We start from the raw sequence: 1101301 nt of genomic DNA, 5'->3' as shown, positions 1-1101301 counted from the left end.
GTCCTACCTGAGCTGGGAAGGGCAGCATTTCCCAGGCTGCTGGGCTAGTCCCTGACTGAATGGAGACCCATAGGTCCACAGGCACTCCTAATCACAGCTCATACTCGCCAAGTCTCCTCTGGGCTCACTCACCTTTCTTTCATTTGCTTCTGAAACATGGATGGGAGATTTCTAGGTGTGAATTGTTTCCCTCCAGGAACAAAAGAAGCCAGTTCACACCGATTTCCCAGCAAAACTCTTCCAAGTTAGGGGACCTCAGCTGCTTCCACAAGACTAGATTCCAGATTCAGGGCAGGACTTCCCAGCCTGGGCACAACTGAATTTGGGTAAGTAATTCTCCGTGGCGGAGGCTGCTGTGGTATCCTAGGGCACTAGCTGCACTCCAGCCTCTCTTTACGGATGCCAGTAGCACCGTCCCCTCACCCCTGTGGTGACACCGAAAAGTCTCCAGGCATTGCCAGATGTCCTCTGGGGGGTGAAATTGCTCCCTGCTCAAAACCACAGCTCAAGCCTGCTCTAGACCTGTACACACACGGGTCAGCCTCACCTAGGAGCTGGTTCAAAATGCAGAAATTCAGGGCTGTCTCCAGAACTACTGATGGGAATCGACAATTTATCAAGATCACTCAGGTGATTCGTAGGCTGGAAAGTGCAGACATCGTGCTCCATCCACTCCCCTGCCCCTTCTGTAAGCACACAACTCGGCCCAGCACCGTATTAAGAGACAACGTGGTATCCTGCGACGAGCCAGAACTTTGTCATCAGACAAACCCAGGTTCAAAAGAAGAGTCTTCCCCATGGGTCTCGGGGAGTATTTATGTCCTCATCTGGGAAAAAAAAATCTCTTGTTTTTGCTTTACAACATGAAGACCTTCTGAGCAGATTGTTGTTGAAAGATCAGCAAACATTTCGTACCAAAGTTTTCAGATCACTTATGTAAGTTTCCCACAAGTGATGAGATCAAAGGCAGCGAGGTCCGCACTAACGGAGCCACACCAGGAGCGGCTTCCTCTACCCTACAAAGCCCAACTAGTTCGGAACCCAGGGGACCCCGCGGGCGTTTACGTCGGAGCCGCCAGTCACCACCAGGTGGCGCCAACACCACTTCGTTAGATTTGGCCAAGCCCTTCGCTGTCAATCAACCTAACCCCCCCCAATTTTAAAGTTCCTAATGGGGTAACCGAAACTTCTGAAGGCTAGCTCTAGCCCAAGAGGAAATCAGACATAAATACTGGGGAAAAACAGACAGAACATTAAAGGTCTCTCCTTGACATGAATGCAAGTTGGACCACAGGAAAAAACTGCCTAGACCTTGGAGCTACAAAACACCAGAAAGGAAAGCTGGTCCTCCGGACTCCTGGTGTTGCCATGGCAACCAGAGTCCTCCTAATGGCACAAATGGCAGCGTGGGAGAGCGAGGACCGGAGACCACCATGCGGGAAAAGAAGTCAAGAGACGGATACGAACAGCAGATTTGTAGTAGCAGAAATAAAACACGTCCCAAGTGTTATTTTACCTTTGTTTGATGCCTTTTATCAGAAGAATAAGTATTATTCCTCCCTAAGCACCTAGTTCAGAGAGCTCGGCCACTGGTATGATCTCAGACCCTGAGCCACGGTATTAGAGCGACTTTCCACGGAGACTGGATATAACACTTCCAAATCAACAGCACAGACCCCTGGGTCAGCAGGAAACAGGAGTCTGAGTGGGAGGACCGTCTCTGGGCAAGTAGCTCCCTTAAACTGATTCAATCTCCATGACACCTTGGAAGAAGGGGTGCTCCGCGTGGGGAATACAGGGTTTTCAGCCACTGAAAATGACCAACCCCGTTCATAAAACAAAATGGACAGTGTCTTGTGAATTTAAGTGTTGTGGTTCCCTCTAGGCACAATACCCTTTTGGAAACAACCCCTCACTTTGTCCCCCGAAGACGCCACCTTTTCTCCTCGTTCTGTGTCCCTGTCACTCCCTGTCCCATGGTCTTTCATGCCTAGAGAGTCCCCTCTCTCGAAGGATGAACTCTTCCAACTCATCCTGCAAGATTCAAGGCAGCTTTGTGACTGGATTCTGTGCTCTCTCCAGTTTATCAATGACTTATCTGGGAGCTCCACTGACCCTCGATCTCATAGTCAATATATACAAGACCTTGAAAAATACTTATGACTGTTGTTGTTCCCATTTTAAGGATGAAGACGCTGAGCTTAAGAAAAGTCAAGTCAAGTTCTAAAGGCATGGACCCAATAAACCTCTAGATCAAACTCACATCCGTATCCTCCTGTGTTCTCAACATTGCATGGGACATACTTACATAGAAAGAAAAGTGACTTGTCGTTTATCCAAAATTTAGCTATATATCCTGTGTTTTTATTTCTTATATCTGGCAACCCCATGTGTACCTCTAATATGGGCCAGTATTAACTATGTCCGTTGGGACTCTCCCTTTGCATGGTGAGTTTTCAACAAATGGATCTACACCGAGCTTCTGGGTCTCAAACTTTCCATAGGGAGTTCTCCAATTTGAGTCACTGGAAAATGACAACTTAATCTTTAAAACCAAAGTCAACTGGCCTTTACTACCCCAGTGGCTAGTCCCCCTTCCTGCACACACATTTCTACATACCTTTAGTATTGCTTCTTCCACCATGTCTTAATTATTGTGAGTAGTACCCTGCCTGGGAAAATCAGCATGAACTAGGACCGCATGTGAGAATTAACAAATACATGCATGAATGAACAAGCCATTATGGAGACAATGAATGTATTCTCAAATTCTTTGTATTTACTTTTTCAAATAGATTCCTGTTCATCTGCGGATAACAGGGGGGTCGTTAAAATACAGAAACATGAGTGAAGACACCGCGTGAATAACAGACCTGGATTTTGGTGCCCAAAGTACCTTCAGAGAAATGACTAACAAAAACCAGATACTGAAATCATGAAATCAGATCAAATAAAGGGAAAAGTAATGAATGACTGCAGTGGTTTTGGGGATTGAACTGTACCTGCTCAGATTTTCTCAGGCAGTTCTAAAGACCTTTCAAAAAAAAAAAAAGTGATTTTTGGGGGTTGAAACCTGAAGAAATGACCCAGGTGGATGCGGTGTGGGGAGAAAGGTAGCTCTCTGTGTAGGGATGGGGGTGGAGGTAGGAGCAGGAAAGAGACTATTTTATTTACCCTAAAGAACTTGCCCTAAAGACTTTTATTTATTCTAACAGGTCTAAGGATGACCTGATTCACAGTTACCTGAGCGATTTGTGTTTTAGGACTCCTTTATTCTTCAGGACAAATTATACTAAAACGGTTTTTTAAATTAGATTTGGAAACCCCAAATCCCTTCTGTAAGAGAAGCCAAATCTTAGAAAGTAGGGCTTTGGCCCATTGTGAAGACATTCTCCGAGGAGCCCTTTAGTGATTCTTCACCTTTTCCAGGGGGGCCTGACTTCAGAGTGGGGTATAGACATTTGTCTTTGGCTGCAGTCACTTAGCCAGTCACATAGGACAGAAAGTTCTCTCTTTCCAGCTATAGGTCTCAGGGGCCCTTAAAAGTCTTGATTCAAGGTGGGCCATCCCTTCCTAAATGACTTCACCATAGTTAAATCTACCCTCAACTTCAATGCCCCCAGGTCAGCTGCGGACATCCCTGAGTCTGGATGCCCCCAGCCTCTTCTGAGTCACTGAGATTGCAGGACCAGCCCAGCATTCAGAACCGCAGAGAAGCCCCAGCTGGCCGGGGCTGGGCCCCTACTCCAAGTAGGTCATTTGTTGCCACTAGGAGCCATGGAAACTGGAGGGACCAAATGATCTTGAATATAATTTGGGAGAATTGCTCGTGTCTCGGGAGCATTTTAAGTATTTTTTGTCATCTTACTTGACTCCTAGACAAACTAACGTAGTTTAACTCTGTTTCAGCCAGTGTGGCACCCTTGGTGTTTTGGGTCGCTGTAGGCATTCGACAGAGAGCTAGAAATCACTCAGGTAACCACCAGTCAAGTCATCCTTAGACCTGCTAGAATAAACAAACGTCAACCAAGCACATTCGAAGATCTCACTGGCATTTTTAAATGATTCACAAATCAGGCAACAGCCCATCTAGCAAGTGGAGGGGAGCTCCGCCAAGCCGTAGGAAAGAAAAGGTTTTTAAAGGCAGAGAGAGGACATCTGGGTGGCTCAGTTAAGCGTCTGCCTTTGGCTCAGGTCAGGATCCCAGGGTCCTGGGATTGAGTCCCGCAGGCTCCCTCTTTCTGCGGCTCCTGCTACTAGGGGAAAAAAGCATTTGGGAGCTATAGTCATAAAGGTACATAGCAGGTGTGCACTTAGAAAGCCGGGAGTGTGGACTCTGAGAAACAGAGTGTTTTATAGGAAGGGGGGAGGGGGGAGGGGTGAGCCTGGTTGGGGGGATTACGGAGGGCACAGATTGCACGGAGCACTGAGTGTGGTGCATAAACAATGAATCCTGGAACACTGCACCAAAAACTAATGACGTATTTTATGGGAACTAATGTAACACAGTAAAAAAATTAAAAATAAAAATAAATTAAAAAAAAAAAAAAAGCAAGGAGTGAGGTTATCCCTGACCACAGGGAAGGAGGCACTTGGCCTATATGTGTTGGTTGGTTGGTTTCCAGTCTTATTGAGATACAATTGACATATAACCTTGCCTTAGTTTAAGGCGCACAACATCATGATTTGATGTCTGTATGTATTGCAAAATGCTCACCATGATAAATTTCGTCACCATCTACCACCTCACATTCTTTCTCGTGATGAGAGCTTCTGAGATCTTCTCTCCTAGCAAATGACTTCCACATCTGCAGTTCGGTATTGCTAACTACAGTCACTGTGTATCCGTGGCAACCTCAGGACTCAAGTATCTGGTACCTGGAAGTTTGTGGCTTTTGACCCCCTTTGCGCATATGGCCGGCCCCCCAGTGTCCCACCTCTGGCAACCAACAGGGCTGACGTAGTTGCTTACGTTAAAGCTTAATTTGCTTCTGGCTTCATTGTTTGGAACTCATATACAATAATAATGTAAAATCTAAATGTTAAAAAGGAACAGGGCCCAAATGGAGTCACTCTGGTTAAGATCCAGCAAGACTTAATAGCTAATCTAACAGCGGTGTCACCCTCCCCAGGAGCGGAATGTGAGACCAATCAGCCTGGATTTTTGTGGTCAGCAATGGTGATTACCAGCGGGCCCTCTAAGTGGCCATTGTGGTGGCCCAGACTCCCTGCCTCGTGCAGAGGCTGCTTTTAGGCAATAGGCTTGAGCCGTGGAAACCAGAGCAAGGCCAAAGTGTCCCCAGCGCCCACCGAGCTGACACAAACAAGCTCCCAAGTGACCCACTTCAAAATAGCCACAACCCTACCTGGCCAGTCACACTCAGGCACAGTTCCTGAGATTATCAAAAAAGGGAAAATTCGGTACCTTCCCATACTTCCTTCTTCTGCCTGTAACTACAGCCCTCACTGACCCTCTCTCCTCTCCTGTCCTGCCTGCCCTCCCTTGTGGTGCATTTGATTCACTCCGATCTCTTTTGTTCGGCCTTGGCTGAATTCTTTCCCTGCCCCCACCTCCAGCCTCCACCCAATCAGGCTGCTCCTGACCTGCCCCGTATGACGTGCCCCCTCTGTCCTCCTGCACCCACACCTCTGCAGGAGGTTGGCAGGGCTGTGGGATGCTTGGGAACCTGCACGTCCAAATTTAAGGTGTCTTGCTCTTGGATTCACAAACTTTTCCAAATCCTAGGAGTAATTGAAAATTTAAAGTGTTGGGGTGCCTGGGTGGCTCAGTCGTTAAACATCTGTCTTTGGCTCAGGTCATGATCCTGGGGTCCTGGGATGGAGCCCCATGTTGAGCTCCTTGTTCAGTGGGGAGTCTGCTCAAGGATTCTCTCTTCCTCTGCCCCTCCCCCTGCTCTCCCTCTCTCTTTAATAAATACATAAAATCTTTTTTTTTAAGTGTAAAAAGTTGTGTTTACATAGGTTTCTCCTACTGGGCCATGCTTTCTTTTTATTTATTTATTTATTTATTTATTTATTTATTTGACAGAGAGAAATCACAAGTAGATGGAGAGGCAGGCAGAGAGAGAGGGAAGCAGGCTCTCCGCTGAGCAGAGAGCCCGATGTGGGACTCGATCCCAGGACTCTGAGATCATGACCTGAGCTGAAGGCAGCGGCTTAACCCACTGAGCCACCCAGGCGCCCCATGGGCCATGCTTTCTTTATGGGCAAAAGCATTATTTTATATCCCTAGAGCCTAATACCATCTGGCATTCAGGAGATGCGACCCTCATTTTTAAAACACTGCCGTGAACCCTAGTTACACATGCTAGAGGATCTCCCAGGCGATCCGTTGCTGCAGGTCTGACAACCACACATTTTGAAACCTCGGAGTGTTATACAAGGTCCTCAGAGATCTAATGCCTAGTCTCACTGCCTGCGACTCCACTTCTTATGCCAGAAGCTACAGACAGATTTGATTTACATCTTGTAGCCTGTCCTCACCCGTGGCCAGTCCCCTGGGTACACAGCGTGTTTCAGTGAACGTGGCTTCTGCTCGTGGCTTTCACTAGAAGCAGAGTGTAGCTGAGTCCTAGCTCAAGCCAAACACTCCCCAGACCTCCGTATTCCTCTCTTCGTTAGTCTTCTTCCACAGTCACTCTGATTTAGCCCAGGACAATCGAGCTCCCTGCCCTGTATTTGCCCTCCGGAGGCTTACCTGGCAGTACTTCCAACAGTGAAAGCAGACATTTGGGGGCTGGGAAGACCAGATTTATTTGGATATGGGACTGGCTGAGCCTTTGGGAACTTTTCTAAATCCCAGTGCTATTTTTAGCCTCTCTTGGAGACCTAAACCAATTGACCTGCACGGCACACAGACGGGCTCTGCACAGCGGGTCTGGGACGACCACTTGTGCTCTGTGTTATGAGCCTGTTTGGGTCGCAGCTGACAGCTGCCACATTACTCCAAACGTGGCTGGTTTCACACCGTTTTGCCTTGAGCGGGGCTCAACAAACTTTTCTCCAAAGGGTCAGAGAGTAAATACTTTAGGCTTTACTCTCTGCCACAGTTCTGCCATCGTCGTGTAAAAGCAGCCAGAGACAATGTGTAATGGAATGGGCGCGGTTGTGTGCCAATAAAACTTTATTGATGGACACCAAAATTTGACTTTAAGACCATTTTCCCCCTATCTGGAACCGTCATTCTTCCTTAGATTTTCACCCATCCCACTACCCCCCCCCCCTTTGAAAATGTAAAAACCATGTTTAGGCTGCAAGCTTGTCACACGCAGGTGCACGCTGGATGTGACCCACGGGCCACAGTTCGCGGAGTCTGAACTGGGTTAGAGACCCTGCTGCAGCATTAATCAGCCTCCTTGGGGGGCTTATTAAATAAGACTTTAAGGTCTCATCCGTGTTTCTGAGGAGCCTGAACATGCCTCACAGGTTCCCAGGCGATCTGTTGCTGCAGGTCTGACAACCACACATTTTGAAACCTCGGGAAGAACTGGAGGATGGCCGCGGTCTCATCGTATCCAGCCCTGCTGACGGTCACTGTTTTAGGAGTCATCAACATCCTGAATCAGCAGTGACTGTGGCCCAGAACGTCCGGGCTGATGTCCATCAGAGGTGTCTTGGGGCAAGATGCAAAGGATTCACACCCGGGCCAGGCAGCAGGCAGAGAGCACAGTAAGATGCCAACTCTAGGAGAGCCCAAGGCACCCAACAGTGCTAAAGAGGCCTCCTAAGCCTGGTGTAGGGAAACTTGGGTGGCTCAGTCGGTTAAGCATCTGACTGTTGATTTTAGCTCTGGTCATGATCTCAGGGTCAGGAGATCAAGCCCTGTGTTGGGCTCTGTGCTGAGTATGAAGCCTGCTTAAGATTCTCTCTTCTACTGCACCACTATCCCCACCCCCATTCATGCAAGCTTTCTCTCCCTCTCTCAATTTCTCTCTTAAACAAACAAACAAAAACAAAAAACCACTGCCATGTGGGCTTGGGTCTTGGGTACTGGGTTCCAGGAGCCCCAGCCCGAGTGATTCCAGAGGGTATAGGGTTGCGGCTGAACTCCCTTCAATCTCTGCAGAAATTCTCTCCACCAGTGACAAGAGAAACCAGGGCTGTGAAACAGAATCCAAGTGGCTCTGCGGGGTTGTTTTTAAATAGTGTTTGATGTATGTTTTACTTTGTGGTTGTTTTCTGTCACCAAATGCTTTCGTGCTGGTCTGGGATCCAGGGAGCTGGGAATCTTAGGGCAGCCACATGCATGTGTGACCTGCCCATGCCCAGTCCCTCTGTCATTCAGACTCAATTACTATGATAAGGGAGAAAAAACTTCCCTCTACTCTTTTTTGGTTCAGTCCCTGTGGGCCTGCAAATTAAGCTAACGAAAGACATGCTAACAAGAGAAAAGACATGCAAATAGATTCATCTATTTATTTCAGAGACAGAAAGAGAAAGAGAGAGAGAAAGACCGTGTGGGAGGCGCAGAGGGAGAGAATCTCAGACTCCCCACTGAGCACGGAGCCCAGGGCAGGCTCCATCTCCCAACCCAGAGATCATGACCTGAGCCGCAACCAAGAGTCGGACGCTTCACTGGCTGAGCCACACAGGCGCCCTCAGCTCCAGATAATTCTCACACCAAAGGACATACTTGGGGTGCCACCCCGGGCCTCCCTCTCGACCGCCATCGCCGGTTTGGGAGCCCGCCCGCTGGAAGGTGAGCACTGTTGCCCCTACTCGCTCTGTGACTTTAGCAAAGTTACTTAAAAATTCTCCAAGTCTCAGAACCCTCGTCTGTAAAAAATGCAGATCAAAATAGATGCCTCACAGACTTCACGGTGATTTAATGAGTTAATGTGTAGAACGAACTTAAAATTAAAAGAATCCCTGACAACGATGAAGCACTGACTAAGCTTTAGCGACTGTTCTCAGGCAGTTGGCTGAGGGGTTCCGTGTACTTGGCTGCCTCACGGGGCTGTTACCAACAAAGGCTCTACTTTCTGTCAGTCTTTTTAAAAAAAGATTTTATTTATTTATTTGACAGACAGAGATCACAAGTAGGCAGAGAGGCAGGCAGAGAGAGAGGAGGAAGCAGGCTCCCCACTGAGCAAGAGAGCCGGATGCGGGGCTTGATCCCAGGACCCTGAGATCATGACCTGAGCCGAAGGCTTAACCCACTGAGCCACCCAGGCGCCCCTACTTTCTATCAGTTTTTGGAAATTCCATCCTCCCCCCCTACAGAGCCAGGTTGTAAAACTCAGTGGAAAGGACTTCAGACTCTGACAGGAGCTTGAAGGATCTTTAAAAGGCACTAGTCTGGTCAGGCCGCTGGGCCAGCTGACATCCTGCGGGGTTCCTGCTGCTCTGACGTAAAAGCTCCGCCCATGATGTGGGCTACAAGGCGTAGCCTGTAGGCGTAGCCATGACGTGGCTGGTGGAGGGTGGTGGAACATGTCGCCATTGGGCATAATGGTGCTTATAATGGATCAGCCACTTAGGCATACTGGTGGTTGTGAATCGTAGGCAGGTATGAAGCGGCTTCCTCAGAACTCTCTGTATCTGCCTAAGGACAGATCTTCCAAAAGGGACGGATTGTCCTAAGTCCCCTCCCTAGGACTTTCTTCAGCCTGAGAGGATAAACTCTAGTCAGAGCTGAGGAGACTAGAAGTCCTCACCACGCCCAGATAAGCTGAGTCACAGTCACACCCCCCATCCTTTCTTCTGAGGGACCTCTCCCCTTCCCTAAAAATCATTTACTTTCCGCTAAGAAGCCTACGTCCCTCTCTCTTTTCCCTATTAAGATGGTTTTGAAGTCTGAACCCTAAGCTACCTCAGGGAATCTGCTCATTCTTTCCCCTGGGTCTCTCGCATGTATACACGAGGTACACATGTTGTAGAGGGAAGAAGTTCTCCTTCTTCCCTTCTAAGCTCTTTGACTAGTCTAGTAATTAAATTGACATAAGACAGATCAACAGGAGAAAAACAAAATTCAATTTTAGTACCTATGTAAAAGAGCCCCATAAAAATAAAAGACTTTTCAAAGAAGTGACCTGGGCGGGAAGCTTTTATATCTTTCAGAAAAAGAAAATAAATTGGCAAAGAATTGACAAGGCAGACGGGTTGGGCTTGGGGTAGAAAATTGAAGAAATTTTTATTTTTGTTTCTGTTTTTGTTGTTTTGTTTTGGTTTTGTTTTTTAATGGCCTTCTCAGCCCTAAATTCCTGTCTCTGGTGCTAAGGGTGTCTTCTACCCTCCTGGTGCAGGGGATTAGCTTTCCTGAGTTCAGGGCGACGAGGGAAGGTCAGAGTGTCTTTTTCACACCAGCTGATTCTCTTTAAATTAACTTTAAATCAAAATAAACAACACGCAGTGTGGCATTTTGCAGATAACATATTCTGAACTCCTACACTGTTACTAAAGTTTTTGTTCTTCTCTTGTTAACGTCTTTTATCACAGGGCGCTCAGTCAAGAACTCGGAAGAATGGAGGGAAAGCCATTCTACCCACATCTGTCTCCATCTGTCCACCTGTTCAGGCTGGTGCTATCCTGTCGCCTGCTTTGTTCATTACATGTTGTTCATTCTTCCTCACCTCTCCTCTTTCTCTGCCCTGCCTCTCCTACAGCCTTCTGTCACCATGGGGGTCAATTCCCACTTGTGAGTCGTGTGTTTCATGTGTGTCTAAATTTAACCAGTGCATGGACTGGATATTCATCAACCCTGATTACCCACATGTGGCACAGTTCCTAGCATCCTACAGACACTCGGCGAAATATGTGTGGAATAAATAGAAAATGATCAGTGGCCACGGAAGTCATCAGAGAATGTTCCATGATGTAGAACCTGTTGGAGTCGCTTCGTTGGTGAGAAGGCATTGGCAAGCTACATTTACGAACAATTGCTACTGTTCACTGAATGCCCACCATCCGTCCAACAAGCATGGACTGAGCACCAGCCAACAGGAGAAAAGCTCCAGGCTTGGCACTGGGCCACAGCAGTGGACACAACAGTCAGGGGCCTGGGTGGCTCAGTCAGTTAAGTGTCCGACCCTTGATTTTGGCTCAGGTCATGATCTCAGGGTCAAGAGACTGAGCCCCGGGTAGGGCTCTGCACTCAGTAGGGAGTCTGTTTAAGATTTTCTCTCTCCCTCTCCCTGTCCCCTCCCCTCACACATTCTCTCTCAAAAACAAACAAAAAAAGAGCCAGGAAACCCTGCCCATGAAAGCAATGACTTTGTTGTGGCTTTGTATTTTGATAGAATTCAAAGGTATAACTAATTGCAAAAATAATACAGTACGCTTTATCAAGATTAGCCAATGGATTTCATTTTACCCATTTTTGAGAGATTTTTTTTTTAATGTTACACTTCATTAAATAAATTTTGGTAAAGGAGAATTTGGGAATTCAAACAAGTGTGCAGTACTTGGCACCACGGCCATCTGCCATGGAATGTTTTCTTTTTGTCCTCCTCATGAGTCACTGAGCTGACCATAAAATGGGCGACTGCACACTCCGCGTGGTGCTGAAGGAATGAGTTAATAATGGTCAAGTGCGTTCTAATAACCTCTGATGAAAGACATCATGCAAAAGTAAAATTCACTTCTTTCTTTTTCCCTCGTACAGCTAACAGCTGTGACCGACTTTATGTTTGTGACAAGGATTAGCTTACATTTTCCCTGGCCTGGTTTCCATTTCCCTCACCGTGGGATCTTGCCCTCATCTCCGGCGTCCCCCAGCCGCCTGTTGTCATGGCAGCCTGAGAGATTTCTAAGTTGTGTTTTCCTTTGTGAGGACTTTTTGTGCATTCCTCCTCCCTGCAGCGAGATGTTCTCAGCTGACTGACAGCTCAGATGCCCTTTGGTTAATACTCACAGGAAACTCTTTAGCTGCCTTTCGCCTAACACTGTAGCTAACCCAGGACCCACGATGCCACGGGACGCCCGGGGCTTCTGTCCTCACTGGGCTCGGTGGACGTGGACGCCCCTGGAGTTGCGCAGTCCACTCCCCTGCAGTCTGTACGCACACCCTCCCCTCATCCACGACCCTCCCAGGTCCTCTCAAACAATTCACATTCACCTATTTAGGGTTTTAAAATCTTTCCGTGTAACTATTTCTCAGGTATTTCTAAACCCTGAGAAGCTGAGCAAACTGCTCCCCCACCGCAGAAGTGTCAGCTGCATCCTGCTTTGAGAAGGCTCAGGGCTTCTTGGTGAGAGACATAATTACGACTGGTCATTTATTCCCCGGGTCAGGGGCGGAGAAGGCGCACCGTGGGTAACCGCAGGGTCTCTCACTAAGAGGTGACAGAAAGGGGTGGTCTGGGCCCCTGCAGCCTCGCTTCTGAGCATGAGCCCACATGGGATCCAAGATGGCGCCGGCGCCCCCTCAGCGGGTTCTCCCGCATGAACAGCCGCACCAGCCCGCCGGCGGGGCCAGTCAGAAACCTGGATGTCATCCTCCACCTTCGATTTTCCTCTTTTCCCAGCCCCACCTCAAGTCTGTCAACAAGTCCTACTGATTTTTTCCTACAAAATACATCTCAGTTTCCTCGCTTCCTCTGCCCATCTCCGGGGCAGGCCGCCCCCTCTCCGGGGCTCCGGCCGCCACAGCTCCGCCGCCGCTCCGCCGTCGGTCCGTTATCAACACAACTGAAGACTGACCTTAGGTGACCTTCATAGCCAAACTTGCTCCCGGACTCGGAGCCCTGCGCTTCAGTGTCTCCCAGCACCCGTCGGTCCTGCCTCTCCAGACAGCCCCCGGCCCCCGGCCTGTGTCAGCAGTGAAACTGGGGTCACAGGCCCGGCTGCCTGTCAGTCACGCACAAATCCCCTTCCGGCAGGAAGATGCTTCTCAGCCCCAGCTTACTAAGTAACCTGTGTCGGTCCATGATGCCACGTCTCCAGATGGTCTCAGAAGAACCGGAAATCCAGGTTTTAACAGAAACCACTCCACACAAAAACACTGGCACAGAGTTCTAATTTGTTCTAAATACCCATGTAGGCCCCAAATACCTTTGTGTAGAAACACTGCCTACCACTATGGACTAGTGGTCAACCTAGACTATGCCAGACTCTTCCCCGTGAGTGGTTGCACACTCGTCATTCCAGGCGTATCTGGAATTCTCCTGCGGCTCGTTGCAAGTCCCCTTCCTCTGCCTTCTACCTCAGAGCTGCTCAGAGTGCGGTCCACAGACTGTGTTCAGCTGTGCCGAAAAGCTGGGAGAACCAACACGTAGTTTGCAAACTGTTCATGACAGTTTTCCACCAAGAAAAGTACAAAAATGGACTTTAACATTTATAAGAGTAATTTCCTGTCTGTTGAATATAATCATTTGGGGCTTGAATTTAGTGTCAGAGTCAGAAAACATTTTCTGTGAAAGATCAGAGAGCAAACACTTTAGACCTGTGGGTCATACAGTCCCTGTCCTAACTGCTCAACTCTTCCATTGTGGCATGAAGACACATGAAAGCACACCCAAGGGGCACCCGGAGGGCTCAGTCAGTTAAGCGTTGGACTCTTGACTTCAGCTCAGGCCATGAGCTCAGGGTTGTGAGATCCAGCCCCGTGTTGGGCTCTGTGCTGGGCGTGGAGTCTGCGTATGATTCTCTCTCCCTCTGCCTCTCCCTGCTCACTCTTTAAGAAAGAAAGAGAGGGAGGGAGGGAGGAAAAGAAAGAAAAGAAATGAAAAGAAGAAAGATTACCCAAAAGCATGTGTGGAAGTGTACATAAATGATTGAAAGTTCCACAGAACTTTTTTATGAAAATGTGAATTTCACATACTTTTTACATATCATGAAATCCTACCTGCTTTTTAATTCCCACAACTCAATGAAATACTATCACCACCCCCCATTTTATCAGTGAACAGGAGTGGAAACAAAAGTTACATACTTTGCCCAAGGTCACACAGGAAATTGTGTGAGTGGAGGTACAGGCCCAAGCCACCTGGTAGCTGCCCCTTTCCTATGAACTGCTCTCTGTTTGGAAGCCTAAACAAATTCCTTTCTCAGATCCATAATGGGAGTCTCCAGGTCAAAGTATCAATATTGTGGTAAATGAGACGGAGACAAGACTCTGTCCTTCTTGCCCTGGAAAGGCATTGTACAGAACTATTACATTGCCATAAATCTCTAAAACACACATTTTGTGAGGCCAGGCCTTCCGGTAATAGGTAAAAGAAAACAAACCCACACAGTTTGTAGGATTTTTTTAACCAAGGAAATGCAATCAAATCCAGAGAAAGTCCATTTAGGAATGTGATCTCTCCAGATAATCCCATCAGCCCTTCCTAACTTCCTTAACTATTTACAAATTCTCTCAAGTTTTACAATATTTTTCTGATCTTGCACTGTAGTTTATTTTTTTCCAGTTTCCATCAAACAATCCATTCTCTCAGAAAATATTGTACACTCTTTGAGATCAGAGATACTTGATGTCTAATCGAGGAGGGGCAGACAAAATTAACACCACTGGGCAGCGTGTCTGTCCAGATAGGTGCTGATGGAGCAATACTGTGGCAGCTCGGGATGCCACAGGCTGCTCCATGGGGCCTGGAAGGGTCAGGACACCCTGTCCCTGAGCTGGTCCTCAGCTTCATGACCCTCTCCTCTACCTGTCTGTGCCACCCCTCATGGACAGCTACCTCTCATTGACAATTCCTTGTCACTACACTCATAGAAGACCGTCAAGAAACCCCAATAATAACAAACACTTTTTAAAAGAAGGACCATCAAACGACCAATATGATCAGCATATCCTCTCCCTGGAAACTAATTCAAGCAAGAGCCAGGTTATAATCAGACGGCTGCCTGATGAACATAGAGACAAAACAAGACAAATTACATGTATATTAAGCTACAGAACTAACAGCATCAAGAATTCTTCCCAAAAGTTTTAACTCTCAAACATACACTGTGAGTTACCCTGTAAAACAGCTCAGAAACAAAGTTGACATCACATGACCTGTCTCATTCTTTTTTCTCCTTTTCCTAAACTTGGCATCAGGAATTCTTAATCTGATACAGGAGCCGCCAAAAAGGGCATGCAAAATTTGTTCATATTTCGGATGTCCTTGGGAAAGAGTTAATAAGTTCATTGAATTTTAAAAACATTATATACACATATAGAATTTTTAAAAATTAGTAATATAGTCTAAATTCATTGTAACAGATTCTGTTTTTAAAAAATGAAATACTCATGGGGCGTATGGGTGGCTTAGTCATTAAGCGTCTGCCTTCAGTTCAGGTCATGATCTCAGGGTCCTGGGATCAAGCCCCGCATTAGGCTCTCTGCTCAGTGGGAAATCTACTTCTTCCTCTCCCACTCCCCCTGCTTGTGTTTCCTCTCTCACTGTCTCTGTCAAATAGACAAAATCTTTTAAAAAAATGAAATATTCATGCCAATGAAAAATATTCACTCATATATATATTTTCATTATAATTATACTGTATACAGTATATTGTTCAGTAATGTCTTTTCCCCCAAATGTATGTATCTCTGACATGTTTCTAACATTCTTCCTAGCATATCCCATAAAATTGATTTATCTTTACTTATTTTTATTGACCCACGCCTCTATTTATGGTGAATTATGCCATTATTATCCTTCTGCTGTTTCTCCAAAGAGCCAAACGCTCTTGTCCATACCTTCTCCTGGGCTGTGCCCTCCCTTGCCCTTGGTTCGCTCAAAGAGACCCATCTTATCATCAGTACCCATGTTCCTCCTCCTTCTCCCTGATCAGTTGGCTTTCTCTTCACAACATCACCTTCTTCACCACTCCTCCAGGCAACCTGAAATCATGGTAGTTATCTGTGCCTCTGCTGTCTTGGTTCTGAGTCTGTGAGAAAAATCTCCCCTCCTGTTGTGCCTCGTGTCAGCCTCGTCCTGAGCTGATCCTCACAATTACCTGACGAATGTGTGCTTGTCTAGTTTTCACACTCTCATACAAATATTCCAGGGCTCCTAGAAGTAGGATAATTTTTAAAAAAAGATTTAGTGCATTTATTTGAGGTAGAGAGCCAGCGCAAGAGCAGGGACAGGGACAGGGGAGCAGAGGCAGAGGGAGAAGCGGGCGCCCCGCCGAGCAGGAAACCCGAAGTGGGACTCGATCCGAGGACCCTGGGATCATGGCCTGAGCCAAAGGCAGCCGCTTAGCTAACTAAGCCACCCAAGTGCCCTCCCCTTTGACATTTTTAGACGTGTTAATTCCATCATCTAAGACGTAAAGATAAAAAAAAGAAACAAACAAACAAACAAACAAACAGGAGTGATATGACTAGATCGTCCCCAGGTGCCAGGGTGATTGTAAGCGCTTTACTGGGATTATTTCATTGAATCCTCTCTGTAGCCCACTGATGCAGGTGCGGGGTTGCCCCTGTGTCCAGGTGAGCAGTGGTAGAGTCCAAGTGAAAAGAGCACACTGTAGAGGGGCAATCTCGTCAGTGACATCATCGTGAGTCTTTATTCCCGGGGAGCTCTCTTGGGACCGTCTCATTTCCCAATCGCTATGCTACAGATCACTGGTCTTGCCCAGTTGCCTCTGGATCTTTCCATATCACATTATCAGGTTTTATAGATGAGGAAATCCCACACAGAGATTAAGTGACTCTCCCAGGCCCCCAGTGCAGAGCCTATCTTTTGGAACCATATCTGTCTGATTACAAAGACGGGGCTCTTCCCAGGACACCTCAGCCACCGGGAGCAAGGCTGGCCAAGGTTATTTGCCAATTGTTCTGTTGAATTGGTTTTAGCAGAACTAAACAGAATGGACACAGACCACTCTGTCAAATAAATAAATAAAATCTTAAAAAAAAAAAAAAAGAATGGACACAGACCCACCATAATAAGGGCGCTTCTCCAATGGGTAGAAGAGAAACAGAGTGGTCACAACTGCCCAGGGTTGTCCAGACACTAGACCTGGGCTCACGGGACTCAATCAATCTGCCTTGAGAAGCTCTGAGCTGGGGGAAGCTCGGTGGCAAACAGACAGAAGCAGTGTCCCAGGGAAGTGGCGGTCTCTGCTCAGAATCTCCGCAGGCCTCAGGACCAGCACGCAAAGGCGGAGCAGGGGACAGACCTGGGGGTGCTGACACAGCCAAGATTCCGTGTTTGTAAATATGAAATCAACTTAGGTTTGAAGGAGCCTTTTCCTTCATTATTATAGTTATAACAAAAGCAAACAAAAGCTGTTGTGTTTTTCTCCCTCTTCCCCCATAATATCCAATCCTGATGGTAAGCCACGTGAATTAGAAAAAGAGGAAAAATCTGAGGTCAGCTGGGAGTAGATGTGCAGCCATTTGGCTTCCGAGCTGCTGTGAGCTTTGGGGAGGACTGAGGACGGGGAGGGGAAGGAGTGACTCATGCGCTGAGGCTGGCAAGGAGTAACAGTCTCGACCAAGAAGGCAACAATCATCCTTCTTTTATAGTGTTAATACCATTGTCCTAATAGAACATTAGATAATTTTTTAAAAAAAAAACTGAAACAAAAGAATACTGGCGGTACCTTAATATGTAGCAATGCTATACTAAGAACTTTATAACCATTCTTTCATTTCTTCTTTGCAATAACTACTTTCTTTGTAGCTGCCAGCAAGTTCTCCCGCTTTCCCAAGGATTTGTGGAGACGGGTCCGAGAGAAGAAAGGCGGTCTTTGTCCTTGAAGACCGGGGGGGTGTTGTTAAGGAGTTAAGGTGTGTGTATACCACGTGCAAGTCAGGCTATCTGCGCCAAAGGATGGATTATTTAATAAATGCGGTTGAGACAAGAAGCTTGCCATTTGGAAGGAAAGGGAAGCGCGAGCCCTAAATCAAATCTTACAGTAAAATAGATTCCAGATGGATCAGATATTTTAATGTAAAAACAACGAAACTGTTATGAAGGAAACAAAGCGTGGGTGAATAATTTGATAATGTTGGCATGGAGACCGACTTTCCCACCATGACACAAACCCCAGAAGTCATAAAGGGAAAGACTACCAGTCTTGACCACATAAAAAATGAAAATAAGAATTTCCAGATAATCAACCGTGTACTTATAATGGAAGGGAAAACAGAGGAGAAAAATACGTGTAACTCATATGGCAAATTGCTGATTTCTCTAATATACAGAAAGATCTTGCAACTTACTAGAAAAAAATTAAAAATTAAGATTGTCTTATTCACAAAAGAGGAAATCCAAAAGTACCAAGATGTTTAACAATGATTATAGAAATTCAAGTTGAAACACTGAGATGTTTTTCATGTAGTAGATAGGTAAATATTTTTAAAGCTTGATATTATCCAGTGTTAATTATGCTGTGATGAAACAGACACCTTCAGTGGGAATATAAACTGGTTAAACCCACTTCAACACAAACTGTTGGGCTGGCAGGAAGGGCTACCAAAGATGGCGAAAGTTCCCAACACAAGACCTGAGCTCGGACAGGAGAACAAAGGCCCAAGCAGGAATCTGAGACCCCCGCCCCGGGCTCCTGTGGACCAATGGGAATCCGATGAGCGGCAGGATATCCAAATAAGGGAAACTTGCCAAAAGACCCCTGAGCTTTCCCCAAGACCCCTTAAAAGCCCCCTCCTCCCTGCCTTGGGCGCGACTTCCGCCACTCTGCTTTCCAGAGTCGCAGAACCTCGCCCGAGGGTGCCCACCTCCTCCAGGCGCAACTTTCCTGGCTCCCCTTCTCCTGAGCCCTGAAACTTCGCCGGAGAGCATTTTGTTTGTTTGTTTGTTTGTTTGTTTGTTTAAGATTTTATTTATTTATTTGACAGAGATCACAAGTAGGCAGAGAGGCAGGCAGAGAGATAGAGGAGGAAGCAGGCTCCCTGCTGAGCAGAGAGCCTGATACGGGACTCGATCCCAGGACCCTGAGATCATGACCTGAGCCGAAGGCAGCGGCTCAATCCACTGAGCCACCCAGGCACCCCGGAGAGCGTTTTTAATAAATCTTGCCTTGCACTCACTTTGCCTGGTGTTGTGTTTATCTCGCCGGAAAAAACTTTACAGAAACAAGAGAGGCTTCTTTGTAATTCAGAGGACCCCATTCAGGCCCTGGTCTGCTACAGGCTTCCTGAATGTGGGGAATACTCCATAGCAGAAGACAGCAGACTCACCTGGAGCCCATGCCCCACTCTTCTAGATCTTTCTCCAGACATCTAGGGCCCTGCACTTCTCTCAAAAATGGCCCAGAGCCCATGTCAAGAACTAAACAGGACTCTCACTTCCTTATACCATGTTCCCAAAGGCAGATTGTGCTGCTGGTGTGGGCATCTCTGACCCGCAGGGGCAGCCCGCAGGCGGCTGATTGCAGGGTGACGTCAAAGCTTAGATACGAAGCTTTGAAGCTGGTGTGTTCACATGGAGGCACTGGAACGTCTGCCTTGACTCTGTGGAGTCAGAGCAGGGGCAGGAGGAAAAGGGAAGGTGGCCGCTGGTTTATGGACCCACTCAGAACCCCCCGGGCTACCACTTCAAGTGTCCAAGAGTTCCGAATTTGAAACTGGACTTCCAGGTAATAACAAAGGTGTGTTCGTCAAGGTAGAGGACGGAACATACTTGACTGAACAGTCTGCAGCTTGATTCAAGTATTTACACATAGGATATGCACATCTTTTCTTGTCCTTCTGTTCTGGACCCCACAAGCTTTAGCGTGGGTCTGGATATAATCATGTGGAACAATATTTGGTAAAAACTTTTTTAAATCTAAAAAAATATTCATATTTGTTCTCCCAGAAATCCCCTGCCCAGAAACTTATGATGTAGAAAGTTGTGTAAGTCATAAATACTCACAAATTTAAGTACAAAGATGTTCACAACATCTTCATAATTATGATAATAATAATAGTAATAAAATGCCAAGCTCTTTACTGAGCACTTTAAATATTATCACTGAATCCTCACAATTAGGTGAGACTAATACTATCATCTTCGTTTTATAGTAAAGAAAATTAAACTTTAAAGAGAGTACCCAGTTTCCATTCATTTAGCTTATAAGTAGCATAGCTGGGGAGGTGGGAATTTTTTTCAACTTCTAAATCTGACATTTTTCAAGATTAAAAAACATTTAAAAATATGTGTCTTTTGTAATTTATTTTTAAAAGTTAAAGAATGGGGCACCAGGGTGGCTCAGTAGGTTAAGCGACTGCCTTCGGCTCAGGTCATGATCTCAGGGTCCTGGGTCGAGCCCCGCCTTGTGCTTCCTGCTCGACAGGGAGCCTCCGCCTCCCTCTCCCACTCCCCCTGCTTGTGTTCCCTCTCTTGCGTGTCTCTCTCTGTCAAATAAATAAAATCTTTAATAAAAGTTACTAAAAGTAAAAGTTCTCATCCCAAGAAAATGCTTAACTATGTGTGGTAATAGAGGTTAACTACACTTATTGTGGCCATCATTTTGCAATAGATACAAATACATTAAACCATTAGGTTGTATACTTTAAACTGATACAATGTTACACATCAATTATCTCAAAAAAGTGCACACTGAAAAAATAAGTTGAAGAAATTGTATGATAAATACATACCTACTCACGACCAAGTCTCAACATTTTACCACAATGATTTTATGACTACATTTTCTTAATTTACTGAATCACTTCAAAATCTACTGAACACACATCCTAAGCCTAAATATATACATAAAAATTATATTCTCCAACATAATGACATCATTATCACACCCAAGAAAACTCATGATTTCTACATACTACCTAATATCAGACTATATTTGTATTTCCATAATTCTTCCTCAGAATGTCTTACAGTTGTCTTCTCTTTTTTCCAAACCAAGATCTAGTCCGAGTTGTTGATGCTCTGCTTCCAGATTCTGTGGGAACATGCTTTGAACAAAGCTGGATTGACTGGCTCTTTGCAAGGGCAGTGGGGTGGGGAAGAGCCCTGTGAAAGGCTGGAAATTCGCTTTGGTAAGGAAGGGGTCAGGGCCTGGTGGTTTTGCTCTGGACTGAGGGCTGACAAAAAGCAAAGGCAATTCTGTGATTTTCTTAATTTTTTTCTAGAACCAGGAGGCAAGGAAGGGAGATGTTTGGCCATCTTTGTGGTTTGGACAATGTTCTTGTTTTTCTCTGTCCTTAGAGAGGATTACAGAGTGGTCTGGTTTTTGTCTTGCTCCGTCTTGGTCACAGAGTGCCCTGATTTTTGTTCTGTGAAGTTGTTTATGTTCGTCAAGAGAATCCGCCGCCTGGCCGTCAGTGGCAGGCCTGCTCAGCTGACGAGGCTTCTTCCCCCGAGTTCATGTTTTATTTGGTTGTTACACCTTATTTGTATCTGTTAATCTAATACACTCCTCCTACTTTTTAATAGTGACTTTTTGAAACCTTGTCCAATCATCTTGTAGGAAATCTCACATTCTAGATTAATCTGTTTATTTCTTTGTAATGGCACTGAGTTTGTTCCAGTAAATTGGAAAATAGGTCTAGGGGCTCAGTAAAATTTACATTTAACTTTTCAAATAACAAGACTTCACAGGTGTTGCTGTTAGGTTAATATATCCTGTCAGGAGACACGTAATATCAGATCATCTCCTGATTAGTGATGTTCAGTTTGAAAACCAAAGTAAAGCATGGCACCACACTTCTCTTGTTATAAACGTATGTCAATGAGCTGCTCAGTCTGTGGGGTAACCCTGGGCACTCCACAAATCTCTTCCTCCCCAGGACCCTTCTTCAGCGTCTCTGATTATCCTTTCCTGAGTCAACTATTTCCTCACGGATTGCAAAATGGTTATTTCTATTCTATTGCTCTTTCTACATTTATGAGGTGGCATTTTCCTCTAAACAATATTCCCTTATCATCTGGTAATGAACTGCAGTGCCTCCCAAAAAAGAATCTGAATTCCTAGGGATACCAGAAACGGAAGGAGAAAAACACTCGTTTATCCTGATCTGAGGTCACTGATATGGCTAAAATTCAACATGAGAAATGATGAACTCCGCTCTCCATCTTTTCTCTGAAAAATGTCCTTTTCGTGGGGGAATGGGACTTAGAAACCAAGATCTGGTCACGGGGCACTTATGGTGACTGGCTTGTTGTTGCTTCCAGACCCTTTTAGTAAACAGAGCTAAGAAAACAAACACACAACATGCACTCAAGAATTCATACTAATATTTCCAGTTCAAATATTGATAGATTTATCTTACTATATATATAATAATTTTAAAGATTATAAATCATGTTACTACTACCAATAAAACTACAAGGTAATGCTTAATATTTAACTGTAGCATTTTTTAAAAAAAGATGTATTTATTTATTTTAAAGAACATGAGAGAGTGGGGTGGCGGGGCAGAGAGAGAAGGAGAAAGTGTCCGGCAGATTCCTTGCTGAGCTTGGAGCCCAAAGGCAGGGCTTGAGGAAGAGCTCAATTTCAAGACCCTGAGATCATGACCTCACTGTAGTACTTTTTAGTCTTTAGAGTATAGCTAAAAATATGCACATTACTGTTAACAAAAGTACTTAATCCTTTTCTCTGTGATGCTAAAAGTTAACATATTAGGCTTATTTTTTAAAGATTTTATTTATTTGACAGAGAGAGAGAGAGATCACAAGTAGGCAGAGAGGCAGGCAGAGAGAGGGGGAAGCAAGCTGCCTGCTGCGCAGAGAACCCGATGCGGGGCTTGATCCCAGGACCCTGAGATCATGACCTGAGCTGAAGGCAGAGGTTTAACCCACTGAGCCACCCAGGTGCCCCTGACATATTAGGATTATCTGATTAGTTTTACACTTGGTTTTTATTTCTCTTTGATGTATTTTTACCTTTTTTGAATATATGAAATAATTGCATTATTCCAAAGTTAAAACCTTATGAAAAATACACTCAGAAAAGTCTTACATCCATCTCTATCCCTTCCATGTCAGTCCTTCCCTCAAGAGGTAACCTAAAATGGACAGAACTCATTGTTGAAAGACATTTTTGAGACAATAGGTAGTTTCTTTCCCTGAGTTTTTTAGGTGAAGCCAACATATAACTGATAAGTGTATTAGTATGGTTATGATATTGAGGTTAGGTAGGTATAAAATGACGATTGAAATGGAGTGATGAAATAGAAGACTTGCAAATCTGCACATATAGAATGATCATCAGAAATATGATAGGGCTGCCTGAGTGGTTCAGTCAGTTAAGCATCTAACTCTTGATTTCGGCCCAGGTCATGATCTCAGGGTTGTGAGATCAAGCCCTGTGTCGAGCTTGGCATGGAGCCCGGCACTGAACTCTGCACTGGCCATGGAGGCTGCTTGGGATTCTCTCTCCCTCTCCCTCTTCCCCTCCCCTCACCCCCCTCTCTCTAATGCCTGATAATAACCTCTTCTTTAAGACAAATGTTTAAAGATCTGGAAGCTGTGTTTTACCTTCCTTACTGTAAGTTGTTGACTAAAACTCGAGCATTACAAAGATCCAATACCCCAGTTCTCCACCTTGAAGAAACAGGTCGCTTGTTATTCCAATTAACCTTCTCAAGAAAAAAAAAAAATTTGTTCTTATAGGATTTTTTTCACTGACAAAGGTCTTTCATAAATTTTATCTCCTTACTTCTCAGGCTAACCATGTGAAATAAGCCTTACGCCACACATGGCCCCAAAACTGTTTCATTTGACCCAAAGTGTTTTCAAATATTTTAATTAGACACCATGACTTAGAAACTAAAGGATTTCTTATTAAAATCCAGATATCTAGGTTCTCCTGAAAAGTTGGAAGTCTTGATGCAGGGACCTAGGATTCTAGGTTGTAACTGGCTGGAGCTATAAAGCCCTTGACCCCTTTAGGAAGGGCATGTTCCAGGCCACGCTTTGTTACTGTCTTGGCTCTAGCTAAGGAAATTTGCATGTTCATCTCTTCTGAGTTAAAATGTCTGTCCTAGGATCACTCATTCTGAGGAGAACCCTAGTCCCCTCTACTGTTCAAATCTATAGACTAGCCATGGCTTCTAGCTATATTAATGGATTCCAACCCCTGTCGAGATCCCTGTAGTGAGATCGGCTCCAACACCACTGTCTAGAAGCTGGCCCAAGCTCTCCTATATAGCCACAGATAGAACTGGTCACTGGAAGCCACCATGATTCTATCAGAGATTCAACCAGCCTTCACCGAAGCACATGAAGAAAACTCTGGTGAAGGGTTTTTTCTTTCAAGTGGCATCAGATCTCTTTGACTTTTCTACAAAGCCCCAGAACTCTAAGCGTCAACTGTCCTGTGGGTGGTAAATCTCCAGGACCCAAATGACCTCACTCTCTAGTGAATTCTAATCAGATGTCCCAGACCACCTTCTCAGCAGCTTCTCATTAGAGCAATGGGACAAAGAAGGTATAAGCGAAACTCGTGGACACTCTGGACACCAGTGGAAACCTCGACCTCCACTGGCCATGAACGTGAGGGCAGGCCATCCAGGCCGTCCAGGCATGCCTTGCGCTTGTCATCCTTGGCCACAGGCCCAGTGTCCGCGCTGCTGGGAGCTCTCCTCTCACATACCATAAGCACACATTTTTCTCCACTGTCTTCAGATTCTTCTTAACATTTTTACTTAATACAAGCACTGCCACTAAACGTTACATAACTAAATATTCCTCTATAGCATCTTGGTGCCTCCGTGGTATCCCATCACAGGCTTGGACCTTTATTTAGTCAATCTCCTGGTGCCGTACTCTGTGACAAATCAATCACCTTCCTTTTCTCATTTTCCACAACGACTTCTATTTATAGATGCTTACTATGTATGGGGCAGGTGCTGTTCTAGGCACTAACTAGACTGAAAGATAAAGTACCTCTCGGGAAGTTTGGTTAGAAGACTCTTGACACATAAGACCCTGGTCGTCCTGCTGGTCCAGCTGGGCAAAGGGCAGAGGACGTTTGGACTTAGCACATGTTGGAATAAGAAGGTGCTGGAAGAATTGCTGGAAGAATTGTGAGGTGAGCCTGAAGAGACAAGGAGGGACCCAGGCCTGAATTTTATCCTGAGAACAATGAAGCAGCAGATGAAAAATGATACATGATACAATTTTTTTTTTTATTTTTTAAAGAGGACAAAGCAGGCTCCCTGCTGAGCAGAGAACCTGATTCAGGGCTCAATCCCAGGACCCTGGGATCATGACCTGAGCCAAAGCAGAGGCTTTAACCCACAGAGCCACCCAGGCACCCCTACAATTTACATTTTTAAAAAGTTCTCTGGCTAACACGTTATTTTTTTTTGAAGATTTTATTTGAAAGCAAGAAAGCAAGCTTGCAAGAGCATGAGTGGGGGGGTGGGGCAGAGGGAGACGTAGACTCTCTGCTCAACAGGGAGTCCAACACGGGGCTCAATCCCAGGACCCTGAAATCATGACCTGAACCAAAGGCAGACATTTAACCAACTGAGCCACCTAGATACCCCCACCCCTGCTGACTTCTTTTAAATCTTCAGGTCTCTGTAAGGGTTCACCTGATGACTCTCAACTCATTGATGACTGGATTGGCCTATCAGCCAAGATGTTACCAGTCCTCTTTGGCCACACCCCCACCAGGTCAGTCCCAACATAAGGGCACAACCCAATACGACACACTTCTCACTTTTAAATCACTGAAGAAAGTATAGAATTTTACTGAAAGCTCTTCAGGGATGAAGGAGGGGTTTACATTACACACGGCTGCAAAAACATAGTATCTTTGAATATCCACCCTCCCTGCGAAAGTCCCACTACATGTACTAGTGGCCCAAATACCATTATGAAGACCCCAGCTTTCTCCTCACCACCCCCTTCCCTCAGCCCCACCCTTGTGCTTTCCCTCAGCATCTCTTGATCCTTTTTTTGTACTAGTAACACATCTAATCTGGTCATCTTGTAATTCAATCTTTGCTGCCATTTTGGATGTTTGTTGAGGTGGGGAAGGAGGGAACAGGAAAGCACAAGGAAGGGAGGACAAAGACATGCAGGGAAAAACAGTAATGGCTTTTGGTGTGCTCTGAACAATTAATGCTTGGGTTGCCATTTATCTTTACAATTATAAGCACGTTGTATTTTTCAATTTTATAATTTCCGATATTTTTCTCAAATAAAATATTTTAAAGCAAAAACTCCTCCCTCTCCCTCATAAAAGAACAAGCTATTCTTGGCATCTTAAAGAGACCCAAGCGAGACTACATTTAAAATTTATAAGCATGAGCTTGAGTGCCTTTGTCCATTGCTCCTCTGAGTTCAAGTGGGTCTTGATTGAATAGAACTCACCACTGCTTCCAGAGTCTTCCATTAGGCCACTCTCCACATGAATCCTGTAGGGCAGGCAAAGACCCCACTTGGCTTTCTCAGCCTCTTCTTTGAACTGCTGCATGCAGTCCAAAAAAGCCACCATTGCCTGGTCAAATTTGACCTGTGAGCAAGTTCTCTGTCCTGCAATACAGAACAATGGCAGCTGAACGGGGTCATCTGTTAAAGAATTCAGATAGGACCGGTTTCCGCAAGGGATGAGTTGGTACCTCTGAAACTCCAGCCCAATCTTATTGGACAGGGCAAGGAGCAGCAAGGCTGTCTGGCCCCAGGCCATGTTAATCTCCTTCCAGCTCACAGGGGTGGTGGGAAGGCAGCCCAATCTGAAGTTGTTGATGATGCCCACAGGACCATCATGCCTGATCTCAAAGGTGGCACTGAAGACACTGGTCTTCTTCAGCCGACCCCACTGGATCTGGGCATGTCTCAGCTGGTTCTTCATGCTCTCCAGCTCGTCCTGCAGTTCCAGTTGCTGCCACTGCAAGTAACTGTAGTCCCTCCAGTACTGCTCGTCCTGCTGGTCCAGCATCTTGGTCTCTGCCCGGGCTGCCTCAAGATCTTCTGCTATTCTTTCTTGGTTCTTCTCCACCTCCTTTAGCTCCTGGACCAGCCTCGCCTCCTCCAGCTCCAGGCCCTCCAGCTCCTCCTGCAGGGTCTTTGTCTCCTCCTCATGTATCCTCCCCATCCAATATTTGTAGCTCTGGTTCTCGGATTCTACAATAATGAGGTGGGTGTCTATCTCCTCTAAAAGTTTGTCAGTACAGTCCTCACAAAGTGGGTGGTCCATATCTTTTTCACCAGTGAGGATGTCAAAAATGTCCCTAATAGTCTTCTGGATGTTAGTGAGTGTTCTTCCAGAGTCAAACTTTCCAAGCAAGATGAACTTGTTAGAACTGTCCCTTGGCATCTTGTCATCACCACGGTGCGTAGAACAGGAGGCACCATCCTGCAGCTTTTTACTGTCTGTCTCTGACCTGGCAGGAGGGCCATGCTCCAGGGTTTCTCCTGGCTCCTGTTGAGCTGAGGTGAATGTGGAAGCTGCAGATTCTTGGGTGGTCTCAGGATCCAAGGTCCCCATAAACTGATCCAACTTCATGGGCTGCCTGCAGCCCTGGCAGATGAATCGGATGGAAGACATGGGGAGACTTTGGCTCTTACTCTGATTGCAAGTTTCCTCTGGGTGGGCAGCCATTTATACCTTTTTAAAGCTTTTTTAAAGTATGATTCTTTTAAAATGCATATTTCATCTTGTCACTCTTCTATTTAAAACCTTACATTGGTACCCTCCTTAGATACCTCTAGGCCTCCTTTAGCTCCTTTTAGACTTTCAGACAAGTCATTCTTTCTAAAAGGAAAATCTGATCATCTCACTTTGTCCTTTACCACTCCCAAGGCATATCTTAAGAGCAATCTTTATAACTAAGCTCTGATTGTGGCACTTCCCTCCTTAAAATGGTTTTATGCTCTTATCTTACCTTAAAATAAAGTCCCATTATCTTAACCTGACACTAAAACCTCTTCTCATTTTCCCAACTACTTCTGTCCCAATTTCTTGCCACCTTCACTCATAGGCTTCTCTATGATCCCTGAAGTGATGGTTGAAAAGGATCTACCATGCAAAGTATGCCTTTCCTCATCCAAATGCTCCTCCCCAAAGCACTGGGGAATATCAGAATAAGTTGGAACTGCTTTCAATGTCATGGTCAATTCTGCGTCCTGATTCATCCTTCAGAGTAGAATAGTATATTCACTGCTAAAGACTAAACCTCATTTTAATTACCCACCCACTAAAACCAAACAAACCCAAGCCACACCTGGCTTTGAGTTTGAACCAGCCCAGATAGATCATGCCCCAAACAAGATAAAGAACACAGAGGTGAAGGGCAGTAGAGATTCCTTCAGCCTCTGGTTTATTTAACAGCAGAATGATGTCTCCAGGATAATCCAGGATCCCTCTGTAAAGCCTTCCTTTTGTGGAGGAATGAGTGGAACTGGAGTATTGCTTATAGTTGGGAAGGAAATCCCTTATTTCTGGAGATCTTTCTTCCAATTCTTACCTCCTCATTCCAGGGTCTCCTTTGGGAAGACTGGAACAGGCCCAAGAGTGAGGAGTCTGTGGGTTGGAAGTATTGGCAACAAGGATTTTATGCACTACCATACTGAGAGCACTTAGGTGAATTACCTTGTCCCCTTTCCCTTTCCAACCTTTGCTCCTTGGGCTTTGTCACAAACCTCCAGGGAAGATTTGTCTATACCTACTGTCTCTAATTCCTCTTCTTCTGTCCTCTCTTAAACCCACTGTGATTCAACTTTATCTCAGTACTCTACAGGAAGTAATATCAAAGTCATAAATGTTATCTACGTTGTTAAATTTAATCTTGGTGGAATAGGAAGAAAGGTCTTCAGCCAAAAATAAGCATGGGGAAGAGATGTGTGTGAGTCACCCAAACCAGTAGGAGATTGAATGGAGGAAAGAAGTGGCATGATTGCTCTTCACTTGTAATGGTCCACATGGGACTTGCTGTCATGAGTAGGTATACATTTTTGTCTAGCCACTCACGGCATGGGTTTGTCAAGCAAGTGAGACTAAACGAGGGAGGTAGGAGAGAAGGGGCCAGCTGGGAAGTGTTTAGGAAGGCTGACTGCAATATATCCTGGGAAGAAAGAAGAGGGATGGAGGGAGACACAAGGAAAAGGTGGGAGAGTTGTATTTCTGTTCTGGGAGGTTGAAGGAGTGTCAAGAGTCAGGATATCAGGAGACCAGATGAGTGAATATAGGAGGTAGTCAGAGGGTGTGCATGAAATGGACACAACAGAGGGCTTGCTCCCTCCAGTCTATAATCATTTTTCATCTCTGCATCCTGAAACAAGGGACCTTTGTTTGGCTCCTCCAGGCCTATGTCACAATACCTGGAGTCAGAGGGTCTTGGGTTCTAATCTTATTTACCTGACAAGTTACTTAACCCTTTGATACTCAGATTCTTCATTTGAAAATGAATGAAACAGAAACTATCATAAGAGGATTGCTTTGATGATTAAACAAGATGATGTTTAGAACCTCAAATGACATTAATTACCTCTCACTACGAGTCACTTGTATGGCCAGTACCTGACTTTCTCTTCCTTGTGCACCTTGAACTTCTCAAAAGAGAAGTTCACTACTTCTCACTGTTTCCAAATCCCCACCAAACCTCTTTCAACCTTTGCAATCTGGCATCTGTCTCTATAATTAATAGAATAAAATGGTTCTTGCTAACGTCAATAATGAATTCTTATATAGCAAATCCCAAAGCATTTTTTCTGCCCTCTTCCCAACTGGTGCTCATTCTTTAACATTGGAGGTGATTAGCATCCTTTCCTCATCAAAAGAGGAAAGCAAAGTCATTATTTGGATTCCAGAGAATTGCTGCTTCTGATTCTCCTAGATCTCTGATCTTCCTTTTCTGCCTTGTTGACTCATCCTGCCAAGAGATTCTGAACCTTAAAAAATAAAAATCTGTCTTTGATATAGACAACTAAACTTTTCTGAAGCTTACAAAGTGTGAATAAAAGCCTCCTTTAAAAATTCAAGGCTTTTTTTTTTTATAAGATTATTTATTTATTTATTTGACAGAGAGAGAGATCACAAGTAGGTAGAGAGGCTGGCAGAGAGAGAGAGAGAGAAGCAGGCTCCCCGCCGAGCAGAGAGCCCGATGCGGGACTCCATCCCAGGACCCTGAGATCATGACCCGAGCCGAAGGCAGCGGCTTAACCCACTGAGCCACCCAGGCGCCCTAAAAATTCAAGGCTTTTATACCCATGTTCATAGAAGTATCATTCATCATAGTCAAAAGGTAGAAGCAACATACACGCCCATTGATGAGTAAATGAATAAACAAAATGTGGTATATACATACAATAGAATATAATTGAGCCTTAAAACGGAAAGAAATTCTTACCCATGCAACAATATGGATGAACCTTGAGGACATTAGGCTAAATGAAATAAGCCAATCACAAAAGGACAAATACTACATGATTCCACTTAAATGAAGTACCTAGAGTAGTCAGATACAATTCATAGAGAAAGAAAGTAGGATAGTGTTTGCCAGGGGTTGGGGGAAAGAAGGGTTCTTTCTATAAACTGTGATACTGTGATTTACATAAAAAATATGCATTTGGTCTTCTCTGTAGGAGCACAGAGGTCCTAAACACTTGGCATTTCCTAAGCCATGAGAGTGTGATCAAGGTGTCTTTTGTCATGTTAATGAAGAGACTATCAGAAAGCAACTAAAGACGGGAGCTGATTTTCAGGAGAACCAATCATGTGATTGGAGGGTAGGAACTTTTAGCTCTACCCCCACCCCCACAGCCTCTAGGAGGAGAGTGTGAGGCTGGAGATTAAATCACTTACCAATGGCCAGTGATTTAATCAGGTGTGCTTATATAATGAAATCTCCATGAAAACCCAAAGAGGAGTGGGCTGAGAGAAGTTCTGGGTGGGTGAACATGTGGCAGTTTGGGGAACACAGTGAGCCTGGAGGGGGCATGGAAGCTCCACAAGCTTCCCATGTGTCTTGTTTTATGTATCTCTTTCATCTGACTATTCCTAAATTATATCCTTTTATAATAAATTGGTAATCTGGTAAGTGAATGTTTCGCTGAGTTCTGTGAGCTACTACAGCAAATTAATCAAACTGAGGAGGGGTCAAGGGAATCATTTGGTTTCGAGCCGAGGTGACAACATGGATTTGCAGCACTTGGCATTTGAAGTGGGGAATGGGTATTATAAGGCTAAGCCCAGAGCTCAGTCTGTGATCTGATGCCATATAGTGTCAGTATTGAATTATAAGACATGCAGTTGGTATCAGAATTGTGTGGTGTGAGGAAAAAGCCCACACACTGGAATTGGGACCAGAGTGCTGGTTGGTGTCAGAATATTTGGATGTGAGTGTTTTATGGGTACAGAGTTTTAGTCTGGGAAGATTAAAAGTTCTGGAGATGGATGGTGATGATGGTTGCACATGTGGGAAGAAAAAAACAATTCTACCCTTCAAGGTTCTTCTAGCAGGCCTAAGAATTAAATTGACATAAGACAGATTAACTGGGGAAGATAACATTTAATTTCCTAAGTTTGGGGAATCCACAAAAATATAAAATTCCAAAGTCAGGCAAAGTAAACCGTAAATGTTGCCCTGGACTAAGAAGGGGATTGGGGTCTGGGATTTCCAAGAGAAGAAAAGCAATGTACGGGAAGATGAAAAGGTGTAAATGTTTGGTAAACCTGTGTTTTCTGGGTTATTCAGAAACAATGGGAAACAGAGGAATTTTAACAAATAGACTGCTAAAATTTTTCCTCCCAGTCTACTACTGAGAGTAGATACTGTAGTTATCTATGGCGATAACTCCTGTCCTAGAGCAGGTCTTCCAACTAAATTCTCTTAGACATTTAGGGAGAAGGTAAAAATTTCTTCCTGAGTCTTATGATCCTTGGTGGTTTTCAGCTCAAGATAATCTGCATGCCCAAGGGACACTTCCAGGATGGTTCATTCTGAACTCCCTCAAACAATCTTGTGAATGTACTTAATGCCACTGCACGCTTAAAAATTGTAAACATGGTATTTTATCACCATTAAAATAAATAAAATAAAGGATGTGTCTTAAGCGGCTCTCTTTCTGCAGAGCCCCTGAGGCGATAAGATCACTCTTAGAAACTTTCCTAGAGATTTAACATGACCTGGGGCTCTCAGATGGGCCCAAAATTAACTAGACCCATCATTAACTAGAAAAAACATAGCCTCGGCTCAAAAATGCTAAGCAAAGATGCCTATGTTTGCTATGATTAAAGTAAAAAAAATTCTGTTATGTCTTACCACAGTTTAAAAACCGCAAGGTTGCACTGACTTCTGGGACTCAGGATGTCCCCTGTTTCTTTGCAAATCTCCACAGACTGGGACTATGGCCTCACAAGGCCGGTGTGGGGATGTGAGGTTTCTGAGGAAGGACTCTTGAGGCTGCAGAGGGCCAGACACCTGTGGGCCCAGATGTGACTCACACAGGACGGGAAGGCAGCGCTCACAGTTACAGAGGAACCCAGATTTCTCGTTCACATAAGAAAATTTTTAAAGGAAATTTAAGCTTTAATTCATTTTGCTTTGTTTCAGACTAGTCAACGTCCTCTTTGCTAGAGAAACTCCAGGGAGGTTCATCATGACAGGCTGGAATGAGAATTTTTTTTTTTTTTCAAGACTCAGACTGTCAAAAGAGCCAAGATTCTGGCTTTCTATCCCAGGTCAGATGCTGACTTAGGAAGTCATTTCGGCTCACAGGCTGCTTAAACTCTGTGAAACAGGTGCAATGCTAGCAATTAAACTTTGCTCACAATAGCTGTTGAGGGCAGAGACATCTGCACCGTGCTCCGTCAGTGCTCTGTACCATGTGTGGTGTCAAGTAAGTGTTCGGGAAACCATTGCTAGATTCTGCATGCATTACTCATGCATGGAAGTGCTCAGCCTGCAGGACTGGAGCTCCCACCTCCTGCTCCTCCCCACGAATGTCTAGCTAAAGCCATGCCAGAAAAATAAAATATAGATTTATGCAGAGCTAACTTATTCCTATAAAACAAATATTCTCTATTTGCAAAAAGATTCACAGAATTCCTACAAATAGTTTGCTGACTAAAGTGCATGATAGAACATTAACTCTTTTTTTTTTTTTTAAGATTTTATTTATTTATTTGACAGAGAGAGATCACAAGTAGGCAGAGAGAGAGGAGGAAGCAGGCTCTCTGCTAAGCAGAGAGCCCGATGCGGGACTCGATCCCAGGATCCTGAGATCATGACCTGAGCCGAAGGCAGCGGCTTAACCCACTGAGCCACCCAGGCGCCCAAACATTAACTCTTTATAATCAATATTAAAATGTTGGGAGTCAATGCCGGTTGAAGGGCAAAATCTCCCAAGTCAATCTACCCATGAGGATTGAAACCTCTTTCACCTGTGCCCTGACACGTGCATTCAGTGGTCTCAGTGGATGGCACTTGGTGTACCAACCCCACCACTGGACTACATGTCTCACAAAATCCATCTTATATCTTTAACACCCATTCACCCATTTTGCTCCTTCTTTTCTTTTTTCTTTTTTTTATTCCTAGGGAAGGACTTCTAGATACCATGACTCTGACTCAAATAATCCCATACATGAGACAGCTCATTCTACCAAAATATACTGGTAAAAAAATTTTTTTTCAGAGAATTGCATGCTAATCATAATGATTTGATGATTGGACTAAAAATCTAGGAATATCAATTTATTGCATGTGGTGGGTTGCTATCCCTTGTCACAAGGAGTACCTTTAGAAGTTCCTGATGATGGCGTATCATTCCCTCACGGAAGGACTGTGAGGATCACCCACTTCCAAGACCTTGGCTATATGAACATGGAAAATATAATCATCAATATTCGGGCTCAGGCCCTTGTTCTCATCATTCTCATAATCATTAGCAAGGAGAGGAAGGTCCACAGAAAGCAGCTAAAATCTCGATGCTTTAAACCAGTCCCTTCAAGACTGTGAATGCTCACAGCAGGACTCTATTTTATACCTGAGGCCAAACTAGTGGAAGCCAAACTGCTGCCCACCCCTGGACAATGCCCACTGCTCTGGATGTTCTCATCCATGCCATAGGCCCCATAATATATTTGCCTCACTCTGAGGCTAAATTAACGTAACTGCCCTCTTATAGCCTGTTCTGGGCATTCGGTGGCCTAAAGGTTTCTTCCCTCTGTTCTGCTGCTGTGGGAAGAGCTCTGGCCCAGGATTCAGGAGGCTTGGTTTCTGATCGTAATTTACTATAGACAGTTCTTTGCACTTCTCATTTTTCTTATTTGTAAAATAAGGGACTTGGAGCAAAGGATATTCAAAGTTCTCACAACCTCTCTTCTTATAAGTTTTCCATCTCTTTTTAGGCCAGGTTGGCAGCTAGTTCTTGTGCCCACCCCACTCCCTCCTAACACCCATAATAATACCACTGAGAAATAACTCGAGAACTAGAAATTATTAAAATGCGTAAGCTTATACCCAAAGACAGCCACGTGATAAAACATATGACCATGGACTAAGTTTCACCTATTTTGGTAGTTTGAGATGCTTTTTCAATGACAAATAAATTGGTGATTGATGTCATATTCTTGTCTACACACTCATAACAGGCCTAACAATCACAGCCTAGAATGGACTGGAATGATAGGAAACTGTGTGGATCCAGGGGCTGTTGGGATCATGGAGTAGGTGGAAAGTGAGGACCACCACCAGCTGTCAGGGCACGAGTTGAGTGCCACATGGAAGAGTGAGGCGAGGATCTGGGAAGGATGAGGAAGCTGAGGCTGGTGAGATGCTTTGGGCACTAAGACTGGGGAGAAGGCCAAGGTTGTTGGGGCCAATGTGATCACTGGCCAGCTGGCTTGACACTCAAAGTTAAGCTGACAACAGTGCTGGCTTATCATCTTCACCATTGGCTCACTGAATCCTACTGCAAGCATGGGGAAAGGGATGGAGGCTAACACCTTTTGAAGACCTAACATGTTCCTGGCTTCGTGTGGCAATTCTATTGTCAAGCAAATATTCATCAATCTCTCCCTCCGTTTGGAGTGATTTTGGACCATGGACTGTGGGCTGAAGTGACAGTGTCTTAGTTCCAACCGCAAGTATCTCCTAGCCCTCTTGTGCTCCTGTCTGCAACCATGAGAAAAGCTCTGCCTCTGTCCCCAAGAGAGAAGGCATCTGGAGCCCAGCCCAGCCAACCTGCAAAACTCTAAGTAAGAAATACATGCTTGGGTTGTCAACCACTAAATTTTGGGGTTTATTATCACAGCAAAAGCTGAGTAATTGAGATGTGTTAATCTTTCTCAAACAAACAAGAGGATCTCAGGTGAGGATAAGAAGCCCTCAGGTCCTGGGCGTTGGGCCCAGGCATAGCTGACAACAAATCAAAACCCATGCTTTCCATGAAAACATGGCAACTCTAGTCTTTGATGAGTAAAGCAACAGTTGACTGAAAATAGAAAAGTGATCTGAGCGAAAATGCTAACTGAATATTCCTTCAGTAGCCCAAGTACAAGAGCTTGAGATCCTCCCAGGAGTGAATGTCCTGATGGGAGTTCTGAATCAACGAAGTAGCCTCAGATGCTTTAAGGATGCAAATGGCTGGCTGCTGAGAGCCCTTCCTCTCCCTTCTCCCTACCTGTGGACTTCACAGTATAGTTAGGAAGAGACATAGCATCCCAGAGAAAATACAATCTGACTGCTCTAGTGCCTTTTGGGGAGAGTGGAAATAACGTGACCCTGTCTGAGGGCTCCTACATTCTTCTGCCAGAAATCCCTGGCTCCTCTCCTCTTGTGAGTCACCCCTGCAGGTGTTCAACCCTCAGGATGAAAAATGATGCTCTGGGACAAAGAAGCATTGCAGGGCTTACTAATCCCTTACCACTGGAAAGTAGGCAAGGAAAAAGCATGGAACATGGGATGGAAAGGCAGTTTGGAAATCAGCTGGGGAAGGATATCAGACCTTCACAGAGTCAGCCAGAAAAGTTATTTCCAGTGTATTTTTCAAAGATCCTGAGTAACTTTTTTGCTTTCCAAATGTACTGCACTCAGGGTCAGACTGGCCCCAAAGTCAGTTGAACATGGCCCTGTGGCCTAGGAAGAAACTCCTCTGACAGTGTTCAATCCCCACCTGCCTTGTTGCTGTGGTGTCTGGGAATTTACCCAGCCTGACCCCTCATCAGTGCGGGGAGACCATTTTCAGTATGCAGTGCTGGGGACTTCTTCTCTCTTGAACATGCCGAGCCCTCCCTCTGAGTCTGCCCCTTCATCTTCCCAGGTGGTTCTGCAAGGTGGTTCTGAATTCTGTCCCAATGCTTCTTTTAAAATGTTGCTTGGGGCACGTGGGTGGCTCAGTCAGTTAAGATTCTGACTCTCGACTTCTGCTCATGTCATGATCCTGATCAGGGTAGTTAGATCAAGCCCCAAGTCTCAGACTTTGAGCTCAGTCTGGAGTCTGCTTGAGATTTTCTCTCCCTGCCCTACCCCCTGCATGTGCCCCTTCTCTCTCCCAAGTAAATAAAAATAAATAAAATCTTTTTTTTTAAAGTTGCTTAATTTTAATCTCATAACTAATACATGAAGACTTACTAGTACAGAGAATTCAGGTCTTTCTGAGGAAATGGAAAACTGAGCAAGTCCTCCTTCCTTTCTTCTCTCCCTCTAGAACTTCTCCCTTCCCCGGGGAAACTTTGCAAATTTTTAATTCTCTTTTCTCTAACTGAGATATTGTCATTTATAATAACTATATATTTGGTCTCTGACCCCCTTCCTGGCACGGACTTGCTAAAACCATCTGAAACTTTTGTACATTGCCGAAGGATGCTAGCAGAACCAACCTATGCGATGAGAGGGTTAGAATTTTCAGTCCCTCCCCCAGGACCTCCAGGCTGGTGAGAAGAGCTGGAGGCCAGTGTTTTCTTTAATCATGGGTATATGTTGAGGCCTCCATAAAATCCTAAAAGGACAAGGTTGAAAAAACTCCCAGGTTGGTGAACACATGGAGATTCAGGGGGAGGGGTGTGCCCAGAGAGAACATGGAAACTCTATACCCCTTCCCCACATCTTGCTCCATGCAACTTATCCTTCTGGGTATTCCTGACTTTGATCCTTTTATTACAAACCAGTGATCTAGTAAGTAAAATGTTGCTTTGAATTCTGTGAGTCACTCTAGCAAACCAACCAGAGTGAACCCAGGGTAAGCCATTCTCCATGTACCATCTTTCCAGAGTTTTCCTGTGGAGAGATGGAGGAGTCATGGATGAGAAATGGTCTCTGTGAGTTTATAAACCGAATGCCCATGCTTCCTAGGAATGGTATCCCATTTATATAGTCAGAACCAAACAGTGAATTTAAAGTGGTTGCAGTGGTTGCAGACTGGAAATGCTGGAATAATTCAGCAAATACAACTGCAACCCTCTGTAGTGAAAAGAGACAATTCTCCTAGGAACATCAACAACTGTTCCAGGGCTATGAGAAGTGAATCATCAAAGAAAAAGTTTATTTTGAATGACAATCAGCTAAAACAGCACAGGATATAAACTGACCTCCAATGACTTTAAAAACTGGATGTATAAGGCAAATTATTCTAAAGGATGATTATAATATTTAAATTATAAAACATTCAAAAATATCTGTGAGAAACAAAAGATTATAAATTGGGTCATAGTAAATTTGAAAAAGTAACAAAAAGGAAACTTCTAAAAAAAAAAGAAACTTCTACAAAGGAAAAAATTCAATAACTGAAATTAAAATTTGAAAGTTGCAAACTTAGGGTGCCTGGGTGGTTCAGTGGGTTAAGCCTCTGCCTTCGGCTCAGGTCATGACCTCAGGGTTCTGGGATCGATCCCTGCATTGGGCTCTCTGCTCAGCAGGGACCCTGATTCCCCCTCTCTCTCTGCCTGCCTCTCTGCCTTCTTGTGATCTCTGACTGTCAAACAAATAAATAGCATCTTAAAAAAATAAAAAAGAAAGTTGCAGACTTAGAAGATAGGTCAGAAATTAGTATCCCCAATGTCACACAAACAAAAAGATGGAAAAGATGGTAGCAAGTTTAAGACATGCAAGATAGAATTAGATGGTCTAATACAACATTTAATCAAAGTCCCAAATAAAAGAGAGAATTAATGAAGAAATAATGGTAGTGAATTCTCCAGAACTTATGAAAGACTCCAGTCACATATTCAAATTGAATAAATTTTTTAAAAAGTCATAGCTAGTACATCATAATAAAACTGGAGAAATTAGGAGGTAATGGGGATACCTTAAAAGAAAGAAAAAAGAGTATCTTCAAAGGAGTAGCAGTGAAATTAGAAGCTGTCTTCTCTGTTTGCATTAAAATACAGTGGAATAAGTCCATTCATAAGCTGGGGGAAAACTGCTAACCTAGAACCTACATTGAATGAAATATCTGTCAAGCATGTGAGAAAAATAAGGGCATTTTCAGAACAAGCAAACATTTGGAGAGTTCTTCACCTGTAGATTCTCATCTGATAAAAATCTAAAGGAAGTGGTAAATATGTGGGGAAATGTAGACAGATGTTGACTTCATCAAGCAGAAAATGTTGTATAGAGTTTATTTTAAAAACCGCATGAAATGGAGATAACTTGGAGTAGTAAATGGAGTTAAAGTGTTCTAAATTTTTTCTTTTTTTTTTTTTTAAGATTTTATTTATTTATCAGAGAGAGAAAGGGGGAGAGAGCGACTACAGGCAGACAGAAGAGGCAGAGGGAGAAGCAGGCTCCCCGCCGAGCAAGGAGCCCGATGTGGGACTCGATCCCAGGACGCTGGGATCATGACCCGAGCCGAAGGCAGCTGCTCAACCAACTGAGCCACCCAGGCGTCCCTAAATTTTTTCTTATTGAGGGTGAGGTAAATAAATTGAATTTAGACATTAATAAATTAATAAAGCACATTGTAATTTCTTGACCACGACAAAAAGAACAGAAATACATAAAATCTGTTAAAAACAAAACAAAACAAAATTCAACCAAGTAAATTTAAAGAAATTGGCTTTGTTAAATGATTCAAGAATTGAGCAGCACCTCAATTAGCAAGTAGAGAGGTACTCCAAGAAGTTGTACAAAGTAGGTTTTTATTGGAAGGAGGGTGTGGCAAGGAAGTTATTAGCAAAAGAAAAGATTGTCCCAGGGAAGGTCACTTTCATTTGGGGTAAAGGGCCGGAATCTTATCTTAAAGAAAATTTGTCTACCTTTGAGGGATGGAGAGGGCCTAGTGACAGGTTAGTTTATTGGTGCTGACCAGAACATTTCTGACTGACCAGGGAGGGCCACATTTTTCGGGGAGGTTGAAACAGCAGTTTGATTTGGTATTAATGCCTCATTTGGGAACTTGGTCTAAGTGATACCATTTTGGGCCTGAGGGTTTTTTCCTTTCCTTTCCTTTCCTTTCTTTTTCTTCCTCTCTTTCTTTCTTTCTACACTTCTAAATTAGTAAATTAGGGAAAGGTAGATTAATAAAATATAATCGATGCCAAGCAAAGAACAGAGAAGACCAGAAAAAAACAAACAAACAAGAAAACAAATAAAAAGCATAGGTTTTATGGTGCAATAAACCCAAATGTGTCATATTTTTATATTAAATGTAAATGGACTGTAACTCAAGGAAAATTTATTAAAATTTATTATCCAATAAAAAGAGATGCATTTAAAGCATACATGTAGGGTACCTGGGTGGGTCAGTTGATTAAGTAATTGCCTTCAGCTCAGGTCATGATCCCACAGTTCTGGGATGGAGTCTCGCATTGGACTCCCAACTCTGCGGAGAATCTGCTTCTCCCTCTGATATTCTCCCCTCTTGTGCTCTCTCAATCCCTTGCTCCCTAAAATAAATAGAATCTTTAAAGAAAAGGGAAAGAAAAAAAATAAAGCATGCATGTAGACTAAGAGTAGAAAGGCAGAAAAATATATACTATGCAAATATTAATTCTCCCCAAATCTGTACAGCTATAGTAACAGACTAAATTGACCTAAAGGCAAAAAGCATTAAAAAAGATAAAGGGGAGGTACCATTATGATAAAATGTTCAGATCACCAGATTTATCTTTGAACAAAAGCAAGGCAGGGTTTATAAAAGCAAATCTGGAATCTACAGAACAGTGACCCCCACGCCCCTTATGTAAATGAATTGACTAATCAGTACCCTCCAGGAACACAGCTGTAGCTGAACAAAGTTGAGTTTAACTCTTTAAAGCAAAGGAGAACTCATGCCATAGGGAACTGTGGGGTGTCCCAGCTAGAGGGTTAGAAAGGAGTTACAGGATTTCAGGTTGTGTGCTCGCTTCGGCAGCACATATACTAAAATAGGATTTCGGGTTGTGTGAGAGATTTGGGGAGTGTTTAGGAGGCAGGTCCTTGCTAGGATGTAGGAGTAGGGCTAATTTTATGATTGGATATCTAGATACTTCATACCTAGAAGGTAGGAAGAATGGATGGTGGCAAAAGGTACAAGTGGTCAAGAATCAGCCATCATTCATTAACCAGGATAAATGATATCTGGTCAGTTTTGTGGTTTGGATGACATTCCTGCTTTTGTCTGTGTTCACATGATTATGGAGTGGCCTTGATTTGTCCTGTTCTGTCTCTGTCACAAGGTGTTTTTCATTCTCTGAAACTCTTTATGTCAACTGGAGACCCCCCTGCCTAGATGTGTGTACCAGGCGAGCTCCTGGCTGGGAGGCTTCTCCTCTGTCTCAGGCTGAGAGCTAAGTAAAGGAGCAAAAGGAAGGATAATTTCAGCTATTTGTGGGTTTTCCAAGAAACCCTGTGATTTTGGCTCTGGAGTAGACATGACGTGCTCTCTCTGCTAGTGACCTGTCTTCATCCCTTCTCCTTGGTTAAAGAAGGTCTGCACCATTTCCTCATGATGATTCCTCAGTCTTAATTTTACTTGTTTTTATTTTGCACAATCAATGTGGTTTTTGAAGGTAATTTTCCTTTAATCTCACATTTTTATTTATGAGGTTAGAGAATAGTTTGGTAAAACAGGAGGTTTAATTTTGAGGGCTCAAATGAGTTTGCAAATGTTCAGGACCAGGGCCAATTCCCATGAAAAGTCTTTATTCATACATTCCATGTGATCCATTAGTGTGAATCACTGACACACAGCAACACTCATGAAATAGACACAGCTGCTCCCTGAACAAGGTGCTTGGTGTGAGCGAAGTGTTTTAATATCCTCTGATGGAAGATCTATGCAAGAATAAAATAAATTTAGCGTCTTTTTCCTTCTTTTTCAGCCAAAAGCTGCACAAGATTTTGTGACTGTAGCTTAATAGCTGTGACTAATTTTACTCTTACCAGAAATTCTCTCTTTTTCCCTCCTCTGGTTTCCATTTCCCTTGTGGTGGTTGGAGTCCTCTCTCCTCATCATCCCTCTTCCCACCAGTCACCTAGGCCACTTGCTGCCTTTGGGATGATGTCATGCAGGCCTCCAGCTGCCATGGCAGCACCAGGACTTAGGAGGACAGCGCTTTCCTTTATAGGGTCTTGTTACTATCAAGGTCTGAGCAGCTCTTTTCTTTTCTTTCTTTTTTTTGAGCAGTAGTCACCTGGGGAAAAGAGCTGCTCAACTAAAAATAGTTGTTTTAATCCCATTTTTATTTAAAAACTAATAATGAACTATGAATGTGATTATCTCTTTTAAACTTTTTATTCAGAAACAATTGTAAACTATCAGAACAGTGGTCAGTCACCCTGCCTCCTGCCTCCGTGCTCTAAGCCAGGGCCTTCCTCTACCTTCCCAGTGGTCCCAGAGGAGGAGATGAGATGCTCTGGATGAGAGCTCTCTCTCTCTGGTACTGCCAGTTCAGACCCACAGGCTCAGCCTCCCCCGCAACCACTGCCAATTAACCCTGTCCCTCCTGTCCTAACCCCCTTCTCTCAGCTTCAACTGTGCTCAAGTCCCTTCCTATTTTCCTCGTTGGGCAGCTACCTCCTTCCATCCAGCAAGAGCCAGGATCCTGCACCCTCACTGTCTCCTCCTTCTCACTCAGTCTCCCTCTTCTGCTTGCTGAGGCTATTGGGCTCCTACCCCATGGGCTGGTGAACATTTTTGGACAACGCAGCCCATGATCTCCTACTGGCCAAACTTCTCCGCGAGCGTTCCTTTGACCACTTTCCTCCCCGACTCCTCTTTACCTTCCTGTTGTCCCTTCGAGCTCCCCTAGACTCTTTGGCTAACTGGTTAACCAAGACCACTTCTCTCCCTGGGGCCCTTCTCCTCGGCCTATTCTGTAAGCATTGGTGCTCTACAGCCCACCCCCTTAATTGCCTTTGCTGTGATTTTTTTAAAGTCCAAGGCAGAGGTTTCCCTGTGGCTGTATCTACTGCCTTGTTTGGATTTATATAGTAATGAACTTGTTTCCATAAATGGGAATCTAGGAAAAATTTTTTAAAAATTGCTATTATTTTTGTTGACACACAATGATTTTGTATCTTGGATTTCAATCTATATAGAATATAGATTTTTTTTTAATATTCAAAAGTGAAAATACAGTAAAATGCAAAGCCATGACTTGTGATCCCTCTGCATCATCACCAATGAGCTAAGTCTAACCCTACGGCCCGTTCCCACTTCCCCATCCCAGCCCTTTCTCTGCTCTCGTCTTTCCACCCTGACACACAGGTCAAGTTCGCCGGTGAAACCACTCCTCTCCTGGCACATCTTACTATTCCTTGATGTGCCCCCTTTTCCCATTTGCTCACTCTACCGAGTACATCTCTAGACCCATCACGGTCTCCAGTTTCCTCCTCTAGAAGACTCAGCTCAGGCTTCATGTCATGCATGAAAAGACATCTACCCTTCCACACCACCTCCACGGCCCAAGTGGAAGGACCACTCTGCCCTCTGGGTCTCGACTGCTCCGTGTCAGAGCCTCCCTGTCATTAGACCAGGACTGATCAGACAGATTCTACTGCAGTTACCTGGTTAGATGTGTGCTGTCCCCACCCAGACGTAAGACCAGGCACAGATACTTGAGCAAGTCTCCTGCTGGAGTTGCTTGTAGTAGGTGCTTAAAACGAGTCTTCTAATAAATGCAGGAATGGGGATAAGCAGTGAGCAATCCACTAGCAGTGCTTTTTGGGTGCTTCCTCTTGCATTTGCTAGCTTGCCTTCTGCCTGACTTCGTCTGTTGCTGACGCCTGCATGTTCAGGCCCAGCCATCAGAGGACAGCCACAAACGGGCTGCTTGGCGGCATCCACCTCGCTCACCCCCACTCATAAACTACTAGACTTTCACCTCTCACCCAGGGCCTTGTAACTCTTTTCCAAAATAAATGCCGGCCACCCTATCTGGTTGTGTGGACTCTCACTCAGCTTGGGGGAGTGGGTGAGGGGCAAGTTACTAAACAAGGATCATAGATTCTGTGGGTTAAGCAGGACCAAGAGGTTGATGGCGTGGGGCTTAGGCTCTGAGCAATGATGGGGAGACAGGAGTCAAACATCCCCAGGCCCATCACTGGTAGCCCTATAAGTGTGTTCGTGTCCACGGTACCTGGCTGGGTCTGGCCTCAGTGACAAGAGCTCCATCTGTGTTGCCCCTTCCCTCTGCCTGTGCCAGAGAACACATTTCCTCACATGCAACATACCAGGTACACCCATGAACATGGAAAAGAGACTCGGCTGGATTTCTGAGTGTGACAGTGTGTTGGCCTGACCTAAGTCGTGAATTACAGATTCACTTCCTTTGCGACCCTCACAGAACATCAGGGCAGTTGCTTGTGGGCCTTAGTGAGGGTCTCTCCATGGCTTTGGGTCTGACTTGGAGGGTCAGAATCTTCTGAGATGCAGCAGAAAGGACTGGTCTAGAGCAAGGAAGGACCCAGGGGTTTTCAGTCAGGGACATGGCATTTTCTTCAGATTGTACAGAGTTGCCTGACTCAGCACAGCATAGGTGAAGAGCAGTCTCTGATTTTAGGACAAAGTTGACTTTATCTCCCCAAGGTGGCTTCTTCTCGAGCTAATCGCTTTCTGACCCTCCTCTTTCTCTAAAGTTCGGTTTCTGTGGAAGAGTGTGCTGGGGAGTGCAGGGCGATGACCGTGTAAGAAGTCGAGGGCTGGGTAATCTCTCCACAGTGTTAGACCTTGTGGGTTGTCGCCTCAGGTAGCAGAAGGTCCAGAGCAGCTGGGCTGGGGTGGTGCAGCTTGAGCTCTTCCGAGCTTTGACAGGAATGGGCAAGTTCATGTATTCATATGTACTTTTCTAAGAGTCACTGTCAAACTTGAACTTGGGTTATGGAAACAGCCCACTGTGTAACTCACTGGGCTCCTCTGATTCTGGATTTGATGGGTAGGTCTTAGCTGTCTTTTCTCACTTACCGGCATTATTCTATTCCATTTTATTTCTTTTATTCTATTCTAGAACAAAGTGCTTGCTTTGGTTTGTCAGAATGTTAAATAATTTCATTTGCTCTCACTGAAATCTTTCAAATACTACAAATGATTAAAATAGAACAGGGTCACCCTTGGGGTGTGTGAGCCCTGAAAAATTTGTGTGTGTGTGTGTGTGTGTGTGTGTTCTGTCTACGAAAACAATTTGGTGACACAATGTCAGAACACAGATAGGTGAGAACTGACCAGTCCATGAGAACTCAAGCCCCAGGCTCCCTGGGGAATCCTCGGTGGTCAAGCCCTGAATTTACCTACTACCTTTGTCTGACATGAATAACGGTCACATGAAATTAGGGTATCAGCACCAGCTGGTGGCCCATTCCACACTATTCCACAAAAGAAATACCATACCAGCCAATGCAAGCTCTCTGATCTGGAACCAGGACCCAGCCAGGGGACCAGGCAGGGAGGGTGCATATATGTGAGTCCTGGAGCTCCTTGGTTACCCCTGAGGGGAGCAGTGGCCAAGGACTGGGGAGCACCTGTGGCACTGTGCGAGCACCTGTGGCACTGTGCTGCAATGGCACTGCACACCCCAGCCGGTCCCAGCTGACAAGAGGGGTCTCAGAGAAACTTGAGGAAGACTCTTCAACGCACAGGGCTTCCAGAGGCACAAGGCCGACCCAGGACAGAGGTCCCATTTGCCTGGGTCTCAGAGTTATACCCTAATCTCAGTTGTTCTTTCCACTCAAAAATTCTATTTCTGATGACCAAAAACTCAATACCTGTGTGCCATAGAATATTTACAAATTACAAGAAATTTCTTGGAATCCCACTATAAAACATTAACCCTTTATTAATGCATCAGTTGTTATTAAGCAGTTACTGCATTCTGGGCCCTGGGCTGGGGGCTGTGAACAGAACTACATACAAGGTATGTCCCTTACCTCATGAACCTTACTCTCTAGCAGGTTGGTAATATTTTAAATTATTAATTAAATGTTTTTTCAACTGGTAAATTCATTTACACGGATCAAGTTCAAGAGGTACAAAAGAGTGTGCAATGAAAACCTTCCTTTTGAGGGTAATGAAGAGATGTTGTATGATATTATGGCGGTGGGCTTATGTTGTCATACATTTCCCCAAATCCGTACAATGCACACCAAGAGTGAGCCCTAATGTAAACTGTGAACTTGCCTGGATTGTGATAGAGATTCATCCTTGGGGAAAATGTACCTTTGGGTTATTGGTGTTGTTAATGGAGGAGACTATGTATTGGGGGCAGGGGTATAAGCGAAATCTCTGTATCTTCCTCTCCATTTTGCTGTAAACCTGAAAACTGCTCTGAAAAATTAAGTCTTTGAAAAACAGTTCCCTGTCTCCACTCATCTTCTCTCCCCAAGGGCAACCAGAATTTTATATACGCACTACACTAAAAAGTATGCATATTCCTTCTCCCCGATTTTATTTAAAGCAAATAGTAGCATAGAAAATCCAAACCATTTTACATACGTATCTAAGTTTTTTCACTTAAAATATATCTTGGAGATGATTCCGTATGAGTTCATAGAGTGTTCTCTCTTTCTGTGTTATAGTTGCACAAACTTCAGCTGCATGTCATAATTATTTAACAAGCTCTCTGAGGGATGCTTTGTTTCCAGGCTTTTCTGCACTCTGCTGCATTAGTAAGCACGCACATATATTATCTTGCAAACATGAGCATATCACAAACTACCCTTAGAAGTGGAAGTGCTGCATCAGGAGAAATGCGAATTTATATCTGCCAAATTGAGTTTGCGCCAAATAATGTTCCAGCCAGCAATGGGTGAGTTCTGATGGCTGGTGACATTTTGACATATTCTCTTCCAGGTTCTGTCTCTGTCTCCCTCCTTCTTCTCTTTCCTTTCCTTCCTTTTCTTTTCTTTCTTTCTAAATATCTTGGGATCCTATGGGACAGTTTTATTTTTGTTTCTTTGTAAAACTATTTTATTCTCCAGGTAGGAAAAAAGTGATCTACTCTTCCCATCACACTCTTTTCTGTGTCACACACATAGCTGACCCCAACTAAGGTTACAAAAAGCCGAGCTGTGTTACAGCTTCCTTTTATATTCTAGTTTCATGCATTTAGAACTTGAGTGAGTCCAAATATTTCAGAAGCAGGATTTAGCCGGGTGATCACTTACATTTATGCTCAAACCTGCAGCCCATGTCCACAGTCTAGCCGCCCACCTTGTATTAGACTGAGGGAAATAGCCCACGTTGGCCACAGGGCAAAGCAATGAGAGAGGGCACATCTGTTGGGGTGGGGTAAATCACTCCCCAGGATCATAGCGATGGGGTAAATCACTCCCCAGGATCATAGCGATCTCAGAGGGAATCGAGAGAAGACAGGCGCTGCAAACCTCAGGTTCTACACTGAATGAAACGTGTGTAAGAATGAAGACAAAGATATTTTCACGTCAAGAACAAGAAGGCTCATCCCCAGCGAACCTCAATAAATGAAATGATTTTAGAAGTGGTACACCTATGGCCTAGATGATACTTAAAAATGACGGCTGCCAGGTGACGGGGCAGGAAGAATAGAGAATCGTTTACAGGGCCCAGAGCTTCCGTCTGAGAAGATGAGAAACTCCGGGGACAGTGGCATGGTGACTGCATAACAGTGTGAACGTACTTAACGCCACTGAACTCAAAAATGATACACCAAGGGGCACCTGGCTGGCTCAGCCAATGCAGTGTGGGACTCTTGATCTTGGGGTTTTAAGTTCGAGCCCCACCCTGGGTGTAGAGATTACTTTAAAAAAAAAAAAAAGAATATATTTTAAAAAACGATTCATGTAAATGCACATGAATACTGTTTGACATCAAAAATATAAGTCTGAGGAAGTGGGCAGGTGCAGGTCATTCCCTGTTGTTTTCTCTGTGCAGTCCGCTGCTGCCACCCCCGCCCTCTCCAGCTGCTGAGGGGTTGGCGGGGAGGTGACGGACAGCAGGAGGGACTCACAGTCTTCCTGCTTTTGGCTTCTGGGGGTGTTCAGAGCCTAGAGCCGCAGCAGGCGCCCGCTTGAGGTCTGGCCCACCTTCCGCATCCTCAGGCTCTCTCCTCTGTATCCCCTTGGTCCTCTAGTCCCCTCTTCTCCGTTTTTCTCTCCTGCTTTTAAACATCTTATAGCCAACTTCTTGGGTTAAATATCTCTGCTTGTAATGCCCAGACCCACTCTGTTCTCCGTGCTGCTTCTGGCTCTTCCTGTGCCCACCTTCCCTGCCTTGCGCCCTGGCTCCGTCTCCTGCCTGCTCTCAGGGTCACTCCTGTGCCCCCGGGTCCTGAGACAGAACCTGCAGTTCTGCCCACCCTATTCTGAGCCGGAGAGGAGCGTCCAGCCTATGGAAAGGCCCCCCCGGGGCTGTCCGCGCAGCGGGAGAGCCAGGTCTCTCTGGACTGAGAGGATGCAAAAACAGCCCCAGTGTCCTTAGCTTCCCTGAAACTAGTCTCAATCAGGACAGGACTCTGGGGACATTTTGTGAGTGTTGTTCCAAATGCTGGGGAAGGGTCTGGAAAGGGCCCCATCCTGTGGCCAGGTGGCACCTTCTGGGGCCTGGTCACCTGAGCTGTAGGGGCCAGTGGAAGTGCTGTGTCCTAGGTGAGTCCCAGTCCAGCATCTCTGGGAGCTCATCCAGTTTCGGGGGCTGCCCAGCCCCTCACTGATGCCCACAGCGTTCCTGGTGCCCAGCGCCCCTCCATCCCAAACCTTCCCCACCTCCTCAGTCCCTCATCTTTCTATGCCTCTTAGAACCTTCTTCCAAAACATCATACCCCTAGAGCAGGAATCAAATTTTGTCGTTCTTTTCCTTAAAAATCTTTCATTGGCCTATTAACATATTTTACAATACTATCCTTAGTAACTTCTGGACAGTGGCCTATCAAAGAAGAAAACTGAGAACTTTCTTCAGCAGAGCGATCTTTCTTATGGGGAACCTGGACCGTGGCACTCCCATCTTTAAAAGCACCCACTGTCCCTTCTGGCCTTCTCAGGAGAAAATTCATTCTTCTTTTTCTTCTTCTTCTTCTTTTTTTTTTTTTTTTTTAAAGATTTATTTATTTATTTGGGAGACAGAGAGCTGACGCGCAAGCAGGGGGAGGAGCACAGGGAGAGGGAGAGACTCTCAAGCAGACGCCCCGCCGAGTGTGAAGCCGAGGGTGCGGCTCCATCCTGGGACCCTGAAATCACGACCTGAGCCAAAATCAAGAGTGGGTCGCTCAACTGACTGAGCCATCCAGGCGCCCCAAAAGTTTGCTCTTCTGTCTTATATTTAATTAAGGCCATTGCCTGTCTCCTGCCTCCTACTGCCCTGCTCCTGTTTGCTCTACTCCCTTCTCAAAGGTCCAGCCATGCCATAATGGTTCGCGTTCTTCCAATGTTCCATCCTGTTTTCTGTGGCTACAATATTTTCCCCCCTTGGCGTGGTCTGGCTAATTCTTTCTCATCACACATCTGCTGTGACATCACTTCCTCCAGGAGTCATTCCCAGAGAACAGATTTGAGCTAACCACTGGAGGTACCTCCCTACAACACTGTACCATTTTCCACACTCCGCTGTGCTGACCCTCGAGCATACAGTAGGAAGCTGTTGAATGAACGAAATCAAGTCTGAAACTATGTATTTCACTATGAGCCTGTGGTATGCCACTTTCTTGTTAATATCAACATGATAGCATCATGCTTTGGAAAGGACCTACTATAAGTATTAGGGGCTGAGGGACACAGAGGACTGTGGGAACACAGTGAAGAACGGGGAACAGTGAGGAAATGGGCCCTTCTTGGTGGCTATAATTTGCAGAGAGTACAGGCTCTGGCTGGAGGAGGAAGAGGCCGGTGTGTTTATTAGAAGCATGTGGTGGATGAAATAAGGCCACAGATTCTTTGAAACCACTGCCATCAAGAGGTGAGAGTGATTTCCTCACATCTTAAATGAGACACAATGAGGGTGGCCTATGGCAGCCAGCCACGGCCAGAGGCATGGAGAAACCAGCAGAGGAACCGCCACCCAGCCCACAGCATCACGGGACGGCCACTTTCATGGGGAAGAATCAATCCTAGTGTTACATCACTCAAGTTTAAGGTGACTTGTTAGGCAGCGGCAGTCAACAAAACCTGGGGTATACTTTGTTTTATTGCCTATGTTTGCCCTGAGGGTAAAAAGCTTGAAAGGAAAAGAAAGAGGCAGAACCCACCGGAAACCTCAAACCAGGCTTAGAGCAGAGGAGAGAAAATAGGTCTCCGGGGGTCTTCTCTGCCTCCTCTGCCCTGTGTGTCTCCCTTCTGTTCCAGTGAGTCCTGCCCCCACTCGGTGCCCCAGGGGGACACTCTTCATGGTTGTGATGTCTGACGTGTAATGCCTTAACTGTACTGTGGTCACTTAAGCAAATGGGCTAGTTTAATTTGGTTTATGTAATAGTGTTCATTGTTCAACAAAATTGTTCAACAGATTTCCCCCCTGACCCAGGAGTGGCAAAGAAATGATCAAATGAAGTAACACAAGGAATGGGTACAGACGAAAGAGAGCTCACAGCCCTAGGGTCTGAAAAAAAGACTAAGTGAAAGAAGATTACCAATAAACATTTGCTGAACTTTTTACCGCATGCCCATCGTACATAAAGCCACTGCAAACATCCGGCTCCAACCAGAGAGGACAAAGCATGTAGGGAAGCAGCAACAGCGAAACAGAGCAACGCAAAGCAAACCAGAAACCCAAGCACCTCCACTCACCATCCTGCAGAGGTCCAGGCTGTCCCCAGGATCCACGCAGAACTAGCTCCTTTGTACTGTATGGCCCCATGCAAACGTCACCTCCCCCGAGAGGCCTTCCCTGACCACTGAGGTAAAGTGGCCTCCCATCCCTATCCCAGGACCCATTTGTCTTCAGACACGGAAACGCTTCTCTGTATTTCCCTTCTTCCCTCACTAGACAGAGCGGCAGGAGCCTGGGCCCTCACCTGTCCCACTCCCTGGTGTCGCTCCAGGTCTTAGAAGCGCCTGGCACACCAGGGATGCTTATTCGAACTTTACTCACCAGAAGTGAATTAAAAATGACAAAATAATTCCTTCCCATCAACATGCTTTCCATTCTTCAAGCATAGGTCAAAGTTGACTCCCTACAAAACTCTCCCAGAAGAAACACTCCAAGCACAGCTGAGCACGCAGCCTTTGGGTCTCCTGCACGCGGACTGGAGTCTTCTCACCCGACCCAGTCCCTCTGCAGTTCCGGGTGCACAGCTCTGTCTCCTGTGCGGACGGGTGAGCAAGGGAGACGCACCTTCTGTGCAAGACGTGACGTCCCACCAGAAGTGAGGCACCTTCTGTCTTGGACAGGAAGACCGGCCGGCGGGTCAGGAGTCTGCTGGATTCCAAACCCCGGCTTTGCTGCTCGCTAGCTGGGGGAACTTCAGCAAGTTTCTTGACCTTTCTCTGACCCAATTTCCTTATCTTTAAAATGGGAATAAAAGTACTTAACATATAGAATGATTATGGGGAGTTAATACATGCAGAGTACTTGGAACAAAGTCAGGTCCATAATGAAGATTTAGAGGAAAGCCATTATTTTGAAAATTCTATCCTAAGGAAGACTATTCATTTACATTATTTGGAACTGAGTGGTTGCAACTTTAGCATAAATCCGTACCCCATAAACGGACAGAAACGAATCGAAGAGCTAACGCTGGAAACACAGCGATCATCTCTGTAAGGACAGAGGAAAGCCCCTGCCCCCAGATGAGCCCGTCCACCACCCGAGGGTCCCTGTGACCGAGTCCACGTGGGACTCCTCCCCACACGGGGCTGAACTCAAGCTCCCCAAGGGCCAGCCGGCTCCACCACCAAAGTCACTTAAAATCCATCCCCAGCTCATCGCAGAAAACCATCACACAAGCTCACCGTTTCTTACTCGGAAGAGACTCAGTAGGTACAGAATCCCAGGAGCCCCCCGCTGTCTCAGAGCGCGCAAGAGCAAGGAGCCCCACAAAGATACAGGGACAGCCCGGCCTCCTGTCGTGGGGGCGCTGCCGATCAGAAAGGCGGCTCTGGGTGTGGAGGAAGGAGAGGGCAGGACGGGAAAACTTTCAAGGGGCAGGGAATGGGCCCCTGACCCAAGGCCAGACTTAACCTCTGTTTGTCCGCCGCAAACACGTGTACCCAAGGAGCCCACCTCCCCGCGCGAGTGCACCGTCCTCAAACTTGACAGTTCCCCACGAGGGCTGTTGAAAGTGCAGATTCCCGGGCCCCACCCCACAGATTGTGGGTCAGCAGATTCAGGAAGCAGCCTGGGAATCCGCAGGATTGTGAGACAGGCAGACCTCACCTTGAGAAATATTGTTCGAGAAGCCCGTTCCATCCGTCCGCTGCCCCTGCTGCTGCCCGGAGTCTGTTGAAGTGTCACATGTATTTCCCTCCTCTGCCAGTCACTGTCATTACTTAACTTTTTATACAAAACTTCAGTCCTTGTTCCCATTTGGTTCCCTGGTAACGGAGAAAGAAACCAAGACACAGAAGTTGGAGGTTTGGGTAGAGGCGACCCAAGTGCCCACCTACAGGTCCGCGGGATGACCGAAGGTGGACCGTACATCCAGGAAGTGTTAGCCTAAGAAGAAGGAAATTCTGGCAAGAAGTTGCTACAGCACAGATGAACTTTAAGGACTTATGCTAAGTGACGTCAGCCAGCCGGGAAAAGACGTACGATTCCTCTCGTATGAGGACCCAGACTAGCAAAATCGGGGAGACCGTGGAGAATGCTGGCTGCGGGGGGCTCAGAGCCGAGAATGGGGAGTTCGTGCTTCCTGAGAACCAAGTTTCAGCTTGGGAAGATGGAGAAGTCCCGGAGCTCCGCAGTGACGTTGGTCGTACGCCAGTGTGGATGGACTTAACGCCTCCACACTGCGCTCTTAAGAATAATTCAAATGATGTTTTTATCACAATTAAAGATAAAATAATAGAAGAAATGAAAGGACAGCTGTCTCCGCAGTGTCTCTGGGGCAGCTGGACAGCCATTAGCATCCTGCCGGAGGTCTGCTCGCTGCCCTGCAGATTCAAAACGCCCTGGGACTCCAGATGGGCTCAAACTGCATCAGGAGCCAGAGAACAGAGTCACGGCTCAAAGAAGCTAAGCAAAGGTGTCTCTGTCTGCTCTGAATTCAAAGCGAAGAGTTTCCTGTGTGTTTGGACAAGCCATGGAAGCAGCACTGGGGGAGCATTTGGGAAGGAATTACTGCTCGAAAGTCTGAAATTCTTCCTCCCTGGTTAACGCTGCTGAGAAGCAGCCCCGTGGGTTGGAGTTCACAGCGGGGTGAGTCTGTTGGCAACGGGGGAGCCGTGTCTACTCGCAGCCGCCCAAACACTAGGGGCACGGCCAGGCCACTCCTGGGGTACGGTGACAAGGGGCCGAGTTTACACGGTGGGTGGGAAGGGTTTCCGAACCTGGTCCCTGGAAGGTGGATGAGCCGAAGTCCAAGACCTCACCATCGCACGGCTCTCGCATGGGGAGCCAGTGGCTGCCGGGCCCTCCGGGAAAGGCGGAGGGGCTGCTGCCCTCTTGTGCCTCAGCACAGGCCGCTCGCTCCTTTCTTCTACAGACTCTCATTTTGGGAAGGTCACGGGGTCCCCGAGAGTGAACTCTGTGGTTTGGAAGATGTTTAGGGCAGGGATTTTCATCTGTTTTGTTCACTGTTCTTTGTGCGGAGCCCAGCACAGTGCCTGGTGTGGAACGGGTCCTTCCTATCAGTATGTTCAGATGCATTAATGCAGAGACTCAGAATTACTGGGGTGGAGAATGGGGAGTGCCTGGAAACTGAGGCACAGTTATATGGAAACAAGGGGGAAATGGTGTCCAAACTCACTTTCCAGTAAAGACACTGTTACCCCCCGCATCTGGAACCTGACAGGAGTTGGGACCCAAGGCTGACTTTGGTTTTCCTATGGCTGCCCCCACTTTCCACTGAATTAACCTAACCCTTTGCAGGTCAGAGGAGAATGCAGAGTGTTCTAGGAGAGCTCATTAAAAAGTCATAATCAACACCCTGAGGCAAGTCTGCATCTGCCAAAATGTTGGAGTGCTGGTTTCCAGATCAGGGAGACTCACACCCCTGCCATATTAACTGAGCCTCCAGTCAATTATTTTGAGTTTCACGTTATTTTTTATTGAGGCCAGCTGGCGGGTGACAACTTCAATCCCTTCAGCTTTATTTTTAAAGTCAGCAACATTTGTCTGACTTTGCGTCTCCTTGTTCTGAGTGGGAGGAAGCTGGATATGGGGAAGCCTGGCTCCTCTGCTCAGGGATTCCTGCCGGGGGGACAGAGAACTTCCTTATCAAAAATTCCTGAGGCAAAATCTGTCGCTGCGGGGCTTCTAAAACACCTGAAACCGGAGGCTTCTTTGGACTCATTCCCAAAGGCTCCTCTGGAAAATTCTTAGAGAATGTAAAGCCGGAAATTAAAACTCAGCTCCCCCCAAACGTGACAAACTTAGAGAGAAAACGCCTGTCATGGCAAACTGAGAGCTCCCTTTCCTTAGAGTTGATGACAAGGTACCTGCCACCTTTTAAAGACCGGTCATTCCGGAGGTCATCCTTTTAAAGGCACGACTGAAGGGAAAAGACCGAGCAGAAACTCTTCCCCGTCTCCCTCTGCTACAGCCTCTTTGTTCTGAACATCCTGGGTGCTCACAGCACACTCCCTTGTGCACTGTGTCACCTCCTAGATGACGCTGAGGAACTGGGTCATGGTCAGCTCCCATGGAACCAGGGACTTGGTCTTGTCTGACGAGGACCTAACCGCCTGCCAAGAGTGTCAGTGTGAATCTCTCCAGTGCAGGTGCCAGAGAACACGCTCCATTCTCCGTGTCTTAGGAACTTGGAACAGAGATGAGGAGGCCATTGGGTGGGCTTTGGTTTTCACTGAACACCGGCGCTCAGGCCCTCGCAGGAAGCACAGTGGAATCTTCGACCAGGATCTTGTGGGGGAACTTCCAGAATCGAGCAACTCCCGCCCTTCTGATTGCTGCCAACAGTGAAGATCCCATTACTACGTCAGCAAGTAGAACCCCGTGTCTTCTTCGCTCCCCGTCTCAAGGGCCAGAACCCAGACAGCTACTCTGAGAATGTCACCTAAACTCTTCCTCTTCTTGAAGGGTCTGAGGCTTGGGTGTTCTGCAGAGTCTGCGTTTTGGTCGACAGTGTCTGGGTCTCACTTAAAAAGCAAAATCCCCACAACCAGGACCTAACTCATTCCTCAGCCGCATCCAAACCACCCGCAGCAGCCCAGAGGGGCCCCTCGTGTAGGGCTGTGTGACCTCAGGCCTCTCCGACCCTCCCCAGGCAGGAGGAGGTCAGTCCTGAGGATGGGGACAGGACAGACGCTGCTCAGAAAAGTCACTTTGCTCAAAACTGGTTCGTAATTTCTTTGCTGAAGAAATTGAGCTTCACAAGGTCGCACTCTAACATGGCCCTACGGGCCTCAGCTAGTAATGAAGCAAGTTGGTGACGCATTTCGCTTCCCCTGTAACGTGCTGCCAGTTTTCACAGTAAGAAACAGACACTCCAGAAAGGTGGACTGACTTGTCCGCATAAGAAGCAGCAGAACTGGGGTTAAATCCTGGTGAGCATCAAAGTAGCATTAGTTGCAGGGTCCTGCCTCCTCCCCCATGGAGACTCAGCTGCCTCGGGGCCCCTCGCTCATCCCTACCTTAGCCTCTTGTCTTCTTCCCTGTCCCCATGGCCATCATTCAACCAATCCACTGAGCTGTGGGGCTTTCTAATACGTTTCTTACGGCTCAACAAGAAAGAGTTCTCCATATTCCATACCAACTCCATGACCTTTCCTTCCGAAGTTATCTATATTTGCTTGAAGAGAAAAATCATCACTACCATCTATGACTCTGTAGTTATTACAGGCTGTGCTGCTGCGGTAAGACGCACACCCCAGCATTCAACAGTGAAACAGGAGGGGGATCTGGGTGGCTCAGTTGGTTGGGCCTCTGACTCTTGGTTTCAGCTGTGGTGGTGAGATCGATCCCTGCGCTAAGTGTGGGGCCTGCTTGGGGTTCTCTGTCTCTCTCTCTCTCCCTCTGCCCCCTTCCCCTGGGTCATGTATGTGCAAAAAAAAAAAAAAAAAAAAAAAAAAAAAAAAGGCAAGAAAGAAAGAAAGAAAGACAAAAGAAAAGAAAAGTGAAAATAACAAAAGCTTGATTCTTACGACATCATAGTCCAAGTCCAACTCCTGTAGGAGGCTTTCCTGTTTGTCTCTCTTCCAGAAGAAATTCATGTTCACGTGTGGCAACTATGTCTTGTCAAAGTCTTTTGCTTCCAAAAGTTCAGGGGAAAAAACAAGGGGCAGTGACACGTGCTCTTAACCTTCTCCAACTCTAAGTGGTAACTGTGGGTGCCCCTCACCTTCCATGGATGGACAGTAACCATCTGACCCTACCTATGCTTGTAAGCATGACTCTTCTCCACCACAGAGATTGTTGGTTATTTTCCCAGCAATTATTATGTTCTTTATTGGTTTTACATTTTCATATTTCACATATAAAAAGAGTGGGGGCTCTGGGAGTTCTACCCCTTGGATTTGGACCCTGGATCTGTCATCTACTAGCTGTGTGGTGTTGGGTCAATTGATATACCCCTCTCTCCACCTCAGTTACCTTGTGTGCAAAACAAAATAATAATATTATTAACGTGTACCTTGTGTGACGGTGAGCATCAGGCGAATTAGCGGATACACGCAGAGAGACTGGAAACACTGGCAGTACCACTCAAGTGTAAGTTACTTGCTGTTTTCACCATTTTGTTGATGAAGAGTCTGAGGTTCAGAGAGGTGACACAGGGTCTATGAAACAGACAAGGTTGGTCTGGACACCAGACGTGGCTTATCAACAGCCCAGACTTCTTCTTCACCATCACTATTATCCCTCACTGAAACAGGAAGGAAGAACACTTGTGAAGTGAGTTTGACACTGTGCTAATCACTACCCGTATTTTCTCAGTTATTTCTTCTAAAAAAGAGAATCGGAGTCCAGAGGCTCAAATGGACTGCTCTGGGTTGCACAGCTGGTGAGATGTGAACCTGTGTTTATATCACACAAAACCATGCTCATTTCATTATGATATAATGTGTCCCATTCTTGACTTTTAAGTAGAAAACTTTGGGGTAGGAAATCTTGTGGTTTGTGTAGAAATGTTTTCTGAGGCAGCCCTCTAGTAGTCTCCTTATCCCTGACTTTCTATACCTCACATTGTACAAACCTTCAGCGTTCAGATAAAAATGCAGAATGAATTCATTATCCCTCCATATGTGAAGACTATTCCTTCCCTAGTCCCCCCAAAGGCATCACAGATGGTCTTTTTAGAAACCATGCATCCCTGAGTGGAGGTGAATAGGCTGCATTTAGGTCCTCTGGGTTCTGAGGTGAGTGACTCAAGGTCTTGTCTGACAGTCCCCATCACCCCTGGCCATAATCCCTGGTCTCCTTTCATGAGTCAGCTTTGTAGGAGTTTGTGTCTTACCCATGGGGATTGAAAAGCATGACCTCAGAACATTCTTTAGACCCAAGAACGTAGGAAGGGAGAAATAATCCTAAGACGGATCTGGAAAACAATTTGGAAACCCAGTTGGAGAACGTGGTAGACCTTGATGGGATCAGCCACAGAGGGGGTTCCAAGCCCTTTCTAAGATCCTAAGCAATTTTTCCCCCCTTTTTCAAAGCAAATTCTTTTTTTCTTTTGTTTCTATTACTTCCTTCCTCCCTTCCTTCCTTTCATCCTTCCTTCCGGTCTTCGTTCCTCCCCCGCTTCCTCCCAACAATCTTTCCTTCTTTCCTTCCTCCCCATTTATTTCTTCCTTTACTGGTTAAATGTATTGATCGATTTATACAATAGCTTATTCCAAACCAATTTGGAACTTGTGGGTCACCTAAGCAAATTCTTGCTTTCTGGATCTCTTGCATCTGTTACAATGTACTCCCAAAGACATCTGGCCATTGGCCCTCTGGCCTCCTAAGAAAGCTCCATGTTTAGAGTTGTGGAGGTTGGGAGAAGGATACAGCACCAGTCAATCACCGTGACCTGATGGTCTCATGCCTTAAGAACTTTCCCAGCCTGACCCCAGTCAGGTGACCTGATTCATAAAAGCTTGGTTATCAGAACTTTGGGAGCTGTATCAGTTAGCTATAGCTGCAGAACAAATTACTCTAAAACTAAGTGGCTCAAAACAATAAGCATTTCTTCTCTCACACAATTTACGTGGGTCAAGAATTCAGGAGCAGCTTAGCTGGGTAGTTGTCTTGGGGTGCCTCACCCCGTTGCAGTCAAGATGCTGGCCAGGGCTTGTGTCACCTAAAGGACTGACCAGAAGATGGCTCCCTCATGTCTCTAGAAAACTGATGCCAGCTGTTGGCAGACATCCTCAGTGCTCTAGCACAGGGACCACAACATCATGGCGTTTGTCCTCACAACATGGCAGCTGGCTTCTCTGACCTAGAAGGAAACAAGGTGAGAGTCACAATGTCTAGTTTTCTCACAGCTTTATTGAATTATATATGTTTAAAACATAAATTTAAGGAGTACAATGTAGTGATTTGATATAACTGTTTATTGTGGAGTGATGACCACAGTCAAGTTAACAGGCTCATCGCCTCACACAGTTACCATTTTTTGGGGTGCGGTCCCAACTTTCAAGATCTACTCTCTTGGTAATTTTCAATTATATAATACAGTAGTGTTAACTGTAGCCACCGTGCTGTGCGCTAGATCCCCAGAACTTCATCTCATAATTGGGAGCTGGTTCCCTCTGACCAGTCTCTCACCTCTCCCACCCTGCTGCTCCTGGCAACCGCCAATCTCTGTTCCTCTGAGTTGGGTTTTTTAGATTCCACATGTAAATCAGGTCATACAGTATTTTATGACCTTACCCTCAGAAGTCACACACCGGCATTCCTGCACTGTTGTGGTTTGCACAGGTGAACCTCTTTCAGTTGGGGAAAAAAATGCAAGACTGTGACTACCAGGAGGCCGGGACCGTCAGGGGCATCTTGAGGCCGGCTACCATAGGTCTCACTTTCCCTGAGCTTCTGTTCCTCTTCTATAGTAACAGAAATAATTGGGACGCCTGGCTGGTGCAGTCAGTTGAGCATCAGATTCTTGGTTTCTGCTCAGGTCGTGATCCAAGGGTTGCAAGATCAAACCCCATGTTGGGTTTTGTGCTGAGTGTGGAATCTGCTTGGGATTCTCTCTCTACCCCCTTCTGTCCCTCCTGTTTGTGCTCTTCTCTCTCTAAAATAAATAAATATATCTTTTAAAAAATAGTGGAAATAATCATCTCAACTCCATAACAATCTAGTTTCATTCATTCCTTTACTCACTCTGAGAAAATGTCTTGCCCTGTTACAGGCACCGTGCTAGGTGCTGAGAGGGTCGATGAGGAACGGTCACTGGAGTTACCCGGTCTTTCCGTCTTCACAGAGCTCACAGTTTACCGAGGAGACAGGTCACAATGACAAACACACAAATCTAGGTAAGAGCCCAAGTGCGACTTGTAGTGAAGAATGTTACCCGGGGGGCTGGCAGTGGGTATCAGACTGCAGCTGGATTTCAGTTACTAGTTCTTGGCCCACGCACCCTTCCCTTTCCTACCCACTTGCACACAGTAACTGCTCACTGGAACTTGACAACTAGGCATGGAGACAGAACAGAAACTGGTCACTCAGGAAACCTTCACCGACTTTACTGCCCAGAGGTCGAGTCCAAACTCCAATCAAGACCTTTGTAGTCTGAGCCCCTACCAGACCCCCAATCTGCTCCCCGCCGTGCAAGGTCTCTGATCGGGTCCAGCTGGTCTCTTTACTGCAAACATACTCTGTGCGTCCCCTTCCCCTAAGCTTTGCTCACACAAAGTCCCTGCATGGAACACCCCCTCCATCCCACTGCCTTTTATCTATCTCCCTCGCATACATCGCATACATCAGTTTGTAAATCTTAAAAAGGTCCCAAAGTGGGGTCAATCCTTTTCTGCAAGAAGATTTGTTGTATGTGCAACTCATTTTATATTAATATTGTCAGGCATGTTTATATTTAACTTTCCTTATGCACATACAATAGGAATAACACTGGTTTGTTCCCAGCAAACATTTCCTTGACATTGTAGAAGATACAGAAGTAACCAAGACCCAGCTCCCATCTGCACTGTGATGGCCACTAGGCCATTCCTTTCCGGCTTCTGTTCACTGCATCAATGAGGCCATGTGTTGCTTGGGTCTAATCCAGTCTAGGAAAAACAAATACTTACCCAATGCCCCCCTTGACAGGTGTGGCACCCCAGGAAGATTTACACCGGGGGATGGAGTAAACCTAATGCTTCCAAGGAAGACCGTTACATGCTTTCCCCTTTTAGTCCCTTTTCTGAAAATGGACTACAAATTTTTGTGGCTAGTAAAACTACTAATAAAGTCCCACTTTGGTTAACAAATTAGTTTTAAAGTCTTGATTACCATGAAATCTTGCGAGTTTCTTCGCTTTTTTCAAAATGCAGTACTTGAAATATTTGAGGAAGTGCTTGAAGACGAAAAAAAAAAATCTAAAAGTCATTAAGAAACAAGCAAATTATGACCTGTATCTTCCAGAGTTGAAGAGGAATTAGAAATAAGTTAATTGATTTTAAACAGGAAAGATATTCAAATCAAGCATAAAATTTAAAAAGTTAGTTGTGTAAATCATGTTTTCAGAAAACACATAAAACAAAACATCATGAAAGATTACCCACCGACCTGGTAACAGGGAGAGGGGGTTAGGATTGGGGGTACTCGTCAAAAGAGACTTGAAGCTAGTCTGTAATGTTAGAATTTTTATAAGTGAGAATATATTTGTGCTCTGTTTGTATAATTAAAAGCAATAAAGATAAAACATTGCACATGAGAATTTTTAAGATAGACTTGATGGTGTTTGCACAGGCTCTTCAGACCTTAAGCCATGTGGAGGGGCTGCCCTCTTGTGGATCAGAATTTAAAAGGTAATTTTTAAATTTAAAAGATTACTCCCAAATCAATTTATTGTTTTGTTCACAGAATTTTGGAGTTGCAATTTCTGACTTAGAGGTCAAGCCCTCATGTGTCTCCCACAAGAAGAAAGAGGACAACATAGGTTCTGTGGTTTACCCCAAGTCACTTACTTTAGGCAGGTCAGAATTACAGATGGGAGTCTTCTGATTCCTAGCCGGAATTCTTCAATGATTCTGCCTGCCTTCCCTAAACCGTAAGTCAGCAAGTGTAAAACACCAGAATGTGTTTAGAAAGTCATCCCTGGGGCACCTGGGCTGCTCAGTCGTTAAGCGTCTGACTTCAGGTCACAGACCTGGGGTCCTGGGATGGAGCCCCACATGGGGCTTCCCACTCAGTGGAGAGTCTGCTTCCCCTCTCTCACTCCCTCTGCTTGTGTGTGCGCTCTCTGAAATAAATAAATAAATCAAATATTAAAAAAGAAAGAAAGTCATCCCTCTGCAATGTACAGGGGCTGATAGCTAGAAGTCAGGCAATAAGAGGGATATGGGACACTGACCTTATTGCCAGGATTTTGCTGGGAGTTGAGAAACAAAGGAGGATAATGCTTTTATTGTGCAGTGGACTGTGAGATCTAATAGCATTGTCACATGTAATAAGAGCATTACCCTCTAGTTTGCGCCTAGTTATAACAGCACCACTAAGCTGGAGGAGGGTAACAGTGTGCAGAGAGACCCCATCTGAGCCACAGGTGCATGAGGAAGGCTGACATCCAGCATACAGCGAGAACGCTGATGAAAACAGCAACACAGCCGAGCACCAGAGCACCACCCAACCACAGGTAGCATTAGAGGAAAATGAAGTCTCTGCTGCATCTACAGTAATCATAGTAACAACAAACCCAATCCTGTTAAACTCCTGACTAGTCTTTACCAACGCCCCACTCTAACCACTAGTAGTAGGAGAGGCATGCCCACTCCCAGGCAGACATTATTTCAGTCATTACATCCTGTATCCACGTAGATGGCATTCAAACGATCACACACACGTGCACACAGGGCAAAAGAAAATGGCCAAACACACCAGATACAGTCAGACTCAGAGATGACCCAGATGTTGGAAATACCAGACAAGAGCATTTGAAAGAACTATGGCTAATATGCGTTCTAGGGGAGAAATGCGTAACACGCATGAGCAGATGGGGGAACGTCACCAGAGAGTCGGATACTGCAACAGGAAAACAGAAATGCTAGAAGCAAAAAACAAAAACACAGTAATGAAGAGCCAAGGAAAGAACTGGTAAACTTGAAGATGGTCTGTAGGAATTACTGAAATTAAAAACAGAGAAAAACAGTGTAGAAAATAAAAACAACAACGTTAAGAGGCGTGGGACAATTTTGAAAGTCTAACACAATACATTTGGGATTCCCAGCAGACGTGAGAACGGGAGCTAAGCAGGGAGATGGGATGGGGGGGGGGGGGTCTACCCATGTCATTCTTTCTTTCCAGAGTAAGCTTCAAGTCTTTGGGAAGTGAGGATAGTCGCTGGATTTTGTGCATGATGGACAAGATCAGTGGTGTCTATTTGCTGCATTTCAACTTTTTAAAGGTTTGCTTTGTAACATTTTTGAAAATAGTGTCTTAAAGTTGATAGCGTCAATGTAATAGATTTTTTTTTAAAGATTTTATTCATTTATTTGACAGACAGCGATCACAAGGAGGCAGAGAGGCAGGCAGAGAGAAAGAGGGGGAAGCAGGCTCCCTGCTGAGCAGAGAGCCCGATGTGGGGCTCAATCCCAGGACCCTGAGATCACGACCTGAGCTGAAGGTAGAGACTTTAACCCACTGAGCCACCCAGGGGCTCCTAGATTTTTTCTTTCAATGATAAAACTAAAATAATGTTGGGGCACCTGGGTGGCTCAGTCGGTGTCTGCCTTCAGCGCAGGTCATGATCTCAGGATCCTGGGATGGAGCCCCAAGTTGGGCTCCCTGCTCAGTGGGGAGCCTGCTTCTCCTTCTCCTCCCCACCTGTGCTATCTCTGTATTGCTCTCTCAAATAAATAAAATCTTAAAAAAAAAACAAAACACTAAAAAAAATGGTGCCTCTTACATGTTCAATATGATGTTACTATTTCTAAAAAAATGTCAAACAGAAAACCATGCCAAATAGTTAAATAGCTTGTTATTGTAAGGCTAACACTTTATGATAATGGATAGCTTAATAAGCTATTATGTAATTATAGGACAAAACCTATTATAGACTATACCCAAGGCATCAAATAAAACTGCCAGCCACTTCCAGGATCTCCCCACTGTGCTTTTTCCAAACATCAATGACCTCTTTCACCCCTAGAGTAACCACCACCCTGAATTTTAGAGTTATCACTTGTCTATCTAGATTTTATCAACAAAGAGTGCTTCCCTCAATCACCTAGTTTAGTTTTGTCCATTTAAAGAAAAAATATGGAATTTCCTTCCTCATCCTTTTCCTTACAATTTATCTGTTAAAAATCCCAGGGTATAAACCTGTGGTTTCCCAGTCTGGATTGTGCTAATTGCACATTCACGTTCCTCCACAAGTTCCTCTGTTCTCTTCGTTCCTGCGTTTTAGCAGCTGGACCCAGAGGCATCCCTTGGCAAGACTATGCAGGATGCTGAGTTCTTTCACTGATAAGAGGCGTTAACACGTTTGGTCATCTCTCTTTGGGATATTAATGGAAGCCCATGTTCAACGTCTAAATCTAGTAATTCACTAGGTGTTGTAAAATGGTGATATGATCACATTTCTTTTTCACTATTGGAACACCAAAAAGGCGTTTCCTTTGCCCCTTCTTCTGCTATTTGGTTATCCAGTGGTACAATCCAGAGGAAGGACAGGATAATGCTTGATATCTCCATTTCCCTGTTTTTGAGATTGTTTTTAATGTTTCAATTGTCTTTAATGTTTATGATATATTTCAATAAGTTGCAATTATCATCCTTTTTCAAGATCAAATTTAGCCATGTTTGGACCTGTTCAAGTTGGCTCGTACATTTTATGAAATTACACAGAAGCCTGTGATAACTTATTTTAACAAGATATTCCAGGCTTTTCTGTATTTCCTGCCAGACTGTTTTTTTTTTTTTTTTTTTTGCCAAGATGTTCTGGTTTCCTTTGATTAAAAAAATAGTATTTTAAGACTACAAACTGAGTAATACTTACTGGTACTGGATTTTTTCCTAGGTCTCTTCAACATGTATACATTTAGCATATATGTATAATTAGTATATACATACACACATATTTTATATATGCTTAAATTTCTACAACTTTTTCCAATTCAAATTTGTAACTACAGGGATTAAAAAAAAATAACCCATATCTGCACCTCCTCTTTCCCACATCGAGAATCCTGGTTCTCAAAAAAACTGGGGATGAATTAAAATATCCTATAAATGTCCATTTATTCTACCCCACATTATATGCCCAACTCTAAACAACACTATTAGACTACCATCAGCTAAGCCAAGTATTTCTGCATTTGCTTTTCTCTTTTCAGTTGTACTGTCATCTGGACGTACAGGCATTGTATACTATACCCTTTCGTAACGCTAATTAATTGTACAGGCTATGTTGAATGCTGACCACTGGTCTTTATGGTGTCTTTTCTCTAGTTACTTTGGTTTTTTAATGGAGCTCATTTTCTCGATTCCTCAAAAGTTTAAGGGAACACTATTCCCCCAATCCTTACATTTTCCCTTGAGTATGTTCAAAATGTTACTCCATTTTCTTCAAGAAAAAAAGAACAATTGTGGAATAGTCTCATGATCCTCTTTTTCCTTGTCACTTGCTGTCTTTGCCTACCCCCAGGACTTCCTTAACTTGGTGTTGCAGGTTTTGGATCAATCATCTTGGATTCAGGAGTGCATTTTAAGGGGTGCCTGGGTGGCTCAGTCAGCTAAGCACCCGACTTTTGATTTCAGCTCAGGTCATGATCTCAGGGTTGGGAGTCCTGCATCAGGCTCCAAACTCAGCACCAAGTTGGTTTGAAATTCTCTTTCCCTCTCTCCCCCTTTGCCCCTTCCCCTGCTTATGCTCGATCTCTTCTCTAAATAAGTAAAATGTTTTTTTAAAAAAGTGCAATTTAAGAAAATAAAGTTTCAAAATTTAATTAGTAATGTTTTCTGAAATTATCATTTTCCCTTCAGAGACTATTATCTGTATATCGGACCTCCTATACCTATCAATATTTGTTACTTCCCAATCTTGTCTCCCTGCCTCTTTTGTTCTACTTTTTACCTCCTATCTTTTAAAGCATTATCTGTAGTATTTATTTGCTTGTATTCATTCTGGTTTTACTTTCACTTCTGAAATGCTTCTTCTTTTTTAAATCTTTTTTTTTTTTTTAAGATTTTATTTATTTATCAGAGAGAGAGAGGGGGAGAGAGTGAGCACAGGCAGACAGAATGGCAAGCAGAGGCAGAGGGAGAAGCAGGAGCAAGGAGCAAGAAGCTGAGCAAGGAGCCCAACGTGGGACTCGATCCCAGGACGCTGGGATCATGACCTGAGCCCAAGGCAGCTGCTTAACCAACTGGGCTACCCAGGCGTCCCTGAAATGCTTCTTCTGAGTTTACCTTATTCAAGTTTTCCTAGTTGTTGAGTTCTTTCCTATCCTGTATCATTTTAATAGCTTTTACCACATTCTCAAATGGAATGTTTTTCCATTTTCTCTGTGGGCCTTTCTGGTAGATTTTCATACCTATTAAAGATGTTATTCTGCTCTTTTTAAGTTAACATCTTGATCTAAAAGATTTTTTTAAAAGTAAAATTAGTGTTCTTTGAGAAGGAAGCACAGTTCATGGGAGATTCTTAAACATCTTTTAAAAAAAGATTTTATTTATTTAGAGAGTGAGGGGAGGGGCAGAGGGAGAATCTCAAGCAGACTCCCTGCTGACTGGGGCTCGGATCCCAGGACCCTGAGATCATGACCTGAGGGAAAATCAAGAGTCAGCTGTTAACTGCTGGGCCCCCAGGGGCTGCAAACAGCACTTGTTTTTAGCGCCTAAAGACAGTATTTTGCTGAGATTTCTTGGCCACCTGTTCTTCCTATTTGTATTTCAACCTCTGCTCCTTTTGTCCCTGTCCTGCTCCGTTTTGGTCTCCTTCTCACCAGTTTCTCTTCTCTGGGAGACCCCATCCCAGAAGCCTTGGCCAACCCTGCAGATCAGTCCCAACAGCTCACGTGGCCTGGGCCAGCCAGTTCCTTCAGACCCTCCTTGCACTCACCCACCTCGGGAATCAGATTTCCTAGCTCCAGCTGGGTTACTCTAATGGTCTGTTCCCGGGTCCAGCCGATGCCCTGTGGCCTCCCGCTGCTTTTCCATCTTGTGCACTTGTGGCTGTCGGAGGCTCGTCTTCACCCACATATATTCTGCGATTTACGGATAGCGTCACCCAAATTTGCAGTCATGCTGGTCACAGGTTTTTGACTTTGTTATCCAGCTGCTGTTACGTGGGGATTCAGAGACGCAAACTATGGCCTTGTTGCCATCTTCCCGTACTGTTTTGGAGGTTTTCAGCAGTTCCATTTTCAGACTCCGCTCGAGGCCCTGGCTTGCGGGAAGCTGCATGTCTCCACTTACCAAGCCCATCTAAACGTCTGCTTCCTGTTGGCTTCTACCACTGCAGAACTGATCATTTCTTTGCTAAACTGCTTACCACTTACCCATCTGCTTCTTTGCCGGCTGTCTCTTCCTCTGTTAACCTTTATGGGTTTATACGGTTTTATTCCTTTTCTGTCATTTAAGTGGCATTTTAAGTGGGTGAAGAGATAAACATTTGTAGACAATGTTTGAATCACATTCTTAATTTGTTCTAGAACAGGAAACATTCATAGAGAGCTCAAATTTGCTTATGTTCTTTGGGTCTTTTTCAGATTGGTTTTTAATTCTTTTACAACTTTTATGCTGTTTCTTGTAACTTAGGTTTTTTGTTCCATTCTGATTCTTTATCCAAGAGTCCTCTATCGTCTTATTTAAAAATTAAAACACTCCGGATCCCTTGACTTTATCCTCCGTATCTCAGGTCACACCTTTGTGTCTGGCCAGACCCATCCTTCTGTACCTCCCCCTCTCCCCCAGTATTCACTTGCACGGCTGGTTCTCTTTCCAGGTACCCACCTATGTTTTTGCAGAGTGTACACATCACAGACCCTGATGCTTTAGGATCCTACATCAACACGTTAGAGTCTAGTTAAGGGATTTTCAGTCCACACTTTAAAAAAGACATAGTAGAAAAACAAGACTACTTTAAAGTTTAAGAATATTAACAATATAAGTAGTTCTTTTCACAGGATATTGAAAGCAGTTTTCCTTCACTGTCAATCCATAACCCAAGCAAACCTTCAGGGGTCACAGAGCACTGTCCCAGGGGGGCAATGATCTTTAACCCTTCCAGCTACCCCTCCCATGCTGGCAACTTTATTTTCAGGTCAATGCTAAAAGAGACAGGAAAGGCAGGGGGTAACATTTAAAGCTTGAGAGATACAGTGATGCCCTCCAGGATAAAAATGACCACAGAACTGTGGGTTTTCATTTTCCATCCTTGCACGTGACAACATGACAGAAATCTTTAGAGCAGATTTTTATAAATTCCAGAGGACTTGCCCCCAAATATCAAAACTTCCAAAAACCATAAAAAAAAAAACCTCTACTTAGCTTCTTACGAAAATATAAAAAGCTAAACAAAAGAAATAATTACATAGTTAATATATAAAATGGACTCTATTTAAAAAATGGTGTATGTCTACAAATTAATCTTTCAGTCTGGTAATCGCTGATTCCCAAACAGCACTTCACATTGATATTCTCTTGCAGGCAACAGCGTCCCAGCTGCTTGTGTTTATTGGAATATTGCTCTCTGAACACGCAGGCATTCAGATTTGTTAAATATATCCTCTTCTGCTTCTGGAGTTAGCTGGATGTTATCTTTGACTGGCGACAAGGGATCTGGCTTCTTACAAGAAGAAAGCTTTTCAGAATCTCTGCAAAATAGAATAAAAGGAATTGGTGTTTTTAGGGTACTAATTACTAGAGAATAATCTACCTAGACCGAAGAAAGGTATATGGAGAGCATAAGACCTTTCAGTTTGTCTTAATTTAATATATGACACATTCGGGGTCTCCTCTGAGTATCGTTATAAAATTTGAGTTTTGCTTCTTAGTTCCCCTTCCTGTTCCCTAAATCCCCTTTCAAGGCAGGTGCAAGGCCACTACTAAATGTGTTCTGGCTAAGGCAGAATGATTCCAATAAAGAAACTCAAGTTCCTTTCTCCTTCGCACCCTTCTCAAGTCTGGCTAAGCATGAACCTAAGTGAGGGACGCCTGGGTGGCTCAGTTGGCTAAGCAGCTGCCTTCGGCTCAGGTCATGATCCCAGCGTCCTGGGATCGAGTCCCACATCGGGCTCCTTGCTCAGCAGGGAGCCTGCTTCTCCCTCTGCCTCTGCCTGCCATTCTGTCTGCCTGTGCTTGCTCTCTCCCCCTCTCTCTCTCTCTCTGATAAATAAATAAAAAAAATTTAAAAAAAAAAAAAAAAAAAAAAAAAAACATGAACCTAAGTGAAACCCAGGGAAGGTTTAAGCCCTATCTGTTACTCCTCCCTCTTCCAACTTATTTTCTTGCCTTGAAAGGAGCTTAAGTCTATAAAAATTCATCCTGTTATGAAGAGAACACAGGTAATTCTATCTCCAGTCAACAAAAATCCAAGTAAGTCTTATTTTCTAAAAGGCATTTAGGAATACAATTTCTCTTCAGTAGCAGCTCTCAAAGTGTGGCCCACAGGCCGCTATAAACTCCCAAGACCCCCTTTCAGGGAGTTTCCAAGATTAAAACTATTCCATAATAATATTTAGACTTTATCTGCCTTTTCCACTGTGCCGACACGAATACTGATGATCCGAAAGCAAAACTGAATCAAAGCGACCGGCACTCAGCATGGATCAGAACGCCAGCCCCAAACCGCAGAGAAATACTGGCAGCAGCTGTGCTGCCCAGTTCCAGGTACCTGCAGTCCCACTGAAGAACGAGTGGGGTGATGGGTAGTGGGGGGGCACGTGTTGTGATGAGTACTGGGTGTTACCAGTCGCTAACAAAGCTCTGAACGCTACATCAAACAGTGGCTAACCGAACATACAAAGAAAAAAAGTTCTTGATGAAGTAGTAAAAATCATTAATTTTAATTAAACCTCAAACTTCTTGACTTCTTAGTACTGTCTGACAAAATGGGAAACACAACACGAGGCACTAAAAAAAAAACAAAACAAAAAAAACCCCACAACAAAAAATCGTGGTTATTCAGTTAGGTATCCGGCAAAGGGCTTCTCTAAAATGAACAAAGAGGGCGCCTGGGTGGCTCAGTAGATGAAGAGTCTGCCTTTGGCTCAGGTCATGATCTCAGGGTTCTGAGATCGAGCCTTGCATCAGGCTCCCTGCCCAGCAGGCAGTCTGCTTCTCCCTCTGCGCCTTCTGCCATGTACACGCTCTCGCTCTCTCACAAATAAATAAATAAATAAATAATCGTGCCCAGCACTTATCTACAAAGTGTTTCTGCTCATACCATCTTATCTGTGACATTTCTATTAGGTAAGGTTTAATCCCACCACCCTTCCTCTATTCTTAGCATATTTATTTGCTCTATGGAGAAGAACAGGAGAATAAATTATAAGTTGTAGCTACTCTGAGATTAATTTTATAATTTAACAGAAGGAAGTGCTGTGTGGCTCAAGGAAGGCAGATACACAGAGGGTCAGCTCTTTTAAAATAGTGTTTGCCCCATACATTAGAAATCTGGCACAATCATCATATATGCTCAGTAATTTTCCCCATTTCAGATGTGATGATTTAGGGAAAAAAATTGCTTTAAATCAAGAAATATGATACAGCATCCTCCTACCCTCACATCTAAAACAACTTTATTCTCATTACAATCCTGAGAGCCTCAAAAGGAAGGCAGGCAAGACATTTAGGCCAGGCCAGAAAAAGTCATTTAACTATAGACTCCAAAGACAGATCAAGGACTGAGGATTTTTAGTTTGCCATCTTTTCACTAAATGAAGGCATAGACAATGAAGTTAAATATACTTAAAAAGAGTCAGCTAAAGAGAATAGAGGAAAATAATTCTCTTAGGGTAAGAGAAATCATAATCGATTCCTATGAAAACAGAAAGAATTGGGAAAAAATGAAAGAAATTACAAAAAAACAATAATTTATCCTTAGAACAAGTAACAAGGAAACTCACTTTTTAAATCCAAAATTTTTCCAGAGCTCATTGATTTTTATCTGTAATCCTGGCCTGTTTTCGGCATTATGATGATTTCTCTTCTGGATGCTTGATGGCTTCTTGCTGAGCCCACTGACTCGGGCAGGAACCAGAGGCTTGATCTTGGTTGTAGAAAGACTGTCCATAGAACTAGATTTATACAGCCCAGGAACCTGAAGAGTAAATGCCCCTTTTAATACTGTTCAGTTCAAGGAAGGACCTTTAGTTAACTTCGAATTACTCTCTCCACATTAAAATAGAAAAATAACAAATAAGCAATAAATAAATTTTTTTTTCACTTAATATATGTTGATTCTACTTAATAATGTATCTTGGATAGTTCTCCTTTTCACACGTAGAAGTGAATTTTTTTTGAGTAGGTTGTTCAAACAGATGTCTATCGATATCGCGCTTCCTCTACCCCAGGGTTGATTTTTATCCTGTGGGAAATATAGAGCCCTCAACGTTTTATTATTGTTCTCTAGGATAGTAAGGGTGAGGCATATACAACAAGACTTTCAAACTGACGAAATTGCCAGGTGAGGGATAAGGAACGGGAAGAGCCACACGTCAAAGACGCCATCTTGACTTAGGGTACTGGTGCGAGGGAAAGGAGTGAGCGAGAAATAATAGAGAGACAGAAGCATGAGAATTCGGACAGGTACGGACGGGTTTTTCTTTACCCCCTGCAGAAGGATCGGGCTGGCAGTCATAGAGAAAAAGGACCCTAAGATTCTGAAACTAAATGACAAAAAGAATAATATAATCTTAGGTAGCAGATGAAAATAAAAAAGGTTCTGAGAACTGGTTTGAGGTATAACAACAACAACAAAGGTGAGTTTCATTTTAGATATTAAAGATGGATATTAGGGAGCATGAGGGAAGGTCCATCTGGGGAGTTTTCACCAAAACAGAAGTGACAGTTAAAACCCTGACAAAAACTTCTGAGAGCAAGAATAATAATAATGGTAATAATAATGAGATGACAGTTTAAGGCCTAGACATAAACTTCTTTTGGGAAAGTACGTTCTACCTATCCGGTCCTGTCACTGCAAGTAATTCTGGTATCTTACTATGATTATATAAACATACACAGTGCATACGAGTACTGTGAATATTTAAGCAAAAACACCACATCATACATACTGCTTCCTGTTCTGCCTCTTAGAAAAAATATGGATACCTTTCCAAGGCAGTGTAGGTCTGAAAAGGCCTTTTATACTCAAAGATTTAAAAGAGTCTTATATTTACATATTCTACATCTGAATCTTTAATATATTTAGGATTTATATTTTTGTAGTATGAGGTGGTGACCTCTTTTCAAATTTTAAAAAAGTTCTTATGCTATTAGAAAAATAATCTGTTCTATTATTATCTATTAGAAAAATATCTATTATCTATTATAAAAATATCTATTATCTATTAGAAAAATAATCTGTATGGAAAAATATGAGAAAACAAAGAAAAAAATTCACCTGTATTCCCACCACCCAAGAGCCAAAACCAATCATGTATTTAATAATTCACTCCCTTATTTTTAGATATTTAGGCTCTTTGCAATTTTCCACTATTGTAACCAATGCAGGATTAAGTATTCATGTACTTAAACTCTCATTATTTCCTTAGACTCGAGTTCTAGAATGCACTGACTGGGTTGAATTATTTAAACCTGTTCAAATTGCTTTTCTGAAATGGCAGAGCAATTTATACACAATTAATTTGAGAATATTTTCTCACTTTATACTCATAAAAATGAGTACAATTAAAATTAAGAATATTTTTTGAAAATCTGAGAGGTAAGAAATTATATTTCATTATTTTAATTTGCATTAATTGACTAGTTATTAGGGCCACACATGCTTTTATATACTCATCAACCATTTGTACTTGGTCTTTTGTACGGTTTATATCCCTTGTGAATTTTTGAGTTAGAAATGAGCATTTTCATATTAACAGGCAAGAACACTTAACATAACACATAAAATATGCTTTAACTTGTGAGCTTTCACTATGCAGTCAATGGAAATATTTATATATTTTTTGATTAAAAAAACAACAAAAACCTGGCTTTTTGGATATACAGTTTCTAAAAGGTCTTTGGCAACATATATCAAAGCTTTAAATCGTATGGACTAGTAATACCAGTCCATGGAATTCATCCCTATGAAACCATCAAAAATGGTACACAAATCCTTAGCCACAAGATCTTGGATGCAGTAGTGTCGGCTACAGGAAAACATGTTAGGGTAAATGACAAATGTACGGGAATTTGCTAAATTCATACAATGGCATATTGCTCAGTCATTAGAAGTAATCTGCGGAAGCACATGGAAAAAAGATCTTTATACTGCAAGAGAAGATCAGGGTTTCACAACTTTACCACCTCTAATCAGGCATAAACATGGCCCTAACAGGATTGAAAGTAGACGTTATTCCTGTAAATAAAAATGTAGGCATTTTAGTTTTTAATTTTGTTGATATTTCTCAGTTTCTGGTAATAAACATACACTGCTTCTGAGATTAAAAAAAATTAAGTATTTGTTTTACCTTGTTTCTTAGAAGTGTGTCTTTTTTCAAAAGCTGAGATAAACGTAGCTTGGATTTCGGATTACCTTGATTATCGAGTGACTTCATACTGCAGTCAGATTCCTAGATTCCCCCAGATTAAAAAAAAAAATTAGATTTTGACTGTGGAGTCTTTATGACAACGAACCCATTTTCAACAAAACGTGAAACAAGTAAAACAAGAGAATCAGTATAAATAAAAATGCAATTTCTCAGAAAAATATAAAACATTAAGTATGAGGGCACCTGGGTGGCTCAGTGGGTTAAGCCTCTGCCTTCAGCTCAGGTCATGATCTCAGGGTCCTGGGATCGAGCCCCGCATCGGGCTCTCTGCTCAGCGTGGAGCCTGCTTCCCCCCATCTCTCTGCCTGCCTCTCTACCTACTTGTGATCTCCCTCTCTCTCTCTGTCAAATAAATAAATAATCTTAAAAAAAAAAAAACCAAACAAACAAAAACATGAAGTAAATTAAAATAAAACGAATCTAAGTGGAAATGGTATTTGCCAGCTTACCTCAAGTTTCCTGTAGCTAAAGCAAGATGCTTTTAGCTTTTTAGGAAATTGTATAAAATAAAGGTTCTGTTTAAATTTGAAGGCTTTCCTAACCCTTTCAGGAGCCTCTCCAAATGCTGACTCAAGTAAGACAAATCTCTTACTGTAATGTTATTGGTTTACCCAAGCCTGGTTGATAATTTTTATAAATTACTAGTGACAAAAAGTTGAGCCAGTATGGTCACATCTTTTAATTGTGTAACATGTTTAACATTAAAGAAAAACGAGGGGGGGGGGTGATCTGTTTTGAAGAAACAGAGTAATACTGTGCCAAATGTAGTTACTTTTCCCAGTGACCTTGAGATCTCACCTCTGGCTATCCCATCATGTATCTTTTCTACAGATAGAATAATCTGGCTTCCCACAAAAGTCACATAAAAAAGGACAATGAAGGAAGATTCAGAAGACTTTACATTCAAGAGGATTTAAAAAAAAAATTATCTTGGGATTCTTTGCAGTATTATACACTTAAAAGTAACCCCAAAGTGAAAAATACTTCATTAACTGGTTTGTAACCAATATTCCTTGCTCAGAGCTAAGAGTTGTGGTGACTCTGGGATAAATCATTTCTTTTTCTTTCTTCTTTTTAAGTGTAGTCTACCCGTTAGTTTAGGATGTTAAATTCCTTTAAATAAAGGCCATGAGTAAGGTTCTAAGATTAATTCACCTCAAATAGGGTCAATGGACTCAATTCACACAGAATCTACGGTTGTCGCTTTTCATAGTCAACTATCAACGGAAGGCTCCACTAGAGAAATATTTTCTTCAGAGCCGTCCAGTAAAAACTATTGTTAAAAATGAAGCCCAATAGTATTGTGGCTTTCTGAAAGGTTTTCTGACTCAGAGAAAGATTTTATAATTTTATGTTACCTGTTAATGTTCTAATTCTTTGAGAATTAACAATTTATTTATCCTAACAGTTTACTACATCTGGTGGTGAGATAGAGAAAAAATGATTATCCAGAAGTCAGAAACGTGGAAGTCCAGCCTGTAGCCTGTGAGCTGGGAAGGCTTCTCGGCAAAACACGGTGAAAATCTTACGAAGTGAAGGAAGAGGGGAGAAAAGTAAAAAGATCAAACAGAAAGAGCTCAGCAGAGCGGAGAATATTCTCGTAAACAGCTGGGGATGTTTTTAGGAAAGATGTTCAAGACACAGCCGCTGTGGGGGCACGCCTGGGTGTGAAGCACGAAATGAAAATGATGGTATTAAAATGGGGGCTTATGCGAAAAAGAAACAGTGGCTTCCGGACCAGTACGGCTGAACTGAAGCCAAAGTGAGGGAAAGGAGAAAGAAAAGCCCAGTCTCAAAAGCCGCCCCGACTCTTCAACACTCAAACATCACATGGAATAGATTTTGGATTCCATAATATTAACTGATTTCTGCTTTCCCCAAGTGGAAACAACTGGTTTTAAGTTAGCTTTTTTTCTTCAGTTTGAGTCCAATACAACTCACGTCTCCTTTGGGAACTTGAATAAAATATTCTCCTTTTGATAAACACAAGCTATCCTGATTTATTAGATACTCGTCCCTGTTCGGGATTCTCAAAACTCTGTCAAGTAGTTCCGTGCCTGTAATCGTTCTTACAACTTGGTGATCGGAGCCGGTGAGGACAGAAGGAAGTATGGTACACTGCTAAGTCTGCGGGGGCTCCGATGAAAAGGAAACTATCATTTTAAAACAGAACATCCCTGGGGCTTATGAGCGGTACTTCAAGTTTTGATTTAGGTCAGACTAAAAGATATTTTTTAAATAAGAAAAAAACGTGCAAGAATAAGAGTAAATGAAAACACATCTCTAATACTCAAGCTTCAGATGAACTCCAGCACATTAAGAAGGCCATTTCCTTATAAGGTTTCAAATGTTATCTGAATTTGAGAGTATATTAAGGAATTAAATACCAAATTTATTATAGTGTGTCACTGTGCTTACGTATTAACTGCACACAGCTTGAGATAATCTATCGACGGAGCACACACGAGCTCTGGAAATACAGGGTGAGAGAAAACGTGCGAGAGTTTAAAATATGAACATCCAGAGAAGGCCTTAAGATGAACAGAACGTGAACTTTCTACCAGCAAGATCTAGAATAAAACATCTAGACAGCCAATTATTTCTAAAACATAGGCAACACTTTCCCAACAAGCTGATGAACAACCTACTTTCTCTTACACACGGATTTGAAAACGAAGGCTTTATAACATGACTCACCTCTGAATCCGAATCCTTACTAGAAGGCTGAGAAAGTTTTGACGCATTTACACCACGCGGCGAGAATTCTGCGCTTTCCCGAGACTGTGGAGAGCACCCCTCGGGCCGTAAGGGAAGGGCTTCATCACCTGACCCATCGCACTGTAGCTGCAACCCAGGGGACACTTCCCTCTGGCCAGGCGGAGCGGTGGGGGGATCGGTCCGCCTCCGGAACTGCTGCAGCGCTGCGCTTGGAGAGGGGCTTGGAGTTCGTGAAAAGTCCCCAAGACTTCCAGACCAACTGAAACAATTTCTGAGTGTCCCCAGAGTGGGTGGTGAAATGGTCCTGGTGAACCTACTGGTCTCAGGAGACTGAGACTCCCTGTCCGTCGTCCCAGCGCCACTGTCTGCCGTCGGACCACCTGAGCTAAGGGCTCCGTCTGACCCAGCCAGGGCCGGGCCATCTACACGCTCTGACTCACTTCCTGCCTCCTCCTCCGGGACGGCGCTTTCCTCCAGGCACTCGCTGCTTGCTTCCACGGATACACAGTCGACAGAATCCGGAGAACTGCAAAAAAACCTACCAGAAAAAAAACAACAGAAAGAACCTATAAATATTTTAGAGCTTTCTCACAAAGGTGATTAAGATTCAGAAAATGAAAACTGGCCTAGGTTCTTTAAGAAAAAATCTCAAAAACATAATTTCATAAATAAAGACAAAACAGATCTTGAAAGCTTAAATTTCAGTTATACCAACATTCACACATTTAGGAATTTATTTACACAATGAATTTGTAGAGAGGATTTCCTAAAAAGAGGTCCTTTCTACATATGTGTATGTGGAACTTGCTTATTTCTTCTGTATCTAATTGTCACATAGGTCTTTCCCCTCAAACTTTTATTTAAAAAACTCCCAAACAGACTAGCAGCTCCCCGAGGACAGGTACCATCCACAGCATCTACACTCGTGGCTAACACATGGCTGACAGTCAAATATTTGAAGAGTTACAGAAATATGCAACGGAGGGGAACAATTTACAACTACGCTCTCTTACTTTGTAAAAGCAAAATGAAAGAAATTAGCTACTTATTCTTTACCTTAGCTTATTTCCTAGTAGCAAATCATCTGGGAACTTGTAGTGGTATGTACTCTACCAGCTTTTAAAATAAATACTCTATAAATTTACACTAGTGTAAATACGGAGTTATGACTTTCACATCTATCATACAATTCTGTATTAGTAAGAGGTATTACTTAGTGTGGCAGCTTTAAAAAAAACCTTATAAACACTCCAATATAAAAGAAAGAACAATATCATTATGGAGATGTACTCGGAGAATTCTGAGGTTAAAAAGGAAATTCTCAGGGGTGCCCGGGTGGACAGCCAGTTAAGCGACTGCCTTCGGCTCAGGTCATGATCCCACGGTCCTGGGATGGAGACTTGCACTGGCTCCTTGCCCAGAAGGGAGCCTGCTTCTCCCTCTGCCTGCCACTCCCCATTTGCGCTCAGCACCCCCCTTTCTGACAAATAAAATCTTAAAAAAAAAAGGAAATCCCCGAGTATATGATCAAATATGAAACCTAAAGAGAATTTACCTCCTTATAAGCATTAGTTCAAATCCAAAATGATAAATGATATTTACTACACGCTGGAGAGAAAACAATCCTCTCCATCCTTTATCAAATCCCCAGCTGAGGTGTGGGTACAGGCCAGGAAGGAAACGGGCCATGGCTAGTCACATGAAGCACAAAACAGAAGCTTCCAGATCTGAGCACATAATTCATTTTTAAGTAAATCATATCCAGTCTTCCAGATAGGATTTCATGGGTAAGAGAAGTTAGAGACAGTGTCCAATGTTATAAAATTACTCAGCTAGAAATTTAAAAATTAAAACCCAGAACCTCTCCCACATCATGGCTACTTCTTCCCAATTAGCCTACAGTGTTGCTTAATGGATATTTCTATTTCTAGGTCTCAAAAGATAAAACGGCATGGTTCTAGGATAAGTATCTATTTCCTAAAAAAGAGTTAAAGTAGAATTCCAAAAAAGCAGATGGGATGGAGACAACCTTTGGCATATTTAATAGCTCCTGTTGCATTACATTAATGTGGCAGGTAATATTAAATGTAAATCACATTACAGAGTGGGTGATGATAAATTCTCACATATATATATTAGGGACGAGGCACTGTGTCAGGTGCTTGATATATTTCTGCTAGTCTCCAGAAGAGCCTCCAAGATCTGATCGTTCATGTTTTATAAAGAAGCTCAGGGTAATTCACACCCCTCAATTAATTCAGTGACACAGTGAGAATTCACATCCGGGCTGACGAGACTGTTTGCTCCTTTTTTTTTTTTTTAAAGATTTTATTTATTTATTTGTCAGAGAGAGAGAGAGAGAGCAAGAGTGAGCACAGGCAGAGAGGCAGGCAGAGTCAGAGGGAGAAGCAGGCTCCCTGCAGAGCAAGGAGCCCGATGTGGGACTCGATCCCAGGACGCTGGGATCATGACCTGAGCCGAAGGCAGCTGCTTAACCAACTGAGCCACCCAGGTGCCCCTGTTTGCTCCTTTTGACCCAACTCGCTGAGGAAGACTAGGAAACTCTCTGTCGCCGGTACTAACTACACCCCCCGGGAAAGTGGTTTAATCTCGCAGAGCCTCAAGGTCATAACCCAAAATAGAGAAAATAATAGTGACCCTGAATATCTCATAATTTTGCCATGAGGAATAAGAGAGTGTATTAAACAACTTCATAAATTAGCTAAAAAACCAATTTAATCATATCTAGTTACTAGATGTTGCTATACCACCAAGTCAGAAACTTCTACATCAGGGGGCGCCTAGAAGGCTCAGTTATTAAGCAGCTGCCTTTGGCTCAGGTCATGATCCCAGGATCCTGAGATCGAGGCTGGCATCAGGCTCCCAGCTCAGCAGGAAGCCTGTTTCTCCCCCCCACTCCCCCTGCTAGTGTCCCCTCTCTTGCTGTCTCTGTCAACTAAATAAATAAAAATCTTTGGGGCGCCTGGGTGGCTCAGTCGTTGGGCATCTGCCTTCGGCTCAGGTCATGATCCCAGAATCCTGGGATCGAGCCCCACATCAGGCTCCCAGCTCAGCAGGAAGCCTGTTTCTCCCTCCCACTACCCCTGCTGGTGTTCCCTCTCTTGCTGTCTCTGTCAATTAAATAAATAAAAATCTTTGGGGCGCCTGGGTGGCGCAGTCTTTGGGCATCTTCCTTGGGCTCAGGTCATGATCCCAGAATCCTGGGATCGAGCCCCACATCAGGCTCCTTGCTCGGCAGGAGGCCTGTTTCCCTCTCCTAGTCCCCCCTGGTTGTGTACCCTCTGTCACTGTGTCTTTCTGTCAAATAAATAAATAAAATCTTTAAAATAAATAAGTAAAAATCTTAAAAAAATAAACATTCTATATCAAAGACTTATAATTATTATATCACAGGAAACTGATGAAGAGATGCATTTCTCCAAGGATCTCTTCACAATTTATCAGTGACACATCTACCTAAACTGAAGAGTGTGGACACAAGCCGCTTTGCATGGATATCTCAGAGTAAGCTTGTGTGGACATAAGCAAACATGGCCCTCATCAGTTGTCCTCAGAGAACAGCTGGACATCGAGGGACAGAACAGGGAAATTTTATTTTCATCCACATGGAAAAATGAAATGCAAGTTTCAGGGATTTCTGCAAGTGAGGAAAGCCGACTTTCTAGAATGCAGTGACCGGCAGGTATCAAGCCGCCTTTCTCCATCACTGCAGCCTCCTTTTTCAGCATTCCACCGGTAATAAGCACCTTCAACGAGAGGGACTAGAAAAGGCCGACTCAGAAGGATCATTTAACCGGGATGGGAGAGTTTCCTTGCGAAGGCCCGATGGGAGACGGGTCTGAAACGCCACCTACAGTGAGGTTCGGGGCTGACCGACGGTTGATTCCTTCACAACCATCTCCCACCGTCACAGTTAGACTGGCTGCTGCCTGGTTGAAGAACACATCCATTCTCGGTCTTTCAGAGGAGTTCGGGGGCTGATCACCTTTCTCTAATGGCCGCTAGGTCAGGCCCCAGTAACTTCTGACACTGCAGCTTCCTGCTGCTCGGTGGGGTTCCCATCCTGGCCACAGAGGAAGAGCTATTCCCTGCGTGTTTACCAGCCGTCAGGTACTGTTTTAGGCACATTTATGTAGAGTCAAAATGTAATCCTTTCGATGGCCCTGCGGTTGTCCTAACTGTTGGCCCCATTTTACAAAAAGAGGAAACTGAAGCACCCGGAAATTAACCTGCCCTTGTCAAACATCTCATGAGTGAACAGGACAGGACTCAAATCCAGGTGGTCCAACCCCAGGGTCCCAACTCCTGAGCCCTGCATTACACTGACTCTGACATCTCATCGCCACTCACAGGGACTACAGAACAGCCGAACCGATCTTCCTGCTCCCCTTTAGGCCTTCTAGAAGCCATCCTTCATGGCCCACTTGGAACGGTCTATCACAGACAGGAATCAAATCACACCCCTCCCCGGATTAAAACCCTCCAAACAGTTCCTCTCACCTCTAAAGTCTACAAGTCCTTTGGCCTGGCTTACAAACCTTCCATGAACTGGCCGCCCATTTCGGCTCCGTCAGTGTCCTTTGGCAGACTTCCATTCTGGCCGGAGCAGAAACAGGAGTGGCCCCCACGCTCCATGCCTCTGCCCACGGGGAAGGTAGAGGCTCCAATCTTTGTAGTGGCACCTGACACCTGTCCCTTCCCCCGACCTTTCCAACCACACTATCGGCTTCTCAACAAATACTCTCACTTTGTAAGCCAACACCCAGTATAGTATTAGGTTCTCAATTAACATGAGAACTTCAGCGTCTGTATTTGAGTGTATCTGCATAACTATGCTGGAGGGTCCGGGCAGCTCGATCACTGGAGCCTCCTGACTCTTGGCTGTCAGCCCAGGTCATGATCTCAGGCTCCCTGCTCAGTGGGGGTCTGCCTGGGAGCCTGGTTTTCCCCTCCCTCTGCCCTTCCCCGCAACTCGCATTTTCTCCCTCTCTCTCTAAAATAAATAAAGCTTAAAAAAAAAAAAAAGAAAGAAACAAAAAACTACTCTGGCAAATTGTATTTTAGCTTTAAAAAAAAAAACCAGTAGAAACAAAAAAGCAAAGGACCCTCGAAAACCAGTTTTTCTCATGCGAACTAGAAGTTACAATTCTTATTATGTTCTTATTATCTTACAATTCTTATTAACTCTTAGTATGAAGAGATGTTTAAGAGACCAGAGGAGCATTTCAGTCTGGACTCAGACGACACGTGACACAACCAGGTCACGGCCGAAGCTGGGCTCCACACACACAACCCAGATTCGGCGTTTCTGTAAGACAACCGGAATCAGGACTGACGGAGCAGGTGACACAACAGACACACAACACCACGTAGATGAACCGCACCTGCTTCGGGTCCCTGGGACCACAACGGCTCCATGGTCTTCATTTTTCCTCCGTAAAAACGCCGCAAATTTATTTCTTGTCACAGGTGCTGCACTCCCGTTTTTCCTAGCGGTGCTTCCATTTGTCAGGTTGGGCAGGAGCATTTCTGGAGTGTTCGAGGATTTAGGATCTTCACAGGTACTTCTCTTGGTCTTCTTCGTCAAGGAAAGAGAATACTGACTCAACAGGTCGTCTTCTGACAGCTCTTCTAAATAAAAACAAAATGGTCTGTAAATCCTTGTTCCGTGGGGAGACGCAGCCTAAATCCACAAAGGGCTGTCAAATAAAAGAGGGAAAAAGCTTACCGCTTTATTTTGTGTTTGTGTGTGAGCTCAGGGCACAAAAGCCATTGATAGGTGACAGTTATAACAAAGCAGACTGTGACATAGAGAACTAAGAGATAATGAGCTCTCTACATAAAATGAACAGCTTATCCTCGTGGGAACAGAGGGATGAAACAAACGTGCCAGTGTACCTGCTGTGCACCCGGCACTTTGGTATGTTACTGCACACAGCGTATACGAACATTTGTGGAAGACAAAACAAAGATTCAGAAATATCACCAGGTAAAGATTTATGCTCATAAGGAATCAATACATTTTGACAAAACATGAATAATCTATGCCTAAATTTAAAAAATGAAAGCATGAACCAGAAGATTTGCAAAGGGTTTGTTTTGTTGTTAGGCTTTCATTCATTCGTGTCTGAGGGAAAGAAGAGAAAAGGAACCAGATTACATAATCTTTTTACTTCTTCTTCCTTTTTTTTGGTGAGCCCTACATGCGGCTCTAGCCCAGGACCCTGGGATCATAACCTGAGCTGAAGGCAGACGCCTAACGACTGAGCCACCCAGGCGCCCCTAGTCTTTCTACTTCTACATATCTTCTGTGATAAAAATAAAACACCTTCCCCCAATACTTAGTATTCCACATGCAGAGCTTCTGTTCAACATTGTACTGGAGGGTCCAGAAGACGAGAAGAAATAAGAGGAGGGGAGGAAATGAACAAATACAAAAAGAACAAGCAAATAAGTGGCATCTAGACTGGATAAGGGGAGGCACAACTGTCTCTGTCTGCAGGTGACTTAATTGCAGAATCCTGTGGAGTCTGTGAAGAAAACATGATGAACTAACACGTGGATTTACAAAGCTGCCAAACAGGACATTAAAATACAAAAATCAATCCTACAGTTGACCTTTGAACAACAGGAGAGTTCAGGGCTGACCCCCTCCAGAGTCAGAAGTCTGTGTCTGTAACTTTTCGATCTCTAAAAACTTAATGACTCGGGGCGCCTGGGTGACTCAGTGGGTTAAAGCCTCTGCCCTTGCCTCAGGTCATGATCCCAGGGTCCTGGGATCGAGCCCCACATCCAGCTCTCTGCTCAGCAGGGAGCCTGATTCCTCCTCTCTCTCTGCCTACTTGTGATCTCTGTCAAATAAATAAATAAAATCTTAAAAAAAAAAAAAAAGTGGATAAAAACTTAACGACTAATGGCCTACTGCCGACTGCAAGACTTACTGACAACAGAGACAGCCAAGGAACACATATTCTATATGTTATTTGAGTCATACACCATATTCTTATAACAAAGTGATCTAGAGAAAAGAAATCATTAAGAAACTCATACAGAGAAAATGTATTTACTGCCCCATATTTATGAAAAAAATTTCACATATAAGAGGACCTGTGCAGTTCAAACCCTTGTCGTTCAAAAGTCAACTGGGTTTCTAGCAATGAATAATTAGAAATCAAAATTTAAAATATCATTTGCAGTAGCAGCACAAATCTGACACACAGGGATAAATTTGACATTACATTTGGGTAAGACACTAAAAACTGCACAGAAATGCTGAGCAAAATGAGAAGACTTCAGCAAACTCATTCTTAGTAAGAAGTCAAACTGAACTATGGATTCAACTAAATTCCAATCAACAACTCAAAAAACTTTTTTTTTCAATTGACAAGCTGATTCTAAAATTTGTATGGAATCATGAAAAACAGAGCAGCCAAAACAGCTTTGCAAAAAAAGAACAAACTCATGCTTAGAGTACACTTAGAATTATTTTATTTAATTCCAAGATTTACTATAAAGCTATGATAACTATGACCGTGCTCTGGCATCAAGACAGCAAGAGATCCACGATACAGAACGACAGAGTCCAAAGCAGACTCACACATATATGTGGTCAAGGTCAACTGATTGTTACCAAACGTGCCAAGGCTGTTCAAAGGGGTGAGGACAATCTTTTAACAAATGGTGGAACAAGCAGATTGTCATATACAAAAAAAGTGAACCTTGATCCTTACCTCACACCATATAAAAGAAATTAATCCAAAATGAATCAAAGGCCTAAATCTAAGAGCTGAAACTATAGAAGTTCTAGGAAAAAAAAAAAAAACAGGAAAAAAAAAAAACCTTAGTGACCTTGGGTTTGGCAAAGATTTCTTAAATGTGTGCAACACTCACTAATATTTCAAAATATGTACAGCAAGCAGAAATACATACCATTTCTTGGTCTCTTCCCAATGGATGACTTCTTTGGAAGATTTAACCCTTTAATACTGATCACTTGTTCAATGCCCACAGTACTTGGATTCTCCTTCAATCTGGTAGCATTTGAAACAACATCCAGCTCCAGTCTAGGGCAATAATTCCTATGCCAAATGCTATTAAAATTAGACGACTTTTGACATGTTTTGTCATTCCAACTCTGACTTCTTGATTGGGCAGGCTAAAATAGTAAAAACAGAAAGAATTACTTGAAGAAGGAAAATAGCCAAATCATTTTCCTATCAACATAAATTATAAGTAAATAATTTACTTTTTTGAGCAATCTCTGATGAAATATCTGTTCTCTAATAACATTTTCTACTTTGATGGTACTACACTTTTCCATTAAATGTGTCTTGTACTCCTGGGTCTGTTTCTTTTCTAATGAAGGTCAAGTGAATTGTTAGCTTATTTCTAAGGAAAAAATGGTGAATCTTCTGAAGATGAACAGTGCAAGAAATGAAAATACACTTGGAGAAAAATAGCCAGAACAAAGTACTTTTAAAATGTGAGTGTTATTTCAAAACACAATAGCCACCAGTTTAATAGAGATCTGGCAATAATCCTCAAAACAGTCATTCACCCTTTACAAAGCACCTGAAGGTCAAAGCCATACAATTTTTTATTTAAAGCAAGCAACCATCCCATCTCTAAAACCTCGTTGAATTTAAACCAAAGTAATCTAATTTATTTTTATTTTTTTAAAGATTTATTTTTGAGAGAGAGAGAGTGCGCACATGCATGCTCATAGAGGGAGAGAGAGAGAGGGAGAAGCTGACTCCCTGCTGAGCAGAGAGCTGATGTGGGGCTCAATCCCAGGACCCAGAGATCATGACCTGAGCAGAAGGCAGACTGACTAAGCCACTCAGGCGCTCCTAAAATGATCAAATTTAAAACTCTAGTTTCTATTTGACCCATATTTGGTGCCATCTTTAGTGGACAACATGAACAAACAGAAAGCTACTTGGGTCGACACTAAGTCTTACATAAAACCTTCTCTGAGAATTAGTTATTGCCAATAAGCACTGGTAAGCAATCATTCTTAATGCTAATATAAGTTATTTATAATTACAACATATTTTGGATGACAATGATCTATTAAGATGATATCAATGATATTCTAATAGGGCAGAGAGGCAATGGGAAAAATTAGCAAAGGTATAAAAAATGTTGGTACTTAGGGCATGATTCCACACGACAAAAATCCCACCTACACTTGGAATCTTTATCGAAGTTAAAACAAGGTAATATTATTCAGGATACACTCTGAGAATTAACAAGTAATTTAGGTAATTTAGAATATTTGAGTGAATGGTTATAAAAAAGAGCTTAAGCATAATAGCTCATGGCATTAGATCCCACTGATGGTTTTACTGGAAAAAAGAAATAGTCAAGTAGAAAACCAGTTTGGGAAGACTAAATTTTAGATAAACAAAAAGAATTAATTAGTTTGGTACAATTAATGGTTCCTACAAAAATTTCTCTGTAAAAGGATGGCCATCTTAGTGAGCCATAACATTCTCCTTAATATCTAGACATATTCAACACAACCAACTATTTTAGAGTTTCTGAGACAAAGGGGCTAGCTTAAGAATCATTCCTGATGAAATTATAATCATAGCAATGAGTCAAATGTGTAAAGAAGATTGCAGAGTAAACACTTTTCAGTCCCCTTCCTTTGATTACCATCTCCCAGAAACAACAAGCAGACAAATTTCATCTGCAATAAAGTTAGGATATCTGTATGATCCAAACCATGCGAAGACAGGGTACAGAGAGAAATTTTAAGAACTTACCAGGAAATCAAGCCCAAGTGTCTGCAGAAAAGAACCCCAAAGGGGAGTCAATCTCTCCTACACAATCATGAGAAAAGTTCAGGGATTTAAGGCACCAGGTACCAGGGAAGCCCCACATGGGGGAGGGCTAAGACAAGGATTATTTGACCTCAGGGCCCTTATCTTCCACCTGACCTACCCAGAAACAGTAGGCAGCTCAGAAGATGGAAAAATCCATTTGTCTAAAAAGACAGAGATCAAATAAAAGGCCCACTCCAACCCGCATTTGCTAACCTCCTCAAAATGTAAATTGCCGCATATACCCGTGCTAAGTAGAAACTGGAGAGTCGCTTTCTGGAAAAATGGAACTGTGCAGAGAAAACAAAATCAAGCCAGCTTGTTGGCAACCAGATCACCCAAGAGTAAAGCCCAAGATTATAAGCCCGGCTTGTTCACACAAATCTCCAGCAGCTCTGACCATCTCTCAAATAAGAACAACCAGACAAGAAGCTTCGGATGTTGAAGAGTCTTCATCATGAAAGAGAAAAGGCCAAAACAAGTTGAAAAAAGCCAATTCAAAGCAAACAGAGACTACAAAAGACAGAACATGTGCAAGAAATTGTAAATGATATTCTCGGAGAAATCCATGACACAGAATCTTTTATAAAGTACAATTAAAGAAAGCACCCTTAGATAAGAAGATGATAGAAGAAAAAAAATTCAACAGAATTTTCAGCAAGACAGAAATGTCCTGAGCTGCCCAATATGGTTAGCCCCTTGTAAGGTGGCCAATGCAACAGAAGAAATAAAATTTAAATATTCAATGTTGTGCTCGCTTCGGCAGCACATATACTAAATATTATTCAAGGTGAATTATTTTAAATAGCCACATATAGCTACTGGCTACTATGCTGGGGATTACAAAGTTGGAAGACAAACATTTCCCAGAGAAAACACAAGACAGACATGAATAAGACAGAAAATGCCAAAGACTAGGAAATCTAACGTCTAATTAAGAGAGAAGTTCTAGAAAGAGAAAACAGAAATGAGCAACCTGAGTGTAAGGTTTCCATGATTTGAGTTGATGAACAAGGTTCTTTCCGAGTATCTTTAGGTATTTGTGCTCTCTTGCTAGCCTGGGTTGTTTCAGCTGATGGTAATGATTTCTTTTCAATGTTCAACGGGTCCTGCTTTCTCACTGGCCAGCTTCTCCAGGCTCACCTCGTCTTCCTTCTCAAGAACTGTGCTTCCTTCACATAGTGAACACGAGGACACTTTTGGGCCAGCCATAATTAGCTACTCATTACTCCGTGCACACTGATCACTTCAGCCTGGAATCACTCATCTAGCTCATCCTGAAAATCCCCACTGATCTTTGCAAACCCAGGACACCAGTTTCCCTACAAGGAGAGAGACAGAGCTTGGCCTGGGATCACAGCTCCCCTATTTATTAAACGTGTGATCTCCCTCTCATTTCCTCCTCTGAAAAATGGGAATAATAGTGCTGACCTCACAGGCTTGTTGAACAGTACATGAGTGACTGCACGCAAACTGCTGAGAACAGCATTGAGAATGGGGGTGCCTGGGTGCCTCTCTCAGTTGAGTATCTGACTTGGACTCAGGTCGTGATCTCAGGGTCCTGGGACGAAGCCCTGCATTGTGCTCCCTACTCAGGGGAAGTCTGCTTGTCCCTGGCCCTGCTCATGTTCTCTCAAAAAAATAAAATCTTAAAAAAAAAAAAGGCATTTATAATGTAGTAAGTGCCCAATAAATGTTTGCTATTATTACTATGAAGCACTCTTCCCTTGGGTGAAGTTATGTACATGCTCCCCAACCCCCACTTTTTTCCTTCAACAAATAAGACGTGGCAAACATACTATAGTAGACACGTTCACAAAGCCCTTGCCTTCATAAAAATTATATTCTGCTGGGAAGGATCAGAGTAAACCACGGAAACACACCTTAGGCAAGTAGTAAGTGCTGAAAAGGAGAAGCGTCACTAAGGAAAGCTGATCAGGAATGATGGGACTGTGGGCAGATTTAAAGTTATAGGAAATCACTTATGTACAGATCCAAGAAACATTCAGAACTATGTGGCTGTTACTAGAGATTAGGTTAAAGATGTGCGAGTTCTCTGCATAAGTAAGGGCTAGTCATCAGCACTTACTTAAGGAATACATTGGAGCAGAAAAGAGTGGAGTCCAAGGAAGGAAAGAATGGTGGGGGGGGTGGTGTCAGGAGGGATATATGCAACCGGGAAAAAGCAGAACAGGAGAGGGCTGAGACACAGCTCAGGGCTGATGCACTAATATCTGTGCAGTGCTCGTGAGAGAGCAAGAAAACAGCGTTTACTTCCCGTGTTTCTAGGTTTGAACCTTCAACTATGCCAAATGTCAGAGTTGAAAGCGTGAGACAAGAAGAAAGGCATCAAAGGCTTGTAGATTCAGACGAAATGTTCATGTCTAAAGGCCTGGTGACAGATCATGTGGTTGCTTAATTTAAGGAAATTGACCAATATACCTATGTTCTTAGAGAATTTCTCTAGCATCAAGTTGTTTTAAACCCACACTCCACATTCTGGGACACAGAAATGCTTAGTTTATATTAAATGAAGATTTGCCTTTAGTCATAGTTCCTTTGGCGCTAGGGCGGCTCAGTCGGTTAAGCACTTGCCTTCAGCTCGGGTCATCATCTCAGGAGTCCCAGGATCCAACCCCGCATCAGGCTCCCTGCTCAGCAGGGAGTCTGCTTTTCCCTCTCCCTCTGCTCCTCCCCCTGCTCATGCTCTCTCTCACTCTCTCTCTAATAAATTAACTAAAAATCTTTTAGTCATAGTTCCTGAGACATAACTAAAACGTGCTCTTTAAAAGTGAAGTCATGGGGTGCCTGGGTGGCTCAGTGGGTTAAGCCGCTGCCTCTGGCTCAGGTCATGATCTCAGGGTCCTGGGATCCAGCCCCGCATCGGGCTCTCTGCTCAGCAGGGAGCCTGCTTCCCCCTCTCTGTCTGCCTCTCTGCCTACTGGTGATCTCTCTCTCTCTGTCAAATAAATAAAATCTTTCGAAATAAATAAAAATAAATAAAAGTGAAGTCATTAAAAAGTCCTTAAAATGTTACCATAGCAGTGTCTGGATTGTAGTCATCAATCTGTTCAAAAGTGTTTATATCTTTATTTCCAAGGGCTATTTGAAGAGCTATGGAATCATCAAAATACCTAGGTTGGTAAGATTAAGGAAAAAATGCCTTTATTAACAACGAACAGTAACGTAGAAGATCGAAAAGTATATTCTAGGGACGCCTGGGTGGCTCAGTTGGTTAAGCGACTGCCTTCGGCTCAGGTCACGGTCCCAGGGTCCTGGGATCGAGCCCTGCATTGGGATCCCTGTTCAGTGGGAAGCCTGCTTCTCCCTCTCCCGCTCTCCCTGCTTGTGTTCCCTCTCTTGCTGTGTTTCTGTCAAATAAATAAATAAAATAAAATTAATTTTTAAAAAAAGTATATTCTATTGTCACTACGGGGACTGGCTATTTTTGGAAGCAAACCCCAAGTCGTAGACTTCCTTCCAAGGGGGATAGAGAGGGCACCCTCAGCTGGCGTGTTCACACATCCACAGTGCCCTCCTGGGAAGTGGAGCTTGCTGGCCAAGAAGTGTCACCTTTGGAATGTGTATCTTCAGTGACTGACTCAGTGTGTGTTTCAGTCAAGGCATGCTAAGAATGAGCACATTATAATGGATGAGCCACAGGTTTATAAACAAAATGGTGCTCTGAATTTTCACCAGCACAGTAACTAAAATGAACAAAACATAAGCTTCACTGTATTTAAAAAAAAAAAAAAAAAAAAAAGGCAAAAACAATTTGTAGGCTTTTTACTGAATGCCTCACTAAAAATACCACCAATAAAAATATGGAAGTGCAAAATTCTACTATTCTGGTTCAGAAAGGATACTGCCCAGCGTAGCTTAGTGTTTCAGGATCAATGTCGTCTTCGTAAGCATTCAGAGGGAGGAGTTTCCTTTTGATGGGATCAAAAACTAGCTGATAAAGGAAGGTATTGTTGGCTCGAATAAATCCTTTGATGTAATCTTCTGGTACTATTATGTTCATCTTAAGATAGTGTCCGATTTTCCTGATGACCTAATAATGGATGTAAAAATATTTACTAGTTATCTGCAAATACGGAATTGGGAAAGCAGCGTCACCAAGATCAAGTCATTCACATTAGAGGAGGCTGAGGAGACACAGTATCTATTGATTACATCTGTACCGAAAGCCTCTACCAGCAAGCATGGCCATTTCATATCACTAAAAACTATCTCTGTAACAGTATTTTCCTTGATTTCTCTATAATTAATCCAAAGAATGAACCTGTCAGTTACACACCCAGTTTATATTCCCAGGTTTGACAATTAAGACACATTCCTTGCCCTCAAAGTCCTGTTCACCCAAAAAGCAAAATACAAACATACAAAAGCTGAGAATTAAAAATGAAGGCAACATTCTAACTTTGGTTAGAGTCACGGATGACTAAAGCTGGTATGCTAGCTTTTTTTTCTTTCTTTCTTTTTTTTTGAAGGTAAAGGTATCAGAGAAGCGACAGAGCGGTGACGCAGGAGCCTCAGTTTCCCTGACACATGCTACTGCATCAGAGGAAGTAGAGAAGAAACCCAGTGGTCTTCATCAAGCCATGTGAAATAGATTTATATAAATTATCAATTCCTGTCATAATTTTCACCTTCTCAGAAGACAGGGCTACTTTTCATTAAAATATCCTATATACGCTAACATGTAATGAATTTATTATTAGCTTTATAATAGCCAACATTTTATCGGTTTGAATTTGATTCAGTAAATATCAACAGCTATAACCCATTTAACAAAAATTTTGCCACCAAGAGACTCGAGTTGTGTGTGAAGGGATCCTGACACCAAAGAATTTGAGAACCACTACTATAGAGAATAGCACAGAAATTGGAAGACTACACATTTTAACATTAATTCTATCTAGGACATTTTGTTCTTAAATCTCTTTAGATTGGTCTTCATTTTAAAAAGTTGCCAAAAGCAAAATTCTAGTGTTTGTCATTTTGTCCTTTTGATGACACATATGGGTTATCGGCAGGATAAAATATTTAAAATTTATATTCTGAAGTGGTCATCTATGATGTAAGAAATGCTCCAGAAATTCAACAGGACAGTGGGTGACTCACTCTTACCTTCACGATGTCTGGATTATTGGCTAATCTTAGCACTTTGCAGGCCTTCGCTAAGCCGATCCCACGCAGCGAGGAGAGGTAGTCACAGCCAGAGAGAATGCACATATAGCGGAACTTCTCCTGCGTGAACACGTCCCCAAGCTGTCTGCACATGCCCAGCCGCGCCTGGTCAATCTCTAGTCCATTTCCAAACTGATCCATTTTTAAAATCACCTTCAAAAGGAAGGGAAATTTTTAACACCTAAAAGGCTCATTTTAATGTTTCATTATCTAATCCACTGTGATATTCCTAAGAATTCTTTCTTGTTCTTTATCATCGTACTGAGAGAGAAGAGAGGTAGGCAAGCCAGATAATTAGTGTGAATCTGTAAACAAGTTAAACTGAAGCACAGGCGACGACAGAGAAGGTTGTGTGCCTGGACTCCCTTGTTCGGACTCTGGGAGAAAGAATGCCCTTTCTGCACCTCTTACCTCTGACTGACACCCAGGGTTGTCATGGCAATCAAACAGCAATTCATACAAAAATCCCTTTTTCTTATCCTTAAAGTAATACATGTTCATCTTAAGAAATTTGGAGAACACGGAAATTCAGGAAGAAAACAGAAGTTGCCTGACATCTCTCATCTATCACTGTCACCCAGCATTAACCCTTTGACAGATCCTTCGAGTCTTCTATGAAATATACAGATGATATAAACGACATTGGCAGTAACAAAAATGAGATCATTTTGTGGTTTTGTATCTTAACTCCCCCGTTACAATATCATAATAACATTTTCCACTGAACAGTTCTATACATAATTCTAACTGCAAAGCATATGGTTGGATAAGTTATTTAACTCACCTAATTGAAAAATGTAAAGCATATAAAGTTATAGCAAAAATAAGAATAAGTCTGAGGTGCCTGGGTGGCTCAGTGGGTTGAGCCTCTGTCTTCGGCTCAGGTCATGATCTCAAGGTCCTGGGATCGAGTCCTGCATCGGGCTCTCTGCTCAGCAGGGAGCCTGCTTCCCCCCCCCCCCCCTCTGCCTGCCTCTCTGCCTTACTCGTGATTTCTGTCAAGTAAATAAATAAAAATCCTCTACTGAAGAACTTGGATAAAACAACAACAAAACCTTCTAACCTTAAGGGCTTGTTCTGAAACAGTGTCCATATTACACAAATGTCAAGCAGCAAAAACTTCATTTTAAATAAAATAATTATTAGCATCGTAAGTAGAGGTTAACGGCAAGTGTTAAATAAAATAGTGATTCCTGGAGAGGAAAAACCTTATTTCCTCACTTTACGCCACTGCCAACTGCACAGAAAAGCAGCATATAGTAGCTGGGAGTCAAGTACCTTCTTACAGCCGAAAGCGAGGAGGTCAGAGTCCTCTGTGATTATAGCTTGTACAATACCAGCTTTGTTAAGATAGGCCAGCTGCGCATCTGCTTCGTACGGAGCCACGAGACAGTCTACTCCCTGGGACCGAGCAGCCTGCCAGAGAAGGTCGGAGTCAATCTCCAGCACGGCGTCTAGAAAGCACCCGGCAACTTCCCTTCTCATCACCAGCCCACATGTACTTGCTCATGTTATTTTCAGAAATCATTTCCTTCAGCCTAAGTTTTTCTACTTCAAGGCCTAGCACATGTTGAACTAATCATACAATGCCACAATCATATAGCCATCTTTTTTAAAAAAATCAATTTATAGGAGAAAATACTGCTGTACATTCAGAGGGAGAAAAACAATTACAAGCCAGAAACTTAATTATTTCAAACAGTAGAAAGCTTGCATCTTAAGATGTCTAGGCTCTGAAAGCTTACAGAATATTTGTTTGGAGCTCTGAATGTATTTTCCCTGTAAAAACAACATTTTCTTTTCAGACTACAAAAGTCTATACTACACTGCTTTGATAAAACTACAAATCACTGTATTTATTTTCCCATGTTTACTAAGCCATCTGAACAGAGGCCTGAAGCAGGGGACCTGCGGGCTGGGGCTGCTGGCTGTGGAAAGATCGACGGCGGTAAGAAGCTTCCACGTAGAAGCAGGCTGAGGAGACTAGGGGTCTGAGAGGTCCTGAGCCAGGGAGGCTGGTCTGACAGATCCCACGGCCACCAGGAGTGCGGTGGGAAGTGCTGACGACTGCATGGCAGCGGGGTGAGGCTGGCCCTCCAAGAACCATCCCTTTCCTCTCTCCAGAAGAAGGTGCCCACCGAGCTCAAATACCTAAAGGGGAGGGCATCCCTTAGTCCTTAGGGTTTAGCCCTTGGAGACTGTTGGACTCCTTTGCTCTGTTGAAAGATGCTGCTCTCTTCCTCCTGAGACTGGCACTTCCTTCAAAGTTAGGCCTAGAATCAATTCCCTCCCTTTGCTTTCTTGCTCCCCCATCGGTAAATGACTCATAATTAGTTTTGATGAACTTAGCCATGTTACTTTGGCTTTCCCATGTGGCTTACTTTAATAACTTTGTGGGCCATCACATGTGTGATATTAACAGAACGGGTAAAACATTCTCTGGCTTCTGAGACTTTGCCCTCACGAAGAAGCTGCTTTCCCTTAAGAAGATTGGCTTGTCGTCTTCTGCGAGGGGAAAAAAAATATCAAGAGGCTGACTCAAGAAACCATAATAAAACGGTAATTCAAGAACTTTTCCTGGGCAGGGGGGTGCAAGTTTGACTCATCTGATAGTGTTTACCAGGTCCCTGAGAACATGAATCCAGATCTTCTGGGCTTCCAGGTAAAAGGAACACAAGTGATTTATAATATACACGTACACAAGCTTATCCACAGAAATGCTTTATGTCAATAGAAAATGGAGTAACTAAGACACTTAAGAAAATGTGAATCAAGGCTTTCACACCATCAAAACGAACTTTCAGGCATAAAGATGTCCAGTTATCAACATATGAAGAACTTGAGAAATACTTTCTGTGAGCTTGTGGGATCTACCAGAACTAATTTCAGAAAGACCCAAAGTAACATCTACATAAGAACGGTCTATAATAATCAAGAATGTGGAAATTTGTAGAACTAATACTAAATAATGTTAAACAGGGAGATAGTGACAGCACACATTCTGACAATACAGAACTACTAATTTTAAAATAGGAAAAGAGAGGAAGAAAGAAAGACATTTTAACTGTTTTCAATAATCGTATTGGTAATGGTAGTATCAGTATTTTATTCTGAATCTACTGTTGAGTGTTACACAATATTTATTTTGGGATAAGACAAAGGAGTCATTATTAGATACTGTAACTTCATGCCCCCTTGTGCCCTTAAAAATAAAGTTCTCCATATGGAAGAAAGGAGATAAAGATGCACCACAGCCGTGAGTCTGAACCAGAAGAATGAGTCAGAACCTATGAGGTTGTGATCTTTAAGTAAGCGCACGTACACACAAACACACACATTCCCTAGTTCCACTTTTAGACGGGGCTCCACAGATGAAGAGACCTGGAGAAAAGGATTTTAAGTGCCTCTCTCAATGGCACAGAAAAAGCTGATTCTACAAAGACAAAGAGTTCATGGGTCAGAGATACATAGTTGTAACTTTTTGTTGTTGTTGTTGTTTTTGCCGTTTTTGAGCTTAGCAAGAGAAAATAATAATCTGCAATTAGAATTAAGTAAACTGTATATTTGTAATAGAATGCGGGCTCAGACAATTTCAGATACACCTTTGCAAATAAAATTTTTAAAGTTCTGGCTTTAAGAATCAGAGCCTCCAGGGGCACCTGGGTGGCTTAGTTGTTAAGTGTTTGTCTTTGGCTCAAGTCATGATCCCAGGGTTCTGGAATCAAGCCCAGTATCAGGTTCCCTGCTCAGCAAGAAGCCTGCTTCTCCCTCTCCCACTCCCCCTACCTCTCTTCCCCCACTCAAGTACACATGTTCTCTCAAATAAGTAAATCTTAAAACACACACACATACACACACAGTAATGTGTTCTTTTTAAGTGGCAAACCTAAAAAACTAGTGATGTAGTAAAGCTGAATAAATAAAAATACAGTAATGTAGTATGAATGTAGTAAAGGTAAATAAATTAAAAAAAAGGTAGAAACAGAAAAGTTATGGGTATGCTAATATCAGAACAGACGTTAGGAAAAAAAAAGCATAACTAGAAATTAAAAGAGTCACTACGTATTGTTTCAGTTACCACAAAAATGTAACTAATTCTAAACTTGAATGCAACCAATAAAATCACTTCAAAATAAACAAAACAAAAGTGGACAGAACTATAAGGTAAATGACAAATCCGGTACCAAATTTTAATATACTATTTTTGGTAATTTATGACACAAAACAGTAAAGATACAGATTTGAGCACCATAATCAATAAGCTTGACTGACTGGTCGATATACAATCTTCCTCTTAATAACTGGAGAATACACATTCCTTTCCAGCACACATGAAACATTTAAAGAAATCTGTTCAAGTACTAGGCTATAAAGCAAGTCTCAACAAATTAAAATTAAAAAAAAAAAACTGGTATACAGACTATAGCATCAGACCTTAATGCAATTAAATTAGAGAGTGAATGGATAATCAACTTACTCTCTTCTAGACTTTTCCACTTCCTTTTTAGAAGGTAAAGTACATCCATCAAACACAAGAATGGGCTTGATCCCATGAGAGAGTAACATATTTACAAACTTCATACAAAATCCTACATACCTATGAAAATAAAGAAAAATGCATTTAGGTACAGGGCATCTTGTAAGGTAATACTCTTGCTTTTTTTAAAGTTTTTATTTATTTATGTGAGAGAGAGCACGAGAGGGAAGGTCAGAGGGAGAAGCAGACTCTCCATGGACCTGGGAGCCCAATGCGGCACTCAGATCCCAGAACTCCAGGATCATGACCTGAGCCGAAGGCAGTCGCTTAACCAACTGAGATCCCCAGGCACCCCTACTCTTGCTCTTTTTAAAACCAGATGAGACAGATTATGAAAAAAGGAAGTTATTACTTTTTTTTTTTTAAGCAAATGCTTTCACAGGAAATGAAAACTCTAATTTAGACTTGGGTTCAAATCCTGCCTTGGATCCTATGGTCTGTGACAGCTGGTGAGTTATTTGACACTGTACATCCTGCTTTTCTTATCTGCAGATGAAAAGGCTTTGACATCTCTTCCAGTTCTGATATTTTGTGCTTCCAAATCTTGCCTTTTCCCCCACATATATATAGATATTTTTTTGCTTCGAAAAATTTCCAATCTACTGAAAAGTTGAAAGAATGGTACAATAAATATCGGATTCCTTCAACAACTCATTATCGTACCCGAGATACTTAAAATAAATAAAATATCATCCAATATACAGTGTATATTAAACTTTGTCCAAGTGTCCCGGTATTTCTTATAAGCAGCGGTGTCCTGGTAAAGGTTTAACAGCCAGTTCTGGGGGAAGGAGTGCCTGCTCCCTAGCATTTGTCAATTTCCCTGAAATGAATATGTTCAATGGTGAATAAACCACCAACGTGGGGTCAGCGGAGAGAAGGTGTTAGACAGCAAACTCGCATGAGCTGGCTCTAGCACAACGTTGTTCATCACCCCACCGCCCCACAGTCTAGGATCCAGACAAGGATCTGTATCACGTTTCATTCCAGCAATGCAGTTAACAAAAAGAGCCACGTTACAACTTCCATGATCTATAAAGAAAAGGATACTTTAACTAACGAGCAGAAATAGACAAAATATTAAAAGATAATCTTTTAAAGCACATACATTCATCTTAATGCAAGACTCATTATGTGATCCTTCTTTTTATTGTAAACCAGTGGCAACAGACACGAATTGGTCTACAGAACAGTGACTTTGTGCTAATTCTGGGCCTGCTAAGGAAGTATCATGTAAAAAACAGGGGAAAGCCCATACAAAACCATAATAAATCTCAAAGGAAATTCACATATTTTTTTCACCAGACAGAATCCAAACATCAGACTCCTATTGCCGAAATCTTTCCAGGTCAGCGTATTAGATCTATCTCATTCCTTATAATAGTCATAACGGCTTGTCATACACTTATCCCAATTTTCTCACCTTTTCTGGTAAATATCCCCATCCAAAGGTGGAGAAGAAAGAAAAAGTAAACTGTATCAAAAGTGACTTAGTTGCTGTGAGGAAAAAAAAAAAAATTAAAGTCCACAGTACTTTGCAGGAAGTCCTGAAGCTTTTTAGTTCAATAAGTTACTACAGGGCAGGTCTGGGGAATGCATAAATGACATCTTTAATAAAGGATGTTTTCTGTATTTTGGATAATTCTTCCAATTAGTCAAAAATCTCAGAATCCCCAAGATTACAAAAAACTAAAGAAAGTTCTTTCCCTGTGAAGAGCTATTCAAAGAAACTCTACAGGTAGAATGAAAAACTTGCAGTCTTCAGCTACCTACAGTTACTCAAATTCAGTGGCAGAAAAGAAACGGCCTTTAAATTAAAAAAAAAAAAAAAAAAGAAAGAAAGAAAAGGAAAAAAGAAAAAAGAAACCAGCAGATGGAGTGGCAGCAGGGCCCGGGTTCCTTCAGATCCCACATGTACTGTCTGGTCCAGGTCACTTTTGGTCAAATTAATTGGAGAAGAATGAAAGCCCAAAACATTCACCATTCAATAACGCCTTTCCCTCTTTCCTCCAGGAAACAAACAGCATTAATACATTTTACCTATTTTTCATTGTGATTAAGTAAGTCACATTAAGGACCTGGGAGCCTTTCCTCTAGGAGATAAATTACATATTGCAAAAAAGAAAATTCGTAATAGTGATCACACAGCTCTAGGAAATCTCTGCTCTGAAATTATACTTGCTTCTTTTTCTAATGTTTCTACGTAAAAAATAGAGAAGATATTAGTCCATGGAACATGCCTCAAATGAGGTCATAGTTATGATTGGATATCAGCAAGGCCCACCACTCTGGGCCCCACGTACAGTAAAGGGGAGTCAGAAAAACCTTGTCCCTTTGAAGCAACTGTTTTGTTTTGCAAACAGGGCTCAGTTTCTTAGGTAAAAAATAAAAGACATGGTCCTTGGTTTTTGTCTCTCGGTGTCTTGATACTACATCACAGAATAAAGTCGCTCCTGATTTGGCAATGTTGTCAGTTTGACTTCTTGATAAACCAGGCATTGAATGAAAACGATCCCAATATAATAAGTCTGATTCTTAGTTGGCAAAGAATTTATACGAGGTCCCAACTTACTTATCCGTAGGTTCACCTTTGGCTAGTTTCTCAGCACAAGCAATAGCTCCTTTGTGAAGCCAGCAGTACGTATCCACAGCTACTACCTGCCCTTTATACTTCCTCACGTGGATGGGTTCAGAAGCTTCTTTGATAAACTGCAGTAGGCCGTGTATCCCCATAGCGGCAACTGTGTGATGTGAGAGGAGAAAGGAAAAACAGCAATATTTAGAGCAAAATACATTCACTCAAAAGTTTTAGAAAAATAAGGTAGAGCAACTGTTACTGCTTGATATTTGAGAATCACTGCTCTTCAATACGTTAACTGGGCTCCTCTCTGCCTGGAAGTTCCAGTCCACGGTATTTATTTATGCTAATGTCAACCGTTCCACAACGGTTTATTCTTTCCAAGTACTTTCTCCCTTGGAATCGGGACATGCATTCCAAGACTAGGCACACAGCAAGTGCCGAAAGCACTCGAAACTCTATCTCTCCAGAAAGGCATTGTTAAGATCTACGACCTTCTAGCCAGGAAAAAGCCCGTTAGTGCCTTCTTTACAGAAATTCTGGAGCTGGCTCACACCTTTCTGAAGCACTACTGCTGACCCTTTGTTTTTTTAAAGATTTTATTTATTTATTTATTTATTTGACAGACAGAGATCACAAGTAGGCAGAGAGGCAGGTAGAAAGAGAAAGAGGAGGAAGCAGACTCTCCGCGGAGCGGACAGCCCGATGCGGGGCTCGATCCCAGGACCCTGGGACCATGACCTGAGCCGAAGGCAGAGGCTTTAACCCACTGAGCCACCCAGGCGCCCCCTACTGCTGACCCTTTGAACAAGGAGGGGGATTGTATGCTTCCACCCCCACCCAGCAGAAAATCCATATATGATTTGTGACTCCCCCAAAACTTAACTACTAATAGCCAGAAGCTTACCAATTTCATAAACTCGGTTAACACGTATTTTGTACGTTATGTGTATTACACACTGTATCCTTTAAACAAAGTAAGCCAGAGAGAGAAGAAAATGGCATTAAGAAAATCACAAGGAAAATACATTTATAGTACTGTACTGCATTAGTCGAAAAAAAATCCACGAATCCGTGGATTCTAACCTCACAGTTCTAACCCCTGTGGTTCAAGGGTCAGCCCCACTCAAAATATAAAGTAAAAGCAGTGAGGCTGAACAGCTGATTAGCATTTCATAACAGAAACCCCTCCCAGCAAAAATGAAGTCGCGGGGTGGGGGTGAGGGTGGGGCGGAGAGAAGAAAGAACAGGGGCAGAAGTCAGCCTCCCCCGGAGCCTGTATCAACGCTCCGAGCTCTAGGACAGCAGCGCACTGGCCAGGCTGTGGGGCCAGGTGGGGGATTCTGACTCCTAAGTACCGCGGGTAATTCGGATGCAGGCGTTCTCAAGCCACAGCCGGACAAAGGCCATCAGCCTCCTTCAGATAAGGCCTCTGAAAAGAGTTTCCTTCCCCTTCGAGGGAACCGGACGGAGTACACACCTCGGGAAACGTCCCTTCTAAGCGAGGTAAATACGCTCGCCTACGCGTCTCCTCTTCAGCGGAGGGGAATGACCCGGGGCCCCGCGGCGGGCAGCATCCCAGGGCGCCCGCCCGCCACACGCTAGGCACGACCGCACCGGCGACCTCCCCGCTTCACTCCGTCCACCGGCCGTGCACGAGAGCCCCGCAAGCCCATTCCAGGAGACAGGTTTCCCTTCGCCTGCAAGACATCCAGAAGAAAATTCGCTTTTCCTCACGTAAGAGTCGGCGCTGCACGTGCGAGCGGGGCTGCTAGCTCGGGCAGCCGGGCGGGAGCCCGAGCCCGCGGACCGTCCCGCGCTCGGGGCAGCCTCGGCCGGGCCTGCAGCGCGACTCGGGATCCTGCGGCCGCGGCAGGAAGACCCCGCCGGAGCCCCTCCTCCCGGTCCCCGGCGACCAGAGCCCCGAGGGGACGCCACCCAGGGCCCACGCGCCGCCCGCTCCGCTCCCTTCGCGGGAACGGTTCTCCCCGTCCGCGGCAGCGCGGCGAGCCCGGGGCCCGAAACCTGCTCCCGACGCCCCCAGCTCACCTGGGCCGGAGCGCCCGAGGCGGGCTGCGCTGAACACCGGGAGCCCGTGGCCTGCGCGCACCGAAGGCTTTTCAATTTGCGCGGGAGAGCCCGAGGGCCCGCCCCAGCGGAAGTGACTCCAGCGCGCCCTCCGCGACGCCGGCTCCGCTTCTCGCGACCTCCGCTTCCGGGACCTGAGCCCCGCTCCTCGCCGGACGCCATGGTGGCCGCGGCCCGGCGACGCCTGCCGCCGCGCCCGTCCGGATACCGCGCGGCCTGCGGAAGGCACCCGCGGAGCTGGAGCAGCGGGCCCACGGGAAACGGCGCCCGGAAGTCGGTCGTTTTCGCTCTCGCCGGGGCTGCTGGGAGTTGTAGTTCTCCGCTGAAGGCGGGCCTCAAGTCAGGGCTGCGGTGGTTTAAAGAGCGCCACCGCGCGTTTGTGTGGGTTTTTTAAAACAACCTGAAAGATCACTGCTGCAAATTAGTCCCTCAGTCACTGCGGTGTGCACTTGACCCCAAGGCTCTCCAGAGACCCCTGCGCGGCGGGCTGCAGGGAAACAAGATACGGCTTGAGTTATAATATTCCATGGACCCTTCGCGGAGACTTTGGGAGGGGAGAGGGGCGGTTAGTAAGGAATTCAGCTAGGAAGTGAGAGTGGCTCCTGGGCCCCACTCGTGAGCCCTCCTCTCTGCGGGGCCTCATCTTTGGCCCAAAAAGGCTTGAACAAAACACTTAAGTAGTTCCCAACAGCTCAAGGCCACATCCCCAGGATGCGCTTGGCCACCTTTAACGTGCCTGCCTGATGAACCTCAAGGCTGCGACAGGAGTTACTTTGTCCCAGCCAACACCCGATGGCAGGGTCTTGTCTCCCAGGGTCTGTAGGATGGTAGGAGCCCGTCTTCTACACTCGCTGGGTGACGCTCACAGGTGACACTCCCTTCTTTTTGTCATTTTCACCTCCTTGAATCTGCTGAGACTTCATTCCGCCCCTGCCCCTCCGCCATCCCCCCTTTAAAACAACCGTCCCCCTGCCCCACCTCAGTACAAACCAGTTAAGAGCAGGACCGGTGCTCCCTGTTGCAATACTGTATCACTGATTAAAACTGTCCTTACCGCTTTACCTAGCGTCCACCTTCATTCATCTTTGACCTAAATGGGGTCGGAGGGGGCAGGCTTTGTAGCCAAATAATGGGACTGAGCCCTATGGTGCGCAGACTTGAAAGACGTGTCAGACTCTGGTGGTCACAGGGGTGAGGCTTCCTGTCCTCCAGATGCTCTAGACCGTGTATCTGTCCTCTTCCCTTAAGGATGCTGTGGTTAAAAAAAATTGGGGAAGAACCTCAGACCAGACGAGGGAGTGTGTTCTGGGCCCAGGGATGAGCAGGAATGATGACTCCTACTCAAAGAGCTGAAGGGAAAGAAGCTTGTTTAAAAAAAAAAAAATGCTCCCCATTTCATGATCTGTACCTTTCTCTTATGCTTCTTTTAAAGTCTTTTCATGATTGGTTTAACATCTATCAAAATCCATTTTACCTTAGAAATTGTTGGAAGGGTGCCACTCTTGGGTTCTGTGCTCAGTGGGTATAGGGCTGCCTTCTCCCCAGGTCTGGTCGTTAGAGCTGAGGCTAGCGGAGCTGTCTTCCCTTGTGCTTCCAATGGCAATGGGTAGACCGCACCCTAGGCCAGCTTGGAACTGACCACAGGGTTCCTGTGGGACAGTGCCCAACTGCAGGAGGGGAAAGAGGAGCTTAAGTGTGGGCGGAGTGCGTGTGTAGAAAACTTATACTCATTGAACTGCCCAGCTGTGATCCAACCAAGAATCTGCCACACTTGGGTTCTTAGGAAGGAACCCAGACCTTGGAAAGATGCCCAGCTCCATGGACTCTGTCACGAAGCAAACACAGGAGGTGCCGGGGTACGACCAGTACATACCTTTATTGCTAATTTGACTCTCAAGTGTTAGACTGGATTCTCGGCTGCAGCATTTGAAGCCTGGAACTTTTAGAAAACGCCAGTTACATTTTACTGAAAAGAATCTTTCGACTTTTTGGGAGAATAGAACCAGTTGAGTCAATTCAGGCAGTGACATGTGTTAGGTGTCCCTGTCATATGTTAGGTATGTGGAACACAAAGAAATGGTCCCTGTCCTCAAGCAACTTAGGCTCTGAGTATACAGGTAAAACATGTACCTGTCAGAGAACAAATCATGGTGGCGTGTTGTTAAATTCTGCAATGAGTGGTACAGCCCTGAAGTTCTTAGCTGAAGACTATTTTTTGAAGTTTTCCCTAAATGCACCCAAACACCCTACAATGACCCCTTCACCCTGACATATCTCATGTTCTGTATTTTAATCGATTTTGTCTCTAGATTTACCAAATACAGATCCAGCTAAATTTGAATTTCAAACAAGCCAAAGATACATTTTTAGTATGTCTAGGCAATACTTGGGACATACTAAAAAAAATCCATGTTTATCTGAAATTCAAATTTGACTTGGTATTCTGTATTTTTATCTGGAAACCTTACCTTGGGGGCAAGGATCAAGTCTCCTAATTTTCATATCCCTGATGTTTAGCTCTGGTGCTGATAAAAAAATGTCAGAATTTGTGGACTAACAAATGAATGTCTTAGGTACAGCACTATGCATTCTAGATTTTTCTGGGCAGCTCTGATTTTTAATTTGTTGAAAGGTCATGCAATCCCAGTTTTAATTTGGAAAATACTACCTCTGTGTTTATGGAGTCAAGTTTTCTAAAATGTAGAACAGGGGTGATCATTCAGGGCCCCTCTGGGATGCCCCTCCACCTTTGTCTGATTTCAGGAAGGGTGTTAGAGCAACAGCTGAAGAGCATGTGCCCCCCTCCCCCAACCCCGTACACTTAGACAAAAATGAGCATTTTCCAAGAAAAGAGGTGGAAACAGGTTCTTTTTCTTGCAGGATGGGAGGCTTTTGCTCAGCACCAAATTTCCTTCCATGCCATGGAGACCTGGAACCAGGAATGACCTGAGGTGCTGGGAAGGTCAGCGTTCTTTGTCATAGAATTGTGGGGACTGTATTTTCATTTCGCTTCTCTGTTGAGCTCAACACGAATGTGTGAGAAGCAGGATGCTTACCGTGTAAGGGTGAAGAGGATAAGCAACAGTGTGATTGTTGTATAGACATGGAACTGATGAGGAGAACAAAGGCCAAAAAAAAAAAAGTCACTTAAATTAAAATCTCCTTCCAGCTTACAGCCCAGAGACAGATCCCTGAAACACTCAGAGTGTGACTTTCCTCAAGGAATTTTTGGCTGCCTGAGGGCCTTCATGTTTAAAAGGAACCTTATCTTGGTAGCAGCTGGCCCCTCCGGAAAGCCTCGCTTCCTTGAAGACTTGCCCATCCCTAACCCCCACGAATTAAAAAGTATTCAGTGAGTCACTCCTCATTCCTTGATAACGCTTCCTGCCTACAGGTTCTGTCCGTGAGTAGGGAAGAGGTGAAGGGAGAGACAGGAGGGATAGGAGGACCCTGACTCCCCTGACTGGGCTCGGAAACTATTCCCGGAGAGGCCGAGACAGAGCTAAACAGAGCTAAGGGAACAAACCAAGATGGCGGAAGAGTCTCAAGGCCACAAGCTTCCCAGTCAGTTCTCAGTAAGACTGTCACTAAAAGCCCTCAGTGGCGGCCCATTTGGGACCCTTCTCACCCTACAGAGCTTTTTCTTTCCTTTCTGTTCTTACCTTCACTTACTAAATTTTCACTTCACTTCACTCTTTTGGGTCTGTGAGAGTCTTTCTTCGACTCCATGAGACAAGAAGCTTGCTGTCCTGCAACAGAAAAGAATGGTCATCAAGGGTTCAAGTTTTCTGACTGAGGGACTTATTTTTAGGTGTCCGTTTTTATAGCCCAATCTGACTTATTTTTACTTCCATTTAATTGTTTTAAATTATTTTAATTGACTGACTTGTTTTCATTGCATTTTTAGTTACTTCTGTTATGGCAAGTGATACTTAGGAAATTTGCTTTTTAAAAAAAATAAGTTAAAAAATGAGTCAATTTAAAGAAAACCTATTAAGTAAATAACAGGACAGGTGTTTCTCCTTTGTGGCAAATATGAGTAAATGGAGTTTCCCAAACAGTCATTTTCTCCCACCTTTAAAATACCCCTTCAGCTTTTGTCCTATCTCTCTCTGCTTCCCTTATGGTAAAATGTCTTGACAGAACTGTCTGGGGAGGGGTAGGGGGAAGGGGAGAGTTGTTTGTTTTCGCTTTCTCAAATTCTTCCATTCATTATTGTGTATTTTTTAATTAATGTATAATATACACAAAAAGATGAACAAATGCTAAGCCAATTATCCCAAAATAAACATAACAAGTTCCCCTCACCCAGCCCTCCCAGAAGACCTTCACTGGTTCCTCACCCAGGTTACTCACTCATCTCAAAGCTTCTAGTTTTTGGTTTTGTTTTGTTTTCATTAGAAAAACCAAAGCTGAGAAGATGCAATCCCCTTTCCTTGTGAGCTTGGGAAAATAGATGTGGCTTTTTTTGACTTGAGTGGGAAGTTGTGGCTCACAGTAAGATGGCAGGATAATCGTTCCAAGGTGGTACACTGACGGAGGACACTCTTTCACCAGACAGCTCAAAGGGACACTGCCATTGAGAAACTCAGTGAAATTCAACCTGAAACACGAAGCGGATGTCAATACATCAACAGAGTGAGAACAACCAGTACCAGCCTGCTTAGTGAGGAGAAATGCAAGATGGGAGAGGCTGGGCTTGAACAAAGGAGTCACACTGATTACGAGGGGACGAGTGGTCCTTGTGTTGAGAGAGCCAGACTGTGCATGAAGCAGCTGCTCTCAGAATGAAAGAATAATGAATTCGTGTCCACTTACTGGTCTTTCAGCCTCCGGGGCACTTACTCAGCCAGCAATTCTATTTTCAGAAGCAGAGGATAAACACAGGCTTTAATCTCACCATTTAAAATCTAATAAATATTTTTACCAAACATCTGTGGCCAATTTTCCCATTGTTCTTTTGTACATCTACAAGCATATTTTATCTCCGTAGCTACCGTCTGCTGTTCCTTATGTAACGCCTCGCTTGGTTAAGAGCTTAGGCTCAGGACCTGTATTACCTGGATTCCTATCTGGTCTGCGCCCCCCCGTGAGCTATGAATCAGCTGACTTAGGGAAAATGTCCTCCTCTCCTTATTTTTATTTTTCAGTTTATCTGAAGGTAGGGTGGGTAATAGATCTAACAGGATTGCGAAGATTAAGTGAGATGTTGTATGTAAAGCAAATACAATGTCTCAATATTGGTTAAGTGAAAAAAAAAAGAAGCCCACTACATTTAATAGTGTGTAGTGATCTCGACCGGGCCGAGAGCTTTCACACATATTTTTTATTTGGTCTTCACTGTCACTGAGTGAGAGTTCAGGTTTGTCATTTTCACAAAAAGAAAGGTTTTTAGCTCTGTTCAAGGGCTCACATAATAGCATAGAACAAATGGTAGAGTCAGAATATTTTATCTAAGACATTTTCCTCCTTAACTTAATGGCTTTTTACAGCATTATGCTACTTCCCTTTAAAACAAAATTGCTGTTCTCTTGGTAGTTGATTTGGCCAACTTCATTCATAACGGAAGAATCAAAATGAGAGCCCAGGTCCCCTCCTGCACGACTCATCTGAACCTCAGCTTTCCCTCAAGAACTCCTCAGAAGGAACTGAATTGGTGAAATAAAAAAATTGTGCCTGTGCATATTATCACCCATTTCTGGAAACCTGCTGAGAACTAAAAGACTACTTAGTTAGGTAAGGAATGGAAATTGAAATTCATTGTGCAGAAGTCTTTTAGGTAGAAATGACAGAGACCCAATTTAAACTAGCTCTTGTAAGAAGGGACTTTATTCCCTCTGTTATGGGTTGAATTCTATCCCCCTCAAAAAAGATGATGTTGAAGCTCTAACTCCCAGTACCTCAGAATGTGACCATATTTGGAGATGGGATTATTATAGGGATAATTAAGTTAAAATGAGGTTATTAGGGTGGGATATCACCACTGTGACTGAGGTCCTATGGAAAGGGGAATGTGGATACAGAGATGTGTATAGAAGGAAGACAATGTCAGAGACACCGGAGAAGCTGGCCATCTACAAGCCAGGGGAAGAGTCCTGGACACATCCCTCCCTTACAGCCCTCAGAAGGAATCAACCTGCCAACACCTCGATCTTGGACTTCTATCTTCTGGAACTGTGAGATAATTAATTTCTATTGTTTAAGCCACATGGTATGTGGTTCTTTGTTGCAGGAGCCCTGGCAAAGTGGTACACACTCTTATACCTGGGAAGTTCAGGGGTAGGATTTAAGCAGGGGTGGATCTAAGAGAACAAATGATATCACCAACACTTGGCATGAAGTGTTTGTAGGCAGGCTGTGTGTGGGCAATCTTAGCAGCACAGAAGTTAGTATCTAATCACTTAGCAACTTCCATGGGACGAGGGAGCCCTTTCTCAACTGCTTCAGCAAAAGGCCTAGGACAAGGGTTTCCTGGCTCTAATCTACCCGGCTTTGGTTATGCCCAAGCCTAGAAAGCAGGGTTGGGAGAAGAGGCAGGCCGTCTCAGCGTCACTGAAATCACATGATCTAAGAGCGGTAAAAGGTGACTTCCAAAAGAGAAATTAATTGATTACCAGGAGAAGAAAGGCTAGAGCGCTCAGGAGGCCTGTGTCAAGCACTACTGCAGCACTCTTGCCTAACTCTCCATGGCACTAGTTAAGAAACTGAGGCTCAAGGCATTAAGACCTGTTGGCAGACCTCAATATTGCCAGAGAGTTACAGAGTGTTTACGACATGTAAGACACACTCTTAGCTAAGGAGTATGAATGCAAGGACACGTATTGTCCTTGTGCCCATGGTGCTTAGAGACCAATGGGGAGATAGACCAAAACGCTGAACATCTTTCTGTAAAATAGAAGGGAGCCACAATAGGAACAGAATCAATAGGAAGTAGGAACATAGTATTATGAAAATCATTAAATCTGCCCAGGCAGGGAGAGGGAGGGGGGTCCAGTATAGCAGGTGGGTTGGGAAAGGTCCTACTCACACTTATCAAAAAAGTCTCACTACACTTGTGCCAGGTTAATCTGTCAGAGCACTGGGAGGCAATGATATCATTAAACCTTGCAGAGCCTGGTACCTGGAGAGTATTTATTAAGCATTTATGGAATGAGTGATGGGAAGAATGAAGTGGGTCTTATTTGAAGAAGCTAAATGTCATTAAGCCCTGGTCTTGCTTTATCAGTTCTGAGTCTTCATCTCCGTGTACATTTCCAGGATCACTTGTTCATTACATCCAAGCTTTCCTTCCTGCTCACTTCCATTCATTCTGCAAACAGAGGACTCAAAGCTCTGAAGTTTGCACTGTCCTTTCCTCGGAGTTTTGAACAACTTTCTTCAGTTCTTTTTACCTACTGTATGATGAATCGTCTCCCCTAGAACATTGTTTTCCAAACATTTGCTTTATTTAGCTTTCAAAAGCACCTCAGCAGAACACGCTATAGCTCCCCACTGCTCTGCTTGATTAGTTTTCAGGAGTAAAAAATGTGGTGACTTTATAAAATATGTATGCCTTCATAAATCTTTGGGTGTCTGTCTAGGTGATATATATTTTTCATTTCTGTTCTGCTCATTCTCGATGATTAAATTTCCACAAAGACACAAAGAAGGGTATCCGACTTGTCCCCACACTGATGCCCTCCTGGCCTCCTTGCTTTTTCCTGCCCTACCTTCAGGGATCACTCTTTCCCACTGAGGTAGGTGCTCAGCGCCCTCGTACCTTCATGAGAAGAAGCTACTGAGAAGGCTCAGCAGGACCATGCCCACCACCACAGCTGATGATCCCAATGACCCTTCCAGAAGGAGATTTTAATTCATTGACTTTCAGTGATTCTTTAGGGGTTGGGTTCCTTCTCTATGCACACCACCTACAGCTGGTCTCCAGGCTGAGGTATTTCTGCCCACTGGGGACTAGATCCTCTGCTATGGAGGCTTGGCTCAAGAAGTGTGTCAGTCATAGTGAACTCAGCCCGTTCCACGGGGAGTCTGTCTCCATTCGATGTGAACTAACGTTTTCTGCTTCGAAATTCCTATAAGGCAGTGTAGAGTCTACAAATATTTTTGGCAAAAGCATTCCTGGGTTGGCATAACCCAGATGTCATACCCTGATGTCTATGCCATTGTATCTTTACCCGCTTGTCTTCATTAGTTCTTCAAGTGATATAAATACTTTCTCTGAAACTTCTAATTTTCAGGTCTCTCTGTAAGTGATACTGGTGAAATGCTGCTAGTAGCTTTCTAGAAATTATCACACCACCCGAGAAATCCCTTTTCAGTGGAAACTGTAATGATTCAAAGCACCTTTTGTTTGAAAAGGGCACTGACTTTATCCATCAAATCTTCTCGGGTTGGGTGACCTTTTGATCATGACTGTGAGTGGACCGCAGACCATCTGCTCCTTCTGTTTTACTCAGCACATCCCGTCTCCTCTAAATGAGCTGGTGGTTAACGGCAGGGGTCCTAATGCACCAGAAGTCCTGCTCATCACTTCCCCCCACCGCCATACTGTATATTTTGTATTTCGATCTGGCTCCTAAAGAATAACAACTACGGAAATGCTCCTGGCAATTATCTTGTGATCCTTGGGTAGAATTTCTGCTTAGACCAGATGTCCTGTCCTTCTTCCTCAGATTACCTGTTCATGACAAGTCAAGATGTCCTTGTGCTTCTTAAATAAATGTGTATTTTCTCATTATAATAGAAATACATATTTTTGTACTGCATATTTTGTAGTGACCCTAGGTAAACACAGAAATGTATGGAGAAGGAAACAAAAGTCCCCAGGAAGACTGAAATCCCACTATTCAGAGGTAACTACTGTTAACAGTCTATGTCTTTTTGGCACTGTGTATATATATGTATGTGTATACATAGTCTCAAGTTCTTCTCATATGTTATCTCATGAGCATTTTCCTGTGAAGTATTTTTGAAAATATCGTATTATATATTTCTTCATTATGGATGAGTTATTATGATTGAATTGTTTACCTATCGTTGGATATTTTAGCTTGTGTTTTTATCTTTCCTTGTAGATGGTGAACATAGTTACATCTTTATCCTCTTATCCCATGACCTCCTTGGAATAAATTCCTTGGAGAGGAATTGCAGAACTTGATTATCTTGATCTTATTGTCCTTCATGTTCATGGACTGCCCTTCTGCAAATGATTAGCAATTTAAACCACCAGTTCTTTAAAGGGCCTCTTCTAATGTTTCCCCAGCGATGTAGGGTATTTTCATTAAGAGACATTTCAACCACGTGCGAGGTGAAAGATGATATTACACTCTTCCTTTCCATTTTATTTATTTGACTGCTAAGAAGTTGAGCATCAAGTCTTGTATGCCTTTTCCTTTTTTTTGCATTTATTTTATATGCTCACTCATGATGCTCTCTGCTTATTTTTTCTACTAGATTGTTCAAGTTTTCTTTTCTTTTTCTTGTCTTTCTCTTATTGATGTTGGACCTCAAATGGAGAGAGTTGAGGTAATGATACTCCTTTTTTCATGCACTTTGCTCCCTTTCATCCCATCTCACTGCCTCTCCCCACACCCGACAGAGGCAAGCTTCCTGGTGTATTCATTCATATGCATTGTGAAATACGTACTATTGTAGGCATGGATTTCAGATTGATATAAATCAAGTATTAGTATTACATTTACTTAGCACAATTTTAAGGATCACCTGTGTTGCTCTGTGTGTATCTAGTACATTACTTCTGATTGCTGCAGAGTACTGCATGACGGGTGGATATGGGTATACTTGGCAGGAGGGGAATTGCTTGGTGCTACCGGATGTGATTAACTGCCCACTGCTCCTCAGATGGCTATTCCAGTCTGAATTCCCACCAGGGGTGCACAAAAACTCCTAAACCCCTATGTTCTTCCCATACTTACTGGTCACTTTAACAGGTAAAAGTAGTTATTATTGGGGCGCCTGCGTGCCTCAGTGGGTTAAAGCCTCTGCCTTTGGCTCAGGTCATCATCCCAGAGTCCTGGGATCCAGCCCCACATCAGGCTCCCTGCTCAGCAGGGAATCTGCTTCCTCCTCTCTCTCTGCCTGCCTCTCTGCCCGCTTGGGATCTCTGTCTGTCAAATAAAGAAAATCTTTAAAAAAAAAAAAAGAGTAGTTATTATTTTGCTGTGCATTTCTCTGATTGCTAATGAATTTGAGTATCTCGGTCTGGGTTTTCTCTTGACTAATCACAGACTTTATGCGGTTTTTAAATGTTTTCAGGTTTACTTGGGCTCTTTATAGATATATAAAGATATATGAGTCTCTTGCATGTTTTGCTCTACTTGTACATCATGTTTGTTAGCAGTGTTTTCTCCAATTTATTTTAATTTTGTTCGTGCTATTTTATACACTCGTCTTAAATTTAGTGGATAGTCAGATCTATTAATGGTATTACGTGATTTCATCCAATATATTTGTGATATTTGGCAAATTGTTTCTCTTCTGCACTAACAACCTGTTCTACTGCTTTCTTCCCAAGACGTCAACCAGTTGTTTCAAAACGTGTGTTGTCACTTTTGATCCACTAGGGGCCAACACTTCCTTGAAAGAAACTGATGTCCCTCCCTAAAACTCATCCTTTTCTTTCTGGAAGGGGGTGTGGGGGGGGAAGAGTAGTTAAAATAAGCCTTATGTAAAAATAAGTAATTTCCATTTAAATTAAATGACTGGAAATTATATAAAAGAGTCTAAGTAAAATGAAAAGGCTACCAAAGAGATAAAAAGAATTCTGAGGTTTTTTAAGTGGGGAAAAAACAAAAATAAAAACAAAAACAAAAAACAAAAAATATAAATAAAGCAGTTAAATTTTAAAAGAAATTAACTCAGAAGAAAATTTTAGTTTTAAAATAAAAATAAAAATGGTCCAGCTTCTATTCAAAGACTACATTAATTGTTAGTAAATAAGAGGTAGGTAACAAGAAACAGCAGTAATGACTTTTTCTACTTTTCTCCCCCTCTTTGTTCTGAAAGGCCAGGAGGTGGGGCTCTCCCGCCCTCCATATTCTCTAGGCTCCTACACAAATAACCGAGTGGAAAACTATTCTCAAACTAAATAAATCAGTTGTCTTAATTCAAATGAGGCAATCTGTACAAAAGATCCATGCTGACCTTAAAGCAGTCATTGAAAATTGCTTCCTCTCTGAGCCCCATTAAAATTCTTAAATCATGTTTATGACACAGAAGTAGACAAATCCACAAATGGAGGAAAAGAGGAAGAGAAGACGGAAGGAAGTTGGTTGCATTTATACACACTAACAATAAACTATTCCAGAGGGAACTTAAGAACACAGCCCCATTTACAATAGCATAAAAAAAGAACAAAACTCTTAGGAATAAACAAGGAGGTGAGATACACTAAGAAGTAGAAAGCACTGAAGATGGCGGAGAAGTAGCAAGCTGAGACTGCTTCAGCTAGCCGGAGATCAGCTAGATAGCTTATCTAAAGATTGCAAACACCTGAAAATCCATCGGCAGATCGAAGAGAAGAAGAACAGCAATTCTGGAAACAGAAAAACAACCACTTTCTGAAAGGTAGGACCGGCGGAGAAGTGAATCCAAAGCGACGGGAAGATAGACCCCGGGGGGAGGGGCCGGCTCCCGGCAAGCGGCGGAGCAACCGCGCACAAAATCAGGACTTTTAAAAGTCTGTTCCGCTGAGGGACATCGCTCCAGAGGCTAAACCGGGGCGAAGCCCACGCGGGGTCAGCGTGGCCTCAGGTCCCGCAGGGTCACAGAAGGATCGGGGGTGTCTGAGTGTCGCAGAGCTTGCGGGTATTGGAACGGGAAAGCCGGCTACAGAGACAGAGCCGACAGTAAGCTCGCAGCTCCGTGTTACCTTGAACCGGTCGCAGGCTCGGTGAGCTCGGAGCGCGGCCGGAGGTCAGGCAGACGGGAGTAACTGGGCGCTGTTCTCTGAGGGCGCACTGAGGAGTGGGGCCCTGGGCTCTCGGCTCCTCCTGGCCGGAGACCAGGAGGCCGCCATTTGTATTCCCGTCCTCCGGAACTCTACGGAAAGCGCTCAGGTAACAAAAGCTCCTGAAAGCAAACCCGAGCCGATTACCCACCCCGGCCCCGGGTAAGGGCGGTGTAATTCCGCCTGGGGCAAAGACACTTGAGAATCACTACACCAGGCCCCTCCCCCAGAAGATCAACAAGAAATCCAGCCGAGACCAAGTTCACCTACCAAGGAGTGCGGTTTCAATACCAAGGAGAGCAGCAGAATTCCAGAGGAGGAGAAAGCCAAACACGGAACTCATGGCTTTTTTCCTGGGATTTTTTTTTAGTCTTGCAGTTAATTTGATTTTTTCTTTTTCATTTTTTTTTTTTTTTCTCGCCTTCGGGTAAAATTTTTTTTTTTAACTGTTACCTTTTTCTTTTTTAACGATTTTTTACTAGTTTATCTAATATATATATTTTTCTTTTTTACATTTTTCTTAGGTGGTTTTTTTTTTTTAAATTCTTTTCTTTTCTTTTCTTATTTTTTTTTCTTTTCTTTTTGTTTTTTTTTTCTTTCTTCCTTTTTGAACCTCTTTTTATCCCCTTTCTCCCCACTCACGATTTTGGATCTCTTCTAATTTGGTTAAAGCATATTTTCCTGGGGTTGTTGCCACCCTTTTAGTATTTTACTTGCCCCTTCATTTACTCTTATCTGGACAAAATGACAAGACATAAAAATTCAACACAAAAAAAAGAACAAGAGGCAGTACCGAAGGCTAGGGACCTAATCAATACAGACATCGGTAATATGTCAGATCTAGAGTTCAGAATGACAATTCTCAAGGTTCTAGCCGGGCTCGAAAAAGGCATGGAAGATATTAGAGAAACCCTCTCGAGAGATATAAAAGCCCTTTCTGGAGAAATAAAAGAACTAAAATCTAACCAAGGTGAAATCAAAAAAGCTATTAATGAGGTGCAATCAAAAATGGAGGCTCTAACTGCTAGGATAAATGAGGCAGAAGAAAGAATTAGTGATATAGAAGACCAAATGACAGAGAATAAAGAAGCTGAGCAAAAGAGGGACAAACAGCTACTGGACCACGAGGGGAGAATTCGAGAGATAAGTGACACCATAAGACAAAACAACATTAGAATAATTGGGATTCCAGAAGAAGAAGAAAGTGAGAGGGGAGCAGAAGGTATACTGGAGAGAATTATTGGGGAGAATTTCCCCAATATGGCAAAGGGAACGAGCATCAAAATTCAGGAGGTTCAGAGAACGCCCCTCAAAATCAATAAGAATAGGCCCACACCCCGTCACCTAATAGTAAAATTTACAAGTCTCAATGACAAAGAGAAAATCCTGAAAGCAGCCCGGGAAAAGAAGTCTGTAACATACAATGGAAAAAATATTAGATTGGCAGCTGACTTATCCACAGAGACCTGGCAGGCCAGAAAGAGCTGGCATGATATTTTCAGAGCACTAAACGAGAAAAACATGCAGCCAAGAATACTATATCCAGCTAGGCTATCATTGAAAATAGAAGGAGAGATTAAAAGCTTCCAGGACAAACAACAACTGAAAGAATTTGCAAATACCAAACCAGCTCTACAGGAAATCTTGAAAGGGGTCCTCTAAGCAAAGAGAGAGCCTACAAGTGGTAGATCAGAAAGGAACAGAGACCATATACAGTAACAGTCACCTTACAGGCAATACAATGGCACTAAATTCATATCTCTCAATAGTTACCCTGAATGTGAATGGGCTAAATGCCCCTGTCAAAAGACACAGGCTATCAGAATGGATAAAAAAACAAAGCCCATCTATATGTTGCCTCCAAGAAACACATTTTAAGCCCGAAGACACCTCCAGATTTAAAGTGAGGGGGTGGAAAAGAATTTACCATGCTAATGGACATCAGAAGAAAGCAGGAGTGGCAATCCTTATATCAGATCAATTAGATTTTAAGCCAAAGACTATAATAAGAGATGAGGAAGGACACTATATCATACTCAAAGGGTCTGTCCAACAAGAAGATTTAACAATTTTAAATATCTATGCCCCCAATGTGGGAGCAGCCAACTATATAAACCAATTAATAACAAAATCAAAGAAACACATCAACAATAATACAATAATAGTAGGGGACTTTAACACTCCCCTCACTGAAAGGGACAGGTCATCCAAGCAAAAGATCAGCAAGGAAATAAAGGCCTTAAATGACACACTGGACCAGATGGACATCACAGATATATTCAGAACATTTCATCCCAAAGCAACAGAATACACATTCTTCTCTAGTGCACATGGAACATTCTCCAGAATAGATCACATCCTTGGTCCTAAATCAGGACTCAACCGGTATCAAAAGATTGGGATCATTCCCTGCATATTTTCAGACCACAATGCTCTAAAGCTAGAACTCAACCACAAAAGGAAGTTTGGAAAGAACCCAAATACATGGAGACTAAACAGTATCCTTCTAAAGAATGAATGGGTCAACCGGGAAATTAAAGAAGAATTGAAAAAAATCATGGAAACAAATGATAATGAAAATACAACGGTTCAAAATCTGTGGGACACAACAAAGGCAGTCCTGAGAGGAAAATATATAGCGGTACAAGCCTTTCTCAAGAAACAAGAAAGGTCTCAGGTACACAACCTAACCCTACACCTAAAGGAGCTGGAGAAAGAACAAGAAAGAAACCCTAAGCCCAGCAGGAGAAGAGAAATCATAAAGATCAGAGCAGAAATCAATGAAATAGAAACCAAAAAAACAATAGAACAAATCAACGAAACTAGGAGCTGGTTCTTTGAAAGAATTAATAAAATTGATAAACCCCTGGCCCGACTTATCAAAAAGAAAAGAGAAAGGACCCAAATAAATAAAATCATGAATGAAAGAGGAGAGATCACAACTAACACCAAAGAAATACAAACTATTATAAGAACATACTATGAGCAACTCTACGGCAATAAATTTGACAATCTGGAAGAAATGGATGCATTCCTAGAAACATATAAACTACCACAACTGAGCCAGGAAGAAATAGAAAGCCTGAACAGACCCATAACCAGTAAAGAGATTGAAACAGTCATTAAAAATCTCCAAACAAACAAAAGCCCAGGGCCAGACGGCTTCCCGGGGGAATTCTACCAAACATTTAAAGAAGAACTAATTCCTATTCTCCTGAAACTGTTCCAAAAAATAGAAATGGAAGGAAAACTTCCAAACTCATTTTATGAGGCCAGCATCACCTTGATCCCAAAACCAGACAAGGATCCCACCAAAAAAGAGAGCTATAGACCGATATCCTTGATGAACACAGATGCGAAAATACTCAACAAAATACTAGCCAATAGGATTCAACAGTACATTAAAAGGATTATTCACCACGACCAAGTGGGATTTATTCCAGGGCTGCAAGGTTGGTTCAACATCCGCAAATCAGTCAATGTGATACAACACATCAATAAAAGAAAGAACAAGAACCATATGATACTCTCAATAGATGCTGAAAAAGCATTTGACAAAGTACAACATCCCTTCCTGATCAAAACTCTTCAAAGTGTAGGGATAGAGGGCGCATACCTCAATATCATCAAAGCCATCTATGAAAAACCCACCGCAAATATCATTCTCAATGGAGAAAAACTGAAAGCTTTTCCGCTAAGGTCAGGAACACGGCAGGGATGTCCATTATCACCACTGCTATTCAACATCGTACTAGAGGTCCTAGCCTCAGCAATCAGACAACAAAAGGAAATTAAAGGCATCCAAATCGGCAAAGAAGAAGTCAAATTATCACTCTTCGCAGATGATATGATACTATATGTGGAAAACCCAAAAGACTCCACTCCAAAACTGCTAGAACTTATACAGGAATTCAGTAAAGTGTCAGGATATAAAATCAATGCACAGAAATCAGTTGCATTTCTCTACACCAACAGCAAGACAGAAGAAAGAGATATTAAGGAGTCAATCCCATTTACAATTGCATCCAAAACCATAAGATACCTAGGAATAAACCTAACCAAAGAGACACAGAATCTATACTCAGAAAACTATAAAGTACTCATGAAAGAAATTGAGGAAGACACAAAGAAATGGAAAAATGTGCCATGCTCCTGGATTGGAAGAATAAATATTGTGAAAATGTCTATGCTACCTAAAGCAATTTACACATTTAATGCAATTCCTATCAAAGTACCATCCATCTTTTTCAAAGAAATGGAACAAATAATGCTAAAATTTATATGGAACCAGAAAAGACCTCGAATAGCCAAAGGGATATTGAAAAAGAAAGCCAACGTTGGTGGCATCACAATTCCGGACTTCAGGCTCTATTACAAAGCTGTCATCATCAAGACAGCATGGTACTGGCACAAAAACAGACACATAGATCAATGGAACAGAATAGAGAGCCCAGAAATAGACCCTCAAATCTATGGTCAACTAATCTTCGACAAAGCAGGAAAGAATGTCCAATGGAAAAAAGACAGCCTTTTCAATAAATGGTGCTGGGAAAATTGGACAGCCACATGCAGAAAAATGAAATTGGACCATTTCCTTACACCACACACAAAAATAGACTCAAAATGGATGAAGGACCTCAATGTACGAAAGGAATCCATCAAAATCCTTGAGGAGAACACGGGCAGCAACCTCTTCGACCTCTGCCGCAGCAACATCTTCCTAGGAACAACGCAAAAGGCAAGGGAAGCAAGGGAAAAAATGAACTACTGGGATTTCATCAAGATCAAAAGCTTTTGCACAGCAAAGGAAACAGTTAACAAAATCAAAAGACAACTGACAGAATGGGAGAAGATATTTGCAAACGACATATCAGATAAAGGACTAGTGTCCAGAATCTATAAAGAACTTAGCAAACTCAACACCCAAAGAACAAATAATCCAATCAAGAAATGGGCAGAGGACATGAACAGACATTTCTGCAAAGAAGACATCCAGATGGCGAACAGACACATGAAAAAGTGCTCCATATCACTCGGCATCAGGGAAATACAAATCAAAACCACAATGAGATATCACCTCACACCAGTCAGAATGGCTAAAATCAACAAGTCAGGAAATGACAGATGCTGGCGAGGATGCGGAGAAAGGGGAACCCTCCTACACTGTTGGTGGGAATGCAAGCTGGTGCAGCCACTCTGGAAAACAGCATGGAGGTTCCTCAAAATGTTGAAAATAGAACTGCCCTATGACCCAGCAATTGCACTATTGGGTATTTACCCTAAAGATACAAATGTAGTGATCCAAAGGAGCACATGCACCCGAATGTTTATAGCAGCAATGTCCACAATAGCCAAACTATGGAAAGAACCTAGATGTCCATCAACAGATGAATGGATCAAGAAGATGTGGTATATATACACAATGGAATACTATGCAGCCATCAAAAGAAATGAAATCTTGCCATTTGCAACAACATGGATGGAACTAGAGCGTATCATGCTTAGCGAAATAAGTCAAGCAGAGAAAGACAACTATCATATGATCTCCCTGATATGAGGAAGTGGTGATGCAACATGGAGGCTTAAGTGGGTAGAAGAAGAATAAATGAAACAAGATGGGATTGGGAGGGAGACAAACCATAAGTGACTCTTAATCTCACAAAACAAACTGAGGGTTGCCGAGGGGAGGGGGTTTGGGAGAAGGGGTTGGGATTATGGACATTGGGGAGGGCATGTGATTTGGTGAGTGCTGTGAAGTGTGTAAACCTGGTGATTCACAGACCTGTACCCCTGGGGATAAAAATATATGTTTATAAAAAATTAAAAAAGTATAAAAAAAAAAAAAAGAAGTAGAAAGCACTGATGATAAAACCAAATGAATAAACAAAGAAAAGGCAGAATCAAACCTATAAACACGGAGAACAATCTGATGGTGAGAGTTTGGGCAAAATGCATGCAGGGAAGTGGGAGAGAGAGGCTTCCAGTTACAGAAGGAGTAAGTCATGGGAATAAAAGGAACAGTACACATGCCTTTTACAGTCAATGATATTGTAAAAGTGGTGGATTGAGACAGGTGGTAGCTACCCTGTGGTGAAGGCAGCATAGTGTATAGGCTTGTTGAATCACTGCTTTGTGCACTTGAAACTAATGTAACTTTGCGTGTCAACTATACTAAAATATATATATATATATATATATATATATATATATATATATATATATATAACACTGATGAAAGAAATTAACGCAGACAAATAAATGGAAAGACTTCATGTGTTGGAAAAATTAATACTTAAAAGGTCCAAACTACCCGAAGGAAGCTACAGATTCATTGCAATCTATCAAAATCCCAATGGTACTTTTCACAGATGTGGATTAAGAACCACCCTAAAGGGGCGCCTGGGTGGCTCAGTGGGTTAAGCCGCTGCCTTCGGCTCAGGTCATGATCTCAGAGTCCTGGGATCGAGTCCCGCATCGGGCTCTCTGCTCGGCAGAGAGCCTGCTTCCCTCTCTCTCTCTCTGGCTGCCTCTCTGTCTACTTGTGATTTCTCTCTGTCAAATTAATAAATAAAATCTTTAAAAAAAAAAAAAAAAGAACCACCCTAAAATTCATATGGAACTGTAAGACACTGAATAGCTAAAATAATTTTGAGACAAAAGAACAAAGCTGGAAGCCTCACACTTTCTGATTTGAAAAATATAGTAGAAAGCTATAGTAATTCAAACAGTATGGTGCTGATGTGAAGACAGACATGTAGATCAATGGAACTGAATAGGGAACGCAGAGGTAAATGCTTATATATACAGTCAACTGATCTTCTACAAGAAAGTCAGACCACACAATGGTGAGAAGATAGTCTCTCAACAAATAGTGTTGGTAAGACTCGATTTCTATAAGCAAAAAATCAAAGCGGTCCATACACCAAATCAATTCAAAATGGATTAAAGACTTAAATGTAAGACCTGATTCCACAGAATTCCTTAAAGAAAACACAAAGGGAAGACTTCTTGACAATTATTTTCTGGTTGACACCAAAGGCACAGGCAACAAAACCAAAACAATCAATGGAGACTACAAACTAAAAAGCTTCTTCACAGCAAAGGAAACAATCAACAGAGTGAGATGTGTTCTATGGGATGAGAGAAAATATTTGTGAACCATCTATCTGATAAGAGGTTAACAAATATATAAGAATCTCATAATTCAATAGGAAAAAACAAATAGCCTGATTAAAATATGGCCAAAGGGCTCAAATAGACATTTCTCCATCAAGACATACAAATGGCCAGCAGGTATATGAAAAGGGGCTCAACATCACTGATCTTCAGGGAAATGCAGATATAAACCATCATGAGACCATCATTGTTTGGATGGCTACTGCCAAAAAAAAAGACAAATGTTGGCAAGGGTGTGAAAAACTGGAACCTTACATACTTTTCCATAGAATAGTACAGCCACTGTGAAAAACAGTATGGAGTTTCCTCAACAAATTAAAGATAGAACTTCCATATGACCTAGCAATCCCACTTTTGGGTATATATCCCAAAGAACTGAACTACTTCATGGCTGAAATTTTTTCACTGACATTTTAAAATAGGGTTAAAATTTTTAATATAGATCTTGCATGTTTATTGTTAAATGTATCCCTAAGAAGTTAATATTTTAATTGTTGTTGTATATTTCTGGTATCTATTAGTTATTGTTTGTGCACTGGAAAACTATTGATTTTTTTTTGCATTAATTTTGTACCTAAGACAACTTACCGAATTTTCTTCTTGTTTATAATGGCTTTTAAGTTAACCCTCTTGGGTTTTCCAGGTATATAAGTACAACATGTGAGAACAATACATTTCAATTTGATTGTCTTCATTTCCAAAGAACAAAGTAAAAATCTACAAAAAAAAGTAAAACTATGTAACTTTTTGTTGTACATAAAACCATTACTGATGGAATAAACATCTGGGATACAGAGTAGAAGTTAGGTCTATCTTAAAATAATTGGTGCGGAGGCGGTGTGGAGAGAGAGGGAGCGAGGGAGTGAATTTACCCAGAAAAAAAAATGAGTAAGCTCTTGCAGTGATTAAGAAAATTAGAAAGCCCACCTAAGAGCAAAATATGTATAATAAACACGAACAGTAATGGACATTAGTATCTGTCAAATCTGTTCTATTATGGCATCTACGTTGAACTTGAAGGCCAAATTCTCCTTAATACTGTGAGTAACATGGTCAGGTCACCTGGCATGCCCTTCAGCCTGCAATAGCAGTAGCTAACGAAAAGTGGGGACCTCTGTCTCCTTTTCTGGTGACAAAGGTGCAACTAATGGACAGTGATGACCCTGACCTGCTTCTTCTTTTTCCCCAGCCCGAGATGAAGGGATTCCCACTGACTCGATCAAAGGAAGGGGAGAGAAAGGATGCGCAAGCAGCACGGGATTTAGACTCCGTAATGGACTGCTAGCAAAAGAGGACAGCCCTCTCGCTGTTATCAGAAGGGGAACACTGAGTGTCTCATCCCTTGTGAGAAGAGTCTGCTTTCGGATGGGGCAGTTACTCACTCTTTTACAGGCTCTTCCTGACTTTGTTGCCTTCCTTTAAGCGGGTATCTCTGCACTGGCTAGCAGTCTGCTTCCTCCCTGCCAAAAAATTATTTTGGATTCGATTCATGGTTTGCCTAATTTTTTTTTTTTTTACACTTTAAAGGAATTGGATACTCTCTTTGTGTGCTAAATAAATTTTATGTGCATTTAAGTATTCTCAGTCCAGTAAATTCTACAGACTTCTTTTTATAAAGACATAACCAACTTGACTGAGAAACAGAAGACAGACCCTGATTATGGAGTTTCCGTTACATGAATGAGATTATATGTTTCATGACACAAATGGGCTCATCTGCAGACTTGTGCTTTTCACATTAACAGTCTGGTTTGACTTTGGATGTCGGTACATATAAAGGTAACTCACTCTTTTAATGACTTATAATCATGCACTGTATGCAGGTGCTACAAGTGAATGGACCAATTCTTTATCAGTGGTAATTTGGGTGGTTCTGGCAAAAATTCATTGCATTTTATACACCAGCCTTTAACCCGTGGTAGCCTGAATGGGAATGAGGACAGTTATACCAGAATCCCGGCTCTGCCCAGAGCAGGAGGACTTCCTAGTGGACCAGTGTTCGCTTTGTAGCAGTGGAGCCAAACGAGAGCTGCCAAGCATTGGAAGCTGAGATTAGGGCTGTGAAGTTTGGATATGATGGCATTGGTGGGTGGCGTGGCATGAGGCAAGGCCACAAGAGGAGCCACAGAAGTTGGCCTGGTATGTTCCAGTTCCCTGGCTTAGTAACTGCAGCATTAGACAGAAATGACAATGGCATTTTCATAATCCCATAACCCCGTAATCCCAAAATGGTGGCAGTAATGCTGGTCTTACTGACAGTATTTTATATATTAAAAAAGAATTATATGCCATCATATTCCATACGTTGTCATCAGAAACTGATGAATGTGAGAGAGAGCCAAGGACTGCTTATTCCTGTGTCCTTCTAGCCTAAATATTCTAGAAAAGGTAAACTAGGAAGAAGTTAAAAATTATCCCATAGGAGAATCATCTGTTTCTCAGAAAACAGGTTCGGTGCTTTCAGGAAAGACAGGGAAGAACGTTAACCTACAGCTTCCTCATCTTTTCTTCCCCCCTCGCCCTACACCTTCCCTGCCACTCCATTTTCCACACAGTCCCTTCCTAAGTCCTGATGCTCCCCCTTCAGATTCCATCAGGGACTTCTGGAAACTGAGCCCAAACTAGCTCTGGGAAATAAAAGGCTCTGAGAACAAAAAATGCTCACTTCACTAGTAATTTAGAAAATTGGAATTAATACAACCAAAGGGTACTTTGAACAGGCTTTAGAAGGAGGTTCCCCACTGAGCAGGGAGCTGGACGAGGAGCTCCATCCCAGGACCCTGGAATCATGACCTGAGCCAAAGGCAGACACTTAACTGACTGAGCCACCTGGGTGCCCCCAAGTCATCTCTATTTAATATAAAATGTAAATGCAGTATAGAACTCTCTGGATATATCTCATAATGTACATAATTCAGAATTTAGGTTTTTGAAATACTGAAATAAGGGTGCTATGCTTGGAAAAATACAAAATACGTGGATTTCCAAAAATAGCATGATATTCTGGCACACCAGAATACAGTTGACCACTGAACAATATGGGGACTGGAGTGCCAACCTCCATAAAGTTGACAATTCATATAAAACTTTTGACTCTCCTAAAACTGAACTACTAACAGCCTACTGTTGACCAGGAGCCTTACAGATCACATGAACAGTTAATCAACACTAAGTTTGTATGTTCTATGTATTATATGCTGTATTCTTATAATAAATTAAGTTAGAGGTAAGAAAATGTTATTAAAATCATAAGAGAAAATATATTTACAGAATGGTACTATGTTTAGCAAAAAAAAATTCTGTGTATAGGTGGGACCTATACTCATGTTATCAAGGGCCAACTGAACTCCATCATTTGGAATGATCCTAATGGTCAAGGCTGAAAAAACTGAACAAGGAGGCAAAACACCATGATGGGATACCAAACCGATAATTAGAACCAAGCCATGGAACTGGGTGAAGTAACACGGTACAACAAAGTGGGCCTGAATTTGGAGCCAACAGACTGAGGCTCCATGCTGGGACTCTTACTTACTGAAGCTGTTGGGTTTTGGACAAGTTCCTTCATCCCACTGGGCCTTAACTTTCTTCATGCACAGTACAACATGCACAGTAACTCTGCTCTTCCTCTTCCACAGGGCTGCTGTGACATAACAGATGATACTGGGAACAAAAACCGTAAAAATAGGACCTCAGGCTCTAAGGATGGAATCGTTCTTTATTTCAACATTTTAACATTGGGAAAGAAACAACATGGTACGATTTTGCTCTCAAACTGTGTGAAGTTGACTCCTTTCTTGAATGTTCTCTTATTTTTATGTAGATGTAAATCAAGAGGAAATTTTGCATTACAGGATAAGTTTCCTTCCTCACTAACAAGATTAGCTGGTACTTTTTATGAATATATGTAATTTTTAGCTATTGTTATCTCCATTCAGAGTGATGTATCCTGAATGAAAAAAGAACTTTTTATACCGTTCTGTTTGGAGGGCCAGATTTGTTTGGTCTGTACATGCAGGATCGTCTCCCTGTTATTTTAAAGTGAACCTCAGATAGCATATTTACGGAACCTTTGAATTTGATGTTTGATTAGAACCATCTTTGATTCTTGCATATCTGTTGGCCTCATGTCCTGTGGCTGAGCTGGTCTTGAAGCTTCATTGCACATGAAAGCCTTTGGCAGATTGTTTGCTTAGAAAGGGAGCTTGGCTCCTTCCTGGCAATCATCCTGTGCTGTCTTTGCTTGGTCCTTCCTTGTTCCTGCTCTCTCTGCCCATCTTTGAATTCTGGTTCACTCAGCCTTCAAGTCCCTAGTTGGTATTTGTTGCCACTGAGTTGGGTTCTCACTACCCCCCCCAGGGGCAACTGGTTATTTGCTCTTCCAAGCTTTCCTGCAGTTCTTACCTAGTTCTAGCCCCTCAAGTCCCATTCCTGGCAGCACTGGTTCACTGCCAGCTCCAGTAAGGTGAGAAAAGGACATGGATAACATGTGACAGCTTTCTCACATGTTGGGATGGTGCTTCTCCTTCACTTGGTTCCTTAAAGTATTCTCCAATGGAGTTCTTCCAGGAAGAATTGGCCAGTCCCAATTTCCATGGTTTAATCATAAAAACTACCGGGAAGATGGTAAGTATCCCATTTTGTGTTAAATGCTGTCATTAGGCCACCATCTTGTTTTTGGCTTTATGATCCTCCCAGTTTTCTACCGCACACTTTTTAGGTCAGCAGCTCTTTCTCTTGATTTGAACTGTTCTGATTCTAATTCCACACTAAGTGACACTCCAACACCAGGTGGGTGTCCTATAATTCAACTCTATTCTGACACTAGCTACCTGGAGAGTGTCCAATCCCGCAGACTGATGGCTCAGCCCCACAAGACTTCAGACGTCCCCACTTCAGATGCCAAACTGCAGGTCCAGAGTCTGTGCTTCTGACCAACTATAACCCAGTGGCTCCCATGAGCCCCTCCTCGGTTTTGTTAAAAAACGAAATTCAACCAAGTAGATTTGAAGATCAAATTGGCTTTATTCAGTGATTCATGAATTGGACAGGATCCCATCTAACAAGCAAAGGAAAGCTCCAAGAAGCTGTACAAAATGGAAGTTTTCCAAAGACGGAGAGGGGCAAGAAAAAGGAATTTATTAGCAAGGAATGCAGCTTTAGGCAAGCATGTCCCTTCCTAGACTAGACTAGAAGGGGGTCAATCAGATTACCTACTAGTTAGTGCTGACTAGGAAATTCCAGTTTGGCTTGTTAAAGGTTATCTTCCTGGAGTGGGGGTAGGGGAGTGGAGGGAGGGGAGAGTTGAAACCCCAGTTAAGTTATATATTAAGTCTTAATTTACTGACTTAAACAACACCATTTTGGGCCTGTACTTTTCTTTTTTTAACAGGTTCCATTATTTGCTAAAGTGCCTCACAGAACTCGGAAACGTTTTGTTTACTAGAATATCAGTTTGTTGAATATATAATCCAGGACATGACTTAGGCTATAGGATGTAATTCAGAAACAGCCAGGTGCAAGAGATGCGCAAGGCAAGGTGTGGGGAAGAGGTGTGGTGCTTCCACGTCCTCTCTGACCAAATTGTTCTCCCCAGATCTTGTGTTTTCCAGCCTGGAAGCACTCAGAAACCCAGACTTCAGGGTCTTTAAGGAAGCTTCATTACACAGACTTGACTGATGAAATCACTGGCCGCTGTGACTAAACTCAGTCTCCAGCTGAAATTTGGGGTGGGAGGGACTGAAAGCAGCAACCTTTCAGTCACGTGGTAGGTTCCTCTGGTAACCCCATCCTTAAGTGACCCAGGAACCTTCCAAATTAGCATAACAAAAGCAATTCCACAGGGTTGGTCTCTTGGACAACTGCAAGAATTTCGGAAACTGGGTGCTAGAACAGGGATACAAACCAAGTACTTGTTATTGTATCACAGTATTATGGATTTCAGAATCCATGCAACTGTCTTTCCTGGGCGAGGCTGAGAAGGAACCTGGGGAGTACATCCCCAGCAGCGAGGCTGGAAGAGAAGTTGGATAACACTGGGCAGGCAGCGTTCAGAAAGGCCCTCAAGGACACCCAGCTTCTCTGTCTGTGGATCCTCTCCCATGTGCATGAGTGACCTCAGGATGTAGTAAATGATGCTGGAGGGAAGGAAGGTTTTTCCTATTTCCAGCTGCACAGGTGGGGCTATTTTCACTTTGGAACCAACCATTAGCCCAAAGACTGTTCAGTCCTAGATTCCTTGTGAAGCTTAGGCCCACAGGAAAACAAAACAGCTGGAAGGCCCAGCCCTGGCTTAAAACAGCTCGTGGTAGGTCCTGTTCTTCTAGGGGGTCTGTGACCATGCAGGGTGCGGCTGCACAGAGCCCTGGTAGCCTGAACACAAAATTGGGAGGTCTGCAGGTTGAGCTCCAACTCTCCCCTTCCATTCAGTCGGTCCTAATCCATCCTGCTTGTTCTTTCCATTTCTTCACTTCTGACATGCAGGCAGTGATTAAGCCCCAGGAAGGTATTAGAACATAGGCAGGAATAAACTTCCCGCGGGTGACTATTTGCCTGTCTCTCCCCGCGCCCCCTCAGTCCCAGGTTTAGATGCTCTTCTGAAGAGCTCCCATCAGCGGAAGCTGCTCCTATCCCAGGATCTAGAGTCTCAGAACTCGAGGTGGTGAAGGACAAGCACATTATGGATTACCCGAGCTGTTTTTATTTATCTTTTTGCTATTTCAAGCAATGGGGGAAATGTCAGAAGGATGGACATGGATAAAAAACAAGACAGTTTCTAGGATGTGAGCTTTGTTGGTTTGTTTTCCTTCTGGTTAGACTGCTTGTGTTTATTTTGGCAAAGGGCAGCATGGAAGGAGAGTAAGGATGGGGAAACATCAGAAACCATTTTGTATATAACAGTGGCAAGATAAGAACAAAGCGGGGTGAATGCTAAGAGAAATAAAAGTGAAAAACATATAAATGCACATACACATATCTATATCCATCATCTCTATACATACAAATTATACATTGAGTAACTATATATGTGTAATATAAATTTTGCTAAGCAGTTTCACAGGCACCATGTAATTTGGCATGAATAAAAACACTACTAAGTTTGTACTATTGTAAATTCATTTTAGAGACAGGTGGACTCTCACATAGAGATCTCAAAGAACTTGGCCCAAAGCACGTTTGTGTAGAGCCTGGATTTTAATACATAGGGGGCTAATTCCAGAACTTAAGTTCTTTACCATGGAAGTAAGTCTGAGTTAGTTCTGTGAGTTAGGAAGAGCAGGCACTTACAGTTTCTTTGAGGATACAGTGCCACTCAAGATAAGTGTGGGTGGCGAGTGTGGGTGGCGAGTGTGATCTTTAGACGGTGACTCACCTCCAGAGACAGTCCTGGAACCGCAGGTCAGAAACATATTCTGGGTCTGGCCTGAATTGGCCTGGCATTTTGAAAAGAAGGAGAGGAATTCTATTTACTGTGATGGTTTTTTTTTTTTTGTTTTGTTTTGTTTTTTTGTTTTTTTTTTAAAGATTTTATTTTATTTATTTGACAGACAGAGATTACAAGTAGGCAGAGAGGCAGGCAGAGAGGAGGAAGCAGACTCCCTGCTGAGCAGAGAGCCTGATTCGGGGCTCGATCCCAGGACACTGGGATCATGACCTGAGCCAAAGGCAGAGGCTTTAACCCACTGAGCCACCCAGGCGCCCCTTTACTGTCATGTTTGATGGGCAATCACATGATTATCGCCTGTACAGGGGAACTGGAGGCATATATATTTTTTCTATTGTTCTGACTTCTGATCTGGTTTTGCAAATATTATATACAGCATTTCTATCATTCGGCTATCATATTCAGAAGAACATAAATAGTAAAATTAATGAAATCCCTTAACTATTGGTTCAGCATATAATTTTTGCTCAAGATTATTCTCATAAAAAATCCTTGTAGCAGAAACCTTTTATTTTTGTCTTCTCCCCAACATGTTAATCTCCTTTTATTCATGAATGATTAAGTCAGTATGACAGGAAAATAATATTTCCAGGCAGTGAACAGAAATGCAGAAATTGAATTTACTAGCCAAGCACCATATCTGAGTCATTATACCACAAATAAATTGTGTGTATGCCTGAGCAATGCATTAACTTGTTCCACTTGTCCTGATAGCATAAGACATTTTAAGGAAATGTTAGGGACTTTTAGTTTATTTCTATTCATTGAAAAATCTTATTTAGCCACCTATGCCTCTGAGCTTTTCTTGCAGTCTACAGCCTTTTCTGTAGGAAAATAATTCTAAAAGTAGATATGACATTTCTTTTAAAATCAAATGCTTCTTCAAACATATTGCCATAATAAAAATAGTAAGTAGTGCAGATGGTCTAGGGCTGTAAACTAAAACTTATTTTGACTTAGATGCCACATGTAATCATCTATCTTTTGACAATATAAAACGGGGACTAGCTGCATAAATAAGACTCCTTTTTGTTGGTCCCTTTTCCGTCCCTTCCTCTGTTTTTTCCAAATATTGGTGACTGTTGTATTGGTCTCTACCTGCCTTTAACGTGGTGTGCGTTTCCTATAAAAACTGGATAATGGGGACGCCCGGGTGGCTCAGTGGGTTAAGCCGCTGCCTTCGGCTCAGGTCATGATCCCAGGGTCCTGGGATCGAGCCCCGCACCGGGCTCTGTGCTCAGCAGGGAGCCTGCTTCCCGCTCTCTCTCTGCCTGCCTCTCCGCTTCCTTGCGATCTCTGTCAAGTAAATAAATAAAATCTTCAGAAAAAATTGGATAACGGCTTTCATTCAGCTTAAAAATAAGTGTTTCTTCGTGCCTCCCCGCCCCCCGTGATGGCCGTCCTCGGAGGCCGGGCGCCCAGTCGTCAGAACCCGCAGGTTTCCCCAGCCCCTGCAGCACCGCCCTGACCGCCGGCCTAGCCCCGCCGGCGCCCCGGTGCCCAGTCCGAGTGCGTCCGCGGCGCCTCCGGGCAGTGGGGCCCGTGGAGCGCATCTCCCGTGTTCGCAGGCGTCTCTGGCGACCGCACAGAACCTCCGTGGCGCAAACCGACGCCCCTCCCGTCCGCACCTCACACTGTCCGCCACGTCAGCACCGGCGTCTCGGCGCGGCCGGCTCAGGCGACGACCCCGCGTCTGCGTCCAGCACGGCCGGGCGGGCTCCCTGCCGGGCGGGGCGCCGCCGCCCCGTCTCCCTCTCGCTCTGCCCGCCGCGGTCGCGACTCGTGACCCTCTCTCTGTCACACAGTAAATAAAATCTTTAAAAAACCTGGTATCTCAAAGAGCAATATACAGGTAGGCAAGCTCAGAAACAGGTAAATTAAAATGGGGGAGGCCTGGCTGGTTCGGTGGGGACAGCTTCCACTGGAAGGTTCCAGACCGGCTCTCCCGACCCGCACTCCTGAGGGCTGGTCACCGCGCGGCCAGGCTCCGCCCGAGTTCTTGCCATTTCTTCCCTCCGCGCGCTGTAGCACGCGCGCCTGCGGCGCTCACACGTGCACGCGCACGCACACGCACGCACTGCCATCACGCACGTGCGCGTGCGCGTGCGCACGCACACGCACAGCGAGCATTCACGTGTACGCGCGCACGCCTCCTGCCTATCTCTGCTACCTACCTTTTCGTGCCTTATCGTTCCTTTACAGCCTTTTGAAGTATCAGATTATCTGACGGCCTCAGCTTCACAGATGTCTTCACGGAGGACGGTGAAAGGCGGTTAGGGCACAGGTCCGTTTGAACATTTTGGCATCCAGAAACATTTTTTATTTTAAGATTTTATTTATTTATTTATTTATTTTTAAAGATTTTTTTTTTTTTTTTTTTTTTTTTTTGACAAAGAGAGATCACAGTAGACAGAGAGGCAGGCAGAGAGAGAGAGAGAGGGAAGCAGGCTCCCTGCTGAGCAGAGAGCCCGATGCGGGACTCGATCCCAGGACCCTGAGATCATGACCTGAGCCGAAGGCAGCGGCTTAACCCACTGAGCCACCCAGGCACCCAATTATTTATTTATTTGACAGACCGAGATCACAAGCAGGCAGAGAGGCAGGCAGAGAGAGATGGGCAAGCAGGCTCCCCCCGAGCAGAGAGCCCTACGCGGGGCTGGATCCAGGACCTTGAGATCATGACCTGAGCGGACGGCAAAGGCCTCAACCCACTGAGCCACTCAGGCGCCCCCAGAAACAATGTTTTTTATTGGATGACCCAGCGGGGCGCCTCTCAAATGCATCTTTAGAGCCAGTCCTTTTCTCAAGCTGTAGGTAGGGTTGGAAATCTGGATTCGGGAATGATATGCTTGATTGGATACTGGAAGACTAGCATTGACCAACACTGCACAGTTTACAGAAAGGATTGATTTGAGGGATGAAACTGCGCACTGCCCGCACCATTAACATGTAACTGGACTGAGACCTTCCTGTCTTGGCCTGAATCATCCGGCAGGGAATCATTTCAACAGTTGATTTTGCTGACCAAGAGAGCATTCTCAGTTGTCATGAGATGTCTGTCCTTCCTTTTGGGGGTAGGGGAAACCGATGGGGGTTCAAATTCCAGACCCCAAAGTCTGCGTGTCATAGTCCTTAGGCTCGGAACCCACTTTCCAGATTACATGAGCAAGCCCACAATCCACTCAGGACGACCCCCAGCAATACCTCTCCTTGAACACCATTCTGCCAAGCAAAGGCTGGGATGTATCAGCAAGAATTTTTTCATCCCAGGCGAGTAGAGCCAAATGAATCAACCTCTTCTCTTTTGGATAGAATTTGTGGCTGTCAGTCAGCAGCCTGCTCCCCTGGCCAGGATAAACATTAACAAATTGTCTTTTCCAGGTTCTGTCTGTGTGCTAATGTGCCCATACAGAAGTTATGGTTACAAAAAAAAAAAAAAAAAAAAGAGAGAGAAGAAGAAGAAAAAGAAGTAGTTATGGTTACATTATTTCATTTGCTCATCAAACTTAAAAATGCCTATTACATATTTCTCCTGTTTCCTGTGTTTTCCAAATATGAAACGTTTATGTTTTCCATTATCACATTTTCAAATCTAGAATTACTGGGTTGAATACAGTTACTGGTTCTGGGTAGGTACCTATGTAAATTTCAGTTGCCATGCACATATTTATTTCAAAGTTAGTAAATACATTATATGCTCTTATTAAATCCTTTTTGATTTTTGCTTAGGACAAAAGGAAGGGGAGGGAACGCCTGTACCTGGTTGTTACCATGCTGGGCACCTTCCACTCCAGCTTCTGCGGGGGATTCTGGTTGAAGAAATACAGGAGAAAACCAAATCCTGCAAAGGTGGAACAATGGGCCCTGTCACACAGCTAGGAAAAGAGCCAATCAGCAATTGAAACCAGCTCTACCCGATTCTCTGCTGGCTGTCCTACCTGGGGCTTCCTTTCCGGATGCTTTGTTCCCATGTAGTCTCCCCACTGTGCTCAGAGTTTTGGGGATAATCTCTGTCCAGCAGTGCCTTCAGTGATGTGAATGGCAGCTCTACTTACCTTGATCCCCCTCCCCCACCGAAACAAAAACAAGAGAAAAAGAACCCACTCTGTCCACCTTGTCTGCCCCTCACTCTGCGGCCACCTTGCTTTCTCTCCCTTTCCAGCAAAGCAGCTGGAAGGGGTTGCCCTCGCTCTGCTCTCTCTGCTGCACCCCCGCCCTTGCTCCACACCCACCTTGCTTCCGCCTGCACCTCTCCACGGTAGAAGGTCTCCAAATTCCTCTTAGTTCTCAGAACGTACTGCACAACTTTCAGCTCTTAAATTCTCTGACCTTTGAAAATGTACAGTGTTGACCGGTCGTTCCTTCCTGAAACCCTCTCCTTCCTCACAAACAGTAGAGCCGTTTTGCCTTCTGGTTCTCCTCCCCTTGACATCTACCCCTGCCTCCGCTCACTCCCAGGCTCTTTAACTTCCTCTTGTCTCACTTGCTCCTTTCATGGGGGAGATGCTTTGTGGTCTCTGCCTTTTTGCTTTCCCTACTTCTCCTTTCTCTATGCATTTGATTTTTTTTCCCCCCCTGTGAAGTCTTACCGATGCCATGGCCTCAGCTCTCAAATACATGTCTTCAGTCCCAGACTTCCCTTGTAAAGTACTCACTGGGCATCTCCCAGGGTGTGTCTCAAGACACTACAGGCTTCTCTCCCCTCACTCCCCATTGCCTTCTGTAGACCCCTGACCCTCAAACAGTTGGTTGCTCTGTACTTGGTGACAATGTAATACCTTTAGATTCCTCTTTTATCACTTGATGTATTATAGTTATTTATTTATGCATCTGTTCCTTCTGTGGTTGATTAGCAATGAAAGTACTTATCTTCAATGCTTAGAATAGTTTCTTCCATTTTTAGCACACTTTCTGGCCAAAAGTAGGGGCTCAGGAAACATTTTGTTGAATAAATGACTAAAACAGCAGATATGCCTTTACAGACTCAACTGAATCATTCTGCAAAAAATCTGGAAGCACAAGATTGCCTCTTGTTTTCTGTGATCTATACAGATAACCCAAATTCCTGAGATTAAAATGCAAACCACTTTTGTTGAATATTCTAAGCATGTCTCTGAAGAACACTCCCCACTTCTTGGCAAGAGTTGGTTTTGGTATGTCACCCCATCATAAAGAGTTATGTAATCTTAGCTTTGACTGTGATGACTTCATACTGAAACCCACCAGAACACAGAAGAACATTCTAACTCAGATCCATCGGTTCTGAGTGCCCAGATGTCCTGACCGTGAGGCTTCATTGCACAGACACCCTCCAGCTTTGCCCACCACATCGCCTTCCTTTTCTTTCTCAACCCTCGGTCCATGCTTATAACTATGCACAGCAGATTTGCCTCAGCATCCCTCTGGAAAGTTAGAAAGTTCTTGAGGTTTTAGTTGTATCCACGAGAAGTTATGTCCACTGAATATTTCTTTACCTTGTATTTCAAACAAGTCTAAAACTACTAAAGAGATGTTTTTCTCAGTCTCACACAGAACAAAACTGAATTGGACAGGGTCTGATTGAGCAGGTATTTCTGACTATAGTCCGTCTATAAGCAATAATGACGCTCCTAGAGTGAGCAGGACATTGCATTAGGCACAGTGGGTAATAAAAATGAAGAAAACATATGCCTCCTGTTTTTAAAGCTGTCTATATGCTGACTCATCTAGAAATTGATCTCCAGTTATGTAATGTTCTGAGTTAGTCTTAACAACCTAAACCTGTCTGTACATCACAATCACTTTGGTATACTTAAAATAATAAGAATGCCTTGAGTCCACATTAGACACAACCAAGTCAATGTTTTTAGGGGATTAAGCCCGAAATCTTTATTGGTTTTTGCTTTGTTTTGTTCTTTAAAGATTTTACTTTTAAGTATTCTCTGCACATAACGTGGGGCTTATAGGTCTCGAACTCACAACCCCGAGATCAAGAGTCACATGTTCGGGGCGCCTGGGTGGCTTGGTGGGTTAAAGCCTCTGCCTTCGGCTCAGGTCATGTTCCCAGGGTCCTGGGATCGAGCCCCGCATCGGGTTCTCTGCTCAACAGGGAGCCTGCTTCCTCCTCTCTCTCTGCCTGCCTCTCTGCCTACTTGTGATCTCTGTCTGTCAAATAAATAAATAAAATCTTAAGAAAACAAAACAAAACAAAAGAGTCACATGTTCTTTGGACTGAGCCAGCCGGACACACCTGTATTTTTTTGTTTTTTAATTTATCAGCAGATTGTAATGCAGCCAGTGGGCTAGGTTTGAGAAACGACTGGCCCATATTTCACCTAAGTAAAACTCCACTGATATGTCTGCATGAGGATATAACTGGAGGAGCCATGTTCATTGACCTCTTCATTTTTAGTGACACAATTTTCAGAAACTCAGGCAAATTTTTAGCTTTATAATGTCGTAAAGTGAAAGCTCAGAGAAAGGAAAAATGTAAGTCCATTTTTTTTTCCCAAGTGAAATGTCTGCATTTTTCTCTTATGTGACTTCTATATAATTTACTTGTCATGCTGGGATGGTTCATGATTCAGCTTTGCTAATCAGTGCTAATAGGAAGAGCATCTGGCGTATTGGAATGGAATTAGTTATGGCAATCATGAAATTCAATCAAACAACAAATATTAGCAAGTGCCAGCTATGTGCCAGACAGAGCGTACACATCACAGATCACTCTTAAAATATCTTAAAAATAGATGACATGAGCTACTAAGTAACGGGAGACTATGGGAAAATACTAAGTAACAGTGGTTTCTAAGGAGCAGCATAATACCAGGGGGATTATTATAACAACCCTTCTGAGTCAATCAAGGCAAACTAAATTGAATCCTGTAGTGTTAGAGTTAATGCCATCAATGCTGGTGTTTTTCATTTCGTATCTTTAATATACATCAGAATGGGATTCCAGGATCTTCTCAGGTTGCATACGTTTAGCAGGGTGGGTATTCTTTAGTTTCCCCGTCCTTAGGAAGGTCAATTTACTAATTTTTAAGACAGCTAAAAGAATGTAGAGGATGGAATGGGAATTGGAGGGAAGTGTGAGAGTATCCTGACCCATGACAAGTGACTTCGAAGCAGGAACTGAATTACTCCTTTGGCAGAGATGTGGGGTAGGGGAAGAGAAAGCAAAGTAGTGAGTGAGGTTGGCTTCGGTGGAAATCAAGTGTGCAGGGAAATGGGGAAGATGTCTTTAAAGGAAGGTAGAAAATAATTACATTTGGATTCCACATGGCATGGTAGGCTGACGTTCTAGAACTAGAAAGATTGCTCCAGGGTGAGCAGGGAACCAGACAGGGGCTCAATCCCAGGATCCGGGAAACATGACCTGAGCTGAAGCCAGACTCTTAACTGATTGTGCTACCCAGGCGCCCAAGAGGAGCATGTTAACAAAAAAGAAGGCTTCATCAGTTACGACAAATGTCCTTCATGCCCCAAGTTCTGTTTTTGTTGGGCTTTGCTTTGGGTTTTGGTTTTTGTCTTGTCATGATTTTAGTAAGAAAAAAGGAAAGTGTTTTAATTCTTATTTCTTTTCTCTTTCCCCTGGATGCCTATTTATGGGGCAGGATCTAAGGTAGTGTCTACAGTTCTAGAGGTTTCGTGGGTCCCATTTCAGGAGAGGTGCCCTCGTTTGCACAAGCGCTGGCCACTGACATTGGATTTGCAGGGAGACTGCTTTATTCCCGTTGTGCTGCATGAAACGCCGGTCAGCTTCGGGAGAGGGAACTTACTACTCAGTAGCAGAACATCACAGAGACAGTCAAAATCAATTCATAAAAGAGAACTAGAGTCTGAGAAAGACATTTGGAAACAGATTTTGTGCTTTTTTATTCTCTAAACGCTTAATTATAAAATGCACGTATATGTGTATGTGATTCGTCTGCTCTTGACCTCATCCTATGAAAAGGCTAAATTAATTCATAAAAATACATACCATACAAAAGGTCACCATGAATTACTTAGGCAATCTGGGCCAGGGGACTCCTTGTGCAAGAACATAAATAAGGCGTAATCATGTTAAAACAGTTGCTAGGAAGGATACAGATCTGGCTGTAAATGTTCTAAGCCATCAGAGAAGAAACAATGTCCGCTTACCGAACTCTGGTGTTCTGAGATCAAAGCCGATGAGTTCTCTGGACAAAGCAGAGCCTTCCCTCATCCTGAGACCCGAGAGAGCGCTCTCGCTGAGTCTTTGGGAAGGGCCCTGTGAGCTGGGGATGCTGGTGTCATCTCTGTGTGGCCGTGATGAGTACAACAGAGACTTCCATTTGGCTCTTTAACACAGCGTCCCTCCATTTCGGTCCAAGAAAGCCAAAGCGCCATTTGGTACAATCAATTCAACGAACCGACAAATAATGTAACCCGAGTAGGCAGCTTTCAAAGAGAATGATAGGATACGAGGGACAAAACGTGTATTTGAATTGCCTTTCACATATATGGAGGGGTGGACTCTTGCTGGGAAGGCCCCCCAGCACCAGGCACAGTAAGCACAGGAGGTCTGTGCATCATTCAATAGTTTGATGAGGGAGCAGGAGGCTGGCTGAGGACAAAGCAAGAGCTGGCGCCTTGCACCCTCCCTTTCATTCGCTCCCCTCCATAGGTGTAGCATTCCTCAGGCACCCCTGACTGCCATAAAATGATAAATAGTTAACTTGCTGAGATCACAATCCTACAAGACAGGAGTCTCCCTTGGTTTGCAAATGTCCTTGAGATTACAACAAAGAAGTTACCTTATCAATAGCCCAATTTCCAAAGACACAGAACTCAGTTCCTCAAGCCCTAATGTCACCCTCCCCTCCATGAAAAACGGAAGGAGGCGGAGGTAGAAGGAAAAGTAAATAAAGTTAAATTTCTTCTAAACCTAAATCTCATTAACAAGGATGCTTGATAGCAGGAATGTAACATTCCACCAGACTCCCAATTGTCTTTACTTGATAGCAACTAAGCCTTCAATATCCTGATAGTATTCTTTGCCCCAATAGCCCTTCTGAACACCCCTTTGTCCTCACCTACCCAACTCCTGTCTATATAACCAACCACCCCTCACAACCCGGGGCAGCCGCATCTCCGCCTGCCCACGGGCCCTGTCCCCGTGCTTTAATAAACCACCATTTTGCACCAATGACGTCTTAAGAATTCTTTCTTTAGTTGTCGGCTCCGAACCTCCTCACCCCACCGAACCTGACTTAGGTTCTGGGACTTCATCAAGTTCTTAAGACACGTAGAGGTAAGCAGGACAGCAAATGCTCTTATTTTGCAGTGAAGACCATCTAGGATCGGGGAGGTTAATTTATCTGATGTCACACAGCTTGTGAAATGGCACAAATTGGACCCTCTTTTTTTTTTTTTTTAAGATTTTATTTCTTTATTTGAGAGAGAGAGAGAGATATCACCAGCTGGGGGGAGGGGCAGAAGGAGAGGGAGAAGCGTGTTCCCTGCTGAGCAGGGAGCCCAAGGCAGGGCTGGATCCCATGACTCTGGGGTCATGACCTGAGCGGAAGGCAGATGTTTAACCGACTGAGCCACCCAGGCGTCCCCACAAGCTGCACTCAGAACAGTGACCTCCTGATTCCAAGCCCAGCGCTTTCCGCAGTACATTCAACAAGTTCTTACAGGGGACCTGCTCTAGGCTGGCACTGTTCTAGAGCTTGGGGACGCAGTAAGTCATGTTACCAGAGTCCCTATTGTTGGAGGGGGAAGAGTAACAGATACTTAAAAAACAAGCAAATGGATATTATCAATGGGGTGCTAAGTGCTATAGAGACCAGTAAGGAAGACAGCCAGCCAGAGCAGAGGGGAAGGTGCCGCGGCAAATGAGAATCCCCCAAAAAGAACTTTTTAAAGGTGACATTTGAGCAGAGACCTGAAGGAAGTGAAGCGCCTTGAGAGGAAAATATTTTCCTATTACGCCCGATATGGTGGCTAAGGTATATAACCCTGTTTTTTGATACTCGGGTATATATATTTTATTTTTTTTTTTAAGATTTTATTTATTTATTTGACAGAGATCACAAGTAGGCAGAGAGAGAGGAGGAAGCAGGCTCCCTGCTGAGCAGAGAGCCCGATGTGGGGCTCGATCCCAGGACCCTGAGATCATGACCTGAGCTGAAAGCAGAGGCTTTAACCCATTGAGCCACCCAGGTGCCCCTCGCATATATATATTTTAGACTTATTTTTTTTCCCCATGTAAAGATGCCCTTGGTGATTATGATCACATTGGTAATTATTATGAGGTGTTCCCAGCTTGGTGGGAGTAAAATCTGCTAGACTGAAATAAATCTAATTATGTCATCCTAAAATGCGGTAAGACATTGCCCAAAATATCCTGGCCACACGCAGCATCAAAACCGGGCTGAATCGGAGAGCAGATGGAGTTTCAAGATATTACGGAGCAAAGATAGCCAGAATTTTATGGCCAAGATTGTATCTTCCACAATGAATGAGTCCAAGGATACATTTCAATTGGATTTTAAAAAGTACAAAACTTCCCTAATCTCAGAAAGTTTGCAGTTGAGTTTGGCTGAAAACAATCGAATGAACAAAGCCACCGAAACACACACGCATAAATTAATTAAATAATAGCGACTGGCATAGAGCTGAGGCAGGCTTCCATGGGAGTTGGTAGACTCTTGGATCCTCTGTGGAAAACCCAGCATCTGGATCTGCTCGGGTCCATATTTCTTTCTCATTTTGCCCCACATTGGAGCGTCCTAGCCCTTATTCTGTAACCTTACATGGTGCCTTTAGATGGACCGACTCTGTGATAAAGTCACTTCCTTTAGTCTCAGAAACCTTCCCCTTGTCCTCCAGTTCCCAGTTTAGTACTTCGCAGCTCTGGCTGCAGGTGAGGGGAAGTCTTCGGGGGAGGTGAAGCCAAGACCAAGCCAACGACAGCTAGAACAAGGCCTGGGTCCCTCGAGCAGAATGAAATGTTCACTCTAAACCCCTTTTCCTCATTGGCTTGTTTTCTGCCGCTGTAATGGTTTAAAACAACACAAATTCATTAACTTACTGTTCTGCAGCCCAAATGCCTGAGGTGGATCTCACAAGGCTAACATCAAAGGTGTCAGCAGGACTGTGTTCTAGAAGCTTCAGGGAGAGTCTGTTTTCCTGTCCTTTTCCAGCTTCAGAAGCAGCCTGCCTTCCTGGGCTTCCATCTCCAAAGCACATTGTTCCAACCTCTGCTTTTGTTGTCAACTCTCATTTGACTTTCACCCTCTTGCCTCTTTTGTGTAAGGACTTTGGTGGTTACTCTGTGCTCACCTAGATAATCCAGGATAAACTCCCCATCCTAGAATCTTTAACCATGTCTGCAAAGTCCCTTTTGCCATAAAGGTGACATAGTCACAGATTCTGGGGGTCAGAATGTGGACACACTTGGGGGGAATTGTTCTGTCTCTCTCACTCCTCCCCCCCCCCAGTTTTATATTATGAAAGCTCCCCTAGTGAGTCCATGAAAATAGCTTTCCTCCTTTATGTGCAGAATCTATACAGTTTTTACATTTTTCTAACCAATGATGGGAGAGAGCATTATAGTGATAATAACAAAAGCAATAGTAAGAATAACAATAATAGAAAACATTTAAATAATGCTTCCTGTGGGTGGGGCTCTGAGCCTTTCCCGAATATTAACCCCTTTAACCCTCACAAACCCTCTGAAGCAGGTACTGTTCGAATCTTGAAATGGGTGACATGACGACTCGGGAGTCACCAAGGAGGAGACTGAGGATAATTTTATCTTTAGATAATGGGCGAAGTTTGCAGTGGCAAGTGGGAAGAAGACCACGCCGAATTCTTAGGTCAGCTTTGTTCAGAATTCTGGAATTGGGTCCCTGCCTTCACTCCATGTCTAGCTGGGCATGAATTTATAAGATCTTTGGTTGTCACATTCCTCTTTGTGTTTCATTGAAAAAGTTATCTCATTGTCCCAAGAGGCCATAACTACTGAAAAGTGAGGTTGGTGTTGCGAGTAATCGAGGCTGAAGTGTAAGAATGATAGAAAACAGGACAGGAGTTCCTCGTTCAAGGAAGACAGACAGACTTCGGGGAGAGCTGGTTGTTGTGTAGGTCTTAAGGGTGGCTAAGCTTCAGAAAAGTGAAAAGAAGGGTAGAATTTGCTCCAGATCCAAAGAAAAGATGCATAATGTGAAACATAGTTCCCACTATCCTGATCTCCTCTATCTAAACTTCAGAGAAATTGGAAGTTCATCGAGAGCTGCAATTTTTGCCTTGCCCCAAACGTAGCTATCATGGAAATATCTTCATACGGGTATTACAGTGTGAATCCCGAGACTGACCAATATTACTTATGTCTCATTCCTGCTGACCTTCACCCCCCAAATCCCGGCCGTTCCGGTCACCTATCCTCATTTGTCCTTTATCCTAGTTCTGTTTGGGGCTTCCTCTCTTCTGGCTTGTCCCCATATTCCTGCCCTACTTGCTAGTCCTTTCTACCAGGCTTGCCAGCTTCTCCACTCAGATGCAAACGACTCCATTCTCTTAGCACAGCCCAAGGTCAGATGGTGACAAGGACACATTCTAGCCTCCCCCCACTTTTCTTTTTCAAAATCATTCTTCCTTTAACTTCATGCAAAATGAACTTCTGGCTCAAGCTCTTTTCATTCAAATTCAGTTCCACCATCTTCCTGGGTGTCTTTTATATCTTCAAAATGTTTTTAATGCACAATGTTCGTATTTCCTGATCTCAGTTTTAATGAACTTTACCTCCACTTTCTTCCAGTTGTCTTTCCCTATGGTCATTCACTAGACTTCAGCATCTGGATTTGTTCCACTTCTATAATCTAAAATTTCATTAACCTACTCTGACCAGACCACAACCTACAATGAACTTAGTCACTCCTACTTTTCAAAATGCTTTGAAAGTATTAAGTGGTCCGTGGCCACAAACTTTCCCTGGGTTATCAGTACTCTGCTAGCTTCACCAACTTCTTGACCAGCGTCCATACCGTGGTTCACCATAAAATACCGCCTTGCCATTTCACCAAATCGTTTGACCCTTGTCCTTCCTTTGTGTTCATTCTCTAAATCCCCCATCAGACCACAGAGCTTCCCATCTCTGCAAGAGCTTTAGAGAAGATCCCATGATTCTGTAGTTTGGAACCATTGCCATTTCATGTTTTGAACAACTCAGTTATACCTTCAATGCTACCTGGCATGCTCTTCCGTTCTTCATCAATATCCAAGTTTCCTTATTCCTTTTCAACCACCCACTAAAGCCCCTGCTTCAGTTTCACTACTGGTTCTGACTGGCTAATGATTTGGGCCTGGGAATCAAAATTTGATTCTTCTCCATTTCTGAAGACGTGACTTTGGGCAAATTAATTTCTCTAAGTCCCTGTGTTCTCCTACATAAATTTACTTTAAAAATATATTTATTTTAATTTAAATTTTAGGGAATAAACATACTATGCAATATTGATTTCTGGAGCAGAATTCAGGGATTCGTCACTTACAGTGCTCATCATAGCAGGTGTCTTTCTTAATACCCATCACCCATCTAGCCCTCCATCAACCCTAAGTTTGTTCTCTGTCCTCGAGTCTCTTACAGCGTGTTTGTCTCTTCCCTTCTTTTCCCCTCTCCCCCTCCCCATATGGTCATCTGTTTTCCTTCTTAAATGCCACATGAGTGAGGGGTCATATGATAGCAGTCTTTCTCTGACTGACTTGCTTCGCTCAGCATAATATACTCGAGCTCCATCCACGTCATTGCAAATGCCAAGACTTCATTCTTTTTAATGGCTGAGTAATATTCTGTAATATATATATGTGTGTATATATACCACATCTTCTTTATCCATTCGTCAGTCGATGGACATTTGGGCTCTCTCCATAGTTTGGTTATTGTTGATAATGCTGTAAATATTGGGGTGCGTTGTATCCCTTAGAATCTGTATGTTACTTCTATGTAAATTTAGATACTAATAGCACTATTGTATTACAAGAAGTCAATGAGAAAATCTATGTCTAACGCTTAACATGGGACTGATAGATAATAAATATTAAATGTATGTTAGTTTTTAATCATTATTCTTGGGGAAAGCTGAGATAAATTGGCAGGAACTCCCTTAACTTTTCTTCCATGAGACTACTATTTCACCTCTGTATCTACTCATTGTTTCCCATCACAGCAAAAGATAAGTACTGCCTCTGGTCTAAGGCAAATTTTCCTTCAACAAATATCACAGATACCACTGATCACAGATCAGATATCTTCACAGATACCTTCAGTTTTTCCTCTTCTGGCCACCCTACTTTCACAGCCAAAAATATATTGTTTTTGGAAGAATGATACAGACTAGATATTTCAAAATTCTTAGAACCACAAGGAAGCTGAGTAAAAACATCACCAGCTAACACAAACGGCTTCCTTCCCATCATTTTCCTTGAAGTCATTGCCAAATTTCACACCATTGATAACTTCTTCCTTGAAAGTCTTGGCTTCTGTGTGTACAATTCTCTTCTGACTCTCCTCTGACTCTTCCTCTCTAAGTAAGTCTTTATTTGCCTCTTAATACTGATATTCCTGGGTGCCTGTGTGGCTCAGTGGGTTAAGCTTCTGCCTTTGGCTTAGGTCATGATCTCAGGGTTTTGGGATCGAATCCCACGTCAGGCTCTCTGCTCAGCGGACAGCCTGCTTCTCCCCTGCCATCTGCCTGCCTCTGTGCCTACTTGTGATCTCTCTCTGTTAAACAAATAAATAAAATCTTAAAAAAAAATACTGATATTCCTTGGAGTTCTGTCTTTAGTTCCCTTGTCTTTTCATCTTATGAAGTTTCTCTGGTTGACCTTCTCAACACTTACTGATGTGCTTAACACTAAAGCTCCTGATTCCCAAACCTCCCTCTCTCAGAAGAACTCTACCAAATCATGAAACTCTGGAAATACATGAATCTCTGGAAATTAATGAATTCAAAGTAGAATGTGTTTAACACTACAAGGCAGATTCAGGGGGGAAAAGTTCTATGCAAGCCAGAGAGAAGAGATATCATTTCCGATGAGGTTAAGCACACAGGGAAAGGATTTATGGAGGAGGTAAAATTACCCAAGCCTTGAAATATGGTACTGTTTTGATAACTGGAGATATTTGATGGCCAGGAGCAAGAGAAAAGGAAAATTTAGAGCCCACTGGGAAGTGATGAGTAGCCTGGATTGCCTAAAATTTAGCATGAGGGTAAGACTGAATATTTAGTTTGGGGCTAGACCTGGCCGTGTGGGATTTCTCAAGTTGTTAATGAATGCCCATGAGTTGTGAATGGTGTCTTGGAGAGTTCTATCATTAAAGTAATAATGTTTTATATTTCAACTTCCATTTTTAAAAAAGATTTATTTATTTGAGAGAGAGAGTACAAAAGTGGGAGGGCCAGAGGGAGGAAGGGAGAGAGAATCTCAAGTAGACTCTATGCTGAGTGGGGAGCCCGATGTGGGGCTCTGTCTCACCACCCCAAGATGGTGACCTGAGCCAAAACCAAGAGTCAGGTGCTCAACTGACTGAATCACTCAGGCCCCCTCAGTTTCCTATTTTTAAAAGTTAACAGTTTAATACTTTATATATTTCTCTTCTTTAAAATAGGATGATTTAAGAGCTTCTGAGTATATATAGTATAGACATGTAATGTTTTGTGGAGGTCACACTGGTTTGGCAAGGATCTCATAAGCTTTTAACATTTTCCTATTTTGTTGCATTTATACTCATAATGGATATCGGTTGAAGGCAGGAATTGTAACAAATGTCGATGTTGAAATACAATAACATTTAATTCAGTAAATGTCCTCAAGGTCATAACTAAATTCACATATTACATCCATTTATCAACATTCTTAAATAGCACATCAATATGTCTCTAGCATTTCAAAGTAGAATTAAAGGAGAAAAAACTCAGTGGTGTTTATATTTTGGCTTCCTTCTTGTTAGAAAGAAGACCATACACACCTATGATAATGTGAGATTTTCAGAGAAGAACCTGTAATTAGCATCCCAAGCCCTTTTCTCAAATCTCATTATTTAGAAATGAGACAACAATTATTAAAAGAAACCATTTTTTAAATGTGTAAGTGCAATAATTCTAAACAAGTCCTGACAGCAGTTTTGGTCTATTTTGGCTATAATAAGTAATTTAATTATTTTTTAAACTTTTCTTGTGAAATATAGCGTTATCTATAGAAAATTGGTCTAAAGATAGATGGAAAGCTCACATTATCACCACAAGTCAAAAAATAAAATGTTCCCAGCACCCAGGAAGACTCTCTCATGGTCTTATGTGTCACAGCCAGCGCGATAAATCGACCAGGGTAGCCGTGGGGGCTAAGAAGATGATGAAAAAAAGTTAAGAGACAAAGAGATGGGGGCAGGAGGGACACTGAAGAGGATGTCCAACAGTGCCAAATTTATTCCAAGTCTTACAAGCATTTATAAGGCAAACCAGAATAGGAGGAGCATTACATCAGTACCTAGTCAGATGACCGCAAGTTCCTATAACAAGTTTACATTAACTACAAGCAAACCTCAGGAGCCCAGGTAGTTTCCGCTAAAGCTATTAGCAAGACAATCCACCAGGGAGTGGATCATGGGAGGTACAGAACACCAAGGATTAACTAAGAACTCAGGACTCTGGCCACATTGTTCCTACTGCAGGGAGAGTGTGTGGGAAGTCACACAGGTGAGCGCACAACACAGAGCACAGACCCTTTCTCAGTGTTACTCAACCTTCCCGTCCTTAACTTTGTCAAGGTGTCCGGACTTTGAAGGAGACACAAGTCAGGGCCTGGTTTGGTCCTCGATTCCAGCCATGCCGTGGCCTCCAACACTTATGGAATCAATCGAGGTTCCATTACAGAAAATGATGAAGTTTGCTCTAGAATATAGGATTTATCTTTATACAACTGTAGATGCTGGGTAAACAGTTTATATACAACTGCTGCCTCTGGTTCTGAAGTCAGCAAAGCAGACACTCTGGCCCAGGAGCTGGAGAAGCTGAAGGAGGTTTGGGGTCATGGCAGGAGTGCAGGACTGCCCCATGTGTACCTCTGTCAGTAGGACCAAAGTGAACCAGGAAGTCAGGGACAATATGAACTAAATGCAACCATACCTGGTACTCTGAACCACATTTTGTGCATTTAAAAAAATATATATTTATGTGTGTGTGTGTGTATGGTTACTGCTTCACTTTTGCCTTCCATATTGTGCTCGAGTTCAGACAGCCTACTCTAACTTAAAATGATAGAATGGAAAATTCTGGAAAATGTAGTGCAGATAAGCTAAGTTGACCCAATACAAATTCCCTCCATACCCTCCTGATAACTATACTTTCCCTCTTCCTAAAAGGTAACCAACTATCCTGATTCTTATAGCAGTCACTTCCTTGCATTTCTTTTTTTTTCTTTTTAATTTATAAACTATAATTCATACCTAAAACACTATAGTTCTTTCTTGTTTTTGGTCTTTAGATTTATTCAAGTGGAATCCTATACCTTATGTAAATTTGTGTTTGGCTCCTGCTCAACATTATTATTTGTGAGATTTATCCCTGTTTGGTATATAGCTATCGTTTATTCATTTTTATTATGTTTTATTATATGAATACGTATGAAAAATTTATTTATCCATTCCACCATGGATTGGTGGAAAAACATTTGGATTGCTTCCAGTATGGGGATATTGTAAGTAACAGGGCTTTGGACACTCATTTACATGTCGGGGTACTTGCACACATATTTCTGTGGGGAATATAGACCTGAGAATAGAATTTCTGAGTCATGGAATGTGCATTTGTTCAACGATAAGAGATACCAAGTTGTTTTCCAAAGTGACTGAACCAATTTAGACTTCCACTTCTTCCACTAGAAGTATGTAAGAGTTCTTGATGTTGTCTATCTTTGCCGATACTTGGCATTGTTAGCTCTTTTAATTTTTGCCATTCTGGGGTTTGCATAGAGATATCTAAGGTGGTTTTGGTGGCATTGCCTTAATTACTAGGGAGATCAAGTATCGTTTCACACATGTATTGACTATCTGGATATCCTCTTTTATGAAATGTCAGCTTGTGTCTCTTGCCTATTCTACTGGAGTATCTGTATTTTTGTTATTGATTTGTTGGTGTTCTTCATATATTCTTGATGAAAGTCTTTTCTTATACGTGATACTAATCTCAGCCATTCTGTGGCTTGCTGTTTTACTGTCTTAAAAATGTGTTTGGTGAGGGGCACCTGGGTGGCTCAGTCTGTTGGGTGTCTGCCTTTTTGGCTCGGGTCATGGTCCTAGGGTCCTGGGATCGAGCCCCGCATCGGGCTCCCTTCTGGGTGGGGAGTCTGCTTCTCCCTCTTCCTCTGCTCCTCCCCCTCTTTGGGCTCTCTCTCTCTCTCAAATAAAATAAAAATTTTTAAAAAAGTGTTTTTGGTGAACAGGAATTATAAATTTTAATATAGGTCAATTCGCCAAACTTTTTCTTTGTATTTAGGTACTTTTTTGTGAACTATTTGAGAATTATTGGGACATCTGGGTGGCTCTGTCAGTTAGGCTTCCAACTCTTGATCTCAGGGTCATGGGTTCAAGAGCCATGCTGGGCTCCTGTCTGGGCATGGAGCCTACTTAAAAAAAGAAAAAAAAGGTTTCCCTGTTCCCAGCTCATAAACAAATTATCCTTTGTTTAATTTTAAAGTCACTTTATATTTTGCTTTTCATTCTTAGGATTATCACATGATACTGATTTCTATGCATAGCATGAAGTAGAGTTCATTTCTCATATGTTTTTCAATATTCTAATTCTCCTAAGTCTCCCAGGATCAGTTATTGAAAAGACATTTAAATACTGTGTGGTCTATGACATAAATCAAATGTCTAGATAGGTGAGGGTTGCTTTCTGTGCCCTTTCCTCCAATCTATTGGTCTATTCTTGTGCTAATACCACTCAGTCTTAATTACTATAGCTTTATAATAAGTCTTGATATATAGTCAAGCAATTCTGTACTCTGATCTTTCAAGAGGAATTATTCTTTACAGTATTGGTTATTCTTGACCTTTTTAATATCATTTTGGAGTATATATTCTTAAAGTTCTGAAGAGCTTGTCAATTTAAAATTTTTTAATTTAAATGCAGAGACTTGGATTAAGATGGTATTACATTTAAAGATCAATTTGGTGGGTGCAGTAGCTCACAAAAATTATAGGCACAAATTTTTCCCACTTTTGTACGCATGCCCCTTTGTAGTATTTCTTCATCACCATCACCCCCCTCCTTCACTGGAATTGGGTTTGCCTTGTAACTGAATTTGGATAATAAAAAGCAGCAGAAATGGCGTTCTGTGAATCTTCAACCTATGCTTCCAGATGTCTTGTAGCTTTTGTTCTCATCCTCTTGAAACCCTAAGACTATCTGGTGAAGAATTCTGGCCTAGCTTCAGCAGGAATGAGAGACCACATAGAGAGAGAGGTTCACCATGAGATGTGTGAGGAGGCCATCTTGGACCATCCAGCCACTCCCTGGCAGTGATTGACACCAGCCAGGAGATCAGAAGTTCTCAACTGGGCCCAGCCCAAATGACTGACCCACAGAACGATGAGTAGATAAAATAGTTGTTTTAAGCCACTCAGTAGTTGTTTTATTTTTTTTTTAAGGTTTTATTTATTTATTTGAGAGACAGAGATCACAAGTAGGCAGAGAGGCAGGCAGAGAGAGAGGAGGAAGCAGGCTCCCCTGCTGAGCAGAGAGCTTGATCCCAGGATACCGAAATCATGACCTGAGCTGAAGGCAGAGGCTTAACCCACTGAGCCATCCAGGTGCCCCTGGATGCCACATTCAGGCGTACCTAGGTGGCTCAGTCAGTTAAGTGTTTTGGCTCAGGTCACAATCACAGGGTCTTGGGATCAAGGGGCCCATCTGGGCTCCTTGCTCAGCAGGGAGGCTACTTTTCCCTCCCCCTGCTTGTGTGTGCTCTCTCTGAAAATAAATAAAATCTTTAAAAGCTTTTTGAAAATTTTCAGAGAATTTGAAAGAATTCCATAACAAATACCTATATACTTACCACCTATTTTTCAGCTCACTGATGTTCTCTTCAGTTGACCTATTTTGTCATTATAACCTTTGACTGAATTTTTAATATTGGTAATTATTTTGGGGGTCTAGAATTTTCAATTTGATTCTTATCAACAAATTCTAATTCTCTGCTGAAATTCTAAATCTTGTGTTCTATCTCCAATAGAGAAAGCACAATTATTTAAAAGTGGCTTTAAAATGGGAGGCTCAGTGGGTTAAAGCCTCTGCCTTCAGCTTGGGTCATGATCCCAGGGTCCTGGGATCGAGCCCTGCATCGGGCTGCCTGCTTAGCAGGGAGCCTGCTTCCTCCTCTCTCTCTGCCTGCCTCTCTGCCTACTTGTGATCTCTGTCTGTTAAATAAATAGATAAAATCTTTAAAAAAAAAAAGATTAAAAAAATAATACAGTGTGCTTGTTTCTATTACCTGCTTTTTCTGTCACTTCTCCTTCTTGTTTTGCCTCGTGTAACTAGTCATTTTTTCATAGTGTGTCAGACATATAATTGAAATAATGAATATGTAATTGAAGGCCTGAAATGATGTCACCTTTTCCCACAGTATTTTACCCTTCCTTCTGCAGGCTCCTGGGGGATCTACCAAATTAGGACTATCTTAGTCCAATTTCAGGAACTGGAATAGTTGGACGGTGAACTGTAGTCCTCAGTAGAGATCTGTCTACCTTTCTGTCACCCATATTTCTAGGTTGTAGTTCTTTGGGGCCTCATCCGAACTGACCGGGCTTTACCCCTCAATGAGGCCTGGATTCCATTCCCTGTCCCCTTGGCCCTAATTACCACTTCAGCTTCTCAGCTTCCTACTCTTCCCTTCTGGAATCAACACATGCTTGCATGTGGGAAAATTGTCCTCAAAAGCTGGGCTCACCTACCCGAGCCTCAGTCTCCCAGGAGCACCTGGCATGTTCATGCTTCACCATCTTATTTGCATTTGGATGCCTTCATTAACATTTCTTTTTATATCTTGTCCATGTTTTCTAGTCAACCTCAGTGGGAGTGATTGGCCCAAATTACCTTGTCTACCATTACGGGAAGCAGAAATCATTACCTATATTTTAGTAAACATTTTAAACGTTCCACACCAAACATGGTGTAATGAACTATTCTTAATTTATTTACAAGTGTAACCTTTTCTTAAATGATTAACTTAGCCCATCATTGGATAAATGAAAAGTAAGATAAAAATTTTAAATTAACATGTCATAAAAATTATATTGTTATAATTATAGTGCCATTTCAGCAACATACTAAAATGAAATCACTTATTATATAACATGCAGAAATGTTGAAATATATTTTTTAAATTTTAAGTTCAAGAAAATGTACGTGTATTAAAAGAGGTTTGAGAGAATTCCTCAGTTAAAAAGGGAAGGGAATGCAAATTTTTGGTCTTGAGTGCCATGTTAAGGGGATTGAGTATGTGGCAGGCTATTCAGAATGGTCTAATTTAGGAAATCCGTGCCTAGGGATACAATGGCCTTTTTTTTTACAATGAGATTACAGGAGGGAAATGGAATCATTTTCATAAACTTGGAAGTTTTCTTTCTTGCTTTTAGAATTCTTTAAAAAAATCTTCGGGGCAAGGTGGATAAAGTAGGATCGAAAGGTACAAACCTCCGGTTAGTTGTAAGAGAAGTAAGTCCTGTTTACGAATGGACAGCATGGCAACTATAGTTAATAATACTGTATTGCCTATTTGAAGGTTGCTAAGAGAGTAGATTTTACAGGTCCCCATCACACACACACACAAAAAAGAAATTTTATAACTATGTATGTTGACAGATGTTAACCAGACTTATTGTGGTGACCATTTTACAGTAAATATTACGATCAGATCATTATGTCGTACACCTGAAGCTGATATAAGTCATACATATGTCATTTATACCTCAATTTTTAAAAAGGGATCTTTTGGTTTTCTTAGGTATTGATAGGTGCTAATTTTCCATAACTATGCTGTTTTTCTAGAGTCTCTTCTTTCATTTGAGTAAACGATTCAAATTATTTTTAACAATTAAAAACCATAATGTTCAATATTTTCTCTTGGAACTTTAGTTTCTTATGTAATTAAAATACATAAAGAAGGAGCACCTGGGTAGCTCAGTCAGTGAAGCGTCTGCCTTCAGCTTAGGTCATGAACCCAGGGTCCTGGGATCGAGTCCCATATCGGGCTCCTCGCTCAGTAGGGAGTCTGCTTCTCCCTCCACCCTTCTCCTCTGCTTGTGTTCCCTCTCTGTCTCTCTCTCTCTCTGCCAAATAAATAAATAAATAAATAAAATCTAAAAACAAAAAATACATGAAGTAGAAAGTTAAAAGAAAAAGAAAATTAGTAGGAGAAATGATCATGTTCCTACAAGCACCAAAAATTAGTACCTGCCTAGAAAAAAAGTAAAAATACATGTAAATGAAGTTTATGTGAATAACAAATTTATTTTTCCAAAGTTGTTGGGATTTGAAGAATTATAGAACCCTTTCAAAATGGAGAGAGTTCTACAGACTCTGAGTCTAGAGACTCAGAGTCAAACACTAAGAGACCCCTGTTTTTTCTTACCGAGTCCTGGTGCTTTGGGTGCATATAACCCTTGACATGGCAATCACTTTCATCATTTGAATCATTTCCCAAAGAGACTTGGGTCAGTGAATCTGCAGGCTTCAATTCTGATACTTTCCTCATGCATTTGACTTATTTAAAAATCTCATTTACTGGGGCACCTTGTGGCTCAGTCTGTTAAGCATCTAACTTTTAGTTTCCCTCAGGTCATAATCTCAGGTTGGTGAGATGGAGCCCCGCCCCCCGCGTGGAGCTCAGCAGGGAGTCTGCTTGAAGAGTCTCTCCCTCTGCCTCCCTCCACTTACTTATTCTCTTTCTCTCAGATCAATCAATTAATCTATCTTTCAAAAAGCTCATTTTCTGTTGATCAAAATTAGATGCTTTCATACAAATACAAAAATACAAAAAAAAAAAAAAAAAAGTAAAAATACATGAATACCCATTGGTAAAATGCATCATTTGGCCAAATCACTGAAATCAATTAATGAAAGAATTAATAAAAGAAAGCTCATAAAACCATTCGAATTCATTTTATCTGGAGTCATTCCTAGAGGATATGTAGATAACTTCTAACTTTATCTAAGAAACTCTGAACATTTTCTTACACATGACATTTCCCTAAATGAAGAAGACAAAACGCTAGAGGCTTGCTTGGCACATTTTTCTTTTTAATAATTTTCTTTGCATAATGCATAGCATCTGGCCTCTTCACTGCACATATTTGGATAAGAATTCTGGTGATGAATTAGGGTGAGCAAGGGTTGGGGACAGAGGAGGCAAAAAGCTGGTCATTGATAACCGTATAATTTTAGACCTACGAATGCTATTGATTTTCTTTGTTTCCCTGTGTGTCATTTGACTGATAGTAAACAAGAAACATTGCTTATCTGTTAAGTGGATTTCCATGTAGGAAAGAAACTGCACACCTGGCTGCTTGTGGCTTGCTTGTTCAGAGCTGAGTTCCTTGAGTAACCTTCTCCACGGATAGGATGGCGCAAGGACAGAGCTGTGGGTGACAGCGTCTGCTGGGCCCTCACGTTCATCCTGAAATGAGGACTGGAGTATCACTTAGATCTTGCCATTCTTCGTGCAGCTCTGGACACAGCAGCCACTTCCAATTTTCCTCTCTTCACTTGGGGATGGATGGGAAGAAGGAAGAAGCCAGATTTATTTGTGGGACTAAATGTCTTTTCAGACTTTTCCTCCGTGATACCTGTGAGATAAGGGGCATGATGGTTAGTCACTGGCATTATATGACCAATACAATTTTTCACGGTCAAGTTGCACCACAATTTTTGTAAGGATTTTAATCTTCTGAGTAAGAAAGTATCAATTATTTACTTAACTATCCTGTGTGCCTCCAGGATAAAAATGTGGAGTTCCAGAAGGATGTGACAGAAGAGCAGAAGCTTTAGACGAACTACTTGACTGGGCAGTTATCCATGCTGGGACTCAACTGCCCAGTCTATTCAGGTTTGGTTAAAACAAAGCAAATTAGAGAAGTTTGCTAGGTTGTTTTAAGGCACAGAGATGTTTTATGTTAATATCTTCAGAATCCATTGACTTATAGGAAAATAAAATGAAGATAATGCTGATAATGTTGGTCATCCCACAAATAAGACCTGAAAATGAGTTTTGAATTGGTTATTTTTGGAACACAGAACTATAAAAAGTTAAACTCCTTTAGTCTAAAAATTCAGAAATTTTGTCCATAATATTCAACTAGGATTTATAGCATACATCGATTTGATTTTATGGCCTATTATAAGGAAGAAGAAAAGATGAAAAAGAGGAGAGGAAATACAGAGAGTTCAAGGTAAAGAAAAAGAATGAGCCCCAGCGTCCAAATTCCACCACTTAAAGGTCTCTTTGGCTTGAACACTTCCAGGTCACCTGACCGCTCTTTCCCTCTGAGACACAAGGTGGGAAACTCAGCCCCCCATATCAGTCTGCCACCAACCGAAGCAATTTCCCAAGTACACTCCTGTCTCTCTCTTCAGCTCTCTGCGCTCATTCTCCCGCATCTCCTCCCGCACCTCCTTCCGCACCTCCTTCCCTTCTTTGGTGTCCTTCATTCTTCCATTCAGCAGATGTTTTGAACGTGGGTCGTCTCTGTGTCAGTCTGTTCTCGACGCTGGAATTCCAGCCGAGAATAAGTCAAAGTACCTGCCTTGGTGCATCTTACATTCTGGTGGGAAAGAATCATTACAAATACATGAGCTTTTCTAGACCATAATGACAGGTAGAGATGAAGAAAAATGAACCTGGGTCGGGGGACAGAGAGTGGTCGGAAGGGAGAGTCCTTCAGTGCTGTTCGTAGACTCTGTCGGGCTCTGAAGTCAACTTGGTGTGCTTAGATCCCAGCTCTGTGATTTCCTTCTCTGGGGATCTTAAATTACTTACCTTTTATGCTTCAGTGTTCTTGAATATAAAATGGGGAGGTAATCATAGCTACCTCCACATTATGAAGATTGATTGAAAGAGTACATATGGAACGTTTGGTTTTGTAGCCGTGACACTAATTTAAAAACAAATGTTAGCCATTTTCCCCAGCAATATCAATGTTACAATTTATATCCCCTTGCACCTTAAATAAAACTGTGAGTTTTTCTGTTACTCTTCAAAAAACTAGAATATGCTGTCCTGTATATCTCCTTCCATGTAACCATTTTTCTATTATTGGATATGTTCTCACAGTTTTGTAAATGGAGCACGTCACAAAGTTCATGTTCTCCCATTCTCTCCCCATGTGTAAGCTGAAACGGAACTACAGTTGACCCTTAAGCAATCCCCCATCCAGCAGGACGGCCATGTATCACTTCTGACTCCCCCCTACTTCACTACCAACAGCCTACTGCTGACTGAAAGCCCTACCGGTAACGCACAGTTGATTAGTATGGATGCCATATTCTTACAATAAAGTAAGCTGGAGAAAGGAAAATGTGATTCAGAAAATCACCAGGAAAATACACTTAAGAACTGTACTATATTTCTTGAAAAAATCTGTATATAAGGGGATCCTTGCAGTTTAAACCTGTGTTGTCCAAGGGTCAACTGTATGTGTATTTTCTTGTACTATGGTTAATGTCTTGTAACTTGTTTAATTCTAAAGTGATTCACAAACCCCTTAAAGACATTAATGGTTGGAATCAGCATTTCTATTATTTAAAAATAATGTCAAAGACATTAAGTGACCTGTTTTGGGACTCCTTGCTCAGAGATCTTTCTCTCCTCTGTACTGTGAGCGCCTTGATTTATGAAAGGCTTTTTGGTGTCTAGCACAGTGTAAGCCACATAGTAGGGATTTCAAGGTATTCTGTACATGTGTGCTTCACAAAATTAGAATTTGAACACTAAACTTTCTGAGGTAAATTTATGCCCAGGTTCCTGGAGGTGCTTTTCATGAAAATCGGCATTTAATGTATATTTCTAGATTTGGCTTCCCCCACGATTTCCCCACTTAGGCTGGACGGGTTCCTACAATTGCTGACAGTCGACACAGTGGTCCTTTAATCTATGCCAGTTTCCAGAATTTATTGTTAATCTTTTGAGGTATATAATTTTCCTGAATATGACCTAGTTTTTATTTTGGAAGCATTTTAATGGAGAGATTTTAATCCCTGACTACATTTAACTCTTCATTAAACCAGAAGGAGAATTTTCAATTATGGTTTTGTGGTCCCTTTTCCATCAGCAAATGGAGATGTCTACTTCCTTTGCCCTTTTTGTGTGGTTAATGAGCTCCCAGAGTTTAAGCGTCTATTAAAACAACAGCTCTATAAAAAATTCCTTTGCTTTTGGGCAAGTTATTTATTATATTTCATGCTTTGATAAAACTAATCATACTGCAATCAATTCCTGATTATCTCAGTGTACATTGTTCATTATGTACCTTAACCACGATTCACTTTTAATTCCATTTTTGTATTCCCCCTGGCATTTAAGACATACCTGGCCATCTTCTTTCTGTCACTTGGTTTGTACTTAGAGAATGTAAAGTATACTTAATACCCAATGAGGCAAAACAAATATAGGCAAAAAAAAAAAAAAAAAAGAAAGAAAGAAAGAAAGAAAACCCAAAACACTTTTTTGACAATCTGTTAGTTTTGAAATATTTATACCACTGTGTTTCATTCATCACTCAAAACAATTAAAAATAAATTGTATTATTTTATAGAAAACTGTTCTTTTGCCAAAAATTCCTAGTAGAGTTGAGGATTAAGAGGAATCATTCAAACTCTCATTATGTCCTTGAGGACAGAATGACGGTCAAGTTTTCTATATAATTAAATAAAGCAGCTTTTTGTTGTGGTAGCTGTGATTGTTTATCTGTTATTCTGTTAGGCATAGGCCTTAAGAACTGATTTCATGGGACAGAGCATTCTAAAAAGTACCGTATATTAGATCTCCTGTTAAGGTTTGATCTATTTTAACGATGGGATGAATGGCCGCAGGTTTGGCTGGACCCATACCAGCTTCCTTGAACGAGTAGAAGAGTGACAGCATTTGAACCTTCTAGGCTGCCCAGTTTAATAGGATGAGCGGGAAATCAGGAGTCACGGTCCATCTCACCTTACCCCTTCATTCTCGTGGGATCCTTGGCAAGTCACTTACCCTCTGGTTAGGCTGCATCTTTTCCCAGTTTTTTCCTTTGCAATTATTGTGAAAATGAAGGCAATCACTTGTAAAAATGTTCTGTAAACTCTAAAGCTTTGTATGTTAGCTACACTTCTTAATGCAGGAAAAAACTTGACTTGGCCGGTGAGTCAGAATCTTACTCATATCATGGCTCTATCCTGCAGGTTCAAGGCTGCCAAACAGCCCGCAGACATGTGATGTCCCATGGCCTAGCTTTTAAAAGTAGGCCGTGAGTCCAAGTCTTAAATTACCTCTGGAGACGTTTCACTTGTCAGGTTAGGAGATCCTATTCGATTTTTCTCTCCAATCAGCAAACTCATGATTTCCATCTCCCCTAAGCTAAAATGCATGCATCCTGGAATATTCATGACGAGGGTATGAATTGAGATAATTTTAGTCCCAGCATGTCTCTGGGAACAAAGCAATTAATTAACAATCCAGACAGAAAGGGGATGCACTCTGGAATTCTGGGTACTCACTTTATCATGTTGAACATGACCTCCCTTCTTTTTCCCTGCAATGCTGTTTGCAGATTCCCTTTGTGCTTCTGAACCAATGAGTGGAAGGAATCTCAGGCTGGTGGGACTTGGTACCTAGAAGCCATAAATAAAGAGTTAGTAGGACATAATTCAGCCAATTACTTCTGTAATGTGAGTTCAGGGATGGAGAATAGGGGGAAAAAGTTCCAACTGCTTTAAAACATGCTCTCCTTCCCAGATGCCCACTAGTCTTTCCTGACAATCTGTCCTTATCGTCACCTACAGCTGAAGTGTTAGCTCCTGTAATGATGAACACGCTCTTGGGAAGGAGGAAGAACATTTTAAGAAATAAATTAAGATTAATTAATTATAATTTCATCTTCAGTTTATTATTTCTGGTCAAATTAGTTCTTTTTTAAAATTTTTTTAAAATTCATTTGACAGAGATCACAAAGAGGCAGAGAGGCAGGCAGAGAGAGAGAAAGGGAAGCAGGCTCCCCGCTGAGCAGAGAGCCTGATGCGGGGATCGATCCCAGGACCCTGGGATCATGACCTGAGCCCAAGGCAGAGGCTTTAACCCACTGAGCCACCCAGGTGCCCCAATAGAATTAGTTCTTTAATTTAACAGAGATTATCTGGAGCGGAAACTGGAAGGGTGAGTCAGGAGGAAGAAATTCCGGGCAGGGAGACGGCACAGGCAGAGTCACAGAAGAGGGAAGAGAAATGATGCTTCAGGAAAGGCCCTTAGTGTGACCTGGCTGCAGTGTGAGGTACGTGGGGGAAAATGGTAGAAAATGAGGTTAGACAGTAAAGGCAGAAGCCAGATTATGGAAGGTTTGCAGGCTGGGCTAAAAGTGTTTGAATTTTATGCCGTAGGTGATGAAGAACCAGGATAGCGTCTGAACTAGTTTCCTGTGGTGTTCAATGTGGAATGGCAGAGACAAGGGATCAAGGCCACGGACACAGGGAACTAGAGACTTCTTTGGGATCGGACCCAGCTTGCGCATAGGAGCAACAGCTGGCTTGGCGATGTGATTTTCTTCAGCCTTGTTTGGTAGCCCCGGGTCAGGGATGAGACGTCAGATTCCCCACTGTTTTCTAAACCACCACGGTCCTCAAAACCTCCAACTCACCCTGTATATAGGCAGAGAACCAAAAACAACCCCTGCCTCCCGGTTTTCTGTCAGGAATCCTTCTAAGGCACGTCTTCGAATCTGCAAAACACAGGAGTGAATGTTTAATGCAGAGGGCACACTCCATCAGCAGCAAAATTCCTGGGTTCAAATCCTGACTCTGCTGCTTATTAACTGAACGATCTTGGGGAAGTTCTTCCTCTACTGACTAGTTATGAAGATGAAATGAAACAACATACATTGCGTGGTGTTACTCATATGTAAGATTTAGTATCGTATTATTATTACTGATAATGGCACGTCAAAAAGAAGGAAATGAATACATTTTATACAATTGAAAAAGAAAATGAATGGGCAAAACAAGATTCTGGTAAAAATCAGAGGTTCCTAAGAGAAAGGTGTTTTTACTCAACTTTAGCATTAAAGTTTTGCTATCTTACCAACCGTTTGAGAAGACAGAGGTGTCCAAAGGAGAAGGAGATCCTTGGGGCACTCGTTTCAAGAGCTTTAAAACTTTGCTCCAGATTTCCCCGAATGTATTCAATGCTTCAGTTAAATCACTTTAGAAGATTGTTTCTTGTTCTCAAATTGGGAGAGGATATTGAAAGTCTATGCCAACCTTTATTTTTAGGATGTGCTATTTCAATCCCATTCAACAAAGTTTTGTATCTCTTATGTGCTATGCCTATGTCTTTGGCCATAAAGAACTCAGGACTCTGGTGGGTAGGCAGTAAAGTAAGTATGCAAATATTCTGGTTGACTAGAGAACACAGTGAATGTATATGCTGGAAGACACAAGGCAGGAGAGATGGGGGTTGTTGGGGAATGTGGTATTAACATTTGTTTGAGTATCTGGGATTAACAGGTGTGCTTTTTTCTCAATTAATCCTCACAACAACACTTTGAAGGGCTTTCCAGCGAGGAAAGAGATACAATAATTTATCTAAGATTAGACCTAAGTCTCACACTCCACATACTGGTCCCTCTCCCGTCGGTGCTCCTGCCCTCTGGGAGCAGCCCAGTGCCATCTGGATAGAAAGGTGGGGGTTGTGGAAACTGTTTCATTTGGAAAAAAGTAAGTATTTATCAAATATGAAGTTGATAGTGTAAAAGAATAATGATAGAACGAACACCCGTAGATCCACTGCTCTGTTTTACATGGTGAAACAATTCTGTCAACTTTGGGGTTCTCAGTCCTTTTCATCTGCCCTTAAATGTAATGACTGTCTTGAATTTTGTATTTTTAATTGCCTTGCTTTTATTTGTATAACTTTTTTCTTTTATGAATTTAGCAATATTTTTAGTTTTGCCTCTTTTTGACTTTTATATGAATGATAATTAATATAGATATATTTTAAATTAACATACAATATATTATTGGTTTCAGGGACACAGGTCTGTGAGTCATCAGTCTTACACCATCCACGGCGCTCACCATAGCACGTACCCTCCCCACCGTTACATACATGTTCTTAAGCACACTCTTTCATTCAGGAGCATTTGTCAGACTATTATCCATATAGGAGAGGGTTATTTGGTCCATTTATGTTCACAGCTCCATAGTATCCTAATCTGTAAATGTGTTATAATTCTGTACCGATTACACCGTTCGTGAGCACTTAGGCTGCTTTCCGGTTGTTGCTCTTCCAGAATACTGCTCGGAGCACCCTTGTACCCGCCTCCGAAGCCCGTGTTTAAGAGTTTCTCTAGGGAACATCTCTAGTAGGCTATACCTATTTTCGACTTCACTGGTTAATGTTAAATTGTTTTCCCAAGTGCTTCGAGCAAGTTACACAACTTCCACCCCCACATTAGTGTTCTGATTGTGCCAAATGCACACTGGCCCTTGGGATACTCAGACTTTCTGATATTTGCCAATCTGCTGGGTGTAAAATGGTACCTCCTAATGTCATTGATGTGAATTTCCACCTTTTACCAATGAGGCTGAGCATTTCATCATGTGCTTACTGGCAATTTTTTTCCTTTTGTGATCTATTCAAGTATTTTACCATTTTTTAAATTGGACTGTCTTTTCTTCTTATTGATTTCTTAGGAATTCTTTTGTATTCTAGACACTAATCCCTCGTCAGTTACAAAGATAGGATGGACTTGACAGGCAGAGAAAGCCTTGGATGTGACAAGGACAGCTCATGTGAACTAAGGGACAGAAGACAGGAATGCTCAGGAAACAACTAGCAAAACTGATTTGTAGAGGGCCACAGTAGGTTGATAATGGGAGATTTGTTTAGAAAGGTTAAGTTTGGTTTATTGTGTGGAAGATCTTGAAGAAATCAGTTCATGCTATATACACTCTCAAGGAATATTAGAAATAGAATGAATAGGGACGCCTGGGTGGCTCAGTTGCTTAAGCAGCTATCTTCGGCTCAGGTCATGATCCCAGCGTCCTGGGATCGAGTCCCACATCGGGTTCCTTGCTCAGCGAGGAGCCTGCTTCTCCCTCTGCCTCTGCCTGCCTGTGCTTGCTTTCTCGCTCTCCCAAAAAAAAAAAAAAAAAAAAAAAAAGAAAAAAAAAGCATACTTAAAAAAAAAAGAAATAGAATGAATAGTGGGACCCATTTCTCCCCTAATTCAGCATTGATGTGTGTCAGTCCGTGATAGGCAGAATCATGGCAACCAAAGATGTCCACACCCTATTTCCCCACCCCCAGCCTATGACTACACGGCCTCACTTGGCAAAACGTCACTTGGCAAAATGTGATTAAGGTCAGAAACCTGGAGATGGATTTTCCAGGGGGGCCCAATCTCATCACAAGCATCCTTAAAAGAAGAGAACATTTCCTGCTGGGTTGGAGACTTGTGACCCCCAGGAAACCATCAGGGAGAAACCATATTTTTGGCTTTGAAGACAAAGGAAGAGGGCCACAAACTAAAGCAATGAGATTCTCCCCTTAGAGCTTCCAGGAAAGGAACAGAGCTCCGGCAACATCTTAATTTTAGCCCAGGCACAACCAGATCAGACTTTTGACACACAGAATTGTAAGATAATTAGTTCGTGTTTAAACCACCAAATATGTAGTAATTCCTAAGAGCAGCAATAGAAAGCTAATACACTGGGGAGATCTAAATTCAGGAAAACAAAAGCCAAGAGCTTTCTCTTGTTTGTTTGGGATTTTTTTTTGTTGTTGTTCATTTGTTTCATGGCTACCTTGGGAGAAGAAAGAGACTTGAAAAACTTAAAGTCATGATCCACTTCAAAGGCCTTGGGAGGTGTACGTTTGAAAAGCAAAGACATTGAGCTCATTTTTTTCCATCTGCATAAAAAGATACAAAGAAAACTGTTCAGCGCATACCCACATCTTTTATCCTTTGCCTACTAAACAAATAGCCATTACATCCTTCTTTCTTTGGTCCCTGGTTCTTTGGCTCCCATGGCACCAGTCCTGATGATGCTATGGCTGCCCTTAGGTCACTCCCTATTGGCTCACTTGAATACCCTGGGCGTGCCTACCGTGTGCTTAGCAGTAAGCTAAGACTTGGGTATAGAAAGATGTACAGAACATGGTCTTAATTTTCAAGGAACTCACAGAGTTAGTGAAGGAGATGCATATGACCAAATTAGAATATACAATTTTGAGTACTAAGACAGATGGTTGCGGTCAAGGCTCAGCAATTACCCAAGGGAGAATGACCAACTTTGCTTGGTGAACTTTTACTACATCTTGGAGTCTTGGCTCTATGACACCACCTCTCATGTTTTGGCAAGACTTCTTCTCCAGGGCTCTTGCTGGCTAGTCTTGAGCTCTTCAGCAGGGTTTGGCAGCCACTTGGAATCCTTGTTGATTTTTCTCAAACTGGTCCTGTCTTAATCCAAATTCTATGTTGACTGTGATTCTTAGTTTCTCTTCCTTTTTATTCTACCAGCTGTTGGACTGGATAATGGCACTGAGTCTCTCTAGCTTTGACCCACTCGGGATTTTCCTAAAGGACTTTATTTTAGATAATCCCCTCTGATTCTTCCCACTTTGGGCTCATCTAGTCAGTTTTCCCAGGCCTAATTTATTCCATGTTGCCAGTCCAGGTAGGACTGGTCCCCTGAGGTTATCCACCAGGCTTTGCTGATGTTGAACTCAAATGAGCACTGATCTCTTCCATTATGACAAAGATCCAATCAAAACCAGAACTGAACATTACAAAAGGACAAAACACCTTCCACCAACTCCCTACTTCCTCCTGAGGAACTGTTTCTTCCTCCAAGACTTTAAGCAATGGTCATGTCTCTGAGACACAATCAAGCCCATGAATCACACTCTTATTCAAATTTAGAGCTATCTGACTTCCTTACAAAGTAACCTAAAGGATTGTCACCTCATGTCTCCTATTTTTTTCTCAAGCATTTGCTTGTGGCTTTCTTTTTGGCATCCAGGTGAGTCTATCTTAATGCTCATTAAATATCTCCACTTGGATGTCTCACAAGCATTTAAACTTAAACCTGTCCAAAACCAAACGCACTATCCTTTTCTTCAGACCCTTTTCTTGTGTATTCTTTTGTGATTTCTCTAAGGTTTAAAATCCTTATGTTGGCCCATACCAAGAGCCCATTGTGATTTGGCCTCTACAAACTTTCCTTGCTCTATTTCCTACCATGTCTTCTTTGTTGGCTCACTGAACTGCCAAGTCTTGAAAAACTTGATGATGTATCATAGTGTTTCATTAATTAGTGCTTTTCCTTAAATAGGATTCAACTAAGCAAAGAATACCAAAATTGCCTCTTTGGTCCTCTTTGTTTGGTTATATCCCCTAATTCCTCTGTGATTATCTTAAGAATTAAATTTTCTTAGAAATACCATTATATTTAATTATAGTTTTTTGTTTCCGTATTTCTCCCCTCCCCTGGACTGTGACATTATTGAAAAGCCCTGGACTGTTCACCTTTGAATTCTCCACATCCAGCCCAGCGTCACAGTGGCGGAAGAGTTTAATTCTTGTCTCTTCATCTAAAAACAACGCAACATGGGGCACCTGGGTGGCTCACGGGGTTAAACCTCTGCCTTTGGCTCAGGTAATGATCCTGGGATGGAGCCCCACATCGGGCTCTCTGCTCAGCAGGGAGCCTGCTTCTCCCTCCCCCTCTGCCTGCCTCTCTGCTTCTTGTGATATCTCTCGCTCTCTGTTAAATAAATAAAATCTTTAAAAAAATAAAAACAATACAACACAAAACAAAACAAAAAACAAAAACAATGGTCTTACTTTTGCCGGTCAAATACCAGAGGATATTCATATTTTTGCTTCTTCTCTGTGAACTTGTTTTCTTCTTTTATTTCTACCGGATATTCGTTAACATCACATGGCAAAATGAAATCACTTGATTGTGATAGTTCGAACATTCTTCGCTGTCCAAAATACCCATAGTAATGACCACTGAAGGCATGCCAGAGCCTGAGGAGAGGCAAAGGTAGGGAGAAGAAAGTGGCTGGAATTCAGTGGAAGTTATTCTGTTTATTGGATCATTTATATGGATTTTTCACTGATACATTAGGGATTTGAAGCTTGATGCTAGAACTCTTCCTATTAAATACATGAAAGTAATCAGAGCAGATCCATTTTTTTAAGTTAAAATTCTAATCTACAACAATTTTAGGAACTGTCAACTTGAATCTGTACTTATGAAACCCATTCAAGGAACAGATATTTCCTAGAATAACCCTGTTCATCCAAGGTGATCAGAAGCCATACTGGCTGGGTATTAGCTGAATTAGGCCTTTGAGTGGGCTACATCTCAGCTGTTTACCTCTGTATCCACATCAGGAGAACTTGTGGGATGGGTTTTATACGGACTCTTTTCCTATTACCACACCCTCTCAACCTCTGTCCATAACTCCTACTATTAAGGAAACACCATACTAATTTCTTAGGACTGAGCTCTTAAATGGCAGAAAAAATGGCTCCCATCTGTATTTATTATTTTTCCATTGGTTCAGTGTATGAGGTCCCTCTAGCAGGCTACTTGCTTTAAAGTACTACAGAATGTTGTTTGCAAGAGTATGTGCTCTAGGTCTCAAAGAAAGACAAAACGCTTTGTGGAAGATTTTTATATCTTGATTTCAACCTCAGAGTAGCAAACAATGGACACAGTCATCATGACCCATGAGGAGGACAAGCTAAATGAGTTAAGAGGTAATTCCACAAAGTCCAAGTGGTTTCCCAGGTCCAGGGGGCAGCCATTGAGGAGAAGACAGCAGAGGGATCCAGTCAGCACTGCTCACATCTGACAGCATCCTAAGAATGTAGCATAAACACTTGATATCCCCTACATATTTGAATTCCCCAACACTCTATCAACACTGTGCCCTTGCTGGAGCCTTGACCAAAGTGAAATGGAGCAGCCCTTCCAGCATGGAAGTTAGAGGGTAAGGACTATGTTCAGGACAACTCCAAACTCCCTGTGTTCTTGGCCAGACCTGAAGCAGCTTCTGCTCTCCTTGGTTTTGTGGCATTTGCTCTGGCATGTGGACTTCTTCTAGACAATTGGTCCCGCCTCGCAGCCTGATTTCCTGTGCCTCAGATACAGATCTTCACCCCTTCTAGCCTCTGTCCAAGAGCTAAGCCTTTATTACAGTATAAAATCCTCATCTCTTTGACGAGAAAGATTTAGTGTTAAAATTGCCTACCCTGCTAGAGAGCGGCAGCTAGTGTTCACAAAAGGACGGAGCTTAGTTATGAAGAGAACCGTCTCTGAAGGAGCTATTCATAGAGCTACTTTTTCTGAGCTGCGTATCCAGGGAGATCTTCACTTGAAGGAATCTTGAAAGTGACTTCTCCGTGCCAAGGGTGACTGGTCTGAGAAGGGACGGCTTTTAACAACGGGACTGTATGCACATGTGACATGTGGGGGGGTGTGTGTACGTGCTTGTGCTACCATTCCCCAATTAGCACTTCTGCTGACAGGTAGCTGAAAATAAGCTGGAACAGAGACCCAAGGGACAGAGTCGTGAAAACCATCTATAATAATGAAATGTCATGTCCTTAACTTTTCCTATGAATAAAACAACAGATTCCCTTTCTGGCTGAGGAAAAGCTCTATTGGACCCCAGGTTGACCTTACCCTCACAGAGTTACCTTTAACTCAACATTTCTACAAGTTGACCTTCACTCTTCCACACTAAAAATATCTTCCTCTTTGGGCGCCCCCTCTCTTCCCAAATGGTACCAACATTCACTGAGTTGTATAAGCCAGGAGATATTCTTGACATCTGTCGCTTACCTCCCCTTTCAGTTAAAGTTTCTGTCTCCCACATTTTACCTCCTAGACCGTTCTCAGACCCAGACTATTTCCTTGCGGCACAGTTGCGACTGCCCCAGTCCAGGCCACTGCCGTCGGCACAGACTTCAAACTGTTCTCTCCGCTCCCACCTTGCTGCTCTGAAATCCATTCCCTACATATTATTATTATTATTATTTTTTAATGTAAATCAGATGATGTCAGTCCTTCGCTTACAGTCCGTTGGTGGCTGTTCTCTTTCAAGGCGAAGATCCAGATCAGTCTCAGGTCCACACAGGGTCTTTTATACAATGCCAGATACTCCTTCCTTTGGCCTTCACTATGTTTGAGCTCTCCAATACACTTTGAAGTCTCTCTACCTCTCTTGATCATTCCTGACTTTATTCTCCCAAGAGAATAATTCATCACCATGATTTTGAGGCATTTTAAGATGCAGCAATTGGTCTCACAAAGTGTCATGACGTTTCCTTTCTCTTTGTCAATGTGTGTGTGTGTGTGTGTGTATTCAGCATTTTGTGTGTGTAAACTTAGCATTATCCAGGTGATGAGAAACAAGTAGACTTTGCAAAATCAATCCCACTGTCTGTGAAAACGTTAGCTCACTCCCATTTTCTCAGCATTAAGTAGCACTTTGCTACTATTTTCTTTGTGACTTTTGACCCTGTGTCTCCTGTGGCCCTCCCTGGGTGTGGGTCTATCTCTCTGAGATAATTATCTTGCTTAACTCTTCCAAATGAGTCCACCAAAAAACACATTTAATTAAGTATTTGTTATACTTCTAGTGTAGATGAGCAGGGCATCTCATCTCCTTGGGCATGGAAAAGAATTCCAAACCATGGCCCTTTGTGCATGCGACTCTTTGTTCATGATTTTATTTATTTTAATTACCCAATCAAGAGTGTATTCACGATATATACATACATATATATATATATATATATATATATATATATATATATATATATATATTTGAAATTTAGACCCAAAGTTTGACTTCTCATGCTCCAAACCTTAAGTTCACAATATGGACGTCCATACCTTATTGAGCCATCGATGGAGGCAGTAAGCACCAATTGCTTGTCTTCTATATAGATTACTTGAACAATTTCTAAAGAATGAGCACGCCAGACAAGCAGCTGCTTCAATTTCTAGAGAGCAACAATAAAACATATCCCTTGCAATAAGTATATGCTGATCAAAATCCAATCTTGAGCAAAACCATTAACCACTAATGAGCCAAGTGTATGAGTGAATGGTGTGGACGTCTGTACAAGATGTCGTCTCTCTCCCTGGTGTCTGCTAATCTGCACATATCCCAGAGAGGAAAGATCTTATGTCTTTTTTTTTTTTTAAGATTTTATTCATATATTTGACAGACAGAGATCACAAGTAGGCAGAGAGGCAGGCAGAGAGAGAGGAGGAAGCAGGCTCCCCGCTGAGCAGAGAGCCCGATGCGGGTCTCGATCCCAGGACCCTGGGATCATGACCCAAGCCGAAAGCAGAGGCTTTAACCCACTGAGCCACCCAGGCGCCCCAAGATCTTATGTCTTTAGCAATTTTTCATTTAAGTGAGGATTAACAGTGCCTTTAGTTGAGGATTACAAGATGAGCAGATGAAGGAAAAGCCTTAGGAGGAGAGGTGTTGGGGAGGCCAAGGCAGAGTGGAATCAGGAGCAGGAGGGAGCAGAGATGAAAGGTGAGGACCAAAGGGGAGGCTGGCAAAACTTTCTAGCCTAAAATTTTATCCAGAGATAGCCCTGGCTATTTTGTTCTTTGATTGGTATGTTCCTTCAAGTTGTGTGTTATTCTCAAGTGTAGAACCCTAGATTTGCCAACTGGGGAGCTGGCTTTGCACCAGCGTCCCCTTCGAGCATGTTCCCTTTCTTTCTCTGATGATCCCAGATCAACATGACTTCTTCCTGGGTCATCTACCTAGAGCATTTGTGTGGCTAGAATTCTGGCAGCTTGGGAGTTATCCTACGAGTCTCCTACTCATTTAGACTCTAACCAAGGCTAGACACAATTCCTGCTACATTTCTTGGCTTTCTGACTCAGCTCCCTCAAGTTGTTCTTAGAAAACCAGGGGGAAATCTGCCTTCTCCTACTTCTTCCTGTCTCATAGCTGGTCAAGAACATCTTGGCATCCAAGAGCTCTTTCTTGGCCTTGGAATGGGATTTGTCTCTAAGGCAAGTGTTTCTCTACTATGTGCCATATCTACAGTAAGAAATATATTTTACTTCATGATCCAGTAAACAGATAAAATACCTGCACATCCATTCTGAATGCGTTTCAGTATCATTCACACACATATACTTAACCTAACTCAGTGCTCTGCACGCTGCTATTGTCTAGTCTGTTCTGCTGCATTGCATTCCACTCTATTACCTTTTCTTAATGAAAATACAGTCACCACCCCTAAATTGACTTTATGACCCTAAAGTGGGTTATGACCTGTACTTAGAAAAACACTGTTCAGGGGCACCTGGGTGGCTCAGTGGGTTAAAGCCTCTGCCTTCGGCTCAGGTCATGATCCCGGGGTCCTGGGATCGAGCCCCACATCAGAATCTCTGCTCAGCAGGGAACCTGCTTCCCCTTCTCTCTCTCTGCCTGCCTCTGCCTACTTGTGATCTCTGTCTGTCAAATAAATAAATAAAATCTTAAAAAAAAAAAGAAAAGAAAAACACTGCTCAAAGACTTTTTTTCCTGTAGACCTGTGTATATTATCATAAGAATGATCTCTCTTTAGGTGGGCAGATTTTGACTATCCTATCTCTTAGAAGATTTTTATTACATGGAGCATCTTTTAAATAATTAATAATTGTTAATTATTAATTAGTAGTATAGGTATATTTATAACTAATTATTAATTATTTATGAATGATTGATAAAGAAAATAACTAACACCTTATGTATAGACTGACCTATTAGATTTTGGTTGTAGTTGTAATCTATAACTGCAATTGGCTTCATTCATGGTATATACTGGTCTGTGCAGAGGCGAGGCCTCCTGTAACCAGACTCTGTTGTATATTTGTTTTGTTTTGTTTTTTTAAGATTTTATTTATTCATTTGACAGAGAGAGATCACAAGCAGGCAGAGAGGCAGGCAGGGAGAGAGGAGGAAGCAGGATCCCCACTGAGCAGAGAGCCCGATGCGGGGCTCGATCCCAGGACCCTGAGATCATGACCTGAGCAGAAGGCAGAGGCTTAACCCACTGAGCCACCCAGGTGCCCCTCTGTTGTATATTTGTAAATAGGCAGACATGTACGAAGTGAAAAAATACATTGTCCGCATCCAGAAAACGTTGAAATGAGATTGACTATAGAAGAATTTCAATTAAGTGATTAAAGTCTTTGCTTTTAAGTTGGTAAAAATGCTTTAAGTCTAATTCAATATTATGTTACAGCTTTGTTTTTAAGATTTTTCTCTTAAAGGTCTGTAAAGGTCTTGTTTGCCAGTTTATGGAAAGTCCATTTACAAAACTATAGGCTTTGGGTCATATTTTTATGTCTTAAAATTAATAATAGAATATGATAATCATTGCAATTTAGAGAAAACAGATAACTTTCCACCTATACATGGCTCAAGAATGTTATTTGTTTTTGTTCCTCTCACAACATGCCTCGACTGTAGGCCAGTTATAGCTGTTGATAAATGAAACTCTAGGATTCATGAGTTTGAACTTTTTTTTTTTTGATGTTATTTATTTATTTATTCAACAGACAGAGATCACAAGCAGGCAAAGAGAGAGAGAGGAGGGAACAGGCTCCCCGCCAAGTGGAGAGCCCGATGTGGGGCTTGATTCTAGGATCCTGGGATCACAACCTGAGCTGAAGGCAGAGGCTTTAACCCACTGAGCCACCCAGGCGCCCCTGAACGTTGTTTTCTATTTGATAGCAGGGAGGGTTATATATAAGGGAGGAATATTAGATTTGAGGATCAGAAGCCTGGTTCTAGCCCCAGCTTAGTCACTACCTGTCTGTGTGCTCCTAGGCAAGCCAGTCTCTGATTTCCCCTGGGCAAAGTGGAGATAATGATACTAAAGCTAAACATCTGAACATTATAAGACTCTGATTTGTTCCTGGAAACAAAAAGAAAATTCTAGGGATCAAATGAAATAATGTTTGAAACAGTAACCATTCTGTGACACTCTGCAAGGAATCCAATCCTCATCTACGTAACCATATGTCACTGCCTATAATCCCAAAGCAAAAAAATTGCTATTTGCTTGCTTTTTGGATTTGAAATATGAACGTAAAGGGAAATAAGCCTAGGGTAAAACAGTGCTTCGTTGCTGCAACCTTTAATTAGTGTTGAGTCTTTATAACATATGTAGCTATATTTGTATATCCACATTTGTACAAAAATGCATATTTAAATGGTTATGAATAAGACTGGTGACATTTACATTGCATTAACACTAAAAAGAGCATAAAACATGTTTGAATTACAAGGAGGATTTAGCCTAGATGTGAGGAAGAGTTTCTTTCTTTGAAATTGAGGTATAGTTGACACATAATGTTATGTTAGTTACAAGTGTACAACACACTGATTAGACAACTCTGTACATTACTCAGCGCTCACCACGATAAGCATGGCTGCCATCTGCCACCCTCAAAAGTCGTTACAGCGTCGTTGACTGTATTCCCTATGCTGTACTTTTCATCCCCATGACTTTATTATAATGGTTGGACACAGATTAGACTTGCAAGGAAAAGTTATAGAATCTCCTTCTGTGAAGATATATAAGCTATATAAACTGACTACAGAGGACTAGACAACGTGTGAACCCTTTTAAGCTCTAGGATTCGGCATAAATTCTCTCAAGTAAGTGAAAACATTAAGATGACCTAAAGTAGCTCACTGCGGGTTCCTTCCCTCACTCATCCTCTCTTTTCACCACTAAACCATTGTTATTTGGCACGTAGCTTGTTTCTTGTTTCTGTTTTTATTTTAAGTATAATTAGCATACAATGGTATATTAGTTTAAGGTGTGCCATTTAATGACTCAACAATTCTATACATTTCTTGGTGCCCATCAAGATAAGAGTACTCTTAAGATTCAATAGTATTGGGTGCCTGGGTGGCTCAGTTGGTTGAGTGACTGCCTCCAGCTCAGGTCATGATCCTGGAGTCCCAGGATTGAGTCCTACATGGGGCTCCCTGCTTACTGGGGAGTCTGCTTCTCCCTCTGACCTTCTTCTTCTCATGCTTGCTCTCTCTCATTGTCTTTCTCTCAAATTAACATATAAAATCTTAAAAAAGAAAGATTCAATAGTATTAGATATGACTCAAGAGTAGGGAGTCATGTCTTGTTCTGTCTTTTGTCATATCTAGCACAGAGAAATGGTTAATTAGTATATTCTGGTTCATGAATTAAACTAAGACTAAAGTTCTTACCTTTTCTTCGTGGGGTGGATCCAGGAAGGAACTAATACTGCAAAGGATAACATGTCCTTCTGTATAAAATGTAAACATTGGAATCTTTAGTTAGATACCATGTTACCTAAGCAGATACTACCCAGACCACCAAACTAATCTGACTTAGGCATTTATAAGAGTAAATAAAACAGAATCTGAAAAACCAGAAATGAAATGAAAGAAAAAACTGTTATCAATATTTCTATGTAGGAATCCTGTTTTGTTGAGTATACATGGCAACTTCATTATGACTTATTATTGTTGTGGATACTCAGAGTTCTTCTAGATGTCAGGGTAGAAGAAATAGAAATAAACGCACCATTACAGAGAATCATCCTACAGCCCAAATTACAAAACTAGATTTAAAAAAGCAACAAGGACTAGATCTAAGCGTATTCAAACTGCAGAAAGAAAAAAAATCTTGAAAGAAACTAGAGGGAAAAAAATAGCTTGTTTATAAAGGAACAATATAAGAATTACATCTAACTTCTCAGAAAGTGTGCAAGCAAGAAAAATGGAATGAAATATTTAAGGATTGAGAAAAAAACCATCAACCTAGAATTCTGTATCTTGTGAAGTTGTCCTTTAAAAATGAAGGGGAAATACAGACTTTCCCAGACAAACAGAACTTGAGAGAATTTGTTGCTAGTAGACATGCCTTGCAAGAAATATCAAAAAGAAGTACTTGGGATGCCTGGGTGGCTCAGTCGGTTAAGCGTCTGCCTTTAGCTCAGGTCGTGATCCCAGGGTTCTGGGATCAAGTCCCATAGTGGGCTCCCTGCTCAGTGGAGAGCCTGCTTCTCCCTTTTCTTCTGTCCCTCTCCCCAACTCAGGCATGGTCTTTCTCAAATAGATAAATAAAATCTTTTAAAAAATACTAAGAGTTCTTTTTAAAAGATTTTATTTATTTATTTGTCAGAGAGAGAAAGCACAAGCAGGGGAAACAGCAAACAGAGAGAAAAGCAGCATCCCCACTGAGCAAGAAGCCTGATGCGGGGCTCTATCCCAGGACCCTAGGATCATGACCTAAGCCGAAGGCAGAAGCTTAATCTACTCAGCCACCCAGGCATCCCTGAAGTTCTTAAAAGAGAAGGAAAGTGATACAGGTAAGAAATTCAGATTTATATAAAGAAAAGGAGAGCATAATAAAAGGGATAAGTGAAGATAAATTAAAAACTAACAGCAGTGTATTTAAAGCAGTAACAGCAATAATATATTTGACAATTGTATCTTATAGATGCTTGAAATGAATAACAGCTATGACATAAGGGATGAGAAGGAGAACCTAGGAATACTTTGTTATTATAAGGTACTTGTACTACCACTGAGGTGGTGTAGTTTTAAAGTGGACATAAATTAGTTGTAAATGTCTATTTCAAACTCTAGGGAAACCACTCAAAAATTTTTAAAAAGATCTAATTGATAGGTGAAGAAAAGCTATGCTAAAAGAAAGTGGGATGATATAAAATGTTCACTTAATGGAGACATACAAATAGCTAACAGAGGGGCGCCTGGGTGGCTCAGTGGGTTAAAGCCTCTGCCTTCGGCTCAGGTCATGATCCCGGGGTCCTGGGATCGAGCCCCACATCGGGCTCTCTGCTCAGCAGGGAGCATGCTTCCGCCCCTCTCTCTGCCTGCCTCTCTGCCTACTTGTGATCTCTCTCTCTGTCAAATAAATAAATAAAATCTTAAAACAAAAATAAATGGCTAACAGACACATGAAAAAATGTTCATCATCACTAGCCATCAGGGAAATTCAAATCAAAATCACATTGAGATACCATCTTACACGAGTTAGAATGGCAAAAATGAACAAGACAGTAAACAACATGTGTTGGAGAGGATGTGGAGAAAGGGGAATTTTCTTACACTGTTGGTGGGAATTCAAGTTGGTGCAGCCACTCTGGAGAACAGTGTGGAGATTCCTTAAGAAATTAAAAATAGAGCTTCCCTATGACCCTGCAATTGCATACTGGGTATTTACCCCAAAGACACAGATGAAAAGAAGGGCCATCTCTACCCCAATGTTCATAGCAGCAATGGCCACAGTCACCAAACTGTGCGAAGAGCCAAGATGCCCTTCAGCAGACAAATGGATAAAGGAGATGTAGTCCATATAATTATGAAGTATGATGCCTCCATCAGGAAGGATGAATACCCAACTTTTTTATCAACATGGACGGGACTGGAGGAGATTATGCTGAATGAAATAAGTCAAGCAGAGAGAGTCAATTATCATACAGTTTTGCTTATTTGTGGAGCATAAGGAATAACACGGAGGACATGGGGAGATGGAGAGGAAAAGGGAATTGGGGGAAATCGGAGGGGGAGATGAACCATGGGAGACTGTGGACTATGAGGAACTAACTGAGGATTTTGGAAGGGAAAGGGGTAGGGGGTTGAGTGAGCCTGGTGTTGGGTATTGTGGAGGGCACGTATTGTATGGAGCACTGGGTGTGGTGCATAAACAATGAATTTTGGAACACTGAAAAGAAATTTTTAAAATAGATAAAAATTTTTTAAAAACCCACAAAAGGCAGAAAGAGAGTTGAAGACAAAAGTAAGAACAGAAAACAAGGGTAACAAATAGAAAACAGTAAGAAATATGATGGATATTAATTCACTATATCAATAATCACTTTGATGTCAACAGTCTAAGTAAGCCACTTAGACTGAGATTATCAGAGTGGATTAAAAGACAATACCCAATTACACGTTGCCTACAGGAAATCCACTTTACACATAAGGACATGTTATAGATTAAAAGTAAAGGGATGGAGAAGGGTCTGCCGTGTTAATGCTCATCAAAGAAAGCAAGAGCAGCTATGTTTCAAACAGAGAAGGCTTCAGAGAAAGAGAAATTATCAGGAATGATTGGGTGCATTACATAATGATAAAGGGGTCAGTTCTCCAAGAAGACCTCAATCCTTAACATGCACATGCCTAACATTACAGTGTGAAGTTAGGTGGGGTGAAAACTGATGGAATTGAGAGGAAAAATAGATAATGCCCTTTTATTGTTGGAAGCTTCAGCACCCCTCTTTGAGAAATGGACATGAGAAATGGACAGATCCAGCAGGCAGAATAACCGTAAAGTCATAGTTGAACTCAAAACCACCATCAGTGGACACCTCGGCGGCTCAGTGGGTTAAAGCCTCTGCCTCCGGCTCAGGTCATGATCTCAGGATCCTGAGACGGAGCCCCACGTCAGGCTCTCTGCTCAGTGGGGAGCCTGCTTCCCCCCCTCTCTCTGCCTGCCTCTCTGCCTACTTGTAATCTCTGTCTGTCAAATAAATAAATAAAATATTTTTTAAAAACCACCGTCAGTCAACTAGATATAATTAATATCTGTAGACTGCTTTTGCATCCAACATGTATTAATCTCAAGCTCTCATGGAACATTCACCAAGACAGACCACATTCTGGACAATAAATTATACCTTAACAAATTGAAAATAATAGAAATCATATAGTGAATGCCCTCAGTTTACAATAGAATAAATTGGAGATCAATAAGAAAAAGAGAGCTGGAAAATCCTAGAGTAAGTAGAGATGAAATAACATACTTCTAAATTATAGATCATAGAAAAAAAAACCTCAAGAGAAATCTTTAAATATTTTGAACTAAATAAAAATGAAAACATGACATCAAAATTTGAGTAAAGCAGCAGAAACAGTGCTTATAGGGCAATTTATATGCATATGTTAGAAAAAAAGAAAGAGCTATAATCCAAGCTTCCATTTTAGGACTAGGTGAAAAAGAGAAAAATAATCCAAAGTAAGCAGAAGGAGAGAAATAATAAAAATCTGAGCAGATATCAATGAAACTCAAAAGAGGAGCCCAATAGAAAAAGTCAAAGAAAGCAAAAGCTGCTTTTTCTCCTCCCAAGGTTTTGTTTATTTATTTTACAGAGAGAGAGAGAGAGAGAGACAGCATGTGAGAGAGCAGCAGGGGAGGGGCAGGCCCCTGGGATCATGATCTGAGCCAAAGGCAGATGCTTAACGACTGAGCCACCCAGGTGCCCCCAAAAGCTGGTTCTTTAAAAAGATCAATAAAATTGATAAACTTGTAGCCAGGCTAACTAAGAAAAAAAAATCTCAGGGGGAATTAAGAGGATAATAAAGGAATCTGTGAATTCTATGCCTACAGACTTAATAACCCAAATGAAACAGCACAATTCCTCAAAAGACACAATCTGCCAAAGCTCACACAAGAAGAAATAAATCATCTGAGTAGGCCATATTATTAAAGAAATTAAAGTAATTAATAACATTCTCAAGCAGAAACCATTAGGTAAAAATGGATTTAATGGTGAATCCAACACACATTCAAGGAAGAAATCTTAACAATTCTCTACAAATTCTTCCAGAATATAGAAGCAAAAGGGAACACTACTTAGCTTCTTCAGTGTGGCCAGCACGTCCTAATATCAAACCAGACAAAGACATCATAAGAAAACTATAAACAAATGGCTCCTATGAACATAGGTACAAAACCCCCAATGAAATTTTAGCAAGTTGAATCCAAGACGTATTAGCTCAGGTCATGCCACTGGGGTCGAGCCCTGAGCTGGGCTTCATACTGCATGAGCATGCAGCCTGCTTGAGGTTCTCTCTCTCTCTCTGCTCCTCCTCCCCCACCCCTTCTCATGCTCTATCTCTCTAAAAAAAGGGAGAAAAATTATACACCATGGGCAACATTTAAAAATCAACTAATGTAGTCCATCACATCAACAGGCTAATGAAGAAAAATCATATGATCACTCAAAAGATATAGAAAAAGCAGTTGATGAAATTCAACACCAATTCATGATATAAAGTCTCAGTTTAGATATAAACCTTACACCTTTCCCACATAAACGTGCACACAAATAAACCAGTTCAAAACAATTCTAAGGGTAACATGTGTAAGTATAGAACTAGAAGAAAGTTTTAATGACCTCAGGTTTGGCAATGACTTTTCAGATACAACACCAAAGCCACAGTCCATGAACAAAAGCACTGACAAGCTGGACTTCTTTAAAACTGAAAACTTCCAGGTGCGCTTGGGTAGCTCCATCGGTTAAGTGTTTAACTCTTGATTTTGGCTCAGGTCATGATCTCAGGGTCCTGGGATCAAACCCCGAGTCAGTCTCCCCACTCAGTAGACAGTCTGCTAGAGATTTTCTCTCTCTGTCCCTTTTCTGTGCTCTCTGTCTCTCAAATAAATAAATCTTTAAAACATTGAAAAGTTCTGCTCTGCAAAAGACACTATTGAGAGAACAGAAAGACAAGCCACAGACTGGGGGAAAATATTTGTGAAAGGCATATTTGATAAAGGACTCTTATCCCAAATATACCAAAAACTCTTAGAAATCAACAATAAGAAAATAAACAACCTGATTTAAAAAATAAGCCAAAGATCTGCACAGACCCCTCAACAAGAAAAATAGACAGATGGCAAAAAAGTATATGAAAAGATAATCCCCATTGTATGTCAGTAGAGAAATGCAAGTTAAAACCACAAGGAGATACCATTACAAGGCTTTTAAAATGGCCCAAATCCAAAAAATCGAGGACACCAAATGTTGAGACGGACGTGGAGCAACAGGAATGCTCGTCCATCTCTGGTGGGAGCGCCAAATGGTATGGCTGTTTTGGAAGACAGTTTGGAAGTTTCTCACAAAATTAAATACGCTCTTACTATATGATCCAGCACTGTATTCCCTGGTATATACCCAAAGGCATTGAAAACTGTTTTCCACACAAACACACACAGATGTCTACAGCAGCTTTGTATATTATTGCCAAAACGTAGAAGTAACCAAGATGTCCTTCAGCGGGTGAATGGATGAGTAAACTGTGTCCATCCAGACAGTGGAATCTTACTCGGCACTAACATTAAACGAGATCTCAAGCCATGAAGACACACGGAGGAAACCTAAATGGGTTATTTCTTAAATGAAAGAAGTCGGAAAAGGCTACGTACTATGCAATTTCCACTATGAAATTCTGTGAAAAGCAAAACTGTGGAGGCAATAAAAAGGTCAATAATTGCCAGAAGCTGGGGAGGAGGGAAGGAAGGAGAGGCAGGACGCAGGGGATTTTTGCTGGAACGACTCTCTAAGGTATTAGAATGGTGGATATTTGTCACCGGACATCTGTCAAAACCCGTAGAATACACACAGCCCCGGCGTGAACCACGCATTTTGGATGATACTGACATGTTGTTGTAGGCGCTGCAGCTGTGATGAACGTACCACTCTCGTGCAGGATATTGAAAGTGGGGGCAGCCAGGGGCTCCCTGGGGAGTGCAGCCCACTGAGCACCCCAGTCATGCTTTTGGCTCAGGTCGGATCTCAGGGCGCTGCCATTGAGCTCTTCCGTTGGGCCCTGCACTCATCAGGGAGTCTGCTTGAGATGTTTCCCCCTCTCTTTCTGCCCCTTCACCCCTAGCCCCTGCATGCACGCACATTTTATTTTTTATTTTATTTTATTTTTTAAATTTTTAAAAGATTTTATTTATTCATTTGACAGAGATCACAAGTAGGCAGAGAGGCAGGCAGAGAGAGAGGAGGAAGCAGATTCCCAACCAAGCAGAGATTTGGATGCGGGGCTTGATCCCAGGACCCTGAGATCATGACCTGAGCCGAAGGCAGAGGCTTTATTTTTTTATTTATTTTTTAAAATTAATTAATTTATTTATTTATTGTCAGAGAGAGTGAGCACAGGCAGACAGAGTGGCAGGCAGAGACAGAGGGAGAAGCAGGCCTCCTTCTGAGCAAGGAGCCTGATGTGGGACTCAATCCCAGGACGCTGGGATCATGACCTGAGCTGAAGGCAGCCGCCTAACCAACTGAGCCACCCAGGCGTCCCAAGGCAGAGGCTTTAACCCACTGAGCCACCCAGGCGCCCCATGCACACACTTTTAAAAATAAATAAATAAATAAATCTTTTTTTAAAAAGTGGGGGGTGGGGACTGTTTTAGGGAGGGTGAGGGCAGGATGTGTATGAGAACTCTGTAATTTCTACTGAATTTTTCTGTGAACTTGAAGCTGAAATTTAAAAAAAAAAAAAGCCCATTTAACAACAAAAAAACAACAACTAATAATGTTCGAGGATTCCTGATTTAAAACAGTGACTAGACAGCAAACTACATAGCTCTGTTAGCATCTACAGTAGCACAGGAATAGGAAGCCTAAGGTCATAACCTACATGTCTTCTTTAATTATACTATAGCTGAAGCTTGATTGGATCCCAAACCCACCCCACTCTAGTTATCTGGATCACAACAAAAAACACAAACCTCAAGACGCAGAAGGACTCTGTGATAATGAGGGGTTCCCTCTTAGTAACCCTGACAGAGATGCCGTCTGAGAATTCTGTAGATAATGTCAAATATTAGTTCTATGTATTTTGCTAGAAAAAACTTATGCCGTAGTAGGTGCAGTTCGTGCAAAAATATGCAGGCAAATGTTTTTTAAAAGGAATAAATTTGCTTGACCTTAGATTTTTCTGGGTGGCTGTAAACAGAAATGATAGAAACCATAGAGATGGACGTATAAGAGAGTTCAAGAATAAGGATATTGGAGTATACAGGACAGGACCAGATAAAATAAAGATAACTTTAAATATATATTGTAAAGTTACTGGTTATACTGAATATAAATATAAAAAAAAATTCTCTGTAATCTCCAGAAGACTGAACTAATTGGTGCCACAAACTGGTTTGTTGGGACTTTGGTAAAATAAGTTTTGAAATGAGAACAATGTTCTTTAAGGAGAAGATGTAAAATTTAAATATTAAGGTAACAGCAGTATCTTGCATGCAAATCTCAAGTTTAGGAAATTGGCCAATGGTAAGTGAAGGAGTGGGTGTAGAACAAAAGAAAGGTAAAGTGGGCCAAGCTTTTGTTTAACTGAAAAGATGCTGTTTCAGTATAAACTGTAACAAACTGGGTAGGTTTTTTCTTGTTTGTTTGGTTGTTTTGTTTTTTTTTTTAAGAACTTAAAATTAAACACTAGTAAAATTCAAAAATGCATGCATACACACATAATCTTTCAAAGTTGGGAGAGATGACAAGGAAGAAAATTCAGGATTTATTTAAAACAATTAAAGAAAGAAAATACAGCATTAAAAAAGAGAATTGTTGGGGCACCAGGGTAGCTCAGTTGGTTAAGTGTCCGACTTTTGGTTTCTTCTCAAGTCATGATCTTAGGGTTGTGATATCGAGTCCTGTGCCCTGCGTGGGGCTCTGCACTGAGCGTGGAGCGTGCTTAAGATTCTCTCTCACAGGGATGCCTGGGTGGCTCGGTTGGTTGGGCGACTGCTTTTGGCTCGGGTCATGATCCTGGAGTTCCATGTCAGGCTCCAAGCTCCATGGGGAGTCTGCTTCTCCCTCTGACCTTCTCACCTCTCATGCTCTCTCTCTTTCAAAAAATAAATAAAATCTTAAAAAAAAAAAAAGATTCTCTCTTGTTCTCTCTCTAAATAAATAAAATCTCTTTTTAAAAAGAGAGGATTGTGTTACATGAAACGGTCAAGACCAACTCTATGAGTTGTAACAATCAATATAAAAGTCCCCTATTGAGAAGAATCCCTTTCCTAATTAATGCCATTACTCCCCTTAATAATGAAGATTAACGCAATATAACTTCCAAGATTCAAAATGAAAACTGTATACTTTTCCCATATGTAAGGTGAGGGAACAGGTAGTCCTATTTAAAGATGGGGAAAAAAACATACCCCATTTAAAGATGGAAGAAAAAATAGGATGTCTTGCTTTAAATAAAGAGCTGGGAATTGACTAGGTTGTCAGGACACTCATTTATTGTTCCATTTATTCAGCAAGCCGTTCCTAACACTCTCTCACGCTGAAGCATTCTTCTTAGTCTTTTGTCTCAATAAAAGCTCTGCGTTATCCTGTCTGCACCTCTCGGTCGTGCAGGTGGGGGAGCTTCCCGGTGCCGACGCCCTGAGCTGGACTTACCCACGTTCCCGGTCAGAAGTATCCGGCTGCACAAATCCGTACACAGCGATGTCAGAGAAATGGCAGAATGTTTTGTGAAAGGCAGCATATTTTTCAGCAGTTTTCCCTGAATAAAGTAGGATAATAAATTCTATAAAATATTAATATTGGAGTTAAATTTCTCTTTAAAAATTCCATCTAAAAATTATCTCTACAACTGGAATAGGATACTCTTTTTTGTGATTAAAAACTAACTGAGATTATCTGTAGGGACTGGTTTCCTTGAAATGAAATATTCATGAAGATGTAACAACTATGAATTAAGAGCAACAGACTCTGATCATTACAGACCCCCGCTGTACTTGGGAGTGATTCTTACGTCTCCTATGACTGTTTCCATGCACTTCCTCAGACCTCTTTTCTGGGTACAGGTTTTCCTTCTAAACAAACATTATTTTCAGGTTTAAGTGTACTTCACTTGTTTCAAGCAGTAATGTTATTACATTTGCCTTTTCAGAAATATCTATTGTTGAATGTTGGCGCAAGACAAGGAATTGTAAGAGATTCAAATTCAGCAGATTGTTTTTCATCTCTTAGGATAAGTCAACACCAGGAAGGACTTCCACAGACACCGTAATAGAGAATAAATATCCACGCTTCGGAAGAAAGAATTTGCACCTGCCACTCGTTTCCTGAGATTTACTTGGACCTAATCTTTCTTCTGTTTCTCTCTCTTATTTTGGCATTGCTCCAAAACTTCAGTACTCTCAGGGAAAGCTGTTGATAGTTCGTATTTTCAAAGCATGGGTTTTCCACTGAGAAGCTACAAGCTACTGGTAGACTTGGGCGTTTTGCCCAGCAGAGAGCTGTGTTGTTCTGTGATGCAGGGTCCCACCCTCTGCCATAGCGAACAGTTGCTCTTTCTTGAGTTTCCCAAGCCTCTCTAATGATTTCCTTGTCACCAGGTTTACCTCCTTCCTTCCATCATGTCTTTATTGATATTCCAAACTTTAAACTCCACGACACTCTGCTCCAAGTCATTTAAAACCTTCTGGTAAATAAAAGTTATTTTTTCATGGTAAAATACTTAAGGACACACAGTACGATGTAATAACTTCTTCCAATAGCTTGGATAACTAAAAATTTATAGATATTCAAACGCTTGAGTGTTCTTATATTCTTTTACTATATCATTAATATCCTCTAATATTATTTACATGTCCAATGAAATATTGAGTGGTGTGTAGTCATAGCTTGATTTAAAGAAAAGAGAGGTTAGGGGTGCCTGGATAGTCCAGTCCGTAGAGGATTTGGGGGTTATAAATTTCAGCCCCACATTGGGTGTAAAGATGACCTAAAAATAAAACCTTAAAAAAAAAAAAAAAGAAAGCAAAGATTTGAAATAGTTAATTTAGTAGTTTTGACCTCTTGAGTTACAAAATGGCCTGTTGTAAAGTTTGGATAGCACGTTCAGGGAGCAGGCTGCAAAGTCAGCAATTTGGCTAAAAGGTTGAAGAATACTAGAAGTGGATGTACTCTAGAACCTTAGGTTAGGATTCATTAAGTACTACTTCTATCTCTCTCATTCTCTGCTGCTCCAGGTAAGCAATGGGCCCCATCACCTCCAGCTTCCAAAAGCGAAGGTGTCCATCCTCATGAGCGGTGACAATGACAGGGGGCTGAGTATCGATGCCTGCAGGATGTTTCTTGTCCACTGGCTGTTGCGGTCCCGCTGTGACATCATGTTGCTCACCTACAGAAAAGTTAATGAGCTACCGTGAGTGTTTACAATACTTGGAATTTCAAATTTTATAGACTATAAAAGAGGAGGCAGGTAGGAAAATAGTAAACCAACACATTCTTTTTTCTTAGAACATGTTTCTCAACCCCAGCAAACTTCACTCAGGGCAGAGGACAAAAAAGCATTCACAAACAGAATCCTGGATCAATGGAAAAGCCTGAAAAGTTTATTTTGACCCTATTACAAAAGCCTCTGCCCTGTATATAACAGCGAAAAGTCCATATAAATCCAGTGTAAGACTTGCATGTCCAAAATGGCTTATGAATCAAGTATAAGTTTGAGGAAATGGGCTGAAGACTAAGAGTTTCAGTAATGTATTGGGTTTTTAAAAATCTAGAATTAGTATTTAAAAATGGAAATTCTACCTCTTAGAATACAGAATCTTACATGTCAATATTTAGTCACAAAATGAATACATTGTAGGTGTGACTGTGTGGCTCAGTAGGTTAAGTGTCCAACTCTTGACTTTGGTTCAGGTCATGATCTCAAGGGTTCTGGGATCAAGCCCTGTGTCAGGCTCCATGCTCAACATGGAGTCTGCTTGTCCCTCTCCCTCCGCTTCTCCCCTAACTCATGCTCTCTCTCCCTCTAAGATAAATAAGCAAAATCTATTTTTTTAAAAAAGAGAACACACTGTACCTTCATTAAGAGTATTCTAGAACCTAAAATCCCTGTTGCAAAGGAATTGTTACAAACAGGAGGGGTGATTTCACACTGACCTTTAACCTCATTGTCGTGTATGCTCTGTTTGCTTCCCTGAATTAGGGGAGAAAACAAGAAAATATTTCTGTGACATTGTAAAGAAATGAGATACATTGGGTGAGTAGATTTTTCAGGGGAATTCATATTCCTTTTTAAAAAATTTTTAAATATTGGAGTATAGTTGACACACAATGTTACATTGTTGCTTTAGTTTTAGGTGTACAACTCGCAACTAGAGAAGTCTCTACCTTATGCTATGCTCACATCTGTCCCCATACAACGCCATTCTAATACCATTTGATTCTATTCTGTATGCTGTATCTTTTTTTTTCCTGTGACTTATTCATTCTACAGCTGGAACACTCTGCCTCCTCCTCCCCCTCACCCATTTTGCCCATCTCCCCAACCCTCTCTTCTGGCAAGCACCTTTGTTCTCTGTTAAATTTACATTTCTAAGCATTAGGGTTTTTTTAAAAATTATTTTTATTAACATAAAATGTATTATTAGCCCCAGGGGTACAGGTCTGTGAATCGCCAGGTTTACACTTCACAACACACACCATAGCACATACCTTCCCCATGTCCATAACCCAACCACCCTATCCCTTCCCCTAGAACCCCCAACAACCCTCAGTTTGTTTTGTGAGATTAAGAGTCTCTTATGGTTTATCTCCCTCCTGATCCCATCTTGTTTCATTTTTTCCTTCCTGACCCCCCAAGCCCCCTCCCTCGCCTCTCAAATTCCTCATATCAGGAAGATCCTATGATAGTTGTCTTTCTCTGATTGACTTATTTCGCTCAGCATAATACCCTCTAGTTCCATCCACGTCGTTGCAAATGGCAAGATTTCATTTCTTTTGATGGCTCTAAGCATTCATTTCAGTTAGTTTTGAATTAATTCTGAAAAAAATGTATCACAGAGATCATCATGTTCACGAATAGGGTAACATTCTTATTACCCTAGAGAGCCACATTCTCGTGCCTCAGGTAGGGCTTAATGATAGGAGTAACCACATCTGTAAGGCATGCCAAGTTCTTGGTGTCTGTGATCTCCAGTTCTGTCCGCAGCCCTGTGAGTTAGGCTTTGTTATTCCTTTTTTACGGATAGGAAACAGAAGCTCAGAGATGAGGTGATGTCTCTAAAACTAGTCAGAAAATAAAAGGAACACTTGGGATTGAAGTGTTCCGTCTCTCTGACTCTTACATCCTTAAAAGTTTATTCTTTCCACAAAACTAGTGGTTCTAAAACAAGTTTTGCGGTAAAAAGTCTCCTTTAAACAAAATCCTCCTAGAGATGTAATGTTGTAAAATCTATAAAAACTGGGACTGAGAACAGAGTTTGAAATCCAGCGTGTTACAAGTTGTGCTTGAAATGTGTTTACTTTTTAGCAAAAGAGATTGCCTAGAATTGCTTTATGATTTAAGAAGTGTAAAAGCATCTGTAATTTATTTTATTTATTTATTTTTAAAATTTATTTTATTTATAAGTACACGTTGATGATTTGCAGATATGAAAGCCTTGCAAACATGGGAATGAGTGATGAGCACAGTTTAGACACTGTTTTCTAGGAAAACGAGTTTTTAAACGCACATGTACACACAGAATTTCCCCACCTTGACCTTCTGTCAAAGGAGGGGTTCACATGGGACAAATCACCATTTCTGAACCAACGCTGAGTGGAACAGGAAGATACACTCTATTCCTTGCTTACCTTGCTACTCTGTGGACCTTTACTAGAATCACACTGGGACGAAGAGCACACAGAATCCTGACTCGGTCTCCTACAAGGAGAGGGAGGAAACCCAAGGAGGAAAGGTGAAGATAATCCATCACACCCGAAGTGTGCTTGTCTCCGCTTGAACTTCCGTGGGTCACTTCTCTCATTATCTGGGGGTCCTGAGCCACTTCCTTAAGACAGAAGTCACACCTGATACCTTGTGTTACAACGTTCATCTGTCTGCTGTTGCTAGACACTGTTGGGGAGCCTTGGTAATTAAGATTGATTGTTGCTCGTGTCTGGGAAATAAAAATCTGCCCTGTCCCAAATCTCAGGCTAGATTCAGTCCCAGAAGCTGACCCTGAAATGGCAGGAAGCGGGCTGGAGCCGGGCCCCGGGGAAGCCTGGCTAAGTTCTGCTCCGTGGTATTCAGTCCTGGCCTGGTCGTCTCGGCAGTGCTCTGCTGGAATGGGCTGGAAAGTGGCCTAGGTTCTGGCGCAGGGATCGATATGGATCAAATCTTCAAAAATAGTCTCAGAAGAAGGCAATTTCAAGTCAAGGGGTAAGGAAGGTTCTATATACGGGCTCATTGCTGCTTTGGGTTTCTTCCCAGGAGATATGTTTACTGTTACGTGTTGCCTGAAAATCAGAGTTCTCAAGCATATATGAAGAGGACAGAACAAGGTCCTGCTCCCTCAGAAAGGGGTGGACATGGCCCAGTTTCAGTGGCAGTTTCCTGTGACAGCAGCTGTCAGGGGCTGTCACTTTTGCCCGGCAAGTGCTTCCTTCTGCCCCATGTCAGTGCTCACAGAACTCGATTTTGGCCACAGTGTGGTCAGCTGAGCATTTGCTGTCTCCTCTACTGGTGTTCGAGATTGGTGTGAGGCTGCCGTGGTAAGCGGATCCACAAAGCGGATCCCCAGGGACCCCCTGCCTACAAAAGACAGCAACAGGGAAGAAAGCTTAAGCCAAACAGGGCAGCCAACTTGTCCTCCCTTGGTTGCAACTTCTGGGATAATCAGAACTCTTTGGACATCGCTACATATATCCGAGCAGTATTTCTTCATCAGTAGGTACCGAGTTACCTTGCACATTCGGGGTTTCGAAAGAGGAACAGGATGTTGTTAATCCTAAAGCGTTTGGGATCCAAATCAGGGTCCACAATGAAGCAATCTTCAGGTCTGTACCTGGAAGGAAACACACATTCACAAAATAAACACTTACAAGTTCAGGCAACTCACACCACTCATTTGATACACGCCATGATGAGCTGATTAACTCCTGCAGTGTGGCTGTCCTGGAACACGAGAGAAAACCCAAAGGTATAGAGCTGGAAGCTGTCTTCCTGAATGAGGCCCTGGGTAACACTATGACCATTTGCTGTTTGAAAGTCTTTTAATCCAAAATGAAATAAAATAAAAATAAAGAAAGAAACAAACAGAGCGCCTGGGTGGCTCAATGGGTTGGGCCTCTGCCTTCGGCTCAGGTCATGATCTCAGGGTCCTGGGATTGAGTCCCGCATTGGGCTCTCTGCTCAGTGGGGGCCCTGCTTTCCCCTGCCCCGCCTGTCTCTCTGCCTACTTGTGATCGCTCTGTGTCAAATAAATAAATAAATAATCTTTAAAAAATTTAAGAAACAAATGAGCAAACAAATAAATAAATGTCTGTTAGCCCAATTAGCTGGTCTAGTCAGCCTAATTGTAGGTCAGAGTGGGCTTATAGATAAGCTCCTTGAAGTGTCAGAAAATTTAAAGCATAGAATTCTACTCTTTGAGTAAATGGAGGGACAAATTTGAATAAAATAGGACTAACCTCAGGGGGCACAGAAATGAGTGAAGGGGACAAGCAGGTAATTCAGGGGCGATCCTATTCTAATGGCTCACTTCCCACCAACCCAGCTGCCAACAAACCATACATCCTTCTGGGCTGGTTCCCAGGAACATGGTGATAGTCCCTCAGCTGCCTAGAGTGGTACTTCGTGATCGGCTCCTAAAGTCACACTTAACCTTCTTTACTGAAAATAGATCTTGCAGCAAAACATTCCTTTTCCTTTAGTGGGAATTGCCTCTGCCAGTTTGCACTGCAGAGTGATGGAGGAAGGTCCTAGGGAGCGAATCAAGCTCTGAAGAAAGGCCTGTGAGCTTGATGATGTACGGAGCTCGAACTTTTTGGATTCTTCTGTTGTGTGGGTGAGCCGAATGGTTAGTAATCAGCAAGAACAATTTCCAGTTTGGACCTAAAAATGCATGAGCCTTTGAACAGGAAGAGAAAGGCTATTTCTCCTGACTGGTGAAGGGATCCTAAGCAAATCGGAGGTAGAGGTAGAGATGGCTTCTGCCACCAATATGGAAACCACCTTCAACTTGAGAGCCTTTTTTACACTGGGCCCCAGCTACATTCAACAGTTATGCACTAAATTGGATGTTTTGCAAAATACTAAAGTGATTCTAAATCAGTTATATTTGTATAATCATCTTATCATGGGAAGGGAATATGATGTATGGCTCACTGCACTGTTATTTTTCTCTGACTGGGTATTGGGTTTATATGCCTTTCTTGGCAACATGCCTACTCCTTCAACAAGGAGCATCTCCTCCTTCAAGTTTGGAACATTCCTGGGGGGGCTTCCCTCCTAAAGCTGTGGTAGCAAAACTGCTTTAATAAGAGGGTAAAGAATGGCACAGTGCATGTTGGTACGGGTGTTACAAGGGGCAAGTAAACCTTGCCTTTCAAAAAGGCAAGGTTTGAAAGGGAGGAAAGGAAGGATGTTCCAGGGGCAGGGCCTCGTAAGGGGGGGGCTGAGGTGCAGAGGGAGGGGCTACAGAAAGAGCTAATTCAACAGAAGGTTGAAAGGAGAATCAATTCAGGATCCAAAGAGGAAAGGAGTATGTCCCTTCAGAAGTTGGTTACAAGTAATGACTCAGACTTCGACTGGAAAGAGGCATGGCATCCAAGTGGACAAGGAGTATGTAAGGCATTATAAGTCAAGAGGCAGAGATGTCTTCTGCATTTTCCTCTTTCCCTGTCCTTTCTTACTCTTTCTCCCTCTTTTACGCCTCTTCTCTTCCTCTGAATGCTTAGATAGTCTTGATTTTGTTTTTATTCATTCATTAAGGTTCTTGACCATCTTATGCTTCAAAGTACAACATTACAAATTCCTTTGACATAGGATGTTCATGCATGGCTCCTGTTTACAGCCCAAATAGCCAACTGGGGAGAGCTGATTGTTTATGACCCATCCATAGCAAAAAAATACCTTGTTATATTATTTCCTTTACAGCCAATGGTCAGAGCATTTCAAAATGGATAGTGGAGGTGGGGGAGGGCACTTGAAGAGCTCAGTTAAGCATCAGATTCTTGATTTCATCTCAAATCACGATCTCGAGATTGTGAGACCAAGCCCCAAGTCCAGCGCCAAGCTCAGTGGGGAGTCGACTTGAGATTTTTCTTTCTCCTCTCTCTCTGCCCCTCCCCCATTTCATGTGTGTATGCTCTCTCTCTCTCTTTAAAAAGAAAGAAAGAAAGAAAGAAAAAAAGCAAGAAAGAAAGAAAAGAAAAGAAAAAGAAATGGATATCAGGGAATGGATAAAGCTTTTGGCCATGGGTTCAGGGAAAATTCATTGGTTGATACTGGTTTATGTAATTGCATATGCCACACCCTTGTTAGCATTGGAAACCCATCAAGAATGCCACTTACCATTTGACTTTGGTGACTGAGTAGATAGATGGTGGTGTCACTGGGAATACAGGAAGAGGAGATACACGGGGGAGGGGTAGACTGGGACAAAGTTTGGGGTTTTAAGGGTGTTGTTGGTAACCCAGATAGTAATTGCAGATATGTGTCTTTAAAGCTCCAGGGAGATTAGTGTTTAAGACTCATATTTTAACTTTTTTGTTGAGGTTATAAATTTGGACAAGATTCCACATGAAAGCATGTACTAGAGGGATAAGGGTAAAAGTCAAGGCATCTGAATTATGAATTATGAATACTTAAAGTTCATCTTATTCATATAATTCTGGGATTTGGATATCAGGAGCAAATCTCATGAGTGTAACTTCCAGAAAAGCTTCTCTTGAGAGTTATCATTACTGGTCTGCCACTGTTATTTATTGCTTAAAAAAAAGAAAAAAAGTATTGAATGTTACTTTGGCTCTATTGCAGTACAACTTTTATATTGCTTAAAAAAAAAACTTACAGTTCTTTGACAGTAAGGTTTATAAAATCCCATAAGATAATCACACCATTTAAGGTTCCAGCAGCAATCAAATTATATCCTTCTACTTGTAATAAATCAATGCAGTTCACTTCCGTACTGATGTCAGGACTCTGGAAAGAAGGAAACAGACGCATGGACCAGTATCTAACCACTGTACAAATGTTATGTGTACACTTTTTTGTTCTACCATTAAGACAAAATATCTTACGATTTTTTAAAGTTACTTAAAGTTACTATTATAAATTACTATGAAATTTAGTAAAATTGCATTAGTTTTACATTAAAATTTTTTTAACTTGCTGCATTCATTAAAATAACAAAATACTCTCTTCCATCTACTGACTCCTTCCTCTCAGCCTTGACTTACTCTTCCTTGACCAGCCAACGGTGAGATCACCTTGCCATCTTTCCTCTGCCCTTCAGACTTCTTGAACATCTTTTGCATTGGATGATTCTCCTCATTAACCTCCTTTTCACTCACTGATTGGCTTCTGCTCCATAGTATACAATGAAAACTTTTTAAGATTCAGTTATTTATTTGAGAGAAAGAGAGAGTGCACAGCAGAGGGAGGGGCAGAGGGAGAGGGACAGAGAGGATCCTCAAGAAGACACCCTGTCACGTGTAGAGCCTGAATGCAGGGCTTGATCCCAGCATCCTGAGCTGAGATCAAGAGTCCAGTGTCCCTGTGAAAACTTTTTCTATTGATCACTGAGCACTTTCTTTCTCTCTTTTTTTCCTCCTCCCTCCCTCCCTTCCTTCCTTCCATTAAAGATTATACTGATTTACTTGAGAGAGAGCACAGGGAGGGAGTGGGAGGGAGAAGCCGACGTCCCACTGAGCAGGGAGCCAGACTCAGGACTTGATTCCAGGACCCCGCGATCATGACCTGAACTGAAGGCAGATGTTTAACTGACGGAGCCACCCAGGCGCCCCCAACAAACTCTTAACTTAGAGAACAAACTGCTGGTTACTAGAGGGGAGGTGGGCGGGGCGATGGATGAAACAGGTGGTGGGGATTAAGGAGTGCACTTGTCGCGAGGAGCACCGGGTGACACAGGAAGTGTTGACCCACTCACTGTATTGTACGCCTGAAACTAATATAGTGTGTGTTAGCTCTACTGGAATTAAAATTTGAAAAAGGACTAGATCGTGCCATTTGAGAAAAGCATGCCTGGACCTAGAGGGTATTATGCTAAGTGAAAGAAGTCAGACCAAGAAAGTCTAATACTGTATGATTCCACTTAGAAGTAGAATCTAAAAAACAAATAAACCAGAAGTGGAATTGAGCCTGTAAATACAAAGAATGAGTTGAGGGTTGCCAGAGGGGGAAGGGAGTGAGAAGCTGGGCAAAATGGGAGCTGGCAAGAGGGAGACACAGGTTTCCAGGTGCAGAAGGAGTAAGCCCTGGGAATAAAAGGCACAATACAAGGAATAGAGTCGATGATGTAATAGCAATGTATCAGGACAGATGGTATTTACACTTACAGGGGACAGAGCATCATGTATAAACTCTTAAAATTACTAAATTGTGGGTGCCTGGGTGGCTCAGTCGGTTGCGCATCTGCCCTCAGCTCGGGTTGTGATCTTGGGGTCCTGGGATGGAGTCCCATGTCGGGCTTCGTCCTCGGCGGGGAGCCTGCTTCTCCCTCTCCTCCCCGACTGTGCTGTCACTAGCTCTGTCTCTCTCAAATAAATAAATAAGATCTTTTTAAAAAATCGCTAACTTGTACACCTGAAACTAATGTAACACTGTGTGTCAGCTATACTCAAATTTGTTTTTTTTTAAAGGTTTTATTTATTTATTTGACAGAGATCACAAGTAGGCAGAGAGGCAGGCAGAGGCAGAGGGGGGAGCAGAGAGCCCGATGCGGGGCTCGATCCCAGGACCCTGAGATCATGACCCGAGCAGAAGGCAGAGGCTTAACCCACTGAGTCACCCAGGCACCCTATACTCAAATTAAAAAAAAAAAAAAAAAAAAAAAAGATTACAAGCCTATTATTCTTGTCACTCTGAATTGCTCTCTCCTTCCTGAAACTTCTTACTCTCTTGACAACCTTGACATTAGACCCTAATTTTGCTTGTGTCCGTATGACCTTTCCTTTTCTGTTTCCTACCTGACAGCCTCTTACTCTGCCAATCTGTTAGATATGAGTATGCCGAGAGTTTACCTCTAGCCCATTTGTTTTTCTTTTTCCAACTCTTTTTGGGCAGTCTTGGCCCCTGTGTTTTAATCATCATCCCAGTCTCAATGCCCTGATCATCTAGTCCGTCCCCTCCCAGAAGCTTCAGAGTTGTATACTTACTGAAAGAAATTTTTCACAGGTATCTCAGAGTTAATAGGTGTAACTTCTTGCCTCCTTCAAGCACATTATTTCCCTCCATTCTACAGCTCCCTGGGAGCACCGTGTCCCGGTCCGGTCCTTCGAGCTAGCTCCACGCCGCCCTTGGCTCCCTCCGTCCTCCCCGGACCCTCCTCTCCCAGCTGCATGACATCAGTCCCTAACGAAGCCCAAGTTCCGCTACTTTTGCCACCGAAACATTGCTCGAAACCTCTCCCTCCAGCCTCCTCACTGTCATGGCCTTCCGTCCTTCGACTCCAACAGTAGGTTCCTGCCCGAGTCTCCTTCCGGCCGTCTTGTCCCATTCAAAGCTCTCATCAAGCGCTGGCACAGTCGGTATCCACAACACCAACCTGATCATGCCATTTCCCATCGACAGCCCCTCACTGGCTTACGAGACTCAAGTGCTTTAACACCGTGAGCACGAGCCAGCCCTCCCTTCTCTGTCCATCTCCATTTTCCCTCCCTCCCTGTCTTCCTCCAGCCACACCACGGTGCTTCCAGTTAACCCTCCACCAGCCAGGCCCTTTCTCCCCTTTGGGACATTTTGCATTTTATCTCCTCCACTTGGCATTCACTTTGTCTTCTCAGCTCCCCCACGAAACTTCCTATCTGGGCCGAGCTAAGTCCTGGTAATTCTTTCCGACCTAATTGGCAATGATTTGGGGGGACCCTCGTCTGGCCTAATCCTCCCAAGTTCTCTGTTGGGTTGCCCCAGTGGAGTCGAACAGGTCCCACTGCTCAGTAATCTCTGCATTCCCGGTGCTAAGAACAATGCAAGCTGCATAGTGGGTGTTCACAAAACAGTGCTTCCCAAATCCAAGAGTTTTAGAGAAAGAAGATTTCCATGCACAACCCAATTTTTTTCCCACTATGTGACTTTTGCAGACTTTCCATCTATATAGTAATTTTAAAATACATTGCAAAAAAGGAACTGCTAGAAATGCTAATTATGATACATACAAAACATAAGGGCTCAAAACTCTAAGACAATTTACATTTTTATTATAATCCTAAAGGCATTTTTTTTCATTTATTACTTCAGTAATTTATTACAGATCCTTCCCCCCTGCCCGCCCCAAAGCAAGCATTTTGCACTACCCATGTAATAACTTGCCAACTGTATCAGATCTGGCTCACTGTGCAGTAATCATTGTCCTGTTCTTATTAGCTCTTAACAAGGAACATAGAACCAAATCTAGTGTTTCCAGTTGTGCAGACTTAGAAGAAATGGGCTAGAATGACTGTTTAAGGAGATGCACTCTGTTCTTCCAGCTTTGGCCCAATTATGAGATGATGTTATCACGACACAGTCACTGTATATTTTGACTCCAAATCCTTTAAGCCAACAATGAAACCTACTTATGATTTAAACTAACTATGAGGGGCGCCTGGGTGGCTCAGTGGGTTAAAGCCTCTGCCTTCGGCTCAGGTCATGATCCCGGAGTCCTGGGATCGAGCCCCACATCGGGCTCTCTGCTTGGCAGAGAGCTTGCTTCCTCCTCTCTCTCTGCCCGCCTCTCTGCCTACTTGTGATCTCTGTCTGTCAAATAAATAAATAAACAAAAATCTTTAAACTAACTATGAATGGAATTGAAATTGCAGTGCTAAACTGACATTTAAATTTGAGGGAAAATAATACATTATCTCTCCATAGTATGATAAAATAATAGTTTCCAGGGTTGCCTGGGTGGCTCAGTGGATTAAGCGACTGACTCTTGGTTTCAGCTCAGGTCATGATATCAGGGCCATGAGATCAAGCCCAAAGGCGGCTCTGTGCTCAGCGGGGACCTTGCTTTCCATCCTTCCCCGCTGCCCCTCCCCTCACTCCTGCTCCCGCTTTCCCCCTCTCTAAAAGAAATACATAAATCTTTAAAAAATAGTTTGCAGAGTTTTTGAAACAAGTTATATTATTCTCTCTTAAAGTACGTTTATTTCACTAGTGACAGGGGTGAAAAACCAGACCTTTTGATCGTTCCCTCTATAATTTGTGGTTTCGTGCATTCTTTGGTTTCTGACCACTTATCCTAGTAAAAACTGAGAAGGATGAGCTCATATTAGAGTAAGCAAATGGTGGATAAAATCTCAAAAAAAAAAATCAGTCGACGTAAATTTTTTTTTAAGATTTTATTTATCTGACAGAGAGACACAGTGAGAGAAGGAACACAAGCAGAGGGAGTACGAGAGGGAGAAGCAGGCTCCCCGCTGAGCAGGGAGCTGGACTCAGGGCTCCATCCTAGGACCCTGGGATCATGACCTGAGCCAAAAGGCAGACACTTAATGACTGGGCCACCCAGACACCCCTCGACCTAAATTTTTATGAGAACAAAGAGGGCAGCTTCCTTATTTCTCTGTTCTTCATCCTGAAACATGCCCCCCACTTTACCCCTCAGGGGTGAACACATGCTCCAGCCATACTGAGCGGATATAAATATCTCACAAAAAGTCTTACAGATTGTAAATTAATTTATCTATTTTTTGAAAGAAAGACAACCAGTTGTTTTGTAAATCCTGATGGAACTATATGACAGCATCTGCAGAGTCTTATTAAACTAAAATAAAAGTTCATGCAATGAAGTCAGGTTAGAGGAAGTACACACAGAATTCCTTAAATTACACCAGGGGCATGCAGTCAGCAAGATACAGAAAATGTGAGACTATGGCGCCAACTCTCCAGTATCTTCAATAAATAAACAATAAAGGGAATAAATAAATAAAATAAAGGGAAAGAGAGAAATGGAAAGATATTTATAGATTAAAGGAGATTTAAGACCCCTTCCACTAAATGCCACAAATGGATCTTGTTCTGATCCTTGTAAATGTTGAAAAAATACGAGGTGATCTAGGAAATCTGAACATGGTATGAAATCAAGGACTTCTTAAAAATTATTTTAGAAAAGAAATCTTTAAAAGTAATGGTGTCATGCCTCTTTTTGAGTCATTACCATGCAGAGATACATACTGAAATATCCAGGATGAAACGGCACAGTATGTGGGATTTGCTTCAAACCATTCTTTTGTGGTGGTCACGGCGCGCGGCAGGAATAACAAGGAGTACTCAGCTATGCACACCCAGTTTCTGAAGCTGAGGGCCAGCACGTGGAAGTTCAATGCATTATTGTCTCTACTTCTGTGTAATTTCCCATAATAGAAAGGAAAAAAAAAATCAGGAAATGAAACTTACGTTTACACATTGAGAGACGTTTTTCTCTACCAGCTGGACATCTGGGAAAGGAATATGCATGTTCCTGGGTTTAGGACATGGCTTCAGATGCACAGTGTGATTCCCATCTTGTAGCAAAGGCACCACATTGGGAAGCTCCCAGGTCACCACGAGATACAGATCCTCTTCCATACCCTTCAATAAATATATAGCGAATGCATGAAAAATTTCAGTTAACTATTTTATTTGGAGCTGTTTTAAAGATACAGAGAAACACAGAAAATACAATGATGTACTGACCAGATGGGTAGCAAGGTGGTAGGTAGATTATCAAATTATCATGATCAAATCTTAAGCCCTGTCTAGCCCTCTTTAATACAGTTTCTGTCTCTTAGCCCTTCCCAGAGGCCACCTGAATATAGCGTTAGTTATGAAAATCTTAGTATTTCTACATAAACTTATACATGTATTCCACATATGCATATATCATATATTGTTATATGTATATACATGTACATGGTACATATGTCATGGTATTGCTTTCAGCCTTTTTTTTTTTAAGGAGGGGAGGGGCAGAGGAGAGGGAGAGAGAGAATCTCAAGCAGGTTCCATGCCCAGCACAGAGCCTGACACAGGGCTCGATCCCACAACCCTGAGATCCTGACCTGAGCCAAAATTAATAGTCAGATACTTAACCAACTGAGCCACCCAGGCACCCTGCTTTTAGGCTTCTTACCTTTTTATAAATGGTATCAAACTGTATGAATTCTTTAACTGTTTCACTTAACATTATATTTTTGAGATTTAAACAAATTATTACATGGAACTCATCTAGTTCATTTATTTTTAGCTCCTTTGTAGGATTGTACAAATACACTGTACAATTTATTTATCCAGTCTTCTACTACTAGGGTGTTCAGGTTGCTGCCAATTTTTCACTGCTTCTTTTTATGGACAGGTGCCATAGTGTCTGCAGCATGTGCCTAGAGCAGAATTATTAAATTGTAAGATACGCTATTATTGGCTTGACTAGATGTTAGGAGTGGTTCTTCAAAGTAGCATTTCCCATTTCCACCCTCATGAGATCTAGATAACAGTTTTCCTTTCTTCACATTCTTGTCAACACTTGGTTTAAACTAATGATGATGATGATGTTTTTGCTTATGATGGGTTCAAAATGAGATATTTAAAAATAAAATTTTAAATGTATTGATTATATTGTCACATTTTCCTAAGTTAGTGAATTGAACATTTTTTATGTGTTTGTGAGCCATTGGGGTTTTCTTACCTGTCCTTTGTTTATTTTCCTCTTGGGTTATTTCTTCTGGAGGGATTTCTTTAGCAATTCTGTTTCCTAATACTTTCTCATTTACCTGGGACACAGTATATTACCTCTTTCCGCAGTGTGTGACTTATCTTTTCATTGTTTTTCTAAGGCATTTTATCAAATGTAATAAAGAGATCTTTGTAATATCTCATCTTGTGAATATAGTGTATCTCCCCATATTTTCAGATGATTGTTTATGTTCTCTAGAAATTCTTTCCACAAAATTTTTGCTAAATTTATTTAGCATCTTATATTTTTGTTTGCTCTTATAATGTGATCACTCTGTTTTTTAACTGGTTATTATTGTCGAGATAGTATTAATTTTCAGAATTTTAATTTTTGTGTGGGGATAAAAGTCAAAATTTTAAGGTTGGTGATTTTTCTAGTAGAGCACAGATCTTTTAGGTTGAGAGCAGCTGGGTAAAGTGGAGAGAATATTGGTCTATACATGAAGACAACACATTCCCAGTCTCAGTTCTAGCGAGAGCCTGGGCAAAGCGTTTTTTCTTCCTTTGGGCTTTTATTTCCTTATTTATTAAGGTTCCTTATTTGTAGAATGAGAACTTCAGTGAGTGGATGGATAAAAGTTCTTTCATTTTTCAAAAACATGTTTCTAGGTGATCTAAGGTCTCTGTTATCTCGTATCTACGTTAATTGAAAAGTACTGGCCAGTGGTCCTCCTACCTGGTGGGTGGGTCTCTGGTTAGAGTTTGTGCCATTTTGGGAGCAGAAGGAAGTTCAGCAGTGTCCAGGAAGTGGTCAGACATTGACATACTGAGTAACAGCTCAGTTAAGTTCAAATGCCTCCTTGATGGCCACTATGGCCGTCAATCTTTCTGAATCCATGGGACAGTAAAATTAAACAAACAAACTTTGAATTATTGACTCAGAGTTACTAATATTTAATTTCGCCGAGAGGACATGGGGGAGAAGGGAACTGGAAACTCTGTTATCATCATTTTATGAAAAGAAAGGCTAAATTTAATACCAACAAATAGGAAAGATACAAACTTTAAATTTAAAAAGTAAAATTAGCTTTATGAGAAACTGCTCTTACTTTTTTCATTTCAACCCTAAGTGGCGAAACTTTTTATCTCAGTTTGGTATTGGCAGACAGGCCTTCAGGAATTGGCGCTCCTGGAAAATAGCAGTTGGCATGATGCTATGAACATGAATGACTTTAAGTGCCTTGAAAGGAAGATCTTTTGCTTTAAGGGACTCAAAATAGGGCTACAGGAGTAAACACATAAAGTTACGTGGCTGGAAGGGCAGATGAAAGGAAGTTAGTGGATCTTCAGGATTTGAACTATTTTTGGGTTAATTACTCAAAATCTTTGAACTCCCACACCACTCTGTTCATGATGTTACAACAGTAGTATCTCACCGATCTATGTCTTCTTTGGAAGATTTTTATTTATTTTAGAGAGAGAGAGTGTGTGCTTGCAAGTAGGGGGAGGGGCAGAGAGAGTCTCAAGCGGACTCCCTGCTGAGGGCAGAGCCCATTGTGGGACTTGATCTCATAATCCCTAGATCATGGCCTGAGCCAAAATCAGGAGTCCGGTGCTCAACTAACCGAGCCCTAGCACCCCAATCTATGGTTTTTATTAACAAGGGTTTGGGGGAAAATTTCTAAAAATTTTTTATACAGGCAGGATATAATTCTGTCTCCTTAAAACTGAGATTGTGAGATGATTATTGTACTTCTCTTTGGTCAGGACGTTGCACTGACAGGCCAGGCAGTTGATAATCTGCCTTCCCATGATGTGGCCAGAAGGTCAGGCCTGAAGAAGTTCATACAATGACGTTTGTGACAGGACCAGGCAGTGACACAAGCATCTTTCCAAGACTTGGGAAAATAAAACCAAGTATGTAAGTACAAGAGAGACATTATAGCTCAAGCCATTAAGGACTGGTCTGAAGACACTAAGAAGAAATACATAAATTGTATGGGGGCTTCCCCTTACTCATCACGATTTAGCAGTTTCCTGAGTAACAGAATACGACTACTGAAGCAGTTTTTGCTTATTTGTTTGTTCGATGCAGCAGAGAGTCTGGGAAGATGGAGGTTGGGTTTATCTTGCCTGCACTCCACTCCCAGCTCTGACTCTGGGAGCAGCTTCTGGAGGCAAGCAGAGAATGAGGTTTGGAGTTGGGGGAAAGAAAGTTATTATGGTATTGTTACCCTCTGGGCTGAACAAAAGCCTGGGAACCAGGGTGGGAGAGAGTTCAAGGGTAAGCTCTGAACATGGTGATTACTCTGGAAACAAACCTAAATCCCAGGAAGAAAGGGGGTCCAGGGGACAATGGGAAGTATGACATATACCTAGTGTTCCTTGCCACCAAAGAGTTGAGGAGTAGCTGAACAGTTGGACTGAGCCTTCTGTACTTCTGAAATTGGGAGAGACAATGGGAAGCAGGAAGGCTTCTGGCTATGGTCTCCACCAGGGGTGCTGTGTGGTCTCTAAACTAAACCACCCCTCACTGGGGCACCTGGGTTGCTCAGTGGGTTAAGCCTCTGCCTTTGGCTCAGGTCGTGATCCCAGGATCCTGGGATCGATTCCTGCATCAGGCTCTCTGGTCAGCATGGAGCTGCTTCCCCCCAACCCCCGCCTGCCTCTCTGCCTACTTGTGATATCTCTCTCTCAATCTCTGTCAAATAAATAAATAAATAAATAAATAAATAAAATCTTTAAACCCCCCTTCAGGAACAGCATGGCTGCATACCTCACCCTCTCAGAATTACCACTCCTGTGTTTTTCTAGCAGCCAGATCCTACTGAGCAGAAAAAGAAACGTAACTAGGAGGGGCTAGTATCCGGAGAGAAGAACTACAGACAAAATATGCAGAACAGGTCCCTGACTTGGACAGTTGGTGGTATGTTAACTCGAGCAAAACTGAAGAGTCCTTAAGGAAGTTCAAAACTGAAACAAAACAACAGAACGGGGCCTTCAAACATCTGAATTTGGTGGGTGAAGTGAAGGAGAATTAATTTCTCTTCGAGACTGGAACAAATAGCTTAGAGATAGAGAAAAATATTTCAAAACAACATGACTAAAAAGAAAAACATAAAGAAAAATACAAGAAATTGAGAGGATAGAGTCAGAAGACCCAAAATCCAAATAGTATGGGTTCCTGAATTAGAAAAAGACACAGATGTGGAAAAGATACTTAAATAATACAGACTATAGTACCAAAAAATAATATAAAAATAATATATATATTATATAATAATAAAAATAATAGTACAAAAACAGTTCCTAAGCTGTAAGAAATGTCCAAGACTGTAGATTAAAAAGTCTCCTGTGGAACTGATGAGAAAACATATGCATACCGGCAGAGTCTTTAAGCTTCTGAGACAAAGATAACATCGAAGTTTGCAGAGAAAGGGAATAAGCTGTAGAGGAAAAATAATCAGATCCGCATTGGACGCTCACCGGCAACACTGTTAGTGGTGTATCTACTGTAATTCCAATTTGAATTTCTCTGATTACTAACGAAGTTTAGCATCTTTGCATATATTTATTGAATATTTGGGTTTGCTGTTTTATGAAGCACTTATCTTTTTTCATTTTCTATTGAACTAATTCCCTTATTTATTATCTAAGAACTCAGGATACTAATCCAATTGGTTATTATGTGTTGCAAATCTCTTCTTTAACTCTACTCTTGTCTTGTAACTTTAATTCTGATGACTTTTGATGAAGAAAATTTATTAGTTTCATGTAACCAAATATGTCCATTTTTTAAATAATTAGTGGTTTTTGAGTCTTACCTAAGATAAGACTTAGGTAAGTTTCCTAAATTCATAAAGACAATGTCCTATAGTGACTGCTAAACCTTGTATTGTTTTGTCTTCCCATTAATATTTTGAAGTCATTAATCTACAAGGAATAGTCTTAGACAGGAATTAAAAAATTACATTTTTTTCCATATGGATGTCCAGTTGCTCTAAAACCTTTTATTGAAAAATATATTCTTGCCACACAAATCTGCTATGCCACTTCTGTTGTATATGGACCTGTTTTTGTTCTGTTGTTCTACTTACTTATCTCTGTGCCCAAACCTTCTTGTCTAGTTTTCTTGTGCACTTAATTATCCTGACTCTGGTTTTAGGGAATGTGCCTTTCTTCGGGATGGATTTGTATTTGTTTCTCCCAGGTGCCTGCCAAAACTATCAGTTTTAGACCACCTTAAATCAAGTTCATAGCTGAGATTTCTTTGACCTCCTAAGCATGGCCAATCTAGCCTACAAATGTATATGAGTTCCTACTTGTGGCCATAGTTCTGAGGAACAGGGCTTTGTCTCATCTTGCTTTGTTTTCCTACTCTTCTCCCTTCTTTCCTGCTTGGCCCTGTGTAAGGGCAGATTTTCCTGCCTTGCCCTTTGGAAGCTGGTTCCTTTCTTTCTGGTTTACTTTTATGCTGAAAGTATAACTTTTGGATCCCAGCATATTATGGATGTGGTATTAAATTCTTTGCTTTAGGCAGGCCCTAGGCCTGGACTTCTTATCTTTCCTAATCAAGAAGGAGTCTCCAAAACTGAATCCTCTCTAGCTTTGGAAAATGCCTTTGGGACAAAAACAGCCGTGGTGTTTTAGTTCCTCACTTACCTCTCATTCTCCACTTATACTAAATTTTTGGTCTGATCTTTAGTCACCAATCTTGTCAACTCTTTAGTGCTCATTAAGAGATTCAGCGAATATTTTACTCAGAACTTTTCATCCTTTCCAGTGGAGGGTGGGTCTGAATAATCTAGTTCCTAAATACCTTATTTTCCATCGAATCTTGGGATTTGGAAGAACTTCTAGCAATGTGGGGCACACAAAGTGTTTCTTGAAGTGTTGAATTTCACTGAAAATCAGTGGACAAAGAAATCCTCCCTGACTCCTGTTTTGGCTGGGCCACGCCCAGCACAGTAAATTCATGTGGCACTTGTGTAAGTATTTGTAACATTTGTTATGGGTAGATGAATATCAATCCTTCATATTAAATTATAAGTTCCATGATGAAAGGGAAGATACCTTTCTGGCCCATGAGACACACTTACTAGATGCTCATTGGAAAAAAAAATGAATGAATGAAAATACATTCACTGAACAACATGTTAGGAGTGATAAGCCTCACTCAACTGAAAATCCACATACAACTTTTGACTCTAGCAAAACGTAACAATTAATAGCCAACTGTTGACTGGAAGCCTTACCGACTCCATCAACACATGACTGACACATATTTTGTATGTTGTATGTATTATAAGCTGTATTCTTACAACAAAGCAGACTAGAGAAAAGAAAATATTAGGAAAATCATAAGGAAGAAAAAGTACATTTATAGTACTGTAAAAAATCTGTATATAAGTAGACCCACACTGTTCAAACCCATGTTGTGCAAGGGTCAACAGTATTCAAGAAGGTAAATATGTGAATCAAACCATATCTTATTTTCTTATTAGGATTATTTATTTATTTATTTGACAGAGAGAGAGAGAGAGAGAGAGATCACAAGTAGGCAGAGAGGCAGGCAGAGAGGGGGAAGCAGGTTCCCCGTTGAGCAGAGAGCCCGATGTGGGGCTCAGTCCCAGGACCCTGAGATCATAACCTGAGCCAAAGGCAGAGGCTTAACTCACTGAGCCCCAAACCATATCTTATTTTTAATAGGCAAATAATAACAATAAATAATAATAATAAGACATTAACCATAAATGATAAGTAAGTGTGCATTCAGCATTATGCTTATTGTAAAGCTCTTTTCTCTACCATTAATAAAAATTCCCTAAAACTTTCCAAACACTGGGGTGCCTGGGTGACTCAGTGGGTTAAGCGTCTGCCTTTGGCTCAGGTCATGATCTTGGAGTCCTGGGATTGAGCCCCGCATCGGGCTCCCTGCTCCGCGGGGACCTGCTTCTCCCTCCCTCTCTGTGCTCTCTCACCCGCTTGCTTGCTCTCAAATAAATAAATAAAATCTTAAAAAAGAAAACAACAAAAACCCTTCCCAAGCATTTACTATTGTATATTTTATAAAAGGTTTCCAGTATTGCTTCATTTTCTCAATCCTCAATCTCTGCCTACCCAGGCAGAGCAAGAATATAAGTACAAATAAGAGAGATTTTCTATCTTCATCAAGCTCTGTCTATGGATTTTGGAGACATGGAGAAGCAGAATAATCAATGTGACAAATGCTGCAGTAAAACCAAAAGCAATTCTGATGTGGGAACAGCACCAGGCTGTTTTTTGCAGTCTTTAAAAAAGGGAGTGTTTGTAATAGACATGGTCTCTTAGGAAAAGCATACTGATGGTCAGCTGCACTCCCTTGAAGAAGGGAAGTCAATCCATTGTTGTGTTATAGAGAAATTTTTTTTTTTTACTGAGAAATTCCTTTCTCTGGTGCTGTTGGATGGCTCTGACAACACGGGAAGAGTATATTGATTCAGGGATGTTTTTCACTCCTTTTTTCCAGCAGTAGCACCATCAGTCACCTTAATCAATGCTGAAATTTCATGATTGCTAACCTAATTTAAGATTTTCTTTTTTTCTGTTCTCAGCTTTCAGAAGGAGAATAATAAAGTCAATGAGTCCTTGAGCTCCAGGCAGAGAGATCCACTCGGTAGCCAGGATAAATGATCCAGCCTTCATCTTAAATATGAAGTAGGCATTAGCATTCTCCAGTGGTAACAGACTCACAGAGAAAAATAAATTAGCCTACCTCAATCCTCCCGAAATGGCCCTGAGCAGATTGCATCATTAACCTTAAAGTAAACAAAGCAATTTTGGTGACAAACTGAAAAATTGACTTGAGCGTCCCTGAATGCATGATGGGTTCTAAGGACAGAGAGAAATCCCTGCTCCCCCTGCACGGAGCCTGCAGGTGAATTCACCGGCAGGTGAATTCTCGCTAGATGAGGTTAGAGGCAATGTCAGGGGCAAAAGCTGTGGGTAAGTTTCACCTTTCTGATACCTGCTGCAGAGGTTCCGAGGCTTCAGCAAACGCTGGGCAGCTGAGATGCTGCCCCTGAGCTGCTAGTCCTTTTTTGCTCTTGGCTTGGACCTGAGCAAGGATGCTCTTCACTAAGAGCCTCCTAGAAAGACTGGTGGAGAGCCGCTCTTCTCAGTGACCGGCAGGAGAAGAGGGAGATGGGACTCCTCCCAGAACGCCACTGATTTCCACAGGAAGAGCGCGTTGAGTGCACACACAAGTCTGGCACTGCTCACCTGGACCATTTTGATCTTCCCATTGCGCTCCAAGGTGAGGATCAAGTACTGGTGTTTCTCCTGGGCCTTCAGGAAAACCAGGTGCCGTAGCCAGTGTTCTTCTTCCTTCCAGTCCTTCCCCTCTGGCAACACTTTCATCTCCTGCCCGCTGCCGAAGTCCCAGATTTTAATCGTTCCTGAGCACACGGGAAAAAGACTATGTAGATACAAAGAACGTATAGAGAGCTTGCTTTTTTATTTCAGACAAAATCGATCTAATTGAAAGAGTTCTGCCAACAATTTATCGTATATTTATTTCCTACTCAGGGTGACCGGTGAGCCTCCACATTGCTGGGCACAAAATACATTTGGGTATGCTTTCTTTTGTCACAGGCTGATAAAAATGAGCAGGACAGCAGTCTTGAAATTTGTGACGGTTTTCTCGACACACTCAGACTCTCCTGCGCTCTCTGGCTGAAGTGCATCTTTTCTGTCCTTAGTCTCCCAAACGTTCCAGTTTGCTGAACACTCCCCACTATCTTTCCATTTGTCTAACATCAAACCGTAATTGTCATTCCTAGTGAAAGCGCCATCCAGTGTGATTGTCACTAAGGCGCTGACGTGTTCGATGACTGTTGTTCTTATTGGGTGATAAAACTTTTAAGAGAAATTCTAGCAGGTAGGAATCGCTTAAGCTTTGAGTTGTTTTATCGGTTGCATGGGAAGAAAATGCAACACAGGTGTTGAGTTTCTTCTTACATGTGAAATCCTACTTTCTTGGCACTTAACTTGGGTCATTCGATTTCGGGGAGCTCGATGAAGAGGCCAGAGGGCGTGATAAATGGCGTGGCTATTGAATGGCTATTTCTAGACCGTGTAGGAAGTCTCTTCACATGGGCTTTTCCAAGGGTCACCTCAGGTTTAGAATCTAGGGAACTGCTCCTTACAGGACTTTCTTCCCTTTGCTTGACCTTAATCCCAACCCCCACCCCCATGCCTTATCCTCAGCTCTACTCCTGCTGGACACCCACAATGTTCTCACTATGTTGTTTTTATTTCCTTCTGCCAGGTTCTCTCTATCAGCAACACTCACAACTCCTACCATTTGCTTGTTCCCGACATCATTAAACACTGACTAAATTCTACCTCTATCCTCAGCACTCCATGAGGAGCTACAAATGCCGAGTGAGCAGGGGTGCTTCCTACCCTCAATGACTTTATGGTCTGGAGGAATGTAGTCCTACAGACAATGGAAAGAAGGAATGCGCTCATTTAGTCCCAGATATGTGGACCACAGGGTCACAGCATGCATTTCTCGCTGCCTCAGGACTTTGACAGTCAAATTTAATGGGGCAGAGGGCAGGAAGAAGTATTGCTTAGCTTAGGTAGAGGGTGGAAGGTGGAGAGGAATGAAGGGCGCTGCCAGCTTGTGAGCAGAGCTGCTCTGAGAGCCAGAGAATCCTGCTTTCCAGGCTGCTCTAGGATGTCACAGCATCTTTGTCAATGACCTCTGAGGAGAACAAACTGGGCATGTTTGAAGAGATTCTAGACCCTACCACCAACAATGAACTAGGACTTTCTTGCCTGCAAAAAGTACTATCTTAGTTATCTGGATGAATTTAAGGCTTATTCCTGATAACAGTTGTGTGCTTTGCTCAGACTTTCTATTATAACTGATTTTCATATGTATGGAGAGCATGCTCAGAGAGCAGTTAAGACTGCCTTCTGGAGAACTGTCCCACACGCACAACAGTTGCGTTTACTCACACCTCATCAACTTAGCATCCGTGATTTCATTCCGTGTGTACTGTTATCTGTCACACTTGGAAAAATCAGAATTTCACATCAGGATGTTCACTCCTCCCACCCACTGGCTTCCAAGCAAGAGTTTCTTAGCAAATACATCTCTAGAATAAATAAACTATGAGTAGTGCACACAAGTGGGTCATATCGTCTAGGTAAAGTAGTTCTTTTGTGGGAGGTCAGAGCAAGGTAAGGTGAAAAGGAAGGCAGGCTGGAGTGCTTAGTTCTAGAAAGTTCTATGCAGTTCTCCATAGCTTGAGAAGCAGCAAGTGACGTAACACCAACACTGCCGAGCCTGACATGCCCCCAAGGAGCTGAGACTCCTAAGTCCCGTGTAGAAATCTGGGTGTTGTACAACAAAGCTGGTTGGATTTTTGTCTGGTCCCCCAATCTACTAAATGTAAACATCCATCCTTTAGCTGATGGTCCCCAAAACTAAAAGGACAAAAGGCATCCGTGCAACACAATTCCTGCCAAGGATGGAATGAGATATGTGTGAAAGACTTCCGCGAACGTTAAAGCCATAATATAAATGCGACATGAGGCATGGACAGCTGAGCCTTGATGGCCATTACAGCAGAGTCTGCTGCTGTTCAGCCAGGCAGAGCCATCTCTCTGGCATGCTGACATATGTCAGCCTGCTTCGTGTTCTCTCTGTCTCCAACCCACGCAGCAGATGAGCTCTGAGCACAAACTCTCGGGTACTAAAGCAGGGAGGCCCTATTTGGGTTAGGGATCTGACCGTTGTATGCCCCTGTGGCAAAAAGAAATCCAGTCTCATCAAGAGCTGCCGAAGTCAGTTCAACACTGAAGCCATGAGGGTCTAAAATCTGGTATATTTGGAGGCCAGTCTCGAGTTCCCAAACCTGTAGGAAAGAACAGCAACAAAAAATCAAGTCATCCAGATACCCTTCGGCTCTTACAAAATTTTGTAGTATTCACCACAGCCTCCAGATCAGTGCTGTGCTCTTCTAAAGTCTTTTCCAACATTCTGGCCTGAGTGTTGGTTTGACCGAAGAAAGTTCTAACAGATGCAGTGCTGTCGAATCATTCCTGGGATGCTCAAGTGTGTCTGCTGCATACCTAGGCGGTGGAGACAGACTGACTATTCCAGCAGCCTTGGCTGGGGAAGAAGTCGCCAATTTTGCTGCTGTGAGCATGAAACAAGATTAGCCGCCAGATAGCAATGTGACCATTACAAGTACGCGGACAACAAACAAACAAACAACAAACAAAACTGGATTTATTCCCTGTTGACACTCATTTGAATTAGCCAGGAGTCCCTGGACAGAAATAATCTGATGAGGGGCATGGGCCTCCCTCTTGGAGGGAGGTGGGGAGGGAGAGAGAGAGAGACTTCAGAGAAGGCTGTCTGTGTAATCAGGCTGGGTATAATCAGAAAATCCAGAAACATGTCAAGATACATCATTCTCTCTCTTTGGAAACACAGTCGAGGCTCTAGACCTTTGGCCTTTCGGTCTAAATCTCTCCTTCTTCGTGGATCTGCTGTGCTCACATGTAAAGCAGACTGTCGGTGAGTAATGAAACTGCACTGGCAGGACAGACGGTCACCCTCTGGGTCTGTGGGGCCGAGGCAGCAGAAGCAAAAGGCCAGAGATGAGAAGGCACGTTGCCCCTCCAGGGAGCTGAAAGACAGCCATCGCAGCTGGAATCAGGGAGGGAGAGCAAGACCGGAGGGAACTTATGGAGTCATCTGGAGGCCAACCAAGGGCTCTTGACTGACCTGATTGAGGCCAGTCTGACTCAAAAGCCCACGTTCTCAACCTCTGAGTGCCCCCAGTGCAGACAAGGTCTTTAAAGGAGAAGAGAAATGAATGACACTGCATGAATGGGTCTCAGAGGTCACCTATGTTCTGGGCTGAAGTATGATCTCTCTTCAAGCAAGCAATCAGGTACGAAAACTCACCCAGATGTGAGTTTCCCGCTTTTCCCTTACAGGGAAACCATGTCCCTGCTAGAGGTCAGTATTTCATGAAAACGGAGTAGGTTTTATTCTGTAGGTTTATCAGAACTAGGTGACTGTTAACTGAACTCCCAGATTTGGGCCTGAGAAAATCTCCAGCAGATGAGTACAGAGGGTCCAGGATTGAGAGGGGCCTTAAAGCGCCTCCAGAGGACGCTCTCTACTGCTCCAGATGTTTCCTTTCAGAGAGCATGCATGTTTCCTTTGAAGCAAACACTGCCGGTCATCACTGCTAGATGGCTTCAGTGGTCGTAATTACTGATGCACTTAGGATGGTTGCGTACCCGGGCCTCTGGGGAGCACGGTAGTGTCAGGCGGAGGAATGCACAGGAACAGACAAAGGGAGCTACATCAGGCCAACCTGGGTACACACCCCAGCTATGATGCTTACTAGTTACGCAATCTGGGGCGAGTTGCTTGATCTCCATGAGCCCCTGTTTCCTTATCTTTAAATGAAACGCTTTATCTGTCCACATGGAACCAGTATGAAGATTAAATAAGATCATGGATTGAAGGCACTTGGCACATATCCTGCACCTATAGGGGTTATAGTAAACATTATAAATTTCTCTCCCTTCCTTCTTACCCTATCTTCTGCTCATAACTCAGATTTAAAAACCTATCAATCTATCTAATCTACCCATATCTATCGATCTAATCTATCCATCCACCATCCACCATCCACCTGTCCGTCCATCCATCCATCCTAGTACTCCTTCCTTGGTATATTTCCTTTAAAATTCCTATTCCTATAGGAATAAGAATTTTATTCCTATAGTAAATTCCTATAGTAAAAAACTGGCTTTATTTATTTCATTGAGGCTGCAGCTTAATAGCAAGCAGTCTGAGCTGGCTGAAAATACTTGTTTTTCATGTGTTCGTGAGTGTTTAAAAATAGCTATACTGTCGATCTCATCACACAGGCCACTACATTTACTTAATCACACAAAGCCTTCCCTGTCAAAAGAGAACATTCTGCTTTGCCTTTTTCTTTCTGAAGAGCCAATATACACTCACCTTGATGATGGATTCAGAACAGACAGTAAGTACTTGGTGAAAATATCTGTTGTAAAGCATGACATTGATTTCTCGTTCATGAGTGTGAGGAATCTGTTTTGTATCTTGGACCATCCTGGTCAGAGGGTACATGTCCATAACACTAGATCCTGGAACAGAAAGAAGATTGTCACAAACACCCAACGTTAGAAGTTTTGAAGCACAAAGGATTTTACCCAAACAGTTGTGTTTGGAAACAACCCATCGGCGAGGTAAGTAACATCGATTCCTAGGATATCTAATGAGGTGAAGATACACTTATTTTCTCTAAAACATTTTTTGACAAGAAAAGCAGATGTTATTCAGCAAGAAAAAAGCATTTGTTGAGGCCATCAATAATTTTCAAGTGCAGGCCATGGGATTTATCAACCTCCTCTTCTCAGTGATCCCTATTTTTCTTTCTTTTTTTTTTTTAGTCTATATTTTTCCTTCTCAAGAGTGCCTGCCGCATGCTTCTCCATCTGGTGTCCAGTAATCACGGTGATGGTCAGCTTTTTGCTGAAGGTAAGCTTCCCTCTAGTGATTGGAATTTATTGTTAGCCTTTCCCGACCAACAACTGATAAAGCACTCTGTAAACACAGTCTTATTAAATGTAATGAATTAGAACGGTTACAGGCCAGTGCTTGCAACATCAATATTAAATAAGACCAATTTCCAAATCAACGTGGGGAAGTATGTGGAAAGCAGATATATCTCATTTGCATTTTCCTAAGGGTGCTGGTTTGGTTTTACAGGGACACTAAAAATGGCAAATGTGTGGGGGCGCCTGGGTGGCTCAGTGGGTAAAAGCCTCTGCCTTCAGCTCAGGTCATGATCTCAGGGTCCTGGGACCAAGCCCCTCATGGGGCTCTCTGCTCGGCGGGGAGCCTGCATCCTCCTCTCTCTCTGCCTGCTTCTCTGCTTACTTGTGATCTCTGTCTGTCAAATAAATAAATAAAATCTTTTAAAAAACCCCACAAAAACGAATGGCAAATGTGATTTAACTCTCAAAACCAACTATGTATTCTGTGTTGGTGTAATGTCTCAAAATGTAAGTAAGAATCCCAAAGCATTTTAAAGATCAGACAAAATGAAACTTCTCTGTTTTATTGTCATGGAGATTAAATTATCAAAGGTCACTTTGTATTGGGTTTCTCACCATTTTCCAATTTTACCTGCAGGAAAAGGCGCCCCAGGAGTTAACGAAGCCCTTTCCTAAAGCTGCTTAAACTTTAAGATTAAAATCTGTTCGTGTGTAGAGAAGGACTTAAAAAGTTTTTTTGGTAATATTTCTCAGTTCAAATATTCTAATGGAAATACGGAGGAATATGGAAGCCAATAACCAACACTCGGAGCTTCCTGGTAGAGCTTTTAACTATTATACTGTGACTAGCTTTATTCAGAACCCACACCATAAGCTCGATCTGCTTATGAACTAGTGGTAATCCTCTGTGTTTTCAGCACTGCTGTGGAAACAATGCAGTTACAAAGAAAGAATGTGGATTCAGAAGCCACATGCTTTGGGATTGAATTCCAGCTCTACTTTTTAACCTGGTGGGTTTTTGTTGTTGTTTTACTTATTAGAAGGAGATCGAGCATGTGGTGGGGTGGGGGTTGGGGGAGAGGGAGTGGTAGAGAGAGAGAATATCTCAAGTAGAGTCTGCACTGAGCATGGAACTCGACCTGGGGCTTGACCTCACCAACCCAAGATCATGTCTTGAGACGACGTCAGGAGGTGGATGCTTAACTGACTGAGCCACCCAGGTGCATCAGTCCTGGTGGTTTTCTACTGGTCAGCTGAACTGCTCAATATTCAGTGTCAGTTATAAACTAGGATAAGTAATCATTCCTACCTCCTGTGGGGGGTTATGCAGGTCAAATGAAACAAAGCACATGAAAGCACTTTGTCAAAGAACTTTCCAAAAGGGCATTGTTGTAACAGAGGAATAATACAAATGACAGTGACAATAACAACAGTATATTCTACAAAGCATTTCCAGAATGTGATGCTGCTGTCATCAGGGTTTAGATTACGATGGTGGCTTCTCTGGAATCAAAGCATGAAGTAAAGTCTGGGAGATAAGCTTCATGTAATTCTGATGTCAAGTTGATGGCAGCAGTCAATGTAAGTGACACACAGAGCTGTATGTTTTTATAAGCAAAGTAGTAGCAAAATTGATACTTGAGTCCTTAGTTATTCTGGTGATAAATGGGTTGGGAATGCTGAGCCCACTAATTAAACATGCAAGTAAGGATACTAGGAGAAAATCTGCTTGCAGTTATTAGCATGTTTTTTTTTTTTTTTTTTAGAAGAGCTAATACAGAAGAGGAGTGCTTACACCTAGAATTAAGTTCTGTTTTACAAGATGTAAAATTATCTATCAAGCATGAAGTGCTCATTCACTCCTAATCCAGAAAAAAACCCAAACAAACCCAGAGTTAAAAATAATTATATTCTCCACTAGCAGAGATAGCACCAACCATTTCAAAAGCATGTCTCCTGCGTGTCTCCCTGCCTTAATTAATCCCACAGGAACTCAGAACAGGTGGTCAGTGGGAAAGTGCTTAGGAAATGCATTCTGGGCTGGTGTTCCAGAAAGAGGAAGTATTGGTAATAGCATTCATTTTTCTTTTAAGGCCTGAAGGCATGCATGGGAGCTGCGTTTAATGTAAATGCCTAACAACGTTTTGTGTCTTTAGGAAGTGTGTTTTTAAGAGGCAACAAATAAAGGAGGCAACCAATCTGTTGGCATCATGCTGTGGAACTGTCATTGGGGACTCTATTTTCTCTCCATTTTATGGTCTAGATGCAAAGGCAGGTGGGGACATCAGCACCTTCTAACTGTCTGAGAAGTTAGACATTTGGCCCCAGAATGCATGGGGCCAGACATGGGGTTAGACATTTGACCCCAGAATGCATGGGACCAAACTGCCCTGCTGAAGAAATGGGGTAAGGATGCTGGTGGAGTCCCTCAGAGGCGGCTCATATACCAGCTCCTGAGAGTCAAACGGAGCTGGCTTTGCCTTTTATGCAGCAATACATCACATCCTACTTCTTGCTTTACCCAAGGCCATCTTCCAAGGCTCAAGAACTTAGAGCGCTGACCTAGTTTTTCCAAGGAAGTGCAGGTGCATTTTATCTACCCAGCCATGCAAAGACAGGAAGGAGTAGAACAGAATGAAATATCTACTGTGATGAATCACAGTTAACACATTCCCCTTCTGCTTCTATTTTTCTTCTGGTTAGTGCTCAAGTGTTAGTTAAAAAAACGCTTGAAGTCAAGATGGGAGTTTTGCCTGCTGCTAATTGGGCACACTCACCTGTAATAAGCATGCCATGATTGGAATCGTACACCATGGAATAAATCTGCATGTCTCCTGGTCCCCCGTGGCTGTCATGGAACACTTGTAATAGTGAAAGAGTCTGTACATCCCACACCCTGAAAACCTGGGGAACAAAGAACACAGTTCACCACTTTCACACTGTATGTTCCCCACTCAAAGCTATTTAGGTGAAGCATTTCCAAAGCCTACAGTACACGCCTAAAAACTTACAGCAAACCCCATGACCTTGCAATTGTACTAGTGGGTGGTTACCCCAAAGAGACAGATGTAGTGAAAAGAAGGGCCATCTGTACCCCAATCTTCATAGCAGCAATGGTCACGGTTGTCAAACTGTGGAAAGAACTGAGATGTCCTTCAACAGACGAATGGATAAAGATGTGGTCCATATGTACAATGGAATATTGTGCCTCCATCTGAAAGGATGAATACCCAACTTTTTATCAACATGGACTGGACTGGAGGAGATTGTGCTGAGTGAAATAAGTCAAACAGAGAGAGTCATTTTTCATATGGTTTCACTTACTTGTGGAGCATAAGGAATAACTTGGAGGACATTGGGAGATGGAGAGGAGAAGTGAGTTGGGGGAAACCGGAGGGGGAGACGAACCATGAGAGACTGTGGACTCTGAGAAACAAACTGATAGTTTCGGAGGGGAAGGGGGTGGGTGAGCCTGGTGGTGGGTATTTGGAGGACCCGTATTGCATGGAGCACTGGATGTGGTGCATAAACAAGGAATCTTGGAACACTGAAAAAAATAAAATAAAATTAAGATGTTAAAAAAAACTTGCAACAAGTATGATTTATCTGACAAGCACGTCTTTGCTAAACTCTAATTTGGTTCTTGGTTCAATGATTGTTAATATTGAAGAAAAATAGAGCAGTGATTAAAAATTTGCTTAAAGGAACCGGATTCTTTTTTTATCTTACAGAGAAATCTGGTATTTATTATTCTTTAAGAGTTTGGAGGATTGATCATGACTTAGAGTTCAAATGAAGCCACCCTTCTCTGTACACTAGAGACTGGAAATTAGAGAGAAGACATATTTTAAGTGGAGGGTTTCAAATTGCTCTATTATGACATAAGAAGATGGAACATTGGAGCACCTGGGTGGCTCAGTTGGTTGAGCACTGGACTCTTGATTTTGGCTCAGGTCATGATCTCAGGGTCCTGAGAGCAAGCCCTGTGTCAGGCTCTGCACTCACATTGGAGCCTGCTTGAAATTCCCTATCTCCCTCTCCTCCGTCCCTCCCCACAATTGTGTTCTTTCCATAAATAAGTGAAATAAATAAATAAAATCTTTTAAAAAAAATGATGGAACATCTTACTAAATGAGGTTTCTAAGAGCTTCCCCCCTCCTCCTGCCCAGGGATTTAAGAAATTCAGAAAGTAATTTTTAGGCATGGCTTAGATATAGTAAGAGTGTAGGGAAATAGATTATTTAAACTCTCGAATTACTTAAAGAGAGCTTGGGTTATTAGACTAGAAAAAACAATAAAATACAAATTCAGCAAAAGTAAGTCAAGTTGACCCTTGGTCACTTGAAATATCTGGTCCATCTTAGTCTTCTCCATTATTCTGTTTTTGTAAGCAAGTTGTAGCATGATTGAATTTCAGGAAGAAGCATGATTTGATCAAGGTGATGTTTTCTAGCCTGCATCCTTAAATAATATTTTCACTTTATAATAGTCATCATTAACCCATTAAATTGGAATATTTGTTGAGTAAATGAGTGGTCACTGTGGAACTAGATATAAAAGAGTAATTTTGTTAACAGGGAGATACTAACTTCTTGTTTGAGACCCTTGTAATCAAGTTAAATGAGTTCACACCTCATTGTTGCAAAGGCAGTTTGATTCTTTTGTGTAGACACATAAAGATGTCTAAGTCATGTGATTTAGGGAGTGCTGGTGAGGAGTCTGGCCTCAAGTGCAGATCCTTGGGCCAGTACTCAGTACTCAGTACTCAGAACCTGTATGATTGGGAGTTACCTCCTTTGTTCTAGTCAAAATGCAAATTTAGGGTAGTAACTATTGAACCTTATCAGTCTTTTGTGCCATACGGTAAGTAAGTATTACGAACTATTTATAAATTTAGGCTCTGAGTCCAGATGAGAGACAAATAGGAGGAGACCCTGAAAGTAGAATCGAGGAGTGCCAAAGAAATTTATCTCCACTCAAACTGTCTCTGATTGTATTGCTTTGGCTAAGATGCATTCAGGGTTGGCAGGCATTTTGCTATATGCATATGCTCTGAATGGTGGTTGCTGGAAAGAATAAGGGACAGGGCAGAAGAGGGGTCAGCTCTAGCACATCACTTAGATTCCCGGAACTTCAGGTTTCTTGTTTCTAGAGCAGACATACAACAACAGCACTCTGTTCTTCACTGAACTGACGGGAGCAGGTTTTAAAATCTGTAATGTTTTCTGTAGAGTAGTACTAATTTCTTTATTCTTATTTCTCTCTTCTTCAGTGTTTGGTGCTTTAGGTGTTTTATGTGATTTTTAGGGGTGACTGATGGGCTAGCAGATCTGCCACACCTGTCCTCGGGTCCCACGTGTCATCTCTGTTACTAGTCATACCAACCAGCTCCCCATTTCCAAAACCCTTCTCATTCTGGTCTTGGGCATGCCACCTACTCTTCCTATCATCTACAACTGCCTTTCAATATCCCTCACTGTGTAGTGAACTGCTACCCTTTCCTCGAATCTGTTATAAGGAGAACTAAGGAGTCACAGCTCAAAAAGTTTGTGCCTTGATGTGCCATTTCTTCTCCAGACACAGAGAAATAGTAAAGGATATATAAAAAAGAGAAAGTGAAAAGAAACAGCAAGCCTATAAAGCAAGACACATATCTCTATAAATAGATCCAAGCAAGAGAGACACAGGAAGTGAGGGAGGGGTTGCCTCAGGGGGCTGCGCCCTGGAAGTGACTGGGCTGGGCCAGGCAGAGAGCAGTCCCAGGCAGAGGGGACCAGAGGCTCCTAGCACTCCATGGAAGAACCTGGAGCAGCTCCCCAGTTCAGGGCAGCGAGAGCGAGGAGCTAAGGCTTTACTTTCATCTGGAGCTACAGTGTTCAGAAAGCTGTGAGACCTGTGAGCAAGGAGGACACTCACTGCCTTTGACCAGAAACTAAACCAAGACTACTTCTGACTCAGGAACTAGACCTGTTTCTAGACTGCTGCCCAAGGGGACCAGGTCGCGGAAGTTTACAGATATGGAAGACGGAGCATGAAGACATATGTAAAAGAAACTGTAATTTTCAGAAAAACTGAGAGGAGGCTCTCTTCATGAACTTGAGCTGAAAAAGATGCCTTCAATAAGCACAAAAAGCATGAACCATAAAACATAGATTCATTTAACTGAATTAGAATTAAAAATCTCTGTTTAAGCAAAGCCACAATCACAAAGCTACAAGGGGTAGAGACAAGTCCAACGTTCATTGGCCAAGTTGGATACACATATCTTGTGCTTCCAACAGAATCCCATGTAGCAGTTAAAACAAGTGAACTAGACCTATATGTAGAAATGTGGATTAATCTCAAAATACAGTGCTGAGAAAGGAAATTTCAGTAGGATTTATTCACAGAGAATACTGACACATGCAAAATAAAACTATCCACGGTTGAAGGACATCTATACATGTACTAATGGTAATAAAACATAGTGCTGGTTCTAAGTTGAAAAATCCCAAAACTCCTCTCCTTTGGACACCTTCCATTGGTCACCCTTCTAATTCAGATGTCCCCCCTGCAGATGCCCATCACAACCCGTCTACACGTGTAGCAATTAGCACTTGTCATATGACGATTTGCTAAGGGGCTTCTCTACTAAACTGTACTCCCTTGAGGGAGGAACCATATGCTATTTCTTTCCCCAGCATCTTATGTGTTCTCTTTAGTTCGACTGGCTGTTTAACTGGATTTGGGTCAGCTCGCTTGCTTATCCCCTGTCTTGGTCCAGGACCTTGTACGGACATACAGAGGAGCAGCACTGCAGAGACAGAACTCATACTGTAAGTGGATAAATCAATTAATAAATGGGACGGCATCAGCAAACAGAATTCACTGAGTCTGTTTTTAGGTGGTCTTCATACGTCAACTACTTTGGAGGAAAGGGGCGTAGGGGGAGGCGTGAGGCTGTGCTGGTTCTAGCCCTGTTCTCTACTCACCTCCCTCAGGGGTTGACAGTGTTCCCGTGGTCCCTGTTAGTGCTTCAAAGCCTGAGACACAGAACGGAGCGGGGATTAGGAAGGGCAAGATGTTTGTGAGAGAGACGGCGTTGCTGTAGAAAGAAAATCTGAGAAGACAGGTGACTTACACCAAGGAAGCTCTGTGTGCACAATGGAGTGTTTGTCAATGATAGATTAAATATTATGTATGTGTAAAATGGAAATTACGGAAGATATTCACCTCCTAGGGGCAGAAAACTAATGATTTCCAAATAAATTGGGAATGCAGGAGTTAGGAGGAAGGATTTTTTTTTAACATTGGGAAAAATTCAACTGAAACACTGCAAGGCTTTGAGGATAGTCATCCATCCCTAAATATCAAAGAGAAGGACAATAGAAAGCCCTCCTCTGAAGAATTTTTTTTGTGAGGGATCATTAATAAACAATGATGAAGCAAAAAAGTTTGAAAACTCTACGTGTATCTGAGCCAGGAGTAAGAGGACTGTTTCGATTCAACCAGGTTTCCTGGCTTTTCTTGCAAACTCAGTACCAATCACTATTGTCCAAATGCATTAATAAAGTGCTCTTTTGGGGGCTCCTGGGTGGCTCAGTTGGTTAAACGTTTGCCTTTCTTTGGCTTGGGTCATGATCTCAGGGTCCTGGGATGGAGAGTCCCACATCGGGCTCCCTGCTCAGTGGGAGAGCCTGCTTCTCCCTCTCCCTCTGCTCCCCACTGCCCCTGTACGCTCTCTCTCAAATAAATAAAACCTTAAAAAAATAAATAAAGGACTCTTTTTTTTTTTTTTTTAAATCTTGGAGGGTATTTATTATAGAGTGACCTAGAGCAAAGTATCTGATGTGTAGGAGTTGGCTTGAGATACATAAAAAAGGACTGTAAAAAGGTGCAAAACTGACATGACACGCACAATTCCTTATACGGTAAGTAATTCTGGAACACCAAGCTAGGTGCTACAGAAGCACAAGATCAGCAGAAGCACACTTACAGCTGTTCTTGAACAGACCTTTATCTGCTCAGGAGCATAGATACAACACAAGGAATTATCATGCACTGTAAGAGTTATCTGAGCGGAAGTTTGAACACTGTGCTAAAACTTGTATTGGCAGAAATCTTTAGATTTGCAGTATCATTTAGATAGTGGAAAGGGCATGGGGAATTCAGCATTTCTGATTTGTCAAGGGAAGCTGGGATTTTGCTGGCCTTCCTAATTTTATCCAACTATTACAAGAGGTTAATTAGATTTTAGACCCCAAATGAATCAGATTAAGGCTAGACGACTTTACATTGAAGAGCCTGAAGACAGCTGCTATTCTGACTCTTCTGAGGGTGACACAGTCTTATAGACACATTTGGAATTTGAAAATAGATATGTATAACAGTGGTACAGATGGTAGGCATTCAACGTTACTTGTGTAGGAATTCAATGCAAAAATGTGTTTTTTAAGCTCTTACAAATAACAAGAAGAAAAAAAATTTTTTGCTACGTGGAATGAAAACTGTTAATTTGGTTGTCTGGTTCTCACATTTCTCCTGTGTGGTAACTGGCAAACAGAAATGAAGGGAAGCCAGCCAGGATGTCTTTGAAAAATTAACTTTTTAATGACCAAGTTATTCAATGTGTTTAGTAGGAAATTTCAAGCTGTGCAAAAACCAAAATCCCCTTTCCCACCTCCCCTGGAGGTCCTTCTGGGCTCTCCAGTTCTACTTCTTAGGTCAGTCTGTGTGGCTAAGACTGCCTCTGGAGACCGACAAGCTCAGCTGAATCCTCCTTCACCACTCACTAGCTGTGTGACCTTGGGCAAATCACTAAACATCTCTGAGCCTTAGTTTTTACATTTGTAAAGGAGATTATACCAGAACCTATCTCATGCAGTTGTCGCAAATATTAAATAAGGTCACATAAAGAAAGAGCTTACATCTACGTGAGGGCACATTTAACTACTTAAATTTACTTCATTCTTTCTAATGGCTGCACAGTATTCTGTTGTATGAATGCTCCCTAATTTATTTTAATTAGTCCCCAACTGATGGAGGTAGGCTTATTTCTTTTAGCAAAGTAATAGTGATGCAAAAATTATATGTAATTTTTGTACAGTAGTCTAAACATACCCGTTTGATAAATTCCTAGAAGAGGCATTTGTGTGTCAAAGGGCGTAAGCATTTTAAGTTTTGCTAGCTTGCCTTCCGCAATTACAATTTCATGCCTTCTTGATTCTGAGTTGCAAAACCAGCTTGCATAATTAGCTCCAGTTCTCGAGGAGAGCTGAACCTGATGTTTTTGTCTTTACTAGGTTTTGCCATCAAAGATTTTTGGCAGTCCTGTTTTATTTACTGAATGAGGTTTTTAACTCCTTTCGGACAGAGATTACATGCAACAATGTCTGGGCCCTGGGCAGGATACAGTGTGAGGCACTGAGCAGGGCCTCATGTATGGACTGATTCACATGAAGACAGCGGGAAGTCAAGATTCCTGGTAGGATCGCTCAGAGACAGCCAGATTTCCAGCCGAAGAACCATGTCAGGCTTCTTCAAGAGCTATTTACTGAGACATGAAAGTTAATGTCAACAACACACCCAGGAAGTATAATCACTTTAGGTAGACTGTAGTGAACATGTATGTGTGTGCGTGCAAAGGTGTATTTGTTCAATAGGTCTGAGGGTCCTGAAAGCTGACGGGAGTGGGGGTGGGGCCAAGGGGAAACAGTCCCACAGGAAGAAACTCAGAAACATCATGGCCCACCTTAAGCAAACGTGCAATGACAGCCAAGTGTCCCAGATTATATAACTAGAGAGTGATAGCCACGACAGAAGGAAGCTTCATGTACAGGCTGGTTCCCCAGTGTCTTTGTAGGCATATCCATTCCCGTGGCTCAGAACCATCAACACAGTCTTCTTTTGAAGATGGTCAGTGAGCCGTCACGGGGTTACAGATTGAAGGAGAACAAGGCCTGTACATAAGCAAAAAGCTAACTTTTTTGCTTCAGACTCTTCAAGTTGAGTGTGAATCCCAAAGCATGTGCCCTTGCTTCCTTTCTCTCAACTCATATGTTCTCTTCACAGTTGGTCACTTACATTCTGTTAGCTGAAGGCTCATATCATACAGTGATCTTCCCCAGTAAATTCCAAGAGTCACTCTGAGGAAAGATCTGAGACTAGTAACTCCTACCTCTTGAGGATAAGAGTTTATCCAAAATGGAATGTCCCAAGAGCAATGCAAGGGCAGAAGATGGCAAATGCTGGGAGTAGTAAAATAAGGCTCTCAATCATGGATGCTTCCAGTTATCCAAAAAGTAAGAAAAGCAAAACCAAAAACAGCTGGAATTTGGTTTCAATAATCCCATAGGGAAAGAAAGCATAAGGAGCTAAAGCCAAAAAATAGTTCTGATTTTTACAATTTAAAGGAAATATATTTTAAAGGGTCAGTTTTTCTTCCTATCCCTTGGTCTATTTCAAGTACCCACATTTTTTATTCACCAAAGAGAGATGAACTCCATTTTTCTCTTGGTGAAGTCTTCTTGGAGGTGTGATATTTCACTGAGATTTAAAGCATGGTTTGGTGGGTATGGGACAAGAGTGATTGCAGACAAAGTCAGGAAAGCATGAAGACTTTGGGGAAGAGTTGGGTGATGTTTAGACTATCCAAAGACAAGTAAGTAGCAACAAAACTAGAAGGACCATAGAGAACCTTAAACACTAGAAAAGAGAATTTGAATTTTATTTACAAGGTATGGGGTGCCTCTGAAGATATGTAAGAAGGTACTGACAAGGTTGTAAGTGGATAAGGGAGTGATTAACATGAGGCAGTGTAATATCTGGGTGGTGGGGAGATGAGAGAAACTGAAGTAGCAGACCACGAGTGCCTTCTACTCTCTCTTTCTCTTTAAACTCGGAGCCTGTCAGTGGGTGTGAACTAAGATCATAGTGTGCGAACAAGAATGAGGTGCCAGATATGAGAGATGTTTCAGAGACTTGGAGACTGGCCAGTGGATGGCGTTAGGGAAGCAGAAGTTTAAAGTTGACTTTGAAGCTGGTCATGGTTCAGTGGGAAACAGCTGATATCATTAACAGCTGGAGGAAGAGCAGAAGTCAGGAAAAGGGGATTCTAAGAGGAAAATCAATTCAGATGTAGATAAGCAGGAATTTTGTAAAGGGTAAGTAAAAACCAAATGGTCCTTTTCAAGAAACCCTGAAGATAGGGATGTTGAGCATAACAAGAAGACAGATGCTGGCTGTTGAAAGAAGGTTCTGGATGGGGCAATATTTGACTAGGAGAACAAGAGCAGGGATTCGATTCAGGAAGCAAGAGAAATGCTTATCCTTGGGTGGGAGGAAAAGAAGAGAAAGTAGCAAAAAATACAGAAAAATTTTGAGGTGGAAAAGATGGAAATTAATGAAGCAACACTGATAGTCTCGGCTCAGCAGAAGATAAGGTAGCTTGTGAAGAGTGCAGAGGGGCATCAAGCATCTCTCTGAGAGAGTAGAGATCGTGTTTAATTGTCATGTAGACTGGACAGGTACTCAGCAGGAGATAAATATAAATGACTGAGTGGCAAACTCTAAGAGACTCTTGAATACAGAGAACAAACAAGGCTGTTCAAGGGGAGGCAGGTGGGGGATGGGCTAACTGGGTGATGGGGATGAAGGAGCTCACTTTTTGGGATGAGCACATGGTGTTATATGTAAATATAAATATGTATAAATGACAAGTCACTAAATTTTACACCTGAAACCAGTACTATGCTCTATGTTAGCTAACTTGAATTTAAATAAAAATAGAAAGATAGAAACAAATAAATAAATGGGTAGCATCATCGGAAGCATGGGTCTTTGGAAAGCCTCCCCCATCCCATGCCATAGACCATACCCATAATCTACACCTGTGTGGTCACAAAGGAGGTCCAGTACCAACACAGACAGATGAACACAAGTCCCGTCCCCGACTATGGAGAGTGGAGGGCACCTGCCTTTCTGGTGACTGCTGATGTTTCCCAAGGCCCCGTTACACACCAGGCACTGTGTTGTGTGCTCGCTTGCTAATCTCATTTCATCTTCACGTCAACCCTGTGAGGAAGGTGTTCTGTTAGCCTTCTCAGTGATCTCAAATAACTCATCCAAGGTCACAGCCTGTAGCAGTCAGAGTCAGACTGCAACTCAGGTCTGCCCACTTTTCGAGGCCATTCTCTTAGTCACGCTTCCTGGGAGCGAGACAATAGCATCATCTTCACTTGGGAGAGTGTCTTCGACGTGGTCTTCAACAGGATGGTGTCCAGCCAGTCTGCAGGCTAGGTCGCCACGCCCTGTGGCTTGCTCCGACAATATTCACCTTGTTCCAACAATATTCACAGGATGGCTCCTGATTGCAGGACATTGCTTCTTGCTCTAGAGGACACTCCCAGCCTAGTGAAGCTGACTTCCAGAGTGAAAATTAAAAAACAAAATAACAACTGTTAACCCATTTGCCATCTGTTAAAAGTCATCAAAGCAAGCATGTCTCTCCTCAGCAGAAAGAAGAAAAAATCATCTTTGCTATCTAGACTTGTACTTGAGAAAGTTGCCAGCCATGGTTCCCATTGGTTTTTGTCAAGGAGAGGAAAGGAAGTCTTTATTTCTCCCGGCACCTGTCAGAGTTGGTCAGCTCTCTGGGGGCAGGAGATGGGGTATGGTGAGCCCTTGACTAGAAACAAGGGTAGCAGCTGCAGAGGTAAGAAATAGCCGAGCGGAGGGTCTGCAGAACCAGGAGAAAGGATGGAATCTGCTCGAAGGGCTTCACCCAAGGGCGAAGTAGAAGTCATGTCACCGGCTGGCGATTTAGTAAAGCTTGACATGATGAAAACTTGTTTATGAAGAAATCTGAACAAATGTTAGATGTGTAAAAACATCTGTTAATTTTGCTGTAATTAATGATCCTAATAGTGATGACAGCTTCAGCCAAAAACATGCATATGCCTACTTTGCTGTTCTTTTTGCCTCACGGACTTGTTTCCCAGGTCTTTGTGGGACTGGTGCCTCTGGTCATTCCGGTTTCCGCTTTCTTGTCATCCCCTCAGAGGTGATTTGCAGTCACCGCACATGGTTGTGTTTTCTGTTCATTTTAACACTTTCCTTGCTGTCTTCCATTTTATTTGCTGCTTTGTTTGTCTCTCCTCTCCTAGAATGGACTTCCTGTCAAGTTTCTGCCTTCTGCCTCATTCTTCTCTCTCTGCCTCAGTGTTCTCTCTCTGAAGCCCCTGTCATGTAATAGATGCTCAAGAAATAAATGCTTTCTGAAGAAGTCATGAATGATCTCATTTAATCTTTATAACAATCCTGGAGGCAAAACTACATTTTACACATTTCTGTGTGGAAGATATTAAGTAATTTACCAAGTGGAGCTGCTGGGATGCCTGAATGAGCATCAAGCTAAGACAACTCGCTCCATTTACGAGAAACTGGAAAGCTGATGTCCTGTGTCTGTTCACCTCTGGGCCTGAGCGGTCTAAAGGTTTGCTAGAAAGATATCTTTGTTTTCCTTCATTTCTCTAGAGGGGACTCCAGGTCTCAATTCATAATGTGGTTTAATTTAAGCGCCTCAAAACCTTCAGTGTCTTTCCAGTACCATTAAAATTCCTTTGTAGTTTAATTAAAATTAAAAGTAGTTTCCTTATTATAAAAGCAATGCTTATTTACTACAAAAAATTGGTAATAAAAGAAAGAAAAGAAAAAAACACAAAAAAGAAAAAAAAATTAACCCATTCACAATCTTGTACTTGGGTAATCACCAGCATCTTGTTAATTTCCCCTGATAATACAGGATCAAAGATACATTTTATTTTATTTTATTTTTTTAAAGATTTTATTTATTTATTTGACAGACAGAGATCACAAGTAGGCAGAGAGGCAGGCAGAGAGAGAGGAGGAAGCAGGCTCCCTGCTGAGTAGAGAGCCCGATGCGGGACTCCATCCCAGGACCCTGGGATCATGACCTGAGCCGAAGGCAGCGGCTCAACCCACTGAGCCACCCAAGCGCCCCCAAAGATACATTTTAAAATGTGTTAATTTGGGGGCAGTGAAGTGCTCAGCTGGTTAAGCATCCTAGTCTTGATTTGGGCTCAGGTTATGATCTCCAAGTGGTGAGATGGAGCCCCACGTTGGGCTCTGCTCTTAGTGGGGAGTCTGCTTGAGATTCTCTCCCTCTTCCTCTGCCCCTCCCCCCAAATAAATAAATCTTAAAAAAAATAAAATGGCTTAGTTTCTTACATACTGTTTCATGATATTTCAAATAATATATTGTTTAGATATTTTCACTTTATTGTTCATCTATATAATGTTGAAAGTCAATACGTTTCGATTATGTGAAAAGATACATCGTAACTTGCGGAGTGGAGGGGAGGGGGAGTAGGAGGAAGGAATTCCAGGTGCAAGGTAAGTAAGCCCTGGGGATGTCACATACAGCACGGTGACTGCCTCGGACCCTGCTGTGTGGTGTGCAGGGAAGTTGAGAAGCGAGTAGATCCTAAGAGTCCTTATCACAAGAAGAAACTCTTTGTTTTCTCCCTCCCCTCCCCTCCCCTCCCCTTCCTTTCCCTCCCCTCCCCTCTTCTCCTTTCCCTTTCTTTCCTTCCTTCCTTCCTCCCCCTCTTCCTTCCTTCTCTTTCCTTACTTTCCCTTCCCCTTTCTCTGTTCTCTGCTGCTTCCTCCCTCCCTGCCTTCCTTCCTCTCTCTCTTTCTTTCTTTTCTTTTTTCCTCTTTCTTTCTTTGATGTTGGATGCTACATTTAGCCACCAGGTAGCTAAGTGACCTTCTGCAGGTTACTTAGGTCTCATTTGCCTTTACATATGCAAAACTGTGATAATTAGGGGCGCCTGGGTGGCTCAGTGGGTTAAGCCTCTGCCTTCAGCTCAGGTCATGATCTCAGGGTCCTGGACCGAGCCCTGCATCAGGCTCTCTGCTCAGCAGGGAGCCTGCCTCCCCCTCTCTCTCTGCTTGCCTCTCTGCCTACTTGTGATTTCTGTCTGTCAAATAAAAAAAAATTAAAAAAATTAAAAAACTGATAATTATAGGGTTGTTATTAGCAGCAAGTGAGTTTGAGTATGTAAAATATGGTCCACAGTGTGTGGCACTTGGTGAATATTTGATAAATGGTAATTATTTTTTTTTTAAGATTTTACTGATTTATTTTAGAGACAGAAAGAGAATACGCATGTGTATGCGTGAGTGGGGAAGAGGTAGAGGGGATAACCCCAAGCAGATTTGGGACCCAGCTAAGCAGAGGGAACCAGGACCCTGAGATCATAACCTGAGGCGAAACCAAGAGTCAGTTGTTTAACGGACTGAGCCACCGAGGTGTCCCCAGTAAATGTTAATTATTATTATAATTCATAGAAAGTTTGGATGTCTATGAGGTCATATTTATTTTTCCTCTAGCCACAGGTGTTATGCTTAGGAATTACTCTAAGGCTATATGAATATTCACCTATATGAATATTTTCTTCTGGAAAATTCCAGAATTTCTATGTTTTTATATTTTACATTGAGGATCTTTAATATACATGGGATGTATTTTGTGGTTTGTTATGAAGTGATCATCTGATTACATATTTTTTCCTTATATGTTTCCCAACATTTAATGAACAAACTATCATTGCCCACCAATTTGGAGTGCTACTTTCATTATGTAAAAACTCCCATATACATGTGAACTCATTCTTGCCTTTTCTCTTTCCTCAGGGATGTGTCTTAACTAGTTCTGCATTGACTACTGCTCTGTTTCATTTATTGTGGCTTTAGGATATCTGTTCATATCTAATAGGGAAAGAAGAATGCCAGTTTATAATGCTATTTTCCAAAGTTTCTAAGATATTTTTGTATGTCAGTATTTTTACATTAACACTAAACTTGGCAATCTGATACTGCAATAATCATGAGTAGCATTAAAAAATAACAGCAAGGGGCACCTGGGTGGCTCAGTGGGTTAAGCATCTGCCTTTGGCTCAGGTCATAATCTCAGGGTCCTGGGATCAAGCCCTGCATCAGGCTCTCTGCTCAGTGGAGAGCCTGCTTCCCACCCCCTGCCTGCCTCTCTGTCTACTTGTCATCTCTCTCTGTCAAATAAATAAATAAAATCTTTAAAAGTAAATAAATAAAAATTAATAAAAAATAACAGCTTTTAAAAATAGCTTAATTTGATGGAGAATACCTTTTACAGTACCATAGTCCTATGTGGAAACAGCATGTCCCTCTGCTCATGTTCTTAAATAAAAGTACATCAGAAAAACTTCGGAGTTATCTCAATATTAATAGTGAATATTGTTTGTTAAGGTTATTTCTAGGTATTTCATATTCTTTTTTTTTGCTTTTGTGAATGCTAGCTCTTTGACCACTGTGGTTACTGCTCTTACACAGAAACTTATTTTTTTAGAAATTGCTATCATCACGAGCCACGTTACTAACTTATCTGCTCTTGAAATTTCAAGCCGATTTTGTGTATCAACTGTACTTCAAATTTAAAAATTTAAGGCGATCTTTTTGAATTTTTCATGGAGACAATCACATTATTTGCAAATACAATGATTCTATCTCCTCATATCTCATATTCGTAACGCGTTGTTTATTTTCTTATTTGAGCACATTGGTTAGAACATGTTAAACTCTGTTTAATGACAGCCACTACGACAGAAGCCTCGCGCTTTCTGTCTTGGCCCAAAATGTCCCATCTGCCACGGGAGGCCCATACTGGCTCCTTCCCAGCACCTCCTCCCTGGACGCCTGTCTTCCGATGTGTTCTTCCCTAAGCCCTCGTCAGCAGAAACCCCGGCAGAAACGGTGGCTCATCATTTCCGTCTCCTTCCTGACAATATTCTTCTCAGTGATAGCAGCTATTTCAGTCAAAAACTCTATGTGTTCTAGTTTTTCCAGTAGCTGATTTTAGGGAGAAATGTGGCTGGTTTCATTTATGTTGTTTTCTGTTACCTTTGCTGAGGAGAGGCTGATGATATGTTGATCTTTCTCATTTGTTACGATCTCCGTGATGCTGAACATGTGCCCCAGGAGCTTCCCCACCGGCTTGGTGCTGATGTTGGGGTGCCACAAACGGAGTACCTTGTCATCTCCTGGAAAGGGCGACATGGGGGGTTATTAGTTTTCTCTGCGACACAGCTGGTCAGAGTTGAAAGAGTCCCTCTCACTCAATCATAACCTTATTGTCCTTCTAATATCAAATCACAGTCTGCTTCTTCCAGGACGCCCTCTAGGGTTGACTTGTTTTGGAGCCCCTTCCTCCTGTCAAGACTGTTTGGGAATAATTGTATTTACACACACAAATGTGAATTCTTATAAATATTTTATGAGTCCTTTTCTTGATTCAGTACTTTCCCACTCATTCATGGATTAATGTATTATTTATGCTTTATTTACTTCCCAAAGAATTTTAGACAGCTGTTCTTTTGTTTTCACATTCAGAGGAAGAGGAAAATTACACATAATCTCTACCATTATAACAAATCAAATGTCTCCATCTTCCCTCCTAGCACATATCCATAAGCATATATAATTTGCCTGTAGTTACATCCATAGCATACCTACTATTTTTTTAATTGTTAAAATCATATGGATACACAGTAAAAGATTTACACAATACAGTAGGGTATAATTTTTGTCAAAAATGTCTTCTTTTCGGGGCGCCTGGGTGGCTCAGTGGGTTAAAGCCTCTGTCTTCGGCTCAGGTCATGATCTCAGGGTCCTGGGATCGACCCCTGCAGTGGGCTCTCTGTTCAGCGGGGAATCTGCTTCCTCCTCTCTCTCTGCCTCTCTGCCTACTTGTGATCTCTGTCTATCAAATAAATAAATTAAATCTTCAAGAAAAAAGTCTTCTTTTCCCTCAGAATCCCTACTTCCACTCCCTATAGTTAATCACTGCTCACTCTTCCCCCCCCCTTCTTACAAATAAATTTTTATTTTCAGAGTAAAGAAAAATACTTTTCCATTCATATTTAAATACTTTGAATTATTTTCAGCAGGTATTTCGATCACCACTTCTCAACAACAAAAAGATCACTAACTTTTATCTTTGTTACACCCATTAATAATATCAATGTTGTCAAAATGCTAAAAAAAAAAATCACTGTTTCTTAAAACTTATTTTTACCCCGAAATCACAGCATGCTATTTTGAGCAGAGAGAGACAGACCAAATCAAAGTTGTGTAGAATGGATTTGTCACTTTGTTATCATACGTGACATTGGCAGGACTGGTTGCTTTTGTTTTCTTCCCAGTTTATGGAGATATAGTTGATATAAAACACTGTGTGAGTTTAAGGTGTGAAACATGATTATTTGGTGTATGTATAGGGCTTGCAGTCACTTGGGGGGTGCTCAGCTGGTTAAGCATTTGCCTTCAGCTCAGGTCGTGATCCCAGGGTCCTGGGACAGAGTCCTGCATTGGGCTCCTTGCTCCTCGGGGAGCTTGCTTCTGCCTCTGCGCACCCCCCCCCCCCGCCCCTGCCAACCATGAATAAATAAATAAAATCTTAAAAGAAAGAGTACAGTGCTCACTTCAGCAGCACATATACTAAAATTGGAACAGTGCAGAGATTAGCATTGTCCCTGCGCAAGGATGGAATGAGTATGTACTGCAAAGTGATTTTTACAGTAAGGTTAGTTAACACGGGCCTCACCTCGGGGTTACCTTTTTTTTCTTATTATAAGAACTTGTAAGATTTGCTTTCTTCATAACTTTCAACTACAAATACAATACTGTTAACTGTAGTCCCACGTGTATATTATATCCCCCAAACTCACTCATCCTCTAACTGGAAATTTGTACCCTTTTTTAGAATACAAATTTAATATATCCAATATAATTAAAGTAATAAAATGTACTTGCTCATTTTTTTTTTTTGCATTTATGGAAGACCACAGGACCACACCTTCATAATTGCTACAACAAAATTTCCTACCATTTGTCTATCGATAAGTGTTCCTGCTAACTCTAGTCAAGAACACTGCAATAAATAGTTATTCATGTGGGTTTTTTTTTTTTTCTTTTGGGCATATACACCAGAGATAAAATCTCATATTGTGGGGCGCCTGAGTGGCTCAGTGAGTTAAGCCTCTGACTTCAGCTCAAGTCATGATCTCTGGGTCCTGGGATCAAGCTCCACATCAGGCTCCCTGCTCAGTAGGGAGCCTGCTTCCCCCACGTCCCCCCCCCCCCCCGCACCCCACCGCCTGCCTCTCTGTCTACTTGTGATCTTTGTCTGTCAAATAAACAAAAAAAGTCTTAAAAAAAAAAAAATCTCATTTTGTTAGGTTGCTTTCCAAAATAATCGAACTAAATGCCAAGGCCATCAACTAGATACGATTATACCAGTTTCATCAGATTCTGGCCGGCACATGGGTATTAGCATGCTGTAAAATATTTGCTATTTTATTTTATTTTTAATTTTTAAAAAATTTTATTTATTCGACAGAGAGAGAGAGAGAGATCACAAGTAGGCAGAGAGACAGGCAGAGAGAGAGAGGAAGCAGGCTCCCTGCTGAGCAAAGAGCCTGATGCCGGGCTCGATCCCAGGACCCTGAGATCATGACCTGAACCAAAGGCAGAGGCTTAACCTGCTGAGCCACCCAGGCATCCCAATATTTGCCATTTTAATGTCTAAAATGAAACTTTGTTTTTATTTAATTTATATGACAGCTGATGCTGCTGAGTATTTTCTCCCATGTATATCTGCTAATTATATCTCTTCCTGTGAATTTTTTGATCATATCCTATACCCATGGTCCATTAGAATTCTGGTGGTAGTAAAAATTAAAATTTAATAATATTTTATTATCATATGGACACACACACATCACATCCAGCTTTATGGTAAAGACAGGCTAGTTGATCACTACACCTTTAACTGTCTCTTGTTGGGCACATAGCTAGACTACATTTCCCAGGCTCCCTTACAATTAGATGTGGTCAGATTATTGACTTTTAGCCAGTAAACTAAGAGAATTGATTTAGATTTTACATGACTAACAAGAAACACATTTCCATTTTGTCTGAGTCATTACACATCTTGGAGTTTATTTGTTATAGCATCTAGCATTACCTGAACTAATGCATAGTCATAGTCTAATTGTTTTAATTAGCTAATTATTTTTAAAAAGATTTTATTTATTTATTTGACAGAGATCACAAGGAGGCAGAGAGGCAGGCAGAGAGGGGGAAGCAGGCTCCCCGCTGAGCAGAAAGCCTGATGTGGGGCTCCATCCCAGGACCCTGAGATCATGACCTGAGCTGAAGGCAGAGGCTTAACCTACTGAGCCACCCAGGTGCCCCAATTTTTTTAATTAAATGATTTACTGTACTTTAATTTAATGATTTAAATACAATTTGTCCAGAATCACATATCAGCAAATGGTATCACAGTAGGAATATTTGATGCATTCTTGAGCATCTTATTTATTTCCCAGGACCTTCAGGGCACTAGGAAAAAAAGATTAAATAATAACCTTACAGCCTAAGTTATAATTTATAGGTAGCCTAAGTTATAAACTCACAATTTATGTATTAACAAAATCTAAAATTCAAAGGGGTATTGTTAAGCAGGTAGCATATATTTTGTAGTCCACAGGATGAATTTGCTGATATATATTGGACTTTTTATGGAAATATACTTGCACACACTGAAAGAACCAGTCAGTTACGTGGGAGAATTAGGTGACTTGCCAGTTGGATATTCATAACCCAGGGAAATGTGATAGACACAGATATTTTCATAATTCCATGTTTATGTTGTCTGGCTCCATGAAAAAAGGGAAAAGAGTATTTTCTTAACCTTTTTCTTTCTCCCCTTTGAGTATTCTTTTTTTTTTTAATATTTTATTTATTTATTTGACAGACAGAGATCACAAGTAGACAGAGAGGCGGGCAGAGAGAGAGGAGGAATCAGGCTCCCCGCTGAGCAGAGAGCCCGATGCGGGGCTCAATCCCAGGACCCTGGGATCATGACCTGAGCCGAAGGCAGAGGCTTTAACCCACTGAGCCACCCAGGGGCCCCTCCCTTTGAGTATTCTAAACCATTCTTCAAATTGTAGCCTGACTGTATTTCCAAGACTATTTCAGAATGTCTTCATAGTCTTTAAAACCAAGAGCCCCTCCCTATGTACCCCTTGCCCCTGGCATCTTTTAAAATTAATGACCCAATTTTCTGGACCATCCACTTAAAAGCAGAACTTATTTCTTATTATACCATCTCGAGTGTGTAACCCACAGTAGGAGTTCATGTATTTATTGAGCTCCCATAACTTCAATCTTGGGATGCTGAATCCTGGCCCAGAGGTTTAACTATCTAGTGGCACAAGAGAGGGAAAACCTGTATCCAAACAAAAGAAGCCTCTGTTGAATGTTCGCCTGACTCCTGTTTCATTCCAGAGGTCCCTGGGGACCTGAGTCTAGAGATGGGCTGAAAAATCTCAGGGCCACAGCTCACTCTTACTTTCCATTTCTCTGGCAACTGGTATGGATAGAATTACTTCCCCAAAATTCAAATGATGAAATCTTGACCCCTAATGTGATGGTGTTTGGAGATGGGGCCTTTGGGAGATAATAAGTTTAAATGAAGTTACGAGAGTTACGAGAGTTGGGCCCTAATGAGACCAGAGAGCTCGCTTCCTCTCTGAGAGCGAGAAAACAGGATCTGCAGGCCATCTAGAAGGCTCTCGTAGACATTGACCACATCCTGGCACTTTGACCTCGGACTTCCAACCTCTAAAACTGTGAGAAATAAATTCCTGCTGTTTAAACCATCCAGCCTATGGTATTTTGTTATGGCAACCTAAGCTGACCAAGACAGCACCCAAGATATTTTAAGGACTATTTTCAATGGGTAAGTGGGATATTTCCTTTGCTTCATTTTCTTGTTTCTTTCTTTCTTTTAAGTAGGATATTTTTTAAACTTAAAACTTCCATGTTATCCTTATTAACAAGAAGAAAAATATCTTGAGAAATTACTTTACACTTGACATTTTGCTAGATGTTGAAGATACAAAAAAATTCTAGATACTGACCCTACTAAAAGTCTTTTTTTTTTTTTCTTCAGAAGACCAAAACATTCCCTTTCAGACTTAGTTCCAACCCTTCCTTCCTAATGCTGCCCCTGATCACCGTCCCCAGCCTCAGATGGCATTAAGGCCGCTTCTTCCCATTCTGAGGGCGATTGGTTCAGATTTTGTTTATGGCATGAACTCTATCCAGCCATTGAGGTTTGTATAAAGATCTGTTTACCCATTATCTGGTGAGGCCATATTTCTCATCTATAGTGTTTGACAAATAGCAAGTACATAATATGTGTTTGCTAAGTAAGTGAGTTGGCTAATCAAGTAACTCATGAAGTGCTTAAAAAATACTGGTTTTGGGAAAGTCTACCTTGATTTGAAACAGGGCTCTATAGCTCACGAGCCTTATGGCTCAAAGAAGTGATCTCACCTCCTGTGTCTGGGTTTCCTTATCTGTATATATAATGGGGATGACCAGAATTTATGTCATAACCTCATTGTGAGACGACATGGGGTCATCCATGGATAATCTGAGCAGTTCCTGGAATATGAGCTAATTCTACTCTATTCTTCTTCTAAGTCCCTGCCCTTTGCAACACGTTTTATAAAACGCTTGGGGGAAAGAGAAAGGAACTGATATACAGATGTATGAAACTTGGGCCCTGCTCTGGAGAGTTTGAAATCTAGTGGTCCTCTAGGGCAAGCATAAAAGTTAGAGAGGAAAAGGAAGTAGTCACAGCAAATAACAATATGAAGGTAGGTCTTAATACTATAAACAATACATTATGGTTCGTTAGGGGTTAATCCCTTGTTCCTTTGTTATTTTCCATTTATTTTCAGTTTCTCTCTTTTTGTTAACCAGGATTCTGATAAAGTCACATATAAAGATAGGGTTTTCTTTCCTTTAACAAGTTCTTATCTCAGCTGGTGAGTCAGTGGATCCAAATGTCTCACTCTTGAGGACATGAGCTGGCTCAGTGCACAGAGAAAAGGAAAGGAGGGACGGACTGTGGGAACCAGGTTACAGTGGTCCTGGGGGTTCAGGGGGGAGGAGCAGGGGCTGGGAGCAAAGAGAACAGACTGGAGCACCCAGCTGCCTAGTCACATGTCAGGTGATGAGTTGAGGCAAACCATTCTCTTTTCTGGGGCCTCAATTTTCTTATCTGTAGAGTTTTGATCTCCCAAGATTCCCTCCCACTCTGAGGTTTAATGATTGTGTGCTGTGGAGGGAGAGGTTACTACCGTGGGAATACAGAGCAATCTGGAATTGTAAAGGTCATGAGATAATTCCCGTAAAGCAGTATCTTGCTTGCGTTGACTTTTTGCTGGGAATGGCTGAGAAGTCTCGCCCTTGCTGCAGTATGTTCAGAACCTGAGCCTTAGGCCCCCAAGCGGTTGGCCAGGCTGCCCCTGAACTGGACTTTATCACTCCTGGAAGATGAGGTCAGGCTACCCTTAGAAGGAAATCTATGACTTGGGTGCCACAGGAAGAAGGGTACAACGGAAGACTGCCACGTGGGAAATGTGGCGAACAAAAAGCTTTGTCCAGCATACATTATGAAGGAAGCCCCATCTTACCAGGGTCTCCTCTGGTTGGTTACCAGAGGTCCTCCAGCTCTGCTTGCTTTCTGATGATAGCAGTGGAATCCTCATGTTATCTGTGCGGTGGATTTTTAGAGCCAGAATGACCAGAAATGGAGGTGATACTAAGCTCTGATACTAAGCCGACGGTGTTTAATCTGTGTTGTTGTTATTCTGATTATGAATCTGTTCCATGTGTCCCATGAATTCAGTTCCATGAATCTGCTCGTGCGCCACGTGGTATCACAGCTGTGTATTTACATGCCCTATTCGTACCACTAAATTTTGAATTCTTGAAGGTTAAAATGCAACCTGATCTGTGTGATTCATGATGCCTAGTCTGTAGCAGTTGTGCAAGACACGCTGGTGGAATGAAATATTAACAGATGCACACAGAGCACCCATATTATCTTGCATGGCAGAGAATCGTTTGTCTACATCGAACCGCCCAAAGGAGGAGTTTAACTCTTAAAATGGCCGATAGAGACAACCATGAGCTAAAAAGAAATGCTCAGAAAGTTTGCAATTTTATTTGTTTTTATTTTTGTTTGGATTAAGTACTTTGTCCTGGTTTGGCTTTGTTTTCTCCAGCTCATCAAACGTCCCTGCAAATTTCACACATTCAGCTATGCCTCATGAAGCGGCTTTCATAGTATGTGTTGAGTCATCAGCTGGGCCACATGGTACATTTAGCAACGTGCTCGGCTGAGTCACTCATCAACAAAAGTATTCTCCTGAGGAAAACGTGTCTCTAGTCACTGAGGAATTGCATCTTCCACTAACAGAGGCTCTGTAACTGTGACCATTTAATAATTTTTGCACAGCGAGAAGTATCAGTTGCTTGTCAGTCATGCTGCTAAATGTTTCGTTTTGGTAAAGGAGCTAGAAAAATAAGATTCCAAGGCTGTATGTAGCTGGCCATCTCACAATATAATGAGTGTTGAGGTTCACGAAGGTCAAACATCTTAATCCGTAAACACGAAAATGATTTGAATCCCAGAACTGGACTAAACACATTTTTTTTTCCCCTCAGAAATGATTAAAATGCTTAAGATGACAAACTATATGAAAGCTGGTCAATTCTTAACATTTTGAAGTATTTTGTGTGAGAACAAAGGAGTTGGTTAAGATTAATGGGATAGCTTGTCTTTTCAGAACAATCAGATTTTAGAAATGGGATCTCACTTCAACTGTGCCATTTTACTTTCTCGGAGGGTTTCCTGTGGAGGGTTTGAGTTGAAGGAGGACAAAAGGCCATGATTGTCACAGAACTGAAGACCTGTCCTGTTGAGGGCAATATCCCTCACACTTTGATTCTGGGGCAATTTTGCTGCTTCCTCTCTGAGGACTACTGGGCTCTTTCCCTCTCATCCCTGGAGCACCCCACCTTTTCCTCTTGAGTGATCGGGGCCATTTCCCTCACAAGGAAGAAGCCAAGACAGTCATCTACTCAGCAAAGGGCAGCAGGGATCCAGAAAGTGTAATATAAGCATGCCACTTCTTTTGCTTTGAAAACATGTAATTTTAGTATTCATTCCTTTATGAGTTCTAGACTGGCATGGAGCTCTTCAAAGGATAACTTCAATTAGCACAGCTCAAAGACTTGGACCCCTGTTCATCCTTAGAATCATCACTACCAGGCACCATGAAACTTGCTCCCAGTCCAAGCCATAACCCCCACATTCTACTCTGCAGACTTGTTACCCATATGCTTTGCTTTCTTTCCTTAATGTCCTTAGTTGAAATTTAGAAGTCTGTGGCCCATTAACGCCTTATTTTTCTGAGCGCACAGAGCTCTGACTATACACTGAGTACCAGTAAGTTACAATATACCTGATTGGCAGAGAGGGTTCCAAATTTTCCAAAGGACATTTTAATTTATCTCCCATGAACAGGAATTTCTTTAAACAACAGAATCCTGATTCTTTAAGCTCAATGGGATCTTGGAATTCTTGTAATCTAACTTCCTCATTTTACCAGATATGGAACATGAGCAACGGGAGATTACATGAGAGCTAAAAATCATACAGCTGGTTAGTGTCTGAGCTATGAATACAACCACCTCTTCTAAATTTCAATGCATTGTTTTTGCTTGTTTTGCTTTCCAGTAGATTGCTATGTAATTTGTTAAAAATAATATTCGAACCGTAAGCTAGTTTTACGTAAGTGTTGTCGAAGGGCCAAAGCGGAGCACAAATTACAATATGAGTACTGTGCATTTGCTGAAAAACATTTTAGCTCTATGTCCTCAGGGAAGATTGCCAGGTGTGAAGTGAGAGTGTAGCTATCTTCACACAGTTGGCCTTTGAACAACATGGGTTTGAACTGTGTGGACCCACTCATACACATTTTTTTTTTTTAAATAAATACACTACAGAACTATAAATTCATATTCATGTCTTATGATTTTCTTAACATTTTCTTCTCTCTAGTTTACTTTATTGTAAGAACACAACATATAATATACAGAACATACAAAATATGTGTGAATGCAAAGTTTACATTATCTGTAAGGTTTCCAGTCAATGGTAGGCTACTAGTAGTTAAGTTTTGTGGGAGTTCAAAGTTACGTGTGGACTTTCTACTGTCGGTTGTGGTGGCATGGGGGTAACTGGCATCCCGGACCTGTGTTGTTCAAGGGTCAACAGTACTTACCAATATCAGCATTTCAGGGCTGAGGCAGGCTAATCTTGGTAGAAAACCAAATGTCGTAGCTGTGTGTGTTTTGGGGGAAGGAATTTGAAGAAATCTCATGTGGAAGGAGCTGGGAGCACTTACTCATCAAACATTTTTTGCTCTTTTAATAAATATTCTTGCTCAAAGCATTTTCCAAATGGTACATGTGTTGATCTTTTGGATGGCAGAGCTTTCTTAAAAATTGTGTTTACTCTTTCCCTTCCTAATAATGTTCAGATCTCCAGTATAAGCCATTTCTTGATGTTTACTTGAGTTTCTGCGTTGCTCATTTATATCTTTCAAGTCCACATGCTCCTTGTTGAAGGTGACTCTGATCTTGAGGTGCCCCTGGGAGTTCATCACACTCACACTGGCAGCCTGGGGGTCCTCATAACCCTTAGCTCCAACTGGGTCTTTTTTCATCACCAGAAGGAGCATACTCCCAGGTGTCTAATCCCACTTGACATTCAAGCTCAAACTTGAGATGTGTTTGCTCTCTTTCCCACGTCCTGAGCACCCTCTTCCTGATTTCTGGTAACAATACAGTTGCTACTCTTCCGTTTTCCGATCTTACAAACTCGGAGCTGATTGATCCCTCTTATTAATCCCAATGTCATTCCGGCTTCAGGTTTTATGACTGATTTCTTTCCCATGGGATTGGCTCTGTCCTTTCTTCTTCCATTTCACTTGCAATAATCAGACCCTCATCACTTCACTCATGACTCCCGGAACAGCTTCCTGACTGGAACCTCCCGTTTCATTTTATTCCAACAAAACCTCTACATTTTTGTCAACATGACTTTGTCTGTGTGTTGTAGACAGATTGAATAAATATTTGTTGAAAATCTACTATGTCCCAGGCATACATTATCTCAATTAATCTTAAGCACCACCATATGAAGTATGTGTGTTTTTGTTATTGTTAGTATTACTATTAGCAAATTTATATTGTGCACTTACTGTGTGCTAAGTACTTTATTCAAATTTGCTTAATTCTTATAATAATCTTATGAGTGGGTACTATTATCCAGTCCCACTTTAGAGTAGACTGAAACTTAAAGGGATTAAGTGACCTGCCCAAGGCCAGAAAGACAACCAGGATGTGCACCCAGAAGGTCTGACTCCAGAGCCCAGGCTCGAAGCCATCCTACTGTATTAGCACCCTAGGGCTAGAGGTGACAAGTATGAGGCTTGAGGAATGTTTCTATCCTCCACCTTCCCCTCTGAACCACACATACCATACTCTCCACAGACGACCGTGTGTCCTATGTCCCATCCTCCTTAACCCTGAAACATTAGAATGCTTCCGGGCTCTCTCCTTGGCCTCTTTTCTGCTAACTCTAAAACACTGGCCCTTGACCCTTTTGAATATGAACCCCATTGAGGACTCGATAACTCTTTGGACTATGTCTGCGGAAAAATGCACATAGACACACAAGTTTCAATAGGCCACAGGGGACCCCAGAATTCCTCTAAAGCCCGCACAGGGGCCCCAGGCTGGGATCTCATGCTCTCATTCACTGAAATAACTTCTAGAGAGGTTAAAGATCCAAACATAAAATTAAAATTAAAATTTAATTAAAAATTAAAGATCCAAACATAAAATATAAAGCAATAAAAAAGAGTAAGATACGGAAGAATTTATAACCCATATCCTGGTGCCGGGGAAGAACCTTCTAAGTGTGCCATCAAATCCAGAAGGCACAAAGAAAAAGAATGACAGATTTAACTTTATGCAAATGTTTTAACTCTCTGAAAGGCTCCCCAGGAGCAAAACTCTGTCATTTCACGAGAAGCACTTTGTCATTAGATTAATCAAGGAGAGCACGGTTGGCAAAGTAGAGAATCTCTGTACAACACGAACGGTTCCCTTACCTCCAGTGACAATCACGTTTGCTTTTGTGCAGTAACAGAAAGTGTTGGCTCCTCTTGGCATGGAGAACTCTCTGACAGGCCTGGGAAACACAAATTAGATGTAAAGCCTCTACAATTCCCTGTATCCAACTAATTCTAACGTACATGTAGGTTGTGTACAATAGGCTCATTTCTAAGCTGGTAAATCTATGTAACCACAGAAACTATTATAAGTAATGATGAAGTCCGCACTGACCGACAGAGTCTACCTGTTCCATAATGTGGTGATGTTAGCACAGTACTCTGTACTGTTTCTGCTTAACAGGAAACCCAGTCCTCCCTGCCGGGGTGGTGACCAGAGACCAATCCTTCTTAATCCAGAAAGGATAATGGATGGCTAACTGCGTCCGTTTGGTGTACACAAGGCCAGGAACACCTTTGGACACGTCCTCTTCTCCCACCAACCACATCCCACTGCTGTCCAGTCCTGTTGACTAAACCTCTAAAATACACCTGAAATCTGACTTCTTCCCATTCTCATTACAGTGTTTAGATTCAAGCCTCCAACCCCCCCCCCCCCCACACCAGACCTTCTGCAACAAAGTGCTAACTTCTCAGCTTCCACTGCTGTCCATCTTTCTGTCTACATTCCCACCTCAAATCCTGCTGTCATTCTTCAGCCATGATGGTCTTCCTTATAAAACCAGCATAGCATAGCACTTCTCTTCAGGGGCTTCCCGAGGCTCCGAGAGGAGCTGAGCTCCTTCATCTGGCCGGCCTGGCCTGCGTGGTCCTGGGCGGCCCCATACCTTCCTCTCTCCCCTCATGCTCTGCTCCAGCCGTTCTGCTCTAGCCTGCCCCCTTTCTGGCTGCACTGAGCTCTCTCCCTCCTCGGGAGATTCTGCACAAGCCCAAGATGTGCTGGCCCCAGATACCAACCCCTCTAGCAACCGTCCTCCTGTGAGTGTCAGCTCACATGCTGCCTTTTCACATGGGCCTTGCCTCAACACAGTCCTGCCCTCACTAATGGAGTAGTGTCTTCTTTCTATCTCCTGGTACCATGTTATTTTCCCTACAACTAGAGCATCTATTATATAATTTTGGCATATAGGTTTTGAGTGTTGACTTGGTATCTGTGAGTATTACTATGCTGGGCTTAAAAGAGCTGAGCTTGAGTGAAAATGTGTAGGTTTAAATCCTGACTTCATCCAGTGCCTCAGCGTCTTAATTTATTAAGTGGGATACTACTACTATTGCTGCGCTCAGGTGCTAGCAATAGCTGAGAGCTGTTACTGCATCTGACCAGACGGGGAAAGGAGGAGCCATGAGAGGGAGCACCCAGGAGGAGCCCCAGACCAGGAGGTAAGCAGACCCTGAAGCCAGGGCGGGGGCAGGGAGTGGGAGATTGTGGGGGGGAGGGGAGGGAGGGGAGGGAAGGAAGGAAAGCAACTGGCCTTCTTCTCCTCTTGCCTCTGAGGCTTGTGTGTTCTTTCCTTTCCTTTTAAACACACACGGTTGTGTATATCATTCTGTTCTTTGTTTTATCACTTAATATTATATCTTGAAGACCTTTCCAAATCAGTACATAAAATACTTCCTCAATCTTTTCTTTCTTTTTCAAAGCTCATGAAAAGAAGCCTCAATGTAGTAACATAAGTCTAAAGTCAGAATTCAGAATTGTGAGAATGTTTAAATGTCCTAGAGAAGAAGCAGACAGCTCTGACTGGGGACTCATTTTGAGTTTTGCCAATGACACACTCTCTAACTGTCACCGGTAGATGGACTGAGCTGAGCTTCATGGGGTTACAAACCAGGAATGGCACCATTTTCTTCTACCTCTGTCTCTAACATGGCCTCTTCCCGTGTCCCCTTGCACTGACAGCAAGGCCTCTTGGGCCAGCTTCCATTAGCACAGCTTCTATTAAGATACCTCCTGAGTCTCACGGGACACAGTTCACACGGCTTGCCACATGGAGCAGTGTCACTGTGACCACAGCCCCTCCCACTGTCATGGGTCCAAGGGAGGAATGTGTCCATTAGCAGAAGGCACAGTGCCTTGGGCTCATGGTACTTTCAGGGTCCTACAAAAATGCTCTAATTGTTCTTAAAATCAGAAGGAAAGAAAATGTAAGTTTGAGGTCATGATAAATGTTTTCATTTTTTCTCACATCAGAAAAAAAAAAAATTTCCAGAAACCATGAAAATCTACTTTTTTCTAAAACAGAAAAAATATGGAAGTAAAGTTATATCAAAAATCATGTGGAATATGGAATAGTAGTATGGTGGGAGGGACCCATGAAGGCAAAGGACCCAGGGCCACATAAGTCACAATGTGGCCCAGCCAGCAGCCTTCCCCCGCCACCCCTTTTGGCTCTTCCGGGGCAGGTTCTCATGGAATGGGTTCTCCTGAAGCTGTCCTCACTTGGCTTGGGGTAGGGGGAGTTCTCTCTCCAACCTCCACTTTCCACCCGGAGAAGACAGATGAATCACCCCAACATTCCCCAATTAGTCCCACAGCTGTGTTCCTTGATTCTTCTCTTCAATTATTTTGGAATTGCTAGTTGTCCCCTCTTTGCTGGGGATGGACAATGGCAGAAGGGTCACAGGACTGCTCTGACTACCTTGTAATAATTCTGAGAATATTTCAGCAGACTTCCCTAGAAAATGGGGCATTAGCTAAAATCCCAAGGCAGCAGGAAAAGAACTATTTGATATCCTGTTAGTTGATCATGAAAAAAAATCTATCATTTTCTCAATTTCTCAGCATCTGCAATGGAACTTATACACATTTAGCATTTACATTTGTTGTTGTTGTTGTTTTAAATACCTGCCCAATAGAATTATACTCTCTACTTTTCTGGCCCACATTGTTAGATGGATTACAAATAAATGAACTGTACCTTTAACTATTTCAGCTTTTAAAGCTATAATTGATGTCAATTGATGAAAAAACTCAAAAATAGATACTTTATATACATATTCAACTGTATACTTTTTAATAGATTGCTTTTTTGTGTGTTCACATCTCTATAATATTCTTTTTTAATTATTTTTATTAACATAAAATGTATTATTTGCCCCAGAGGAAAGGTCTGTGAATTGTCAGGCTTGCACATTTCACAGCACTCACCACAACAGATGCCCGCCCCCATGTCCATAACCTAGTCACCCTCTCTGTACCTGTCGCGAAGCAACCCTCAGTTTGTTTGAGATTAAGAGTCTCTTATGGTTTGTCTCCCTCCCTACCCCAACTTGTCTCATTTTTTCCTTCCCTACCCGCCAAACCCCCCACATCAGGGAAATCATATGGTAATTTCTTTCTCTGATTGACTTATTTCACTCAGCATAATACCCTCTAGTTCCATCCACGTCGTTGCAAATGGCAAGATTTCGTTTCTTTTGATGGCTGCTTTTTTATTCTGTTACTGGGTATATCTTACTCTAACCAAAACACACCAGACCATTCTAAGAAATCAAACGCTTTGTAAGAAATCTATCATGGTAATATCAGCTGGTATTTCTATAGCATCCTACATCTAAAGAGTGAAGAATGTTTCTACTCATATCTTACAATGCAGGGAAATATTTGGTTTTATGTTTGGACTTGAGCCCAGGTCCTCCACACCATTTTCTCTCCTCAAGGATTAGGTGGTGGGTGAGAAGGGGTGGGCCACCCACTTGGCCAGGGTGTCTCAGTGAGCCCCGTAAACACCACACATGGCAGGATGGCTCCAGGCTCAGTCTCATGTACAAGGAAGGCCCACGTGGTCCGTTCCGTAGAAAATAAAATGTAGACACCATGGTACTTTGAGCATAGAAGGCTCCCAACAAATATTTGTTTGAATATCCTTAAGAAATGAACACCTGGTTGACTGTGCCTCTTTCCAGAATCACAGAGAATAAAAATGTACTGATTCTGGGAAGTTCCCTCTGAAGTTTTCCCTGGTCCTCTTGAGACAATAGCACTTTGGAAAGGGAAACATTTCCTGACAATTTCTTTCAAAAAAATAAAAACTCAAGTCTCCCATCAAAAGGCCCTAACTGAATGATAGTGTCCTTCACCTCAGCTTCCCTGCTCTTGTCACACAAATGCAAATCTGGGAGGGAAGAAGTTATTCAGATGGAAATTAAAGAGGTAACTGGGGTGTGTTGTTCATTGAATGTAAGATGGTACTCAGATTGGAAGGCATTGGGGGTTGGGGGGGGATTCGGTGACTGATAAAGAGAAGCTATTGAGCCAGTATCTTTTCTCTCCTTGGAGGTGGGGGTAGTTAGTGGAAGTCAAGGCAAGGAGTGAGGAAGAAGGCATTTTTATTTTCTCCTAGAAGATGTGAGGTAAGAATGCCTCACACAGAGGTATTTTTTTAAGTGGTCCACACTCTGCAGTATTACCTGCCACTGATCCATACTGTGCCCAATCCCAAGGGACAAGGGAGAGTCCAACAGAAAACTCTAGATCAGCAGTTGGCAGCCTCTTTTTTTAAGGAGCCAAATAATGAATATTTCAGACTTTGCCATACAGGCTCTGTTGTCCCAACCACTCAACTCTGCCACTGTAGCATGAAAACAGCCATACATAATACATAAATGAGCAAGCATGGCCCTGTTCCCACACAACTTTATAAGCAAAGAAATTTGAATTTCATATAATTTTCAGGGGGCATGAAGTATTATTCTTTTGATTTGTTCGGCAATCAGAAATGGAAAAATCATTCTTGGTGTGCAGATGTTACAAAAACAGGTGGCCTGCTGGAGTTGGTCCATGGGGTTTTATGACCCTTACTCCAGATGCAGGAGCACGAAGCCCAAACCAGGACATCTCTACAGTCACCACCTGTTCTCAGGATTCAAATTCTTTTTTATTTTATTTCATTTTTTGGGGGGGATGCATTTCAGTATCTCTCTGATGGGAACAAAGAAAGGAACTTACATTTACTGAGTCCTACGTGCCAGGCATTAAGTCAGCACTCTACATGAGGTAACTTAGGTGCCTTTTATAAGACGATAAGATAGGTAGGTGTCTTCCTTCCCATCTAAAGATGGGAAAACAGTGCTCGCTTCGGCAGCACATATACTAAAGATGGGAAAACAGATGGAGAAGAGCTAATGGTATTGTGTGCATGGTGTTCGGTGGTCCCAAAGCTCGTGAGTGCTAGGACAGAGACCAGTTCTGCCTGGCTCTGTTGCAACCCGCTTGGGGGGGCACTATCCACTTTCCCGTATAATGACCTGCCACCGAATTGGGTAACTGAGGAAAAGTAATGCTGAATAGTTAGCTGCTCCTCTCTGGGGAATTGTCAAGCTATCCAAGGGTTAAAGGTTCAACTTCTGTCTTGCAATAGGCCAACCTCCTTTACACGGCATAATTAATTGCAGATGTTCATTTTCTTGCTGGTACAAAACTCCATTTGTGAAATTACCATACAAAATTATAACCAAAATGGTAATCATGTTTGAAATGGAAATTTTTTCAAGAGGAGTTTTTTCCCTGCCTTTTTGGGAGCCGTGCTGGCTCCCATTTTAACAGCTGGCCAATCATGTATTAGTGTAATTGCAGTTTCATCTGGTTCAACTTAAGACTCATTATAGGAGATTGCAGAAATAGGGGTATGTTGAATCTAGCGATGAAGAGGACCTGACTGTCCTCTTCTTGAGATGACTTTCCAATGGTACCAGCGTTTCGGGAAAACGTTATTATACTGCATCACTTGAGAAATCTCTATAGCTTCTAGATTTACAAGAGTGGCCCAAGGAAAGCGCTGAAAAGCTCAGCCAGAATCTGACTGAATAGATCGATGATCACCGTTTGCTGAGGCTGTCTTGAGTATTTTTACCTCCATATCCTGACTCTCTCCAGCTGAATGTATCATCAGCTACGTCCCAAGCGTTATGGTAAATACTAGGAAGTTCAGAATTGGGCTCAGAGACAAACTCCTGACTCTTGCAAAATAGACACTTTCCAGAGCATGGATGAGAAAGTACTGGCTAGTCTGAAAAATAAAACCTTCCAGAGAATCTAAGCGTTTACAGCTACTAAGTACCAAGTCTGTGGAACACTGGGGCAGAGTAGGCATTTAAATTCCCTGTAATACCATTACATAAACTAAAAATACATACAAATATATATTTTTAAGGAAATGTATAAACAAAAAGATATATGAAACCCAACAGAATGATTGCCTTTGTGTGTGTGTGTGTGAGTGTGTGTGTGTGTGTGTGTGCACATGCACAGGAAAATGGATTGGGATACAGCATAAAGAAGGAATAAAAAAAGGAGAGTATGAACAACTAAGCCATGCTCTTGAGGTTACTCCACTGGGGTGAAAAAAGGGAATTAGATCTGCCTTGGATCCTGCTAGTTGAAGGACATATTTGCCCTCACAAAAAGAAGGTATGCAATCTAAATGAGAGCAAAAAGATTACTACCCTATTTAAAACCTAACACAAGAATCACCACTTGATTAAAAGACCTTAGTGCTTGAAAAAAGGGAGTATGGGCCCTGTCATAACTTTTCCCCAAGAAAAAGATTAGTGCCTCTCTTTTCCCCAGTACCGTCATTATTCTGGATTTTGACAGCACACAGAAATCAAAATGTTCTTTAAAAATCAATTCTTTGTGAAAGATCATAAATATCTACAAGCAAATAATAACCCTTTTAACTGTTACAGTATTTTACAGTTTTCAAGAGACCTTCACTCATTTCAGCTTGTTTGAGCAATGCAAAAGTCCTGGGAGATAAAAAAGTATGATCCCCATTCATTAACGAGGTTACTGAGGTTCAGGTAAGTAACATCCCCAAGACCACTCAACCAACAAGTGGCAGAAGTGACATTAGAACTCATTTGCTTGTCAGCATACTCCTTTACTCACATTCTCTCCTAGGAAACAGCAAGGCCAAGCAAACAGCCCTCCCAGCCAGAAGCCCAGCAGCTTCCGCTGCTCTCAGACTTCCTCTGGATCTTTCATGATTTGACTCTTCACCTCATAAGGCTCTTTGCTCAAACTTGAGCTCCCCAGAGTACTCTCTCCTGACCATCCTGTCAAAAATATGCCTCCAGTCACTTCATCCTGTAACCCTACTTCATTTCCTAAATTTGTATCATTTACTGGATTATGTCTTTTCCACTAGAATATGTGCTCCAAGAGAGGAGAGAGTTGGTCTTTTTTGCATACCGTTTATCAATTCTTGGAACGGTTTTTGGTATATAATACATATGCAAAAATTACAGTTGCAAACAAAAAAATGAAACTTAGATTCTTTTTGTTCCTCTCATCCAGTAGGTTGCCAATGCTTATAAATTATATATGGATCTGGTCTCTCTCCATTCTCACTTCTACCGGTTGAGTTCCAGCTCTCGTCAGCTTCTTTCTGAACTATTACCCTATCTCCCCAGTCATCTCCTCCTTCCCAACCTGCCTCCTCCTTCCCCAACCCATTCCCCTTCTCACTGCTAGGGCAGTTTGTCAAGAACTCCTCATTGACCATTCTCCCGGCCAAAGAATTCAATAGCTCATATAGCTCTCAGGTTAATACTCCAGGACTTCAGTCTTGGTGTGTAGGCCTTTTCATGTTTGGCTTGTCCCTCCTCATCTTTCCCAACCCTTCTCCCTTTCTGTGCTCTAATTATAGTGAGTTTCTAGAACTCACTATTTTCTTTTTCATTTCCATATCTTCGTAAATGCCAGCTCTTTCATGTGGCTATTTATCTACTCTCATGGAATGGCGTGCCTGGCTAATCCTTACCAGATCTTCAAAACTCAGCTTCTTCAGGAAGCCTTCTCCAATTTTTCTCCCTTCAAAATCCTATTTAAGATGTTCTAAGAACTCTCTTCTGCTCCTCTCTATACCTCTCTAATATCTATATCATGACATTTATCATCCTCTGTGGGAATGTCTTTGTTTTCTCTCTCATTAGACACAAGAGCAAGGACCTAGTCTTACTCATCTTTAAATTCCCAGCATATAGAACAGTGTGTCAAATGTATTAACTCATCAGTAAGTATTTGCTAAACAAATAAATATTCAGGCTCTAGAGTTTCTTCTAGAGTGGTCAAATTCCTCAAGTCATAAGACAATTAGTTAGACAATATTGGGTATATTAATAACTCTCAAAAAGCTTGGTGCCTTCTAAAGACACACCCTTGAACATAATTAAAAAACAATAAATAAAGACACTGAGGCACGAAACGGATACCTAACCCAGTTGGGGAAAGAGGTACTCAGAATTAGAACAATTTCCTGGAGTTGGTATCATCTGACCCTTGAAGGATTATGGGGTCAATTACACCTCAATAAAATTGGAAAAAAATTAAAAACAAAAACTTTTCCTCTTTTCCAAAATTAAAAAAAAAAAAGATTATGGAGGTTGAAAGAAAGGAAGAGAGGAAGATTGGGAAGAATATTTCGGCACCAAACATGTACAAACTCCCAGCACAGGTTATCCAGGGAGCAGCCACAGGCTCGGAGTTAAAGAAACTTAAGTACAAGGCAGTGAAGGGAACGGTGTGAAGAGGCTGGCAGGTCCAGACTATGGAAGTGCTATGGTAGGGGATGGAGAAACATGAAAGCTATTGAGATGGTTGGATATCATCTTCATAAACATACTCTGGAAGACTAATAGACAATAGTTTTGGCGGTAATAAAATAGAGGCAAGATACCAGTTGGAGATCATAGCCTAAGGGGATAGAGATACAAAAGACAAGACAGATCCAACAAGTGTTCATAAGAGAATACAGACGAATTTGTTGATTGGTGGTTTATGGAAGGAATCACGAGGAGTTGCCAGATTTCTGCCTAGGATGATTTGATGGATCAAGAGAAATAAAAAAATCCTATAAAATATATAGATTGAGAAGTGGGAGAGTTAAGTTCAGTTATGAACGTATGAGTTTGAGGGGCTATAAGATATCCAAGTGGAGATGGTGAGCAGGTATACTAAGTCCAAAATCCAAAATAGCTTGGGTTTCATCAGCATATAGGTCTTAGTAGGCTAGAGAAGAGGAACATCACCCAAGAAGTGCCTAGAAAGTGAGAATTAAAGTTGTCTAGGGAGAGTACTTTAGAGAACACCCCATTCAACAGCAGACACCAAAAAGAGGAGTCATAAAGAAAAGGAATAGTAAGATACCAGGAGAAAACTTTGGCTTCCCAAAAGATAAGAGAATAGAGTTTTACTGAGTAAGATAAGTAATGCTGAATGTCCTGAGGCTATCTGACAAGTTCAGTGTCTCTCAGTTATATAATGTAGACACTGGCCAACTTGAGAGTCTCTTCTACAGAGTAGGATGGGGACAGGTTATATGAGAGAGGATTATAGAGGGAACAAATAATGCCAAAGTAGTGGAGACAGTGAATGAAGAGTACTTTTTCTGGAAGAGGTATAGTATAATAGTTTAAAGGAGATTATATGTTGGGGCGCCTGGGTGGCTCAGTGGGTTAAGCTGCTGCCTTCGGCTCAGGTCATGATCTCAGGGTCCTGGGATCGAGTCCCGCATCGGGCTCTCTGCTCAGCAGGGAGCCTGCTTCCTTCTCTCTCTCTCTCTGCCTGCCTCTCAGTGTACTTGTAATTTCTCTCTGTCAAATAAATAAATAAAATCTTTAAAAAAAATAAATAAAGGAGATTATATGTTAAGCAAAACATTACTCACATTAGAAGAGACTTGAGTACTATAGGCGGAAATGAGAGAGTGGGAGAAACTGAGATCAGCAAGATCCTGCAGAAGAAGTTTAAAAAATGCAAGGCCAATGATGAAATGTTTGATGTCTCAACCTCTAAAACAAAAAGAGAAGATCAAGGATAGGTGTGGATAGAGAAGATTCCAAATGATTTGGGCTGCTGGGAATTACTCTAAAGGCTTCAGGGTTTTGTGGTCACGGAGGACGGGACATCTGTGGAGAGTAAGCAGAGCTGGAGCTGGGAATAGTCTGAGGGGACCAAACAGGGACAAATGAGGACACAAAGGTCTGGGAGGAGGGACCAAGGGCTCTGTTGAGCAGAAGGGTTAGGATTCTGCTGACTGGTGTATGGCCGAAGGGGATGCATAGCACAGAAGAATTTTGGTGAGATATGAGCTCAGGTGATGAGTCTGGGCTCCAGGTGGGGAGGGAGAGAAGGAAGTCAAGGAGGGAGCTGACGAAATTGGAGCTAATGGGGGAGATGAAGGGTTAGAGACCTCACTGAGGCCATTGAGAAGGCATAGGGAGAGTCACAGCCGTCAAGAGCCAAAAATGTAAGACACAGCAGCCAGGGAGGGATATTGGGTTTTCTCAAGACAAAACTTCTAGATGCTTGTCAGTCTTCTTCAGAACAATGTGTTGATTTCTATTTTGCAATGTGAGAGTGCCAATACACAGCTAAACATACCAACTGTAAAGACAGTCTTTAAGAAGAAATAAGTCCCTTAATTCATTCAGAAGCCAACTTGGCATGCTTATTATTAGCTGCCATAACCTTTCTTATTTAATAATATCCCTGCCAAATTTATTCATAATCCTCTATAAAAGACGTATTCTTCCCTCTAGGGCTTGCTCAAATACTATCATTTATTACTCCTTTTTCTGACCCCTATGATGCCAATAACTATAAACCATTCAACTGAATTTAACGTGCTCTGCTTGCAGTGTGAATTATCCTATCTTACTGACCGGTTGTTGCCAGTAAGTGTTTAATACTGAGCAAGGGCCAGGGAAGTGGGGCTCAGGGAAGTCATTGGCTTATAACATTTGCTGTTTCCCATGGTATAAGTATTCTTAAGGTAGCTAATTTCAAACTAGCAAGACGACATCTCTGAACTTGGGGTTAGGGAAAGTTACACAGTTGAACACCATTATATAGTAGTCCTATGTCCCTAAGGTCATATAATCCTCAAGAACATACAGAACAGTAAAATGTACTAAAATAAAAAGTGATGAGTTTTGAGTATTTATTGTTTTTGGTTTTCATATAATGGAATTGTGAGCTCATAAAATTACATTTTAAATGATGGTAGTATTCATTAAGTTTGTCAAATTTCTTGAGATCTTAGCAATCAGCTCTCATCAGCTGATATGAGCTGACTCCAGCATGCCATTGAGATTAAGGCTGTATTTCTTGTCTTTTCACTTAGAGTTCAAGTACTTAAAGGCAGGGGTCAAGCCTTAAACATATTGTATTGTCCACGGTGCTTAACACATAGTGACTTAGTAAATATTTGTTGAATCAGGGCAGCCAGGTGGCTCAGTCATTAAGCATCTGCCTTTGGCTCAGGTCAGGAAACCAGGGCCTGGCATCGAGCCCCGCATTGGGCTCCCTGCTCTGGGGAAGCCTGCTTCTCCCTCTCCCACTCCCCCTGCTTGTGTTCGCTCTCTCTCTCTCTGTGTCTCTGTCAAATAAATAAATAAAAATCTTTAAAAAATGTTCATTGAATTACTGATACACTTCTGGATTAAAGGCTGAAGTACATGACCTGTGTATACTTTTCCAGTTACCATGTCGACTGTTAGAATTACCCTGGTGAACGTACTGGGAATATTTGTGCTGGTAAAATCATGCCTGTAGATTTGTGTATCTTGGAGATGACAATCCTTTCTCTGGATGTTGGAGTAGAATATACATCTTCATAGGGGCCACAGGGCATATCGTATTTCATATGGTTTCCCAAAAGCTTCTTTATGGGTATGAATATATTATAAATTGCCAACATAATACAAATCAATTAGAAATTAAGTTGCATCTATCTCTTAATTAAATGTTTCAGAAATGCACTCCTTTAAAATGTCAGAGTATAATCACTAGTAGTTAATTATGTTACAGAAACTAAATGAAAATTAATTATGCCATAGAAATGATGTTTGTGGAATCAGATCTGATGTTAGGAAATGAAACTGTTTTCAATGTGCTGTGAAAAGTTTTTACTTCATTTTCTCAGTGCAATATGTTATACATCAAGATAAACATTTTTATCTTTTTCTAAATGAGGGGGAAATATGTGGCTTTCATGAAGACTCTAACTTTCAAGAAAATGTAGCGTATAGTCAGTCATTTTAGAGATGTGATACTCTTTTCTTTCATAAAATTTCTAATTTTGTTAGTCTGTTTCTTAAATTGAAAATCTTAGAATTTAAAAAAATTCTAGCTCTATATGTGTGGAAACTCCCTTTTCCTCTCACTTTTTGTGCATTTCATTTAAAAACTCAGTAGAGGGGCGCCTGGGTGGCTCAGTCGGCTGAGCCACTGCCTCTTGGTTTTGGCTCAGGTCATGATCTCAGGGTCGGGAGATGGAGCCCTGTGTGGGGCTCCACACTGGGCATGGAGCCTGCTTGCTGGTTGGGATTCTCTCTCTCCCTCTCCGTCTGCCCCTCCCCCCGCAGCTTGCACACACTCTCTCTCCCCCTCTGTCTCTCTTAAAAAAAAATAGGAAGGATCTGGGAGTTATCATCTGTGCGTTGTTAGTAGGACAAACAGACTATTCACCAATTTTCCCAGCTGCCTTTTAATCGAACCCAAGTCCTCCAGCTATGATGCAATGTCACTGCAACTCACCAACTCTTTAGATAGAAATTGAATTTTAAATAATGGAATTAAATCATCAAGGAGGCATTTTATAGTTTTAAGGTTTGACCGCCAGTGTTTTGTTCTGTTATTATCTTTTTGGGTTTTGGGGATCTGGTGTATGAATACACCATGACAAGGATTCCCCTCCATTGAGTCAATTAACTTCCCATTACCTCACATATTTACCTTTTTCTTTTTTTCTTCTCTTTTTCTCTCTCTCTTTCTTTCTTTCTTTTTATTTTGAGAGAGAGTAAGGGAGTGGGGAGGGGGTAGAGGGAGACAGAGAAAATCCTAATCATGATCCTGAGATCATGACTTGAGCCCAAATCAAGAGTCCAACACTTAAACAACTGAACCACTCAGATGCCTCTCTTTCTTTCTTTCTTTCTTTCTTTCCCTTCCCTTCTTTTCCTCCCTTTCTTCCTCCCATTTCCCCTTTTTCTTTCTTTCTTTCTTCTGAGAATACTTAAGTTCTACTCTCTTAGTAAATTTCAGTTGTACAATATAGTGTTATCTACTACAGTCACCATGTTACACACTAGATCCTCAGATAAGTGAAAGTTTACACCTTTTTCCAACTTTTTCCTATTTCTCCAACACCCAAGCCCCTGGCATCCACTTTTCTACTCTTAGTTTTCATGAGCTTGATTTTTTTTTTTTTTTTGATCCCTCATGTAAGTAATACCATTCAGGATTTGTCTCTCTGTGTCTGGCTTATTTCACTTGATATAAGCCTCCAGACTCATCCATGTTGTCAAAAATGGCAAGATTTCGTTCTTTTTTCTGTGGCTGAATAATACTGCATTCTACATATGTAACAATTTTCTTTGCCCTTTCATCCATCAAGGGACACTTACTTTGTTTCCATATTTTGGATATTATAAAAAATACTGTAATTAATGTTGGGTCCATATAAGTTTTGGAATTCATGTTTTAAATTCTTCAGATAAATACCCAGAAATGGAATCACTGCATCATATGGTAGTTGTATTAATTTTTTGAGGAACTTCTGTACTGTTTTCCTACTGGCCATCACCCAATTATTCCTTCCACTCACCCACTTCCCTTCTGTCAACCCTCAGTTTGCTTCCTAGAGTTCAGTGTCTCTTATGGTTTGTCTTCCTTTCAATTTTCATCTTGTTTTATTTTTCCTTCCCTTCCCTTATGTTCATCTGTTCTGTTTCTTAAATCCCATGTATGAGTGAAATCATATGGTATTTATCTTTTTTCTCATTGACTTATTTTGCTTAGATAATACCCTTTAGTTCCTTCCATGTCATTTCAAATGGCAAGATTTCATTCTTTTTCATGGTTGAGTAATATTCTGCTATGCATACGTGTGTGTGTGTGTGTGTGTGTGTGTGTGTGTGTATAGACACATTTATTCATTCATCTGTTAATGGACATCTGGGCTCTTTCCACAGTTTGGTTACTGTGGACACTGCTGCTTTAAACATTGGGGTGCATGTGCCCCTTTGAATCATTATGTTCTTATCTTTTGGTTAAATACCTACTATTGCAATTGCTGGGTTGTATTTGCTCTATTTTTAACTTTTTGAGGAACCTCCATACTTTTTTCCAAAGAAGCTGCACCAATTTGCATTTGTGAGAATATGCAAGAGGGCTCCCCTTTCTCAGCGTCATGGCCAGCATTTGTTGTTTCCCGACTTATTAATTTTAGCCATTCTGACTGGTGTGAGGTGGTATCTCATTGCAGTTTTGATTTGTATTTCCCTGATGTTGAGTGATGTGAAGCATTTTTTCATGTGTCTGCTTGGCCATTTGTATGTCTTCTTTGGAGAAATGTCTATTCATATCTTTTGCCCATTTCTTGATTGGATTTTTTGTTTTATGGATGTTGAGTTCAATAAGTCTTTAAAGACTTTGGATACTAGCCCTTTAACTGATAAGACATTTTCAAATATCTTCTTCCATTCCCATAGGTTGTCTTTTAGTTTTGACTATTTTCTTTACTGTAAAGAAGCTTTTAACTTCATGAAGTCCCAACAGTACCTTTTCGCTTTTGTTTCCCTTGTCTTTGGAGACATATGTAGCAAGAAGTTGCTGTGGCCGAGGTCAAGGAGGTTGCTGCCCCTGTTCTTCCCTAGAATTTTGATGTATTCCTGTCTCACACTGAGGTCTTTCATCTATTTTGAGTTTATTTTTGTGTATGGTATAAGAAAATGGTCCAGTTTCATTCTTCTGCATGTGACTGACCAATTTTTCCAACATCATTTTTGAAGAGACTGTCTTTTTTCCATTGGTTAAATTCTTTCCTGCTTTGCTGAAGATCAGCTGACCACAGAGTTGAGGGTCCATTTCTGGGGTCTCTGGTCTGCTCCATTGATTTATTTGTCTGTTTTTGTTCCAGTACCATAGTGTCTTGATGATTACAGCTTTATAATAGAGCTTGAAGTCCAGAATTGTGATGCCTGCAGCTCTGGTTTTCTTTTTCAACATTCATTTGGCTACTTGAGGTCTTTTCTGGTTCCATACAAATTTTAGGATTATATGTTCTAGTTCCATGAAAATGCTGATGACTTTAGCCATTCCAATGGGTGTGAGGTGATATCTCATTGTGGTTTTGATTTGCATTTCTCTGATGTTGAACACTTTTTCATGTACATTTTGGCCAACTGTATGTTTTCTTTGAAAAAAAAATTCTATTCAGAACTTCTGTCCATTTTTTAATTCAATTTTTTGCTTTTGAGTAGTATGAGTCACACACACACACACACACACAAACACACATACACACACACTTGGATATTAGCCCCTTATCAGAGGTATAGTTTGCAAATATTTTCTCCTATTTAGTAGGTGGTCTTTTCATTTTGCTGCTGATTTCTTTTGCTACACAGAGCTTTTTACTTTGATGTAGTCTCACTTGTTTACTTTTACCTTTGTTGCTTTTGCTTTGGGTGTCAGATTCAAAATGCCACAGCAAAGATCAATGTCAAGGATCTTCCCACTTATGTTTTACACTAGGAGTTTTATGGCTTTAGTTCTTTTTTTTTTTTTTAAGATTTTATTTATTTATTTGACAGACAGAGATCACAAGCAGACAGAGAGGCAAGCAGAGTGAGAAGAGAAAGCAGGCTCCCCTTGGAGCAGAGAACCCGATGTGGGGCTTGATCCCAGGACACTGAGATCATGACCAGAGCCAAAGGCAGAGGCTTAACCCACTGAGCCACCCAGGCACCCCTATGGCTTTAGTTCTTACATTCAAGTCTTTAATCCACTTTGAGTTAATTTTTGTGTGTGGTGTGAGATAGGGGCCCAGTTTTATTTGTTTGCATGTGGCTGTCCAGTTTTTCCAACACCATTTATTGAAGACACTGTCCTTTCCCATTGTGTATTCTTGGCTTCTTTGTTGTAATTAATTGGTCATATATTGTGAGTTTATTTCTGGGATTTCTATGCTGTTCCATCTGGTTTCTTTGTTGTAATTAATTGGTCGTATATTGTGAGTTTATTTCTGAGATTTCTATTCTGTTCCATGTCTGTTTTTAGACCTATGCCATACCATTTTGATTACTATAATTTTGCACTAGTTTGAAATCAGACGGCATAATGTCTCCAGCTTTGTTACTCTTTCTCAAGACTGCTTTGCCTATTTGGGGCTGTCTGCAGTTCCGTTCAAATTTTAGAATTGTTTCTTCTATTTCTGTGAAAAAATACCATTGGAATTTTGATAAGGATTGCATTGAACCTGTGCATTGCTTTGGGTAGCATGGTCATTGTGACAATATTGATTCCTCCAATCCATGAACATGGAATATCTTTTCCATTTACATGTATCTTCTTCAATTTCTTTCATTAATGTCATACAGTATTCAGTCTTCCATCTCCTTGGTGAAATTTATTCATAGCTAATTTGTTTTCTTTTTGATGCAATTGTAAATGGGATTATTTTCTTAATTTCTCTTTCCAATAGTTCATTGTGTAGAACACAACTAATTCTTGTATATTTGTATATATTTTGCATATTTGGGTATTTGATTTTGTGTCCTGCAGTTTACTGAATTAATTTATTAGTTTTAACAGCTTTCTGCTGGAGTCCTCAGGACTTTCTATATGTAATATCATGTCATCTGGAAATAATGACAGTTTTACTTCTTTCTCTATTCTCTATTTGAATACCTTTTATTTCTTTTTCTTCTTACTTGCTCTGGATAGGACTTCAAATATGATGTCAAATAAAAGTGGTAAAAGTGTACATCTTTGTCTTGTTCCTGATCCTAAAGGAAAAAGCTTTTAGCTTTTAATGAGTATGATGTTACCTATGGGTTTGCCATATTTCTTGTGGCTTCAGTTTGCCTTTCTCTAATGACTTATGATGTGGAATGTCTTTTCATGTGCTTATTGACATTTGTATGTCTTCTTTGGTGAGGTGTCTCTTCAGATCTTTTGACCTTTTTTTTTTTTAAGATTTTATTTACTTATTTGACAGACAAGTAGGCAGAGAGGCAGGCAGAGAAAGAGAGAGGAGGAAGCAGGCAGGCTCCCTCCTGAGCAGAGAGCCCGATGCAGGGCTTGATCCCAGGACCCTAGGACCACCACCTGAGCCTAAGGCAGAGGCTTTAGCCCACTGAGCCACCCAGGAGCCCCTTGACCTGTTTTTAAAAATTAGGTTGTTTGTTTTCTTATTGTTGAGTTTTAAGAGTTCTTGGTATATTATGGATAAGAGTCCTTTTATCAGATATGCCTTTTGCAAATATTTTTTCCTAGTCTGTGGCTTTTGTTATTGTTGTTATTTTGACGGTGTCTTTCCAGAGCCCAAGTTTTTAATGTTAATGAAGTCTAGCTTATCATCCATTCCTTTCATGGATTATGCTTTGGTATTATATCTATAAAGTTCCTATTTAGATTTTATTCTAGGAGTTTTATAGTTTTGTGTTTTACATTTACATCTATGATCCATTTTGAGGTGTGTGTGTGTGTGTGTGTGTGTGTGTGTGAAAAATATAAGTTTTTTTTTCTTTACCATTTTTGAAACAAGTATTGACATATTCTGAAGTCCGGAGACTCCTTCCACAAGTATGTCAGTCTACTTTTGATCCAATAAAAGGCATTCTTTTTTTTTTTTTTTTTTTAATCTCTAACATTTCTTTTTGATTATTTACTAAAATTTCTATCCCTCTGTTTACATTACCTATTTTGTTTTGTTTTGTTTTGGCATGGTATCTACTTTATCCATTAGAGGCCTTACCATATTACTCATAGTTATTTTACCTTCCTAGTCCTCTGATTTCAATATCCCTGCTGCATCTGAGTTTAATTAGATACTTGCTCTATATCTTCAAACTGTTTTTGCATTTTGGTATGCCTTGTACATTTTTTTTTTTGATAGGAGATCATAATCTATTGTGTAAAAGGAACTGCTGCAAATAGGCATTTAATAATGAGGTTGTAAGGTGGGTGGGATGAAACGAAAGTGGTCTACAGCCCTTTGATTAGGTCTGTCTTTAGGTGAGCCCGTGTCCCTGGACTGTGAACTTCACAATGGTTTTGCAGCATCCCTTCCCTTAGGTGAGTCAGGATGACTAGAGTGGACTGGATTTGGTATTTCACTTCTCCTGTGTGAAAGCTAGAGTTATCTCCTTCTCCCAGGGCGTTTAGTCTTTGATAAAACCCCAATAGCTTAGGATCTGGTAAGATGGTTTTGCTTGAGGACAGACTTTGCTAAGAACAGAATGTTTGGGTGTGTTTGAATGTGGTACATTTTCCTCTTCCCCATCAGAAGCAGGAGAGGAGTTTCCAATATTCACTGTGGGAAACTGGTTGAGCTCCTGGAAGTAAAATTCACAAAAGTATGGGGACCCCTTTAACTAGGTCCTTGGAGTTTTTAACTCCTGGACTTTTCTATGTTGAGCCCCCAGTGATTTGTTAATCACAGTTTAGGTTTTCCTATCACAGTATATTGGTTTCCCAGAGGTACATGTTTGTGGATTTCTGTTCTGGTAAGTTGTGATTCTTAGTATATGCCTGTCTGTCTCTCCAGATTTGAGGACAGCAGTTTGATCTGTGACTTCACTTCTTTAAGGATTTAAGAAGGATTTGAGAAGAAGAGCTGTTGATTTTTTAGTTTTGTCTTTTTCACCTGCTGTTAGGGCCAAGTGATGACTTCCAAACTCCACATGCTAGACTAGAAACTAGAAGTCTCTATGCATTTTTAACACAGTTTTGTTGCGGTATAACTTATATAACACAAAATTCACCGATTTGTAAATGTACAATTCAGTTATTTTTAGTAAATTTATATGGTTGTATAACAATCACCACAGTAAGTTTTGGAACAATTTCAATATCCCCCAAAGTTTCCCTGTTTCTACTTCAGATCCCTTCTCTTACCACTACCTCCTGGCATCCACTGATCTACTTTCTATCTCTACAAATTTGCCTTTTCTGGACATTTGATATAAATGGGATCACTGAATGTGCAGTCTTTTGTGTCTGGCTTCTGTCAGTTAGCATCATGTTTTGAGGTCTATCCATGTTGTAGCATATAACTTAACACATTTTTTAAAAATTTTTAATTTTTTCAACTGAAAATTAAAGTATAGCATCTGTTTTATAGTTATCATATGTAAATATAATTATTAACACATAGGTACTATGTGTTAATCATTATGGTTATGGTTATATTATAGTTATACTATATGGTTATATAATTATGGTTATATTATAGTTATACTATAGTTATGGTTATATTATATAATTATTACATATGAATAGTTATCAATAAATATTTAACCAGATTAAAAATAAGACTACATACTCTTCAAATGCACCTGTCTATAAGAAAGCCATTTCATGTCTTTATTACACCTGGAACATGACGTTTGTGCTACAGACCTGTGAGTACAGGTTAGCCGGTTGACATGGAAGAATGAGTCTTACCCCCAGAACTGTAACAATATGGTTATAGATGCACCCATATTGATTTATTCCAATAGATTGTGGCAATAAACATCAGATGAGCAAAACTGTTGCTAGGAGGACACATCATATTCCAATTTGCATGAGTAACGTCCATGACTTCCAAGTAAATGGAATCATTCACACCTGACGTTTCTAAAAACTAGTTTGTAAATTCCAGGGCCATCATGGTCTTAGTAGTTGTAAAAAGTCTGAAGTTGCAGAAAGTTCATGTACACAAACTACTGTACTTACAAATTATCCTCAAGTCTCTTCAAGGATTCCAAAACCAGGGAATGAACACTGTCTAAGGAGCAGGACCCAAAACAGCTCAGGGGTGTAATGTATCTAATTTTCATCACCCAGTCATTATGCAGCTTCCTTTTAACACTGTAATGGGAAGAAAAAAGGGAGGGGTTACGTTAGACATACACAAGCTTGCACGTGGGGCACCATCGTGTGCCTGATACCACTTTTAACCGTTTAAATATTTATCATCTAGCATATTTAAAATGGAAAAATAAAAATGTATTTATCAAATCAAATACCGAGCTGTAGATTCAGAATTAAAGGAATAACCTAGAAGCGTCTCTGTCTAATACGAGCACTATTATCCTCACTTTACTGAGAAATTCGGGTCATCCAAAGGGACTGTGTTTCATTTTGTTTTGGATGAGTCAATTCATGTTCATATTTTCCATGAATACTTTCCAAACTAGAAAGCTGGGGAAATTTGTAGTCCCCGGTAGTCCGTGTTTCTACTGAAGCTGAGGCTGGGACAGTTGTCTTCCTGGCTCCAAAGCCTTGCTCATCAGTGCACAGGACATTTCAGTGACAGGCTTAGTATTAGGGGTCAAAACTTTTATGGTAGAATTCTTGTCTTAACCTGGAGGAAACCATCTTCCTGTTGTTATATTTACTCATGTTTTACGGTATACTTGTTTCCTCATTCGCAACGCTTATTGAGTGCCTACTGTATCCCAGGTAAAAGGACATAAGGATGACTAAGGTAAAATTCTTGTTCCCAAGTTCCTGAGATTCGTGTTGAGGTGTAGAAGTGTTTAGAACTCAAGGCGGGAACGTTCAACAATATGGGATTAAACAGAGTAGAGAGATTTCTTCTTCCATGCCAGACTGTGTTTAATTTGCACTCTGGTGCTGGCTACTTTCTTCTTTAATTTGTACGACATTTTGCATACCGGTGTTTTCTACCCATGCCCTTACCCCCACCCATTTAAAATGAATGAATTATGTGAATATCTACTGCAGGAAAACATTAATGATAGCTCCAGAGTTTAATTACCCCTTTGGCCTTAATACTTTTCATTTTGTTAGTTTGAGAATCTGTTGTTGTAAGAACATGCCTCCCCTCCTCAGTCTTGAATAATTTGAATCATGTACGTGAAGATCTCTATATGATTAAATCATCTACATGTAAATAATCACCCAAAAGAATCAATGCAAATTAGCATTCATTTAGCTGTACCCAGATTCCTCAGATTCCTCAGAGGCCCCATCTCATTTCGAACATATCCAGCTAATGGAAACAGGAATGGGAAAGAGGCCATGGAATTTTCTGACAGGTGACAAAAATCTCAGAAAGAAAATTCATGTCTCAGCTTCTATTCAAGAGCCTGTCATATGGGATGCCTGGGTGGCTCAGTTGGTTAAGCAGCTGCCTTTGGCTCAGGTCATGATTCCGGCGTCCTGGGATTGAGTCCCACATCGGGCTCCTTGCTCGGTGGGGAGCCTGCTTCTCCCTCTGCCTCTGCCTGCCATTCTGTCTGCCTGTGCTCGGTCTCTCCCCCTCCCCCCTGATAAATAAATAAAATCTTTAAAAAAAAAAGAGCCTGTCATAACTGGAATGAAGTGCTTAATAGGGTATACGAGGTACATAGAATAGTTAAATGTTTTTACTTAATATTATATCATGAACATTCTCCTTGTTATTAAATATATATTTCAAAACATTATTAAATGAGAGTGCATGGCATTCCCTAATATGCTTATACTATGATTTACTGAATGCCTTTGGTACTTAAAGGCCTTTTTTTTTTTTTTTTTTAATTTATTTGACAGAAAGAGAGTATAAGCAGGCAGAGCGTCAGGCAGAGGGAGAGGGAGAAGCAGGCTTTCCACTGAGCAGAGAGCCTGATGTGGGGCTCGACTCCAGGACCCTGCGATCATGACCTGAGTCGAAGGCAGAGGCTTAACCCACAGAGCCTCCCAGATGCCCCCACTCTTGGTATTTTAAATATCCAACCAAAAAAGGTGTCTGACAAAAAAATATATTTCACATATAAATGTATTATATTTATATGGACATATTTACAAAATATGTAAACATATTTGTGGAAACTATATTTTTTATAGATGTATATAATATCTGAATTATTTACCTAAATGATTAATCATTTAAATTAATTATTCCTCCCTTGTTGGACACTAGTGACTTTACTATTAGAAACAATGCTGTGATAACGATACTTATATTTTTAAACGCATGGGGATCCTGGGTCCTAATGTAGAAAGGTTTAGTAAGACATCGATGCATCTCCCAGATCTCTCTCCTGAAAGGGATCAAGCTCAAACTTCCACCACTGATAGTCGGTGAGACTGCCCATTTACAGAATCTACCCCATTTTCAAACCCTACCCCATTTTCATTGTTAGAAATGAGAAATTTTACCCAATTTTAAGTTGTAATTCTTTAAGAATACTTCTTTGTTCCTCTGCTAATAAAAGTAATATATATTTACTGTAAAAATGTAAAAGACAGTCCATTATAAAGACAACAAAAAATCACCTAGAATCCCATCATTTGGAGATAATTGTTAGCATTTTTGCCTGATGATCACATTGAAATGTTTATTGACTCTTTGCACTATGTGTGTCTGTGCATAAATTATCTGTTCACAGTCTTTGCCCATTTTTCTTGGGGAATGATTATTTTCTAATTGAACTGCTAAAACAATTAAAGAGTATCAACCCATTGTTTCTCATATTTAGTATATTTATCACAGTTTTTATTTATTTTTTAAAGATTTATTTATTTTAGAGAGAGAGAAAGAGAGAGAGAGATTGTGAGTGGGGGGAAGGGCAGAGGGAGAGAGAGAGTCCTCAGGCAGACTCCTTGCTGGGCATGGAACCTTACGTGGGGCTCGATACCAGGACTGTGAGATCATCACCTGAGCCAAAATTAAGTCAGACACTTAACTGACTGAGCCACCCAGGTGCCCCTTCAGTTTGTTATTTACTTTTAAAATGTTATCTTCTGATGTCCAGAAATTTTTATTTTTTTCCCACATCTACCCAATTTTTTTCTTTGAATTCTGTATCCATTGCTTTTACATTGAGGATCTCTTTCCATACAAGTGCTAGCAAATAGTCATATATATTTTTTATAGTTTTTTCATTATTTAACTTTTTTCATTTAATTTACACACTTTAATTCACTCAAATACCTATAGACTTTGTCAATAACATTTACAATTGGAATTCCAGTGGCTAATTTTCCTCTCTCTCTTCCCAGTTATGCTGGAAGTTCCTTGAGGTAAGAAGTGTTTCTAGTTCGGCTTTGTATTTCAGATCTCTACCATAGGGCCTGGTACACTGCATTCTCTATACAAATACTTGAACACTGTATATATTAGAAAAATTCAACTGCCCATGTGATACCCTTACCTTTTAAAGTTCTTTGAGTCTAAGACTTGGCTTTGTAGTTTTTTCTTGGATTTTGCCTGCTTTAGTCCAAAGTCATCACTGTTTATTGTGAATTTGTTCACGAAACCACCATCATCCCCCAAGAGGATATCGTCTCTGCAGAGCTGGTTGGGCAGAGACACGACACACACACAAAGAAGGCAGTGATCCATAGGCTTTATGACAAAATAGCTTTCCTAGAAGCAGAAGGATGCTTTCAGTGAGTTATTACATTGCTCTAAATGTCCACATAGTAATCACTGCCTATTATATGATGAAAGTCTTATTTTCTGATATTTTTAATTTTAGATATTCACATTGTGTTAAAGAAATTTGAAAAAAGAAAAAAAGTTAAGCAAGTAAAAGTTAATGAACATTCACTGTGAGCCCAACATTGCGTGCTTTGGGTACTTTTTGGGGAAAAAGGTGAGGTACCTTGGGCTCAATACTTTAATGAGATTTTCTATTTGGTTGCTATGAATGTCCCTCTCTTGGATTTGTAAGGCAATACTAATGGGAAGCCTAAGAAGGTTTGGCTGTTATAAGACTGCTGACATAAAACTGTATGGGAAAATAGGAAAATCAAGTATTAACACCCCAATTATGTCATAAGAAGTTATCAGGAAACACATATCCTAACATCCAAGTTTGTCCAGAAATATTCAGCAAACATCTATCAAGCTGCCTCTAGGCTGTTGTGCTGGGTTCACTAAGCTGTACAGCCAGGGCTGTCCCAGAAATCAGTCTCTACCTAAGATAGAAGAAAACAGTATTTAAATTTTTTTTTGTTTTGGGGCACCTGGGTGGCTCAGTCGGTTAAGTGTCTGTCTTCAGCTCAGGTCATGGTCCCAGGGTCCTGGGATCGAGCCCCACGTCAGGCTCCCTGCTTAGCAGGAAGCCTGCTTTTCCGTCTCCCTGTGCCTGCCTCTCTGCCTGCTTGTGCTCTATCTCTCTCTCAAATACATAAATAAAATCTTTAAAAAAAATTTTGTTTTGTTTTGTTTCCTCTAGGATGAGTGAGATTTGAACATATTTAGAGCATCATTCAGTCACTCAACAAGTAATCACAGAGCACCTACGATGAGCCAAGAGCTGTTCTAGGCATGGGGCATATGCTGATAAAGAATACCAGTTTCTGACGTGGCGGAACCACCAATCCAGGGCAGGAATGCAGGTATAAAAACAACATTTCATTCGGATCGTGGGAAGTGCTCTGGGGAAATAAACAAGGGTGCGATAACGAGTGACTGGAGAGGCCGCTGTAGGTCCCCGGGGTCTGGGACGGTGACCTTCGATCTGGCATGAACTGGTCCAGAGAAAGATTCAGAAGCGACTGACAGGAGGAGCCCAGAAGGACAGATGAAGGTCAAAAAAATAAAAAGGGAAGAGCTTGTCCCTGCATGAGGCAGGAGGCAATGGGAGTGGCCGATGCAAGGATATTTTGCCTCCAGAGAGAGGAAGGAGGAAAGGAAGTAGGGGTCCTCACTGAAGCTGTGGGTGGGAGAGCCCGGATTTGGAAGATGACAGGCCTCGTAGACTCCAATTTCTCAGGAAAGTAGGGACGAGTACATCTGCTGAGAGGGAGAGAGCCTGAGGGCAATATCGCCCTTTTGCAGTATTGCCAGGGATGGGAAAGTGACTTGGCAAGGCCAAGAAAGAGTTGACAGAAGCCAGTGAATCCTCAGATGAGTCTGCAGACCCTGAATTTACAGTGATGCGAACGGTGGTGGCTTCGTGGCTTTTTTCTCCAGGAGGGCTGAGCCTCCGTGAGGGCGAAGAAACAGGCTGTCACATCTCACCAGGACTGGAGTTTGAAAGGATTTCGGAGAGTGGGAGGTGGGGATGGCTTCGGCGCAGATGATCTGCCCAGCTGGTGCAGGCAGGCAGGCACAGGAGGGGGAGGAGGGGTTAGAGGACGGCCTCGAGGAACCGGCGGCTTCCATGGAGGCTTCCATGGGGCTGAGAAGCGAGACTGAAAACTGGAGGGAGCTGGGCAGAGAAGAGGCTGCAGCCAGGAGCTGGCGACACATCCCGTAACAAAGGACGCGAGGCAACAATCTGCCTTCTTCAAGTCATGCTGGCATCATTCGCTGGGTGCAACAGTGGGGACAGGAATGACAAGTTTGGTTTTTCACTGAGCCTAGGGACAAGCAGGGCACGGAGGAAGGCTAATTACTTCTTAATCCTCCTCGTCTTTCGTCCTTCGAAGTCAGCCACTTCCTGAGGGCATTTTTGTATAATCTTGCCTCTCCATGAACTCCTGGTGCCCTTGGTTTTTTTGTTGTTGTTGTTTGTTGTTACTGTATAGTTTGCTATACCATTATGTTATATTTTATGTCTTTTCATGACATCTTTCAAGACTGAGTTTTGCTTGAGTGCAGGGAACCTGTTCATGGCTTCTATACGTCTGCGAGTGCTCAGGAAATACTGCAAATTACTTTAGTGGTTACAGGTCAGGCACTGAAGGAACAACACTGGCATCTGCCCCCATTGGATATTTTGCCAGAATGAGTCATTTGATTTTTAGTAATTTTCTTAGGAAATGAAGCTGAACTGGAGGGAAAGTCTCTGAACTTGATAACATAATCAAAGAGTTAATACCTGGATTCAGAGAAGGGTATGAGAGAAGGAAGAAATTCTCTCTCTCTCTCAAAAACAAAACAAGTTTCACCAAATTAAACAGGCACTAAATGGAAAGAGTGCTCCTTTTTAATGAGCCTCACAGAATAGTAACGCTGAACTTGTTTAATCAAGGACTGGATTAGTTAACCCCCTCATTTTACAGATGAAGAACTGACACTGGGCAGAGGAAGCAGACTGCTCACATCCTCGAGGGCTGGAAGAGGAAACTCGGTACTTGGAGGTTCCTCTTGGCACTGTACCTGGCCACTGCCTTGAGCTTTATAATCCCAGACAATGATGGTCCTTTCTGTAGTGGCGACGATTCTTTTCAGCTGTGAGAGGTAATCACATCCTGTGATCCAGGAGGTGTCCTGAGGGAAAAAAAAACAGAATTGGGAGAGGCGGGTTTTGGTCTATCCAAGGTCATGGTTACTTACTAAAGAGTAGGTCAGTTATATCTCCTTGCAGGGGAGCCTTGCAATGTCTCTTCTCCGATGTCTGGAGAAGAGGCTCTCATCTTTCGCCCTTTGACACTTCCCTTGAGTTTCTCAGCACGGTCAGCTGGAGAGTGAGGAACGAGCTCATGCCTGTCACAGCTCCCTGGAGGCAAAGAGACACCAGCAGAGCAGGCATGTTTGTGCACTCTTCACTGTCGGGAGAACACCTCTCCACGGGGCCGTGGGGGAGGTCAGATTAAGCCGCTTCTCTGGCCCTGTCCCCACACACACAATTTTTGGCTAGAAAAGACCTTAGTGATCACCAGGTCAATAACCGAGTTGAGCCCGCTGAGTCTGTTTTGCTTTGCCTGAAGTCACCAAGCTGGCACGGGTGGGATCGGTCATGTCAACGACACACAACAAGGCCAGAGCCACAGTCCCCGTTTACGAGGGCCTACTGAGCACCCGACACTGCTGCACGCATTTCAGACCTACGTTAAGAATTCTAACCTTTGTTTCAGCCTTAGAAGCGAAGGCTCCGAGGCTTAGAGAGGAGGCAGACTCATCTGCCAGGTGGCCTGGTGCTGTCCTGGGTGGTTCCGGGCCTTCAGTGCCTATAAGCAGGGCGAAAAGGCAGGCGTGTCCCCACACCTCTCACAAAGCCATGGTGGGACTCTGAGAGCAACCTGTCACAGCTTTACAAATGCAAGTTCACTTCTCTGGGTAGCGATATGGATTAAGTAAATTACCAAATCGGACTCAAATATTTTCTGCAATTTCCAAGTTTACAGTGTTTTCAAGTTATTTCCCTTGGCCATTTCCTTGTAGTTCTCACAACTTGGAGAGTGTTGGGTTTGTTTGTTTTTTTAGTTCCTCAGTAGGGGGAGCTCAGGAAAACCTGAGGGAGACTTTTAAATGGAAGCTTTCAGGGAGTCACGTCTCCAAGCGCTTCTCTATAATAAATTTAACCTCAGCAAGCGAGGTGAGGGTCCTCTGCTGCTGCTCAAGGTTTAGTGCGGATCCAAGTCACAGACTCACAGTATGAAGACATCTTATTCTTAGAGCCTATTCGACCTGCATCGAGATTGTGGCTTGTAATGGAGGAACCGTTAGCACATTCTGAAAGCGGACTTCATGAGGAGTTTATAACATGTACTTACCGTAACACTGGTGCTGGTCTGGACTCTCATCTATAAAAAAAGGAGGAGAAGAATGAAAGCTCGCTGGCACTATAATAAAAATGGAGAAAGTTGGCTCTAAAAGAACATTTTATCTCCACGGTTTAATCTTACTTGTCATTTCTACCTTCTGTGAGTTTCCTCCTTTTCTCTTTTCCCTCAAAAACCTGGCTCTGTGGAATGATTCACTGCTGGCTTTGGACACGGTTGGTGCTTCCTTTTTTTTCTTTTTTGAAGATTTTATTTATTTATTTGAAAGAGAGAGACAGAGATGGTGAGAGAGAACAGGAGCTGGGGGAAGAGGGAGAAGCAGGGTCCCCACTCCGTGGGGAGCCAGACCCAAGGCTCGATCCCAGGACTTTGGGATCATGACCTGAGCAGAAGGCAGATGCTTAACCCACTGAGCCACCCAAGCGCCCTATAGTTAGTGCTTCTGTGGCTTGCCTTTAAGTCTGATAACTGCTCTTAGATTACACTGTACTAATGATTTTTCCCTGTTTGCAAACTGTCTCAAATTCTTTAGTTTTCAGAGCAACATAGGATATCAGAAAGGGGGAATACAAAATAATACTAATAGCAATGACAAGAGTGGTCTGAAAGGATGCTAACTAGGTCAGTATGAATACAGCTTGGTGTGCACAGGGAAAAACACAGCTTCATTTGGAAGTTCTCTCTTAGGTCCCTGAGACATGCAAGAATATTCTACCCAGTGGGCTTCCTCTCTTACTGGATAAATTATCTACTGCATGAATCTCACGCCTGGGTACGTGCAGGTAGAGAAGATAGATTTACTCCACGCAGGCCTGTAAAGTACCTGAGCAGCCTCTTCTCCCCTTAGGGCATGCTAATTGCTTCCAAGGTCAAGGTCAGTATTTGAAGTCTATGAATGACCTAGTTTCTTTTGCATGGTCATGTGGTCTTGGGAAAAGTACAGAAAATGGCTGCCCAGAAGGAATAGATTGCGTGAAAAGAGGGAAACGTAAATTAGATCCCTAAAACTGTTAGTCGTGGCCATCTCAGACTGTCCTTCATCTGAAGAGTTCAAAGACGCTTTTCCATCCAGGGACGTTTTTCCAGACAGGAAATATTAAGTGCCCTCAGGAAACTGGTGAGCCCAGAACAGAACTCCTGTGATTTCCCTCTCCTACTTCTGTATTTCCATCCTTAGTGGAAAGCACATGCTTCAGTTTCTTTTACCATCCTTAAAAGTTACATAATCCTGATGGATATCTTCTGAATTTTGAAAACCTAGCCTTTTTGGGAAGAATTTTTGCTAATGACATTTAGAGTGTCTATCACCAAACCCTCTAGAGAACACCATGAAAATTCTTAACTGTGTGTACTGTACTTTACAGAGAACCTAAATTATGGATTAACCTATTATATTTTCTGTTGTTCATGACTACCTTTTAATAAATTTTTCCTGTGACCTACCTTAACATTAGCTTTTCACAGAATGTGTCATCCTATATGTAAGACACACAACTTTCAAAATGCTGTTTATTCCTGGTATATCAAATCTTTTTTTAAAAAAAGACTTTATTTATTTGACAGACAGAGATCACAAATAGGCAGAGAGGCAGGCAGAGATAGAGGAGGAAGCAGGCTCCCCGCTGAGCAGAGAGCCCAATGCGGGGCTTGATCCCAGGACCCTGAGATCATGACCTGAGCCGAAGGCAGAAGCTTTAACCCACTGAGCCACCCAGGCACCCCTGGTGTATCAAATCTTCAAGTAATTTTTAAGCGTTTTTTTTTTTTTTTTCTCTCCAACCGCATGGTTTTTATAAGACACAGATGTGTTTGTGAATATACACGTACGCACCTCTAAGCATGGGTGAATGAGTGTGTGTGCGTGCACGTGTGAGAGAGAGGTCTGTGGAATATGAAAAGGCCCCCTCACTTATTTCACATAATCCTGAGCTACGTCATCAGGAAGATCATTATTTTTCTTCTCGTGTTCTTCTTTACACTCCGTCTTTGGTCTATCTTTGAGGAAATGAAAGTAAGAAAATGAGAAGGGAAGTAAGGCATCAAGGAGGAAGGAGAGCGAGGAAAGTGCTCACGTTTAGATGAGGCCACGCAGTTCTGTGTTCACACCGTTTGTCCGTGACTGCAACCATCACCATCTCCTGAGTGCTCACAGTGATGCTAGGTAATGCTAGTGATGCTAGTGATGCTAGGTCTGTGTGCATTAATTCCAGCAGCGCAGCTGCCTCGGTTCTGAATGAAGGATCCAGGGCATGGAGATGCATAGGTAACACACACACAGCTGGCGAGTGCCCGAGCTGGGCAGGGACGCCAAGCTCCATGTCCACACCAGGAACCTTCTACCGCCCCTCCTCAGGGCCCAGGAAACCTGATCCCTGAAGGACTAAACATTACTGCTGAAACTGTAATCATTTGATGATCATTTTAAATATAGTTTATTTGTATAATGCTTATCTCTAGTTGGAAATGAACCCATCACTGGAATTATTGGCTTTGATATTTATTTTTTGATATTCCCTTTTATTTTCATAGTGAAATACTGGGTGGTCTATATCATTACACATTCCAATACAATCTCTCATGGTTTGGAAGTGGAAGCCCAAAACTTACGAATTTAGAAGGGACAGTAATAGTTATGCGCTACGCGGACATGGGAATCTATCGTTCATATAACACTTCTGCGTTCATTGTGTCATTCATCTTCACTGCAGCCCGCTGAGGGAGAGAGGACCGGTTCTGGTGTCATTTCATAAATGGGAGAAGAGGCATAATAAGTTGCCTCATTAAGTTCCCTATTTAACAGCCTAGCTGGTAAAACATAGGAGCCAGAATGTGAACCACCTTTTAACCCCAAGTCCAAGGTTCTTGTTGGGACCCTCTATACTTGTTAGGATTCTGACAAAATCACTTGTCTCATGAGTTTTTCTGATTTTTATCTGAGAAATTATCCAGGATCATCCTATAATTATGCTGATGCCACATGGTTTGGTGAGACTCCTTGAGGAACGCTTGGGTGGCTCAGTCCGTTAAGCTTCCAACTCTTGCTTTCAGCTCAGGTCATGATCTCAGGGTTTAGGATAGAGCTCTGTGTCTGGGTTCATGCTCAGCACAGAGTCGGCTTGAGATTCTCTCTCCCTGCCCCTCTGACCCTCCCATTCGTGCTCTGTCTCTCTCTTAAACAAATAACTATTAAAAACAAAAACAAAAACAAAAAAACTCCCTGAGGAACACTGCCAAATGCAGTTACCAAAATCTCAAAAATTGCTCCAGGGCTCCGCAATCCTCTCTTTTTAGCAACATCTGTCTTTATTTTTTTGGAATAACTCTGAAATATGTTTATGTTTGCTGTTGCAGCTGGTAAGTATGCACAGTGCATAGACAACCGAGAAGGAGGGAACGAACAAAGGAACACGTGAATGGGAGGAGGAAGTGACGAGGGGGGAGGGGGGATCCAAGCTGTCAAATTACCTGGCTGTTAAAGACTGTTATCAATCCTTTCTGAGAAGCTGTGATTAGTAAATCCAGCTGAGGGACCTTGACAATGCATTTAATCACATCCCGTCTTCTACTACCTGCCAACAACATAATATGCATTTCAATTCCCAGCAGTCAAGATCCTGAAACTCATTTGTTAGGTCTGTGTTTAAAAGAAAAGAGTAAGCAAAGAAACTTTTTACTTTTTTGCTGAAAAAGCAGATGAAACCATAAAACTCAGCACCTGTTGCTTTTCTTAGCACTAATTTTTGTATTTAAACTCAATTAGCCAGCATACAGTACCTCATTAGTTTCAGATGTAGAGTTCAATAATTCCTCAGTTGCATGGAACACCCAGTGCCCATCACCTCATGTGCTCTCCTTCATGCCCATCACCCACCTTCCCTCAATTTGTTTCCTAGAGTTGAGTCTCTCATGGTTTGTCTCCCTGAGTTTCTTCCTTTCCATTTTCCCTCCCTTCCCTTATGATCTTCTGCGTTGTTTTATATATTCCACATATGAGTGAAACCATATGATAATTGTCTTTCTCTGACTGACTTATTTCACTCAGCAAAATGCCCTCCAGTTCCATCCAAGTCAATATCAATGATAAGTATTCATCCTTTTTGATGGCTGAGTAATATTCCATTGCAGATATGAACCACATCTTCTTTATCCATTCATCTGTCAGTGGACATCTTATTGCTTTATCATCATCCCTGGAGATACTAATCTGAATTTATGACACTTTCCAAATCAATGTGGTGCATGAATCCTAGAGAAAATGTATATATACTCATGCTCCTGCCACATATTTTGCAGAGAACATGTTTTGCAAACATCTTTTGGAATCATTCCATTTTGAGATTTCTACATCTCTCAGGAATCCTTTCTTTGAACAGTCACAATCATGATTTACACAGAGTAAAAGCCTAATATGATCTCAGGCTTTGGGGCATAAGAGAATAAAACCACCTTAATGTTGTTATTAAGGATTTTTTTGTTTGTTTTTGAATGTCTTGGAAAAAAAAAAAAAACCCGATTCCTTCATGGTTTTTTGTTTGGTTGGTTTTTTGCCTATGTGCTGAACGTGATCAGCGTGATCCAGCGTGATCAGTTTTCATAATTGTAAGCTCTTCGAAAAGCAAATGGACAGATCTCATACTCCAGTGTGATCAGCCTAATCCATGCATTCTCAAAAGACAAAAGAAAGTCCTCAAGGGGGTGAAGACTGGTTCTTGGGGGACGTAAATGAGTCTTGCTCTTTTTGTGTATAAAGCACAGATACACAAACTTACGTAAACAGATACATAGTACATCCGACATATTAAAGTGTTATGGAGTTGGGGAGGAGTGCAGGGGGTGCAATCAGGGAAAAAATGTCTAAAAGACTCCTTAGGAACCCTTATACTGAAACAAACACGAAAACAGTAAAATGACAAACTAATGAAAGGAAGGTTAAGAACACTGTCCTGTTCCAAGCTACCACCACTCCCTCTCCTTTGGCTCCCCCCAACCTGGGCTATTTTCAACTGCAGGGGTAATTTCTGTCTTCAGCTCCCAATTTTTTTTGAGAAAATGTTAAAACCCATATTCATTTGGAAAGGAAATTAAAAATATCACCTGAAATTACAACTCGCTGTTTTCTGGAAATAAGGAAAACCAAATTTTCTTCATCCATCTGGGAAGCAAGAGAATCTTCTTCAGAGGAGAAGTATCCAAAGATCTAAAATGCCAAACAACACGCATATAAACATGTGCAGTATCTCAAAATTGGTTGTAACGTAACAGGTTTGATATTAGTTGAAGTTAAAGTTTAATTTGGATGAGTGGTCAACACCTTGCTTTCTAAATGCCTGGGCATTGCCCATAGCAAGAGAAAGCAGCTAATTATATTCAACACATCCTATGCTGATGGCTTGTGATTTCTACACAGTTGCTAATTCTTCTTTCTGATGGATGAACTGGTGTACCAGGCTGGTGTCTTTGCTCAGACTCACAGTTCTTTTAGGAGCTAACATTTTTGTTTGGCAATCAAATCAGCCTTCATCAGACAGGGTCCCCACTGAGAACCTTGACATTGAATTTGGCCATTCCTACCCATTTTCCATAAATCTTCCTGGGCAAGTTTTTTCATCCCTACTAAGGGGAGTTTTGGCATTTAAGAGATAGTATAGTTTCTCTATTTAACTGTTCCAAATGCTACTCTCTAGGCACTGCATGAAAATAAATTACTATGAGAGAATCCCAAGGAGGAAGAGTATTCTTTATTTGTAGATAAATTGTCAAATTCTGTAATTCCAAGGAATTTGAAAAATAAGATAGCTGTTCTTCAGTTGTTTTGTGAATAAGCAGAAGTAAAATTCTCATAAATGAAGGACACAATTATTTCTCATACAGGTGAGCCTAGTTAGCGCTGGTCAGTGAATGAAGGAATGAACTGTGGTGAATCGAACATTAACGTATGTACAAACCACTGGGAATCCTTTTAAAGTGCAGATTCCGATTTAGTTGGTCTGGGGTGGGGCCAGAGAGTCTGCATTTCTAATGAGCTCCTCATGAGGGGCCACGCTTTTGGTGTAAAAGATCTCAAGAACAAGTCGACTGAAAATAATCAAAACCAGCCATATATTAGCTTTTTTTCCAAAAATTTTTTTAAATTTATTTTCAGCGTAACAGAATTGTTTATGCACCACACCCAGTGCTCCATGCAATCTGTGCCCTCCATAATACCCACCACCTGGTACCCCCAACCTCCCAACCCCCGCCCCTTCAAAACCCTCAGATTGTTTTTCAGAGTCCACAGTCTCTCATGTATTAGCTTTTTAAAATGACATTGGTTTATTTTGATGCTACTTGGCAGTTGAGCAACTAATGTTAACCTACATCTCTTCATCAGCGACATCACAAATGGTGTTACTTCCTCCTTTATCTTCCCCCACATGCGGACCTCACAAGGACGGCCCTAATCACTTTCTACAATTAGATTTCACTGTGGGAAGATCGAGGCGATCTAAACATTCTCTCTCGTGTTTTCTCTTCTTCCCGCCAGCAAAATTTTATCTTTTCAGAAATCATGGCTCTTCTGCCGTACACACAAAACCTGTGGATTTAGCATCTTGTGCTTTGGGGAAGGATTGAGAAGAGAGAAAGAGGGCTTTCAGTAGACCTCTGTTGGGATGGACAGGAATTTTGTGTCACTGGTTTTCTCATTCTCACTGACTGGTATAATAGCCATTTAACAGTCATGTATTGGTCGGCAACTTGATTTTTTTTTTTTTTTTTTTTTTTAAGTAGGCTCCATGGAGCCCAATGCAGGGCTCCAACTCATGACCCTGAGATTAGGACCTACGCTGAGATCAAGAGTTGGGCATTTAACCGGCTGAGTCACCCAGGCCTCTCTGGTTTGCACCTTAGCACTGTGTCATTTGAACTCAGGGTTTAGCCTTCTGGCAAAGAGCATGCGCTGTGGAATCAGACAGCCCAGTGTTTGAGTTCCAGCTCTACAACTACTTGGCGTTCAGCACTTGATAAACACCTTCAACCCCTTGTGCCTCAGTTTCCTCGTTAGTAGAATAAAGGCACAAGATTCTTTTTTTTTTTTTTAACTGATGTCTAAATGAGGTGACATGTGTAAAGCATTTTGCACTTTGGCACATAAAAATTGTTTAAGACAAATATTAGCTATAACTATCATTATTAGCCTAGGTTAAGAAGGCTGCATGGAAGAGAGGGAAAATAATAATAAATTATATCAAGACCACAACCACTCATGAGAAAACTGGCCTCTCTTTGGGGATAGTGCTTTAAAACCATCAGTCCACTTGGGGATGGAACCCGTTCTGCTCATAAAAAAAAGGCTAGTCGGGCCGGTGCTGCACTGAGTGGATGGTGCAGGAGAGTGCAGGGGAGCGTCACTGAGAGAAGTTTATAGGGCCAGCCAGCCAGTCAGAACTGGGAGGGAAATGCAGCTTCTTGTCCTCCTAATCCAACAGGTCCCTGTAGCCCGTGCGTCCTTTCTTACCCAGTTCAGAATTGGGGGCGTGTTGCCTCAGCCACATATCCCCACAACGGTCCTTCCTTTCCCACCGCTGCACTGTCCTGGAAAGCACCCCCCCCACCCCCCACTGCGGGGCAACAGGACCACCTGTGTGTCTTATACCTGTGCCCCTGTGGCTGATCAGCCTCTGAGAAAATCACCCATTGGAGGCCCCCCATATTCAGGAGCCCCCCCCATGCTTCCCTAGGCGATCCCATTGGTGGTGCCCAGCAATAGAGTCAAACCTGAGGCGCTCCTGTCCCACACATGCACCCCCTTCATTGTCACTCTCAACAGCTGACCCCCCTCCCACTCCAGATGACAGGGCAAGCCACCACACAAGAGCCTCCTTGGCACTCTTGTCACCCTAGTTACAAAACCAACATCCTTTCTTCCTATAGAAGAAGGAAAATTTCCCTTGCAGAGGAAAATATTTCTCCTTTCTAAATCTCTCCACCTGTTCTCTGGGTCCCATCCCCCTGATGCCATCCTCCGAGCTTGTCACCTCTCCCGCTATTATCACTTCTCTCTAGCATTCTTTTGACTTCCTACTGGCCTGTTCAAATCTTTAGGGCCACCTGGCTGGCTCAGTCGGTGGAGCATATGACTCTTGATCTTGGGGTTGTGAGTTCAAGCCCCATGTTGGGAATAGAGCCTACTTTAAAAAAAAATATTTCACATCTTAAAAAAAAAAAAATACAACAAACCGAAAGCAATTACAGAAAATAATCCTTAGTCCCTTTCTTTCGTTTCTGTCTCAACATTGCTGCTCCAAGCGTTGTAACTCCTCTCACTGCTATGGAATTTGAATTCCTCTTAGAGCCACATTTGGTTTTGGTGGTTGTAACAGTAGACACACTCTTCTTGAACTTTGACACTTTCCCCTCTATGTTAGTTCTCCGTGGCTACCAAAACAAAGGTCTGCAAACATAGTGACTTAAAACCACACCCATGTATTAGCTCACAGTTCCATAGAAGGCCAGCATGGGTCTTGATGGGTTAAAATTTAGATGTCAGCAGAGACGGGTTCTTTATTGAAGACTTGGGGAAGAATTGGCTCTACGTTCATTCAGGTTGTTGGCCTGAGGTCCCTGTTTCCCTGCTGGCTCTGCCCAGAGGCCTCTCTTCTGTCTTAGGACATGGGTCCTCTGTCTCACACCAGCAATGGCCCTTCAAATACCACACTGCCCCCCATCCCACCACAGATAATCCCAGATAATATCCCTACTTTAATTCAGCTGATTAGCAACTGCAAAATCCTTTTGTAGCAGTAGCTAAATTAGTGTGTGATTGAATAACCAGGGCATGGGATCTTGGAAGGGGCACCTTTAGAATTCTGCCTATCATATCCTCATTTTTAAAGTGCAGTTCAGGGGGCGCCTGGGTGCCTCAGTGGGTTAAAGCCTCTGCCTTCTGCTCAGGTCATGGTCTCAGGGTCCTAGGATCAAGGCCCACGTCGGGCTCTCTGCTCAGCATGGAGCCTGTTTCCTCCTCTCTGCCTGCCTCTCTGCCTAGTTGTGATCTCTTTCTGCCAAATAAATAAATAAAATCTTTTTAAAAGAAAATGAAACTCTTGAATTAAAAAATAAAATAAAATAAAGTGCAATTCAGTATGATTTACATTCCCTGTGTAAAATACAACAAAAACATGGCAAATGCTTGCAACCAATTTAACTCCAGACTGCAGTGAGGCAAATTTTTAGATAATAATGTAAACTGATGATGTTAAAAATGATAATTTCTGTGTTAATGAATTCCAGGGTTTCTCAGGGTCAGAGAATTGCACACCATATGTATTAATACTGAATTTGAGATAACGTTCTGTATGTCTACAATACTTATACTGTGAAAGCAGTTTACAGATAGTTATTTAACTCAATCTGCAATTTTGCAGTAATTCTTATAGACATAGGAACAGCTTATCTGTTAAGTGTCTGAGAACAGATGTGGAAGGCTCTCCTTTGACAGGCTATATTGGTTCTTTTGACTAGCGCTTGGGTCTAAAGCCAGGTTCTAGACCTACTAGTCACATGACTTCAGGGGCGGTTCTTAATTTCTCTGTGCCTGAGTTTCCCCACCTGTAAAAAATAATAACCCCAACCTCACACCTTGGTGTCAGAATCAAATGAGGAAATCATGACTAGATTACTTAGTAAATAGGAAGACAAGAAAGTACCTGGATGGGTCAGAGGAGCGAGATGGCGGAGGAGAAGCAGACCTAAATTTCCTCTGGTCCAAGGAATTCAGCTGAGATAGTTACCCAACCATTCTGCACACCTACAAACTCAACAGGAGATCAAAGAAAAGAACAGCAGCAATTCTCTGAACAGAAAAGTGACCATTTCTGGAAGGTAGGACTTGTGGAGAAGTGAATCCGAGGCGGTGGATGGGGAGAGACGGTGGGGGGGGGGGGGGGCTCCGTCAGCCATTTAACAGCAAGCAGTAGAGCAGCGCCCGAAATGGGCACTTTCAGAAATCAGCTCCGCGGAGGGACGTCGCGCAGAGGCTAAGCAGGGCGTGGAGCCCTCGCAGGGACAGTGTGGTCTCAGGACCCGCGGGGTCCCAGGAAGACCGGGGGTGTCTGAGTGCAGCAGAGCTCCCAGGTGTCCGAGCGGGGAAGCCGGAGGTAGAGACGGAGCTGAGCAGGGAGCTCTCGGCTCAGGGTTACCTTACATCACAACCCGAGGCCGCCGAACCACAGCTGTTCGAGCAGCGACGCCACAAGTGGCAGGTCCAGGGAGACTCCCCTTCCTGCTCTGGGAGAAGCAGCGCAGCAGGAACCTGCGGGGTTTGGGGAGACTCCAAACGGGGCCACATGCCAGAGACAGAAACACTGAGTCACAGGCGGGGTGAGCTCGGAGCAGGCCAGAGACCAGGGAGAGGGACTGACGGCTTTTCGCCGAGGGCGCACTGAGGAGTGTGGCCCTGAGCTCTGGGCTCCTCCGCCCAAGAGTGGGCAGCGCCATCTTCATTCCCGTGCTCCACAGCGGTACGGAAAGCGCTCAGGGAACAAAAGCTCCGGATCGCTTAGCGTGGGCCCTGGCATGGGCGGTGCAGTTTGGCCTCAGGCAAGCACACCTGAGAGTGGCGCAGCGACTTCTCTCCCAGAGAAGATCCGCAGGAACATCCAGCCAGACCAAGTTCACTGATTAGTGAGAACTGAGGAATTCTAGTCTAGTGGAAGGCAGCACCTAGAATTCATGGCTTTCCTCCCCATGATTCTTTAGTCTTTCAAAGCTAAATTTTTAAAACTTTATTTTTTCTTTTCTTTCTTTCTTTTTTTTTTTTTTTGAAGATTTTATTTATTTATTTGACAGACAGATCACAAGTAGGCAGAGAGGCAGACAGAGAGAGAGAGAGGAGGAAGCAGGCTCCTCACTGAGCAGAGAGCCTGATGTGGGGCTCGATCCCAGGACCCTGAGACCATGACCCGAGCCGAAGGCAAAAGCTAAACCCTCTAAGCCACCCAGGCGCCCCTCTTTTCTTATTTTTGAAAAATTTTTCCTTTCCTATTTTAACCAAATCTTGTTTCAACACCTTGTTTAAAATCTTTTTTCTAATTTCCAATTTTATAGTCATATGCTATCCATTCACTGTATTTAACATATATATATATATTTCTTTCCTTAAAGTTTTGGGATACAGTTTCTTCTAACAGACCCAAATATACCCTAAATCTAGTGTATAGCTTTGTTCTACTCTCCTGCCTGATCACATTCTCTCCTTTTAAAAATTTTATTTATTTATTTTTTTCTTTTCCCCAACTTCATATCTTATAAATTCCTTTTTAAAAATCTTCTAAATTTTCGGGACACCTGGGTGGCTCAGTGGGTTAAAGCCTCTGCCTTCAGCTCAGGTCATGATCCCAGGGTCCTGGGATTGAGCCCCGCTTCAGGCTCTTTGCTCAGCAGGGAGCCTGCTTCCCTCTCTCTCTGTCTGCCTCTCTACCTACTTGTAATCATTCTGTCAAATAAATAAATAAAATCTTTAAAGAAAATCTTTTAAATTTTCATCTTTATAGTCCTATTCCATCCCTTCATCATATTTACCCTTATTTTTGTGTATATATATATTTTTTTCCTTTAAAATTTTGGGAGGCAGTTTCTTCTAACGGACCATTATACACCGCAAATCAAGTGTGTGGCTCTTACAATTCACCAGCCTTGAGATATATATATGTATGTATGTATGTGTGTGTGTGTGTGTATATATATATATATATATATATATACACATATATATATATGTATATATATATATATATTTCCACTTATATTTATATTTATATTTTTCTGGAGTTGTTGTTACCTTTTTAACATTTTGTTCTTTCATTCATCTGTTCTTCCCTGGACAACCTGACAAAGTGGAAAAACTCACCTCAGAAAAAAGAAAAAGAGGTAGTACCAGCCACTAGGAACATAATGAGCCTTAGTAGGATGTTGGAACTAGAGTTCAGAATGATGATTATAAAGATACTAGGCATGTTTGAAAAAAGCATGGAAGATACTAGAGAATCCCTTTCTGGATACTAGAGAACCAAAATCTAACCAAGTTGAAATCAAAAGAGCTATTAAGGAGGTGCAATTAAAAAAAAAAAAAATGGAGGCTCTTACTGCTAGGATAAATGAGGCAGAAGAGAGCATGAGAGATATAGAAGACCAAATGATGAAGAATAAAGAAGCTGAGAGAAAAAGTGACAAACAACTACTGGATCACAAGGGGAGAATTCAAGAAATAAGTGATACCATAAGATGAAACAATATTAGAGTAATTGTGATCCCAGAAGAAGAAGAAAGAGAGAGGGAGGCAGACGGTATATTGAGGAAAGTTATAGTGGAGAACTTCCCTAATTTGGGGAAGGAAACAGGCATCAAAATCCAGGAGGCACAGAGAACTCACCCTCAAAATCAATAAAAATAGGTCAACACCCCATCATCTAATAGTAAAATTTAAAAGTCTCAGAGACAAAGAGAAAATCCTGAAAGCAGCTCAGGACAAGATGTCTGTGACCTACAATAGTAGAAATATTAGGTTGGCAGCAGACCTATCCACAGAGACCTGACAGGCCAGATAGGACTGACATGATACATTCAGAGCACTAAATGAGAAAAATAATGTAGCCAAGAATACTATATCCAGCTAGACTGTCATTGAAAACAGAAGGAGAAATAAAAAGCTTCCAGGACAAACAAAAATGAAAAGAATTAGCAAACACCAAACCAGTCCTACAGAGACAATATATAGTAACAATCAACTTACAGGCAATACAATGACATTAAATTCATATCTTTCTGTCATTATCCTGAATGTAAAAGGGCTAAATGCCCCAATCAAAAGACACAGGGTATCAGAACAGATTAAAAACAAGACCCATCAGTATGATGTCTGCAAAAGACTCATTTTAGACCCAAAGACACCTCCAGATTTAAAGTGAGGGGGTGGAAAACAATTTACCATCCTAAGTCATCAAAAGAAAGCTGGGGTGGCAATCCTTATATCAGGCAAATTAGATTTTAAGCCAAAGACTATCATAAGAAGTGAGGAAGGACATTATATCATACTTAAATTTTCTGTCCAACAACAAGATCTAACAATTTTAAATATCTATGCCCCTAACATGGGAGTAGCCAATTATATAAACCAATTAATAATCAAAATCAAGGAAACACATCAACAATAATATAATAATAGTAGGGGATTTAACACTCCCCTCACTGAAATGGACAGATCATCTAAGCAAAAGATCAACAAGGAAATAAAGGCTTTACATGACCTGCTGGACCCAGATGGACATCACAGATATATTCAGAATATTCCATCCCAAAGCAACAGAATACACATTCTTCTCTAGTGCACATGAAACATTCTCCAGAATAGATCACATTCTGGGTCACAAATCAGGTCTCAACTGGTACCAAAAGACCGGCTTCCCAGGGGAATTCTACCAAACATTTAAAGAAGAATTAATACCTATTCTCCAGAAACTGTTCCAAAAGATAGAAGTGGAAGGAAAACTGCCAAACTCATTTTATGAGATCAACATTACCTTGATTCCCAAAACTAGACCAAGACTCCATCAAATAGGAGAATTATAGACCAATATCCCTGATGAACTTGGATCCAAAAATTCTCACCAAAATACTAGCCAAAATGATCCAACAGTACATCAAAAGGATTACTCACCATGACCAAGTGGGATTTATTCCTGGGCTGCAAGGTGGGTTCAACATCTGCAAATAAATTACTGTGATACAGTTCATTAAAAAAAGAAATAAGAAACATACTCTCAACAGATGCTGAAAAAGCATTTGACAAAGTACAGCATCCTTTGTTGATCAAAACTCTTCACAGTGGAGGGATAGAGGGTACATACCTCAATATCATCAAAGTCATCTGTGAAAAAGCCACAATGAATATCATTCTCAATGGTGAAAAACTGAGAGCTTTCCCCTTAAGGTCAGAAACATGACAGGGATATCCACTATGACCACCTATTCGATATAGCACTAGCTCAGCAATCAGGCAACAAAAAGAAATACAAGCCATCCGAATTAGCAAAGAAGAAGTCAAATTCTCTTTGCAGGTGATATGGTAATTTATGTGGAAAACCCAAAGACTCTACTCCAAACTGCTAGAACTCATACAGGAACTCAGGAAAGTGGCAGGATAGAAAATCAAAGCACAAAAATCAGTTGCATTTCAATACAGCAACAACAAGACAGAAGAAAGAGAAATTAAGGAATTGATCCCATTTACAATTGCACCCCAAGCCATAAGATACCTAGGAATAAATCTAATCAAAGAGGTAAAGACTCTGTACTCAGAAAACTAAGAATACTCATGATAGAAATTGAGGAAGACACAAAGAAATTGAAAAATGTTCCATGCTCGTGGATTGGAAGAACAAACATTGTGAAAATTTCTATGCTGCCTAGAGCAATCTACACATTTAATGCAATCCCTATCAAAATACCATCAATTTTTTTCAAAGAAATGGAACAAATAAACCTAAAATCTATATCAAACCAGAAAAGACCCTGAACAACCAGAGAAATGTTGAGAAAGAAAACCAGTGCTGGCAGCATCACAATTCCAGGCTTCAAGCTCTATTACAAAGCTGGAATCATCAAGACAGCATGGTACTGGCACAAAAACAGACACATAGATCAATGGAACAGAATAAGAGAGCCCAGAAATGGACCATCAGCTCTATGGTCAACTAATCTTTGACAAAGCAGGAAAGAATATACAATGGAAAAAAGACAGTCTCTTCAACAAATAGTGTTGGGGAAATTGGACAGCCACATGCAGAAGAATGAAACTGGACCATTTCCTTACCCCACACACAAAATGGACTCAAAACTGGTGGAAGACCTCAATGTGAGACAGGAATGCATCAAAATCCTAGGGGAGAACACAGGCAGCAACCTCTTTGAACTCAGCTGCAGCAACTTCTTCCTAGAAACATCACTGAAGGCAAGGGAAGCAAGGGTTAAAATGAACTAATGGGACTTAATCAAGATAAACAGTTTGCCCAGCAAAGGAAACAGTCAACAAAACCAAACAGCTTTATGTTTTGAAAGGAAATGTTTTAATCAAACAATTTTTTTAAAGATTTTATTTATTTATTTGACAGAGAGAGATCACAAGTAGACAGAGAGGCAGGCAGAGAGAGAGAGAGAGGGAAGCAGGCTCCCAGTTGAGTAGAGAGTCCGATGCGGGGCTCCATTCCAGGACCCTGAGATCATGACCTGAGCCGAAGGCAGCGGCTTAATCCACTGAGCCACCCAGGCGCCCTCAGACAATGTTTTTAAAGAGCAGAAAACATATTTCCTATGATGAATTATAGCCTCAAAGATCTCAAATTTCTCTTTCAACAATTTAAATTTCAGATGAGTCGTTGTGCGTGTGACATGTCTGGAATACTTTATAACTAGTGTTAATAATGCATTAGAGTATTAATTTTCATTAACTATGTTATTTAAAGGACTTGCTCCATGCTTTAAGTGATTCATTTATTAAACTACACTTTTTTCCCCAGATTACATAAGGAACATGTAAAACATTCAAAGGAAATAAAAAGCAGATAGAAGAAAATAAAAACCTGCAAGGTGTCAACCTATTTTTTAATCTACCCTGGAGTATTTTAAAAATACTTTTGAGCCTTGGTGGCTCCGTTGGCTAAGTGACTGCCTTTGGCTCAGGTCATGATCTCTGGCTCCTGGGATGGAGCCCTGCATCAGGCTCCCTGCTCAGCGGGGAGCTTGCTTCTCCCCCCTGCTCATGGTGTCTCATTCTCTGTCTAGCTCTCTCTCTGTCTCAAATGAATAAATAAAATCTTAAAAAAAAAAAAAAAACTTTTGAAGTTAGCAGATACAGTTTTAGATTTATAATAATTCACTTAAAATCACTTTGGGGAGAATAGAGTTGTAGGCACCCATGTGGTGTTGCATGCCTCTTTTAAAAATTAATTTGAGTCGGCTCCTAGGAAAAAATGTGTTTATGAATTGCCCACTAACATTGTATTGTAGGAAAAGTGGATTGTATCTCTACCAAAATTAGCACTGACTAGTTTTATAAACTTAATACCATCACATTTCCTTGAATCTCTTTACATCTAATTTTTCTCCTTATAGATTGAAAAGAAAGGTCTAGGTGATGTTTTAGTTGAGTTACAAGGTTTCATTATTCTATAAACGTTCATTTTTCCAAGTGCACTTGAATATGAAATCTAGAGAAAGAAAGTACGCCTTTTTATGGCATTGCTACAACAAAGAGGTTTGTATTCAGAATCAGTTTTGGGGTGCCTGGGTGGCTCGGTTGTTTAAGTGTCCTGGGTCATGGTCCTGGCATCCTGGGATGGAGCCCCACATTGGGCTCTCTGCTCAGCAGGGAGTCTGCTTCTCCTTCTCCCTCTGCCCGTCTCCCCACCCTGCTTGGGCTCACTTGCTCTCTAATGAATAAAATCTTTTAAAAAAAGAATCAGTTTTTTACATTCGTGCCTGACTTTAAAAGAATAAACCCAGTTCTTCTTACCTGATAAGGTTAACAGTGGCTGATTTTTTTAAGAAATGGTAATCTGTATAAATTCCTAGCCCTGAATTTCCATTTTACAGGTGTTGAATATGAAGGTTAGAAAGGTTAGGTCACACCGCTTGGAATAGAAATGCCTCTTAGGAGCATTGACACAGATAGTTTGTGAGGAGAATGACAGAACAACAGAAGGAGATGTTTCCTGCAATATTTTCTTAAACCTCATTTTTCTTCATGTATATACAGTTTACAGAGGCTGCTCACAAAGTGTTTCTATTAAACTTGCGTGTGATTTATGAAGAGAAGAACCCAGGTGATACAACAGAATAATGTCATATGAAATTAGTACAGACAGAAGGAGAAAGTCTCAGCGCCAGGACCAAAACCCATTTTCGCTGTGGCTTTGGGTAAGTCCATTAACCTTTCTGTGTTTCATTTCCCTCATCTTTATTATTGCAAAACATCGCCCGCCTCAGTCTACGTGGTGGGGAGGGGCTGTTGAGGAGAGTAGATGAGAACATAGGAGGTGTCCGAAAAAAGACAAATGCAAGATAATTAGGATGTTCTAACCAGAAGGGGAAGGAGACGGAGAAAGAGGGGGTAGACGTGGAAAAGAACGGGGCTCTAATTCCTCACCTACACAATGAAGCAGTCTGGGGTTCCTTACTTATTCCTTCATCCATTTATTTTAAGGACAAAGAAGTGTTCTGTTTACATACAACAAAACATTTGTAACATAAATCTCTCTCTCCAAAACTGAGAACATGGAGGCCAGGTTCTCACATAAGTGGATTGACCGTGTCTCCTTTGTTGGCCTCCTGGGACATTTTTAGAGCATTGGTTTTCTGAATCCAAGTGTGTAATATATTATGAACAGACTTCTGTTGTTTCTTGAAATGCATAAATTATTTGATGTTGATATGAATTACTCATTATACACTCATTTTCATATTTTTGGTCATCCAGAAATATTACATTAGAAATTCAAGTACATGAACCATTGCACGTGAGAAATGTTCATTAAAAAATTGAGAACAGTGAGGATATGTGGATTCTCAAAATTATTGCTACTCCAAGTTTAGTGACAGAGAATTCAAGTTATGAGTAGATGGGACAGTATCCAAAGGATTTACACAGTGTGATTGAGCCTAGATCCTTGAGAAAACATGTTTATTTTGTACACTTACAACCTTTAGGAAAAAGACAGCTATTTCTGTATTCCCACAAAATTACTCACTGTCTTATCGTTCATTTGATTTCTTAAAACTCTGACTGTCTTACTATTCATTGGATTTCTTAAGCTAATCTTTGTATGATTAAGGGCTTTTGTTAATATATATGTCATATATGGGGCACCTAGGTGGCTCAGTTGGTTAAGCGACTGCCTTTGGCTCAGGTCATGATCCCGAAGTCCCGGAGTATATGTTTATATTATATCCTTATATATAAATACACACAGACACACACACACACACACACACACACACACACAAAAGGAGAACAGGCCAGGCCTAACTCTCCCCTTGTCTCCCTGTTTCTTTTTTTTTTTTTTTTTTTTTTTTTTTTAAATTTTTTTTTTTTAGATTTTATTTATTTATCTGACAGACAGAGATCACAAGTAGGCAGAGAAGCAGGCAGAGAGAGAGGAGGAAGCAGGCTCCCTGCTGAGCAGAGAGCCCGATGTGGGGCTCGATCCCAGAATCCTGAGTTCATGACCTGAGCCAAAGGCAGAGGCTTTAATCCACTGAACCGCCCAGGCGCCCCTGTCTCCCTGTTTCGATGTGAAACTACAAAGTACTAGAATTTTAAATTCTCACTTGGGCTTCCAGGACATTACTAAGGCATGTGTGTCAAAATTGGAGGACAGAACCTACTTAATTTAACAATTGCTAAACTTAGAATTTAAAAACTTTTACATATTTGATGTATGGGCCTCTATTTATAATTTTGCTCAAATAAAAAGGGATATTTTGCACATCTGACTTATCCGTAGAACCAGTTGAGAGTAAAGAATTTGAAGTCACATTCTTCAGAATGAGCATTTCTGATCATGGTGGCTAATTGTTATCATTTTCTTAGGTCTTCTGATGTTTAAACACACTATATATATATATTTTTAAAGATTTTATTTATTTATTTGACAGACAGAGATCACAAGCAGGTACAGAGGCAGGCAGAGAGAGAGAGAGGAGGAAGCAGGCTCCCTGCTGAGCAGAGAGCCCGCTGTGGGACTCGATCCCAGGACCCTGAGATCATGACCTGAGCCGAAGGCAGAGGCTTAACCCTCTGAGCCACCCAGGCGCCCCTAAACACACTATATTAAACTTTTTTCTCTTATGCTTGTGTTCTTAGAGAACAATGCCAAATGTCTACTTATTCTTTCTGGAACTGTTCCTAAAAAACAAAGTTGGACTCTTTCTGTGGGACGTGGTCTGTCTATCTTTCAGTCGTTTGCCAGCAAAAATCCATCTTTGCTGATCAGGGCAAATTCCTTCTATGTCTATTTTGACATTTTCTCCGCTGTCCAATAAAAACATAATGAGAACCATATATATAACTTTAAATTTTTCTAGTAGCCACATTAAAAATGTAAAAAGAGTGAATTAATTTAATTGTATTTATTAAAAAAGATGTTATTTATTTATTTGAGAGAGAGAGAACACAAGCTGGGGGAGCAGCAGGCAGAGAGAGAGGGGGAAACAAGTTCCTGCAAAGCAGAGAGCCCGATGCGGTACTTTATCCCAAGAACCTGGGATCATGACCTGAACTGAAGGCAGAGTCTTAACCAACTGAGCCATCCAGGCACCATTTAATAATACATTTTTAGCCTGATGTGTCTAAAATATAATTTCCGCATGTAACCAATATAAAAAATTCCTAGGGAGCCATTTTACACCGCCTTTATGTATTACATTTTTGAAATCCAGTGTGTATTCAATAATTATAGCACATCTCCGTTGAGACTAGTTACATTTCCAGGCCTCAGTAGCCTCCTGTGGGTAGGGTCAAGTGTTTTGGGCAGTGCGGCAGTCTAGAGTTTCTAAGGGTTCCATTTCCAATGAGGGTCTTTCCTAGCAAAGCTTCTTCGATATTTTGTGCCGCTGGACCTTCACTAAGGATAAATCCAACATTTCCCCATCATTCTCTGGCCATATTACCAATACAGCTGTCTCGTTTTACCTGTGCCTTTCAATCAGGGGGCCTCTTCAGGTCCTGGCCCAACCTTTCCTCAGGTAATACCCAGCAGTTACTCTCAAGTTCTCTGTAGTGGATTCTGACAAAATGACTAACATTCCCTCTAATTTTAGCAACACAAACATTAACTCATGATCGTTCCAGAAAAATAGGTCATCACTGTATAGAATTCAGGTAACCGCACGGCAACTCTCAGAAACCTGCTGCTGAAAACCCAAGACACACTGGAAAATTGACCATTGAATGTAGCGCTCTAAAGGCAAGCTCGACCGAAACAGGCTCTAAAAAAAAACAATGGAAAAGAAAAAAGGAAAGAAGGAAGGAAGAGAAGGAGGGAGAGAAAGAAAAAGAAGCAAGCTTGGCAGTCACGATTCATTGTCCTTGATCTATACATCTTATTTATTTGTTTGTTTGTTCTGTCTTTTCATTGCTTACAATCTCCAGTAAAGTACTAAAGAGCAGTCAAGATAATAGGCATCCTTTTCTTGCTCTTAACTTGAATGAGAGTGTTCCTAGTTTTTTTAAAAGATTTTATTTATTTGACAGAGATCACAAGTAGGCCAAGAGGCAGGCAGAGAGAGAGGGGGAGGGAAGCAGGCTCCCCGCTGAGGGAAGAGCCCAATGCAGGGCTCGATTCCAGGACCCTGAGATCATGACCTGAGCCAAAGGCAGTGGCTCAACCCACTGAGCCACCCAGGCGCTGGACTGTTCCTACTATTTTATCATTAAATATGACCCTTGATTAAAGAGGTTTCTAGAGACTTCTGGTTAGAAGAGCACATCCTAGGGGCACCTGGGTGGCTCAGTGGATTAAGGCCTCTCTGCTTTTGGCTCACGTCATGATCCCGGGGTCCTGGGATAGAGCCCCGCATCGGGCTCCCTGCTCAGCAGGGAGCCTGCTTCCCCCTCTCTCTCTGCCTGCCTCTCTGCCTACTTGTGATCTCTGTCAAGTAAATAAATAAAATCTTAAAAAAAAAAAAAAAGAAGAGCACATCCTAAAGTAAGTCCCCTCCCCCCACACACAGTGAGTCACACCTTTGCAGAACCCTCATCCCTTGAGTATGCCTAGAACTTGTGACTTGCTTCTAATCAAAAGAATAAGGCAAAAGTGCTGGATTATTTCGCCAATGACTATATTACATTATACAAGACTGTCCTCAGGGACTGTGCAGAAAGCCTTGAAGAAGTGAAGTTGTGAACTGCCTATGTAGTGTTTCATAAGGCAAAGAACTGCAGACAGCCTTGGAAACATGAGGGCACCTTCTAGTCTCCAGCTTCCAGCCAATAAAAAGCTGAGTCCCTTCATCATACACAACAAGGAAATGCATTCTGCCAAGCCCTGGAATGAGCTTGAAAGAAGATTCTTTACTTGTTGGGTTTCCATATGAGAATAACATGATTGCAGCCCTGTGAGACCTTGAGCAGAAGACCCAGCTAAGTTGTGTCCAGACTCCTGCTCCCTGGAAATGGTGAGATAGTAAATGTGTGTTTCCTGAAGTTATGAAGTTTAGAAAGAAATAAATCTTGGCATTTGCAACAGCATATGTGGACCTTGTAAGCATTATGCTAAGTAAAATAAGTCAGACACAGAAATTCATAATATCACTTATATGAGGAATCAAAAGAAGCTGAACTCATAGGAACAGAGACTAGAATGGTGGTTATCAGGGAAAAGGGGACATGTTGTTCAAAGAGTTCAAACTTACAATTATGTGTTCAGACTTCCAAGATGGATGTGTTCTGGGGATCTAATGTACAGAATGGCAATTATGGTTAAGAATGCCTCATGATGAAAGAATAAATAAATAAATGAAACAAGATGGGATCTCCCGATAAACCATAAGAGACTCTTAATCTCACAGAACAAACTGAGGGTTGCTGGGGTTTGGGGGGTAGGGAGAGGGTGGTGGAGTTATGGACATTGGGGAGGGTATGTGCTATGACGTGTGTAAACCTGACGATTCACAGACCTGTACCCCTGGGGCTAATAATACATTATATGTTAATAAAAAAATAAAAATTCTTTTTAAAAAAGTTTAAAAAAAAGTAAAAAAGAATGCCTCATGATGTACTTCCAAGCTGCCAATAGAGTAGATCTTTAATGCTCTCCCCACAAAGAAGAAGCAGTAATCATGTGACATGAAGGAGGTGGCGGCTAACTCTATGGAGGCGGCCATTTTGACATAGAGAAATGTACAAATTAATACATTCTGCACCTAAACTTACACAATGTTCTACGTCAATAAAGCCCAGGGGAAAGTTGCTAAATTAGTGGTCATTTTTTATAGCAGCTCCAGAAAATGAACACAACCTTTTACCAAATTCAGGAAATTGTTCATCATTCTTATTCTGCTAAGATTTTTTTTTTTCTTTGTAAAAACGGGAATGGTTACAAGATTTCTATCAAAAAATTTTTTTATGTTAGTTTAAGATCAGGAGTCAGCAAACTTTTCCTGAAAAGGGCCAGGTAGTAAATATTGTTGACTTACAGAGCATTCAGTCTCAGTCACATTATTCATTTCTGTTCTTGTAACACAGACACAGCCACAGAGTATACAGATGGGTGAGTATTCTGTGTTCCGATAAACCTTGTTTGCAAAACACGTGGCTGTTCAGTTTGACCTGTGGGCCTTAGCGTGCTGACTTCTAATCAAAGTTATCAAATTATTTTTTTTCTCTTCTAACATGTTGAATGAAATATGTTCCTGGACTTTCTAATATTAAATTACCCTTACTTTTCTGGGATGAGTTCTACTCAGAAATAATTTTTAATGCACTGCTGGATTTGACTTGTTAAAATTTTATTTAGGATTTCAGCATCAATATTGGCCTATCGTTCCCTGGCATTTTTTCTCTGTTCAGCTCATGTTATTACAGTCTCATAAAATGAGTGGGATAACGTATCGGCTTTTCTTAAGTTGTACAAAACTATATATAATGCAGGAATTATGTATTCTTTAAAGGCTTAATAGGCTTTTTGTTTACAATTTTTCCCCAAAACTAATTCTTTTTTTATTTGGTCGGTTCTTAGAGTTTGGACAATCTTTTATTATTGGTTCCTAGTTTTCTTATATTGGAGTTTACTGAAATGTCTTTTTTACTTTTATGCATGCACAGCTTTGTGATGTGTATATAGTTGGCAAGATGTGTCTTTCCTATATCTTGGGTCCAAAGTTCTATTTATACACATCTACCAGCTTGTTAAAAATGATAGGCAAATCCTTTCCATCTTTGCTTTTCATTTTGTTTACTGTATCTACTTTTTTTTTTTTTTTTTTTGAGCAGGGGTGAGGCAGAGGGAGTGGAAGGAAGAGAGTCTCAAGCAGGCTCCATGCTCAGTGCAGAGCCCGACACAAGGTTCCATCTCACAACCCTGAGGATCATAACCTCAGCCGAAATCAAGAGTCAGACACTTAACTGACTGAGGCACCCAGGTGCCCCTCTATCTACTGATTTTTGAGAAAGAGCCTGCCAATTTTTAATATTACTTCCATTGCTTATAAGCATGTGTGCAATTTTTTAAATTGTAAGTTACCTCGAATCCTTTTAGAATAGGAAGAATCTGGTTTACAAACAAACCTACAGAGTGCAGTCTTCTGTGAGTTTCAACAAAGATCAGAGGCATTCCTTTCTCCTTTTCCGTAGATCCATAGAGATATATATATATAGTCCATAGATCACTTAACCAAACATGTGTCTCTACGTTCATCCAAGAACAGACAATGGTGGAAGGGACACAGAACTGCACAGACAGGAAGTAACTCAGGAAATGGTAGAGGTGGTCAACCATAGTCTTTTTCTTCTCTTACATGATATTTGTATGCTTTGAAACTATTGAAAAGGAAGATCTCTCCTTGAGAATGTAATGAAGGCATTTATCATATTGGTTGTTGCTAATGGCATGTATATTTCTTCCATTTGGCAGCTCCGTCTAAAGGTATTCAAGAGTTAGCCATGAATAAAAGAGTTAAACTTCTGTCTGTCTCACTAACGTTCAGTTAGGGACAGTGGTCACATCTTTAATGGCATTCATACATGCCACATACACGCCGTGGGCTTAACCCTTGTGGGAATCACACTTAGATAAATTATTTATTCTGAACAAGGAGAAACAATACCTGGATTTCTTATGATAAACATGAAAAATGCTACCTCACACCAGTCGATAGGTACATCGGGGTTGTTGCAGAGTTTCCTGTAAAAGCTTTTCACATCTTGACTCTTCACTTCTGGACCGAAGAGTTCTTGCACAACCTCATAAAACTTGTCATAATCGATTACATCTGCATTGTAACAAATTGCAAGAACATGGTTACCAAACTCCAAGGACTCGGCTCCTTTTCCTATCTTCTAATCAGTTTCCCCATTTCAACCTATTAAAACCAGATAAGGCCTCATTTTAAGGTTCTTTACATTAGAAACATAACTCAGTACTTGACTAAAATATTACTTAGAATAAAATTTGGTCTTCAGTCCTTCCTCCACAGCTTATGTTTCAACGAGGAGTTTTGTTCAGGAATACAAAGAGAAGAAAATGGATTCATTCTTTCCTGTTATGAAAAGTTTTACCAATCAGGAGTGTCTGCGAGAGCTTATCTCAGGTAGAAGAGACAGGAGCAAAGAGCAATTCTTTTTTTTTTTTTTTTAAAGATTTTATTTATTTATTTGACAGAGAGAGATCACAAGTAGGCAGAGAGACAGGCAGAGAGAGAGAGGGGGAAGCAGGCTTCCTGCTGAGCAGAGAGCCCGATGCGGGACTCGATCCCAGGACCCTGAGATCATGACCTGAGCCGAAGGCAGCGGCTTAACCCACTGAGCCACCCAGGCGCCCCGCAAAGAGCAATTCTTAATCGGTTCCTTGACGGTATGTGGACACACACACACCATGCTTGAGTTCGATTCTGCCAAATTTAGTGATTCACTTGGGAGCTACTATGGAGTCTAAAGATAAGGAGGAGTTTGACACGAAAAGGCATCATTATTGTTAAGGGTGAGAACCGAGCTAGACACTGGGCTTCAAACTAAATCAACAAGTTCCCTTCCTCAGGGAGTTTACGCTCTAGTGGGAGAAACATAAAATCCACATGCAAAGATACAAATATTTACCGATTGAGACAGGCAAGACTAATTCCTGGAGTTAGGCATTGGATGAGCGGCTATCTGTGTGTAAGGGGACTCTCCGGGATGCTAGAAATGTTCTTTGCCTGCATCTGGCTGGTAGCCGCAGAAATGTTTACAACGTCCACGTCTACTGTGCTAAACACTTAATTAGCGTGCTCCGGAGGCTCTCCTGTATGTCACACCTTAGTAGCAAAGTAAATGTATAAAGGTGTAAAGTACAAAGGTACAGAGCGAGCTAAATACTAGGAAGGAAACCAATACGGTGCTGTGATAGAATTACCTATCAATGGTGGTGGGCTGTGATGGACCTCAGGAAAGCCTCTTTAAGGACATGGGTAAAAAAATCAAGCCAAGACCCGATAAACAAAAAGGAGTCAGCCATGTGTAAAGCTAGACAAGAGCATTTCAGGCAGAAGCCAACAAACAAAAGGACTCTGAGTCTGGACAGAGCTTGGCATATTCAGGGAGGGTCACTGGGTAGGGAGAAGTGAGGGTGGGGAAAGTACTGTCACGTGAGATTATCACGAAGGAGGGTCAGGCTGGAGTCAGCAGTTTGTATTTTATTCTCAGCATGCTGGTAAGGTATTGCTTTTCTCAAAGCATAGTGGCTGCAGCAAGAGGTAAGAATGACAGCTATGAACCCAGAGAGAGGCTAGTGCATTAGTCCAGGTTTCAGATCGTGGAGGCGTGGCCAGAACAATGCAGCTGATTTTTCAACTTAGTTATTAATTGTAATTAATAACAATATTATTAATAACAACATTAATTATTATTAAGAACAACCCCTTTCTTGCTTGGAAATGTCCTTGATTGGATGATAAGTGATACAGGCACTGAGAGGTAGTACTGGAGATGGTGAGATACAGTTGGAGGCAGAATGGCAAAGACTTCTAATGGACTGGAGGTTTTTGTGGGGCAGGAGTAATGAGTGAAGGACAGGCAGGATTCAGACCAGGGGTTCTCATCCAGGGGAGGTTTCCCCTCCGTCTCCTACAGGGACATTGGCAACGTCATCTACAGACAATTTTGCTTGTTAGAATTAGGGATGGGAATGCTACAGCACCTAGTCGATAGAGACCAGAGATATGCCTAACCATCCTTCAATGCACGGGATAACCCCTCCCACAGCCCACATTCATATACACAGAACAAAGATGTTAGTAGTGCCAAACTTGAGAAATCCTGTTCTAGATTCATGCTTAAGTCTCAGGTTTTCAAACTCAGCAGATTCTGGTGCTACTTACCAAAGCAGGGGCAACTGAGGAGGGAACATGATTCCTAGGGAAAATAAAGCATTCCCTCTGGGTCATACGACATTTAAAATTCTTATGAGATATCTAAATAGGTTAGTCTCTTTAAATTCACACCATGGTGAATGTAATGTGTCTCCATGTAAATGTATTTCATTGTAGATGTGGCTAGAGGACGATGATGAAACTTTTCTTTCCTAGGGTGATTTTAATTCTATCAGGTCATTGACAAGAAGATTAAAGAGCACAGATGAATTCCTTGACATCAAAACATTCTGATTCTTAGCTTCCTGCCTATAGTGAGAAGCAGATCTTATTTTCCAGTATTAAGAACGAATATGAAGGTATGCCAGCCTTAGCAGTCTGAAAAGTTAAGATTATATTTCTCCTTCATAGTCTTTCAGATCAGTCCCTCTGTCAGAGTAGGAAATCTAGCAGTAATTAGTTCTTATTGAATCTATATTATATATAATAGACATATAATATACCCACTATACATTGTGCTGTAGTGTATTATAGTATAATATTCTAAAAATTATATTACTATATATCTATTGAAATATATTTGTTCTGTATCAACACATGTATACATATACCTACACATATATACACATAGGTACTATAGAGGAGGGAAGTTTTTCAATGTAGCTTTGAAGGTTGAAGTGAAAGCAAGATTACCTTGTTTGCTTAGCACACATTTTTTTTTTTTTTTTTAAATAGGCTCCATGCCCAGGTTGAATTCATGACCCTGAGATCAAGAGTCGGCTGCTTAAACGACTGAGCCACCCAGGGACCCCTGCTTAGCACACATTTAAGGAGCACTTCCTGGACACAAGACTGGGCTAGTCCTAGGGTTACAAAGCCCCTTCCGAGCACTCACAGGGCAAGTGCTGTGGAGAGAAGGGGCAGGAACGCACATCAGTTTCTGCAGGTCAAGGGAAATCCTCGAGATGGCAAGATAGTACATTAACCGTGCTAAAGGTGGCTTTGTTTGGGGAAAGGCTTTACAGAAAGGTGAGATTTGATTTGGTCTTAAAAAATAAGCAAGACTTATGGGGACAATGAAAGGGAGGAAAGATATTCTACACTGAAGGAAGGATACATGCAAAATCAGAGGCATTATGAGTATGAGGTGCTTGGGAATGCTGACAAGTTCATTTGGGGATGGAAGGTTCATAGAGGGAAAGTTCCAGGAGCTGATATGAGAAAGGTAGATCGAGGCATGGCTGGGAATAGCCCCGAATGCCAAGTTCACATATATGGACTTTAGAGCAGAGTTAATAAGCCAGGGATGTGGCATTTAAAAAATAAATAAGGAATAACTCTTGGCAAGAAGATGATTATATTGAAACCCTGTTGTAATAGCCCAAGAGTAAGATTCCATGAGATAGTCAAAGGTTATAGCAAGATATCTAGTTTAGGAGACTAGGTGAATGGCATCAGGGCTTTCAGACTGAGAACACAGGAAGACTTCAAAAAAAAAAAAAAAAGAGGCAAAGAAAGGATGAGAAAGAAAAAAATACGAGAGAGCTGTGATGAGAGACACAGAAGGAGATAGTATCTGGAAGCAGAGGAGTGAGCTGATGCATTGAAAGGGTATGCTGGAAAATGAAAACAATCGAACTTGGCAGTCATATTAGGTGCTGGGATACCTCAGTAGGAGCATTTTCAGCAAAGTGATGAGAGAAGTCAGATTTGAATAGCTTGAAAATTAAGTGGGGAAATTTAGTGGAGAAACAAAGAAAGGCATACAATGATACCTTATAGGGAAGAGAAAGTCAAAGTCAGGATGTTTGGGAATATTTTTAGTTTGAGAGAACAAAGCAGGTATAAAGGAGATTTTGAAGTTGTTGCAGCAAAGTGATAGCCTTGGACAGGAGGACAGATGGATAAAATGACAGATGTTGCTTTGGGGAAATTCAGAAGTGGAGGAAAGAGAGGTTGAGGGAATTCTTGTCTTTTGGTCTTGTTTTTCCTTAGGATGCTGGAACCATGGCTGAAAGGAGCTGAGATCCAGAGAGGAGTCAGCAGAAGTGGTAAAGGTTTGGGAAATCCATTACAGAGACGGGTAAACAGGCTGACTGGGGAAAAATGAAAGTTCTGTGTAGTGGTTTAGAAGCCCAGCCAAGTTCACACTCATCTAAAAAGTCCATCTTGAAGCTCTGAAGCTTAGCTCTAACACATAGATTACTCGGGCAGATGATTTTCCTGTACCTGCCATCCTTTAACAAATAGGATGGGGGGGGTAATAGCAATAATAGTAATATTTGCCTATTAGAATTGTCAAGAGAATCAATTAATTTATATTTATTAACGTGATTTATAAATTCTCTTTTTCAAAGGTGATTTATAAATTCTTGACCACTATCAAATAATACCAGCTTGTGTTTGATCATCCAAAGTCAACAATTCCATTCTTTTGTGGCTGTACAGCCTGGGACAGGCAGAAACTGGCTGTGCGAACCCCATCACAGTTATAGGGGCTCTGCTCTTTTCCTTGTAACAGCAGGCTTTGTTCTGTTAGTCTTGGACTGTGCTGGTAAGAATTATCTGTCCCTGCTGTCCTCAGCGCCATCCACAATGTCCTGAAGCTGTCCCCTTGAGCGCTGACCCCCCATTCTGTGTCATTTTTTCTGCTGTTAATATTCTTGGCAGACTACTGCCTACCTCATTCCGCTTACCTTGGCATGCTTGAATCGTTTCAGCCAAGAGATATGGGGAGAGGCTGAGACAGTGAAGCAAAGTTGCAGAAAAAAACACTTTGCTCTGCTTACGAAACTCTTTATGGTCTCACCATACTCTTAAGTAAAGGGAGAGCAGGGTGGTTTCCATGGCTTGCTAATGGTCACTGTGTACTCCTGAGAGTCCCAGGTCAACCAGCAAGCCATCGGGTGTAGATCCCACGGAACAGCCCTTCGAGATCACTTCATCCAATCTCTTAATTTTACATTTGAGCCAACTAAGTTTCAGAGAAGTGAACAAAGCTCCCCCTAGGACCACTTAGGCCTTTAGCGAGTCATTTGATGTCTTGGCTCTTAAGCCATGGTGCTTCTCTTTGATGGCTTGAAACATTTCACAGTTCTCATCCACACACCTGACTCTACTGCTCATAATTACTGACCTTACCTTCTTTCTGGATAAGCAGTCCTCCTCTTTCATCTCTTTTCTGGGCTGCTGCTTGCTCAACCAAGTTTTTAAACCCTTTCAAGGCTGTCCTAAAATTATTAATCTGAAGTTCAGTGTTTAAATGCTTTTGCTCCTTGGTATCCATGAGGACATAGGGAATCTCTTATTTCTGTGCAGAAAGAAAGAGCACAAATTTGTCAACTTGAAACAACCTCCAGTTGTCACACTGCCTCCCTGCTGTCTCAAGTTTTGTCCTGGGTCGCATCCCTTTGGTCTTAAAATCTCATATTGTGGGTAGGAGTCAGAGCCGCCACTGGGACCTTAGCCTGGCTTAGTCTAATGCATTTCATATAGAGAAGCATTTCAGTAAAAACCCTGACCTCATAATGTTACTAGTGTCTTTCATATGGTCCTCATTGCATCATAATATCTCTGTAACCTCCCCTTCCTTTCTAAGGAGGGCACTCAGCTTTCTTTCCTCACAAACTGTGTGAGTGTGTGTATGAATGTGTATGTGTGTGTGACTGAGTGAATGTGGGGGAGGGGCACCCCCTGGGAGGGAAGTAGAATGGATTTCCTTCCCTAGGGAAGGAAATTGGGCATCACTTTCTCTCCCTTCTAACTCCTCCCACCTCAAACCATCTGCCTTCCTCAAGATGTTGTGGAAGTCAACTTGACATTCATTCTAAAAACACTTCTAAAGATGAAAGTGTCCTTCCATGTATGTTCCTGAAAAAGATATTTTTAGAGGTCGGAGGAAATAAAAACGTTTCTTCTACCTTTATCCATTGACGTTCGATTTAAATAAGTGAGGCAGAGATGGGCAAGGAGTAGTTTTTGATTGAGAAGAAAGTTCTTCAAGATGTCATGAGTTGAATACGTCACAGGGAGTATAGTCAATAGTATTGCAGTGATGTAGGATGGTGACAGATGGTCCTACATTTATGGTGAGCCCTGAGTGATGTATAGAATTGTCCAGTCATCATGATGTACACCTGTAGCTAATGTAACACTGTATGTCAAATATATTTCAATAATAAAAAACTAAAAACAAAACAAAACAAAACAAAAAACAACAGCAACAACCCACTGACCAGTACTTCTCAAACTATCAAAGCCATTAGAAATGAGGAATGTTTGAGAAACTATCACAGCCAAGAGAAGCCTAAGGAGATTGAATGACTCGATGTAATGTGGTATCCTGGTTGAGATGCTAGAACGGAAAAAGACATAAGGTGGAGAATAAGGCAGTCTGATTAACTCTAGGCTTTAAACTAATAGCAAAGTATCAATATTGGTTCATGAGTTGTAACAAATAAGCCAAACTCCTATAAGATGTTAATAAGAAGAGAAACTGAGTGAGAAGGTATTATATGGGAACTGCCTGCACTATATTCTGTTTTTCTATAATTCTAAAACTGTTCTAATGGGGCATCTTCCGGCTCTGTTGGAACAACATGTGACTCTTGATCTCTGGGTCATGAGTTTGAGCTCCATATCCGACATACAGATTACAAAAAAAAAAATAAAAGTAAAAAAAAAAAACACCTATTAAATAATAGGTGAAATGGTTTCCCTGAGCTGGTATAAAAAGATGATACAAAAGAAGGCATCTTGATAGCACTCCTGTCTCTTGGGTCACATTCCTGCAGCCTGGAAAGACGCCATCTGTGCAGCAGGACACCCCTGTCACAGCGCTACCCCTTTGCCATCGTTTAGGGAATCCCCTTATCCTCGCTTTTATATCCTATGCCTTTCTTTCCCATGGATGATTCCCTCATTTTGGTGGCTTACATCCAGAAAGAGTGTCTGGAAGATAAGTTTTTGACACACCCTGCATATTTGAAGATATTCTTAATCTTCTCTTGCATTCGAGTGCTATTTGGTTGGGGTTATAGTTCTAGGTCGGAAATCACTTTCGTTGAATAGTACGAAGATATTCTTCCATTGTTGTTTTTCTTCTCATGTTGTTATAAAGTTTTTTTGGATCAGCTTCTGCTGCTAATCATAAACTATTCTACCCCTGATCCTTTGTACATGACTTGTTTTTATCTCCCCCACCACCACACACACACACACACACACACACTCAGGAAGCTTATAAAGGTTCTTTTTGTCCCCAAATTTCACTAACACATAAAAAATTTCACTACGATGGTATTGGTATGGTTATCTGTCTATCTATATCTATTGATTGATCAATCTATGTCTTCACCTGTTCTTGTGTCATCTTTTTATCCTGAAAATGTCCAAGTAAACATGGTCCAGATTCTTAGCTGGTCAGCTGGCATCATGCCCTTCTTGTGCTCTGCCACATGCATCAGCTGAGAATGCTTATTTCACCCCAGAGGAGTAATATCTTCATTGATTAATTTTTTTTTAAAGATTTTATTTGTCAGAGAAAGAGAGAGAGCATGAGGAGGGGGAGCTGCAGACAGAGGCAGGGAGAGAGGCAGGTTCCCTGACGAGCAAGGAGCCTGACGTGGGACTGGATCCCAGTCTGAGCCAAAGGCAGATGCTTAACTGACTGAGCCACCCAGTCATCCCTTCTTTGACAAATTCTGATTTATCTTGATTACATACAAATCATAACTTCACTAACCAGTTCTTTCAAGAAATCGAGTGTCCACTCTGTCCTATCTCCTTGGTCACTCGCACTCTGCTTTTAAGAGCAAGGTTGTAAATGAGGTTTTATTTTTAAACAAATGTATGCATCTTGGGGAAGAGGAGTGTGGACAGATACACAGTTTATAGATTAAGCTGAGTCCTACATCCAAGGAGCTATATGCACTAGAGAATTGACGTTCAGAACTAGGCATGCCAGATTCTCTCTTTTTTTGTTTAATTCAATTACATTTACTAAATCTTTATTTTAAATTCTTTATTTCATTTCTTAAAGCTTTCACTTATTTGTGAGAGAGAGAGAGAGAGAGTGCACACAAGCATGAGTGGGGGGAGGGGCAGAAGAGGGAGGGGCAGAGGGAGAAGCAGGCTCTCCATGGACCAAAAAGCCCCATGTGGGACTCAGTCCCAGGACTCTGGGATCATGACCTGAGCCCAAGGCAGACGCTGAACCAACTGAGCCACCCAGGCATCCCAAAGATGTTTCAGAAGGCAGGAAAAGGTGCAGATATATTTGGCAAGACTTTTCAGTAAGGGTTTCCCACCAGGGACCAAGGTTAGAGAGCCAGCATCCCAGTCCTTGGACGTTTACTCCATTGAGTAGGGGTCTGGAAGTTCCCTGTAGGTGACATGTGCCTGATGCAGAAGGCTGGGGTTATCAGGGATCCCATGCAGGAATGGCAGATAAAACCCATCTCCATTCCCCTCACTCCCACCCCCTTGTACATTATAAAGGACTCACTTGGAATACGGGAGAGGGATGACTTAATGCTCTGGTGTAGGATGATAGTAAAAGGGATCCCCTGGTGCCTTGGGTGGGGCCCCACAATACAGCTGAAGAACTCCCCCAATCTAAAGGACAGGGCTGCATAGTTGATGCACAAGCGGGTACAGAGACACTGGAAAAACCAGTTCTGCAGGTAGTGGTTCAAACTACTGAAAAGAAGGCAGTTCCTTAGGAGACTGAGGAGACCACTCCTGAGCACTTCCTTGGAATTTTGGGAGTAGTCAAGGGGCCCTGACTTTTCTCCACTTCCTTCCACCCAGTGGGCACCAGACGGGAGAGACTGGGGCTGGCCTGTTCTCCACTGCAGTCCACATTCAGAATTTGGTCGGACGAGGATGCATACATTTCCAGAAGGCCAGATGCCAAACAAGCAGGGCCCCCTACTGGAGAAGGCTGCCTGCAGGGTCTGGGGGCCCTAACCAGGGTCCCAGAGGGGGATGCAAGCAGCCAGCTGACCAATGCATTGCCCCTGTCAAGGGACTTGTGAGAGACAGATCTCCCTGATCTCAGGTCCTCAAAAGAACTCACGAATCACCCTAGAAGAGAAAATGACAGCACTTAAAATCTGGTACAATCAGAGGGTGCCAACATCAGGTGACAACTTTACCAATCAGGGAAGATTTTTGCTTGAAATCCCAGAGGGGCCCAGAGCAGCACCCAAGGTCGTAGACTTAGGGAATGGGAGAAGCTAAATTTATTGTCCCCTCCATACCTACCTCCTGAAGTTCTCCAGGCCTGAAGCAGGCTCTGTTTTGGAGAGTTGACAATTGAGTTTTCCATGAGTTTTAACATTTCAGTGTTACAATATTCAGGACTTTATATTAATTGAAAGTGACCAGAAAGGCTTTGGGACCTGATATAATGCCATCCAAAGACAGTTAAAGAACAGGAGCAGAGAAGACGTTTGAAATGAGTAATGGGAGAGAGAATAAAGTCACTTTCTGCTTACACATGCTGAGTATCTTGCTCAATAAATTGGTTACATCTGTTTTATTTTCCTACTCTGTTAGATGCAGGCACAATTTGCACATACTTTTTTATTGTGGTAAAATATATGTAGCATAAAAGAGTACAATTTTGTGGCATTAAGTACATTCAGTACAAAAGTACATTAATGTTCATCAGGTACATTAAGTACATTCCCAATGTTATGAACCATCACCACTGTCCATTTCCAGAGCTTTTGCATCATCTCAAACCAAAGCTCTGTGATCCTAATCACTAACTCCCAGTTCCTCCCACCTCAGCCCCTGGCAGCCACAATTCTGTCTTCATGAATTTGCCTATGCTAGGCACCTCCTATAAGTAGGATCACATGATATTTGTCCTTTTGTGTCTGGCTTATTTCACTTAACATAATGTTTTCAAGGTTTATGCATGTTATAACGTACTAGAATTTCATTCCTTTCTATGACTGAGTAGTAGTCCATCGTATGTCACATTTTGTTTATTCATTTATCTGATGATGGATATTGGGGTTATTTCCACCTTTTGGCTGCTATTAACATTGGTGTACAAATATCTATTCAAATCCCTGCTTTCAGTTCTTTTGGTGATATATATTACCTATGTGTAATATATTATTACATATGTATTACATAATTATAATACTTAATGATAATTATTACATAGTCATCATGTGATAATTCTATATATCATAGATCATATCATATGATCATATGGTAACTCGTTTAATGTTTTGAGGAGCTGCCACACTGTTTCCATGGTGACTGCGCCATCTTGCGTTCTCAGCAGCAGTACACCAGGGTTATTTCTCCACACCCTTGTCAACATTTATTATTTTCCATTTTTTGTTTAAGAGCTTAGTTTTTGAGAATAGCCATCCTGGTGGGTGTGAAGTGATATTTCATTGTGGCCTTGATTTGCATGTCTCTAATGACTAATGAGGTTGAGTACCTTTTCATGTGCTTATAGGCCATTCATATATCCTGGGAGAAACGTCTATTCAGGTCCTTTGCCCATTTTTGCATTGGGTCCTTGGGGTTTTTTTTTTTGTTGTTACTGTTGAGTTGTAGGAGTTCTTTTTATATTCTGGATATTAATCCTTTACAGATCTATGATTTGCAAATATTTTATGAATTGTAACTTTACTCTCTTGATAGCATCCTTTGATGCACAATTTAAATTTTGTTGGAGTTTAGTTATCCATGTTTTTCTTTTGTTACCTGCGCCTTTGGTGCCATATCTCAGAAATTATTTGCCAAATCCAGTGCAATGAAAACTTTTTTCCTATGCTTTCTTCTAAGAGTTCTGTAGTTTGAGTGCTTAAGCTTAGCTGTTTGATCCTTTCTGAGTTAATTTTCTTATACCGTGTTAAGAGAAAGGTCCAACTTCAGTTTTTGCAGGAGGACATCCATGTTTCCAAGCACCGTTTGTTGGAAAGACCTTCCCTTCCCCAATGAATGGCCTATCATTGTTGACAGTTTAAATCATATTTGTGGCAACAGTGCCTGTTTCTCTCAAGTATAATGAACATCCTTAAGCATTAATAATATTGTAAAAATGACTCCCGGAATTCTTACACGTTTGCCAAGAGCTTCCTACTCCTCTTTTTTGTTCCCTGCTGTTATTCCTCTCCCATACATGTTGCTCTGGACTTGACCCTGAGAGAGTAAAAGCCAAAGTCCTTTTATTAAAATGGCCATGGCCTTGCATGATCTGCCCAATCACGGCTCACCTTTCTGCCTTCATTTCTTAATTCCCCTTTTGCTCCACCAGCCATGTTGGTTTCCTTGTTTTTTTTTCCTCTAACGAGCTAAGCACACTCCCACCTCAGCACATGTTCCCTGTGCCTGCAGAACTCCACAGCCATCCAGAACCACCTATACAAAATAACTTTTCCTTCTCTCCCCCATACCCTTTCTTTGCCTTGTTTTTCTTTATGGCACGTATCTGCACTTGACACACCGCACATGTACTTATTTGACTATTGTCTGCTGTCCTAGCACAATCAGAATATAAGCTTTGTGAGGGCAGGGGGTCAGCACCGATGAAAGAATGAATGATTGAATGAATGAATGAATGAATGGAGAACATATAGTGAGTCCTTCTTTATTCATTCAATGAATATTTACTGACAACTTACTGTGGATGGGGAAGGAAGCGTGATGAAAACACAGGGAACGTTAAATATACAGAACTTGTTAAATGGCTCTGTACATCTATATCTGTATCTATATATACACACATATATGTGTATATATATATAATTAGACGATTTTTTTTAAAAGGTGTGGATGGGTTAAGTAGTCTCATAGATGACAAACCCAGTTTGGGATCTTTAAAGACAAATCAAGGTTTTGAGGGCAGAACACATCGCTCAGTGCACGGGGCGCAGAGATCACCCGCCTTCTTTGATGCTACATGTCCAGGGAATTTAGGACGGGGGTTCAGTGAAGCCAGTCAGTCTCCGCCGGGCTTCTGAGCCGAGGTGACAGGGGTCAACACCCTCCTAGAGGACAACTCCTTTGCCCTTCCACACCGCGTTAGTCACCAGTTCCCAGAGCCTCCTCGGGTCTGGCCCGGACGTGTTCCTCCTCTGGGACCTCGTCAGGGGCTCTGCAGGGCCAGCGGCGCGGCCCCCGCCGGCCGCGATCACGGTCACAGCCTATATTTGAATTGTTCCCTATTTTCACCGCTACTGGGGAAAGGCCAAGCGGGGAACGTGCGCGGCGCTAAGTAGAGCAGCCGCCGCCCCACACCTGCTGCATTCAGGTGGCAGCTCGGAGGGCGCAGCCCGGGCCGTCGCCGCCGGGGAGGGGCTTCGGCCGGCCCCAGTCCCGGATCCTCTGGAGCCGCCCGGCACGGACGACGCCGGCGGGCCCGGGTCCAGCCTGGGGCCCGCGTTTCCGGCGGGACAGGAGAGGGCGCGGCGCGCGGGCGGCGGGTGGTGGCGGCTTCCCGGGCCGGCGAGCAACCCGACGCGGAAGGCCCTGGCGCACCTTCCTGGCGCACGAGCCAGACGCAGGGGCTTGCGGTGAGTGAGTGCCCGAGTGAGTGCGTGAACGCGAGCGAGGCCGTGACGCTCCCCCGCGGGGTGCACGGACACGGGGTGTGGGGAGCCGCGGCCGCCGCCTTCTCCTCCCCTCTGGCCCGACGCGCGTGCCCGCGAGCGCGCACACGCCGGGGCAGAAACGCGGGGCCCTGGAGACTCTGGGACCAGAGAACCCGAAAGCCCGAGCCGGAGGGGAGCGGCGGTAAAGCCAAAGGGGCAGGGGGAGGACTAACGAGGGGGCTGGGGCGCGGGGAACGGCGGGAACGCGACGCGCGGGGGCGAGGGGCGGGGCCACGGGAGCTCGGCCAGGGGAGGGGGCGGGGCTACGAGGGGGCGCTGCGGCGCGGGGAGCGGCGAGAACGCGAGGAGCGGAGGGAGGGGGCGGAGCTAGAGGCGTGTCGGGAGCGCGGCGCGCGGGAGGGGGCAGGGCTACGGGGGCGCGCCGGGCGGAAGGGGCAGGGGAGGGCGGTCCCGGCGCGCACAATGGCCCGAGCGGGCGGCGGAGCAGGAGCCCCACCCAGTGCGGAGCGCGCCCCGGGCCGCGCGGGAGGCTGGGCGCCCCGTCCGTCGAGCGCGCCGGCGCCGGGCCATGTACTCGGGGAACCGTAGCGGCGGCCAGGGCCACTGGGAGTGCGGCGGGGCCGCGGGCGCCGAGGGGCCGGGAGCGGCGGGGACGCTGAGCCCCGCGCCTCTCTTCAGCCCGGGCACCTACGAGCGCCTGGCGCCGCTGCTCGGCTGCATCGGGCTGCTGGGCGCCGGCAACAACCTGCTGGTGCTCGTCCTCTACTCCAAGTTCCCGCGGCTCCGCACTCCCACCCACCTCCTGCTGGCCAACGTCAGCCTCAGCGACCTGCTGGCGTCCCTCTTCGGGGTCACCTTTACCTTCGTGTCCTGCCTGCGGAACGGCTGGGTCTGGGACACCGTGGGCTGCGTGTGGGACGGGTTTAGCAGCAGCCTCTTCGGTGAGTCGGGCCGGGAGGAGACGGCGCGCTCCCCCCCGCGCGCTCCGTTCCCGCCCCGCCGCCGGCTCGGTGCGCCCCGGCCGCCCGGCGCGCCCTCGGGTCCCCCTCTCCCGCCCGCCCCGCCGCTCGGCGCCCGCCCCGGCCTCGCCGCCTCTGGTCCACCCCGAGCCGCGTGGCCTGCCTTCCTCTCCTTCGCCGCCTCTCGCTCCGCGGCGGCCTCGGCTCGGTCCCCGCGATCGCTCGCGTCCCCGCAGCCGGCCCTGAGCCCCAGCCCCGACCCGACCCCTCCGTCCCCTGTCCGGTTCCTTTCACGTCTGTTCTCACCCCGTACAACTCAACAGGGCGCGAAACCGCGGCTTTACCCTTTGAGGAAGGAAACGGAGGGCTGTAGAGTCAGCAGAGTCCAGAAAGAGTAACTCAGGGAAGCTGGCGAGGGTGGTGAGAAGGGGTGGAAGTCGGTACCGTTGGTGGCAGAGTGGCAGGTGTACTTTTTTTTTTTTTTTTCTTTCATTTTGCTCATTAGCAGGTGTAAACCTTTGAATGCTTCCTAGAAGGGAAAGAGTTTCATTCGGGTTCTCAGCATGCAAATGGGCATGTGGCCTTCTAAGCTATTTTTACTGTATTTTTCTCCTTAGGGGTTCCAGCGCCCCAGAAATCTAAGGTGAGGTTACAGCTGGCGCAGAATCCCACCCTAGATGGACAAAGAGTTAGCTGTGCAGCCGGGAGATTTCATTAAAGTAGAACTTGAATGTTAATCGAAGATTTATTTCAGCAATACTCCCAATCCTGTGGAAGCTTCGTGTCTTGTTGACATTTTGAAAGACGCTCTTTTTGAAGCATGTATCATTGCAGATGTGATTTTTCTAAGCTTGGGAATTATTTTATAGTGTGTGCTCCAGGAATTTCATTTGCACGAGATGTGAAATAGGAATGTGTATTTCACGGGTCTTAAAGGTCCTTGGAGGGAAAATTTTTTTTAAAAGGGTGAAATATATTGAAAATTTATCACTGCTCTTATCTTGGCAGGTTTTTGAGAACGGAATCTTTGTAGCATTATCAGAAATTGTGTCATTTACCAACCTCCTATGTTGTGGCAAACCCAAATATTATATTTGTTATAATTCACTTTTTGGTATTTTGAAGGAAACAAAAATTCTCATAGGAATCATTTCGTTTATTTGAGTTTTTCTAATATTCTAATACTACTCCCCCCCCCTCGATAAGCAGCCCGAGAATTTTATTTATACAAAGATGTGAAACTTGGGAGGGGGCCGTTAAGTGTATGCAGCTGGTGATACAGATGGCTGTGTGCTTATACTCTTTATATTAATTTAAAATACGTGTCAGGCAATTTTTTAGGCAGGGCTAAGCTTTCAGTTAAGGAGGGGGATTGAAGCTTAACCCTAAAGTGCCATCCGTAATGCTTCCTGGGCTGGGCAACAGGTGTTTGAGCACAGACATTACAGTTCGTATTTCCAAGAAATGCTTTTCCTATGCAGTTCTATTTGGACCCGGGGCCTGGGGGTTTAAAATCAAGGGTGTGTTGAGTTCTTTATTAGTACCAGCATTCACCCTCTTCCTCATCTCTTGCCTGTGTGACCTCATCCTGCTGCTGCGTCTCCTTCCCTTGCTTTTTCTTCTTCATCTCCCCCTGCTCAGGTGCCGTACTAGTCAGGAGGGAGTTTCTAAGACTGCTAGAAACATTCACCGCACATGGTGTTTTCTCCTGACGACTGCTCTGTTTCTCTGGGCGTATAGTTACTGCTTTCGACCATGACTTTATCCTTGTTTTTAAATTAGGGGTGGAAACTCTGGGATCAGAGTCAAAGACTTTATTTAAGTCCTGGGAGACAAGTCAGTAGTGGGATTCTGATGGAACTGAAAAAGTTCTTAGCCAAGAATAAGAATTTCTTTGCCTGAAGTCAGTTCCAAGGTTTGTGCTTCTAGATAAGGGTTAAGGCAAAGAAAGGGAGGGTGCTTCGCCGGTGGTCATCCCTGAACCAGAGCTAACTATGGCATGTTGAAGGGGGAGGAGATTTAAAAGTGCTTGTTCTAGAGGTTCCTGGAGAGGCTGCTCTCTACCAAGTGGAAAGCCCAACGGCCTGATAACACGAGAGTGGGCTCCACTCCATGGCCTGGCTAACCTCTTGTGTGGACTTTGCCAGTCGCTTAATCTCCTGCAATCAGTTTTGTTATCTCTTATGGGGGAGTGAGCTGCATGTTCTTTAAAGTTGTTCTGTCCTACGTGCTTGGTTATTCGAGGACTCTTGATATCTGTGGGTTAGAAGGAGCCTGGTTTTAGCCCTTATGCCTTGTATCCTCTGCCCTACCTCCTGAGCCAAGAATAAGCACACACTGTGTTTACTTTTCTTCCCATACCTTTCTGGGGTCTGTCTTCCTCCTCACACCCTGCTAGAAGAAGGCAGGTTAAGTAACGCAGACACACACACACACACACACACACACCTATGAGCAGGCATTGCAACTGCCCCACCAGTGCACAATTCCTGGTTTTTCAGGGAAATGCTGAAAACAAGTGTAGAATCGCCGATATTCTTGAGGCAGAGGCTCTGACTAGAGAGGACCGTTGAGCTGGCCATTCCACTAAACTGTCCAGTTGGTCTGTACCGTGAACTGGTCAACTTAATCCGACTTTCAGTTGAATGGCTTGTTTTACAGATGTCCAAGCTAACTCGTCATCTTAGCCTAGGCAGAACCAGTTAGTACTGATGTTGAGTTCAGCAAGCACAATGATAGGGAAAATTAGGGCTCCAAGAACCCTTCCTCTGACTGCACCATAACAGCTGATAGAAAGGCCCCCTTCACGTGGTGCGTGTAGTGCATTAGCCTAAAGACTTCAGGTGAGTATGCCTTTCACCCCTTGGTTGTTGCAACTCGAGCCACACCTAGTGCCGCAGAAATGTTCTGTGTGTGGCATATAATCAGTATTGTGCCAGAGGGAGAGCCTTTTTGCACTGCTGCCTCCTACTCCTTCAAAAGCAGCAAACAACATGTTAATCTTAGGGGATGTTTGGACAGGGCCTTCATCTTATGATACAGAGATTCAGGGTCAGAGCTGGAGTCTGGCAAAATGCAAGTCACCCTATGTTCACTTGGACTGTAGAAGTAGGTATGGTTTATGGTAAGATATTTTAACTTAAAAAGGTGGGAATTTTCCTTTTTAACTTACACCTAAAAAAACACATGCACATGTGTACATTCATATATTTTTTTTAAATGCATGTTCCCTACAGTAAACCTTTTTTGCACCTAAATATCTCAAAATGCTAGTTGTTTTACTGAAATAATCCTTTTGCAATAATCCGACTGGTTAATTCAGTTGAAACAGTCTCACGATGCTACCACGGGCTCCTAAGGGTGCTTGTTGCATGGAAATGTCTTTCATTCAGCTGTTCTAAAATCACCCGCAGGCTTACTTGGCCACAGAAATATTCCTCATCCTGATAGTGTGCACAGAGTGTATAGTCTGTTTCCATAAACACAGTGGAACCACACATTTCTTAACAGTCTAAGCTCACCGTTCTGTATAGTTCTATTCAAATATTAATTTTATTAAAAGCAAAAGGTACAGAACTATATTATGAAAATTGTTTTTATGGGGCATTATGATGTTACTTCCTCATTACAGTGTGTTTTGGGGGGATAAATCTCTACTGTTCATTTTTGAGAAATTAGAAAATATGTAAGAAAGCATTTAATGATTTGCTTTCCTAGAGGCTTATGTCCTGATAACAAGTCGGACTCCAGTGGAGTCGTTGTAATTGCTGTTGCATGAGATTACTTTTCTCTTCATATTGTTTACAGATGTATTCTTTCTTGAATTTTCTTCTTTCAGAGAAGAGTTCCAGTCACAAATGCATGTGTGATGCATTTTGACATTTACTGCTAAGATGAAATGCAGGAATGAAAACCACACATCCGTTTTAGTGTTCTCAGATGTGATTAAATATACTTTATCATATTTTTATGCTACTGACCTATAAGGAAAACAGTATTAAGAAAGGGTAACTGTTAAACGGCTAGGACCTACAACCTCAGTACTTCTGGGATGAACTAGACTCTCACAAGGAGAGATTGGATCACGGCATATGCTCAGCTCAGCGGAGCCCTTAGCCTAGACTCCCACGCCTCTCCTTTGTCAGCCGTTGTCACCCGAAGCTTTATCTCCTACAATGGCGGACCAGCTTCCCACAGAGTTTGATGTGGTCATCATAGGGACGGGTCTGCCTGAATCCATCCTTGCAGCTGCGTGTTCAAGAAGTGGCCAGAGGGTTCTGCATCTCGATTCCAGAAGCTACTATGGAGGAAACTGGGCAAGTTTCAGCTTTTCGGGATTGCTCTCCTGGTTGAAGGAGTATCAGCAAAACAGTGCCATTGCGGAAGAAAGTACTGCCTCGTGGCAAGGCCTGATCCATGAAACAGAAGAAGCTGTCACTCTTCGCAAGAAGGACGAAACCATCCAACACACGGAAGTGTTTTGTTATGCCAGTCAGGATGTGGATGACGGTGTTGACGAGAGGGAGGCTCTGCAGAAAAGTCCTTCCTCAGCAACATCCAGCACCACCCCTGACCCTCTGCATTCCGCATGCTTGCCTGAAGAAACACACTCGTTGCATGCTGCCAGCTATGAAACACCCGCCAAAGACACTCCAAAAAGTGGTGGAGAAGTTTCACTGGAAGTAACTGATGTCGAGGACACCTTGGCAAAGGAAGAGTGCTGTGGAGATGAAAGCCATATACCCGCAGTTTCAGATGGAGATGAAGATGGAAAGAAACCTGTAGAGAAAGACCGCACTGACCAACCAAAGAGAAAGAAGATTACTTACTCTCAAATAGTTAAAGAAAGCAGGAGGTTTAATATTGATTTGGTATCAAAGCTGCTGTATTCTCAAGGATTGCTAATTGATCTCTTAATCAAATCAAATGTTAGTCGTTATGCAGAATTTAAAAACGTCACTAGGATTCTTGCGTTCCGTGAAGGAAAAGTAGAACAGGTGCCTTGTTCCAGAGCAGATGTCTTTAATAGCAGAGAACTCACTATGGTTGAAAAGAGGATACTGATGAAATTTCTTACGTTTTGTTTAGACTATGAACAACATCCTGATCAATACCAAGCTTTTGTGCAATGCTCATTTTCAGAGTACTTACAAACTAAAAAATTAACCCCCAACCTCCAACATTTTGTGCTGCATTCGATTGCAATGACAGAATCCTCTTGCAGTACCATAGATGGCCTTAAAGCAACGAAAAACTTCCTTCGCTGTCTTGGACGGTTTGGCAACACCCCCTTTTTATTTCCCTTGTATGGGCAAGGAGAAATTCCCCAGTGTTTCTGCAGGATGTGTGCAGTTTTTGGTGGAATCTATTGTCTTCGTCACAAAGTCCAATGCCTGGTAGTTGACAAAGATTCTGGAAAATGTAAAGCAATTATAGATCACTTAGGTCAAAGAATAAATGCTAAATACTTTATTGTGGAGGACAGTTACCTTTCTGAGGAAACCTGCTCAAATGTGCAGTATAAGCAGATCTCCAGGGCAGTGCTCATTACGGATCAGTCTATACTAAAGGCAGATTCAGATCAGCAGATTTCCATTTTGGTAGTGCCTCCAGTGGAATCAGGAACATGTGCCGTTCGTGTCACCGAATTATGTTCTTCGACCATGACGTGCATGAAAGACACCTATCTGGTACATCTGGCCTGTTCATCTTCTAAAACAGCAAGAGAAGACTTAGAGTCAGTCGTGAAGAAGTTATTCACCCCATACAGTGAAACAGAAGTAGACCAGGAAGAATGTACAAAGCCGAGACTCTTGTGGGCTCTTTACTTCAATATGAGAGACTCCTCAGGCATCAGCAGAAGCTCCTATGAGGGCTTACCTTCCAATGTTTACGTCTGCTCTGGGCCTGACTGCGCCCTGGGAAGCGAGCATGCGGTCAAGCAAGCTGAAACGCTTTTCCAGGAGATGTTTCCCAATGAAGAATTCTGCCCCCCGCCTCCAAATCCGGAAGATATTATCTTTGATGGTGATGATAAGCAACCAGAGGCTCCTGGAGCCAATAATATAATCATGGCCAAAGTAGACTCCTCTGAGGGAAGCAAAAATCTAGAAAGCCCAGAGAAGCAACTTCAAAACTAGAGAAGAGCAAACTGGAAATGCTACATTGGACATTCATCCTGGCATCAGAATATTTTCACTTAAAGGACTCTTTCGTACATGATTAATCAGAATGGGTTATATGATGATATATGCAGATGTGTTTTAATTCTGTTTGAGACATTCAGTTATTGGATATTGTTGTTATCCTATCAGTAACTGATTGATTATTGGACAAAGTTAGTTTTATTTTAGTACTGGGTGTTATTAGTGAGGGTTCTATATTAGCAACTGTGCTTAAAGGGATGTAATATGTATCTGCTAATGACCTTCAGATTTTATTAGTCTATAATAACAATAATATGGAAGGAATATTTTAGTTACTTTTGTAATTATTTTAGTTGCTCCTGCCTCCAGTAGTTAAACACACACAGTAAATTATGTGGGTCTTTTGTATATAATATTAATGTACAGACATGATAGTAGCAATAGCAACTTCCATGCAAGTGCCAACTGTTAAAAGATTAAATTTGCATGATCCTTTACTTGTAAAGGTCTAGTGTTTACAACACATTGTGCAGTTCAGTTCCCCTACTTAGCCCTTGTAACCAGCAAGGCATTGCCGCCACCACAATCTTCTGTATTTCAGAAAGTGGTGGACAGTCCGTCTGATCATTGAAGAGGTCATTCTTGGGAAGTTTGTCCCAAAGGAAATCTCAGGATCAGGTTAGTTCTGGTTTACCACTACTTCAGAAAATTTCTGCAGAGCCCTGTGCTGGGCTAAAAGAAAAGAACTTCCAACAACTAACTTGGGCCAAAAGAAAAAATATATATATACATTGCTCCAGGAAAAGGTACCACAGATTTGAAATTCCGAAGAGAAGATGGAGTGAGGCATTTGGGATGCTGGTGGTTTTTCAAAGCCGTCTGGAGGTTTCCCGAGGTTTCTTAGGGTCCGATACACCACTTTGTGGTGCTGCCACTTTAATTAGCAGCAGAGTGTGGTGGATAGGAGTGAATGGAAGGAGGGTTCACCATGTCTCCTCCCTTATGCCCCACTCACAGTTAGTGAGGTGACCGCCTCCATGATCGCTTCAGCCTCTCAGCTGTTACCTAGAGAACAAACATTTTTTCCAGAGCCCTCAGAAGCCAAAGCTGTCGTACTCCGGTGGTGAAAACCTGCGGAGTTGTCAGGAGAGCTGAAGTGCCTCCTCCTTCAGTCTCCTGTTTCCATTCCTCAGAATGGTCATTCCTCTAGGAAGAGAGCCCTCCAGAGCATCTACGATGTGCTAGGCACCTGTGCTTCCTAGTGACAGGGTCGTAACCACCCTGTGAGGCTGATCCTATTGAATACGTTTTTAACGAAGAGGCAAAGAGGGAAAGACAGTTAGTTACTAATACTTCGGCCCGGGTCTGGTATGGGGAAGAGCCAGGGTTGGAATCCAGGCTGCCCCGATACGGAAGTCCATGCAGCGCAGCGCGGGAAGCAGAGCCCACGGGCTCCGGCCTCTCAGTCTACTCTCAGATCAGGGAGATGTGAAGCGTAGGATTAGTTAGAAATAAAGTTAGAGCAGAGGAGCTCATGGAAGCAGAATTTGGCTAAATTTCAACAAAGTAATGCTTTTTAATAATGTATCTTTTGATCTGAGCAACATATAAAAATATTCAGATGATACTAGGCCCAGATAAGCTGTGAATAGTCTTTCGTTGCTCTTCTATATGTGAGGAAAATGAAACAACAAAGACTTAAGTACTTCACAGCTTCCTGAAAATAGAAGTCATGAATTGGTATTAATATTTATGCATGTATTAATATGGCAAAGTGGTTCTATTAGGTATAGCCTAAGGTTTGAACCTAACAAAATAATTTCACCATCTATAAAACAGAAATAATATTTTGTAGAATTAGTGTGAAGATTAAGTTAGATAATGTGTTTGAAATCCTAGCCAAAGGAATGCCACTAGATGACATTAGTATGGAGATTTACTGCACTTGAACTGCACATTCCAACTTCTATTTTATATAATTTGACAGAACTGTGGCAAATTAGGACAACAGGCAAGGAAAGATAGATTTATCTTTTTAACTTAGGGGAAAGAAGTGAGAGTCTTGCCCTTTAAGTCCTACAATAACCTTTTCTAAATACACTTTGATGCTAAGTAGGAAGTTAACTAAGACTTAATAAACCAGTTGGAAGGAAATAATTATGCAGTAACTACTGGTAGAAAGACTAATTGGATGTCAGTGTGAAAAAAAGAATTAGACCCACATATGATAAGACATTTCATTCCATAGGAGTTAAAATGTTGATTATAAAGGTGAAAATAAAAAGACTACAATTCTCATCCCAGTAGTGCAAAAGATACTTCATGGCACTGAAAAATATCACTAGCAGGGTAGGTGAGGTCAACTAAAGAAGAATGAAAAATGGCACTAAGTAAGAAGACAAAAAAGAGATTGGATTTTTAAAAAGCTACTTATATTACACATGGATAAAATGCTTAATATTTTTTAAAAAGTAGATGCACAACCATAAAGCTTCTACTCTTTACTGAGTAAGTTTATGAAGGGATAGAGTACAAATGACAGAAATGAAAGACGATGCTTAGAATTGATATTCAGGTCTCCGAGCACTAAAAATGCAAATTGAAACAACTTTGACCTGGTGTATGCTATTATATTAGCAAAACATTTTAAAATTCATGTGTCTTCATACCAGTAGCATGATTAGTAATTTTTAAAAGAACTATTTAGATCAAAAGCTCTGTAACCAATCTATTTTTGGCTAGACCAAGTCACTTTGAACAGCATATGCCTAGGAAAATATTTAAAAGAAAAATAAGCTACTTGTACAAAGATACTTCTAGCAATTCCATTCATACACATTTTTAAAAAAAAAATCCAGCATTTGGGAAATGGATAAGTAAATTTTGATGTATTGCTATTGTAGACCGTTACGTAGTCATTAACAGATATTGATCTATGTAAAATTGTATGAAAAATGTTAAATGAGATTCAAAAATGTTAAAACATTATTTTATGTACAGATTATGTTTGTGTAAAAATTTAGGTGTCTACATCAAAAAGAATCAGGAAAACGTACTTAATTGGAGTTTAACATTAAGGGATTCTTTTTTTTCTGTAAAATGTTGATGTGTATGATACAAATAAAAGAATAATTGGTAAAGTGGTTATTGAATTGGTGAGAAAGTTACTGGGGTATTTTTGGAAATATATAAAATTCTTCAAATTTAAAAAATAATGTATTTTTTTAAAATTTTAATGTCAAAAGGTAATCTCCAAAAACATAGCAGGTGGTTTTATCACTCTTGATGGAAAGGACTTCCTGGTTAAGATGGATTTTGTATTTTGTATCTTTCCTCAGTTGCTCAGAATTAAGAAATAATGTATATTGTGACAACACTTTTTTTAAGAAACTGGAAATCCCAGAGCCAGGGGTGGAAATAATAGAAATAATATTAAAGCATCCTAGGACATCAGTATGAAGACATTACATAATAATTAAAAAGTGTGGCCCCCAATCCACGAATGCACTCTTCATCTGGGGTCTTGGATTCCAGGGAAATGAAGGAGGGGTTGGATTCACAGACATGGCCAAGCCTCTCTGTCTGAGGAGTGTTCTCAGCCAGGACAGCTAAGGATGGATCTCAGGGCCCTGAGGATGCTAGCAGACCCTGTCAGCCCGACTGATCCAAAGCAAGGTGACTGAATTCAACAAACATCAGTTGAACATCAGCTGTGGGTTATGAATTGACATTCTAAGAATTCAAAATAGAAAAATGAGTAAGTTCTGTACCTGAGAACCATTGTGTTGGAGAACGTGCTTCTTGAGAATATAAGACGTTTTCTATCCATCATACAACCTGCTATAACTACTACCACCCCCTCCCCAAAAGAAAAAGAAACAAAGGAGAAATCTGGTTTGAGATTCATGGCATTCCTTTAAGGGGAGTCCAAAAGTTTTACTACAGTTGGAAACAAGTAGCTTAAGAGTTAAAAGGTCAATTAATACTTTCTGAAGTCTATTTTAGCTACCATTGAGCGAATTAAGAAGTTTCTGACTTTAATCAGAAGTTTTTTGTGTTGCTTGGGGGAATACATGAAGAGAAAGTATGAGAGATGGGTCCCAGGGATCCAGAGCGCTGAGAGCTCAGGGAGTCAGGAGTGTAAATAAACTGAAATGAAATAGGTCATAAAATTCCAAGGCCAAGAAGTTCCGATTAGGACGAGTTCTGTTTCCTTCCTCTTGGCAGCACAAGCGGAAGTCATGCTCTCACTGCACGGAGGTAGTCGCCTCGTCTTTGAAGGTTTTTAGATTTCTACTTCAGTATTTTTACCTTCGATAATAAGAGGCACTGTTCCTAGTATAGTTCTTATTTTAACTGACAACCTCATGTATTCACATTTCAACAGCAGGGGACACAGTACGGCCAGCTCTGTAAGGCATGAACCGAGAAGCTGCCTGAGCTGGAAGACTCGGCCTCTAACATGCATGTTAGGAGCGCAGGCCTGCCGCAGCACTGGTAGGAACACTGCCTTTTCTGTTGACAACTACATTTTGTTTCATGAACCTCAGGACCACTGTGTCAGGTAAGAAAGGGCAGGTATTTATCCACGTTTCCTAGATACGACCTGGAGGAACTGAGGGTCTGACGCGTATGCGCCCATAGTGGGTGCCGAGAACAGTGTGAGAATTGCAGTGGCACCGCTCCATGTTGGAGGCGCTCCGCATTGGAGTGGGACTGCCTCCGTGTTGGCACAGCTGAGTGACATGTACGCGTGTGTAACAGAAACCGCTGCTGGAAGAGGGGCTCCTGGAATTTAAGAGGACATTTGGGTGTGTGTGGTTTTTTTTTCTTTCTTTTTTTTTTTTCTTTCAAGATTGTATTAATTTGACAGAGTAGGAGCAGGGAAGCAGCAGTGGGAGGGGGAGAAGCAGACTCTGCTGAGCAGGAGCTTGATCCCAGGACCCTGGAATCATGACCTGAGCTGAAGGCAGCAGCTTAACTGGCTGAGCCACCCAGGCGTCCCTAAAGTGCATTTGTTTTTCAACAAGTAGCAAAAAAATCTTCCTATGAATTAAGATCTGTGTAACTAAAGTGAGACAGTGGGTTGGGAGAAGGCGAAGGGAGTTGATGACTTCAGGTCATACCAGAAATCAAAGTAATATTATCCCAGTATTTATTTCAAGAGCTTCATTTCTTGATACACCATGTCCATTGGTTCCTGCTGTTGTCCTTGGATTGTGGCATTTTCCTGTTGCTAAATACGTATTTAACCATAACACCCTCTGAATGATGACTACAGGCATATCTGTCATCAGAGGAAACAGTGAGCGGCTTCAGAAGTGCAGGGCTGACAAACTATGACAGGCAGATAAACACCTGTTTGTAGTTCAGGCAGGAGAGACATCTTTAGATGTATTCTAGTTTTAAAGAAATAGGAATCCTTGGGGACTTTCATGCCATGGGGTTTATGCCAGTTCCTTTTATTACTTAAAACATGAAAGCCTTTGGAGCACCCATGTCTGACATTTTTTTTAATTATTTTTATTTTTTAAAGATCTGATTTATTTGACAGAGGAAAAGAGACCAGGAGCAGGGGGAGGAGCAGAGGCAGAGGGAGAAGCAGACTCCCCACTGAGTGGGTAGCCCAGTGGGGGACTCCATCCCAGGACCCTGGGATCATGGCCTGAGCTGATGGCAGACACTGAGCCAACAGGCGCCCCTGTTTGAGACTTTTATTTGTTCTTTATTTATTCCTCCCTGTACTTCAAAATAACAGAACTACTACTAATGCAGTATGCAGAAGTATTTTTTTTACATCATTATAAGTTAATTTCATCATTATGTGGAAGTTTAAAGTTTTTATCCCAATTTCAGCATTTCTACTACCCATCATAAAGAAGACATTTAGGGGAATGTCCTGAGGAAGACCAGGGAATCTTGTCTTTAGGCAACTAATAAAACTGTTAATTTCCTGAAACAATTTCAGTCAAGTATTATGGAGGAATGAGCTGTATGTCCGTCCCTTCCCCGAACAGTCCCACTTTAGGACGGCAGACCATGATTTATCATGACCTCTGTTACTGAGACAAACACCAACCAGGTGTTTATTAAAAGGAAAAAGCAGCAGATGAGAACCGCACTGGAAGTCACTTGTCGTGAGACTATAGTTTCCTTTAAAACAGAGTCTGAGTGTGCTGGAGCGCTACGCCCTCTGTAGAGTCTTGCATTTCGCAGGCAGACAAGGGCATTGGGGGAATCCGGAGGTTTGGGGACCCTTCTTCCCTCCTCACCCCTTTACCGTCATCACCCCGTTCCAGACAGAGGACCCCTGGGGCCAAGCTCTGGGAAAAGATATCAGAACCATGGTCCCAGGTCTTTTCGTTAGTAGTACAGGTAATTAGTTTTTAAATCAACAAAAATACTGAAAATGATGGAATATTTTTAAAAACCCATAAGATGTCCCACCTAATACTTTTGCTAATTTTCTCCCATCAAAGCAGTTATTCTCAAGCCAGGGTGATTTTGCCCATTTGGCAATGTCTGGAGACATGTTTGGTTGTCAAAACTATAAAACAAGCAAGGGGGTGCTACTGGCACCCAGTGGGTAGAGGACGGGGAAACTGTCAAACATCCTACAACATACAAGACAGCCTCCTTCCCGGAAAAGAATTACCCAGCCCCAAACTCTTCATTAAAATTGTGAGTATTTATAATGTATTTGTTTTCCTTTCTTTTAACTTTTGGCCTTAGCATCTTTTTCATGTAAGTGCTTCTTCAACAGGGCCGTTGTTGGTAGGAACGGCTGTCTTGGCTGCTCCTCCGGATTCCCCCAATGCCCTTGTCTGCCTCCCTCAATAATCAGCAGTTGCTTCCTTCTGAAGCTTTAAGACAACTCGAATTCCAGAACAAAATTCAGAGAATTAGGGAATATATCTCATCCTGCCTCAATTGTCAGTATTGATTAGGGATTTTGTTTGTTTAAAAAAAATTCATTAATTCAGAAATAGAATAATTCTGCAAAGCATTTATAGAAATGAGAGGATGATACCTGATACCTTGCTTATTTTGGTGTTTTTTGGTAATACTACTTCCTTGTTACCTTTCTCAATGGTATCTTCATATGTATTGCAAACAACTATCTCAAAATCAATGTAAACGTATTTCAATATACTTTTTGTTTTGAAAGGGTGCTTTTCACTTGACAGGCTATAGGCAGATGAATCAAATTACATGTATATAATAATATCCTGTGAGTTTCAGATAATCCAGTCCAAGACTAAATAAAGCACCCATAATTGAATTGTACCCACATTTTCACTCAGTGATGGTTCACCAAGCAATGAGTGAGGGGAACAATTTATAAACAGGGATTGACAATTTATAAACAGGGATTATCTAAATTATAATAAAATTGGTCAGTATTCTTAATGCAGGGAAGAACCCCACCTAAATTACACTGCAAAGAGAAACATAGGGTTCAATACAATGTGACATTTACTGAACATCGTCCCCTAGTTGCTGTGTTAGACCCTGGGAACTTACTGAGCACTTTATGCCATGCACTGTTCTAAGGGTTTGCTATATTTATCTTACTTCCTCCTCATGACAGCCCAATTGGATAGGTTCTCTTATGATCCTCATTTTGCAGATGGGAAAACAGACACTGAAGGCAAAGAGCTTGACTAAAACTACACAGCTGGTAAGTGATAGAGCTGGGCCTTGGTCCTGGGGAGTTGGACTCCAAAATGCACGTGCTGCGACTAAGATGTGATGTGAGGTGTTCAGAGAGGGCTCAGAGCAGGTCCAGGAACAAGTAACGAACTCCTCATGTGCCAGGAACTCTTCTAATTTCTTTATACATATTGTCACATTTTTAAGATAACCGTGGGAGGCAGGTATTAATGTTTCCATGTGCACATGAGAACTTAGGCTCTTAGTTGTCCCAAAGTTACAGAATTGGTGAGTAGTGGAACTCCCACTCCGTTGGGGCTGATGTTGGCATTCAGTTAACCAGTCCATTAACAAGGCCGTGGTCATTTTTGTGATGTAGGTATGGACAGACTTCAGTGAAGGCACAGAGTGTTTTATCTGAGTAGGGAGAGCTAAGAAATCTTCATGAAAGAAAAATCCAGGGCTCTGAAGGTTGAGAAGGGTTTCTAAAAGTCAATATTGGAAACATTCTATATGGGGAGAATGTAGAAACAGACATAGGGGCATAGAAATGGTCTGCACAGCTAGAGCAGTCACCTGGTGTGGAGAGATGGACAGAGGGTTAGAACCATGCTAATTATCAGCTGTGTTGAACCATGCTAATTATCATAGTCTTAAATCCCAGGGGACTTGTGGATACAAGTGGATAATGAGCTATTGCAGTTTTTCCAGTTAGGGCTTGTGTTTAAAAGTGTACCCATTGGCAATGTGGAGGGAAGCTGGGGAGGTGCAGAGACCCTACAGATGGCTGGGAAGGAGGAAAAATATGGTATAGTCTGGGCAGGGCAGGGTGGTAAGAATGCAACAGGCAGAGAAAAACATGGACACAGAAACATGGTTGGTCGTGCAAGGTGATCCGGAGGTGGTTCTGGAAGGTCTTAGAGGATTTCGTATGCAGGGAGTGTTGACTTTGTCCTAGTGGTCTAGCACGTCCCGTCATTAACCAAGGAAATGGGCTGCATCTAGATACCTATAGAGGAGGAATCCAAGGGTGGTAAAAAGTGTAGAAAGGAGACTAAACACAGCTATTAAAAGATCTGGGCAAGAGATGCTGAGAGTCTGAACTGGGGTCATAGCAGGTAAGACGGAGGACAGACCTGAGAACGACTGGGAAGATTAAATCGGCCTCACTCCGTGACTGATTGGATGTGAGAGCTGCAGGCGCGAGAGAAATCGGAGACGGCCGGGAAGGGGCTGGTGGATAGGGATGTGCTGCGAATGCAAACACGGCACTCCACTGCGTTTGATGTAGCAGCTCTGCCCCCGGATAACGTCCAGACTGGGAAGATTCCTTCTCTAGGATTCCTGGATATACCCCCCCCCCCCAACCCACCCCCTGGCTTGTTAAGCCTCAAGGATGTGAGTCAGAGGCTTCCAGCACCTTGATTCCCAGAAAGTCCGTCTGAGACTCAGGCCACATAGGGAGCAACCAAGTCAATGACGGGAGGAGATGAATTACTTTAGTAATTAATTTTAAATTTAAAAAATTACTTTTTTTTTTGAAGTTTCCATGGCTCATGATACATTTCTGTTGGACAATGTGTCTGCAGCCAGTGCCGCTTAAAGACTTCCCAGTTACATGAAATAATCCAGTTTCTTTTTCCTTAAACGGGGAGAAAAGGTGGCAGAAATAGGAGAAGACGTAGAACCTCTTCTGGAGGGGTTCTAGAAGCCAAGGGGAGTTTCAAAAAGATCCGGGTCTGAAGTGTTGATACTGCAAAGAGGTTGGGAAAACTAATGTTATGGCGATTGATTTCACAACTGATAAAATTCTAGAGCAATGGTTTTAAACTGTATAGTATGACTCAAATGGGAGTGTTTTTAAAATACAGATTACCAGGTACCACACCTGCATTCTGGGTCGGTGAGTATATAGGGCCCCCTGTAATTGTTTGCTGGGTGGGCGGTGGATTGACAGACACTGTGATGTAGGTATGTGGGAATAATACAAGTATTTGATGATATAGTCGAGGGGATTTAAAGTAGCTTCTGGTGCATATTTTGGCAGGTTGTATTAAAACTGTGTATGCCTTTTTACCCAGAAATTATATTGTCAAGAATTTATCCTAAGGAGGTAATCATAGATGCAAGGAAATACCTAGCAAATGGACGGTAGAGTCCATGACTAATGCTTAGTAAGTGCACACCACATGCTAGTTTCTGTTTATGTGCTTCATGCATATTAACTCTTTATTCCCAACTCTGTGAGGTAGTTAGATACTACTAGAACCCCATTGCTCAGCTAAAGAGAGTAAAGCTCCAGGAGATTAATTTGTTCAAGGTTTCATTAAAAGTGGAGGATACAGAGCCTGAATTCAGTGCCTTTGATGGTATGTTGTATCATCTCCCCTCACATCAGTGTTAGAATAGTCCAGTCAAAAGTAATCTAAAGATGATTACTGTGTTGTGAATTAACATTTGTTAAGTGGAGTATAGGGTGTCGCATCGCGGTTTAGCAACAGACTACAGGAAATCAACGCACCAGCAAACGAATTATTCAGGACCCAGACTCCGGAGACACTCTTTAACTCCTCTTTCCCCCAGAAATGATCAGAACAAATCCTGTGGTACCTCCCATCTCTGCTGAGGTCAGTCGGTGCCAAAGGAGAAAGCGTCTTCAGTCCACGATAACTCCCATCTTTATGGCTCAGTGTGTTTTCTGATCTGATCCGATCCTGAGCTGCCGCCCTGTGTGCTCAGCCTCCCCTCGCGAGTGGCAAACTCCTCTGTGTCTTCAACATCATCGCTGAACATTTTTGCTACTTCCTCACTTTCCTTTAACCCTGGCAGCCCCTGTGAACCCTGATTTCCCACCACCAAGCAGAGGCTTTTTTTAAAAAGCACTTTATTATAATGTTGTTAAATTAACAAGTGGAGTAATGTGTTAAGTGGATGTTGGACGTTGTTATAGGGTGTTGGATGGTGAATTGGGTTCAGCAACAGATCACAGGAAAAACTGAGATAGTTTATTACCCAGAGTCCTAGAGGAGTACATGGCACCCCTCAAGGGGTCACATGGGGAGGTCAAGGCAAGGTACAGGCAGAGAGAGGCACATGCCGTTATTAGGGTCTGTGGATGGAGTGCTTTAGGGTTCCCAGGGCAAGTTTGGTCAATCCCAGCAGAAGGGGTGAGTTTGATATGCCACGTGCAGACCTTCTCTGAGGAGGGCACAAGGGGAAGGTCCTGGGAGGCGGGGGAGACCGGGTCATAAGGGCGGTTGGGAAAAGTTCTATGAGGAACTTAGGTTTGCTTGTGAGCGCATGCTATTCTGTAAGCCATGTGCTTGCGTGAGGGGCTGGTGCGAAAGTCCCTGCAGCCATTTGACCAAGGGGGTGCTGAGACCGCAACGGCCTGCGTAAACAGCAGCTTGGCTGAATTCTCGACGTACCCCGTAGACCCCAGGGCCAGGTAGTGGAGAGGGTGACCCACCGAGTATCACTGTGGCTCCCAGAGCGCCCCTCCTTCATTTCCTCCGGGAAGATGTTTAGTCTGTCAACACCTGCCCGCAGTGCGCTTGAACTTGGGCTGTCAGGGAGGTGTGCGGGGACTATAAGGCTCGGGTTGCTGGGTCTTACTCAGTCTTCTCTCTCTCCTCCTGCATCATCGGCTTATGGTCGAGCCGCCACCCCCAACGGTCCTTGACTTGGGACCACCCCGTTCTGCTCTTCATTGGAAGAGTCTGTCTTCTGAATGCCTACTCCTTGCTGCCTCCATATCCTCAATGAGTTTTATTCCTTTTGTAAGTTACTTTAAAGGTTTTTTAAAAAAAATTATTATTTTTTTCAAAGATTTTATTTATTTGACAGACAGAGATCACAAGCAGGCAGACAGACAGGCAGAGGGAGAGGAAGGGAAGCAGGCTCCCTGCTGAGCAGAGAGCCTGACCTGGGGCTCAATCCTAGGACCCTGGGATCATGACCCGAGCCGAAGGCAGAAGCTTTAACCCACTGAGCCACCCAGGTGTCCCTACTTTAAAGTTTTTATACTTTAAAGTAAAGGGTGACACAGTGAGTGCACACATCTGCCACCCTCAGTGAACAGAGATGAGCCTTCCTATATGTTTAATCCATCTTCAAAGAATGGAAAATTACAGATCCAATTATCTTCTATTCCTCTTTCTAGCTCATTCCACCTCCTCCCTCCTCGAGGTCGCTGCATACATGAATATAAGGTGAAACCAAGCAACGTTTCATTGTTTCGCTCGTGATTGATTTACCCATTTCCCTCTTTTGATGGACATTGGGTTACTGCCTGTTTTTCTCTGTATTATAACAAACAGTGCCTCACAGTTTATCCCGGTATACATCTCTTCCTACTCAACGTGCGAGAGTTTCTCTAGGTCTCTGCTGTCCAACCTGGTCACCGCTACTCTTGTGCGTCCTGAGCACAGGAAATGGAGCTGGTCTACACTGAGGTGGATGAGTGTAAAAAAAAAGCACTGGACTTTGAAGATTTAGTATGAAAAACAAAATATTTCATGAGTAAGTGTATGTTGATTACGGATCTAAATATCTAGATATGTTGGATTAAATCAAATGTTATTGAAATTAATTTTATCTGTTTCTCTTTTTAAAGTGTGGCCACTAAAAAAGTTAAATACTCTATGGGCCACATACTTCTGGACAGCACCGCTCTAGGGGATAGAAGTCCCTTTGGAATCGGTGGATGCGGTGCATGCTGGGTAAACAGGTTCCATCCCAGACCTTTATATCAAGCCCCCCATTTTCTTGGTGATCTTTCCTCCCTCCGAGCTCCTATGGCACTTAGGTCTGAATGTCTCATGCAGATATTCAAACACACAGTTCTGTATTTTGGTTTCTCTTTTTATGCTGCCTTTCCCCCTTTATCACCAGGGACCATATCTGATGACTGGGCTTCCCCAGGATTAAGCTCAGGAGGAAGCTTCCTTAAATATTTAAGGAAGGTTTAAATGCTCCTGGTACGTTACCTCTCTGCTTTTAAGCTGCGACTCGCCCTACAATAATTTTATCTTATTTACCTAGAATATGCCTCGTGCTTCTTGTGCATCCAGGCTTCTCTGTGCTCGCCCTAATGTGGCAAAATCGCCTTGGCAGTGACATTAGTCCTCACTCTGCTTCCCTTTCTTTGAAGAAACTCCTGCCAATGTCTTTCCAACAAATTTATCGCTTCTAATGGGTTCTGGAGTCTTGGTAGCTGGCAAGGCCAGGGCCAGCCTCACACATACAAGGCCGTTAGGTTTATAAAAGCTGCTCGTCAAATGACACAAGTTCAGCCTCTCTCCACCAGGCTGCGTCTGGTTCTATGAAACGGCATCATGACAGCTTCTAAGAGCACAGGAAGCAACAAACTGCAAATCACAAGGGGAGGCAGGAATGACCCTAGAGGCGAGTAAGCTACAATGAAGCTTCAAGCCACCGACACAACACAGACAAGCCCCCTCCCTCAGAGCTGGCACTTTGTGCATGACCAGAGGCCAGTGTTCTGTGAAATGAAGTAGTGGTTTCCTGTGTTCCTCCACTGGTGTTGACTGTGGAGGAAAGTCTGGGAAATGAGCAGAAAGCCACAGAGAGATGATGTTAAAGGCCATGGGATTTTAGCATAGACCTACTGTGCCGAAACAAGTCAGAGGCAGCCATGCTCGGGCTCCCTCCCAGGCGTACCAAAGCAGAAGCTTCAGGCCAGGGCCTTGGAAATCACATTTCAACCATTTCCCCAGGAGACTCATCTGCAGCTATTTCAGGACCTGGCAGTTGGAGTCACTGTTCCTACCACGGGAGACAGACTCACTGCTCAGATATAGAAGGTTTTAAATTAAACATCGAGGGAGAACCCACATGAAGCCCCAGCCGGCAGCGTGATGGGAGCTGGAAGCCGTAGCACATGAATGGGTCTGGGATTCAGCGGGAGCACCTGCGAGCTTTGCGCGTGCCGATTTGTAAAGCTTCCCTCCCAACCTCCAATCTTTCTTTAGCCTTTTTCCCCTCGACATTCTCGGCTCAGGATGACTAAGACTTTCAAGAAAACGATCCTTTCTTGCCCACCCAAACTGCTGCACAGTAGTCGCCGAGATGGGTTTTACACTACACGCCCACCTCCCAGATGTGCCTGTTAAACCTCCAGTGTTTCCAACCGTCAATGCACTGCCCAGGGCACAGCAGCAAGGGTGGTCCCTAACACATTCTGGCAAGTTCGTTCTTTTTTCCCATCGCCTGTGTCTAGGTCCTGACGAATCTCCTACCACAGTTTTTAGCTGATAAGTTACTTGGACACACACACACACACACACACTCTTTTTTTTTTTTTTTTTAAAGATTTTCTTTATTTATTTGACAGACATACATCACAAGTAGACAGACAGGCAGGCAGAGAGAGGAAGGGAAGCAGGCTCCCCGCTGAGCAGAGAGGACCCTGAGATCATGACCTGAGCCGAAGGCAGAGGTTAATCCAGTGAACCACCCAGGTGCCCCCACACTCACACACTCTTAAAGCTGAGTGTCTTATATTCATTTTTGAGAGAAAAGTGACGCTGGTCCTTGGCTATATCTCAGCATTCTCCACTTGGTGATAGAAAATGACCTTAAAATGGAACCGCAGTGTTACCACCTGCTTTAAAACCTAAATTCTGAGCTCCTTTGAGGGCTTATAAATTATAAATGACTAAATTAAGATTTAAGTCTGTACTTCTCTGATCTCCTTGTATTTTTAATTTGTTCTTTTGGGCTATCTCAGATTTTCATCTCTTAATGCCAGGTCGTAACCCAGAGAGTCCTTAGAAGCTAGAATCTTGGTTGCAGGCAAGGGGTCACATATCCCCAACTCACTCATGTGTGGAGTTTCTCTACAGAATTCGCAAGACTCCGTGCTCCTCTATTTTGATCACCACCAACTCAGCTCTTTCTGAGGAAAATCTGAGCAGAGAGCTCTGGCCTCGCAATCAGAAGATGCGGGTCCTCCTCCAAGTGAGACATTGCTCATCTGTGACATTAGGCTCATCCCAAATCCCAACGCCCTTTCTCACACCCTCACCCAATGAGGACACGAGCCTTCCCTTCCCTTCACAGGTCTGTGAAGGATGGACGGTAAACACACCTGGGGCAGTACTTTGAAAATTATTAAACACCATACAAAATAGGCGTTATGATTTGTTACTGTCATTGGAGAACAAGAGATGACAAATCTAGCGGGAATATCATTTGACTTTATGTCATCCATAAAACTGAGGATTTCATAGGGACTTTTCAATAATCAAAAATTATCATGCGATGACTGCTAACTAGTATTTTGATTTGAGCGAGGGGATCCCTCAGGAAAAATAGTAGGAAGTGGGTCTTCTGTTATGTTCTTCTGATCTAGATGTTGTATTTTCCTTTAAAAACGTTTCCTTTTCTTTGAAATCTGTGACTCTTTCCAAGCGGCATTTTCACATGAGTGTTTGCTTAATTATAGGTGTGACTGTTTACTTCAGGGTTTTTATCCTTGACTCGAGAAGAAATGCGGTCATATATACATGACTTTTACCATCAGCTAACCTATAACCCCTTGTTAGCTATTGCAGAAGCCAGGGAGGATGTCAAGATACACAAGACATGGTCCCTAGCTCTTAGGCATTTGCAATATAACTGGAAAGACAAGACATGAATGCGTAGAATTGTGACCAAAATACAGGAAGTCGTGAACAGCCGCCACGAAGGTACGGTGTGTGCTGTGTGTGCGCAGAGTGTGGCCTCACTCAGGAAGTTAGAAATGGCGAAAGAGAAGATAGGCCGGGGTGCAAGTAAACCGCAGAGCTCTCTGAACACCCGTGCAGTAAGCAGAGGAAGCTTTGCAGATCATTATGCCAGAGGAGATTACAGGGGTTATGAGATTATTAGCACAAGTTCCCCCAACATAAGGCCTCAGGCAAGCCTACGGATCAGTGACTTCCTGGGGGTGGTTTCCGGGGGATCGAGAATGAGAGAGTCCAGGGAGGGCAAGCATCCAGGCCGCACCCGGAGCCGTGGCTTCCCCCGAAACAGCCCCGTGCTCTGTCCTTGGGGACACCTTTAGAGAGGCTGTGTGAACCCGGCGCCTCTTGAGAAAACCCGTGGAATGGGTGGGTGGGGGTGGGTGCACACAGTTGGATCACTGGCCCCTTCCTGTCTCTTGGCTCCTTGGGTCCCAGTCTGCTCCGTGAGGTGCTCCATGCCCCTTGCCTCTGGCTTGGCTCAGCTGAGTCGGAGCAGCCGCTGGGGACGCCGCAGCCTACGTGAGCTCGGTCCAGGGAGGGCACAGGTGCAGGCCGGTCCGGCCCACGGGCCAGGGCTGGCCGGGGCTGCCGAGCCGAGCCTTGTCACTGTAGCAGAACCGCCGTCGCTGGGGAACAAGGCAGATGGTCACGGCCCACGCTGGGGAATGGGGGCTCGTGAGCTGGCTCAGGGACATCTGGGGTGGCCCGCAACCTGAATCCCGTCTCCCACTGGTGCTTGGCGCAAAGGAGCATGAGGCCGGACAGAGGGAAAAAGAGTCAGTCAGGAGCAGGTCAGAGCAGCCCCTTGCGGGCTGTGAGCCTGAATGAGAAGGAGGACACGTGGGAGACCCAGGGATGAATTTAGAAATATTTCCAAAGAAAAGCTTCTGGTGAAGCGAAAGCGCAAGATCGAAGGAGAGAGGAGAGACGGAGCAAGCATACGCGTCCCTCAAGGGGCCGGAGGCGAGGTCCTGCTGGAGGAGAATTCTCCGATGCAGCTTTTCTGCGGACCCTGTGCGCGTTGTCCTAAGATCGAGGTTGCCCTTGGCAAGACGTCATTTTGATTAAGTGATAAAAACAAGGGCAGCGTATGCCTCCCGTTTTACTCGTGGCCCCAACCCATTTTTGAGTGCAGTTCAATTAGGGTTAGAATTTAGAATATCTCAGATCCTGATAAACCCTCCCCGCGGACTGTTTTCTGGACTGTTGTCCTGCTGCGTTTATGTTGTCGCTTATGAACCTTAAGTAACGGCACGGAGCGGTCACTTTATATCGACACTGACCTTCCGCCCCGGGCCTGCAGACTCCAGTCACCACGGGTGTTTCTTGGGACTCCTGGCATATCGCTTATCCATTCCCCCCTCGCGATCTATCTTGTCCAATATCCTCCGCTGACAAGCAGACCGAAGTATAAAGTAAAGAAAGTTCTAATAAGACCTTACCCCTGGGACGCCTGGGTGGCTCAGTGGGTTAAGCCGCTGCCTTCGGCTCAGGTCATGATCTCAGGGTCCTGGGATCGAGCCCCGCATCGGGCTCTCTGCTCAGCAGGGAGCCTGCTTCCTCCTCTCTCTCTGCCTGCCTCTCTGCCTGCTTGTGATCTCTCTCTGTCAAATGAATAAATAAAATCTTTAAAAAAAAAAAAAAAAAAAAAGACCTTACCCCAAGATGGGGCTCTCCTTACCCCAGAAGCCAACAAACCCTAAAACAGTGTCAAATCAGAGGCGAGGCAAACGGTCTGAAACTGGGCTGTCGGTGCAAAGGGAGCTGTAGGAAGACAAAGTCAAGTTTGAAGCCCGAGGAGGCAGGACAGAGGCACTGATGTTGGAAGAATCAAAGATAACCTTGGGGAAATGAGTCCAGGATGATTTCCAAGCGACGATGCGGACGCTCAAGGGAGCCTCGGAGGAGGGGACGCACGACAGAGGGGACACACAACCGTAGAAAAACTCCCCCGTATTTTACCAACGGAATCAACACTTCGCTCCACCTCCCTGTGAAAAATCACTAGTATTTTGGGGGTGGGGGAAGAACTCCCTTGAAACACCCGTGAAGAGCGGCAGAAGCCAGAACTGCGCTGACAGCGTGGTCACGGCGCATGGCCGGAGCCAGCCCACAGCCCACCGGCCAAAGGCTGCCCCGGGGACACCCTGTCTTCTGGGGCTCGCTGGCCCTTTCGTTCGGGGCGTTCCGAGTCCGTAGCACACAGTGAGCATCTGGTGGGTAGGTGTCCAAGTGGTGGTCAAACCAAGTCTCTGTGTAGGTTTCTTACCTGAAATCATAAAATTTTGACCCACAGAGCTGGAAGTTTCACACTGTGCTGGATTTCTGTGGAACTGAGTCCGTGCACGAACCCTGAGGAGCAGCAACTTTGGGGAACAAACAATGGAAAAATGGAATTTGAAAAGGGGGAGGGAAACAAATATGGAAAAAGGAATTATTAACTGGAACTCAGTTTCTGCCGTAACAGACGGCGGGTGAATGCCTAAAATACGTGCACTAAAGGACTGTGCACCTTTTGGGTCTTTCCACGCACTGCTGTTCTTGATCAAATGGTCACTGGGCTTTCCAGTGCTGGAGAAACTATTCAGATGAGCATGGTCATCTCTAATTTCCTTTCAAATTCTTCAGCTTAAAAGAAATTGAGTTTTAAAAAATCACCTTTTCAAGGGGCTCCTGGGTGGTGGGACTGTCGGTTAATCGCCGGACTCTTGATCTCAGCTCAGGGCTTGATCTCAGGGTCTTGAGTTCAAGCCCTGCTTAGCGCTCGGCACTGGGCAGGGAGCCTACTTTAAAAAAACAAACTAAAAAAAGCCCTGGTGTGCCTGGGTAGTTCAGATGGTTAAGCGTCTGCCTTTGGCTCAGGTCCTGATCTCTGGGTCCTAGGATCGAGCCCCACGTTAGGCTCCCATCACAACAGGGAGTCTGCTTCTCCCCCTCCCTTTTGCCCTGTTCAAGCTCTCTCTCTCCGTATATGTCTCAAATGAAGAAAATCTTTAAAAAAAAAAAAAGATTTTTTCAATAGTAGTAGGCAACACATGGATTATATATGTTTTCTCTAGTGTCTACTTCACTAGTAGAAACTTTTTGACAATGAGTTTAGCATCGTGTCGACTTTGGAAGCAGACTCTTTGATTTGAATGTTGGCTCTTGTTTTTTATTAGTTTGAGACCTGAGCAAGGTAGTAAACCATGTTTATCTTAGTTCCCCCTACAAAATGGGGATGGTAGTAACTTCCACGTGTCTTATAGAGTTGTGAGGATTAAATAAGAGAACACAGGCAAACTGCTCAGAGCAGTGCCTGACACACGGAGATACTCTCCATGTGTTATGTGGTGGAAATTATCCTTGTTAATCAAGTAAAAGGGAGCAGGAAAGATTACTCTACTAATAAGCAATGGAAACAAGATTCCAAAGAAGAGGTTACTTCCTAGGAGAATAAGTTTTCTCAGGCATATTAAGCATGTTGTTTTTCTTATTTAAGGTTCAAATACAAATAGAGGTCCTAATTAATAAAGAAACATTTTTATGAAGCAACATCAAATAGTTTCCAAAACTATATATAGATGAAAGTAATTAAAACTTCTCTCCTTCTGGGGCGCCTGGGTGGCTCAGTGGGTTAAAGCCTCTGCCTTCGGCTCAGGTCATGATCCCAGGGTCCTGGGATGGAGCCCCACATCGGGCCCTCTGCTCTGCAGGAAGCCTGCTTCCTCCTCTCTCTCTCTGCCTGCCTCTCCACTTACTTGTGACCTCTGTCTGTCAAATAAATAAATAAAATCTTTAAAAACAAAACAAAAGACAAACTTCCCTTCTTCTAGAACCCTCTGCTTCCACCATATTGAATTATGTGCAGGAACCCGAATGCTCTAAGCTCGGCCAGGTCTCCGTGCGTTTCGTGCGCCGGAATGGGACTGACACTGCTTTCCCCTCTCGCCTCTCCTATTTGCTCGGTGAAACCGTATTTAATCTACGAGACTCACTCAGATAGTGCCTGCTTCCCAGAGAAAAACTGGATCGTTTCCTCCTGTTATCAGATTCGGAGTTTCGCCTCATACTCTGGAGTGTGAGCTCCTTGAAGACGTGAACCACGCCATATTTATTTTTTAATCCAGCAGATGAGTATTGACAGGTCTGGCGCCTGGTCCAGGCAATCGCTCTTCTAAGCATTTGCTCTCGTGTAAACTTGCTTACCCAGTCTAGACCACTGAGCTATAAGTAAGTTTATTCACTGTGGACATCTAGTGGCCAAGGGGGGAGATGACTGTTCTTAAGTAATTACATTAATAATACTTATTGTATAAATTACGCAGCAAGTAAGTAAAGTAAATCCTTACTGTATAAATTATTAACAATTTAAGCCCCAGAGCTCCTCTGCCTGTTCCTGTGCCTTCTGCCAGATTTCTACCACTTAAAGCAGTTTTACCCCTAGATACTGAACTATTCAACAATAATAACTATGATGATGATATCTTATATATCATCATCTAACCAAATACATTCATATTCTTATGTAACACATATACACACCCTCACGATGAGGTGGCGTTTTGGTACTATTCTTTCTATTTTACTGTGAGCAAATTGAGGTTCACAGATATTAATTAATTCTCCCAGAGTGATCTGTGTTTATGTACAGAAACTGGAGTTGAATCCAAGGCTGGCCTCATAGACATTCCTCTATTATAGAATTTATCACCCTATTACTGTTTCTTTCTTTTATAGTTTATCTTTGCCCATTTCTTAGCACAGTGCCTGGTCTATTTTATGTGCATGGATTGTTGATAAATGTAAGAGAATGCATAATCCCCAAATTATATCACAGAGAACTTTACTGACTCAATCTGGTGTACAGAGTTAACCCTTAGATACCTCTTCTTGTTTCCATGCATTTTGTATGCTACAGCCTTGGCCTTGAAATATCCTCACCCTCGCCAGCTTGATAAACTCCCTTGCATTCATCAATTCAAATATTGCTTTAAGACCTTCCTCAGTGTTTCCCTAGGCAGAGGTCAGTGCTTCCTCGATTATATCCTCCAGCTCCCAGACACAGCTCTGGGTCAGCATGTATCACACTCCTGTAATTCCTTCTTTACACGTCTGTCTTCTGCAGGCTCTGAGATCTCCGTCAGCAGTTCAGGCAGAGGGAACAGTGGTGTCTGCACAGCCAGCTTGGAGTGTGGCTGGCACTTTGGGGCTTGCTGTCTGTATCCCAGTGTAAGTAAGTGACACAGCAAGATAAAGCAGAGTCTCCATAATATGCCGAGATTATGTTTGTATGTTTGTTTGTTTTTTTTTTTAAGATTTTATTTATCCATTTGACAGAGATCACAAGCAGGCAGAGAGGCAGGCAGAGAGAGAGAGGGGGAAGCAGGCTCCCTGCTGAGCAGAGAGCCTGATGTGGGGCTCAATCCCAGGACCCTGGGATCATGACCTGAGCCAAAGGCAGAGGCTTTAACTCACTGAGCCACCCAGGCGCCCCCAAGATTAGTTTTCCTAGACTTCTGTCTTCAAATGGGTGAACGCATACTGCTCGAGATACAGCTCTTCCTGATGGTTATGTGAGGACAGTTTTAGGAGAATCAACTTCTAAACGCTCAGCTTGTATTCTCTCCCAGAAACCAGCTCCCTGTGATGCAAACCTTCCCTTTCTCCATCACTGTCCCCTACTGCCCACAGGAAGATACACCCCTTACCCATCCCAAGTCTTAGGGTGCAAGTCACCAGGGAGGGCAGGGAGGAGGTCCCAGGCCGCAAACAAAGGGGTAAGTTAAAACACTGACCACGAACCTGGGGAAGTGGCTGACCACTGCGGTGGTTTCTGGTTCACCTTTGACAAAGTTGAGTTGGTGGATGAGTAAATACAATTTTGATGATAACCATTCTGCAATTTTTGGCATATAAATTCAGGAGAGCTCAAATCATTGAATATAAAAGGAATGTTCTTATAATCAATAAGAACTGAATATAACAAAATCCCTTCCATTGCATCTGGATACATGTGTGATCAAGAAATCTTTAACTTTATAAGCAAGAAAAACAGGAAGAGAATTTATCCTTAATTGTTCTAGCCTTGGTAATAGTAATTGTGGATAAGGTATAATCTCCGTGGTGAGGGAAAGCTGTACTGATCACCTTAAGAGATTTATTTCTAATTAAGTTTTTTATTTTTTAATATATTTTTTATTTTTTTACGATTTTTTTTTTTAAATTTGACCGACAGAGATCACAAGTAGGCAGAGAAGCAGGCAGAGAGAGAGGAGGAAGCAGGCTCCCCGCTGAGCAGAGAGCCCAATTCAGGGCTCGATCCCAGGACCCTGGGATCATGACCTGAGCTGAAGGCAGCGGCTTTAACCCACTGAGCCACCCATGCGCCCCTTTTATTTTTAATATTTAACAAAATATTTTGATCAGTTGTATACAAATAAAAAACTGATAACTTCATCTGTAAGACAATTTTTTTAACATTTAGACACTTGCTACCCAGACTTTGCTCTTCATACCTTTAAAGGTACTCTAATTCAGGCCCCGTCGTACCTGCTTGGACTATTGCAGTAGCCTTCAAGCTGATCTCCATGCCATGGCCTAGGGAAGGGAGTTCCGTACCACTGCAGGAATGAGGGTCCTTTCAGAGGAAAGAGGAGGAGGAAGAAGGAAGAGAACTTAACTGTTGTCCTTCACACTTAAAAAACATGACAGAGTAACAGGTTTATAATTTGCTGTTTTATAGAGGAAAAATGGTTGTGTGTGTGTGTGTGTGTGTGTGTGTGTGTGTGTGTTTTAAGAACGAGAAAGAAAGAAAACCCTTAGCGAGAAATCAAAAGCGTTTTCCAGCAGACTCATCTGCTCCTTTTACCCTCCTCTCTGCTTTGGATCCTCGGAGTCCTGGCACCTCTGAATCCTCTCATCATTTTTAGACCCTTAAATGGTCTCCCTGCTCTGGTACATAATTCTTAGTTTCTCCTGGAATATGCTTCTCCTTCCGGGTTCACAAAGGCCCCCTGTTCCATGACGCCCATCCCGCAGTCTTACTGTTGTTTGCACAACGGGGATCCCTCTGGCCACCTAGATTTCTGCATTTCTGTCATCCCGAAACCTCCAGAGTTGGAAAGGTGACGGGCACATAGTAGGTGCTCAAGAGAAGCTTGTTGTTGGAATGAACCACTCTCTGGGAAGAGGCAGGGAAATAAATGAGAATGTTGTTAAAGTGTATTTGCTGCCAAAAGGAAGCATGCATGTAGACCCGGGGAGCACAGGGGGCTCCCCTCCCTCGTCAGCCGTCCTGGATGAGAACAGTCCGTAGGCTTATGTCCGCGAGCAGGAGGGTTAACCCAGCCCCCCTGCTACTGTTATGGTAACTTTGTCCCTTCAGCCTTGTGAAACCCACTTCAATTTCATCTTCAGTCCTGGGTCAGGACTGAGAAAAGGTCAAATCAAGTGAGACTCACTGAGTGACCCTCTCTTCAGAGTCTCTCTTGGGCAGGAAGTTTAACACAGGAGCTGTATGGCCGGGGCAGAGCTTTTATTCTTGTCCTGCGCAACCCACCTGCCATTGGTTTTCTTTCCTGGGTGAATATGTTTCCAGTCAAATGTCCTGGGGTCTGTGAGGCATTAGTCCTCTCAGATGTGGCTTTCAGAGCACCTGGTTTGTTCCGGACACTCTGGGAGGTGTCTCCAGCGGACAGCGGACCCTCGGCCACGTCCGGCCGCCGCCACACCATGTCATAGTGTCCCACTCTCTCTTCTTGCAGGCATCGTTTCCATCACCACCCTGACTGTGCTGGCCTATGAACGTTACATTCGCGTGGTCCATGCCAGAGTGATCAATTTTTCCTGGGCCTGGAGGGCCATCACCTACATCTGGCTGTACTCACTGGCGTGGTCGGGAGCACCTCTGCTGGGTTGGAACAGGTACATCCTGGACGTGCATGGACTGGGCTGCTCTGTGGACTGGAAATCCAAGGACGCCAACGACTCTTCCTTTGTGCTTTTCTTATTTCTTGGCTGCCTGGTGGTGCCCCTGGGAGTCATAGCCCATTGCTATGGCCATATTCTGTATTCCGTTCGAATGGTAAGTTGAAAACGGCAGGTGCCCCTCCCCTAATCTATTTCCAGGGTGGGCAGGTCTGGGCAGAAGAGACTCAAACTCTCCCTACGTGATCAGTGGTTGTCCGCAGCTGGCGCCGTTCTAGGGGACTTCCTGGGAGAGTATAGAATTCTACTCTGTTCAATAGAATTGGGCACTGAATCACTCTCTAAAAGGCAAATGAGGAGTAACCTCTACTTTCTCTCTGCCACCCTCTAAACCACAAGGAGGAAGGAAAGGGGTTCTGGACAGATAAAATCAGTAACAACCAAGAACACCTGCATTCTCTGACACTGTTAGAATGAAAGAACTCTGACCAAGGAAATTCCACACTTCCCATGATTTTATTCATTCAAAGGTCATGTAAATCCACTAGACCATAGTATAGATATTTTTTCCGGAAATCACTTCTGAATCATAAAGCACAAGACTGGCCACAAATGCGTTTCCTGTTGAGTGCTAGCGAGACGTCTGAAGTGACAGTGGGAGGCAGTCTCCTACTTTAGCCCCAAACACTTTCCTTGCTCAATCACCATGTCTTCCTGTCTGCGTCTTCCTTCAGAACTCCTGCTCAGCGGTCTCCTGTGCACCCTGCTAAACCCCTCTAACTTTCACCTTTAAAAAACAAAACCAAACAAACAAACAAACAAAACCTAACTTGGCCACATGCATTACTTTAAATCATAACCCACTGCTGACTTCCACATTCGAACTTTTCTCATACACATCTGTTTTGTAAAAAAAAGAAGAAAAAAATCCCCATACCAATCCAAAGATAGGTTTTCCCTATGCCCATAGTCAAACTACAAAGAGCGGCTGGAGGAAAATACGCGCCCAGATTCCCAATGCCCATACTGGAGGTCCTCCCAGCAGTGTCTGACAACTTCTGGGTCCCTGGAGGGTCCGCTCTCTCACACGGTCACTTCTACAAAGCCTCAGTTCTCCTTTTAATTCAGCTCTTGCCCTAACCCCAGTCATTCTTATCAAATAATCATGCTTATTTACAAGAAAGCTATTATCAAGAAATGTCTCAATTCCCTGTCCCCCTTCATACAAATCGCTCTGTTCAGCCTCATTCTTAGGTTCCCCCCTCTTCAGTTCTGGGGTCATGGCATAGATCTCTGAGGACCAAGCTGACCTTAGCTTCTGGTTTCCCCCATCCCCATTTTCTGCCCCAGGGACCTCTCGCAAGTAATAGTTTTCTCTTCCACTTAACATCTCCAATCTCTTCCTTACTTCTGGCTCCTTCTCTTTAGCAATAACTATGCTACTATTATACAAAAGCAAAGTCTGCTCTCAACTCCCTCTGGCTCTCACTTCATCGCCCTCCGCACCAGTCTGTACTCAAAGAACCATTAGTGGCTTTTGGTGTTCTATCACCACTCAGTAAGCATGCATTCGGCCAATATTGGTCGAACATAGAGAATGCACCAATTACTGACTATTACGGGCTGAATGTTTTTTTTTTCTTCTCTCTCCCAAATTTATATATGGAAGCTTGACCCTCAACCAACGGTATTGGAGATGGGGTCTTTAGGAGGTAATTAGGGTCATATGATGTCATGAGAGTGGGGTCCTCATGATGGGATTAGTGCTCTAGTAAGAGGAGGAGGAAAGATCAGTGTCTCTCTCTCTCTCTCTCTCTCTCTCTCTGTGTCTTTTCCTCCCTCCATCTCTTCATCCTCCTGCCGTGTCTCTTTCCAGCATGCGACACACAGAGAGAAGGCAGCCATCTCCAAGCCAAGAAAAGAGGTCTCATACCGAAACCTGCCTGTGGGCATCTTGACCTCAGACTCCCCAGCCTTCAGATGTGTGAGAAATACATGTCTGTTGTCGAAGCCACTCAGTCTATGTTATATTGTTATGGAGGCCCAAGCTGACTAAGCCGTTGCCTAAGCTCTGAGGATGTAACATGTATAAGATATCGCCCGTGCCTCAACGAGTTTATAGTTTAATAAACTTACCTAGCGCTTAATTCCCCAACCCAGAGCAAATTGGCGCTTCCTTCCTTGAGCACACTGTCAGAGAAACAGCCCACATTAAGGTAACTGATGATCTCTCAAATGCTAGATCCAGGGAACACATTCCTATCTCTTTTTTCTTTTCTGACATCCATGGTATTTGACACTTGTGGCGTTATTAACAAACTTCCACTCACTGGTGGTTTTCTCCTCCACTGTGTCTAGGATTCCATTCTCTCCTGTCTTTGCTGCTGATTCTCTGGCCCATCTTCTTAGGTCTCTGCCCAGGGCGGCTTCCTATGGGCTTCCCAGCATTGTGAGTGTAGCTCTTTTCTCTTACTACACACTGGCCTTGGGCATCTCCTATGCTCTTAGGATGTCCCCTTCTAACAACGGCTTCTGACCCAGGGTGTTCTTCTGACCTCTGTCAGGTCCCAGTCAGCTGCCTATTGCAGACCTCCACTAGGATGGTCCCCAGACCTATCAGATTCTTCTTCTTCTTCTTCTTCTTTTTTTATCTTAAGATTTTATTTATTTATTTGAGAGTGAGAGAAAATATGAGAGAGCAGGATGAGGGTGGGGTGAGCACAGAGGGAGAAACAGACTCCCCACTGAGCAGGGACCCTGATGCAAGGCTCGATCCCAGGACCCCGGGATCATGACCTGAGCCGAAGGCAGACGCTTAACTGACTTGGCCTTCCAGGTGCCTCTTCAGAACATTCAGTTAACAGATTCCATGTGCGCGAAGACAACTGGGCCATCTTTCCCCCAGACCGGCTGCTCCTTCATTCCCTTTCTCAGTGGATGGTCATTATTCCTCAGCCAGAAATGAGAGCAGAATATCTGACTATTCCTCATCCAAATCTCCCCCAATTACCCCACAATCAATGATCAGTTTTCATGTATTCAACCTCCTATTTTTCCTTATATCCTTTTCCCCTTCTCCTGTGGTCACAGACTCAGTTCAAAGGGGCCTTAGTTTTTTCTTCCTTTATTCTTGCTTTCTTCTAATGCATTTTCTCCACACTTCCACCAGAGTAATTATTCTTAAGTGCAAGTTTTCTCATATCACTGGCCAGCTTAAAATCCTTCAGAGGTTCCTCTGCCTTCACGATGAAAAATAAAGCCTCTGAGTGTGAGTACCAGGGTCCTGCAGATGGTCCTGCCATCTCTTGTCCGTGTGTCCGGCTTTAATTCTTGACATGCCGACCCTCTTGCCAACTCGGGTTCCAGTCAAGTGCAGTATTTCCTGTTCCCAGAACGTGACACGTGTTCTATTACTACTTTACATTAGCATTCATCCTGTTCCTGGGACACTCTGTCCTTGCCCCTTCCTCGGCTCAACCACAGGAGGCTGAGCTCAGTATCTTCCTGCCCTTACCTATGTCTGAATCCATTACCCATCCTGTGTGTTCATAGCCCTCTCTGGTCGCCTCTCTCATGACACGCATCATCTACGGAAACAGTCTGTGTGCCTGTCACCTTCAGAATCCAGTGAATTCCTTAAAAGCAGAGACCCCGTCTTATTCATTTTTTCACCTACGGCTGGAACAGGACTTGCATAAAGTAGTTGATCAGAGACTATTTTTGGAATGAGTGACAAACAATGCATTGGAAGGGCAAGTGGTGCGAGTCTGAAGAGACTTGACTCTAGACCACAGTATTCTCCACTCAGAACCTGGTGGTTATCCAGAGGGGTGACTCATAGCACTGATGGAGACAGAGCTTCTCATGTGAGGAAAGGACTCACGGTGAAATGTTCGAAAATCTACAGGTGTCTGCATCACTAAGCCCACTTTAATGTAGGCAGAGGACTCTTTTATTGGGAATTCTGGGGAATGTGTCTTAAGTGGTTCAACCTTCAGGACAAGTTCAGCTGTGCATATGCTTTTGCTCCATCTGTAGCCATTTTAGAAGATATTCTCAAATGATTGTATATTGGGATAGGATATTTGGGGGGCTCTTTTATTTGGAAAACTTTGAAAGGACAGAGTGAAGGCATGGAGAATGATAAAACAGAGAGGCCAAAAGAGATCAATGAAAAATAATCATGGAAACTACAGATTTGCAAACACAAATAATCCAGAACAATAATCAGAACTATATCCTTGTACCAAAGAGAAACTGGGCTTTCCCAGCCCAGTATTTCCTTAAATTTACTTCTCCAGCATGCATGTAATTTCAAGATGATAAATGAGTGCTCTGCTTTGATACATGTTGAGAAGATGGGAATTGAGTTGCTCAGAAAGGGTAGAGATGAGTCTGTAGGGGACTCTGGATGGTGGGGAATTGGAGACAGATGATTGAGCTGTAGTTATACTGAGTATATTGTATATTATCAATACAATGCAATATATCATATATTAAATAGACTATATATTGAGTATATCAAATATATATATACTCATTAATTGCAACTGAGGAGCCAAAAATCTGATTTGATTCCAAAATTTGATTCCAAATATTCCATAGTATCATAAAAGTACAAATGCATATAAATGTGTTAGTTTCAAATATAACTCCAGTGTAAATAAATATTTAATCTTGGACATAATCCCACAAAGTCATGTGTGTGGAACTGGGACCCAACTTCTGTTAAGTCCAACAAGTTATTCATTTGAATCTTTTTTAATCTTGACTCTTAGAGGAAGTAATTGATTGCCAGGAGCAAAAGTGGTGAATCTGGGATATGGATCCAGACCTAATTCCAAATAGAGACCTTTTATTAGAACTCTACAACCTTCTTAAGAAACTCTGGGGAGGGGCACCTGGGTGGCTCAGTGGGTTAAAAGCTTCTGCCTTCAGCTCAGGTCGTGATCCCAGGGTCCTGGGATAGAGCCCCACATCGGGCTCCCTGCTCAGCGGGGAGCCTGCTTCCTCCTCTCTCTCTGCCTGCCTCTCTGCCTATTTGTTATCCCTCTCTATGTCAAATGGATAAATAAAACCTTTTTAAAAAATAGAATAGATATATAGATAATAGAATAGATAATAATAGAATCCAACTTTACAACCATGCCCACTCCTACACCTTCCTCTACTCTATAAAAACACAATCATTTTAATTATCCATATTTTCTTCCTACTCTCTGTCAGTATGAATAGGTGATTCTACTAAGAACAGAGTTTCTTCAATATAATTTTAGATGATATCAATAATTTAGCTGTATCAATTCAAATATACGTTTAAACACTATAAGCACATGTTCTGATTTATTTGGAATTTTTTTTCCTTAATTTTTATGATAATCCTGGAAATAAAAAGGAATGCTTAGATTTTGCTGAAATGCAATAAATTTCCCAGTTTAAAATTGTGCACTAAGTATAAACAGTATGCAAGATACCTTATTTTAAATACATAGGCATTTGTATTTTTGTAGCAAACTTAACTTTTTAGGATAGTCAGAAAAACCATTTTATTTAAGAACATACTTTTGGTGTAGAGGGATATTATCCCCTCCCCTTACTAACAAATTTATAATAACAATAGAAGGAACCTCGAAAGAAAGAACTTTTATCTGAGAAACCCAAACAACTTTCAGACTCTAGACCATTATTCTTCAGTGCTTTACTAGGGATGAATTAAAAGCAGATATGCTGAGTTTACAGGGATGTGGCTACAAGTGTTCTCTGCACCTGAGCCCGGATGAAACCAACCACAAGCGAGGTCCCCATCCAATCCCACTTTGCAGTAGTTAGCTGGGAGTGGAAGCCACCATAGTTTGCAGCAAGAATTCATTTGGGAATTTAGCTTTAACCAAGACCAGCTTAACCATGCAGAACCGACGTCACATGTTTGCTGCCTGGTTTGAGAAGTTGAGGGTTATGGTCTGGATTAGAGTTTCCAGGATCATAGAGAGAGTTTCCAACTTGTCAGGACTCTGTCAGGCTGTCTTTCAGTGACTGGAGAATCTAAGCAAAATAATTCATTTTCTTCTTCTTTTTTTTTTTTTAAGATTTTATTTATTTATTTTAGAGAGAAAACATGTGTGGTTGTGGGGGGGGGGGGCAGAGGGAGAGCGAGAATCCCAAGCAGACTACACACTGGGCATGGAGCACAGCAGGCCGGATTGTGAAATCAAGACCTGAGCCAAAACTAAGAGTCCCACACTCAACATCTGAGCCACCCAGGCGCCCCCATTCTTTTCTTCTTTAAAGAAATTGGAAAACATTAAAAACCATTAAAGGATCAAAGAGGCTATGTGGCTCCAAGTACTGTATTAAAGATTAATGGACTGAGACATGGAGAGATTAAGGGCTGGACACAGTTGGAAGCTCTTGGATCAGAAGTTGACCCCAAAAGTCCTGTTGAGTTGTCTTTCCACAAGGGTGGGCCCTGGAATTTTGTCTGTATATCTATTATCAAAGCAACATGAGAAAAGTTTTCTTTGACTTCCAGCTCTTTCTTTCTCCTTTCTGCAGCTTCGTTGTGTTGAAGATCTTCAGACAATTCAAGTGATTAAGATTTTAAGATATGAAAAGAAAGTGGCCAAAATGTGCTTTTTAATGATATTTATCTTCCTTATCTTTTGGATGCCTTATATCGTGATCTGTTTCATGGTGGTGAATGGTTATGGACACTTGGTCACTCCAACAGTATCTCTTGTCTCCTATCTCTTTGCTAAGTCAAGCACTGTATATAATCCGATTATTTATATCATCATGATCAGAAAGGTAAGTGTGGTAATATACATGTTGTTTTCACCATGTAGATGTGGTTGTTGGAAAATGTAATACTTTTATAGAGATTATTCAGACACCTTCAATGATAAAAACCAAAGTCAATGGGGCGCCTGGGTGGCTCAGTGGGTTAAGCCACTGCCTTCGGCTCGGGTCATGATCTCAGGGTCCTGGGATCGAGCCCCGCATCGGGCTCTCTGCTCAGTGGGGAGCCTGCTTCCACCTATCTCTCTCTGCCTGCCTCTCTGCCTACTTGTGATCTCTCTCTGTCAAATAAATAAATAAAATCTTAAAAAAAAAAAATCTCCTAAAAAAAAAAAACCAAAGTCAAGAATTTTATAGGAAAAAGTGTTCAGGAATAAATGCAAGGTATTCCCCAAAGAAAATAGTAACAATTCTAAGATCTACCAAAAATCTTGTTAAGTAAAATTCCATTAAAATTAATATTTAACTCATCAGGAAACATTTATGTCTTGTAATAATAATGGCCACAAAGTTAATAATTTACTTAAAATACTTACTGTACTATGGAGATTATACCCATTATCTTTCAAAACACCATGAGATAGGCACTAGAATTATTTTTTACTTGATTTATGAATTATAACACAAGTTCAAAAAAGTTAAATGACTGGCCTGTTCCAGGAATTGTTGGTGCCTGGATTCCAGTCTGGTTTGCTAGAATATCAAAGTCCATCTCACCACTTAGGGTTTCAGGTATCATTATTCACATGCCATGACGAGTGTGTAGCTCAAACTAATTTGTTTCCAGAAACTCCTCTAGATCGAATGGGAAGCTTATCATCTGTGTGTGTGGTAGACAGGTTTCGGCTTGACGACTGTCAGCCAGGACTATGAGGGCCTCACTAGGATTGCGAAGAAGCATGAGGCTAAGGCTCTAAGTCACAAAGCTTAAAGACCAGAGAATTGCCAAGTTATAATGGCCAATTCCTGTATTGACATTTTTTATTTTTATTTTTAAAATATTTATTTATTTATTTGAGAGAGATAGAGAGAGAGAGAGATAACATGAGGAGCAGGGCCTGAGGGAAAGGGAGAGACAGAGAGGCAGAGGGAGAGGGAGGGGGCATCATCAAGCCGACTCTGCCCTGAGCCTCAAGCCCAACTCAAGGCTCGACCTCACAACCCTGAGATCCTGACCTGACCAAAACCAAGAGTCAGATGCTCCATAGACTGTGTCACCCAGGACCCTCTCCATTGAAACTTTAAAGTAGCAGATCACACTAATAACAGGCAATAATAATTAATAATAATTATAATAATAGCTACTGTGGCTACTAATACTCAAAAGTTTGGAATGAGAAAACATTTTTTCTATTAACCTTATAATATTCACTGCTAAATCTCCCCCTTTGTACTTTCATATGGTTTCAGTCTCTATTCATTGATGGTCTTTCTTTCTCTTTCATGATGCCTTCATTTATCTATTTACTTGAATCCAGAGAATTTTAACTCAGAGTCCCTAAAATCTGAGAATTACTTGAATTGGCTTCAGGAGAGCCATGAGAACCTCTGAAATTAGTCATAAAACTTTTTAAGAATATGCACATGTACATTTTTCTAACAAGATAGTTTATAAGCTTAATTTTCTGAAGAAGTGTAAGGACTTCATATTTTAACTACCACGTCAACAGGAAAATAATTACATTTAAAATATATTACCTGACATTATGTTTTGTGTTCTTTCTCTGGGCCAGTGGCCCCTATGTCAGTTCTTTTAAAATTTTAGTGTGCATACAGTACACCAGGAGAGACCGTAAAAAAAAAAAAATTTTTTTTTTAAAGAGTACATACTCAGATTTGGTATGCCTGGGTGGCCAAGATTCTGCTTTGTAACCTTGCACATGGTCCCCATGTTTCTGGTTCTCAGGAGCACACTTAAGATGGAAAGTCTGAAAGACACAGTAAACTAACAAATAAATAAAACAATGGTCCTTATCCTCAAGGAGCTTACCTTTTATGTAGGAAAACATATTTTGACATACTTTAACCCTTATAATAATGTATCTTTAGCACTTAAGCTGGTATAGCAAACACTAGTTTGATGAATAGATAGTCTCAAGCAAATATTTTTAAAGGTGAGTATAGACTAAATACTAACTTGTATACAAGTGAGTTTTAAAGAAGACAGAAATCAATGTAGCTAGCTCTTCTATTTTCCACTGAGATTTCCTGGTCTGGGAAAGCCCATGTATTAAACTTCAATTTTGCTCTGAACTAATGGGATAAAAATTAAATTAACTTTTTATTTATATGTTTTATTGGTCACGATAGACTATTGCAACAAATAACTCCACCATTTCAGTGAATGAGCAAGAAAAGTATTCTTTCATTTCTTTTTGAAAAAATTTATTTTAGAAAGAGAAAGAGAACACATGTGGGAGCATAAGTGGGGAGAGGAGCAGAGGGAGAGAATCTCAAGCAGACTCCCTGCTGAGGGCAGAGCCCCCTACGGGGCTTGATCTCAAGACCTCGAAATCATAGCCTGAGCCAAAACTAAGAGTCAGGAGCTCAACTAACTGAGTCACCCAGGGGCCCTAAGGTTTTGCTCATTAAATCCTGGTCCAGAGTCCACTCTATTTGCTGGAGGGCAGGGGCTCTGTCCCATACAGTTCTGTAGGAATCAAAGTTCCTCCATGTTGTGATGTTATAATCTTCAGGCTTGACCTCTCAGGTCTTATAGGAGGGGAAAGAGCAGGAGGAGCCCCTGAAAGGGAGTTGAGAAATGGGGTTCAGTGTTGTACCCAGGACAAGGGGAGGATCATGGGTATTGGTGCGCACTAGCACTCTCTGCTGTAGTATTTTTTTCTCCAGATGGTTTGTAATCTTGATAGAAAAAAATTCCTTACCTGACCAAAGGACATTAGTGCGGACGGCTGACTGTAAACTCTGTGGGAAGGGCTTTGTCAGCCTTTGCTGCCTGCAGTATTCCCAAACTGTAGCCCAATGGCTTTTACCTTGTAGTTGCTCACTGAATATTTGTGGAATGAATTAATTTGAATTTAAAAAAATTTTTTTAAGTTTTTATTTATTTTTTAAATTTATTTTCAGTGTTCCAGAATTCATTGTTTATGCACCACACCCAGTGCTCCATGCAATCCGTGCCCTCTCCAATACCCACCACCTGGTTCCCCCAACCTCCCACCCCCCGCCCCTCCCAAACCCTCAGATTGTTTTTCAGAGTCCACAGTCTCTCACGGTTCGTCTTCCCCTCCAATTTCAAGTTTCTTAAACAAATTTAGTTGTCCTCAAAGACGGTGCATGCAACTTGAATCCATGGTGATTATAAGGTATTGTAATAGTCCTTTATGATTTTGTTGATGAGAATTACATAATAATAAAAAAAACCCTTAAACTCCAGGGTTATGTAGGTACATATGAGCATTGCCACCTAACCCCATCCCCACCCAGCTAACAAAAAAGAACAACCGAAATTAAATTCAACTAATTTGAATTTAGGGTTAGGGTTAGGGTTAACCCTAATTAAGGGCCGAATTTTTACTTTATATTCAACTTCATTTTCTCTCTGCCCAGTTCCGAAGATCCCTTTTTCAACTGCTCTGTTTCCGACTTCTGAGATGCCAGAGGCCTGCTAAGGACCTACCAGCCAATGGGAGTGAAATGCAGATCAGACCCATTGTGATGTCACAGAAAGACGGGGACAGGCCAAAGAAAAAAGTGACTTTTAATTCTTCTTCCATCATTTTTATCATCACCAGTGACGAATCACTGGAAGTTGATGAGAGTGACAAGACCAGTGTGTCAAAGGTTGATGTAATCCAAGTTCGTCCTTTATAGGAAGGAATAATGATAATGAAAGATGAGGCCTTATACTGGAAACCACATCTTGACTTCCATTATGAGGACTATTTCGGAATCCCCACTCTACGTAATATTTTGGGGGAGGAAAAACTTTCTTCTGCCCTCAAATTTTCTTCTACCTGGTGAAGGAAATAAATTGACATGAAACAGATGAACAGGAGAAAAACCCAAAAGTTTAATTCTGTGTGCATGGAGGCCCAATAATAAAATTGAGACCCAAAGAAATGAGCAGGGCATGTAGCTTTTTCACATTTTAGACAAAGAGACATAAATCTGTAAGGAATTGACAGGACAGGAAAACTCACGTTTGGGAGCTTCAGTCTGTAAAGAATTCTAAACAGGATCTGGGCTTGGTAGTAATTTAGTAAAAGTAACAGGGTTTGTTCATACAGGTTTTTTCAGCCCTCAGTTCTCTGTCTCTGATGATATAGATGTCTGTCTACCCACTGGTTTAGGGAGGTTCCTTTCACACAAGAGATTTCCTGCTTTCAGGAGGACAAAGGAAGGTCAGACTGTGCTTTTTGCATCTGGTGTTTATTAAGTAAGTTAAATTCAAAATTGTGGCATATTTTGGGGCATCCTGCCTTAGACTCCCACAACATCAACAGAACTTCGGTGAGTCAGCAGGAAATCTGAATTGCCCGTATGCTTTTTAGCCTCTGGAAGCAACTGAGCAAGACAGTTGCTTTACTTCAATGGGTGCTTTCCGTAACGAAAAACCCCTTCATGGCACAAGATGGGCACCTGGCACCATTAACTTCTAACATGTTGGAAATTTTCATTTCAAATATATTTTTTTAAATGACATTATTTTCCAAGGCACACAATACATTTTTTCTCAAAAATACTTAGCTGTATTCACAGCTCAGAAATAATGGTAAAAAAACAACTTTGTATCATATATGTCGGAAACTGCAGCTTTTCGGTGGTGTTGGATCCTCATCACTGTCTTGTCTTATGTATGAACGATCAGATTTATCAGAGAGCCTATTCCAGGGTGAAAAAGAAAATCAGCACCCTGGCTTCCTCTGAAACGAAAGACTTACTGTATGTGCCGTATGATAAAGACGAGCTTCAAGATGACTGTCCTGCGAAGCGCGCTCCAGGAGGAATACTGAAAAGCAACCCAGTCAAGGAAAGGTCGTGAATTTCAAAATAATCGTGGAGGCTGGGGACTCACATGAGCAGAGGATGTCCATGGGAACGATGTGTCGATGGCAGATCTGTTTCATTTCAAACATGACTTGGCAACCTTATCCTCTCAACAATTTGCCACAATTTTGCCAAGTGTTTTGGGTTTAGAAAAGAAGTTCCAAGCAAAAAAAAAAAAAAAAAGAAAAAAAAAAAAAGAAACAAACAAACAAATCTACATTTGAAAGGGATGAAAGTAAGTGTAAAACTGTATTCATAAAATGTATTATTTAGTCTTTTTTGCTCTTTAACCAGTCTCCTGGGTAATCGACGGTCAGTGTTCGTGAAGTTGCCATTTTCCCATGAGTCCTTATTTGGACTAAACACAGCTCGTTAGAACTCAAGGATTTCTTCAACTATCTAAAAAAGAAATTGAACCATTTTATTTTGTTGCCTAATTTTTATTTCTTAGTTGACTGTCCTGCTGATGTAGCATCTTCACAATTAATCATGTCTGAAAGACTTCTGAGTGTTTCAGCTGGTCTACTGAAGAAGAACCAAAGAGAATATTTTCCCTAAAAGAACTTTTCAAAATCAAGTTTATCGCTGGTTAGTAAACTGCTTCTGGAGAATCTCAAGTGGAATCATTTCTATGAAAACTGTCTCCCTTGTTTCCTTTCCACTCTGTCACCTATATATCTGTTTAATTTATAAGTAAAACTTCTTGTTCTTCACTTAGTATGGCATCAATAACCCCCTCTTTTTTTTAATCTTCAGAAGGTAATGATGGCTTTCGAAGATGGTGAAGTAAAATTAGTTCATTTTTGTAACGTTCTAGAGTGCCCCAAATTCCTCATTTTTACTTCCAGTTTTGGTAAGTGAAGCTGAGCTCTACGTTGGACTAGTTCCATTCCGGTGACCCAAAGTGTAATTTACATGTTAGGCAAATCGTGGTTTTTAGTCTTGGGTGTTACGAGTCCGTCCTATCGTGACTTTAATGATGTCCTTGAAAGGGAAGAGGTGATCAGCATCTTCCTTGAGGTCCCTGGTGCTTTACTTTTTGAGAAGTGAAAGAGATCTTAGTCACTGCACTTTCATATTTAGAATGACCACACCTATGTGTAGCATTATGGGAAAGCTGTATTTTGCAACTTAAACTGATAGTTTAGGGGTGGTCCCACTCCCAATAACCACAACGAACACACAGAGAAATTTTATACTGATTTTAATTGTAAGCAGGCATATATCTGTCCCCAGTGAATTAAATATGATGATGGAAACATGGCTTTGATCCTTAGTTTCAGTTATGAGGAAGTCCAGTTGCCGCGTCAGCATATTTACGTCACCGGCTAATGACATTGGGAATTTTTTTCTAGTGACTCCATGGAGTTTGCAAGGAAACATGTCCTGTTTTCTGGAAGGAAGTGAGCCACTCCCATGGTCTTCTGAAGTAGTGCAGGGGTCTCAGGGACATGGAGCACAGAAATAGGTAGGTACTACCCATGGCTATCAATGTTCCAAAGAAAAAGAGTCCTTTGTTTATCACCTGTAAAAACAGCAAGAAGTCTCGTTTTATTTGTCCAGAGATAAAGATCTCAAAAGACTTCATTCTTGAACAACCAAGGAGTATACAACGTCTTCTTTGTTCTTTAACCTAAAATGGCAATTTAATGGCATGACCACGAGGTCAAGGCCTAGGATGGCTGGTAAGGTCAGGAATTTGGAGCTTCCCTTCTCTGTCTGTCTCTCTCCCTTCCCAGAGATAGCTGGATCCATGTGCTCTGTGTAATGAATTCTTAGCAGTCTGCCTTTGTATAGCCATAAACACACGCACACACATACTTTAGAAAAAGAGCTATAAATGCGATCTTATGAGTCTGTTAGCCTCCCTTGGCCTCCTTGCTTCCCTTGACATAATATTCAAAATGCTTGATGTCCTGCTTGCCCTTCCAGCTGCCCCTCAGGCGGTTCTCACACACCAGGGCTGCCTCCAGGGCCCCCCAGCACCCCCCCCCCCCCCGCAGCACTCCCGTGCTCCACCAGCTGCGGTCAGCCTGCCCCTCCCGCCTCTGAGCTGCAGGAGGAGAGGGGCTGCTGCTTATTCATCTCCTGCCCAGCTCCATCTCTAGACATTAAGTGCAGTGATTTGCTGAATGAATAAAGTTGTTAGATTCCAGAGGAAATCTAGGAATCTGAATGTCTGTGTACTGGCATCTCTGGGTGAGCTGCCCAAAATGAACGTGTTCGGGCATTAAATTAGAATTAGATTATGTGTTACAAGAGTTTCAACTCTGTCCAATTTCACAGGTTAAACCCATAAGAATATTGCATGAAGCAAAAGTCAATGGCTAAATACCAGTAAAAAAAAATTACATTGCTAAAATAAATTTAAAAGTTTAGAAATACTGCATCAGAGGTATCCTTGGTAGTTCAGTTGGTTTAGTGTCTGACTCTCGATTTTGGCTCAGGTCATGGTCTCGGGGTTGTGGGATCAAGTCCTGCGTCAGGCTCCAAACTCAGCACGGAGTCTGCTGGTCCCTTTCCCTCCACTCCTTAACCCACTTGTGCTCAGACACACTCTCTCTCTAAATAAACAAAATCTTAAAAAAAAAAAAAAAAAAAAAGAAATACTAGCCTCAGTTCTCTTTTGCATTTCCTCCCTTGCGGGGCACTCCCTCTCTCTCTCCCTCTTGCTCGCTCTCTCTTTCTCCCTTTTTGTAATTTTGTTCATCAGGCGCTTTACCTCCTGTGTACCCAGGACAGTTTTTATTTGGAAGCAACCATGTCTGTCACATCATTTCTGAATTTGCCTGAAGAATCATAAGCATCACACTATGAACTTCAACTTGTTCTCACCTTTTTCTGCCAATGCCAACGCAGCTTTGCCTCATGGTATCTTATTCTGGAAAAGGTGACCTATAAGGAAGTTTAAAAAGTATTCTTGTGATCCTTTAATGGCTAAACAGAAGAATGAAATGAGATGTCTTAAAGCCAGACCTTACCATGGTATAGAGAGGAATGAAGGTAGATGGCATAAGAACCTGAAGAAGTCTCTCCACCTTCCTGTAGAAGATGAACCACCTGGAGTTGACGTGAGCTCGCATCTGCAATAACGGAAGACTCTTAGAGAATACCTCCAGCGAATGGCGTTTATTTCTTTATGACAACACAGTCCCACTCACGGCAAAGCAGGACACAGAGTAGTCAACTTTGTATTCCCTTCACAGTCATTAACCAAGCCTTTTTAGTGAAAGTATAAGACGTTACCTTGAAAGGTTGAGCAACTGCACAAAACCTGTGATAGAACACCACTTTGCTCAGGGGGCATTATGGGAACTCTATTTCAGTGAAAGGTTTGTTCAGCCAGATCTGGGGACCGTCTGTGGGACCAAAGATGTAACTAATTGCCATTGTTTACTAGCTGGTTTGAAATCTTCTTCATGGCAGGGAGGGATCGTTGAAGCTATGTCTGTCCTGACTTACTCCATATTGAGAAAAAATATCGTGTTTTTAGCTGTCTTGTTTTTAAAGACACCGGCAAGTTACATCAGTGAAGATTTTCAGTACATATGAAACAATTCTGCTCAAATGGAAATCCACATTACTTCTATTTTCTGTCTTCGGGAAAGATGGAAAACAACTGCACTCTTTTCCTTAAACTTGTAAATTTTCTCATTTGATCTCATTTAAAAACTGTGACCATAACTATTTATTGTGAGTTTTTTATGTGACTGGCTCAAGTGTAATTGTGTTTTTCTTTTGAGTATTAATCCTTTAACCATGAATTTCTTTGGTATATACATATTTTTTTCCAGTGCATAAGGCACCAAAGGATATTATAAACCTGCTCCAAATTTGCAGAGTATAATATTAACAGAGTTAAGATCATTTGATGTTTCTCAAATCTTCAAAATATGTTAATATATCAAAATTATATTTTCCTTAAAATAAAATATTACTAGCTCTACCAAATGTCTAAGGTTTGTGTTTGTGAATTATTGGTGATTGAAATCAGACATTGAATCATCTTTGTTACCTCCTAAATGTCCCTAAAATGTAGAGGGACATGATGTGTGTGGGTCATTGTCATGTCTACAGTCACAATCCACCCATATGCAAGGAATGCTCTGCGTGTGTGTGTGTGTGTGTGTGTGTGTGTTTGTACCTATTCTTATTCAGCATGTATGTGATGGGGCTGGAGCAAAGAAAACATTTGTGACTTCTGGGGGAAGGTTGCAGTGGAGGACGACCCTAGGTTCACCTCCTCCCATGGATACACCTATATAACAACCACCACACAGTGTAAAAATCCCAGAAAAATGACCCGAAGCTGCCAGAACAGACTCTCCACAGCTAAGTATTGGGAAGAGGCCACAATTAAAGAGGGTAGGAAGGACAGAGACACAGTCAGGAGCCACACTGACCCACAGGACTATCCAGAGGAGGTCAGGACACTGCTGGCATGGAGAGGGGAGGGCAGGAGGCCCCACACCAGGCACCCTAGGTGTAGGACACCCGCACTGGGAAGACAAATCCACATAACATTTGGCTTTGAAAACCAGAGGGGCCTAACTTGGATAGTTCTTGCCATCAGCGGAGCTTAACACCTGGATCTTCAAAAATCAGATGGCTCTGCTGGGGGAGAGCTGGAGGGTGAGGGGAAACTGAGTCCCCACCCTTAAAGAGACAGCACAACAAAGAGAATCACTCATACACAATATAGTATAGAAGCAACAGTTTGAAAAAATGCCTAGGATATGCGAAAAGATTTATTTACTGATCTCAGAGCATGTGGGATTTATCCCTGGAATGCAAGGGTGGTTCAATATTCACAAATCAATCAAAGTGACACATCACATCACTAAGAGAAAAGACAAAAATCATATGCTAATTTCAATAGATGCAGAAAAGGCATTTGAGGAGCGCCTGGGTGGCTCAGTGGGTTAAGCCTCTGCCTTTGGTTCGGATCATGATCTCAGGGTCCTGGGATTGAGCCCCGCATCGGGCTCTTTGCTCAGCAGGGAGTCTGCTTTCCCCTCTCTTTCTGCCTGCCTCTCTGCCTACTTGTGATCTCTCTCTCTCTGTCAAATAATAAATAAAGGCATTTGACAAAGAACAACATTCATTCATCATAAAAACCCTCAACAAAGTAGGTTTAGAGGGTCTATACCTCAACATAATAAGGACCCCATATGAAAAACCCATAGCCAACATCATAGTCTGGTGAAAATCTGAGAGCTTTCTCCGTAAGATAAAGAACAAGTCAAAGATGTCCACTCTCACCACTTTTATTGGATATAGCCCTGGAAATCCAGCTACAGCAATCAGAGAAGAAAAAGAAATAAAAGGCATCCATATTGGAAAAGAAGAAGTAAAACTTTCACTATTTGCAAATGGCATTATACTAAATACAGAAAACCCTAAAGACTCCACCAAAAAACTACTGGAACTGATAAATGACTTCAGTAACGTTGCAGGACACAAAATTAATATACAGACATCCATTGCATTTCTATACACCAATAATGAAGTAGCAAAAGAGCAAGTGAGTAAAACAATCCCATTTACAATTGCACCAAAAATAATAAAATAGCCAGGAATAAACCTAACCAAGGAGATGAAAGACCTATACTCTGAAAACTGTAAAGTATTAATGAAAGAAATTGAAGGTAACAAACAAATGGAAAGACATTCCATGCTCATGAATTGGAATAAAAAACATTGTTAAAATGTATATACTACCACAAGCAATCTACACATTTAGTGCAATTCCTATCAAAATACCAACAGGCTTTTCTGCAGAACTGGAACAAATAATCTTAAAATTTGTATGATACCAGAAAAGACCCCAAATAGACAAAACAATCTTGATAAAGAAGATTAAAACTGGAGGTATCACCATCTCAGATCTCAAGATAAACTTTGAAGCTATAGTAACCAAAACAGTATGATACTGACAAGAAAATAGACATATAAGATCTACAGAAGAGAAGAGAGAGCTCAGAAATAAGCCAATTAACCTTTGACAAAGGAGTCAAAAATATGCAATGGGAAAAAGACAGTCTCTTCAACAAATGGTATGGGGAACGCTGGACAGCCACATGCAAAAGAATGAAACTGGACTACTTCGCTACACCATCTACAAAAATTAACTCAAAACAGATTAAAGACCTAAATGTGAGACCTGAAACCATAAAAATCCCAGAAGAGGGCACAGGGAGTAATTTCTCTAATACCAGCCTTAGCAACATTTTTCTAGATGTGTCTCCTGAGGCAAGGGGAAAAAAGGAAAAATAAACTATTAGGGCTACATCAAAATAAAAACTCCTGCAGAGCAAAGGAAACAAGAGAACTAAAACACAACAAAACCTACAAAATAGAAGATATTTGCAATTGACATATTTGATAAACGGTTAGTATCCAAAATATAAACAACATATACATCTCAACACCAAAACCCCCAAATAATCCAATTAAAATGCGCAGAAGACATGAACAGACATTTCTCCAAAGAAGACATCCAGATGGCCAACAGACATACAAAAAGATGCTCAACATCACTCATCATCAGAGAAGTACAAATCAAAACCATAATGAGATACCACCTCCCACCGGTCAGATTGGCAAAAATTAAAAACACCAGAAACAAGTGCTGATGAGGACATGGACAGAAGAGAACCATCAGGCACTGTTGGTGATTGCAAACTGGTGCAGCCACTGTGGAAGACTGTATGGAGGTTTGTCAAAAAATTAAAAATCGAGTTACTGTATGAATCAGTAATTCCACTACTGGGTATTTACACAAGAATAAGAAAACACTAATTTTGTAAAACATAGGCACTCCTGTGTTTATTGAAGAATTATTTAAAATAACCAACCTATGGAAATAGCCCAAGTGTCCCTTGATAGAGTCAAGGATAAAAAAAGAGGTGATTTATATGTATATTTATAATGGAATACTACTCAGCCATAACAAAAGAATGAAATCTTGTCATTTGCAACAGCATGGATGGACCTAGAGTGTATTATGATAAGTAACGTAAGTCAGTCAGAGAAAGAAAAATGTCGTATGATTTCACTCATATGTGGAATTTAAGCAATGAACCAAAGAAGAAAAAAAAGGTGACAAACTCTTGACTATAGAGAACAAACAGGTGGTCACCAGAGGGGAGGTCAGTGAGGGGATGAGAGGGGTGGTGGGGATTAAAGAGTGTATTTACCATGATGAGCACTGAGCAATGCATACAACTATTGAACCACTGCTTTCTATACTGAAACTAATGTAACACTGTATGTTAATTACACTGGAATTAAAGTTTAAACAATGTTATTTAAAAAGAAAAGAACTATCTGTTAGACTATTAGGAATGACCTCACGGAAGGGAGCCTAACCCCCTCACTCACCTCTATGTAATTGTACATGGACAGGTCTGAGATGGCGTGGTCATCTGGAATTCTCAATCTTGAATATTCAGGAAGACACACACCTAGGAGCCAAGTTGAATAATATATCATTTCCAATACAGTCTATGAAAATGTGCTGGCCTCTACACCAATCAAATTAAATGGCGGGACAAGTTGTAAAATAGGGACAAGAATAGAAACCTATGCCCCATGTTTTCCATGGAGACCAAATGAGAAAATGGACTAAAAAATAGAGCAAGATGCCCAACACATATGAAGTGTTCATTAATGCGAGTTGAGTCTCATTGTCAAAATCAGTATTGTTTCTTCTTTGTTCTGTAGTAACCAAGACCAGCGCTGACAGGATGTTCTGACATATAAACCCTCTACCCCCCCCATCATCCCTATCACATGCAGATCCATCCCACCAGGGCTGAGGTGGGAGGAAACAAAATGTCTCCACATCTGGAGCATCTGTGCAAGATGACTGGAAAAGGAAGTTAGAAAACCAAAAGAACTTTACTCTGGACCCTCTAGTCTCTTCTGATCCAGATACCAGTGTCCAAGGACTTCCTAAAACACCATCACACACAATTACTATGAACTCACTTCATGCCAGACTTTTAAAAAAAATATTAAATTAAATTTACTTATTTTAATTAACATATAATGTATTATTTGCTTCCGGGGTACAGGTCTGTGAATCTTCAGTCTTACACAATTCACAGCACTCTCCATAGCACATACCTCCCCAGTGTCCATCACCCAACCACACTATCCCTCCTCCTCCCCTCCAGCAATCCTCAGTTTGTTTCCTGAGGTTAAGAGTCTCTTATGGTTTGTCTCCCTCTGCAGTCCCATCTTGTTTCATTTTCCCTCCCTTTCCCCCCACAACCCCCTTCCCTGCCTCTCAAATTCATCATATCAGAGATATCATATGATAATTGTCTTTCTCTGATTGACTTATTTCACTTAGCATAATGTCTTCTAGTTCCATCCATGTCATTGCAAATGGTAAGATTTCATTTTTGATGGCTGCATAGTATTCCACTGTAGATATATGTGTGTGTGTGTGTGCCACATCTTCTTTATCCATTTGTCTATCAATGGACACTAGAAAGTATTATGCTAAGAGAAATAAGTCAATTAGAGAAAGACAATCATCATATGATTTCACTTACGTGAGGAAATTACGAAACAAAATAGAGGATCATAGAGAAAGAGAGGGAAAAATAAAATAAGATGAAATCGGAAAGGGAGACAAACCCTAAGAGACTCTAAACTATAGGAAACAAAGTGATTGTTGCTGGAGGGGAGGTGGGGGGGTGAGGTAACTGGGTGTTGGACATTAAGGAGGGGACGTGACATAATGAGCACTGGGTATTATATGCAACTGATGAATCACTAAATTCTACCTCTGAAACTAATCAATAGAAAAGCTTTACACAAATGATTTTACTTAATTTTCACATCTCTCTGAATTTAGTATTATTGTCCCCACTTTATAGGTGGAAAAGAAAAAAAGAAAATCCAAGACTTCAAAAAGCTGAAACGACTTGCTCAAGGTCTTACAGCTAGTAAGCGGGTGAGTCAGGACGGGAATCTGGGTGTAGACTTACTACAGCCAGTTCTCTAGATCCATCCCTCACCTGAACAGGGTCTAAATTCAGAGGTGGCCTTTGAGACCATGGATGCAGAGAAGCAGTAAGCTACCCCCGGTCTCGGGCTATTGTCAGCCACTTCTTTTACAGCTGAAGTGTTATCCATTTCATTTCACTTAATTTCAGCATGACATATAAAAATCTTAAACTCCAGGGGCGCCTGGGTGGCTCAGTGGCTTAAAGCCTCAGCCTTCGGCTCAGGTCATGATCTCAGGGTCCTGGGATGGAGCTCAGGGTCGGGCTCTCTGCTCAGCAGGGAGCCTGCGTCCCCCACCCTCTGCCTGCCTCTCTGCCTACTTGTGATCTCTGTCTGTCAAATAAATAAATAAATAAATCTTTTTAAAAAAATCTTATACTCCACTATCTGTCAAATCAGTATATTGGGAGGTAGGTGGAATCGGTCTCACCCACAGGCCGATGGAACTAGCAGCTGCAACGCTGATAACGCAGCAAGCAAGGAAACAGCGGAGCTCTAACAGGAGTTTCCGGGACTTGCTGTCGGGGACGCAGGAGCAGTTTCCCCAGGTGGAAAGGGAGAGCAAGGAGCACATTTTGGGCAAATGTTGGTTCTGGGAATTTCTTTCTTTGTGGGGATCACTGCACACACCTCCAGGTACAAACCTTAAAAGAAACTACATTCCCTCTCTGGGTGCTCTTTGTCTGACACGGGTACCAGTGGCGTAGGTTGCTAATAGAACAATTTACAATCCAGGACAGGGAATACGCATCATGGGTTTGCACTCATCAGGGGTCAGAATCGGGTCCACAATTAATCATGTTAGTCCAGGTCCGTCTGACGGACTTTACTTACTAAAGTCATTATTGAATTTGTCCATTAACTCATCAAATACCAAGCAGTCTTCAAAGCCCTGAAATAAGAAATAATGGGGAAAAATAAACTGGATATCATGAAAGCTTCTGAGTAATTTTGAACAGACTTTCCGCTGGTGAGTGTAAGTCATAGGATGTTTGCCTTCAACCCACACACAACAGCTGCTTAGTCACATTTGGCATTAAATTATGATTATAAAGACCATCAATGGCATTCTTGATGGCTTTTCTTTGCCTAATGCCTGTTGATCATAATGATTTGGAGTTTGATCAAAATTTTAAATTATTCTTGCAACTTTAATGGATTCCATGGCTTCTTTAAGAAACAACAGAAATGATACTGCTCTACCATGAGTATTTGAGTCATTTAAACTGTTCTGGTCTTTAAGCTTCACATTTAGAGCAATTAATGGCAGGATAGAACGCTCGTATTAATTCAGTTCCTTTAAGCCAAAGATTAAAGCAAATTTTCAATGTTACCAAGTCCACAAAATTAACCCTAATAATGTTCTCCACACAATGCAGTAGGGCAGAAGAAAATCAAAAGGTGTTTCCTGCTTTCTAGAAATTCAAACTATGGCTTTAGAGACAATATTTTAAAAATGTAAAGTTAAAAAAACATTTTTCACATCAATTATAGGATTACCTCTGAAACAAATAAACATACTTGGTTGGCATCTATACAGACTATCAGTTAGAGGACATTAGAAATGCAAAATACCATACAGGCTGATATTAACACTTTTCAATTCTTTACTTAATTAATTCATTTGTTTCCCCAAGAACCTATATGCTAGAGGCACAATTGAAAACCCATTTTAGAGATAAGGAAGTAAAGGTAAGTTTAAGTCACTTGAGCAAGAACATATTCTAATAAATCCTGGAGCCAGGATTTGAACTGGGCCTTATACTGCCAAGGCTGGGGCCCTTATCCACTATCCTAAAGTTGGTGTGTCCTTGGGTTTTCATAAAGCAAAGTGTTTACCACTGCTTTGTGGAAAATATAAGTGTTTAGATTTACAGCCTATTGACACTCGGGATAGATCCCCATCACCAAAACAATGGAGGGCTGTGATTATAAAGCTATCAGTTATCAGAAACACACAAAATAATTGTTGGTCTAGATAACTAATCTTGGATTCCTTGAAATTAATTTTGCATATCTGAGCACTCCTTCTTCTCAGAAATATTTTTTCTAGCCAGAACAACAAAAATTCCATGAAAGCAGTAGTATTCAACATCAAATCCATTTCATAGTCTTATTCAACTCTGTCAATTGTGTTTTCTTTTCCTTCAGAAAGAAAAAGTAGAGGGGCCCCTGGGTGGCTCCGTCATTAAGCGTCTGGGTATATGTGATCCAGCCCTGCAGGAAGCCTGCTTCTCCCTCTCCCACTCCCACTGCTTGTGTTCCCTCTCTTGCTGTGTCTATCTCTGTCAAATAAATAATACTTAAAAAAAAAAAAGAGAGAGAGGGCGCCTGGGTGGCTCAGTGGGTTGGGCCGCTGCCTTCGGCTCCGGTCATGGTCTCAGGATCCTGGGATCGAGTCCCGCATCGGGATCTCTGCTCAGCAGGGAGCCTGTTTCCCTCTCTCTCTCTCTGCTTGCCTCTCTGTCTACTGTGAACTCTCTCTGTCAAATAAATAAATAAAATCTTAAAAAAAAAAAAAAAGAGAGAGAAAACAACAGTTTGGGCTCTTTTTCTTTTTGAGCCTAACATTTATATATTTATGTATAATCTCTAAAAAAATTTAAAAAAAAATTTTTTTAAAGATTTTATTTATTTCTTTGACAGAGAGAGATCACAAGTAGGCAGAGAGACAGAGAGAGAGAGAGGAGGAGGCAGGCTCCCCGCTGAGCAGAGAGCCTGATGCGGGACTCGATCCCAGGACCCTGAGACCATGACCTGAGCTGAAGGCAGTGGCCTAACCCACTGAGCCACCCAGGCGTCCCTCTAAAAAAAATTTTTTTTTAATTAAGCCTTGAATCGCTGACAGTCAAGTTCCCAAATTTCAAGCTATCAATGTATTTTCCAACTGCGCCGAAAACCGCTTTACACGCCATTGTTTTCTCCTAGGGGAAATCCCGGGATCAAGCACCCCAAGCCTTGACTCTAGTTAGTGACCTGAACAGCTGAGAGGATTGTGGGATTGACTCTTTGCTCAGACATTATGTGGCCACAGTTCTAGGCACCCTTGTTTTTTACGCGTTTTTAGTTGAGACCCACCGACTTGGGGAGAAAGGACTTACCGCATTCATTCCTTGCCCAAAAAAGGGCACAATGGCGTGAGCTGCGTCCCCCATCAGCACACAGTGTGACTTCAGGTGAAAAGAAGAGCACTTCACGGAAATCATGGGCTGCGCCGGCAGCAGGAAGAAGTCTCGTAGCAGGGCTTGCCTTCGGGAGGAGACCACCAGAACGTAAGCACCCGAGGCTGGGTGTTAGAGCCCGCACCATTCTTTCGGAGGTACTGACTCCATTACCATAGGGTTTTGTTGACAAACAAGACAAAAATGGCAGGAAGTAAACAGGAAAGGGGGAAACTGAAGTTTCTTCTAGTTCCTGAAATTCCATTGTCCTAATCACCTGTTTCGTTCTCATCGGTGTTAATCACATCCAACCAGAACAAGTCCGCATTTCAAGAACTCGAAATACGCCTGTGTTAGGTGTCATGAAATTTTCCTGCAATTTTCAGCTGTTCTGGTGTGTTTTAGGTTTTAATGGAAAAACTGAGAACGACGTGCGTCGGGTTCAAGCCACACAAACCAAAATTAAAATGAACACGACTTGCTATAGATTTGGAAACCCGTGAGTGCCAGCATCTACAGAGGTTTTGTGGCAGCTGTAAGCAGGGAAACAGTATATAACCTCATGAATTTTAAGTCTGGTTGGAGAGGCAAGAAATAATCACAAAACACAAGGGGTAAATTGTGGCAGGCAGAGATTTCCCAAGATCAGAGAAAGAGAGATCAGGGCACACTGGTCTGCTGGTAAGGATGGAAATTGACCATTTCAAAGAGACCTGCTGTGGGCTGGCAGTGGGCCACCCCTTTTATAGAGTTAGTGCATGTCACAGTCCACCCCCCCCCCCCCGTAAGATCTCCTGATGCCCATTGTAAAGATGAGAAATCTGAGACTCAGAGCGGCATTAACCTCACATTGGGCAACATTGGGCCGCCTCCAGGAAAACACTGCTGGAGGCGGAGAGGGAGCTGGATTCTAGGGAGGGACCATGGGGGCAGAGGGACTTAGTGAGACCCAATGACAAGCCCCTGGGGAGGGAGGCGTTGACAGGGGGCAGAGGAGTCATAGGTCATAAACCAGACAGCTCACAGGCTAGCTACAAGCTGGAGGACTCTGCGCGGAGTGATCTGTAGGCAGGAACTCGTCCAGTCCTCTCAACCCTTTGGGGCGGGTATTGCTATGCACAGCCATGTTTCCGCGAGGGCCCTGCGAGCTAGGAAAGTGAACCCAGCTGGTAAGTGAGGACCCACGCTTGCACCTGCTGGGCCTTGGACCTGCGTGTCCACCAGCAGAGGGAAGCACAGCCCCGCTTTGCAGCACACCAACTCTGAGGGCCTGAGAGCCCTTGCAAGAGGCAGAAAAGGCCTGGAGACATGGGTGTCTAATGGGTGACTTGTGTTTCCCAGGGAAACTGGCCCTAGCATGGGGCTTTCTGAATCCTTGCTCACAGCACAACATCTGCTTTGGACCTTTGCTCTAAGGGAGGCTTCCTGTCCAGGACCAGCCACATGTGATGAAAACAGAAGTAAGATGCTTGGCCTTTATTTGAATTTTGATTAACTCAGACCAGTGGAGAGAAAGGCATACTCGCACATCTCCAAACTTACTCTCCGATTAGAGGGATGGAATCCGCAAAGTACTTCTGGAAGAAGTCCATCACATCACTGTTGGTTACAAGTTTTTCAAACTCTTCAAAGGGCATGAACAAAGTACACGTGAAAGATTTATTCTGCGAGAAGAGGAGGAAGAGGGTGAGAGAGTGTAGTCTCGGGTTCTTGCTGTGGCGGAGGGGCGCCCAGCGGAAACGTCCAGGCTGGTGGGAAACAGAGCCTGGCTTTCTCTCCTCACTCCCGGAGAAAAGCCGCACCATGCCCCAGGTGCTCCCCAGCTTCCCACTCACCAGAATTTCTACACGGTAAACCTCAGCCATTTCACCAAGCAAACACCAACCTCCTTAGATTACTAATTGCAGACACTATGATCCTTGGATTAATAATCAGCTGGTTGGATTGAATTTTACCTCCATTTTCCTGTCTCTTGTTCCTTGTCAGATAACAGTAAGAGTCATAGGACCCCAGCACTGCTGCGAAGGGACTTAGAGGACCAACCAGAGGAATACATATTTAGGTCTAGAGAGCAAAAAAATTCTCTTAGGTCTAATGAAAGAACAGCCGTGCCCCTTTTTGACAATGTATATCCCAACGTCCCAGACACCTCACAGGCTGGAAGGACTGTCTCGTGTAGAGCCCGAATCTCTCTGGCTTCATCCGAAGGCCCTTACAGGGCAGGCACCACCACACAGATAGTGCCACTTGTCACTTACATGTGTTCCATCTCGTCTCCACTGTAAGTAACTGAATTCCTTCTGGTTTTTCCTCAGGAATCCCAAAGTTTCAATGATCTAATCACTAAACAGACTGAACGACGATGCCAGGTATACACATGCTGAGTGTGAAAGTAATTGGGCACACACCAGACACATAGTGACAGTGGCAAAATTACATTGATAAACTCTATATTACCATGTTAGGAAGCGCAATCATCATGAAGGTATTTCGAGGCCAAATATGCAGGTAATTAGGTTCCATGGCGTACTGTAAAGGGAAGAAATTGTATTTGTGTTGGATTAGAGCTCTAAGGCAGCAGTTCTAGAAAACTGACTCTGCTTGACTGTTTCTGTAGCGATTCAAAGAGTATCACACACTTGGTGATATGTATACCTACTGCTATTTAAGGTAGAAGCTATCTTAAATATGCTTTCTGTCCTGTCTTTAGAAATTCATATAACTTATGTGGGTTCTCGATACTAGACAAAATTCAATCACACACACACACACAGACACCCCCCCCCACATACATGTATATACATACACATTACACACACACGTAAACTATATATTTCTATGTCCACATATATGTGTGTGTGTGTGTGAGATATTTTATACATTAATTTTCACCTTACTTGTGGACTTATTTGAATGAACAGAAAGAACCTAAGTTTAAATTTCATGGGCAAAATAAAATTTTACCAATAAGCTTCTTACCACTTGCTTCCTACAACATAAATAATAGAAGGAAGTCTTTTCTTTTTAGAGACCCCACGACAACCCGATAGTGGTCTGAGTCAGTATTGATTACTTGGGCAGATCAACGAACCCAAAGACCCAGCCGAACCTAATCCTGGAGGTTCCCCAGGCTATGATACACATAAAAACACGTAATCTGTTTCCAACCATTTCAAGTACGTGTTACTTGAAATTGTGACACCAAGAATAATATTTTGATGTTCATGCATATTTCACGACTCTGGGAAATAATCCTTTAAAATTTCAGCTTCTTCATTATCAAGTCATGCTCTCAATAGATATCTTTATCGACGAGTAGGCTCCAGGAATCCCCACTGGGCCCTCACCACAAGTGTCTCCAAACAGGAAATGTGAGCGAAACAGGTGCCTGCTATGCTTTGAGATGAGCCTCCCACCCAATCCTCCAAGCGCCCCTCCCCAGTATGGGAGTTTCCTGGGATAGTTTTGGGACCATATTAAAACACTCCCAGGTCTGAATTCCATTGCTATGTCAAAACAGTGTTTTGTTTTGTTTTGTTTTTTTAAGAGCAGAGACTTTCTGTAAACCACGAATCCTTACTATGAAATATGAGCCCCTACAAAAAGTAAATGGTGATCTTAAATCTACGTTAGGAGGCATGAGTCCAATCAAGTCTGGGGCAATTTTTCAACAGAATCCTAGTATCCTATTACCCAGAATTATCAGATCCTGGGCCATGAGAACAAGCCTCCCTTGAAAACCGTAAAATTAGCACTTCAGAATTACTACATACTTTTGCGACCGGGAGGAAGAAATAAACAGTGATTCAATGTTAATACGGATCTGCCTGGCTGGTTGAGTTTGGCGCGTAGCCGGTATGTTAATAGCACCGTCACAGATTGACTAATTTTATAGACGTCTGAATTTCAAATAGGAGAGATTGCACCTGTACCTTAAAAACGGATGTAGTCTATGCAAATCAAATTTTAACAAATGCTATTTACTTATTTTACCTATAAGCCAAGATCCTTACTGGTTTTGTTAATATTTTAATTTCCCTTAGTAAGTTGCTACATTTATTTGCTTATGACAATATTAAACATACCTAGGCTGTACTTGCCTCAGGCCAAATAGGGCCAAACTTGGGAACCCAGAAATGAGGAAAATGCAGTGGAAACCTCTTGGTAATGACTTGCTATTTGCTTTATCTAATGACTGTTATTTGAAACAATCATGAGTATAAGAGGTCTGGATTGTTGGTATACAGAAAGATCCAAAACCCATTTTTTTCCTCCCAAGAAAAAGTAGAAAAATGATATGATTATATCAAATTCCCTGTGCATTTTCAGTAGGGTACTGGGGATGCCTCTTCTTTCCTGCCCACTCAGGAAAACGTATCTTGAAGGCAAGGGAGAGAAGTGATATTATGAAGGGGATATTTGCACACCCAATTTACGTCTTACAAGGACTCTGACAGACCTCAGAATTCATCCACACGTGCCGCCTAGAACAAGTGCACTAGGTTCTGTGTCTTCCCTGGTCCCAGGGGTGGGAGGGCTGTGGGAAGGAGCCAAAGAAGGGAAGGACTTACATCCCCATTCCTGGGTGGGATCGTGAGCTCCATGTACCCGTGAGGAATGTACAGCTGACTGTAATCAAAGCGGGGTTTCTTCATGAGGTGGCTTCGGACAGTGGAATAGGCTCCATCACATCCTACAATGAGGTCATAAGTGACATCTATGGGAACTTCGTCAGATCTGAAAAATAACACATACCATTAAAAGAAACCATCTGGGGCGCCTGGGTGGCTCAATGGGTTAAAGCCTCTGCCTTCGGCTCAGGTCATGATCCCAGAGTCCTGGGATCGAGCCCCACATGGGGCTCTCTGCTCAGCAGGGAGCCTGCTTAACCTCTCTCTCTCTCTCTCTCTCTCTGTCTCTCTGTCTCTCTGTCTACTTGTGATCTCTGTCTGTCAAATAAATAATAAATAAAATCTTAAAAAAAAAAAAAGAAACTATCTAGTGGTAAAAATGGTGATGTTCATCTACTTGGGTATAAAAAGCAGCAGCTCGGGGGGGTCACTGCTCTGCTGTACAAAGGCAGACGCTTAACCACTGAGCCACCCAGGTGCCCCAAGATGATTAAGTTTTAAGATGCATTTGAGATCACGGCAAGAGGTATCTGTGAAGGTGCCGAAGAGGAAAAGAGCATGGATTAGGTTCTAAATAAGGATGGCGAGTGAGGCGAGTGAAGACAGGGGAACGGACTAGAGAGGCTCGTTTTAGCGAAGTGACCCTCTAAGAGGTTGCCGAACAGATTGGGAATCCATGACACATCCCAAGAATGGGACACAGGGCTAGGAGCTTCAGAGGAAACACAGGCAGCCAAGGAGGCAGCCAAGTTGTTTCCAAAAGAGGAGAGGAAACGCCGGGCCACGGGGGCTCATCTGTTTCAAGGACAGAGAGCCTTTGAAGGGAGGAGCATGGGTGTGGGACACGGCAGGACACTGAACCAGCACAAGAATCAAGAAGAACCACTGGTGCTGGTGTTCAGAAGGCAGCCCAGGCTGGTTTTCGATCTGATTCTTTTTTTTTTTTTTTTTAAGATTTTATTTATTTATTTGAGAGAGAGACAGTGAGAGAGAGCATGAGAGGCGAGAAGGTCAGAGGGAGAAGCAGACTCCTCATGGAGCTGGGAGCCTGATGCGGGACTCGATCCGGGGACTCCGGGATCGTGACCTGAGCCGAAGGCAGTTGCTTAACCAACTGAGCCACCCAGGCGCCCTCGATCTGATTCTTTGAATCCCTTTTAGTAATCATTTAACTCTTCCAAAGAAGCCAGAGAACAAAGTGTACAGGTCCAGTTCTCCACTCCAAGCCTTCACCTCCGTGGTCAGCAACCCCCCCCCACCCCGGGGATTACCCGAGCACCGTGATCGCGCCCTCCTCAGGATTACACTTCAACAGCCTGTGGCCAAAGTGCACCTTCGCGTTGGGGTATTTCTCAACGGCTGAGGAGACAAAGAAGAAAACCAAATAGAAATGAAATTCCAGTTCTCGTTTCACTTAATCAAATGGAAATAGTCATCGTTTTCTGAGAACAGTAGAATAGAGATGTTTATTCTCAAGAACGTAAAAATGAATTATTTAAAATGGTCTTTCGACAGCTACTTGGTGAATGTTCCAGGATCATCTGGTAATAAAAGTGATGAATACAAATCAACTATCTAAAAAAAAAAAAAAAAAAATCCAACCAATTCCAATATGCAAATTTTTACATTGCTATGATGGCTGTTACCCTGGAAAAGAAAGAGGCGGCACATATTTTAAAAGTTGCCTCTGACCTAAGACCTTACTTGTGATTAGAAATACTCAGCTAGGGGCGTCTGGGTGGCTCAGTGGGTTAAAGCCTCTGCTCTTGGCTCAGGTCATGATCCCAGGGTCCTGGGATCGAGTCCTGCATCGGGCTCCCTGCTCAGCAGGGAGTCTGCTTCTTGCTCTGCCTTCCTCTCTGCCTTCTTATGCTCTCTCTCTCTCTGTGTCAAATCAATAAATAAAATCTTTTTTTTAAAAATTCTCATTAAAAAAGAGAGAAAGAAATTCGCAGCTAAACTCCTTTACTCAAGCTATGCCTGAGTCTTTATCTCTTTTTAGTAAGTCTCCGAACTTCTGAGTCACGTTGTCACAAATACAGATTTTTTTTTTTAAAGATTTTAGTTATTTATGAGAGAGAGAGATAGCTAGAGAGGGAACACAAGCAGGGGGAGCTGGAGAGGGAGAAGCAGGCTTCCCAATACGGGGCTCCATTTCAGGACACTGGGATCATGACCTGAGCCCAAGGCAGATGCTTAATGATTGAGCCCCCCAAGCGTCACACAAATATAAATTTTTGACACTAATTCTTTTTGTAATCAAACACCAGAACTCTTAGGGGAAAACACTGAGTAAGAAGATTTAGAATTTCTCAATAAATAGAATGAAATTATTTTGGTGCTTTTTGAATTTTGCCTGCTAACAATTGGTAGAAAGTAGTGAATTCATCATATTCTTGTCATAACAGTAAAATGTTATTTTTGTCCCTATTAATTCTCATGGTTAGGAGATCTATAATTATAGGCTAGTAGTTGTTGTTAAAGCTACACATCAGATCTATTTATCTATGTTTAAGAAATCTTCTGGAAAATAACTTTGGAGAAAACAGAGTTTATCGGAACCATGACGGATACCTTTTATAAACTCAAAATGTGTTTGTGAAATCAAGCTTTTAAAAAATTAAATTTAATTTAATTTTGAGGGGGTCACCTGGGTGGCTCAGTCAGTTAAGTGTCTGCCTTTGGCTCAGGTCCTGCTCCCACAAACCTGGGATGGAGCCCTGCATTGGCTGTCTGCTCATCAGGAAGCCAGCTTCTCCCTCTACCTGCTGCCCCTTCCCCTGCTCGTGCTCTCTCTCAGTCAAATAAATAAAATCTAAAAAAAAAAAAAATCTATTTTTTATTTAAATGTATACTAAGACAGCTCAAAAAAGTTTCCACAGAACAATAGTCCTGGAATATGCTTCCTAATAAAAAACATTTTGTGGTCAAAGCCATTAGCAAGACACTAACAGTTTGACCCCTGAGCTGTGCGGTCCTGGTCCTCAGCCACATGTGGCTAGTCTGAATGGAAATGAATTGCACACAGTGGGTTTGGGCAACTCAGTTACCCCCCCAAAGTCTCATGAATAACTGTGTTCTGTTGATTACACATTGAAATGATAATACTTTGGATATATTAGGTTAAAATATATTGTTAAAGTTAACTTGATTCTTTTTTTGGTTTTTACATGTGGTTACTAAAAAAGTTTAAATTACACATGAGTCTGCCATCTCTGGCCGGGTCTTGGACAGTGCTGCTCTAGAAAATCCACAATGCAGACCATCAGAGAAAGACTGTAAGAAAACTTACAAAACTTGTTTCTTGCAGAATTTACATTTTCTTGACCACAAGCCTTTTCCTGCTTCCTTTGCTTAACAATTATTAACACCACCCCCCGCGCCCCCAACACATACAGTGAACCATGAAGCAATCCTCCATGGAATGCAGGGCGGTGATTTCGCTCTTGAGGCTTAGGAGTGGGGGGGCGGGGTGCTGTTCGGTCTGGCGGCTCACACATGTGTGTAAAGGAATGAAAGCCGTATGAAAGAATTTATGTGCCAAATGATGTTTAGGAGCGAAGAGAGGCCGTGTTCATTTCATTCTCAAGTTTGTGGCATTTCTGAAATTACACAGCGTGCAGCTTCTGGTCTGTCCACAAGGTTAGTTCTTCCCAGGCCATGGCTCCTGCTGTCAGCAGATGTGTCGTGTGTCCTGCCGGGGGCACTGACGTTTGAGGATAAGGGCATGGACTTTGGAGTAGGGGCCCAAGCTCCAGCCCGGACTCTATCACTTATTAACCATGTGGGCTGCTGGGGGGTTGGGGGGGAGCTCTGGAAACCTCCTTCACCACCTGTAAAACAGAGGGAAAAGAGCTCCCACCTCACAGAGCTGTTGGGAGGGTCTATAAATCAATGTATATAGAGCAATGAACATACTTCTGGGGCCTCAGTGAATGTTTGCTCTCATTTTTATCTTAATAAATTCAGAGGATGTCCTAAAGGGATTGTCTTAGGTTTGCTACAGGCTACTTTTTAAAAAGCTGTTTTGGGACTTCTGGAGATCTGTATATCTAGCAACTACCTACACCCCCCCAAACCCCCCAACATCTACTCATCCAAAAGATAGTCTTGCAAATATAAGTAAAGAAGTGGAATTGGGAAGAATATTAAGCCCTATTTCTGAAGTCCCTGGTGAGTCAGCAGGAGTGAGCTCCGCAGATGACTCCCACCAGCTCAGCGTTCAACAGACACGCTGCAAACTCATGCTGGGTCAGGGGCTGTGGAAAAACACAGGTAAACCACGGAGCATCGCTGCTCTCCAAAACTCAGAGGCTGCCGGATTGCATAGAGGAACCGAAGGTAGAATTACTCAACAGTTATGCTCTGCGGGGAATGGACCTGATTAGCACAAACGCTGAGGAAGAGAAAAAAAAAAAACCTGTTGTGATCAAGGGCTACCTGGAAGGTGATTGGATTATCAATTCAATTATCCAAGCTACAGATTTAATTTGCAGTTCAGAGGCTTGTCCATGAATGGCTTGGACTGTAACACATCGAAGTCTCAGAGCGGATGTCACAGCTTCCTCTTTCTCAGCCTCCTTGGCCGTCTATCTCCTTGGTCTCCTACAAAAGCACGTGCCTCCACCTTCAGCACTGGTGCCCCCCGACCTCCGGGCTCTCGCTCAGTCTACCGCTTGGTTGCTGTGCCCAGGAATTATCGACATACCCTAAAGACCACCACCCCATTCAGCCTCCAACTACTGCTTTTCGTGTGTCTGTAGTGTGGGGCTCATTGTGCCCCTGGGCAAGTCCTTCGAGGATATCTGCTCTTCTTCCGGTCCATGAGGTCTTCAGGGAGTGCGCACTCACTCGTTGCAGTACTGAGAAGACAGCAGGACTTGAATACGTGGTGGACAAGTGATTTTTATTTACATCAGCCGTAAGATGAGAGAGAAAGAGACGCCGAAGGATCTAGTGCTACTCTTTTTCAAGAAGGACTTTGGGCTGTACATAGCCTGTGCGAATAACCCATAGGCAACCCAGGAAATGGAATCATAAAAGCAAATCCCAGTAAATCATGGGATAAGCTTAGTTAGACTCATGTACTTTACTGAAATGACAATAGCTGAATAAAATGTTGGACTTACCCGTCAAAAGTTCCTTGTTTAGATCTGCTCTGCTTACAGAAAGAATGTACTGCAAGGAAAACACAGTAGATACTGTTTGCTTCTGGAGGATGGACAGATAACGTTTCACATTATTCGCTCAGCAACAGGAAACACCTAGCAGAGGGTTGCAAGCTTAGTTTTGTAGTCATTTAGCTAAGGAGCCTTTTAAAAAAAATAAGCACTTTAACCAAATACATACAAAACAATGTTCAAGTTTAAACTCAAGCTTTTTTAGGTTTGATACCACAAAAACCAAAACCTCATCTTATAGCAAAAAAATTTTATTTTCACTAAGATAGTTTTATGTTGACAACATCTCATAAACCTTCTATTTTCATCCTAGGGCTCCAAATAGAGCTGTTGGAAAAACTTCAGAAATGACAGCATCACTAGAATAAGTATACTATTTCCTTAAGACACTACTTTGTTTTTGTTTTAGAGATTTTTTTTTTTAATTGATTTGAGGTGAGGGGAGTGAGTGAAAGAGAGAGCATGAGCTGGAGGGGAGAAACAGAGGCAGAGGGAGAAGCAGACTCCCTACTCGGCAGGGAGCCCCATGCAGGGCTCAGTCCCAGGACCCTGGGATCATGACCTGAATGGAAGGAAACTGCTTAAATGAGCCACCCAGATGCCCCTAAAGAGACTACTTTGAAGGCACTCATGTCAACGTGAAAGAAGTGGGGAGAGGAAGTACTGGTAGAAGTAGGATCAGCCCCTGGGACACATGTTTGTTTTTTCTGACTTAATGGGACAATTCGGCAGGGCTGACTGTGCCTGAGGCACAGAGGGAACATACGTTTAGGGGTTAGAACATGAAAATGTTCTAATTTTAGTTGATACTAAAATCAGAAGAAAAAAATATAATGAATACATGAGAATAAATCCAGCCTGATTAATCTCTATACCAACACATTCATAAAAGCTAATTTTTAATATTTATTGTTTCAGAGAGAGACAGACCCACAAAAACAAAAGTGCCCACCCAGAGCCCACAAAACTCGAAATGGGGACTTGCAATTCAAGGTGAGTCTAGTCTTTACAAATTTAAAGCATGTGTCTCCCAAATTTAGAAACATCACATCATTTAATGCAAATATGCTAATTTATAAATCTTCAGCTCATCCAAAAGTAGACATTTAATATTAACAGCTAAATCTAGAGTTGGTGTAAAAATAACTCCGTCATGCTACAAAGACAATGACTGAAGACACAACTTCCTGTGTCTTTGCTATAAATTAATATTAAGATGATTTCTTCATTTTTTGCCTCTTTGTTCTGGTTTCCTCTTCTGTGTCATTAATCCCTCATTGCAGTGGAAACCACGCTTGTTATTCAGAGTATGCTAGGAAACATTTAAATGAGGAAGGCTCATTTACGTGGGGGAAATAGTCTTTCCATCTCGGTTGGGAGGCGTGGTTGAACTGGTCCTGTTCAGAGTCCCTGTCCATTCCCCCCGGGTCCGGGAGCAGCCTTGTGTTATTAGCAAAAGTTAGAGCCTTCCCCATCATGCCTCACTTCTCCAATGCCTCTTCTAAAAGGTTGATCGTATGAAGAAAAAATATGAATTAGAACAGGTAAGTCTTCACAGCACACACCAATCAATCCATCGTGCGGTTCTCCTTGAACTTGGGCAATTGTATCTCAATAAAGCCGGGGGAGGGGGGAATCCCTCATCTCTGATGAAGGCTACAGAGAAGTAATTCTCATATTCCCGCTCCAGATTTCCGATCTGGATAGCTTTATCGAACTTATTTATCAAGACAAAAACAGGAGCAAAAATAACACTGGTCGCCTTCTGGCAGCCGTATGTTTCAAGTAATAGCTCAAATGATGACAATTTAACCTATTTTATGAGTCATGTGTCAGCGGTCCCTCCTCATCACAGTGTGTTTTGTACAATTCTGTGTATTCTTCCTAGCCAGCTAGTGGAGTAATTATCAATGCGTGGGACATTATTAATCCAACACCGAAACTTGCTGTTGCCGCTTAGTGATTCAACTGCATCTGACAGACTAAGTTGTTTCAAATGAACCTTCACGAAGGTCCTTAATAAAATTGAGCACTAGTCATGGGAAGGAAAAATAAAAAAGAACAAACAAGTGAGGAAGGATAAAGTGGCCCTGGTAATCAAAAACATTATTAATAAAACCTAAAGGAAGTTCAAGAATCTCCTTGGGATATTTGTACAAGGGTGGTCGCAGCAGACTTTCGAGTATATTAGAAAAACATGCTCCTGCTCTATATTCCGAAAGCCTGTAAAGGCAGATGTTTTCTAGTATGGGGGCTCTAGGAGGTTAGGGGCAAGGCTTGGGGAGCTAGGGTGGGTGGGGGGATGGGTGACATTGGTGAAGGGGATTATAGAGGGGGTTACAGGGAATTGCCAAATAACTGTATTGTACAACCGAAACTGATATAATGCTGTATGTTAATACACTGGAATTAAATAAAATAAAATAAATACATTTTTCTGCATCATTAAAAACAAATGGGGATTTCTGACCTGCTCTGTATATCCGGGAATATTTTGATAGTTCCCAGGGCAATTTGGGAGGGACATGGCAGGAACCAGCAAGACTGGAAGAGTCTGGACCCGGCCAGGGAGGAAGGGCAGAGAAAACAGGTGGGGGACGGAGGCTCCGAGAAGGGGGAGGCCCATGGAGGGTGAGCTCCCTGACGATTTGCAGAAATCCTGGGGTCACTGGGAGGCTTTGCATTTCCACAGGCTGTGGAATTGAGCGATTCAAAACCAACCTCTTGTTCTTCTTCAAGGATGTGCCGTGTTCGACCCTGTTCTAAAAGTAACAACGCAAACCAAAGAAAGAGGTGGCCGCAAATTTAGCATTCACTGAGTTCTTAAGAATTGAGAAGGGCAGGATCCGTGGGCAAGCAATCGTTTCCTACTTCCTCTAATGCGTTGAAGGCCCCAAATGGAAACTCCCACCAATGCCTTCACCCTCTTGGGCGTCCGTGGAGAGGAAGCTGCCTCCTCCCTCCTCCCCTGGAGCTGGGTGTAAGGAAGCCAGTTTGAGGCTCAAGTCCAAGTCGCTCTGTTCGTCTAACTTCCCTGACGTTCTGAACCATGTCTTCCTCCTCGGTCTACTCACACTTTATTGGCTCAATCTCTCGGGGGTTCAGGGGGGATGATGCTGGAATTGGTCTACTTGGCTAATTCCCCCTGAATCCAAAACAGAGTGGGAGGATTACTATGGTCGCTCTCAGTGTAGCAAAAGCAAGAGTGCAACCAGTCAAGCCTGCCCAGCGTGCCTGGGAGCGCCTTCCGCAGCGTGCTGCCCTGGCGACTGTGCATGAGACACCGGCCCTGCGTCTCCCTTGACGTTGACCTTGCGTACCATGTAGCCTATTTCTTCATCAGTGAAGCAGGGTGGTTGGACTCGAGGAGCCCAAGGTTGCCCATCGCTGTAAGATTCTGTTATGCCAACACATGTGAGATGTTTTCTTACCAATACACACTGGGCACATAAAGATTTCCTTTTTTTTTTTTAGAATTTTGGTCTCACCCTACTCCTCTTCACCAATGGACCCTCATTTAATTGGGAAAATGTTATTTTGGCACCGATTTGATATTTAAATAAAATGTCCCTCTCCAAGCTCACCTTCTCTGTGAGATCTCTGAAAACTAAAGCTACCTCCTCTCCGAACCACCCTGCTGAGCTTCCCTCAGAAGCTTCTTTCCGCAAGGACTTGAATACCCACTGTCCTCAAGAGGTTGCAAGCGCCTCTCCCCGTCCTGGCTAAGTAGCACAAGCACAGGGCATCTTGCACAAGAGGACAGTTGTTCATGGAAAGGATACAGTTAATGTGTCCAGCTTACCCTTGCCTGCGTGTGTACATCTTGTGTTTCTTTCCTACAGCACTAAGCCCAAGTTGGGGCCCATGAAACAGGGCGTATTAACTACCCAATGATGCTTATCTTTCTGTGGATGGTCAGTAGATTTGCTTCCGCTTCCTCCTCCTGCCTGGCTCATGCATTACCTCGGTACGTATGTTTTTATAACGCCAAAATCAGTGGGTTATTATTTGAGAAAGTTGCTAAATGGAAAATTTTGATCCTTCCCCGCCACCTCCCCTGCAACCCCCTGGGCGCTTTGTTTTTGGAGCGTTTTTCTTTTCAACCACTTTTTAAGCGAACTTTCATCGTAGCGAAACACACACTATATAATATTTACCATCTTAACTCTTTTTAAGTGTTCCGTCGGTGGCACGCGGTACGTTCACACGCTGCATGACCGTCTGTACCTCCATCCATGGAACGCTTCATCTTACACAGCGGAAACTCTCTACCCGTTAAGGAACAGCTCCCCATTTCTGCCTCCCTCCAGGCCCTGGCAACCACCACGCACTTCTCTCCTCTAGAGCCCTCCCATAAATGTCATAGGGCACGTATCCTTCTGCGACTGGCTTATTTCACTTAATATAAAGCCCTCCAGTTCCAATCATGTTGTAGCAGGTGTCAGGATTTCCTCTTTTTCTCTTTCTTTCTTTCTTTCTTTCTTTCTTTCTTTCTTTCTTTCTTTCTTTCTTTCTTTCTTTCTTTTTAAGGCTGAATAGTATTCTAAAGCATGTCATATAGAAACCCCTCCCCCTTCTCCTCTGGGGAACGCCTTCATTACTCTCATCTACTACCACACGCACGACACTCGGCTAACAGATGTGGCGGGGGGGAGAGGGCGTCCTCCATGAAGCAATTTCTCAGTGACACAAGCTGGCTGTGCCACGATTTGTCCCGACACCATCTGCCTGGAGATAGCCTCAGATTCCAAAGGTTAAGGACTCAGTCCCAAGAGACTGTACCCCTCCCCCCATCACACACACACCAAAGGCCAATGGCAATGTAGCTTACACCTGAGCTTCTAACCGGTCAGCTTAAGTCAGAGGTGCCCATGACTCCCTTTTCAGGTTGAAAGAACTTTCTAGAGCATCTCACAGAACTCAGGAAAACAGTTGATTTACTGTTTATCAGTGTATTAGAAAAGGATATGATCAAGGCCACAGAGGAAACATCTAGATGGAAAGATGTGTTTGCCTTCTACGGGTGGGTGGGCTACCCTTCCACTGGCACCTCTGAGTGTTCGTGAACCTGGAAGCTCTCTAAACTCCATACTTTGGGGGATTTTTATGGAGACTCCCTCACAGGGACGTGATGAATCATTAACTCCACTCCCAGCCCCTCTCCCTCCTCTGGGGAAAATTCCAAGCTTCTAATTATGTCTTGGTCTTTCTGGTGACCACCCCCCATCCAGGAGCCCACCAACAGTTACCCCTTTAGAACAAAAGATACTCTTATCACCCAGGAAATTCCAAGGGATTTAGGAGCTCTGTGTTAAGGAACCACAGTCAAAGACTAAATATTAGAACAAAAGGTCTGCTAGTACTTTTATCCTTCAGGAAACTACAATTGTTTTAGGAGTTCTGTGGGCCCAGGAACCAGAGGCAGGAAACAATATGTATTTTCTGTTACCTTTACATTTGTGTCCGCCACATTGTGTTTCTATCCATCCATCCCTTGATGGACATTTGGGTCACTTTTGCTTTTTGACGGTTGTGAATAATATCATGAGGGTTCAAATATTTCTTCAAGTCCCTGCCTCCAGTTCTGTTGGATATGCACCCAGAAGGGGAACTGCTGCGTCATATGGAAATCCTATTTTTAATTTTTGGAGGAAACATTAGACTGTTTTCCATACTGGCTGCACAATTTTCTATTCGTATCAACAGTGCACAGGCGTTCCAGCTTCTCCGCATCTTTCCCAACAATAACTATTTTCTGTTTCTCTGTTTTCTTACAGTAGCATCCTAATGGGTGTGAGGTGCTTCAAGGCCACACAGACTCGTTCCCATGAGCACCTGTGTTTTGTCTCTTGCTGCCCAGCATGTGGCCCACAGACCAGCAGCACGTACATCACCGTGTGTGTTTGGGACGTCTAATCTCAGCTTCCATCCTGGCCCTACAGAATCGGACTCTGCATTTTAACAAGATCCCAGCGGAATCTGAGAATTGCCAATCCACCTGCAGTGGGAGATGTGTGGGAGCACAGAGATTCAACACAAACCTCCCTTGGGTTCTGCACTTCCTAAAATGAGGCCTTGTTGGAAAAGCAAGTTGGGTTTTTCTCTGGTTGATAGATGTTTGGTACATTCATTCTCTCTCAAAGCAATAAACTTAGAAGGTGTAAATTTTAGATAAAAATACATACTTTCCCCAACTCTGTGTGTTACTATGTAAAGACAAGAAGAACACAAAGCAGAAAATGGATTTTCTTTGGTCAACTACCTCACCATCTGGCCTCTGTTGTTGTAGAAATTATACAGCACTGAAAACACTTCTGGTTCATCCTATAAATTCCATTATAATTAAATTTGGGGCAAGAGAGTCAGTTTGGGGAAAACCCTCTGGAGTTGTTCTTGCATTTTATGCTTGGCCATAAACACATGGTGTTCTTCTCTATGTAGTTGAGAGGAGATGGGCGAGAAAGGGGTCCCAGGTCACCGTGACTGATGCCTATAGGCAAAAAAGAGCCTAATAGAACGTAAGACCCTAACTAACTCTTATTGAATGGTTATTGGCAACCAAGCCCTATTTTAAAGGTCCCCTATCAATTAACTTGTTAACTAGTATAGTTTCTGAATGCTAGACTGACACAGACAAGGCCGAAGATAGGACCAGAGAGGAAAGAAGGACCATTCAGCAAGTGTCAAGTTCCAGACGTTAGACTCAACTGGAAGCAAACACTATCTTCAGCGTCAACTGACCTGTGACTTGGTCCCATACAGAAGTGGAGACATTTTCCCCGAAACAGAGTGAATCATTCTTCCTCTCATGGGAATGCCTTGGGATACAATCTGAAATAAAGCCGGAAACACCAATTTCAGTGACAACAGTGCAGCATCACACAAATCAGATAGATATCCATTTCGAAATGTGATGTTTCGGATATTTTCAAAAAAATTAAAAATTAATGCAAAGGATTAATGGATGAAAAGTATGTTCCTGCAAATTCTAGGTTTTGAATTTTTTTTTAAACCTTTAGATTTTGGAATTCACTTAAATTGTATCTGGTCTAAATCACCTGTTATGATTCAGGAAAAGGGTTTAGCATCAAGGAAGTTATAAGTGATATTCTCACGATCACAAAACTGAGTGAGCCATGCACGAGGAGGAAAACCCTGGAGCCCTGAAGCCCCATGCAGAGTGTTTTCCTACACGCATATCTAAGGAAATCTGTGGAACTAGAACTGGCACCTGTAGGGACCCGTGTTACCATCTCAAAGACATGTTGTCAGCAAAAGTACCATCAGCAAAATTTATGACTTCTGTTTACATTTCCAAGTGACACTCTAGACAATGAGAAGTTGGGCAATGTTGAGACCCCACTGGGAAAATCTACAGACCCCTCAGTCCTTATCCAAACTCTTGGGACCCTTTGGTTTCCGGGTTCGAAGTTTTCAAATTTTAGATAGATAATGGAGTGTGCGTGCCCATGCACAGCACGGCCCACGGACGTTGGGTCAGCACCCCATCCTGAGCAGAAGATATCTGTAGCAAAAATTCATACTCCATGAGAGTATTTAGAAGGCCATGGAAGGCCTCACATCAGGTCAACTTTATTGCTGAATGGGTGATGAAAAGCTTTCTGTTTCCAGAGCTTTTCGGAGTTCAGAATTGTGGAGAAGAGATAATGGACCTGTGTGGTTAAAAAAAAAAGGGGGGGGGGATCGCAATCCTCTTCTCACCCGATGCCTCCTCAGTTGCACATCCCATGGGCCGAGACCCAACAGCCCATTGTGTCGGAGGCCATCAACGAGGGGGTGGGGGGTGGCAGGCTCCGTCTTCTCCCCATCATGCTCCAGTCCCCCCAGCTGCCTCAAGTGTCAAATGTTCACCCTCTTGACCAAATTTAGAAGTTTGAAAACCTTTGCGGAATGCATTTTCATCAAAGGTTCTTGGCATTACACCATGCTTCAAGCCAGGCTGAAATCAAGAGTATGTAGTTGTTGGAAAATGGCAAGTATTATCTTTTACAAGGAAAAGGCAAGAACAAGGTACCTGATCTTCCAGGCCAATGGCGTTCAAGGCTTGCCGTCCTCTATAAGAAAGGGCCAAGTTAATGCTTCTTCCCCGTGCAAATTTAGCCACTCGGATATCTAAGACATTGAAAGTAGACGCCGTGTTATATCTTAGGACAGGAAAAGATACAGGACCTAAAGAACTGGTGTAATCAGAACCAAATTAAAAGAACTGTTATCTCCTTTAAAGAAAACACTAATAGTTGTGATTTTGTATTAAATTAAATTTAGATAGCTGAGGCTGCAAAAAACCAAACCAAAACAAAACTAAGCTCCTCTTCCTAAAAAAAACTTTCTTTTTAAAATCTAAAGAGAAAGATGTCAGAGAATCAGAATTTTCACAGCTCACGATTTTCAGTATTGTCTTACCTTCCCTAGCTTCATACACGTCAACTTGGAAATTCCTCTTTGCAAAGAAGCATGCATTTAATGATCCAACCTGAGAATCAAAGCAGGTTTTTTTCATATTTTTATTTGATTTCACAAATATAGGGAATTTTTACGGGCAAAATGCAACATTGTGCATAGTGATACTTGTATCAGCCTTGGCTGTGCAACTGATTTACTTAATCCCTAGTGGAAGGTATTGTTTGCAAAAATAATGGGATGAACTCAAGATTAAATGGTATGATTTCAGAGGTAGCTTTGGTGTTTTTCTTTTTTAACTTTTTTATAGTGAAATATGACTTTCATACAGAAATATCATGTGTCCATTTTATAGAATACTTAGAAGGCAAACATCCATGTAACTACCACTTGAGGGTGAAAACAGAGTATCACAGCCCACCATAGCTCCCACCACCTGCTCTCCAGTTATGACCCCCAACCTTTCACCTAGGAGTAAATGTTATTCTGACTCTGACAATATCCCATCCTTGCCTTTGAATCACATAATTAGAATCATACTTGTGTATCTTCTCTATTTAACTCAACAAAATGCTTCTGAGATTCATCTATATGATTGTACATAAACTCCAGGCCGTCCACTTTCACTGCTCTATGGTTCTTCATTGCATACATCTCAGGTTATTTAGCTGTTGTGCTGTTGAAGGACATTAGTTTCTGGTCTAAGGATATTTTTCCCATGTTTACTGATACATAATTGACATTATATAATGTTACATTGTACAAATTTAATATATACAATATAATGATTTGATAAATGTTTATATTATGAAACATGGCCCGGGGATATTGTTAAAAACACTGCAGGAATGAGATACAACCTCACACCAGTCAGAATGGCTAAAATGAACTCAGGAAACATCAGATGTTGGTGAGGATGCAGAGAAAAGTGAACCCTCCTCCATTGTTGGTGGAAACGCAAGCTGGCGCAGCCGCCCTGGAAAACAATATGGGGGTTCCTCAAGAAGTTAAAAATAGAGCTACCCTCACCCTAGCAATTGCACTACTGGGTATTTACCCCAAAGATACAGATGTAGTTATCCGAGGCAGCACATGCACCTGAATGTTTATAGCAGCAATGTCCACAATAGCCAAGCTATGGAAAGAGCCCAGATGTGCATCAATAGATGAATGGATAAAGAAGATGTGGTACACACACACACACACACACACACACACACACAGGAATATCACTCAGCCATCAAAAAGAAAGAAATCTTGCCAGAAATGACATGGATGAAACTAGAGGGTATTATGGTAAGTGAAATAAGTCAGAGAAAGACAAATAGCATATGATTTCACACATATATGGAATTTAAGAAACAAAATAAATGAACAGAGGGGAAGGGGGCGAAATAAAATAAGATAAAATCAGAGAGGGAAAAAAGCCCTATAAGACCCCTAACTATAGGAAACAAACTGAGGGTTGCTAGACAGGAGGTGGGTGAGGGAATAAAGTGGGTGATGGGTATTAAGGAGCGCACGTGATGGAATGAGCACTGGGTATTATATGCCTCTGACCTCTACCTCTGAAACTAGTACTATATGTTAATTGATTTTTAATTAAAAAAACAAAAAACAAAGCTGCAGGGGTGCCTGTGTGTCTCTGTCAGTTAAACTTCCGACTCGTGATCTCAGCTCAGGTCATGATCTCAGGGTCTTGAGTTGATCCCAGAGTTGGGCTCCACCCTGAACATGGAGCCTGCTTAAGGTTCTCCCTCACCCTCTCCTCTGCCCCGTCCCCTGCTCACTCACTGTTTCTCTCTCTCTCGTTCTCAAAAATAAATAAAAAGCAATGCTTAAAAGAATATTTTTGTACCTGGATCCTGATACACACCTGTGTAATTTTTCTCTAGGTTTTTATACATGGAAGCTTTATCCCTGGTCAAAGGTTTATGTATCTTCACATTTATTATGCCAAAGTGTTTCGAAATTTTGTATTAATGTGTTTTCTTACCAGCAGCTTCCAAGAATCTATCTTTGTCAGCACTTGGTGTTCTCAAACTTTTAAATCTTACGGTAGATAGGTAAAATAGGAATGTGTGTGGTTTTAATTTGCACATGACTGATTGCTAAAAAGGTTAACCTCTTTTTCATATACTGACTGGCTATTTGGATCTCTTCCCCAAGGAAGCCTTCCTTGACTTCCTTGAGTTCTCACAATGCTATATGCTCTATATGCTTTTCCTTTGAAAAATGCTAGGGGTTGACTTGTGCACCCCCGAGCTCACATTGTGCAGTCCTACCCTGGTACCTTAGGGTATGACTTCTTTGAAGAGAGGGTCTTTACAGAGATAATTGAATTAAAATTAGGTCATTAGGATTGGCCCTAACCCAACTGGTGTCCTTCTATAAAGGGAATTTGGACATTGACATCAGAGAGGGAAGATGATATTAAGAGACATGGGAAGAAGCTGGGCCTCTGCAAGCCCAGGAGAGAGGCCTGGAATACATCCCTCTCTCACAGTCCTCAAGAGGAACTAATATGGTGATACTTTGATCTTGAACTTCTAGCCTCTAGGACTGTGAGATTATAACAATCTGTTCTTTAAACCGTTTGGTTTGTGATACTTAGTTATGGTAGCCCTGGAAAATAATACCAAGAGCTTACCCTGATCGAAATTTCACATCTTTAGGGTGATTGTGTGGTCAATATGTCTGCCCCAGTGGGCTGCACACTGGTTGGTCACCATTTGATCCCTGGCCTCTACTATTGTGTCTGCAACAAAATAAGTACCTGATCAGCATTTGTCAAATGTATAAATGAATGAGAGAGAGATTACATTGTTAAATAAAATTTGTAATGAAACCAAGTCAAAATTTATTGACCATTTATGATGTATGATTTAATCTACTAAACTTTAGGGATCTAAAGATTATCCAGCTAAGTCCTTGCGCTCAATGACACCTAATTCAGTTAAGACGAAACAAACAGGGGTGCCTGGGTGGCTCAGTGGGTTAAAGCCTCTGCCTTTGGCTCGGGTCATGATCTCGGAGTCCTGGGGTCGAGCCCCGCATCGGGCTCTCTGCTCAGCAGGGAGCCTGCTTCTCTGTCTCCCTTTGCCTGCCTCTCTGCCTACTTGTGATCTCCATCTGCCAAATAAATGAATAAAATCTTTATAAAAAAAGAAGTGATCCAGAGAAAATAGCGGCCCTCAGGGAGTTCGCAGTCCTGTCTAGGTCTTCATTTTTTCTAATATTATTTGTATATTTTTAGTTAATACACATATACATTAATTTTTTCCTATGTACCGTCCCTGTGCTAAGTGCTAGAGATACTACAGACAACAAATTAAACGCAGGCTTTTCAAGAGGATTAGAGTCGATTATAACACAAGGTGAGCAGCAGTTTGAAAATGGACCCTCAAGCCAAGTAAGGGAAGTGGAGTGGGATGGGGTATGACTTCCTGGAAAAAAAACAAACTATAAACTGAGACTGAAATAATGTGCCAAATAAGGGTGGGGGAGTCAAGAGGAGGGTTGTAAGCAAGAAGGAGCACATGACAAAGATTGAAAGTATCTACTAGAAAGAAGGAAACAGAGAGATGGCGTTTAGGAAATCCTAGCGCTCATGCACGATAACCACGAAGTGGTTGTTATGTTCACCACTCTACTCAACTTCATCTTTTCAGCCTTATGAAGGAGGTACTGCTGTCTTCTTGTCCTACAGGCACTGTCACTGAGGCACAGAGAGGTGAAGTGTCTTACTTAAGACACCACAGCTAGTGAGGGCTGGAGTTGGTGTGGAGATTCAAGTGGATCCAGTCTGGTTCCAGAACATGAGCTCTTCATCAATAAATTAGAAGTGTGTTTGAATATCATTGAAGATATAGTTGAAGGTAAAGACTATGAATTATAGTGACACCAAGATGTGAGGTTAGGTTCTATTTTTTCTTACAGCTTTGGACCACCTGGATTTCTCTACAGAGGGTTGAAACCAAGCAGGGTGGGTTTGGGCCATGTGGATGGGTTGGAAAGCAAGGACTTGAAGATTTTAGGTGGATTGAGGGACAATAACACCAAGTTGGACGACATGGAAGGAAGACAGAGGAAGGCTTCTGAGCGGGGAGAAGTAGGCGGTCCCTGTGAAGAGCAGATGTAGCACTAGCCACTGAAGGAGGGAGTTAGGAGGTTTTTAATCAGAGTCTGAGGTCTAGCTCTATTATAGTCAATGGGGCAGTTCTGTGGGATGACAAGGTCCAAGCCCAACATGGGCCATGGGACTTGGAGGCTGAAGTATGGTGGAGATGGAAGATACTGGAAGCATACAGGTCAAGGACAAAGGGGCTGGAGATTCATGTGGGTCAACCATGTGAACTTTGAGAGTCACTAAGGGTGATGGCAGTGCTGGGATATAGATAACAGATGGTGTGAATGTACAAAAGTCTTCAGGACGGGGGCAAGAGGCTCAGGGGTTGACGGATGGCAACAGGAGGGAGGATGGCTTTGGAAGGGAAGGTAGCAGTGAGACGTGGGAGAGAAAGATCACAGAGCTAGCTGGGGGCACATCTGGGAGGTGGGAGGTCTCCGAGGTTCTCAGCAGCTCCCTGGTATATGTGGGGGCTGAGGAGGGGGCCATGCACCTGGTCAGAGTTTAGGGCCTCTTGGTCAGGCCGGGTGCGGGCACAGGCAGACCCGATTCCTCTTCTATTTCCTCCGGGTTTTACTCCTCTGCTCCAGGGCACCTTGACATGGAGCACCTATGTTTGGGTTTTGTTTGGTTTCTCTTGGGTTTTGTTTTTTAAATAATCCAGTGATTCAAGCATGAGCTCCTCTCACCATTCACTGACACTGTGGCCACCAAACTTTGTTCCTATCATTCTGTTTCTGTAGACTGGTGATAGTTATTTTAAGAACTTTGCCCCTATTTAAACCATTAAGTGTGTGGAAAGGTTTCAAATTTAATTTTTGCAAAGCAATACATATTTTTAGTATTATGTAAGGCCAACCAAGAAATCCATGTTCAATTATTTTGTTAAAATAAATATGCCAGGGTTGGAGTGGGGGATAAACAAACGGATCATACTATGTATGATACCCTAATGGTACCTTCATGTCACCATGCGTTTGTCCAAAGACACAGAGTGCAGCTCAATGTACACTACAGACTTTGAGGGGTGACGTGTCCATGTAGGGTCATCACTTGCACAAAATATCCCACTCTGGGGGAAGATGCAGATAATAGGGGATGCTAGTATGTGTGGGAGGTGGAGATATTGGAAAATCTCTATACCTTCCTCTTGATTTTGCTGTGAACCTAAAACTGCTCTAAACCAAAATCATAATAAATAAACCAGTTCACCCTGTGCAGCCACTCCTGAAATTATGAGCTCATTAACGGTTAGAATTGATGTGTCAGAAGAGATCATGACAAACTGTATTCCTTTTAATCCCTCCATCTGATTGCTTTCAATTCCTTAATCTGAAATGACTTCCTCTCCGATTGCTGGCATCACTTTCCCAACAGGGGTCAAGCCGTCTCAACCAACAGCATGACTTGGTGCCGGCACAGAATACTGTGTGTCTCAACAGCTTTTCCTTCACTTCTCACTCTCTTCCAGCACAGCCCTGGACACTTCTATGTTTCACTAATCACAGATCCTTTGATTTCAACCACAGAGGATTTCCTCCTGGTAAACACAGACAACTTAAATCTTTCTTCCTTCTCTGTTTTCTTTTGATTTATGAAAACCTGCAAGTCTATCTACATTCCTTCCTTGTGTGTGTTAAAAAATATCTAGTAAAGGCACTAGCACTAGCCAGTTTGCTTTAGGGAAAAGGAAACTGGAAGGTTACAGTGAAGTTGATACAATAAAATTAATCTCCTCCAAAGGCTAAATTGTTCTGTGGCATTTAAGAAACAATTAAGGAAGCGATTAAAGGCTAAGTGGAGTCTGTCCATTTAGGAAAGGAGAGAGGCTTCAGAAGCTCCCTTTTCTTCCACAGCCTGTAACACTCACCGCTCCTCTCATGGTAGGGAGCGGGACGGGGAGGGATACTAATCAGGGGACCCGCAGGGTCAGGAATGTTGGAATAAAGCTACATGAAGTAATTTGGAAGTAAGGTTAAATATAATCTTGGTTCATGAAAAATCAAGTGCTGGAGAGAATGAGGGCCAGGAGCAGCTCTTACGCACCACTGGCAATGACCTCGTCAACCACATCCCCAACAAATCTGCCTTGTCTCCTCAGGGCATGTACTCGGGAGACACATGCCAGAATGCTCAGAAGAACACTTTTCATAACAGACAAACAAAAACACTGGAAACAGCCCAAATGGCCATCAGGGAGGAGTGAACAAATCAATTACGGTATATTCACACAATGAAAGGCAATGATATGAGTATTTTAGTAATGCTATAAACGAGAAGAGTAAGTCCCAGACGACTTCATCCTGCACGATACTCTGACAAAATAAAGATGAGTGAAGCTGAATCCTGGATACATGTATCTACATAACTTTTAGGAGTATGTATATTATTTATGTGTACATATAGGAGATAAATATATCATATATACATAAGACACACACATGCACATATGCAAGAGAATCATAAACACAAGATTCCAGGCAATGCTTATACACTTACAATGGGTGAGGGAGAAGCAGAAGTTAATACAAGCCACTAGCAATGTGCAGATTCTAGGGTTGAGGGGTGAGTTCAGTTGCTGCTGCTGCTTTTTAGTATTAATTTTAAAAAGTCAATAGAAGTCTTCTCCAAGCCCACGATGTGTTCAGAATATGTCCTGAAACAAAGATTATAATTCCAGGGGTCCCTGGGTGACTCAGTCGGTTAAGCGTCTGTGTTCAGCTCAGGTCATGATCCCAGAGTCCTGGGATGGAGTCCTGCATTGGGCTCCTTGCTCGGTGGGAAGCCTGCTTCTCCCTCTGCCTGCTGGTCCCCCTGCTTGTGTTCTTTCTCTATCACAAATAAGCAAATAACATCTTTAAAACAACAACAAAGATTGTAATTTCAATTCTGTGTAACTAAAGTTCGACTAAAACTAAAATGAAGGCATACCGGTAGATACTATAATGGTCCAGCCACAAGGATTAGTAACATGGCTAATAAAGTGTTTTCCACTTTACTTTTATTTCCCCTCCTCTCTTTCTATAAAATGTGCTTTGTGGGGGCGGTCAGCGGCCTCTTTAGCATTATGCTGGGTAGGAAGGCTGATTAGACATGAAGATACAAATGGGAAGGAAAACGTGTGTACACCAAGGCGAGCCCCCCACAGACTCTCCGTTAAGGCTCAGCCGGCTTCTGAGCAGAACCAGAAATAAGGGTGGTGAGGGGAGAGGAAACGGGACAGGGTTGGACCCTTGGGAGCAATCCGCACTTTGTGTGATGGGAGTTCTGGGACTTCTGCCCTGACAGGGATAGGACAGCTCTCTCAAGTTCACAGGCAATGGTGAAACGTCTATTTGTTCTGAGGCATCCAAAGTTGACAAGAGTAGATTGTTTTGATCATAGAATAGTCTGCAAATTAAGAGCTTTTTTGTTTTTAAGATTTTATTTATTTATTTATTTATTTGACAGAGATCACAGGTAGGCAGAGAGGCAGGCAGAGAGAGAGGAGGAAGCAGGCTTCCCGCTGAGCAGAGAGCCCGATGCAGGGCTCGATTCCAGGACCCCCGGATCATGACCTGAGCTGAAGGCAGAGGCTTACCCCACTGAGTCACCCAGGTGTCCCTGCAAATTAAAAGCTTTAATAACAACTAGTCTAGCCTGTTTGTGCATAAGCAGAGCTCTGAGGAGATTCCTCGGTTATGTAATTCCGGGTTGACCCGGTTGTTCTGTTTTTTTGCCTTCTTTTCCCGTCTCCTCTTACTTCCTTCTCTGTAAGTCATGGGTTTTGGTGGACCCCACCCTGGTCTGCTCTATGGGCACCTAACTTACCATTTAGAAACACTGTTTGAAAATTTCTTTTATGTAAATGATCCAGTGTTTCACTGGCCTGCCTTTTTTTTTTTTTAAATATTTTATTTATTTGTTTGAGTGACACAGAGAGAGAGCACAGGAGCCATGGGGAGGGAGAGGGAGTGGGATAGAGGGAGAGGGAGAAGCAGACTCCCCGATGAGCAGGAAGCTGGTCTCAGGGCTCGATCCCAGGACCCGGGGATTAAGACCTGAACCAAAGGCGGAAGCTTAACAACCAAACCATCCAGGCGCCCCACTGCCAGCCTGCTTTTATCAAGAGGATTTGCCAAATTTCTGTGGGTTCCATGTGACCTCTCCAGCAATGATCATTCAGACGTCCAATGATAATGAGAAAACTGGATCTTTTAATTTATAAATGCTGATCCTAGTAGGGAGGGGCACTGTGACTATAAAAATGTCATGCATTTTATGCCTTGTGATTATAATGTGTTTGAAATTAACCTGATAGCATGTTAAACACATGTCAACTCTTTGACTTTATGAAGCGTATAAAACTCTCCCTAAGATTCCTAGGCTTTTCTGAGTTTGTCCCCAAACAGAAAAGCCTGTTTATACCTCCCACTCATCCAACTATATTTTGATTTCTCAAGAATTTGATCTTTGAGCGTATGAATGGAATGAAAAGAACCAGGATGTTAACTGCACTTTCCATGAAATAAGCACATAAAAATGTCTTCACACTTTGTTGGTAATGGTTCCATCTGCCAGAACTGCATACGTTCTGAGTTTTTAATTTTAAACCTTACCCTGAATACGCCAGCTTGTATCACCTGGATGTGGTCTTTGAGGGCAAGCAGCAGTCTCAACCTTCCTCCCTCCCTGATGCTTTCTGTGGGGGCTCTTAGGACTTTTCCTCCAGCCTTGATCCATCTTGTGAACTCATCTCTGACTAGCGAACCTCTTTCTACCTGGGGGTCTTACAGGTTTCTCCATCTCAACGTGCCTCAAATCCAACCCATTCACCTCCCTCGAACTTCAAACCTCCTCCTCCTCCTCCTTCTGGATTCCATAGCTTAGAGGCTGGCAGCACTGCCCACTAGTTCACCCAACCAGGACACTTCAGGGAACGCTGAACATCCCGTTCTATTTGCCAATACATATTTAATCAGACAAGAAGTCTTGTTGATCCCCTTGAGGCTTTCCCAAACAGACTCTCTATCCTACCCCCCATTCTCTTTTCAAGGCTCTCATGACCTTTCACCTGAATGATGGTGTCGGCTTCCCAGTCTCTACCTATCCACGCCACGCTCCATAGACTGGGTGTCTCCGGAAACAAAAATCAGAGGATGCATTTTCTGTCTTATAGCCCTTTATTTGCTCCACAGAAATCTTCGGGGAAAAGTACCAAATTTTCAATATGACCGAAAAGATCCTTATATGTGACCCCAACTTCTCTTTTTCATTCAGTTCATTTTTTTGCCATTCCCTATCTGTAATAGGCATACCAAAACCACTGCTTATTTCCTGAATATACCATGCATTTTTACACTTTAGATGCCTTTGAATATAATATTCCCTTTGCCTGAACAATCCTTTCCTGCCTTCTCCATCTGGAAAAGCTTTTGTCTTCTTTTAAGACTCATATTTTCAGGCACCTGGGTGGCTCAGTGGGTTAAAGCCTCTGCCCTTGGCTCAGGTATGATCTCAGGGTCCTGGGATCAAGCCTAGTATTGGGCTCTCTGCTTGGCGGGGAGCCTGCTTCCTCCTTTCTCTCTCTATCCACCTCTCTGCCTACTTGTGATCTCTCTCTGTCAAATAAATAAATAAAATCTTTAAAAGAAAAAAAGACTCTTATTCTCAGTACAATTCTTCTTGATACCTCTCTTCCTCCAAAAGACTTATTTGCCTTTTCTTCTGTAATGCCACAAATGTCTGCGTGAATATATGTGTTCTGATATCTCCCACAAAGAACAGAATTATTTACATTCCCGTCTGACTTTCCCACAGGCTATAAGTGCCCTGAGAGTAATAATATTTCTAGGGCTTATATTTTACCACTCTTTCTATTTCTAGTCCAAACCATAATACCTGATACTTAGTAAGAACCCAGCATTTTTTAATAAAAATAGAAAATTAGATAAACATGAAGGAAAAAATTAGTGTTCCACAATCTTACAGTGTTAAAATTTTCTATGGATATAAATTATTGGATATTTATTATATATCCATATATGGATATATATTATATATATAAAGTATTATATATAAATATATAATACTTCTTTTAAAAATGGTACCATGTTGTATATTTTATTTTGTGATTTTGTTTTAAAAAATAAATAGGAGGGCGCCTGGGTGGCTCAGTGGGTTAAGCTGCTGCCTTCGGCTCAGGTCATGATCTCAGGGTCCTGGGATCGAGTCCCGCATCGAGCTCTCTGCTCAGCAGGGAGCCTGCTTCCTCCTCTCTCTCTCTCTCTCTGCCTGCCTCTCTGCCTACTTGTGATCTCTCTCTGTCAAATAAATAAATAAAATCTTTTAAAAAAATAAATAAATAAATAAATAGGATACTGTGAATATATTTCCATTGCAGAAAATATTTTAAATCAGAATTTGAAACAATCGCAATGCCCTTATATTTGGACATTGAAGTTATTTTATTTTGGGACGCCTGGGTGGCTCAGTTGGTTGAGCAGCTGCCTTCGGCTCAGGTCATGATCCCAGCGTCCTGGGATCGAGTCCCGCATCGGGCTCCTTGCTTGGCAGGGAGCCTGCTTCTCCCTCTGCCTCTGCCTGCCACTCTGTCTGCCTGTGCTTGCTCTCGCTTCTCTCTCTATGACAAATAAATAGATAAAATCTTTAAAAAAAAGATTTTTATTTTATTTTATTTTAATTATATTTAATATGTAATTTTTGGGATTGCAGTAATGGAATGGTGCCCCAGCAGCGGCGGGGCCGCAGCACCAGGCGGAAATGAAGAGAAGAGCAGAACGAGCGCGGACAGAGGGCAGAGGAGGCAGGCAAACAAACAAGCTGGGAGGGGACGCTGCCAGCCTCGAGGGCCGGAGGAGTGGGTCGGATCTCTGGGTTTGTTTTTGGAACAGCTGCAAAGCAGGTGGGAGAAACCGAGGGTGCGCGGGACGAGTTATTTTTACGGTTTTGCTGTGAGTTTTGAACAGCCTCCAGACCGGGTGTTTCTGAGAGACCATGTTAAAGATTCTTCATTCCATTTTGTTTTATTTTTAAGGACAGTTTTTTTGTCTCAAGCCAATACCTCCCTGAGGCCAGCTTCAAGACATGGGTAGCTGGCCTCTTTGAGTGGACAGATTCATGAGCAGGTGCACGCGTGGGTCATGGACAGACTGACTGACCATATCTGGGGCCAAGGAAAGAAAAACGGGCAGTTAAGCTTTGAGCTGCCTCAAGTTCCTGGTTTCATCTCAGGTGCAGCTCACAAGGCAGTAAATGAAGCAGGCCCTGCAGGGTAAGTTCTCTGTATCACACAGGTAACAGCCGAATTTACAAGACACCTTAACGATCTGTCGGGGTAGCAACAAAATCTGAAGGCATTAGCCAAACCTCCCGAAGAAGCAGAGATATGGCTGAATAAGAAGGGAGACAGCTAGGATAAATGCCTTTGATGAGTCGGATCGGAGCACAAGGGAAGCTACACAAGAGACTGAGAGGAGAACCAGAGCACGGGATCAAGACTCGTCCTTAGTTTGGAGCGAATTCCGGATGACCTCCACAGTCACAGAGAAACCCACTCCCCTTCTGTTGGCAGAAGGTCCTAGATACTAGTGCAGAAGGAAGCGAGCGTTTCTCACATACAGGGCTCAGTGTCTGGGGAGTGGGAATCAAGAGTGGAGGGAACAGAGTTTAATTTACTTTCATATCAATAAAATAATAATAAAGGCTCATAGTAATTATGTCCTTTACATGTTTTGTCTCATTAACCTTTGCAGAAGACCGAAATAGAGGCCTTGCCCCAAGCTATAAAACATTTGATGGTCTCTGTGTGTCTAGATATTGACTTTGGCAAAAGGGAAAATTCTGGGTGATATTTGATTTGTTTTTATAACGGCTAGATTGAGAACAAAGCTAAAGATGAGTGGATAAGGAAGTGTGAAAAGGAAGCAGTCGAATTTCAGAGTTAAAAGACATAGCCATCTGGTGTTCTGAGTGATTTTCTGGGCTTCCGGCTGATGCCTTACCCTCACTGTCAGAAACTGCTTTGTCCCATTCAGGTGAGTAGAGAGTGAGCGGTAAGGTGGAGAGATCCCAGGAACCCAGGACAAAACACAGTCTAGAGCCAGCCCAGCATCAAGACCACTCTGACCCTATAAACCCACGAGGGACTCCAGCAAATATGCCTGTGACACGCTCTCCCAGAGTCAAGGTGAAGTTGCTTCAAAGGCAATTTCATGAACAGAGGTCACTAACCTGACTCGAATCCTAGGAGATGGGCACGATTATGGAAACCAAGTCATAAGGATCATAAATGTGTCTCCTCATTCTGATGGTTTGAAAGACTTCACCCTCTCAATACTTTTCCCAGGAGAATTTTGTTGGTCAAACACAGGGATGACGGATCACTAAACAATGTGTAGTGGGGCCGCTTGTGGGCAGAGGAGACAGAAGAAAGACTTCAAGGCTACCCTGTGATACCTCTTTGAACGTGTGCTTGGATGGCAGGCTACAGCTGAGCCTGGAATCCTCAGTAGCTCTTCCAGCTAAAGCTCTTGGCTTTCCCCCAAAAATGAGGCTCAAGGAGCTGTAGCTATTGCTGAAAGTGTGGCTTTCAGCATTTTCACCATGGCTCTGCTTGTTTCTACCCTACAGGTAAACACTGCAAACAGTCACCAGAAGCAGCATTTCTGAAAACCACGGACCTGAGTATGAACATAGCTTCAGGATACCAGACAGGTTAGTTAGACTTTCTTTTGACTTCACTGGTTTGCCACTTTGTAAAAACAGGAAGAGATCACTAACACAGAGTAAGGCCACTAATGGGCTGTTTTCCTCTTCCTGCCTCCGCCACCAGAGGCTACAGAATCAGAAAGCTACCCCCATAGACTTTCTTCCAGCCTGAAAGGGAGCGGTTGTTTTTCAAATCCATTTTCAAGATCATCCTTCAAGGACGACATTCCTTAGGACACCATCCTGGTGGAAAACATTGTCTTTCTTTTAATTGCCCACAACTTGTAAGCACACGATTCCCCATTTCTGAAAGCAAACTCACACACACAAAATATTTTGTGTGTTTGACGGTATAAGGCCCTGAGATGACCTTTATAAAAGGGAAGGGAGTGGGACCCAAAGATAAAACAATCTCAAGATTTAGAAAATTAAATACATTTTATGGGCAAATAAACCATGTATATGAATAACTTTTATAGGATGCAGCATGTGATAAAGGCAAACAACTTTGTCGACATTTCCAGGAGAGAAGAGGTCTTCACAGGCTGAAATGATCCTTTAGTAATGACATTGGCTGGGGACTTGGGGAGCAGTGTTGCACACAAGGAGGAAAATGTCTAAGTTGATACAGTGATCTTCCTCAATATTCAGATTAAAGTTTAAAAAAAAAAAAAAAAGCAACAACTTTCACCAGCTTAAGATCATGGTTTAGTTTCTGTCACCTTTCATTTCTCAGTAAGAGTTGCTTCCTTGATCTGTTGATTTCTGACCTCCTTGACTTGACAGGTCTTTAAAGAAAAGAAATTAATTGGTCTATCATGGGGTCAGATGATCTCTTATAGTGAGGCAAGGACAAATTCTTAGGGTGATTTTTCAGTGGGCAAGGCTACTACTGAAAAAAAAATAATGTGAATTCACTGTACCCTTTGGGCTTTTTTTTTTTTTTTTTTTTTGAGATTTTCTTATTTATTTGAAAGAGAATGAGAATGAGTAGGAAGGACAGAGGGAGAGAGAATCTCAAGCAGACTCCACACTGAATGGGAAGCCTGACATCGGGTTTGATCTCTTGACCCTGAAATTGCGATCTGAGCTGAAATCAAGAGTTGGACACTTAGCTGACTGCACAACACAGGTACCTTCCTTTGGACTTCAAAGGAAAAGTTCTCAACTCTGTTGCATTTTTCTCTTTAGGGGCTGGGGAGAGTCTTTAATGCGTTAGACAGTTTAAGACACTAGGATATGGCCCATTGGCAGGAAGAGATTGGGAAAGGTGAACAGAAAGATACAAGAAAGAAGTTGAGTGAGAAAATTAGTTTGTCCTCTGTGTTTTAATTTAACCTTCTTGAATTGCTTTATTTAATACTTTGTTTCATTAGATGCTCAGTATTCAAGGTTTTGTCTATTGCGACATTTCCTTCATCGTCCGATCCTTAAGAGAGTTTTCCATCCCTCTCGTTCATCCGTCTATCAAATACTAACTAAATAATAACAGTAAGTCACATTGGACATGGTTCCAGCCACTGGGGTGCATTTGTAAATATAAGCTTGTGTTCTAGTTGGAGTAGATAGTTAATGGGCTAAAATTCAAAAATAAATAAGGTATGTAATTTCTGGTCCTGATGGATAATATTAAAACAAACAAACAAACAAACAAACAAACAAACATAAAACAGGGAAATGATGAAGCCAAGCAGGTAGACAGGCTCAGTTCTAGTGGGCCTTTCGATAAAGAGTTGGGTTTTATCTCATTTGCAAGGGGAAACCATCACAAAGACTATTGGCAAAGAGTTAACTACTTAACTATTGGCAAAGAGTTCTAGTTACCAGACTTAGGTTTTAGGAGGATGGTTGTGGCTGCTCGGTGGAGAATGGACTGTCCGTGGATAAGAGTAGAAGCTGGGCACCACAAAGGAGGTGGATGAAGGCTGATGATGGTCTGGACGGGTGGTGGCATTGGCCAGAGTTGACACTGATGTTGGAGGTAGAGCCACAAAAGTTTACAGGTGGAGTAAAAGAGGAAGGGAGGTTTGCACATAAAATGAAAAGGGGAGGGGCACCTGGGTGGCTCAGTGGGTTAAAGCCTCTGCCTTCGGCTCAGGTCATGATCCCGGAGTCCTGGGATCGAGCCCCGCATCGGGCTCTCTGCTCAGCGGGGAGCCTGCTTCCTCCTCTCTCTCTGCCTGCCTCTCTGCCTACCTGTGATCTCTCTCTGTCAAATAAATAAATAAATAAAATCTTTAAAAAATAAAAAAAAAAAATGAAAAGGGGACTCAAACACGATTCCTGGGCATGAGCCTCTGCAATGGGGTGGGTGATTCCTTTGCAGAGTAATTTTAGTCAGTTTTTGTTTTGGAGTTTTCTTCGGTTTTGGTTTTGTTTTGTTTCGGGGGGAGAGAGAGAGAGAGAGAGAGAGAGCATGAGCAGGGACGAGGAGAGGGGGAGTGAGAATCTTAAGTAGGCTCCACGCTCAGTGCAGAGCTCAACTCAAGGCTGGATCTGACAACCCTGACATCATGACTTGAGTCAAAATCAAGAGTCAGGCACTTAACCAACGAGCCACCCAGGTGCTTGGAATTTTAGTTGCTTCTAATACATATCTTCTACGTTCTAGCACAGGTATGTGCCCAGGTAATGAACTGGTTACATGACAAGAATTTAAGTGTTACTCAGCAAGAAATCCACGGGTGACACCCACATTTTTATGGGTCCCCAAATCACCTATGCAATCACGTATTTGTCACCTCCCCTTTGCTAAGAGGCATTCTAAGAGGTGTCCCTGCTGCTCCCATAGTCTGAGTCTTAGACAAACACAACAGGGTCTTAACTAGTCTATCTTGTCTTAAAATTTCCACTCCTTCACCACACACTAGCTCAAGGGATCTTTTAGAAATCACAGCTCACTTTCTGCCTAATGTCCTCCAGTGGTTTTGCATTGTGCTCAGGGTGAAACCCAATCTTCTTGCCCAGCTCACCTTCCTCAGGGGCCCCTCTTCTCTAGCCTCACTCTCTCTGCCTTTCTGTCTGCTCCTTGAACACCTCAGGGGTTCTCTTCTAGATATCTCCTCTCTCTGGAATGCTTTCTGTAGCCCCTCACAAGGTTGCATTCTTCTATTCGGGTCTCTGGTCATATACGCCCCTCAGAGAGGCTGTCCCTGACCAGACTAAACAGATACCCACAGAAACTTCCTGCAGTCCTCCCCTATTTGCATTTCTTTACAATGTCTGTCTCTCACTGAAATGATTTATTTGTTTTCTTCTCCACTCGTTCACTTCCCAGGAATGTTCACCACTGTATTCCTGGTAACTAAAACAGTGTTGGCAAATAGTGGGCACGCAGTGACATTTTGGTGAATACATAAATCTCACTTCCTGCAAAATTTTTATGGGAAAGACTTGGACTGAGACCCAAAGAAATGACAACATGTGTCACATGCATTGACCCACATGACGTGTGACAGCATTCCTTAGCAAACTGAGATCTAGAACCAGAAATGTTAGAGGAGCTGTCATAGTGCTTTGGGTGAAAAGCTCCTAAGAAAGGCAGAACGAAAGACAAGAATCAGCATAGACTTGATAAATAAATGTGTGGTATGAACTACACCAATTTCTATGCAGCCTTGAACAGTGTCTGACACATACAAGGCTCTTAAGAAATTTTTGTTGAAAAAAAGAAGAAGAAGAAGAATTTTTTGTTGAGTAAATGAATAAATGAATACCTACGAGCTAAAAGCCTATAAATGGGTACAGGAAAGGCGAAAACAAAATGGTTAAGCTTTTATCAATAGTGATTTTTTTTATTCCAAAATAAGAGAGTTCTGTTGAGGGGAGAAAAATACGATCTACTTGGGGCAGCACCACATGAAACAGACCAGCTTTGGTAAGATAACAATGGCAGCAGATAAGAGACCCCTGCCACATCTTCTAGGTGTGAGGTAAGGCTCTGCAGTTTCGTCTCTTGTGCCCAGTGACAGGGGAGCCCCTCACTCCACCACCTAACATTCTCCGTGGGATCACCCAAATAAGTCAGGACATCAAGCAGGTGCTATTCCCCAGGACCCAAATAAATAACTAGCCAACATCCTACATAACAATTTTGAATTTGCTTTTATTCTTATTATTAGCATAAATTGAGTTATTCACCAAAGGAGGCAAACGCTTGGATTAAAATGACTACTCACACTAATTTCTGTTTTAAAAACATAGCCAACATGGAGATGCATCCAATTCAATTTGCTCTGATTTTCTGTTTTTAAGAAATGCTACACCAAAATGAGCAGGGAAAACAGACACCTTTGTATTTAATGGAAATAAAAATACCTTTTGCAGAAAAGATCAAATCACCACTAATACCATATTTAAAATAGGTGTGTTTAAGTATCAGAGAAGTTTCACAAGAAGATGGACAGTCAGTGCAAGCGACTTACAATAATTATTAAGACTAATAATAATATAATTACCACTAACAGGGATAATGTATCCAAATAGAGTCTTACCAAGCCACCACCAATGACAGCTATTTTTTTCCTTGGAATGTCAGATGAATCCATAACTGCCAAAGTATTTTTGTGATTGTTGTAGCTCCTGTCACAAAGGAGACTGTGTCTCCTGGCGGCTGGCTCCCCGCCTTTATATTGCCCAGAGCCCTGTCCTGCGAGCCAGCTCTGTGTTTGAGCAGAGCTAATTTCCCCTTGAACTTAGAAGACAGCATTTAACTCCTTAGCGGCTCGAAGCACAATCAGCTCAAGCTGAAGCAAAAAGAATTCACTGCAATAAACAAATTTTGAAAAATCCAGCCACGTGAAGACAGCCACTCGCTGTCTTGCATGTAAGACAGGGAATTTTTTTTAAAGCCTGGTCTTCCGGCTTTTCTTCTTCTGTTTTCTGCTGCATGGATACTTACTTTCTTTTTCATTCACGATTAACCATGAATGAAACTTCCCCCATCTGAAGTCCTAAAGCATCTTACAATTCTCTGGGAGAGTGAGGTCGTTTTGGTGTCACAACTGCTGTATGATTTATTCCAGTTATTAAAACCAGTCAGGAAGCACACCTAGAGCGTCCTCATGGATTGTCTCTAACAGACCGCCAGGAAGATTTTTTTTTTTTCGTATTAATTGTCTCCCGAGAAAGATTTTGAATTTGTCACTAACCATACTTCCTTTTTTTGGCATCAGATGCTAGAAACTTTAGAATCTAATGTGTGCATTGACTCCAGGGGAGATGTTTAATGCCGTTCTTTAAAAAAAAAAAAAAAAAAAAATCTCATCTCTAAAAAAAAAAAAAAAATTAAAACAAAAACAAACAAACAAAACAGGGGCGCCTGGGGGCTCAGTGGGTTAAGCCTCTGCCTTCTACTCAGGTCATGATCTCAGGGTCTTGGGATCGAGCCCTGCATCCCCTCTCTCTGCCTGCCTTTCTGCCTGCTTGTGATCTGTCTCTCTCTGTCAAATAAATAAATAAAATCTTTAAAAAAAACAACAACAACAAAAAAACTCATCCCTGAATTCCTATGATCTCTCCACTTTGTCTTCTTTCATCCCATTTTACATGCATATTATCTACTTTGGGTGCATATTTGTGAATTGAGGGTTCTTGTGTGTTTTTTTGTTGTTGTTTGATTTTTTTTTTTTTTCCTGGAACATGATGTGTAAAATAAAGTAAGAAGGACTTCCTCACCTCCTGATGAGAGCAGGGAGCCTGCAGGTGAGGAACTAGTTAAAAAGACATTGAACAGCGGCCCCTCGTGGACAAGGATGGTTAGTGTTGTTAGAAAAGTACTTTGCCCTTCAGCTTTTTTATTTACTTATTTTGAAAAGGTAATACATTCACATGATATGAAATTCAAAAGACACAACAAAAGGGTCTTAGAGTAAATAAGTCTTCTGACCCTGTCCCTGGGCCTCCTGTTTCTCCTGCCCAGAGACAGTGTTTCGGTGTCTGGGTCACGCTGTCTGTCCCTCTAAAGCCTCATCTCTTCCACTCCTGTCCATAAATACTAGTAAATTCTGTACACTTTTATACCTTCCTATACACTATTTTTTCACAACGTATAGCTGGAGAATTCTTCCATAGAAATATATACAGTGCTCTTTTTTTTTTTAAATCAAGGGCCATAATGCAAAAAAATTAAAGTACACAAAACAGTATACAGTAGGTACAATAACTTACTGTAAAGTACCCATCACTTAGGTCCAGGAAAAGAACCCTGTGGGAACCCTGGAGATCTATATGAGGCCTTTTCCTACCACCCCTCCTTCACAGAGGCAATTGCCATCCTGACTTCATCACTTTCTTGCTATTATTTATAATTTCACTGACATATATGCATCTCTAAAATAGTTTCATTTTACCTCTTGAAAAACTTTACTAAACTCGTGCTTTTTTTTCTTGGCGACTTGCTTCTTTTTCTCAGAATCATGCTTAAGCTCCTTCCAAACCTTTTTTTTTTTTTTTTAAAGATTTTATATATTTATTTGTCAGAGAGAAAGAGAGAGAGCACACAAGCAGGCAGAGAGGCAGGCAGAGGCGGAGAGAGAAGTAAGCTCCCTGCGGAGCAAGGAGCCTGATGCGGGACTCTGGGATCCTGGGATCATGACCTGAGCCGAAGGCAGCAGCTTAACCCACTGAGCCACCCAGGGGCCCCTCCACCCAAGCTTCTGCATGTAGTTCTAGTTCATCTTTATCATCGCTTGTTATTTATCCATTCTATTGTGGATGAACACTTAGGTATTTCCAATATTTTAATATTATGAATAATCCCGCTGCCCTGATTAATTTTGTATATACACTGCAGTGCACACATGTATGAGTATGTCCAGAAACAGAGACTTGTTGTGCACATTTTTAATCTTTCTAAATAAACCAGAGTTATATTCTGAAGTGTGGTACTCACTTTTACTTGACACGTACAATTGTTAGGTTTGAATGTCCGGTGAGTTCATGCTCTTGCTCATGATCAATTTAATTTGTACTCATTATGGATCAAGTTGAGTACTTTTTCATCTGTTGTTCACAATTTGCTTTTCTTCTTTTGCATATGCTTCTTTTCTTATCAGTGGATCTTTTTTTTTTAAATTGAAATAGGATTTGAGTTTTATTTTTTATATACGTTGCAAATAATTACTTTCCTTCTTATACTCTGATGCATTTTTCCTTTTTGCTTTCTTAGTGGCCTTCCTTGGTGATAAGATACTCTTAATTTTGGCATAGGCAAATTTGTTACTCTGTCTTTTTGGCTTTTCCTTTATGTCAGGTTTTATAAATGTTTTCCATAGGTCGAATTTCTTTTTCTTTTCCAAATGAATACAAACTTTCCCTCAGTACTATTTAGTGAAAGACTTTCCTTCTGCCACTGTTGGGTTTGTCCAGTGTTCATGTGTGCGTGGACCTGGTTCTAGGTTTCTTTTCTAGTTTATTCTGTCTATTCCACACGTGCCCTTATGGAGCCGGTGGTACAGCCAAATTACTGTAACTGTAAAATAAGCTTTTAAATTTGTATTTATTTATTTATTTGGGAGGAAGAAAGAGCAGGAGGAGGAAGAAGCAAGGTGGCACAAGATGGAGCAAAAGACCTAAGTATCGTCTGGTCCCAGGAGTTCAGCTAGATACTTATCAAACCATCCTGAACACCTACAAGCTCAACAGGAGATGGAAGAGAAGAATAGCAGCAACTTTACAAACACAAAAACCACCACTTTCTGGAAGGTAGGACATGCCAAGAAGTGAATGCAAGGTGATATACAGGAAGCTAAACCGTGGGGGGGAGGGGGCTGGATCCCGGCAAGCGGTAGAGCAACAGGGCACAAAATCGGACCTTGTACAAGTCTGCTCCACAGAGGGACGTCAGTCCAGAGGCTAAGCAGGGGGTGGAGCCCTCACGGGGACAGTGTGGTCTCAGGACCCTTGGGGTCACAGAAAGACTGGGGGTGTCTGAGCGCAGCCCAGCTCACAGGTATCAGAGCGGGGAAGCTGGGGGCAAAGACAGAGCCAAGAAGAGGGCTCGCAGCTTGGGGTTACCTTAAACCATGATCTGACGCCCAGTCGGGGCACTGCTCTTTGAGCAGGGACCCCACGAGTGGCAGATCCGGGGAGACTCACCTTCTCTAGGAGGAGTAGTGCAGGAGCGCGGCAGGAATCTGCTGGGTTTGGAGACTCCAAACAGGGCTTGGTGCCAGAGATAGAAACAGCCCGTCACAGGCCGGGGGAGCTCGGAGCGTGCTGAGACCAGGGAGATGGGAGGGACTGACGGCTTTTCTGCAAGGTGCACTGAGGAGTGCGGCCCTGAGCGCTCCGCAATCTGGGCCCAAGACTGGGGGGCCGCCATCTTCATTCCCGTCCTCCAACGCCGTACGGAAAGCGCTCAGGGAAGAAAAGCTCCGAGTGCGAACTGAGCAGATTACATAGCCCGGCCCCTGGCGAGGGCGGTGCGGTTCAGCCTCCGGCAAAGACATTTGAGAATCACAGCGACAGGCCCCTCCTGCAGAAGATCAGCAAGAACGTCCAGCCAAGACCAAGTTCACCCACCAATTCAGAGCTACAGGAACGCAGCACATAGAATGCATGGCTTTTTCCCCATGATTCTTTAGTCTCTCAAAGTTAAATTTTTAAAATTTTTGTTATTGGGTGCCTGGGTGGCTCAGTGGGTTAAGCCGCTGCCTTCGGCTCAGGTCATGATCTCAGGGTCCTGGGATCGAGTCCCGCATCGGGCTCTCTGCTCAGCGGGGAGCCTGCTTCCCTCTCTCTCTCTCTCTGCCTGCCTCTCTGTCTACTGTGATCTCTCTCTGTCAAATAAATAATAAAAATAAAATCTTTAAAAAAAATTTTTTTGTTATTACTTCCTTTTCTATTTTTAAAATTTTCCTCTTTCTTATTTTAACTTATTTAACTATTTTATCTTCTAAATCCTTTTTTAAAAATCCTTTTAAATTTTTATGTTTATGGTCATATTCTATCCCTTCATTGTATTTAACCTTATTATTTGTATACATATAAGTTTTTATTTCTTTAAAATTTTGGGATACACTTTCTTCTAACAGACCAAATACAAGCTATATCTAGGATATGGCTTTGTTCTACTCTCCATCCTAATCGCATTCTCTTTTTTTTTTTCTTTTTTCAATGAACTTTTATCTTATCAATTCCTTTTTAAAATCTTTTTTAATTTTCATCTTTACAGTCATATTCCAACCCTCCATCATTGTTTACCCTTATTTTTGTATATATATGTTTTTCTTTCTTTAAAATTTTGGGAGGCAGTCTCTTCTAACAGACCAAAATACACCCAAAACCAAATGTGTGGCTCTGGTCTATTCATCAGCCTAATCATATATTATTTTTCTCCTTTCTTCTCTCCCCAGTTTCGGATCTCTTCTGTTTTGGTGAGTGTACATTTTGGGTGGGGGAGGGGGACATTGCTAGCCTTTTAGTATTTTGTTCTTTCATTCATCTGTTCTTCTCTGGATGAAATGACAAGGCAGAAAAACTCACCTCAAAAAAAAGACAAGAGCTAGTACCAATGGCTAGGGACCTAATTGATATGACATTATTAAGATGTCAGAACTAGAGTTTAAAATGACAATTAAAAAGATGCTAGCTGGTCTTGAAAAAAACCCATATTAGATAGTAGAGAATCCCTTCCTGGAGAAATAAAAGAACTAAAATCTAACCAAGTTGAAATCAAAAAAGCTATTAAGGAGATGTAATAAAAAATGGAGGCTCTAACTGTTAGGATATATGAGGCAGAAGAGAGAATTAGTGATATAAAAGACCTAAGGATGGAGAAAAAAGAAGCTGAGAAAAAGAGAAGTAAACCACCACTGGACCACGAGGAGAGATTTCAAGAGATAAGTGATATCATAAGACAAAGCAATATTAGAATAATTGGGATCCTAAAAGAAGAATAAAGAGAGAAGGAGGCAGAAGGTATATCAGAACAAATTATAGCAGAGAACTTCCCCAATTTGGAGAAGGGAACAAATATCAAAATCTAGGGGAAAAGAGAATCCATCCTCAAAATCCATAAAAATATGTCAAGACCACATCATCTGATAGTAAGACTTACAAGTCTCAATGACAAAGAGAAAACCCTAAAAGCACCTTTGGACAAGAAGTCTATAACCTACAATGGTAGAAATATTAGATTGGCAGCAGACCTATCCACAGAGACCTGGCAGGCCAGAAAGGATTGGCATGATGTATTTGGAGCACTAAATGAGAAAAATCGGCAGCAAAGAATACTATATTCAGCTAGGTTGTCATTGAAAATAGAAGGAGAGATAAAAAGCTTCCAGGACAAACAAAAACAAAAAGAATTTGAAAACACCAAGCCAGCCCTACAGAAAATATCAAAAGTGGTCCTCTAAGTGAAGAGAAAGCCTAAAAGTAACAGGCCAGAAAGGAACAGAGACAATATACAGTAAAAGTCACCTTACAGGCAATACAATGGCACTAAATTCATCTTTCAATAGTTACCCTGGATGTAAATGGGCTACATGCCCCAATCAAAAGACACAGGGTATCAGAATGGATAAAAAATACAAGACCCATTGTTCTACTGTCTGTAAGAAACTCATTTTACACCCAAAGACACCTCCAGATTTAAAGTGAGGGGGTGGAAAACAATTTATATTGCTAATGGACATCAAAAGAAACTTGAGGTTGCAATCCTTATATGAAACAAATTAGACTTTAAGCCAAAGACTATAATAAGAGATAAGGCAGAACACTATATCATACTTAAAGGGTCTGTCCAACAAGAAGCTCTAACAATTTTAAATATCTATGCCTATAGGAAATAGCCAATTATATAAACCAATTAAAACAAAATCAAAGGGCGCCTGGGTGGCTCAGCGGGTTAAGCCGCTGCCTTCGGCTCAGGTCATGATCCCAGGGTCCTGGGATCAAGTCCCACATCGGGCTCTCTGCTTGGCGGGGAGCCTGCTTCCCTCTCTCTCTGCCTGCCTCTCCATCTACTTGTGATTTCTCTCTGTCAAATAAATAAATAAAATCTTTAAAAAAATAAATAAATAAAATGAAACAAAATCAAAGAAACATATTGGTAACAATACAATAATAGTAGAGGACTTTAACAGCCCCCCCCCCCACTGAAATGGACAGAACATCTAAGCAAAAGATCAACAAGGAAATAAAGGCTTTACATAACACACTGGACCACATGAACATTACAGAAATATTCAAAACATGCCATCCCAAAGCAACAAACTATAATACATTCTTCTCTAGAACACATGGAACATTCTCCAGAATAGATCACATCCTGGGTCCCAAATCAGGTCTCAACCAGTACCAAAAAACTGAGTTCATTCCCTGAATATTTGCAGACCACAATGCTTTGAAACTAGAACTCAATCACAAGAAGGAAGTTGGAAAGAAATCAAATATATGGAAACTAAAGAGCAACCTACTAATGAATGAATGGGTCAACCAGGAAATTGAAAAGGAATTTTTAAAAATTCATGGAAACAAATGAAAATGAAAACACAACTGTTCAAAATCTTTGGAATGCAGCAAAAGTCATCCTGAGAGGAAAGTATATAGTAATACAAGGCTTTCTTAAAAAACAAGAAAGGTCTTAAATCCACAACTTAATCCTACACCTAAAGGTGCTGGAGAGAAAGAATGGCAAAGAAAGCCTAACCCCAGCAGAAGAGGAGAAATAATAAAGACCAGAGCAAAAACCAATGAAATAGAAACCAAAAGAACAGTAGAACAGATCAGTAAAACTAGGAACTGGTTCCTTGAAAGAATTAAGAAGATTGATTAACCCCTGGCTAGACTTATCCAAAAACAAAAACAAAAAAGAGAGGAACCAAATTAATAAAATTATGAATGAGAGAGGAGAGATCACAACCAATACCAAAGAATACAAACAATTATAAGAACATATTATGAGCAACTCTACACCAGCAAACTTGACAATCTGGAAAAAATGGATGCATTCCTAGAGACATATAAACTACCAAAACTGAACCAGGAGGAAATAGGAAACCTGAACAGACCCATACCCAATAAGGAGATTGAAGCAGTCATCAAAAATCTCCCAACGAACAAGAGCCCTGGGCCAGACGGCTTCCCAGGGGAATTCTACCAAATATTAAAGAAGTAATACCTATTCATCTGAAACTGCTCCAAAAAGAAAAAAAAAAAAAAAAAGAAACAAACAAACAAACAAACAAAGAAAAAGAAAAGAAAAGAAAAAAAAGAAATGGAAGGAAAATGTCCAAACTCATTTTATGGGCCAGCATCAATCACCTCAATCCCAAAACCATACAAAGACCCTATGAAAAAGGAGAATTTACACACCAATATCCCTGATGAACTTGGAACCAAAAATTCTCACCAAAATACTAGCCAAAAAGTCCCAACAGTACATCAAAAGGATTACTCACCACGACCAAGTGGGATTTAATCCTGGGCTGCAAGGTTGGTTCAACATCTGCAAATAAATTAATGTGATACAGTACAGTAAAAAAAGAAATAGCAAGAAACATATGATACTCTCAATAGATGCTGAAAAAGCATTTGGCAAAGTACAGCATACTTTCTTGATCAAAACTCTTCACAGTGGAGGGATAGAGAGTACATGCCTCAATATCATCAAAACCATCTATGAAAAGCCCACAGAAAATATCATTCTCAATGGGGAAAAACTGAGAGCTTTTCCCTTAAGGTCAGGAAGATTACAGGTTGTCCACTATCACCATGGCTATTCAACATAGTACTAGAAAACCTAGCCTAAGCAATCAGACAACAAAAAGAAATAAAAGGCATCCAAATTGACAAAGAAGTCAAACTCCCACTCTTTGCAAATTGACAAAGAAGTCAAACTCTCACTCTTTGGGTTATGTGGAAAACCCAAAAGACTCCACCCCAAAACTGCTAGAACTCATACAGGAAGAATTCAGTGAAGTGTCAGGATATAAAATCATTACACAGAAGTCAGTTATATTTCTATACACCAACAACAAGACAGAAGAAAGAGAAATTAAGGAGTTGATCTCATTTACAGTTGTACTCAAAGTCATAAGATACCTAGGAATAAATCTAACCAAAGAGGCAAAGAATCTGTACTCAGAAAACTATAGAGTACTCATGAAAGAAATTGAGGAAGACACAAAGAAATTGAAAAATGTTCCATGCTGATGGATTGGAAGAACAAATATTGTGAAAATGTCTATGCTACCTAGAGTAAACTACACATTTAATGCAATCCTTAACAAAATACCAATGACTTTTTTTTTCAAATAAATGGAACAAATAATCCTAAAATTTATATCGAACCAGAAAAGACTCCCGAATAGTCAGAGGAATGTTGAAAAAGAAAACCAAAGCTGGCACCATCACAGTTCCAGACTTCAAGCTCTATTACAGAGCTGCAATCATCAAGACAGCATGGTATTGGCACAAAAACAGACACATAGATCAGTGGAACAGAATAAGAGAGCCCAGAAATGGACCATCAACTCTAAGGTCAACTAATCTTCAACAAAGCAGGAAAGAATGCCAATGGAAAAAAGACAAGTCTCCTCAACAAATGGTGTTGGGAAAATTGGACAGCCACGTGCAGAAAAATGAAACTGGATCATTTTCTTACACCACACACAAAAATGGACTCAAAATGAATGAAAGACCTCAATGTGAGACAGGAATCCATCAAAATCCTTGAGGAGAACACAGGCACCAACCTATTCAACCTTAGCCTCAGCAACTTCCTCCTAAAAATATTGCCAAAGGTAAGGGAAGCAAGGGCAAAAATGAACTATTTGGACTTCTTCAAGATCAAAAGCTTTTTCACAGCAAAGGAAACAGTCAACAAAACCAAACAACAACCAAGACAATGTGAAAAGATATTTTCCAAATGACATATCAGATAAAGGGCTTCTATCCAAAATCTATAAGGAATTTATCAAACTCAGCACCCAAAGAACAAATAATCCAATCAAGGAATGCACAGAAGACATGAACAGACATGTCCACAAAGAAGACATCCAAATGGCCAACAGATTCATGAAGAAGTGCTCATCACTTGGCATCATGGAAATACAAATCAAAACTATGTGAGATACTACCTCACACCTCAGAATGGCTAAAATTAACCAGTCAGGAAATGGACAGGTGTTGAAGAGGTTGTGGAGAAAGGGGAACCATCCTGCACTGTTGGTGGGAATGCAAGCTGATGCATCCACTCTGGAAAACAGTATGGAGGTTCCTCAAAAAGTTGAAAATAGGGGCCACCCTACAACTGACCCAGCAATCACATTACTGGGTATTTACCCTAAAGATACAAATGTAGTGATCCAAAGGGACACATGCACCTGAATGTTTGTAGCAGCAATGTTCACAATAGCCAAATGATGGAAGGAGCCTAGATGTCCACCAACAGTTGAATGGATAGAGAAGATGTGATAGACATATATACAATGGAATACTATGCAGCCATTAAAAAGCCCTGAAATCTTGCCATTTGCAACAGCGTGGATGGAACTAGAGGGTATTATGCTAAATAAGTCAATTAGAGAAGGACAATTATCATATGATCTCAGTGATATGAGGAATTTGAGAAACAAGACAGAGGATCATAGGGGAAGGCAGGGAAGATGAAACCAGAGAGGGAGACAAACCATAAGAGACCCTTAATCTCAGGAATCAAACTAAGGTTGCTGGAGGGGAGGGTGATGGGAGGAATTGGGTGGCTGGGTGATGGACATTGGGGAAGGTATGTGCTATAGTGAGTGCTGTGAATTGTGTAAAACTGATGAATCACAGACATGTTCCCCTGAAACAACACATTATATGTTAATAATAAAAAAATAAACCAATAAATAAATAAATGAGAGAGAGCAGGAGCATGGAGAGGGACAAAGGGTGAAGCAGATTCCCCATTAAACAGGAACCCGAATGTAGGGCTTAATCCTAAGACCCTGAGATCATGACCTGACCTGAAGTCAGATATTTAACTGACTGACACCTAGGTGCCCAGGAAATAAGCTTTGATATCTTAAAGAATTTCGCCTGCTTCATCCTTCTTCAATAATCTATGTGACTATTTGTATTTTGCATTTCCATCTAAGTTTTAGAACAAATCAGTGAATTCCACAAAAACAAAAACAAAAAGCCAAAACCAAAAACAAAGAACCCTGCTGGATTTTTTTTTTTTAAGATTTTATTTAATTATTTGACAGAGAGAGATCACAAGCAGACAGAGGCAGGCAGAGAGAGAGAGAGGGAAGCAGGCTCCCTGATGAGCAGAGAGCCTGATGTGGGCCTCGATCCCAGGACCCTGAGATCATGACCTGAGCCAAAGGCAGAGGCTTAACCCACTGAGCCACCCAGGCACCCAGATTTTTTTTTTTTAACTGAGAGGATTTCTATCTGAGAAGCATACCATATTTAGCACATTTGAGTTTTTCAATCCAGAAACATGGCTATCTCTCCGTTTGTTTGGGTCTTCTCCAAAGTCTATACAGTTTTATACAAAATATGAAAGAAGTTTCACTCTTCCTTTCTAGGTAATTATTGTTTTGTTTCTCATTTTATTTTGAATGATATCTTTAAATTCATTTTCTGCTATTGATGGTATATAGAAATACAATTTATTTCTGTTTGTTGGGTTGATATCTAGCAACATTTCTAAACTCTTATTAATACTCAATACTCACAACCTCTAGCTTCTTTTGTGTTTTTTCCCACCATAGTCATCATGATAGTGTTTTATTCTTTTCTTTTCTTTCCTATCAATTGAATGTTTGCCCTACTGTTTTAGCTAGTCCCACAGTTCAATGGAATAGCAATGTATTTCTTCCATTTTAAGTAGATGGGATTTCCTAGTTATCCTACCAGTACTGATTTTTAGCAAAATTTCACTGAGGTCAGAGAATATGTTCTATGCATCTTCAAACTTTTGAAATTAGTTGAGGCTCATTTTATGGTCAGCAAAAGGTAAATCTGTATGCTTTTCTGTGCCTGTGCCTGGAAAAAAGATGTGCTCTGAGTTCCTGTGTGCAATTTCCTATACATATTTGTTACATCAAATCTAGTCATAATGTGTTCAAAATTTGGATTGCTCATTTGGTCAATTACTGACAGAGGTGTGTTAAAAAATCTCATGTTTGATTAGTATTTGTCTATTTTCTCAAGAGTTTCTCTCTACATGAAACAATCCACATTTGAAATGCCTATATTCTGGGGTTCCTGGGTGGCTCAGTCAGTTAAGTGGACCCGACTTGATTTCTGCTCAGGTCATGATCTCAGGGTCATTAGATTGAGCCCCATGTTGGGCTCTATGCTGAATATGGGGCCTGCTTGATTCTTTCTCTCCCTCTCCCTCTCATCCCCTCCTCTCTAAAAAATTAAAATTAAAATTAAATTGCTATATTCTATAGGCAAAACAAAGCTTTTATTATAATGAAGGAATCTTTATCTCAAGGTATGATTTTTGCTTTAAAGTTTAATTGCTTGATATCAGTGTTACTTTTCTGTATTTGTGTAGTATTTACATATTATACCTTTTCCAACCTTTCCATTTCAGCTATCTTGGATCTGTGTGTTTTTAATGTGGGCTTTGGGAACAGCATTCATTTGAATATTTTAAAAATCCAATCTACAATTTTTATCTTTTAAATTGAGTCTTTGGTTTTCTGGGGTCTCACTAAGATGTAAATATGTAAGGATTATGTAGCCTAGTAAGGAATCACTGGGTTTCTTTCATCAGTTCTAGAATATTCTCAGCTACTACCTCTCCAAATATTGTTTAGTCTTCCATGCTGTTACCCTTTCATCTTTACTTTTATTTTTTGCCTTTTTGTGCTTTCTTATGCATAACTTCTTTTAATATAATCCAATTTACCAATTCTCTCTTCTTCTGTGTCTATTCAGTTGATAAACCTATCTAGGGAGGTCTCAATTTTGACTATTATAATGTTGAGTTCTGGAATTATTTGATTCTTTTACATATTGCACTATTTTTAGTTTCTAGCATTTATTTCTAGTATCCTTGACAAAATTCTGAAGCTCAGCTTTTGTAAGTTAACATAACAAATAGGACTGTCTTAGGATCCATGTCTATAATTCTTATTGTGGGTTTATTCTGATGGTTATTTACTTACTTTGGGGGGGTCGATAGATACCCTTGATGTCTATTTTCCATGTGCACATTTTTGTTTATTTATTTATTTATTCATTTATTTCTCTTAGAGAGAGTGTGCATGCACGTGAGCAGAAACACAGTGGGGAGGGCCAGAGGATAAGGAGAGAGAGAATCCCAAGCTGACTCCATACCCAGCATGGAGCCTAATGCAGGGCTCAATCTCAAGACTCCAAGATCATGGCCCAAGCTAAAATCAAGAGTTAGTTGCTTAACTGACTGAGCCACTCAGGTGCCCCTCCATGTGCTCATTTTAAACTGAGTGCTCAAATCGTATTTGAAAGAAAAGAAATAGGAGTAGTTTGAAGCCTCAGATATCAGTAAAATGCTTTAGAGGGGTTTTATTTTTGCTTCTGCCATTTTCCTGTGGGTGATCCAGAATTTACTTGCTGGGTAAAGTTAGCAGGATCTGTCTTTAGAAAAGTTCTTCCTTTGGTATCTGTACTGGCCCAGATGAGACTAAACTAGTGACTTTCATTCTGTTTGCTCTCTTTAATCCTAGGGAGTCAAAACTTTTTTCACAACATGTGATATGACCATGTTGGATATTACTCAGCTGGAAGACAAACTCATGGCAATATTCATATTGCGGGTTTGGCGCAGATAATATATCCTGATGTTTACACGGAATTCCCTATTTAATAGCTGGAAACACACTCTTTCACTTCTACTCAAAAAAGCACATCTGATAGTATATTATTATCTGAGCAATAGTTACATAGTACCTAATTTAATTATTTAAAAATAACTTTTAAATTTTGATACTTGGTTATGAGTGGCATTGTTGACCCACCTTACAAATGATATCATTGAAATGATTTATGACGTTGAGATTGACTATAAGGATGCTGGTAGCTGTTGTGCTATGACATTTCTAGATTATGTATAAGGTGGGTCAAATTACTTTTCAGTTATGTGCCAAGGAAACATGTCAAGCAAATATAAGAGATAAAAGAGATTAACAATGAATCATACATTTCTTTGTAACCTATAAACAACATGCTGATAGACTGGACAGGTAGCAATTATTATTGTTTTGCTATAAGTCTTAGCTCTTTTCTCATTTCACTCTTAGTGGAACAGATAAAATTACTTTGTACTATAACTTCCAGCAGTTTCCCCAGCCCCTGTAATAGGAAGAGTGAATATTACATGACTATTCCTCCTGGTAGATGGCAATTTTCAAGTCTCATCTTGCCTTTTTTTTTTTTTTTTTGATAATTCAAATCTAAATGAAATTTGAGTTTATAAAGTAGCTACATTTTATAACAATATCTGAATACTGTGGATTTGATGTTCTGTGGGTTATACGAAGGAAGAGATAATCAACTTTCTGTATAAGGTTGGGTGGGAGAAAACAGATTTGGGTAGAATGACATTCTGTTAACTTTTAGAAATTGAAGGATAGCATGAGGGCCCTTGGGTGCTCTGTAAGAGAAGAGGGTATCAAAAGTTTAAATAGGGGCGCCTGGGTGGCTTAATGGGTTAAGCCTTGGCCTTCGACTCAGGTCTTGATCTCAGGGTCCTGGGATGGAGCTCTGCATTGGGCTCTCTGCTCAGCAGGGAGCCTGCTTCCCCCCCTCTCTCTGCCTGCCTCTGCCTACTTGTGACCTCTCTCTGTCAAATAAATAAATATTTTTTTATAAAGCTTAAAGTTTAAAGATTACAAAGCTACAATTTTGAGCATGGCTACTTATACCTCTAGTCTTCCTAAAAGTCAGAAAGAGTTGGTTAGAGAAGCCTCAGGAAAGTTAAAGATTATCACACCTTCTCTCTCTATAGGGCTTTCTTGAGCGCGAAGAGAAATTAAGAAATTTGTTTTCCTCCATTCTCTGAGCTTGAAGAACTTGAGCAATGGGACGAGCTAGAGATTTACAGGGTAACTGCTGTGTCAGAGGCAGAAATAATTCCTCCTTATGGGGATTCAGTTACTTGTTAACCCCTAAAGCCAGTCCTTTCCAACAGAATGACTCCAAGAAGAGCATAATTTATAGTATGCTTTACAAGAGACACTGATTATTTCCACTTCTCTGCATATATTGATACATCTAATAAATCGGTATTACTGGGGAAAAGAAAAGTTTGTAAAAAATTAAAAATTTAGCAGAGGTTAATATAATATTTGCTTTGCCGTTTTCGTCATTCTTGTAGAATTGAAGTTGACGATATTTGTTTGACGAACTCGGCTTGCTCAATAATTGTTTATTCATGTTACCACAGCCTTCAGGCCTGCAGCTATCTGCCTGGAACACTCCTGTGTGTTTGTGTGTCTACTTCTCAGCGTTCAGGTCTCAGCTCAAACATAATATCCTCAGATTGATCTCTCTGCATAAAAGATGCACGCCCCTCCATCTTTCTCTAAACACCATCCAGTTTGCTTCTTTTATTACATTTACTAGTACATGAAATTTATTATTATATGAACACTGGTTTATTCATTTACTTGTTTCATTAGCAAATAGATAACAGTGGAAGTGGAGAAGGAGGAAAGTAGATGGACTCATATAATTTTGAGGTAGAATGGCCCATATTTGTTGGTAAATTGGGCATCGTGTCTGCGTTGGTTGGGAACAGAGTTTAGGAATCAAAGAAGACTCCCAGGTTTCTAGCTTGAATAACTGATGATACCATTTATGGAGTATGAAAAAATGAGGTGGGGATGGCAACTGAGACTTATCCTTTGGGGTACTATTGAGTTTGAAATATGAGTATCGAGTTAGGTAAATAAAGAGGGATAGTAAGTATACAGTTGGATACATACATCTGAAACACAGAGAAGGAGGCTAGGCTGGAAAAATTAAGTCTGGAGGCAACAAGGACATCAGCATAAAGATTGTATTGAAAACCATATGAATGGATAACTCACTTCATGATAGAGGAATGGCTGGGAAGATGGCTGAGAAAGAAAAACGTGTATTTCCTTACTATTTATGTAAAATTTTTTAAATGCACAAAACAACTGTGTATATTTTACAAGCATAAATATGAGTAAAATGATAGAAATAATCACATTATAGTTTTCTGGGGACCAGAAGGAGAAAAGGTGTAGGGGATGAATAGAAAAGGAGAAGATAAATGGTGAAATCAAATATGGATGAACCTTCTACTCTATAATGTGCTGTAAAGTTAAGAGCACAGTTAACTCAACCCTCTCTATGGTAGAACTACTAAAAAATTTTAAAGAAAAAGGAAAGGTCTTTTGGGACTGAGCCCTGCATCACTTCTTCATTCATGAGTGAAGAGCTGGCAAGGAATACTATGAAGAAGTAGACAATGAATTCAGGGGAGAGTTCAAATAACAAAGATCAAGAAAAATATGTCTAATGTCAGTTGCATCAGTGTTGCTGAAAATACAGAAGACTGTCCATTAGACCTGCTCTGGGTTTACTGCAAGGAATTGACGACCTTGACGAGAGCACTTTTAGGGCAGTGACACTTACTGAAGGCAGCCGGTAACAGAAGAAGACCCTTTTATTGAGAGGTGAAGCCAAGATGACGGTGCATGAATACAGTATGTCCTAGAAATGGGGAGGTGGTTGGGGTGGGATGCAAATTCAAAGCAGGTTTGTTTTTCTAAACATGAGAGATAACACAGCAACTTTACAGTATTAATTCTGGCAATGGTCCCATAAAGAGAAATAAACTGATGACAGAAGAAAAAGGGTGAAAATATAAGGAACATGTCTTTGTGAGGGTAGGGAATCCAGCACATTAGTAGAAGAATTGCTTTCTTTTCCTTTATTTTCTTAAATACAGGGAGAGTACGTTAATTTGTGTTGTTGTTACTGCTCATTTTAGTGTTTTTCAAGGTTATTGTATGTGCACATAACTTTAAGAATTAAGAAATTCTAGACATTCTATATAGGCAGTGGTCACTCTCTACCCTTCTGCCATTTGTCCCCACAAAGATCCACCATTTCCAGCTCCACATACATGTCTGTGACTCTCAGTAACAGCCAGTACTATTTTATTATTTCTTGTTTCTTTTAGTTTGTGGTTTTAGGTCATGACTTCACACTATTCGAAATGAGGATTAATGTGTTTCCATTTCTCTTTTCTTAATTTTGGTTAGGTCCATATTCAATATTGGATTTATTATAACTGTGACATTAAATTTAATAATGATTATTTTTCCTTTTCTGAAAAATATAACTATTTTTATTTCTTGGCTTAAGAGTTGTCTTTTTTTTTTTCTTTGCTGAATTTTCTAAGACTTACCAGAAATTCAATTTCCAAATTCTTCTTCAATTGTCTAAATCTTTCATGAATATATATTCAAGGCTTTAAAGATTTTGTATTCTGGGAGAGATAATCTCCTGAAGGCTCTGATTTGCTTCAGTCTGCCATGGCTGCTCTTTACGCTAAGTGCAAGCTGTCGTAAGTTCATTTAGAGAATTTTCCATGTCTATGTTTCCTATGTTGGAAACTCTCTTTTCAGAAGCTCATGCCTGCCTTTCCCTTGGTTTACTCTCCAGTGTTGGTAGAAAATTTTCTCTGGGGATTTTCTGAAAAAGGATAGATGGGAAGTAAATTTTTGAGACTTGCCCATGTGAAAATATTTTTATTCTAGACTTACATGTGATTTGGCTGGGTATAGAATATTACAATTATTTTCTTTTAACAATTTGAAGACATCAATCCACTGCCCTCTAGCTTCCAGTGTTATTACTGAGAAGTCGTAAATATTCCTAATCCTCTGTAGGTGGCTTGTTTAATTTTCTTTCTGGAAACTCTTCTAAAGAGAAGAGTTCACAGAGTTCTAATATTTCTTGATGATATGATATGACTTACTCTGCCCTGTGTTCCCAGCTGTTCTGGGAACTTGATAGGCTTTTATTATGAAAACTCACATCTCGTAGTTTTAAGATATTGTCTTAAATTTAGTTGTTTAATGGTTTCTGGTATATTGTTTACCAAAATTATTGAGATGTTGGACATATTGACCTGTTTCTCTAATTTTATTAATACATGTCTCATATTTTCCTTCTCTTTGAGTATTTGCCCTACTTCCTGGAAGACTTTTACAGTTAAATCTTCCAACATTTCTACCAAGCTTCTACTTAAAAATTCCTTAGTAATCTCGCAGGCTTGGAGGTAACCTAAATTAGAATTTTCAAAGTCTTGGGGTGCCTGGGTGGCTCAGTGGGTTAAGCCGCTGCCTTCGGCTCAGGTCATGATCTCAGGGTCCTGGGATCGAGCCCCACATCGGGCTCCTTGCTCGGCAGGGAGCCTGCTTCTCTCTCTCTGCCTGCCTCTCTGTCTACTTGTGATCTCTCTGTCAAATAAATAAATAAATAAATCTTTAAAAAAAAAAAAAAAAAAAAAGAATTTTCAAAGTCTTTATTTAGGATAATGAAGATATTTAGACTGATAAGAACCCAAAGTTACTATCAATTTTGTCAACAAGGTTTTAGATTTAGAATAGAGAAAGAAAAAAACTATTATATTGTTCACTTGGCTTTCACAGGAGGACATAGAGTCCCACAACTTGAGCACAAATAAAAAAACAGAAACACAAACTACACAAATGTCAACAAGAAGAAAACAGGTCAATATTATTATGGACAAAGTTCAAGGTAAACAAATGAAAAAAACACAAAACAAAAACTCATTCCACATGGATAAAAGGTTGTATGCGAAAATGAAAATAAACAGTGTCAATGATTAACTTAAAGGTATTTACATTACATTTTCATTATTAAGTAATATAATAAGCCACTGTTTCCCAAATTTCAATTATTGCATAATGCCTTCAGAGTATACTTAATATTTTGTTTCAAATTGATGTACATTTTATTTAAATAAAAATGTAACTTAAATTATGGTTGCAAATGGAAGAATTGGTTTCATTGATGAGTAGAAGGGAAATACAGAAATTATAGCTGAGGGGTGTCTGGGTGGCTGAGTTGGTTAAGTGTCCAATTATTGGTTTCTGCTCAGGTCACAATCTCAGGGTTGTGGGACCGAGCCCTGCATTGAGCTCCATGCTGAGCATGGAGTTTGCTTGAGATTCTCTCCCTCTGTCCTTCCCCCTGCTCGCAAGCTTGTGCACTCTCTCTCTAAAATAAATAAAATCTTGAAAAAAATAGAAAAATAAAGAAATCGTAGCTGAATTCTATACCTATAGATGAAGTTTCACCAAAGACTTTTCTGCTATTTTTAAATACTTTATTTATTTATTTATTTATTTGACAGAGAGAGAGAGAGAGAGAGAGATCACAAGTAGGCAGAGAAGCAGGCAGAGAGAGAGGGGGAAGCAGGCTGAGCAGAGAGACCGATGTGGGGCTAGATCCCAGGACCCTAAGATCATGACCTGAGCCAAAGGCAGGTCCCCACTGAGCCACCCAGGCACCCCCACTCTATTTTTACAAAAGGATATTAGCAAGTGTTAGAGAGGTATACAGTATACACCAGCACCAAAAAAGAACTCTTTCTTACTAAATCAGTAGGGTTAGAAGAAAATTGAAAATGGGATAATGATCAATATTACTTAATGTTAAGTTCCTGTCCCACCTACAATCACCAGGGACCATTTACATCCCACCCTTGCAGAAACTCTGAACTAGATTTCAAGTCAGGAGATTGGGAAACACACACACACACACACACACACACACACACACTGAACTAAGTGAAAATAAGAATAAATTAACCAAAAAAGTGCATGTTAAAAAACTGCAAAAAAGAGATGATATATGAGCCCATAATTCCATCTAGAAAATTCATTATCATGGGAAGAGGAGCTGGGCTCCTTCGCTAACAAACTCCCAGTGATGACTGCCTTTTCTCTACTCTGAAAATAGGCTTGCCAGAAGTCATGGGAAATTTAAAAAGTATCTAGAACGACCAGTTACAAGTTTTTAAAAATTACTCTTATAAGTTCTATAAAACCAATATGCAATATTCTGAGGGCTTAAGAGGAACAGCAAACAGGGTAAAGATAACTTGGGCTTGGAGACCTAGGAAGAGGCGGGCTAGCTGGGTCGCAGAACAGAGGGCCAACCTAGGGGGAAGTAATCCAGTGTCCCTGGACTACCCCGCAGGGTTGCCAGCCAACAGGGATTTACACACATGATTCCTTATCTAAAGAGTCTTGATCGTCCTGAAGCAGGCAAAGACCTCGAATAGAGATGAGAATGAAGAATAAAATGGAAAACGCTCCTCCCCTAACGACAAGCACAACTGTACACCATGTTCAGTCCAGACAGGAACTAAACCTAGGAAACTCACCTGGGAATGGCAGTCGAAGGTGAAATTCTGAAAATGGGACATAATGTTGTGAATGCTGAGCAAAAGGTTTAATTTATAATCTGTTTTACACCATCTAATATTTCTGATGTGGAAAGGTGACAAAGTGTAATGAAGAAAGGAAAAGATATAAAAAAAAGTGGGAAATCAAGAACTTTCAAATATATGCGCGGTGCTAGGGATTGTTGATGTTCTTGTAGCTTTCTGTCAAAGTGATGACACTGACTCTACTGTCTTCACACTAACTTTTGTGTGGTTTGCTTCTAACGCTGAGAGGCCTACGTCTGTGGGATAGGTTGTTTCGTAAAACCATTGCATTACCGTGTTTGGTTTTGTTTTTTTAAGATTTTTATTTATTTATTTGACAGAGAGAGACCACAGTAGGCAGAGAGGCAGGCAGAGAGAGAGGAGGAAGCAGGTTCCCTGCTGAGCAGAGAGCCCGACGCGGGACTCGATCCCAGGACCCTGAGATCATGACCTGAGCCGAAGGCAGAGGCTTAACCCACTGAGCCACCCAGGCGCCCCGCATTATCTTTTTGATTCTGAATTACAATGTTTCTTGTATTCTGACCTTCTAACTTACAACATTTCTTGTCTTCTGACCTTCTAACTTCTCCGTAACTCTTGGTTTCCCTTTTTCATCAAGCATTCTAGTAATTTCTGAATCCGCTGACAGAGGGAAGAGGTGAGCTAGAAAGAGTTCGGGTGAGGTTTTGGGGTTCTGCCCGTATCTGTGCAACTATCATGCTCAGTCATTCAAATTTCATATCTGCAATACATGGAAGTCAAATTCATAAGCCACAGAGTAACACAAGCAGCGCGACCCAGAGCTCTGGCAGCGACTACCTCCCGTGAGCGCGGCTTCGCAGGTCCCGGACTTCGGACTTCCGACATCACCCGGTGGCTTATGTCATCATCGACTGTCACCTAGTTTCAAGCGACAAAGAGAAGCAAGACGAGATAAAACTGTGAGCCAGGAGCTTTTCTGTCCCCACCGATTGATGATACAACAATACGCCTTTAATGTGCATAGGCACATCATCAGTGCAAACCCCCGGGAACGTAAATGTAAACAACAGAAATCTCCAATCACCTGGAACTAGAGACCTCGCCCTCACTACACTCGAAAAAAACAGGCTGAGGGCGCCTGGGTGGCGCAGCGGGTTAAGCCTCTGCCTTCCGCTCAGGTCATGACCTCAGGGTCCTCGGATCGAGTCCCGCATCGGGCTCTCCGCTCAGCGGGGAGCCTGCTTCCTCCTCCGCCTCTTGTGATCTCGGTCTGTCAGATAAATAAATAAAATCTTTAAAAAAAAAAAAAAACAGTCCGAAAAAGAAGAAAAGGCAACCGCAGAGACCTCAGAACGACTTTCTTAATCATCATCGTGATGATTACCTCATTGTTCATACTTTGCTCCGATTTCCACAATTTCTACACGGAAGATGTCCTCTGGAAGAAATTTTAAAAAGATTGCAAAGAGAGAAGCAGTAATGACGGGCTACACGATAAATAAATATTTCTTCCTGGAATACGTTATCGACCGAACCGCGGACTCGCCGCTCAGCCCCCCGCTCCGCCCGCCTCACGCGGCGACCGAGCTCCCTCAGAGTAACCGGACTTCCCGCCCCAGAATTCCCTTCTCACTCGTTTCCCAGGAGTCCGAGGGAGTCAAGGGTCCGCTCCTCCGCTCGAAGTTAACCCCACCCCTCATTCTTTACTGGCCATTCGTGATTGGTCCCGCCCCACCCGCTGAGTTTGAGGCTGTTGATTGGATAAAAGCGAGGCGCCGTGGGCGGGACGGATTGTGACAACCCGCGCGGAGGCGTGGCCTCAACCACCCCCAAATTCTACCCAGGTACCCGCTGCATCATGTATCGCGCCCTTCGGCTTCTCGCGCGCTCGCGTCGCCTAGTGCGGCCTCCGGCCTCAGCCTCCGCTCCCGGCCTCGGAGAGGCGGCCGTCCTCCCGCCGCGGACCCCGAGCTCCGCCCGAATGGTGAGCGCGCGCCGTCCGAGCCGCGGCCTCCCGGCGGTGACCTTCAGCCCTCCGCTGGCCGGCCGGGCGGGCGGGAGGCATTCCCGGGGCGTCCCGGCAGAGCGCGGCGTGGGCTGCGTGCCCGCGTTTGGCGTCCGGGCCCCGCCGTGCCGCCGCCGCCCGCAGGGAGCGCTCGGGCAGGGGCGGCGTCGGGCGGCGAGGGTCCTGCGGGGTCGCTCCGGCCTTCCGGGGCGGGAGGGGTCGGGGGGCTCCGTCCGCGCTGGCGACTGTGCGGGGCTGGAGGCGGGGCCGAGGGCCGCTGCCTCCGCTGCCTCCGCGGCCCCTCCGCCGGCTGCGGCCGGTCGCCTCCGCCCGGGGGCTTCTTCCCGCCCCGGCGAGCGGCTTGCGGGCCTCGGGTGGGGCTGAGGGCTCTGGGGGCGGAGAAGATTCCGCCTCTCAGAAGGGGCCCGTTTCGCTTGCTGGGCTGCGGTTCCCCGACCTGGGTGGAGCTGTGCCCTGAAGTCGGTCGGTGCAGACTGGTTAGGAGCCAACGTGGAGCCGAGTCTACTTTTTATTCAGAGATTCCCGAGGAGCTTAGCGGCGCAAGCTCAGGTCTTCTGCGCTTTAGAGTGGCGCCCTCCGTGATTAGGGCTGCTTAACGAGCATTTTATTTGATTTGATTTTTAGAAGATTTTGTGTATTTATTTGGCAGAGATCACAAGTAGACAGAGAGGCAGGCGGGGGTCGGGTGGGGAGCAGACTCCCCGCTGAGCAGAGAGCCCGATGCGGGGCTCGATCCCAGGACCCTGAGCTCATGACCTGAGCCGAAGGCAGAGGCTTAACCCGCTGAGCCACCCAGACGCCCCTTACCGGGCATGTTAAATACTTACGCACGCGGGTATTGTTAGGACAAGTTTGGGGAATAAACGGTAGTTTAGGAAGAGTCACAGTTCCGCGCGGTTCACGGAGCGGTGGTGTGAGCTTTGCAGTCTGTGATTGCAGAGCCTGCGCTGCTACCCAGAGCTGGGCATTGGGGCCGCTTGTCTTTGTGCTTGGGTTTCTGCGTGTAGAATGGAAGTAAGAACAGGTACCCGGCAACATTGCTCACGTGCAAGTACTTTGTGTTTGGCAAATAGTGAGTGCACTTAAATGAGTGCCTCCCTGTATTTCAAAAGTCCAAGACATTTTCTGAACGGTAAACTTGAAGATATTAACACGGCATTACTGTGCTTGAAACTACAAAATCGGGGTGCTTTTATGTTCCTGCAACTCCCTGCTCTAATATTAATGCATTTTAGAGCCTTTTAAAAATTTATTTAGTTTTTACTAATTTAGTGTTTGGTAAAAGGGAATCGGAGGCTGGAGAGCTGAATTTGCCCTGCTCTAAATGTTCCAAAGCTAGCACTGCCTTGCTTTTAGTGTTGGAATGATAGCTAAGATCAGATGAAGACAGATTGCCCCCCTAATTCTAAATATATCTTCTGCCCTCTGAGCTCTGCTCCAAAATCTTTGTGTTGATTAAGTTTTTCTTATTGCTGTTGAGGATTTACATAACCCTAACTGCCCTAAGTTACATTTTATCTAAAAGAACACAAATGTTTATCCAATAGGAAGTAACGTATTTATTGAATGCCTGCTATGTGTTGGGCCCTGTGGAAAGGACAGTCACCACAGGCATAGAGTTTAGAGACTAGCAGGGAGATTCAGTAAACAAAGGATGCATGCACAGTTAGTTATGATGTGATAAAAACTGCCCAGAGAAATAGCTCCCTCAGGTGAGAATGTCTCATGGAGAACAGCTACAATGTAGCTTGGGTAGTTACTTGCTGGCGTGATGGGTGGGGAGGCCCTACATCTTGTTAAGTCACTTTTATTTCCTTCATGACCTGCAGAATGACTATGAAGTCTGGAAGCGTAGATAATATCTTCTGTATTGCAGTGTAATATCGATAAAACATTTGTTATATTTTTCCAGTGTAGCAGGACTTGGTGGTCATCCTACATTATTTTTTAGAAGGAAGCAGAAGTTTATGAATTTGAGAAATCCCTTTTTAAAATTATGTTCAGTTAGCCACTGTGTGATACCTCATTAGTTTTTGATGTAGTGTTCAGTGATTCAATAGTTGCGTTTAACACCGAGTGCCCATCACAACACGTGCCCTCCTTACTACCTACATTTTAAGACCAGACACACTTTTTCAGAAAGAAACCGAAAACCCAAACACAGTGAAGTCAAATAGTGGATTTTTATATCTTTGAATAGTCCTTTTACAGAAAAAATGATTTGGATTTTCTTGAACGCTGAAATATTCTTTTAACCCATTTTAACCTGAGAATCTGAAAGGCATTTCATTTCTTCAGGAGATGCCAGGGTTTAGTTAATGGTTATCGTACACATGAATATACATGAGGACATCTTGAAGGCCCCAAGGCCTATATATATATATACATATGTATATATATATATATATATTTAAGATTTTATTTATTTGACACAGAGAGAGAAAGAGATCACAAGTAGGCAGAGAGGCAGACAGAGAGAGAAGGGGAGGCAGGCTCCCTGCTGACCAGAGAGCCTGATGCAGGGCTCGATCCCAGGACCCTGAGACCTTTCAGGTTTAGACTGGCTTTGAGATTCTGAGAACCACTCATTGAATTTGAGAGTTTCCTGGGGTTAGTGTCTATTAACAATAGTCCTTGGTATTTCTAGGGCCTACTGGCAGTCCGACTGCAGGACCATGACCCTTCATGCTTCCCTGGAAGGGAGGAGATTTTAAATGAGCACCAATTTCACAGGCGTCCGTGGCAAGTAGCACTTTTGCCTGCCCCATGCCTGGCTGGTTAAACTCTTTAAACCGTGGTGTTACCCAAAGTGATAAACTGCCTTCTGTTAGAAACTCTGAGTTATGGCATATGAAGGCACGATTTTCAGAAGCACTAGCTTTTTTAGTAACACTGGATTGTATTGCATGAAGTAAAAACATATATTTAAGAGATGCCATTCATCGCTTCATTTTTCATCAAAAGCACTGATCATTTTCTCAGTATTTCAGGGTGAGCATCCTTCCTCTTCTTGCCCATGACACTGGAAAGAGATAATGTACATGATAATTTGGAAAATCTTGAAAACCACATAGGTGCTTTTCAGACCTCAGGTGGACTGATTAGTGGATGGTGAAATCAATGTAGTGGGTAGTTACCAACATTATTCTTTTATTTTGACAGAATAGAGTGGCATGGAAGAGAAAATATTCCTACTGTTTCATGAAGTTTTTGTTTCAGCCTTGTGTGCGTATATGTATGTGTTGATGTACGTACCAGGTCACCGTATAAAGGCCTTTTCTGTGGGTTACTGTAAAGCACACTTACAGAAATTTGGCTTCTGTAGGTTTCTTAAAAGAAGGTTTGGAGAGATTGTCAAAGTTACCTGGTTCCTTGTTTCTTTCTCTCTCTCTTAGAGCTTCTGTAATAGATGCTGATGCCACGTCTAGCTTCCTGACAGATAGTTTTCTCTCATTCCTGGTGTCTTAAAGTGTTTGACAGCATTGCTTCAGTTTCTGTTTTACAAATTGATGCAATGTATATATTTCCTTGGGTTCAAATAAAGAAATAAGTGTTTGGCTTTTTGCAACAGTTTGTTATTAGCTACCTAAGCTGCTGCAAACAATGTTTATTGTTGCAAATTTGGGATGTTGATTTTTTATAATGAGGACAATAAGCATGTTTTTTGATGTTTTTGCTGGGATTGTGATTTCAGCCGCAATTGACCTCTGCACATTTTAATGGTCACTGTCAAGATCCTAGAATTTGATTGAGGTTGCTATTTCTTAATTTGGAATTTTAAAAATTGTTCAGGTTTAAGCTGAAGAACACAGCAAAATATATTCATCTAGATCTTTTCAAATAACTTTGAATGGATCTGAGTTTTACCGTAGAAACCAGTTACTTAGGAGATAAACATATTGCTGTTTCATGATGCAAATTTAATAATTTTGAACACAGAAAGCAGTGATGTAAATCTAAGGAGTTGAACCTGATTCCTCACGTGACTGATGGAAACTGACCTCCCCTTTGGAGCTGATTTCTTATTGCTGTCACATAACGAGATGACAAGAGGAAGAAAACCTAGCTCATGTGTCCAGGGTCACTGCTGTCATTGCTGGTATTATTGGGCCAAAGTCTACTTCAACATATGTGGATGTTTCCTGAGGCTATCTAAAACTTAGATCATAACGGAAAATATTTTTGTGTATTTGAAATGAAGAACCCCACGTTCTTTTCGTCTACAGGGAAGGGAGCCAAGTGGGTGTATAGTGGTGTCAGTGTAACCAAGCCCTACTAGAGAAAAAAATCTAACTACTCATCTTTTACATCCTCTTATTGTCCAGAGTTGGGGTACAACTCTGGGGGTTGATTGGGACCAATCTGAAGTTACTCCCTCCATTTCTTGGCTTTTGGAAGTAGTAACAAAAAAGTAGTAATCCAAACAGCTCTCGGGTTTTGACAGTCCAAGGTTGGGGGGGGTTTCAGGCCCTTCCTCTTGCTAACTGGGTGATCTCCCAAGATTATTTCATCTCTCCAAGCCCCAGTATTTCCTCTAAGATGGAGATGGTAATAGTAAAATCTCCTAGAGTGGTTGTAAAAGTCAAATAACATGATACTTGGAAAGAATTTGCTACATTAGCCCAGTAATTACGCTGAGGTGTGATTATTTTTATTAGCTACTGCTTCTTACTGGCTTAGGCCAGTCTTCTGTAGACTTTTAGACATAGGAAAAAAATGTACCTCATTGATAATATTACTGTATTTCTACCTAGATACAATCATACTTTTCTCTTTTTGCAATCCAGAAGGCTTTATAACATAATAAACAGTTTTGTAAACCTGTCTAGTCCCAAAGGGTAACTACAGATTAATTTATTTTCCCCCCCAGAGGACTATTTACTAAAGCAGAATTACTTGGCTAGGGATTTTTTAATCTTTTTTTAAAAAGATTATTTATTTATTTATTTGACAGAGAGATCACCAGTAGGCAGAGAGGCAGGCAGAGAGAGAGGAGGAAGCAGGCTCCCCGCTGAGCACAGAGCCCGATGCGGGGCTCGATCCCAGGGTGCTGAGATCATGACCTGACCCGAAGGCAGAGGCTTAACCCACTGAGCCACCCAGGCGCCCCAGATTTTTAAATCTTTTGAATCATCTGACCATGTTTATTTCATAGTTAATGCACATAAAAACTCAGTATCTTTCTGAAGTCTCCTTGATTTAAATTGTGACAGGTAAATTCCAACTATTTAGTGTTTTACAATAAATCTTTTTTATAGTATTCTAAAATATTTGTTGAGCAGTTGTTAACTTTTTTATCAGCAAAAGTTGAAGTACTTGGTAGAATCCTAGGGTCTCCATAAAAGGGACTTTGGATCATGGGTTCTTATTCAGGGTGGTGTTTGGCTTCAAGATATAAACTCCCTAAAATCATATGTAAGAGTTTTCATATATGTATTTATGTTCATTTTTCTAGAGAAGGGATCCATAGCTTTCCTCATATCCTCAGAGGGCTCACTTGCTCTGGAAAGGTTAAGAACTGACCTAGCCATCCTCCCTTATCGCTACATTTAATTTATAGATGAGAAAAACTGACTTACTAAGGGTGACACAGCGACTGCGTGGGGGGCTGTTTGACTGCAAAGCCACTGTGCTGTGGCTCGTAGTATTTGTAGATCATGGTAAAGCTCTGCTTAAATATCTAATATTTACAAATTTTAAAGTATCATTCTTAGACCATTTTCTAAAGTTCCCAGTGAAGTAGAGATTAACCCAAGTTAATCTTAACCAATAAGAGGTATACTCCTGGATTGGAAAAGATTACTAGAGATACTTCAGAGGCTTTCCTTTATCTTCTGAATAGGTGTGTTTGTCTGTCTTTAACATCTGCATTATTTGCAAATAATATCTGATAAGGGGTTAAATCCAAAATAGATGAAGAACTTGACCCCCAAAAAACCCAAATAATCTGATTGAAAAATGGGCCGACGACCTGATGTACAGATGGCGAACAGAGGCATGAAAGGATGCACAACATCACTAATTGTCAAGGATCTCCACCTCAGAGCCACAGTTACATATCACCGTCCACCTGTCGGAATGACCAGAACCAAAAAGCTAAGAAAGAACAGGTGTCGGTGAGGATCAGAGAAAAACCGAACCCTCATGTGCTGTTGGTGGGAATGCAAATTGGTTCAGCCACTGTGGAGAACAGTGGGAGAACAGCCCCTCAAAAAATTAGAGATCCCATATGATTCAGTAATTCCACTACTGGATGGTTACTCAAAGAAAGCAAAAACACAAATTTAACAAGATAGATCCACCCTTGTGTTTATGGCAGCATTATTTACAATAGCCAAATTATGGAAGCAGCCCAAGTGTCCACGGAGAGATGAATGGATAAAGAGGGTGTGGTGTGGTGTATACACACTATACACACACTCACACACAGAGAGGAATATTACTCAGCCATAGAAAAGATGAGGTTTGTTTTTTTGCCATTTGCAACAGCATGTATAGACCTAGAGGGGTATTATGCTAGGTGAAATAAGAGAAAGATGAATACCGTATGATTTCATTTATATGTGGAATTTAAAAATCAAAACAAATGAGTAAACAAACACAAGGCAGAAGCAGACCCATAAATATAGAGAAAAAACTGATGGTTGCCAGAGGGAAGAGGTCGGGAGGATGGGTAGAATGGCTGAAGGGGAGTGGGAGGTACAGGCTCGTTAAGGAATGAGGTCAGTCTTGGGGTAGAAGGTACAGCATAAGGAAAACAGTGGATTGTGTGCTGATTACGTTGTGTGGTGACAGGTGATAGCTACACCCTACACCGTGGCAAGCACTGTAGGACCTAGAGTTCGGTCTCAGTGTTTTACACCTGAAACTAGTGTACTGTTGTGCGTGTCACCTATACGCAAAAAAAAAAAAAAAAAAAAAGTGTGACAAATTTGTCAGGAAAAGGACCGGAGAGCAGAAGGAGAATCCAGTGGGGTTTTTTATCTTTTGAGTAGGTATTTAGGTTTCTTGCCCCTTACAAGCTGATAGGATATTATTACTTTGATACTGTTTCTTTTCAAGCTCTAACGGTGTCTTAATTTTTCTCTTTAGGCGAGTCAAAATTCCTTTAGGATAGAGTTTGACACCTTTGGTGAACTCAAGGTCCCAAATGATAAGTATTATGGCGCCCAGACGGTGAGATCCACAATGAACTTTAAGATTGGAGGTGCGACAGAACGCATGCCAGTAAGTGGTTTTATGGAAGTATTGGCTTTATTCAAACAAGTCACTTTATTTTACAAATAAATATCTTACTGAATTAAAATAAAAACTTATTACAGAATTGGCTTTGTGAGTCTCTTTATTTTTGCTGGGTTTTTTTTTCAGATTTTTATTAGAATTTTAGTTTGAACATTTTTCGTTTTAATACTTAGTTTTTTAAGCTGATTTAAGACAGATTTTTAAGAGACTGATTGAAAAGGAAACAGATTTTTCTTTAATATTATACTTTCTGTCTATCTTGGTTTTTGTTTCCAGAAAAGTGTACACAAATACATAAAACTATTCTTCCTCACCCTGTCTATACATAAGTACACGCGCAGTGCCAGGTGAATGACCGAAGGATTAGGAAACTTTTCTACCGTATTTCAATAAGTGTAAGATGACCTCAGAAGAGTCGGGCCCTGTCATTGGCTGTATGGTGATGCATCCTGGCTTCAGAGATGTCAGAAGTGGAAAGAACTGACTGACTGGCTTCCGTACGCTACTGGGGCCCGGCCGTGGTGTGAACCCTGGTCAGCGCCAGGCTGTGGCCTAGGCTCGGAGCCTGCAAGTGGCCAGGCTTTGGTCGGGGAGCTGTGGAATACTGTCTTCCGAATACACTTTTTACCCTATAGTCATCTTAACTTCCATATTTTAGCCCATTGCTAAGCCTTTAAGACTGAACTTTCACAGGCTTATACATTTCTACAATAGAAAAGAAAATCTTTTTGTCACTGCCTCCACCAGTCAGCCTAGTGGTTGGGCAAACTAGGGTCAGATGACGTGGTGAGGTGACAGAGGGTAGCAGGTGATCTGAAGTGTCCTCGAGTTCAGCTCCTGGGACTGAGGAGGTCAGTGCAGGGCACTAGTGGTGGGAGTAAGCAGGGCTCCTGCTCCTGCTCCTGCTTCTGGCGGCAGAGGTGGGATTCAGGGGTGTGTGGTTGCTGCCGCTGCTCCAGAAATGGGGCAGCTGTTTCTGTTAGGCGCCTGTAAAAGATGGGCATGTGGGGTATCTGTTTTTTTTGTCACATTTTGCTTCACCTCGATTAATATCCTGAACTTTTTAAAATACAAAGCAGACTCTGATGGGCCCTGATCTGAGCAGTATGTGTAAACCCGGCCCCTTGTACCTGAGGTCCAAAGGAAAGCAAAACCAAAAACGATTATGAACTTCTAATGTGAGTAAATTAAGAATAACGAGACCCTTCTTTTTCTCCCCAGTGACATTTTACCATTTTATTGTGATCGTAATCCGTGAAGCTGCTGTGACGCTTTTTTCATTTTCTGAGTCCGCAGACACCAGGGTCAGTCCCCACGTTCGGATGGCCAGAGCGGGGAGGCCTCTCGGTCACGACCTGGCAGTGGTTTAAGCCACCACTGCAGTGTCCTCCTGTAGAAATTTAAATTCCCATCCGTGTCATGTTTGCAGTGTTTAAGTTTCTTTTTCTTTTCTTTTTTTTTTTTTTTTTAAGATTTTATTTATTTATTTGTCAGAGAGAGAGAGAGAGCGAGAGTGAGCACAGGCAGAGTGGCAGGCAGAGTCAGAGGGAGAAGCAGGCTCCCTGCGGAGCAAGGAGCCCGACGTGGGACTCGATCCCAGGACGCTGGGATGATGACCTGAGCCGAAGGCAGCTGCTTAACCAACTGAGCCACCCAGGCGTCCCCGTTTTTAAGTTTCTAATGCTATGTGCCATTTGTTTCTATCTCATTTGGGTAAAACACTCAAAATGGTTTGATTCTGGTTTCTTAGAATTCAAAACACGGATATTCTCTCATTTCTTTTTCCGTTTGACCTTCAGCTTGTCCTCCCTTCAGCCTGGTTTTAACATGTCCTCTTCCTTTTCTTCAGTGTCCCCCTGATTCTGGGTGAGGACCGTGGCTTCTCCTGTACAGTTCCCCACCCTTCATTCCTCCCTTGCACATTTCCCCCTTCAGACCTCTTGTGGGAGCCAGACTATAATCTGCATTATTAATTGTGGCCATAATACATACTTCCTGTCTCACAAAAACCAGATTCCACTTCCTTGATGAGTCAGCAAAAGTTGCTGACTTTCATCCCTTTAAATTTGGTGAGGTGATCCAGAGCAGGAAGTGAAGAGATCCGCAAACCGAAAGGGTTTGAGATAGGGTGAGATGATGCATCCGAAGCTGTAAGCCCTAAGTCTGGATGTAGTACCCTGGGCTTAAAGAAATATTCTGAGGGACATTCCAGTGACTTAAGGAATGTCAAAGCCTCATTGACAAACCAGAAGAACTTGCTTTTTGGCTTTGGGATGAAGTGATACCCATTTAGTAATGGTTATTTAGAACTTATTGGCAGTTAAATATTATTTTTACTTTTATTGTTTTTAATGAGGAGAGGGAAAAATTATAATATGGCATGAGATCCAGTGAGGAAAAATGGTACTTGCTGGTGAAATGACTGAGTGCCATTAGTGTTTATATATATGAAATAAACACATGTCTGTTTTAATCTCTCATAAAAAAGTGGTGCATTGTGTGTTTCGGGGGGGGGTGCGGTCAGACACACACATGTATTAAAGAGTCAACCTATTTGCTTTTGTTTGGTTCCCTAAACAGATACGTGATGAATCTTGGTTCATTACATACCTCTCTGTAATCTTAGTGTTACTGTAACATTACTTACTTTAGTGTTTTATGTAGGTTTTCACTTGCATAAAAGAATAATCTTAAATTTATGTTCTTAATGAAACCTGCAATTTTGAGAAATTTTTCTGATTAATTTTAGATCCCAGTTATTAAAGCCTTTGGCATTTTGAAGCGAGCCGCTGCTGAAGTAAACCAGGATTATGGTCTTGATTCCAAGATTGCCGAGGCCATCATGAAGGCAGCAGATGAGGTAGGAGGTGACAAGTGTGCTGTTTACTCAGTGGCATCAGACCCGCATCTCTGCTAGATGATGTCAGGCTCTGGCAGGGAAAAGGGGCGCTGAATTCCCGAGTTAATGAGTTTCAAGGTAGGGTGACAGCAGCTTGTTTGGATATTAGTGGATATTAGTGTGGTGCTTAAAATATTGTGGCAAAAGTTTTGGGATGATGCTGTACCTTTTTAAAAAAATTTTTTTTTTTTTTAAATTTTTAAAGACTTTATTTTAGAGAGAGAGAGTTGGGGAGGGGAAGAAGGAGAGAGAATCTCAAGTTGATTCCTCACTGAGTCCCATGCAGGGCTCGATCTTACAACCTTGAGATCATGATCTGAGCTGAATCTGAGAGTCAGACACTTAACCAACTGTGCCACTCAAGCACCCCCATACCTTTTATTTTTTATTCTCTTCACAGTTTGAAGAAAACCTGAAGAGACATGGTTAAACTTATACTACATTTTATTTTATTAAGTATAAATGGTTCCTTTTAAAACTAGTCAGTTACTTGATATGTATGGAGAATGTAATTTTATTAATCCACTTATGTAATCTTAAGGAAGTAGTCAGAGATAATGGTTAAAAACGTATATTTACAATGTTTTTCATTGTAGTACTATTTACGGTAATACCAAATTAGACTGTACCTGACCATAACAGATGCTTACATAAACTATATAATAGAACCATAGAAAATTACTTTCTTAGGAATGTCCTATGATAGGGGCGCCTGGGTGGCTCAGTCGGTTAAGCGGCTGCCTTCTGCTCAGGTCATGATCCCAGCATCCTGGGATTAAGCCCTGCATCCAGCTCCCTGCTCAGCAGAGAGCCTGCTTCTCCCTCTCCCTCTGCCAGCTGCTCTGCTTACTTGTGCTCTCTCTCTGTCAAATAAATAAATAAAATATTAAAAAAAAAAAAAAAAAGAATGTCCTATGATGGAGCCCACCATATAGGAAGTATGGGTCGGGGAGGTAGCAAAATGTATGTATTTTATGATCCCATTTGTGTTTGGAAAATATGAACAGAGAACATGTGTTTTCCATTGTGCATGTTTGCATACCCATTGCTTGGGACAAGCCTAAAGGGAGAAGCCAAAATGCCAAGAGTTACCATTTCTGAGGGGCAGCGCTGTCGTAACTACATTTTTCTCACTTCTCAAAATGTTCCACACTGAACGTCTATTACATAACTAGGAAAAAAAGTTGTATTTTAAAAGGGACCAATTGTTAAAGGTAATAATTTTCTAAGGTGTGTACTGTTTTTTTTTTTAAGCTAAAGTCATTCTAGAAGACGTCTAGAAGATGAAGTTCAGCACCTACTCTCTAAGAAAGCTTTATAATTCAAAAACTAACACATAAAATTATATGACAGAAACGGACAAATCTGGGCTGTGCTTGTCTCTACTCTTGGCAGTTGCTACATGTCGGACGTCTGTGCAGTGAAGTAGCTGTCAGCAAACTCACTTTCAAGTGACTCGTTCATTATCATGCTGAGTCCAGCTGTGACTTCTATAGGACATTCCCACTGAGCACCACAGGAAACGTGTCTAAGGTGTGCCAGCCTTAACGGGTGGCCCTGTCTGGTTATTATTAGAGGAGGCCATTGGAGATATAGAAGAAAGATGGCTTTGATTCAGTCTTCACCTGCAATCCGTGCAATTGTATCTTTCAGAGTAGATAACCTTTCACTTTGTAGAGCAGCAGTGGTTGGAGCATGGGCTCCAACCCATCCCAGGATGCAGAAGCCTGGAGTCGCTGGACAAGCACGAGCTGTGCGGCACCATCTGTAAATCAGTTAGCGTATGAGAAAAGTGAGCATCTTTAGAACGGCACTTGATAGGCGACTCCTTAATCATAGCTGATCACAATAGCTAAATGGATAGCGAATACTTCTTATTTTTAAAAATCCATTTTTTAAACCTTTTTTCCTGCAGGTAGCCGAAGGTAAATTAAATGATCATTTTCCTCTTGTGGTGTGGCAGACGGGATCTGGAACCCAGACAAATATGAATGTAAATGAAGTCATTAGCAATAGAGCAATTGAAATGCTAGGAGGTGAACTTGGTAGCAAGAAACCCGTACATCCCAATGATCACGTTAATAAAAGCCAGGTCAGTATATGATCTTTTCTTTGTTATAAATTGAAAAGAATGCCTGAGATTATGACTGTAAAACAAGAATTAGCTTTTTGACAAGGAAGGTTCATTTGGCTTACATTCTTTAGTGGAAAGGACTGATAGTTTTTTGTTTGTTTGTGTGTTTGGCATTTTCTTTTGATTTTATTTTAACAACTCACAATTTAAAGGGCTTATTTCAACAGAGGTCTGAGTAGTAAAAATAAAATATTTTAAAGCTACTTTTCAAAATTCAGGTTCAATCCAGATGAAGAAAGTCCATATACCACATTTTTTTTTCTTTGAAGTATATATTTTTCCATTTTATTTCTTTTCAGTGTTCCAGAATTCTTGTTATGTTCTTATTTCTTTTAGAAATCCTAGGTCTATGTCTTAAACTTCATAAAAATCCCTATTGGGGAACCTGAATTTAGTATATAAGTCTATTTATATTGTTTTGTTTTTTAAAAATGCTTTATTTTTTATTTATTTTTTTTATTTTTAATTTTTTTTTTTTATTTGTTTATTTGACAGACAGAGATCACAAGTAGACAGAGAGGCAGGCAGACAGAGAGAGAGGGAAGCAGGCTCCCTGCTGAGCAGAGAGCCCGATGCGGGACTCTATCCCAGGACTCTGGGATCATGACCTGAGCCGAAGGCAGCGGCTTAACCCACTGAGCCACCCAGGCGCCCCAAAAATGCTTTATTTTTAAATCATTTTAGAATTATAAAAGAATTACAAAGGTACTTCACACATAGTTCCTGTATAGCCTTCTCCCAGCTTCCCTTAAGCATTTTTCTTCACCCTGGTACGTTTATTCCACTGTGAAATTAACATTGGTATACAGCACCCTCAACTAGATAGACTTTCCTAGGATGGCCCTAGTCTTCTGCCAACATCTTTTTTCTTCCAAGATAAAATCCACATTACATGTTGCACTTAGTTGCTGTGTTCCCTTAGTCTCCTCCAGTCTCTGACTCTCGTCTTTTGTCACCTTGACACTTTGGAAAGTAGCGGTCACGTATTTTGTGGAATCCCTTGGTTTGGATCTGTTTGATGCTTTCTCATGATCAGGTGGAGACTCTGGATTTTGGGAAAACTGTTCAGAAGGGAAGGGCTCCTCTTACTGCGTCACGGCTGGGGTACATGATAGCACCAGGACTTGGGACTGGTGATGTGAACTTCAACCCTTGTTTAGGCCATTGGGCTTCTCCACCTTCTGTTTTCTGTTAGAAGTGAGCCACGCAGGCCTGCTTCTGCTCGGGCACTGCCCTTCAACTTCACTTTGTGAGGGGAGGCATATCAAGGAATTTTTGGTCATGTACTAAAATCAACACCGAATTAATAAGTAGTTATGGTGCTGGACAAATACCCTCTTTCTCCTTAAACTTGTCCACAAAGCTTATCGTTCACTAGTAGATCTGGCCTATAGCAGTTACGACTGTGATGTCTTAGTGGTGACGCTAAGGTTTTGTACTCCCCTCATTCCTTGTGCTCTATTAATTGGAACTTTTCCGTAAAGAAGATTTGTCCTCTTCTCTCTACCTCCGCACTTATGTATCTGTTTATGTATATCAACATGGATTTGTGCATTTTTATTTTACTCTTAGGGCTCTAATCTGATACTGTTATCACTTACGTTGTTGCTCAGATTGTTCTAGCTCTGGGAGTCCTCTCCGTCGGCTCCTGTGTCCTTTGTATCCCTATCCTTCCCCCTGCTCCTTTTTTCTTGCTTTAAAGCAGTTCTCTACTCTCTTCTACCAGATGCTCCAGGCCCATCATGCTGTCGCTTCCCTGCCCCAGGGCCCCGCCAGTGCCCATTTTGCCAGGGAACTCTTGGAGGATCTCACTGGAAAATATTCAGAAATTAGGATCTGGTGCTAGGTGTAATTTAATTTATTTTAAAGTATTAATGGGGAAGCTTTTTCATACAAGGTTACCGTATGAAGGATCTTTCAAACTTATTACTTGTGTTTAAATATATAAATTTCTCTTTTATGTATACTGTAAGTCTGAAATCCAAGTGAGAGTAATCGCGTGTGTACGAGTCAGGGGCGCTGTGTGGCAAGTGAGATCGGTGTACACCGTGAATGTTCCTTGTACCATTCATTCTGCTCTTGGAAATGGTTTGATATTTTCCACAGTAAAAACCTATAAAAATAACACTTTTTTTTTTTAAAGTAGCATAATAATTTAAAAGTATAGGGTTTCCAGTTGAAAACAGAGTGTGGAGTATGGACTTCCTGGTTCGGTCCCAGTTCTGCCAGTTCCTAACTGTTTTGGCAAGTCACACCATTTCTTTGAGAGCTTGAGTTTCCTCTTTTTTAAAGTGATGAACTACCTCACAAGAATTTTGCTCAAGTTTAATAAAAGACTATCGGTAACTGCAAGATATCCTTACATGTACTTGTTAATTGTCCTTCCTGTTTGCTACCATTTACTAGCAGTTATCCTAATAGCATGGAAGAGGAGGTGGCATATATGATACAGTCCTGCGCTTATTAAGCCCGACTGCTGCTCTCGAACCTTAAGTGAGCTGTGTCTTGCCGCAAGTCAGTGTCATTAAGCACTAAAGACATGAGTTTCGTGTAATCATTTAGAGATGTTTTTAATGGAGACATTCACGTGTGTTTTTTGTTGCTTCTGATGTAACATTTTACCATTTTTGTAAATTTTCCAACAGAGCTCAAATGACACATTTCCCACAGCAATGCACATTGCCGCCGCCATAGAGGTCCACAACGTGCTCCTGCCGGGACTCCAGAAGCTACACGATGCTCTCCATGCCAAATCTAAAGAGTTTGCCCAGATCATCAAAATTGGGCGTACTCACACGCAGGATGCTGTTCCTCTCACCCTCGGGCAGGTAGATGAGCGCGGCTGTTGATTCGGTTTGGGGATTGGTACAGATGGCCAGCATATTACCCTCTAAATCGTACTTGTTTAAAAGGCCAAGTTCGGGGCGCCTGGGTGGCTCAGTCGTTAAACGTCTGCCTTTGGCTCGGGTCATGATCCTGGGGTCCTGGGATCGAGTCCTGCATCGGGCTCTCTGCTCAGCAGAGAGTCTGCTTCTCCCCCTCCCATCCCCACCCCCCCCGTTTGTCTTCCTCTCACTGTCTCTCTCTCTCTCTGTCAAATCAGTGAGTAAACTCTTTAAAAAATAAAATAAAATAAAAAATAAAAGGCCAGGTTGTAACAGTTCAGTGGCAGAGACTTTTCTGCATTAAGCCGTCAGTAGTTTTCCTGACAGATTCTCAGGGGAAGAGCACAGCGTGAGGACAGTGAGCCAGTCTCTCGGCAGTCGGCTCGGGTTGAGAGCTTAGTTGTGCTACGTACACACTGTGGGACCCTGGGAAAATTAGTGAGCTTTTCTGCTCCTCAGTTTTTTGAGCTTTAAAATGAGGAAAATAACATCTGTACCCTAGCCCAGTTGTGAGGTTCTCTTTGGTTCGCGTGAAGGGTGTAGAAGCATGCCGACACGTAGTAATAAGGACATACTGGCGTTAGCGGTCACCGCCGCTTTCAGCGTCCCAGGACCATCATCCTGTCTCCCTTTGTCTCTTACTGTACAGAGTAGGCTCTATAAAAATTACTTTTAAATTGATTAAGCAAGGCCTGTCTACCTGTAAGATTGTTTTGGGCCATATGGGGAAGGGGTATTACTCTCTTCCCCCAAATACCAGAAAGTGTTTTTGTGTTTCTTGATCAGTGCCTCAGAGCATGTCTAGTAGCACGCACCACGAAGGACACGAAGGGAATCAGGCGATGTTTTTTTTTTTGTTTTTGTTTTTTGCTTGTTTGTTTGTTTTTTAGGATTTTATTTATTTACTTGACAGACAGAGATCACAAGTAGGCAGAAAGGCAGGCAGAGAGGGGGGGAGGCAGGCTCCCCGGCTGAGCAGAGAGCTCAATGTGAGGCTCGATCCCAGGACCCCAGGATCATGACCTGAGCCGAAGGCAGAGACTTTAACCCACTGAGCCACCCAGGCGCCCCCAGGCAATGGTTTTTGATGGTAAAACTCTCCCGTGGTTCGGGAACGGTGAGTTGCCCAGATGCAGTATCAGGTGACGGCGAGGGGAGCGGGGCTGCTTACTTGAAAAGGCTCATTTATAGTTTTGTTCACGTGAGCACCGCAGGAAGCTTGATTGCTTAGCTTAATTTCAACACGGAAGGGAAGAGGAAAACAGAATGATTCATGGGAGTACGGGTGCCGCGAGAGAAGGGGCTCCCGCCTTCTGTTGTCCCTGAAGCCTCTTCTCCTTGCAGCGAGTCTTAGTGCCTGGCATGGTTTCTGCGCAGCAGGGGCCCTCGGGTTTCTAACGTTTTCCTTGTCGTGTGTGTCACATGGTGGAAAACCACGGAGCTAATGTCTCTTGGGGCCATGACAGCCGCCTGGGTAAAATCATCATTCTCCCTGTTACGTCAGCAACAGTTTTCTGGTGGACTTCACCTTACCGGAGCACCTACACTTGCTTTGATTGCAATTGCCTTTTGAGTTTATGCAGGTTTTCCCCAATAAAAAGAAACTTCTTCAGTGCACCCAGCTGGTTATGTATTAGTGACGTTAGGTTGGATGGATCTGGTCTACCTGAAAGGGGTTACAGCTTCTAAAATGTTTTCTTTAAAACAGTAAGATATCCTCATACTAATCAGAACTGTTCATGGTTTTTCCATGTTTTTAAGCAGGGAAAAGAGCTTTAGTGTAACCATATAGTCTAGCTTGCTTGGTTGAGTTCTGGCTTATGCCTTTTGTCCCTGCATAATTCTTTCTTTATTTTTTTTTTCTAAAGATTTTATTTATTTATTTGACAGAGAGAAATGACAAGTAGGCAGAGAGGCAGGCAGAGAGAGAGGGAGAAGCCGAATCCCTGCTGAGCAGGAGCCTGATGGTGGGGCTGGATCCCAGGACCCTGATATCATGACCTGAGCCAAAGGCAGAGGCTTTAACCCACTGAGCCACCCAGGTGCCCCACCCCGCATAATTCTTAAAATTGTTTCAGCATAATTCTTAAAAGGGGCCCTGTCCTGTTCAGACAATACATTCTGTGGCTACCTTTGTAGAATGTCTTTCTGGGAACCCTGTGACAGTAATAGCAGAATTAACTTGCATCCGGAAGCTCTAGTCTTACTGTGGCCTGTTACCTGCTTGTGCTGTTCAGTGGGCCGTTCAGCCTCCTGTTCTCTGTTAGGTTTTTAAGCTGAAATTGTGTGGAGAAAGTGTCTGTTTGCACTTGTCTGGAGAGACAATTCAGGGTTTTTTGGGTTTTTTTTTTCTTTCTTGACGTTGTCTGGGATATAACAACAAGAAAAAAATCACCTGCAAACAGACTAATAATTTAATGTACTAAAGTAATTCTTTCTTAAAGCTTGTTTCCTGGGTGCCTGGGTGGCTCAGTTGGTTAAATGTCTGCCCTCAGCTCGGCCATGATCTCAGGGTGCTGAGATCAAGTCCCATGTAGGGCTGGCTCCCTGCTCTGTGGGGAGTCTGCTTGTCCCTCTGCCCCTCCCCTCTGCTCCTGCTCATTCTCACCCTATCTCTTGCTCTCTCTTTTGCAGAAATAAATAAAATCTTTAAAAAATAAAGCTTATTTCCTGTGTTGTTTTTCTTTGCTTTCTGTTAAAAGAAGACAGTTAACCAGGCTGCATGTTCCCCTCTGTGGTGTCATCCCACCTTATAGGTTTATAAATCCTCATTCTTCCTTGTACTTTGATCATCGTATGAATTAAAATGGTACACATGGCACTTGGTAGCTCATAACTTATAAGAACATATTTAAAAGAACTTCTGTTCAACACAGTCAGAGTCACTTGTCAGCTGTTAAGAAATCACATGTTCTCTCCTTAATTTCCTTCTTTTTCCAGGAATTCAGTGGTTATGTTCAACAAGTGAAATACGCGATGGCGAGAATAAAAGCCGCCATGCCAAGGGTCTACGAGCTTGCGGCTGGAGGCACTGCCGTGGGCACTGGCTTGAATACTAGAATCGGCTTTGCAGAGAAGGTGGCGGCCAAAGTGGCCGCGCTCACAGGTCAGCGGGAATATGAACTCCGACTCCTCTTCGTTACACTGGTCTATATTTTCTGCTTTGAATTCTTGTGACTTTAAAGCTAAAAAATAATATTTTCCCATCAAACATGTTTTATGTCTGTTTTAGAAGTAACAGTATTCATCCTTCTGCCTTTCATGGTTCCCATCTATGATTCATACGGTGTGCAATTAAATCTGTCAGTGCTGGCTTGTTTACTGTCATCGTGATGCTCAGTCATTTTCCCTTTAAAGCTGTTTCAAATACCCTTTTCAAAGCAGGCAAAATCAGCAGATGGTTGACACACAGTGCTTTCAATGGTAGATATGTTGAGATACTGACAGGCTTAGTTTCTTTTTTCCCTGTATCATACTGGGACATTTCTCTGAGTTAATGACCTTTTTGAATCTTGTTTTTCCTTTAGTAGAGAGAGTGCTGTGTTCTCGATAATAACTATTATTACAGCCGAGTTGTCATCTCCAGAAAACTCTTCTGAAGAGATAGATGCTACTGGCTGAAAGGGCAGACATAATTAGATGGTCTCTAGTGGAGATTGGTTTTTCAGTCAAGTTTTAATTGAGAAGAACTGTATTATAGGAATTAGAATATGTGATCTTTAAAATTTGAACACAGGCGACAGTGGAAATTCTAACTCCTTTTGGCCCCCTGCCATCTCAGGGGGTCTGCAGGGTCCCGGCTAAAGGAGGCACTAGGACAGCCTAAGATGGGAAACAATTGTACTAGTAAAAGAGTGTGGAATAAAATGAACTTTAGCCCCTTTTCCTCCTTACTCAGAAGTAGTAGGCATCATACACATGTTCGCAGGAGAATAGTGTTTTTCTTTCAGTGCATTTCTTTTATTGTCCTTGTTTCTTTATCTTTTAAACACGCTAGTATCTCCAGATTCTTCCTGCTTGTTCAAGACTTAAACCTAGACAAAGCTTGAATCAGAAGATAATCATTTTTTCTTGAAGTAAAATTTTTCTTCTGTGTTTGCTTTTCGTGTCCTAGAACTTTCTGTTTAACTCACAGATATTAGAAAAAAAAAAAAAAAAAAACACAACATTTAATTCTACCTGTTAACTCATAGATATATATTTTTTTTCTTCAGGCTTGCCTTTTGTCACTGCTCCAAATAAATTTGAAGCTCTGGCCGCCCATGATGCTTTGGTTGAACTTAGTGGAGCCATGAACACGAGCGCCTGCAGTCTGATGAAGATCGCCAACGATATTCGCTTTCTGGGTTCTGGTCCCCGCTCAGGTCTGGGAGAGCTGATCTTGCCTGAAAATGAACCAGGAAGCAGTATCATGCCAGGTAATGACCTAGCTGGTAAATCTGAGCATTGCAGCTGGGCAAGAACCCGGGCAGCCTCATAAACAGAGCGCGTCTCCGTGTGTTGAGCATGAGTTTGATCCCAAACACGGATAGGGACGTGTGTTGCACACTCGTTTCAGAATGTGTGCGGGCCCCCCATGATCCGAGTTGGGAACACCACCCAGCAATACAGGAAGAGAGAATGAGTTAGCACGTGCATTTTGGTTCCCCACATGAGCGAATGTGTAAGTTCCATCTTTTATAATCCAAAGCCAGAAGAACCCCGAAACGAGCTGTTAAAGTGATCAGCATGGGTTGAATAGAAACAAATTCTTCCAACTGCCTGTTAGTTCATTTTTTGCTTTGGGTTTTGGCCTGTCAGGTAAGGGAAGTGACACAGGCACTAGCGAGTCATTTACAGACTCCTATGACAGTCACTGAGTCCCTTGGGGACATGTGGGTAGCCTTGTTAGATGAATGTAGTGGGTGAACAGTGATGATGGAGTGACACTAATGAGTTGACTTCAGACGGGAGGCTGAGGGGTTCTGCCCCTTCACTGCTTCACTGGTGACCAAGGGTGAAGGCACGGGGTACGAGTGGCTCACGTCAGCGGATAAGGAAACAGCAGCACACCGGGTGACAGGATCAAGATTCATCTCTGTAGGTTCAACTAAAATTGACAAGGTGACTTTTAATAGTGAGAAAGACCTGACTATAGGTTCTTTGAAATCGGTGCACGTGTATAGAACGAGAAGAGATGAGGTTTTAGCATAGTTTACGTTGGAAAATGATGTAAGTTTAGTTGCCGGCAAATTCGAAGTGATTGCCTAGAAAAGAGAAACCCAGATTCACAGATAAGGAAGTAACCTTTCCGTCGTGTCGCCTTGTACTGGTCGGAGGCATCTGCGGTGTCTGGTTTAGACAGAGGGGTGCTCCCAGGGTGATGGGGCTCTGGAGACAGGATGAGTAGGAGAATTTCTGCTTCATGTCCGCTTTGAGAAGTCTCCCGAAAGTCAGCCCGGTGCTTATTTTATGAGTGTTCCCGTTGCGGCCGGCGTCTCTGTGGTTACCCCTCCTGTGCTGTAATTGCTGGCTCTCTCCCCCCGGCCTCCAGGTTCTGCAGGCCAGGGGCTGCGTCACTCCCCACGGGGTGTTCAGTGCCTAGCTCCAGCGTTCTGCAGTGAACGAAAGCTGTGGAAACGGGGAGGGCCACGTTCCCTGTGTGGGTGTGGGTGTGGGTACTCATTACTCAGGAGCCCCTGAGCCAGTGGGTCACGGTTTGGGGCCACCCATCCCTCTCTCTTGATTGGTTTCATTGTATCAGCCCTGATGACGGGGGACTTGCTTTATTTAATGAAGTTAGATTTCCTCCTTTTCTTGATCAGTTGACATGATACATAATCTTAACTGGCACTCGACACCATGAGCACGTTTGACGTGGACTCTTTCCTTGGTGGCTCTTTTGAAGGCAAGGTGAACCCTACCCAGTGTGAGGCGCTGACCATGGTTGCTGCCCAGGTCATGGGGAATCACGTCGCTGTCACGGTCGGAGGCAGCAATGGACATTTTGAGTTGAATGTTTTCAAGCCAATGATGGTAAGTTTGAGGTTCAGTTTTTAACGTTTTTTGACTGAAGGCTAATTGTCTTGTGTTTTCTTGCATAAAGTTTTCTAGGATTTCATGTTAGGTACTGAGATGATGTAAGTAGCAATTGGAAGTCAAGTATTTGTTAGTATTAGAAGATTCAGCCTGGATATTTGATTAGGTGACTTTTAGCTCAAGTGATTTGATGGTTTGCCTTATTTAATAAGAAAAAGTCTGGAAATAGGGTGTGGGTTTCTTCCTTGTCCCTCACCCAGTGGGGGAGATGCCAGTGGCTAGAAATAAGTCAGGTCTCCTTGAGCTGTCCCTCAACCCTGTCTCAAACTCCGGTGTCTTAGAAGGATAACCCACATTCACTTTAAGGCAAATTCACTGCTCCCGGTTCCTGCCCCCGACTGGTCCTCGAATTATTCTTCTGGTCATTTGGAACTCATGTAGGCCTGTAGACTTGGTGACATCTGACCTTGGCCTTGAAACACTTCTCCTTGGCTTCCTCAGCACCCTCCTCCGATGTTCTTCCCTGTCCTCCTCTGGCTTTCCTTCATCGGTTTTCCCTTTTCCACATACCTGGAAAACATTTGTGCGTCTAAAATCTGTTCTTTATCTTCCTCTTCATGAAGATGCAGCAGGGTGCGTCATCTTTAGCTTTCATCTGCTTTCCTCAGCTTCAGAACCGCCATCCTTTGGAGTGCTTTATTTGTGTAAAGTGTTGTATATAAAATACACTGGAAGCTTATTACCAGTTTGCATCTGGTGTAAAGTCTGGTTTTAATTTGAGAAAGACAGGCAAATGACAAATATTAAGAATATTTATTCAATGCATTTTTCAAATCTATATTGGGCACCATATTGGGTACTAGTGATAGAACAATAAGCAAGACATTTTTTTTTGCCCTCGTGAAATGTACAATCTAATGAAAAATATAAGCCCAGCCAAAGCAGAACTCAGACATCTAAGCCTTTGCTTGCATGACAGATTCCAGGAAATACCGGCTGTCTGGCAATATAGATGTGCAACAAATGTCTTGCTAATCTTTTTGTTTAAAAACAAAATCTATTTTTTGTCTTTTATAGAAAATCCATCAAGGTAATCAACATTTGCCTTATACATTTTTTTAAGATTTTATTTCTTTGAGATAGAGAGCGAGCACGAGTAGGGGATCGAGTAGGCGGAGAGGGAGAAGCAGGCTCTCTGCTGATCAGGGAACCCAATGTGGGGCTCGATCCCAGGACTCTGGGATCATGACCTGATCCAAAGGCAGACACTTAACTGACTGAGCTACCCAGGCGCCCCAGCATTTGCCTCATATTAAAATCATTAGTGCCAAATCAAACTTTGAAGTTCTGAGCCTTCTGCTGGAGTCCATTTTTGGGACTGTACTTTTCAGACCCTGAGTTTTTAGACCCAAAAGAGAGTAGGATGCAGATATATCTTTATATATGTTGGAAATGTTACAAAAAAGGGAAAAAAGCCTCTAAAGCGAACTAACTGATTTCATGGGTTTTTTTAAATTTTTTTTTTATAAACATATATTTTTATCTCCAGGGGTACAGGTCTGTGAATTGCCAGGTTTACACACTTCACAGCACTCACCAAAGCACATACCCTCCCCAATGTCCATAACCCCACCCCCCTTCTCCCAACCCCCCTCCCCGCAGCAACCCTCAGTTTGTTTTGTGAGATTAAGAGTCACTTATGGTTTGTCTCCCTCCCAATCCCATCTTGTTTCATTGATTCTTCTTCTATCCACTTAAGCCCCCATGTTGCATCACCACTTCCTCATATCAGGGAGATCATATGATAGTTGTCTTTCTCCGCTTGACTTATTTTGCTAAGCATGATACGCTCTAGTTCCATCCATGTTGTCACAAATGGCAAGATTTCATTTCTTTTGATGGCTGCATAGTATTCCATTGTGTATATATAGCACATCTTCTTGATCCATTCATCTGTTGATGAACATCTAGGTTCTTTCCATAGTTTGGCTATTGTGGACATTGCTGCTATAAACATTCGGGTGCACATGCCCCTTTGGATCACTACGTTTGTATCTTTAGGGTAAATACCCAGTAGTGCAATTGCTGGGTCATAGGGCAGTTCTATTTTCAACATTTTGAGGAATCTCCATGCTGTTTTCCAGAGTGGTTGCACCAGCTTGCATTCCCACCAACAGTGTAGGAGGGTTCCCCTTTCTCCGCATCCTCGCCAGCATCTGTCATTTCCTGACTTGTTGATTTTAGCCATTCTGACTGGTGTGAGGTGATATCTCATTGTGGTTTTGATTTGTATTTCCCTGATGCCGAGTGATATGGAGCACTGTGTCTGTTGGCCATCTGGATGTCATCTTTGCAGAAATGTCTGTTCATGTCCTCTGCCCATTTTAAATACTGTGTGAAAGTTTATTTTAAAGGGTCTGGGGAATATTTGTTTTGTTAAGCATTAATAACATGATGGCCATTAAGACCTGGGAAGCCCTCTCTGCACTGACTGCCTCAGACAGGCTGAACTTTCTAACCTCTGCATCTTTGCTTCTCTTCTAGAAGATTCTTTATCCATCTCTAGTTATCTAAGTCCCTTCCATCAAATAGGACTTCACCAATTCCTGCAACTGAATTTTCTCTTCATGCTAACATATTATACCACTCAGTGTTCTTTCACACTACAGGTCTTGGGTTCCAGTTGTTTGTGTTTATGGCTTTTACGTCTTTGAGATTTCCGTGTCCTCAAAGCTTCATAATTTCTTTCACATTTATTTCTGGGGGATGGTGCTTTATACACCACAGGAGTGTTCCATGTTTATCAAATTACACATACTCATTTAGGAACCAGCGCATAATATATATTATGGGACACAAAAGTTAGGCTCATTAAACCCCTCTTTCTCTCTCTCCCTCTCTACTTCACCTTTCCTGTCCCAGATCAAAAACGTGTTACACTCAGCCCGGCTGCTGGGGGACGCGGCTGTTTCCTTCACTGAAAACTGCGTCGTGGGAATCCAGGCCAACACAGAGAGGATCAACAAGCTGATGAATGAATCTCTGATGTTGGTGACAGCTCTTAATCCTCATATAGGTAAGGTTTGGGAATTATGCCATTTTCGACTACAAAATGGCATAAAATATTTTAGCATAAAAGCTAAAATATTTTTAAGAGATTGTTGGATCAAGGTGGACAGCAAATTCCTTTCGGGCATTGTTTATTAAAATCTCACAAAATATTTGCAACTGGGTTGAAAGACACTGTTATATATTAATATGCTGTCAGTGAAGCTTCGTTTCATTTGAAATGTGGTAGCTCAGCAGTTCAAAATTAACACAGATCTCAGTGGTATTGAGAGGCTGAATGTTCTGCATGTTCTACCTGGGAAAGCTCTCCTCACCGGGTAGCGTCACTAGATGGCACTGGCTGGTTAGCAGTGTGGGATGAGCTCATTTTTCTGCCTTCTCTAGCTGCTCTACTACACTTCGGTTTTGTTCTTTGATTCAGTTCAGATATAGGGAGTTACAATAAGGACAGAAGAAAAGGAGTAGTACTCATTGCTTATAGGGAAAGGAGGAAAATGTAAATACTATATTTAAAACCATGAGTCTTACATTGCAAGCCTTTTCCAGAACTATAAATATTTTATTGTGTAAATTCAAACATACCTGCTTAGACTGGGGACTGACCAGAGTGGTCCTTACCAAACACACAGTTTCAGCCCGTAGGTTTGGAGGCGCTCGCTGCATTGTTATGGTGCCTTGAAAGCCTTTTCCCACCTTCTTACTGATGAGCTGAGGTTGTTAACATATTCTTCGATTTCCTATTTTATACTAAGTTATGATACAGTCATTGGCACGATATGGTTGCTGTTTAAAATACTCTTCTATAATGCCGAACTTTCAAGGCAGATTTTTTACTATTGGCTTTACATCAAGCTGTAATTTCTGTTTTATAAAGTTAGAGCTCATTTGACTGTTTCAAATATTTATAGGATATATATCTGTATATATCATATATGTATGTAGCTGTGACATGCAGTGTAGCCTGTTCTGGGGTGTAGAATTGAGATTGGTAATATTTTGATCCTTTAAAAACTATTGTACTTTCACATTCAATCAGAGAGCTACACAGGGGAACCCAAAGGCTTATGTGAGAAACGTTCTCTCACATTTGACTTTAAACACTTAAGTTACAAGTGCTCCGGGGCGCCTGGGTGGCTCAGTGGGTTGAAGCCTCTGCCTTCAGCTCGGGTCATGATCCCAGGGTCCTGGGATCGAGCCCCACATCGGGCTCTCTGCTCTGCGGGGAGCCTGCTTCCTCCTCTCTCTCTCTGCCTGCCGCTCTGCCTACTTGTGATCTCTGTCTGTCAGATAAATAAATAAAATCTTTAAAAAAAAAAAATAAATAAACACTTAAGTTACAAGTGCTCCGGGGCGCCTGGGTGGCTCAGTGGGTTAAGCCGCTGCCTTCGGCTCAGGTCATGATCCCCGGGTCCTGGGATCGAGCCCCGCATCGGGCTCTCTGCTCAGCAGGGAGCCTGCTTCCTCCTCTCTCTCTGCCTGCCTCTCTGCCTGCTTGTGATCTCTCTCTGTCAAATAAATAAATAAAATCTTTAAAAAAAAAAAAAAAAAAAGTTACAAGTGCTCCTAATGCCAAGTGATTAATTGGTCTTTCTTGGAATCAGATTTCTGTGAGCCAAAGGCCATACGAGGATAAATGGGCAAGCTGCACCTTGCTGCTGCAGCCTGAACCTTGTAGCTGCTTGTCCTGGGTTCTCTGTGCACTCGTGGACCACGCTGGCTGGGGATGGGGATTTGTGGAACCTGAAGAGTAGAGCTGAACGGTTAGCGTTAAGACTTAGACTCTAACGTCCTCAGTATAAGGCCACACAATACCCTGACCATCTGATGAAAATTCTTAAAGTTACTCTGATCAGTAAATGCCCTTTTCAACAAGCTTAGCCTCGCCAGTTCAGGTGAATACTGAAATTGCCCATAATTCGTTTCATGGGTGGTTAATGGGTCCATGCCAACAGCACGTCACTTGACGTGTTGACGATCGTGTTGCCTCAAGGCTTTTGTCCCTTTGACCATAGTCCTCTGATCTGGGGGTATTTGGGGGTTTTTTTCCTCCTTTGTCGGTTTCATTTTGTTTGTTTGTTTTTTTCTTTAAGATTTTATTTATTTGAGAGAGAGATCAAGCAGAGGGGAGGGGCAGAGAGAGATGGAAAAAAGCAGGGGATCCTGACCTGAACCAAACACACACGCTGAGCGAGCTAGACAGTCTTTTATGTTCTTTCTTGTTTTTGCCTTCTGACCTTTTTTTAGTTGTGTTAAGACAACTTTCAAAGCTGTCCCTGCCTTTGTTAATTCCAGAAGCAAATATCTTAGGCAAACAGATATGTTTGGTGGTGGTGTTTGGTATGAGAATAGATTTCTGCTAAAACTTGCCACTATGCTTGGGATGTTGGGATGAGGCCAAAGTACCGGCAAGTGTATTGGAAGCACCTGGCAGGTGCGTCCCTCCCCAGCCCCACCCCTTCCCCCCTCAGAGCCAGTGCTCACAGCTCCTACACGGGACTGCTATCTGCTGGGGGCACTGCGGACACCTAGCTGGTTATGCTTTTGTAGAATCTTTGCTTCCAGTTAAACATGTTTCTGGAAAAAACACGTATATCTACTACTTACAAGTATGTTTTCATGTCTTGATGCTATATTGTGTTTTTGTTCTTCCCCCTGTGAAGATAGGAGTTGTTCTCAGTGTAGTATTGAGATGGGCTAATATGTTTTTGATCCTTTAAAAATTATTGTACATTAGCATTTAGCCAGAGAGCTACACAGGGGAACCCAAAGACGATTAAATTGGCCAACTGCCCGTAGAAACAAATCTGTTATAGAAAATGAGGTATGCAGGGGGCGCCTGGGTGGCTCAGTGGGTTAAGCCGCTGCCTTCGGCTCAGGTCATGATCTCAGGGTCCTGGGATCGAGTCCCACATCGGGCTCTCTGCTCAGCAGGGAGCCTGTTTCCTCCTCTCTCTCTCTGCCTGCCTCTCTGCCTACTTGTGATCTCTCTCTGTCAAATAAATAAATAAAATCTTTAAAAAAAAAAAAATGAGGTATGTTTAAGCCTATCTCACTTATGAAAAGTAAAGGGTTTAGGCTGCATCAGAAGTCACAGGTCTGAGGATAATCACTGTTAAATTTTTTTTTTTTAAGATTTTATTTATTTTGCATAAACTGGGGCAGAGGCAGAAGGGGAGATAGACTTTTTTTTTTTAAGATTTTGTTTATTTGGCAGGCAGAGAGAGAGGAGGAAGCAGGCTCCCCGCTGAGCAGAGAGCCCGATGTGGTGCTTGATCCCAGGACCCTGAGACCATGACCTGAGCCGAAGGCAGAGGCTTTAACCCACTGAGCCACCCAGGCGCCCCGAGAGAGAGAATCTTAAGCAGACTCCATGCTGAATGTAGAGCCATCAAGGGGCTTGATCTCATGACTGAGATCATGACCTAAGCTGAAATCAAGATTTGGAGACTTAACCGACTGAGTCATCCAGGTGCCCCTGTTAAATTTTTATTTTTAAGGTTTTATTTATTTATTTAACAGACAGAGATCACAAGTAGGCAGAGAGGCAGGCAGAGTAGAGAAGAGGAAGCAGGCTCCCTGCTGAGCAGAGAGAGCCTGATGAGGGGCTCGATCCCAGGACCCTGGGATCATGACCTGAGCCGAAGGCAAAGGCTTTAACCCACTGAGCCGTCCAGGCGCCCCTCTGTTAAATATTTTTTAAGATTAAACATGTTACTTGAGATCAGTAGCCTCAGTTGAGTAAATGATTACCTTTTGCTTTAGAAAACCAGATTTCAGTATGAATTCCTACATTGCCTTTTTTATTTTTTTCTTCAGGATATGACAAGGCGGCAAAGATTGCGAAGACGGCGCACAAAAACGGATCCACCTTAAAGGCGACTGCTATTGAACTTGGCTTTCTCACCGCAGAGCAGTTTGATGAGTGGGTGAAACCTAAGGACATGCTGGGTCCAAAGTGATTTAATAAATTTATAATAAAAGTAATTATGTTCAGTAAAAGAAATGAAAAAGACTCCTTATTTGTTCTTAAACAGAAATAGATGAATGTGCAAGGAAACGACTTCTGAACTTGAATGTCTGGAGCAGAACAACTTGGTCAATACATAAAACCCCAGGGTGTGCTGGGTCCAAAAGTGTAAATTTTTGAAAATTTAGAGTTTTGAAAAGTGTAAAATGAAGTGATTAAATTGTATAAAGTAAAAATAGACTCATTTTTCTTTTATGTTAATTGACTGTTTTATAGTCAAATCTCATTTCTGTGTATGTGTATTTATTTATATCTTTTATAAAAGAGCCATACTAATTTTTAAAGAGTTTTAATTTTGTTGGCTGGTGCTGTTTTCAATTCCCCTTTAATGAAAAGGTACTTCTTACCTTGTTCCTTATATACTTAGACATTTTTCTCTTCCCGTGGTTTCTGGGCATATGCTAACCGAGCATTTGCCCTGCTGCACGGGGGTGAGTGTGTGTGCGCGTGTGTGCGTGTGCATACGTCTCTGTTAGGAAGTAGGGCAGGTGTAAAAATTTGGGCAGACCTGCTCCATGTGCCGATGAGACACACACACACACACCCTCCTCCTGACCTTAGATCAGTTACGAGTGGAGGGCAGCAGACTGTGGGTCAGGAATTCGAGGACGTGCATTAGACAGGCCCAGGGTGCGGGCCCGAACTTGGGAAGAGAGGGTGTCGTGAAAGGCAGTCTTGATCATCATCTCTGTGCACGTGCCAGGATTTTTCATCAGGGATTCGCTTATTCTTGGAAAATTGGCCATCCACACCCATCCCCTGCGGTGTTCAGAAGGCAGCGTACATAGCATCTAAGACTGTAATTGAGAGTTTTAGAACCCTTGTGATGAAAGATGAAATTATATTTTTCAATCTCTGAAGCCTGAGTGAGCACTCTTTTTTTTTTTTTTGTCCTGCAAAAAGGATTTCCCAGCTTTTTTATGGAATGTGGAACCTATAGGATCTACTTCCCACCCCACCAGTAACTGTTTTTGCCAGTGTTCTTCACAGTGGTGGTGATGTGACGTTGGCACAGTTTGCTTTAAAACAAAGCATGCGTTCTCCTTCGTCTATTTTGTTTCAAAATTTTTTTTTTTGGAAAAAATCGTAAAATCAATTAAATGGCTTAGCAGTGCCTGGTAATCAACATCCAAACTGGCAACTGTCATGTTGTTGTGGGACTCGGTGACGTGGATGGTCTGTTCAGGCAGGCGTCCTCTGTCCTCTGTCTAAATAGGCCATCGTGCGAGGGCTCAGCTCGAGACGTCAGCAGTTACGTAACAGAGATAGCAGCAGATTGAGTTCCCGGCCTCAAACAGTCTGCGCAGCTCTCCACTCTGTCCTAGCGTGATAGGAGCCATCAGTGAATCCTGTGAGCTGACGGTGGTCTCTGCGATGTTTCTGAAGGAAAACTGCTATAATCCCATAGGATATAATTAAGGATTATATCATAGGATTCCCTGGTGAAGGTTTGTGCTGAAAGTCAACCTCAGTGTTGTATTTTGTTTTTTGTTCTTTAAAGATTTATTTTGTTTATTTGAGAGACAGAGAGAGAGAGAGGGAAAGCACAGAAGGAGAATGAGAGGGAGGAGCAAACTCCCCGCTGAGCAGAGAGCCTGACCCTGGGCTCGATCCCGGGACCTTGAGGTCATGACCTGAGCCGAAGGCAGATGCTTAATGGACTGAACCACCCAGGCTCTCCAACCTCAAGTGTTTTTACACTGGGGCCATGTTGTACCCGCGGCTTTGCATGCTTTGCACATGGCTCTCTATGCGTGGCAATATCTAGATACATTTTTGGTTAAAATGTCAGGTAAATATGTTTGAAATGGACCCAGAAACAATCCATGGATTGTGAGGGTGTCATGAATATGAACAAACATGTAGAATGACAAGGGCTTTTCTTGAGCAAACTAGTTTCAGGGGAGGAAAGCCATGGGATTTATAAACTGATCAGTCTGGAACTACTACCAGCTTGATACACACAAGCGTCAGAGAAATTCATAGTAAGTCACAAGCGAAGTTGGCTCATATAACTTTAATTTGGTTGACAGAAAAAATGTATTCACAGTAACTTACGAGACTATTTCATACCCACATGTTTAACGACCATATCCTTGACTATAGTTGTGTTATGCCTCTTTCATTTCCTCCTTAACTGTCCTTTTGATTTATAACTATGGCAACAAGAAATCTGGGAGATACACAAATTTAGTATAATTTTTTAAAGACAGAAAGGTAAGCTTAAAACTGGTAATCAAGAATGAATTTGTTCAGGGGGATTAAGAGGTACAAACTCCCGATTATAAGTAAGTCATGGGAATACAGGATACAACATAGGGAATATTTTAATACAATAAAGCACTATTTTAATAACCTTGCATGGAGACAGCCGGTAACTAGACTTTTGTGGAGCATTTTATAATGTATAAAAATGCCTAATCATGCTGTATACCTGAAACGAACAGGATATTGCAAGTCAATGATACTTGGATTGTTTTTTTAAAGTTTGGAACAGAAGCTTTTAATTGCATGGAGTGTTATTAGGAAGGGATTTCTTACAGAAAAGTTACTAAACTTGCATTCAGCAACTGGCTTCGGTAAGTCATCTAGAGTAGCTTCTACCTGCAATTTGTGTGAGGAGAAAGAAGCTGCTGATTTTTGTTGGCCTTGTGTGATGTCAGCAGACAGAACGCTGAGATCATGCAACACTTCAAGCCAGACAGCTGAGCATCTTCTGATGGTCCTGGAGATGCCTACTGACGCTACCCTGCACTCCAGGGTTCTCCCCGGAGACTGACTACGGGTGCCCGGTGACAGACCAGGATGCTAAGGTCCACACCGGAAGAGCTCATTCCATCCCATCTGCTGTCTTCGCATCAAGCATATGCACTTGTATGTCTCTGGAGCGAGAAGCCTTCCATCCCCGGGACTGAAAGGGGGGAGAGAATAGTGGTTTCCTCTACCAAGCATGACACTCTAACAGAGGAGCCTTCTCTTTTAGAATCTGCGATCGAGACTTCATTTTGCTTCTGTCTGGTGAGGGAGGAGTGCACCGTTCAGGATGAGAGTGGCAAGTGTGCATCAGTAACTCGGGACTAGCCTGCACATCGGATGTTTACGCGGAGCTGAGATGCGAAGCTGGAGAATGGCCCAACGAGACGCAGAAGGCAAATGAGAGGTAGGCACCGAAGGAGAGAGACGTGGCCGTGGAGGGCAACTGGAGTGGCTTGTGCTCTAGACACTCGGAGAGAAAGCACATAGTTCAGTGGGGTCCCCTTCCATCTCTGCTGCCTCCCAGTTAGCTTTCTGGCCACAACTTGATGCCTATAAACCCATTTCCTTATCCTTAAAATGGAAGTCTTGATACAACTTGTGCATATATATATGAGGCACCAGACACAATGCCCACCCCAGTTGGTGTCTCCATTTCATTCCCTGAGGACAACGGGCAACATTGCCAAGTGCTGAGCAGATTTTTAAAAGGATGAGACTGAGGTGAAATCAGACTTGGCCGTTCGTTCCTTCAAGAGTGTTCAGCTGTGTAACTTCTCATGTAAGCAGGAGCGCTCTGTAGAACTAAAGGAGACAATTAAATAACAATGTTTGAAATGTGTATGCACCAAACAATTGTTTTTGTCATATTGGTGGACCTATCAGTAGGTGCTACTCAAAGGCTAATTTCAAAAATAGAATTCTCTCCAAAGTAATAAAAACACATATGTATGTGTGCGTACATTAAAAAGCAAAAATTTTAAAGGGTCTACTGATTGAACTTTAAATATTGCAGAAGGAATAACCCTTGGTACCTATTCTTTTAACTTGGTCAATTCCTTATTATCCTTCTAATAAAGTGTCACTTATGTTTTTTTAAAGAATGTATTTTTTTCCAATAAGGTCTTATTATTTTCAATCTTTATATAAAATTGCCTGTAATCTTTACAAATTGCATTAACAGTAACTGAAATTCTGACGTTTTCAATTTGCTCTTCTTTGTAGACTATAATATTTTTAATTGAGGAATTAGTCTCTCTGTATAGAGCTACTGATACACCCGATAAGTTCAGAGCAGATTCTATTAAATGGAGGATACTTATAATACTATTTTTTCATCTTAGTGTGTGTAATATCAACTCAGTATTATCTTTTCGCTTCTATTTAGACTAACTGTAATGTTTTTTTTTTTTTAATTTTTTAAATCTGAGTGTAGCTGACACAGAATGTTATACTAGTTTCAGGTGTATAATAGTGATTCAATATCGCTCTACGTTATGCTGTGCTCACTACAAGGGCAGCTGCTGTCACCAAAACCATTACAATACCACCAATAATATTCCCTGTGCTGTGCCTCTGTCCCCGTGACTTACTCCTTCCATAACTGGAAACCTGTACCTCCCACTCCCCTTCACCCATTTTGCCCATCACCACTCCCCTCCCCACTGGCAATGACCAGTTTGTTCTTGGTGGTTGTAGTCTGATTCTGCCTTTTGTTTGTTTGTTTGTTTATTCCTTTGTTTTGCTTTTTGGACTCCACAATGAGTGAAATCCTATGGTCTTTGTCTTTCTCAGTCTGACTTATTACACTTAGCATCTAAGATTTTACACCGAGAAAGACAAATTCTTATTTATGATTTTTTTGCCAAGTTATGCTGTGAAATTATAGGATGTCTCCATTAATCCCATTCCAAAATGAAATGTCAATTTGCACAATTATAAGTGGGAATTTCATACAAAGAGTTTTCTCAAAAGTTGAGACTCCCACTGAAATCATGCTCAGTTGGAGCCCTCATCATGGAATTTGTTTAGTTCTCTTGTTTTTGTTGGAGCAAATTTCGATGTCTTACTGTTCGTGAGCTTTGTTTTCAATCACTGCGATTCAAATTAAGGAGCTGTAATAAGTTACTGGTGCTCCATTGATTATCTTGATCAAACACCTCTAACTGTATTAGTTTCCCGTGGCTACAGCAATGAATCACTGTGCATTTAGTTCTGGTTGCCCCAAGTCTGAAGTCTATCTTACTGGCCAAAGTCAGCATCTCTATGGCTGCACCCCTCCTGGGGCTCCCAGAGAGAATCTCTTCTCTTCTTGCCTCTCAGACTCTGGTGGTTGCCAAGAATCCTTGGCTTCTGGCCGTATCACCCCATTCTCTGAACCCATGCTCACATGGCTTCCTCTTCTGCCTGCGACAAATGTTCATTTCTCTAAGAATCGAAGTAAAAGTGTCTGCCTTTAGGGTCCACCTGGATAATCCAAGACAAGCTGACCGTCCGGAGGTTCTCTACTTACTCACGCCTGTGAAGTCCTGTTTTACAATATGAAGGAACTTTCAAAGGATCTAGAAAGAAGGGCCTGGACCTCCTTGGCAGCCATTATTTCTCATACTAAACCAAACAGAGAACAGAATGCATTTACAAACACTTCAGTTCTACCGTAGGGCACTTAGGATGATTTACGAAGTCATTCCTCAGAAGCTGGAGGAAGTGTGTGCCCCACCAGCTAAAATTATTTTCAACATGAGCTTCATCACAGAAGTGTGTTTGTATATTTTGTATATAATAAGTGTGTATATATATGTATATTTTGTATATAATAAGTGTGTTTGTATATTTTGACGTCTTCTAGGTCAATCGGAAGACTATCACGGCTTGCTTGAATTGTGTTTAGACCACAACCAGTTCCAAGTACACTCTTGCTCCACAGGTTGAGAACAATCTAGTGATATCATTGTTCTTAACCACCACACTGTGTTCCATGAAAATAAGTATCTACATTGCTACAGGATCAAAAAACTTTATTCTCAGTGTTGAAATTTAAAAAAAAAAATTGTATGTGTTTGTTTGAGAGAGAGTTGGGGGAGGGAAAGGGGGAGAGGAGAGACTTTCAAGCAGACTGTGTGCTGAGCAAGGAGCCTCAGACAGGGCTTGATCCCAACACCCTGAAGTGATGACCTGAGCCAAAACCAGGAGTTGGAAGCTCAACCAACTGAGCCAACCAGATGCCCCTCTATGTTGAAGTTTTTAATAGCATTTACAGTAAAGATTCATGATACTATTTCACCTCTAACACCCCAACAAAAATAGCCTCCCCTCGTTATTGGAGATCATGGATTCCTGTTTGGGACACATGACTGATACACAGATGGCACCTTGTAACTCTGGTGAATGAACCCAACCTTGTGGCTTCACTTTTTTTTAAAAAGACTTTATTTTTGTTTGAGTGGTTTTAGGTTCATAGCAACATTGAGAGGAAAGTACAGAGATTCTCCATTTACCCCCTACATGTGTCTACCCATGCACAGCTTCCCCCAGTATCACTCTGCCACACCAGATGGTACATCTGTGCCAGTGATGACCCTATATTGGCACATCATTGTCACCCAGAGTCCATGGTTTACATGAGGGTTCCCTCCTGGTGTTGCACACACTGTGGGTCTGGACAACTGCACAGTGTTACGGTGTCTCTTCTGCTGTGCACACAAGAAAACCTGCAAGCCAAAACAAATGAAGTCCACTTCGTAGGATGCTCATGGAAGGTAAATGAAAAAGCTGTGCTTCGCAAAGTGAGACATCAGGATACTTCCTGCAGCCACGTATTTCAAGTTGTCATCCTTGAGCACTGTCTCTTGGAGTAACCATTAAATTCTGAAATAGGTGCCCGAGCTTCTTCAGTAGACTTGTGCCTTCTGGTTTTCACACGGTCAGTGATATCCTAAAAAGGGATGTAAATGTGGACAAATATTTTTATCAAGTGGCATGTTTATCTGTAACTTCCTTGATAAATGAAAATTAGTACCTATTTTTTTTTTTTTTATTAAAAATGAGCTTCCTGGGGCACCTAGGTGGCACAGTCAGTGAATTGTCCAACTCTTGATTTCAGTTTAGGTCTTGATCTCAGGGTCATGAGTTCAAGCACCATATTGGGCTCCATGCTCGGCATGGAACCTACTTAAAAAGAGAGGAAAGAAAGAGAGCTTTTTTGGAGTTTATTACTTCTGATGAGACTTATTAAAATATTTTTAAAAACACTTACCTAATAATAAAGTAAATAAATAATTGTAGATTTATGTTGTACACTTTGGAAAACAGTGTGGAGATCCCTCAAAAAATTAAAAATAGAGCTACTCTATAACCTTGTAATTGAACTACTGGGTATTTACCCCAAAGATACAGATGTAGTGAAAAGAAGGGCCATCTGTACCCCAATGTTCATAGCAGCAATGGCCACAGTTGCCAAACTGTGGAAAGAACTAAGATGCCCTTCAACAGACAAATGGATAAGGAAGATGTGGTCCATATACACTATGGAGTATGATGCCTCCATCAGAAAGGATGAATACCCAACTTTTGTATCAATATGGACAGGACTGGAGGAGATTATGCTGAGTGAAATAAGTCAAGCAGAGAGAGTCGATTATCATTTGGTTTCACTTATTTGTGGAGCATAAGGAATAACACAGAGGACATGGGGAGAAGGAAAGGAAAAATGAATTGGGGGAAATTGGAGGAGGAGATGAACCATGAGAGACTGCGGACTCTGAGAAACAAACTGAAGGGGGCCCCTGGGTGGCTCAGTGGTTTGGGCTGCTGCCTTCGGCTCGGGTCATGATCTCAGGGTCCTGGGATCGAGCCCCGCATCGGGCTCTCTGCTCCGCAGGAAGCCTGCTTCCCTCTCTCTCTCTCTCTCTCTCTGCCTGCCTCTCTGCCTACTTGTGATCTCTGTCTGTCAAATAAATAAATAAAATCTTAAAAAAAAGAAAAAAGAAACAAACTGAGGGTTTTGGAGGGGAGAGGGTGGGGGTTGGGTGAGCCTGGTGGTGAGTATTAAGGAGGGCACGGATTGCACGGAGCACTAGGTGTGGTGCATAAACAATCTTGGAACACTGAAAAGATAAATTAAAAAAAAAATTTATGGTGTACAATAAATAGCAAAACTGTTGAGGCAAGAGTGTTCCACCCATTCACCGTGTATGCTCTATGGCGGGACTGCTCGGTCTTTGTTTCCCACCATGTGCATGTCAGATAGGCCTACGCTTCTTTCTCTTGCTGCCGTAACAAACTATCGCAAAATTAGTGCTTGAAAACCACACAAAGTTACTCTCCTAGAGTTGGAGGTCAGAAGTCCTAAATCAGTCTCACTTGTTGGCAGGACTGGTTCTTTCTGGAGATTCCAAGGAAGACTCCATCTGCTGCCCCTGCCTTTTCCAGCTTCTAGAGACCGCTCAAGTTTGCTTTTGTTTCCTCCCCTACTGCTCATTCTGGCCGGGACGACTGCATCAAAGACACCTTCCCACCGCCACTGAGTATTTTTAATTTTTATTATGTTGACACTGCTACGAACTCTTGGCCAACCTTCTAAGTATGTTTTCTAGATACAGCGGTGAGGGGAGGTTGTGGGGGTCACGAGCTCCGCCTTGTGAGCGTGCTCCCAGTAGAGTCCGTCGGATCTATATTCTAGATTCCGGTGGTTCTATTCCATACATTCATGGGGAAAGACCAAGTTAGCAGATACTGAACCACGGCTCCTGCAAGAAGTACCAGGTCAGGGTCCTGCAGGCCTCGGCTCCACACATTTCGTTAACTGAACAATGCCTTGTTTAGGCTTTAAAATCTTTTCCTTAATATATGTTGTTGATTCACTAACGTGGAACTCGTGCCCGCAGCACCGCCTAACTCATGCCTGAACCAAGCTTAGAAACAGCCTCTCGTGCTTGGAGGCACCAGACAACACCACATTTGGGGACCATTTTAAACAGCAAAGTCACCAACAAAAAGCACAAAAGCGAGAAAAACAGTGCTAAGTAGACCACGAAAGGAACACTGGTGCTGAGGGACAGATTAACAGGAGAAAAAAAGAAGAAAACCCACAGAGTTTTATTACATGCACACAGAGGACCAGTAATGAAATTAAGGAATTCTAAGTGGAATTCTAAGCTGCTGAGGTAGTGGAGAGTAAAAAGTGACCAGGTTTATTTCTGCAGGTTTTTGGACGTTAAAGTCACTATCTCTGGTGATAAGGAAGGCTTTTTATTTCTTAGTAAAAGGAAGATATTTTTCATATGGGAGATTTGTTTCCTGCTTTCAGGGGAACAGAGTAGGGTCTAAGTGTCTTGCACCTGTTGTTTTTTTTTTAAGATTTTATTTATTCATTAGAGAGAGAAAACACATGAAGGGGGAGGGGCAGAGGGAGAAGAAGAGAAGCAGGTTCTCTCCTGAGCAGGGAGTCCAATGGGGGGCTCGAACCCAGGACCCCTGGGAACATGACCCGAGCCGAAGGCAGACACTTAACCTACCTAGGCATCCTGTGCCTACCTAGGCATCCTGCGCCAACCGTTTCTTAACTAACTTTTATTAAGAGAATCAATATGCGAACGTGGCACATTTGGGGAAACTGCCCTGGGCTCCTACGATGCTGTTTGCAGAATAAGAGCTGAAACGAGATGGCAGAGATTGTCTTGTCTGAACGCACCAGGATCCAGAATTTGCATCACCCTGTTCGTGTCCACAAATGACCTCAACTGGTTACAAATACATTTTAGCCAGAAGGTGAATGAACAAAGAAGGAATCCATAAATAATATGCACTGGCTGTATTACCAAACTCCTTTCCAGAAAAGTTGTACAGTTGGAGGCTGCTGGAAGCTCTTGTGTGCGGACAGATACTATTTCAGCCGACTGTAAGCATGACCAGTTCAAAAATTGTTGAATGGATTCTTTTTTTTCAGATACCTCATTGTTTCAGTTTGAATTTGTTCTATGACTTCTGAGGTCAATTTTTTCAACACATTTATTAGTCAATTATTTTTCTAAAATTTGTTTTTTTTTCTTCTTTTCATCTTTGTTCATTTTTCTGGTGGGGTTTTTGTGTCTTCATATCAAGTAGAACAAGCTTTATACACGTCCGCTTGACTGACTCTGTGACTTACTTCGTGTAGATGTTTTCTTCCAGTTTTCTGCTTGCCTTGTAGCGGACTCTCTGAATGTTCGGCAAACAGGAAATCCATCAACTTTACGCTCGAGCACTTTTGAGATATTTGGAAACAACAACAACAAAAAGACAGGCTGTAGTTTGACAGACAAAGAGTGTGAGAGACAAAAGAGACAAAGTTAACGATCTTTCCAGTCAAACACTTGCCTGTAGGATTTTAACTCTGTGTTGCATTTTGAATTGCTGAGAAAACCACGACCCAAAATTCCGTGGACCAAACTAGACTGATTTATCCCATAAATCAGCTGCTGTACACTGGACAGGGAAGATGGTGAAGGCTTCTTTAAATAAATTCGGTAGGTTCTTGTAATTGTCAGACTGACAGCAAGGATGATGGCCATAGTAGCTAAAAATGTGTTAATTATAATTAAATCTGTTCCAAATACAGTTCATGGTTTTTACAAGGTGAGAAGCACTTTTCTAGTGAATAACTCAGTAGAGAATTGTTTCCGTGTGTGTGTGTTTAATTATTGATGCATTAATTAAGAAAATTACCATAATAAGTTCTGAATTCTTGATTTGGGATTATGTAAGTACGTATGATTCTATTTGATATACAGATAGACACATAAAACAAAAATACAGGTTTAGATTCACACTATGGTCAATTTTTGGGGGGCGGTTGCTGCTCGTTTAAACTGGCCACATATTTTATACTAAAAAAGTCCTTAAAAAATAGGGGGAAGTTGCATTTTACTGGGATGAGGTGACAATAAACCAAATTCAGACTGTAACCATCTTTGGTCATGGTTATACTTATAATTATTTAGATAAAATTTATTTGTTCTATGAGTTCTGGCACCTTTTTTAATTCAAGTCCAACAATACTGCATTAAGGGTGGAATTGTGGTCTATCTTGCCAAAATGTAATTGTTTTGCCAAAACGTAATTTTTAATTATGTTTATGTCACATATCTCATTACAGATATATTCGAACGAAAAGCACCTGCAACAATCATTCTCATCCCAGCTGGTGGGGGAAGGGCAGCACATTAGAATCTCTAGTTACTTCTCCTTTATTTCCTCGAATCTTAAAGGACTCTAATATTTTTTTAATTTAACTTAATTGAATTGAATTTTGAAAGCACAAGCAGGGGGAGGGGCAGAGGGACAAGGAAAGAGGGACCCCCCAGCAGACTCTATGCTGAGTGTGGAACCCGGGGCAGGGCTTTTTCCCATGACCCTGAGACCATGACCTGAGCTGACATCAAGAGTCAGACGCTCAACTGACTGAGCCACCAGCAGCCCCAACTAAAGGACTCTGATGATTAAGGGAAAAAATTTCATGGCCATTTTATCTTAATAATTAAACATTTTTCAAAAGCAGTTTTTCTGTATTACTAAGGGTCTTGTGAGGAGAAGAGGGAGATCATAGTTTCTTGGAATTTTGTGATATGTTTTCAAGATAAAAAGTACCCTCATGACCCTCCCCCCATCTGGTACATACTGTCTACGGTTATTCTGATTTTAACTTAAACAATATTTGACTTTATACTTTCATAATTGTTAGGTGTAATTTTATTGACATTCCTCACCATACTTTTTAACACTCCCCAATCATAAAGGAACGTGTATTCCAGAAAATCATCCTAACATTACAGGCACAAAAGCTAAAACACAGTAAATATAGCACATCACATTTTACCATTCTGTGTAATTGTCCTTGTCACAAGGAAACTGAGGGACTCCATAAAAATCTGCTTTTTGCTCCTTTTTCTGCTTCTATTCTTACCAGGACCTGCACCCCAACCTTATATATGTCTGATGGTATATCCTCCCTATAAGACCAAGGAGTTACTGATTTCTTAGGGGCTTCCAGCAGCACAGCAGATAATATCTAAGGAAGGACTGGGTGAGAATGACAGAATGAAGCCACCATGTGCATTTTCCAGACCACTGGCACTAGACATCTTGATGCTCAGACCCCTGACTTCAAGGAACAAGCGACTTTTGCAGGACACCTGGGCCCTTACTCTTGTTCTGGCCAGATCCTTGATGCCTAAGAGGACCGTACACAAGACCACATTCCTCAAGAAAAACCTCAGACCCCGAGCAAAGACGAGTCCCCTCTCCTTTCCTTTCTGAGTCTCACAGACCCTCCATCATATCCCTAACAGGGGTGCCCTGTCATATCCCTAACAGGCTCTGCTCACTTCCTGCTGGCTCATGTTTGATTGCTATTCGGCGTGTGGCCAAGACCCTCTTGGCTCGTCCTGCCCAGCCCCCTCTGAGCCCTTGACCTGGCCTGTCTCCATCAGGAATGGTCGAACCTGAGCTAAAACTGGGGTGTTTGTGTCTGAATTGCTTCGGTGAAATCACAGCACTTTTTTATTTCAATTTTCTGAATTGGGAAGTTGAATCAAAACCTTCTTGTCATCCAGCTTTGGTTCCTGTTTTTGAGCTTTCACTAACATCCTAGTGTCTGCCTCGCTGGCCAACACCATTCTGATTTTCCCTTTTTTAAAGATTTATTATTTTTATTTTAGAAAGAATGCATGCATGTATGTGTGGGAGGGAAGGTCGGGGGCAGAGGGAGAGAGAAACCCATGCAGACTCCACACTGAGCAGAGGGCCCAATGTGGGACTCAGTCGCAACCCTGAGATCATGACGTGAGCTGAAACCAAAATGGACGCTCAACCGACTGCACCACCCAGGTACCCCTATTTTCCTTTTTTCTTTTTCCCATTCTCCCATTTAAAAAAATTTTTTTTTATTAACATGTATTACTTGTTTCAGGAGTACACATCTGTGAATCATCAGTCTTACACAATTCAAAGCACTTACCATAACACATACCCTTCCCCATGTGTGTAACCCAGTCAACCCTATTCCTACTCTTCCCTTCCAGAAGCCCTCCATTTGTTTCCTGAGGTTAAGAGTCTCTTATGGTTTGTCTTCCTCCCTGGTGCCACCTTGTTTCATTTTTTTTCCCTCCCTACCCCTACAAATCCCTGCCCTGCCTCTCAATTTCCTCATAGTTGTCTTTCTCGGACTTTTTTCGCCTAACATAATAACCTCTAGTTCTATCCACGTCATTGCAAATGGCAAGACTTTGTTTTTTTGATGGCGTGTGTATATATATACACACACACACACACACACACACACACACACACACCACTTCTTCTTTTTCCATTCATCTATTGATGGACATCTGTGTTCTTTTCATAGTATGGCCATTGTGAGAATTGATGCTATAAACATTTGGGTGCACATACTCCTTCGGATTCCTTCATTTGTATCTTTAGGGTAAATACCCGCTAGCGCAATTGCTGGGTAGTAGGGTAGCTCTATTTCAACTTTTGATGAACCTCCATATTTTTTCCCAGAATGGCTGTACCAGCTTGCATTCCCACCAACAATGTAGGAGGGTTCCCCTTTCTCTGGATCCTTGCCAACACCTGTTGTTTCCTGACTGGTTAATTTTAGCCGTTCTGACTGGTGTGAGGTGGTATTTCACTGTGGTTTTGATTTGTATTTCCATGACGCCAAGTGATGTTGAACACTTTTTCATGTGTCTGTGGGCCATTTGGATGTCTTCCTTGAAGAAATGTCTATTCATGTCTTCTGCCCATTTCTTGATTGGATTATTTGTTCTTTGGGTATTGATTGTGGGAAGTTCTTTACATATTTTGGATACTTAACCCCTTATTTGGTATGTTATTTGAAAATATCTTCTCTCCTTCTGTTTGTTATTTTTTGATTTTGTTGACTGTTGCCTTTGCTGTGCCAGAGCTTTTGAACTTGATGAAATCCCAGTAGTTCATTTTTGCCCTTGCTTCCCTTCCTTTGGCAATATTTCTAGGAAGAAGTTGCTGCCTGTGTTCTTCTCAAAGATTTTGATGGATTCCTGTCTCACATTGAGGTCTTTCATCCATTTGACTCTATTTTTGTGTGTGGTATAAGGAAATGGTTCAGTTTCATTCTTCTGCATGTGGCTGTCCAATTTTCCCAACATCACTTGTTGAAGAAACGGTCTTTTTCCATTGGACATTCTTTCCTGCTTTGTCAAAGATTAGTTGACCATAGAGTTGAGGGTCGATTTCTGGCTTCTCTATTCTGTTCCACTGATCTGTGTGTCTGTTTTTGTGCCAGTACCATACTGTCTTGATGATTCCAGCTCTGTAATAGAGCGTGAAGTCTGGAATTGTGATGCCTCCAGCTTTGGTTTTCTTTTTCAACATTCCTCTGGCTTTTCAGGGTCTTTCCTGGTTTCATATAAATTTAGGATTATTTGTTCCATGTCTTTGAAAAAAATGATGATATTTTGATAGGAATTGCATTAAATGTGTAGATTGTTCTAGGTAGCATAGACATTTTCACTATTTTTTCTTCCAACCCATCAGCATGGAACATTTTTCCATTTCTTTGTGTCTTCCTCAATTTCTTTCATGAATACTCAATAGTTTTCTGAGTAGAGATTCTTTTCCTCTTTGGTTATATTTTTTCCTGGGTATCTTATGGTTTTGAGTACAACTGTAAATGGGATCAACTCTTTAATTTCTCTTTCTTCTGTCTTCTTTGTGTGTAGAAATGTAACTGATTTCTGTGCAATGATTTTATATTCTGACACTTTACTGAATTCCTAAATGAGTTCTAGCATTTTTGGGGTAGATTTTTGAAGTTTATCACATAAAGTATCATATCATCTGCAAAGAATGAGAGTTTGGCTTCTTCTTTATCGATTTGGATGCCTTTTATTTCCTTTTGTTGTCTGATTGCTGGGGCTAGGACTTTTAGTACTATGTTGAATAGCCGTGGTGATAGTGGACATCCCTGTCGTGTTCCTGACCTTAAGGGAAAAGCTCTTGGTTTTTCCCCATTGAGAATGATATTTGCTATGAGTTTTTCATAGATGGCTTTGATGATATTGAGGCATGTACCCTCTATCACACTGTGAAGAGGTTTGATCAAGAAAGGATGCTTACTTTGTCAAATGCTTTTTCAGCATCTATTTAGAGAATCATATGATTCTTGTTATTTCTTTTTTTAAAAGATTTTATTTATTCATTTGGCAGACAGAGATCACAAGTAGGCAGAGAGGCAGGCAGAGAGAGAGAGAGTAAGGGAAGTAGGCTCCCTGCTGAGCAGAGAGCCTGATGCAGGTCTCGATCCCAGGACCCTGGGATCATGACCTGAGCCAAAGACAGAGGCTTTAACCCACTGAGCCACCCAGGCACCCTGTTATTTCTTTTTTTAATGTGCTGCATCACATTAATTTACTTGTGGATGTTGAACCAACCTTGCAGCCCAGGAATAAATCCCACTTGGTCGTGGTGAGTAATCCTTTTGCTGTACTGTTGGATTCTATTGGCTAGTATTTTGGTAAGAATATTTGGATAAAACTTCATCAGGGATATTGGTCTGTAATTCTCCTTTTTGATGGGATCTTTGTGTGATTTTGGGATCAAGGTGATGCTGGCCTCATAAAATGAGTTTGGACATTTTCCTTCCATTTATGCTTTTGGGAACAGTTTCAGGAGACTAGGTATTACTTCTTCTTTACTATTTGGTAGAATTCCCCTGAGAAGCCATCTGGCCTGGGGCTCTTGTTTGTTGAGAAATTTTTTAAAAATTATTTATTTGACAGAGATCACAAGTAGGCAGAGAGGCAGGCAGAGAGAGGAGGGGAAGCATGCTCCCTGCTGAGCAGAGAGCCCGACGTGGGGCTCGATCCCAGGACCCTGAGATCATGGCCTGAGCCGAAGGCAGAGGCTTAACCCTCTGAGCCACCCAGGCGCCCCTGTTGAGAGATTTTTGATGACTGCTTCAATCTCCTTACTGGGTATGGGTCTGTTCAGGTTTCCAATGTTTCTGGTTCAGTTTTGTTAGTTTATATGTCTCTAGGAATGCATCCATTTCTTCCAGATTGTCAACTTTGCTGGCATATAGTTTAGTTGCTCATGATATGTTTTTATAATTATTTTTATTTCTTTGGGGTTGGTTGTGATATATCCTCTTCCATTCATAATTTTAATAATTTGGGTCCTTTCTCCTTTCTTTTTGGTAAGTCTGGCCAGTGGTTTATCAATCTTATTAATTCTTTCAAAGAACGAGCTCTTAGTTTCATTGATCTGTTCTATTGTTCTTTTGGTTTCTATTTCATTGATTTCTGCTCTGAACTTTATTATTTCTCTTCTTTTGCTGGGTTTAGGCTTTCTTTGCTATTATTTCTCTTTTGCTATTATTTCTATCTCTTAGATGTAGGGTTAGGTTGTGTATTTGAGAACTTTCTTGTTTCTTGAGAAAGGCTGGTATTGCTATATACTTTCCTCTCAGGACTGCCTTTGCTGCATTCCAAAGATTTTGAACAGTTGTGTTTTCATTTTCATTTGCTTCCATGGATTTTTAAAATTCTTTTTCAAATTCCTGGCTGACCCATTCATTCTTTCGTAGGATACTCTTTAGTCTCCAATTATTTGAGTTCTTTCCAACTTCCCTCTTGTGATTGAGTTCTAGTTTCAAAGCATTGTGATCTGAAAATATGCAGGGAGTGATCCCCATCTTTTGGTACTGGTTGAGACCTGATATGTGACCCAGGATGTGATCTATTCTGGAGAATGTTCCATGTGCACTAGAGAAGAATGTGTATTCTGTTGCTTTGGGATGGAATGTTCTGAATATATCCATGATGACCCTCTGGTCCAGTGTGTCACATAAAGCCTCTATTTCATTGTTGATCTTTTGCTTAGATCATCTGTCTATTTCAGTAAGGGGGGGTGTTAAAGTCTCCTACTATTATTGTATTATTGTCCATGTGTTTTTTCGATTTTGTTATTAATCAGTTTATGTAATTGGCTAGTCCCATGTTAGGGGCATAGATATTTAAACTTGCTAGATATTCTTTTTGGACAGACCCTTTAAGTGTAATATAGTGCCCTTCTTCATCTCTTATGATAGTCTTTGGCCTAATATCTAATTTATCTGACATAGGATTGCCACCCCAGGTTTCTTTTGATGTCCATTAGCATGGTAAATTGTTTGCCACCCTCTCGCTTTAAATCTGGAGGTGTCTTGCAGACAGCATAAGAATGTCTTTTTTTTTTTTTTTAATTCATTCTGATACCCTGTGTCTTTTGATTATGGCATTTTGCCCATTTACATTCAGGGTAACTATTGAAGGATATGAATTTAGTGCCACTGTATGCCTCCAAGGTGACTATTATTGTATATTGTCTCTGCTCCTTTCTCGTCTGTTACTTTTAGGCTTTCTCTTCACTTAGAGGACCCCTTTCAATATTTCCTGTAGGGCTGGTTTGGTGTTTGCAAATTCTTGTCGTTTTTGTTTGTCCTGGAAGTTTTTTTAAATCTCTCCTTCTAATTTCAATGGCAGCCTAGCTGGATAGAGTATTCTCAGCTGCATATTTTTCTCAATTAGTGCTCTAAATATATCATGCCAGTCCATTCTTGCCTGCTGGGTCTCTGTGGATAGATATGCCCTCAATCTAATTCCTACCATTGTAGGTTACAGACCTTCTGTCCTGGGCTGCTTTCAGGATTTTCCCTTTGTCACTGAGACTTATAAGTTTTACTATTAGATCATGGTGTGTTGACCTATTTTTATTGATTCTGAGGGGTGTTCTCTGTGCCTCCTGGATTTTGATGCTCATTCCCTTCCCCAATTGGGGAAGTTCTCTGCTATAATTTACTCCAATATACTTTCTGCCCCCATCTCTCTTTTTCTTCTGAGATACTTATTATTCTAATATTGTTTTGTCTTATGGTATCACTTATCTCTCAAATTCTCCCCTTGTGGTCCAGTAGTTGTTTATCTCTTTTTTTCCCCCCCAGCTTATTTATTCTCCATCATTTGGTCTTCTATATCTCTTATTCTCTCTTCTGCCTCATTTATCCCAGCAGTAAGAGACTCCGTTTTTTATTGCATCTCCTTAATAGCTTTTTTAGTTTCAACTTGATTATATTTTAGTTCTTTTATTTCTTCAGAAAGGGATTCTCTAGTATCTTCTGTGCTTTTTTTCAAGCCCTGCTAGTATCTTTACAATTGTCATTCTGAACTTTAGTTCTGTCATCTTACTAATGTCCACATTGATTAGGTCCCTAGGTGTCAGTACTGCCTTTTATTCTTTTTTTGAGGTGAGTTTTTCTGCCTTGTCCTTTTATCCAGAGGAGAACAGATGAATGAGAGAACAAAATATTAAAAAACATCCCCAGAGGAACTTACACTAACCAAATCAGATAAGACCCAAAACCAGGGACAGAAGAAAGGAAAGGAAAAAAATTATGTATATTTTATTAATATAATTATATATATGTCTTATATATACATATATTATATATGTATATATATATATATATATACATACATACATGATTACACTAGTGAATAAAACAGGTACACACTTATTTTTTGGTGTATTTTGGTCTGTTAGAAGAATTTGCCTCCCAAAATCTTAAAGAAAGAAAAAAAAAATATATATATATATACACACAAAAAAAAATAAGGGTAAACATGATGGAGGAATGGACTATGACTGTAAAGATGAAAATTTAAAAAGGTTTTAAAAAAGGAGTTGATAAGAAGTTGGTTGGTAAAGGAAAAAAAAAGAATATGATCAGGTTAGAGACTAGAACAAAGCCATATGCTGGATTTAGGTATATTTTCATCTGTTAGAAGAAACTGTATCCCAAAATTTTAAAGAAAGAAAAACTCATATGTATAGAACAAATAAGGTTGCTTTCTGCTAGTGCTGGAGTTTTCCCGTTCTCATTGATCCGTGAACTTGGCCTTGGCTGGATGTTCTTGCAGATCTTCTGCAGGAGGGGCCTGTTGTGATTCTCTAATGTCTTTGTCCCAGTCAGAACCGCACTGCCCTTGCCAGGGCCCAGGCTAAGCGATCTGCTCCGTTCGGGTTCGCACTCGGAGCTTTTGTTCCCTGAGCGCTTTCCGTACCGCTTGGGAGGACGGGAATGAAGATGGCGGCCGCGCAGTCTCAGCGGAGGAGCTGAGAGCTCAGGGCCACACTCCAGTGCACACGCAGAGAAAAGCCGTCAGTCCCTCCTGTGCCCTGGTCTCCCGCCACGCTCGGAGCTCACCTGGCCTATGACGGAACGTTTCTGTCTCCGGCGCGTGGCCCATTTGCAGTCTGCAAACCTGGTAGCCTCCTGCCCTGCGCTCCTGCGCCGCTTCTCCTGGAGAAGGAAGGCCGGTTCGCCCCGGATCTGCAACTTGCCTGAGGAGCAGTGGCTCGACTCTGCCTCAGATCACGATTTAAGGTAACCCTGAACTGAGAGCTCAAGATCAGGAAGTCAACCTCAGTACAATATTAGTAAAAACCATAGTCTTGTTCTCAAATTTCACCATTTCCCCCACTATGAGCCTTCATCTGTTTCTGGATCCTATCTGATGTCCCAAATCGCATTTCGTTGTAAATCCTTCGTGGTCTTTTCTAGTCCATTTCTCAGTCCTTCCTTCTCCTTCATGACCTGATACTCGACCTTGAAGGAGCAGAGACCAGTTATTTTATGGACTGTTCCTCATTGGATTCGTCTGATATTTTCTCATGGTTGGAATGAAATTATGCATTTTTGACACAAATAGGATGGAAATGATGTGGTCTTCTAGTGCATCATGTGAAGGGGTTCGTGATGTCTGTGTCTTGTTGCCAGCGCTATTTACCTGGACCACTTGGTTGAGGTGGTGGTTGTCGGTCTCTCTGCTGTAAGATTCCTGTCTCTCCCTTTGCTCTGATTACCTTGAGGAGATATGTTGAAAGTATGCAAATGCTCTTTTGCCTCCAACATTCACCCGCCGATTTTTGCATCCTTGATGGACCTTATCTGCAACGGTTATTATTGTAACCTTTGCTTAGTGGTGATTCTCTTAGTTCCCTTATACCTTTGTTTATTGGAATTCTACTGTAAGGAAGATCTGTTTCTCCCCCGCATTTACGTTCTTATTTTTTAAAATTTATTTACAACAGTATGACATTATGAATATTTATTCGATGTATTAAAATATCTACTATTACTTATTTTGTGATTCAGTTTGCTCTAACTCTGACCATTTAGGTTGGCTCTTGTGTTCTTCTAATGAGCTGTCAGATTGTTCAGAGTGTTTCCTTACCTTCCTAGCACTACAGGAAGCTATTTCCTTCATTTTCCATCTGTGTGATCCTCAGACATTTCTGTGATGAAGTGAGACTGGTCTTATAGGGACAAAGTGTTGCCTTTGAAAATTCAAGAACGTGACTGGTAATTATTTACTCAATGAATTAGTTCACTTCTATGTTATAACCAACACAGCTATAAAATAAAAATTGTGTGCCCCCTCAGGGATGACAGTGCCACATTATACTGGTAGGTAAATAAATATTACCAAATACCACTGATAAGCAAATAATAATAAACTAAAACCACGTCTAACTTACAGAATTATGTGTATCTCCAATGAACCCAAGAATCGTTCCGATTATTTTAAGGAGGCTTGGGGGGGATTTGGGAGAAAGTCAAGGAAGGACATGACCACAAGGTGGCAGTAGTATGCACAAGTCTTGCTGGGTGACTCTGACAGATTTGCAGGAGAGGGAAGTCCCTCACAGCCTGAGACCCTCCAGAGTCTTGGTTTTGGGGGGGCCACCACTAGAAGCGGGGGAGGGCAGGAGAACTCCCAGGGGGAAGGGAGTCAGGAATGGGGCTTCTGTGTCCAGGGGAAGCTACCTAGAACACAGTGGGAGTCTTTGGGTCAGGGAGCTCCGAAGGGCAGAGGTTTTTAGGGCCCGAGCATATCTTCTCTATCGTTGGCATGTGTTGGGTGTGGTTTCATGAGGTACACAAAACAGGCAAGCTTTAATGGCTAAAAATCTGCTTTTTTTTTTTTTTAAATTTATTTATTTTACAGAGATCACAAGTAGGCAGAGAGGCAGGCAGAGAGAGAGAGGAGGAAGCAGGCTCCCTGCTTGAGCAGAGAGCCCGATGCGGGGCTCGATCCCAGGACCCTGAGATCATGACCGGAGCCGAAGACAGAGGCTTTAACCCACTGAGCCACTCAGGCGCCCCTAAAAATCTGCTTTTTTGAACTATGTTTCTAACCACTGGATGTGTAGAAGTTTGAGTTTGGGGCTGGCAGTCTTATGAACTAACAGGTCTTTGTCTGCACTAACAAAGCAACCAACCTAGGGACCAATACCCAGAAGCCATTTTTGGCTCATTTATAGAATAAACATAAGGCAGTACCATGCTCTTCTCATGCCTCATCACTAAAGCTACGCATGATGATGGAGGGTGAGCTGGGGGACTAAGCCACTTGTCAGTCAGCTGATGTAAGAGGAGGGTGACTAATGGGTGATAGATTTATGCCGAGAGACGAAGAACCAGACAGAAGAAGACCAACCACAGTTGACCCCCAGTGCCATATTGACACTTTGGGGGAAGACATAGAGATAGGGTAGGTTAATACATACACAAATAAATAAAGGAAAGGACAAGGGGTTCCTGTTGGATGACTCGAGCCAGAATCATTTTTGCAGGAAGAATGACATGTTATTAGCGTGAGACCATTGCACAGTAATAGTTTAAGACTGCCTTGCGGTCTTACCTCTCTGGAGGGAGATAAACTGAAAATGGCTTGTGATTCCTGATTACGTACCCATCTGAATGACCTTGAGGAGGATCTGAGGGACACCTATGGTGGAAAGGACAATGAGGGACTTGGGTTCCAAAGTATTCTCCAGAGCCAGACGTGGCTACTTGCTTGTCCTGTGACTCTAAGTACAGAGGACGTAACACTGTGAAGCCAATTTCCTTTACAAAACGGGAGTAGAAATTTCTAACTCACACAACCATCGTTTGTACTAGTGTATGTCCCAGAATGTAAATGCTACTAAGAATGACCAAAAAATTGTTTGCGGTTTATGTGGTGACCACCTAGTTGGTCCTACAGGACCATCTAGACCTATGTGATGTGACTCAAATGGTGTGACGACAATTGCTCTGTAGTGTTGACTCAAAGACCCACTACACTAGAAGACTCCGTGAAGAGAGGGACGAGGGCCCGTGTGCATTTTGTCAGCCTCTGAGTATCTAATATCATAGGCAGGACCTGGGACCTCAGAAGTACCTCACAAATACTTGATCAAATAAAGAACTTTATTTGATCACTTCTTTGAGAAAACCTTGATTCTAGGTGACAATCCCGGACAAAGCAAACATTATCTATTAAATTATTAATGGGTTGGCTTGTAGGGATCAATTAAGTTAGCTTCAGTCACTGAGCAGCATCCTCGAGGAATGAGACGTAATTTTGGTGAAATGAGGTCAAGAGTGTGGGGTACTGTCGAGTAAGGCAGGCACGGCTGTGGGGTTGCTGATCCCCCAAAAGAAATCTAGAGGGAGGTAAATGCATTGGAAAAGGAACACTCAGAACAAGGAGTGGGTTCATGAAAATAGCCCTTTAAAGTGGGTATGAACAACTTCCCAGGGAGGAGCTCTGTGCTTATACAACTTTCCATGTGTTGAGTATCTTACTAAAAACAAGACATTGTGGAATTAATCATATCTTGAGCACGCTTCGCATTTGAAATATGCAATCAGCAAGGCAAAGGCCCCCATTTTTGTAGGCCCCCACACCCTTTTCTCTGAGGTGTATATTTCCGAAGTCAATATGCAGCGAGAAGCACAGGGAAAGACACACAGATTGAGTGCGGGAAGGAGGAGGCGGGGAAGCAAGGGAAAGAAAGCAGAATGCAAGGCCAGCAGTGCTGAGAAGTGCACGCCATTAGCCGCGCAAGCCGCATTTCGGAGTTCCTGCTCCACGCCACGATTTCTTGGCACCAGCCAGATTTCCATCTTTTTCACCCACCACCTCAATTACAATTGCCTTTGAAAGGTGTTCATCTGCTTTTCAGATGTTTTTCCTACAGAAAAAAGCCTTTAGAAGCTAAATATCATCTCATGGCTCAGCCACCAAAAAGAACATTTGTGGAGAGTAATTGGGCAAATTGAGGGTATGAGCTCCAGAAGAAACAATGTATTTTGACAAGAAAAATCGGTTGGCCAATGTTAAGGTATTTATGAGTAGTCGCAATGATTCTATAAGTAATTATAATTTGTTCTGTACTCTGTCACGGTTCAATTTGTGACATTTATCATTGAATCAAGTTATTTACTTGTCGTTATTTTAGGAAGAGAGTCACAGTATTGAAATATTTCAAATGCCAATGATGTGAAGACTCTTGAATATTTTCCCATTCTAGTGCCTGATGAGTCATTGCCTATCGTTCTGTCCCAAGAACATTATGGTGACACCAGTCTTAGTCACAAAACCATTATTGGGGCAGGGTTTGGGGGTGTCGAGTATGGGAAGAAATGTACACAATGAGTAGAAGTTTAATCTGAAAGTTGGAATGATTACCCACGTTTTTAAAGCAAATTTATTTTAAAGTAGATTTCCAAATACACAATTGCTCAGCCACCCTGTTAGAATTCTGTCCCCAGATGTATGAAGTCTTGGGTTTCAGGGATATGTGGTTTGAGTGCTGTCAAGTTTCATAATTCAATTTTCTTTTCAGCAGTGTGATAAATATGGTTTGGGAGGATTAGCTCTCAGGGAGACCGAGTGCAGTCATTGAACATAAGCCCTGATGGGCTCTGTTATACCACAGAAACACAAAGCTGGAACACATCCGAAGGTTATCTGGTTCCGTCTCTTGTTGAAATATAAACTTCGTCGTAACGAGGCTCCCATACACTGTTACACAGAGGAAACAGACACCAAGTGTTGGTAGATTCGTAAACCATTTGCATTAGTAAACCACTGCACACTACTGAAACGTCTAAGCAGAAGAGCTGTTTGGAAGCTTGATAAATAGATCAAAAGTTCTGTGAGAATTAAAAAAGACAGCCTCCCCAGTTCCAGCGCATCAAAACATAACACAATATTGTGACTTTCATTCTTCAGTGGGAAAATGAATTACAAGTGGAACAGCTAGGCACGCTGATGTTGCTTTCACTGCACCTCAGAGCTGGCGTGATCAAGGATTTGATCCTGGCTGAGGAACACGACCTGAATGGCAAAGGCCAGAAACTTCTCTCTTTTATTAATGCACAAATTCAAAGAAGCTGGTGAGGAATATATATGCTGTATAACAGACATTCTTTTAACAATAAGTGTTTAACCCCTATCATGTCTCTGGCCCTTCATCACCCCTAAAGTTTAGAAGATAAACAAGACAGTCTTAACCTAACAGATAGAGGGCTGCTCTGGCATCATGGGAGACAGACAGTGATGGGAAAATAGCTCTAGCAAAGAGCTTGGCACATAGGGAGCTGAGGGCCAGCGCCTGTCGTCGTATTTTTTTTTAAAAAGCTCAGTGAACCCTAATGTAAGCTACGCACTTTCAGTGATAATGATGTGCTAATGTAGATCCCTCACTTATAACAAATGTACCATTCTGGGGGGCTGGGGCGATGTCACTGATGGGAAAGGCTGTGCATGTCGGACAGGAGAAATGTGGGAGATCTCTGTCATCTCAAACTTCTCAATTTTGCTATGAACCCAAAACTACTCTAAAAACCAAGGTCTAGGGCCCTTTGGTGGCTCAGTCATTAAGTTTCTGCCATCAGCACAAGCCATGATCTCAGGGTCCTGAGATCAAGCCCCGCATCGGGCTCCCTGCTTGGTGAGAAGCCCACTTTCCCCTCTCCTGCTCCTCCTGCTTGGGTTCCTTCTCTCGCTGTCTCTCTCTGTTAAATAAATAAATAAAATCTTAATTTTTTTTTTAAATAAAATCTTTCTTAAAAAGAATATTAAATAGTTAAATATCTACTATAATGTCTGTTCTTTTACTTTTCATGGATCTAATTCAGTTTTAATTATTAAAGACTGCTATGATTATCTCAAACAGAGTTACTGACATAGACATCTATTTGACACATAACATTTTGATTCATGGTCACTTGAAGCAGCCTAAGAAATAAATCATAGGCCTTTAGTTTTATTTTATAACCAAGAAATGTGTATAAAACTAAATCTCACCTCATCCCCAACCTCGCTCTGCAACCACAGGTATAATCAATTAATATTAATCCAAGCTGGAAAGAGGAAAATTATTTATCTGACTGGTTAGTCATTTCACATTATAAGAAGTTTTCTGGTGCTTGAAAAAAAATCTTACCTAAGGTATTCTGCGGTGAAGAAAACTGAAATTCATTTTCCTATTTAAAGGTTATTCTTATTTTATTGTTAATGTAAATTTCTGATTCTGATGAAACTTACTTATGATTTATTTATCAATTACTTAAATTATTTTATTTATGAATTATTTAAACTTTTATTTTGAGAAATAAAAAAGCACAATATACTAAGGATTCTTAAAATTCAACAATAAACAAAAAGAAAAAATCCGATTAAGGAGTAGGTAAAAGATCTGAGCAGATACCTCAACAAAGATGCAGAGGTGACAGATGAGTATCTGAAAAGATGCTCAGCATTATACATCATCATACGGGAACTACAGTAGAAATGACAGTGACGTACCATTACCTCCTAGTGCAATGGTGAAAATCCAAAACAGTGACACCCGCAAATGCTGGTGGAACAAGAGAAACTCATTTGTTGCTGATGGGGATGCAAAATGGCACAGTCATACTCGAAGACAATTTGGCAGTTTCTTACAAAACTAAGTGTACTCTTATAAGATCCAACAAGTGCCCTCTTTGGTACTTACACGATTGAGTTGAAAACTTTTATCTAGGGGCGCCTGGGTGGCTCAGTGGGTTAAGCCTTTGCCTTTGGATCAGGTCATGGTCTCAGAGTCCTGGGATCGAGCGCCACATCGAGCCCCACATCGGGCTCTCTGCTCAGTTGGGAGTCTGCTTCTACCCCTTCTCTCTGCCTGCCCCTCTGGCTACTTGTGAATTCTCTCTCTCTCTCTGTCAAATAAATGAATTAATTAAAAAAAACTTATATCGGGCACCTGGGTGGCTCAGTGGGTTAAGCCGCTGCCTTCGGCTCAGGTCATGATCTCAGGGTCCTGGGATCAAGTCCTGCATCAGGCTCTCTGCTCAGCAGGGAGCCTGCTTCCTCCTCTCTCTCTCTGCCTGCCTCTCTGTCTACTTGTGATTTCTCTCTGTCAAATAAATAAATAAAATCTTTAAAAAAAAATAAAAATAAAAAATAAAAAAACTTATATCTACACAAAAACCTGGACTTGAAGTTTATAACAGGCTTTTAAAGTTTTTAGCTAAATTGCAGTCAATTAATACACAGTGTAACATTTGTTTCAAGTGTATGATACAGTAATTCAAGCCTCGAGTTCGCCCCCAGTCTCATCACACCAAGCACACTGCTTAATCTCCATCTCCTACTTCCCCAACCAGCCACCCACCTCCCGTCTGGTAACCAGCAGTGTGTGCTCTAGGGTTAAGTATCCATTTCTTGTTTTGCCTCTCTCTCATTTTTTTTTTCCTTTTGCTCATTTATTTTTTTTCTTAAATTACACATGCGAGTGAAATCATACGGTGTCCATCTTTGACTTATTTTGCTTAGCATAATCCTGTCTAGTGCCATCCATGTCAGTGCAAATGACAAGATTATATTCTTTTTGTGGCCGAGTAATATTCTACTGTATATTTATTATGTTGATATATGCCACAGCTGCTTTATCCACTCGTTAGTCAATGGACACCTGTGTTGTTTCCATAATTTGGCTTTTGTAGATAATGTTGCTATAAACATTGAGGTGCATGTAGCCTTTTGAATTAGTATTTTTGTATTGTTTGTGTAAGTATCTAGTAGTGCAAATGCTGGGTCATAGGGTAGCTCTATTTTTAACTTTTTGAGGAACCTCTGTGCTATTTTCCAGAGGCTGCACAGTTTGCATTTCCACCAAGAGTGCAAGAAAGTTTCCCTTTCTCCATCCACATCCTTGCAAAACCTGTTGTTTCTAGTGTTGTTGATTTTAGCCATTCTGACAGGTGTGAGGTGGTATCTCATTGTGGCACCGGTTTGAGTTTCCCTGATGATGTTGAGCTGCTTTTCATGTGCCCACCGACTCTCTGTATGTCTTCTTTGGAAAAATGTCTAGTCATGTCTCCTGCCCATTTTTTTTTTTTTTAATTTTTTATTTTTTATAAACATATATTTTTTATATACATATATTTTTATCCCCAGGTCTGTGAATCACCAGGTTTACACACTTCACAGCACTCACCAAATCACATACCCTCCCCAATGTCCATAATCCCACCCCCTTCTCCCCAACCCCCTCCCCCCGGCATCCCTCAGTTTGTTTTGTGAGATTAAGAGTCACTTATGGTTTGTCTCCCTCCCAATCCCATCTTGTTTCATTTATTCTTCTACCCACTTAAGCCTCCCTGTTGCATCACCACTTCCTCATATCAGGGAGATCATATGATAGTTGTCTTTCTCTGCTTGACTTATTTCGCTAAGCATGATACGCTCTAGTTCCATCCATGTTGTTGCAAATGGCAAGATTTCATTTCTTTTGATGGCTGCATAGTATTCCATTGTGTATATATACCACATCTTCTTGATCCATTCATCTGTTGATGGACATCTAGGTTCTTTCCATAGTTTGGCTATTGTGGACATTGCTGCTATAAACATTCGGGTGCATGTGTCCCTTTGGATCACTACATTTGTATCTTTAGGGTAAATACCCAATAGTGCAATTGCTGGGTCATAGGGCAGTTCTATTTTCAACATTTTGAGGAACCTCCATGCTGTTTTCCAGAGTGGCTGCACCAGCTTGCATTCCCACCAACAGTGTAGGAGGGTTCCCCTTTCTCCGCATCCTCGCCAGCATCTGTCATTTCCTGACTTGTTGATTTTAGCCATTCTGACTGGTGTGAGGTGATATCTCATTGTGGTTTTGATTTGTATTTCCCTGATGCCGAGTGATATGGAGCACTTTTTCATGTGTCTGTTGGCCATCTGGATGTCTTCTTTGCAGAAATGTCTGTTCATGTCTTCTGCCCATTTCTTGATTGGATTATTTGTTCTTTGGGTGTTGAGTTTGCTAAGTTCTTTATAGATTCTGGACACTAGTCCTTTATCTGATATGTCGTTTGCAAATATCTTCTCCCATTCTGTCAGTTGTCTTTTGATTTTGTTAACTGTTTCCTTTGCTGTGCAAAAGCTTTTGATCTTGATGAAATCCCAGTAGTTCATTTTTTCCCTTGCTTCCCTTGCCTTTTGCGTTGTTCCTAGGAAGATGTTGCTGCAGCAGAGGTCGAAGAGGTTGCTGCCCGTGTTCTCCTCAAGGATTTTGATGGACTCCTTTCGTACATTGAGGTCCTTCATCCATTTTGAGTCTATTTTTGTGTGTGGTGTAAGGAAATGGTCCAATTTCATTTTTCTGCATGTGGCTGTCCAATTTTCCCAGCACCATTTATTGAAAAGGCTGTCTTTTTTCCATTGGACATTCTTTCCTGCTTTGTCGAAGATTAGTTGACCATAGAGTTGAGGGTCTATTTCTGGGCTCTCTATTCTGTTCCATTGATCTATGTGTCTGTTTTTGTGCCAGTACCATGCTGTCTTGATGATGACAGCTTTGTAATAGAGCTTGAAGTCCGGAATTGTGATGCCACCAACGTTGGCTTTCTTTTTCAATATCCCTTTGGCTATTCGAGGTCTTTTCTGGTTCCATATAAATTTTAGAATTATTTGTTCCATTTCTTTGAAAAAGATGGATGGTACTTTGATAGGAATTGCATTAAATGTGTAGATTGCTTTAGGTAGCATAGACATTTTCACAATATTTATTCTTCCAATCCAGGAGCATGGAACATTTTTCCATTTCTTTGTGTCTTCCTCAATTTCTTTCATGAGTACTTTATAGTTTTCTGAGTATAGATTCTGTGTCTCTTTGGTTAGGTTTATTCCTAGGTATCTTATGGTTTTGGATGCAATTGTAAATGGGATTGACTCCTTAATATCTCTTTCTTCTGTCTTGCTGTTGGTGTAGAGAAATGCAACTGATTTCTGTGCATTGATTTTATATCCTGACACTTTACTGAATTCCTGTATAAGTTCTAGCAGTTTTGGAGTGGAGTCTTTTGGGTTTTCCACATAGAGTATCATATCATCTGCGAAGAGTGATAATTTGACTTCTTCTTTGCCGATTTGGATGCCTTTAATTTCCTTTTGTTGTCTGATTGCTGAGGCTAGGACCTCTAGTACGATGTTGAATAGCAGTGGTGATAATGGACATCCCTGCCGTGTTCCTGACCTTAGCGGAAAAGCTTTCAGTTTTTCTCCATTGAGAATGATATTTGCGGTGGGTTTTTCATAGATGGCTTTGATGATATTGAGGTATGTGCCCTCTATCCCTACACTTTGAAGAGTTTTGATCAGGAAGGGATGTTGTACTTTGTCAAATGCTTTTTCAGCATCTATTGAGAGTATCATATGGTTCTTGTTCTTACTTTTATTGATGTGTTGTATCACATTGACTGATTTGCGGATGTTGAACCAACCTTGCAGCCCTGGAATAAATCCCACTTGGTCGTGGTGAATAATCTTTTTAATGTACTGTTGAATCCGATTGGCTAGTATTTTGTTGAGTATTTTCGCATCTGTGTTCATCAAGGATATCGGTCTATAGCTCTCTTTTTTGGTGGGATCCTTGTCTGGTTTTGGGATCAAGGTGATGCTGGCCTCATAAAATGAGTTTGGAAGTTTTCCTTCCATTTCTATTTTTTGGAACAGTTTCAGGAGAATAGGAATTAGTTCTTCTTTAAATGTTTGGTAGAATTCCCCCGGGAAGCCGTCTGGCCCTGGGCTTTTGTTTGTTTGGAGATTTTTAATGACTGTTTCAATCTCCTTACTGGTTATGGGTCTGTTCAGGCTTTCTATTTCTTCATGGTTCAGTTGTGGTAGTTTATATGTTTCTAGGAATGCATCCATTTCTTCCAGATTGTCAAATTTATTGCCGTAGAGTTGCTCATAGTATGTTCTTATAATAGTTTGTATTTCCTTGGTGTTAGTTGTGATCTCTCCTCTTTCATTCATTATTTTATTTATTTGGGTCCTTTCTCTTTTCTTTTTGATAAGTCGGGCCAGGGGTTTATCAATTTTATTAATTCTTTCAAAGAACCAGCTCCTAGTTTCGTTGATTTGTTCTATTGTTTTTTTGGTTTCTATTTCATTGATTTCTGCTCTGATCTTTATGATTTCTCTTCTCCTGCTGGGCTTAGCGTTTCTTTCTTGTTCTTTCTCCAGCTCCTTTAGGTGTAGGGTTAGGTTGTGTACCTGAGACCTTTCTTGTTTCTTGAGAAAGGCTTGTACCGCTATATATTTTCCTCTCAGGACTGCCTTTGTTGTGTCCCACAGATTTTGAACCGTTGTATTTTCATTATCATTTGTTTCCATGATTTTTTTCAATTCTTCTTTAATTTCCCGGTTGACCCATTCATTCTTTAGAAGGATACTGTTTAGTCTCCATGTATTTGGGTTCTTTCCAAACTTCCTTTTGTGGTTGAGTTCTAGCTTTAGAGCATTGTGGTCTGAAAATATGCAGGGAATGATCCCAATCTTTTGATACCGGTTGAGTCCTGATTTAGGACCGAGGATGTGATCTATTCTGGAGAATGTTCCATGTGCACTAGAGAAGAATGTGTATTCTGTTGCTTTGGGATGAAATATTCTGAATATATCTGTGATGTCCATCTGGTCCAGTGTGTCATTTAAGGCCTTTATTTCCTTGCTGATCTTTTGCTTGGATGACCTGTCCATTTCAGTGAGGGGAATATTAAAGTCCCCTACTATTATTGTATTGTTGTTTATGTGTTTCTTTGATTTTGTTATTAATTGGTTTATATAGTTGGCTGCTCCCACGTTGGGGGCATAGATATTTAAAATTGTTAAATCTTCTTGTTGGACAGACCCTTTGAGTATGATATAGTGTCCTTCCTCATCTCTTATTACAGTCTTTGGCTTAAAATCTAATTGATCTGATATAAGGATTGCCACTCCTGCTTTCTTCTGATGTCCATTAGCATGGTAAATTCTTTTCCACCCCCTCACTTTAAATCTGGAGGTGTCTTCGGGCTTAAAATGTGTTTCTTGGAGGCAACATATAGATGGGTTTTGTTTTTTTATCCATTCTGATACCCTGTGTCTTTTGACAGGGGCATTTAGCCCATTCACATTCAGGGTAACTATTGAGAGATATGAATTTAGTGCCATTGTATTGCCTGTAAGGTGACTGTTACTGTATATGGTCTCTGTTCCTTTCTGATCTACCACTTGTAGGCTCTCTCTTTGCTTAGAGGACCCCTTTCAATATTTCCTGTAGAGCTGGTTTGGTATTTGCAAATTCTTTCAGTTGTTGTTTGTCCTGGAAGCTTTTAATCTCTCCTTCTATTTTCAATGATAGCCTAGCTGGATATAGTATTCTTGGCTGCATGTTTTTCTCGTTTAGTGCTCTGAAAATATCATGCCAGCTCTTTCTGGCCTGCCAGGTCTCTGTGGATAAGTCAGCTGCCAATCTAATATTTTTACCATTGTATGTTACAGACTTCTTTTCCCGGGCTGCTTTCAGGATTTTCTCTTTGTCATTGAGACTTGTAAATTTTACTATTATGTGACGGGGTGTGGGCCTATTCTTATTTATTTTGAGGGGCATTCTCTGAACCTCCTGAATTTTGATGCTCGTTCCCTTTGCCATATTGGGGAAATTCTCCCCAATAATTCTCTCCAGTATACCTTCTGCTCCCCTCTCACTTTCTTCTTCTTCTGGAATCCCAATTATTCTAATGTTGTTTCGTCTTATGGTGTCACTTATTTCTCGAATTCTCCCCTCGTGGTCCAGTAGCTGTTTGTCCCTCTTTTGATCAGCTTCTTTATTCTCTGTCATTTGGTCTTCTATATCACTAATTCTTTCTTCTGCCTCATTTATCCTAGCAGTGAGAGCCTCCATTTTTGATTGCACCTCATTAATAGCTTTTTTGATTTCAACTTGGTTAGATTTTAGTTCTTTTATTTCTCCAGAAAGGGCTTTTATATCTCTCGAGAGGGTTTCTCTAATATCTTCCATGCCTTTTTCGAGCCCGGCTAGAACCTTGAGAATTGTCATTCTGAACTCTAGATCTGACATATTACCGATGTCTGTATTGATTAGGTCCCTAGCCTTCGGTACTGCCTCTTGTTCTTTTTTTTGTGGTGAATTTTTACGTCTTGTCATTTTGTCCAGATAAGAGTAAATGAAGGGGCAAGTAAAATACTAAAAGGGTGGCAACAACCCCAGGAATATATGCTTTAGCCAAATTAGAAGAGATCCAAAATCGTGAGTGGGGAGAAAGGGGATAAAAAGAGGTTCAAAAAGGAAGAAAGAAAAAAGAAAAAAAAAAAAAAAAAAAAGAAAAGAAAAGAAAAGAATTTTTTTTTAAAAAAGAAAACACCTAAGAAAAATGTAAAAAAATATATATATATATTAGATAAACTATTAAAAAATCGTTAAAAAAGAAAAAGGTAACAGTTAAAAAAAATAAAAAATAAAAAATAAATAAAAAAAAATAAAATAAAAAATAAAATTTTACCTGAAGGCGAGAGAAAAAAAAAAAAAAAATGAAGAAGAAAAAATTAAATTAACTGCAAGACTAAAAAAAATCACAGGAAAAAAGCCATGAGTTCCGTGCTTGGCTTTCTCCTCCTCTGGAATTCTGCTGCTCTCCTTGGTATTGAAACCGCACTCCTTGGTAGGTGAACTTGGTCTCGGCTGGATTTCTTGTTGATCTTCTGGGGGAGGGGCCTGGTGTAGTGATTCTCAAGTGTCTTTGCCCCAGGCGGAATTACACCGCCCTTACCCAGGGCCGGGGTGAGTAATCCGCTCGGGTTTGCTTTCAGGAGCTTTTGTTCCCTGAGCGCTTTCCGTAGAGTTCCAGAGGACGGGAATACAAATGGCGGCCTCCTGGTCTCCGGCCCGGAGGAGCCGAGAGCCCAGGGCCGCACTCCCCAGTGCACCCTCAGAGAACAGCGCCCAGTTATTCCCGTCTGCCTGACCTCCGGCCGTGCCCCGAGCTCACCGAGCCTGCGACCGGTTCAAGGTAACACGGAGCTGCGAGCTTACTGTCGGCTCTGCCTCTGTAGCCGGCTTTCCCGTTCCAATACCCGCAAGCTCTGCGACACTCAGACACCCCCGATCCTTCTGTGACCCTGCGGGACCTGAGGCCACGCTGACCCCGCGTGGGCTTCGCCCCGGTTTAGCCTCTGGAGCGATGTCCCTCCGCGGAACAGACTTTTAAAAGTCCTGATTTTGTGTGCGGTTGCTCCGCCGCTTGCCGGGAGCCGGCCCCTCCCCCCGGGGTCTATCTTCCCGTCGCTTTGGATTCACTTCTCCGCCGGTCCTACCTTTCAGAAAGTGGTTGTTTTTCTGTTTCCAGAATTGCTGTTCTTCTTCTCTTCGATCTGCCGATGGATTTTCAGGTGTTTGCAATCTTTAGATAAGCTATCTAGCTGATCTCCGGCTAGCTGAAGCAGTCTCAGCTTGCTACTTCTCCGCCATCTTGACTCCTCCCCCTCTCCTGCCCATTTTTTAATTAGATGCTTCACTTTTTGGGTGTGGAGTTTTATAAGTTTTTTATATATTTTGGATACTAACCCTTTATTAAACATGTCATTTGTAAATATCTTTTCCCATCCATAAGTTGCCTTTTTGTTTTGCTGATTGTTTTCTTTGCTGTTCGGAAGTTTTTATTTTGCATGTGTAGTCCCAGTATTTTATTTTTTAATTTTTTTTTTAATTAAAGAATTTATTTATTTATTTGACAGAGAGAGATCACAAGTAGGCAGAGAGGCAGGCAGAGAGAGAGAGGAGGAAGCAGGCTCCCCGCTGAGCAGAGAGCCCGATGTGGGACTCGATCCCAGGACCCTGGGATCATGACCTGAGCCGGAGGCAGTGGCTTAACCCACTGAGCCACCCAGGCGCCCCTATTTTTTAATTTTATTTCTCTTGTCACAGGAGACATATCTAGAAAGAAGTTGCTATGGCCAATGTCAAAGAAGTTACTGCTTGGGTCCTCTTCTGGAATTTTTATGGTTTCAGGTCTCACATTTAGATCTTCAATGTATTTTGAGTTTATTTCTGTGTTTGGTATAAGAAAGTGGTTCACTTTCCTTCTTTTGCATGTCGCTCTCCAGTTTTCCCAACACCATTTGTTGAAGAGACTGTCTTTTTCCCATTGGATAGTCTCTTCTGCTTTGTTGAAGATTAATTGAGCATATACTTGTTTCTAGATTGTCTATTCTCTTCCATTGATCTATGTATCTATTTTTGTGCCAGTACCATACTGTTCTGATTATTACAGCTTTGTAATATAATTTGAAGTCCAGAATCATGATGCCTCCAGCCTTGTCCCCCCCCCCCCCCGCCCCCCAAGCTTGCTTTGCCTACCCAGGGTCTTTTGTGGTTTTATAACAGTTTCACTCATAATTTCTAAAAATTAAAAATGACCAAGATGTCCTTCATTGGGTGAGTGGATAAATAAACTGTGGTGCATCCAGACAGTGGAATATTATTCAGAGATAAAAATAAATAAGCTACCCAGTCATACATACAAAGACATGGAAGAACTTTAAATGTACATTTATTGAAAAATGCTAAATGAGAATGAAAAAAGCCAGTCAACAATATGAATGTGAATCCAACTATTTGACATTGTGGAAAAGACAAAACTATGGAGACGTGGTAATCCCCTAGTAATCCTGTGGTTACCAGGGATTTGAGGAGGGGGAGGGGTGAGCAGGTGAAGCCTTTTTAGACCAGTGAAACTATTCTGGATGATTCTGTAACGGTGCCTATGTGACATCATGCATTTGTCCCAACCCACAGCTGTGTAACACAAAGAATGGGCCCTATTACAAACTGTAGATTCAGTTAATTAATAATGTATTAATATTGATTTATCAGTTGTAACAAATGTGCTACAGCTACAGCGATGCATGATGTTAATAATAGGGAAAACTGGGGGCAGGGGAGAAAGGGTGTATGGGAATTCTACTTTCTGCTTGATCTTTTCATAAATCTAAAATGTCTCTAAAAGTCCATTAATTAAAATTTTTTTTAAATAAGCTAAAGTGTATGGAAGATACATGGATTATATTAATGGATTTTCACAGAGCAAATACTGTGGAATCACGAACTGAAGAATAAGCTTACTACAGAAGATTTAGTATAGAATGAGTGACTAATTGAAGTAGACGATTGAGGTGCGCCTGGGTGGCTCAGTGGGTTAAGCCTCTGCCTTCGGCTCAGGTCATGATCTCAGGGTCCTGGGATCGAGCCCTACATCGGGCTCTCTGCTCAGCGGGGAGGCTGCTTCCCTTCTCTCTATGTCTGTCTCTCTGCCTACTTGTGATCTCTCTTGGCCAAATAAATGAATAAAATCTTTGAAAAAAAAAAAGTAGATAGTTGAAGCATTGGGTGTGGCGCTCTGTTTGGTTTGCACCTGAAATAATGGAGTAGCCTGCCTAGATGAATTTCCACTGTATTCAGGAACATGGGGATTTCTATTACCATATTTTTTCAGTTCCAAGATACTTTTCTTTTTTTTTTTTTTTTAAAGATTTTATTTATTTGACACAGAGAGAGACACAGTGAGAGAGGGAACACAAACAGGGGGAGTGGGAGAGGGACAAACAGGCTCTCTGCTGAGCAGGGAGCCTGATGGGGAGTTCGATCCTGCAACCCTGGGATCATGACTTGAGCCGAAGGCAGATGTTTAACGACTGAGCCACCCAGGCACCCCCTAAGATGCAAGATTGCTTTTCTAAGATAGATACAGTATCTCTAATATATACATACTATGTGTGTGTGTATGTGTGTGTGTGTATAAATCATAGAATAACATCTCTATATAATGTATATTATATATCTCTAAGATATATTATATATAGTAGCATCTGTAAAATCAGGATACAACTCACCACTAATGGAATTTTCTAATTGGGCATCTTTCTTTTTCATAGTGGTCTATAAAATTTATGCGATCTTGAAATTCAGCAAAATGTGTTCGCCGCTTTCTTAGTCTCTTAAGAGGGGGCTTTCTCTCCCAACTTAGAGCTACTTGAAGGTCTAGGAGAGGAGGGGCTTGGCTGGGTCATTAACGAGGCATTGGTTTTGGCCATGTCCATTACCTCTCCTGACCCTGGTTTCATCACCACCAGCTAAAAGAGTGCTAGCTCAACATCTGAATCTAGGCCACTTGGTAGAATGGGGCAGGGAAGCTGCCAGCGTAATACAAATGAAATGGAATCGCTCTCTCTTCTCTCCCCGAGAAGCACCTGGGCTGTTTCCAAAGCGATAACGCAGCTTAGTAATTGTAAGCAGGAAAGGGCCTCGCCAAGCTTAGCGAGGAAATAGAATCGCGGGGTTCCAGGGAGGCGATCACATGTATTATATACTGGCACCACCTTGGACTTTCATATGAATAGAAATAAAAGGCTTTTTCAGTTTCAAAAATAAAATGTTTCAGATTTGATCTGCCTCTGAATTATACTTAGACATAAGGGGGAACTAGCTCAGTCTCCAAGGCACCCTCTGAGTCCCCATCTGCTGGCTCACCCCCGTGCCTCCCCCCGTCCCACGGGGTGTCGGTCCTAGGCGCCCCCTTCTGCAGGCATCTTCCCGGGGCTCCCGTCTCTGCGTGCAAGTCTGTGCTCGGCACACGGGGCCACTTAGAGCCACTTGGAGCGAGGGCTCCCATCCCTCCAAACCCTCCCCAGCAAGCCAGTGACTAATTCTCTCAGTGTCTTAGCTAATAGCACAAGCTACTCCTCCTCCTTTAGGGCCGATTATGTAACCTGGGTTTTGTTTCCTGTAGCTGTGATTTGTGAGCAAATTAACGGACCCGGAAAGGCTGATCTTTGCTACTTGCCTACATGATGCGAAGGGCATTGCACAATCTGTTAGCGATAATCATGTGTTTTGATGTGGTGATGATTCCTGCACATGAACTCCAAGGCATTCATCTAGCCTTTCGTCTTGCCTAAATCATTCAATTAAGCAGCCGGAGGTGTCTGTGGAAGTCAACCATTTCACCCACCACCGAAACCTAACAGCTGTCTCCATGACACAGATCTGTTGATGACTTCATTGAGAATCTGTCTCCTGACAGTTCTGGCCAGAAACGAAGATGAGTAAGATAATGAATAAGCATCAGAAGGGGAAATTTAGGGCAATTTTTAAATTAAATAATTTCTGTTTTGCCGAATTGCCCACATATTGTGTGGTAGAGAAATTAATGCATGATTTTAAATACTGGAGCTGTGAAAGTGTGCGGTTGGCTGTCATCAAGCCTGGATGCCAGATGTAAAGGTCTGCCTTCCTCTTCAGCTTACTGTTATTTATTACTTTATAAATCCTATGCTCGTTGGTTTCCTGGTTTGGGAAGATAATAGATATCGAGGAAAGCCAATTACTTCAGCTTTCAGATCTCCTGCCCTCTGGTCCTTGTCCATTTCAGCAGGATAAAAACATGATCACTCATTTCTCCATGATTCCCTTCATTTTTCTGCATTACCTATCCATAATCACTCCTTTAGATTTAGATCATTACAAGGATTGAGATACACACGTCATGGTATTTATGAGTTCACAACCAAAATTGATTTGATAACAGCATTGAATAAACAAGCTGATCACTGACTCCCAGAACTGGTTCTCAGCCTTTTTTTCTAGCATGCTTGTTACCGAATAGAATACAAAGAAATTACTTTTGAGCCAGATGGTGGTGTGAAGAAAACTCAATTTTATTTTTCCTCAAATTTTGATTTAAATGACCAGTAAAATACAGGAAAATATGTATGTATGTATATATATATACATATGTGTATATATATATGTGTGTGTGTGTGTGTGCGCGTGCGCGTGTGTGTGTATTTAAAGTTTTATTTAGGGACGCCTGGGTGGCTCAGTTGGTTGGACGACTGCCTTCGGCTCAGGTCATGATCCCGGAGTCCCGGGATCGAGTCCCACATCGGTCTCCCAGCTCCACGGGGAGTCTGCTTCTCTCTCTGACCTTCTCCTCGCTCATGTTCTCTCTCACTGTCTCTCTCTCAAATAAATAAATAAAATCTTTAAAAAAAAAATAAAATAAAGTTTTATTTATTTTAGAGAGAGACAGAGAGAGTACAAGTGGGAGGGGCCGAGGGAGAGAAAGAATCCCAAGCAGACTCTGCACTGAGCATGGAACCCCACTCAGGGCTCAGTCCCACGACCCTTAGATCATGACCTGAGCAGAAACCAAGAGTGCATCACTTACCTGACTATGCTACTGAGGTGCTCTAGAAATATATTTTTTAAATAGCTGAAAACCAGAGATGAAAGTCACCTTTACCCATTAAATTCTGGTTGGAGGAATGCTGTCATGGTTGTCTCCTTTTGAGAGAGCAGAGCTGGAAGTGGGCGTGGAACTTGGGACGTACCCCTCAGACAGGCGATTAGCTCAAGAACTGAAGGCAGCAAGACGCTCTGGGGCTCCAGCTCCCTCCTGCCTTTTCCCACAGGGCAGGTTTGGGTTCCACCAGTAAACCCGTCACCCCGGTTCGTTCTCATTTCATGGGGGCTGGAAAGTAAGGAGCTGAAGTCATGGCTCCCTACCCTGCGAGTCTGGGAGGAGAACAGGGGTGAGGCGAGGCTTCTCTCCAGGGCACTGATGTTGCTCGTGGCACTGGTGAATGAATGCACATTAAGTGACAGTCTGTGATTTATGTTCCCTGTCGTCACCCCAGGACCTTAGACCATGAGAATAGTCTATGTCTCTCTGTGGACTCTTAAAGGGTGTGGACTGGGACCAAAAATAGCCATCCTAGGGCGCCTGGGTGGCTCAGTGGGTTAAGCCGCTGCCTTCGGCTCAGGTCATGATCTCAGGGTCCTGGGATCGAGTCCCGCATTGGGCTTTCTGCTCAGCAGGGAGCCTGCTTCCCTCTCTCTCTCTCTCTCTGCCTGCCTCTCCATCTACTTGTGATTTCTCTCTGTCAAATAAATAAATAAAATCTTTAAAAAAAAAAATAGCCATCCTAGTTCTTGCCCAAGTCAAGACTTCACCGTGAGATGAGTGAACTGAAATGTTTCCGGATCTATGACAACATGTTGTGGTTCACATGAAATGGACGGCTCAAAAATAATTAGATCTGTGAATCCATAATCCCACCCCCTTCTCCCCAACCCCCTCCCCCCGGCAAGGATAAAAATATATGTATATAAAAAATATATGTTTATAAAAAATAAAAAAAAAAAAAAAAAAAAAAAAAGAAAAAAAAAAAAAAAATTAGATCTTACTGCGTTCTTCTGAAATAGATTTTCTGCCTGATAAAAGTGTGAGTCCGTCACATAGGAAATGTGTTGTTAAGTGTGTTCATAGGAAAATGAGTTGTTAAAAATAAAGAAGTAAAAGATTTACTAGATGGACACAAAATAAAGAGGTACAGGGGCCCTGATTTTTTTTTTTTTTTAAAGATTGTATTTCCTTATTTGCAGGAGAGAGAGATTGCAAGTAGGCAGAGCAGCAGGCAGAGGCAGAGGGAGAAGCAGACTCCTTGCTGAGCAAGGGACCCAACATAGGACTCGATCCCAAGACCCGAGGATCCTGACCTGAGCTGAAGGCAAAGGCTTAACCCACCGAGCCATCCAGGCATCCCTGGGGGCCCCGATATTAATAAGCAAGCATCCAGTCATTATATTTCTCTTCATTCACTTCCACTTTTTTGACCCTGTCTGTGCCCGGCAATTTCCTCGGCGCGGATATTGTAACTCAGTAGGACAAAGTTCACGCCTGAATTGAAATGCGCTTTGTTCACCTGAACTAAACAAATAATTACATAACGTAAAGTCACAGAATGGTCACGGCTACAGTGGAAAGAAAGTAAAGCAAGGCAAAGGCAGCTGATGCAGACAGCAGCGTGGGAGGGAGCGTTCTCGGAGGAAGGGACACCTGTTCAGGGACCCGCACGGACTGAAGAAGAGCCAGAGCCGTGTAGTTATCCGTGAATGAGCTGGTGGTCTTGTGCAGAAAGGGTGGTCCATGAGCTGTAGGGGTAAGGTAAGGAGGCTGCCCCAGAAGGTAAACCAGCCACACGGAGCACAAATCACGGAGCACAAACTTCTGGCCAGTTGACATTTTCTTCCTCATGGCAAGATGGTCCTGTGGAAGGAAGTGGTGTGTCACTTTGCAGTCTGGTTCACTGACCCTGACTTTCACGGTGTTGGACTTGAGTGACACTGGGAGACAGAGGGGACCAAGGACAAAGGCCTGAGGTGAAAGCAAGGTTAGCGCTATCAGGCCAAGTAGGCCGGTGTTAGTTGGCAAAGCTAAATTTATATAATTGGCTGAAGTACATGAAACAAATAGTTATTTGACTTAAATAATTACATTTTAATTATTTAAATAATCAGTGATATTCCTTTCATCAATATTAACATCCCAAATCTGTGAAGATCTCTGTCTCAAACTCACAATTTGTATGAATATACAAAATTTTCACCTAGAACGCCGCTTTACATCTAATAAGGAGATAAAGCAAGGCGCCCTCCCAACCCCAGCTCTGAGTCCGGCTCCTCGGGTCCTGTCACCCATGAGGGCTGACTGCCCTCCTCCTAGCGCAGGGATGTGGTGCTGGATCCACACATGTTCTCCCTGCTTCTCCCCTGCCCCCAGTCCGCTCTCTGCCTGGACGCCGGAGTGTTGCTCCGTGAAGACATTCTGAGAGGTGTTAGAGCGCCACAGTATGGCTCAGACTCCTTCTTGGTGGTGCATCTCATTCGGAGTAAAAACCAAAGTCCTTACTCTGGCTTATTAGCCTGCGTGGTCTAGAATGCCCTACTGCTTTAACTTTATCTCCTGCCCCTTGATTACTTGGTTCTAGCCACCGGCCTTTGGCTCTTCTTTTGAACACCCCCAACACACCCTGGAAACACATCTCAGGGCCTTCTAGGTCTATTTGTGTCTATTTGTGTCTGTGAAATCTTATCCGACTATCATGCGTAAAATTTCAATTCACACCCAAGCCAGAGGACCCTTTCTCACTTACCTGGCCCTATTTATTTCTGAAGCACTTCATATCGTTTCTTGTTTATCTTTTTTCTTCTCTCTCTTTCAGCTGCTCTCCCAGTAGCATAACACCATGAGAGAGTCTGCTGCTTTTATCAGGAGCACCAATGGTGAGCTCTCTCTCTGAATGTTGATATGTACAGATTTGCTTAATAGGCGAATACAAGAAAAAACATATTTGAGAGAAAATACTAGGGGTAGAATATCAAGTGGAGCCTTCCTTTCAGAAAACACATCTGGACCTGGGTAAGGAGAAACTCTGTTCGTAAGGACCATTGCAATGGGAAGAAGTCATCCAAAAACAAGAAGGAAAGGGCTCTTCTTTTATGAGGGGGAGCGGTGATGGCTGGAGAGAAGTCAGCGTCCAGGGTCGGATGGGTGAGCAGGGGGTGTGAGTAGGCAGCTCAGGCAGGAAGCAGACATTGAGGGGACGATGTTCTGCATTTCAGTACTCACAAAAGCTTGCTGAAGCTTAGGGGCACCCAAAGTTCTGGGGCCTGGGGGAAGGAGGGAACCTTGATAACGTTTAATCAAGTTAAGTGAGTGGACAGTTTTCCAGATTGGTCACTGGGGACCACCAGTTCAGCTAATCATTTGTGGGAATTGGGAGGGTCTGGTCACAGGTCCTCAAAGAGGTCATCGTGAGCCCTGTCTAATCCTGTCACATAGGGCTGGTGGTTCTGTGCAGACAGACATTTCCTGGAGCACAAAGGGTGGAAGGATTTCTTGCACTTCACTGTTTTCCAGACTCCCAGAGTCAGGTGAAGTTCCATTTTGTTAGCCCATGGGAGTTTGGTCCCAGGAAGGCTGTACCCCAACTTCAGGACTGGAGAATGTAGGACCATCCTTGAGCTAGCTGTATCCTCCCCAACATGGCACCCCGAGGGAACTTGAGGTGAGGGCATTCCCCAACATTCTGCTCCCAGATCTCAGTCAAGGGCAAGTGCCAGCTTGCCTCCTCCACCACCTTTTCCCTGGGTCACCGGAAGAGACGGATTAAAGGTGATTCAACCAGGGGAGTCAGAATATGGATTATTGTCATCCTTGCTCTGTCAACTGGTGTCCCATGGTATTACTAGAGCTAAAACAAGGATGATTTGAGTTATAAATCATTTACTGTACCAAAAGAAAGCTGGAATTAAGTTGGTTATGTTTTCTTCCATTTAAATAGCTCGCTCAGGGAACCAGCCCTGTTTTGGAAACCTAGTTTGGCACCAGCTCACAGGGTTCTGTAGATCTTATTAAACACATAAATCTTGTGGTTTCAAAAGTGCTGCTTTATGGGAACAAACCACCTCACATTCTGACCCTATATTTTAAAGGAGAAGAATTGGGGGAGATACTAGGGATATATTGGACTTAGCTAGAAAACGCTAACATTTGAAACATGGAGGTCACCGAGTTGCCTTCTCGAGGCTGTGCCCAGCCTCTGAGGTAATGTTCAAGTTGTGTTTATAGAGAAACATCTTGGGGCACCCGTGCTGATGAGCACTTTCTCCCGGGAACCCGCCCCCCCCCCCCCGTGGTAACTAAAATATGAGGGTAAGTCGGGTGGTCCCAGAGAGGAAGGGTTAAACTCAGCTGGTCTAATACTCTGGCACTTGGAAACATTTTTTCAACAAGCAGTAAAAATAGTGCCTTACACTTGTCTGGAATTTATACTTTACAAAGTGCTTTTAAATATACCATGTCATTAAATTTCACAACAATTTGGCAAGAAAGAAATTATCGTCTCCATTTTGTTGATGAGTAATAAGAGCTATTATCTGTTTCACACTAATTTCTTGCCAGGCACCATGCTAAGCGCTCATTTAATCCTCACAACGATCTTATGACGTGTGTGCTATTATTATCTCGCTAATACACAGATTGAAGTTAGGCTCGGGAAAATGAAGGGATTTGCCTACGGTCAGGCAGCTCATCTGTGGCAGAGGAGAGATTTGAACCCGCGTTTTCCTAACTCGCAGCGCTCTAAGCCAGTGTCCTTCACACAGTTTCGGCCACATAATTTCAAAACGATCTATGTACCACTGAATTACCATTTGCATTAAAAACATATACCAAAATAGAAACTTACAGACAGAAGACCCGTAAAAGTAAAATGCAAATAGAAGTCGCGATAGTTTCCCCCACATGCTAAGGGAGTACCTTGTACTTCACCTTGATCAGTGCGCTCTTCTAGGTACGTGCCTGGCCTGGACCTGAGGCTGGGGAAACAAGGCTCCCTGTGTACTCCTAGTCACTGGCCCACAGCCACACGGCACGAGAGTCGACAGTGTCCCCAGCTCTGCCTTGGAACTCAGGGCTTTTTTCTTCATTGCGTCCCACTGCCTCTCAGTCTCCCTCTGGCCACGGGGCTCAGTCACTCACGGTGTTGGCCGGATGCCTACGCCCCCTGTCGGTGCACAAAGACCTACCATTGTCTGAGTAGTTCCCTCCTCAGACCCCCCCTGCAGGTCTGAGGGTTAGCCCTCCAGCTGTCCTCACTATTTGCATGAATCAGGCCAAAGTCCTCTTTGAGGCCAACTTCTCTGGGCAGGAGACCTTTCCTTCTTTCACTGGGTAGTTGCTAACCTCTCCTTAGATGGATGCAGTGGACCGCTCCCTATTGAGTGTGGCTCAGCACAGATCGTGTATTTGTTTTGGGGGGTTTGCATTTGACCACACTCTTTTTGGAGGGCTGAGCGTCCCCGCATTTCATGTCCATCACTTTACTTGAGAGCTTTGGGGGAGCTCCTGTGATTCTGTGGATTTACTCTCACGTGACCAAACAGACCGTGGCTCCGGGCATGCATACATAAAATAAAATGTGATTGTGCTTAAGGGGCAGGTGTCCTCAGTGCACAGTCTCTGTTTGGAGCTGCCAGGGTGAGGTGGCAGAATGGAGAAGCCCCTGGGCTGGGGACAGGGCGCCTGGCTTCGTTTCTTCCCCGGAAATGTGTCTGAGCACGAATGAGCTGTGTCGCGTCAGCAAGTGTCCTCACCTAGGAGCTGGCCAGAGTCGCAGGCGGAGACAGCAGTCCTCAACGTTAGGACTCTGGAAGGCCACCGAGGGGAGCCATTGCTTTATCCAGCTTCTCCTTCCGTGGACTCCCAACCTTCCCCTTCAAGGGTCATTTAAAAACCTCCCAGCTCTAGCCATTCCGTTTTCTCAAAACGGTTCACTCTCCCCACACAGAATACAAAGCAGATGAGAGCAGAACTCTCAGCCTCATTTCTTACATTTCATCTGCTTCAAAGAGTAGTTGACTGAGAAGAGGATGGGTGCGGCTGCAAAGTCCTTGACCCCAAGTTCCCTCCGCAGGCCAAGCCCGAGGCCGCGTGCGCTGGATGGTCTAATGAGGAGCAGACAAGGTCCCTGTCCCCCAGGAGCTGCGGAGGGTCTGGGAGAGAAGGCGCGCACCCTCAGCTGCCTTGCAGGGCAGTCTGGGATGCCCCTGGCCGTCGTTGGAAGCTCCTACCAAGCAGGGCCTTTGGTAACTCCCTTTGTGTCAGCCACAACCTTGAGCCTGAGCTGTCAGGTGGGCAGACCCTTCCCACCAGGGTAAAAGGAAATTCCTGGGGTGCTCTGGGATAACACTGGCATCTCAGGGTAACTAGACTGGTGCCCTCCCCTTGCCCTTCTCGGGGCTTTATGCTTGCATCTCTGTTGGAAGGAGTGTCGGGGCTCCTTTAGCAACGGCCCCCAGTGGCAATGACTAATCCATCATTCGGCTTCCTCGAGTGCTCTCTGAGGGAGGCTGAGGGCAGGCCCTAAGGAGCTGGCCCCCCCGTGGCACAGAGACAGCGTTTTCACATCTATCCTCTGAGCCCCCAGCGCCGGCCATCTGTTCTCTTTATCACGGACCCTTGGGAAATGTCATCTGTCGTGCTTTCGCTCATCCTGTGGGCCTAACACACACCAGAGTGATGATAAACACGAAATATACGTGATCCTCTGACCGTCTGTCAGTTCCAACACCCACCATCCCATGCTTTGTCCCCTCACCCCCTCATGGTGCCCAGACGGGTGGCATCTTTATAGGTTTCTGTGTTTGTGGTCAGCCTTGCCTGCTAAGGTGTACCTGCCTGACAGTGGGGGCCTGGTCTAGTTGGTCCATGGTTGGGCCCCCAGTTCACAGAACCCCAACCTGGCCCCATGACTATTGGCCCCATGACTATTGGTTGGTTGAATGAATGAGCAAAGGAACAGTTGAGTATCTTATTCTGAGATTATGTTTCACAGAGGCTAATGCTTACCATAGAGGAACTGCCATATTCAAGGAAACCAAAGATGGCCTCCTGTTGTCCCAACCCTTCATCCGCTTCGTTAAGCTGCATGTCCACAGCTACTTTGCTGGAATTTGTCTGCGGGACTCTGACTTTGCGGAATGACCTTCGCAAGTTCCAGACGTCATGGCTCCCTCAGAGGAAGCGACTTTGTCTGGGTGACAGGGTTTTTGCCATACGAGGGTCCCCGACATCCTCTCAGGGAAAGGACTTTCCATCTTATTTTAAGCAATTGTTTCTCTTAAACCAAGAAACAAAGACTCCTGGTGCCACTTCAGATGTGTGCTGTGGAGGAGGGCATGCGGTTGTAATCACACGTACACAGAGGAATGTGGTAGAGTCTGGACAGCTAGGGCTCCAGCGAAGGCGTCTGGATGGAAAGCAGTGGAAACAGTGGAAAATGGTGGATCTGCTCAGCTCGTTGCCATATGTGCATGTCTGCTTCTCTCTTGTTTCTCCCAACTCTCAATTCTAGATTTTGGTATAAATATGAATATTGGGATAGATGTCCCTCGCTAATAGCCTCTGCTGACTCATTTATTCTACTACCACGTCATTCAGCTCACGCAGGCCCATTATGGGTGTCACCCCTCCCCCACCTCAGGGTCATGGTAAGGACACGCAAATTAGAATCTTCATTCTCCCATGGAAATGACAAAAGAGATTTCCCTCCCTTACTTTTTCTTTGAGCATTTGCTTCAGAAAACTTCTAATTATGAGTACTTTCTCCTCTCTGAAATGTATGTAAATCCTTTTAAAGATGAGATAGGGCTCATGTCAGTTTTGGGACCAGGAACGTCTTTCACAAGGACCAGGGAGCCATGTCTTTGGAACGTGAACATCTGAGGAGCGAGGGCCTCCATCTTCTAGTTTCTATGGCAGGTTAGAAGCCTGACTTCAGTGGGTTCCTCACTCCAAGTTTCCAGTCTCCCTCCTGCCATAACGATGTGAGAAGCTTGTTTTTCCTTTGGAGAAAGCCAGTTACCCTAGTACCAAGTACAGTTTGGATAAACTCTGGATGACATGGTGCTGGTGAGTCGTCATACTTGAGGACTGGTTGTTGTTTATCTTGAGAACGTGTATGTAACAGTTTGTATCTGCGGAGCTACATATAAGCATGTGTTTCTGTCTTTGTAGTCTCTGAGCAGGTTGCCTGTGGTTCCTCCCATTCTGGCTTAATACTTACTCAGTAACAACGGAGCTTTCTTTCTCTCCTACCTTTGTAAAGAGGACTTCTGCATTGGGCGAAGATGTGGTTTTTATTTCTTCTCCCAGGACTTTCACTTTTGTCTCTCTCATGGATACCTGCCTGATTTTCCTTTTCCTCACTCAGATTCCCTTGAGGAAGACTTACTGGCCGGCTCTCCTTTTGGAGCAAGGTGGCCAATGTAGGAACTGGCTGCCAAAGGGTAAATTACCCTCCCTCACTCACTGGGGGGCCAGGGTGAAGCTGAGTCTTCTGTCCTACTCATTCTATGAGGTCCACTCCATAGTGTGCTCCGAATGGATTCTATCAGTGGTTGTGCATCAGCAAATACTTCTGACATGAACCATGCCTGCTGGCCTGTCACCTGAGACTCCAGCTGGCAATTAGAATCTAAACCTCAGACAAGCTTACCCAGTTTCTCACAGAGAAAGAACTCTAACTCAGTGCTAGAACCCAGGTTCTACTCACAGCCTTGGGGAGCCATCTTGGAACCTCAGACCCTAGCGACAATGAAGACCATGAGGAACAGTGAGGTGAACGTGAGCCCGTGTGGGAAAGTCATTCAGAAGGCCCATCGTTCCAGTGCAACAGCAGATTTTCACAGGAATGGGGAACACGGAGTATGATAGTCACAAGGAAAGAAAAGATGTCAGTTACAGCAGAGGAAAGAATGGAAAGTGGGAGGAAACATGGAGTACAATATGGAGGGAAGGAAAGTTGGAGGACGTGAGACCCGGAAAGTAAGGTCCTGAATTTCAGATGTTGGGATGGGAGGAGCCACCACCAGGTCAAATCACCTGCAGTGAGTTTTAAGTATTGTGGCTAAGAGTTGAGTCGAATCATGTTTCTTAAGCAAAGAATTCTGTGATCTTTGTGGGTGCAGGTTTGGGGTTTCGGCTACATGGCACAGCCAGGACTGCCGTGCTCTGTGCAAATGTCCTCTCTGGAGGGCCCACATGCAGTTTCCAAAATTACTTTTGTCTTTGGGATGGAGGTTGACTGGTTCTCTGCATGGCTGGGAAATCATCCTTTTTGGACAAGACGGAGTCTTGATTATCCCTTCCGGATTAGTTTGTTCTTCCTCCAGTGGAACTGTTCATCAGTACAGCCGGCCAGGCGGAAGGCTGTTTATCCAGGAAGCGGAACGCCTCCAGGCTTTGCAAGACAGCCACCCCCCGGAGGGCATATCATTCCTTCGTCCTCATGGAGGAAATGGTGGAGAAAGAAAACAGGCACATACTGAAGCTTACCATGTTCAGGCCCCATGCTTTGTGCTTGGAGATGCTTCCATTATATATGATGTAGATACCATTTTATTTATTTATTGTCTGTTTATTTATTTATTGACATATAGTTGCCATGCAGTGTTATAGGAGTTTCTGGTCTACAACAGAGTGATTCATACTTTCTTTTTTTTTTTTTTTAAAGTTAATTTGAGAGAGAGCCTGAGCCGGGGAGGGATGGGGGTAGCACAGAGGGAGAAGCAGGCTGCGGGCTGTTCAGGGAGACAGATGCTGTGGGGCTGGATCCCAGTACCTGAGCTGAAGGCAGACACATAACCAACCGACCATCCCAGATGCCCCATAGTGATTTGCCAATTCCGTGTTATCACTCCAGGCTCACCACTGGAAGTGTAGTCAGGATCTATCAACACACAACTTTTGTTGTGATATTTGTAGATGCCGTTTTATTTTTACTTTTTTATTTTCAGTTTTCATTTATTTATTTGTCAGAATGAGAGAGAGAGAGAGCACAAGCAGGGGGAGTGGCAGGCAGAGGGAGAAGCAGACTCCTCGCTGAGCAGAGAGCCCGATGTGGGACTCGATCCCAGGACTCCAGGATCATGACCTGAGCTGAAGGCAGACACTTAACCGACTGAGTTGCCTAGGCGTCCCTGTAGATGCCATTTTTAAAAGGATACATGACACCCCAAAGACTGAGTAATTTATCCAAGGGCTACACTGTGTGAAGTGCTGGGACTTGGATTTGAACCGGCTCTGACTCCCCATGTTTGCTGTTTGCATGACAGCTGATTAATACTCATTAGCCTCCAGTTAGGCCTGTGCTAAAGACAACATCTGTCTTGTCTATAGATTGCTCCTGTAGTGAGACTGTCATCCCATGGCCTGACCATGGGAACGGAGATTTGGTTTTGTTAACTGCTGTGTTCCCCACACCAGTAGTGCTCTCTAAGACACACAAGTGCATGACATATACTTGGGCTTATTTGTGATTGAACGGATCTCTGTACCATCAGCACAACAAACAGCACACAGCACCGTTCGATATGTACTTGTAGAAATAAAATGTAGTTTCCCATCCTGCACGGTGAGCATTTAAACAGAGACTTTCTGTTTTCCAACTAATGACCCCACTATTTCTACATTCTTTATGTCTTTCCAAATGTGTTCTACTTTGTGATTTTGTCTCATTAACTCCATGAGCCCAATTATTGGTGTCAGTCATGAGAAATCATCGAAGTAGAATTTATGTTCTTGGATGTTTACGAGGAAACAAAATTGTACTCTAGATGGAAAGAAATGTTTCTAGTTCCCTGAAAACTGATGCCTAATAGCCTAAAATGGTCGGTTTGGAGATAATGGGTGAGCTGCAATCGTTCCGTCGAGAAAGCTGACCTGCTTTCTGCAGACCGTTAGGGCAACAGCAGTAAGATCTATCCATCCCTGAATCTGTGACTGCAGGTTATTCTCAGATTATTCTTCCCTGAACTTCTTTTTTGGTCCCAATCAAATCCGAAAGTCAGTTGAGGGTACTGAAAGGACCTTCATGAACAGTGTAAAAAGTCTATATTTCAGAGGCGCCTGGGTGGCTCAGTGGGTTAAGCCTCTGCCTTTGGCTCAGGTCATGATCTCACGGTCCTGGGTTCGAGCCCAGCTCAGCAGGGAGGTTGCTTCCCCCGTTTCTCTGCCTGCCTCTCTGCCTTCTTGTGATCTTTCTCTCTGCGAGAAAAAGATCTCTTGTGATCTTTCTTTGAAAAAAAAAAAAAAAATGTATATATTTCAGGGGCTCCTGGGTGGCTCAGATGGTTAAGTGTCTGCCTTCGGCTCAGGTCATGATCTCAGGGATTGAGCCCCAGAGTTGGGCTCCCTGCTCAGTGGGAAGTCTGCTTCTCCCTCTTCCTTTGCCCCTCCCCCCATGCTTGTGCACACACTCTCTCTCTCAAATAAGTAAATAAAAGTCTATATTTCGGGGTGCCTGGGTGGCTCGGTGAGTTAGAGCCTCTGCCTTTGGCTCAGGTCATGATCCCAGGGTCCTGGGATCAAGCCCCGCATTGCGCTTTCTGCTCAGCAGGGAGCCTGCTTCCTTCTCTGCCTCTCTGCCTACTTGTGATCTTTGTCTGTCAAATATAAAAATAAAATCTTTTTTAAAAAAAAGTCTATATTTCATTAGGATTAGAAACAAAGCTATGTTTTAGGAACCAATGTGAATAAAGATGTACATCTGAATCATATTGTGCATTTATTAGAATAACCACTTGGAAAGTTATGTGATGATTCAGAGACCTGAATCTGGATTTCCATTCTGCCACTTTCTAGCTGTTTGACCCTGAGTATTTTGCTTAACTGTTCTGAGTTTCATTCAGTTGTGGATCTTCAAAATGAAGAAATTAATGCTTTCTCTTGTGACATAAAAGATTCTTCTTTTCTTTCCTTTCTTTCTTTCTTTCTTTTTTTTTAAGTAGGCTTTCCGCTCAGTGTGGAGCCCAACACAGGGCTTGAACTCTGCTCTGAACGTGAGAGACGAGAGACTATAGACACAAATGCTAAAATGGGAAGAATTTTTGGTATATTTTATGTTTATGTTAGTATTGAGTTATATTTTGAGGAGGAAGTGAGTATCTCCAGTAGCTTCTCTCATTTTGGAACCAAGCATCTCATCAGTAACCAAGCATCTCATCGGTAACCATTAATGTATAAATGACATTTGATGATTCGTTTTCTATATAGGAGATAGAGCATGATTGATACTGTAAGGCAATATTCTCTAGACATTTTAGAAATTAGTTTATGCCTTGTATTTGGTTTTAACCCATGTGAAATAATCAGTAATCAACAGTGTAATGCCATGGAACAGACATTTACATGACAGTTTTTTTTAAGTAATGAAAACTTGTATTAGAACATTGAAAATATTTCATTTAGGCCTTGCAAAAATTCCATCAGATTGGTACTTTTATTAGCTCCCAACTCATTAAAATATTAGAAAATCGAGGCATAGAAATTACAAGAGAACAGTTAAAGCATTTAGTGTATGATTGTGACAGGAAGTTAACACAGATACCCAAACACATGCAATGAGCTAGCCCTGTCTGGATGCTGACTTCAAAAGTCGCCTTGGGAACTTTAGTGTGTTGAATGATGTATCTTCAAAATTCATGACCACCCAGAGCCTCAAAATATGACCTTACATAGAAATAAAGCCTGTGAGATGTAATTAGTTAAGGAGTTTGAGATGAAATCATCCTGGATATAGGTTGTTCCCTAAATCTAATGACTGCTGTCCTTAAAAGGGGAGGAACGGCACAGAGTGAGACACATAGACAAGAAGGCCATGTGAAGATAGAGGCAGAGACTGGAGTCATGCTGCCCTAAGTCAGGAAGCACTTGTAGCCACCAGAAGCTGGAGGACGCCAGTAAAAATTCTTCTAAGCCTTTAGAGAGAGTGAAGCCCTGCTGTCACCTTGATTTAAAATTTCTAACCTCCAGGACGGCTGGGTGGCTCCGTCAGTTAAGTGACTGCCTTTGGATCAGGTCAAGATCCTAGAGTCCCAGGATTGAGTCCTGCATCAGGCTCCATGCTCAGCTGGGAGTCTGCTTTTCCACTCTTACCTTCCCTCTTCTCATGCTTTCTCTTTCTCATTCTCTCTCTCTCAAACAAATAACATCTTTAAAAATAAAATTAAAAAAAAATTGTAACCTCCAGAAGTATGCCAGAATAAGTTTCTGTGATGCTAAGTCACCATGTTTATGTTAATTTGTTAGGACATACCTAGGAGACTAATCCAGGAACACAGAGGTGGGACTTAAAGTATATAGTAGAATGAGAAATTTGGCAAATCTCTTTCCAAAAATCAATAACCATAAAAAGCTCATTTCATGGCCCTAGAAATTGAGTCATAAACTTTGAGAAGCAGTTATTCATGAAAAATGACTGAACTTATGGGAGCTTCAGAAATCAGTGAGAGAGACTAAGGGGAAGACAAAAAAACATTTGAAGGAATAGCAACTAAAAAAAATTCCTGAATTTGGTAAAAAAAAAACAAAAAATAAACAAAAAATAAAACACATTAATGTACAGATTCAAGAAGTTTGACAGACTCCAAGTAAAATAAATTCAGAGAGCCACATCTAGAAAATCATAAACAGTTGAAAACCAAACATAAGGAGAAAATCTTGACTACAGCAAGACAAAACTCACTCATCATACACAGGGGAGTAACAATGTGACTAGCAGCTACTTGGCTTGTCATTTGAAAAGAGAAGACCTGAAGACACTAAAATCAAATATTCAAAGTGCTGAAAAAGAAAAAAAAAGTCAGTCAAGAATCCTCTAACCCACAAAACTATCCTTCAGAAAGAAAGGTGGAATAAAGAGATCTGAAGGTAAAGACTGAGAAAATTGGTTGCTGGAGACAGGACTTATAAGAAATACTAAAGGACTTCATCTTGGAAAAAGTTAAAATGCGAGTAAATATAAAACATTGTGTGAATATATGTTTTCTTATTTCTCTTCATTTCTTTAAAAGACATAAGATTTTATAAAGCACTATTTGTAATTTTATTTTTGGATTTATAATATACATAGACATATATGACAATAATAGTACAAAGGAGAGAAGAAATAGGGCTATATTAGAGAACATTTCTTATATTTTATCAGAATTACTAGTATTAATCTGAAATAGACTACTAATTTACGATGTACATTGTAATGGTGAAATAATGAAAAGAGGATGTAGAGGACATGATAAAAATATTTATTTAACCAAAAAAAAAAAAAAAAAAAAGGGCAGTGAAAGAGGCACAGAGGAACAACCACGAAAACACGAGCCGTAAAGAAAGCAAGTAGTAAAATGGCAGCTACAAATCCTGCTTTATTATATCACATTAAATGTTATTACATTAAGTGGATGATTATGTGAAATGTGAGTTGACTGAACAGTCCAGACAAAAGATACTGAACACCGTATATTAAAATGCACTAAATGGCAATGAACGAAACACTTCACTAAAAAGGTGGATATTGTCAGACCACACAAAAACAAATAAAAACAAGATCCAACTGTATGTTGTTTACACACTTAAATTCAAAGACACAAATAAGTTGAAAGGAAAAAATATAATATGGAAATAGTAATATAGCAAAGCTGAAGTATCTGTATTGATACAGACTAGATTAACAGAAATATCACTAACTGCAAGAGAAGAAATATTATTAGAGACAGGGCTTCCTGGGTGGCTCATTTGGGTTTAGCATCCAACTCTTGATTTCAGCTCAGGTCATGATATCAAGAGTCGTGAAATCGAGCCCCATGTTGGACTCTGTGCTGGACGTGGAGCCTGCCTACGAGTCTCTCTCTCCTTCTGCCTCTGTTGCCCTCACCCTCATTCTACCTCTCTGAAATATGTAATATATATGTTATAGATATTATATATATTAATTATATATAATATTTACATATAAATATATATTTATGTTTATATATTAAATATATACTTATATATCTATTATATATTATTTTTACATATTAAACATAAATATATAAAATGTATTTTATATATCTCTATATATTTGTCTTTGTTATATATGTATAATGAGAGACAAACAGGGACATTTCATAATGATGAAATAATCATAATGGTAAAATTATCATAGTGATAAAAGGGTCAATTCATCAAGAAGATATAATAAAAATACATATGCAACTAACAATAGAATTCCAAAATCCATGAAGCAAAAATTTACAGGATTAAAAAGGGAAGTATATCATTCAGTTATAATTGGAGACTTCAATAATCCGCTCTCAGTAATTGATAGAACAGTACAGAAAAATAGCAAGGATTTATTAGACTTCAACCAGACCATCAGCCAACTTGGGCTAATCAATATTGATGGAATGCTCCACCCAACAAGAGCAGAAAACACATTCTTTTCAGGAGCATATGGAACATTCTTCAGAATAGATAATATGCCAGATCTTGAAAACAAGTTTCTATAGACTTTAAAGAATTGGAATGTTATGAAGTATGACTAGACTGGAAATAAAGAATAGAATGAAATTTGGGAAAACCTCAAATATTTGGATATTTAAAAAACACACATTTAAATAATCCATTGCTCAAAGGAAAATTCACAAGAAAAATTAGAAAATATTTAAACCAAATGTAAACAAAACACTGTATATGAAATTTTATGAGTGGCTTTAAAGTGGTACAGCTACTTTGGAAAACAGCATGGCCATTTCTTAAAAAATGAAATGTATTTGCCCCAAAGATACAGATGTAGTGAAAAGAAGGGCCATCTATACCCCAATGTTCATAGCAGCAATGGCCACGGTCACCAACCTGTGGAAAGAACCAAGATGCCCTTCAATGGACAAATGGATAAAGAAGATGTGGTCCATGTATACAATGCTCACACCTCCATCAGAAAGGGTGAATACCCAGCTTTTGTATCAACATGGATGGGACTGGAGGAGATTATGCTGAGTGAAATAAGTCAAGCAGAGAGAGTTAATTATCATATGGTTTCACTTACTTGTGGAGCATAAGGAATAACAAGGAGGACATGGGGAGCTGGAGAGAAGAAGTGAGATGGGGGAAATTGGAGGGGGGGATGAACCGTGAGAGACTGTGGATTCTGAGGAACTAACTGAGGGTTTTGGAAGGGAGGGAGGTGGGAAGTTGGGGGAACCAGGTGGTGGGTATTAAGGAGGTCACGTATTGCATGGAGCACTGGGTATGGTGCATAAACATGAATTCTGGAACACTGAAAAGAAATTTAAAAAATTAAATGTGATATCACCCTATGACCCAGTAATTCACTTCTAGGTGTCTAGAAGAGAAACAAAAACATATGCTGCAAAAAGACTTGCACATGAATTTTTATAACATCCACTATTCGTGGTAGCCCCCAAACCAGGAAAAAAATCATATGTATAGTAAAGGGTGAATCGATGAACAAAATGTAGTACAGCCCTTCAAAGGAAGACCATTATTACAAATAATGAAAAGAATGAACCTGTGGTGCAGGTTATAAAATAGATGAACCTCTAAAACATTATTACACATATTATATGATTCCACTTACATAAAAATGTCCAGAAAAGGCAAATCTATAGAAACAGAAAGCTGATCTGTGGTTACCTAGGCTTGAGGTTGGAAATGGGATTGACTCCAAATGAACATGTGGGAACTTTCGGGAGGTGATAGAAATATTCTAAAACTAGATTTGTATAATGGTGTGCAACCTTATAAATTTAGTAAAAACAATTATATCGTGCAGTAGATGGCTAAATTTGATGTTGTATAAATTATACCCCAATAAGGCTATAAAAATTAATAAGCAGTATGGGATAGTGGGTGGGGAGTGTAGATGTAACAAGATGAACAATGTATTTATAATTATTGAAGCTGGTTCATTCATGTGGGAGTTTATTATACAATCTCTTCTGCTTTTATGTATGTTTTAATGTTTTTCATAATATAATATTTAAAAAGTCAATATTAAAACAAAATAAAATATAAGCTTGGTTTTCTACACCTCTTTTTTAATAGATTTTATTTATTTATTTGACAGACAGAGATCACAAGTAGGCAGAGGCAGAGGGAAAGAGGGGGAAGCAGGCTCCCTGTTGAGTTGAGAGCCAGACATGGGGCTCAATCCCAGGACCCTGAGATCATGACCTGAGCTGAAGGCTGAGGCTTAACCCACTGAACCACCCAGGTGTCCCGATTTTCTATATTTCTGATATCTAAAATACACCTACATCTTTAAACAGAGGGGGCATAGTCTCCAAGGGTCTCATCAGATAATTCAACCATGCATTATTAACTCAAGTCAACTCAACTTAGTAAATTTTTATTGAACCTCAACTGTATGCAAGGTTTTGTCCTGATGCTTGCAACATTCTTTTACTCCTCCAGTTCTTGATTGGTTTAAGCAGACAGTCATGTCTTTTTCTTAAAGTTGGGTGTTTTTTGTTCCTTTTCACTGAACTTGTATCATTGTCAATCATATAAACTTAGACACATTCTCTTCTCTCTCTCTCTAGATCATCTTCCTTTCCCATGTTCTATCTCTATCTTATAGAAGTTTCTTCTAGATAATGGGAGTTTCTGCACCCACAATTCAAAACGTCTAATTGCTACAGTGAAATACTTTGCATTCTGGTAAGAGAATTGGGTTTTGGAAAAAGTAATTAGCCCCCTCAGGTGATGTCCAGCAGAGACAGTAATTTCAATGCTATGCTCTGAGTGGCAACAAGGTCTTCCTCTGTAAAACTGATTTACTTTATCTAGAGATGACATGGGTGAATTCCTTCCACCCAAGGGTAGTGTACTCAATTGAAGAAACCAGTTATAATTCTCAAGTGACCTATTTGAACATCTGAAAAGGAATAGAGAAAAGGAAGAAGTTTTAGAATGTTTTGCATTACTTTCTGCCCATAAAAATAGATTCATCCTTAATTGGATATTGGGGATACTGCATCCACAGACCTTATTAAAATACATATTTGGGAGCAATGGTTAGAGCCAAAGGAAGGCTGATTTCTGACCATCTCTAGGGATCATTAGGCCAGAGTAGTCTTTACTTCTAGAATTTAGGCACAATGTCCGAAGAGTCAACATAAATGAAACAAATTAACTTTCTATAGTAGTAACCAAACTTAAGAGACAAGATTTTGAAATCTTTCAAAAGCTTAGCAGAGATGCAGGAGGATCTATGAAACCTTTATCAGAAAAACAAAAATAATTAAAAAACCCTCAGGTGTTTCTGAAATCTCCACCCTTCCTAGGACTGTAAAAGAGATCCAAGACTCAAGGAGCTCAGTAAGAATGCATTGAACTGAATGTTGAGTTCGTCAGCATTAACGGTGATGAATGTAAGATAAACTATACCTATTCATGTTATACCTCAAGTAATATCAATACTCAAATATTATAGTATGTATAATCAAGGACAAAGAAAAGTAAATAATATATATAATATATATATATACAATTCTTACATGTTTAATTTTCTCTATATAGTATATTAATTATATTAATATAATTAATTAATTAGAGTAATACGTTTATTGACAAAGGAAAAGACACTCTGAGACACTCATACCTTTGAGAGATTTGAGAATTTATGTCCTAGTAAAATTAAAAAAAAAAATCCAGATTACACCACCACCTCGATGAAATGTGTGATCTGTTTCACCAAACAACCATCTGATTATTTAATCTTACAGGACATTTCAACCCAAAAGGAGTAAAGCAAAACATAAGAGTACACTGGTCAGGGGCGCCTGGGTGGCTCAGTGGTTGGGCCTCTGCCTTCAACCCGGGTCTTGATCTCAGGGTCCTGGGATCGAGCCCCGCATCAGGCTCTCTGCTCGGCAGGGAGCCTGCTTCCCCCTCTCTCTGCCTGCTTATTACCTCTGTCTCTCTCTGTCAGATGAATGTGGAGGCCGAGAAAAGTTAAGGCCATCCCACCTCAGGTTTAGCCTTAGCAGAAGTACAGCCATCTTAGCTTCCGCAGCCATCTCAGACCCCTGTGCCCAGGGGCTGAACTTTTCCCAAATTTACTTTAGTTCTAACCCCCACCATGCTTTAGTTCCAGAGCCCCCCACCCTGCTTTAGTAACAGGAACTCATAAATACCCCTGCCTTAACTAAACTCAGGGTCTACGTTCCTACTCTGCTGTGTCTGGTATACTTGCGCCCAAGCATAAGCTTGTTAAATAAACCCTCATGTGATTGCATCGGTGTTGGCTCCTTGGTGGCCTCTCAAACACGAAAACTTGGCCATTACAATAAAAAGGTGGAATCTTTTTTTTTTTTTTTTAAGATTTTATTTATTTATTTGACAGATCACAAGTAGGCAGAGAGGCAGGCAGAGAGAGAGGGAAGCAGGCTCCCTGCTGAGCAGAGAGCCCGATGCGGGACTTGATCCCAGGACCCTGAGATCATGACCTGAGCCGAAGGCAGAGGCTTTAAACCACTGAGCCACCCAGGCACCCCGATAGGTGGAATCTTAAAAAAAAAAAAAAAAAAAAAAAAAAAAGGACACAGGTCAGTGAAAAGATGTGTGTCATTGGAAATTAAAATTGAAATTGTTTTGTAAGTCAGCGTTTCGTCTTCTTTTTCTTTAAAGGTGTATTTATTTATTTAAGAGAGAAAGCTAGAGAGAGCGAGAGAGCGAGTGAGCATGCAGGAGCAGGGAGGGGGAGCAGAGGGAGGGGGGAAGCAGACTCTACACTGAGCGCAGAGCCCCATGCAGAGCTCCATCTCACGACCCTGAATTCATGACCGGAGCTGAAATCGAGAGTCAGGCGCCCCACCGACTGAGCCCAGGCACCCCAGCGATTAGTCTTAATTTATCTGGTGTGAGTTGTGTGACCTTGAAAAAATAGTTCACTTCTCTGGGTTTCAGTTTCTTCACTTGTGCAATTGAGACGGAGATTAAGTCAGCATTTTCCCAGCTTGTCTCCTTCAGAATGAATGTCCTAAAACAGAACGGTGCTCATTCTGTTAGAACTAGACATCCATATGCAAAAAAAAAAAAAAAAAAAAAAAAAAAAAGGAGAAGAAGAATCTAGATACAGACCTTATATCTTTCGCAAAAATTAACTCAAAATGGATCATAGACATCAATTTAAAACACAAAGTGATAAAACTGTTAGAAGATGACATAGAAAATCAAAGTAAACTTGGGTTTGGCAATAACTTTTTAGATAAAACACTGAAAGCACCTCCACTAAAAAAAAAAAATTATAATTTGGACTTCATTGAAATTGAAACATTCTGTCCTTCAAAGGAGTACTCTGTTCAGAGAATGAAACAAGCCACAGACTGGGAGAAAATATTTGCAACACATACGATAAAGGATGAGTATCCAAAATATACAAATAACTCTTAAAACTCAACAATAAGAAAAAAAGCAAACCAATTAAAAAATTAGCAAAATATCTGGACATCTCACCAGGTAAGATACAAAGATGGCCAGTGAGCTTATGAAATGAGGCTTATCTTATCTTTATGTTTAACCCACATCATATGTCATTAGGAAATTGCAAGTTCAAACAACAGAAATATACCAGTACACACCTTTTAGAATGGCTAAAATCCCAAACACTGGCAATACCAGATGCAGACAAGGATGGGGCAACCACCGTGCACTGCTGGTGGGAATGCAAAACGGAGCAGCCATTGTGGAAGACAGTTTGACAGCTACTTACAAAAATAGGATCCAACCACTGCTCCCCTAGGTATTTATGCAAATGAATTAAAAACTTAGGTCCACATAAAAACCTGCCCATAATGTCTACACCAGCCTTATGCAACATTGCCAAGACTTGGAAGCAGCCAAGATGTCCTTCAGGAGATGGATGGGATAAACAAATGTGAGGCATCCGTACAATGGACTATGATTAAGGGATGAAAGGGAATGCTGTGAAACCCCGAGAGACCTACAGGAACCTTGAACACATATTACCAAGTAAAAGAAGCCAGTATAGAAAGAACATCCTCTATTTTTCCAGCTGAGTGACATTCTGGAAAAGGCAAAACTATGGAAATAAAGCTAGGGAGTAAAAAGTTCAGCGGTGGCCAGAGGGAGGGAGGGAAGGATGAATCCATAGAACACAGGGGATTTTTAAGGCAGTGAAACTCTTCTATATGCTAATGCAATGGTGGATACAGGTACATTTGCTAAAACTCAGTATGTACAACCCAAAGACTGAAACCCGAGGCAAGCTATAGACCTCAGCTAAAAATAATGTGTCAATATGGGTTCATCAATTTTATCAAATGTACACCACCAATGCATGGTGTTAGTCATAGGAGAAACCAAGGCAGGGAAAAGCTTAAAGAATGTATATGGGAACTTCATACTATTTGAGATTCTTTTTGTGATTCATATAGAATTTTAGATATGAAAGACTGGAAGTCCTATGATAAAGAAGCATTTTTAACATTATTTATCCTAGAATTTCCTAAAGTTATTTGACCCTGAATTTTTTTTCCCCAAAGAAATTATTAACATCGTGAGGAACTAATATTTCACATAACATTCTTTGGGGATTGTATATTGCAATGATCATTAAGAATTTTTCCTAAATCCAAAAGGAATATATAAGGGTATTTAGTCTAGACTCTTTGCCATTAAGTGTTTGGAGCTAATGTCACCAAAAGAAAAAATATTCTTCATAAATCTGAGAATCTCAATTTGCCTGTTTTGTGAATTTCTTTAGTAGAAATCAATCATCACCACAGGATTCTATAAAGTCAGGTTTCTGCCCCTGCTGAGTGAGAGCCAGACCCTAGACACAGTAGCCCTCAGGAGAGGATATGGGTGCTTCCTGAGCTCACTTTTCAGCTCTCCGACTGGCACCTGCTTTTACCATCACTGGTAGTCATGAGTTCATCATTTTTTTAGTGAATTTTATAGAACTTAGCAGGTTACTACTTGATAAATATAAAAGATGTCATGTTCATCTCTAAGACCACAAAAGCCAGTAACAATCCACATGTTGCACGGTTTTATTGAGAGGATTCCTCAATCAAAGTCACTCCTAATGTGGGGGTTAACATGAGAGGTCAAAGCCGGAAGCTGATGTTTGCCCAAGAGGTGTGGAGCGCGGCTGTGCATCTTGGGGGGCGGGGGATTACTTAATAAATACTCATTCACTGACTTGCTGTCCATGAGCATGGATTATGATTTACTGTGTTTTCTAAAACATATTTTCACTTTAATTTTCTTTCTGACTTCAGGGTATCAAGTTACATTCTCTCTGATTTGAGGAAGAAAATTAATATTCGCCTATCCTGCCCCCGCCTTTTTTTCTAAGTTCTCCAGGCCAAAACCTTCTTTAGAAATGTCAGAAGAGTATCAATGAATCAAAAAGTCTCCAGACTGTCAGAGAAGGGCCTGGCACGGCCATGGGAAATGCTGTGCATCCCGTGCAGGACTTCCCAACAGACTGCCCCCCCCCCAAGAAGTTCCTTACCCATTTGGCCCTCTCAGTGCTGCTGTGGGATATGACCACGTGCAAAGACTTTGACCGAGTCCATTTCCTTCTAGCCACTTTCAACCTTCTTACTCTTTACCCCTTTTCCTCTTGAATCCTTTGACTTAGCCTTTGGTCTCAGACCCTGGATTCAGGCTGCCTTTGCTTGGATGACGTTTGGTCAGCTTTCTGTGGTTGAGTGGCCAGCATTTTCCACCACCGTCTTGTTCGTGCTGGACCTGTAACTATTTCCCCACAGTCATGGGTAAGGTGTGCTCCTCTTGTCTGTCCTCATTCTCCATCCCCACTGGCCAGGCTTTCCAGTGAAGAAGGGCTAGGAGCGCTTTGATACCTGCCTCTTCACGTTAGCTCCAACCTTCTGCACAGTTTCCTGTGTAGAGAGATTTGGGGACCCACCATGGATCTCTGCAAGTGCCTTCAACTTTCCTTTTTGCCTCCTACCATGTAGGAACTGCTGAGGGATTAGAGGAAGAGAAAATAAAGAGACTTTTTCATGTGTATCATGGGCCCATTGCACCAGGAACGGTATTGCTTGCTCATTGAGTATCTATATCGCTGTTATGTCACAAAGGGGATAAACTAGAGCCCAGGGAAATCTACTTAACTTTTTGGTATGGAGGGGCGCCTGGGTGGCTCAGTCGGAAAAGCACCCAACTCTTGATTTCAGCTCAGGTCCTGATCTCAGGTTCACGCTTTCAAGCCCTGTGTTCAGCTCCATGGACAGCAAAACAAAACAAAACAAAACCACCCCAAAACTTTTCCCTACAGAAAAAGTAGAAAGGGGCAGATCTGTGATTTGAACATAATTCTAGGTGGTTCCCAAACCTCCTTCCTTTCCATCTCAGTGGAACATCTCTTTATGGGCATGTGACCCAAAGGCTAGAGAATCATATATAAGTAAATTTGAGTTTCATAATATTTTTATGATACTACTTAATAAGTGATAACAAATGCTGAACCTATCCATCCCTTTATTTATCAATAGATATTTATCAAATAGCTTCTAACTACATGTCAGACACCGTTTGAAGCATTTGGAATACATCAGTTTTTAAAAATGATGAAAATCCCTACTCTTGTATCACTCACATTCTAATGGGTAAAGACTAGAAAAATAAGCAAATAAATACTTCTTTATTACAGTTTCAGGGAAGATTTTTTCAGGATATTTATCAGCTATTCTAAGGGCCAAATTTTATAAAATTTCCATTAGGAATGCCAGTTTCAAATACCCTTTGTATAGCCTAGGTCTGTGGGGGTACCAAGTTTGAGCCTTATGTAACCCAACACAGGCGTTCATGAGTTCCCAAAGTAACTGTCTCCGTGCAATGATGCTTGCACACGCTTCTCAGAGATTGGGCTTCTTTTAATTATTGCTTCTTTCTCACTGTTCATTTATTTCATTTATTCTGCCATATCCCCTTTTATTTGATGATCTGGCAAATTCTGCTCTTTGATAACAACTCAGTTTTTCCACTTGGTTTGGGTTTTGTTTGTTTGTTAGTTTGTTTATTGATTGGTTGGTTGGTTGGTTTTGGCTTTTGGTTTTTACCCCTTGTGTCGAGCCCACATTTTCAATCACAATAAAGATTAAACAAATTTTATTAAATTTTGTTTAAATAAATACATTGTAGAGTATATTCAAAAGTGTAAATAAACTGGAGAACAGAAATGAAGCAAGAGAAGGGGGTTAGCACAGGGTGTGGTTCGGTGTGGTTGCATTTTATAATGGAGTGGTCATTGAGAAGATGACATTTGAAGGAAGATTCCAAGAGAACATCTGGCTGGGGGAAAACTGTGTAAGGAGGCTGGTGAGCAAACAGTGCCGGGGTTTGTGGGGGGCATGGGGGGGGGTAAGGAGACAGAGGCACGTGCAGCCACCTGGAAGGCTTTTTCCCATTTCCTTTTCTGCAGTAGGGCGCCATTGCAGGGTGCCATGTTGAGGATAGACTAAGATAGTTTAAATAACTAATTTCTTTTTATTGTGAATTCACAATATCTCATGCAGAATAAGGTTAAATCTGACTTAACAAGATCAGAATCTGGGCAAAGGTTCATTATCCTCAGACAGGTTTCTGAGAAGAGCTGGCTATGTACGAAGCCTAGAGTCAGGGTAGGGATGGAATGTAGGAGCCACAGGGCAGGGCAGCAGTTAGAGAAGGTGAGTGTCCCTCTGACTTGGGTGTCTCAGCCTGTGACTTCAGCCTTACTCCCAAGTCCGTGTTCTTGGATATGCAACGGACTTTTCTCCATTTCGCAGAATGATTTCAGTTTAAGAAATTGATTTCACCCTAAAAGATCCCATAATCAGTAACACATAAAAGTTTAAATTTTAGTGTAAGACACAAGGAAAACTACTTTGGGCCCTATTCAGATTTTTAAAACTATTTTTTGAGCATATGCCAGTAGTTAACATGAAATTCTCTTATTGTCTTTGATTCTCTTCTGCGTTACCGTACTCCTTCACTTTTGGCCTTCCTAGCTTCGCTTGAAATCAAGACAAGATATTCAAGTTCCAAATATTTGTATTATTTCAGATAAACATAAAAATCTTCTCCTCTTTGGTCTGTACTAGCTCTTTCTCACCAAGTTCGGATTTAGGATGTGGAATGAGAGAGGTTTCTACTCTCAAAGACCCATATGTGTTGTTCTGATAGTCCTTTCCCTCTTGTCTAAAACTTGAGTCGTATTTATGTGTATTAAAATAAGCTAAAGGTACACACACCAAGCACCCTTGAAATTCAAAGTACTTGGCTAAGAAAAGAAGTGTGAATGTGGGCAGGTTTACCCTCTGAGCTCAAGGAGTTCGAAAGCCAGCAGCTGTCACTCCCGTGGGAATTTTATTACAGGACCCTTGTTAAAAGCATTCTCTAAAACTTTAATTCTGCATGCCCACTGATTCTGACTGTGGGGCATTGAATAACTCCCCTACCTACTCTGTTATTAGGGAAGAGGTCAGACAAGGTGTTAGAAATCCTTGCTGACCGCATAATCGTCCCGAGTCACCTTATACTCTCGGTGACTTCCTCTGTTCATTCTGATCTTGTAAAATCACTATGGGATTCAGACTTGCAGGAGTGCCTTTTACAGTGAAGAGATTTAAAATTAAGCCACCATATACATATATAGATTTAAACAATAATAAGTCAATTACTGATAATACATTTTACCAAAAGATTCATAATTGATTACCTAAAGAGGCAAGGTCGTCTTCTACATTTAAAAATGTGATCCAATTCGTTAAATATTCACAATTGACAATGCTGCTCTTTAGGGATGCAAGTATTACACAGAGAGAGGTGTAGTTGTGTTGGGCTGCAGTAACTCCTATTAGTTCTGTGAAGTGAAAAGATAACATTATTGGAATGGAGGATTTCACAAAGATAAAAATCTGTGTCGCAAAACCGACAGTTCATTATACCACAGAGCGGCGGCGGTGGGGGGTGTATGTGTGTGTGGAAATTCATTGTCATTTCCTCAAGGGCACATGAAGGAGATGAAAGAAGAGCTGTATTTTTCCATTTCCCTCTTAACAAAGAGGAAGCTTTTAGATGATACTATATTTTTAAAATACCTTTTCTATTTGCTGTGATTGTGTTCATGTTGTGCATGTATATAAAAAACATAGTTTTGGCAAATATTACTGTCTAATGTATAATACTATCTATATTCTATCTCTGTATCGTATCTGTCATTTTTCTCTTATCTAGCTATTCATCTAACTATATGGTGCTTATCCCCTATCCAGCCATAAAAACTCTGTTTAAGAGAATTACATTTTCTGTGAAAATTTCTCCATCACTGATTCTAGCCCACTCTGGAATCTAGAGTTGCAATACGTAAAAATCACTTCCAAGATGGGGTGCCTGGGTGGCTCAGTGGGTTAAAGCCTCTGCCTTCAGCTCAAGTCATGATCCCCGGGTCCTGGGATCGAGCCCCACCTCGGGCTCTCTGCTCAGCAGGGAGCCTGCTTCCTCCTCTCTCTCTCTGCCTGCCTCTCTGCCTACTTGTGATCTGTCTGTCAAATAAATAAACAAAATCTTAAAAAAAAAAAAATCACTTCCAAGATGGAAGATTTTTGTGAGTCTTTTCCTCTTCTCAGTGTACCAGCTTTCAGGGTATCTAGTAAACCAGGTGGCCAAGTGGCCATTGCTGGGGGAAAACCACACACAAGACCTCATACACCATGACCTGTCTTAGGTTTATCTATGGAAGAGACAGAAACCCAAGATGGGATCCATTCACTTACCAGGGCTAGATTTGGGGAAATCAGTTTCTGTGGTGGGTAACAGAGGACCAAGACCAGGCAAGTCTGGGTGTGCCAGCTGCAGACTGAGCAGAAAGTCCCAAACCAATTGGTTCAGCCGTGTCCAGGTGTAGATATTCGTCTCCTATTTTCATGCTTTCACTGTGTTCCAAACCCTGCCTCGATCTGTTCTGAAAGAGCTGTGCGTGGGCTGGGGACTGGGGAGCCACTGCCCCTCAGGTCCAGCTCCTCAGGACACTGGGTTCCAGGCCACCAGTGACCAGTGCAGCTCATGGCCAAGGGTCCTTCCCCAGGTACCACTAATCCCACTGCCAGGATGCCCGGGCTGGGGGAGGCTGTGAAATGTCCAGAGTACATCAATGTCATCTATCCTGTACGTTCCATCCACCAACTTCTGATCAAAAGGAGTTGTAGGGGAAGGTTGTAAGGATTCACACCAGGAGAGAGCAGCCTATTTCCAAAGGGAGCAGGTGGTGCGCTTTGAGACCCCCCAGACTCCCAGGCCCCACAAGGGCATAGCTGGGCAGCCCCCAGGGTGCGAAGAATGAAAACACAAGGCTTATTCCTCTTGACTGCCTCAGACGCGCATCTCACTCAGGGGCCAGGGACTGTGCCCCGAAGCCAGGCTCCTACTGTGGCAGTTTGCTTGGCTTAGGAATGAAGCATATGCTTGGGAGGCCTGACTCACTCCTTCCAATGTCTACGTCCTGAGCAGTCTCCTCAGGTAGAAAATACTGAGCTGGTGTTTGCGCGTGACGGTGGCTCAGGGCTTGAGTGCTGGCTCCCCCTTCGCATGAAGAGCTCAGCTGGTTTCTGTGATGTCACCACTGTGCCATGCCATGATGTGGCCTGGGATGACTTGCGATGTTGTTCTTTTGGCCCTCAGTGAGTAGTTTTACCCTAAACGCAGGATAAATGCTTTATTGAAGTGATTCAGTGATAAAAGGCACTGGCTTTTGCAACAGTCTGATCTGGACTCAAACCCCTGCTCTACTACTTAGCGAATGGGTGAAACTGTCAACTGGACTCTGAGCCTCAGTTTACTCATCTGTAAAATGGGGATAGTAACATGCCACCAGTTGCAGATTAGACCATGTACCTCAGGGGCTCTTCCAGGAAATTGGTGTGGCCAGAGTGTAAGAAATGCTAGATTTAGTGTTGGTAAATCCAGCTCCAAAGCTCCTTTTGGTTGGAAGGAGTGGGTTGGAATATTCTGAGGGGGAACTGGGAAGCAGAGACCAGCTTTGGACTTTGGACTACCAAGAAGCTGGGTCAACTCGGACTCTGAGGATCTTAATAATTCATACCTGGGAGGCAGGAACACTAGTGAGAGTCTCGAGGTGTAACCGCCGAAGCAGCAGCATCCTTTCAGAAACAGGTGCTGCTCATCAGCCAAGAGGATGGCTATGGTCATTCTTGTGTCACGGAGTGGCATGGTCTATGTCTTGTTCTGGATGGGGTCATGGAGTAACTGTTTTTATGTGTCTTATTTTCAGCCATATGGTCTGGTAGCACTGGGGTCTGCTTCTCAACAGGGTCATTTTTTAGTTTCTCACTATGAACATTTCAAAATCAGGAGAGTTTCTCCTAAACCTTGGTTTGTATCCTTTTGAAAAAAATGGAAATATTGGGTAAAGCTGGCCTTTTATTTCCAGATGACACTAATTGGGTCTCTGATTTTCAGTTGGCCATAGTCTCCACCTACTTATTACTATGCGACACTAAGCCCACTTTATTCTTTTACTTTATCTCCCTATCTCTTTAGAGACAAATGCATTTTACACTTCTGGTCTAGATAATTAGCTAGCTACTGTTTTGCATGGCTTAGGTCTTTCCAATTATTGAAAATGTTTAATTCTCACAATTTCATCACAGTCATGAAAATGAAAGTATTTGCCATTATTTAAATCATTTTGCACTAAATTTTGGTCTGTATTACTTTTTTAAAATTTTTATTTACTTATTTAACAGAGAGAGATCATAAGTAGGCAGAGAGGCAGGCAGACGCAGGGGGGAAGCAGGCTCCATGCTGAGCAGGGAGCCCAATGCAGGGCTCGATCCCAGGACCCTGAGATCATGACCTGAGCCGAATGCAGGGGCTTAACCCACTGAGCCACCCAGGCGCGCCTGGTCTGTATTGCTTTTAGGAAAATAAAACGAAAACCTCAAAACATCACATATTTTATTGCAACTAATTGATCAGTCTCTAAATGGCTCCACTGATTTAGGCTGAATTTAGAAGATGGTAACTTGGAACATACCATGCCTTTTCCTAGCCAAACTCCATAGGATGCTTTTAACTTGCCTATCAGCAGGACAGCTGAGGACAACTGACAGAATAATCTCACCCAATCTAACTTAAACAAAAAGAATTTGTTGACTCACATAACTACAAAGCTGATGGGAAGATTTGTCTCTGCAGCTTGATCTAGGTACATAAATAGAACCATCTCTGGATGCAGTCTTTTATCATCTCTTGTCTGGTCTCCTTTATGTTGGTTTCATTTCCAAGCTCTGCACAGAAATGGCAAATATATATAAAACTATACAGGTAACGTTTAATGTTTGAGTGTCTCCTTTCTTTTTGAAAGCTGCACATTCATGCTTTGAAAGTTCTCAGTTCATCTGTTTCAGCCCTCTTGTGAATAAATTAATATAATCAATCAATCAATTAATTAAAATTAATTAAATTATTTTTTCCCATTTCCTTCTCCCTTCTCCTCTCCCCAGGGGGGAAAATATTTTTTTTTATTAATGAAAAATCAGCAATGTTGACTATATATCAGACACTGCTGAGTGATCGGATTGCTAAAGCAACTGCAACACATTCCCTTCCTTCAGAGAGCTCATAGTTCATTAAAGGATTCAGACAAATAAGCAAATCATGACAGTCTAATGGGATGAATGATATTATAGATATATATGCATGGGACTAAGAGACTATAGCTGTTAGCTCTAACTACAGTGGGTGAGTGGGCAGGGAAAGTTCCATATGGCAAATATTCGCTGAGCACCTACCATGTTCTGGATGGTATGGTGTGGGGGGGTGGGGTTACAATGATGATAAGAAAGCCTGAATAGATGTCACCATCCTTAAAAGATGTGGACGGGTTTATCAGATGGATGCTTGTTGGTGACATCCCTAGCTTGGGAATAATAATCCGTGCTAGGTTATGGGGATATGACTTATTTCAGGAATGTCAAGACGCTCAGAGTGCTGGGAAAGGGTGAAAATGGACAGAAAGAAACCCGATGACCAAAAGGCCTGAATGGATGAATTGTGGATTCTAAGAGATTAGGAACGTTTGCTGTGTTTTAATTGGCGGATTCATGTCATCAAATTCCCATTTTACGAAGGTGATTCTAGCACTGGTGTGGAGACGGATTCAAGGAAGCTGAGGGAGGAGGATGTAGACCAGTTGGAGACCATTATATACATTGCCTTTTGAGTTGAGGGTTTGGACTAAGGCATGGGACGTGGAGGGAAGTTTTAAGACATATTGTAGAAGTAGAATTAATGAAATTTTGTGAAAATATGAGAGAAGTCCACAGGCGAAGGCTGAATTGATTCTTGGTCTTTGGTTTCTGGTGGCCTGGTGATTAGTGGTTCCATTAAAAAAAACAGGGGAGAACAGGAGCAGAAGATGGATGGATGGCATAAGGAGAAGTAATTAATTCCGTTTTGGAGATATCTGCAAGAAAGCAACCAGATGCGTGGGTCTGAAACTCAGGAAACTGGAACCAAGATCTATAGACCTATTTACAGCACATCAACAAGGGGAGTGAAGACAGGGAGAAATCAGGATTACTCAGAGAGACTGTTTAGAGATTTTAGAGGGAGACAAGGATGGTGTCTGGGGTACACCACCATTTTGAATGTACCAGTTGGGCAAAGAGAACCCATGGAGGAGAGTGGGACAGTAATGTCAACTGTTGCAGAGAAGTGAAGTAAAATAAAAATGAGAAGTAGTTTTTAGATTTGGTACCTTGGTGACTGCAATAGCTTTTGGCATGAGTAAGGAGGTAAGTTTAAAAACTCAGGACACCTGGGTGGCTCAGTGGGTTAAGCCTCTGCCTTCGGCTCAGGTCATGATCGCAGGGTCCTGGGATTGAGCCCCACATTGGGCTCTCTGCTCAGCGGGGAGCCTTCTTCCCCACCCCCCTCTGCCTGCCTCTCTGCCTACTTGTGACTTCTGTCTGTCAAATAAATAAATAAAATATTTAAAAATAAATAAATAAAAATAAAAATAAATAAATAAATAGATAGATAGATAGATAAAATACGAATGGGAGATGGAGATGAAGAAACAGGGGGTATACGGTGCTTTTTTCCACAAGTTATGCTAGTAAGGAAAAGGGACAGGTGATAGCTAGAGGAATTCTCAGGGCAGAAGACTAACTGTTTGCTCTTTATTTCCTTCCAGATGGGAAGCATCGAGTGTGTTCCTGTACAGACAAAGTCCAGCCATGGAGAGTAAGCTCTTCGGAGGTGTGACAGGATTCATGGAGCAAGAGCAAGCTGGAGGTAGGAGATGATGACACATGAAGAAAGCCAGAGAGAAGGGGTAATAAACATGTTCTGCACATTGGGTTCCCCTTCGGAGCTCTAACAAATTGCCAATGCTGAGACCCTGCTTTAACCAATGAAATCAGAATTTCTCAGATGAGGGCCGGGACATTTTCTAAAAAACAAATAAACAAAAACAAACTTTTTTTTCCAGATGACTTTGACCTAGACTCAGCATTCCCTAAAACAAACAAGACATGTCCAGCTTTGTCAGAAACATTAAAGAGGGAGAAATATCTTTGAAAGTGACTAAAATCATGAAGGGAGCTGGAAATGGTCTTCTCTAGACCTGGACACTCGTCAGGCTTTCTATGCCTATTTCTACCTGACATCAGACAAGTTACAGAAGTAAGACATGGAGGGGTGCCTGGGTAGCTCAGTAGGTTAAAGCTTTTGCTTCAGCTCAGGTCATGAACCTGGAGTCCTGGGATCGAGCCCTACATCGGGCTCTCTGCTCAGCAGGGAGCCTGCTTCTCCCCCTCTCTGTCTGCCTGCCTCTCTGCCTACTTGTGATCTCTGCTGTCAAATAAATAAAAATAAAATCTTTAAAAAAAAAAAAAAAAAGGGAAGGAAGACATGGAGGCCATGAAAATGGTCCAGGGGAGGCCAGAGGATGGAAAAGCGAAGTATTTGTCCTCCAGGGCCTGAGTTTCGAGAAATTGCATTTCTTTTGTCAGAAGAGAAGGCAGAAGAGGCACTTACCGGAGTCACTGAGGAGAGAACAGTTTTCACTCAACGGAGGTGGGATGTCTCTTCACTTCATTCACTGAGGACAAAGGAGAAACGTAATTAAGTAAGATGCTGATTAAATACTGAGAAAAATTCTCTGGTCATATATACGGTTTTGAGATGGTGGGAAACTATTTGAAGAGGATACTTTCTTTAGAACGTAGGCAGTGTGGACAGAATGATGGAGTTGATGAATTCTAGGAATCCTTTTGATCCTTGGGAAAGCTCTTATACTGAAGGCATCTCATAAACTTCCTGTCATTTCTATGAAGAAAGACTAAGGGAGCCGTCACTCTTTCCACCACAGTCTCCTGACACACACGCACACAGCGTGTCCACACACACACACACACGCACGCGCGCGCACACACACACACACACACAGATGTTATGTCCATATATGCGCGCGCACACCCAAACACGGAGGAAGGTGGCTAAATCCAAACCCAAAAGACCTGATACTTAGGACCTTTATCAGTTATGAATATGTTTACCTGGGGCAGCAGAAAACTTGCCTCCTGACTTAACAATGAGGAGGTATTCACACAATCAACCATGGAAACAGCTCTTAGTGTTGGTTCAGTGACTTGATAAGGACAAAGCCACAAGCCCTGTGATTCACTTGTCCTTGCCCTGCACCCCACGCTCAGCGCCCCATGCCGCACGCAAGCTGGGCTCTGTTCCTTGGCCTCAGTGCATGTTCAAGGCTAGAAGAGGCCAGGCCAAAAGGGCTACGTAGGCTGCAACTCTTCTATGTCCTCAAGAAAGCAAACATTCTCTTGGGACGCCTGGGTGGCTCAGTTGGTTAAGCAGCTGCCTTCGGCTCAGGTCATGATCCCAGCGTCCTGGGATCGAGTCCCATATCGGGCTCCTTGCTCCGCAGGGAGCCTGCTTCTCCGTCTGACTCTGCCTTCCATTCTGTCTGCCTGTGCTCGCTTTCGCTCGCTCTCTCTGACAAATAAATAAAATCTTTAAAAAAAAAAAAAAAAAGAAAAAGAAAGCAAACATTCTCCTGAAGTCTCCCTCAGTGACTTCTGCTAAGGGCCGCGGGGCCGGAGTTGCTAGCTGCTCATCCAACACCAGGGCGAAGCATGCTTGCCCCCGTCCCTCTGCTCTTCCCCCTGCTTCTGCTCTCCCCCTCTCTCTCTCTCATTCAAATAAATAAATAAACTCACTGGGGAGAAATTGCCCAGCAAGAGGTTAATATTGACACAATATTAACATAATATAAGCATCCAGGGCCCCTGGGGCTGGGGCAGACCCCCGCTGTATGTCCCAGAGACACTTATATTGCCCCGAAGTGGAGCAATTTGTCAGGTGACCCCCCAGGTGACCTGGTCTTATCTCAGACACTTTTCTTTCCTCACCAGCATTGTCCCCACACCCTTTGGGAAACCCCTTGTTCTCTGCCTTCTGGCCGCCACTGTCTCCGGGGTGTCACAGGGCTGCCCAAGGAACTGTTGGACCCCCTGAAACCCACCACCTGTGGGAAGAGTTTTTCCTCCTCCTGCCTTTTCTCCAGTGGGACTGTCACTCAGCCGCCTCTGTGGATGTTTGGAAGCTTCGGAACCTCACGAGGACCGAATTTTCTGCTGTGTTGCCTCAATATTCCAGGCCCTAAGTACATTTCCCGGGTCTGCCTTTTTCCACAGGAGGCGACACGGCTCTGCCCTTCCTATTTTCAGAGGAGCTCGGCTGTGTCTTAACACTTTAACTTGCTGCTTTTATTGTCTCCTTGTTTCTCTAAAACTTGCAGGCACCTCTTAGCCCAGGTAACCTCTGAAGACTCCCAGCCGCCCCTCCTTGAAAGCTCATTCAGTTCCCTTGAAGTCTTTTTAAAACCCTTCCAGCCCGGGGCGCCTGGGTGGCTCGATGGGTTAAAGCCTCTGCCTTTGGCTCAGGTCATGGTCCCGGGGTCCTGGGATCGAGCCCCGCATTGGGGGGTCTCTGCTCAGCGGGGAGCCTGCTTTCTCCTCTCTCTCTGCCTGCCTCTCTGCCTATTTGTGATTTCTGTCTGTCAAATAAATGGATAAAATCTTAAAAACAAAACAAAAAACCCTTCCAGCCCATGGACCAACTACACACATTCGAGGGATCCATTCACCATTTGTTCCTTAACCCTGAAAGCCGCCTGGGGCGGGTCCATCTATCTAGGCTTAGCAGGAATAATTTTAGGGGGAATGGAGGTGCCTTCAAGTTTGAAAGTCACAGTGATTTTTCCCCCAGCCCAACAATGTGTAAAAAGCCTGTAGATGAAGGGATTCTCCTAGTCCTAAAGTTGAATCCTTACCTCTGCTACAACTGCTTAGAAAAATTGTGCCTTTTAGTTCAAAACCAGGCTGTGGAGGCCTGCACTCCACCGCACGCTGTCTCTTTGCTGAGGCTTGTCCACTGTTTTCTGGAGCTCTGGTGCGTGCTGCTTGGTCTCTATAGAAACAGCAGCTCACTGTGGGCAAAGTTGACATGAACCACCCCATAGGGGTGGCCTAGAGCTACAGACCTTGGTAATGACAGCTAAAGGCTAAATAAATGTGCAGTTGTAAGAAACACCTGCATGGCTCAGGATAGCCTCCTGTCATCGCCAGGGTCCGAGATGTGCTCGCTGGAGTCCCCACCTAAATTCCTGTGCCTTGCCCTCAACTAAAGACTCGCCACATTATTTTCGTGGGGTTCTCAGATTTCTGGCTCCGCATAAGAGACATTGTACACAGTGTGCCCCTGCCCAAATATTGAACCCACTGAGAAAAAAGAAAAAAATAAGGCATGCCGAATAAGACGGAACGTGTCTCCCCAGAACTCATACATTGAAACCTAATCCCCGTGTGACGGTATTAGGATGCGGGGCCTTCGGGAGGTGATTAGGTCACAAGGGTAGAAGACTCACCAAGGGGGTTGGTGCCCTTCCGTGTAAGAGAGGCCCCAGAGGGCTTGCCTGCCCCTTCCACCACGTGAGGACACAGCGAAAAGCTGGCTGCCTGCAAACCAGGAAGAGGCTCTCACCAGGCCCTGAATTGTGATGACACCTTGATGTTGGACTTCTCAGCTTCCGGAACTGGAAGAAATAACTTTCTGTGGTTTTGAAGCCACCCATGCTATGTTAGTCTATTGCGGGAGCCCAGATAGGTAAGACAGGCCTATGGGAAACACACGACCGTTCCGTTATGGATAAAGCTATTATTTAGAACGTGGCATAGATGTGTCACGTGTTTTCTCTCAACCTGAAAGGGCAGACCTCGACCACCATATGGCAGGGAGAAGAGCAAACCCCTGGGGTCTGTAGGTGACCAGAACCAAAGAAAAACGAAAGAGGAAGGGGCTGACACATATGTTTGCCTCATGTCCCAACTTACCAGTTGAATTAAGTTGCTGCTTTTCTGGGGAGGAATGAATACAGCCAGGGAACCCTTTCCATAAAGAAGAAGAAAATAGGCTCAGAGAGGTGAAGTAACGTGTCCAAGGTTGCAGCACTAAGTAGTATTCAGCCTGGAATTTGAACCTGGCCGCTGTGCCCTGCCATCTAGGAAGTGGCTGACCACATCTTAACCTGTACGCCTCTGTTCTTGTCCTTATAGCTCTTACTGTGCTTCTGACTGCGCGTTGCTGTAGTTGTTCACAACGTCGTCGACACCCCTGGTTGGCAGAGACTCTAACTGCACGATCTTGGAATCTCTAGGTCCTGATACCCTGTACAACACACAGCAGAAATTCAGTACATGCTTGTTCAGCTCAGCTGTGCGGAGCCACTGTCTGTAGAAGGAGCTCATGATTGTTTCCGTTCCTATTACAGCTGCTGCATAACAAATTATCTCCCAAAGCAAGAGCATAAAACACCCATTTTATTTTCTGGAGGATGTCGTGGGAGGGTTCAGTTAGACTGTGCTTCCTCGGGGTCTCTGGTGTGGTGGTATCTAACGTTCGCTTCAGTCATCTGAGAGTCTGACTGGGATGATGTCCAAGATGGCTCTTTCTGGGGGCTGGCGATTGATGCTGGCTGTTGCATGGATGGAAGCTCTGCTGCGACTGCCTCCTCTCCAGTCTGGTGGTCTAGAGTAGTCAGGCTTCATCCATGGTGGCTGACTTCCGCTGACCGAGTGGTGTGACACACTCACGTAGAAATCACACGGCCTTTTCTGACCGAGCCCTGGAACCCACACAGCCTGGGAAGACACTGCTCCTGCATTTTATTGGCATAATTTAGTTACTAAGGCAAGCTCTCATTCAAGGTGAGGAGAGATAGACCCTACCTCTTGATGGAAAAAAATATCCATGAATTTGTGGACCAATTTTGAAATTGCCACATGACCTCTCCCATTCAATGACATGTCCTCCTCTCTCCGCTAATCTTCTCATAGGCAATCCATAATTTACCTCCTTCGAGCTGCATTCTTCACTTAATTGATAAATCAATGTATTTTTCACTGTTTTAACGAAGTCTGACAAATAATATATTGTTTCTTTAAAGAAAAGTATTCATTTTACAAAGGGCTTTCAGAACTGGAAAGAGCAGCTTAAAAACATTGTAACTTTCAAGAATGACCTGGTGTGAAGAGTATATTTTTGAGAAGACAAGGCTGTCAGTGGGTCCAACATTGCACAACATCTGTACCTAACTACATATAAGTGGACCAAAATATGAGGATTATGTCCTAAGTAATTCATCCATTGGCAGACTCAACTGGGGTAGAATCTATCAGTTATATTAGAGCAATGACTACCAACCTAGAAAGGTACTACTTATTTGAAAGAATGGAAAATTCTCAAAAAACGATTTTTAACTTGAGAAATTCATGCTGTACAGTACTCCACAGAGGGGAAAAGCATAGAGCAGGGCCGGTTTAGTAGAACACCACGTTGCTCCAAATCCCTCTAACGGTTCATCTGGATTGTTCGGTGATCAGGAGCAGAGCAAAGCAACCCGAGAGTGAGGCCATATTCAGTGAAAAATGGGAGAGTGGGAAAAGCAATGTATCTCTCAATAAGAAGAGATGCCTGTAGGTTTTCCACTGGGAGCAATGTATGAGACTAAATTTATTTTTTAAAGAAAACTATCCTGGTAAAACGAAAGTCTATTTCAGGGATATACTTTTACGTTGAAACATGGTATATATACAGAAAGTGCACAACTCATAAATCCATATAGCTCGAAAAACTTGCATTTGGTGTATTGAACATAACATAAGTGAGATCAAGAGTGTCACCAGCATCCTAAAAGCCTGTCTTATGTCTCTTTCAGACTATTATTCCCTCCAGAGTTCATCACTATTCTGATTTCTATAATCATAGGCTTGTTTTATTTGTGTTTGAACTTTACATATAAAGAACATTTGGGATGAGCTCTACTGGGTCTAGGTTCTTGGTTGAACATTCTTTGAGATACCATCCATGTTGAGTTATTTTTACTGACATGTATTATCGTAATGAATTAATATGCTCCAATTATTTATTCATACTTCTGTTGATGGTTGTTTACATTTTAGGGAAATTGTTTTCAGCTGGGGGTGGTTTTGCTCCCCAGGGGACATTGGCGATGTCTGGAAACATTTTTTATTTTTATGGTGGGGTGGGCTGGCGTTGCTACTGGAATTTAGTGAGTTGAGTCCAGAGATGCTGCTAACTATTCTACAAAGCACAGAAAAGCCTCCCACAACAAAGAATTATCCAATCCAACATGTCAATAGTACAGAGGTCAAGAAACCCTGATTTAGCCTTATTGTAGAAATGTAACTATGAACTCTGTTGCGTGTGTCTTTTGGTGAATTTACATTACATTTCTCTTGAGTAAATGCATAGAAATAGAATTCTTGGCTAATAGAGTAGGGGCATGTTCAACTTTAGAATATATGACCAAATAGTTTTCCAAAGAAATATTACTAAATCGCATTCCCACGAACAGTGTAGAAGAGTTTTAGTTGCTCTATATCCACACCAATGGAGTTTTTCTGCCTTCTAAATTTTGGTATTTCTGGTCGCTGTGTAGTCATATCTCTTTGTGCTTTCGATTTCCATTCCCATGAGAACTACTGATTATGAATACTTTCTAGAATGTTTACCGGTCGCTTAAATATCCCCTTTGGTGATGTACCTGTTCAAGCATCTCATCCAAGACAGTGTTCTTTAGGGTTGTTTGATGTTGGCTCACTCATTTTCAGGAGTTCTTTATACACTTTTTTATATATATCTAGACCCAGGGCTTCTCTCTCAATGCCACAGGGTGTCCAAACATAGGCAGCCTGAAAGTGCTGGGAGTTATCCCCTTTTGGTAAAAGTTTTGGGTAAAATTTTGACCAGCGGAAGATGAGTATTGTTTTCCCTTTTTACCTCATACTGAACAAACATACTGAAAGCTATATGCTCTGTGTTTACTCGGCTAGCCCATGGATTTGAGCAAGCAGTTGTACGTGTCAGAGACCAATGTAATCATTTATTTTTAAACTCCAAAATGGAAAAAAAAGTTCTCCATAATGGAAAGCACTCTCCCAAGACATTTTTAGAGCTGTCTTCTGCCAGAACTCAGCTTATCTCTTTGTTGAACTGCTCTAAATATAATTTAGTATATTTCTTAGGAACAACTCAAATTTATCACCTTTAACTTCCATACGTCAGTAGGTAACCTATACAGTGCATTTGCTCTATTTATAGCACTGTACTTTATGTATGTGTCAACCAATCCGCATACACACACACAAAATAATTACTATTATTAGCTCTATTTTATGAATAAAAAGATTGCATATAGGAGTTTAGCAACTGACTCAAGATTATGTAGCTAGTATGTACTGAAACAGAAAATCAAGTCAGATCTTTTTGGTTCAGAAATCCTGTTTGACTCATTTTACAAGGCCAGAATTATCCTGATGCCAAAACCAGAAAAAGACATTAGTAGTAAAGAAACCTACAGGTCAATGTTCCTGATAAGTAGAGATGCAAAAATTCTCAATAAAATATTAGCAACCTGAACTCAGCAGCACATTAAAAAGATCCTTCACTGTGATTGTGTGGGATTTATCCCTAAATGCAAGGATGATTCAACACATGCAGATCAATCAAAGTGATACACTGCATTAATAGAATGAAATGAATCAATCAACATGATATACCACATTACTTAAATGAAGGATAAAAATTACATGACTGGGACGCCTGGGTGGCTCAGTCATTGGGTGTATGCCTTCAGCTCTGATCATGGTCCCAGGGTCCTGGGATAGAGCCCCACACCGGGCTCCGTGCTCAGCCGGAAACCTGCTACTCCCTCTCCTACTCCCCCTGCTGTGTTCTCTATCTCGCCGTGTCTCTCTCTGTCAAATAAATGAATAAAATCTATAAAATAAATAAATAATTATATGATCATCTCAAAAGACACAGAAAAAGCACTTGACAAAATTCCACACCCATATATGATTTAAAAAAACCCTTAACAAATTGGACATAGAAGGAGCATATCTCAATGTAATAAAGGCCATGTATGATAATCCCATAGCTAACATCCTACTCAGAGGTGAAAGGATGAACGCCATCTTCTAAGACCAAAAAGGAGAGAAGATATTCCCTCTCACTGTTCTTATTCAACATAATACCAGAAGTCCTAGCCACAGGTAGCAGAAATGAAAAAGAAATAAGAGGCAGTCAGAATTGGAAAGGAAGAAGTAAAATTGTGTCTATATGCAGATGACATGAGTTTATACATAAAAGCCTAAAGACTCAACCAAAACTGTTATATCCAATCAATGAATTCAGTAATGTTACAGAACACAAGTTAACATGTTTCTATAAACTAAAAATAAAATTTCTGAAAAAGAAAAAAATAAATCAATCCCATTTATAGAAGCTTAAAACAATGAAATATTTGATAAACTTAACCATGGAGATGAAAATTCTTTTCACTGAAAACTACAAGACAGTGATGAAAGAAATCAAAGAAGACACAAATAAATAGACAGATATCCCTTGTTCATAGACTGCAAGAATTAATATTTTTAAAATATCAATATTACAAAAGGCCATCTATAGATACAATGCAATCCCTGTCAAGTTTCCATTGACACTTTTTACAGAAGTAGATAAGTGCTCCTGAAATTTATATGGAACCATAAAAGACCCCAAATAGCCAAAGAAGTCCCGAGAAAGAACAATGAAAGAGGTACCACATTTCCTGATTTCAAGCTGTACTATAAAGCTGTAGTTATCAAAACAATATGGTACTTGCATAAAAGCAGACAGATACACCAATAGAATGGAATTGAGAGCCAAGAAATAAATCCAAGCATATCTGTTCAACTGATACTTGACAAGGGAGCCAAGAATAGTCAATGAAAAAAAAAAAAAAAGACTGTCTTTTCAATTAATGATGCTATTAGAATTGGATATTCACATGTAAAAGAATGAAACTGGAGTCCATTTTATACCATTCACATAAATTAACTCAAAATGGATTACAGACTTGAATGTAAGATCTGAAATCTGAAACTTCTAAAAGAAAAAGGACTAAAACTCCTTGACATGAATCCTGGTAATGTTTTGAATATAACACACAAAGCACAAGCAACAAAATCAAAAAGAAACAAGTGGGGCTGCATCAAACTACAAAGCTTCGCACAGCAAAGAAACCATCAACAAAGTGAAACAATAGTGTATGGAAGGGGAAAAAATATTTGCAAATCATCTATCTGGTAAGGGATTAATATCCAAAATACATACGGAATTCATACAATTCAATAGTGATATAAATAAATATGTAAAATTTAAAAATAATCCAATTTAAAAATGAGCAAAAGACTTGACTAGACATTTCTCCAGAGAATATACATGGGAGGTCAACAGGTACATGAAAAGATGATCAGTATCACTATCAGGGAAATGAAAACTAAAACCATCATGAGGTATAACTTCATGCTTGTTAGAATATAGCCATCATCAGAAAGACAAGAGAGGGGCACTTGGTGGCTCAGTCGGTTAAGCATCTGACTCCTGATTTCAGCTCAGGTCATGATCTCAGGGCTGTGAGAACAAGCCCTGCAACAGTCTCTCTCTCCCTTTACCTCTGTCCTCCCCTTAGAAAGAAAGAGAAAAGAAAGAAAGAAAGAAAAAGAGAAGAAAGAAAGAAAAAGAGAAGAAAGAGAGAAAGAAAGAAAGAAAGAAAGAGAAAGAAAGAAGGAAGGAAGAAAAGTGGTAACAAATGCTGGCATGGTTGTGGAGTTAAGGGAACACTTGTGAACTGTTGGTGGATTGTAAATTAGTGCAGCCCCTATGGAAAACAGTATACAGAATTCTCCAGAAATTAAAAGCAAAACTACGATATGATCTAGAAATTCTACTTTTGGGAATATATCCAAAAGTAGCTACAACACCTGATTTGAAAAGATACCTGCATTTTGCATGTTCCAAACAGCATTATTTACAATAGCCATGTTACGGAAACAACCTAAGCGTTTGTGGATCGATGACTGGATAAAGAAGCTGGGATACACACAAGGTCACATTATACAGCCATAAGAAGGGGAACCCTCCTTTTTGTGATAACATGGGTGGACCCTTGAGTGCATTATGCTAGATGAAGTAAGTCGAACAGAGAAAGACAGATACTGTATGATCTCACTTAAATGTGGAATCAAAAAAAAAAAATTAAGTCACAACCAACTCATAGAATGAGATAAGACTTGCGGTTACTGAGAGGTGGGTAATGGGGAGACGGGAAACAGGGGGAAGATGGTCACAAGAGTACAAACTGCCAGGTATAAGATAAATAAGTACTGGGGAGGTAACCTACATCATGGTAATTATTACTACGGTATGCAGGAAAGTTACGAGAGTAAATCTTAAGAGTTTTTGACATAAAACATTTTGTTTCTCTATTATTCTTTCTTTTCTTTTTACTGTTACCTGTATGAGAAGACAGAAGTCAGCTGAACCCACGGTAATCATTCCACACTCTTTACAGATCATGCTCTACGTCTTAAGTGTTGTGTGTCAGTTATTTCTCAATAAAACTGGAAAAATTTTCTGTTTGGTGGACTACAACATTTCCCCGATTCACTATGATCATAGTTCTAAATCCAAGCATGACAAATGTGTTACTGCTGTCACGTCACATACTTTCACCTGCATGTGGATGGCCATCCTGTTGCTTCTTAAGGTTCCCTCTTGGTGTTTTCATGTTGATGATGATGGGAAGGAGGAGGAGGACAAAGACAAGGATGGTGACATTGAATCACCTACTCGGGCTTCCTTTATCAAGTGAGAAGTAGGGAAATCTCAGAGGGGGCGGGGAGAATTTCAGTCACCTCGAGGGAAACAGATGGCTCAAGCATAGATGGAACTAGATAAACACGACTAGAGAACCAGAGCCTGTCCCTAAGCATACAGTGGGCTAATAAAAGAAAACAAACATTGAGCAACCGAAGTTGAACAAGATAACAAGAAAAAACACTGCAGCCCCAACAACAGGGCAAGCCAGGAAAGCATAAAGGGACTCTTACCCATACGACAGCATGTTTCGCTTCCTATTTACCCATCTTGGAAATGTTTAATCTCTGTTTTATTGCTGGTGACTCACTGAAGGCAGAGATGGGAGTGAATGAACCAAACACTTTGGGGGATGCATGTACTGGGGTTTAATACCAGGACTTTGCCACTTGCCAGCTGTATGTCTTTGGAGAAGTTGCTGATCTGGGAGGTTCAGTTTTTCTCATCTATAAAATGACTGTTAAAACCTGCTTTTCTGGGATTTTGCGAAGGGTAATTTGCAGCAAGAGTTTTATTGGGCTCCTCTCGGGATCACAGTAGTGGGGGAAGGAAAGAAGCAAAATTGGGTCGAGTGGAAGTTGGACTGCTGTGCAGTTGTAACAGAAACCTTAGCTGATCCTGTAGGGTCTTTGGGGCTGGGATGATTCTTCTGAGTTGTTCTGTCCAAGGAAAAGCTTCAGTCCTTTAAAGCCCTCCTCATGGACCAGACTTTGGCTCTTGGTTGTTTCCAGGGAGGATGTGTATCCTTGGGTAGGTGGCTCTCTTTAGCTTAAGCAGGTTCCCTGGGAGTTGCTATTATCAAGGGCTGGGGGAATAAGTGTTTCCATCGTGAAGGGGTTCTGGATAGTGCCATGCAGTCTCACCAGAGTAAGTGCGGCCCTGATCCCATGATTCAGTAGACGCCTCTTTATCTCAGCTCCCCTTCCCAGCGTTTCACCATGCTTTTCCTTAAGATGCTGTAATTGGACATCAAGCTGCCACCATTGGACTCCACTCTACGGTTCATCTGTCTTCCTGCCCCCCATCCCAGCTTTCTATCCTGATGGCCGTTTCCTGAGGTTAAAGCATGCTTTTCTGGCAAGACCTAGCCACTTTAATCAGAGATTGAGGTTCCCAAGAGCAGTCAGATTTTCAAGCCTAGGTCCTGGATCCATCCATTTACCCTGAGAGTTTTTGCATGTTTATGCTCATCTTTGCTGTAGTCCAGATACTAGAGCTTAATCTTCAAATGTCAATCTGGCACTCGTCGACAGCACAAAAAAGTGCTAAGAGCCAGAGATATCAGGTAGGAGTCCACAAAAAAAAAAAAAAAAAAAAAAAAAAAAAAGTGCCACTGGAAGTATTTGCATCAGGGTTGGGCCTTTTCCAAAACAGTCAAAGAATGAGTGACCTGGTTGGGAATAACTTGCTAGCTATTGGATGGCATTCTCCACATAGTCATTGAGTCTTATTTTGTATATTATGTGAACCCTTCCAAAGTATCAGTGATGGCTTTGATTAATAGCAGGTAATATTTATTGAGCCTTAGCCATGTGTCCAATCTGTGCTAAGTGCCCCATGTGGATTATCCCACTTTATTCCCACTGTAACCCTCAGCTCTTGTGAGGAGAAGAATATTAATTACCCTCTCCATTTGTAACTGAGGAGATGGCCTAAGGTTTGGGGAGAGGTGGAGGATCCAACACCCCCTCCTTTAGATCCATGAATCTTGTCAAAAAGGGTATAAAACCTCAGAATGTGACCTTATTTGGAAATAGGATCTTTGAAGATACAATTAGTTAAGTATCTGAAGATAAGGGGCACCTGGGTGGCTCAGTGGGTTAAAGCCTCTGCCTTCAGCTCAGGTCGTGATCCCAGAGTCCTGGGATCGAACCCTATGTCAGGCTTTCTACTCAGTGGTAAGCCTGCTTCTTCCTCTCTCTCTGCCTGCTGCTCTGTCTACTTGTGATCTCTGCCTGTCAAATGAATAAATAGATAAAATCTTTAAAAGAAAAAGGATCTCAAGATGAAATCATCTTCACACCCAATGACAAATATCATAAGATGAGTTGAAGACATGGAGACACACACAGAAGGAAAGACCATGTGAAGAAAGAGGCAGAAATTGGATTGGCTTGGCCAGAGGCAATAGAAACTGGTAGAGTCAAGGGAGTTTTGTCCTCTAAAGTTTTCAGAGAAAAAGTGTGGCCCTGCAGACACTTTGATTTCAGAAAGAACATGACTCTCAGAAACATTCACATCAGTCACCTGAAAAATGTTGAAGGCTATGAAAGGGAGGACTTTTTACAGCGTAGATAATGCCCACATGCATGGTCTTTCTTAAACTTGCACAAGACAAGACCATGACCAACATCTTCCCATCAAGGAGGCAGCAAAATAGAAATGACATACACGTCAATTCCTACCCTTAAAACACTTTGCTCCTCAGGGATCCCATGAATAGATCTAGACGTGGATCATACTCCCTCACTTTAGACATCCTGTTCATATGCCCACGGCTGAATCCAAAAACTATCAGGGAACTGAAGGAAAGAAGGTTGGTTAACTTGACCAAAGTCACTCAGCCAATAAGTAAAGGAACTAGAATCAAACTTAGTTTGACTTCAGAGTGTGTGCTCTTAATTCCTACCCCACTTTCAGCCTTTCCCCATACTCTGATTTGGAGAATGGCATAACTGGAAGCAAGAATAGAGACAATGAGACTAGTTAAGACACTTGTAATTTTCCAGGCAAGAAACAAAACATGCTTGAATGAAGGTAGGGATAATACTTTACAGATAATTTTCAGGAGGTGGAAGTTAAATATTGGGGTTTATTTGCAGGAAAGGGCATTGGGACAGATGACACCTAGTTTTGTGTCTTGTTACGTGAGTAAACTGGTGATATTCACTTTGGCTGGAGTGCAGCGGGAGAATAGACAACTTGAGTTCAGTTTCGGACACACCAATTGTATCTCCATTCCTTTGGAGATGTTCAGTAGACAGTTGTCTAAATGGTATATATATTAGTATCCATTTTTACATTTCCTAGATTTGCTGGGCCTCTCTTGCTTCCCAAACACTTGGCCACTTGCTTAATGGAGAAAACTCAGACCGCTGCCATGTAGACTGTCAACACTGCTGGGAGTCCTAGTTGCCTGTGAAGGGGAGCAGCCTCTGGCAGCCTCCATTGTCCCCAGGATGGTGGAAACCACTAGGGCTCTGGTCTCCAGAACTGGCCTGTCTCCCATCAGGTGCTGGCTTCTCCCACCACTTCTGGACTCAGATGAAATGCTGTCCTGGGAGACTGGCTTTCCCAACAGCTTCTCATAACCTGGGAGTACAGGATAAATGTTCCGTATGATAAAATTTGAATAATAAGAGACAAAAGATGAAGGGAGCCAGCAGATACCATATTCTTCCTTCTTCCCTATGTTCAACTGTTTCACAGAAAAATAGCTCCAATATCCTTGAAACATCCTACATGAACGAGCAAAAGAACAGTGCGTTCTTGGAGGCTTAGCAACTTGGCCACATACCACTCTGTATTTGTCTTCCCTCATTTTCTTTTCCCTTCATTCATAATTTGCTGAATTGTACTTCCTACAATTACAAAGCATTAGCTTGTAAGCTTAGCCTTTGGCTCTGTTTTCTAGGAAGCTTGGACAGTAACAGTTGGTACAAGGAGTGCCTCTGGGAAGCAGATACACAGCATGGGGTTTTGATGATAGTTTTCCCACCTATCTGAGGTCTGTTGTTAGAGTAGGTGTGATGCTAAAACCCCTCTGGCAATTAGAACATAAATACTAAAGCTTCCATGTACATTTAATTGGGAAAAGGTATAGGTGGAAGGGGAAGAAATGAGATCAGTAAATGCTGTGCCAGATGGTGTAAAGGCAAGAATAATTACGAAGGTTGTGGTAGGAGGTAAGTATTTTTCAAAGCAGTGAAGATCTTGCAAAAAAGAAATACCGTTAAGTGTTAGGGATCCTTTGCGTCAGCTTTCAAGGGGAGTACTGTCATCTCCAGCCTCAGGCCATGCTCTGCTGAAATATCAGGTCTGGGATTTGATTCTAAGTGTAGCTTAATTGCAAAGGAGACTGACTGCACAGCCTTGACATGTTTCCTGTGTCAAAGTCAGGGCCATCATCAGGGAACAGTAGACCCTGAGACCCAGGATGGAATCACTTGGGTGGGTTAACATGAGCATCTTATAACTGTAAATTCCTCCAACTTTCCTGGCAGGCAAAGCAGACTTGCTATTAGGTGCTTATATCTTTAAAAAAAATTTTTTTTAAATTTGACAGAGATCACAAGTAGGCAGAAAGGCAGGCAGAGAGAGAAAGAGAGAGAAGCAGGCTCCCTGCTGAGCAGAAAGCCAGATGTGGGGCTCGATCCCAGGACCCTGAGATCATTACCTGAGTTGAAGGCAGAGGCTTAACCCACTGAGCCACCCAGGTGTCCCTAGGTGCTTACATCTTATTTGATTTATTTAGCTTATGGTTTATAGTGTTTCTTCTATACTTTCCTTCTCTCTGAAGAACTTCCAACATTTCTCATAAGGCTGGACTACTGGTGAGAAAGTCCCTCAATTATTGTTTATCTCAGAAAGCTTTTTGTTTTTTTTTTTTTTCCACTTTTAAAGGCTACTTCTGCCACCTGCAGAGATCTAGGCTGGTAGTTGACCCATGGGTTAATGTCTTTGCTTCATTCTAAAAAATTTTCATGCCTTTTTTCCCCCCTAATATTCTTAATTCCCCTTGTTTCATCTGAACATTACAGCTCTTCATTGTAGCTCATAATATCCACCACTCTTCTATATTTCCTCTTCATTTTTTAATCTCAGTGCTTCTGTTTGATTATTTTCTGTTAACATGTCTTCTAATTCACTAATCCTATCTTCTGCTATGTCAAAACTGCTGCTAAAATACACATTTGATTTTTAATTTTAGTTATTTTGTGCTTCCATTATAGGATTAACATTTTAAATAAATTATAACCCTATGGTAAAAGTCTCCATCTTTTATTCTATTTTCTCCATCTTTGCCTCTCTATTCTTGAACATGCTAATTGTTGTTTCCTTGAAATTCTTTTTTTTAATTTATTTTCAGCATAACAATATTCATTATTTTTGCACCACACCCAGTGCTCCATACATTCTGTGCCCTCTATAATACCCACCACCTGGTACCCCAACCTCCCACCCCCCCACCCCCCACCACTTCAAACCCCTCAGATTGTTTTTCAGAGTCCATAGTCTCTCATGATTCACCTCCCCTTCCAATTTCCCCCAACTCCCTTCTCCTTTCTAACTCCCCATATCCTCCATGCTATTTGTTATGCTCCACAAATAAGTGAAACCATATGATAATTGACTCTCTCTGCTTGACTTATTTCACTCAGCATAATCTCTTCCAGTCCCGTCCATGTTGCTACCAAAGTTGGATATTCGTCCTTTCTGATGGAGGCATAATACTCCATAGTGTATATGGACCACATCTTCCTTATCCATTCGTCCGTTGAAGGGCATCTTGGTTCTTTCCACAGTTTAGCGATCATGGCCATTGCTGCTATAAACATTGGGACACAGATTGAAATTCTTTTTTTTAAAAGGATTTTATTTATTTATTTGACAGAGATCACAAGCAGGCAGAGAGGCAGGCAGAGAGAGGGGGGTGGGAAGCAGGCTCCCTGCAGAGCAGAGAGCCTGATGCAGGGCTCAATCCCAGGACCCTGGGATCATGACCTAAACCGAAGGCAGAGGCCCAACCCATTGAGCCACACAGGTGCCCCTGTTTCCTTGAAATTCTTAATTGTCAACTTACTATCCTGATTTCCTTTAGGTCTGTTTATTGTTTTATTCCTCCTATTGGCTTACAATAATTTGTGCCTGTGTCTTGGCATGCTTAGTAAATCTTTTAAAATTAAAATACAGACATTGTACATAAACATTGTACTGGCCACTGTTCCTACTTTTCCAGAGAGTGTTTTCCTTTTCTTCTTCTAGGCATATAAAGAGGGGACTTGCAACAATACTCCATTCAGGGAGTGTGCTGACTCAAGTCTATGTTTTATTTTTGAAAATGTTCTGTCTACCTCTGGGTCATACCAAATCTAGATTTTTGGTACTTTGTTCTGAGAGCCTGATATGTTCACTGGGGGCCTCCCCTCTAGCAGATTCTGAACTCTCACTTGTGTATCAATATCCCAGTGAGACTGTAGAAGTATTACTCTGACTCTCAGGGGATTTCTGCTCAGGTTGACAGCCTCCCAAGACATTCAGTTTCAAAAATAGGTAATTACTAGAGGGACAGTGGCTCTTCACCAGAGTTTCTCTGAAATACTGGCTTCACAAAATTCCAACATTGTTTCTCCAGTTTGTGAGACTTACATAGTGTCTTCTGGTTCCTGTCTTCAGCTGTGGTCACCTGCCAGAGAAAAGCTTAAATTATCAGCCTTTTGGCTTACAACTAGAATTGATAGGGGCCTTCATTTAGACTCAGTGCTCAACACCAGCTTACCTTTCTGCAGTGTTTTTGCTTTCCAGAATCTTGGCTGCTTTGATCCTTTCTTCTTTGGCAACTGTAGTATGCTGTTAAACAAATATTTAATTTTTACAATTTTTTCTAGTCATTCTCATAGAAATTATTGGTCTGTTGCAAGTTGCTCTGTACTACCTGGTAACAGAAATCTGAGTTACCTTTACTTGAATGGGAAAAAGTTGATGATCTAGGTTTCTCCAAGAAGACCTCTTCTTTTTCCTAAGAATTTAGTATGTAGGAAAATATGTCTGTCTCCATCAGGAGAACATCTGACTCGTAGTCTCCTGGTCATGAGTTTGAGTATTTGGTGTGGAGATTACTTAGAATGTAGGAAGATATCTCAACTGAGTATGAACGTTGAAACAGTTGGTTTAAAAACAAAAGAAACTGATCCCACTTTCTGAGTTCAGGGAAAACTGTCATAAGTGAGATGTAATGAAATAGATAAAATATGTTGTGGAATTAAAATAATTTAAACATTTATCACTATAAATGAATAACATTAGGCTGTAAAACCTATAATACCTCATTATTTTTGCTAGTATTATTATATACTTCTGAAATATGGTAATAACTGTTGTTTGATATTTATAGAACTGCTTTAGGCTAGATCTAGGGCAGGCATCATAAGATAATGTGTAAAGCGTTAGGTAGTAAATCTTAATAACCTGATCTTACTGAACTCTGGGATTTTGGAAGGATCAGTAGGACATTATTTTGGAGAAGTGACGTGGCTCAAACTGGAGAAGCCTTCTGTGACAAAGCTGACTAAGACTTCCTGTTTCTTCATAAGCAACTCCTCCTAAGAGTATTTATCTTCTATAGACACTTTAAGCAAGCGATGCAATGGAAAAACTCTGAAATGATGGAATTTCTAGTGCTCTGCAGTCCCTCAAGTCTCTAAGTGTACATAAGATTAGTTCTGTTCATTGGTCTTGAAGGTTTGTGTTTGTGTTTGCACACAAGGGTGGGGTATGGGTTTTAGTTTGTTGCCCTGTGCACCGACCAATCTCACTTCCCCTAGAGAGAAATCAGTGGATTTATTGTCCCTTGCTTCTCTTCCATTCCCTTGCTACCTATTTAACCAATAAAAACGTTCTTGCCTGGCTACTGTTATAAGGATACATTGTAGTCCTAAGGGACTGAAACAGTTCTTGGCTTGAGGTTAATGTCTAATTGTGATACTATTGCCTCGAAAAAAAGAATTTGCAGCTTTTGAGTTATTGGAGTCTATGAGTAAACAAGAGAGCTATGGGAGAGTAAAGCAAACTCAGCATGACAGAGGGCTAGTTGTAGATTTTCACCTTTTTATTGTTGCTAAATGTCTAAAGCTGAGCTCCTTAGAAACAATCTGCAGGGGCGCCTGGGTGGCTCAGTGGGTTAGGCCCCTGCCTTCTGCTCGGGTCATGATCTCAGGGTCCTGGGATCGAGCCCCACATTGGGCTCTGTAGACGGCAGGGAGCCTGCTTCCCCCTCTCTCTCTGCCTGCCTCTCTGCCTATTTGTGATCTCTGTTGAATAAATAAAGAAAAATCTTAAAAAGCAAACAAACAATCTGCATATATAGAAATCACTATCAGCTGTTACATGGTGTATCAAATGCATAATCTCCCATGGTTTTTTTTTTTTTTAAAGATTTTTTTTTTATTTATTTACTTGAGAGAGAGACAGTGAGAGAGAGCATGAACGAGGAGAAGGTCAGAGAGAGAAGCAGACTCCCCATGGAGCTGGGAGCCCGATGCGGGACTCGATCCCGGGACTCCAGGATCATGACCTGAGCCGAAGGCAGTCGTCCAACCAACTGAGCCACCCAGGCGTCCCAATCTCCCATGGTTTTGGTGATAATTTTGTGGTAATTTGTTAAGACTTCTGAGATCTTTTGCCAACATAAATTTGAAGAAAAAAATGTGACACAAACTCATTCGTACTCTACGGAAAATACCTTAATAGTCTCATCTTATGAAAGTCAGTTGGTGAAATTATCCTACAACGAAACAACATGATAGCTATTTTTACATTTCTGGGCTGACTTTGCTCTCTGTATGTTATTTAACATGAATTTTGTGGTGATTTCCTCTCAATTATTGTCATCTATAGAATTAAAAAAAGAAAACTGGCTGATTACTGTCAGGGGCCTTGGAAAACTCCTACTCATTTAACAAATGCAGATACTAGTCCCAAAGCAGTTAAATGGCTTACCAAAAGATATGGGGCTGTTTTGCCGATGGTGGAGAGGTTGAAAACGAAAGACAAAGCAGCTTCCCACCACCTCCCATGGACTGTGCCACCGGGCCTCAAACAGCTACATAAATCTCTACTTCTTACACTGGCCACTTGTTCTTTCCTTTATCTAACGTTAGCTTCTTTAAATAATTTGCCCTTATGCTGTGGGTGACTCCATTGATACAGAATCTTTTTCAATCTGGTGGAAATTCAGTAGTTTTGTATTGTTTTGGTTTTGTTTTAATAGATAAAATCTATTTTATTCAGATTCAGAAGAATTCCTGACAACGACCAATTAAAAAAAAAAAAAAAAGACTTTATTTATTTATCCAACAGAGATCACAAGTAGACAGAGATGCAGGCAGAGAGAGAGAAAGAGAGGGAGAGGCAGGCTCCCCGCCCAGCAAGGAGCCCAATGCGGGACTTGATCCCAGGACCTGAGCCTAAGGCAGAGGCCCAACCCATTAAACCACCCAGGTGCCCTGACAATGGCCAATTTTTAATGTAATGTTCTGAATGTATTATTCCATTCCTTGGTCAAAATTTAAAATGTCTGAACTGCTGTGGAAATAAATCCTCCAGCCACCTTGTCACTCAGCCACCCAATTCACGTCCCCAGGGTCAACCCGTGTCATTAGATTCCTGTGTAGCCTTGTAAGGAAATAAACTTCCTACATTCTTTTTACTCCCTTTTCGATAAATGACTCCAAAAGTCAATGGCTTCCAGCAAGGAACTTTTGCTTGTGGTTGTAGGGGTCAGCTGTAGCTTGAGGGTAGCTCTGCTGGTACTAGCTGGACTTGGCTGTGTTGGAGCCAGGTCTGCTCCACATGTCTCTCATTCTGGGACCCATGCTGAGGCTGCAAGAGCTATTTGCACTTCTTCTCATGGCAGATGGCAGGAGTTCCAGGCAGCCTCCAACATACAATGTCTCTAAATCCTTTGCTTACAAATGTCACTCTTGTTTCCATGCACGTGCCATTGGTTAACAGAAATCATATGATCCAGTACACAGCTGATGGGATGGGGAAACAGGTTCCTCCCACAGGGTAGTAGGAGTGAATATTTCATGATTAATGATGCTGATTATTAACCTAATAGAAGCTTACATAATATACCCTGTATTTTACTTGATAGACCTCGGAGGGATTGGAGTACCAATCCATCAACAGCTTTTTTTTTTCTTCTTTTTTTTATGTCTACCCAGTACTCCCTTTGATGGACATCCATAATTTAATTATTCTGTTCTCTATTGATGGGCATTTTGATTATTTACAGCATTTTGTTGTTGTTTTTTTTTTTTTTTTTTTTTTTTTTTTTTTTTTTAAAGATTTTATTTATTTATTTGACAGAGAGAAATCACAAGTAGTCGGAGAGGCAGGCAGAGAGAGAGAGAGGGAAGCAGGCTCCCCACTGAGCAGAGAGCCCGACGCGGGACTCGATCCCAGGACCCTGAGATCATGACCTGAGCCGAAGGCAGCGGCTTAACCCACTGAGCCACCCAGGCGCCCTTACAGCATTTTGTTGTTATAAACATTACTGCAAGGGGTAATCTCATACATACATCACTTTGTGTTAAGTGCAAGTTCCATATGAAAAATTAACTCCTCAGAATTGTATGGTTGGGCACAAAGACAGGTATTTCATTTTGGTAGGCACTGAGAGTTTCCCTTCTGTAGACGCTGTGTTTACAGGCATCTCCATCAGCAATATATGAAGGGACCTGTTTCAGCACACGTCTGCAAACTCATCGTCACTGAGCTTTTGAATCTTTTTTCAATCTGGTGGAAACGCAGTAGTTTTGTAGTATTTTAGTTTTGTTCTAACAACGGCTATGTGGGGATGTCATTTATTTACCATAAGATCCACCCTTTTAAAGTACGCAGTTCAGCAGGCTTTAACGTATTCACAGAATTGTGCCGACATCGGCATCATATAATTTGGAATATTTTCATTGGCTCCAAAAGAAACGTTGTACCCTATCAGTTGTTCCTCGTTTCCCATTGCTAGGCCTTGGCAACCACTAATCTACGTCCTGTCTCCATGGATTTGCCTGTTCTGGGTGTTCCCTGGAAATGGAATCAGATCACTCGCAGTGGGGTGTTGATACTTAACATGCTATTTTCAAGGTTTGTCCGTTGAGCCTTGTTAGTACTTCCTTTTTTACTGAATAATTTTCCATTTTATAGGTATACCACATTTGTTCATCTGTTTGTTAGATGACAGACATTTGGGTTGTTTCTACTTTTGCACTATTATGAAAAATGCTAATATGGACATTTATGTCCAAGTTTTTATATAGACATATTTTTTTCATTTCTCTTGAGTAAATACCTATGTGTGCCATTGTTGGGCGGTGTGCTAATTCTGTATTTAGTAATATGAAGAGCTGCCAAGCTGTTTTCCAAGGTGAAAGTCCAATTTGACAACCTCTCAGCAATGTATGAAGTTTCTATTCTTATCTATACAAGCCTTCATTATAAGCTGTCTTTTTAATTTTAGCATCCTAGTGGATGTGAAGTTATATATCCTTGGGGTATTTATTTACATTTTCTAAATGCTAATGATGCCAAGCATCTTTCCACATACTTATTGGCCCTTGGTATACCTTCTTTAGCAAAAAATCTTTAAAAAAAACAAAAACCAATAAAAAAAAACAAAAACAAAAAACCCTACATCTGATGTGGAGTTTGAACTCATGACCCTGAGGTCAAGAGTCACATGTTCTACCAACTAAATCAGCCAGGCCCCCTTTTGCCCACCTTTTAATTGAGTCATTTTATTTATATATATATATATATATATATATATATATATATATATATATATAATTTTATTTATTTATTTATTTATTTATTTATTTATTTATTTTATTGTTGAATTGTATATTAGGGATAGCCACTTCTTACCAGATATATAATATCAAAATATTTTTTATATATATATATATATATATATAATTTTATTTATTTATTTATTTATTTATTTATTTATTTTATTGTTGAATTGTATATTAGGGATAGCCACTTCTTACCAGATATATAATATCAAAATATTTTCTCCCATTCTGTGGGTTGTCTTTTCACTTTCTTGATAGTGTTCTTTGAAGCACAAAGGTTATACATTTTCATGAAGCTTAAAGAATTTTTTTTTTCTTTTGTTGCTTCTGCTTTTGGTGTTATATCTAGGAAATGATTCCCTAACCCAAGGCCATGAAGATTTACTCTTAAGGTCTTTCTTAGAGGATTAGAGTTCTTACATTGAGGTTTATGATCGATATTGAGTTATTTTTTGTAAATGGTGTGATATAGAGATTCACCCTCATTCTTTGCATGTGGATTCTAGTTGTTGCAGGACCATTTGTTGAAGATGTTATCCCTTCCTCTTAAAAATTTTTTTCAAAAAATATTTTATTTATTTATTTTAGAGAGAGTGAGTGAGAACTTGAGCAGGGGTGGAGGGAGGAAACGTAGAGGGAGAGGGAGAAGCAGACTCCCCACTGTACAAGGAGCCCAGTGTGGGGCTTGATCCCAGGCCTCTAGGATAATGACCTGAGATGAAGGCAGATGCTTAAATAATACATCCAGGCACCCTATTCTTTCCTGTTTAAATGGTCTTGGCATCCTTATCAAAAAATCAGTTGGCCGTAACAACAGACACATGAAAAGCTGCTCAACATCACTAGTCCTCAGGGAAATGCAAATCAAAACCACAACAAGATACCACCTCACACCTGTCACAATGGCTGTATCAAAAAAGCCAGAAACAAGTGTTGGCAAGGATGTGGAGAAAGGAGAACCCTTGTGCACTGTTGGTGGGAATGTAAACTGGTACAGCAACTCTGGAAAACAGGATGAAGTGTTCCCCCATAATTAGAAATGGAGGTACTATTTGATTCATTAACCCCACTTTTGGATATTTACCCAATTAAAACAAAAGCAATAGTTTGAAATGACATATGTGCCCTATGTTTATTGCAGTATTATTTATAATAAAGATATTGAAGCCACTTCAGTGTCCATTGATAGATAAATGGATAAAGAAGATACGTATATAATCAGCCATAAAAATACTACTCAGCCACAAAAAAGAATGAAATCTTGCCAGTCACAAAAATGTAGGTGGACTTAGGGGGTATTATTTTAAGTGAAATAAATCAGAGAAAGACAAATGCTGTATGATTTCACTTATATGTGAAATCTAAGAAACAAAGTAAGTGAAGAAACAACCAACAACAAAAATGGAAAGAGATTGCTAAATGTAGAGAACAAACTCCCTTTGGAAGAAAGGTGGGGGATGGATGAAGTAGGTGACAGGATTAAGAGGTACAAACTTGCAGCTATAAAATATAGATCATGGGTATGAAAAGTATAGCATAAGGGACATAGTCAATACTATCATAATAACATTATATGGCAACAGATGGTAACACCCTTGTCCCTGTGAACATTTTGTAATATATGCAGTTGCTGAATCACTATGTTTTACACCTGAAACTAATATAATATTATACATCAACTATATTTCAATAAAAAAACTGGATCAATTAAGATAAGCAAATAAATAAAACAAAAACCTCCAACTGGCTGGGGCTGCTGGTTGGCTCAGTTGATGGTGCATGCAATTCTTGGTCTCAGGGTTGTGAGTTCAAATCTTAAGTTGGGTGTAGAAATTAACTTAAAAATAAAATCTTTAAAAAAAAATAAAAAACCCATACCTTTATTGACCATAAAAGTATGGGTTTTATTTTTGGATTCACTTCTATTTCTTTGACCTATGTGCTTGTTTTTATGCTATTTTGAGTTCTGTAGCTTTCTAGTAGATTTGAAACAAGCAAGTGTGAATCTTCCAACTTTGTTCTTTTTTTTTTTTTTTAAGATTATTTTGGATAATCTTGGTGCCTTGAATTTCGGTATAAGTGTTTAGAACTATCTCGTAAATTTGTCCAAAAAAGGTGGCTAAGATTTTGGCAGGGTTTTCATTATATCTATTATCAGTATAGTTTGAAATTACATTTATCTTATAAATTAGTTAGGATATATTTTTCATATTCTTAAGCCCACTTTCATTTATGTTTCTGAACTGGAAGGCACTTATCTTTGGCTCATTTCTTTTTGGGTGTCAGGTCTGGATCTGTTCTTATAACACTCAAATTATGTTTGAAAGTAAGATGGGAGGGATGAGCAGTTTCTACGATACTCTGGGATATCGACTTCTCTATGCCCTCCTCTATGTCCCCTTAAAAGAATTAGGTGTACTGCTATTATGGTACAGGATATTTCTGATTTAAACAAGCAGACCCACATTTCAGCTAACAAGAAAAAAAAAGGGTTCTTTTTTCCTTTCCCTAAGAAGACAAAGTATATTTATTATAATGTCCACAGATTGAAAAATGTTCCAAAGTAACTTCCATCAAAATTGTCAGACATCGCATACTAGGAAGAAAGTCATCTCATAGGACAAGTCAATTTATTTTTCTTGTATATTTTTCTATCAGTTTTTTCTTTGGTTGTTTCATTCATTTGTTCTTCATGTAAGCAATTGATAGACTTCTTGCTCTTTCTCTGTTTTGAAGGAATTTCCCCTTAGTTTTTTGTATGGGATTTCTCTCTTCTTACCTTACGTATGGGCTTGTAATTATTTAGGCTTCTCTTTTATTTTCCATTTCTCTATAATTTGTAGGTCTTAAATTTAGCCTCATCATGCTCCTTGGAAGAAAAAATAACTTAGGCAAATAGTTATATCTTGGTTAGAGAAACAGATAACTCCCAGATGTGCCAAGGCCAGATAATTGAGTGTCAGCCTGAGACACACAAGGATGGACGGACAGGGAGCAACACCCCCCAAAATGATCATGGCTGTTGCCAGTGGTTTCATTGTTCTCTCAACTATTCTCTGAATGAGATTGTAAGTTCAGGTTTCAGATATAAAGACCTCTTATTCTATCCGCCTGGGGTGCTGAGAGGGTGCATTTTCATTCACTCAAACCTGGCTCTCAGTGCCAATGATCATTAATCAATTCTAGATCACTAAAAGGCTCTGACTGTCCTTGATAATGCATTAGAGAAATGAATAACACAGTGGCATTATAACATAATTAAATTTAACTCCTGAGCAAGGTAAGATGACCATGCATTTTTTTAAAATATTTTATTTATTTATTTATTATCAGACAGACAGAGAGGGAGAGAGTGTGCCCAAGCAGGGGGACTGGCAGGCAGAGAGAGAAGCAGGCTCCCTGCTGAGCAAGGAGTCCGATGTGGTACTTAATCCCAGGACCCTGGGATCTTGACCTGAGCCGAAGGCAGAGGCTTAACAGACTGAGCCACCCAGGTATCCCAGGACTATGCATTTTATGCATGTTTTCTCTGAGAGCCCACTCCTGTCTCTTCTCAAATCTGCTCCTGGGAGGGGCTAATGTTCACCATCTGTCCAGTCTCTTTCACTTCTTTATTCTAAGTTGTCCTGTATTGGATCTCATTATTATTTGTGGTGACAGACACATCTTTTCTAAAAACCAACTTAGACCTCTCATGGGGACATGGCTAGAAAGAAAAATAAGAATGCATTACAGAGTTTGAAGTGGTTAAGCATGACATTTCCACTGAAGAAAGATAGGAATGAAATTTTGCCTGTATTTAATCTTTCTCCTAAGGAGTTCAAAGATCTTTATAAATGTGGCTGCAAATGATCTTTGTGTTGCTTGGAAGTACTGCCAAACTTGGAAGACTTTTCATGGAGCTAGTATTAACAGGCAGTCCTGACATTTGACATTTCTAGTTAACCATGTTCTCTAGGTCTTTTCAATTTACTTGTATTAGAAGTTAAAATTTTCTTCAGGTGCGGCTAGGGCTATTTTATCAAAAAATTGAGGAAAGAAAGGAATTAACCTCTATACAGGTTCTTGTATGTACCAGGTGCTCTGCTAAGTGAACCATTGTTACCGTATTGATCTCCCAGCAATCAGAATTTGCAGATGACATAGTATTATACATGAAAAACCCTAAAGACCCCACCAAAACACTACTAGAACTAATAAACGAAATCTGAAACATGATACAAAAATAACATGATACAATATAACATGACACAAAATAACATGATACACAAATAACATACAGAAATTGGCTGAGTTTTTATACATTACTAATAAACCATCAGAAACAACAATTGAGAGGGGCACCTGGGTGGCTCAGTGGGTTAAAGCCTCTTCTTTCGGCTCAGGTCATGATCTCAGGGTCCTGGGATCCAGCCCCGCATTGGGCTCTTTGCTCAGCGGGGAGCCTTTAGAAAAAAAAAAAAAGAAAGAAAGAAACAGCAATTAAGAAAACAATCCCAGGGGCGCCTGGGTGGCTCAGTGAGTTAAGCCTCTGCCTTCGGCTCAGGTCATGATCCCAGCGGCCTGGGATGGAGTCCCGCATCAAGCTCTCTGCTCAGCAGGGAGCCTGCTTCTCCTCATCTCTCTCTCTCTGCCTACTTGTGATTTCTCTCTCTCTGTCAAATAAATAAATAAAAAATCTTAAAAAAAAAGAGAAAACAATCCCATTTATAATTGCATAAAAAGAATAAAGTACCCAGGAATATATTTAACCAGGATGTTAAAGATCTGTACTCTAAAAACTAGAGGACAATGATGAAATTAAAGATGACAAATAAAAATATGCTCATGAATTGGAAGAACTGATATTGCTAAAATGGCCATACTACCCAAAGCAATGTAAAGATTCCAAGCAATCCTTATCAAAACACCAAGAACATCTTTCACATAACTAAAACAAAGAATCCTAAAATTTGTAGGAACCACAAAAGAGCTCAAATAGCCAGAGCAGTTCTGAGAAAGAACAAAGCCATAGGTACCACAATCCCTGATCTCAAAATATACTACAAAACTCCAGTAATCCAAACAGTACCATACTGGCATGAAAACAGACACAAATATTAATGGAATAAAATAGAGAGTCCAGAAATGCACATATGATCAATTAATCTATGACAAGAGAGGCAAGAATATACCATGGGGAAAAAGACAGTCTTTTCAATAAATGGTATTGGAAAAACTCATCAGCTATATACAGTAGCATGTAACTGGACCACTATTTTATATTACAGAGAAAATTACTTTAAAATAGATTAAAGACTTGAATGTAAGACCTGAAACCATTAAAACACTAGAAGAAAACATAGTTCTTTGACATTGGTTTTAGCAATATTTTTAGGGAGCAGTCTCAGAGAATGGCAACAAAAGCTAAAACAAACATATAGAACTACATCAAACTAAAAAGTTTGCACAGTGAAGGAAACCACTGACAAATTAAAAAGGCAACCTAGTGAACAGAAGAAGATATTTGCACATTATACATCCAAAGAAGAGTTAACATCCATGCTATATAAAGAACATATGCGACTTAATATCAAAAATACAAAAAAGATTAAAATGTGGATAAAAGACTTGAATAGATGTTTTTCCAAAGAAGACAGATAGAGAGCCAAAAGACCATGTTAAGAGCATCTTTTCATGTTAAAAGATTTTAAACATCACTGATCGATCATCAAGGAAATGAAAATCAAATGACAATGAGACATCACCTCACATTCGTCAGATCAGCTATTATCAAAAAGACCAAAAATACAGGTGGTGGTGAGTATATGGAGAAAGTGAACCTCATACACTGTTGATAGGAATTCGAATTGGTGCAGCCACTATGGGAAACAATAAAGATATTCCTCAAAAGATTAAAAATAGAAATGCCATATGATCAAGCAATGCCGCTTTTGGGTATTTTGCAAAGAAAACAAAAACTCCAGTTTGAAGAGACCTATGCACTCATGTGTTCATTGCAGCATTATTTACAACAGCCAAGATATGGAAGCAACCTGAGTGTCCATCGACTAATGTATGGATCAAGAAAATGTGAGATATATATATATATACATATATATATGTATATATATATATATATTTTTTTTTTCATTCTATGACTCAGCCATAAAAAAGAATGAGCTCTTGCCATTTGTGACAACATGGATGGACCTGGATGGTATTTTGCTAAGTGAAAGTCAGATTGATACCACATAATCTCACTTATCTATGGAATCTAAAAAAAAGAAACAAATGAACAAACAAAACAAAACAGAAACAAACCCATAGGTGTGGGGGGAAAACTGTTGGTCACCAACAGTTGGTGGGGGGGTCAAGTAGGTGAAGGTGACTAAGACATATAGACTTCAAGCTATAAAACAAATAACTCATGGGGATGTGATGTACAGCGTAAGGCATACAGTCAATAATAATTGTGATGACTTTGTGGGGTGACAGATGATAACTAGATTTCTCATAGGGATCATTTCTTAATGTATAAAAATATTGAAATATTTTTGAATATTGAATATTTGAATATTGAATAATTTGAATATTGAAAATATTGAATAGCTATGACATACACCTGAGACTAATAGGATATTGTGTGTCAATTACACCCCAATGATGAAAGAATACTGAACTATTTGGGAAGTTCTGGGGATTTCTCCACCCCCAACACCAAATGATTGATGGTCTAGGAGAACCACTTATAGTGACTGGGGGGCTTGGAAAAAGGGGGAAATAACATCTTACTTCCAGGTGAATGGTTGCAGAGTAAGTGGCGGCATGCTTCCATGCCTGTGGGGGGAAAAGAGAATTGGAGAAGTGCCGGTGGAAAGTGGAGTAGCAGGTGACAGTTCAAATTCCTATAATGTGAATAGTCAAGGATATGTGGATTTCTCACAGGACAGTAGACACCACAAAGTAGCCAGGACAGAGCCTTCTCGCAGGTATACCTCTCAAAAGGTATAGACAGCAAGTAAGGGAGCATCATCACTGGGCAGTTCTGGAATAGATCACCTAGGTGGGAACTTACAGGAGTAAGAAGAGATCAGACCAGGCAAGAATGAATCTTCTTCATCAAGGAACTCTGTAGGTCAGAGGTCCCTTCCAAAAGGGCCTTCCACAGCACTTGAACATGGGTCCCACAGAGGAGCCACCATCTGAGCCCTCACCACACAGACAGCCATGAGGAGAAGGAACAATAATTGCTTAAAAGAGGACAACAGCATCATCAGTTCCTGGCATACAAGAAGGGAGAGTGACTCTGAGCAGAGAGAGGAGAGCTATAAAAGGGAAGCCCAATCCCATCACTCCTGGTCCCTCAGGTCTAAATCAGTCTGGGCAATGAGGAAGTGGGTGTTAAATTCCATGTGATTATAAAGTTTTAAACCAAGGCTTTGGATCTGCCTGAGATTCCACTAAGAGGGGGAAAATGGAAGATTTGTCATAGAACAGTTGAAGGCGAAGAGTAGAGTTTAAAAAAATTGTCTCTACAGCAGTTCAGACTGTTCAATAAATTATTCATAAGCTTAAAGAATTAGGAAAATAGATTAGGAAATCTGCTGCAGGACAAAAATCATGCTTCAAACGGGTTTCTCTGCTCACTGCCAAATCCCACAAATGTGCTGGTATGAAGATGCCCCTGTTATCCTTGGTCTAAAGAACTCTGCAGTTAGCGGAAAAGTAGTCCCAAATCTTCGGTTTACTAATCGGAGTGACCATAATGAAAAATAATGCTTAAGAAACTAGGTGCTTTCAACTACATTTAAGCCTTTCAAGAGTAAGGGAAGTTTAGGGGCACCTGGGATGCTCATTAGGTTAAGTGACTGGCTTTTGACTTCGGCTCGGCTCTTGATCTCAGAATTTGGAGATCAAGCCCCCCATGGGGCTCCACATTCATCTCAGCAGGGCGTCTGCTTGTGGTTTCTCTCTCCCTCCGCCCCTCCCCCAGCTTGCATTCATGTGTGCTTTCTCTCTCCATCTCTCTCTAAAATAAATAAGTAAATCTTAAAAAAAAAAGAATAAGGGACATTTCAATTTGTGATAAAAAGATACAGAGATGACCACTTCTTGAGTTTATTTTTTTTTAAATTTTTACTTATTTGACAGACAGAGATCACAAGTAGGCAGAGAGACAAGCAGAGAGAGAGGAAGGGAAGCAGACTCCCTGATGAGCAGAGAGCCTGATGCAGGGCTTGACCCCAGGACTCTGAGATGATGACCCCAGGACTCTGAGATGATGACTCTGAGATGATGACCTCAGCAGAGGCTTTAACCCACTGAGCCACTCAGGCACCCCACTTCTTGAGTTTTGAGCAGAAAGGAAAGAACAGAAGATGAACTTGGAGAGGTCATGAAGGGTAAGATGACTTAAGGTCTTGTAGGTCAGAGTGAGAGGTTTGGATTTTATTCTAAGGGAGTTGAGAAGCTATTGAAGGATTTAAGCTGCTAAAACATCACCATGATATGTTACATATTTTAAATATACCACTCTGGGCTTATCTGGAGAATGTTAATGCTGAGACCAGTCAGGAAGCTACTTAAGTAGTTTAGGTAGGAGATGTGATGTCTTAAATGAGGAAGTGGCAGGCAAAGTGGAGAACTGAATTATCTTGACAAGATGTTTATTTTGATCTATATTGATGGAACTTGTGAGGAAGAGAAGGATTATGATTTACTTGAATGATTCTTAGCTTTTTCTTGTGTAACTGGGAAAAAATGCCCTACTTACTCACATGAGGAATTCTGGGAAAGGAAAAATTGGGGTGTAGGTTGGGAAACTAGTTCTGTCTTTTTTTTTTTTTTAAAGATTTTATTCATTTATTTGACAGAGATTACAAGTAGGCAGATAGGCAGGCAGAGAGAGAGAGAGGGAAGCAGGCTCCCCGCCGAGCAGAGAGCCCGATGCGGGACTCGATCCCAGGACCCTGAGATCATGACCTGAGCTGAAGGCAGCGGCTTAACCCACTGAGCCACTCAGGCGCCCCATGTCTTGAACTTCTTTAATAGAAGTGACTATTAAAGGTCCCAGTGAAGATGTCAAGTCAACAGTTGGAAATATGAGTGTGGAGCTCTGAGGGAGGAGAAACCAGGATGGACCATGTAAATGAGTGTGTCATCAACGTATCAGCGTTAAAGCCATTGAACTGGAAGAGTCCAGTATAGGACAGAAGGGGGATCGCGGCAGCAAAGAAGTGAGCCAGGAAGAGACATCCTCTGGGGCACTTAAGTCTAGAGAATTCTGCACCTACTGGCACTGTGACATTCATTCAGAAACTTCTCGGGCGTAGGGTAGATGCTTAATGAATAAAGGATTGAGTGATCAGAAAAAGACTGTGTATCTGGGGCGGATTCTGGGGAATGGCAGGTCTTCTTGCACTGGCTTCTCAGCTTCCCTCCACCCGCAGTGGTAGGCGGAGAACCTTGGATCCTCTCCTCAGGGAGACTTGCAAGGCTGTTTTTCCTTCAGTCCGGGCAGAGTTGTGTCAGCTGTGTTTGAGTCCAGCTTACGCTTCTCTGGGATGGGGGATTGGGTGTTTACACGGGCTTCTTGAATTTGGTACCTTCACATAAGGGTCTGGGAAGAGAGGGAGGACCTCAGGCCAGTTTGAGAGGAGAGGGAGGACCCTTGCGGCGGGTAGGGTTCCTCAGTAGGGCATTCCTTCTGCCCATCTCTCAAGTGGTCGCCTCTTTCTGAAGATGCAGGGCTTGAACATTTGAACAGAAACAAAGTCCAAAACTTCTTGGCCCATCAGGAAGTAGACAGATGTTGGATTTAAGGGTTGAGGTATTTGGGAGCCTCAGGGACCTGTGTTGGGAAGCCCGAGGGGACTGAGAGAAATGGGCCCAGTGCCTTGGCCTGCTGCTCAGGGAGGGTTGGGTTCCCAGGTGCCCACAGTCTACACTGGGAACCTTGGAAAAAACAGCTTTGCTTTCTAAGCATCTAGTTAATGAGCTCTATTAATCAAAGTTAAATCATATGGATTTTCATACAATTATCTGTGGAAAAACCCATGATAAGAAGGAGAAGGGCCTAATAGTTAAAGAGTTTTTAGGACACTACCCTGTTCCTAGTGGTTTGAAAGCTTCAGAGAAGGTGGCTAATGTACTATTAGAGAAAACCACACAGCATGCAGAGAACCTTAATTCAGGTGCCAAGCGCTTTACCTTAGATTGCTTTACAGTCTTTCAATTACAGCGTTTTTCTTAGAATATTCACCTCCTTGATATAATCAGAGCTGATGGACATAGGAAACCAACTTAGGATCAAGTTCCTAAATGTTTTTCTATCAACTATAGGAGTGTATTAAGTAATTTAAGTAAGGCTTCCATTCCTTTTTTTCTTTCCCTCCTTTTGCTATTTCTTCTTCTTAACACAGGTTTAGAGAAATTCAGTAGTGCTAAATTGCTAGCAGGAAGCACTTCCTAGCAGGAAGTGCTGGGCGATATTTATAAGCAGAGATGATGGAGAATCAGGGAATTACAAGTGAGGTTTGACTTGGGGCAAGCAGGTGTCCTCCTGCCCTAAGCACGATAAAATCAGCATCTCCTGAGGACCTGAAAGCCACTGACCAGCAGGTGCCTTTAAGACAACTGTGTGATAACAAGACCTACCAAATGAAGATAGATAAATGTTTCTGGGTAGGCAGCATGTGTCATGGGCCCCTTGAGCAAATAGCCACTGCACCCCCTTTCCATCTACGCAACATTCAAAGCTAAGTCCGTCCCCTTTCCCACGTGAGGTCTTCCCTGACACCACTGAAGCCCAAATGAACTCAAAGAGGGACCACGTTCTTGGCCACATCGTTTTAAATATCTCATGTCATTCTTGTCTCAGGTCAAAATCACTTTAAAGCCTCCCAGGAAAATGGTAGTGTTCAGTTTTCAATCCACTTCCTCCTACGCCATCTCGTCTTGTGGTCAGACATCATGGGGGTCACCTACACCGGCATTCTCAATGTCACAACTAGTTCTTGTAGACCGGGGTCAACCGGATGCCCTCGGACGCCTCCAGGGATGTGTAACTGACCTCTTCCTTAAGGACAAACAAGTGTTGAAAGTACTTCCTGGTGTCGAACTGAAATCTCTCTGCCGGAGACCGCTACCCATTAGAGTGAAGCTTGTCCTCTGAGGCTTGAAAGGCTGTTTGATTCTTTTTCTACCCGAGAGTCCTTTAATGTTTTCAGATAATTATCCCAAATCATCCAAGACTTTTTTTTTTTTTAACTGACAAAATGTCTCTTTCTTCCAGTCATCAGAGTGGCTTTTTGGGGGCAGATGTGTGCTCTTTTTGAACAATATTGAGTTTGCTTTCAACTACACCCAAAACAAACAGAAACCTAGTCTCCTCCTCCCTGCCTCCCGTTTTAACTGATGTTCGGTCACATCTTTTCCATCCTGTATTTAGTGTAAGCCAGCGCTCTTCCATCTGGATTCGAGGCTTACGATTTCTCCTTGCAATTTTCCCTTGTACGTGGTTCACTCTATCTTTTCAGCCTGCCTTGATCTCTTTGGGTTCCACTGCCATTTTCCAGTGCATTAGCTATTCCTCATAGCTCGGTGCCGTTTATAAACTTGGTAAGTGGGCTGTTTATACCTGTAATAGAGTCCCTGTGCACATGCCCAGTTAGAACAGGGGAATTGTAAGGTCAGAGTTCAGAATCTTCCCGAGATTCTGATTCTCCTTTCAGGTGTGTCCTGGACAATTAAGCAGTGCTCTTTCTGCTGACCTTATGTAGTCTGTCATTTAAACTCTGATCTTCCCATCACATTTATGAAGCTGCTCCAGAAGAAACCGCTGCATGCCCTGCTGAATAACAGACTTCGTTGTCCTGCAGGCCTCATCTGTCAGTCTAGAGACCATGCGTGCGGGCGACATAGAGCGGGTCTGTGTGACGCGCGGTTGGTGCGTCCTCGTTGCCCTCCGCGACCACCACTTCTCTCTTTCAGCTTTCAAAACTCATCCACTTTTTGATTGCTTAAAGACCAGACTTCTCAGGACGAGCTGTAGGTTCTTCACAGTCTGTCCCCAGTGTACGGACCGGCTTCATCTCCATCCAAGGCGCTTCCTCTTTACAACCAGCTGTACCAAAAGGCGTGCTGTTCGTCAACCATCCATCTTTCCTCGTGTTGCTGGAATTTGGTACATTATTTTCTACCCACCTGAAGTGCTTCTGTGCTGTTCCTTCTCTCTGTCCATCTGGAAGATTCCCCTCAGTTTTAAAGACTCGGAAAATGTCCTTGATTCTCATCTCTGTGCTTTCCTAACACTTCGAATGCACACGTTCTGAATACCACGCGCTACAGGGACTGACCCATTGGTCCCTTCTACTGGCCTCTGTCTTGGGAAGGTCTGTTCATTACCAGAGACTAACTTGGTGCCTGGCATCACAGGGACTTAACAAACATTTCTTGAATTCTAGGATAAAGCTCTCCTATGGACAAGGCCTATGGACCAACGTAATTTGGATATCCATTTTCTCCCTTGAGGCAAATTGACTCTATTTTGCTATCATCTTTTCCCTCCACACTTTAGAAGTTCCTGAGAATTTCATTTCCAGATTCTCTGAGGGCAAATGACTGGAACTGCTCTGTGAGGCAAACTGTTTAAAACAATCAAGTACCCTTTTACAACTTCTTCCCTTAACCTGAGTCCTGGTTGCTTCTTAGAAGCACCATCACATAACGCGAGATTTGGAATGTTAGAGACTGGCTTGAAATCCTGGCTCTAATTCCGCTGAGCCGTGTAACCTCGAGAAAGGAAGCTTACTTCATCCATGTCTCGTTTCTCTGTTTATTATTTGAGGATTATCCCTCTCATCTTTATTATTTATTTTCTAATCATGTCTTCTATCATTTCCAATTTGAAGGCTGTTAGCTAAGTGTTTAGAAACCCAATAGGAAATGAGTTGCTCTGTGTTTTCCCCTCCTTCTGGGATCACAACGCCAGTGGCCCCCCTCTGGCTGGCAGTGCTCTGCTCCTAGGCATCCACACACCAGTCCCCTGCCTGCTGAGACTCCAGATGTAGCCTGTTATGGCCATGCTTACCCATCCTGCAGGGGTGCTAAGTTGGATCCTTTGTTACACCGTTCTGATCCTGTCACTTGGGTTTTTACTACGTTCTGGATACCATACGCTGCCTGTTGGATGGACTGTTTTTTAATTACTGTAGCTCTAGCCACCCCTGGTGTCTGAGCTGCAGAAGTGATGGTCTGTTTCCAGACTACTGTTTTCCTGATGTGGTCAGTATGATCACTATCAGACTGTCTTTCCAAATAACTTCATTTGTCCTGGAATAAAAAGATTTGCACAGTAGAGGAAGAGAAAGCAGATGATGTAAGTTTTGTTTTATAGTCAAGGAAACTGGAGCTTGAGATGGTCGAGTCATTTGTCCCATGTGACCTAGATGTGAAACACTGCAGTCAGGGCTACAGCTCAGATGTGCCGATGCTGTCTTTAGTTCTCTTCTACAATTCCAAAAATGAAAGGGCAGGAGCTGAACTCAACATGTTCCTATTTCTTTCCACACATTACACAGTGTCTCACTCATAATATATGCTCAGCTAATTTTCCACCTATTTGAAAAATAAATGTATAACATTTAAAAATGGTGTCATTCTGGAAGTAATCTAGATCAGAGTTTAAACATTTCAACAGAAAGGAGAAAAGAACCAATTCCCGATAAGGACACATTTTTTTTTTTAACTTTTTTTTTTTAAATTTTATTTATTTATCAGAGAGAGGGGGGGGGAGAGAGCGAGCACAGGCAGACAGAATGGCAGGCAGAGGCAGAGGGAGAAGCAGGCTCCCCGCTGAGCTAGGAGCCCGATGTGGGACTCAATCCCAGGATGCTGGGATCATGACCTGAGCCGAAGGCAGCTGCTTAACCAACTGAGCCACCCAGGCGTCCCAGGACACATTTTAGTTTTTACTCTTCTCCCTTGCCAGCCCTCTGCCATTGCTATGGGAGCTCTACTTAGCAAGAAAATGGCCATAAAATGGACAAAAGGATTGTGAAAGTGGAGAGTAATTCATTAATGAGGGTATTGTGCTATAAATAATCGAGAGTTGACTACAGAGAAGAAGGTATTAAAAAAAAAAAAAAAACTTGTCCTTGGGTTAAGATTTCTCAAACCACTTTTCTTTTTTTTCACTCTGCTTGTATCAATCTCAAATCAGTTATCCCCTAACATGCCAACGTAGTATCGTGAACAGTATTATCCCTTCAACATTGTTCTCCTCTTTCTGCTTGCCCGTGTCGCTCACAATTCTTTCGTGTAATAAAAGCCTCAAATTAATAAAGTGCTTTCTCCTAGAAATTCAAAATGCCTTTTCCACATTAGCATTTAATTAATTCTCAACTATTCCTCTGTGAAGTGGGTGTGTGGTGGGAAAAGAAATGATCCTTCCCCTTATGACACACAAGAAACAGGTTTGAAGGGTGGATCATTTTGATCCACAGTGAAACCTGATGCTAATTCAGTTTTGTTCAAAGCTGTTGACTGGATTCTTCTAGTCCATCCAGTCTTCCAACAGAATAATGTTTATGGATTTATTCACAATAGATGAGCAAATAATTATTGGGTGCCAACTGCACGCCTATCCTGTTCTAGACCCTGGGAATACAGCATTGAATAGGAGAGGAAAAAATCCCTGACCTCACAGAACTTAATTTCTTCTGAGGGGAGACAGACAACAAACACAGTCAATAAGTGAATAGTACAAAATGGTAGAAGGTGATAGATACTCTTAAAAGCAAATAAACAGGGTAATGAGAAAGGAGAGTGCAAGGAAAATACATAATCTTTTTTTTTTCCCCTCAGAGAGAGAGAGAGAGAGAGAGAGAAAGTCTGAGGGGTGGGGGCAAAGGGGGTAGAGAGAGAGAATCTTAAGCAGGCTGAGCATGCAGCCCGACGTGGGGCTCTATCTCATAACCCTGAGATCATGACCTGAGCTGAAACCAAGAGTCAGATACTTAACTGATTGAAACCATTGAGGCTTCACCCAGGAGAGTACATAATCTTAATTAAGGTATGTAGACTAGGCTTCGCTGAGAGGGTGCTATCTGAGTCAAGAATTGAAGAAAGAAAGGGAAGTCTACCTGAGGGAAAAGCATTCCAGGCAGGAGGAACAGCCAGTGCCAATATCCTGTGGCAGCGGCATGCCTGGAATGTTGAAAGAATCAGGGAGGGCAGTGTGACTGGAACAGAGTGAGGAAGGAAAGTAGCATGCACTGAGGTCAGAAGAGGTAACATGGTGTCAGATCATGAGGACCTCATCGGCCTTTGGAAGATGCTTTGAGTGATGTGGGGTGTCTTTGGAGGACTTCACATGGAGAAGGGACACAACTTCATTTTAAAGAGATCATTGACTGCGACATTGAAACTAGATGTAGATGGGAAGTGATGGGGGCAGAGAAAGCAATTGGGTCTTTGTTTTCACCCAGGAGAGATTAAACCAAGGCTCAAACCAGGCTGGCAGCAGAGGGAGTGGTGAGAATTCTGGACATAGTTTGCAGGGAGGGCCCACTGGATTTGTAGATTAGACTGAGTGTGAATTGTGAGAAAAAGAAATTTCATCCTCTGAAGTAGACTGGAAACTTCCTTGGGCAAAAGTCACCTATGACATTTCCTTGCGTTCTTTATATGTACTCCAGGTGTACATGTTATATGACATATATGAAAACACATTCTTATGCACAACAAATAATCAAGTATCTGATCAATGAAAGGAGGGATGGAAGGACAGAAGGAGGTAGTTCACACTTCAGGGATTCCGGCATCCCCAGTGATTTGCAAAAATATACACCGTTTTTATGGGTTACATGGTGTCATCCCCCCAAAAGATAATTTTGGAGCGCTAACCCCCTGTACCTCACAGCGTGACCTTGTTTGGAGTTAGGGTCCTTAGAGAGGTAATTAAGTTACAATGAGGTCAGTAGGGTGGGCCCCAAATCCAGTATGACGGGTGTCTCTATACAAAGGGGAAATTTGGACACAGAGGCATCCACAGAAGTCGTTGTGAAGAGACACAGGGAGAGAGAGCCATGTACAAGCCAAGGACATTGGCCTAGAACAACTCTTTTTTTCAGAGGCCTCAGAAGGAACCAACTCTGTCTGCACCTTTATTTTTGGACCTTTAGTCTCTAGAACTATGAGACGATACATTTCTGTTTTTTAAGCCTCTCAGTCTGTGATATTTTGTTACAATAGTCCTAGCAAACTACTACAATGATGTCCAATATTTCCAAAATATAAATAAAATTCTACTCCCCCCCCCCCAAGATAAGACTGCTGAAGCTACAACAAAACAAACAAACAAAATAACAACAAAGGCTTTAAATATCATTATTTGGGGTAGAATTCTATTTACTTAGCAAAGTAACAGGGCTTTTACTTTTTAGAAGTTCTATCTGGCATGGAAAAAGAGGTGCATTATTACATTTTACAATTTAATTTGTGTGACAGAAGTATCACAAAACGTAGGGTCCATAAGGAAAATGACCAAAATGATTTTGGATGATGATAGCTGAGGACCACATATTTACATGGTTTTGGAAAGAAAAGAAACAGAAAAATATCCCACAATATCCATGCTGTTTGCTGTTTACAACGTAAAGGGCCATTATGTAGGAGCAAAGTACCAAGGAGAACATATTAAAATCTTATCGTCTAAGATCCAAATGGATTTTGAGAGATCTAGTCTAATTCCCTCGGGTTATGTCTGGAAAAAATGTGAGTCCTGGGAACATTAAGGTGATGGACATAATTTTGGTCCCAGTGCACAATAACACAAATGATGAGACTTAACAAAAGAAGAAAGAGTGGACTGTGCTAGTCCTTGAATCTTCCTCCATATTTGCTTTGCAACCAGAAGTAGCCATGAACCACCTTGAGTCATTAAGGCCCAGAGAGAAAGGTGTGCATTAGGTGTGCAGAGGGAAGACAGGTGTGAGGAGAGACGAGACACAAGAGAATGACAGGTGTCTTTCTGGGAGATCCTCAGATCTTCAAAAACTCGTTCTGTTGCTAGCGGCATTTTTCACATGTTTTCATAGGGGTTTGGATTCACACAGCTGTGTGTTTGCATCTGGACTCTAATATTTAGAAGGTATACAATCCTGATCAAATTTCTTAATTTGAACGTCAGATTCCTTACGTTGCTTGTGGGGTGAATTTTGTCAGAAATGGTGAGAATATTTTAATGCATTTAGAAATGGTGTGACTTCAGGAAGTGGTAGTTTTATTATAGTAATTTTCCCAGTGGCCTTCAGAATTTGCCTCTGTGCCTTACTAGAAACTCCTTCCCTTACCACCTTCCATGTAGACCTCCTATTAGTCCTTGAAGAGCCTTGTTGGAACATCAACCCCTTTCATACTTCCATTGCATTCTCATGTGTCATAGGTTTCAAGGTTTTTGCCTCTCTAACTTGGATTTCTTGGGGACTAGTGAAAAGGACCAGAAGACCTGGATGTGAGCTCTGCCAGCCACTCAGTCTGAGAAGCAGAAGCACTATGAAAACAATGGAGTACGGGGTGCATTATGGGAACAAGACCTTACATAATTGTAAGGGAAGCAGGTGAAGTTATTTTCCAGAATAATGAATTGAAAGATCTGAGAAAGGACGCTACTAACCCCCCACCTGGGGTCTTAGGCAAGTGGACGGGCAAGTTGAAGCTGATGGGGGAGCTGGGAGGCCAGGCATGGCCAGGTGCAGGAGGGAGCCAGGAAGTGCAGCGGACAGAAAAGTCAATGAAAATCTGTGCTCTTTGTGTGGCTGCTGCCTGCCTCTGTAGGTCCACATTCAGGCTTTTTGCGAGGTGTGCGGAGCTACTCTTCCTCAGGGGTGGAACGAAATTTGGAAAATCTGAATGTGAAGTGAGGGAGAATAAGGACATGCTAGAACCTTCTGGGACCCAACACATACCAACACACAAACTTCAAAGACCTTCAGAGAGGAATAGGTGCTGTCTCACTCTTTTCCCAATCTTGCACAAATTCCTCTACTCACTTAACTACAGGGGAAGGGATGCTGGGAAATGTAGTTCCAGCTAATCAAGTTGACTGGTACAAACCACCACAGCCACTTAGTGGTTATGTGGGTCGAATGGGGCAGTTTGCTTAACATTTCTGATCGTCGCCTTCCTTATTGGTGTATTGCTACAAAAGAGATAACAATTATAACTAGGGCTTTAGAGGGTAAAAGGAGATAATAATGCAAACAATGTATTACTAAATATAAAAATTATATATCAGATTGTTGTGATTAGATACATTGACTCATTTAGATAACATGCATCTACTTGTGGGCTAGAAACTGTACTATGCCTGGGATATATGGCATGAGCTAAACAGACAGTATCTCAGGCTTCTGGGTGGCTCAGTGGGTTAAGCGTCTGCCTTTGGCTCATGTCATGGCCCCAGGGTTCTGGGAATCTGCCCCCATCATTCGGTCCTGCTCCCTGCTCAGCAAGGAGTCTGCTTCTCCCTCTGCCCCTTTCCCTGCTCATGCGTGTGCTCTCTCTCTCTCTCTCTCTCTCTCTCTCTCAAATATTTAAAATAAAATCTTAAACAGACAGTATCCTTGTTATCATGAAGCTTATAAACTTAATCTTCTGCTGAAAAGTCATTCAATATAATTGAGAATTCACTATTGGTTTAGTAACATGGAGGTTGTTGCCAGAATAAAATGGGTTCAAGACAAAATAAAAGGAAAGGAAGTTCTTGGTGCCAAAGGAAGCCAAAAAAATAGGGCAGAAGTAAGTGGAAAGTGTGTCAAGGGAGATTTTATACATAACTATATGTACATGTAGATATCTTCTGCAAGATTATGTCTATGTTGATATAGATATACATAGATCTATGTGATGGATGGATAGATGGATGGGGTCCTATGCAGCCGGGGTGTATTTTACACCCCGTGTATAAAATAGACACAGTTGGCTCTATTTTATCTGCTAGATCCACCAGTGATGAGCACAGGCATGGCCCCCAACAGGATCAGAACCTTCGTCTTGTGTCTGCTTCCTTCCAGCAGTTCTTCCTTAAGAGGAACAATGGTCAAGCTGAGTGAGCATGCCTCGTTATTCTTTCCAGATACATTAATTCCATTCATGTCAACTTCCCAGAAGTAGACTGAGCAGAGGGGAAGAGAAAGGGGCTGAAGGGAAGGGGAAGAGGTAGGTCTGGCTACAGCAAGAGTTAAGGAAATAGTAGAGAAGTATTTTTAAAAATGGCAACTTTGGGGGCGCCTGGGTGGCTCAGTGGATTGAGCCCCTGCCTTGGGCTCAGGTCATGATCTCGGTGTCCTGGGATCGAGCCCTGCATCGGGCTCTCTGCTCGGCGGGGAGCCTGCTTCCCCCTCTGTCTCTGCCTGCCTCTCTGCCTACTTGTGATCTCTCTCTCTGACAAATAAAATAGATAAAATCTTAAAAAAAAAAAAAAAAGGCAACTTTGATGAAAAAAAAAAAAAAAAAAAAAACAGCACAATTTCCAGAGCACGCAATGCAGAAATTTGGGCAACTGGAGAGGAGTGGGAGATGGGTCAGACTAGGGTGTGTGTGAAGGGGTTGGATAGAAACGTTTGCCTGGCAGTATTTAGAACAGAGAATAGGTTAGATAACTCTTTGCTCCTTGGGTGAAACCTGCCTGCCTGGGTGGGACTGGGGAAACGCACTGGACCCCATGGTTTGCTCTGAGCAGTCGTCCCTACTACCAGGGTAACTTCTGTTCTCCTCGGATTTAGGGGATTAAGAAGGGGCTGTCTCTGGATTATCTTTCGTCTTTCCCCTACACCTGGCCCCGCTGAGGAAAGAAAACTTCAGATATTTATAGCTTCCCAAATCTGCCCCGAAAAGCCAGAGACGCAAGTTTCTTGACTAGAATTGGGCCAGCAGTGATTCTTCTTCTTCCTGTCGTTCTAATCCTTAGAGGAGAATTAGTGACAGCGACTTGAAGACTAATTCCGGGGGATCAGCACCCCAGGTCCTCTCCGAAACCCGCGCGGGGGTGAGCGCGGGCAGAGGCGAGCCCTCGGAGCACCTCCGTCCCCGGGCGGCCGCGCGCAGCTGGGGACGGCCCTTCCGTGGCACAGGTGGCAGGTCTCCGCGGCGCCCGCAGCCTCCAGACCGGGGCCGTCTCTCCAACTTGGGAGGAAGCTGTGCACGCCGCAGGCTGCGGGCTGAGCGGCTCAATCTGTCCTGGCCATTTCCTTCACTCCCAGGACTCCTCGTGTCTCCCCACGCTCGTCACTTAAGCGCAGCGATAATCAATCATCCGCTGCCCTCGCGCTGCCGGCGGAGTCCGCGGGCACGTGATGAAGCGCGGCGGCGGCGCGGGGCTCCCTCCACCCTCCACCCCTCCATCCCTCCATCCGCCCGCTCGCCCTGCCCTTCCGGCGGCCGCTCGCCGCCCCGCTCGGGTCCCCAGGCCGCCCGCGGCGCGGACACCGGCTGCCGCGCGTGCTGTGCGCCCGCCGGGCCGGGGGCGCGAGAGCGGCCGGCGGGGGCGGCCGGCGGGGCGGCGAGCGCGGAGCCCGGGAGCCCGCACCTCTGGCCGCCCGGCCCACGTGACCGCCCCTCCTCCCGCCTCCCAGTCGCGCGCACGGGCCGGCGTCTCGGCTCCCGCGCGCGCTCGGCGGGTCCCCGCGCCCGGGAGCAGAGGCGGCGGAGCGAGCGGGCCGGCCGGGCGGCGGGGGAGCGGGGGGAGCGGGCGCGAGCGGCGGGCTGCCGGGGCCGCCTGTGCACGGCGGCGGTGGCCTGAGCCGCGCGGTTCCGCATCCGCCGAGGGTGATGAGGCTGCCCTGCCTCGCTGCTCCGCTTGCCGCCAGCTGACAGTGCCGGCACCCAGCCCGCCCCGGAGCGCAGACGCCGCGGGGCCGTGACCTTGGCCGAGGAGGTAAATAGGGGAGGTGGTTGGGGAGGAGGAGGCGGCGCCGCCCCGCGCGCCCCGCGCCCCCGGCCCCGCACCCACCCTCGCTCGGCGCCCCGGCGCGCGGCCGCCCCGGGAGCCCCGCGCCCCAGGCGGGCTGCGGGCGCCGCGCTCGCCCAGGTCCGCGGTGCTGAAACTGCTGCCATTTGTGCTGCCGGGAGAGCCGGGCGGCGGGAGCTGGGGTGGGGTGGGGGGGCTCCCGGGTTTGCTGCTCTTGGGCTGGTGGCGCTCAGGTTCCTGCAGGCGGGCGCGACCCACGGTAGCCCAGGTAATTGCCCCGATGGTGGACTCCCACCGGGTCCTGGGGCGGAGACGGATTCTCGTGCCTTCTGGCGAAGCCGGGCAGCGTTCCGTCCGGACTTCCCAAGTGGAGTGGAAGAGGAGGGGACCCGGTGGCGGGCAGTGCGGGCGGGCAGGTGGAAGTGGGCGCAGCTCCTCGGGCTCCGTGTGGGAGACCCGCGGGGCGAAGGGAGAATGCCACGGGGATGGGCCTGCCTGCTGCGCTGCCTGCTGCGCTGCCGGCGGGGCAAGTAGCCAGGTACCTGGGAGCGAGTGTGCTGCCACAGGGGGCTGCCTTTCCGCCCTCTTGGGAGAACATCATCCAGATGCAAGTACTGGGAGACAGGAGAACTCTGTAGCGCAGGAATGGTAACCGTGGGTTTTGGAGGCGAGCGTCAGATACTTTTTAAGAGGAGTATCCTGGAGATGAAGTCAGTTAAAACCATAGCCAAGTGCTTATGATTGTCATTTCTTACAACTCCCTGAGGGTACTGTAGGTGTAAATTCAGTTTTCTTTCTTTCTTTCTTTCTTTCTTTCTTAAATCTATTTCTGTGCCACTTCCTGCAGTCAGCCTGGACATGTAAGTCGTGTACATGTGCTCCATGTGCAGTGGGGGCTGTAGGTTATGAACAGGATTCAGATGCCGCCCCCCCACCCACCCCCTTGAGCACCACCATTCGCCTCTGACTGAAGTCTCCCTGGCTCTTTGCAGCGCGCACACCAGTAATTCCAGTATCTGAGAGCAGAGCAAGTGTGGGGTGACATGGCCCAGGGGAATAATTACGGGCAGACCAGCAACGGGGTGGCGGACGAATCCCCCAACATGTTGGTGTACAGAAAGGTAAGAATTTCTTCACTTTCTTGGAGAGAGGGAAACTTTCGGCTTCCTTGATTCTCCCCCTCCCCCCACTCCCGGGGGTAGAGTGTGTATCAATTTTGTCACCTGGTGGAGTTCCCAAATTGCCAAGTACTGCACAGCATACTCGGATGTTCTCACTGTGCAGAGACACAATGAACTAAATGAGGCCGGCCATCGTCTGCGCGCTCCTTTGTCTGCTGATTTCCTGTAGGTTAACCTGCAGCCAGAATTATCAGGAAGTTTGGGCATCCCACATATTTTCTGATACATGTGCTTTCATACATATGCATAATAATTATGCATAATAGTTTTCAGAAGTGCTTTGATGTACTCCCCCTCAGCCTTTGGGTTGTAAGGATTATGTAAATATATAACACGTTAGGAATGAAAAGACCACTTTGCAGTTCTGCAACTAGAGTGAATGTGTCTGTGAATCTATGGTTGGTTTAAAGATTTTACTTATGACTAAATAATTCTTTTTTTTTTTAGCCTAAATTATATTTTTTACTATGGGTTATTTTTACGATTTTGTTTATGAATATTTCAATGCCACATGACCGTTAAACCTTTATATTTAGAGCCCCTCCCCCCACCACAAACCATCTGACAGCTTTATACATTTTATAACAATGCTGTCAACAACAAACTTCTAGACACTGAGCCGAGCCACCATAATACAGATACATTTGAATACTGTGTGTGCTTTAAAATGGTTGCTTAGGTAACTTCATTCTGGTCACAACAATATTTTTAAAATGAAGGAAGCAGTATTCTTGATTTAACTTCTGTACTAGTCGTTTCTATTGCCTTTTATGCTGGGATTATTTATTTTTTTTTAATATAATTTTTTATTTTTTATAATATGCTGGGATTATTTTTCTTTAGCATATTATCTGTAGTGCTTATGGGGCATGATTTCTTTAGTTTATGTTAGCAGTGACAAAAAGGAAATCATACCTTGGAATCAGGAAGATTGTTAAAGGTTTCATCAGCATGAGCTCATAGGAGTCCTGGTGAAGTTTCTATATGTTCTCTCATGAATACAGCTGAAAAGCTGGATGCTACCTTCACCTGCACTCAATCTAAACACTCCTGCGATGTGGATCAAAATCATTAAGAGGTGGTGGTGAATATGTGTTTGAGGGAATATTGTTACTGCCTTAATGTGAAGGTTCATGGGCATCCTGACACAATGTTAGCATTTTTTTTTTCTCTCGCTTTACAGACAGTACTGTTTTATGTGTCTGGGACAATGCAGTATGATAGGAAATGAAAACTGGAGATTAGTTGCCTATTTTAGATTTAAAGTATCCCAGCTGGATAAATTAAGAACATAATCCACTTGAGCCTAAATTATTACTATTGTATTCCTACATCAATTGAAAAAAACTGGGTATTTGCCACCCATTCTGTGTAGGGTTTGTTCTGAGAAGAGCTGTTTGGAGGGTAGTTGTGTGTTTTTAAGTAAGTTACCATGTTTTCTTTGTTTGGTATGCTTTTAACATAATAAGCAAGAGGTAGCAATGGTCAGTTCTGTAAATTGCGTGTGGAGAGCTGGACTTTTGGGTGTAAAACTACAGTGTTTAGCTACTTTTGTTCAGTCAAACATTGTGTTCTTTTTCTGGTTCTTTAGAGATAGATGAGGCTACATTGATCAGCCACCTGACGCTTACCTTGATTAGAAATAAACTCGGTGTGACACGAATCCATGTATATCTCATTTAGTCAGTTATTATGAGAATAGATGAAAAAATGAGTCTAGGAGCTTTAGAAATAGTTACTAGATTATAGATTGCACCCAAGCTTCTTATCCCTCATTTTTAATTTATTATATAAATTGTTGTATAGCCCCGAATTGCTGTTAGTGCTCCTGGTAAGTTAACAGACTGTGACTTAGGGAGGGACTATGATGCCTCATTCTTTCAAACGTTATTATTTGGTTGGTTAAGCCTGGAACTGCTTATGCTACTATTTTGCCCACCTTTTATTAGCTCTTTGTTTCATATTAATGACACAATTTATTCTTAGAAAATATTTCTCGGAAAAATCGTTATTAGAAAAAAAAATAACTCAGTTCGGGGATTTGTACCCATACTGCGTAACTGCAGATTGCCTGTGTATTCTTTTATTGTCTAAGCACACATGTTTTGTGTTTGTGATATTCAGAATAATGTCTAAGTAGCAGATAATTTATGTAATGAAACATCGAAGTGGCCCATGTCTGTGTGGAGACATAGAGTCGGACTTCATGGTTTCATGTGACCCTTTTACCAGTTTCTTGTGTCTTCTATGGTCTGTGGACTTTATGTTTAATTTTCAGTGGCAGCTAAATCGTAGTGCGAAGAGCAGCAGAGCTGGGGGTGGGGGTAGGACTTCTGGATGGTCCTAGGGTATTTCATCTGCTCCACCTGCTTAAAGGAAGAAACACGATGGTACAAATGCTTCTCCATCACGAAGTCAATTATCGGTTTGGAAAAGAACTTCTCGACCACAGTGCATTGCGCACTAGCAGAGCAGAGATGTTTTATCAACTCATGGGGGTTTTCTACTCTGCTTTACTGCTGCCACACTGTTCTTGGAAGTAGTAGGTCCTGGGCTAGAAACATTCGTAGCCTTCTCTCCGTTCCCCTCCCCCGCAGGCCACCTCTGGTTTACTGTAAGGATTCTCCTAACTTCCACACCTGGAGGATATGCGTGCGCTGTTGCCATTTAGTCTGGAGTTCCCGTGAATGAACACAGGTGGTAGTGACCTTCCCGTGAGAGAGGGCTTCAGTGAATGTTTCGTAAAGTGGAAGGCCCAGCAAAGCGCTGGGACACAGGCCTTTCTCCTGTTTGTCAGCTGTCTCCCCTTTAGTGATTAGCCTCACTCGGATTGTAGGAGCTCCTCCAAATGAATGGAAATTTCCAAGGGTCTCTTTTTGGTGGAGAATCCTGGAGTGATGTTACAGGAAAATGCACAGTGTGTAGGATGACAATGCCCCAAGCAGAGTGAGGGCCACCATGGTGCCAGCTGGGGGCCACAGTTTGGCTGCCTCATGGTCAAGGTTGGGACCTGCAGGTCAGACTGGGATGTCTGTGCGCAGCTTTTCTGGCTTAATGTAAGGGATCGCAGGTGGAAAGATGGGTGAAATACATAAAAGGGATTAAGAGATACAGACTTCCAATTATAAAATAAATAACTCGGGGAGATGAAAAGTATAATATAGTGAAATTAGTCAATAATATTGTAATAATGGGGGCACCTGGGTGGCTCAGTGGGTTAAGGCTCTCCCTTCAGTTCAAGTCATGATCCCAGGGTTCTGGGATGGAGCCCCACATTGGGCTCTCTGCTCAGCAGGGAGCCTGCTTCCCTTCCTCTCTCTCTGTCTGCCTCTCTGCCTACTTGTGATCTGTCTGTCAAATAAATAAATAAAATCTTAAAAAAATATATTGTAATACTGTATGGTGATAAACGGTGTTGACACTTGGTGTGGTGAGCCCTGAGTAACAACGTAAAGCTGTTGTATCCATATGTTGGAACCTGAAACCGTTATAACATTGCAAGTTAATTACACTTCACTGAAAGAATTTTTAAAAAATGTAGGGTCTCTGTAGGCTTCATTTGATGTCATAGGTACACTTTAAAAATCCATATGGACAAAATACATGCCTTACCGATTTTTCAACTCCTAATGCTGTTTCCATTCCTAAGCCCGTGATTGAAGTGAGAGCGGTTCTACTGTTTTATGTAGCTGAGAACACTTTAAAAGCTCGTAAAATAGGAGGCTTGTCCACATTTAATTTCGGGGCTTTTGGGCTTCCTGGGCTCCTTTCAGGCAGGTATTCGCTGGAATGGAATTAGAAGTAATCAACCTCCTTAAGAAGAGACCGACTGAACTCCAATTTGTCCTGGCTTCGGGTTAGCTTCTAGAAACATTTGCGGAGGTGATGCCTTAGACCTCAGTTTTGTTCAAATGCCGCTGGTGTTCCTGCTCTGTTCTGGGCAGAGTCCTCGTTCGAGGTGTGACCGTGGCTGGAGAGGATGGCCGAGCCGGAACCCGGGGTACCCGGAGACACATTCCGAATTGGGTGTCTGGCCAGCATGCTGCCCACTAGACAGTATACATCACTTTTTGTCCAGCGGCTGACATTCCTGCATTTGAAAAACAAAAGATCTAGGGCATCTTGGGGCCAGTATTTCAAATTGGCTGGAAAATTGGCTGGAAAACTGGCTTCTCACCAGCAAGAATGCTCGAAATGACCAGTAATCTCTGATGCTACTGGAGCAACCATTTATGGTTCGACTGCTGGAAAAGAAAACCGTCATGTTTTCCTCATTTGCTACCTTAGTGGGTTGACCGTGTTTTGGGGGACAGCAGAGCTGCGTGTCCGCCACACCTGCACCCGTCCCTCCCCTCCCCTTGCCCGCCCGTCCTCTGCCCCGTCCCGTGCTCCGCTCCTCTCTTCATCTACCATGTACTTGTGCTCCTTCCAGTTGCTTCTTTTAATTTCTTCTTTTCAAAACAGACCAAAGCGTGAAGGTACATTTTCCCTGAGGTGAAGCTCTGTTTAGTTGTAAAAGAGAAAATGACGCCTTTTGGGGAAGAGAGCAGATTCCATTCTGGTTTGGAATGGAGGGATGCTTTTAAACCTGGTCGCATATGTGCCACGGGGTCTGATATGTTGCCGGGCACGTGGTGTGGCAAAACATCCATCTATAAGGCCCCACTGCTCTGTTCTTGAAGGCAAGGGGGGCCCACTGGCCTTTCCTGCAGAAAGGTGCGTTGGGAACTGTCACCCCAGTAGGACGATCACCCATTCTGATTGGCTTGACCTAGACCTTGCCTTAGAAGACTATGAAATCCATCTGCTCCAGGAGAGTACACGTACCCAAAAGAAAGGGGAGGGACTTGTTTCTTCTTTGGAAGAAATCAAGCCACTGACATTCCTAGTCTCTTGGGGGTATGTGTGGGAGTTAGCTGACATTTTCTACATTTTCTAACTCCGTGCCTCTGTCCCTTTGGGATTGTCCAATCTGGTCAGTCTTAAGGGTGTCAATACCCCCCCACCCCGCCCCAACTCCATTATAAAAAATAACCATTGACATTTTTGATCCTTACTTACCTTTGGTCTTTCTGGGTTTAGGGTGCTGGTGAATGTTTGTAACTGATAAGAGAAAGACCCAGGAGAAAAGAGAGGGATGTTTGCAAATAGATCATCACAAAAAAGCCCGAGCCTTTAAGCCCTCAGATTTCTCGATTAGGGGCTCCGATGGGGGGTAGGGACCAGGAGACGTGTCTTGCCATTGCTGAAAAATTCCAAAATGGAGTGTCTTCTCTAAATTAGATGATTTGAAAGCACCTTTCTGGACCAAGGGAGATTGTCTACTATAAATACGAGCTTAATCTGTGGGAATCAAATGCAGACCTATTTTCCCCTCAGTGACATAAATCCTGACATGTGCCCTGAGATGGAATACGGCCGGCCTCTGTGATGTTTTTTGCTGAGAAGCAGACATTTTAGGAGTAATAACTTCAATGATGGATTTGGGGTAATAATTAACTTGTGTTCAAAGCAGGAAAGCCTTGCACGGTTGAGCTTTCCCCTCACCAGTTGGTGCTTGCCGGTGTGCTTTGTGGGATTAAGATAAGGATCTGTGGCCTGAATTTGATTTCCTTTATTTCCTACCAGATCGAATTGATCAGAAGAGAGTGCAGATGTAGGAAAGAGAAACTGTCTAGGGATTTTATTGCCTCCTAATAACCTTTGTGGTTCTACTGAGTGATGGAAAGCAGGGTATTTTTAGGTGGTGTGGTGATGGAATGTGTTCACTGCAGAGAATATGGAAATATTTTGGATTTGGATAGTTTGGGGACATTATAAATGTTTAGTGTCCTTGAAAAACGGAATCGTGGGAAATAAGCAACTCAGATACTTGGCCCTCAGTGCCCTCTCATAGCAGTGAAGAGGAGACATTGGAAGATCAGGGTGAGAGGCACTTCTGTCTTATAAAACACCAATCTAATTATAAAATAGCTGTAAATGATGAAGTGGGTACCCGGTTCCTTAGGGAAAAAGAGGCCCACTTCTCTCTGCCGTTTGCCCAAGGCAATATGACAATTTAGCTTACCCTCTTTTCAGTTCCCTTTGTCTTGTGCCTAATTCAATTAATAAAGGTCTCAGGACACTGGAACTCTGATAGAGGGTCATGAACTTGGTTCCAGTTCCATTAAAATTGCCACCTGGTGTAGGCTGGGATATTTTGGCTCAAGAACCCATCCAGAGAGATAAGTTGCTATTCTGTCTTCTGAAAAAAACATTAGCTGGTTTTCTTAAGAGTAAGTCTGGGAGCCTTCTCATTTTTTTCCCTTCCTGGTGATGAGCGAGTGAACAGTTTCTTAAGAAGTGGAAGGAACTTGTGCACTACAGTTGTGTGGTCTTGGTTTTGAATCTTGGCTCTGCCATTGTTTACCTGTATGGTTGTGGGTTAGCAACTAACTCCTTTCACTTCAGTTTCCTTATCTATAAAACAAGGAAAACCAAAGATGATTTCCTTGGTAGAGCTGTTTGATGACAAAATGAGTTACCTGGGGAAGTGGCTTGTAGAGATCCCAATACATTAGATATATATTAGATTGTCAGTCAGTGCTGTAACAAAAGTAATAGTAACTATTATTCTGTTTGTCTAATTAAAATTATTAAACACCTTGTATGTGCCGTGGGAACCACTATGTTGTTAATTTTTTAATAAAGTGAAAGAGGTAAATATTTTCATGTCTTCCAGATAGTTAAGGAGGCGGTTCTGTAGGATGCTTTGGTGCTACCATTTTCATTACGCTTACAATGTCCTTTCTGAAATAGCTAGCTTTTCATAGCTAGCTTCTCCTTTTTTCTTTTCTTTCTTTCTTTCTTTCTTTTTTTTTTGGCTAGCTTCTACTTTTTAATAAGCTCTTAGAATTATTATCTTACATATCTCTGAAGTCTGTACAGTTCCTTGGATATTATGTAAACTAAATAAAGCCTTTGGCTCCAGGAATTTCAGAAGTAAAAGGGATCTTAGAATTTGTCTGCTTTTTCATTTTGTAGATGATGCAGTTGAGGGTCGGAGGGGTAATACAATTTGTCTGCAGTCACACAGCTTGAATTCAGGTCTCTGTCTTTTGATGGTGTTCTCTTTAATTTTTATTTATTTATTTTTTTTTGGTAAAACTGGTCTATTTTAAGAAAGCTGAGAAGCGCATGGGGAAGTGGCAGTGACAGAGGACAGGGTCTCCCAGTCCTAAGGGCTGGGTGTGCATTCCTTGCACCCCTCAGGACCTGTGCCACCTTGGACACCTTTCTCACCTTCTCCGAGTTTCGTTTCTGTCCTAGAATTGACACACTGCTCCACAGAATCTTCGAGAGGATGAATCGAGATATAACGAAAATGCCTGCGAGTGACTGACAGATAATACTTGTGGACGCTTTTTGGGAACTGTGGAAATTACCAAGGCTCCTTGAAAAAGTGAACTTTGCAGAAGGCCTCCTGATAAGTCTTCCCCAGCTTGCCACGTGTCCCCATGGCTGTAGGTCATGTAGAAGCTCAACAGACAAGATTTTGCCTGTTTTGGTCATTGCTGGAAGATGTCAAAAACAATATAAGTCTACATGACCTTTCTTGGCCACACAAAGCTTTTGAATGTCAGACAAACTGATTTAACAGCTCCTTTTTCTCTTGTACAGAAATCTAGGGAGATTTTCCCCCCTATTCAAGATGACCTATCCCTAAACATTTTGAAGAAAAGTGCCACATAGAACACATTTTACCAACATTTCTGTCACTGAACTTTTCTAGGTGCATTTCCTTTGGTATTTAAAGCCATATGTCGCTTGCTCTGGCTTATACTTAGTATTTGGTTTTGACTTTTGATTGTTAATTAGAATAGTTGCCATTTATGGAGTGCTCACCTTATGTCCGGTTCTTCACAAATATCACCCGTCTTCCTTAAAATGATGTTGCATGTGGGTTATTAGTATCCTGTTTTCCTCCTGAGCTCGCTGAGGCTGACTCATGCTGACTCCCAGGATGGCTCAGGGGTTAGTGGGAGGGCTGGTGCGCTTCATGACGCTGGGGACATCTGTCATTCCCGGCCACGTTCCCAGCACCCACAAAAGTGGTGCATAGCAGGTGTCCCAAATATTGACCACGCAAATGCATGAATGAGTGCGTGAACGAATGGATGACTGCTTCGTCCGAAGACCCTGCTCTGGCCTCTTCACCGTGTTGCTTCCCGTGAAATTAGCAAACAGTCATGCCTCTCAGCATTCAGATCCTCTCGCTCTGTGTGCTTGAGCCCAGGCCGTGTTTCATCCCCGTGGTGGGCCCTGGGGACAGAGTTGTGGACAAGGCAGACAACGTCTGAGCCCTCATGGAGCTTATTTCATGGCAGCAAAGACAGATGTCAAGCCACTCATCCTAGGGCGATTAGCAGCATAAAAGGGGAAGAACTGGGTGATAAGGAAATTCACTTCTTTTTAGAAACCAGCTTTTCTGTTGATCTGGATCTTCTTGTGGCAGTTCCGAGTGCCCCACCCCGCCCCAAGGGGGCACTGCCTCTGACACTTGGTGAGGACTCAGTAAAGGACCCGAATGGAGCTCAGCTCCTGTGGAAATCCTCAGGGATCTGCTGAGGCGACTGAGACAAGGGTGTTGATCTTAGCCCTTCGAAAACTCGTGTTTCTGAGTTCTCATTCAGGCATCCCCATTCTGGCCACTCGGGATTGATGAGGCCATCCTGAGCCAGCCAGGAAGGGGAAGAGACTCCTGTAATTAGAGGAAGGTGTTTGTTAAGCTCAAGGACTTGCAGTCAGACTCCTGGATCAAAACTGGGATACTTGTGAGCTTGAATCAGGTTTGCTTCGTTGAGTCTCAGGTTCCTCATCTGTGAAACGCGGATGGTAATAGCTTATGATGAGGCGTACGTACATAAACGGGATGTAAAGCTTGGGTGAGTAGGAAACATCCTATATATTAACTATTCCTTAAAAAAGCCCAAAGAAAAGGAACTGGGTTTTCTCTATAAACGGAAGCAGAAATATCTAGGGAGCACTTCCCTTGGAGAAATGTTCTTTCTTACCCATATTTTAGAATTTGCTGCCCTTCAGTGGCTCTTGATAATTTGGTTAAAAATTGCTTCAGTACAGTGAAAACTACCTAAAATGTTCAGTTATGGTACAATTCAAACAGCAGCAGAAAAAAATAATAGAAGGGTCCTGCCTGTGCCCATCAGAGAGTAGAACAGTTATTAACCATGGGTAAGTCTTGTTTTATTTCTATTTCCCCACGGACACTGTTCCCGAGGTGATTATTTTGAGGTGCATCTCAGAAAAATATATCTTTTAAGATCTAAATTCCTTCATACACATATAGGGTAAATGAAATGATAATTATTCTTTCAATCATCTTGAGTCCTCAGTATAATGGTACATCCTACTTTGTGAGTTTTTTATTTTTATTTTTATTTATTGTTACTTTTTTTTAAAGATTTCATTTATTTATTTGACAGACAGAGATCACAAGTGGGGAAGCAGGCTCCCTGCTGAGCAGAAAGCCCAATGTGGGGCTCGATCCCAGGACCCTGGGATCATGACCTGAGCCAAAGGCAGAGGCTTTAACCAACTGAGCCACCCAGGTGCCCCAAGTTTTTTTATTTTTTAAATATTTGCTCAAAGGGGTCTATCATTCTGTTTTCTTTTTTTAATTGTGGTAAAACATACATAACATAAAATTTACCATTTTAACCATTTTTAAGTGTACCATTTGGAGGTATTATAGGCTTCATTGTACAATTCTTTCCGTCTTGCAAAACTGAAACTTGTTCCCATTCAACACCTATTTCCTATTCTCCTTTCTCAACCCTGGCAACCACCAGGCCACTTGACGGATGCGACCACTCTTGGGACCTACTATAAATGGAATCATGGCATATTTGTCCTTTTGCCACTGGCGTATTTCACTAGTATAGTGTCCTCAAGGTTCTTCGACTCTCTCTTATGTGTCCCATTGTAGGGATGTAGGTCACATTTGGTTTATCCATCATTGGTGGATGGGCCCTCGGGTTACTTCCCCCTGTGGCTACTGTGAATAACGCTGTATTGAACATGGGTGTGCAGAGACCTATGAACTATATGGCCATTTAGATTTCTGTCTAAGCAAAATTCTTTTGTTTTTGTTTGGAATTCTGAGCTAGCTTTTTAATAATGGGGAGAGCTTTCAAGTCCTTTCTGTTCTTAGCTTCCAGGTTTTTAGCTAAAGTGAAGCCTCCATACTTGACTCTTTTAGGTAATGGCCATGATGAAGTTTGAGGAATAAAAAATAATAATAACAACACATTTAAAAAAAAAAGATTTTATTTATTTATTTGAGAGAGAGACAGTGAGAGAGAACATGAGCGAGGAGAAGGTCAGAGGGAGAAGCAGACTCCCCGTGGAGCTGGGAGCCCGATGCGGGACTCGATCCCGGGACTCCAGGATCATGACCTTAGCCGAAGGAAGTCGTCCAACCAACTGAGCCACCCAGGTGCCCCTGTAATAGCACATTTAAAAAGAAATTCTGTTTCATTTGTTTTGAGCCTGAAATAACTGCATTTGGGGGTGTTGAAATGGGACAGGAAGTCTCACATCTCTTAGAGAATCTTGTAAATACTTTAAAGATTTTCCCAGACCCTCTCAAAATTTAATATTCATTGTCCTTCTTTGGCTTTTGGATAGTTTCTCCACAGTTATATTCCCAGTGCATTAAGTTTGGATAACAGCAGTGCATATAGAACATTCTGTCCAGAAAGTAAGAAGAGAGATGTATTCACGATTATAACCAGAGAAGGTAATTTCAGGTGAATCTCTCCTTCTATCTTAAGTCTGGCCTTATGCATTTATTTATTTATTTTTAGAACATTTCTTTCTTTTTTTTAAATTTAATTTTATTTTTTCAGTGCTCGAAGAGTCATTGTTTATGTACCACACGCAGTGCTCCATGCAATACCGACTGTCATACTGTCATACCGACCACCAGGACATTCTTTTAATTTTAATGAAGTCTCAGTACAGGTCACTTAGACTGGGAGTTTTAATGGCTTGAATGCAAAGCAGTTTATCTGTGGGTGGGGTTCTGATTCTCCCCGCTAAGTAGCATTGTGTTAACAATGGCCTTAAAACTTAAGTGATATTCTTTCTCTGAAAACGTACTAGAAGCAAATTAATTTATCCACACCTTATTGCTTTGTTTGACTCAAAGCTCATTGTCACTTTATAAAACTTAAACCTCCCTGCCCTTGAAATTTCTGCAGTAAAAGCACTCAGCATGGCTGAGTGGAGTGATGGTCCCACGTTCTAGGCTCCCCAAGGCCTGGTAGGCCTGGCTGTGTCACATCTTCTGGCCGAGGAAACGTAAACAGAAGAGATGTGCATTGTATCTGAGGCGTGGCCTTGGAAAAGAAGAATATATGCCTTTCCTTTTCCCTTTCTCATTCTTGGTGGCTGGTGTCCAGTCATCTTGGCCATGAAATGGACAGTGACAGGTGTGGATGGCAGAGCAACAAAAGGGAGAGATCCTGGGTTTCTGATCGCTGTAGAGTCAGCCTACTGACCTGACTTGCCCACATAAACTTTACGTTGGAGGAAAATTGACCTATGTCTTCTTCTGCTATTGTTTTTAAGATTTTATTTCCTTTTTTAAAAGATTTTCTTTCTTTCTTCTTATTTTTATATATTATATAAAATATATATAATATATAAATAATATATATTTATATGAATTTATAATACATATAAAATTTATGTTATATACATTTATATATACTTTGTATATATTTATATATAAAGTATATATAATATAAATTATATTTATATCAATTTTATATATTATGTATTATATATTTTATATTTTATATATTATATTTATTTATTATTTATTATTATTTTCTTTATTTATTTGACAGAGAGAGACAGGGACAGAGGGAACACAAGCAGGGGCAGAGGGAGAGGGAGAAGCAGGCTCCCCTCTGAGCAGGGAGCCCGATGTGGGGCTTGATCCCAGGACTCTGCAGCCACCCAGGTGCCCCAAGATTTCATTTTATGTTTTTAAAGCAGTCTTAGATTTACAGCAAAACGGAGAGGAAGGTATGGAGATTTCCCAGTTACCCGTGGCCCTACGTGGAGTCCCCCATTATCAACATGATTCCTCGGAGTGGTACATTTTTCACCGGGGACGAGTCTGCACAGGCACATCCTAATCGCCCAGAGTTCGCAGTTCACTGTAAGGCTCGCTCCTGGTGCTGCACATTCTGTGGCTTCGGACAGATGTGTCGTGACATGCGTCTGTCATTCTCGCGTTGTACAGAGGTTTTCATCACCTCTCCTATCTTCCAGGTGTTCCTCTCTTCTGTCACTTGCAACAAACCCAAGTTCTAACTAATTCAACCACTGCATTAGTGCCTTTTGTTTTGCACTGTAAGATGGTGACAGGGCTCGAGTTTTATTTGAAATGTAAGTTTCTTGTTTTATTTTAAAAAGCAATCTATTTGCTGTCTATTTTCTTTCGAACAACTTAATTGAGAAATTTGGACTTAGATTAATTATGCAAATGTTTCACTTTAATTTAGCAAATGCTTATTGAACAATTGTTATGTGCAAGGTGATTTACTAGAAGTATCGGGATAAAGAATCTGTGAAGATGATGATATTTTCTTTATCACAGCACTTAACAGTGTCAGGACTGGAGGAACAACAGATTCACAAGTAATTTCCTACACACACACACACACACACACACACATACCCCTCCTCATAAAATTGATGGTGCAATTATTCAGTTTTTTAAAAATTTCTGTTTTCCTATAAGGACACTAAGGCCTGGGAATGTTATTAGCCCATGTCAGAAAACAAATGTAAATGAAAACTGTATTATTTATTTTACTGCAAATTAAATATGGCAAGGGTGAGAGGAAAAATCTTAAAAAATATTTGAACTTATTTTTTTTTTTTTTAAGATTTTATTCATCTGACACAGAGAGAGATCACAACAGGCAGAGAGGCAGGCAGACAGAGAGGGGGAAGCAGGCTCCCTGCTGAACAGAAAGCCCGATGTGGGGCTCAATCCCAGGACCCTGGGATCATGACCTGAGCCGAAGGCAGAGGCTTAGCCCACTGAGCCACCCAGGTGCCCATATTTGAACTTATTTTTGACCCTAGAACTTGGTCACACGTACAGCAGACCCTACCCAGAAAGTGCACTTCTTGCAGTGCACTTGGCTTGCATGGACGTTTGGCTAATTAAAAACGGAATGATTTTGTATAATAAAACAAAAGCTGCTTAAAGTTATAGATAGAATAGGCTTATTTGAACATGGACGTTAACCTTGTTTTATGTTTGGAAGCATTTTGTTGAGCGTGTTTATGAAAACCAGTATGAACGCCCCTCCCCCCCCCCCCCCCCCCGCCCTAGTAGCATCCTTGGTAGAAATTCCTCATTCTTAGCCATAGAAGTGAGTGGCTGAGCTGAATTTCAGCGAAGAGTTAAGCAGGTGCAATGAGAACGCTGTACCGTAACTGTTTATTCCGCCGAGCCGCGGGGCCTCCGTGTATCAACAGTATCCGCCGAACAAAGCAAACTGTGGGCATTTCTGCTGTAGCACGATGCAGCCCTCAGAAAAAAGAGCCCCACATTCTGCAAAAACACACACTATAAATAACTGCCATTTTCAGGGAAATAGAATTGGAATAGATCACTCTAAACATTTTAACCGCTCAAAACATTTTCTGTTGCAAACCTTCACCAGAACGATGGCGAGCTTAGTAGAAGGAACGGCGCAACTCTACTAGCCTGCTCACCTCCCTGCTGGTAAAGGGATCCTGCGGTCATGCGAGACTTTACCTTTAAAAGGTCAAGGAGAAGGTAGCTGGCGGAGGAGTGTGCAAAGAAACATCAGGTCTGCCAAAGGCTGAAAACAAGGACAGGGGGACATTAGCATCAACATTTGCAGGTAGGGAGCAGGGAGAAGCTTTGCACAAAATGGTCCGGCTCCGTCTCTAGTCTTTGCTTGTTTGTTTCGTACAAATATCTGAGAGAAATGCGCAGCAAACCCTTTTGGAACCTCGTGTGTGGCCAAGTTGAGCCAGAGGAAGGGCAGGCCCCGTGGGCAATGCTGCAGGCTCCCGCGGCTGGCCGCACTCCCGTGTGTGTGTGTGTGTGTACGCGCATGTGTGTGTGTGTGCACACGTGAGGTTTGGGTCCGGCTGCTGTATCGTGATAGCACAAAACAGAGTGTGCTGAGAAGCCCGGATGGGGTTGAGAAGCCCGGATTGGACTGACACTTTCCACATTTATCAGTTGTGTGTGAGCTCATTCTTGTTCCAGAAATCCACTCTCCGTCAAAGGACTGTTGAGGCCTTCCCCGTCGAACTGGGGAGGCCTGTCCAGTCAGGGCCAGAAGCCAAGTGAACGCATTCGAAGTAAGGGTGGTCCGAGGAAAGGAAGCAGAGCAAATGAACAGGGGCTAGAGTGGCCTGGAAAGGGGATGTAAATGTCTTACAAACCCGTCATATTCCGAGTTGGGTTTTGTTGGAGTTCTGTAAGAGCCCCATGAAGTGGGTGTTGTCTCCCCCATTCTCCAGGTGAGTTAATGAGGCCCAGAGAAGGCGCGGATTCTGCCGAAGGCCACACAGAAGGAACATGGTGGGGTCAGGATGGGAAATCAAGTCTAGGGCGATTCCCTACTGGACTGGAACGTGGCAGCAGAAGTGCACGTGCTGAAAACTCTCTGAGCTTCCTTCCCGTCATGTCCAGAGGGACACTTCGGGGGATGGTTGGGGCCATGATCTGCGATAAGCCCCATAAGTGCTTTGCATATATGTTCAAACGTCACACAGCAATCAGGCGTTTTATACCCCCCCCCCCCCCACGAGACTTTTCAGCTCTTGATATTAAACATAGTTATACCTACCAATGGTTTTTCAGAGTGTGGGCTTCAGGGTTTATACAGCCACAAGTGAAGAAGGAAGAAGAGAAGGGTTTCTGGGATGAGGCGAGCTGTTGGGCTCCAGAGCAGAGTCCGTCTGCGTGTGAACAACGCTGAAGGAGCGGCGGCCGCAGGTGCACATGCTGTGGCCGGTTAACCGCGGAGCTGGACAGGTGTCGTCTCCCTGATGCTGTCGGCAGAGCCAAGAGAATTCCTGCCGGGATCCTGTACTTGAGTTAGAGATCGCCTTCCTTCTTGTGTTCCCACCTCCCACTCCTTCGTCCGTGGACAGCCCTGGATGACCGGGCGCTTAAAATGATGGAGAATGTGTGGTGGGAACATGCTCTGGGGAAGGTGTTTTCAGGTTCTAGGGTCTTAAGGCAGTGAGGGTGGGGCTCGCGGGGCGCAGGGCTGGGTGAAGCTTCTCCTCTCGGTGCTCTAAGTTGGACGCTCTGTGACGCGCTCCCTTTCTCCTGGACGTGGGGCCTGGAAGTTCATCTGATGTGCCTTTAACATGGTTTGGTTTCCCTGCTCCTTAGATGGTTCTAGTAATCCCAGGACTGCCTAGAAGAGCTGGTCTGGGGTGAGGATACGGGGGCTAGTACTGATCTAGAAAATACTCCTTTTATTCTTTTTCATTAACTTTATTTTTTTGTATCTACGTGAGATGGGGGATGTTAACTAAGGTAATCGTGGTCATCATTGACATCAGCAAAGTCGAGATACCATAGACCTTAAATACACACAGCGGCACATGTCAGTCATTTGTCCATTAGCATGGGCAAAAAGTTAAAACTAAAAAAAAAAATACTATATAAAAATGGCGGGATACTAAAAAAAGTGTGAAAAAGAAATAAAATTAATCATAATCCCATTGCTTTAAGATAATAACTGTAAAGTATTTGGTTAGTTTATGTGTGTGCATGTGTGTGTATGTAAATTTATGCAAATATAAATATCCATGTAAATCGCGCAGTGGTGCACCGAGTCTGCTTCGACTGGCTCGGGCACCTCTCCCCTGCTCTGCATTCAGCGCGGCCGGCGGGCGGACTGAAATCAGGCTCGGTAGGAGGACTGACAGCGCGAGAACCAGAGCTCCTTCCCCCTTCCCCCTCCTTCTTTTTATTTATTTCAAGTTTTTACATTTTTTCGTTGAGTTCAGTTAGCCAGTGTGTGGAACATAAGTTTTTGTCACGGTGTTCAACGATCCATTAGTTGCCTATGACACCCAGTGCTCCTCCCGACTCGTGCCCTCCTTAATGCCCGCCTCCTGCTTTTCCCTCCCTAATTGTCATTGAACGCTAACCGGCACATCACGGTGTGTGTGCGTGTGTCTGTGTGCGTGTGTCTGTGTGCGTGTGTGTCTGCCTTTTTTTTTTTGACCTCTTGAGCTCTTTAAGAGCAGGATCTGGGTCTGATTTCACGGTGCGTCCCTGCAGAAACAAACACATTGCTTTACAGACTTAGTGGCTATTTGATAAGTGTGTGACGGGTGAAGGGTGTTCCAAGGGGAGGACGGGTTAGGACTGTGGTGCAGATTTTTTTGCAACGGAGTCAATACATTTGTTGAGTAACATTTTATTCGTGAGTAGTTCTGTAAACCAAGACCAAAGGCACGGTTTTGCAGTTTGCAGTGTGTCACTTGTTGGATTAATAGCGATGACATCCGCTCTCATTCTGGGAGCATTAAGCAGCCGAGTGGGCGCCCGCAGAGTAGAAGGTACACGGGACTAATGGGGAGTCCCGGGTCTCTTCTTGTCGTCATGGGCTGGTTGGCTCGGACAGTCTGTCCGGGTCCTGATTCCTCGTTTTGTGAGACGTGCGTGTACTCTGCGTATGTGGGAGGGGGTGGTGGAGGGAAGGATGATTTCCAGGCAGTGCTGCGTTTTCAAGATGCATGAAACTTCTCACTCCCCCCCAGTAACCCGAGAGAGAAGTTCATCTCCCAAGGGTATATCCCCCTGCCCCCTGCACGTGGGCTCAGTCTTCCCTTTCTCTCTGCGCTCTTTAACTTTATGTCGTTCAGCTCTCCTTATTAGTGTGGAGATTGGAATGATCAGTGTGTAAGAAATTAATCGCCCCGTGGATATCCTTTTTGATAATTTGGAACGTGAGACTGGCAGAGCCCAGTGCCCCAGCCTGCTGACTGTTAATGACTCCTACTATGCCTTAATTTAATAACGCTTGTGGGAATGTTTGCTTTCTTTTGTATCTGCGTATATTAAAGGATCTGTGCGATTTTTAAAATTTTACTTATTTATTTGATAGAGAGAGCACAAGTAGGCAGAGGCAGGCGGAGAGAGAGGGAGAAGCAGGCTCCCTGCTGAGCAGAGAGCCCCATGCGGGGCTCGATCCCAGGACCCTGAGATCACCACCTGGGCCTAAGGCAGAGGCTTAACCCACTGAGCCACCCAGGTGCCCCACAGCTGATGATTCTTGAAGGGATTTTTTTTTTTTTTTGCCTGTCAGGAGGATTTATTAGTTACGTGTTCACAAGGCAGCCATTCAACAATCATGTTCTGCAGTCACTAACCTGAGTGGCCCAGCCTTATGTATACTGAATGGAATAATTTTCCAAGTCTTAAAAATGAAAAAAAGAAGTACAGAATAGAGAACAATACAATTAAGGAAGGAAGAATACAAGCGCAAACGTACTTGAACATACGTAGAATGTCTCTGCAAGGTTACCAAAGAAACCAGGAGCAGTGGCTACCTCTCAGAAGGAGATGTAGGTGAATTCCCTACCATGGGCTAAAACTGGTTCTTTTTTTTTTTTTTTTTTAACTAGAAGTACTGGTAGGGCCTTTTGACAAGACATGTCCCTTTTTTATTGCAATTTCCTGTTTTATGCAAAGTACAGAATGGTCACAGTGTTCAAAGGAAACAAAAATCCATGGACTTTCTTATGCTACTTAGAAAAAAAAAATCTACAATCTGAAAGGAAAGCTGTGTCCGTGGAGTGAGTTTTGCTGTGTGTGGGGAATGTCTTTTGCCCCTTCCCCACCCGTTACTCTATAACACACAAAAGAGCTTTTGACTCTCATGCCCAGAGACTCTTTCCTCTCTAGAGAGGGGCACCACAGGCATGTGTGTGCTCAGAGTGTCATTGATATTTTTGAAGTGTTACATGGTCTAGAATGATCTTTATGCCCCCGCCAACCTTGTGACTGAGGATGGATCCTGCTCTTTCGACCGCTGCCCTTGGAGTTGGTGGAAACCTGAATTACTCTTTAAAGGGAAAAGGTCTTTTAACTCTTTAGTTCTCTGCTGTCTTCATAATGTCCGTCTAGAAGCGTAAAATTCGGAAAGACTTTTTTTCTCATCTGTCCTCTGTCGTCTGTTTATTCAAGATAAACATTTGATCTCCATTTTATCTTTTCTTTTGAAGGATTCAAAATACTTTCCAAAACTGTATCTGCATTTTATTCTACATAAACATTTGATTTCTGGTGTACTTTTTTTTTTTTTTTTGTGGAAGGGATTAAAACACTTCCATATATATATATATACACACACACACACACACACACACACTATATATATATATATATATATATATATAGTGTATGTAACCGACTTACTCCACCAATAGATTTCTGAGCAAGTTCCTTTGTGGTTATGGCTTTTGTTTTGCTTAAAGATCGCACATCCCAGCAGGGTTCATGAGACCCCAATATTATAATTGCTATTTATGTAGAGCTTTTACAGGAGCTTAATCAAAACAGAGAAATATCTGTCTACTTTTTGTAGATAACATAAGAAAGCTAAGATACAAAATAAAAACATTTTTGTACTAATAAAGAAATCTAAAACTCCAGGTGGCCTTTTAATAATCTTTGTAATAGATCACACTAACTGTGCAGATAGTTTCGATATTCTTACACAAAATTAAGAAAATATAGAGTGTTCCTTTCAATCATTGCTTAATTACTGAGATTTAAAGAGTCCCATCATGATTATGAGGCATAGTAAAAGATTGCCATAGCCTAACATTTAGGTACATTTCAAACCTTACAAAGTGCTTTTGCAGATGCCATTTCTTTGACGCCCTCACTGGTATCCTGTGGGAGTTATTATCCTTAGCGTGTAGGGCAGAGGAAAAACCTCAGGCTCAGACTTAACCAAGGTTGCAGATGTGGGCACTCAGGTTTCCTTATTGACAAAGTAGTTCCCATTCTCCCGTTCCAGGTCTTTTCTTGTCCCCCAGCCCCTAGATGTTATTCTGTTCTAATGGACTCCAAGTAAAGACTGGAAAGGTCCAGTTACCGCTAGATTCCCTGTGGCGGGTTTTCACCTGTGAAGACAGAGACTTTGGGCAGTTGCTCTCATCTCGGTAACCTCATGTCACCAACGGAGTGTTTTTTCTGTTAAAACCAGGAGTCTGGCAGGCTTTGAGAAGTATACGGTGGAGAGCCGAGGGGCCAGATGAGTTGGGTAGGGGTCGAAGCCTTTGAAGAACTCCTAGGTCAGCCTCTTTGTTGACCTGCTTTGGAGAGTCTTTCTAACCTGTAACTCCTGGATTTCCTCTCTGGGGAAGATCCTGTAGAGCCAGACAAATCCCTGTGTTTATTATCCTTTCTCCTGAGGTGGGAAGTGGGCGGAGGCAGGAGGGCATAGTCCCACACATTGCCGCTGACCATTTTGGAACGCAACTCTCCATTCCAGGCAGGAGGCCGTGAAAACGAAGGGCTGTGGCGGAAATGGGCCACCTTTCGCATTCCTGTAATGTCAGACACCCGACTGTATGGTTCAGAAGTTGAAACCCGATTTTTTCCCCCTTGGTCCTGTTAATGTCAATCTGTGGGGAGGATTCAGAGGCTTTATTTTATTGGTATTCCAAGTCAACTCTGCAAGGAAGGTCAGGCCTCCAGGAAATTTGTTTTGCATTTGCTTACAGATACGCGAATAGGAGAGCCATACCACACTCTAGTTATTTATTTATTTATTTATTTATTTATTTGAGAGAGAGACGGTGAGAGAGAGCATGAGCGAGGAGAAGGTCAGAGGGAGAAGCAGACTCCCCGTGGAGCTGGGAGCCCGATGCGGGACTCGATCCTGGGACGCCGGGGTCATGACCTGGGCTGAAGGCAGTCCAACCAACTGAGCCACCCAGGCATCCCCATACTCCAGTTTTGAAGACCGTTTCCACCAGTAGGTTTTCCCTAAAAGGAGAAAATTGTCTTAGACATTTCCTATGCAGAGTGGGAAAGGACCATGACCATTGTCTACCTCACTCCTCCCAGCTCTGCTCTGGGCGACCGTCAGGAGAAAGGGGTCCACCTTCTCCGGAGACAGCCATGGTGGGATATCGCGAACGTTATAACTTAGTTCCTTCCATTAACATAAAATCCACTTTTCCAGCCCTCTTTCCTGTGGTTCTCATTTACATTTCTAGGTTGACGTAGGCTACCCAAACCCTCTTTGACACAAGAGCACTCTGCCTCTACAGAAACAATCGTCATGGCTGACCAAGCCTTCTCTTTCCCAGGAGGAGAGTTTCTGTTTCGCTCTGCCCTGTCCTACGTGCTGTGGTCCGCACATCCCCTTCCCTCCTTGTTGGTCTCCCCTGGAGAAGTTCTGACAGGCTGAGGCCTCACTTAATGCCAGCCCTGTGCTTGCACTTTTCACGACTCTGTCTCATGATGACCGCTTAAAACCACTTGGTATATTCTGCAATAAATGTTTTAAAGTCAATCCCGTAGACACGTCAGGACCGGAGTGGAGGCTGAGGGTGCGGCAGGTGGGAGGGAGATCCAGCATGAACGTAACCCCGGAACGATTCTAGAAACTAGATTGCATTCTCAGTCCATTACAGTTTTAACCTTCCTGGGCCAGCACAGCTCCTCCTCCGTCTGCCGCACTCCCCCAGCTTTTTATTGATGTTTCTCTCGGACGCGGATCATTTTTCATCTCTGTGTTACCATCAATCTTTCTCCTGTGTGTGAATGAATGAATAATTACCTTCTGACTCCCTGGCTTGGGATATCTGAATATTAGCAGTGTTGCTCATTTCGCTTCTTTGTCAAACACTGCTGATCACCCTTCCGGCTAGCTGGTACAGTTGCCCACGAGCAGCTGTTGATATACTTCTCTCCTGTCAGACTGTGGATGAGGTGAGACCAGCAAAAAATGTGCAGAAAGAAAAGAGCAGAAACAATTGCTACATCCCAGGTCTGAAACTTAGTCTCTCAGAATGTAAAAGGGAATAAGTAATAGTAGTAATAATGACACTAATAAGAACAATAGTTACAACATAATAGCTACACTGTGTTTTTCTTTACCACGTGAGAGGCCTTGTGCTAAACCCTTTACGAATGCTGTATAATTTAATCCTTAAACCATTTACAAATTTGAGAATTTAAGGAACATGCCCTGGCCACGCTGCCTGCTGGGGAAGCCAGAATTCAAACCCAGATTTTTTTATTTTCCCCGTCAGTTCATTCTCTTAGCCATTGTGTTATAATGCAGTACACTCAATAGATTGTCAGTAAAGGCTCATAAGCATACTTCCTCCCTCAAAAGGAAGCTAAGAGGTTCTGGAAACTTAGTGATGACTTGTAGTTCAATGGACAAAAGCGCAATGGATAAGTGACCCTTTGAATACAGCACCTTCCTTCTTAGATTAGACTCTCATTTTTAAAAAAAGATTAATGTATTTATTAGTGTGTGAGCTCTGGGGAAGGACAGAGGCAGAGGAAGAGAGAGAGTTTTAAGCAGACTCTCTGCTGAGCTTGGAGTGCGACCACTGCTAGGCCCCATCCCTCGACCCTGAGACCATGACGGGAGATGAAGTCAGGAGTAGGATGTTTAACTGACCGAGCCACTGGGCATTTAACCCCCTGAGACACTCTCATTTTTGATAGAGAAGCTCTGAAGTAGGCAACAAAATACTGTGTATATTCCATATGTCGCTTGTTTTTTGATGCCTGCTAGAGGCAATAGTTCAGAAGAACGGGAGGAAAAATCCACCAAAGAAGAACAGATTTAATAGAGGAACCATGGGAAAGCCAAACTGAGTAGAGATGAAATGGCAGGTTAGTGAAAACATGTGCTGTGTGTCAAGAGGTACAAGGTTTAGGTTTTCGTGTTGGGGAAGAATATGCCTCTAGATTCTGGGGTGAAATATAGTTTCCATAAGAAAATTCAACCACAGGGATGGCTTGAGCAGTAGAGAGTACAGTGGAACGTCTGCCTCCTCTTTCCTGGACATTAGAATTCTCTTCTGCATCAGTGTTTTCAATAGCCTTTTGTTTGGTCGACCCCCTTACCTGTAGATCATATTGAGCTTGCAATCAGAGGAAGACTCTAGACGTTTTTCAGAGAAGTTGCTGTGTAACTCGACCCTCTTCAGGTTCTGCTTTGGTGATTTGAGTATTTAAACCGAAACCCAGGTGTTATGTTTAGACCTGTTGAATTACGTTTTCTGAAATGCCACCAAGCTTTCCATAAGGTTGGTTTTTTTAAATGTGCTGGATTATACGGCACATTTCCTTTCACTCTCCCATCTGTGACGTGATCACCCTGCTGGCTAGCTGATCTCATCAGAGGACAGAGCCACAAGGCCACACTTTAGTTAGAAACTTGCCACCAACTTTTCATTGACCTGTTAACCAATGTTCTCTGGTATACAGCTGTAAAGTCTAATTTTAAGACACCCTCTATCTTTTTTATCTACGTCTCATCTTCAGCTTTCTCAGATGTCTTGCAAGACCTCACTTGAGATCCTGGAGCTAATGAACATCTTCTTCTAGTTCCAAGGACAGAAGAACCCATGGTCCAGCAATTACGGACCCACAGGAACTGCTCTTTAAGTGGTTATTGATGATTCTTAGCTACCTTATGCTCATTATGTAACAATGTTAAAGGGAACGTATGGTCTGCTGACAGCAGCAAGCCCTGTGTGGAAGATTAGCTCTGCATAGCATAATCACCACCATCAAGTCTCCTGTGAACTATTTTGTGTAAGATAATGTTGGAGGGAGACTGGTTTTTCACCACTGGTGATGGGCATTCTGTCTGGGAAGACCTCCAGTCAGCCATAACTGGGTCTTCAGATGTTCAGACATTTAAACCCCTTATGCAACGGAGTGCACTTTGCAAACTTTTTGATTTTTGTTGACAGAATGTGTTCCTCCCTTTTAAATATGCTTTTGTTTCTTTTCTAATGATATTATCTTTGGATCCTGTCAAGGTAAATTTGGAAATTATTTTGTAATTCCTCGATCTCTATTGATTACATTTGCAACTAAGGAGTGGACCTTGGGGTTGTAAGGTTTGGTGTGGATACAAGTTGTCCTCAAACCCCTGAGAACATTAGGGGATAAATGACAAGCCCAGAGTTGGCCATTGAAGAAGATTGACTGGTTGCTAGTGCATTTTATAGATAGGCTTTTAATTAAATGGAAGCATACCAAGTAGTTAAAAAAAACAACATAAAGTTGTCTGTAAGGGAAATGAGGGAAAGTATTATTTATGAAGGTAAGTGGTGATGACTTCTAGTTCACATTTACTATTGGTTTTTAGGTGTGAGTCTGTGTAGGTGTTCTGGAGAAAGAAAAAAAAATCTTTATATTCCTGGTAGAGCAGTTGCCTGAGCATCAATATTGTTTCCAGAGTATTTCCATGAGATAAATCACCCAGCTATAAGATTTATTTTGGAGTAGTTAGGAAAAGGTAAGATAGCCTTTTCTGAAATGTTTCTTTAAAGGGCCAAGATATAATAAACTGCGCGTTACAAGGAGGCAGCATAATGTATTTTTTTTTAAAGATTTTATTTATTTATTTGACAGACAGAGATCACAAGTAGGCAGAGAGGCAGAGAGGCAGGCAGAGAGAGAGGAGGAAGCAGACTCCCTGATGAGCAGAGAGCCCGACGCAGGACTCGATCCCAGGACCCTGGGATCATGACCTGAGCCGAAGGCAGAGGCTTTAACCCACTGAGCCACCTGGGCACCCCTCAGCATAACATATTAAAGCAAGCATCCCAGAAAATAGCCTGGCCTAAGACTTTAGCAAGCTTGCTGGAGAAGAAGTAGCTGTGATATAAGTTGGTCGTGGGGCATATGAAAGTTACAGGGGAGAGCAGACAAAGGTTTGAAATTCAGTGAGGCTAAACTGATCTGTATTAAAAATTAAAGTGCTGGGTCCCCTGGGTGGCTCAGTCAGTTAAGCCTCTGCCTCCAGCTCAGGTCATGATCTCAGGGTCACGGTGGAAAGCCTGCTTCTTCCTTTCCTCTTACAGCTTCCCCTGCTTATTCTCTCTCTCTGTCAAATAAATAAAATCTTAAAAAAAAAAAATATTTAAGTGCTAGCCATCAGAGGATGGCTGTAGGAATTCACCCTACAGATTAAAAACCTGCCAGGGCCTGTAGTTTTTGGTAGTTAAACATCTGTACCCTGGCTTGGAACTGGTGAGTGATGGGTGGTCTTTTCAAAAGCCTACTCAGCCACAACATTTTAAGGAGATGGTGGGCCAAGGAGATGATGGGCACTTTTATTTTACTATGAAGAGGTGAAACTTTCTAGAAGCTAAGTGATTTGTCCAAGGTTGCTAGCTAGCGGCAGAGCCAAGACCTGAACAGAGCCACCCACCACATGTCCAAGATGTTAACAGGGGAAGATTTTTGTGAAAAACTAGGGTGGGCTCTTTGTTTGTTTGTTTGTTTTTAACTGCTTGCAAGTGGTTCCACCTTTAGCCAAATATGCATTCCAGATTTTTCTGTGGCAATGGTGACTTCATAAAACTTTTTAAAGGGGTCATTAAATAGAAAATCAAATTAATGCATGTACAAATTATAATCTTTTATACAAACAAATCTTCAAATTCAGGTATTTTTTTAAGCCAGATGCCCTTCTTTCTGCTTTGAAAAATATGGTTACTTAGCTTCAAAGTCTATAATGGGGGAGTTGTACCCTGAGAAACTTTCCTGTCAAAACCTCAGTTACAAGAATAATGATTTCATTGGGAAGATGATAAATCAAGAGTTTCAGATGTCTCATTACAGTTTTTTTTTTTCCTGTAGGGATTTCAATAATAAGAGCTTTAAAAGTACCTGTGAAGGGGTGCCTGGGTGGCTCAGTGGGTTAAGCCTCTGACTTTGGCTCAAGTCATGATCCTGGGGTCCTGGGATCGAGCCCCACATAGGGCTCTCTGCTCAGTGGGGAGCCTGCCTCCCCCTCTCTCTACCTGCCTGTCTGCCTACTTGTGATCTCTCTCTGTCAAAATAAATAAAATTAAAAAAAAAAAGAAGAACCCATGAAGGTGTAGCCACAAAACCAAACCACATGTAAGCAAATTTATTCTTGGTTATGTCTGACTTCTTTGCCCCTGGGTTCTGAGATCAGCACAGCATTCCTTGTCTACCTTCATTCCTGTCACACTGACCACGGAATGGCAGTCACAGACGTGCTGTGGGGACTGAGCTCTTGAAGCCACTGGTTCAGTCATTGTAACAGTGACTTACATGACTGAACCGTGTAATTACCGATGTCCACCTGCATGGCTCACTTCTGAAAATTTATGCTACAGGGTTTTCCTCTTGCCTGTTCTAGATTATTGAATAAAGAATTCCATAGAAATGCAGTTTTATTTTTCAGGCTGTCTAGTTCATCTTCTTTACTACTATAATATGAAAATCCCCATGCCAACAGGTGAAATCTTTTTTTTTTTTTTTTTAAGATTTTATTTATTTATTTGACAGAGATCACAGTGGGCAGAGAGCCCGATGTGGGGTTTGATCCCAGGACCCTGAGGTCATGACCTGAGCCAAAGGCAGAGGCTTAACCCACTGAGCCAACCAGGCACCCTTAGCAGGCAAAGTCTTAAGGATGTTCATTTATGACATCGTATGTCCTATAATTGGTTGCATTTTCCCACAAACAGTGGGATGCTTGGAGGCCATATCTGTGGACTTCCTTGAACACGAGGTGTCAGAGATGACAAAGAGGCATTATAATTACCTGACTGTATCTAATTCTGATCTTATTTTTTCCGTTATTTTTGTTTCTCTGGGATTTTCTGATCATTGAATGTTAGTGTATCTTTGTCATTGGCCTCATACATATTTAAAAAAATGAAACATCCAAGTAATAATTTAGATAAACTTCAGATGCATTTTTTAAAGCACAAGATGAAGTACAAGCAATAAATACAAACTTCGGTAGAAATTTTGTGGGCAGACCAGCTGATTCTGTCGGTTTGCAAACTCGGGGGTCCCTGGCTGGGATCTGAAAATTGGCCTCGGGACACATAAGGCAGAGAAGGGGGAGACAGCCGCCGCAGGTGACGGGTGGCAGAGGGAATAAGCCAGGGAGCTTACCTGTGAGGCTGGAGGCTTGATGGGGTGGTTGCCAGCCGAGGACGTTTCTGCCTCCGCCCTCCAGAATCTGGAAGTTTCTCCAGTGGTCTTAATGGGGTTCAGTCACGGATACCCTCAGTGGTGGTCTGGATGCCACATTGCTCTCTCCAGGCTGCGTCCTTAAAAATGGCTCCCATTTGGGAACAGAGAGTGAACTATACCTTCCAAGAACTTGGGGAGGTGATGAGCCTCTGGCTGCCGGGAGCCTGCTCGTGGGTCAGCCTGTGGTCGTGTCCTCGTGATGGCCTCCTCCGACAGACCCCTGGAGAAACGCTCTGATGCAGAAGCAAAGGAAGGAAGGGGTTGGCTGGAGGGGTCTGTGCATTTGATGTGCTGATGTGCAAGTGGGGAGGAGGCCAGAGCTGCCCAGAAGACAGTCTGTGGCTTTTCCAGTACTTTCCCTGGAGGGTCCAGGCTGAGGGGGATTTGCTTGCTCCTCACTTAGGACTAGATGTGGTAACACAGCTGGGGGTTCCAGGAGGAGTGTGTCGCGGGGATTTCTTCTTTCTCTCTGTCTCTTCCAGCGACCAGTAAATTCAGGGATGAGGCTCCCAGTGGTTCTGGGTGCGAGTCCTGAAGTGGGGGGACCTGAGGTCACCAGTGCTTTGAACAGTTCTGCGGTTTTCCTGAGAAATCTCATGGGCCTGGGGGAAGCTGAGCTTTGCTGGAAGGGCGGCAGAAGGATTCCTGTGCTCCGCTGGTAGATCCTTATGGCCCTGGATGTCAGTGTATTTAACAGTGCAGAGTAGGGGGTACCCGGGACGGCATAAGGAAAGAATGAAGAAGTCATCATTGTTCCAAGTCATCCTGTTTGCCTGGAGAAGTAGGAAAAATTGTATTTTCCCCTAATCAGTTTATAGACAAACCCCCCATCGCCGTGTGTGTGTGTGTGTGTGTGTGTGTGTGTGTACTTGAGGGTGACTTAAACACATCACGATGGCTTGTGAGAAGAATGTTGTCCGGCAACATGAGGAAACACAGGCACAACAAGTCTTAGATCTGAAATCCTTGCATGATATCTTGGAGTCAGCCCAGTGGTCTCTGTGTAAAGGTTGCCAGTGACCCAAATGGAGAGAGAACCTCTTGCCAACAGGTATATGTTGCTACTTTCCGATAGTAATGAAGGGAGTGTCAAACCAGATTTGTTTGGGAGCAGTTTCAGCGCGTGCACCTGTGTCCGGGAGGACGTCACACGCACGCGCACGATGCCCTGAAGCTGTTCGGCTCCTTTCAATTTTCCCTTCTTCCAACTCTCACACTGTCAACGTAAAAATGTAAAAACTCGTTTGCTGTCCTGCGGTTATGTTGCAATCCCGTATGTACAGCTTCGTGCATGTGGAGAGTCCTCTGGAGACTTTAGTTGGCAAAGTAGTACTCACTGTGTGTTTTTTCTCTTCTTCTTTCTGGTTTTATTGAGATATAATCGACATACAGCACTGGGTAAGCTTAAGGCGCACTGTCCTGATCTGCTCTGTGTTTATGTTGTGAGATGATTATCACAGGAAGTTGAGCTCTAACTTCCATCGCTCACACAGTTACACATTTTTTCCCTTTTCCTTGTGATGAGGACTTTTGAGACGCGCTCACTTAGCAGCTTTCGCATGCGCACGCTAGTCCTGGGGGCTGCAGTCCTCTCGTTTTCCATGTCCCAGGACTCACCTGTCTTATGACCGGAAGTTTGTGCCTCTTTACCTCCTTCCCCTGCTCTCTGCCTTGGCAACTACAAAGCTGATCTCTGTTTCTACGGCTGGTTTTAAGAGTCCATACCTGAGTGAGCTGATCCAGCGTTTGTCTCTCTCTGGCTGATCCACCTCACCTGGCCACGTGCCCTCAAATTCCATCCACGTCATCGCAGGTGGTGGGACTTTCCTTCCTCTGTCACTGGACAGTGAGCCACCACCTGTGCACACACACCGCGTCCCTTCCACCCACCCGTCTGCCCGTGGAGACCCAGGCTGCCACCATGTCCTGGGCACCGTGAACAGCACTGCAGTGAACGTGGGGTTGCAGCCATCCCTTGGGATAGGGACTCTGTTTCATTGAGACACACGTCCACAAGGAAGCCCCTTGACCACATGGCAGCCCATCCCTGCTTCTCCACACGGTTCTTTGTAGTGGGTGCACCAACCCCCATTCCTACCAGCTGTGCACAAGGCCTGCCCCATGTCCTCCCCAGCTCCTGCCATCTCCCTGTAATGATGACAGCCATTCCACCAGGTGTGAAGGGACACCTCACCATAGGCCTTATCATCTCCTTAATATCCAGGGATGCTGAGCTCCCTTCTGTGCACCTGCAGGTCACCTGGATCTCTTCTCTGGAGAAATATCCAGCAGTACCGCAGGACGTCTGTGAACTTGTACATATAAGGATCCTCTGCTAGTCTGTATCCCAGGGATAACTCACTAAGAATTACTTGAAAAGAGCTGAGAGCCTCTGACCTCCAGTCTTACCTGTTGTGCTCAGGGGCAGCAGGAAGGCCTCACACTGTAGTGAGTAGAGATGACGCAGCGTTAGGGAGGTTGGACACACTGAAATAGAGACTGTCTTTGGTGTGTAAATGATGGTTTTCTCTTAGTTAATAGAATTCTTTTAATCTCTTTAGAGTCAGGTTGTTGATGGGGACATGGGAACATTAAAATGTATGATGTAGAAGTTTCAAAGATGTTTACCAGTATTTTTCTCGAACCAGTTACCTTGTTGATAAAATTTATGGTCTTTTCTTTCATTCCTTTTTCTTTAAAATGTAGCTGTAGTTTTTTTTTTAAGATACAATCATAGCTTTCTAGTAGACTGTGATGTGTTGTAGTAGAAATACACATTACTCTTTTACCATAGAAAAAATATTAATTTCTACTATGATGAATTAGGTATATTTCATAAAGAAAAAACAATGAGCTGAGCCTTACAAAATAGGTCAGATTGTCACCTAGACATATAAGTTAGAAGAGGCCTCGAGGCAGGGAAAAACAGCCAGAGAGAATGAACATATTAGAAAGGGCCATATAAGTTAGTGGGCGACAGAAGGGAATGATGCCAGGAGCTGAGATCAGATTGCAAAGGGTTGTAATGATCACTGTAACACAATTTAGCCTTTCTTAAGCTTACGGTGGTGCTCTAGAGAAGAGCTTTTAGTTGGGGATGACCATAAGTTAGGAGGATCTTCTCAAACAGTGCAAAGGGTGCATGCACGAGAAGGCAGGAGGTTCAATGATGAGACCCTCATAAAATCCCCAGGTGGGACTGAGAGCACAAGTTACATTGTTTGCAGAGCAAATGGGGGAAAAGGGGCCTGGCTTATATATGAGCTCTAGAACCAGTGGGCAGTGATAGAAAGGCAACCATAATTGAGGTTATAAGGGAAAAACAGTTCTGAGTTTTTGCTTCTGTATCTTATCTTTTCCATTCCAAAATGTCTCCAATCAGGGCACCTGGTGTTTAAAATATTAACTATTATAGTTACCTATTTGAAGTGGGCAAGCTGGTGATAAGTGGCTAGAGAGTGAGTTTAAAGTTAAAGCTCATTTATTTCTCTGTTGAGCCATTATACGAGTGTGCAAAAGCAACTCATCCTCGTTACCCTCATCACGACCATAATCATCATCCGACAGCACTGGAGGCTGCCTGTGCGGACCGCCACGCAATCCCCACCTCGCCGATTGCTCATACGGGCACTGTGATCGTACCCGTTTTACACATGAGCTATATGAAGCTTGGAGAAATTGAAGAGTTTGTGGAGGGCTGCAGGTAGTAAATGCAGAGCTGGGCTTGGGGATCAGGGAACGTGGGCTTCAAAATATTACACTGCCTGTCATTTTTGAGGAGAGTCCATCAGGAATAGGTTAAATTCTTCTATTATGAAGTCCCAGAATCTGTCTAAATTATTTGGGCACATTATGACTGTTTCATTGGAGTGTGGGGTATATTTGAGGAAAGTTGGAACCCGGCAGGTCGCCCGGCATCCACGGCTCAGAGAATCAGGACCTCAGACAGCTCCCCGCCCGGACCTGATTGGTAGAGGCCTCTGGCTGGCCTCCGCCTTTGCCTTCCTTCTGCGGATTGACTTTCACCCTGTCCGTCTTGACCTTTCCTTCTTCCTCATAACATTAAGTTACACTGGCTCACTCTCCTGATTCTGGAACTCTGAATTTTTGAGTTCGGATCTGATTGCCTAGTTTATCTTTGAATATTTGGGCATCGGTTTGTCATGGCCTAGTCTGTGCCATGGCCCTCCTCCAGTGAGGGCTCACTTGTTGACCCTATACTTGGACCTGGTGGGGGGAGGGGATGGCGTTACGCCTGCTCTAGGCCTGCTGCTCAGCACGGGGGCTGGGTAGCAGAAGCTCAGACAAGGGTACCTCTTTGGTTTAGAGGAGGTAGATGGTGTGTCTTGCGAATGCATCGCTATTTAAATGATAGAAATTGTTACCGTGTCTACTGGTATTTAAAACATTGTGTAGGCCTCCTGGGTGGCCAGTCGGTTAAGCGTCTGCCTTTGGCTCACGTCATCATCTCAGGATCTAGGGATCGAGTCCCCTGTCAGGCTTCCTGCTCAGTGGGAGTCTGCTTCTCTCTCTGCCTGCTGCGCGCTCTCTCTCTGACAAACAAATAAATAAAAATCTAAAAAAAAAAAAGTAAAACATTGTGGATTAGCCAGAACATGGTATATTTATTCATTACCACTTACTATGTTTATAGGAACATAGTAACAAGAAATTTTATATTATCACAGAATCGGATGCTTCCCTTAAGAAAAAAAAAAAAAACGCTTCTTTTATTTCTGAGTGAAAATATCACAGCAGTTGGGGGAGTCTGTAGTGTACGCAGATAAAAATGATATTTAAATGATTAAATCAAATAATCAGAATCCCTTGGTCTTTGTTTTCTACCTTGATAAAATTTATGTATCTGTTTCTAACTGTCAAAAGAATTTAGAACTCATTTTATTTCCCAGCCCGACCACATTGATTTCTGTCCTTCAGAGTATTACAAGGCTGCCGTATAAAAATTCAAGGTCTGTGCAGTATCTGTGATTCTATTTTCATTTGTCTCTCAGGTGGGAATTCATGAATTATAGTATCTTTAGCCTGCATTATATAGAATATTTTGCTAAGAAAAGGTAGGGCCATTGATGATAGGACCACATAGGGCTGACACATCACTATGGTACCATCTAATAGGATTACCAAAATTAGCATCTTCAGTAGTAATTATGTTGGTATTTATCTCTTAATGCCAGGAAAGCCTTAGAATTTTCTGAGGTTGGAACTTAAAGAATGTCTGAGGAATTGCTTAGCATCAAGACTCACAGTTCACCCGTAAAGGGCAACTCGTGCGGCTGATAATTAAATTGAGGAAGGCGGCTAAGAGGACCCTCCCAGTTCAGCTGAATTTCTACATGTAGGATATTCAAACATCAGACTTGTTCATGATCTTTATTTATATGAGCAATAAATAAATGGCAGACAGGCTGTTATCTGTATGCTCTAAGGATGTTGGTTATAGGGAGAACCCAGCCCCCAGGATCTTATAGCCTCTGAGCTTATCAGATAATGGTAGGATATGTTCGATCACGCAGAGAAATGAAATAATTCTGGAATGTCTTCAGAGCAATTATTTTAAGTGATCCTGTTACTTGCTTGTAGTTCTGTGCTTACACACCTACCGTGTGCCAGCTGCTGTGGAAATCTATAAAAATGGGTAAGATGGGACAGAGGTGGGAAGAGTGACATAAACCAGAAAGGTGAGCATGCGGAGGATGGAGACCTCACGGTCAGGTGGCAGGATCTGGCAGGGTCTATAGAGAAGGACTCCGGCTGAGTTAGGTCTGAATAGTTGGGAGGAGGGAAAGGTGCCGGGGTGGGGGTGGGGGTGGGGGTGGGGAGAACAGATGGGGAGGGGCAAGAGCATTCCGAATGCTCAGTGGATCTTTCCGGGATGAAGTGCTGCGTTTGCAAGGGACGCGGATAATCCGTGAAGGAGGAGAACTAGAGTCAGCTTCTGGAGAGCTTGAATTCTGGAGCAGAGGCTTGGACTTCATTCCACAAATAATGAGCGAGAATTCTACACTTGGAATCAGGGACACGTTTTTGAGCTTTAAGAGGTCTAATCCTGCTGCTGTGGGCAGAATATACTACAGATGATTATTTAGGATTACGGTTACTCTAGGTCTGGTTTGTTCTTTACGGTTGGTAGTCAATACATGATGTGTTGGTAATCCTCGGAATAGAAGCAACCACTTCTCCTGTCTTCTGGTTGTCACGTGTCAATGACAGGGTTCCAGGGTATGAAGTCACAGTCTTGGGAAGAACAGTTTGCAAGAATTTGCACTGAAGCAGTTAAAAATCTGGCTTGTGATTCTGAATTAAGCGGAGTGTTTTTCATTATGTCTTTGGAAAGTAAATCTCATGGATTCACCCAGCTTTGTATTTTTGGAACGACACGGAGGCATAGTCGCTGGCTGAGGTGCGAGAGAGGTTGGGTTTGAATCCAGCTGTGCCCTGTGAATCGCTGGCAAGCTGTGGAGACAAAACGACCAGTCGTGCTTAGGTTTTTAATCCAGAGACAACTTTGTTTGGGAGACAGGAAGGACAATAATGTTTAAAGGGGAGACAGCAAATGTGAGCTCTGCTATTCCCAAAAATTGGATCCAAAAGAGTTTCTTCCTGTGGTGGTACCCTTTAAGGGGAAATAGACTCCTCCCACTCCCAGTTTGGGATTTGGGCAATAATGAATTAACAGGAGGTTTAAATATTATAAAATCTTCACGAAATTCCCTCTTCTCGATTTAGACTTCTTGCAGGGAGCAGCAGTAAGCATGTCCTCCAATCTTCCACTGTGAGCCCATGCTAATAGCTGTGGGGTTTGCCATTTCCTGTCGTCTGTTCAACTTCCAGGACGTTGGAAGTGTTCGCACTGATTATATTACTCAGGTAATTGTCCAGTCCAATCTTTATCTTGCTTTGTATGGTAAACACAGCTGCATTTTAATTTAATACATTGTTGGAACAGAGAAGGCTCATCCCTATGCCCCGCACCATCCCTTTTGGCTGCTGCTACCGAAAGTGCCTGCTTTGGTGCCCCTTGAGTCTAACTGTATATCCTCTTCTGTCCCCACTCATCTCTGTGGAGAGGACAGGCACTGTCTCTCTGCCCCGTATCCCAGTGCTTAACACAGAATCTGGACCCTGCTGCACCATCAATTAAGGTTTACCGAACAAAGACTATTAATTAAATTAATGTATTGCGTTAGCACAAATAACTCGACATAAATAACTTTTGAAGGTGTCAAAACATCTAGTTAGTCTCACTGCTCTAGTCAGAGAGGCAGTCACTTAAGTGTGAGAAAGAACAAAAGTCAGTCATTTGCTTAAATTATGGAAATGTCACAGCTGATTGCTCTTCATTCCTCTCCTTATTCAGCAGGCTCTGTGCTAAGTCCCCTGGGAATTATCCACTTTCTGGAGTTAGTACAGGGGTTAAGTGCTCACCCTCCGGTGCATAGAAGGCTGACTGTTAAACATGAAGGATGAACTTTTATATCGTACTGGGGAGCCCAAAAGGCTTCCCAGAGAAGGTGATACTGAGCTTTGCAGGGACACTAGGAGTTGGTTGCTTGAAGGGCATCCATAGGGAACCATGACAACCAGAAGGGCCCGGAGTTGGAGGCAGCTTGATGCTTTCGGAAGCCACAGATAGTTTGGCACTGCTGGGAGAAGGCTAGGAGAGTAGTTCGCTTCCTTCGGACATTTAAAACTTTTTAAAGCAGAAACTAATCATAAAATACTCAAAGATATTGAGCAAGTGAAATGAGATAAATTATGTTCTCTTTTCATTTATTCTATTAAAAATAGAACTTTCTTGGGGTGCTTGGGTGGCTAAGTCAGTGAAGTGTCCGACTCTTGATTCCAGCTCAGGTCAGGGTCTCATGAGATCAGGGCCTGGTTGGGCTCCACACTGGCTGTGGAGCCAGCTGAAGAGTCTCTCTCCTGCTCTCCCCCACCACCCACTATGCTCTCTCCTCTCTCTCTCTCAAAAAATAAAAAAACTAAACATCTAAAAAATAAAACTCACAGCTACTTGCTGAATTAATAAAATGATCTTTATGAATCAAAAATTAAAATAAAAAAATAACAAAAATTTCTCTAAGTCAGAGGTAACACATAATCATTTTGAAAACTTAGACAAGATAGATAAGACACTACCCATAATCCCTACATTTGGAAACACCACTCTCATTAATTGGTGTATTTTCTTACAGATTTTAAAAATGTCAACATTTAGCAGAAATAATTAACAGTAATACTTTGATGTGTTCCTATAATTTTTTTCTTTTGTGTCAGTACTTTGTATCTGCATTTCATGGTTGTAGAACATGGCAAACATCAAAGGGAAGTAATAAATCACCATTACGTAGCTTTTATTTTAGAAAGGGACGAGTTAACATTTATTGACAACCTACTAGGTTTTCATATTAAATAATTATCGGTCAACCAAGTTCAAGTTGCCAGAGGAACCCAGACTGCTATCTCTAGGAGATGAGAAGTGCCTGTGGGTTCTTCCCCGTGTGCATTGATTTCTTGTCGTTGCTCTAGTTCCTCACTGAATCATTTTAGCAATCCAATGAACCATTTGAAAAATCACGGATGACCCAGATGTCTTACTGGAGGAGTGATTTATGGATCAGTGCCTTTCATTTGATCATCTGTTTCTACCTTCTGTGTTTAAAAAAAAGAAGTCAAATGCCATGCATTTTTAAAGAGTTAAGCCTATCCGGGATTTTAGAAATGAAGCAGATAATTGAAAACCAAATAGTTCTTGCTTTAAAATGATTAAAAAAGAATATAAATGTTGATTATTTCTACTTATAAAATAACCCTTCCATTCTGAAAGTCCTCATGATGGAGGCACTTAAATGCTGGCAAGTGCACACATCCACCTGAGGATAGTTTAAAATGCCATCAAATATAAGAAGTGATTTTTAAAAAAGAGCGCCCTTTGAGGCCATTCACTTGATACATTCCAACCAAGTCTGATTTTTTAATGTGAAATATTACAGATGTGTATGGTTTTGTTGTTAAATTTTATTATGAAAACTGTGGCTACTTCTATTAGTGTTCAATGGTTGGATTTCAACATTGACTTCATCTTGGTTGGCCCTTTCCCATCAGAACGTTATGCTTCGGCTGTACGTTCCAGGGTGTGAGGGACTATGCCTATGAGACGGAGACATATGTACTCTATGAGGAGTAAACATCGTGCACTAGCTTTCCGTGGAGAAGTTGGAGTGGGTCTCCTGTAGCATCAGGAAAAATGGCAGAAGATTGGGTCATCCTGTAGAATACACAAGAAGGGATATAGTTTCGACAGGGAAGACGAGGCCTTGGAAATGAATCTCGGAAGAACTGGGATGACATATGAATCAGTGTTTACTGCCAAATGTTATCTTCTGCTTTGGCAGAGGCGATGGTGGTATTATTGTCCTTGTGAGATATGTTCAGAGCCTAAAAATATATTCAACAACAGCAACTGAGGAGTGGCCAAGAAGCAGAAGTCTGAAACCTTGGTAATCCAAGGAGGTACATGGATAATGTCAACCATTGAGATGTTTGTTTCATGATGTTTTCTAAAGGGTGCATGCTTGTGCTCGTGGATAGCCACTGATGGTCTCTCCTCCCCAAACCCGTCATCAGAATCCTGGGTGGGGTGGGCGTGTGATCCTCTGTGCGGTGGATTCCTGGGTAAGAAGCTTGGCTCAGGATTCAGGTTTGATTCAGCTGAAGAGTTGACAGCAGCCTCCCTTGGGCACATTGAGATACCCAAGAAGAGACAAAAGTACAAAGTAAGAGGCAGGTCTTTACCCTACATTGGGCTCTAGGTCATTCTAATGAGTTGTTTACTGGTGACCAGTCATGTTCTGGAGCTGGTCACCCATTGTTAAGTTCTCAGGAAGTTGCTGTGTTGGTTGTCAATAATAATTCAGGAAGTTACGGTAAAAGGAGGTAATGGATACTCAGAATGCATCGATTCTTTGTTGTTTTCCCACATTTTATTATTATCTGTGCTCCAAAGGTTATTTACATCTTGTAAATAAACTGCTCCTCCCTTCCCATCTCTGGGTTCCCTATTCTACATTGGAAGCTTGAAATCCACCACTTTGGGAACATTTGCATTATAGAAATCAGCAAATAGTATAAATCAGCACTTGCTTGATTGTTTTTTTCCGCTGTCTAGACTTCAGAAAGTGATTGAGAAAACATTAGCAATGCAGATGTAAACTTAAAAGTGCCTTGTGTCTATAGCTGTTCCATCATAAGCAGCCGAAAAAGGGGGCTGTTCTCTGGATATTTGAATATTGTTACTGAATCAATGAAACAAAGTGGCTCCCATCATCGATAAAGAAGTAAGATTTGGACATTCATCCTCATTGTTTTACTTTTGTCTTACTTGTTAATATAAACAAACAAACAAAAAAAAACAACCAGCATTCATGCCATGTGCAAAATTAAGACTGTAACTTTATTGGGAAAGGAGTTATGGATTGGGATGCAACTCCATTTGCCAACTCCTAGTTGAATTGCAGCCATGGTTGGTTGGCTATGGATACCAGAATCAGGTGGAAACCAGTATAAGCATCTTGGGAATATCAATTGGCTACACAGAATTTACAATAAAGAGGCATTGTCTATTTCATTCTTGGTAAATTGTGTGGTGCACATTCTTAATATCAGTGTAATAAACTTCTTTATTTTTTGAGCATACATTTTTATGTTGATATACACATACTTCTTTTGGAGGGCTAATTATTAACCATTTGTTAGCACAGCATTGCCAGACTAGTTAACCATTTGTTAGCACAGCATTGCCAGACTGGTTAACCACTTGTTAGCACAGCATTGCCAGACTAGTTAACCATTTGTTAGCACAGCATTGCCAGACTGGTTAACCACTTGTTAGCACAGCGTTGCCAGACTAGAAGCCAACAGCAACACCACCTACCCCTGAACCTTCCAAGTTTGAGGCTATTTATGATACAGTGGAAAAGTCCTTTCTCCTCTTTCTTCTTGATGTTAGAAATCTGTTTCTTGGACATAAGGCTGCCAGTCTGTCTAGGATGTTAACATTCTTAGGAGAAGTGACACATTATCTCTCATTAGTCATTCACGTCATAGTATGCTTGAATTGGTCATATCGCTATATTGATTAGAGAGGCAGGGATATTGGTGGAGTTCAGAACGGGGAGTCAGACATCAAAATTGAATTTTTTCCGCTTCCATATTTTGTCCAAGGCCAGAAAGGATTTTAGAATTAGAGTTTTTTATGAGCACAGCTCTCAGGAGAGTTTACATCCCTTGTGGGATGGTGGTCTTAAATAGTTTGCTGCTTTTATCAGGGTCTTTTCTGGTCATCCTGTTGTGTGTTGATAGTCCACAGCTCCAGAGAGGGAGGAATAATTAGGTGGGAATCGTCTGTATTGTTGGAGATGTATTTTAGCTGAATTATCAAATAGAGATCCTGTTAGAAAATACATTCAAATCTTTGGTACCATGAGAAAGTGACTCATTGTTGAATATTGACACATTTTTTTTTTTTTCTAACTGTTAAGTTTTTGATATTTTTTTTTCCTGTTCTGAAGTTTTAAGACAATAAAGTTTAACTATTTTCAGGCATCAGACAGTTAACAAGAGGAGAAATGCAAAACTTGAGAAGGCCACTTTACTTAGTTAAAAAATGTATGTAAAGTCAAATCATAAAATTCCCCTGATAAATGAAACAAGGTAGTGGATTGTAAGATTGACCACTGTTAAATTTGTTCATTTTTAATTTACAAATAATTTTATTTATTTATTTGAGAGAGAGATAGTGAGAGAGAGCATGAAGGGGAGGGTTGGGAGAGGGAGAAGCAGTCTCCCCACTGAGCAGGGAGCCTGATGGGGGGCTCAATCCCAGGACCCCAGAATCATGAGCTGAGCCCAAGGCAGATGTTTAACTGAATTGAGCCACCCAGTTAGGTGGAATCTTGGCTACTACTAAGTCGACTTTGATTTCTAGGGCCCCTCCATCTGCCTCTCAAACAGTGCTTGCCACCATCTGACTCTCCAACAGTTAAGGTTTATATTAAAACCTCAAAGTTATTCTTGATTCTTTCCTTTTCTCATCCTGTGTTCAGTCCGTCAACAAGTTCCCTGGGCTCTACCTTTAAAATACGCCATGGCTCCCTCCACATTAAACCATCCCATAGCGATCACTGTCCTCCCTTGCCTATACTGTTGGTAGAAACAAAGAAAGTACTTCCTGTGGTTAGTAATCTCGTGATCATAGTTCTGTAGTCAAAGTTCCAATGGGAGGCTCAAAGTTAATATTTTATGGTGGTCCTGGTCAGGGTGAAGTTCACTTTTGAAACCTTTAATTTTTCAAACTATCGAATGTTCCTCTCTTTCCTGCTGGAGGAGAGAGGCTCAGAGCTGTCCGCGCTCAGCGGCTTTGCCGCTGTGTGTCCTCCTCCTGACCATCAGGGGCAGAGAGAACCGGCTGATTTTCTGTTAACCATCTTGCGGCTCTATTTTCCATTTTGGGGACACATTCCACAATATAGTCAGTTCTGCTGTAACACTCATTTGAAGTCACAAATCAATTCCAAGGCAATGGCTACATTAGTAGTTTGCATAAACGGCATTCATTTGTGAGTAGATTATGAAAACCACCCAGCTCAACTGAGCCTTGTAGAAACTCACAAAATGTACTTCTCAAACCTCTACTGACTACCCCAGGGCTCAGGCCTGTGTGACGGACCATACCCACGTCCGTCTGGCGGTCTCACTTCCCGGCTGCAGGCAGCCCTCTCCCCGCCGCTTCGCAGTAACTCCCAGTTGTCACTTGGCCTTTCCCCCAGCCCACGTGCTTTAGCCACTCAACGTTCACTCTTTTTCCAGATGGAGACTAGCTAGGTATTGCCCGTACTAGAGTGTGGATGTATTTCTTAACCGATTAACATGTGAAGACCCGTGCCACCATTTTTATTATGTTCATATCTTTGTTTTCCGTGTGTCACAGATGAAGCGCCTGAGTATTGTGTCTTTACCTATGTTTGCCTCCCGGAAGCGCTGTGATTTTTTTATTGTGCAATTCTGCAGTGTGCATGAGTTTTAGGAATACTAAGCTGTGTGTTTTAGCAGAACTAGCTGGTTTCGAAGGGGACCTGCAAACAGCCTGTAGTAAGGTATGTTACGGTCATGTTGTGCTCTGCCACAAGTAGCTTCTGTATTTGTCGTCTCACCGTTTTCATAGTTCTTTTTTTCTCATGTTTCTTTTCTTTTCTTTCTTTCTTTTTTTTTTTTTAAGATTGTGTTTATTTTATTTGACAGAGAGACACAGCAAGAGAGGGGACCCTAGCAGGGGGAGTGGGAGAGGGAGAACCAAGCCTCCGGCCGAGCGGGGAGCCCGAAGCGGGGCTCGATCCCAGGACCTGGGACCATGACCTGAGCTGAAGGCAGAGGCTTAACGACTGAGCCACCCAGGCACCCTTTCATAGTGGTTCTTTGAGGGACATATTTTATATGTGAAGAATCAAAAGTTAAGAGTGCTTAATTTTTGTCTGAAATTAGAATGACAGTCAGCCCCAAGCTCTGCCCCACCCACAGTTCTTCTGCCCCACCAGCACCATGGGAACCAGATGAGAGGCTGCCGGCTTGTTTCTTTGATCACCATCTTGCAAATATGCTTTCAATGTCCCTCTGTGAGGAAAAGATTTCTGAGGGCCAAATGAACACCTTTTACTGAGCAGTGAGTTTTAAAAAGGCAACACAGGAATGTTAAATGAAGGATTTTAAAATTACAGCTAATGGGGCACTGGGTGGCTCACCTGGTTAAGCATCTGCCTGTGGCTCAGATCATGATCCCAGGGTCCTCGGATCGAGTCCTGTGTCGGGCTCCTTGCTCAGTAGGGAGGCTGCTTCTCCATCTGCCCCTCCCCTTGCTGGTTCTCTCTATCTCTCTGACAAAGAAATAAATACAGTCTAACAACAGACCAGGTAGGAAAGAGCATTTCTGAATTGGGCAGGGGAGGGTTGAAAGACTCTGTGAAGTTGCTGTGCTCGCCGGTCGCTCCTCTACGTTCCCTTCATGGCAGTCACTGGGCCCTTGGGAATTTCATGGTGCTGTGACTTTGTCCTGGATTTTGGTGACCTTCTTGACTTTATGGGAGGTCTATTGGTAAAAAGTACATATTCCCCACATCCTGTTGTAGGTCTCTTTCTCTCTCTCTCAATACACACACACACACACACACACAGACACACACAAACTCACCCTGCTTCTTCATCCAGGCTTAATTTACATTGTTTCCCAAGAGAAATATGTGTGGTGGGAGTTGGTTGACTCAACTAAAGGAGAAGATGGGTTTGGTATCAGGCGTCAACTTCTTAGGTTCTTGGCTTTTTCCACGAGGAAAACCATCGGTTTCTTGTTCTCCTTAAAATTAATGTTAATTCTTTTTCTACAAATGTAAAGGTCTACCTTTTAGACATCAGGGAGCAGCAGTGCTGTCTGCCTTAGGACTGTACCTGATCAACTTGTAACGGGATTCCTCACAGGACAGATCCATGGTGTTTTGGGGCTGGATGTTTCTCTCTCCTTACTCTGGAATGGTGTCAGATTTTGGGGGGTAGCATTGACCATGGTGTTATAGCCCAGCTCACTAGAGTTCTTAAGAATACTTAGGCCAGTGTGACAAATGGGTTTTTTCAAACCGAGTTGATGAGAACGTGAGTGAACTCTGTGCGGTGGACAGTCCTACTGAGGCAGCCGGGCAGTTCTGTGAATCTTTGCTCTTCTGATTCCCACGTGAAGTGCGATGCTGTCATGTGAGATTGATTCTAACATTTGCATTTTGCCTTGTCTCTTATGCCAAAGAAGCAAATGCCACAATCTGTATCCTTTTCTATGCCTCCTTTATAGGAAAATGCACTGTGAAGTGTAACATCATAACATCATGTTCCTCAGACCTTTGGTATCGTGCTGACTTGACCGCGTACAGCGTTCTAGTAATTCTCCAAAAGAAGAGTGTATTGTCTACGTTTTCTGTATCCACTGGCACACGTCCGGTGCCTGCCGTTTTAATGCCAGATGCCGTGGCACTGAAATAATTTTTTTCGATCGTGAACTGTCTTTACAGCAGCCATGACCCAGGTGATAGGATGATTTCTGTTCCTTGAGTTGCTGATTCTTGCCATCTTCTGTTGCGTGCTTGCACACCTTGAATGTTCCAGGAGAGGTTTTGGCAACAGAAGCGAAAGAAACAAAATGGGCAGTTCTGGGGCTGGTTTCCTCAGGGACGCACTCGCCGATTCCGCTGGACACAGGAGATGGCGGTCCTCAGCGCAGAGAGGACAAAGGGCACCAGGTGCTTTAAGGCCGGTCGCGCAATTTACATAATTCTAAACATTTTTGTTTATAAATCTGTACTAGGTAGCTTTCCCTTAATAAATCCCCGTCGTTCCTGTGCTATTTTTCTGAATGCGTTAAGCTCAGAGAACCCGCACACGGGGCACCATGTGGATGTATGGTGTGGACCAGTGAACAGGCCTGGGGAACGAGCCAGGCAAAGCAGCCCAGGGTCGCGGCACCACGACTGGATTCAGGAGCTTCCATCTGGGCCATCAAAGAGCCCCGGGAGAATGGCAGCCGACCTGCCTGCGCTCTCACAGAGACTGAACGCTGCTGCGCATAAGCCTCTCAGGAAGGGTCTCTCAGGAAATGGACCAGCTGATTAAAGAGTTTGCTTTGTCCCTCTGTCAGGCCGGTTGCTGTCATCTCTTCGGACAAAGGTCTGGACTGGAGTGCTTTCTCCAGGTGCTTAGTCCACATCTTTGTAAAATTCTGAGGCTGCTTTGCTTTTGCCCCCTCCCTTACCCCTCCTTTTTTTGTTTTTTTCTTTTAAGCAATTGACACATCAAAACTGAAATATGACAATGTAGCTGAATTTTGAGCTAATATTTTGGCGATTTTATTTTATTTTATTTTAAAGATTTTCTTTATTTATTTGAAAGAGACACAGTGAGAGAGGGAACACAAGCAGGGGGAGTGGGAGAGGGAGAAGCAGGCTTCCCACCGAGCAGGGAGCCTGACACGGGGCCAGATCCCAGGACCCCAGGATCACGACCCCAGCTGAAAGCAGGCGCTCAGGGACTGAGCCGCCCAGGCACCCTTGGCGATTCTATTTTAAATAGCAAAATGGGATCACAGCTCCTTCCGTCCTCAGCGGACTGCAAGGGGTTTGATTGGCAGGCCGGGCCGGCCTCGTTTCAACATTCTGGTCACTGTGCCCTGGGCTGCAGGCTGAAGCAAGCTTTGAGTGCTCCCTGCCCAGTTCTCCTCATCTCCCTAGCAACTGCGGGGCACCGTTGCTCTGTGGCGTCACTGCCTGCCACGGCCCTTGACAAAGAGTAAAGATCAGTGTGTCCCGAGTTATTCCTCATTTCACCTGGCTAAGGATGTGTGCGTCCCAATGCTCATCGAATCGTAGCAGGGAAGTCAGCCGGAGTGAGGTGAGGAGCTGAGTGTCGGCTTGCTGCTGACCTGTCCGCAAACACCTTCCCTTACTGCCTCCTGCATCGGCACCTGAGGCCGAGAGGAGACGCGACCCTCGCCAGGGACACCCGTCGAACGCTGTGCCGCTGCTCTGGGAAGACATTCCATTCATTCAGTCATTCACTCCAGAGTATTGACTGGACACCTGCGGTGTCAGACACGGTGGGTGCTGCGAGACACGGCAGAGACACAAAGCAAACAAGGCTCGTGTCCCTGTGGAATTTCTGTTCCGCTGTAGAAACATTCATGTCTCGATGGAACTCAGAATAGGGCCCGGCAAAAGGCCTGCCAGTGATGGGTGACCAGTGACCAGCACCTTCTCATTAACCTCTTCTCACCCAGATTTTCATTTCGCTAAAGGACACCTAGGTCTTGGAGTGGTTTGCATGAAAGACTCAAGCTCTTTCCGCAGTTTGTCGAGATCCTTTGGTGAGTTAATAGGATTATAGTTGAAAGGCCTATTCACTGCCTGTGCTCAATGGGAAGTACCAAGATAATTGATGCACTCAAAACAGTCTGATGTTTATTTTTATATAATATGCATTTGTTATTTCTCTCCCTTGGCACTGGGTTACACAGAATTTCCATTAGAATCTTCTTCAGCGTGGCGTTATTAATAGGTCAGTGAATTTAGGAAGTTTGCCTTTAACCACTTTTAAATTCGTGAGGTTGGAGTGGAGAGCATGTGCTTTCGGGGCTCACTCATGGTGTTTTGGATCTTCTCAGGATCCTCTCTAAAAATGACTCATTCAGTAAATTGCAAATAGAGATTGGACAGGAACAAGAGCATTTTCTATGGTCACTCTTATAACCAAGCTGCAAAAAAAATAATACCTAAATCATGGGAAGCACAGTAGAATTTTTCAATAAAAATCTATTCAAGCAAAACACACCTAACAGGTGAACAAATACTGATTTGCCTGCCCAGGGCTTTGATTTTATTTGTGCAGCTTTTCTCCTTTACAAACCATCTCATTACCTTGTTCATGTGCTACAAAAGGAAACACTGTGACAACCTGTCAGACAACATCTCTTTGGCCCGTTAACCTCTTCGGTTCTAAGCTGGGTTCCCAGGTGTGTGTGTGTGTGTATGTGTGTGTGCGTGTGTGTGGGAAGAGAAGGGGGAGAGAGAGAGAGAAAGGCTGTGTTGTACTCTTGTAGTTAATCGGGAAACAAATTAATCTACCTTCTCTTTATTCTGACCTGAATTCCACGCTTCAAGACCCATAAACCATTTCCATCCTCATTTCCACTGCTTAGTTACAGTGACGTTAGATGACGTCACTTTACTGGTCTTCATCTTTTTCTGAGCATGATGTTTGTCAGAAGACCTTTGGGACTCATCCAGTTACCAGATTATTTTATTCCTTTTATAAATGTCTCATGAGCCATGTCTCGCACAGGGGTCTCAGCATGTGCCCTGTTAGCTTCGGGCACACTCACTGATGGCTTTGGCCATTTGGAGCCAAGGGAAACATGGTGGTCACTGAGACGGAAATTGATCTAGAAATTTGAGGTTGACAATGACATGGGGTTGAGCGCCAGTTTTATATTAATGCTTGTTTTTCTGGTTTATGGGTTTTTTTTTTAAATTATTAGTAAGTTTGAGGAAACTAGTCAGTGGGAATAGAAGCGCTGGAAAAAATACATACATTTGTAAATTATTTCATTAAAACTTAGAAAAGGAAATTAGAGAAAACAGTTAAAAACTCCCAAGAGAAACTGCCAGAGAAAACATGAACTGTCCTCGGAGAAATTAGGCAATTATACCACTCATATACAGAAGGTCTGAACATCTTAGAACCTTTAAATAATATACCAGATGAGGTTTATTGTAAAATTTGGTTGTTAGATAATGGAACAATTATTTTTTGATAGATCAGGAACATTACAACAGACGTAATTACTACAATTAGTCATTGTATTTTAATTCATAGCATACCTAAATACAGGTAATAATGAGTGTTGGCAAGAGCGGGCAGTTAAGTACGTACATTTTTGACACTGCATTCCCAAGACCTCCTCAAATCTCACATATTTGCAAATACATGATTTTCTCAGTCTTCCTCATGTTTTATTTTTAAGCCAGTGATGTTCACTGCCATCTTTTGGAAGTAAACAGCTGTATCTTTAAACAAACTGCTTATTAGCAATAGCTAGGAAGCTTTGTTACAATTGGAAACGTGGATGGTCAGTTCTCCCCTCCACACACTCTGCTCCTCCCCTACCTCCCCCTCTAGCTGAGTGCTTGGCATTTATACCCAGAACTCGCAATTCCTGCCTTAGCTCTGTCACACACTTTGAACCATAAGGCACCTCTAAAAACCACAGTTCTAACCTGCTGAGAACTTTCATTGGCTGTACTTCCAGAAAGATTTAGAATCTGAAGCTTCTCACACTTCCATGGCTACACCTGGGTCTTAGCTGTGATGGTGGCTTCTTACCTAAGTCATGTTTCTTCCCTTGTCTTTTCTGTGCCCTGCAATCAGTGATCCCATTAAAGTGAAAATTCATCAAATGGTTGATAAATGCAAATTCCTCTTATAAATATATCCCAAGTAAGGCGTGCAGGAAAAGTGATAGAAAGCAAAGTATTATCAACCTGAGGTGATCATTAGTAAGCTGTCGCCGCCATAAAGGAAAACAACCCACATTCCTGCTGTTCCTCATGAAAGGGCTCTTCCTTCACCTGGGAAGTTCTGTCTGGAAGAATGGACCCGGCATCTGAGCAGGCCACTCGTTCTTACTACCGATGTACAGGAGACAGACGAGCACGGCAAGTGGAACCACAGACCTGCAACCGACAAAATACAGATGGTGGCGAACCCTACAGGACCAACAGCCCAGCTTCTCTTCTTACCGAGTCCCGACAAAAACAAGCAAGAAAATTGAGTTGTTGGGAGACCCGAAGGATTAACAGGGGCTTAAGAGATATGAATGGTCGCAAAGGATAGATCTTCTGTTGATCCCTTTTCAATACACAAAGTAAAGGAATTATAAGCTTACTAAAGAACTATGACATAACGTTATCCCCCGGCGCTGTTCAGGTTTTTAAGGATGCATTGGAGGTGAGGTGGTAAATATTTAACCAGATTTGAGTGTTTGTGGATTTCCCTGGAGCACCTACTCTCCCCACGGTCAGTTTCAAGTGTGCAAGCGTGAAGCCAGGGATCCTGAGTGGGACAGGTTCACACACTGGTGCTTGTAGGTGATATTTATATCGCAGTGGTGTTGGCCAAAAAAAAAAAAAAAAAAAAAAAAAAAAAAAAAAAAAAAAAAATGGTGCCTGTATCTCAGCAATTCCTCCTCAAATGCTTATGGTTGAAATGACACATCTTCTTTTAAAATGATGGGGCATCAGGGTGGGGTTAGGGAGTATAAATGAAACAGCATTTTAGATGAAGTTGTAGTTACACTGGAGTTCCTTATACATTTTTCGTTACTTCCCATATGTTTTAAGTCTTCTAAAATAGAAGGGATTTTCAAAAGGACATCATTTCTTCTAACTGAAAGCCCTCCAGCGGCTTCCTAGCTGAGTAGAACCCCGAGTCCTGCCTGTGTCTGAAAAGGCCTGCACCTGACTCTCTCCCTTCACTGCTCTCCTCACGTTGGCCTCCTTGCCAGTCTCGCTCCCTCCTTGAGGCCTTGGTACTGAGTGCTGTCTCAGCCCCGAATACTTTTCCCCCAGAGGACCGCAGAGCTCACTCTCTCACTTCCTTCAAGACTTTGTTTAGATGCCTCTTTCCTAATAGGGGCTCCACATCATTCTCCATTCAGCCCACAGCCCCAGCCCAGCCCTTCTGATCTGTGGCACTAACCTCCTTTTGTCATGTGGTTTTACTTGCAGAGTTAAATCCATGTGAACTTTCCACACTTAGTTAGAACAGTGCCTGGAATGCAGAGGTTACTCAAAATAACTTTTTGAATGGAATGGATGAATGGACAGAAGTGCCATCCGTGGATGTCGCTGAATTTTTCTTCCCTTTGCTTGACTCTTCTCATGTACAACCCACACTGACTACAACATTTAAAGTATGCTTTTGGAAGATGGAGCTGCTGGAAACACTTTTTGCTCTTGATTAAAGTAGTGCATTGTGTTAAATTCTCCTAAAAAGGCCAATGTAAATATGTTTCTACACCAAAAAAATGCAGAGGTAGAAACCTTCTAAGGGATGATGATATCATAAATTATCTTAAAAACAAAATCAATAAACCTTAAGAGGAAAAAGAATGACTGTTTGATTGGTTTACTTTCAAAACATCTTGGCCATTCTTTTAAGGGGTTTACAGTTTTGAGTTAGGATGGTGGCTCTTTGGATTCTAGCATCCTTGCTTACATCAGAACGCACACAACCCCACCCTGGAGTCTCTCACAATCCTGCAGCATGTGCTTGGGTGGCTTACCATGCTGCTTTTCCTACAAGTTCATTTGGAGAGGTTAGCCTTCAACCTCCTGATCCTTATCCGTAAGTGTTCAGGGGAACCCTGTGTAAGAATTTCAAGGAAGAACGAGTCATATTTTTTTGGACTTCCAGCAAATGCTGATAATTCTGAATGAACTCCCTTTATGTCATGGCTTAAGCAGAGAGCTCTGGAACTTGTTTGATATTGTCTGCCCTGTGTGTAGTTAGGGTGCATGGGTCCAAATGCCGTATTGAGATTTCCCAGTGTTTGCATTGCTTCTTATTTCTGTGCAGCTTCCTTTGCTCCAGCAAACACGATTAGCTATTTTTAGTCATCCAGGAACAGGAGTGCTGCAGTGTAGAATGTGAGAACCATGGTTGGTTTTTTGCTTAAATCATAGCCAACTGATCGCTGAAGGGCTTCTTTTCATTCTGTTGCACAGTATTCAACGGGACGCTCAGACCTTGGCATGTGACATGACTAAAGAGAAAGTCTTAGGAAAGTATATGAAGCAATGGTCAAAATCATACATCCTCAGGAGAATGCGAATGGATGCACCAGTGAGATAATACTGCATACCTAGGAAGATGCCCCAAATCCAAAATACTGATAATACCAGATTCTGACAAGGATGTGGAGCAACAGGAATGCCCTTTCCCTGCTGGTGGGAATGCAGGATGGTGAATTCACATGAGAAGACAGTTTGGTGGTTTCTGACAAAACCGAGCCCACTCTTACCATACAGTTAACTAACACTCTCCTTGTTATTTACCCACACGCCCTGAAAACTTCCGTCCGCACAAACACTTGTGCAAAGATACTTACAGCAGCTCTGTTCATCCTTGCAAAACTTGGAGGCAGCCATAATGTCTTTCAGTAGGTGGATGAGCAGATGAACTGTGGTATATCTAGACGGTGAAATAGTATTCAGCACGGAAAGGAAATGAGCTATCAAGTTATGAAAAGCCATGGAAGAACCTTCCATGCGCATTACCAAGTGGACAGGAGACAAGCTGAAAGGGCTACATCCTGCATGATTCCAACTGTTGGACATTCTGGAACAGGCAAATGTGTGGAGACTGTAAAAAGCTCATTGGAAACATCAACAGGCGGCACTCAGAGGATTCTGAGGATGGTGAAATCCCTCCACATGCCCCTGTAATGACACCCACAGGTCATTGTACATCCATTAGGACCCATAGAACATACAGCATCAAGAGTCAACCCCTAATGGAAACAGCGGGCTTTGGGGTGATGCTTCTGTAGGTTTCCCAGTTGTAACAAATGTCCTATCTAGGTCAGGGGTGTTGGTGACGGGGCAGGCTGTGTGTATGTGCGTGTTGTGGGGGAAGGGATGTGGGAACTCTGTATTTTCAGCTCCGTTTTGCTGTGAACTTAAAACTGCAGTTAAAAAAAAATAGGGTCTATTAAGACAGAAAAAGAGAAAGGCTCAATAAAACGGAGAAGCCTTCATGGGACTAGTTAAGGAATAAAAGGTTCCTTGCATTGCGCAGGTCAGTGTACCAGGTTGTTATCTGTTGATTTGCAAACAGGAGCATAAGAGGGTTTCAGCAATGAAGATTGAAGCTGTATTTTGAAATTTAGAGTGGATTAGATCTCATCATCTTTTCTGTTTCCTGCAGAAGATGCTGGATATGTAGTGATACTCACTGCAAATCATTTCCGAAATATTCCAGTTGCCATAGTAGCCGAAGCCGGTGATGGCATTTATATACAAAGCTCTCAGAAAAGAGACTTGCCAAAAAAGTCTTTGGAGGTGCTCAAGATAGTTGGCTTTTTCATAGCTCACTTTCAAGCATCTATTTGCTTATAAGTCCTTGGCATTCCAGCAGCAATGATAGTATTTTTTGAACTGAATGTGTTTGTCCACCTATAATCTAAATGATGCCCGTGGCATGGTCGTTGTGGTAACTGAACGGAATAATCAAAACGCAGACTTTCCAGGGAATATGGAGACTGTTAACCGACCTGTGTGTGTCAGGGTTAGAGAGGGGAGCTCCGGAGTATTCAGGATGGCGTTCGCTCAGGTTTGTTTGCTGTTCTTTCTCTTAGCTTGTTCATCCTCTCTCGGGGACGGATCCTCTGTTTAAGCTTGTGCACAACAGAATTGAAATTAAAGCGGGATAAGAAGGGCCGTGCTGCCTGCAGAGATCACTGTTCCAGCTCTGGACATCCCTGTCCGTGCAGTTTTGGTGCACCTCGTTCTTTGTCCGCCAAGTTATGTGATGGCAGACGTGCCCCCACTTGGGCACAGCTCGTTGATCGTAACTACATTTGTTTTCGTGTTGGTTCTCTAGAAGATTAGCACAAGGTCACCAAACTATGATGGAGGGAATCAAAACAATGAACACTGAACTCTTTCTCCATGACCACCTAGTTCTCCTTGGAAGATGAGATGATGAGAGTCCTGGAGACTTTGGAAGAGTTTCCCCTTTGTTGGTATTCCCCTGCCAGGTAACATGGTTTCCCTGTTGCTGGTACCATCCAAGTTTTTGCTTAATCTTTGACCAACAGAGAAAGGAATGAACCTTATTTCTAAAAAAGGAATTTTTTGTGAGATGCTTCTGATCCACTCTCTGAAGGCTCCATGTAGATTTTCTCTTAAATTTGAGTCTTGGTTTCCACTTAGGATGAGCATCATTTTAATAACATATGAGGGTGCAGGCGACTCTGTTGGGTGCTGTAACCGAGCAGTAGATGTTGTCTTCGGGGAATGAGTGGAACAACCTGGAGCTGGATGCGTGAGAGAGGGAAGGTCTCCAGGAAGTGGGAACCTTGGAGCCGGAACCAAAAGAACAAGGAGGTGTCAATCAGGCAAACCCTACTTGGATTAATGGCCCTTATTTCCATTTCAAACGATGCAAGCTTCCTCATCAAGGTCTGCACCCAGGCTGCCTCAGCCGGCTTGGGATGCTGGTCATCTTCTTGTTTGAAGAAATAATTAAGTAGTTAAGTAATTCTGTGATTTTCCCTTTTGCAATGGTCTTCCCTAGTAATGAAGAGTTAGATTTTTTTTCCTTTATCATTTGGATTTGAGTAATTTTGAGTTACTTTGTGATTCCTTTTCTTCATCCCCTTGTTCTCTGTTCATCCAGCTTCTCCTTAATGAGCAATGAATTGTTGTACTGGTAGGGGGATCCAGTGGGAAGTAAATGAGACTTGGCTTGGGAATTTTTGTGTGCTGCTCAAGTTCCTTTAATGATTCTGGTGGTTTTCTTTCCTTTCTTTTTTAAAGATTTTATTTATTTATTTATTTGAAAGAGAGAGAGAGACAGTGAGAGAGGGAGCACAAGAAGGGGAGTAGGAGAGCGAGAAGCAGGCTTCCCACCAAGCAGGGAGCCCGATGTGGGACTTGATCCCAGGACCCTGGGATTGTGACCTGAGCTGAAGGTAGATGCTTAACGAATGAGACACCCAGATGCCCCTGATTTTGGTGGTTTTCTGAATGGACTTTTTCAAAGTGTATTATATTGCTTTTCCATTTAGAGTGAGAGCACACCCCTATTTCAGTGTGTGATTAAGGTCTAGTAATAATTATATTTTATGATGTATTAGAATTGCTTCTTCACCATTTCACTGGACACCTTCAAATGGAAGTGTGACACCTGAAGGCACTTTGATTTCACTTTCTTAGCCAGTCTTCTCTCGAGAAGATTCTTATTACCTTGTGCCCTTACCTTTCAGGATTAGGACACCTTTAAAATGCTGTAACTTCTTAAATCAAACAGTTTTTGAAGCTTAGGTTAATTAGGGATTTGAGGATTTATGAAGTCAAAAGGTATCTATGGTTTAGTACTGGAATTGTTTTCATGTCAAGAATTCAGCAATGTTCCTGTTACAGACTTCACAGCAGCTCACCTTTTGTCATGTGGTTCTCACCAGTATGGGCCAGCTACATTGTTGGATTTATACCTGGCGGTGATTATCCTAGTGGTAAGGTCACTCTTATTTGCCAAGAGATTCCTAAATCCCAAAGTGAAGTTTTTAGAATCACAAAATCTGGGGCATCTGGGTGGCTCAGTGGGTTAAGCCTCTGCCTTTGGCTCAGGTCACGATCCCAGGGTCCTGGGATGGAGCCCCACATCGGGCTCTCTGCTCAGCAGGGAGCCTGCTTCCTTCTCTCTCTCTGCCTGCCTCTCTGCCTACTTGTGATGTCTGTCTGTCAAATAAATAAATAAAATCTTAAAAAAAAAAAAGAATCACAAAATCTGTTACTGATTTTCCTCCCAGTGGTGCTGAATGATCAAAGCCACATTCATTCTAGAGATGAAGAAAACCAATTGATTATATAATCCTATACCTGACTGCAACAATTCCCGTCTTGTCCCTATATCGGTAGAGCATTCCCGTATCCTCTCTGAATTTAATCCACTCACCTTAATGTGGTTCTAAGGTGGTGCGAAGGTGACCCTTCTGAGGATTCAATGTCCTTCCATCTCTCCTTCTACAGATCAATTCCAGAGGTATCCATTGAGCACATTATGTGGGCCAGACACTGATCTGGGTTCTGGGGATACAGCAGTCAACTAAAGATACAGAAATCACTCTCTTGAGGGAGTTGACACTTTAAAGGGATAAGACCATGAATAAGACAGACATGTGCAATGGACAGCACGTTAGTTGCGGATGCATGTTGTAGGGAGAAATCGAGGAGAGATGTGAAGTGTTGGTGGACAAATTGAAGTTTTAAATCAGGTGACCAGGAGAGGACTTTGCTGAGAATCCACATTTTGAGTCAAGATGTGAAGGAAGTGAGAAGGCACTATCCGGGGAAGACTGTCCAAACAGAAAGCAGCAAGAGGGAAAAGCTTAGAGGAGGAAGGATGCCCACGGTGCTCAGAGGACAACAAGTAGACCAGAGGGGCTGGAGTGGAAGGGCCAATGGGGGAGGAGAAGGGGATAAAGTCACAGACGGAAGAGGAGGACAGGCCATGTGAGACCCTGTGGCACATTTTGGCTTTTCCTCTGAGGGAGATGGATAGCACCTGGAGTTTTGACGAGAGGAGTGATATGATCTGATTTACATCTGGACAGGTTTACTTTGGCTGGGGTCTGGCAACCAGCTGGTAAGGGACAGAGTTGGAAGCGGGGAGAGCCAGTTAGGAGGTGATTAGAGCAGTCCCTGAAGGAGTAGGTGCTAGTTCGGATCAGAGTGGTGGCCACGGGGGTGGTGAGAAGGAGAAGGATTCGGGGAGTATCGGGAACGTAGATCTCGTAGGACGTGGTGGCAGATCGGTTGTGGGATGTGAAGGAAGCAACAGGTCAAGGATGACCCACGGTCTTTACGCCCGAGCACCGGAAATGTAAAGTTCTTATTAAGAGAGGCGGGGACGACTACAGGAATGCGGGTGTAGCAGCAGACTGGAGCGGAAGATCTGAGACAAGGCCTCCCTCTGCCACTCTTTGTTGTAGCCTAGGCCGCTTTCCTCAGGCCTGACCCCCACATTCACGCATTCCCCACTGAAGGCCGTTTGGAAGGTACCCAGCGGCGAGGGTCTCATTCGGTACTGACCTGAGAACGGGGAAAGGATATGTGCAGACACAGATTGTGCTGTTTTCACAGTGGAATTTCACTTTTTAAAATTTTTTAAAATTTTATTTTTTTAAATTAACACATAGTGTATTATTTGCCCTAGCGTACAGGTCTGTGAATCATCGGGCTTACACACTTCACAGCACTCACCGTAGCACAGACCCTCCCCAGTGTCCATAACCCAACCACCCTACCTGTCTCCCCCATCAACCCTCAGTTTGTTTCCGGGGAATAAGAGTCTCTTATGGTTTAACATTGGAATTTTAGATGGATCCTAGAGGGCTAGGGACTTGAAGAAAAATAGAAATTATGTAAGAGTCATCTTTCATGTTAAAGTGATGTAACCTCACAAGGAAAAAAATAAAGAACTTTGTAGTTGTTCTGATACATTGGTAGTTTCCTCTTTCATGTCAGCTTTGATATCTCAAGCCTAGAAACCATGAATCTGGGGTTTCACATCTTATAATTCCCCTATGCCATCTTTGACCATCTGGGTCCCCCCTCCTTCCTGGTTTTATGTCTTGCTCTCAGACCTGTTGGGCAGGGACCATATCTGCCCGTTCACTGCCTTGCCCTTACCACCAAAGAGTCCCTGGTGAATTTGTTCATTCTCATATGACTTGTGCCTTGATACGCTTTCTCATTATCGCAGATTACCCTGTAATTGGGTTTCCTTTCCATAAGGGTTTCAGACTGAGATTGAGATTCATGGAGAAGGGGCTCATTGAGATATGGGTATATACGCTCCTTGAATGGTGTGCTGTGAAATTTTCAAGTACAAGAATGAATCTTTAAGATTCAGAACTCTCAGAGGTACGAGCATGTCAGTGGTTTGATAAACTCCGTTTTGTCTGGGCATGCTTGCTTGTTTTATACTATAAGGCCAGTTGTGTTATTATTTGAAAAAAGCTCAGCTAAAAGTGTTGATTTAGAGAAACATTAAGAAAATAATCGTACAAGAGGGTCACCGTTATAGCAGAAGTAGTGAAGGTTGGAAGGAATATTCATTTGGGAAACAGTTCTAATCTAAACATCTAGTTGATCATTGGTAATCTTCAATGTCTCTGTTCAGTGGTGGTCCTGTCTGACATTGTTTATGTCCAGGACTTGAGACCTTGCCCGCCACCAGGTCCTGTTCAGACAGCTGGGACTTAGTAGAGCTCTTCAGTGGCAAATTTCTACCGAATCTCTCTAGTAATTACAAGAAACATAATGCATGGATCTGCAACACTCAGTTACCCGGGTCTGCTTCTCAAGTAGGTGGTGTTTGTTGTTTTAGTACTGTTATTAATAATACATAGGCAGCATGGATTCAAATAATTTTAAATACAATTGACCCTTGAATCACATGAGTTTTAACTCTGTGGGTCCACTTCTATGTGCCTTTTTGTTGTTGTTGTTTTGTAAATACAACACAGTATCGTACATGTATTTTTTTTTAAAGATTTTATTTATTTGACAGAGAGAGAGATCACAAGTAGGCAGAGACACAGGCATAGAGAGGGGGAAGCAGCCTCCCTGCCAAGCAGAGAGCCAGACATGGGGCTCGACCCCAGGACCCTGACATCATGACCTGAGCCGAAGGCAGAGGCTTAACCCACTGAACCACCTATGTGCCTCTAAATATATTTTTTATTTGTGATGATTTTTAGTAATGTTTTGCTTTCTTTAGCTTACCTTAAGAATGCATATAAAATAGTCATTAACAACTGTTTATGTTATTAGTAGGGCTTCTAGGTGACTGTAGTCTGCTGGTAGTTGAATTTTGGGGGAGTCAAAAGTTACATGTGCATTTTTGACGATATGTAATCTGGCGCTCCTTAACCCCCATGTTGTTCAAAGGTCATCTGCGTTTTCTACGGCAGCATGTAGAAACAAACAAGAGAAGAATCAATCTATGTGAAAAAGAGAATAGTCCTAGCGGCTGATTTTTGTCCTTATACCAAGCTGGCCCTGGGGGGCGAGATGAGATATTAGATATCAGATATTAGATATTAGATATTAGATATTAGATATCATTCAGTTTGCCTTTTTTTTTTTTTTAAGATTTTATTTATTTATTTGTCAGAGAGAGAGAGAGAGAGAGAACAAGCAGGCAGAGTGCCAGGCAGAGGCAGAGGGAGAAGCAGGCTCCCCGCTGAGCACGGAGCCCAATGTGGGACTCGATCCCAGGACCCTGGGAGCATGACCTGAGCCGAAGGCAGCTTAACCCACTGAGCCACCCAGGCATCCCTGGTTTGCTTTTGCAGGGATATTTCAGTGAAAATTTCCTCTTGAATATTAAGGAAAGGTGTCAGTTTGACAAATGAACTGCTAAAATTGTGACCTAAAAAAACAACTGATTAAGTCAAATCTAATTAGACTTGATAAATATATATTTTTAGTCCAGGAAGCTAAGAATGAATTGGTCTTTCCTGCCTGCTACCTAACTGCTTGACAGATCTCATCATTCTAGTAATTACAGAAAATGCCCTAAATCAGGCAGTGTTCACAGACACCTGCAACCAGGCTGAGTCCCCCACAGCCATGTCTGGATGAACAACTTCATCTCTATGCAGTCCCTGGGCTTGGATGTGCTTTTTTCTTTCTTAAGACACATGATTTATTTCCTTCCTTTCTCTCCTCCCTTGGCTGCCTCCTTATTTTCTTTGGGGTGAGGATCATTTGATGTAGAGTAAGTATTTGGCTATAGCAAGATAGAGGATGGCTTGTCCCTGGATCCCTCTGTGTCTTCTTAGCCCCCAGTCTGGGCTTGCGGTGCTGTGAGCAGCTTCTGGCCCTGTGTCTGGCCCACGGCACAGTGGTGTTGGATCAGTGAGATCTTCTTTCCCCACTGTTTGTCTCTCTGGTGCACTAAGTGATAAACCACATGAAAATCCACGGCCCCAGTGTCCCCTTGCTGCCAGGGCTCTTATCCACATTACTGTCATGCATTTTGCTTTTTAGGATTATAGACCTTTCCAAGGAGTGGTTGATTTCCTTCTTGATCCTCTTGACATTCTCCCTTGTGTGTGTGTGTGTGTGTGTGTGTGTGTAGAGGGGGGCATTTTCTGTAAGAAGCTGTAGAGTGAACAGTCTGGTTAAAATAGAGGCAAGGACACCATTTCTTCTGGTGGTTGCACTCTAGAGGGAGAGCTCCTAGTGCTTTGGTGGAAACATTGGGAATTCTGTGGTTCAGAAGGGGAAGAGTAAAGCAGACCAACTGGCCTTATGTTGGCAGCACTGCCCTATTGGAGGCAGTAAACCGTATTTCGGTCAGTGCTGGTCCTCAGTTCAGCTCCCCAAGCTGATGACCAGTGGAAATTCCTCCAGCATTCTTCAGCAGTGGGCCATCTGTCTTAGCATCAGTCCCTTTCCGTGTTACCATTTATAGGTCTGTTGAGAGGCTTAATCAAGGGCTGTAAACCACGCCTCAAGAGGATCCCAGCAATTCAATGGGGCCCATTTAAAATGCCGTCTCCATGGAGCTGTTCCTCGTGTCCGGGGAGCTTCGACCACCTTCTTCCCTTGTGTTCTCACAGCATTTGGATTATCCTGCTCTTAAAGTGGATTTCCCATTTGGGATAACTTGTGCACATTTTCTCTCTTTTACCAGTCTAAGTTCTGTAAGGACATGGAAGTCCCTGGTTTACCTTGTTGTTTTCTCAATAGGACTCTGGCAAGGAGCTTGGGTGGGTGGTAGCAAAACAAGAGTGTTTACTCTGCACCGGGTTACACGCAGGGTGTTTTACTTGTCCCCTATTATGCTGCCGTTATATTTCGGTTAATCGCATACATGGGTGCACATCTCCTTTGAAGTCCTAATGCCATGGCAACACGCAGGTGATTGCAGTGACGGGTGTGCAGTCCAGCCAGCCAAGCCGTGAGTTGTCTGCCGGCATCCCCGCTGGCAGGTGAGAAACCTGAGCGCAGGAGAGTTTCTGTGTTTTTATCCAGACTAACACAGCGGGAGAGTGAAAAAGCTGGTCTCCAACTCAAGATCAAACCAGCCGAAAAGACGCCTTGCCACGCTCCCACACCACTTCCTTCCTACATTTATGCTGAGGGGATCGACTGATATGCACTTGGCTCCAGTGTTTCTTATTCTAGAAGAGTTCATTCTCTTTTTTAATCAATCAGGCCACCTGTGTTGGGATGAGAACAGACCCAAATTCCCTTTCTGCTTCGCCTAAGGAAAAAGATGAACAGTTCTTATGTGGGACCCGAGTTGGCGGGGCGAGGAGGGAGAGACTTAGATCTCACGAAACCATGTTCCTTTTCTAAGGCCGTGCTGTATTTCGGTAAGCTTTTGTCAGAGAAGTTATTCATGTATCTTAAGCGCTCAGTCTGTTGGCTGGTGGGCCATGTCCGAGGGAGGTTCGCACACGTTCTTTGGAAGCCGTTTGAGTTTGGAATGGTCTGACTCACCATCTGCCCTCAGCAGTTGCTGTTTTTCCTCTAGACCATCTCGCCTCTAGCAGTTCTAGGTGAGACGCTATGACATGGGCAGTTCTAGACTGCAGACGGCCCGTTTACACACACCTGGATGTATGAGCCTACTTTCTGACCTGGCGTCCAGGTTTCAGCGGAGATCAGCCTGCAGGTATGAACGTGTTCTCCACGTTGTGTGGATGTTCCACAAGCTAGAACACACAGGGGCAGAGGTAGGACGTGGAGTGCTGCTTAAGCCTTTGCGTGGACGTGAGTGGCCTCTCCCCTAGTGTGATACGCAGTTCCACGGCAGGAAGTTCCCGCTCCGCTAGACCAGGTGATGTCATCAAGATGGTCCCGATGCAGTGGGAGCGCCCTGGGCAGTGTGGTGGCAAGTGTCCCTCGGCTCTACCTCGCCTCCGTGACCCCACTTGTCACTGAGAGTCACAGACACTCATGCCCCACTCCGCCCTTCTCCTTGCCCTGCCTTGCCCACCCCCCACCCCCCGACAAGGCAGACTGAGTCTGTTCGATCTCTAAGGCACCTGAGAGAGTGAGGCGATAAAGGCTTTCGCAGCGTAGCATCAGTGCGCAGGGACCCAGGGGCTTTCTAAACGCGCTGTGGGCTCCCTCTAGAAATACTTGTTCGGTCTGTGCATGAGTCAGGGACTCTGTTCACCAAGCCCTTACTTAACAACTACTGCGTTCTAGAATCTGGACCTATATAACTAAACCAGGAAACTGCTTCAAGTTCCATAGACTTGAATTGTAGGGAAGGGTTGGTCAGTTCATTAGTCGTTACTGAGCTCCTGCTGGGAATGGGGAGCACAGTGGGTGGACAGCTACCTCAAGCTCGTGGGTCCGGAAGCGTTGCCCAGCGACTGCACAACTGGGCTAAGTAGGCATTTGCCAGATGGACAAGGTCCATAGGGCAGAAGGAGGGAAGCTTTTATGCCAAGGAGAGTGCAAAGTTAAGGAGAGAGGCATGTATTTAGGGCCTTACAATTGGTTTGAATGGACTGGAGAAGAAGACAGTTGGATGCTGAGGCTTCATAGAGAAGCAGGAGTCAGACCATGAGGGCCTTGTGTGCTAAGCGTCTTATGGAAAAGGTGACTTGCATTTTCCTGGGTTGTGGCGGGTGCTCTGGGACCTGGACCCCTCACTGGTGGGCAGTACTGGTCTCAGCCTCCCTAGTGTATTAAACCTTGTACAACCAAAACAACAGCAACGAAGAACTGCCTGGGCATTTGCAGAAGCTGCATGGATTGATACAGTCACCAAGCGGGCAGGTCGCTTTGGTTTTGACTGGCCATGCAGTATCAGAAGGATGTGATTACGGGGAGGCAGCCTCGTGGTAGTGGTTCTTGGGCTCCGGAAAGGCTTATTTCCTGGTGAATAGCTGGAGGGTAGGGATGGAGAGGTTTCTGGGGTCAGAACCTCTGATCAAATACAGAACATAAGTTCTAGAGTTCGGGGAGGAATCCTGTCTGGCCAGTACTCAGTTTCTGGACTGGATGCTCTGGGCAGGGCTCAGTGAAGATAATTTTTAGAACGTTCCAGAAATGGATTTTTCTGGAGGATTTTTCAGTTGTCAGGAGCCCTCAGATGGGACATGGAGGTCATACCTTTGGACTTCTGTTTCTTTTGCTGGCGGACAGATAACCTTGGCATCTGCAGCAACACAGCTTCCCTTCCTCTGCATCACTGTCCCCCGTGTACGTCCGCACTTTCACAGCAGATTCAGATGAAGCCGTAGTGAGGATCCAGAGAGTACGTCATCATGCTTGTGTCCTCCAGAAAGCCTTGTCAGAGAGAAACCGAAGGCCTGCGATCCGCTCACCCGCTCCGAGATGAAGGAGCCTGAACTTGATGCATGAGAAAGAACAGGAGTTTGGAGCAGAACTCTCCTGGAGTTCGACCCGGAATCTTCTCATTTCTAGCCTCATGATCTCAGGAACTTGTTTTATCTCTCCCACCTCAGTTTTCTCACAAGCGTCTGTATCAAATGTTAATGGATCTACGATGTGGTGCCCTGATTTTCTGGAAGAGTTCCGCTTTCAGAATGGATCTGTCCTGTGTCATAGGTCTTGATTTTTTTTTTAGTCAGAATAGGTGACCCCCACAGATGTCTAAGCCTCATGTTATTTCCCTTAGAACAGGGCAGACACCTGACCCCTGACACTGTGTGGGATGTTTATCGAGAAGTCCATCTGTCACGTGACAGGCGTGCATGCAGTAGGGGCCACACAAGCAACGGTAACTGGGAGGAGCTTCCTTTGCCTTGGATCATTCTGGGAGGCAGAACACTTCTTGGGAAAACTAGAGCCAGGAACTTGCATGTCATATACTGTACTGGTGTCCTCACCCCCGTGTAACCTTTATGCCCTGAGAGGAGGGTTTTACCTCTACCATAATCCTTTACATTAATAGGCAGAGAGCAGTCTTTTGTGCTAAGACCCCTGGACACATTGCAACTTGCCTCAGCATTGATCAATTTAATTTTGTAATGTTTACGTGTTTTAGGGTCCACTGGCTTTTTTTTTTTTTTTTTTTAAGATTTTATTTGTTGATTTCACAGACAGCAATCACAAGTAGGCAGAGAGGCAGGCAGGAGTGGGGGGAAGCAGGCTCCCCCCTGACCAGAGAGCCTGATGTGGGACTCGATCCCAGGACCCCAAGATCATACCTGAACTGAAGGCAGAGGCTTAACCCACTGAGCCACCGAGGCGCCACTAGGTCCACAGGCCTTTAAAAAATACTGTAGTTAGGTTTCACTTGAGCACTCGTGCCTGGTTATCTGCTCATCATGACATACAGAAATTTGTATGTCTTTCACAAAGGTGTGTTCAGAGGGTTGGAATCTGCAGGGACTCAGCGCTGAGATTTAGATGCCCCTTGGTGATTGTGGTGGGTGGTAGAGATCGCCAGGCAGATGAAGAGGGCTGCAGGTGGCATGTTTATGGGACGGTGAAGCACCGTGATATTGCTTTCCTTGAACGATGTGACATAACTGGAGACTTCTGGAAAATTACAGTAATCAGGCGGGCAGCACAAAGCTGCAGGGTGCTGGCTTTTATTCAGGATGCCGCAGACACCTAATAGGAAGATCCCAGTTTGGGCCAGATGGAGGGAAAGAGAAGAAGCTCAGGGGTTGAATCAGACCGATTCCTGGTGAGGCAGCTTTGGTATAATCTGTCTGTGGTTGAACAAGCAGACGGTCTGTGCATTCAGACTTGCTGATGGGATCAACACCATCACCCACCCTCCCCCTTTACTGGTACGGTGGGAATTCTTCCTGGTGGTGCTTCTGGATTAAGTTTGTGAAAGGAACGGGTGCAACTCATGGATGAAATAATAAGAGAGAAACCAAGTCCATGTCTTTGAACCGGTGAATGGTTGAACTGGGCTATGTCATACCCTAAAATACTCCTCATCCATAAAAGAGAGGCATGGTATGTGCAGCAGCCTGAACAGATCTCTAGAAAGTTATGTGGAGTGAAGAAAGCCCAATGCTGAAAGTTTACATATGGCACAATCCCATTTATATAATAGTCCTGAAATGACAAAATTAGGGAAATAGAGAAGTGATTAGTGCTTTCCCAGAGTGGTGGAAGAGGGGAGTATAGGGAAGCGTGATGAGTCTCAAAGGAAGCCAGACTGAGAGAGCCCTATGGTGATGGAAGGACTCTGCTTTGCACCAGTGTCGCTACCCTGGACTGTACTTTTGCAAAGTATTGCCATTGGGAGACATTGCCTAATGGAATAGGTTTCACAGGGTCTCTGTGTATTGTTTCTTACAACTGCTGCCTGTCAGTCTACAGTGATCTCAAGATAAAGTTGTGATACCCAAAATACCGAAGACTGAAGAGCATGCTACACAGCTAAGGGCTCAGTAAATGAGCATTTACTCAGTAAGTGAGTAAGTTGGTGCTAAGTGCTTGGTTAGTCATTACCTTTGATAAATGCCATTTTCTCCTTCTAACCCCAGCTCAGAGTGTCCCTACACATATGCGTTGGGCATTACCTTCCCTTAAGAACAGATATAGAAATACTAAGAAAATCAGTAGGAACCACCACCCATTTTGCACCATAACTGGGCTCTGCCTCCTCAGTTCTAAATGGGGCTCTTGGAGCTTTCTTGGATACTGAAGGAAGTAACATCTTTGTCCTAATTCTTTCTCATGGACTCCTGTGTATTTCTGTGCTCAGTTATGTTACAGGGAAGTTTGGAGGTCTTACTGCCTTTCAGGTTGCCCATGATTTCCCATGGTCTTCATTAGGGAAGGAACCCCCGAGAGCAGGCACTAATTGTGTCCCACTCTGGGGAAGGCATGTATGCTGTGGAGGCCCCCAGGTGAAGGTCGTGGGTAGGTGTTCCTTTCATGATGGAGTAAAGAGAGCGCCGCTGCCATTTTTTTCCCCTCAGAAAATGAGATTGGAAACAGCAAACTAGATCTATTTTCAGTGGAACTAGATGTCATCTGGCACCCCACGCCACAGTGTATGAGGAAGGGTGTGCAAGTCAAGGAGGCAAGGAGCGGTGTGCAGAGACATTGAGTCAGGATGCTCAAAATGCCGGGTTCTAGACAAAACTGGTACAGCACAGATGTTCAACGTAGGCAGCACAACCTCAAGGGGTAAAACAACCATTCACTGTTGGGAATAGCAGTACCGAGGGGCATAGCCTGGGGCAGGGGAAGGATTGCTGGCCGTGGGCAAATGGGAAGTCACAAAGATGTGCCACAGTTGTGAGCTGAGGGAGTGATGGAACATCTGCCCCCTGAGCGGACAGCAGCTGCTGGAAGAACCCTCACCCAGCCCTGTGTCCCAGAGAACCTGTCCCAGAACCTGCTAGGACCTGGTCCGAGAAGAACTCACATTGTTCAAAGACACGTGCTAAGTTAGGGGGGCCTGGTGAAGGAGATAAGGAGAAGAACTGAATATGTGTTTCCCCCAAAAGGAATACAGGTAAGATTAGGCGTAACAAAGAGAAATGGCAGATGGAGAATGTACACCTGAAAGACGTTCCCTGAATAGACTCCCGTTTGTATGCAAAGGTTTTTTTTTTTTCTTTTTTTTAAAAGAAAGCACTAGTTTCTAGAAAATAAAAACTTAGATCACATAGGTAAGAGGTCACGGGCGATGTGGTGAGGCAGTGGGAGAAGGAGAAAGTGAAGCATGAACGTGTCTAGCTCAGGGAATAAGTGAAACCAAAAAATAAAGTCATCAAATATAAAATGCTTAACAGCAATATGAAGGAATATTTTTTTAAAGATTCAATTTATTTGACAGAGATACAGTGAGAGAGGGAATACAAGGAGGGGGAGGGGGAGAGGGAGAAGCAGGCTTCCCACAGTCTAGCAGGGAGCCCGATGTGGGACTGCATCCCAGGACCCTGGGATCATGACCTGAACCAAAGGCAGATGCTTAACAACTAAGCCACCCAGGCACCCCAACCTGAAGGAATTTAGAGCTTATTGAAAATATGGTAGGAGAAATGGGGAGGTGTTTGTCAAAGGGTACAAAGTTTTGGTTATGCAACATGAGTAAGTCCTAGAGATCTGTTGTATAGCACAGTGGCCATAGTTGTCAATACTGTAGTGCATACTTAAAGTTTTGCTAAGAGGGCAGATCTCAAGTGTTTCTATGATTAAAAAATAATGAAGAGGGCAGTAGGAAACTTTTATAGGTGACATATATGTTTATGGCAAAGATTTGGTGATGGATTCATGAATGTATACTTATCTCTAAACTCACAAATTGTATACATTAAACATGTACAGTTTTTTGCATGTCAGTCATACCTCAAAAAGTGGTTTCATGAATATGGTTACAAATAAGAGTGTGACAACACTGAGAAAAGCAATAAAACAATGAAGATGATCTAAGCAAAGGGTTAATATGATTTGAGAAAATGATCAATGTCGAAGACAAAGTGAATCAACATACCCATATTTACTTTTCTTGAGGAAGAGAATCAAACAATGAAATGGAAAACAAAAATCTGAAGATACAGCTCAAGAAAAACTTCCATCACCAAAAGAAGTCTTGAACCCAGGATTCAAGTGCCAAGAGATGTTTACACATAATAGCCAAAATAGATACATATCCTAGTAAATTAACTGATTTCAAAATTGGAAAAAAATTCTTTGGGCATAACAAAATGAAAAAGCTGAGCCCAGCCTTACAGCTTTCCACAAATTATCTAGAGTATAAGTAGAAGAAATTGGAACACTGCTGTATACTCTTCTTCTTCCAAATTGTTTTTAAATAGCAAAATAATCAAATAACCTAAATGGCAATCAGTAGGGAACTATTTAAATAAATTATAATATTATAGTATATGTACACAATGCGAGATTATATGGTAATTAAAAGAATACAGCCACTCTAATAGTCATAATATAGAATTGTTTCCAAGATATATTTCAAAGAAAAAAAAGTGTATTGCTACTTTTTATGTATATTGTAGGATATACTTTTAAAAACTGGTAATAGAGATTGTCACAAGACAGAGCTAAGAGGGATAACCCCCCTTTCACTCTGTTTAACTGTATGCATATAATAATTATTAAGGTAAAGAACTGAAAAGAATGGACTTGTTTATTCAAAATATCTTCTGTACTAGAGCCTGAAAGTTCCCCCATTAGAGCTACTCTTCACTTTTCTCCATAGTCTTCCATTTTAAGATGCAAGTATTCCTAGGCCAAGTACCAAATTATGAGTCCTTTGGGAGAAAGAGACCATTGTAATTCTTCTCTTTTCTTCAGACTACTTTTATGAGAGAAGGTGCTCAACAAAACTCAGATTGTCTGGACATTCACTGAGCTAGAGTGAAGCGACAAAAGAGATTGCGTAAGAAGATTCATATTGTTACTTGAGTATGCACATCGCACTACATTGTCTGCATTGCTTCCATTTAGCCAAATGAAATAGGGGATTGAGAATCGGAAATAAAATGAGCACTTCCAAGCCATTCTGTACTCTGCTTTAAGAAATGGATTTTTCCTCATGGGCAGAAAGGTGTATCTTTGCCTGTGGAAAGAATCGTATCAATTTTTCAGGCTTTATCAAGAACTCAATGTGCTAATGGCAAGAGTTGCTCCAAGTTAATTGTGTTTGGGCTAAACTATTTCCAGAATATTTTTGAGCTCCCCAGAGTCTTCTGTGCTCTGATCCATTGTGAGCTGATCTTAAAGTCACTCATTTCATTCATTTCCAAGTTCTTTAGAGCAAATCTCAATAACCCTTACATTCCTACTACCCACACAAGAGTTTTATGACAGAGATAAGTCTTGAAATTGGCGGAGGTGATGGATCTGTCTGGATACCCCCTCTTGCACCACCACATCACTGTTCCTCAGCCACTAGTGTGGCACAGTTTGGTCGTGATGACCTGCAAAGCTGTAACGGGCATCTACCTAGACTCATTGAAAATTTCAAATGACTTAAGTCTCCATTGGAAGTGTTGGTACTTCTACTAAACAAATAGGTCTTTATTTTACTGATTCAATTTCATTTCCTACAAGATGCAGAAGGGAATGAAAAGTAGCAGCTGAAATGCCATAAGGAATGGCCGGGCTTGAGCTGGCTCATTAGAAATGTTCGTGTTTCATTGTCACCCCGTGGTCAGCTAGGGCTCTGTGGGACCCGTGGAAAGAGTTCCCCAACATGTTTCATGGATAAATGCCCTGCTTGCTCTTAACTCTGCGTTTCCATCTGGGACCCTTACTAAAGACCTACCAACTGATTTTCATTGCTTCAAGGAAGAGAAAGATGCTCTCAAGTTTGGCAACGCTTCCTACCATGGATGGTTGTAGAGAATCAAGTCAGTATCATAAACTACCATAGGGCATAAGCAGGAAGCGAGCCTACTCCCCAGGTGACCATGTTTAACAATGTCTAAACAAGTATCCTGTTAATGGTGTGTTATAGTATGTATTTTTGGAGATGCAAGTGACTCATGGCATGAACCATTCCTACTAAATATTACCTTTCCTGAGACTGAAAAAATAGACAACCTTCTTGACTCATAATTTGAGTTAGTAGGTACTGAGAGATGTCTTAGCAGTCCTTATCATTATTGCTGGACTGTGGCTATTAACATGTGATCCTAATAACCCACTCTTTCCCCACAACTAGAGCTGAGTGGAGGTAAGCTGGCTATATTCAGTTGGTGTAGTAGGGGAGGTCTAAAAATTGTTCTGCTGAGCTGGCCCTTGATTGCTATGTATTAGCCATCAGAACACTCACAGTACACTGACTGTACTGGCCCTTGCTTCACATTTCTGTCAGTAAAACAAAGTAGCCCTCCAGATAATACAGGAGACTGTCCACTCTGCCAGAGATAATTTGAGTAGTCAACCCGTCCTGTGCAAGAAAATGTTTTCTCAGTGCTCTGGTTGTACTACAGTCTGGAAGCATGTACTCAGAAGAGGGACGGTATAGTTCAGTATAATTTCTCAGCTTAATTTAAGCCTGGGCAAACCTAGGCTTGCAATGTTCCACAGTCCATCATGAGATGAGGAGGAAATACCGAGTGTACCCATAGGGCATTTCCATGGGCAGTAATGAGGTTTTACTAATAATATAATTGCACTTATTTTAAACCTGGAAAAATCATGAGTAATAAACCAGTTCCAACCTTCCGTTGAAATCTTTTTTCTAACTTAGTTTCTGTATCTTCCATTTAAGTACTTTATAGTTTGCATTTCCCTTCTCAGTTAATGTCATTATTGTATTTGCATGGATTACATTGATCCTTCTTCATCTGCACAACATATATCCATGTTACAAAATCATAATAAATAACATCGCTTCCAAGTACGGAGTTGCCTTACAATGGCAGTATTACCTTAAATAACTTAAACAGCTCTGTTATTTGTGTAGTCTTCACCCCCTCAAACAATTCAGGGCAAGTTTAGTTTAATTCATCTTTGTTCAGTTAATGAAACCAATTTACTGTCTAATTAATACCACCCTTCTCTTTTTACACATTCAACAAGAATTTGATTGAGTGGTTATTAAGTGTCAGCACCAGTCCAGATGCTGAAAATGTGGAGATGATAGAGACATGATGGTGTCTGCACTTCTGATGGATGTAGGAAGTTAGGAGAGACTGTCATTCTCTCTCTAGTCTTGATATCAAGCCAGATATTCTGCAGCATTAACAGTCTTTCAAACCCATCAGTGCTTGGTATGCAAAAAAGGCAGAATTAACTAACAACAGTGCAGAAAGTGACAAGCCATTTCTATGAGAGAAGAGACTCACAGTTACTTTTGTTCCTGATGGATCAAGTAGGAGGGGAAAATTTTATCATAGATGAAAGGATAAAGAGAAACCATCCCAGCACCAGACAGTTGCAAGTGAGTTGACATGAAGGATTAGAATCCCAAGGAGCTTCAGCATCTCAGCATCTACCTGCCAGCTGGTTTCTAGGGACATTCACTAAATGTACAGAACAGGTTTGCTGAACTAATTTACCCCTAAGGTATGAGAAGCTTTGCTTAAATACAAGGCAAAAGACTGTTGAAGGCTAGGGGTAGGGCAGGAGAGATGAGACAGATTTCTCTTAGGCATTATAGGGCTTCATCACATATACTACAGGAGGCCCCCAAAGGCTAGGAAAGGGGGAGGAAAGCTGAGAGTCATCTTGCTAGATGAATCAGGGACTTTACAGAATGTATTGTGCAGGCCTTCTAGAGGCTAGGGGTTGGACAACAGTGCTAAGAGAGATGTCTTGAGGAGTACAGAAAGCCAGGAGTGGGACTGGAGGAAGAAGAAAACTTTCTAGAGACCAGAAACAAATCACCCAAAACAAAACAAAGCAAAAGATCAAACCAAACCAAAACAAACACACAAACAAAAAAACCCAGAAGATGGGCTGGAAAGTAGATTGAGATTTTTTTTAGAGCTTGAACATTTGGTGGCTGGGTGGTATAGTGGAGTGATATATTTCCAGACTTGCCAATGACCCAGTCTTGCCAAAGGGAAAGTCCTGATCATGTCTTTAAACTTTTGAAGTCACGTAAGTTAGATTTAGGTAACCAAATCTAACTAAAGCTAAACTAAACTCAGACCCATCTCAACTATAGGTTAGCCTAACTCAGTGCTGACAGAAGGAGTGTATCCTTTTCTAAAATTACTATTATTTACTTTAGTTCCCAATAAATATATCTAATATATGATATATATTTTGTCATCTGTATGTCAAATATAATATTATATATTATCCAATATACTCCCATGTCTGAACCACAAAAAAAATTCATGAAGTGTGCAAAAAAACAAGAACTATAACTCAGTCAAGAGACAAAATAGTCAATAAAAGTAGACCAAGGGATGGATTAGAGACTGAAGTTATCAGAAAAATTTTAAAAACCCTGTGATAATATATGTTAAAGGATCAGTGGATAAGTGGACATACATGAACATATATAGGAAATCTCAGCAGAGACATAGAAACTAAAAAGAAAAGAAAGAAAAGAGAACCAAGTGGCTATGCTAGAAATGAAAACTGCAAAATAAAAAATAAGCAGTTTATTTGATGAGCTTGATAGCAGGCATACACAGCAGAGGAAAGAATCAGTAAATGTGACCACGTGAAGAGATAAATAAATAATCCAAATGGTAATGTAGCATGAAGTAGAGTGAAAAAATCAAACAGTCTTCTTGAAAGCTGGAGAAAGATGAAATGATCTAATCATAGGTAATTGAGCCTATGGAAGGAGAGAAGAGGAGAGAGCAAAGAAATATTTGAAGGAAGAGCAGCTGAGAATTTTTCAAAATTTATATAAGACTTCAACTTTGGAAAAAAGAGCTAGAGGAAGAGTGGATATGGATGGGATTAAGGATTTTTTTTCCCAGATTGGATGTTCAAGGAATGCCTATATGGAGTTCGCACAATTTGAGCAGAAATCATAAGCCACAGTAAAATATGGTTAAGGGCATTCAAAGGTGAAGAAACAAAGGCAAAAGCCCTAACTTGGTAATAAACTTGGGGTGTTTGAGGACATCAGGATGCCCGTGAGGGGAAAGATACAGAAAATAATTTGTGGAGGTCAACAGTAGTGAGTAGGTCATCACAAATCCCACTATGGGAAGACATTGGGGAGACTGAATGCATTTGATGACAGTAGTTTAGACGGCGGGGTGCGGGGGAGACATGCAACAGCTTTTCTCATCTGATTCCTTTTATACTCCCTTTTGAGACACAAAAATGTTAATTCAGGCAAGATTGTGTAGTGGTCTCTAGTCAAGGACATCTGGAAGCTCTGAGGTCATCTGTGGGTGAGGGTCATAATACTTTCAGAGGTTATGAAATATGTTTACAATTTTGGATTTTAAATTTGCATTACAAAAAGACATTTTAGCTAGGTTAATTCCTACCAGTGGAAAACACACAGCTTCTTTTTTCCACGTAGATCAGAAGTGAGATGATGACTGTTTCAGCCACTGCAATGATATTTAAAGTAGGAGCCAAGGAGAAGTCAAAGGGATGTTGTGCATCTGGGCAGGGAGTTTTGTTTGTATGAATGTTACTTCATAATCATTCTGAATGTCAAATCTTCTGTATTTTTCATGGTGTAGGGCAATAACCTACCTAAGGAAAATAAAGCAGACCCACCAGAGTCCTAATTGGTCCTTGTTTTCTCTAAGACAGAGACTTGATCTCTGAATTATGAGTACACTTTCCAAGGCCTTCAGAATGGAAAACTGCTTCAGTTTTCTTGTAAGCCATGGGACTATGGCTTAAATTTTGTTCATTAAAAAAGTTTTAAAAAGTTTAAGGGACACCTGAGTGGCTCAGTTGGTTAAGCGAATGCCTTCAGTTCAGGTGATGATCCCAGGATCCTGGGATCGGGCCCCGTATCAGGCTCCCTGCTCAACAGGAAACCTGTGACTCCCTCTTCCACTCCCCGTGTTTGTGTTCCCTCTCTCGCTTTGTCTCTCTCTGTGAAATAAATAAATAAAATCTTTTTAAAAAAGAAATTTAAGTAGGTTCAGGATAAAATTTTATCCTTGTAGGATTTGTATTATAAAAAATGAAATAATCCCCAAGATCAGTAAGAGAGGCCTATTTCTGCACCCAGAGAGGGATGGAAGGAATGCATTTCTATTGTTCCATTCATCCAATTTAAAATACAGTGCTTTAGGCCAAGGATATGAGCTTGCTTGCACTATAGACTGTCCTCAGCCTCCCTCTACCCTGCCCACCAAAGTGGAGAAGCTCAATGAGAGTTGGCCCCTGGGGAAAGAGAACACCATCGTAAAGCTGATGTTAGGGGGAGTCATCAAGGAGGCAGGGACAGACATTCTTCAGTAGAGCCAGCAGAGTCAGGGAGGGCCGGCACCGTAGGCCTCCTAGAGAGGGTGACACAAACATGGGATTGGGCGGGAGGACTTGCCTGTGGTCCTCCTGGAATGGAATGTGTGGTTGAACCCAGTCTTCTTCCAGGTTTATTTTTACAGGCTGGCATCCTCAGAAATTGTTGTGTCCACCAGAAGGTGTCTACCCACGTTTCCACAAAATGCAGTGTTGAGCTAGAATGTCACCTCCACAGTCCTCCTACCATGTTCAGCTAAGGCTTTTAGGCTAGTTACAAAACCAATTTTTAAAAGAATATAATTCTATTTACTTACTTGAGAGAGAGAGGTAGTGAGAGAGCATGAACAAGGTGTGGGGAGGGGGAAAGGCAAGCTTCCCCCTGAGCCCCACGTGGGACTCAATCCCAGGACCCAGGGATCATGACCTGATCAGACGGCACACGCTTAACCAACTGAACCACCCAGGCGCCCCACAAAACAGATTTTTATGAAAGAGGCCCAAGATTCTGTCAAGTCTTCCATTTTCCTTAAACTGTTGAAACTCTGGGAACATGAGATGGTTGATTTGAGTTAGGGGAAAAAAGTGGCAGGGGTGGTCAGTGTCACTCCGTATGTTTAGTCAGAATAATGATGAAAGCAATACCTTGTATATTTACCTAAACAAACAATCGAATGCTACAGGTTTCTAGGTGAACATGGACTATGTTCATGTACCAATACTGGTGCAGGTTTCTAGTTGAACATGGACATTGAACACATGGTTCATCTTGGCTTCGTTCTAAAATTCCATGTAAATGCCAGGAAAAGACGTAAAAGACAGGTCAGCAGTGAAGAAAAGAGGAGTCAGGAGTGGGTAGAGGTATCCAGAGGGTACATTTCTGGAATATATAAAGAGGTTGGAGGAGTGGAGCCTAGAGAGGGAAAACTAACTTATGCTTGCAGATGTCATCAAGCAACACTCCAGATTCCCAGAAAAGCACACAATGAGAGGCTCTGGATATCACAGAGAGCGTGAGGCAAGATTACAGGAAAATCTGTACATGTGGTGTTTAGACCTCAACTTTCTCTCCTTTAGCCATCCCTTGCTTCTGTAGGAGCCCAGAACCCTACAACTGGAGAAATTCTGGCCTTAGGGAGCCAAGACACACCATGGCCATGGTTCTTAAGTAGGGACTCTTGTCCCATCTCGCCAGGAGATATCTTCACTATCTGGAGACATTTTAGTTGTCACAACTTCGGGATGATTCTGGCATCAAATAGTTAGAGGCCAGGGATCTGCCACATGTCCTACAGTTCATAGGACAGCCTCCGCAGCGAAGAACTCTCTAGCCCCTGTGTTCCCAGAGCTAAGGGTGAGAAGCCGGCCCTGGGGTGAGGAGAGGGAGCGTGCTGAATCAGAGAATTAAGCCGGAGTCTGCATGTTGACCAGTGGGACCCCACTCCCCTCCCCACTCTGTTCCTAAATGCCAACTAGAAGGCAGGATCTTGGGTGATTCTTCCTGCAAGAGACAAGAAAAAGCCTCTAGACAGGGAGGGGCTTGGGGACATGCCACTTAAAAAATGCTTCTCACTGCCCACTTGGCGGCAGAAGACCGCCAACATTTGCAAAGGTTTCCAAACAGGTCATATATATATTAGTTTTAAATATGAGCGGCAGGAGAGAATTTTAGACGTATTCCAGAACCAGACATTTTAAATCAGCCTCTGAAAGGGAAGGCACACACCTAAAAAAAACCCTGAAATTAAAATTTTAAAAAAGTATAAACACAAGAAATGAAGTATAGAAAAAGGAACACTTCAAAAAAAATCTCATAATATCTTCAGAAGTAACAGAACAGTCAATGTATTCTATGCTAAAAAGAGAAATCAGAGAATGGGCAAGAACTTCTTGAAATTAAAAATATGTGGCACTAAAAAAAAAAAAAAAAAGCAAACCCTCAAATAAAGAAGTTGAACTTTCTTAGAAAGACAAATAAGAGGCAAGGAAATTGACAATTGGAGAGAAAACAAAAACTGGAACTCTGCCGGCACCGCTGGAAGTCCTGTAGGGAATGTAGGTAAGTGCAGGGCGGGGGGTGGTGAGTGAAAACAGTGATGTTAGAATAATTCCCCAAACCTAGAAATGAGTCTTCAGAAAGAAAGACCTGCCAAGTAGCGGGCACCAAAAAATTGAAACAGAATTATCCAGGCCAACAACTGCAGATTTTTAGAGCACCAGAGAAAAATAGGTCCAAACAAAAGATTGGGGAATAGTGGTGTCAGGCTTCTTAGCAGCACTGATCCTCTCGAAGCTCATGGAAGAATCCCTTTGCGTCCTGGACAGTGGCATGGCCTGATCACAGTCCTCTATCTACAATTCTGGCCAGTCAGACCCTCCATTAGGCGAGGGAGGAGTAAAGACATTTCTAGACAGGTAGGACCTCCCAAACCTACTTTCTATCCTTGTTCTCCAATAGACACTGGAAAAGAGGAGGATCAGAGATAGACTTTCGATCCTAGAAGCAAGGTTCCAGCCTCAGGTAATGTGTGAGGACAGGAGCAGAACCGCTGTGCAAGGGGCTGGTGAGCGTGTAGGCTACCAGGAAGATGAGGACAGAGGTCTCCAGGGAACTACGGAAACATTGATTTCCTGATTTGTTGGAATAGTAGACTACAGGTTCTAGCTCAGTCTGGCTCAGACTTGACTGAATTATGGCACATACAGAGAGCAAGGGTCTGAATGAGGGGAGCTGTTCTCCTATGTTCAAACCCAGATCGAAGATCTGAGGAGATTTTAGGGAAAGCAAGAAGAAGATGAGAACTTGTCTTGGTTTTGTTGTCACATTTTATATCCAGAAGGCACGTTTCCATTCCTGAAAATAAAACCGTGTCTCTTATTATGTCTGTGAAGTGTCTCTCCAGTGCTTAGAAGATGTTCGGTATGCCCCAAGTAAGTATTAGTTCAATAAATGAATGCAAGTTTTAAATATGAACCCCAGTTCCACATAATGCATAAGATCATACAGAAGCCCCGAGTAAGGATGCTGAAGGCAGAAAACATGCAGCGAAATGAGCGTGACTCTGGAGAAAGCTCAAGAAATGAAGGGGCGTGCGTGCAACAGTGACTGGGTAGAATTTTTAAATTAAAGGAAAAGGAATGGAGAGATTTAGCCAATTACAGAGCCAAGATAATCTGATAAAAGCCACTTTCAAAAATCAGATAATGGAGTCAGTGTGTGATCTTGACAATAACCAACTCCCCAGTCTTAGGGGTTTAGCTGACAGATTTAATAAGGCACTTCCAATTATGTGAAAATCACGGAAACCTGGCATGAAACCAGAGCTAGGCACAGGAGCCGCAAAAGAGGTTTTCAAATAGGTGAATAACAGTCTTGAGAGTTTGGTGTTAACTCTCAGGACGGTAACATGGTTCCCGCGGGGCCAGGCGGAAGATTGGCGTCGGACGCTCTAGGATCTCAAGTGAGAATTCTGAGTTTTTCGTGGCTCACAATTCTCCTTGAGCTCTCCGCGGGCTCCTCGTGCAGAACAGCTCTGTCCCCGCTCCTGGAAACCAGGCTGTCTTGTACAGGGAAAGGCAGTGAGGAGGAAGAGGGAGGTGGCCGGCATTCGCCCTAGGCTATTACGTGGGTAACTTGGGACGGAGGTAACATGAAGGCTGCTGTTTTACCCCATGAGCAGTCTGAGTAATCAAAGTTCTTGCTTTTTCTGGAGCTCAGTGCCCCTCTCCTGCATACCGCTGACTCAGTCACGTGCTTCTCTAGGCCTCAGTCCTTGTGCTGTAACTAGCCCGAGTTCATCCTTGGGCTGGCGCAGCCCTCTTGGAGCCCCGTCCCCAACGCCCGTCCTCTAATCCTGACTCTGCATTAGGGGGAAAGATGTTGATCTTACGGGACTGCCTCTGGCTGCACCCCTCATGACTGTTGTCTCCTTGCCTATCGAGAATCTCCCCACATCTTCCTGGCCTCTGTTGCCCTCCTGGACGTCCTGTGCCCCACCACCTCCTGGATACTCAGAATGGACTGTATGATTGCACTTTGCATGCGAACATCTCTGTTTTGATTCTCTTCTCTTCGCCTCCTGTTGGTGAGGGAGAAATTCCCACCCCAGAGTTACAGGAGGGCCCAAACACATGGCACCCAACGCTGGACGGATGAGGTCAAAGACACAGACACTCACCGCCCAGGGGAGGAGAACATGACATGAGCAGAGCGATGTGGAGTTTGCACTTGGCAAACAGAGAGAACGAGCAGGGGCCATGGAAAGCAGCCTTTGAAGTAACAAGAAGTCGGGGTGGCTGGGTCTTAGGGGAGGACATGATCGACTTGTTTGGATGATTCCATGGGCTGGTAGGGAGCTGAAGCTTACTACTCAAAGATAAGCAGGAAAGCACCGTTCCTTCTCTCCCCCTAGAGGAAGAGAGCTGTTTCGCTAGGTGACCTTATCTGTAGATGGCACAGTGGGGGGGGGGGAATTTACGATTAGGCCATTCAGAGCCCTCCTGGTTTTCCCCAGATGTTAAGACAGGTATAATCCTGGTCCTTAATACCTCTGTCCTTTATCTCCGCCACTGGTGTGTTTACGTCTGCGTCCTCCTGCCCCATTCACTGCCTTAACCTTTCTCTCCCTGCAACATCATGGGAGGAAGTCAATCCACATTCACTGCGTTGATCTTTGTGTTATAAAATACAACAGCTTGATGGAAACCTCCAGAAGTCTGCCTGGATAACTTCATTTCATGACGGAGGGACCTAAGGCTATGCGTGCCCTGAGCATAGTCACATAGTTAGGACCAGAAAGAGTGTTCTTAAAAAGTGACTCTCAAGTTTTAAGAGTTTTCCATCAATAAATAGAATCAGTGTCATATATTTCTCCAAAAAAAAAAAAAATCATGTTCTTGGGAGAAGTATTTGTCTAAAATAAAGTTTATGGAAATTAAAAAATACTCAGGTGCAAGTTAAAATAGTAATAGCTAAGTAAATGATGCCATAGATTAGATTAAACTCTTGCGATCTCTCCACATCCAGGGTGTTGTACAGTGGCTACTGGTAAGCAATTTTAAGATTATCCATTATTTATTATAATATGGAAAGGACAGCAGTTTCCTGCCCCCCATTTAAAACCATAGATGTGGCATTTATTTGAGTCCCTGACATGAAATTCTGTGATCTCTGACTTGCGGCAGAATTTTCTGTGGCTGTTAGACCAGGTGGGCCTGTTTCCCCCTTTCTGGGCCAGACTGCACAGTGTCAGGACCTGCGACACGGTGGAAGTGTGAGCTCTGTGGGCAGGGTTCCCAGACTCTCTCGTTCTCTGGTGCGTCCTCTGGGCAGCAACAGGTATCTTGTAAACACCTGCTCAGTAAGGAGTGGACTGAGACATTTCTGCACCCTCCAGCCTGCTTCCAGAAGCTGCCTCCTGGGCTCAGGAGTGTCCAACCTGCCGAGTTCACATCACCATAGGCTCTTGTGTGTGTTGTGTATTTGAAAGACACTGGCAGGTGGACAGTGATGCTTGTTTTGTTCTTGTACAGAGTAGGAAAGAGGAGCGCCCGGGACCAGCCACGTTAGTGTCACCCATTCTCTTCTCTGAGCCTTGCTCTCCAGCGCAGACATCCCGTATGTTTCCCACGTTCCATTAACTGCTTCCCAGATGCAGGGCTGTTGGCTAGAAGCGGATGGGAGGACCTGCAAAAAGTGTGCTCATTGTGAGATGTTGGTATTTTATTTTAAAGGTTTTTATTTTATTTTAGAGAAAGAGGGCGCATGTGCATAAGCACGAGCGGTGGGGGCAGAGGGAGAGGGAGAATCTCAATAAGATTCTGCTCTGAGTGCAGAGCCCAACGTGGGACTGGGTGCCAAGACCCTGAGATCCTGACCAGAGCTGAAGCTGAGCCTGGCTCTCAACCGATGGCGCCATCAGGCACCCCAAGATGTTGGGATTTTAAGTAAATGAGAGAAATACTGTGATATATTGGATTTTTTTTTAAAGATTATTTATTTATTTATTTGTCAGAGAGAGAGAGAGGAGCGAGAGCGAGCACAGGCAGACAGAGTGGCAGCAGAGGCAGAGGGAGAAGCAGGCTCCCTGCTGAGCAAGGAGCCCGATGTGGGACTTGATCCCAGGACGCTGGGATCACGACCCGAGCCGAAGGCAGCCGCTCAACCAGCTGAGCCACCCAGGCGTCTTAATTATATTTTTTTCAGTGTTCCAGGATTCATTGTTTACGCCCCACACCCAGTGCTCCATGCAATCCGTGCCCTCCTTCATTCCCACCACCAGGCTCAGCCAACCCCCCACCCCTCTCCCCTCCAAAGCCCTCAGTTTGTTTCTCTGAGTCCATAGTCTTTCCTGGTTCGTCTACCCCTCTGATTTCCCCCAACTCCCTTCTCCTCTCCATCTCCCCATGTCCTCCATGTTATTCCTTATGCTCCACAAGTAAGTGAAACCATATGATAATTGACTCTCTCTGCTTGACTTACTTCACTCAGCATAATCTCTTCCAGTCCCATCCATGTTGATACAAAAGTTGAGTATTCGTCCTTTCTGATGGAGGCATCATACTCCATAGTGTATATGGACCACATCTTCTTTATCCATTTGTCCATTGAAGGGCATCTTGGCTCTTTCCACAGTTCGGTGACTGTGGCCGTTGCTGCTCTGAACACTGGGGTACCGATGGCCCTTCTTTTCCCTACCTCTGTGTCTTTGGGGTAAATACCCAGTAGTGCAATTACTGGGTTTATTATTATTTTTTATATCTTTATGAAATGTAGATAGTAGAGGTTGCCTACAGTCATGATGACTCTCTCTTTTTTTTTTTTTATAAATTTTTTTAAAAGATTTTATTTATTTATTTGACAGAGAGAAATCACAAGTAGATGGAGAGGCAGGCAGAGAGAGAGAGAGAGGGAAGCAGGCTCCCTGCTGAGCAGAGAGCCCGATGCGGGACTCGATCCCAGGACTCTGAGATCATGACCTGAGCCGAAGGCAGCGGCTTAACCCACTGAGCCACCCAGGCGCCCCTGACTCTCTCTTTTTTAAAATTTTATTTATTTATTTGACACAGAGAGACAGCAAGAGAGGAACACGAGTAGGGGGAGTAGGAGAGGGAGAAGCAGGCTTCCTGAGAAGCAGGGAGCCCACTGTGGGGCTCGATCCCAGGACCCCAGGATCATGACCTGAGCTGAAGGCAGCCACTTAACAACTGAGCCCCTCAGGCACCCCAGTCATGACTCTTAGAGAAGTGCAGCATCTCTGTGTAGAAATTAAGAAATATAAACTCGTGGAAGCATCATTTAGGAATAACTAACCTACGAATCTCCTAAAACAACAAGAGTAATAATGTAAAAAATGGTCACAATTTTGAACTCTTGATTCAGAGGTTAAGCTCCGTTTCTGTTTTGCTTAGCGCTGATATGCTTCAAAGCTCACATAGGAATCTCTCTTCCCATGGGATTATTCACTAAGGGCAGGTAAAACAGCCCCTCTCATGAGGCTTTTTGAGATTATCGACAGTGTCCATGAACTTCTGGCAGCCCTTTTGTTGAAAGGTATTACTGCCTTTGTGTATGAGGTTATTAAGATAAAATATTCATTTGCTTCACTGACAGTGAGACACTTTGCAATTTTTTTTTAAAGAACTTTTTTATTTTTAAAGATTTTTAATTATTTATTTGACAGGCAGAAATCACAAGTAGGCAGAGAGAGAGAGAGGGGGAAGCAGGCTTCCTGCTGAGCAGAGCGCCCGATGTGGGGCTCCATCCCAGGACCCTGAGATCATGACCTGAGCCGAAGGCAGAGGCTTTAACCCACTGAGCCACCCAGGCACCCCAAGACACTTTGCAATTTTATCCAGATGCCATAGAATGGCTAGGTCCCTACCAGCTAAAAAGCGACCCTAAATAGCAGAACAGTTCTAACCATGTGACACGAATCATAGACACACACAATCTCCTATAGTCTCTTGTGGTGCTTGAGACCCATTCAGACACGTCTCCTTCCCTTTCCCTTGCCCCGCACAGTCTGTATGAATTACCAAGAGCCTGCAAAGTGGAATGAGGAATGGGGTAGGGAAGAATGCTCCAACCTTGTAACATGGGTCCCCCATTGTGCCTGGCATTGCTGACAGTCTAGAAGAATCATCATTTCTATTTAGATGCGGAAATTTAAAAAAAATGATGGTGTAGATTTGGACTGATGGCTTTTTCCTTTGTGGTCCTGTTAGTGCTCAGGAAATGAGAGTTATCATTTTGCCAGCCATAGTTCCACTGGTGCAGGAGACTTCCCTTGTGTCTTGCCTCCCGTAGATCACTGCAGCAGTGCTCCCCACCCCCTGAGTTCTTGCTTGTTAAAATTCAGACTTCAGTGATGTTCACAGAGTTTTTAGCCAGAGTCAGTTCAATTAGAACCTCCCGAGGGTTGTCTGTTCCCATGTTAGGACTGTAAGTGGTCTGACTTGTGTGACCTTGGTCTTTGCTCGTGTAGACATAGATTAAGAAGAACCTAGCTACCTGGGAAAGAATGTCGCAATTTATGATTTCCTTATTTTATCTACTTAATTCTGTTCCTTAAAAGACATGGTGTGCATGCACGAATACTGAAAGTCTGCTGTAGCTCTCACTAAATATTTAAGTAAATTAATTGCCTTGGAAAAGGTCACCATAAGCTTTAAACATTCTAAGTTAAGAGGTTCAGTGAAATTAATTCTGCCACTAACATCCTTCTCTTGCTTCTTATGTCTGAAACATACAAGAACCTTAGTTTAGGGTAGATTTCTCATTTCTTTCCAGCCCACGTTTGCTGTCAATCTGTTTTATCTACTTTTTGTCTGAAGCTTTACCCTCATTTTCACAAGGGAAATGGCACTCATTGAGATTACAGGAGTGCTCCAATTAATTCCACTTCTGTAAGAAAAGGAAGTCTTTCCACCTTCCATAAATCAAAATGAATAGGATAAAATGGAAGAAAAGAAAGAGTAAACCTTTTGCCAACCATGTATATCAGAATCACCAGAGATAGTCTCATTAGATAGTTAATCGACTTTTTAAAAAAATTATATCTGAGGTTTTTCAGGAGATCTAAATTTTTAGGAGTTTCAGCTCTCTGTCTTTAAATATGCTATTCAAGGGGCTCTTGGGTGGCTCAGCTGGTAAGCAGCCGGACTCCTGATTTCCTCTCAGGTCATGATCTCAGGGTTGTGAGATTGAGCCCCGAGTTCGGCTTTCCACTCTGTAGAGAATCTGAGGTTCTCTCTCTCTCCCTCTATCCCTCCCCGTCTCTCTCACGGTCTCTTTCTAAAATAAAAATAAATCTTAAAGTTTTTTTTTTTTTTTTAAATATAGTATTTAAGTTCTTCTACCTACATGATGTTATGGATTATTAATTTTCAGTTACAGTAAAGGTGATGGGTTCTTCCAACTTATTTAATAGTTGATCTAGTAGAGTAAATGATAGTTCTAATTCTTGCAAACACTTTCTGCATGAAATTTGGCAAGGCATTTTAATTCTCTGTGCTTCTGCTTCCTTATCTGTGAGCCAAGAGCACAGCTTTCCTTTTCTCTCCTTTGTGTGCCTGCAGGTTGGTGAGAGAATGAGGGAAAGGAAACAAAAGGAGAGGGAGGGTTGAGGGAGTCTCCTAGTTGCTGGCTTAGTGAATTAAAAAAGAACGTGGGACTTTTGATCTCTGGGTTGTGAGTTTGAGTCCCACATTGGGTGTGGAAATTTCTTAAAAATAAAATCTTTAAAAAAAAAAAAGTTTTACTTCCACTTGGACAGACTTAAATTCCTCAGAGGGAAGTGTGCTGTTTTCCCTTCAATTAGATTGGAAGCATTTTGGAGATGGGAGCGTGTACTTTCCCCCTGTTGCCTAACTGTACAGAGAAGCCTCAAAACCTGTAGATTTTTACTTCCCCCATTTGTGCATGCTGACACCATCTTGATTGGTTGTTTAATGTTTTTGGAAAGTGCTCCAAAATTTTAATCAGGAGACAGCAGTCTGAGAACAGTAGTGTGCCCAGATACTAGTCGAATAACAGTTTAAAAGCAGGTGGGATTTCGGTCTGTTGAAGAAGTTTGAGAACGTGCTTGCTGTAGTCTGGATGTCTGTGTCTGCCCAGAATTCGTATGTGGACCTCCTCACCTCCAGTGGGATGGTATTTGGAGATGGGGCTTTGAGGGCACGCTCATGAACTCGGGACTGTGCGGCCTCCAAGGTTAGGATTCATGTTCTTTGGAAGCAAAGACCAGAGAGCTCTCTCTTGCTCTCTTGTATCTCTCGATACGAGACGCCCAACTGCAGACCAGGAAGCGGCTCCCACTAGACACCAGCTATGCCCGCACCTTGATCTTGGACTTCCCGTCTCCATAAATGGGAGAAATACATTTCTGTTGGTCAGGCCACCCAGTCTACAGTATGTTTGTTATATATAGCAGCTCCAAACTGTCCTTTGAGAGAATGACACTAATCGTAAGTATGTGATCAGCAGGAGTACCTCAGAGTTACACGGACCCTCGTCCTTAATGACTGGCCGTGATGTGTTTCCTTGGGTAGCCGTGGCTTGATAGTTCTCTGTGCAGGAAGGCTTTCTGAAGCCTCACCAGGTACTGGACAAACATTTTGTTCGGATCATAAAAGCATTTTTAGTAATTTCTCTCTCTTTGGAGGATTAATGTAAATTTTTACAAACACCCACAGCCACTCTAGAGGTGCATGCATTTTAAACTCTTGACACCCTAATTGACTAAATCATCTTCCAGAAACTGCATGATTTAATAGTCTAGGCTTACTGCAATGATTTTTTTTTTTAATCTGGGAGTGGGGTGCAGCTGTAGAATGCCAGAACAGGGGTTCCCAACAGGTAAAAGTCATCAAAGATCCTCAGACCTTACCTGCTCCCTATCTGCTTGTACTATTGTTCCTTTCCGCTCCTCTTTCTGGTTTCTACAGTTCTTCAGGGACTTCTGAGTCCATTTTTCCTTTACCTCTAGCATCTCAGAAGTTCAAGAAATATGGATTATCGTCATAAAATGTTTTGGAGTCCCGGTCAGAATTTCTGTTTTTTTTTGTTTGTTTGTTTGTTTTTCTTTTCTTTTCTTTTCTTTTCTTTTCTTTTCTTTTCTTTTCTTTTCTTTTCTTTTCTTTTCTTTCTTTCTTTCTTTCTTTCTTTCTTTCTTTCTTTCTTTCTTTCTTTCTTTCTTTTTCACTAATGGAATTACCTTTGTCCTGTTCTGCTGTGCACGTTTATATCACGAACACCCACTTAAGAGTTTTAGGGAAGTGCAGAAAGACTCAGGTTCAGAACCCATTCCTCTCCACATCTGTCTAAAGAAGGGATCACGTCACAGATCCCCAGGAATGGAGCCCCTCTGCTGACATTTGTGGACAGTGGTGCCCCTACATGCTGTCGGCAGTTATTCTTCGGCTCCATCACTGAGCTTAAATGTAGACTTGATCATCATCTTAGTTCCCTCAAGTTCAGTGCCTGCTTGGTTTTTTTCAGTCTTCCCTTCAAATACTTTCATTTGGTGTTTTCTGCCATGGACAGTTAGTTCCTGGAATTCTGTTTCGTTCAGTTTGAACAACACTATGTACAGATTTAGGCTTTTTTAAAAAAAAATTTTTATTATTTGACAGAGAGAGAGAGAACACAAGTAGGCAGAGAGGCAGGCAGAGAGAGAGGGAAGCAGGCTCCCCGCTGAGCAGAGAGCCCGATGCGGGGCTCGATCCCAGGACCCTGGGATCATGACCTGAGCCGAAGGCAGAGGCTTAACCCACTGAGTCACCCAGGCACCCCAGATTTAGGCATTTTTAAGTGCACCCGTCAATGACATGGCGGAAGGTTTTTAGGTGGTGATTAATGCCAGTCTCTGTAACACCTGGTTCCAGGAGTGAAACGGTAGAGGTATATTTTCATTCCCAAGAGGAACTCAAAATACATTTATTTTTACTTCATAAAATTGGGCACAGCTGATTCAGAACCAGTGAGACTCGGCTGGTCGTGCTTCGACGTAGTATCTGGATGAGTCGAAAAATAGGAGTTGTTGGAAAATAATTACATTGACGAGATCAGAGGAAGGTCTTGTTTACTTATTGAGAAGAGTAGTGAGAACCTGGGCAAGTGAGCTCATCTTCTGTCTTCCTCAAAGCAGACTTTTTTCATCTTTCAAAGGAATGAAGATGAGATAGTTGGAGAGGCTGGTCTGCCCGCTCTGGAATCCTAGGATGCTATGTTTAGGGGTGTTTCAGCGCACACTTGGTGAGTTTTAGGATCAGTCTCAGGAATATATTGATTGTTTCTTGGAGACCATCAGAAATGGTTTCTAGCACTTTCCCGGTGGTAAAATGCCAGACAGTATACTTTCTAGTATAACATTGTTGGTTTGCAGTTTATTCAGTCATTATTCTGAGAATATTCTGAGATCAGTCAATATTACACTGAAAATTGTTGGCAACTTGTAACTAATTCATAAGAATTATACAGCAGAATTCTCAAAGCTTCCTATAGACTGAAATTTTGTGTTCCAAACTCCTATGTCGGAGTCCTAATTCCCAGTGCAATGATATTTGGTATTTGGAGGTGGAACCTTAGAGAAGTAGTGGGTTCGAGTTGGGCAAGAGGATGGTGATCTCGTGATGGGACTCGTGCCCTTATGAGGGGATGAGCAGTCCAGAGCGCACTCTCTCCCCACCATGGAGAACACAGTAAGAAGGCTGTCTGCAGACCAGCAGGAAGGTCTTCGTCAGAACCTGACTGTGCTGACTCCCTGAGCTTGGACTTGCTGGGCTCCAGGTCTGTGAGAGATAAATTTCTGTTGTTGAGGCCTCCAGGCTCTGGTGTTTCATAGTAGGCCGAATGGGCTAAGATACATCTCAAGAAAGTTTCTCCCTCTCTTTGGATTTCATTGTTATAAAATGATATTATATCTGGGAGCTTCTTTCCACACAGCTCGCGCACTCATTTCGTAACCACCAGTTAACCAATGTGGGACATGGTCATCCTTGTTCCTGGAATTGTGGTTTCTCCAGTCTCTCTCTGACTGCTCCTTTTCTGTCTCTCTGACAGAAAGAAAAGGTGCCTTTTCTAGTTGTGGCCTCTAAATCATTAGTTTTATACTAGAGAAGAGAGAGGGCCACAGAGTCGGAGACTGCGGGGGAGCTCATCAGCGTCCACATGCCTCAGTGTTCCCAACAGAACACAATCACAGGGGACAGGAGCCCGTGCTCTGGCCCATGTATACAGCTGGCACAACGGTGGGAATGAAATCACGAAACGGTAAATCTAGCGCAGGCGCCCTTTGCTGGAGTGTCGCACGGAATGCTGTATTTTCATCTTTGCTTCTTGCACACTTAAGGATCCATTTTTCATTTCCATTCTTCTTCTCAAATGGTGTTTAAAGCCTCCCTCCTACCGTCAGGCTGCCCCCGAGGGTCCTCACATTGCCGAGATCTGCAGCCACCCAGGAGACCTCAAGAAGCAAGAAGTGAGCGTGTCAGTCACATCAGACTATGCAGATCAAAGCCCCACAACATGGAGATCCAAGCCAGACCCAGACCACTCTTCAAGCCCCTCTGGCTTTTAGTTCTCCCCGTCTCTGAGTGAAAGGAAACTTGGGAGACTGACACCGGAGTCTGCTGTTTGTCTCTTACTTCCAGCGTGTTACGTGTGGACGTGGCTAGTGGTGTGTTTCTCCGAACAACACAACAACATTTTCTCTTGCATTGTCAACTGCTTTAGTTACTTTGTAGGAGGGCGATGTCAAAAAAAACCCCACAATATTAAAATGTTCACATTGGAGACGCCAGTTATTATTTATGACATTGGCATGTAGTTTATGAGTCAGATGGAGAAAGGTGTGAATAAAGAATCAGCGATACAATTTTAAAAGGAAAAGCACAGTAACTGCTGTCTGTAGACTGAGGATGTTTTCCCCAGACCTGTGTGTTGAATCCGAGCCCTCATGGTGATGGCGATGGCATTGGGAGATGGAGCCTTTGGGAGGTGATTGGTTCATGAGGTTGGAGTCCTCATGAATGGGATCAGTGCCTTAAATAAGGGATCCCAGGGAGCTTTCTGGGCCCTTCCTCCATGTAAGGATGCAGCGTGAGCCGGGAAGCAGACCTCACCAGACGCTGACAGTGTTGGTGCCTTAATCTTGGACCCTCTAGCCTCCAGAACTGTGAGAAGGAAATTTCCATTGTTTAAGAGCCACTCAGTTTATGGTATTGTTTGCAGCAGCCTGAAGGGGCGGAAACAGTGGTTTTGTTCTCTTTCACTAGTGTCCGATTTAATTTACTCTTCTTTCCTCAGCCAATAAAATTATTTGCTCTTTCCTTTGAAAAGTGATTTTTTAAGTCAATATGAAATAGAAATGGATAGTTTGAAATATATGTATTCTGTATAGAATAATATATGAATAAACACCTATGAACTCACCATTAAAATTAAGGCAAAAATTTTGAAGCTTGCCCAAATTCATCACTTTCTCCTTATACTAATGTTACCCTTATCATAAATTTTGTATTTACCTTTCTGTAGCTCTTCTATACAATTTTACCACATATATTTGCATTCTGAAACAATATGTCACCAGCTTTACAGATCTCTTTGTATAATATTAATAGAATCATACTGTATGGATTTTTAAAAATTCACCATTATGTTTAACAATCAATTCACTGTTAGCTGCCATATAATAGCCCATAGTTTATTTATGTACCAATACATAACCATTTATTTATCCTCTTTTCTGATGAAGAAAAATTTCTAGTATCTTTCTTTTTAAAGCAGTGGAACTAGGGCCATCTTTTCATGTGTCTCCTGGTGTGTTGTCTAAGAGCTTCCTAGATAGATTCCTAGGAAGGATATAAAGGTCATAAGGTAGGGATATGCTATTATTATAATACAGTGGAATATTACTCAGTCATAAAAAGGATGAGATCCTTCTATTTGTGACAACATGGATGGACCTAGAAGGACTTATGCTAAATGACAAATACAAATATGATAATGAAAGACAAGTACTGAATGATTTCACTTACATGTGGAAACTCCCTCCCCCCCCCCCCAAATAAATCATATAAACAGAAAACAAGCAGACTCTTAAACACAGAGAACAGACTGGTGGTTGCCAGTGGGGAGGTGGGTGTGGGGATGGGCAAAATAGATAAAGGGGATTAAAAGGTACAGACTTCCAGCTATAAAATAAGTAAGTAAGAGAGATGAAAAGTACAGCACGGGGAGTAGAGTCAATACTATCGCACTAACTTTGTGTACTGACAAATGGTAGATATACTTATTGTGGTAAGCTCTGAGTAATGAATGCATAGAAATGTTGAATCATTATATTGTTCACTTGAAACTAACATAACACTGTGTGTCAATAAGAAAACGGAAGACACAAGGTGATTAGTAGTTAATTTCCTCCCCAAAGATCTATAGATTTAATATAATCTCCATCAAAATCCCAGGAAGCTTTTTTAGATAGACAGTGACATACTGATTCTAAAATTTGTATGAAAGTGCAAAAGGCTTAGCATTGCTAAAACTACTGAGACAAGGGGGTCAAAGTTGAAGAATTTACACTACTGATTTCAGGACTTAGTAAGTAAGCAGAATAGTGTGCTGGTGTAGACAGACGATCAGGTCAATGGAAGAGAATAGGAGTCTAGAAATAGACTACTCACATGTGGTCAGTAATTCCTAGCCTTTCAGTGCTTGGGCTACGTCTGTGTGGGATTGTTGGGGGGATGCAGTCTTCACATAAGTCAACACAGGCCCTCTCCATCGTGTGGCTATCATTTGTTTATTATGAAGTGTCTGTGTAAGCATTTGGTATCCAACATAAAAGAGAATACTTTTCTCTGAGGCTGTAAACTCCAGAGTAAACAATCCTGAGATGAGGTCAGATGTCCTAGATCTCTACTCCTACCTTTCTAATACCCAGTGTTCTCTTAAATAAGTCATTTAGAATTTTGTTTCTATTTTTTACCTTTAAAATACAAATAATGCTTGTCTTTTCAACCCCTTTAATAAGTATGGATAAGATAATAGGAATGAAAGTATTCTCAAAATTATAAACAGGCAACAGTAGAATAAAACTTACTTACCCAGAACTCACAGGGAGCTAGTAATTCTTAATTGCTGGTGATTTGAGGTTCGTAGGTATGGATTAGATGCTAAAACTCTTTAATTGTTTTGGATTAAAAGTTAGGTAGGATATGGTCTATGAGACCTGATCAGATTCACACTTCAACATTGCCCTATTTTACTAGGGCAACCATGGGTAAGCCACACATTCTTGGACATTGAGGCTTTCACTTAGTAAATGGATATAAGAACAGGACATGTTTTGGGGTGCCTGGGTGGCTCAGTGGGTTAAAGCCTCTGCCTTCAGCTCAGGTCATGATCTCAGGGTCCTGGGATCAAGCCCCATATTGGGTTCTCTGCTCAGCAGGGAGCCTGCTTTCCTTCCTCTCTCTGCCTGCCTCTCTGCCTGCTTGTGATCTCTCTGTCAAATAAATAAATAAAATCTTAAAAAAAAAAAAAGAACAGGACACGTTTTATTTATTTAATAAGATTATTATGAGTGTCACATGAAATAATACATTAAAAAGCTTTTTACATTCTAGTGGCCTTAAATAGATTTTTAGTATATTAAATGTTATATATGTAAGCTTTATAGAAGACATTATGAATATTTTTGCATGTCCTATGCTAAACCACAGGTGTAATATGCAAACATAATTGTGGTAGAAAGAAATATTAACACTACCACATTACACAGCAAATGTGCACTTGTCACCATTCCCACATCCAGTGATTCCTCCCACAATAAACATATACAACAAATTTTTCTAATTTATTTTCTTCAAATACCGTAGCGCTAAAGTATAGGTTAATTTTTAGCCTCCACATATTCCTTTCCCCCAGAGCCAGAAATATTATTTGTTCTGTTATTTTTCCTTAACTTTTTTTCTGTACTTTTTGTGTGATAGTATTTGGCCCATTACAGATATCTTGGCCATCAGAAACTTTGTTTCTTCTAGATGAACAAATTACTCTGTGATCTAGGCCAGTCAACATGTCTAACCTCTATTCACCCATGCTGACAGCAATTCTAAGAGGGAAGTTTATAGTGATAAAAGGCTGAACAGTTGATTCTGAAGTACATGGGAATTAGGGGCAGTGACACCCACCTGCACTCAAAAATATACATACAGCTTTTGAATCCTCCAAAACTTAACTGCTAATAGCCTACTCTTGACTAGAAGCCTTAGCAATAACATCAATAGTTGATTAACACATATTCTGTATATAAGAGGTATCATTTACTGTGTTCTTATAATAATAAAGTAAGCTAGAGAAAAGAAAATGTTATTAAGAAAATCATAAGGAAGACAATACATTTACCACACTCTAATTGAGAAAAGCGCATTTAAGTGGACTTGTGCAGTTGAAACTGTGTTGTTGAAGCGTTGTTAAAAAAAAAAAAAAAAAGCTAAGCTTAATAAACAGTCTACCTTTATACAACGAGGAACTAGAAAAAATAGAACAAACAAAGCCCAGATTTGGACAAGGAACAATAGAAAAAAGATCAGAGCAGAGCTGAATGAAAGAGACCAGAAAATAATGGCCTAAAACTAAAAAATATTTTATTTTTAGTAGTTTTAAAATTTTATTTTTAAAAATAGAAGCTAAGAACTTGTTTTCTGAAAAGGTAAAACTGACCAACCTCTAGCTAAACTAAAAAAAGGAAAGACCCAAAGAAAGTCAGGAATGAAAGGGAGACGTTACAATTGATAACACACAAATCCAATGGAAAAAAAAAAAAGTGTGTTAAAAGAGAGTACTCTGGCCAATATATACCAACTTGGATAACCTGTAAGAGACTGATAAATTACCAGAAGCATACAACCTACCTAGACTGAATCAGAAAGAATTAGAAAATCTGTACAGACTAATAATGAATAAGGAAATAGAAGCAGTCATCAAAAACCTCTCAACAAAGCAAAATGCAGGTCCAGATGGCTTCACTAATGGATTCTACCAAATATTTAAAGAGGAATTAAAGCCAGTCCTTTTCAAACACTTCCAAAAAATTGAAGAGGAAAAAGCATTCCCAAACTCATTTTATGAGGCCAGCATTACTGTGATACCAGAGCAAAATGAGAATACCACACGAAAGGAAAACTACAGGCCAATACCACTGATGGATATATATGCAGAAAACTTCAAGAAAATATTAGCAAACTGAGTTCAACAGTATATTTAAAGGATCATACACCATGATGAAGCAGCATTTATCTGTGGGATGTGTAGCTTAATAAAGACAAATATTTGTGATACACTACATCAGTAAGATGAAAGATAAAAAACATATGATAATCTTAAATGCAGAAAAAGCATTTGACAAAGTACAGCATCTTTTCATGATTAAAAGCAGTCAACAAATGGGATACAAAAGAAACATATCTCAACATAATAGAGGCTATAAATGGCAAGCCCACAGCTAACTTTATACTCATTGGTGAAAGATTGACAGCTAGGATGCCTACTCTCACCAGAGCAATAAGGCCAGGAAAAGGAAAAAAAAAAAAGCATCCAAATGAGGAAAGATGAGGTAAAATTGTCTCTGCAGATGATACCATCTTATACGTATAATACCTTGAAGATTCTACCAAAAAACTGTTAGAAATAATAAATTCAGTAAAGTTGAAAGATACTCGATGAACATAAAAAATCATTTTATTTCATTTGCTAACAGTAAAATGTATGAAAAATAAATTAAAGAAACAATCTCATTTATAATAGCATCAAAAAAATAGAATTCTTAAGAGTAAATTTAATTGAGGGGCACCCAAGTGGCTCAGTCAGGTGAGTGTCTGCCTTAAGCTCAGGTCATGATCCCAGGGTCCTGGGATTGAGCCCCACTTAAGGCTCACTGCTCAGCATGAAGTCTGCTTCTCTCTCTCCTGCTGTGCCTATCCCCCAGCCCTGCCCATGCTCCTACTGTCTCTCTTTCTTAAATAAATAAAATCTTTGAAAAAGTAAATTTAATCAAGAAATTGAAAGATCTGTACACTGAAAACAATAAGGTATTGATTTTTATAAACAAAACAACAAAAACAAACCAAAACCCAGAAACAAATAGAAAACTATCCCATGTTCATGGATCAGAAAAACTAATATTGTAAAATATTCACACTGTTCAAACCCATCTATAGACTTAATGAAATATCTGTCAAGATTCCAGTGGCATTTTTTATAGAAATTAAAAAAAAAAAAGGAACCTTAAATTTTGTATGAACTACAAGACCCCAAATAGCTAAAGCGATCTTGAGGAAGAAGATCAAAACAGACATTATACTACCTAATTTCAAACTATACTACAAATCAGTAGTAGCAGTATACTACAAAAAAAGTCGAATAATGACAAAAACCAAATATATGGATCAATAGAATCAAATTGAGAGCCCAGAAATAAACTCACGTGTATATGGTTAACTAATATTTGATAAATTCAAGAATACTCAGTGGAGAGAAGACAGTCTCTTCAATAAATGATATAGAAAAATGTATATTCACATGCAAAAAATGAAACTAGGTCCTTAACTTGTACCACTTACCACTTACCTACATTAATTTGATATGGATTAAATACTTCAATGTAACACCCAAATCATAAAAACCCTAGAAGAAAATTGGGATAAAGATACTTGACATTGATCCTGGCAGTAGTTTTTTGGATATGACACCCAAATCACAAGCAACTGAAACAAAAAAAAGAAACAGTGAAACTACAGGAAACTCAATAGCTTCTACATAGCGAAGGGAAACATCCACAGCATGAAAAGACAAGGTACCAAATGAGAGAAAATATTTGCAGACCATGTATTTGCTAATAGGTAAAATCCAGACTATATAAGGAACTCCTACAATTCAATAGTAAAACAACAAGCAATCTAATTAAAACAGTGGGCAGAGGAACTGAACAGACATTTTCCCAAAGAAGATGTATAAATAAATGGCCACATAGATGCACCACATCATTACTCGTGAAGGAAATGTGAATGAAGATGAGATATTTCCTCACTCATTTTAGAATGGCTGTTATCAAAAAGATAAGATACAAGAAGTGATGGTGAGGATATGAAGAAGAAGAAACACTTACCACTGTTGGTGGGAATGAATATAAATTGGGATGGATCATTATGGAAAAGAAGTATGGAGGTTTCTCAAAAAATTGAAAATAGAACCGCCATATGATTGAGCAATCTCACTTCTGCTTATATATAAGGAAATCAGGATCTCAAAGAGATGTCTGTGCTCTCTGCTCATTGCTACATTATTTACAGTAGCTAAGATATGGAAGTAATATAAGTGTCCATCTGTGGATGAATGAATAAAGAAGATGTGGTGTACATATACATATGTATTTTTATGGGGAGATATTTGTCAAAGTGTTCAGATATCCAGTCACAAGGGATCTAACTTACAGCATTGTGGTTATAGTTAACAATGCTTTATTATATACTTGAAAGTTGCTAAGAGAATAGATGTTAAGTGTTCTTACCACAAGAAAAGGGTAATTATTTGAGGTCATGGGAGATGTTAACTAACCCTCTTATGTTAATCATTTTGCAAGTTATGTATATGCGTGTGTCAAATCACCATGCTGTACACCTTAAACTTATACAATGTCATACGTCAATTACATATTAATAAAGCTGGAAACAGAAAACAACAGTAAAGAAAATAGAAATACACTTTTAAAAATAACATTTAACCTGAAATAACACAGGAAATGAGCAAGAAATGAAGGATAAAGCAGAAAGGTGAAGGGAAGGAAGACTTAAAAAATAAAAAAGCAAGATGGGAGATTGAAACACAAGATTCAAAGAACGAGGAACTCAAGATCCAACCATATGGTGTCTATAGATAAATATTTTAAATATAAATACACACACCAATTGAAAGTAAATGGATGGAAAAATGTATATCCTTGCACACACCAAGCATAAGAAAGCTTGGTTATGTAAATATTGAAGTAGACTTCAAAATAAGGAATATTATCACACCTGATAATAATTCTAAATGTTTATGCATCTAACAACATAACTTCAAAGTACACAAAAGAAATATTGTCAGAAATAAAGGGAGAAATCTACTTGGACTTTTCTAACACTGCTTTCCCAGTGACCAACAGCACAAATAGATGAAAAATCAGGGAAGAGACAGAAGACTTGGTCAGCACCATTCATCAACTTGACCATATTGCTAGTCACACAGTAGTAACTCAACTGATGCAGAATACACATTCATTTCAATGTACGTGGATAATTTATCCCAAAAGCCTGCATATTGAACCATACAACAAATCTACTGATAGAAGACATTGATTCTTTTTTTAATTTTAACCCAAGAGCAAAGGTTTTAAAATTATTTTCTTATTAAACTTTCTAAGAGTAATTAGAGATCTAGCATTACTAGTCCTACTATTGTTTTTGATTTTTATTTTGTTTTTGTTTCCATGGGGAAAAGAACTTCAGTTAGTCCCCAGGTTATTCTTGCTAAATCCATTTTAATTCTTGTTCCTGGTAGTGGCACACGCAACACTTACATGTTGCATCATATTAAGAAATCTATCAGGGCGCCTGGGTGGCTCAGTGGGTTGAGCCTCTGCCTTCGGCTCAGGTCATGATCCAGGGTCCTGGAATCGAGTTCCACATCGGGCTCTTTGCTCAGCAGGGAATCTGCTTCCCTCTCTCTCTGCCTGCCTCTCTGCCTACTTGTGATCTCTGTCTGTCAAATTAATAAATAACTTAAAAAAAAAACTTAAAAAAAAAAGAAAAAAAAATCTATTACAGGGACTTAGTCTCTGGGCCTCCTTGGCTGGCTGTCACTGGTACTACTGGTAGAGAACAGCAGCATGTGGCTGTCACTTTCATCTAAATGATTTATGCACAGAAAATCCCTGTCTTCCTGCTATTACAACATCAAGCTCATTTAAAATAAGTTATTTTATGACACTCGTAACAATTGAATTCTAGGTATACAATTCAAAAAGTATGAGTAGGGATGCTTTAAAACAAACTGAGGTGTTTGGATTAAAAGGTTTAATTCAGGGCTGCCTCAGTGGCTCAGTCGGTGAAGCCTCTGCCTTTGGCTCAGGTCATGATCCCAGGGTGCTGGGATCGAGCCCTGCATCAGGCTCTTGGCTCAGCGGGGAGCCTGCTTCTCTCTCAGCTGCTCCCTTGCCACTCCTCTTACTTGTTATCTCTCGCGCTCACTCTTTCTCTCAAATAAATATAAATCTTTAAAAAATAAAAATTGAAAAAAAATGTGTAATTCAAAGATATCTTTAGCCTTTCATTCAGTTATAATTATCAAGTCTTTCTTATCTGGTACATTCTTGTTTTTTTTGTTTGTTTGTTTTTTGTTTCACCATTAATGTTTATTTCTACTAATTATAAAATTTATTTTTTTAAATTTAATTTAATTTTTTCATTGTTCCAAGATTTATTGTTTACATAGAATACCCAGTGCTCCATGCAATCTGTGCCCTCCGTAATACCCACCACCAGGCCCACCCAACCCCCTACGTCTCTCCCCTCCCAAACCCTCACTTTGTTTCTCAGAGTCCACAGTCTCTCATGGTTCATCTCCCCCTCCTATTTCCCTCAACTCCCTTCTCCTCTCTAATACCCCTTGTCCTCCATGATATTTGTTATGCTCCACAAATAAGTGAAACCATATGATAACTGACTCTCTCTGCTTGACTTATTTCACTCAGCATTATCTCCTCCAGTCCTGACCATGTTGATACAAAAGTTGGGTATTCATCCTTTCTGATGTTTTGAAAGAACTTACAGCCTTGAAAAGGATATAGTCAAATGTTCCAGGGATGTCTCATTTTGTCTAAAATGAGGACACATTCTCTTTTAAAGACCAGATGTACAATGGCTCCAACCTCCCACCCTCCAAAATCTAGTTTTTTGCCAAGTTCTCTTTCCATATGTTTCTGGTAGTCCTACGGGGATAGTCCCTATTAAATCAGTTCCTCCTTGCTGCCATGTGCCTCAGTGAGCCACCATCTTGGTGCTGCTCTGGGACTACTGCTTGCTTGCTTCTATGCCCCCCTCCACATTTCCTGGAAATGGCTCTCTTTGGGCTGCTGCTACTCTCCCCTGTGATGCTTCCTTCATGGATGGGCATTTAATTTTGCAAAATTTATAGTACATTCAGGAATAATCGAAGAAAAAACAGCCAAGAGAAATTTATGATGACCACTAGTTGCGGCCCTTACTAAAGCTGACATGTACAGATCTCTCAGATTCTAGCCTATGAGCATTTTCCAGAAGCCAGTTTACCTGCATCTAAAGGATTGCTCACTCGTAATCCAGAGCCGTGGCTCCTCCGAGTCTCTGGGCAAGAAGAAGCTTTGTTCTTATTTTCATTCCTTCTAGTTAAGACGCACCTTCCTGAGTCCTATATTGGTACAGGAATGCATCTCTCCATTGGAACATGGACAGTGAAAATATTTATTTCTTTCAGAAGAAGTTTCATCTTCCATCTCTTCAGGGACATGGTCTAGCCCCTGAGTTAAAAGCATGCAGTCAGAGGCACCTGGGTGGCTCAATGGGTTAAAGCCTCTGCCTTTGGCTCAGGTCATGATCCCAGGGTCATGGGATCGAGCCCTGCTTCGGGCTTTCTGCTCAGCGGGGAGTCTGCTTCCTCCTCTCTCTCTCTGTGCCTGCCTCTGCTTGCTTGTGATCTCCTCTGTCAAATAAATAAAAATATTAAAAAAAAAAAGCATGCAGTCAAGCTAGGACTGCAATGGTGAACCATTAGTGTATTTCTCTGTATCTAAGTCATTGTTTGGAAATGCACAAGTGGAAAAATAAAGGTAAATTTCATCAAGCCAGGTTTTATTCTTCCTTATAGTCATGTCTAACTTGGAAGTAGATTCTGCAGCCTACATGTATTTCCTGGTAATTTGGGGATATTAACTCCTGATGTCTTCTGAGGTAGCCCACTCAATCTTAATCCAAACCCTATCACCAAAGACTTGCACACATTTTTAAATAAAATAATATATAATTGTTTAGGCCAGTCTAAGACCATAACTGGGAAAGGAATTTTGCTCTAAAGAGAAAAATCTGCAGACATGGTACACTGCCCACCACAAAGGAGCTCTTTTACATCACTCTGCTCTATTATTTTTGGTTTCTAACACCTTTGCATCCAGAAAAATTTTTGCTGGGCATTTGCATATCTTGCAGTCCTTCTGGAAGAAAAAAAAAAGTTCTCTGAGTAATGAGATGTGCTGCTTCCAAGGCAAAATCAAGTGTTTACTTCTTGTAATAGACAGTCTCTCTGCTGGGGGCTCCAGTGTCGTGACACGTTCAGGGTCTTGCCACTAGAAAGAGGTGAGTTTTCCTTCATTTTTATTTGCTTGTTTAGTAGACACCTGGAACATAATGAGGTCAATACAGAACTCTTGATTGCCTTTCCTTCCCTAAATTTCTCCTGTCCCTCTGTACTGATCTCATTAAAGGGCAACCTTTCCACTTCAGTTGCTCAAGTAGAAGTGGAGGAATCCACCTCGATTAACCCTATTTCCTCACAGCTCTCATTATTTCTTCCTTCCAAGCCATTAGGTACGGCCTTGTTGACACCACACAAAGTATACCCCCGATTCTTCTATTTCCCTCCCCCTAGTCAAGTGACACTGAGATCTTGCACGACGCCTCTACCTGGTTTCTCTGCTTTCATTCTTGTACCTCCAAGAAGCCAGGCCATTCTTTTTTTTTTCATTAAAAAGATAAATGAAGAAAAATTTTTCATAATCTACAATATATTTTGCTTAAAAAATTTTTTTTGATGTGGCTATTATATTTCTGTTAATTTTTTAAAATTTTAATTATTTATTTTTATTATAGCCAGGTAGTCAGCATATAGTACATCCTATGCTTTTGGTATAGTGTTCAATGATTCATTAGTTGTATATAACACCCAGTGTTCTTCATATCACCTGCCCTTCTTAATACCCATCACCCTGTGACCCCTGACCTTCTCCCTTCTGTAACCCTCAGTTTGTTTTCTGGAGTGCAGAGTCTTTCATGGTTTGTCTCTCTCTCTGATTTCTTCCCATTCAGTTTTCCCTCCCTTCTCCTGTGGTCCTCCATGCTATTCCTTATCTTCCATGTATGAGTGAAACCATGTGATTATTGTCTTTTTCTGCTCGATGTATGTCACTTAGCATGATCCCCTCCAGTTCCATCCATGTCAATGCAAATGGGTATTCATCCTTTCTGATGGCTGCGTAATATTCCTTTGTATATATGAACCACATCTTCTTCATCCATTCTTCTGTTGAAGGGCATCTTGATTCCTTCCACAGTTTGGCTATTGTGGACATTGCTGCTATGAACATTGGGTGCCTGTGCCCTTTCTTTTTACTACATCTGTATCTTTGGGGTAAATACCAATCACTGGGTCATAGGGTAGCTCTATTTTTAACACGTTGAGGAACCTCCATACTGTTTTCCAGAGTGGCTGCACCAACTTGCATTCCCACAAACAGTGTAAGAAGGTTCCCCTTTCTCCACAACCTCACTAACACTTGTTGTTTCCTCTCTTAATTTTGGCTATTCTAACTGGTTTAAGGTGGTATCTCATTGTGTTTTTGATTTGTGCAACAGAGTATTTCTCTGTGTCTCAGTATATTTCTCTGTATCTAAGAAGGCTAGTGATGTTGAACATTTTTCATGCGTCTGTTAGCCATTTGTGTATCTTGTTTGGAGAAGCGTCTGTTCATGTCTTCTGCCCATTTCTTGACTGGATTTTTTGTTTTTTTGGGTGTTGAGTTTGAGAAGTTCTTTATAGATCTTGGATACCAGCCCTTTGTCTGTAATGTCATTTGCAAATATCTTCTCCTAGGCCATTCTTTTTAAAGTGAAAACCAAATCATATGACTTTGTTGCTAAAACTGAACTCTGGTTTCCTATTGTATTTAGAGTAACATTTAGGCTTGTTTCCATGGCCTATGAAGTCTTACGTGATGAGAGAATGATTCTTGATTCTTGGTGACTCACTGGTATGAAAACAGAGAAGAGTCAAGATGGAGCTATGTTTAATGAAATGCCTGACATGATTCAGGTGGCACTCATCAACTCTACTTTCTTTAGTTCAAATGTTAGGTATGGGTTTCTGATGAAATCACCTCCTCCAGGATAAAGAGAGAAATCAAGATGGCTTGGGGAGTAGGAGTAGGAGAAGAGTAAACAAAGAGCAGAAAGGTGAAAAAAAAGCAGGAAAAAGTATTGCAAATGTTTAGGAAAGAAATTTCAAAGAACAAAGGTATTGACACTTCTAAGAAAGAAATAGATCAGTTTCACCCTAGGTTGCTGTTTTTTGGGTGGTAATCCTGTGAAAGAATAGGCTTTATAGAAACATGGATAGTAGGCATCTATTAATGTGCATGGACATGTGTATCATCATTGGTAGTAAAGTTGGGAGTGTAGGGATTGTATATGTCTCATGCACGTCTGAAAGGTGAAGAGAGTTCTTCAAGATCACCACACTCCCAAAGGTGTTTTTCTAAGTGTGGAGCAGATGTGGTTGCTCGTCCGTGAGATTACCAAGCATTCCCACAGGCAGAGAGGTGAAGATCAGAGCAGCCCCCTTTGAAAGGCTCTGTGTTGTCCTTGCTCTATGACATTTAGCCCATGGAATGTGGAGGTAAGACTAGAAAATGGCTCTGAAAAATGTATTTTCAAAAAATATTGAGCCAAATTTATTTGCTAAGCAGTGCTACTGCTGTTTCTAGAAAAATAAATCAACTCTTATTTAAAGTCAGAAGGCCAGGCATGCTGCCAGGTGTCAGAGAAGGACTGTTCCCTTTACTTGAATTATCAGATTGGAGGAAAGTTTCTCCTCTGTTGCAGGAATAAGTCTCTCCCGAGGTCGTAAGTCTCTCACTTCCGCCCTTACTGGAGGGAAGCAAGCAGATCACCCTAGCTAATTACCGGTGCTGGGAGGGTGAGCTGAAGGCTGTCCTCTTAATGAGCTCTAATCTCCTAAGGAGGGCAAATGACCTACCTGTAATGAAGATGAGGAAATGTTGGCATCTGTCAGAAGGAACCTAAAGGCACTTTGATGTCACTTCTGAAGCCCAGGAGGCCTGTGTGAGTCCCCAGAAGAGGGCTTAATATCAGCAGAAATGGCTCAGGGATTGGGGCGGTGGTTTGTTGATGCTGATATTCACCCCCAAATAATAACATTTGTTTGTTTTTTTGTGTGTGTTATAATTGTAAATTGTAATGCTATTAAACCATTATAGTTCAATGTTTAATATTATAATTAATATAATGTTAAAATTTCATTATAGTTTTGATGTTATATATGATCCTTATATATGTCTAATTTCTAACCATCCTCTCTCTCTATATGTATATACACACAGAGGAATATACAATATAACAAAAATGATATATAATTACATATATATCATTCCTAACTACATACAATACATAGTTATATATAATGCCTTTATTTGTACTTGTAAATATTTATGTACATTCTTACATATATTTATTTGTATCTCAGTGCACACATTTATAGACAGAGTGTTTACACATACTCAGTATTTTTATTTATATATACTCACTATCCTACTGAGTATTCATATATACACCGTGCATACAGTGTGTATTTATTTATATATGTATACATACTAATCATATATATATCAGTATATAAATAAAATGCATTTGGCCCCCCCGTGTTTCTATGACATCTACTTTTTTACATGGTTACTGTCATCTTAGAAGCTGCAGTGGATTGACTCTGATAGACCCGGATTTCTTTCTTTTTTTTTTTTTTTTTAAGATTTTATTTATTTATTTGACGCAGAGAGAGAGATCACAAGTAGGCAGAGAGGCAGGCAGAGAGAGAGAAGGGGAAGCAGGCTCCCCGCTGAGCAGAGAGCCTGATGTGGGGCTCAATCCCAGACCCTGAGATCATGACCTGAGCTGAAGGCAGAGGCTTAACCCAATGAGCCACCCAGGTGCCCCTAGACCCTGATTTCTTACAAGTAATGTTTATACGACACAAACTTCCATGTATAATATTTGTGTTCACGTTTACAGCACAAGCTCTCGCCCCGTCACACTTAGCCATGACTTGAGTCTGATCCTGGCTGGAATCCTAGCCTAACTGGGGCATCACTTTTACCTGGGGCAGGGTGTCCAAACTGTAAGATCAATGAATTGTTTGGAACAACACACGTCACACTTTTCATTCTGTCTGGGTGGCCTGTGTCAGTGGCCATTAGACGACTCAGCCATTTTGCTATGTAGCCTTTTCCTCCCACAACACATTTGTTTTAGCTTTCCCCTGACCATCTGTCTGACCTCCGGGGAGCCACTCACCTTTTGGGGCCTTGTGTTCATTTTCTGTGAAATGCTGAGATTGGATGATTTGACCTTCTAGGACTCGTGAGACCCTGAGAGTCACTGCTTCTGTGTTTATAGGACTCCTCAGGCCACAGGGCCTCTCATTATCTACTTACTCTCCTTAAGCCACTTCTGTTTTAGCTTGGACAAGTGACCCCGATGGTTTTCAGTTCAGCCACATGGAAGGCAAAATGCAGACAATGTAGTAATTGAGGACATGCTACTTCTTTGTGCAGTTCTGTACTTTCTCTCTTCTTAGACACAAGCACGCCAGGTGGGATTATCAGATGTACAATAACTATTGACAGATTGCTGGTCCCATGTCCAGAATTCTGATTCAGAAGGCCTGGGGGAAGCCTGATATTTTGTACTTCCTACAAGATCCCTTGTTGATACTGAGAACTATCAGACTAGATGAAGTACAGGGCAGGTCATTCTTGGCGAGAGGAGTCACACAACACCATGGCATGTTTGGGGTTTAACAGGTTTTCCTTCATCTGGAGCGTAAGTAACAAGTGGATTGAGTAACCAGAGAAGAGTCAGGTTAGGGAGAGCCATAAAACAGAGTAAAGTATGTGGCCCTTATCCTGGAAGTTATTGGGAGAAGCCATTGAAAGGCTTCCAATGGAGGACGCATGCCATGACATTTATAGTTCACGAAGATCGTTCCACCTGCTGGGTTGGAGGACAACCTGGATAGGGACCACAGTGGAGGCAAGGAGGCCCACCTGCCTCTTCCTGTCACCGTCCAGATGGGAACAGGAGAGCTTAACTGCAGGAGCCAGTAGAGTGACCGTAGGGTTAAAAGTACGAGGGATCCGAGAACTGTTGGGGGACTCAGTTGCCCATTAAATCTGGAAAGCAGGTTAAATAATGTTTTATAACAGATTTCAAAAACTCATTAGTACTTCATTATCTCCTTATCTTTCTACTTTTAATATTTCTAGACATTATTCATATGTCCACTTCATGAAATGTTCAATTTTCATTTTTCAATGTTCTTTCTTCCTGGATCGTTCAACAGATTTAGTGTAGCAGGTTAATGAGAGGGTTGGTAAAGGTGCTTAAGGGAAAATAGTATTTATTAAAATTCTTTGAGCAAGTGAGTAGGTAACAAAGCTGTCATTGGGGCCTGTTTTGATGCGAAGCCACTGGCCCCAAAGTAGCGGGTCCTAAGCGGCATGTTGAAAGCAAAAGCTTGGGATATTTCCAAAGACATACCTGTGTGAATTGTATTATCATCAGGTGGAAGTCGTAGCCTTCCTTTTCTTCCTTCTCCTCCCCAGTACTTGAAACACACATGTGCGCGCGCGCGCACACACACACACACACACAACACCCACACACACTCTCTCTCGCTCTCTCTCTCTCACATACACGATAAACACAGGTTGACTGGCCCTGTGTGGTTCCCTCTCCTGCCCCCATAGCATCCCACACTTCATTTCTGTCACCACCTTTTCTGTACTGTAGTCTTGTCTTCTCCAAGAGCATGTGGGGCCCTGGTGGGAAGGGAAAGTTATGGAGAACAGGGGAAGTGAGTTATCCTTCAGCTGCCAGGCTTAGCACCAGGGACCATCTTGGCAGATGGAGTTTCAGGCTCACACAGAGATTCTGTTGATTTCAGTATATCTCCAAATCCCTTGATATACCTGGTCTTGCCCCGGCTAGTTGGAATTCTCCGAGGAGCCCAAGAAAAACCTTCTTTTCCTAGAAGATTCTAGAGCACAGTAAAAAAGTTCCATTAACGTCTTTCTTGGCTCAGATGATTCTTGAATGCTGTGTTTGGGGGCTTTACCCTGTGCTGTCTTTGCTCCAAAAAAAACCCCAAAATAATCTAGAAACAATATGTACCACAAAAGTCGAGCTTCTCTGGTTAACTAGTCACGGCCCCCTTGCCTCTCCTGGATCTCTCCGTATCCTTCGGATACAAAAGAGAGCATTTCTTAACATTTAAAAATATTTGAGTCTCTCAATAAAGTTTTCTTAATTGATCCTTTGTGTATTCTTTCCTCTGGAGAAGTCTTGGGGGAGTCTTAGTTGCTGTGGTTCATATTAGACAAACACAAGAATATAAAATTGGCTTCTTTAGGCAGAAATTCTGAAACAGAGATTCTGCTGGGGGTTCCTCAGGAAACACCATCGCTGGGGGTGTTCAAATGTACTGAGCTGTGGTCCTGTGCCCCGAGGTCCAGGGCCCTTGGGAGGAGCTGGGTGACCCTTGCTTGGCTAGTGTCATTTTTATTATAATCTGGGAGTCACTCTAAATTTTATATTTTTTCCTAAAATATACTCTCTGGATATAAGTTAGTTTTAAATTAAATAATCTGACCCAGGATTATGAATTCTGTGGTCCAGAAGTAATGCCAGTATGTTAAGAATGTGACCAAGATCTCTAGATTTCAGTTTTGTTGTTCTTCCTTAAAAGTTGCATTATTGATTAACTTTCCCCCCATCATTTCTTTTCTTTTCTTTTCTTTTTTCTCTTCTCTTCTCTTCTCTTTTCTTTTCTGGTTTATCCCATAAGGTTTGACCCAACACTTATCTGTGTACTTAAATCACTCTCTCAAAAGACCACTAACAAGTGCTTGATGTGCATTTTCCTTGGCTTGCTCTCCACGGAAAATGCTACATAATGGACTAAAATGAACAAAGCAGAGCTTCTGGGAAGAAAAGAGAGTTTTTCTTTTCTTTCTTTCTTTTTTTTTTGAAAGGGGAGTTTTTCTTTGTAGCTTTAACAGGGCATAGGTTTTGATCCTGGAATTTATATATATTGAAAATAAGATACATTTTTTTAGAACCTAGAATTTATGTTGAGTTCTTGAATGGTCTTCCTGTAGGTTCTCTGCTCAGCCCTGTGTTCAAGTTTTAAGCCATATCAGCCTCAAACTCAAACCATATTAACTTTTTTTTTTTTTAAGTTTTTTTTATTTATTTAACAGACAGAGATCACAAGTAGGCAGAGAGGCAGGCAGAGAGAGAGAGGAAGAGAAGCAGGCTCCCTGTTGAGCAGAGAACCCCATGCGGGGCTTGATCCCAGGACCGTGGGACCGTGACCTGAGCCGAAGGCAGAGGCTTTAACCCACTGAGCCACCCAGGTGCCCCAAATCAAATTACTTCTTTAGTGAATGTAACTCTGGCGTGATGGTCATGCTGGACCCATCCCTGGAATTCACTTAGTCTTTAATTGTGTTCTGTCGATTTGAACTATGCTCCGCCCAAGTGTGACTTAGTTTTGGGCTTAGTGGCAGATACTGTGAACAATTTGATAAGATAGGAGGTCTTTGCTGTCTCTAACCAAGGTGATTATAAAATAAGAAAAATAAACACTGTGCCGTACATGGGATGGATGTGCAGAAGTCCTTCCTTAGGGTCACATGACACAAGGTCATAACAAGAGAAAAAAACATCTGTGGGAGATCCAACTGGGTCAGTTGATGTCTGTAAATTTGTTTCATGGCTAAGTCTACATGCTGTGGAAAAATAAAAACCTTGCCTTGCAAAATTGCATATTGTATAACATATTTCTGGGTACGTTTCACTTTTTACTTGTTTTGAGATGAAGAGGCAAAGTGATTGGTGCCCAAGTGTTTTTAAGTGCACATCCATGAACTGGGTAGTTGGCTTTGTGGCGGTACACATTCGGTCACACATGTGAAATGTCAGCGCTAGAGAAGGTATCTATCAGGGACGTTTACTTGGGGTTCCGCTTCCTTCTTCCCTTCCTCGCAGCGTGTCCGCGGGGAGGCGCACTCCGGTGCTGGGTTTCACACGGGTAAAGCCGGACGGTTCCAGAGGCTCCTTCCACTCGATCGTCCCTGGCCCTGCCGCATTTCTGCTCACAGGCAGGCCTCGAGTCCAAGGTGGGCCCCTCAGACCCTTTGCCCGTGGACTTAAAATCCTGAGTGACGGGCCACTGGGGATGCTTCGTGGCTGAAAGCAGGAGATGAGCAGCTTGTCGTGCTTCAAGCAGTAAATAGGTGATCTCACGCCCCAAGGGATCTGGAGGAGGGGGGTCGGCAGGGCGGGCTCAGGGCTCTCCGCAGCTGTTCCCTGCAGCTGTGCTCACTGCGGTAGCTTTCTTCCCTACTTTGTCATCTCCTGGGCCCACACTGGAGACGTCACACATTCACACGGGCACAGAGGAGTGTGTACAAACAGAACTTGAGAGGGAGCCAGGAAACCAAAAAACTCGTTTTGTCTCTGCGTGTCTCTGTCTCTCTCTCAGAAAGCAAACGCTTCCTGGAGCACCTTCAGGAGACTTCCCTTAGGTCTTGCTTCTCTACACCAAGTTAAGGGGAAAAGGAGAAATGGATGCCTGGCGTTCTCAGTCAGGATCCCGGGAAGCGGATCAGTCAGCAAGGAAGGAGGGAGGGATGGGAGAAATATATGTGTATACATTTAAGATACGTGTAAAAAAAATAATAATATATATATGCGCGCGCGCACACACACACACACACACACACACATATATATATAGTATTTGAAAAATTAAGTATGTATCCTCCCCAAGCAGAATGAAGAAAGAACAGTAAACATTGCTGGAATTTATCCATTCATTCCATTGGCTACATCAACCTGAGCCCTGCAGCCGATATTGCCATGGAAACCTCCTAAAACTGCCTGGTTCCCATCTGTTCCAAGTTTTTGATCTTGTAAATTCCCAGACTTAAGGAAAAATTATTTTCCTTTTTGCTTAAGTGAGCCAGTTTGCTCTTCACAACCAAAAGAACCCTAACGGATTCAAAGACTAGCAAGCGGGAAGTCAGAGAATCGGAGTTCTGACATCAGCTCTGCCATTCAGTGTGTGTGTGACCTGGAATTAGTCACGGTACCTCTCTGAACCTCAGCTCTTCATCTGTGGCATCCAGTGGTTTAACGGCTTGTATGCTGTTATTGCTAACCATTCTGATTTTGCGAGTTCTAGTATTATATTCTGTTATAGGCCTTCTGTCTCGTGGACATCCCTGGATTCATTGAATACATTTGCTCTTTTATCCTACACCCAAGAAAAACCGCACCCCCGCTTATTAGTATCATGATCAATAAATTAGAATAGGAAATTAGATTTAAAACTGAGTGGTTTCTGAAGGTCACATACCTAAGAAATTAGGATTTTAGTACCCTGGTGCAGCATGGAAATCAAAGTTGATGTTTCATGAAGGTCCCCCCTCGCGCCCCCCGCCCGACTTTTGCTTCTACTTTGGAAAATGCCTAAATATCATTGAAAACATCTACAATGTGTAGCTACAACAGCCGTTCCAGGGGGTGCAGTAAGGTGTGGTGTGTGTGTGTTTGCATTAAGTGCAGCACGAGGTGACAGACACCCAGAAAACAACAGCCAAGTTCAGGGAGAGCTGCAGGTCTCTCTGGTGGAACACCCACGGCGAGGCAGTCCGGGATAGTGTGGGGAGACCCAGGCTCTTCCCATGTTGTCGCTTTGCTATGTGTTGGTCTCTGTTCCCAAGGTCACCTTATGGTCAGGGTGGCTGCTAGGACAGCTCTCAGTTGTGATGCTAAGTAGCAAGAAGGAGAAAGACATAAAGAAGGTAAGGAGAGAGAAAAAAAATAGTGCTTTGTCTGTGTTTAGGGAAGATCTCTGGAAGTTGCCTCACAGACCCCTGCTCACTGACCACAGGAAGTCACACTGCTTTATCTAACTGCTGGGAGACATGGTCTTCTTGCCTAGTGGAAATGAGGAGTTTTATTACTTTGGAAGGAGTTGACTACCGGTGGACGGCTAGCGGAGTCTGGTGCACATGGTAGCTTACTTTCTCAAGATGTACGCTGAAGGACTTAGTTAAAATGCAATAGAGAAAAAACGACAGATCTTAATTTTTAGAATTTCAGGAGCACATGAGAAGACCTGTGTGTGTGTGTGTGTGTATGCGCGCGCGCGCGTGTGTACATGAATTTCACAAGGTGAGTGGTAGAGCAGGTAGAAAGAAATTAGGAAAGGTTCCTAGGATAAGGTAATGTATAAACTAGACCTGAGGTATAATTGAAATTTAATTAAGAAACATCACAGGAGTATAGGGTACCACTTAAGGTTAGGAAATAAGGAAACAAGCACTATGAGCTATGAGTGGCGAGAAATTATAATTAAGTAGCAGGCAGAGACTGTGGCATGGAAATCTTTTCATACCATCATGTGAATTCTATAAAATGATTGCAAGATTTTATTTTTATAAAGAGCAGTCATTTACAAATGTAATTATATTTCAGTATGCTAGCAATGGAAGATTCAGCAATGAAAATAAAACCATGATTTCATTTACAATAGCAGCAAAAAGCCCCAGACATTTAGGAATATTTGTACCAAAAGAAGTGCAAAGTGTCTGCCAAAAACTATAAAACATGAGTGAGAGGTATTAAAGAAGATCTAAATAAAATGAAAGAAAAATTACACGTTTATGGATTGGAAGACCTATTATCGTCAAGATGATCATTCAGTTGACCTGAGATTCAACACAGCCTTTAGCTAAGTCTTCACAAGCTTTCTTTTTTCTTCTTGTTTCTTTCCAAAAGTTGATGAGCTAATCCTAAAATTTAAGTAGAAATGCTAAAGGACCCAGAATATCCGAAGCAATTCTGAAAGAAGAGAGTTGGAGGGACTGACACTACCCAATTCAGAGCTTGTGATTGATCCTGCATTATTAGTGTGGCATTGGCTTACGAGTACACATACAGATCAATTAAATAGAAATAAGAGATCCAAAAATAAATCTTTATAGATATGGTCACCCAGTTTTCAACAAAGGTGTCAAGGTGACTAAAAGATTAGGATAGGTTTTTTGGTTTGTGTTTTGTTTTTAGTTTGTTTCGTTTTTTTTACAAACAGTAGTGGAACCATGAGCTGTCCATATGGAAATGGTGAGTTTAGATCCTTACCTTCCACCATACACAAAGTTAGTGTAGAATGGATCACAGATCTGAAGATAGAGCTAAAGTTATAAAACTTCTAGAAGAGAACATAGCAGACAACTTTTAGGATCTTGGGTGAGATAGTGAGTTCCTAGGTACGATACCAAAAGCACAGTCCACAAAGGAAAAATGAATATGTTGGATTTTTCAAAATTAAAAACTTTTCTTCTTGAGAAGACACCATTAGGAAACTGAGAAGACAAGCTACAGCCTGGGAAAACATATTTGCCAGTCCTATATCTGGTAAAGACATGTATTCAAGATAAATAGAGAAGTCTTACAACTCAGTAATAGGACAGTTTATTTAAAAAGTGGGAAAAGAGGGGCAACTGGGTGGCTCAGTGGGTTAAAGCCTCTGCCTTTGGCTCAGGTCATGATCCCGGGGTCCCGGGATTGAGCCCTGCATCGGGATCTCTGCTCGCTGGGGAGCCTGCTTCCTCTTCTCTCTGCCTACGTGTGATCTCTGTCAAATAAATACATAAATCTTTTTTTAAAAAGTGGGCAAAGAGGGGTGCCTGGGTGGCTCAGTCAGTTAAGCATCGGACTCTTGATTTCGGCTGAGGTCCTGATCTCAGGGCTGTGGGATTGAACCCAGTGTTGGGCTCTGCACCGGGCATGGAGGCTGCTTAAGATTCTCTCTCCGCCTCCTGCCCCATCTCTAAAAAAATAAAAAGTGGAAAAAGAGCTGAATAGACATTTCACCAAAGAAAATGCATCATAAGAATAGCCATTAAGCACATGAAAAGATGTTCACCATCATTTATCATTAGGGAATTACAAATTAAAACTACAGCAGGATACCTTTTCTCCCCACGAGAGTGGCTATCATCAACAAGACAGACACTTACTGTGTGGGCTAGGCAATGGAGAGGACACATTAGTAGCCAGAATGTCAAATCATCCAACCACTGTGAAAACAGTTTGATGTTCTTTCCCCAAAGCTACGTATTAACTTAAAATACAGCTCAACAGAGCAAACTGAAAAAAATATATCCACACAGAAATATGAACTCACATGCTCAAAGTAGATTTCTTCATGGTAGCCAAAATGAAAATAATCCAAATGGGGAATGACTAAAAAGAATGAGGTATATGCTTATAGTATGATACTTAGTAGCAATAAAAAGGAGCCGACTTCTGATAAAAGTTACAACATGTAGGAACCTCAGAAACATTATGCTAAGTGTAAGAAGCCAGACTTAATAGATATTTATCTGAAATGGCCAGGATTGGCAAGTCTGTAGGGACAACATGATTCCTGGTGCTGGGGTTTGGAAGCAGGCTTCACGGCAGACAGACACAAGGAATCTTTTAGGGGTTACAGACATCTTCTAAAAACGGGACTGTGGTTACAGTTGCCCAGCTTTGTAAATGTACTAAAAATCATTGACTCGTACACAAACAGGTGAATTTTATCGTATGTAGGCTGTACTTCCGTAGTGCTCTGAAAACAAAACACAGTGATCTGAATCAGACTGGTCCAGGTCTGAATCAGACAGAAATCGGAAACCCTGGGATGACTTCTGAATGTATACGTGTGGTTCTGATTCTCTCGGTTTGGACTGGGCTTGGACGCTTCTTTTCTGAAAATGCTCCCAGGTGATTTGATGGGCCCCCCCTTAGGCGACACCGATAGGAGGGAGACGCTAAAGACCAGCAGTCAGGCAAGGGCCTGGGGTATACTCATCATTTAGGCAATTTAGTGGAGGGCGAGTTTGAAGATGATTTCACTGCCCTTGCCAGGAAGAAACTATAAGGACCCAGATGGGAGGAGGCTAACATGCCCGTTTTTCCTTATTTGTAATGTAGGGATAAGAGGCGCACATTATTAGACGTACTTCAGAGAGGAGTTGTCAGGATTAAATGGGTTTACTCCTGTAGCTCATGCAGGAGCTTTGAACAGCTCCTGGCACAGAGCGCCAGCTGAGTACTGGCGTTCATGATCACGACCTTGGCTCTTGAGCAGCAGTTTGGGAAATGCCCAAGGATCAGAAATGTGGATTTGGATGACTCCTGAAGGAGGTAAGTCTGCAGGAGAGAAGGGGAGGACCCACGGTGACACGGGGCAGCAGTGGGCAGGAGAGGGTGTGGCAGGAGGAACACTGGTGTGGGTGTTCTGCGGTGTGTGCTTGGGGACGGGCATCTGAGAATGGAAACAGGCCCCTCAGCTGTCCCCACGTTGGGTCTGTGCTCCAGGGAGCAGAAAGCAGCCCTCAGTTGGTTGAGACAGGCCTAGTAGTGGGTGTAGGGAAGTGACTTAGTGCTGAAGAAATCCTGTTCCCTTATCTTTTCAAATTTTACTTCTGATCATTAACACGACATTAACCTCATGATCATTAACATTGACATGTTCCTATTCAGTACCCTTTCCTGATGTCCTCGTGACCAATCTAGAAGTCACTATTCCTTAAAATCTCTACACTCGTGTCTTTCTCTTAGGTTAGAGATTTCTCAAGTCATCTTTGATGGAACCAGGTCTGAAATGGCCTCAATTTTAGTCATTTGCTCATAAAATAAACTGTATGACAGGCAAGAGGATGCCACACATGTCCCCGCGACAGATGGGGAAGACTCTGCCAGTATTCTTGCATTTTACAAAGCAAAAGAGCAACTGTTTATGTATCCCTTTTGAGGACAAAAGACATAACAGGCTATTTGATTGAAAGTTAATAGTGTACCCCCTTTAGTTCTACTGAAAAATTCATGTATTACCATAACATCTTTATTGTTACAAGATGTCTTCCTCTTAATGATTTTCTAGAACTTCAGTGGCAGGATCTCATCTTGCTTCCTGCTAACTCTGGAAGATAGTTGGGGACAGGAGCAGGGCCGCCGGATCAAGCGACTGTAGGGCAGATCAAGAACTGTAGCTTCTAGGAGTCATCTGACATCCCAGGGAGGAAATAAGATGGGATCTAGCTTCACCATTGAAGAAATAAAGGTGGAAGAGGGATAAGATTTCTCCCAGATATAAAGAAGTGAACCTGAATAAGAATAGTTAACATTTGCATGATGAGCTATTTTATCTAGTACGGTTGGAGAAGAGTGAGTTCTAGTAGGTAGGATTCTAAGGCAGAGATCTCCATTTAAACCCAAGGACAACTCATTTTCAAGAAATCAGAATAAAAGATGCCATCCTGGACCCTGTGGCTTTATTAACTATCACTGAGATTTACCTCACGATTCAGAAAGTGCTCAGGCCTTGTACAGTATGGTTCATGGTCACGCCTGTTGCTCTGAGCGGCAGCTTGGGAAATGCTGCTGGGGAATGTATCGTCGTTCACTCAGTCTAGAACTGGAGGAGTGAAGGATGGGCCCATAGTTTAGGGCTGTACGGCGCACCCAGCAATTTTTTTCTAGAAAAGTGAGTTTGTGTGCTCCCAAATTAGATGTATTTTGTCACTCTGTGGAGTCCTGTCAAGTAGAAATTTCCAAGAATGATAAGATAAGGACTTTGGGGGAGGGAATCAGCTTAGTGTTCGAGCACGTGACAGAAAGAACCTTGAACATGGACGGGTGGGGTGATTGGTTTTGTAAACTGATAAAGGCTGATTATCCTGTGACCCCGATTCTGGCTGTTGAGCAGCCGTCCTTCAGCTGAGCTGGGGAGGTTATCTTTTCCTGGCACAGACCCACAGCAGTGTGTTTAAGAACAATTAATCCCTGGGGTTTTGAGGTAGGAGGCCAAGCCTGTTGCTATTCTGTTCGTTCAGTATCTTTATCTTCATAGACAAGTTTTGTGAATGTTCCCAGGATTTGAAGATTTGTGCTGGTGCAATCATTTTAAAATGATTTTGGTAATCTCCCAGACATTTCCCCTTCGGTCTCCCCGTCCGGATATGGCGAGCCTCCCCAACCAGTCAGGTACAGTTCTGATGTAAACCGCTAAGACGCATGTTTCCCTGAGGAGGAGGAGGAAAAGACAGACGTGGCTAGAAAAAAAGCACTGTAAATATTTTATTAGACCATCTTCGGTGCAACCCCACTTCTGTCTCTTCAAATATTTAGAGCGGCTCTGTAAGCTCCGGAGGGCTGTTAGTTTTCAGCGAGCTCCCAGCCACAGAGAGACGGCAGCGGATGACTGCGGGGTGGCCGGTGTGAAACCCCCAGTGGGGACGAGGAGAGGTAGAAGCTGCAAGCCTGGGGACTCCTGGCGGGGGCAGGGTTTGTGGCAGCCAGGCGATCAAAGGACCGGGAAGAGGTTTCGAGGTTTCACTGCTGTGGGAAGTCTCCTATTTCCCATTGCCCGCTTCCTTAGCTCATTTCCTCAGAAATGTCCTGCCTGGAGTGCGCTTGACTAGAACTGTGATTTGCGAGGATGGTGCCTTGGAGAGTGAGGCCTGAACCACGAGTCGGTAGCCCATCTGTTTCGGTTTGATCCGCAGGTTGGGGTGAGGGTAGCAAAGGGAAATTGTCTTTGACTGCTTTCTAATTACCAACCATGACATTTTCCAAACACTGTCTTAAAAAATCTCACTGGGTAGGTATTGGTTGTCTTTTTTTTTTTTCTTCAACTTTTTGTTTAGATCCAGGCTTGAGTCTTAAGGAATTACAAAAATAGTACAGAAAGTTCCCATTGATGCCGCACACAGCTTCCCCTAATATCGGTGTCTCATGCTGAATGTTGAAGGATCTGGATCTGAACCGGGAAATTAACATCAGTAGAAATCTATTCAACCACACGCCTTATTCAAGATCACAGTGGTCTTCCCACTATTGAACATTCTCTGGATTCTTCCCATGTTAAATGTAAGGACACTGCGGCATTATTTATGTAAGGCTATAATCAGGTCAGATCTGATTGTTAAACATGTGATCTTTTGACTGTATCCTGCTTGGTCTAGTATTTTGGAGAGATCTGTGGATTCTAGGAATCTTTAGGAAATATAAACGGTTTTCCTGGATCTGCCTTCCACTTTGTAGCTTGATCCAAGTCATTTTTTCTCTGGGTTTCAAAGTCCTCAAATGAACTTCAGATGATCCTTTGATTGCTGTGATTATATAATTCTGTATATGAATCTGTGATCTAATTGGCTTAATCATTAAATGAAATGATAATAAAGAATTCCTAGCGAAGTGGAGGATTCCCTCAGGGTTTGTGGTTAATCAAATCACTATTGATTTTTTAAAGTGCCAAGAGTGTCCTGTACCTTTAATGGGACAAACGTTTTTCATTGACCCCCGAAATCTGGCCCTTTGCATAATGAAGTCAAATGAAACTCAGTCCTGAGCTTTGAGGCTCCATAGCAGTTCTCCGCTACCTAAGAGACTTTATCTTCTCCCTCTACCGACAAGTTTCTACACAGACCTGGTTTTACCCTGAGACAGATGTCATGGCATCCCAGGGACGGCGCTGTTGGCCGCCACACTGGCTGGGCCCTGGAGCAGTCTGTGTCCCTTCTGTGAGCCTTCTTCTGAGCTGTGCGGAGTCAGGCACATGGATCCTGGGGTCCCCGCAGCCCTCATTCTCCCCGCACACGTGAACATGGAATCCCCTGCGCGTGGGTCTTATTTTGCCACGCCAGATCCCTCCCTAGAAAAGGTTTCCCCGGCTGACCCCAGTGGATTTTAACGTCCTTGGAATGCCTCGCAGAGCAGCGCTTCCTGTTGTCACTTCACAGTCATCACCGCGCAGATCCCGGTGGGCCTCCTGGAGGCAGCTGCCACACACGTCCTCGTGCGTTTGAGGGTCCGTGTAGGTTACATGAGAGGATGGGTCAGTCCCCGCCGGTGTCATCTGGGCACAGGAAACCTCCTGGCTATTACAGTGTGGTTTCTAAGACTTTTTGGACCTTAGAATGAAAAAAAAAAAAAAAAACCAATATGCAGAATAAGTTGCTAACATAAAGAGTTTTGGAAAATGATTATTTGCCTTTCCTTTCAAGTGTGATGGTGGCTTTCTCCAGTCAGTTCCTGCTTATCTTTCAGTATTTGGCTCAAATGTCGCCTCCCCGTGCAGGTGCCCAGGTCACGTTTCCCTGTGACATAAACTACTAGCACCTTGGTCTTCGTCACACGGGTCACGAGTGCCCTGTAGCAGAGTAATTTTTAGGCAAGCGAATAATACGTTGTTGATTACGTCTTACCTCTGCTTTCGTAAAGCCGCACAGGGGCCCGGCCCTTTCATTCCGTGCCCCACGTCCCCTCCACCGCCTGGCCACTGACTGTTCTCAGCTAAGGTTCGCTGTGCGAGCCTGGTGGGAAGCACACTCGGTCTCGGAGGTTGAGAAGAGAGATCGCTGTGAGCACAGCCTCCGATACACCTGCCCCGCCCGGAGCAGGCCTGCATCCGACCAGCCCGCCGGCCTCCTCCGGCCCCTCGGCAGCGGCTGGCCTACCGCGATGCTCGGGAGCCTTCCCCGTGGTTCCTCCTTCTCGCTTTCTTCACTTGAGTCTCGGATTCCTTTGCAAATGAGCATGTTAGGGGATTGTGAGCCACTCGGGGTGCTTTCTCTTCCATCGCTCTTGGTTTGAAATCTCACCCCTGGGCCGTCTTTGTGGACAAACCAGTGCCCTCGTGGCCAGCCGCAGACTTCCCCTGGCTCTCGCCCGAAGCGTGGAGGGCTGTTGCGGAAGTCCGCGCCCCGGAGGAGTTTTGACATGTTTAGCCCAGTGGACCCATTTTCCCTGACTCTACCACCGCTAAATGGCACTCTTTTCTCAGCGGCAGCAAAACAGAGCCGACACGACATGGAAACTGCGACGGGGAAGTTGGCACACAGCGCCTGTGTATATCCGGCTCGGGCTGGACTGTCAGCACTGCTGTTATCGGTACCTAACAAGTCAGAAATAACCGAGCTCCAAGAAGTGTGCGTGCTTTCACCTTCTCTGTCAACATGAACTTTAAGGTGCTAAATAAGTCATATGCTCAGAGAAGCTTGGTGGAAATGCCACAGCCACTCCGAGGCCTGGGATATTTCTCTAAAAGGCACATCAAGCATTTCACATCCAAAGCCTGCTCATGCCGTCATCTCTTCATTCATTCATTTGTCATCCATCTGTCCATCCGTCCGTCCATCCATCCAGTCTTTACAGAGCAGACGCCCTGTTCCCGGTGTGGGGGGCACAGAGGCTGAACGGGAGAGAGCCGGTCCTTCCTGCCCCGTTTATGAAGGAGGAAGCTGAGCAGAGAATTTAAGGATTTGTTAAAAGTTCTTGTGATGTCAGCAGCGAAGTGAGGCGTATCATACCGTAAGACAGTTGGCGTATTTGCTACATGTGTCTTTTTTTTGCAGAATTGCCTGCATGATTTCCATACTGTAAGGCCCCTTCTTTTACTTTCTCCTTAATTGCAGGAACCTGTCTAAAACGTATTTTTTCCCAAATCTGTACATTTTCCTCAGTTCTCCGCTCTGCTCCAGATGCTGGACCGCATACATTTTGGGGGTCCAGGTCATTTCCAAATAAAACTTCTGTTGAAAGCATGTTGTGCTGCCTTCACACGGAGTGTGCGCTCTGTTCCAGCACCACACGGGCTCCCAGATTGCAGGGGGCCTGTTTGGAAAGCTTGCCCCAGAGAACATGAGGCAAAACACAGGTGCAGAAACCAAAGTGAAGTCATTCCGACCATGGTAGCTGCCAGAGGGGAGAGATCTGGGTCTTTGCCTCTGGAAGTGTTTTATCCACTGGCATGTTCTGTGGTAATTACATCCAAAGGAAGAGATTATTCTAGAGTGAGCCTCGTATTAGGTCTCCATTTAGCTACAACCGGCCAAAGTATTGCTGTTGAGTCTCCTCTTATGTTCGTGATGGAAGAAAGAGACTGTATGTGCAGGTAAACAGCTTTGGAAACCATAGACTGTATAAATGTAGTGTGTGTGTGTGTGTGTGTGTGTGTGTGTGTGTTCTGGTCAGCATATGTAGAGAAGGGATTTCATGAAATCTCTTTTCTTGGGATCCCCAGATGTGGAAAGATAGACTCTCCAGATTGGAATGGGCCTTCGTCACCTTCTGTCATATCCCTTTCTAGAGCCGAACTGCCCTTTCAGCATCTCCTTGGACACTGCAATGGATTGAACCTTACAAATGTGAGAATAGAAGCAAAAGTACCCAGAATCATATATGCTTTTACAAAACATACTTCTCATAGAATTTTCATAGCAACTTTGCTTGTTCTTTCTAGAGCAGCACTCCTTATTGGAAAGTGTTCTTTTTGTAGAGATGTATTTATTTATTTTAGAGAGAATGAGAATGTGTGAGCAGGGGGAGGGGCAGAGGGAGAGAATCCCAAGCAGACTTCCCGCTGAGTGTCGAGCCCAATGCAGGGTTCAATCTCATGACCCTGAGATCATGGCCTGAGCTGAAATCAAGAGTTGGACGCTTAACTGACTGAGCCGCCCAGGCACCCCCGGAAAATGTTCCTTATATCAACTAGATCTTCCTTTTTCATAACATCTCATTTATGATCTGGAGATTGAACTTTCTGGTGATAAGTGCATTAAGCTTATTTTGCCTGGTGATGAGCATAATAATATCTTTCACATGATACCTTCCTAGTATCTGAAGGCCCTCTCATGTTTTCTTTTTCTAATAATTTTTTCTCTTTACTCATCAAATGAATGTTGCCCTTTTTGCTCAAAGTCTTCCATATTCTACACCTTGTGGGACCTGCTTACAGACCCTCCAGCAACCTGCCTGCACCTCTCTGAACACGAATTTACTATCGTCTTTCCACTGCAGTTCTGAGAACAGAATACAGTGTTCCAGGTATCTGGTGTTATGCACAGTGAGATTCTTGCTTATCTTCACCAGGACATTTTCTTTAGGTTAATGGGACATACTGTAGCATAGGCTTCAGAGCAGGGACTATGGGCTCAGTCAGATTCCTGGTTCAGCTGTAGCTCTGCCCTTGGCTGTGTGACCTTGATGGAGTTCCCTAACCTCTCAGTGTGAGCTTTGGTTCTCTCATCCAAAACATGGGAATCATAATTTCTGTGAGGCTCTCTTGTTGAGATATACGGGTAATTCTTCTTGTTACCGTTAATAACAACAGCGACAATAGAGCTCAAGAACTTGGATGTAGGGCAAGCACATCGCACTCTTCATTTATATCAAGCTTCTCACCCTCTTGGCTTCCCTTCCATGACACTGTTGAGTCTGGTCTCTGTCATCCTGCACACCAGTGGTTCTCCAACTTCTGTGCATTTTCCAATCACCTGGGAAGCATTAAGACATTCTAGTGCCAAGGCTGTATTTCAGAAACCAGTTACAATGAATACTTTCTGGGAGTGAAGCCCAAGCACCAGCATTTTTAAAACTTTAAGACTGTTATGCCGAAAATAAATAAAAAATAAATTAAAAAAAAAAAAAACTTTAAGATTTTTTCATGTGCAGCTACCTTGGGGAACCACTGCTGTAGAAAGTTAGAGAATCGAGGAGCTTAAATGCTTTCTACTTCAACATCTAGGACATTAGCTAGAGTAATGCTAACGGCTGTAACACACAAACCCACAAATCTCAGGAGCTTAGTGCCATGATGGTTTCTCACTCACCCGTGTTCAAGTGGACATTCCCAGTTGTCAGGAGGACTTCTGGTGTAGAAACCAAGCTCCTTCCATTCTGTTTTTACGCTCCTCAAATTTTTAGTGTTTTTCCTAAAAAGTCCCAGTAGGAGTCAGGACTCTGCAGAAATGGAACCAATAGGGTGTACATGCACATACAAATACAAATATATATATAGATATAGATATAGATCTATATATAGAGAGAGATATTTACTTTAAGGACTTGGGTCCCACAATTTGGACAGCTGTCTGGTCTAAAATCTTCAGGGTGGGCTGGCAAGGTGGAGACCCCAGACAAGGGCCAGTGGATGCTGCAGAATTCTCTCCTGCCCAGAGGAGGCCTCTCTTTTCTTCTGTTCAAGCCCTTGACCGATTGGGTGAGGCCTCCCCACACTGTGGGGGGTAATCTGCTTTGCTCAGTGTGCACCTGTTTAAATGTAAATTTCTTCCCAAACACCCTCCCAGAAACCTCCGGAATCATGTTTGCACCATGGCCCAGCTATGTCAACACATAAAAATAGCCATCAGAGTCTTGCAGGAATAGTTTCTGTTCATCTGGCCTGGATGTGGCATTTATTTTACTTGTTCATTCCCTGCCGGCTGGAGCTCAGTCACTACAACCAACGACAGGGAGGCCGGAGAATTCTGTTCAAGCGTGTGCTTAGGAAGAGAGGAAATGGGTGACCATCTAGCCAGTCTGTGCTGCTTCTGCGTTTGAGAAATAGAAAAATAAATATTATCTCTCTTCACTAATGCAGCATGAGCTCCTCTTTCTTCATCTTTCAGTGAGGTGTAGAATGTGATATTTATATAATTTTTTAAATTGAATTTTTAAATTTTTTTATAAACATATAATGTATTTTTATCCCCAGGGGTACAGGCCTGTGAATCGCCAAGTTTACACACTTCACAGCACTCACCATAGCACATACCCTCCCCAATGTCCATAACCCCACCTATTTGTATACCTTTTTTTTTAAAGATTTTATTTATTTATTTGACAGGCAGAAATCACAAACAGGCAGAGAGGCAAGTAGAGAGAGAGAAAGAGTGGGAAGCAGACTTCCTGCTGAGCAGAGAGCCGAATGTGGGGCTCGATCCCGGGACCCTGAGATCATGACCTGAGCTGAAGGCAGCGGCTTTAACCCACTGAGCCACCCAAGCACCCCTAGTATAAATTTTTTAAAGCTGTGCTTCATTTCTCCTTTTTATTTTGTTAAAACTTCACTCCCTAATATACTTGTAAAGAATATTAACAGTATTAATGATATTAGTAATCACACTGTTAACTACAGGAAGAGTCCACCAGTCCCAAAATGAGAATGGTCCTTCTGATAAATCAGTATGGTTCATGAGAAAGTAAGGACTGTACATAATTAGATCATCTCTCCCAGTATTTTCTTTCTTTTGTCCTACTTTGAGAGGTGCTTATCCCTTTTTCTACTCTAAAAAAAGGAGAGGAGGAGAAGAAAGAAAAAATAAAGAAATATAAAGAAAAATAATTTTCTTTCAGGAATATACTCTACTTTCAAAGGCACTTAGCCTTCGCCACACATCAGAAATACCTGGGGAGTTTTAGGAACATTCTGTGTCTGGATCCTGTCTCCAGACATTTTAATTTAGTTGGTCTTTAAAAAAAAAAAAAAAAAATCCCTAGGTGAATGTGCCTGGGAGTAAGAATTTCCTCTTTAGACTAAAAGTTGTTTCTTTTCAGAATTCCTTTTGTTGCCAGCAATCTCTCTCTCTCTCTCTCTATATATATATATATATACATATACACATGCATACACACACACACGTATATATATATATATTATATTATGACTCTCTCTCTCTATACACACACACACACACACACACATATATTATATTATGAAATCTTTTCAAGTATGAAGTGTGACAAAATGAAGCAGTCTGTATAGCAGTCAGATAGATAAAATAGATAAAAGGTGCTCTGGAGCAGAAATTTATTTCTTATTTACAAATCAGGTTAGAGATTAGCCAGTATTCTTGGCATGGGATTCAAAGGCTTCCTGTGATGGAATATAGAGCACATAAAAGTGTGCATTGTCATGTGAATGGGTCAGAGTCCGGGATGCACAGAAAGAGTCCATTTCTTCCATCGGCCAGATCATTCCAGCTGGTGGCTTTGATAGTCAGCTACACCAACATTGAAAAATGGAAGCAATTTTGGACGTAATTTCATTTTTGTTTTTATTTGTCTTCTAAAGTAGGAGTGTAATATGAGTGCAGCTATGTATGCTGTGGGGATAATATGAGTGCAGCTATGTATGCTGTGGGGATAATATGAGTGCAGCTATGTATGCTGTGGGGCAAAGGGGAAGAAAACAGTCCTTTCAAACCTTCTGCATGAAAATTTGGCCTTCGCTCATCTTCCCGGCTGTTTTCCTGGAAACATATAAAGATGGTTGGCTCAACTTTGTTACTAGGCAACATTGTTAAAATTGACCTCTGATTGGTACTCACTGGTACTGCACTTGGACAGGGAGACCTAGAAAGGTCTGGCCGGAAGCCATAATTTTGGTCCCAGTTGATGATGTGAGTAATCACCATGTCCCTTTTGGGGTTCTGGGAAGCTGCGTCTGTAGAGTGATGTAAAAAAAGTCGTGAGGCACGTGCCTTCTATGCCAAGATGCCTCTCACACCTGCCAGATGTGAATCTTGTAGCTCCCGGACAATGGGGTGACCTGCTGCAAGGCCTCCCCCAGGAAGAGAATGCTGGATGCTTTCCTACTGACAAGTCACACCTGTCCCTTAGCTTCGAGTCAGTGGTTCTCAAGTGTGGTTCCCCAGTCCTGCGTCAGTATTATTTCCCAGGAAACATGTTAAAAGTTCAAATTCTGGGCCTTACGTGGGCCTTGCAGGAAACACATTTGTGCCCTTCCTCATTAGAATCTACCAGAGTTTGAAGGTAAAGAAGAGTGTGATTCCAGGATACGCATACACAGGCACACACAGGCACAGACATACAATGCAGTCATTTATTTATCTGTATACCCATCATTCATTTATTCATTTATTTAACCAAGTATTTAATTCTCAGATGAATCTTTTTATTAAGGCCTCAAAAGACAGAAAGGAATACATCAGCTAAATGGTTAGCTTTGCTCTTTTGCATTTTGGAACTTGCAGAATCAATAAAAGTCCATTTGACTGCTTATCCTGCAGTAGAGAATTCTTTATTACCATTCTCCATGTTACCCTCTTGTGTCAAGTTGAAATAATTGTGAGTGGCCTGTTCTGAAATGGCTCTGGTGTGAGGGGAATGTAATTAGCCCAGGCTTAACGCATGTGTAGTTAAATGAATAGTTGGTGCCAATCATGTGATTGGAAAGCCCTTTAAGTTTAATTGGGACCTTGATTTTTGCACATGAGCCACTTGGAAAAGTGAAAGAAAAATTTAGAAATGTCATTTAAGAGGATTTTGTTGGCACAGTGTAGATTTTCAGTCTCAGCGGGGGTCTCTTGCTGGTCCCAATATGGGTTCTTTGAAATCATCTGGGTTTTAACTGAAGGGAAGTTTTGTCAGTGCAGTGGATTGGCATGAGAGGGCTGCAGTACAGATCCGCCCTTGGAGCCTTACTTCCTGTATTACATAGGGACCCACGGTTTTATGTAACTCCATAACAAAATACTGTAGAACGGAGGGCTCAAACAACATTTATTTTCTCACAGTTGTGAAGGCTAGAAGTCTATGGTCAAGGTCCTAGGAAATCCAGTGTGTGATAAGGTCTCCCTTTCTGGCTTGTAGACAGCTGCCTTCTCACTGTGTCCTCACATGGCCTCTCCTTGGTGCCTTCTCATGGGGATGCATGGGGAGGGGAGAGCGCTTTCTGATATCTCTTCTTATAAGGACACCAATTTTGTTGGATCAGGGTCCCAAACTATGATTTCATTTAACCTTAATTACCTCCTCAGAGGCCTCATTTCCAAATACAGCCACATTGGGGTTACAGCTTCAGCTATGAATTGGTGGCGGTGGGGGTGGGGGGAGCACAAATTGTTTATGACACCAACTCAGCTGGAAATGTTTCAAGGACAACTGGAAGGTTCAGATAACTGAAAGTTTAGGTATATCTCCCGGAGCTGTAGGATTCGGGTTTAAACAAAGTTGTCAGGACTCTGTCCTTCTACATTGATAAGCACTGATTTTCATTCTCAGGCAGACTCTGTCCACGAGGTGGCAGAATGGCCACCACTGTTTCTAAGTTTACATTCTACCCTCTACCTCAGTGAAAGAAAACTTCCTCTTACCAATTGTTCTGTTTCGATTCCCAGGATTGTATCTCTTTCGATCTATTTGGGCCTCAAGCACATTCCTAAATCAGGTACTTTGATCAGGAAGCCAATGGCTCAGATCTGGGTTATGTGGCTGGAGCAAGGTTTGGGGTGGACATGTCCAAAAGCATAGATGGAGAGTAGAGGAGAAGTTCAGAGAGGAAACAATAAGTTACTGGGGAGAGGAGAATCCACCCTTGTCAGCAAAAATAGCCTACCCGCCACGCTCCCTCAGCAGAGTGGACCTTGCCCCAGAAGACTGCATCTCTCTCATCACAGATAGGTTTGGTGTTGACAGCATTTCAGTCTTCAGAATTAAGCTGGTCGTGTGTCTTCTCTTTAAAGTTCGATGAGATGCCCAGTCTTCAAATGATGCGGGACATTGCCAGTTTTCATTGGTAAAATTCTCTAATACTCTGTTCAACGTTCTTATGTCTATAATATGTGTGAACATTGATGCTGTTCCTTGAAGTACTTTGGAAAAGTGAAGTTCAGTTATTTTATGAATTTCATTTTCCTTCTGTTAGCTTTACTTCATTTATAAATTTGTAAATTATATTGCAATCTATTCTTGCAACTAGATGAGCTGAAAGGTGAGGGATTTTAAATAATACCAGTTTTTGGCAGGTGCTTTCATTAGGGTTTTAAAAGAGCATTATCTTCCTCACTCATATGAGAGATGAAAGGCTCAGGCATTGGAGAGTAACTGACTGATATGGAAGATATAACCGTGGTTAGGATCGTACTCGTGTGCCCTGGTAATACAAGACATAGTTAAGGTATTCCCACAAAGGAGTTTACAGTCCCGTCTGAGAGGCAGTTCACGCAACAGAAATGCAAATCCATCTCCATTTTCTCACTTGGGGAAGTGAGGAGGCTGGTGCTGAAATCACGCATCCTTATGTAGCTCTGAAATTAGCTGTATGAATTCACAAGTCACCTAAAATTTCTGGGCCTTAGTTTCCTTATTTGTAAACTTACAGTGATAGAATGTACCTCATAGGGATGTCTTGAGAATTAGATAAGTTAACATACATTAAAAATTGATAAAAGAAATGGGACACTGGGTATACGTTATTATTATTTGTAGAAAGAGGCATGTGGCCTTATTTTTATTTATTTAAAAATCATTTTGTTTGGGCGCCCGGGTGGCTCAGTGGGTTAAGCCGCTGCCTTCGGCTCAGGTCATGATCTCAGGGTCCTGGGATCGAGTCCCGCGTCGGGCTCTCTGCTCAGCAGGAAGCCTGCTTCCCTCTCTCTCTCTCTCTGCCTGCCTCTCCATCTAGTTGTGATTTCTCTCTGTCAAATAAATAAATAAATAAAATCTTAAGAAAAAAAATCATTTTGTTTAACGTAACATGACACATGGTTAAAATTCGACAGAGGAGACACTTTGGTCTTGGTAATGGCAGTAAGCTCATACAAAACTAACCCTTGTGGTGATACAACTATCAAGTCTGGGAAACTTTTTTTTTTTTTTTTTTAATTTAATTCTTGTCACTGGAAAATAATCAAAAGCGAACAGACACTGAGGGCATCCAACTCTTAAAAAAGGGCACTGCATTGGTCAAGTCACATTTGTAAGTCTTTCCCCTCGGGAACACTTTCCAAATCCTGAACCAAGGCAGAAAGCTAAAATCCTATCAGCCTGAAGAGTCATAAATAAAAAAGACTAGAAAGGCCAGAATGGCTGGAAGCTGAAGAAAGAAATATCAGCAAAGAGAGAGGGAGAAGGAGGAGCTGCAAAATATGATTGAAACTCTCCCCAAATCCTTGCTTGACCCCTGAACTGCACGTGTCCTGGGGAAGTCTCTGGAAAGCCCAGGGAAAAAACACCAGCTGGAAGCGGAAAGAGCTTAGTAAGGATTTTAGCTGATTCCTGCTACTGGCAGAGTTTGAATTTTGAATCCTGTCAAGTTAGAGAATGTTGATGAACTTGTTTCAACTTTCCATGAAAAACCTGTAAGGTCTGCCCTTAGGAATAAATACTATGTATCCAGGCTGAGCTATTTGTCCTAAGAAGACTCAGGGTATACCTAAAATAGGTGTGTCCTCATGAAATATAGAATAACATTTCAGCTTCGTGAAAATGAGTCACCAGTAATTAAACTGCCTGCTAGTACAACACTCAGCACTCTTCAGAGGAAGACACCAGATTCTAAAATTTTAAATGAAACATTGCCATTTTCAGTTTACAATAAAAAATTACTAGCCCTTGTCGAGAAAAAAAATACTTTCATAGAAACAGACCCACAAATCGTACTGATACTACAATTAGCAGACAAGTACTTTATCATAAATATGTAAAGAGTCTACCGGAAAAGATAGATGTAATCAGAAAAAATGGTGAATTTGAGAAAAAAAATTTAAAAAAATACGTAACAGCAAATCAAAGAGAAATCCAAGAACTAAAAAATATGAAAACTGAAATTTAAAAAATAGGGGATGAGATTAATAGACTAGACAGAAGAAACAACGTACTTGGTGACATAGCAATCAAAATCATCTAAAATGAGGCACAAAAATTTAAAAAAATTCACAGTGATCTGAAGGACTGTATCAAATGGTCTAACACTTTTAATTATAGTCTCAGACAGAAAGGAGAGAAAATGAAGAAAAAATTGGTGAATAAACTTTGGCTGAAATTTTTCCAAATTTGGTCTAAAACAGTGAACCACTAGTCCAAAAAATCTCTGTCAGGGATTAAACGAAAACCATACCTAGGCAGCACATCTTCTCAAATCCCAAGGTAAAAAGAAAATGTTGTAGTCAGCCAGAGGAAAAAGAAACATGACTGGATAAAAATGATAAGAACCTTTTAAGATCCCTGACATATCGTTGGAAACAGAGACCAGACAGAAACGGAATGATACCTTTCAAGTGCTGGGGAAAAAAAAAAAATAACTTGTGAACCTGGAATTCTATATTGAATAAGGTCATATTTGTAAAAATTATAAAAATTAAGGCACAACGAAGATATTTTCAGATAAATAAAACAATTTGTTTCTGGCAGTTCTGCCGTACATTAAAAGTGACTTTTCAAGCTTAAAAGGAAGTGATACCAGATGCATCTACAGCAGTAAATAAATAAATAAGTAAATAAGGAAAAGAAAAGGGCATGGTTGATACGTACCTAAATAAAAGATTATTTTAGTTTCTTTTTAAAATAACTTAACATCAACCAATGTCAGTAGCTAAATTAATGACAATGTATTGTGGAGTTTATAACATGGGCAAGTGTACTTTAAATGACTGAGAGGTCTGTAAATGGAATGACCCTGTTGACAGGTCCTTACGTTAAGTTTCAAGGGTTGTAATATTGATCCCAGGTAACTGAGCTGGTTAAGAAGGCATGCGCTAATCACCGTGGCAGCAACTAGCAGAGGAGTACGAAGAGGAAATACCAGCATTTTCAGCAGCGATGCTGAGTGGGACTGGAGGGGTTGGCTATTGACTGGCTCTTACACAGACTTCAATTAAATTTTCCCATTTCCATTCCTATGGCCGACTGTCACCTTCTGCCTTCAGTGGTTTAATCTCACATGAGTGGCAATAGCCTGAATCGGATAACTTGATCTGAACTTGGGATTTGTTCCGATCTGTAGGTGATGAACCTGGAGAAGGATCAGAGCAGAAGGCAGTGCAGTGTTCAGCCACGCAGGTGAGACCGATGGCTGGTAGTGAGGGCTCCGTGTCCGATGCCCGCGCTCATGCTTCTAAACAAGATTATCTATCAGCGAGTCCTCGTCCTTCGGAAACATTTCCACAGATAAATAACACAGCAGCCCAAACGTGTTCCAAGTAAGCACCGTCCACGCAGAGCCCACAGCATTTGTGCAAAAGTGTGTTTTCAGGCATTTCACCTGCAGGATGTTAGTACTTAGAGATCAATAGGAGAACAAAACCCAGTAACACACAGTTAACATAAGGATCAGCCCATTTTCTCAGTGACTGGTTTTAGGGACTTTGCCAAAAGGCAAGTTACCAAGTACGTGGTCGCTGTGACCCACCGAACAGAGAGATCCCCAGAGTGTTGATTACGAGAGACACCCGTGACCTGGGACCCAAGGCCAGTCCTGCAGCCACATCTGCCTGTTTCAGGGAGGGTCATTCATTAGCCAGAACGTAGGCGACACACCACGGAGGACCTGGGGAACGTGGGCGAGGTGCTCCTGCTCTGGAAGGAGGCCTTGATTTCTTCAGATGAAATGAGAGGGGTGTTACGAACGATTTCTGATGTCCCTGTGATGTAGACTCAGGGCTGCAGTCAGCAAGTGAGCTCCCCTGCCCCCACGGATAACCAGGCGGCTTCCTGCCCTGAGCCTGTCTTTTCCTTGAACTCCTTCCCCGGTAGCCTTGGGTTCCTCGCTTGTCCCACTTCCGTGATGTGTCAGGGCTTGTGCTGAATGACAATGCAAGGCCCCTGGTTCAAATACTTACTGGAATTTCAAGACAGAGATGGTGGAGCGTTAATCCAAACCAGGGCCCTTGTGTTGAGAACTGCGTGACCTGCGTGACTCAGTGGGAAGCCCTCCGTGCTCTCTGGGACTTGGCTATGAACACTTAGGAGTGATACAGGTTTCCCTAAGGGACACATAAGCAAGTATTACAGTTTGCTGTTGGAATATTAACAAGTCGTCATCGTATACACCCGCCTCCTCGTAGTGCAAGTTTGTTACCTGGCATGTTAGAGAAGTGGCAGTCACGGTTAACCATAATCATTACCGACTGAGGTAACTGCTCGTCATGATACTGCTTTGACAAGAGACTTGAGTTTTTAGGGCAGCTTTAGACGCATAGTGAAATGGAGTGGGAGGTACAGCCATCGGCCACACACCCCTCCCCCACACATGCACGGCCATCCCTATGATCAACAGTCCCCGCAGAGTGGTGCCTGTGTTACAGCCGATGACGCTACACTGACACTGACATCAGGGTTTGCTTTTGGTGTTGTGTTTTTTTGGATTTCAGCAAATGTGATATACACCCATCACTATGGTATCATGTCGAGTGTTTCACTGGCCTGAAAATTCTCTGTGCTGTCCAGATTTCTTCCTTCCCTCCTCTTCGTCCCGGGCAACCGCTGACCTTTTTACTGTCCCCATAGTTTTGCCTCCCAGAATGTCATGAAAGTGTGATCATACCACAAGGCATCTTTTCAGACCAGCTTCTTTCCCTTAATAATGTGCACTTATGTTTCATCCATGTCTTTCCATGACTTGATGGATCATTTCTTTTTATCACTGAATAATATCCCATTTTCTGGAGGGACCGCCGTTTACCTAACCATTCACTCGCTGAAGGGCATCTCGGTTGCTTTCACATTCTGGCAATTATGAATAGTGCTGCTCTACAGACTCAGCGTGCAGGTTTTTGTACAGGTGTGAGATTTTAATTCCTTTGAATTGTATCAAGGAGCACGACTACTGGATTGTTTTGGAAGAGTGTGCTTAATTTTGTAAAAAAAATGACCAGATGCTTCCAAAGAGGCTGTTAGCAATTTGCATTCCTACCAACAACGAATGAGAGTTCCTGTGGCTTCACATCCTTATCCACATTTGCTGTCAGTTTTCTGGATTTTGGTCATTCTCAGAGGTGTGTAGTGGTATCTTGTTTCATTTTGCAATTCCCTGATGACATTTAATGGGGGGCATCTTCTCGTGATTATTTGCCATTTGCGTGTTTTCTTTGGTGAGATGTTTGTTCAGGTCTTGGGCCCAATTTTTTTAAATTGGGTTGTTTTCTTGTTGTTAAGTTTTACGAGTTCCTTGTATATTTTGAAAGTAATCTTTTATCAGATGTTTCTTTTGCAAATATTTTTTCTCAGTGTAAGGCTTGTCTTCTCTTCTCATTTTCTTGACGTTAATTTTTGCAGAGTAGAAAATTTTAATTTTAATGACATCCAGCTTATTAATTCGTTTGTTCATGGATTGTGCTGTATCTCAAATGTCATCGCCAGAGCAAAGATCATCTAGATTTTCTCCTGCCTTACCTTCTAGGAGTTCTTTAGTGATGTTGACTTTTTTTTTTTATAACTCTTCACTGTACACAGAATGCTTTTCACCTAATGCAATTATATTGAATTCTTAGAATCCTGTGAACAATGAAGTTATTTTCTGGATTAAGAAACTGAGACAATGAGATAGAAGTGTGATTTTTTTTTTTTTTTTTTTAACTCGTGGTTCACATTTCCTTCTATGACATTGTCATACCCCATTACATTCCCTCCCTGCATTGAAGTTTGGTGGGACATAATGATACTTTCATTTGGAAAGTTCAAACTATTCTAGGTACAGTTTCACGTGGAAGATTGATTTGACTGCTTTGCATAAATAGGACCGGTAACAGCAGCTAAGAGCTTAGCCTCTATTCAGCAAACTTCCATGACTTCCAGCCATATGGTGGACAAGCCTTGGCTGCAGGTCTTGTCCGTCTGTCCATCCATCCTTTCTCTCTCATTCCTTCCCTCCCTCACTGTCTTTTTCTTTCTTTCTTTCTTTCAAAGGAGAGAAAGAGTGATAGCACAAGAGCGGGGGAAAGGAGAAGCAGACTCCCCGCTGTGTGGGGAGTGGGCTCCATCCCAGGACCCTGAGATCATGACCTGAGCTGAAGGCAGGCACTTCACCGACTGAGCCACCCAGGCGCCCCAGCAGAGTCTTTTCTGGTTTCTTCCTGGTCGAGTATAGAGGAGACCTACCTGTGAATGGGTCTGGTCCCCACTGCTTTGTGTTTCTTGCTATTGAGCTAAAGTGATGGGGTCTTTAGTTTGAAATTCAGGAACTGCTAAACTTTACAGTGAAGTTGCTGTTTCAAGGATGAGACAGCCTGATTCCCCAATAATTTTTAAGCTGTATTTTTTTGCTTGATACTATACTATGCCACCTTTTAGTTCATGTTGGATCATGGATAGCCACGTGACTTAATATACAGGGTTGGAAGTTTAAATTCTAGCTCCATCACTTTCTAATTGTGTGACTTCTGGCGAGTTATTTAACCTCTCTGACCAGAGGTTAAACGATAGTTGAGATGATAGTTGAAGATATTTGAAGAGTTGAAAAATATTCTAAGAGTGATTGTGATTTTTTGAACCAAGTTGAACAAACAATTTGGTGTTTGTTCACCCCCAGGAAGGGGTGAACTGAGGTGAACCATATTCAAAATGGGGCGATAGTGAGGTTGACAGAAATGGAAGGAAAATGGCAAAACCTGAATTTAGGGGAAAGTGACAACGGTAAGGGAACTAACAACAAACAACGAGCCAACAAAAACAAAAAGCTAAATTCAGACAAAAAATAAACCTGAACTGAACTTCAGAAAGGCAAAATCAGGCCAATCAGATTATACAAGAAAATAAACGGCAATTTAGAACAAAAGCAAAATGGCTTTAGAAATTGTTTAAAGCAAATAAAGTTAAGGTAATCTGTGGCCAGATTCAGATTCGGATGGTTATACTTTGGCTTAATATCTGTGTACTCTCGAAATATCTGTAGCTTGTTTCAAAACAATAGGTGATAGCTCTTTTGGCATAGCTATTTCTACTCAGGCGAAAATAAGCTGTAAGCCTATAAATAAGGCACGATCCCTGCTTCTGGGTAGTCAGGCATATAAAAGTCAATAAACATTGAATTTAATTGAAACACTTAGAGCTTCAGGTAGAGGCTTTCTCTGAGGACGTTTAGTTTGGTTACCGTAATCTACCTTTAGCCTGGAATTTACTTATGTTGGTGTGCCACCCAAACAGTGTCTACAGTTGGTTGCTTTAGAATCACAGAGTAACGATCCTTGGCGGCCACTCGGTCCCCTGCCCTCTGCTGTCCACACCTTGTACATTGTCAGCGAGGTGTGATTGTCATCTTACACAGCTGTCCCACTAGACAGCTTTCTGTTGAGCAACTGTTTATTCTCTTTCGCATCTCATCCTTGTTCTTTGTGATTTGGGAAACAGGGATGTGATCCCCAAGGCTGACCTCCGAAATAGCTCAAGCCAGGTCTGGGGCGGCCCCTTGGGTTGGAGGACCGCCACAAGCTCTCGTGTTCCTCTCCTCTTTCTGTTCACCACTCTTGGCCATTCTTTTTTTTTTTTTTTTTTTTCTCTTTCAGGATAGCTGCTCTCATAACCCATAACAGACTCCAGGAGTTTAAGTGCAGTCCCATGTCCTTAATCTCTTGCTCTGGGTCCTGTTCTCTAGCAACACCCAAGATAGCAAATGTGTTTGGCAATCACATGACGTTATGGATTAATTTTCAGGCACTTTATGTTTTTGTGCCTTAGTCTCCTCACCTATAGACTGAGGATGCCAATGATTTACTTCAAGGGTATTGTACAGATTGAATGAGTTAATAATACATTTTTAAGTGATTAGAACAGTGCCTGGTACATGGTAAACCCTCAGTAAATATTAGCTTCTCTTACTATCATGGTTGCTATTATTACTGTTATCAGTGGTCCGTTACAACTCCTAAGTCTTTTTAAAAATTTTTATCTCTTTCCAGTGTTCCAGAATTCACTATTTATACCCCACACCCAGTGCTCCGTGCAATCCGTGCCCTCCTTCATCCCCACCACCTGGCTCCCCCATCCCCTTGCTCGCACCCCCTCCAAAACCCTCAGTTTGTTCCTCGGAGTCCTCAGTCTCTCATGGTTCATCTCCCCCTCCGATTCCCCCAATTCACTTTCCTCTCCATCTCCCCATGTCCTCCATGTTATTCCTTCTGCTCCACAAGTAAGTGAAACCCTATGATAATCGACTGTCTCTGCTTGGCGTCTTTCACTCAGCATAATCTCCTCCAGTCCCGTCCATGTTGGGACAAGTCCAAGTCTTAATTGTACTGATGTTCAGTCACGCCCCTCCACCCCGTTTAGTCTTGTAGGGCTTTTGTTTTTACCTTTAAGATGAATTTTGGGTTTACTAAATACCATCATGTTAAAATTCCATTATGGCCTCTTATCTGGATCAAGAGGCTCTCACCCCGTTCAAGCTGTTTTCCTCAGGCTGCATGTTACTTCGCGGATGGTAAGTGTGTCATCTGTGTGCCCTGAGGATGTCAAGTCACTGCTGAAAGTGTCAGACTGGACAGTGGTTCACACAGCGCCCGGCAGCAGGTCACGAGAGACATCACTGCAGGCTGACGCTGATTTAATAATTAGTTTTCTTCGGGGATAGGTGCTCAACCAGGAACGAGCCACCAGAATTCATTATCCTCCAAGCCATGTTCTGAAGGAAGTTGGTTCTGCTCTCAGGGACCCGGTGCTGGCAGAGGGCAGAGTCTCTGTCTTCAGAGGAGCTCGCAACCCGCCTGACTGGTCACAGGTTTCCGGCAGAGGCTCCGTGACTTCTACAGCAAGTCCTTTCGGAGCCTGACAATGGGGTTGTTAAAACAATCACTGTTTCCGTTACCCTCCTGAAGATCCCTCTGTTAATTATGTTTTTAAGTCTCTCAAGGTTTCCTCCCTTTGCCAGATCCCAGAGGCTGATTGGGAAAGAACAAGTATATTGCAGTTTTGTAAAGATTTTCAGGGGTTTGTTTCTGATTTTGACATGGGGCCGGGGACGGACAGATGGGTGGAATAGGGAACGTACAGTATACTCTCCACGGGCAGCGTTCCTCTTGGTTGTGGCAGAGCAGACCGCACTGGGATGGGGCCAACTGGGAAGGGCTGAGGATTATAATTAGACCAGCTTGTTGAGGTGCCTATTGTTACTCGAGGCGGCAAATCTGAGACAGGTGTTGGAAGGAAATTCAATCTGTCAGGAAACACACACACACACACACACCCATGGCAGACAGAATTCATGTCCTTTGTCCATCTTCCTGGACATTGCCCTGTCCAACAGGCTCCTGGTGTGGCTCTACAAGTGCCCCCCGGTCCGTGGACATCACCGATGCTGTTGTAGCAATCCCATTCCGATGGCCAGGGCTGGTGCAGGTGTGGGCAAGAGATGAGTTGTGTGGGGCAAGGGCCAAACCAGGAGGGTTATGTCCTCAGCAACATGCAGAAGTCTCACTTTTATTATATTTTACAGAGAAAGCAGAAGGCAAAGATAAGAGAGGTCCTGCTCAAAACGTTAAAGAAAAGCATCAGTCTGTATTTGGTTCTTGAGCGTTGAGCCGTGACTTTTCCCGGTGGTGGCGATTCAGTGACTCTCCCACTTGAGTGTGGTTTATGGACAACTAACTGCGTCTGTTTGTGTTGGAGAGAGAGCAGAATAAGATATAAAATCGTAAAACACTTTTGCTTAAACACCTCACTGGATCATTTTGGTGGGTTCAGCTAATGAACCTTTTGAATGAGCTCATCTCAACTCTTTTGGCTATTACTTTTTCAATTTCATTCCCAGCACTTATCACAGCCCAAGATTTCTGGCTTGTTCTCTGTCTCCTCCAGCGGGATGTGGGGCTGCATAAAGATACTGACCTTGTCTGTCTCCTTTCCCAGTGCCTGGATAGGTAGATGCTTGATATATATTCACTGAATGAGCAATTGGATGTTTTCAAAGTTCGTTCTTGGCTCATGTGGAAAACAGCCGGGGAATAGTGGCAGCAGAAGACAATGAAGAAACTGGCATATGAGTTTATGCCTGAGTAATGGTGTATAGACCAGGGCTGTTCAGAGAACAGAAAGAAAGAGGTATATTTTGGAGGGTGTAGAGTCAACTGAATTTGCCAAGGAGTTAGACATGGGAATGTAAATGTAAAATTACTGTCTGGATTTTCAACTTGAGCATCCAGCTTGAAGTTGTAGGAAGTTAGCTGTCTTGATTCCGCCTCCACTGCCCCATCCAGACTGAATTATCGAGACTCTACCTCAAATTGCTGGTGGGCCTTACGGTGCTTTTCTAAGGAGTTTCCTGGAAGTTAGGGTCCGAAAAATATTCAAGATAGGAGATTCTATAATACTAATTATTTTTTCTCCATTAGCTCATTAGTTCATGAACTAGCAAAAATATTCAAAAATAATGACTAAAGTGAATTTAAGGGACTGGAACGAATCCACTATTGATTCTTGAATTTCATGATCACAGAAAAAAAGAGATGCATCTGTTTTAAACAATTTTACTTTTGTGTACCTATATATTTATATTATTAATGTAGATATTATTTTAAACTCAATTATTTCTGATAGCAAGACATTCAAATACGAATTTTTAGTGTAAGACATTTTAAAGCCCTCAAACAGTATTTCATTAATGATACCGTATATTATCTCTTTTTATAGCTCATGTAATTGTTGCTCTATAAAAAGCCAATTTAAAACATTAGTGAAAACTCCAGAGATTTCTACCATTAGCATTTCCATTAACATACTCATTCTTTTTTTTTTTTTTCTAGAGGATAGGAAGAAGAAAAAACAACAAAAAGACAATTGAGACAATAGTCTCTTCTCTTCTGTTGATAAATCTAACTGACTTTTAAAGAGAGTTCTCTAAATTGGATTCTTTTGTTTTTAAACATTTCTATTCTAAATTGGCAGACACCACAATTAATGCGCTTTTCAAGTAGGAAGAAAAAGAATGCTATAGTTACTTTTATTTGAAATTTTGCTAGATGAATTTCTCCTTTATTCACAAAGAAGATCATACTGTACCCACCTCAGATTGGTGATATATGCTATATATTTCAAGAACTTGCTCATCACATCTCACCCACCCCAACCCAACCCTATGGCCTATCAGAAAGAAAGAATATTCTAGAAAAACCAAACCAAAGCAAACCAATATACCAGAGCTTGGCAAATAAACATAACCCTTTGGCTTTCTTGTTCTCCACCTTTGTCTTCTTCTGGGATCCATTTCGTTTCAACAATTACTTTTTTTCATTGTGTGTTGACTCTGATTCTTAAGGCCCCATTCTTGAGTTGTTCTAAGAGTATTTCTCCTGTGGGGCTCCATCCCTTCCCTCCACGGGTATCCGAATTCTTACCATCTCAGATTCATTGCCCTCTAAAGTTTTTCTTGAACTCTTGTCTCCCAAACTTCCCCATTAACATGTATACTCATATGTATCATATGTGTGTATATATGTGTGTTTGCTCCATATATACAAATGTATACACACATTTATATACACACAGACTTATATACACACATTTGTATGCACACATATATGGACACACACATATATATACACACACATTTAGTCTATATGTTGAGATCATTGGTTGTTTAAAAAGGTAACAGTAGCTCCTTTTAGGCTTGACCCTTTAGTAAGTTCAGTTCTGTTTCCAATTAACAGAACTTCATGTGGACTATATGTGTTACATCCTTTGGTTGCCAATAGCAGAGCTATCCAAGGAGTTGTAATTTCCATGAGTTAGGACTAGTATTATCCTGCCACTACTGTATCTCCATTATTTAGAAATGTACCCTCCATGAATTAATGAATGAAGGAGAGAAGGAATTTTTCTTAATTTATTATATTTTAACAGAAAAAAAAATAGAGCTGTAGGATTTAGCCCACTAGTTGGGTGATTGCCCTGTGTATGTCAGTCAGAAGATTGGGATAGTATCAGGCAGGATTCTCGATTTCAAGCTACAGAATATCACTTTGATTGGTTTACACAGAAAGAAATTTTTTGAAAGAATATTATTTGGGACAGTCAGTGCTCATGTAATCAAGGGAACACTGGAGAACCCATATTGAAAAGAAGGAGGCACTAAGGTCCATGTAGACGGTCACAATGGTTAAAACTGCTGATGCCTTCTAGAGGGAGGAAAATATTGCAGAATGAAAACATATCTTGGGTTTGAATGAGGAAAATACACAGATAAAAGGCAGCAAGAGTACATGGTGAGTGTTTAGAACAAAGCATTTCAGGATGGACACCTCTCTTTGCTAGATTCCTTATATTTTGGTGCTATGGCTCAAATTACTTATCTTTATTATTCTAAAGAGAGACCTGTTTTCTTATTAGGGAAAGGGAAAACATTAAAATTATGTTTGCCTTATACATGAGCTACTTCTAGACTAATAACTATGCCAACTGATGTTATTTTACTTTCGTTGTTCTCTTTGTGAGTTCCACAGAGCCATGACCAGATAGAGCTCTTTTATCATTGGTATCTATCATCAAAACTGAGTAGATTTTTGTGAGTGAATCTTGATAATGTGTTCATTCATTTGCTCAACATTCACTGAGTCACATTGTCATGGGAGAAATCCAACTAAGGTGTGTGTGTTGTGTGTGTGTGTGTGGGGGGGTTGCTGAGTTGAAGGACAGAATTAAACCAAATATTTCACATTCTTGAGCCATCTGAGAACTTACATTTTTCTCAAGAAGAGATGTATATAGACAACTACTTGTAGAAATTATTCTGTAGAGTATAAAGAAAATGGAGTTTGGAGTCACAGAGTTCAGAATTTTGGCTCTGGCTCCTGTGTATGTCTGCCCCAGTAAGATCTGGGGGTGAATCATTGAGACTGAATGAGCCCATGTTTATCACAGAGTGGCTAAGGGGATTAAATGAATTATAGTATATGAAGTACCTGTTAGAATGACTAGCACAAAGTATACACAAAGCTGTTATACATTTTAAGTTCTAATGTACGTATTTTTTTAAAGCTCTGGGTTTTGAAAATGGGGTGGTTTCTTCTGTGAAGATTATACTTGCCTTGCTTTGAAGGATACATACTGTCTTAATGAGTAGAGGCAGAACATTAGAGACAAAAACATGGCGTTATTAAAGTGCAGGAGATACCACAGGATCAAATGCAAATGGTATGAAGCTATTTCATGGAGAGGAGACCAGCTGTTGGGCGAAGGTATTTGGTCTTTATTCTGCCTGTAGTGTAAGGTGGCTGAAGTAGAGGACTGCCATGATCTGACCTGCGTGAAGAAAATAAGTTGATTAGAGAATCGGAGATGGAATGCAGCAATGTCATTGACAATTAGCAGACCAGTCAGGGACGTTTGGAGTAGTGTGGGCAGGGAGGGACAACTGGTGTAGAGAAGTAGGGGAGGAAGGAAGGGATAGAGACATTGCATTTCAAATGACATGGTGGTAGGAAGAACAAGACTTGGCAAGTGAGCCTGGGGAAAGTTGGTCATTTCAAGATGTCTTACGTGGATCACAAAATGGTAATTAGAGAATTTGAAAGAGGGAGAAGGTTCGGGAGGAAAGATGAATTCCTCTTTTCGATAGGTCAAGTTTGATTTATCAGCAGGACTTGAAATGGAGATATCCAACAGGCAGGTGAAAATCTTGGACTGGAGTTGGGGAGAAAAGTCAGGGTTTGGATTTTCACTTGAGAGTCATAGAGTTAAAATGATCAGATGAAATTGATCAGAGAAAGAGAATTGAATGAGAATGTGTGAGGTAGAGAGCGTTGAGATTAGGCTGGAATCTTGGACAGTGCCTGCAACCAAAGAATGGGCAGAAACTACACAATGATTGAATAAAGTTCAAATAAAGGGTGGGTGATTGAATAAAGTTCAAGTAGGGTCAGTGTCATGGAAACCAAAGGAGAGGGAGACTTAGGAAGAGGCACTCCATCGCCCATGTGTGGTCCTAGAACTGGGCTATGACCCAGCTGGAGTCTTGTTGCTCTTAGTGTGCGGATGAGGAAAATGATCACAAGAAGGATGTAAGGAATGGCTGAAGTCAAACGGTGCATTTTTATTAGAGTCATTAGAGTACGGGTTGCTTAACTTCAGCCTGAGCTTGTCAATCTGAAAGATCTTCCAAATGATCAAGTCACGGGAAGAATTTGATCTGGATGTCAGTTGCACAGCTGTGTGGAGTTTGTGAAAACGCAGTGAACTTTACATTTAAGATGTATGTACTTTTCTGCTCATATGCATCAATAAATATTTCTTAATCATGGGAAGGAGACTGATAGAACGTTTTATGGAAGAGGCAAGGTAATATTTGAGTGTTGCATTAATATGAACCTCAGTTTTATTATTTTCAATTAATAACCTTTTTCAAATAATCTCTGTGACTCTTTATTATAGATTTGGGGTATAATTTATCAGTACCTGAGATCAATTTCAGCCAGTTTGACGTTGTTACTAATCATCTTAATAAAACTCATGTAGGGGTGCCTGGGTGGCTCAGTCGTTAAGCATCTGCCTTCAGCTCAGGTCATGATCACAGAGTTCTAGGATCGAGCCCCACATCGGGCTCCTTGCTCAGCAGAGAGCCTGCTTCTCCCTCTCCCTCTCCCTCTCCCCCAGCTTATGTTCTTTCTCTCGCTGTCTATCAAATAAATACATAAAGTCTTTAAGAAAATCTAACATTTAATACCCATGTTAAAGATTTTTACGTCATATAATTATATTTACTCTTCATACAAAGAGGTACCCACCTTTTGAAAATGAAAGAACTGAATGCTACGTGACCCACCTAAAGTCTTACAGCAAGAGCTTGAATTCTTTTTTTCCTTTAAAAACATTTTAAATTTAAATTCAATTTAATTAATATGTAGTGCGTTATTAGTTTATTGATGAAATGTAATGATTCATCAGTTGCACTCAACACCCAGTGCTCATTCCTTCCAGGGCCCTCCTTAACGCCCATCCCCCAGTCGCCCCTCCCCCACCCACCTCCCCTCCAGCAACCCTCAGTTTGTTTCTAGAGTTAAGAGTCTCTTATGGTTTGCCTCCTTCTCTGTTTTTATCTTATTTTTTCCCTCCCTCTCATCAGTTTTGTTTCTTAAATTCCACATGGGAATGGAATCGTATGGTATTTGTCTCTCTCTGACGTATTTTTCTAATACACTCCAGTACCACCCACTTTGTTGCGAATGGCAAGATTTTATTCTTTTTGATGGCTGAGTAATAGTGATTCAAATGGGTACATGCACCCAATGTTTATAGCAGCAATGTCCACAACAGTCAAAATATGGAAAGAGCCCAGATGTCCCTTGACAGAGGAATGGATAAAGGAATGAAAAAAGGAGAGCTTGAGTTCTGTCCTGTTCTGTGTGATGGCAGTGGTTTTCCTCCATTGAGGTTCAGAACCCCATTCTGACACGGACTAATATCAGTGAAAAATGGCAAAGCGATGTATATTGTTACTACGTGAGGACTGGGAATCATTAAGAGAAATAGAAGAGACACCTGCTGTTGTTTTCATTCTCAGCCTCCTCTCTCATTTCTTCTGGAAACAATACTGTTTTCTTTTGGGGAACTAGCCATCTGTCATTCTGTTTGGTTCTTGTGAGGTTGCTAATTATCCCCACCCGACTCCTCACCCCAAATCTAGGACTGGAATGTGACATTTGTAGCTTTAACACCTGTCTCCCTAAGGTTTTATATTCTGATGCCAGAAGAGAAAATTTCCCTCATTTTGGGAGCCTCACTGGCCGAGGTGGTGTAAGCCTAAATGTCCTTAGCCCTGGCCCCTTATAAGGAATTACATCTGCAGTTGGAGAAAATGAGGCAAAGACATTAAAAACAGGAAATTAGGGGGGCGCCTGGGTGGCTCAGTGGGTTAAAGCCTCTGCCTTCGGCGCGGGTCATGATCCCAGGGTCCTGAGATCGAGCCCCACATGGGGCTCTCTGCTCCACAGGGAGCCTGCTTCCTCCTCTCTCTCTGCCTACTTGTGATCTCTGTCTGTCAAATAAATAAAGAAAATCTTTAAAAAAAAAACAGGAAATAAGGAAGAGAGGGTTGGAGGAAGGGGAGAGAGAGACGATTTAAGTCATAAGTTTATTCATATTTTTATGTTTTGGGGGGGTCATCTTGGTTAGCTTAAATCTTTATAGGAATTTTTCCATTTTGTCTAAATTGACTTACAGCTGTTTAAAATAGCCCCTTCTTATCTTTTTACTGTTTACAGGATTTTCTTTTATTGTTGATGATATTTTCTTCCTTTTATTTTTTTATGATTAATGCTGCTAAGTGTTTGTCAGTTACAATAGTCTTTTCAAAGAACTACCTTTTGTTATCCCTGTATTTTTTAAAAAAGATTTAATTTATTTATTTGACAGAGAGAGAGAGAGAGAGAAAGAGAGATCACAAGCAGGCAGAGATAGGCAGAGAGGTGGGAGGAAGCAGGCTCCCTGCTAAGCAGAGAGCCCGATGCGGGGCTCCATCCCAGGACCCTGAGATCATGTCCCGAGCCGAAGGCAGAGGCTTAACCCACTGAGCCACCCAGGTGCCCCGTTATCCCTGTGTTGTGTGTTTCTGTTATATTAATTCATACTATTTTTTGTTTCATTTAATACTTTCTTTGCATTAAATATGCCCTTTTAAATTTTCTTGCTATTGTTTTATTGTTGATTTTCAGCCTTTAATATATTTTTAAAGGTTGTAAATTTCTTTCTGAGCACAGCTTTTTTTTTTTTTTAAAGATTTTATTTATTTATTTGACAGACAGAGATCACAAGTAGGCAGAGAGGCAGGCAGAGAGAGAGGAAAGGAAGCAGACTCCCCGCCGAGCGGAGAGCCTGATGCGGGGCTCCACCCAGGACCCTGGGATCATGACCTGAGCTGAAGGCAGAGGCTTTAACCCACTGAGCCACATAAAACCTTTAAGTATTGAGATGGAGTTATTTATTGTTTTATGTAAGTTGTTTTCTAATCCCCCCATAATTACTTCTTTGCTTATGAGTTATCAAAAAAGTGTAGTCTATTTTCCAAGCCCGTGGTATTTTCTAGTGATATTTTTAGTCACTTCTAACTTAATTCCACTAGGGTCAGAAAATATGCTCTATAATTCCAAAGCTTTGAAATGACATATGGCCCATTATTTGTTTAATTTTGGTAAATTGCATACTTAGATAGGATGTTATTATATACTTATTGATTGCAATGTTCTATAAATGTCAACTAGATCAAATTTGTAGTCACATTTTTTGTTATCTTGTGTCTCTTTACTGCTTATTCTTGTTTGCCTGGTGTATTAGCTATGGAGATAAAGGCGCTGAATTCTCCGTCTGTACTATGAATTTGCGTGTATCTCCTTTACTTCTGACAGTTTCCTCCTATATGTTTCCAGGCTGTTTATTAACTGCATACAAATTTTTTAATATTTCTCTTCCTTATAGATTGACTCTTTTCTCGTGAAAGGCCATCTTATCTGTAACGGCTCTTTTTGCATACAGTTTACCTTGAGACCGATCTTTGATGTATCAAATATCATTGATGGATATTTTTATGGTATATGTATCCTATTTTGACTTTCAACCTTTGTATATTCGGCTATTTAAGGTGGGTCTCTTATAAGCAGCATATGATTGCTCTTTTTTTTAATCCATCCTGATTTTTTTTGTTTTTAATTGAATATTTAGTCCAATTACATTAGATGTTATTATTGATATATTTAGTTTAAAACTATTTATTTTCTAGTTACCTATTCTGTGATATATTTTTCCTCTCTTACATTCCTTTAGGTGAATTTGGTATTATTTACTTTACCATTTCTCTTATATATTAGCTGGTTAGATACACATTCTTTTACAATTATAATATTAATTACCCTAGTTAATAGAATGCATCCTGGAAATATTGAAGTCTAATATAAGTCTGATATAAATTACTGCTTTTTACTATTACCAACTCAGTGCAAGAGCTAGAATATACTTTAATGCCGTTTGCTCACATACTAATTTATATTCTCATGTATTGTCATTTTCTACATATTTAACAGTCCACAAGATATTCTTGGCATAATAGCACAATTATGATTGTTAACACAAGTATTATTGTTGGTTGTATCCAGTCTCTGTATATGTTGTATAGTCAGTATTGAGTTGGATTTATTCGCATTATTCCTCATTCCCATTCCTTGTTATTCCTTTTTGCATAGCCAGGCTGCTCGTATAATCTTTTTCTTCCCGAGGAACACCCTTTAGTATTTTCTTTAGTGTCTGCTGGGTGCTTTCTGTTTGTATTTGTGTGAGAATATCTGTATTTCGTCATTGTATTGAAATACATTTCCAGTACTTTTTTAAAAAAGATTTTATTTATTTGAGAGAAAGAGAGAGCATGAGAAGGCAGAAGGTCAGAGGAAGAAGCAGACCAACTGAGCCACCCAGGCCCCCTCCAACACGTTTTTGCAGTATCTTTTCAACCTTTATTATAGTTTAGTAGCTTTTCCCCAGCAGCTCCTGATCCTTTCAAGCTATCTTTCCACTGTCTATCCATTCATCTGTTGATGAACAGGATGTGATATATTTATATACTGGAATATTACTCAGCCATCAAAAATGAAATCTTAATATTTGCAATGATGGTGATGGAACTAGAGGGTCTTACGCTAAACAAAATCAATCAGAGAAAGACAATTATATGATTTTTCTCATACATGGAATTTAAGAAATAAAACAAGATCATAGGGGAAAGAGAGAAAAATAAAATAAGATGAAATCAGACAGGGAGACAAACCATAAGAGACTCTAACTATAGGAAACAAATAGGAGGGGAGTAGGTAGGGGGATGGGGTAACTGAGGGTTGGACATTAAGGGGAGCACTGGATGTAATGAGCACTGGGTATTATATGTAACTGATTCCTGAACTCTACCTCTGAAATTTATAATACACTATATGTTAATTAATTTTATTTAAATAAATTTTCAAAACGATATCTTTCCTTTGTCTTCTGACTTTGTTATTTCAGCTGAGAAGTCAGCTCTCAGATCAATCTTACTGTCCATATTGCCTTGCAGATAATTTACTTTTGCAGGTAGTATAGTGGATCTAGTAGGTAGATCTAGGCCCCTCGTAGGTTATATACTTTTTATCATTGATCTTATTTTATGGCTTTCTCTTTGACTTTGATCTTCAGCAATTTTCTTGTAATGTTCCTAGCTATGTTGTTTTCTTTGTGTTGGTTCTTCTTAAGGCTCACAGCACTTTTTTAAATTAGTAGCTTGCAGTATTTGATTGGTTTTTGAAAATTCTTTTTTTTCTTTTTAAAGATTTTATTTATTTGACAGACACAGATCACAAGTAGGCAGAGAGGCAGGCAGAGAGAGAGAGAGGAAGAAGCAGGCTCCCTGCTGACCAGAGAGCCCCATGTGGGGCTCAATCCCAGGACTCTGGGATCATGACCCAAGCCGAAGGCAGAGACTTAACCCACTGAGCCACCCAGGCGCCCAGTTTTTGAGAATTCTTGATAACCATCTTTTCAGATACTGCCTGTGCCCCTTTTTCTTTCTATTCTCCTACTGAGATTTTAATTACATGTATGTTAATCATTTTATTGTGCATATCCTACAGATGCTACGTACTCTTCATTTCCTGTCTTTTTTTTCTCCTTTTTTGGGTCTTAATACTTTTTTCTCACTCATCTTGCATTCACTGATGTTTCCCCCTAAGTTCTATATAATGCTACGTATGTATCTATAAAGTTCTTAATTCAGTTTTAGAATTTACATTATCTTGGTTCTCATCATTTTTAACTCTGCTGGATTTTATCAACTTATTTATTCCTTTAATCACAGTTATTTTGAGTTGACTATCAGACAAATTCAATACCTGGATTTCTCATGGGTCTTGATGTACTCTCTCTTTCCCCCCACTTGTTATTTGGTTGGATCTTTTTATTATGCTGATTATTTTTTACTGAGTGTCTTATATAGTAGATGAAAACTTATAAGATATTTTGAGGCTTATATGAATGTTCTTTCTCCCCGTAGGAGTTAGATTTACTTGTGGCAAGTAGCTTGGTGAGATGCCAATCACCTTAATCCTTTTAGGGGTTGAGCTAACCTAAAGCTTTTCTTAAGTTCTTATGATGGCTGATCTGTTTTCTGTTAACACTCCTAGGCTGAAGCGCCCAGGGGTCCCTAATGACATTCTCTGTCTTTACCCAAGGCTAATCATCCCCGGAAGGCTCTGAACTCAAGTTCTTGTTGCCTTTCCCTGTTCGACTTTTAAATATTTCATTCAATCTCTAAGCCTTTCAGCTGCTGCTTTGGGGGTAAACCTCTTGGCTCCCCTTACTCACACTCTTGGCCTCGAAGCTTCTCTTGATCTCCATGACTGATGACTTCATACATACGGTTTTATATTTTGTGTTCATCTTTTATAGTGATTTTCAACAGGAAATTGGTGAGAAGCAATGTGATTTCCATTGTCAGAAGCAGAAGTCTGCTTCACTTTTGAAGAACAAAAACTTTGGGCGCCTGGGTGGCTCAGTGGGTTAAGCCGCTGCCTTCGGCTCAGGTCATGATCTCAGGGTCCTGGGATCGAGTCCCGCATCAGGCTCTCTGCTCGGCGGGGAGCCTGCTTCCCTCTCTCTCTCTCTGCCTGCCTCTCTGTCTACTGTGATCTCTCTCTCTGTCAAATAAATAAATAAAATCTTTAAAAGAAAAAAAAAAGAACAAAAACTTTATCTTTGAATGTTTGTTAGATTACCCATTTTCTGAAAGTCACTGGCTTCATTACAATGAAATGATCGACAGTAACCGCTAGAAAGAAATAGTGGTAGGAAACCCCGCTAGTGAATTTTCATGATCCAGGATGTCAGGAGATATCACTGTAGGAGACGTGACCAAACATGGCAGGAGCCAAGCCCTTGTACTGACACAGGAGGGTGGTAGAGTGAGTTTGAGACTCAGATCCACAGGACCGTCCTACAACACAGCGAGGGATGAATGAGGTTCTGAGGGGAGCTTAGGAGGCCCATGTTCTTGGATTAGCCATCTCATTATGGGCTTAAAGAGGATGGATTATTTCTCACTTGATATCCTTCCAGCCTCAGTCAGAATTGGCTTAAGAAGTGATAGCTGATCATCTGGTGTTAGATTGGGTTAGAAGGAGCGAGGAAGCCATAGAAAAGGAAGAACGTATGGTTCCCAGTACAAACGTTTGTGTCATGTTTAAATGACATATTTAATACTATCCTAGCAATGTGGCCCATTTTATGTCATTCATTAGAACTTCACTGTTATTATAGTATTTTTTGTATGCAGGTTTTTGAAGGACTCTGAGAGTCTATGCTTTTATACCTTGCTTTTCTCTGTTGTGTTTAGCGTGAGAGTACCCAAAAAGTAAGTGCTTAAAATATATGTCAAAGATAGATAGATGGATAGGTAGAGAATCTCTAGTGGCTAGATTGATGCTGAAGTCAGCCTCAGGATTTACATGAACTCTTGGGACTTTGGGGTCCTACACTTGCCTTGAGGGAGAGGCAGGAGGAGGGTAAGGAATGACATACAGAAACTCTTCCATTTTCTCCTTTTTCCTACTTTTCTGCTTAACTCTCTTGAGCTCTCTCCTCATGAGGCACAGCAGACTGCCCACCAAGGGGCAGAGCATTTGTTCCGTAGGTAAAGATTTATGTTCTGGTCAGTCTATTCAATGCACCCTAAGTTCATCTCTGTCCATTTGTTTAAAACTAAGCCCTGGATGGTTTCTGTTTCTGGGAGGTAGAACAGGCTTGCTTTTCCCTATTCACCACTAAGTACAGATAAAGAGTCTGAACATTATGTGTGAAACATCCCTAGGAAGACTCTGACAGGTGGAGAAAATAAACAGACTGGTTAGGTTCTTTGGGACCTGAGACACAGTCGCGGTGTGCTTTTAAAGCGCAAGAGCTGGCATTCCAGAAATGTCCACAGACACAGACCATGCAAAACCAAAACAAAACCCACACTGAACCAAAACAGTAAGAAATGCCTCCTCTCTCTAGTCAGGGGACCAGGAAAGGGCAGTCTTGCATGTCAGAAACCTTTTAGACAATAACCTCTCCACCCCAGCCAAATACCACAGAAAACAACATGGCGCCACCACTACTCATGCCTGTAGAGGCCAAGTGGGAAACCTAAACTTCCACCTTATGAGGCTGTTGTAACGAGGTCACCAAATATCTTCACCAGCCTGATGACAGAGAAGGCCAGGTCGGGAGCCTGGATTTATATCACCATTCTGGTTGGTAAGAAAGCATCCCTTCTCACCGTAGGAGCAACTTTAACCTACAGATTTAGCAAATGGTCCACTTTGTCATAAAAATAACCATAGCTGTCCCAACGGAATAGACCATTCGAAAGACACTGTAACTATTAAGGAACTTAAATTTGAATTCTGTTACACTGAAAAGAAATTAAAAAAGAAAACCCAAAAAACAAAAAATTAAAAAAAAAATAAATAAAAACTCCCCCAAACAAAATCTCTAGGCCTAGCTGATTTCACTAGAGAATTCTTCCTAAGGCTTAAAGAAGAATTAACAGCAATTCTGCATATCCTCTTCCAGAAAACAGAGTAAGAAACAATACTTCTTAGTTCATTTTTTGAAGCTAGTATCATCTTGATGCCCAAACCAGACAAAGACTGTTCAACAACAATAACAGCAACAAACCATAAACCCCTGTACTGCGTGGGTACAGATGAAAGCATTCTTAATCAAATAGTAGCAAATAAAATTCAATAATATATTAAAAAATTATAGTCAATGATCAAGTGGAGTTTATTCCAAAAATACAAAGCTAGTCATCATATCAATGGATTTAGAAAAAAAAGCATTTTAAAAATTCAATAATTATTTTGATAAAAAGTCTCATAAAAATAGAGGGAAATTTTCTCACCTCATAAAAATGTCTACAAGAAACCCCAAACAAACAAAATAGAGGCCTACAGACTAGGAAGGAAGAAACAAAAGTCCTACTATTTGCAGATGCAATGACTGCATAGAAAATCCTAATGAATCTACAAAACAATTCCTAAAACCAATTAGTGAGTTCACTTAAGTAACAGGATATCAGACAAACATACAAAAACCTCTCATATTTCTCTATCATAGTAACAAACACATGGATATGAAAATTAAAGAGCTAATGCCTTTTACAATCATTCAAAATTTTAAAGAAGTAAATATTTAGGTATAAATATAACAAAACGTACAAGACTTGTATGCTGAAAACTATACAGTGCTCTGAAAGAAAACACAGAAAATCTACATAAATGGAGAAAAATTCTTCTTTTTTTTTCTTACTAAGATGGCAAATTTATTCTCTCATAGTTCTGGAGGCTAGATTCTGAAATCAAGATGTCAGTAGGGTTGATTTCTTTCTGGAGGTTCTGTAGGAGAACCTGCTTCTTGTTCCCTTCTGAGCTTTGTCCTTAGTGACAATCCTTGGCATTCTTTGCCTGTAGACTCATTACTCCAATCTGTGCCTCTGTTGTCACATGGTATTCTTACCTCTGAGTGTCTATATCCAAATTTTTTTTCTTTTTAAAAGATTTTATTTATTTCAGAGAGCGAATGAGAACTAGCAAGCATAAGTGGGGGGAGCCTGCTGCGGGGATGTGGTGCTCAATCCCAGGACCCTGGGATCATGACCTGAACCAAGCAGACACTTAACCAACTGAACCAAGCAGACACTTAACCAACTGAGCCACCCAGGTGTCCCAAATTTTCTTTAGTTTATGAAGGTGCCAGACAAGTCATGATTACATTTGCAAAGACTCTATTTCCTGCAAAGATTGTATTTATGGGTTTCAGTGTTAAAATTTCAATGTATCTTTTTGAGGGACACAATTTAACCCATAACAGTATGACTTATTTTTAATTGTACTTTTATGAGTTGAAAGACTCAACATAGTAAAGATATCAAATCTTTCTAAACTGACATACAGATTTAACACAATTCCCAAAAATACTTCCAGCAAGATTTTTATAGGTTTAGAGAGAACATTAGTCTAAAACTCATATGGAATTCAAAGGAACTAGAATAGCTAAAAATAATTTGAGAAAGAAGAACAAAGTGGGAAAATCAGTCTACCCGATTTTAAGATTTGGTGTATTGCTACATTATCAAGACTGTGTGTAGGTAACAGTGGGATACACACATAGATCAATGGAACAGAGTAAAGAATTGGAAATATACCCATAAAATTATGACCAGTTGATTTTTGACAAAGCTTTAAAAACAAGTCAATGAAGAAAAGATGGTCTTTTCAGTAATTAAGACTGGAGCATTTGGATGTCCATAGACCTGCTCCCCCGCTCCCAAAAATGAAAGTCTCAACCAAAGTCTCATAGCTTATACAGAACTCAAGTATATTAACTCCAAATGGGTCACAAACCTTAAATACAAGATAGGAATGTATAAAATTTTTCTAAGAGTGAGGGAAAAAGGTTCATTTTCTAGGCCAATGCAAATAAGTGTGAGACTTGATATCAAAAGCATGATAAATTATAAATCATGCTTTTTAAAAGAAAAAAAATTTTTTCTTTATAAAAGAAAAAAATCAATAAATTGGACTTCAACACTGTTGAAATTTTGTTCTGTGAAAGGCCCTGCTAAGAGGGTAAAAAGACAAGCTCCAGGCTAGAAAAAAAACAATTGCAAACCCCGTATTTGGCAAAGGCCTAGTATCTAGAATATATATACAGAACTTAGAAAACTCAACAGTAAAAGAAGCAAACAGTACAACAGTACAATTAGAACATCAGCAAAGATATGAAGAAGCATTTTACCAAAGACACAGGTGGCAGACAAGCACATGAAAATACGTCCAACATGATTATCCAGTAGGGAAATAGAGATCAAAACTGCAGGGATATGTTGCTGCACATCTGTCAGGATGGTAAATATAACAACAGGGGTAGCACCAGTTGCTGGTGGGAATGAGGAGGAGTGGAAAGACTTGTAGTAGCGTGTGGTAATGTAAAATGGTCTCGTCATTTTGGGAAACAGATTTGGCACTTGAAAAAACTAAACCCGCAACGAGTGTCCCGCTGGGCATTTCTCTGAGAAACGATACCATAGGTTCACACCAAAACCTAGACACGGATGTCATAGGACCTTTATTCCCAACAGTTCCAAATGGGAAACCCTTCCAATGTCCTTCAGCGTGTGGTTGGTTAAGCAGATTGTGGCACACCCGTACCATGGGCTACTACTTGGCAAGGAAATGAAACAGGTGGTTGGTGTGGGCAGCAACCCGAGTGACCCTTCAGAGAGTTATGCTCCGTGAAGACAGACCAACGAAGAAGTGATGTGCTACGTGATTGCATTTATGTAACATTCTTGATATGCCCATACCAGAGAGATGGAGAATAGATCCGTGGTTGCCAGGAGCTCAGGAGGGCGTGTGGTGAGAGGGAAGGGAGTGTGTGTGACTGTAACAGAGCCACAGGAGGAGTCCGTGGGGATGGAAGTGATGGAAATGCTCTGTGGCTTCATAGGATCAATGTTAATACCCTGATGGTCCTATAGTTTTGCAGATGTTGCCATTGGGGGAAACTGAGTAAAGGGTGCATGGTATCATTTCTTACAGCTGCATATGAATCTATGATTACCTCAAAATAAAAATCCTGATTAATCTATAATAATTGGATGAATTGTTAAGAGGAAAAACTGAAACCCATGAATACATTGGAGACAACCACTTGCTGACTGATTTCCTTAATCTCACCTGATTTCTACCTTATCACGGCCCATTTCTTTTTCTTCGGGTGTGTTCTTCGAAGGCATGATCTCAGGGTCGCTGAGGGTAGAGCCTGCTTAAGGTTCTCTCTCCCTCTGCCCCTGTCGCCTTCAAAAAAATAACAAATAGAAACTTAGAAAATATGCTGACTTTTTTTAAATTTAGCAATTTTTAATGGGAGTCTGTCCGAAATGCGTGTGATTATTTTTACGCTTTTATTTAACTTATGACTGCTTTTGGAAAATGACCTTTGCCAAGATTCAACAGCACTGTTTTGTTGAAACTCAAAACAACAGACAAATCACAAAACATGCATTAAGGTCACAGAGATTGTTTTATTCATCTTTTTTTTTTTCCTGAATGATAAAATTTACTGTTTTGCATTACAGTTCTGTGAGTTTGCTCCAATGTGGATAGTGATAGAACCACAACCACAAGCAAGCTAGAGAACGGTTCTATCACCCCAGTAAATTCCCTCATACTCTGCCGTTATCGTCAGTACTTTTCACAGCTCCCTGGAAATCTTTTTTCTGCTCTCTGTCCCTATAATTTTGCCTTTCCTAGAATGTTTTATAGGTGGAATTACATATTATAAAGTCTTTTGAGTCTGGCTTCTTATACTTAGTATAACACAGTTGAAGTTTGCTCAGGTGTTCATGTATTAGTATTCTCTCCATTTTTTTTGCTGAGTCATACTCTGTTCTGTGGATGCGCCATTGTTGATGAAGAGTCTTTGGGTTATTTCTAGGTTTTTGAAATTATGAATAAATCATGTATAAACTTCCAGGAACAGGTATTTGGGTGAGCTTGAGTTTTTGGAGTAGGTAGGAATGATTTACTATCTAGTTCTTAATATTTTTAAAAATTTATTTTTTATTTTTATTTTTTATAAACATATACTATATTTTTATCCCCAGGGGTACAGGTCTGTGAATCGCCAGGTTTACACACTTCACAGCACTCACCCCAGCACACACCCTCCCCATGTCCATAACCCCACCCCCGTCTTCCAAACCCCCTGTCCCCAGCAACCCTCAGTTTGTTTTGTGAGACTACGAGTCACTTATTAGTTCTTAACATTTTTTGTACATGTGTGGTTGGTGGGAGCCTTTTCTTTCTTTTTTTAAATTATGTTCAATTAGCTGACATGTAATACATCATTTGTTTTTGATTTAGTGTTTAACAATTCATTAGTTGCTTATAACACCCAGGGCCCGTCACCACACGTGCCCTCCCTAATACCCATCACCCTCTCCTCCCTCCCTTCTCTAACCCTCAGTTTGTTTTCCAGAGTCCAGAGTCTCTCTTTCTGATTTCTTTCCATTCAGTTTTCCCTCCCTTCTCCTCACTATTCCTTATGTACCATGTATGAGGGAAATCACAGGATAATGAGCTTTCTCTGCTTGACTCAGCATAACCCCCTCCAGTTCCATCCATGTCGTTGCAAAATGGTGGGTGTCCATCCTTTCTGATGGCTGCTTAATATTCCATTTGTTTATTATCCTTTCAAGATTTGTAAGGTCTAAGTGATGGTCCCTCCCCACAACCCCCAATACTGGTGATTTATTTCTTGTTTTTCTCTTGATCAAACTGACAAGACAGTTTGTCGATTTTACTGATTTTTTTTTTTTTTCTTTTTTAAGGAACCAGACTTTGATTTTCTCTATTGGTTTTCTGCTTTTGAGTCCATTGATTTGTCCTCTTAACAAATTCCTTCCTTCTCTGTATTTTGGATTTAATTTGCTCTTCTTTTCCCAGCTTTTAAGATAGAAACCTAGATTTTTTTTTTTTCTTAATTTAAGTGTTAAATGGTAGGGATTTTCCCCTAAGCAATGTCGTGGTTATATCCCACAATATTTAATATGTTTAGTTTTCATTTTCATTCAATTCAAACTATTTTCTAGGTTTCCTTCTGACTTTCATTGTTGTTGGTTCGTGGTCATTAAGAAGCATGTTTATAAATGTCAAAACATTGGGAGGGCAGATTTTCTGGCTATCTTTTTGTTACTAATTTTTAGTTTAATTTTTTATGGTTAGAGAATTTGTATGATTGTGATTTTTATGATTTCTTGATGTTTGTTTTATGTCCAGAATATAATACTGCTTTGTAATACCCCAAATGCACTTGGGAAGTGTGTGGGCTCCTCTGTTGTCCTAGAGATGTCACTTTTGTCAGGTTGTTTGGCACCATTGATAAAGTCTTCTGTATTCTTACTTATTTATTATGTTGAAATCTCCCATACACAACTGTGGATTTTTAAATGTCTTTTTTCAGTTCCATTAGTTTTTGCTTCATGGATTTTGAAGCTCTGTTTTTCAGTGATCACAGAGATTTTATATTAAAATTATTTAATTCATATTAAAAAAGAAATCCTACAGACAAGGAGAAACAATAGAATTGTCTATTGATTCCTCTTTAAGAAGTTACTTTAAGGTGCACCTGGGGTGGCTCAGATGGTTAGGCATCTGCCTTTGGCTCAGGTCATGGTCTCCAAGTCCTGGCATCAGGCCCCATTTCGGGCTCCCAGCTCAGCAGGGAGTCTGCATCTCCCTCTCCCTCTGCCCCTTCTTGTGCTCTCTCTCTCTTTCTCAAATGAAGAAATAAATATATGAAAAAAAAGGAAGTTACTTTAAAACTTAGCTTCATGTGTAGAGGTGGCTGGTTAGCTAGGTTGGTTAAGCAGCCAACTTTTGGTTTGGCTCAATCATGATCTCAGGGCCTGGGTTTGAGCCCCCTACTGGGCTCCAAGCTCAGTGGGAAGTCTGCTTGTGGTTTCTGTCTCTCCCTCTGCCCCTCCCCCTGCTGGCGCTTGAGCACTCTCGCTCTTGCACTCTCAAATCAATCTTTAAAAAATTATCTTTGGGGTGCCTGGGTGGCTCAGTGGGTTAAAGCCTCTGCCTTCGGTTCAGGTCATGATCCCAGGGTCCTGGGATTGAGCCCCGCATTGGGCTCTCTGCTTGGCAGGGAGCCTGCTTCCTCCTCTCTCTCTGCCTGCCTCTTTGCCTACTTGTGATTTCTCTCTGTCAAATAAATAAATAAATAAAATCTTTTTAAAAAAAATTATCTTCATGCATAGGCCATGTAGGCACAGTTTCTTTTGTTCTATCCTTTAGATTGACTTGGTGTTTATCAGACTTGAAAGATAAAAATATTGCAAGATTTTAGACTCAAATCCCTGTGTACTTCATGGAGGATTTCAGGATCTATATACAAGGATACATTCTACTCTATTGACTTGTTTCTCATGCATTTACTTTAGAACCCAACCTCCTAGAAAAATGTACCTGGACAATTTTTTTTCTCCTTTATTATACTTGGAAATGTCCAAATTATAGGTTACTTTCTCAGCCAAATTTCTGTGAACTCCTTTTTCCCCTGGTGGATTAATCTGGGCTTCCATATCTCTTCAATCACATCTCTATCATGGCATCTGAAATCCTATTATTTTTGATCTATCTATGAACTTCCTTCCAAGAATAACTTAACCATCTGTTTCTCCATTGCTTGTCATAGCAACCTGACATGTGGTTATGTGTTTAGGAATTGTTTCTAAACAAATGGATGGACACATTAATGTCATTTTCTTTTATCTTCAACAGAGTGGCTAATTTATGTTTTCTTGGCTGTTGACCTCAATAATTATGGAGTCATGAGCGTTAGCAGAATATTTTGCTCAGTATATTTTACTCAATGTATTTTTTTGCTGTTTAATTCATGAGAGCTGTTTATAATCTTTGAGTGCACAGATTATCTAGCCAGTTACTTGGTGACATCCGCTATTTCTTCCCTTTTCCCTTTTCTCTGTTGATTGGATGGAGAGTTGTATGGAGGTGTCTTAGCTGTACTTGTAGTCAGTGCTGATGGGGAGCTCCTCACTTCCGTCATCTTTTGCTCTGTCCATCTGCTATTACGAAGCAACACTACCACTTCTTCTAGCTACTGTTATATCTTCCCTGAATGATGTCACGAATGTGCCTATGGGATGTCAAGTTCTTTGAAGTCCTTTAGATGTGAAGACCATAAAGACGTAGAAAGAACCCTCCTCTTTCATTAATGTTCCACTTTTCCACATGGTTTGCATGTAGTTCTCTGATATCTTCCCATGTTTTTCTACACATAATCTCTCCTTCCCACTCCCTGGTAAAATTCAGACAGGAGGGGTGCCTGGGTGGCCCAATCGATTAAGCGTCTGCCTTTGGCACAGGTCATGATCCCAGGGTTCTGGGATTGAGTCCTGTGTTGGGCACCCTTCTCAATGGGGAATCTGCTTCTCCCTCTCCCTCTGCTTGCCACTCTTCTGCTCATGCTCTCTGTCTCTCTCTCTCTCTCTCTCTCTGACAAATAAAATCTTAAAAATAAATAAAATTCAGACAGGAATATGTCAGAAAACTAGACTGGAGGACAGCTTTAAAATCATAGAATCAGTCCTCTTCTCGCTCATCTCGACAGGTTAGCTTTGTGCTTGACCCAGGTTGAGTCCTTCCTCGAGAGTGATTTTCCCTGCCAGGAGACTTTTCAGTACCCTGCGTAGACTGACTGCCTGCAGGCCTGACTCACCTGTTTTCCCCACAGACTGAGATGGCTCAATTCCAGGCGTCTTCACAGCTGTGACAAAGGAAGCGTGGTTCATTGTACTTTGGGTAACTACATGGCATATTTAGTTATTGCAAAAGCATGGGCTGGACCAGAAAGCTCCTAGTCTGTCCACTGAGATGGAGTGAAGGTGGCTCGGCTGAGCCTTTTGCAGGTGCCGAGAGTAGAAACCAACCAGGACAGACAGTACACACTCAAATCACCCCGCAGTCATTGTTGGTGTAATAGGCACATGTGTGAAGTCCAAGGACTGGGAAGCCATTGCATGGTTCACTTGTATGTCCAAGTGGGAAGGCGAGTGGTCTTGGGGTGCTCTCTACGAAAGAGAAGGGTGTGGCCAGCAGACTCACTTCTGAGTCTGGGCTTCAGATTTTAGCTAAGGGACCAGCCTGATACTAGCGGAGGATTACCAAAATGAAAGCAAATGAATGGGGACCAGAGCACGTCTGCCTACCCTTAGCTGTTCCTTTTCTCGAGAGACATTAAAGGGAACCGAAATGGGCCAGGTGCTGTGTTACATAGAAGCTCATTTAGAAGACCTGGCAAAGTAAGGCTGGAGAATGGAATGCGAACTCAATTTCCAGAGCAGAGAAACCACACCGGAGTCAGGAGAGCAACCAACGTAGCTCTGTGCTGATACCTTGGCAGAGTGAGCTGTCGTCTAGAAAGCTTTCCCATCCATACTAACAGGGAGGGAGCCCCTGTTATATGCTGAGAGTTGTGTGTGTGTTAAATGTCCTATATGCATCATTTTATTCAATTCTCTCAACTGCCTGGTGAAATGTGTACTGTTTCCATTTTTAGAGTTGAAGAAGCTGATCATCAGTCATATCTGTGACCAATGGAGGATGATTTATTGTTCTTTGGGTTCCTGTGGGGCTTGCTTAGCTTTTTACTACAAAATGAGCCAGGCCAGAAAGGTCTGGGTCCTGTGTGCTGACATGGAACAGGCGGGAGGTGACGGAGTCAGCCTGTCGCAGGGGCTGGTGATGGGGTAACGAAGTACCTTGGTCAACGTCCCAAAATTAGGTGACTAGAGGAGAGAGAAAGTCTCCAGCCCTGCTTTTCTTACTCACAATGCCCTTGACTGTGTGGCTGTGACGGGTAAATCCTTGCTGGTCTGCTAAGACATGGGGCACCGTGTCCCCACTGGACGTTCTCCATGAAGCAGTCTTTCAGAATTCTTATGCTTCCTGGCATCCTTCTTCTGTGTTCTCCCATAACGTCTTTTCGCTGTAGTATGGCTTCTTCTAGCAGTTCTGACTTTTCATTCCAATCAGCAGCTCTGGCTCTTCTGGAGGCTAAGAAACAAGATCATGGTAATAGCTGGTATTTTTTGAACAAGGGCTAATCTGGCAGGTTCTGTGCTAAGTCTTCTCCATGTTTTATCTTATTTAATTCTTTTTTTTTTTAAACAAAATACACCAGGTTATTTATTTATTTATATATATTCTGTTCCGTTAGCCAACATATAACACATCATTCATTTCTGATGTAGTGTTCCGTGATTCATCAGTTGCGTCTAACGCCAAGTGCCCATCACCACCCGTGCCCTCCTTAATGCTCATCACCCAGTCACCGATGCCCTCCCCACACCCCTCCCTTCTGTAACCCTCAGTTTGGTTCCTGGCGTCCAGTCTTTCATGGTTACTCTATGGTAGGGGTACTAGTCTCTGTTTCACACAGACTTTAGTGTGTGTACATACATACAACGCCTCCCACAGGATTTACATTCTCCACCAGCGGGTACCTCTGTTACAGTCGGTGAACGTCCATTGACCTGTCCCTGTCACCCGAAGTCCATAGTTTCCATTAGAGTTTACATTCTGTGGATTTAAACAAATATATAATGACTTTTCTCCACAATTACAGCATCGTGTGGAATAGTCCCACTGCCCTAAAAAAATCTCCTGTGCTCTGCCTGTTCATTTCTCTCCCACTAACCTGTGGAAACCACTTAGCTTTCTTCTGTCTTCAGAGTTTCACCTCCTCTGGAATGTGACATGGTTAGAATCCCACACTATGTAACCTTCCCAGATTGGGGGCTCTCAGTGTCCCCCTGAAACTACATTTCAGTTTACGGAGGTACTATTCTTCCCAATTTACAGATGAAAACAAGTAGAGTCTGTAAAAACCGAACTACTTGCTTGGGATTACACAAAAATCGAGTGGCAGATGTGTCTGACTTCAGAGCTGGAGGGCGCTGCTAACTCCCTGTGCCCCTCTTGGAATGATCCTGGAAAGGATTCCATGTTCAGGTGGTAGCAGAGTCAGGAGCTTCAACTTCAAACCCATTCTTCTTCTCAGATGAGGTGTTCCTATAATAGAAGAGGGATTATAGAGCTAGAAATCTTTTTCCCTGCTTGGAAACATTGCACCACACCCAAGCTCTTCTCTGTGGAGGTCTGTTTGCAGTGTTGCATTTCCTCGTGGTTGCCATGCAACAAGAAATGGGTATTGAGGAGGATTTCTCATAGATGATGCTCTGGAACTAATTGTTATTTTAAGGGAGAACAAAACATGTGTACCCACTTTATGTTACTGTGTTTATTTTTCACTTTCTGTATTTACCAAAAATTTTACTAAAGATCCTCTCCACCTTATATGTGAACCACAGTGATTGGGGGGATGACTGTGAATTTTGTGTGACCTCATAACGTTTATTATTTCCCTATTATCATAATGTTGGATTATTATTTAACATCTCATATAATGTAAGGCATCTCCTCAACTAGATGTTAGGACCCCTGAAGGTCAGGAAATGTATCTGCATATCTTATATTTCTTTATAGCCCTCATGGTGCCCATCAGAGTGTATCATGTGAGTACGATGTAATATATGTTTGCTAGTTAACCTGTCACTAAAACTGAATTGTACTAATAACATACCATATAAAGAAGGAACTCTTGGCAGCTTAATTCTTCTGAGTCATCAGACTGTGATGTCCTATTTTTCTGGAGTTTGGAGGAGACTTGGAGTACTATGCCTTTTAGATAGAATATAAAGCATTAGAATTTCTTTTGGTAATTACTGTATTGAGGGAAACTCTGGGTCACATGCTGTCCATCTGAATCTGTGTGGTAATGAATCGTGTGTTTGTGGAGATTTAATCCATGGTGAGATTATCAATAATGAAAGGCCCTTGTATCTAGAATGGGATTCGCCTGCCTGTAAGACCATGCTTCCTTGTGGCTGCCTTGTCCTAGTATGTCAAATGGGAGCGCTCAATAGCCCTATACTTACCTGTATTCGGTGCTGCCATGACTCAACATTGACTGAGGATACGTCACCTCATCGACCAGAGTTTTTGAGAATCTTCTTAGCCCTAGACATGTGTTAAATTCTAAGACTGTGTCTGGGAACAGATCAGACATGTTCCCCCCCTCACAGAGCTTATGGCTCAGTGGAAATGGAGCCAGGGAAGCAGTGTGCTGGGAGGCAGTTAGCATGTGTCTTCAGGCTGAGCTACTGTGGAGCAGGCACCTTTAGTGAGCCCTGATGAGATAGAAGTCGTATGGGCGCGTATCAGTCTTACACCAGGAAATAGAACCATTGCACAAGTCATGGTCAAAATGGTGATGAATAAAAAGTTTACTTCTGGGGCTTCTCGCTGGCTTAGTCGGTTGAGAGTCTGACTCTTGAGTTCAGCTCAGGTCATGATCTTAGGGCAGTGAGATCGAGTGCCACGTTGGGCTCCGCGCTCAGCTCACAGTCTGCTTGTCCCTCTCCTTCGTCCCACTGCGTTCTCTCTCTCTTAAATAAATAAATAAAATCTTTTTTAAAAAAAGTCTATTGCTGTGATTCCGAACATCTGGTGTGAATACACGCGTTGTTCCCACCTCAGGACCATTGCACGTGCTCTTCCCTCTGCACCAGATGCCCTTGCCAGGCCGTTTGTGTGCTGACTCCTTATCACTCCAGACTGACATGTTGCCTCCTCAGACAGGCCGTCCGTGGTCAGCTCTGGGAATCGGCGTCCTCTCAGTCACTTTTTGACAGGATCTGATGTTCTTCCTTTCACAGACCCTTTCATTTGCTCTTCCCTGATGGTTACAGGCGTCTTTCTCCCTTCACTAGAATGTAAGCTCCTTGAGAGGATGTGCTTGTCCGTATTGCCATCTGCTGTTTTGTCCTAGTCAGAGTGTGTCGATCATTTGGCTCCATGCCTCAGTTTGGTGAGTCAGTGACCTGTCGGCTTTACTTGTCGCCATTTTACAACGGGAAAAGTAGAGATGCATAGAGTTTTTTCCACTGGAGCTTGCCTCCTGTCCAATCTCAGTATTTCTCAGAGGAGGGAAATGGCACAGGAGGCTACCAGAGGAGCCTGTATCCCGGGACTTCACTCTCCTGAGTTTCCCTCAGGTCATACAGCTTCAGAGTTGAGACTGTTTTCCTCATAACACTGATCGTAGAGTTAGTCATATCCGAGGCGCACTCTATCCTGTAATGAGGAGACTGTGGAGTATGTGAGCTCTGACTACCCGACGTGCAGCCCCTTTATGTCTTTTCGTAAACTACAAGCCTCAATCCCCTGTTCCCTGCCCCAGTGGTTGAGCATAAATCTCACGTACTCCTCCTGAGTATAGAGCCCTCAGCTCTAAAGTTGATCTGACTCTTCTAGGTCATTAACGTTGGTCCAGAGATGCGAGAGGGTGAAACGAGCCCTCGAAAGACACTGAGTCAGAGATAACTAAGCATTCTTTCCTCTATCCTTGACATGAGCTTGGAAACGGGTAACCAAACTAAAATCCCAAGTTTATAAGAGTATTCGGGGCAGGTTTATTCTTTCCAAAGCTTTCCTCCTGGATAGATAACCCCTTTCAAGGCTTTCTTTAGCTTATATATCTTATCTTAGGAAAATATTCAAGTCTGCCTGAGTTCAGCAGGTGACCCCTTCACAGCCTTATCCACATATGTTCAAAGCACGGTGGGATAACAAAGGGAGCTGGGGTCGGGCTGCCTGGTGTTCCTGGGCCAGAGTCAAAGGTCCAGTTGTAAAATGGTAATAGTGATGGTTTTTGCCTTATACTGGTAGTACATATTTTATAGCACAGACTAAATAAGATAATTACATGTAAATCACTTAAGATAATTCCTGGTGAAGTATTGCTGTTTTTTTTTTAAAGATTTATTTATTTATTTGACAGACAGAGATCACAAGTAGGCAAAGAGGCAGACAGAGAGAGAGGAGGAAGCAGGCTCCCTGCTGAGCAGAAAGCCCGATGTGGGGCTCGATCCCAGGACCCTGGGATCATGACCTGAGCCGAAAGCAGAGGCTTTAACCCACTGAGCCACCCAGGCGCCCCGTATTGCTGTTGTTTTTTTTAAGGTGTGTTTATTTGTTTTTGCGAGAGAAAGAAAGAGCAAGCATGTATGCATTTGACGGGGGAGGGGCAGAGAGAGAAGCAGGGCCCCCATGACTTGGGAGCCCTGTGTGGGACTCGATCCCAGGACCCTGGGCTCATGACCTGAGCTGAAGGCAGACGATTAACTGACTCAGCCACCCAGGCACCCAAAGATTGCTGTTCTTCAAATGTTAGTTGTTTTTATGTATATCCACTATGCCTTTTAGCTAAATGGGTCGCTAAAAGGGACACATAAAAATCCCTGTTTCAGTGGCTTGTTCATGGCTGTTCTTCTGCCCTGCAGGACCCTCTTTCTCATTCTCCCTGACTATCGCCCCTCACTAAATAAAATTCAGCCATTCTTAAGCACCTGAACTTTTCATGTTTAAATTTACCGACAGCTTACGCCTCTCTGCCTCCTCTGTCATGGGTTCCTGCCACCGCAGGGCTTGGCACACTCCTGTCTCTGAATTTTCCTGTTTCCCTACTGTCCTCTTGCCGTACTCCCACCCTCTGCTGGCATGTCGCCACTGGGGCAGCGTCCACTTTTCTTCTCAGACGGCGAGCACGTTGAGGTCTGTGAAAACTCACTCGTCTTGAACCAAAGCCAGTCTTCTCTCTGGAGAGGACTCTTCGACACACGTGGCATCTGGAAGGCCACCCAGGGGGCAGCGAGTGAGGAACCCGACACTCACTCAGCTAGATGGGTCCCCACCGCCCTGGTGCTGGTCAGAGAGTCTCTGCTGTGGCACCTAACTAGTCTCCCTGTCCTTTCTTCTACTGTTCGCTTGCAGGGATGGTATCAAGATGCTAGAGCATCTTAAACAAGCCACTAATGTGTACCAGGAGACAAGAATGCCTTCTTCTCACGGTCTGCCTTCGGATATTTTCTGTAAATTAGAGGCCAGAAACACATAGGAAACATGGTGCCTTTCAAATACACTGAAAATTTGTTCTTCAGTGTCCACGGAACCACCCGATAGGACCGGTCTTCCTGTTGACCAGAAAGCTGTGGAGGAGAAGGAAGGAGTTGCCCTCGTGTGATGACCTTTTCGCTTATTTTGTGAAAAGAGTTCAAGACTGCGATAACGTTCTAGCTTCGGTCCACCACCACCTAGCTGTTTTCCTGATGTGTAAAATGCGAATTAGTAATAGCCCCACCTAACGGTGCTTTATGGATTAATTAAAATACTTCATACAAAGCTCTTGGCCCAGTGGTAACGAGGGTGGTTGAATTGAGATCTCAGAAACAGAAGCGTCCCTTGGGTGTGCCATGCCGTGCCTTACATTCTCATCAGCACTGATGGCTCATTCTGATTCTGTGGCTTTGAACAAATCGGTGTCTTACCTGGTGTTGGGAATAAAAGAAACGTTGGCTGCTTTGCAAAGTAAATTTGGGCAAAACAAAGGTTCGCTATCCTAAAGTGGCCTCTTGCTTTCTCACTCTGATTGTAACACATAGAAACTGCTTTTCTGGAACATGGCTAAAGCCAGGAGACACTTCCATGTCAGATTTTCAATTTTCCCAACATGGCACCTGGAGGAATGCCCAAGCTCACCATTTTGTTTGTTTGTTTGTTTGTTTTGTCTTGTTTTTTTTCTAGAACTTGGATACCATCTTTTTAATTTCTTAGGATCCCTACAAATGGTGGGCGAGTCCTTCATGGAGTCATGGAAAGGGGTTGAAAAAATATTTTTAAGAGTTTATATTTTTTCTTTGGTTTCCCTTCAGTGGAGCGAGTGCTGGAACTCCTATCGCATGTGAAGTCAGTGCCTTTGGGAATAATTTGTCCCTTACAGAGTCAGACTCTCTGTGTTCTGTGGGCGTCGGGTTATAACTGACTCAGAAACATGAGCAGTATTTTCTAACTCATCGTTGCTCCAGGATAAATACGAGTAGGTGTTGTGGCTGCGTGTGTTCTGGAAGGATGGGAGCGTGGACCCCGGTGGCCCAGGACTGTAAACGGGGATTCTCCAGCTTGGCTGGTGCGAGAGCCAGGACGGGGGTGGGGGGAGTGTGGGGGACCAAAATCGTGCAATTCCAAATGACCATTACATAACTAACTTAAAGCCAAATACCCACTTTTCTCTCCCCGACTAATCAGCCACAGTTCCTGTATGCTCTGAGGGAAAAACTGCTGGCTATCAAACTCCTCAGACATATTTCTATACATTGTGATACTCGGTATTCATAGCAACCCTGTAATGTAGGTGAGGCAGCCCTCGCTATTTATTTGTGCAGAAAAGGAAAGGAAGGGTCAGGCGATGAAAGTATCAAAATTCACTGAAGACGTGAGCTACGGGAGAGGCCCGAGTGCATAGTCCACACCGCGGGTCAAATCCTAGATCTGCCCTGTAGGATGGTGGTTTTTGCCAAGGGATGTAAAACCTCAGCTTATTAATCTGAAAAATGGAGGTATTACATAGTCTTTATGTATGCTTTATTATAAGGAATATAATTTGGGAGCTAAATTTAATATACCAGGTGGTCTCATAATCTCTAAAGGAAAAAAATTGCAATGGCCTCTTTCTGCCTCCCTTTCTAGGACCACATAGTAATCCCAAGCAAATTGCTGGGCTCCATTTTATTGCAATAATTTGACCGAAAGAAGTTCTGGTTGTTACATTCCTTTTTTTTTTTTTTTCATTTTAAAGATTTTATTTATTTATTTGAGAGAGAGAGAGTGAAAGAGAGAGCATGAGAGAGAGGAGGGTCAGAGGGAGAAGCAGACACCTCGCTGAGAAGGGATCCCGATGCAGGACTTGATCCCGGGGCTCCAGGATCATGACCTGAGCCAAAGGCAGTCGCTTAACCAGCTGAGCCACCCAGGTACCCCATAACATGTATTCTTAAAGTTGCCTACCTTTTGTGTTCTTTAAGAGAATATTGTGAATTCTGGAAAACAGAATAATAACAAGAAGAAATAATAGCACAGTTACTGGTAAATAACTCTAATGTTTCTTGCATTCTCTCTGAACTTTGGAAAATAAAATTTCCTTCCCTGCTGATTTTGTTCTTATCCATTTGACAGAAACAGATGACTCATTTCTCAAGGTTTGAAAATGGCAATGATAAAAGTTTTCATAGTCATCAGTAAATTAGCTGACATCAAAATCAAGGCTGAGTTCAGACACACAAGCAGATTTGCTGTGTCCTTGGGTTGTCAGTTCAAAACCTGGCTAATTCTATCTAATGGGAGTCCAACTTGCTGTGCATATATCATTAAACTAGGGGTAGTACCTTATTTTTAGTCAGTTAAAAAAAAAGACACAGATCTCAGTAACCGTATCCTGTTCTTGGCCCTCCTCTTCTCATCCAGCATTGGATTTTAAGATACTATTTTTTCTGTAAGTGACTGCCATTATTTAAAATCTGAATATGATACATCTTTTTATTTTACCATTTCAGTCTTTCTATTTTGCCGTCTCCTACCATCGTCAGTGTGTTCATTCATTCAAAAGCATCATCAGCCCTGTAGGAAAAGACCTTGGACTCTACGTTGCCACATAAGCTGGGCCGTTCTTTTGAATCAATAACTTGGCAGAATCAGAAAACAGAAGATAAAACCAGCAAGTATCTTCACAGCACAGAAGCGATTCTATGATCAGTGGGGACAGTGGAAAAATAGCTTCTAGGGCAGTGGAGTCCTGGTGGAGAAACCCTAGTTTGCTAAGGGCTCTTCTGAAATAAGCTCAGTAAGCTTTCTGTGCCACAATTTTCCACTTGTTAAATGTACTTTTTACTGGGTTGGTAAGTGGGATATTTCAAAGAAGACCACGTACACGAAATCTACACAATTTTAAAAAAATATTTTATTTATTTAATAAAGAAAGGGAGAGGAAACACAAGCAGGGGGGCGGGAGAGGGAGAAGCAGATGCCCCATCCAGTGGGGAGCCCCACACGGGACTGGATCCCAGGATCCTGGGATCCTTACCTGAGCCACCCAGATGCCCTCTAAAGCTGTATAATTTCGAAAGAAATCCACTGGGGTGGGTGGGGAACCGTGTAGTCAAACCATTTGTCTACAGATGCATTAGCTTTGACTGCATTTTTCTTACCTACTGAACTCAGTAATTAACAAAATGACACAAAGATCTTTTTTTTAATAGATTTTATTTATTTATTTGATATATATAGAGAGAGATTGCAAGTAGGCAGAGAGGCAGGCAGAGAGAGAGAGAAATAGGCTCCCCGCTTAGCAGAGAGCCCGATGCGGGGCTCGGTCGCAGGACCCTGAGATCATGACCTGAGCCGAAGGCAGAGGCTTTAACCCACTGAGCCACCCTGGCGCCCTGATATAGAGTTCTTTAAATTAACTAATTATTCTGATGAACATATGGAGGAAGCTGGAATCCTGGAAGCTGGAACCCATTTCATTTACCTGTGTTGATTGTGGTTTAGGTATAAAAATAATCCATTTCTCAAAACACCCAAGCTATTTCCGCATGTAGCTCTATGATAGGTTTTATAAAGTAATTTAAGAACCTCTAGAATTCACTTAGCCCTATTAAACTAACCTCTGGAGGATTTTGGAATCATGTCATACTGTGATTATAGATTTACATTCATATTTAAACTGTCCTATATTTTATTTCATGGAACCGTGGCTCATCGTCACGCTCAGTCAGTGTGTGCTGAGTGACTGTTCAGGGGGTAAATGGAGGGAACATTCACAGGAGTTAAAAGAACAGAGTCGTTGACATCGCTACGATTAAGGGGCTACATCTCAGATGAGTCATCGGTACAAGTGGAATTACCTCTCACTTATGGGATTATGAGAATGAGAAAATGAGAAAAAACTTTGGAAACCATTAAGAACTCTATGCAAACAGAATGTGATGCTTTATTTAGTATGGTTACATTGGATTTTTCCAAGTTATGAGAAAAGGACATGTTTGATGAATGAAATTTCAAGGACTTCACCTATTTAGGTAGCATTAAAAATAACTAATTTGGTGGAAACATTTCTAAAATATAGTACCTGTCTCTTTCTTTTATTAAACAGAACATAATGAGCATGATTTAACCTCATTTAATGAGTCATGGCTATTAGTACAAAGTGGGCTGCAAAGCAGCGATTTTTGTCTTGATTATTAAAGTGGAGAGAAAGGATGGCGTCCGTCCGTATCCAGTGGCCCCAGCCTTCTTGCTTTGCCTAATTAGGTTATTCATATCACCTGTCACTTCTCACTATCCTAAAAAGATGACATTATTGCTTCTAATCTTGAGTTCTCCGTAGGCTTGGTTGAGATCAGATTTACAGGAGAAAATAGGAATCTAAGCCTGTTAAGAGTCATTTTGGCTTACCTAAAATGCAGAATAAATAATTCCTCCCCTGCCCCCGAACTGGAGTGGTTCTGTGTCTGTGCTCCAATGGAAGAGCGAACCTTCCCCACTGCATGGGCCACGCCACTCTGATGACGTCGCATAATGGCCCTCATTTGTCACTTCCGGCCTGCCTTCTCCTCAGTGGCGTGGCAGACGGCACAGGAATCCTAAACTTTATACCTCACACCACAGCGCCTCACATACCCAGTGCATTTAAAATAAATGTCTGGGGCGCCTGGGTGGCTCAGTGGGTTAAGCCGCTGCCTTCGGCTCAGGTCATGATCTCAGGGTCCTGGGATCGAGTCCCGCATCGGGCTCTCTGCTCAGCGGGGAGCCTGCTTCCCGCTCTCTCTCTCTGCCTGCTTCTCCGTCTGCTTGTGGTTTCTCTCTGTCAAATAAATAAATAAAATCTTAAAATAAAATAAAATAAATTTCTGTTTTGGGATGCCTGGCTGGCTCTGTCAGGTGGAACCTGTGACTCTTGCTCTCAGGGTTATGAGTTCAAGCCCCACACTAGGCCTAAGGCCTACTGAAAAGAAAGAGAGAAATAGCTTTAAAAAAAAATAAATGTTTCTGGAAATAAGGGCATCTTTTCAGGCTGGTTGCAAAGTTGTCTAGAATTAAACTCTATTAAAAGGTGATTGTTTCTGATTATAATATTCAGGGATGATTCATGAACACTTCACTTTTCAAGGGACAATTTTTGAAAGACATTATCCATGTGATTATGAAACGAGGGAGGTGAGAGAGCAAGGAATATAAATGAAAATTAAATTTATTCATTATTTCAAACCTCTGGAAATTAATTGAAAGCAAAGCCTGAGTCGTTGCTGAAGCATAAATAGGGCCCCTGATGCTCACTGTGATGAGGAATTGGCCTGTCAAGGGAATTCCAGGAAACCTGTATGTGAGGATACGGCTGTTGTGGGTGTCAGTGAGCTCGTGCTGATGAACCTGCCTGCCTGCCTTCCTTCCTTTCTTTTTTCAAAGATTTTTAAATTTATTTGTTTGCGAGAGAGCATGGCAGGGGGCGGGGCATGAACGAGGGAGGGGCAGAGGGAGAAGACGACACCCCACAGAGCGGGGAGCCCGATGCGGGGCTCAATCCCAGGACCCCAGGATCATGACCTGAGCCGAAGGCAGACGCCTAACCGACTGAGCCACCGAGGCGCCCCTGATGAGCCCTTCTAAAGTGAGAGCCACATGGTAACTGTCCAGCAGTAATTGCAGAATTTCGTTAGGGATGTCACTAAGAGACCAGTTGACAGTTGGGTATATTCCTTATTGTGGTAGCTACTCATTCTTAGCTGAGCTAATGCCCAAGAAGCACACATATACACACATACATGCACTGTCACATTCACACAAACATTTGGATAAAAAAGACTCTTAAGAAGCACCTGGTGGGCATTGGGTTAAGTGTGTGCCTTCGGCTCAGGTCATGATCCCAGGGTCCCGGGATCGAGCCCCGCATCAGGCTCTCTGCTCCAGCTCTCTGCTCCACGGGAAGCCTGTTTCTCCCTCTCCCACTTCCCTCTGCTTGTGTTCCTTCTCACTGTGTCTCTCTCTGTCATATAAGTAAATAAAATCTAAAAAAAAAAAAACAAAAGAAAAAAACTCGAATTTTTTTGAAGAGCATAGAATTAAGGAGTATGCATGTACATATATATGTACGTATGGTTTTATGTGTCAGTTTCTTACGAACATGTACAACACGTTTCTGTGTGTGTCTGTGTATAGTTTCCTACAGCTGCAAAACAGATTACCACAAGTTTCCTAGCGACTTAAAGCAACACCCACTTATTATCTCTCAGTGTCTGTGGGTTAAAAGTTCAGGAGTCTGGGGACAGCCTACCTGGTTCTTCTGGCCAGGGGCTCACACAACTGCAAGAAAGATATCCTCTGGGCTAAGTTCTTATCTGAAGGCTTCACTAGGGAGGGGTCTGCTTCGAAGCTCCCTCAGGTGGTTGGCACCACTCCCGTCCTTTAGGCTGTGGAACGCGTGCTAGTTTGCTTCCTCTGAGCCAGCGATGGAGAGAGAACATTTGCTGCTTCAAGTCTCTGACCTCTAGATGCTTTTAAAAGGTCAAGTTCATACAGGACAATCTCCCTTCTGATGAACTCAAGAGGAGCTTTAACGACATTGGCAAAATCCCTTAGCCTTTGTGGCCCACAGCCTAATGCAGTAATGGGGGTGACATCCCCATCACACTGGCCATATTCTGTGGGCCAGAAGGAGGTCGCAGGCTCAGCTCACACTCAAGAGGAGGCGACTTTATATAGATAAAGGTACAGATTACAATAACTGGATCGTATTCTTTGCCCTCCTCTTCTTATTAAGGATTGGATTTTAAGATATTATTTTTTCCATGAGTGAGTGCCATTATTACAAATCCGAATATAGTACATCTTTTTTTTTTTTTTTTTACGATTTTTATTTATTTATTTATTTGACTGCAATCACAGTAGCAGAGACGCAGACAGAGAGAGAGGAGGAAGCAGGCTCCCTGCTGAGCAGAGAGCCTGGTGTGGGGCTCAATCCCAGGACCCTGGGATCATGACCTGAGCCGAAGGCAGAGGCTTTAACCCACTGAGCCAACCAGGTGCCCCAATTTAGTACATCTTTGTATTTTACCAGTATAGTCTTCTCTTTTGCTTTCTCCTTGTCAAAGTCAGCGTGTTCATTCATCCAAAAAGCAAAATCAGTGATGGCAGGGAAGACATGAGACTCTAGATTGCCACATAAGCTGTGCCTTTTTTTTAATTAACAACTTGGCAGAATCAGAAAACAGAAGATAAAACCAGCAAGCATCTTGACAGCACAGAAGTGATTATATAATCAGTGGGAACAATGGAAAAATAGCTTCCAGGGCAGCTGAATCCTGGTGGGGAAACCCCAATTTGCTAGGGGCTTATATACGTGTATATATATAAACTCACACTTCCTAGAGAAATTTCTGTCCTTCAGTGAATTTGATTAAAGTAAGTATCTTTGGTATTTTCCATGAGTCATAGGCAGTATTTTGTTTCTCTTTTCCTTCAGTCTCCTCATCCAGCTCATCAAACAGTACTGGATTTTATGTGTGAAACATATCACCCCACGTGTATCCCCACGACCTTTGTGCAGGTCTCGTCTTCCACATGGGCTGCACTCCTGTCTCTGTCTCCCATCATTCCTTGCACAGTTGGACATATGATGTAAAGTGGGTCCTGTTGTAATTGATGCCTGAAACTCTCATGGGTTGCTAGTGCATTGAGGGTAAAATCTAAGCTCCTTATAATGGCTGAAAGTCTGTACTGGTTACTGTTACATTATCTGCAAATAACAGAAACCCCAGATTGACAAATACATTTTATGTCTTGGAGCATACAGTCCAAGGATCTGTTGCAAGAATTTTTCAATTGCCCACCCTTCCCCCAGCTCCCACATCCTACCACCCTAGGGTATGGCCCTGGTTCTCTCTGCCCAAGGCAACATTTGGATAATAGCAGGATATAGGAAGGGACAAAACAAAAGGAGATTCAAAGCGTGTCACTTGTATTGGTGTGGATAGCTCTCGGATGATGTCCTGCAGCATCTTTATTTATATCATATCGGTGAGAATTTAGGCACCGGGCCCCAGGTGACCTCAAGGAAAGCTAGACAGTGTGATGCTTATCCTGGGTGGTGACGTGCTCAGCTAGACGTCACAGTCAAGGATGACGGGAGCACGTAATGGAGGAAATCCAACAACCTTTGCTTTAGTGTGCCCCTGGCCACCCAAATATTTGTGTGTGTTCTTTGCAACACATATTAACACCCCACCCTCCGCAAAGGAGGAAAGCCCACAGTCCTAACCACTTACAGCATCTGGACCGAAGTCCAGGATAATATCTGGGCCATCCTCGTGTTCTCTCCCAGGTCTGGACTGTGGGTTTTTGTTTGTTCATTTGTTTGTTTTGGTCTAAAAGACGTTATTTGATCTTCAGCTCACCACTTCTGCCATGGACTAATGGCATAGGAAACCCTAATAAAAACTCTCATTCGTAGAAGAGAATAGGGAACATAGGCCAGGCCCGGTTCCATTGTAATCATCACATCCGACCGGTCAGGAACAGCAAGGATTTCCTTCCCTGGTAGCTGAGCGTTTTTCTGATTGAGCTTATCCTGCCCTCGGAGAGGAACTCCGCTCTCCAGTGTGTCCGTGTCCCCGCACTCAGCCCTCCAGAAGGTTTTCTTCATGCGTTATTGCCCATGACCTCATTCATGGGAGGACACGGCAGAACATGCGCTTCCTGGGGCTGTTCGGTTGATGGTCATTTTAGGGCCGGGATTCTCTTGGATTCTGAACTTGGACAGGTTTTTGCAGGCTGAGAGTGGGGCTTATTTGGAAGGCTTCTGAACTATTTACTCATGCCTGTCCCTTCGATAAATAACTTCAGCCAAAGGCACTGTCTGGGAAGTTTGTAAATCCTGGACCTCTGGCTCTGCGCATCCCAGCCTACGTCGGCTACAAGGTGACCTTGGAAATCATGGCTTCAGCTTTTCCCTGTCCTCAGCCTCTGGGCTTTTGGAAGCCAGCTGCCTTTCTCCTTGTCAAAGGAGATACTCTGGATCGCTGATTCTGTCTCTTCTCTTTCCATCTCTTCCTGCTCGCTGGGCTCCAACCACCAGGACTTCTCTTGGTTCTTTGGATATGCTGACCTCTGACCTCTTACCCTGCTCAGTCATGGCCGCAGGCTGTTTCTCCTCGGCATGTGTCCCCCCCTCATCATCTCATTCTTCCTTCTCGCCTTCAGCAACTGACTTAGTCTCACCTGTCACTTCCCAAGTTCAGATGTCACCTCTTAGGAGAGACGGTTCTGTCCACTATATGTAAACAAATTCCCCATTTTTATTCTCTAAATCCTCCATTTTGGCTTTGTGTTTGCTTCATGATGTTCAACCAATGGATGATGTTAAATTTGCTTTCTGTAGGGGGTTGAGTGGGGCCCACTCCATCCCAACAGGTTTATGTCCAGCCAAATCATGGAATAAGATGTTATTTGAAAATAGGGTCTTTGCAGATTTAATTAGTTAAGTATTTTGAGATGGAATCATTGTGAATTTAGGGTAGGCCCCAAATTCAGTGAATAGTGTCTTCACAGAAGGACGAAAGGATATGGAGAGACATACCAGGAAGAAGACCATATGAAGATGTAAGCAGAAATGAGTTATGTTGGGAAAAGTTGGGTGGCTCAGTTGGTTAAGCTTCTGCCTTCAGCTCAGGTTGTGACCCCATGGTCTTGGTTGGGATCGAGTCCCACATCAGGGATTCTCTTAGTGGGGAGGTTGCTTCTCTCTCTGCCTGCTGCTCCCCCTGCTAGTGCTCTCTCTCTCTCTGAAAAATGAATAAATTTTTAAAAGTTTTTTTTTTTTAAAGGTATTTATTTATTTGTTTGAGAATGAGAAAGAGAGAGCATTAGAGGGGGAAGGTCGGAGGGAGAAGCAGACTCCCTGCCGAGCAGGGAGCTTGATATGGGACTCAGTCCCAGGACTCCAGGATCATGACCCGAGCCGAAGGCAGTAGCTTAACCAACTGAGCTGCCCAGGCCCCCAGTAAATAAAAATCTTTTAAAAATATTTGTTTAAAATAAAAAGAAAGAAAGGAGTTATGTTGTCACAAGTCAAGGAATGTCAGGGCCACCAGGAAAGGGAATAGGCAAAGGAACATTTTCCTCTAGAGCCTTTGGTGGGAGCATGACCCTGCCAGCACCTTGGTCTTAGGCTTTTGGACTCTGGAACTATAAGAGAGTTAATTTTGGTTGTTTTAAGCTAGAAAGTTTGGGGGAAGTTTGTTATGATAGCCCTGGGAAACCAATACACTTTCCTTTTTATTTAGTTTTGTTTCACTCAGTCATTCATTCGACAATCCTCTAGAATGTTGCTTCTCAGACATGAGCCTGCATCAGACGCACCACGGAGTCTTCGTGAAACAGATGGCTGGACTCCACCCTCACTGTTCCTAAGGTGGGGCCTGAGAACTCACTTACATTCCTGTTAATTTCTCAGGTCATGCTGATGCTTCCGGACTGGGGTGCCGTGGGGATCACACTTTGAGAACCCCTGCTCTTAGGTAGTGTTTGAGGGTTAGGACTCAATTTGTCTTTTTCAGCATTATGTGTTCAAGCCCTGGCCCCGGGGCCTGACGCAGGGTACAACCACTAAGTATATGAGGACTGACATATTAAATCGGTCGGTTAAGAAAAGCACATCTGTGTATGTTACTCATCCAACATATTCAACTCCCAGAACGAGTACTGGTTAAGCAGAGAGACTTCTGTGTCCCCAAATCAAGTCGTGTACAAACTTAGTACCTATTTCCTGCTGTGACAAATAGCTAGGTCTCCTAGCTCTTTAACAAAATAAGTCCATCAGGTGATCAAGGTTCATACACAGAGGGAGGGACTCTTTGACCCCGAGGCTGCTGAGACTTGAATGAAATGGAAATTTGACCCATGACATTGCGTGTAAATGGCAGAACCCACAGCTCTGGTTGTGGTGACGGCCATGTGAGTTAGATGTTTTTCAGTGGTGTTCAGGTCATTTATGACTTTCTTGGGAACTCTGAGAATAGTTCCTTAAATTCAGACTACTGAGAAAAAAAGAGGTTTCCTTGATAATAGAATTTATCAATCCCAAGTCCATATTAACATGTGACAGTTGGTGGCCACGGATGGTATCTGCCCAGCGGATGTGTTTTGTTTCGCTTGCAAAGTCTGTGTAAATGTGGAAATCTTCACACACATATAAAGTCCTTGTCAATGGTCTGCCAGATCTCAGTGGCAGCTGCCCCGGTCAGGTGGGTCAAGGGCACCTTACGGTGACATGTACCCCATGGCGCATCTTACACCTGGCTTTCCTTCAGTCACCTTACTTGCTGGGCCCTCCTGTAGACAACTGAATTTTCAACCTGTTGTGTTGTATAACAAACATTAGTGAACACGCGCTCTGTATTAGGAACGGGAATCGGATGCAAAGAGATGATTTAGACAGCCCTGCCCTCTGAGCATGCGAGGTCTGCTGGGAGCGATGGGTGTTGAAGCAAATACTTAGGATGGTAGGAGCTCTGTGATGGAGTTTTGTATAAAATATTATAGGAGATACTGTTAGTTATTGTAACGAATCGAGAGAGAGAGAGAGAAACCATCCAGAGGGTTTTTGTCCTTTCTTAGATGAGATAACCGTAGATGTGAGGAAGATAAAAAACAAAACAAAAAAACCAAAAAGCAAATGCAGAATGCTTCCCAGCAAAGTGCACGTTTCCACTGGGCTTTTCCTTCTCTCTCTCTCTCTCTCTCTTTTTTTCTTCTCTTTTTATATTTAACTATTCCCATTTGTCAAATACATTTAGTCTGTACTCTTCTTATCTTGGAGGCTAGCTATAAGATTATAAGGCTATCGATTCTGGTTTTTCCTTTCTTCATGGTGTCAAGCGCATGATAAAGTATTTCATTTCAGAGTACTACTTTTTTGGTGTCACCAGACACAAAGGATAATAAAAAAGAATGAAATAAACAAAGCATCAATGCCAGCACCAACAATATGTTTCACCCTGGCTGACGCGGTGCAAGCCTTTCTTCATCCGCCACTTGGTTTACTTTCCATGGTAATTTTTTTTTTTTAAAGATTTTATTTATTTATTTGACAGACAGAGATCACAAGTAGGCAGAGAGGCAGGCAGAGAGAGAGGAGAAAGCAGGCTCCCCGCCAAGCAGAGAGCCCGATGCGGGGCTCGATCCCAGGACCCTGAGATCGTGACCTAAGCCGAAGGCAGAGGCTTCAACCCACTGAGCCACCCAGGCGCCTCCTCCATGGGAGTTTTAACCTGGAGGTCGGCAACGGGGTAATTGCCTGGCTGGTCATGACACAAGTTCTATTCCGTGTAGGGTGTGACACAGAAACCCTGGGAGGAATGCCTGGATGTAGTTTGTGATATCATTCATGCATCTTTCTGCTGTGACCTCTGCCTACAGGCCTGTCCTATTGCCTCTCAGGGATGCGCACCCAATTATCTGTGTCGATTCCTGGTGGAAAGAGAACAAAACGCCAGGGCCAGCACCGAGAGAGGAGAGGGTCTCCGATTTAAAGTCGGTAGATTTTTGTACATGAGGTGATCTTGAACAACTGAATGGGGGTCTACCAACCAAAAATTTTCACCTAAATTAAAGCTGGCTAGTCAGTGTCATTACTGTGTCCAGGGATTTCAAGGTGTTTTTAAAGTGATGGTCTGTGGCAGCCGTTTGACTTGCTGTGAGTCTCATTGCGTGACCACATGTGCTCCATACGCCCGGCACTGATGCCCCTTCTGGCTCGCTCTCTGCCTCTCTGCAGTTCTATTCAGTGTTTCTACTTTCTTCCAGCATGTTCTCTCAAGGGTGCTTCAGTTGTCTTTGCTGTATGTTTTTTGTTGTTGTTGTTCTTTATAAAACAAAGTATTTTTTGCCTCTTACATAAAAAGGTAGTGATTAGAATTAATGTGCTGAAGAGCAGGAAGGAATTAAATACACATTATCATCAGATCGTTACAACCCACTCGAGACTACCCTTAAAATTTCACGGAAGCGTGGCAAATATTTCTTGAAAGTCAGACTCCTGAACCACGAGGACTACCAAGCATTAATTTGTGCTTTCCATGTTCAGAGTACTGTGAATTCATTCGGTGCAGAATATTTCTTTAAAAGGGCGTATCGTCTGGGGTCTGGCTGTACTGAGCCCTGGGAGCTTGTCAGTCTGGTAAGGAGATCCTAGGAGCATGTTGTGAAAAGACCCGCTGTGCTTTTCATTCTTCTGCCTCTCCCTGGGCCTGGCCTCTGGGGTCCGTGCATGGGAAGGATTGTTATGACTAGAATTGGCCACCGTGTTTGAACATCCAGCTGAGCCAGTGTCCTTTGATTTTCTGCTGACCAGTCTGCATGTTACTTGTACCTGACCAAAATGACATTTTATTTAGAGTGGTAAGCCTCAGGAAGACTCTGAAGGAGGTAGAAGAAGATAGTTGGTGAAAATCACTATCCTTTAAGACAATTAGTCTGATGTGTTGGAGTAAAAGGTGCGATTTGATTGCATCTGGCTTCAGCAGTTTTGAATAGGAGGCAAGAGAGAAGTTCTTGGGGTCCCCAGGCTCTGCTTTTGTCCTGTTCCTAGTCACTGAGCACGACTTCACTGAGTTCAGCCCACTGTGCTCCAGGGCCTAGCTTGGCTCTATGGACTCAGTCCTGTATTTGCCTAGCAGCTAAATACATAGCATCCTGGCTTCTAATACTGGACCTAAAGCAGAACAGAATTTATTAATTTGCCAAGAATGCTGCCAACTTGTGTTTTCTAGTCAATTCAAATACTCTTTACAGACAAAATACTTAAGTCGAATTACCAGTGGAAAGCCCGTTGCTGTGAGTGACCTTGTGTTTCAAAAGAAGGGTGTTACCCAGTTATCTCCGCAAAGCCACATTTACCCTTTGTCTGGAAAGGGTTGAGCTAAACCACCCTTTTTTTCCACTGGAAGGGTTGGAATGTCACTCTGAAGGTTTGCTTCTGGCTCCTTCTTTCCCTGGCTCCCTCTGTTTGAGCCCTTTTGTCACCCTGCTGAGTGTGCTAAGCCTCGAGTGGTTACACTGTCCTGGCCATGAGGCAAGGAGGCTTTGCACAGGTCTGTGCTGATCATATGGTTTCCATAGTAGTAAGCCCCAGGACAACCTGACTCATCTTTTACAAGTTTCTGGAATGTTAGCACTGTCATTTCCAATATACTGACTCTAGGTCTGCATTCTAAACTAAGACAGGCTTTAACGAATGTAACAATGACCAGAACTGGAAACTGGTTTAAAAGCAGCTTCAGATTCTCCTAATCCAAATAACTGCTCAAGTATTTAGCAGCTGTGTAAACTTGACAGAGAGACCAATTTATGTCTCAGTTTTTCATCTGTAAAATGGGAATAATAATAATGTCTGCTTAATAGAATAGTTATGATCTGTGAGTTGATACGCACATGATATGAAGCATATTTCCTGGCATATATTGAAATAAGCATTAAGATCAGTGTTAGTTATTACTATTAATACTGATATGGTCTGTGTGTATGGTTTGCGTAAACCTCTTCGTCATGTGTCAAAAACACCATTCAGGTGAAAGCGGGCTGGCCACATCTGAATGGGGATTTTGTTTCTGTCAGTGCAGTGAGCTCCCCGAGTCAGTGCGGACATTTTAGGAGCCTTGTGACTGCTGTTTACAGGTACATGGATAGCTCTGGTGCCTTTTCTTAGCCGAGTCCCATCAAAAGTTTTATTTCAGTTAATCTGACACATCTGCATGTACAGACACACCCTCGGAAGGTTGTAGTCTCGATTTTGAACCTCCTCCTGAAAGAGGGTGCTATATTTTATGAAGATTTCTTCATCATGTGCACAGGTTGTTTGGGTGTCATTAATTCACATCTAACCAAGTTCCAAATGAATTATCCAGCATGTTTGTTCTCTGTTCCTTCCATATTCCATCACTTACCTTAGACCTTTCAAACCACCAACACATGGCCATGGTATGACTCGACTTCATAAGGTCCTGTTCTGTTGGAGACAGTAATGTCTGGATGGTTTCATGGGGTCAGGAAAAAAAGAAATCAAATTTCACTTAAAAGATTGAACAAGCTGAAACAGTGCAATGAGATAATACACGCCTCCATCATCCCAAGACAGTTTAGATACCAAATGAACTAATCACTATTTTAATTCTGAATTGATTCATTACCATGATGAAACAGCTCTCATTTATTAGGTATATTGATGATACACATGAAGAGCCAATACATAAAACTCACAGAATTTTTTGAGCATGGAATTGAACAACAGTCTATTTTAAATTCAAGCACATCTACCACACCATGATTGCTACTCATTTCACCCGTTTCACAGACCATTCAGGTGATGAGTCACGCGCTGTCCCTCGCTTGGAAGAAGAACAAAGTAATGTCTATCATTTAACATCTGACATGAATTTTATAAAGAGGGTCAGAATCTTACCCAGAGCTCTTTGGACTGCTCAGAAGGATGGTGTTCTGTCAGGATCGAGGGCTGAGTCATGGTCTGCATCCCAAGATGCAGGTAATGATCATTTATAAGTAGCTAAAAAAAAGTAGCTAAAAAAAAAATGATGGAACATTTTTTTCCCCCCAAAATCACTTCCAGGGCAATGCCTCACCCAAATGCTTCCAGGTTGATACTTTACATCTGACAGGTCATAAAAGAAAGAGTTAAAATAGGGGTCTCTGGTCCATATTACTTAATGATAACATTAAGTTCTGAGTGCTCTATCAAAAGTCTGTCAAAATGGCCCTGGGAAAATGTCTTCTCCCTGCCATGTTCACTCCCCCTTTTCCAGAGGTGTCCTGGTTTCTCACCTCACCTCATAACACTTGACTCATACCTCAGTGATCTTATTAATCAAGCAGAAATATCTCATTTTCTTGTCCATTTGTGAGTGTATAATAGATGCCCAATATTTTTTTTCCAATAAAATGTAAATTAATGGGTGCATTGAAGTAATGTTTATTTCTCCTTGAGGAATTTGGAAAGTTCCTGCATTTGGATTATTCCAGAAGGATGACTAGGTGTTTGTCAATAAGGAAAGAGAGAAGAGGATTCTGGCGAGAAAGAACAAAGGGCATAGATTTAATGAAAACGTATGGTGAGGGACACAGGGGTGGCTCAGTCAGTTAAGCGTCTGCCTTCGTCTCAGGTCACGATCCCACGGTGCTGGGATGGAGCCCTGTCTCGGGCCCCCGCTCAGTGGGGAGCCTGCTCCTCCCTCTCCCTTTGCTGCTACCCCTGCTTGTACTTTCTCTCACTTTCTCTCCCACTCTCTGTCAAATAAATAAATAAAATCCTAAAGGAAAAAAGAAAAGGAAAACAAATGGTATAGTGAGGCCCATGGATGAGATAGAGTGGAATCCGGAATCCGGGGGGTAATAGAATGTAATGTTGGACAGGTCAGGTGAGATTAAATGATGAAAGGTTCTTAAAGCTAAAATAAGCAGAAAAGAAAACGTTGTAACTCCCAGGGTTATTATCCATTATAAAATGGATTATGTGTTCATAAACGTACAAAAGATAAAAAATATTTATCATTCCTTTGTGAACTTTGACTCTGTACTGTTCAATATGCCTTGAAAAATGAGAATAAGCATAAGCTCCTAAAAGCTCCTTTGAGAAACACTGCGTAAGTGAATTGATGGAGGGAGAGACAGATAGATGGCTTCATGGGCAGATTTATAACAAATTGATATGTATGGTTTGCCAGGCTAATAGGAACCCCAGACATTTTTGTATTTAATTGACCTTTACTGTGGCCTTGGGATGGAACATCTCATTTCTTAGTCTCCTGATACCTTTGGCTACATAATTTTGGGCATTGGAAGAGTAAGCGTGATTGTGCCAAAGCTATTGACTCCCAGGGATATACTAAAACTTTGGAAACATTAAGAAAAGGCCAGGGAAAATATTTTCTACCTTACTTTGGGAGGCAGGTCTCCAATAGTCTTTATACGAAGATAGGCGTCGTCATAGCTGGCACGTTTCCCTATTGCCTGACTGTTGGAAGATGTAGCCATTCATACACCTCTTCCACATCAAAATGGCTCCCTCTTCTTTGACAAATGTTGTTTTTCCAGCTGCTTACTTAATACAGATATTTGGACGCAAAAAGATGTGAAGAAAGATAGCCTTTAGGTTTGAGCCTGGATTGGGTCTATAAATCATTGTGTTGTTCTGAGGAAGGTAAGTGGTGTTCCGTGACAGGCTAGTTACTTACAGACGTGTGTTGGTAGCAAGTCCGTCTACGTGGAGACCCAGATTCAGGCATTCACAATGAGGAGATGTATGATATTCTGTGCATGGAACCCCAAGTCCTATAGCTCAGGTGACAGCAAACCTTTTCTGTAAAGCACCAGATAGTGTATGTGTATGGTCTGTGAGCCATAGGACATCTGTCTCAACTTCTCACCTCTGTTATTATAGGGCAAACGCAGCCATAGAAACTATGTAAATGAAGAAGCATGGCTGTGTTCGCATTAAGACTTTATTTATGGGTATTGAAATTTGAATTTCATGTAATTTTCACATATCATGAAACATTACGCTTTTTCTTCTTTTCAACCATTGGAAAACCCAGAAAACTTTTTTTTTTTTTTTAGTTTGTGAGCTCTACAAAAACAGGTTGCAGGCCAGATTGGGTCCACAGGCCAATATTAGCTGAGTCCAGACTGAGACGATCGTGTCTGCCTCTAGAATGGCCATCTGGATCTGCCGGATGGATTACTCCCAAGCTGCATGGGCGAGAAGCATCCTTTCCCCGGAGATCAGTTTTTGCTTGAGTCTTGGTGGGAATGATTCTCACACCAGCTCCTTACCCTTTTCTACAGCAGGTGGTTTACCACATGGAGAAAACCAAGGAACACACTCGGAGTTGTGGAGGGAAAGCGGTGTGGCAGTCCCCCTCCAAAGCTCCCCCAGCCCCAGCTCCTCACCTCCTGAGGTACTGGCCCTCTGACTTTTCAGGAATGGAGCAGCCGGGGGGCCTGGAGGCAGGTAGAAGCAATGGAAAGGGATTTTCAACAGGAACAAGGTGACACTTACTTTTTGGTTCCTTTTTTTCTTCTTCTTCTTCTTTTTCTCTCCTTGTCAAGAGCCGCCAGTGGCATAGGGATGCAGGTTGTCCTAACAGCTGAGTGACAGATGGCATGCTTCCCTTTAATACAAATTTCTTAGACATGTGTGTACGCTCACACATATGTACATATGTGTACACACATGTATGCCCGTGCAGGAAGTAGGCTGTAGTCACAATCTGGGATATGAAACACTCATGATTACAAACTATTCTTGGGACCAGCATCTGGAGGGGAAGAGAAGGAGGCAGGAGGCAGGAGAGGGAGACTTCAGGCCACAGCGGAGGCCCAGTGACGGAGACCCCCCCATGCGGAGTGCTGGAATCGGAATGATCTTCAGAGTCGTCCCAGATTGGCCAAGACGAGCAGGTCTTGATGCCCTCACTTGATTGTGTCATTAGATTTTGAGCCACTTGGGAAGGGACATGACCTTGAGTGGGGCAGTTCTGTGCAGCAGGGCGATCCCTGACGTGGTTGACAGCTGAAGGCTTATCTGCTATCTCAGACCGAGGCAGCAAGTCCTTCAGTGCCAGGATCCATCTGTCCATCTGTGTGTCCCCCTACTCACTTGTCTATCTATGTATCAGTCACTCTAGCGTGTGTGTGTGTATGTGCACACACGTGTGTAAATGTAAGAATTCTAGTATTATAGATCCTAGCGTAGCGGAGAGCACTTGAAATAATTTGCTGGAAGGATTAATGATGATTTCTATGGTGGTTGCTTTGATTTAGTCATATAGGAAGGACTAAGAAATAATTGAGGCTTAGAGAGAAGAAGAGGAAACTCAAAAGGAGGGCTTCTGACTCATCCTGTGATCCATTTGGCCTTTTTGAAAAGCCAGACAATACCTAAATACTGGATCTGAAGAGTCACACTCCCTGAAACACAGTGTTCGGTGTGTGATTAAGAGTCTCTCTCTGTGTGTCTTTTTCATATTTTTTGAATTAGAAGGCTACTGGAAATCTCGTCTTGGCACTGGGGAACAATTTTACTTTAAAGTATATATTCGAAACAACCTTATTTTAAAGGGGTTTGGGTTTTTTAATTGGCTAGGGAGCAGAGGCCATTTGGATTATTTTTCCTTAAAGGAGCACACATTTTGGACCATATGCATCTCAGGACTTTCTGACAGTTCTCAAATTTCTTGGTTTCTCATTGGGCCGTGGAAAAGATGGAAGATGCCTTATCCCCACCCCACCCCCCAGCTAACAAATGAGTCTGTGCAGAATCTCCGCCACTGTTTGGGAGGCATAATCAACAAGGTTGTATTACAATATTAACTGGTTAAAAGTATTTATTTTGTTGGCATTTTTAAGCATGGCAGCTTATCTTGAGGTTGGTGAATTTTCGATAAAGTTTCCTTTGTTGCCTTTATTTTGATTTTTCTTTTTCTGTCTTTCAAGTAATATAGCCGTTTGGACAGTTTTTTTTTTTTTTTTTTTTCCTAGCAAGTCACTGTCATTGTTGACTACATCTCCCTTCAGAGTGATCGTTTGTTAGATGCCCTTATGTCCCATCTCTGCCATCGCTGACAGTGAAATCAGGTCAGTGACCCTGACTTGACTGTCATTCCTCTCTCCTCTTTGCCCTTGTCATCCAATATGTTCCCAAGCTCAGCCAACTTTATCTTCGGATGAGTTTTCAGATTTTGGCATCTGCAATATCTGCCTAGGGCTAGGTTCTAATCATCTTATACCTGAAATATTTTAATGGGCTCTGGCCAGTTTTCTAGAATGTTCTAATCACCTCACTTTCCCTGGGCGCTGCCCCGGCTCTTACCGGCCCTTTCTCAAGGTGTCTCTCCAGCCACCGCCAGCCTATTATCACTTATGTCCTGGGCACCCCCAGCCCCAACCCATCTCTTCCTCTCAAGCCATGTTGGTCTCCCGGGAAGCCAGACCCATTTTCCCTCAGGGTGTGTACAGCTGCTCTTCCCGTGTCTGAGATCTTTCTCCCCCCGACTCTTTCTGCCTCTGCTCAAACACCCTCCTCACACACCAGAGTTCCCAACCACCTGTCCAAGAGAGCCAACCTCCAGCATTCTCTGTCTTCTCGCCCTCCTTTAGTTTTACTCACGGGACTCATTAGTATCTAAAAATGTTTTCTATACCTGTCACTTGATTTTGTCTATCTTCCCCCATTTCAGTGTTGTCCACAAAGGTAGGGCCTGAGTCTGTGCTTTTCACTGTGACCCTCTTGTCCCGAGATGGGAGCGTGCGGTCCTTCCACCGATCATCTGGAAAATCACACATTTTGGTCTAGTATGTGGAGGCGCTCGAGAGGATTGAAAATGTGTGCAGCTCAGAATGTCCATCTTTGACTTGGTGCCCCAGCACAGCACCCTGCCCTGGAATGTCCCCACCCTGCTCCCTTCCAAACTAGGTCTCCTTCTTGCTTCCAAGCTCACCGGGCCTCTCCGTGAGACCGCTCAGCCCCTGGGTGTGACTGCTTACACGTATGTATTTAATCTAGATGAGATAATCTACCAAGAAAGGGAAAAATATCAGAATTCTGTTGCTTTGGGGAGTGACTCTCAAAGTGATTTAAAGATGTATTTTACTGGCCCCTTGTCTAGAAATTACATGCTGAAACTGTGTGATTTACTTACTTGTGATGGCACTGCGGTCTGCATCATTTATGTCTATCATTGACCAACCTTTTTCTGGTTTTCCGTAATCATAAAATATGGAGAAGGGAAAATTCATTGTGCTTTATAATGGCAGAAGAGCAAGACAGGGAAAGGTAAATGATTTATCCAAGGTCCTATACTATATTCCTTCACAACTGAGAAAATAATCCTACTTCTAGGCTATGGTTTTCTAATCATAGTGAATGATAACAGTGGTCTCTCCCCACAACAGATTGAAATTAATTTTCATTCCTTCCTTTCTTCTTTCTTTTGCAGTTTCCTGAGCAATATTTTTGGTACCAAATAGAGTTTATTTGAGGGATTTTTTTTTAATTTTTATTTTTTTCAGAGCAATATTCTCTCTTTTAATTTTTTTATTATGTTGTTAGTCACCATACAGTATATCATTACTTTCTAATGTCGTTTTCCATGATTCATTGTTTCTGAATAACACCCAGTGCTCTGTGCAACCCCTGCCCTTCTTAATACCTTAATACACATCACTGGCTAACCCATCACCTCACCCTCCCCAACCCCGCCAAGACCCTCAGTTTGTTTCCCGGAGTCCAAAGTCTCTCATGGTTCGTCTCTTCCTCCGATTCCTCACCTTCATTTTTCCCTTCCTTCTCCTAATGTCCTCCACACTATTCCTTATGCTCCACAAATAAGTGAGACCATATGATAATTGAATTTCTTTCTTTAACTTATTTCACTCAGCATAATCTCCTCCAGTCCCATCCATCCATGTTGATGCAAACGGTGGGTGTTGGTCCTGTCTGATGGAGGCATAATACTCCATTGTATATATGGACCACATCTTCTTTATCCATTCATCTGTTGAAGGGGGTCTCAGCTCTTCCCACAGTTTGGCTATAGTGGACATTGCTGCTGTGAACATTGGGGTGCATATAGCCTTTCTTTTCACTACATCTGTATCTTTGGGGTCAAGACCCAGTAGTGCCAGTGCAATGTCATAGAGTAGCTCTCTTTTTACTTTTTGAGAAACCTCCATACTATTTTCCAATGTGGCTGTACCAACTTGCATTCCTCCCAATGGTGTAAGAGGGTTCCCCTTTTCCCACATCCTGTCCAACATTTGTTTTTTTCCTTCCTTCTCAATTTTGGCCATTCTCACTGGTGTAAGGTAGTATCTCAATGTGGTTTTGATTTGAATTTCCCTGATGGCTAATGATGATGACCATTTTTTTCATGTGTTTGTTAGCCATTTGTATGTCTTGTTTGGCAAAGTGTCTGTTCATGTTTCCTGCCCATTTTTTTTACTCGATTCTTTGTTTTTGGGTGTTGGGTTTGAGAAGTTCTTTATAGATCTTGGATACCAGCCCATGATCTGTAGTGTTGTTTTCAAATATCTTTTCCCATTCCCGTGGGTTGCCTCTTTGTTCTGTAGACTGTTTTCCTTTGCTGTGCAGAAGTTTTTATCTTAATGGAATCCCGAAAGTTCATTTTCGCTTTTGTTTCCCTGGTCTTTGGAGACGTGTCTTCAGGGAAGTTGCTGTGGCCAATGTCAAAGAGGTTACTGCCTATGTTCTCCTCTAGGATGTTGGTGGATTCCTGTCTCATGTTGAGGTTTTTAATCCATTTTGAGTTATCGTTGTGTATGGTGTAAGAGAATTTTTCCCAGTACCATTTATTGAAGAAACTCTCTTTTTCCATTGGATATTTTTTCTGCTTTGTCAAAGATTATTTGACGATAGAGTTGAGGGTCCATATCTGGGCTCTCTACTCTGTTCCATTGATCTATGTGTCTGTGTGCTAGTAATATGTTGTCATGGTGATCACAGCTTTGTAATATAGTTTGAAATCAGGCAACGTGATGCCCCCAGCTTTGTTTTTCTTTTTCAACGTTTTCTTGGCAATTTGGAGTCTTTTCTGGTTTCATGCAAATTTTAGGATTGTTTGTTCCAGGGCTTTGAAAAATGCCATTGGTATTTTGATCAGGATGGCATTGAAAGTATAGATTGCTCTGGGCTGCATAGACATTTTAACACTGTTTATTCTTCTGATCCATGAGCATGGAATGTTTTTCCATCTTTTTGTGTCTTCTTCAGTTTCTTTCATGAGTGTTTTGTAGTTTCTAGAGTACAGATCCTTCACCTCTTTGGGTAGGTTTATTCCAAGGTATCTCATGGTTTTTAATGCTATTGTAAATGGAATCGGTTCTCTAATTCTCCTTCTTTAGTTACATTGTTAGTGTATAAGAAAGCAACTGATTTCTGTGCACTGATTTTGTATCCTGACACATTATTGAATTGCTGTATGAGTTCTAGTAATTTATGGGTGGAATCTTTTGGGTTTCCGCGTAAAGTATCATGTCATCTGCAAAGAGAGAGAGTTTGACTTCCTTTTCTAATTTGAATACCTTTTATTTCTTTTTGTTTTCTGATTGCTGTTGCTAGGACTTCTAGTACTATGTTGAACAACAGTGACCAGAGTGGGCATCCTTATCATGTTCCTGATCTTAAAAGAAAGGCTCTCAGCTTTTCCCCATTGAGAATGATATTCACTGTGTGCTTTTCATAGATGGCTTTTATGAAATTGAGGATTATTCCCTTTATCCCTACACTCTGAAGAGTTTTAGTCAGGAAGGGACCCTATATTTTCTCAAATGTTTTTTCTGCATCAGTTGAGAGGACCATATGGTTCTTCTCTCTCCCATTAGTTTGTTATATCACATCGATTGACTTCTGCATGTTGAGCCACCCTTGCGTTCCAGGGGTAAATCCCACCTGGTCGTGATGGACAATGCTTTTAATGTGCCATTGGATCCTGTTACTGAGGATCATGTCTTTAGCAATTCTTTCCAGAGGTGCCGGAATCTATGTGTATGTGTTAAACATTCTGTGTGGTGGGCTGGAAGCGCTGATAGGCAATACCAGTGATGCTCCGAATATGAAATACTGCAAGTAGAATGAAAAAAATTGGCTATTAATGGGGCAAAGGGTGGAATAAAAGAAACAAAGAAAGAAAGAAAGAAAGAAAGAAAAGGAAAGGAAAGGAAAAGAGGCATTGTCTTCTTGGGAAAGACAGTGACTGACTCTGGGGAAAAAGAAAGTCATTTCTGGTTTTCTTCCTTTGGCATATAATGTATGTTGGGACTCTTGTCCTTAGAGTATTTATGGTCAGAGGTCAGCTATTGTGACAGAATCAGGTTTTCCACATATTTCTTCTGATGCTGACATCATACTGAATAAGGGTGAGGCAGCTGTTGTAAGGACTACTCTGCTCCTAGGTTACTACCTCCTGGAAGTGCTTCAGCCCAGAGCACACTTGTCTTCCTTCCTCAGCTTCCTCCTCCGCGCACAGCACAGCAGACCTGTGATTACCTCCCTATCTTCATCCAACCAATAAGAAGAGTTTATCCTCTCAAACTGTGACTATTCCCTTTAAAGAAGAACTTAAGTGAGGGAAATCTTGTAACTTCTGTTTTCTTCAGGATGGTGAAGAATATCAGGAAATATGCAAGGTTGGAAAATGCAAATTTCAATCTAATATCACTATTAGAAGTGCTAATTAAACTGGGAATAAGACCGTGCAATCTGAATTTTAAAATGGCAGAAGACTTTGAAGGTTATCCAATCCAACCTTGAACCAGAAATGGGAACCCTTGTCAAAAAGCCTGCTTGAATACTTCCAGAATTGGTAGGGAGGCTCTACCTCAGGTCAGCAGGCTCCCTTTATAGAGATCGAGTTGGTGTGAGCTTTTGCCTTTAGCCTCTGCTTGGTGCTCCTTCTGGGAGTTTTGGTTCGGGCTCTTTTCCTCTCATGCCCTCACTCCTTATTGATAGAGAAGTTTTCAACAATCCATAGTCCATCTGGGTAGAGAGCTTCTCTTGTAAAAGCACATGGGCTCTTAAGGTTCTTAGGCTTTTTTTGGGATAGAGAAAGATGCTCAGGAGACTTTAGGGAAACCAAAGTGTGTGTTTCCCATTTTCAGGCCATTTAGGGTGGACATGGTAGAATTGGCTTCTGTTGTGAGTGACTACAAAGGAAGACAGGGACTGACGAGTCTTCAAGAGAAGCCCCAAATGCTGTGGGATCAGAGAGGAATGGACACTAATGAGTCAGATGTGGCTAAGCAACTACTGTAAGATTATTCTTAGTACTAACCTTTTTTTTGTATGCCCTTACGTTGCTAGCCTTTCATTTAAAAAAGGAGTTTTGCTTACTCTGTGCGTCAGTCAGGATGCCAGCAGGAAGGAGAATGCACACAGGAAAGGTTATATTTGAAGAGAAGGAGTGATGCTCTGTCCAGAGGTAGCAGGTTTAAGGGACCATCATGGAATGGAGAAGAATAGGGAAAAATCATTGCAAAAAGCCCTTCCCTCTGCTGGAGCTAAAGGTGTAAAGGTACGGAGGTCTTGTTGGGAGCTATCAAGGGCATCCAGCCGCAGCAAGGGGCCTGCCTGTCAGGACTGTTCATTAGGAAGGGAAAGGCAGGAGCCACTGCAGCCCACAGAGGGGGAGCAAAGGATATTCCCATGTCCCACATTCCCCTTGCCCGGGTCCCACGGAGCTTGGCCCAGAGGCCAGCCTCCAGAGCACAGAGCTGGGCGAGAAAGAGCAGAGCAGATGTGGACGGCCAGCAGGAACATCTGGCAGGTCTCTCCACAGGGTTGTTCACATAAGGAGCACCTCAAAAACAAGATGTTTATTGGATGGAATCTTCTAAGGCTAGCCCCAAGATCATGAGTGTAAATATCACTTGAAGCAAAGCTCCTATGATAAGTGGAGTTTCTTCTGAGGAGGGGATTTAGAATGACAAGAAAATATTAGTTGAGAGCAGTCTCATGAGTTTCTTTGGAAATGAACACTTTATCTGAAGGTGTGGTGTAAGCACATGAAAAGATGCTGACTGTCAGTAGCCCTTAGAGAAAGGCAAATCAGAATCACAATCAGATACAGCTACACACAGTACAGTGATTGTCATCAAAAAGACAGACAGTGACAAACACTGGCCAGGATGCAGAGAAACGGGCGTCTTTAAATGCTGGTGGGAATATAAAATGGTGCAACCAGTTTGGGAAACGGTTTGGGAAACAGTCTGAAAAAGCTAAACAGAAGCTTACTGTCTGACCCAGAAATTCCACTCCTGGTCTCTACACAAGAGAAATCAAATATATGACCACCCAAAGAATCGTACATGCATACATACATATATATACCACTTCTTTATCCATTCATCTGTTGAAGGACATCTCGGCTCTTTCCATAGTTTGGCTATTGTGGACATTGCTGCTATGAACATTCGGGTTCACGTGCCCCTTCAGATCACTACATTTGTTATCTTTAGGGTAAATACCCAGTAGTGTGATTACTGGGTTATAGGGTAGCTCTATTTTCAACTTTTTGAGGAACCTCCGTGCTGTTTTCCAGAGTGGCTGCACCAGCTTGCATTCCCACCAACAGTGCAGGGGGCTTCCCCTTTCTCCGCATCCTCACCAAAGTCTGTCGTTTCCTGACTTGTTATGTTTAGACATTTTGACTGGTGTGAGGTGTCATCTCATTGTGGTTTTGAATTGTATTTCCCTGATGTTGAGTGATGTTGAGCACTTTTTCATGGGTCTGTGGGCCATTTGGATGTCTTCTTTGCAGAAATGTCTGTTCACATCTTTTGCCCATTTATTCATTGGATTATTTGTTCTTTGGGTGTTGAGTGTGATAAATTCTTTATAGATTTTGGATACTGGCCCTTTATCTGATGTATCATTTGAAAATATCTTCTCCCATTGTGTCGACTGTCTTTTGGTTTTGTTGACTGTTTTTTTGTTTTGTTTTGTTTTGTTTTTTGTTTTTGTTTTTGTTTTTTTTGCTGTGCAAAAACTTTTGATCTTGATGAAGTCCCAATAGTTCATTTTTGCCCTTACTTCCCTTGACTTTAGTGATGTTTCTAGAAAGAAGTTGCTGTAGCTGAGGTCGAAGAGGTTGCTGCCTATCCTCAAGGATTTTGGTGGATTTTTGTCTCATATTGAGGTCTTTCATCCATTTGACTCTATTTGTGTGTGTGTATAATGAAATGGTCCAACTTCCTTCTTCTGCATGTGGCTGTCCAATTTTACAAATACCATTTGTTGAATAAACTGTCTTTTTTCCATTGGATATTCTTTCCTGCTTTGTCGGAAATTAGTTGGCCATAGAGTTGAGGGTCTATTTCTGGGCTCTCTATTCTGTTCCATTGATCTATGTGTCTGTTTTTGTGCCAGTACCATACTGTCTTGATGATTTCAGCTTTGTAATAGAGCTTAAAGTCTGGAATTGTGATGCCACCAACTTTGGCTTTCTTTTTCAACATTCCTCTATAAATTTTAGGATTATTTGTTCCATTTCTTCGAAAAAAATTGGTGGTATTTTGATAGGGATTGCATTAAATGTGTAGATTGCTTTAGGTAGCATAGAAATTTTCACAATATTTATTCTTCCAATCCATGAGCTTCGAACATTTTTCCATCTCTTTGTGTCTTCTTCAATTTCTTCCATGAGTACTTCCTAGTTTCCTGAGTACAGATTCTTTGCCTCTTTGGTTAGGTTTATTTCTGGGTATCTTATGGTTTAGGGTGCAGTCGTAAATGGAATTGACTCCTTAATTTCTCTTTCTTCTGTCTTGCTGTTGCTGTATAGAAATACAACTCATTTCTGTGCATTGATTTTATATCCTGATAGTTTACTGAATTCCTGTATGAGTTCTAGCAGTTTTGGAGTGGAGTAAATCATCCTTTTAAAAAATTTTATTTATTTATTTTTTAAACTAATCTCTACATGTGATATAAGACTCAAACTCATGAACCTGAGATTAGGAGTTGCATGGTCTTCCGGCTGAGCCAGCCAGGTTCCCCAGTGGAGTACTTTTTTTTTTTTTTTTTTTTCAAGTAGCCTCCACACTCAGAGTGGGGCTTGAACTCATGACTCTAAAATTAAAACCTGAGCTGAGATCAAGAAGTGGATACTGAATGGACTGAACCATCCACGTGCCCCACGCTGCAGTACTTTTTTTTTTTTTTAAGATTTTTTTTTTATTTATCTGACAGAGATCACAAGTAGGCAGAGAGGCAGGCAGAGAGAGAGGAGGAAGCATGCTCCCTGCAGAGCAGAGAGCCCGATGTGGGGCTCGATCCCAGGACCCTGGGATCATGACCCGAGCCGAAGGCAGAGGCTTAACCCACTGAGCCACCCAGGCGCCCCGGTGCAGTACTTTTAAGACCCAAATTTCTACTTGCTCCAGTAGCGCCGCTGTGTTCAGCCCATTCTATATCCTGTATCCCTAATTCTTTCCTTTTTCACTGTCGCCATCTCCTTTCTGTTGTCTCCCTCATAGTTTCCGTTGACCGTGTGACACTTCCCTTCTTGAACCCCCATATCATGTATTATTTGCATTATAACTGTGGCTCCTGATTATATTAAATTTAGGGCTTAGTTGTATCTTATTTTGTTAGTATTCTGTAACTGCCTTGTGTTGATTTGTAGTGTCTTCCCAAATGATAGCATTCAAGTTCCTCTTTGGTTGTGTATAAGCACGTTTCTTTGTTTCTTGTGAAAACAGCAAGATGCTGGTAGACCAGCTCTCTGAGGAAAAAAAAAATGCCCTGATTTGTAGCCTTTGCCAGTTTCTGCAGGAGAAATACTTCTGCCATGACCAGTTTCAAGCTGTTGGTGGTTTAAGAATTTCTTGCACCATTTATGAAAATTGAACCATTAGTTCCTGCGAGCAGGTGTGTACACCAGCTCCAGCACACATGGAAACTAGTATAGGGCCAGAAAGGTCCAGTAACCATCCAAGAGTCCGAGTTGGTTTGTGATGAAAGTTATAGCAGCTGAATCTTTAGACCTTATCATGAATATAACGTCTGGAAGCCCAAAGACATAAAAAAGACTTTCTGTAATATTTTCATATTCCATAAAATAATACTAAGAGGAAACACAATAGAGTTGCCAGTGACATTATACATGTATTAAATAGTGTTTTTAATTCAGCTGTAATTCATTAAAGTTATTTATTTACGGGAGACTCAGCCACTCTCTGATTTAAGCTCTAGAAATGTGATGACTAAGGCAACTTAACTGTTCTCCTCCACGAACTCACAGTAGGAAAGAGAGAACAGTAATAAGAAACACCAGTAAAATGCAGTCTTTGCTTGTGGGACCCTGAAGAGCATCCCTCCCAGACGTGGGGGGAGAAGACTGTAAGGGTAGAGAAAATCTTTCTGAAGGCTTACTTCTGAACAGAGCCCTCAGGGACCATACTGCCTTTAGAGCCCGTCCTCCTGGGCAAACCTGGACAGAGCAGTTAAATATAATAGACATTAGATTAAGAATTAGGCTTATAATAGAATTTTACATTTGCTTGAGTGGACAATAAACAGACCCAGTGACCAACGGGTTACCGAAGGTTCATGTTCATGGATGCTTTGGGCCCTTTCTAGGTCTCGCATATGAAAACTGCATTTTTTACACAAAGGAAAGAGAAAGTAGTCTAGATGCTAACATCCTGTGAAAAATAAGCAAGGATAGTATGATCCCCATTTCTAATTTTTTAAACAAGTATGTTGACAGATGTACTTGAACTGGGACCAGGAGCAGTCCCCAAACCAGCTGGAAATGAAAACAAGGTAGAAGATACCTTTTTTCGCCTAAAAAATGGAGATTATAGCCATTTTCAGGTAATCTGATGGTTCTGTTTCTTTTTACCTCAGCTTAGTTGCCTAATGGGCTTTGTGGCTGAATCTCAGTACCAGACACGGCGTGCACCACACGGGTCGCTCACTGTGAAATCGAGCGTCTCTGCGGGACTGGACAGTACTCTGGGGGAGAGTCAACCTTTATGTCACCTCCGGACCACTAGAACAGGTTTTCACAAGGGACTGTCCCAAGAAGATTTCCACCATGATCATTTGTGGAGTCCATGGGGATCTCTTTAAAAAGGAGGGTTCCTGGACCTTACTGTAAACCTGGCAAAATGGGAATCTTTGGGGGTTGAGCCTTGAAACCTATATTTTGGTTAAGTGTCTGAAGTAATTTCACACCCTTTAGAGCTCATGACTGTGTCTGACACTCCAAACTGTCAGTACATTTTTGTAATTGAACCGAACTTCCTCATTCATCCTCCACCGTCAACACTCACTCACTGGAAACTGAGAGGCCAGTGCACAGGTTGGTTGGACCTGATGTATCTTGTTTGGCACATTTTATTTCTCTTCAGGAAGAGTCATATTACAATAATAGCACTCTTTCTTTGTCTTTTATTGTCCACAGTCTGTAAATTTTCACATTTTTTAAATATTTCTTTAAAAATTAGTTTTCGTCATTATCATGAGAAAACCAATGAGTGCACATGATTTTATTAAAAGGGAGTCCAAGCAGAATGACATGTGCAAGTGGGTACCATGACACTGTCCCCGTTGGGTGGTGACTCCTGTCTCCTCGCTGCCCTCTTCCTGGTTTTCCGAGACCTTATTTCTAGGGGAGGATGCTTCTGAATTTCATAGACTATTGCAGAGGAACGGGGCATCCACACTGGACATTTTGTATGGAGTATTCAGGGGGATAGTCTTGTGCTGAACATCCTTATATAACTGGAGTCCACATTTACACTGTAAGGGTCAGCCTGCTTCTGGGCACCTCCCATAGCAAGTCCTGGGAATCGGTCAATGGGATTGTGTGTCTGCTTTCTGGTGGCTTCTCAGCTTCTCTTCCTAGGAGCCTTGTCCAGCTTGGGAGTCCTGGAGCTTAGGTGTCCTCCCCCACTAGGAAAACACAGCGTCGATATTCTCTCAGAAAATGTGGCAGAAAAGGAGAGAGACATCCAGGAAGTGGTGGGGATAGAGCGAAACTCCTTCCCTTTCCAGGTCTGGTGAGTCTCTCCCTCCTCTGGGCACGTGCTCTGTCTCTGCCAGCCACTCGTCTCTCCGGGAAGGTTTGGGATGGTCTCCCCCTCAGACTCTGTAGAGCCCTCAGGGTGAGTTGTCTTTCTAAGGAGTAGGTGTGCGCATGAAGTGAGGGGAGGAGGAGAGGCCAACATCTGTCAAACTTCCAAACTTCCCTGGTAGTGTTTCCATGGGCCCGTACTCTAGAACACCTGTGGACACACCTGTCACTTCCTTCTCTCATTCCCCTTAGGAAATAAATAACCCTTTTTCTTTTGCTTCTGTAACACAACTCTACCTCCCCCACTACACACATACATACAAGCACATGCACACTCCATCCTTTGCCACTCTTGTCTCCATTAGTAAGAAAAAAGAAAAGGAAGTATTTATCAGAGCTCCCAAGTAGATATTATTGGTGAATCCAGAACCAGGAAATGGACTTTAGTAGTGAAACTGATCATAAATCAAGGTCAGCTCTGTTAGTGTGGGACCCTTGAATTGGCCAGAAGGCCCACCTAGAGTCCCAGCCTCTAATTTATTTTTCTTAATTTTTTAAATTACCATATGATGTATTATTTGTTTCAGGGGTACAGGTCTGTGATTCATCAGTCTTACACAGTTCACAGCACTCACCATAGCACATGCCCTCCCCTACGTCCGTCACCCAGACACCCCAGCCCTCCCACGCCCCTCCCCTACAGCAACCCTCAGTTTGTTTCCTGAGACCAAGAGTCTCTTAAGATTTGTCTCCCTCTCTGGTTTCATCTTGTTTCATTTTCCCCTCCCTTCCCCTATGATCCTGTATCTTAGGATCCTCATATTGGAGAGATCATATGATAATTGTCTTTCTCTGATTGACTTATTTCGCTCAGCGTAATACCCTCTAGTTCCATCCATGTGGCTGTAAATGGCAAGATTACAGGGTTTTTTGATGGCTACATAGTATTCCATAATATATGTGAACCACATCTTCTTTATCCATTCATCTGTTGATGGGCATCTAGGTTCTTTCCATAATTTGGCTATTGTGGACATTGCTGTTACAAACATTCAGGTTCACGTGCCCCTTCAGATCACTACATTGGTATCTTTAGAGTAAATACCCAGTACTGCGATTGCTGGGTCGTAGGGTAGCTCTATTTTCAACTTTTTGAGGAGCCTCCATGCTGTTTTCCAGAGTGGCTGCACCAGCTTGCATTCCCACCAACAGTGACACCTGTCATTTCCTGACTGGTTACTTTTAGGCATTCTGACTGGCGTGAGGTGGTATCTCACTGTGGTTTTGATTTGTATTTCCCTGATGTTGAGTGATGTGGAGCACTTTTTCATGTGTCTGTTGCCCATCTGAATGTCTTCTTTCTAGCCTCTAATTTAATCTGCATTTTCTCTGATTTATACTCAGAAAAAAAACACAACTTTCGCTCACCTTTGTTTTGAACATTTCCAACATTCAGAAGTGTTGAGGGAATAAGGGGGTGAATATCTATATGCCGCCTCAGTTTAATATTCCTTAATGTCCCATATCCTAGTTTCCCAGAGCTGCGTCACCGCAGTCTTAGTGGACCAGAGCAGCTCGCCTTTCTTAGCACAGAGGTCTCTAAGTCCTCGGTCCAGGGGGCTCAGCAGGATTCTTGCTCATGGTCTCTCAGGGTCAGTCATGGCATCACAGGGCCACACTCTGATCTGAGGACGCTGTATAAGAGTTTGCTTTCAGGCTCATTCTGGCTGTAGGCTGACTTCAAGTCCTCGTGGTTAGACTTGGGGGGTGCCGGCTCTCAGCCCCTCCAGGCTGAGGAGAGTTCCCAGCCCTGGGCCTTCTCCTCTGCTCTCACGCGATGCCACAGCCCATGCCAGGTTCCTCAGGTGAAAGCCCCCTCATCTTCAAATGTCTCGCTTCCGTTCTCATTTCTCATTCAAGCACTGGAAGAAAACTCTGCTTTTAAAACACCCAAGTAATTAGATGGATAGTCTCCCTCTCTTGAGGTCACTGATTATTAGCTTTTAATTAGATCCACAATTTTTTTTCTTTTCTTTTCTTTTTTTTGGGGGGGGGGTGGAGGAGAGAGGTCATATGACCACAACACAATCAGAGGGAAGAGATCCTGGGAGTTATCTTAGGATGATTGGGGAAGATAATTTTAAAAATATATAATTTAAATTACTTTAAATCGAAGTAATTACATGTGGCTAGGGGCTGTGCTATTGGATAGCGTAGGGTGAGACGCCTGGTTAGATCTTGGCAGGTACATTTCATGCGTGATTTTGTGGACTTCTTATCGCGTCCCTTTCTTTTCTGGTTTCTCTCTCTCCTTCCCCCCCCCCCCCTTATTGAGAAATCATGGAAGTTCTTTCAGCCTAATTTGAGCTCTTTGATTTTGTTTGATTGGTTTTTGGTATGAGAAACTGTCCCAAGTTCACCTTGTCCTGACCTAAAACTTGGAATCCAGTGGCCCTTGAGCTGTCAGAAAATGTATACGGAAACCAGGATCAGGGAGCTGAATTTTGTCACTGCGACTGTGTCAGTGTTCCCAAACTTTGCAGTAGAAAGAACCGTGGGAGGAAAATATGTACATATTTTTTAGTTCACACTAATTTTTCTCCAATTTAAATTTAAAGTTGCCAAAAAAAAATGAAATGGGAGAAAACTAATATTATGAGTGTTCTTTTCTTGTTTTGTTTTCTGTTCTTTTCTCGCTTTCTTTTCTATTCTTTTCTTGCTGTTTTTTATATTTGTATTTCCTTTCTCTTGGAGTAAATATCATGGTTGCTAATATCAACACACCTACTTAGTTTGTCTGTTGTAAGATAGGCAGGTCTGAAGATTAGAATATCAATATTGTTACAAACAATAAACCCACTAATAAAATGTAGAGTATATTTGCAGAATTTTTTTTTTTTTTTTTGCCCTTAGACTTGTATATCACGAAAACTGGACAAACAGCTATATTCAGAAGTTATTTGAAATAATTATTTGTTCTTTGTGGTTGTCAACTTGAAATATAGGTAATCTCATTTCCATTTATAGTCAATTTTAGGTAAAAAAAAGGTGCTTATTTTTCTTTAATTTTTCTTTTTACTTGATTTTTAAATTTTTATTACTCTTTTTTACTCTTTACTAATGTAAATAAGCACGATCTGATTTTATATTTAACTTGTTACAATGAATTATGATATGATTACAATATTTCACTCTCAGAGCTTTTTCTATGGAGAATCCATTCTTTTAAATTGGGTTATTAAAACCTTTAACAATAAAACCGATTTTTTACTTTGAGATTGCTTGTATTCTATGAAATTTTGGGCTAATAATGTACCTCCCTCAAAAAAAACCCCAGTAGCTCTTCTCACAGATTTGTACTTGGGGCTCCAAGTGTCCTGCCCATCTGGCAATTTTATTTAATTATTTAGTGGTGTGATCATTTTTTCCTTTGATTAAAAAAAGCATTGACTGAAAGTTTGCTCTTTGTCGGGTGTATGGTTTTGTTAATAGCCAGTAGGCTGGGAACTCCACGAGGACAGGGATCTTTTGACCTCCCCAAAGCACAGACCTGGCCCAGGGGAGGTACTCCACAATGATTACTGAGTAATTAATGAATGAACATTTCTCTGGGCTCCATTCTACCTGTGGAGATGAGGGACCCATTCATCAAGTCCATGTGACCTTGTAACAAAATTCCTATGCATTTCTGCCCCCAAAAGATGTCAGTTCCCTAGATTCTCTACTCTTTAATTATTTCTGTATGTGGCACATGAGAGCAAGTGTAATCACGTCTACCATCTTCAGGCCTTCAAAAAGGCTTAGACTGTGTCCATGGGAGCTGCTCATTAATAAGGAAGGGAGCAGAGTGACAGTCCTTCAGCAGGGACGCGTCACAGACTGCTACTTCTTTCTTTCCTTTCCCTAAGTCGAACCCATCACATTTTCCAGTTAGCGTGCATGATGATGCCACATTGAGTTTGCAGTATTTTTAAGCACCATCTATTCTTAACGGGATATATAATATGATTCAAGTTGATGTAATGAACTAGACCATTAACAAAATGTCTTTGATTCTCCGCCTGGCTAATAACCATTTCCTCTGCATGTTATTATGGGGCAGCTAGCAACGGGAGCCAAATTTTTTTATTTACTTAAAAAAAATATAGTGACATTACATAGGATGTTTGGCAAAGTCATGTCCAGCCTGTACAGTTCTACTGCTTCCATTTGGCCAAAAGTGAGGACTGGATGTAATGAGATTCAAACTCCCTTACATTTCCAAATAATGGTTTGGCTTCTTTCCCTGTGCGCTGGGAGTGTTTAGTATAATTTGACAATCAGTGTGACTCATGCATGATTCTGGAAAGGTGTCTTTATTTTTTAAGGAACAGAGAGTGAAGTCTGAAGGAGAAAAATGTATTTTGTTCAATTTTTTAAAAAATGTGACTCATGTCATTGACATAAAGATGTCATTCTTTAAACTAGTGTTAAATAACTCTGTAATTCAGTTAATGCCACTTTCTAAAATCACTGCCATCACTACTGTGTCACAACCAACTCACCTTTCAGAGCAGAATTACCATGACCTCTTGTTTTCTTTCACTTTGTAATTAAATATTTTTTCATATTATTACACATTTAACCGCTTATTAACAGCTGTCTCCAAAATGATGGGACAGAGAAAGGAGTTTCCCCTCTAGATTATGTCTGGAAGGGATACCAAAACAAATACCCAGTCCAAACCCTCAGTGGGTTGGGGTCGGAAACCAGCTCTCAGAGAAGCTGAGTGACTTGCAAAATTCAGGTCTTTGGTGGTTTCGCCAGGTTGCTGCTTGGCAACAAAAATCCATTGTTTGTTGTTAACAGTTCTTCACCTAGTTAGAGAAACAGATTTTAGGGTTCCTAAGAAATATTTATTCTTGTCTTCTCCTTTCATATTAACAGACACGGACAACTGAGTTTCCTTAATGACTTGCTCAATGTTGCCAAGCAGAATAGCAGATTCATTCCAGCATTTTTTTTTTAATTTATTTTGCATGTCAAAATGATTCCGGTTCTTAAAAATGCAAATCAACAATGGTCCACAGTACAATTAAAAGCATCAGCACAGGCCTTAGTGGCTTTTTTTCTTTGTTGTTGTTAATCACTTAAAATGGATAATTAACTCTCAGATTAATCCCTGGAAAATTAAAGGAACATCTGGTGAAGGCCATTCTTTTGGACTTTGATATAAAAGTGGTTACCAAGTGGATGCTTGCTGGGCTAGAAAAATTTTAACTTCTACTTCCTTTTATCCACCTTTTTACAGTCAGCCAAGCAATAGTCATTCTTACTAGAAGTTCACTACATCTGCAATGACTCGGACAATCGTGAAGCAGATTCTTCGTGAGCTGTGGTCGTAACTTCCTGACTGTATTCTTGCCCAGAAGAAACATGGTTATATCACTAATTTGATAGAACAGTTGTTGAAAAACCCAAATCCTACTGAATAAATATGAAGATCTGTTTTTCTTAAATGATCCATGAGTCAGGCAGCAGCCCATGGAGCAAATAGAGGGGAGCTCCGAGGAGTTACACAAAATGGAAGGTTTTCATAGGAAGGAGGTGGGGCAAGGGAAGTTATGAGCAAAATAAAAAGGGTTGTTCCAGGCTGGGTCACTGTCCTTCAGAGGGGAAGAGCACAGGGTCTTATCGTGGAGAGCAACTCATCTTCCTCTGGGCAAAGGAGAAGGCCCATGTGACAGATTAATTACCCCATTGGTGCTTATCAGAAGATTCCTGACTGATCTGTTGAAACAACTTTTCTGGGCAGGGTTGAAATGGCAGTCAGGTTAGGTGTGAGGACTCGGCCTCTATGACTATTTCATTTAACATAGTAATTCTTGAAACACAACTTTAAAATAATACTAAGAAATCTAAGATGAACTTGGCTTGATTACTTGAGTCATTGCCCCTGCCCCTTGGTACCATTATCCCTCGCCCCCTGATTTTATCTAGGCTCTCATGTCCCCACATGCTGGCGGGCAGTGCAAATCATGCTTAAAAGGACCAGCACCACCGGGAAGCTCCCTAGAAATGCAAGTCAAGAGCCTTATCCCTTAAGGCTCACCGCTTTCTGGGAAGAACTCAGAAATATGTTTTCACAAGCTTTCCACGTAACTCTGCTGTACATTCAGGCTCTCTCTTGAAACATTGCTTTTCTGGGGGTTGATTGTCTTTGGTCCATTGATGGTCTGTTGTCTTTGCTAGTAATTGGCTGGGGAAGCCCATGGAGCTCAAACCTGGCTTATCAGACCTAAAGGGATTTTTTCCTCTGGGGTTGCTAGGAAAACTTTTTAGCTATTTAAGGAGGCCAAAGCAAAAGATGAACTTCCCCCGCCCTGTCTTTGGACCATGGTATGTGAGAACGTGACGCGTGGAGCCATCTTCTGATGAGGAAGGTCACATGCAGATGGTATAAAACAGAAATATGGGAAGACCCTGCATTAATGAAATCAGGTCACCTAAACTCAGGAGTTTAAAAAAAAAAAACTGCTTAAAGAATTTTAGGTTTAGGTTTTTTGTTTATTTGTTCATTTGTTTCTCGTAGCCAGTAACTTCTGGGTACACTTGAATGCACAAGGTCATTTATGGCATATGTAAGTTAGTCACGTGGCTCATGTGACTGTTCTTGAAGGAGATACTGAGGGTAAGACCTCAGCTCCTTTTGTATCATTTCTGTTTTGAACATGCTTTTTCAAAATGTTAGTAAAGTGTAATTTTGAGAAACTCTTTACAGTTACGTGTACCCTTTCTCCCCAGTGCTAATTGGCTTATAAATAGTAGCTCTCCTTCTGTTAATGTTCCTGGGTAGGAACATCAATATCATTATTTACTTGTTTAATTATTAACCTGTTTAAATTATTTAATCTGTCTTCTTTCCGGTCCCAAGAGGGTATATCCATATGGGAGGAGAACGTGAGCTGTATCTAAGGCTGAAAAATCTTCTGCAAGTGTTACCACTCTTTACATAAGATCCCTTGCTCGCTCCCCAGAAGAGCTGCTTCCTTTTTGCTGATTATTCTCATGTCCAGACAGCATTTACATAATCGGTTCCTGAGAAACTGCTTTACAAAATATTTTTGAAATAGTTCCAAGTTATTTATATATACTTACATAGACCCATGTATTCCGTGGTCCAGATTTTTTGTGTTGTGAAATTGTTTTTGAACTTTTTTATAATATACCCCTCTCTACTTCCCCTTGCAAATCTCTTCAGCCTCAGTGTTGTTATTTTCGGTTGAAAAATAGTATCTTTATATATTTGTGAAATATGTTATCTATAGAGAACAATCTCTAAAACTATGCTTTTATATTTAAATATAGCCCCTGGATACTTAGCAGTACTGCCATGTGTAGTCTGTAAGATTTAACTATTTACCTATGTTTTAAATTGATAAAATAGCATGAAAAATTATGATTTATAAATGACCATCTAATATGCATTTTTATGTGTTTTAGTAATTGATTTATAGCTTAATAGAATGGTGCTTTCTGGAAGGTTTCAATCCTTGAGATGTGTTGAGACATGCTTTGTGATCTGGTATATGGCTGTTTTTTTTAAATCGTAGGTGAGCTTCCAAAAAACATATGTATCTGGAAAAAATTCCCCCAAATATTGCAAATAGTCTTTGTTTGGGAAATTCCTGTCTATCCTTCAAGATTCAGGTCTAGGATCTCCTCCTCAGAGAAGGCTGTCCTGATGGTTTCAGGTGGAATCAGCTACTCCTTCATCTGGGTTCTTCCTATAATATCACTTTGACAATAGATTTCCTTGTATACACTTAATAAACCACAAGATCCTAAATCAAAACCACCTTGTAATTTATCTCTAGTACTCTATCTAATCTTGTACTGTACCATTATCACACAGTAGGCCCCTCAGAGATATTTCTAGAAAGAAGGGAAGGAGGGAAGAAAGAAGGAATGACAAAGGTGGGGGAAGAGACGGGAAAAGGAAGAGAGAGAAGGAAGGGAAGGAAGAAAGAAAGAAGAAAAGATAAAGGGAAGAAAAGGAAAGAAACAGGGAAGGGGAAACAATAGGTCGGTAATACATCGGAGTTAATCATCTTCTCAGGATTCTGCAAGTTTGGTTTCTATAGTTAGACAATGCTGTCACCCAGACAAAAAAAAATCAACGCAGGGTTACTAAATAAAGAATGCACAATTTGAAAAGAAGAAATAATTATAGCTAACACTTTTGTGGTGTTTCTCCGCACCAGACACTTTCCTAAGCTCTATATTGGGTGTAGGGGGGGCTGGGAGTAGGAGGGTGTAAACTCATTTAATGCTCATAATAGCCCTGTAAGGTGGATACTATTATTTATCATTTCTATTTTTCAGAGGCTGAGATTAAGACACTAAAATGTCAGCTGCCGCACCCAGGATCAGCGGCTCGAGAGTAGTTAGCAGAGCTGTGGTTGCTGCCCCAGCAGTCTTGTTCTCAAACCTGTGGTTTGAACCCCACACTGTTCTACCTCAATTTTTAGCATTTTTAGCATTTTTTTTTTTTTTTTTGAGAACAGAAAGAGCAAAACTTGAAAAACGTGAGGCAGCCTTGCCTCCTAGCCCTGGAGCTGGGTTTCCAGAACTCGGGGTCCAGCTGACGCTCTGGCTTATGCTCCCCATGGACAAGCTCAGGAGTCCTAACTCACGTGTCTGGGCTCCATCTGGATGCTGGAGACAAGGCGTTTGTTCCCTGCCCTAGGAGCTGCGGGGATTAGTGAGAGAGAGTCTGAAAGCACTTTGGGCTCCTAAGAAGGAGTAAGATGTAGGTAGTGAAGGGGATTCGACATCCGCCTGTCCTAATTCTTTAAAAATTAGCTGGGGAGTATAAACTTTCCCTCAGCCCCAGGCTGCTTCTGTGCCAGGTCACGGTGAAAAGGACCCGACCCAGAGCAAACTGTGCCCTTGCCATAGTCTAAGCACCTACTGTGTGTCTAAATTATTTAGTTTGGAAAACCAGGGAGATTGTTTTATTCTTTTAACAGCTAGCGGGAGAATTCTTCTTAAATACTGAAGAACTTGGGTGGGAAAATTCCTTACTGAGCACACTTTGGGTTGAAGCTGGAAGCTGGGCGTGGGGAAGCTGTTCTCAGGAGAGCAGAGGAAGGGGAGGCCAATGTCAGCGTGTGCAGGTGTGCCCCTGTGTATCTGGACACAGAGAAACTAGATCACCGCTGTAGGACGCAGCCTCTCTGTCACTCCCTCAAATATAAGACGCTGTCACATGATACTGGAGTGAGTAGCATCCTTATGGAGACCCATGTAGGCTGAATTTGAGCTCAGTATGATACAGGCACAGAGCAGCGACCCTAGGTTTGGACAGAGCTGAACCAGAAAGGGAATTCACAGACATCTCAGGGTGGCTTTACGACTTCCTCAGATTGTCCTCTGTAGGGTCACAGCAATTCTCCATGAACCTAAGGTTCATGAAGCAAGAAGGTAAGACCGTGCCAAAAATAGGGATGATCTCTAGAAGCATTTTCTGCCTGATGTCTTGGGAGAGGCCGTCTCTAGTCTCTGAATGAGACCGTCATCTTCATGCATCCAAACTTCTGCAGTCCCCACCTGTCCGATGGGACAGAGAAGAGGCAATAACCAGCCACAGCGTGGTTTCCAGACACCTCTGGGAGGCGCTGAGATGTGTCTCTTGTGTCCACAGGATCCAGGCGGCTTCCTCAGGCCCTTCCATGGCTCTGTTGGGGACCAAATGGACTCTGACCCGTCCAGTGGGCTGTCTACTGCCACAGTCCAGGCCCTATAGCTCTCGGACACCACACTACTGAAGCTGAGTTTGGGCCCCCTAACACTACAGTCTTAATGGAACAATTTTTATTATTTTGTTTCTCTTTGTGTGCCCTCCCACCCCCTCAATGTTCTGTAGGAATGAGACAGACTCTAAAGGGAGAACCAGCCGTCCTCGAAAACTCTCTTCCCATCGGTTGACTAATGCTTTGATAAAGCTTGGTAGTGGAAAACGCCTTTTCTCTATTTCTGGTTCTTAAAAGAGGCATTTCCCCAACCATAGCCCTTGCTTTTCGCCACCTCCATCTTCATTGTTGGCTTGGGAAGTCGGCGTGATTAATTTGATCAGTAACTTTTGGAAGGATGACTGAGAATATTAGGCCCAGCTTCCTCTTTATTCTTTCTCTTGGGATAAGCTTCCCATGAGGAATAGAAGACGTCCTCCTTCTCCGGGTGGGCTGGAGCGTGGAGGGGAGAATGGGGGATACTCAGTCCCATGTGGTCACAGCTGGGGAGGAAGATCGGCATCATTCTGGGGCAAAGTATTATCAAGCCTGTTTGGTGTCAAAACCTAAAGTCATGTTCTCTTATCCCTAAGCCTTTGATGGATTGTTTTTTAGGGGGCTACACTTGCCAGGGAGTGGGGGATTATCAGAGCAGTGGGAAGGGGGGCGCGTTCTCTCCGCTGAGTCCATCTGTGATGGTCTGAACCTGCCGGGTAGTTGCTTCATTGACAGAAAGGAGCAGCTGGTTTCGAAAGCCATGGATGACATAGAGTCAATCAAATTTGAAAGCTCTTTAAGAAGAAGGAGAAATAGGAAGGAGCAGCGAGCTGCCGGGTGGGACTGGGTCTAAGATCTCAGAGCCTTGGGTGTTACAGAGTTGGGGGCCTAGTGGTTACAGCAGGGCGGGCGTGAACAAGGTCACCCGCTGAACAAGGTCACCAGTGGTGCCAGCTGTGTTTGCGCAGGCTCTCCCAAGGGCAATGGCGTAAGTGACGTGTCAGAAACATGTTGAAGGAATCTTGGGACAGAGCTTGGGAATTTCCTTGATACAAAGAGTTCCTAATTCCAACACAGGGGGCCTGACACTTCATCTTTCTTCTCGAAACCTCCAAGCTGTAAGGATCCGGACTAGAAATTTAGAGTAGTATGGTCTTCTAGAAGCTTCTCAACAACTTATTTTGCCCCCAGGTCATTCGTTCATTCATTTCACTCGTTCATTTATTTATTTACTTATTTATTTATTTTAGAGTGAGAACACGAGAAGGGGGAGGAGCAGGCAGTGAAGGAATCTCAGACGGGCTCTGCCCTGAGCTCAGCGCTGATGCAGGTGTCGACACGGGGCTCCGTCCTGTGATCCTGAGATCATGACCTGAGCGGAAGCCAGGAGTCAGACCTGTAACCCGCTGAGGCCTCCCCTGGTGCTCCTTTCCCCAGACTTTTATGTTAGAAATTCAAACCGCAGTTGTCACTTTTGATGTATGGCTGCACCAGTCATGAGATTTGTTTCCAAACTTTCAAATGATGGTTTTGTTTTTGCTGCTTCCTGGGGGGCTTGAGCTTGATTCCTTTTTCTTTAGTACTGTCATTACCTTCACCTAGACCCGTGCATACTCCAGGCTCCCTCCAAGTTTCTTCTACTGAGCATTCTTCCTTGATATTCTGGTACAGAGTGAAGTTCTGCAGCCCCACTGTTTTGGGGGCACCGCCTGCCAGCCTGCTGTCTTAGGGATCTTGGTGCAGGTCAGAAAAGGTCGTTCTCTGGAAACCTCATATTGGAGACATCTGTTCCAAACTTTATTTCACCCAGTGTCCCACACACAACTGGGCTCGGAGTCCCATTGGCCAATATCCTCTGTTCACTTCCCAGACCACTAGCATCCGCTGTCTGGGTGTCCTTCCGGGTCTGGACAGACACAGGGGGCCTAGGCCACGTGTTCAGTGGAGTCAAGACAGTGGCATTCACGGGAACGTGTCATCCTGGGGTCACGGCTTTCTCCTGGGGTCTCGGCTTTCTCCTGGGGTCTAAGCGTGCGTGGAATTCTGGCCTCTCGTCTCTCTCTCTCCCGCATCGGAAGTGGTGTGAAGGAGGCTTACTCCATCTGTTTAAGTTGTGCCGACTGGTGCCCTCACACTTCAGGTTTTCCATGGGGCCATCAGACTCTGTCGTCTGCTCCTGCAAGGTCTGGAACAGCCCCTTTCTGCCCAGCTCCCTGTCCTTATCTGCTTCTATTTATAGGCCTCCGTGTTTCCAGGTCTGAGACCCGTTCCGTGCACGAGCAGGAAGCAGAAGGGAATCCAGGCGATCTCAGGGCCACTCACTCACTCATTCAGCAAGTCCATTTCGGACACAGATGTGCGCTAGGTGAAAAGATTTCTATGTACAATGCAGTTTCTATCCATAAGAAATTCATAATCTATGGGGAGAGACGCATAAACCACCAATACAGTATCAGACGGTAAGGACCGTACCTGCGGGCCAGGTGCACAAGGGAAAGTGCCATATAACCACGGACTTGAGCAGAATCTTGCGGGATAAGCGGAATTATTCCCGGGGGCTGGGGGTGGGGGCAGGTCATGCCAAGGACCGCAGGCTTGAGGACAGCTCACTTGGGGGCGGGACTGAAAACCTCAGCGTGGGAAGGAGTCGCAGTGCGGGGAGGGCCTCAGACAACGCTGAGCACTTTGAGTTTAAGCCCGAAGACAAGGGAGAAACACCAAAGCCTAATGACCAAAGTCACTCACAGCGCCTCATCCCGCCCACGGTGCCCACAGCCCACAGGGTGAGGCTGGCTTTGACGGGGTTGAGGCTGCGGACTCCAGGGCCAGGGCACTCTGGGGAAAGCCCGTCATTCTTTGATGGGCAAGTGCGACCCGGTCTCCTTCTTCAAGGAACCTCGTTGTTACTTGAGAAAATGACTGAAGGACAGATCGTTGTTTCAGATTGCAGTGTTTGGCAGGCTTGTTCGTTTATTTTTAATGAACAAAATGAGGAATTCTGATTCAACTCAAAAGGAACAACTGACAGTATTTGATAGTGAAGACTTCTCATTAGATCGGTGGCAATAGGAACGGGCATCATTTTTTTTTTTTTTTAAGATTTCATTTATTTATTTGACAGACAGAGATCACAAATAGGCAAAGAGGCAGGCAGAGAGAGAGAGGAAGGGAAGCAGGCTCCCGCTGAGCAGAGAGAGGGACCCACGTCATTTTTGATACTCTTTCGTGGGATGTGTCAGATTTGAAAGATCTTCCGAATTCAGGGAACTGATATTTCCCAAAGGACTATCAGCACTTTATCCCTGGGTAAGAGATCCATTCCAAGTGCAGAGTAGACCAATGGGTTTTAGTGTCATCGAGAATGAGAAGTTCATGATAAGGTTTTAGAGTCTACAGCCCAAGTAACCATTTAGAAACTACTACCTATAGTGTTCATCCTCAAGTATCTGAAACGCTATTAAAATAGCTCTTCTTTTTCAAAGTATTTTCTGGGTGGGGCCAAATTTTCTTCAACCAAAAATATATTGATGTTTACCAGAGGGAAGGTTGGTGTGTGTGGGGGTGTGTGAAACAGGTGATGGGGATTAAGGAGTGCACCTGCTGTGATGCGTACCAGGTGTTGTATCCAAGTGTGGAAACACTGTATTATACCCCTGATACTAACGTAACAGTGTATGTTAATTAACTGGGATTAAAATTTTTAAAAGTTAATAAAAAATTTAAAAATACTAGTATCTTCAGTATATATCTAATATCATATATATGCAGCACATTGAGTGCTGGATATGAAAATCCAATAATTGAAGGAGTCTTGGGACAGAGCTTGGGAATTTCCTTGATACAAAGAGTTCCTAATTCCAACACAGGGGGCCTGACACTTCATCTTTCTTCTCGAAACCTCCAAGCTGTAAGGATCCTGACTAGAAATTTAGAGTAGTATGGTCTTCTAGGAGCTTCTCAACAACTTATTTTGCCCCCAGGTCATTCATTCATTCATTTCACTCGTTCATTTATTTATTTACTTATTTATTTATTTTAGAGTGAGAACATGAGAAGGGGGAGGAGCAGACAGTGAAGGAATCTCAGACGGGCTCTGCCCTGAGCTCAGAACTGATGCAGGTGTCGACACGGGGCTCCGTCCTGTGATCCTGAGATCATGACCTGAGCGGAAACCAGGAGTCAGCCCCCGGGAATAATTGATTGTTTGGAAACAAACTTCTTCTTTTAAGCCAACTTTATTATTTTTTTACAATATTTATATATTTCATTTATTTTTATTAGGTTACGTTAGTCACCATACAGTATACATTAGTTTTTGATGTCGTGTTCCATGATTCACTGTGTGTAACACCCAGTGCTCCATGCAGGTCATGCCCTCCTTAAAAGCCATCACCGGGCTCACCCATCCCTGCACCCCCCTCCCCTCTGAAACCCTGAGTTTGTTTCCTACAGTCCATAGTCTCTCATGGTTCATCTCCCCCTCTGATTTCCCTCCCCTTCATTTTTCCCTTCTGTTTCCTAATGTCCTCCATGCTGTTCCTTATGTTCCGCGTGTAAGTGAAACCACATAATTGTCTTCTTGACTTACTTCTCTGCTTGACTTACTTCACTCAGCAAAAACCCTCCAGTTCCATCCGTGTTGATGCAAATGGTGGATGTTCATCCTTCCTGATGATAAGCCAAATCTTAAAAAGATTTGCAGAAATGTAAAATAATGTCACTCCTCTCACTAAATGTGTTTTGGGAAATGCAAGTTTTTTTTTTTTTTTGGATAAACATTTAGGGTAGCATATAATGGATTTATACTTATAATTTTGATGACATAAGTACATGTATACACACATGTATTACAGGTTATTCAGTTTTAATTTACTAATGTTCAATATTAATAGATATAACCCATTTGATCATAAACCTTTAGAGTTCTCAATAATTTTATAAAAGTGTGAATGGGTCCCAAGATCAAAAAGTTTGAGGACTGCTGGGCTGGGGACTTCTTTCTAAAAGGCAAGAGGTTTGACCTTAAATAAAATGAGATGAAAGAGTGGCCAGAGGAGGACAGGGAGTTGTTTGTTTGTTTGTTTCATTTCTGTGATTGGTGCATCTTAGGGATGGAGACCGCGTGCTTATGTTTAATTCCTCCTGGAATGCACCCTGTAGATTAGTAGCTTATAAACTGCCTGTTGAATTATGTTCCATTCGTAGGTCATGAAAACACTTGAGAAAGTTCTAACTAGTGTTTTTACTTTAATGTGCTGAAATAGAATGGAAAATGCCAGAGGGTAGAGTAGGGTAAGTATTGCTTTGTGGAACATTTATTTCAATTAAATCTCTGTATTGAGGAATATGCATGTTTGTACTGTGTCACAGTGGAAAATGTTTATCCTTCTGTAGGTTGCTGTTCAAGTTTGAAAGCCTTTGCAAGAGAGAATCTTTTATTATTTTTATTAATGGTCATGTTAGCCCAGCCTTGGCTTGGATCTGACCTCCTGCTGTCTTGGTTCTCTGCGGTGCTGGCTCTTGTTCCCAAACCCATTACCCATTCTCTTGCCCACGGTCCTTTCTGTCTCTGTTGACTTCTCCATCAAGAAGTTGGGGTATCCACACTGAATTCTATGGCAACTTTTCTTTCTTTTCTTTTCTTTCTTTTAAAATATTTTATTCATTCATTTGACAGAAATCACAAGTAGGCAGAGAGGCAGGCAGAGAGAGAGGAGGAAGCAGGCTCCACGCTGAGCGGAGAGCCCAATGTGGGGCTCGATCCAAGGACCCTGGGATCATAACCTGAGCCGAAGGCAGAGGCTTAACCCACTGAGCCACCCAGGTGCCCCTGTTGCAGCTTTTCTTTTTCTTATGGCTGTTTTCTCTCTATCACCCCTGTCAGATGTCTGCTCAAGGCTGTGTGTAATGCTCTTGGATTTAATACTACAGATAGTGCCCCACAAACTCTTCCGGTCAAGTTCACCTGAGGCCCCGTCATCGCCATAGTTCTGCTGAATCCCCCCATGCAGTGTCTCTGATTGGTCCTCAGGGCCAGACGCAGAGCTCCAAGTGCCCCTTCTCTGAGACGTCATTCCTCCCCTCCTTTCCTGTCACAAAGCACAGGCCACAACAGGCGTCTAACCTTTTACCATGGTAGATCCACAGTAACTACCAGCTACTTCAGCGAGGTATTTCGAGAAAATCGTCACACACTTGCTTCAACAACTGCCGTGTGGATCGAATGACGTGGGTTCTGTAGAGTCGCAAAAATCATATCAGTCCTAGCAGCGCTCCCACAGGATGTATGAGGCCAGGCAGCACGTGAACTGAGAGCATTCCAGGGTCTCGGGCGAAAGGCAGAGCACTGCTGTCACTGTGTGCGATCCAACGGAAAGTTTTCAGGATGGTAGATACGTTTTCCCCGAATTTCCCTGAGAGAAGACTGTATTCCAAAAACATTTGTATGTTATTTGAAGAACAAATGATGTTCATTTTTCTTTTCTTTTCTTTCTTTTTTTTTTTTTTTGGCAGTTTAGAGATTTTTTTGAGATGTTCTTCATTGCTCTCTTTTGCACATGTGTCTTCACTGGAGGGTCCATTCCTTACCAATGTGTAACCTTGAGTCTGTTCTTGAGTCAGTTGCTTGGATTTCCATTCTCTCAGTTCCAACATTTGTACAAAGGAGTTAATAAAAATTACGTTATCTATGAATGCCTATAAAAGTAGAGAACAAATTTTACTTTATTTGTGTGCGAATTACTCTCTTTTGCTCATGAAATAATGTCACATCTGGTGCCAGAGTATCCACAGGGGTAGGAGGCCAGAAGCCAAAGCATGGTACATGAGCCCAGTCACTTTTTTGTTTAAAGCAGGCTCCAGGCCCAGCATGGAGCCCAACACGGAGCTTTAACTCACAACCCTGCGATCACGGCCTGAGCTGAGATCAAGAGTCGGATGCTTAACCAACTGACCCACTGTGCTTTCCTAGAATCATTCAACAAGTGACAGACCCGAGAGTCTCACCTGGTTCTCCTGGACCATGAAGGTCACATCTTCCCCTACCCCTTGTTCCCAAAGCTGGGTATCTGTGACAGTGTCCGAATGTTAAGGCACCAGATACAGGTTTACTTTCGATATTTTTATTTTTCCTTTAAAACAATAAAATCCAAAGCTCTTTTTTTTCTTTGTTTGTTTTTTTATTTGACAGACAGAGATCAAAAGTAGGCAGAGAGAGAGGAAGGAAAGCAGGCTCCCTGCCAAGCAGAGAGCCTGATGCAGGGCTCAGTCCCAGGACCCTGAGCCGAAGGCAGAGGCTTTAACCCACTGAGCCACCCAGGGGCCCCCAAAGCTGTCGTTTTCTTTATCCAAAACACAGAAAGTAAAGCTCACAAGCTTTTCCTGACTGGCGGAGACCTGCAGAAATTCATGACTCTCAGTGGAGGGGGTCAGATTTTCTGGGAGTCCCTGGGGCTTACACTTGCCAAAGGGGGAGGTTATTGTCAGTAGTTGGACATCACTGTGGTCTCGTACAGTCATGCAGGTGGATGCGCAGCTGTGTGTCCTTGGGCAGGTCCCAGCCGAACCTCTTCTCTCCTCTGTAGCTGGACACGATACTACATGTGGCAAATTCTGAGCAGGCCGGGCCCCCCTCACCTGCTCATCTGACCTCTGGTGAATATACTTCAGAAAAAGTTACCATTTAGGGTATTTGTTAAAAATATGCTTTTTTGGAGTTGGATTACAATCCTAGCTAATGTTTCAGTTGTAAATAATCATTGAGTGTATGTTAAATGCATTTGCCTCTTTTACAAATTCCATTACGTAACCTTGATAAGTGTCTGCAAGGGACAGCGACTGAGCGTGTGTCTGTGTCACGTGTCGTGGAGGACATGTTATCTCCACATGGTCAGGGACTTGGTAAGGCTTCGTGTGTAAGGACGCCTGTCTTTTCTGGTAGATAATTACTGAGGAGTTGTCAACTGACATTTAATCATATTCAGTAATCCCTAATTTGTAGTTGCTATGGATATGGAATGAAATAATGTGTGCAGGGTACCTGGCTTGTGTTTCATGCACAATAAATACTCCTTTCCCCTTCCCTGGATCAAGCTTAATTAAAAGTTCTAGAGACTCGGGACACTCAAGGTTAGTTCAGTCGGTATGGTAGTCCATGATGAGGTGATTCTTAAATATATGTGTTTCTTGTTGGAGTGCCCTTAGCTATAATCCCCAATGAGGTCCTTACTGTTTGCTCAGTAGACATTCGATCAAACAATGAAGCAATGAAAAAACTAAACAAAGATTGTGTGTGTGTGTGTGTGTGTGTGTGTGTGTTATGTGTGCACATATACACATACACATATTTGCATGTATGTGAGGCAGGTTGCCTGGGCGGCTCAGCTGGTTAAGCACCTGCCTTCGGCCTGGGTCCTGATCCCGGGGTCTTGGGTTTGAGTCCTGTGTGGGGCTCTCTGTTCCCAGAGGCACCTGCTTCTCCCTCTGCCTCTGCTTCTCTCTCTCTGTGTCTCATGAATAAATAAATAAAATCTTAAAAAAAAAAAAAAAGATAAACTGAGACATGTTAAAAGTCTGAAGAGTTACCTGAACAGAGATTGATTCCAGTAGGCCATCGCCAGACCATGGCTCGTTCGCAGCACCCTGCAGATGGGAGCGGCGAGGGACTTCTCTAGACAAGGTCCAGCATCAAACCGAGGAAACTGACCAGCTCCAGCTTCAAGCCTTCTTACTTGGCTGTTTGCGATTGGCTGCCTTTAGCATTTGCCCTCCTTGGGAAGGGCAGTTCGCTGGCTGTGACTGGTTGGCCTCAGGTTTCAGTTCCTGAACACTGAGGTAGTTATAGGCCTAGGTTTGGGTTGGTTTACAAAAGCCACAAAAGTATTAGTCTTCTGGTCTAATGGCCTCCTTGTTTAATTTTATTTTCTTAATGACTAGTTAAGAAAATTATTAGTGGCCAATTAATAAATTAATAATAATAAGGTGAGTATTAAGAAACTAAATTATAACACATGTGTATGGACAGTATGTCAAATCCCAAGCACTTGGAGATAAAAAAACAAATACAGTAGATCTTTTAATTTATTTGTTTATTTAACAAATTTATTTAACAAATACAGTAGAAATTTTAATGATTTTATTTATTTATTTGAGAGAGAGAGAGCATGAGCGGGAGAAGGGCGGGGGAGAGAATCTCAAGCAGACTCCCCACAGAGTGTGGAACCCGATGCGGGGCTCAATCTCAGGACCCTGAGATCATGACCCCAGCCAATTTCAGCTGCTTAACCTTCTGAGCCACCCAAGTGCCCCAAAACATAAAAGAAATGTTAACTCATACTGAATTCCATCAGCAGTGTAGAGCCATTGAAGGTTTTCAGGTGTGTGCTTAGTGGTGGGGCACATACAGTGAACCCACCGGCACAGGCTTTGACCTGTGCTTCAGAAAAATTGATCTGGCAGGATTATCCAGAAGGAAATGATTGGAGGAAGCAGTGGCTGGGAATGGGAGAGTAATCAGGAGTGTGTGGCTGCCTGTGGGTGGGGTAGTAACGTCATGGTGGCAACACTAGCAAGAGAAGAAGGATCAGATGCCACAAAGTGTGTATGTTGAGATGGAGGCGAAGACGGGTCACCAGAAACCCAGTGTTGAGCTGGAGGCAAGGACGACAGAAACCCAAGGCTTCATTGAAATCGCAGCAGGGGTGCAGTGGAAAATGGTGTAAGCATAGAAGAGCGTGTATGTGTGTGCATATGTGTCGCAGGGCACATTCTTAAGTCATCACCACGATGTAGACCTGTCTCTGCTCTGGAATGGTTCTTCTTTACCCTCAACGACAGCCACATTCTCAGCACTTCTATCTGGGTGTATGGGGACTTTTCCACACCAAACAGTTGCGTAAGACACCCTCTGAGTGTCCTACGATTCAACAATGACAGTCACTGGAGCCAGTGAAGACCTCACAGGTCAAGGGCTCAATCCTGTGAGAGCCTCCATCTTAGATGTTCATCCCAAGTAGTGGGTCCCAAGGTTACCCACAACCTCTGGCCCTGGACCCTTCCCCTCCTTGGATGCAGTTATTTGCTAGAACAGTTCACACAGCTCAAGTAAACCCATTTACTGGTTTATTATATAGTAATGAATATGCTATAATAAAGGTTGCAGGTGAACAGTCAGGTGAAGAGATGTGTAGGGCAAGGTTTGGAGGTATCCTCAGAGCAGAAGAAACCCGTCCCCTTGGATTGAGATGGGCTGTCTTCCTGGCATGTAGATTTGTTCCCCAACCTAGAAGCTGCCTGAACCCCATACTACTGGGGTTTTGGAGTGGTGGATCATTATCTCCATTTCCAGCCCCTCTCCCCTGGAGAATGGGGAGTGGAACTGAAAATTCTAAGCTTCTCATCATGGCTTGGTCTTCCTGGTGGCCAGTGCAGCTCCCACCCAGGAGGAACCCATTAAGAGTCACCTGATTAGAACAAAAGACTCTCCATCACCCAGAAAATTCCAGAGGATTTAGGAGCTCTGTGTCAGGAACCCAGGGCAGAGACCCACATGTATTTTTTCCTATTATTTCACTCCTGTGCTTGAAAAACACGAGCATCCCATTAACAGCCACCCACCCTCCAAAAAGATGCATGCACATTTCTGTATGCATGCAATGTGGAGGAAGATCTTGTTCTCCATGTGTAGCTGTAATTCCCGGTTTATCACAGCTGTCCCCTTCATGGCCCCTCGCCTGTGACTTCCTTCACCAGGACTCTTTCTTCTGGTCATACAACCATGTTGCATAATCACACTACGCCATCTTTCACCTTCCTTCTTTGTAATGCTAGGTAATTGTCCAAGGTTAATTTCTATTTTCCCTGCTTGGCATATAGTTCTGTTGTTGCCTTGGCAACCTGTGCATTATACAGCATGTGATACCATGCGTTGTAATGAGGAATGTTGGCTAAAAGGAGAAAAGTGCTATGTAATGAAAGGTGCATCCTGGCAAGGGTTTAGATGTGCATAAAGGACATGGAGATCGTTCCCAGTCTTTTAGGTGAACTGATGCTTTTGGCATAGATTCTAACATTTATCGTTTCCTCCGTAATTTCTATCTGCCATTCAGCCACATTCCTTGGAAGAAATGGAATGCATTTAGAACTGAATAAGTTAGTAGATACGAATGAAAAAAAGGAATAATTACCTTATAAATTTTGTATACACATTCAATCAATCCTATTCCATTTTGCTAGGAATATGACTTTGTTATTAGTAGTACATGGTGTTATACATGGGTTTAACATGCAAGGAAGCACTTTACAGATTATAGAAAATAGACCATTTTGCCTGTGGGACACTGTTATAATGTTGCTTTTAGCATATTAATTGCATATATTTCAGGGCAAGTTAAACCCCTGAGACCTAACCTAAACCTGACACGCCTTATAGAATCTGGAAGGGAAATAATGTTTATTTAAGGACTGTTTCTGCAAACCAGTATGAAAAATGATTACGTTCCAGGACACCTGGGCAGCTCAGTCAGTTAAACATTCGACTCCTGATTTCAGCTCAGGTCATGACTCACGGTCCTGAGATCAAGCCCTGCATCAGGCTTTGGGCTCAGCGAGGAGACTGCTTGAGATTCTCTCTCTCCCTCTGCCCCTCCTGCTCATGGCTCTCTCTCTCTCTCTGTCTTTCATATAAAGAAATAAATCTTTTAAAAATGATTACATCCCATGATTATGTTAGATACATATAAATATAACGATTTGAACTATTTTTGGAGTGGTGTATGTGCTCCTGCCAGCAGTCAGATACAATTAGGATTTCAGATTAAGATTTTTGGCTAGGGCCGTGGGACATCAGCAAGCCAACCATAGTTGCTGAGTCGGCCGTGACCTTGTGAAATCTGTGTTTTCACTGTAAGATAATAGACACAGGCTATCTAGCGATAAGTAAGGCAAACTCACCCCCGCTTCTTGCCCCCCCCCACTTTTTCATGAAATTGTTGAGAACTGTTGTCAGGAAGAAGGCAACCAGGAGTTCCGATTTCCTTGGTATGGTGAAAACAAAATCATAGGGGATATAAAAGAAAGTTACTGGACTGGAAGGTCTCTATTTGCATGTCTATGCTCAGACCTGGTTGCTTAGGGACTTTGTATAAATGAATCTACCATGCATCCTAATTGCTCTCTTGAGAGTATGGGGGAATGAATGGACAGTGGCAGTAAGCCCTGTACAGAGAACTTTCTTTCACAGATGGACCAGCCAGGAGGCGACTTTGCCAACTCTCCACCTCCAGCCTTGCCCATGCATAGGATGAACCAGAAAAGTCCCACTGAGTTTTCCCCTTTTAAGAACCAACTGTTCAGTGGGTTGGGAAGATCAATATGCCTGTTAAATGCATCTGAAAAATAAAAGTCCATTTTAACTTTATAGAGCCTTGAGTTTGGCAGCACGAGCAAAGGTACAGTTAAAGGGGGAAGTTCTTTCCCTTTTGCCTTTCTATAATTTATTCATCGATCTCAAAAGAATTCTAGGAAACTGAACTTTAAAAATCAATCTATGAAATAAGCAAACCGAGGAATGTCAGGCAGAGGAAAAGGTCAAGCTCGTCAGCAGCAAAAACCGATTTAAAACCTTGAAAACATGAAACATAAGGCAAGTAGCCAAACCCACATACATACATTTATTTTTAGTGTGTGCATCTGAAGTAGTCATCATAGTCACTAGCGTGATTATGCTTTTGTCCTCCTAAAGTGATTTTGCCTTACATTTAGTTTCTAATCCTTTTTTTTTTTAGAAAAAAATGTTTTTGAATGAGAGTCACAGGCAAGGTATTAATTCTTAGACTAAGCAGATTGGACGGACCCCAAGCACTAATCGTATGCAGGTGTTGCCAATTTTAGAAATGTTATGCCACTTCGCTTTTATGAAAGACCTACATTAGTACCTGTTTTTACTAACCAAAATAAATGCGAAGATGAGTTTTGCTTTTACGAGAAAGGGCAAAAAGTGGGGTGGTTTTGCCGCAAGCCCTTGCAGAGGCAGCGAGAGTGGCACCGCCTAGTGCCTTCCCCGGGAACTGCACGCGGTGTCTGCACATCAGGCCACCAGAACTTCAAATTGTACGTGTGACCATCTGTGTTTTCCCTCCATCTATTTTATGGATCTTTTGGCAAGATGCGACCTAAGATTTCAGGAAAGCCTAGGAGAGCTTACTCTGGGGGGTCTGAAAATGTCCAGAAGGTTTTCCTAATAAACTAATGGTAGTGGTTTCTTCCCTTGAAGCCGCTTTGGCTTACAAGAGGTTTCGTGGGCGTGCTACTTTCTGATAACGGGGAACTGGTATGTGGTGGAGGTGACTGTGGGCCATCCTTTTGATCACTCCTGGCCAACCTACACCAAAATTGTCTTAGAGACATCTCTGAGGCTCTATGTTACAAAAGAACTTGCCATAAAGTAGGTTACTTAAGTTGTATATCATTGTACCCCATCCCTGAGAGTATCTGCTTTTAGCTCTTCTGTCTACACTTAAGTCAAAGCCCTTGTGCTTCTTCTCAGTGGAATTTAGAACTAGTTTGTGGCTGTTGCTTGTGGACTCCAGGCACTGACGGGTCTTGCCCAGAGCAGCGCTCCCGACCTGGATTTTCTAAGAATATTCCGCCCTCATTGCCGGAGGGAGCCATTGTATGCGATAAATTAACCTCTCTCCTATGCATCTGGAATGCTGCTCGTCCTCTGCCAACCTTGAGAGAATTGAGAAAATAACACTCTTTTTCTAAAGGGCTTCATTCTCTTACAGAACCCTGTCGAGAAAGGAGGCTGCATAGGGCATGACGTCATTTGGTTTCGTCTGCATTTTTACAAAAGCAGCATCTAACCCAGCTGAACCTGCACATCATTGAAACCACTGGATGGGCATCTTGCCCTCATCCTTAGAAAGGACCCCGCACCCCTGTCTCCTGGGCCCTGATGATACCGTTCAGATTCTAGGTTTTCCAACAGGCATGTGGGCAAAGAGCTGCCTGGGGGTTCCAGGTTGGAAAACAGTGCATTCCAGGGTGAACACAGATGCCTGGTCTCTCTAACTGGGAAAGTTTGCCATGTTTTCCCATCATGATCAATGCTGTGAGATCATGTGTCTCTTATATTCCCTCACTCACTACATCTTCCTTTCTTGATGGAAAGTTCAAGAGGTCTTGAACCTCTTGATTTTCTTCTGTATCCAAAGTCTCCCTGGTGGTGAGCAGACCCTGAGAACTTCCCACACATTCCTAGCTCTAAGCAGCCTAAAGGGACAGAAAGGACCAAAAAAAAAAAAAAAAAAAAAAAGTGAGTTTACGATGGATCAGAGATCAAGCTCTTTGTTATTGTAAGTACTTTTCACTAATCATACTTGATAGTTTTTGAAACTATGTATCATATACATCTATATCATTTGATCCTCACTGAACATGAGAGATGAGCAGAATTGTCTCCATTTAATGGATAAAGCCTACAGAGGCTTAAGATGGGAAGCTTTCCCATGATGATTGAACTAGTATGTTTCCCAGCTGAATCTTTAACTTTGCCTCATTTCATTGTTTCACATTTGGACTGGACTGCACAGCACCCTCTACAGTCCCTAGACATTTGGTGGGCTCTAGAGTTTTACCTGTTCAAACTTATTATACAGGGATGCCTGGGTGGCTCAGTGGGTTAAGCGGCTACCTCTGGCTCAGGTCATGATCCCAGGGTCCTTGGATCGAGTCCAGCATCAGGCTTCCTGCTCAGGGGGGAGCCTGCTTCTCCTTCTGGTTGCTGCTCCCCCAACTCGTGCGCACACGCTTGCCCTCTCTCCCTCTCTCTCTCTGACAAATGAGTAAGTAAGTTAAAAAAAAAAACAAACACAAAAATCTAATCATACAGACTTCTTGCCTTCTCTGTCTATCCCAGTGTTCCCAGGTTTGTTCCGCATAATGCCAAGTGTCCTTAGGTAAATTGTGTAATGACGAGAGACCTTGAAAGAAGAACTTTCAGGTCCTTCTTTGAAAATCTCTATAGATTTGAGTACGAATAATGACTATGTGGTCCTCTCTTTCTGGGAATGATGAAACACAGTATCCCTATTCCTATGTTTACTTTTATTCTACACTGTTATCCGCCTTATCCCCAAACCAAACCTACTGTTATGCGTATGACGTGTTACGATAGGAGAGCTCCTGAAAGAGGCTAAGAGGAGGAAGGAAGGGAGTAAAGTCAGGTTTTATCGTCTTTCTTGCTATTTCAACTTCAATATGTCCAATCAGTGACTTTTTCTGTTCACAAATATTAGATGCTAATTGAATTCATGGAAGGGTGGACTTCAGTACATTTTATGGTTTGTAGATGACTCCCAAGTTGAAACTGAATTATAAGCTAAATAATTGATGTTTTAAAATAACTGCTAAAATGAGTCTAATGTCTCCTGACTTAAATTCCATCTTCCCTTCATAGCCCTTCCTGTCTCTGTTACTCTTATGAATTCTTATGAATTTATATTCATCGAAATCTTTTTGAAGCCATTCAGATTTTCTGTAATCAAGTGAAGACTTCAATGACTGATGATTTTGACATAACATTTTTATCTAAGAACTCAAAAATGTATCACTCACCTCTTTGAGCAGTAGGTATGAATGTTCTTATGCCATAATAGATTTTAACATTAATGATCCCTGAAAACATAGGTACCTAGGACACAGGGCAGAGTGGCTTTCTCCTGAGGGATGTCTGAGGAGAGGTGAAGAGGCCTTAGCAGAGAGAAAGGATGAAGGGCGAAATCGATGATGATAGGAGCATCATTTGTTTTAACATGAAATCTGCAATTTTGTGATGTGTTTCAAGAGTCACGGGCATGGACTAGGCCTTCAGCCGATGTGGCGTCTTCTGAATCACAAAACACCATGATGAGGGTTCTTTCTGCCGCTGGCGAAGTCTCTGATCCCAGTGCCTTTCTGTGGATGGCTGCGATACACAAGTTCTTCACCTGTGGTTGTCCGTGAAGGAGGAAGAAGGGAGTCAGCGTGTATTTCTGTTCTGCCAAGTGTGAAGTATTGGAGGAAGGGAGAGTTGATTTCGTAGGCTCCTGGAAATGGGTCTGTGGTGCCCAGGGGTCAACAATAGACCAGGCTTTTTTTTCTCATTATCAGTAGGGCTGGCAATGCCAAGGGAGGAGCTCTGTGCAGAGCTATGCGAGAGGACGGGCCTCCTTATCACAGAAAGGGGATGAGACAGGGTGAGAATTCATTGATTTATGCATTATGAATATGGTAAACCAGGTCTTAGTCACAGAATCCTCATTTTATAATGAGGGCATAACTTTTATTTTGCTTATTTATTTTGTTAAGTAGGCTCCATGCAAGGCATGTGGAGCCCAACATGGGGCCCAAATTCACCCCCCTGGGATCAAGACCTATGCTGGTACCACGTGTCAGATGCTCAACCCACTGAGACACCCAGGTTCCCCAAAGTCATGTCTTTTAACTTGGGTGAGGCAAATATTAAGTAATAGGAGCTATGACTTCAAGTAGCAGGTTATTTGGTTACAGAATTTCTTACCCAAGGAGCCACAGAACTTAAATGGCTTCAGAAAGATTTGGATGAATTTATGAACACTGACGACATACATGCCTATAGAGAGAAGCCAAGATTTTTTTTTTTTAAGATTTTTATTTATTTGACAGAGAGAGAGAAATCACAAGTAGGCAGAGAGGCAGGCAGAGAGAGAGGAGGAAGCAGGCTCCCTGCAGAGCAGAGAGCCCGACATGGGGTCGATCCCAGGACCCTGGGACCACAACCTGAGCCGAAGGCAGAGGCTTTAACCCACTGAGCCACTCAGGCGCCCCAAGAAGCCAAGATTTAATGAAAGAACTGAAACACTTGAGTAGAGGAATTCTTACATTCCAAAGGCGTTGTTGAGCTGTTGTGCTCTTTGACAGTATTGTGAGGCCCTTTCCGTTAGTGGGACTGTGTTAAAATGGCAAGCTCCTTCAAGAGCCCTGTGGCATCTCTTGTTGGTCCTTCCTGCTAAATATCAGAGGATTAGTAAATCGAGGGCATGTTCTGAGTTCTCTGCCTTTTTCTTCTCACCCAAACCAATGGCTGTCTTCACATGATTTGCTTCCTAAGTATTCACCATTGAGTTATTTTAAGAGAATGACTAGTCTGCCAAACCCTAGAGGTTGAGGAATTTCAAGTTAATTCCAGAAGCTAAAATAGGAAAAGAGCTCATCCAGAATCAGGTATCTGCATCATGGAGAAAGTTATCAAGAAAGACTTTACACTTACCAGGATTTTTCCTGTGCCCTGAGTAAGGGCCAATGATTAGACTATTGATTCTGTCTACTAGGGTGATAATGAGGTGTGACTAATTTAAAATGAATATAAACAGTTTAGTCCATTAGCTCTGAATTTAAAAGACAGGAAAGAAAAAAAAAAGGTAATTTCTGGGTAGACCAGTTGAATTACTGAAGCCTGCCAGTCACTGCACAGAATGTTTACAATATAGTATGTGACAATAGGCAACTGGGGACATTTGACCCAAAATGTGTGACAGGAGATGTTTGAATGAAGAGCTTACAGTATAAGATTTTAATCCCATTAAAGTGAGCATTCTCAAATAACCCAAATTTCTAATGAAAAATATAGTGACAAAAGTAATACGTGCTCATGGTTAAAACACACACAAGCATACAAATAGTGCATAAATATATACCGTGAAAAATAAGAAGACCTCTGCCACCAATTCCTTATGGTGTCTGCCCCAGATAGCAAGATAGCCAAGGTGGGGGCTCATCATCAAAAAATTTATGCTCTAGCACATATTGCACGGAGCCCTGGGTGTGGTACATAAACAATGACTCTTGGAACACTGAAAAAATAAAATAAAATTTAAAAAATATTTATACTTTAAAAGGAATGATAAATAGGTACAGAATTAGCTTATGCAAAAGTCACACAAAGTAAAGTGGGGGGAAATACTGAAAAAGAATCCCAATAAAGTTCTGAGTTCCAGAGGAGCGAGGATTATATTCAGTTGGTAGGAGAGAGGCAGAGGAAGGGATTAGGAATGATTGTGGTTGGAAAGCCAATGCTGAGATTATCCTAGAAGCCTGACCGGATCTCCCCAGACAAGGTAGGAAAAGGAAGGTAGAACTCGAAGGGAGGAGGTGAGGGAGTGAGCCATAGCCGGGCATGGGGGGGGGCGTAAGGTGTTGGGAGGACCATGGGGAGTTACAAGGCTGGAATGGTGGTTTGGGGCCTTCCCGTGGAGAAACTTGAGGGGTCACTTAACTTCCTGAGGGTTCGTGGGGTTGTCAGGTCAGTCAAAATTTTTGAGACAGGACGACCTAAACAACTCATTCCTGAGTTCATCTGTCAGGGGAGCCGACTAAGGCTGGGTACAGACGGGAGTCCATTACAGAGAGAATGCCAAGCAGGCTACCCGACAACCGTGGAGATGTATTTGGGACTCATGTCAGAGAGGTGGACACAGCTGGATGCGGGCGGCGGAGGAGGAGGGGTTCTGGAAAGGTCATCACTGTCAGCAAGAGTCCCGCTCGTCTTCATCTTAAAGCCAGGGTGAAGCAACTGACCCAGGATTCGAGAATGTTCTGCGCGCTTCTTCTCTTGCCATCGCTTAATCCTGGCTACCTCTAGGCTCAGCCCAGTCTTGCCTCTCTCAGGAAGCCTTTCCCAGGCTCTGGAAGCGCGCCTCTTTGAGCTCCGGCTGCAGGAGCAAGTAGTCATTAAGACTCTTTTGGAATTTAATTGACACCTCAGAGGAACCAAAAAATTCTGAAAACTTAAGTTACTCTGTCATAGATATTTAATATTCTTGCCTTTTTTGACCTCATGGGCAAATAATACCATGGCCAAATATTATATGTAAATTGACCAAGCATCTCCTTTCCCTTGTATGGCTGTAAAAACTACTTTCGTGGATTTGCTTGTCTGCCCCATGGTTCTTCCCCGCATCACTTTTTGTCTTTGGCTCTCTCTGTTTGCAGGAGGTCGGCTTCTCTCTCTCCCCCCTAGTCTTCTCTTATATATTTTTTCCTACTCTACAGCTCGATTCCTGTGAGTTTCAATAGGTTTTTCCTATTGAGTAAAACTGGTGAATGCCATTGTTTTATCTGCCAACCCCCTAACATTACAGAGGATAATTTGGGCCCCAAATTCAGGTATGGGAATGAGAGAGAGAAGTAATTTCTCCCTGGGATTCCGGACTGTAAACTAGAAAACTCAAAAGCGAAGGGTACCATGCTTCCTGCTCTGTGCATTGGAGAACTAGGGGAAGCTTCTGGTCGGTGGAGAGACGTGAGGCAGACACAAGAGGGGACAGGATGGGAGGCAGAGAGAGCGTTCTCCAGGTCAGCTCTGCCTGAGACCCACTCACATTCTGATCTTCGAGTTAGACAAAGGATTCCACAAGGCTTACAACTCATTGATTTAAGTCAGAACGCGATCACTTGTAACCCAAATAATCCTAACAAATCTAACAAGCATAGTTTATATTTAATGGATTAATTTAGAAGAGTGGTTATATTCCTTGACATTGATGAGAGCATTGCTTTATTTAAAAACAAAGGAAAATAACATGCATAAACTAGAAAAAGCCTTTCTCGGGACACCTGGATGGCTCAGTCTGCTAAGCGTCCAGTTCTTGATTTCTGCTGAGATTGTGATCTTAGGGTTGTGAGATGAAGCCCGGTGGTGTCGCCAGACTCTTACTGGGTGTGGAGCCTGCTGGAGGTCTTCTCTCTCTCCCTGTTTCAGAAGACTGTGGGGACTCTGCCCCATGGTTCTTCCCTGAATCACTTTTTGTCTTTGGCTCTCTGTTGTTATGTAGGAGGTCTCTTTCAACAGTAACAAAACAACAACAACAACAAAAGAAAGAAAGAAAGAAAGAAATCTTTATTTCTGTAAAATCACAAAAGCATAAAATCTCTACCTTTTCCCGTTAGTTACTGCTTTTGAAAAAATAAATCTGCATTCAAGATGAACTAGGACAGATTTACATGTACCTGGATTTTATGTGTGTATTTTTTAAGTCATCATTATTGATGAAAATGGTTGCTTTTTCAAAGGAAAAAAGTAATTAATTCTGATTTGAGATACTGACAACCATCAACTGTAACATGAGGGAAAATCGTCCCAATTAGAAGCAGCTTTAATTGAATTATTGTAGCAGAAAACAGTTGGGTTGCAAATTTTAACCTCATGATTCTTATTGAACCTTCGTTAGAAGCTGATTCTGCTTTCTCTCTGTCACCGCTGACTTCGGAAATGCAAATTGTATTCTTCTTTAGCAAGGCTTCTTGAAGGAAAAATAATTAATAGGCAGGTTTAAATTATGTAATAGCTGCCACCGCCTGATTTTCTAAGGTATCTGAAAACCACTCGACTCCTCCTTTTGCCGGCACACGAAATGATGACAGCACACGGTAATTCCAAAGTGTGTGCACGTAGGAAAAAAAACATTCAATATGCCTATTCAGGCTCTCATTTATATTTCCAAATGCCCGTGCTTAATGTTGGAGTAGAAGAAGTTGGAAAACTTCCTTTGAGATTTTTGATTAATTCATTTCTCCTTCGCCTACAGTCAGGGTGTCTCTGCGTAAAGCTGCTGGCTTAATGAAATCGGTCGTCCTGATATTACGATCATGTTCTGGCAAACATAACCACAAGTAAATTTAATTAAACTGCCATCGTTTAGAATGTTATGAAACTGGTACGGTTTCAAGGCAGAGATTTTTGTTTTCGTCAGTATGTGGGTGTCCCCTGTCTGGCAGGCCCCTTTTGAATTAGTAATGCTCTTCCAAGATGTACCTGCATAATTCGCTTTCTCTTTCATTCCGCCGAGTGTGAGGGCGGGCGCTGTTTAACCTGAGCAGTATTTGAAATATATCACAAACATTGAAATGACATCTAAACTCTTCCAAAGGAAAGGCTAATTATGAATTCCCGGAAAAAGAGCCGTGTGCTGGAGTTCAACGGCACCTTTTATCTCAGGAGCTCATGCACGACACTGAACTTGAATCTCACAACCACGAGCAGGAAGACAGCCTCACAAACAGCCTCTGATTTTCCCTCCTGTTTTGAAGGAAGAAATTCCTCTCATAAACCAGCTGAAGAATCCCTGAATGAAATGAAACAAAAATGATAATGTTTTAGTTTATTGTCCACTAAGCTCTTCTGTCCCAGTATTTCTGACCCAGCCTATTTTCCCCAACACATGTTAGATAAAAGGTAAACAACAAAACACACACACAAACAAAAACCAACCATTTTCAACATCTCAAGCATCTCAAACAATTTAACATGCACTTTTTGCATTGTGTCTCGGAAAAATTAACATGTGTTATAAACAAAAATTCAATGCAACCTCCCCCCTTTTTTTGAACCTTCCCTATGGGCCAGGCCTTTTATACATTAGCAAAACAAAAATGAGTAAGATGAGATTTCTTTTTTCAAGAAGTTCACGTCTAAGGGAGAAAGGCAGTTATAAGATAATAATTAAATGTGAAGATTTTGTAATCTTCAAGTTTTTGAACAGGTTTTGATAATCTCAAAACTACTTTGCAAGAGACAATAATTTTACCCTTTAACACACATAGAGGATCAGTTTGCACAGGGAAAAAGATGACTTTTGCAGAGGCCTCAATCTCAGTTCAATTTTTCGACCCTTTAAACTTCAAGAGGCAAATTCATCAAGAAGCTCTGACAGCAGAGATATTTTCACTTTGTCAAAAGTGAGTGCAATCTCATTTCTCCCTTTCCTCTAAATATTATCTTTCCATAGTTTACACAGTCCTTGTTTATATGTGAAAATATTTTTCCTGACATTTCTTCTAATCAAATAAGGATCTTTTGGGGGACAACACAAACCCAGTCTTCTATAAGAAATCTGAGAGAGAGCTTGTCCATGGGTATCTCTTGTCTACTTCGTGATTGACAGTTGGTTGCTTCTAATAAATATTTGGCATTTAACCACAGCTGTCTTTGCCAGCTGGATTGTCAACGAAAGGAAAAGGACTTGGGGCTTCCTAGTGCTGTGATGAGGGAAGAAACTTATGTTGATGAGGACAAAGATGATGGTGATGATAATGGTAGCACTATGGGTAAACATTTCATTAACATTGTTTCATCAGTCCTCAGCCCTGATAAGGTATTTACTGCTATCATCTCCATTTTACAGATGAGAAAACCGAGTCTCAGAGTTTTAAAGTATCTTTCATGTTTGTACAGTTTGCAGGTAGCACAGCCAGGATTCAGAGTTACGTCTGACTGGCCTCAGAGTGTTCTTAATCACGTTGCTATCTGCATTGCTATTAAAAGGTGCCGACAGTGGACAGCCGTCTCTAAAAGGTCCTGGTCAATTTAACGGGCTCATCTCTTTGTCTCTGATGGGGAACTGGCTCTTTGACTTCAGTGAGGAGACCTAACCAGTTCTAAACAGTGATGATTATTTCCAGACTTATGTAATTTTGTAGCTAGAAGAAATCTTACCAATCTAACTTCTTATTGGAAAGGGAAGAAAGTAAGACTCAGAGAGAGCCTCCGTGCCCAGCGATGCCCAGCCAGAGCTCAGTGTTCTGCCCTCCCAAGCTGAAATTTTCGTCACCTAGAAATGGGCTAAGAGAGTGGAAACAGCCTAACCGTTTGCAATTCAGTGGCACACGGATAAAGATGACAGGTAACAGAGGGATTAGTCAGTAGATGTGGGGTGTGTCAGTATCTTCACGGGGACGTTTGCGGCATCTGAGTCCTTTGGCCTTACATTTAAATTGTCCCAAAGAATTTTGGTACTTAGTACTGTTACTCTGCAGAACGTCATATTCCCTCTTGCTGCCCAGCTTGCTCTATCCATTTGTCTGCTTTTAACGTTCTCTTTCTCACCCGATTTGCTCTTGCCAGTAGTGGGAAAGCAGATAGATCTAGTGTGTTCAGGCCACGCTTAATATAAACAGAAATAGACTCCAGCTGGGTGTGGAAGGAAACTGCATTAACTAAGATGGATGTGTTGGTATGTAGGTAGTAGGTAGATGTTTTAGAGATTTATTTATCTGAGAGAGAGAGAGAGAGAGAGAGAGAGAGAGAGAGAGAGAATAAGCAAGAGGGGCAGAAGGAGAGGGAAAAAGAGCCCCGGGCAGACTCCTCACTGAGCCTGGAGCCCAGCTCGGGGCTCATCCCCATCACAATGAGATCGCGACCTGAGCCAAAACCAAGAGTTGGACACTTAACTGTCCCAGGAGGTGCCCCAAGGGTGTGTTTTTATATGTGGCCTTTTGGACTGATTTCAGCTTCTGGAAACCAGATCATTCTTGTCTTTGTCTTCCCTTTTGTGTTTTCTTTCATTGTTTTGTTTTTAGCTGATTCTAGGCCATGGTAAAGTTCATGATGATAAGTCATATCTGAACAGAGATAAAAACACCTGACTGCATTTCAGTGACCACACTTTCAGTTTAGAACACAAATCCTCTTTTTATGTGGAGCTTAACTTTTTTTCTGTTATGGAAATTATGGCTCAGAAAGATTAAAACTTTTCAAGTACAAGCACAGAGCTCACTCTCAGTTCCCAGATTCCTGATCTCGTTCCTTCTGGATCCAGTGATCCACTGAACCGAGAGGTGGTGTGATTACAGAGAAAACGCCTCTCTCTACTCCTAGCAACTTTAGTTGAGTTCCAGTATCACAGGCGATTGTTGCCACATCCTGAGGCACAGAGGTGTTAAGGGGCATCAGAGGAGTTTCCCCATCTGTCTGATCTGACCTGGTTTAAACTGTTAAATGAATAATGCAAGAGTCCGCAGGCTGGCACTAGACAAGGTGAGGTACCTCTTCTTCATTCCTGGACACTGTCAGGTGAATGAAAGGCAAACAGTAACAAAACAAACAGAAAAGTAGGACTATTTTTGTGTTTCCGTACTTAGACAAGATGTGTTTATTGCATGAAAAGATCTAGCTACTGCTGGGCTCCTTGGAGGGCCAATAAAAACAAAAACAAACAAACAAAAAAACAAACAAAAAAAACCCCAAACAACAAAAACAACAACAACAAAAACCTTCCTTTTTCTGAATTACAAACCAGTTGAGAATCACAATCAAAGCATAAGGCAGAAAGGGTCAGAGTATCACCTGCATTGCTGTGATGATCAAGCTATTTTTGAAGAATGTTTGCACAGACATAAAACTCTAATCCCCAAACTCAATCCTGATCCCTCTGACTCCCTCACTAGGGCAGGCCTTTCCCACCAGCAGAGGGGCATGTGGGCTTCCCCACTGAAGGGGGATGGGCCTATGACCAGTTTCTCATTCCCAGCCCTTTCACCTGGTAAGTCGGCCCGATTTCCCTGGAATGGCAGGTGTGAGGCATAGGAAGAGGCAGGGGAGTGAGACGGTGGTCCTCCCTCTACATTAAAAATAAATAAATAAATACATACATACATACATACAAAAATAATATAAAATACAAAATACAAATACAAAATAGAATACAAAAAAATAAAATAAAAACAAAACCCCAAAAACGTGAGGAATGGGGAATAAACATCCCTAAGCAATGGGGCGGGGGGAGCAGGTTGTAGACATTTGAAGTCCAAGGTTTATCGTCTATGTACAGTATGTACATATATAAATATGTACATATATAAATATGTTGTATCATTTAACCTTAACCTTAAAATACTTTACCCCCCCACCCAGCCCCAACCCTACCTTGCACACACTGAAGGAGTTGCCTGTAATATTAGTATCACCATTTAAAGGTGAGGAAGTGGCCTTAGGTCGCTCACCTTGCTCAAACCAGGTGAACGCAGTTTCTTGAGGAGCAGAGTCCCACGCAGACCTGACTCAGGAACCCATTCTCCCCACATCTCTGGTGAACCATTTCTCATGTTAATACATCTGAAAGGACTTATCCAGGAAAGTAAGATGTCTTCGTTGAAAGACATTCTGAAACCATGTTGATAGGAATTCGGTAGTTCACCAATACAAAGTTTAGACTGTGATTTTGTTAACGTTTTGGGGGGGATAACTTTAAACTTACAGAAAAGATACAAAAATAGTTGTAGAATTCCCAGATGCCCTTCACACAGCTTCCCCTAACGTAAACATCTTCTAGAATCCTAGCAAAATTACCAAAAACAGGTTATTGATACTGGTACAACATTATTGGGTCAACTACAAACCTTACTCAAATTGTACCATGGTTTTCAATATGGACTGCGACTTCTTTTGAGGACAGCAACTGTATTATATTCACTTTCATATCCACCGTGCCCACTGGGAAGTCTGGTCTGGAGTCAGTGATCCAGAATGAGTAAATGATCTGTTTGTGGAATGAGTAAATGAGTGAATGGATGTCGAGCTCCATAATACGACTTCGGTGTGTTTGTGGACATACGCGTGCCACAGCATAGAAACACACAGGGATTGTGATCGGAATGAATGGTATTCAGATCTGAATTCCACATTAGGCTTTGTAAAGTATAGTTTGTTACAATGGTGAAAAGTTTTCAAAAGTAAAAGAGAGTCTACTAACCGGAAATAACCAGATACAGCAGAATTCATGAAATGATCAGAAAGAGTGTTAACATTCATTTTATCGTGAGTGTGTGTGTGTGTGTGTATGTGTGTGTGTGTGTTTCGTGTTACACTTCTGTAAATGCCCAGGCGGGAGAATCAGCAGTTTCTGGCAATCGGTCTTGCATTTATGGGCAGGTTAAAGAAGTTGACATTGAACCAAATTACAGAAACTCTCTGGAGGAGGAACTCCACACGGACGCTTTTCAGGCTTCCATTTTCTTTTGCACTGAGTTCCACAGAGATAACATTAATGAAGTGAGAATTTCGCTGTGACAGTGGTTTCTGACAGCTTCAAAAATAAACACTCTTTTATCTCAACCTTTATACCTGAGGAATGTGAAACCAGGAGAGAAGTAATATTCAAAGCACAGAATTCCTTTTAGTAGCTTATTGGACCTTGAAATGGTCACCTTTCTTACTGTTTTCTCCATCATCTTTTAACCAAACTAAAAATATCAACGTGAAAAAGCGTAGAAAGGCAAGGATATGGCATTACACTTAGTTGGGCAAGACTGGTATTAATGTTGTTATGAGAACTGATTTCTCTGAAAAAGTTCAACTTTTAAAAGGCTTTAATTATTTTATTGTTGTTACTTAGATGGAAGACGTCATAGCACGCATGCAAGATGAAAAAAATGGAATTCCCATCCGTACCGTCAAAAGCTTTCTTTCCAAGATACCTAGCGTCTTCTCTGGTAAGTGTGCGCTCAGCACAGAACTGCTTTTTTTCTCTAGCACCTTCGGCATAACCGTTGAAAATCAATTCTTGCCACTCAGTGTAGAAACCTTCTGACTCATTTGTCCAGTAACTCTTAGGAAATACCCATGCCGTGTTCCATATCATGTGAGATCCTTGGAGTGATAGTAAAACAAAACAAAAAAGTGAAAATCATGACCTTACCTCACTCCGGGTCAGTGGCACAGATGTGACGAGCAAATGGGAAATAACAGAACATGATCTTAAAGATGTACGAAGCAACATGGTAAGATTATGTATAAAATGAGGAGGACGAGGGGTGTGTGGGTGGCTCAGTGGGTTAAGCATCCGACTCAGGGTCTCAGCTCAGGTCTTGATCTCAGGGTCATATGTTTAAGCCCTAAGAGGATGAAAACCATCAATCAGAGAGGGATTCCTGAACAGCGGTGATGGGTGAGCGGAGTTTGGTGACTGAGTAGCCCTGTCAGCTTCAAGACCTCCAGCTGTGGCTGCAGATCGGGTGACCAAGGTGAGGATGTGTAGAGAGAGAAAAGTGTGGAAAGGCTGGAACAGACGGTCTGCGGTCGGACGATGAGGGTCTTTGAAAGTCAACCCAAGAGTCTAACTCTGATGTATGGAGAGTCTTCCCGCTCTCGCAGAGCACATTATGATGAAGGTGCTTGGGGCAAAATGGCGTTCAGTGAGGGCTGTTGTCACCATGATGTCCAAGGCCTGTGTAGGAAGAGTTTGGGTCCAACATTCTCATATCCAGGGAGTGAAGGGATAGAGGGGAAGCAGGAGCGTCTGTTAAATAACTGGCATGTAGGCTATAAGAGGACACAACCCAGGGGGGTTAGTTTTGTTTTTTAAATGGGTGACTGTGAGACTAAGGAGTTCTTAGCAGAAGTAGAGAATCCTCGCAGTTGGATTGGAAGTGACTGGAGGAAATGGTGGTTAGAAATCTGTGCTCCAGCTCCAGGAGATGGGGGATGCCCAAGCTGTGGGACTGAGGCGTGCTAGGCCTGGGCTAGCGTGGCATGGAGAAGCAGCAGAATCAGACAGACCAGAGCCTTCATGGTGCGTCAGCAGGGGAAGGACGCTGGGCTGGGCCTGTGGAGGATTTGCTTGGTGGGGTTCCTGAGCAAGGGTTCCGTGCGGATCCTGAGCAAGCGTTCCGTTGTACTTCCTCGTGAACAAGAGTTGAGAGAAGAATGATGGTCAGCAGGTCCTCAGCCTCGGTGAGAGGGTAATGGGACCAGAATACAAACAGGCAGGCCCCGTTGTTGGGGTTTGGGGGCTGCGTTGTTCTTTGATGAATGGGAGAGAGAACAGGGACCAGACGAGACATGGGGTCTCACGAAATACACCCTCTTTTTGCTGCCACTGCCTTCCACGCCCACTGGGTCCCAGTTTCTTGCTCTCCTCTGATGATGGCCTGTGTCATCTAGCGTCCGGGGCCTTCCGCCTTCTCACTGACTCACTTCCTGACTTCTGGGTCATTTTTCAAGATGAAATTCCGTCCATTCTTTAGAAGCTAGTTCAGAGAGCTCTTTGGAGAAAACTATCCTGAGCCTTCATTCTCTGTGCTCTCAAAAACAAAAAACAAAACCTTGTTATTTGCTTCGCTCATAGCATTTATTATGCTCTACTTTGGCTTATATTTTTGTATCCTCTCCTGCATCCTCTAGAAGATCGTAAAAGCGCCTTGGAGTCAGCGACTTACAGAGGTAACTTTGTACCTAAACCCAGACATGAACAGCACTCCTATTTTGATGACCAGTGAGAGAAGTGACCTCCTGCAGTTCCCTCGCGCAGAGGTTGCACACTGAAATGCAGTCAGAATCCGGCAGATGGGAGCTGTGAGTTACCCAGCCCTCTGCCCCGGGAACAAGGGCCAGGTCCCCCGCGCATGGCCTGTGTGAGCGCGCGGCAGTTCAGCGGTGTTTGATGACGAGATCCGTAGACACAAATGGCCGCACAAGAAAAGTTTAGCTCTTCAGATTAAGCAGGGCTGCAGGTTCGAGTTACCTGTTTTCACGGTGAATCTAAAATTTTTTGTTGAGTTCTTCAAGGAGCAGTAAATACCTCACTTGTGCCATTCCCCTACGGTTCCGTAAAATTTCATACAGCTCCGGTGTAGCATCCTCCTGGAAGAATGTTCAGCTGACAGAATTAAGATCTTAATTAAAAAGTAAGATGGGGGGCGCCTGGGTGGCTCCGTGGGTTAAAGCCTCCGCCTTCAGCCCAGTCATGATCCCAGGGTCCTGGGATCGAGCCCCACATCCGGCTCTCTGCTCCTCGGAAAGCCTGCTTTCTCCTCTCTCTCTGCCTGCTTGTGATCTCTGTCTGTCAAATAAATAAATAACATCTTTTAAAAAGAAAAAAAGTAAGATGGGACATATGGATCGAGAAGGAACCAGGGGACTTGTTTTAACGTTCATTGGCATGAAACAAGGTGGTCCTTATATAAGGACAGTATTGATGACGTCTTCGTATTAATGTAATGAGTTTCTACTTGTCATTCTGTGTTTCTTAGAGACTTTTCCTGAGCTCTGCCTCCCGGTTTGATGATCTGTTTTGCTGCAGATTTAACTGACATAATAGTATTAACATCTAGTATTTACCAACCTCTTTGTCGCGACAGCCCCGCATTGTAACGGTCTGAAGCCCTGTCTGCTTCACTAGCAGTTTTTAGTCTTTGGTGATCATTTTCCTCCCCAGATACTGCCTGCAGGGATGAGGGATGAGTCCCCATGTCCTTTGCTGGTCCCTCGCCACCTGCTGCTCGCTCTCCCGCCTGCCCGCCCCTCCCTCCTCCCTCCAGGCGTGCCTCACGGTCTACCATGGCCTACCGCAGAGCTCCTAGAGAAGGAGCGCATCTGCTGACGTCCCGGCCCTTAGCACAACCGGAAACGGATTGTGGTGAATGAGTGACGTCATGCGTGAGAGGAGGGTGGTGGGCATCTCTGGTACTGTGAATCCGGTTCTCTCAGGTTTCCCACGGAAGCTCGCTAAAGCCCTGATGCTCAAAACATGGCCCAGGGACCAGTAGCGTCGGCCTCATCTGGAAATTTACTTAGAAACGTAGTAGGTGAGCCCACCCAAACCCACCACATCAGAACCTCAGCCTTAACACTGACGCGCAAGAGTAGGGTCCCAGGGCTGACTGGGGTTCCAGGTCAACACCTGTGTTTTACCCAGGGCGCCGGGTGCAGTGGCCAACTTGCTTGTGCGGATCTTTTTAGGGTTTTCACAGGCCCTGATTATTATTATTCATTTTTTCTTTTCTACAATCTGACCTCAGTCAAGCCTATCCCAGCCCATTAAATGTTTTTTGTTTTTGTTTTTGTTTTTTTAAGATTTTATTTATTTCTTTGAGAGACAGAGCTCACAAGTAGGCAGAGAGGCAGGCAGAGAGAGGAAGGGAAGCAGGCTCCCCGCTGAGCAGAGAGCCCAATGCGGGGCTCGATCCTAGGACCCTGTGATCATGACCTGAGCTGAAGGCAGAGGCTTTAACCCACTGAGCCACCCAGGCGCCCTGATTTTGTTTTTGTTTTTTTTTTTTTTCTCTTGTGTTTGTTTTGCTTGGGGGAAGGAGAAGGGATTTGGAAGAAGAATCTGGTTTCTTTACTCCCACCCAAGAACCTGCTCAGCATCTCAGGTTGTGGAGCGACGGACACTGTCCAGTGACCCTGGCAGCGCCTGTGCATGATGTGTATGTCACGGCGGCCAAGGAAGGCCCCCACCTGCCTCTGGTGAGGACAGCTCTGATGAGAAAGCGATCATGCCATCCTACCCTCTCACGACATCGCAGATCCAGACCCGATCCCATCAAAGAATCTTATGACACAGATAATATAGATGTGATTTGGGCTTTTGGGTTTTCATTTCTTTACTTTATCCCGTCCTGATAAACGCATTTCCTCCAACTAAACATCCAAGCCTTTTTTTTTTTTTTTTTTTTTTTTTTTAAATTATTTAAGTCTTAGAACTTTTAATTTTGGCCTCCTGGTTTCTGCAGTGCCAAGATCGGGAGGAAAGTCTTTGAATGAAGCCCCACGTTAACCCTGTGGGTAGGAGATCGCTTTGGGTGGAGCGATCCCACTGTGTCTCCCCCAGGTTGCTTCCTCACCCGCAGGAGTAGCTCAGGCGGTTCTGACCGTGGTGTGCGGCCGGACCCGTCCCGTTTAGGGGGTGAGCTCGGAGGTAAAGGCCGACCAGAGCCTGGCCTGTCCGTTCTCTTTCCCGGGATGCTTTCTGTTGCGTCTCCCACACTTCAGCTCTGTGTGTGCGTGTCTGGCGCTGAGATCATGAAAAGTTGGGGGCTGGAGAGTGGGCCGGTGGGGAGAGAAGCGAAGCGGACCTGTCTGACGCCCGAGAGCCACGGACCACGGGAGGAGAGAAGAGGAGGAGAGGGGCAGAAAGTCCTGGGCGCCCCGTGGCTGTGCAGCCCTTGTCCCAGCCTTCTGGGACCCAGTGCTGGGACCTCACGCGCTTCCAGTGGGACTGCACGGCCCCTCCCCCACCCCAGCACGCGCGCCTGGGGGGACACACACACACACACACACACACACACACACCCCCTGCCCGGTAAAACCTCTACCTGTCGTTTTGATCAGTTCTTCACTTCCCTTTTCTGTTTCGGACTCCTGCATCTGGAGCAGATTCCGTGGGGAGGCTCTTAGGATTGCAAGTTTCCGAGCGCTCCCTACAGGTACCTAGGGCTGAAACGCATCCAGGCAACTTGTATTTCCGAGCTGAAAATATGGGTACAGATGGGATTGGCGTCCTCTAGTCTAGGAGACCCGATAACTATTTTTCTTAAGGATTTTTATTTCAGGTAAAATTTTTATTTCAGGATTTTATTTCACTGTTTTATCTACGCTACCAGGTTTTGCGGGCTAATGTTCTAATATTCGTGGGAAATAGACATATTGCGTCTGTGTTGGTGTTCAAGGTTCAACCAAGTACAATCAGCTCAGGTGAGTTCTCTTCACAACGGTTAAAAAAGTCAGTTGTGAGGGGGGCGCCTGGGTGGCTCGGTCGTTAACCATCTGTCTTTGGCTCAGGTCATGGTCCCAGGGTCGTGGGATCGAGCCCCACATCGGGCTCCTGCTCTGAGGGAAGCCTGCTTCTCCCTCCCCCACTCCACCTACTGTGTTCCCTCTCTCACTGTGTCTCTGTCAAATAAATAAATGGAATCTTTAAGATTGGTGGCGGGGGGGGGAGTCAGTTGTGGGAGCAAAACTGCTTAAATGCCTTCACTTTGTAATTGGATCTTCAACCAAGAACCCTAATTACATGTCCTGAATTGCCAAAAGAAATATCTTTATGAAGTTAGGGTATAATGATGAAGAAGCCTTTAGAGTAGGCAGAGAAATGATTATTTGCATACTACTTTGTTAACTTTTGCAAAATCTAAATCAAGGGCTTTTACATCAAGTTCATTAAGTTGCTTAGGAGAGGACCCATAGGTCTCATATATTTGTTAAGTAATAAATACTAAGAAAATTTTGTCTTTGAAGATAAACTTGACTTTTTCCATTTTTTAAAACAATAAGAAATGTGTAACCCATATTTTCCTTTTCCTGATTCCTCTAGTTTCTAGGAAGCTCATTTGCTAAATTGAACATTTTATTGGTACTTTCTCACCTCACTCCTCACTGATGTATAACTTTCTTTTTTTCTTCGAGTTGTTTTTTTGTCTGTAAAAGACAAGATAAAAGACCACTGTTGTTGTTTTCATCTGGGGTCTATTTGTGTGTGTGAAACAGAAAGAGTGGGAGGGATTAATACTGCAAATTGCTTCGAGTCATGTTCTGAAGGTAGATAAGAATCCAGAAGTATCTGAGAAGTGTCTGTACACTTAGGAGTTGTTCTGCCCAGAATCCTCACCATTCAGCTGGGGCTCCATCTTGCCTTTGACCTGAAGCTCTCCATCACAATACGAAAGATGAAGCTCAAATATTATTGCAAAAGAAGCGTCACAAAAGTGCTCATGCAATTTTTATACAATTGTGTCTTCAAATTGGAAAAATAGCTATGAAGCTAAAAATACAATATTTGTAAATTTTGCTGAGGATTTTCTCTGAATGAATCTCATAAGCCTTATTCCCGTGAGTAACTATTGTCCTAGAATTCATATCCTGTAACTTACAGTGTTTATTTATCTCTTGCCTGAAAATCTTCAGTAAGGCAAACTATGACACTCACGTCAGCCACAAATCCTTTGTATTTGAGCCCAGAATGGAAGCAGAATATAGATCCAAATCCAGATGGAGCACGAGCCTGTGAATAAGAGGAAATGATTAATTTTACATTTTTCATGCCATTTGGTCCATCTTTGATAGTATTTACTACTGTACCATTTGCCGTGGCTACATGCATATCTGAACGATTTAAAACTGACAACGTAGTTTTTTCAGATGCTTAAGATCAAGAGGTTGAAATAGGGTGCTTTTTTTTTTGGTGCTTTATTTCTGGAAAATATGTTATAATAATATTGAATATTATTTACATGTAGATTTTTTATTGATTCACAATCATGGAAATTTATAGAGTTTTAGAGTCTAATAAACCAAGAACACCTAACACAGGAGATGTTCATTAAATATTTGTTAAGTGGGTAACTAATAATTGTAATTTTAGAGGAAATATTTGCATTCATATGGATTGTGAAGGGAGTTACACTATTGTATGGCTTCATCAACACATGAAGATTATTTGGATTTTTTAAAAAGAACTTTTCTCAGTGTTTTTGGCCTCTCTGTTGTGTAAAATTTTGTCTCTGAAGTCTAATGATATTATCTTGATTTATAACATAAATCACAAGAACAAGAACCTGGGCACGAATTCCATGGTGTTTTGAGGTGGGTCTCTAGATTTCTATTCGTTAATAACGTATTACACAGGCCTCAGGAGCCTCTTGTGTTGCGGACATTTTGCCAGGCCTGGAAATATGGAGACGTAAGACATTGTTTCTGCCCTTGAGGAGGCCACTCTCCAATGAGGAGACAACAAGGTGAAATAATTTTGGTGACAGGATACGCCCCGAGTGCTGAGGAGTGTGTGAAGTCTAACCCGGGCTCTTGCGGTCAGAGGCATTTCTTGGAGAAGATGACATCTGAGATTCATTGTGAAGGATGAATCAGAGTTAGCCAGACCAAAGGGGAGCAGTTGTTCAGAAATTCAAGGTGTGAAAGGGTCATGTAAGCTCAGAGAACTTCCCAGATTGCAGTGACCTTGAGCCAGGGTGAGGCATGTGGGCTCCAGAGGGGAAGTCAGAACTGAAAGCAATAGTACGAATCTTGAGGGATCCGACTTTTATCCTGTAACGAGTCAGGGGCATTTGGTGACTTTTAAGCAGGGAAATGGGGTCACCAAATTTTTTTCGTGGTGGTTTCTCTGGGGAAATGGAGGGAGTAAATATCTGTTTGTAGAGAAGGGAGACAAGGGTGGGAGCTGGGGCTGCGGACTGGAGCAAAGATGCTGACAACCTGACCCACCGGGCCAGTGGAATTGAAAAAAAAAATCAGATGTATAAGAAATTGTGAGGGCTTAGAAGGGACTTCATTAGTTCAGTACCAGGATTCAAGATGGGGGCTGGTGAGGGGGAGGGATTAGTGAGAGGCCAGATGGGTTAATCAAGAAGCCACTGCCCACAAAGACACCCGTATTTATGACCTGACAATGAATGCACAATGATACCTTCTACACATGAACTGGCAAACATAGGGATTTTCTTTCTCTGTATTTTTGTGGAGATGATGGAGAAGTGATGGTAAATTTTGAACACCTTGAGTTTCAGATCCTCATAGAACAACCCTGTGAAATGTCCAGCTGTTGGATATACATCTATATCTGAAATTCATGGGTATTTAGTAATACAACGAGTAGATGAGATCTAGTCTGGGTGGATTGTTGGTGAGAAGCAGAGTAGATGATATCTCTTCTGGAGTTTTACGTGGAAGGAGAAAATCAGGGGACCAGAGATGGACCTCTGTGGAGCAGAAGCACTTAGGGCTGCACAGAATATGTGGCTCATATATGCTTGCTCTTTGAGTCCTGGCCTGCAGGATTGTTGCCTCAGTTCACTTGGGGCAGCAAGAAATATGGGTTCAAGGTGAACCCTAAAGTCCTCATTTAAGTGACTGGACATCACACTATTCTGTGTCTGGAGATCTGACTCTAAGGGATAAAGACTCCAGTGATTTTCTTTGAGAATCAGTCAGCGCATGAAATCTAAACTCTCCCATCAACCTGCTTTATTCAAGATGGGTCATGCTCTATGCACTATGGAAGACTGTGGGATAAGGCCATCGCTGTGTTTGCTGTGTTTAATGATAGATAAGCTTAAAAACCAACACTTGGCCAAACCTCAGGTAATATCTCTAGAAATACCCACCACCCTCTAGATTTCAATTATTCTAGATTGTGATGAAATAAATAAGCCTTTGCCTATTCTATGGGTCCATTTCCTTCAATCAGTTGACTGTGAAATTACTGGGTTTCCAATGTTATTTTCTGTAGCAAGAACTAAACCAGAATTCTCTTCTCAATTTTTTGTAAGTGGTGTAGGTTTTCATTAAACCTGAATTGGACCATGCCCGTGAAGCAGTCCACTGAGATCAGAAAAGTCTGCAGGACTGCCTGTTGGCAGCCATCAAATAAAAATATTCCCATTAAATCAGGTTATTTAACATGTTTGAAGATTGAACTTATGAACAAATTCTCAGGAGCCAAAAAGGTTACTGCCTATTCTAAATCATCAAGCACTGTATATGGAGGAGAAAATGGTAGAAATTAGAGGGAGTTCTGCTCAGCCATTTCGACATTTTGTGTATTTCTATCTTTTGTCTTTTATTAGCTTGAGAAGGTTCTCCATCACAAGCATGTTGATAATTATGGGGTTGAATCTCGTTGCTATCCCTCTTTTGCCACTTAATTCCATCCCTCATCTGAAGCGGTCCCTTTTAACGTGCTCTCGTATAAACAACTTACCACTGATTGGCAAGACCAAAGTTTGCGGTCAGAAAAGTTGTCTAATGGTCCTTATGTTGTGTGGCTTTGGCTGGCCTCAGGTCTTTTTTTGCATTTTAAGCTGCTTTATGTATGTGGGTATTAGTAACATTGGAAAGCTGTACATATTCAATGTAGACAACTTGATGACTTTGGAGATAAGTGTAAACCAGTGAAACCATCAGCAGTATCTGTGCTGTAAACGTATCTATCACCTTCCAAAGTTTCCTCCTGTCTTATTTATTTATTTATTTGGGGGGGGGGTGATGAGAACATTTAACATGAGAGCTACCCTCTTAACAGATTTTGAAGTACCCAGTATTGTTGTGTTTAGGAACTGTGATCTCCAGGATTTATTCATCTTGCGTAACTGAAACTTTGTACCCTTTGATGAGTACCTCTCCATTTCCCCCCTTTCCCTAGTCCCTGACAAGCCCTGTACTACTCTCTGCGTCTGCTTTCGCCAGGTTAGACTCCTCACATTCATGACGTCCTGTATCTGTTCTTTTGTGTTCTGGCTTATTTCACTTAGCATAATGTTCTCCAGGTCCATGCCTGTTGTCACAAAAAGTCAAGATTTCTTTCTTTTCCAAGACTGAATAATATTCTGTCGGTCTCAAGCCTTAAGGTCAGAAAAGTATTTTAATTCTCTGGAGTTCATTCTGACCATTTCATTTGTTTTTTCATTTGTTCATTCAGACCATTTCATTTGTTTTTTCCCCCTCTCTGTCCTACTCTTCCTCTTGACATGGTTGATATCAATGGAAGTGACATGTTGAGTCACTCCAATTGCATAGAAATAGAAACGGTGATATTTTATAATTACTGGGTGTGGAACCACTTATATTTTATTATTAATTTGATTATCTAATAATGTACACAGTTCTCTGTGGTGCCTTAGTCATCTGTATGAAAACTGGGCAGTATATGTGGGCTTAAACATCAAGTTGCCTTTGGGGCATCTGGATGGCTCTGTCAGCTGAGCATCTGACTCTTGGTTTTGGCTCAAGTCATGATCTCAGGGTGGTGAGATCAAGCCCCGTGTTGGGCTCTGTACTCAGCATGGGGTCTGTTTCAGATTCTCTCTCTTCCTCTCTTTCCCCCGCACCCTCCCACCCTAGTTGTCCCTGCTCTCTCTAAAATAAATGAATAAATGAAAAGATCAAGTGGCCTTTAAATGTCATAGTTAAAATATGTCTTGCCTCTTTTCCTTTATTCCTCTAAGGGTCCTCTAGCATATTTGCTAGAGTCATGGAGGCCCAACCTGTGTAGGTTTAAACTTCCCATGTGGATAGTTGCAGAGGTAAGAAGAGAAAAGAGCAAGCTTGATTATATATGCACAGGCCAATGCAAGTTTTAGTAAGTATGTATTTTGCATCTAAATGTTTTCGAGAGAAACTTTCAAAATGGCTAATATGACTTAACCTAACCTTATTTATATTTAAAGACAGGAAGGATGAGTCATCTCGAATGAGCCCGTAAGCCTAGCTAGGTAATTCTAAGATGCTTCTAAATGTCTAAGGTGCTCCTTTCTGAAACTGACAGCTTACTGTGAAATTTATATTTATTTTTTTTTTATTTTTTTTATTTTTTTTTTAAATTTTTTATTTTTTATAAACATATATTTTTATCCCCAGGGGTACAGGTCTGTGAATCACCAGGTTTACACACTTCACAGCACTCACCAAATCACATACCCTCCCCAATGTCCATAATCCCACCCCCTTCTCCCAAACCCCCTCCCCCCGGCAACCCTCAGTTTGTTTCGTGAGATTAAGAGTCACTTATGGTTTGTCTCCCTCCCAATCCCATCTTGTTTCATTTATTCTTCTTCTACCCACTTAAGCCTCCATATTGCATCACCACTTCCTCATATCAGGGAGATCATATGATAGTTGTCTTTCTCTGCTTGACTTATTTCGCTAAGCATGATACGCTCTAGTTCCATCCATGTTGTTGCAAATGGCAAGATTTCATTTCTTTTGATGGCTGCATAGTATTCCATTGTGTATATATACCACATCTTCTTGATCCATTCATCTGTTGATGGACATCTAGGTTCTTTCCATAGTTTGGCTATTGTGGACATTGCTCCTATAAACATTCGGGTGCATGTGTCCCTTTGGATCACTACATTTGTATCTTTAGGGTAAATACCCAATAGTGCAATTGCTGGGTCATAGGGCAGTTCTATTTTCAACATTTTGAGGAACCTCCATGCTGTTTTCCAGAGTGGCTGCACCAGCTTGCATTCCCACCAACAGTGTAGGAGGGTTCCCCTTTCTCCGCATCCTCGCCAGCATCTGTCATTTCCTGATTTGTTGATTTTAGCCATTCTGACTGGTGTGAGGTGATATCTCATTGTGGTTTTGATTTGTATTTCCCTGATGCCGAGTGATATGGAGCACTTTTTCATGTGTCTGTTCGCCATCTGGATGTCTTCTTTGCAGAAATGTATATTTATTTTTTTAATCTACCATTGGAATGGCTATCATGGGATATACAGAAATTCAGAAAGAGAATGATTTTGAAAATAATTCTAAAGTATGTTGGCAGAAATTATACTTGTCATCTCTTGTTTTTATGATACCCCAAAGAAAAGTGGAGAATGCAGAGGGGAGCTTTATACATGGTAAATAAAAAAGAAAAATGTACTCTAAAAATATTGGCAGTTCTTAAAGTTGAGTTCTGAAAACAACAACCACAACCACAGCAACAAGTGCTTGGAGAAAACAAGAAATGTTAACCAGATCCACAATCTGAACATGAACGTTTGCAAGAAGCCTATCCTTTCTTTGTCATCTCCTCACCACACTTCTCTGATCAAGTGACGAAGTCACTGGCACATAGTAACTCCGTAGTCAGCCAAGCTGGGGAACAAGAGGAGAGGCCGGGCTGTCACATCGTCAGGTAGGCATTTAAATGATCTTTGCCGTGAAAGATTCTTCACCCCCTCTTGACTGTCACTCATTCCTTATTATAAAACAGCACCCATACGTGATTAGAAATAGTAAAGAATCTAATCTCAGCTGCTTGGACTCTCTGGCATAGGTTCTAGATACTTATTTTTCTGGAAACTCCGTACTACTGGGAAGTGATAAGGTTAGACATTTATTGGGCTCTTGCTATATTTGTAGAGAAATGATTTCTTTTATAATATGGATGGACCAATTTAATATGACCAACACGAAAGGCAAGTTTTTATTTATTTTCACCAGAATGCTAGAAGAAATATTACAAGTTGAGGAATATCCAGATGCTTTGAATTTGGCTTTAGCTTTTTGGGTAGATGTATCGACTAGGACCAGGACCTGTTTCTCTTTCCAGGTAAGGGGAAGATAGTGGTTCTCTGCTTCCCTGTAGGGCCTTCTGAACATCTGATTTTGCTATTTTATATTAAGTGAATATTATTGTGATTGGAGTTGATTTTGTCCTCCAAATAACTCCATTCCAGGGTAGGAAAACTGTGTCTGAATACAAAAGTGTGTCTGTCGAGTCCACACAGAAGACTTCTGACTGCCAGCCATGTTGGTTGTCTAGAATAGTTCTGTTGCCTTATCTTATACTCAGAATACCATAGCTTTTCTCTATGATGTTCTCCCTAGACGAGAACCTCTTTCTAACATTTTATTGCTGTATGACCAACAGCATGTAAATACATCTCTGGAGAGGGATTTCTTTACTTAAGATTCTGAAGAGAACTCAAGAGTAAATCATTAGCAGTGGGCCAAAATGAGTAATTTACTGGACAATACACCTGTGCCTACAGATTACTGGATTTCTATTCTTAAGGAGCACCCTAAAGAGAGACCTCTAGTTCTCCTATCCCTCCCTAGGAATCTGACAGGATTCCTATTTAAGTACAGACTGAATGGGCAAATGTGTCACCAAGATTCTACCAGGAAATATTAGCCTCACTGATCTTGTAACTTTTTTTAAGATGTCATGAAAGAGCAATTGGTATACTTTATTTAGAGTTTCCAAAAATTATCACTATATTTCTACAAAAAAAAAAAAAAAATAAAAGAGAGAGAGAGAGAGACTATGCATGGCAATGGTGGGACTATTTTGTCCTGGTTAAGGGATAATAGAAAAGGAAGAAAACATAGTATGGTCGTGAACAAACAGTGTTCTGGAGGTCTGGAGAATCCCAGCTGGTGCTGAATTTTATCTCAGCATTTAAGTGTTATCTTTATAGGCATCTAGATTCTTTAGATTTACAGATGATGCCAAATTGTACTAAAAAGTGAAAATTTGAGCCAAAAAAAATTTGAAGATGAGAATGCCAGGATATGTGAATTATCATATCATTATCACCAGGAATGAATTTTACCAATACCAATAAGCTTTAGCCACGTAGAAAGTAATACCTTTTTAAAAAGTAACACAAATCAATCTTCTTAGGAAGACAGGCTCAGTACTATAGTTGAGACCCTTGCAAGGACCAGAAGGCCACCAATAGTCTGGTCTCCTAAAGTCACTGCTCCATTGTGCTCCTTTGATGAAGGAGACCAGATGCAGTTTTGATTAAGGTGCTTAATATAAAAAAGGGGGAGGAAATTGGACAGAAGGTGAAAACAGTGCTACCCACATTCAAAACCAAATGAGTATGAGCTTCTCAGAGTTTGGACCATTTCACACCTTTAATCCAACCTCAAAGTCAACAACAGAGTTTGAAAAAGAGTCAGTACAAGGGTGTCCCTTAAAAGGCAACTTTTACATGAAAGATACAAAGAATTTGTATGGCCTCAGTAATTACAAAATAGAATTTGTTATTGGTCCTGTGTTAAAAATAGTTCGAAAAGGGTTAGGTAACTAGGCATAGTACATGCCCAGGAGATAACAAGAGAAGAAGGGCGATTTAGCCTTAGCCTTTTTTTTTTTTTTTTTTTTTTTTGAATGTTGATGTTACTGGGGAACTCACTATTTCTGCATGTGATATGTAGAAAATGAACAATTATAAATGGAGACATTCTTATAGTTATTTTATTATGATGATTTTTGTTATCCCTTTAGAGGCTTGGTTTAGGCCCAGATTTGGAATTCTCTTCCCTGCCAGGTAGCTAAGCTATTGAAAAATCAAGGAATTACCTGTATTGGGAAGCTCTGTAGCTTCTGCTCCAAGGTTTTCCAAGTATGTGCTCAAAAGCTATTAGTTTAAGTCCTATTAGTTTCATCAAATAATAATCATTCTTCACATTCTCAAGGTGCCTTATAGCTCTCAACACTCTTTTTTTTTAATGATGTTATGTTAGTCACCAAACAGTATACCTCATTAGTTTTTGTAGTGTCCCCTGATTCATTGTTTGCGTATAACATCAAAACTCAGTACTCTTTACTGTGTCTCATCTTTTACTCCTCACAACAAATAACTATATATATATATCAGAGTGAAATCTTGGGACACAAAGTTTTGTGAGTAGCTCTTTTCATATCTTATCATAGATTATTACGTACTGATATTGGTGTTCTGCTTTAAGTAAATCACATTTTTACATTCTTCACTAATTCTCTGTGTTATTATAATGTCAACACTCAGTGGGTTGTGCCATCTGGACAATTACTGAAAGAATAAAATAGTGAAAGTCACAGGCAGGCTTGCAAATTTATCTCGGGAGATTTCATGGACGCAGACATATTAAATTTTCATTTTATAGTAATCCACTCTGGAAATTATTTCTCACAAATGTCGTCTTTTCTTTAAGTCAACAGACCCGAAAAGCTTAATTTTGTTCCTTGGTGAGTTATTTTCTAAAACCCTGGAAATGATAGGTTGCTAAAGAAAAACCCATTAAAGAGGAGCTTATTTCTTTGAATGAATCCATTAGCATGGCTTTCTTTGGAGAGAACCAAATTCACCCTTGAGTGAGATGGTGAGTTAGGGTGACACTGAAGTCTTCATTATCCCCGAGTGTGAATAAATCTTGATGACTGAATTGCTGGTGTGGGTGTGTTTTCTGCAATAACGAATTGGTACACATGTTCAAGGTGCAGCTGTCACCTACTGTTTGGTGCCGCCTTTTGATCCTGATGACACCATCTGGTTTTTCCCCTTCCTCTCTCTCTCTCTCTCAGAACAGATGGAGAATGGCTCTAGATTCTCAGCTCCCCGAATTCTAGGACCGAGAACTGTCTCATCCAGACCCTCTCCCACCCCGTCCCCACCCCTACACCAACCGCCATTTATCATTCGTATCCCTGTGGATTTTGCTGGCACTGCGTTCTTCTTCATGAAATTTATTTTACCTGACATTTTATCCTCAGTGGGAATGTATGGGCCTCTTACTAGAAGCTGTAAGCATCTGGTGAACAAGAATAATGTCTCCTTTCAATCTGTATCCTCCATGCACTCAGCGCCTGGTACCTGGAAGACAGTCCGCAAATGGTAATACTTCTCCTAGGGCAGGGGATGTCCTGGGCATTCAGGTACATTCACAAATTTCACTTCTCAATTCGTGGGCACTGGAAAGAGCACTCAGTCTAATCCTATGCTCTGTTGGCCTCTGGCGCTGGACCATGTGTTTATCTCAGCGGGAGCCCTGGAACCACGGCAGCTCGGCTCCGCTGTCTATTACGGCCTTAGATTGGTTTCAAGATGGAGAATCATGAAATTGAACACAATTTTCAAATTCCTCCAAGGTCCGAAACACACTCGATTTAAATGTTGTTATTATTGGGTTTATAGTGAGTTTGCAGAACGATGGACAGTCCCATATTCAAGTGTAAATATTCTTCCGAGCCTGTCTGGAATAGTGGAAGGAGTATAGACTGGTAGGAAACAGACCTGGGTTTTAGTCCCATTTCTCCTGGGCCAGCGAGGAGCACCGTACGTTGCATGACAGTTCTGGTTCTGAGGCATAGATGGATATGAATCCATCTGGGTCCAAACGACTATCATAGCAACTACTAGCATTTACTGAGTTCTTACAATGTAGTTGGCACTCAGTCAATATTAATGTTTTAGATGTATTATTTCATGTAACAGTGTCCTTACAAAGGTAAGTAAAAGAGCAGGTCAATAACTTGCCCCAGGTAATGCCATTAGTAAGCAGGAGAGCGGACATTTGAATTTAGGTTAATTTAATAACGTGTCTATATCTGTACATATCATTATAATATGTATCATATATTATTATGATATACAATATATATTATATAACACATAGCTCAATATTATATGTAATTATAATGTATATCACAACCTGATTCCCTGAAATAATTTGAATTATTTATCCTTCCTTATTTCATTTTGCATTCAGCTTCGAAAATGTCTCTTTCTTCATAGAGAAGTCAGTCCAGTGAGAGATTTGACATGAGTAGTAATCAAATGGCTTTTCCGTTTTGGTTTCAAGACTTGACTCTAAGTATCAGTCTGCTCCCCTCAGGACCCTGGTGCTTTATTTGGTAAGAAAGTGCCACGTTTTCTTAGGAGCAGGAGCAGTCCGGGAGGGAGGAGGAAAAACGACATGCCGACTGACCCGTGCTGAGGAAGTGTGGTGTGGTGCAGAGAAACAGAGCAAGAAGGAACAGAGCGGTGGCTGCAGGGCTACCTGTGTAAACTTCCTTGGGGCCCCTTCACTGGACCGGAAGCACTGGACCCTCCCCCTCCCTTCCTCCTCCCCCCTCCACGGACGGAGCAGCCGACACAGGAGCAAAGTCTCCACATTCCACAGCAGCGTGACCCCCACCTCCCTCCAGAAACCACACTTAGCACATTACGCAGTTCTCAGATTTCTCGTTCTTTATCATTTTTATTATGATGATCAGTTAGCCGCTGTACAGTACATCATTAGTTCTTGATGCAGTGGTCAGTGATTCATTAGCTGTGCATATTCACAGTTGTCAGTGATTCACCATAGCGCGGGCCCTCCTCATTACCCACCACCCTGTAACCCCTCCTCTCACACTCCTCTCTTCTGAAACCCCCAGATTGTTTCTTGGGGTCCATAGTCTCTCATGGTTCCTCTCCCTCTCTGGTGTCTCCCCGTTTGGATTTCCCTCCCTCCCCTGTGGTCCTCTGTGCTGTCGCTTATGTTCCACATACAGGTGAGACCATATGATAATTGTCTGTCTCTGCTTGATGTAACTTCATTTGACTTAATCCCCTCCAGTCCCATCCATGTTGATGCAAACGTTGGGTGTTCATCCTTTCTGATGGCTGCGCAATACTCCATTGTATATATGGACCACATCTTCTTCATCCATTCATCTGTTTGGGGGCATCTCAGCTCCTTCCACAGTTTGGCTGTTGTCACCATTGCTGCTATGAACATTGGGGTACAGATGCCCCTTCCTTTCACTACATCTGTATCTTTGGGGTATAGATACCGAGTAGCACAATTGCCAACTTGTTCTTACTGCTGATCACCACAGAACATATGTGTATCCTCATTAGCCACTTTTGTCTCTTTCATTTATTCTCTGGGTCAGATTTCTACGAACTCATGTCATTTGCATAACTGCTCCACCTGTTTCCAGGGAAACAGCTGTGCTTTCTGTATAAATATGAGATTGTTTGTCCTAACTGCCCTTTGCCACATTTGGTTACAATGAAATATTTTGGGGAGTTGTTTATTTTTCAATTTCTTCTTCAAAAATTATGTACTAAGTTATTTTTCCCATACCAATCCCTTTTTTTCCTCTGTACACAAGGACTCTGTTAAGAAAGGAGAGCAGTTGATTTTAGAGGGTTTGTTGGAACCAGGGAGAGTCAGAAGAGGAAAGTTACGGGGTTGGGCTTTTAATTCGGTCTCTAGCCTGTGCTGTGGCATGGACTTAGAGCATGACCTCTCTCTCTTTTTGGCTGGAGATTGGGGAATGATTTACACAAGGTCACATTTTACCCTGTGAGCAAAAATGACAGTTTCTAAAACTACAGCCTTTCTTTTGTGGCATTGAAGTTCCTCACTGAGCAAAACTGTCCCTCGTGTTTATTGCAGAGTGCCGAATTCCCATGTGAAAGTACCTAATGTTCAAAGAATTACCAAGATGTACATAAAAAATCGCTTGGCCATTAAGTGTAGCACAGATGAGGGACAAGATGTTCTTGCTTTAAACAGAAACTGTACACTCAAGACTCAAACTAAATAGATACTAAATTAAGCCCAGAGATCACTTTAATGTGATTTTTGGTCTAATTATCGTTGGTATAAGCAGAATAATTCTCACCTCATACTACTACTGGGAACTTAAACTTTAGTAATCATCCAAACCTAAATGTAGTGGGAGCGCCCGTGCATGGAGGGTCACGTCATCTGCTCAGAGATTGCCCCATAAAGCATCAAAACAGAAAATGCTTGGCACAGCCATACAGAAATTCCTGTGAGAACAAAATTTCACACTTGACACAGTGAGGGAGGAATGTAAGATGATATGTTGTTAAATACTGAATTGTTTGTGCCTTGGGGTTCAGAGTGGTGGGGAGTCATCAGTCAGGAGGGGCTGACTCATCAATAAAGAGGAGAGAGATGCGGAAGCAAATGAAGAGTGTCCTAGGAGAGACTCAGTCTGAGAAGCGTCACACCTGAATCAAATGGAAACATCTGTCCCACACATCTTGGCCGCTAAAGATTACCCTCTGGGGTCCTCCAGGGGGACTCCCCACGAGTGCTATAATCTCAGGATGGCTTTGCATGCTCAGTCACTGTAAGTTGAAATGGAAAACTGCCAACTTCAAGTGAATTCGGAGTTGAGTTTGGTGATGGATGTACCATTCCAAGACTTGGAAGATGCATTCAAAGGAGTTGTGCTGATGATTTAAAATGTTTGCAAGGAAGCCTGACAAAAATCTGATGCCAAGAATCACTGACCTCTTGGTCACCCCATAGATGCCTATCTTAAAATGACAAACTAATCTAGTAGCTCTTTTCAAAAATGACAGTTTTCATGGCCCGCACATCTGTCTTTGTGAGATCATGTGCTTTTAGTGACCTTCCGTTCTCAGAACAAATTCCCTTTTGGAAATTTTCTAGGACCCATATGTGGACAATACCGAGGTTAGAGAGGACCAGATCACACATGGAAAACCTGCTTTCTCATTCCCTCCCCTTTATCAAGGACTTGTTAGTATAGGGTTAACAAGCCCTGGGTATAAAACATTTGGTTTTGAAAGCTTTTTGCTGCCAGACCTATTTCTCCTCTTAGCCTAAGCCTTAGGAAACCTAAAAAGGGAGTTAAAAATAGAACTAACATTTTCGTTAGAAATTTAAGGCATCTTCCTCTTTTGGATGAGAGCAAGGTTTCCTTTAATATTTGACTTTTTCCCCTTCTCTTTTCGGCAGCCTTCAGATGTACAAATCTCATTGAAGTCATTCCAGGCTGAAAGCATTTTATGATCAAATACCAGAAAGCTAAAAATAAGTATTCTACCCTCTCTCTAGAGGTCACTGAATATTTCTCTTAACCTTTCTGGTCAGGTGGCCTTTTAGCAGGAGAGGGATGTTAATGGTTGATGCGGTGGAAGATCAGTAAATAATCCAAAAATAGCTGCACTCAGACCCAGCCCTCAGTGCTAGGCGGCCTGGCTTGTTGAAGAACTTAAGGAGTTTTTGAAAATGGTGACGCAGCCCAAACTCCAAGGCCAGTGTTATCTTACAGCAATTAGTAGCTATCGTATTTGATGGCTCAAAAGCCATCCCTTCTTTTCTTGGCACCACTGATTCGGATTTCCGCTGGGTAACTACCTCACCAGGCTCTCCGTCCACGTGGTGTGAGGGAGGACAGCCTAATCCTTGGATCAAGGGTGAGGGGAGCGAACGTGACTCAGGCTTGGGAAATCGGAAACTCACGGCTGGTGCTTTTGCTAGAAAAGACTCTCTGTTCCCACGTGTTGCTAAGGTGGCAGATGTAAACCTCAGAGAGAAAAAATGTCTGGAAAGGAAGCTAGTGCAGAAGAAAGCAGAGCCATTTGCTCCTGAAAACAACTTTTAAGCACCTGGATCCAGTGGTTCCTAAAACTTTTCAGCTACCGAGCCAGTAAATTCCCACTTTACTTAAGTTAGCTTAACCTGCTTCTCTGGTCATGAGCCTAGAATAATGCGTTCCTTATAATTGTCCTCAAATCTCAACTGCTTCCCAGAGCTTCTTTGTACGTGGCACCCAACTTGGGTATTTTTTTTTTCCTTTGGGTGAAAAATTCCTTTTAAAGTGGCACTTTCCCGCCTTTAGGTTGAAACACCAAAATAAAGCACCATTTTTTCCCCTCTTAAAATTAAAACAAGCTAAGATATAAAGACAGCTAATCATCTGCTTCTGTCATCGGGGTCTTCGGCTGCCCTTGACTTTCTAGTTGTAGCAACTCAAACAATCAAGATGGCATCTGTGAAGAAAATTCAATCCCATCGGGTATCCGCCATTAACTTTTAAACTATCTGACTGTAATCTGGTTTCTGCCGCTCTCTGTTCCTCCCAGATGCTAAAAACCAACCCTAGGAATACGCCTGGGTGAGGTACACTCTTGTTCACACTGTAATTTTGCAGACTTTGGAATTTTGAAACTTTCCAAGAGGTTTCCACCACAATGTGGATCATGGGAGGCAAGAGTCGTGTTTTTTTTTTTTTTTTTTAAAGATTTTATTTATTTATTTGACAGACAGAGATCACAAGTAGGCAGAGAGGCAGGCAGAGAGAGAGAGAGGAGGAAACAGGCTCCCTGCTGAGCAGAGAGCCCGATGCGGGACTTGATCCCAGGACCCTGGGATCATGACCTGGGCCAAAGGCAGAAGCTTTAACCCACTGAGCCACCCAGGCACCCAAGAGCCGTGGGGTTTTTGTTGTTGTTGTTGTTTGCTCTCATATCCACTCTGTGGTCCTGATATGGAATATGTGCTCAGAAAATATTTATGAAGCCAAACCAGTCTATGTCACTTTGTAGTCGAAGTATACATTTGTCCTCCATGGCTGCCTATTTAGTGAGAGTTCTCGTTGAGCACCTCCTAGGGTCAGACACTGTGAGACGCGTGCATGACCCAAATATCAGAAGGCATGCTCCACCCGACTGCCCTGGGACTTTCTCATTATACTTGGAAAATTGGCATGTAGAATTCCTCTTCTGCTCTTCCTCAAACACACAAAAGTGGCAATAAAGGAATGTTCAAAAGGCATTAATCCACAAAGACAAGGAGGACAGGCAGGAGAGAAGGAAAAAATGGGTGACATATGCAATTTTTTTTTTTTTTTCTGGTTTGGAATAAGGGAAGTGATGGAAGAGAATTGTCCACTCTTAGTAGAGTAGACTTAACTGTAACCCAGTTTCCAACAGAGACACCAGTGGGAAATGAGCCAGTTTGCCCTCACAGAACCTTGTGCCATGGAAGACTTAGTTAAGGAATAGGGCTGAGAAATGATGGAGTCATTGGAAGAATGGATCTAGAGCAACTGGGCCCTATGCAACTTTCAACGAAGTCAGAGTTTTATTTTATGGTTACTTGGGGAATCTTCTGGTATGAGAATATCAGGTCCAGGATGGAGGGTTGTGGTAGAAAAGGCAAGTAAATGGAAATCTATGTTACTGAACTTAGACTTTGGCCCCCCCTTCCCCAGCCTGCTTCCTGAATACTGACAATCATATGCAGGCTACCTAGCTGGGATCTTAGGGGACACCCACCTGAAGACATTTACTGGCCCTAGAGCAGTGGCCTTCCTGTACTGGTATTTGTTTCAGTCCTAAATTTATTCAGAAAAAGAAAGGAATAATAGTATACAGAAAGACAGGTTCACATATATGTACACCTGGAGAAAGCTGATGATTCAGCTTCAGTAATTCAGCAAATATTTCTTGGAGTTGATAACAGTGCACATCTTGTGGAATCACAGGTACCAGCAGGTAAGAGAATTTCTAGGACTGGCCAGGAAGGGAAGTATATGCTCTTAAAAAAAATTATTATTATTATTATTATTATTATTATTATGTTCAGTTAGCCAACATGTAATACATCGTTGGTTTTTGATGTAGTGTTCAATGATTCATTACTTGTGTATAATACCCAGTGCCCATCACCACATGTGCCCTCTTTAATACCCATCCCCGGTCACCCCCTCCCCCAACCCCTCCCCTCTGTAACCCTCAGTTTGGTTCCTGGAGTCCAAAGTCTCTCATGGTCTGTCTCCCTCTCTGATTTCTTCCCATTCGGTTTTCCTTACCTTCCCCTGTGGTCCTCCACACTACTCCTTGTGTTCCACATACGCGTGAAACCATATGATAATTATCTTTCTCTGCTTGACTTATTTCATGCAGCATAATCTCCTCCAGTCCCACCCATGTTGCTACAAAAGTTGGGTATTCATCCTTTCAGATGGAGGCATAATATTCCATTGTTTATATGGGCCACATCTTCTTTATCCATTCATCCACTGAAGGGCATCTTGGCTCTTTCCACAGTTTCGCTATTGCGGACATTAACGCTATGAACATTGAGGTGCATGTACCTCATATTTTCACTATATCTGTATCTTTGGGGTAAATACCCAGTAGTGCAGTTGCTGGCTTGCAGGTATCTCTATTTTAAATGTCTTGAGGAACCTCCATACTGTTTTCCAAGTGTCTGTTCCAGTTTACATTCCCACCAGCAGTGTAAGGGTTCTTCTTTCTCTGTTTCCTCGCCAACACTTGTTGCTTCCCGTCTTATTAATTTTGGCCATTCTAACTGGTGTAAGATGGTATCTCATTGTGGTTTTGATTTGTATTTCCCTGATAGCTACTGATGTTGACCATTTTTTCATGTGTCTGTTCACCATTTGAATGTCTTGTTTGGAGAAGTGTCTGTTCATGTCTTCTGACCATTTCTTGACTGAATTCTTTGGTTTTTTTGGGTGTTGAGTTTGAGAATTTCTTTATAGATCTTGGATACCAGCCTTTTGTCTGTAATATCATTTGCAAATATCTTCTCCCATTCCATGAGTTGCCTCTTAGTTTTGTTGACTGTTTCCTTTGCTGTGAAAAAGCTTTTTATATTCTCTTTTTTGAATCAAGAGAGCAAATGATGGAATTTAATACCTGTTTACCTGTATATCCCCAATAATTTAAAACTCTACACTTCTAAACTTTTAACTTTCAGGTAATATAGTTTTAATTGAAAGAAAGAGTTCTGGGTTTACATAATTCAAAGACAACTTAAGCTTTGTATACATTTTCCTGCTTCTACAACATTTTTTTATGCATTACTTTTTTCTTAAAATTTTTAAAAATCACTTTCATCTTCTTATATTTATAACCATCCCCTTCTAATTTTTTGTCTATCTAGTGTTCATTTCTATTTTGTTAATTTTGGTCCACAAATTCCCTGAGATTAGGACTAGATCTCACCCACTTCTGTATTCCCACATACAGAGATGCCAAGTCAATGCTTTTTAATTGTTTTTTAAATTTTATTTATTTGGCACAGAGATCACAAGTAGGCAGAGAGGCAGGCAGAGAGAGAAAAAGAAGCAGGCTTCCTCCTGAGCAGAGAGCCAGACGCTGGGCTCGGTCCCAGGACAGTGGGATCATGATCTGAGCCGAAGGCAGAGGCTTTAACCCACTGAGCCACGCAGGTGTCCCTAATTTTTTTAAATTTATCTATTGTTGAACAGTCAAGCAGTCCTTAAGCAATAGCTTGGTGATGGCTACTAGTATGGTGTGTTAGCCATATTTTTATTTCCTGTATTTTCTGACACTTTGACATCTTGGGGCCTTTCTACCAGGAGACACTGCCACCCCCAGAGCTAGTAAAGGTCTGGCCTGCCAGTACCTTTCACATGCAAACCAGCCAATCCAAATCCCTCACCCCACACCCCTGCTCTGTCTGACTGTCACAGAGCTTTGCAGCTCCCGGGCCACTATCCGCCACCGCCCGTTGCCAGACACCTCAGGACAGCCCCTATTCCTCAGCCTCCTGAAATTATCCAAACCAGGCAATCCTGATATTGCTGATCTCGTTTTACCTTGGCTTCCCCCGAACATGACAATAAGGCTCTTCCCCATGCTTTCCCCCTCACCCTCTCTGCCTCCTGACTGATGCTGGTACTTCCCTGTGTGGCCCTACGTGGCATAGAGGTCCCCCTGCTGCAGGGAACTGTGAGTAAAAATGTTTTCCTTCTTGACCGTCACTTCTGTCTCTGCCTTTCTTACCACACCTGATTACAATGATGCCTGCGGATATTTTAGAACACTTGGCTTGGGGTGCCTGGGTGGCTCAGTTGGTTAAACAACTGCCTTTGGCTCGGGTCATGGTCCCAGAGTTCTAGGATCAAGTCCTGCATCGGGCTCCCAGCTTCATGGGGAGTCTGCTTCTCCCTCTGACTTTCTCCCCTCTCATGCTCTCTCTCTCTCTCAAATAAATAGATAAAATCTTTAAAAAACAAATAAAAAAACACTTGGCTTATCTCATGTCCATAGATCTGGCTAGTAAGACAGCAAGACTAAGTGTTTGCAGAAAGTATTTATCTACACAGAGAGCAAAAGCAAGGCTAGCATGGTGTCCGCTCCCGACATCCCTGTTCCCCAGAATACCACCAAACCCAGGGGACCAGATGACACAGGCCATGGGTGGCAAGTCATCCATCCTATCGTTGAGAAGTCAATTCCGCACTGCAGCCGAGTGCTTGTATGATCTGCGGCCTTGCCCAGAGGACAAAGTGCAAAATTTCATGCCTCGCTGGAACCAGAGGGGTGGGTAGAAAGCAACCCCGTGGCAGCTTCTCATGGGACGGAGAGTCTGCTGTGGGATCGGCTGCATCGAAGCCTCACACAGCCCATCATCCCGCCATGTTCCCGGCAGAATGGCAGAGAGCATTCGGCTAGACGAGGTTCCGGCTGCTGTTGAAGGAGCCTCGCTGCTGGGTCTCTGTGGGCACGTGCCGGTCCCAGGGCACTCCGCACCGCTGTTCCCTCAGCTCGTCACTTCCTGAGGCCTGGGTGTCTGGTGCTGTGATCTTTTAAGGACCGTTTTAGTTTACCTGTCTTCAGCTTAACTTCTCAGATGTGCCGTGGGTTTGTTTGATGCCTCCCGAAAATGTCACAAATATTAGCTTCTGGTTCTACCCAGGTCTTAAACTAGTGATTTCAACTTTCACTCTTTTTGTGTCATCTGAAAGGGACGATCATTTCTTCAGGAACCGCAAAATGCTAATTAAGAATAGCTATCGTATAGTACTTACATTTCTTTTTTTAAGATTTTATTTATTTGATGTGGGGAAGAGTGGGGGCACGAGTGGTGGAGAAGGCAAAGGAAGAGGGAGAAGCAGACTCCCTGCTGAGCTGGGAGCCGGACCCGGGGCTCGATCCCAGGACCCTGAGATGAGGACCTGAGCCGAGGGTGGATGCTTAATTGACTGAGCCACCCACGCCCCTGAGCACTTCATTTCTAATATGAAGATCTTCCTTCTCCCTCCCTCTTCTCTCCTTCCTCATTTCTCCCTCTTTTCCTTTCCATCCTTACTCTCTCCTTTATCTTTGCCTTCATTTGGGTGGCTGGTGGTGTCCCGCGGACGTCCTGCAGAATGGGAGTTAACTGACTTTGAAGAGTGAGAGTGAGAATGTATTGTACACTTCAACATCTGTCCCAAGTTTCTTGATTGGACCTTTGATTATTAATTGTTGTTTTTTGTTTTTGTTTTTGTTTTTGCCTTTGTCTGGTGCATTTAATCAGATAAGGAGGTTTAGGAATATATGGAAATTTAAGTGGCACAGCATGCTTTCATGCGTTCTTAAAATACATAGCTTAAAATTATACCTTAAAATTAGTTTAGCGTGGGGTGTCTGGGTGGCTCAGTCGTTAAGCGTCTGCCTTCAGCTCAGGTCACGATGCCAGGGTCCCGGGATGGAGCCCCACATCAGGCTCCCTGCTTGGCAGGAAGCCTGCTTCTCCCTCTCCCACTCCACCTGATTGTGTTCCCTTTCTCACTGTGTCTCTCTCTGTTAAATAAAATCTTTTAAAAAAAATTAATTTAGCACATAAAGTGAAGCTTAGGTGATTCTTTTGCCGTTTTATAGCAAAATAACTGAAAACCAGAGGACAAAAGTGTCTTGACCAAAAGCACACTGCTAGTAAGTATGGAAAAAAGACTTGAACATAGGCCCAACGTATGTTTGCTCAGTTAGACTTATCCTTAATCTCATACATATTCTCTAAGGCACAGTTTTGCATGGGTATCTTTATCAAAAGAGATTAGGGGACACAGCGAGAGAGAGAGAGAGAGAGAGAGAGAGAGAGAGAGAGAGAGAGAAGGGACAGGTGCATGCCGAGAAAAGTTCATGTGAGGACATTGTGAGGGGACCATCTCCACACCAAGGGGAGAGGCCGCAGGAAAGAATATGTCACCATGGTTGAAGCATCGGATCTGTCGTATTTTGTTGTGATGCTCCAGCAAAGTAACACAGGTGTAGAACAGCAACTTCGGAATTCAGGAACTCAACCACGTTCTGTATTCCTCGTAAACTAGTCTTCTCTTTAGGGCCAGTTCCTAACACAAACCATGAAGATCTACTAAATTAATGCTATGAAAGGTTAATGGATATCTTTTTATATTTGTGATGATTTTCAAAATATCTGGCCAGGCATGCTGGCTCCGAGCTAAGCCCATCACCTAGGATGTCATGGGTCCAGTCCAACACCCCCCATCTGGAGAGGGAAGTAGGAAGCTAAAAAGGCAGTATGTGCTATGTTCCTCCAGCGACAAACTAAGCTGAAGTTCCTACAGAGAGAGAGGGCTGAAAGTGGCCATAAATGCCAGGTTTTTCTAGGAAATGCCACCTGTAACCAAGATGACTTGAGAATACATGTTTAGTAAATGACTATCAGTAAGAGGAAGGCAGTTGAACTCGTTTTATTCATTTTCCCCAGGAAGTGCACCTCATGGAAACCCAAAGCTCTTGTCAGATTTCTTGAGAAGAGTGCGAATTTTTATGCCCATCATTGTTATGCCTTCTGAGTTATGTGGATATGACGGATTCTCTCCCATTTTCTCCTCTAACCAAAGAGCATTCCCACTGTCCTCAAGAGCCGGTCCCCACAGACGTGGACCCCCACTGGGCTGTTCTCATAGTATTTTCCTGCAGCAACTTGCCAAATTCTGTGCCTAATATAAATAGCCCCCTTTCCCCACTCACCTTCCCTCCTGTCTGGACTTGCTCCTGTGCCTGCTTCCCAGGGGGCAGCTCAGGCCATAGTGGCTTGTCCTTTGCCAACCTGACTTGGCCCTTACAAAGGCTCGAGAAGGCGTTGTCTTTTGCCACTCACAGCTGTGTGGAAAACAGTGTTTCCTCAGCTTGGTAAAGCATTTTGTGAGATCATCACAAGGTCAAGGTGAACTTAAAGGCAGCTTTGCACAGGCGTTTGAAGACAGTTGCTTGACTAACCCTGGAAGATCTCAAATTCTCTACCTTCTAGAAGTGTCAGATCAGAAACGAGTTGATTTTGTTTGCCCTACTCTAATGACTTCTTGGCTGGAGACTCTCACAATGCTGCCAAGCTGTGGAGACGCCCACAGGTTTATGTGGATTACTGGGCTGTCCGCAATAGAACTGCAGATTATCAATAAGCAGCTGATCAATTTACCTTTTGTTACAGTGGCCAGTTCGGCTGTGCTGACCCCCAGGTGAAGGGGTAGTGGGCAGACTTCAGAAGGCACTGAAGAGGGTCTGCCCATTGCTCCCTCGCCTGGGGGTCGGGGAGCAGGTGTGCGAGCAGAGAGAATGTCATCCTTCTTTGGATGACCCTGTGTTGTGGCAGACGATCCTTAGGGAAACCTGCCTAACGCCGCAAAAGTATGTAGTATATCTGGGACTCAATTTACTCATCAGTAAAATGAAGGAAAGAATACCTTTCTGATAAAGTTGTTATAAACATTAAATGATCATGTGTGTGTGTGAAGTACAGATATTACACGTAAATATGTAAATATAAATACACATACATACATACTCACTGAGTATAAGGTGCTCATGTTACGTGAATTGCTCCTAATACAGATTCTATTTGCCTTTTTTTTTTTTTTTTCCCCCTGTTATCTACTTTTATTACAGTGTAATTTTCCAATATCCTGGTCCTGGTCCAGGTCTGCCAAGGGCACTTTTTTCTTTTTAATTTTATTTTTTATTGAGTTAACTGTGTCATTGACCTTCTACAGCATTTTGCCCAATTCTGGATTCAGCTTATTTCCCTAGGTCCACCTAGGAATAATGCAGTGATATAATTTTATATGTAATGATAGGCCCATAACTTTACATCAGAATCACTTCTTGTTATTTTCTGCCAGATCCATCCCTACATCAGTGATAGCATTTTAACTGATTTTCACCATATAGTTTTTTAAGTAAAGAAGTTGTTTGCTCTTGAGGAAACACATGTATCATTTACACCAGTGGGGCAGGACTCAGAATACCGCATCATTGGTCTTGCACAGACATCGGATGGTGAAGCCAGAAGCTGGCTGTCTGTGAGATTCAACTGCTGGACTGGGGAGGAACATGGGCAGCAGGTACGGGAAGGACTTGCTGGGGTAGCAGCTTTTCCCCTGTTTGTATATGGCAGTGACCCAGTAAATGACAGGGGAAGAAGGTGTTCCAGTGTGCTGACAGTCCAGGAGCTCTACCCACATCGAGGGTATCTTGGGCTAGCACAAATTCACATATCTCAGAAATAAGTCAGCAAGGAACCCAAGTATGTTTCTCTTGCATTTTCATACAGCCCAGAATGTCATGTTCACCCATGGCCTCGCAGATGGTTTACCATTTCAGTAGTACAAAAAAACCACATATGAAAAATGGAATGAATGGGACAGGTGTTACATTTTCTCCTCTTCCCCAAAGAGATCCAATGTCAGTGTACAATTTCTTTTCCTCAGTAGGGTGGCCCCTCCATGTAATACTTTTAATACTTGGAAGATTTGCCAAGATGGAAGTGGTTCTACTGGTAATTTGCATTAGCATATTTTCCCGTTCCTGCTTATTACTCTGAGGTACTAGAGTATCTTTGGAGCATCTGGCAGTATTTCAAGGCACCCACTACAGAGGATAATGCTTTTAAGTTAGTGCTTCTGCTTCTTCATCTGCAAAAAGGGGGTGAGAGTAATTATGATAAGAATATGCGTAATGTATTACTGTACCATCTGGCTGGTTGGTAAATGCTCGGGGAGCTATTGGCTCTCATAGAGCAGAATAAGGAAGACAAGTCAAAGGAGGTCCACGGTGTCCATGTTCCTTTAGCTTTGGTTGTCATATGGGTCTTTAAACAGTATTAGATTGACAAACTGTGTGTCTGTGTGTGTGTACCTCAATCTGCTGTGCGCTGCTAGAGAACAACAAAACTCATGAGCTGCTGTCAAGCATGCTGCTTTCTATACTGTTGCTTTTCTGAAAACCTCTGTGTGAGCCTTCACTCTCACGATTCGATCTTCTCAGCTCAGTGTGTCCATCCTACTTTGTCTAGGTCATTTAGGTGGGAGCAGTTACCTTTGCAGCGAACGTATTGGCCAGAAGTAGTTACAGAAAATGTACTGTTTTATTATTCTGATTATAACGATCTCTAATTATTAACCTATTTTCTGATCTTGTTCTTAGAAAAAAATTCTCATTTCTCAGTTTTCTCATGAATATTCATTAACTGGGTGTGTAGTTGTTCAGAGCCCTGGAGAGGTCATTTTCAGTGGTCATCATGCAGTCTCTGCTTATTTAACAAACATGGATTGAGGGTCTACTGAATGCCAAAATGGGATCAGGGAATACGGATTTAAATCAAGTGCAATCCTGAAACTTACAAAGTTTCTAGCTAGTGGGGACAGAGAGATACACAGTGATCATAATACAATGTCACAAAAATGTTACAGTAGAAAGGAGGATGCAACTAAGTCAAGCCCTAATACGTCATAGAGATCTTTCCTTTAGTGTCATTTAACTGCTGTGGCATGTCACCGGAAGAGGGAGCATTCAGGCTTAACAGCACTCAAGAGCACCTTCACACAGCAGTCAGCAGCTTAGCCCTTTGGAAAACCCAAATCTCTGATGCTCAGATGGACAGAATTGGACCCACCATATTCAATCCAGGAAGGAAACGTTTCTTCTCTTTCCACCACAAATTGGTTATTTCACTGATCCCAGAGACTCCTTAACAACCAACTTTGTCCAAAGACTCTATCTTATTTTCTCCCACAACAAGAAAAGTAAAGGACAAGCCATTCAGTTTCACCTTAACTGCCAGGAAGTCTTGAAATAATGATCCACACAATAAAATAAATTCCAGTTACGGTGTTCCTATTCCTGAGTCAATCAAATGCTGTAATTTAAAAGCTCCCATGAGTGTCTTTAAAGTGGGCCTCAGATGTAATGGTGATTATTATTTAAGGAGCAAGAGAAGAGAAGTAGATAGTTGGGCTCCTCTGAGGATATGAGGGTCCTTAGAAGGCTGTAAGAACTATGCCTTGAGAGTACAGTGTTGCTAAATGAACATATTAAATCAAGATCTCACACGGAGATTTTTAATGTTAACGAACCTGGTGTGTGAGTAGAGACAAGGAAACAAAGTGAGCTGTTCAGCTAACCACCTCATCGCAAGAATGCTGGGAGTGTAGTTCCTTCATCTGCATTTCTTATGCTAGGGAGACAGAGAAAGCCAGGACTAGAAGTGCCTCCTTTTCTCCCGGGTGATCTGTTTGAGTAGGGACCATCCTAGAATGGACTAGATGCTTCAGAGGTCTACTGATCTTCATAACACAGGTCAATGGGACAGGGATCAATGCGTGTGTATTTCTGGTTGCTCATCCGTTCGCTCCCGTAGACAGTCTCCAGGAGGCTGAGGAATGCCCCCTTGGGTGATGGGTCAGAGCTAGCAGTGATACCAAGATCATATCAAGATGGTAGTTGAGTTTTCTTGCATGAGATAAAGGAGAATATCATTTACTAGATTACTCATTTATAACATATGCGTTATATTACACTTACGTTCATGTAAGCTTTGGGGCGGTTCACATGCCCTTTTACCGTGTATCTTCAGCAACTACTCTTTGTGTGGAAAATACTACTAAATAGCATTGTTAGAGTGCATCCCAAACTGCCAGATAGCACTCTAAGTGCTACATACGATTTGTTTTATTTAATTCCCACAACAATTCTAAGAGAGAGGTACTATTATCAGCCTAATTTAATACTTCAGGAGTTTGAGGCTAAGAAATGGTTCATCCCATATCACTCAGCCAATAAATGAGGTTTCTTTACACCCAAGCTCTTCTGCTTGACAATACACCCTCTCAAGAAATCTATTGAATGGCTAAAAAAATGTTGAGTAAGTACATTTAAAAAAAAATAAATAGAAGCATTCTAGAGAAAGTAAGACGTGTTTCTGTTACTGAGTATTAATGTTGTAACCTAACTTTGTGGTAACTTAAGGTAAAGGAAACTGTGGTAGTTTAAATAATTCCTATTGATGATAAATAGAGACAATGTTTAACCAAAACAAGGAACTTGATCCTTGTACCCCATTCTATAGGAAATTTAACACTGGGTATTTCACGAACATGAAGGCCAATATCTTCAAGAACAGAATTTCAGAGAACCCCTAAAAAGAAATTTTCTATGGCTACTCTATGAAAGCTGGCACAACTGGGGAGGGGTGTGGCTTAAAATTTGGAGAGCATGCAGTGTAAACCAACTCCTTGGCCAGGTGTTTATCTGTCAGTCTCTTAATTCGAACAACCCTTGTCATTATCCGTGCCATCGCCCCAGGTTTATAGATAAGAAAACCAAGACTGATGCGTTAGCTTGTCAGGTGTACACCACGAGTGAGTAGTGGCCGTGTATCTTTCTGATTCTGAAATCCATGCTTCTTCCACTGTGCCATGTCTAAAATACGGTGGGTCAAGTTATAGTCTCATAGATGGGACTTTTTGCTGATGTTACACTGAAAAGAAGTGATTTTCAAAAACACTTTAGCACCAAAATCCATTGTTTTTTTTTTTTAAGCCTTCACGCAGGAGCCCCAGTAAAGACTTAAGAGTGGGGGTCATCCTGTTGAAGGGCTTCTATGCAGAGCCCCATCCACCAGGCCTTTTGAGGATATTCCTAGGACATGTTAGTCACACAGAGAACACCAGGAGCACTGGTTGGAAATGCAGATTCCTGGGCCATGAGACCAGATAGTCTGGCTTGGACCTATGAGTCTACATCTTAAACACACACTTCCAGAGATTCTGAAACAGAATCTTTAAAAAATGCTAACCCACAAAATGCACACCCTGCCCCTTATCTGCTTTCCTTCAAGTACTGGTTACCCTGCCTAAGAGATAAGATCTCTTAGATTCTTCAGTATAGGTAAATTCTTCTTGGGTCCCAAAAGCAAATGATGATTTCATTTATTACAATACACTCGTATTTGCAAGTGTACTGTAAAACCAGCCCAGTGCCTGACTGTCAGGACTACTTGCCAAGTGGATGGTTGCATAAATATGCTATTTATATAATTTATTATAATATATAATAGCACGAAACTGCTCCATATTGGAAAATAGGAAGACACTCAGTCCATGAGTTCAGTGAAAAAGAATATTAAATTGAGTTGGGGTGCTCAGACAGAAAAACAGAAGTTTGTCATGGATCAACATCAGAGTTTTTATACCTATGATTTCCTGTGAGTGATTGTTTTTTCTATTTTGAATATTGGCAGTAATTTCCAGTGAGATGAATAATCACCTTTACTGAAATTCGGTAAAGTCGTAACGTTGAGATCCTATTAATTCTCTAGGTATTTGCTACTTTTAAGCAGATCCTGGGAATAGAAGATGCTCAAAAGAAAAGAATGTCAGGTGAAAACAGGCTGTTTTAAATGGCTGCCAAGTAAATCCTGTGCCTTTAGAGAGAACAGGTCCCATGTTTAAAATAGTCGGGAGGCCTATTAACTAAATCACCTGTCCCCTGGTATTCCCATGTTGCAAACCTATAATTCTGCCCCGAATGTCTGTGCGGGAGCCTGCAGCTCTTCCCGGCGGTTGGCTGGGTCCTAATCCAAGCCAGAAACAACTTTGTATGAAAGAGAATATGGAGTGAGTGTCTAGCAATTGGACATCCCCTTTATGCTCGCCGTCAACCCCGTAATGGAATGTCTGCTTGGAGTGCAGCGTGCTGGGTCAGTACTAGCGTTCTCCTTTCTTAGAATTTCTATTTTTATTTTTGCTTCTTTTGCATTTAAGCAGTAACCTCTACAATTATTAAAGTCGGGAGAAACTCCACGAGGTCCTAGAAGTAAACACTTTGCATTGAAGAACTCTCTGCTCTGTGCTCGAATACAATAGACATCAACAAGATATTTGCTACTTTATGCTTCTATATAAAGTGAAAATAAATGCTTCAGGCTGCACAGGACCTCTCTGTCAGCCTATGAATTCAATGGAGGGAGCAACAGAGACAGCATTTCCCAATCCGGTGTGCCATGCAGTAGTGTTTCCAGGGATATTGTTGGGGGAGAAAATCCGTTCTCACTTACACTTGTGAAATGAGGGGCTTGACAAAGTAAAACTAGACTATTCCCTGAGATAGTGCAGACTTTAACATGCCAGTGTTCCTCGTGCATGTCCAAACCAGGGCTGTACAGGGCAGTGTTTCCCAAAGCAATTTTCAAAAGAAGCCTTTTCTCTAGAACATCTCAGAAGATCCGTTGTCTATGGCATACACGTTATGAAATATCACCCGTGTATTCGCAGGGGAGCAAAGAGTGATGAAGGAAGAAGCGGATCGCGTTTGTTTATTTTCCTTTTCAGTAAGAGCTGAAAAACATATGAGCAGCCTCAGGAGACAATTCAGGAACTGCAGATTCTCGGGGAAACAACTTCCATTTCAGGTCATCTGTTGTGATATTGTTCCCATATGAAATGCTCTAATTCTTTGAAACTATCAAATTCTATCAAGAGATTTAAGTAATTTCCTACTCTGCTCACTCTGGTCAGAATTTTGCCAGTCATCTAATGTTTGTGAGAAACTGTGACAGAGTATGGCTAGATAAAAACTGAGGATGTGATGAGCCACTGTGCCCAGACTGTGTAGGTGCTGTACCGGGCATTTGAGAGGATGACGGGGACCAACGAAGCAATGAAAGGTTGAATACCTTTAGCTGAGAAGTTAACAGTCATGGCTGAATGACATTAATTATCATTGGGGATGCAGATACCTATTTTCTTTGAATATATATTTATGAATACACAATTCTAAATAATATGCATTGATCGCTTTTCACCTGGGGAGCCTGGCTTGCTCAGTCGGAAGAAGTGTGACTCTTGATCTCAGGGTCATGAGTTCAAGCCCCCATACTGGGTGTAGAGATTACTTAAATAAACAAACAAACAAACAAAAACTTTTAAAAAATTGGAAGGAAGGAGGCCTTCGACTGCATGTTCCATCCACTGTGGAAGACTCCTTAAGGAAGAGAATTTTAAATGAGGTTTTGGAAGATCATGATGATGCAAGCTGACATTTGTTTAATGATGAAAAGAAGTGCAGGTGATTACTTATTTTCTTTAAAGATTTTATTTATTTATTTGACAGAGAGAGAGAGATCACAAGTAGGCAGAGAGGCAGGCAGAGAGAGGGGGAAGCAGGCTCCCTGCTGAGCAGAGAACCCGATGCGGGGCCGGGGGGGGCGGGGGGGTGGATCCCAGGACCCTGAGATCATGACCCGAGCCAAAGGCAGAGGCTTTAACCCACTGAGCCACCCAGGCGCCCCAGTACATGTGATTATTGACAGAATAGCAAAGTAGAAACTGTGAGCAGACCAGCCTCCATGGGATGAATGTTGGGACACAGCCAAGGATGAATGTTGGGACACAGCCAAGGATGGGGCTTGCAAGCCACCTAAACCTTGGAGGTGGTGTAGACTCAGCAGTAGGCAGTGAGGAAAGGTTCAACAGGGCAGATTGAATAGATAACAGAGAGATAAGGGGTAATGGTCTAGACTAGCAGGAAGTATTGAAGATCTGATTAAATGTAATGAAAGAATCTCACCAAGGGGTTGCCTGTGTCTCCTAGCTCCTCCAGCCTTCACCTGGCTCATTTGTCCCACAACACTTACCCTACACGGCACTTCCTGTAAAATGTCTTCTCTTCTGTAGCCTATCCTCTCCTGCCTTCATGGGATTGTCTTCTCGTAGGCCCCATAACTTCCTATTTATGTCTCTATCTTAGCACTTCCTAGAGATGGATTGAGACTCTTTTAGAGACCCTTCGTACTGGGAGGATTAGACAATTGTGTAATCCTCTGTGTAATAGAAAAAATAGTATGAAATAGTGACATGCGGTTAGGAAGTCCCCAGAGATCTGTGTCTGTTGAATCTTATTTGTCTTCCTTTGTACTAATTCATCTGACTTGTTTTCTCAGTGTCCGTAGGGCTGCACTAGACTGATGCCCTACCTATGAGTTTAATCTTCCTGTTGAAGAATACTTTTTTACTTAAACAACTCATTTGCATATTCATGTCCACCAAGGTACAGTGTGATTCCTTAAAGGGAAAGAGCGCATGCTCTCTGGTTCCTCACTGTATGCCAAAAGTTTGTCAATAAACATTTGTAGAGATGGACTTAACTGAACCTTGACAGACAATCGAGAATAGGGGCACTGAGTCCATCCATAGGCTTCCGTGAGCTGACTCTTGAGGTGTGGAACATCTCCAGGTCTTAAGAAGGAAACTGGGGAGTGAAGGACGGATGGCGCGAAGAACTTCCCTCAGAGACAGAGAATGGGAAGTAAGATGGGAATGCGGCATTCAGTGTTAGGGCCCCAAAAGCAGCAGGGGTGATTTAATGCTGAGCCTGAAAGTGTTATATCACTGCTCCTTAAACCCACACGACTCCTTTCCCCCAACTTAGATTGCTAATTGGTTCTAGAAGCCAGGTTGAAAATACCGTCTTGCTGGTTGAATTATTTCATTTGCTCAACAGTAGCTGTGTGTAGATCAAGCTAGGTTGACACTGACATGCCCAAGCTACAACATCACAGACTAATAGGGATGGGGTCACACAACCTGGCTTGTTCCAAGTGGTGTTTACAGTGGTTTCTTACTGTTAACAGATGTTCTGACTAGTTGGTGTCCATACTATTAAGAGTTAGGTGTTTTGGGGGCGCCTGGGGGGCTCAGTGTGTTAAAGCCTCTGCTTTCAGCTCAGGTCATGATCCCAGGGTCCTGAGATCAAGCCCCACATCGGGCTCTCTGCTCAGCAGGGAGCCTGCTTCCTCCTCTTTCTCTGTCTGCCTCTCTGCCTACTTGTGATCTCTGTCTGTCAAATAAATAAATAAATCTTAAAAAAAAAAAAGAGTTAGGTGTTTTGAATATGACCCACATATTTCAATGACTAAATACAGTATAATCAGAATACAGATTTCCGTTTTATGAGTCGCTGATGTATAGAGAATAAAGTAGAAGAGAGTAGAAGGGCCAAGACAGGTGACAGAAAAAGGCAGATCTAAGGTTACTGTTGTAACCCAGGAAAGAGAAGAATTATTGGCTTAGATTTGGGAAGTGCCTTTGAGATGGGGAGAAATGGGTAGATCAGAGATGATTTCGGTAATAGAATTGATGGAATGTGGTAATTGGTTGGATGTGGGAGATGAGGGAATGGGAGAAATTAACAGTAATGTCCAGATGTCTGGTTCAGACCAGAGCAAATGCGGGTACATTCACTGAGAATATAAAAGAACCTTCCAGGGAAAGAGCAAGTTCATGCAAAGATGATCAGTTTGGCTTGGGACAAGTTAAACTTAAGCTACAAAGCATATCCAGTAAGTGTTCAAGATGCATGAAATCTCTCTTAAACTTTGTGTCTGGTAGGACCAGTAACTTGACTTAGAGAGTCTAGTCAGATGACAGCATTCTTCATGAAGAGGAAAGACGCTGGTCTGTCAAGTCTAGTCCTTGAGTGATGCTACGAAGGGATGGACTGTTGGGCTTGTGGATATTTACAGCCAGAAATACAGTTTGGAGAGCTCTCATTTCACAAAGTTTTATCTCAAACATTGGCATCTAAGCGAGCCCTCTGGGGTACACTGCTATAATAGGAAACAGTTATGAAGCCACTTCTGGAAAGGATCCTTAGTTAACTTCAAATGTTAGTTATCTGTCCCTGGATTATGGATTCTTTATTTGGATGCATCAGATGCTAACCCACTCCCCACATACATTGCACCGTCTAGACTGAAGTATTCTTAGAGTAAGTTCTCAGGTTTTTTGTTTTTTTTTAAGATTTTGTTTATTTATTTGACAGAAATCACAAGTAGGCAGAGAAGCAGGCAGAGAGAGAAGGAAGCAGGCTCCCGCTGAGCAGAGAGCCCAGTGCGGGGCTCGATCCCAGGACCCCGAGATCATGACCTGAGCTGAAGGCAGAGGCTTTAACCCACTGAGCCACATACTAGGTCTGGAGCTCTTGAGAGAGAACCACACTGGAGGTATAGATTTAAAAATCATTAGTGTTTAGATGATAGAGCAAAGCCAAGGAAACAAATACAATGCTCAGAGGATAACATGTGACATGAGTAGAGGAGGGCCTATGACTCAGCCTTGGGAGAGACTGATATTACAGGTACAAGGCAGGGAGAGTGGATCCTGAAGTGGAGACCAAGCATATCACCCTGGGATAGTGATATAAGCTGGGCTGGTGCTGTGTCACCCAGTCCAGGAAAGATGAGTACTGTAAGAAAAATGGAGCAGTCAGAAACATCAAATGACCTCAGACCAGATGGTGAACGAGGATGAGAAACTCTTGAAGTTTGTTTTTCACTTTGGCGAAAGCAATTTCAGTGGCATGAATGGGGTGAAAACCACATTGCAGTGGATTGAAGAGTAGGTCAGAGGTGAGTTCATGTAGACCCAGCCAGTCCCTTCAAGAAGAGAATTCAACACCTGGATCATAGACTCTCAAAAAGGACCTTAGATTCAACCTAGTTTTTCTCAGAACTGTAGCTTGAATCGATCTCCATCACTGACAAATTTTAAAGTGACTGTTGAATCCTACCACATGGAAGGGACTAGGCCGAATGCCCCTGATTATTCAAACATGGCTGTTGTCTCTCCATTTAGGAACACTGGGTGTGGTGCATAAAGAATGGGTTTTGGAGCACTGAAAATAAAATAAAATAAAATAAAATAAAATAAAATAAAATAAAATAAAATAAAATAAAATAAAAATAGTTTGCAATCTGCTGGATGAATGAAGCAAGTATACAGTGGGCTGACATGAGATGCAAGGATTCAAAGCTTGTCAGTGTAGCTCCTAGAGATGGACAAGACTGTAGATCCTGTAGAAACAGAGGTGAACAGGGAGTGGGTTCTGGACTCAGACTACCCTGCTTCAAACCACCTCTACCGGGGAACCATCTGTGCTGTTTACTCTGTCTGCCTCCTTTTTCTCATATGGAAAATGGGAAGATTCACTTTAGAAGGTTTGGGTGAGGATTAACTAAGGATTGATTTAAAATAGCTCTTGGGATACAGTGACTCCCAATAAATAGTAGGATTTTTTAAACCTAAGTTGGTGTCTTATTTTAAGATGAGAATAGTGAGGCTCAAGGAATTTAAGTGACTTATCCAAACATTTCAGCTAGTTAAGACGAGAGCTAGAGCCAGGGCACGAAGTAATTGGCTTCTCACCTTCTGCTCCTATCAATTTTTAACGAACCACGTTCCATCTACTTTCAGTGGAAATCCAGGAAAAACAAAGCTTATACAATGTGTATTATATAAAATTAACAGTTTGGCTAATTCTCTATGATGAGTTATAAAACTACTTAGTGCCTAAAATAATATTAACTAAATCAGTAATACCAGAGAAGAAGTCACCGTCTTGGAAGTAAATCACTAGAATAAAGAGTTATTTTGATCGTAGCAGTGGTGCGCATGTTTGCGTGAGCTAGGAAATCAGTTGTGAGGAAGAGCAAAAAAGGACTCCTTATTCTAAGCAGGTAGTATGCACGAGAGTGACTAAAAAGAAATGCAATCCATTTAGTCAGTCTGTCCTAGTTTTAAATAAATAGCTTTATTTATATATGTGTTTGTGCAGTTTTAATAGTGATTGCCCTGAAAGAAATCACTGCCTATTAAATGACTATTTAATAATAACTATTTATGCTTTCTACATAATGGAAGGAGAAGGCAGGCCCCATAATTAACAGTTTAACGTGCTGAAATGAATGGCCTCTTGGACTGAAGACAAAGCCAAAGGGAGGAGTTTGGAATACTAATCCCACTGCTTCCTCATCTCTCAGTGGAGCCCTGAGAAGCCCAGGAGAGACCACGGATCTCACTTGCTAAGGCTCAGATGAGGAGAATTGGTCTTTATTTTCCTTTCCTTTCCTGTTCAACAAACACTTACTGAGCACTCTCTGTACTATCAACACTGTCTTTGCACTGAAGGCAAAGTGATAAATAAGATGAATATAACTAACCCCTGAACTCATGGAGGTTTACAATCCAGTAAAGAGAGGAGGAAACTGATACAAACAAATAAGTGAATGGATAAAATGATATGGCTACAGTGTCAAGAGGAGGTTTAAATAGAGTGATGTGATAGTCATAGGGCACAGCACAGAAAGGAAGGTTTCACTTTGGATAGGACACCTATTAAGGGTTGACTCTTGAATTGGGAGCAATAATAAGAAAGAACCAGCCATGTAAAAATCTGAAGATAAATCATTGCAAGCAGAGGAAGTAGTATGTGCAAAGGTCCTGAGGCAAGGATGAGTTTGTTTGATTTAGGACTAGAATGAAGGTCAGTGGGGGTGCAATGAAACAAGATAGAATGTGGTTTGAGAAAAGATTGGAGAGGTGGGCATGAGCCAGATCATGTAGGTTAGGGGCTTGCAAACATGTTTTTTTTAGATGCTACTCATATTAAGATATATATTATAGGGATGCCTGGGTAGCACTGTTAGTTAAGCACCTCACTCTTTTTTTTTTCCCTTAAGATTTATTTATTTGAGAGAGAGAGACAGAACAGGAATGTAGGGAGGGGCAGAGGGAGAGGGAGAGAGAAAATCTTCAGTGGGCTCCGCACCCAGTGCAGAGCCTGATGTGGGACTTGATCACACAACCCTGAGATCATGATTGTTAAGCCACCCATGTGCCACAAGCACCCAACTCTTGGTTTCAGCTCAGGGCATAATCTCAGGATCATCCCACCCCCCAAATAAATAAATAAATAAATCTTAAAAAAAAAAAACAAAAACACTTAACCCTACTCTACATATGATATGCATGGCATTTTTTTAGTCTACACTAATTTTTTTTTAACATGGGCCATAATGTGCCAGACTGATAGGATTAATTGTTCATGATTTATTAGAGTGGAGTCTTGCAGAGCATAGTAAGAAAGTTTGGATTTTATTTGGTTAGTAATGGGAAGTCAGTTGGAATGTTTTCAGTGGAGTGCTGATTTAAGTTTTTGAAAAGACAATTTTGCTTGTTGGATAGCAGGCTTGCAGAAGTGGGAGCAGGGAGGGCAGCTGAGAGAGAGAGAATGGTGACTTGCACAAAGGCGGGGACAGTGGTCTGGGTGAGAAGCCAGTGAGTGAATTTGATGCTGACAAATTACGCTGATGAACTGGATATGGACAATAAAGAAGAAAAGAAGGGTCAAGGCTGACTCTTAGGTTTTGGTCAAAGCAGCTGGCTGGACTTGGACATCTTTAATGGATATGTCGGATACTGGGGAAGTACTGGGGGATATTTGGGAATATTTGAGAGAGTTTGAGAGTTTTGTTTAGGGCATGTTATACTTTGAACTGCCTACTAGGTGGTCAGATTTTCAAATCAAGTGCTCAAGGGGGAGGTTGACATTAGCTGGGAATCATTGGTATGTGCCCTATGGACCTGAATGCAGATGGAAGTGAGAATGATGAGGACTGAAGCCTGGAAATCTCCAGCATTTGGAGTCTGAGAGAGGGAAGGAGCAGCACTGGAGCTTGGCCACCTTGAGAGCTAGAGGTTTTGCCTTTTACACAGTTATCCTGCCGTGTACTTCTGTCTGACTATTCTGCAGACGGTCTCCTCCTTTGCTGAACTGTCCTAACCAAATCACACTTGAGCACTTCATTGTATTTCTGTTGGTCTGGGATCAGTTATGAGTCCTGTTGTATATATTCTTTCCCTAATTTTATTATCAGTCTAATGAGACCAAGACCTCTCTTCTACTTTTATTTCTGTCATGCCCATTAAATCAATACACATTTGCTAAGCCGGTCAGCCGTAGGTCATAGAACATTTCTGAGCGTAGAGGAGTGGATGTTTAATATATATCTTATGTGTCAAAAAACTCATGATGACAATAGTGAGCAGTGAGCACCTTCTTACTAGGTAGGATCTCCAAAGGTAGAATTATTTAAATATATTCATAGTCAATCTAGAAATAATAGGTGGCCAAAAGGCACATTGTATTAAAACTGGTATTTGCCATATTCTTCAAAAAATAATGATGGGAATTTCATTTTTAAATTGCCAAAATTAACTTTATAAGTTTCCTACTCCCCTAGGAAAATCCTCTAACTTCTGTGGTCAGTGTGGTCAGTAATCACTAAAGCAAATTAAGCAGAAACCTACAAGGTCATGATGGAGAATATCCAGCAGATGTCTGCTTGCCCTGGAAGGCGGGTGTCTTTCCTGCATAACCTCGCTGTAGGCATTTGAGGGAGGAGCTGAAATTTTGTTTTGTGTGGCCAAGAAAGGAGGGAGGTCTAAGAACACGAAGGAGAGAATGCTATTTTGGTTAGAAAGTTTATTTGGCCTCAATTTTCACTGAGTTCTGGGCAATTACTTCACCATATGACATCAATCTTCATTTTATTCCTGAAAGTCTAAATATGTGTCAAGAGGTATTTTCAGTATTGCTGCTTTCTGATCATGGATTTCGCTTCCAGATTCCTATGCCTTCAGGAAGAAAGAGTATACATGTTTGAAACACCTGGGATTTATGTAGGTGTCTTTCAAATCAAGCGGAGGATGGTGTGAAGTAGGGTGAAAAAATTGTCATATTCTGGCAGACAGATGACATGATTAGGCTGTGTAAGCTCAGCTGCACAGTTTTCTTCTACTCATTTCCCGAAATCAGTGTACTGTCAAAAAAAAAGCAGCTACACTATGCAGTAAAATTCAAGTTTTTAAGACCATTTCTCCAGAGAGAATTGCTTTGTCTCAAGGGAGAGCCATTCTTTAATACTTTTTCTTGGGAGTTGCTAAGAATTAAGGCAGGTTTCTTGTGGGATTCCCTCAGGTAAATCATCTGAGCCAATTTGGAAATAAAGTAGATGGTTTCCAACCTTGACATGAAGCATCAGGGGGAGGAGTGACTTCATCATGCGTCTGTGTAGAGAAGGTGCACTGAGACATGTGGGTTTGGAACGTGGATGGCAACAGTTCGCATGCCGCTCCATGGGTGGGACGTGCTTCCCAAGCCACGGGGCCTCGGTGTTGCTGTTATCTCTCAGTGGAAATAACTCCCCTCCCTTCTTCACCTTGTAGTCAGGCATTAAGATCCATATCGGGGGAACCTTAATCCCTCTTCCTTTTCTCCTCAGCAATGTTGGCAGAGAACCTCTGCATCAGGCTTCTGGAATGTTCTCTGCATACCTCTGTCCTAGCCCTTAAACCACTGAATTAACATCTCATAGTATTTCCATCTTCCCTAGGAAACTAGAAGGTTGTAAGGAACATGGACATTTGCTTGTTCCTATTAGTGTTCCCGGCATCTAATCCAGGCCCTGGTACATGGTAGGGTCTCAGGGACAGACTGAACGGATTTAGACCAGCTGGCCACGGCTGCCGTGTATTATTTGTTTGTGGAAGGCAGACACATCCCTGGGGAGGCTCAGTGATGATTCATGGGTAAGATCAGAGTGAAACCACACTGGGCCAACAGCATGGCCATGAGGGGCTCAGTGTGGGTGTCTAGAGGCTGGTTCGAGGACTGACTTTTCCACTTCGTACTCAGTCTAGTAATCTGTCCCAAGTGTCCTCATCTGTGAAATGAGCCAGGAAAAATATCGGTCCCTAATGAATAAGGAGACTGAAGGAGAGAGTAAGATAACACATGTAAATTGCTTAGAAAGGTGTCTGATATCAATACTCAACATACATTAGCTGTTAACCTGTTACTCGGCAGGTAAAGTCTGATTTCCTGTGTGACTCGGAAAATCTGTTTAGTTCCTGTATGTGTATTTTACGCTCTCTCTGCCTACCAGTTTGAATTGGTTGTCTAGGTAAGCATGTGAGGAAGAGGGAGAGGAAGAGAGAAAGGTGAAAGAGAGACACAGAGAGGCAGAGAGACTGGCATTCTGTTTCGCCGGGAAAAGAAGCCGTCCACCAGGGCTTGGCAGAATCAGGGCTCATGGGGTGCCTGGCTGGCTCAGTGGGTGGAGAGTGCAACTCTTGATCTGAGGGTTGGGAGTTCAAGCCCCACATTGGATGTAGGGACTATTTTAAACAAATAAAATCTTTAAAAAAAAAAAAAAAAAAAAAGAATCAGGCTCCCTAACTTATCTGTCCCCAGTCCCCAGGATCTGTGATCCACGGGGTTCCATGGTGGGGGGATTAAAGCTGTTGGTCAGTTCTCCTTAAGATGGGAGCCAGCAGTGTTCCCAGGGAGGGCGGGACAGTGAAATCAAAATGGTCCTTACGCAAGAGAGATGGAGAGAAGGCCCTGTGACAAAGCCGCCCCTGGAGAGACTGGATATGAGGTCAGAATGGCCAAGGAGCCAAGACAATCACAAAAAGCTGGAAGAGAGGGGCGCTTGGGTAGCTTAGTGGGTTAAGCCTCTGCCTTCCGCTCAGGTCATGATCCCAGTGTCCTGGGATCGAGCCCCGCATCGGGCTCTATGCTCAGCGGGGAGCCTGCCTCCCCCTCTCTCTCTACCTCTCTGCCTGCTTGTGATCTCTCTCTCTCTCTCTCAAATAAACAAATAAATAAAATCCTTAAAAATATAAATAAAAATAAAAAGCTGGAAAAAACAAGGGAAGTTCTTTTCCACACCCCTGGAGGGAAAATAGCCTTGCCAACAACTTGATTTTAACCCCGTAAGACCAGCTTCAGACCTCTAGTCTCCAGGCCTATAAGAAAATAAGCTTGAGTGTCTATAGCCCCATGTTTTCTGTGGGAACGGATTATCCTCCGTCTGAGGCGGTTCCATCTGTTGAAGGGAGATGAAGCTTTGGTGTCGTATCTGGTCTGAATAGACTGTCACTATCTACTTTTCTTAAAACTGAGGCAGATTATTAATCTTTCTGAATCTCAGTTTCCTCAGTTATGAAATGAAGACAACAACATGTAACTTACTGGGGGCATTAAACAGGACACGAATCATCAGACACGTGGCACAAGCTTTTTCCAGTTTCCTCCCGTTGTGGTATGGCTGATGTGTCCATGCCAGCCTTTTGGTGGAGGGCCCATGTTTCCTCATGAATAACGATCATTTCAAACCCTGGTTCTTGAGGACTAATAGCTTAATTTGAACATGGTGTAGCTAGACTAATTCCAAACTTCTTCTACAAAACAAACCCAAGCTGCTTGTAATAGAGGAAAAAGAAGCTTCCATGTATGTATATGGTGTATTTCTTAGGTCTGCTGTCTTTTCTCCAATGTTCTAAAGTCAAAGAGTGGTTACTAGACTCTGAATTTAAAATAATTTTCTGAATTTCTGTTTTTTTCTGTATTTTCTATCAATGTCAGGTTTGTCCACATGTTAGTAAGTATTGACTGGAGATACTGAGATCACCTCACCATTAAAGAGCATCACTCTAGTCAAGATCAGTTTGGATCTTATTAATAACATTTTGTTTTTTATCTTAATGCTTATGGGTATAAAAAAATACAACCTATGTATTAGCAAATTGGAAAGTGGGAAAATTATGTAAAAGGTTTCAGTGAAAAAAACCTGGTAAGATAAGTAAATAATGAAGCCAAGTCTTGTCTTTCTTAATATGCATGTTTTCCTTAAAAAGAAAGAGAGAGAGAGAGGCATGTTTTCCTCAAGATCCCAACCACTTCAGATTTAAAGCCAAGGCTCCAGTGAATGCAGTAGCGAGGGGAGCTTGGGGATTGCATGCTCTGGGACAGAGGCTTCTGTGCAAGTCCCCACCCCACGGTCCTTGAAGTGGGTGCATCTCTGAATGGTCCTGGCAGGTCTTACCAGAAAAGTCAGAACAGCCTCAGTTAAGCGATCATGGACATTGCTGCTATGAACATGGGGGTGCCTGTGGCCCTTCTTTGGACTACATCTGTATCTTTGGAGTAAATGCCCAGTAGTACAATTGCTGAGTCATAGGGTAGCCCTGTTTTTAACATCTTGAGGAACATCCATATTATTTTCCAGAGTATCTGTACTAGCTTGGATTCCTAACAACAGTGTAAGAGGGTTCCCCTTTCTCCACATCCTCAGCAATATTTGTTGTTTCCTGCCTTAATTTTGGCCATTCTTAGTGGTGTAAGGTGGTATCTCATTGTGGTTTTGATTTGTATTTCCATGATGGTTAGTGACGTTGAACATTTTTTCATGTGTCTATTAGCCATGTGTACATAGTGTTTGGAGAAGAGGCTGTTCTTTTCTGCCCATATCTTGACTGGATTCTTTGTTTTTTGGGTGTTGATTTGAGAAATTCTTTATAGGTCTTGGATACCAGCCCTTTTTCTGTAATGTCATTTGCAAATATCTTCTCCTATTCCATGGGTTGCCTCTTAGTCCTTCAACAGGTGAATGGGTAAAGATGTAGTCCATATATATATATACACAATGGAACATTACTCAGCCATCAGAAAGGATTAACACTCACCATTTGCATCAACATGGATGGGACTGTAGATTATGCTAAGTGAAATAAGTCAAGCAGAGAAAGACAATTATTATATGGTTTCATATCATAAGGAATAGCATGGAAGATCACAGGGGAAGGGAGGGAAGACTGAATGGAAAGAAATCAGGGAGACAAAACATGAACTACTCTGAACTCCAAGAAACAAACTTAGGGTTGCAGAAGGGAGGGAGAGGGGGGATGGGGTGACTGGGGGATGGGTATTAAGGAGGGCACATGTGGTGATGGGCACTGAGTGTTATACACAGCTAATGAATCACTGGACACTACATCAACAACTAATCATGTGCTGTATTATATGTTGGGTAATTGAACATAAAAAAAAAAAAAACAGCATAAGTTAAAAGAGAAATAGCTGGTGATTTGATTGATTTGTGTGAACTATAGAATCTGGTTAAGATAAAAGGAAATGAAAATCATTCTTCCAATAATAATACTCACTGCAGGAGGAATGGTAGGTAGAGATGGGAACATGAGTAGGAGCCATCATTTTCTAATAAAAGTGATGACGAGTGGCAGGCACCATGGGGATGAGGAGACACCATGAAACACAATGAGGAGAAAGGACCTCAACTAATTCTAGACCCACCCTTAACATTGCAGGACAGAGGCCCAAATAGGTACCCTCATATTCTAGGCTTAAATATTGAGTTATAAGTCAAGCAAAAAAAAAGTTCAGTGATACATCTTCCTCCCATCTTGACTAGTCTGTCTTCATTTAATGACTGGGAAGCATTTTGTATTTGTGATTTTTACACTCCTCAGACTTCTATGATGGTTGGAGTGTCATTCGCTGTCCTGATGCCTACTCCTGTTTCTCTTTCTACCTCAAAAATGTATGGGTGCTCCATTCTGCATATCTTTTTTTCTTTTTTCTTTTTTAGAGAGATCAAGTAAGTGTGGAGGGGCAAAAAGAGAGTGAGAGAATTTTAAGCAGACTCTGCTGAACACAGAGCATGATTTGGGGCTCCATCTCCCAACCCTGAGATTATGACCTGAGCCAAAATCAAGAGTCAGATGCTCAACCCAGTGAGCCACCCAGGCACTGCCATTCTGCTTATCTAAGCACTATCTGTACCGCCTCTTCAATGAATAGCCACCCCTGGCCACCTTTCAAGCCTGCTGTATGCATACTGATGAGCCATCTGCCATCATGATGAAAAATTAGGGGCCTGGACCTGGGAAGACCATAGATGTAGAATCAACTCTGTTTGGGCAGAGAACTTCTGTCTACCAAAAGCATGGCATAGAATTAAGAGCATAAGCGTGAGGTGACCCATTCCCTTAGTTGTGTGGAACCTTCACCTGATGGGGGTCCAGAGACATGGGCCACAGCCTGATGAAACCAGATGCCAGACCCATCTTGCCCAGGTCTGAAGGAAGTTCTGGATATGCCCAAGTAACAGATGCCTTCTGTGCCTCAGTGTCTTATGGAGAGTCTCTTAGTGTTCATAAAATGGTTCTTTTGATCAATACTAACTGAACCGCCCCCACCACCACAGATCTCAGACTTCAGACCCAAGGATCTGGAGGCAAAACAGAGGCATTGAACTTACTGAGATATTCAACAACTCTCTATGGTATGACCAGAACTTTCTTTCTGTCTAAGTTCACTGGGCCAAGCATCATCTTCCCCTCCAAGAATTTCTTTTTTTTTTTTTTCAAGATTTTGTTAATTTATTTGACAGACATCACAAGTAGAGAGGCAGAGAGAGAGTAGGGGAAGCAGGTTCCCCGCTGAGCAGAGAGCCTGATGTGGGGCTCCATCCCAGGACCCTGAGATCAGGAACTGAGCCGAAGGCAGAAGCTTAACCCACTGAGCCACCCAGGCGCCTCCCCTCCAAGAATTTCTTACAGGAAGAAATTGTTACAAATTATAGTTGTTATAAATTACAAACTGTTGGCTACCACTGCTTTACCAACACTTTGCCAGATGCACCAAACTGATGATCCTCTCACTTATGGTCAATTCAAGTCTTCTGCAACATTGGGATGCAAGCCATTATAAAAGATGTTCACAGTAAATTGTGACTAAAGAGAGAAAAAGCCCTTTTTCCTGGCTACCTAGTATAATAAGATATTAGGACACTTTAATAGAAGCACGAGGACTAAGATGTCTTTTGAGATTTGAGCTGCCTGGATAGTATATCTATTTTTAGTTGTATTAAAAAGGTAAAGGAATGTCTAATGGAATAAAAATTGCTGCTAATGCATCTATGTCGTGAATGAGAAGTTACAAAGATAGCTCAAAATTCTAGAAACCTGTATATGAGATACCATCAGTTACAACCGGTTCATTGTAAAAGGCGTAAAAAACAGATTTCGAGGAACACATTCAAATATATTTAACTCAATGAGACCGGTTTTCCAATCCTAGTGAATGTTGTAGGTTGAGTTGTATTTCCCAAAAAAGGTACGTTAAAGATCTAACCCTCAGTTCTTGTGACTATGGCCTTATTTGGAAAGTGGGTCTTTGCTGATGTGATCAAGTTAAGCTGAGATCACTAGAGTGGGCCATAATTCAATATGCCTGATGTTCTTATGTGAAGAGACGAAACACAGGCACAGAAGGAGCAGTGGACACCACAGTGTTGAAGTGTTGTAGCTGTAAGCCAAGCAATGCCAAGGATTGTCAACAAAGCCCCAGAAGCTAGGGAGATGCAAGGAAGAATTCTCCTATATGTTTCAGAGGCAGCGTGGCCCTGCTGACATGTTCATTTGGGATTTCTAACCTCCATAATGGTAAGACAATACCCTTGTCTGGCTTTAAGCCAACCAGTTTGTGGCATTTTGTTATGGCAGCCCTAGAACAATGGGACGAAGAGACCAGAGAAGCACAAAATCTTGCATGGGCCATTCTCTTAGAAGCATGGGACGTTAGCTCAGAGGGACAGCAGCAGTACTCTCCCTAGGCTTCTTGATTGATTGGTTACCCCGGAAAGTAAGTGACTCACCCAGGTGATGAACTCATGGTGTATGGGACAGAGTGCTGGAATTCAGATGTCCTGACCACAACTGTTGTGCGCTCTTCCCACTTGAGCAGGTGCCATCTCCCGTCATAGATGTTATTAAATAACCCTGATGAAAAGTGTAGAGTCTCGCAGGTGCAGAGATTTGCTAAATGTCATTTGATACGGATATGATTTTTCCCCCCATGAAATGGGGTATAAATTTAGTAGCAAACTTTCTAGCTGCATCCAAGATGTTATAAATGATTTAGCATTATTTAGCAAATTCAGAAACAAGTATGCAGCATACTTATGTAAGATCTTCTAGAGCAAGTGAGTAAAAAGGGGACACCACATCATATTATTAATAACAGTGACGTCACAGTGACACTGTGACCTGTGGGTAAGAGGCTGGGAGGTCATGCCCTCCTGTGGCCATCTGTCCTCAGATTGATGCAGATATCAACTGAAGGGTGGGGCAGAGGAATTAGGAAGCAAGTGGATTCATTTGCTCCTTAAGAAAACTGTCGAAAAGTGTGTGTGTTTTTTTTTAATTCTTAATAATTCTTTAGAGATTATAAGGGTTGATATTGATCTTACTTTAATACTTTGTTTCTGTGCTTCATTTGGCTCACATAGGAAGGAAGTTGAGTCTGGTTTCCAGATTACTGACCCTGTCCTGGGTTATGAATATAGATGGACCTAAAGCAGGGACATGGGAACATCATTTGGACCGTTTGTCCTGAGTCAAGGGAGTACCTTCTAGACTCTTTCTCCTGAGGCTTGGTAGTGACTCCTACCTGCACACTCACAAACAATGATGGTTTCTATAGGCCATTCACAAGCCCTTGGGACTTGTCAACCATTGCTCGAGAAGATTTGAATGGTGCATAGTTTCTAATGGCTTGAATATTTGTGTAATGAGTTAATTTGTCCATAAGAGAGCACTTCCCTTCTTCTATTGAGTAGTTAAGCACTGTTGGTGACAATTGGATAGAGAGTTTCCTGTCTGAAATACATAAGGAGTATAATAAAGGATATAATACAAAGATGTGAACTGAAGCACATTTGTCGAACCATGTGCAAATCTGACCCTCGCTGAAAGAGAAGAGGAAGTGGGGAGGGAGGAGAGAGGGGAGGAGGGAAGGGAGGTTGAATGAAACTGTCTTAGATTCCAGTGCACGTCTGTGAGAAGTTCAACAGGGCCACTTGGAAGTTCTCAAGCTAAAGTCATAGTGAGAAATGCACTTTGTCTCCCAGGAACGGCCTGTTGTAGTAACCCCATCCCTCCTTCATTGTCCGACGGTAACCTGGGGAGTGGGGAGCATATGGCCACAGTGCAAAGCTCCCAGTTCGCTCTGTAACATCTCCTCTTCTCTGAGGAAAAGGTCATCAAGACCATAAGTACAGGCTTTACATCCCAGCAACCCTCTGCCTCTAGGCAGAGCTGAGACTTGGGGCCTGCTGGCTGCTCAGAAAACTTGCTGCTGTTGGAAGAACAAGCCCCTAGAGGAATGCTAGCATTTATCTTCCTCCTGCTTCTTCTGAGCTCATCTGGGGACCTAGGGGTGGTAAAATCCAAACGTGTGTGAATTATAACCACACTGTTGGCTGCTGCATATCCCTGTTTTGAGAAGGAGGCCAAAGAAGAAGAAGAAAGCCTAGTGGCTTTAGAGTAGCGTAAAGACGTTCTGTGTACAGACTTAAAGTATAGACCCTCTGAGTTACCCTCCAAGGGAGAATTAATCTTTACACTGAGCACTTGGGTGTGCCGCTTACCACCTGCATGACTCTGAGCAAGTTACTCGACTGTGCTCTGCCTCAGTTTCCTCATCTGGAAAGCATGAACATTAATGGCTTTTTTCTCCTGGCATCTTAAGGAGAATTACATACCACGTGTTTACTAAATAAAACCTAGAGGATGGCTTTGATATAAAATTGAGCTTAGAGACAACCTAAAAAAGAGAGAGAGGGAGAAAGAGAGAGAGAGAGTGTGCGTACCTGGGCACTGAGAGTGCAGAGATCAGGAGAGTGTTGTCCGACCATAAGTGAGAGTTACAGTTTAGTGAGAAAGACGTGTGTGAGCAGATGATCACAAGGACTGTGGGGAGTGCTAAGACAGAATCATACACGGGATTCCTTGGGTGCCCAAGGGAGCTGGTGTAACCCAAAGAGTCACAGGAAGTTTCTAGGAGGAAATGACTTCTCAGCCAAGTCTTATTATTATGTTTTTACTTGACAATTACTGTTTTTGGAAAATAATTTGACCTCTTTCCCTCTTAAAGCCCAAAACTTCTTAAGTATTTTCTTGCACAGTGAACTTTAAATATTCACTGAAATGTGTGCCAAGCCCTTGTTGGAGACTGGAAACCGCTACATGGTCTCCCCCGTGACCTCACTTTTCTTGTAATGGTAGAATTATTGATAAATGAACAAGTTGAGGTAGTAACATGATGAGTAAAAAACTATTATTAAAAATGAAACCCTTTAAAAAAAAATAGTCCCTTAAAAAAAAATAGTCCCAACTCTTTAGAGAAGTGATTTTCCTGCAAAGTAAGTAGGAATAAGTGAGGGAAGATAAGTATTTTCCCTTTATTTAAAAGGCTTACATCGTGTAAGAGATAAAGGAATTCTCACAAAACAACAGCGTGATACAGACAAGTGCCCAACCATTAACAGATTTCATTCATAAGTTATTTTGTCATCTTTTAGAAAAAATGCATTTCCCCATAATGGGTCATTAATAGAATTTCATTTTTTTAGGCCAGCCCACAAAATGGCACAAGACATCTAAATGTAGCACTAACAGTCCCAATGAGTAATTGGTCCAGAGTCCTCAGGAGACAACTGTGAGCCTGTTGGTTTAGCTGTTTGCCAGCAGCATGGCAGAGTTAGGAGAAGGAAGAAATTTTCCGTAAGAAACACTGTGGGCTGTAGGCTCCTGATCTGTAGGAATGACACTGGATTTATGAAAAGGCCTATTTGCAGGACAGTCGGGATCAGACGAGACACTTCCAGAAAGGAAAGGCAGGCAGTGAGTCCAACAAGCACGGGGGTTGGGGAGAGAATCTAGGAACAGTTCCTTCAGCAGACGTCAGTGAAACTTCTCCTCTTCTGATATACCCAGTTGTCTCCCTCTCATTTATAACATTTTCTGAGTATTAAGAAACGTCAGGAAAACTTCCAGAAAGTTTTACACTATGTAAGCTCATAGTGTCCCTCTCTTACAAAGCTTTGAAACAATAGAAAGGAGTAATATAAATACTTTTTTAATGCATCTGCATCTTCAAGAAAGTTCTCAGCAGCATGCTGCACACTTTCAATATCACTACAGAATAATTTATATCAAATTAAAAGAAAGACGAGCACGTGGGAGATTGTTCCTCTTTGGAGAGATCGCTGCAGTAGGAGGGAATCTTAGAAAAGAATTCTGAATACACCGTCACCGGTGTTCTCTAATTTTGGGAGACTGGAGTATTCAAGGTGTGGGCAGTTTCAAGGAAGATGTGGAATAATTCAAAATTCTTTCTTCCCACTAAAGACAGTGTTTCAACACCTTCCCTGGAATGGCACAAAAAAATTGACCACTTTGCCTCTTTGGCCAGCTAAGAGACATATCTTTAGGGATCAAATGTTTCTACCCAAAAAGTCAGCAAAAAATGAAGTGGTTTGGAGATGAGGAAAAATTCTTAAATTGCAGACCACAAGGAGTCCACAAAATGTTTGGCCACTCTGCCCCAAGTAGAGAAAGAAGTCACGATCTCAGAGGTACTTTCTACCAAATCCCAGGGCACATTTCCAGCTTTGTGGAGCTGGTCCTTGTTGCTGGGGACTCAGACTAGAGGTTGGAGGAAAGAGAAGACCATCTCTGGACCATAACTACCCACGGCCCTTCTCCCTTCCCTTACAAATTCCGTCTTTTTTTTTTTTTTTAATTTATTTTCAGTGTAACAGTATTCGTTGTTTTTGCACCACACCCAGTACTCCATGCCATCCGTGCCCTCTGCAATACCCACCACCTGGTACCCCCAACCTCCCTCCAGTGCCTGCTGCTTCAAACCCTTCAGATTGTTTTTTAGAGTCTCATGGTTCATCTCCTTACAAATTCCTTCTTGAAAGGTTTTTGGTTTGTTTTTGTTTTTGTTTTTTTGTTTTTTGTTTTTTAAAGAGTAGAAACCACAAATTCTAGCCCTCCAAGCTCATATTCTAAAGAGATTTCCCAAACAGTAGACAGAGAAACAAGGTTGAATTTAAAGGAAAATCCACCCATGCTTGTTTGGGTCAAAAGCCAGGCTTGCATGGACTAACCCTCACTATTCAAATATACCCAGACATAGTATAACCTACCTATATTAAGTGTCTGCAAAAATGTCCCAAAAGTAAAACAACAGAGACTGGCATGGAAGAGATTGTTTAAGGACACATTTTGAGAAAGCATACACAAAGAATTAGAAGAAATTTTTGGAAAAGTATTTTACATCTTGAGGGAATTTAATAAGATTTAAAGCATATCAGCTAAGGTTCTGAAGGAAGAGATCAAAGATGACATGATAATACAAGAGAATTAGGTGTAAAGGGAGCTAACCGTATTAGGGAAAGAAACTGAAGAGAAAGTAATTGCCGTGGCAGAAATTAAAAACGCATTAGAAATTCGAAGTGAAGAATTAACACTGCAGAGCTGAGTCAGTGATAGGGAGAGCCCAGACCAAGAAATCAGCCTGGATAGAGGAAAAACAGAGAGGCTGAAGCAATCAGTTTTATTAATGATTAATATTTCAAGCGCTCAGTCTGAGAAACTAACCTTGTGTTAACTTATTTAATTAGACAAAAGATTATAGATGTGGAGGCAAGAAATGAATAACAAACCTATAGATTATGGTTATACCATCAGACCAAAAAAAAAAAAAAAAGATTTTTAGAAATAAATTAACTTCCCCCACCAAAAAACAAACAACAACAACAATAACAACAACAAACAGAAATAAATTCAGGCCCAAATCTGTAGATCAAAATGAGTCAGGATGTTTCAGGCATATTTATTAAAAAGCAATATTTTTATTAAAAAACACCAAAATAATGCAATGAAATTGAGGTAAGGAAATTGAGTCCTAAATAAAAAATCTCCCATATTAGAAAAGTCCAGGACTAGATGGCTTCATTGATGACTTCTACCACCATTTGAAGAATTAATACCTATCCTTCTCAAACTCTTCCAAAAAATTGAAAAGGAGATAATACTTCCTAATTTATTTTATGAAGCTAGCCTTACCCAGATATCAAAATCAGACAAGGATACTATAAGAAAAGGAAATTAAAGACCAATACCGCTGATGAACATAGATGCATAAACCCTCAGTAAAATACTAACAAAGCACATAGATCAACCAAGTAAAAGGATTATACACTATGCTCAAGTGAGATTTACCCTTGTGTTGCAAGAATGGTTTAACATACAAAAATCAATAACTGTGATACACCATGTTAACAGAATAAAGGACAAATATCACAAGATCATCATAATAGATGCAGAAAAAGCATTTTACTAAATTCAACATCCTTTCATGATAAAAATTTTCAACACGTTATACATAGAAGGAATATGCCTCATCGTAATATGACAAGCCCACAGCTAACATCGTACTCAACGATGAAGAACTGAGATCTTTTCCTCTGTGATTAGGAACACGACATGAACGCTCACTGTTACCACTTCTATTCCACATAGTATGGGAAGTTATAGCCAGAGCAGTTAGGTAAAGAAAAGAAATAAAAGGCATCAAACCATAAAGGAAGAAATAAAATTTTCCATCCACAGGTGATAGTATCTACTTATAGAAAACCCAAAAGACTCCACCGAAAAACTGTTAGAACCAATAAAGTAATTCAGTAAAGTTGTAGGACACAAAACCAATGTAAAAAAATAAGTTGCAATACTATATACTAACATGAAACTATTTGAAAGGGAAATTGGACGAATAATCCTATTTACAATAATAGTAAAAACAATTAAATACTTAGAAATGAATTTAACTAAGGAGATGATGAAGGAGATATGTGAAGGGAATGAAATCAGGATCTTGGAGAGGTATCTGCACTCCAATATTAACTGGAGAGGTATTCACAATAGCCAAGCTGTGGAAACCTAAGTGTCCATCAGAGGAAAAGAAAATGGGATAGAGAGGAATGGAATGTACACACACACACACACACACACACACACACACACACTGCCATGCTAATCAACCTTAAAGGAAATCCTGCCATTTGTGACATCATGGATGAAATGGAGGACATAATGATAAGTGAAAGAAACCAGAGAGAAAAAGACAACTACTTTCTGATCCCACTTTTGTGGAATCTAAAGGGGGAAAGAATGTGAATTCTCATATGAACAGAGAGTAGAATAATGGTTGCCAAGAACTGGGGGAGGTGACAACGGAAGATGTTGATCAGTGGGAACAAATTTCAGTTATAAGGTAAATGAGATCCAGTGGTCCAATATACAGTGCGGTGACCATAGTTAACAATACTGTATTGTAGGGGCACCTGGGTGGTTCATCCAGTTAAGCGTCCAACTCTTGATTTCAGCTCAGGTCATGATCATAGGGTCATGAGATTACCTCTGCCCTTCTCCGCGCTCTCTCAAATAATAATAATAATAACAACAACAACAACAACAATAATACTGTATTGTATACTTGACATATGCTAAGAAAGGAGATCTTAAGTGTTCTCACACACATGATAAATACATGAGGTAGTGAAAATGTTAAAAAGCTTGATCGTGATAACCATTTTACAATGTACACATATATCAAATCATCACATTGCTTATGTATACAATTTTATTTGTCAATTATACCTCAATAAAGCTAGAAAAAGACAATTGTGGCAGGTTGTTGGAATGTAAGGATCTGTAGATATTTCTGTAAGAATCCATGCAAAAGGAATTATAAAGGAAAAGACTACGTTGGATTCAGACTTTTTCCTTTGCAACATTGTATCACAAAAGACAACACAACAAGATGGAGAAAATCTGAGGTAAAATTGTGTATTTAAATTATATTATAACCAGCTGTGCTGTTGTCCATATAAAAAGAAAATAGAGGGCTCCTGAGTGGCTCAGTGGGTTAAAGCCTCTGACTTTGGCTCAGATCCTGATCTCAGGGTCCTGGGATCGAGCCCCGCAATGGGTTCTCTGCTCAGCGGGGAGCCTGTTTTCCCCTCTCTCTCTCTGCCTGCCTCTCTGCCTACTCATGATCTCTCTTTCTGTCAAATAAACAAATAAAATCTTAAAAAAAAAAAAAGAAAGAAAATAGAAGTATGCAAACTCAAAGATTCAGAGCATTTCAGACTCAAGAAATACACCAGAAGGTGTAGTTTAGTGACTGAAAATGGATAATAATTTTAAAAACTCACTTGTGGGATGAATGGACTAATAATGAGCATTTGAAATCATTTGAACATAGAATTTTTCACAATGTCTATTAAAAATACCAACTATACCAAAGAAAGCAGTGTTATAATACAACAATTAATGGTAATTTCCTACGTAAGAGGGTATATAAATCTCAGGTGCACTACAATGAAGTGGAGATGAGAGGAAATATAAGTAAACTATTCTTAGTCTTTTATATTTTTTTCAGAAAAGTATTCCTTTATATTTGAACTTAATAAATTAAGAACTTTATTATGTACCCCTTAAGAAACAAAATGAGCAAAGGGACGAGAGAGAGAAAGACAAACCAAGAAACAGACTCTTAACTATAGAGAACATACCGATGGTTACCAGAGTGGAGTTGGTGGGCGGATGGATTCAGTTGGAGCTTGCCCTCGTGAGCGCTGGGTGAGGCACTGAAGTGTTGAATCAGTATATTGCACGCCTGAACCTAACATAACACTATCAACCAACTGGAATTAAAACGAAATTTTAAAAATGTACTATTTAAAGCTATAAAGATAACCAACCACTAGCGAAATTAAAAAGACACAGATCCCCTTCATTTTACAAGAGGAAGTACAAATCATATAGCAAGAACTGAAATAAAAATAAATTATAGGAATCATAAACATGGACATACCTAAAAAGACTTACCTGGAAAGATGCTTACACAAATGTTGGTGGGAGTTTTTGTTTGTTTGTTTTCTGAGTGGTAGACTCTTAGGGATTTGTACTTCGTTATAATCTCTTCTTATGTTACCTGAATTTCCTATGGCAAGTGTGGTACATATTTGCTAAACAAACCAAACGCAGAGATTATACTTAACAGAGGGTCTATACTTACCTTGTCCTGCACATATGACAGGATTCACTTGGAAAAAACTTGTAGCAGCATTCTTTTCCTCCTAAGCATTTTCTGTCTCTGCATTATATGGGGAATTCATATCATTGTAGCTAATTTAGGAACAGCAAATGTTGCTTTGTAATATCTTAGACATAATGGTTGGTCAAGGATGTCTTGACTTATTTCTTATTTACTCCATCATCCCACAGACATTTTCAGAAAGCCCCCTATGTCCTAGTACTTGATAGATTCTAGAGATACAACAAATACGGCCCACTTCCATTCCTCTGGAAATTCAATATCTAGTAGGACACCTTGTTGTTCTCAAAGGATATCATCTCTCCTTTATCAAAGACGGCACTGAGTTCTCAGTTAGGATCCTGAGCTTCTGAGTGTGAGTGCTGGGAGCCTCTCAAATCTAGGAGTGGTAGGTAATGTGAACCTCCAGTTTCTCTTTGCCCTGCTTTGTGATTGAGAGTTTGTAGCTGTGACATCAGACTGGTTTGGGGTCTGATGCCTTGTGGCTGCATTTCTGCAGATGACATCTGCATGAGGGGACTGGAGAAAGTGGAGTTTTGAGGTCAAATATAATAGGAACACCTTTGCCACTGGAGGGAGAACTTTGCAGAAAATACCACCAGCATTTGGGGCTTAACTTCAAAATAGGGGGCAAAGCTCCATTCTAGGGGTCATTGCCATGTTAACTGTTCACAAGAAAGATTGATGGTGTATCACCCAGGGACATAAAGTCAGATAAGCTTGTATAGGTAGTTCTTCCAGGTCTCAGCATATCCAGCTAACCCAGTAAGAAATGAGGTGATAAGAAAGCAGAGTACATAACACCAAAGTCTGGATTTCGAAGTGATTGGAATTAATTTGATATTAGTGAAAGATTATTATAGTTAAACTTAATTCCCAGTAATGCCAGAGGAACTCATAAAACCAAAAAAATTGAAGCAGTAGAAGTAATAAGCCCCTTGTCAATTTTTCCAAAAGTGCTTATAGTTTACCATTTTTTTCTTTTAGTTCTCTCTCAAAAGGAAAAATTAGATCTTTAGGCATTATATTTTTACCTTGTCTATTTACAGAATAAAGATTAGTGTGCAGTTACTAGAAGCTGGGCTCCCTGAGAGGCATAGGGTGGAACCAGGCAAAGTATCTTTAAGAAAGTCAATAAGTCAATAAGTAACATATCTGTATCACAATGTGGAATTATGTTCTTTTCCTTTAAAGACTGAGTTTATAGAGGAAGAGAAAATCTCACTGGACGGAGGGAAAGGTCATGTCCGCTGAAATTTTTTTTTTTAAAGATTTTATTTATTTATTTATTTGACAGAGAGAGATCACAAGTAGGCAGAGAGGCAGGCAGAGAGAGAGAGAGGAGGAAGCAGGCTCCCCGCGGAGCAGAGAGCCCGATGCGGGACTTGATCCCAGGACCCCGAGATCATGACCTGAGCTGAAGGCAGCGGCTTAACCCACTGAGCCACCCAGGTGCCCTGAAATTTTGAAGGAAGTTTATCTTTTACACCAAGAGTTAATTCATGTAAAGGGTTAAGAATAAGGATAAGCACATAGTAAGTATTTCATCTGTGCTATAATACTCATTCGCTACAACGATGGCCAGGGTGATGACAATGATGGTGACGGTAGAGTTGGTGATTATATGGGTTGATTTGGCTGTCACTTCTAGAAGAAAATTTAGCACATCCCTAGAACTTTCAGTCATTGAGAAAGCATACTACATTATTATTTTGAGTGTATTTTGCACTGTAACCCAGTTCTGAAATTTTTCCTAATCATCCCAGAAATGGTGACTTACTCTGGATCCTTCTTTGGAATGATCTTGGAGTGTTATCATTGCTGCCGTCATCGTCTTAGTATCCCCCTGTGTTCGAGGGCTGACGGTAAATGCACTGTGCACACACCCGGAGAAATTCTGCCTCCTTCCTTTCTTCCATATTTCAGTGAACAATCTGGCCTGGAAATTCTAGGGGTAAACTTAGATGTTCCCTTTACATCCCATCACTTGATTTCAGAGCAAGTGCTGAGCTACGTACTACCTGTTGCCTATCTGCTATGCCCTAGCCTTGCTCTTCTGATTCCCTGCCTCCAGACACGACCCCAACGAGAGAGAATGCTTTCCCCTGTATCCGGAGACCTACAGCCACACTTCCATCCTGAGTCCACAGCAAAAACCCCTCTCCCTCCCAACAGTCCATCCTGTTCAGTGCTTTCTCTCTTAAAATAGTGGCCATTCTACCCTGAGCTATCTTAATATTAAGCATAAGAAGCACTGGAAGGTTAGAAGGGAACAGAATGGATGTCCCTATCTTGCTAAATGAGCATTGCTTCATACGATCATTTCTGTCAGTGATACAGATATTTCCTAACATCTGTCATTACACTGGTTTGCATTCTTTGCCGCTTGCCCAGTCTTTTTCCATTGATATATTGGCTCCCTCGCTTCTCCATACAGCCTCAAGAAATCCCATCTGCATGAATCAATCAGAACCCCTTTTGCCATTCCTGGTATGACACAACATAAGACTTCTACAGACTAGTACTAGTTATAGAACTACTTGGGTCCACTTATGTAACCAGCATAACTTTACAGCAAGAAGCATGTTACTTGGTATTTTGCAAAGTATTTGTTGTTACCTTCCAGAGAGGAGCTGTCTAACTGTCTCATGATTCTTTGTCACTGAATTGACCTTGTTAGCTCTAATCTGCAGGTATGGGAAGGATAGCTTCTAACATCCTGTTCTATCACAAGTTTCCAAGCCTCTTGCTTTATTCAGTCCTTGATACTTGAAGTGATATTTTTTTTCCAGACTACCACTGCCTGGTGATACATGACAGCTACTCTGGCAATGGTAGTAGAACTTGGTCTAAAGATACTGTTTCAGATTCATACAGAGACCTTATATTTCAGTTATATATACATATATATATATATATATATATATATATATATATATATATACACACACACACACACACACATATGTATATGCATATGTATATATACACACATACATATATACATATATCCTTTAGGAGGTGAATGAGAATTATTTTGGGGTTTTGTTTTCTGTTTGTTTTTTACAAGTGTGCAGACCAAGCTAAAAAAAAGAATATTTTGAAAATACTAACCTGGTAGTGGGTATTAAGGAGGGCACATATTGCATGGAGTACTGGGTATGGTGTATAAACGATAAATCTTGGAACACTGAAAAAATAAAATAGAATTAAAAAATACTAAGGTAGTAGTCAAGGGTGATATGTCACTAAGAATTTACATTTAATTTCACTAGTATTTCTTAGTTTCCTGTTTTTATAAAAAGTATAATGATGCCTTTATATTTACTAGCAAACATCAAATATTTGATGAAGTGTTCCATGTGTCTCTAGATTAGCAGTTCCTAGGATAAATCTCACAAGATGATTCTTCATGAGGTCATGGTGCGATATGCTATACACTGAATCTTTTGGGGGAGGGATTCACAATGTACATTAGCTTTTTTAAGGTTCTGATAAGTCCTGTTAGGAGTATAACTTCTTTTTTTCTTATAATATTTTTAACCCAGAACTTCTGAGCATATTTGACAGTAAACCAGCTTCTCTTATCCCTTTTTGGGAGGCAACATCAATAGCAGTTTAAAATGCACTTGGCGGTGGGGGGGGTGCCTGGGTGACTCAGTGGGTTAAAGCCTCTGCCTTTGGCTCAGGTCATTATCCGAGGGTCCTGGGATTGAACCCTGCATCAGGTTCCCTGCTCAGCAGGGAGTCTACTTCCCCCTCTCTCTCTGCCTGCCTCTCTGCCTACTTGTGATCTCTATCAAATAAATAAATAATTAAAATCTTTAAAATGCACTTTGGAAGTGCGTGTTCTAAATTAAGGATTCCCAAAGTTTTGGGTATTAGGAACAAGTAAAATTAAGTAATATACTTAGGGACTGTCATAGTGTTGCTAACCTTATTTTCTCAAATAAAGGAATCAAAAGAAAACTGTGATCTGCTATTGCTGTCATTTATTGGAAGGAAGGACATTTTTTCACCCCCCCAAAAATTATAATAGTAAAAAAGCAGGAAAATTTAAGAATTGATTGTATTTAGCTTTACAAAAATTTCAATGGCGGGGGAGGCCTGGGTGGCTCAGTTGGTTGAGCATCTGACTCCTGATTTTAGCTCAGGTCATGGTCTCAGGTTCCTGAGATTGAGCTCTCCCTGCCACGCCCCCCCCCACCCCAGTCAGGCTCCACATTGAGCCAGGAACCTGCTTGAGATACTCTCTCCTTCTGCCTCTCCTCCCATGTGTGCGTTCGCTCTCTCGCGCTCTCTCTCTCGCGCTCTCTCAAAAAATGTTTTAGAAATTTCAATGTGTCACATTTGTTTTTCTCATTTTATTTTGAGCCAGTGAGAATTTCATCGTGAGCATATAATACATATCCATTATTCTTGACTGAGGAGCATTTCTTTCCCTTTCTTTTGATACCAGCACACCCACTTTTCTATAAGGAGAATTCACTCAACGGTTAGTCTGAGGTGTTGTGTGTGGGGGAGTGGCTCACTGTGTTTATTCATCAAAGGGGTGGGGTGGGACCTGTGCTGGCCCAGTAGAGCCCACCATCCCCCAATCACAATCTTGGACTGCCGTTCCCTATCTTTGATAATATGTGGAGGTTTTCTAAAGGAGCATTTGAGAAGATCGCTTCGGCTGTTACGTGGAGATTGGCTTTACAAGGAAGAGGGGAAGCCGGGAGACCCATGAAGAGGCCCATGGAGAGATGATGGTGGCTTAGACTAGGGTGAGACAGAGAAGGTGAGAATGAATCAGGTTTGGAGATTTTTGTACTCACAGAGCCAATAGACCTGGTGGTGGGTCAGTGACGAAAAGAGAGGCACAACACGGAGGCTGTAGGTTAGGATTTGAATAGCGGGATAAGAGGTGAAACCACCTACTGGGGGGGTATACATTTTTCTTTTCTTTTTTTCTTTCTTTCTTTCTTTCTTTTTTTTTTTTTTTTTTTTTTTTTTTTTTGAGAGAGAGAATGTGCACATTCACGGGCGGGGGCAAAGGGAGAAAAGAGAGAGAGAGAATCCTAAGCAGTTCAGCACAGAGCCCAACTCGCGCTCAGCCTCACAACCCTGAGATCATGACCTGAGTTGAAATCTAGGGTCATATGCTTAACTGACTGAACCACCCAGCTGCCCCAGCACATTTTTAAAAATTCCATGAGCTGTGACAAAACCAGACCAACTTTAAATAAATGTATAACTGTGCGCTGGGGACAATAGAAATCCCCATCTCTCTAGCACGATCCGATGCACCTGTTGTCTCAAGACCGTGGTGAGGCAGAAGAAAATAGAAACCACTGGGAAGCCTCACAGTCCATCCGACGCCATCATTGCCTTGATAACAGGAGGTAAAGCACAATACCCAGTGTGCTCCTTTACATAAACCGTCAGCGGAGAAGAGTCGTCTGTACAGTCAGCCTACTAGTTGAATCAAATGCTCGTGGATAAACACGGCTGCTGAGTGTTGGGTCATGCATCATTGGGGAGCGCCTTCAGCGGAAGCTCTAGAACCTTCACTCACATAGTGGAGGGGGCTCCTGTTTGCATGTCTCTGTTTCACGTATTGCCACAGCCAATTTCATTGGAAAAGGTGACCGCCACCGAAGAGAAATGAAATAAGGTTAGGTTAATGCAGTCTCTTTGGCAGCTGTGGCTTACGTCAGACCTGGTGCCCATAAACCACTGTTTCTGGGTGTATATTTGTGTATCAGTGCTGTAAAATCAGGGAGTTTAGGGACAAGTTGTCAATAAGAGCATGCTACACGCTTTAGGGAGAATTATTCAATTTACCTGTAAACAGATCAACATGCTGGGAAAACTGATGGTAAATAAGACCCGGGGATGCCAGGTAATGGAATAATCATGGCATTTATTCTCGTTCAGATGCTGTAACATTCATCTTGAAAGCTTGAAGTATTAAATCTCTTATTTTTCACATGCGTCGCCCTCTGAATGTTCTGCTCGAATGGCAGCAGCAGGTTCTGTAGCAAATTCGTGGGAACTCATTTCTAGCATGTTTGACTTGCCACCCAAATTGTCTTAAACTACAATCACAAGACCCTTGTCAGCCTTTTTTTTTTCCTTACTAAAAAGCTAGACTTCTAAAAAACAAAACAAAACAAAACAAAAACAAACAAACAAAAAAAAAACGAGATTTTGTAGTGGGGCCTTGTTTAAAATGAATGAATATAATTATGTTATTTTTTTTAATTTCATAAAGCAGCACTGAAAATAAGTATTGGTGTTTGTACCTGAAGCTAAAAGAATTCGATGCAATGCATTTTACTGATTGCTACTCTTTGGTCCCCCCATGCTAAGTGTCATGTCAGTGAGAAAATAGTCAGATTTGTGCCACCTTACAGAACATCTTCCTTTAGTTTCTGTTTATTTTTCCCATTTCAAAAACCTTGCCCTAGAACCCTACTTAACTACCTCAAGATAGGTGTCCTGGTATTCTCTGCTTCTTCAATCAGATCCTCCATTTTCTTGAGGAAAAAAAAAAAAATCTCTGTTGCAACCCAGAAAGATGAACTAATTTTTCCCACTTATGCACACTGGTCACACACCTTGCCCAGAACATTCTTTCTCCTTCCTGTCATCTAACTCCCAATTTCTTGAAAACAAGGATCAAGTCTTGTATCCTTGGACTCTGTGCTGGCTGCCCAGCTTGTCATTCTCTTGGGCTCTTCTGCATCACTGATGGCACTTGACTATAGAGTTGGATGTTTGTTTTAAGGTCTATCTCATGAGGACATCCTGTCTTGCTTCCTAGACTGGGAGCCCCTCAAAGACAAGAATATTGCCAGGGACTGTGTTGCCTGTTTTGTGTCTCTTTACTTGTCCTCTGCTTTTTTCCCTATCCAAAGATATTTGCACCCTCAACAAAATTCACCGGGCTTGGGGCACCTGGGGGCGCCTGGTGGCTCTGTTGGCTAAGCATCAGACTCCTGATTTCAGCTCAGGTCATGATCTCAGGGTCTTGAGATTGAGCCCCTCGTTGGGCTCAGCTCAGAGTCTGCTCAGAGATTCCCCTCTCCCACTCCCTCTGCCCCACCCCTGCTGAAATAAATGAATAAATAAGATCATTTAAAAAGGAAGGAAAAAAACAAACCCTCACTGACTATGCCTGTCTAGGCTCTCACAGGTCTCCAGCTTCTTTGCTTTCATCTTGCCTGGCTCATAAGCAGTATCTCTTGGCAGAAACACTTCGGCTGGTTGGCTTTTGTAAAGACTTGCCCTCCTGCTCCCCTGTGCATCATCCTCAGTCTCCTGGCTCAAACTCTAATATGGAAGTGAGTTCAGGGGCTCCGGCCGTGTCGTAGGCTCTCCATTTCCATTCTCTCTAATGACACATCATCTCTAACAAGTGTAATACTGCAACACTGAAATTCTGGCTATGCATATATTGTAATGGCATGTGTTTCTGTAAACGGAGCGTGCAGTCCAAACTCTTACCTACCAAACACCTAAAGTAGACACTTTAAATTCAAGAAAGTGATTTCTTGGCCAGATGGAAGATTATTACCCTACCCCCCTCACCTCGTGATTCCTCCCAGAGTATCCTTTTGATTTTCTCTATGGTATTTAATATCTGAAGTAGTTTCCTTCACGCACGGCTACAGTTATCTGTCTGCATTCACTATAATGTGTGCAGGTGCTGTCCAAGCCTGACTCTGCCTCTCTGCATCACTGTTAGAAGCACGGTTACTGTCCCTCTGGGGCTTAATGTTCAAATAGTAGAGATAGACACTAAACAAATCATTGTTCAGTTAATTATTTATGAATCGTTTGAGTGCTAGGAGAAGTTAAAAACTACGTTCACGAGGTAACAGTATCCACCCGGACTGCTACAATTAGAACGCTTGCCTCTGTCCCCACGTGCAGGTCATTGTTTGGGCCAAATCAACAATCTGAAAAATTTAGACATATTTTACCTGAGGGATTTGTCTTCCTGTTGTGATTCCATTTTTTTTTTAAAAGATTTTTTTTTTATTTGTTTATCAGAGAGAGAGAGAGAGAGAGAGCACAGGCAGACAGAATGGCAGGCAGAGGCAGAGGGAGAAGGCTCCCTGACGAGCAAGGAGCCCGATGTGGGACTTGATCCCAGGACGCTGGAATCATGACCTGAGCCGAAGGCAGCTGCTTAACCAACTGAGCCACCCAGGCGTCCCGTGATTCCATTTTTAACACCAGTCTACCCTTGCTCCTAGGAGGTTGGTGCACTGTCTATTATATTTCTGCTATTGGCTTTGTTCATTATCTGGTAGACATCTGAGTGTTCAGTTCTGTCTTCCCCTCCAGTAGCTGCATTGGGTAACTGAAGTCATTGGAAATGATCCTTGTGATAGAGATGCTCTTACTACGAATTGTCATACCCTCCACTCAAAGAAAAGCTTTTCCAATTTCCCATGCTTTTCCCCTCTGGCTTTCCAGGCACAGATAAAAACAAAGGACAGTGCTCTCTCCCACGAATTTGGTCTTTGTGATTTTTTGCAGTACAGAAGCGCTCCCTGCCACAATTCTAATTCCAGTAGGCACTCCAGCAGTTAAAAGAGCATGAAACTAGTATCAGCCTGTGGGTTCACATCTCATCTGTTTAGCTGTGACCTTGGACAAATGACTGGAGTTCTCTGTTTTACTTTTCTTGGCTGTCGCAGGGAATAATGATAGCATCTGAAAGATTGTTGTAAGGATTCAAATGCCTAACACGTGTAAGGCCTTTCAGCCAGTCATAGGCACTTAGTAAGTGTTCACTAAAGCTTGGATGTCACTATCCCGTTACTCCTGTTGCACACTTACCACTGGCCTATCATTGTCGACTATTGTATATTTTTACTTTCCTTAAAGGCTGGTCTCCTCAACTCCTTTTGGCATTTAAGAGCACATTACATAATCTAAAATAGTTTGCCTTTCATAAGTTGAAATGTGTTTTCTCCACCGCTTTCAGACTTCCTGGGAGCATTTTAGACTTAGATTTATTAAATTGGTTTAGAGTCTGAAACCAACTGACCCTTAAGGCAAACTCCTGGGGACTCCATAGAATGAAAGTGTCTCAGGCACTTGAAAGTTTCTAAAATCAGTAGCTCTCAGTAGGAATTTCTCAAAAATTAAAATGGGGGAGAAATTAGCATTTTAATTTGCAATCAGTGGTTGCTTTGACTTATTCTAGTTCTTAATAAAGGGATGGGAGTGTCACATTTGCTTTTCTAATATGGGCACAATACAAAGCTTGCCTAAATTATCCTCAATTGAAATTAATACATAAGCATTTCAAATCAATGAGCTATAAGATCTTTTTGAGCATAAATACACATGTGTCTCCGCAGTTTCCTCTGTCCTCTGTGTTCATGCGCTACTTTCTTGACCGAACTTGACTTTGCGCTCCGTCATTTAGTCTTCCATTTGGCATCCTTAAACCTATCAAATGACGGGTAGATTGGATTTGATTATCTTTAAAATGGGCCAATTCACATTTCTTTCTTGACCTTAGTAAGTTATGTGGTGAGATACCACCCAGAAAGACTGTCACCCACACTAGCTCATCATCCCTCAATGATGTTTGTGCTTCTGGTCGGATGGTCCAGAGAATGGTAAAGCCAGTGGAGATAAGCAGGTCCCTTGTACTCCACTCAACCAGAAGGACAGACAGGTACAAACATCAGGGACTGTTCCTATGATCATCTAAGGCTCCAAGGTTACTGAGAGGAGCCTCCTGACCTAAACCCGATCTACTTGACTTGAGTCATACTCCCCCTTTTTGCTCCTCATAGCTGAGGCTTTCAGCTTTCAAGTACCTATTAGGTAAAGGCATAGATTTTCCCATAATGAATATGCTTTTCCCTTTGAGTATAACAACTCATGCATGACTCTAAAACTAGACTGCGAGTTCTTAGCCCTGGTTCTACCAATCATGTGATCTTGGGAGAATTAGTTTGTCTTTGTGCTTCAGGATTCTTATCCTTAAAACGGGGATCAAAGGCACTATCAAAGAAAAAAATTGCACTGGGCAAATTTAAACAGGTAAGGACAATTTCCTTCAGGCTGTTATAATACAGAGAGATACCGGAAAGCCATCTCAACTCAACTCCCCTGAAACAAAGTTGGGAGAGTTTTTAAGAGCTGGGTGAGGAAGCTCATAGCTCCTATGTGTTTGCCAATTGAACTTATCCAAAGAGAAAGTCATCTTTCTTGTGCTTCTCTGACAGGAGATAGTTGTACAGCGTGGAGCAAGACTCCACCAAGGTTAGGCTCCTATCCTCTCACAGGGACTGGGACTTGGGGTGGGGGCAGTCTTTTTTGATGATGACATTTCATGGGATGGCTCCCCACTCTTTGAGAAAGACAAGCCTAAATTGTAAAGTAGACGAGAGTTGTTAAAAATATTTATATCCCCAAAGGTCAGAGAAAGGATTTAGAATTACATGTTATCAAAGGTAAATGCTCTAAGAAAAGGGAGGTTGGGGGCTAAGGGTCAGGATGAAACCCGTCTAACTTTGGTCAAGCCAAGGAAAATATCCTGGCCATCTTGGTCAGTACCTATATCCTGTAGTTGTTATACTTATTAAATGGATAAAACAATGTAAAATACTAAAAACAATGCCACACGTGCTAAAAAAAAAAAAAAAAAAAAAAAAAAAGATGATGAATTATTCATGATAGGTATTACGTCTGTGGTTTAGAGGATGAGGTCTGGAACCAAACAGATCTGCCATAAATTCTGGCTTAGCGAGGCCATTGGCAAGTTACTTGACCTTTTAAGCCTTTATGAGATTGAAAGTATTTACCTGATAGGGCTGTTGTGAAGATTCATGAAGTCTTGAATATTAAAAACGTTATGTATAATCAGTTCTCAAGAAAGGGCAACCTATGTTGTCATAGGTCCCTCACAGGCCCTACAATGGCCTCCTTAAATAGTACAAGAGAGCCCACAGTTACCAGCGAGAGCCCACAAGGCCACAGGCCACCTTCCCGGTCACTGTTCTCACCCCCACCTCAGAGCATCCTTTCCCACCATTTTTCTCAGGTTGAACAGAGCACATGATCGTGTGCCGAAAAGTAAAGTAGGGCTTTGGTGTTCAGACACCACGTGATCCATGATGAACGGAAACAGATAGATTTTCTTAAGGTGCAAAACTGGGATGTTATCATATCCACTAGGAATGTTTCCTCCTATTTTTAATAGTAAAGATAAAAGCACTCAATCCTAGTGAGTAGTCTACCCTCCACTTCCTTTTTTTCCTGTATGGAAGAGATTCTGCTGAGTGAAATAAGTCAACCAGAGAGAGTCAGTTATCATATGGTTTCACTTATTTGTGGAGCATAACAAATAGCATGGAGGACAAGGGGAGTTAGAGAGAAGGGAGTTGAGGGAAATTGGAAGGGGAGGTGAACCATGAGAGACTATGGACTCTGAAAAACAATCGAGGGGTTTGAAGGGGCGGGGGGGGGGGTGGGGGGTTGGGATACAAGGTGGTAGGTATTATAGAGGGCACGGATTGCATGGAGCACTGGGTGTGGTGAAAAAATAATGAATACTGTTACACCGAAAATAAATAAAAAATAAGTAAATAAATTAATTAAAAAAAAAAAAAAAAAGAAGTTGGGAGAGAAAACCTGAAAGTGTCTAAATTCCACAGAGTCCGTGAATACCTAGTTCTTACCCTGAAACTGGATGAATGCTCTGGGGCATCCCTCCTTCCAGTAGGATGTGTAATTTGGCATGACTCTGCACCAATCAGAGGTGTGTTTCTGTCCAAATGCTATGTGTATTCTCAGAACGGAAGCCAAAGCATCATATCCAAGAGAGTATCTAAACGTTTTACAGATGAATTACACACCTCGGAAATCAAGACAGTCGCTGGATTTTGAAACAACCTTTTTTGTTTAGAAATGGAACGCTGTTGTTCCCTTGTTCTCATGTTTACCCAGTCTTCCCACTCTGCCCAACCTTCCCCCCCCACCCCGCCCACCCCCTTACCCCCTCCACTCCCCCTCCCCACCCCCTCCCCACCAGTGCGGAACCAGTGAGGAAGAAAACAGCAAACCTGCTTATCCCAGAAGAATGAGGGCTCCCCAGCAGCTGCTGTGTTTTTACAGACGAAGATAGCCAAGTGCAAATTACTCATTGTTACTGATGCACGCAAAATAGAACTTCTTTGGTTCTGAAGCCCAGATTGAAATTTGAGAAAGAAAATAATAAGATGAGGCAGAGCGGGTCTGTGGACAGCACTAATAGGGACTCTACCAACACTGTAAGTCTTGCCGTCAGCGTTTCTAATTAAACTGTAAACACTAACTGGACTACCCTTCCGACTTAATTTTCCATTTACAACATAAGACCTATATTATTCGCTCCCTCTCTATGCGAAGGAATCATCGAAAATTGCCTCTGAAGATGAAATATTGTGACCCACTCTGTGGAAAAAAAGAAACAAAACAGTAAAAAAGAAAGAAAGGAAAAAAAGGAAACAGTAAGTTGATAAATTGATCATGTTTTTAGCCCTGATCCCTGATCAGGATCTAGCCCTGATGATTGCATCACAGAATCCACAGGAATGAACAAAGAATAAAACAACCCTCTCTGTTCTTTTGGGGCAATGGAGGACTTTATATAGAACTTTAGTTCTTTAACCAAACTGATAGGTTTGCCCAGCGCAACAGCTAATGTAGCTAATGCCTTTTAGTGGGTCCAATGATTGATTTCCCCAAATATGAGCCCCAGGACCTGTGAATATGAACTTATTTGGAAAAAGGGTCTTTGTCGATGTAATGAAGGTAGGAATCTTGAGATGAGGTCATGCTGGATTAACTGGGTGGACCATCAATTTAATGACTGGGGGGCCCTTATCAAGAGACAAGAAAGCAGAGGACATGGAGGAGAAGGCTAGGTACAGATGGAGGCAGAGATCGGAATTAGGCAACAAGTCTCAGGAGTGCCTGGCACTGCCAGAAGCTGGAAGAAGCAGGTAAGGATTTTCCGTGAGAGCCTTCAGAGGGAACGTGGCCCTGCCAACACCTTGATTTTGGACTTCTGGCCTCCAGAACTCGGAGAGAAGAAATTCCTCTTTATTTAAGCCCCCACATTTGTGGTCATTTCTATGGTAGCTCTAGGAGGAGGGCCTCTTTTATTGACTAGACAGACAGCATCACTGGAAAGAAAGAAAGCAGGGGCATCAGAAGAGAAATTAATGAAGATTAAAATAAAATTGTTCCTTTTTTTATTCTTAATTCATCTAAACTATGACCTTTTTTGAAGCAATAGTAGTAAAAATACGTTGGGTGGCTGTAGCATCTGGATAAGTGGATTAGGTGACAGCAGTGTCACAAGGGACAGGCCGAATTTGAAATTCTTGGCTATAAGGTCCTGCCCTTGTAATAAAGTAGGATCGTGTTATCGAAGGAGGGTCTAGAGAATTTTGTTTATAAGCAGATCTGCAGAGGCGGAGAAGCAGTTAGTTTTCTAGGGCTGGCGGTGAGAGTTGGGGATAGATTCAGACTGACGGATAATGGGGTCGGGTTTCTATGTGGTGTGACTGAAATGTCGTAAAATTGTGGGAAAGTATGCCCAACTCTGTGACCATGCTAAAACTGCTAAAACTGTATACCTTATAATGGTGAATGTTATGATACATGAAAGTTAAAAAAAAATAAGGACCCGCAAGAAATATGCCCAAACACTAATGAAGTTTGTGTTATTAGAAATAGTGAGTGGGGCACCTGGGTGCCTCAGTCGGTTCAGCACCTTTGACTCAGGTCATGATCTCAGAGTCCTGCGCTTGAGTCCCCCGTCGGGCTTCTTGCTCATGGGGAGTCGGCTTCCTCCCACCCCGCCCCACTTGCTCATTCGCTCTTGCTCTCTCTCAAGTAAATAAATAAAATCTTTAAAAAAAAAAAAAAAAAGTAGTGTAACTATGAACAGTGTTGACACTGCGCCAAGCACTGGTATAAGAGCTTTACAGAAATTCACTCATTATTCATTACAGCTCAAGGAAGCAGGTGCTGTTCCAGTACCATTTTGACACAGGAGGAATCTAAGGCAGAGAAAGATACACAGTGTGGATGTGAGTCAGGGAGACGGGGCCGGAGTCTGTGCTCTTCACGACGGCCCCGCGTGCCCTCAGCACCAAGGTCTTGAGTGTCGTCTTTCTTCAGCATCTTCCGAATTTGTTTCCCACGGTTCTGGTGTGATAAGAAAGATGTAAATAAAGCTTAGTTTGTCCTTTCCAAAAAAAAAAAATGTGGATTTAGATTATTGAAAAATGTATATTGTCTCGTGTAGGACAACCACTAAAAATGAAACCACTAAAAATGAAAAATAGGCATCCGTTATGTACACCACGAGAGGGGATAACATAGAATCGTATAAAATGCTCAATTAAATGAAGAGAAACCAGTGAAAGGGAAGAGAAACAAAGAATAAGAGCACTGAGAGGAAAATAGGTACCAGGATGGTAGGTTTTAACCCAAATATACAAACAAACACTTTAAATGTGAATAGTATGAAAATGCAGGCACAGACAGAGATTGTCTGATTAGATTTTAAAAAATTAGATCCAACAACATGTTGTCTTTAAAAAACCCATAAAGACTCAGAAAAATACTGCATAGCCCCAAAGAGAAAGAGATCCTTCTAGTCTGGATTCTCTCCCTAAATTGGTATGCATTACAAAGTCACTTAATCTTTCCAGACTTAATTTCCTTCTCTGTACTCATTTTCGTGTTATGAGTTTTCACATAACATTTTTGTTGAGGAATTTAAGCCTGCTCTGGTGAGACATCGGCACCAACGCATGCTCGTTCCGCGAACGCGCCGTATCCCATCCTGTCCAATACCCGACATGTGACCTCCTCCATAGTCCTCTGAGTTAGTTCTGCCTAATTTCTGTTTAATAATTTTTAGATGAACACTCTTCTGGTGACCTTATAAATGAAATAATAAATTCAGACCCCCTTGTGGACTGAGCAAACAGCATGACTAAATCACATAGCGGTCTTAAAATTCTGTGATTTTATCTATATGGGAGTATTCTATCTATAGTACAAGACAGAACTTGGTCATTTTTAAATTATTTATTTATTTATTTATTTGATAAACATAGAATGTATTTTTATCCCAAGGGGTACAGGTCTGTGAATTGTCAGGTTTACACACTTCATAGCACTCACCGTAGCACACACCCTCCCCAATGTCCATAACTTCACCCCCCTCTCCCAACCCCCTCCCCCCAGCAACCCTCAGTTTGTTTTGTGAGATTAAGAGTCACTTATGGTTTGTCTCCCTCCCAATCCCATCTTGTTTCATTTATTCTTCTCCTACCCACTTAAGCCCCCATGTTGCATCTTCACTCCCTCATATCAGGGAGATCATATGATAGTTGTCTTTCTCCAATTGACTTATTTCGCTAAGCATAATACCCTCTAGTTTCATCCACGTCATCGAAAATGGCAAGATTTCATTTCTTTTGGTGGCTGCATAGTATTCCATTGTGTATATATACCACATCTTCTTGATCCATTCATCTGTTGATGGACATCTAGGTTCTTCCCATAGTTTGGCTATTGCGGACATTGCTGCTATAAACATTCAGGTACACGTGCCCCTTCGGATCACTATATTTGTATATTTAGGGTAAATACCCAGTAGTGTGATTGCTGTGTCATAAGGTAGCTCTATTTTCAAATTTTTGAGGAACCTCCATGCTGTTTTCCAGAGTGGCTGCCCCAGCTTGCATTCCCACCAACAGTGTAGGACGGTTCCCCTTTCTCCACATCCTCGCCAGCATCTGTCATTTCCTGACTTGTTAATTTTAGCCATTCTGACTGGTGTGAGGTGATATCTCATTGTGGTTTTGATTTGTATTTCCCTGATGCCGAGTGATGGGGAGCACTGTTTCATGTGTCTGTTGGCCATCTGGATGTCATTTTTCAACTTGAAGAGATAACTGAAATGGAGAATGAGAACAACCCAATGTCTTATTCTGATCAGACTCAATTCTAGTAACAGTTATTATCTTAGTGTTAATCACTGGAAAGAAAGAAAATATTTGTTCTTAAAAAGATGAAGTATCTGGGGGCGCCTGGGTGGCTCCGTTGGTAAGGGTCTGCCTTCTGCTTAGGTCGTGGTCCCAGGGTCCTGGGATGGAGCCCCTTGTCTGACTCCCTGCTCAGCAGGGAGATTGCTTCTCCCTCCGCCCCTGCCCCTACTTGTGCCCTCTTGCTTGCTCTCTCCTTCTCTCTCTCAAATAAATAATTAAAAAAAAAAAAGATGAAACATCTAAATGGAATTATCCCAAATATTTAATGTCATTTCTTTAATTAAATTAATTTATTTAAATAAATTCAGTTAATAGTGGTCGACCAAATTTTTGAGGAAACTGACATGAAAAAAAATGGAGGTTGACATTTTTCAGTATTGTCAATCAGTATAAGATCAATCGTTTAATCCACAATTTACAAGGCTTAACCTTTTGGGAAGCAAATTTAGCTCAAAGCAGATGCTTTGGTTCTAAGTATCTCTGTGAAATCAGGCCTTAAATGTCAATGGGTTAGTGCCCTATTATTAGATTTTTTAATTGTGAGAGACAATATTAGGCAAATTGAATACAGTTTATCTCTTTAGCAACCAAGAAAAATTGGTGAAAATCTTAACTCAGAATGGGAAGTGTTTTTTTTTTTTTAAAGATTTTATTTATTTGACAGATAGAAATCACAAGTGGGCAGAGAGGCAGGCAGAGAGAGAGAAAGGAGGAAGCAGGCTCCCCGTGGAGCAGAGAGCCTGACGTGGGGCTCGACCCCAGGACCCTGGGATCATGACCTGAGCCAAAGGCAGAGGCTTTAACCCACTGAGCCATCCAGGCATCCCCAGAATGGGAAGCCTTATTGAATGATTCTTGCAGTTTATTTTGTCTTCTAAGCTGTAGCAGAACAATGGGACTAGGAGATGACCATAATGAAACTTAAAATTTCAAGTAAAATGAAAATGTATCATTGAAAGTTGTGGCTTTCCCTCAGCTTCCAAAAGATGGCTTGGACTTTCTGCAAGGGCTTGGAGATGAAACATGCAAAGCTTTTGAAACTGTGGATGTTTGTATTTAGAGGGATTTTAATCATGAATTAAGAACATGGGAGAAATTTTCAACTCACTATTCAGTGATTAGAAACATACAGGAGCGGGGCACCTGGGTGGCTCAGTGGGTTAAAGCCTCAGCCTTTGGCTTGGGTAGTGGTCCCTGGGTCTTGGGATGGAGCCCTGCATTGGGCTTTCTGCTCAGCAGGGAGCCTGCTTCCTCCTCTCCCTCTTCCTGCCTCTCTGCCTTTTTGTGGTCTTTGTCAAATAAATAAATAAAACCTTAAAAAATAAAAACATACAGGAGAGGGCTGCCTCAGTGGGTATAGCATGTGACTCTTGATCTCAAGGTTTTAAATTCGAGCCCCACACTGGGTGTAGAGATTTCCTGAAATAAAACCTTAAAAAAACATACAGAAGAATGAAGGAGTCTTCTGAAATCTGGCAGCTTTTTTAGTTTTATCTCACACTATATCCCATCCAAATTGAACTATGCAGCATTTCCATTAAAAATTTTTGCCTCTAGTGCACCTGTGGAACCTGCTTTTCTCCATGCTCTGGTTTCATCTCCATCTGCTGAAAACCTCGTCACCCATCAAGGCCACGTGAAATGCCCTTTCTCATCACCAGAGGCAGGAAGAATTTGTTTCTCCCAAGAGTTCCACAGTTATTTCTACCACTCATATGAAAACGTTCATGCTGTCTTTATTCTTCCTTCATATGACTGTAGGGATCTTAGTGTCATGGTACTTCCTGGAACATAGTATATGTTCAAAGAATCTTAATGAATATGCAAATAGGAATGCCTGGGTGGCTCAGCTAGTTAAGCCGCTGCCTTCAGCTCAGGTCATGATCCCAGGGAACTGGAATTGAGCCCCGCATCAGGCTCCTTGCTCAGCAGGAAGCCTGCTTCTCTCTCTGCCTGACTCTCTGCCTACTCTTATGTGTGTTCTCTCTCTCTCTCTCTGACAAATAAATAAATAAATAAATAAAATTTAAAAAAAAAATGAATGTACAAGTGAGTTGAGCAGGTTTTCTGTGTAGGAACTGACTGTATACTTACGAGGTTAGCCAGGAATTTCTGTTGGGTCACCGCCAGAATGACTGTAGGGAACCTGAAAAGTTTAATTTTCTTGCTACCTCTAGACAGATAATAAAGAGTTCATTTCTCCAGTGGATTTAAAATTGATAAGTGCTGCACGACCCATTAATGTTTGAAGGTTGATCTTTATTTAGCATTGCATGAAAGGCTAATCCGATAACTAAACATACATACTATCCCGACAGTGCTGCCTGACCGACTGCCAGATTCACGCCCTGTACACGGAGGGGTGGGCGCAAACAGAGAACAGACACAGAAGGAAGTAATTCTGATTTTCTCTGTTAGGTGCTGTAGCACTGCCTAGCTTTTGCTTTTTAAGACTTCATTTTAAATAAATGTAGAATACAAAGAACTGTGAAAGAAAGGAGAAATTATTTCATGACAAAAAGAAGGAGAAAATGCAGGGTGTGGATGTGATATTTGACAGCTAAGCCCTTTATAAAAACAGGGTCTTAAAGTGTTTTATCCGGAGTAAACCATCAGCATCATTCCTCAGGTTAGCGCCCTGTGAGTTAGTGCCCTGTTTCTTAGTGCCAATGAGGTTTATTGGAGAGGGACGACCTCTTAGTAGCTACCAGTCCTTGGAATTTCACTGAGAGTTGGATTTCACAAGGTTAGTTACGTTTTCGGGCAGAAAGTTCTCATGGCCTCAGAAACGACATGGCCTTACTTTGTCCCCTTCTGCCAAGATGTCTTTTACGAATACGATACGGCAGAGACATTTTAGTCATGCAGTGTGACACTAAGGAACTGGATGTGGTTCCATTTTAAGGTAACGGCTTCTTAAATTCGTTGTTGGGGTCATTTCCCTTGACTCTGCGTGGGAGAGCTCTGCCGATGAAGCGGCTCGTTATCGAGCTGGGTTTTCTCACCCGCAGGGAGAAGGCTGTAGGCAAGCCTTCTGAGCTACGACATGGAAAGAAACTTCCCTTTCAGATACCGAGTCCAGCTTTTAAAATTCACCCCAACATAAGGACGTCGAGCACAGTATACATCTTTTTATTTCTGTAAAACGGACCTGAACTTCCTCATGAACCTTATATCTATTCATAGACAAAGGGTCAGGAAGACAGAGAGTGAAAGACAGGGACTGTGGCTTAATCTTGCCCATTATATAAAACTGAATCACTTCCTGTTTATACTGTCACTTCCCTGGGAGACTTACTGTCATTTTGGGTAAAGGCTCTTTCCAAGTCCATTTCCCTTTTTTGTTTTCCTTTTCTTAGGTGACATTCTGATCTAGCCCAATAAATGAGCCTCTCCCCATTCTTGCAGAACAAACAGCAATGACCCTTGTTAATAGATTTAAGAAGTCGTGACTCTAAAACAGAACAATAGAGACAGTACCTACATCCCTTAGTGTTCCGGCTGCACCATTAGGTTACATGCCGTCATGCCTTTGCACAGGGGTCTTGAACCTCTCGCAGGCTTCTTCTTGTTTGCGCCTCAGGCTCTCACTGATCTTCCTGAGCTCTCTTGTCCTCCCGTGTCTGTGGGTGCCGCCCTCCAGCCTGGCCACACCCACCGTTCCCAGCGTGGGTGCAGCCTTCGGTCTACGGTGTGGGTATGATCCCTGTAAGGCACACCCTTCCCCCCAACCCCACCACACTGCTGGTGATTTAATTGGCCACCCTCATCGACAGTTACCTTATCCCACACTGGCCAGAACCCCAATAAGCAACAGAATTCTTAATTCTCATCTGGCCTCCATGCCTAACACCCAGAGTTCTCAAAAACTTTCTGCCTGTCTTTTGCCTCGCCCAGATTGTTCAGGAGCAGACGGGCCAGGGGCTGTGGTTTACCGCAGAGGCTGTTCCACTTTGCGGTCAGCTGTTCCACGAGGCTGGCCCCTGGCCTGGAACTAAGCAGGGGCACATGCAACTTTCTGCCTTTGGACCCACAAACCTGTCTGAGCTATTCTGGAATGATGGGTTCTGCCCTTTTATTCCAGTCAGCTGTACTGTCTGCTGAATGTTGCAATCCAAGACTCGGGGGAAAGATCCTTTCCTGTTACTCAGACTAACCCAAAAAATTAACTCTCCCAGGGACATACTCTTCTATAGGCTTTTCTCTGCTTCAGACCACACAAACTTTACTTTCATATCACTAGAGTCATGTGCTCCATCTTAGTTAAACACATAGAGTTCTGGTTAGAGCCAAAACAATCTGTTTGTTGCTTGTACAATTTATGGAAACTGTCTCATTATACAGATTTTCTAGGCCTTGGGGCCACATGAAGAGAGGGGAGTCCGATGTGGGAAGGGAGATAATAGGATCTAGATGTGGTGGAACTCCCCACTCCTCCTGGGGAAACAGTCTGCTCACTTTTCCCTGTTACAGCATCCCAGGGGCTGAGACACCCCGGCGGGATCCACTGATAGGATCAGCAGGAGATTGACCTTCGCCTAAAGAAGGACATTGACTTAAAGTCACGCAGCCACAAAGGGGCCAGTCTTATGAACGTTAACCAGAGTGGGGGTGCATTTCTGGAATCAAGTTAAGCTCTTGCTCCATGGGTTTCAATGTAATTTCTGCCTTTGGGTCTCCTCTTCTAGGAAGGAGGAGAGAACAGAGAACAGAAGATTCTAAAACGCAGTTCTCTCTTGGCTTCTTACAGATTGTCAGCAGTGGTTCTGTTCTAGGTGTTGGACTTGTCACAGAGAGATCATTATGAAGCAGGGCTCTTAATCCATTTGGGGCTTTCTCCTGGTGTGTTTAGATTAGAGACACAAAAGGTTAAGTTGCCCATTTTTTTACCTTAAACACGTACGTCCATGGAAATGTTTGTATTTTGTTGCCAGTGGGAGTCTCTAGAGGATCCCCAGTGCTCTGGCTCTCCAACAAGCATGTGGTCAGAGATGCATCGCACACCAGTGGGTAACTGCCTCAGGGCCGGACAGCCACAGCACACCTCCCACACCATCACGCGAGGCCTGACCCAGGTGCCTTCGCATCTACTCTGTTGGTTGCTTGGGCTGCCATTACAGGGTACCGGACTAGCCGCCTTTGACAACAGGAGTGTGTTGTTTTGGGGTTCTGGAAACCAGGTATCGGAGATCAGAGCATCCGCAGGGTTTGCTTCAGCGGGGCCTCTCTGACTTATCAGTGGGCGCCTTCCCCTTATCTCCACATGGTTTTCCTCCGAGTAGACCCTCATTTCCACTGGTTGCTGGGGCCCACCCTAATGACCGGACTTAACTTTAATTACCTCTTTAAATACCTCAGGTCACACTCTGAGGTACTGGGGATTAGGACTCCAACATGGGAACTCAGGGGCCATGGAGGGGGGGGCACAGTTCCAGCCCGTCCCATTTACTGAACTCTGCAGTTTGGGGCTCTACTGTGACCCAGTCCTTCGACCTTCCGTCCTGTGCCCTGCTGCCGGCTGTGCTTCCCGCCGTGTACAGGGCGCCTTCCAGCATGCCTACTCTGTTAGAACGGCGACCCAGAGGTGCACGACCCATTTCTGGGTCTACTGTCATACGTCAGTCCACCCCTGGAGGACTGGCTAACGCTGCCCGTTGTTCTTAACTCAGTGACAATGGGAGGCCTCTGGGGATGGCACCTCCGATCGGAAGTGTAATCTCCCAAGCTGTCTAGCAGTCTTGGAATTCGATCAGGCAGCTGCTATACCGTAGAGACCCAGAGGACCTGCTGTGTTCCTTTTGCTCTTCCTCAAGTCTGGCACCTTCTCTTCCTAGATAATCCAACACGGAAACGCCATTATGTCACTCAGCACCGACTGACACTCCTCCGGTGGTCCAGACCCTTGCTGTTCAAGGGCTGCAGCAGAGCCCCACCTGGGAACTTGTTAGAAATGCAGAGTCTCAGGCCCAACCTAGATTCACTGAGTCAGAATCTGCATTTCAGAACATGATGTTAACAGGCTGATTCACGCACACCGTGCTGGCTTCGGTAAAACTTTCCATCATTCAAGAGGAGACAAACTAGGGTTTTATGTCAGTTACTGAATCTTGCTTTCAAGTTCCGTCTCTTTATAGAAAAGTCTTGTAGATCCCTGGCCTTAACAGAAACTCCGTCTTTCCTGAAGGATGCCGTATTCTTCGCCAGTGTGTACAGTGAAGGTTGACATTTGCTCATACATCACCTATCTATGTGTTTGCTATGGGCCCGGAAGAACGACAGGATTTTCCTAACTTTATTATCACTTCAAAAATATTTTTAAAAGACTTTATTTATTTAATAGAGAGAGATCATAAGTAGGCAGAGAGGCAGGCAGAGAGAGGAGGAAGCAGGCTCCCTGCTGAGCAAAGAGCCGGATGCGGGGCTCGATCCCAGGACCCTGGGATCATGACCTGAGCTGAAGGCAGAGGCTTTAACCCACTGAGCCACCCAGGTGCCCCATCACTTCAAAATTTTTGAATTTCCTCTTATAGCAGTTTCCCTCGGTCCCTCAACCAACGACCGACTTCCAGGGCTTTTCCTTGCGCCCCTTACACCTTGAAAACCCCCTGCTGCCTCTGAGCATTTGTGCCTGCACAACTGAGAGCTGTGTGTGTGTGTGTGTGTGTGTGTGTGTGTGTGTGTGTCTGTGTCTGGGTTGGGGGGAGTAATGGGGGGATGGGGAGGGGGAATGATACAGGGTTGGCAGGTTGGCAGGGTTGGGGGTGATGGAGTAATGGGAAGGGTGGCAGGTTGGGGTGATGGAGATTGACAGGGGCCTGGCAGGGTGGGGGTGATGGGGAGTGATGGGGGTTGGCAGGGTGGAGGGTGGTGAGGAGTATTGGGGGTTGGCACAGTGGGAGGTGATGGGGAGTGATGGGGTTGGCGGGGTGATGCAGAGGGGAGAATGAAGGGGCTACTGATGAGGGGATAGGGAGGCCGTCCAGAGCCCGGATCCCGTGCTCCCCCCCTGCCCCGGCCAAGCGTCTCAGCAGACCCTGCACTGCTGCTGCCCCCGCAGCCTCTCCTGCTTGTCTTCTCATACAGGCGCTTTCGTTCTTCCGTCTTTCTTCCAATTCCAAGTGTTCCCCACAGCTGCCTCAAGTAACTGTTACGCTTCCCAGTGCAGAGGCAAAGTTGAGGCATCCACATACCAATTTCCACTTTTTAAAATACCTTCACTTTCTAGTCGTACTTTTTCTTTCCATCTCAAAAAAAGATTTTGTTTCCCTTCCTGCCTACATTGCATCCCTTGGACTTTCATTCTGATTCTGCCCTCTCTGTTGCAGGGCCTTCCGTGGCTGCAGTCTAACCCCCCCGCCACCCCGCCACAGTGCAACACTTTCTATCAGGTGCTCGGAGAAGCCTCCCAAGCTTGCAGAGTAAATCGGGATTCTTTGTTTTCATCTTTCCTTGTTCCCTTTACTTTGCATTCACAACATTTGTCACTTTCGTTATATATTTAATTGTAGAATTGTTTGTGCAATATCTTCTCACTTGCTGGAGTGCGAGGGCCGTACTGTTGTCTTTGAAGTTTTGTTTTTTTTAAATATGGAAAAGACCTGAGGGCAAAGTACAGTAAAGTTCTTGGGGAGATGGAAAATAAGAAGACAAGGAGGGGGTTGCCTTGGACGGGAAAGTAGAAGCCTCTTCCTCAAAAAAAGGGGAGAAAAGAAGAGAGGGCAGAATTAAAAACAGACATATTCATCCTGAACGCAGTAAATTGATGGAGTTAATATTTGTTAAGCTCCATATTTTAATAGAAGTGAGAGGCAATGGGACATTATAATTCAGGCCACTTGAGTATCAGACTGAGATTTCTTTGACCCACTCATACTACTGGCATTTTCATTCCCACCTTTGGACTTTTAGGGCTCAGAAATACTACGTTCTCTGTTTTGTCAAAAGCTGACGGAAGGTATTCATAGAAATAAAAAAAAAGAAAAGAAAATGAAAACGTATGTCCCCATTAAGACATGCTCATGAATGTTTACAGCAGTTTTATTTACAATGACCACAAACCAGAAATAGCACGAAGGTCTATAAACAAACTGTAATATATTCATTCAACGGAAACAACTCAGCACTTAGAAGGAGCACTGGTGCATACAATAATACAATGACTATCAAAAATTGTTTATTGAGCAAAAAGAAGCCAGACACAATCAAGTACATACCGTGACATTTTGTTTTGTAAAGTTCGGGGAATATGGTGCTAGAAATGAGAATCCTGGTGTTCTCTGCCAGTGCATGGGGCCATCTTGACTGGAAGCAACCATATGGGTATTTAAGTTAGTATGATGATGCTAATGTCCTGTACTTAATTGAGCTGGTTTGTACACTTGTCAGAATTTACCGGATTTTATACTTAACATCAGTGTGTATAAATTATACCTTAGTAAAAATAGGGCTATACGCTTTAGTTACCTTAAACTTCCATATTTTGCTTTCATTTTTGAGCAACTTCATAGAGAAATTTGAACCAGCAGAGCAAGATTGGAACAGCTCCATAAAGAAGGGGGTGGGAGCCAACCTTGGTATTTCCTCTCCTCCTTCTCTCTCAATCCATGTTAGGGACCCGTGTACTTGACCCCATGTACTTGCTCTGCAGAGGGCTGTTCTTAGATCCACCACAACTTTTGCCACATTGTGACATACCATCAGTTCCCTTGCCTCAATTACAGTTCGGTTAGCTCTTTGTGAGTTACCATCATATTCATTTTACCTTTTCTTTCCAGGGTGTCAGTGTTCCCATTATTACATAGTACGTATGCATGAACAAATAAATGAATTACTCAGTACCAATAAGAAAGGTAGAGACTGCAAATGTGTAATAGAGCTCTACAAGTTATATGACTTCTTCAGGGTTTCCAGCTCTGAATTGGAATAAAGGCTTAGGGTCAGAATGGTCCAACTTCCTACTCCTTTATTTCCTCTTACTAAGAAGTAGACCTCTTCTGAATAGAAATAATGTTTTTCTTATCTTATTTTCATGTTGCCTGGAGGAGTGCTAAATGAATTTTCTTTAAAGATCAAGTGAGTAGATTCTTAAATGCTTTGCTTTGAGGCAGGTCCAAGAGTGGGAGGGAGACCCCAAAAAGGTAATAATACAGGCAGGTTGAAAATTAGAAGTAGGAGAAAGATATCATGCAGTGTTTAAGTGAAGAAACCTGGAGTAAGTATAATAATTTCACACAACAGACTTCACCACAAGGAAAAGTAAAGAGGTAAGGAGGGGTATTGAATAAAGAGTTTAATCAAACATGAGTGTTTAAGATAAGTGAGACAACATGGATAGAACTGAATGAAAAATTAAACAACTCCACTATGACAAATGAAAGCTTTGACACTTTTTTTTTTAATTTTTTATTTTTTATAAACATATATTTTTTATATACATATATTTTTATCCCCAGGTCTGTGAATCACCAGGTTTACACACTTCACAGCACTCACCAAATCACATACCCTCCCCAATGTCCATAATCCCACCCCCTTCTCCCCAACCCCCACTTTTTTAACAGTAATAGATAGATCAAGCAGGAAGAATACCCTCCTTGGATTTTCTTATCCAATCTTATCCACGTGTAAAGAAGTAGATAGCGTGAACAACACTATCAGTCAACTTGATATAATTGGCATTTATAGGATATTCCAACCAACAACAGCAAAGCACAGACTTTCACCAGGCTCATATGAAACATTTACCAAAACAGACCAAATTGTGGGCAGAATAACATAGCAGAATAATCTTAAAAGCATAGAAGTTATACAAAGTCTATTCTCCAACCATAATAGAAGCAAATGAGAAATCAGAAAGCTAAAAGGAAAATCGATGAATAGTTTCAAATGAAACATGTTCTGCATAATCAATGTGTCAACACGAACATCTCAAGGAAAATTTTAAAAATACGTTGAACCAAAAGAAAATGAAAATACAACATGCTAAAATTTGTGGGACATTGCTCATGAAGCACTGAGAAAGAAATTTATAACCTAAATATATACATTATAAAAGAGGAAATGTTTCAGATCGGTGATTTGTACTCTCCACTCAAGAATCTAGAAAAAGAAGAGTAAAGTGAGCCCGAAGCGAGTAGAAGGAAAGAAATGAGGATAAGTGCGTAAATCAATGAAATTGGATACAGAAAAAAATTAAGGAAATCAATGAAACAAAGAGCTGTGTTTTTTGTTTGTTTAAAGATTACTTCAACAAATCTGTAGTAAAGCTGTCAAAGAAAAAAGAGAGAAGGCACAAATTACTATTTTCAGGAATGAACCAGGAAATTAGTACAAACCCTGCAGACATCAAAAGGTTAAAAGACAAACCATGAGAGACTGTGGACTTGAGAAACAAATTGAGGGCTTTGGAGGGGAGAAGGGTAGGGTTGGGTGACCCTGGTGGTGGATATTGAGGAGGACACCTATTGCATGGAGCACTAGGTATGGTGCATAAACAATGGAAAATTGAAAAAAACTTGGAACTTTAGTAACATTGAAAAAAAAAAAGAAATAAAATTTAAAAAAAATGTTTAAAGAATACTACAAAGCACTCTGCACATATAATTTGAAAACTTACACAGAATGGATCAATTCCTTAAAAAAACACAAACTATCATAACTCAGGCAACATGAAACAAATAATTTGAGTAATAGTTTTGAAAACTATTAAGAAAATTTAATTCACAATTTAAAAATTTCTAAAAAGGAAATCGGCAGATCCATATGGCTTCGCTGGGGAATTCTACCAAATATTTTAAGAAAGAATTAATGTTGATATTATGTAATCTCTTCCAGAAGACTGAAGAGGTGGAAACCCTCCCCATTAATCTTAGGAAGATGCTAGTATCACCTTGATGCCAAAACCAGAGAAAGAAAATAAAATACAAAAAGAACACTACAGACAAATATTTCATGAATATAGATGTAATTCTTAGCAAAATTTTAGCAATGTATAAAAATAATTACAGGCAATGACCACTGGGTTTATTTCAGTCATGCAGACTGGTTAAATATGCAAAAATTAATCAATGTAATCCACCATTATAATCTTAAAAATCACAAAATTATATCAATCAATACAGTAAGGTTTTTAGACAAATGTCAACACTCATTTATAGCAAAAAACTAAAAGTGGGAGTAGAAAAAAGAATTCCCTCACCTCGATAAAGAGCATTTACGAAACAAAAGTACAGCTTACATTCTTCATAATGGTAAAGTCTGAATACTGTACCCAGAAGATTAGGAATAAGGCAAGGATTTACAACATAATGCTATAAGTTCTAAACAGGACAATAAGACAAGAAAGTGAAATAAAAAACATACACATCAGAAAGGGAAATAATAAAAAAAGAAAAAACCAGGATGCCTGGGTAGCATAGTCAGTTAAATGGCTGCCTTCAGCTCAGGTCATGATCCTAGGGTCCTGGGATCGAGTCCTACATCAGGCTCCTTGCTTGGCGGGAAGCCTGCTTCTCCCTCTGCCTGTTCTGCCAGCTGTTCCCCCTGCTTGTGCATGCTCTCTCTCTTTCTCTCTCTCTCTCTGTTAAATAAATAGATTAAATTGCTTTAAAAAAACTTTCCCTATTTTGCAAATAATATAATTTTCTACATAGAATATCCCAAGGCATTTACAAAAACTCCTGTAGCCAAAAATTGAATCTAACAGGTTAGTAGGATATACCTTAAATATGTAAAAGTGAGTTGTATTTCTGTATGTTAACAAAGACCATGTAGATGCTGGAATTAAAAATATAATACCATTTACAAGCACTCAGAAGTTAAATACTTACTTATGAATCTAATAAAATATGTACAGGATTTGTATTCTGAAACTGTAAAATACTGAAAGAAGAAATAAAAGAAGATATAAATACATGGAGAGATATACTATGTTCATAGATTTGAAGACAGAACCTTGTAAAGATATCAGTTCTCCTCAAATGGATATAAAAGTTTAGTGCAATTTCTATCAAAATCCTACAAGGATTATTTTGCAGATATAGGCAAGAGGATTCTAAAATTTATATGGAGAGCAAAGGAAATAGAATAACTAGAACACTTTTGAAAAAGAATAATGTGAGAGAACTTTATTACATATTTATATTATATAATCCAGACTTATCATGTAACTATAATAATCAGTACTGTTTGGTATTTGTGGAGGGAAACCTAAAGATCAATGAAAGAGACTAGAGAACCTACAAACAGACCCACACCAATAAGCCCAATGGATTTTTGACAGAGGTAGAAAAGCAATTTAATTGAAGAAAGATCTACCTTTAAACACTGGTGATGGAACAATTAGACATTCAGAAGCCAATTAAAAAGGGGGGGGTGTCTGGGTGGCTCAGTGGGTTAAGTCTCTGCTTTTGGCTCAGGTCATGATCTCAGGGTCCTGGGATCGATCCCCACATCGGGCTCTCTGCTCAGCAGGGAGCCTGCTTCTCCCTCTCTCTCTGCCTGCCTCTCTGCCTACTTGTGATCTGTCTGTCAAATAAATAAATAAAATCTTAAAAAAAATTTAAAAAGAAGAAGAACCTCAACCTAAGTCTTATGCAACATTTATGCAAGCATGAACACAAAATAAATCATGGACTTAATATATAAAAATTGAAACAAACATTTAGTAAGTGAAATAAGAAATTTTGGGGTCTCTAGTGGCAGAGTTCTTAGATTTGACACTGAAAACATTATGTATAAAAGAAAACTTGATAAATTGGATTTCATAAAAATTGAATAACTTTGTTCTGCTGAAGACCTTGTTAAAAGGGTGAGAAGAGGGACACCTGGGTGGCTTTGTTGGTTAAGCGTCCAACTCTTGGTTTCATGGGCAGAGGATGGAGCCCTGTGGTAGGTTCTGTGCTCAGCAGGGTATCTGTTTCAGGATTCTCTCCCTCTGCCCCTCCCCTCCTCTCTAAAGTAAATAAGGAAATCCTTCAAAAAATTAAAAAATAATAAAAATACAAACAGCAGAATGAAAGCAGATATTTGCAAGCTGTATCTCCAAGATTCTAGTATCTAGAATATGTAAAGAACTCTGAAAAATCAACAGTTCAAGAAACCAACCAATCCAATTAGAAAATAAACCAAGACATGAAAGAGACATTTTGACCAAAAATGATATACCTTCATCAAATGGGCATATGAAAACATGCCGGCATCATTAGCCATCAAGAAGATGCAAATTAAAATGACAGTGAGCTATTGCCATTGTCAGAACAGCTGTGGAAAGTAGACACTATGGAAAATTGTTTGGCCATTTCTTTACCAAAAACAAACAAACAAACAAACAAAAACACCTGCAGTTGCAGGTGTTTATCCCAGAGAAATAAAAAGATTTACACAAAAGTCTGCCCAGAAATGTGTATAGCTTCTGCATCTTTATCCGTAATACCCCAAACTGACAAATATGCCCTTCTACAGGTGGATGATTAAACTGGTCCACTCATACCAGAGTGTTAATACTCAGCAATAAAAAGGAATGAACTGTTGGTATTTGCAACAACTTGGGCAAATCTCCAGTGACATGCTGAGTAAGTGAAAAATTCACCATCGAAAAATTATGTACTGTATGATTCCATTTAAAAATACTCTTAAAATAACAAAGTTGCAGAAAGAGGGAATAGGTTCATGGTTGCCGGGGGTTAATAGCAATTGAGTGTGACTATAAAAGAGCATGGCAAGGGACACTTGTAGCGATGGAGATGTTCTGTATCTTCTCTGTATCGGTGTCACAATCCTGGTTGTGATATTGTAATATAGTTTTGCAATATGTTATCTTTTGGTGGAAGTTGTGTAAAGGATACATGAGATCTCTCTGTATTACTTCTTAAAACTGTGTGAATCTATAAATACCTAGAAATTAGAAGCTTAGTTAAGAAAAACTTAGGTATAAATCTAAACAGTGTGTGTAGAATATCCGTATGAGGAAAACGAATACTTAATGGAAGAAATCAAAAAAGAACTAAATAAATGAAAGGAGATTCCCCATTCATGGGTAGGAAGATTCAGTATTGCTGGGGTATCAGTTCTTCCCAACTGGATCTATAGATTCAGTGGAATCCCAATCAGAACCCCAGTGGATTAGTTCATGGTTATGAACAAACTGATTCTAAAATGTACATAGAGAGGTGAAAGATCCAAAATAGCTGACATAACTTTGAAAGAGGAGAACAGATTTGGACGATTGACTTCCAGACTTACTATAAAGGTATAGTAACCAAGGCATTGTGGTATTGGTGAAGGAATAGACAAATATATCAGTGGAACAGAACAGAGGTCCCAGAAACAGATCCATGTAAATGTAGTCCGCTGATTCTTGCCAAAGGAGCAAAGGCAGTATGATGAGACAAAGACAGTCCTTAGCAATAGTGCTGGGACAACTGGATATCCACCTGCTAAAATGATAATAATAGTAAAAATAACAATAATAATAACTAGATACAGACCTTTTACCCTTCAGAAAAGTTAACTCAAAATAGATCACAGAACTTAAAAGCAAAATGCAAAACTATAAAAGTTCTAGAAGATACACAGGAGAAAACCTAGGTGACCTTTGGTATGGCAAGGACTTTTGAGATACAACACTAAAGCCATGATCCATTGAAGATATTATTGATAAGCTGGACATTATTAAAATTAAAGACTTCTGTTAAAGACAGTATCAAGAGAATGAGAAGATAAGACATAGCCTAGAAGAAAAATAGTAGCAGAAGACACATCTGATAAAGGACTGTTACCCAAAATATACAAAGAACTCTTAAACCTTAAATAGCCTGATTAAAAAATGAGCCAAAGACCTTAACAGATACTTCACCAAGGAAGATATACAAATGGCAAATAAGCATGTGAAATGCTATTCCACATCATATGCCATCAAAAAATGTAAATTAAAGCAAGATACCACTATACACCCACTAGAACAGCCAAAATCCAGAGCAGTGATAATACCGAATGCAGAACAATAATTCCCCCTGAAGTCCGGAACAGCATTTTCACAAGCCGAGAGAAGACCGAACGGCTTTTTGAAGGAACTGCTGTGTGTAGACAGGTTTTCTCCCCTGAAGTGTGTGTTCTTCTTCCCACGTGCTGTATAGTCAGTCTGTAGTGCGATCCTACCCCCAGTGTCTTGAACTTGGTAACTCCACATCTTGGACCTTGGTCAGTCGTGCTGTTAAATATTAAACACCAAAATTTTGGCGGTTCCTACATAAAAAAAAAAAAAGTCCATTGTTAGTGCAATGGTTAGTGGTTAGTGGTTAGTGTCATACATACTGTGCATGTATGACAGCAAGACCTTAACTATGAGAGAAAGGCAGAAACAGAGAGAGAAAAAATACCATTTGTATACCATGCAAAATGGTACAGCCACTTTGGAAAATGGATTGGTGATTTCTTACAAAACTAAACATGCACGTACCCTACAATCACGCAATTGCATTCCATTGTATTTACTCAAAGGAATTGTAAACTTACATCCCCACAAAATCTGCTCATAGATACTTTTAGCAACTTTAGTCATAGTTGCCAAACCTGGAACTTGTCCTTCATCTTAGGTAGCTCAGGCTTAGTCACCATAAACTGGATAGCTTATAGCAGCAGAAATTTATTTTTCGTAGTTCTGGAGACTGGAAGTCCAAGATTGGGGTGCCAACCTGGTTGGGTTCTGGTAAGAGCCATCTTCCAGACTACCGACTGCCCACTTGTTCTGTCCTCACCTGACAGAGAGAAGATTAGGGAGTTCTCTTCCCTGTTCTTGTATTTACTCTTCCACTTAAGCTTTATTGAGGTGAAACAAAAATTGTATATATTTAAGGTGTACAATGTGATTTTTGTTTAAGATTTTATTTATTTATTTGACAGAGAGAGAGAGAGATCACAAGTAGGCAGAGCAGCAGGCAGAGAGAGGGGGAAGCAGGCTCCCTGTGGAGCAGAGAGCCCAGTGCGGGGCTGGATCCCAGGACCCTGAGATCATGACCTGAGCCGAAGGCAGAAGCTTAACCCACTGAGCTACCCAGGTGCCCCCAATGTGATCTTTTGATATGTATAGACATTGTGAAATGATTATTGCAATCACGCTAGTTAACATATCTGTCCCCTCATATGGTGACATTCTATGTTGTGAGAACACTTCAGATACACTCTTGTAGCAAATTTCAGGTATACAAAACAGAACTATTAACTATAGTGGCCATGCTATATACTAGCTCTCCAGAATGAATCTGTAGTGTATAACTGAAACTTCGTGCCCTTTGGTCAATTTGTTTCCGTTCTCACACCTCCCAGCCTCTAGTCCCTAGCAGCTACCATTCTGTTCTCTGCTTTTCTGAGTCCCAACGTTTTTAGCTTGCACGTGTAAGCGAGGCCTTGCACTATTCGTATCTTTAGGTCTGGCTTATTTCACTTATTATAACGTTCTTCTGTGTCTTGCAAATAGCAGGATTTCCTTCTTTTTTTCTTTTTTCTTTCTTTCTTTTTTTTTTTTTTTGTTTGTTTGTTTAAAGGCTGAATACTATCCTATCATACCTCTTCTTTATTCCTCTATTAGTAGACACTTGGGTTGTTTTCGTGGTTTGCTTCTTGTGAGTGATGCTGCAGTGAACGTGGGAGGGAACATCTCTCTTTGCAGCACTGATTTTATTTCCTCTGGGTGTATAACCAGACAACGGATTGCTGGATCATATGGTAGTTTTATTTTTAATTTTTTGAGGAATCTCCATGCTGTTTTCCCTCTTGTCTGTACCAACTTACATTCCCATCGGCAGTGTAGAAGGGTTCCCTTTTCTCCACATCCTTGTTATAGTTTATTTATTCATTTTATAACAGCCATCCTAACAGTTGTGAGGTGATAATCTCATTGTGGTTCTGATTTGCATTTCTCTGATGACCGAGAAATTTTTCTTCTTATTTTTTAAAGATTTTATTAATTTAGAGAGAGAGAGAGAGAGAGAACAAGTGCACAGAAGGAGAGGGAAATGCAGACTTCCTGTTGAGCAGAAAGCCCATTCTCGGCAAGAGCCTTTTCATAATGCTTGCTGACCACCTGTATGTCTTCTTTCAAAAATTATCTGCTCTGGTCATTTGCTCATAATTTAGTTAAGTTGTTAACTTTTTTTTTCTGTTGAGATGAATGAGTCTTATATATTTTGGATATTAACCCCTTATGATGAGGTATATAGTTTGTAAATATTTTCTCCCAGGAAATAGATTATGTGTTCATTTTGTTCATTCTTTTCTTTGCTGCTCAGATGGTTTTCATTTTGATCTATTTCCACTTACTTATTTTTGCTTTCATTGCCTGAGCTTTTGGTATCACACACAGAAAATTATTGGCAGGGCTAATGTTGAGGAAGCTTTTCCTTGTGTTTTCTAAAAAGATTTTTATGGTTTCAGGTCATATATTCAAATCTTTAAGCCATTTTGAGTTGATATTCATGTATGGTATAATACAGGGGTCTAACTTCATTCTTTTGCATGTGACTCTCTAGTTTTCCAAGCATGGAAGAGATTATCTTTTCCCCATTGTGTTTCTTGGCACCCTCAAGCAATGTAATAATATTCAGTGCTAGGAAAGAAATGAGCTATCAAGCCATGAAAAGACATGAAAGAAATTCAAATGCATATTACTAACTGTAGAAGTCAATCTGTAAAGTCTACATATTGCATGATTCCAACTATATAGCATTCCAAAAAGTGCAAAACCTGGGAGACAATTAAGAGATCAGTAGTTGACGGAGGTTAGCGGAGAAGGTGCGGTGAGGAGGATTTTCGGGGTGGTAAAGCTATTCGGTATGATACAAGGTGGTGGACGTGTGCTGTTATAAATTTATCTAAACCCACAGAATGTCAAACACCGAGAGTGAGTTATATAAACTGGGGACTCTGGGTGATAATGAAGGGTCGATGCAGGTTCATCAAATATAATAAATGTAGGGCTGGGGCGTTGATCCTAGGAAGGGCTATGCCTGTGCGAGAGCAGGAGGTGTATGGGAAATCTCTGCACTTTCTGTTCAATATCATGTGAACCTTAAACTTCTCTAGAACGTAGGTCTATTCTTAAAAAGTTTAATGATGCATCATGCTTTTGCTTGCTCGACTTTAAAATCGGTATATACGAGGAAATATACTAGCATTAGGAATAGAATTTTTAAAGTATACAAAACGTCCTGATCAGTGCAGATGTGAATGGGATGAAAAATATGTATATAACAATGTAAATAATTCCAATAAATTAGAAAAAGAGCAAATGTTAAAGTATTAAAATGATTAAAAAAATATGAAATTGCCAAAATGTAGTGTGGGCCTCAGTGTAATTACTTTTCAACTCTGAATGTATTAACTTCATTGACCAAATGTGGCAAAGTAGACGTGTTTAAGTATAAATATTGTTGACAACAGGACACATCTATTTATCTATATAGAACTATTCTTTTTTTTCAAAATGGAGGCTTTCTAGTTTAAAAGGTACTGTTCAAATTTAACTGTAGCTTATTAGAAGTTTGATTATTTTACAAGACATTCTTCATCCAAAGATACCAAGTGACTCTTAATTTTATAGCATTGAAAGTATAAAGCTTGTTTCAGTAGCCATGATCGCTAAGGAATCTCAATAACTAGCTCAAAATACAGGAAGATTACAAAGTGTTAAGGAGCACTATATTCCGAGTTCGGTCTTTGAGAAATGCAGTTCAAATCCTGACTTGTAGGTCTTGAGACTCTATTGGGTACCGTGCTCAAGTCCTTGAGGATTTTACAACCTAGTGGTGTAGATACTATGTATTCAACATAGGAAGTGGATATGATATTGTCTTGAGTGGAGGAAGCTGTTCCAACTGGAATATACAGTGTCTATAAAAGCCCAGAGTATTAAGCATCAGGCTACGTATGGTTAAAGAAGTTCAGGTTGATTCTCTTCAAGTTATAAAATCCAGGAGGGGGAAGTGTAGGAGCTAAGGCTGAGAGGCAGAAAAAGGAGGTAAGCCAGGAAGGACCTTGTGTGCCATGCAAGTCCTCAGACTCTATCCAGGTGCCGAGAAGGTCTTTGCAAACTTCCATTAGGAGAGAGGCGTATTTGGATATGCATTTTGGATGGTTCATTCCTATTTTGGTTCTGGACATTTTCATTTGTTGCACTTCTGAAAATTTACTATTGAAATCTGAAGTAGAGATTTTTCATGGAAATGTATGTGAAATACCCTATTCTGCAGGAAAAACTCAGGAAATGTCAATTTATTCCGACTTCCTGTGGCAGCTGAGACTGCACTAACAGAAAGTTTTATCAATCAGTACGTGTTTTCTCCATCTCTTATGTCCCTCAGAGACACCATTAACAGCTAGACATGGCCTCTGTCTACTTTTAAGGGGTTTATGTTCTCAGAACAAGAATGGTCTCAAATCTCTTCTTTATGCCTAGTAGCTTAATTAATTGATTAATCAATCAATCACTCATTTATGGTTGGTAAGTTCTAGTGTATTACCTAATGCAAAATTTATATTTGCACACTTAACACTTTTATTACTTATTGCATCTTTTGTGAGTCTAAAGAATTGTGAAATGAAAAAAATATAAAATTTTAAAAATGTTCTTCAGAAGGATCCCATATCCTCCGTTCCGAGGGAACATTGCAAGCTCATCCTTCTCTTGATTTTTCACAATGTTCTTTATCTCAATAAAGGCCACATCAAGGAACCACTTCTCCCTTCCGTGGCCTAATTCCACAGCGTTTCGCACAGGTCCCCACACCATCTCATACACAAGACAAGGGATGTTGCTCAGAACACCCTTTGGAAAAAATCTGCTCTGTTTGGTCAGTAATCTTCTTGATTCTGGGAGAGGGTGGGCGGCCGTCCTTAGGATCATCTCGATGTCCTTGTGTCTTTGGATTCTTGTCATCTTTGCTGTTTGCCATTTCTGCTGCCTTTCCTCTCAGCTTGTTAGGCTTTGAAGGGGCCTCAGAATCCTTGCTTTGTGTCTGAAGAAATCTTTTTATGGCTTATGGAACTTACACAACAAAGTTTAAAAATCCAGAGGGCGCCTGGGTGGCTCAGTGGGTTAAAGCCTCTGCCTTCGGCTCAGGTCATGATCCCAGTGTCCTGGGATCGAGCCCAGCACTGGGTTCTCTGCTCAGCGGGGAGCCTGCTTCCTCCTCTCTCTCTGCCTGCCTCTGCCTACTTGTGATCTCTGTCAAATAAATAAATAAAATCTTTAAAAGAAAAAAAGTTTAAAAATCCAGATAAATTGTCATGATCAAAATTAAAGATCTGCTCGGAAAAACAACCTAGGAGCTCTGCCTCAAGCAAAAAAAAAAGCCTATATATTTTCCTGAAAGAGAAATATTCAAAAGGTCAGTGCCTTTACCTCAGGAATATTTCAGCCTCTTCCGCTGATTAAGAGCTAAAGTTTTCACAAATGGCTTTAGCAGAACTTACAAAAAGAGATTATTTTGTAAAGGATATACACCAAAAGTATAACCATTCTGGTGGCTTACAAAGTCTTCTGATATCATAGGTACAAACATTTCACAGTATTTTCCTGTTTGTGAACCTGCAGTTGAGGGTTCGGTTGGCTGTGGCCGACACTTGTAGCTGAGAGTGTGTCCTCACCCGTAGGAGGAGCACAGCTGCCGTGGGAGTGATGCGGGCTCAGGACACAGGGTCTGGCTCCGCCGTGTCTCTTGGCAGCACAGCAGAGTGGGGGAGCCCTTTTGCACTCAGGTTTCGGTGAGAAATAATACTGGGGTCTAGACATCGTTCACTGCTTTGCTTTCATCATGGGTGGAGTGGTAAAGGGTTAGCACTGACCTGGGAAAATTATCACCGCGAAAGGTGATTGTGAGCGACGAAAATTTTATGCCGGCCAAATATCCTTTGCATGATGGATACCATCTTTTTTTTTTTTTTTTAATTTATTTATTTGACTGAGAGAGATCACAAGTAGGCAGAGAGGCAGGCAGAGAGAGAGAGAGAGGAGGAAGCAGGCTCCCTGCTGAGCAGAGAGCCTGATGCGGGACTCGATCCCAGGACCCTGAGATCATGACCTGAGCCGAAGGCAGTGGCCTAACCCACTGAGCCACCCAGGCGCCCTACCATCTTTTTGTAAAGTTTTTTCAAGAATGGTCTGGAGAGGGAACCTTGTTATCAATTCATACATTTCTTTAACGTCTTACTAATCTGCTTTTACATGTCAGACACTGGGCTGGGTGCTTGGGATCCAAAGAGCAATGACAGCCTCCTGCGGGGAGGGTGGGGTGAGTAGCTTCCTGGAGTCGGTACTGTGTGACCTGAACTGTCTGGACTGAGTTGGAATCGGCTGAAGGAAAAGGGATCGGGACGGAATAGCGTCAGCAAATCATCGAAGTCAGAAACAATGCAGCACGTGGGCAACGCTGAGCAGTGTGCCAGGAACTCCCTTGCCTGTTTGTTTGGCTGGTTTTCATTGTTCAAATCAGATTCCTGGGACTGCGCCATAATAAAACCTCTACTTCTTCTGCTAAGGAGAGGGAGCATGTAATTTTGTAACTGTGAGAGCTACAAGAGTAACCTCTAAGAATTCAAAGCAAGAGTGTAGATACTGCTCAGGGCTCAAGTTCCCAAAAGCTGTAGTCATACAGGTTTTTCTTTTATTTCTCGGGGTTTTAAGATATTATTGCATTTCTCAACAAACTTCATGTTGTAGCTGTTCAAGAGCCCTTCTGCCATTTTTTTAAGATTTTGTTTATTTATTTGACAGACAGAGATCACAAGTAGGCAGAGAGGCAGGCAGAGAGAGAGGAGGAAGCAAGCTCCCTGCTGAGCAGAGAGCCCAATTCAGGGCTCGATCCCAGGACCCTGGGATCATGACCTGAGACGAAGCCAGAGGCTTTAACCCACTGAGCCACCCAAGCTCCCCAATTGCCGTTTTTTAAAGAAAAGAAAGAACACCAAAAAGCAAAAAAGACAACAAAAAATTCTCTATTTTACTGCAAAGCCCTCAGAAAAAAAGATGGATGGAAGTCTAAAATACTCCGGATGTGTACATTTACACAAATCTGTTCATCTATTCGTTAGACAAAGGCTGGGATGTTGCTGGAAATGTGCCTTTCTTTCCTACACCCTCCTGTCTGTAAGGCACCCCTTTTAAATCTGAATTGTCATTCTCAAGGTGCCTGCGATACCACATTTTTCTTTCAGTGTTCTGGTTCCATCCAGATGCTGACATTTTTCTCTCTCTGTGTCTGCCTCTCTCTGAGAGTTAAGGTCCTGTTCTCATGCATGCACGACAGGCGAATATGGTGGATTTGGGTATATATTTAACCATAAAGTCATTCATAATGTTCTAAGTTAAAACCATAAGGATACTGGGGTGACACACAACAATAAAACCGCTCTAAGAACATCTCCTAAGTGATATTGCCAGTGGTCCAGTCATCCCTTTCAGAGCTGCCCTAAGAACATGACCATAACAGAAGTGCTCAAATCGAGGCTAGGAAAGAAAGTTTCCTGTTTCCTGAGTTAAATGTAGTTTCAAATTAAGCTTCTTTGTATTTCTTTCTGCTCAGAAAAAAAAAAAGAAGAAACCTTAAAAAAAAAAAAAAAAAAAAAAAAAAAAAAACTTTCCCTAAAAGCATTTTTAAATCATTTTTCACACTAAGAGAAAATTATAGTCTTGGAACTAGTGTTTGGCTCTCTTCAAAAGAATGGAAAATTTCCAGCGGCTGCTCACATATGTTCCCCAAGTCGATGCTCAAATATGGAAAATGAGCAAGGTACCTGAAAATAGTGCGTGAGATTTGGGTACCTGGAATTCTGCAGGGGTTAAGTATCTGTACGTACCTAGTTGAAAAACTGAGTCCCCCTCCTATTTTTTATAGGGATGACAATGGTTCAAGATAAGTTAGGTTATAAGGCTGAACATAACACTGAGAAATATCTGTGTTCTTGTGAGCAGTCTCCCTCTCTGCCTTCTCTTAGAGCTGCTTTAGGATCGAGGTGACTCCATCTTCGTCCACGGGATGAAGTTGTAATGGCAGTTGTAAAAGTAACCGTTGTAAAAGAATCCAAGTGATTCAACACATGAAGTCATTTAAAAAATGCACACACATCTTATTTTTTTTATTTTTATTTTGAAAGATTTTTTAAAGTAATCTTTACACCCAACATAGGGTTCAAACTCACCACCCCAAGATCAAGAGCTGCATGCTCTACTGACACAGCTGCCAGGTGCCCCAAGTTTATTCTGAAGATAGTTTTGAACTTTTCTGCAGGAAGCAGCAAGAATTATGTAGCCGCTGTGAATGTCAGTCATGGGCTGCGTCTCAGGCGCGATGGAAGCCAGGTTCTGAGAGGTGGGAGTGGAATTTTAGGTCACACAAAATTTCATTCATGCAGCCCTGATGAGGCTTACTATACATGCACAACTATTTTCATATGTATTTTTGGCTGTTTTTTGTTGAAATGAGTGATGCTGAAAACCAAATTTAAGTAGAGGAATATTTCGGGTAAATCAAGGCCTCTTCATGATTCTCCCATTCTGCTCATATTTTCACCGTTCTTTCCATCCGCGTTGCATCCTGATCCTGCCCTGGGAACCTTGAGTTCTCCTCCTGGTCTCCCACTGGCCACCCCCATGCCTAACTAGTCATAAAGTCCTGAAGCAAGACTCTCATTTTGCTTTAATTCACTTGTACATGGAACTGGTTCAGTAATTTTCCTTTCAATCATGGATCTCAACCAGTGGAAATGCTGGCTTCCCTGCTTTCTCTCTGACCGGCCCAAGGCACTCCCGCATGCATTGCCAATCGAATTCCTTGAACTTGTTTTGATAAGGTCGTTCTTCTGTTTAAAACAAAACACAGCAGAACGTTCCATGTCTCCCTTCCTCTGCCCGATTTATAGGAAAAAATTTTAGTTCTTTCTCCTGGAATTCAAGATGTGCTGAACACACTGTGAACGCTCTTATTAGTGTCCCAGTCCTGTTATTCCCCGCACGGGGTGTGAAGAAAGAATGCAGTCATTTCTTGCTGCCTACTGGCCCCCTTTTAACTTTGACATGGGCCTTCAGTAACTACATTTTGTATTTTTCATATATCCAAATCTAGCTCAAACATTATATTTTCCGCAGACCCTGCTTCCCGTATTCTGTATGAAGTGAAAACCTATATTTGCTCATTTTTTTTCATCGCACATTATCAAACACTTGCTTTTTTCCAAATGCAGAAAGATGAATATGACGCCTCACTTGGTACTCAAGGACTTTATTCAGATAAACAGTTGCAACATTCTCTTATCTGTGCCACCATACAGGACTACACAGATAACATTTCACTTTCACTGGAGGTTGCTTAAACTCAGTGGACAGAAATGAGGGTCAAGGAAAGTTCTATTGTGTAAATGAATCTTGAGTGTCTTGAAAATAGTGGTAAGACATTTCGGTCAAAGAGAATAGTCCTGTAAAGACACGGAGACTTGAAACACAGAGGAGTTTTCAAAAGCTAAGAAAAAATCTGGTTTGGCTTGAGAGTAGATAAAAGGACCATCTTACAAAGTACTGGTGGTCCCATGCTAAGAACTCTGCTTCACACATAGTGGACACTCAATAAGCAATCATCCAGTGAACAGATGAATGAATCGTTTTGTCCAGTACCAGCATTTTACACCTTCGTGTTTAAATATTTCGTGTTAAATAGTTTACTAGTTTACACCTGGGCGCCTCTTCACATTTGCAAGATGGATGGACCTCCACGGGGATATTACACGGAGTGACATAAGTCAGACAAAGGAAGACAAATGCTGTAGGAGTTCACTAATATGTGGAATCCTGAAACAAAGCAGAAAGAGACTCAGAGTAATACATGCAGAGAACCAACTGGTGATGATTGCCAGAGGAGAGAGCAGAGGAGGGATGGCAGAATGGCCGAAGGGGAGTGGAAGAGACAGACTTCCGGTTACACCATTAATAAGTCATGGGGAAGAACGGGATACGGGGAGTTGTAGTCAGTGGAATTATCATGGTGTCGGATGGGGACAGGTGGAGCCACACCCATGACACGCGGACTTGCTGAGTCACTGTATTGTACGCCTGAAACTGGGGTAGCCTCGTGTGTTAACTGTACTTTGATTTAAAAAAAAAAAAAAAAAAAAGATCTATGCGAAAACGTAAAACAAACTTTCCTACTAATATGAGTGCCAAAAGTTGAGCGTTCTTAAAGTTAACATGTATAAACAAATGTTCACAAGTATTTGTGTTTTTCTTTTTTCTTTTTCTAGGGTCAGACATTGTTCAGTGGTTAATAAAGAACTTAACTATAGAAGATCCAGGTAAATAAATCATTTTCCCATTGATAGAATTATTTTCTTTGTGGTAGAAATATGTTTTTCTTAGGGATGATATGGCAAGCAAGCAAATCTTAAAGATGACCGTTATATTTAAAGTATGCTTTCTGTATCTATACAAATGTTACAGTAGTCAACAAAATGTAACTGAAATTTACTTAGTAGGTTGTAACAATTTTTCCCATATTTAATGCTCCACTTCATAACATTTGATTCAGGTGATTGACAACTATAGACGGGGTAAATGATGTATGTGTTCATAAATAATTACAGATATATAGCCAGTGATTATAAAGTAATGAGATTTCCCTTTATAAAACACATAAAGGTAAAGCTCATTAATTTATAATTTTCCCTAACTCTGTTTTTGCATGAGGTTTGAAAACAATGTTATTTGTGATTTTTATTCCTTTGATCATGCCTTCATGATTTTTTTTTAATGCTCTTATGTAAGTCATGGAGCCATTCACTGTGGTGAACATTATGTCTGCTCTACTTGGCTAAGCTAAGTAGAACTTAACTATAGAAGATCCAGGTAAATAAATCATTTTCCCATTGATAGAATTATCAATTATCCCAGAGTTTGGGAACAGTTTCTACCAGCCCCCCCTTGTACATTGCCTAGAACAAATTCCTACACATGGAAGGCATTTAATGACTTTTTTAAAAATCTTTCACATGAGAAACCAACTTACATCCCTCAAGTGAAAATGAGATGTATTTTGTTTAGAGAAGATGTGAGGGAAACAAACAAAAAGCTTATGAAAATTGGTGTTACAGTGACCAAGAATGACACAGTAGTGAACAGTGACAATACACCAACCACTATACACAGCAAACCATCGCTTCAACTAGAAAAGAATTCAGCACGGGTTTCGTTCTTGCCCCGGTGGTTACCACCTTAGAATGGTTGAGAAATAACATGGAATGGCAGAGGTTTCATTTTTCTTCATCTGAGCTAACTTTATAAAGCCACGTTATCAGAAAGTGTAGCTATAATTTGACACATAAATGCCTTTGCCTACCCCCTGCTCATTTGTACATGAGCGCTTAGAATACCTCTCCCAGCAGGTTAAAAAGGATTAAACCAAGTCAAGATGAAGCACCTGTTGCCCGCATCATATTTGTTACTAAGTGAAAAGAGCAGATGATTCCTGGGGCCGGAGTCACAGTCTTACAAGATTTACATTCTAGTCTCAACTCAGGCTCACTTCACATACTGGAGCACCAGACAAAAGCCTCCAATGCTTGCTTTATTTATTTATTTATTTATTTATTTATTAAAAGAAAAGGAAAGAAAGAAAGAAAACAGATTGTCAGAGTCATGGACAACCAAGAAACTACTGTTTTACTAAAAATTTTCTTGCTCAGAGAGTGAAGTGGATTCAAGAGTATTTCTTGTGAGTTAAGACCAGCAGGGTTCTTTAGTGATCGTCTTGGAAGCAGGGAAAAGGTACATGATAAGCTAATTAGAAGCATCGTTTATAATTTGCAAGACTCATGGTTGGTTGGTGGGTTGCTTTGAATGAACTAGCTCAACCTCTGCAGAGTAAGCAGCTAGATTTTGAGAAAAGTGGGAAGCTTTGATGACTATTCTAATGATATAACAGATTTGCACACAGAAATGCATGTCTGGCCGCATGATTCTGATGAAATACAGTTAGGAACATAACTGAGATCGTGAAAGTAACTGATGACTGTGTGTATGAAATTGGTCATAGCATTTTGGAACTGCTCATAAAGAGAGACCAGATAGTTCTTAGAGCAAGAGGCTTCATTTCAACCATATACATTTTCTGAAATTTTTAAAATGAGAAAGAATGAAATAAGCCTCATGCCAGGCTTCTGTGTGGGTGTCAAGTGTTTGCTTGAAGACCTCTCGGGGTCATGGGAAGTTCCAGATGTCAGTCATTTGTTAAAAGAGGATTTTGTGACAAGTTGGAAAAGACACCAATGCCTGGGGATAGGAGCAGATTCTGATGGTCCATCTGGGAAAACGGGGAGAAAGTGGCATGGTCTTCAGGGTCTTTGTAAGACCAATGAGTCCACATTATTTGTACACTTAGTGTTCAATATTGTGTTAATGAATAGTTAATACCTTTCCATTTCTATCATAATATTTTAGTGCACATCTGGCTGAATGTTTTACTAGAGATTTTGGTACTATTCGACAAATTGTCATGTTCTTTTTTTTTTTTTTAAAGATTTTATTTATTTATTGGATAGAGAGAGAAATCACAAGTAGGCAGAGGCAGGCAGAGAAAGAGGAGGAAGCAGGCTCCCTGTTGAGCAGAGAGCCCGATGCGGGGCTCAATCCCAGCACCCTGGGATCATGACCTGAGCCAAAGGCAGAGGCTTTAACCCACTGAGCCACCCAGGAGCCCCAAATTGTCATGTTCTATCATTCTTTTAAAATAAAGCTGTATCTAGACTTTTAATTAGAATTTAGGATTATTTTTGTTATGTTCATGTACATTCATATCACTGTAGTACACATGCAGGGTTCATCCGAAAGTTTTGTTTTCATCTACCTCTTGGATCCATTTTTACCGTATTTTTTCTAGAAGTTTATTTCTTCCTTGATTTCTTCATACCTTTATTCATTTAATACATATTTTCTGAATTCTTACCATGGGCTAGGCACTGGGAACATGGGAAGAAATTCCCTCCCTGATTGACTTATCTTTGGCTTCTAGGGTGTCATACTCATGGCTTTTGTTCCTTGTCAAGACCCACATGGTCTTCTGCGCCAGGTCTCTGCTCCTAGCTAATCTATCAATGTTGGAATGTCCAAGTTTCTGTCCTAGGTACTTTTCTTTTCTCCATATACACACTGGTGCTCAGTGGCACCATGTGGGGGACTTGGCAGATTCATAGCTTTCATGCTGAGCTCTCCTGGTGTTCTGTGCTACTCTATCTGCATATGTGCATATGCGGCCTCTCTCAGGGGCCAGTCTGAGCATCACCAAAATAGAACCCTGATTAGTCCCCTCTTAAACCTGCTCCTGCTGCCTTCCCAGACCAGTTACAGACATCCCTCTTCTATCTGAGAATATCCTGTGTCTTTTCATTTGTTCAAGGTTGCTTTTTGGTTTCTTTCAGGAGTGTTTTAAAGTTTCTCCATATAGGTTTTGCATGTTTCCTATTAAGTATGTTCCTAGTTATTTTACTTTGTGTTACTAATATATGTAGGTTCTTTTCTTTACTTATTTCTACTAACTGGTTATTCGTACGTATGAATATTATTGATTTATGTATGCTAGTTTTCTATGGCACTACTTTACCAAATATTATTTTTGTTAGTATTTTTAACTAATTTACCGTGAGGCTGGAATATTTCTTCCAGCAGTTTCTTGGGATTGGATGTATTTGCTCAATTCCCGAGCCCCTGTGTATCTGACATTAACTTCTGTTGCCTGTGTGTGTGTTGACAGCTTAACTAGATACAATGTAGGTGAGATAAACTTTTTTCTTTAAAACGCTGTGGATATTAATTCATTGCTTTCATACATTCACTATGGCAAAATCTGAAAACTAATTTTTCATATATATGTAAAATTTATATATATATATATAATTTTCATATATATGTACATATCTATATGCATGTGTGTGTTTTTTCCCCTGCCTAGATTTCTGTGATGTCTTCCCTATCTTTGAAATTCAAAACATAAGTATACAATTGCTAGAGGGTTGTTGGTTGGTTGGTTGGTATTATTTGTATGATCTGGTAGATCATTAACTCTGCTGATTCAGGTTTACTTAAGTTGAAAAAAAATTTTTCTTATTCTATTACTTTGATTTCATTTCTTCATATCTAACATGCATATAATAATGATGCCCAGTACTTAGTGCTTTCCTGAAAATTAAAGAATTAATGTGTATAAAGCAGCTACTGCTAAAAAAAAAAAGTAATCAAGTATTTATTACTATACTTATTACACAATAATTGCTCAAAAACATTAATAAGTATAGTTGGCCTTATATTTGTTTTTGTTATTATGTCTAATCACTCTCCTGTTTATTTATTCTGGTTTATTCGTTTGAAACAGCATTTACTGAAACAGCATTTCCTAGGATGTTTTATTCCGTCTTACAGCTAATTATCATTCATCACTTTCTTCTTTTTTGTGCTTGTCTTAGTGCTTTCCCTGCCTTCTCCCTCTGGGTAAACTTGTCCACTTTGCACATTATAGCATTCATTTTTTTTTTCCTCCACTGGCCAGTCAGCTCTTTATTGCTGGTCATGGAGAGTAAGTCTTTCGCATCTCGAGCTTTCTTCATTCTCTCCGGTTCTGTACTTCCCCCTGCCCTTTGGCACGCCCCTGCTTGTCACAGCCTGCTGTCCCGTGAGTCATCTCTCATCCCTTCTTTCGCTACATCAGTGTCATTCACTTTCACTGTTTTAATTGCACGTGGAAGAGACTGTCGTTACGTTTGCTTCATGCCATTTCATGTCTTAGAAATGTCCGTGGGTTTGTTTTACAAATTGTTTTCCCACCTCTTCTCCTCAAACATAAAGAACTCCTCCCAGGACGGATGTTTGCCTGTTGGCAGGGCGGTTGGGTTGTCTTCCATGACTCAGTGCCACAGTTCCCCTTCTTCGCAGCAGGAGCTGCAGGGCTGGTGGTACTAGTTTGCATTAGCAGGTTAGCTCTAGTTCTTAGTTAGACGGAGCATAGTGAGAAGGACAGGAGCGGGGAGCGATCCCAGCCCCAGGACCTCTTCGTGGTGCCTTCGTGGTGCCTTACTGTCTCTGACGGTGATGGGCCCTTTCCATGTGCCACACTCGCACCCTGCAGTCTGCTTTGTCAGTTTCCAGCTGCCTGCACGCTGGGGGCACGCCAGACCTCCGTGCTGTGTGCTCGGCACGTGGTGGAGAGACTCTGCTGTTCGGTGCCTCCAATGAACAGCCTCCAAAGTCATGTGCTTCCTTCTCTTCTGTGTTCGGACCTTTCCACCGCAGTCATCTTCCAAAGTCTTCTCAACCTAGTACCATGGTGCTTTCCTAGGACGGTTTTGCAATCTGGTCCAAAAGATAGTATAGTGTTAGACTTTGGGGCATGTGTTTTGGCATCCTTCCCGAAATTTTTTTTAAAGATTTTATTTATTTATTTGACAGAAAGAGAGATCACAAGCAGGCAAAGAGGCAGGCAGAGAGAGAGGGGTGAGCAGGCTCCCTCTGAGCAGAGAGCCTGATGCAGGGCTCGATCCCAGGGCCCTGAGATCATGACCCGAGCTGAAGGCAGAGGCTTAACCCACTGAACCACCAGGCACCTCCCTTCCCTAATTTTTAATGCTGAATGCAGGTTTCTGGTTTTTTGTGCGTAATTAGTTGCTATTGATGATTATTTAGTTATTAAAAACTTCACTTATGTTGTTGTAGTGCAAAGAGTTAATTTTTTAATACCTTTCAACTCTATTACTGAGAACATAGAATATGTATGAAAATACAAAGCACAGAATAAATTGCATTAGTCTCAGAGTTAGAGCCTAGCTGATGGAATAAAGTAGCACTTTGACATTTTAGAGAGGAAAATTGATGTACGTCAGCTGTTGGTTGGGGCAGGGGAGGGAGATGAAGAATTTAGCCCTCGGTGCATCTCTGTCCACATTGGCACCCATTGGGAAGCATGATGTCTACCACCTTGTCTTCAGCTGGTCCACTCCACTGGTTTTGTGTTTTTTTGTTCCCATTGACAGGGCCTCTTCCTGTCTGTTTACAATCTTTGCTTCCGCCAAGGTCAGTCTGGGCGCCTACGAAGTGATTCTTCCTCACAGCGGGAATGTGTGCTGTGCTTCCCAATGACCTATGGTGTTTTTCTCTTACTCTTAGTTACGTAAGAATATTCTGCTGCTCTCCCAGCATTTGGAGGCATGAGATTCTTTCAGGAAACCCAAGCTCTTTCTGCCTGGACATATACCACATAGTCTTTGCAGCATGATCCTTCTGGATTACCAGGTCTCTATGTGGGAAACAAGGATGCAATACCTTTTGCTGGTTTTTTCCCCTTGCTTGAAACAGTATTTCACCATATCAATTAGCTTTTGCTGTGTAAACTTGGTGGCTTAAAATAAACAGCTGTTTTATTTAGCTCATAATTCTAGGAGTTTGCTATGTTGATTTCTGCCGGGCTTTCTTCTGGATTGTAGCCAGGTGCTTGGGTTGGACAGTCTAGGATTTGAGGGGATATTTGGTGCTTGGTGGGTTGTCAATTAGTGTGTCTCAGTCTCTCATCCTTCAGACTGCTAGGAATGGATTCTTACTAGAGTAGTTCAGAGTTCCAACCACAACACAAACTTCTATTCTGCCAGGGCAAGCACCATGGCCAAGTTCAGAGCCACTGTAGGGAAGGGCTGTCCAAGAGTATAGGTGCAGAGAGGTATGTGAACAAATTTGGGCAGTGACTGCGAAAATCTTCCTCATCTATATTTGTTCCGTCTTTCAGATCTGCCTTTCTGTGGTATGGACTGTTAGCTTTTGGCTTGCATTTGCAAAATTTATCCTCCAGGACTTAGTTATCTTTTATTAGTGAACATGCTTTGTGTCTAATATCATGTCATTAATTATGGATGATACTTTGAGATGGTTTATCAAAAGACAAAGCTTCGGTGAAGGTTGGCACCCTTTACCAAATGCCTGGCAGACATGAGTAACTTCTTGACGTCGCCCTGCTCATCTGTGATCCCTGTTGCCTCTCCCTGGAAGAGCTACCCTTGCCAAGCTCTAGAAGAACTGCTGACCGAGGTAGGGACTTCCTTGAGAGCCTCAGTCTGATGAATGCCGGGCGTTGAAATGAGCCCCACTGTGACCCCTGGATGGTTGAAGAACATGAATATCTCTGTGTTCTCTGAGAAGTACCCTGCTGGTCCCACCTTTCTCTTTCTCTCTGTTCACCCACACTCCTTGGGATCCCAGTGTTCCTGGAGAGGCTTCCTGGCATTGATGTTGAGTCGTGGGCTTTGCAGACGTACTCAAGCTCGCATTTTGATTCAGGCACTTACTGGCTGTGGAGACTGGGCAGCTCAGTTAACTTCTCTCTCTCTCTTTCTCTCTCTCTCTCTCTCTTTTTCTTCATCAGCAAAATGTTTTTAATACAATGTCTTGTGAAGCTTAAATGAGTCAGCATTCAAGTGTGCCCAAATCTTGATTTTATTTTTAAATAGGCCAGATTCTTTTAAAACTCTGAGCATTTGCAAGCACAGTGAGCTGAACTGAACTCTTTAAAATGCTTGCAATTTTTATACGAGCCTTCCAATGCAAACCCTTCTGTGAGGACTTCTCTCCATAACTCAGCTCCCAATTGCTTTTCTTGACCATTAATTATTTACATTTCCTACTACTCAGTTTGTTGCTTAATTTTATCATTTATTTCACATGTTGGTCTTACTGCTTTAGTCAAATCTAAACAACGTAATGGCAGAGGACACACATCTTCTCTAGTCATTGACTAAAGTACCAAGTTCAGTCAGTTCTCAACACTTCCTCGATTTTTACGAATGAGACTCCATTGAAGTGATATTAAGATGACTCAGTGTGTGTTCTTCTAAATAGTTGGGGAAGAGTCAAGAGAAAGAAGTTTAACTAAACCATACCCATGAAAGAAATGATTTAAAATGCAGATAGAAGAATAAGATTAAGAATAAATATGGATTTATCCAGAATAAAAGCTTAATGCTCAATAGTTGCAAAATTTCTTCCTCCTGAAGTATTGTCTACTGTAAAAATATCTGGAAAATTGAGATTCAGACAAAACAACCAGATGTTTTGCTTACATATCATTTAACTGGATGGAGTATCTTAATTGTTTATGTTTACCCTTAGAGTCTGTCATTTACCTCCCAACCCTCCGTAAGTCCTCTAGAGAAAATGATCAAAATTCTGTTTATGAATTAATGAAACTCTGTTACAAATAGCCTTTGTATCCCATGGTTTTGGTTGGCTTGCCAGAGGAATTAGCCCAAGGAATGTGAGGATGTATCAGAATCGAGAAAGTATAGAATGCATCCATTATCCTTGATAATGTTTTGTACCTGCAAAGTATTTCATGCTATTCCAAATCATTTTAAATAGATTATCTTATTTGATTACTCCAACAAATCTTGAAGTAGTCATGCAGACATCGCATTTCACAATTGGCAAGTCAGCTGAGAAAAGCACGAATATCCAAAATCACGCAAAAACCTATGCAATGAAATAGAACCTTGGTCTCCCAATCTATAGCCCGTGTGTCTTCTCCTTTGGCACAACTATTTCAGGCTGAGATTCTACTTTTCCTTAAGTGGTTGACAACCATGAGAGGCACATGGATCCACCCAACCGCATGGTCCTTTACATTGTGTCTTTTGGACTGAGGTAATTAATTTTCATAGATTTGGTGTTCTATTTAGCTACTGCATCCTGGGCATACCCTTTGTTAGAGCCATTGTCTACGTATTCCAATGCGTGTCTATTACAGTCAAAGTAAAAAGGCATCTTTTCCATATGCTCTTCATATTGTTCAGACAACAATTTTGCTTGGCTAGCAGGAGGACAGAAATATTTAAAACACTCTTCTAATTAATCTAGACTCTTGTGTTAAAAAAAAAAAAGCTTATAAAAATACCCATTTTACTGTCCATTCTGCATTCCATTGTCCATTCGCTGTGAAAGAAATAAAGCAACTCCTTGGTTATTTCTTGTTCAGATGCTCATGAACCATGCATTACAGGAAAGCGTTCTGGGTTTCTAAGACATTGTTTAACATTGTGGTGATGACATGCAAGAAATCATAGGTCAGAGCCATCACATACACCTCTCACAAGATGGGTCCTTTTGATCTAGCTCAAGATAATGGATATTACCTAAGCATACATCTTTTCAAATGTGCACTTTCTGTTATAAATAATGCTTCAAGAAAACATGAATAAATTCCTCCTATCCTTGGACACCTGCTCCCAACCCATGTCTCTACTACTGCAGCCAAAGCTTCATAGCTATGAACATGAGGAGTATGCTCACTGCTCTAATTATTTTCATGTGGGATGAGCAGAAGCTATGGGTTTTTTTTTTTATGTATTCATTTCAGTGTGTTATTAGCTGAGCAGTAATTCCTTTCTGCATATATTCCATTAGCATCCACCTTTAAAAAATTATGGTACCTTGTACATTTAATATCATCAGGAGCATTTCCCGTGGTGACCACTGACCCTTGAGAGTACTACACCAAGGCGGAAAGTGAGGTCGTCTGCAGGTGTTTGCTCCGTGTCTCGCATTCAGAGGAATCAGTGCCAGTGACTAACGCCCAGTCACATCCAGCCGTTGAGATCAACTCTCATTTAGCTTATTATCGAGCCATCCCCCTTTATCCATTTATGTGTCGATGTATGTATGTTCTGCATTTGCATTTAAATTCTCTACTTCGTAATGGAACCTGAGACTGCTCGTATCATGGGGCTGATGTAACTCTACAGTTGCTCTACACAGTTAAAACTCAAAGCCCAAAATACACTGAGGAGTCTTCATAAAGTCAACAAATAAGAGTTTTCCTTACCAGAATAGCAGTTGTCATTCCCGGTACGTCTGCTATGGTTTCAGCCACCAACAGGCCATTTCCTGCTAATGGAAGCCTCTTCTGCTAGGGCTTCTGGCCGCCTTCATATTTCCTCTTCCATGACTTTGTTGCAAATAACAATGAAAAAGACCTATAACACATGACCATTAGTTCATTGGTTCCCTCCGGGGGCCGTGCTGGATGTTCACTTCTCCTCTGAAGGAGATGAGAGAGCTCATGTGTACTGAATCCCAACAGTGAGCCAACACCATGTTGAGAACTTGATATGCATTATTAGTGTTAAAGAAAAAAGGGCAAGAAACTCCATGAAGCAGGTGACCTATCAGAAAACTAAGTTTCAGACCATGAAGCTACCAGGAAGGAACCAGTATTCTAATCCAGGTACACTGATTTCAAAACAGTAACATGTTCACATCCAGAGAAGTATCAATTTCACTTTACAGCTGAGGTCCCTAAGGCTTAGAGCAGAGCTGAGAGGTTGAGTGGGGATTCAGCCCTGATGTATGTCAGACATGATGCCAACACATGCGCTCGTTAGAGATGCGCTAGCTGTCGTCTCTCTCTGCCACTTCCCTCTTTCGGTTTGTACTGGCTCGCACGTGCACCTATAAATGCCAGCTCCAGAGTTTTATCATCTTTCCCATTTTTACCTGATTGGCAGATTTTTTTTTATGTGCCACTTATTAGAGTTGCCAACAATTAAGGAAAGTGCTGAAAACAGCTGGGAATATAATTAGAATTGCTGTCTTTTTGCTTGTAAAAGTTGAGCAAGTAAAATGATGCCAGACTTCAATGTACTTTTTTTTTTTTTTTTTTTAATTAACAGATAATGTACTTGCTTCAGGGATACAGGTCTGTGAACCGTCGGGCTTACACAATTCACATTACTCACCAGAGCACATACCCTCCTCAATGCCCCTCACCCAGACACCCCATCCTCCTCATCCCTCTCCCCTCCAGCAGTCCTCAGCTTGTTTCCTGAGATGAAGAGTCTCTTATGATTTGTCTCCCTCCCTGGTCCCATCTTGTTTCATTTTTCCCTCCCTTCCTCACACAACCCCCTGCCCTGCCCCTCGAATTCCTCATATCAGCAAGATCACATGATAATTGTCTTTCTCTGAGTGACTTACTTCGCTTAGCATAATACCCTCTAGTTCCAACCATGTTGTTGCAAATGGCAAGATTTCAGTTTTTTGATGGCTGCATAGTATTCCATTGTGTATATATACCACATCTTCTTTACCCATTCATCTGTTGCTGGACATCTAGGTTCCTTCCATAGTTTGGCTATTGTGGACATTGCTGCTATAAACATTCGGGTGCACATGCCCCTTTGGATTAGTACTTTTGTATTTTTTTTTTCTTAAGATTTTTTTTTTTTTTGGACAGGCAGAGATCACAAGTAGGCAGAGAGAGAGAGAGAGAGGAGGAAGCAGGCTCCCTGCTGAGCAGAGAGCCTGATGTGGGGCTTGATTCCAGGACCCTGGGATCATGACCTGAGCCAACGGCAGAGGCTTTAACCCACTGAGCCACCCAGGCACCCCTGTACTTTTGTATTTTGGGGGTAGATACCCATTAGTGAGATTGCTGGGTCCTAAGGTAGCTCTTCAGTGCACTTTTGAATAGTTGTTTAAATTCGCTTAGGCACATCTCATGTCTCAGCAGAGATTGATATTTCTATCCTACGCACTAGGAGAAAAAAAAAAAAAAAAAGTAAAGACCAAATGGAAAAGCTCAATTGCCCATTGGTGTAATTCTTCTAGCAGCTGGTGACATCTCTGTTGTTTTCTTCTTTTTAGACCTTTGCTGTCTATGTTATTAGCCTTCTCGTCTACACATGTTCCTTTAATAAGCCAACTTGAATTTTTTTGTTTTGCACAAGAGATATAGCATACACATTTTTTTTTAAAGTAGGAGTTTTACATAGAAGAAAGAAAGGAAGTAAAGAAAGAAAGTATAAAGAAGAAAAGAAAGGTAGAAAGGATTTGGTAAAGCTAGTAAGGCCTGGAGCTTAGGACATCACTGGAAATAAGTCAGTTCTTCAGGATTTGGCCGGCCCCCCAGAAAGGGACAGGGAAATGCAGGCAATTATATCCGTTATCCAGAGGGAGCTATGGTCGGTTGTGAGCTATTTGAGAAGTCAGGCCCTTTTATTTTTTATTAAGATAACAGTATTTTTTTATTTCCCAACTGAAGAATGAGTTAGGATTTTCCCCTCCATATCTGAGCTGAGAGCAAGGCTGTTTGTCCTTTTGATTAAGTTTTTCCAATTGTGAGATCTCAGCATGGCAGGAAATGTTTGCAACAACAGCACTGAACACATGAGAGCAGAGCCCACAGAAGCTTTGCGACTGGAATGTGATCCTACCAAGGCATGAATGCACCTGTCTCTTCACTATCATTTGGTTGCAAAACCATTCATAAAGATTACTGCTCTCACAGTAAATTTAAAAAAAAAAAAAAAACTTTTTAAAATAATGGGGTCTAAGAAACTCAATGTTAACATATAATGTGATTTTTATATTTTGAAAATCCCCCTGTAAGCAAGAGAGACTCTGTGTCTAATAAAACTAAAACAGGTTTTCAATTTTGAAATTCTGTTACAATTCCAGTGATTGGTATCTCTGGAACTATCCAGAATCACTCCCTTCTGCTGCGTTCGTGAAGACCTGGGCATCGAGACCCCCAGTGTGTATCGTGTGTACCGCGTAGAATTCTGATTAACTGCATTTCCTAGAAGGCACGCACATGGGCTGTGATTTTGTTTTTCTAGAAATAATTGCTCTTTTAACTTAATCCAGTGTTTTCAGAGTGGATCCTCCAGACCTCACCAGTGCTTTGATCCTATGGAAGCTCCTCGGAAAGCAGGAGGGACAGATTTTCAGACTCTTGAGGGTGACTTGGCTGTTTCAGCAAACCTGACATTTTGATTTTCTTTTTCCTCTGCTGGGGACACTTTGATTTTTTTCCTCCGCTGGGGTTCATGCATGAAAACATCTGTGGTCTGGATAGTTGTGGGCCTCTCTGTGAGCAATGATGGACACACGCTTGTTTATTTTCCTTCTGAGAGTTTCACCGCTGAAGCCTCAGCCTTCACTCAGCGATCTGCCATGTTTTCCTCTGTTATTTCCGCAGGGGCCGCCTAAGACCTGCTTGGTATGTTGTTCAACAGACTTTTTTCGTGGGGGTAGATGTCAGATGTCACCTGTAGTACCTTATAATGAACCCGCTTTTCTTAAAACCATTTTGAATTATTAAAAAAATACCATTATAAACCTACTGTAGCTAATCTGGGAAACATAAGGAGGAGAATAAAAAGCATTCTTAAAAAGCACTCAGATAGCCACAGCTCAAATTCTAGCGTACCTTTCCAGACTTCTTTGAAGGAGTGAGCTCTCATGACTTTGTTATTGGAGCTAATCCCCTCAGTGTCTGCCACCACCCCCCATATCGGATCATGTTCCTGGGCCACTCATGAACCAGGGTCTCATGTCCCCCCACCCCCCCCCCATCTATTTGCGGTGCCACGTCCTTGCCAGAGCCTCCTTTGCCCTTTAGAGATTGCTGTGTTCCAGAACAATGGCTCTCTGATACCTTCACTCTGATCCCGACGAAGGACACCACTCCCACCTGGATGCTAGGAAGCCCGTACCTCTTCGTGGACTTCCACTTCTATCTTCCAGACTAATTTCTCACAAGGTATTTTTGAGCTTCACAGTTAGTAGAAGGAAAATACATCACAGAGAGTAACTGTTACCCTTTCTCAGTCCAGATCTGTCTGTACGGCCTTTAGAAACTCTTTTCTGTTGCCCTCCTGACATCTAGGGACAGTGGCCAACATCCCCAACGCTGAAAATCTTACAGGCATATTCAGGCCCAGAGTCTGGACTTAATTGATTCCTAGGGTACGTTTTCCTTCATCCCACTGTTGGCCACAGTTTCTGAATTCTCATGTCTGACCCCAGGGTTGACCTCTCCCCACGGCATCTGAGGACGGACCTCTTCTAAGGATATGTTTGAGGACTGACCTATTTCAAGGATGTGTTAACATAACACCAGCCCCGCTGACAAGAGGCATGAACTGTCCCTCCATTGTCACATGATGATCTGATTTCAGGACATCTTTCAAGGTCCGAGGCACATAGTCACTAGAATGTGAGTTTTGTGAGTACAAGGTCTTCATTTTGTCTTTGCCCTGTCTCTGGCATTGATAGTGTGCCTGGCACATATTAGGCATTTAAATATTATTGAATTGAATATGTTTAACAAAGAGAATAGTAATATATTAAATAAGTTGTCTTTATCTTTTATCTTTCATATCTCAATGTTCATGGTTCACACTCTAGTTGGAGGTTTACCTCGAAGTGAGAAGCCGTAGGTTCCCATGACCCTCCGTGACAAGCTGTTAGTTATAGAGTAGAAAGTGAAACTTCCCAGGGTTATCAATCCATAGTTTTCAAGTAATCTATTTTTCTCTAAAGTCAAGAATAGATGTTATCCCACCACGGCTCTAAGGTTCTGAAACAACCTAAAGAGATTGCTTTTATTCCATGGGGAAAAATGAGTTTTATGAGCAAATAGTAGCTCCTATTAGAAACACAACATGATTTATTTGGCTGAAATATTATAGCACACTGAAAAACCCAAGCAAAGGCATAGCAAGGATAATAGAGCCTCATAAAAATCACAAAAAAGACAAATTTATTATTTGAACATTTATCTGTAGCCTGGAATGATTTCTATTACGTGAAATAAGTGCTTTAGGTTATGCTTTGATTTTTTTTTTCCCCCTGAGAATTTTTCAATAAATGAAAAGCCATTGGAAAGCATCCGGATACCCTACAGATACCCTATCTTTTCTAACATGATTCAAGGTTGGACCCCTTGCTTCCAGCTTAGAAAAGTAGCTGTTGTTGAGATTTCTTTCCCTATAGTGTAGGGAGAGAAAGTAGGTCGGCTTTTCTGGCAGGACACATCTGTGTTGGCCAATAGCAGGAGGTGAGATGAAGGTGTTGGGTGGTTGGGTGTGTGAAGCCCTGAATAGCTCTTCTGAGATCTGTCTGCTCAGTCTGGTGAGCAGTGATCAGTCATCAAGGAAGGAGACTGTCTTGTCCCTCTACAAACAGATAAATTTCTATTGCCTTGCCTTTGTATAAATGTGAACCCTAAATTTTATTAATGTTTTCCAGCTCCCCAGTGGGCCCCCAAATCTGATAAAAGCCCTAACTTACTAACATATGGACAATGGTAGCCTGGTAAGCTTTTGGTCACTGATGCAGCACCATAAATAGAAAGAAATTATCGAAAGTGTAAAAGACTTTTTCATCCCGTGCCTTACCTTACCTTTAGCCATACCCCAACTGTTGCATCCCAGCCTTTACAAGAGAAATTAGAGCAAAGAGTTGGATATGAGTGTCTCGCAGCTGGGAGCCCCCTCCTCCTTGGCATTGCGGGAAGGAGGAACTCCTGCAGCTCCTTCTCCTGCCTCTGCCCATGGTCCACCTGCCTGCAGATTTTGTCCAAAGTTCACGCATATTACCTATTCCTTCACTGAAGCAAATCCTGGGGATATAGCTTGCAGGCGCCGCCATTAACAGCAATGTCCACAACAGCCAAACTATGGAAAGACCCTAGATGTCCATCCACAGATGAATGGATAAGGAAGATGTGAGATTCATATATACATATATGAATATAGATAGATATAAAATGGAATATATATATAGGATATATATATACATATATATATATAATGGAATACACACACAAACACACACACACACATAAATGGAATACTCTGTAGCCATCAAAAGAAATGAAATCTTGCCATTTCCAACAATGTGGATGGAACTAGAGGGTATTATGCTAAGCAAAATAAGTCAGTCAGAGAAAGACAATTATCATATGATCTCTCTGATATGAGGAATTTGAGAGGTAGGACTGGGGGTTGTGGTGGGTAGGGAAGGAAAAACTGAAACAAGATGGGACCGGGGAAGGAGACAAACCATAAGACACTCTTAATCTCAGGAAACAAACTGAGGGTGAGAGGGATAGGAATAAGGTGGCTGGTGATGGACAGTGGGGAGGGTCTGTGCTATGGTGAGTGCTGTGTATTGTGTAAGATTGATGATTCACAGACCTGTACCCCTGGGGCACGTAATACATTATAGGTCAATAAAACTTAATTAATTAATTAATTAAAAGTTAAATAAGGCTATGTGGTTGGGAATACCTCTGTAACTAGTAATGGAGACATTTGAACAAACAACCCATTTTAAGCGCACCATCTTGCAGGAAAAGATACAATCAAACTGATACAAATTGATAGGGATGCAGACCGTTGAAACACAAAGAATGGGGTGAAGTGTAGCGATGGCTTAGATTATACCATACACACGATGCAAAAATCTCCCATCATCTTACACAGACCTCTATGAAATCCTGTATTCTGTGAGTAATGAGGACCATGGAAGCCCAGGCTTCTCCCTGGGATGTGATGCTTAATAAAACAGTAACCAGAGGCAGCAGATTGGTGGATAGGATCATTTAATAGGATCCATTTAATCATTACATACACACGAAATGTGCTTGCCCCTGCCTTGGAGGTGCTGCGATGATCAGTACACCCGTACTGCCGCTCGCACAGGCAAGACAGACATCTGAGGGATCATTATACCAACAGCGAAACAGCCGGTGCTTCAATTCACGGATGCTCCAGTTTTTTCTAAGCTTGTCCTTCCGCTACTCCACTGACAGGGTCTAATCCCTGGTCAATCTCAATGTGTTCCTGTCTCTACCTGAGACCGTGCACATGATCTGGAAAAGTTACTCAATGCTGTAGATTACTGCCCCAGTTTCCAGCTCCACTCAGGCTTTTAGGTCTCCTGGCAGCCGTGTTTTCCTACTCACAGCTCCTACTCGGTGGGAGTGAGTCATTCTCTGTCATCCTTAGCAGCATCCTCAGGAGACCGTAACTTCTTAGAGAAAATATAAATCAGAGAGGAAATCTGCCAACCTTCTGACTCTTTGTGCCTCACACAAAACATGCCGGTGTCTACACTACACATTCTTGCCTCCTTTCCCGTCTGGGTTTGGGCTGCTTGAGCTTATTATCCCGACCTCTCATACCACCTCAGGGGGCTTGTCCCATCCTTCCCAGTTCTCTCGTCTGTCCCGACCACTCCCTTCTTCCATCACAAAACACTCCTGAATTGATGTGTCCATCCTAGGCACTCTCCTCTCTTAGTTTTACAAACTGCATTGTGCTTTCGGTCTCTAATCCCTCTCTAATTCCTCTCAATTCACTGGAATCTCGCTTGTGTGCTCCACTTGTAATTTGAACTTTTATTCAGTCTAGCTGGTGATACTCTTTTTGTTGCTAAATTCAGTGATCATTTCTCATCCCTTAATCTGACCTCCTTCCTGTAACCATTTTTTGCTAGTTCTTCTCTTCCGTTACTTCATCCTCTGGTTTGCACTAAAACTTTCTCACCTTCCAACTTCGTGTTCTTGATAGATTTCTCTACTTCCCTCTTCACGCTCAGGGTTTCTGAGACCCCATCATGGTCTTTCTCATTTATTGGCTCCCTTCAGGCCATGTGCTTCTTTATTTTACTCACTACTGCTGTGAATGCACATCTACCATTCCTTCTGTGTTCCTTGCTCTATAGATCCAACTATCTTGTTGAGATTTTTCACTTGCATTCTTAACAGGCATTTTATTTATTCAACAAATCAAAAATTGACCTCTTCGGTTTATCCCCAAATCTGTATAGACTCCTCCTCCTCAATATCCCTCCACTGCTCTCTCTACCCTTTTCCCCTGATGCCATGATGGTGCACATGAATGTCCTGGCAGATGCTCTCAAGATCAGTGACAATGCCAAAAAGAGAGGCCAATGCCAGGTTCTTCCTAGGCTATGCTCCAAGGTCATTGTGCAGTTTCTAACTGTGATGATGAAGCGTGGTTACTACCTCAGTGAATTTGAAATCCATGATGACCGTAGAGCTGGGAAGGTTGTTGTGAACCTCACCGGCAGATTATACAAGTGCGGAGCGATCAGCCCCAGATTTGAGGTACAACTCAAAGATCTAGAAAAATGGCAGAGCAGTCTGGTCCGATCTTGCTAGTTTGGGTTCATTGGACTAACAACCTTACCTGGCATCATGGAGCATTAAAAAGCAAAGACAGAAGCACACTGGAGGGAAAATCCTAGGACTCTTTTCCTAGGGATACAATACATTTGTGCGAGTAAAATGCCTCAATGAGAAAAAAAAGTAATAAAGACCCCTGTACCTTATTCCAACCACAGTCTCATGTCCCTGGGAACAACCACAATCATCTAACTCATAGACTTCTTTCTCCCACACCCATACATTCATTTCACTGTGTCTAAAATGACCTTTCTACAACTTCATCTGAGCACGTCTCTTTGGAGATTTCATAACTCTAACAGAACCCCCATTGCCCATAGGATAAAGTCCAAACTATTTCGCTTGAATGTGAAACTCATTTCCATGTAGCTGTGTTCACCATTGAGTCTGCTCAACTCAGCACTTCCTGCCCCACAGTGTGTCTCTCAGCCACTGGATTGCTGGCGGCTTGTTAAATGACACTATCCTCTTGGTCCCAAGCATTTCCATGTGCTGTTTTTTTGGCTTGCAGCCTCCTCTTTGCTTCATAGCTCCTGCCTCTTATTTAGGGTTTAAGTTAGAGGTCAACTCGTTCAGAGGACTTTCCTGGCCTCCCAACATTGGATTGGGTGTCTTTGTAATGTGTTTCCAGAACGCTGCCCGTATACCTCATTGGAATTCTTATTACATGGTGTAGTTGAGTGCCCATTGATTTGCCTATTTTGCCTATTAAACAGACTTCACTCTTCTTAAAGAAAGGGCTGCTACCTTTCTTTGGTACTTTTCCCCAAGTGCTGAGTCAACTAGTGAATGAGCTATACAATTGGAAATCAGAGCTTTGACGTTAGATGAGCTTGCCAAAGAGGAAAGCATATAGGAAGAGTAAAGGCAAGTGGGAGCCATAGCAAAGACAGATATCACGAGACCTCTTCACCGTAGAGTTCGGGGGGGCGATGGCAGAGAAGAGCTCAGGAGCTAGTGGGACAGGCAGTGAAGTAGATGGAGTGTGGAGGCATGAAACAGAGGGTTTTAGGGAGAGAGGTTCATCAGTGGCTTGTTAAAGAGAGAAGACTGAGAGCGAGGGGAAATTGTAGCACTTTTGTAGTAGGAAGTCACTGGCAACCTTTCTGAGAGAGCAGAATTGGTAAAGCTTTATGTTCAGAAGACAGAGCGCAGGGAGCTAATGACTTTACTCCATATTGTCGTCATAAGGAACACTTTAAATTTAAAGTTAGCGGGAGCATGCCAGGAGGTAGCACAGCTCCTGTCAGATTCCTGGTCCGTGTCTGCTACGTTTGAGCACCTCAGTTGTTTGAACAGCAGGTTTCATTCAAAGTAAGTGAAAATAAAAGTGAGCTTAATAACAGCAAAAAGAAAATACTGCACTCTTTAAATTAGAATTATGATTTCTGCGGAGAAGAGATGGCACTCCTCTGACTGTTTACCAAGGTGCATCTCTATTGGCTTTTTTAAAATTACATTTTCAATTTTAATTCCAGTGTAGTTAAACATCCAGTGTTATGTTAGTTTCAGGAGTACAATATAGTGACTCAACAATTTGATACATTACTTGGTGCTCATCATGATGAGTGTACTCTTTTTTTAAAATTTATTAGGATGTAATATATTATTTATTTCAAGGGTATGGGTCTGTGATTCATCAGTCTTACACAATTCACAGCACTCACCATAGCACATACCCTCCCCAATGTCCATCACCCAATCGCACTATCCTTCCCAGCAACCCTCAGTTTGTTTCATGAGATTAAGAGTCTCCTGTGGTTTCTCTCCCTCTCTGGTTTTTTTTTCCCCCTCCCTGTTTATTTTCCCCTCCCTTTCCCTATGATTCTCTGTCTTGTTTCTCAAATTCCTCATATCAGTGAGATTGTATGATAATTGACTTTCTCTGATTGACTTATTTCATTTGGCATAATACCCTCTATTTCCATCCACATCATTCCAGATGGCAAGATTTCTTTTTTTGATGGATATATATATACCCATCAAAAATGGATATATTGAAAATATATATTCAAATATACACACACACACACACACAACATCTTCTTTATTTATTCATATGTTGATGGACAACTAGACTCTTACCATAGTTTGGCTATTGTGGACATTGCTGCTATAAACATTTGGTGCACGTGCCCCTTCGGATCACTACAGTTGTATCTTTAGGGTAAATACCCAGTAGTGCGGTTGCTGGGACACAGGGTAGCTCGATTTTCAACTTTTTGAGGAACCTCTATAATGTTTTCCAGAGTGGTTGCACCAGCTTGCATTCCCACCAACAGTGTAGGAGGGCTCCCCTTTCTTGATGACTGTGCTCTTTAATCCCCATTACTATTTCACCCATCCTCTAGCAGTGTGTTCTCGATAGTTCACAGTCTGTTTCTTGGTTTCTCTCCCTCTCTTTTTCCATTTTCTTTTTTTTTTAAATTTCTTTCCAGTGTAACAGAATTCATTGTTTATGCACCACACCCAGTGCTCCATGCAATATGTGCCATCCTTAATACCCACCACCTAGCTCCCCCGACCTCCCACCCCCCACCCCTTCAAAACCCTCAGATTGTTTTTCAGAGTCCATAGTCTCTCATGGTTCACCTCCACTTCCAATTTCCCTCAACTCCCTTCTCCTCTCCATCACCCCTTGTCCTCCATGTTACTTGTTATGCTCCACAAATAAGTGAAACCATATGATAATTGACTCTCTCTGCTTGACTTATTTCACTCAGCATAATCTCTTCCAGTCCCATCCATGTTGATACAAAAGTTGGGTATTCATCCTTTCTGATGGAGGCATAATACTCCATAGTGTATATGAACCACATCTTCCTTATCCATTCATCCGTTAAAGAGCATCTTGGTTCTTTCCACAGTATGGCGACCGTGGCCATTGCTGCTATAAACATTGGGGTACAGATGGCCCTTCTTTTCACTACATCTGTATCTTTGGGATAAATACCCAGTAGTGCAATTGCAGGGTCATAGGGAAGCTCTATTTTTAATTTCTTGAGGAATCTCCACACTGTTCTCCAAAGTGGCTGCACCAACTTGCATTCCCATCAACAGTGGAAGAGGGTTCCCCTTTCTCCACATCCTCTCCAACACACATTGTTTCCTGTCTTGCTAATTTTGGCCATTCTAACTGGTGTAAGGTGGTATCTCAATGTGGTTTTAATTTCAATCTCCCTGATGGCTAGTGATGATGAACATTTTTTCACGTGTCTGATAGCCATTTGTATGCCTTCATTGGAGAAGTATCTGTTCATGCCTTCTGCCCATTTTTTGACATGATTATTTGTTGTGTGTTGAGTTTGAGAAGTTCTTTATAGATCCTGGATATCAACCTTTTGTTTATACTGTCATTTGCAAATATCTTCTCCCATTCCTTGGGTTGCTCTTTGTTTCTTTGACTGTTTCCTTTGCTGTGCAAAACCTTTTGATCTTGATGAAATCCCAAAAGTTCATTTTCGCTTTTGTTTCCTTTGCCTTTGGAGACATATTTTGAAAGAAGTTGCTGTGGCTGATATCAAAGAGGTTACTGCCTATGTTCTCCTCTAGGATTCTGATGGATTCTTGTCTCATGTTGAGGTCTTTTATCCATTTTGAGTTTATCTTTGTGTAAGGTGTAGGAGAATGGTCGAGTTTCATTCTTCTACATATAGCTGTCCAGTTTTCCCAGCACCATTTATTGAAGAGACTGTCTTTTTTCCACTGTATATTTTTTCCTGCTTTGTTGAAGATTATTTGACCATAGAATTGTGGGTCCATATCTCATTTGTTTTGTTTCTTAAATTCCACTTACAAGTGAAATCATAATGTATTTGTTTTTCCCTGACAGACTTATTTCACTTAGCATTATACCCTCTAGTTCCATCCATGTTGATGTAATGGCAAGATTTCATTCTTTTTCATGGCTGAATTACACACACACACACACACACACACACACACCCCACCTCTTCTTTATGCATTCCTGTATTGATTGGACACTTGGGTTGCTTCCATATCTTGGCTACTGTAAACAATGCTGCTATAAACATGAGTTCATGAATTTAAATTAGTGTTTTCATATGTGGGGATTAAATACCCAATAGTGTGATTGCTGGATTGTACGGTAGTTCTATATTTAACTTTTTGAGGAAACCCCATACTGTTTCCACAGTGGCTGCACCAGTTTGTAAGACAGTTCGGTTTTTTGCATATCCTCACCACCACTTGTTTGTTGTCGTTGATTTTAGCCATTCTGACTGTTGTGAGGTGGTATCTCATTAATAAGAGTAAATTTCTAAAGAGCCCACTTAGAGCTAAAATGAGCTCTTGATTTATAATAGATTCTTTTGATATAAGGCAGATAGAATGATGATGTTCATTACTACGTCCAACCTGGTACCCACATACTGATGCTGTTGTTGTATTATCTGAAGAAAGGAGGAGGTCACAGAGAAGATTAAAAAGGGAAACAAATATTACCATGAAGCTTTTATTTCTCTAATACTGTATGTTTCCCTGCCACTGCATACTTGTTAACTTAAGGTGATAATTTAGTATCATTGATACAAGTATTGTTTTTTTTTTAGCAACTTTGTTCCATTCTTAGGAAAGTTGGCTTCATTTATATGCCTTAATTTACAAATTTTTACTACTTCCACCATTTTAATCAATAAAAATTAACTTCAAATAGTTCTGTTATTAATTATTTAAATACAAATTTCTGGAAAAAATAAATAAAAATGTCGGGAGGCAACCATTTGTTATTCATAGCTTTTGTCTCTTCAAACTTTAATACTCAAATTTGAATTCTGAACATGCTAAAGAATTAATAGGATTAAAATGGATTCTACCATTCCACATGTCTTTATTTCATAACTGCACTTCACAGACCATTCCAGTCAGACATTTTTGCAACTAGACTAAATTTTTACTAACATTTTTTTTCCATGTGAATAAAATATATTTGCATTATTTAACATAGTTAAGTCTGAAGCTGAGTTGCTTTTATAAAGTTTTCACATTCAGAATTTGTTGGCAATGCAGCATTGCTTCCTGTGGGCATAATTAAGGGACTGGGCCCATGTATGTCATTGGTGGAGGAATGGGTAAGGTTGCCGGTTCCAGGAGTCTCACCTCAAATACCATTAGTCTCTTGAGTTTTTTACTTCATTTTTTAAAAAATTGGGGTCATGGGGCAAGCACCAAGTTCTATTGTAGGTCACCTGGGTGGCTCACTTGGTTAAGCATCTGCCTTCGTCTCAAGTCATGATCTCCAGGTCCTGGGATAGAACCCACATTGGGCTCCCTGCTCAGCGGGGAGTCTGCTTCTCTCTCTGCCTCTGCCTGCCCCGCCCCACTCACGCTCTCTCTCAAATGAATAAATTAAAATCTTAAAAAAAAAAAAAAAGAATAAAAACATAAAAGTTGGGGTCAAAGATTTCTGGAAGAAAAATAAATTGAGGGGTGGCTGGGTGGCTCAGTCAGTTAAGTGTCTGCCTTCAGCTCAGGTCATGATCTCAGGGTCCTGGGATCCTTGCTCAGTGCGGAGTCTGCTTATCCCTCTCCCTCTGCCCACTTGGTCTCTCTCAGTCTCACTCTCTCTCTCTCAAATAAGTAAATGAAATAATAAAAAATAAATAAATTGAGTTTTAGCCATTTTCTACTCTAAATGTATATAAACATGTACTTGGATGTAAAATATAGACTGGTAGTTTGAAATAATTTTTGTGCTCACACTAGCTGTTAATTAAAAACAGAGAAAGTGATATTTGAAGTTTCTGTGTCCTCTGTTGTTTTTGAAATTTAATACATTCTCAAGGTTTCTAAGCATTGTGATTTTTAAATATACAATAACAAATTTAAAATTCTTTTATACAAATTACATATTTTCTTCTTATTTATTCTTAGAGCAACTACTAGATGTGTGGCTTCAATCAAGATATGGACTCTTAATTTAGTCTTTTAAAAGTAATATATTAGCCTCTGAAATGCAAACTTTAATCATACCTATTATCAGAGCAAAGTGGCCATTTATTATAAATATCAAAGAAAAAGGGGCGCCTGGGTGGCTCAGTGGGTTAAAGCCTCTGCCTTCAGCTCAGGTGATGATCTCAGGTCCTGAGATCAAGCCGCACATCAGGCTCTCTGCTCAGCAGGGTGCTGCTTCCCGCCCCCCTCTTCCTGCCTCTCTGCCTGCTTGTGATCTCTCTCTCTCTTTGTCAAATAAAATCCTTTGTAAAAAATTAAATCAAAGAAATACTCAAAAATAAATATTTTTAAAGTTAAATTCACTTTCCCTTACTTTATTTCCAGTACAAATGATACATTCCACATGTGGCAGGTGTAAAATGTATGGCCAGGGAAACAAAAGGAGTATAAGCAGAGAATCTATCCTTCAGGATCTTTATGAAATAATAGGAAAGACTAATACCAGAACACAATTAATCACAAGAAAAGATACCAGACATTGAGAGCTCCTTGGAAGGAAAGCCCACTCATGGGGGAGTTAGAGAAGCCTTCATAAGGGAAGGCTCTATTTGAGTGGACCTTGGGAATTGCATAGAATTTTACCTGATGAGGGTAAGCAAGGAGGCTTTTCTAGATGTAATAAATACTAGAGTAAAAAGCACAGAAGAGAGAACCAGCCTGCTCCAGGTTATCTAGTTTAACTGCAAGAATGAGTGAACTTAGTGTAAAGGAAGGGCTTGGGCAGGACGCGATCATTGTAGAGGAGGGAAGAGACTTGTCCCGAGGACGTCATTAAGGAATCAGCTGGGTGATGGGCAGAAGTTGGAACCTTTGAATAGATTTAAGTTGGAAAGTAACAAAATAATAGCCACATTTGTTGGTTTCTTCTATGTAACAAATACTGTGTTAAATAAATTTAACGGCATTATCTTTGATCCTTAGAACAAATACGAGGTTTGAGTTTGTTCTTTAGAAGATCAAAGGACAATATTATAGAACTTAGATTAGAAGACAGCCAAGCTAGAAGCCCTTTGGGGAGGTGACCGATGTGTCTTTCATCTCTCTTGTTCTATTGCCTTTATTCAGAGTTCTTGAAAACAATTTAAACTCTCCCACATCACTGAATAAAATTCCATGGATTGCTGCCTGTCCCCGTCCCCTTGTTATTGATGCCTTGCATTGGTACAATATATTTGTCACAACTAATGAAGCAATATTGACACATGATTAACTGAAGTCTACACTTTTTTCAGATTTTCTTTCCTTTTTAACTAATACCCTTCTTGTGTCTCAGAATCCCATCCAAGTTATCATATTACATTTAGTTGTCATATCTTGGTAACCATCTCTAGACTGTGAGAGTGTCTCAAACTCTCCTGCTTTTTATGACCTTGACAGTTTTAAGTAATGGTCAGACATTTTACAACTGTTCCTGAATTGATGTTTTGTGTTTTGTTTGTTTGTTTGTTTGTTTTGTTTTGGATGGTTGGACCAGGATTTTAGGTTTGGAGGAGGAAAACCAGAGATAAAAATGTCATTTTCATCATATCTGGCAATAATTAATCTATTTAACATCTCTATTATTTAGCCTTTTCTAGAATGTCATATAAATGGAGTCATGCAGTCTATTACCTTTTTAGACTGGATTCTTCCAGTTAGTAATATGCATTTAAGGGTACACATAATGATGGACAGGTGCTAAAGGGACACTGAAAGAGTTCCCAGTGGCCAGATATGGAACATTTTTGCAACAAAATAAATTAAATAGCATTGGATTATATCTTGAAGTACAAAAAACTACACCCATATGCTGATATAAATGAATGATTGAATAAATAAGGGATATAAAAAAGCATCCCCTGCCAAGAAATTCCAAATAATTTATGTTTTTTACCCTGAATAAGGTGAAACATGACTCCTTACTCTTTAAGTTTGGGCTACATTTACTAACTTCTTTCCAAAGAACGGTATGAAGTGGTGGGGGGGGCACTTTATAATTAGCTTTATCATCAGAGATAAAGTCTAGGTTCAGTGGATTTCTTTTTACACAACAACTGGTTATGTAAAACAATGTTGGGGGGAAGCTATCTTTTTTTCTATTAAATACTCTTTGTACCTTTGTCAAGATCAATTGCTGATATTTATGTGGGTCTGTTTCTGGGCTCTGTATTCTGTTCTGGTCATCTATTTGTCTGTTCTTTTACCAGTACTGTACTAACTTTATTCCTATGTAGCTTTAAAGTAAATCTTGAAGTCCTGCAGTGTGAACCTTCCAACTTTGTTGTTCTTTAGTATTATGTTGGTTATTATGGGTCTTTTGCCTTTCCATATGAACTCTAGAATCATTCTTTTTTTATTATTTAAGTTCAGTTAGCTAGTATGTACTACATTCTGTCTGTATCTACAAAATTGGTTGCTGGGATTTTGACTGGCATTGCAATGAATCTGAAGATTAAATTGAAACAAAGTGGCACCTTAAAAATAGTGAGCATTCCAGTCCACAAACATGAACTATGTCTCTATTTGAAAATTTTATCTGATTTATTTTGTCAGTGTTTTTCATTTTTTTCCCCACACAGACCTGTATATATTTTGTTAGGTTTGAAACTAAGGGAAAGAAAAGATGAATTGATTCTCTAAGTAAGTAGATCTGGGCTGTGCCTCTGAGCCTGTCTCTTCAGATTTTCAGGTGGAGGTTTGTCCTGCAACCTTAATTGTTAGAATGTTAGGAAAAGTTGATTTTCAGCTTGTTTAGCTTTTCCTTGTTGTAAGGATAGGAGTGATATCCCCTAAGCTCTTTATCATGTCTCAACTGAAACCAGAAGTCATTGTTTGCTTTTTAAAGCATAATTATTTTACTGCATTGTGAGTTTTGAAGATAGAAACAGAGAGATGTTATATTAACTTTTGTATCCGTGGAACGACACCAAGCAGAAAATGAATAACTGTATATTAGATAGTAAGATGGATGGATGGATGGATGGATGGATGGACGGATGGTTGGGGAAATGAAGTCTCATGGAGTAAACTGCTAAAGCCTTGGATGAATCAGTAATAGAGAAAAATTTAAATGAAATTAAGAGACTATAATTTAATCATATAAGCTAACTGTAGGGAACAAATAAAAAATGAAGATTTAGAAAGGAAAGCATTTTCAGGAGAATTGGAGAGAATTGAAGGACATCACTCTTTCCACAAGTCTAATCCCCTTCATAACCTAGTCTAACCCAGCCTTTCTCAAAGCTTCACTGGTAACTCTGGAGATACATTTCTTTCACTCACACTAGGTATAGTAAAACTGTTTATTTAGCTAAAATCAATACATAGTAGAACTCAAATTAATTCAAATTAGAGCAAGACACCATTTACTCCAGCAAATGAAGAATGAAGAAATAAATCCTAATGCCAAATGGTTCACAGGTTTACAGGGATACCAGTACATTTATAACCTCCTGGTGAGAATTTAAATTGTAGACATTTTTAGAAATTAAGTTTGTAGCATATGGCAGTGCTTTAAAAATATCCGTAACTTTTGACTTCATTATAATATTTCTAAAAATTTGTTCTATGAAATAATGCAGGATTCATGTGTCCATTTTTCTTCTACTTTTTAGTTGATTGTAATATTACAGAAAATTAAAATATTACAGAAAACCAAAAAAGTAAATAAACAAATGAAAAACAACTGAAAAAAAAAGTTCCAACTCACATGGAGCTTACATGTTCATTGGAAAAGATTAATAATAAATAGATAAGTGTGTCATATGATAAGTGGTGAGGAGTACTATGAAGAGAAGACAAAGTAGTAAAAGCATTTGTAGGGAGGGAATTCTATTTTACGCTGACTGAAGGAACGACTTGGGATGTTTGGCTTTCTGGAGGAAGAGTGCGGCATTCCAGGCAGAGAAAACAGGAAACGCCAAGCCTCATGGCAGGCACATGCCCCATATGTTTGAGGTATAGCAAGGAGGTCTGGATGCTAGAGCTGGATGTGTGAGGGTGTAGATAATAGAAGAGGAAGACAGAGAAGTAACTGGTGGCCATATCATAGGATTTTCTAAGGCCACATCAAGGAATTTGAACTCTATTCCAAGAAATATGCAACTTATTGGAAGATGTTAAGAATGACATGATCCGATTTACATTTTTATTGACAAATAATGGACAATGCAGTATTGTATTAGTTTCGGGGGCATAACAGCATGATTCAGGATTTATATACATTAGAAAATGCTCACCACAGTAAGTCAAGTTACCATCTGTCACCAAACACCACATGTATTACAGTATTATTGACTGTATTCTCTATGGTATACTATATCTCTGTATTGTATTCATTTTATAACTGGAAGATTGAACTTTTTTTAAAATTATTTTTATTAACACATAGTGTATTATTTGCCCCAAGGGAAGAAGTCTGTGGATCATCAGGCTTAACATTTCATAGCACTGACCATAGCACATACCCTTCCCAAGGTCCATAACCCAGTCAACCTCTCCATACCTTCCTTTACCTTCCAGAAACCCTCAGTTTGTTTTTTGAGATTAACAGTCCCTTATGGTTTGTCTCCCTCCAAATCCCATCTTGTTTCATTTTTTCCCTCCCTATCCCCCAAACGCCCTGCACTGCTCACAAATTCCTCATATCAGAGAGATCATATGATGATTGTCTTTCTCTGATTGACTTATTTCGCTCAGCATAATACCCTCTAGTTCCATCCACGTTGTTGCAAATGGCAAGATTTCATTTCTTTTGATGACTGCATAGTATTCCATTGTGTATATATATATATATATATATATATACACACACACACACACACACACACAGGTTCATGTGCCCCTTCAGATATATATATCTATATAGATATATATATATATATCACTTCTTCTTTGTCCATTCATCTGTTGATGGACATCTAGGCTCTTTCCATGGTTTGGCCATTGTGGACATTGATACTATAAACATTTGGGTGCACGTGCCCCTTCAGATCACTACATTTGTATCTTTAGGGCAAATACCCAGTGCTGCGATTGCTGGGTTATAGGGTAGCTTTCAGCCTTTTAAGGAACCTCCATGCTGTTTTCCAGAGTGGCTCCACCAGCATGCATACCCACCAACAGTGGAGGAGGAGTCTGCTTTTTCTTGATTGGATTATTTGTTCTTTGGGTGTTGAGTTTGAGAAGTTCTTTATAGATTTTGGATACTAGCCCTTTATCTGTTATGTCATTTGAAAATATCTTCTCTCCTTCTGTTTGTTGTCTTTTGGTTTTACTGACTGTTTTCTTTGCTGTGCAAAAGCTTTTTATTTTGATGAAGTCCCAATAGTTCATTTTTTAAATTATTTTTTAAAATTTTTTATAAACATATAATGTATTATTAGCCCCAGGGGTACAGGTATGTGAATCACCAGGTTTACACACTTCACAGCACTCACCATAGCACATACCCTTCCCAATGTCCATAACCCCACCACCCTCTCCCTACACCCCTCCCCCCTGGCAACCCTTAGTTTGTTTTGTGACATTAAAAGTCTCTTTGGGTTTGTCTCCCTCCCTATCCCATCTTGTTTCATTTATTCTTTTCCTACCCCCCTAACCCTCCCATTGCATCTCCACTTCCTCAGATCAGGGAGAGCATATGATAGTTGTCTTTCTCCAATTGACTTTTCACTAAGCATGATACCCTCTAGTTCCAACCACATCATAGCAAATGGCATGATTTCATTTCTTTTGATGGCTGCATAGTATATATATATATATATATATATATATATATATATATATATATATATATATCTATATATCCCACATCTTCTTTATGCATTCATCTGTTGATGGACATCTAGGTTCTTTCCATAGGTTGGATATTGTGGACATTGCTGCTATAAACATTCGGGTTCATATGCCCCTTCAGATCAGTACATTTGTATCTTTAGGGTAAATACCCTGTAGTGCAATTGCTGGGTCGTAACGTAGCTCTATTTTCAACTTTTTGAGGAACCTCCATGCTGTTTTCCAGAGTGGTTGTACCAGCTTGCATTACCACCACCAGTATAGGAGGGTTCCCCTTTCTCTGCTTCCTCGCCATCATCTGTCATTTCCTGACTTGTTAGTTTTAGCCATTCTGACTGGTGTGAGGTAGCATCTCATTGTGGTTTTGATTTGTATTTCCCTGATGCCGAGTGATGTGGAGCACTTTTTCATGTGTCTGTTGGCCATCTGGATGTCTTCTTTGCAGAAATGTCTGTTCATGTCCTCCGCCCATTTCTTGATTGGATTATTTGCTCTTTGGGTGTTGAGTTTGCTAAGCTCTTTACAGATTTTGGATACTAGCCCTTTATCTGATATATTGTTTGCAAATATCTTCTCCCATTCTGTCATTTGTCTTTTGGTTTTGTTAACTCCTTCCTTTGCTATGCAAAAGCTTTGGATCTTGATGAGGTCCCAATAGTTCATTTTTGCCCTTGCTTCCCTTGCCTTTGGTGTTGTTCCTAGGAAGAAGTTGCTTTGACTGATGTTGAAGAGGTTGCTGCCTGTGTTTGCCTCAAGGATTTTGATGGATTCCTTTCGCACATTGAGGTCCTTCATCCATTTTGAGTCTATTTTCGTGTGTAGTGTAAGGAAATGGTCCAATTTCATTTTTCTGCATGTGGCTGTCCAATTTTCCCAACATCATTTGTTGAAGAGGCTGTCTTTTTTCCATTGGACATTTTTTCCTTCTTTGTTGAATATTAGTTGACCATAGAGTTGAGAGTCTATTTCTGGGCTCTCTATTCTGCTCCATTGATCTATGTGTCTGTTTTTGTGCCAATACCATACTGTCTTGATGATGACAGCTTCAATAGAGCTTGAAGTCTGCAATTGTGATGCCACCAACTTTGGCTTTCTTTTTTAACATTCCTTGGCAACGACGTCTTTTCTGGTTTCATATAAATTTTAGGATTATTTGTTCCATTTCTTTGAAGAAAATAGATGGTATTTAATAAGGATTGCATTAAATGTGTAGATTGCTTTAGGTAGCATAGACATTTTCACAATATTTGTTCTTCCAATTCAGGAGCATTGAACATTTTTTCATTTCTTTGTGTCTTCCTTATTTTCTTTCATGAATACTTTATAGTTTCCTGAGTATAGATTCTTTGCCTCTTTGGTTAGGTTTATTCCTAGGTATCTTATGGTTTGGGGTGCAATTGTAAATGGGATTGACTCCTTAATTACTCTTTCTTCTGTCTTGTTGTTGGTGTAAAGAAATGCAACTGATTTCTGTGCATTGATTTTATATCCTGATATGTGACTGAATTCCTGTACAAGTTCTAGCAGATTTGGAGTGGAGTCTTTTGGGTTTTGCACATATAGTATCATATCATCTGCAAAGAGTGATAGTTTGACTTCTTCTTTGCCAATGTGGATGCCTTTAATTTTTTTTTGTTGTCTGATTGCTGAGGCTAGGACTTCTAGTACTATGTTGAATAGCAGTAGTAATAATGGGCATCCCTGCCGTGTTCCTGATCTTAGAGGAAAAACTCTCAGTTTTTCTCCATTGAGAATGATATTTGTGGTGGTTTTTCATAGACGGCTTTGATAATATTGAGGTATGTGCCCTCTATGCCTAAACTTTGAAGAGTTTTGATCAGGAAGGGATGCTGTACTTTGTCAAATGCTTTTTCAGCATCTATTGAGAGTATCATATGGTTCTTGTTCTTTCTTTTATTAATGTATTTTATCACATTGATTGATTTGCAGATGTTGAACTAACCTTGCAGCCCTGGAATAAATCCCACTTGGTCGTGGGGAATAATCCTTTTTATGTACTGTTGGATCCTATTGGCCAGTATTTTGGTGAGAATTTTCGCATCTGTGTTCTTTAAGGGTATTGGTCTATAATTCTCTTTTTTGATGGGATCCTTGTCTGGTATTGGGATCAAGGTGATGCTGGCCTCATAAAATGAGTTTGGAAGTTTTCCTTCCATTTCTATTTTTTGGAACATTTTCAGGAATTAGTTCTTCTTTAAATGTTTGGGAGAATTCCCCTGGGAAGCCGTCTGGCCCTGGGCTTTTGTTTGTTTAGAGATTTTTGATGACTGTTTCAATCTTCTTACTGGTTATAGGTCTGTTCAGGCTTTCTATTTCTTCCTGGTTCAGTTTTGTCAGTTCATATATCTCTAGGAATGCATCTATTTCTTTCAAATGGTCAAATTTGTTGGCATGGAATTGCTTATAATATGTTCTTATAATTGTTTGTATTTCTTTGGTGTTGGTTGTGATCTCTTCTATTTCATTCATGATTTTATTTATTTGGGTCCTTTCTCTTTTCTTTTTGATATGTGTGGCCAGGGGTTTATCAATCTTATTAATTCTTTCAAAGAACCAGCTCTTAGTTTCATTGATTTGTTCTACTGTTCTTTTGGTTTCTATTTCATTGATTTCTGCTCTGATCTTTATAATTTTTCTTCTCCTGCTGGGTTTAGGCTTTCTTTGTTGTTCTTTCTCCAGCTCCTTTAAGTGTAGGGTTAGGTTGTATATTTGAGACCTTTCTTGTTTCTTGAGAAAAGCTTGTATCACTATATATTTTCCTCTCAGGACTGCCTTTGCTGTGTCCCACAGATTTTGCACAATTGTGTTTTCATTATCATTTGCTTCAATGAATTTTTTCAATTCTTCTTTCATTTCCTGGTTGACCCATTCATTCTTTAGAAGGATGCTGTTTAGTCTCCATGTATTTGAGTTCTTTCCAAATTTCCTCTTGTGATTGAGTTCTAGCTTCAGAGCATTGTGGTCTGAAAATATGCAGGGAATGATCCTAATCTTTTGATACCGGTTGAGACCTGATTTATGACCCCGAATGTGATCTATTCTGGAGAATGTTCCACGTGCACTAGAGAAGAATGTGTATTCTCTTGCTTTGGGATGGAATATTCTGAATATATCTGTGATGTCCTCTCGTTCAGTGTGTCATTTAAGGCCTTTATTTCCTTGTGGGTATTTTGCTTGGATGATCTGTCCATTTCAGTGAGGGGAGTGTTAAAGTCCCCTACTATTATTGTATTATTGTCGATGTATTTCTTTGATTTTGTTATTAATTGGTTTACATAGTTGGCTGCTCCCATGTTAGGGGCATAGATATTTAAAATTGTTAGATCTTCTTGTTGGGCAGATCCTTTGAGTATGATATAGTACCCTTCCTCATCTCTTATTATAGTCTTTGGCTTAAAATCTAATTGGTCTGATCTAAGGATTGCCACTCCAGCTTTCTTCTGATGTCCATTAGCATGGTAAATTGTTTTCCACCCCCTTACTTTAAATCCGGAGGTGCCTTTGGGTCTAAAATGAGTTTCTTATAGGCAGCATATTGATGGGTTTTGTTTTTTTAACCATTCTGAAACCCTGTGTCTTTTGACTGGGGGCATTTACACTCAGGGTAACTGTTGAGAGATAAATTTAGTGTCATTTATTGCCTGGAAGGTGACTGTTACTGTATATTGTCTCTTTTCCTTTCTGATTACTACTTTTAGGCTCTCTCTTTGCTTAGAGGACCCTTTCAATATTTCCTGTAGAGCTGGTTTGGTGTCTGCAAATTTTTTCAGTTTTTGTTTGTCCTGAAAGCTTTTTAACTCTCCTTCTATTTTCAATGATAGCCTAGCTGAATATAGTATTCTTGGCTGCCTGTTTTTCTCATTTAGTGCTCTGAATATATCATGCCAATTCTTTCTGGCCTGCCAGGTCTCTGTGGATAAGTCTGCTGCCAATCTAATATTTTTACCATTGTATGTTACAGACTTCTTGTCCTGGGCTGCTTTCAGGATTTTTTTCTTTGTTGCTAAGACTTGTACATTTTACTATTAGATGATGGGGTGTGGACCTATTCTTATAGATTTTGAGGGGAGTTCTCTGTACCTCCTGGGTTTTAATACTTGTTTCCTTTGCCATATTAGGGAAACTCTCTACAATAATTCTCTCCAATATACCATCTGTTCCCCTCTCTCTTTCTTTTTCTTCTGGAATTCAAATTATTTTAATGTTGTTTCATCTTATGGTATCACTTACCTCTCGAATTCTCCCCTTGTGGTCCAGTAGTTGTTTTTCTCTCTTTCTCAGCTTCTTTATTCTCTGTCATTTGGTCTTCTATATCACTAATCCTTTCTTTTGTCTCATTTATCCTATCAGTAAGAGCCTCCATTTTTTATTGCACCTCATTAATAGCTTTTTAAATTTCAACTTGGTTAGATTTTAGTTCTTTTATTTCTCCAGAAGGGGCTTTTATTTCTCTGGACAGGTTTTCTCTAATATTTTCCATGCCTTTTTCGAGCCCGGCTAGAACCTTGAGAATCATCATTCTGAACTCTAGATCTGACATATTACCAATGTCTGTATTGATTAGGTCCCTAGACTTCGGTACTGTCTCTTGTTCTTTTTCTTTTTTTTTTTTTTTTGTGGTGAGTTTTTTTGCATTGTCATTTTGTCCAGATAAGAATATATGAAGGAGCAATTGAAATACTAAAATGGGGGGCACCGGGGTGGCTCAGTGGGTTAAAGCCTCTGCCTTCAGCTCCGGTCATGATCCCAAGGTCCTAGGATCGAGCCCCACATCGGGCTGTCTGCTCAGCAGGGAGCCTGCTTCCTCCTCTCTCTCTCTCTCTGCCTGCCTCTCAGCCTACTTGTGATCTCTATCTGTCAAATAAATAAATAAAATCTTTTAAAAAAAAAAAGAAAAAAAAAGAAATACTAAAAGGGTGGCAAAGACCCCAGGAAAATGTGCTTTAACCAAATCAGAAGAGACCCCAAACCATGGGGGGGAGAAAGGGGATAAAAATAAGTTCAGGAATAAAATTTAAAAAAGAAAACAAATAAAGAAAAAATATTAAAAAGGAGATTATAATATATATATATAATCTCCTTTTTAATATTTTTTATATTTTATATATATATAATATATTATATATATATATATATATACTCACCATTATATATATATAATGGTGAGTAGAACAGGTCACCCACTTAACTTTGGGTGTATTTTGGTCTCTTAGAAGAAACTACCTCCCAAAATTTTAAAGAATGAAAAACATATATAAGGGTAAACACAATGAAGGGATGGAATATGACTTTAAAGATGAGGGACGCCTGGGTGGCTCAGTTGGTTGGACGACTGCCTTCGGCTCAGGTCATGATCCTGGAGTCCCGGGATCGAGTCCCGCATCGGACTTCCAGCTCTATGGGAAGTCTGCTTCTCTCTCTGACCTTCTCCTCGCTCATGCTTTCTCTCACTGTCTCTCTCTCAAATAAATAAATAAAATCTTTAAAAAAAAATAAAGATGTAAAAAATTTTTTTTAATTTCTAAGAAGGAGTTGATAAGGTAAGTTGGTTGGGATAATAAAGAAAAAGAAAGTGGAGAGAATTTGCTTGGGCTGGAGACTAGATCAAGCCCGGTGCTAGATTTACGTGTACTTTGATCTATTAGAAGAAGTTTTACCCCAAATTTTTTAGAAGAAAAAACCCTATGTGTATACAAAAAATAAAGTTAGATACAATGGATAAAATATGACTATAATAATGAAGGTCCAAAAAAGTTTTTTATGAAAAGTATTAAGATAAACTAGTTAAAAAACGTTAAAAGAGGAAAGGGTAAAAGTTAAAAAAACATTTAGCAGAAGATCGAAAAATAAAACTTTGGAAAAAAATTAACTGTGAGACCAAAATATCATGGGGAGAAAGCCATGAGTTCTGTGCTTTGCTTTCTCCTGCTCTGGAATTCCGCTCTTCTCCTTGGTAAGTGAACTTGGGTTTGGCTGAATTTCTTGTTGATCTTCTGGGGGAGGGGCCTGTTGAAGTGATTCTCAAGTGTCTTTGCCCCCAGCAGAATTGCACCGCCCTTGCCAGGGGCCGGGCTAAGCAATCTGCTCGGGTTCGCGCTTGGAGCTTTTGTTCCCTGAGCACTTTCCGTACACGGGAATGAAGATGGCGGCTGCCCAGTCTCTGGCCGGAGGAGCCGAGAGCTCAGGGCCGCACTCCTCAGTGCGCCCTCAGAGAAAATCCCTTAGTCCCTCTCGTCTCCCTGGTCTCCAGCTGCGCTCCAAGCTCACCCAGCCTGTGGCCAATGTCTCTGTCTCTGGCACACAGCTCTGCCTGGAGTCTCCGAACCCCACAGATCCCTGCACTCTTCCAGGTTGGGGTCTCCCTGGATCTTGTGGGGACCCCACTCACAGAGCAGCGGACTTTGCCACAGATTATGGTTCAAGGTAACCCCAAGCTGAGAACTCACTCCTCGGCTCTGTCTCTGTAGCTGGCTTCTCCGCTCTAATACCTGCGAGCTCTGTGACACTCAGACACCCCCATCCTTCTGTGACCCCGTGGGGCCTGAGGCCACACTGTCCCCGCGTGGGCTTCACCCCAGTTTAGCCTCTGGGGCTATGTCCCTCAGTGGAGCAGACTTTTAAAAATCCTGATTTAGTGCTCACTTGCTCCACCACTTGCTGGGAGCCGGCCCTTCCCCCTGCGGTCTATCTTCCCGTCGCTTTGGATTCACGTCTCTGCTGGTCCTACCTTTCAGAAAGAGGTCGATTTTCTGTTTGTAGAATTGTTGCTCTTCTTCTCTTTGATCTCCTGTTGGATTTGTAGGTGTTTGGAATGGTTTGATAAACTATCTTGCTGATCTCCTGCTACCTGATGTCGTCTCAGCCTGCTACTCCTCCGCCATCTGGACTCCTCCCCAATAGTTCATTTTTGCCCTTGCTTCCCTTGCCTTTGGCGATGCTTCTAGGAAGAAGTTGCTATGGCTGAGTTCAAAAAGGTTGCTGCCTGTGTTCTCCTCAAGGATTTTGATGGATTCTATCTCACATTGAGGTCTTTCATCCATTTAGAGTCTATTTTTGTGTATGGTGTAAGGAAATGGTCCAGTTTCATTTTTCTGCATGTGGCTGTCCAATTTTCCCAACACCATTTGTTGAAGAAACTGTCTTTTTTCCATTGAACATTCTTTCCTGCTTTGTCGAAGATTTGTTGACCGTAGAGTTGAGGGCCTATTTCTGGCTCTCTATTCTGTTCCATTGATCTATGTGTCTGTTTTTGTGCCAGTACCATACTGTCTTGATGATTCCAGCTTTGTAATAGAGCTTGAAGTCTGCAATTGTGATGCCACCAATTTTGGCTTTCTTTTCCAACTGTCCTCTGGCTATTTAGGATTTTTTCTGGTTCCATTTAAATTTTAGGATTATTTGTTCCATTTATTTGAAACAAATTGATGATATTTTGATAGGAATTGCATTAGATGTGTAGATTGCTTTAGGTAGCATAGACATTTTTACAGTATTTGTTCTTCCAATCCAGGAGCATGGGACATTTTTCCATTTCTTTGTGTCTTCCTCAATTTTTTTCATGAGTACTTTATAGTTTTCTGAGTAAAGATTCTTTGTCTCTTTGGTTAGATGTATTCCTAGGTATCTTATGGTTTGGGGTGCAACTGTAAACAAAACCAAAACCTTCAGTTTGCTTCTCAGTCTCTCATGGTTCATCTCCCCCTCTGATTTCTCCCAACTCACTTCTCCTCTCCATCTCCCCATGTGCTCCGTGTTATTCCTTATTCTCTACAAATAAGCAAAACCATATGATAATTGACTCTCTGCTTGACTTATTTCACTCAGCATAATCTCTTCCAGTCCCGTCCATGTTGATAAAAAAAAAAAAAAGTTGAGTTTTCATCCTTTCTAATGGAGGCATAATATTCCATTGTATATTTGGACCATATCCTCTTTATCCATTCATCTGTTGAAGGGCATCTTGCAGGAGCCTCCATTTTTTATTGCACCTCATTAATAGCTTTTTAAATTTCAACTTAGTTAGATTTTAGTTCTTTTATTTCTTCAGAAAGGAATTTTATTTCTCTAGAAAGGGATTCTGTAATATCTCCCATGCCTTTTTTGAGCCCAGCTCGCACCTTGATAATTGTTATTCTGAACTCTAGTTCTTGACATATTACCAATTTCCATATTGATTAGGTCCCTAATACCCCATCGGTATTGCCTCTTATTCTTTTTTGTGTGGTGAGTTTTTCATTTTCATGAAATGAAAATGAAAATGAAAAAAAGTTTTTTTCATTTTATCCAGAAAAGAATAAATGAATGAGAGAATAAAGTACTAAAAGGGTGGCAAAAACCCCGGAAAAATATATGGTAACCAAATCAGAAGAGACCCAAAACTGGGGAGGGAGGTGGCGAGAAAGGGGGAAAAATAAAAATTTAAAAATTTAAAGAAACACACACACACACACACACACACACACACACGACTAGGCCAGAGCTACCCACTTGATTTTGGGTGTATTCTGGTGTCTTAAAAGAAAGTACCTCCCAAAATTTTAAAGAAAGAAAAACTCAAAAAACGGTTTTATTTATTTATTTGACAGAGATCACAAGTAGGCAGAGGGGCAGGCAGAAAGAGAGGAGGAAGCAGGCTCCCTGCTGAGCAGAGAGCCCAATGTGGGACTCAATCCCAGGACCCTGAGCCGAAGGCAGAGGCTTTAACCCACTGAGCCACCCAGGTGCCCCCAAAAACTCAAAATTTTAAAGGAAGAAAAACTCAAACTCAAACACACACACACACACACACACACGTGTGTGTATATATATATATATATATATATATATATATATATATACACAAAAATAAGGGTAAATATGATGAAGGGATAGAATATGACTATAAAGATGGAAATTTTAAAAAGATTCTAAAAAAGGAATTGTTAAATTGGTTAGAAAAAGAAAAAAAGGAGAGATGAGTCTCTCTAGGCTGGAGAGTAGAACAAACAAAGCCATGTGCTAGATTTAGGGTATATTTTATCTATTAGAAGAAATGTATCCCAAAATTTTAAAGAAAAAAGAATACCTATATGTATACCAAAAAAAAAGGTTAAATTCAATGAAGGGATAAAAGATGACTATAGCAATGAAAATTTTAAAAGATTTTTTTTAAAAGGTATTGTTAATTGGAAGGGGAGGTGAATCATGAGAGACTATGGACTCTGAAAAACAATCTGAGGGGTTTGAAGTGGCGGGGGGGCGGGGGGGCGAGGGGTGGGAGGTCGGGGTACCAGGTGGTGCGTATTATAGAGGGCAGGGATTACATGGAGTACTGGGTGTAGTGAAAAAATAATGATACTGTTATGCTGAAAATAAATAAATGAAAAAAATCACAAAAAAAGGTATTGTTAAGATAAAGTAGTTAAAAATGTTAAAAGAGGAAAAAGGAAAAGTTAAAAAAATAAGAAAAAAATAAAATTAAAAAAAATTAACTTTGCAAGACTAAAGGATTGTGGGAAAAAATCCATGAATTCTATGTGCTGCTTTCCCATAGTTCATTGGTCAGTAAACTTGGTCTTGGGTGGATGTTCTTTCTGATCTTCTAGGGGAGGGGCCTATTGCCGTGATTTTCAATTGTCTTTGCCAGAGGCGGAATGCACCATCCTTGCCAGGGGCCAGGTTAAGCGATCTGCTCCGGTTCGCTTTTGGGAGCTTTTGTTCCCTGAGCGCTTTCCGTACCGCTTTGGAGGACGAGAATGAAGATGGCGGCCGCCCAGTCTCCAGTCCCAGAGGAGCTGAGAGTCAGGGCCGTACTCTTCAGTGCGCTCTCAGAGAAAAGCCGTCAGTCCCTCCCGTCTCCCTGGTCTCATCTCCCTGGTCTCGGGCCACGCTCCGAGCTCACCCGGCCTGTGACTGAGCGCTTCTATCCTTGGCGTGGGGCCCATTGGAGTCTCCAAACCCAGCAGATTTCTTGCGCTGCTCCTCCTAGAGGAGGAAGGAGGGGGTCTCTCCAGATCTGTCACCTGTGGGGTCTCTGCTCGAAGTGCTGTGGCCCGACGGTGCTTCAGATCGTGGTTTAAGGTAACCCCGAGCTCAGAGCCACCACTCGGCTCCGTCTCTGCTGCCGGCTTCCCTGCTCCGATACCTGGGGGCTCTGCCACACTCGGACACCCCCGGTCTTTTGGTGACCCTGCAGGACCTGAGGCCACAGTGTCCCCGCGAGGGCTCCACACACACCACCCCCCCACCCCCCGCTTAGCCTCTGGAGCGACGTCCCTCAGTGAAGCAGACTTCTGAAACTTCTGAATTTGTGCCCTGTTGCTCCACCGCTGGCCCCTCCCCCCACTGTCTATCTTTCTGTCACTTCAGAGTCACCTTTCCGTCCATCCTGCCTTCCAGAAAGCGGCCGGTTTTCTGTTCCTAGAATTGCTGCTCTTCTTCTCTTCCATCTCCTGCTGAGTGTGTAGGTGTTCAGGTTTGATAACCATCTAGCTGAACTCCTGGGACCTGAAGCTGTTTCAGTCGGCTACCCCTCCCCTGTCTTGCTCCCTCTCCTGGAAGACTGAACTTCTTAATCCCCTTTACCAACCCCCTCCTCTCTGGTCACCATCACTTTGTTCTCTGTAGCTGTGAGTCTGTTTCTGTTTTGTTTTGTTTTGTTTGTCCATTTGTTTTGTTTTTTAGATTCCACACATAAATGAAATCGTACTGTACTCGTTTTTCTCTGACTTAATTTCACTTAGTGTAATATTCTCTGGGTCCACTCATAACAAACGGCAAGACCTCTTACTTTTCTTGTGGCCGAGTAATAATATTCCATTGTGTGTGTGAGAGAGAGACAGAGATGGAGATTACATCTTCTTTATCCATTTGTCTGTGGATGGACCCGGGTTGCTTCCCTATCTTGGCTATTGTAAATAATGCTGGTATGAACATAGGAGTGCATATATCTATTTGAATGTGCTTTTGGTGGTGGTGGTGGTGGTGTCTTCGGATAAAGACCAGTAAGTGGAATTGTTGGATTTACAGTTTCAAATGATCAATGTAGTGAAGTGCAGGGCATGAATGGAAATTAGCCTGAATGTTATCGCAGCGATTCAGCCAAGAGATGCAAGCTTAGGTTGGTGGTGGCCGAGGGGGCATAGATTCTGGAATTGTGAGGAAATATTATCAGAAGGTGCTCCAGGACTGGATGTGATAAGTGAGGGAAAGACAGACATCAAAAACAATTGAAGTGTTTTGGCTTGAGAAGCTGAATGACAATCACTGATATCTCCTGATCTGCGGAAGACTGCAAGAAGAGAGGTGGGAGATGAAAGTCAACCATTTCCGTTTTGCCATGATCAATGCAAGATGTTTATTCAGTATTCAAGTGAAGATGTCACACAGCCTCTTAGAAATACAATATAGGAACTCGGGGGAGAAGTGGAAATGGAAATTTGTGCAATGACTGTTAAAAGAATGTTTATCACCTTGGTGTTGATGATAGTGAACATTTTTTAAAATTCAGATATCTGAAATATCTAAAACTAAAGGATTTCTAATATGGAGCAAAAGCCGGACAATCTTGCTCAAAGTCCGTCCTTGGACTGTTGCCCCACAAACTGCTGTGCTGTCTCCAGCAGGTGTGATTACGGAAATGTTGTCCACAAAGACTACAAACCCACTGAGGTTCAACCACTTCTTATTATGTGTCTCTACAGCATCTAGAATTTCTTGATTTGAATTCTGGCAGTAGATATGTCTACACACTTTATTAGAAGAAACTTATAAAGCCATATATTTTTAGATTTTATCTTAATCCTTTAAGAACTTCTGCTGTTTAAATTCTGACTTACTATATGAAAATAGGGATTTTTTTCCCTAGAGGTTATTAATCCTTTAATTAGCTCATCTGTATTTCTTCATTCTGGTTTCAGAACCTACCTTGTTCTCACTGCTCTGCAATACTTAATGATTTTTTGTGGTATTTGAAATTAAAATCAGATTACTGATAGATAGTTATGCCATTTTGGAGTAGCAAGGAGAACAATTATTTTAATGAATGCGTCTCATTTAATAAATTTACCCCCTTTGGTTTCCGAACTCTGTTCCTTATAAGGGACCATCTTTATTGATTAAATCTTGACATGTATTGTACATTAGAATTCAAGTACTCCCAGAAGTTGCTTGTTTGCAGGTTTGGTTTCCAACACAGACATAAACCACCGTATATACACAGACATAAGAAAATGGAACTGATAAGTACATTTGTTTATGTAAAGTGAGATTCTTATTTTTAAAAGAAGACACCAGATGGGGCGCCTGTGTAGCTCAAGCAGTTGGGTGTCAGAGCCTTGATCTCCACTCAGGTCTTAATCTCAGGGTTGTGAGTTCTGGCCCCACATTGGGCTCCATGCTGGGCATGGAGCCTACTTAATAATAAAAAATAAAATAATAAAATAAAAATTAAAAAGGACACCAGATGATAAAGATGATCTAGAGAGTTTCAGACATGAATTCTGATGTCCCAAACTCCGTCCCCATTGGAAGCATTCACTTCTGCAAAATATATATTAAAGGAAATAATGTCTGATTTTGTTTCATAATAACTATGACTGTTTATATGATCAAGGCTATAGCTTTGAAATTAATCTTTTACTTGATCATGGTTTAAATACATTAATGAATAGTAATTTTTTAAAAAGGAGATGCCTTTAACAGGTATTATGAGAAACTATGTTTTTTATTCTTTAGGGGCAACATTTGATTTTCAAGCCAAACTCATTCATGCCATTTTGTTGTGTGGGGTGAGTTACTAGTTATTCCCATATCATGCCTGAACTTTTACAACTAACTTTAGAAAATGGATAAATAGAACATACACATCAACCCAGTTGCTCTTTATTTGGAGTAAGTATGACATTTGCTCTGTGCACACAAAATTCTTTACCATAACAGCCCTAGATCATCATGAGGATTGAGTTTTAAGCAACTGAAGTTCAAATAGAGAATTGTATTTTATAATGTACATTTTTCATTTTTGGAGTATTGGCCATGGACATGGCAGAATTATCTGCAGAAGGAAGAAAAGCTAATTTCCCTTTGACACAATGTGACAAAATGAGGATGGCAACATTTCGGCCATGACTTCCAGTTTGCAAGTTGTTTGCCCAACATGGAATCAGAATTGGGAAAAGTTTAACAATCCAGCCCTGCATTTATGGATGCCGGCTCTAAGGTCCAGAGAAAAGATGACTTGTTCAAGATATGCAGTCACAGAACTACAGTGGGATTAGAATTCAAAGCCCATGACCCACAGTTGAGCCCGTTTCTTCTCGATACACGTGTGCTTGCTGAGTAACATGTGCTGTTACTGATTTGAAGCAATATATGCTATGGAAACCCCCTGCTGTTAAAGTTAACTCAACGCCCCACCGTCCTTCCAAATCAATCAGCCTGCTAACTGATTGGCATAATGCATATGCCAAATGGAAATTTGGCATAATGCATGCTGAATTTTGGAAGGAATGATGCTTTCCACAATAATTTATTATTGCCTTGGCTCTTGTGATTGTTACCATTTTCTTGCACCATTCTTGGATGAACTCAGAGTGACTCCCTCTCATCTGAATACCATTCTATGCACCAATCACGCATGTAAATCTAACAGTCTTGTTAGGAAGCAGTGCATTTTGTACAGTGATAGAAAACCCAGTTATTCAGAGGGATGTACTACTTGTGAAATGAACATCCTGATATCATGTAGTTATTATGGAACACAGATTTTTTTAAGGTTTTATTATTTATTTGAGAGCAAGAAAGAGAGAGGAGGGCCGAGGGAGAGGGAGAATCTCAAGCAGACTCTGCGCTGAGCACAGAGTCTGACCTGGGGCTCAGTCTCACCACCCTGTGAGCGTGACCTGAGCTGAAGTCAAGAGTCAGAAGCTTAAGCAACTGAGACACTGGGTGCCCCTTATGTGACATAGATCTTAAACCAGTTCTCCATAACAATAGTGCATAGATCTCTCTCTCTCTTCTTTTTAAATTTTAGCTTTGCTCTTCCTATTTAAGTAATTTCTTAAGGTGTCATACCTCCTAATCTTGGACATGTAGACTATTCTCTGCATGTCCAATAAGGGCAACTGAGCAAAATATGCTTCCCTAACAATTCATCTGTCTTCTCACTGCTTGTCCCTGTGATTCCTTCTTCACCATTGCTTCTAAGCCTTCTCAGCTCACTGTGTCCTCATCTGAACCAGGAGCTTTCCCAGTGGTATCTGGCATTGTCGGGTTTTAGATCGTAAACCCAGTTTGCAGAATATATTACCTTTGGAAATCTTTCTTTGTAACTATGATACCCAATCTTTGGGATTTGAGGTAGCGTTCTTTGCTGTCGAAGAAAAAATGGAAGTGTTTTCCAGAGTGCATTCATCATCTGCACACCAAAGACCCCCAGTCAGATCACCTGGAGGACTTTAAAGATGTTGGATGGTGAGCATTGTACACCTGTAAGCTTCAGTCAACACCAGCTACTGGTTTCCTTGTCGCCTTAGCCCTGGACTAAACCAGACCAAGGGCCTCCTGAAGTGTCCTTTTGTTTAAGGATCAACTAACTGATAATAACTCAAGGTTATTCTATTATCATCGTTTTACAGATGAGTACCCTGAGGCCCACAGAGTATAGATCTTTTGCCAAGTCACACAGCCAGCAAGTGAGGGAGTCAGGATTTGAACCCAGGCTGCGGGCTTGCACCATCTGGCTTCCTCACCTCTGTGCTCTGCTCCTTTGTTTGGAAATATTACTTACTTGTCTTAATGACGTAGCACGTGCTCAAAATTGATCTAAACTATGCTTCTGTTTTTATTTCTTCCAAATAGAACCTATTTTATCTTATCTATTCTGGATTGCCCGTGTTAATCACTTCTACGTCCTGATGATTGCTAAAAAGCAAGTAGCCCTTGATTTTTCTATGTGGAAATGGTGCTTTAAAAATAAATAAATAAATAAAAAGAAGGAAAGCCCAGATACTTAACTTCTTTCATTAGCTCTTACTGCTGAGAATATGGACTTACATCAGAAATTCCTAATTATAGTAAGAGTTTACTTCTCTTTGGCCCTGGAGAATAAAATGTGCTGCGTATCTGATTTTTCCACATGACTCATCTCACCTTTTCAAGCGCCAATTCTAAAAAAAAAGTTATAATATTCTGAAGTATTTCTAAAGTGACCACTTCCCTGTCTTCTTCAGCAGAGGGTAGTAAACTCAACAAAATCTTCATGATTCAGGACCACCATGATGACTGCCTGTTATTTTACAGTTCAGTAATTTACCTCTGTCTGTCTGCTTTTTAGCCTTTTCTCTCTCTAATGTCATCAGCTGTCATTTTTTTCTATTATGAGCAGATTTCCTTCTAAAATATTTATCTCCACACACGAATCATATTGACCCCATCAAGTAGGCTGTGTGCTAATAACAAAACAATTCCATTTGCTAACAGACAGAAAATAAAAATAAATAATGTGTGATAGGAATAAAAACATTAAATTTAGTGAGTTTTGTTTTATTATTTTCTTGACTCAGAGGCATTTTTCTGTCACTTCAAAGTTATGGACTGTATTTGGGAGGACTGAGGCTGCCAAGAATTAGACCTCAGGATAAGGTCCAATAATAAATATTACTGGGTTTTGAAAATATGTTGTAAGTATAGAACTGAGTATAGAAATTTAGCACCAGAACAACACAAGCCTATTTTACAATATGCTTTTCATCCTATTAACTTTCTCAAATTGTGATTCAAAAGTAAATTACGTTATGCAGAATTCTCTTTGCTTTTCAAGGGTTTTGATAATTCTCTTGCTCCAGGGTTTGGGGTAAAGTAATGTGCTGAATACATCAGGCTTAACAAAGCTCTCCTCGCAGAGTAACAGTTGTTTGGAGATGGATTTTTATTTCTCAGTTTGTTCATGGCTTGACTGTCCAAGAGAAAAATAAAATGGGACTTTATGGTAGGTTTGTCATTGAACTTTATTTAGCTGTGTGGGTGACGTGAGTAAGACATGTACAAGATTAATTAGTGATTATTTTGCCGAGAAGCAGAATGTGGTGGAGCCATCTGGTGTGTCGTTACTGGGAAGGGCGACCTTGATGGATTACTCATTAAACTCTTTCAACACTTTGTTCCAAGACTGTCAGCGGTCCTCTGGATTCTTACTAGGATAAGGCTGTGCCGAGATTCAGAAACCAAGGACCACAGGGAAGTGTAGCTCTGTCTTTATCCCCAGCAATAAACAGCTCAGCCTTGAGAACACTACCCCATGCCCACTCTTGGATCTCTCAGCGGTGTGTATGCCATTAATCTCACTATTACTTCTTCCTGTAGTAAAATGCCTACCGCAACCCCACCTCCAGAGCTTAGAAAAGTATCTTGGGACAAGATTATGAACATCTATCTGCCTTATCTTGGAGGAGCTGAACGAGCCACTCATCACAGCACAGAATAACTAGTTTCATCTTGTTTCATGCAGCACAACATTTTTCATATTTTTGTTGTGCCGTGGATTCATAAATTGACTTCTTCACTCATTCAGCAAATATTGGCTTAACAGCTACTTTTACTTTCGATGTGCTAAGTGCCAAACTTGCAGTTCGAAGTAAAGCAGACGCTCCACCCTGACTTTGCCTCAAAACATTTCTCTGGTCCTAGAACCAGGTTCCCGGTGGTCCTGTGACAAAGCACATGACTCCTCTGTGATCTGATCGTGTATGGTTAGGGCTACGTGAGGGAAAAACCAGCGGACACGGACCCAGCCCTCTAGAAATGTATGATCTATCTAGTGTATCAGAACTAATGTACAGATATGATCAGTAACTAATATGATCAGTATCTAATGCATAGATACTGAATCAGTATCTAATGCTTATATTCATTTGCTTCTATTTTTTTTTCTACAGCTTCCTTATATTTTCCCTTCACTATGTTTTTCTAATCCTCATCAGCCCTTTAGCCGCACCCCCACTGGTTTCTGTTGTTTATTTTATTTTAGTCCCACTCATTCCTATGATGAGACTTTGGCAGCCTTTTACTATTTATCTTCCTGGGCATCTCCATCTTCCTTTCTTGATTCCATTCTCTGCAAACTGTCTCATGGGCCATGACGCCATTCCGTTCCTGGAAAGTAGTGCTGACAATACTTTCCTAGGCCACAGACCACCAGGAGTGCCACAACTAGAGCCGGTTCTGAGGAGACAGGCGGGCCCCCTGACTTTGCGGTCCTGCCACAGAAGCAGCAGGTTGCTCTGACTACGGCCGCCTGAGCGAGACCGGGAGCAGCTGCTCCTTGTTATGGGCCGGCAGTCCTTACACATTCTCTCGCTATTTCAGTTGTATAAATAATCCACACACTCACACACACGCATACACACAACGCGCACACACATGAATAGGTGCGCGGCTGGGTAGGATGCTATTGAGGACTGCCAGTTTCTCTCCCTCAGCCTAGTTGAGGCACAAGTGTGCGAGTGGATTTCCTGACAGCACTTTGGATGAAAGTGACAAGAATTCATGTGTATGAATGAATACACATGATGCTTAACCGCTACCCTCTGTTGACGGCCTCCCGTGCATGGGGTGCTATTCCAACTTCTTCACGTTGACTCTTGTTTCATTCTCATACCAACCCTGCAAGGTGGTTTTGGTGCCTTTATTAATACATGGGAGAGGCGCACAGAGTTTAAGTAACAAAGGCTAGCGAGTATCTCCAAATGTTTTGTTCTTCCTACAACACCCCACTAGCTCCTGAGTTTCAGCAAGAGTCCAGAACATGGGGGGATGTAACTGTAAGCAGCACAGGCTTTAAGAAGACCTTGACTTTGAGCTAAAAGGATGCAGAATATTGGATGATACTGATATTTTATCAATATCATTGATATTTATGATCATATATAATGATATATATTATTATGATATCATTTATTATATCATAATATCAATTATAAATATATCAATGGTAAATATGTCATTTGGTATATTTGATAAATGTATCAATGATAAATATATCATTTATATATATATGGTGAAAAAATTGATCCTTTGTAGCAAAGGAACATTCTTTTCAGGGAGCGACATAATCGGAAGTGTGGATAAGTTGACAGCTGGGAACCTTAATAACAGTCTTCCAAGGGCATGGCCAAGAGGTTGATTGACAGTTCTTCTTAGTGACAAGAACAACACAGTGAGAGGCCAGAAGTAGAAGGAATTACCAACTGAAGTGTTTACAAGATGCTGGATAATAATTAAAAGGGACACCATGGTACCTCATGGCAGAGAAAATTTAATTTTTTGATAAAATTAAAAAATAAAATCTGTTTTTAGCCCACATCAGCATGGGAGGGTGGAGGATAAGGCAGGGTACTGTAGCAAGCTATCCAGTGACGGACTCAGTCCTGGCTGGAACATCAAAGCTCTCCAGGATCGCTTGTTGGAAAAACAGGTAGAGCCACACATTCCTGGAACTACTGAAAGAATTCTCAAGTTAAAGAACCACTTACTTGTCTAAGAAACAGAAATACATCCATAAGTAAGCTGCATATAAAGATGCAAAACAGATCCATCAATCTAACTTTCTGACGGACTGAAAAACGATTGTGCATAGGTCCATGGTGCATAGGTTGTGCATAGGTCCATAGGTGCATAGGTCAGGAAGCTTTATATTGTCCCCGTATGAATGCAATAGGAACTCTGACGAAATTTTATTAAGCATTTTAAGGGAAGAAATGGCTGACTACTATAAAAGGAGTATGAGTATCATAGTATTATGTGCCGACTGTTTCTTGGCCTTCTGGAAAAATGTAGTCTTTTCATTGTCCAATAAACCTCGGTGTCGTCCATATTGAGAACACTTTCTAGAGAGTGGTAGAAACCAGAGCAGTCCAGACAGGCACACGGCCAGAGGAGCAGCTTAATGGGCGCTTAGCACTCACATAATGTGGCATAAATCGTTCGTCGTGCCTTAACTTTCACTGATGACATCGTGTGATAACGATCCCTGCCATTAGAAAAATTGCCAGTAGTATTGGATTATCCATTATGTAGGCTGGGCATGATGCAAGTGAGAACACCTTTAAAAAGTTTAAAGTGCTAGGGGCACTTGGGCAGCTCAGGCGGTTAACTGTCTGCCTTCAGCTCAGACCATGATTGCGGGGTCCTGGGATCGAGCCCCACATCGGGCTCCCTGCTTCTTCTTCCTCTGGCTTGTGCTTTCTCAATCTCTCTCTCTCACAAATAATTCAATAAAATCTTTTAAAAAATAATAGTTTAAAGTGTTATATAAATGCCAAATATAATTGCTTGTGGAAGACTATATTAACATTTAGCGAAATATATCCCTTCTATAGAATGAAGGAGTCAGATTCTGTGATTTCAGAATAGCCTTCCAGTGTCCACCTTCCATAGTGGTGTGCTCTCATGTGCTGGTCATCCTGGGTGTGGCTGGTCATTGCACACTCCTAGGAACCAGAATCACCTTAGTACTCCCTGTGGGAAGAGCTGGAGAAAGAAAAAATTCAAAGCCAAGTTGTTTAGGATGCCAGGAATTTGGATGCAAGAATGTGCTCAAAAAGGAGCAAGATAAAATTCTACGCTCCCACAAATTAACATTTAAAAAAATGTTTGTGTACATTTTTGCTTGTTTTCATGAAACAGTGGAGGCGCTGCATTTGGGAACATTAATGGCTGCCCATGGCTATTTCTTTCCAATCTCGGATCACGTCCTCACGCTCAAAGATGACGGCACCTTTTATCGGTTTCAGGTAAGTTTAATGAAAGTATTCCTTAACGCTAAAAATAGAAGTCTGCATTCTGTTTGCTGATTGTTTTTACAGAAATTTTGGAGACATGACTTATTTTATTTGACTTAGTCTAGTTAGATACTAGTTAGTGTTAAATATAAGAAATCAATAAGCAGGGAAAGATAGAACGTGCTTGGTTATGATGATTTGTGAAAGCTAAATTATGTGATGATTGAAGTTATGTTTTATATTAAAGCTTGATAAAAATCCTCTAGAGAGTGGTTTGCTGGAATTCAGGACAAGGAGAGTTCTTCACATGTTAGCTGCCTTAGCTCCTGGGAAGGAAGCTGACAAGTGTCACTGACTCGGTTACACTCTGGAGCTCTGTCCCTGATATAAGACTGCCTTCAGTCCAAGGTCATTTTCAGATGAGGCAGTTGCTCTTATGCTTTCAGAAGTGATTGTGGACTCTGATTTTGGTCCTTGAGCATGTAGCTGACACTCGAGTTCATAGTGACTTACCTGAAGTAAATTCTACATTTCATTGGGCAATATAGTTCATTAATAATGGGCTGGGGGATTCTAGCCCATAAAATTAAGACACATTTGGGGCGCCTGGGTGGCTCAGTGGGTTAAAGCCTCTGCCTTCGGCTCAGGTCATGATCCCGGGGTCCTGGGATCGAGCCCCGTATCAGGCTCTCTGAGAACCTGCTTTCTCCTCTCTCTCTCTGCCTGCCTCTGCCTACTTGTGATCTCTGTCTGTTGAATAAATAAATTTAAAAAAACCTTTAAAAAAAAATTAAGACACATTTAATGCCAGAGTTCGAACCCTAGCTTTTAGGTATTTTTAGAGGATTCTTCCTATCGTCAGGCTTTTAGACATTGGAGTATGCTTTCTCATTTGTTCTAAATATTATTAGATTTTCCCTGTCTAAATAAATGACAAAATAATAACTTGGCTGCCAAAGAACTTCATTGGACAAACAGAGAACAAACAGGGAATATGTTTTAAAAACATTTAAAGACCTTTGTCTTCTAGAACACTCTCTGCCACTTCCTCAAGAACTTTTTATCCAAGGCAAATAGTCACAGGCCTTTATGTACTGGATAGCTAGGAAATAAAGCATTCTCTTGAAATCACGATATCGGCCTAAGTTTTCAAGCAACAGAAATTAGTTAAATTAATTAATATTAAAAGGCTTTAAAATAAAGGAACATCATCCTTTATACAGTTAAAGTAACTTACGGTCCTAAAGTAGCTTTTTTTTTTTTTTTTTTTTAAGATTTTATGTATTTATTTGAGAGAGAAAGTGAAAGAGAGATTGAGCATGAAAGGGAGTAGGGTCAGAGGGAGAAGCAGACTCCCTGATAAGCAAGGGGCCCGATGTGGACTGGATTCCAGGATCATGACCTGAGCCTAAGACAGTCGCTTAACCCACTGAGCCACCCAGGCACCCCCACCAAAGGGAAATTTTAATAAATAAAATTATTAGTGATAAGTAAAATATTTATATATTTGCAATACTTTTTTGATTTTTTAAGGTAATTACTTTTCTGCTACTGCAGGATTACATTTTCCATATAATCTTGCTTTCTTTGAAAAGGTTTTAGAGACTAATAAAAATCTCACAAATTCTGAATGAAAAGATTTTTCTTTTTACAAAAATAACAGCTTTTATCTATCTTAACAATCAGTGGTACAACTAAAATCATCTCTGTGTAAAAAAAAAATATCAATGAGAGAAGCATTGGATATAGTTTGTTTATCTCCAGAGAATTAACTAATTTAAAATTGTTCGTTGGGATGCCTGGGTGGCTTAGTCAGTTAACCATCTGCCTTTGGCTCAGGTCATGATCCCAGGGTCCTGGGATTGAGTCCCGCATCAGGCTCCTTGCTCAGCAGGGAGCTTGCTTCTGCCTCTGCCTGCTGTTCTCTCTGCTTGTCCTCTGTCTCTGACCAATAAATAAATAAAATCTTTGAAAGAATTTTTTTTTTTCCTTAAAGCAAACTAGCTCAGACATTGACCCAAAGTTTGTGGTGATGTTTTGAGTTAACCTAATCTGCAACCTTTAACTCTGCTCTTGTCGTCCCCAGACTGAAATCTGTAGGCAGATAAGGTTTACATGGCTTAGTCATGGTCACGGGTCAAAAATGTGCAGGGTTGGGAATGGGCCACTCTGTATTCTGGAGGAAGTAGAGACTGTTTTTAAAGAGCTTTAGAACAAGACAAGGGAATGAGTGCAAGTGGTATAGGCAGAAGTTTAACAAGTTTTCAGTGTGCGTAGGCAGATGATAAATAGTCTTTCAAATTACATTAATTAATGTTAAATATTAAATGTTAAATATTTTAATGATCTATTTACATTTGAAATAGGCCCTAAATATGCCGTATTTGTAAATCTAATAAATATAAGATCTTAAAACTGAGATTTAAAAAACAAACAAAGGGCACTCCAGACAAGTCAGGGATAATTGAATTCTGCCTTCCTGTCTGTGAAGGCATTAATCAGTTTATATTTGATCAGCCCTAATAATGGAAAACACATTATTGTTGTCCAAGGTGACCACTTCCATTTTTGTGTTGGTTCCAAGCAGCAGAAAGTTCTCTATTACGTTGAGCTGAAATTCAGCTCCCTGGGAGGATTTTTAAAAACCATGAATTAAAATGGGAAGCTTGCACTGTCATGTTTACTGTTCCTCCCGTGAATGACTGAGATGCTAACCATCATTAGGAATCTGAAGAAGCTTCAGGGCACGAGTTTGAGACAAACAGAACTCTTCATTTAATCTCATTGATATGCCGCAGTATGTAAATTTGTCTCAATTTCTCAGCACATTTTTAATCTTGTGATTTCTGTATTTATTGTAAACTTGCAATTGTCTAATTATCCTCTTTTCACTAGCTGGAATTGAGATCTGACATGATTCTCCAGGCCCCTTCATGACTTTCATTACATTAGCATACATGCAAAGGTTATTAAGTAATGGCTAGATCAGTTTTATCATAGCTAAAGAAGCCAACTGTGAAAAAAAAAAAGAGAGAAGCTCAGACATTAAAACATCCTGGAGTCTACTTGAACTTTTAAAAGTAAATTTTTAGGGCACCTGGGTGGCTCAGTTGGTTAAACGACTGCCTTCGGCTCAGGTCATGATCCTGGAGTTCTGGGATCGAGTCCCACATCAGCCTCCCTGTTGAGCAAGGGGAGTCTGCTTTTCCCTCTGCCCTCCTCGCCTCGTGCGCTCTCTCTCATTCTCTCTCTCAAATAAATACATAAAATCTTTTTAAAAATTTAGAAAATAAAAATAAAAGTAAATTTTTAAATTTTAACACACGATAAGCATTTGTCACTTAAGTTCTTTTTTACTAGAAATTAAAATATTTCCTAGAAAAAAATCTTGCAATATTTGTTGCGAATGTTGGTTTTATGGCACTTCCACATAATATCACAGCACAAAATACCTTCATTCTTTTATTTTTAGTCAGGAAGCCCTCACTAAAGTAAATGATAGAAGAATAAAGAAAAATGATAAGAATGCAGCTAAGAACATTCCTCATGGCTTTGAGAAAGAAGTATGTGTCTGACCAGTCTGACTAGAATAGATATTTTAAAAGTTAGATACGTGTACACACACACACACACACACCCTCACAAAATAAAGGGGAAAAACCTTTTGAAAAGTACCTCATAGACTAGCGGCCCAAAAGACTTCAATTACTTTGTCTCCTGTGGTTCCCATAAATCCTGGCCCAGTTTTACCCGCAAAGCTCTTGATTCACATGGAGATGGGGCCATAGAAATCCTTGATGTCTTCCTTGTCCACTGCTCCCACTCTCCCCACCCCACCTAAATTCTTGTTGTCATTTTGTTCACATGTGTAACATCAGCAGATTTCTTCATTATCCTGCAGCAATTCCCAAGAAGGAGTAGAGGGTAAATCACAATCCCAGGGAGTCCCAAGCAGTTTGAAAAAGCTTTCCCTCAGAGCGTCAAATGGTTCTCCCCAGTTATCCTTTCCTTCTTGAGTATGCCTCTTCCGGCGGGAGACTTATCCAACAGTTACTCAGAGATCTCTTCGGCTATGCTCATTACACACGGGTAACTGATATAAGTGACTAATAAATATGATTAAGCCCACAAGTTTGACATCTGCAGTGACTTGTTTCATCATCATCAAAGTTTGAAAGAGTAGACAGGTGGTCGACCATTTGCCTCTTGGTCTGGAACCTCGCGTGTCCATCTTGTGGGCCTAGAAAACCCCTATGAGAAAATACAAAATGTTGATGATACAGGGCTTTCCTGATCAATTTCTTTGTAGTTCTGCTGGTCAGTTTCTAGAATTTCACCGAATGAGATTTCTGTCGATCATGAGTCACATTAATCAACTAAAATTGATTAAATTGAAACAATATTCTAATTGTACTTGATTCTACAAGTAAAATTTGTTTTTGAAAAGTCACCTCTGGTTTCTGCAGTTTAAGAATTTAAAGCAATAACTGTTTTTATGGAGAAATTTTTTTTTTTTAAAGAAGACAGAAAATTTGCTTAAGTCTAGTTGAGTGATGTTGAGAGCTGCCTTATATAATGAACAAAGCCAGACAAATGATTGCCAGATTTTAGGGAAAATTGTGATGCTTGAGCATGGATCTTCTGAAGGCAATAATGAAAGACTTGAAATATTTGTGATATTTAAATATATTTCATCCTGAGTCTTGCTGAATTTAATAGTTTGCTTTTCATCTTTTAAGTACCTCCTGGTACTATACACATGTGGAGACTGAACAATTGTTCAGCAAAGTAAATGGGGAAGAAAAGCCTTACACAAGGCCTCTTTGGGTGCTTTTCCTGGATTACAGAACATGCATTATCTGCAAACCATTCTGGGTAATTGCTGAAGAAGAACACAACTCGAAAACCAAGATCTCGACTGACTTCATGTGTATTTAACCTGGGTTCCACTTCTTTTTATTCCACAGACACCCTATTTTTGGCCATCAAATTGCTGGGAGCCGGAAAACACGGACTATGGTCAGTGCAATATCTCATTTTATTACAACAGCTACTATGTATAGATGAACATGTGCTCACATTTTATGGCTTTGTAACAGAGAAAAGAAAATCAGAGCTATCAGTATGGGACCAATATTTCGAACATTAAATTTGTGGATGGCTTCGTTTGGAAAGGGTTAGTCACAAACCTGGTGGCAAATTTTTCCAGGGTTTAGTGCCCCATGAAATCATTTAAAAAAAAAAAGAAAGAAAGAAAGAAAGAAAGTTTCTTCTGAATAGGTTAAAGAGCCATAAGCAAGCTTAGAAAGTTCTTCTTATTATTTCTGTAGCATCTTGGTCCGCTAGAAAGAGCAATAAGGGGGCTCAGAATTCCAGAGTGTTCAACTTTCCTCTCTCACTTAGCTTTGTGATTTGTGGTAAATCCCTTGACTTTCTGGGGCTCCGTGTTTCTCACGGTTATTTCAGGCACCCTCTGATTCTGTAGGTATGTTAAACACGGAGAGGTAAGGAAAAGGAAAGATACAAGAGGAAGCTTAACCATGATAAATCACGTTTAGTGATATTAGAATGAACTCCTTTCAACAACCATGATTTTAGTTAAGCCTTTCAAGGAAATAGGCCCCTAACAAGTACCCACCTTTTCATCTTTTCCTCCAGGGTAAAACTGAATGGTTGTAAAATGTAATTTCTGCGAATATTTTTTGAGGACTTTTTCCCATGTCAAGGGCTGTTGCAGGTACTGGAGTAACAAGGTGACCCTGACTCCACATGGTTGGGGAACTCATAGGCCAGATGAGATGAAAGAATGATACAGAAGGAGTTCCTGTAGAGTGCTGAGTGACTGTGACAGGGCATCGGCAACATTAGGTACACGTGTAAGGTCATGGGGACTGGCCTTACTCCAGACATCCCAGGCGGATTTCACAGAAGAGCTGAGAACCATTTAAATTGGATTTTAAAGGAGGAGGGAGACTTGTCAGGAGACAATGCAGGGAACCCATTTGAGGCAGAGGGCCAGCATGAGCAAGGGCAATGAGAAGCTTTGTAGCCGTCTGGCTTTCTTTAGCATTGCTCTTGGACAGACATGTTTGTAAGAAGACCGTAGAAAAATCCTTGAAAACCAATGGATCACTCCTTCATTTTTGTCATCTCGGAAACTTGAGTTTCATAGTTCATCTGAGATTGATCAGGTGCCAGTCAGAGATTCAAACTAACATGGAAAACAACCCCAAAACTAGAATATTTATAAATGAATAGAATAGTTGATTCCAGCAGTGAGAAGGCTGATTTATTCATTCATGGCACACGTTCTTCAAAACTGAGGCCCTTAGAGAAAGAAGGTGTTTCTAGAAATGGCTGCTGGCGTATGGGGTCTGAGCTGGAGAACTTTGTGGAGATTTTGCCCAACCTGGGATATCGCCTGAGAGCTGTCTCACTAAAAAGTATGGAATTCTAGTGGAGGAAACAGTTGGACGGCTGAGAAGAAGGCCTTAGAGAAAGACCCACATGCTGGCAGGCCAGACGGATCTGACCTCAATGCTTTCACAGCCTCACGCCAACTGTATGACTTTGGCTGAGACCCGTACCATTTCTGAGACCCAGTCTGCTCACTTTTCAAGCAGAAATAATAATACTGACTTCCTTCAGTTGTCTAAATAATCCAAATTAATATGCCTGAGGGAGCTGGAATCGCTTCTCTCATATTCAGTCAATCTGAACCGTTTCGCGCTCCTCGTGGTTATTGCCTGGCTCGTATATTGCCTCTGCTCCTTGCAGAAAAGCAAATTCTTCTTCTCCACGTTTTCTCTGCACATCTTCCGTGTTTTCCACAAATATGTTAGTGTTCCCAATAACAGCTCGTGTTTCATTTCACAGTAGATTGATGGTCCAGCGCGAAGCCTGAGGAGATGGCGTGGCCTAACAGCAGATCAGTTCCAGAACATCCCTCCAAGCCAGTCATCTCTCAGTGATCAGAGTCATTCAGTTTCCCATTAACTCCTGCCATGTCCATGTCAGAGAGGGAGTCGTCTTCTACTTTATGCCCACAGCTGGAGTGCCTGAAATTTGTTAACTAACCGTAGATGTAGCCTTGAATGATTATATTTGGGGTTTTTTGGTCCTGAATGAACATACACCGGCTTGTGTCCAGGTTGCTTGGATTATATACAAGTGAAGAATAAAGCAGTTATTCAGTAGGAGATTATGGGGGGTAAAGACCAGAAGGACATGATAATGATCTCGGATCCGTACCGCTCTTGCTGGCGATGATGCTGCATCTTCTTTCATTTTTCTCCTCAGGCACACGTAAGTCACAGCAGCAAGACAAATGACCTAGCTCTGAATCCCCTCCCACCGTGTGTGTAAAGAACACTGGCAGGAAATGGGGACCCCAGTTTATAAAGGCGGTAGTGATGCCATTGGGCTGTGGAGCCAAAACACAGTGGTTACTCAGACTGTCTTTTGTAAGACCACCTGGGGGCTGGCGGGAGTTTCATGCCTAAAGCACTTAGCTTAAAGCATGTTTTCTCTGCCTGAATTAGGATCCCAGGCTCTGTCTCCATCACCAGGCTGAACTTACCAAGGAGGTTCGATGCTTTGGTCTCATGCTTTTCCATGCTTACCTTGGTCTCATAGGAAAATAGAACACATTGATAACGTGTCGTGCCCAAGACAAGCCAGTGCGGACTGCAGGTATTTTCCTGTGGTATTTTTCACCCAAGTACAGAAAGCATTCCAGTCCAAGACCGTTAAAATGGAGTCAGGAACGGACTTCCACAAGCAGGCCTGCGGCAAGAATGCCCCAGCACAGAGGCCTCGCAGTGAGGGCCGGAGGACAAGGCCCAGGGTAGCTCGGGAGAACTGTTCTGAGAAGTAGTAGCACAGCAGCAGTGTTGCAAACGGTAACAGAAGCCGTGACGGGATTTTTACTGCTGTCTCTAGGCACACACATTCAGACAGCCCCCTCCCGAGGGCGGAGTCTCCAGTGTTCAAAAAGGACTAGCACCCCAAGTAATCAGGATTTCCAGGAAAGACAGGAGCTGATTCTAGCTGGATGACTCACCCACCCAATCCTAACTCTCTTGGAGCCTTTCTTATTTAGTATTTCTGTCTTTTGTTCAAGATTTGTTTGCACTAATTTTTATTCTTCTAATATTATATTTAAGTAATTTTTTTTTCCTGATTGTTAATGGTCTTTTTGGCACTCCCTTCACTTCTGCCCCCTAGGGACGTACCTCACTCATGTCATCCTAGGGGTAATGTAACTGAGACCAACACATGACAGTGGCAGACAGACCTTTGGACAATGGAAATTACTGAGAACTTTGCTTTTGGTTGTAGGATGACGATTTATGCCTCAGAAAATATCCAACAAAAGGTCTGTCCTTCCTCCAGGATGAGGTGAAGACTTTCAGGCCTATGAAGACAGAGTGTCTTTTTGATCTCCTCCCCCTTACGAACTAGATAACACTAAATGCCGCTTCTCAATACATGCTAAAATAGTATTAAAAAGAACCTGAGAATTCATACACTTTTCATAGATACAGTAAGAGGCCAGCAGAAGAAAGTGTTCTAGTTGGCCAATCACAGCAATTAATTCGTTGCTGATGAAAATGATCACAGCAGTTTTGATATAAATAGTAATTTTTCCTTCAGGGACAGATTTTAAGTTGCTCAGTTACCTTTGATAGAAAGATTGCTATATCAAAAGTTCTGAGTTTTGGGGAGGAATGTATAATTAATCAGAGAGATCAAATACACAATGAACCAATTTAAAAGAACTGCGAAGTCAACACAGAAGCAAAACCAAATAGCATTTACGGCTTCAGAACTGTGTCTTAAATGTCAGGTGACTGGCGAAATAACAGTGCTTTAAATGATTGTATATTGAATATTTAAAAATGGAGAATTCAGGATGCTGGGGAAAATGAGAGATCTTCACTTTTCTAAAAGCAGCATTATTTAATTTTTGACCTAAAACATTGCAAAGCTTTCCGATGAATACATTCCCATTAATGAAATTGTAGAGGGGAAAGGGAGGTGCTTCAGCTTCATTCTTTTGGGAACTTAATTTATATGTTTATTTTATAAGAGTTTTAATTTAAAAGCCTCTGCAATTCTACTTCATAGTCCTCCGTAGAACTCCCAAAGTCTCTGTCATTCAGTTTTTACGAATCTATCCTGGTATATCTATTTTTGAGGCCAGATGTTAGTGGCTTAGTTAGAGAAGAGATTTTTTTTTTTAATATCTAGTGTTTGGAGTGGCATAAAATGATTAAACAGAATGTGCAGTCCCATAAACCACCTCAGCCCTACTCACACGCTTCTGTATTATTAATACGTTACATGAGAGCGGTGCATGATGAACCCATATTGATGCATTATTATTAACTAATGTCCATAGTTTATGTTAGGGTTTAATCTTTGTATCGTACACTCTAGGAGTTTTGACAAATGTATTACAAATGTAATCACATGTATCCACCATTACCGTGTCCTACAAAAGAGTTCGACTACCCTAAAGATTCCCCGTGCTCTACCTATCCATCCCTCCGTTTTCCTTCCTGAACCCCAGGCAACCACTGTACGTCTTCCCATATCCATAGTTGTTTCTTTTCCAGAATGCCATAGAACTGGGATCATCCGGTAGGCCGCCTTCTCAGACTGCTTCTGACACTCAGTTACGTACATTGATTCCTCCATGTCCGTGCATAATCGGATGGCTCACTGCTTTTTAGTCATGCGATAGTAGTCCATCGTATGAGTATACCAGCTTGTTTATCCGTTTACCAGCTCAAGAACATCTTGGCTGCTTCCACATTTGGTAATTACGAATAAAGCCGCTGTAAACACTAGTATTCAGTTTTTGTGTGGGCATTAGTTTTCAGCTCATTCAGAGAAATCTTTGGGAGAGCTATCACTGGATTATATGGTAAGATTATGTTTAGTTTTGTGAAATAGAGTCAAAAAGATTTCCATAGTGGTTGTACCATTTTACATGCTGACCAGCAATGGATGAGAGCTCCTCGCCAGTATTTATTGCTACAGTATTTTGAATTTTAGCCATTCCAATAGATGTGGTGTCTCATTGTTGAAATTTTTAATTCCCCAGTAACATACTATTTTTTCATATGCGTATGTGCATATGAATATTTTTCATATGAATATTTTTTCATATGCATATGTGCCAAGTGTCCATCTTTTTTGCTGAGGTGACTGTCCAGATTTTTGCTCACCTTTTAGTTGGGTTGTTATTTTCTTACTGGAAGTTTTAAGAATTCTTAGCGTGTTGTGAATATCAGCCCCTCATCAGATATGTTTTGCAAAGATTTTCTCTTCGTCTGCAGCTTCTGTTTTCATTCTTGAGTGGTGTCTTTTACAAATAAGTTTTAAATTGTAATGAAGGCCAACTTATTAATTTTTTTTCTTTCATAGATTGTGCCTTGGTTTTTATCTTAAAAAGTCATCACCAAACCCACAGTCACCTAGATTTTCTCCTATGCTCTCTTTAAGGAATTTATAGTTTTATTTTTTACATTTAGGTTTATGACTCATTTTGAGTTAAAACTTGTGAAAGTTGTAAGGGCTGAATTGAGTTTCATTTTTATTTTCTTTTGCAAGTGGATGTCCAGCTGTTCCAGCACCATTTATTGAAAAGATTATCTTTCCTCCATTGAATTGCCTTTGCTCATTTGTCAAATAACAGTTGGCTGTATTTGTGTGGGTCTATTTCTGGGCTTTCTCTTCTGTTCCATTGATACATTATCTATTCCCTCACCAACGTCATAGGGTGTTGATAACTGTAACTTTATAATAGGTTTTTGAAATTGGGTATCATCAGTCCCCCAACCTGGTACTTATCCTTCAGTATTATGTTACATATTCTGCATCTTTGCTTTTTATATAAACTTAAGAATCAGTCTTTTGTTATCCACAAAACTAACCTGCTGGGATTTGACGGGGTTACAGATCAAGCTGAGAAGAATTGACATCTTGACAATATTGAGTCTTCCAATCCACGAACATGGGTTATCTCTCCATATTTAGTTCTTTCTCCAGTATTTTTCATCAGCATTGTGTACTGTTTTTAGTAAAGGTCTGGCATTTGTCTCACTCTGTCTCATTTGTTTCACTTAGCATAATGCCCCTAGGTCCATCTATGTTATCATCAATGGCAAGATCTCATTCTTTCAGTGTTTTGCTGAGCACTGGCAAGTGCAGGTTTCTAGTTGTAGAATGAATAAGTCATGAGAACAAAAGGTACAGCATAGGGAAGTGGTCTGTGGTATTCTAATAGTGTTGTATGGTGATAGATGGTAGCCACATTTGTGGTGAATAGAACATAATCTTTAAACTTGATTCATTATTTCATACACTTGAAACTAATAATATAGTGTGTCACTATGCTTTAAAATTTTTCCACTAAAAATAAAATAAATATAAAAAAATAATTTCATATTGGCTAGAAGTCAACATAATAATATTTTGCATTATTAGTCAAACAATATGTTATCATTTATTTATAAATGATATATTACTGGAAAAACATCTGGTACCCATTTTGTTAAATTCTTACCTAAGTATTTTTTTTTTTAGCACACTATTTACATTTGTATGTTATTATCAATGGTACTATATATTTGATTTCTATTTCCATTTGTGTGTGTGTGTGTATTATATATTAGAGTTTTTGAGATGTTCTTTACTAAGTTGAGAAAGTTTCCTTCTATTCCTAGTTTGTTGAGAGCTTTTGGGGTGTGTGTGTGTGTGTGTGTGTCTGTGTGTGTGTGTGTTTAGTGAATGGGTGCTAGATTTTGTCAAATTCTTTGTTGGCATTTGTTGATAAGATCATACAGTTTTTATATGTTAGTCTATTGATGTGATGGGTTTCATTAACTGGCTAGTACTGAACTTATAGAATATTAGGAATGACTCCTTTTGCCTCTGTTTTCTGAAGTAATTGTGGGGAGTTGGTGAAAACATCTTAGCTTGGTACTTTCTGTTCTGGTAGGTTATCAATTATTGATTCAACTTGTTTAATAGATATAAGCCTATTCAGATTATCTTTTTCTCCTTGTGTGACTTTTCGTATATTGTGTCTTTTAAAAATTGGTATATTTTACGTAGGTTATCAAACTTGTAGACTAGAGTTGTTTTTAATGTCCTTTTCCTATCTTTTCAAAGTCCATGTATCTACATGTCCAATGTCCATGTAGTGATTGCCATTTTTTGCTTACATTAATACTTTGTGACTTCTTTGTTTTTTCATTAGCTTAACTAGAGGTTTATCAACATTGATCTCTTCAAAGAACCAGCTTTCGATATTGTTGAATTTCTTTTTTGGTTTCCTGTTTTGGAGTTCATTGATTTCTGCTGTAATTTTTTAGTGTTCTTTTCTTCTGCTTGCTCTGAATTTAATTTGTTGTTCTTTTTTTTTTTTTTTCTTTCATTTCCTATATTGGAAGTTCAGTTTATTGGTTTCGGATCTTTTCTTAAATATATGCATTCAGTGTTACAAATTTTCCTCTAAGCACACTTTTCACTGCATATAAGATTATGTTAACTCATATTCTTATTGTCTTTTAGTGAAAATATTTTTTTAATGTTTCAAGATTCATTTGACAACATGTTATTTATAAGTGGTTTTTTTCCCATTTTATTTTATTTTATTTCTTTTCAGTGTTCCAGCATTCACTGTTTATACACCACACCCAGTGCTCCATGCCCTACGCGCCCTCCATAATACCCACCACCAGTGTGCTGTTTAATTGCAAGCATCTGAGGGCTTTCTAGCAATCTTTCTTTTATTGATTTCTGGTTTAATTTCATTGTTGTCTGAGGGCATGCTTTGTAAGATTTCTATTTTTTTTTTAATTTATTTGAATGTGTCTTGTGGCCTAGAACATGATCTATTTTGGTGTGACACGTCCCATGGGAACCTGAGAAGGTTGTACATTCTTCTGTTGTTGGATGGAGTATTGTATAAATGTCAATCAGATCCAGCTGATTGATGGAGCTCTTCTGTTCAGCTTGTCTTTACCAATTTTTTGGCTGGTGGAGCCGTCAACTAGAGATAGACGCATCTCGAAGTCTTTAATCATACAGCACTTGCCTTTTTCTCCTTGAAGTATCTCAGTTTTGCCTCAAGTACTTTCAGAGTCTTCGTCATTTGATGGCATATTTACAACATTCACATTAAGGAGATTATTAATATAGTTGGATTAATATCTGTCCCATTTGTAACTATTTCCTATTTATATCCTTTTTTGACTTTATTCATTTTCTAACTTCTCTGGCTTTTTTTTTTTTTTTTTTTAAATTTTATTTATTTATTTGACAGAGAGAAATCACAAGTAGATGGAGAGGCAGGCAGAGAGAGAGAGAAAGAGGGAAGCAGGCTCCCTGCTGAGCAGAGAGCCCGATGCAGGACTCGATCCCAGGACCCTGAGATCATGACCTGAGCTGAAGGCAGTGGCTTAACCCACTGAGCCACCCAGGCGCCCCACTTCTCTGGCTTTAATTGGGCATTTTATATGATTCCTTTTCTCATCTCTCTTAGTATATCAATTATATTATTATTATTATTTTTTAAGATTTTATTTATTTATTTATTTATTTGACAGAGAGCGCACAGCAGGGGGAGTATCCAGGCAGAGGAAGGGAGGGAAGCAGGCTTTCCCCTCCCTCCCCAGGTCGGGAGCCCAACGCGGTGCCCCATCCCAGGACCCCGAGACCATGGCCTGAGCCAAAGGCCAACACTTCCAGACTGAGCCACCCAGGTGCCCCTGCTACACTTTTCAGTTGTTTAAAAATTTCCCTAGGGTTTTAAATATTCATTCACAACCAATCTAAGACCACTTGCAGAGAACACTAGACACTTTGCGAGTAATAGAAGCACCTCATGAGAGAACAACCGCACTTACTCCTCCCGGTCACACAACACTGCTGTCGCTCCCTTCACTCAGTACAAGCTATCATCACTGACTAGACCCTTGCTATTGCTATTTTGAACAAATGATTATCTTTTAGATCAGCTCAGAGTAAGAAATATGAAACGTTTTGTTTCACCGTCATTGATTCCTTCTCTAAAAGTCTTCCTTTCTTTTTTGGATCGGAGTTTCAACCTATATCACTTTCTTTTTCTCTGAAGAACTTCTGTTAACGTTTCTTATCAGGCTGGTCTACTGACAACAAATTCCCTCAGTTTTTATTTGTCACAGAAAAATCTCTGTTTCTTCTTCACTTTTGAAAGACAATCTTGCAGTAACGAATTCGAGGCTGGCGGTCTTTTCTTCGGGAATTCCCTTGCTCCAGGTGGTTTAGACCCTGGTATAACCCCAGTTTATCAGATACCGTAGTATGGTCTCCCCTCAGGAAAGCTTTGTTAAAAGAAGAACAGAATGTGGGTGTCTGGGTGGCTCCGTGGGTTAAGCCTCTGTCTTTGGCTCAGGTCATGATCTCAGGGTCCTGGGATGGAGCCTGCTTCCTCCTCTCTACCTGTCCCTCCCCATGCTTGTGCTCTGCCCCCACATCTCCCCCCGGTTAAATAAATAAATAACATTAAAAGAAGAAGAAGAACAGAATGTCCTGGCTGTATTTTCAGATGGTTTCTGTTTCCCTCCTCTTGTTGGAAGCATGAGGGGGTTTTCCGAGATCCTCACTGTGCGAAGCTGGCAGGGGTAAAACTCACAAATGGGTGATATTCCCCCAACACTAACTCCCCACCCCTTGGAGTTTTTAATGCTCTAGCTTGTTCACACTTGAGCCTCCAGCAGTAAGTCACTTAGTTTTAGTTTTCCTACCCCGCAGGGAGGTTTCTGCTCCAGGGAGTCGTGATTCTCTGTATGTGTCTGTCGGTCCTTCCAGTCTGGTGGCAGGGATTGCCCCTCTGTCTCCATTCCCGGATGGATGTAGGGAGAAACAGCTGGTTCTGACTCTGTTCGTCTTTTTTCGGTTTTGTGAGGATGGATGGGAATAACAATTTCCAAGCTGCTGACGTGCTAGACTGGAAACCAGAGAGCAGATTTTTATAGGGAAAAGGAAGAACTAATCACTACTGAGCAAGCTGTTCCTGTCTATTTGCTTCTGCTTTTATTTCATTTTGTTCCTTTACTATTTTATCATGGGACAGTCTCTGAATCAACTTCTGAGAGAAATGGGAAGCGAAGTTGGTTGTTTCTCTTCCACTGTTCTCCCTGTCCGCTGGCCTTTGGAGAGTGTCTGAGTCCAACCGTCAGTGTCCTGGAGAGTGTCTGAGTCCAACCATCAGTGTCCTGGAAAGTTTGAGGTGGTTGTTTTCCCCTCGATTTCCTTGTAGCTTTGGAGGTGGCCTAGAATGGAAAAGAAGAGGACCCTGGCACACTCCGTTGGCAGACCTAGATAAAAGGGTAAAGAAACAAAGAGTGCATCCAAGCTGAACTCTAATAAGGCTTGCATGATTTTAAATGTTATATATATTTCACCATAAACATGAGAACGTAATTTACATGTTAATGTTCCAACATGTTTTCCCCAAAGCTATCATTTTATCATTACTGTGCCCTGGAACACGATCAGAGGTGCATCTAGAAAGAAAGATAAAACATTAAAACCCATAGGAATGTCACTCGTCTCTGAAAATTACAGATGCTCTGGGACAATTAAAATTTTAAAACACAAAATTTAGAAAAAAGTTAAAAATCTTCACTGATTCAGCCAAATTGCAGTAATCCCCTAATTTGTGGAGATGATGGACTCTCATACATTTCTCTTAATAAAAAAGAAAAGTTATACTGTATTTTAGTTACTGCAGTCATAAAGGGTAGTATTGATATTATAATAGAATAATAATTATATTATTATAATTATAATCTGCTTTATAAATTAAATAGTCACCATGAACTAGTTTAGCCAAAACAAACAAAGAAGCAAAAAAAACCCAAACTGTGTCCTAAAAACAATCCATTTACCCCATATAACAATGAGAATGAGCTCATTATTCATTAAAAACACCTGAAGCATTCGTGGCATCTTCAGAGTAAAAATATTGGCACAAATCCTCCTCCTCCTTCATGAAATGTCAGAGCTGGAGGGAGCCTGAGAGAGGATCCAGTCCACCCTTCTCTCTCGTGATGAGTTCCAGAGAGTGGCAGGACTCGCCAGGCCAAGGTCTCACCCCTCATTATTGGCCAAATTTAGAACACACTGAGGAGGGAGTTAAGTAGGAAGAGAGCTGAATCCCAGTGTCGCATAGCAACGGGCAGAGATGTTCAAGAAGAGTCTTCAGTGGTCGCAACTTTTCTCAGGCCACCAAGGATGCCAAAGGGGCCCTGCCTTTGCGTTTCTGCCACCGTAATGGAGCGCGTTCCGGCAAGCTGGATTTTCTGTGATTGACCTGGTCTGTGCTTTCATGCTAAGTCCGAAGTATCAGGTTCTTGTTAAAGAAATTTCTCTTTAAGCCAAGAAGTATTTTTCTAAGGCTGCCCCAACTCCTGCTGTTGCTTTTGGGTTTCTTTATAAAGCCTTGGGCAGCTCCCAGCGGTTACAATAAAGGTGGCAACACATTGTACTCACAGATCACTGTGCATTTGTCAGGCTTCAGCGCAGTTCCTCAGGCTGTTTCCCTGCGGGGTGGACTCGGAGGAGGGTGAGGACAAAGGGGTTATGGATGATGTGAGTCTCTAAGGAGTTTTGGAAGTGAGGTCTCCAGGACCTTGAGGAGCTAGCTGTTGTCTGAGGAAAAGGTTATTCATTACCAATAATAAAAATCTTGTGAGATCCTTTAGATGTCTATCAGTGGGTCATATACTTGGGAATGATTCTCGACACTCTTTTGGAGGTTTAGAGATAAAGTTTCCTAAAGGAATTATTAAAAGAGTAGACTTGCAGGATTCTGGTCGGACCTGTCGGGGTAGAGGGTCGGTCAGGCTAGGATTGTCCTTAGCAAAACCTCAAGGTGAGGGCAGTTAAGTCCCCAGGGGAGAGCCACTCTGTCTGTTTCAAGGGCTTGTCAGTAGGTGAGGAATTTTAATGATTTTCTTCTCCCTCTGTTTCCCACATCAGCTAAACTTGAGGTGGGATGGCCTGAATTTTCTCAGACTCCACAGCATCTGCTTAGTTTACAGGGAAGACCGAGAAGTCCTCTGCCTGCGTGGCTGGTCCAGTCCTCTGTTCAAACCACCCGATGAAATCCCGAGAGTGATTCGTGTCAGGAGTAAATTCTGGGAAGGGAATCGCCAGATACTACTTAGCAATTGCTGGGTAATTGCAGGTGCAATTGCTGGGTAATTGGAGGTGAAATTGCTGGGTAATTGGAAGTTAAGTCTTGTCCAAATCACGGACACACAGAAACACAAGGACGTATCAAAGGTAGGAGTTCCACGACCTCTTTCCAAAATGACCAACACAGAACAAGCGAACTGTGTAGACACTGGCTTGGAGATCCTGATCGCCATGGAGCATTTCTGTGCCTCAGGCCACTCACTGTAGTGAACGCAGTCACAGAGGTCTTCCCTGCTGATGTCTGTGTCACACAGTACGCAGCAGCGCCCTGCCAGGCGTCCGACGGACACGGGAAATAGAAAGTGGAAGGCTCAAAGCTCCAGCTCGCATTCTCACCAGTTAGGTTTTTGTTTTGTTTTGTTTTTTAAGATTTTATTTATTTATTTGACAGAGGTCACAAGTAGGCAGAGAGGCAGGCAGAGAGAGAGAAGGAAGCAGGCTCCCTGCTGGGCAGAGAGCCTGATGCGGGGCTCGATCCCAGGACCCTGGGATCATGCCCTGAGCCAAAGGCAGAGGCTTTAACCCACTGAGCCACCCAGGCGCCCCTCTCACCAGTTAATTTTATCTCACACCCGACACGGTCCGTTGTGTCAGTGCAGTTCAGCCCGTACTCGCTGAGCACTCGGTGGTGTGCAAGGCACTGGGCTGTTGCCGTGGCAGGAGCGAGGGCGGGTGAGAGACAGTCTCTGATCCACGTCAGCCGGCGGACCAGGAGAGGGACCGGGCAGAGTCCAAAAGGGAGCTGTCCCCTCCAGCATGAGCGTCCTCTGACCCAGGCTAGTTAGGACACGCATCAGCTCAGGACTTGAAATGTCCTCGGGGACCCTAAACGCATCGCCTTGGACTTGTCATTCTTTCTCTGGGAGCCCCTGAAGACCCAGAGCTCTGGGATCCGACGCGCCGCTTCATATCCTCACTCAGCACTTAGTAGCGGTGGCCTCGTGTCCGTGACCTCACTTTTCTAAATTTCAGTTTCCTCATCGGTAAAATGGGATCTCAAAGTCCAATCTCCTTTTACGCCTCGTAGAGCATCATTTATAAATGGGTATACATCGGTGGTTTTCATTCTCCCCATTTTTTTTGATCCCCACAGATTTCTAGGCTTTTTGACACCCTTATTCTCTCTCTCTCTTTTTTTTTTATGGTTTTACAAAATCTTATTCCATAATGAAGGCCTCTTTTGCATATTCCCCATTATATTGGAAATCTGTCAACAAAGCAGACAGAGGACAAAACGAAGGCTGCTGTCTCCCATACTGCTGGGTGCGTGACTATAAGATTGGTTTTTCCCGGCTTCCTTAAAAAATGTGGCAAGCACCAGTTAAGACATAATGCTGTGACACCAATCTTAAGTGGATTTTGATTTGCAAATCACATTCATCTCGTCTTGAAATAGCTTCATTGGTTTCCTTGGAAACTTTGAAATTGATTTTCAGGTGTGCATTCTGAGTTCCAAGGTTCATAACCATAGTGATACGGATCATCTTAGCACCTCGTGGTCTTTAATTTTTCTGCCCTCTGAGTTGGAAAAGTATTAGGTACTGGTGATCTTTAATAGGAGGTGCACGGCAATGTTTTAGGATCATTTGTGATGATTTGCGTATTTAACAATGCATGAAGCATTTTAAATAATATGACTTATGCTCCAAAATTAGAAAGAATCTGAATTGTATTTCATTCCGTGTTTTATTTATTTATTTATTTTTTTATAAAGATTTTTTTTAATTTATTTATCAGAGAGAGAGAGGGGGAGAGAGCGAGCACAGGCAGACAGAGTGGCAGGCAGAGGCAGAGGGAGAAGCAGGCTCCCCGCTGAGCAAGGAGCCCGATGTGGGACTCGATCCCAGGACGCTGGGATCATGACCTGAGCCGAAGGCAGCTGCTTAACCAACTGAGCCACCCAGGCGTCCCTCATTCAGTGTTTTAAAAAATAGGTTTATATCCCTCTGCCTTTGTTATTTTTCTATAGTCTAAGGCTAATATCATATGTCACCTGGGATGGTTGACTGTGGACCAAGGTGCTATGTTAGGTAACACACATAAATTTTCTAAACTATCTTTGCCCGACCCTTACAGAAAGAACAACTTACTTTATCCTCCTTTAAAGCAGATTTTCTAACACTTAGATTTCTACTGCTTCATCTTTCTGGGCAATTGGAGAGCAACTGAAATTTAGAGAAGTAGGAAGACATACAGGAAACAAATGTTATCCTTTTGGAAAGCTACAAGTGACAAACGTTAGTCAATAAAAATACTCAAGTTATTCTCAATTCTTAGACTTACTCCAAAACTACAGAAGAAAATAGATTTGTTTTACACTCACTCCTCCCTCGTGGATGTGTTATCTGTGCAGTAAAGAGGAGCTGTTACACGTGGACCATGCAGAAAATGCAGCAAAACATGCTTTAAGGGGCGCCCGGGTGGCCCAGTCGTTAAGCACCTTCCTTCGACTCAGGTCATGATCCCAGGGTCCTGGGATCGAGCCCCACATCGGGCTCCGTCCTTGGCAGGAAGCCTGCTTCTCCCACTCCCACTCCCCCTGCTTGTGTTCCCTCGCTTACTGTGTCTTCTCTGTCAAATAAATAAAATTTAAAAAACAAAACAAAACATGCCTTTAAGGACTGTCAGAGCGTTATATCATTAACAGGCTCTGTCTTTTTGGGGAGAAGCTTACCCGCACTGCTCACTTCTGCTTCATGTATTATTTGCTAACAAAAATTCAGTGCATTCTGGTCTCTTCTCCACTCTGACTCCCCTCTTCCAAAAAGAAGGAATGACTTATATTATATCTTGGAAATTAAACCAAAAAGGAAAGAATGAGATGCAAGAACCAATGATAAGAAATTGATAAATCAAAATAAACATGGATTTTGTTAAAATAATTAACTTTGGAGTTTAAACCAAAGTGGAAGACAACAATACTGTATCAGTTGTGAAAAACTCAGCTCGTTTGACAACTTAAAATCACTCTTCCAAATGATATTCTCTCTCTTTTTTTTTAAATTTTCAGCATAACAGTATTCCTTGTTTTTGCACCACACCCAGTGCTCCATGCAATCCGTGCCCTCTCCAATACCCACCACCTGGTTCCCCCAACCTCCCACCCCCCACCCCTTCAAAACCCTCAGATTTTTTATTCTCAGGGAAGAAAATCACAATGGGAATTTTAAAATAGCACAGGGCTGGGACGCCTAGGTGGCTCAGTGGGTTAAAGCCTCTGCCTTCGGCTCAGGTCATGATCTCGGGGTCCTGGGATTGAGCCCCGCATGGGGCTCTCTGCTCAGCGGGGAGCCTGCTTCTTCCTCTCTCTCTCTGCCTGCCTCTCTGCCTACTTGTGATCTCTGCCAAATAAATAAATAAATAAATAAATAAAATTTAAAAAAATAAATAAATAAAAATAGCACAGGGCTACATTTTCCTCTGGAGGTGTTCACAGACTTCTCAAGGTTTCCAAGGAACCACAGACTCAAGGGACTATGTTTCCTCCTTTTTTTTTTTTTTTAAAGATTTTATTTATTTGACAGACAGAGATCACAGGTAGGCAGAGAGGCAGGCAGAGAGAGAGGAGGAAGCAGGCTCCCCACTGAGCAGAGAGCCTGATGCAGAGCTCGATCCCAGGACCTGAGATCATGACCTGAGCCCAAGGCAGAGGCTTAACCCACTGAGCCACCCAGGCGCCCCTCCTCCTTTTTTTAATATAGTCTTTCTAAGTGTCATGAAAATTCTCCTATTAAGGAAAAGCTTTTATATTAAGGAACATTTTGCAATAAAGTTTCACTTTTTAAAAGTAATATTTGGAAAATTTTACAATATATTTATATTATTTTCATAAATTATAGATTAATAATATCTATAAAGACAAATGGAATCAGAAAAATTTTTCATAGATGCCTTATGATCACAGGAAATTTTAAAATTTCAACTAATTTATAAATATGTTGTTGTACAGAAGAGTAACAGGTGATCAGTTCTATAAGGGTAGTGTAGTTAACACATGATTTCAAGAAGAAGAAAGAATAATCCAAATTTCTCTATCAGAAGAGCCTGTCCATGTATTTTCTGGATACATTTAGAGCCCACTGGATACATTTAGAAGAGTGGTTTAACAGTTATATTTTTAAGTGTGGATATCTATATTTTGGAATTAAATGATTCATGAATATTTAAATTTATGTTAAAAATTTTAGAGTCAAATTAAAAATAATGCGCTTTTTTTTCCCCACCCCTGAGGTGAGTGCATGAGCAAAAGCCTCTAAAGTCTACACTTCAATGGAGGGCAGCTTTGGAGCAGGGCTGGGCGTGAGAAATTTCAGATAAAAGGATACTAAGACTTACTCCAAAATAACACCCAGGAAAGCATAGTTAAATTTTTTATTTCAAGTTCCATTATGGAAGAAATATGTAAGATTTTAACATAAACTAAATAAACAAGGGAAAAGAAAGGAAATTGAGTTCTATTGAGCTCCTGTATGTAAAAATCCATCTGTTGCTTTACTTAGAAGCAGATTTTTTTTTTCTTAAGGATTTCTTTTTTTTTTTTTTAAGATTTTATTTATTTATTTGACAGACAGAGATAACAAGTAGGTAGAGAGGCAAGCAAAGAGAGAGGAGGAAGCAGGCTCTCCTCGGAGCAGAGAGCTCGATGTGGGGCTCGATCCCAGAACCCTGGGATCATGACCTGAGCCAAAGGCAGAGGCTTAACCGACTGAACCACCCACACGACCCCCCTTAAGGATTTCTTTATGTACAACTGTCAGGATATATTTATTCCCATAGTGTAAAGAAGAAAATCAAGAAAAACTGAGTCAAGTGAGAAGTTCATGGCTAGATTAACACAACTGCTCCTTTAAGATTCAGCAAACATACTGTCCTCTGCTCCACCCAGATGGGAGGTCAGTCCAGCCGTATGGGCCAGGCAGCTGTCTTTTGCCCTGGATTTTGAGTCCCTTGAAGGTTCAAGGACAAAATCTTTCACTGTGTATCCCCTGTGCCTGGAACAATATGCAGAATTTCAGTAGGTGTTCGATAAACATTTAATTCAGTGAGAGAGAGATTGAAGGAATGAAGAGTTCTGGGATTTACACTGTGGTCCAATGCATTATATTTAGCTTTAAAGACGCCAACTGTCTATGCTCACGTTGGTAGTAAGAAAGCAATGTAAAATTATTAACAGCAACAATTTTAACAAAAATTTTGAACAGCAGCATTCGAAATGACCATCTCTGAATTTCGATGAGGACCTCTATGCTTGTCCTATGAGGCTTGAAATTACAGTTAGATGGGCATAAAATAGCCCTTCTCCTAGAACATCAGGAGAGATTTGAAGGGACAAAATTGGAAGATGTCGTAAATCTATCCAAATGTGTCAGATGATGAAGGCAATTTGAAATACTTGGTTTTGATTTCATATTCTAAATGGACGTATAATCATTATGAAAACCTCAAAAGAGAATAGAAGCCAAGTGTATGAGAGAAATACAAGATACGCTTAGGAACCATTTACAAAGAATTATAGGATACATCATACATACTCTGATCTAATAAATGTATGTGAACACTAAATAAGGAAGCAGTGTGGTAGATTTTTACCACAAACTACCACCACTCCGGCCAGCACCTTGCTCGATGATAAGACTCCCCCATTCTTACTAAGTCTCAGGGGTACTCTAGGAGCTTCTTGTCCTAAAGCCTTGAGCTGAGCCCTGCTTCTTGCCTTTGCTAGGTCTGAGAACGTTAGCTGAACTCTTCCATTCTGAGCTTTGTGTTTCTGTCTAATAAAATATATACATATATATTTAATATATTTAGTGTTTATATATTATATACAATACATATAATATTATAAATAATAATACTTAATATATATTTAATAAACCTATGTTTTGTAGCTCATACCGGTATTGTCAGACACAAAGCAGATGAGCAGGAGATACATGGAAGTGACCTAGACACTAAATGAGCTTGGAAGTAATGGGGATTATTCACTTATTTATTAGATGGATAGCAAACATTAAGAATAAGGATTGTTTACCTACGTATTCCTCCCAGTATTGTCTCCTCCCAGTTTAACATAAGGATCGAGAGGACTAAGAACAGTGAGTGCATTGTTTATCTCTGTATCGTGGTGCCTAGAACCTCAGTTGGCCCATTGAATGAAACAAACAAGGACCTTTCAATTAATACAACATTACATCCTACGTTTGAAAAAAAAATACATCCATCCTTCTTAATATAGTTTGACTAGTCATAGCTTAAATGTATGCAGTATAGAGCAATTCTAAACTATAAGTATCCTGTTGAATATTTAAAATGGAATTATTGCCAAGGTCATCAAGTCAAATTTTAATTTTTTTCTAAAAACTATATGTTTCTTTGAATCGGAGATAAACTCAGAATTTTCCTCAGACTTGACTAAAAAGCTGGTTATTGGTTCCACTACCAATACATTTAATCTTACATTTGCATAACACCTTATAAGTTTTCAAAAGGCCTTTACATTGATCATTGCCTTCTTTTTTCACAACCATCTTATGAAGTCAGGAAAAAATATATTAAAATTCCCAGGCGCGCCTGGGTGGCTCAGTGGGTTAAAGCCTCTCCCTTCGGCTCAGGTCATGATCCAGGGACCTGGGATCGAGCCCCGCATCGGGCTCTCTGTTCAGCGGGGAGCCTGCTTCTCCACCTCTCTCTGCCTGCCTCTCTGCCTACTTGTGATCTTTGTCAAAAAATAAATAAAATCTTTAAAATTTCCATTTATCAGGAATCTGAATCCAAAAGGAGAGAACACTTTGACACCTGCCTAGGAGCAGGCCTCGCTTCCTGATTTTGAGAATGACGTCTCGTGTTCACCTGCCCGAGCCCTGACTTGTGCCTGTGGTGTGTTCTTCTTGCATCTGTGGAGCAGCCTGGCTCACTTCATTTCTTTTTAACCTTAATTAGAATAATTTACCATGTGCAGACCTCAAGTGCGGCTCTCGTCACAGATCACTTTTGCTAATATGCTTTCATCAGGACGCCCGTGGGGAAGTTCCAGGGAAGGAGCCTATTACAGGTTCCAAAGGAAAGGAAAGAAATGTAATAAACAGGTAAAATCAAAGGGCAAAATTCACTTTATAGAAGTTAATGAAACAGGGCCTCAGATGTTTCACGAAGCTCTGTCACGTCCTGATCCTGATCTGCCTTGACCAGGCTGCTCTTTTGTTCTTAGCTTGTACTGTCCTGGACACCCTAGGCCTCTTTATTTCAGCTGGGAGATGGAGAACTTGTTCCCCAAGTGACCTTACGTTTTAGGATACACCCTTGATTCAGAGCCTGTACTGACTCTTTCTCCAAACAGAGTGGTTATTTCCAGATAGCTGGATCTGCATTCCAGTTCAGCTGCTGAGTAGCGTGTATGTACTTGAAAAAGTTAGCTCTCTCTGCCCTTTTAACAATAGCACCCCAACCCGGTAAGGTTGCTTGAAGGATTACTTGGCTAATTTATGAAGGATTGAAATGGTGCCTGGCACAGTGTAAGTGTTACCTTTACTGTTAGTATTTCCATCTCCGTTATCTATTATTTTCAGGGTTTTATCACTATCATCATTATCTCCTCCTAAAAAGAAGAGAAACAACCTCAAAGGTCATTGTAGGTCTGTCTGTCGGGAAGCAGATGGTTTCATTTTATTAAGGCTACTGGATGCAGCGGTGAGGAGGGGAGTGCAGGGGCAGCAGGCAGGGGGCCAGGGTTCTCACACCAGTTTTTCTTTTGGCAAATAGGAGTGAAGAAATAAGAGATGGAAGGAAACTTGGAGCGGGAATTGCAAATAGGTTAGCCATGCTGTGTTTAAGAATCAGCTTTTCCTCCCCTACTGGCTGCTTTTCTGAGAGGCCATCAACCTTCAGTGCATGCCGGGAGGGATCGCCATGGAAACCACCCAGGGCCATTTTGAGATTCTCTGTCCTGTAGAGACGTTCTGGGTTCGAGTTCCAAAATCACTATATGAGTCATATCAGATTGCTGTCTATGTAGATAAGTAACAGGAAACAGGTGTGTTATTTTCTAACAAAAAAATAGTGTATTTCAACCATCCTTAAGATAGAAGTTATGTTCTTCTATTATATTATTATTATTATTATTAAGCTGTCCACTCTCTGATTTACTATCCCTTTGCCTTATGTGAGCTTGAGCAACGTATTAAACGTGCGTGGCAAGCACATCATTGCCATTTCTGTCTCTTACAACCCTCAGTTCTGCAGTTCCCCTTACACTACAATCCACACCTCAGCCCTGGCCAAAGGTTCCTGCCTCCCCAGCCCAGACGGCAGCCACCCTCACTGCCTCCCACCCTGTCCAGGCTCCGACCCTCTACTTTGAGGACACCCTGCTCATGTCCTGCCTGGAGTCCCCTTGCTGGACTGTGATGGGTGCGCTCTACCCCCAGAACTTTCTGGAGCTGGTTCATTTTCCCAATTTAGGTCGCAACTCGAATGTTATCACTTCAGAGAGTCCTTTGTGATCCCTTCAATCTAAAGTATCAGCCCCATCCGCACACCCTCCGCTTCGCCCAGTATCTGTCACAGCTTGTCACAGCTGGGTAATTAACCAGTTGCTTTAGTGTCTACTGCTTGACTTTGACTCTGGCCTCAACCAAGAATTAGATTTTTTTTTTATTTTTTATAAACATATATTTTTATCCCCAGGGGTACAGGTCTGTGAATCGCCAGGTTTACACATTTCACAGCACTCACCATAGCACATACCCTCCCCAACATCCATAACCCAACCCCCTTCTCCCAACCCTGTTCCCCCCAGCAACCCTGAGTTTATTTTGTGAGATTAAGAGTCACTTATGGTTTATCTCCCTCCCAATCCCATCTTGTTTCATTGATTCTTCTCCTACCTCCTTAACCCCCCATGTTGCATCTCCACTTCCTGATATCAGGGAGATCATATGATAGTTGTCTTTCTCTGCTTGACTTATTTCGCTAAGCATGATACCCTCTAGTTGCATCCATGTCGTCGCAAATGGCAAGATTTTATTTCTTTTGATGGCTGCATAGTATTCCATTGTATATAGATACCACATCTTCTTGATCCATTCATCTGTTGATGGACATCTAGGTTCTTTCCATAGTTTGGCTATTGTGGACATTGCTGCTATAAACATTCGGGTGCACGTGCCCCATTTGTATCTTTAGGGTAATACCCAGTAGTGCAATTGCTGGGTCGTAGGATTGCTCTATTTTCAACACTTTGAGGAACCTCCATGCTGTTTTCCAGAGTGGTTGCTCCAACTTGCATTCCCACCAACAGTGTAGGAGGGTTCCCCTTTCTCTGCATCCTCACCAGCATCTGTCATTTCCTGACTTGTTAATTTTAGCCATTCTGACTGGTGTGAGGTGGTATCTCATTGTGGTTTTGATTTGTATTTCCCTGATGCCGAGTGATGTGGAGCACTTTTGCATGTGTCTGTTGGCCATCTGGATGTCTTCTTTGCAGAAATGTCTGTTCATGTCTTCTGCCCATTTCTTGATTCTCAACCAAGAATTTCTTAGACTCGTCCTGCCTTCAGTGTCTCATCTGCAAAGGAGTAAAATTAGTAACACCTGCTTGTTGCTGCAGTGGCGGCACTTGGACACCAAAACTTACATAAAATACTTGCATAGCTCCCGGTACATGGAAAGCGTTCAGTAAATATCAGGCATTGTTGTCTCATTATTATAGTACTATCTGTTGTCCATCACAGTCTAGACCAGTTTACTGTAAGCTAAGGGCAGTGAGGCTCCCCTGGGCTCATCCACTGTGTCCTCAGGGCTCAGAAGAAGCCTGGCACACCACACGTTCTCCGTGAGCGTTTGCTGAATGAAGGAACAAGGCATCTAGTATCCTTACACTTCGTCTCACTTTTCCTTTTACTCCCCATAACAGCAGATATTCTGTTCTTCTCCAGGAACCAAAGATACTTTGGAGCCTGTGTAATTACTCCACACAGACCCCTCTCATTCCTAAGAGTCTTAAAATCTTTATAAAACCAATACCTTTCTTAGAAGGTATTTACCAGCAGAGGCTGAGCCGTTGGTGCCATGTGGCCCCCTGCAGGTAGAGGACAGTATTACAGCGAACACAGCTCCAGGCTTCTGACCCCCATCACCCTGTCTTTGGGCAGTTGTAAGCTGACTCCTTTGCCCTCTCCAAGCATTCGTCCTTTTGAATTTCTCTGGAATGTAAGCTCATTGAGAATAGGACCCTTGTCTGTTTGTTTTGTTCACAGCTGTACCCCCACCACTTAGATCAGAGCCTGGCATAGCAGGCATCTAGTAAATGTTTGTAGAATTGAATAAATAAATGAATTTTTAAAAATAGTTTTCTATCTTTTTATTCCCCTGCTGGCCCAGAAATCTGGTGCAGCTATTAACAGAAAATACTGACCACTTACTCAGTTGTATATGGAGTTTCAGTGTTGAGAGGATAAGATACAATAGGAAAAGAATGAGAAAGTAGAGTGAAGAATGAGATTAAAAATGAAAAATATAGGGGCACCTGGGTGGCTCAGTGGGTTAAAGCCTCTGCCTTCGGCTTGGGTCATGATCTCAGGGTCCTGGGATCCAGCCCCACATCGGGCTTTCTGTTCAGCGGGGAGCCTGCTTCCCCCCTCTCTCTCTGCCTGCCTCTCTGCCTACTTGTGATCTCTCTCTGTGAAATAAATAAATAAAATCTTTAAAAAAATTAAAAATAATTGAATGGCACCAAGTTGCCTGTTATGAAAAAACTAATCATATGTTTAAAATTGAAGTATACATTAACATAAAATTTGGAAAAAATTTCAAGGTCACTGGATGGTGTGTTCCAGGTATAATAACACATACGTACCTCCTGTTCATTATTTAAAATTCTTGGCAGTGCTAATTCATGGCAGTACTGCAGAAAGAGACACTTCACAAGTGAGATACTAAAAAAATTCAGTGGCCCTCTCTGCAGTGTCCCATTTGGAAACAAACAAACAAACAAACAAAAAATGACTTTATATAAAAATCCATCCCCGGCAACGTTTTTAAAAGAAAATTTCACTTGTAAAAGCACTCTGTAATTTTCTTTTTCTTTTTTCCCAAGATTTTATTTATTTATTTATTTGAGAGAGAGAGAGAGAGAGCATGAGGATGGGGGAGGGTCAGAGGGAGAAACAGGTTCCCTGCAGAGCAGGGAGCCCAATGCAGGACTTGATCCCGGGACTCCAGGATCATGACCCGAGCCAAAGACAGTTGATTAACCAACTGAGACACCCAGGCACCCTGTAATTTTCTTTAAAGTAGAAACTTCTCTGGTGGACATAAAGGACATTATCACTAGTAATTCCCTACATTACTTTCCCTTTGGAGTTAACACAGGACTCTCCAGTGTATCAGGTTCCTACAATCCTCACCTCAGCCCTGTGGAATAGAGGCACCAAGTATTTCTATCCTCATTACACAGGTGAGCAGTTGGAGCCTCGGAAAGGTTAGGGGACTTTTCCAAAGTCACAGTTAGTGAGGGGGGCCAGAATCCCAAATCTGAAAACTCAAGGACCATTGCTCTTTCTCTTATACCCCATGGCCTCTCCTAGAATATCTGTGAATCTGTCTTTCACAGATGATGATTAGGGGATTAGGCAATAGGCATAGTATGAGTCTCATGTCCTGAGTGACTTTGCCAATAATCTCTGATAACAGTCTCATCCTTTTATAGGTTGTAATATTATTTTCTAACACACTGCCTATATCTGCCTATATCTCTTTTCCTTTTCTCTAACAAACCAAGGAAAGGGAGTGGGGGAGGATCTGAGTTCAGATATCCAAAATTATTGTTCATGACTATTTTGACCTCAATTCAGTGAATATAGATTACTCACGGTTTGGTAAGTCCCACAGCACTTTGGCATTATCTGTTAGGTTTCATATTCCTACTGGATTATTTATTTATTTATTTGTTTGTTTGTTTATTTAAAATGGAGAGAGAGTCCATGTTCATGGAGAAGACGACTTAATATTGTCAAGATGTTAGTTCTTCTCAGGTGCCTGGGTGGCTCGCTTAGTTAAACTCCTACTGGATAATTTATTGATGTACTCTTGGAAAATGTGAACTTAATGCTTCATTTGATAAATTTAAATAAGAGAAGGAGAAATTAAGAAACCTTGACCTAGTATTATGGGAAATTTACATGAAAGCTAATATTTTTATTACAACAGTGGTTCAGAAATAGCATGAAAGTTAAATTATGGTATTTCTTATTATGCTTTGTTAAAAAATAGTTTTATTATTGGTTTAAAACCCTACTAAATGCTATAAACAACAGAGGTAATGGTGCCGCATAAGAAAGAATAGGAAGTCAGGTACTAACTACTGAGATCACCAGCAGAACTTCGGAAAGTTTTGTAGGTACCTTTGTTACCACAGATCTGTTTTATTCACTACTCTCCAACTAAGGGAATAAAACACAAATACATGCAGTTGATTCGTATTCTTTGAGGCAGGTATGTTCTATAAAGTTGCCACAAATACATAATTAGGGAGTGCTGAGCCATTGCTCCTATGGGAAGTACAGTGTTCAGTTTCTGCAAGTTTCTGGTCACAACATTTTTGCCAACTGATCAATACCTACACTTTTGTTGGATGTGTGCTTCTTTCAACAGACACCTTAGCTCATATATTTTTTGATTCATAAACATTGACCTTAACCACCAGCAGCATCCAGAGTCATTCACAAACAGAGCTTATCCAACATACATATCATCTCCGAAAAGCTCATTACAGTCTTCTTGCCTCTAGAAACACTAGACAGCCCTGTGGCAGTATTCCTGGCGCTCATTTTAGATATCAAAACACCAAGAAAAAACACAAAAATGCAAAAAAAAAAAAAAAAGTGGCACTGAATAGACCATCAAAGAGACAACACATTTATAGAATTAGCTGGAACAGGAAGGTAGAGCATTGCCTCGGTCCACCTCAACTGAGAAAGTGTATATCGGGCAACTCTAGCTTTACCACTCTGAAAGGCTGTGGATGATCATAAAAACACCACCAGTGTTGATTGGGGAGCTACAAATAAATTTTAGCAAGTAGGCGAATTTGCAGATACGGGATCAGCAAATAATGATGATTAGCTCTAATTTTTAAGAGAGAAAAAGAAAGTAAATTTGGGGAGAATTAAATATCTACAGCAACGTAAGGAATTACAAATTGCCCAAAACTCATGAGCCTTAGAAAAGCAATCAAACCTTTTAGGAGCCATTGATATATTTACAAAGAAAGATAAATTAAACAGCTCTGTTTCGTTTGTCTCACAGCTTAAGTGGTTGGAGCATACAATCTGTGATATAATTTGTGGTTGAATGCACAGAGAACAGGATTCAAATAAGGTTCACAGCGACAGTAATGGTTCTTGCATTTAGGGGCAACATTCTCAGAAATTAAGAAAAATGAATGCAAGTAGGAAACAGATGCAAAGGACTTCCATCCTTCTCGGCCCTCTCTGAGAGCTAATGTGGGGTCCTGTCACTACTGCCTTTATATCTTACGTGTGATGAGTCTCTGCTGTGTGATCACAAACCCAAGAACCCTCCGACTTGCCTAGTTATTTTTTGTATGGCTCTGGAAGAGGATTTAGGCTCTCAGGATTTCACTCTTACTGCCAATTCAATAAACATAACAATACCTTTTTTTCTGGGATAGTAGATTTAAGGCTCTGGATAAGGTAATAGTGTAAGCACATTCATATGCAGCTGTCTGCATGGAGGAATCATCAGAGGACACTTCCTTTTCCTTTAGGAGACAGAAGTCCACAGCTGTGATTCTTTTCATACTCACAGTTGGTGGGCTATTATTCCATTGCTATCCCAAAGGAATTCTTCTCAAGACTAAACCTTCAAGGCAGGTATTTGAAGATTTTTGTGGTCCAGGCATTCAGTTAGCATAGTAGATCTCTCTTATCTTGATTAATCTTCTTTAGTCAAGGTATTTGATCTTATACAATAGGGAGTTCCTCCTACTACTTATAGTAATGTGATCTTTGTTAACATATATCAGAAAATTTGGGGCGCCTGGGTGGTTCAGTGCATTATGCGTCTACCTTTAGCTCAGGTTGTGATTCCCAGGGTCCTGGGAGGGAGCCTCTTGTCAGGTTCCCTGCTCAGTGGGGAGTCTGCTTCTCCCTCTGCCCTTACCCCTACTTCCCTGACTTGTGCTCTCTTTCATGCACACACTCTGTCTCAAATAAACAAAATCTAAAAACCATCAGAAAATTGAATAATTTTAAAATTATTTTTATCATATGTTCTCTAGTTAATTTTCTGTTAAGATTTAATTTCTCTTTCAGGTAATTAATGTTGGAGTTGCTGTTGAGTTATAAATTGAAAAAAATAAAATTCCTTAAAGTACTGTTATTCCTTAACTTCCATTCCTACAAATGCATTTCTAGTGGTTGAGTCATTAAATGAGTATTAGATTTTATAGGACTGTATTAACATTAAATTTAAAATACCTTCAAAGAATTAGTTTGGAAATTCTGTTCTTGAAGAAGATAAGAAAGGAAAGAAGATCCCATTCCTTTAGAGTGAAATTAAGGATAATGTTTTTAAGTTTTTTGTTATTAAAAATCCAAAAACCATTGAGGTCTTAAGGGTATGTTCCTTCAGCATAGATAGAATCACAAAACATATTCCGCATCCATCCATTGGGATGGATGTAAGAAGCAAGAACTAACTTGCACACCATACTTCCTGGAAATTTTCCAAAATTGCTCCCATGCCCCTGCATGGATTAAGAAGAAAAGAAAGCAAAACTAGGATAGAAAGAATTATTAGGGCAGTGTAGAAATTGGAGCGTGGTACCACATACCACTTACTCAAAAGATGTATTCTGGAATCAATAAAATTTAGCCAAATGAAAGGAAGATGGCGATACCAGACTTACAATTTTTCTTCTCAAGAAATTAGGGCAGCTTTACAGAACTGGATGAAGTCCTGACCATCGCCATGAATGATTCATTGACCCATGTGGGCTAGAGATAAGAGTAAGTCTTAGGAAGGCTTGCCCCATCTTGGATTAAGGTTTCTTAGGCTTAAACACAGCACTCAGAGAGAGAGTCCTATGCCTTGTCTGATGTTTTGTCTCTGACCCAGATTTCATAAAGCATCTTAGGCTCTCAGACATTCCGGGAACAAGCCTAAGAGTAAAGGGGAGGCACAGGGGAAGCAATGCAGTGTCCCTGCCGGACCGTTATGCCGACGGCCAACAGTTACAACAGCAGAGCCCGGATTCTCTCGGTCAGCTTCACACATGTAGTGGCCTCAGTCCAAAATGAGTGAGCAATGCCGAGGGAACCCAGAAATAAGAAGTGTGGCCACATGGGTAATAGCTCTGTTTTTGTTGTTGTTGTTTTTTTTAATCTGAGCTGTGATAGAATAATCTTAATAATTAAGCTATAGAAAAATGCCTGGGTGGATCTCAGTAATGTCATGTTCAGCAAGAAGAGCAGGTTGCAGAAAATGTCCTGTGAATGCTATATGTATATATAAATATATAATTTAAATAACATATAATTTAAAACTAAATCAGTGTTTGCTGAAGTATGCTCAATATTGCCTATAACATTTATTAAACTTCTCCTCAAAAACACGGGAAAGTGTATTTCCTGCATGTACTTATACCTGATATCAGTGTCTAACTCTAATGTATAAATAGGATTTCAGTGTAATAAGAAAAAGCCAAATCCTCAAAGAGGAAAAATTAGCAATCATGAATATCTAATTTGCAGAAGAAAAAAGACTCTCAAGTCATCAGGAAACATTTAGTCCGGTCTTTATTCAACAAATACATCTTCAGCATCTTCTGTGTCCAAGTGTGTTCTAGGCAAGGGGACACAAGGGCAAACGACACAGCAAGAATGTCCGGCCTCATGGAGCTGGCGTCCAGCGAGGTGGCAGGGGGAGAAAGTGAGCTCATCGGCTGCCCCATAAATGGATACGGGGGTGGTATGTTAGGAGGTAGAAGGTTGGGTAGACAAGTATAGTGGGAAGGGGCCGTGGGCGTAGGGGTGGGGGGAGGTGTGGCTGAGAGCATGGGTCTGAAGGGGATGTGGCCACCGTTAGAGAGCAGTTGGGAAGCAAGGTCCAAGGACAATGACCTGGCAAACAAGTCCTTTGGCCTTTACCGGAAGTGAGCTGAGATAGGAAGTAGTTGAAAAATGGGAAGTTTGAATATAATGAAATCTGATTTAAGTCTTAACAGAGTAACCCTGATTGCTTTGCTGAAAATGTACTCTCCAGAGTTTAAGCAAGGCACACTCATGCTGAACTCTATGGAATCTGGTTACACAGGTCAGAAGGCTTGAAAGGTGCACAGCCCCTCACTGGACAATGACACTTTGGGAAATTGTCAAATACCTGAAAAATAAACCTACAGCCATACATACGTGTTTGCAGAAGTACTAGTAAATTATTACAGGACAAAGAATATATTCCAAGTGTCTAACAGTAAGCACTCATCTAAATCAATAATGAATGGATTATCATGAGATAATTTTTCAGGATGTCACAGAACAACACTTACTGCTATGAAGTTAGCCAAATGCAACGTTAAAGGATAAAGCTCATAAGATAGCATAGGTAGTACCGTTTTAAATAAACACATGCACATAAAGTTTGGACATAAATACAGATTCTCGTGTGTATGTTTGTAGATGTATATAGAAGGGGAAAACCCAAACTGTGTGCCAAATATGACAGAAGTGAGATTAGAATGATTTTTTCTTTAATATTTATTTTTTCTGAATCATCTGAACTTTTATAATGAGGGATAGGATTTTAAAAATGAAACTCCTTCCGCTTCAAAGTAAAACAATCTGTATGCATCATTTTTAGTGGTGATACAACATTTCCTTGAACAAGTACACATGAATCCCTTGCCCCACTGTATTCCTCTCTTCTGTATCACGAAGGCTGACATCTCTGCATTTCATGCTATTTCCTTGGGTTACATTCTCAGCAGTGCAAGCACTGGAACAATGGCCATGAATGTTTTAAGGCTTTATTACTCATTGTCGAAATCCTTTCCAGAAAGACTTCACTGGTTATGTTTGCCTACCTGCAGTGCTGTTAACTTCTCTATGGCCAGAATGAGTTGTCGTCGCTCTGTAACATATCTGCTCTTCCCGTGAGTGGAAAGTGATTTCCGTAGCAGGATGTTAAAATGGAAATCCAGCTGAAGTGTTAAGATCAAGAAGTGCTGTTCTAGACTGACACACAAACTGTCACCCTAGCTCTGTCAGCTCCCATGGAGGGCGTGAAAGGGTAAGATGTTGACTTAAAGACCAATTTTGTAGCTGTGAGGACGTCAGGAGTTATTGGCCCCATCAGCGCCAAGTGGGAAGAATGAGTGGTGACGCCCCTCATCTCGAGCCCCATGACAAAGATATCAAGGGCTTTCTGAGAGCGCTTTCTGACAGAGTCATCTGCTCATGGGGACACAATGGATCATGAACTCCAGCCCTTGGAATTACAAGGGGCAAGAGACAGGCTATGTAGTTCTGGGTAGAGGAATGAAAGCGAAGCAGCTGTGTTTTGTAGTCTACTTTCAGGGCAAAGAGTGTGTGAGTGTTTCTCTCGTGTGTCTTAGAAGCCGTATGTGACAGAGAATCCTGTCCTAGGGAAGAGCCTGGACAGGCAAACGCACTGCAGAGAGAGGCCGGAGGTGGAGTCAGCCCCTACAAGGGCACTGCAGGTGACAGATTCCCAGCAATGGTGGGACACAGTTTCTCCGAAGCATCCCACGAAGGACCACAAGAAACGTGATCGGCTTTAAAACTGCCAAGACCAGAGAATGGCATCACCAGGTCACCGCACTGGTATCTGTGAAGCAAGAATGAAGCAAGAACAGCCCCCTCCTCTCCTTCCTTCCTGTACTCCAGCTCTCGAAAGTCCAAAGTCTTGGTCCTCAACACTCGCTGAGGACACAGAAGAATAAGGTGGACGAAGAAGACGGTCCCGCTTCTCTCACCCACAGAAGCTGGGGGAAAGGGGAGACCTGAAGACTTTAAGCCAGGCTAGGATTTTGGGCTGTTCCTTGGGAGGGACGTTCTAGAAGTTGGGTCTCTTTGAATTACCTTGACGAGCAAGACTGTGGATGCTCCTTGAGTTTTTATTCAGGAACTGGGGAAGGGTTCTCTCACACAATAAACTTGGAACAATTATAAAGAGGGTTTCCTGACAATATATATTACATTTTACTCTTTTTGAGAATTTGCATTTTGAAAATTACTAATATTAGTGGAAAAATAAAATTCCCGTGCTTGTAGAAAGACGTATTCTCAGATCATCTCTTGGATTCTTAACGTCTGTAGTAATGTTAGCATCAGTCCATGGTTGGCTTTCTCCTTGGCCTTGGCCTTCGTAAAGGAAACTTTATAGAAAGAAGCTGAATACACAGCGTCGGTGTTTGCAGAGATCTCATATTTTCTGTGTAAGATATTTCATAAACTGAGAGTTGCACAGCTTAGGACAATGATGGTAATTATAAGGACACCCCCAGAACTAACCGTAGAAAATGTGATATTTGACTGTCCTCATCTAGCAGATTCATTCAGCATCCAAAATAGATAGCTTATTGTGAATTTCATGAGACTCAAATATCACATATTCTGGAAAAATTGCAAAAAGTGTCCTGGAAATCAGGACTATACCGGAGGGCTCTGAATGTCTTGATTTTGTCATAAGAGTCGCTAATAATCCCGAAAGAACTAAAGAAATGTGATTTTTCAATGGCAGTCTTCTCTCTCCCTCTGGCACCCATCCCATTTATCTATTGCCCAACTGGGCTTTCCCTGGGAGCAAGGATATGGAATCCTATGAAAAATGGAACTAAAAGGTAGTCATATTATAGTTAGATGGTAGTCCTATAATAGGGAAGAGGTTATAGTGTCGTCTCTCGTAGTAGCAAAACAATCAATGATGGTGAAATGTAGCGAAGGAGATGCCAAGAAGCCTTCAGTTGAACAAGAATATGGAAATCATTGAGTGTGCCAATGATTCCCTGTCATACAATTCCTTTCAACACAGTGGTGTTACTTAAATATCTAGATGTTTAAGCTCGTTCGATGTGTTATTTAGAGGCTTTATTTTTTTCCCTTATTCACTACAACTAAACAGTTACCAACATTCTAAACATATCTGTTTTCTTATCCTTACCACTATGCTTGACTTTCAGTAAATATGTTACCCATTATTTATTTTTGTCAAAAAAAATATAAAGAAAAATATATATATATATACATATACATATACATATATATATACACAGAAATTTATACAGAAAATTATAACTGGAAAACATGATAGAGACCAAGATGTCATGATTTATAATGCTGTATTTTTTTTTTTTTTTTTTTTAGTGAGGGTCTCCAGTTAATAAGGAGGCAAGAAATGATTGATTTTTTTTTCCCCTCTTTCAGCGGTTTACCTCTGCAAGAGAACAATGCAAAATAAGGCAAGGCTGGAATTGGCTGACTATGAAGCTGTAAGTACTAAGGACTTTCTGGCAAAGAAAGTCATAAAATGAGCAGGAATAAGGCCTATGGTCGTTTCTGGTGATTCTGTTGACTTTGCACCCCTGGATTTTAAGCACCAGATTTCCAGGATCAGGCATCAGAATGGCTCAGCTCCCTGACTTGCTTGCCTGTCTCATCATTCACATTGGAGATGGTGAACTTGTAGATGCTCAGACTCACAGGAGAAGGGAGAAACGTCTTTTACTAAACTCAAGTGTGGAACCCTTAGTCCTCTATATAGTGAAGACTCCAAATTTAGAGAAATAAAGTACATTTACTTTGAGTAAATCGTTTTTGCAAAACAGAAAACATTAATGTGATGCAATTTGTTCAGACAATTGCTGTGTTGTGATTTACTGACTTTGAAGAACTGACTAGGAAGCGGCAGTAGGCTACCGGGGGTTTACATTCTTGTCAGGAACTGGATAGACAGACGGAATCATTAGTAGAATGTATTGCTTTCCTGATCCTGACTACAGTGGGCCCAGAAGAACCCAACGGATGAGACTTGAGCACTTTTTTTTTATACAAAGTAATTTTTAGTTATTTAGATGTTTACTTGTGGTCGCTAAAGTCAATGATTCATAAAATTAGTATTTGTGAGAGGTTTCCGTCTTTCCTCTGAACCATTAATATGAAGACGAGCTACATTCCATGACCATGACTTACCATTCAGAACCAGAGTACTCTTCCTACTTCAGAAATTCTGTGGTTGTTTTCTTGATAAATTTATGCAGTTGATTAATGAGAAGTGAGTAGCGAAGACGAGCGCCCGAACATCTTAACCTGTGGTCTATTTTTCAGGAGAGCCTGGCCAGGCTTCAGAGAGCCTTTGCTCGGAAGTGGGAGTTCATTTTTATGCAAGCAGAAGCACAAGCAAAGTGAGTCCTTGTGAGTCTTTTGGAAAATTTGTTCAAGTTGTGGCCTTTTGTCCAGAGAGGTGCTACAGTTAACCTGACTTATTATTCGCTGTTACGATGTTGACAGAGTGGACAAGAAGCGAGACAAGATTGAAAGGAAGATCCTTGATAGCCAGGAGCGAGCGTTCTGGGACGTCCACAGACCTGTGGTAAGCAAACGTGCCGATGTTCTCTCCAGTTCATAATCTGAGCCTTTGGAAACTGAAGGATGCCTGAAAAAGTGAGAGGAGCCCCATTACTCTGCCCCAAATCTCGGTGATTTCATTAAGAAAAGACTGCCATTTTCGTGTCATATAACCAGAATTCAGTAGTGTAATGTTTAATTCATAAAGCTGTGCATTTCCCCACCACAGCATCACTCTTGACCTTTGAGGTCCCTGATACTTTACTACCCTTGCAAGAAACAAGACTGCAGCAAAGAAGTCGTACGTAAACCATGCGACTTTGAGTAAAATAATGAATGTCCTTGATTAATCCCGGAAAACTTTGTGTAAGGAATTCCACACTGTTGATGCACATTATAAGAGAACATGTCTAATCTCACATATTTCTATTTTGATATTATGTGTTTGTCTTTATATTTCTTCAAATACAGACAGGACATTAGAAAATAATATTTACATAAATATAGAATAAATATCAGGGTCACAGCACGAGGCAAACCAAGACCAATGAGAATATTTTAAGAACTTTCCTCTTAGCTACCTTCAGGATCAGACCAAAACAGGTCTGCTTTTCAAAGATTTCTGTCTATCTTTGTGTGTGTTTCAATTTCAGATAGCAAAGCAGTTGTTTAATTCTATGTTGAAATTTTCTCTCTTTGAATTCCCCAAAGATTAGACTTAGAATTAACTGGCTTCCCTGCTCAATATTCCACTCAAGTTTTGTTGCTCATGGTGAGAAAAGGTTATGAGGTCGTGTAGATAATTGTTGCAAGAACGCAAAGCAGGATTTTTCCTTGTTTGTTTATTTTAAGCAATCTCTAGAAATCTGTCCATACATTATGTTCCTGTGTTTATCCACTTTATGCCCCTGGACATCTGGTGGCCCATCTCCAGCCTTGTTCAGCTTTGATGGCTTCATCCTTGGGGCCACCTCAGAGAACTCACACCCCGACTTCCTTGCACTGCCTGCATTCATTCCGAGGCAAAAACGCCAGCTCACAGGGCATGTAAATGGACCCCCCTCAACCTTCTCCTCTGCTCCATGCCCTACGAGTCACTCAGCTGGTCTCCGATGCTCTCTGGGCCCCTGTTGGAGGCAGAACCTGTTCACAGTTGTTTCTGCTATTCCCCGTCCTCTGTGTCTTCCTGCAGCAAGGAGGCCATGTGAGTCCTCTCCAAAGGGGTCCCCTGCTGCACCGTTCACTAGGCTCCCAATCAGAAAATTCTCCTACGGAGCACCCTGAGGGAGAAACCACCCTGAAGCCAACGCCTCGATCTCCCTTTACTCAACTTCTAGGTCCTGATGACAGCAGGTGCAGATGTTGAGGAAACTAATCTGTGGGATCTCTCTTGGTCTCAGTCTTTTGCTTCTGAACTCTTGGGCTCCTCTACACTTTCCATTTTACTTAGGCTGTTCTTTAGGAACTTGGAATCTGGGTCCGAGTTTTTGGCAATGGGAGAATTACAACAACATAGCCTTCCTTGATGTTCACCGCCTAACTTACCCGGATGATCTGATTGTGTTGACTGTCCTCTTCAAAGGGTCTCTTCTCTGTCCACCTCTGAAACTTTTTGAACTCTCTAAGGGATAATCCTTTGTCCCCTACTTTTTAATGTATCAGTCCTGTAGTAATCTGCCTGCGTGATGACTACTCTTTCCATCAAAAGCCATATTTGAACCTCCTGAAACATAGCATGCCTGTGCATCCTCATACGAAAATGCCATTTATTCTGTATCGGTACTTGCCAGACATTTCACTCCATGCAGTGTTGATTAGAACATAGTTCTTGATGCTAAAACTCACCTCCGGTGGAAGCACTTTACAAACATGGTCACAAACACTTTAACACAGATAGGACTGCTCATTTGTTTCCTGGGGGAAAATACGGAGGGTCATTGGGTTTGCGTGACTTGCCTATGTCCAACCAGCTAGTAGTAGTGGAAGCAAGCCTGAACCAACTATCTCCTACTCATAGTCTGAGTCCCAAAGGAAGGGCGCCCTGGGAAAGGAGGGTGGCTCCAGGCTCCAGTTCAAGAAAGCAGCCACAGCAAGAGTGATGCCCTCACTCCATTCTGCAAACAGAAGGGATAAAGTGTTCCTAGTAGCGCACATGTGAGATAGCCGTGTCTATAGGTGTCTTATTATAGGTTTATTTTACTCGTACATTTTACTCATAGATTTTGAATATAATTTTTCATTCATTTTGCTATTTTCAAGAGCCCAGGGTTCAAGCTGTCTTTCAAACACTGTAGGCCACATAGCTGTGATCCAGGGGAGCCCACTGCAATCTGGAGAACAGTGTGTTCGGGTGTGGGACCCATCCCAGTAGTTTTGGCCACAATAAGTAGTATCTCCTATATTCAGATCCGATCATCTTTGTAATCTAAATACTGTTTCAAGAATAATCTAAATTTTTTATAAAGGTATAAATAAATCTAGTTGATATAAATTAATAGTACATGGAAGAGATCACAAAGATTTTTATTTTGGTTTTGAAAAGACAAATCATAAAAGTATGAACTGACCGCTCTAAGTCTTAAAATCTGGAGATCAATATTCCCATTAGAATTAAAAAAAAAGTCTATTCAAATTTCACAGATTGATAACACAATTTAACTGAAAAGGCTTTTAAGTTATAAAATTACTTTTTCCTAGATTGGCTTGACTTCATCAATATATAAAGTATCATTGTTTTCAAAAACCAGACATGGAGTTATTTTAATAGTCATATTTGTTGATTCTTTCTATTTTACTTCTCCTCATACAATCCTACTAATAACATTTCAGTAAAAAAAAAAAAAAATAACAGGGAACAGTTAATCCTCATGATGCTTTTATTAATTCAAGGTGATCTGCTACATTGTGTGGTTTGGTTTGCTTTAATTTCATCTGGTTTTACTCTGGCATTTATTTAATCAAAAATAGGTTGGAAGCCATCAGCTAGAAATGTGGTAGGGAGTCTTTAAAGGTATACTTTTAAAAATTAAAAATATTATAGTATATTATCTTGTATATTGTATATTGCCTTGTATAGTATTTATCCACTTGATGATGTGGAAAATACACGTAATATGAGTTTACTTTTTAAAAACCCATTGGGTCACTTAACACAGCATAATCAGTCAATTGCACTTACTACCATTAGGAAGTAAATCTAGCTTCTCTGAGTAAGCCAGTGTCTATTGCAGTAAAATAAATAAACGAAGTCATTAACACCAAGAAGGACTCTTCAGTTGTTAGGGATTCCAGATAGAATTATCCAAAACTAACTACTCAAGAAGACAGTGGGAGAAAGACACCAAATTGTAGTAAATGTCAAGGGTGATTTGGAATTTGTGTTAATCTGTGTGTTTAATGTTGCAGTATTTTTATGAAGCCCCCTCAAGGGCTAGTGCTTTCATAGTCTGTATTAATAGAATTTTAGAGACTAGTTTAATTGAAGTAAAAATCATGCTTGTCATAATGCTAAGGAACTCAATTTTAGAGTTTTATGCTTAATAAAAAAACAAGAAGTGTGATTGAATTGTAGTTGAGGTGAATAGTGAAGGGTCAAAGTCAAAAATAAGAAGTAAGAAAATTATGAAATTAGTAGAGGTTAGTAACCTTAAGGTTAAGAGGACCCAAAAAAGGTATCTCCGTATTTTGGAAATTTAACTATGTAAAGTTGGAATGTGGCTTATTGGTTTACCCCATGTTGCATTCTGGGTGGCTAATGTGGAAACAACTGGAAAACAAAAATCACAATTAAAAAAAAAAGAACTTATCCCCCTGGGGCAAATAATATATTGTATGTTAATAAAAGTAATTAATTAAAAAGAAAAGAACTTATCAGCCTCAACACCCAAAAAATAAAAAATCCAGTTGTTAAGAAATGAGCAGAAGACAATAATAGATGTTTCTCCAAAGAAGACATATAAATGGCTAACAGACACATGAAAAAATGTTCAGCATCACACATGATCAGGGAAATACAAATCAAAAACACAGGAGATACCCCCTCACACCAGTCAGAATGGCTAAAATGAACAACTCGGGAATCGACAGATGTTGGTGAGGTTGCAGAGAAAGGGGAAACACTCCTACACTGTTGGTGGGGATGGAAGCTGGCGCAGCCACTCTGATAAACAGTATGGAGGTTCCTCAAAAAGTTAAAAATAGAGCCATCCTACGACCCAGCAATCACACTACTTGGTATTTATCCATGCAAAAATAGTGATTCAAAGGGGAAGATTTAAGATGGCGGAGTAGGGGGACCCTAGGTATGTCTTGGACGTTGGATACAACTAGTTACTAAATCATTCTAAACACCTGAGAAATCAGTCGGAGATCTGAGAAAAGGAATGCTGCAAGTCTTCAGTTAGGAAAGTGACCACCGTTTGGAAGGTAGGAGGTGCAGAGACTGAGTCCAGGGTGGTCGAGTTAAAGATACCGCGGTGGGGAAGGGGCCTGCTGAAGGAGGCTCCCACAAGTATTGGAAGCAGAGGAGAGCAAAACTGGAGCTCTTGGGAATCTGCTACAGCGCCATAGGTCCCTGGCTTAAAGGTGCTCAGGTGGGGAAGCAGGATGAAATCTCAGGTGTGACATTGTGGTCTCAGCTTCCCCGGGGGTCCCAAGAAGAATGAGGGCATCAGGGTTCCCAGGGCGTAGGATCGGGGAAGCCAGCTGAGCACAGAGTCTAGGCGCAAGGTTTCTGCTCTGTGTTGCCATAAACTTCAAACCACTGCACAGTCGTCCAGCCACTAGGGAGGGGCCAGCAAAGGGCAGAAGTGTGGCAAGAGCCTCCCCCTCCCCCAGAAGGAAGAGCAGTGTCCACACGGTACGAGTCCATAAAATTTGGAATCTTGGAACCCTTTTGTGCCTGTGATTACAACGCTTGGTCACAGGCCAGGTGAACAGAGAGTTCTGACGGAAACTGCGGAGAGAAGAGCGATTGATTGTTTTCCTGTGAGGTTCATTGAACAGTGAGGGGCACAAATTTTCAGCTCCCGGGGCTGGAGAGTGGGGCCCAACCATATTCATCCCTCCCATCTGAGCTGAAAGCCTTCAGGGAATAAACCAGCGCCACCTAGTGGAATCCAGAGCCGCTTGCACTGAGCCCTGTAAGTCCACAGGAGGCACCTTTGCCATAGGTCAAGTCCACCTGAGAAACAGCGCAACAGGCCGCTCCCCCAGAAGAATAGCACAAACAACTCACTGTACCAAGTTTAGGTATGATAGAGGGCTGCAAAGCTTCAGCTTTTGGGAAAAATAATACATACCATTCTTCGTATTTTTATTTTTTTAGTCATTTAGGGTTTTTTTTCAGTTATTTTTTTAAAATTTTCCAACTCTTTTTAAATTTTTATTTTTACTGAAGTTGTGTATATATATATATATATATATGTATATATATATTTTGTTGTTATTGTTGTTCTTTCCTTTCATTGTATTTTATTTTATTTTACACACACACACACACACACACACATGTAAACACACATATATGTGAAGTTTTTCTTTCTTTTTTTGGGATCTAGTTTTTCATTTGGTTTCTTTATCTTTTGTTGTTTGTTTTGTTTTTTTTTCTTTTCTCGTTGTTAGTGTTGTTTTTTCTCTTCTTTTCTGCACAAAATGACAAAATGGAGTAATTCACCCCAAAAGAAAGAATGGGAGATAGTACTCATGGCCAAGGATTTGATCAATTAAATAAGAGGTCTGAACTAGAATTTTAAAAGACTATAAAGATACTAGCTAGGTTTGAGAAAAACATAGAAGGTACCAGAGTATCCCTTACTGTAGCAATGAAAGAACAAAAATCTAATCAGACTGAAATTAAGAATGCTATTACCAAAATGTAGTCCCAAGTGGAGGCCACAAAAATGAGGAAAAATGTGGCAGAAGAGAATCAGTGATATAGAAGATAAAATGATGGATAATAAGGAAGCTGAAAAGAAGAAAGAAAGAAAACTACTAGATCATGAAGAAAGACGTAGAGAACCCAGCAATTCCATAAAGCGAAATAATATACAGAAAATAGGAGTCCTAGAAGATGAAGACAGGGAGAGAGGGACAGAAGGTTTATTTAAACAAATTATAGCTGAAAACCTTCCTAGTCAGGGGAAGGAAACAGGCATTTAAATCCAGGAGGCACAGAGAACCTGCTCAAAATCAATAAAAATAGGTCAACAACTTGACATAGAATAGTGAAAAATTCACTATTAAAAATTTCAAAGATAAAGAGAAGATCCTGAAAGCAGGTTGGGACAAGACATCCTTAACCTACAATCTGAAACCTACATTCTTGAGTGGAGAGACAGGCCAAAAGTAACAAAGACCAGAAAGCAACAGAGACAGTCTACAGAAACAGTAGTTTTACAGATCTTATGATAGCACTAAATTCATATCTTTCAAAAAATACTTCGAATGTAAATGGACTAAATGCTCTAGTCAAAAGAGATGGGGCATCAGAATGGATTTAAAAAAAATGCCCATTGGGGCACCTGGGTGGCTCAGTTGCTAAGCATCTGCCTTCGGCTCAGGTCGTGATTCCAGGATCCTGGGATTGAGCCCCACATCGGGTTCCCTGCTCGGCAGGAAGCCTGCTTCTCCCTCTCCCGCTGCTTCTGTTCCCTCTCTAGCTGTGTCTCTCTCTGTCAAATAAATAAAATCTTAAAAAAAAAAATGCCCATTGATATGCTGCTTGCAAGAGACTCATTTTAGACTCAAAGTCACCTCCAGATTGAAAGTGAAGGGGTGGAGAACAAATTATCATGCTAATGGACATCAGAAGAAATCTGGAGTAGCCATCCTTATATCAGAAAACTAGATTTTAAACCAAAGACTGTAATAAGAGATGGAGGACACTGTATCATAATAAAAAGATCCATCCAACAAGAAAATCTAACAGTTGTAAATATTTATGCCCCTTTCTTGGGAGCAACTAAATATATAAACCAATTAATAACAAAATAAAAGAAATTCATTGTTAATAATAGAATAATAATAAGGGACTTTAACAACCCATTTGCAGCCCTAGACAGATCATCTCACCAGATCAACAAGGAAACAAGGACTTCAAATGACATGCTGGACCAGATGGACTTCACAGATATCTTCAGAACATTTCATCCTAAAGCAGCAGAATTTACACATTCTTTTCAAGTGCACATGGAACATTCTCCAGAATAGATCACATACTAGGTCACAAATCGGGTCTCAACTGATACAAAAAGACTGAAATCATACCATGCATATTTTCAGACACCAGTGCTATGAAACTTGAAGTCAATCACAAGAAAAAAAAATGTGAAAGGAGGTGAAAGAATATCCTACTGAAGAATGAATGGGTCAACCAGGAAATTAAAGAAGAATTTTTTTAAAAATACGTGGAAACAGCTGAAAATGAAAACAGGACAGTTCAAAACCTTTGGGCTGCAACAAAGGCAGCAATACATGCCTTCCTCAAGAAACAAAAAAATTCTCATATACAATTAACGTTACACCTAAAGGAGCTGGAGAAAGAACAGCAAATAAAGCCTGAGTCCAGCAGAAGAGATATAATATATATTACAGCAAAAAATCAATGATATGCAAATTTTAAAAAGCAGTATGGTACTGTCACAAAAACATACACATAGGTCAATGTGGCAGAACAGAGAAATGGACCCCCAACTCTATGGTCAACTAATTCTTGACAAGGCAGGAAGGAATATCCAATGGAAGAAAGACAGACTCTTCAACAAATTGTGTTGGGGGCCCCTGGGTAGCTCAGTTGGTTAAACATCTGCCTTTAGCTCAGGTCATGATCCCAGGGTCCTGGAATCGAGTTCTACATCAGGCTCCTTGATGAGGAGCTTCTCCCTCTGCCAGCTGCTCCCCCTGCTTGTGCACGCTCTCTCTCTCTCTCTCTGGCAAATAAATATACAAAATCTTAAAAACAATTGTGTTGGGAAAATTAGAAAATTAGCCACATGCAGAAGAATGAAACTGGATCACTTTCTTACACCACACACAAAGAAACTCAAAATGGATGAAAGACCTAAATGTTAGGCAGGAATCCAACAAAATCCTAAAGGAGAACACAGATAGCAACTTCTTTGTCCTCAGCTACAGCAACTTTTTGCTAGACTCCAAAGGCAAGGGAAACAAAAGAAAAGATGAAGTATTGGCACTTCGTCAAGATAAAAAGCTTCTGCACAGCAAAGGAAATAATCAATAAAACCAAAAAGCAACCTATGGAATGAGAGGAGATATTTGCAAATGACATATCAGATAAAGGGCAAGTATCCAAAATCTATAAAGAACTTATCAAACTCAACACCCCCAAAACCCAAAAAATTCAGTCAAGAAATGGGCAGAAGACATAAACAGACATTTCTGCAAAGAAGACATCCAAATGGCTAACAGACACAAGAAAAAGTGCTCAACATTGGTGAAATACAAATAAAAAAACAACAACACATGAGATACGACCTCACACCAGTCAGAACAACTAAAATTAACAACTCAGAAAACAATAAATGTTGGCATGAGGATGCTGAGAAAGGGGAACCCTCCTACTGTTGGTTGGAATGCAAACTGGTGCAGCCACTCTAGAAAACATTATGGAGTTTTCTCAAAAAGTATAGCTACCCTATAACCCAATGACTGCACTATGGGGTATTTAGCCAAAGGATGCAAACATAATGATCCAAAAGGGCATGTGCACGTTTATAGCAACAGTGTCCACAATAGCCAAAGAAAGAACCCAGATGTCCATCAATAGAGGAATGGATAAATAAGATGTGTACACACACACACACACACACACACACACACACACACACGAATATTACTCAGCCATCAAAAAGAATGAAATAATGCCATTTTCAACAACATGGCTGGAACTAGAGGGTATTGTTTTAATTTTAAGTGAAATAAGTCAGATAAAGACATACCATATCGTTTCATTCATGCATGGAATTTAAGGAACAAAACAGATGAACATAGGGGAAGAAAAGGAAAAATAAAATTAAGTGAAAACAGACAGAGAGACAAGCCATAAGGGACTCTTAAATATAGGGGAGTAAGTGAGCATTGCTGGAGGGGAGGGGGGAGAGTGGGGTAGTTGGATGAACGGCATTAAGGAGGACAGTCGATGTTGTGACCAGTGGGTGTTTTATGCAAGTGATGAATCACTAAATTCTACCCCTGAAAGCTCGGACCTTTTCACTACCTTTACTCATTCCCTTCATATGCACGCACTCCATGCCTCTGGCAACCACTTACCTGTTCTCTGTATCAGTGAGTCTGGTTTTTTTAATTTTATGTATAAGCAAAATCGTACAATCTTTCTCCATCTGATTTGTTTGACTTTGCATAATGCCCTCAAGTTCCATCCGTGTTGTCATAAATGTCAGGGTTTCCTTCTTTTTTTATGGCTGAATAATATTTCAGTGTATGTTTAATATATGCCACATTTTTAAAAAGATTTTATTTATTTATTTGAGGGAGAGTGAGTGAGAGAAAGAGAAATGAGCACAAGCAGGGGAGGAGGAGAGGGAGAGGGAGAGGCAGACTCCCTGCTGAGTAGGGAGCCCCAGGCAGGGCTCAATCCTGGAACTCCGGGATCATGACCTGAGCCAGACACAGATGCTTCACCAACTGAGCCACCCAGGTGCCCCATGCCACATTTTCTTTGTTCATTCATCTGTTGATCAACACTTAGGTTATTTCCATATCTTCCTATTATAGATAATGCGACAATGAACATGGGGATAGAGATATCTCTTCAGAACACTGATTGATTTTCCAGTAGATGTACACCCAGAAATGAAGTTGCTGAGTCCTATGGTAGTTCTATTTTAATTTCATGAGGAGCCTCCATCCTGTTTCCATAGTGTCTGAACTAGTTTACATTCCCACCAACAGTGTACAAGGGATACTTTTTCTCTACATCCTCTCTAGTACTGTTTCTCTTGTCTTTCTGATGATAAACATTCTAATAGATGTGAGGTGATATGTCATTGTGATTTTAATTTACATTTCCCAGATGTTTAGTGCTGTTGAGCATCTTGTCATGTATCTGTTAGCCATTGGACATCTTCTTTTAGAAAACGTCTATTCGGATCTTCTTTTTTAAAATTGAGTTGTTTGTTGCTTTGTTACTGAATTGTATGAGCTCCTTATATATTTTGGATTTTAACTCCTATCCAGTATATGGTCTGCAAATATTTTCTCCCATTCCACAGATTGTCTTTTCATCTGTTGAATGTTTCTTTTGCTGTGTAGAAGCTTTTTAGTTTGATAAAATACCACTTGTTGATTTTTTTATTGCTTGTGTTTTAGGTGTCATAGCCAAAAAAAAAAATCACTGGAAGACCCATGGAAGGAGTTTTTCCCTATGTTTGCTTCTAGGATTTTTATGATTTCAGGCCTGACATTTAAGGCTTTAATCCATTTCAAGTTAATTGTTGTGAGTGGTGGTCAATACAGGCCTAGTTTCATTCTTTTGCATGTGAATATCTAATCTCCCCAGCATCATTTATTGAGGGGATTATCTATTCTCCTTTGAGTATTCTTGGCTCCCTTGTCAAATATTAGTTGATTCTACCTGAATGGGGTTTATTTCTCGCCCTTGATTTTGTTCCATTGATCTGTACGTCTGGTTGCTTTTATTAACATATACTGTATTATTAGTTGTACAGGTAGAATTTAGGGATTCATCAGTTGAATACAGCACCCAGTGCTCATTACTTCAAGTGCCCGCCCACCACCTACTTATCCCTTTCACCCACCCACCCCCAACAACCCTCAGTTTGTTTAACATCCACACCGTACTCTCTCGATTACTGTAGCTTTTTGTAATATTGTTTGAAATTGGGAAATGTAGTGCCTCTAGCTTTGTTCTTATTTCTCAAGATTGCTTTGGCTACGTGGGGTCTTTTGTGGTTCCATATGTTTTTTAGGATTGTTTCTTCTATTTCTCCAAAAACGTCTTTGGGATATTGATAGGGATTGCATTGAAACTACAGATAGATTTAGACAGTATGGACGTTTTAAGAATATTAATTCTTCCAAGCCATGAGCTTGGATATGGAAAGATATGAGAATATCTTTCCATTTATTTTTGTCTTCTGCAATTTCTTTCATCAGCATCTTATAGTTTTCAGTGTACAGATCTTTTACCTCATTAGTTCAAATTTATTCCCTGAGGATTTTATTACGTTTGATATTATTATAAATAGGATTGTTTTCTTTATTCTTCTTTCAAATAATTCATTGTTAGTGTGTAGAAACAGTACTGATTTGTGTATACTTAATTTTTATCCTGTAACTGAATCCTGCAAATTATTGAATTTGTTGGTTAGGTCTAACAGGGTTTTTGTGTGTGTCTGTGGATTCTTTAGGATTTTTTATGTATAATCATGTTTTTGCAAACAGAGACAATTTTTTCTTTCTCTGACTTGGATGTCTTTTATTTAGTTTTCTTGCCTGATTGCTCTGGCGTTGACTTCCAGTTGCATATTAGCATTTTTAATGGTTTCATTGACACTGACTTCAGAATATTTTTAAAAATATTTGTCAGATCATGGTCTTGAGGAGCAGAGAGTATATCTTAAATGCTTAAATGTTGCACTTTATAGGGCAAAAATCAATGTGAAATTTTGAATTGAGGAATTGAGTAATTGTGGAAGTATGAAGTTTGTAAAGGATTTTTCTAAAGGGTGGTTGCACATTTGAAATACAGAATTTGTTTTAGGGCGCACTGAGTGTGACAACATAACATCCAGATGGAAATGCCAGTAGTTGTAGATGTAGGACAAAGTTTGAGGGATGTTTTGGGGTTCTCATATGAATTTTGAAGCTCATTAAGTTAAGGGTAATTGTGGCCCAGACGCAAGAGTGGTTTGTCAGGGGAAAGCGACAGAGGCAAGGAGGATTCGTTATCGATTGGAAAGATTTCTTAATCTTTCTTCTTCCTTACATATGGTCCCATAACTCAGGAAGGACGCTTGCACTCTCTACACATTTTTTTTCTTCCAATAAGTCGATATGAAGCAGTCTGATGAAGTGTGTGTGTGTGTGTGTGTGTGTGTGTATAAAAATTGATTAAAACATACAATTCAAGGGTGTCTGGGGGGAGGAGGTGGTTGATCTGCATAAGAAGCTCCATATTTGGTTAGGTCTAAGTGATTCTGACTGAGATCCAATAAATAGAAAGGAACAATAAGGTTTTTGAAATAAAATCATCCTAGAGGAGAAAAGGAAATCCAGTGGATGGTTCTTCAAAATGAAACAGTGCTGATGTTCTGGGTCTAAGGGATGAAAGACAGTCACACTTGCCCCCCCCCCCCAGCCCTTCTGTGGAGCCAGCTTATGGCCTTTAAACTGATTTTGTTTTTATCTTGTTGTATTTGTTTTTTACATTCCTTCAGTTTTATTAAGGTATAATTGACAAATAAGAGTATAAGATATTTAAAGTGTAAACATGGTGATTTGATTTATGTATACATTGTGAAAAGTGACCCCCTACCAAGTTAATTAACACTGACTTATGGAGTTAATCGAAAGAGCTGTAATGTAGGGAACATAGGCCACTTTAAGTCTGGGCGTATTCAGATGTGTCCATTGTGAGGTAGAATTAGGCACATATAACATGTCACACTTCCACTAACCTTGGAAATTCACAGTTGCCCAGGGGGAGCTATACTTAGCTATACTTAGCTCCCCCTGGGCAACTGTGGGATATAGCACCGTTTCCAAGTTATACTTGGAGACAGTGCTATCAAGGAATGGTATTTGTGCCACAAATGTGAAGCACAAGACCACAGTCACAAAAACTCCTGCAGACATCCTGTGGGACACACCAACTTAGCACACTGTGTTGGGGAAGAGGTAGGTAAATCCGGTGCAAGGAGAGGGGACAGGTATCTTTTAAACTTCTAGTAAAGTATAAAATACATATAGAAAATTGCATAAAGCATAAGTACTCAATGAATTTTCACAAATGGAACCCAGCCATGTAACAAGCATCCAGATTCAAAACAAAACAAAGCAAAGACAGAACATTACCAGCTCCCCAGAGCCCTCCTCGTGACCATTCCAGCCTACTCCCTCCACCAGCTTGCCTTCTTGTAATCTTTATATAAATGGAAACGTTGGGTGCACTCTTCTGCATTCAACATCTTTGTATGAGATTTTTTTCATATTATGGTGTGTAGTTGTCGCTTACCTCCATTACCATATAATATCTCCTTACAGGGGAGAAGGGACTTCATTATAGAACCCTGTTAAATTACCTTCCATGTGGCTAACTTCATCCTCGCATCCATAATTCTGATACTCAGTTTAGAGCTTTCATTGATGTTATACTCCTGGTTCAACTTTAGTTCTTTCAGACGTTTAATTATCACACAAAACCACCAATTTAATTTCTTTAATGTTTAGGTTCAAAAGCGATACACACCACCAAATAAAATAGGAAAACAAGGTAAAGGATACCGTGTTAGATATAGCAAAACAGGAATCTTCTAGCAAATAGAGAACTTGTAAATCAGTGAGAAGTCAAAGAAATAAAAATATAATGAAAAATGCTTATATATTCTACCATCAAGTTTGCAAAGATTTGTTTTTAAAAGGTAATACTGTAACCATTTATTTCATACTGTCTTACCATCTTAGGCCCAAACGTCAGTTATTTGGTTGTTGTGGAGAAGTAAGTAATAGATGGGCATGTACTTGGATAGAAGGATGGACAGACAGTTCCACAGGTAGTATTAAAATTAGACATTAATGGGTATGTACATGTATGGTTAGAAAAAAACAACAGTAGTTTTGAAAAAAGAATCAAGACTTTCAGTCCAGCATACAAAGACCTTGAAAACTGTACTTCCATTCTCATAACAAGAAAAAGCTGAAAATGAACCATCATTCTTAGACCATCAGGGAATGCTGTCTCAGGGCAAACCAGTGTCTGTCCTCAAAACTGGAGAGGCAGACCAGTGGTCACAAGAAATCACCAACTGACCTGAGGAGAATCGCAGAAGCAGGAGCCTCTATAGGAACTCGTCTGGGGGAAGAAGACTTGAGCTCTCGCTGACACCTTGCTGGAGGCTCAGTGTAGACAAGCTCGGCAGTGACAACTCCAGGGGAGCCCAGTGTTGGTGGCAGGTGCCACACTTTTGTAAGTTTTACCTCCAGAAGATCTACTAGGTTCACATACTGCAAGGATCTGAGAAAAATCCACTCCTGCTTCTTACAGAGGAAAGGAAAAAGAAGCCATTTTTAAATATGCCCAGACCATTCTCATCTTCATAAAAAAACTTGCCTTCGAAAGAAACTGTTTCCAAAGGGCCAAACTGACCAAGGTTGTACAAAACCTAACCAACATGAGGGAAGGGAAATGCTCAACTCCAGCTCCTTACTCGCCTTCCTACCTTACCAAGAGAAAGACCTTGTGCCCCCTAAAAGACCAAGACCTAATCGTAGCCATAGAACGCTTCTTCACACCCAGGCATATCCACCACATCAGTAGGGCTCCTATGTGACAACAGGGGATTACAAGGAAAGAAACTGCACATCCCAGGTCTTGTTTAAGATGCATGGGTTGTCTCCTTAAGACAACAGGGAAGATAAAAAACAAGCACCTCAGAGAAAATCTTAGTCTCTGATAACTACAGAAACAGAAAACAATAAACACAGCCTAACCCCTAGTCACATAAGCATAAACCACACACTGAATGCCTCTTTACTTCAATTCCTTTTACCAGTACATCTTTTCTGGCTTTCAAGAAAAAATTGCAGATATAGTAAAAATAATGATAGTAGTAATAGTAATAATAATAATAACAGCAACAAAATCAGTGTGAAGAGACAGATCAAACACTAGAATCAGACTCAAATGGGTCAAAGATATTGAAATAATCAGACAAGCAATTTGAAAAAAAAAGTGATGAATAAGCAAAGACTTCTAATGGGAAAAGTGGACAACTGGAAAGAGCAGAAATGTGATATAAACAGGGATAGGGAAGCTAAGAAAAAAAAAACAATCAATCATGGAACACTACATTAAAAACTAACAAGGTACTGTAGGGTAACTAAGGACATAATAAAAAAATTTTAAAGGAAAAAATTTTAAATTAATTTTTATGATGGTTAAGGTTAAAAAAAAGAAAAGAAAAAATTAAAAGGAAATGCTAGAAATAAAAAATAAGTTAAAAATACCATAACAAAAGTGAAGAATAGCTTTCATAGAGCTCATCAATAGACTGAAGTGGCCAAAGAAAAAATCAATGGGCTTCAAAAAGTATCCATAGCAAATTCCAAAACTAAATTGTAACAAGGAATAAAAGAATGGAAAAAACACACACACAAAAAAAAAACCAAAAAACAACAAAACAGAATATCCAAGAACTGTGGAGTGTTAAAGACACACTATACTTGTAGTGAGAATGCCAGAAAGAGAAGGAAGAGAGAAAAGAAAGAACTGAAGCAATGACCGTTTGAAGCAACAATGACTGTTAACTTTAAAAAGTCAGAGCCAGGAAGCTCAGGGAACACAGAACAGAGCAAATACCAGAAAGCCTGAACATAGATATATTGCATTCAAACTGCAGAAAATCAAGACAAAGGGGAAGTCTTGAAAGAAGCCAGAGGGGAAAAACTCCTTACCCTTTTAGAAGAGCAAGTAAAATAATTACATCAGACTTCTTTTCAGAAACCATGCAAAGATACAGATGTTGTGAAAAGAAGGGCCACCTGTACCCCAATGTTTATAGCAGCAATGGCCACGGTCGCCAAACTGCGGAAAGAACCAAGATGCCCTTCAACAGACGAATGGATAAAGAAGATGTGGTCCATATACACTATGGAGTATTATGCCTCCATCAGAAAGAACGAATACCCAACTTTTGTAGCAACATGGACGGGACTGGAAGAGATTATGCTGAGTGAAATAAGTCAAGCAGAGAGAGTCAATTATCATATGGTTTCACTTATTTGTGAAGTATAACAAATAGCGTGGAGGACAAGGGGAGTTAGAGAGGAGAAGGGAGTTGAGGGAAATTGGAAGGGGAGGTGAACCACGAGAGACTATGGACTCTGAAAAACAATCTGAGGGGTTTGAAGTGGCGGGGGGTAGGGGGTTGGGATACAAGGTGGTAGGTATTATAGAGGGCACGGATTGCATGGAGCACTGGGTGTGGTGCATAAACAATGAATTCTGTTATGCTGAAAATAAAACAAAAAAAAGAAAGACACCATGCAAGCAAGAGAATGGGGTGAAGTAGTAAGTGTTGGTATAGCTAATTTGGAAGACAGTTCTGCAGTTTCCTACAAAACTGAACAAGCTCTTACCAAATGATATAGCAGTCACACTCCTGGTATTTGCCCAAGTGAGTTGTAAACATGTCCACAAAAAACTGCATGGGAATGCCTATAGAAGCTTTATTAACAATTGTCAAATCTTGGAAACAACCAAGATGTTCTTCAATAGGAAACTGTGGCTCATACATTGGAATTTTTTTCATTAATAAAAGAAATGAGCTGTCAAGCTACAAAAAGATATGGTTGAACCTTAAATGCACAGTGTTAAGTGAAAGGAGCCAATCTAAAATGCAATGTACTGTAAGATCCCAACTCTGCGATATTCTGAAAACGGCAAAACTGTACAGCTAAGGAAAATACGGGTAGTTTTTAGGGGTTGAGGGAGAGGCAGGGAGTGGTGAGTAGGTGAAGCACAGGAAATTTGGAGAGTAAAGAAACTAATCTGGAGGGTATCATAATGGTGGGTACATGTCATACCTTTCTCAAAACCCATAAAAATTACAGCACAAAGTATGAACCCTAATGTCAGCTATGGATTTTAGTTAACAGTGATATATCAATATGGGCTCATTGATTATGATAAAACTACCATACTAATGTAAAATATTAATAATGGGGGAAACCAAGTGGTAGTGGGCAAGAGAGCATATAAGACATCTCTGTACCTTTTGCTCAATTTTTCTGTAAACTCAAAGCTGGGGGGGTAGTCTATAATTTAAAAAAAGAAAAGCTCAGATAAAAACATTTTTACTTATTTTTTTCATGATACAGCTTTTATTAGACAGTAATAAATGACTTTTTCCCAACAATAGGTAGCCTCTCAAGATCTTAGAAACCTTGCTTCCAAAATTTTTTTTCTTTTCTTCTTTTCAGTGTTTCAAAATTCATTGTTTATGTACCACACCCAGTGCTCCATGCAATACGTGCCCTCCTTAATACATACCACCAGACTTACCCATCCCCCCACCCCCTCCCCGCCAAAACCCTCAGTTTGTTTCTCAGAGTCCACAGTCTCATGGTTCATTTCCCCCTCTGATTTTCTCCAATTCACTTTTCCTTTCCCTCTCCTAGTGTCCTCCATGTTATTCTTTAAGCTCCACAAGTAAGTGAAACCATATGAAAATTGACTTTCTCTGCTTGACTTATTTCACTCAGCATAATCTCTTCCAGTCCTGTCCGTGTTGCTACAAAAGTTGGGTATTCATCCTTTCTGATGGAGGCATAATACTCCATTGTGTATATGGACCATATCTTTATCCATTCATCTGTTGAAGGGCATCCTGACTCTTTCTGCAGTCTGGTGATTGTAAACATTGCTGCTATGAACATTGGGGTACAGATGGCCCTTCCTTTCACTATATCTGTGTCTTTGGGGTAAATACCCAGTCGTGCAATTGCAGAGTCATAGGGAAGCTCTATTTTTAGTTTTTTGAGGAATCTCCACACTGTTTTCCTAAGTGGCTTCATCACCTGGCATTCCCATCAACAGTGTAAGACGGTTCCCCTTTCTCCACATCCTCTCCAACATTTGTTGTCCTGTCTTGTTAATCTTTGGCATTCTAACTGATGTAAGGTGGTATCTCAGTGTGGTTTTGATATGAATTTCCCCAGTGGCTAATGATGTAAATGTTTTTTCATGTGTCTGTTATCCATTTGAATGTCTTCTTTGAAGAAGTGTCTTTTCATGTCTTCTGCCCATTTTTTGACATGATTATCTGTTTTTTGGGTGTTGAGTTTGAGGAGTTCTTTATACATCTTGGATATCAGCCCTTTGTAGTATCATTAGTGAATATCTTCTCCCATTTCGTGGGTTGTCTCTTTGTTTTGTTGACTGTTTCCTTTGCTGTGCAGAAGCTTTTTATCTTAATGGAGTCCCAAAAGTTCATTTTCGCTTTGTTTCCTTTGCCTTTGGAGAGGTGTTTTAAAAGAAGTTACTGTGGCTGATGTCAAAGAGGTTACTGCCTATGTTCTCCTCTAGGATTTTGATGGATTCCTGTCTCACATTGAGGTCCTTCATCCGTTTTGAGTTTATCTTTGTGTATGGTGTAAGAGAATGGTCAAGTTTCAATCTTCTATACATAGCAGTCCAATTTTCCCAGCACCATTTATTGAAGAGACTGTCTTTTTTCCATTGGATAGTTCTTCCTGCTTTGTCAAAGATTAGTTGACCATAGAGTTGAGGTTCCACATCTGGGCTCTCTACTCTCTGTTCCATTGGTCTATGTGTTTGTTTTTGTGCCAGGACCATGCTGTCTTGGTGATCACAGCTTTGTAATAAAGCTTGAAATCAGGCAATGTGATGCCCCCAGTTTTGTTTTTCTTTTTCAACATTTCCTTAGCAATTCGGGGTCTTTTCTGGTTCCATACAAATTTTAGGATTCTTTGTTCCAACACTTTGAAAAATGCTGCTGGTATTTTGATCAGGATGGCATTGAAAGTATGGATTGCCCTAGGCAATGTAGACATATTAACAATGTTTATTCTTCTGATCCATGAGCATGGAATGTTTTTCCATCTTTTTGTGTCTTCTTCAAGTTCTTTCATGAGTGTTCAGTGGTTCCTTGAGTACAGATCCTTTACCTCTTTGGCTAGGTTTATTCCAAGGTATCTTATGGTTCTTGGTGCTATAGTAAATGGAACCAATTCTCTAATTTCCCTTCTATAGTTTCATTGTTAGTGTGTAAGAAAGTAACTGATTTCTGTACACTGATTTTATATTCTGCCACATTACTGAATTGCTGTATGAGTTCTAGTAATTTGGGGGTGGAGTCTTGGGTTTTCCATATAAAGGATCACGTCATCTGTGAAGAGAGACTTTAACTTTATTCATTGCCAATTTGAATACCTTCTATTTCTTTTTGTTGTCTGATTGCTGTTGTTACGTCTTCTAATACTATGTTGAACAACAGTGGTGAGAGTGGGCATTCTTGTCATGTTCCTAATCTCAAAGGGAAGGCTGTCATCTTCTCCCCATTGAGAATGGTATTTGCAATGGGTTTTTCATAATAGATTTTATGAAGTTGAGGGATGTTCCCTCTAGCCCTATACTTTGAAGAGTTTAATCAGGAAGAGATGTTGTATATTGTCAAATGCTTTTTCTGCATCAATTGAGAGGACCATGTGGTTCTTCTTTCTTTCTATTTATTCTATCACATTGATTGATTTGCGAATGTTGAACCACCCTTGTATCCCAAAGATAAATCCTTGCATCCCACCTGGTCATGGTAGATAATCTTTTTAATATACTGATGGATCCTGTTAGCTAGAATCTTGTTGAGAATCTTAGCATCCATATTCATCAAGGATATTGCTCTGAAATTCTCCTTTTTTATGGGGTCTTTGCCTGGTTTGGGGATCAAGGTAATGCTGGCTTCATAGAAACACTCTGGAAGGTTCTGTTTCTATTTTTTTGAAACAGCTTCAGGAGAATACGTATTATTTCTCCTTTAAATGTTTGGTAGAATTCCTCAGGGAATCTGTCTGGTCCTGGACTCTTGTGTTTTGGGAGGTTTTTGATCACTGCTTCAATCTCATTATTAGATATTGGTCTGTTCAGATTGTCAGTTTCTTTCTGTTTCAGTCTTGGAAGTTTATAGGTTTCCAGGAATGCATCCATTTCTTCTAGGTTGCTTAACTTATTTCTGATGATAATTTCTGATGATTATTTCTATTTCCTTGGTATTAGTCGTGGTCTCTCACCTTTCATTCATAATTTTATTAATTTGGCTCCTCTCTCTTTTCTTTTGGATTAATTTGGCCAGTGGTTTATGGATCTTATTAATTCTTTCAAAGAACCAGCTTCTAGTTTCATTGATGTGTTCTATTGTATCTCTAGTTTCTAACTCATTGATTTCTGCTCTAATCTTAATTATTTCCCTTCTTGTGGAGGGAGTTGGCTTAATTTGTTGTTGATTTTCCAGTTCTTTAAGGTATAGAGTTGGTATGTTTGGGATTTTTCAGTTTTTTTGTTTGTTTGTTTTGTTTTTTTGAGTGAGACTTAGCTGGCTATGTATTTCCCCCTTAGATCCGATGCCTTTGCCATATTCCATAGTTTTGGACTGATGTGAGTTCATTCTCATTGTTTTCCATGAATTATTTAAGTTCTTCTTGGATTTCCTGGTTGATCCAGACATTCTTGAGCAAGATGGTCTTTAGCTTCCAAGTGTTTGAATTCCTTCCAAACTTTTTCTTGTAATTGAGTTCAGTTTCAAAGCATTGTGGTCTGAGAATACGCAGGGAATAATCTCAATCTTTTGGTATCAGTTGAGACCTGATTTGTGACCCAGTATGTAGTCTATTCTGGAGAAAGTTCCATGTGTGCTCGAGAAGAATGAGAATTCTTATGTTTTAGGGTGGAATGTTCTATTATATATTTATGAGGTCTATCTGGTCCAATAAGTCATTCAAAGCTCTGGTTTCTTTGTTGGTTTTCTGCTTAGATGATCTGTCTATTGCTGAGAGTGGCATGTTAAGATCCCCTACAATTAGTGCATTCTTATTCATATGACTCCTTATTTTGATTAACAGTTGGCTTATGTAGTTGGCTGCTCTCATGTTGGGGGCATAAATATTTACAAATGTTAGATCTTCTTGGTAGATAGACCCTTCAAGAATGATGTCCTTCTGTTTATCTAACTACAGTCTTTAGCTTAAAATCAAGTTTATCTGATATGAGAATTGCTACCTCAGCTTTCTTTTGAGGCCCATGTACATGAAAGATGGTTCTCCGTCCCTTCACTTTCAGTCTGGATATATCTTTAGGTTCAAAATGTGTCTCTTGTAGACATCATACAGGATGGTCCTATTGTAAAAGCATATTTTTAAAGTGAAAGAGAGGGCATGTCACAGGAGCAAGGAGCCCAACAAGATGCCTGATCGTAAGGACACACCAGTGTTATATGATGACGGAATATAAAAATGAATTTTATCTACATAATGTCCGGTCCATTCTTGCAGAAAAACTGCTGGCTCTTTCACTGTGTGTCTTCGTTCTCTGTATCGTCATAACCTTGAAATAGAATATGATGAAGTCTATTTTTTAGTTTTCTGTTGTATTCAGTGTGCTTGGTTTTATTTGCCTTATATGGTGGCTGCATTTTTGATAAATACAGTCAGAGTGGTAAAAAGCAGAGTCCCACCAAAATGACTTGCAGGCATTTTTATATCTCTTTGAGGGACCAAGCTAATACTCCATAGGCCGTGAATATAGTACCATTACTTTCTCCTCGATGGGAATAGTAACATTCAAAATAATTTTTCAGAGAATGAGAAAAATTCAGAATTCCATTTTTTAACAATTAGCTGTACTCCTGTAATGTGTACATTCCCACACTGCTTTCAGGCATGTGCACATTAAATCAACAAGTACCTCATGAGATCTCATTACCTCTGTGGAATGCATTTTTCTAAATATCCTATTAATAGGAGAATTGATTGGCAAGATGAAAATTGGCAAGAAGAAAAATGGAATAGAGTAAAAGCATTATTATTTTTTAAATTTTCGCTGAAGAAACTGTTTCCTTAACTGACTCATTCATTTGATATCTTTCAACCAACGTTAATGGAAACTTACCATACTATAGGTTAAAGATACAAAGAGGAATAAGATACTGCCTCTGTGATTGAGAAATTCTTATCTTGGGGTGAGTGGGATGGTGACTTAACATCAATAATTATCATGAAAATGATGAGATCTATAAGAGACCATGAATATGTCTGTCAAGTACAAGAATGACTGGAATCATTGGTTATTTATGATTACCCCAAGGAAAAAGGACTTAAGAGAACAGAGATCTTTTTCTTACATATGAAAATCTATCAAAATACTGGGTAGACTTGATGTAAACATACTGAGTGAAAAGGGTATGGTTTATGCCAGTGATCATAAAGTAACTTTATTTTAGGTTCCCATTTTCGCCTTTAAACACACCCTGTCATCCTAGTTCTCCTGCATCCAATCAAAAGCCGCATGATTTTTCTGTTCACGCTTAGGTGAAATATCCTATAGTTACAGTTAAGTCCCAAACATAATTCTGATCAAATATGCAGCTGTAACACATAATCAAACTATACCTCTAATTTGAAATCGAGGCTTCTTTTTCCTAGGTCCTAGAGGAGGAGAAGGAGGCAATTATAAGTCTTTTCCTATCTATCCTCTTTTTTTTTTTTTTTAAGATTTTTTATTTATTTGACAGACAGAGATCACAAGTAGGCAGAGAGGCAGGCAGAGAGAGAGAGAGGAGGAAGCAGGCTCCCTGCAGAGCAGAGAGCCCAATGTGGGGCTCGATCCCAGGACCCTGGGATCATGACCTGAGCCAAAGACAGAGGCTTTAACCCACTGAGCCACCCAGGTGCCCCCCTGTCTATCCTCTTGACCTTATTCCCATCTCACTAGCCCTGCTTTCTGACCCATCCAGAGATGGAATGGGAGGATCTGGAGATGCTCCCAAGCCGCACTCTTCCTAACTGATTTGACTGCTAGGTTGACTTAGCTTTCATAACCTCTGGCTTGGAGATGTGCAAAACCACCTTTCTCTTGTGGGAGCTTGTGTAAGCCTTGGTTGGCCACACCCCTATCTCTGGGGATTTATTGTTTGCAACTGTCTTTGATTAGGGAGAAGAGATTCCTAATCTGGTTAGCTACGTAATTCTTCCTCATCCCCCAAGGTTCCAGCAATATCTACAGTAGTCCCCGCCTACGTGTGGTTTGACTTTATGCAGTTTCATTCACCCATAGTCAGCTGCAGGTCCAGAGGTGGGTGATGCTCCTTCTGCCCGATGGTCAGAAGGTCAGGGGTAGCCTAACACTATGTCCCAGTGACTACATCGTTGACCTCACTTCATCTCATCATGTAGGCATTTTATCATCTCATATCACCTGAAGAAGAAGGGTAAGTGCAGTATAGTAAGATAGTTCAACGGAGGGAGCAACCACGTTCACTTTCCTTTTATTACACTATATTGTCATAATTGTTCTATTTTATTATTATTGTTGTTAATCTCTTACTGTGTCTAATTTAAGAGTTAAACTTTATCATAAATGTGCATGTATAGAAGGAAAACATAGTACATATACGTTTCAGTACCATCTGCAGTTTCAGACATCCGGTGGGGGTTTTGGAATGTATCCCCTGTGGATAACGGGGTCTGTTGTATTGCTTTTCTCGGCTGCCTCTTCATCCTGCCAGGAGGACCTCTTGGATAGGCACCTCAGAAGACCCATACCCAGCTCTCTCTTTTCTGGGCTACAACTGGCTGTCTAGAAGCCTGTATTATTCTTTGTTCCATTGAACCCAAGAAGCACACTCACTTGCACAACTTCCAGCTCTCTCTTTTGTTGCCACAGGCTGATTCAGCAGCCTCTCGTTCTAGCTTCCTCAGTATTGTGCCATCTCCAATCTGTGGTGTCCCTAACACTATAGGAGATGCACAGTAGAGTCTCATATGAGTCTCCTTAAAGCCCTTCCCTCCCGGCTTGAGCAGAGACAGAGTTGGACTTACAGAAGTGTTCTTTTACTACCCTCGCCACCTGTTGTGTGACTCCTGATGGATTCATTCTGCCCATTGATCCCCAGAGTTAGCGGGGGATTTAAGACTTCTCCATCGCAATAGGTAGTACCTCCAGTCTGGTGTTGATAGAAACAGTGAGAGCACACACTAGTGCCTGTTTCATTCTAAGGGGAAAAGGGCTTCATGTTCCACCATTAACTATGATGTTGGCTGAAGGGGTTTCACTATGAGTGGGAGGGTTAAGGACTGTCTGGTTCTTGATGTTCCACTTGAACTCTTCCAACACTTTACCTGAAATGAACCTTGGCCAAAATTTCCATTCTCAAAATCTTCTACACTTGGAAGTTCCTGGGAGCATATATATGCCCATTTATTCACGCTAAAATTTTGTTTTCAATAGCTCTATAAAGAAAAAATAAACTATAGCTATATTCTATAAATGCAAAAAAAAATTTTTTTTTGTATTATGTGTACTATCCAGGCAGGAAAAAAATGGTTATTTAGCTTATGCTGCAAGACAGTGAAACAACATGTAAGTGATTTAAAGGAGTAAAAATAATATGTAGGCAACTTGTCCTTTATGTACAACAGAAATACAGAAATTCTCAGGTACAAGTGAAATAGTGTTACTATAGGACCCACATACTCTCTTGGGGAAAAAAGATATTACTTGAAACTTCTCCAGTTGACCAAAGGTAAATGAAATTAGCAATTAAATATGTGGAAGCTATGATTCAGTGGTCCTGGGATCAAATCCCACATCAGGCTTCCTGCTCAGCTGGGGGACTGCTTCTCCCTCTGCTTGCCACTCCCCCTGCTTTGCTCTCTCTCTCTCTCACACACACACACAACTAAATAAATAAAATATTTTTAAAAAATTTAAAAAGGGGTTGCTTGGATGGTTCAGTGGGTTAAGTCTCTGCCTTCGGCTCAGGTCATGATCTCAAGGTCCTGGGATCGAGCCCCACATCAGGCTCTCAGCTCGGCGGGGAGCCTGCTTCCTCCTCTCTCTCTGCCTTCCTCTCTGCCTACTTGTGATCTCTGTCTGTCAAATAAATAAATAAACTCTTTTAAAAATTAAAAAAAAAATAAAAGACTGGGGATAAATGTGGAAAAATGTATGTATTTAATAGGCAATAAATAAAACCTATGCTAATGGTAGAATAGAAAGTTCTGAAAGGAACACAAGGATATTTAAGCTCTGGTATACGATAAACATCACAAAATAATGAGAGCAAGATCGATTATTCAACAAATGCTCTTAAAATAATTAAAAAAGTAATTCCTCATCTTATTATTCACTTCAAAACACTGAAAATTCACTTGAAAGACATATCTTTTGGGAAAGGAAATAAAAAGAAACAAAGAAACAAAAGAAGAAAAAAAGAAAAGAAAAGAAACCAAAAGAAAAAAGGAGCAAAAATCCTGTTCAAAAATAGATTTACATTTAGCTAATGTTACGCTAGGGGAAACTTTTTGTGCATAAAGACAGCAAAAGAAATCGCAAAGATAAGTGACAAATTTAACTTAAGAATTAGTTATTATGTTTAAAAACATAATTAAAAGAAGAATAAATAATCTTTGAGAAATATTTGGAATGGGCATAGTAAATAAATGTTAGTGTTCTTAATGTATAAAATAACAATACAGAAAGAAAAATATTGTGATTTCACATAAATAGTCGAAAAAAGGAGGGGTCTTTGGGTGGCTCAGTTGGTTAAGCAACTGCCTTCAGCTCAGGACATGATCTCATGGTCGTGGGATCCATCCCCACATGGGGCTCCTTGCTCAGTGGGGAGCCTGTTTTTCCCTCTCCCCCCAGCTTGTGCTCTCTGTCCCTATCTCTGTCTCTCAAATAAATAAAACCTTAAAAAAAGAGAGAATCACCCTAACCTTCCCCCAGCTCTCTCACTATCTCCAAAATTAAAAAAAAAAAAAAAAGTAAAAAAAAAAAAAAAAAAAAGACTTAAACCGACAATTCACATAAAAAATACAAATGGCCATGGAAAACAAGAAAATGTTTAGCCAATCTAGTCATAAAGCAAATTAAAAGAAAGATATGCCAAATTTCTTTAGTCCCTTTTATTTTTTTTTTCTTTTTGTTATTAATTGGTTTAGATAGTTGGCTGCTCCCATGTTAGGGCACAGATATTTAAAATTGTTAGATGACCTTGTTGGACAGACCCTTTGAGTATGATACAGTGTCCTTCCTCATCTCTTACTATAGTCTTTGGCTTAAAATCTAAGTGATCTGATATAAGGATTGCCACCCCAGCTTTCTTCTGATGTCCATTAGCATGGTAAATTGTTTTCCACCCCCTCACTTTAAATCTGGAGGTGTCTTTGGGTCTAAAATGAGTTTCTCGTAGGCAGCATATTGATGGGTTTTGTTTTTTTTAATCCATTCTGAAACCCTGTGTCTTTCAATTAGGGCGTTTAGCCCATTTACATTCAGGGTAACTATTGAGAGATATGAATTTAGTGCCATTGTATTGCCTGGAAGGTAACTGTTACTGTATATTGTCGCTGTTCCTTTCTGATCTACTTTTAGGGTCTTTCTTTGTATAGAGAACCCCTTTCAATATTTCCTGTAGAGCTGGTTTGGTGTTTGCAAATTCTTTCAGTTTTTGTTTGTCCTGGAAGCTTTTTATCTCTCCTTCTATTTCCAATGATAACCTAGCTGGATATAGTATTCTTGGCTGCCTGTTTTTCTCATTTAGTGTTCTGAATATATCATGCCAGTTCTTTCTGGCCTTCAGGTCTCTGTGGTTAAGTCCGCTGCCAATCTAGTATTTTTACCATTGTATGTTACAGACTTCTTTTCCTGGGATGCTTTCAGGATTTTCTCCTTGTTGCTAAGACTTGTAAATTTTACTATTAGGTGATGGGGTGTGGACCTATTGTTATTGATTTTGAGGGGGGTTCTCTGCACCTCCTGAATTTTGATGCTTGTTTCCTTTGCCATATTAGGGAAATTCTCTACAATAATTCTCTCCAATATACCTTCTGCTCCCCTCTCTCTTTCTTCTTCTTCTAGAATCCCAATTATTCTAATGTTGTTTCATCTTATGGTATCATTTATCTCTCGAATTCTCCCCTCGTGGTCCAGTAGTTGTTTGTCTCTCTTTTGCTCAGCTTCTTTATTCTCTGTCATTTGGTCTTCTATATCACTAATTCTTTCTTCTGCCTCATTTATGCCAGCAGTAAGAGCCTCCATTTTTTATTGCACCTCATTAATAGCTTTTTTTATTTCAACTTGGTTAGATTTTAGTTCTTTTATTTCTCCAGAGAGTGCTTTTCTCTCTCCGGAGAGGGTTTCTCTAATATTTTCCATGCCTTTATCGAGCCTGGCTAGAACCTTGAGAATCATCATTCTGAACTCTAAATCTGACATATTACCAATGCTGTATTGATTAGGTCCCTAGCCTTTGGTACTGCCTCTTGTTATTTTTTTTTTGTGGTGAGTTTTTCCTCCTTGTCATTTTGTCCAGAAAAGAATATATGAAAGAGCAAATAAGATACTTAAAGGATGACAAAGACCCCAGGAAAATGTGCTTTAACCAAATCAGAAGAGACCCCAAACCATGGGAGAGAGAAAGGGGATAAAAAGAAGTTCAGAAAAAAACTTTTTTAAAAAGAAAACAGATAAAGAAAAAATATAAAAAAGAAATATATATATATGTATATATTAGACTGGTGAGTAGAACAAGGTCACCCACTTAATTTTGGGAGTATTTTGGTCTCTCAGAAGAAACTACCTCCCAAAATTTTAAAGAATGAAAAACATATTTAAGGGTAAACACAATGAAGGGATGGAATATGCCTATAAAGATGAAAAAGAGTGCTCGCTTCGGCAGCACATATACTAAAGATGAAAAAGAAAATTTTTTTTTAATTTACAAAAAAGGAGTTTATAAAGTAAGTTTGTTGGGAGAATAAAGAAAAAGAAAGTGGAGGGAATTTGCCCAGGCTGGAGACTAGAAGAAGCCTGGAGCTAGATTTAGGGTATGTTTTGATCTATTAGAAGAAGTTGTACCCCAGATTTTTAGAAGAAAAAACCCTATGTGTATACAAAAAATAAAGTTAGATACAATGAAAGATAAAATATGACTATAATAATGTTCAAAAAAGATTTTTTTTAATGAAAGGTATTGTTGAGATAAACTAGTTAAAAAAACATTAAAACAGGAAAAGGTAAAAGTTAAAAAAAATTAGCAGAAGAACAAAAAATAAAACTTTAGAAAAAAATTAATTGACTGAGAGACCAAAAAATCATGGGGAGAAAGCCATGAGTTCTGTGCTTTGCTTTCTCCTCCTCTGGAATTCTGCTGTTCTCCTTGGTAAGTGAACTTGGTCTTGGCTGGATTTCTTGTTGATCTTCTAGGGGAGGGGCCTGGTGTAGTGATTCTCAAGTGTCTTTGCCTGAGGCGAGGTGGAATTGCACCGCCCTTGCCACAGGCTGGGCTAAGTAATCTGCTCGGGTTCGGTTTGCTTTCGGGAGCTTTTGTTCCCTGAGCGCTTTCTGTAGAGTTCCGGAGCACGGCAATGAAGATGGCGGCCGCCCAGTCTCTGGCCCAGAGGAGCCGAGAGCTCGGGCCCCACTCCGCAGTGCGCCCTCAGAGAACAGCGCTCAATCATTCCCGTCTCCCTGGTCTCCGGCCGCACTCCCAGCTCACCAAGCCTGCGACCGGTTTAAGGTAACCCCGAGTTGAGAGCTCACTCCTGGGTTCCATCTCTGTAGCCGGCTTCGCCGCTCTAATACCTGTGAGCTCTGTGGCACTCAGACACCCCCAGTCCTTCTGTGACCCCGCAGGACCCGGGGCCACGCTGACCCCGTGTGGGCTTCACCCCAATTAAGCCTCTGGAGTGAGGTCCCTCAGTGGAGCAGACTTTTAAAAGTCCTGTTTTTGTGCTCCGCTGTTCTGCCCCTTGCCAGAAGCTGGCCCCTCCCCCCGCGGTCTAGCTTCCAGTTGCTTTGGATTCACTTCTCTGCCGGTCTTACCTTTCAGAAAGTGGTCGATTTTCTGTTTCTAGAATTGTTGCTCTTCTTCTCTTTGATCTCCTGTTGGTTTTGTTGGTGTTCGCAATGGTTCGATAAGCTGTCTAGCTGATCTCCTGCTACCTGAGGTCATCAGAGCCCGCTGCTTCTCCGCCATCTTGACTCCTCCCCCAGTCCCTTTTATTTTTATAAATTCAAATTAATCCTGTGTAATCCTAGCAAGATCAGGAGGGAGAGAATTGTTCCTAAACATTATGGTAGATGTGTGCATTGGCAATGCATTCCTAAAAAATGATCAAGCAATGTGAATAGAAAGTTAAAATCTTTTGCAGCAGTAAATTGTTCAAAGCTGTGCAAAGTGGTTAGAGTGGTTAAGTATATAAAGGTAGTTACAAATCTGAACTAGCATAAATATTCAACAACAGGAGGTAGTTAAATAACATACATCTACAAGGTAAACTGCTATATTCAAGATGAGAAGTTCAAAGAATTTTTAAACTATGGAGAAAATCTATGGTGAAATATGAAATGAAATTATCTGTATATATAACTGTGTGTAATATGATCCCAAGTTTGGCTTTTTTAATTTTTTGTTTTTTGTTTTTAATTTTTTTAATTTATTTTCAACCTAACAGTATTCATTGTTTTTGCACCACATCCAGTGCTCCATGCAATCCGTGCCCTCTCCAATACCCACCACCTGGTACCCCGACCTCCCACCCCCTTTCAACCCCTCAGATTGTTTTTCAGAGTCCATAGTCTCTCATGGTTCACTTCCCCTTCCAATTTACCCCAACTCCCTTCTCCTCTCTAACTCCTCATGTCCTCCATGCTATTTGTTATGCTCCACAAATAAGTGAAACCATATGATAATTGACTCTCTCTGCTTGACTTATTTCACTCAGCATAATCTCTTCTAGTCCCGTCCATGTTACTACAAAAGTTGGGTATTCATCCTTTCTGATGGAGGCATAATACTCCATAGTCTATATGGACCACATCTTCCTTATCCATTCATCCGTTGAAGGGCATCTTGGTTCTTTCCACAGTTTGGCGATCGTGGCCATTGCTGCTATAAATATTAGGGTACAGATGGCCCTTCTTTTCACTACATCTGTATCTTTAGGGTAAATACTCAGTGGTGCAACGTCAGGGTCATAGGGAAGCTCTATTTTTAATTTCTTGAGGAATCTCCACACTGTTCTCCAAAGTGGCTGCACCAACTTGCATTCCCACCAACAATGTAAGAGGGTTCCCCTTTCTCCACATCCTCTCCAACACACGTTGTTTCCTGTCTTGCTAATTTTGGCCATTCTAACTCATGTAATGTGGTATCTCAATGTGGTTTTAATTTGAATCTCCCTGATGGCTAGTGATGATGAACATTTTTTCATGTGTCTGATAGCCATTTGTATGTCTTCATTGGAGAAGTGTCTGTTCATATCTTCTGCCCATTTTTTGATATGATTGTGTGTTTTGTGTGTGTTGAGTTTGAGGAGTTCTTTATAGATCCTGGATATCAACCTTTTGTCTGTACTGTCATTTGCAATTATCTTCTCCCATTCCGTGGTTTGCCTCTTTGTTTTGTTGACTATTTCCTTTGCTGTGCAGAAGTTTTTGATTTTGATGAAGTCCCCAAAGTTCATTTTCTCTTTTGTTTCCTTTGCCTTTGGAGACGTATCTTGAAAGAAGTTGCTGTGGCTGATATCAAAGAGGTTACTGCCTATGTTCTCCTCTAGGATTCTGATGGATTTCTGTCCAAGTTTGTTTTTTAAAAAAGCTTCCTGGAGAACCAATTATGAGACTATACCAAATGTTGATTTGTAATAATTCTGGGGTATTTGGTATCATAAGTAATTTTAATTTTCTACAAAGAGCATGTATTCTTGCTAAAGTCATCTTAGGACCTCTTAATTGACCCATAATGGCCCCGATGAAGGAAGGCACCCTTCTGGCATGCTCTGAAGCGGTCAGAACACATGGGGAGGGTGGTTTACATTCAGTTCTTCTATCATGGACAGTGAAGCTTGCTTGTTGACTGCACATTTGTTTCCATCACCAGAGTCTATGATTTTGTGTGTGGAATCAATACCTGATTCCCTTTTAGCCTATGATGGGGACCAAGTAGGACCGGGGTGTGATTTTCACACATGGGAGAGCAGTCATCTCGACTGTCTCAATTCCAGTCAGCCTCAGAGACAGAGACAGGACGTCTCTCTGGAGTCACTCCAGAAAGGAGGCTGGACGCATTCCCACAGAGAACTCGACTACAATTTTTTTTAGGTATGTTTCATAGTCAGCATAGCTTTTCGTACATTTTCCATTTCTAAAATAGATAACTTGCTTTTGAAATTTGGTGTACATTAAGTGACTACTCCTTTTTCTTATTGGATCGAAAATGGAATCGATTTTGCAGGCTGTTGTTGTTGTGAGGAGTGGTGTTAAATTTTCCAACAATTTCTGTCATTGGCTCCGTTAACTCGAGTATTGGGAATGTTGGTATTTTTTTGTGTGTTAATCTGGACCAAACAGCTGCCTCCTGTTCTGTGTTTGAGAGAGTATTATCATGGTAAAAATAATACAACTTTTGTTGTAATTATTTCACGTTCATGGCATGTTTGGTGATCTTAAGGGAAAAGTCCCTGTAAAAAGGTGTCCATTCTACTACAGTAATTTCTGGTAAGACTCTTCTTTATTTACTACTTGAAAGAAGTGGTTGCAATGTGGACATGCTCTCTATAGCAGACAATATTTTCTTCAGGAGAAAATATATTTCGTATTTTTTTCTTTCTGAGAAAACCGGGTCTAGAAACCTCTTAAAACGTGCAGGTAGCATGTTATCTTATTTCTTCATATGATGTCCTGCATTTTTATCTCTCCATTTTAAAATACTTAAAAACGGCCCAGAAAAGACCCACATGATTGTGCGATTATCCTCAGCAACCGTCACTAATCCCTGACATTTCACCACACTCACAAGGGTAATTGCAGACAATAGTACTTGTCACCAAGGTGACCTAAAATGGTCTTTCCTCTCATCAAATTTCAAGTTCCTAAGAAGTGGCACTTATTTAAAGCAACAAAAATTCCCAGCCACCCCTGAGACTCACAGATGGTTTTTGTGCTTTAGAAACACGGGTGACGTTGATATTAATGGTTTTTTTTTTTTTTTTTTTTTTTTTAATCTTAGTTGGTTCTTGAGTGCCCTTTGCTTATGAAGGAAGAGAATGAGGTCCTGAACTCTTGGGTCCCCACGGCAGCACTGGGAGAACCAAAACCTCTGCTTCCCCGTGATGGGTAGGAAGGTGGGGGTAGATGATAGTGCCCAGAGAACATTCACTGGGGCAGGTCACTGTTCTGGGCACTTGCTATGAATTAGTGGCTCCGCCAGTGCTCCCGACCACCCCCGCCATATGCTACGCTGTGCTCTCCTGTGAACAGACGAGGAATCCCTGCCAGAGGATGCTGGAGCTTTAGAGGGCCCCACAGTGGGTAAGTGGGGAGCTAGTTGTGAACAGCAGGTGGTCCTCACGACCGCTTCGTACCTCCGGATAAGGCTGCTGTTGGCCTGGAATGTGACTGCTTGCACACTTTCTATGTTATCTTCACATAACTCTTCTCAGGAGCAAAGTCACTTTTCCTCTACACTTCTGAGCACTCAGCTGGGACCTCTATAATAAAAGACTGGCTGAAAAAACAAAAAACAGAAGTTTGTGATATATATACCTCATGTAGATGTGAAAGATACCCAGGAAAAATGAATAACTTCCTGAGGTAACTTAGAATACAGACTTAAGTACCATTTTTTAAAATTTTATTTTTTTTCAGTGTTCCAAAATTCACTGTTTAAGCACCCCACCCAGTGCTCCATGCAATCCGTGCCCTCCTTAATACGCACCACCAGGCTCACCCAACCCCCCACCCCCTCCCTCCAAAACCCTGTTAGTTCCTCAGAGTCCACAGTCTGTCATGGCTCGTCTGCCCGTCCAGTTTCCCTCAGCTCCCTTCTCTCCGTCTCCCCAAGTCCTCCGTGTTATTCCTTATGCTCCGCAAGTAAGTGAGACCACATGATAATTGATTCTCTCACCATCTTCATAGGGAAAAGGAAGGGACGGGAGGTCTCTTAAGGAGCATAAATGCTTTTTAGGGGAGGGACTCCCTGGGAAGCGGAGCTGAGAGGTAAGACTGTGACTGCGTTTATCTGGGTGTGCTGAGGACCTTCGCGCGCTCTCCGGTGGTCAGACGGTGGTCTAGGTTGATGACTCTCCCACGGAGGGGGTGCATGATAGTTGAGATTCTTTGGGAAGATCTATCCTGAGGCTGGTAAGGGGAGTTCAGAGAAAGCCGGTTTTCAAGTGTCCACGGCTCAAAGTCCTCCTTGTGCCAAAGGGAGACATTTTGGGGCGGCGCATTCCACTACGCTCCGCTCTGTTAGTCTGACATTCATTTTAGCCGTCTCACAGATGTGGAAATTGAAGAGAGGTTGAGTTTTGTCCTGTTTTCCTCTAGGGCATGTTCTCCTTTGGAAGGGGGGAGGGGGGATGAGCTCGTTTCCAGAACAAGCCAGGCCCTGAGGTTCACAGGCCCGATCCGGAAGGGAAAGCAATTAAGATAAGCTAGGGCTTCTGTATCCATTCATCTGTGGAAGGGCATCTCTGCTCCCTCCAAGGTCATTGCTGTGAACACCAGGGCGCCAGTTCCCCTTCTTTTCACTACAGCTGTATCTTTGGGATAAATACCCAGTGGTGCAATTGCTGGATCCTGGGGTAGCTCTGTTTTTAACTTCTTGAGGAACCTCCACACTGTTTTCCAGAGCGGCTGCCCCAGCTTGCATTCCCACCCACAGTGCGCGAGGGTCCCCTTTCTCCCCTAGGGGAAGGGAGGGACATCTGAAGGGGGGGAATTAGAGACAGAGATGAACCGTAAGAGACTGCGGGTCCCCAGGAAACAAACAGGGTTTCAGAGGGGAGGTGGGTGGGGAGATGGGGTAAAGGGTGATGGTTTCTGAGGAGGGCGCGCGTTGTGGTGGGTGACGGGTACTGAGGAGGGCGCGCGTTGTGGTGGGTGACGGGTACTGAGGAGGGCGCGCGTTGTGGTGGGTGACGGGTTCTGAGGAGGGCGCGCGTTGTGGTGGGTGACGGGTACTGAGGAGGGCGCGCGTTGTGGTGGGTGACGGGTACTGAGGAGGGCCCGCGTTGTGGTGGGTGACGGGTTCTGAGGAGGGCGCGCGTTGTGGTGGGTGACGGGTTCTGAGGAGGGCGCGCGTTGTGGTGGGTGACGGGTACTGAGGAGGGCGCGCGTTGTGGTGGGTGACGGGTACTGAGGAGGGCGCGCGTTGTGGTGGGTGACGGGTACTGAGGAGGGCGCGCGTTGTGGTGGGTGACGGGTTCTGAGGAGGGCGCGCGTTGTGGTGGGTGACGGGTTCTGAGGAGGGCGCGCGTTGTGGTGGGTGACGGGTTCTGAGGAGGGCGCGCGTTGTGGTGGGTGACGGGTACTGAGGAGGGCCCGCGTTGTGGTGGGTGACGGGTTCTGAGGAGGGCGCGCGTTGTGGTGGGTGACGGGTTCTGAGGAGGGCGCGCGTTGTGGTGGGTGACGGGTACTGAGGAGGGCGCGCGTTGTGGTGGGTGACGGGTACTGAGGAGGGCGCGCGTTGTGGTGGGTGACGGGTACTGAGGAGGGCGCGCGTTGTGGTGGGTGACGGGTTCTGAGGAGGGCGCGCGTTGTGGTGGGTGACGGGTTCTGAGGAGGGCGCGCGTTGTGGTGGGTGACGGGTTCTGAGGAGGGCGCGCGTTGTGCTGGGTGACGGGTACTGAGGAGGGCGCGCGTTGTGGTGGGTGACGGGTTCTGAGGAGGGCGCGCGTTGTGGTGGGTGACGGGTTCTGAGGAGGGCCCGCGTTGTGGTGGGTGACGGGTACTGAGGAGGGCCCGCGTTGTGGTGGGTGACGGGTTCTGAGGAGGGCCCGCGATGTGGTGGGTGACGGGTACTGAGGAGGGCGCGCGTTGTGGTGGGTGACGGGTTCTGAGGAGGGCGCGCGTTGTGGTGGGTGACGGGTTCTGAGGAGGGCGCGCGTTGTGGTGGGTGACGGGTTCTGAGGAGGGCGCGCGTTGTGGTGGGCTCTGGGTGTTGTATGCGACTGATGAATCATTGAACGCTGCATTAGAAACTAACAACGTACTGCACAGTGGCTAAACATAATTTTTAAAAAAAGATAAGCTCGGGCTTACATGAAACCAAAGAAAACGAAAGGTGTAACTAACTCAATGAAACCTTTTATTAAAGGCAATGTAGAAACAAGTCTTTTTAAGAGGCACGCGTATCTGGATGTCTCGCGCTACAGAGTAGAATCATTCTGGGAAATGCGAAGTGCAGACAGTGAGAAAACGGGCTGTGGTCACTGGGTGCTGGAGAGCGCCCCCACCCCTTGCACGGAGCAGGTTTGGGGGACTGGGGGGAATGGACCGTAACGCAGGTCCCAGAAGGGGACGATGTTGTCCAGACTAGGGATCCCCGCTTGCGCGCCACGTTTGATTTCAGTCTGTTGCCACGTGTGAGGAGGCTGGCCGGCGGCCGTCTCCCCCGCGCCGCTCCTCACTCACTGCCCTTCATGTTAGATTTTCCCTGCTTAGTTTCCCATAGAGCTTCGGAACCATTGGTCTAGCTAACCTCAGAAGAAAAAAACACTTTGGCATTTTAATTGGATTTGTTAAATTTATTTAAAAAAAAAAAAAAAAAACCCAACTGGGGAGAATTGGCTTCTTTATGAAGCTGAGTCATCCCGTGTACTTCTGTGCCTTTCACAAGCACCTTAGATTTTCCTCGTGCAGTTTTTACACATTCCTTAAGTTTCTTTTTTTTTTTTAAAGATTTTATTTATTTATTTGACAGACAGAGATCACAAGTAGGCAGAGAGAGAGGGGGAAGCAGGCTCCCTGCTGAGCAGAGAGCCTGATGTGGGACTCGGTCCCAGGACCTATCCCAGGACACTGGGATCATGACCTGAGCTGGAGGCAGAGGCCTTAACCCACTGAGCCACCCAGGCGCCCCAAGTTTCTTTCTTTCTTTTTCAATATTGTTATAAATGGTGTTTACTTTTCTTTCATACCTCAAAAAAAACCAACTATGTATATAGTGACGAAGTGGATGTTAACTGGTATCTTATAGAGAGGTGTGACTTTCGAATATTAAGGTCTTGTGATGAGTTTTCATGCCTCAGAATTCTTGTGGGCCCTAAAGAGTCTTTGTTTACATGAGTTTTATCTGTTGGTAGTTACTATATTAAAAATCAAAACTGGTATCTCTTAAAAATATTTATGTTGATTTATTTTAAATGATAATGAGAAACCAATTATGTAACAAATTAATGAGCATTTTAATGAACATGGCATATACTCAAGGCAAATTAGTGAGAAGAATGGCACTGTTCTACCCTTTGCAAATCGTTTTAATCCTTGGCACAGTAGAAGACCGTGGCATCTTCACGTCTGCTTTCCCATAAATCTGTGGTTTTATCACATGCCAGTAACGTCTGGGAAAAGACTGTGCACTCTTGAGAGATTGCCAGTGAAAAAGACAAATAACATAGCATTTTATGAAAATATTTTTGATCTTGTAGAACCCTTGAGAACGTTCTTTTGCTTCAAGTAGGAATGACTGAAGAATTTTCTTCTCAGCCTTTTTACATGTTTTCTCTTCACATGTGTTAATAATATGTGGATTCTGCTAATGGAGTTCCCAACATGAATGGATCTCTGAAATCCCAGAATAATCCCCACTTATGATGCATCATTTCCTTCATGTGATCCTGGATTTTCTTTGTGTTTATTTATTTAGGATTCTGACACGGGCATTCAAAAATGAGATTGGCTCGTCTTAGATTTCTTTTTGATTTCTGTAACAAAATCTCTACTGTATAGAAAGGCAGTGGTTCTAATTTTTGTTTGATTTCCATGATTGAGAAAAGCCTGATAAGGGAAAATGTTAGTTCTCCTTCTCCTAGTGAGAGGTGGGGTAGGGCAACGTAGGATTGTGAGCTAAATGTAAATGATGGATTACATAAAGCTTGACACAGAGAAAGGTTGTGCTTCTCACTTCTGTCCCTGCTCCTCCAACTATGCAAAGCTCTACACACCACGGCTCCTCTCCAATTCTCTTCTCCCTGTCTCAAATGCTGAGTGCCAGGGGGAAGCCTGCACAGCCACATGGTTTGATGTAGTACATCAGGAGAATGACCGTAGCTAAAAACACTTGGCTCAGATACCAACTTGCTGCCTACATGTGTGATTTCACTAAACACCTTCAAGTGTCAGGCTCCTCGTTTGTTGAAGTGGGTAGTAATACTTCCCTCAAAGTCCCTTGAGAATGCGCTGAGATAAAGCAGGCAAGTTGCTTATATGTGCATAGCACGCAGTCATTGTTCAACAATTGGTGGTTCAAGTTCTTTTAGCCAGCATGGTCTTGAAGGGAGACAAGAACACAAGGGGTAAGGTTGTGAAGTTGGCAGATAACTTTGACCCAGTGGAATCACCAAGGATTTTGGGGAATCCAAAGAGCTAGATTTGAGGTTTGAAGCTAGAGTAAATGTACTGCTGCATAACAAATTACCCCCACTTAGCAGCATAAAACAATGCACATTTGTTACTTTACACAGCTTCTGAGGCTCAGGAATCTGGGAGTTGCTTTCTTGGTGGTTCTGAGTCAAGGTTACCCATGAGGTTGGAGCCAGGCTGTTGACCAGGACGGCAGGCATCTGAAGCAATTGGAGAAGAGGCTCCAGTTCCCAACCACAAAGACCTCTACATAAGTGTACTCAAGACATAGCTTCCCCATGGCGCCCAAGAGAGAAAGAGGGCCCTAAGTTGGAAACTGCACTCCTTTGCAGTCAGATTTCAGAAGTATCATATCATCACATCTGCCGTAGACTCTCAGTCACACAGACCAATGGTGGTGCAGCGTGAGGACTGCACAGGGGTGTGAACACCAGGAAGAGGAGATTGCTAGGGGCCATCTTGGAGGATGACAACCACAGTGGAATCTGGCCAACGGGAAGAATTTGGAAATTGGGGGGAAGAGAGTAAACTAGGTCAGACACTAGCACGAGTGAAATCCCGGTCATTGCCATGGGTGACCCTCACCAGTTGCTGATGGGACCATCTCCAGTGACCTCTAAGTAAGAGGTGGAGACACGGGGCTCTAGGTCGGCGGGGGAAGGCTGACCATACAGACTTTTCCCAGTTGTGCCAAGTGTCTTCCTTGCAGATCCCCCGAGGAAGAACGTGAAGGTGTAATTCCTAAACCAAAGAATGCACTTATGACCCATGTTAACCTTGAAACAAGTTAAATTTTTTCAACTTTAATTTTTACATTTTTAAAAGAGAGTTGATCATCTCTCTTACAATAGTGAGCAAAATAAAACTTTAAAGAGGAGTAGGAAAGCACGTTATACAAGTGACTTTTATTACTGGGAAGGGGCAGGCAGGCAGGCAGTGGCACGCATAAGAGGACAGAGTCCTCACTCCTCCAGTTAGCTTGTCCCCCACTATGCTCCGCCCAGGACCAGGCACGTAGTGGACACTCAATGGTGTAGTTTGTTACGAGTGAATTAATAATACGCGCTCTGCCCCTCTCCTGCATACACCCTTTTGGATGACAGTCAACACACTGACGCAGGACACACAGGCTTAAAAGGCCCAAAGGTTTTTGCGGTCACAGGGCTCTGATAGTCGAACCAACCAGGGCATCAGGGACCAGGTCTGAATCAAAAGAACATTGTCGTCAGCCGTCACAAAGCTCATCGATTGCTGGCGTTGTCTGTGAGCGCCAGATACTTGGCGGTACAAGCTGAGCCTCTGCTCAGATGGACAGATTCAACCGACACGTGTAAAAATCCATGCCACGTGGAGTCCTCGCTAAGGAGTGTAAGGGGGCAGCACTGCGGCGGGCTTCTGTCAGTGACCGTCAGAACACTGCGCAGTGCCTTTGCACAAAAGCTCTTTATGTTCCTACCTCACTAATTCTTCACAGAGATTTTGTAGGGGGAGTAATTACTGTCCTCAATTTACAAACAAGACTCTGAGGAGTTGAGTTTTGTCACCTGCCATAGGGCTTAGCCTCCAGTCCTTCCTTGGGACGAAAAGCCTGGCCGTTGCTCCAACACCTCATGCCATCTGTTTAATCCTTTTCAGGCTTTCTTTGTAAATTCCTAACATGTGTCAGGCTATTTTATGACATCAGGGCCAGCTTGTGCCCATCAGATAGATTTTCTTTTATATACTAGTGAAATGCAGTAAAGGGATGAATTGAACTTTCCTTTTGTTGGGCAGTCTCTTGAGCCTGGCAGGTGCCTCGTGTTTAGCCCATCCCCCACCCACTGCCCCGCCCCCAACCATCAGGTCTCTGTCAAGAACCTGGTTCTTGCTCCTCCTCCCTCCCTTTCTTTTCTTCCCTTTGCTCATTTGCTTCCTTTCGTAAATGCACATAGGAGTGAGATCACACGGTATTTGTCTTTCTCGGACTGATTTTGCTTAGTGTAGCACTCTCCAGCTCCATCCCCATCGGTCCCAAATGGCAAGATTCCATTCTTTTTTTAAATTAACATATAATGTATTATTTGCCCCAGGGGTACAGGTCTGTGACTCATCAGTCTTAGTTCACCGCACTCACCATAGCACGTCCCCAGTGTCCATCAGCCAGCAACACCCTCCCCCCCCCCCTCCCCTCCAGCAGAACTCGGTTTGTTTCCTGAGATTCAGGGTTTGTGCCTGGCATGTTCGCTGGATCACAGGCAGGCAGATGGCACCATAGGTCCATTGTCACAACGTCTCTGGGGAGGAACTCAATATTATCAGCCATATCAGACTGCTGGAAACAGCATGGAAAGTGCGGTGTAAGGGCGACAGATATCAAACCTAGAAACTCGCAGGGCAAATTCTGGACTTGAACCTAATAATCTATAGAGTGTGTGTGTGTGTGTGTGTGTGTGTGTTTCGTATGTTCATTTGGAGTTTTGTAGCAGAAAGTTGATACCTTTCCCAATATTGTTGAAAAGTCTCAGCGATAGCGATATTCCTCTTGTAACTTTGGGCAGGGTCGGTTCTGGGGTGTCCGTGAGGAATTACACTGAAGTCAGTAGAAATGAGGCAGTTCTCCGTCCTTAATGCAAACAGGCCTCTCCTCACGGTCCCGCCTCCTCTGCCCATAGTCGGTGATCCAGCTACGGATTCGTTTAACCATTTTAGAAAATCCAAGATGTGTTTGTCCAAAATTAAATCTCCTTTTGTGTTTTGAAAAAAAAAAAAAAAAAAAAAAAAGAACAGCGCTTCTATTATTCTGGTCTGTTCCTTTGGATTAGAAAATATTTTGACAATGTAGCGATCCTGAGCCTCCCTGTGAGTGAAACGGTTCTTTTTTGCTCTCTGGTTACATCTTTTATCCTTTGTCTGGTCTTTCCATCCCTGAATAGATTTGGAGATACAGTGTCCTATTATTATGTAATATCTGATGCTATTTATGTGAGCCCTGGGTAGAGTGAGAATAAAAACTGTTTTCCCCCTTATTAAGTTGGTGTTTCTATAGCGCATGGGTTGGCAGCTTTTGGAAATGCGCTCTGATTTCTGTCCTGTTCCTTCTGAAATAATGAGGCTACGGGTGGGGTTGGGGTGACACTGGGAGCAAGGCCCTGAGGCCAGCAGCCAGCATCCCAGGGACATGAGGAGAGGCGAGCTCCGCTCCCAAAGACCCATGCTATCTTGTACCTCCTGGGGTCTGGGCAAGTGCTGGGCAGAAACCCGCCGCGGAAGCAGTGGTCCAAGAGGCTGGCCCCGCGCTCCAGAAGCCAACGTCTAGGACCGCTGCTGCCACAACAGGAGGTACAGTCCTGTTTGCCACAGAAAGGGTCAGTAGGTAATCTTCTACTATAGACAGAAATGGAGTAAAAATTGTTGGAGAATCTGGGAAACTTTCTGCTGTTTTTTTCTATAAGTTCGAAATCAAATGAAATTCACAAGCTAAAAACATGCGTGTACACACACATGCACACACACAGGGGCACACAGTGCGTGAAGGGATGACGGAGCCCACGAAGCGAGACTCGACCTGCCTGTGCTGACAGCCGCGTGAATTCCCATCCCATGGGGAGCAGTGATTGTGAGGACTTTGTTTTTGCTCTTGCTTTGATTTTCCTCAGATACAGTTTCCCCAAATTGTATTGGGGAAAAAAGAAAGGAAGGAAGGAAGGAAGGAAGGAAGGAAAGAAGAGAGAGAGAAAGAAAGAAAGGCTGTGTTCTCTCATTCTGACACCAGGCGTCTGCTTCACACAAAGTCTGCTTTCCTGAGAAAAATAAATTAAAATTGAAAACAATCTAAATTAATGAAGAAAAAAAAAGTAAATTCTCTTTCAAACCGAGAAAGCTCTAGAAAATTTCTCCTCAGCTCTGCTCTTTCCCCTCAACCATTTTAGGTACCTTCTCACAGTTAAAAACTGGAATTTTTTTTTTTTTTTTTTGAAGCAAATTACGCTTCATCATCACAGGCTCCAACATGAAGACATTTGTCAGTACATATTTTCAAATGTTAGAAGTTAGCCCTTTGAGAAGTGGAAGGTTAAAGCGACCGTTGAGGAAGTGAAACGCAACTGTAGTAATCTGGTGCTTGACTTGATGGCGGTGGAGGATTGTGAACTGCCTCCACACCACCGTATAATTAGACCCCAAAAAGGTGTTCACTCGTGTATTTATTAAATATGATAAACAGTCTGAAAGACCCAGTTCTTTGCTATGTGATTGTTTTCTGTATGTCAGACTTTACTTCTAATAATCATAGCAGCTAACATGTGCTTCAGGTATCAGGAATATGTCTCCGCTTTGCACACAGTATATTGTACAACAGAGTTTGGTACCATTGCTCTTACCTGCGCTAGGTAGGAGGAGACACCCAGGCTTGGGAGGGTTCCTTATCTTCCAGAAATACAGAGCCCGTGATCTTAACTATTTTGTAGTCATGTTGTTTTCTGTTCATGTAGTAGTAGCACTTTAAAACATAGCCTAACTCTTTAAATAAGTGACTTATTAAAAGGTTTTCTGCATTCTAAGGAGCATGCCATAGATGGGGTTATTTTAGGGAAAGAGCAATGCCCGTTGAAACAGCTAAGGTTGAGTGGGTCCTGTCATAGAAGTTGTGAGAAGAAATCATGAATTGGGTGCTAGGTTTGACCAGATGAAGACTGATGCCTTCTTGTAATGTGCAGGTCCTTGATACTGCGATTCATTAAATATTGGGTTCAGAGTGGCTGACCTGTGTAGGTTATAAAATGGTTACAGAGCTCAAGTGAGATAATGTTTGGAAAATGACAAAGTAGACAGTCCACCATGGAAGAATTTTTTTCTTTTTAATTTCTTTTCAGTGTTCCACAGTTCATTGTTTATGCACCACATGGAAGAACTTTTATTTGTATTATTTTTGTTCCTTTACATGTTGAATGCAGATTTTTTTCATAGAAGGTTTTTCTTTAAGATTTTATTTATTTATTTGAAAGAGAGAGTGTAAGCTAGGGGTCGGGGAGAGAGACAGAGGGGGAAAGCAGACTCCCTGCTGAGTCAAGAGCCTGATATGGGGTTCAATCCCAGAACCCCAGGATCATGACCTGAGCCAAAGGCAGGTGCTTAACCAACTAAGCCACCCAGGCGTCTCCATTCATAGAGGGTTTTAATCTTCAATCCCATAATACAGAGCAAGGGAGAGCAGTGGTAAGAGAATGGGTCCTTTGGAAATTAAGCTCTTTTAGTCTATGCCTAAAATTCACATTTTGTCCTAACTTTTTCTTCTGGTAAGGAAACTTAACACGAGATAAGATCTCTAGAGCTTACTCTTTTTCCATAACTCAAATGTTATGCCTGATAATTAGCAAATGCCTATTTCCCCTTCTCCCCAGCCCCTGGAAACTACCATTCCACATTTTGATTCTGGATTTGACTATTTTAGATACTTCATAAAAGTGCAGTCATATAGCATTTGTCTTTCCATGACTGACTTATTTATGAATTTATTTGTATTTGTCTTTTTTTTAATATAATAGCCGATACACAATGTTACATTAGTTTCAGGTGTACAACTTAGTAATTTCACAAGTTTATATATCATGCTATGTTGTTTTATTCTTTGCATAAATACCCAGTAGTGTAATTGCTGTACTGTTTTCCACAATGCTGCACCAGTTTGTGTTCCCACCAACAGTGCATGAAGGTTCCTTTCTCTTCACATCCTGGCCAATAGTTGTTGCTCGTTGTCTTGATTTTAGCCATTCTAACAGGTGTGAGGTGATATTTCATTATGGTTTTGATTTGCCTTTCCCAGATGGTTAGTGATGTTAAGCAACTTTTCAAGTGTCTGTTGGCCACGTTCATGTCTTCTTTGGAAAAATTCAGGTCCTCTGCCCATTTTTTTTTTTTTTAAGATTTTTATTTATTTATTTGACAGAGAGAGATCACAAGTAGGCAGAGAGGCAGGCAGAGAGGAAGGGAAGCAGACTCCCCGCCGAGCAGAGAGCCCGATGCGGGGCCCAATCCCAGGACCCCGGGACCATGACCTGAGCCAAAGGCAGAGGCTTAACCCACTGAGCCACGCAGGCGCCCCATCCTCTGCCCATTTTTTAATGAGATTTTTGTTTTGTTTTGTTTTGCTTGGCATTGACTTGTATGCATTCTTTATACATATATTAGATATTAATCTCTTATGGCATATATTGTTTGTAAATATCTTATGGGATATATTGTTTGTAAATATCTTTCAACAGAGTGCTCCTTGGTTTTTGATGGTTTCCTTTGCTGTGCAAAAGCTTTTTATTTTGATGTGGTCCCGATAATTTGTTTTTGCTTTTGTTTCCCTTGCCTTAGGATATGTATCTAGAAAAATATTGCTATAGCTGAAGACAGAAAAATTACTGCCTGTGATCTCTTCTAGGATTTTTATGATGTCAGGTCTCATGATAGGTCTTTAATCCATTTGTAGTTAGTTTTTGTTTATGGTGTTAGAAAGTGGTCCAGTTTTCCAAGCACCATTTATTGAAAAAAAAAAAAAAACCACTATCTTTTTCCCACTGTATATTCTTGTCTCCTTTGTCATAGATTAATTAGCCTTATAAATGTGGGTTTATTTCTGGCATCTCTATACTGCTTTGTTGATCTGTGTGTCTACTTTTGTGCCAAGACCACATTCTTCTGATTACTATAGCTTTGTGGTATATCTTGAAATCTAGAATTGTGTTACCTTCAGCTTAGTTCTTTGTCAGGATTGCCTTTGACTATTTAAGGTCTTCTAAGGTTCCATACAAATTTTAGTATTGTTTGTTCTAGTTTTTTAAAAATGCTGTTGGCGGTGCCTCAATAGCTCAGTTGTTAAGCATCTGTCTTTGGCTCAGGTCATGGTCCCAGGGTCCTGGGGTTGAGCCCTGCATTGGGCTCCCTGCTCAGTGGGAAGCCTGCTTCTCTCTCTTCCACTCCCCCTCCTGTGTTCCCTCTCTGTGTCTCTTTGTCAAATAAATGAATTCTTTAAAAAAAGAATGCTGTTGATATTTTGATAGGGATTGCATTGAATCTGTAAATTGCTATTGGGAACACAAATGTTTTGACAATATTAATTCTTAGAATCCATAAGCATGGAATATCTTTCCATTTGTGTCCTCTGCAGTTTCTTATATCAGTGTTTTCTAGTTTTCAGAGTACAGGTCTTTCATCTCTGGTTAAGTTTAATCCTAGGAATTTTAATCTTTTCGCAGCAGTTGTAAGTGGTATTGTTTTTTAAAATTCTCTTTTGGCAACTACATTGTTAGTGTGTAGAAATGATACCAATTTCTAATTTTGTATCCTGCCACTTTACTAAGTTTGTTTATTAATTCTAGTAGCTTTTTGGTGGAATCTTTAGGATTTTATATGTATAATATATCATCTGGAAATAGTGACAGTTTAACTTCTTCTTTACAAATATGGATGCCTCTTATCTCTTGTTCTGTCTGTTGTGCCTAGGAATTATGTTGAATAAAAGTGGCAAGGGTAGATATCCTTGTCTTCTTTCTGTCCTTAGGGGAAAAGCTTTCAGTTTTTCCTCCTTGAAGAGGAAATTAGTCATGGGTTTTTCATAGATGACCTTTATTATGTTGAGGTATGTTCCTTCTAGCCCCATTTAGTTGACAGTTTTTATCATGAATAGATGTTGAGCCTTGTCAAATGCTTTTTCTGCCTCTATTGAAATTAGTATGATTTTTATCTTATGTTCTGTTAATGTGGTGTGTGACATTACCATTCTATTAATGTGGTGTGTGTGGTGTGTGACATTGATGCTATCCTGGCATCCCAGGAATAAATCCCACCTGATCATGATGAATAATTAATGTATAGTTGTATGTGGTTGCTAATGTTTTGTTGAGGATTTTTGCATCTATGTTCATCAGGGTTATTGGCCTGTAGATTTTTTTTGTGATGTCTTTGTGTGGTTTGGTATCATGGTAATCCTGGCCTCATAGAATGTATTTGGAAGTTTTCCTTCCTCTTCAATTTTTTGGATAGTTTGAGGAGAATTGGTACTAATTCTTAAGTCTGATAGAATTCACCTGTGAATTCATCCAGTCCAAAAGTCCTGGATTTTTATTCTTTGGTAGTTTTTGATTACCAATTCAGTTTTGTTGCTTGTAAATGGTCTGTTCAGATTTTCTATTTCTTCCTGATTCAGTATTGGAATATTGTATATTTCTAAGAATTTATCCATTTCTTCTAAGTTGTCAGGCTTATTTAACTTAGCCTAATGACCTCAAGGTTCATCCATGTTGCCACACATTGCAGGATTTTCTCTTTCTTTTTCTTTCTTTCTTTCTTTCTTAAAAGCTGAACAGTATTCTTTTGTATGTACTTACCCAATTTATTTATCTTTCCATTGTCAGGGACATTTAGATTGTTTCTACATCTTAACCACTATGAGTAGCATTGCAATTAAAATGAGAGCACCAGTATCTCTTTGAGATTCTGATTTCAGTTGTTTTAGTTAAATACCCGGATCTTTTGGTAGTTCCATTTTTATTTTTTACAGGAATGTCCATACTGTTTTCTGTAATGGCAGCACCATTTTGCATTCTCATCAGCAGTGTACAAGGATTCCAATCTCTAACCACAAACTATCTTAAAAGGAAATTAGGAAAACAATTCCACTTATAACAGGACACACAAAAAGAACAACATACTTAGGAATGAACTTAAATAATGAGGTGGAAGACTACAAAATATTGATGAAAAATTTAAGACACAAACCAATGGAAAGACACCCCATGTACATGGATTGAATGACTTTATTTTTATTATTTTTTCAGTGTTCCAAGATTCATTGTTTATGCACCGTACTCAGTGCTCCATGCAATATGAGCCCTTCTTAATACCCACCAGGCTCACCCAGCCCCCCACCCCCCCAAAACCCTCAGTTTGTTTCTCAGTGTTCACAGTCTCTCATGGTGTCTCCCCATCCAATTTCCCCCAACTCACTTCTCCTCCCCTTCTCCCAATGTCCTCCATGTTCTTCCTTATGCTCCACAAGTAAGTTAAGTGAAAGCATGTGAAAATTGACTCTCTCTGCTTGACTTATTTCACTCAGCATAATCTCTTCCAGTTCCATCCATGTTGACACAGAAGTTGGGCATTCACCCTTTCTGATGGAGGCATAACACTCCATTGTGTATATGGACCATATCTTCTTTACCCATTTGCCCATTGAAGTGCATCTTGGTTCTTTCCACAGTTTGGCGACCGTGGCCATTGCTTCTATGAACATTGGGGTACAGATGGCCCTTCTTTTCACTACTTCTCTATCTCTGGGGTAAATACCCAGTAGTGCAATTGCAGGGTGATAGGGTAGTTCTATTTTTAATTTCTTAAGGAATCTCCACACTGTTTTCCAAAGTGGCTGTACCAGCTTGCATTCCCACCAACAGTGTAAGAGGATTCCCCTTTCTCCACATCCTCTCCAGCACTTGTTGTTTACTATCTTGTTGATTTTGGCCATTCTAACTCGTGTAAGGTGATATCTCAATGTGGTTTTGATTTGAATCTCCCTGATGGCTAATGACGATGAACATTTTTTCACTTGCCTGTTAGCCATTTGTATGTCTTCTTCGGAGAAGTGTCTGTTCTATTCTTTATAGATCTTGGGTATCAGCCCTTCATCTGTAGTAGGCCATTGGATATCAGCCATTCATCATTTGAATGACTTTATATTGTTAAAAACCCACATGCTTTTAAAAACCAAAAACTGATTCATGACATGTACTATTGTGTCCTATAGTTCAGTTGTTTTATCTTAACTCTGGTGTGCCTTAAACATCCAGGTGGGCAAAATGCAGAGAAGCACAGCTTTTATTTGTCTTTGAATGTTTGTAGGTCAAAATGGAGATAGTCTGAAACAAAATTATAAATGCAGGGGCAGGGGAGCTCACTCATACTGCCTTCTCTGAAACTCAGGCTTCTTAAGTTCCCAGTGTCCTCCTGCTCTTTAAGTACTCAACCCCTGTAAAATCTGGAAGTAATAAATTATTAGCCATATTTACTCATTTAAGCAATGGACTACTTACATTTCAAGTGGAAAAAAAATATTTGAGCTAAATTTTGTTGTACCAGAAATATTTCTTTTAAGTGTAACTGAAACCATTGTTTCCTGTTCAATTAATGTATGATAATAATGATAGTTGATGACCAGTTGGTCTGGAAGTTAAGTTATAGGTACCAATATTCTCAAGCACACATGCACAATATACCAAAACACAGTAAATAAAACTCATGTTGTATTTTGAACAAGAGTAGTGTTCAGAAATAACTGTTACATATAATCTATGGTTTCTCTCATTCATTTGTTTATTTATTCATTCAATATCCATTAAGCACCTACTAGGTAACAGAAAAATTCAGTCTCTGGTGATGATATTAAACAAGACAGACAAAGTCCCTATATTTGAGGAGCTTGCTTTTTGGTAGAGAAAAAATAAATATAATGTACAAGAACATTCCAGGTAGAGGCAAGTGCTATAAATTAAAAACAAAAACAAAAACAAAACAAAAAAACAAAAAAACCAGGGTGATATGATTGGGAGGGTTTGGAGGCCAAGTAGTCCAGTAAGGCCTCTCTTCGACCAGAATGGAATACTGGGACAGTAGCAGCAGCCAGTCCAAAGGGAAGAAACCGATTCATGGGAGGAGCAGGAAGAAGGCCAGTGAGGCTGGAGTGACATGAGCAGAAGCAAAGAGGTACCAAGTGGGGTTGGAAAGGCAGAGGCTGTGTATGTAGCACCTTGTAGGACATGGCAGAGGGTTTGCCTCGTATCTGAAATGTGAGGAGACGTGTGCAGAGGTCTGAAGAGCATAATGACGTGGCTCTAGTCTCAAAAGGTCAGTGTGACTGCTGCGCAGAGAGCAGCCTGGGAGTCGAGTTGAGAAAGCGAGAAAGGGTTGATGAGGACCAATGAGAAGGCCGCTGGGACAGGCCAGGTGGGAGAGAATGGCAGCTTCGACCAGGTTGGTGGCACACGGGGAGCAGATAAATTCAGGATGTATTTAGAGGGAAAGTGCACAAGATTTGCTGTTCAATGAAACGTGGGAAGTAAGGGAAGGCGAGGTGCCATGATGACTCCCGGGTCACGGCGTGAACATCCTGGATGGTGGCGGCCTTTGCTGCAGAGGCGATGAGTGATGGGTGGGGGCAGCGAGAGGAGCTCCCGGCCGGCCAGTGCCCTTTCCCAGCAGTTGAACTAAAACTAGAGCTGCGTCTGGGACACTTTCCCCACGGGTGGCTGGGACAGAGCAGGTCCACGATTGTTCACTCGCAGGATTTGGGGCAGGCGCTTCTGTAGCGTGCTGCCCAGGCTCCCCCTGCGCTGAGGTTTTCCTCCTGCCCCTGAGAGCACAGAATGAACCACAAGCTCCCCCTCCCGGTGTGGTCCCCTGTCTCAGAACTCCAGCCAGATGTTTCCTGTCATCTACACTGATCCACTCAGTTAGCTTGTAAAATATTTATGTCCTGTAAGTTTTTCGGGAGATAGCATGAGAACTTGTTTACATTTCTGTCGTCACCATTCCTATACTTCCTTCCCCACATCTCCAAAATTTAGCCAGGAATAAACTCTTCAAGTTTTACCCAAAGAAATTGTGAAAACACCCACACTCTAACTCAGGTGCTTTGACTGGTTCATTTGCTAAAATGTTAGACACCATGTTTTTGCAGGAAGTATTTGTCTGGCTTCCTGACCCCTGTCAGAACCCAAGTAACAGATTAGAGGATGATGGGGTGGTACTGGGGACAAGGACATTGAGACCAGCAAAACCGACTACTGACAGGCAGAAGGCAGAGGCATTAAAAAAAAAAAAAAATGGCATAAAATGAGAAAAAGTTCAAAATCATTAAGAGTTAGGACCATCTGGCCTCATAGGCATTGCTGTCTTAAAGATGGCACAGTGTCATTCTCAAAAATGACCTTGAATCAACAAGAAAAGATTGTGTTATTTCAGGTATAATTGTGTAAGAATGTCAGGGTATGTGGGAATTATTTTAAAAGATCCTTTTTTCTAATGGTGAAAATAAAATTGAGTTTTGGCACTGAGTGATAAATAATGTAATCTGGGAAATAATTGTATGTGAACTTCTCTTTTCTGACACCACAAGATAAATAAAATGCTTATCTTTTGCTACTTTTGGAAATCAAGTTTAATGCAACAGAGCGTGTCTTTGAAATTCATCTTCTTTATAGAGGTCTTGCTGAGCTGAGGTGTGTGGTACAGATAGCCCTTCTCTGTGTGTCTTGCCTGGAGAGGGAAGTAAGCCTCTTTTCCATTTAGGAATATATGGCTTCAGAGCCTCACAAGCTATTGAATTCAAGGCCACTTCCAATGTCCACTGATTTTCATGAACCCTTGTTATTTTCTATGTGCCCCACTGTGATTTGTGTTAACGATTATTATAAGCATTTTGAACTTACTGTGAGTTGTTTATATTATTAGGAATTTTATTTGATTCTCTAAACTGGTCACAGCATGCCATTAAATCACCAGTACCAACAACAGTAATAGTCTACAAAACTGCCTTCACCAGTTCAGTTAACTGATCCGTTTTCCTACCTTGTAGCTCTTAACTTTCATGCTAGAGCAATTTCCATGTTCATGCCTACATTCAACAAACACTTTAAGAGTTAAAGTCAAAAGTTCTAAGGCACTTAATAATATGAAGTTTATGGACCAGGAATCCTAAAATTTTGTCACTACTCACCTTCCCATGAATGAGATCCCAGAAGGAGAGCAAGATAATGCCAACTGAAATGCCACTTCACTGAAGGTTATGAAAGTGCCCTGAATGCCAACCCAGAGCTCCCCAGTGTATAGCAAGTTGGGGTGTGTGTTTTCAATCTCAGAGGGGTCTTTTTTATCCCACAATTGAAAAATCTTTGCATGTCCTCAAATTGCAACCAGCATTTATAAAGAAAAAACAAAACAAAACAAAACAAAACATAAAACCAGAGAAGGAAGGAGATCAACCACTTGTGTGAATGGCAGGCCCAAGTGTGACAGAAAAGCAGGGTTCACGCACACCTGCCTCAGACCCTGTCACTTCCTGAAGGAGCTCATATTTTATTCAACCTCTGCCCAGTGATTTTTTTTTAAATTCTGAAGCAACTCTAGCTGGAAATATTTTAAGTATTTAAAGGCTGAACATGAAGCATGAGTAATGCCAGTGATGACAAAGAAGCCATAGCAAACTTAGTTCGAGTCCTCTCAGTAGCCTGGTGAGAACTGTGACAGTCTGAGTATACTTGGGCCTGTGTGGCAGCTACCAGTCTACAAAAAAAGTGACTATCATGGAAGGATGAACAGACAGTTCCTAGATGTTAAGTGGAAATGGTCTGATGTCAATCAGAAGAGATTAGTTGAGTCTGGTAGAATGCACGGGAGAAGAGTTTGGAGAAGCAGAGTAGAGACTCTGAGGAATGGGCTGGCGCTCCACCAGGCTCTCTGTGACTGACCCATCAGATATGAATTTTTCATATTCAATGATAGGCTCTTATTGCCAGTGGTGATGCCAAAGGTCAAAGATACAAAAGGATGGGCCAGATTATTGCACAAGCACTAATGTTGAAATCTTCTGAGTCATGACTCTTGACAGTGACTGCATAAAGAGCTCTATTCTAGTTGGAGAAATCAGTAAAAATACTCAAATTGTATGTAAAGGCAATCCAGGAGCCATCCTTGATTTCTGTCTGTGTTTACATTGGTTTCTCTCCTCATCTCGATAAATGGCACCACCTCGTCCAGTTGCCGGTAACTAGGAGTCACCGTTGACTCTCCTTCCCTCACTGTGCTCTATGATCCAACCCATCGGCAAGTTTTATTGATTCTAGCCTCAAAATGCATCTTTCACCACAGTGGTACCTTTGTTGTTATCGATAAATCTGCACAGACCCATCATGGTCTCCTGGAGGCCACAGTTTACACTAGGGTTCACTTTTGGTGTTGAACATTCTGTGGCTTTAAACAAATGTTATAATGACACATATCCACCATTATAGTATCATGCGGAGTAGTTTCACTGCCCTAAAAATTTTCTGTGCTCTGCCTAAATCATCTACCCCTCTCTCTCACCCCTGGAAACCACTGATCTTTTTACTGTCTCCATAGTTTTGCCTTTGCCAGAATGTTTATAATTGGAATCCTACAGTGTAGCCTTTTCAGACTGGCTTCTTGCACTTCACAAGATGCATTTACGATCCCTCCATGTCTTTTCATGGTTTAATTGCTTATTTCTTTTCAGCTCCAAACACCTCCGGTTGTGTTGCATGCCACACCTCGTTTATCCCTTCACCTACTGCCTATGTCAGGTTTCGGCAATGTTGAATAAAGCAGTGAAGATCCGTGTGCAGTTTTTTTTTGAGGACATACTTTCTGAGCTCTTCTGGATAAATACCAGGGAGCACAATTGTTGTATCAGGTGGAAAAGAAGGTTTAGTTTTGTAAGAAACTGCAAAATAGCTTCCAGAATGGCTGGTTTTGTGCTGGTCTCAGCCTGTCAATAACCAGTGTTGTGGTTAGATCAGCCCATGGTTCTTATTGTTCCTGCAAGTTGCCCCTCCACAACAGCTATCAGGAGACTTAAATAAAGGTTTACCACTTATAGAACCTGTTAATTACATAGCACATATGGGGCCACCTAATGAGGTTGAGGGGAGAGGGGAAAACACAGGCCTGGGGTACTGCTTTTACTAGGGTCTAGGTGAGGGCCCAAGGCTCCATAGGTGCACTCTTTACTGGTGAATTTGAAACATAAGAGCAGGGATTTAAAGCAGTGAAAGAGGAAGAGCAAAAAATAAAACAAAAACAAGTAGCCCAGATGATCCGTTGTTGAGATCAACCAAGCTCTCTAAAACAAAGAAAGCATAGGTGGGAGGCAGCCTGGCTCTTTATCCAGTGGTGTAGCTAAAGAGGCATTGCTTTGAGATAGCAGTCTTTGAAATGAGTACCTCTTTGAACAGGTTGGTTGCTAGTTCACCAAAGACTCAATCAGGCATTTACATTACAAAAAAAGAAAAAAAAAAAAAAACCTATTAGGGTCTCCACTACAAGGCTATATCAATTTGCATTCCCACCAGCAAGGAATGAGAGCTCTGGCCCTGGTGATCTGATGTTGTCAGGACTCTGGATCCTGGCTCTTGTAGTAAGTGTGTAGTGGTATTTAAATTTTGCTTTAGTTTGCAATTCCCTAATGACACAAGATGTGTACCATCTTTTCATACACTCGTTTGCCATGTGTGTATCTTCTTCAGTGAGGTGTCTGTTCAGACAGTTTGCCCATTTTTTAATTGGGTTGCTCATTTTCTCATTGTTGAGTTTTTAGAGTTCTTTGTATATTCATATGCTTGTCTTCATTGGACATACCCTTTGCAAATGTTGTTTCCCAGTCTGGCTTATCTTTCATGGAACATAAGTTTTTCGTTTTAGTGAAGTCTGGCTTACCAGTGATTTCTCACATGGACTGTGCTTTTGTTGTTGAATATAAAAAATGACCACCAAACTCAGGCCACCTAGATTTTCACCTATGCTTATCTTCTAGGGAGGTTACAAGCTAGCATTTCACATGTAGGTCTGTGATCTGTCTGGAGTTAATTTTTGTTAATTTTTATTTTAAAATACAAATCATATCAAGTCACTTCCCTTATGACCTCCACTACTCTGTAGGCTTACCTTACCGTTACCGTGGTAGACTTCCCTTAGCTCATTACCCTGAGCTGCAGTTTCTACCTGACCACTGTCCACAGCTCCAAGTCATCGTGGTATATTTCCCTCCCCTCTGCTGCTGGAGCCTTCACTCTCTCGGTGGACTCCCAGAATTTGTTCACAGCCTACACCGAAGTGGAACTAGATAATCCAGAACCTGTGTCGCACAAATAAGACTGAGTAGTAATCAAGCGAGTAAATATTATAGAGGAGATTGAATGGAAGGGATTCCAGAGTAGTTACCCTAAACAACCTCCTGCACATACAGCATCTAGTAAGCCCTGCTTCAATTCGATGTTTAAAAAAAATATCCTGAAGTAGAACACTCTAGAACCTGTAATCACTTTATGTAAGAGTGAGGAATCGTTTTCACTGTGGTACAATACATGATGAATTGAACTTTTAAAACTTGTTCTGTGTTACAAAATGGCAAATCTTCCCCAGTAACTGAATCACATTTGAGCCAATAACTATTCAAAATATTTCAATTCAATATTCAAAACCTCACTTTTTCCCAGAATCGTATCTTTTTTCCTAATTTCCAGGACTATGGATCTCTCTTATTATCAGTTCTGTTTGCCACCTCATTCTTAAATCTCCATTCATCTGTCATTGAGGACATGGTTTTGCCCAATTTCACTTCAGGTACTGGGACTGAATTAAAGAAAGTGGTTTTCCGTGATTGTCTCTTCACGCTGCTCTTCACTGAAGAGTCCTTAAGTCTTCCTTGTTATCCTGACAACAGTGTGCCTTCTGCCACAACTAATAATGGCATTTTGCCATGACAGGAACTGAGTGGTACTCAGATTCCTTTAAGTAAAATCAGCGATGAAACCAAAATTTCAGCTCTGCTTTGCAACTCATTAAGACACTGACATGAACGCTATCGCAGTAATATTTCTCAATAATGTGATCCTTTTGCTACTTCAGGAATGGATTCCAAGGCATTAAATTCAACTTTTTGATAAGTAATGTTGCAGTACTGTCACAGCATAGCTGAATTCTGTTGAATAAATATACCTTTGGATCGCTCAAAATAAGTTACGATTCTTTTCCAGGCCAGTGTAAATATTACTTCATTATTATTCCTTAAATCGAATGATACTGTGAACTTCGTATTATACCTGGCCAGCAGTACATATTTGAACATTCTTTATGGAGTGCTTACTCGGTAGTGATTGTGTTATTTATATCTCATTGGGAAGCTGTGTTTAGTAGTGCATAAAACCAAGTTAGGCATCACATTTTGCGTGGATCTGGTGCCAGCTAGTGGTGCAAGTTATATATGCCTTAAAAGGATGACTGCCTTTTTAAAATAACCAAAGACCACATGCTCTTATAGGGATCGAATTTGCTCAAATACTAAAAATATAAATATTTATCTGCCATGTTGGTGAGAACCAAGAGCATGGCCGTAATAAGGGGTGTATGAGACGTTCTGTTGCGTAACGCCCACGCCCGCTTCTCTCCAGTCCTGCGCTCCCACACCGAGCTCATTCGCATTTTAGTATCCTTCTTACATTAGGAGATGATACATCCGTCCTTGTATTTCACCATTTATCGCGAAGTCTGGCAACTAGATGCAGAAATAAATATTTTTCGATAAGTAATAAATGGTCTCTTCTTCTCCAGCCGATGGGAGGACGGGCCTTCCCTTTCCTCCAGACCACACCCTCCTTATCCCCCTTCTTAACATAGAGAAGAAGATCCCTGTGGTCTGTCTTGGCCCACTCAGCCCTTGATGCATCGGTACGAGCTTAAAGAATTTCAGTGCTTCACCCTCCTCGTGGACTGAGGTTTGCAGGTGGAAGGTTGCACGGAAATGGAAATCTGCAAGGAAATGGAGACACTTTAATACTGCTGTAATATTTTCAAAACACGACTTTGCTGCCTCTCGATCAATGATTGTGAATCCTGGCTGCATAAGAGAATCACTGGCGGTCTTTTAAAAAATACTCAGGCCATAACCAGCCATAGAAAAACCGCACTGGAATATCAGATCGCCATCAGTCTGATGCTGGGGTAGCTAAAGTGAGAGGCTCCGTGTCAGTAAATCCAGCCCACCCACGCGGGTGCCCTTCCTCCCACACGGCCAAGCAGACCATGGTGCTAAACCAGCTGTGTCCGTCTAGATACGCAACCAAATTTGTCATTTATTTAAGATTTTAGTACAGAGTGTGTGTGTGTGTGTGTGTATTTCTGTGTTTGTGGCATATATAGTTCGTATGCAACATACATAAGGAGAAAAATCGGGAGAAAAGGCTTTCCTTGCCTACTTCCCTATGCCGTACACTATTATAGTGGAGTTCTGTCCCAGTGGCTGTGCTGTCAGGACAGTGTGACTTAGGAACATGCCCCACGTCCTCATTATAACAGAGTCCGTGCCCTTGCCTGCCATGAGGGTGGAGAACAGCTTACTTCTGGCCTCACACCAGCGCTGCCTTACCCCTCCCCATCCCACAACATCCCAAGGATGAAGAAATCTTTCTCCACATTCACAGTTTCTCTGGAGTCACTTTGAAGTGTATCTGACGTGTTCATGATCTTGCCGTCGGTGGGGGAAATAGAGAAACTGAGCAGAGCTGTGCGACCTAATACCTTTGACTAGTACCAGAGATCCCCGTAGCAGGTGCCAGGACTTGCAAGCCGGCGAAACACAGTCTCTATATAACCACTTACTTCCGGTCACTTCTAGAGACCAAGTGATATCTGAGGACCTTTCTAGATAGAGGGTCTCCTGTATTCCTGACCCTCCTTTCTTCTTTTTCCTGATTTGTCCTCTCTGTCTCCCCTCCCTCTCCCTCCTCCCTGCTCTTTCTCCTCCCCTTCTCACCCCTCCCCGCCCTGCTCTCTCCCTCCTCCTTCCCCTCCTCCTGCAAACACAAAGGAAGCTTTACCGCTCTCTCTTTCTGTGCAACAGAACAAGAAATCCGGCAAAATGATCCTCTTGAGGTCGTCAGAGAACCAGTAGCAGGCTGCCCACACTCCCATTCTATTATTATTAATTATTATTAATACTGTTGTTAATTATTATGAACTGTTAATGAATTCTAATGTTGTTATTAATTATCATTAATATTAATCAATATTACTAATATTTCTAGTACCCTGATTTCACAAACCGTTGTAAAAAAAATATTCATTCTGGGATTTGAGTTAGGTCAACGGATGGTAAGTTTCCCAACTTGGGAAGCAAACAGCCTTTCATTAACAGTGCCACCTCACACAGAGGGGCATCTGAGCAGGGCTGTGTGGGTACCAGCTGGGCTATCATCCACTTAATCTTTGGACACCTTTGCTCTGAGTCTGTTGACTTAGCAACTTCTAATGTCAACAACCACTTTCATGGGCGAAGCCCATGCATTTCTTTTGTTTCTGGATGTTATTCGAGAATGTTATCTGAGGTCTTTTTTTGCAAGGAGTGAGAGTATAATGAATTTTTTTAATGGGTCTGCCGAAAGACTTACCAGGGACGTGGACGGCAAGTCGTTAACGCCATGGATGAAAAACCTCACTCTCAAAGATTCCTTTGTCTCTCTGTTTCTCCATCTCCAGCCCGGATGTGTAAATACCACTGAAGTGGACATCAAGAAGTCATCCAGAATGAGAAACCCACACAAAACACGGAAGGTAAGACTCGTGTCGGCTGAGCTGATCTTGGTGTGGGTCGTACTGTTTGGAGGACATCAGTCATGAAAACCTTTTGCCCACTTCATGGAGTATCTCTAGCATCTTCCTTGCTTTTCCTTGTTCCTTGGCTAGAAGAAAATCTGGGAACTCGAGCCCTGGTCGTGTGCCCGTCCGCCTGGCCTGAGGAAGTCTCCCATCATGGTGCTCCAGCAGACGCAGGTCGCTGTGATGGGGGCAAAGATGCTGAGGGCGCATCTTCTCTCCGTTGGAGGGAAGGACCATCAGCAGAGAAAGGCTTCTCTTTCAGAGCCCAGAGGATGAGGAAACGCAGACGGAGATTATCTGAGAAAAAGTGGTATGGATGAGAGAAGGGTATTTTTAGAGAAAATGATGAGCAGAAAAGGGCCATGATAAAGACATATAACTATAGGGTTTTTACGAGGATCCCCTTTTAACACTGGAATTTTGTAACACAACCATAAGATAATTGTTGAATGTCCATTTGGTGTGTGTTATGTGAGAGGACACAAAACAAACAAACAAAAAGCTATCCTAAATTCTGTGGCATTTTAAATAATCTCTTGAAAATACATAGCAGTAGTAACTCCCTATATTTTAAAGTAACACATACACACAGAAAGCATTTTTATTCATTCCATGAAAAGTAAGAATTTCTGGGCTGAGGACGCAGAACAGAGTTGGTACCACTGGATTAAAGCATTCCACAAAGCTCAAGACCTTCCTTTTTGTGGCTTTTTCCTTATATAGCGTTAGGGTTTTCCAGTAGGCACGAAACTTTTTTTTTTTTTTTTTTTTTTTGTAGTCTTATTTCTTGTTGTGTTTTTCCTTGCATCCCTAGAAATATAAACATCAGTTTCAGAGGCCCCCATATGATCCAAGTAACTTTGCTTTCTTTTAAGCCAGTTTACCTTGATGTCAGGATAAAAAAACCACAGGAAAAGTGCCACTAAACCCACTCAGGTGTGGCGCTCCAAAGCTTTTCCCCTAGGAGCTCTCCGAGAGAGAGAGGCAAAGCCAGACCAAACCAGGCGTGTCGGCCCTGCTCTCCTGTGGCCGGCCACGCGCAGTTCCATGCTCTGTGCACAGCACAGCCTCAGCCCAATGGGGACTGGTTTTGTGCTGAGGAACGGCATTCAGAGCTGTAACCATCTCCAAAAAGCACCCTTAGCCCCCCAAACTGCTTCCGAATTTTGAAGAATTACTTCTCATAATACCTTACTTCTGCCAAGCTTTCCTAACAGACACCACGTGAGATGGGCTCTGACTCGGAAGAGAAAGCATGTGGATGACAGATAGGACTTAATGATAATCAAGCCGCCATTTCCACCGTGTTCTTAATGGTACATGGTACGGATGTCTTACCAGGGCTACACACGGCATCGTGCTTTTTGAAAACTTGAAAAGCTTTAGTTGGCAATGGTGGGCTTACACCCATCAGCCCTCACTTAATGATGGGAAACCATCAGGCCTAGCAAGGTGGAATTCTGCTGAGACGGACTCGCTGGGCTCTGTCTCAGTTGTGGTCTGATTTCCTGTGAATCAATAATGATAGAACCGCAGGCCCAGATAAAAAAAATCCTGAAGAATGCTACAGCAAGTCGCGTGTATTCCCTTGTCTTCAACAATTGGAGGATGCTGATTTTTTTTTTTAAACTTTTGGAGATATATCTATAGTTTCTCAGAGTCAGAAGTGTTGAATTTTCTAGAATCTTCTCAAATCATGTTATTTTACATAGAAGGTCATGGGACTCTAAGTCCCCTACTGGCTTGTCTTGTAGAATTAGGACCACTGCTCTATTAACTCCTACTTGCTTAATTACTGGAATGACCCATCCCAGCGGATGTGACAAGGCTCTATGTTATGCCAAGTGTGTATGGTTCTCAGATACTCGATGGTAAGGGGGACAGGCATGACTGTGCTCCCACAGCTCATGGCCTCATGGGAGTGGGCACACTGAACAAGCAGACAAATGTCTCTACACCTGTAACCCTGCCATTGTGTTAAGTGGCATCTATTAGTCTGCTCAAGTGACCAGAACGAAATGCCACAACTTTGGTGGCTTACATAACGGGAATTGATTCACTCACAGTTCTGGAGACTAGAAGTCCTGGATCAAGTTGGGTTTTTGGTGAGAGCTCTCTTCCTGGCTTGTGGACAGCTGCCTTCATGCAGCCTGTGTCCTCACGTGGCAGAGACGGCTCTGGCGTCTGTCCCTCTTGTAAGGACACCAGCTCCATAGGATTAGGGCCCTCCTACCCGATGACCTCCTTTAACCTTGACTCCCTCCTTATAGACTCCATCTCCATATACAGTCACAGTGGAGAGTAGGATTCCAACATGAGTTTCAGGGGGATGCCACTCAGCCCATAGCATGTTACCAAAGGAATCTGAATGATTTGGGATTCTAAGTCACCACACCATTTTATTACCAAAAAGTCCATGGCAGACAACAAACTGTCCCGCCATCCCCTGAAGTCTCCACAGTTCTGTTCTTGTGGAGAGGGCAGTTCTGTGGGCTTGCAAGCCTTAGCCAGAAATGGCAGAGGCCAGCCTGTCCTTGAAAACCATCTTTGCCCTCCACAGGGAATCAGACTGTCCTTTGCTCATGCTCCTCGTGGTGTGACCGCGCTCTGTCTCAAACTTCTGCTGGTGAGGTGCAACTCCTGGATCTTCACTCAGTTGTGCCAGCAGATGCTCGCCTTAGCGAGAGAGCCGCTGTTCATTTCTTTGGCAGTCAGCCGGAATAATGTTTCTCGAGATTATATATCATCCCAAGAATAAGGGACCCAGGAACTCCCTAAGGCAATAATCCAGCCTATGTACCTCAAGAAAACCAGGGATTGGGATACTATATTTAATTGTTGAATTTCAAATATGTTTATCAAATGTGAAAAGAAGGCTTCGAAGTACATCTGATTTGAGATATTTTTAAGTATTTAGGATCTGTCAGTTTTTTAAATCTGTCTTTACTAAAATACAAAAAGTAGGCGGAATATATTTCCTAACGTCTCTATGAAGGAATGATAATGTAGCATCGCCAGAGAGAAATCAGCCTAATCTAGGCAAAATGGTAAGGGCCGCCGTGTGCCGGATTTCCTTCAGTCTCTTTTTAAAACTTTAATTATAATAGGTCAAGCAGGTGGTGTGTCAGTCGGGGTTCCCCAGAGGGGGCAGGAGGGAAAGACAGAGCCAGACAGAGGGAGAGAGAGAGAGAGATCTATTTGAAGAAATTGTCTCATGCAGTTGTAGAGGTTTGCCAAGCCCAAACCTGATGAGGTCGGCCAGGCTAGGGTCCCAGGGAAGCATTGCTGTCCGCTGACAAAATTCCCTCTGGCCTGGAGGGAGTCTTTGTGTTGTGTCCAAGCTTTCACCTGATTGAATGAGGCCCACCCACATTATGGAGGGTTATTGGCTGTATCCAGAGTCTGCTGATTTACATTTTAATCTCATTCAAAAACATCCTCAAAGAAATATCCAGATAAGGTTTGAGGCAATATCTGAGCACTGCGGCCCCGCCAGCGTGACACATAAAATTGACTGTCACAGGATGGACCCTTCTGTAGGACAGTAGAGAGAGGGGCCCTAGGACAACACAAAACCTGAGGAAAAGGAGAAAGGCACTTGTATGTACCTGACTAACCGCACACGTTGGATTGCTTCCTACAACTTCAGGACCCATATTTCAAAACAAAAGTAAGCGGTTTCTTGTCTCATGACTTTTCTTTTCTCTGTCACTTTCATTTAGACATTAAGACACTTCATATTTTAGGTAATAGCTAATGGGCACATTCTGGAGGAACAGGTAGGAAATTCATGACTAAAGGTCTGGTTTTTCTGCTTTTAATGCAGTGGCTATTTATACATAAAGCTGTTGATACGTAAAAAATTGGCATTTTCTCACTTGTATATGCATAATGTGGAAGCTTAATTTTAACAGAAGAAATGACTTGTGCCTTAGAGTAACACAGAAGGGTTTTAAGTAAGCAGTACAGTCAAGTGGCAGGCAACGCTCTGCTGCTCAATATAGCAAAACTCCGGGAATATTCTAAACCCTTGGGAGGCGGCAGGACAGTGAACAGCCCCGGAAGCCACAACCCAGGGACTCCTCAGGGTTCTCTCACTCGCCTGGGCCTCCTCCTCTCTGTGCACCGGCTTCTCCACACAGCAGCACGCGTGGTCACGATCTGTTCTCTGGTCGAGCTGAGCAATCCAGAAGGAAGACAAGAATATCCCTCCCTCCACCAGCAGCGGGAAAGGTCCCAGAGATTTCCCTCCACAAAGGCAGGCTTAAACGCTTCCTGTGTACTCTTTACTTTCTGGTTTCAAGTACCCCGCCCCGCCCCGCCCGCCAAAGATGAAAGTCGGAGAGCGTTTTCTTCGACTTCCTCGAAGCTGGGAAGGAAATGACCTATGAACAGGTTTTGAAGAAAGTCGCATCGGTTTCACTTTACGAAGGACTTACGCAGTGTTCATGTGGATGGTACCCCATGTGAGAAACACGGGGTCAGGCGCCCTGAACTTAAATAAACGGACGTACTCCTTACATCAGAGCATCTTGATTGGTGATTAGCTTTGCTAACAACTCAAAATGGATCCTACTTGGTTAATTTTCTTTTCCCTACTGAGAGAATGTCATGTCCTTCCCCTCCAGTCCTACCTGTTGCTGGCTCTACTCCGCCCACTCGAGGTCAACATTTTAATAGATTTCCTTTTTCTAAAAAAAGAAATTCAAAACCTTTTACATTTCAGTGATCCTCAGAACTTGTCTGCCAAGATACGATCGATTGCCTTCCCTCCTCTGTCCCTAAAATAAGCCGTGGACATAAAACTTCACTATTCATGGCCATTTTCACGGTGGCCAGGAATCAAAGTTAAAAGCTATCATTGGTCCCCAGAAAATGAAAGGCACCGTGACTGATGAAAGAGAGAACTGCTGATGTTTACCTGCCTGAAACAGGAAATGCCACAGTAACCTCACAACCCTTAGCAAGGCTGCTGGAGGGCTGCTTTCAACACCACCTCCCAGGGACTCGGTTCTTACATGGACCTCCCTGAGCCAGTGTGCGAGGCATGCATACCAAAACCATCCAAGAAATGTGGAGACAGAAGATAGCTTCTAGATCAGTTTAATTCTATGACACCATAAAGTGCAGAATTTTTCTGGCAGTCTTTTTAATTATTTTTAATCTTAACCAAATATTTACTTTTAAAACAGTCCACGCTCTTACCTTATAAGCATTTTTTGCTTGAGTGTAGATTCTTACTAAGAACTTTAAGTAATTAAATGAAGATAAATAAGAAGGCAGTGTTCAAGACTTAGAGTCTTTTTGTTTTCTTTATCAAAAATTAATGTAATACCACTGAAAATGTCCACACTGATTGTCTACGATTATTGAATAATTGGTGTTCTTTCACTTGCCTAATTAAAAAAAAATCAACCTCAACAGTTACTCCAGAGTTCAAAGTTCAGATATGACTATCAGTAGTTCACATGGGCCTTTTCTGTTTCTTTGGTGGAAATTAAGTCTCCTGTACTTCAGGCCCTGGGCTCCTATTATTATCTTCTTTCGTAACTCTTACCACAGTTTTAGTAGTGTGTTTGTTTGTGTGATTATTTGTGTAACATGTTTCCCCTCCACTAAGCTGTGAGTTCTAATGGAGGAGAAAACATATCTTTGTTTACTTCTATATTCCAAATGCTCAGCATTATGTCTAATATATACTAGGTGTTCAATAGAGGTTGAATGAAAGAAAAAAAATTTAAGCCATTCAGCTCAGTCCTATGAATAATTAATTCACAGCGTATGTGCTGCTCGTTGGGCTGAAATTGTTGCCCAGTGATAGACCCTGAGTTCTCAGAGGTTCTCAGAGGCTAGGTCAAGAGAGGGCAGATTGAAAGACTGACCAAAGACAGTCTGCAATGGTGGATTCAGGTAAGGTAAAGCCGAGCCAACATCTACTGAAGAAAGCCTAGGAGCCAAGTAATGGGGAGTTCCAAGAGGGAAATCAAGTCCATCCAGAGGGTCCAGGTAGAGAACCAACAGGTGAACATTAAGAAAAGATAGAGTCTGAGTGAAAATAGGTCCAGAACAAAACACATGTGAACTCAGAGATACTAGTGAAGTTGGTGAGCCTGAAAACCAGCCTGGTTGAACACGCAGATCTACCCTCTTCTGATTTCAAGAGTTTCTTCCAAACCTATCTGGTACCTTTAATTTTGTGGCCTCATGAAATTTTATTATGGCCTTATCTTTCATCCTCCTGTCCCAAGAAACAGTGCCCCATAGCTCATATTAAATCCTTTATTTTAAAACAGTAATTCTTTGATATTAAAGAAAAAGTTATTTGGCTTCTCCTTGAGTTGACATGTGACATTGAAGTTTGTGTTTTTTTTTTGTTTTGTTTGTCTCTTTAAGTCTCTTCCTAAGAACAGGTCTTTATTTTTTTTTTAAGATTTAATTTATTTGAGAGAGGGAGAGAGAGAGAGAGAATGACCAGGGGGAAGGGCAGAGGGAGAAGCAGACTCCCCACTGAGCAGGGAGCCTGACCCAGGGCTCTGGCCTCAATTCCAGGACCTGCGACCACAACCTGAGCCGCAGGCAGATGCTTACCCACCTGAGTCACCCAGGCGCCCCCGTACTAGGTCCTTCTCAAAAAAGAATATTCCTAAGCAGTAGGTTTGACCTTTTGACAAGATACAAAAGCAGCCCTGGGGCCTCAAGAATTCCAAAGCGAAACCTTCAGGATCACTGATGTTTGCAAAAGGCACCCGGTGGCACCAAATGGCAAGGCCGGAGTGGAGAGGGAGACATCCCCGCGCTGAGCTGGGAGAGCCGGAGCGCTCTGGGGGCCTGATCACGCCCGCAGAGACTAACGCAGCAAGGGAATGGTTAACCTAGTCTCTCGCCTCAGTGTTCCGTTCTGTAAAACTCAACTTATTTTCATTTTCTCTTGGCTTATTAAATTTTTACTCTATTCTATATCCACCCCTATTTTATTCTGAAATCAATACTTACTAAATGTTCTATAGAGTCGTTGTTCCCGAGTTCACACTCAGTCCACCCCCAGATCTTATTATCAGACTTACCTCATTCTTTCCATATGATCCATTATTCTGTCAGAGTTAATCATCTAACCACATATTTTTTCAAAGAGCTGTGCTCCTACTTTATATGCATATGATATTTATGATAGCAGTGCCTTTGAATTTTAATAAGAAGCTTCATCAAATATGCAGCAAAGCTCTGACTTACCTTGCTGAATATATGACACAAAAATTACCTTTTAGAAAGTCTGCGACTATAAATCGTACTTTATCCTCACGTATTTCTTTTTTACTTTAATACAGTCTGTCTATGGTTTACAAAATGACATCAGAAGTCACAGCCCTACCCACACCCCCACCCCGGAAACGAAACCTCCAACGGAAGACGAGCTACAGCAACAGGTGGGTCAACCCATAGAGCGCCCTGCAGTGCGGATGGCGTGGCAGGGGCAGCGGCAGGGGTTTGTGAAAGGTCCTCTGTCCGGTTGACTGCTTCACAGAGAAGGCTTGCAGGTAAAAGGTAGTGAAATCACTTAATCTGAAGATCCGTGGTTGCCTGGAAATGTACCAGCGTGTGGAGACACTGTCCAAATCTCTTCGCTCTTGAATTCCCCGAGTCCTGTGTCCTCTAACCAATTTTTACAAAGGACATGCAGTGATGTTTAGTCGTCTCTGTTTCAAGAGTTCTTCTGTGCTCTGGAACTCTTCTGGAAGGATGAGAAGGCAAGAACCTGGTGATGCTGAGTCACGTGTTTTATGTATCTGGTCATGTGACATGATCTTCACCGAGTGTTTTTTCTTGTTCTTCTGGTACTGCTCTCCATAAGCCTCTCGAAGTTCTCCCTCACTAACACTGGTGTACAATTATGATACACGTTATGTCTTGTTTCACTGATTGATCAATAGTTTTGGTTCCAGGTAACATTTCAACACAAACACCAGTGTCTCTTAAATAATAGTGAAATCTCTTGATTGGCTTGGTCATGGGGTATTTTCCCCCTTTTGATTGTTTTCCCCTAACATTTTACTGTGATATGGTTTATCAATAGTGTAACAGTACTTTTTCTAGTATATTTATAATCGTCACAAATGGGTAGTATTTAGAGTTTCCAAGTTTCCCGTATGTGATTAGGTCCACATGTTTGTCCTGAAATGCTGATAAAATTATTTCCAAAACACATATCAATGATTTCTTGGGCTAGTATGAGGAAGTAGGATTTACTTTGAAATTATAGTACAAATAACAAATGTGTTTATTTTCTGAATTAAACATGGGGGGGATGATTCTGATTTGGTTATTCAATATGAATAAATGTTTACAATCTCTAGAACATTTTAAAAATAAATTTACATTTTGTTAAAGCATGCAGAAAGTTCAGATTCATTGCTGTTCTAAAGGGATGCTGGCTATGTTTTTATTCAAACACTTTAATTTTCAGAGCTGTCTCATTTGATTTTTCAGATTTTGAAATTTACTTAGAATAAATACTTAGAATTGCCCAGTCTATCAGAATTTAGAGTTGAAAACTATGAGAATGTCACTACTTATTTAACTACTTCCTTAACTCTTTTCAGATTAAATATTGGCAAATACAGTTAGATAGACATCGGTTAAAAATGTCAAAAGTTGCTGATAGGTGAGTATTTCAAGATGCCCCTATTAAAAGAAAAAATTTCATGTGACAGATGAGCTTAAAATGGAATCCTGTAGGAAATGTTATTTTGTTTTTCTGTTTTGCACATAGAAAACTTCCAAAGCCCTCTTCTGTCATAGTTTAAATGACAGAACGATCATTACAATCTTCAATCTGTAGCGATCCAGTCCTGCGTAGCCAGAATCAGATACAGAAGATAATTCCAAGGAGTTGAATTTTTCACTCCTGCTGAGAGAAATGAAGCTTTCAATTTATCAAGTTACTTTTTGGCAACTTAGAACCTCTCTGTAAATTCATCTTAACGTTCACACTTTTCAATGACTGCATGACTTCAGAATTTGAATTAAACACAGATTTTCAGTATTTTCCTTTTCTTCATTTAACTTTGTTACTAATGGCACACGTGCTCTTTACTTTGGAACACTGCCACATCCTACCTCTCCAGCATCCTTCCTCTCCTCTCCAGCTTTTCCTTATTTTTCTTAAATACAGATTTTTTTTTTTTTTTAAAAAGTTAGGGATTCCCCCTTTACCTAACTCCTGTAGATACTTTTGACAACAACTGTCTTTTAACCCGTTCTCCAAGTTGGCTAAAATCAGTTCAGCTGTGGGTGGAGTGGTTGACCAAAGGTTGGAACTGGCTCTTAGCACAGCTTTTCACACGCCGACGCCTTCCATTTTGCTTCATTTGAATGGAGGGATGTGGCCTCACTTGGATCGGGCACGGGTAGACGTGGACCCTTAGCCACGTTTGCCTTCCAAGATGCAGCATAAGCTGATGCATGTAAGTTACTGAAATGTAAAAACTGCTGTTAGATTTTACTCTATAAACAAGTAATTCCTCAGCCAGACCTTCTTATATTATGTTCCATATTTTGGGCTGAGTATAACCTCAGCCAGAGAAACTAAAAAAGATGAAAATATTTTTTTCTCTCTAGTCTGTTAACTTACACGGAACAGTACTTAGAATATGACCCATTTCTTGTGCCACCTGACCCTTCGAACCCGTGGCTGTCTGATGATACGACTTTCTGGGAACTCGAAGCAAGGTATGTGACATTTTTTCCTCTCTTCAAAGATTTCACACTTATTGCAGGGTTCGGTCGAAACGGGAAGAATTCTGTAGCTGATCATTTAAGTTCAGTTTTACTCTGTGTCTCTATTTGTCCATGATATAAAGTTCTCGTTCAAGGTAATAGTTTTTGAACCTTAGATACTTGCATCTGTGTCCAGATTTGCGTTTCCGGAGGACGGACACAAAGTGAGAGGGACAGGAGTTTCAGAGTAGACTAGTCAGAGTTGAGATCTTTGGTTCTTGAAATTTAGTGCATTGTTTTTAGCTTCTCTGAAAAGGCACAGGGCCACACAGGGCCACAAAGGCCCCGTATTCAAGCAGAATGAATGCTGAATCCAGATTCAGTTAAGCCCGTACAAGTCTGCCCTTACACACTCACTTTTAAAACAAAATGAACTTACCACAAACACTCTAAGAGAATCTGACAAGAGACTGACTTCTTAAGCAAACCAAAGCACGATCTAAGACTTCCTGATTTCCTTCCTGAGAGCAGAATACTCGGGTCACTGACATGGACAGAGTCATGAGAACGTGTCCCTCACTTGACAGAGTGAGGATTCTGTACTTAGTGGTATTGTACTAAACTGTGTTTATGGACCTTTCTGCCTTTTACCCCCATCCAGTGTTCTTAAATGTTTGACAAGTGCAGACTCTTCATGCATAAGTTCTAGACTTTATAGATGAGGGATCTGGATTCCAGAATGTTGTGACTCAGCTAGGATTAGGTCACATGTTTCATCAACAGCAGACTCATTACCAGAATTGAGGCCTCTTGGTTCCCAATGCATTTTCCCCCAGTCCAGCCTACCACCTCGAGACTGTTTTTTTTTCCCCCAAGATTTTATTTATTTGACAGACAGAGATCACAAGTAGGCAGAGAGAGAGAGAGGAGGAAGCAGGCTCCCTACCAAGCAGAGAGCCTGATTCGGGGCTCGATTCCAGGGCCCCGGGATCATGACCTGAGCAGAAGGCAGAGGCTTTAACCCACTGAACCACCCAGGCGCCCCTCGAGACTGCTTTATATAGTGGCTAAGAAATGGGCTTTGAGGTCAGAATGTCTAGAATATCGCCCCTTCTTTCCTGTCAGACACTGGAAAGTTATAACTCTCTTTGTACCTTGATTTCTTCATCTACATAGTGAGAACTTAACAGTACTTGTCTCATAAAGTTGCAGAAAAAAATCTAAAAGAGAGAATCTCTTAGCACCCAATGCTCAGGAACCATTAGACACCACTGTTAATCCCTAACGTATACCTCAACATGACTTCATGCAAAACCATCAGTCACAGGTTTTTTTTCTGAAAGATATGTTAAAGATGGGAACTTCCCCGGGATATATGATTCTGAGGGGAAATGTAATCACAAAATACAGACTTGGCAGTGAATCCATTTGGCTCTGTTTTACCTCCTACAGCAAAGAACCGAGCCAGCAGAGGGTAAAGCGATGGGGTTTCGGCATGGACGAAGCATTGAAAGACCCCGTCGGGAGAGAACAGTTCCTGAAATTTCTCGAGTCGGAATTCAGTTCAGAAAATTTAAGGTAAGACACATTGCTTGTATCTTATTCTCTTTCACAGAGACTTACTGTAATATGGCTGGTTCTTTTACACAAAATAGACCAGTTACTCTCTTACCAACGTGATGATGATATGAACCCACTGAATTGCTGCCTCTTGATGGAGGGGAAAATGCTAACAAAGGCAGAAGCCTGTCCGGCATGACCAATCCCTTACAAGGTTTATTTTTACCCTGTCTCTTGATCTTTTAAGTATATCATTTGATGCATTTGAAATAGAGTTTGTAAAGACGTGTAATCCTTGGACTAATGTTTGACAAAATGAGGAATGGCCGATAACATTTATGCAGCTCAATCATCCTTATTCATCGGTATTGATCTTCTTTGCATATTGCTTCCAAAGTAAGGTCTAGGAAAAGAGATCCGGGTGCCTACTAAATGAAAAATAACTTGGAACAAAACTATGGGCCAGTCCATCCACTTTGCACAGTTAAATTCAGCCTCAGGGCAGTTGGTATCCACACCACACCGAGCTGTTAGTAGAAAAGGGGTGTGCATTCCAGCCATCTGCTGTGAACATCATCCTTACTTATTTTTTGAAAATTTTCTAACTTGAGAGGCACCTGGAAATTGAATTTTTTCAATGGGAGACACTGCCGTGGATTTCAGTGGCCCTGCTGGCCCTCATTGAAGTGAGGGACAACTTTCCACTACATAAAAATGTTTGTCCGTGAACTCTTCCATTCATTATTCTTTTGAAACATGATATCCTAATTGACTTTCCCGGGACTTGTGCAGTCCTGTGAGATTCATTTACAGAAAGGTCCCAGCGTTCATTTATTTCCATTGGAACATTACGGCCCTAGGCACGGTCACATTCTTCTCAGATGACTGAACGGATCCCAATTCCAAACCATTCGGAAATAATGGAAAACTTTGACAGGTGGTCTGTGGGCTAAGCAAGATGACCACAGTCAGAACCTGGAGGAATGTGGTCATACACGCTGCCGTCATGAGTCGCTGGGATGCAGTTTCTGGTGCTTTTAAGTTGATGGGAGCCCTTTCTGACAGGGTTTTTACAAGATCTGCAGTTGCTAAGGATTCTTTTTTACACTGAGGCCATGTCATCAATTATTCAGTGTAAGAATGCATTAGAAAATAGAGCAGAGAAAGAATATTTTTTTAGCCTTTTAGAAGATGGGGAAGTGGAATTTCCTCTAATTCTCTTAAGTTTTTAAATAAGGCTGACATCCTTGGGGTCACGATGAGGAAATAAACAAGGAATGAGCCTCACCAGGATCACCTCAGCAAATAAAAATGGTCCTAGTGGTAGATACAGAGAAGAAAAGAGATCCCAACACAAACTGGTGGTTAGTTAGCTCGGAGAAGCATAGAGAGAGAGTCAACCCAGAGCTGGAGGTCAGCAAAGGCATCCCAGGGAAAATGGCTTTAGGCTGTGACCTGGATGTCTAGAGACAACCGGCCCCAAATTGCCCCCTCCCCACCCACTGAAAGGAAGAGGGAAGAAGTTTGGGCAAAGGAACAAGTGTGTGCAAACTCTGTTTCAAGGATGATGGACTGACTGCTGATTGTGCGTCCAAGCCTTGACCATTTCTCATCCCAATAATCCTACGCCACGCTAGTTGTCCAGCTAAGTCAGTTCATACAGGAAATACGACATATTTTCTATGCGCATCATATTCTAATCATACCCCCTACCGCTGTGTGTCACATTTTGTGTTTACTATTTCTGACCATCACACATCTAATCATCACAACTGAAATGAAGTGTAAACATTTTTGCCCCATTTCCAGATAAGCAAAATATGTCTGGGGAAAGCTAATCAGCTCGTCTGAGTCAGATGGGCTAGTCATCGGCATCCTCGGCCTTCTGTACACCAGTACAGGCTACGTTCCATTGCTCCCCACGTCTGAGCCCCATTTCTTCCACTTAGGCATCTGGTGTGACAGATTAAGAGAAACAGAACAGTTCACTGGCAGGGCTGATTAAGCCTAAAGTCTCAGTGCATCCTATCGGGCAGCTGCCTGTAAGCACCTGCTGTTTACACAGTGTAGACACTCAGATGAGCACTTTCTCCAAGTACTAAGACAGAAAAAAAAGTCAAGAAATACTGCTTATGGATGCCTTCTTCTTCCTCAGATACAACCTCTGCTGCCCATTGGTGTAGTTTTGCTCATTCCTTTTTCAGGCAGAGCACGCAGCAGAGCAGAAGTACCAAGTCAACACAGTAATGTGAGTTGTGTTGTGGGGGGTCTAAAAATATGTCAGGCACTCGAAAGTGCCTTTTACATAATTTACCTTATTTAATCTCATGGAACCCTAATGAGATAAACATTATCATCCCATTTTACAGATGAAGAACTCAAGACTCTAAGACATTAAGACACTTACTTCCTCAGATTCCAGTTAGCGTGTACTGGGGTGCGGGAGCTTAGCAGAGCCTTTCCATTCTGCTAACTTACTATCGCACCTGCAGGGAGGCTGAGGATAAGGTGATGAAGGTCTTCGGGAGACGTTTGAGGGAGTGGCTATGAGCACGTGGTCTGCCGTGAATTACCCGACGGACAGACCCCAGCCCTGAAACTCTTCTCAGTTACGATGCTCATAGTGGGCGGCCTTCAACAACGGACTTAATCTCCATATCCTCCACTGCCTTTTCTTGAAAATGGGGAAACCAACAGCACAGACCCTGGAGTTGTAGGGACTAGATGAGTTAATAGAGCTGAACCACTTAGAACAGTGCCTGCACTTACATGTTTGAGTAGATGTTGTGATTAATATCTCCTCAACCCTTTATTAATTGTTCTGTCCTTTCCTAGGACTCCCTTCTCCAGCCCAGTGCTTGCCCAGCAGAAGGTTCTCTGCTCTACACTTCCACACTGTCACTTGTGCTGTCCCTTGAGAGCCGCTCCTGGGCTTCCTCATATTAGGTCGCCATTTAAATGGTGTATCTTTTTCTCTAGTGGTTCTGTTCTTTGAGGACAGAAAAACTCTTTGGATCCAGGTGTTCGAAGTGTGCTGGAATGGACCTGAATGAGCACTGATGACATCACTTATGCTCCCTCAGATGGCACATGGTATTCCTATTACATTGCACAATGTCCAAATCTCTTGTTTTTGGAGGAAATGAATGGTCTTGAGCCTTCCCTTCTGAAAGCAGTGACGGTAACTTCCTGTGTAAGACATTGTCTAAATCTATTGTTACATACATGTGGTAAATAACAGTAAATCCACCGTTACATACATGTACAGGAGAACGATCTCAAGAAACTGGAAACTCACTAGATTGGGTAATATTTGCTATTCTAACTCTAGTTCAACTGTTCTATTGCTTAGTTCTGACTTTTCATTAGTGCCCAAGTTAAAACTTAATGATATGAAAGTTCTGCAAGTCATAAGACTCTAGCTTGTCGCGACCTCCATCTTTGTGGCCATCTGCCTATTTCATACATGACTACATCTGCCATTAGAGCGACAGTGGTCCATGTCGAGGATAACACAGACCTAGTAGTTCCCTTTTTCATTTTAACAAATTATAATGTTACACGTATTCATCTTTTCAACATTATTTCTACTTATGACCAAAACATGTAACACAGAACAAAATTTAAAGAAGTGAAACCCATTAATACCATGTGGCCCTTTATTATTAGGCTTTGCTATTTGCTCCTATCAATCAAAATATGTTCTGGTGTTCTTAGAGTATGTATATTCTATGCAGAAGTATATATAACGTATTTCTATATTTGGAAGAAAGTCAGTATATGTTTTATCAGAGCTTCTGAATTGCTCTAAGGCCTCTGCAGATTTAAACCTTTCAAACAATGACATGTGAAAGCTGGTTGCTTCTGCCATTCCCTAATGCTCTGAATTAAATAGCCTAAAAGCAGTTGCTCACCCCGATGCCTCCATCTAGGGCCTTTTGTGATCTTGTGTCCAGTCCTCTCTCTTAATTCCAGTAAAGCTTCACTGTAATTCCCTTGCCAGGTAGAGCAGAAAATCCTCTCCATACGAACCCTCATTGCTCAAATGGACAAAAGATTCACAGACGCCAGCAGAATCCCCTCCGGCATCCCCCAAGCAGATGCTCTGTGCCCCTCACTCTGATTCCCTGCAAACTCTTCTCCCTTCCCGATAAACGGTTCTTTGGCAGCGCTGTTTTGCTCTACTAAAAATTAGAGTGTAAAGAATCAGGGCTCTGGGAGATCTGCTTTCAAGAAAAAACACGTGAGAGATTGTTTTCCGCGTTTCCTTTGGAAAACTTGGACACGTTTGACTAGACCTCGTGGAAAGAAGGGCTGTCTCTTGGAAGCCGCAGGAGGACGGAGCCCGTCCCTCCGCACTGTCGTGCATGGTCTGACCCGTCAGTGCGACGAGGACCTGCAGCTTGTGCGGCGTCACAGGGAATGTCTGGTGTCTCGTTTTGCACAGATTCTGGCTAGCCGTGGAGGACCTGAAGAAAAGGCCTATTCGAGAAGTCCCTTCCCGAGTGCAGGAAATATGGCAAGAATTTCTGGCTCCCGGAGCCCCCAGCGCCATTAACTTGGATTCTAAGAGCTACGACAAAACCACCCAGAATGTGAAGGAGCCCGGGCGGTACACGTTCGAGGACGCTCAGGTCGGTGCGCGCGTGGGCCTCACAGTGAGTCACGAGCGTGCTTCGTCGGCACCGCAGCTACTTTGCTTAATTTGCGTTTAAGTGGCAGCTAGGCTCAGCGTTTTCAGTTTAGGTAACTGTACGTAAAATGACCCCAGTGGACTTCAAAGAAAACAGACACACATTAAAATAGTTTCTAGTACCCGGGGATGTCTTACCAATTTTGAAAGTTTTTACATGAAAATTTCTTGAAGGGGAATAGTTGAAGTATTAACACTTTCACTTCATTTTCCACATTGTCACCCAGTATGTGAGAAAACACTTTTCTCAGGATGGCCCCACCTCAGGAGAACATATTTGAAATCTTGAGGTGTCTTCCAATGTGGAGATTCGAAGATTCTGACACTCCTAAGTTATTCATTATTACGGCTAGTCAGAACCAAACTAAAGCAGCTTAAATTAACGTCACACCCAAGCCAGTTTTGTCTTTGATGATGCAATGAAATAATAGATTGAGGCATGGATGAATTTTCCAAGTTTACTTTTTAATCTGTGACCCAAAAAGGGAGACTTATATTAAGATACTAGTTTCCCAAGACAAGTTTATATTAAGATACTAATTTTCTTAGTTTTTTTTTTTTCAAACTGTACATAAGTGCCTCTTTGGACACAATCTGAATTTCCACTTTCTCTAAAAAAAAATTATGCTCAAGAGAAAAATGAACTTGAAATGAGAGGATATTATTTTCCTAATGATGTGCTGAAACTGGCATTTAAGTCGGAACACACATATTTCTTAATACTTCCAGAGAAGAAGAATAGTTCTAGAAAGCGTCTTATTTTTCAGATAACCACGTTACAAAAATAAAATACAGAAGGTGAAGAGTAAGACACATCCACACGCCCTTCCTTACTTGCATTCTCAGTGGAAAGTACATTTCTCCGGGCTTTGGTTTAAAGAAACGAACCATCTTATAGAAAAACTACCACAGGCCGAAACAGCTAACCGGATGCCCACTCTGTCTGGCTCTTCCATGGCCTTCTAGGTGGAAATAATTACAGAGACACGAGAGAGCAGGATGGAAATTCTAGCCTTGTTGCTTGCTTCTTGCTGATTTATCTTTCTTTCAGTTCAAGATAAAATTTCAAGCATTTTTCTAGAGCCAACCATGTGTAAAATGTTTGGAATGACCTTCCTAAAGTCTGCAGAGGAACATTTCTTTGTTATCTGTGGCATTAAAAATATTCTTAATAGGTCTCCAATAAATTAAAAAAGCATAACTTTCTATAGAAAATATTACCACCCGACACCGGGCTTCTTTTTCAGTTCAGTTATTTAACCCCAGTTTTTGCTGGGTATTTAACCTCATCTTCAAAAATGTGCAGTAATAGAGAATCCTGGCATTATTTAAGAAAAGATGCGCTTTTTTGGTGAGGATTAAATTAGCTAATATAGGCGAGCACCTGAAGTGTGCCTGGCATATATTCAAGTAGATCTGAGCACTTAGATCCAAACCCCTTCTTTGCCAGAGACCATCCCGTTAATCCTTACAACACCCATATTTACAGATTAGAAGACTCAGAAAGATGAATAAATTGGCCTGCATCTCTGTGTTTGGAACTGGCAGGTCTTGAGCACAGTAAGATCTGAATCCCACAATGCTGGACTCCCAAAGTACGACATCCCGCACTTTCCTAACCACCAATTCTGATAGGGTCCCTAATGTACCAGCCTCATGGAGAGGAGCCTTGGCCTAGACACGGAGTGAGAGTGACTCCAAAGTATGCAGGTGTGTTGAGACCAGGGAAACAGTCATTTTTAAGATACATATTCTCCGCAAACAAACAGATTCTGGGACATTCAGGATACTCTCACTGGCATCTCCCAAGACTAAAAAGAGGAGTGAGCACTGATGCTCCGCGGCGCCGCAGGGGGCCGGAGCGGAATCAACCTACGTTGGGCCTGCAGTGAAATGGATGAATACATTTTTTTTTTCTTGATTTGTTTATCAGTATTCATTATCAAGCTAGAACACAGCAGACTGATTAGGATTAAATTATTAAATATTTACCTAATCTGCCACTAAAGGAGCTTTTTTTAAAAAGCATACAAATTGGGAAATTGAGCAAGTCACTATCCCAAAATTTATTCCCAGACTTGTGCTCTGTCCCAGAGTGGATGTGGGTGACAGTTTTCCATATAATTGGCACTGAAGAGATGATTTGTCTGGGCAGTTGGTGTCCTCCAAGTACATGTAGACGCCAGAGGTACCGAGGAGGATCACTCGAGCTTGACTTCGCATCATTCACTTTTGGCCTGAAAGAATTTTAAGAGATAGCAGATTCATAGTCTCAAGTGACCTCTATAAATCAGCCACTTGATCTGAAATCACTTCATGACACTCCATTAGCTGAATTCCATTTCTCTCAAGGACTGGATGTGACTTGCCTCCTTGTAGCTCTCAAACCAGTTCAAATATTGACCCATGAATAAAATAATAAATTTGAAGACTTAGATGTTCTATCAACACAAAGTATTCTACCAACATTGTCAATTTTAGCTGCTTCCAGACTTGTTTTTGGACCATATCGTATATTCTTATCAGAGTATTTGATTGCCCCTGAAAACTACTAAAGAAGCAATTCAACCACTCTTTCTTTTTAGGAGCACATTTACAAACTGATGAAAAGTGATTCATATCCACGTTTTATAAGATCCAGTGCCTACCAAGAGCTTCTACAGGCAAAGAAAAAGGTATTGGTTCTTTGTGACCTTTCTCGATCTGGTTCTCAGTTGTAATTGTGTGGAGTAATTCCTTCTGCTGAGCCCAGGGTATTGGACAAATGGTAAGTGAACATACTCTAAGACCTTCCCCAAACCTTCGCATTTTATAAGGGCCATTTAAGGTGTTTTTTTTTTTGTTTGTTGATGGCTTATTTTGTTTTGTTTGTTTCTGCAGATGTTCATGCTTTACGTTTTTTAGAAGTTTCCATGTTTCATGTTAGTCTTCTGTATGTCTAGTTTAAGGAAATAAAAATTCCATTAATGGAAAGGAAAGAACATCATTAGGTCAAAAACTTGAGGGTTTTCTCTTTCCAGTAAGCTCGTGTGTTCTTGGCCACATACCCCATGACTAAATATAGACTCATATTTTTCAGATTTTATTTGTCAGAGAGAGACCGAGCAAGCACACGCGTGCATAAGCAGGCAGAGGCAGAGAGAGAAGCAGGCTCCCTGCCCAGGAGCCTGGGATCATGACCTGAGCCGAAGGCAGTGGCTTAACCCACTGAACCACCCAGGTGCCCCTAGACTCCTGTTTTTCAATGATAGTTGTCAGAATATAGTAATGTTTGCTCCAGAATATTTTGTTATTTATCCTGGGTTACTTAGTTTCCCTAGGATAAATTTTACACACCTAAGAAGGTAGCCAAGCACATTTTGGAAGAGCTGCAACAGACCTCATTATTGAGCTAATGTTTATAACCAGTATAAACAATAAAGAAGGGTATGGAAAATCTGAATATAAAAATCACTATTTTTAATGTTAAAATAATCCATAACTTCTTGAAATTTTGAGATTGAATTGCAATTTTGTGTGATTTATGACTGTCATCTGGGCTAACGGGAGTCTTCAAAGTCCATGGCCTTCACAGCTAGAAGCAGATACCCTGTCTTTGCAGGTGTCCAGTACAGCTGCCACTAGCCACATGGGGTTGTTAACATTTAAGTTTTATTACAAGTACAGAAAATTCTAGCCATATTTCAAGTGCTCAATGCCCCCGATTAAGGCTTCTGAATACTGGACAACATAGAATGAAATTCCCATCTCTTCAGAAAGTTCTGTTGGACAGCAGTGCTCTGCAGAATCCATGTAATCGACAGAAATCTAGTCCTGACAGAAAATTAAGAGGGAATTCGGAGAATATTCCACTAGATTTTCAAATATGTAGGATTCACTCATGTCAGTGTAAAACCTTCACATATCTACTTCATTTAGTTTCATTTTATTTTGCTTGAAACCATACCATTTTGTTTGGACAGGAAGAGCTTTGGTGTTCAAAGTACGAACAAAAACAGAGCCTGTGACCTGTGTCGAGGGTCCTTCCTCGGCAGCTCTCCTACCTTCCTGGTCCCTTGATTTAGAACATGGATTTGCTGTTGCCTCATTTCATCATCCTTTTTCTGCTGTTTTCTTTGCTTTCTTTTTATTTATGTTCCCTATTTCCCTCTGCCCCATCCCCTCCAACTCATGTAAGTCGGAACACTCAATGGATCGCAGAACATCTTTTGAGAAATTTGCACAGAATGTGGTAAGTTTTATCTTTTTGAGGAATTGCAAATTATTGTCCAGTTCAGAAAGTTTCCCAGTTTCTGACCCCATCTCTCACCTGCATTTTTTGCTGTAACAAGTTAAGTATTGTCTTTATGCAGATTCAGAGCTTTGTGCTTCTTCCTGCTTATCTTTCTGTCCCAGCTCCTTCTGGAGTAGAGCTGTCATCCATGAAAAGCCCACATGTATCAAACTGAGGTTTGGAAAGAAGTGCATATTATGACATATAAAATGAAGAAATTGTTACCTTTTTTGTATTTTTATTCCATGCATCCCTTTCTTAAAGACAGTGCATGCATTTCTACATGCTCTCTTAGTCCCTCCTAAAGCTTAGAAGGTGAAGAACAATGAGAGTTCTGTGCTTTCTACTTCTGCAGGGAGAAAATGACCTAATGAGTTGGTACAAATGGTGGTCGGTGACAAGATGCACCTCACCAACGACCCACCAGCATGCTTTATGGTTCAGGAAGGTGTGGAAAACTGTTGCCTAAATCATCCAGGAAACCAGCAGTTTTCCTGCCACTGTTTTCTTAGCATTTGCCATGTGTTTTGGTGATATTTTGGTGATATATTTGTTTGTGGGACTTTTTTTTTTTTTTTTTTTTGTATTGTGCCGTGCCTTTGGAACTTTCTGACATTGTGTAAGCTCAAACTAAAGCCTTCAACACATTTATTTTTATAGGGCAGAAACATCCCTATTTTCCCATGCCATAAAAACTGTACACCAACACTGAGGGCCAGCACTAACCTGTTATGAAAAGAGGTAGAAAACTCTTGGTTTATACTCAAGTTCGTCTGCACTGTCTGTTGAGTTGTGTGGTTAGCTCCATGCTGCTGTGCGTGTGTGTGTTGTGGCTTTTGCTGTGATGGCCAGTTAAGTGGAGTTATGTGTGTTGAAGTGTAAGCAAATTGGATTCAACAAAGATGCTGTTTTTGTTCTTAGTTTCCTTCCAGAACCTTTGTGGTGGGGAATGTTAATCAAGTTCTATTGATGAATTGCCGGTTGGGACTGGGCACAGGGTATTTGAAAGACTTTACAAAGCAGTATATACTTTGAACATTCAATGTGATTGCACCAATTAAAGGGCTGGAAAATGAAGGGCTCCAGGAATTAATCACTCTATAAACTTCACAAAATTTTGGCTGGCTCTATTGGGATCTCTGACCTTTCAAATCAAATTTTCCTAAACTGCCTTCTAAGTCACATGGGAAGATAAAGACAGTATTTTTAAAAAGCCTCAAGATTTTGCTGGAGAAAGTAGACATAGGCCGCTGCACAGTGCTCTGTGCGATGTTTAAGAATCATTCCAAATTCATCCTTTTCTAACACAATGCTGACAGAATTTTTTTCTAAAGATTAGAACGGAAATTTCTGTGCTCTAATTAAAAATAATAACAACATAAGGAAGAGGAAGGGAAGGAGCAAGATGGGGATCTCTCCTCCAACACCATCCCCGACCCTTAAAATAGTCCCACGCTGTCCCACGCTGCAAGCTTTAAGTAGGAATTAAAGGGAAGACAGGCTCAACCATCTCCTGCCTTCCGTCCAAAATCACACAGGAAATGACCGCTACATCCCAGACATGTGCTGTGTCTCAGGAGTAGGTAGAGGGTAGAGACCTTAATTGCTCTGGAGCCGATGATATAAATAAGATGTTGTGACACACACAAGAAAGAGAAACTATTTCTGCTTGGTGCTGGAGTGAGATCCGGGCACCCACAGGAAATGTCAGAATTCCCAAAGGAAGTTACATTTAACGGGACATACAGGACTTCATTAGGATGAGAAAGGCTCCTGTCCTTTTAAGAAGGCGAGAGAAGGCCGGAATCACTGCCGAAGGGGAAGCTGAGGGACATTCATGCCGTGCATACAACATACTAAAACGTTACAATCTTCAGACACAACTGTTCAGGGTTACCTTTTTCCATCCAGGAAAACCAAAAAGTAGTATTTTTCATTGACTATCTTGTTTCTTTCATGCTCTAAAAAAAAAAAAAGAAAAAAAAAATGGAATAAGAAAATTAGAAAGGCTCTCCGATTTCCTCAAAAGCATACAATTATATTTATTAGTCTTGAGAACTAAGTCTCCATCCTGGAAACTGTCTGTATATAAAAGTGAAAATGTATTATACAACATTAAATCTTGGGATGGTAGTTTCTTTTTCAAGTTCCTTTTAAGTCTTTCTATTCTCATTTCTTATTTTCCTTTGGTTCTGTTGTTCCATGTTTATGATTTCTTTTAGGGTCAGCAGGTATGTGAGACATCTTAAGTATTTACACAATAAACTGAACAGGATATCTTTTTTTTTTTAAAGATTTTATTTATTAATTTGACAGAGAAATTACAAGTAGATGGAGAGGCAGGCAGAGAGAGAGGAGGAAGCAGGCTCCCCGCTGAGCAGAGAGCCTGACGCAGGACTCGATCCCAGGACCCTGAGATCATGACCTGAGCTGAAGGCAGCGGCTTAACCCACTGAGCCACCCAGGCGCCCCTGAACAGGATGTCTTTACAGGGCCAATAAAGTGATTCTATCACAAGATGAAGAATAAGCAATTTTATTTTGACCAGGAAGACGTAATGAAGGAAATATGGAGTTTCGATAATCATTTTAAAGGAGTCCTAGGTGCTGGTTAGTCTGGTACATACAGGACAGACTATTCAAGAAAGAAATGGAATAGGGAAACTGTGAACAAGTACATCGACTGCGAAAGGAACTGGGCAAAGGGAGATGACACGCGCTCCTCTTCCTTGGCTCTGCACTAGGGACTTTGTGTCGACATCATCCGACCCCGCAAGTTAGATATGACTACACTCCTACTAGTACCTGCATTTTATAGGTGAGAAAATGAGAGTCAGAGAGGTGCATATTTTGCCCAGAATCACAGAGCTATTAAAGGAGCTGACACTGACCCAGAATTTATTTTGTTCCTGAATTCATTCTTTCTCCATTGATCACCTTGTTCCTTAATACTCTTCCGATCGGCAGAAGATAGATAAACCCTCCCCCCTCTGCCTCTGAGTCCCTTTCCACTTAGTGTCTACTTGTACAAGTTTATGTCCCTGTTCCAGGGCGGTCATTTTCATAACCTGGCTTATAAAAATGGCGCCCCTGTTTCGTTTCACACGAGAATCAAAAATACTTTGCTAGACAGTTCTTCCCAATGCCACGGAAACTTCTGTCGGTCACTGAGACTAATCAGCTCTTGTCAGCGCCTTAGAGAATAATTCTAATAAACAGGCATTTTTTTGTGTTCCAAAGACAGTCATTCCTTTCTGCTTGTTTCGTTTTGTTGTTGCTATTTTACGTACATGACAGTCTTGGGAGATGACTAAGCAGGTGTCACCAGCCTTTCACAGATGAGCAAATGAGCAGGGAGGGGAGTTCACTTTACCACCAACACCCAGCTGCTGAGAACTAGAACCAGGACTGGAAACAAAGTTTTCTGACTTATATCCATTATTCTATTGACGACTCATTTTCCCTTCATTATGCCCAACACTGATGGGAGCAGAATAACCCATACCCCAAAAGACATGTTCACCTTGCCCTGTTGTCTCCAAGACATCTCATTTCCTGTGATCTACTTTTTTATTACTTTGTTTTCCTTGCCATTGGATAAGGCCTTAAGAGCAAAGTCTTTCAAGGTTTACTACGTTGTCTCCTGGCTTTGAATGTTATTGAGTTGATGTCCTTCTCTTTGACAAAGCTCATGTGCTGCACTAATTCTGTTTTCTTCCTCCATCACCATCACCAAATCTGACACCATTTCTCTAACCACTGCTCTCATGATCTCTGTCTGCCACACAAAACCCCAAGGAGAACAGACCAAAAATAAAAGGAAAAACGGGAGGAGAATGGAGAATCCACGGCTTCAACCGACATTCATAAACCAACATGCCAACTGCACCTCTCACCTCCTCGCCTTAGTGTGTGTGAAGGGGAAATTAAATCAGCCTGGCTCTGAGCTGGAGAAGGAGAAATGGGAAACAGAGAGTGTTCACGCTGAACTCCCAGGCACTCACCTGATATAACCTCTCTTGGGGGAAAAGTTCACTCTTTCTCAGTGAAGCGCAGTGTCGGCAGAGCCCGTAAAAGAATCAACAGGAAAGATGATCTTGACCATCTCGGTGTCTGGTCTCCACTGCCCTGGTGTGCTAGTGCATTGCGTTTGGAAGTTGTGCTCTGGAGATGGCCACAGATTTCCAGGAGTTGTGGAAACTCTGTGAGGGAATTTTAGCAAAAGCACTGAGCTGACTCTGAAATTAATCTTTTGGGATGAAATCTTTATTTAACTCTATAATTAGTTAGTATGCATATAGATAAGAACAATTGTAAATATAAATCCTACAACTTGCTTGCAGTTAAAGTGTGAAAGATAAAAATACTTAGTTCTTTTAAAATGTTTTCAGTGACATCTATTTTTTTAATATAAATTTTTTCAAGATTTTACTTAAATTCTAGTTAATGTGCAGTCTAATATTGGTTTCAGAAGTAGAATTTAGTGATTCATCACTTACATAGAACACCCAGTGCCCATCCTTAATCCCTGTGCTTAATACCCAACACCCATCTGGCCCTCCCCCACCCACCTCTCCTCCATCAACTGTTTGTTCTCTAGAGTTAAGAGTCTCTTACAGTTTGTTTCCCTCTCTTCATTTTGCCTTCCCCTATGTTCATCTGTTTTGTTTCTTAATTTCCACATATGAATGAAACCGTATGGTTGTTGTCTTCTTCTGACTTACTTCACTCAGCATAACACACTCTAGCTCCATCCATGTTGTTGCAAAGGGCAAGACTCCATTCTTTTTGATGACTGCCTAATAGTCCATCATCTTTATCCAATCACCTGTCACTGACTATCTGGGCTCTTTTCTTATTTTTGTATCCTTTGGGTAAATATTTCCTAGTGCAATTGCTGGGTCATAGGGTAGGATCCAAAATCTATAAAGAACTTACCAAACTCAATACCCCCAAAATAAATAATCCAGGTAAGAAATGGGCATGAAGAGACATTTCCTCAAGATCATGACCTCAGCCAAAGTTAGATGCTTAACCAACTGAGCTACCAACTTGCCCTGTAACTCTTAAAATTTCTAATTGTGACAGTTTGAAGTTTTCTTTTCTACTATCAACTCTTCCAGCAAACTTGGTCCAAAAATGTTCTAGCATAAATGTAGATTTACTGGTGCTAGAAGTTCTACTCTTCCACCTATATTTCTTCTATTTTACTGGCCAAGTTCTTGTTATCATCAAGTGTGGATTCATACAGCAGCTGTTGATCCTGCCAACATGTTCTCCTATCTCCAGTTTTCCTCACATGCTCTATACCCCGATCTTCTGCAGAGATGAAAATGGCTCAGTGCATGGATCCAGGATGCAAGGTGTCTCCTTGATTACTTTCTTTTGTACTCTGCTCCTCTACCTGGAGACCTCACGGAAGTCCTTGCCTGCCATAAATGCCTCCTGCATTTGTCGGGTCCTCAGGACTCTTTCTGGTTCTATCTTTGTCCACTTGCAGAGCTTGTTGTCCCCACTAGGCAGTAAGCAGGTCCCTTGCTTGGACCTCACCTTTCCCCTGCCTACTCTGAGCTGCTTTAAGAGAAACTGTGTGATTTTCATGAAGTAAGCTAGTGGGAAGCTTGTAGGGAGTTAGTTCTGTTCACTGAATAGTTAACTCTTCCAAGAATGAGCCAATTTAGGTGCACATGTTAATGGCGTCCTAAAAGGAGTTACTTCTGTTAACATCTGTGATGAACTGTCATCTTCCTAACAGTAGTGGCTATGTCAGAATGGCTATGGCTATTATGCTTGTATTTTAAGATAAGGAGCAAAGTATCTGGCCCGTAGTAGGCGTTTAAGAACTGTATTGTTGTTGTTGTTGGATAAAAGAATCCAATAGTGCTTAGATACAGAAGTAGTACTGGGTTATAAACTTGTTACCTAGCACCTCCCAGGTGGTTTCCAGCTACCCAGGAAGCTGGCACCTTATAACCACTGGTGCAAACCAAGGCCTGCAGTACATTAAAACAAGACTTCAGGAAGTGCTGTTCAACTTCTGTCCTTGGCATATGTACTAGCAACAGGGAAGTTTCCCATGGGCGCCTTTCTACTCAGCAGCCTCAAAACATTGCTGAGAAACCTCCGGGGTTGCACTGGATGCTCCCGGACCAAAAACTACTCTACAGTCCACAGCTTACAGAAGTTCAGTGGCAGTTTAGGAACTAATGATGCTACTAGGGGAAAATAAAGCTATGTTGTCCGAACGAAATAGGCTATATTTCACACCAATCAATCTACATCATGCTGCAGGGAACCTGAAATTGCTTTCTAAGCTGTCACCACAAAGAGTTTCAGTAAAACAAGATGAACAGCCATATTTGCCAACGACAAAATGATAAATGAGAGGAGCTGCAGGTCCGTACGAGAAAGGAGAAAATGGTTCATCCTTGAGTGTTTACCGGTGAGATCTATGGTGGGGAAACCCAGTGACCAGTTTATATTTACCTAAGATGCTCTAGAAATTTTTTTAACACGGATATCTATGAACATATCTGTCATCTCAAGCCACAAAGCCTACAGAACTCAACCAGAAAAAAATGCACAAAGTTCTCCCTGAGGTAAATTCCAAATAGCTGTACTGATATAAAATCAAAACGTCCCTTCTCTTAGTTCATAATCCTACCATGATGGAGGTTTCTATGAAGAAGATGACCGGCTTCATTAGGAGGGACATTTATGTCCATCAAGGACCTCACTAAGTCCATAGAGGTGTCACTGTAACGCAACTTCATTAGTATAAACACAACCTAGAAAATGACCTTCTGAATATTCTAAGGTTTGTCTCCACTTCATTGTGGTAGAAATTCATTTCTTATTTTCAAAAATCTACTTTTCTGTAACCTTCATATACTGACCCTAGTTCTATCTCAGAACCAGACAGAATAAAACAAACATTGATCTAGATCTAGACAGCTATTGAATTACTTGAAGATGTGATTACATCCACTCTTCAAGTGTTCTTTTTCCTTCTTTTAGTTAAAATCTCTAATGCAGTATTTTTCTGTGTGGTTCAACTCCCCATACCCCATATCTCAACATCACCAGGGACTTAGAAAACACAGATTCCATGGCTTCATCCCAGATAAACGGAGTCAGTCATTTTCTCTCTCCCTCTCTCTTCTCTTGCTCCCCTCGCATTTGCATTTGTTACAAATACATCAGAACAATCATGTTGAAGAACTGTGACCTACGGAGAAGTATTCCGACCCGACTTCTCCTCATCAGAGATCAGTGGTTCTCACATTTGTCTGCAGCAGGAACACCTGAGAAGACAGATTTCTAGACCTCACACTCACGAGGTCTGAATAGTAGTTTTCTGGTGGGATCTAAGAATTTTCATTTTTAACTAATTCTTAAGTGATACTGTTCCTACTGGCTTTGAGACCACACTCTGAAACCACTGCCCTAAATGATGCTTTCCCCTCCCCATTGATAGAGGCCAAGGGCACATCGAATGTCCCAGCTGAGAGGCTACTGTCCAGTTGCACCCACATCGTTTTGCAACCAGCAGTTGAATTACATGGTTAAGGGTCAACTGTGTTTGTTCCCATGTTCAGTTTATCGTAACTGAATTGATATTAATTACAAAATTTATTTAAATATATTAGCTGCTGAAATTTGACTATGAAAATAAAAAAGACACTTCTATGAACACTAAGCTTAATTACCTGGAAGGGGAGATACCATGATCACGAAGGTGGTTTTCCCAGGGCGAGGCTTATCCATTGCACTGCAGATGTGCTGACCCCTGCGATGTCCCCTGCGATTTCCCCAACTGCATAATTCGTGGTAGTGGGCGACCGCATTCATGCTTTAAAGAGAAGATGCCTTAAAAATTGCTACCAAATTAAAGCTGAGTGAGACCTGCCTCAGGAACGTGTATTTAATAATCCCCCGTCTCCCAGTCATCTTAGCTGCTTACCTCCTCTGTCTGTTCCGGTCCGCCGGCAGAGTCCTCCAGAACGTAACTGAACACGATACTCGAGACGCAGCCCTCCCAGCAGAGACTGGGAATACCGTCTTCCAGTAGGAACGGAAACAGGAAGAAAGAACAGGTCATGTAACTTTTACAGACCAGCCTGAAAACTGCAGGAGCTTCCCCACCCCAGCTCTCGGCAACTGTGTCCAGTCTGACGGGGTAGCGGGGTGATGGACCCGGGAGGGCATGTGACATGATGAGCGCTGGGGACTATACGAGACTCAGAAATCACCGTTCTCTCCCTCTGAAACAAATAACACACTGCATGTTAATTAATTGAATTTAAATTTCAAAAATGAAATAAATTTAAAATGAAACTATAAACCCTTTGAAGGAAGGAACTACATCATGGTTGTATTTCCTTGCTTAATAGAACCTGGACACATAAATGCTCCCCTTATTAGAAGGAAAAAAAAGAAAAGAGACAAAAACAAAAAACAACCCAGACTCTTAAATATAGACAATAAACTGGTGGTTGGGAGAGGGGAGATGGGGGGGGTGATGTAGGTGAAGGGGATTCAGGGTCTTCTTAGTCACCATGAGCTCGGAGGAATGTATAGAATTATTGAATCATTCTACTGTACACCTGAGATTAATATAACACTGAATTATACTGGAATTTAAAAATTAATTTTTAAAATATAGTCATTTGGGGCTTAAACTGCAAAAACAAAACAAACAAACAAAAAAAAAACACTTTTTTTTTCATGACTTCAGATGAGATCTCCTCAATCTTTTGCTGCTAAAATTCTGGCTTGTTTATTTTAATCTAAGTTTGGTTCTTTAATCTAAGTTTGGTTAGCCTTCTTTTCAGTAAACTCTGTCTTGTGAGTTATAACTTTAAGTTTTTAGAGCATTTCTTTGTTACCCAACCTTTTAACCACGATTAACAAATTTTCATTATACATACATCTTACCAGAACTTCATCAGTTTAATGGTGAGAATAACTGATTAAAATGCCATCAAGAACAGAGAGGAAAGGGCGCCTGCACAGCTCAGTCTGTTAAAGCCTCCGCACACACTTAAGAATGGTTTGGAGAGGCGCCTGGGTCACTCGGTGAAGCGGCTGCCTTCAGCCCAGGTTAGGACCCCAGGGTCCTGGGATCGGGCCGTGCCCAGCTCCGGAGGGAGCCCACTCTCTCCCTCTCCCCGCTACTTGTGCGCTCTCGCTCACTCGCTCGCTCTCAAATAAAATTTTCAAAACAAAAACAGAGAGGAAGATGGATTTCTACTACTCCAGTAATTGCACATCTTGGAGACAGTCTGGTTAGTTAGGAACCTCACCCTTCTCTGTCTCAGCCACAGAAGTACCATCAATGACCGCTACACGTCTCATTCCCCAAACCTTTGCTAGAGCAGCCCCTGTCCTCAGTCTGGAACACCCATGAGCAGGTACGTGGCAAAGATCTAACCTAGTTTACCTGAGGAAGAACAATACAGAAGAATTAGAAGAACAATATGCCTTTAGAAAAATGAATAAAGCATTTGAACAGTTTTAAAACAATATAAATACATGAGAGAATTAACAGAAAATCTATCTTCATTAATAGCCAAGTATAATTTAAAAAGCCACAAAATAACTTTCCCTCCAAATAGGTTAACTTTAATATAATACCTAGTGTGAGAAAAGGGGTATGGGAATCAGTGACTTCCTACACTGTTAACAGGAATATGAATTGCTAAACAGTATCTTTGAACAAAACTTTACAGAATGTGTCAAAGGTTTCAAAATTCTTCTTACATTTTCAATCAGGATTAAATTATTAGCAGTTGAATTACTAAGAAAACCTACATGCATACAAAAATATCCACTGCCTCATGTAACTACCAAATATAAAACACAACCTTAATGTACAACAATTATACATTATTAGTTTCTTAAATACATTAAGGTAGATCTACCTGATGGAGTTTTATGCAGCTATTAAAACTTAGATTTTTGAGAAGTGGTTTTCATCTTTTTTTTATTGCCAACCACATTTGACATAGTAACGCATATGTGTTTGTGTGTGTGTATATATTATATTACTATATAAACTGTGTGTTTATATGGGTGTGTAACTAAAGTAACATTTCAGAAACAGTACATTCCATTCATTATGTGTGATGCACTTTGATATATTCCAAGCTATTCTGTAGTATTTGGTTTTTTTCGTAGTGTTGGTAGCATCTATCTAAATTGATCTCCTTACCCACTAATGCAGTGAACTTGAACAAAACATTATTTTAGAAAAAAATATATAACTTGATTAATCAAAATATAATCACTTTGTTACTTATAATAAACCAATACTATGCATAGTATAATTTCAGTTTTGTAAAAAAATTAAAACATTTTTATAAAAAGGTGATGAGATATTAGTATGTAAATAACTATATTAAGAACATTTATCCTTTATATTTTTCTGGTTTCCTCATTTTTCTAATGGCTATACACTATTTTAGGAAAATATTTTAAACTGAGGAAATAAGGTATTTGGCTTTAATTATTCTTTCTCAATCCAAACAGGTAGCTAGTAATAAGTACATAAATGTAAATAGGTTCATAAACCCTCTCTTTTTAGTACATAATAACAGGCTTTTTTGAGTCCTCCACACTGTATGCGCCGGCTCCCAACCGGCTACGGAGTCGGTCCGTCCTTCTGTCCCTCCGTCCGTCCGTCCTTCTGTCCCTCCCTCCCTCCTTCCTTCTTCCCAGCGATTTGAGCTGATCTTTAACTTTGTAGGAACAGACACTCTCCATATTTTGTTAGAATTCTTCAATGTCCAGTAAACTCACGTGCCAGTCTACCCAGGAGAAGTGGCTTCATGTCAAGCAGGGAAGAGCTCTCCAGTGTAGGCGTTAAACAGGCCCAGGTCCTGTCAGTCAGTCAGTCTCCAGGGTGCGCCGTGTCCCCCATCTCACTCCACTATGAATCTCCTCCATTAAGTCAAAAGTTAACCCAAGACATTTGAGTCTCATTCCCTTAGTTTCTAGACGCTTGTTTTTAAAAATACAGTATCAGCCCAGGAGCTCAACTCACGCAAGGAGTGCAGTATGTCCCGGGGGATTCTGTAATGTTCATGTTGTTTAGCAACTTTTGATTGCTTGGCCAAGCCAGCTGATTTGATGAGTCAGATGGCTTGTAAATGGGCTAGTTCTGATTCTAAGGGCAAGACAGTCCGGAGAGGGACTTCCCAGAGGAGTTTAGGGGGCAGTGAGAAGGCTCTAGAAAGAACTTGGATAAGAAGGTCATCTTTGAAAAGCGGGTAGAATCTGAACAGGTACCTCAGAAGAGCTAAGAACAAACACTAAGGAGGCTCATTCTGACCTTTTGGCGGGCAGAGGAGGCGGGTATTTTCCTCACTACGACAGCATCTCTGGAGCATGTGAGAGGGAGGTGAGAGGTGAGGTGTTACTGTGAGGGACTGGAAAACTGCCTGTTTATGTGATTTTATGTGACAACTATATTGTAGATTAGGTAGGTGCTCTCCGTTTTCACTTAGACACCAGCAAAATCTGAGCTGTATTTTTGACCTGAAATGGATTATATACTTTTTTTTTTTTTTTTTTTTTTTTTAGCTTTTTGCCTATTAACTATTACACAACCTCATAGGATACTGAACTCTTGTTTTGTTTCGGGTTCCTGTCTTTGTCTCTCTCCATGGATTGCTGTCTCCACTGCAGTCCTTTTTTTTTTTTAGAATCTGACAAGAAAGGGTATAAATGACATAACACATGCATCGGGATTTGGCTAAAAATAAATATTACTTGTACAGAATTCAGTTGTAAGGTTTCCGGAATTAAGATTTTAAAACTGAACTGTACAGGTTTCTCAGATTCATCAACTTGGGAAAATTATGAAAAGTTAATTGCCCGATTTAATACAGCCTCTGAGGAACTGCACTGAAAAGGATTTATAGGAGAGGAGGTGTGTAAATACATCCTTTCCTGCCTACAAGAAAAGATCAATGTTCTTTTTAAGATTTTCCAATAGAGTGAGCAACCATATTTCCCTGTGCACTAGAATAGTGCCGGTTTTCTTCCAGTTTGTGAATAAGGCAGGATTTTCAGAGGCTTTACAGATCTTCAAATTCACGTGACTCTTTGGGCACCTGAGCTTTACTTTGGGCACAAAGCTTTACTTTGATCCCAGACTGGGGCATGGAACCCTTTTTTTTTTTTTTTAACTGTTAGTTGTACCCAAATTTGCTTCAATACACACAACAAATATCCTTATTACATATTTGGTAAGACGATATCACACCAAGTGTTTCATCGTGTGACTGTTTCCCATTTCTGCTCATCTGTTTTCCTATGATCACAAATCTCCAGGTTGACTATGAGCCTGCGTTCTTCTACTATTTTCTATGAATGAGTACTCTATGAACAGCCTGTCAAGCTAACCTTGTACCTCATCTCCTTTTTAATGAAACTCCTACCAGGCCAAGTCCTAATAGCTTCAAGGATGTTTCAAAAGTCTGTAGAAAGAGAGCCATATTAATATATTTGTTAAATTTACAAAGTTGACAGTAATTTTCACAGTCCAAATAAAAAATGATTACAGAGAGTTTCAAATGACTTTCTATTCCAATGTGACTTTCATTCTTTCCCATAGTTTTAAACAAATCACACTAATCTGTAGTTTTAAAAGTAATAATTTACCTTAGCATCTTTCCCTCCTCTGCCCTATAAACACTCACTCTTGTGCCTCAAGCAATACGGCATTTTCTCCATCCCACATATGGCATTACAAACAGCCCGTTTTAAAAACAAATTATTCAGCCTCAGAACAAATATATATAAACTCATGTACACACGTATTAATAGCACAAGAAATGAATACAGTAGTAAATGTAGGCGATCGTGTGGTCTCCAAGTACAGAAAGGTAGCTTTTAGATTCCAACATTATTTAGGCAATCTATGGCCCAGGTTTGGGATGGAAAAGCAGCATAATTTTAGATTCCAATTCATTAGCAACTTTATGCCCTTTTAGAGTCAGAACAGACTGCGGGTGTCAGTGTCCTAATGAGAAAGCATTTAACGATAAAAACAGTAATTAACTATATAACAAGAGCCATCATGAACTTAGTACATAGAATGTCCCAGGAACAGTTCTAAGCAATTGAGTTTCCTTGTTCTTCAGAAAAAGCTTTTCGGTAGGTTCTGTGATTATCCCCATGTCACGGACGCGCAAAAGCACAGAAGGGGCAGCAAGAAGGAGCCAAACACACCTCGTTCGTAAGGCCCACAGACAACGGAAAGTCGGGAGTCTCGTAATGAACTGCTTTTCTTTTCTTTTTTTCCTTCCCAAAAGTGACTAAAGCAGAGCCAGTGGGAAGGCATCTTCTACTCTTAGTTGCTAGATGCTAAGTTTTGAACACTTTTCCCCAATTAAAAGAAAAGGCGCTTGATTTCCCACTGCTGTGCTCCACGTCAGCCACAAGGCCCTTGTCCGCCACTGTAAAGAGGGTAAAGAAAGCTTGATTTTGAAATTATTGATCATTTCTTAAGCATATTGCTCTTTTCCCAAAGTATGACCATGAGCGATAATTCTCTCCAGTACAAGCCTGTCTCTCATCAAACTCTGACCCGTATTAGGCAGCAGATCAAGACTGCTGTTATGACTAATTCCTTACTAACGTGTCTTTCTCAAAAAATCTTTTGACTTTACATTATTTTATCCTCTGAAAAAGACAAACTCCATTCAAATAAGTGGAACATCTTATTTTTATTACTAGAACATATAAAAAGAGATGAAACAGGAAGCACCAGCTGACAACCTGCAGCTCCGATAGAAATTTAAAACTTTCTCGAGTACAGGTATTAACAGGGACAGTGTTGGCTTTCAAGTTTTCAGAAAAGTGAGTTATGTACTCTAGGTATTAACACAATATATGGAATCAGAATATAGGGGATGTTTATGGGGTTGGGGTTGAGGTTGGAGGAAATAAGGTGGAAAAAGATAGGGAGATGTCTGGTTTGAAGTAGGAGCCAAAAGATTATCTGAGGATGTACAATTGGCATCTTTTTCTCCATTACCATATAGGACAGGGGACAGACTCAATGTTGAGTTTCTACCAATTACACCTTTAATAGTGAATTTTGTTTAATTAAATCATATCCTCTGCATATGTAGATATTTAAAAACATGACACTAATTCCAGCAATTGAACGAGAATGCATTCACATTGCTACCTTTCAGAGCAGTTTACTAAGGTTTGTTTCAAGATGTTGCATCATTGCTAAGCCTTGATGAAATGTTTATGGACATGTTTTATTATTTGCTAATCTGTGCTGTGAACCCATCAGTCTGTTTGCAGTGGGGAGGAAGTGGATGGTGGGGGGAGGGGCAGATCATTTTGTTTGATGTGTTGGTGGAGGGAGGAAACTTGAGCTAAGATGTACCTAAAGGGTTCTGTTTTGACCCGTGCACAAAAATCAGCGGCATTAAACAAATGCTACTCATAGGTTTTCAGTGATCATACTGGTTTTTTTCCTGTGTTTTATATTTTTTTCTCAGGGGAAATCTCTTACATCAAAGAGGTTAACAAGCCTCGTTCAGTCTTACTAAAAGGATCACCGTGTAGCATGGAAACGACTGGAGTCCCTGCAGAGACTTTGTAGCTCTTTGTTAGTACCTGGAGCAGAGGACGTTAGACCAAGAAGGTGCATGAGCAAAGGACCTGAATTGTTCTCTCTTTGTGTACATTAAGGCGTTGCCATTTCAAGTGACTCTGCCATCTCGATGCCTCCATTTCAAAATGTTGTCTGCTTACTTTCTCCTTGTACTACGCTGGATCTGTCTTTTCCTTTTTAACAAGTTCAAGTGAAGTAAACCTTTTTTTCCCCCTTTCTCTTTCTCTTAAAGCTTCTGCTAGACACACGGTTCACTGAAAATTCACTCAAACACTGGAAGAATTGTAAAAGAAAAAACATATATCAATAAGTATACATATGGCTTCACATTTATTAAACAATAAATTAGCAAAGAAAGTTTCATTTCACCAAGTGTTCACAGTCAGAAACAAGCTCCTGTCTTTGTCTGTTGTCTGTACATTCTCGGTTAATGTTTCTTGCATTTATTTTTATACCATATTTAAATAAGAAACACCTTTTACTCCAAATGTATTAAAGTTGATCCCTTCTCTGTAAATTTGTGTATGTTTATATTGTTGTTTTATCTTTCATTAAAAGATGCAGAATCTCGTTGTTCTTGTAACTTTTGACTTCTGCATGCTGACAAAAACCAAAACAAAGCAAAACAACAACAACTACAAAAAAAAAAAAAACCACTGAGAAAGCATCCACAGATGTAGTCTTGGAATCTGAAGCTATCACCCGCTGTGTTTATTTCAGGGCTTCAAAGCAAGCTTAGATGGCACAGGAGTCAGGAGCTGACAGAGACTGTTTCGTCCGGGAACTAACCCAGGACCAGGCCAAGGCTTTCTCTCCCGATCAAGAGCAACAAAAATGAGCCTTCCACATGTTCAGATTTCCCATGATCAGAGCTATTTCCCAGGCCTTTCAGCCTCATTATGAAGATGCATCTCTAGGTTTTGCTAATGGATATTTCTACGAGAATTGGGTTTTGAGTGTGACTTCCCCACTCGGGAACTTCTTTAAAGTGTAATTCTAGATGTGCCCTAAATCAGTGATTTTTTAACACTTTGGTGGTTACTAATTCTTTTGAGAACACAATGGTAATTCGTGATCTTCAGTAAGTACCTGCCGCGGTGGTACGGGCTGTACCTGCCTGCGAAATCCTCACATTCCGTCCTCACAGGAGTCCTATAAGATTATTTCTGTAATTTAAATTCTGAAAAAAAAAAAAAATATACCCACATCAGTGAGAAGTTAGTTGTGAGTCTGTGAGCCAGTGTGTCGAACCATCATAAAATGGGAGAGACGTGATAGGAGAAATTTATATATGGACGATAATGAGAACACTGTAATTACTTTAAGATTTTAAGAAGATTTAATTATATGCCCTATGACTTTTGAAAAGGAATATGTAAAGTTCATGCACATAAATCTAGACATATAGATGTTCTCCCTTGGAAACACTTAACTCAGGACAGCCTTGGGCAGATTCACTGATACGTAATGAAACATTATTGGAAAGCGAGCAATGACGCATGAGAAGAATATGATTAGACACTGAACCCTGCACAAACAGGACCGGTTATTTTGGAGGCTATCTCTTACAAATTGTCATTCCTTCAGCAAAAACTTCTAAATCACAAATTTATACAGAGATAAAAAATGTAAGAATGGCAAGAGGACAGAAAAGAGAAACACCCAGGCAAGTATCCCCACGTCAGGAGCCCCTAGTAAGCTTGTGAGTCAGTTTGAGTTCAAGGACATAAAACCTTTAAATAGCCTAATGACTCCATTTAACATAGTTTAGACGAGGCTCAGGATACAAAATTGTGTATCTTAGAAACAGAAGAATGTTGGGGTTCGTGCAGTTCGCTCAAACAAGCACACGGCAACCGTCTCCCACCCCATTCTGGAACAATGTGATCCATAAGGCACAGAAGAAAACGCTCTCAAGTTTCTAATGAATAAAATCGTTTTTTAAGAAGCCTTTTTCTACCTCACCGCAACTTAAAAAGCTACCCACTGAAGAGGGGACCCGGAGTTTCCACACTCAGTTGCAAAACTACTTAATTCATCCTCTAAATTCCATTGGCCCGATTGTTCCCTTTGCAATGTTTACAGTTTTTCTGTGGATTTACAGTGGATTTTCTGCTTGAGTAAGAGTGACAGAAGTATGGTCAGCAACTCTACCCCTGTCAGGTGCCAGGAAAATAAATGAACGGGCAAAGGGCTCCCTTTTCACGATGACAAGTGTGAGTAGAAGTCGCTGCTCAGGACTCGCACACGGGTCCCCCTCATTCTGCTGGCTGAGCGCTCACTTCTCTTTATAGAGTGTGATGGTTTGTGAGTAATTTTTGTCTATGCGGAAAGCAAGTCTTAGCTACTAGCATAAATTTAATCCAGGTACATGCACTGATGGTCTCCCCACATAGGATTTGTGTGTTCTTTATTACAGACCTGAAAGAGCACACGGAAACAGCCAGTGACTTCACTGTTGCCCATTACATCTCTCCGCATATCCTAACACCCTCTAAAACTTCAACAGGAGGTAACCCACCCATCTCTAAGCCATCTTAAGAAAACAGAGAGTGGGGTGCCTGGGTGGCTCAGTGGGTTAAAGCCGCTGCCTTCGGCTCAGGTCATGATCCCAGGGTCCTGGGATCAAGCCCCGCATCGGGTTCTCTGCTCAGCGGGGAGCCTGCTTCCTTCTCTCTCTGCCTACTTGTAATCTCTGCCTGTCAAATGAATAAATAAAATCTTTAAAAAAAATTAAAATTAAAATAATAAAAAAAAACAGATAGGAATTTTGTGAATGTAAAGGATGGAGAGAGATCTAAATCCAGTCTCACACAAACATATCCTATATATTGTGTTGTGTACAACCATTTTTTGTATCTTTTTATCTAGAATTTTGAACTTGAAATTTACCTTTTAAAAGATGCCAAATGACATATCGAACATAAGACATCGTTATTTAATTTTAAGTTTAAGACAGAAACTGTTATGTATGTCCTTGAATACCTGGAGATTTTTTTTTTTTTTTTTGCATTTTATTTATTTCTTTTCAGTGTTCCAGCAGTCATTGCTTATGCACTACACCCAGTGCTCCATGTAATACGCGCCTCCATAATTTCCTACGGCTGAAATGTAACGCATCTGCAACTTCATCTTTACAAAGGTCATCAGTTGCTGGGTAGACACGAGTGCTTCTTGATTAATAAACTGATTCATAAATCTTGATGTCTTTATTAAGTTATGAGACCTCAATCATTTCAACTTGTTAGGAAATCAAATACAATGGAGTGTGTTTGTTATCTTTTTAAAGGTTAACAACATCTAACTCCAGTACTGGTTGGAAGGATGAAGACAGTGTGTCTAAACTATCAAGTGCAGAATTAGGTACATAATAAGTCAAAAAATATTATCTACCTTAATCTCCTCCCTTTATTTTCCTCCAAAAGGTCATTTTTCTCAAAGATAAAAAGATAAAAGACATGTTCAAACACCACTCTTAGGTTGAGCGGAATCATTTGGTTTGAAGTTCATAGGGCCAAAGCCAAGCGGTGAATCGGGATACCAGAGGGCCAAGGCCTGGAGAGAAGTGGAGTGCGATGGTGGGTTTGTCACATCGGTACCAAAACAGTGACCGGAAAGTGAAACTTGCCTAAGTCAAGGACACCGCACCCCGAACAAAGGAATTCTGCAAACTGCATCTCTGGAAAATAGGAATAGGGCTTGTTAGAGAGCAGCTGCGTCCTCACCTGAATGTATGATGGAAACTTGCAGGAGCAAAGACAATGTGAGTTAGAGGGGGGGGGGGGGGGGCAGATGGTGGTGATAAGGTAGCAGGGGTGAAATCTTCACTCTTTCTCAATATGGGATGACCTTTGGCCCCAAAGTGTAAGGAGAGGATCTTCTCCTTCCCCAGACACCAGATCTCCAGTGGTCTCGTGAGCTAAACGGGGCAGTGGGTATTAAGTATAAGCAAACCGAATGATTTGTCATGGCAGGTCTTAAAGACTCTGGAACCTCTTGGTTCCATGATACAAGGCTGGGGTGTTGGCGAGGGGGCTCTCTGCCAGTCCCAGCCAAGTTTATAAAAACTGACCATCTGGCAAGTGAGGCTGTAATACACAGCCTACAGAAAGTCGCTTCACAAGATGGAAGGTGGGTTGAGAAGAGCTCCCCGTCGGCCACAGGATTTGAATGGACTCTGGGGGGTGACACAGCAGTAAGGCACACAAGTCCACTCCACACAAGAGTTCCTATTCTAGTTGTAGGCTCTGGCAGTTCTGGGGATGAAGACATAATGGAACCGACTACATGACGGTACCTACTACAACGTGCAGTGCTCAGTCTCCATCCCCTTTCCGTAATTTCTTCCTGCCTTTGGCCTTCCCAAACTTCTTCAAGTGTTCAGGCATAAAAGCCCCTCTTTCTGCTTCTTTTTCATAGTAAACCTTAGTGGCTTTCGCATAAGATTGACTGGGAAGAGTCTAGCTTCCTCTAGGCTAAGATCTAATATTTAGGAAGGTAAACACATTCTAAAACCTCCACTCAGCCCAAATGGAAATGATTTTCACATTTTCAAAATTAACAACACAGCTGCTAATGAAAGTGAGAAAGGAAACAGTTCCCTACCAGATAATAGCCAAAGAGAATATTTGGTATTGTCAGAGACTAAAGTCACTTGGCGCTGGAGAGCTGGGCATCGATCCAAGCAGCAAGTACAGGGAGAGTGGCCGGAACTTCTCACACACTCATGGCTACAGACCCACCCTCTGCCATGAACAGAGAGTCGGAAAGCTTTGCACATCTCCCAAGGTTACTAGAGAACTAAGCCATTTCCAATGGCCATGGTGTCCAGTATCTTCCTGCACATGTGAAGGGACGTGTACGTCACCAGCGTGTACAGGGCAGGAGATGTACCACGCACGCAGGAGCATCCCCTGAGCATAAAATGTTCCGTGGCCCGGAGCTCTGAAACAGACTATGATTTTCTATGAAAGCAAATGCGGGCGAAATGCGTGGAATGTGAGCTTGCAAACTACACTCATAAAAAATGCTTAGAAGGATAAGCATTGTGAATGGCACAGTGAATGGGAGAATTTACACCAAAGGAAATAGACAAGATCAATCTGAAGATTGTCTCAAGAAGTAGTTTTAAATGTTTAAAGCAATAAAATATGTAAACATGAGAAAAGAGGAGGCATAATTATTTTTATAAATACACACCAGGAGTTTCATAGTGACACTTTATAATATTAATAAAGAGAATAGAAAAAAAATACTGCAAAATTTGCCAGAAAGCAAAGTAATTGAAGTCTGGTTGACATTATATTTATTTCTGGAAATATGGGATGTCAGAAGTCAGCAGAGTGAAACTGATCTCACAATTCTATCCTCATGGAGGAAGACGGTGGAGTAGAAGGTTCTATCCTCACGGAGGAAGACGGTGGGGTAGAAGGTTCTATCGTCACGGAGGAAGACGGTGGGGTAGAAGGTTCTATCGTCACGGAGGAAGACGGTGGGGTAGAAGGTTCTATCGTCACGGAGGAAGACGGTGGGGTAGAAGGTTCTATCGTCACGGAGGAAGACGGTGGGGTAGAAGGTTCTATCGTCACGGAGGAAGACGGTGGGGTAGAAGGTTCTATCGTCACGGAGGAAGACGGTGGGGTAGAAGGTTCTATCGTCACGGAGGAAGACGGTGGGGTAGAAGGTTCTATCGTCACGGAGGAAGACGGTGGGGTAGAAGGTTCTATCGTCACGGAGGAAGACGGTGGGGTAGAAGGTTCTATCGTCACGGAGGAAGACGGTGGGGTAGAAGGTTCTATCGTCACGGAGGAAGACGGTGGGGTAGAAGGTTCTATCGTCACGGAGGAAGACGGTGGGGTAGAAGGTTCTATCGTCACGGAGGAAGACGGTGGGGTAGAAGGTTCTATCGTCACGGAGGAAGACGGTGGGGTAGAAGGTTCTATCGTCACGGAGGAAGACGGTGGGGTAGAAGGTTCTATCGTCACGGAGGAAGACGGTGGGGTAGAAGGTTCTATCGTCACGGAGGAAGACGGTGGGGTAGAAGGTTCTATCGTCACGGAGGAAGACGGTGGGGTAGAAGGTTCTATCCTCACGGAGGAAGACGGTGGAGTAGAAGGTTCTATCCTCACGGAGGAAGACGGTGGAGTAGAAGGTTCTATCGTCACGGAGGAAGACGGTGGAGTAGAAGGACCCTACGCTCACCTCGTTCCATGAATACGACGAGGTAAAACTCATTCACATAACTGAGAAAATGGCCAGAACACAAGCAGAACAGACTCTCCATAGCTAAATGTAGAGAAGAAGCCACACCAAAGAGGGCAGGAAGGGTGGAGAGGAGGCGAGGAGGTAAATGAACCTGCAGGCCTTTTCTGGGGACGAGAAATGCCACTGGAGCATACAAGGGGGAAAACAGACCCTCACACCAGCCCCTCCAGGCATGGAGGGTCCCCATAACATTTGGCTCTGAAAACCAGAGGGGCATAATTTCATGAGTTCTTACGATTGCCAGGCTTTACCCCTTGAACTTTAAAGAATGGTTCAAGAATGGGAGAGCCAGAGGGTGAAAGAAAATGGAGTCCCTGCACTTAAAGCGACCGCACGACAAACTGCTCCAACGAGATACAGCACAGAAGCAGCAGTTTGAAAAAGAAGGCCGGAGGCATATGGGAGAGTGTTTCTTTACTGACCTTAGAGCCTGTGACAGAGGGGCAAGGAGCTTCGGGAGACTTCCACAGGAACAACAGAGCTGGTGGGTGCCACTCCTTTCCTCACCCCCAGCCTAAACACATGAACACCTGTGGGAACCAACGAAGTGTCAATACTCACTAGCTAACTCGCTAACACTACTGCCCCAGCCTCCTATTCTCCGGAAGACACGTCCCTGCCTGCCAGGCCTCAGCTCCAGGTCACCTCCCACACCAGACCTACACACACTTCGCTAACATCAGGTACCTCACTCCCACATCCTCAACAGACCTACCTCCAATATGCACTTGACCAGAGCCCATTCAAACCAGTGCCACAAGCCTGGCCATGTGCAAGCAGCCCCGACAGGGACCAGGACCACTCCAAAGTGACGCATGGCCCAGGAAGAGGGGCAGATAAACACACAAACCAATCCAACTCTGGCTGAAGCCGTGGGCTGGGGACACACAGATGATTCGAGTACAGCGCCCACCCATCAAAGAAAGCTTCTCAGGGGAAAACACAAGGGAGCGTGGCCTGCAGTTCAGTGCTACTCCATCTCTGGCAGAAACCTGGTCTGACTCAGGCTCAAGAAGGCCCCAGACCAGCCCACTACAACACAGGGACCAAACCCTGCCCACAACAGGCAAAGGAGCCATTGCAGATCACTGGGCTAAAGGCGACAGCAGTTCAGCCACAGTAGTAGGGCACATGCAACACATAGGAGACAGTCCTGAAGTGCCAGGTTCTGGTGAACAAGGAATATGGTGCTGAAGGGCACTATAAGACCCTTCCTTATAAAGCTGCTACTTTCAAGAGCAGATATAATACTTTCCCAACACAAAGAAACAGACAGAGTCAGATAAAATGAGGAGATAAAGGACTATATTCCAAATGAAAGAACAGAACAAAATCACAGCAATCTCCATCACCAAATGGAGATAAGTAATATGCCTGATAGAAATAAAGTAGTGATCATAAATATACTTACTGGGTTTGAGAAAAGAGTGGAGGGCATCAGTAAGACCCTTAACAAAGAAAGAAAACATAACAACAAAAAAATCAAAGATGAAGAACTCAATAAATGAAATTAAAAATATACTAGATGGAATAAATAGTAGACCAGAGGAAACAGAAAAACTGGACCAATGACCTAGAGGACAAAATAATGGAAAACAAATAAGCTGACGAGGAGAGAGGAAAAAATATAATAAAAAATATAATAGTCTTAGGGAACTTAGCAATAGCCCAAAGTATAATAACATTCATGTTATAAGGTCCCAGAAGAAGAGACAGAAAAGGGGGCAGAAAATTTATTTGAAGATATAATAGTTAAAAATTTTCTAAATCTAAATCTAGGAAAGAAAACAGAAGTCCATATCCATGAGAGAACGAGATTCCCCAACAAAATCAAATCAAGAGGGTCCACACCAGACCCATAGCAACTGAAACGGCAAAAAGTAGTGATAAAGAGAGAATTATAAAGCAGCATGAGGAAACAAAACAGTTACATACAAGGTAAACTCCAGAAGGCTATAAACTGATTTTTTTTTAGATTTTATTTATTTATTTGACAGAGAGAGAGAGAGCACACAAGTAGGCAGAATGGCAGGCAGAGGGAGAAGCAGGCTCCCCACTGAGCAGAGAGCCCGATGCAGGGCTTGATCCTGGGACCCCAGGATCATGACCTGAGCTGAAGAGAGATGCTTAACCAACTAAGCCCACCCAGGTGCCCCTACAGACTGGTTTTTACAGCAGAAACTTTGAACGCCAGGAGGGAGTGACATGATATATTCCAAGTGCTAAAAGGAAAAAAATGCAGCTAAGAATACTCTTCCCAGCAAGGTTATCATTCAGAATAGAAGGAGAGATAAAGAGTTTCCCAGAGAAAACGGAAATTAAAGGAATTCACTATCAATAACCAGCCTCTCAAGAAATGTTAAAGGGGATTCTTTGAGTGGAAAGACCATAAGCAGGAGTAAGAAAAATAAGAAGTACAAAAACAGTAAAATTAAGTTTATCTATAAAAGTCAGTCAAGGGATTCACAGAATGAAATGATGTAAAGTCTGACAATGTACCAAACCATGCAGGGGAGAGGAGTAAAGGAACTAAAGAATGGGTTCGAACTTCAGTGACCATCAACTTACTATAGACTGCTACATGCAGAAGATACAAACCTAATAGGAACCAAAAATCAAAAACCAGTAGGAGATCTGCCAAAAATAAAAAGAACGGAATCCAAGTGTATCAATAAAGAAAGCCAGCAAACCAGGGGAGAAGAGAGCAAGAGAAGAAAGAAACAAAGAAGCACTACAAAGACAGTCATAAAACAGGTAACAAAATGTCAATAAGATGTATCAATATGTAATGTATAAGTATGTGTATTTACTTTGAAAGTAATAGGACTAAATGCTCTAATCAAAAAGACACAGGGTTACTGAATGAATTAAAAAAGCAGACACGTCTATATGCATATAAGAGACCCATTGCACACCTAAAGACACTTGCAGGTTGGAAGTGAGGGATTAGAGAAAATTTATTATGCAAATGGATGTCAGAAGTCAGAGAACCAATACTTATATCAGACAATATAGACTTTAAAACAAAGAATGTAACAAGAATTTAAAAAATAAAGGTATATAATTATAAAGGGTAAAATCTAACAGGAATATCTAACCACTGTAAATATTTATGCACCCAACATGAAAGCACCGGAACACACAGAGCAGCTAGTAACAAACATGAATGATGTAATCAATAATAATACAATAATAGATCATCTAAACAGAAAATCAACAAGGTAATAGTGCTTAGAATGACACATTGGACTAGATGGATCTAACATATATTCAGAACAATCCACCCTGAACAGCAAAATACATACTCTTTTCAAATTCACATAAAACATCCTCTGGAATAGATCAGATATTGGGCCATGAAACCAGCCTCGACAATTTCAAGAGGGTTAAAATCATACCATGGATCTTTTCCAATGGTAATGCTATGAAACTAGGAATCAATCACAAGAAAAAATCTAGAAAGATCACAAATACATGAGGTTAAATAACATTCTACTAAGCAATGAATGGGCCAACCAAAAATTCAAAGAGAAAATTAAAAAAATATAGGGAGACAGATGAAAATGAAAATACAACAGTCCAAAATCTTTGGGATGCAGCAAAATCTGTTCTATGAGGGAATTACATAGCAATACAAGCCTACCTCATGAAGCAAGAAAATTTCAAGTAAACAACTTATCTTTACACCTAAAGGAACTAAAAAAGAAGAACACAATGCAAAGCCAGCAGAAGGAAAGAAATAATAAAGACTGGAGCAGAAATAAAACAAAATAGAAAGTTAAAATGTAGGAGAGATGAATGAAATCACTAGCTGGTTCTTTGAAAAGATTAAAAAAAAATTGATAAACCTTTGAGCGACTCATATTAAAAAGAAAACTCAAAATCAGAAACAAAAAGAGGACAGTCTCTCTGCTCCTCTGCTTTTGACAGACATCCAAATACTCTGGTGCAGTGCCAGCCAAATCCCTGAGACACAAAGGTGAAGTCAGAGGAAATGTATTTGGCCATGTTGAGCATCAAATGACCATGTTTGACTATACTTGGCCCATAAGGGCTGCTTTCCACACTGGCAGAGTGGATAATGTTGCCATCAATGACCCTTTCATTGACCTCAACTACATGGTCTACATATTCCACTATGATTCCACCCTTGGCAAATTCCATAACACAGAAAAGGCTGAAAATGGGAAACATCTTTCAATGGAAATCTCATCTCTATCTTTCAAGAGTGAGATCTCGCTGACATCATATGGGTTGATGCTGGTGCTGAGTACATTTTGGAGTCCACTGAGGTCTTCAGCACCATGGAGAAGGTTGGGGCTCACTTGAAGTGGGGGGTCAAGATGGTTATCATCCTTATCACCCCTTCTGCTGATGCCCCCACGTTTGTGATGGACATGAACCATGAGGTGTATGACAACTCCCACTAGACTGTCAACAATGCCTCCTGCATCACTAGCTGCTCGAGCCCTCTAGCCAACTTCATCCATAACAACTTTGGCATCATGGGGGGACTCATCACCACAGTCCATGGCATCACTACCATCCAGTAGACAGTGGATGGCCTCTTTCAGAAACTGTGGTGTGATGGCCAAGGGGCTGCCCAGAACATCAGCCCACCCTTGTATCTTTTGGTGCTGCCAAGGCTGTAGGCAAGGTCACCCCTGAGCTAAATAGAAGGCTCACTGGCATGGCCTTTAGTATCTCACCCAAGTGTCAGTTGTGGATCTGACCTGCCACCTGGAGAAAGCCGCCAAAGACAAAGATACAAGAAAATGGTGAAGCAAGCATCAAAGACCCCTTCAAAGTATCCTGGGCTACACTGAGGACCAGTTTGTCTCCTGTGACTTTAACAGTGACACCTACTCTTCCACCTTTTGATGCTGGAGCTGGCATTGCTCTCAATGACAACTTTGTCAAGCTCATTTCCTGGTATGACAGTGAATTTGGCTTCAGCAACTGAGTGGTGGACATTATGGTCCATATGGCCTCCAAGGAGTAAGAGCCCGGGGCCACCAGCCCCAGCAAAAGGAAGAGAGAGAGGCCCTCAGCTTTTGGGGAGCTCTTGCACCAACTCATCTCCCAACACACTGAGAATCTGCTGACCACAGTTCCCATCCCAGACACTCTGAAGAAGAGTAGGGACTTGGGGAGCCTTACTTTGTCATGTAGCATCAATAAAGTATACGGTACCCCCCAAAATGTAAGAGGAAATAACTGACATAACAGAAACACAAAGAATTATAAGAAAATATTAAGAAAAATGATATGCCAACAAATTGAATAACCTAGAAGAAAGGGAAAAATTCCTAGAAAGATATAACCTACCAAAACTGAAGCAGGAAAAAAAATAGAAAACTTGAGCAGACTGATTACCAGCAATAAAACTGAGAGTACTCAAAAACTCCCAACAAACAAAAGTCCAAAAGTCGAAAAAGTCCAGGGCAAGATGGCTTCATGAATAAATTCTAACAAACATTTAAGAAGCATTAATACCTATTCTTCTCAAACTATTCCAAAAAAAATAGAAAACAAAGCTTTCAAATACATTATCTGAGGTTATCATTACCTTGATGCCAGAACCAAAGATACCCACAAAAAAGAAATACAGTCCCTTATCGCTGATGAACACAGATGCAAAAATACTCAAGAAAATATTAGCAATCCAAATCTAACATATATAAAAATATATTTGCCATGATCAATGAGATTTGTTGCTGGGATGTAAAGATACTTCAATATTAACATATCAATCAATGTCATATATCATATTAACAGCAAAAAAAGGATAAAACCATACGATCATTTCATTAGATGCAGAAAAAGCATTTGACAAAAGCACTTGACAACAGTCATTCATGATAAAATACATTCAACAAAGCAAATTTAGAGGGAGGATATCTCAACATAATAAAAGCCATATATGAAAACCCCACAGTGAACATCATCCTCAGTGAAGAAAGCCTAAGACTTTTTCCCCTAAGGTCAGGAACAAGAGAAGGAAATTCATTTACCACTTTTCTTCCACACAGCACTAGAATTTCTAGCCACAGAAATCAGACAACAAAAAAAGAGATAAAAGGCATCCAAAATGGTTAGGAAGAAGTAAAATGTTCATTATTTGCACATGGCATCATACTCTATATATAAAACCCAAAAGACTCCAACAAAAAACTATAAACTGATGAATATGATGAACTAATGAACTGATAAATAGGCTTAATAAGGTTGCAGGATAGAAACCAATATATAGAAATATGTTGCATTTCTATACACTAATAATGAAATAGCAAAAAGATAAAGAAAGTAATAAAACAATCCCATTTACAAATCCACCAAAAATAAGATACATAGGAATAAACCTAACCAAATAGGTAAACAACCTGTATTCTGAAAACTGTAAAACACTGATGAAAGAAATTAAAGATGACAGAAATAAATGGAAAGACATCCTATGCTCATGGATCCAAAGAACAAATGTTGTCCAAAATCTCTGTATCATCCAAAGCAATCAACACATTTAATGCACTCCCTATCAGAATACCAGAGTATTTTTCACATAACTAGAATAAACAATCCTAAATTTTTTATGGAACCACAAAGACCCCAAGTAGCTAAAGCAGTCTTGAAAAAGAAGAACAAAACAGGGGGAATCATAGTCCTGGAATTGAAGTTATATTACAAAACTGTAGTAATCAAAACAGTATGGTACCAGCACAAGAATAGACATATAGATGAACAGAACCAAAAAGAGGCCCAGAAATAAACCCATGATTTTATGGTCAATTAACCTTCCATAAAAGAGGCAAGAATATGCAATGAGAAAAAGAAAATTCTCTTAAACAGTGTTGGGAAAATTGGACAGCTATATGCAAAAGAATGAAAATACATCACTTATTTATACCATTAAAAAAAAATTCAAAATGGATTAAAGACCTAAATGTGAGACATGAAACCACTATGATTTCTACCATAATAACTTTTTTAAAAAGATTTTGTTTATTTGACAGAGATTACAAGTAGGCAGAGAAACAGGCGGGGGTGGGGGGGCGGGAAGCAGACTCCCTGCTGAACAGAGAGCCCAATGTGGGCTTGATCCCAGGATCCTGGGATCATGACCTGAGCCGAAGGCAGAGGCTTTAACCCACTGAGCCACCCAGGCGCCCCAACTGACCATAATATTTTTAAATACATCTCCTCAAGGAAAGGAAACGAAAGCAACATAAACCATTGGAACCACATCAAAATAAAAAGCTTCTGCACAGCAAAGGATATGATCCGCAAAACTAAAAGGCAACATACAGAATGAGAAAAGATACTTGCAAATGAAATACCACATAAGGGTTAGTGTGAAAAATATATAAAGAACTTATTCAACTCAACACAAAAAAAATTTTTTTTTTCATTTAAAAAATGGGCAAAAGACATGAAGACTTTTCTCCAAAGAAGACATTCAGATGGTCAACAGACACATGAAAAGATGTTCAACATTACTTATCATCATGGAAATGTAAATCAAAAGCACAATGAGGTATTATCACCTCACACCTGTCAAAATAGCTAAAATAAAACACAAGACAACAAGTATTGACAAGGATATGGAGAAAAAGGAACCTTCACGTACTGTTAGTGGGAATGCAAAATGATACAACTTCTGTGGAAAATAGTATAGTTTCCTCAAAAGCTAATAGAACTATCCTATGATCCCATACTATTTACCCAAAGAATACAAAAACACTAATTGGAAAAGATAATGCAGCCCTATGTTTATTGCAGTACTTACAATAGCCAAATTGTGGAAGAGCCTAAGTGCTCATCAATGGATAAATGGATGTAGAAGATATGTTATAATAAAGAAGATATATATATATATATATATATATATATATTCTTTATATATATATGTATACATATACATACACAGTGGAATATTATTCAGCCACCAAAAAGAATGAAATCTTGTCATTTTGCAAGAACGTGGACGGATCTACTGAGTATAATGCTAAGTGAAATCAATGAGTCAAAGAAAGGCAAATACCGTAAGATTTCACTTACATATGGAGTTTAAGGAACAAAACAAATGAATGAAGAAGAAAGAGACAAACAGACTCAACCATAGAGAAGATACCAATTGTTTCTATAAGGGAAGTGGGTGGGAAGATGGGTGATATAGGTGATGGGGAATAAGGAGTACACTTATGATGAATTCTGAGTAATGTATGGAATTTTTGAATCTCTCTATTATACACATGAAACTAACATAACACTGAATGTTAACTATACTGGAATTAAAATGTTATAATAGACAAGAAAAAAAAAAAAGAAATCTATATCCAACCAAAGAGCCATCCAAGGGTGTCAATTACCAAAAACTTCAGACAAGTCATCTTTTAGACTGTTTGCCTTAATATTTGACAGAACCAGCAAAGAATGTACTCTATCAAAAGACAAAAAAAAAAAAAAGTCTAAGTAATATATGTGGATAGAAGAATGAATGATAAGCAAATAAATTAGTAAAAAAAATTAGTACATTAAATGCATATGTTCTATAAACAATAAACACAAAATAATATGTTTAGTTACAAGTTTGGAAGCAAAATTAGACGATGAAAGTGGAAGAGAGGAAAATAAAATATTTCAACTTTTATTTGTGCAGATGATTAAAGTATAGATTAGCTTTCTATACAGCTAGAAAATGCACTTTAAATTTTAATAACTACATTTATACAATATAGAATATAAATATAGAAATGAAAAATCAACTTCTTATACATATAAGAGGGAAACAAAGAAAACTAGACCTACAAACTGGAAATAAGAATGGAGAAGGGAAACAGACTGTATCAAATAACAAACACAGAAGATAGCTATAGAGTAGGAGGATCCTAAGCTTACCTTGTTCTATGAACACAACTAGATAATTATCAAATCATCCTAAATACCCCAGAAATCAACTTGAAGACTGACAGGACAAACTCCACAACTAAAACTGGTAAAGAAGACACATTGAAGAAGGTAGAAGTGCAGAGGTATGGTTAGGGAAGAAATAGATCCAGGTTGCTTTGGAGAAAAGGAAGTCATGATTGTGGAGATGGGCAAGAAAGAGGGGAGGGGTGCCTGGGTGGCTCAGTGGGTTAAAGCCTCTGCCTTCGGCTCAGGTCATGGTCTCAGGGTCTGGGATCAAGCCTCACATTGGGCTCTCTGCTCAGCAGGGAGCCTGCCTCCCCCTCTCTCTCTGCCTGCCTCTCTGCCTATCTGTGATCTGTCAAATAAATAAATAAAATCTTTTTAAAAAAAAAAGAAAGAAAGAAAGAGGGGAGTACACAGGGGAATGCACAAACAGAATGCTTCCCCATAACCATTGGCTTAAAAGTGGGGCCTGGATTTTTTGAGTTCTTGCAAACAGGGAGGCTTAAAGCCTGAAGGTTTAGGTGTCAGCAGTCTGGAATCCAGGAGAGTTCTTGGAGAGAGGCAGGCAAAGAACCTGGTGACACAGTCTGGAAACAGTGATCACAAGAGCATCTGGGGCACACAGTAGGGAGAACATCTGTTCTTCTTGGAGCATGTCCCAGAAAGTAGCATTCAGGGAGAGACCCTTCTGGGAACAAAGTAGTTAGCCAGTGCCATTTCACTCCCCCATACCTCATCAATAAGCATGGGCCCACCTGTGGTTAACTAGTACAGCACCCACATAGGCTGCCTAACTTAATTACATGGAGCCCCAGACTGCTACAGGCAGATGGAACTGCCTTTTCAATAAAGCTGGCCTGAGTTCTGCCACAGAGGGCCCCTACCCCAGAAGACCACCAGAAACCCCTCCCCACACTATGTCTCCTGACCAGAGAGTTCTGCAGGACTTCACTACTAGTAAAAGTAGTATCAGTTCTCATTTAACAATCAGACCAGAGCACACCTAGTTAAAACTTGCCACACTCTGACCAAGGTCAAAACACTGCCCACTGCAGACAAGGAGAGACACTACTCTACAGACAACTGGCCAAAACCCACCAGCAGGGCACATGCAGCAGATGGCAGAGACACTCCCTGAGGCACCTGGTCCCAGACACTATATGGGCTCTTATTCTTGAAGCTTCTTCATGAAGCTACGCTCAGGAGCAGGACACAGAGAAAAAGGCAAAGACTTAGGCAAAATGCCAAAACAGAGGAATTCAACCCAAATGAAAGAACAAGATAAGGCCATAGCTAGAGATCTAAGCAAAACAGATATAAGTAACAAACCTGTTGGAGAATTTAAAGCAACAATCATAATGATACTCTATGGCCTCAAAAACAAAGAATGAAAGACATCAGGGAAATCCTTACCATAGAGATAGTAGATTGAGAAAAGAAACAGTCAGAAATGAAGAATGCAATAACTGATTTTGGAAACAGGCTTGATGCAATAAACTTCAGCTGGAGAAAGCAGAGGAATGAATTAGGGATATAGAAGACAAAAAAAAAAAAAAAAAAGAAAACCCAGAAAACAATGAAACTGAACAGAAGAGAAAAAGAAGAATTATGGAACATGAAAATAGACAGGGAACTCAGTGACTCCATTAAACATAATCATATTCATATTACAAGAGAACCAGAAGAAAAAAGGAGAGAAGGGGGGCAGAAAATTTATTTAAGGAAATAGTAGCTGAAAACTTCCTTAATCTTGGAAAGGAAACAAACATCAAGATACAGAAGACGCAAAGAACTCCCATCAAAGTCAAAAAAGTAGGTCAAGACCAAGATATATTGTAATTAAATTTGCAAAATATACTGATAAAGAGGGGCACCTGGGTGGCTCAGTGGGTTAAAGCCTCTGCCTTCGGCTCGGGTCATGGTCTTGGGATCCTGGGATCGAGCCCCGCATCGGGCTCTCTGCTCAGCAGGGAGCTTGCTTCCTCCTCTCTCTCTGCCTGCCTCTCTGCCTAAACGTGATCTCTCTCTGTCAAATAAATAAATTAAATATTTTAAATATATATATATATACTGATAAAGAAAAAAATCTTAAAAGCAGTTAAGACAAGAGCAGTTCTTAACTTACAAGAGAGGACCCATAAGGCTACCTCAGATTTCTCAACAGAAACTTGGCAAGCCAGAAGACGGTGGCATGATATAGTCAAAGCTCTGAATGGAAAAAATCTGCAGCCAAGAATGCTCTACCCAGCAGGGCTATCATTCAGAATAGAACGAGGGTAAAGAGTTTCCCAGACAACAAAAACTAAAGAAGTTTATGACCACTAAAGCTGCCCTGGAAAAAATATTAAGGGGAACTCTTTGAGTGGAAAGTAAAGAGCAAAAGTGACAAAGACAAGAAAGGATCAGAGAAAACCTCCAGGAACAACAATAAGTAATAAAATGACACTAAATATATATCTATCAATAATTAATCTCAATGTAAATGGACTTAATGTTCCACTCAAAAGACACAGGTTGACAGAATGGATAAAAAAACAAGACCCAGGGCACCTGGGTGGCTCTGCCTTCGGCTCAGGTCATGATCTCAGGGTCTTGGGATCAAACTCCACATCAGGCTCTCTGCTCAGCGGGGGCCTGCTTCCCCATCTCTCTACCTGCTTCTCTGCCTACTTGTGATCTCTCTGTGTTAAATAAATAAATAAAAGCTTTAAAAGAAACCCCCCCCAAACAAGACCCATCTATATGCTGCCTCTAAGAAACTCATTTCAGATTTGAAGACACCTGCAGACTGAAAGTGAAGAAGTGGGAAACACTTATGCAAATGGATGCCAAAAGAAAGCCAGAGAAGCAACAGTTATATTGAAAAAAATTAGACTTTAAAACAAAGAATGTAACAAGAGATGAAGAAGAGAGCCATATCATAATAAAGAGGCCAATCCAACAAGAAGATCTAACAATTGTAAATATTTATGCATCAACATGAGAGCTCCCAACTGTATAAAAAAATTAACATAAAGGAAATAATTGATAATAATATAATAATTATAAGTGGGATGTTAAAGTCCTCACATCAATGGACAGACCATCTATGCAGAAAATCAGTAGGTAAACAGTGGCTTTGAATGGCACACTGAGCCACATGGACTTAACAGATATATTCAAACAGTTCATCCTAAAACAGCAGAACATACATTCTTTTCAAATGCACATGGGACAATCTCCAGAACTGATCATATACTGGTCACAAATCAGGCCTCAACAAATACAAAAAGACTGTGATCATACCATGCACCTTTTCTGACCACAACACTATGAAACTTGAAGTCAACAAGAAAAAATTGGAAAGACCCCAAATACATGGAGATTAAACAACATGCCCCTAAACAATGAATGGATCAACCAGGAAATCAAAGAAGAAATTTAAAAATATGGAAACAAATGAAAATGAAAACACGACAGGCCAAAACCTTTGGGATGCAGCAAAAGTGGTCTTAAGAGGGAAGTATATAGCAATACAGGCCTACCTTAAAAAGCAAGAAAGATTTCAAATAAACAACCTAACCTTACACATAAATAGGCCAAAAAATAATAACAAACAAAACCCAAAACAAGCAGAAGGAAGGAAATAATAAAGCTAGTGATACATTACATAAATAAAAGAAAGGATAAAGACTCCATGATTGGGGCACCTGGGTGGCTCAGTGGGTTAAGCCGCTGAGGTCATGATCAGGTCATGATCTCAGGGTCCTGGGATCGAGTCCCACATTGGCCTCTCTGCTCAGCAGGGAGTCTGCTTCTCTCTCTCTCCCTCTCTCTCTCTCTCTGCCTGCCTCTCCGTCTACTTGTGATTTCTCTCTGTCAAATAAATAAATAAAATCTTAAAAAAAAAAAAAGACTCCATGATTACTCAATCGACAGAAAAACCATTTGACATGAAGGTACAATATCCATTCATGATAAAAAATAAATCCTCAACTGGGGCGCCTGGGTGGCTCAGTGGGTTAAAGCCTCTGCCTTCGGCTCAGGTCATGATCCCAGGGTCCTGGGATCGAGCCCCACATTGGGCTCTCTGCTCAGCGGGGAGCCTGCTTCCTCCTCTCTCTCTCTGCCTGCCTCTCTGCCTACTTGTGATCTCTGTCAAATAAATAAAATCTTTTTAAAAATAAATAAATAAATAAAAAATAAATCCTCAACAAAGTGGGTTTTGAGGGAACACACCACAGCATAATAAAGGCCACATATGAAAAACCCACAGCTAACATCATCCTCAATGGGGAAAAATGGAGATCTTTTCCTCTATGGTAAGGAACAAGACAGGGATGTCCACTTTCACCACTTTATTCAATATAGTACTGAAGTCCTAGGCATAGCAATCAGAAAAGAAGAAATAAAAAGCATCCAAATTGGTAAGAAAGAAGAGCAACTTTCACTATTTGCAGATGACATGATACCATATATATAAAACCCAAAAAACTCCACCAAAAAACTTCTAGAATTGATACATGAATTCAGCAAAGTCACAGGATACAAAAATCAACATAGGGAACCTACTGCATTTCTATACACCAGTAATTAAACAGCAGAAAGAGAAATTAAGGAATCAATCCCATTTACAAATGCACCAAAAATAAGAAGATGCCTGGGAATAAACCTAACCAAAGAGGTAAAAGACTTGTAATCTGAAAACTATAAAACACTGCTGAAAGGAACTGAAGGTAACATCCCACACTCGTGGATCCAAAGAACAAATATCGTTAAAATATCTATACTACTGAAAGCTGACTACATATTAAATGCAATCCTAATCAAAACACCAACAGCATTTTTTCACAGAGCATTTCCTAACATTTCTACAGAACTCCGACAGATCCCAAACAGCCAAACAACCTTGGGGGCTGGGGGGAAAAGCAAAGCTGGAGGTATCACAATCTGGACTTCAAGTTATATTACAAAGGAGTACCAGCATAAAAATAGGCACAGAGATCAAGAGAACAGAATAGAAAACTCCGAAATAAACCCACAATTGTATGGTCAATTAATCTTTGATAAACCAAGAAAAAAATATACAATGGGGAAAAGAGTGTCTCTTCAATAAAAAAGGTTGAAAAAACTGAACAACATGCAGAAGATGAAACTGGACCACATTCTTACATCATACAGAAAATGAAGCCAAATGAATTAAAATCCTAAATGTGAGACACGAAACCATTAAAATCCTAGGGGAGAACAGGCAGTAACCTCTCTGACTTCAGTCATAGCAACTTCTTACTAGATAGGTCTCCTGAGGCAAGGGAAACACAAATGAAGATAAATTTGGGAATTCATCAAAATAAAAAGCTGCTTCACAGCAAAATAAACAATTAGCAAAATTAAAGGACCACCTACAGAATGGGAGAGGATATTTGCAAATGAATATCTGATGTGGGGGAGTAGGGAAGATGGTGGAGGAGTAGAAGACCTAAATTTCATCTGGTCCTAGGAATTCAGCTAGATTGTTATCAAAGTACTCTGAACACCTGCAAAATTCACCAGAGATCTGAGAAAAGAATTGCTGCAATTCTATAAATAGAAAAGCGACCATTTTTTGCAAGATAGGAGGTAGGAGGATATGACTGCACAATATTTTGGAAGATAAACTGTGCAGGGGGGAGAGAACCAGCTTAAGGAGGCTACCAGAGAGTATTATAAACAGTGGAGCACAGAACTGGAACTGTTAGAAGTCTGCTCCAGTGGGAGACTTGCCAGTACCATGCTGATGGTGAAACGTGCTCAGGTGGTGAAGTGGAGGCAGAATCCCAGGTGGAACCGTGTGGTTGCAGGATCACCAGGGTCACAAAAAGAACAGGGAGGGGTGCCTGAGTGAGGCAGAGTTCCCGAGCATCAGAGCAGGGAAGCTGGCTGCAAACAGTAAGTCTAGGCACTGGCTTTCTGCTCAGTGTTGCCGTAACAGGCAAACTGCTGCACTGGATGACCCCTCTCCGTGCAGGGTCCGTAAAAGGCAGAAGTGCAGCAAGAGCCCCCTCTCTCTGCAGGGAGGAATGGCCTGGACCCATGCCACAGGAGTCTGTGAAGTTTGAAGACTCAAAACGGGGTCGTGTGACTGCGATAAAAACTTTCAGTCACAGGCTGGGTGATCACAGAGTTCAGCAAAACCAGGGAATCAATCCCATTTACAATTGTGCCAAAATCCATAGGATGCCTAGGAATAAACATAACCAAAGAGATAAACAATCTGTACTTTGAAAACTATAGAATACTTATGAAAGAAATTGAGGAAAACACAAAGAAATGGAAAAATGTTGCATGCTCGTCGGCTGGAAGAATAAATATTGTGAAAATGCCTATGGTGCCAGCTCAAACTCCACATTCAATGCCATCCCTGCCAGCATACCGTCAGCATTTTTCACAGAGCTGGAATAAGCAGTCCTAGAATTTCTATAGAGCCAGAAAAGACCCTGGCCCAAAAGGAATGTTGAAAAAGAAAACCAAAGCTGGTGGCATCACAAGTCCAGACTTCCAGCTATATTACAAAGCTGTAGTAATCAAGACAGCATGATACTAGTACAAAAACAGGCCTACAGATCAATGGAACAGAATAGAGAACCCAGAAATTGACCCAAAACTCTATGGTCACCTAATCTTCAACAAAGAAGGAAAGAATATCAAAGGGAAAAGACAGTCTCTTCAATAAGTGATGTTGGGAAAATGGAACAGCCACATGAAGAAGAATGAAACTGGACTGCTTTTTTGTTTGTTTGCTTGTTTACACCATACCCAAAGATAAACTCAAAATGGATGAAAGACCTAAATGTGATATAGGAATCACCAAAATCCTAGAGGAGAACACAGGTAGCAACCTCTTCCATGCAGAGCACTACAACTTCTTGCAAAACATGTCTCTAAAGCCAGGGAAACAAAAGCAAAAATTAACTATTGGGACTTCGTCAAGATAAAAAGCTTTTGCACAACAAAGGAAGAAATCAACAAAACTAAAAGCAACCCACAATATGGAAGAAGATATTTGCAAGGGTTTTATCAGATAAAGGACAAAATCTATAGAGAACTTATCAAACTCAACTTCCAAAAAAACCAAAAAATCCAGTCAAGAAATGGGCAGAAGATACCAACAGGCATTCTCCAAAGACGACATACAGATGGCTAACAGACACATGAAAAAAAGCTGAACATCACTGGGAATCATGGAAATACAACTCAAAACCACAAGGAAATCCCACCTCACACCAGTCAGAAAGGCTAAAATTACCAAGTCAGGAAACAACAAATATTGGCATAGACGCAGAGAAAAGGAAACCATCCTACACTGTTGGTGGGAATGCAAGCTGGTGCAGCCACTCCAGAAAATAGTACGGAAGTTCCTCAAAAAATTAAAAATAGGGTTACCCTATGGCCCAGTAATTGCACTACCAGGTATTTGTCCAAGGAAATAAACACAGTGATTCTAAGAGGCACCTGTACCCCAAGGTTTATAGCAGCAATGTCTACAATAGCCAAAGTATGGAAATAGCTCAGATGTCCATGGGAAGATGAATGAATAAAGAAGAGGAGGTGTGTGTATGTGTGTATCAGCCATCAAAAAAAAAAGAAAACAAAACTCACCATTTGCAATGACATGGATGGAACTAGAGGTTATTATGCTAAGCAAAATAAGTCAATCAGAGAAAAACAATTATCATATGATATCACTCATATGTGGAATTGAAGAAACAGAACAGATGAATGTAAGGGAAGGGAGAGAAAAATAAGATGAAATCAGAGAGGGAGACAAACCATAAAAGACTCTTAACTATAGGAAACAAACAGAAGGTTGCTGGAGAGGAAGTGGGTGGGGAGATGGGGTAACTAGGTGATGGGCCTTCAGGAGCGCACTTGATGTAAAGAGCACTGGGTGTTCTATGCAAGTGATGAACCACTAAACTGCACCTCTGAAACTAATAAGGCACTATATGTCAATTAATTAATTTAAAGAAAAGAAAATTTAAAAAAGAAAAGAAATAAATGAAAGCTCAATCAAAACCTAAATAGAATTATTTGTGGAAAATTTCAAATAGACTCTAAATTTATATGGAAGGGTATATGTGCAAAATAAATGGAACAAAAATTAAAATGAAGAAAGTAAGTCCACTTATTTTACCACTTAGCAAGAATCTTTAAAAAGCTATAGTAATTTTAGAGTAGCAAAATTAGCTTAGGCATAGAATAGATAAAGGCAACAAAAAAGAGCCCACATACAGACAGAAGTATGCATATGCGATAGAGGAGCATCGGAGATCGGGGGTGGGGAGATGTGGACTATTAAACACATGTTACTGAAACATATCTCTATGGAAAAAATAAACTCATGAAATACAAAATAATGTCCAGATAAATAAAAAATATAAGACTAAACAAGTGAATTAATTAAAAAGAAGACTAATTTAGGACCTTAGGTTAGAAAAATATTAAATCAGCCCAGAATATGAAAAATAAAACATAAAAACATTAGCAAATGTGTCTATATTAGAATTTAAAACTTCTACTTATTCAGAAATTGCATATAACAAGACAAAACAAACAATATAGAAGTAGGACACATATAATACTTTTAAGACTGTATACCAAGAGAACTCCCAAAATGCAAGAAAACAACAAAAATCTTGTGCAAATATATCAATAGGCAATTCACAGAAACCAAATGGCCAATGGGGATATAAAAAGATGACAAAAGTCATTATAATCTGGCTCAGTCCTTTAAGCGTCAGACTTCGGCTCAGATCATGATCTCGGAGTCCTGGGAATGAGGCCCACTTCAGGCTCCCTGCTCAGGAGTGTGCTTCTCCCTCTCCCTCTGCTCCCCCGGTTCCACTTGTTCGCTCTCTTTCTCTAATATATAAAATCTTTTTTAAAAAGTCATTGTAATCAGGAAAGTGTAAATTAATGATAATTATTTGTCATCTTTCAGATAGGCCTATATTTAAAGATCAAACAGTGTGAAATATTAGAGAATGAAAAAAACGACATTCTCCAATACCTCCCTGGTGGGAGTAAAAACCATTACAACTGGAAGGCATTTTAGTTGTATCTGCTAAATGTGAAAATGCACATAGTCAGTCTCTCAGCAATTCTACGTTCAGGTCTCTGGGTTAAAGAAATACATATGGATAAGGAGACAGAGACAAAGGTGAGTATTGCACAGACTTTATTATAGAAAAAATAAAGTAAGCACACAATGCAATAGGGAAATAATGAAATAAAATGAAATGCCATGGATTATTATTCAGTCATTATAAGAATGAATTATGTCCATATTTACCAATATAGAAAATTCTCAAAAATAATGTTGCATATAAGTGAGCTGTTAGGGGTGTCTGGGTGGCTCAGTGGGTTAAAGCCTCTGCCTTTGGCTCCGGTCATGATCCCAGGGTCCTGGGATGGAGCCCCGCATCAGGCTCTCTGCTCAGTGGGGAGCCTGCTTCCTCCTCTCTGCCTGTCAAATTTTTTATTAAAAAATACTAATGTGATCTGTCTGTCAAATAAATAATTAATAAAAAATCTTTTTTTAAAAAGTAAGCTGTTAAATAATGTGTACAATTTTATATTTTTAAAATGGGGAAAAAAGCACTTTCTGTGTGTGTGTTTGTGTGTGGTGTATACAAGTGCATAGGAACATTCTGATAAAGCAATTGTCTCTACTTGGAGAGTGAATCAATATGGATCATGACAGAGGTCAAGGACAAGATGGAAGTTTACTCCTTTTTTTTAAAGATTTTATTTATTTGAGAGAGAGAGAGAGAGAGAGAGACTCTGAGCAGGGGGGAGGATCAGAGGGAGAGGGAGAAGCAGACTCCCCACTGTGCAGGGAGCTGGATGTGGGACTCCATCCCAGGACCCTAGGGTCATGAACCTGAGCTGAAGGCAAATACTTACCTGACTGAGCCATCCAGGCACCCTAGAAATTTACTTCTAAATGGGAGAAATATTATTTTCAAAGAAGTGATTGTATATAACTCGTGCTTTATATGTAGTTATAGTTTAAATACACATATATAACTATATGTAAAAGTTATATATAACTTTTTTTAACCTGAAGGGGGGGAATAAACCAGAAGTAAATCTGCCAAAAACTTAATGCTGGTTAATTCCAGTTTGTGGTACTGTGGATGAGTTTTCTAGTATTTCTTTTGAAATGTATTCCCCTTTTCCCTACTCTAGTAAAAGTGAAGTTGCTCAGGTTAAAAATACATAATTACTACAATTTACTGGTTTAAAATAATTTACAAATTTTTTCATGCCTGAAAGATTAAAATGTCTCTAAGTTCTGTCCTAAATAAAAAGTCTGAATTACCAAAAAGTTCCATTTACTTTGGACTCTTCTTTTCTGACATATGTTTCCACTAAAGAAGATCAAGTCGGGCACGACTGTTAAAGTACTCAAATACATTGCATTTCAGATGAGTTATAAGAATGAAAAGGCAGAACTGTTTACTACTCATAAATATCATTTATCAGCTGTTACAAGAAGAAAGTTGGTATTTTCAAAGGGGTTGTGGGGTGGGAATAGAGGAAATTATCTATAAAATGTACTCTCTATAGAGGAACAAATTAACCTAGGAGAGATAAGGGAAGATTGTGTCCTGAAGTTTCTTCACTCCATTTACAGGCACTTAAGTACTTCATATAGTGAATGTTCGTGCAGTCTAACACCCGTTTCTTGGGTTCTTGCTGTAAAAGATGAGTGATAAACTAATTGTGGAACCAACACAGCTGCTTACAGGCTTCACGGGCTTGGTGTATCCAACTGTGGACTAGTCTCAGGGATGCTGTGTCAGCTGAGAGTAATCTACAGCCTTCTCAGTTTCTGGGTGGTTTTTGCCTGAGACGTGAAGCCTAAAGCCCTGAACTCTGAGCTCCCAAGATTACTGAGTGAGGAAGCAATATCCCAAAGATGTAAAGCCCCAGAGCTGTTGTCCATGGATTTGAACTCTAAAGACTAAAACACTGCATGTGGCTGGTATGTCTGAGTAGCATCTATGCAATGATGTCCAACCAGCCATGAACTGAAGATCCTGGTCAGCAAGGAAGGAAGGAAAAACATGGGACACATTTATCTGCTTTCATTGTAGCTATTGGATATCCAGACAACCAAAGAAATTGAACATGGACTAGAAAATGGGATGCTTTCTGGGAGAATACGTACTGCCAAGTCTCAATCTTGTGGGCTTCTTAGGCAGGTCTTGCTCATACAAGCTCCATAGTGGAGAACAACATTTATTCTTTCTGTATCGTATTGAGACAGACTTCATTTTTCTCCTATATCCATCATCAACACCCACTACCTATTTGAAGAACAAGTTTCTAATCTTGTCCAAATCAGAACCATTAAATAGCATGATATATGTGAACTGCTGCATGTTCTGAGCCTAAACAGATTGAACTTCATCAATTTGCTGCTTATAAAATGACTTCAATGTCCAAAGCCTTGAGCCATGTTTTCCTCAATCAACAATGTCAAGTTGTACCATGAAAAAAGACAAGTCCTGATCCTGTGGCTTACTCTGTCCTGTCTGCTCTCAGAGAAGCTTACCCCCTCCCTCAAGCATACTGGCAGTTCTCATAGGTTCTTTTGAAGTTTTGATGAACAAAGTACAACTGGAAAGGCCTTATGATTTCAAGGTGAAGTGAAAGTTCTGTCTTTAACTTCTGGGTCCAAAGTTTTCTTCTGTGAACACACATGAGGGTATCACAAATTCAAAACTTGGCCATGTGCCTCTCTAACCTTTAGGCCTTTGGACGATTAAAAATTAGATACCTGAATCAAAGAAATATTAATAAATGATATTTTTTTAGCTTAGGAAAGCTTCCACAGTGTTGCCACCACAAGATGCCTCCTTCTTCCCTCCAGAACCACCCCCCCAGGGGAAAAAAAAAAAGATAAAGTCAAGGAATGTATATAAGCAAATAGAAAGCAAATGCTTTCTATTAAGAATTAATGACTAATAAATTAACCATGAAGAGTCACTGTACAGTCTCTAGATCCAGGACTTTCAGATGAACGATAGACTGGAGAAAATGGGTAAATAACCAGGGTGTAGTGTGGGCATCTGAGTCCAAACCGAAGCCATGGGACGGACATTCTTCACATGTCTATAGGGAGAGTTGGGTCTGCAAGGTGGACTCAGATTTCTTTTCAGCCGGACTCCAAGACCTCCGATTACTTCCCATAGCCACTTGTACGTAAAATAGAAACGATGGAATCCTTTCTTCCCTGACAAGAGGCTATGCCCATTTGAGTTTAACACAGGTGAACAGAAAGCAGAGGAGGTAACCTGGTATTGCTTTTGAGTCAAAGTAATGTCTTCCGAGATTTCTAGTCTCTCAGTTTACCCTAACACTTTTCTTCTCAGAGGATTGAGAGGAGGCTAATATGATCTGCCAGAAGCCAAAGTTCATCTACATTCAATCTACAAAAAAGCTGCTATACGGATAAGTGAACATATAGCAGATTATAATCCATAAGAATAATGAGAACACTAGCCAGAATAACTAAATCCATTTTTCCCTACAACTGTGGCAATTAACTAAAGCCTTACAACACTTGAAAGAGTCCTTTTTCAAGAAAGTCAGCTGAACTGTGGTAAGAACAATGCGTTTTTGGTGTCTTAACTTGCCCTATTTTCATCACCCTTCCCCTAGCTCCAACGTAATCTTGAAAACCAAAAGTCCCAGAACTACAGTGAAAACCCAGAAGCCTCAGTCAGTGTATGGGAAAGAATATGTTTAAACTTCTCCAAAAAGCCCTACCCCAGAAGATATGTCACTCTTGGATCTGTATGGAAGCTCCCTGAAAGGTTCTATTTTCAGGGATTCTCTTTATTTGACTTGACTCAGAGCTTGTTCGGTGAGGACAGCTCTGTCACTAGGATGTTGGCCAGGAATAATCAGTGGTAATTGCTTAACATCACAGCTGCCTGAGGTGATGACTCTACTTGTTCGGTGAGGACAGCTCTGTCACTAGGATGTTGGCCAGGAATAATCAGTGGTAATTGCTTAACATCACAGCTGCCTGAGGTGATGACTCTACTGGGGTTTATCAGCTGCTGAACAAAAAACATGAAAAGAAAATCTGAAGAATGAGATTCTGTCTATGGGAAGCTTTGAAAAATTCCGACATGGTCCTAGGAATCTAGGTCATACACAGGTGCACAGCTGGACACATGACCAGGAAAAACCTGAGAAAGTCCTTCTCTCTCCTTCTCTCCTTCTGACTAACTCTGCGCTTCTGTGAAAGCAGGACAGGAGAGTCCCGGCAGAACGGTCAACCACCCGCTAGCGGATTCAAGATACGCACAACACACACACACAGAACTGTCAACTACCTGCCAGCGGATTAGAGATACACACAACACACACACAGTGACTTTCAGCAGATCCCTGGAAATTTATTTAATGCATTTGTCCAATTTTAAGTAACCACTAAACCTCCTTAGCAAAGACTTAAGTGTCTACACATGACAAAAAATACAGACCTAACAGAACTAGTCCAGGAAAGTCACAAATAAAGAGCAAAAATGATGACAAGAACAAAAAACAATAACTTAGGGGAAGAAGTAGATTTAGAATCTGATTTCTAAAAACTGCCCGATTACATTATATAAAATGTCCAGTTTTCATCAAAAAATTATAAGACAGGCATACAGACAGGAGAGTATGATCTATACATGGGGGTGGGGGTCAGCAACCGATAGAAACTATCCTTGAAGATGTCCAGACATCTACTAAGACTTTAAATCAGTTATTATAAATATGGTCATTGACTAAAGGAAACCATGTCTAAAGAATTAATGGGAAATATGAGAAGAATATCTCATCAAATAGATGATGAAATAACCAAAATAAGCAAATCCATAGAGACAGAAATTAGATTACTGGTCACCAGAGTCTGAGGAAATGCAGGGAGTAATTGGTAATGAGTTTCTTTTCTGGGTGGTAAAATGTTTTAAAATTAGTGGTGATTAATATTCATGAATATACTAAAACTCACTAAATTGTACATTTGAAAGGATGTTATGATGTGTGAATTATATATCCACAGGATTATAGTAAAAAATCATTTGCATTTCTACAGTACCAACAAAAATTCAGATATTGAAACTCTAAAGAAATACTGTTTACAACGGCATCAAAAATATGAAATTCTTAGAGATAAACTTAATAAAATATGAAAAAAGTCTGTACACCTCAAACTTCAAAAATCACTGAGGGAAATCAAGGAGGATTATGGGTTGGGGAAAAAGTCACCTATATTGACAACTGACTTTTGACAAAGATACAGAAGTAATTCAGTGGAGAGAGCATGGCCTTTTCAATAAACATTGATGGAACAATTAGATATCTATATGCAAAATAATGTGAACTTCAATCTACACATAAAAATTGACTCAAAATGGGACACAGACCTAAATATAAAACTAACACAGTGATACTTGTAAAAGAAAAAAAAGAAAGGAGCTTTTCATGACCTTGGGTTAGGAAAAGATTTCTTAGATAGGACACCAAACACATGATCCATAAAATGATAACTTAATAAATTGGATTTCATCAAAACTTAAAACTTTTGCACTTCAAAAGATACTATTAAGAGAATAAAAGAGAAGTCATGAAGTGGGAATCTGTGCTTTACTAGCAAATTCATAAATCCACTTTCACAGCTAGCAATTTTTAGAAGCTGGGATTTGAACTTGAGTGTACCTGACTCCAAAGACCTATTCTTTTTTTTTTTTTTAATTTATTTATTTTATTTTTTTTTAAGATTTTATTTATTTATTTTACAGAGAGAAATCACAAGTAGATGGAGAGGCAGGCAGAGAGAGAAAGAGAGAGAGAGAGAGAGAGGGAAGCAGGCTCCCTGCTGAGCAGAGAGCCCGATGCGGGGCTCGATCCCAGGACCCTGAGATCATGACCTGAGCCGAAGGCAGCGGCTTAACCCACTGAGCCACCCAGGCGCCCCTCCAAAGACCTATTCTTCACTGTATTCAGACATGTCCCCTCCTGCAGGAGTTAACTCTATAGCTGCCCATGGTGTATGTTTCATAAGTGATGTTCCATAAATGATATCTAAGTAGGAGGGAACTCATTTATATGAATATGATCTAAGACACACAGATAATTAAATAATAAATGTTGAGAGACAATAGGCATTAGAATGTTTATTTTGTGGTTCAAAAAGAAATGCATAAGATACAGTAAACTAAGAGGCATTCCAGGAGTAAGATCTCTACGGGAAGCAAACTTTTACCTTTACTCTCTTACAGTTCTTTTCACCTGGGCCTAATATTTAACTGACATAAAACAGATCAAGAAGAGAAAAGCATAGATATTTATTTAATGCAAGTTTTACATGACACAGGAGACTTCATGTGGAATAAAGACCTAAGGAAATAGCAAAACCCACTTACTTAAAAAAAAAAAAAAAGATTTTATTTTTTTATTTGAGAGAGAGCACATGGCAGAGGTGGGGGTAGGAGCAGAGGAAGAGGGAAAAGCAGATGCCACCCTGAGCAGGAAGCCTGATACAAGGTTCCATTCCAGGACCTTGGGATCATGATCTGAGTCAAAAGTGGACTCTTAACAAGTGAGCCACCCAGGTACCCCTCCAAAAAAGGTGCACCACTTACTTTTATATTAGGTCGAACAAAGAAAGGTCATTCTGGGGGAAGTAACTATGTGGAGAGGTTGATGGAAGAAAAGGATTATTTTGACAAGGTCTGTGTGTACAGAAATCTGTTGGTCTCAAATTCTTTTCTTTGAATATCACTTTCCTTCTGGTTTAGGGAGGGTATCTTTTATAAAGGAATTCCATCCACTTTTAAGAAGATAGAATGGCAAGGTGATTTTCTTGTGTTTGCTGTTTTTTTCCTGTGCCTATAGCCCCATTTAAATAGTAAATATGGCAGACCAGTCTTGGAGAATTATTTCTTTTCTAAAACTACTGTGTAGATGAGAGGAGGAAGAGATGGTGGTTGAGTCCCACAAATACAGCTAAGTAACCATCAAATCATCCTAAATGCCCCAGAAATTGACCTAAAGTCTGACAGAACAAACTCTGAACTAAAATTAAAGAAAAGGCCACAGCAAAGAAGGTGGGAAGTACAGAGATGTGATTTGGTAGAGAAATGGATTGTGGCTGCTATGGTAAGGAGGGAGCCAAGGTCATGGAGAAGAGCAGAAGACAGACTAGAACACTAGAGATAGATAATGCCCATAGCAATTGGCCTGAAAAATAAGAGAAGCCAAATTTCTAGACTTCTGGCAACGTGGATTTCAAAACATAGAGTTTTAAAGGTGAGCAGATTTGATTCAGATAGAGACTGGAGGGCATTGTGCTGCTTTTGGAGAGAAAGCAGGCAAACAACCTGCAGACATACGGTGTGGAAACAGCAACCTGAAGAGTACTGGGGCACACAGTGGGGAGGGCATTTGCTCATCTTAGCACATGGCTCAGAGAGGCAGTGTCCATGGAGAGACCCCTCTGGGAACAAAGGAACTGGCCAGTGCCATTTCCTCTCCCCACCACTCAGCATAAGCACAGGGCCACCTGTGGAACCAGCACAGCACAAACACGCACTACCTACCTTGCTCATACCATGACCTGCCTCCCCAGGATCTGCTGGAATTGTACTTCCCAGTCAGACTTGCTTCAGTCCCCCAACCCCCAGAAAACCAACCCAAACTCCTACCAGTATCACATCTCTTGACCCAGGAGTTTTGTGGAGCCTCAGTCCGGGTGGTGGTGGAGAAGGATCTCATTTCACAAGCAGACCAGAGCACATTTAGTTAAAAAGTGCCACATTCTGGCCAGGAACCAAACACCACCTACAACAGGCAGAGAGCCACTGCTGGTGACTGGCCTGAATGATAAAGCAGCCAGGACAAAAGAGAAGAGCACATTCAGCATACATTGGAGAAAATCCCAGAAGCATCAGGCCCCGGGGATTAGAGGACACCAAACAGCAGGGCACTGCAGAACCTCTTCTGCATGTGACCCTCAAGAGCAAGAGATATAGCTGATTTTCCTAACACAGGGAAACAGGCACAGAGATGTGCACAGGAAGATAAGACAGAGAAATGCATGCCAAATGAAAGAACTGGACAAGGCCACATCTAGAGCTCTCCATGAAACAGGTATATGTAACATGCCTGAAGAAGAATTTAAAGCAATGATTATAAGAATACTCACTGGATTTGAGAAAACAGCAGAAGACATCATGAGAAATAGCAGAAGACCCTTAACAAAGAGATAAAAAGGAACAAGAGATAAAGAGTACAACAAATGAAATTAGAAAAAGGCTTGATGCTATGAACAGCAGGCTGGAAGAGGCAGAGGTATGAATTAACAACTTAAAAAAAACAGTAACAAAGGGGCACCTGGGTGTCACAGTTGTTTGCACATGTGACTCTTGATTTTGGCTCAGGTCACGATCTCAGGGTCATTAGACTGAGCCCCATACTGAGCTCCACGTTCACTGTGGGGTGTGCTTGAGATTCTCTTTGCCCTCTTCCTCTGCCCTTCCCACTCATGCTGTCTCTAAAATAAATAAATAAATCTATATAAAGAATCGGTCTTAACCATCAACTGAATATAGACTGCTATATGCAGAAGATGTTATGTACAAAGCTAATAGTAACCACAAATCAAAAACCATTAACAAATATACAAAGAATAAAGGTAATAAAGAGAAAGAAATCCAAATATATCACTAAAGAAAATGAGCAGATGCCAAGAGAAAGACCAGAAAGGATTGGAGAAAATCTTCAGAAACAACGTTATAACAAAGTCATGGCAATAAATACATATCTATCAATAATTATTTTGAATGTAAATGGATTAAATGCTCCACTTGAAAGACACAGGGTGACAGAATTGATTAAAAAACAAACCAAAAAAAAAAAAAAAAAAAAAACCAAGAGCCATCTATATGCTGCTAATAAGAGACTTATTTCAGACCTAAAGACACCTGCAGATTGAAAGTGAGGAGATGGAGAAACATTTATCATGCAAATAGATGTCTAATGAAAGCTGGAGAAGCAATACTGATATTGGACATACTATACCTTCAAACGAAAAAAATGCAACAGGAGATGAAGAAGGGCTTTATATCACAATAAAAGACACAATCCAACAAGGAGATTTAACAATTGTAAATACTTATGCACCCAACATGGAGCTCCCAAATACATAAAATAGCTAATAATAAACATAAAGGAAATAACTTATAACAATACAATAATGCCAGGGGACTTTAACAACCCACTTACATTCACCAGACACATCATTAAGCAGAAAATCAACAAGGAAACAGTGGCTTTGAATGACACACTGGACCACATGGGCTTAACAATAATATTCAGAACAGTTCATCCAAAAGCAGCAGAATAAACAGTCTTTTCAAGTGCACATAAAACATTCTCCAGAACAGATCACATACTGGGTCACAAATCAGATCTCAACTGGGTACAAAAAGACTGAGATCATACCATGCATATTTTCAGACCACAACGCTATGGAGCTTGAAGTTGACCACAAGAAAAAAAAATCTGGAAAGGCCACAAATAGATAGAGGTTAAATAACATCTTATTAAGCAATAATTAGGCCAAATAGGAAATAAAAGAATAAATTTAAAAGTACATGGGAACAAATGAAAATGAAAACACAACAGTCCAAAATCTTTGGTCCTAAGCGGTGGTCCTAAGAGGGAAATATGTAGCAATACAGGTCTACCCCAAGAAGCAAGAAAAATCTCAAATAAACAACCTGACCTTACACCTAAGGGAGAGAGAAAAAGAACAGACAAAACCTCAAACCAGCAGAAAGAAGGAAATAATAAAGATTAGAGCAGGAATAAATGGTATAGAAACTAAAAAACAAAAACAAACAATAGAACAGATCAATGCAAACAGAAGCTGATTGTTTAGAAAAATCAATAAAATCGATACAACTCTAGGCAGACTTCTCAAGATAAAAGAAAAGAAAAATGACTCAAATAAATGCAATCACAATTGAGAGAAGAAAAATAACAGCCAATACCACAAAAATAAAAACAATTATAAAAGAATATTATGAAAAACTGTTTGCCTAAAAATTGGACATCTTTAATAAATGTATAAATAAACTGCTAGGAACATGTAAAATACCAAAACAAAAATAGAAAAAGTAGAAAAGGTGAACAGACTGATAACTGGTGAAGAAATTTCATCACTACTCAAAGAACTCCCAATGAACAGAAGTCCAGAGCCAGGTGGTTTTACATTGCACTCTACCAAATATTTAAAGGGTTAATACCTATTCTTCTCAAACTATTCCAAAAATAGAAAAGGAAGAAAAACTTCCAAATTCATTCTCTGAGGCCAAAATTACCTGAAAAGCAGATAAAAACACCACAGGAGGAAAAAAGAGAGAGAACAAGCCAGTATCTCAATGAACATAGACGCAAAAATCCTCAATAAAATACCAGCAAAACAAGTCCAACAATATATTAAAAAAAAAAAATCATTCAGAGTATATGCGTGTCATAAGACCTAAGTGAACCACAATTTCGAGTATATAAGGCTTCTTGGGTCCAATGAGAGCATGTCTCCATACTCATGTCTTCTAGACTGAGGCTTCCTGAAATCTGGCTCTGAATAATCAGCAAGAAAGTTGTAAGTGATTCTGATCTGCTTTCCAATATCTGAAATCACTTGTTCATGGGTTCATAATACCCACTTGAGAAGGAGGAGAGAGATGGTGGAGGCCAGGAGACCTATTTCGTCTGGTCCCAGCAATTCAGGTAGATAGTTATCAAACCATTCTAAACAGCTACAGATTCAACACATCGAAGAGAAAATAGCAGCAATTCTATGAACAGAAAAGTGACCACTTTTCGGAAGGTAGGACATGCAGAGAAGTGAATCCAATGTGTTATTTGGGAAGATAGACAATGTGGGGAGAGAGCCTCCGTCAGCCACTTACTGGCAAGTGAGAGAGCAGTGGAGCACAAAATCAGAACTTTTAGAAGTCTGCTCCACGGAGGGATGTCACTCCAGAGGTTAAGCAGGGGGTGGAGCCCTCACAAGGACAGTGTGGTCTCAGGACCCTTGGGGTGACAGGAAGACCTGGAGTGTCTGAGTGTGGCAGAGCTCCCAGGTATTGGAGAGGGGAAGCCAGCTGCAGAGATGGAGCCGAGAAGTGAGCTCTCAGCTCAGGGCTGCCATAAACCATGATCCAAGGCACATTCAGGCCACTACTCCTCGAGCAGGGACCCCACAAGTGGCAGATCCAGGGAACCCCCTCCTTCCTCCTTCAGGAGAAACGGCGCAGGGGCACAGTGCAGGAATATGCTGGGTTTGCAGATTCCAAGCGGGGCTATGCACCAGAGACAGAAATGCCTGGTCACAGGCAGCGTGAGCTCGGAGTGCAGGAGGAGACCAGGGAAACAGGAGGGATTGACTGCTTTTCTTTGAGGGCGAACTGAGGAATGGGGCCCCAAGCTCTCGGCTCCTCCAGTCAGAGACTGGGAAGCCGCCATCTTCATTCCCGTCCTCCAGAGCAGTACAGAAAGCGCTCAGGGAACAAAAGCTCCCAGAGCGAACCCCAGCAGATTGCTTAGCCCAGCCCCTGGCAAGGGTGGTGCAATTCCACCTCAAGCAAAGACAATTGAGAATCAGGCAACAGGCCCCTCCCCCAGGATATCAGCAAGAACATCCAGCCAAGACCAAGTTCTCTGATGAATGAGAACTGCAAAACCCCAGCACTAGGGGAATAGAGCATATAGAATTCATGGCTTTTCTCCCATGATTCTTTAGTCTTTCAAAGTTAAATCCTTTAAGTTTTTACTATTTCTTTTTCTACTTTTAAAAATTTATCCTCTTTCCTATTTTAACCTATTTTAACTATTTTATCCTATCAATACCTTTTTAAAGATCTTTTTTAATTTTCATTTTTGCAGTCCTATTCTATCTCTTCGTTGTAGTTAACCTTATTTTTTGTATACATAAAAATTTTGCTTTCTTCAGAATTTTGGGATACAGTTTCTTCTAACAGACCAAAATATATCTTAAATCTAGTGTCTGGCTTTGTTCTAGCCTCCAGCCTGATCACATTCTCTCCTTTTTCTTTTCCTTACTTTCTTCAACCAACGTCTTATCAACTCCTTTTAAAAAATCTTTTAAATTTTTCATCTTTATACTCATATTCCATCCATTCATGTTTTTCTTTATATATATATATATATATTTTTTTCTTTCTTTATAATTTTGATAGGCACTTTCTTCTAACAGAACAAAATACACCCACAACCAACTGTATGGCTCTGTTCTATTCACCAGCATAATCATAATTTTTTTCCTTTCTTCTCTCCAGTTTCAGGTCTCTTCTGATTTGGTTAGTGTATATTTTTCTGAGGTCATTTCTAGCTACCATTTTAGTATTTTGTTCTCTCATCTAGTCTCATCTGGATAAAATGACAAGGCAGAAAAACTCCCCTCAAATAAAGACCATGAGGCAGTACCAACTGCTAGGGACCAAGTCAATATGGACATTAGTAAGCTGTCAGAACTAGAGTTCAGAATGACGATTATAAAGACACTAGCAGGACTTGAAAACAGCACAGAAGATACTAGAGAATCCCCTTCTGGAGAAATAAACGAACTAAAATCTAACCAAGTTGAAATTTAAAAAGCTACTAATGAGGTGTAATAAAAAATGGAAGCTCTTACTGCTAGGATAAATGAGGCAGAAGAGAGAATCAGTGATATAGAAGACCAAATGACAGAGAATAAAGAAACTAAGATAAAGAGAGGTAAACAACTACTTGATCCTGAGGGGAGAATTCGAGAGAGAATATCATCGTAAGATAAAAAAATATTAGAATGACTCATATCCCAGAAGAAAAAGAGAGGGGGGCAGAAGGTATATTAACAGGTCAACACCCCATTGTCAAGTATTAAAACAAGTCTCAGAGACAAAGAGAAAATCCTGAAAGCAGCTCAGGACAAGAGGTCTCTAACCTACAATAGTAGAAAGATTGCAGCAGACCAATCCACAGAGACCCAACAGTCCAGAAAGGACTGGCACGATATATTCACAGCACTAAATGAGAAAAATAGGCAGCCAAGTATACTATATCCAGGTTAGGCTGTCATTGAAAATAGAAGGAGAGATAAAAAGCTTTGAGGACAAACAAAAATAAAAAGAATTCGCAAACACCAACCAGTCCTATAGGAAATACTGAAAGGGGTCCTCGAAGCAAAGAGAGAGCCTAAAAGTAACAGAAGAGAAAAGAACAGAGACAATATACAGTAACAGCCACCTTGCAGGCAAAACAATGGCACTAAATTCATATCTTTTAATAGTTACCCTGAATGTAAATGGGCTAAATGTCCCAATCAAAAGACATAGGTATCAGAATGGATAAAAAATAAAAAAAAGACTCATTGTCTGCAAGAGACCCATTTTAGATCCAAAGACACCTCCAGATTTAAAGTGAGGGGATGGAAAACAATTTACGCGTTAATGGACATCAAAAGAAACCTGGGGTGGCAATCCTTATATCAGAAAAATTAGTTTTTAAGCCAATGACTATAATAAGAGATGAGGAAGAACACTGTATCATACTTAAAGGGTCTGTCCAACAAGAAGATCTAACAATTTTAAATATCTATGCCCCTAATATGGGAGCAGCCAATTATATAAACCAATTAGTAACAAAATCAAGGAAACACACTGACAATAATACAATAATAGTAGGGGACTTTAACACCCCCCTCACAGAAAAGGATGGGTCATCTAAGCAAAAATCAACAAGGAAATAAAGGCTTTAAGTGACACATTGAACCAGATGGGCATCACAGATATATTCAGAACATCCCAAAGCAACAGAATACACATTCTTTCCTAGTGCACATGGAACATTCTCCAGAATAGATCACATCCTGGGTCACAAATCAGGTCTCAATCAGTATCAAAAGACCAACTTCCCAGGGGGATTCTACCAAACATTTAAAGAAGAATTAATACCTATTCTCCTGAAACTGTTCCAAAAAATAGAAATGGAAGGAAAACTTCCAAACTCATTTTATGAGGCCAGCATCACCTTAATCCCAAAACCAGACAAAGACCCCATTAAAAAGGAGAATTACAGACCAATATCCCTGACGAAACTGGACACAAAAATTCTCTCCAAAATACTAGCCAATAGGATCCAACAGTACATTAAAAGGATTGCTCTCCACGACCAAGTGGGATTTATTTATGGGCTGCAAGGTTGGTTCAACATCCACAAATCAGTCAATGTGGTACAATATGTTAATAAAAGAAAGAACAAGAACCATATGATACTCTCAATAGATGCTGAAATAGCATTTGACGAAGTAAAGCATCCTTTCTTGATCTAAATTCTTTATAGTGTAGGGATAGAGGGTACATACCTCAATATCATCAAAGCCATCTATGAAAAATCCACAGTGAATATCATTCTCAATGGGGAAAAACTGAGAAATTTTACCCTAAGGTCAGGGACACAGCAGGAACGTCCACTATCACCATTACTATTCAACATAGTATTAGAAGTGCCTCAGCAATCAGACAATAAAAAGAAATAAAAGCCATCTGAATCAGCAAAGAAGCACTCTTTGCAGAGGATATGATAATATATGTGCAAAACCCAAAAGACTCCACTCCAAAACTGCTAGAACTCAACAGGAATTCAGTAGTGTCAGGATATAAAATCATTGCACAGAAATCAGTTGCATTTCTATACACCAACAACAAGGCGGATGTAAGAGAAATTAAGGAGTCCATCCCATTGACAATTGCACCCAAAACCATAATATGCCTAAGAATAAACCTAATCAAAGAGGCAAAGAATCTGTACTCAGAAAAAAAGTACTCATGAACGAAACCCAGGAAGCAACAAAGAAATGGAAAAATGTTCCGTGCTCATCAACTGGAAGAACAAATATGGTGAAAATGTCTATGTTACCTAGAGCAATCTACACATTTAATGCAATCCCTACCAACATACCATCAATTTTTTTTTCAAAGAAATGGAACAAATAATCCTAAAATTTATATGGAACCAGAAAAGACACTGAACAGTTCGAGGAATGTTGAAAAAGAAAACCAAAGCTGGTGGCATCACAATTCCAGACTTAAAGCTCTATAAAAAGATGTAATCATCAAGACAGTATAGCACTGGCACAAAAACAGATACATAGATCAATGGAAGAAAATAGAGAGCCCAGAAATGGACCCTCAACTCTATGGTTAATTAATCTTTGACAAAGCAGGAAAGAATGTCCAATGGAAAAAAGACAGTCTCTTCAACAAATGGTGTTGCAAAACTTGGACAGCCACATGCAGAAGAAGGAAACTGGACCATTTCCTTACACCACACACAAAAATAGACTCAAAATGGATGAATGACTTCAATGTGAGACAGGAATCCATCAAAATCCTTGAGGAGAACCCAAGCAGCAACGTTTTTAACCTCAGCTGTGGCAACTTCTTCCTAGAAACATAACCAAAGGCAAGGGAAGCAAGGCCAAAAATGAACTATTGGGACATCATCAAGATCAAAATTTCTTGCACAGCAAAGGAAACAATCAACAAAACCAAATGACAACCAACAGAATGGGAGAAAATCTTTGCGAATAACATATCAGATAAAGGGCTAGGATCCAAAATCTACAAGGAACCTACCAAATCAACACCCCCCCCAAAAAAAATATCCAATCAAGAAATGGGCAGAAGACATGAACAGACATATCTGTCAAGATGACATCCAAATGGCCAAAAGACACATGACTAAGTGCTCAACCTCACTCAGCATCAGGGAAATACAAATCAAAACCACAGTGAGATACCACCCCACAACAGTTGGAATGGCTAAAATTAATCAGTCAGGAAACGACAGATGTTGGTGAGGATGCAGAGAAAGGGGAACCCTCCTACACTCTTGGTGGGAATGCAAGCTGGTGTAGCCATTCTGGAAAACAGTATGTTTCTGGAAAACAATATGGAGGTTCCTCAAAAAGTAAAAAATATAGCCACCCTACAACCCAGCAATTGCACTACTGGGTATTTACCCCTAAGATACAAATGCAGTGATCCAAAGGAGCACATGCACCCCAATGTTTACAGCAACAATGTCTACAATAACAAAATGATGGAAAGAGCCTAGATATCCACCCACAGATGAATGGATCAAGAAGATGTGGTATATACATATAGTGGAATACTATGCAGCCATCAACCCCCCTCCAAAATCTTGTCATTTGCAATGATGTGGATGGAACTAGGGGGTATTAAGCTAAGCAAAATAAGTCAATCAGAGAAAGATAATTATCATATGATCTCACTGATATGAGGAATTTGAGAAACAAGACAGAGGATCATAGGGGAAGAGAGGAAAAATGAAGTAAAATGAAAGCAGAGATGAAGACAAACCATAAGAGATTCTTAATCTCAGGAAACAAACTGAGGTTTGCTGGTGAGGGGGGAGGGATGGGGTCGCTGTGTGATGGGCATTGGGGAGTGTATGTGGTATAGTGAGTGCTGTGAATTGTATAAGACTGATGAATCACAATCCTGTACCCCTGAAACAAATAATACATAATATGCTAAGAAAAAAAAAAGAAAAAAATACACACTTGAAATAGTCATTTGTTTAACTTAGTAATCTTTTTTTTTAAGATTTTATTTATTTATTTGACAGAGAGAGATCACAAGTAGGCAGAGAGGCAGGCAAGAGAGAGAGAGAGGAGGAAGCAGGCTCCCTGCTGAGCAGAGAGCCCGATGCGGAACTCGATCCCAGGACCCTGAGATCATGATCTGAGCCGAAGGCAGCGGCTTTACCCACTGAGCCACCCAGGCGCCCCAAACTTAGTAATCTTGATCTTTTTTTTCTGATCCCTGGATTTCTTGTAAGACAAAGAAAATATAAATATAAAACATAAAAATAGGGCCCAGCAGCTTGGAATGGGGAAGAGTTGATTGACTCATTGGAATACTGCCATATTTCATCACATCAAGGATGCATCAACTATAAGATGAACAATTTTAGTAAGTACCACTATAAAAGGGGGGGAAGCCCACAAACACTGCCAACCAAAATAACACCACGCTTCTGCATAACTAAGGATTTCTATTTTAAACTTATTGAAAGCTTTTCTATAACTCATTTAGACAAATATTTAGTCATACATCATTTCTTTGTATACACAAAGAGAAAAATACGTAAGAAATACATTGTGAAAGGATCCCAAAGTTTCTCCTCATCCAGAATCTGGTTCTCCAGGGTCCCTTAAGGAACCAGAGTCATGGATGTCCTTGTCTATCCACAAAGCATTTTCACCTATGTCATCAAGGACTGCTGGCGCAGCACTTCTTAGAAGAGGGTGGCATTACTAACACTGGTTGCTGGCACCCATGCTGTAAGTTTGGGTGCTGGCTTTTTTCCCCTAGTTTTCCTGAGATAAAATTGACATACAGGACTATGTAAGTTCAAGGCATACAGCGTCAGGACTTGACTTTCATATTTTGTAAAATGATGACTGCATTAAGCTTGAGTAATATCCATCATCTCATACAGACACATAACAAGGGAAGGAAGGAGGGAGGATGAAAGGAAGGAAGGAAGGAAATGGAAGGGAAAAAGAAAAGAAGAAAAAGGAAAGAAAAAGAAAAAGAAAAATTTTTTCCTTGTGATTAGACTTTTAGGATCTACTCTACTAACAACTTTCAGATCTACCATACAACAGTGTTAGCTACAGCCACACATTACGTCTGCAGTACTGGTTTATCTTATAACTGGTTTGTACCTTTTGACCACCTTCCTCCCATTCCCCCACCCTCCCAGCACCTGCCTCTGGTAACCACACACCTGATTCCTTTTTCTGTGTGTTTTGTTTTTGCTTTAAGTGAAATAATATAGTATTTTACTTTCTTCTGACTGATTTCACATAGCAAAATACCTTCAAGCTTCATTTTTGTCGTTGCAAATGATAGAATTTCCTTCCTATGTATGGCTGAATATATTCCTCTGTGTGTGTGTGTGTGTGTGTGTGTGTGTGTGTAATAAGAAAGGAGTCCACTTTCATTCTTTTACATGTGAATATCCAATTTCCCAGCACCATTAAGTGAAGAAAGGGTCTTTTCTCTGGAGTATTCTTGACTCCTTTACCATCTATTTGTTTGACTATATGTTTGGGCTTCTTTCTGGGCTCTTGATTCTAGCATTGGTGTATTTATTTACTTTAATGGATAGATACTGGACTTTTCTTGATCTTACCAGAGGGTATCAGTGGACACCCTTCTTCAGGTACACACAAGTCTCTTACTCCTTCTTCAAATGGTCTTTAAGTAGCCTATTGGCTGAAGCATTCCAGTCCTACACCAGGAATAGCATACCCAGGCAGTGAGAGCCAAGACAGGAGACAGTGACTGCACGATGCTGCTGATTATAAGATACATCCCAGTTTCAGAGAAATAAAATATACAGAGAAATGTATGCCTTAGAGCCCTTGGGTCTGCTGTTTGATAGCTGTGTCATCTTGGGCAACAGAGGAAAAGTGTTTAGAGCCCAGTGTTTGGAGTGAGAAAGGAGACACACTCTAATCCTGACCCTCATTAGCTGTGGGACTTTAGATAAATATTCAATTTTCTACAGACTCAATTTCCCCATCTGTTAAATGAGAAGAATGGAAATACATAGTTGAAGTATTGTTGTGAGAAATTAATTCAACATATCTAGTGAAAATTTCACAAATACTAGGTATATTATCAGTATCTTTGAAGCTGAGCTTCCTCATTTTTATCACAGGGAAAACAATGATGACATTTATCTTACTTTGTCCACAGAGTTATTCAATGAGTATCAAATGAGTTAACATTTTTTAATTGCCACAATAGACACATATATAATATTTCAAAGAATTAGTATGCATTTATTTGTGTCTCTATCACTTTATCCATTATTACAAAAATTGTCTGTGTGACTTGTAGGCAAGGGACAGAAAGAGATGAACTTCCCTGAGATTAGACTCCCCTTGTCACTCTTCTAACTAAAAAGACCTGAACACTCATAAGTATCTTAGCAAAACATTATGCTAGAATAGTCTCATCTTTAAAAGTACATCTTAATCTCATCCACTCAAATGTTAGAATACAGTGTGTTACAAAATATTGAAAAAAAAAATAGAAGATAGGGATCTTTTCTGTCCCTTTTCACAATGTAACAGTGCTGAGACATATCAGGATAGTTTGATGAAAATGTTGTAGGGAATGGACATCATCATTATTATATATTATAATTATTTGTCCATATTAATGGCAGATCTCTTCCCAATATGATATAGACTTTTCAGATTTTTACTTTTGAATCTGAGGGAAGAGATGCAATTTAAATATGCTTTAACAATTAAATCAAATTTCTGTTCATTTCAATAGCCAGGAATTTTGGAACATTTGGAAAAGGAATTTTAGGAGGGAGCATATTCCCTATTATGCCAGCTGAATGTTAGGGTTGTTGTTAAGAATAATTTTCTGTGTAAGGCAAAGAAAACAAGCAGTATATGAATCACTTAGTCACTTGTATAAAAAGGATATGAACTAATTCATTATATTATTTTTAATATTTATTATAACCAATAAATTATTTATTGGTTATATTTAACCAATGCCCTAAAATCTTTATTTTTTTTTTAACCCCGAGCATCTTAAATAACTTAGAAGATCAGTTTAGATCCTTCATTTGCAAGCAACAGAAACCTACTACAGCTAACTTGCAGGAAAAGGAAATTTGGGGAGATTTTTGGCACTCAAACAAGATGATGGGAAGCTGGAGCACCAGGCTTGGAAATAAGGATTCCTGGTGGCCTGGGCAGTGGAAACACCGGTCATGTCTCCTGGGCCCACAGGGCAATGAGAGGACCCCAGCCGTCTCCCACCCTCTGTCCCTCTATGTCACAATCCCAGAGGAAAGTTTCCAATGTTTTGAACAGAGGTCAGAAGACTGCTGGGTGGCAATTTGGGGACCAGTGAATGGAGACACTTCTTTGAAACAACACAACTGAACTAGCATCTTGGGGGAATAACCAGGTAAATTTCCCAAAACAAGTGAGTGACCTAGATGAAGCCCTGGTCAAATCAGTCAAGGCTTCCCTGTCTCTTCTTACTTCGGGGCCAGCTCCTCCAGTCCACATAACCAGATGCACGTGGGTAGGAGATTGCAAGAAGCACCTCATCTGATTATATGACTTTCCTAGAAAAAACCTGTTACTGGCTTTCAGTTGTCTTCTGGGTAAAAATCCAAGCTCCTTATCTGGTCCTTCGTAGTCTCAGGAGTCAGAATGTTTATGGCTCAAATTCTGACTCAAGCAACTGCTATCTCACTTTCTGTGCCTCATTTGCAGTGTCTATAAAAGGAATGTAATAGCTGCTGTGTGATCGAAAGAATTAAAATGCATATAATGCCATTTAGAGCAGTACCTGACACTTAGTAAGATCTCTGTATGCATGATTATTAATCTCGTCAGTGCTGTTATCTTTAGAATTATCTAGTGAAAAAAAAAAAAAGTGCCTACAATCCTGGTAGTCTCAGTAACAAGACTGCAGGCACCTAAGTCCCACTATGAACAATGGCATATGTAATATGTATGTGGTACTAGGGAAATAATTTCCAAAATGTATACTAGATTGCTTTTAGGAAGGAAAAGTAAATGTGGGAAGGTATGTAGTCAGAATTCTCTAGAGACACAGAATGAATAGGAGATTAGATGAGCGATGATAGATGGTAGATAGATAGGTAAGATATACAGAGGGAAATAGAGAGATATGTAGAGAGAGATTGCTTTATTATAAGGAACCAGTTCAGGCAGGCATGGAGGCTGACAAGTCCCAAGATCTGCAGGGTAAGTAAGTCTTCACCCAGAAGACCTGATGGTTCAGTTTGAGTTAAAGAGCAAGAAAAAACCCAATGCGTCGGTTTGAAGGCATTCAGGTGGGAAAGATTTTTCTTACTTGGGGGGATGGTCAGCCTTTTAGTTCTATGTAGGCTTTCAACGAATTGATGAGGCCACATAAGGGAGTGATGACATGATTTACTCAAACTGCTAATTTAAATGTTAAGTTAATCCCCATTACACCCTCACAGAAACCCTCAGAAGAATGACCAAATATCTGGGCACTCCATCATCCAATCAAGTTGACACATAAAGTTAACCAACACAGATGGCAAAAATATTAATGAATAGTAACAATGTTCTACATAAGGAATTTGACTATAGTTACCTTGACTTAATGTTGCAATATATTTATGTAGCTCAGATTCATAGGCAAGACATCAACATTAAAATGTTGTTTAAGGGGGCGCCTGGGTGGCTCAGTGGGTTAAGCCTCTGCCTTCAGCTCGGGTCACGATCCCAAGGTGCTGGGATGGAGCCCCGCATCGGCACTCTGCTCAGCGGGGAGCCTGCTTCCTCCTCTCTCTCTGCCTGCCTCTCTGCCTCCTTGTGATCTCTCTCTCTGTCCAATAATAAATAAAATCTTTAAAAAAAAAAATGTTGTTGTTTAAGCAAAGTAGTATAGACTGGGTGGAATTACATATGCTAGTTATATCAACAAGGCTAATAACTGGATATATTATAGGTAGTTTCTTTTCAAATTGCAATGTACACCAATTTAGAATTTATTAGATAAGGTTGCAGATCTAAATGTGCAATATTCATAGGGTTCATAAAAAACCCATTCCAAACTAAATTAACAGTGATGGAATAAACTAAGGTAATAATTACCAGATTAATAACAATTAATAAAAAGTCAAAGCTGAAATGGTGCTGGGAAAATTGGACAGCTATTTGTAGAAGAATGAAACTGGACCATTCTCTTACACCATACATGAAGACAAACTTGAAATGGATAGAAGACCTCAACGTGAGGCAGGAATCCATCAGAATCCTAGAGGAGAACATAGGCAGTAACCTCTTCGACACTGGCCACAGCAACTTCTTTTAAGATATGTCTCCAAAGGCAAAGGAAACAAAAGCAAAAATGAACTTTTGGGACTCCATCAAAGTCAAAAGCTTCTGCACAGCAAAGGAAACAGTCAACAAAACAAAGAGGCAACCCACAGAATGGAACAAGATATTCACAAATGACAATACAGATAAAGGGCTGATATCCAGGATCTGTAAAGAACTCCTAAAACTCAACACTCAAAAAACAGATAATCATGTCAAAAAATGGGCAGAAGACATGAACAGACACTTCTCCAGTGAAGACATACAAATAGCTAACAGGCACATGAAAAAATGTTCATCATCACTGGCCATCAGGGAGATTCAAATCAAGACCACACTGAGATACCATTACACCAGTTAGAACAGCCAAAATTAAGAAGACAGTAAACAACATGTGTTGAAGAGGATGTGGAGAAAGGGGAACCCTCTTATACTGTTGGTGAGAATGCAAGTTGGTACAGCCACTTTGGAAAACAGTGTGGAGATTCCTCAAAAAATTAAAAATAGAGCTTCCCTACGACCCTGCAATTGCACTACTGGGTATTTACCCCAAAGACACAGATGTAGTGAAAAGAAGGGCCACCTGCACCCCAATGTTCATAGCAGCAATGGCCACAGTCACCAAACTGCGGAAAGAACCAAGATGCCCTTCAACGGATGAATGGATAAGGAAGATGTGGTCCATATATACAATGGAGTATTATGTCTCCATCAGAAAGGATGAATACCCAACTTTTCTATCAACATGGATGGGACTGGAGGAGATTATGCTAAGCGAAGGAAGTCAAGCAGAGAGAGTCAATTATCATTTGGTTTCGCTTATTTGTGGAGCATAAGGAATAACACCGAGGACATGGGGAGATGGAGAGGAGAAGGGAATTGGGGGAAATTGGAGGGGGAGACAAACCATGAGAGACCGTGGAGTCTAAGAAACAAACTGAGGGTTTTGGAGGGGAGGAGGTGGGGGTTTGGGTGAGCCTGGTGGTGGATATTATGGAGGGCACGTATTGCACGGAGCACTGGGTGTGGTGCATAAACAATGAATTCTGGAACACTGGAAAGAAATTTAAAAAAATAAAGAAGAAGAAGAAAGTCAAAGCTGGCTGGGACACTGAATAATAATCTCTCTGTCCTGAACACAGCAGGGTCACACAAGAAATGGTACACAGTAAGGTGGAGGAACATAACACTTCAAGGTGTTAAATGTCGACCAAACTTCTCAACCCTGGCAATATGACTGAAATCTGCTAGATTTTCAGGAACTGGTGTTTAGTGTACAAAAAATAAAAATCAGTGTAACTTCATGCCATTTCCAAAAACAACCAAGGAATGAACTTGCATTTTGGCCTCAGTCTGAAGGGCATCCGGAATGAGCTTTTTATCCACCAATGAGCAGAACACATCTCTTCCAGCGCCTGTTACGAAGAGATCTGGGGAAGAGGGTATGAGTGGCAGAGCCAGACGCACTTTGCATTCCAACAGATCTTGAGGAGAATTAGTTCAAGAAGGAATGGACAATTAGCTTGAGGACTTCTGATCCATTTATACTTTCCCCAGTATGGGGGTGAGGGTGGGGAGAAGAGAAGGAGAAAAAGCAAAACCTGAAAAGGAAATGAGCAAAAAGAAGGCAGGAGAAGGAAGGGGAAGGGAGAGGAGGACTGACGGGGAGGAGAAGCATCCTGCACTTACGTCACCGACATCAGAATGACCTCATCTAGGAATCTTGATATTATTGCTTCCTCAAGGAAGAATTTTAGCAGGACCCCTAAGAATTGCCCTGGCATCCACAGTAGAGCAGCTCCCAGACTTCTCCATTAGGTGCCATCTGGGGGTTGAGAGGTGGGCCTGAGGGTTCCCTGAGCCCCACCATTCATATACACTACTACCTACCGAGTTCAAAAGCCCCCCACCTTTTTAAGTTTTTATTTGAATTCAACAAGTTAGTTAACATACAGTATTAAATTAGTGAAGCCCTTCCTGATTTTCTTCACCAAAATAATCACCCCTCCTCAGCGCTTTCAAGTACATTTTTCCTCTTCTAGACATAGAATGAGAAGATTTTTACAAATAAAAAATCCCCAAGGAGTTTTTCCAGCTTTTTCATGTGTTTATATGCAAGTACATAAGGACATGCTGACTAATAGAGTTAATTTTATTTTACTTGTAGTTATGTATTTCCAGAAGCCATTTTCAGTTCTTTAGGAAGGAAGGCTGGTATAAATAAAAAATAACTAATCCACACAAAGAAGAAAACTTACAGAAGTATACTACTACTTTGCATAGAGTTACGCATTTAATATATTTTGTTACATGAAATTTAATACTGCCCTGGAAAATCCAGAAGATGATTCTTCGGATTATCCATTACCAGGTTTTCCACTGCATGAGCTGGGCCCATGTCTGTTTCTACCTCCCAAAGTCTAACTGGGCAGTTTTGAACTTAGTGATGGATTTTCCTGCACTCAGAGGATTAGCTCAAGGCTAATTAACAAGTCATGTAGGCTTTAACTCAGGCCATGCATTCCAAACCCTGTGTTCATTCCACTAACCTACAAAATTTTACTCGAGCCCCTTTGAAAGGGGTCTCCAACTACAGAATTATGACCCACCCTGCCCTTCCTCCCCCAGGTCACCAGTAAAGGAATAAACTTTGAGTGGGAGCAAGGTCTTGGGGAGATCAATCTGCCAACTGATCCCAAATTTTGAAGATTCATAGTAAGGTTTCCCTTAAAGCCATCATTAAGAGATACTGTGCACATCACACCAGGGAAGGCTCCCTGTCCTGTCTGCCTTGGAGATGTTGAAGAATGCTTGTCTTACATAACTAATCGAAATGTCTATAAGACATAAATGAATTCCAAAAATCTGGGCTGACTAGATGCAGGGTCTTGAGGCGATTAATTTACTAACTCCTGGATGTATTTCCTTCTTGAGATATCAGTAATTGGAATGGATAGTCTCTAAGGTTCCTTCACTGGAACGCCAGAAATGCCAGAAAAGTATTCTCTAGGATTACTTTCTGGTGTTTTGAGAACTAGGGTGAAATACAAAGACAGAATAATATTTCCTTTTAAGGAACAATGTTATGGGTGCACTGAAGTGTGTTTTGTTGGGTTTTGTGGTGTAATGGTTAGTTCTGGACTATGAAATCCACTGTAAGTTTGGGCATGACTGTCCACAATTTTTTTTTTTCTTTTTTAGAGAGAGCATGAGAGGGAAGAAGGTCAGAGGGAGAAGCAGACTCCCCGTGGAGCTGGGAGCCTGATGCAGGACTCGATCCCAGGACTCCAGGATCATGACCCGAGCCAAAGGCAGTTGCCTAACCAACTGAGCCACCCAGGCACCCTGCAAACAATTTTAATTCACAGCTTATACACATAAGTAGGCAAGAAAAGTGCATTAATAAGTTTCTTATCAAATTTGTTTGTTTTCTTGGTTTATGCACTTTTAGACCCTAAGAACCTACATAATTTGTAAAAAATTGTGTGCCTTGTGGTGAAGGAGGAAAAGAAAAGGAGAAGGAAAAAAAAAGAAGTAGAGAAGAAAGAAAGGGGAGGCAGAATAACTTACTGAACCTGGGCCCATCACTATGCGAAGGGCATTACATGAAGTCTCTAGCTTATTCCCAATACCCTCCAAATATCTGGAGGGAAAAACTGAAATAATTACTACATTAATGAAAACTTCACCAAACAATCATCTATGGATAGGTGGACAAGGGAATCTTACTAATTATAAGCTAAACAAGATGACATTATAACATAATAAATAGTAATTTCAGAACATTTTTAAAGGGTTGGGGGGGCACTGGGACGGCTCAGTTGGCTAAGCATCTGCCTTCAGCTGAGGTCATGATCCCGGAGACCCAGATCAAGTCCCTCATCAGGCTCCCTGCTTCTCCCTCTGCCCCTCCCCACTGTTCAGTTCTCTCTCTCTCTCTCTCCTCAAATAAATAAAATCTTTTAAAAAAAGAAAAAAAAAATGTGTGCCTTGGGAAGCTGATTCTTGCCCCCAGAGGTCTCTTTTGTCATTCATTCTTCTTTTACTCTTTCCTCAGTCCTATTATAACTTATTTCTGTCATTATATTCAGATAACATTTAAATGCCTCTTTGAACCGGACACTATTGTTGAGCAAAGACAGGTTATCCTCCAAGCTGGTTCTTTAATGAGTCCATTATACTTCCAAACTCACATGTCCACTGTCCAGCTTCAGGGTCCCAGTGCAATGAGGGGAAAAGAAGACACCTTTTATCTCACAAGTCCCGATGTCTAAAACATAGAACTTGGTGATTTAAAAAAAAAAAAAAAAAGTCATAATAGCTATTTTTTTTTTAGACGCAACCTGTCGCTGTCTTTGGACCATTCTTTGAGCCTGGTTTCTCATCACCGTCTGATTTTCCTAGGGCTTTGCCGTTCTGTGTGTTCCTCAACCCAACTGGAGTCCATGGCTGGCTGTATGTGTCAGCTGCTTCATTACAGGAGTGCAAAGATGGTAGAGTCTGTCCTTAGCGTTTTAATTCTGAACAAAACAAATCATACTGGCGTGAATCATAGACTTGCAAACTCAGGAAAGACTGGTCACCATAGTGGAACATTCTAAACCAGTGGGAATGTGACCCTCATA

The 1101301-nt window shown here is 41.8% G+C and overlaps 8 protein-coding genes, 2 long non-coding RNA genes, 1 other non-coding gene and 3 pseudogenes across 24 annotated transcripts; 9 read left to right on the top strand and 5 right to left on the bottom strand.

Moving 5' to 3' along the window:
- Window positions 1-26073: 26073 nt before the first annotated feature.
- On the bottom strand, window positions 26074-27426 carry BECN2 (beclin 2). Its single transcript, XM_059146905.1, has 2 exons — window positions 26444-27426; window positions 26074-26239 (listed from the first exon to the last, which is right to left on the bottom strand). Exons 1-2 carry the CDS (start codon window positions 27424-27426, stop codon window positions 26074-26076), a joined length of 1149 nt encoding a protein of 382 aa, XP_059002888.1.
- A 39052-nt stretch (window positions 27427-66478) lies between these two features.
- On the bottom strand, window positions 66479-99561 carry EXO1 (exonuclease 1). 5 transcript variants are annotated; one of them, XM_059146392.1, is made up of 15 exons: window positions 99042-99560; window positions 98473-98692; window positions 96987-97155; window positions 94355-94474; window positions 92259-92382; window positions 91156-91293; window positions 89818-90030; window positions 88551-88738; window positions 87722-87818; window positions 82787-83012; window positions 80242-80485; window positions 74816-75374; window positions 72038-72139; window positions 69470-69663; window positions 66479-67216 (listed from the first exon to the last, which is right to left on the bottom strand). In XM_059146392.1, the coding sequence occupies exons 3-15, from the start codon at window positions 97145-97147 to the stop codon at window positions 67075-67077; spliced, it is 2508 nt and encodes an 835-aa protein (XP_059002375.1). In that variant the 5' UTR covers window positions 97148-97155; window positions 98473-98692; window positions 99042-99560; the 3' UTR covers window positions 66479-67074. The 5 variants fall into 5 exon arrangements, with proteins under 5 accessions (XP_059002375.1, XP_059002373.1, XP_059002376.1 ...); XM_059146390.1 differs by having other exon boundaries at window positions 80242-80488; window positions 99042-99559; XM_059146393.1 differs by lacking the exon at window positions 72038-72139 and having other exon boundaries at window positions 80242-80488; window positions 99042-99561.
- Window positions 99562-128081: 28520 nt separating this feature from the next.
- LOC131814759 (uncharacterized) lies at window positions 128082-130357 on the bottom strand. The gene is made up of 3 exons (XR_009347437.1): window positions 129898-130357; window positions 129425-129506; window positions 128082-129060 (listed from the first exon to the last, which is right to left on the bottom strand). It is a non-coding gene; the product is annotated as an uncharacterized LOC131814759 (long non-coding RNA).
- An 18604-nt stretch (window positions 130358-148961) lies between these two features.
- Window positions 148962-289055, bottom strand: WDR64 (WD repeat domain 64). Of its 3 annotated transcripts, none has more exons than XM_059146297.1 (28): window positions 288731-289055; window positions 283386-283516; window positions 264590-264692; window positions 262961-263064; window positions 259487-259516; window positions 258150-258260; window positions 255250-255464; window positions 251822-251956; window positions 232132-232211; window positions 220928-221067; window positions 206767-206893; window positions 203427-203575; window positions 201168-201291; window positions 198644-198819; window positions 190130-190303; window positions 184584-184714; window positions 181473-181574; window positions 180382-180451; window positions 178687-178723; window positions 177789-177919; window positions 176188-176293; window positions 167198-167256; window positions 162835-162944; window positions 159765-159953; window positions 157723-157828; window positions 154557-154637; window positions 153424-153537; window positions 148962-149519 (listed from the first exon to the last, which is right to left on the bottom strand). In XM_059146297.1, exons 1-28 carry the CDS (start codon window positions 288873-288875, stop codon window positions 149436-149438), a joined length of 3264 nt encoding a protein of 1087 aa, XP_059002280.1. In that variant the 5' UTR covers window positions 288876-289055; the 3' UTR covers window positions 148962-149435. The 3 variants fall into 3 exon arrangements, with proteins under 3 accessions (XP_059002280.1, XP_059002281.1, XP_059002282.1); XM_059146298.1 differs by having other exon boundaries at window positions 255250-255392; XM_059146299.1 differs by lacking the exons at window positions 283386-283516; window positions 288731-289055 and adding an exon at window positions 269182-269976.
- On the top strand, window positions 222500-222600 carry LOC131815396 (U6 spliceosomal RNA; annotated as a pseudogene).
- Window positions 289056-296559: 7504 nt separating the features above from the next.
- OPN3 (opsin 3) lies at window positions 296560-338607 on the top strand. 2 transcript variants are annotated; one of them, XM_059146704.1, is made up of 4 exons: window positions 296560-297116; window positions 326427-326746; window positions 333142-333393; window positions 336955-338607. In XM_059146704.1, exons 1-4 carry the CDS (start codon window positions 296744-296746, stop codon window positions 337216-337218), a joined length of 1209 nt encoding a protein of 402 aa, XP_059002687.1. In that variant the 5' UTR covers window positions 296560-296743; the 3' UTR covers window positions 337219-338607. The 2 variants fall into 2 exon arrangements, with proteins under 2 accessions (XP_059002687.1, XP_059002688.1); XM_059146705.1 differs by lacking the exons at window positions 326427-326746; window positions 333142-333393; window positions 336955-338607 and adding an exon at window positions 300973-301111 and having other exon boundaries at window positions 296568-297116.
- Window positions 301307-306423, top strand: CHML (CHM like Rab escort protein). The gene has a single exon (XM_059146701.1). It carries the CDS (start codon window positions 301310-301312, stop codon window positions 303272-303274), a length of 1965 nt encoding a protein of 654 aa, XP_059002684.1. The 5' UTR covers window positions 301307-301309; the 3' UTR covers window positions 303275-306423.
- A 974-nt stretch (window positions 338608-339581) lies between the features above and the next one.
- On the bottom strand, window positions 339582-407651 carry KMO (kynurenine 3-monooxygenase). The gene is given in 17 exon segments (XM_059146703.1): window positions 339582-339785; window positions 339788-339919; window positions 341230-341289; window positions 341376-341477; window positions 345778-345860; window positions 348250-348307; window positions 350517-350664; window positions 352119-352240; window positions 353034-353105; window positions 355148-355313; window positions 356479-356566; window positions 360337-360385; window positions 367129-367218; window positions 368423-368520; window positions 368812-368881; window positions 406902-406982; window positions 407449-407651. Coding segments are annotated over 17 exon segments (1494 nt in total). The 5' UTR covers window positions 407461-407651; the 3' UTR covers window positions 339582-339722.
- Window positions 379902-390415, top strand: LOC131815072 (uncharacterized). The gene is made up of 4 exons (XR_009347549.1): window positions 379902-380210; window positions 381569-381652; window positions 382603-382778; window positions 389168-390415. It is a non-coding gene; the product is annotated as an uncharacterized LOC131815072 (long non-coding RNA).
- Window positions 407652-407882: 231 nt separating the features above from the next.
- Window positions 407883-436618, top strand: FH (fumarate hydratase). The gene is made up of 10 exons (XM_059146702.1): window positions 407883-408048; window positions 415183-415317; window positions 418082-418192; window positions 420147-420323; window positions 423011-423193; window positions 426191-426356; window positions 427465-427668; window positions 429138-429265; window positions 432191-432344; window positions 436154-436618. The coding sequence occupies exons 1-10, from the start codon at window positions 407923-407925 to the stop codon at window positions 436294-436296; spliced, it is 1527 nt and encodes a 508-aa protein (XP_059002685.1). The 5' UTR covers window positions 407883-407922; the 3' UTR covers window positions 436297-436618.
- Window positions 436619-549135: 112517 nt separating this feature from the next.
- On the top strand, window positions 549136-1051021 carry RGS7 (regulator of G protein signaling 7). 7 transcript variants are annotated; one of them, XM_059145947.1, is made up of 18 exons: window positions 549136-549390; window positions 550416-550544; window positions 773090-773186; window positions 871628-871678; window positions 920833-920939; window positions 925895-925946; window positions 957647-957711; window positions 958547-958623; window positions 958730-958811; window positions 1015452-1015526; window positions 1022897-1022995; window positions 1024169-1024230; window positions 1025187-1025297; window positions 1026738-1026863; window positions 1031293-1031479; window positions 1034124-1034213; window positions 1036472-1036552; window positions 1050336-1051021. In XM_059145947.1, the coding sequence occupies exons 2-17, from the start codon at window positions 550467-550469 to the stop codon at window positions 1036544-1036546; spliced, it is 1434 nt and encodes a 477-aa protein (XP_059001930.1). In that variant the 5' UTR covers window positions 549136-549390; window positions 550416-550466; the 3' UTR covers window positions 1036547-1036552; window positions 1050336-1051021. The 7 variants fall into 7 exon arrangements, with proteins under 7 accessions (XP_059001930.1, XP_059001934.1, XP_059001933.1 ...); XM_059145948.1 differs by lacking the exon at window positions 549136-549390 and adding an exon at window positions 549609-549691; XM_059145949.1 differs by lacking the exon at window positions 549136-549390 and adding an exon at window positions 549855-549961.
- On the top strand, window positions 889081-889477 carry LOC131815183 (small ribosomal subunit protein uS8-like; annotated as a pseudogene).
- Window positions 1043512-1043667, top strand: LOC131815424 (U1 spliceosomal RNA). Its single transcript, XR_009347736.1, has one exon. It is a non-coding gene; the product is annotated as a U1 spliceosomal RNA (small nuclear RNA).
- A 9720-nt stretch (window positions 1051022-1060741) lies between the features above and the next one.
- LOC131815213 (glyceraldehyde-3-phosphate dehydrogenase-like) lies at window positions 1060742-1061497 on the top strand (annotated as a pseudogene).
- The last annotated feature ends 39804 nt before the right edge of the window (window positions 1061498-1101301 follow it).

This window comes from Mustela lutreola, chromosome 14 (genome assembly GCF_030435805.1).
Source record: "Mustela lutreola isolate mMusLut2 chromosome 14, mMusLut2.pri, whole genome shotgun sequence".
Lineage (NCBI taxonomy): Eukaryota > Metazoa > Chordata > Mammalia > Carnivora > Mustelidae > Mustela > Mustela lutreola.
This window is presented reverse-complemented; position numbering and strand designations above follow the sequence as displayed.

Coding starts and splice junctions, on each gene's coding strand:
- FH (XM_059146702.1), top strand. CDS start 407,923: ATGTATCGCGCCCTTCGGCTTCTCGCGCGCTCGCGTCGCCTAGTGCGG. Junction 426,357..427,464: donor CAAAGTGGCCGCGCTCACAG/GTCAGCGGGAAT, acceptor TTTTTTCTTCAG/GCTTGCCTTTTGTCACTGCT. Junction 427,669..429,137: donor AGGAAGCAGTATCATGCCAG/GTAATGACCTAG, acceptor GCTCTTTTGAAG/GCAAGGTGAACCCTACCCAG.
- CHML (XM_059146701.1), top strand. CDS start 301,310: ATGGCGGACCAGCTTCCCACAGAGTTTGATGTGGTCATCATAGGGACG.
- RGS7 (XM_059145947.1), top strand. CDS start 550,467: ATGGCCCAGGGGAATAATTACGGGCAGACCAGCAACGGGGTGGCGGAC. Junction 920,940..925,894: donor GCACCTTTTATCGGTTTCAG/GTAAGTTTAATG, acceptor TTTATTCCACAG/ACACCCTATTTTTGGCCATC. Junction 958,812..1,015,451: donor GGGACGTCCACAGACCTGTG/GTAAGCAAACGT, acceptor CTCCATCTCCAG/CCCGGATGTGTAAATACCAC.
- OPN3 (XM_059146704.1), top strand. CDS start 296,744: ATGTACTCGGGGAACCGTAGCGGCGGCCAGGGCCACTGGGAGTGCGGC. Junction 297,117..326,426: donor GTTTAGCAGCAGCCTCTTCG/GTGAGTCGGGCC, acceptor CTCTTCTTGCAG/GCATCGTTTCCATCACCACC. Junction 326,747..333,141: donor TTCTGTATTCCGTTCGAATG/GTAAGTTGAAAA, acceptor TCCTTTCTGCAG/CTTCGTTGTGTTGAAGATCT.
- WDR64 (XM_059146297.1), bottom strand. CDS start 288,875: ATGGATACCAAGGAGCAAAAGCATTTAAACACTGAACTTCAGATTAAT. Junction 198,820..201,167: donor TGCCACAGGGGCATACAACG/GTCAGATCCCTA, acceptor CCGTGTGCTCAG/GAACGATTAAAATCTGGGAC. Junction 177,920..178,686: donor ACACGACAATGAGGTTAAAG/GTCAGTGTGAAA, acceptor ACTTTTCTGTAG/GTGAGCAACATGATGTCACA.
- EXO1 (XM_059146391.1), bottom strand. CDS start 97,147: ATGGGGATACACGGCCTACTGCAGTTTATCAAAGAAGCTTCTGAACCC. Junction 92,383..94,354: donor GTGGAAAAGTCTAGAAGAGA/GTAAGTTGATTA, acceptor TTCCCCTCGCAG/AAGACGACAAGCCAATCTTC. Junction 80,489..82,786: donor TGGGAAGAGACCAAGAAATG/GTATGTATTTCT, acceptor GTTTTTATTTAG/AAGAGCTGTCAGAAGACGAC.
- BECN2 (XM_059146905.1), bottom strand. CDS start 27,426: ATGGCTGCCCACCCAGAGGAAACTTGCAATCAGAGTAAGAGCCAAAGT. Junction 26,240..26,443: donor ATTGGGCTGGAGTTTCAGAG/GTACCAACTCAT, acceptor CCTGCCCTACAG/GATTCATGTGGAGAGTGGCC.